This window comes from Cygnus olor, chromosome 11 (assembly GCF_009769625.2).
Source record: "Cygnus olor isolate bCygOlo1 chromosome 11, bCygOlo1.pri.v2, whole genome shotgun sequence".
NCBI lineage: Eukaryota > Metazoa > Chordata > Aves > Anseriformes > Anatidae > Cygnus > Cygnus olor.
Genome location: NC_049179.1, coordinates 4,184,608 through 5,338,040, shown reverse-complemented (window position 1 = coordinate 5,338,040; position 1,153,433 = coordinate 4,184,608). Strand labels below are relative to the sequence as shown.

The 1,153,433-nt window shown below is 38.4% G+C and overlaps 16 protein-coding genes and 5 long non-coding RNA genes across 72 annotated transcripts; 11 read left to right on the top strand and 10 right to left on the bottom strand.

Annotated features, from left to right (window-relative positions):
• Window positions 1–21,049: 21,049 nt before the first annotated feature.
• On the bottom strand, window positions 21,050–185,526 carry TJP1 (tight junction protein 1). Of its 14 annotated transcripts, none has more exons than XM_040569847.1 (30): window positions 185,351–185,526; window positions 184,641–184,801; window positions 175,108–175,240; window positions 67,499–67,555; window positions 61,761–61,885; window positions 61,443–61,545; window positions 56,889–57,168; window positions 56,189–56,292; window positions 55,252–55,420; window positions 54,766–54,910; window positions 48,161–48,297; window positions 45,640–45,745; window positions 44,636–44,786; window positions 43,983–44,091; window positions 43,279–43,498; window positions 42,652–42,836; window positions 42,413–42,508; window positions 41,905–41,987; window positions 40,670–40,880; window positions 39,477–39,577; window positions 37,999–38,352; window positions 37,341–37,592; window positions 35,634–36,530; window positions 35,213–35,307; window positions 34,579–34,803; window positions 29,814–29,989; window positions 28,690–29,131; window positions 27,037–27,254; window positions 25,894–25,998; window positions 21,050–22,584 (listed from the first exon to the last, which is right to left on the bottom strand). In XM_040569847.1, the coding sequence occupies exons 1-30, from the start codon at window positions 185,372–185,374 to the stop codon at window positions 22,490–22,492; spliced, it is 5,559 nt and encodes a 1,852-aa protein (XP_040425781.1). In that variant the 5' UTR covers window positions 185,375–185,526; the 3' UTR covers window positions 21,050–22,489. The 14 variants fall into 14 exon arrangements, with proteins under 14 accessions (XP_040425781.1, XP_040425782.1, XP_040425780.1 ...); XM_040569848.1 differs by having other exon boundaries at window positions 25,915–25,998; XM_040569846.1 differs by having other exon boundaries at window positions 25,855–25,998; window positions 185,351–185,525.
• LOC121075995 lies at window positions 144,388–147,379 on the bottom strand. Its single transcript, XR_005823298.1, has 2 exons — window positions 147,219–147,379; window positions 144,388–144,566 (listed from the first exon to the last, which is right to left on the bottom strand). It is a non-coding gene; the product is annotated as an uncharacterized LOC121075995 (long non-coding RNA).
• LOC121075994 lies at window positions 185,207–191,431 on the top strand. 2 transcript variants are annotated; one of them, XR_005823297.1, is made up of 4 exons: window positions 185,207–185,628; window positions 186,623–186,812; window positions 188,610–188,658; window positions 190,776–191,431. It is a non-coding gene; the product is annotated as an uncharacterized LOC121075994 (long non-coding RNA). The 2 variants fall into 2 exon arrangements; XR_005823296.1 differs by having other exon boundaries at window positions 185,207–185,639.
• A 28,821-nt stretch (window positions 191,432–220,252) lies between these two features.
• LOC121075859 (threonine--tRNA ligase 1, cytoplasmic-like) lies at window positions 220,253–240,107 on the top strand. 5 transcript variants are annotated; one of them, XM_040569558.1, is made up of 23 exons: window positions 220,253–220,555; window positions 221,014–221,097; window positions 221,904–222,088; window positions 222,442–222,565; window positions 223,737–223,858; window positions 224,700–224,817; window positions 225,445–225,509; window positions 225,858–225,936; window positions 226,805–226,951; window positions 227,124–227,222; window positions 227,584–227,750; window positions 228,290–228,452; window positions 229,111–229,248; window positions 229,477–229,554; window positions 229,656–229,756; window positions 230,339–230,443; window positions 231,265–231,337; window positions 232,055–232,169; window positions 235,333–235,431; window positions 236,222–236,379; window positions 236,968–237,142; window positions 237,717–237,792; window positions 239,066–240,107. In XM_040569558.1, the coding sequence occupies exons 1-23, from the start codon at window positions 220,310–220,312 to the stop codon at window positions 239,229–239,231; spliced, it is 2,883 nt and encodes a 960-aa protein (XP_040425492.1). In that variant the 5' UTR covers window positions 220,253–220,309; the 3' UTR covers window positions 239,232–240,107. The 5 variants fall into 5 exon arrangements, with proteins under 5 accessions (XP_040425492.1, XP_040425494.1, XP_040425493.1 ...); XM_040569559.1 differs by having other exon boundaries at window positions 220,288–220,555; window positions 239,473–240,107; XM_040569560.1 differs by lacking the exons at window positions 235,333–235,431; window positions 236,222–236,379; window positions 236,968–237,142; window positions 237,717–237,792; window positions 239,066–240,107 and adding an exon at window positions 232,292–233,262.
• ADAL (adenosine deaminase like) lies at window positions 239,911–248,740 on the top strand (the record flags this gene model as incomplete). The annotated part of the gene is given in 11 exon segments (XM_040570317.1): window positions 239,911–240,306; window positions 241,711–241,841; window positions 242,275–242,335; window positions 243,105–243,192; window positions 243,763–243,844; window positions 244,704–244,830; window positions 245,539–245,580; window positions 245,582–245,620; window positions 246,546–246,684; window positions 247,186–247,286; window positions 247,799–248,740. Coding segments are annotated over 11 exon segments (1,398 nt in total), but the record flags the coding sequence as incomplete, so codon positions are not given.
• A 1,149-nt stretch (window positions 248,741–249,889) lies between these two features.
• Window positions 249,890–257,280, bottom strand: LARP6 (La ribonucleoprotein 6, translational regulator). Of its 5 annotated transcripts, none has more exons than XM_040569563.1 (3): window positions 257,099–257,280; window positions 252,343–252,535; window positions 249,890–251,946 (listed from the first exon to the last, which is right to left on the bottom strand). In XM_040569563.1, exons 1-3 carry the CDS (start codon window positions 257,263–257,265, stop codon window positions 250,873–250,875), a joined length of 1,434 nt encoding a protein of 477 aa, XP_040425497.1. In that variant the 5' UTR covers window positions 257,266–257,280; the 3' UTR covers window positions 249,890–250,872. The 5 variants fall into 5 exon arrangements, with proteins under 5 accessions (XP_040425497.1, XP_040425500.1, XP_040425501.1 ...); XM_040569566.1 differs by lacking the exon at window positions 257,099–257,280 and adding an exon at window positions 255,763–255,818; XM_040569567.1 differs by lacking the exon at window positions 257,099–257,280 and adding an exon at window positions 254,563–254,606.
• Window positions 257,281–259,223: 1,943 nt separating this feature from the next.
• On the top strand, window positions 259,224–302,111 carry LRRC49 (leucine rich repeat containing 49). Of its 2 annotated transcripts, XM_040569556.1 has the most exons (17): window positions 259,224–259,396; window positions 260,032–260,094; window positions 260,642–260,729; window positions 261,436–261,627; window positions 263,129–263,228; window positions 263,954–264,157; window positions 265,451–265,517; window positions 272,751–272,894; window positions 274,885–274,946; window positions 281,021–281,168; window positions 287,274–287,357; window positions 290,498–290,649; window positions 293,935–294,172; window positions 295,379–295,564; window positions 297,754–297,863; window positions 298,924–299,077; window positions 300,961–302,111. In XM_040569556.1, exons 1-17 carry the CDS (start codon window positions 259,343–259,345, stop codon window positions 301,165–301,167), a joined length of 2,253 nt encoding a protein of 750 aa, XP_040425490.1. In that variant the 5' UTR covers window positions 259,224–259,342; the 3' UTR covers window positions 301,168–302,111. The 2 variants fall into 2 exon arrangements, with proteins under 2 accessions (XP_040425490.1, XP_040425491.1); XM_040569557.1 differs by lacking the exons at window positions 259,224–259,396; window positions 260,032–260,094; window positions 260,642–260,729; ... (3 more) ...; window positions 265,451–265,517; window positions 272,751–272,894 and adding an exon at window positions 274,763–274,781.
• A 39,751-nt stretch (window positions 302,112–341,862) lies between these two features.
• Window positions 341,863–639,180, top strand: THSD4 (thrombospondin type 1 domain containing 4). 4 transcript variants are annotated; one of them, XM_040569780.1, is made up of 18 exons: window positions 341,863–341,883; window positions 367,029–367,133; window positions 370,937–371,006; window positions 385,940–386,385; window positions 399,960–400,386; window positions 420,534–420,636; window positions 471,093–471,229; window positions 577,492–577,696; window positions 611,833–612,008; window positions 615,182–615,278; window positions 616,235–616,477; window positions 618,684–618,813; window positions 619,722–619,926; window positions 622,386–622,559; window positions 631,566–631,739; window positions 634,341–634,520; window positions 636,794–636,938; window positions 638,477–639,180. In XM_040569780.1, the coding sequence occupies exons 2-18, from the start codon at window positions 367,105–367,107 to the stop codon at window positions 638,617–638,619; spliced, it is 3,084 nt and encodes a 1,027-aa protein (XP_040425714.1). In that variant the 5' UTR covers window positions 341,863–341,883; window positions 367,029–367,104; the 3' UTR covers window positions 638,620–639,180. The 4 variants fall into 4 exon arrangements, with proteins under 4 accessions (XP_040425714.1, XP_040425713.1, XP_040425715.1 ...); XM_040569779.1 differs by lacking the exon at window positions 341,863–341,883 and adding an exon at window positions 346,674–346,926; XM_040569781.1 differs by lacking the exon at window positions 341,863–341,883 and adding an exon at window positions 347,176–347,353.
• A 6,501-nt stretch (window positions 639,181–645,681) lies between these two features.
• On the top strand, window positions 645,682–776,512 carry LOC121076069. Of its 3 annotated transcripts, none has more exons than XR_005823315.1 (6): window positions 645,682–645,825; window positions 646,833–646,912; window positions 695,386–695,492; window positions 735,613–735,731; window positions 773,115–773,201; window positions 775,435–776,512. It is a non-coding gene; the product is annotated as an uncharacterized LOC121076069 (long non-coding RNA). The 3 variants fall into 3 exon arrangements; XR_005823314.1 differs by having other exon boundaries at window positions 775,400–776,512; XR_005823313.1 differs by lacking the exons at window positions 645,682–645,825; window positions 646,833–646,912 and adding an exon at window positions 693,134–693,322 and having other exon boundaries at window positions 775,400–776,512.
• LOC121076068 (neuronal acetylcholine receptor subunit alpha-7) lies at window positions 718,053–763,746 on the bottom strand. Of its 4 annotated transcripts, none has more exons than XM_040570076.1 (10): window positions 761,914–762,299; window positions 760,753–760,892; window positions 739,647–739,691; window positions 735,644–735,753; window positions 728,840–728,919; window positions 727,488–727,655; window positions 726,911–727,105; window positions 725,423–725,509; window positions 724,385–724,494; window positions 718,054–722,298 (listed from the first exon to the last, which is right to left on the bottom strand). In XM_040570076.1, exons 1-10 carry the CDS (start codon window positions 761,966–761,968, stop codon window positions 721,780–721,782), a joined length of 1,509 nt encoding a protein of 502 aa, XP_040426010.1. In that variant the 5' UTR covers window positions 761,969–762,299; the 3' UTR covers window positions 718,054–721,779. The 4 variants fall into 4 exon arrangements, with proteins under 4 accessions (XP_040426011.1, XP_040426010.1, XP_040426013.1 ...); XM_040570078.1 differs by lacking the exon at window positions 761,914–762,299 and adding an exon at window positions 763,742–763,746 and having other exon boundaries at window positions 718,055–722,298; window positions 760,753–760,877; XM_040570077.1 differs by lacking the exon at window positions 739,647–739,691 and having other exon boundaries at window positions 718,053–722,298; window positions 761,914–762,300.
• A 2,316-nt stretch (window positions 776,513–778,828) lies between the features above and the next one.
• On the bottom strand, window positions 778,829–784,815 carry LOC121076170. 2 transcript variants are annotated; one of them, XM_040570289.1, is made up of 7 exons: window positions 784,681–784,815; window positions 782,651–783,001; window positions 781,276–781,686; window positions 780,262–780,357; window positions 780,131–780,158; window positions 779,986–780,020; window positions 778,829–779,157 (listed from the first exon to the last, which is right to left on the bottom strand). In XM_040570289.1, the coding sequence occupies exons 1-7, from the start codon at window positions 784,754–784,756 to the stop codon at window positions 778,991–778,993; spliced, it is 1,164 nt and encodes a 387-aa protein (XP_040426223.1). In that variant the 5' UTR covers window positions 784,757–784,815; the 3' UTR covers window positions 778,829–778,990. The 2 variants fall into 2 exon arrangements, with proteins under 2 accessions (XP_040426223.1, XP_040426224.1); XM_040570290.1 differs by lacking the exons at window positions 779,986–780,020; window positions 780,131–780,158.
• On the top strand, window positions 781,846–787,991 carry LOC121076171. The gene is made up of 3 exons (XR_005823373.1): window positions 781,846–781,856; window positions 783,053–783,059; window positions 787,456–787,991. It is a non-coding gene; the product is annotated as an uncharacterized LOC121076171 (long non-coding RNA).
• A 1,336-nt stretch (window positions 787,992–789,327) lies between these two features.
• On the bottom strand, window positions 789,328–806,374 carry FAM81A (family with sequence similarity 81 member A). 7 transcript variants are annotated; one of them, XR_005823199.1, is made up of 12 exons: window positions 806,214–806,374; window positions 804,644–805,041; window positions 803,230–803,295; window positions 802,128–802,184; window positions 801,774–802,047; window positions 800,912–801,030; window positions 794,109–794,238; window positions 792,825–792,931; window positions 792,407–792,542; window positions 791,852–792,047; window positions 791,178–791,433; window positions 789,342–790,006 (listed from the first exon to the last, which is right to left on the bottom strand). XR_005823199.1 is itself a non-coding variant. In XM_040569551.1 (12 exons), the coding sequence occupies exons 4-12, from the start codon at window positions 803,274–803,276 to the stop codon at window positions 791,294–791,296; spliced, it is 1,206 nt and encodes a 401-aa protein (XP_040425485.1). In that variant the 5' UTR covers window positions 803,277–803,295; window positions 804,644–805,041; window positions 805,382–805,556; window positions 806,214–806,373; the 3' UTR covers window positions 790,461–791,293. The 7 variants fall into 7 exon arrangements, 5 of the variants coding, with proteins under 5 accessions (XP_040425485.1, XP_040425484.1, XP_040425487.1 ...); XM_040569551.1 differs by lacking the exon at window positions 789,342–790,006 and adding an exon at window positions 805,382–805,556 and having other exon boundaries at window positions 790,461–791,433; window positions 806,214–806,373; XR_005823200.1 differs by lacking the exon at window positions 802,128–802,184 and having other exon boundaries at window positions 789,328–790,006.
• Window positions 806,375–807,653: 1,279 nt separating this feature from the next.
• On the top strand, window positions 807,654–900,107 carry MYO1E (myosin IE). 4 transcript variants are annotated; one of them, XM_040569545.1, is made up of 29 exons: window positions 807,654–807,791; window positions 809,329–809,428; window positions 847,405–847,548; window positions 850,267–850,356; window positions 851,294–851,388; window positions 858,614–858,701; window positions 859,986–860,075; window positions 861,092–861,223; window positions 862,342–862,476; window positions 863,711–863,843; window positions 865,954–866,150; window positions 867,167–867,247; window positions 867,622–867,708; window positions 868,917–869,003; window positions 869,662–869,829; window positions 870,556–870,641; window positions 871,239–871,320; window positions 872,491–872,597; window positions 876,343–876,441; window positions 879,414–879,558; window positions 883,342–883,456; window positions 883,962–884,131; window positions 884,558–884,703; window positions 889,279–889,425; window positions 891,010–891,167; window positions 892,253–892,345; window positions 894,004–894,208; window positions 898,384–898,553; window positions 899,026–900,107. In XM_040569545.1, exons 2-29 carry the CDS (start codon window positions 809,387–809,389, stop codon window positions 899,100–899,102), a joined length of 3,369 nt encoding a protein of 1,122 aa, XP_040425479.1. In that variant the 5' UTR covers window positions 807,654–807,791; window positions 809,329–809,386; the 3' UTR covers window positions 899,103–900,107. The 4 variants fall into 4 exon arrangements, with proteins under 4 accessions (XP_040425479.1, XP_040425481.1, XP_040425482.1 ...); XM_040569547.1 differs by lacking the exon at window positions 807,654–807,791 and adding an exon at window positions 808,728–808,847; XM_040569548.1 differs by lacking the exons at window positions 807,654–807,791; window positions 809,329–809,428 and adding an exon at window positions 812,235–812,372.
• Window positions 900,108–901,415: 1,308 nt separating this feature from the next.
• CCNB2 (cyclin B2) lies at window positions 901,416–908,505 on the bottom strand. The gene is made up of 9 exons (XM_040569549.1): window positions 908,323–908,505; window positions 907,237–907,365; window positions 907,043–907,156; window positions 906,642–906,812; window positions 906,410–906,568; window positions 904,062–904,298; window positions 902,720–902,860; window positions 902,034–902,144; window positions 901,416–901,709 (listed from the first exon to the last, which is right to left on the bottom strand). Exons 1-9 carry the CDS (start codon window positions 908,488–908,490, stop codon window positions 901,608–901,610), a joined length of 1,332 nt encoding a protein of 443 aa, XP_040425483.1. The 5' UTR covers window positions 908,491–908,505; the 3' UTR covers window positions 901,416–901,607.
• Window positions 908,506–909,830: 1,325 nt separating this feature from the next.
• On the bottom strand, window positions 909,831–963,035 carry RNF111 (ring finger protein 111). 9 transcript variants are annotated; one of them, XM_040569617.1, is made up of 14 exons: window positions 962,905–963,035; window positions 944,355–945,250; window positions 934,990–935,116; window positions 932,054–932,217; window positions 928,915–929,112; window positions 927,693–928,006; window positions 926,590–926,845; window positions 925,492–925,843; window positions 922,874–922,999; window positions 921,999–922,125; window positions 916,067–916,159; window positions 915,043–915,138; window positions 913,363–913,490; window positions 909,831–912,710 (listed from the first exon to the last, which is right to left on the bottom strand). In XM_040569617.1, exons 1-14 carry the CDS (start codon window positions 962,979–962,981, stop codon window positions 912,593–912,595), a joined length of 3,072 nt encoding a protein of 1,023 aa, XP_040425551.1. In that variant the 5' UTR covers window positions 962,982–963,035; the 3' UTR covers window positions 909,831–912,592. The 9 variants fall into 9 exon arrangements, with proteins under 9 accessions (XP_040425551.1, XP_040425553.1, XP_040425552.1 ...); XM_040569619.1 differs by having other exon boundaries at window positions 913,363–913,466; XM_040569618.1 differs by having other exon boundaries at window positions 926,590–926,842.
• An 8-nt stretch (window positions 963,036–963,043) lies between these two features.
• SLTM (SAFB like transcription modulator) lies at window positions 963,044–989,199 on the top strand. Its single transcript, XM_040569628.1, is given in 27 exon segments — window positions 963,044–963,247; window positions 963,993–964,080; window positions 972,874–972,938; window positions 973,266–973,451; window positions 973,886–973,933; window positions 974,850–974,877; window positions 976,236–976,442; window positions 976,445–976,703; window positions 977,267–977,316; window positions 979,353–979,471; window positions 981,039–981,188; window positions 981,276–981,386; window positions 981,467–981,521; window positions 981,524–981,597; window positions 981,599–981,629; window positions 981,942–982,033; window positions 982,258–982,421; window positions 983,442–983,616; window positions 984,213–984,337; window positions 985,326–985,496; window positions 986,380–986,694; window positions 987,160–987,179; window positions 987,182–987,259; window positions 987,262–987,296; window positions 988,060–988,109; window positions 988,111–988,218; window positions 988,542–989,199. Coding segments are annotated over 27 exon segments (3,108 nt in total). The 5' UTR covers window positions 963,044–963,052; the 3' UTR covers window positions 988,651–989,199.
• Window positions 989,200–992,400: 3,201 nt separating this feature from the next.
• Window positions 992,401–1,023,630, bottom strand: MINDY2 (MINDY lysine 48 deubiquitinase 2). 2 transcript variants are annotated; one of them, XM_040569627.1, is made up of 10 exons: window positions 1,022,895–1,023,031; window positions 1,020,945–1,021,101; window positions 1,015,575–1,015,632; window positions 1,013,778–1,013,842; window positions 1,011,318–1,011,476; window positions 1,009,785–1,009,887; window positions 1,008,502–1,008,644; window positions 1,002,908–1,003,081; window positions 1,001,828–1,002,001; window positions 992,401–1,000,367 (listed from the first exon to the last, which is right to left on the bottom strand). In XM_040569627.1, the coding sequence occupies exons 2-10, from the start codon at window positions 1,020,963–1,020,965 to the stop codon at window positions 1,000,248–1,000,250; spliced, it is 1,017 nt and encodes a 338-aa protein (XP_040425561.1). In that variant the 5' UTR covers window positions 1,020,966–1,021,101; window positions 1,022,895–1,023,031; the 3' UTR covers window positions 992,401–1,000,247. The 2 variants fall into 2 exon arrangements, with proteins under 2 accessions (XP_040425561.1, XP_040425560.1); XM_040569626.1 differs by lacking the exon at window positions 1,020,945–1,021,101 and having other exon boundaries at window positions 1,022,895–1,023,630.
• On the top strand, window positions 1,006,940–1,016,580 carry LOC121075892. Its single transcript, XR_005823219.1, has 3 exons — window positions 1,006,940–1,008,297; window positions 1,011,050–1,011,053; window positions 1,016,570–1,016,580. It is a non-coding gene; the product is annotated as an uncharacterized LOC121075892 (long non-coding RNA).
• A 1,369-nt stretch (window positions 1,023,631–1,024,999) lies between the features above and the next one.
• On the top strand, window positions 1,025,000–1,074,510 carry ADAM10 (ADAM metallopeptidase domain 10). Its single transcript, XM_040569613.1, is given in 17 exon segments — window positions 1,025,000–1,025,282; window positions 1,035,543–1,035,693; window positions 1,048,328–1,048,446; window positions 1,049,885–1,050,043; window positions 1,057,863–1,057,966; window positions 1,059,374–1,059,442; window positions 1,059,444–1,059,524; window positions 1,060,639–1,060,731; window positions 1,061,353–1,061,536; window positions 1,063,671–1,063,834; window positions 1,065,410–1,065,593; window positions 1,066,511–1,066,661; window positions 1,068,946–1,069,129; window positions 1,070,336–1,070,444; window positions 1,070,759–1,070,979; window positions 1,071,687–1,071,813; window positions 1,072,266–1,074,510. Coding segments are annotated over 17 exon segments (2,250 nt in total). The 5' UTR covers window positions 1,025,000–1,025,227; the 3' UTR covers window positions 1,072,361–1,074,510.
• Window positions 1,074,511–1,078,030: 3,520 nt separating this feature from the next.
• LIPC (lipase C, hepatic type) lies at window positions 1,078,031–1,151,147 on the bottom strand. Of its 2 annotated transcripts, XM_040569616.1 has the most exons (11): window positions 1,150,653–1,150,787; window positions 1,127,546–1,127,671; window positions 1,094,443–1,094,530; window positions 1,094,132–1,094,319; window positions 1,092,362–1,092,541; window positions 1,089,754–1,089,871; window positions 1,087,475–1,087,708; window positions 1,085,762–1,086,004; window positions 1,081,799–1,081,919; window positions 1,080,882–1,081,100; window positions 1,078,031–1,079,161 (listed from the first exon to the last, which is right to left on the bottom strand). In XM_040569616.1, exons 2-11 carry the CDS (start codon window positions 1,127,561–1,127,563, stop codon window positions 1,079,059–1,079,061), a joined length of 1,512 nt encoding a protein of 503 aa, XP_040425550.1. In that variant the 5' UTR covers window positions 1,127,564–1,127,671; window positions 1,150,653–1,150,787; the 3' UTR covers window positions 1,078,031–1,079,058. The 2 variants fall into 2 exon arrangements, with proteins under 2 accessions (XP_040425550.1, XP_040425548.1); XM_040569614.1 differs by lacking the exon at window positions 1,094,443–1,094,530 and having other exon boundaries at window positions 1,150,653–1,151,147.
• Window positions 1,151,148–1,153,433: the final 2,286 nt, after the last annotated feature.

The following is a 1,153,433-nucleotide window of genomic DNA, read 5'->3' as shown; positions in this document are numbered from 1 at the left end:
TATGTTTTGGATTAGAATGAGAAGAGCGCTGATAACATGCTGATGTTTTAATTGTTGTAGAGCAGTGCTTACACCAAGCCAAGGACTTTTCAGCCTCTCTCTGTCCTGCTAGCGAGCAGGCTAGGGATGCAGCAGGAGCTGGGAGGGGACAGACCCAGGACAGCTGACCCAAACTGGCCAAAGGGGTATTCCATACCATCTGATGTCATGCTGAACAATATATAGGGGTGGCTAGCCGGGGTGGAGGGGGGGGGGGTGCGGCTGCTCGGGGATAGGCTGGGCATCGGTCAACGGGTGGTGAGCAATTGCATTGTGCATCACTTATTTCGTACACATTATTACTATTAATACTATTATTATTATTATTGTTGTTGTTATTCTTTTCCCTGTCTTAATAAACTGTCTTTATCTCAACTCACAGACTTCACTTTCCCGTTTCTCTCCCCCATCCCGGAGAGGGAGGGGGGAGGGTGAGCGAACGGCTGTGTGGTGTTTGGCTGCCAGCCGGGCTAAACCACAACAGCATCTGAGTTTGTTGCACGCAATCTGTGCCAGTATTAAGGTTATTTTAATAAAATGAGAACAGTTGAAAGGTAGCTACAGCTTATTTTTTGTCTGGTGACCTTCTCAGGGAGCAAAGAGGTGGCTGACAAGAAGTTCAAAGGATGATAAAAAAATATTTCTGATGCAGAGGCTAAAATATCTAGTTCTAAGTGCTTATTAGCCCAGGCTCATTTAACTACCTTTAACAAGCTTTCACTCGACCCAAGAAACTCAGTAGTTGATGCAGCAGCTTTTTTTCTTTTTTTTCCTGTAATACCTTTTACTCTGGAAGAATAATCTTTTGCATATTCATAGCACATTTATAACAACTTCAAGAAAGACTGATTTGCAACCTAATACTACCTACACGACAAACATATAATGCAGAATTAGAGATCAAAATACATGTCATGTGAAAGCACCTGTATAAGGTCAAACAATGGACAAGATCTGTCACACCACTAATATTCAATATAGGGTCTCATTGATGAGACTGAAATAAAAGCCTTTCTCATTTTAGATGGCATAAATTTATGATTAATGTCTATAGCTTTAGGAGGAATTAGAGCAAAATAACATTACTGAAAGCTATTTTTAAGAGTGCCCTAGAGAATTAGGTTTCCTACTTTGGAAGTAAGAAAACGCATTTCTTTAGCTTTCTTTGTAGTTCTATCTACTCCTCATCTAAGGGTGATATTTTATAAGCACCTCCCTGCTGGATGAGAGCCTGAAGCAATACTTCTCCCACTTTCAGTCATACAATTTCTATGCCAGGTTAGAAGAAAAGTGGTTGCAAGAGAAGTGCTTTAGCAATCGATCAGTTAAATTTAACAGCTGGATAAAGTGGCAAATACAGTACTTCAGCCATTCTTTCCAGAACTCCAAGGTTACAAAGTCTGCACTTTGACAAGGATTAAAAAATTACCTGTCACATTTGAGATACAGTCAAGGAAATCACTTCTTTCTCTGTTCAGAATATTGCGTTGTTCTGACATCAGGAAAGGTACCAACTGCTTTATGCATAATTATATCATTCTCTTGCAACTATACCCAGTACAGACTTGGTTTTTTTATGACTCATTATCAAAATTCATGTTTTTATACTGGAAGGTACAAACAAGATCATGGGACTGTGTTGTGACTGCACTTGGTAAACTTTCTAGAATGCTGTTTCCTCAGAAGAAAACTAATCCTTTAACCCAACTTTCTGTTGTGTTTAACCCTGGCAGGCAGCTCAACGTCATGCAGCCGCTCCCTCACTCTCCCCAGGTGAGGTGGGGGAGAGTATCAGAAAGGTGGAAGTGCAACAACTTGTGGACTGAGATAAAGACAGCTTATTCTGTCAAGCAAAAACATGCAAGTGCAAAGCAAAACACAGAATTCCTTCGCTACTTCCCATTGGCAGGCTGTCCTGGTTCTGTCCGCTCCTGGCCGCTGGGGCACCCCAGGCCCCTCGCTGGCAGGGCAGCACCAGGAGCAGGACAGGCCTTGGCACTGTGCAAGCGCTGCTCAGCAACTGAAATGGGGTGTTATCAGCACTACTCTCATCCTGAATCCAAAACACAGCACCACACCAGATACTAGGAAGAAAATTAACTATCCCAGCCAAACCACGGCACTTTCAATCCAGCGTTTCTTCTGAAAGACTTAAATAATTCTCAATAGTTCTCTGCTTACACACAATAGCTTGACAAGGGTCATTAAAAAACAGTGATTTTAATGTAATACTCTAAAAAGTACTATCTTTCCAAAATGAACTCACTGTTGTGTGGCTGCAAGGGGGAAAATTGGCATGGAATACCAGTGCATGACAAGCAGCGTACTTGGCCATCACTGCCTTGGGAACACCGCTGACAACATCCCTACCCACAGTGGCCTGGGGTGTGCAGAGACAGCAGGTGGAATTGAAGTCTCTCTTCAGTTTTGGCAGTGCTAATACAAGATTTACTTAATATGCCAGAGAATTCTAATCTGATCATCGACCTCTGCTTTCCATTTATTTCTTTATCTCAAGTATCAAAATGGAAGAATTTGTTATAAATATAAAAAAAGCAACTTACATATCTTTCCTGAGTTGTGATGGTTGTCAGAGAATAGTACACAGAAATCTGGCAAGAACTGTATAGACAGACTGTAAGCCAAGGCTACAAAATGGTTTGGCAAAGAGAAGTTCCCTGGAGGGTTTATAATAAAAACAATAATATGAAAACATTAAACAGAGAGGTGTGTGGAAAAAGCAATTACCCTAACAGAGTATTAGTTACTATGACGAGCTTTTAAAAAGCAGAGTTACCTTAACTGCCAAAAATAATTGAGCAGATTGTCTTGCTGCCCGTCATACCAAGAAATCTGTGAGAAATTTCATTAGGGCTTTGTGCTTTTTTTTTTTTTTCCTCCAAGAACTAGCAAAATTAACAAGGTCAGCCTGAGTACAGCTGGGATTGCCCCTCATCTGGTATTTTAGTGCAATTCTTATTTATTTATTTATTTATTTTTAAATCTGTCTCTTCCAGCATTTCTTCCCAAAGGGCCTTTTTACAGTTTGTCAGATTGTTCAGTGCCCTCTGTTTCACCCTACAGCAATCAGCATTCCTCCTGCTGGCACCATCAGAGAGGGCCAAGTTTCCCCCTCCCTAAAGCTGGTAAGGCTCTTTATACATCATTAGCATTATACTGATTTAACTGAAAGGAAACTGGGGCCTGAGATACCAAGAGCAATTTCAGGATGTTCCAGTATGGAAAATAGGAGGCTGAGGTTGATTCCTATTTCAACTTTTTCTGAGTACTCTGACTCCCTGGGTAGGAAGGCATGCTGTATCATGGAAATGCATAATTTTGTGGGGAGTCCCTTAGGCGAACAGCTGTTGGGACAAACTCTTGAGGGGAAAAAAAAAAAAAAAAAAAAAAAAAGTTTCATAAAGGCCTTTTAGTTTTTGTTCACTAAAAGCCTATTTTTCCCTCAGTTTGGAAGATTTCATTTAAAGTTAAGGACCACTAATACCCACTGCTATCCCTCAGACTACTGCCTGAGCAGTTTGTGGTGCAGTAGAGCTCTTTGAGCTGTCTTGGGGGCTGAGGCTGCACACATCGGTGCAGACTTGTTAGCATTTTTCTCTGGCTTCTGCATGTGGGCTTTTTGTTCGTATGTTTGTTGTTTTATATAGATCTATGTCTTGCAGGGACAAAAAATCTCTTACAGTGAAGGAACAAAGGTAACCAAAGTCAGAAAGAAGTCAGCACATAGATCTCTGTTGGCCATGCAGATAACAGTAATAAAATAGTTTAGCAAACTATTCAAAAATAGTGCATTTGCTATTTGTGGGTAAGGTGCCTTTTAAACAGGTTCTCTAAACACTGGTACAGGCTTACTCCAAGTCAGAATATAATCTCAAATAAGTTATAGCTACTATAAAATAAAGTAATACAACACCTTATGGAGCTTCTTAAATGATATGGACAGAACTTTTATTCCAGAACCTGGAATGGAATGACAGCAGTGAAGATGAGGCATACTTGCCAATGGCAGAGTTATCCAAGACAACTTACCTATGATCAAAGACCAAATTCTGTTCTGTTTTCACAGATAAGAACACACCTGCGATAAGTGTGGAACATCAGCAGCAGTGTAACAAGTTTCTTGGAATCTCACAAATCTTTTATTTGTGCAAGGTAGATTTTAGAGGTTGATGAAAAAGGTCAGGAAAAAGTTTCTTCTGCAGTGCAATGTCATTTTATTGTGAATCCACTTATATGCATTCTCAGAAGATAAAACATGACCATCATTTTCTAGGTGAGAAAGTTAGTCCTTGTATACATCACTGTACAGCTTATCCTGTCAGTACTGTATTTTTGTGGCTTTTTGGAGACCATTTTAAAAATTCAGCAAAAAAATCAGTCTACCCTTATATGAATAGCATTTAATATAATGAAACCTAGAAAAATTAAAAATGAATGGATTTGAGACGTAGATATTGTGAAGTCACTAATGTTCTAGAAAAGTCACTGCCTAAGTAATAATTGTTACTATGGGACAACACAAATTGCTCACACAGGTGAGCTTTTTCTAATCCATTTGGGCACAAACATACATCATTAGCGACTAGTTCATTAGCCTTAGCACATCAGCCTTCTGACTATTCGGGTCCACTTAATTACTGCCTTAGACAAGCATGTGTTAGGCGCACTTCACAAGAAAGGGTTATGTTATCTGTCCTAACAACAACAGCAATCTACTCAAACAACATAGGCAGTACTGGGGTTAATTAACAATTTTAAGCAAAAGAAAGGAATATTTGGGTAATTTATAAAAATTAAATCACATGTGATAACTTACTTTCTTGAGCCTTTAGAGAATACTGGGGAAGGGTGGGTGTGTCAGCACTAACTGAAGTGGGTTTGTTTTGATGTCCAGCGATGCTAACTGCCATGATTAGAAGTGACTAGATGTGGGATAAACAGCATTCAGATGTAACCATTCTCTGCTATAAATACTAGACAAAACATTTCTAGAGAACTGCTTTCTGGAAAACTGTTTTAACATCAAGCCAAATGACTACCGTCCTGCCATTAGTTACTTTCATTTCTGAAATCAGACACATGGAAACATCAACATGGGTCCTGCCTTCTTTAATTTTTAAGAACAGTGTTTACTGTAAGCATTCTGCTGCAATTAAAAATAAGGGACTTTTTACTTCAGATGTAGGGATAGAAGCAGATGAAACAGCATATTATATTGTTCACATAAGACAACTGAAATAAACCCACTGAAATTATTAAATAATTCTTCCCAACATTATCTGTGAAACTACAGGAGCATTAGTCTTCCATTTCTTCTCCCAGATAAAGCTATTGGAGCAATACATCATTTTTTAATGAGATTTTATATCATTCTGTTATTCAGTTTATCTTCATTGTATTACCAGCTGTTTTGTTTCCTGTTATAACTGCATGTGTGAATATATACAGATAATTATTTTTTATATTTATATTACCAGTCAATTGTCAATAAATAAGTATAAAATTAGCATGTAGCATGGACTTCTGTGGAAATGGCTTACAAAGCACAGGTGCTATCCTGGAAGAGAAAGATCTAAATTAAATTCAAATTGCAAAATTTATCCAAAATAGATATGTATGTAATTCAGGACATGGGTAAGCCTCATAGTCTATTCCCTATGATTATCAGACTGCCGAGGGAAGGGTATCTGCGAGGGTGGCTCTCAAAGAACCCAGCACATAAAATATTTTTTGATAGGAACCCATTAGAGATCATGGTTTGGAGCAAAATCTAGGAGAACATTTCCAATTTGTTCTTTAAAATGCTAGAGCTTACGAATTGGAGAATTGTGACTGAACAAGTTTTCTACTATTTTAGTTCAAAAAGCGCTTCACCTTGCCATCATTTCCTGAACTGTGCATGGCAAGCTTTGCCTGAAAAACAAGAGCAGAAGGTACACTGCAAATATGACATAAAGAATCCAAGTAGAAGTAGTACTGCTAGAAATGCTTGTTAACCACTTTTCTTCCTGGAACGCCTAAATGAAGTTCAAGCAACTCTGTTCTTTCAACTGCCATTCAAGTTGAGATAGCTAAGCAAAGCACAGAATTACAACAGGAACGCACAAGGAGAAAAGCAGCAGACAGCATGCTTTTTGATACAGCAGGTATTGAGACTACAGTACAGCTAACAGCACTGCAGTGGTTGTTCCACCAGCACAAATGCTCAAACTCAATTCCAAGGATTTTTATTTTAGACAGTTCATAGACATGTTTCCATATACCTTCATAGGAGACTTACTTCTGATCTGAGACTTACTTCTGATCTATTCCAAGACACACAAATATAACAGTCAGGGCTCCGAGAAATTATAATTTTGGATGTATTTAGTTACGACAGGGAAACCCAATGCTTCAACAGTCCTATTCTTCCTCCTCTCTCTAATATTTTCACTCCCATTCCTTTCTGTACTCCCACGTGATAATTTTGGAAGGTGTAGCAAAAAAGGCAGAATTACTTGGCCTTCTTCCTTCCATATAAAAATCTGATAAGGTCAATAGCATAAAGAACTGTCCTTAACAAGGAAGAACAAACAAGAAATAAGATAGGAAAAAAAACCACAAAAGCATACAATAGCACTTCACATTTAAAAGCAACAGAAAACACACCACCCCTACTACATGCACACTGATGTACAATTATATGTGAGATAAAAAAAATCTCTCATACAAGTATTTTTCTGCTACCCCTTTCTTGATTTAAATATTTTATTCAGTTTTCAAGCATATTTTCAGTTTGTTTTTCTAACCACGTATTTCTTTTAATATTATGCAAGCTTTTTTTTTTTTTTTGCCAAAAAGTTGAATTTATTTGACAAGGTATTTTAGTTCTTATTTTTCCATATTTCATATCCCTGTTGCAAAACCATTTCCCTTCTGAACCTACAAAAGAACATTATGGAAGATCATTTTCCTCAGTAGAAGATAGTTGAAGCAAATTGTGCTTCAAAAGCTTGGTTCTGACTTCATCTTCCTGACATGGGTAACTGTCTTCCTCCCCTTTTGTAAGCACACCATTTAGCTCGAGGAACTTCTCCCAACAGACAAGTCAAATCCAACAGGTTTTTGGTTATGTCAGTAGGGCTCATGTTTCTCATCCCAATCCAACAGCTCAAACATTTGGGCCGAGAAACTATATTTTTAATCAGTTGGCCTATAGGAGCCCTAGTGCCTTTGATTACCAGCACTTAGTTAAGGTTTCTGGTTAGTATGTTAGAGCTGTTATGATTCTATGACTTCACACCAAGTCCCCAACAGATGACTGCCTACAGAGCGATAGGAACTCTGTATCACAGTAAGCCAGCCACACTGTCATTTGCCTCAAGAGCTTTGCATCAAGGGCTGAGCTGCAGCCACTACCCTTAAACCTCAGCAGAAACTGGTGATTTGCATACAAGGACCAAAAGCCTTTACAGTATACCCAAATATCTCAATTCCATTTTAACTCTGCTGACAGTTCCTGAGGTAGCAGCCCACTCATTTGGTGCAGGCTTCGTTATATATATGGAAAACTAACAAACACTCAGGTATGGAAACAAGTTCTCAGCAAGGCAAAATTAACTTCATTTGAAGTAATTCTTAATAGAAATTTAGTCTAAAGTGTTCAAGTCCAAGTAGTCCTGAAGAGACAATCTCTGAATTTAGTAATATTTTAAAAAATTCTTCCTCTATCTGGAAAAATGCCAGCTTTCAAACAAGGCAACCAGCCCAGGACAAGAAAGACATTTTAGGACATGAGTTATTTTCATTCTGAGCAGCAGCTGGTTTTGTATAACCTCTTCTGTAGAAGGAGAACCCTATCTTTTTCCACTAAATATTAGAAAAAAAGGAACAGAACACTTACTGCTGAATTAGAAAAAAAAAATTTAGCCAATACACTTGTCTCACCTACAAATGTTTTTTGAAGATCTAAGGTCAATTGCTGCCTCTTTAATTGAAAAGGATTACTAACCCTGATTTAGGCAATTCAGTACCATTTTTCTCTGTGAAAATTATTCTAATGTCATTCTTTCTTCTCTGTTCCTTACCGACTGAATGACAAATAGGCTTAATAGTCCTTGAAGATCACAAACAGGTGGCATAATGATGGACTTTGCATTAGCACAATGTGGTTTTGGAATTTCAAGAGGAAGCTATATAGAGCTATTATGGACTATTTCAATAAATCACAAAGCATTTTATTTAATTAAGCCCCTTTTAATAGGGAGATTAAAGATATGAATGTAAGTGTCAGTATGAAAAGATTTCACATACTATACAATGTTTTTTTTATTGTTCTTTCTATCCCATCTAAATAAAAATAAGTTCTTAATCTGACAAAAATAGGACTTGATCCTTTGTTTCACAACAAACTTCTGTGACTGGTAAGCAGTATTATACACTACTGGGCCCCCCTGTAGTATACAGAAGCTAGAGTTCACCAAAACACAAGCTGTTTTAACAAATCCGCTTGGACAGCATGAGAGAGAGTCATCTTATTTCAGTACAGCACAGCCATTCCAGTCCTTTTCAACCCAAGTTCAGGACCTCTCGTGAACTTTTCTTCACAGATGGGAAGACTTCCAACAAGGAAAGCAGTCTTTTGATCTCCTTCTCCAAAGGAAAGGGAAGAGATACTCTTCCTAACAGGGGACTTAAAACCAAATCAGTCACTATTGTAAACATACCACAGCAGATTTTCTGTACTGATTGAGGTCAGTTTCTCTATCTACCCTTTGGAGACAGAGTGCATGGAGGTGACAGGTTTGCAGTGCTAATGGATTCTACACAGACTACCGGATATTAGACTCCCTTGATGGTTTAATCCATTTTTCAGTTTTAACATTTGCTAATGAAGTATATGATCTTTTTGAGAATGAATTGCTGACATTCCTATAAAGTGGCACTTCAGAAAACAGAAGTCCGTATCGTGCAAGTTGCAGGAATTGCTATCTTTATCATTCCCAGTGGAAGGACAGATGTGCTAGCTGGGTCTCAAACACCACACTCAAACACCACAAACCCCTTTTGATTTGGTGGTCTAAAAACCACCAGAAGTGCCTATCCAGAGGTGTACATGAGAAAAGATTTTCAAGTGTCTACAGTATCCTATAGCTCTTGCTCTCCCTGCCCCATGGTATCGTACAGACAACAGCTTAAGTTTTAAACGTAACTTGCTCATTCCCACAGAACTCAGCAGCTAGCAGCCAGTTGCAGAGCAATGCAGAGTGCAGGACCTGGCAGATCAGGTCGGCAGAGCACTGGAGAACTGCTGTGAGGTGGGGCTGTGCACAGCCACTGCTGGGTGCAATTCTCAGCCTGACACTGCGCGCAGTTCCACATGAATGCTTCACCAATTGTATGGATCCATAGACAATGATTTATTTATAATCATCCGTCACTGCTCTCATATACAATCTCTATCCAGGCATAACTACTGATTACATAGCTCTTGACATACACAGCTATAACAAGGGATTTTAGAATTGCTTAGTTTATACAGATACTACAAGACAAAAAAGAAAAAAAAAAAAAGGAAAAACAAGGTTGGCAGGGTCTCCCATTTACCCAGAACTAGCTATTAATCAATATATCTTTTCACCTAAGTCTGGCATTTTAAGGTCTGATGTCTTTCACTGTCCTTGTTTTTAACTCCTCTGGTGACAGGGGCAGCAGTAGGTTCTGTTTCGCCATGTGCAACAAGGTCAGAAAATCTCCTTCTAACAAGGCTAGCAAGATGGAGCAAGTGATCCCAAAGTCAGTGGAGGCCAACAAAAGCACAGATGTTGCCATGCTGTCTGAACTACACAGCTATTTCACAGGAGAGCTTGAAAAGACTAAGGGGAACTCTGAGATGAGATCAGAGTTCATTTTAAATGGTACAAAATAATGCAGTCTGCCTGATACTGTAGAAAGTTAGTGTGGCTCATTCTAGACATTTCCAAGCAGTCTGTATTTAAAGTACTCCAAATTTCAATGACCACAATGGCAAATTAAAGATAGATTTTACAAAATTTAAGTAGAGGCCAAACAAATGAAAAGTTCTTAACTGCAGGTGACATGGCTCCTGTTTCACCTGTTCCTAACATATATATTCCAAGCCCACAGTAGGCTTTGTTTTCTTAATATGTGGTCTTTGGTGTCAGCTGTAGGCTTTGGGCTCCTATTAGAAACCTGAGGTTGGGATACAGAAACCATAAATGATATTTTTTTTCCTTGTCCAGCTAGTAGGGCTCTATTCTGAGTTAACTATTATGTTGACTTTACTATTTACTTCTGCTCAGTACTGTATTTGTTCTTTACAGCATCCTAGTTTCTGTATTATGTTGATCATAGAAGGGCCTTGTTATGAATCTCTTTCTCAGAAAAAAAATCCATAGCCCGATTCTGCCTTCTTTTACTGAAGTTTATGACTTTTAGCACATCATGTTAAGAGTGGTGTAAATTCCACATAAATACACAACAGTTGGAGTGAGAATATGCACATGCACATACACATTTCAGATTGCTAGCTTCAGCAGAGGAACACCTTCACAATTACTCGAGTCAAACAGTAGGCAGCCTGTTATGTATTAGAAAGGAGTTGCAAGTGAAATGGCCTAATGAGTCTATGATAGCTAGATACAAATGTCGCTGACATGTATTAGCTCTAATGTGGCAAACAGCTTCCCTCCTAAGTGCTGCAGCAACAATTAAAATTAAAATGCAATTCATTTACCAAATCAGAACAAAAACTTTCTTAAAGAGCTGTCAATAAAATCCAGCTTCAGTCGTCACTTGAAGCCAAACAGTCCACAATTATGATCCCACACAAAGAAACTGAAAAGGTGAGGTGAATCTTAACTGTGTACAATTGACAAAAGTTTATCCTCTAGAGGCCAATGAACAAAGAGGCTGTGTTAGCATCATTCAATCTGCTCGTTTTTGCTTTTGTGACAGAGTGGGAATAACATCCCTGCTAGGGACATCATAAGTTTTTTGTTTGTTTGTTTTTTTCAAGTATGGATTGCAATATCCTGAAAGCTAAAAACACTTTTTTTTTTCTGTTCACATGCTGAACCTTAAAAGCACTACAGTGAAAAACTTAAATCTCAATTCTTCAATCTTGCTTCTGTTGAATTCTCCCTTAAACATTACATACGTACAACACACACTAACCACGACAAACCAATTTTGAGAAAAAATGCTCTAGTTTTGATTCATAAAGATGCTCAGTCATGACATTACTCAGTTACCCCCAAACTAGTTGTAATTATCTACAAGGTGAGCATCCACAGGTACTCGGTCAGTATTTGAATCCCTCACTTTTTTTTAATTATTAAGTACAAATGCATTTTTTTCTTCTTCATATAATACTTAGAAGCTCTCAAAAAGAATCTCTTTACTGCAGAACTGTTTTCTTCTACTTACTGTACATTATCCTACTTACATGTAAGGTGACCTATGGGAAAACAGACCTTGCATATATTTATTGGGGCCTACAGAATGAAAAAAAAGAATTAAGATGCCTTCTTTTGGATCTTTTTTCCACTTGCTCATTGGCCACAAGATGACTGTTCTTAATGCAAAGTGAACATATGGACAAAACGACTTAGCTAACACTATACCCATATGCAAATAGGGGAATACAATTCTAGAATTCTGCACAAACTGTAAGAAAATATTATTTTCCATAGTCATATGTATCCTTACATAACATTGCACCAGAACCTTATAATCCTTGTCAAATTATTTTTAGAACTTAGCATTCACAAAGATAGCTAAGAAAACTGGAGCTAAGAATATAATGATGCACAGATGAATCCCTTAATCTCCTGAATTTTACTGCCTAACTACATGCTTCAAAAAGCATCAGTTTGTTCTAGTCAAGAGAAGAAACATTTTGGGGGATGCTAATTTTTCACTTAACAGGAGGAAAGATGATTCTCACGCAAGCTGTGATTGCTGCAAGAAATATTACTTGATTCTGTCACTCAAGGTTAGTACATTTGGGCAGAACATTTGTTACTAAAGATAATGTAATTTAAATCTGATCTTCCTGGATTAAGACAGGAATTAAAACATTAAATCTTCAGAAAAAGATCATTATCAAGTTTTTTTAAAATTAGGTATAGATTTTTTCAACGCTTATGTGGCTACATGAAGGTATTTGTAAAACATTCAAGATTTAATTTCTGTTTTTAATAGATGTGTTTTATTTATACACCAAAGCATTAAAGGCAACTAAAGAGTTAAAAAGAGTTTAATAATGATCAATTAAAATGCTAGAGTCCAAATGCTGAAGCCCTTTATTTTTCTTAACTTTCTATTCCTAAGCAATTACCCAATATAGTCTGAACAAGGGTACTTGTAAGTGATGTTCCAGGTAGCTGAAATTACATTCAAATTATTCCTCTGAAAATGCTACCTGATCATAGTGCTACAGTGAGGACCTTCTACAGCACTTCTTTATAAAGCACATCTTTATTTCTGCAAAGCAAAATAAATCAGTTTCCAGAACATATTCTGATGGCACGAAGCTCAAGATCTTCCCCCCAGCCCAGCCAAAGGGGATGTTTTGCAAAACAAACACTCCTGTTCTAGAAGTTGTTCCGTATTACACCTTTTGGATTACAGAAATCTATTGCCATACAGATGTATTGTTCTGAAAATACATCGTCTCTGATACATTCAAAACCTAACAGTACAGTTAGTATTGCCTGATCTTCAGAAAGTTACTCTAATAGACTGAATTTTTTCCTAAGGCTCATTTCCAATTTTCTTATGAAGAGATAACAGCTCATGGAAAGAGAACATGAAAACTGAGTTAGCTGCAGACTACAGATGTCTATACAAGATCATAATCTCTTTTTGGACAAATTATATTAAAGCATGCTTCAGGCATTTCCGTATTTAGTTTATCCATCCATAAGGAAAATGCACAGTCTGGGATAAATGACAAAGGAAGAAAACACTGTGCAAAAGCTGATGGCAGAAGCCCACTTCTACCACAGTGAACTTTACATTCCTATTTGACCGTATTTTCCTTTGCTTTCATAGCTGACTAGCTAAGAACATGTGGTTGGTAACCACAGAAGCACTCTTCAAGCAAATTGACTCTCAGCAACTGCTGTTTTCTGAAAGAGGGGGCAAGTCTCAGAAAATTAGACCAACTCCCTTTATGGAAGAAACACGATAAAGGACCGCATCTACCTGTGCAACTCTTCTTTGCCACTAGAATGAAAAGGGACAACCTAGGCTCCAGTTTTACAAGCTGCTCCAGGCTCTCTGTTAGTGCACAATCAAAGACCAAGTTAAGCTTTTTGACAATAGAAGTGGATACTGTCAAGATCTTCCTCCTACCTATCTTTTTTAATATTGTGTTTCTCGCTTAGGCACTATGACATGAGCTTTAACTCACAGTGAAGACATTTGAAGTTCTGTATTTACCTCATTACGCAAACACAGAAGCGGAAATTTGGAGCTCAGCGCCCTGAAGGATGAGTTGATGTCTAAGTCTGTGCAAAGCACTACTTCCCTGCAGATTCTAGCTTTAGGAACAGGGATCTCCAGGGACTTGCAGTGTGGTGCACACACAGGTGGACATGCACATGTACAGTGTGCATACAGCACCGGCACAACCGGAGCAGCACCGGGCAGTTGGCTGCGCAGGCAAGTCCCAGGCTCCGTTGGTCAGGGCTTGACACTAGGCCCGAGACCCAACCCTACACCAGGCTCCTGAGGCTCAGAGCACAAACATTTGGGAACGACTGCATTCACCTTTGACAGCCAGATACATTTGAAGAAACTATCTACACAACGCGCTGTCTGTTGCTAAGTTTGAATATTTATTCAACACTGTTACAGTCTGATGTGAAAAATCCTGGAGAACCAACAGAAAAGGAAGGAACACAATGCTTAAGGAGCATCCTTTGGAACTCAATATAAACACGCTGCCTTTCCCGACATCTTTCCCACTCTAGAGCAGCCTGCTGTTTGCAAGGTGAGACTCACCCCCTAGCGGCCATACGGAATTTCACATGCACAAGCTCATACAGACCACTTCAGAAAACAAAATCCGTAACACCAGTAGAAAGTCTTATGAATCAAAAGGATTCCCAGAAGGCTGTCAGAAGTCAACTCACTGTGTTACGTACACACTGCAGAGGGTTTCTGCCGGAGAGCTCCCATTGCAGTGCAGGGGAAGTCTTTTCTTTGCCTGACAACATAAAGGGAATCTAAAGCAGAACTTGTCTATCTGAATTACCCATTTTAATCAAAAGATTAATTACATATTCTTTCTTTCATAGTAAGAACATCTGTTGCAGAGGTGTGCTTGTTTTATTTCTGAAGGAGGTGATTATCTTCATTTTTCTATTTTACCAGTAGTAGTCCAATTACACACAGATTTTTATGATTTGATAAACAAGTGTCAGAACCCTGTAGTAAAGCTATTCCTAATTTTTACAAAAATCCACTAGAAGATCAAAGCTTACCAACTTATGCAGATCAGCAGTGTGACCATATCATACTGTCCAATGGATCCCACAGGTGTTAGAGATGATAAATTCCATGTCGGAGTCTGCCTCTGTTGCTATTGGCAAAGTTTAGACTTCATGGTGGTGCTAAGTGTGCATGTGTATACACACACAAAACCAGCATTACAGGATACACCGGATAGGTACAGGCCTTTGCTAGACATGTGAAGCCTAGGAAAGGACTGTACCTATCTGGTGTATCCTGTGTACCCATCAGATTAAGCCAGTAAGCTTCACTCAAGGAAACAGCAAATGGTTGTTGATGTGAGGGGGTTTCAGAGTGGTCCTCACTCATAGCTACTACTACTGTAAAACTAGTTGCCCATGATAGAAGAAGTGCTTTTTCCTCTTAATATTGAAATGGAGCACCAACTCACGAGAAGAATTGCTCTGCTTTTCCCATTCCTGTCTCATTTTGAGCCAAACACAATACTATGCAGGTATTTTTGCATCATATATATGGTATGTTCTTTGTACGTGAAAGAAGTTAGAGCTAGTTGCTTAGTGTTTTACGTCTTACAAAATTTGAGGATTATGCCTGGAAAGTGACTACCAGTTAATTCCTTCAGAATTGTTAAGTGCTTTGAAAGGCATACACACAAAGCACTGCAAAGTACATTGGCCTCAACTCACTAACTTCCACTGATAAACTTTAAAAAGAATCCTCCTTCCTACAGACCAGAATAGCAAAATTAATGGCAAACTCTAAGTATCCAGTCAAAACAAAGGAGGAACAGGAAACACGTCCAAAGTTACAGTTAAGTGCTCATTATTCGTTTTTTAAAAATGTAATAGTGTGAAGTCATACCTTGGTGCTTGCTTGTCACCTATTCTCATGCTTCAGAGGCAAAGTCCAAATTCCTTGTTCAAAGACTGATGCTAGTCTCCCCTAGATTCTCTGGGGACTAGAAGATTTTACATCCTGTACAGAAATCGGTCAAAACCCACAGAATCAGAGTTGTACTGGGGTTTTTGTTTATTTTTAAATAGAACACTGCAGCAGAATCTGCTGTATTTATAGCCTCCTGGAAAACCCTTGTTTTCTGTTATATGATGTATTTCAGCTTACATTGTGGGGAAAAAAAATTCTCCCCACTTACTGGTGCAGTTTAAATCTAGGCAGCTGTGACTGTCATGGGTCACAGCTCCATGCTATCCTCACTCATTAAGCAATGGGAGTTACATTTAGAAGCTGTAAAGCCAGAAATCTGTTGCTTTCAACAGTCTAGAACAAATAATAAACATAGGCTTATTTACTAGCAGAGTACCGCTTCAGGATGTAGGACTGGGGAGACCAGACTAGAGAGCAACTAGGCTTCCTTATTTTGAGGAGACTGACATAACTGGGTAGATATTACTGCAACAATGTGTCTCCAAATTATCTTTCCAAGATACCTATAACCATGAAAATGAAAGTATTTTTTGAAACTGAAAGCTGTGTATAAAAGTTCTGAAAGACACATAAGCCCACTCAGCACTCCTGTGTTCTCATCAAACATCTGAAGCACTATAAATAGCTTCAATGTGTTGCTGGGGGAAATTTTAAAAAAGTAGTGCTAACACTGGCAGCATCAGTGGGACTGCCAGCTATTTTCAGGAAAAGGGCTGCAACTCTTCCTTCTGGCACAGGCTGTGACTGTTCTACAGTCAGGGGCAGCAGGTTATCAAGTAGGTAGCCAATTTTCATGGGCTTAAATACCATCTGGTAAGAAATACCACATAATAAGGTTTGCATCTACATATATCTTGCCCTTCCACAGCTGTTAGGCAAGACAAGTTAGACACAGTGCAAACCTAAATTTTAATCTCCTGGTGAGTAACCTGACTTCCCTGATGTACTTTTTTTTTTTTTTTTTACCAACGTGCTACTTCAGTATTCAAATATGTAAATTACTTTATTGCCAACTGGGTTAAATCTACCTTCCCTTTTTATTCTCTAATGTGAAGAACTTGGAATATTTGTCATTAAGGACAGAAGTAAATGTAATTAGGAGGGAAATCACTGCATCCAGATTCACTGTTACATGGTCCATATCAGTCCTCTATCAAGCTCTGTACTATAAATGCTCCTTCTAGCAGAAAAGTTCCTTGATCTCTTCTTTCTGCAAAGAACAATTTCCAATGCCAGGTTTCCACTCTGGCAAGACTACCTCATCAAAATGATTCAAGTTTGGCAAGCCTTTTAAATGCATGTAGACTTAAGTGCATGCTGTAGGTTTGATTAAATATCACCATCAATAATCCAAAGCCAAGATATAAAACCACCCAGTAAATCGAATGCCAGATCTCATTTTTGTTAAATTCTAAAGCCTGCTTCTCTCTTAGATCTTTCCCCCCAAAACCCTAAGCCCCTAACTTTAAAAAAAAGGGAAAGGGTAGAAGAAAGACCATTTCTCTGGGAAGAAACAGCTTACTTTTAAATAAAATTTAGAAAGATTTAAAAGAACCAATACATTAGCCAATGTAGTTTAAACCTGCAGTCACATCTTCGCAGATTGTTATTTATACGTAGCATTTTCATTTATCATACCTACTGTGCTCAGCAACTTTTGTTGAGAAATGGACAAGTGTCACAGCATGCTGTAAGACTACATTAGCTGAATATTTAAACCATTTTTCTCTTCAATTACTTTAAAAAAACATTTAACATGCACCCAGCCCCTAAAAGAGATAGCATCTGTAACAACTAACAGATCACAGTTTATTTCCTTAGGAATCGACTTGGTCAGTTGTCTAGTGGTTCTATAATTTCTATTATAGCCAGTAGAAAAGTCCCTTAAAACATGGCAGTTACTGGCATTAGGATAACAATTAGAGACTTGCATGTTTTTAGTTAGAAGTATTTGCTGTAGCACATACATTATATACAACAGAGGTATATGGTGTTTAACCATATTGGAGAGAAGTTATTTTCAGGGTTTATGCAAGTCTACCCAAGTAACTTGAGTAAAGCTAGAGCAATGCCCCTGGTTTGCGTATCTGCCCAACAACACCCTCCCTGGCCTTTCCTTATCATGGGAACTTACGCCTGCCATCAAACCCTTATATTAGCTTCCAAGTAGCAACAATGCTCAACAAATTTTTGACACGCTGAAAAAAGTAACAGACTCCTGAATACAGAGAACTGCTGTAGCATTCATGGTTTGCAATAACTGAAACCTGAGGCTCTCCCCACTATGAATTTCTTTTATTTCACTTGTCCATTTCACATTTGCTTCCTTCCAGGAGAGCCGAAGTTTGAGGGATGTCAGTTACAGGAACTGGCACTTCCCCTTCCCCACCCAGAGATGTACTTGGAACAGACCTTCAGGACTTCAGGTCAGAAATGTGGGGGAAGCACACAAAGCAGAGCAAGCTGCTGCAGACAACACAGCATATGACACTCCCAGTTAGAGTGGTACCAGTCTGTAGTGGTACCAGTCTGTAGTGGTACCAAACATTGGCATTTGTAACCAAAAATCAATTAAACTACTGGAGGCTTTAAAGTATTACTGGCTTCCAAGTCCTTTGCAGACACTAAGCCACAAAGCAAAAAAACAAACAAGCCGTACACACACACACAAACCACAAGCAGAGCGCCTGATTTCCTCACAGAAAAGGGAGACCTTTTACCACTTCCAGAAGGTGCACAGAATGGATCACCCAGTGAGGTCCAATTAGAGAACACAAACCCTAAGTTTTGATTGACTCTTGTCAGCTATCAGCAACAGGGACAGCTACCTGCCATGCCCCTCAGGGTTGAGGGAACAGCGTGAGGTTTTGCCCTGGTGTTCACTCTGCTACTCTCTCATCTTGCCACTGCCAGAGATGAGGACCAACAGGCAGTTCCTGCTGCACAGTAAGCTTCAAAAGGAAGCTTTAAAAACATTGTCACAGGGTTAATTACAACAATTTCAAAAACTAGCATTAGTGAATTAACTGTCAAAGTTACCTTTACATTTATTTATTTATTGGTCATTCTAAGCATAAGCTGTACTTCCTGCCCTCTTCCCCAAGTTAATGGAGCCCCATTCTAGCCCTAGAGCAGCATGCAAACCTGTAACAGTTTTTTTCCTCACTTTTAGTTTCCTTTATCATTTCTTCAGTAACAAAATATGACAATTGTGCTTGTAGATATTCAGATTCTGTTTTGGATCTCTTATCTGCATCTCACACAGGAAGAACAGTTACTTAGTCACTGATGGACAGCTGTATGTGCTAAAACCCTGTTTCACAGGGATTTGAAATGATCTGCAAGTGTTTCAAGCTTAAACTAACTAGAACAGCACCATTGCTTTCCACCAAACCAAACATATTTTCATCTTTGTCAAAGCTGAGTTTCAAGACAGATTCTGTGATAGGATTCTCCAGTGTCACTGGAACACAAACTGTTTGCCATAGAGCTAAGTAGTCCACAGCATTCAAACTAATAGAAAAGTTTAGGAAAAATATTTGCGTGTGTGCGCACTCAGCTTCATATACTTTAAGTAATACTAAGCATATTTATTCTCCAATACTTGCTGCTCACAGGGTCATAATGAACCATTCGTTTGAATATACTAAAAAATCATTTTACACATTCACCTGACCTTGCCAAAGGATGGAGCTAGTTACCAGAGAATGACTTAGATACTACGAAAGCATTTCTTTTGGATGCGCTTAATATCTTTTATTCTCCAAAGCTGCATGGCTTTGCATTCTGTCATTTGGTCCAGGTTACATTACAGCAGAGAATCTCCAACCAGATCCTAGCCCTTGCTGATCTGCTTCATGTAATCCAGGTTGGCAGGAAAAGAAAAAGGACTATTACAACAGTTTATGTATAGACAAATACTCATTATTACTTTCCTATATACACACGCCTTTTATTTTTTAAAATCAAGAACCTAAGCCAGAGATAAGAACAGTGGCACTGTGTCCATAGAGCACCTGTGTTGTCATCAGTGAAGAAGTGAGCACACGACTTGAGATTCACTGTATTTAAAGCTTCTATACAATCCGCAGGGCTGAAGCTTCTTGGTACATAGCTGAGACATGTAGTAAGAGTCAGGAGACAGTTAAGTTCATGTTAAATAGTATACAAAGAACTACAGTAAACTGTAAATGTCCCACATGAACTTACTCCTGCACAGCCTAGCCTATGTAAAATACATAAAGAATATCATCTCTTGCAAGATTTCAAAAACAGTGTATTAAAACAAAGTGCTTTAGGAAATGGATTTATAATGGCCATGCTTTAACCTCAAAGCATTAGGTTTTAAAGTCAAGGAAAACGTGTACATGGTTTACATTAGCCACTTACATATATGTTCCTATTCATCTGTCAGTAAGTGGCAAAGACAATGACAACTCAATTGAAAAGAAGCTTAGTAGCAGAGAAATGCCATGTTTTAGAACAGCAAACATTCTCATTTTATTTATGAAAGGACAGCAGAGGAAAGCCTGTCACTATTTTTTTCCTTCATTTTGGTAGACAGACATGGACCTACACTTTCAAACGAAAACAGGAAGATTATCTCTATAATTACAGTAAAAGCAACTCCAGATGGTTATACCTCAGAGCATGCTAGACTCATGATGTTGAAGAACCAAGTATCACCGTTGCGAACAGTCCATACAGCATAACTTCAGTGTTCCTAACATCCTCTGGCTGACTCCTTTTGTAGTGTTTCACATACTTTTTTATTAAGCTCTGAACTAGAAAAGAACACTGAAAGTTTAGCATCAGAATTTTCTCCAAGATCCTTTGCATGCCATTTTGGAAGCTTTCTTTCTGTGGCTTCAAGAAATGATACCCCAACATATCATTAAGACAACTGAAATATGCTATCCTAACATGAACAGGTTATGTGCTATTCACGTTTTTTCTCTGTTCTGAAGAGTTGAGATAAAAGCTATCAGTAGTAGTAGCAGCAGTGAATGCCTCTTCTTGGATACGTCATGCCTGAGACACAGAACTCACTAGCTGGTCAGTAAAAGTACAGAACAAACAGTTATGCGCTGTTTCTCAGCATTATTCAAAATCACATTGAGAATTTACTTTGTCTCATAGAACAGGATTAGCTTACTACGTTGTCACCGAGTGCTTCAAACAGGCCTCATCACGGGATTCTGTAGGAGTATCTCTAATATTTTACGGCTGGACTGTGTAAATGGACATACTGGAACACTACCAAACCATTTGGAAGAACAGGTATAGTAAGTAAACGAGCACCAACACGGTGACTCCAGGGACCAATCCACCACTCCTTCTCGTGTTGAGTATTTCCAGTGGATCCACACTGGCAAACACAGTCCAGATCCGCTCTGGAGTTCATCATTTCAGGAGCCCTGCTGTAGAGTACAACAACTTCACATATGAACATATGGCAGAATCCAGCTAGCCACTTATGCTGGAAATCAAAACTCATTTTGTTGTGTTCACATAAATGCATTTCAGAAACAATAAGGTACTAGAATCTCCTTTATTATTTTAAAAACAGTTTTATTCTGTATATTTAGAAATGTGTAATTTTAATAACTGCAGAGAAAAAAATCAGCCACACCTGAATAGCTAATAACTCATTAACAGAATGCAGTGGTATATTATCTAAACAGTAGTAGTGCCAATGTGCCGTAATAAACTGTCTATTAGTAAAAAAATACATTTCAGGGCACATAGTACAGCATCCTTATGACAAATTACAGTAGGGATACTTTTCAAGAATTTAATCAAAGTAGAGAATTCTGACTTATATTCTTTAAATGCAGCACTTAAAAAGGTAACAACTTTGTGCATTTTTAAAAAATGTCCTTGTTTGTATATTGTAGAAATGCTGCTTTATTGCTGCAGATGTCAAAGTTCAAGGCTCAAAAGGTATGAGAATACAAAGATATCCTTAAGAAACTGTGTTTGTTTTTATATATATTTATATATATAAAAAGGTAAAGCTTATAAAAGTTAATTTACAAACCAAGAACAAAAGTGGTATGCACGCATTATATACAAGCAGTCTATAACATCTATAAATTTTTCAAATGCATAGCAGAAAACATACCATCATTTTCTTCTGGCTCTCTTCTGACTGATGAACAAACAGTACTCATTCTCTAAACCAAATTCATAATTTTTTTTTTGTTCCTCTCTTTCCCCAGTCTCTCATGATATATTATCTAGGTAAGCACAAAAGCCATACAAACTAAATACAGAGAACTATGAGAGCTAAGACTATTAAAAACATGAGGGTAAGGCATCCCTGCTGGTTAATAGGTTCATAACAATGTGGTTAATTTACAGATCCACAGAGGCAACTGAACCATAGTCACCCACATGCTTTTCCCCCTCCCCCCTGTTCTTATGACAACTTTTCCACATAGAATAGGTAGATAGATGTGTTTGTATTGGCCTCTCAGAGGAAAACATCTAAACTGTGCTACCAAAGTTGACTGCCATTTCGTTGGACACGTACACGGAAAGTCATTTAAAAACTAGAGACCAAAATGTAGTCTTGTGGATTACAAAACACACAGTACTAAAACTGCAGGCCAAATTCTGTAGTTTTGCGAGTGGAGTACGAACCAAATTCAGTTCCTCTGAATATAATCCCATTGGTACTTTCAGTTTTTAAACTACGAAATACTAGTAGTGTCCTTTAGGACAATAATGAAAAATAAACAAAATAATAACCAACAAACCAAAGCATACAGAACCTGCAAGAACCCTACCTTGTTCCCACTGTACACTCCCTGCTTGTGGCATGTATTGTGACCATGGTTCAAAGAGTGTACTTGCTAAACCATTGTTAGTTAAAGCAAGATGCTTAAATACTAAGATCCATTATCACTTATAGAACAGTTAATACTTGATAGAGTGGTTCAGTTTATACGTAAGGTCCATCTCAGTTTCACATTATTTACTCAGTCAGCTAACTTAATATTTAGAAGTGGTCAATTAGGACTGAGACACAGTTTGCTCCAACAAGATAGTTTGGATCCCCAGGAAGAGACTTGTTCTGCCAGGTTTTGGGGTCACCTGTGGGAGGAAAACACAATGCTGGTGTTTAGTATCTGCTGTCAAACAGTGCACATCTTGAAACAACCAAGCTTTTGGATAGGAGTTTTTAAGTTCTGAATCAACAGGCCTTTTTTTCCCCTTCAACTTACAGCTGGCACATTACTATTTTATTTTAAACTCATTTGCATACAATACAGGATAGATCAGATGTTCTAAGCAGATGCTGTGACTGACACTCAGGGAACATTAAATATAAGTCATTTTACTCTGCAGCACCAACATAATGCTTTCCCTTTCAGAAGCATTAACAGTTAACCAAACACTCACTGGTTCTCTCCTGATTGGCCAAAAAAAAATTGGACAATTTTAAAAGCTACCACGGTTAGGATGCATTTGAAGTTCCTTAGAATTATTTTGATTACAAGTGAGTCAAAGCAGAAGTTACGTAACTAAGCACTGACACACTGGTAGTTTTATTTTCTAGTATGAAAATTATTGAAGACAATAGGAATTATTTTGCAGCTACAGCCAGTATAGCAGTTTAAAAGCCTGAAATACTGACGTTCTAAAAAACATTCTAGATTGCTGATATATACTTTTACAACAGAACTTCTCCACTCATGGTCAAAGGTGCTGTGTAATATTCTTTTACAAATGCGAGTCATCAGCTGCAATCTCACCAGACAAAGGTTACATTCCTAGCTGCATACTCAGCTGTCTCCTTCAACTGGAGTTTTTTTTTTTTTTTTTTTCCTTTTAACCACCTGAAGCTACTACTAAATGCAACTCCTACAGAAAAAGTATCATCGTGCCACTATGGTAGAATAAAGAAAAATGCACTCAAGTTCTCTGTTAAGCCTTCCAGATAAATGGCATTCAATAGCTTGGTTAAAGATCTCTCTAGAGAAATGTGCAACAAGTTGGAGAACCCAGTCACATAGACTGCATACACCACAGACCTCTGCATTAAATGAGACTGATGTAAATTCCACATAACTTTCTTGAACTCATGAAAACAAAATGAAGTACACAATGCACTGAGTGATGGCAACATCTGATGTACAGACAAAAAGTACAAGTGGCCTGTGTATAGCCAGAATACAAAGAGGTTTACTGCAGCCAGCCAAAACTACTTATTTCAGTTAAGAAGCTTATTAATGCTGGAGGATTTTTTGTTTTATAGATGCAGGAAGTTCCACTCAGTCTCAAAACTCACAAGATCCATTACATTAGTAGAAAGGTAGAACAGGACTGTAGGAGTACCAGGTCCTACTTTTGCCCACAAAACACAATAGCAGACTCTTTTCCAGCCTTTCCTCTGAAGTATATAGTGAGGATGAGACTGTTGTCACTGCAACCTCTAGCTGCTAACAATGTTTTTCCCATAATTACATAGAACTGCTTTGAAAAAGTTATCCTTCAGTATTTTGTACTAATACATTATAATCTGTGTGACCATAAAGGCTTTTTTTTTTTAATTCGACTCATTCAAGCGTTTGAAGGGGTTTAACTATAAAACATCAGTATATGAGGCTTCAGTGTAGCAGAAAGGATGTTAGTAAGTGCAAATGAATGTCATTTTTGGGACAGAACATGAATACATTCAGAAAAGATGAGGCAGAACAGACGACTGAAGAGAGGACAAACCCCCAGAGTTCTATAAACTGTTATTATAAAACCACCTGAAAAATCAGAGTCCCATAAGCAACTATTTAAAAAGAGAGAAAACAATTATTTATTTAAGACACAGTATGGTCTACTTACATATCATAAGACAGAATTGCCTAATTTTAAAGTTTGTCTCAAAAGAGCAATGTTATGATATACATCCCATTTCCGATTAACAGAATGTGGTGTTATATTTACAATACAGAAAGTGTTAGCATTTAAATATACACGCTCTTGCTCTCACACTCAGATGTGCACACACACACACCCCCCACCCCACTTTAGAAAGGGAGAAGAATGTCTCAGTAACTTCAGTTATTGTTTAGATCATTTGAGTCCTCTCCCTTCACTTCAAGTAAGTTCATGAACAGGTGTTATTAGTTACAAAAGTCTTGTCGTTTTTGTACATAGGTGTCGTATCTTTAGGGACCCTAACATTTATGCATCCATGTTTTAACACAGCCGTGTACACACACATTGTTAAATAGATGCATGCAACACATGCATATATTATCTTATAAAAACTAAAAATTATTGCCATTAATACCTCTAGGTTACTGAATCCCCATCAAGGAGATTGATGCTTTAATCTTTCAAAGCATCAGTGCTTTGGTGTTGACAGTGATAGATACATTAGTGACAGAAGATATGCATACATGGTGGCTTAAATGCTGTATACAGAAGTACAGTTCAGTTGTTACTTAGATCATACGTACATAATAATGGTTTATGTCCTCCACCGTAAGTTTTGAAGGTAGCTGAATAAAACCTTAAGACTTTCCCCCATGCAAATGTGCAAACTGTTTTGGTTTTGTTTTGTTTAAGTCTTTGTAACCTCATAGCCATTTCATGAAATTGCTTGAAATTTGCCCGGAATTCAAACACAGGCTTCTAATCGACAATTTCAGCCAATGCATTTTCTCTCTGCTCCCAGAAAGCCAGAGTGAGGTAAAATGAATAGGTAAATAAAATTGCAACCTAGTTGCAACTTTTACTATCAACCAGAAACTTCTGGATAAAAGGCGGTAGAGGAAAAATAGGCAGAAACAAGCAAGAAAAGTCTTGTGTAAAATCCAGCTACATTAGAATGAATTGTAAATGCTTTTACTGAAACACTACAGTTTTCTTAAATGACCCAATTGTTAGCATCAACTTGCACACATGGAAACAGTTAACAAGCATTAAGTCATGATTTATGAGCATGCAGATTGTTAAGATTTGCCAGAGACCTATATGGTTAATTAAGCAACAAACACCAGTTATGTTACAAAGGCCAATCAGAGGTACATAATCATTTCCTCTCAATTTTAGTGCGATATCATTTCAAGTGTATTCAGCTGTAGCAGTCCTCAAGAAAGAAGACAGAATAGAAAAATATGATTATATTCAAGAGACTAAAGATATTACTCTGTTTTTCTGCTGTCAAACATGGTTTTAGCAATGAATTTGCACCATGAGTAAATGTAAGAAAGACATCTGTAATGAAAATGAAATGGGAGAGTTTGACACAAATACAATGATCAAGTCCTTTATATTATACAGCATCACCTTTAGCCAAATTAACTTAAATTATACGATAGCACCCAAAAGCCCCAAAAGGACAGAGGGAGGACAGCATACCCGACGAGGAGTCGGAGGATTTTAGAGCAAAAGACCAACCATCAGGGGTCATAGACGCACAATGTGGCAGGCGCAGCTCCACTGGCTTCAGGAATTTTAGTCCATGAGGCCCACACATTACCAAGGGGCTAAGAAGTGTTTCACCTACAGTTAAGAGGAAAAAAACTGCTTACCATTCTTCTCAAAATTGGTTCAGACTATTACGTAATTACATTGTAGAGCTACTCAACTTAATTTTACAGAAAATACCATCATTTTGACCTGTCAGTAAAAAACAACACTTCCCAAAATTGTTCCTTGCTGTCCCTTTCAGGGCACTGAAGTGACTTTTCAATGATACATATGACAACCTCAAAATCTGCAACAGAAGAAACAAATCCTCAAATCTGTAAGCAGCCTTGTTCAAGCTGCTTGTTCTGTAATGGCTCATGATGTTCTTTCTACTCATATGGATTTACGGCACACTGAGCTGAATGAAGCATCCCTGCAGCTCAAAAGCTTATGACCCCTTACCCTAACAGTCAAAAGGCAGAACATACAAACATGTAGGCCTATTTTTAGTTTTAAATTCCAAACATAACGTAACATATTCCTCAGCCAAATAACCTTATGTTTGAATTATAAAGTAACTGCATATTTATTGCAAGTAATACTTTAATTGTACATTTATGAAGTTAAACCCTTTACTGCTTTCCTCAAATTAATAAATTAATCTGACAGGGCAGAAGTTGCATATATATAAAGTACTGGTGTGAACAAAAGACTATAGGAAAATTCATCACTCAAATAAGACATACTACTCAACTTCCATTACTAAGGCAGTCAGGAATATACTTTGATTTATATGAAAATCTAGATTTTTTTTTTTTTAAACACGAAGCTGTTTTTTCTTTATAAAAATATTAAAAAAATATTTTAAACTACTGAATATTTTCAAGTGTTGAAATAAATTAAATATTCCCAAGTTACAATTTAGGGCCTCTATCTTACTTCCAACTTCCAATATCAAGCAGAAGAGTTTTTTCCTTCTAATTCCTGTTTCTGAGATGTATATCCTGTACCTACACGTAGAAATACACGAAATGCCTTGAAACGTATGAACATATTTTCATATCCTATTTTGCTGTTGTCACAAAATAATTAATATTAAATAACAGAACAACTTGCAGTGACAGTTCTTACCTTTCTCTTTGTCCAAAGGTGGAAGTATACTGTTGTCTCTGCATACTTTGAAATATATTTCTTGCTCTATTCCCTCTGGAATGGCTCCTTGTGGTATAATAATACTAACTCCAGTCTCTATGGAGCTCAATACACCACCATTGCTGTTAAATACACCTCTTGCTGTGGCTACAACAGTGTGTCCATCTTCTTCCTCCTCATCCTCTAGTGCTGAAGGGCTGAATTATAAAACAGAGATGAAGCCTAGCAGTTTTATCAGTATTTCTTCCTGAAAGTCAGTGGCACACTTTCCTCTGACTAATTTTATTAGTGCATGTCCTGGTAGTAGTATGCTAGTATTGATTTCAGGAGAGAATAACTGTGTCCCATACTCAATTGTGTAGAATGCCTAAGATCCAAGTAGTTCAAGTTCTGCCATGAGAAGAGGACACTTCCACCAAAAGAAAAAAAATTAAGTATATAAACACTGGAAGTGTCCAAAAAGTAGTTAGAGCAAGATTTTGGACCACTTGAATCTTATGTTTGCAAATGCTCACCTCTGGGATTACACTGAAACAGCTTGTCCCCTGCTACAGACTTCAGCTTAGTAAAAACAAATGTATTATACATCCAAATCATCTTTTTCCTCCCAAAATTCTATTATGACTTCAATAACATAACAAGTAATAATGCTAATTCAAGCCCCATTGAACCTTCTTTCAGCTTTACGGAAGGAGAAACTTAACAGCTGCAAGACATACATTGAAAACAAAACCCTCAAAAGTACACAGATTTTTCCAGGTTGTCAGGCTATAACTAGAAATACAGAATATTATCTTATCAAATAGCTAGTTTGAACAGATTGCATACTGCAAAAGTATTCTAATCAAAGAAGCCAGTATTTCTGCAGTCTGCAACTGCACAGCATTAAAAACATTCCTCAAGTGTTTATGAGCAAATACAATTTGTTCTTCTATTACATTTCTGAGTTACTTAAACAGCAAGCAAGATTAAGTGTGATTTATTCAATATTATTTAGAAATTGGGATAATAAAACACTTCTGAAAATATTAGTAATCTAAGAACTCAGCAAAAGTTTCCAGTTAGAGTACTATAACTTACTGTTGACATAATTCTTATAGCTCAAATGTGTTAGGAAAATGCAAGGTGCTTTTAAGCAGTTAATATTTGGTCTTGCAGTACAGAGAACCATGATGAAACTGCTGAATTGGTGTCTTTTTATAATTACTTTTGAAATATCTTTTATACAAGTGTACCCAGAACTTTTTCTCTAAGCACACAGAGAAAATACAAGTTGGAGCAACAGCTATCCTTGGGAATTAACTGTCTTCTAGAAACAAATTAGAAAGACAAGTCATTGCTATCTACCAGAGGATTTATAATTATATTATGGGAAGTGGGAAAGAAATCATGTCATTTTTTAATGATAGGATGCAAAATGACAAGAACATTGGACGTACATTGAATATCTTTCCAAATGTTCTTCGATTACACGATTTTAGAATCATAGTTCCAATCTTCCACCTATCTTGGTTTATGGACTAACATCAACAGAAGTTGGAAGCATTGGAAGCACAGGAAAAAATAAGCTGTATGGTTTCACATATTAAGTTCTATAGACATACTATTGGAAACAAAAACCAAGAAGCTTACCTTACAGGAATGGCTTTAGGCACAGCATTAACATTATTTGGTTGATATTTAGGCTTGTCAACTTGTACAGTGAAGGTATCCATTCCATTGTCAAATTCAGGAGGCTGTGATGAGCTGTGTGCTTTCAAAATTGGTTGAGGAGAATTTGGAGACTTGGATGGCAACTCTGGTTTATGTTGAGTTTCATTTGGCAAGAGATTATGGTTGAACTTAGGACTTTCAAACTTACGCTCAAAGGGCCTTGCAGCACTAGTGTAAGGTTTTGTTGTAAAGCGGTTGTAAGAAGGAGTGACTGTTTTCTGAATCTGTTCAGTTCCATTAACAGGGCCTTTGTCAGGGAAGCTTTTCTGAGGATAAAAAGTGGACTGCACAGTGTCCTCTCTAGAGGATCTGAAAATTGCTGGCTTATTCTGAGGTGGAGGTGGGTCAGAGACAGAGTTAACTGCAATACAAATAAAAACACCAGAACTTGTCAAAAACGATCAAGAATTTCTTGTCACACACACTAGACCTAGGGAGACCATTTATTCTATTTTTGATCTACTATATAAAATACGTATTTGTAGGTTCAGTTCTTAGATCATCTATCCCATTTCACACATTCTAGCAAATCATCTTACATGGCACTAAAGAGATACATGGTAGATACAATGGAATAATTTTTATTAAAACAGACCAATTTATACTATGAAAAAAGAGAAAACCAATATTAAAATATTATTGTGCACTCACATGGAACTGCAAAATTCAACTGGACTGGGCATTCCTCTGAAGGATGTGAAAAGGAAACATTCATGCCTAAAGGATTCTCATCCAAAAGCACTGATAAAGACATCTTTAAGTACTGAAAATTTTACTTTTTCTTTGCTGAGACCACTTAGTATGGAAGAGACAGTTATAGTTACTAATGACACCTGGAAGTTAGGGTTTCAGACAAGATCCTCAAATCATTCAACAAAATTCAACTTCAATATAGTAGTAAGTTATTTCCAGTAATTATTATTGCAAATATCAGTTAAATGAAAACATAGCTACCATTGTAGACATACTGAAGCATCCACACAAGCAGCTGAGAAATGATACTTGTACCACCTGTAAGACAAGTTAGCCTTCTAATTGCTCACCTTCAGAAAGTGCAGGCTTGTGATGGGCTGGGAGAGACAGGACAGGACTGTTTATTGACTGAGGTTGTGTGTACTGTACTGACGGAGCAGGAGGAGGAGTTGTGACTTGAGGGACTGGCTCATAGCGCTTTTCACCAACAGATCTATCCATTGATTCTGCATCAGTTGTCTTCCCCCTATTGAAATACAGGAAAAAAGCATTTGATGGTTCAGTTTCCTCAGGGCTCTGAGCTTCTGCTATATTTTTCTTCTATGATCACCTCATTTCCATCTCTTCCTATAAACATTAAAATACTTTTTTTTAATATCTTGTCTCAAGTATAGAAACATTCATTGATAAGCACAAGAGATTTCAAGACAACATTGAATCTTAAGATTAGTAACACAAACCATGGCAAACAAAAGGCAGATGACATTTCAGGTGTATTTGCATGATTACCTACAGATCTTCACTTTCAGATTTGTTTAGGGTTATTTTAAATTTTTAAAAGTGTTTTCTATTTTCAAAACAATATAAATCAACTTTTTTTGGGGGTTGGTGGGTTGTTTTTGAAAAGCATAATTAGCCAGAAGAAGGATGGGTTCTAGCGTAAATTTTCTAAATACACCTAGTATTTGAACAATGCCATCTTAATTAGAAATGCAGTCAGCTTAAGCTTCACTAGCTTTATGTGCATAACGTAGATAACTTTAAAAATCTTATTTTCAAAATATTTCTTGCTTATACTAGCAATATGTCTTCAAAAGAGAGTTTCTTTCATGAAATGAAAGATTTCACAAAGACCTTTAATTTTGGACTTCGGTATATCGCAGTGACTTTCAGAATTCATGTGTTAAAATTTTAAGTGCACATAATGCCTGTGATGAAATGTAACAGGGAGAGGACACCTGAAAACATCCTCACATCAACAACAGTCTTACCACTTGATGTTCCTTTTCAAGTAGTCATAGCTAGTGTAAGAGCCAAGAAATCTAGGTGATGGCAAAGCAAACAGCAATAGAAGAATGAAAGAAAAACGGTCATTCTATCTTAAGCATATTATTTCTTCACACTTTTTATGTTAAGTCCTAGCAGTTTTCATACGACAAGGTTCTTTCAACAATGAAACTATTTTTAACAGTGATGTTTCTGATAATACTTTTACCATATGCATACGTACAATCATCGCCAACTATATTTAATGTGAGATTGTCAGTGAATTAGGCACTGAGTGCCTCACAATGACAGATGCTAAAGTAAGAATGAGATCACACTAAGCTATTTGTTAAGATCCATATAAACAAGCCGTTATTTGATGTATTGAAAAAGTGAGCAAAACAAATCTAAAATGCTAACAATCTTGTTTATGGGCCAATTTGTGTTAATCTTTCTTGTGTCTCAACATACCAAACCAGCAACTTTCTGTGTATTACAGATCATGTTCTGAGGGTACACTCATAGCAAGTGTTTAAATAGCTCTATTGGCTCACCAAATAGCAAAGACCACACCCTAAAATGCTTCTGAGCATGTTTAACAATTCCTGAAGAAACACCTTAACAGTGTTTAGGTATACTTGGAGAAACAGAAAAGAATGATAAGCATACTGGTGTCTGTCGCTCCATTTTTAACATTTAACTTGCTTTTATGTTAAATCCATTTTACATAAGGACAGCTTTCCATCATCCCTTCACTTCCCGTACACTCATAGAAACTTAACAGGCAACAATTCTCAACAGTTACAGTCTTAATACTTCAGAGGAGAATGTTATGAAACTAAGAAGAGGGCTGAGCAACTTTTCCAAGTCTGCCTCAAGACCCCATGAATGTGATGCTCAGTAAACTAAACAGCACTGGTATGAGTGAGTCTTCAAAAATCAACGTTGGAAAAAAAACAGCACAATTTAAATCTGCCATAGAAGCTCCTGTTCACATTGATTTTTATATAAAGCAATTTATCCAGTAACAGAAGTTATGGCTGTTCACTGCCGTCTTCATTCCAAGTGGGTAGTAGCTGCCTTCTCTGAAAACTGCCCACCTGCAATGACTGCCTCTCAGCGAGGAATATTAACCTGCAGAAGGAGAGACATGAACAAAACCCACAGAAGCCCACCAGCCAGAAATCATTCTCCACACCTATCGGAGCTGCTTGCCAGCTTCCTGAGGAAATGAAAAAAAGGCACCATGTGGCTGTACATTTTGATGGAGAGAGCATAAGAGACAGCAGTGATAACACAAACTCAACCGAAAGAGCTCGATATAATACAAAGCACATTCTTCTGTTACACGCTCCTTGACTAGGGGTCAGCCACAACTTCAACAGCATTGTTAAGAAACTGTATGTAACGAAAGAAGTCTACAATAAAACTCTTACTTGTAGCTTTTGAGTGTATAAATGAAGTTCTTGTAATTAACGATGTACTATTTCTGAAGCCATTTCCTACTCCATGTTTTGATTTTTTTTAAATTCACTTAATTAGAATCATCACTTCTTTACTAAACAGTAAAGAATTTTCATAACTTAATGTTAAACAATACTATTTTTAACTGAAAAAAATAAGATCTGTCCTCGGTACCCACAATGCATTATATGGATTATATATTATAAGGACTATATAGGAATAAGCAATGGCATAATCAGCAGATCCTGAATAACCATTTGAATTTAGTCCCGAGTTTTTTTTTTGTTTGTTTTTGTTTTTTTTTTAACCAAGTTCACTCACAAAATAGCAATCACTATAGAAATACAGAAGGGAAAAAGAAAAAAAAGAACAAGGAAGTAACAGGGTATAAAATGGAAGTTGGGTAAAGAGGATAGTCTTAAATGTGAACTCTTTCTCAAGTCAGTTATTTTGTTTCTCAACAAGCACACTACAGTATGCTTCTGGAAACAGTTCTGTCAAGCTGTGGTCTTTTATGTTTATTTCCGCTTACTTCCAATAATATTTTAATCTTTTGTCTGTTTGCAGTAGACTACCCGTGATAAGTTTTCTTTCCCATGCCTGTCCGTTTCCATTAAGGACTACATTCTTCCATAAAGGAAAAAATCTACATATTTTGTCCCAACATATGAAACTGTATCAAACTTAAAAACAATATTATTTTATTTCTCTGTGCCATTTAGATGTCACCTTTCTGTAAGACAAGCCCTAAAGTTAAAGCATAACTCACAACAAACCCAAAACTGAGCGAAGAATAAAGATGTCACGATAGTCAGAAGTGGTAGGCAGAAGTATGGAACAATCCCTCTCAACTCTTAGCTGTTCTGCAGCAAGAACTCCGTCACTGCATTTATTGCTCACATTCTCCATTGTGTTTAACAACAATGCAGAGAGTAAGGAAAATTGCACATTCAGTTTGAGGAATTTTACAATCTTCACAATTACTTGCTAAAAGCTTACAGGATCCCTCCCTCAGCATTAGTTGCATTTGTTATGGCAACACGCTCAGGTGCTTACTGATCAAATGGACCTTCTATGGGGTAACGGTGTTGGGTAAGTGTGAACAATTTTGAACACTACTGCAATACACTGAGGCCAGCCAAGACTGTTTTTTTCCAGGCCCCTTCCTATGATGTCTAAATAGCAAGACAAATAGGCTCTAATCTTCCTGTCAGAAGACACAGGACAAATGAAAAGGAACAGTAAATAACATCCTCGACTAAGAATCAAAACTGGTTACAGATTACTATATACGTTCATTACTGAGCATTAAAAAAAGGTTGAATAAGAAAGTTACCATGTGGAGACTTCCTGATTAAAAAACTAGCAACTCCTTTAAAACCTATCAAGCTCTTGGAAAGATTTTTCTCTGTGAACTGCGAATATGAAAGATACTGTAGATAACAATCTTATAGAAACAGGAACAGGATTCCTAGCTCAAATCCTTTAAGACAAGCACTGGAACACAGTGTATTGAGTATACTTAAGACAGCTTGAACATACAGTCACAGTATAAAAGTTGAGCAAGTTAGCTCATTATTTTACTCCAAAGATCCCATTTACATTAAGTTTGCCAGCCTTTCTGCTTGATCTGAATAGTACAGATTTCAAGTAGAAGTGCAACCAAAGCCTTAAAAAAAACCAACTGACTTCCAACCTTCATGCAGCAAGCCATGATAGCTTTCCACATGAACAGCTACAAACGTAGTGTTATGGTTTGAACTGAACTGAATTATGAAAGTTTGAGAAACTGTAGAAAGTATTCACAGTTTATGCAAGTATCCTCCAAGGCAACCAGTCCTCTACCTGAGCTAAATTTGTACCATGAGCTTTCACACAATTTTTGTATCAAAATGTTCCAAGTCAAGGAAGCAGAACAATACAGGAAGCAGATGTTTCCATCAACAGATTAAATTCTGGCTTCAACAATATTCCCAGAAGGCTCACTTTCCTAATGTCAAACACTGCTCGTGTGTAGAAGCCTGTCTGCAGAACAAATGCATGCAAAACTAGAACCAACTAACCTCTGCTTTGAAAGAGGTTTGCGCACTCATTATTAGTTACACTAAAGAAATACTTTACAGGCTGTTAAAAAGTGGTACGCAAGAGAAGTAACACTCTGAAGATCTGAAAAACTACAGAAATTATTCATTTCATTTACCAAAAAAAGTTATGTTTTCATATTAAAGCTACATCTAAACAGAGAAACTGACTTTGCAGACACAAAGTTTCTATTAGGTACCACAAACCCCTGGAATTCTATTAGCTGCAGAATTTCAGTTTTAGTCCTATATGCCTCCCTTTTCTCCTTTCAAATTAAAAAGAAAATAAATCCCCCAATCTTACTTAGAATAATTGGAGAAATTCAGCTGATTTTGTGAATGTATTGGTTTGGTGGTCTCAGAATGATGGCTGGCAGGAACCTGTGCAGACGGCTTATTTTCAAAACTCCTCCGATCAAAGTATGAGAGCTGCTTTCGATAATACTCTTCATCTTCTTCAGGATCATAATGATTTGAACGCACAATATCTTCAGGCGGCTTCACTTGAGGTCTCTGTGGTTCTGGGGCCCTAATGAGGAACAGTACACAGTTTGCCCTGCACAGTTGAACAAGCACAAGTATATGAACTAAAATTCTGTTTTGTAACCCAACTAGTAATAAATCAAGACATAATTCTTAAAATTGCATGCAATACCTTTTTAACCTATACTGTCTAGAAATGTGATAGCTGTGATGTAGCATAAAGAAAATCCTTATCTTTTATCCTACCTTTTCCCTTATGCTTTACTCTTCCCTCTTCTCAGGAATCATGTCCATGTCAACTGACTTTATGCCCTGAGTTACTATTGACACTGAAATTAGACTGACACACTCCAACTCTCCACTCTGCAGTTTACAGTTTGAACCATTAAGATGTGTTGTCTGAAGACTCCGAACTCGTATTGAAAACTATGTTTAATTATCAGTTGTGCATCTACCTGTAAGTTGTTTTGTCATGTTCATAATGGCTTTGAGAAGTTGGTTTTGGACCACTCATGGTTGTAAGTGTAGGCTTCGGTGCTAGTTCTGGAGGCTGTAAAGAGAAGCACAGCATATTTTCTTAGATTCTACGATCTGGAAAGATGCAGAACCCCTGAGTAAGAAAACTAACAATGCCCTTACATTCCCCCACCTTAAATCAGAATGAAGGACTAGCAAAAACTAATGGGGAAATCTTCAGCGCAACAAGATCCTCTTTAATTTTCAGCTTCTGCTTTTAAAACAAACTTCAGTTATGTTGCTGTTCCACAAGCAGTAAGGTTTTCTTTCCAAGACAGTATTTTATTACTTGCAATACAGTCTCATTAGCAAAAAGCAGGAATTAAAGAACACACACATGCCAAAACTTACATGACTTACCTTGACAGCTGATGTATCACTGGGGTCCTTCATTTTTTCTAGAGATGGTGATCTTCTTCTTTCAAATATCTTAACCCTACTTCGCACAGACTGTGGTTTCATGGCTGGATCTTCCTCCTCCTCTGCTAGAGATGGCGGCGTAGGCAGTGGTTTACTGTTAGAAGGCAAAACTTCCGGTTTGGTTTGCGACGAAGGGGGAGGAGGAAGAGAGACACCTGAAGTGCTATGAGAAGGCTCAAATTGTCCTGCCTTGGCATTATAAGCTTGAGGAGGACCTTGTTCATAGCCCCTCACATGTGGATCAAAGTACTGCTTCGGTTCAGGAGATCGAGATATGGCTGACTGGTATGGCTGAGCTTCTTGTTTATATCTACCATGCGTGTCATATCCAACAGTATGTTGATCTTCGTATCGCACTTGTGGTAAGCTGAAGTTTTTGGGTGCATGCTCGTAGCGAGGTCTGCCATCGTAAGTCATCTGAGGGGGTTCCTCAAAACGGGGTTGTGCTGGGTAATAACCGCGTTCTGTGCTCTCTTCTGTGTTTTGTCTAGAATCAAGATCCCTAGGAGGCTGGTTTTCGTAAGCTGTTCTTGGTTGATTGTAGGGCTGTTTTTCATCATAATATGCCCAGTGCTCCTCATAGGGAGGCACGCGATCATCGTAATGTAGTCGAGGGTCATAACCACGAGAAAATTGATCTACATAGCTTGTAGAATCATACCTATATGACTGTTCGTACTCCCTACTTGGCTGTTTTTCTGCATACTGAGTCTGGGATTCATACATCAGATTTGGGTCTCTTTCCTGTCTCTGTACTGGGTGACTAATTGCTGGCTGTTTTAAGACATAGCTTTGTCTGGATGCTTCTTCGTTAATATATGGATCCTTTCGGTATACCTGTTAAGTAGAGAGGCATATTTTTCATTCAAAATTAAGAGTAAAGGGAGCCAAGCTTCATTGAAAGTGTGAAACTTTAAATCTATTTTAAAATTCATTTTACATATTGGCTTTAATTTTGCTTAGAAGTTGAACGATTTGATGCAGTTGTCTGCAATCACAGGAAGCTTTGATTCAAGAGATCCTTTCCAGTCCTATGCTTGAGGAAAAGCATATGCGTAGATTAAAAAGGGAAGCCAAAAGAGAATAATCTCTCATATTTCTGCGTTTTGTTGTTGTGTTTTGCTTTTTTGTCATTCCCACCCTCTTTTTCTTTTTGCATAGGGGAGGTCAGGACAGGGATATTCAAGAAGTAAACTGATTTGTGTGTTAAAGTTAGTTCAAGCGTTGCTGTAGAGGTATTTAAAGTCACCTAAAATAATGGGTTTATCTTCCTGATCAACATGATTGAGTATTTAAAAAGTATTACTATTTTAGGGAAAGAACAGGTTTTTCATCAAGTCCTCATTAACAAAAAGCAGAGCATTGACAAGCTGAAACAGTTGCATGTGAAATAAAATCAAAATACAGAATGCATCCTTAATTTAAAAGGTCATCTTTTGATAAGTGGAAAGTATATAGTTTGAAGCCATGCACACAAAACATTAGATGATGCTTAGAAATTTAGATGCACTGTTTTGTAACCTGCATAATCTCCTAGAGTAAAAAAAAATAGAAGGAATTCTCCAAATAATGGCAAAACAAAGGAAAAAAATCATGTGCTAGCTTGATGTATAGCAGGAAATCAGCGCAACAATGTGGCACAGGTACCTTTGCTGGATCTATATGCGGCGATAAGGATGATGGCTCTTGATCTCTTAGCACTACATGAGCTCCCTCAGTACTTGATGTTCTTAAGGGGCCCGCTTGTGGTTGGTAAGAGTTGTAAGGAGCAGCAGTAGGCTCCTCCAGTCTGACATTAGTTAGGTTTACATTAGCATTTACTGCAGAAGTTGATGAGGTTGCAGGGTTTGATTCAGGCGACGGGGAAAGGTAAGGGGCTGCAGGTGAGGCTTCTGCTTTCTGTGAAGTGTTTAAAATATTTTAAATATACTGCTATCGAATCACTGTATGACTTTTTTGATTTATATGAAAGTTATTTAAATTGATGCTATGATCAACTCAGCTACACGTAGAATGAAGTGTACTGAAAGTATCATGCACTACCACTTCCAGACATTCATTATGCTGAACATTAAAAAAGCAAAACATTAAAACAAAGTAGAATGGTACTTGATTCCTCCTCCTGTCAAAGGGAATCACTAACACAGGTAATGCAAGATGATTGTCCAATTCATTGCAACACACTGTTGTTGACAGATTCTTGTATGCAGTTAACACTGGTAAGGAGACTATAAAGATAGCAAGTTCTCTTGAACAAGAAAACTACTTGAAATACAGTGGTCAGCGTATAAAATCACTTTCTTACCGGCTGAGAAACAGTTGTTTTAAATCCTGAAGAATCTATTCTGAGATTTGGCTGAGGCTGAGCTTGAGATGCATAACTAGGGTAATTTTGACTTTCATGATGCATTCCAGAAGAATCTTCTCTAACAGGTTCAGAAGAACGTGTAATAGCAGATTCAGGAGGAGTCCCAGCCTCATCGTTCAGAGTTTCATCCAGTTCTTGGTCTGTATAAGCACCACCTTCTGTATCTGTGTCTTCATAGTCAGATGTATGTCTACTGTCTGTACTGTACATGGAATATTCACTACCAGGAGCTGAGAGGTAAGAAAGGCGGTCATCGTGTAAATCAAGGTCATCACTTGTAGCACCATCTGCCTGCATCAAAACAAAATTGAAGAGCACATGTTTATTGAAATACTTTTCACATTAAGCTTTACATTGCAAGATAAAAGGCAGAGAGATCTTTTTTGGTGAAGAATTAAGAAATAAACAAATGGAATACACCTATCTTGTTCTGATCCACAACATAAAGTCAGGTATTGCAAAATGTTAGTAATACTCAAAATCCAGCAGCAGGTTAGAATTCAACAATTCTGAATATCACAGGGGAGGAAAAAAATCAGGGTTCAATCACTGGAGATGTTAAGCTAATATGTAAAAGCCTTTTCTGCAGTCTAGTTCTCCAGTTTACTAAGGGGTCAGATGTCTATCAATTCAAGGGAAGGGATAGCACCTAGTGTCCATGGAAATCAGTGTTTGACAAAGATAAAAAAACTATAAAGAGTTGTCATTGTACTGGAATCACTACCGTCTTATATATACCTCCAAGTTAAAGCTAGTTCTGTTCAAGCAGAAAAATAGTTCAAATATTAAGAACATTGTAACAGATGCATCGTTTTCTTACTTGAAACTGGCGTTCCTCTTGATATTAGTTTCTCAAGAGGATGGATCTAACATGCATAGTTGCTTGAAAAGGCAACTGGATTTTTAATGGGAAACAGAATTCTAACTTTGATTTTGTATGAGCGTTCTCAAGATTGAAAGAAAGAAAACACGAAGATGTTGCTTGCTTTATATTAAAAACCACTAATTCATCAATGGATAATCCCAGCACCTAGTACTGATGCAGCAGAACACCCTGAAATTTACATGAAAAAACATCCAATCCCCACAAAAGTTTCAAAGCAATAACATAGTCTTCAGTAAAGCATCAACAGGCAAATGCTCTCAGTTTTACTACTCCACTACATGCACAAGTGTTATAGCCCTCATTAACAAAACTTCGCTAATACAATGACAAACCAGTTTTCAACAGGTCACACAGCCATGGAACTGTTTTAGATCTTCAAATGATTATTAAAATCATGAGGAAAGAAGGAAAACAAATTTAATTCCACAGATAGATGCCCATATCTCCAATACCAGCAACAGAACAAAAGACTACAGAACTGATAGTTTTGTCATTCCTCCCCTAAAATGGCAAAACTATTATTTCTTACCTTTCCTTCTGAAACCCATACCAGTTGGTTCTGTTGTTGCTGAATCGCTTCCTTTAGAGCTCCATACCATCCTTCATTCATCGAATTCAAGTTAATGGTAGCTAGAAGTAGAGCAAGTTAGTTTGACATTTGATTTCTGTAGAATTTTGAAAAGAAACTGTATTAAAAACATTAAATTAACATTATATATTAAATAAACATATACATTATATTATTATATATTTTATATATAATATATTAAATAAACATCAACATTAAACATTAAAACAGTATTAACATTAATATCAACTGTGAGATTTAAATAGTAATGTAAATGTTGGTATTCAAAGCAACCCTAAGGCCTAATGTAGCTTGGGGAATTTTACCACATTGCAAAGACTCAAAGACTGAGTTAACAGTAATTTAGAATAAAGTGAGGCTTTAGTTTAGTCAGAGAACAAAATTACATTATTCTCCTATTTATTCAGATGTTTGTTTATAACTGACCTTGCAAAGCAACCAAATATTTTTGGAACATCATTTTGACATTTCAGATCTCTTCATTTGTGCAATTGTGTGCATGAACAATTCGCACACTAACTACCAGGAATCGAATGTGGGGAACCTGAACAATTCAACAAATGTTGGACTGTATTTGCAGGAGGGCATTTATTCTGTCAGCATCACCCTTTCCAACCTCGGGGCCATAAGCAAGTCTGCATGAACTGGGATCAAAGAATAAGGCAAGCAACCAGTAGGTATTTGGTCACGCTAAGAGCAAGATAGATTGCCAAGGAAGGAAAAGAAAGCCTGGAAAGCACCAATGTAAAACAGGCTAAGAGATGCTTGTGTCCTCCTCTAAAAGGAAAGGAACAAGAGGAAAAACACATGGAGGAAAAAGAAGGACCACAGAGGGAAAGCAATAAAGAAATACCACAAATGAAATGCATCTAGTACAACTAATGCCAACCAATAATTGTGATGGCAGTGCATTGGTAAGTTAAATCATTTTATATTGTAGTTTTCGAAGTTGGAGTGGCTTAACTACAAGAAGAAATATTCAGAACCAACAAGAGTAGGTAGCAATTAAGTTACAGCAGTTTCTTAAAAAGGAAAAATACTATTCAAGTCTGGAAAAAAAAAAACAACTCTTATCACACCTCTCCCTCCCTCAGTTATCATGGATTAATCAGTATTTTTCTTGAATTACTTACTTGTAAAGAGGTGGTGATTATTTTTACGTAGTTTGTGAGCTCTTTCATATAGCTTTCTGGCACTTTTTCGTGATTCTGGGCACAGCCTCATTCTCATGGTCTTCACACCCTGCTTAGAATCAGGGTTCAGGAACACTACAATAGGATACCACTGTGCGTAATTCAGACGGTCCACTGCATTAGGAGTGACATCTAATAAAGCATGTTTGTCCTGTTATGATAAAAAAGGCAGAGACAAAGTGAAGCACTTATATACTAAGAAAAATAATTTTTTCTTTTAAACATTTTCTAACAATTTGCTTTGTATTAGCTTTGCAGAAATCATCATTTCAAAGTATCGATTTAAATCCTTTTCTGTTTGAATAACAGACACCAGATCAACTCAAACACTAGGCTACAAGGGCATACACATTTTAAATGTAGAACTGCGTAACAATAAGCTTTTCAATATTTAACTCTCTATTACAAATAAAAAAATCGGCCCTCTGATGCAAGCCTCAACTACAAAAAGGCACTAAACTAAAAAATGGCTAACAGTAATCTTCTTGTAACAGGAAAAAAGGGAAAAGTCAAACACGATCTAGACTCGTTACACAGCTCCGCTTTTCCTTCCAAAAAATCTACTCTCTGAATGCAAGAATTAGGACAGTTTTCGTCCACTGCAAGAATCATCTCAAATACACAGCACATAGTACCCCCCACTTTGCTGCTAAAACACCTTTTTCTACTTGGGTATCAGAACAGTTTGCAGTTTGTTTTTAAGTCAGAAATGAATAGGTGAGGAGTACAGCCTCATATTATAAATTCATGTCCGAAGTTCTCAGGATATTAAGGAGGTGAGATTGAAGGATCCTCTTCCCTCGTTCTTGCACAGAAGTCAAAAGTTATTAATTTGTAAACTGGAGGTAGGGAGACAACGACAACAAACTATTCCATAAAGAAAACACCAGTTTCTGGATGCAACGTCACACTGTGGCTGCAAGCACAAACGAATCTTAAAATGGACATAATAGAGAGGGAACAACAATCCCTAGAACAAAGCCTGAAAATACTTCCAGATTGCAGTTATTATAGAGAAGGCATTTTTTCTAATTAACCAATAGAAAGATGAGAAAGTTATTTTTAAGGAAAAAACACTCATTAGTTATACTTAAACATTTTAAACATCAACAGTTTACTTATTGATACCAGTTTTTCCTCTTGTGTTAGAAGTACAGTGACAGTAGAAGACTTACTCTATCAATTATCTGTTTTATAGTGTGAAGACGAATAATGCCAGAACTACGTTGGTCTGTACCAGCATCTCTTGGTTCACTTTCTGGTAGAGAGGACACAGTAAAAATCTCTTGTAAGTTTACAACATACTCTACATTCACACATTAAGATAAAGCAAACTATTTCATCACTCAATATCAATTCAGGCTGAAGATGCTCCTCTTCAAAACATAGGAGAAAGCTATCCACTAATTTGGCCACAAAATCACTATACCTTTGCAAAAGTACTTCGATATAAGATACTGAATTAAATTTAAATTTTAGAGGGCTATAAACACAACTAATATTACTTTTGCCTACAGAGAATTATCATCATTTAACTAGTGAAAAAGCTTACATTTTATCTGTTACTTAATATTGTTAACATTTTGTTAAACACAGTAGTAGCTGAAGTAATACCGTAGGAACTAAGTAGCAAAAGAAAGTTGGCAATTTCATAGCTGCATAAAAACTCGATCTCACACTTACTTGCAATTTGAAAAATATCTGGTTCTTCTCTAGCTAGTTTCTCCCGCGCAACATCAGCTATTGGACCAAAAATGGTCACTGGTCTGAGAAATCCAGCTAGAATAGAAGGCAAAGGAGATAACAAGTTAAGTTGATTGCTTAAAACAAATGCAAGATACTCTGAAACACATGGATTAATACAAAGCAAACCCCACAATCCTGTTAGCCTGCAACAGAAGTATCTAAGACTAAAGCCATACCTTCCCGAAGAACAACTCTCTCATAGGCAGGAAACTTTGTCTGAACAGGTTGAGCAGAAAGATCTTCTCTGCTTTTTCGGAGATTTCTTTTTGAGCTACGCAAACCTCGGAACCTCCAGAAATCCGCTCGATCTCCTCCTGCTGTCTTTGGAAGTGTGTACTGCACGCTAGCTAGTTGCTCAGCTCTAAGATGACAACAAATCCCACTGAGTTACCAAAAAAGACAGCTGCTGAAATAACACTTGTCTAGCAAGCTTATGCTTACAAAAACGCTACCACCTGCTGAATCAAGTTTTCTTTATTTCTGTATTAGAAACTATAAGATAGAACTACTCAGGCTGATGTCACATTTTTAAAAGCTTTATCTACCCTTGTCTCTAGTATTGAGAAGTAAGTTTCAAGCTAGGTGTTTTTATTTATTTATTTATTTATTTTTGGGGGGCATACAAAAGTCAAAATCAAGCACACGGAACAGATAGTTAACTTCAAATTGTTTTAACAGTGACTTTTTCCTAAGAAACTGAACAACTTGTATAGACTAGTGTCCTGCAGGCAATGCAAGTTACACAGATGCAGAATTTAAAATTTTAGTTTTCAAACAGCAATATAAATACCTTAAGATCGTACCTGTTTTTATTAGGTATGATACCTCTTTCAACTTCCTTATGATTCTTGCCAATTCGAATCGCCAGCCATGAACCCAGTTTACCATTGTACAGAGTGTCCACCACCCGGAACACTTCACCTTTGTTGAAGCTTAGTCCATAAGGAGATTCTTTTTCATATTCAAAATGAGTTCTGATATAGAAAGAATCCCCTACATCAGACTCCACAATGCGACGATAAACTTAGAAATTAAAAATAAAAATAGTGTTAAACAAATTCCAGTGGTTTCCTACTGCTCATAAACATCATTCTAAGCAGTATCTTACCTTCTTTTAATCCTCCTTGTTTTAAGTTTACAGTATTACTTCAGGAAAGCTTAATGTCTCAGACCTTCTGTATTTTAAACTGCATAACTATTAATAGCAAACTAACAGTTTAAAGTCAACTTTTGCTGTCACAAATTTGCTAGTATAAGCATAATTCAGTTCCTTGGAAGGAAGGAATCTTACTGTGAAAGAAGTTTTTAAGTACTCATTTTTAACAGCGTAACTATAACAGACTCTATCCAGCTCCTCCAAGTATTTAATGCCAATACTTCTGTGAAATAATTTTGTAGTGTTTTTTTTTTTTTGTCTCTCCCTAGCCTCTAACTACTCAATATTAGCTGTATTTTTAACCTGGTTCCAAGCAGTCTACTACGTTTTTCCTGGTATACAAGTACTTACCATCTTTTTTCTTCTGTGCCAAAATGGTTACTTCTTCGCCTTTAGGGAGATCAAGCAAAAAAAGGACAGCTTCCTCTCTGATGATATTTGTGAAGTCTACGTTGTTTACCTAGCATCAACGAAGTAATCAGTTTGATTTTGCAAACATTATAGTAGACATGTAAACATAGAACAGGAAATTTGCATAAACTTATCGCAATGGTTGTTTATTCAGTTTAATGTACACACAACAAGTGCATGCATCTCAAGAAGCCTCTTGTACCTCTAAATAATACTCCTTGCTTATTGCAAAACGTATAACTCCTGGAATATTAGGTAGCTACTCATTTTGACTACTTTAGATCAATATTATGGAGCATCTGGAAACATCAGTAACATCAACTGTAATATACAGAATCCTGTGTGAGAATCTAGTGACAGAACAGTTAAATGAATTTTCTTTGAACTGAGTTTAGTCTAAGAAACTAGATATAAAACATACAAGCCTTCCTAGCAACAGTACAGTAACTAGATTTTATTGCTAGGTCATCTAATAAGTATAAACAGAAATACTGTACGAACTGCAGAGGCAATCTATTTGATGTTACAGAAAGAAAACCTACTTTGGTGTTAACAGAACATTTTATTTATAAATGTTATTATTTTTGACATACCCTGAGAATCTGGTCTCCTTCCTCTAATCCTTCTTTCGCTGCAGGGCTGTCTTCCAGAACACCAGCTACAAATATGCCAACATCATTGCCACCAGCTAGTCGCAAGCCCACACTATCTCCTTTTCTGAATTTTACCAGTTTCATGCTTGGCCTAGAAATTTAGAATATATTCCACTTAGAGGTATACTGTAAGATATTCTGGTAAACTGAGAATGAAGACATGCAAATAGTTTGCCTATTACTTCAATTAGAGGATATTAAGCTATGCATACCATTAACTGCTTATCAACTGCAGCATTATACAACAAACTCATTAGCAGCACTTGGAAGTAACAAAACTCACGATATTTAATTGTTTAGTGAGGTTTGGTCTTATGCTGATAGTGTTTTAAGTGAGGTATTTTGACACACTCTTCCCAAAACGTTCCTCCTTTGGAAGAGCTATACTAGCACAAAGATTTTTTTTTGGCTCTTTAGAGAGCAAGACGAACATTTGAGACTACCTAACTAGAATCTACTCTCATGTACGCAAATGATCATAAAGGAGATCCAGCTGGAGTAGAGTCATTGGCACATCAAGACTTAGCACATTTCTGCAATTATCTTCTTTATTAATTGCTCTCCAATTATTTAAAAGAATTTACTACAGTATCTCTCCTCTCTCCAGACATGGGAATAAGGCAGGAGGTATGGGGGTACCCAGGGAGAGAGAAACACTGCAACTTTCCACCAGTTGACAATTCTAACTGCTCATTCCTGCATGAAATTAACAAACTTAAAATTGTTTTATTACATGATGTGAGTGCCAATGAGGCTCAGGAATAAGCCTAAAATTTTCATCCTACTCCTTTTAAACAAAAGCTTCAGGACAATGTGCTGACTTCTCATCAGACCATTTATGTTATGAAGTACTCCTAACTTATGTTACTCGTTACCTTGGGAGAAAGCTTGATTTGCTCAAGACCCAGGCAATCAGACTCAAACAGAATTTAGAGTTACATTACCGAAGCATTCCATCTTCATGGGTTGAATTAGGTAAAGGGCCATCAGATGGACTGACTGGTAAATCCACATCTGGCTGACCTCCTTGTGCATACACTGGCTTTGGTTCTATTAAAATACAGAAGACATTAATGTCCATTTGGTCATTTAAAGATGAGAAAATAAAGCCTAACTTAATTAAGAGCTTGATTACATCTTTAGTAGTTTTAAGTCTACCCACTAATCCACTTTATAATAAAAAATTAAATATTGGAAACTTCAAACAACAAGGACACTCTTACCCTGCCATGCAAAATGGGGCAATTACTGGCCTAATTACTGCTTTAGTAAAAATCCACAAATTTTCTTTACACTTAGAGTATTCTAAATATCATAAAACTGCAATAACTAAGAGAATTTATGCTCTCTGTAAACCACTTTCAACCCTGCTCTTTCCTACCTGGATATGCTTAACATAAAGCTTTCTTGCCTTTTAAAGTTATCTTAATTTTTGAAGCCAAAATACCATAAACACTAGAACTACTGCTCCACACCTTGAGGCTGGCAGACCACACTTTTTATTGGCTCTCTTTAAAGATAAGTACTTACTATGACTCTGCTCGAGTCACTGGGAGGAAACTGCCACTGCAGTCTTTCCCCCAGTAGTGAACACTGTTATAGTGTCTATTATCGGTATATGGTTGCTCATATTACAAGAATTTACATTTAAAGCATTATCTGAATACACTTTAAAGAAGCTCACTTCAAATTACACTGGCTTCAAACTAAGTTAATGTTCCTTTCTGCTTACTCTAACCACCAATAGACCAGTTTGAAATAGGAAACTTCAGACAATTTGGTAATATGCTCTTTCTAATGTGATTTTTGCCTTTACCATATAGCGTACCATAGCATAACACTTTACCTTTAAGTCTTTAATGACCTGTTCCTAGCCCAAGACTTTGATGTTGCCTCTAAAAACCGCTCTCCTTCTACCCTCCTTGACTCAAACAACCATGACAGAGTTCTTGCCTTTAGTCCAAAAAGCAGTCACAGGATCCGCCAACTACTTTTCTAACATTTTCATTACAGTCTTTGAAAGAGCGTCCTAATTTCCCTAGAGCTTTCTTTGAGGCTATTAAAGGATTGTGTGCTTTATTACACCATTTTATTTCAGACCATGTATTATATCAAGTTAATTTTATCTGCAGACAAATTTAAATATTATCTTAATGTACTGGCCTATGACTTTTTTTAGACATCTTCTCTCATACAAACTGATTTTCCTCTACGTGCTTCTTCCCACTCACCCATGAACAGAACACTTCTTTATCCCTACTACACAACAACAACAACAACACCAGAGTACTTATTAATTGCTTGCCAGTCCCTCAAACCACTCATTTGTATATTACATTGGATTGAAAAACATCTTCAGAGGCTCCTATCCTGGCTGGTTTTGTATCATGCCAATTATTATTTTTCAATACATTATAGAAATACAGAATTCATCTTTTAAATCCAGTCATAACCTTTTTCTATCTTGGCAAATTAAGACTTAGTTCACTTGCACCTTTTCATAACATTCTTACAGGAGGTTACTTCCTACAGCAATCTTTTTCATAATGGCTGCTGCAATAGAAAACCTACTGTTCTCACTTTCAAGGCCTTTCAGAGCCTATCAACATCATAAGTCCTTCAATTCTTCACTGAGCTACTGAATACTACATGCAGTAGTCTGATTGCTCATCCCTTAAGTGTTCAAAGGTTTTCAACCTTGAATGTGCTTTTTCTCATTCTATACAGCCTTTCCAGAGCAGCTCCTTCTAAACTGTCTGCACAGCTCATCTTTCTCCACTTACAATTTCAATGAATGGCCCCATTCTGTAAACCATAGGAAAAAAAATCTTGTAAGTCTTTGTGCTCAGAACAATGTCCCATCACCGTATCGCGGTATGGTTTTCTTTTTAACACTAACTGGCTTTTACCTACTATCATTGAGTTTATTCCTCCTCTTTCAAAAAAGGAATGGGATTTTGTTCTGTTTCTGTTAGTTGTACTGCACTTTTAAAAATGACTCTTGGCCCATGACTGCAGTTAAGTGCCACAGTGAAAACATTTCAGAGTGCAAGTTTCGTTTGAGAATGGTCATTCTAAAAAGGCTCAACTACACCTTTATTTAAATTTACTCTACCACCAGTAACTTGTAAGATCCAGTCTACAACTCAACTCTCAGAAGAGATCTATTGTAGCCTTACTCTAGAGGAGAGTACAAAAAACTCTTTATAACTAACACACACAATCAAAGCTCTAAAGTGAGGTTTCACCACTGTATAATGGGCGGATGCATCGTCTTAGGTTTTCAAGACAGAAACCCTGAAATATAAATAGGCTCATGGTTACAAAGACCATCCGTATTCAGCAATAAAGGTAGTTAGAACTCGTTCTAAGATTTCAGTAATCATTCCACAACTATGCAGCGGCATGCAATCTCCACTGATCATTCATTCTCGGCAATATGCATAATTATGTTTCATATTTTACCTGGGAGTGGTGGTGTTTGCTTTTCAGTTCTTTCGCCTGCCACCTCTTCCATAGTTTTAGAAATATCATCTGCATTCTTTACAGGCGTAGAGATGGCTCCTGGTTTAGTTATTCTTTCATCTTCTCTGCTTCGAAGACTGTATTAGAAAAAAAGATTACACTCTGCATATAGAATTATTTCTACAACCTAAAGCTTCTAAGAGTAAAGAACAAATCTTTTTCATTCAGAAGTTCATATTTGGCAGATGAGGAATTATTGATTACATTTTGCTCTCTTAGGCTATTACAATATCGGTATTTTTACCAGTTGAAAATTTGAGCATTTTGTCCCTAACTTTATGTTAATAAAACAGCTCTCTAGATGGGGCTATTTCGAAAGAGGAGGGACATCATAAAATGTAGTGCTGTCTTTGCTGCACCCTGCTTCAAGCAAGTATGTCGTACATGTGGCCTGTAAATTTCACAAGAAAATGAGAAACAAAGGAAAGAAGGGGAGAAGAGCAGTTATGATCCTTCACTGCTCCCTGTAGAGGTCACAGATTTTCAGACTTCGGGCTTTGCTATGATCACACTACTCTATCTGCTCCTTTGTGTGGCAGCTGTCCTAAAACACAGCTATCTTGGTACAGCTTTGCACAGATAAAAGGTAGAACACAAACACATCTCTGACTTCTCATCCTTCAGAGAAGATGGGGGCCCTCAACCCACAGCTACTACACGTCTATTGCACTTGAAAACCAAAGAGACATGCTTCTCAGTCATCCAAGTTTTAGAAGAAAGATAACTGGTCTCTTACGCATTTCCACATATGCTTAAAGTGTAACACATAAGCGGAAGGAATATATGACAAATGAGAAAAATCTCTCATTCTTTACATGAAGGGAATACCTAAAGCTCAAACAACTTATTTTCTATTCATTTAACTCAAAAGATCAAGTATTTTTAATATCATTACATAGAGGTTACTTTGCTACCAGCTGTACCATAAGAGAACTGAACAGAATATATGCTGTACGTTGAAACATTAGCAGTTACACTATCTGTTGAAAGAGAAATAATTTGATTTGGTTAGAATAGAACATCAACAAGCAGCTGGAAAAACAAAAAGTAGATCAGCAAGCCAAAGGGAACAGCCTTAATTCCCAAACATGTATTCTCTACACACACACGAAGTCTTGAGACCCTCAAAATATCTATTAAGTTTGTGGAAGTCTGCTAATAAGCATGGGTGTAAGAAGCATTTGAGAGGAATAGGACACAAGCAAACCACAACTGGTTAGCTAATATTATACTTGTTTGTCAAGAAGTGGAAAGAAGAGGTACTTCCATGAAGACACCAACACCTCGGGTCAGTAGATACAAATTTCTCTCTTATAAAGGAGAGATTGGGGGGGGAATGTTGGAGAGTAAAGTCTATCAATACTAACAGCTAGATGGTGCTACTGGGTAATGATGAGTATCAGCCTCCACAAAGTACAAATGTATCCAAAAAAGTCCATTACAAAGACTAAAGGCTATTTAAGCAGAACCAATACTTTAACAGTTAAATATGACTTGGGGGAAAAAGCAAATCTACTCATCCAAGCCTTGCTTGAAAGAAAAGAGAAATAGTAAAGATCTAAATACAAGCAGAATGTGCTTTCATGTACGAACATAAAGTTTGAAACATCACAGAAACCAACCTTAGCTATTCACCTAAGATATATTAAGACCTTTCACTACTTTCTTCTTCCCTTTTGTTTTAAAAGGCAGCTAAAAAGAAAAAACTGCAATCCCCACGATGATCTGGGAAGACCAAGACATCTTTACACTGTAAAGAACCAGCTCCTTATAAAGAGTTTGTAAACACAAGTAGAGTGGCCTAATTTCTAAGAACCTTTATATCTTTTATTATTATTTTTCAGATAAACCCTTTTGGTACTTCTACAGTAGAGAAAAATGATGGTATCCCCTTTTGGTTAGAATATTAGGTCTAGCAAAATGAAATAAAAAATAAGTTTCTTTATTTTCTGTTCTCTAACTTCACCTGTGAAAGATTTTGGTACTCTTACTCAGATTTCCAGCATGCATTCATTTGCACATAAAATTAAATGTGTAAGCTAAAAGCAGTGTTTTACTTTCAGCATGAGACTAAGTTAAGACTGAAGTCCTCATGCCCTTGAGAAGAGTTCCTGGCTTATTAAAAACAGACACTAACATTTATTTGTTTAAACGCCTAAGTGTTTTATAAACAAGAAGTCCTATAGTAATAAGCTACAACTAATTTCCCTCCTCCCTCCCAAAGATTTTTGGGTAATAAACATTTGTGAATGAGATATTACAGTTAAGTTTCCCTACGAGCGCTCTCTACCTGTTTTTCAGCAACTCCTAACATTTAATAGAAGGATTCCAAAACAGTAATCTAAAAATAAGGCAAAAAAATACTGGAGTTACTATAGGAAGGCAAAGTTCATTTTATATTTCATGTCCACATAGTCCAAGAACACTTTAATTTTATTCAGCTTTTATAAATGCATATAAAATAGTTATGGAAGAAAAACTCTCAAGAACAGTAACTCAAATACAGACACAGAGTACAGCACCAGATAGTCAGGTAAATACCTGAGCTCATTCACGTACTTGAAGCATGATGATCTTCAGACTGTGCTACATGTCATCTGCTACTGGCAAATAGTCTACCAATTAAAATGCTTGCAAAAGGTCAGCTCTGCTCAGTGTAAGATCAAAGTTTAAGTGGGAATAAGGTGGTAGAAAGACAGCTGTGATAAATCAAAATGGAAAAATCAGAACAGCACAAGAGTTGAATTTTTCTTTGCTTTCCTTAAGTTGTCCAGTAAGTACCGTATCAGTTTGCAAGATGATACGGGAAATAACTGATGCTGTCACTGTTTCTAGGTGATGGAAGCTTGTCCAAAACTGACAGCTGCACTTCCCATGAGTGAAAGGTGGTGTTAAATGTTTGTGTGTTCTAACAGTACTGCTGAACATCTGTGCTGTGCCACGGCCCCCTCTACATTACACCCCCATCCTCTTTTAAATTTTTTTTTAAAGCATGTCTAACAGGAACATTTTTAAATAACCTTCAGTCTCAAAATACAGTCACAGCTACAAATTAGCATCATCAATTTTGGTTACTGCTTCAAAACAAAAGAAGACTGTTTGCAACACACAGTAAGAATGTTTGCTTGCACAGAAAAATCTTGGAAAAATATAACTATGCAGGTTTTGTCCAAGTGTCTGGTTTTAACACATCTCAAACAGTCTATTCATGAGAAGACAGTAAGAAACAGGAGAGGCACATTCCTAAGTACATTCAAAATAGGGTTGATTTTTGTCCTAAATTCTAGTTTTTCCACTTTTTTTTTTGAAAACTGAAAATATAACAAACCTCTTGCACTATATGTAAATTGACAGCTGTATTATGGAAGTCAGCCTCATCCTTCCAGAAATAATGACAATCTCTACAGGGATTTCTTTAAGCTACCACATCTTTCTTGCTGAGGCTGAAGTGTCAAACAGATCAAGAAGCATTTTTGCTATTCCAGTACCCAGGTGAGGAAGGCAGCACAGCAATGACGAGTCCCTTAGTGGGACTTCTTTCAGTTGGTAGAGGGCAGCTGGGAGATGCTATTTGGCAGGCTTGCCAGCACCTGGCTGTAAATGCCACTGTTCAGCACGTCACACCAAAACCTCATCAAGTTCAACCACCTTACTTCCAACAGTAAGACCACTTAGGTAAGATAGAATATGTATGATACTTCCCTCAAGGTACATCCTCCAGCTTAGGATGCACAGACACCCCCAACTCTGGCTTTTTAAGTACAGTTCTTAATACATTGTACTGTTAAAAGTTACCTTGAGTTCTGTGAAATTCTATCCTTAAGATACATTTTCCTCTAACTAAACAGTTTTCTTAACGATATCTTTCAAGTTGTACTTATCTTCCAAAAATATAGTTCACTGTTAAGACATAAGCTCAGAGTTCCTCCTCAAAGCCAGGAGATATAAATTATAAGTATAATTTATACTTATATGAATTATAAATTATAAAATTATAAATTATAAAGTATAAATTATTAAGTATAAATTATACTTCATATTTTACTTAGTACCCAACTCGGTATCAGGTGACTAAAAATTCTCCTAGTCTCCATAGCTACAAGCATTTGCAGATTAAGTCCCTTCAACACAGAGGAACAACTAGCAAGCGAGCCATCAATCTAAAGCTACCTCAGATACAAATCTAAAGCTAGCTTCTCATCCATGGGCAGAGAAATCTTCACATCCCTGTTGAGACTAGAAAAAGTTATTACAGCCATTAAGAGTCAATCCTGAGTTTGACGGATGATTTAACATAAGTCTGCATACGGACTGACTAAAATAATGTCATTATCCCAAGTAAAAACCTGAGTTTTGAATGAGTTCACACAGAATCCATTTGCTTTACATAAGGATCTACTGGATCCTTATGGATCTCTGGATCCTTTTCAGGACTTGACAATGGATAATTATGTTTTCTGCTTACAGAAGATTACAAAAGTGTAATTGGAACACGTCCTAGAATCTGAGTTTTAGAAAGATTGTTCAAAAGGGACATTGCTGAGCTTCCTCTAGACTAAAGAAAACTACAAATGCTGTCTAATGCTTTGACAGGAAGTTCAAGTAGCCATTGTTACGGAACTTCTATACACAGGAAAACTGCAGGCACACCAGTGTACCTATCAGTATGAAATACTGAAAAACGGACAACATTCAAGACCCTACCAGATACTGAAACTAAAGAACTGAAACAAATATATTGGCAGATGTACTCTTTAGATGTGTACTCTACCGGACACTGAAAGTGTCAGCCTGCAGTTCAGCTTGTATGAAAAGACTGAGAAGATTCCTATAGAATTTGTCCTCATCAACATACACTTAGCATAACAGAGCATAAATGTCTAAATACGGACTTACTATCTTCAATAATTTTTGATGTCATTCTTAAGTTCACTTTGATAACTTTTCTTCCTCAGCTTATTCTCAAGCTATCTTCCCCAAAGTTTTCCATTATATTTTAAACAATGAAGCAATGTTGCAAACAATTTACTTGTGCAGCAAGTCTGAACTTGCACAAATTACTACAAAAAAGAAGCTGCTTTTCACATGTTCTTTACGTGGCTCACAGCCCAACAGACTTTCTGATCTCAAAAGGGACATGTCCAACAGGAAGTCAGTCCATGCCAGGGTAGCTCCTGTTCATAAAGCAGATAACAGATGCATTTCAAGTTCAGATAACTTCAAAGTTCTTTTTCAGGAAGGATTTAATTCTTCTGACAGCACAGTCTGTAGGGAGGAAGTGACCATCTACCTAAGCCACTGTAATAGGACAGGAAAGCACTAACAGCAGGATAAGTCAGTTTCAGTTTTGATGGATTTTTTCTCCATCCAACAGCCATTTTCACACTGCATTTCAAATGCATGTTAAGGAATACAGGCTTCAAATCTGACAGGGCATCACCACCTTCACAATCAAGTTCTTCAAGGTGCCTCCTACTTTAAGGTTATATCCATGCAGAAGGCAAGGTATATGCATTGTTTTCCCCCTTGGATACACAAAAGATTACAAATAAACAGTAATTAGGTGTATCGTAGTTTTATTGAACAGCTGGCTGCAATTTGGTTTTCAGAATTTTTGGTAGCATTTTAAAGTCTTCAAATACAGGCTATGAATTTGAGATTTGCAACAGATCAGTTCTAGTGGTTTTTGCTCTGTCATCTATACGTGCTCAAGATGAAGTTCTCTTACTATTGAAAGATTTGTTCTATTTAAAATCAAGATACTTTTTGAATTCTGTTGCTAGCTAGTGTCCACTTCCAAAATCAAACTGCACAAATACAAAAAAGGACATATCTGTTTTTAAAGACTAGGTTTCCACATGGCAGAAGAAAAAATTCTAAACCATACAAAACATGAATTCAGAAATGAGTCATCTAAAATTAGACTTACCTACCTCATAGCTGTCACATCAGTGTCTCAGTATCAACTCAAATTTTTAAAAAGTACATTACAAAAACCACATCTGCTGAGCAACACACCTTACTTTGCACGAATTAAATTTATTTTGAAAGATAAAGTAATTTTTAAAGAATGATAGTGAGGAAAATAAAAAGCTTATACCTAAACAAATCAGATTTCCACAATTTTACCCAGGTTGGACAATCACTAGGACTGTGCTACTAGTCAACTCAAGTAAGATTGTTACAGTTAATTTCTACATGAACCAAAATATAATTGCATATGCCTCAATAACATCTATTAATATTAAACTTGCATGGCCACACATATAACCATGTTATAAGAACAAAATCATTTTTTTTTTTTTAAAGAGATCTATTTCTTTTGAAATATATTTTGAAATATATTGATAGACACAAGGATCTATTTCCCCTGAATTCTCAGCACATTTGGATCATGATCAGCTGCATCTCTTGAGAAAAAGAATTCCGTGTCACTACCACCATAATTCTGCATCACATTTGTCACTGTATAAATCCAAGCACTCCTACAAACTTAAATCTCACTTTAAATAGTTGATTTAAAAATAATACAATGCTGCCATCACCTGCCGTTGCTGGGCTGCTGTGGAGAATGTCTGGAATGGTCTGAAGGCTCTGACCTCTGGTCAGGAGATCGTGAACGACTGCGGCGGGGCCTGTCATGTGATCGGTTGGAATGATCTGATGCCAGCGACTGAATTTCTGAAATGTCTGTTAAATAAAAGTTGTTTTTTCATGAAATGATTGTAATTAAAATGGTGGCATGACCTGCTCATATGGAAATAAGCTTTTGCAAAGATTTTTATGAAGATGTTAAAATCTATGTTTATTATTTCAAAAACAACTAAATAATACTCCTGCAAAAACAATTGCAAGAAAAGAAATTTTTTCTCCACATTTAAGGTACAGATTTCAAACACCTTCAGAAGAATTTACTCACATGACAATCCTACTCCTATCATCCTCCCCACCCTCCTCTCATCCCACTGAGGTATTTCACATTGTCACAACACAGGGAATTCTCTGCCTTTGGAAATCAAGTTTATACTCACCGTCTCTTTCTGAAGCATTAGCAGAATGAATACTGTCAGAAAGATCAGGGACATTCAACAGCGTAGCTCGTTCATCTCGCTGAACAACCATCTTCAACTTGCCTTTGGACCTTTCTATTAGTGTTTTTGCATCTGCTAAGGACATATTTTCTGTCACTGTGCCGTTTATCTGAAACGGTTAGAAGAGCGCAGATAGAAACTTACTGAAAACCACTGAATCTCCAGTAAAGATGGTGTTTTTCTGTGTGATGATATTTAGAAATACTTAGAGATTTTTCCAAACTGCCATAGTTTACATTGAATGCTATACAATGGAAAACTAAGTCTCATCCAAACTATAAGAACATAACACGGAAAATTATTTTCAAATTTCAAAGATAAAACATCTACCACTAATATGAAGCTTTAAAAAAAAGTTATGCTTTTTACAACTAGCATCACAGCAGAGTAGGAATAGCATGTTTTTCTGTACCAGCATTTGTGGCAAAATCTTATTAACAAATTTTGAGATACAAAACGCTGGCTATATCAATTACTACAAAAATCAAATGTAACCTGAAAGCAAGTTCTAGCATTGCTCAACAGCATCAGTCCACAACGTTATATTGTATAACTAAGCACCTAGGTACAAAGTCTTGAGCCATCCGAAACAATTATTTATTTTTAATTATACATTTACACTAGGTTTCTTTAATAACATAAGCACTATTTGTCCAAGTAAGACTTGTGGAAAAATACTTAAGACAAAAAATTGCTTTATAATTTCTCTTATACAAGAGGGTTTATACTTAGATTTATTGATCCTCAGATCCTCAAAGTAAGTTCATCATTACATATCATCTACTAACAATAATTATGCTATAAAGTGATGGTTGATTCTACGAACAATTACATCAATGAAATTTCTCTGAACAAACACCACCACAATTTACCATACCTTCAGTACAACATCTCCTTCCTGAATATTGCCATCTCTTGCTGCAAGGCTATCCTGTGATATTTCTTTCACAAATATGTGACTTGCCAACCGTAGACCATACTCTTTATATAATTGAAAAAAAAAAAAAGGAAAGAATACTGATAAAGTTACAGTGAAGAAAAGGAAGATGTATCTCAAGATTTACAACACTGCTTTACAAAAGATTTAAACTACAAACAGCAGCAGAAGAGTGAACTTGGCACATGAAGGACTGTAGTAGAATTTCGCTATATTTTACCATTATATCAATTCCTCCTTTGACTCTGCCTATAATCATAGATGTTGCTTAATAGCTCAATTTATACACTACATACATTTTTTCCTCTTTCAAACCAGAAGGACATGGAAGAACATGGAAGACTCAGCTAAAATATATAGAATGTACAAAGTCACTAACAGATGTCAGATGCACAATTACGATTTGTTTACACTATGTAATACTTTACCATTTGCTAAGAACATAATTTTGAATATGGAAAATATCTCTAGAAACACAACTGCTGTTTTCAAGTTTTCAGCTAGCTACTTGTAAAACTGGCAAGCAAACTGTAATAGCACTGTTCATCAAGTCAATGAAGCCCTTACCACCACACTGACTGATGCATTTGGCCTTTAAAAAACAGCAAAGGTCTTAACAAGAGAATTCTGGAGAAGTTACCTTCATTCTTTCTTGATTTCACCAGTGTTACTTTGGTAGGTTTTGCAGGCTGACTTGAAGTAACTGACCTTCTGTCAGATCTTGGTGATAAGCTTCTCTCTCTGCTTGCGCTTCGGTCTCTTACCCAGCTCTTCTCGTGCCTTCTGTTGGAACTGGGACCACCACGGCTGCTTCTTGGATCACGTATCTCTTCATCATAGCTATCGTCATCGTTTTCAGACACTGGTTCAGGTTCCTGTCGAGCTACTGGAATCTGAATTTTCTTCATCCTTCGGATAGTCTACAACCAAACATCAGCCATCAGCCCCTGGCTGCATTGAAGCACGTCTCTTGTGCCTCCTAATTTTACATTACCACATTTAAGTACATACTAATGGGTTTTATATCACATCACAAGTCACATGTATGTCACAAGTACATACGCAAGTCACAGATACAAACGCATATGTACCTGTATATATGCAGCCATATACATGTACGCATACAAGCCAAAATTTTGCAAATGCAAACATATTCAGTGAATGGTGCAAGGTACTTAAAGGAATCAAGTCCTACAAAGAACAACAATAAACCACCTGCAGATCTCATTACAGAAACTGGGGACAGGACAGGACACAAGACTAAGGGGCTTGCAGTTATGGTTAGGCTACAGCCTGCACTCTAAGCTCCCTGTGTCCTGTACCTCAGGCAATTGCAGGTGTGGCTATCAGTAGTACAGTGAGTAAGCAGAAGCAAGCAGCTCTGCAGTAAGCCATTTTCCTAAGGAAAAACGTTTTCATCAGCTCTTCCCAAGCTTACTGTAGGAACCCAACTGCAAGCTTCACTATGTATCACATCCTATAACCACTCTGCAATGAGCCTTCCAGGAGCTCAGCTCTTGCTCAGGGAAACAGTTCCACAGAGGTGATTCACATACCACTGATATACGTACCTGTACTGAACAACTTCAGAGATATACCAGAGTAGCAAGTTGCACATTGGCACATGAAGGGCTTATTGGATACTAAGAAAGATCTGTCATAGCTTCCAACAGAAGTTCAAAATTAAACAAAAAGCAGGAAATCTAAAGTGTTCACTCACTGCAGTTTACACATAATAAGGAAAGAAAAACAACATTTATCCAATCTTTTCAAGCTCACCCAGTCCATAACTTTAGGGTTTGAAGTTTTTGTACTCATGCCCTTTTTTCCCACCCATCAGCTAACTTTCTCCTTCATCCAAAGGCACTCCTCTGTTCAGTCTTTTAATCAGTACAGAAAAAATGCCAACTCAAACATTTTTCGTATTTTACACCCCCCCAAAAAAAAAGAAAAATGAGGGTGGGGGAAGAGAAATCATACATTTCATGAAAATCCTATTTTTCCATTTGCTATATTACACAAACATTAATTCCAATGGTGTTCGACTTGATGCATTCATTCTAACAGAAGTGATTAAATACAAACTTTAAAATCCTACCCTTACATTTCAAAACCACCACAGTACACTCCACATAAATATATGGTTTTATAAGGTAAGAGAAATTCAGATGAACTTTGTGTTTTGCAGTTTTTTTTCCTAAAGTATTGCAGTAATTTCTCCAAGATTAAAACATAAAAGAATCGTTCTTTATTCTGCAACTGTACAATGCAAGTTGCTTACATAAAGAGGGGCCATGACTTTTCCTCAAGTGACAGCAGCTGCAGAACAGATTCACAGGCCAACATGAAAATTAATGCCAAAACTAAGTTAGTTTCTCTTTCACAACAGCAATTAAATACACGATGCAAGTTCGTTCCCCAGGAGCTTGAAAGCCTTTATCACTTTTAGCTTCCACCCATCTCCACATAAACTCTCCACTTACACGCGTAGGTATCCATTTAGGATAAAGTAGCTAGCTGTGTTTAAACTAATATGAGGTAGAGAAAACACTCCTAGTATGTTATCAGGAACTTTGTAAATGCATTCTTGTTTATTAAAATAAACTTACTCTTGAAAACTATATGAGGATACATCTGGGAAGAAGTATTCAGTTCCTGGACTGCCAACCCCTTGGGATTGGTGGAAAACCTTAATTCTCACTCATCCCAAGTTTGATCACTGTAAGCTCATGACAAAGGGAATCCTTTACACAAGGGGAAAGTTATATAAGACTCAAAGTGATAGTCATGACACCCCACAAAGCGTGGGATGTGTAGCTAGCCTTTAACAAATATATGTAACAGTTAAAAAACAGACATTTTCCAGACTTCCCGTTCTCCAACTATAAAGTATAGATTTGGACTACCCTGTGAACATGAGGTTTGTTGGTTATGAAAAGCCTAGTAATAGCCACAAGACAGTTGATGTGTAGAGAATCAAACATCAACGGAATAGAGTTGTGTCAAGGGAGCTTCAGACTGGGTGTCAGGAAAAGGTTCTTCACTGCGGAGGCGTTCAGGCACTGGAACAGGCTCCCCAAGGTAGCGGTCACAGCACTGAGCCTGCTGGAGTTCAAGAAGCATTTGGACAGCACTCTCATACACATGGTGGGATTTTTGGGTGGTCCTGTGTGGAGTCCTGCATTGGACTCGATGATCCTTGTGGGTTCCTTGCAACTTGGAATATTTTATGATTCTACATATACAGATGAAATCTACAGACATACATTACTAATTAAGTCTACTTAAGAAAATCATCGAAGGGGAAGAACAAACATGTCAGGTGAGATTATCACTACAAAGGGATAAGCCTAGGAACACTCTCTCTAACAAGATCTCTTGAGAACCCTTGAGAACCTGTTGCTGTTTGACAAAAAGAAGTAACAATCCCACAACAGAAGATGATTACCAATGAGTTCCAAGTAAGGTATTTCATTGTTCTGTATCCAGGATTATGCAGACATATTCTGGTCTAAATAAACAATAGAATCCCCAGTCCATATACTTTCTTTTAGGAGACAAAAACTGAAAAAAAATCGTAGCACCAGACTTCTTTTCTTGGAGAGTAATTTTGGAACTGCATAAGAAGTCCAGAATAAAATCTCAAGACTGATTTACAGAATTTGCCTTGTTCAGATGTAACAGATTCCATGCTGTGTAATTCTAATGGTGTTACCAAATGTCAGAGGCCAAACTAATTCAAAGGCTCAAGAGAAAATAGACGTACTTGTGAATGCTCTGAACTCTTGCCTTCTTGTTATAAAGTTCTGTACAAATAATATAGGAACCTCATCAATACAGATTACCAGAACCCTTCCCACTTTTTTTTTTTAAACAGGGTAGTTTTAGCATTCTGCTGAAGTGTATTAATTGTTTTCCTTCTGCACAAAGAGGAAAAAACTCTAAGAACTGCAGCCTTTGTAGCACAGCACAATATTCTGTTTTCACAGAGTTGCTTATTTGAATACCCTCTCTCTTTGCTTAAACCCACAAACCAGTCACTGGCACTGCTAAAAACTTGTTTTTTAAATAACTATTGTATCCTCAGTGTGTTATTGACAGCAATTCTCCATAACTTTGAAGCCTGCCAACCTTCCAAAGCCATGTTTATGTAAGCCACAGGGACAGGGAAACATTCCTGATGAAAGTTCAAAGTCAGTTTGCACTAATGTAGACGGCCATTTCCAAAATAAAACCTGACTCTGTCTAGAGGGTTTAATTCTGTAACACCTAGCAAATATACAAGAAGTTCTATTATTAATTGATTTTCTCTGCATAAATGTAAAAACAAAAAACAAAAAAAACCTATTTCTACCACCGAACTATACACCAGCTGAACATCACAGAAAACATTTAGGTACCAGAAGCCCTGCACAGCTCACTACATATTCTTTTGTCTAAGGTTTAAATAACTGCTAAATCTACAAATGCAAAACACAGCACAATTTTTGCAACACTACTGAAGCATACAAGAGCACTTGAAATCTATCATCACAAAAGCTTTTCTAGAAGCCCTAAAAGTATGTTTTGCTAAATTCAGAAGTTAAGCATTGTGATTTTTATATTCTACTATTTTTGTAATATAAAAACAACTCTCAAACTTCTATGGAAAGACAGATTGCTACCCTCTAGTGATGATCTGTTCTGTTCAGCAAAGTTCAAAAGCCAGCCTGGCACTTTGAATAAGCCTACAAAATTACAGGAATTAAGGTTATTATACTTTACTTTGGCACACTGTTTGCTAAGTATAAGAACTATGTTTGTGTCTGAATAGGAGGTAAAGACCTTCAGCATACAGTAGCCAGGGGAAAAACTTGATAAAACGGCACTCAAGAAAGCAATGAAAGATTAAACAAAGCTGAAAATTGAATATTTGGCAGCCTGGGAATAACTTTACCATAAAGAAAAGGAGTCTGTATTATCTATTGCCATGCTACCCAAATATGATCATTCATATTATAAAATATTATTTTGGGTGACCCATGGGCTAAATCATCACTTAGACCTGAAACACGGCTCCACTCAGCTATTTAGGTAGGTATTACTTAAGTACCTTGCATCATGCACGTATTTCATAGCAGACAGTATACTATTTCACTTTTGCTCTATAACTTCTGAATTTAAGGACACTTAGGTCTTCAAGACATTCACTTACAATTTTGGCATTCTTCCCACTTTTCCTCAGTTGCTGAACAGCAAACGCATGCTCAACATTATCCATTGAAACGCCATTAACCATTGCAACACGGTCATTTTCTCTGAAAAGAAAAAAAAAATCACAATATGCAGTATAAATACTTCAGTCAACAAAAAAAATATTGGGGACTGAGCATCCCTGAGAAAATTACATACCTTATAAACCTACTGTACAAACAGTTATAGATATCTTGAGAGCAAAACAACTGAGAGGTTAAGCTACCTCTGACAAAAATGCATGCCCCAAGTTAGAATGCAGGTGTAGTTTGGCACTTACTGTAGCAGTCCTTCTGCTGGGCCTCCTTTCAGCACATCAGAAATAACTATTGATGTCTCACCACTCTGAAAATGAGGATTATCTCTTCCTCCAGATATTGCAATACCAAACCCAAATCCAGGGGCCTATGATGTAACAAGAGAAATGTATTTTCTGTTATTTATAGTTACAATTCATGTTACTGTGTCAAACACGGAGAGGTCCTATGGAATGAATATGACTTTTTGGAAGAAAGAAGGAATAACCATGCAATCCATAAAGCAGCTTTTTTGTTTGTTTGTATTTTTTAAAAAAGTAAAAATTCACTTCCAGAAGGCAGAAAAAAGTTTTGGACTACCCAATATTAATTGATCCCAACCACATTTTTATGGCTTGGGCCCCAGGTGGTCATCACTAATGCCTCAATCTTCACTAAGCTCAACACACCATACCACTGTGTTGAGACAGATTCAAAGGTGCTTCGCCACTTCCTGCAACACTTTCTTTGAGTTTTCACATTATGGCATTTTCCCAGTTTGACCTCACTCAGCTCAGAAACTGACAGGATCACAGCACACAATAATATGACTGCAGGCTCAGTTCTTAAGAATAATACCAAGATCACTTGTACCATTAAATACATCAGAACCTCTTGAGCACATGCAAATCATCTACATCTTAACAGAAGTAATTTGCTTCAGTATTTTCCCTCTACCATGACCTGCCACTACAGCGAGGTCAGTGCCTATGAAATTGTATTCCTGTTAGGCATTTCGAGATATAACAATGATGCTTACATTGCTGCCTGAAAGCAGTGAGAATCAGAAATAAACTCTCTCAATATAATTGATCTGCAAACTGTCTTACTCTCCCATCATTGTCCAGAAAACAAACATTGTCAGAAGGATATTTCCATTTAAATGCCATATCCTGCTCAAGAATTTATTCTCAAGTTCTGTGCTATGCAGAATATCAAATCACTGAATGCGTTTCAGCCAATTTCTCCTGTCCATTCCACACCAGCATGCACTCCATAATGGAAGACTTACCCTTTTGACTTTTCCAGAATTTTGGACCAACATGACCCAGTTTTGACAGTGAGTTTTATAACCCTACTGTGACAGTGGAAGCAACATAGCAGACTGCATCTGGCTGTAACCCATCTATGCATAATATCCAGATTTACAAGCAATTACTGCTCAAAAAAAAAGGTTCCCCATTTCCCCCCAGAAGAGAGGTCAGAAAAAGATAGCCGAGATTTAGCCTACAAGCAGTGAATAGAACCATACAATATAAAAACAAGGATTTGGAGATGCACTGTTTAGAAAGGGAATTCAACAGTTAGTAAATACTGTTGCCAGGTACAAATTTCACAAATTCGTACGAATAAAATAAGGTTGGTCTAAAAAGTGTGTGCGGGGGGGGCATACTTTACAGCTTTCTTCTACATTTATTTTAATTCTTTCAAGGAAGACTGAACACCTTTTCAAATACATTCCAGCCAGATCAACCAGAAATCATAGCTGAGATTCAAGAATTACAAAGTGCAAACCCGTGGCAGGCAGGAGGACAGTCTAAAGGATTATCATGACCACTTATGACCAGAGCTGAGCGGTTTTTGTTTTCAAATCATTCAAAAAGAACAACGTATAGAATAGCCTATGAAAACATGCAAAAAAAAACCTTTCCAAAACAGTAACATTTGCAAAGCAAAAACTTCTCCCCTTTCTCATACCACCATTTAATCTTTCAGCCTCCTATTAGTGTATAAACCAAAATTTAGTTAGCACTATACTTGGGTGGGAAGGGGCAGGGAGAAGAAAGATAAAGACAACATTTAGGTCAAACTTCATTTAAATGTCCTCTACCTCTCCTTAAATCATAAACATACACAAGACAACCGGTTTCCTATTTAAATAACATCAAGTTCTTCTCTTTAAGAAGCCCTGAAAGGATGCAGTCTCATATTCAGGCAGTACTCAGGAAGACCACTCTGTAAAAGGCTTTCTAACAATTTAAATTTAGGTCTTAAGAAATAATCCAAGTTTGAAAGTTCAAATCAAACCCTGAATCTTTTTGAAAATCTAAGAGCTCAAATAAGAAAGCTTACAGTAAACTTCTGCCTACTACTTTTCGTAGTATCCTGCTGCCTACCATCAACCCAGAGGTAAACAATAAACTCACCTGCCCTCAGAGCTGTAAGACTGAACCTAGCTCTTAGAAATCTCTTGATTTAGTAGATGGAAATAACAAGATGATCACCACAGTTTATCTAAGATACAGACAGGTATCTTAGCTTTACTCCTGATCAGTTTAACAGCATGGGAACAGCAGGAAGGAATGTACACACAATTTCTATTTTACAGGGTTTAAAAAACACATCTAGTACTTAAACACTGAGAACTTAAGTTCCAAGGATGAAAAAATCACACTTAAAACACAAAGTGCATGGTTCCTCCTTCAAATCACTTACAGTTCGGCATATAAAAACAGAAAATCTCTCGGTAAAAGATAAACTGTAGCTATCTGGTAAGCTTTAACTGAATTTGAGGCTGGCTCAGTGTTTTAAGAGCTACATTGCAGTCCCAGAAGTTAGAAGTGTAGTACAGAAAGGGAATAAAAAAACATGGCTAGAAGTTAAAGCCTCTTCCCCATCCCCCCAAAATTGTTTATAACAACTTTTAACAACAGTAGTTGGTGAATTGCAGCAGTATGTTAAATCACAGCACAGTCAGATCCCTTATATGCTCAGTTACGGGTTCTGTAAGATACCTGAAGCACTTTGATCAAAAAAATAAAGAAATAATAAAGTCTCACATCTGAAAAAAAACACAAAGTGCCTGAACTGACACATACATACTGCAACTACTGGGACTCAGTATACTCTGTCCCTGATTTGCAATATCTCTGGAAAGTAAAGGTCAGAGAAAGAAACCCTACAGGAAGAAGTGAGCAAAGCTGCATTCTTCAAGAGAAACTCCCTACATTAAAAAATCCTTCTCTTTATCCTCGAAACACTCTACAGTGTCATATCTTTTTAAAGGACCACTACCAGATCAAAAAAAGCACCATAAAAAACCAAAACGTGTATCCTTTCAAGGCACATGAGGCTTCTGAACTGCTATTAATTGGTTTAAAGAGACATTACATACAACAAACAGGTGTCCTGTGAAAGAAAAAAAGCAGAAGCATTTTTAAAGGTTAATATATCAGTGTCTGAGGTATCAAAAAAGCTAATCAATTGAGAACACATGGTAGGAACACCTCACACAGTACTTGCTAATGCACTTTTTATTTTCTTTAGATATATTTAAAGAGGTACACACAAAATGATAACTATTTTCCTAAAATGTGATGATTACTATCAAAACCGCTTTTTGTTTTTACAGTTCTGTCTAGCCTTACGGAGCACAAAGAACCAAAGGAATCCAACTCTACCATACACAGGAGCAATGGAGTTATATTGGAAAACACCACAGGCTTTCAGCAAAATAAAACTGTCAGTGCTGGAATTACCAACTGCACAGAAATTACTCACAGAAAACAAGAATAAAGGAAATCAACAATGTGTTATGAATCTTGGACTGACACGTGTATTATTTAAAATACTTGTACTCTCCTTCTATTTTTAAAGCGGGTAACTACAATGACTAAGGACCACTGACGTTTGTTAACTAATTCTGACCAGATACCATTAAAAAAAAGCAAACCAAAATGGCACAGCAAATCATAGTGCAGTAGCTTCCTTGGGGTGCAGGGAAAGGACCCCCAAGATGTGCTTGCCATTACACTGGCACCAATTAGAGGTCGCTGGCTCTTCCAGGGGAGCTTTCTAAGACTTTATTCTCAACCATATTTTTCAAATGACTTGTCTACCTTTAGTTCTAAAGTAAATACTGACCAAATGTACAAAAGAGCTCTGTGAGCATACCAAAAAAAAAAAGCCCAAAACCACTGGAAGCTGATGCTGTGAAGCCCAACTTGCACCTACCCTGTACACGTTCAGTACAGGTCAAATGTCACTCCTTCCATTAGTCACAGCCAGCTCACTGCCCTCAGCTAAGTCAAAATAGACTTGTCAGTATCCCTCACTAAAGGAAGTTCAGCTCTTCAAATTGTTTTACACAGCGGACAATGCGTGGTCTCTAGCAGGTCTGTAGCTCACATGGGAAAAGATGAACTCACACTGAAAAATACCCCCCAGCCAGGCAGTAGTGCTTTGAGTCTATTCCAATTTATTAATTTCTAGCTATCTTTGAGGATAACTAAAATCTGCATGCATTTCTCTCCTTACAGGTACACTGAAGTAACTTGATTTACTTAATCAGGTTACTTAATAACCTGCCTTAATTACTTAATTAGGTTACTTAATAACCCAACATTACAAGAATGACAAATAAAAAGCAAAATCTAAAACCTCACAAACAAATGTGCACTCTTCTTCTCAGCACTACGAAGAAGCTTTTCAGGAATTAAGCTGCTATTTGTTTAACACTAGCATAAAAGTTTAGGTTTTGATATTTGGCAAGTAGAAAATGTGGTGTTTTTTTTTTTAATTGGTTACATTCCTGCTACCAAAGTTATTAACAATAGCTGCCACCAGCCTTCAACACCTACATGAGAAGTACTCAGTTAACAAAACAGTTAAACCAGCACAGTTGGCAAGAGACTGCCACATAATATATCAATGAGAATTATAATCAAACCACACTTTCATTTCTGTACCAGAACTTCTGACTTCGTTTACTGTAAGTGAAACCAAGGATGTGATTTCTACGTTCAACCTATTGTTTCAAAATTCATTCAAGTTAAGTTATCTAAGTGTTTCGTTATTCTTTTGCACACTGACTGAACTCAATTTCAGGTTTCACTTAAATTAATGCTTAGTTTAACCAGAATAACCCCCCTTTCTGGAGAAACTGAGCTATCATTAAGACTACCATCCAGCCTTGTATTTCTACAGGTTCTTTTTTTTTCTTTTAAATAAAAACAGCACTGATTAAATCTATATGTTTAAAAAAGTTTACAAAAGGTTCCAACGATGACTGAACAGTTTCCATAAGAAAATAAAAAGGGCAATTACTTATAGAAAGAATAATAATTGTTCAAGAACTTGTTGGCCTACTCATTACTGTAAACTTGAAGAGTAGCCTAGAAAAGTATCACTACATATTTTCATTTTTACATATTTATTGCTTCTCTTGTACAGCTTTATGATAAATTAAACCACTTTCTGATGTACCTAAGAGCAACTCAGATAAGAAGAGTCAGTCTGAATGTAAAAGTTGCCTGTATTCACTGATTCCTAGTACATGTTATTTTGTGTAAGGTGCCTAAGTGCACCCAGACACTATTTTCAGCCATTAATAAGTTAAAATCAATTTAGGCAGTTTTGAAGATGTTTAGCTATATTCAACTGCACTGTTTTAAGTCTTTGCAACTAGTTTTAAATACTTAACTACAGTTGCAGTACAACTTTAAAAGCACGGACACTTTGGTTTCTAACCACTTTCAGTTATGCACAGAAGTAATCTCAAGCTTGGTTTCTTGCTTAGTTATTTGTAGGCAGGCTTATCTTAGAAGCCCAACAGACCAAGAGAGCTACTATCAAATAGAGCTTTTACAACACTTCTAAATTTAAACAGAGGAATATGACAGTTTCCTTTCATTTTACTTCCTGACATCTGGCTTTTTCTTATTGTTTTCAAAGCCTACCAGCATCCTGAGTTAGGCACACACAACTAATTGTATTAGCTTACCCTGTGAAGAGTCACTGTGTGTTGTTCCCATATAGCTGTTTCTTCCATTGTTGTGCTCTAAGGAGAGAAAAAAACAACCAAAGATCAGATTTCACTGTCAGTAGCTGTAATAACTGTATAGTGCCACAAATAAGAACTTACACTCAAAATTAACGTTAATATTCGTATTGAATAGTAACAGAAAAGTAGGGCTGGCTGGCTCGTTCACTAGGTATTTCCTGCCTTTAGACGTCACATCTGAACTTCTAGTGCTTGTTCCAGGGGACTGGGGTAAAAGAACTTAAAATAGGTAATAGATTTCTAATAAGTACATATTTCTTAAGTTCAAAATTTCAGAAGTTTAAAGGGAAGGACAAGAAGCTCGTGATGTCACTGCTCTAGGTTGTTCATTAAGTGCACTGTAAATTAAGCTGGTTCAACACCCGCTTTCAGTTTTCCCACTATGATCCAACGTGTTGATATTTTAACTTTCTGAACATTCTGCCTTTTGCTGGTCCTAATTACATGCAGGTTGCCATCAACTCACGAGTGCCGAGACAGAATACCTGCGCTACTGTATTATGCATACAGGTCACTTAACAGACTGCAGTTCAGCGTACACTAATTCCTTTGGTGAACGCAGTGGTATTGCAGAAATAAGAAGGGTCCCAGAAAGGGAACAAGATTAAACAGTAACATTATGACAATATTTACATACCTACATGTCTGCTTAAAAGAACAGACACTGGCACTATTTAACACAGCACAAGAAACAGACATTTGGAAAGGGGGAGATAGGGAGGGAGAAAAAACTGGAAGAGCCAAAGGCTTAAAAACAGGTAAAAAGGCAGCAGGAAACACACAGCAAACAGTATGAAGTCTCCTGCTAGCCTGCTGCTACATTTTCTGCCTTTCCAGGAGGAGTGCGGTGTTTTGCCTCCCTCTTGCAAGCAAGCAATCCACTAAAGAAAAGCATCTCTGAAAAGAGTTAAAAACAAGCATATTTTCAAACTTTATCCGATTTTGTAACATCTGAATTTGCAACTAGGTTTAAGAACAGCATTATTCTCATGACTCCAAAAAGCTGCAGTTTTTGTCTCCACATTTTGTGCTCTGATTTTGAGGGTTAGGATGTGTTACCTTACAGCTAATTTCTGTTTCAGGGTTTGCTTGTCCTGTAAGCGTTGGTGCAACTGAACTGGCAGACACTTCATTCCACCAGTTTCCCTTGCTCCCCCCACCCAGTGCTGCATTGCTCCTTTGCATTAGAAATCCACTCAGCTCTAGCCCCAAAGCAGACTCTTTCTTTCCAGCTATGCATTTTAAAAACAGATCCGATTGATTTTAAAACAGTAACAATTTACACGCATGGTGATATCCTTGAAACAAAACAGAATGTTCTGCTTGCTAAACTGTTAATGAATACCGCTTTTCTTCCCCCATTTCTGATGCTCTCATTCTGTCTTAGTTTTGGCAAGAGTTTCTGAGGCTGAACATCTCCTTAACAAATGAAGAATTACCTCCGCAAGTTAAGTAACTCCTATTCAGAAGAAGGTGAAAAAGGAGTCCAATAAAGGACTGCAAAAGTTGCAATACAAAATTTAATCAAAATAGGCAGCCTCAGCTCTACCTGCACCAGGTTAGTCCAATTCACAGAGAAATTAACCAGGCAGGCCCACCTATCACATCTGTCCCAGCCAGGTCACACAGGCACAGCGTTCCACCTGCAGTCGGAGGCACTTCCTCAGCTTGAGCTACCTGGCACAGGAGTCTGTGGCTGCAGCTTGCAGCTGGAGCAAGGCACACAGCTGGCGCTGGACACAGCACAGACTGGTAAGCCCCAGCTTAACCTGCTGAGCACTGCTGGGGCGGGGAGAACTGGGATCCCACAGTCAAAAGGTACAAGATGAGAAACTGCTAAACAACGAATAAGAAAAAATGGAAGTGGCTACACAACGTGCTTCTGAGAACAGAGAGAAGACTTAGTACCTCACAGCAAGGCAACGCAGGCCCCCAAACTCCACTCCCTACCACACACCTGAGCCCAGCAGCCTTTCTACAAGCGGTCACTTGTCAAATACAAGAAGCAGCAGCTCAGTCAGCAGGCTGTTCTCTTTTCTGTATAAGTTCAGTCTTTCCACTTCCATTCTTTGTTCTCCATTTTCTCACTCATACGACCTCTTCTCATCTACTGCTACTGCCTCCCCCAGATTTTGCAGTTACATTCATTTCAAATTCACAAGACTCAGAAACATCAAATATGCATTAGTCAGATAGCAAACCAAGTAGTATCTTATTTTCATTCTTTCTGCATGCCCAAACAGTCCAATCAAGAACAGTTAAAACATTTCAAAGGCAGCCCAAGGTGAGACGTTGGCTTTAACACAAACTGCTTATGTGAGTTCGTTTCCCATCTGTAAGGAACTGCCTTCGCTCGCAGAAGACGGAGAAGTGTGATGAAGTCACACGAAGGTACGCGCCCTACCAAGCGAGGCAGAAGAACTGGCTCTTGCTGCTCTCCGTCAGCTCAGCTCCCTGTTGTAAAGCTGCTCTTAAACAAGAGCCACAAAGTGCTCTGCTCTTCAAGGAGCATCGGAATGTCAGGAATCTTGCAAGGACTTAAGTCATTCCCAAATCTGTAGAAATGGCAAACATGGCTTGTAATTAAGGGGTGTTGCCAGCCCTGCTGCCTGCTGGTGCCAAACCTGGTACCCACGACAGTGTTACCACCACTGATTTGGGGTAAACGAGGAGACTCAGCAGGAAACAGCCTACTTACTGCCTAACACTCCAGAAACTAAGAACATGAGAATAAGATGCTACAGTATAGGGTTGGGGCAACCTAACAGAAATCATAAAGTATCTCTGAAATGCAAGAGGACAACTGGTAGCATGCTAAATTTGAGCACTCCTGATACTATACGTTGCCTATCGTTCTCTACATGCATTAAGAATGAGTAATACAAAGAGAAGGATGGTATTATGACTTGTGTTAATACTGTGTTATACTTATGCTTTATTAAAATGTTTCCTTAAACTCACTTTGAGCACCTTTATACAGACAATTAGTACCATTCCCAGTTCTGTAGATGGCAACTGGATCTGGTTCCGATTGTGTTTTTTTTTTTTAAGAAATAAAGTTATACACGAACTTGTGATTCATCAATATGCAAATAATAAAACATTGGCGATTATTATTACAATTTCCTCAGAATCCTGTAAGTACAAAATCTTGTACCTCAGGGAAATATCAGAAACTTGAACAAGTATATCAATGTAAATATCTTTTCAGAAAGCTCCCTTTATGATTTGCTTAAAAAAGCACTTGAAGTATTCCCCCACTCACCACATTTCCTTGCTGCTTCTCAAAGGCTGGTGTTTTTATTTGCTTTTTTTTTTTTAATATGCCTTATCTCACACAACTTCTTTCTTCATGCATATTTCTGGGTACACGAACACACACTGAAGACTGAATTCCCCTGAAAGATTAATTCTGTACTTATACATCACGATATTCTTCCCAGCATCACGGAGGAGAGCCCTGCTGAGTGCCAGTGTGAGCAGCACTCCCATGTTTCCCAACAGCAAGGCTTGCTTCACATCTACTGCAGTTGGGAAAGCTGTGATCAGTGGCAGCACTTAAGCTGCCCGCAGGCTTGAGAAGACAGTTCAAGTTTATGTTTGGAAAGATCCAAATCACAGCTACAGAACCTAGTATCTTATGCCTAAAATAGTGCAAGGTTCCCGAAATGAAGTTCCTTCCAGTCTAACACTTCCTTCTCCAGACTTCTGCACCTAGAGGACTGCTAGACTAAAACCAAACTCCTAGGTATTCTTGCAATCCAAGCCAGAATCGTTTCTCAGCATTGCTTTGCAAGTTTAAGGGAGCTTACTTGAGAAATAACTCCTGTTTTAACTGAACTGCTTTTGCAAAGTTTAATTTGTTATTCTTTACACCGTTAAGTTTTAAGCAATTATTTGCTCAATTACAATCAACTTTTGACACGAGGACTACTGTCACTCCAAGCTTGCAGCATCATGTACTTTTCGAGTACCCCTTACTTCCAATAAAATGACAACTTCTAAAAGCATTCCTCATTGTCCCAGACAAAAAAAGTCACAAGAAAAATGTTTAAGCCGGTTATTATTTGAGATGTTTGAGAGAGAAAGAAAGAACAAACTGGTGAAGGGCTGCATCAGACAATGGAAAAAAGAGATCATTTACAGTCAGTCCCTACAAAAGAGCTCAAATTGTCTCATCAAATAAGTTGAGATTTTTTAAAAATTCAGATGCCTGTTTCAAACAGAAAAACAGTTTCCTCTTAGCTGGAGCTGCACAATTCGTATGTTTTGATTTAAATGCAGTCAAAACAGAAGAAGTTCATACATCTTATCTACCTCATTGTATTTCTTTTGGCTTCTAAAATTAATTCTCCAAGTTATTCTTAGGGAAGTCTACTTCAGCAATAGGATGCTTCAAAATTGTACAGGTTAGAAGCAGAATCACTACATCTTGATTGCGCTTGTTACATTTCCTTTTAATTCTGGTTTCACAACTAGCACTGGGATCTGTTGTAAGAACTTTTGCAGGTTTGTTTGGGTATCCCATGGATTGTATTTATCATCTGCTTAAAAAAAAAAAAACTATCTATGCCCAAAGTCAATATCCAAAACAAAACAAACAGCTTCCTGAGGAAGTTCATAGGAAAAAAAACCTGAATCTTCCTCAGCCAGCGTTATGCAGGGAACCGAGAGGTCATTTCCCCCACCAGCACAGCAGCTGAGCACCGGCTTGGAGCAGCGTGCTGTCTGCAGCACTGACCAGCAGGACTTCCACAGACACTCACCTTTGTCCTCTCCCAGTTAAACTACAACCACCTAGAATTTCACCAGATTCTCTCCAATCGTCATACACAGACACCATAAAGGCCTTCGCTGAATAAAAATACTCGTTTTTTCCCCCCCACAACACACACTCTTTCCCTGTAGTTATTGCAAATAAAATAGAATCGTAGCATCTGATTTCAACAGTGGAAGTCAGAGCTGTCTCATATAGTCTTAGTACAGACAACACACTACAGCTACTCCACAGACTACCTTAGAGATACCCAAGCTATTTCAGATCCTGGAAGCCAGCAACTGGAGCAGGTATACGCAGAGGTGGGGACCCACAAGCAGGATAAGCACAGCAAGCCCCACACTGCTGATGCTTGCTGTTTGCTCTCAGAAGTACAGTATCTCTGTACCACACTTTGCAAGCTGGCTATACTCTTGCTACTTCACTCAAGCACTCTTTGGAAGGAGCAAAGACTCTTTCCCTGAATGTATTTTTGAGAAAGACTAGTTTACAAGGAAGATCAGACAGCGCAGCTGCTACTTGATTTTATCTTCTACAGAACGATGTTCAGTGGAAGAAAAACCACCCACTAGGGCATTTGCTTGCACAATGCGTATGAGCTAAAAATTCTCATTGATCACTGAGGCTGAGAACCCAGTATTTAGTCTCACCTTCTGCTTGAGTATACGTGCACAGAAGTGACAATTGATCATTTATTTTGGAAACAGAAATACCATCCTTATTTTCTCAAACAAATACTACACACCTAAAAGATAAACCATTTCATATCGTGGATATTTATTTTAATTGTATTTTTCTTATATTGTATGGATCCCAAGCTGTAAGCAAGAGTTGCCCTCCTCCCAAACAGTGCTGTATTTATTCAGCAGGACACCTCGTGAAAACGTGCAGGCTATAGAGCACAACCCACAAGCCTAAAAATGTATCATCACGTGGAAATTTCCAGAATTCAGAATATCTACCTAAACTGAAATTAAGGATTGTTGACACTGATATGGGAAGCAGCAATAATGTCTCTACACTGATATTGGAAGCAGTTAATAATGTCTCTACTACAACAGTACCTGCCTACTGTCTAGACAACAGGAAAAAAATTATCTTTTATATAACCAAGAACAACCTTGACAAGAAAAGCTAGGATGATTTTTTCTTTTTTTAAGTAATAGCTAGGCTGCTTCACCATTCTGCTCAATTCATCCTGTGCTTCCACAACAACATTCCACCCCACAGAATATTACCTTAATAAATACAATTTCTACTACTTCCTGCTCTAGGATTTCTTAATACATGTTTTTTCTTTTTAACATGCAGATATTTCATTTTAATAACCCATCACTTCTGTTAGTTTTCCTGATCATTTTTTCGTAAGTAATTTTTGCTCTGGGTATAAGCAAAATTCTCTCTGAACCAAAACCACAGCTCAATATTTAACTCATCTCATGTAATATCCAAGTTCTTTTTTTTTTAGCATGACTCCATTTTTCATAACGGTTGCTCAGGCCCAAGCCTCACCTAAACACAGCTCTCTGCTCAGTTCTTGTTGTCATTGCTCATGGATGCAATATATAAATCAGCAGACCCTCCTTCCAAAACTCTTCAGACATCTGAGAAATCCCTAAACAAGTAAAATATACACAAACTAGGGGGAAATTGCATACCGTTGGAAAAAAAGAATAAAAATCAAGATCGTATTTGAGATCCAGTTATATCTCAGTATTTGTAGAAGTGCTTCTGATACAGGCCTGCTGAATGCTGTTATTCCTGCAGAGCAAGAAGGCTGACATTCAGGAACTCTGTAATGAGGCAAAACAAACCAGAACACAAAGACCCAGGTGAAGATACATCTCAGTGATCTTAGGTCAAGTTACTTCAGATGCTGAAGAATACCACTCCAACAACCTGGTAACAGTATCAGTCAGCAACTAAGCAAAGCTTACTAGTTTCACCATCTCTAAAGCGTGGGAAAATTACTTTAGAGTTTGGAACCCTCATCTGTTTTGCTTCTTTCCATTTTGCTTTCCAGCTGGCAATGAAATCGTGTAGGATCACGAACTCGAAAGTGCTGGCAAGCAGCATTTCATGGATCATGATTCCAGGCCAGTACACTAGCAAAATGGAACCAAAATCACAATAGAAGAGAAAAGTTATGAAGAAATATGGCTTACCACTTGGCTTTCTTTTTCAGAAAAATTAATGATACCACAGGTAGGCACAAACAACTTCCACATAGCTTATTTTTTTCCCCTTCACAAAATAATTTCTCCATTATGCTGATCTAGAACACTATTATTAGGACATAAAGACTCTAAAGAGTGCATAGTTTTAACATACCACTAAAAGCATTTTATCTTTTCTTTAAAGATAAACTTCAGCTCAGACCTGACTTTTTTCAGATCACTTCAAAAACCAAGATCCTCGAGAAACTCCATCTGATGTTTTAATTCTTTAAGTCTCATGTTGCAGCTTGAAAAAGGGCTTCTCAGCACAACTGCTTAAGCAGCACAACTGCTTAAGCAGCACACACTACCCTATTACTAGTTTCCATTCTCAAAAATACCCCTACCCTCCACTCCCCCCATGATGTTTTTGTATGTGTGTACGTGGCCATATGTGGCTGTTTTTTTCACCTGTATCTGGTCCCCATCCTTTTATCTCAGCTCCACTGACAGCAGGTGCCCATGGTGGGGCTTGTAAGTCAGCACTGATGATAACATAAAAACTCAACAAATCACAACCCCACACCAAAGTGAAGCTCATTAAGGGGACACAGCTATGGTCAGTTTCACTGCAACTGACATAACTTGGAGGGAGTAACTCCAATCAGATATTTCAGGTGGTTTGTTTGTTCATTTTTTAAAAACTGTGGGGGTGATCAAGTACTGGAACAGTGTGCCCAGAGAAGTTGTGGAGTCTCTGTCCTAGGAGGCTCAAGACTTCTGGACAAGGTCCTGGGCAGTCTGCTGTAGATGACAGTGCCTTGAGCAGGGAGTTGGACTGGATCATCTCCAGAGGTCCCTTTCTACCTCACTGCTTTGTGATTGTTCTCCCAGGCACACCTAACAAGAACTGCTTTGAGCAGATGGCTGTGCTAGCTGAACTCTCGAGTCCCTTCCAACCTCCTTTTTCTGTGATTCCATCTAAGTCATGTTTCTAGTGCATTCCTGAAACCAAATCCCACCATCCAACTGCAGACACAGCCTCCATCCCTGATCTCATACTTAGCTCGATGTTACTGTTTTATCACTCAGTTAAGAACGTAAGCTGGACTTCTTCCAGGTTGTTTTTCTCTGCTGGGGGAGGAGGAGAACACAGTACCGTTATCACAGAAAACTCAATCATACTGCATTAGTTTTATATAAGAAACCTAAATCAGGTTTATGTAACTCAACATTACTTTTTAATTAAAAATTAAAAGCCAAAACACACACAAATGTAAGATACGGATACCGAAAATTACCATCATGTAGTCAGAGATCAGAGCAGCAGACAAAGTGTTTGAGCACCTCACTTTAAGCAAGAGCATCCCTTACCTTGCTTTTAATCCAGAAAATATGCATGTGGTTACCAAGCACCGCACCTTGCAAACATCAGCTCTAGGTGGTACGCTCAGCAGGTCTGCCAAATGACAGCCTCTGGAGAAGCAACGGGATGCACTAAGGCACAGGAGGGCTGTTCTCCCAAGGTACTGCTTGAAGTTCTCTGTATCACTCAGACCAAATGTACATCCCAGAGATGTGCATGACAGTTCAAGTTACAGATGCCATGTTCCAATTTGACAACAAAACACATGAAAGTACACGTAGATTAATTCCTCCTTACAACTTTTTTTTTTTTAAAAGGCCAAAGCCACTACAAGCAAGAAATGTTATGGTTAACTTGCCAAATTCTTCTGAAGAAGAGATTTGAAATGCAAGGATTCCAACAAACACACGCTGCCTTTTGCATGGTAGAAGCAGTTGACGAGTACTTTAGGAGCTGCAGAATTCCAGCATGTTCTAGCTTTTTTTCCCCCCTCATTCGCAGTATGAAGAAATATGTCACTTGGTGTGATAGGATTTGTTTTTAAATAGGTTCAAAATTTCTTCCTCTGATTCTCACCTACCACTATCATCAAGAAGTTTTGCACCAAGTATCCTTCCCTTCCCTCGACGACCAAGAGCACACAGATGGCTTTTGTCACCACCCCCTCCACCCCCCAAGTCTGGGTAACAGTCAGTTAAGAAGAGACAATTTTAGCAGTCACAGGGCTGCTAAAGCATCTGCAGCACACATTACAATTCTAAGCTTATACCAACTGTACACATCCAAAGGAGGTAAGTTAAGAGCCAAGGATACAGAAACGCAGGAGTTCAGAACAGAGAAGGTGAATACCGTTCAATATCACAACCCTAATTTGGTTAGGAAATAATTAGTGTGTTTGGAATAGGAGACAACAGTATGAAATAGTTTGGTTTAAAAATGCGAAACAGTGAGCACAACAGCCTTATTTCCCTCCTTTAAAGTGAGGTGCTTGTAAGCAGAAAGGGAGAAAAAAAATCAATATACTACAAGTCAGTGAGAGGTAAGGAATGTGAATTAGAGCAGTATTTCAGTAGCCCATTTGCCAGAGGGAGGCACGGGACTGGGACGGGCAGACAAGGTAACCAACACCACTGTGACCAACGTTAATGCGCCTTGCTATCTGCTTACCTGGCTATCAGCAACGAAAACATTCCTCAACTTGCTTATCAGGCAAGCATGCAAAGTGCAGAACACATTTTTCCTCGTAAAAGAAGACTACTCCCATCCTACTAAAAAAAGCCCAGTTTCGCATTGCTTCATCCTGAAATGAGTACTCATTTACCTGCTTTTCCAAAATAAGTTACTTGAAAAAGAGGAAGAGATATCTCACTTAAGCAGACACAATATAGTGTTTGACAATATATTTCACAGTAACTGTCACGCAGTCTCCCTATCCACAGACACATCACAAATCTGCTAGCTTTGCAAAGGTGGTTTTTCAGGACACATGTTAACTATTAACTAAATAATGAAGAAAAAAATAACACACAATTATCCTTACATCTGATTACAAACCAAACAAAATAGCAGTGATCTAAACTCAAAACCACCTGGTGTTTTAAGTTATAGATGTATAAAGCCAAAAAAAAAACACAAAGAAACATTAGTCAATGGTACCAGTATTGAAATTGTGAACAATATAGCACCGGAGAAGCGAGTCCTCTTCTTGTTAGCAGCAAGCCGTTACATTGCCTCCGGTAGCCTGCAGCCCAACAGATGAGCTCCAGCCTCCCAAGCAGCTTACGGCTACAGCTTAAGTGCTTATCCGTCCCCAGTCCTCGCACCCTTTTGTTCAGTGCACGCATATCAAATTGATTAAAGTTAGCTGCTACTAATAGAGAAAAACAGAAGTAATTGTCAAAGTTCAGTTTCAAATTACTCAGGGAAAGTGGTGAATGGGGTCTGGAAAGAGAAAGGACAGGTTATTATAACACTAACTGTGAAACAACCGAGCTGGTGCGCAACACTGTTGCAGAGGCAAGGCACAGCAAGCAGAGTACTTAAAGAAAACTTTCTTTTCTGAACCCGTATAATTGCAAAACCAGCACCTTCAGGCTGCTGCCTGCCAACAGAGGGTTCAGGAGCAGCAACAACCTCAGTTTATGGCTACTCGCATCCTCAGGGCAGGTTCTGAACCGAACCAGGGATCGATCGGAGGCTGGTGATGACTTTCCTGAGGAGCAGCAGGAGCAGGCAGGCAGAGGAGCTAACACAAGAGAAATGCAAGTCCTTTCTGGTGGGTTCTTCATTGGCTGTGAACACACAAGTACACACACCTACAGACATTGTCTTAACACTGCCTGCTTCACAATGAGCATGAAACTTTCTCTGCAGGTAGCAGAAAACATACCATTTCTTCACAACCAGTTATAGTGTATTTATTTTTTGTTTGTTTTTGAACTTCGCCCTGACTATACTCAGGTTTGAAAAATACAAATGTTTCTTTGATAACAATCTTGGTTTGGTTTCTGAAATGAGAGTTTTATGAACATGTTTTTATGGAAAAAATACAAGTTTTCCACCTTTTTTTTTTGTTTGTTTGTTAGTTTTTTTTAAATCATCTGCTTCCTTCTCTTCAGGACTCAGTGCTACCAACAAGCCAAAGATAAGTAACAGCAGCTCTACAAGAATCAGCAAGCAAGGAAGGATCAGGAAGACATTTTCAGTTTCCTCTCCCCTCCCTTATGACACGCAAAGGCAGCAGTGTCACCCTATCACCAAAACCAAGCCAGGAACACCTTTCTAAGAAGATGAGAAGTTGTGGTAGCAATAAACAGCAGCAATGAATCCCATTCCACTGAGGAGCGACGAGGGGACAAGAGGCAATAAAAGCAGGCCTGAGATACCGCCCAGTGCAAACAGCTGCCCTGATTATAATCCGCCTCTTTGATTTTCTACTGGCAGCAGTCCCAGCCTTGCCTTTCTCTACACCAGTGGTTCACAACCTTTTCCAGTTTGCAGATCTCACCAAAAAAAACAAGTTGGATGCAAATTGCCATGTATTAAACTTCAGCTAAAAAAAGCAAACCTCTTGTCAGCAGCAGCTTCTGGGGTTTTGGGGTTTGGATTTTCTCCTTGTTGTGGACTGCACCCCTACTCCCACTCCAGATACCTGTGAAGTGCCACGAGTGCCAGGCTGAAGAATTACCATAGCTGTTCTGTACTCACTGCCTCAGAAGACAACAACCCATCCCCTTTGCTTCCCTTCCTGAAGCCAGGGTAGAAGAGACATTGGCTACAGCTTCTAGCACAAAATGACAGAGTAATTTGTGGACAAGAGGCTTTACACAGGCTTCCAATTAAACTCTGAAAATATTTGGATGTACATAACCACTATGCCTTTTCCCATCCCACCCCACAGACTTACAGCTACTTTTTCCTTCTTATTTGCACATCAAAGCAGGGGAAGGGAGAAGTGGATTAACTCAAGAGCACACGCTGCTGACCAGATCAGAACTGCCTTGCAGCACGCTGACTGCTCACATAGACAGCGGAACAGCACGCTTCTGAACTGATAAAATGCCATCTTCTCCTCAAGTGCCATTTGGTGGCCTTTCAGTCCTTCTGACCACTGTAGCTCGTTTGCTAGACTACATTTTATGTCACACTTACAAGACTTTCTAAACTTGCAAAGTAAGCAACTACTAAAAATGACTTTTTCAGATGACTTCAAGGCCTTTTCTCTGTGGTCTTCTGTTTCCAAAATTTAGCATTTAAGGTAACAACAAAAAGCAAAAGTAACTAAAGATCACAATCCGTCACTTAACTACCTTTAAAAAAAAAGTCTCACTTGCTTTAAGCCTCACATGCTTAAAACCACCAGAAACCAAAATGTAACCTTAGAAGCAGTCACAAAGCCACTTTCAGTTCGGATACAAATACAAAGGTGGAACAAGCTGCCCCCTCCTCCCCCAGCAGCTCTGAACACACAGCAGTGTAACTTCTCTTCCCACTACTTCCACACTGCACATTAAGATGGAGAGCATATCAAGGGTGCAGGATTATGTTCCTGATCCAAGCATCATCATACCCATCCATCACCACCCTGGAATGCACATTCCCAAATAGGCGAGAAAACTATGTAGGCGGAAATGACTGGGGCTATTTTAAAATATTCATTCTGCTTCTACCAGAATTGCATCTTTAACTACCAGCAACCAAATTTAAAAATTACGGGCTTTGGATTTTATAAGTATCAAACAAGGGCAAAAAACTCTCCCTTTTTGAAGAGTTGTGACTATACTTCAAAATTGTAACAGCACGACGCTCGGGTTTGCAAACCAGAACGGAATGGAGGTTACACAACCTTCAGCTCACCCCTTTGTATGCCAGCACCCCTTCCTCTTTGTGGTACAGAAAGCAGCTCTGCTGAACTTGTACATTCTGAATGCAGTTTTTCTAAGAAAATGACAAAGGTTATAGACCAGTGGAAATAGGTAGTGCAAGTTTAATTTAAGTTTAGCTTAAACTTGAAGTTTCCCTCATCTTTTACCTTTTTAAACCACATGTTTTCAAGGAAGTTAGGGCTTTAATTGTCAAAAAAGTAAAGAGTTGTTGAAGAGTGACAAAGTTTGCAATCAAGCACAGAAGACAGAAGACAGCAATCCCACATAGCTGCATTTTTCTCCTCTGGATACATTTGTTCACACATCATTGCATGTTAACTCCAATAGGTTCAAAATAAAGTAATCACACGTGGCTTTTGGTATCTACAAGTCAAGGATCCAGAAGGTCATTTTTGTGACATGTGGTCTTTTCTGAGTCTCAATAAACCAGCAATACAATTTTAGGATTGCTACGTGACTTTTTTTTATTAGAAGAACTGTAAATTGCTAAGAGATGAGACAGAAAAAGTACACTTCGAAGCTCTGTTCCCATTCCACCTCTGCTTTACATATTGCAACTACACCGCAAGTAAATCAGGGTCATAATTTAGCTACATAGATATGATTTTTGAAGAAACAGATGTCAGAAAAAAAGCAAACATTGAGTTTCCAGGAGCACATACAGACAATACTGCTTCCATTTTTCTTCACATGTAAACTACTTGAAATATTTTAGGAAACTGTGTAAGACAGCATAGCAAGTTGTTTAGTTTTCCTTGCTCTGTGTATTTCAACCCTTAACCAACACATTATGTTGATCACCACCTATTTCATTCTTCACTTCCAAAGAGCTCTAGAACCACTTCCTTTTCCAATCTCCAGCGTGAGTGCACCGTCAGCTCAGCTGTCAGTGTTCCTGAGCCATATTTGCTCTCAAAAGACCAAAGCCAACAAAAGCAGTATCGTATCAACACTGCAGGCTGACGCATATACTTAACATGCTTAAACATTAAGACCAATGGGACTGCAGCACTTCTTGCAAGTGTAAAGTTCCTGCAGGGTTTAACTTCTTCCTCCAAACTGGAGGGAAGGCTGTGGCAGAGTATTCGGCACAGAACAGCTTAATATCATTATCTCAAGCAACAGGTAATTCCACATGCCTACATAGCACACATCATTGCATCAGTATCATTAAATGTGAATGTTATGATTGCTTCAAAGTAATTTTCAAAAACAGGACTTCAGATTTATTTACACGTTCTTTATTTTTAGGATACAATACAATCACATTGCCAAGACTTGCATTTTCGTTCTGCTACCAGAACTGGGTGCCCACTTTCTCCAAGACAGAGTTGGAGCTTTTCATGTAAGAAAGCCATAAACACCAGAACACACACACAATTGTAGTACCTGAAGTTTGCACTCGGATGTCAGCCCAAACCAACCAAGTTGAGGCTGGTGGAACAGTACAGCTGGCTGGTTCACAAGGCATTTTTGCTTTTTAGTGGCCTTGCTTTGCATGTGTTTCATAACACATTTAGGGGGTTGTGGGTTTTTTCCCCCCTCTCCAAAATAGTTTATTTCAGCACAGGTTAAAAGAACATGTTAACATAAACCCATTAAGCATAAGCCACTACCGGTTCAAGAAAAAAAAAAGCATCCAACATTACCAAAAGTATTGCTCATCATTAAATAAGCTTTGGTTGCCTTTGTAGACACATTTTCAAAGTGAGAAGTGGAAGAAGAGTTTGCACTCCCTACCAACACACAGAAAGCCACCAAAATTACTGAAGATTAAAGAAATGCAAATAAATCCCAGTAAATACAGGCAGCAGTTTGACACCCACCAAGAATTTCTGACAAGAAAAATATAGACATATTGGCACTGTACGTAACACTGAAAGCTTTCCGTTGGCAGGTCATATAGCATGTGAACACATTTTTAGGAGACTTGTCATTACTTTTAAACTACTGATAGTCTCTCAGTACCATTTTTAGACAATAATAGTGTCAGTACTACCTATGACACCTACTGGTACAGTTTACAGAAGCAGCTTTATCTGTACAGGTTTGAAGAGATCGTTTCATTCTCACCCTGTGAAGCTATCAACCCAAATGCCAAATACAATTCAGTAATACAATACATTTCAATTCTTTGAAAACAAATGTCTATACATAACTACTCAGACATGCTACCCATCAAACCTACCTCTTGGTAAGTATTTCTCATCTGTGCTTAATGGGCAGATGTCTATTTAGTTTACTCAGCACATTTTTTGAAGTGAAAAAGCAAGAGTGACATTCTAGCTATTTATCCAACCATCTGGAGAAGAAACTGGATAAGCTCTTGCTTAACAACTGAAATGTCTGCGTAATTTTGGTCAATTACCTGTTTATCCTAGGCTGCAGCCACAGTTCACTCAACAGTTGCCCCAAAAGCTATCAAGTTACATGACTGCAAGAAATAGACTCAGAAGGAAACAACTGATTCACCTACAAACCTGCAAAATCAGCTATATTTAAAAAAAAAAAAAAGGAACATCTTTACTAAATGAGTAAGAAACCTCAGAAGTTTAGCTTCAGTGCACCAGACAAGTCTGTCTGATGAGTCAGTCCAATGGAAAACGCTATCAGAGGGCCACGGTTTGCAGAAAAAATACTAAGGGCTTTTGAAACAATTTGAGGAGTTGATGACTTTGCAGAAAGTCCCAAAGCTTCTATCCATGAAGAGTGGTTCTACAGCAGAGACAGGTCATGTGCACAGGCAGCACTATTACAGCTGGCGTTTACTAAGATAAATGAACTTAAGAAAGGTTAAACTTGAGGGGGGGAAAAAAACTTCTCTATCATGGTGATTTCCAAATTTGGAAAGCGAACAATAGTCCAATTTGGGTACAGGAGAAGCTGAAGCTGTTACCTTCAACTTCCAAAGACAACTTAAAGAAAACCTTAAAATCCAAACATCCAAGTGTAGTTGTCTAGTTCCTTTTCACTAGAGTAGTACTTTTCTGTCCCACATCCAAGCTTGATTTCTTATTTAGTTTTTACACAATTGGCTAGGGAAAATGCACATCCTATTTATAACACTGAGGCTTTTATTCCAGAGTTTTTAAACACTGATAAAGCTATCCTTGCTGTACAACGTTAGCTGCACACTTGCAGACAAATTTCAGTAGGAGTTTGCAATAACTTTGTTAAACAAGGTAAACGCCCTGTTTATGTGTCTCCTGTAACGCGAGGTAAATTAGAACACAGAAACCAGAAGGGAAATTTTATGAAGCTCTACTCTGTAACTTTTTTGTCCTCTGCAAACTGTGATGGGAGTCTTAACGGAAATCTGAAGATGGGTTTGGAAATCAGTAAAGAAACAGCTCAGGAAAGAAACAGCTGCTTTGAGAAATACTCTTGTTTCAGTCTAGCAACTCCTTACTAGTCAGCAGATCAACACCTCTATAGCCCTTGCTCAAGACTTCAGAACTGCACTCAGGTTAGAAAAACAAAACCAAACCACTAAGAAAAGGAATTGACCGACATAAAGCACCCCTTCTCAAATTGTCTTCAGACATGAGTAACCACCCTTGGAATTGTACAGAATAGGAGTTAGCTGCCCTAACAGTTCAGCAGCATCACAAAATGTCCTGCATGTCTCAGAACTTTCCAGGAAACAATTCAGCTCCCCCAAACCCCAGAAATGAGTGAATGGCCTTCTGATGAGTTACTGAGATGAACAGGATCACCACATCACCAGACAAGCATCAAGTTCAGTGCACGAGGCAGACTGCATGACTTAAATATGGGGAAGAAAAAAAATGTTTCCAGTACCAAGTAGGTACACATAAATCAATCATTGTAGAACCACCTCACTTACAGAGACTACTATAAAAAGACTTCTTTCTTATTCAAGTAGAAGTGACCTTAAAAAATACCCATTACCCCATATTCCTTACCTATTTAAAGAATTTAGAAAACAGAAGTTGCACTGAGGCCCCACCCTGCATTCCTTCATGCAATCAAGACCCAGAACAATATTACCAAAGTACAACACTGTTGGAGTGCCAGTCCTCCAGCTAACACATTGCATCAGGCAGAACTGCAGATGTTAAAAACAAAGTGGGACAACATAACACAAGGTAAATATTATTTATTACCTGCCTTCTGAACAAACCTTACTACTGAGAATAGTCCACAAACAATCTCCCTCCTGTGAAGAAATTCTCGGTGTTGAAGACAAGGAAAAAAGCCTGTCGCCTCCTCTCACTGGGTAATTCACCTACACCAACATAGGTAACATGCTGTCATTCTGAAATAGATTAGGTTAAACTTAAGATACACAAAAAGACTTTTTAAGTTTCCATTTCAGAGTTTATGCCACACATACTTCAGCTGATTAAAATTTCCTACAAAAAAATCCCCAGAGAAGTGGATGGTCTCAAACTACCTCACTGATGTGCAAGGCCAGGGTGAGACCACTCCTTTCATCAGGAAAGCTGGCCAAGAGCCTAAGCTATGAAGTGAAATTAGAAGTCAAAAGCTGTGGCATGTAGGCTGAAGCCTCAGTAAGGCTTTCACTCAGATATGATTTGGCCTAACAGCTCTATTGTCTCACCAGTCAGCACTCTGAAAGTGGCAACACTTGTACATATGCTATTTTATACCCTTTTTAGCACTCATTCTGCTGTCTAACCCCTCAGTCAGCTGGTTCATCTTAGTAAACTGACAAGGGAAATAAACAGCAATGAAGAGCACAAAAAACCTTTTTAAACTTGAAGCAATAACATGAAGTAGAGTTTTTAGAGGTCAGCCAAGGATGGGGGGTGAGGAAGACCAACTTGTCACATCTACCTTTTAGCTGCAGCAAGCTACTCCATCATCTCTGCCAACAGCTTATTTCAGCAGGAAGCAAAAATCTCTCCCCTCAAAAAGAAAAAAAACACTCCTCAAGATAAAAACCACTAAGTTATTCCAAATATTGTAAAATGAAATATTTACTGTGCAAAAAAGGTGAAAGCATGCTCTGATGTGATATTGAAATAAGAGAAACACCTAGGTTAAAATGCAAGCTAAGAAAATAATTACATTTAATCTAATCACACTATTTCACAGACATTTAGCATGTAAACTGTTCAGGGCAGAGGCCCACCAATTAGAGTTACCAGATCAGACAATCATTTACAAGACCTCACTACCACTAATGGAAATAGGTAACACTATGCATCGAAGCATCGGAAAATTAAATAAATAAAACAAACAGAAAAGTGAATTCCCAGAATTACATCCTGCCCACAACATGTTGGATTACTTTGCGAAAAGGAAAGAAAAACACAAGAAAAGCAGTCCAGAGCAAATGGGGATCTGTACAAGGCAATAAATATTGCTGTTCTCTATTCTTCCAGTCCAGCAGTTGCTTCTCTCTTCTAGTATCCTTTCGTAATTAAACAGAGTGAGTAAAGACAGCCTGCATTTTAAACGCTTTGGCCAGCAGTTATCTAACTATTAACAAATTTAACAACACCACAAAGGCTACTTAGGATCTTCCTAAGCCCATCTGTAATAGAATCTCGCCTCCCTTCCCAGGCTGCAGTTCAGTAGTAATATAATCTCCTTCCATTTGTCTTAAGAACTACAGAATTACATTCTGCCAACTTGACTACAACAGAAGCGGAAATATAGATTTCCCTAATACTCCTCTCACAAATGAAAGGATATTTCATTTCAGTGTAGAAACATACAGTGCCTTTAAACAGACAGTGCGAGTATTCCTATAGCGAGCCCTTGCATACTGCAAGAACCACCGTCAGAATAGACCTGACCCTGCTGCAGGAATCTCTCATACTGCTGACAGCTGATATAACCAAAACCCTTCCTACCTATTCATTTTTGAGACAATTTAGATACATGCTTACTCCAAACCATTTCTAAACACTCGACTCCAGAGAAACTATTTAAACCAGAAAAAATCTTTAGAAAAAATCCTGAAATCTAAACAGGTAAGGATAAACAGCAGTGACAGCATTGTTCAGAATGAAGGCATGAGAAAGGAAGCAATACTTCCAGAAAAATATTTGTACTGCAGTCTTTTCTCCATTAGAATAAAATCAGAATTGAATAGGAAAAAAAAGCACTTTCAAAGCACAATTGATTCAATATTCATACTTCCATAGTCATGGAAGTTGTGTTAATTTACAGGAAAAAAAATACATGTAGTGACAACACTAAGTTGTACTGCTTCTACAAGTACATTGACTTAGCTGCATCTTTTCCCTAAATTTTTGTCACTTCACCTTCAGAGTCATTCCTTTTGAAATTTAATCCTCTAAAAGATATTGTAATGCTATCAACAGATGTACTAATGCATCTTTTTTGCCTCACTATGCCATTTAAGATGATCCACGTTAACAAACATTGAACAAAGTCAATGTTTCCCATATTTCCTTTATAGGAGATGCGAGTAACAAAGAACAAGCTTTCTTGCCCTACCAAAGATTACAGTCTTTTTCCCCAGAAAACTAGAAAATACTCACTACAGAATTAGTGTTCATTTCCTGCTCTAAGTTCATTCCCTGTTCTGTTCTCTTAAGAGATGTGCTATATCAGGTAAAATTCATTACATTCTGTTACAACACTAAATTTAAGTATGCTGTCACCGTATGCTACTGAGCTAAATAGCAAAAGCAGATTTAAACACACCAGCTGCTTATTCCTGGATCTACACTACTGCTTCAAGGGATGCTAGATACCGTTTGTGCATACCTCGAAGTTACTGGGAGGGCAGCGAACACGAGGGAATACACACAGGAATGCCTGCAGCCGCCACCACCTCTCCAGACTGAGAGTGATGCCATGCTGCACAGAAGTTCAAGTCTTAAAATCACTTGAAACTTCACACAATACACATATACAGAATCAATGAAGTCTTACTAGGCTTTCCATTTCTCAGCAGAAAAGGTTCAATATCAATATGTCCTGTGGAGTCAAAAGGTTAAACTGTGGATTGGTAAACTTTGTCATTGGTAACAAGCTACTATGCTTCTTACTGTACAGGCTTGCTTAGATTAGACTTGCAATTCATGCAAACATCCGGCACCCTTATTTTCAGTTAGAACACAGAGTCTGTCTTCAAAAACCAGTTTATCCTTGTAATGTTGTAGCCAGGCTACTAGAATTGAACAGTTTAGCATTCTACAATCATTTTTCCACTTCCTGGAAGTGCAAGTCGGGCACTACCTGATCTAACAACTATTAATATAATTAAATAAAGAGATAAACTAAAAAGTCAGTTTAATTTCCTATTCCTGTTTAAGTCCTGCTTCTAATACTGCAGAAGCTGCTGGCATTACAGTTACCGTATACGATGGTCCTTAAGCATCGTGTACAGCAGACAGCCTTCGCTTCTCAGCTTCTTCCCTTCTTTGTGCCGTTCCAGACAAGACACCAGATCTCAGACTTTGACATGACACATGCTACATTTCTGAAAGCTACTTTCCTCTGCATTAGCTATCACAAATAAAGGACCATTGTTTTTTTAAGCCTTTCTCTCCCCCTTTTGCCCAGTCAGACACTCTCTCCCCCTTCCCCTAATCCACCCGCTCTTTCAAGCCACCACACCAACTTTAAGGCTGCTTGTTTGCAGCAGCACTAAATAAACCATACATACCAACTCTGCACCACACACGACTATTTTTGAAGTGAAAATTAACAAGAAAACAATTTAAATGGAGACAAGTCAACAATTGGGCCGAGATAAGAATGATGTGTGGAGTCAGCAGGAGAGAAGTGTTGTTATAGGGAAGGGGGGCTAAAAGCATGGAATGAGCGCCAGCTTTGTTCACAGGCAGCAGCCTAAGTGCCTATCAGTCAGCAAAAGCATTTTTAAAACAGCTGCATCAAAGCTTTCTGCAAGTTAGTCAGCATGTGACAGGCCAGCACATCAGAGCAGTGCCACGGCAGCCTCTGCATAATAGGAGTGCTGCGAGTGCCCTGAAAGGTCAGGGTGTGCAGGCATTCCAGCCCTCTCTAAATTGCCTTGGCTTATCGCTTGAAAGCAACATAATTACATTGCTTCAAGGGCTAGGACAGCAAAGACAGATTTTCGGTATTATGTTTTGGTCAGCTGCACACTAATGCTTAGATTTTAAGTATAGCCAGGAAATACGGAGTAATGTACAAGTTAGAAATAATGGAACTTTAAAACATGGAAACATCTCCTTTTCCACCACAGAGAAAGTGAAGCTACTTACAAACTTTCTAACAGCCCCAACTATTTTCAAGTACAACTATGTTTGAGATTTTTTTTTTTTTTACACAAGTGTTCCAAACGTTTTTTTAAAACAGAAAATCAAATTTTCAATACAGAAAACAAGCTAAATCTAATGAATAAATTAAAAGGTCCTGTCACAGAAGTTAAAAGGTAGAGAAAGCAAAACCTGATTTCATTCTAAATTCCTAGTTCCATTTGAAAAGCAGTATTTTTCTGTAAGAAAAAAGATAAATGCTTACTGCCAGCTATGAAGACCCTGACTCATGGTAAAGCAAGCCGGTCACCAGCTTTACTCAAAGATCTTCCCAGAACAGAGGAGAGGGGAAAAAAAAAAAAAAAAGATTCCCTTAGCCTAGCTACCTCACAAGATCAAAACTGAACTAGACGACAGCCTGATCAGGACTGCAGTAAGACTGAAACTATTTCAACGTAACGTTTGCTCCAGGCATCTCTCTCCTGCCATGCCACACAGCATGAAGCACACCCACCCAATCCAAGGCTCACACAACAGCTATCTGCCTTCGCAGCTCACCGCCTGGTTTACTTCCCCGTCCCATGCAGCCCTTCTGCTACACAGAAGGGCATTGCCCGCTTACTTCACCCCAGCAAATCTATTTCTACAACTTTGCGCTTCAAGACACTGTGCTCTTTATGCGCAATGGGTAAGGGAGGGAATAACAATGGCAGGTGTAAAGACTACCATAAAAGTTCCCAGTTAATTCAGTTGTAGAGAAGGGGAAAAAAACAACAGCATTTCTGACTGCTTCGTCTCATTTCAAGTATTTTTATTGTTAACAGCTATTTAAGGTATGTTTGATCTGCAAAGGAGATGGTTAAAGCACTTAGTTGAGCCTAGCAAAACCCATGCCGCAGAAGCCTCCCATTCATGTTTTAGAGCCGTCTCCTTTCTGTTTGCATTTAAAGCAACCCCACGGTGTTGTCAACAGAACTAAGTGTACAGTCAAAAAGATAGTCCTAACATTAGCCACAATCCAACTATTTAGAAGGTATCCCTGTAGCAGTGGAAGAAAATAAACAGAAGAGGCAGGACACTGGTCAGTCCGGAGGGACAATGACCTCAGCAAGTGCCAGCGGCTGCCTTCTTACTATTGTTTACACATCTTCCAGATAAAGAGGCATTTACACACTGTAGACAATGCAGCAACTAAGAAAACGTTCAAGTTAGCATTGGTTTATTTCAGATGAATCATTCAGACTTACATACCCTCAAAGGCAAAGAGACGTCTTTAAAGATCCAAGCGCTCACTTGCGTCTATGTCAATTTTCACCTCGCAATCCCTTCTGACAGACAGCCATCAGACAAGAATTACGAGACTTTGTTTGGAACAAGGCACATATTTCATCATCTTGTATTTCAGATGGCAAATTTAAATGAAAACACCCAGGATGCAGAATGGAACAGGGTCCTGGGAACAGCATACCAGGAAAGAAACTGGGACACGCGTGCACATGTGTGTGAAGAATTAACCTGGCAAGAAGAGGTAGAAGGAAAAGGGAATTAACAGGCCTACATTAATTTGCAATCCTATTTGCAGCTCTCCTCAGCATACAATGTCCCCCCCTTAGCTCCCTCCCAGTAAAAGGAGGGCAGGAAAAAGACATTTGCCCATGTTTGTCAGCTTCATCAAAGAAAAATCATATTCTCAGCATTTCATTACAAATACTGCCATTATTCACAGAGGGTCTGGTTACACCTTTAGCCTGCTGCGGTGGCATTCCCTCTCCTGTGGAGGAGCAAGGCACCGTGAGAAAGCAAGTACTTCTGAACCACCACCCCCTTCCTGCCTGTCCCAGCCAGGGGGCAGAAAAACACAACAGGACTTTCCTTAAGCCAGAGCATGCCTTTGACCAGAATAGTTTTCTGTTCCACAGAAACTGTTACTAACTTTTGAACTAATCCAAACTGTCAGTCTTGGCACAACTGTGGGCATTAGGTTAGTGCCTCCTGTCCCTGAAAACAGCAGTGTTCCCAGACAGGTGAGCTCTTTGTTTTACCCTGTGTGCAATTCAGGTCCTATCTAAACAGTTAAACCACCACGATGAAAGACTTGGAGGTTATGCTTGCTTTGTTGGCTACCAACACAAGGCTTACAGAAAGATACAGATACACATTTAAGAGCAAGTAGCTTACCAAATTATCACTATACTCATGGTATTGCCCTTTCCTAGTTACTTGGGAATACGTTCAGATGAACATTATAACTGAAGAGGAACATCCATATCGGTGTCTGATTATTTCTGCTAATTCCAAATGCAGTACAAGAAAGGATAAGCATTAGACGCATTTCAGGAGTGTTTTATTCACTGTTGTGTGCTACAGTCAAGTTCACACAAACCACTATAGGCAGGGATTATTTCTCATCCTAACTTCACATACTTAAAAGTGCCTAGAGTAGGTTCTGAAATACTTCCTACTTGTTCTGGAAAGTCTTACCTAGAATTCTGTGTAGAATCCCAGCGTCCTTCAAACCATCCTTCGTTTGCTTTTAACATTTAAAGGAGTTTGTACTATTTTATTTTCTTCTCCCCATCAGTTGCCTTCAGCTCTCTTACAGAAAGCAATAATAAGCATATGAGCTAGCATGACAGATACATGAAATAGTACTGCTGCAATTTCAGCAACACATTTAAGTTCTTACTATGGTTCTTTCAGAGCCTGTGTCTGATACTATCATCTTGATTTTTTTTTTTAATAGCAAGCTTTAAATGCAGCTATTCAGTCAGCCTTGATGAGACAATTCTGTGAGTAAGGCTTAGTCATACAACATAAGGTTTCACAGTAATTACTTGGGAAATGCAGACACCTTAGCATTTGCGCTAAGGTTTTCATTTCTTTGCTGGGGAGGGTAGAGGCAAGAAAGAGGAGTGACTAAGGATGAAAAGCTTCTTGTCTGCATGCCTTTGGCTCTTTCCTCCCTAACTTATTTCTTTCCCTGACTGTATTCTTTCTACAGTTCCTTCCCTCTTATCATAGTTCTTTCACTTGGCTTACCAACATAAATTTGCACAAACCCCCCCCAAAAAAGTAAGCAAATGCAATGAAGATATAACCAAAGACATCTCTGGCACATTACTCACTTCTCTCTGGTTAAAGTTCATTTGAGAAATGAGATGCCAACCTTTCATTTGGAAGATACTGGAATTCTAGCAACATTAAGCACTGCAGAGATCTGGCTGTTCCACCTTTCCCCTCTTAATTCTTAGAGGACAATACAGTATTACAGCAGCTAGGGACGTGCTTGCTATTTATTGTTTTCTGAATCCTCCTCACTTGTGAAGACCAAACTCATCTGACACAGCCGTTCTTGGCTCTGCCACGAAGCAGCATACACTGATGCAAACACTTTCTGTTTCAGATGTCTAAGAAAGAGCAAGTGGCAAAGGAAATATTCTGCCACAAGATTTTATCAGAGGGACCTGGGGAGGGGGGCTTTGAAATGATATGTACGGTTCCTTTGCCAAGAAGTTCAGAAGGTAACACCGTGCTGGTTTAAGCTGTCTTTAGAGAAGATTTGCAGATCTGCTGCTGACCACAGTGTAAACAAAAAATTCTGATAAAGCTCATGGCGTAAGGTCAGAAAGCTTCCTAACTGCCCCCAACGTGACATTTCATAGACTACTTACAACCTTACAGATAAGTGATACTTATTTTTCCAGTCTTACCAGTAATACTGCATGTAAGAAATGTAAAATTTGAGGGTCAATAGCTGTAAGGTGAGTATGACAGACTAAATTTTTCAGAGTTAAATACTGACAGGGTATTCAAACAATGTTTAGTGATTTAAAACTCAGTTGTTTCCTTGGCAGCTGCAGGGGTCATTTACCCACTAATTACCAACAATGCGATTACAATAAACTACATGGAGAACCACAGGAAAAATACGCTGATGCTCTACAGAGTGCATCTACAGCACGGTGCCCACCTCAGATGAAACAAGTTCTTGGTTCAAGCCATTACTGAGCTGTTTATAAACTGCAGACCTCTCTCATTTTCTTTAGCTAAATACTCTCCATTTTGGGAGCATTAATGCAGTCCACATTATCCACAGGGGGCATACATAAAAAAACAAGTCAATTTAGTTCTCTCATATGAGATTACCGTCCAGGAATTTCTATTCCTGCATAGCTGTGTTATTAACAGAGAGGTTTATCCTGTGTGTGATGGCCAATCACTTTCCACAACTTAATTTCAATTTTGAAGGAAACAAAGTTCTTTTGTCAAAAAGCCATGCCTTCAAGCTTCACTTCAAGGTCTTAATATCCACTAGAAATACTATTCCAAGGAGTCCAGATTTACAGGCTTTTCCACCTAACGCTATTCTGGAAAAGCGCTTTATGCAGGGATGTTCATATGCAAAAAAAAGTTGTTCCAAATAACACATAGGAAAAAGGCAGGTTCGAGCAAGGTCCAGTTTTTAAGCAAGCACCCTACACTGACAGGGTTAACATGCTTTGGCCTTCTCCCAGACTTAATTGTGGGGAAGCCAGCCATCTAAAATGAACAAGAATTACAGATTTATGACAAGCATTGGGATTTGTTCAGATAAACAACACTTGGCATACTTAGCTCCAGGTACTATCCTGATCCCATATTAGCTACAACTGACTGATTGTTTGATAACACATTGTCAAGTAACACCTTTAAAGTTACTTCTCCTAGAGGTCTGGAGTTATCCTGGAGTTCTGCAGTTACAGTAATTGAAGTTGCTACATTCTAATAGAGACAACTTAATGTGATTGAAACCAATAATTATGTTTTCAATAAGAATAAAAACCTGTTTCAGTCTTCCATCCTTTAAGACTTACAAACGTCTTTTAAATCATTTTACTGTAACATATGAATGGCAGGTCAATCCTTTTGCGTAGTTGTGTTACCACTGTTCATAAGGTAAGTAATAAAAAACTAACATCACTGTTCAGATTTCACAATGTTTCATTATGTTACTGCCTCTAGTTATAATTTAATGTTATTACTTCCCTTTAATAACTATACGTAAAATTGAACATTGTTTCTTCATCTACAAGTTAATTCTTCTTCATAGTTTTCATTGTATCCAGCTTCATAACAAGTATACCCAAGTCATTAATGCTGCAGCAACAGTACTCCAGTGGTTGCGGTATACGAAAGATAAGGAACAAGGCTCACAGGAAATGGCATGGCATGGTCTTTCAGCCATACAAGCTATCCCTAAAGAGCTACGTCCAAAAGCTCGACCATACCCTCCAAAGTGTCTCTACAAGTCTAAACAGCAGTATCTCTCTCCCTCCACACTTCGCTTCGTCTGCGTCCCATCTAGACTTACAAGAAGCCACTGCCCTAGAATCTAAATAGCTAACACAGGGCTGTTGAGTATTTACAAAGATACGTGTGTGTGTGTGTGTGTGTGTATGTATGTATGTATGTGTGTATATATATATATATATATATATATATATATATATATATATATAGCCGGATACAACATTAGGCAGAAGAAAGAAGCCCAGTTGCCTTTGTGGAAGGGGTTTATGTTCTAACTGAGATACAGGCAAAATTCTGTAATCACTGCTGCTGGTCTCTCGTTCTCCTCTCTGCATAGCAAATGCACCTTATTATAATGTTCTGAAACGCATGTAGCTACACAGGTGCAAGGAACAGCACTGCTATGCTGCAGTGCTCCCCTGACCCCTTTTCTTTCTGATTCTGATATTAACAAACATGAGAGTTGGAAAAGAGCTTGTGTAGCCATTCAAATTGACCAACAAAAACCAACATCTACAGATGGAGCAGAGAAGTGCTAGCAATGCCCCAGCTGGAAGACTACTCAAAAGAAAGCTGGACACACATGATGGTGAGGACAAATCCAAGCTAAAACCCAGCCCACATGTTCTGAAGACTATAATACATACTCTCAGACTGAACAGCCGTTCAGGAGAAAATGTATCAGATTCAGATGTGTGATGGGGAAAGCTTACAATACTGAAGTACAGAAAGAAACATTGCTTAATATTACATATGTGAGCTTGTACACCAGTTCTCCTACCGGTGCATAACTGACTCATACATTAAGCTGAAGATTCTTCTGTACATCTGAAGACTGTATGTTATCTAATCTGCATTGATGCTGTCATACTAATAGTTTCTTAAGGTTGCTACTTGTAGTTAACTTCAATTTCAGCACAAATATGTATCCGATAAAGACTGGCAATTTAGTTGAATTTTGCCACAGGGAGCTCATCTATTGCATGTCCTGTTTTATGGATAGTCTATAAAGAAAGCCTGCTGAAAGAACAAATCAAATATTAATTTAAAATACAGTAATTTCATATTAGTTCCCACTGTGCGCCACTATCTCCCAGTGCAAGTATGATGATCCCATTATGAAATATTCACATGGAAAATTAATCTAAATCCTGACGTGTTTTTAAATGCAATTTGGACAATCATATCCTCTCCACAGCAGCACAGAACAATCTCTACTCAGTGCAAGTAAAGAAATAGAGCTATTTGTTAAGTGACTGCCGACCCAGTGGGGCAGAGGGGAAGACACTGTTACTGGACCCCATTCAAACCAGGCAAGAAACAGGCTGTGCAATCCCACGGGACCATGCACTGAAAACTAATTACTGACTGGTTTAGGAGGGGTGGAAGAAAATATTTTCTAAGGAAGCCCTTAATGTAAAAGGCAGTGTGGAGGAAGACAGAAGATTGTTCTTCACTGCAGTACTTACTGGAAAAAGGCTCAGAACTACAAATCAAAGAAGCTGCCTACTTCTGCGTGATTTCTATTTTTAGCAAGTCAGTACTTTGTGTATGTGAGGGTGGGGGGACAAGACCAAATTCTGGTATTGTTTCCTCTACTACATAAAACTAACCATAACAGAACATTATGGCGAATTATCCAGGCCAAAATGGGTAACTCAATGGCTTGCTCAATTACAAGAGCATGAACTTCTCTATCCATCAGTGCTCCCTACTGCTATCATGTTATTCAATTTAGGCTACCCTCCTCCACCACAAAAGGGTAGAACATCTGTTTACAATGGATTAGGAAAGAAGAATCCTGTTAGAGATTACTAAATACCCTTGAGAATATCAAAACTTTTTTTTTAAAATGTAAAATCAAGATTTAAATTTTTAGCACCCATAATGTGTTTAATATTCCTAACTACAAGTAACCTAAATAAATCTCCATGTGCAAGGGCTAGAAACAACTCTGAAGACTTACTGAGGATACTACTGAATTAGGGAGAGCAGATGTGAGGAAAGCACCCAGTCCTGCACACACTGGGGCAGTTCCCCAACCCTGCATTAGCCCATAGCTCTACCAGACCACACGGCCTGTAGCTTAGGATTTCTCTACAGATATACCACAGCAGGAAAATCCATGGACAACAGAAGCAGACTTCAGTGTCCCAGGACAAGTCAGCACCCTTGTGACCCTGGCAGTGGTTGTTGCTCTGCAGGATCTGCAGGACCCACACCAGACCTTCCAGCATTCAAATGAATGTTCTCCTCTGCTTTCTCAGGCCCTTCCTTGAGTACAACACAGCTCCTTGAAACAAAAACACCCCTACTAGTTTTGAATGTGAAGGGCATATTTGAAAAATCTGCCCCTAAAATAGCGTAATTATAAGAGATGAAAATGTTTTCATTTCAAGACATTTTGGACTCATCATACATACACTGCACAGAAGCATGGGATTCATTTTGAGACTTCCCTATGGCTGTTTGTTAATTGGTACGTTCACTTGAAGAAGTCATTAGTAACATTATTTGCCTGAGAAAACATTGGACATAGTTTGATATGAATTTTTGCTGCATTTATACTATGACCAGGAAAAATTCAAGGGATATAAATGACCGATGTCTTTCTTAACCAGAGGGTAGTTTGCTGTACAGATTACATAACTTCAAGCATCCTATAAACTTAAAAACAAGCCTTGAATTCAAATCCTACCCATTAACTCAAACATTTAGAATTTGACTCACTGTTAACAAACCAAACGTTGAGACTAATTTCACACGGAGACACATACAGCTTTGCAGCCCTCATACGGACTGTAACCAGCTTTCCTGCCTCCGCCAGACGTCACCTTGACTCTTAGACTGAGGGGATAGGAGAACAAAACTGAAGAGAGGATCCTATTCCAGGCTACAAGCTTGTTGACATGGCCTGTAGCAGAATGCACAAACATTTGGGTCCTTGGTGTCAACATCACCCACTTTGAAAGAAATTCTTCTGGATGAGTGCTTTGAACTGAAATACTTGCTACTTTTACATATTGTCTTTCAAGTAATAAGAACAAAGTATTTAGCATAGATCAAAGCTGGAATAGTTCACCGTTACTTATAATTCTGTTTTCAATTGAATACCTTAGGTAAGGACTTCTTATCATGCATTTTAACGAGTCCTCATATCAGAAAGTTTCAACCATGATGGTTATGTTTTAGTATCCACATGGACATACTCAACCTTAAAGGCTACTCACAACTCCTAGCACCAATTCAAAGTACCATGTTTTGAGCTTTTTTTTTTTTTTTTTTTTTTTGCAGAGGCAGGCCCAAAACCCATTCCCATAGTATATAAGTAGCAGTACAGTGTGTGCCCTCAAGTACCTATGAAGTACAACAATCCACTGGCTAGATGTTTTCCTTGAAACAAAGATTAGTTAGCTGGTCACTGATAAGGTTTACTGATTTTCTACTCTATAGAAGCAAAACCAGCTCCCAGGCACAGTCAGATTTCAATCTCTGTTTACATTAATCTGCGTCCTGCATGTTGGACTAGAAGCCAACTCCAGAACATCATAATGATGTACAGAGCATGGAGTTTACAGCTCTTCTCCTCTCATCAGGACAAAAATCATACTGAAAAAAGCACCTCAGCTACATCTGATAGCTGAAGTCGCCTATAGTCTGTATATACTGTATCAGTTAACGTAGTTTATTACCTGAATAATCTATTTTCTGAAAATAGTATGTAAAAAAATATATTTTCTCAGGTCCAAATACAACTTAAAGAAACGGTATCGAAACTAAATGCAGTTAATTTGCAGGATTTTTTTTTAAAGTAGAAGATAAGTCCCAATTATTAAAGAACTCAGCTTATTTCTACTACTCAATGTTAGTTCTCCATATGCATTTTCTAAATTCCTTTCTTTATTGTTACACTGAATCTCACTAAAATCCTGAGTATTGATCTAACATTCGGGTGTTCATATAGACTCAAATGGGAAAAAATAAGATACTGTTCCTATACCTAGCTATTTCATAGATACCAGCACTTTATTAAATCACACTTTAAAAGCCTGTCCATATATTCTCCACAAAGAAAAGAATCATTGGAATCTCCAGTCATGATCTGGGGTAGAACACTAAGCCACATTTACAGGAACCATAGGTGATTCCCTATAGCAGAGGAACCAGAGTCCTTGCAGTCTGTGAGCCTTGAACTGTTAACATGACCAACTTCTCACCAAAGCGGTAGGTAATAGTTAGCTGGAGATACATCTAGGACAAACAAAATCCAAGAATTAACAGACTGAAGTGAAAGAATGGGAAATATTCTCTGTGCATCTATTTAAAAACTAAAAGGAAGTCAAACTGAGGTTCAGCATTTAAAAAAGGTCGAAGATTCAAGAAGCCCTTTCCCCATATTTACTACTAAGAAACACCTTTTTCCTTCTTTTTACAGACAGCACAGACAGTATTTGAACCCTCAGCTTAAAGGTGGAAAGCTTTCCATCTCGTTACTAATGCCCTGACACAGCCATCCCCACAGCATCCATTAGTATTGTTCAAAAAGGCATCAGAGGAGATTAGGCCCCCTACATTTTGCAATCACAGCCACCGCTAGATTAGACTGTGAGCAAGATTTCCTTTTGCTCACCATTTTCTATTGTATATTACCAACAGCTACAGCAAATATTTAAAACCTTAATAAAAACACATTCTTTTAGGGCATAGCTGGGAAAAAGTCAAGTAACCAAAACAAAGGGAGCAGAAGGCAGCAGAAACACTGTTAATAATAGGGCATAACACAGTAATACCAGCCAAGATACCCGCATGTACAAATGAGGAATTACTAAGCTAACAAAAAAAATTGTTTGAGTTCCCTTCTGGTCAAGTGTGCCAAGATAGACACAGACACGAAGCCTCAGAAGCTAACAAGTATGTTAAGTAAAACTCCTATTACGAGATAAACACTCACACACTTGGTTTTAATGCACTACACCCACCAAAATGAGAAACTGGACACCACATATGAAGAGGTGCCTGAAGGAAATGAGACCTGAAACTTGAACACCGAAGTCCCGCAATATTCTAGTATTTCTGAAATATTTATAATCCACCCCCACCCCCTTATCTGCGCCTATTAAAACCATACAAATGGCAGCCAGGAATTAATAGCTGAAGAAAAAAGTACACTACCCATCTATTGACATTTTGGCAAGGAAATTAATGTAAACTGTATGTATGAGAGTCAAGTCTTGGAAAGTGTTGCTTGACAAACTAAGATGAAAAAGAAGGGAAATAACTTCAACAGAAAATTATAACCGATTGTATGAGCTGAAGTCAGAAAAATGGAGAACTTATAAACTTGATAGTTTTCTGAGAGAAAGAAATGCTTCATGATTTCTATTGAGTCTGAAAATACACCAGTGAAGAGTTAAACCAGAAGGAGACTGTGTTTTGCAGCATTCTTAAATTAACATATCTTTCAGCATAATTACTTCGGCTGTTATTGTATACATGCACACATGCTCACAGGGCCAATTTAACATGATGAAGACCTGTAAGAAGTTTCAGGCAGCTGCTATGGGAAGATGCAACTTTCAATTTTACACCAGTCTGCACACCAGTATAAAATTAAAATAAAAATAGATATTACTTCAGCATTTAGTTGTGTTTTTTTTCCTATTGCAAGACAGTGCATGCATGTGTGCCTTTTTCCAGAACCTCAGAAAGCAGCTATATTTCAAGAGAATATTTTGTCCTACAGGTTGGAACCCAGCTCCCTCATTTCATACAAGACAACAATCTGCAAACTTCAGGCCAACGCAATTTCTCACAATCCTTTACGTGGTAGAATTCCAACATAAAAGTATTATTTTAACAGCAAACAACACATCTTCATTTTTGTGTTTGTTATTAATAAAAATGCATTTAAATGGGGTAAAAAAAAAATACGTTTTCTCTTTGTAGCTATGTGATATCACCAGTTTGAAACATTACCCAAAATAAATTACTCCTCTAACTGCTGATACCTGCCTGTCAGTATGCAGTAAGAGACCTCTGAAAGCACTCTGAAATCGGTATGCAACTCAGCAAGTCAACACCAGCGTTGAACTTTGAAGAACTGCACTTGGAAGCCGCAATTGCTTGGAATAAGCCTGGAAAGTACATTTGGGGGTGGAAGTTCAGAAAAGCGAGGGCAGCTAACGACACCTTGGAGCCAGCAGCTCAGCAGCGCCGTGTCCCTGCTGGCAGCCCCGGGGAGGCAGCGCGATCAGGTGCTCCCCGGGAGCGGGCACATTCCAGCGGGTGACCTCACACCGAAACCCCGCGGTTTCGCCGCGGAGCAGCCGCCACACGCCGAGCCCCGGCAGCGCTCACGCCCGCTGCGAGCGCGTCAAAGCCGCGGCGGCTGCTCGCGGAGCGCAGCTGGAAATTAGCTCCAAATTCAAACCCGAGCCAGTCCCAAAGCAAACCTTTAATTCCACGGCGAGGACGACCAACCTGTTGGGCGTCCCGGGGAACCTGGGCGTCCCTCAGGGCGGCGGAGGCAGGGCAGGGCACACGCCTGCACCTGCGCCTTCGGCACCTCGGCAGCGGGCGTTGGGCCGCGGCTCGCTGGGGAGAGCCGCCCTTCGCCTCTGCTCACCGGGCAGCACCCAGCCCCGGCCCGCCGGGCGGCTGCGGGAGGGATCCCGCAGCGCCGGACCTCCCCGGTTAACCCCCTCGTGGCGGCCCCAGACAAAAGGGCACGGCCTTGCCCGGCACCCAGGCGGCCCCGAGCGCTCCTGTGACTGCTCCCGCCGCCCCCGGCCCAGCCCAGGCCCCTCTCGGAGCCCTCCCGGAGCCCGCCCGGCCCCACAGGCAGGCGGGGGGCGCCCGGGGGAGGCCCCGGCCCGCCTCGCCCACCCCCCTCGGGCCGGGCGGCCGCGGGCAGCCGGGACTCGGGCTCCCCGGTGCGAGGGGCGGCTGTGGGGACGGAAGCGGGGAGGGAGTCCCCCGGCGGAGCCTTCTTACCTTGGTGGAAGCGGCCGCGGCCCTGGCAGACATTTTGTTTCCTTCTTTCCCCCCCGGAGCCGGCCGAGCGAGTGCGAGCCTGCGAGTGCCCAGAGCGGGGGAGAGAAACTCCCCGCCGCCTCCCGCGCCTCACACGGCTGCCCGGATAAACATCCCACGGCCAGGGAGGAGGAGGAGGAGGAGGAGGAGGAGGAAGAGGAGGGGAGAGGCGGGTGGCGAGGGAAGGGGCGGGGAAAGAGGGAGGAGGAGGAGGAAGGAGAGCGGAGCCTCAAGTTTGACCAAAGTGCGGTGCGGGCAGCGCCCGGCCTCCGGGACCCCGCTGAGTGCGCCCGGGATCTCCCCGCGGAGGGTGGCCGCGGCCCAGGGCCCTCAGTGCCCCGCCGCCGGCAGGCCCAGCCCGGCCCATCGCGCCCCGAGCGGCGGCGGAGGCGGAGCAGGAGCCGGAGCAGGCCCCAGGCCCGCCGCCCCCGGGAGCGGGAGGCGGTTTGAACCGCGGCACGGCACGCAGGGCTTCGGTGTCTTTCACAAAACAAGCAAACGAAGGAGAGAGGCATGGCAAGCGTGCCCTGCTGCCTCCAGCCCCTGCCGGTGTGCTGCAAAACCCAAGCGGAAAGGGGGCTCCTGCCTCCAGCCCCAGCCCCACTGCTCGCTGCTCTCCCTCATCAAATTCCTCACTTGGAGTCATCGGTGTTATCAGCCCGCAGTGAAGGGAGAGTACATGAGGAAAAACCCAGTCAGAGCCGGAGTACCACACGCTCCCCGGACACTGCGGAACACTGGTGGCTATTGAAGCCCAGTATCAGGGCCTCAGGTTTTGCAGTTTTACTTTTCACGTGTTACCAGCTGCTGTAGTGCTCCCTCCACGCAGCCTTCAGACGCATCTGAGTTCCTAAAGAGGCAACAATGTCTTGATCCGAATCACTGCTTCGCAAAGAACGCCCTACCCAAGGCTTCTGTATGAGTTTTATGTTTGTTCTCCTTTGAAAATAAACAAATTCATATTCCAGGAAATAGCTGAAGCAAATTCCCAAGGCAGCAGCCTGAAACCAAGGGGGAAGGCCACCTCCTCAGCTGCAGCAAGGAGGACGCGGCGCTGAGCAGCAAAGGCCACCATGGCCTTCCTTCTCCCTGGGAGCCAGGGCCATGCCAGCCCTCTCCCAAGCACATGCCAGCATAGCCTCAGCGCCCCAGTGCACACCAGTTTTGTCAGCACCATCCCGAACCTCTGGCACCCGAATGCTCCTGCAGTGCCCCAGCACCCTGCCTTCTCCCCCAGAGCCCAGCGGTCACGCATCGCTCCGGATGCACCAGTCCCCACAGGAATTCTCCTCTGGTGTAGCACTGCCTTCTGCCAAAGCTCCTCTGCTGACCCTGCCACAAAAGCTCCATTGCCTTTTTTTTTATTATTATTATTATTTGGTCATTGCTAGAAGTAACTAAGCCTCAGATTTTTCTTAAATCTATCTACACACGCTGAAGGAGGAATGTGACATTTTTTATTACCACATCACATGCGTAATTGTCAGAGGAGGCAGGAAGGAAAAGGCTGAGATCACAACAGGAAGGAGGGGGAAGATTTCAAGGTGTCGAGACACGAAAAGAAACTCAGCGAGGGAATGAGGGGAGAGTGACCTGAGAATGAGCAGGCTCCTAATCCCTCCCTTCCATCTGCCCTGCCTTGAACATGGACAGGGGCAATGCCTGCTGTCTGGGCAAGAGGAAAGCACAGATCAAAGACCTGAAACCAAGGAGGTGTGAGGCCAGGGAATGAAAGAGGACCACAGGGAGTGCAAACACAGGGAGGTGGAGATGGATGCTAAAATGAGAGGGGCCACAGGAAAGAAAATACTTCTGTGAGTTCTGGGAGAAAGATTGGGGAGACGGAAAAAGATGAAGGAAAAAATACAAAGCAAGGAAAGCTCCACCAAAAAGGGAGGTGCAGTTTTTGTATCATCTTACGGAACACTGGTTGACAAAAGGCCACAGATCCACACACTGGATTTGACAAGGACGCAGACTATTTGACAAGGAAGGGCTGCTAGCTAGGGGTTCAAAACACCTTGCAGCGGATTCAAGATGATCACAGATGACCTCTTGCCAGCTTGGGAGAGGACACAACTCCTCTGGCCCACAGAGACTCATGGAATTTCTTTCCTTCCTTCCTTCCTTCTTTTCTCTCAGTCTCTGTTTTCCTTTTATTTCTTCCTTCATTTCCTACCCTCCCTCTCTCCCCTCCTGCCTTCTCCTTCCTTTGAATAGTTGTGAGAGACTGCCTCCGCTGCTGGTATCAGCCCCAGGAGCTAGAAGCACCGTCTTCCTCTCTTAGCCTTGGTAAAATGTACACACTTGGTGGTGGCTGAAGAGATACAAACTATTTCAATGAAAGTTTTTTCTTGTTCAGGAACACACTGCTGCCATTTCAAATTCTTCTTCTGGAGAACTTTTTCATCTCTTCATTAACTAATTACTCACAGGCAAAGCTACCATCACAATACTGAAAATGCCAAATCACACGTTGGTCAAATGTCAGTCAAATAGCCTAAATATATGAAATAAAATAAAATAAACCTTGAATGATTCTCCTATTTACCTTCCTTTGAAAGTTCTTAATAAAGTATTACAAAATTCACCTCTGAAATGAGAAATTTATGTATTTTGAAGAATGTTGCGGTTCTAATATATTCATGAATTCCCTGAAAAAAACTAAGAACAGCAAATACCTATCCATATATACATTTGTGTCAATACATAGCGATACATATATATACACACATATCAATGTTTATGAATATACATGCACAATATATAGAGAGTACATTCTGTCAGATACGGATGTATACCAAGTCCCATCTGTTAGAGAAGACAGATGGAGGATCAGAACTTTAAATCATATTCCTGTGACTGCCCTTTTAGGTCCTGAAAACAGGACCTAAACAGACATCCATGTCTTCAGAGAGAAAACTGTCTGAAAACTCAACAGCTGAAGAAGAGCAGTACTTTACATATCTTTCAAATAACTGCCACTGAGAGATATCTAAAAGAAGTATGTTAATATTTTCTTGTTAGGAAACCTAAAAATAAAATCACTATTTAATCGCTGTTCTTCAAGCCCCAAACCTAAATTGGTTCAAAGGCCACAGAAGGACAATCAGATGTGTGAATCCTTATTTCTGTTTTATGGCATGTGTGTCTGTTACACTGCAAGAACAGGAAGTCTATTCTCTACTTGATGTTGATTTAACATTTTAAGAAATGTTTTGATCACTTGAAGATTGGGAAGAAGGAAACTGCAGAACCACAGCCACCACCGAGACGACTTCCTGTGGTTTTTGTGGTGCGTGTGGCTCAGAAAGAGAACAATTCATAGAAGATCTTTCAAAGATATCAGATGTTTTTGCTGCCATCTGAGGTAGTCTTGGGAAAATTAGCCACATATATGCCTATGTGGTATCAACGATGCCAAGCAGTTGACACTGTATGTTCTCTGTTTGTAATTGCCACTTGATTTCAGCGTTTCAGGAACGAAGATAAAAAGGGCAGAGAAAATCAGAATTCCCAGTGCAAACTACAAAAGAATAAAGTACCTTTTTTGCAACTCAAGGAATAAGAAAGTGGTTTCAAGAAACCACAAGGAAATTCATGTGCTTAAAATTACAATTTTTTAGTGTCTTGAGAATCAAGTACCTAGGGAAAAATAATGCAGTAATGATGCCTAGTAACGACTCTTATCTTCCTCCCACTTCCATGCAGTTAAAGCTTGCTTCCTACATCTTCTTCCTCATTAAAAGGCCGTGTACCGCTGCAGATCCCTCTTCTAAAAACACTGCAGATAACTGCCCAATATTACAGTGAGTAGAGTCTTCCAACACCTCATTGCGTCTCACATAGTAGAACTGTTAGACAAGGACAAAATCCCAACCATCTATAATTGCTCTCATTAATGGATGAAAGTATTCACCTCAAGTACACACCAAAGACTGAATAAGCCCTGAATGGGAATAAACCCAACCTGTCTTGCCAGTCAGCCAGTCTTAAACTCCTGATGTTCTAAACTCATTGCCATTTCTTATTTATTACCTTAAAATTCTATGAGGTTTAACACATTGCAAGGTTTTTCTGATCAGTGAGACCATCATTTTAGTTTCTATGCAAATGGCAAGTGTACAAATGGAATTAAAAGTAGGTTGTAGGGGCAAAGCAAGATTATTTTCAGCCTTAAAATATTAAAAGAGTTTATTACTGTAGAGCTGAAGAGAACTTAGGCAACACTCTTTGGTTGTTATTTTAGGATATCCTTATAAAAAGATTTTCTGTCTCCTTGGTTTTGGCCAGGTCTTAGAGAATCTCTGTCATCCATATTATTATGTATAGTGACAAAATCTGGGAACATAAAAAAGTGTTATCAGTAAGTTTTAATCTCGGTTCATGACAGCAGAGCTAATTTATTACAGAAATGTTATGTAAAACTATCCTACATCCCATCTCTGACAGACACTTTGTGAATGGGACTGTGTATTTTAAATGCAAGGCAGCTGATCAAGGCTGATTTTATGAAATGCTTCACTATAAGTAGCCACTGGATGTCAAAATGTCAGATATACTTAATCTGTACTGCTCTGCTTTCTCCAGCTTTATTTAGTTGAGAGGGGACAGTAAAAATAATCAAAGACAGCTGCAAAACTTAAGCAGTCATAAATTTGCTACTGATGTGGTTTCCTTCAGATAAACAATTACACCAGGGACAACGCCATCCATGCTCCATTGATCCAGAATTTTTATTTTTCATATTTTGCTTTCAGAGAGCATGATAATGTGACTCAGACAGAAAGCGACATGTACCAAAGATTAACTGCACAGGTGTTTTTGATGGGTAAAAGCGAAGAGTTAACACACATCAAAACAAAGACCTTTGTCTCTTACAATCTGTAAGCATTTTGGAAAGGCAGGCCAGGGATAGCTTAATAAATTTGTATGATTTAATGAACTTGCTGGCAAGCTCCTCTCTATCCCAGAATTTTCCAGGAACCCTTGCACACAACACAAGGTGACAAGGCTGATCTTGGAAACCCAACGAGAAATCCCCGCCTATAGGGACTGATGAAGCCAACTATGTGGGTTTTGCAAAGGTGTGGCTTTCCAACCCAGAGAGTTTTGAAACCTGAGTTCACTTCACTTCTCCAGTTTCTTGAACGCAAATATCTCGGTTGCAGTGAGTACCGCAGGAAAGCATTGTGACTCATTTTGGTTAATCAGAGGGCATGCATGCAGAACAGGAAACCATGGGCTGAAAACTGCTATATTCAACATGAAAACCTAACACTGAAAATTTTTATACTGCCAACTAATTTTACAAATACCACAAAAACTCAATCTTGTTTGCTTCTTAGCTCTTCATGTAAATACTTTATTGTGTAATTGCAGAAATGTAGAAACTTAAATTGTGGAACTTCAGAAGCTATAATCACCTGTTATTGCCACTCAGCTTTCTACTCCCCTCTCTCTTGCTTTGCTCTAACTTTTCTTGTTATAGCTGGCAGAAGGCTCCATCTATTCTAAAAATCACATGCACAACTCCATCAAGTCAAGGCACTAACGGTGTTCTTAAAAGCAGGAACACCAGATTACACCAGTAATTCCAGCGTAATCTTTACCTCAGTTGGTAGCTCTGTCCTAGTAGCACCTGCTTTATAGGAGTGACTTTGGTAAGGTTTAGAGGAGGTAAGTAAGGTGATTAAGCTTCAGATGGTCACGCCCACAGAGCTATGTACCCATTCCACCTTGCTATTTGTTTTTGTTTCTACTTCCCGACGTTAAAATCAGTTAAAAGAAGAACACTTTAAAAAGACTGCTGTTTGTGTTAGTGGAAGAAGCTCAGGTAATCCTACTAGTACCCCGGGCAGCTCTCGTAACAGTGCATTTCTGGACGACTGTATTGCACAGTGCTGTCACAAGTGTCTGCGACGGTTTTGCTGGGGCTCCCACTCAAAGCCATTATCATTCAAAAATATATTAAACCTGATAAATTAACTTGTCAAATATTAGACTATGGTAGAACATAGTTTTATGAACTTTAACTCCATGTTTCAATAACTCACCCTCCACCAGAAACAATCTCATTTAAGACAAATTTGTTGAGCATCACACACTTCTCATCTTACGAGTTACAAGTGCTCTTCAGTCACTTCCAGCGTGCAGCAACTAGGGAGACATCTGCTTATCTGTGATATTGCATATTCTGCCTTTAGCTGTGCCTGTAAACAATAGCAAAACCCAGCTCACAGAGACATGTGGTTTTGCAGTAAACCCTGGTGGAACGTTTCATCTGTAACTGTTAGACTGTGGTTAATATTAATCTTTTAAATTATACAAATAAAACTCACAACAAGTTTTTTAAAAGAAGTTAAAATGTTTTCATTTCATGTAATAGTTTCAAGATGGCAATATACAAGAGAGAATAATAGAGTAGAAAGTGCTTAGTATGGGAGGATATTGCATTATTTCCTGACTTGCTGTTGTCAGGAAAGAAAAACGTCACAGGTTGACTTTTGGGCTTTGGTATGTCACAGCACGTGAAATCCTCAGGCAACACACACTGATGTGACAGAGGCCGCACATTTTTCTAATGTTACTTGATCACCCGTTTCTGCTCTTGCACCTGTTTTCACCTCCTTGATAGCTGCAGCAAGCTAACTGTGTAGGGGAGTAACAAAAATGATACTGGCTAAAAATTATTCTTGTAGCCCAGAGGCAGGAATGGGGACTTTTTTTGGCTGGGTTTTCCAGCTTTCCAGGCATTCACACTGCATACAGATCTGTAAATTGATTTACGTTTGCCAGACCAGGAGCTCTTCAGAGAATCTCAGTGGTGGCACCTGTCTCCAGGTAGGGGCTCAACTCTGATCTCAGCTGGCTAAAGCTGGTGGTGTGCTCGCTTACTCAGAAAATATTCGCATTTCAGTAGACAAACATATGTAACTAAGGGTGTATCTCAAACTCCAACTTTAAATCTAAGAAATAAGCAGCCAGAATTTTTCCTGGTTCTGTTGCATTACCAGAGAAACCTTCTTTGTTGTGTAAGACCAGATGCCACAACCTCCATCATGGTGATGCCAAGAGGCTCTAATCAGAGCAATGCTTTAATCTAGATAAACGTATACAGAGAGCCCAGAAAGATTCAAAGCAAAAGTATTTACACTGCACAGCTAACTGTTCAAACTCCCTGTGCTTGCACTGGGCAAGGGCAGACACTATTTACCACATCTGGGTGAGCGTTTCTCATGTCTAACATTTCTAGGTTATTAGGTAGCACTGCCTTCACCGACAAGGGCCCATTATATCCATTTCACTAGCTAAACCTTTTCTTTACACATCTGTCAATTCCATCCAGTGCGCAAGCTGGAAAACTGTAACTGCCATATCTTTTTTTAAACGTGTGAGATTTTAATCCTTGTGAAAGGTGCTAAAGCAAGAGCCTAGGGAACGAAATGCTTCTTGTTCTCAGAGCAGGTAAAGCAAGGACAAGCAATAAAGAAAGCTTCCCTGTAAAGTCCAGTCTGCGGCTGTTTTTGGTCCCTCGAAGCCTTTGCCTTTCACATGTGCCTGAAAGCTTGCCTGTTATAAAGATACAGCTTCTGCCTATAAATCTCACTCCTTAGCTAGCAAGTCCTTCTGAAAGCTTTTTTCAAAATGGAGAGAAGACATTTTTGCTCAGTGTCAGAGTCTTTGTGAGTCACATAACTCTGGTACTTCTTTGCTTTAAGATGACTAAATGTGTAACTGGAAGCAAGGTGCTCGATACTGATGTGATTTATATGACTTCTTATGAGAAATATAACAAGTGTTTTGACAGAGTTCTTACACAGATATTTCATTTGGACTTTTTTCCCAAGCGTTTCAAAAGCTTCTCATTAGAAGGGGCAGCCCTTGAAACACTTCTCTTTTTCCTCCTGAAGGCCCAGTTACACACCTGGAGGTTGGAGCAAGCCCTGTGACTATTTCCTGACGATGTGCCATGCTGGCAATGCTCAGAACATCGGATTCTTGTGCTAGTGCCATTCAGACATGGACTACTGGACAACTATTTCTAAGGTTTCATATCAGGATAGCTATACTCTATTTGGACAACTGGGCATCTCTTTGTTTTCTTAACAATATATGCCAAGAGCATGCAAAAACAGAGCAAACCTAGCCCCTAAGTAACCAGAGAAAACACCTCAAAACATTTTACCAGAAGAAAGCACCCTGATTTTTAATACACTTGTCTTCCAGTATTCATATTCCTCTTTCCAATTCTGTAACTGTGCCAGCACCCTCACAGGCCTTAATGGTGCTGACAAATTGATTATGAAGATAATTAGTCATTTCTCTTTAAAAGCTCTGTAGTCTGGAGGCAGCAACTGAGGTTGGCAGTGATTTTCACAGCAGAGCGGAGGAGGAAACCGTGTTCCCTGTGAAGGCCAGAGAGTAGAGAAGTTGCCATGGCTCACATGAAGCCTCCCCTCCCTGTGCCCTGGCCTGCGCTGCATCTGCATCATCTGCTGTTCACCCACTCCTTGGTCTTGGCACAGAAATTATCTAAAGGGGTAATCACTGAATGTTTACATCATTTGGGAAAATCAGTGAAATGATCTCTACCTACGTAAACATGTTCAACGAGGATTACTAATCACATATGATGCTCATTATATTTGCAAAGGCATGGGATAATGCAGCAGTTCTTGCCCTCAGTATATTAAAAACAACAGAAAATTCTGAGCTGTGCAAAATCTTTGTTCATATATATGCAGGGTCAGCTTTACCCATGCATGGTCACGAAAGGCCCAGAGACAAGGGTGTGACCAGTGTTGCCTCCCTCCAGCAGCACAAGCCCCATCTTGCATAACCTGCTAGGAAGGCAAAAGAGCAACAAGATGAATGCAGCTTCAGAACGTGTCACTGTGTTAGCACTCGACAAGGCTACAACACAGGTAATGAGATCTTATCAGAGCGTGATTTAATATTGTGACTCAGGTTCGATGCTGAGCACGTGAAAGTTGTTACTTGAATTAAACTTCCAAACAAAAATTTCATTACGTATAATAATTCATATAAAAATTTGTATTTTGTTTCTAAGTGATCGGACTGGATTGGATTGTGTAATTTAAAGATACCTAAATCACGCCCCCACGTCACTGCAAACCTAATTGCAGTGACCTCTCAAGGCTAAGTTGGCTGAGGAGTTTGCATCACCCTCCGCCAGCTCTCCATCCAAAACCTGTCACATGAATAGTGAGGAAGGTCAGTGGTCTACCAGTACAGTCTGGTGTGGTGGAAAGGAGCTGTCTCAAAGTAAGGAGCACCTGGGAACAGTCTTCTTTACCACAATTCATATTATTACTTAGCATGAAAAGCAGTATTCCACAGCATCAGCCTCTTCCCTGTTTTTAAAGAGATGTTTCTTGTATTTGAGATTGAAATTAATTCAGCCAACATATGCACTCCACCATTAAAAGGCTCTTTGAATATATGGAAACAGAGATGCCTTTGAAAGTCATGCATGTGAAGCTGTTTGGAAGCAATTTCAGTGTGGATTCAGTGGGTGCAGCCAGCCGCAGGTGGTGCCCCCTTACCGCATGCCTGCTGAGCAGCGGAGGGGGCAGCTGCCGGGCAGAAGGGACGCTGCTGCTGCTCAGCCACATCCCTAAGCTGGCTGGGGAGGAAGGAAGCCTCCACCTCTGCCAGAGGACTCTGTCAAAACCCTCCCGTAAGAGCCGGTTAAAGGACGCAGTGAATCAGCGCGCTGCCTCTGGAGGCACCTTCCCCAGGCACCCGCTCGGACCTGCTTCGCTCCATCTGCACCCACACAGCCCTCAGCCCTGGGCGCAGCTCCTACCCCAGAAACCTTCACTGGGCTCCAGCAGAGCCCGACACTCTGTATTTCTCATATTTCTACCAACAACCCTGTTGCTGGCATGTATTGCAAATGAAATAAACACGCCACTATATAACGTTATTACGGCTATAAGGCAGTCTTTGCCTCAGAGGGACAAAGTAGAGCAGCCACAAAAATTTGGACATGTTAAGGGGCAGAAGACAACACACAGCTGGCCACTGACTGCATTATATCTTGATTAAAAATAGGGGTACAACAGAGTACCTGAACTGAGGATATCCCCTTACTCCAGCACAAAGTTATGCACATATAAATCTCGGATGACTTGCAGCACAAAAACAAATTGCTGGGTCACCAGCTGAGATTTCAGTTCATTTTGAGCCTCTAATTATGCTTGAACAGCTCTTGAAAACACAGAAATCTGTTTCTGACTGCATAGCAGAGCACGGAATGGGCCAGACAAATATTGTAGTAACCTTCAAAAGCAATGTGATAGCTGGTGTGCGAGGCGTCCTCTGCCCTCTCCTCTCTAGTGAAGTCAGTACTGACTGTGGAAACATTTAATCATAAGATGATCCAATAATTGTCTGATTTTTCTATTTTTAACATTCATTTCAATATTTAAACAAGTATTGGATGTAGTTCATGATAAAATCTTTCCATTTCCATTCCCTGCTATATGGAAGAAGTATTTAATAGACATGCTTTGATGTAAGCATAGATTCGCAGACAGATAATTTTCTTCTGAACAAACTTGTTTGTGTAAATATAAATGCAATGCAAACATAACTGGCACAGTCCTGTCTGTGGTAACAGCTGTGATTAAATCATACCTGCTTCTATTGTCAGGGATGTTTATTAAGCTCCACTTTGCAATGAGAGAGCAAACAACTGCGACTACACCCATGTTTAGCAGCGGCAGGATACAGATGTTAAGTTCTGGACTGCACTAGCCAGCCTCACATCCCTTCAGCTCTGCAACTTCTCATTTTTCTCTTCTTTTTCCTAGTTTATGGGTTTCTGAATATGGAGAACATTTACTAGGCTCTTCTTCTTTATTGTGTTACATGTCTGATGGGAAAAAAAGTCTAAAATGCACTGCATGAGGCATACTACTTCTCAAAATTCATTTTCCAAGCATTTTCTGGGGGCTTTTTAGAAGGAAATACTGGTTTTCCACAGAATTCTCGCGTGTGACTTTAGCATTGTGGCCTGTTCCTCAGGGGGCTGCTGAGACCCAAGCAGCCCCAACGCCTGGCTTTTACCAGACAGCTGCCACAGGCATGCTCTCCGACCCGGGGTTAATCGCTTAACTTCTGTGAACATCAGTAAAACATCAAAAGGAGGCTACGTGGCCTAATTAATACCTTTAAGAAGCTTTTACAGTGCTTTAGAAATTAACTGGTGCTACACAAACACACAACACTGCTGTAGAACTGCAGCTGAAAAATACAAAATTAACCTAAATACTGGGGCTCATTCTTAAAAGCTCAGGCAACCTGTACATCCAGTTGCTACCATTTTTCTTTTCTTTTTTCTCTCCTGACGGAGTGTCTTTAAGCCTTGTCACTGCGGATCCCCTCCACGGGAGTGCAGAGGGTGTGCTCCTTACGCCCGCTGCCTCCTGGTGCAGTGCCGCCCCCCACTCTGCTCCCCGGCACCTGCTTTGTGCGTGTTCAGTACAGCCTGGGCCTTTCTGAAAGCTGCACTGTACTGCAAAACATCAACTGATTGTTAATTTATTCATATTATCACCTCAGTTACTCCTTCAGCATTACAGTCGTGTAATCCCTGTCCTTGGAGGTTTTGAAGATGAGACTGGCTGAACAACCTGGTCTGGCCTCATTGACAAGCCAGCCCTGAGCAGGAGGCTGGAGCTCTCCTGTCCCTTCTGACCTGAATTATGCCCTGATCCGAACATTACTGCTTCTTCCCAGTAAAAATTAGGATTTGCTAGGCTTTTCACCTCTGTATAAGCTTGTTTTTGCAACAGAATACAATTTTAGGTTCTGTACATTTTCAAACTCCCTAGCTAGCTTTCTGAAGTACTTTCCACCTCTGGTGGAGGTCACTTTTTCCAGCTTCTTATATAACCACAGCGAGCTTTATTCTGCCTTTTTTCCCCCTTCCACTGTCTGACAGGAGGCATTACTGCCATTTGGCAAACAGTGTGCTTTTAGAGGTTTTTTCCTTATTCCTTTCTCCAAGAGCAACTGTACGAGTTCTAAAAACAGGTCAGCCTTGCACACACCTATCTGAGCATTTCTCCTGTCTTTAAAAGCTAATTAACGTGAAAACAAAAGAATTTGCATGCAAAACTGAGTAAAACAACTGCTGGAGACAGGAACCAAAAGGGAGAAGCTAGAAACTGAACAACTAAGACACACTTTTTTTACTTCCAAATTCTCTACAGTTACATTTTTCAGCAAACTATTATCAATACCTCGTTTCCTCAAAGCATCACGCAATACCCAAGCATAGACAGTTCAAGTATTTTTGGTTTTATGGATTTAAGATCTATACTGCTAGAGCCAAGCATCTTTTTTTTTTCTTTTTTCTTTTTTCTTTTTTCTTTTTTCCTTGCAAATATAAGCTCATATAAATGGCTCCAGTGAGTAATTTTCCTTAAAGGCCACTACATAAGTCTGGCATATTTTCAGACTATCCACATCACTGAAGGTTGCTTACAGCTTTGAGCAAAACAGTAAAAGCACTGCCATCCTCATGATCAGGCAGCCAAGGAGACAACTGCTTTGATAGTTACAGAAAAAAGGACTCTCTGTTTGCACAAACACTTGTGCACTTTTTGGTTTCTTCCCAAAGCCTGTCCACACTTAGAGCTCCTGGTGGGTGAGCGAAGCAACCCACATGTGATCCGTGAGTCCACACTGCATGGTTATCCTGTGATTAAACCACTTTTGCTTCCTTTTGCTGTGGCCACTATGCAATGGAGCCTTGCAAAATAAGTCCACAGCATCCTGCTGTTGTTCTCCTCAGAATATATGTTTGAGATTTTAGCACAAGGATTGTAAGATTGAGCACTACTGGAAGGCAATAGATCATGATGCCAAAGAATAATTTCATTGATTGTCTGTTCATCCTCTCACCCAGTTCAGCCAGGACAGCCAGCACCACTCCCCAGTTCTGACAAGCCACCCGGAGGAAGCACTGCTAAACCATGCAAAGAAGCTACTGCACCTATCAGAGAGATAATGACTATGAGATACAGGAGAATCAACAAAAAGGTGATGCTAAAACGAGGGGCTGGAAGGTGGGAAACAGTTGTTTTGGGGACTGGAATGTATCCAGGTCTACTTTTGTCTACATAAACTTAATTAACAGACCAAACCAAATCCACTACAGTAGTAAAGTGGCAAAGAATTTACAACATAGTGACACAGACAAGCTTCATGGAGAAAGCCTCCAACAATTGAAACCAAAATGTAAACAATGTCTAAGACTCAGCCTGTATAGAGCTGTGAGGGAGTGGGCAGTTCAGATTGACAAGCAAAGCAACATTCCAGCTCTGCCTTATGATCCCAGTAATGAGGACGGCCACAACAAGCAGCTTTTGTTCCTTGTATGATATCCATGGCCCTTGGCCACGTCCCCCAAGATTTCTGTGCCTTAACGATAAAGACTTATCAGCCAGAGACAGTTTTCTCAAGTGTTTCATGGAATGTTTCTGCTTTCTTTCATAGGGTACTGAGAGGTATTTTCTCTTTGTGGCATGTGGACTGGTATCTACTCTGAACTGTTTAAATGTCTGTAAAATGGTGGTGTCCTTAAAAGAACAACCCCATCATGTACAGAACTGAAGGAAAACTCTAATTTAACTGAAGAGCCCTAAAGCTGCCTCAGTTCAGACTTGTTCCCAAGAGAAAATTGCTGGGAGCCAACTGCTGCTGCTTCCTTCTTTGCTTTCTGTTACTGGCAAGACTGAATCTATTTTTTACTGACATGCCACTTATAATATGCTGTGAAATGCAGACAAAATACAAAGAGGAATAGCAAGCTGTCTTGATAAAAAATTTGACATTGGTTTACCAGTGCTTGGAAACAGTTTTGTGGTGCTTTGAACTCAGGTAATGAAGGGACAATAATACAGCAGCTCAACATTGTTGTGGTTTAGTCACACACAAATGTCAGCTGTGAGACAACCAGCTACCTTATGGTAAAGAGTATACTCTAGCATCTTCACATTTAGACTGCTGTATGTAGTGGCTCTTAATCTGTAGTGTGGCTGTGCTACTGACTTTCTGCGTAACTGCTGAAGTTCCTTAATTTACTCAGTTTCATCACCTAAAAAGTAAAAATAAGATATAAGAGAACCTTTGTAAAGCACTTCAAGGTCTTGTGATGGATATGTTATATAAATGCTGTGGTTTTTTTTACGGTAAACATTTCTTTGCTACATTCACAATTTTCTTATATATCTCCAAATAGAATTGGAAACATGTCTTGATAATGCTTCATTGACACCCGTGATTTTGCAACTTTGATTTTAGACATCTCTCCTCATCTGCTCGATCTACTTTTTCATTCCTGTTCTCTCTGATGTTTCTTCTGATCCCCAGATAGCATCTCATTTGTGCTGCTTTGGCAATATCTAACTCTCTGGCTGCCTTTAACCTACTGAATCACTTCCTACCTTGACACGATGCCTGTAAACTCCTCTTTACCTGATCTGAAGATTAGCATTTCAATCATATTTCTCTTCTCCACTGTAGCAAACTCACATGCTGGAATGAATGTTGCAAGGCAGTAATTTGTGCTGCATTTCAAATCCAGTTCTCCTTTCACCATCTCTGTCATTTCCTTTTGTCTTGCTAGGAAACTTCTGCACTTACATTGTTAGAGCTTATACCTCTTTCTTTCTGTTTCTTTTTGTAAATAGCTTTAAGCAGCAATAAAAATAATGTTATCTAAGGATGCAGGTATACTTACAAAATGTCAGAAAAACATATTCTTGGCAACAATCCCAGAGCAAAACAAAGATATTTTGGGAAGCCCTCAATACAAAAATAAATTCTATTCTAGACCAGGAGTCCCCATGCTTGTTCAGAGGAATGGATTCTATCACTTTTTCCATAGCTGCTAGCACCTCACCCACAGTGAGGTCCTCACCAAAATCAGTTAAGAGTCTTGGAGTTACAAGACTGTCCCACACCTGTACGCCTTCCCTCACACCCGCGTGAGTAAGGCCTCCCTTCTGCTGTCAACATCCCTCTCCCTGCTCTGCAGTGGTATGGTAACCATGGCCATTATCTGAAAGGAGAGAACTGGCAGGATACTATTTAACTCATTTTTCTTTGTCTTTTAAAGGAGTTATCAGCTGGAAATAAAGGTAGGAGGCAGCAGCTGGTCATTCGTGCACTGCAGTAATAATGAGAGTCTAACACCAGCTCTGTGGAAGAATCAGTGAAATTTGTTCACTGAGCACAGGAGTAGCATCAAAGAATTTCAAAACTGTCTTTCCATCTCAGTTCCCAACTCAACAGGTGTCCCTGAATAACTAAAATTACGCTTTTTTCTACCTGTATTTCCTTGGGCAGACGCTGCACTTCATTTCTGATGGAAGGTGCAGCACAGGGGAAGGCGAAAATGGCTCTGAGTCCTGTCTGTGTTGCCTGAACTCTGCCCGTGCCCAGGGTCATGGCAGCTCGTCGTGTACATCAGCAGAATGCTACAGCCGTACTTGGTCATCTCCTCAGTGGACTTCTGTGATGGGAGCTGCAAACCACGGGCCTCCGAGCATCAAGCATTCACGGGAATTCTCTCCTGGCCTCTTGAAGGGAAAAATACAACTCTCTCAACTGAAGCTGCACAGGGGTCAAGCCACTGGAAGCGCGCAGGGGGAACCGGCTGGCGTGGAGGAGCAGGACGGGGCTGCACAGTGAGGGCCAGGCTCATGCTGCCTTTTGCACGTCCACTGCGTGCGAAGATGAAGGTGCTGCAGCTTAAGAGAAATCCAGCTGCTGCCCAGTCCATTGTAAGCCCTGCTCTGCTTGTCACTACCATGTCATTTCCCTCAGAATAACACTAGCATTTTTAATGTTTCTACATCTTAAAGAGCTGGTATAAAACGCTTTCCTGGTACTGCACAGCCACTTTCAGACTTACACAGGAGGCACTATTACAATCTATTTTTATCATCAGCCTGAATCATTTTATAGCCCTCATCTTTGGAGAGTACTCAGCTTGAGCCGAACAGTGCTGTTCTTCAGACTGATTTCACTGCCATGTGGAATGAGTGGATGCTGCATATGGTATTACATTGTTTCCAGATTTCCACTCTGCAGATGGCCATGGCATTTTCCACATCAGTCCTACTGTAATATCAGAAGCACATAAGTCATTTATAAGTAAGTGATATGCCACGGCACCTTATAGTGTGCTACGCAGTATTCAAAGCTGAACAGACAATACAAAAGAAACATTAGCATATCTCCCTGTTAATTTTATATACAGAACATGTATGCATCCCCCAAAAGTAGGAATGCAGAACAAATACTGATGTGTTAGTTAGCACATGAAAATGTCACAACTGCCTTTAGATATGATCATCTAAAATGTGACAGAATTATGGAGACCATGCCCACAGAAAACAACGTGTGTCTGTGGTGTGGTCAAGGTACTGAAAATACTGCTAGCATTGATCTGAATTCACTTGTATAATAGGCAATTACTTTGTTACTAGAGAAAGGCGGTGTCTAATTGCCGAGAATGACCCTTCTGTCTCCGTTTTCCACTCTCTTTCCCATTCCACTGGGCTAAACAAGGGAAAGATTTCTGGTCCTGCACCTGAGGGTTAAGCTGAGAAGTCTAGCTCAGTGATGCGCATGTTGTCTGTAGAGCACTGGGCACACAAGGCGTTCAGAGCTGGCGTGCAGGTTTGGTGTTGAGGAGCCTGCAACGCAGGCAACCGCGCTGTGCTCACGTCAGTGTGCCCATGGGGGGATCCCTGGGGAAGCAGCTACGCCAGTCCCGAAGCTCCGTTGCCACCAAAGCACCCTGAGCCAGCCAGCCCAGTCAAATGCTGCAACCGGGTTATGCTGTTCAGTGTTACAAAAGGGTTTCCTTTTTTTGTTTTCAATCTGCCTATCAGTGAGGCCAGTGAGGAAGACAGCACTTCTGAACACTAGCGCAGGTAACTAAATGCTGAACTAGCAGCTCAGGGAGGTAGGCACTTTTCTTCACAGAGACACTGGCTTACGTCTTCGTCATGATGGGGACAGGTTCGTACAGAAACACGGAGAAGAAGGAAACATTCCTTCTTGATTATGCAAACTCCCACACATGCTGTCATGAAGAATTTGTGTGGGAACTTATTTACAAAACTGGAACTCGCTGTCATTACACTGCACTGAAGCAGAAAAAAAAATTAACATGCTGTAAGTCAAATGTCACAGCAGAATTTAATATGCTGGAATTCTTGGAAAGTGTTCTAATGCTTTCAGCTCAAACAGTGTGCACTGCTTTTTATAGCAAAGAATTTTAATTATTATTAGTTTCTGGCAATCCCCATAGTCTGATGGCATCTTCTATTCCACAAAGCTTAAAACCTGAAGAGAAAGAGAAGGTGGTAGAAAAGGGAAGAATGCCTAATTCGAGTATTCAACATCTATTTATCCATGACTTACTAATACGGTGATATACGAGCAAGAGTTCAAGACTGAGACATTACTCCCATTTTGTCCCCAAATGTGCCATTATTAATCAACTGAATTCTCGTAACAGCAAAAATAGGTCAGAGAGAAGTGGGGAAGATGACATCAAGGATGGCAGTGTAGTGGAGGGACTGAGGGACGACAAGCAGAATGCTTTGTCTGGAGACCAGAAAGAAGCCCCGGAAGGACTGCTGCTGCTTCTACCAAAGCCGAGTCCCAGGGGGCCGTGGCACTTAAATGCAAATTGGTCTCAGTGGATTTACGAGTAAACAAGTTCCTGCCCTGCACTGCTTTCAGTGTGAGGGCACATTAAAACTGCAGGGTTTCCACACACTGCACCTCATTTCCTCTCCGTTTTACAACCCTATCCATGCGCTCCCTCGCAAGGCAAGTGCCGCCTTGGTTCACCCAGTCAGTATTCGCCTCTGCCGCTCCTCCTCCCTCCACACTGACATGGCGCTGGGCTTGCGCACGGCCATGAGGCAGCAAGGCCAGGCTCAGGCCAGCCAGCAGCAGTGCCGGGGCTGCCTGTCCCCTGCCCCACAGGCCACGTCCCAGCCAGGCGCCGCGCGGCCTGTGGCCCAGCTCTCCCCAGCTGCAGTGCCGATGGACTCTTCCTCGGCCGCATGGAGGCCATGACTCAGATTTGCTGCTGGTGGCAAGAACACGCTCATGTTTTGATGAGTATCTGGAAGGAATACTTCAGACGCTGTAATTTTGACTGTGGCAGCCGGGGAATTATTACAGCACCATCTAAGGCCAGCTTGTTCACTGCACGTACATGGCACCAAGCTGGAGCAGAGCAGTGCGTTGAAGGGATGAAGCAACACCACCACAGGGCTCCGTGACTCGCTTGCTCCCAGCACTGGAGCCAGTTCCCACAGCAATGGTCTCCGCCAGAAGCCTGTGGTATTGGAGGAGCAGGAGAAACAACCTTGGAAAAGTTCCTGCGAGGTGACAGTCGTGGGGCAAACCCAGAGCCACAAACTGTCCCTCTGAACATTTGGGGGGTATTCTCAAGACCCATTCAGCACTATATTGACAGGATGCCCTGTGCTCCCCACTTCAAAAATAAAAGAAACAAAGGACATGATGCTAGAAACTATGGAGCACTTCCTATTATATTTGTTATTGCTGATGGGAAGTATAAAGACACAGCAATTTCTGGCTAGGTGGCTAAATCCAGAGCTGGAGACAATCCGGGTTTCCCTACACTTAGGCATTTTATGAATTGTGGCAGGGCACTGCTGTCTGTAGGAAAAGGATTTGCACAGTAGCCTTTTCCCCTTTGCCTCCTTTTATGCCTGTCACAGTTTCCCCAAGAGGGAAAACATTTGCATGAGACAAAAAGTTTCACAGTATAACCTTATTTATCCTGTAGGATTTGTTATATGTTGTATGAATAATAAAGCATTACATGACTTGCAAAACTACCATATTTGTGGATTTGCATCTTTAACTTTTATATAAAAGTCAAACTGTGATTTTTCATGCAAGCTTCAATTATTAACATTTATCAACATCCAGTAATCAAAAGCTATCACATGTCAGTGTTGTCCTTGTTAATCCTTTTCCCCTGGGAAATGTCTTAAGGATCTGTAGGCTGCTGTGTTAAGCTCCCCTTTAGCACATAAAATTTATCCAAATATCTGTTGATGACAAAGCTCCTACCAGATGACTTTTATTCCTCTTTGGCTGCTGAACTCCTTCCACCTAAGAGGCCATTGTGTAGTTACTAGTCAAGCAAGCACCCATAACTACTTCTTATCAATGCTTCTCTGGGCCTTCCCTTACTTCCCAGGTGTCCCTGTAAACCTACCACTTGCAATGTAGTTACACAACAGGAATTGTAGCTGACTGATTAGGTTAGATGGTAAAGGAAACTATCTTGAATGCCTTTTTCTCTGCTGCTTAATTTACTGTACTGCCATCACAGTACTTAAAATCTCCTTTGGAAAGACTAAACAAACTGCTTTCTGGTCACAAAATAACATCTCATTTACTGATGAACAGTAAAAGTATCTCTTATGTGCTCCTTACCCTACAAAATCATGAAACCCAAGATGGTAACACAAGGTCTGTTGCAAATCACCTTGTCCTTCTCCAGCTTCACTAAGCCAGGGCAATATAAAAGTCTATGCCCATTTAAAGTTATTAAATTTTAATAATAAAGAAAACTTGCCTTGGTGTTCTCAGCTGTAAACTTCCTATTTGTCACCTGTTACTTCTAGGCAGATAAACTCACAGACAGGAGAGACTGCAGATCAGATATGACAAACCTTGCCAAGACTGAGCTACAGGAGTAATGTAGCAGAAATTCCTTGTTTTGATTTCATTAATGGATTTTTTTTTTCAGGGATTTCAACACTTAAAACGCCATACATTGTGCCCAGGACTATGCCCATACCTGCTTTGCTGCAGAAGAAAACAGAAGTGAGCACTCAGTAAGAGTAACTGAAGAAATGGATGAGTGGAGCACCAAGAAGCTGCTACGGGTGTGGGAAGATGGGAGCTGAGAGGCTCTACATTCTTGAAATGGTGGGCTAAACTGACCGCAGAAGTTCTGCAGCTCATAGGCAGTGGTGAGCACGGACAGGTCCCTGTGGGAGCTGGGCTGGCACCTGCACAGCCCCAGTCATCGTGCAGGGGCATCTCCTGGTGCTGGGCGTCCCTTGCCAGCAGAAGGGGGTGTGCAGAGGCACGACACCTCCTCCCCCAGGGATGTCACCAGCCCCAGCCCGCTCCTCCCAGCCCCTGGCTGCCTCTCCCTCACCTCCAGCTGCTCGTCCACCATTGTGCAGGGTGCCCTGCAAGATGGGAACGTGAGCATGTGCAGGGCACTCAGCCTCCCGACTGTGGGCTGCACCAAAATATTGCAAGACGATGAGGGGGGGAAAGAAAAGTAAGAGCAGCAGATACAACTTCTATTTAAGATGACTGATTAAATACAAGAAAGAAACAAAAAAGTCTGAGAGGTTGTACTTTTGATCATATTTCAATTTTAATTCCCTGTTGGCAGTAGCTAGTCTCATTTCATTGCCCTTAATTTCTCCTCAGGTCTATCTGCAAGTTAAATATAGGTCTTTGTGCATGCTCAGGACTTGTTCACTTAATTGAGTGAAACTAGAAGCCACAGTTATGCCAAAAGGTTTTATTAAGGTATTAAAGAAAAATCAGCCATCTCTCCCCAACCTCTCCCCAATTAGATTGCACAAAGATTTAGCTGATGTTTTATTTAAGCACAGCCATCATGCACTATCTGATGCAGTTCTTAAAATTAATCAGGTATGAGAAACTTTACAAAGCACAGGGTTTCCTCGCACAGGAAAATGAAAGCACCAGTAGCATCAGTACAGTGTACCCCAAGAGATTCCCAGTCTACAGAGCAGTGCGTGTTTTTACAACCATCCCTGATGCATCTTTGTCTCAGATGTGAAGATTAGGATAAAACAACACTCCTTGCAAACTGTGATCCCGTGCCAGTATTACACCCTGGGGTCCTTTTCACCTGGGTGACCTAGCTAAGAAGTCCACTTCTCTTGCAAGTCCATGCTAACTGAAATCTCTGCCTTCTGGGTATGTTGATATTGTGCTTTGTGCAATGTTTTTCACTCACAGGTATGGTACCTGCTGAATTTTTTCCTAATCATTTGGAAGGCAGAGCTCTCCTTCCTTCACCCTTCTGAACAGGGACTTCACGCCCCATTTAGCACCCAAATAATTCCCAGCTCCATGCTCTCAGGGGATTGGCTCCATAAACCCCAGCAAGATGCATCACCGTCAGCTCTGACTTTCCTCCTTGCACTTTCCCCCTTAAATCAATATATTCCTCACGGTTTTCCCATTTCTCTTCCACCTTTCATCCTGCCCCCCTATTCTCAACTTCTCTTCCAGGCCACCTCCAGCCAGCTGCAGGACGCGGCCTGCTGGTTGTGTTCCAGCCCTCTCCAGGATCACTCGGGCAGAACAAAGGGCACACCGAAGTCCTGAAGTGAACTCTGAAGATGAGAAGCAGGGAGGAGGCCTGCGCTGTTTTGGGAAAGGCCGCCTGGCAATCAGGAGCAGAAAGCTCTGTCCCCCTGTGTCTGAACAACTCGGGCCTGGTGAGGGGATGCGTTAATGACGCCCTGCCGACAGCCCCACTGTCCCTGCAGCCCAAATCCCTACTTTGACAGAGCAAAGCAGCAAAGACCTTCCCACTGTGACAGCCGGCAATACGACGCAAAAGCCTCTCCAACACACTCTCCCTGACAGGCTCCCAGCTTCACTGGAGGCCACAGTTTTTGATTCCTCTCACTAGCGATAATTCCATGACTAAAACAGGAAAACCAGGAATCCTTGGCTACAGCCCAGCTTCCCACCCAGAGCAAAGTTCAAAAACAGTTGCAGAACCATGTTCAGACAAGGAGCAACAAAAAATTTTCTAACATAGTTTAGCCAGACTGGAAATGTAGCTGAGCCATGTGTGGATATGATTCCACTCCAAGGGACTTCACACCCGTTCACAGACCCTCAAAATAATTCATGGTATGGTCTTGAAATCAAACAGTGCCATGAGGCCTCCCCGTCACACAGAATGTTTCTCCATTCACACACAGAGACACTTCTGGAGAGGCTCTGGCTGTAATACCTGATGTCATTTGTAACACAGCTTGCAATTACAGTCACCGTTTCAGATACTCTACGTCAGAGATCACTGCCTGGTTGGGGTATGTTGGCTGTTTGCACACACGCCTGGCACGAACCCATATCTAAAAGCAGGAAAACTTGATCATTCTGCTTAAGCATTTCCAACCTGTCCTCTGCCTGCCAAAATGCAGCCTGGAATGCAGACTCCATATGACTTGCCCCTCAACTATAGATACTGTCAACTTGCATTATCCATGGTAACAGTAAGATTTAAGAAATAGCCTCTAGCAAAAAGCTTACACTGTGGGTTTTTTTTAGCTCAAACAGAATAAATACCAGATATCAGTAGTACCACGCACATATCTTAATTCTGATAAACTGCTCAAAGTGGAATTTTGTATTTATAATTTCTTAAACCTATTAACAATTTACATCAGATATATAGTGTACGTTTACATTCATAGAAAAATTGCATTTGTAATATTAAAATGATCTTGTGTTAGCAGCAGCAAGTTGTAGGAAGAAAACTGATGGAAATTTAAAACCGGTAAACAGTACTGATTTTTTTTTTCTGTCATCAAAATACAGTTATCCTTTCCTTATTTCATCTTAAAAGACATTTTTGACTGCCACTGCCACCTCTTTGTTTAGTAAGGTAAACCTGGACGCAAATCTTTGTAATTTAAATTAAAAAGTCATTCACATTTTTTAATGACAAAGAGAAGTGAATTTCAAACTGGAAGGACACTTGGAAATCCACAATGTTAACTGATAATCATGCCAAATTGATCTTTCCAGATGAAGTAAAACCAAAATCTGACAAATTTATCTCCTGACTACTAACAGCCTCCAGTGAAATGATGACAACATGACTATGCTGCTTCCTCTCACAAGCTCATTTACAATATGCTTTGTTGATGATGTTTAGACAATAGCTACTGCCAAAGGGGATTGGAAATGCTGATTATTTTAATCAATCCCCTTGTTCATATTAAGAAAGTGTCTGTTCATGATTTTCTACTTTTTCTAGGAAAAACAAAACAAAAACAAAACAAAACAAAACAAAACAAAACAAAAAAAAAAAAAAAAAAAAAACTTGTTTCACCATTTTGCCTACCTGCTATCCCGACCCAGCTGGCAGTAGATGGAAACACTGAGGAGTACTGAGGACAATAAGGCTCTGAACAATGAATGGTTTAGAGAATATCTTCATTAGGAAAGGTATTGCAGTAAGAGGTGTAGGGCATTCAAGCACATACTGCCAGAAAATCACAGATCAATATTTCTGCTGCTCAAGGAGAAACTTTTTTCAGCTGTAAAATTTTGGAAAACATTTTGGTTTTATATACTCTTCTAGGGTCAAATATAAAAAAAATATTTGTTCAGCTTTTTTCCAAAAATGAGACAAATTGAAGTAGAAAGCTACACACACATACAATAGTGCAAGACTGAAGAATTCTCCTATTCAGGAGCCCTGTCACAGATTTCTCTTGTTTCTGCTGCAAAGGATGCAAACCAGTGCTAAGAAATAATGAAAAAAATGTAGAATGAGAAATGATATTTTCACTGGTATCAGAGAAAAATGACTGTATTGGTAAAGAGATAATGTGAAATCTATTTTGTACTGAGTAGGTTCAGATGACAGAAAATACAATGTTCCTTATCCAATGTTCGACATTACTACCTTTAAATTTAGAAACTTTTTTTTTTTTTTTTTGTCAGAAGTAAAATCCAGCGTCAAATGGGAGCACACGTACTTCGGAAAGTCAATCTTAAGTTTATTTTTTATCTAGCCAAAATAGGTCCCCGTATGCACTCTGTACTAACTAAAGCTAGAAATACTCTCTGCCTCATTGTGCGCAGGTCCTTTGCTGGGCCAGGGAGCAAGAGCCATAAACTTGTGACCCACACCCATAAATACCTCTCTCTCCACAGCAGCAGCCAGGAAGGTGCAGCAGGCAGCCACTATAAACACGGCATTCGTACCGTCTGGGAGAGGCACGGCTCACTCACCTCCCATACTCCTGCACAGGGCCACGAACTTCCTGGCATGCACTAATGCACAGCATTCTCCTCGGTGTGGGCTGTGATATCCTAACAAGCAAATTTTACTGCAAATAACGAATGGTGATATGAAATATATTTAATATATACAGTAGAAATCTAGGAGGTATCATTTACAGACGTTTTTACGTTTTTACAGGCTCCAAAGATAAGTGAAGCATCTTGCATTCATACTCTTGACAAGACAAAGACAAAAACATGGTATTTTTGCCTGACACTTTGCTAATGGCAACACATAGTTGGCATAGTCTAAAAATATCCCTTCTAAGTAGTCTTTAGAAAAACAATAAATTTAGGGAATTTAGGAGCCCTATTATTTGAATAAATAACACAGTAACTCAACATTAGGTGTGGCCTTCTGGTTACCAGTTTCAAAGACTGGTACAAAAACAGAAACTTGAGGCCAAAATCTTGCAAGAAACACACAATTTTTTTTGTGATAGAGCTGAAGGAGGGAATATCCTCCCATTAATAAATCATTAGCCCAAGCAGACAATGCATAAATCAGCATTGTTCAACTATGAAGATCTTTGGATCACATATCAGGGTTTTTAATAATTTGGCTATATAGTATAGAGTTAAGGAGAAATGTTCATATGAAATGATTCAGCTGGACCTGTTCCTGCTGCTACCGAAGCCAAAAGGAGTGTTGCCCTAGAATTCAGTAGGAGTAGGACATGATCCAAAGTTGTGTTGCGATCAGCTTTGCTGTTTGTGTTAATGCTACAACTATAACTCCAACTGGAGATGACGCTACTGATGGTAAAGAGACTTATCAACACCAATTCCGTTTGCCGCCTGGCCTTAATCCAAGGTGTCTACAGCAGTGAAGTAAATTACATTCAGGCAATTCAGGAATTGTTCATTAATCAGATTTTACTTTTTCAAAAAGTTTCAAGAATGCAACTTTTTTCTATTATGTTTCTAGAAATTTACTCACTACCATAATCCTCTTAAAATCATGTATATATAAATAATCATAGAAATGCCTCATGAAAATGTTTACTTCCTTTTGATTCCAGCCTGCCACGCAGATGTAGAAGAAAGCAACATCTCTGCTTCTGAATTATTGCAAAATTATTACCATGACTCAATACTGACACAACAAATTAAAACAGTTTTGACAGGAGGCAGTATTCTATCACCACTTTCCAGTTCTCCCTGGTGAACTTCACCAGCTTTCCCCCGTTCTTGGCAGACCATCCTCTCTAGCTGAGAGGACACACTTTTTGCAAAACAATACTATGCTTTTAGGCTGCATAATATGCTAACTTCTAAGCCGTATGCAAATCACATTGAGATAAGCTGTCATTAAATTGTGGACTCAAATGCTCAGGGACCATGTAAGTCACTGTTAAAAATGGTGTGTGTTCCAATGAGCAATTGGCCTTGTGTGTCTTGTCTCCAGCAGAGACCATGGCCCTGCACGGACAGCTGCCTTGAGGAGCTCTAGGCATTTCTGCGTATAACTCAGGAATGGATCTGACTCCTGACCTCCTGCTGAGGTACCACACCCTGCCTCCCATACAAAACAGTTTTTTTGGCTGCCTTTGAGGAACACCAGGGCAGAAATCTCTGGATGTTTTGATGTGCATAAATCTAACCTTGCACCACAACCTGTGCTTCCAACAACGAACTCCATACATACACTTGTCTTACAAAGAAAGCAAAGAGTTATTTCTGATTGTGTCAAAAGACCCCAAACTTAACAAAGTTATACATTTTACAGGACTCCTACTCATCTCCTCGGCACCACATGTATCCTTCTTCTTGTCTGAGTTCTTGGCAGACCATCCTTTCCAGCTAAAAGGACATACTGTGTCTAAAACAGAACTATCTTTGTACGCCACATAATAAACCAGCTTCTGAATTTGTATGAAAGCCATGCAGTTGACAACTTAGTGTTTAAATGACGGATTTTTATAACATTATGCAATTATTGCCACAAAATGAAACATTCGTTATGGGCAAAAATTACAGGAACATTAGATCAGTTAACATGCATGTATAGATTGAAAGCCTTGAGGACATACAAGGGGGAAGAACACCGTATGTGTTCTGCTCCCAACTCCACCTCTTTGGCATTCACTGGCAGGGAAGGTGAGATCTTTCTGAGTGAGTGACCTGGGGATTCCCCACTGACTGAGAAACACTGAGCTGGTGAAAAACTGCCCTATCTGGCTTCGTGCCACCACACTGTGGTTTAGCAGATCTGGAAAGCAGCAAGCACAGGATGCAGTACACGTTCTAGCACCACGTGTGACACTTCAGACACACTACAGTACCGATGTGCACAGAAGAATCTAGTTTGCAATTTTGACTGTCTTTTTCTCTTGACTTCTGTGTTTTTCACACTTGCTATTTAAATTGTGAAGAAAAATTGTTCCATAGTGGTTAAATAACTGTGTCTTACTGACTTTGCAGTCTCATGAATCAACACATAAGAAGGCTTACGAACATATAAATAAAGTTCACTGCTTTCTAGGACTGTGTTTTAGGTACTTGACCTGGAAAAAAAAAAAAAAAAAAAGGAAATGCAACAGTGAATGCAAGTGAATGACTGTTTAAAAGCAGCTAACTCTTCTGCACAGTAACTCTGCAACAAATCAGAAAGCTTTCTGAAGAGGATTTGTTTTTGAACAGTTCTTAAGATATGCTTTAACTTTACTCTCTACAGGAAGAGGACAGAGGTGAATTCTTTTCAGAGGGCAGCATTGGTTTGCTGGTATCAAACGCACATCCATAACAACTGATTTCACCTCCTCCTTCCCCAAAACACCTTCTCTTTGCAAGGTTTTCTGTGCATAGTAAGGGTCTCATTCTAAGGCAGTATCTTTTTATTATTTTTTTTACTGTAAGGCAGTGTTTAATTATGCTAAAAGCAAATCTGTAACTCTTGTTATTGAGTGCTATGCATGACAAAAGTTTGGAGGACTTGGATCCAAGACTGTAGTTCAAAACAGCCTTCTACAATATACCGATGTTTACCTTTAAGCTGAGTCTGTCTGATGTCAAGCCATAACTACTTTTTACCATCTGCAGTTTCCACTTGATATATCTAGGCTAAATATTTTTTTAATATCAGTATTGAAGGAAGTCAGGGTTACTTTTCACTGCAAACCTCAGAAACTTCCATGAGAGGTTACAACGGCTGGCCTTGGAGATCTTCGGGAGCTGCAGGTGAGTGACAGCTTTGTGTATTATTACAGAAGCTTTGAAAACTAACGGCAGCGATGCCTGCAAACCTGCCTTCTGATAAGGACCAGGGCTGTTCATCCTTCTCTGATTCCACATCAGTTGCCATTTCATGTTCAATTGCTAGCAAGAGAGCATTTTTGCAATAAATACTAATTAATGTATAATTTCATTGCCCCCCTGACTAATAATTTTACACTTATACAGGAGTTTATATTTTCCACGCACTTTAAAAATGTTAATCATGATGTTAAATGACAGTGTTTGTGAAAACATATTGCTTAATGGAATGACAAAACCCTCTAAAGAAACTGAAAAGCACATTAAATGGAAGAGTGGGAAACACTAAGCCAACAGTTCCTTGTAGGCTGAAAATGTTCTTTCCCTCTTGGACTGTTGAATCCAAATGGCATAATTTAACAAAAAAGAAATGTGTGAGACTTGCAGTCACACTGCATAAAGTTTACGTAAGTGGAACTTCCTCTTCAGCAATCACGCATCCTTTCTTAATGCCCAGGAGCTGGGCTGAATTCTCTCATTCCCCACCGATATGCTACAACAGCTACACACGTCTGTGTACTTGCCCAGATGCTTGAAGAAACACTGCAGGAGTTACCTGAGCCGGCTTCAGAGGAGTTTTACTCAGGCCCATATACAGTGTTCGTTATAGTTCAAGGCTCCCAGAAGCCACACAGTCCAATATGAAAGAATCCAAGAATTTACAAAGAAGTTGCATAAAGTTACAATTCCTTAAGCTCTCCTGTGATGCTACAATTACCTGCTCAGTGTATGTGACTGAATAACTCATCAGTGAGGTATGGTAACTGATGGGTGAGATCTGACAACATAACAATGTCAGGATGTAGAAATGTAAGGCAACAGAAGTCTGCTTAACTTAACTGGGTTAGCCAGGAATTAATTATATACATAGTGCACTTAATGTGTATTGTTGGAACAACAAGCAGGAAGCCACACCAGGACCCCCACAGAGGAATATTTTGTACATATCCAAAAGACTATTAGCTTTGGAGGATCCCACAATCTGTCTTATTTTGCCAGCTGGGGAGCATAAACAGAAAGAGAAGCATGAAATCCCCTCAGTAAAGACAGAAAAGGGGAGTGCCGGTTTTCAGGGGCTGCTGAAAGGCAGCAGCTCTGCAGAGGCATCTGGAGAAGCTGGACATACCAGATTGACATGTAAATGAAATAGCATCTTCCCGTCTACAGATCGATATCCAGATCTTCCTGCCTTGTGCTTTTGCTCATATAAATGAGAAAGTAAGACCGTTGAGTCCCCATGAACATGTGTGTAAATTACTGTGTATAACATCTAACACACAACATGTTTCACCATCACCAACTTATTTTGCCATCAAAGGGGAGGGCCATCACTGCAGCTACTCAAACATACCCACCCCTCATATGGCTTTTAGACCAATGTAGCTATTTGCATTTTTACTATTGAAAAGTCTAAAAATGTAGTGAGAATCAAGCTTGCCCCAAACAGCCTACCATCTAAATAGGGAAGGAAAAACAACAAAACCGAAAGAGGCCAAACTGCACAAAAGGCAACAAGACCAAAAATAAAAAAAGATGTTCTTCAAATGCCTTCACCTGGGTTATACTACCTCACTTTTAAGTGATTTTCCTTTAAAGCCTGATACCACGCAGGAAAGCCAGTGTTAGCTTTCAACAAAGTTATTTCATCTCAAACAGGGCCACTGCTTGGCTTGGAGCTATGCTACCAAATGATCTTTAAATATGGAATGAGTTGCATGCCCTAACTAGAAATAGAAGCAGAAGAAATCTAATGAAAGTGGGAAATATTCATCAGGGAAATTTGGAAAAGCTATCATAGCAGTTTCTTTAAATGGCTTTGTGAATTTCATACTTAAGAATCAATTAAATGAATCACTTAAACTTAACAATGGCTACAAAAACAGCCAAGAGAAATCAGAAACCCTCTGTTTGTTTTGTGTTGTTTTTTTAAAATCATTTTACAAGTTGTTGTTTGTTTGTTTTTGTATTAATTATTTCCTATGCCCTAGAATTTCTTCTGCTTTCCTTGTCATTGGTGTTCAAATCGCACTGCTCACAGCAGCCCCAGAGCCTACAGCTTGTCCAAGCTGCCAGCAAGGCCTGCACACTGTGCTCCCACTTCTTCAGTTCAATGCATTTGCTGTGGCAAGGTGCAAAGCACTAATGCACTAAAAGGACAACCATATTATCTACTATGTGGAATTAATTCATAAGAATGTCAAAATTCTCATTTTTACAGTTTCATGGATTTGGCTGTCAGAGTGGGGTGTTAATTTTACCTGGAGCGAACAGGAAAATCAGAATGTAGCTGAAAGTGAAGAATCAGAACCAACATAAAAAGTTGCTGCCTTACTACAACCTGTATATAAGACTTACAGATCATAATCTTTGCTACAATATTGTATCAACCTCTCTAGACAAAAAAAAAAAAAAGAGGATGTATGATTATTGAAGCATTGATTGACTTTGCTAAGTGGAAAATACCCACATTTAGGACACAGTCTGGCATTTCTCAGTTAAACAGCAAGAAGGAATATGCTTGAAAGGCACAGGAGCTCTAATGCTGAAGAAGACAAAGTCCCCAGTAAACTCGTCTTTGTCACAGGGTCATTTTAGGGACGTTCCCTGTAATTTGATCTTTCTTTCATTTCTCTTAGATAAACAAGCCTAATTATTTCTCCCCTTCAGGATAAATTGAGGGAATGATGGTACTTAATTTAAAGCTACTGTTTCATCTTAATAGTCACTTGGTATGAAGAGAGTTCAAAATTCTTAATTTCTAGACTGTTAATAAGCCAAAGGCTTCCTCAGATCTTAACAGCAGCAATCATTGATTCTCTTGTCATATTTCAAAAGCCAAACCAGCGGTGAGTAGTTTAAATTTGATACTCCCCGTGGAATAACCTCTTTCATCTATGCTATGATCTGAGTAGCTCTGGTATTACAAGCTACTCAAAGTAGCCTTTGTAAGTGAGAGCACTTTACAATTTTACCAGAATCCTGACCTGCCACAAGTTGTTTTTTCCAGTTATTGAGGGTTTTTTTCCTGTTAAATTAAAAGCACTACGAAGGACTTTCAAAAAATACAAAATAGTATCTGCCTCTTGCAGATATTTAGACTTATATTAAATCTCTTCCAATTCTGCCTTATTATTAGGGGTTTCATTGCAATGTCTTACAGTAAAAATCTTACAGTATAAATCCCATTATTCTTAATGGAAAATTAATTTAACCACGCGTGTTACTAACACAGTCAGTTCCTCTACAGGCAGCAGGAAAGGATTCTCCCTCCTGTTTGCTCAGGAAGTGTGAATGAATGATCTTATACAGTCACAAGTGCTCCTCACCTTAACCTTGACCTTGGCTGGCCAGCCAGCTCCCTGCAAAGTTAATTTAGGTAGGCATGCATGTAAAGGACATCCTTTCCTAGGTGCACAATGAGCTCAGCAAAATGAAGAAGCAAAACAACTCTGCTGCAAACACTTGGAAGTCAGATTTCACATGCTCACAGATCAGACAGGTCAAAGCCAATTTCTTATGCGTTCTCATTTGGAAAGGATTAGTTAGAGATGATATTCCGGTTTATGATTTAGCTCAAGTGTTGTTCTAATAAGAAAATGCAAAATCTCCATATCAAAATGAAAAATCAAATAACCAAACAAACCACCTTTCTTAGCCTTTCCAAAATATAATTGAGTAGGTAGCTTAAAACCTGATTTTAAACCTGATTTGTATATTTTGTGTGACTTACAAAACTATTCACCCACTTTCATATAACGATGAATTTACAGTCCTGAAGTAAATGACAGCTAACTTAAATACCTATTGTAAACATACTAAGGTTACACAAGTGCTTGCATGTCTTCTCTATTTATAGTTACATACAAAAGAGTCATTTTCAGCCACAATCTGAAAAAACAACAAAGTTGATGAATCTCCAGTTGTGTGTAGCAGAATAGCTCTTGATCTGGGTTGGCATTTAAAGTCTGACTCCTTTTCACACGCCCCAAACCCCACACACATACTGCTGCTAATACTCAACACAATAGCATTAATACCATCTGATTAGAACATGCTTCAAGAGCATAATACTCTAAAGAGAATGAATATCCTATAAGTTAAATGATGACACTAGTTTATATGAAATCCTAACTAGCTCAGCAGAAAAGAAGAAAGACTTCAGAGTATGAAAGTGTCAAAGTAGACCATTCATAAAGGCGCACGATTTCCTCTTAGCCTCTTAATCACATTTTCAAAACAGCTCCCTAAACATGTGTCTGCAAACACGTCTGTTTCTGTACACAGCATGGCCACTTCCATGCTGAAGTGCTCGCTCCCCTGATGCTGTAATGGATGTGTATTGGTCTTAAAAGCACCAGGAATCACATTCTAGTTTTGGGTCTTCTTGCCGTTTAGTCCTTGGGTTAAACCAGTGACAATGCTTCTGCACTATATTTAAATGTTTTTTTCAACTAAGAACAACAATATTTTTCCTCCAATGAAGTTAAGGGAACTTTCAAAAGACATTAACTTGTGTTTGTCAGTGAAAACTTTGTATGAGGGCTCCTGTTTTATAACAATGTCAGCTGTTTGCACCCTCTACCCCTTTACAAAGTGTGGTTCTGTCTTCTGAACACACAGTTCTCCTGACGTGTGCAATTTCCTGTCCTTTGTAAGAAATTGCTTCTGAGTCTGAGAAGTATTGTGGGTTGGGCTGTGCGTGTAGAGCCAGACACTGGACATCACTGGCTGAATGGATCGGTTCTCTGCTGTCTTCTTCATCTCCCTCTGCACGTGTGCAGACTGGGCAATGAACTGAGCCTGGAGCAGATGGGCTGAAGGGCTATCCAACAAGCACTTCAGAGCCCTGTGGAAGTTACCTGGAAATCACAGTACAATTTATGACAGTACTACCAATTCAAATTTGCTATATATCTCTTTATAGCAATGGGCACTAGGAAAAGAATAAAACTTTTCTTCCACAGAGACATGTCAGAGATGTGGATGTATAGCTTTCTTATGAAAAGTCTTGTGTATGTTGCAGATGACTTATACTGGACAAGAAAAGAAATGTTGTGCAGGTATGGAGTGTAAGCATTCACTTGGACATGTCGGTCACCCCTCTTAGGGAGATGAAGTTTGTGAACTGAATCTCTGATGCTGTTGATTTGAGGTGGCAATTCCACGGCTACAGCTTTTTCTCCCTCTCAGCACATTCAAGCTGCTCAAAATCACAGCCCTTGCACAACAGAAGGTGGGCTTACAGATTTTGCACTTGCAATGAAACGTTTTAGAAGCAGCAGGCATTTTTCAAAGGCATGGTGACTGAAGCCACTTCTGTTACAATTGTTTCACTGAGACTGCCATCAAAAAATGAGAGGAAGTCAAGCAAGAGAAGGGGCACATAAGAATCTCTGGCCATAACTGATTCTGCTACTTCTTTGTTTAATCATAATTCCAAGTGGCGGAAGTGGGTGTAGCAGGAAAAGCAAATAACAAGAAGCTGAGTGATAGATTAAAGTCATTTCTAATTTGGACTTAAAGTTTGACCAAGCTGCCACAGAAAATGCTGCTGCGCTTCCCATTAATTTTGATGCAAATCTTCCCAGTGTATGGTTAGGAAAATTATTATTTTTAGAGTACAGATCGGGAATAGCTGAGCTAGCCCTCCAATTTTGCGTTGTCACAGAATTGTTTTCTACCTGTCAGAGATGATAATTTTGTGAAGAGTCACACCCTAAACTGGGAAGAAAGGAATGAAAAGGAATAGAAAGGAAAAGCAAGGGAAAGAGAAGAAGGGGAAATAGATGAAAAATCACATTAAATTGTGATTATATTTCTTCCTGCCCAGTGCTACAAGTACTCCTGCACAAGTACAAAATCACTAACAGAGAATATGCAAAGAAGCAGTATTTGTATGTTTAAAGAGTCTTTCAGATGTTTTTTAAAATCAAAGTATAAAATAAAAAACCCTGCTCCTCTCCACATTCTTATCTTGACAGTCACTTAAGATATCATGTTTCAAAAAGAGTTTCTCCTCTGAGTTTAGACAAGTCAGGATGATCTGAGTAATCCTGAAAATTGGATGAAGAACCAGAATCTTTGTGATGATGTCAGCAGCAATGTAGAATTCACCACTCAATCTGCCTTCTCAGTGGGCCTCCATCAAACTGTTTATGTTGGCATAAATGCAATGTGACTCCACTGATACCAGTGCACTTCAACCAGTCTAAAACCACGATGAGACCTTCCACAGCTGTATTCTTGTGTCGTGAGTCAGCGGTCTGTCAAGACTGCACAGTAACGATCATAAATTAATTTGTATGCTCACCATTTGACTCTCGGAGAGAAAATGCTTCCGCCTGCTCCGGGCTGGAAACCTTCATGTGAATTCTGCCACCAGCCAGAGGGAGCCCAGCAGAGTGGGCTGAGGACGTGCTGTGCTTCTGGCCTCTAGGGCCAGGAGCTCCCTGGAGCACTGCTATGAAGCGGGGCTGTTCGGGTGGGCTCTGTGGGCAGAGAGCACCCTGTAAACATGAGAGTCTCTTCCCTCGTTTGCATGGGATGCCATGAATAGCATGAGCAAAATAAACCCAACGTTGAGCCTCTGCAAAATCCTGGACCGAGATCTCTGGAAAATAAAATGCACTCTTTCAACACGAAATAGGATGCAGGGATTTGCCAGCTTCACTGAATGGTGAGTAGCTATGTGAATGAAATGTATCAGCTCCCCTAAGCAAGGCTGATGAGGACAGCGAGGCTGAAACATAACCCTAGCAGACATTACCATCGGAATTGTGCCTGTCTCAGCTCCAGGCTGGGTAGCCTGCTTTCAACCCCAGCACAGCTTCATTTTAAATGCATCATTACCTAATAACTGGAAATAAATCTCAGCACAAAGTATATGAAAACCAAGCTACGATCACCACACACATTTTCCACAACATTCATCTTCTTCACTTGCTCTCATTCATAACTCAATGTACAAGGCAAATTAAATTTAATTAGATCAGTGATCAAATTAAGTGATATAAAATTGCATTGTGAAATACTGTGTAGCAGTGAGGATCAGGGTGAGAACACTTGGAAATGGAACAGTTTCAAAAGAGGGACTGTTGCTACCATAGAGAAAAATGTAGAAAAAGCAACACTGAGTAACAGAGAGTTCACACACTCTCAAAGCTGCTGATCAGTGAAACTGTCAAACCCAGCTTTTGTTCATGTAAACAGAGGAAGACTGTTCCTATAACAAACTTGCCCCAATGTGCCCTGCAGGGATTCATGTTGCAATCCTTTATCAATTCCTGTCAGGCATTATTCTGCCAGCTTGTAATCCTATAGCAAAAGTCTGCAGAAAGAAATGCTCAGGAAAGAAGTGCAGCAGCTCATCCTTCTCCATGCCAGACAGGCCAAAGCCCTGAGAAAGCATTCTGCAAATATGCAAATGATAATATAGCAGAAGCTGAATTTTTATGTTTTGATGACTGGAATATGTACAACAGGCTGGGTTTGCACAGCTTCTGGGCAACTTGTTGGTTACTGTGTGGCACTGCATGCAGAGGCAAAGAAGTTGGGAGTGCTCTGGAGGAAGCTCTGAGGGCGTCAGCATGGTTTGCAAGACAGACAGAGGCTCCAGATGTGGGAGACACTTGCACTGCTTGGTTTCCTGAAAAGGACATTTAAGTTTTAGGTACTACAGATTGACTTGCTATAGCAGAAGCAATTTTATACTAAAAATGCACATTCATTCTGTCATGCATTTCCATCCCTTGGCAAGTAAGCATTCCTGCTTTCACATGCACATGTGCAACCACACAGCTTTGCATTTCAAAACAGTCTGAGCCCGCTCTGCTATGAGAAATACCATGTGCTCTGAGCAAAAGGGGAGGAGAGGGAATTCTGTAAATCAGCTGAAATCCAGAAAAAATTCTCTGCACCAGTAACCTTACAGAATGGCAGGTTATTTTTGTTATAGGTTCATTGAAGGAATTAGAGTGAAAAGTTCATACTTTGAGAACGTTTAAAGACAGGATTTTTTTTTCCTCTAAGGTCATTCAAGTACAGCACCTACACAGAAAGGGACCTCACGGTGGCTGTCCTGATCAAATCTTTATCAGAAGCTCCAAAAGACAGCTGGCAGTGACAGCGCCTACAGTTATATACATTCACTGCATTATATAGACGTGTTTACTTTGACAGAAACAATGACCAAGACTTCTAACACAATTCATCTTCAGATGAATTAGTAAAACTTAAACCTCTAAAATGAAGCATTTTGCAGGTCTTTTGGTCTATTACACGATGTACATCACAGAGAGATGTTTAGTGAGATCATCTGACTACTGGAAACAAACTTTACACTAGACAAGTTGCAAGGATAATTCTCCTTGTCCACCTTGCGTGTGTAGCAAGCAGCTGACCCGTGAACTAGTTAGTGCCTGGCACCTCCATTTAGTCCTAAAGCTCTGCCATCACCTCATCCTGTAAATGGTGTCTGCAAACTGTTTCAACTTCCCACCAGGCCTTGTGCAAAGAAATCATTTCTAGGGTTGCAGGAAACCTTGTACAGCATTTAACTTCAAGAGAATGTGAAGGAAGGGGCAAAGCAGTAATTTCTTAGTACTTACACAGCAAATGGAAAGCAAATGTAGCAATTCAGCAGTTCTGAAAATGCTGGTCTATGGCACAGTCAGCACAGCCTTCAGATTGTTATGGTCCAAAAAGCCATGTTTGTGGAACTGTGTGGGATGTGGGTATGTAAATGGGGTTTATGTCACAGAGAGAGAGGAAGGGGAGGGGACAGGGTAGAGGCCAGAGGGGAGAGGAGTCCATCCAAACCTTCTGCTACTTATGTACCGGAATACTTAAAATAAAAATGCTTCTGCAGGCCAGAGAAAAAAGGATGAATTAATTATTTCCATACATGTGAATCAATACGCATCAGCTATTATGAAAGCAAGTAAAGGAAGTCTAAAGCTTTTCACTTTGTTCAATGAACTGGGTTTGATCCATCTTTTCCTTTTGTAACATTATTTGCTACTTTTTATGTAAGTGGAAAAAGCAGTTACATTAAAATATCATTTCCACCCAAGTTCAAGCCACAAGATCTGAATGTTTGCCAAGTTTTTGGTGTATTGCTAGAAACTAGTACTGTGCTATTTTCCAGGGTTGGTCTGCCACTCCTATGTACTTTTCTCTGTTCAAATATTTTCTCTAAACTTCTTTTGTTACAGTATTTTTACCTCCTTCTGAGTGGGGAAAGTTTATTCTGCAGACAACTAACTCAGGACATGTTCTACTGAACAATTTATTTCCTGAGTATGAATGCTGCTGCTATTGTTTGCAGATGAAGACATAAATAATTCAAAAACAAAACAAAACAAAACCCATTACAAAGTATGCATACAGTTTGATCCCATTTGCCCCAAAGATTTTAAATTTTCATAAATCAAAGCAAATATATTTGTGCAGTCAGAGCTGTTGGAAAAGTAGTTCACTGGTCCGTTCAAACTCCTAAGGATGTGCTTGGCTATCTATCTGTATAAAAGATCTGCAGGGAGAAGGTGCAGCTATTCTTATAATTGCTCACAGCAATGACAGTAAGTCAGTTTTTCCCTCAGGTCTGCGTAGGAGAGGGCACCAAGGTACTGTTTTCAATCAAATTAAGCATAAAATGCCTTGAAAATGCATGGCCACGTAAAGCAATGCATACGTGGTCTGTGTTCCCATGCATGCAATGCAGAGTGTTAGGAGCCAGGTCATTTTTGGAAAATGAATAGCTATCTCATGCTTAACATTTTCCTGAAGTCGTAAGTGCTCTATAGAGTTGTCCTGCACCATTAAACAGTGACAATGTTGCAGCCTAGAGGTACCTTCTTTTCAGTGATGGGTGAAGAGATTTTTGTGTTTTTCCCTTGTATAATTCATAAGTTAGCAAGACCACATTTTTGAGTTGCAAAAGTAGGACATCTGTCACCATGGGGAAGCAATGGGGGAGTACGCAGCCTGCTTTTGACAGCTGTGGGCTTGTGGTCAGTAGAAAGGTGCCTACTTGATCTTCTCTCCACTTCAGCATTCCTGCCATTTGGCTCTGTCATCTTCCAAATTTCTTCTCCAGAATATGGCCTTCTTTCTCACTTCTAGCCACTCATTTTCTTTCCTAAGTTGTCCACTAGCTCCTTCCTCTGAGTTGCTGGGACCCAGGTAAGCGCCCCGAGCCCCCCTCCCAGCTAGCAATTACTCCCAGACAGGGTAATCAGAGGCATCTGCTCACATGAAATGAAAATAAAATTTTGCATCCAGCAGAATTAGGCAGATTTCTTTACGTGAGTCATTACCACATGGATATCCTGCTACTCAGATTACTTCTATCCGAGACGTCTCAGTGCAATCAAGAGAAATTGCTCTGCAGACTCAGTTAACTACACGCAGGTATCTTCTGGGGCTCTATGGAAGCTTGTGCCTTATTACTACAAACCACTTTTTGGCTCTGCAAATGCAGTGGGAAATGATGAATATAACGTCTTTCCTTCCTCGCGGCCATGCGTGTCCATGTTGGCTGCTCAGTACCGCTGCCCTCACTGGCTGTCACAGCATCACACGAGCACTGGGACTGAGGGACTCAGCCCAGGAAACAGTTGCTTCCTTAGCTGACCCGGCAGCTGGGCTCTGCAGCCGCAGACAATACATAACACGGGCTTCTCTTCTAGCTTCTAGAGCCATCCAGGACGCAGTTCACAGCACTGAGCCGCACTGCCTTCGCTGAAGCACTTGCTCGGGATGGCTCTGTTCTCAGCACAGAAACGCACCCTGGGGCCCGCGCTGCAAGTCGCAGCAGGTTCCTCTCTGCTCGGTCCTTCCCCAGGGCTGGTGGATCTACAACGGGACAAAATGTCCGGAAAGGTAGCCACCCACGGCCTGCCACCACCCGTGAGGCAGGGTTAGCCAGACCCTGGAGCAGGCACAGGGCGCAAGGGGGCTTCCAGCGCTGTGCACCAGCAGCCTCACGCTGGCCTGGGAGCGGGGGTGATTTTCCACCTGGAGCTCTGTATCGCAGTTTGCAAGGCTCCATTTCACCTGCAGTGTTTAAACTGAGAACTCGGTAACACCCCAGGAGCAAACGTGTATCAGGCAACTATCTTCTACACCAGCACTTCAAGTACATCATTCGAGAAAGAAATTCTATTCAACTTCCACTTTTATATGCCATCTCTTTCCAGGAAATGTTTTTGCTTATCGTGATCTTATTTTTCACCAATAACAAAATAAACAGCTCAACAGATCACTAACAATTTCTTCCACTGCTGGGACTAACTTTGAGCAAAACCCCAACATGTCAGTGAAAGGGATGGTGCTTGCCCACACATCAACATGTAGAAATTATAAGACTTTTGCTACTGTATTCTACTAGCTACATAGCATCTTTGCTACTATTATCAATGCTATTAACATTGACTTGTGAGAGGTAGTCTCCACTTCTGCAGGATTTTTGACCCCTTAGAGGAAGATGAGCCGGGAACTAGCAACACCTGGTATTAAAGACTATAAAACAAACACTGGAAAATCCTCTCAACGCCAGGGAAAACAGCTCAGCGTGCAAAGGAACTTCTTGACCATGCTTTTCATTTTCCAAAATAATTACATACCTCCCTCTAGGGGAATCCTAATTGCTCTGCCTACTCTAAACTAAAAGCCCTTTTGCTTTAAATAGTACATGACTAGGAAGCCACACTGTCCTAGGGAGACGCAGTATTTCCACATGCTGTGACAAAGCCACTCACTAAGAGCTTTGCCCAGCCCCTTAGCCTGTGATCTCTGAAGATGTTCGCCCCCTCCTCAAAATACTCTGTGCTGGAAGTTTGAATAGAAAAAACATCCTAACACTTTGTTTACTGTAAGCACTGGATGATTAAAAAAGGTTTAATATCACTTAGGAAAAGGCTTCTTTCTACTCCTTGCTTGAAATGCCTGCTTGCCACTCTGGTAACAAGGAATATTTCTATATTATAGCTAGACAGAGAAGACATGATATTCACATCATTCACATGAGGGAGTTCAACGCACATATTTTAGTCCAGTATAATCAAAAAAACTGCAAGGATAAGCCTGCCCTTTGATGGCTTATCTACACAGCCACGTGGATACTAAACACACAGGACTGCAGCTAGCCTATGTAGATTGGCCCCAATGATTTAAAATGCATTCAGTTGTTTCCACAAGCTTATGGCATGGACTGACAGCCCCTATTGCAGGTCCCTATAAGATCCTCAAACAGTCTGAACTGGTGCATCTCTCCCGGTGCAGGACGGCCCTGGCCGGCATGCACCAGCTGCGCGGCCAGTCCTGGTGCCAGCTGCTGCGGGGCAACCCCCAGCTCAGCACGGCTGCAGAGTCCAGCTCCATGCTGCATGGGGCACCCTGCTGGGGCTTCCACCCAAACATAATTGTAGACATTATTATAAGTCAGCCATTGAGAATGATGAGGTGTGGTCACAATTTGCCTTAAGCTGCAATATGATTTTTTTTAATGCTACGGAAAACACATACATAAGAGATGTAATTAGCTTGCCATACAGATTCATACTTGAAAGACATTTATCTCACCAATGGTAACAATAGCTAATCTAATTTTATTTGTATTCTAAACTTCTCCATGTTAAAAGAAATATTTTCTGTTGCAGGAAAATATACAAACGCACCTATAATTTTAACCAGCATACTGACAAAATGCTCTTTTTTCCCTACCAAGTAGTGATCAGCTCCACCGTTATCACCCACAGGAAAGCAGCAGACCATAATAGTTCTTTCAGTCAATGAACCATAAAGACAGAAGTCTACATAGGCCTTTCTGGTTTAGCCTGTAAGTCTGACGACAGAGTAAGACATTTCAATAATCAGAGGACCACAGAATGACAGGTTGTAAAGCACTTTGAGAGACCAGCTAGCTGGGTAGGGCTCAACTGGCAGCCCCAAGGACCCTTCCTCCAGGCCAAACCCATGCCTCTTTATCTCTTTAAAATTCTGTGGGATTTAGCCCCTTCCCACCCGGTGAGTCGGGATAAACACAACTGCATCCCCTACAGGTGTTTGTCAGACATGTTTTCAAAACTTTCTACAACACGGCCTGTGCGTGTGCACCTCAGCACAAAGTGTAGTTCATGACTTAGCTTAAATGAAATAGGAAGGGTTTTAAGACAAACTGATGGATTTTGCACTGACCTGTGTCTGTCATTTTTGCTAGAAACAAAGCCCTTTATATCTCTAATCCTGTGCCCTGCTTCTGACCTCACTGAATTACAACTTGCTGATCTCAGGCCATTTCTTCAATTATTCAAGATCATTCCAAATTCCAACCTGCCTTTCAAGCACGTAGAAGCAGTTTCAGTTTGGTGTCATCCAGACATTTTGGAAGCATGCTCTGCTCCCTCATACAAACTTTCATTATAACCATACGAAGGAGGCAGGATAAACATTCCTAGAACCCCATCTGCACTGGTTAGCCTTTCTGACAGCAACCAGGTGTATGGCAGTGTACTGGCTATGTGGTTTGGAACAGTTTTACACTGGATTTCTACTTCTACTTCTACCAGCATAGATTGCTAATCAAAATGTTGTATTTTGGCCAATGGAGTTGTGCTCGAAGCTAAAGGCAGACAGATAACAGCACTTGGAACAGGCTATTTACCTGTTGAAAAAAATCAGTTGGATATCATTTGTACATCACAAAGGTACATGCGAGGTGTTTACCACCTTACTGTCCTCAAGAAGTTTATAAACTGATTGTTAAACAAGTTAACCTAGAATCCAGCTGATTCCAGCAATGCTCCTTTGTCTTTAATGCCTCAGCTCTTCTCTTTCTCCTGTTTAAAGAGACGTATTATTATACTATGTGCATCGCCAGCCCACCGGGATCTCTCCCCCTCATCCTCCACGGGTTTTCAGAGATAATTGCTAATGCTTCAGAGGTTGCTTCAGCTACTTCTGTAAGTAGTCCACGATGAATTCCATCGGGACCTACCAACCTGAATATATCCAACTTATCTAAACAGGGTTTAACTCATTCCCCTCCTGTGCTGAACTGCCTTTTATCCTTTGCTAGAATTCTGCAGCCTGCTCTGCGTCCGTCATTTGTGTTTATGCTGATAACTAAGGACAAGTTAAAACTCCATAGAATAATAACTGAAATGTCTGAGTTTTGCATTTTAAATTGAACACTTAAAATAAATATTCAAGAATTCTAAGCAGAAGAATTAGCTTTCCTGTTCTGCATTTACAACAATATTTTCTAAGCAAATGTATTTCAAAATAGTTTAAAAGGCTTTTTCTGTTTTCTTCACAAGTATCTTATTTCCTAACTTCCAAATATTATATCCAATAAATATTGAATTATTATTCCAAATAATCTCCAAATATGGAGATTTCCATGGTTAAATGATCTCATTTACATTGAGGTATATCATACAATTAATGTAGTATTTCCACTATTTAACTCCATTTCTAAAAGCAAACACTTTGAAAAGAAAAAGTACATTCTCATCGAGTTTAAAATTTTTAACTATTTACTATTTGAGTTCTAATTTTAATTCTGAGATATTCTATACTGTAAATTTTTATCTTACTACATAATCTTACTACCTTATCTTACTACCCTTTATCTTATTACCCTTACTACATAGGGTAATAAAAATCAATACCTTTTTAACCATTATGGTAGCACCTCTCTGTAGTAAACATTTAAATTAATAGCCTTCCTTTGCCAGACCCTTATTTTTCTCAAAAGAGAACTGCAATTTAGAACTTTCCTTTGGAATTGTTAAAGTAGTTTTTTGGTATTTCTTGATGTTTGGGTATAGTGCTTGTTCAGACATACAACTCACTCTGAATTTACCTCTACCTTTATTTGATGAATGAACTAGCTAAAACTCCTGTAATGGAGAAACTTAGCAATTTGCCTCCTCTCCCGACAGCCAACTGCGGTTTCTCTTTTGCTTTCTCTCTCTCTGCATTTGCATGAATGACTTCTCAGCCAACTTTCTGCTGATTTCTAATGTCACAGGCAATGGAGTGATCACCTGGGAACTGTGGTCATGATGCAGTGTCAGCATTTTCGTGCAAGCCCCCAGTGTGCTGAGCCAGCAGGGCCCAGCTGTCCCTTATCACTGCAATGTCTGTTTGCCTTCAGCTAACATGCTGTGCATCCAGATGTGTCAAAATGTCTCTCAGAGCAACTCCTGTACTTAAACAAGGGAGAACTCTGAACAAGCGCCTTTCAAGAGTATTTCATAGTTTATTTATCAAAATGCTGCTTTAGAAATCATTTACCGTCATGCAGGGCTGAGAAACAATAGCAGAGGGATGCAACCATGTATCTGCTGCCTCTCCCCAAATTAAGGAGTATGCATTTTATGGTTGCCTAAGTGGCAACAATGCTCTCATTCTGCTGTGCATGGACTACCACTTATCTGCAGCACATTTGCTGATCATCTGTAAGGACCTGGGGAGTTACAAAATTCTCATTTTTTCTGCTGTTTCCAGCAGCAAAAATTAAATGGAAGAAACTTCAAATATATTTAATAATTTCTTGATATAACCTCCACTATTTAAATTTAAGTCTATATTACAAGATAATGAATGAGAAATCCTGACAATACAGAGAGAATATGCATTCTGCAGAGATGTGTCCTGAAGAAGCCGAGATAGGTGCTAGGTGCAGGAAAAATCCAAATACATGAAGATGGAATTCTGTCTCAAAGTTATGATTCTACAGAAAATTCATCAAGTGGGTATTAAGCAAGCGAGATCTCTGAGGGGATAGCAGAGTTATTTCTTTTTTGCAATCACTGTGCACTAAGTAATAGATAAATGTCAAAACAGCATTTGTTACATGGTTTATTTAATTTTGAAGCTTTCCTTCCAATGTTGCCACGCTGTAACAAATAGAATGTGAAATGTGACCCTGGAAGCATCCCACAGACTCCTAATATATCCATCTTCTTTGTACTGTTAATTACATCTTCCGAGCCACTACACATCCAAATAATTTTGATTCTGAATTTTAGTTATTTAAGAATAGAAAAAAGGTAAGCCAGCACCCAAACATAACAAGCAAATATTACTCAAACAGTGTAATTCCCTCGGGCTCATAACAAAATTGCTTTCAAATAAAAATCAAAGAGCTACTGCATCAGCTGTATCCCAAAATAGGAATGTTTATTAGTGAGGGATAAAACTATATCCCCATCTACTGTACATACATTCAAATAGTTATTCTGCCATCTGGAGGATTTTTCTAATGTTCCATCAAACCTCAATCCAAACACTGTCTGCTCTGGCATGTATTTAAAAGACGATGGTCATTCCAGTTTCTGAGTAAGAAATGATAATTTATGTTAACAATGTATTTCAAAATATTTCAATCCAATGTATCATCAGATTTTCAAGACTTTCACATTCTCTGGTAGAAAATTTCTATTTATCATCCTTTAAAAATGGCAGAAAGCCTAACATCTCTGTGTCCTATGTAGCATAAAGTGTTTCTGGTGCTGTTGTATAAGTACATGATGTTCCTAAACCTATGAAAACCTTACTTACATTCCATTAACATTTTCAAGCAACCATATCACATTATCAAACTGAGCACTAATTAGGCCTGTTAGCTCAAAAATTGCTAAGTTCGCTTGCCTTGACGATTCTTTGATTATTTTTTTGAAGGACTTGAGGTCCATAACTGCTTTTTTGTTGTTAATGTATATTCCATAGCGCACACATAAATCGTCAGGAGTTAAGTCTAGGAGGTGCATCTGGAAGGCCAGAGACATTCTACGTCAATCTGTCTAAAATAAAGGGCTAGGAACATTTTCGATTTTTGTGTATTTCCCCTCTCAAAAAAAAAAAAAAATTACTCTTTAAACTTTTTTCCTGAGAATTCGTCATTTAGTGTACAGACCACTGGCCTGGAGGTCAGAAGACGGTTGCCACTCCTACCTTTCTCACTGCCCTGGAGAACAACTGTTTATATGTTCCCTTCCGTTCCTTGTCTTTTATATTTAACAGTGTAAACTCTTCAAGGCAGGACCTCTTACTACATATACATACAATTAGAGCCCTTAACACAATTAGACCCTACCACCAGCTGAGGTCTCTCAATGCTACCCATGCAAATAAGAGTAAACATGGCTAAGCTGGGAATTGCTAGATGGCACCATAACACTCAGTTTCATTAGTGTTTTCCTTAATGTACAGCTACTTTTCAGTCTCTGAAGACTTTGCTATTGATGAGGCAAGTTGGCTTCATACAAAAAAGGGAGCTTGCTTTCTCAGATTCTGTATCTATGTTGATTTTGATGGAGTTTTTCCTGGGTTACTGATACTTGGGCTGAAGGAGATTATATATTTACCATCTGTGGTTATATTTGTACAAAATAAAGATGACTGACTAGTAGGTACTGAAGTCACCTTCAAAAAGTATGCTACAGTCCAGATCATGACTTCTTTCTCCAGTGGCCAAACAACTGGCAAGGCTCCAAATGCCGAGACTGTTCAGCAAGGAAGCCACTATGTGAACAGAATGGTGTTATTTCTTATTATTCCTTAATGAAAACTACAGAGTAATTCTACAAGAGGAGCAATCATCTGAAAGATATATCATAGAAAAAAATGAACCGAGAGAGTGCTGCAGATACTAGCTAATTTTTCTTCCAGCTAGCTGCAGTGCACCATAAGACTGTTCTCACATTTTCCTTTGTAGTCTTCTCAGAAACAAACAAATAACGTAAAAATTGGTTCCCAAAAATCAAATGAGGGGTACAAAGCCTCTCTCCTATATTTAACATTTGAAAGCATACTGAAAGAAAGGCATACGAATTTAGAGAAAGCTAAAAATGTTAACCTAGCATATATAACTTTCTATGGTTTATATGACAGGAATTTATATTATGCTTTCTATGTAAGACTGGAAAGCATAAAGCTTTATGCTAGAGCATCACTGTGTGAGCAGCCAGTGCCTTTCTAAAAACTCTCTTCTTTTGTGTGACTACAGAACATCAGTGGGAGGTGTCTGCAAACTGAAACGGGGCTTCAACCCAGGAGAATCAAATAACTAAAGGAACAAAAAGCAAACATCAGTAAAAGATTTTGCTTGTCCTGTTCTAAGATACAGACCTACTTTGAGGGGACCACAGGAAAAAGGCCATTAATAGCACAGCAGGCTTTCCCCACTGACCTGTGCAACTGTGACTATATCACCAGGTCGCTCTTACTGAGAGCGGAACAAACTCCCTTCCAACACTCTCAGAGTTGTACTGAAATTTATGGCAGTTAATTTGCCCCCTTCCATTTTTTACATTTTTGAATTTGATTTAAACACTGATATTTCAAACATCTGCATCACCGGTACTGACAGGATCTCCCTGGCAGGCAGAAGAAATGTAGCATATGCCAGTGGGCCCTATGGTACAAAACTATCCGCAGCCAATTGCAATGCAAATCAAAGCAAAAAATGTGCAGCATTATGGGAAACTGCTAATCCTAAAAGACAGTCTTAGGTGTCAGCTAAATAAAGCAGTGGACAAGTCCTTCATATTCCACAGCTGTCACCTAAACCTTATTTACTTCTACCACAGTGTCTAGAGATCATAACTGTAATTAATTAAGGCACAACATTACTTCTATAATCTGTTTCAAAACTTCAAACCATATTAAGCATCTCACTCGGAAACTAAAGATTATGACACGCTTCTTGTAACTGAGCTCCCTGCTATTTATTCTCTTATACAAAGACCATAAAAATACCTGCAATGACTTAAATTTCAATTAAAAATTTCCACTTCTGAAATCATGCTGAAATACAAACTGTGGGACATTAACAGAACACAGGATATTTATTCTGCTAGTGGGATCACCTTGTCTCTAAATGTTAAAGGGAACACGGACTATTATTCCCACAACTCCACCCTTTCCTATGGGAATAATAAAAGGAAAGCAAAAGTCATCTTTCTGCTTTCACTGGACTTGTTTACCTTGCCTTACTAGGACTCATTTTGGCAGGCTGGTAACAACAATTCTACTGTTCTAGGAGACATTTCTTGACGTGCAGCTTTCTTGATACGAAGTCTTGCACGAAGTACATCGCTGACTGAAACACAGCCTTGCCCAGCTCCTCTCACTCCTTACCAAAGCTCCCAGTGACCAACGGTGGTAGTACTAACACAGGGAGAATGCCAGGAATGTGTGGTATGTCTTGGTTTGCATAATGGTTCTCCTTTAGGAGAGCCTTCAATATAGTTGTTTGTAAATGGGATTTCAATCATTTTTGTGTATTTAAGATGGATAAGGACTTGCTGCAAGGAAGTACTTCTTGGCATGTTTTCAGCAGGTACTTTTGCACTGCTCAACACAAGTCAGATTTACAATATAGGAAGACCATTTTTTCTCCCAGGCTTTCTTTTGCTTTAGTCCCTGCCTTTTCTCGTAGGGATAGGAGATGGAGTAAAAGCGTAGCGTGCTTCTGAGGCTTGAGCAGGCACCTGAAAGACAAGGGCCACAGGTAGAGCGGTCTACAGCCCAAGAGCAGAGGGCCCCTCTTTGTGCACTTCTGGACTGACCACACCGACCAGCATGCGGCACTTAGTATCACTACCTACATAGCATGTGTAAATGATACACATATACACACGCAACAATCTATGTGTCGGGCAGAGGGGGACCAGTCGCTTTTTGCATCCCATTTTCATCACAGTAGATGTTCTTGTCAAGGAGGATGTGCTCTACAGGAACAATTCTCCCTGTAAGGCAGCTAGGATCAGGGCTGCTTTTGAAAGGTGGCTCTTTCTGTTTTGCAGTCTGTTTAATCACTTCTTGATGTTTCAGTGTTATTTGCTGCAAGCATTATTTTATTACCTATCTAAATTTAGAATCTGTTTCTCCATACTGTCTCGTGTCAGAGAACATTTTCTTAGTCCTTGATTATCTTCTTCCTTTTTAAAAATCTTTTCCCTCAATGTGCCACATACACAATTAATGTCTCGTACCTCTTGGATACTCAACTTCAGTCAAATTAAGAAGGATATCTTCTAGCTGATAAAATGTCACAGGTCAAAAAGTAATCAGCAAGTAATCAGCAATCACACATCAGCAAGATCTTTGCCTCGTGCTAAAATGACCTAGAAAAAATTCACCCACTACTCAGTCATCAACCGACAGATCCAAAGTAAGGTACTTTTAAGAGTGACGTCTTGCCTTTTGACAAGAATTTTAATTTTTGAATTCACGTACATTAGTGATAAATGTAAGAAGTCCGACAATCAAAAGTAGAGTAAAAGCAGAAACAGAAGTAGATGAGCTCACTCAGCACTAGTCTATCAGCTCCAGCTCCCACCTATGCAGAAGAATCTCTGCCACTGGCTCTATTTCCCTGCTGAAAACAAACACCAGAGGATGTTTACTCCCTTCACACCTTATAGCTCACTCCACGCTCATCTGAAAGGGATGCATTTTGAAACTAGCTGTACCTTGTTTCTCGGTGACTTTACATGGGAAAAAATGTAGTGGAAATTACACTCTTTGACTCAATGGACACAAAATGAAATGCACACAAAATATTTCAATCTTCTGAAAATTCCATTCTCTAGTTCGGTAGTTTCACAAACATATGACACACGCATAGCCTAAATTTTACTTCATTGTCTGCAGCCATGTACCTTTCCTCAGAGAACAATTTTGGCTTATCTTCGAAATGTGAATGCAGTCAGAACTATTTCTTGAACGTGGGCGGTAAATGCCCTCAAACACACCCATCACAAAATCCCTTCTTTTACATAAAGTACAAATCCAGCACTCCATCAGCCTGCTGCATCCACTTGTCCTCCCTTTTTTTTTTCAAAAGAAAATCTAAATGGAGTTGGCATATATCATAAAATGTTTAGAGCCTTTGTGGGTCCCAATGGCATGTTCTTCCATCAGGGCTCATTCTGTCATATCTGTAAACTTTCTGTGTAGCCATCGGCAAATTGTCTTGGTTGAAAAGACCAGTCTTACTACCAGTATTTCACTTTTCTGTCGGCAAGTTTAGATAGTGTTACTTAACTAACATTTCCTTGGTATCCTAAGGATACCAGCAGTTCATCAACAATACTGCAAGGAAGCTCATCCTTTTGCTGTAGTAAAGTAACACTACTCACATAGGTATTAATAGACAGTTCTATGAATATAAATACTGAGACTTGGCTTTATTTACGTGTGTATTAGGTAGTCTTTCACACCTAAACAAGGAATAGCTATTGTATTTCCAGAAGAGAGTAGCAGAGTTGCATTAATTTGTTGAGCATAAATGAAGAAATTGTGAGGACAAGGGGAGGGAAGGGGGCAAAGGGCTGCTTGAATTGACACCACATTTGAAAGCAGTATGCAGAAAAATCCCTTGAGGAATCAAAAAGGCCCCTCTAATGAAGGGTGCAAATGATCCAAGCTCACCTCAGAGAAGGGGGACATAATACCAAGCAGCATCAACCAAACCCAACTTTGGGACACCATGAGATTCACTTATATTTGCAATGTACCTGTGGAGCTATTATTAACTCCAGGGTGGTGAGAACAAGCGGGCATCGCTGTCCATTTCCAGTTACAGAGACAAAACTCCTCCTCGCCTTCTTGTGCTAAAGTTCACTGGCTTTTATTTCTACTCCATTTCTTTGTAGGAACTGCTCACTTACCACGGTAGTCTAGCAGAACACAGGAATCAAGTGGTAAATTAGAAGTACAAATCTGTTCTTCTCAAGATTACAATTTCCATTGCTAAGAGGCAGATGAAATTTCCAACTCTGCAGCTAATGCAGCAATAATGGAAGAATTGTGTGTTGATTACTTCATAGACAGCAAAAAGCCTGTGTAGGTGGTTAAGCTTACTAGATCAGCAGTGGATACAGTCATTTCAGATGAGTGGATTGAGTCCTTAGGGAACAACTGCTGTCATCTGTGCAGTACTCAAATCTTGGTCAATATTTCTATATCAGAGTCTCTGATTATTTTGAAATCTACCTGATAATGATTTGCGTAGGATGTCTTTAGAATGAAAGAATCTGTCTGTTCCTGTGGTCATGCTCAAAGTTTGAAACAGTACTGTGCCTGGAATTGATACTACATCGCTTCTGAGTACACAGAAATATCTGCTATGGCTGTACGTGTGAGTTATGTTACTGTAGTGTTCTAAATTAATTAAACTACTTTCATATCCAGTTCAGCGTAGACATATTTAAATCAATTTAAATAACACTCTGAGGAATTAGATTCATCCATTAATTCATTAAATTAAATTAAAACTGTATAAGTGCGGCTGAAACAATTTCAAGTGCATCCACAATAACTAAATCAATCCCATTACATGAGTGTAAATTATTAATCTAATGAAACCTTTAGTGATTGTTATTGATTTGTTTACTGGTAAAATAAATGTTTTTACATTGGCACTCTGAGCCAATCCATGTGACAGCCAGTTTCCACACATGCACACACACATATCCAGATAGATACAAGCACCCATATACACAGTATTTAGATAAGTGCCTTGCTCTGCTCTTGATGCTCATTCTGAGATACCATCATTACTTTCTGTTTCTTGGTGGAATTCACTCTGGCTTTATTTTCATCTACTTCTCTCTTTTTTCTGGGATTACATGCTTGTAACCCTCCTCTTTGTGTTAATTATCACCTCCATGGATTAAATGCCTGGTGTGTGCAGAGATGCTCAGAGATAATGGGTCAGACAGGACCATCCTTATCCTGGCCTCTTGCCTTAGTCTGGTTCTCTGATCCAGACCAAGCACATTAAGCTTGGTGTTGTCTATAAAGTGACTGACTGATATACAGATAGATACCGTATAAGAACTGTGATTGATATGTTACCTCCTGTACCTAGCCTAAATGTGTACTTTTAGATACTAAAATGATTTCCAACACGCATTGTCAGACATCACAGTCTAACAACAATTCAATGCAACATCCTAGATGTGATTTACGGGCCGTGAATTTGTAGCTTAGTTTCACTCTGGACACTGAGCTCAGATCTCTCGCATGGCAGACAGGAGTCAGTCTGTGCAGCCTTCAGAGCCTACAAAAACCACAAAGCTTTTGCCATTCTTTGGGAATTCTTTGTACAGGAAAATTTTGAACTGAAATTGATAGACCCAGATTTTTATGTCTTAAATATAGATTTTTCCCCACAGAAATGCCATGTCCTAAATTTAAACTCTGCAGGAAAACAAAAAAACAAACGTAGAAATAGAGGTTAGATAATAAACTATGAACATTATCTTTCTTTGGGTAAAAATAAATCTATAACTCTATGACAGCATAAAATTGTCATGACACTAGGTATCTGTTTGTTATCCCATTTACAGTGGTAAAGTTAGGAAAGTGTCCTGACCAGAAAAAAACTACCAATTGAAAACTACATAAGATAATTAAATCAATATTATAAGTGTAGACTCTAAAGGAAGGGGAAAATAGCACCAGCTCATTATTTTAGGAATGGAAACAGCTTCTAAATATTTTGCAAACATTTCTTCGAAAAGTTCATCTCCTACAAAAATAACTCAATTATAACATACTTATTAATATCAACATGACTGCAGTAAAAAACTTTGGCTTCTAACAAAGTGGTTATTTAAGGACTGGATTTTAAACCTGGAGCTCCTTCTCCATCTTGTAAATTCTCAAACTTAAGCTGGTAGAAACACTACTCTTTTATTCAGCACAGCAAAGATGGAGATCTGCCAAACTGTTATGCAAGAAAATGAAGCAGTTTCTCAGAGGGCGAGAGATCACATGAAATCACATGCATAACAGAGGGATTAAAATTTAAGGAATGTCAAAAGTTTTACCTTCCATTAACTTCATAAATTACATGACATTTTTGTTTCAAATAACTACTTTGCTCTCAAAGTTTTAAGAGCGCATAATAAATGAAGGACTTGAGTTTTCAAAACCCTGTCCATTTTTACAACATTCATGAGGACAGCAAATTCAAATCATAGCTGGTAGAAGAAAGAAAATTTTTCTATAACAACGACAACTACCAAAACTGAGGCATATTCCTTAATCTAATCTTTCTTTTTCTTATTCTGATAAGGATATAGTTATCATTTTAAGAAAATTCTATGCAGATTTTGTTACTTCTTATGAGATAGCAGTTTATATTTGCAAGACCATCTCTTACTCCCATTACTGCTCTTAGCTCTGCATGAGATGATACTTCTCCCCCTATGGAGTTTTATATTTCAGTTTCAAATACTGGCTTTGTTAGGGATTTTGGGGGTAGAATCTGTGATATAGACAATCAGAGAATTGACACACCACTTATCTCAATAAATGCAATAACTCATGAGAACTGCAAACATAGATTTCATTATAAATATATGAACAGATATATTTTCAATAGTTGTCTCTAATGTTCAGTGTTTCCTTACAATGAGTTAAATAATTATCTTTAGTATGAATCACTGGTTTAGAATCTGTTTATGAGCTATGTTGAAAAGTGCACAGCAAGTCAGAGTATTCAGTCCTGAAAGATGTAACAAGAGGTAGTTCCCACCAAAACATGAGTTTGATGATACAAAGCAAGGTAGACATGGTCTTCTCAGATGACTTGAGGAAAAAAAAAAGTTTAAAAGCTGTTTGTTTTTCCCTCTGGTATAATTGTTATTCTCTTCAGCATAATTAAACAATGTCTTACATTCATGAACTTTTTATTTTCACTTTTAGAACATCTAATAACACAAAAATATTGAAAAAAAAGGCACTTTATATATTCTATCATAAATTCTAAGCTTTTGAAGCATGAGTTTTCCTGTATTGTGCTAAGTACCTAAACCAAACCACCACAGAAAAAAAATTGTACTGTAGATATCCCTATAAGGCTTTTTGCCTACATTGGAAAAAACAGTTATATGAATGAGTAATTACATGCTTAATAATCCAAGGCAGCCACTGTCCTTACAGCTTGCAACAAGATGGGCTAGTATAGAGTTAGAACAGACAGTTTACAAACTGAACATGTAATGACTGGCTCTACAGCTTAGAAATTGGCCACTGAGGTCTGACAGCATGCTCCTTACAGCCCCAAAGAACAGGGGTTATTCCGTGAGAAACACTTCAGTAGTTCAAATAAGACCATTAAAACTATATGTACAAAATTCTCCTAAATTAAAAGCTCCAAACCCTCCAGTCACCATGGTCTGCAGCAGACTAAAAGACTTACACTCCAGGACTAGGTAAAAGAACCGAGATTCTCTCCACTTTTATAGGTATATATTGCATTTATTTTAAATAAACTCCGAGACATATGTATATAATTCATTTGAGTCTGCTGTCAGCAATAAAGCTTTCAAGTAAAACCACTCCATATCTGTTTAGTTAAGATCTTCTATTACCACAAGCAACTTTTTATTGCAAGACCTACAGCTTTACATGCTACTCTGCAGGCAAGACAACCTGAAAGAAATATACGGTTTTGTTAAGCTCAAAATTTTACCCAAGATAATACTGACATACTTGACAAGACGGCTGCCATACTATTATGCTAATAAATAGTCACTGATACCCAGCTTCTTGGCAAGAATTGCCTACAAGTGCAGAAGTAGGACGCTAGTCTGCTCAGTCATGTGTCCCTTCAGACACTGGTAATATCTGCTGATATTTTGCCAGTATTTGTTCATGCCTTTTGGATATGACACACCACTGCCATATGATACACGCAGCCACAGGCACATGTAGATGTACTGGATCTACATTCAGTTATCGCCTGAGTGCTCTCCAGGTCTGAATTTAAGCGAACAGAGGAGAAATCTTGCAACAGGACGTCTATATGGACAATGGAACGTCTTTGGGTTTCCAGCTGAAGAACGACAGACCTTTCTTGAGGAGGCAAAACATTCGAGAGTATCCCTGTGGAGAATCTCATGCTGGCAAGGGACAGACTAGATGACCTAACAGGACTTTTCCATCACTAGGCTATGGCTCTCTGAACTTCATGCTTTTTGACAGTATTACAAGGTTCGACAGGCATTTCTCTTCAGAAGAGGGATTAAGGTCAGTAAGAATCAGCATCAATGAAAAAAGTGCACATGAGGCAATTGTGATGGCAGTAAGAAAAATGACATTCACAGTCAGAAAAGTACCCAGTGCTTGTGTCTTCTGTACATCTGCAATGTAATCACAGCATTAAGTGGAGGAACAAGGAGCAAGAAAGTCATGGAAAGTTTTGCATTGATTATTCTGTCATAGTGAAAAAAGAAGGGTGTGATATGATACAAAATAAAAACACTACCGCTATAACATCTTACACATAGCAGAAGCAAAAAAAAAAAAATTAAATTCCAAGTAAAAATTTGGTTTGGAAACCAATTGGACAGAAGGTCAGTCATTGTGTTAATCAGTGTCAGTCAGTAAAAGCTCAATGCCTCTTGAGAACTGAAGTTGAACTTTAGAAAACAAGTTTCATTGTAGAATGGAAGTGACACATGAAAAGATACTCTGAAAAATGTGAAGTATCTAGACTTTGTACTCTTACGAATTCCTACACAGGGACTGTCACAGGGATATGGTTCTTGCCTTGTAAAACCTGCATAATGTAGTGCGATAACACACCACATAGCGTCTCCAACAGCCATAAGACATAACAAACTTGAACAATCTATGCCAGAGGGACCAACGTGTGGCTCTTGAGCTACATATAGCTCTGAAGCAGCTCAAGTCAGCTCTGATATATCACAGGGTCAGCCATGTGGCTGTCCTGGAGAGTGGCTGCTCGGGAATCAGAGTGCTGGGACAGCTGGGACAGTGAGTCACCAAGGGCTTCTGAGATGTTTGGTCACCATCCAGCCCAGCTGTGCTCCCATCCTACTATTTTTAAAGCTCTTCCTCCTTTCAGTTCTCTAAGTGCACCAGGAAGGGACCTCTGCAGGGTCCACGGAGTATTGTACAAATATGAATAACAAACTCAAATGTTTAAACTATATTGTTACCACTTTTCATTATATGTATCAGTGTGGAAAGATTCACTAAGTAGCTATAATATTCCCATCACAATATGCTGTTACAAATTCTGTCTTCTCCACAAAACATCACAGGGATTTTTACCCCCCTAAACATCGAACAAAAATCAATGTGAGGAATGAAAATGTTTTGTTTTCTGAAACTAGACAACTCAAAAGGAGAAAAGGAGATTTGCTGCAGAAATTACCCTTATCCCCTAGTTCTATGTCTCTGGTTTTCTTTCATTTACAGTTTTAGACAGTTTTGTTTTACACAGTCTAAGATTTACACTTCAGAATAAGAGACACACTGTAAATTATCTTTCCAAAGACAGTGTGCAGGTTTTGTCATGACCCATGCTATACAACATGCTGATGTGTTCCAGCATACAGTGTGAATTTAAGCCTTGAAGTGACACTAAGAATGATGTACCTGGAACATAATTTGACAATTAAAGAAGATTTACTCATATGACTAAAAAAATGCTTTTGTGTCAGCAGATTTTGTGGTTTTCCCTAAACAAGCACAAATGAAAGAATTACAGGTTTAAATGGGAACCCAACAGATGCCAAGAAACAGAAATGAAGCCAGCTAGGATGAGAGAAAAATTGATTCAGAAGGGTTTTGAAACAGTTTCTCTACATATTTTAATATTCTGGTATGCATGTGGGCTGGGCTTAGACCTCAAGGGAATAGTAATGAGATAAACCCTTCCCTGCTGGTAAAGAGCAACTGCAAGTCAGCAGCTTTGTGCTTCTAAATTGAGTTGTCTTTCCCGGTCTTTCCAATTGTCTGCTGCTTGTCATGTTGCAAAAAGATGCTGTAAGCAAAGCCAATGGGCACATTTAAAACGTGTACCTTAAAAAATGTAAGCAGTTTCAAGGATTTCCTTTAACCCGACCATTTAAAACAACAATTTAACATCTTCTGATTACTTTTATGATTGCATCACAGATATATGGGGAATAAATAAAAGTTTCAAGCTAAATGTACTTGTGAAAGCACCAGTAAACCTATGGACTAATTGAGAACCTTTGCTGTGGATATACCACATTCTTCCTGCCAAAACCACTGAGCAAATGGCAGTGCTCTGCACCTTAACAAGTCCTGAGTTGTGCCTGCAGATGGGATGTACCCAAAGAAATCTGTGAAAATCCACACTTACCCCTAGTTACCTGTCTGCATTCCCTTTTGCAAATGCCTGACAACACCCCTCCACAAAAGCAAACTCCAAAGGAAAATGAGGAAAAAGGGAGGATGTATAAAAGCTTCTCTGCTTAATAACTCATGTGCCAGATCTTCTTAACAAAGACACCTCAATTCCCACATGAGAGAGGTATGATTTTTTAAAAAATAGATTTTTTATTAGTGGGAGCAATATCCTGATTTTCAAATCATAAAAATCTACTTCTAAGGATTCCCTTCTCATTCTTGGACATCAGAAAGAAAGACTAATCCCATTTAGAGTATCAATGGATTTAAAGAAAAGCTAGTAAAAGCAAAGAAAGATAGCACTAATGAGGTCTGAACACTACATGGGAATAAAAAGACAAAAGCAGCAAAGATTAGAAGTAGGCATTGACAAAATTGAACTAAAGGATTTCCATTCAGTTAATGCTTTCTTTTACTTCACTGTGCATTTATATTATTACTTGCAGTTTCCTTTCTTTTGAGGCAAGGAAGCAGGTGGTAGAGCAACTAAAAGAAAATCAGTGAGATGGCTCACTTTGGTTCTGGATGTTTGCAAAGTGCATTTGTAGGGCTGCAGGCTTGCTGGGTGCTAATGAATAAAAAATATTGCAATATATCTTTCCTTAGCATATTGAACAAATATGCAGTGGAATCCTTTAAAACATGAAATGCTTCAAGATAATTCAAAACTTGTTGTGAAACCTGTGTTTTTCACAGAAGTACCTTCTTGCACTGAGGCACTATGTCAATGTTTTAGATCTCTTGGTAAATACTCACTGTTTACATGTGATGCAACCTTTTGGCCCAATATAAAATTATCATGTTCGGTAAAACCTGGCTACAAAGTGAAAAATAAAAATAAATGGATGATTTTCACCACACTACTTCTGACTAAATCTCTTTTTTTTTGTTTTTAATATTTTAATTGATGACCTAAGAAGAATAGTGAATAGTAAATGAAAAATATCTGGAGTTGACATAAAATGACTAACACAAGTCATGACCAAAAATACCATGAAGAGATTCAGAAGTCCCAAACAATCAAGCTGAATGGGTAACATAAAGACAAATAAAACTTAATGCCAAAAATGCCAAGTAATGAAAACATACACACACACACACACATATATATACTCAGAAGGAGAATTCCAAACACACTTCGAGGCCATCGATTTAACCGTAGAAATTTCAGTAAAAACATCTGATTGTTGTGCCAAAAAAAATAAAAAGGTAACACAAAGTTAAGATATATAGGGAGCTGGATGGAAAATAACACTGAAAATATGATAATTTCCTCAAGGAATCAGTAATGTGTCTTCACCTGCATTCTATGTTTATGTGTCATTCCTTCTAAAAAAGGGAACTGCAGAACCAGGGGTGCTGTAGAGGAAAGACACAAGTTTGCATAGAAAAATCTCTTTTATGGAGAGAGAAAAAAGACCACAACAGGACAAACTGGTGTGTTCTCATAATGGGTACAAAGGTACAAAGACAAAAATCTTTTGTCTCAGATTACCAGAAGGAGATATCTAAACTTGCAAAAAATCATTTTAAAAAAAAAGTGTTTTTAAAATATTGTTAAACTACGGAACTCAGTGCCAGAGGAAGTTGTCAGGGCAGAAATTTGAGAAAGTATAAATGGAGATGAGATATTTGCATCTCAGGAATACACAAACATTGCCAACAGTTCTGGGTAGTAAAACTTTGGCTTAAGGTCTAATCTAATCTCCTTTACATTCCTGCGTTTTCTAAGAGAAAATTCTGAAGGCATTCAAAATGGACAGGGAAAGCAGAGATGCAACTGAATGTGGACTGCTTCATGATGCATTTCTGGTTGACTGATGCTTTCAGCTTCTAAAGAAGATGGAGAGGTATATATTTGGAGCTATGGCCTCTTAAGTTAATTCTCCTGTGTTATTAAAGAACATACACGAAAGTACATGTATTCTGCAAGAAGCTACATGACCAAAATGTGTGATAAAAAAAAGTTTATCAGTCCCATGTATGAGAAAATTAATTAACATATTTAGCATGCAGAGAGATGGATTTCAGCCAGCATAAGACAGAAGGAAGGGGATTCAACCACTGAACATGGTGTGAGACAATGAGAATTGGCATTGAGAAAAGGCAGGTAGGAGGTTAATTAGCGCAAGATTTGGAGAATGGGAGAAAATACAGCAGTATGACAGAGGAAAAGCAAGTGGTGCTTACTAAGAAAATTTCAGCAGGCTTCCCTATGGAAATATTCCTACTTTTTTATAGCCATACTTGACTATATACCAACAAATTCTGTTTGTTTCTTCTTTCCTGTGAGTAGATTATTTCAAATGGAATGATTTTTCAGTCACACATAGAGATATTCCTCTGTGGTAAAAGCATTGTCTTAAAAACCTTTCTAATAGGATTCAGCACTAAGCTATATTTGTGAAGTCTGCATAGTATATTTAATATTGTCTTGTTTTACACAGGCAGATAAGTTTGTAAAGTTACAGGTGGTCTCAGATAAAATATAGTTTGTCTCATCAATTTTTCTAGCTGTTTTTCCTGCTTAAAATTTTATTTCTTCATTGCATTAAAACTGACTTAGCAATACATGCACATTACATTTAAATTGAGCCCACATCCAATTGCGAAAAGCTAATTTAGGCACTTAATTCCAGTTGTCAAAGCTGCACAGTGTTGGAATTGTCAAACGTTCTTAAGTTTTCATGTCTTTAAAAGTACAACAAGATTAGTCTGGAAATGTGGAATGATTAAAAAAAAATAGAGGGAGAAAAGAAACAAGAACATGTTCAGCATATAAACCAGTATGCACCATTACTGTAGTGTCACTGGCTATGTCTCAACTGCCTTTGATGGGAAGTTGTGAAAGCAACAGCGGATGTGGTATGTCTGTGACCTACTTGACACAATCCCTCCGACTGTGACATTAGTGATTCCTGGCAGGACAGTAAGCTGGTAATGAACCTACAAAAGCGGTTACAGGATTTTCCTATATACCTTTTGAAGAAAAAATACTCAAATATTCAAAATGGTAGAAAAGCAAAGTCAAGAGGGCTTAATTACAATATAGTAATATTTACCTGATTTGTAAATTCATAATTTTGATTAATTGTATAAATTGAAAATCACAGAAAGCAAACATAGCTAAGCCAAATGTAAGTCACAGAAACTATCCCTGTGGGTCATTAAGTAATGAGTTACTGAAAATTCATCTAGCATATTTACAATGTAAATCAAAAAGGTATCAAAAAGGATAAAATTGTTCATTATGTTTAAAATGTGTACCTTCATATCAAGAGGCTGGTCCAGGACAGATCACCTTAGGTTTCTTCACTTGAAATGACTGCAGCAATATTACTTCTGGTAGTGCTCTGCCAATATTCAAACAGCTTTTCCCCTTAACTACACTTCAGTGCCCAATTTTTGGAGAAAAGCAACACAACTCTGGAAGCAGTGTATAGGGGCTTAATACTACCTTATCTCTGATATTCTTTCAACACTGATCTTTAGATCTTGAACTATCTGAACTATCTGAACTCTAATATTCTAAAAAATGACATTGACATCACCTGATTTTGTAAAGTATCTTTGACCTAAGACAATATGAGTATATAATTGTTAAATACTTTCTTTAAAGACTAACTTACCTTATATTCAAATACATTTTATTTAGTTTAATCAAACAGTAGAAAGCGGACTCAGATGGTTGTTGAGCCTTTGAGTGTCAGTATAATTTCTCTAAAACCTTCGTCAGGTCTTTAATTCCTGTAATTTACTCTAATTGAATAAAAACCCAGTTTACTGGGGTTCAGGTTCCTGGACCCTGCCAAGCTTTGCAGCTGATTCACCCACACACCACACACTTAAAATTTTGCACATATTCAGCTATTTCTGCTGACTTGTCCTAGCCGCATCATCTAGACGATGATTCCTCACTCAAACCAAGGTGAAACCCTCAGCTTCTTGCAGCCCCTTAACATGCCATTAAAGGGCCCGGAGCCGTGCAAGGGGTCTGCAGAAGGCTCGGGACAGGCTCTTCTGAGCGCCAGCACCGAGGGTGGCAGCTGCCAGGCTGCGCACCACTGCCCTGTCCCAGGGGAGCTGCTGGTGAGGGGACAGACACAGGACGGAGATGGGGCACAGTCTGAAGAGCGCTGTCTCTGAGGACAGGACAAGGGCAGGTGACTCCAGCTTGGAGACCACATGCAGGTTGACGCCAGCTGTGCAGAAGGTACAGTCTGGTTTGGGCAAATGGCTCCTGTCAGCATGCCTGACTCCCCGCTGCCTCTGCCCCTTCTCCTCACTCCGCTTCTGGCTTATTCCCCTTCATACCCGTCTGCCCAGGTTTTGACTCCAAATTCCCTTCCCTCTTCTATAGGAGGCACAGTCCCTGCCGACTCCGTGCTTCTGGCCCCACTCCCAGGCCTTCTGCCCCTGATTAAAGGATAAAAAAAACAGCACAAGAGATCATACGTTTACATAATCTATTTAATAACTCTTTTCAAATAACTCAAAGCTAACTCTCGCTCCTGAAGAGATCTCAAAAGGACTCAAACAATTTAAAAGACTAAAATTTGTATTGAATTATTGAATATAAAAGATGACAAAATGCACTGTTGTGGGTTTCTGCAAATATACCCAAAATACCACAAATGCTGCCAAGTTCAGTCAGTCAAAACTGTGAGTCATAAGTGACTTTAGAAGGCATACGGTTTGGGTGTTTCGTTTTCTTTCAGGCTATTTCAAGTCTAATGATGTCCCCTCTTATTTCAGCTTTTGGTATAGACTATAACCAAATGTAAAGCTGTTCACGCACCTAAGAAGAAAGGGACCAATAAAATCCTTCCCTAGGAAGCAGAACTTCATCAAACACACCACAAACAGCAAAGAGGCTGGACTAGAACTATTGTAAATGGCAACACCAACCCACTGTGCAGCCCAACTGTGCACCCTACTGGTGTTTGTCTAAAATGACTGAAAATGCACTGTGTTAACCAAGAGGAAGATTTTGTGAGTTCTGAGGATTTCATTGCATTCTGCCCGCCACTTGGTTAAAAGCCTTTTTGATTTCTGTATTAATTTTAGCATTTTTATGTATGCTCTAAGACCAAGATTATTTTTCCTTCTCAATACAATTAGAGCTGAACTAATTAATCTGCAGGGTGGCCACAGTAAGTCATAACTAGGTTATTTAAGAACATTATTTAAATACATGTATCTTATTTTTAGATCTCCCATACTGTTACTACGTGTACTCTGTACAACAGCTGCCACAAAATACTTCAAAGCCATCTCACAGAAATAACGCAACACTTAAGCTTCCACCATTCAGTTTGAAGCACTTACCAAAGAGTTAAGGTGGAAAGCCAGGGCATGCTGAAGATAGCAACTTGCAAAAGTCAGCAACTGGCCAGAGGCAGAGCTGCCAACCCCTGCAGCAGAACGCCGGGGTCCCGGTGGGCAGGCTGCAAGCTGAACGGGAGCCAGGAGGACGCCCATAGTACGGCCAAGACGGCCAGCCCGGCACCAGGCTGCGTTAGCAAGGGTAGCCAGCCGGCCCAGGAACTGCTCGTGCCCTTCTGTTTGGCACTTGTCAGACCACGCCGGGTGTGCTGGGTCCAGTCATGGGCTGCTTAGCACAAGAAAAACTAGAGCAAGTCCAGTGGAGAGCAACCAAGATGACTAGAGGACTGGAGCTCAACACATTAGGGTAGGGTGAAAAAATTACGTTTGAAAAAAAAAAGGCTACGTGGAGATCCTAGCCTTGCACTGTCTTCGACTACCTAATGGGACTGCAAAGATGGAGCCTGACTCTTCTTGGAGCTGCACAGTGACAGAACAAGAAGAAGCAAGAAAGAACAAATCACAATCCAGAAACTTCTAATCAGATAGAAGGAAAAAATCTCTCCTGGACAGTGGTCAAACACTGGAACAGGCCACCCAGAAAAGCCCTGGAGCCTCCATTCTCAGAGACAAGCACAAATGAGCAGGAGAGGCTCTCAGCAGCCTCATCCAAGCTGCCCCTGTTTTGAGCAGAAGGTTGGACTACGTGATCTCTGCAGGTACCTTCCATCCCAAATCACTCTGTGCTTCTGATACTCCATGAAGATCATATGGCACGTCATCTACATTAAAATGTGACAACATTGTAGGAAGAGGGGTAACTTTTATAAACAGCCCTTAATTGTGGAAGGAAATCCTCCTTCCTCTGAAGATGTCTGTTACAGAAAGTAATTCTTGATAGATCCCAAAAAACAGTTCTCTTGTTTTCTGAAGATAGTACAGTTAGAAATGTTCTTTTCCTACTTTCTGTCAATTTTAAGCAGAATTTGGTTTGTAACCTTTACTAAAATCTCTCAAATCATTTAATTCAGAGGGAAAGGGCATATATGATTATTTGTAATCACCTCCGAGCTATGTATGTACTCTATCTGGGTGCTGGCAGAAGAACCATCCTCCTGAGATCACTTAGTTTTAAAGGCTTAGAACATATTCTTTATGAAAAAAAAAAGTTATGCAAATCAACTGCAGTGATTTTACATAATTACGCTCTTCTTTGTAGACCAAGTGCTAAAGGGGTCCTAAAAACAACCACTATTCTTATACGAGGTTTTCCCCATTGATGGGATTCTGAGCATTCATACTCACTTTTCATCAGATAGCCACAGAAGAGGCATGGGTGCCCATGTTTTAACACCATAGTAACTACAGGCCCTGGCAAAAAGCAGGACAAACTTCAGGATAAATCCAGCCCAATTTGCTGAATATTTAATATTTCAGGATGTTTGCATGAAAGTGAAGAGGTAGAAAAGCAAACGCTTACATGCAGTGCCTTGTTTCAGATAAAGTTACGGGCCTCAAGACTATCACTATGGTGATAAGCCACCTGTATCTTAATAATTTTAATTGATGTATCTGCAGTAGTGTTTAACACATTTTAACATATTCGAGATTTAGAGAACTGAATCTTCCCTCTGTGTCGGTAGAACATCTGGCACAGCGGGACTCTGATACTAACAGGGTGGTCTAAGTACTATGGTAACACAAACAATAAGGGCCACAAAAGCTGAAGATGAAACCAATAAACAAGACAAGCTGTGTAAATGGTAACATGACAGCCACTGCAACCACTGATTGAGGAAAAATTCTTTTAAGGGACAAAACATAATTGCAGATCATCTTTTTGGATGTCTTGAAGTATGATCTAGTCAAGGACACCTAATGTCTAATCCCAAACCTGCATAGTGTGTTAGTTTCAGCAATGTATCGAAGATCCTTTTTAAAGGTATGGTCTGAAAAGAATACAACCTCCACAATGAAAACCCCAGGTTACCAGCAGAATCAAAAGTCTGTAAAAAAGACTTCTGCTGGCAGGGAGCTACTTCTACTGCTTTGCTCTTACCTTGCACATTGCAATTTTGCGGCCTGTGCCAGTACATCCATCTTCAGCAGAAGATGTATAACACTGCAGATTGTGCATTACCACTTCTGTGAGTACTCCACACAGAGCAAGCACCGTCTAAGTACTATCTTAAATGGAAAAGTTTGTAGTGGTAGAAGAGAAATGAAGCTCCTGTCAGGGAATTTTAGGTGTTTGGGATTAAGTCCAACAAATCCTCCTGACTCATCTGTTATCTTTCTCGTCTTGCACTTGATCTAAAACATTGGCTGTTTTAAACACCGCCCCCCCCCAAATTGTATTTCTTCTTGTTCTCATCTTAAAGCCCCAGGATTCCCTTACAAAATTCAGCAGCAGTTCTGGATCCATGAAATGGATACTTCAGAGAAGATTAATAGCTGAAATATGAGATTACAAAGTCCTGGCTGTAAAACTTTTGGATTAATGAATCGCATTCCTGGGCATGTGTCTGAACTCATTCTAGCTTGCCTGTGAACACACAGTAGAAGAATTGCTGTGAAGTGGAGAAATGAACGCAGGCCATCTCTGGATGCTTGTATCTCGGCATTGCTATTGCTTTGCAAGTACTTGATTCAGTAGGAATCATCCAGGTATGCAAAGCTATTTTGTTACACAGCCCCAAACCATGGCCAATAAGTGTAAAGACTGCATGCAGTTACTGGAAAGATCTTCAATGAGGTGGTGCTATAAGAAAATGCCCGATCTACCCAGATTACCTGCTAGACAGAGAAAGGAAAAGCCATGTATTGCTCTGGTTATGGAAGCCCTGGTAGATAACCAGGTAAGTTTAACTAGATTAATATCATGAACCAAGTTTCACAGGGATCACACATTTAAGAATAAAAGAATACAGACAGCATATCCAGCTATAAATTTGTGGAAAGCTTTCATGCGTCTGTTGAGGGATCATTAATTTGGGAACTCACATCCCTACCTTGTTAGAGTAAATGAATTGTTATTCCACAAAGCACTGTTTTACTGTTCGTATATAAAAACCACACCTAAGGCAAGTGCAGCTGAAGTGCTGCCTGGGCACCCACTTTGGTATACAGGAATTCCAAAAATCTTATTCTACGTTCATCACAGTTAGGTCAAAGAGTAAGACGCTGGCTTCCTAAGAGGGGTGGAAATCAACTGTGTTTGTAGTTAGGTTATGCTGTAAACTTTACACTGGAGGATTTGACTTCTTCATTTTCCTTTACCTGCAGAACACCTCACCGGAAAGCACAACCCTCAGACTTGCACATTGTCTTTTTTTAACTTTCCTCCAGGGCGAGCTCAGAAACTGCCCTCTGGTTCCTGAATATCTGAGCAGCTCCTAGAGATTATCTTGTTGATTCTTCCCTTTCTTTGTCATTAACAATCTTTCAGTATGTGTCCCCTGGGCTGTTCTCGAGGGCAATGAAAGACAGCTGGAGGAAGTCAGTAGATACCCAAAGTTAAATGTCAAATCTTCATAAAAATACAAACACTTTTGATCTGCTTCTTACTCCTGCAGTGGCATTCACCATGGTGGGAATAGGAGACGTACTTCTCAAACTCTTGCTCTGAGGGGTGCTAGATAAGTATAACGATCTTGCAGCCAAGATTGCTAAATTTATTACAGAAGCCTGTGATCCCAATAGTATATTGCTAATAACAGTGCCAAATATCCAAAGGCAGCTGCTCTTTAGAGGTTATCTGGTCCTGGACGCTTCCTCACGGAATACTGCAGAGCAATCAGCAAAGGCGTATTACACCAGTGGGAGAAGCAAGCTGCTCTTCTTAGATATAGATGGGCAACAAACATCCAATATTTCTTTGAAAAACCAGCTGTGCCAGAGGACAAAGAGGACGTTTGTGCCAAAAGCAACCAGAATGTCTGCAAACTAGAAGTGTCTGTTGCTGCAAGTACGATGAGACAGCCCACGCTAACTGCCCTAGAACACTAATGCATTCTAGCTCTTTTGTCACTCTAAGCACAGAGTATAAACAATTTGTTTTGCATTCAGAGGTTTAGACTTCAAAATAAAAAATAAATTCAAAATAAAGATTTCTTTGGACTAAAAAAGTCCAGAAGTTTGCTAAGACCTTTTTGCAAACTCATGCAGTCTGAATTCCAAGGTGCTTACTATCAATCTTTTTTATTTTATTCTGCATTTAGGTCAAAGACTCAGGTGTTGAGTGGAATGTACTTCATTTTCAACTTCCAATGCACAGAATTATATTTCCATTATTTTAACTACATTTTCTCTCTTTTCACAGTTTTCCAGTGACTGCAGCAAAACCTTATGCTACAGCACATATATCAAAATCTTTTTTGACTGCTGAGAGTATCCTGCCAGTTCTTCTACATTAGTACTGGTACATCCTCTTAAAATAAACCATCTGCTAAAGGCAAATTCCTTTGTTCCATGCCTAAGCGCACTTGTCAGCCATTTGGATGACAAAGAATCGGAGAGGGCTGGACAGGGAAATGTTTGGAATGATGAGGAATGTTTAAAAAAGCAATACTTTACTGAGTGCTAAATGACATATTCCTGAGCACCAACCACTGCTTCTAGAGAGCAGAGAAAAAAAGCTGGGAAGAGCAGACCTTGGCAGGGTGACGATGACATTTTTCAACTGCTGTTGAGGGACTGCGCATTTAGGGTCAAGCACCTCTTGGAGGTGCTTGCTACTGGCAGAGACGGCATGATTTGACAGGCAGAATTTAGGCAACAAAACTCTAAAATTTATGTAGAGAGCATGCTGACAGAAGGTGAGCCTAACCAGTGAAATGTTGTATATTAAATGCAATGTGCAGGCATCTGCACTATATACATATTATATATTTTTATAGGATTTATATAGGTAGATGTACGCCGGTAGCTCGATAGTAGCAGATAACCTTGAGCATGGCTGAGTTCAAAACGAGGTATTCTGCTGCTGATCAGGAACTCAGACTATCTTCTCATCTCTATATGCAACTAAAAAGATCTTCTTCAAAGTGCAAAGAAAGAAATATAATGCGGTGCTGTGAAATATGCACCATGAGAGCGTTCTGGCAGCAATTGACTAGAGAGTTTAAGTGATGGTTTTCTGAAACTTTGATTAATATTTTTTATATTCTAACTTAAGCAAGAACAAATTTCAAAGACCTTTTAATGAGGCCAAATGCTGTACTTCAAAATCTTGAAAACCCAAAACTGTATTTTGAGGTTGACTGTACATACACTAAAGGATCTTTATTATTTCTAAGAAATTACTGCATCTTTGCAGACTGGCCAATACTATCCACATTTAGACCTGTATTTCATGACAGAAAATTCCCAGCAGCTTTTACAAATGAAACCAACTCATACCTGACTGTTTTTTAATAATAAAAACAAAATTTTAAAGACCCCTAGAATTAATCACTCACAAATTCTAATTTCCAAGTGGGAACAATTCCAGTAAGGCCAAATAATTTGGCAAAAGCCCCCCCTACCCCCCAAGGCAAATAATAATAATAATAATAATAATAATAATAATAATAATAAAACAGAGATGCTACTAGACTTTTCAGCATATACATTGTAGTGAAATATTTGAAAAGCCATTCATACTGACACTCCTGTTTTTTACTATCTTTAAGCGCAAGGCTCAGAGCTTGCAACAGAAATTGTTCCTGTCTTTGTTTCCTCATATATACTAGCCAGTGTGCCTCTCTTCAAACGTGATGGTGAAGAAAGGTCAAACAAATAAATCTATCAATAACAGGAAAATAGATTGAGCAATGTAATTTTAACTTCTGCTGTAGAAATAAATCAGTGAAGAATTTCTGGCACGAAAGATAAATGTACTTAGACTCAAAACCAATATAAATTCACTTACATAAAATTCTTTCAGACAGAAGCAATTATTTACTGCATAAATATAAAACAGCTAACAAAATGCTAAGGTATCTAGTCAACATCACTATGAAAATCAAGAAACTGATTTTCAGACAAAAAAAAAATCAGACTAGCAGCCACCTAGAGAACTTTTGCATTTTTATATGAAAGTTATTCTTTTCCGTGAGTCATCCTATCAAATTACTTTAATCCCAAGTTGATCTTCATTTGGATGCATGCAGAATCCAGAGCAGAAATGAATATGCTAAAGGAAGCTCTCAGATGCACCCCAAAACCAGAGAAAATGGCCATTCTCTATCACCTTTCTGCTACCCAGGACCCCTGTGCTAGGTGAAGGACAGACAATTGGACCTTCACCCTGCCTGGGGCCTCAGTTTGCTGGAAGGCAACCGCATGTGCACTGCTAGATTGAGACTGAAGGGATACAGAACGCCAGCATCCCATACAGCCACATGTCAGGGAACTGTTATTATATAATTTAAAGACAAACTACAGGATGGCCTAGGTATCTTTGGACATTTTCTTAAGAAGGGTGAGACCTGACAAGTCAAAACTCACAATATATGCAAACTATGATGGTACTGAAGTAATAAACAAGATATTAATTTAACATATGCTAAATAACATTTCTATACAGCTCCGTCTGTCCCATTTCATGGTGCCATCCTCAGAAGAAATAAAAATAACCCAAAAATGTACTCAAAAATATATTTCTAATTAAACTTAAATGTAAATCCAGTTGCTGGTATAATGACTATTATGGACTTAATATCCTTGGTAGATCTAAACTGCTGTGCTGAATTTATTCAGAAGCATGAAACAACCAGAATCACTTCAGAAACATAAATCAAGGTCAATCACAATTTAAAAGTTAGCAAATGAAATTACTTGTTATTATGGTTAACATTCTTGGATTAATCATAAGGCTGTATAAGTATCACTTAGCGTGATGTTTAGACCTAAAAATTTGCCTTGACATTTGGAATAGTACTTGTATCAAACTTTGGATTTGTGTTTAAATGAAATGCAAAATGAGAGAAATAAACAATGCTGAAAATGCATACTTCTTTTTCCCAGAGGAATTGTAATCTTGGATCTAAAGCCTGCAGTGTTTTCTCTTTTGGTCCGTATTGTATTTCAAATGTTGCTCCAATCAAGATCAGTTTAAAAAGAATTCATCTCCATTTAAACTACTAACTAGATATGCTAAGAATAACGTATATTTTTGCATTTTTTCTGTGTAACCTACCAATGAAACACATGGGAAAAACTTAAAATACTTTCATTTCATTAATCGTAAAATGTGTTAAGTGGTTAAATAAAAAAAATAATTTTCTTTTAATCAATTAAACTAACTTAGGTAAAGCAAACTGACTAAAACTAGCTCTACCGTGTAATGTCAGTGCTGTGTTCATATATCTGTCAATAGACAAAATTATAATTCTAATAAATGAGTCACTTTTGCGTGAGATTTGTCTTTTACAACAGCAACATTGTGAAGTAAGTCTAAGCTACTACTGAGGATTTAATCCTCACAAACAGCTGCCTAACAACCACACTTCTCTGAACAGGAACAAATTAAGGGCATCTACAAGACTCCAGCTGTGCTAATGAATTTTTCCTTCCACATCTACAAACAAGACTAAAATACCTGCAGGACTTTTTAAAGAATGTCAGTGTTCTTATGTCTCCATCCTAAGAAATAACTCGGATTCATATCATCTGTATTATTATTCATTTATCATTGTACCAGTTTTACAGATACATATTCAGATTAAAATACCCAGCAGGAAAAATCAAGACAAATAAAAGTATAAAAATAGAACATTTTTATTTCAAAACGAACTACAGAATAATATCTAACATCTGAAAAGCCATTTATAAGATGACTCAAAAGGAAGAGGAATTTGGGTTAGATTAAATACAACAGAAACTGCAATAAATCCATGATTTCAGTACAGATTAGATTGCTTTCCTCAGCAGTATACTCTAGGAACTAGCAGAGCAGCATAGCACAGTATCCTGTTTTGATCACTGGATTTTTTCACTGGGGGAATGGGGCTGGCTAATCACTGCAACAAATTCTCCATTTCTTGGTAAGGACATTTCAAACAGCAAAATGATTCTTCAGCCTGCCGCATACCTTAAAAATCTACCAAAGGGACCCAAGAAGTGAAATTAGGATGTCATCACAAGCATCCAAGCAAGTTAATGTCTAAAGCCTCTAACCAGCCTTAAAATGTCATTGCAAATCACAAAGAAGGTGGAACTCTTAGCAATAACAGCAGCAGCAAAGCACCATACAGGCAGCCAATTGCAGCCGCTCTTCAGGCACGTCGGTGCACATGCTTGTCCTGGCACCCGGGGCGTGCTGGGCACACGGACCCCCACAGAGAGCATGAGGGGTCAGCCGCTGCACCCTGCTAACAGCAGGCACACACACAGAGAAATACTTCCCTGCAAGAAAGCACACAAGACATCATACCCCTTCAGGGGCATAATGCTTACTAAAACTTACAGTCAACTAAAAACTAGTAGCACAGGTGAACATCAGCATGCCCTACCTAAAAAAGGCAATTACGTGTTAGCTAATTCTCACTTTCTGATGATCTCCCCCTTTATTGCTACTTCCATTTACTCATGCATTCCACAGTGCTTTATTCAACTGCCCTTAGTGCTTAGTGGCCTCTTTTTTCTCCTCTTTTGAGTAGTCTGCTACCCTACCCTCCTGAGTTACTTTTGTATTTTGCATACTGACATCCCCTGACCTCTGAAGTGCCGGTACAAATGAGTTGAGCCAATTTCACTTTATTGTCAGTACATGATGAGAAGAGAAAAAGCAACACATCTGAAAAAGGTTAAGACCAGAAAAGAATGGGAAAATGAAAGCAAGACTCAGCCCTTCTATAGCACTTTGCAGAATTCTTCCTTGGACTTCCACCCTTGCTGCAGGTGGAAGTACACTGGGAATTATCTGCCTGACTCTGGCTTTAGCTTAACTGAAAACTTGCTGTGTGCATATTTATTGAGAGCAGGCTAGCATCAGCTGCCTCCAGAAAATATGCAGAGCTGGGCTTGTTCATATTGTAAATAACTGCAGTGCTCTGATTTCCAAGAAGAGTTCCTTCTTCCACAAGGGCTGATATTAGCAGGAAAATGCAATGTCTGTATTCGTTTAAACAAACAGCGTGCTTAAGATGAGGATTTTGGTCATTTCTCCAGTCTGATCAAAAAGTTACCCTACTAAAAATGAGAAAGAAGATATCTCAGGCGCTCTATCTCTTCTAAGGTTCAGGAAATGAGCTCCTCATAAATGTTTCAGCAAAGTCTCCCTCACTGTCATCCCCACAAAACATCAGCACCGTCTCACAGGGAAAGGAGGGAACAGTTTCTCTGTGTCTGCACATTGTAGGGGTGGCCATCATTTGTAACACTGTGAGCCACATACAACATTTGTCATAAGGCCAGCGACCATTCACCTTCATGCATTCATGCAATCAAAGGTTAGCCACACCATACCTGTTGTTGTTAACTGACCATGAGGTCTGTGGGAGGAAATACTTGGCGTGTGCATGCACGATGCTGAGTATGAGAAAATCCCTGTCGACCAATTGGACTCAAAGTGCTACTGCTATAGCAGGTAGCTTGTGCAAAGCCAGGCTGTTTCAGTGTAATAAACATTTAAAAACAGATGTAATGAACATTAGTGTGACAAGCTCATTCTACAAGGTAAGATGCATTTCACATCTCTCTCTGAGAGCTGATAATCCTATTCTTTCTCTAGTTCAAAGCCTTCTCCAGTGTGGAATAGGAGTTATGTAACATTTCTGGGTTGCAGATAACTCAACAAAAATCACTCATTTTTGATACGTGCAACTAACGCTGAGTATTTCAGAGACTAACATCTGGGGAAGCGTAGCATGGTGATACTTCTTAAAGAACTGAAGGACGATTAAACAGGTTTTATTTAGATTGTGGAAACCAGGCACAAATATCAGACCAAGTGGTAGCAGTAATACATGGAGAGAATAAAGAAAAGGGTGAAAGAAGTCCAAGACAGATACACATTTTAAAGTAGCTGCTGCCCCATCACTCTGTGGCTTATCATTACCTCACCACTTTATCTTCCTGCCTGCTGTCTTAGCAAAATGGTAGTGAGAGGCACGGCTGTTACAAACCCCAGGATCACCCCCTTCAGACAGCAGACGTATCACTAGAAGTAAAACCCAGATCTTTGTCAGCAATCCTGCAGACTCCCACCACTTGTAATCAGGAAGAATTTATACCTCCTAAAAGGACGTTAAGGATAGCACCACAGAGGCAGTTGTTGGATGATAACACAGGTATGCCAAGCACCAGCCAGCAGTCGTGCGCTGTGACAGTCTCCCACAAATATCCGGGGCTCGCATTAAGTCGTTGTAGTAGCAGGTCATCCTATAAAGAGGTTTTATAGGCAAAGACCCCTCCAGCATTTTTAGGTGTGTCATCCATATTATAAGCCACAGGTATAACAAAGCCATTAGTACCACTAACTTCAGACACTGTGTGGGAAAATAGGAACATGGCAGCACCACCTCGTCTCAGACAACCCCGTGAAGCCCATGGTATTCCCTCCCAGGCACTCTTTGGCCTCTGCCGAAATCTTACACATACAATAGGCTCTTCTCTGGTTATCTTTTCCCTTGTAAAGAAAAAACGTGTTTTTAATGAACCTCCCAGCTTAATGCTGCTCTCACAACTTGTCCACTGCCACAGCTGAAGTCACAGTAAAGTAGGAAATACAGGGTTTTCAGGTCCTGCATTTTCATATGTACATATTGCATGGAAATCCAGATCTTTCCCACAGGGGACACATCTCTTCATGCCTGGAGAAAATGAGGCATAATTTTTTTTTTTTTTTTTAGGCCTTCCTGATGTCAGGATTTGTCCTCAGAAAGAATTTGCTTATAGGTAATGAACAAAAGGTTTACAAACAAGATCACTTTGGAATACATATAGACATGGAAATTCTCTAACAGTCAGACTTATTAATAGATCTTAATCTCAGTGTATAATGAAGAAAAACAACAGTTCACTGGATCCTCCAATTACTTTGAGTTTGTCAACATATAAATCACATACATCTTTAAAATATGAAACCTCTCATTTTTGTTGTGGATAAAAACAATATACTACAACAAAGAAGAGTTCTAAAGAGAATGTTTTAAAAAGCTCTTTCCCTTTTTGTAAAATAATTTCTCACTTCCGCTAAATCTTTTATTTTCAGTTTTATTCTATATGCCATTGCCTGAGCCTTCTTACTAGAAAAAGATGCAGACCATAAAAAGCATTCAGTTCTGGGAGCACTTTGGAAAGATTTAGGCATACTAATTCCCTCAATTACTTCTTTAGATCTATTTTTAATCACAATTTTAAAACAATAAAAGTACCATTATACAATATTACAAAATATTTCAGTGTAATTCTGAATTAATTATGTAGCAGCAAGAAAGTCCATATTTATAAGTCTGATTTCCACATTTAGCTATTTAAACTCGCATCATCCTTTAACATGAAACCTCAGAATTAACAACGGTCTTCCTTTTGTGAGCCTAATTATCAATACCTTGCTATTAATAGATGAATTTCATACATATAGATGTACTTACTCTAAATATTTTTATGCTTCAGATACAGACATGATCCATTATTATGTGTCTCAAATCTCTTTTGCAAAGGTTCTATGGCACGCAAGATGTTCTTTTTACCGTTGGCTATGATCTCTTTTTCTTTGAAGGCCCCAAGAGTAGAGATTTAGAAAAAAGTCCTTAATAGGACCACACAGATGAAGACCCATATAGCACAAGCTAAAATTATTGTTTCAGCAATCTCATTCCCAAAGAGAATTTTTACCCTTCAGTAAGGTAATGATTACACCAACATCACTTTTGTGACAACAGGACTCACCAAAGCACTCTAAATCAAGCAGTGCTAGCTGCTGACAGCACACACAGGCTCACATACATGTTTCCCCTGCAACAAGACCTGGCTTTTCAGCACCTGCATGCTGCAAGTATCTGGACACTACACAACCCATTAAATCACAAATCCTTGCTACTGATTTCATTATTTCCTTAAACAACAAACAGCAAGGTCTTTGTACTAGAGATAGCTCTGCAAGACTTTGTAATTAGAAGAAAAACAGTCATGAGAAAATATACCATTTTTCATACTATTAGCATCATTTTTAACAACAAAAGCTGCACATACTCAGTTCATTCTGTTGGTTTAGATAAAGCTAATTCCCCAAATTACATATGAACGTTTTAATTATATTATTTTTATTACCATGTAATGCCACACAACACAATGTCTCTCCACATTACAATTGATTTGTACATCATAAAGATAGCACGTATCTCCTATCTGCCTCTTTCATTCTTATCTTTAACAATGGGTTTATAATTTAATATATTCTTTACCATTATTTTACTGTTTCTTAACTACAATACATTAGTTTGTCAGAGTGTAATTTGTTTTGACCAAATTTCCCTGAGTAATTTGAGAGGTGTAACTTATTTTTGGTTTTGCAGCAAAGAATTTCTGAAAACATACCGTGACTTTTTAGGACTAACTCTAATCTATTGTAAACAGTATAAATAGCAAGAAATCTACCCCTATGTCCCATCTCCGTTCATATTAACATTTTCTTTTCTTTCGTCATTAGAATGTAAACACGTCCTTAATTAAAAGTTATGTTTGCCCCTATTGCACAGTTTTTTCTTTGAATTCTGTTAAATCTCTAAAGCATAATCTATACAAAATCTTTGAAACCATGATCACTATAAATTTTCTTAAAATATAAAACAAATACATTTGAACCATGACCAAAGAGAATAAGAATAAGTATATATATATAAGTATACACCAATACCGCTTAAGTATCATTTGTGATACTAGCTTTTAAGTGATATAAACACACACATAATGTATATACATTTATTTCTTTTTCTAGTACTCTACTACAGTCACACAATCCAAATAATTCTGAGGATTTCCTAAAAAATAATCTGTTTCACTGTGAATGCAACTTCGACATTCTAAGTATGAAAATAGATTTTGAAAACATATCTCATTTTTCATATTTACTCCTTTTCCAGTTAGTTCATGCATCTTATGCAGGAGGCAATATTAAAATCTGAAATCAAAATATTTAACTAACATTTACTCAAGAACAAAAATGTAGGTATGCATCACTCATTATATAACCAATACCACTTTTGTTACGCTTGTCAGTGTAGGACTGCAACTATAACATCATTAAGCACAATACATTTTCCAATTCTAACAAACAGATAAACCTAATTCAAGAAGGACAACTGTTTTATTAGGAAGATTCCCAGATAGGATAAATATAAAATACAAAGTACTTACAGTGAATTCACAGAAATCAATGCTATCCAGACTTTTGCTTCTGTGTATTCTCCCTTTTATTCTTCTTAAAGAAGGCTTTCCCTGACTTACACTACAGGTAGCACCATTGGGATTTTCGGAAGATGGAGTTACCCTGCCAAACAAAAAGAGCCACGTATCAGACAAAGAAATTATAATTTTATTTATATTTTAATATACATTTGCAATTAATACTTTTGCTTAAAGTAAATAATGTACAAGAGAATAAACATATGGTCATGTTACACAAACAAGGGTCTCAATCCAAACTTTAGTTTTCAATCAGTAAGTGCCAAAATAAGACTACAAAAGCATGTAGAAACCTAGCTCCCATTAAGTCTACCACTGCTTGCAGGTTTAGTCATCTGTACATTTTCTGTAAAAATGTAAGAAGTATCAAAAAAAAACAGACTACAGAGAAATATATTTTGAAAAAATAAAAGGAATATTTTTCCCTATTATTTCAGTGGAAAACTGAGTTCTGTGATACATGTTGATAGTCTGTCAGTTAAATCAGCAGGAGCCTGGCAGAATTTGGCTTTTGAGCTTTTCTAGTTTGAGCGCTAATGGTACTTCAGCTGCTCTAGTAATGAATAATGATGAACGATAACAAAATGAAAAGGATCTATTAAAGCCATAGAGGTAATATATTAAGGAAATACAGTTTATAAGTTATTCCATCACATTAGTAGTCTAAATATAGTCCTAAGGGAGTCCATAACTGAAATATTTTGAGTAAGTAATCCATATTTCAAGGAGCTTGTTGGAAGTTGTTACTGAGTAAAAGTAAGTGGGGTTAACAATTAACTAAACGTACTAAGTTTTGAAAGTTCGGTATTTTAAACACAAAACAGTCTCTAGTAAGTCTGACACCACATTAGGAATGCTTTATTTCAGCAAATACGCACATCTGAAAAAGGAAGAGTCTTACTGAGCAGATTGTCTTTTGGGGATAATTTCTCAACTGCAGACGTAAGAGGCCACAAAAATTAATGTGTGCACGTGTGCGTACATACACATTTATCTCTATCTATCTGTTTTGCATTTCCCAAGAATTTGGACAGCAGATCAGTGGTTTTCTCTGTAACCGTTACGATTCCTGTCCCCAAAAAAATTTAAGTATATTTTTTCATTTTTGTTTTTACTTGGAATGAATGGCTTTGGTATGCACAGAAGTGCTTTTCCAAATGATGAAGAGAGGTGGAAATGTCTTTACATATGCACATCACCGGAAAAGGACTTTGCATAGAGTGGGCCACATTAACACAAAAGAAAAAATCCAAAGTACAAAATACAAAAAACACAGGCTGAATACACTTGCATGGTCACGGGGACTCTGAGGTCTATGTGAGGTCTGCTTCATCTTGAACTTTTAAAATTTCTTATTCAATTTATAAAGACCTTCATATTTGTTAAATTACTGTGATACCAAATTGAGATTTTGTTTTCATACGGCTAAGTTTTTCGGTTTTTACACAGGCACACGTACACACACACAGCTTGCTATCAGTTCCCTTGACAGTACAGTAACTTGTTTTAGACATTTTTCTCCTTGGGTTAATTTACTTCTGGGCTTTCAACTGCAAAGACACATAGTATTTTCTAAATCATTACTTAACTATTATATTCAGACATATATAAATTTCTTGCTCAAACTACACTAGCTTTTTGGTATAAGTACATATGCATTGAATTGTGAGAAAGATGCCTGGCTACTACTGTACTACAATTGTCCACAGGAACTAAAAAAAATGGGATGGATTCCTTGCTAAAATGCCCTAAAGAATTACTTGGACAAATTTCCAAAGAGAGACAGTTGCTCAGTTGCAACTCTTGTTCGCAGACAAAGAGTGACACTCTCAGAGATGGTATATTTCAGTTGTATGAATGTATCTTTCAGACACCTTACAGATCTCTGCAAACACTGCTGGTAAAGTTAACCCAGATGAACATAACCATACATCTTCTGACTCCATGCCAAACACAGACCTTGGAGCCCACAAAGAGATCCACTGCTTTCACTTCAGCTAGGTCTGGATTCAGTCTCTCTTCAGAGAACGTTTGAGGGTTGCCTATTTCAGTACTTATCACTTGGTCATTATGTCTTGATGTTCACCTCTGTCCAATTAAATGCTTAACATGTTAGACTAATGACTTTATTCCTTAAATTTAACAGAAAAGTTCTTGAACAACTGTAAGCTGCACTGGACTTTTCTTAATTTTGATTTATTTTTCAAACCCCTTGTTTTTGGGCCTTGCCTGTAAATGTACATCTGTCTTTAAACTTTAAGTCTTTTAATGTTTTCTCATACTAAGAAGACTTTAAAAAAATAAAAAGAACTAAGAAAAACGACATGTGAAAGACAAACATTTAAAAATAACAGGCTAATCAAAGTGATGTAGTTTGTACAAAGAACTAAACTAATGACTTATTTTGAAGGCCCTTCCACTTGGGAGCTCCATTCTTAAAAACCACTTGAAAAAACTGCAAGAGAGGAGCATAATTTGCTGCCTCTGGAATCCATCCATCATTTTGTTCAGCTGGAGAATAAATGATGGAGATTACTTACTAGCTTCTATGGTTCCAAATCCTGCTTTAAAAATCACATTTAACTTCAAAGTATTATTTTGTGGGAAGGAATATCACAGTTCAAATATTGCCTGCATTTTTTTTATAAAATCCCTAACTTCACTGTGTCTTTCACAAATAAATAAAGCAATATTTAACCAACTAAAGGAAAACCTAATCAATATCACCAGTGGGAATCTGGAAGCTTTGCACTATATGCTGCTTAAATGAAGTAAGGCATCCACATGTACAGAAGGATGTTTTTTGACTCTATGGCTGATTAGGAAATTTTGGGACAAATGTAAAGAAATTAAATATCAGCTTCTCCTGTGCCTCTGCTAATCCTCTAGTTCAAAGTGCAAAGAGAAGCACTAACAGATCTGATGCAGACTTGGATCTATGTCGCCCGCCCTCTCAGAACACTGGATGCAGCAACAAAACCCTCAAGAACTGCAGTAACACGGGTACAGCACTGCAGCAGCAGTTTCAGCTACTGGAAAATCCCACAAGGAATAAGACCCCAAAATGAACTCTATGAAGTTGTAATATAAACAGGAATGTTAGTTTCGGTGAGTCAAAATTCATGAAAAAAGGTGTTTGACTTGAAACTAAATTTCACATAAATCTGATATACAGATTTTTTAATTCTTCTTACATTTCAATCTTGCTTTGTGTTCTCAACGTTTCCATTGTAACTAGAGAAACCAAGTTTGTTTTTTCGTTTTTTTTGTTTTGTTTTGTTTTTTTTGTTTTTTTTTTTTTAACGTACACTGAAACTATCATGCAATACTACAATTCTGGCATCTGGACCTCTAGCTAAAAAAAAATTAAATTAAATTACTCATGAAAGTTGACACATCTGATTACCTCCTACCTCCATTTTTTGTTTGTCTGGTTTAATTAAGACAAAATTTCTGAGTGAGTTGCTAAGTCACTGGCTGTAGTACAGGGGTACAGAGGAATTATCACAGGTGAAGGCAGGAAGATTTCTAAGAGCCCTTTTAAAATGTCTGCATCTCATCAATTAATACAAGGCAAGCACTCCTGACTCAAAGCTTAAGAATAAGATCTTCAAAGCAGCCTACAGTTTTAAAAAGTTGAATATAGCATCCAGATCTTGGAAGGGTGTGAGCAGTTCTGAATGCCTTTTTTGAAATGTGCTGTTTCTGCTCATTGAAGAATGTGTTCAATATCCTGGAAACATAACAGCTTTATAGTGTGGCTTGTCTGGAGACTCCTAAATTAAGGCACCCCAGTTCGCTAATTTCTGGAAATTTTATTCGAGTAAAATTGGATGACTCTGTAAATCCCACCTTGAGCCAGAGGCCCCTGTTTATTATCCACAACACTTAAAATGGTGTCATTGACCTTGCTAGTCCCTGATCAGCTATCAGATTACATAACTGTGACTCTGAATTATTTCTCTAGTTGGTAAAATAAGCAAAAACATTAATATACTTTCAGTATTTGTGTTCCACTGATAAACAAGCTAGCCTAACAAAGTACTAGGCAACAGTTTCTTCGAAGTGCACCATCACATCAATGGCTAATGACTTAATACACACTGTAATGTAATTAGGTGGAATGTATGTAAAATAGCATAGTTTTTATTATTTAAAAAGGTACTTCTATGCTACTTGCACACAATTACAATTTATAACAAGCGTCAATATTACCTAACTTTTTTCTATAGCTAGAATTTGGCTTAAATGGCTAAACTAGCATTATTTTAGAGAAAGCAGTTAGACTCAAGAGGTTTTAAAAATGCAGAAAATTCTCTTAATATTTAGTGATTTACAGTTCGGAACTCTAATCTATAAGAAGTCTTATAGAAGACTACCTATATAATTAAATGTCTTGAAATGAAACATTTTCTGTATTTGTTTTCTGAGTGTAGTATTAATGCTATAGCTAAGGCAGGGAGGACAAATCTTTGACAACGATATATCCTCAACAAGACTTACAGTGACATAACTACTAGTTTTCATATCCTGCAAGTGGTCTACCCATCTTAGTAAACAGCACTGAGGTACTTGTGGCAAATGGTTACTACAGATGGTCACACAATGTGTGAGTCTGAAACTTCTTTGAAACTTCTATCTCTAGAAGTTACACACATCTCAGCTGAGAGATGTGTAAAATTTCTGTGTTTGTGCCCTCCTACTAGAAGACAGGCTTCCCCAGTACGACAGCGAGGATGTCAGCTGGGCTCAGCTGAAGGTGACCAGTATGCCTCCTGGCTCCATCAAAAGGCTGGAAAAGCTGAAAACGCTCCCACTGATTTGCCTGCAAGACCTAACATTTACAGTCACTCAGTATTTGTTTGGAAAAAAAAAAAAAAAAAAAAGCCTAATATGGAGCAATGACTAGCATCACTGAACAGTCACCTACTACACATAATTCTTGTGTATCTGCAGACACCTCCAGATATAAGCACAGCATCCTGCCTTCATCAAAAAAAGGTATCAGTTAATTTGCAACATGAATACATCCTTACAATGTGCTAAACTGAGACCATTATTCCCATTTCAAGCAAATATTAACAGAACCAGTAATCAAAAAAGGGTAACGGCCATTCTGGCGATCTGTATTTTTCCACATACTTCTGTAGAGACACCCAAGATGTTGAATCTTTGCTGCTTTATTTCTCTTACGTTGAGGTGATTTTTTCCTTAATTTGATATTCTAAATATGATTCTCTTTAGAAGTGACACTTTTCTCCCTAGGGATAGTCCTAATGATAAAACAGGCATCCTTCATCATCAGCCTGAACTTTGAAGCCCAGTCCCCAGCCTGAACACAAAGACCCTGAGTCAACAAAGCTTTTAGATCAGCGCTTAATTCCAGATAGGCTAGTTACTCTTCACTGATTTCAAGTATGTTTATTCATCCGCTTGAAAATAAATGTGCCCATGGAATATCTTACAAGAAGCAGCTATCATTAACATTCAGGCTTCTTTATCACACATTCGCTTAACAATAGCACCAATAAGATCAAGCAAAATTCAAATTCTGTAGCGTACTGCTTCTGCATTCTTTTCTGCAACCTATAGATTACCTCAGTCAACTACCAATCATTTTTAAAAGATAAGGGAAATGCAAACATGGAATAGCCTCAGCCACTCCCATAATATTTTTTGTAATGAAAACACATCAGCAACTGAGCTTTTTGCCTTATTTCATGACTCCATTTTCCTTTGTGCCAAGGGCAGCAGAGGGAGCGGCCCAAGCAGAGACCTTTCAAAGCAGAGGCAAATGCTGTAAGAAACATGAGAATATTAATGGGAATTATTAGAGTTGCCAGAATATGCCCTGCTATTTTTTGTTTGTTTGGTTGGTTGTTTTTTTTCCCCCCGTTCCTTCTCCCTTTAGGAGAGAAATATTATTTTCAGTGTAGCAGGAAATATGGTGGATTTGTATAGTTCCCCTTAACTACATGATTTATCATTTCCTATTCTAAAAGAATTTATGTTGCAGATATCGGGATTCCAGTAAATATTGATGTCCATTTAGTGTTTTAAGGTGCTCCCAGGACAGCAGTTAGTTTTTCTTAAATTCATTAGCAAATGCACTAATCCATGCTGCACTCACCCTTAAAAAATAATAATAAAATAATAATAATAAAAGCTATCAACAGATGTTGACCAATAAAATCCTGCGTTGTCTTACCAAGGTGAAAGAAACTGTCATACAGTTTTCAAGGTGTGAGTTACCACATTCCGAATTCTTAATTTTGTTTCTGTAATAACTGGTCTAGCTAAGGCATGGTGCTAGTATGAAGGTTTTACAATTTGAAAAACTCCATAAAACAACCTATTTCACAGTGGAAATTAGAGATTCAGAAGAAAAGTACTGATTATGTACCACTTACAACTATTTTAAATGTAATGCACCAGATAATACTCTACTCCGGGGGAAATAAAGGTAGTGCTCCAAAGCAGTATTACTGTACAGCCTCAAAAAACAAAACCTTCTGTCCAGAAAGAAGTTCATCACGGACAGAAATACTGCAAGCTTCTCATGTTGCCTCAGCCCTGACCTGGAAGGAGGTTCCTGCTCTGAACAAAGACAGTTTATTGCCTTGATAGACTCTGCTAACTGGCAGCATTATGACAGTGGTTTTTGTATCCAGATACAGCCCTCCCAGCAAGGCCGTTAAGAACATCCTACTCATCTCATTTAGGTTCCTATGTATTAGATTACAATGCCTCACAAATGCAGGAAAAGGTCTGAATCAGCAGTATGGGACTCCAGCAACTTCGTTCATCACCAGGTCCAAAATTCTCCTGTCTCAACTAAACCTCCTCATAAAACAATCAAGCTCCACATTAAGCACAGTCAAGTTCCCATCTCCACCACTCTCCACTGTGAGCCTGTGGCACAGCCTCCTTCTATTCTGGCCAGCTCTCTGTTTTATATCCAGCTACTTTATACCAACTTACTATTAACCCACGATGAGATATCATTGTCCATCTTTTTTGCTTTCATTCGTACCTCTGCCTTCAAGCATCACAAACAGAACTTAGATTTTGGGAGGGAAAGCAGGAGAAAATTGGAGTGACAGATGCTCTGTAAAGAATGAACCATTGCTGGTACCTTTTTCATTTTCATTCAGTAGGATTCAGGTGGATTATCTCAACCAACAAAAAGATGAGCATTTTAACCCTTTTTTATTAAATTATGTCTTTTGCTTCCACTTTCAATACGTATTAAAACCTCAAAGAACTTGTGAAGCTGACTGGTTAAACAAAATGCTGTTTCTTTTGTTGTTGTTGTTGTTGTTCTGCTACTAAATAAAAAGAAACAAAAAACAGCATCCTTTGATTATAAAATGAGTTGATTTATATATTTTCTTTATGCACCTTGGAGATTCCCAAAGAGCTAGTCCTGGAATACACTCTTGTTTTCTATGTTGGAAATATACAAGAATATTGCATTGATTTTAGTATTAATATACTCTTCACTCAAATATCTGCTTTTTCTTAATGGGTGATTTGATACAGACTAAGCTTTAAAAAAAAATTTACATGACAAAGTATCCTTAAGCCTTTCTCTAAATGCATCAGAGAATAGCATTTCATACATGAGCAGAAATTCTATCCACAAAGATAATGCCTAATGTTATTAAAGTTCTCCAAGGAAAAGTGACTACATATTATCATGTCACCTATTAACAAGAATATCCCAGAGACATGATCTCAAATCTTAAATAATCTATACATATCCCTAAAATTAAGAAAAGAAATAATCTTATTTTTCCCTAACACTCTTAGTCAACTAAATCTTCGTAAGGCATAGCATTGCAGCAACATTCAGACAAGTTAGAAATGTTACGAAATGCAATGCTTATAGTACGTATTAGTGGGAATCCACTATCTTGTTTTGCTTTCCCTCAAAAAGCACATTAATTTTGCCATGAAACTAGGTAATACAGAGCTGATCTAACTACAACTGAAGACATCAGATAGAAGTTGAATAATGTCCTTTCAGACTTTAAATGTACGCAAATATAAATAGCTTCACTTGAACATGTCAGTAAAGAAAAAATTTCCAAGGAGACACGGGAAATATAAAACAGAAGAAGTGTTAGCATTATATTACCCATAATTAGACTTTCAAATGAAGTAATATATCGATATATGAAACATGCTGCTGCACACAGTCAAGGAAAGCGTTTGGGGAAAATACAATAGGTACAGTAGTGGCACTTTATGTAACTTACATAATCAAAATTAAACCACTGCATACACTGTAAAACCTTTTGATTTGATTAAATGTAATAAAACTTATCAGCATGTCAACAGATTTTTGTCTAAGACTACATTTGTACATTACAGTTAGTATGAACAGATTTGCCAAACTGCTTTTTTCGGCAAGTCATTGAGCAAGATTTGGAATTTACGACATAGCTTATTAGGTGCACAGTGTTTCTTCAAGTGATGCATTTGCTTGACATTGTGAATGCTAGCTGATAATATGTATATATAGAGAGAGAGTGAGTATAAGACACATTCTGCAATTAAGGTAATACCCATATTTGTTGCAACTGCCGATGTAAATGTTTCTGTTCATGGGTTACCTATTTTTAAGCAGTGTGACCTACCCTGCCTTCTATGACACTTCACTTTCCTTCACTAGGAACGTTTAAGTCCAGTGAAAGAAAACCATATGAGCATCACCGCCTAAAATGTCACTCTTAGTCTTTTATGGATAACAAATCCTCAGCGTACAAATTCTTCCTTGGCGTTTTCCCCCCAGAAAACCTGACTTGACAAGTTCACGGATTTTCTCCTCGCGATTTGCCCCGGCGGCGACACGCGTCCCAGTGCCTCAGCCAGGCTCCCAGTGCCCGGGCATCGCAGTGCCATATGCCTGTCGCTGCCCTACTCACCCACATTACACAATTACACTTTAATACATTTTTCATGGCACATTGTTGATTCAACCAGAAAAATCAGTTCAGCGCGCCCACCGGCAAGCCAAAAAGCCACCGTCGAGGAAGGCGAGGCAGGATTTCGGTGCGACCTAGGGCTGCCCACAGCGCGGCCCGCCGGCAGCCCCGCACCGCTCCTCGCCCCCCGGGCGCCCCTCGGCGGGGTGCCCCTGCCCGGCGGCGGCGCCTCACCGGCAACCGGGGCCGAAACCGGGGCCGGCCCGGCCGCCGGGCCCCCGCCGGGGCAGCGGGGAGCGGGGAGCGCGGCAGCGGGCGGGCGGCTCCGGGCGTGAGGCGCGGACAGCTCCTCGGGCGGCACCAGCGCCGCGCTCTGAGGCGACGGCCTCGCAGCTCGGCGCCGCGGGGATGCCGCCGGCGGCCCCGGGCCCGCAGCGGGTCCCGGCACGGAGCTCCCGACCCCGGCCCCGGTCCTAGAGGGCAGCCCCCGCCCGCCCGCCCCGACACGGCCCGGCCCGGCCCGCAGTGCCGCCGGCCCGCTTTGTGCCTACTCACCACAGCTTCCTCTTTAAGGGCATCAGACTGCCCCTGTTGGAGGCGGTCACCCCTATGGCCATCTGCAAGACAGTCAGGTATTTCTGATACTTCATTTTGCCGTCGCCCCCCCTGTCCCTGCCTCGTCCCCGCCGCCGCCACCGACAGAGTCTCTCCAGCCGCTGCATGCAATCATCAAATTTTTATTTCCAGGCATCTGCCGTCCCTGCGTCGCGCTCCTTCCCCTCCTCCTCCTCCTCTCCTCCTCCTGCCGCGCTCCCTCTCTCTCTGCCCCCCCAGCTCACGCTCTCCTCCTCCTCCTCCTCCTCCTCCTGCCGCACTCCCTCTATCTCTGCCCCCAGCTGACGCTCTCCGCCTCCCGCCGCGCTCCCGCCATCCGTGCCCGGGCTGACGCTCTCCTCCGCCTCCCGCCGCGCTCTGCCCTCCCCCCGGGCCCACGCTCCTCTCCTCCTCCTCCTCCTGCCGCTGTCGCACTCCCTTTCTCGCAGCCCCCCGCCTGCCACCGCCCCGTGCCTCTCCCGCCGCGGGCCTCCCGCCCGCCCCGCGCTTCGCCCCCTCACCTGCGCCGTCCCCCCGCTAGGCCCGACGCCCCCCCGCTGCCCCCAGGCCGGGCCGCAGCCGCTCCTCCCCTGCCCCGCAAGGCGAGCGGCCCTTAACCGCCATCTCTGCCCGCTGCCGGGCACCGAGCCGACGCCGCCCGGCCCGGTTACCTGGGCTCTCCCTCCCCCGCCCATGCGGCGCCGCTGCCGCTCTGCCCTCCGCCATCAGCGGGGCGCCATGCCGCAGCCCGCCGCCTGCCCGGCCTCGCCTCGCCTCCCGGCAGCGCCCCGAGGTAGCCCCGTGTTATTTTCGTCCTCGCCTCCCGGCCGACATTGTGGCTTGAGGTTGGCGGTCACCGAGCGGCGTGAGGGAGACGCCTCACCGCCCGCCGGGGCGGCCCTGCGGAGGCGGTGAGGGGAAAGAGGAGCGGCAGGGGCGGTGAGGTCAGGTGAAGGGAAGGTGAGGACGAGGTGAAGGTGAGGTGAGGATGGAGGTGAGGGAAGGGTGAGGGTGACGTGAGGCTGAAGGTGAGGGTGAGGATGGAGGTGAGGGGAGGATGGAGGTGAGGTAAGGATGGAGGTGAGGGTGAGGTGAGGATGAAGGTGAGGGTGAGGGGAGAATGAAGGTGAGGTGAGGATGGAGGTGAGGTGAAGGTGAAGACGAAGGTGAGGTGAGGATGAAGGTGAGGTGAGGTGACGATGAAGGTGAGGGTGAGGTGAGAATGAAGGTGAGGTGAGGATGGAGGTGAGGTGAAGGTGAAGATGAAGGTGAGGTGAGAATGGAGGTGAAGTGAGGATGGAGGTGAGGGTGAAGGTGAAGATGAAGGTGAGGTGAGGATGAAGGTGAGGTGAAGGTGAAGATGAAGGTGAGGTGAGAATGGAGGTGAAGTGAGGATGAAGGTGAGGTGAGGGTGAAGGTGAAGATGAAGGTGAGGTGAGGATGAAGGTGAGGTGAAGTTGAAGATGAAGGTGGGGTGAGGATGTAGGTGAGGTGAGGGTGAAGGTGAGGGTGAAGATGAGGATGAAGGTGAGGGTGAGGTGAGGCACGGCATGGAGGTGGCTGGCTGCTCTGGGCTGGCAGGACAGTGCAGCAGCGGGAGCAGCACCCCCAACCAAGCCTCCTCCAGGAAAAGGCGCGGCGTGAGGTGGCTGGAGTGCAGCTCCCCACTGCAGCAAGACCCCTAAGTGATGGGGTTGTGAAGTCCCCTATAAAAAGCCTACTGAGCCCACAGGAAAGAGAGGACAAACCTCCCCTCCTGATATTTTTTTCACACACGAGGAAAACTGAAGTGTGTTTGAAAACCAGATAGGAATCAAATGTTTTTTACAGGGCTACCCACCTTCTGGGTACTTCAGCAAAAATCACTGAAAGCATAACTGTGTAATGGCCTTAAGTGTGAGAATTATTACAACTTTAACCTGTTCTTTGCCCTACTACTCCAGTTCTGCATTAAGAGCTGTAGAAGATCCCACTTTTGACAAGTGCTTTTGGAATTCATTCAAAATATGATCATAGAGACCCATTCAGTGCAGACACCCCTGAAGTGAAGGGCAGAGGGCTGTTGATCAACAGCAGTTGAAAATATTTTGGCTAGAAATAGCTGGTGACTGTGCTTTGGCAGGAAGCTTCAAGGTATCCTTAATTCACATTTGAAATGCTGTCAATCTAAAGTAATATGGAAAACCCACTAAAACAGGTCAAACTTTTTCTAAGCTGTTCTGTAGGTGTTCTGATATTTATGTGAAGAAATAGTATATTTTGGCTGTTCCCGCACTGCTTAAGTATGTAGATGTAGATATTCTGCAAATTGCAGATATGAGCAAATCCATGCTGAAGTGACAACTTTCATTAAGATGCTGTAATATAATATGTAATAAATATGAATTGTAATACTTACCCAGAGTAGATGTCCCAGGCAGGCACCATCAGCTAGGAAAAATACTGTGAACATTGTCACCTTGATTATTTTTTAATGTAATATATATCTTAAGACTACAGTAGGCAAGAGTACAGAGAAGGTAAATATATTACTTGTAAACACATCAGATTTGTATTAGAAACATATGATAAGAATTGTTTTACTGTAGTTAATGATATGAACAGCTTTGCATTTTCAGCGTAGAAATAAGTTGTGTAGAAACGTCCCAAAATTGTATGTTTAATTAAATATTTAATTTATATTTAATTAAAAATTCAAATGCCAGCTCAATGGCCGCCTGCACATCTACAACACATGAGATTCTACTCATGGGTTTCTTTGTCTTTTGAGAGATCAAGCACTAAAAGCAATGAGGGATGGTTAACTTGAAATGATTAGGAAGGTTAAGGAGTAGGAACTAATTTTTGTCTTTAAACAATGCTAGTACTACACTATCTTCTATAGACAGAACATCAAATCTGTTTGAAAACCCATGGAGATCATTTTTTGCCTTAAAATAAAAAAACTATAAAAACGACACATTGTTTTCTCCTGCTGTGCATCCAGTCATTACTTCACCGAAAAAAAGCTTGCTGCCCACACAAGTTATGAGAGAATGAGTGTGGGCTGGATTTTACTCTCACCATCATTAGCAGAATGTTAGCTACATTATAATTGAAATAGTCATTTACACTTGTGCAGTCCTATTGAGAAAATCATTTACACCTTGAAATGCTAGGAAATGCTGACTAAAAGGATGAGACTGTGTTGTTTTGAATATCACAATTCAATGTGAATGTTATACCTCTCATAAAAATATATATTATCATTATCTCATATTGAAACTTTTAAGATAAAAATCTACTCTTCATCCATTTGTAGTGGTAGAATTTTTTTAGATAAGAGAATCTAAGGATGCAAGGGAAGCAAAGTTTATTTGAAAGCTGATAAAACAGGGAGAAGCAGGTAAGCTTTGAGAGTCCCCAAACATTGCTTTTCCCATTTTTATAGTGGCAGATTTGGGACGTACATTTATTTTAAGCGTCTATATACAAAGGTGTTAAGAAATGTGCCAACAATGCTTTGCATAAAGACTTAAAATGGAACCTGGCTGCATATTCAGATCTTTATTCAACATTTTGAAGTCTGGTTAGTGATTTCTATTCTTAATTCAATAGGACTTCCTAATTCTTTTTAAATTAGCAAAATAATTACTGCTATTTCAGATTTAGCTCTATAGTTTTCAATGATTATACTGTTAATCTGGTACTAACAAATTAACTTTTGTACTGTTTATATATCATCAGTAGTTCTTGATGTATGTTGCAGAGAAAAAACGTAATAAAGAAATGTTATCCTCTAGCTTTAATTGCAATTATTTCTGATTCTCTCAGACCTGTTCCTTCTTAGTGCTACTCCATTATATATCTCCTTTAAGAACATCATATTTTAGGCACATATTTTGTGTATAGCTGAAAAAGTAAAACAGTCCTGCCTTTCTTGCCTTTCAGATGGAGAGCCTATTTTTAACAGGAGTCAGTCAGCCGCTTCCAGATTAGGGTAAGCGTCCAGACATCCCACTGTTACCTCTGAGGCCTGTGTGGACCCATTAGCTGAGTTAAGGCCACAATTTATGCAGTAGATATCCCTGCAACAGAGGCAGTCTGGTCATATTTGCTGTTGTCTTTGCAAACTCATTCTGTCTGATGAGATACACTCTCCTTCACTACAGAAAGATGAAAGCTGCTTACATTTTTTTGAACCTAGCATACATTCAAAACACAATTCAAGTCCAATTTAATTACTTCAGGTTAACATAGATGATTCATAGCATGTTTGTTGGTTGTTTTTTTTTTTTTTTTCAGTACAAAATCACACAGAGACATAATAATTTCTTAATTCTATTTGCTTAGGTAACTGAACTGCAGACTTTACCTTAGAACAAACTATATAATACATCTATTACTTGCAATCGTCAACACCCCTTTTTCTTCTGAAGTCAGTCCCTGGTATGACCTTCCAATGCACTTCGTGGCTCTGGAAGAACATACTGCTCTTTCAGTTACAAGTTACAATATTAGTATGACTGGTACACTTGAACAGACATGTGGCTGCCCCACATTCCACTCATAATAGTATGTTTATACTAGCGTGATGATGTGTATAGCAGTAGATAGACAGGCCCCGAGAAGGTGGAGATTAATGCCAGTATGTGTTACTGAATTTTGGCCCATGCGTTGGTGTTTATAGGTAGGGAGTGGGCTGTTGTCAACAGTGGGAGACAGACTGGCTGCAACTTAGAGCATGCCACTGAGACAGCTGTGCATTGGCAGCTCCTATCAGCTGCAGAGCACTAAGAATAAGAGTGTAATGGTGGTCTACCTAATGCTATCTTCATTCTAAGCTTTGTCTATCATCTTTTTCAATCTTAGTATTGTTAGAATATATATGAGATTTCAGATAGTGCAAAGCAAGATTTTACAGTATTATCTACTTCTGCTGATTTTATATGTGATTTAAGTAAGCTCATCACTTATCTTCCTTTCCTTTATCATTAGCACATCACACATCCCTGTAGTGCCAGTTGTCACTAGCTGCCATCCTTTCCAAACTCTCACCTGCGTCACTCAGTCTTGACTAAACTCACAGGAGGTGGAGAAATTAAGGTCTGACTCAAAAGACTCTCTGGAGACATTACAGAAATGCACTTTTGAAAGTTTAGGGTACACTTGATATATATATATATTTTTTCAGATAATGTATTTTTTTCTGCAACAATGTGAGGAGGAAAAAAACATATCTTTAACTGGTATAGCTTTGCTGGCAAAAAAGCAAAAATATTCATTTTTACTGATTTAGCTTATTTTTTTCAGCAAACCTGCATAAGCTACACTGTCTGGCAAAAATAAACAGATAGATAAATATCTTACAAGAATAAAAAGCATTGTCATTGGTAATATAATGGCCACATCAGCAACTTTTGAGGGTAGATTAGGTCTTAATAGTAAATTTTAACCTCTCGGGTGCGTTCATTTTTTAGTCTGTCAAAACTGTTTCAGAGCTAAAGCAGACATCAAAAAAACTTGTTGCTGTTTTATGGCATATTAACTAGAATATTTTATTTGCATTTTAGAATAGTCTTAATCTTTACTCTGCATAAAACAAAGATTTTTCATAACATTACATTGTTCATTCCATGTTTCTCAATACTGTGCTACTGTGTAGACTGAAGAATTGACATTTTGTTTGTTCTTAGAATATACCCATTCCCCTTGCTGATTTCTACTGTAATGACTAATAAAAAAGTCTTGAGATATGCTAGTTGTATTCTATGCTCCTGTTGCATTTCATATGATTAGAGAACTTCTTATTACACAGTTTAATTGGTGAAGTGTCACTGTGAAATTCCAGAGACTGATACAACACTGACATTAAAACTTGACAGTAGATTACTGATCTCCTGTTTACTAATAGAATTCTTTTGCATCATTACTTTTTTAATAATAGTGTATTCTGTTATTTTTTACAGTTAGTCAATTATAATCATAATATTAATGAAGATTTCTTTTAACTAGCAGCATTAGTGCAGATACCTCAGTAAAGACAGCTTCTGAAACAGACTTTCTTGCCATTTCAATGTCATGTGTAAGCTTCACATGTCCCATTTTTCTTTCCAGGAATACAAATAAAAGGATCATACTTGTCAAAGGCAAAAGAGTTCCTTAGAATCTACAGGTATGTCAGATATGGTGCTCCAGCAGTTTTCTTCCTCCTCAAAAGTAAGAAAACAGTGTTTGTGTGTTTCTATGTTTCCAATTTATGCATTTACAATATGTAATTCTGTGACTTTTTTTTTCCTATTATCTACTAGAGCTTTTCTATACCCTTTTTTGATGTATTTATTATATATAATGGAAAGCCTTTTTCTGGTCTGTTACTGTTTCTTCCATACTTAACTGCATGTTACATGAAGATCTATAAAGATACATGTAGTATCACTGTAAAAAACAAAACAAAAAAAATCTTGGATTTTCCTCTCACTTTTTACTGCTCAATTGATCATCTACAATAGGCGAAGTTTTCACATTTCTCTAAAGTGTCTTTATGACAGGCTAGCTTGACTGATGACAGAAAAATATGTGTCTACATGGGTATGGTAATAAACTGACACAGTCATTTTGAATTAACTTACATTTTCTGAAAGAGTTTATCCTGGTCATTCATTTGATCTGCCAAAATAAAAATAGGTAAATAATTTTGCTTGGAAGAAAGAATGTTCACTGTGTTTTCTCAGAAGAATATCCTCACAGAAAAAAAAATAGTTTTATTTAATTGTGGTTTATCAATAATAAAGGACTATCTAGAATAAGCTATCGACATTTTTACAAGAAACTTGCAAACAAGCAGATATCCCCATTTCACTATAGCCAGGACTATTTAGTAATGGATTCCTGTATGAACAGTGTTAGTGCTGTTCTGCGGGCTCTGATGTGTAGCTTCTTTACACTATTACTATCAAATTTCAGGTTACTGCAAAAATAAGAATACTATTAAAGCCAAGAATTCTGGCTAGAACAAAGTGGACCTGTACTGCCACACCCTACATTACTTTTACATTTACCCATTTCTTGCAAACTTGTAATTCTAAGATTTTACTTTTAAAAAAAGAAAAACACCTTAAGTCAAGATTATCCAAATATCACATTATGCCTGACAGACATGACCCTGTCACAGGATAAAATAAGCTTAATGTAGAAAAAGATAAGCATATGCATGAATGCCATTAGTGCTCTCTGATACAGATTATTCATGTAGAAAACTACTGGAGGGAAGAAATCACCAAGCACACAATTTCAATATGAGATGCAACAGAAAAAGAAGCATAAGTAACATCACTTCCCATAAAAGATTCTAAGAAATATATTACCATCTGCAACACATCACAACTTCAGTACACAAAGATCTAATTAATTAGTCTTGCTAACTGCATATTGTTAGAACTGAGAGAGTATGTAACTCTGAGGTGAGGTGTGACCAGACCTTGCTATCATTCTGGGAGGTAGTTGCTAGTAGGTGTCATTTTTAGATGATATGCCTGATGGGGAAGCCTCAGAGCACACAATGCTTAAAAGAGAAGACAAAATTGTGAAAAGCAGACAATAATGATGCTTCCCTGGTGTGGAATTCTGAAAAACAAAAATGTAAAATATTGGGAGACTGAGGAAAAGTTGTATTTCTGAACTATTGTGGTAGATGTTATAGAACCTCTGTGAAAAACTTGGGAATGAGGACCGATTTGTAAGACTCTGCCCAACCGTCTATAAATAATACCTCTCTACATTTCCTTTACATCTTTAAATTTGAATAGTGAGTTCTGTGCAAGCTAGCTGTACATAACAGGATAAATAAATCAAAATGAGAGAGAGGAGTACTAAAATTTAAGGAGCTTCTTGTGCCAAAATTTATGCATGCCACATTTTGTAAAGTAATAATAATTTAGACCTTTATTTAGTTTCATTAATATCTTTGATTAAATCCTAATGGAAATGTTTCCACATCCATGAGACTGTAAAGCCTGAAGGCCAGCTGAGTGTTACAGCAATACACTGAAATCATTCAGAATGCTAGATGAAGGCTGTTTTATAAGTCTAGTTGTATATTTGTGCACTACTACACATATGAAACCCATTTTTCACTTTGTGGAAAGAAGCCATTCTCATTACAATCTGTATGACTTTTACACTATACTATTTTAATCAGATTACCACTACAATGAGAATTAATGTAATAGGATTTACTATAATTAGAGGCAAGTATACAGTAATCTACAATGAAAAGAACACAAAACGGTTAGTGGAGATCAATAGAGGAATATTGTTTATGCTGATAATATAATGGTTTTTAAATCACATTAAGCCTGATTTTAAGCAGATTTTTTTTTTGACAAACTTTACTCAAACGATTTCAACCCAGAAGGGTTAGTAATAGTCAAGTATTACTCTTGTCTGAGACAGAGAGAAGTGGAACTAAATAAAAACAGATAAAACCTAAAGGACTACAAGCTACTCGTTTCATTGTCCAGCCTGAATAAAAGACAAAATTTAAAAAAATAAAATTAAAAAGTATGAATGATAAAATAGTGATAAACAAGGCTTTTAAAACATAGATTAATGATTCAGACTTTAAATTATGGTTTAAAACCTGTAAGAATTCAATATTTATCAATGTTAATATATACCAAATGTTCCTGTATATCCCATGTAAGGAAACATATATGAAGTTTTGGTAAAGATTGCAGATCTTCCCAAGTGATTATACTGTTGCTACATTCCTGTCTATTGTAAAATCCTGATAGATTATAAACCTTAAGATACCCATAGTAAGTCTAGCAAGTGGGAATTAAGAATTGAAAAGGTGGTGAAAGATAAACCAACTAACAAAATCTTGATGCTGTGGGGAACTTTTTTGAGGATCTAGGACAACACCTGACGAGAGAACCATCTTGACCACGGGCTGAAGGATTGGTTCCTAAGGCTCGTGATACTTTATACCAGCACAGTGATGCATATAGCAGATAGATGGACAGACCCCGAGAAGGTGGAGATTAATGCCAGTGTGTGATCAAATCTTGGCCCGTGCCTTGGGTTTATAGGCGGGGAGTCGACTGTTGGGAGACAGACTGGCTGCAACTTAGAGCACGCTGCTGAGACAGTTGTGCTTTGGGAGTTCCCATCAGCTGCAGAGTAGCTAAGAACAAGGGAGTGTAATGCTTTCATCAGTAATTAGCTCATACCACACCCTAGTCTCCCTATGGGAGACATTGGATTAGATTCAGAATAAAGTAGTGAGTTACAGTTTGTATATTCAAAATTATTGAAAATCAAATAGGACTCTTTTGTAGAGCAAAAGTTATTCATACTGTTACGAATTTGAAAGATTTGATATTTTAGTTACTGCATTTTTAATTTTAAGAACACATCAGAGGTAGCATTAGTAACATTCCAGGGAGGTAAAGCCCTCTCATTAAGTGTGTGTGTATAATTATAAATATCAGCTTCAAGAAACCCTTGAGCCAAAGTTGAAAAAAAGCTTCCATTTTTGAGAGTGTAGCTTCAGACAATATATAATATGTGTGGGTGGGTATCCCACATTCTTGTTCATCTTTGAAAATATTGGTCCAAATAAATATAATATTTTTTTTTCAATAAAACAATGTGGTAAAGATTTTAAATATGTCATTTAAATAATTAACAACTGGATTACATTCTTTCAGGGATGTGGCGTTAAGTACATAAAATATTTTTTCTCTATAGTTTCCTTCAAGACCATCTAATACAAAATAAGGAATGTATCTGTTCATTACAAACACAGATATCTTTGGATATCGCATATATTTTTTCTACTTCTACTTTGGCTACATAGGGGATTTTAAATCCTCTTATCTTTTTTTACTAACTGGTGTCAAAACTTTTCCAGCCTCCAATACGTTGTTTATAAATGATGAAAATTCATGTGCAGATCAACAATCTTGCTACAAACTCTATTTTTCTAACAAATAAGCAATTTTCTATCCTCTTCCTCAGAGAAGACACAATCAATTCTATCTTCTCTTCTACGCTGCAGTTATTGCTACTTTTGGCATAGCTGATCTGGCTCCAAACTTGCTGTGAGTATACCAATTCTTTTTTAATTGTCCCAGTATAAAAATAAAATTGCCTTTATGGCACTCCTGATGTTACACTATGAAATTGCATAATGCCTTACATTCTGGAAAAAACTCATTAATAGCACAGAGGAGAGAGGGGAGAATGAAGCAACTTACTATTACTGCCTTAACACAGAGCACAAAGGTGTTTGTTTGTTTGTTGCTGTTCTTTCATTGGTTTCTGTTCATTTTTTTGTTCTTGTTTGTTTTTAAGCAAAAAAATAAGGTAAAGTAAATAATGCACTACTAAGATTCTGTCTGGAAAGGCGAATAGACTTAAACCATCTTTTGCTGTTATTGCAGTTTATTTGGCATTTTTTCTGATCAGTTCAGCTTCTCTCTCTCTCTTTTTTTTTTTTTAGACATTAGAATAGCTGAAATATTTACAATACTATTGCACAAGATTCTATTCCTCTAACTTAAAATCGGTCATTGCATTACTACTCTTTAATATCCAAATATTTCTACTTTCTAACATACTCCAAAAATGAATCAGCAAAATATATTAAATGAAGTTGTACTTTAATACTCTGTCCTTGAACTCTGAACAAAGAACTCTGTTGTTGTTCTTTGCTTGTCTCTTAATTACTTAACAATTTTACCTGGAGCTTCCAAAGAATAAGCAAGACCCTCTTAGGGTCAGTTGTACTCAGCTGGCACAAAAGAACAAGGCCACACTGAAGTCATCATTTTATACCATGTAACAGTCTGGCAGAATTGTTTAGTCAATGCATTTTGGTGAGTGTTGGAAGCAATGTTTATAGTGAGTGTTTTCCTGGAGCTGACCTGGATAGTATCTGTCCCAAGGTCTATCAAGCTGTGATCTGCACTGCTACAATGCCAACATACACTCTGTAATAGTTACAGTGCAAATACTCTTCTCAATATAACATAAAACCTCTTTTTCTCATGATACAATAGCAGGTTTGAGAGCTCACTTGCTATCTTAACAACCAAGCAATTTACCCACCATCTGCATGTAAAGAGCATGCAAACAGTTATGAAACTATGGACGGTTCTTACTCAGCACTGTGTTTTTGGGGAGCTGTTCATTGACTCTTCAATCTTTGGAGCATCAAGACAGGATGCAACAAATAATGAAAATAAAGGGGTTTTTTTATTATTATTATTTATTATGTGATTTTTAGATAAATAAACCTTCTTTTAATCCTGTAAAAATTCCTCTGTAATACTAAAAGGACAAATTCTGGAGATTAACTAACAGACCCATAATAGAGATCTGTCCTGGCATCCTATATATCTCTGCAAATCTGTTCATTTTATTGCAGTAATGCAAACTTCCTTAGAACCATCTGCACCACTACTGAGTTTTGGAAAGCAGAACACAAAAAGAAGACTCAATGGGTAATGAACAAGGGCATTCACAAACCCACTGCACTTATCTGTATACCCACTGTCCAAGCTGCTCTAGAGCGTACACACTGTTGTCACTCTCAAGTGAGAGATAAAAGTGCTACAGAAGCTTTGCACATTATGCTGAAGAAAGTCAGCTGGCTCACATGAGTCCAGTGGGATATTCTTCCTCCAGAATTTTGCCTGGGACTTAGTGACAAAGAAATAGAATGAATAAAGCATTGACCAAACACCAGAAAAAATAAATAGCAGTGAATATTCAAATGGAAATAATTAAATCAAGCTTCATGTCTGCTCATGTAGCCAAAAGTGATGATGTTTCCAGTACTGTAAGTGACCTCGCTGTGGCTGAAAATACCCTTTTGCAGCATTGACAGGTTCAAAGTGTATCAGAGTACACTGACACTTAAAGAAGGTGCATGGATCCCTGAAGAAGACAGAGAATATAGTGTTTTTAGGAACAAAACCAAAACACCAACACTTGCGAGTAGTCGCTGCAAAACACATCCGGTCTGGCGATCTGTGCACATCACTGTGAGAGCATCGGTAAATCACAAGCTTTGCAACAGTTTGCCAGGAGGGTTCCTGTGAACCTGAAGCCAAAGATTAAGGTAGGTTACATTGCATTTGATTCACTATGTGAGGAAAAAAGTTATGTATAAACATCCTGATACTATTCTGGTTGTAAGGAATTTTATTCTTTTGATGAATTTAAAATCAGGATAATACCAATGTAATTTCTTAGTTACTCTTCCTCCTACTTGGTGTAGAAATCTGACAACTCAGGACAAATCTGATGCTCCAGCAGCTTAGCTTCTTTATGGTGAATTATATTACAGATATGACCAAATTCAAGGTCATAGCTAAGAACCCAAGTGAATATGATTAAATTAAATATAATGCATAGAATCTCATTCCCTTTTCTGTCATCTCCAAATTTATATCAGCCTCATTGAAGGAGTATCGTGGTGAATAACACCAAATTCAAGACTGATGAATTTCTTGGGGAGTTGGCTCTAAGTTATATCTGAACCTTCATGAAATTTTAAGATTTAATTTCCATTTTCTTTGCCATAGGTCTTTTACAGTACAAAAAAAATCAGTTGAAAGGCATTGCTTTCCTCTTTACACATGCATTGTCACACTACTGTACAAATAACATTTATCTGTTAATACGTCTAACATGCACCGAAGACAGACATTTCTGCTCTGGTATATAACATTGCTTAAAAATGTTTCCACTTCTTTTCCTTCTGATCAAAAATGTTTCCACTTCTTTTCCTTCTGATCTACAGTACATACACTTACCACCTTTTATCTCAGTCTGTGTTTCTCTGAATCTCATTAGCAAGCTTTATTCTAGCAAACAGCTATTTGCTCTTTGAACTCAATTGGCCTTCACTAGATGAAACAAGAATGCAGTATTTTCTGTTATATTAAGAGACCATGAACTCACATATTTGTTCTTTGCATATTTTCTGGCTAACATGAAATTGAAGATATGGAAATTGCCTATGTAAAATCTCTGTAGATGTCCTCATAACTTCTTCTACAGGCCCAACATTGAAATACCCTGAGACATTTTCAGAGTTTGTTGCTGCTTTTGATGTGCTTTCACTTCAATGCTTCCTCCTTCAATATCATAAGCTAAATCTTTCTTTGCAGTCCATTGGATGCATTCTAAGAACAGCTAAATTCTTCTTTCATCACCTATGCAGAGTGACAACACTGTCTCCCATTTGTTTAGTAGCAACCCTGAAGTTGTTCATAAATTGTGCTGTGCATTTGATTGCTTAGCCAACCACTAGAAAAGACAAACTCCCCCCTCCCCATATAGTATTCTTTCATCTTATAACTTCATTGTATTTACCAGAGACTGCTAATTACTGTAGTATATATAATTATTTTTTATGCACCCTTGTCAACCCAGATAAAAGAGGAATTCCATCACCTGGCCTGCACATACTTATTTTCCATAATCTTATGCATAAAGAAATGGAAACTGCTCATGTAATTGAGATCTGCTTATACAAACAAGGTTTACAGGTGGTTTATAAAGATATTTTTCCTCTTTTCATATTTGTTTGTAGAAGGAATACACATCTGCTCACTTGTGTTTCAGTAATGTTATTGGGAGTTATAAGGAAATTCATATAGAGAAACATTATTGAAGGGATGAACAATCCCAGGAAATCAGACAACTTGGAAATGGAATTTAAATGATCTTTTTGTGCCTGTTGGCTGCATATTATCTTTATTTTTCTGTCTGTACTAATAATGATAGCTTGTTTGCTTGTGTAGAGTAGAGGAAGTAAATGGGCAAAAGTCATGCTTAGAGTATGTTTCAAATGCTACAGAGTGAGATAGATGTCTGTCATCTACTTTGCCTTTGTCAGGTAACCATCATGTGTCTGCATGCTGTGTGTAACAACAGATAACTCTAAAAGAGCTGCCTATATTTCTACTTGCCTGAATAGAGTGGGTTATTTGCAGACAGTAGTTATCATTACTTTGGGGAAGGCTGGAGTAAGGCAAGAGAAAGAGGTACCCATTATTGTTTAAGTATTCTTTAAGATTTCTTATGTCTTCCATGGGTTGATTAAAATAATATGTTCCTGATTGTGCCTTATCCTTTATCCCTTAAAGAAGGAGCATGCAGCAATAATTTGCAGTGAGATTTTTTATGTAAGCATCCCCCTTGCATGGGTTTTACGCAGAAGGGGAACATATGGTCCTGAAAGAGCATTAATACTCAGGTACAGCTGGTCTTTGAAGATTTTAAGTGATCCAGATAGGAAGAACGAGCAAATGCCTCCCAAGGGAGACTGGCTGTTCTGACACCGTTCTTTATCACAAGTGTTAACACTTATGGGGAGATGTCTATGGAGACCAACATATAGAATGGGGACTGTATTGGCAAAAGAAAAATAGGCATATAAGAAAATAAGACAAAAATAAAACCGTTAACCTGGACAGCAATAGAGAACTTAATCACAGTCTACCAGGCTGGCAGCAAAGAAAAGCAGCCGAACTGATTAATTCGCCTATTGTTATTAGTTAATGCAACAACCTAACATTTCTCCATGACAGCAATGTCTCTGTGCCAGGTTTTTATTATCCTGCGGCACTGGCACTATTAAAATTCCTATTACTCAGAGAGTTTACATTGATTTAAAAAGGAGTTCTGTTTGCTGGTTATAAAAAGAGCTATCACAAAGAATTTAGTGTCAGACCTTAGCTAAGGATCAACCCTATTTTCTATTTAAAGAATTCATTGGGTTTAAAGACAAATCACTTTTAAAGAAGTAAAGTTCTAAGGCACCAGATTTGCCTGAGGAACTGATCCCAAATAACTATGCTTAATTTTTATTTTTGTCATACAGAAATATCACATGGCTCCAACCATACCTCGTCGAGCTTCATTACTGCATACTCTAGCATCCCAAACAGAATTGCCAGAAGCAGAGACTAAGCAGGGTCATTAACTGCTCTTGTACAGGGTAAAATTCCCCCAGGTATATGTTCCCAAGAGAGACTAGGTTGCAAAAGACATAGGGAATAAACTTGATGTAGAGAATATGAAATTTGTGACAGAAATATCACAAGAGAAGGATTAGGAAACCTGGAAAATGTTATGCTCTTGAATCGTGTATTCTGTGCCTACACTCTTTCAAGAGGTGACTTTAAGGACCGGGAAAAAGTCAAAAAAAAGAAAAAATATGGAAGTGAATTGCATAATCCGATCAGGGCCCTAAGAAGAGGAGTCTTTCGAAGTCCCACAGAGATCAGTAGCAAATCCAAAACTTACTGTTAATACAAACAAGAAAGCTAAACCACAGAACCTGAACTCAGGGGCCTAATCTGGATAAATAAAGTTTTATCTGGCAGGACTACTCAAGGTAAAAATTCTATTTCAGAAATAACCCAAAATCATGTCTATAGTTACAGCATCGATGAAATTGAAGCTGCTAATACAAAATGAATATACAAAACCAAATAAAACCATCATTTTTCTCTGAATTCTGCAGAAAGAGTGTATGTGGTTAATGTGAAAATCTTGCCCTGGAGCTGCCACATGGATAACATGTCCCTAACTAGAAGGATTAGAACTACTATGACATAAGAAATCCTAAGCTAATTTGGAAGCAGAACAGCTGAAGAAAGGCTGTTCAACAGAAGTTGGAATTAGAGCAAGAGGTTAAATTGCTTCAGATTCTTTCTGTCTGTGCTGATCTTGATGCCAGATGTGAAAGTCTGGGCAAGATAACCATCTTTCCAAACCAACAAATCTTTTGTAGGCCAGGAAGTTTAGGAGGCAAGATCACAGATACTGTATCTCTGAGTATAATTAGAAAATGATCCTTATAAACTTCTCATGTAAGATTACTGCAAGGAAAAAAAAAAAAAAAGGAATATGGAGTGAGGTACCAAATTATTTATTTATTTTTAGACAAAAGATTATGCACAAGTCTGAAGTTTAAATTAGGGTAGTTATTTTAAAGTAATTAAAAGTTGCTTCACAGATTTTTATCAAAATGTGTCCAAGGACTAAATATAGAAATTTGCTTGACTATGTAATTTTTCAAACCAAAAGCAATAAGCTATGGTAAATCTCAAGTAGGTCCAAGGTCCAGTCTTGTTCTATAATATCTGCATGAAGATTTTATAATGTTACAGGTTACTAAGCATGTTGATGTATAAAAATATGCAGAAAGGCTGGCTGCTCATAGATCATACGGCACGAAGCAATACTAGCTACATAACAAATTAGTAACAGCTGGATGATTTGAAACTAGAAGGCCTAACATGACAGTACAGGGCAAATTCCACTCAGTTTATAAAACAAGACTACTTTACCTAGGGCAATAATGCAATTCCTCTAGATTGGATTTTGCAGAACCTGGGGCTGCCTTGTGAAACTGTATGATAACTTAGTCATGACAAAGATGCCACAGGATCAGGGAGCCCAGCAGAGAAATTCTGCTGCCTAGAAAGATTCCAGCTTGAGAAATCTTGATCGCTTCAAGAGTTGCAATGAATAAAGGAATTAAGCTTGAGGTTAGAAAATTAAAATGGAGGTCTATGTTTCTATGCTTCAGTATGTTTTTCTGAATATTTTGATTTTTCTAAGCAATAAACTTGCATTCTATCACCTTTTACCCTTAGAAGGATTTCATTATATGAGGTGCTTTAGATTTTCTGGTTTTAGATTCTCTTTGGCAGAGGTTGTTTTTTCCACAGGAAAGAGTCTTTAGCTTTAATGCCATATTTCAAAATAAATTTTCTTGCTCTCCTTTGCTCTTTCTCTTTGACAACCATCATTGCTGAGTAATGCCCAAGGTCATGCTTTTGAAAAGCAGATTCTTCATTTGCAACGTTGCTGCAGAACCTATTGCACAGTATATATCCGGAGGACTAGGCACTTGTCCCTTTATAAAATATAGGTTGAATTCTGTAAGGGATGTGTCTGGCACAAGAGTTAGATGCAAATCAGTAAAGAAATATAAAAGGGAAAATCACCAACTCTAGAAATGGTTTATGAATATATGCACATACATTCATATATATATGCAATTTAGGAGTATCCTGCAAGAAATGTATTAAATACAGGGAAACTTGTTCGACCAGAAAACATATTGTGAGTCCAGGTCATTACTTGCTTGGACAAAACTCCACACTGAGCCAAAATCTTTGTCACAGAGTGTAGGCAGCTTCAACTGAAGTTAAAATACTTGATCCAAGCTATCAAAAATAAGTTTAGTCTGGATAAAAAGTCCTGAAATAATGCCTAGAAAGCAATTATTTCCCTAAGAGGATTCATTACCAAAAGAAAACTTGTTTGAAAAAAAAAAAAACAACAAAAAAACCTTTTCACATCTCTTGACAGAACATCAGCTATTTTAGTAAAATACAGTCATCTTCTCCTGCAACAAAATTCCACACTTAAGAAATCTTAGTGGAAAAAGCACTAACATTCAACTCATATTTAATGGAGAAATTGGCCAAATATCTCTACCGGGACCCTTCACATAAATCTGGCATTCTTTCGTTGCTAAATCCTGCTTCCACAAAATTAATAAATTCTATTAATTACAAGGAAAGCAGAAGTAGGCCTTTAATAACATAATGATTATTGAGATAATCCTTGTTAAGGAATAAATTTGTTACCACTGAAAGTGACACCTTAACAAATCCTGTCTATGATGGTGACTGTTCTTCACTTGCATGGCAGGTCTTTTCAAGGACCCTAGGATTTTTGTTATTTATAATTTGCTTTCTCCTCCTAGTTTTGTTCCAGCATTTTAATTCAACTGGTTTATGGTTGTCCAACAGAAAAAAAAAAAAAAAAAGACTAGTTTGTGTATGACGTTACCTCTGCAGTGTATGAACGTATTTTGATTTCCACAGCACTGAGTCAGCATTCTGATGAGTTAGCATTTATATTCCCGACAGCTGTTTATTCCTCTCAATGTAATTTCAGAGATAAATGTCCAGAAGGGATTTGTTGCCCCAGATCTATCAGAAAACATATTTAAGATATTCTGTGGTATTTAAACCATAAAAAAAACAAAAAACACTATTATTCAGTAACATTAGAAGTAAAAGTGTTTAATTTTGAACATTAAATAACCAATCTAATTCTTCCTGCATTTTTTTTTAGTGTAATGTAGTGTTAAAGTCAAAGTATTTTTCATTTTATTTTCTATGCAAAATCACATTGATGGTTTCCAGGAACACAGTAAATTTAAGAAATATTTAGACACTTCCAATACATATATTTTATAAATTCTTTTATTTGGAGTTGAGAAAGTAGCCTTGAGAATAAAGGAAGAGATAGTAACTAGTGCACATAAAGGACCAAACCTTTCCTGGAATAGCTTATCAGTTGTATCTTACTAAAGCCACGAGACTAGTTGGCACAGTTGGAATATAAATCTTAATAGAAGTCAGAACCAGTATACAAGGATTCACTGCATTCTAAAATTCGACAGGTGATCCAGAAGGGATATTTTGTCAAATATGATGTAGGCTATGCTCATTCATATGCTGTAATTTTTTATCTACTTTTTTTGGTTTTGTTTTTAATTTTTTGTTAAAGCCATGCAGATGGTGCAGAGCAGACTAGATGGTGCACTAGAGAGGTGTGGCCACAGCTTCCTCATCTTTGGATTTTAGTTAGGGTAGTGCCATAAATGGCTGTAGTAAATCTTTCCAGGAGTCTCATTTGTTAGACTTGGGTTTGCAATTGGCAGGGCAACTAAAGCTACTGTTAGTGAGATTAGAGATGTGTATATTATCCATACAAATAATAATAATAATAATAATTTTTTTAAAAAGTTCTGAATCTCATTATAATGCTGATTTTCATCATGGATGGTGGCAATGATTTCTACAAATGTCTTCTGATTTTTATAAAAGAATTTAAAATATGGTTAATCGCTCAGTTCTCTGTTCTTTCAAACTCCCTTTTTTTGTCTCAGAAGGAAAGTTAAAGGGGATTCTTGGTATGACTATTCTAAACATTCAATTTATATTCTCTGTTACTTACCTTTTGTGTTTTCCTACTCTCCAGTCTAAATCAAGCAGTCAAAACAACGAATAACAGCATCATGGTTACTACTCTAGTAATGTGTAAGACATTTTAAATTCAAGTGGTACATTTGATGCTAACCTCTTTAATAAAGCACCAAAACTTAAATGTTATTGCCCTAGGACTGTTCTCCCAAAGCCTTACTCATGTCAATAAATGATGCAATTACTGAGGATTACTGATGCAAATAAGGGTGTGAAGGATGAAGCTTTAGCATGCAAGCCTTAGTCTCTTGTATGGGAGACTGCCTAAGAATACCAGGTGCTTTAGTTTTGGTGTAAAGAAGACAGAGCCAGGCCCTTTACAGTGGTGCTGGATGACAGTGACAGGACAAGAGGCAACGGGCATAAAGTGAAACACTGGAGGTGCCATCTGAACATCAGGAAACACTTTTCTACTGTGAGGGTGACCAAGCTCTGGCACAGGTTGCCCAGAGAGGCCATGGAGTCTCCTCCTTGGCTGTATTCAAAAGCCACCTGGGCAGGGTCCTGGGCAAGGTGCACTGGGTGCCCTGCTTAGGCAGGGGTTGGGCTGGAGGGCCTCCTGAGCTCCCTTCCAGCCTCAACCGGTCTGTGATACTGTGGGAGATTCCTCTCTAATCCTGTTAATAAAATTCAAAATCATGATATGAGGTTCATGCTAATACAGTGTTCACACATTTGGGTGGCTGGCTGGCTGGGTGAATGGAGGGAGGGAGGAAGGGAGGGAGGGAATGATGGTGGGAGGAACGGACAGACAAGCAACTGTAAAGCCCAATTCTATAGGCTGTATTTGGGCCACCATAACAATGAAAAGTGCACCCGGAAAGCCTACTTAATGCAAACAAAACGAACAAAGAAACAAAACTAAAAACAAAACCAAAAAAGAAAAAACACAGTTGTCTGTGTAGTAAAGAGATGGCTTAATATGCATACAGTAGACCCATCATAGTTTCCACAATATGGCATTTAGCTGGATTAATGCTGTGCTCTGAGTTCTTCTGATGGAAAGAACAACCTTTTAGGAATTCCTAGCCAAGAGCAGCTGAAAGTCAGAGTAATCTGAGGCTGCACTAATTAACTGTAGAAGCCTGAAATTAGGGAAATTCAAACATCAGAAAAAAAATATTTCGAGGCTAAAAGCTACCTTTGTCCTTTTTCTGGTTTTGTTACAAGCAGAACTCGGAGAGTATAGATAACTAGGTTTTAGGTATTTTGAGACACAGGATATTGTCTCAGAAAGCATGCATAATGCATTACTATGGTAATGGTTACCATAGTTGGTATCTTTTATGGAAAACTTGTAAAAATTCTGTATAAGTGTATTTAGCTTACATAAGCAATTGCCACTATAGTTAAAACTGCCTTTTAGTTATCTATAATATATTAGAACTTGTCTTATTTTACGTTTTATGTAGCAGTCAGCATTTTGCAGAAGTGACAACATATATAGGTTGTATAAGTTAGACAAATGTTATATAAGTTATATAAGTTATATAAAATGTATACATCATATGAGATGTATACATCTGTATGTATATATATACATACAGATTATTACTCTGAGCTGAGCAGGCTATTAAAGAAAGTTTTGTCTTTATTATGACATACTGTATGTGTAATACAATTAAATACAGTATCTGATAACTGCTAATGTGCCAACAATTGTGAGAAATTCAAATAGCAGACAGTAAACTATTTTTTAAGGTATTTTAAAATGGAAATCTTCAAAATGACTTGGGAAGACACTTGTTTTGACATCTTTATTTGCTTTTCTCTTCTCATCCTTCATTTCACTTTCACACTTCTTTCTACTGCTGACTATAGCCATGGCTAAACTGTTTCAGGTTCCAAGCATAGATTAGCATCTTCCTGTCAAATAAGTCAATGCTACCGGGTGAGTTGACCTTGACCTGACTGCTGTGATGCCAAAAGCCACAAGCTAACTGGCAACTGTTGTTAGGTATGTCATAGCTAATTTTTATTGTAGATGCATGTTATAAAATACTGGGTGGTAAGGAAGAACAACAGTGCAGTCCTCTAGTTCATAAGAATCTAATGCTCTTTTACCTCAATAAACATTTGGGATCAGACATTGTGGGAATAAAATCTTTTCCATATGCTTATTACCTGCTGCATTAGCTACCAATTTAAAAGAACTTTTGCACTTAAGATGCGTGCAATATTTGGGATGGCACCCTCACAGTAGTTATACTAGCAATGACTTGGTCATGCCAAGTAGAAGATATTTGGAAATCAGTGAAGGTTTTGTTTCAGTAACTGCTGGCAAGAAATGTCTGCTCCTACTTTTCTTGATCCTTGATTACATTGGCTCACTGCATGTTCTCTTGAAGAATAGCCACTATGAGGAGGCTCATAATCCATGGGGGTTTTCTCATAGAGGTTCTTTCCACATAAATTTCATCAGGACAGCAGGGTTTGTTTTCTATTCCTAAACCACTTCCTGATCATTCAGATGTGAAGAAAATCATGACCATTCATGAAGGAGCTCTATATTTCCATACAAAGCATATCCTTAGAAGCTCTTTTGAGGAATAACTAATTCTCTCAGTAATCCTGTGAAGCGGAAAAACATGAGATGGAGAAAATAAGACCACTAGGCTCCATTTCTCCCATTCTTCTTTTCTAGTTGCTATTTTACAGAAACACGTGAGGAAGGTGGTTTGCACCTATCCACCCAGCTTCATTCCCCAGGCATAACATAGGAGTTTGGGAGAGGAAAGGAAGGAGAGTAGTATCATTTAAGCCTGAAAGTCTACTTTGGGAATAAAGGGAGTGAATTTGCCCATACGGAACTGGTCAGTACAGAATATGGGGTACAATCAGTCCTGCTTTTAAAAGCAGTGCATGGCATTGAGTGCTCTAAGTGCTGACTGGAATTCTGCTTTACATTTCTACACAACTGTTGCTACATCAATAGTGGAAAGATGATTACAGGTGATAAATTCCAATTATGTTTGAAGACTCTCTTTTCTGGATTTCAGTGATGAAATTTCTGTTTATACTTCAAGGCATCTCATTAGAAATGGTTATATTTTAGATTCCCTGCACATTTGTTTAAATATTAAGAAGTTAATGAATCACAGCAAGATGTCAATTCTGCCTGATACAGAACAAACTTGTATTTACTAGGATTTAAAAGTATGTTTTTGTAAAGTGCTAGCTGGTACATTCTGGTACACGTTCATCTACACTGGCCTTCATTTCTGTCTTTAGATGCAGCCTCTGGTTACTCTGAACTGCCTGTTCAGTGGTGGTTCATTTCATTCACCTTACAAATTACTTACTAATAAAATATGAATGAACAATGGAGCATCTAAGGACCCTCCAGTTTGGAGGATCTCCTTGTCAATGTCCTACGGCCATTGCCAGCCTGGCTTTGCTTTTCACCACGAGAAGAAGAGGAAGCTTGACAAGGAGGATCCATCAGTGAAGCCATATTCTGTTTTTTTACCCTGCCATGCCACTGGGCAAAGCACAACTGGGCAGGACTGAGGGTGCTGCCCTGTTCAGTGTACCCTACTTGAGCACATTTTCTTATACTTGCATCTTTGATCATTAATTCTCACCCTCTCCTTTTTGCATTTTTTATCTCCTTCCATAAGCTGTTTCTTTTCTGAAAGAAAAAAAGAGTTCCAGTCTGCTCAATTATTTTTCATAAGGAAGCCATTCACTCCCATGTCTCATCATGTCTGATCATTATTGTTGCACCTCTCTGAACTTTTTCCAGATCTAATATAACCTTTTAAAGTTGCAAGCACCAGAACAGCACACAGTATTCCAGGTGAGAGCAAACTGCAGTGTTATACATTGGCATAATTACATTTTCTGTTTTGTTCTTTTTTCCTTTCCTAACAATTCCAAATACTGGCATTTTTGAACTGCTGTCATGCACTGAGTTGGTGTTTTTATGGAACTATCTGTCATAATCCCAAACTTTCCTTTCTGAGTGGTAACATTCAGCTCAGAGCTCGTCACTTTATTCATAAAGCCAAGAACACTTTTGCCCACGTACATCATTTCACATTTATCTACGCTAAATTTCCTCTGCCATTTTGTTACCCAGTCACTAAGTCTTACAAGGCCCATCTACAGTTCCGGGCACTCAGCCCTCATACTACACTGATTAAATTTGTATCCTCAGCAAACTTTCCACCTCACTGCTAACACCTTTTTACAAATAATTTTTGAGTTTGTTAAGCGGAATCAATCCCTTGCAGAACTCCACTTAGGACTTTTCTCTGTAATGCCACTATGCTTACATGGCTGAAGATTGGGGAGGGGGTGTGGTTATGGTGCTGGGGAGCAAGGTATTCAGCACTGGTCTATATACAGGGTGTTACAGAGATGTGTGGCCACATATCTCAGACTTGATGTATAGGAACCAGTCCTATGGCCTTTGCCTGTCATGTGATTTGAGTCTCATCTTACGAAGACCCCTTCCTGTGATCAGTTACATGAGGTTTCACCAGCTAGGAAGAAGAAACTTAAGGAATCTACCTTCTAGGAAGAGGTAGGAGGCTAAATGTCTTTGCCGAAGGAATGCATCAGGCCATAGAAGAAGTATTTTTGAGTAAAGGAATTTTAACAGCACGCAGCTACATGACAAGATGAGACACAATATAGCAGTTTAGTGTGTGAACTATGTAAATCGGGGGTAGAAAGTATTTGGAGATAGGATTTGGTGTGATATATGCATGCAAAAAGGGAACCATATATAATCTGTTTGAAGTGAGTGAGTATACCAGCAGCAGTTAGTAAAACAGATAAAACCTGAACGTTTAAATGGTTACTGGTTTTGATTTGGTTTGGACTTCAGGGGCTTGATTTAACACTACCCTGCACTTACTGTTGTCATTTGAATATGGCAAAGAGGCTATGTTTCCTAGTCAGCGACAAATCATCTCCAAATTCATGAAGTGTGAAAATTATCACATCTCCAAATGTATTCTTTATTTGGCACTGAGTTGTGTTTGGAAGCCCCTTGTCCCTGTCTGAGGAACACAGACTCCAAAAGAGTATTTTGTTGATCACATGCAGTGAACTAAAGGCAGTATTTGTCTCAAAGCCTTTGAAAATCATAGTTACATTTGCATTGGTTGGTCAGGAACATAAAAAAGAAACTCATTAAGTGCTATTAGGAGATTGAAATCATTAAAATCTCTTATATGTATCCTTTTTTTTTTTTTTTTTTTTTAATGTGACATGCTTGGGAAGATTAGACAAACAAATCATCACGTTATCATATTATAATGATGTTACAGTTCTACATCATCATTCACAGCAATGATTTCCAGGAGGTAGCAAAGGTACTTTTAACAACTGTTATGTAGTGCTACCTAGTGGCCAAATTGAACAGGACTTTATCAGAGACTGGTACCTTAATTTTTCAGTATGAACTGCCAAATGCTGCATAGTTACTTGATTTTACTATTATTATGGTGCAGAAAACAGCCTTCTACTCTTAATAGATAAATAACTTAACCTGATAACCTTGCAACACTAAATATTACAAGGCTACTTATTGCCCTTGCTTGTGCACCAAGCTTACCTAGCTTCTACTCAGACACAGTTTTGGAATCCCATGATTTTGATTGGCAAGGACAGGAGATCCTAGGAAAAATGTCTTGCAGTTTTAAATCCAACATTGCTGTTACTGTAACACCTTCTCAATCGTTCCCTCTTACTGTGAATTTATTTTTTGTAACTAAAATTATTATTTATTTTTAGAAAACAAAAAGTTGTACTTATTTATTACACCCATAAACTTAAGATACATCCACTATGTATTTTGAGCCTAACATATGTGATATAAACTGATCTTTATATGATGACATTTTAAAAATGTAAATAGAAACTTACATTTATAGGCCAGATTGCCATTTTACAGAAAAATACATGTAATTCTTTTGTGACTGCTAAACTAAAGTGCCTTGACAGATATTTGGGTCTTCTGCTTCACCAGCGCTGAGATTAAGGCATAAATTTAATTTTTTTGGATTGTGTTCCTGGTGCTCTTACCAAGTTTCTTAAGGAAAACGTAACACACGCCAAAATGCCATAGACATTGTGATTCCCAAATTAATAATGATGTTCAGCAATGTCAGAAGCCAACATATAGCTATCCAAATGAATTGTAAAATTGTCCTATCCAAATAAATTGTTAAACTCTGGGGCTGTGGCTTAGCTCTGCACTTCTTCTTGAAAAGATGATGTTTAAACAATTTGTGTCTATTAGTTTTTATTAGTTAAAAAAGCAGTGGCTGTCTCCCTTCTAATAGGCCTTAATTAGCAGTAAATCTAAGTGTTTTTTTTTTTTTCCACAATGCAAAATGCTGGGTTTCGAATGGTGAAAACTTATTTAAAAGCTCTAAAATACAACTCCAATAGATTTCAGAAAGACATATTCTACAGCAGAACTGGGCCACTTTAAAATTTTAAAAAAGAAATCCGTAAAGCTGACTTCAAGAAGAAACTAATTACATGCACTAACTGTAAAGCATGTATAAACACAAACATAACACATTTACATTAAAATGGACAAGCTGCATGAAAAATCTCTTGTTGTTTGCAGTGTGAAGTAAGTGGCTTGTGTAACAGCAATTGAAAAAATAACAGCTGATTTTCACAGTATGGATACTACTTATTCTGATAATTTCTTTGACAGGCATTGTGACAGAATCTTTTCTTAATACATGAGAAAGTAACACATAAATGTACTACTAATGCAGCTCAGAGTTCTCTGCTTCAGAACTTTAACCTCAATAAGTAAAAGAATAAAAACTTGTTGAACAGGAGGAGAAAACAGAAAGCCTGAGAAAAATAATTTACTATTTTCTTCTATGTGATCTGGATGATTTTCACAGGACCAGCATCAAATGTCCGGTGATGGGTATTTGTTCAGGGATAAAGAAGAGCAGCAAAAAGAGTTTTGAAAGCAGTACTGATGATTTTGAAGTCATTTTCAGGCAATTACTGACCCAACCTACATTTCCATCCTTTTGCTTAGTAGAGATTGTCCTTTTTAGAAAGGATATTCTGGGAAAGAAGGTACAGACAAGATCCAAAACCAGACCAAGAACGTATAATTAACACTGATTTGCAGAGCACACACAATATGGTATTTCTGCCAGGCATCTCTCTGACAGTGTTTATGGCTTGTCCTGTGACGTCCTAGACCAAATCACCATATGCAAAACCCAAACTTACCTAGTTTCACTTCTGTTAAAGATCACAGTTTTACTGTATTCATAAGAAATGTGGAGCTGTCTCATGAGGGGAAGCTGAGAAGTAAAACAGGGTACCCTTAGTAGGGCCTTAAAAAAAAAATGGGTGTGAATCCACACACTTTTTGCACCTTTATTTTTTTTTCCTTTTTGCCCAGTGTATGTTACTGACTAAGCTGTGTAGTGACTATAGTTCCTTAACTCTTAACTGGCAGGATCATCTTAATGTTTAGAAATGACATGATTTTGTTGTTCCCAGCCATGTAAAATAATCATATGTACCATCTGTTCTGCAGTGATAAAACTCTCAGAACTTGTGTAATAAAACCATAGCCTTACAAGTGCTATGTAGTTGTGTAACATGCATTATTAGCCATGTTACTGAAGTACCATAGCTCACTGTGATGCCTCCATTAACATCATCTAGAATTTTACCATTTGCTTCAAAGACAGGAAATTCTTGTCCTCAGAGCATCTATATCTGACATTTGTCAGTCATTGGAAAAAAATATCCTACAAATTACTGAGCGTACTTACAAACATTGGGAAAAGGACAATGAAGTTATTCTCCATTTTCTCTGTTATCATCTCTTTTTTTTTCTAACTATTGCTACATTTTCTAGTTGTCTGTAATACACCATAGCTGCTGCACTGTTGTTTTTATGGATGGTACCTTCTGTCTCCAGCTGGTTGCCCTGTTGATAGGGAGCCTGTTACTGTGTTCTGTAATTTGTGACTGTAGCCAGGTTATGTGCGGGTGGCACGTTTACTTTGCTTCCAGCGATATTGTTTGCTTCAGAAGTGTGGTTGTCATTTTTCACTATTTGCTACAAGCACTTGAGACTCTTGTCCACACAAATACTATGTTGATTGTATAAGATTTTCTGACACGAGTTTGGTCCTTAAGAAAAAAATAGCATAAGCCAGTTACCTATTATATTTTTCCCTTGGATGGAGGACATGAGTGTCAGCATACAGCAGAAAGTGTGGAAAGACTAGGATTTTTTTCAAAAACGGTGTTAATGTATACTTTTTTTTCCCAGCACACTGATGTTAAAATAAATTGTGCACTATTACATGCCAGTTTGTCTTCTCATTGAGGTCTGGGTTTCCAAGTGAAGTGGCTATTCCCTTTTTGCTATGTGACTTCTGGGGCTCCAGCAACTTTCACACTTAAGACTGGGACACGCTGCTCTGCATTGGTGCAGCCTCACCTTGAGAGCTGTGTGCAGTTTTGGGTGCTGCAATATAAGAAGGGTGTAAAACTTAGAGAGCGTCCAAAGGAGGGCAGCAAAGATGGTCAAGAGTGTGGAAGGCAAGGCGTGTGAGGAGCAGCTGAGGTCACTTGGTTTGTTCAGCTCAGAGAACACTGAGAGGTGACCTCCTGGTGGCCTGCAGCCTGCTCCTGAGGGGAGCGGAGGGGCAGGCGCTGAGCTCTGCTCTCTGGGGACAGTGACAGGACCCAAGGGAACAGCATGGAGCTGGGACAGGGGAGGGTCAGGCTGGGTGTTAGGGAAAGGTTCTGTACCCAGAGGGTGGTCAGGCACTGAACAGGGTCCCCAGGGCAGTGGTCACAGTACCGATCCTGTAGCAGTTCAGGGAGCATTTGGACAACACTCTCAGACATAAGGTTTGGTTTTTGGGTTGTCCTGTGTGGAGCCAGGTGTTGGAACTGATGATCCCTGTGGGTCTCTTCCAACTCAGGATATTGTATGATTCTGTGATTCTATAATTCCATTAGAGTATAGCCCCAGCATCTCTTCTTCCAGGGTATACACAGGATGGATACACCGTATGCTTTCTTATCAGGTGGAATGTATGTAATAACTTCATAATGAGATTACCTGTCTGTCTGTAAATACTGATAGGGTCATGTTTTATGGTATCCAGATGATTTTTTTTAGTGCTATTAAGTATTTCCAGCATAGATGGGCTTCAGGAAAGCTTTGGTATTTGTCTACTTCCCCCCTAATGTGATTCTTTAGCTCCAGGAACTTCTTAATTGGTTTGTTTCTGTAAGTGAATTGTCTTGTGATGTTACAGAACCAGTGATATAGCACTAATCCATTTAAAGCCAAACGGCACATATTCAGATTACAAATGACTGCAAGACTCCTGGAAATTTTGTGAATACTTACATGGAAAAAGGAATTTTGGCTGGGCTTTCAATGGGGGCTATAGATTGGCCCATACTGTACAATTTGGGCCCATAATGTATAGAATCAAGTGTTTTTATATTCTACTGCCATTCCATGTTTCTCTGCTACTCAAGATGAATTTATCTCTTACCAATACAATTTTTTTCCATCACTTCACAGTCATTAAGTTTTACCACGCTTCTACAAGGTAGTGTAATCCAGTCCCTAGCTGAAACTGAACAAAACTAAACTAGACATGCAAAGGTACTAAGGCTTCTAAATTTACCATTTATATGCTACTGATGCATCAAAACAGCAGTACAGCTTTTAACTACTTTTCAAGCATTTTCCTCAGTATGCATGTTTCTGCCTTGCCTGGGCATATGCAAATTATCTAAAGTATTTCTTCAAGGTGAACTGTTGGGAGCTTTAGTCCATTCTCAGCTAGATTCCTCATTGAATTAAGCAAAGCATGATTCCAAACACACAACTGCAATTGCCTGAACTGAATGCTATCTGCATAAAATACATCATTTTGGTACTTTCCAAAGTTTTATGTGTCGTCTTTTTAGGTTAGAGTCTCTGAAGTAAGGAGTTAATGCCTGCTATCCAGCATTTATCAAGTTACATAATGTTCTTAAATAGGTCTCTCTCAGTTACTGTTCCTCTTAAATCAAATTAACAGGAACCCTGCTATTAATTTAGGTTGTCTCTCACGTTTCAAGCAAGTTCCTTTTTAAGTCAAATATACTTCTGTGCATGTACATAGTCCTCAAACACTGAAAACTAGCAGTGTCATCAATACAGGACATCATTGCTGAATACCCATAGTAAAGACATTAGGTGACCCCCAGCATTCATCACATCGAAAGATAGTAATTTACAAAATGGCATTGTAGTTTACAAATGCTAAGTAAAAGTGGATGCAGATGGAAACTTCTTGAAAGCATCTGCGGTGTACTGCACATACATGGAAATTAAGCGTCAGGAAATACTATGATCATTAAAAACATCATGACACTGATAATTTTAACCTGTACTTGTTGAACGATCGACTCAGTTGTTCCTCAGCAGAAGGGCTTCCTTCTTGGTCACTCATCTCACAGGTTTCATGCAGTTCCATCTCTGATACAGCCCTCAGTTTTGTTTGCTCTGATAACGCTGGGAAATGGCTATGCCTACGGTCTGGATAAAAATAAAGACAGTTCTCTAATAGTTCCTACATAGTTCAAACAGACACCTACTGTTTGATGTGGTGCTATCTCTGATGTTGCATTTAGGTAAGTGGCAGTTTTTGGCAAACATAATTTCTTTTGACCTTTTATAGATAGCATTTTTTCCATATTCATATTTCCAATAGCCTTGAGAAGTACAGGTCAGAGTTAACATACAGGAATTTTGCAAATAAATTTGAAATTGTTACTCCACATAAACTCCTGCCTGGCCAATGAAGAATTGATTTCCTACTGTATCAAGTGGACAAGTAACAACCAAAAATATTTGTCCCTGTGGTGTTACTACGAGCTGTGCTTTATGTTATAACGAGAATTTTATAAGAGAAGAGTAGAATGGTTAAGTCACCAGTGTCCTGAAGAATAAATACTGCTATAACAGCCTTTAAATTACTGTGGGTGTAATTCTTTGAAATAATGAGGCGAAGGAGATCAAAGTGGTGCTAAATCGACTGTGTTGATGTACATCATTCACTGGTCACATTTCACTAGCACAGTTTACAGTTTTTGCAGGGAACTACATTAGTCCAGAAACCTCTTGGAGTGACCTCTTGGAACCATACCACATTTCCACCACCTGCCAAATGGTTCTTTCTGTAGGGCATGAAGACAATGGAAACATTAAATACCCGTATCTGCCAACATGGGCAGGTTCAGAAAACAGAAACTGCTCCCTGCTGTAGATGCATTTGATCAATAATGCGGATTGATCCTACTGTGTGTGCTCAGTCAGCCTGAAATAAAGAGTCTCTAACACACATGGTGGACAGGATGGCACACAACTGCGGTATTAGCTGGGTGTTGAAGCCAGTTGGCTAGCTCAGGCACGGCAACTTGTGACCATGCGTCTGAACCACAGAGTATTCCTTCCATTTTGATTCCTTTGTCTTATCAATCAGCTTTTATAGGGTAGAGAAGATAATTATTTTAATGGAAATAATAAACAATGCTCTTTCTCATGATACCTTCCTCTGTACCTTATAACAGGGTTTATCAAAAATCAGTCTAAAAATCCACGATGCATGAAAATCTGCAATGCATTTAATTGAATCTGCAATATATGCATGTGTAAATTTAAACAGATTATGTGCATGAATCAATGTGAATATATAGCTTTTTTTTTCCGCTATCTTGTAGATTATTAGAAATAACAGATTCTAAAATTAGCTTTGCACATTTATGTATGCTAGTGGAGGAGGGGAAGGAGGAAAGAGAGTAATAGTGGATGAGCTAAGGCAGCCTGAGGCATTTTTCTGCCTACACAAGGCACAGACAAACAGAATGTATTGGGGACACTGTTCCAACAGTATCTTTACTCTTTTAGAAATGTGCAGCATTGGCTTTCTCCTTTCTTTCTCTGTATCTGATATGATGTTGTCAGGGACACAGAGTCCTTGACTTGCACCCAGCTGCTGAGGCCACCCTCTGGAACAGTATTCGTCCCCAAACCTTGTACCCACTGGAAGATTTAAGTCTGTTCTGCAACAGGATCCTGCATAAAATGTTCAGGTGGTATAAAGAAAAATCTCCCTGCACTGTCCTTGCAGTTACTTTAGAGAAAGCCAAAACTTGAAAATATGTGTTCTCAAAGACTTGGATTTATAACATATTATTAATCCCTTGCATTTAGATCTGAATGCTTTTTCAAAAAAATGATAGTGTGAAAACACCCTAAGCAGCCTTTTCAAAACTGGAAATTAGCCATAAAGTGCAATCTAAACGTATTAATATGCACGAGAACATTTGAGAATCTCCTATGATGCTTTCATTTTCGTGTGACTGCCATAAAACTGTGCCATAAATTGATCTTGAAGAGATACACTAAGTGGACACCTGTTCATAAGTAAATTATGGTAAAATGTCTGTTGCCTTCTAGAGCAATTGGATCTCTAACTGTCAATTTAAAAGGTAATCAAGTTTTCAAGACGCAACCCAGACTATAGCTATTTTAAAGGTCAAAATGGTTTTAGATTTAATTTTTTCTGACTTATTTTGTGAAAATCCTTATGTTACTTGGCCTTATTTTTTTTTATTTATAAATAGCTGTAATACCATGATGTTTAAACCTGTTACTGAATGGATTGTTAAAAGACAGTATTTTAAATAAATTCTAAAAAGAAATTCTATACACAATCTTTGAACACAACCCTGTTATCGTTACTGAGAAAATTCTAAATGACTTGAAAGATTCAAATTTGGAATAAAATAGACATAAAAAAAAAAAGAAATAGGTCACTGGGATATAAATGTAAACACTGCTCATTCTTTTTCACATTATCGTTGTTAACAGCTAGCAAAATATTTTTTCTCAAATATGCATGAATAATTCCTGATGTCCAAATAACATTTTGATTAACTTCAATTGTATTGTTGATATTTAATAATGCAATATTTTTCATGCAAGTGTTTACGTAGACAGGCATAAAAAATAATACAACTCACAAGAAAAATGAGAAAGAGATCACTCACTACCGAAATTGTCTGTTTTTAAATATTATAGAAATGGAAAGGAAACTAAAACAGCATTGTATTTCTCGGCTAAGCCTTGTCAGTAGTATTTAGGAATCCTTTTCCCTACCCTGATGTTACTCATTAATAGCAGCAATATTAATATACAGTATTTTGCTATCAGTTTAAATGTTCAACAACAATGTTCAATAACAATAACATCTATTTGTTTGATAAATTTTCCTTTGCATGATTTTCGCTTTTATACAAACCATACAGAGAACGAATACGCTCCCTTGTTTAGTGCAAGAGAGAAAGTAAACACTAATTATAGCAGATAACTATTAGTGTCAAAGGATTCCAAGACATTACCAATATACACTTAAGCATTTCAGAGCAGACAGTGACCTTACCTTCATAGCCAAGGAGAAAGCATGTCAGCAAGTTAGGACAGACCTCCTCCAAAACGGAACAAAAAGCAGAGAAAGCACTTGGGCCTTTTAAAGAGAGTTTATCTAAAAAATATTCAGTTCTCTTCTTGTAGCTCTCCTGAGACCAAATGTCTTTGTATTCCTCCAAGGAAAAGACTCTCTTGTAAACCAAATATGACAGCACTTTGTTCACATCCAGCTCCTCCAGTATTTTCTCTCTCTGATTGCTTGGGATTTCAGAAAGCCACTTATTCTTATTTTCATTTTCTCTTTTGGTGTATTTTGTACAGTTATGAAACCAAGATTTGGCTGTTCTTCCAAACATTTTGGTATTTAAATACTAATATAAAATGCTACCCCTGCATTTTTATGCAGTCTTCAGTAGGCAAAATAAATATAATGTGGATGGATAGAATGCAAATACATACTGCCGTCTGTAATTATTGTAATTCTAATGGAATAAAGAAGGCCTACATACAAATTATAAAGAAATCTAGCTCAATGCCTGCAGCCTCCTAAGAGGATTACATTACACTAATTAGCCCTTTACAACTGTTAACAGCTTCTGAACCGTAACGATGAGACTGAGAATTGCTTAGTTACTGTTACTTTTTAATTCTGTAACTGATCGTCAAAGATATCCCTTTGCAAAATGTAATTCATTCAAGAAGAGAGCTGATCAAACTGGAATAATCTATACAAGCTGCTACATGACAGTGTCTTCTGTACACTTCAATTTTGTATTCCTCAGAGACCATACCCAAATCACAGTATGTGCCCTCCACTTCTTGCTCTTTCATAAAATATTAACTTTATAATGCAATAGAATTATACATTTATAAAGCATGATTCTGTAAATATAGTGCAAGCCTATATCTGAAAGATAAGAAAGACTACAGAACAGGAATTTTTTTTTCTTTTATTTTTTTTTTTAATGAATATCAATACATGCCACTGTTAAGAATAGCAACATTTTTGTATGTTTATATCTCTTAACTGTGTCGAAGCAAAATAAAGCACGGTAATAGCATCTATTTCATGAACCAAGTTTAACAGCGGTGATTACTGTGATCCTTGTGGAGGTGTTCTGCCACTGATAATCATTCACTAAAGATCACGTTACATAAGCTTCCTTACACAAATACTGCTTAATACATGGACTTTATGTTCTTGTTTTCATAGTTTTTGTCAACATAAATTTTCTGTCTAGAAAAGCTATGAGTACTTCCTGCCTCCTCCCATTTCTTAGTCTAGTTTTTCTATTTTCATTACTTCCAACGGATAATGCAACCATGTCCTCACTTGTACAGCCCTACCTGCAGTATTCCTTAAGCGTACTTTACCTATTGTGCAGCAAACAAGAACGTTTGGCCAATCTTTTAGGAAAATAAGGTTTATAATGTTTTCTGTCCTCACAATCATAAGAAGCAACCATTGCATCTTCCTGTCAGGCTGCTTCTGCTTCTGAAGTTTCAGGTGTTTATCAGTCAGCATTAAAGTTGACCATTGACCACTTCATCGTTTAGGAATTTTATTATGTGTATCACCAGCCAAACAATCAATTAGCCAGGCTTCACGCAGTTGTTTGGAAACATTGCTTGTCACCTTGTGGTTGGTTGTAGATATAACAAGCCTCATATGTGATATTATCTGGAGTAAGGAGTGGAATTGAGTGTTATTTTAATGGCACCCTTATAAACTATGGCTTATTGACCGTAGCAATGGGATTGTCAATGCCTCTGTAATCATCTGGAATCTGCTCTGGTACAGCTACCTATGCATTGCAGGGTATCACACACCACATGGTAGATGACCCACTTGGGGAGAAGTTAAGTGGTGAAAGGCATCTGAGTTCTTAACTACTAGCCACGTAGTACAGCTAGCTGTGTGTGGGCAATATGCAGTAGGCAGAGAAAGTAGCCAACCTGTCTGGAACATCTTCTAGGCAACCTTTTAAAGTAAGTGCTCTTTTATGAGCTTAATTCCTAAAATTCCCTTTGATTTTCGAACCTCCGTAAGGTTAGTACAAATACTAACCCCCATTCTCTTCATGTTCTCAATCAAACCTCATGCTACTTTTTTTCTCCAGCTTATTGTTCTCAGTAGTTCTTCTAATATTAATACTGTCATATCTCAGCAGGTAAAAAGATCCTGAAGAATCCTGTAGCTCCAGATATGTTAGCATCTTATGAATCAGCCTCCTCAGCCACTACAGCTTAAGATGGTAAGCTTTTCTGTTATTTCAGTAAATGAAACTTGAATCTCCCTCCTTACATGCTGTGTAGTTACTTCCAGTTTTGTAAACTGGAGAGTAAAATGCTAACATTCTGATTTGGTAATTATCAGAATTCCAAGAAAAATCCATACTTTGCAAAATCTGAGTACCATATAATGACAGAAGTTTGAAAGTATGTGTTGAGAAACTGAAAACAGAGAAATGGGAGTGAAGTACAGTTAAGGGAGGAAACCAGAGAAATTGAAGGTGACAAAGGAGTAACTGGGACAAAAAGATATGTGGAAATAGACAGTGAAATAGAAGTTTTGTGGTGAAGAACTGTTGTTTTGCAAGGGTCAATGAATTGAGGGATTTAACTGCAATGACATGTAAACGAAGCCATGCAGCCTGACTGAACTTGCAATAGATGCACAATCTTTCCAAGCTCTCAGTCCTAGACACGCAGAAACTCAAGGCTCTTCAGATGATTTACCTTGCTGCCAAGGTCCCAGGTTTTGCAACTTACGTAAGGATGCTGTTTATTTCAGACCGCCTAATTTATTCTGACATCGTATATGCCAAAAATAATGATAATAGAATGTTCACAAAAATTGGCCTTAAACAGGAAACATCCACAAGAAATAACCTCTGGCACTGATTATTTGACCACCACTCAGGAGCAGCACGGCTCCCCTCAGGCGACCGCCGGCCCCGCCAAGGGGACACCGCTCCCGGACAGCTCCGGGGGCCGGGCCGGGCCGGGCCCGCCCGTGTGGGGCGGGGCGGGGCGGGCCGGGCCCGGGCGGGGAGGCGGAGCGGGGCGGTGGCCACAGCTCGGGCCCGCCGCGCAAGATGGCGGCGGCGGAGGCGGTGGTGCGGCGGTTGTGGCGGCAGGAGCAGGAGCTGCGCTGGCTGGCGGCGGAGGTCGGCCGCCTGAAGGAGAAGGGGGCGCCGCTCTCGGCCGCCAGCTGCAGCCCCGAGGTGCAGCGGCTGAGGGCCGAGAACGAGAAGCTGCGATACCGCCTCCTGCACCTGCGCCGCAGCCTGGCGGCCGAGCTGGCCAGGGCAGCGCCGGCGGAGCCCCCAGCCGGAGGCGAGGTAGCGCTCGGGGCGCGGCGGGCCGGGCCGGGCCGGGCCGGGCCGGGCCGGGCCAGGGAGCCGAGGGGCTCACGGCGGCGGGCCGCGGTCCTGTGCGCTGAGCGAGGCCGTTCCCGACGGTCCCGGCCCGTTCGCAATCTGCTTTCACTGCGCGTTGGGCCGTTTAAACCGCGCAGGGTCTTGCTGGGAGCATCAGGTGATGGATGTTGAAGTAGGAATATTGAGGAAATGGTGTTAGAAGGCTGCTCGGTCACCGGCCTGCCTGGGGCCGCTGGCCGTCAGAAGGTCGCAGCCTGGGTGGTGCTCTAAATGACATCCCTATGTGCTAAGGCACGTCCCTTAATGGGCTGAAAGGGTCTTTTGGGCCTGATGCTGGGCTGACCTGGTTTGTTCTGTTTCAGGGATTGCTGCGGAAAGTCTCAAAAGCATAGTGATATACTTAATGTTATTGTTTTTAGAAAGGCTCTAGTGAAAGTCCAAGTGTTGAATTGAATCAAAATAAAGAGGAAAAGGAAAATGAAGTCAGTGGACACAGGAGTGATGTAAGTGGTTTATTATTATTATTATTAAATAATATCTCATAATTAAAGGAGTATTGTTTGGCTAGGTTCAGGAAAGAGGTTGAAATCTGAATTATTTTGCTGTATTTTGAAATCCCAGCTTTTGAGAAGAAGGCTTTCTATAGCTTGCGTATTGAAAAAAAAAAAAAGTATTATCTACAAGCTTCATCATGCATCCCTAGATCTCTACTTTTTATGTAACAACAGTATATGGTCTTCTGGGAAGAAAGGGTCAGGATCCCATGCTTCGTAAAGAGAGCGGCATTTCTTAAATAGTTAAACAGTGTGCACAATGACTGACTGAAAGAGGATGTTGGCAGCAGTAGCTGTAGTTTGATAGATCTTAATTCACTTTATGCTAGATTAATGGAAACTTCCCCTGAATTATCTTGAGTTACTTGGATTTGATGCTCTCCAAGGACTGGCAGAAGTGAGGTCTCGTTGGAATGACCCAAACTTCCCGTGTTGTCAACCAAATAAAACTCGTGTGGGAATATGGGCTTCCCTTTGAGGTCAAGCTTACAAAGAAAGCCATTTAGGCCCAGATGGATGAAGGTGCATTGGAATATTGGAAAGTCACTATAAAACAGCAAGCTGGATGTGACTATCCTCTGTTTAATTATTTACAAATGCTTTGCTGCATGTTTGTGTAAATTCCAGTACATTGAATTCTGATCTCAGGTGGAACCTCTAAGAATGTATTGGGACTGTAGACCACTTCGTTCAATTTCTCTAGCAAGTAATTTTTGACTACTGTATATGATTTCATTTATTTGTTATAACTACAGCATGAGCCAAGCTTCATAGAAGACAGACTGAAGCTTTATGAAGCACTGAAGAAAGAACATGATGCTTTGCTAGCTTACAGAGCAGCCAACCAGAGCAAACCTATCAAAATTATTCTGACAGATGGAAAGACAGTGGAAGGGGAATCATGGAAAACCACACCATATCAATTAGCTGTAGGAATCAGGTAACTTTCAGGTTGAAGGAGTTGTGCTTTTGGGGTGAGAAACACAACAATTAGTGAGACTGCTAGAAATTAAGAGATGTGTAAAGGTTTGTGAGTTACTGGCTAACTGTAGAAGTTTTAAAGTAGATCTCCAGCACTGAAAACAGTTGAATGAAATCTCAAGTCCTCAAATGTTTATGCTTTAAAAGTAGAAAAATATTAAAAAAAAAAAAAAACAACAAAAAAAACAGAAACCAAAATTCAAGGTATTTAGGTTCTTCAAAACTTGGGTGGGGTCTCACAGGGTTTAGAAACATAACCGTTTTTGCAAATCTGAACCTAAATAATTTGTCCTCATCATTTGTGTTCCTTAGTCAAGGGTTGGCTTCAAATGCAGTCATAGCCAAAGTGAATGGTGAACTGTGGGACCTGGATCGTCCACTGGAGGGAAATTGTACTCTGGAGCTGCTTATGTTTGATGATGAAGAAGCACAAGCTGTATGTAAACACTTAGTGTTTTTTACTTGATTAAAAGAATTAATGACTTGAAATTGATTGCAGCGTTAGGGTTTTTAAATCTTGAATTAAAAATATCCAAAAAACTATTGAAGTCATGTTTGTCATGATTTGACAAAGATGATTAGATATAAATTAGTTGTAATCTATAGGTGAAACAAATCTTACTGTTCTTTCCTCTTGTACATAAACAGGTTATTTCTCAACTGAGATTCAGATTTTGTACATAATGTCTAGATGTGTCTGCTAATTTGAAACAGTTTAATGCTTTCTAAGATGCGTGTTCTCTGGTTTGAGTGTTTTTGAAGATCAGACACTGAAGGCAACATTGAGGTTGTCTGAGAGTTTTCTAAAAATTGTCCAATATCCCATTTGAGTCATAAATGAAATTTATACCTCCATGTTTCAGCAATATTTATTAGAAACTTAAGTAGGCATATCTTGGTCAATTAAATTATAAATATGCTTAGTGACGTGCCCAGGAATTTTTGTGGGTTTCAAATGCTACCCTGTGCTTATCTTTATGCACTATAATTAGACTTCGTTTTATCATTTATCATTTATCATTTTATTAAAAAATTATTCAAGTGATGAAGTTTGCTCAAGTCATTTTATGAGCCTTTAAGGCTATTAAGTGGTCTGAATTAATAGGGAGTTAGAGCATAAGACAGTTACTGATCTATGGAGTTTTTGACTCCCATCTTCTGACATTACACATAATGTGGTTTACAGTCTTGTCAATAAACGTATTGTATGTGAACAATAGCAACTTAATTGGCTATATTGTTTTGGATGTGGTTAATACTGCATAGACTTTTAACTGACCAGAAAATAACTTGTAAATGAACGAAATACATTTAGTACGGTGACCGAGTTGTATAGAGGTACAATCATGTTTCAGTCTGAAATAAGATGAGGTTTTAATGCTACAGCTGCCAGTGTATGGTTGAAGAAATTACCACATTAATAAATGTCTAATAAATATTTAGCATAGTTAAAAATGAGAACAGAAAATTGGTATAATTCTCACAGAATTTAAATAGAATTGATTCCAGTGTTTTTCCTGTCTGCAGCCATGCTTCTGTTTTGGTTTTTGTTTTTAATAATATAGTGCCAATGACCCCATGACATGCTCATCTGATTTTATTTGCAGGTTTATTGGCATTCAAGTGCTCATATTCTTGGAGAGGCCATGGAAGGTTATTATGGGGGCTGCTTGTGCTACGGACCACCAATTGAGAATGGATTTTACTATGACATGTACATTGAAGATAGGTAAAAAATCACTAAGAACTTTAACACTCAGTATCGAAGCTCTGTACTAAAGTTTTTTTTGTTTTTTTTTTTTTACTTCATAATGCTTCTGCATATTAAAAGTAAAATCACATGTTTCTAGTATGGTTTAAAACCCACAGGTTAGCCCTTTTCGTGGTACCAGGGGTGTGTGGTGTATAGAGGGAGAAACAGTGTGTAGATATGTATGTTTGTGCATATATTTAAATTCAAGAGCGGTGTTCAGACACCTGCTCCTTAAGACTTGCAGTTGTTGAATGCTCAATGAAAAAAACATAGAGTGCTTGAGTAAAACTTTCTCAAGCTCATGAGAGACAGCTTCCTTGAAGAACCATGTGATTTTGGTTTAAATGTGACGTAGGCACTTGTAGAAGTGGCACACATATGCACGTAACTCATATTGGTGTTTACTGCTTGTCTAATCCTTGTGCGCAGCTTTACAATTCTGTTTTTTTCCTGGTTTATCTCCCTGTAGTCAGGGAGAATGCTAAATCTGCATCAGCTGATAAACTAGCTCTTCCAGTAGGGCTTAGCCTTTTTTTTTTCTTCCCTTAAATCATATATACTTGAACCTAAATGGTCTTCCAGACATTTAAACAAAGACTATTTTGGGTTGATTTCAGTGAGATAGTTCAGGGTGATACCATTTGTATTTTGGAGGTTAGTGTCTAAAAGTACAGTTAAGTATAAGAAGCTAAGACAATATTGTGGCAAATGACAACATACCCCATGTTTTTCAAGTGAGACCACTGGAAAGTGGGCACTTGTATGATGTGAATATCAAAATAATTAACTTGTATTTGTTTTGCCTTCCTCTGTTTAGAGGTGTATCCAGTACTGAATTCCCAGCACTAGAGAACTGCTGCAAAAATATCATAAAAGAGAAACAGGCTTTTGAAAGGCTGGAAGTCAAAAAGGAGATCCTATTAGACATGTTTAAGGTAAATCTTTGGAGTAGCTGTGATTCTGATACAATGATATTTTAAAATGTAACTTTTATAAAATGCTGCATTTGACTAACTCATCAGAATACAACTCTCTGGTAAAACAAGGAAAAACTGTAGCATCCTTTTGCCCTTCTATTCTTCTCAAGTGTTCAGGAGGTTTTCAAGCAATAATAAAACAATTTATTGTTGCAAAAAAAACCACCTTAAGCTCAATGAGATTATAGAGTGATTCGTACTCAAAAGGAGTACGTTCATTCTGGTTATCTTGCAGAGATGAGTCAAAAGAAAGCTTTGGTACGTAGTCCTCCATTTTTGTAGGGTGAATATTACCAGTCTCACTGTACTGTGTTTTAATTGACTTCTCAGAAGCGCTTTGAGGTGTTCAGATGCTAATCCCCATGTTTAACATGCTGTCAGGGAAATGAAGATATTTGGTCTCTTTCCCCTTTTTTAATAACTCTTCTGAAAGGATGTTGAATGTTTGCATATATGTATGTGATCATGTGACTTCTTAGTTGTGATGGTCTTTTACTGATGTGTTTGCATTAATACATAATTTTAGAATAGAGTTCTAGTAGCTGTTATAATGTTGTTCCTGACTTATTATATTTCCCCACACAGTATAACAAGTTTAAGTGTCGTATACTTAATGAGAAGGTGAACACACCAACTACCACAATATACAGGTAAACAAAATAAATTAAAAAGGTATTACAAAAAATTATACAGTTATGTATGTTGCATTTAAATTGAGAGGAGAATAAATTGTTTTTTCTTTTTCAATTTCTATACTTGCATAATTAGGACTTTACAAATAATATTCTTATTTATGTAAATTTAGATATTTTCCTTCTCTGCTAGGACAGATCAGGTCTCCATTGGTGGGCAAATAGCAAATCTACCTCTCACTGCTTGCCTCATCAATAACAAGATTAAAATAAGTTACCACTGAAATTGAATCACTGGATGTCATTAGTGACTGCATTTTAAAATGTTGGACTGTTTTGAAATAAACACATTATTTTGATGTATAGATGTGGTCCACTGATCGATCTCTGCAGGGGTCCACATGTGAGACACACTGGAAAAATTAAGGCCCTTAAAATATTTAAGGTAAGTTTAAATTAGTTGTGTTTAAAATCTTAACTACAATAAGTTGGTCAGTTGATTTATTTATATGTTTTTCCTGAAGTGATTATGCCAATGTCCTTTTGTATTGTTTTCTTTGCTTATTCTGAAAATGTGGCAAAGCTAATGTGGCAGTGCTGCTTTATGGCTGTTAGTATCTTCAGCACCATTGTATTTTCACGATAAATCAATACAAAATAAAATCAATAGTATTTTGACCTTGTAAGATGGAGTCTTTCAGGTACGGGAGGCAAAGTGGGCACTGGCAGACTTAAGTGCTGCTGTTTAAAAATGGCAGTGCTGGCAGGAAGTATGTAGTTTCAATTACTTGCAGGTGCTAATTTCAGTAATGTTAGACAGACCTGGGAACATTCATCATATTTGCTTCTGCTGGCTTTCTAACTCAAGTCTATGGGACTCGTGAGTTACAGGGGTTTGGTGTTGGACTGTCAGGCAGCTAGGATATAACTGTGAGAGTTATTTTCATTTTGTCGTTTGTGTTCCCCTTTTGCATTATGTTTCGAACATAAACAAGTGCTGGCTTTTTTGTCATTTTTTTTTTTTTAGAAGATAAAATGTGATATAATAAAACATGACATGACGCTAGTTAAAATATGTTATCTAAGTAGAATAAGTACGACCTGACCAGTGACTCTTGTTTATGCTTTCTGCATTAGGTATGCTGACTAAATAAAAGGCATTGGAAGTATCTCTAATATAAATATCTGCTGGTTGACTGCATATAATTCTCTTCCCAAGTTAAAAAGCGTAGCATTTGAATGCATTAGTGTTTATTCCTCCTCTTGCTGAGATAATATATTGCATATCTTAAATGATGGGTTTTGTGCATCAGAATTCCTCTACATATTGGGAGGGAAAAGCTGACATGGAAACTCTGCAGAGAATCTATGGAATATCCTTCCCTGATAATAAAATGATGAAGGAATGGGAAAAATTCCAAGAAGAAGCTAGAAACCGGGATCATAGGAAAATTGGAAAGGTATGCTATTAATTTCTGTTACTGAGAGTTTGTAAACTACTAGAAATCATCTTGCTGCTGTAATCTTTCATTTTTGTGAATAAAGTCTCAGTGCGTGAAGTAGTCATTTTCTGCAGTTAACTACTGGAGATATATCTGCAGTGTTACAGAACTCTGTTTTGCTTTTACATAGGACCAAGAACTCTTCTTCTTTCATGATTTGAGTCCTGGAAGCTGCTTTTTCCTCCCCAGGGGTGCCTTTCTTTATAACACACTCACAGATTTCATACGAGTAAGTATATACAGATTTAATTTCAAACAAGTTTAATGCTGATTGTTGATCTTAAGTGATAAGCTATTCATAATACTGTTATAGCTGTCCTCGTAAAGAGACGCATCTATGTATGTAAATATATGCCAGATTTTCCCTAGGATTTTACAGCTCAAACATTTTTCAGAAACAGGACATAGGAAAGCATTCTTACCTAACATGCTTTTTCCAGATGTGTGAAACCTACATGTGCAGTAGTCATTTACTTTCCCAGTAAACAGCCATCTTAAGAAAACAGCTAAAAAATAAAATAAATTAAAGCAATGAGGCTTTTGCTTGTAGAAAACTGTATCATCTTTTAAATGTTTTATTTGTTTTATAGGAGGAATATCGTAGGCGTAATTTTACTGAAGTTGTATCTCCAAATATCTTCAACAGTAAACTCTGGGAAGCTTCTGGGCACTGGCAGCACTACAGTGAAAATATGTTCTCTTTTGAGATAGAGAAGGAAACTTTTGCCCTTAAACCGATGAACTGTCCAGGACATTGGTTAGTACTTTGAGTTGAAAACCTTCTTATTTTACTGGATTTATCCCTTGTGGGGCTGAGGGGAAATCAAATGGAGTATCAATACATGTTACCTGAGTATGCAGTAGATTACTAAGCAACTAGTAAGTCCAGAGAGCTCCCTGACAGTGTCACAAAGGAGACCAAATAAAATTCTTGTAGGAAAATCTTAGAGTAAGTCTATACTAAATGAGCTAGGTTTGTGTGTGATAATACTAGTCTGTACCAGTAGCAAATACAAATTATGTTGGTTAGAGGGAGACATGGGATACGGTGTGTCAAAAGCAGGTACAGATTAACAAGTTGTGATTTTATTCTCACTTTTTTTTTCCTAGGTGGTCTTTAGCAAGACTTTCAAAGTACCTTGCTTTCTCCATTTGCCTGTCTTTTTTTGATGAGGATAACCTGAATGAATAAATGCTTAAAAATGCAAATACTATGTATATTGATCATTAGTTTCTAAGTTGTCTTAAGTTTTCTTTAAGAAATGTAAAAGCAAGGCTCCGTTGTGTTCCTTCTAGCTTGATGTTTGCCCATCGCCCACGGTCGTGGAGGGAAATGCCTCTTAGACTTGCAGACTTCGGAGTTCTTCACCGAAATGAACTCTCTGGGACTTTAAGTGGCTTGACTCGTGTAAGGCGCTTCCAACAAGATGATGCTCACATCTTTTGCACAATAGAACAGGTAAAAACAAAACAAACAAACAAAAAAGTTATCCCACCTCTCCAACAGAGACTGACATAAAAAAGTAAAAATCCCCGAAGTATCTCCCAAATTCCCCAAAGATTCCCTAAGTATTTTCACTCCAGTTGCATCATTTGTGTTTTGTAACATAATGCTGCATTTGATATTTGTGTTAGGTTTAGATGCTTCCTTCTTAGTCTTATATATATAATGCATATACATATTTTTTCCCTTGAGAAATATGCATTGGGCAAATACAACCCCAAAATGTAAAATCTTTTCCTTCCCTCATCTTCCCCCCTGCTTCCAAAAACAAAACAGCTGCTGATTGTGTTTTACTTGTCATAGTATGGCAATTGTTGAATAAATATTTAGTTCTCAGTGAACACCCAGATCATGCAATTTGTCTCTGGAAGCCTGAGCCTAACAAAAATAATACTTTTCTTTCCCTGCTTTCAAACCGAAGTACCTCAGTTTTCTCTTACTTTGATTTGGTTTGTAGGATGTAATTTTCATATGTGATCATTTTTATTTAGTAGCTTCTTACTCTGATTATGAAGAATTCAGCAAATCCAATTATATCTTAATGTAAATAAATGTAAATAAAAGTTTTTTCCTGCATTTTAATTTCAAACTACTTTATTTGCTTACATTTAAGATTGAAGAGGAAATTAAGGGCTGTCTTGATTTCTTGAAGTCAGTTTATGCTGTCTTTGGCTTTACCTTTCAACTGCATCTTTCAACAAGACCAGAAAAATATCTAGGAGATTTAGAGATTTGGGATCATGCTGAAAAGGTAATTAATATTTTAAAAAACAAAAACAAAACATCTTTTAATATTAATATTTGCAAAACTGGATAGAAGTAGATATTTAAGTTTTCATGTTGAACAGTGAAATTGTATAAATCAGATGCTGAATATTGTCCTTAATAGAAATATGTGTTGGAAAACTACCAAACATGTAGGCAGTGTGGTGTTATTTGTTTTATTGTTTGTTAATAAATCTTCCATTTGTATGATTAGCAACTTCAAAACAGCTTGAATAACTTTGCAGCACCGTGGACGTTGAATCCAGGAGATGGAGCATTTTATGGTCCTAAGGTTAGTGAATCAGTATTTTAATACAACTCTGGGGGATGGACAAGAATACAGACAACATGTAGACAAACTGTATCAGGTAACTGTGTTAATTTGTTTCACAGATTGATATTAAAATTAAAGATGCTATTGGCAGATACCATCAATGCGCTACTATCCAACTTGACTTCCAACTACCCATTCGATTTAATCTTACTTACGTTGGGTGAGTGGTTAAGCTACTTATCTTCCTCTTCAAACTTAAAAAACAAAAAAATGATCTGTAATTCCCATAAACTGAAATGTATTAATGCTCTATTGTGCACATAATTGTCTGCATCTAAGTAGCCTGTGTGGTTTATGAGGGGAAACATCTGTGAGAGGCCTAAATCATGAACTTGAACATTTTTTCACAGTATAGTGGTGTAACTATAGCTCACTTTAATTGTAAATGCCATTGATTTTAGGAAAATTTGATGATCTGTCTTGTCTACCAGTTATCAAGACAACTGATCATGTGGCTCAGTACTCACTTTCAGCCTAGTCATTGTGTCTCCTTTTAAAACTTAGGAACATGTGCCCATGCCAGTAGCTACACGCATGATTATTTTAAGTCACTGTGATTATTGTATATTCCTTTAGAAGCCTAGGTCACTTTAAGTATGTTATTAATGAAAATGGCAAACTTTGCCTATTATAAATCACTAGCTTTCTCTTTCCACGACTAGTAGAATCAAAAGAATTAGTAGGATTGTGTGTGTATGATCTAAGAGAAGTGTGTTTTTGAACTTTTTGTATTCTTTTTCAGTAAAGATGGCGACGATAAGAAAAGACCAGTGATTATTCACAGAGCTATTCTGGGATCTGTGGAGAGAATGATAGCTATTCTAGCAGAAAATTATGGAGGAAAATGGTATGTGGCGCAAATGCAGTTCTAAGAAATGTTTAACAGCATAGCTAGAAAATTTAGAACCTCCCTAATGTCCCATAAATTATAATAATGCAGAATGATTTCCCTAGGGTTTTCTCAAAATCAGGTAAGATAACAAGAAAAGAAGCCTAATTTTATGGTCAGAATTGTGTATTGTTCTATTAATAGCTCATGGTTAGAAATTGAGTTTTATGAGATAACAATTGCAATTGCACATGTTTGTTTTGCATTTTACTTGTTCCTTTTGTCCTCAGAAATCATGCTGTTGTACTGGGAAAATGTACAAATGGGCATATGTAAAGTAGTTACTTATACAGACATAAATTAGCCTAGATATGCCAAGAATTTTTTTCATTAGTAAGTTGTTCTACTTCATCTTGAATTAGCTCTAAAGCTCTCTCTTCATTAATGGATCGAATGATTAAGGAAGAGTGAATTCTCACTTTCAAACACAGAGACTAAGGAAGAGTGAATTCTCACTTTCAAACACAGAGACTGTCCACCTAGTACTATCAAGTTATATAAAAAATAAAAGTGAAAATTATGTGAAAATTCGGAATTTTGTTTAAAATTGTGAAATCACAAAGTGAACAGAAGGTCAAAGTTCTGCCTATGTCATTTTACTGGAATCAATTTATTTGCTATTTTATATGAATTGGCAATTATGAAGGTAACTTTATACAACATCCTGAACTTGAATAAGTATTTTTATGAAATAAAGAAAATAATATTGGGGAACATTTCTATGGATATGAATGAAAATGTAAAATAGACGTTCATATTTTTTTTGTCATGCTTGCCAGGCCATTCTGGCTGTCTCCACGGCAGGTCATGGTTGTGCCTGTGGGACCTACTTCTGAGGAGTATGCACGGCAGGTGAGAGTAGAGCCTTTTGTAGCAAGCAATTTTAATACCTCCTCAAATAGCTGTCCTAGAACAAAGAATGAATGCTTTAATAATCTGGAAGTCATTTGGGGGTGAATTTTTCTGTACCTTCTAAAACTTGCTTCAACCTGAGAAAGGGAAATGTAACTAAATATTTTGGGTTCTGTTACCATTACATAACTCATAACTAGTTGTGGGAAAAAATATTCTGTGCTACATGCCTTACATACTAACAAATATTTCATTATAGAACTATCTGCTTAATGTAGGGGTAGACATATTCCCAGTGTCTATACTCTTGACTACATTACATTTGAGCAGGGTTGTCTTCTACTCGCCTCTACTACCCCTTTTTCTTTTAGTGCAAGCATAAATGGTTTTCTTCCTTCACCTTTCTCCTTTTCTTCTTTCTGTGACTGAGTATGCATTTTTTGGCAGTCAGCAGTGTAACTGTCTGAGGAGATTAGCAAATGTTTGATACGGATATTATATTGTATTCCTTCTAACAAGGAATTGTTAAGCCTTGAGGTCTTGTCACGCCCTTAAGGGTGTGTGCAGTTTTCTTCAAAAAAACTTAATTGACTTCATTAAAACAACTGTTCATAACAGCAAAATTATGCACTTATGTGATTTATTGGAAGGATTAGAGTATGTACAAGATCACGTTGTAGAATATACACTAATGTTAAAGTAATTTTATTTTTTTAGGTGTGCAGTGAGTTTTTTGAAGCAGGATTTATGTCAGATGTGGATCTAGATCAGAGCTGCACGTTAAACAAGAAAATTAGAAATGCACAGCTGGCTCAATATAACTTTATCTTAGGTAACTTCAGTATCTTATGTTTCTGAATATCATTTAAGTTTTAATGTTGAGTATAGAGTTTGCCTAGACTCACTTTGTAAAGTAAGTCGTCAGTTTAATATTGTTTTTGATGTGTCTTGCAGTGGTTGGAGAAAAGGAGAAAGCAAATAATGCTGTCAATGTGAGAACAAGAGACAACAAGGTTCATGGAGAAATTTCAGTATCTTCTGCTATTGAAAAACTAAAGAAATTTAAGAATTCACATATTCCAAATGCAGAAGAAGAATTCTAATGTTGCTGTTAGGAAAAAAAATATGTATTAGCTGCCCATGTGAAATAGTGTTGCTTTCCTCCTTTGCAGCAGTAATGCTCATCTGAAAGAATTTGCAGCTAATGGGTGCACAAAACAAGGAAATGTAGCAATGTTGGTGCTTGAAGAATAGCATGAGAATACAAATGCAACTGGTAATTCTTAACAATCCTGTGGGACTCCAATCTGTGGTAGTTGCAGAGGTTTTTCTTAAAAAAAAGTCTTACACTTCTGTTAAAATATGTTGATTTGACTGTGTAAATGAATCAGAGCTGCACTAATTCAAGCAACAGGAGGCAGGGAAATGTACTGGCTGCTGCTACTGCTGCTGAACTGCCTCAGTCACATAGCAGTTGCCTAACTGATGTGGCCTGAAATCCAAAGCTTCACCCGTGGGTTTCATTTTTTTTTTCTAACTCCAAATTATGTCAAATATGTATTTTTGGAGTAGGAGGAAAATAGCTTCTCTGCTGAAAATCTCTGCATCTCTGTTGAAAATCTCAGTGAAAGAAGGCACTGAATGAGCTGGTGGGCTGTCTGCTATAAATGTGATTGCCAAGAATGAAGTTGAATTAACCACTATATCTGTGTGTGCAAAGTGCTTTATTTTTGCCTGTGTTTGCTGTTTGTTTGGCTCTTTAAAAACAAGCAAAAAAAACCCACTAAATTCACCTTTGGGAAACCTTTCCATGTAATTTATTGATTTGCTTGCTTGGGATACTGAGTGCTAAAAAGGTATGGGTGATGTAATGTTCATTGTTTTTCATTTTAAGTATGATGGAATATAAATTGATTATATTTATCTGACTTAATTGTTTATGCTTATAAATGACTTAAAGTTAGTGGTGCAAGCAATTGAATCTTTTTTTAGAACTGAGTTTTAACCATTATTTTTTTCACTTTCATATGCCCTTTCTTAGCAACAAGGCTGAGATCTTGCTCAGTGTTACTCAGTGATGTAAAATATACAACTGTAGTTAATGATTCACATATCACTGAAATGAAACAGAAGGTAGTTTGATACACAAATGTCCTACAAATACATATCTACTGTTCCCTTTTGTCTGCCACTTGTGCAGACTTATGTTCAATGGGCCTATTTTTGGCATGGTGTTAGTCTTGTGAATCAATTTTTGCCAACTGATTATCACCAAATTAAAAAAAAAATCAAAGGAAGAAGTGCTGGGAAAGCTTTCTGTTCAACTCATAATGTGGGGTACTATTTTTAACAATATATTTTTGTGTGTGAAATCTCATGTTTTGTTTACCATACATGAAGTAAGATGTGTTTAGACTCCAGAATTAAAACCTTCATTTTTTTTTAAAAAGTGAATTTCTAGGGTTTTCAAATACAAGACTTCTTAGCACAGATTTATTTTTGTGGTAGCTATCTCAGCTTTCAGGTGAACTGCAGCAGTGGCAGATGTCACTGAAGGCTGTAAATTAAAGGAAGTAGTATAAATCCGTGCTCTGCAGGGTGACGTATGTAGAGAAAAGGACAGGTAGGTAAAGGAAGGGGAAAGAGAGCAATGTCCGTGAGAGGTAGTCTGAAGTGCTAACCACCATCATGAGGATCTTGATGAATAAAATTTGAAAAGATTATAGTTCTGAAAGAAGAGTTAGTAAAAAAGAAGCTGCTATTTATTTTTATTTTTTTTAAATAAAATCTCCCCCTGCTCTGTGAGAGGGGGAGATGATGGATCTGGTAACTGACTGAGTCAAATCTTTGTTATTTATTTATTTATTTTTGCTCCTGCGGGCCCATTTTTGGTCAGCAGGTTCTTCCTGTGATGATTTTTGATCCCTTTCCCAGGCTCCGAGGGAAGGCTGCTACTTTGAGGGCATAGTCAAATGTGAGCGCAAGGTCAGGCCGGGGACTGCCTGCAGCGCTATGTCCCCTCGCTGTGCCATTTTATCCGTCTCGTACCAGGGCGCGCCTCCAGCGCCTCGCTCCCCCCTCCGACCTAATTCCCCTCACAGCGGCTGTGCCGACGGTGCTGCAGCGGCCTCCCCCTCCCGAGGCGCTGCCCCCTCAACCGCAGCCGCTCCTGCCTCGCCCCTCCCAGCCGCGGGCCTCGGCCTCGCCCCGTCGCCGCCCCGCGGCGGGCAGGGCCGGGCCGTGCGGGGAGGCGGCGCAGACAAGATGGCGGCGCTGGCGGCGCTGAGGTCCCTGCGGCGGCTCGGCGGCCTCGCGCTCTTCTTGTCGCAGCTCTACGTTCTCTCTGGCCGCGGTGAGCCTGGCGCCGGCACCGCCTTGCTCCCAGCGCCCCGGGGCCGGGCGGGGAGGCCGGGCGGGGGCACGGCTCGCTGTGGGAGGCTGCGGGCTGCGGCCCTGCCCGCCGGTGGGGGCCGTGCTCCCGGCTGCCCTCAGCCCGGGGCCGAGCCGGGGAGGGTGCGGTGACCTCCCGCCGGGAACCGGGGGCTCCTGGGGCAGGGCGGCGGTAGCTGCCGAGGCGAGGGGCGAGGTGTGAGGGCGAAAGCTCTCCCCGGCACGGCGCGGCCGGCAGGGGCGCGGCCCCGGGCACAGCTCCGCGGCCCCACAGCCGTGGTGGGCAGCCGGCCCCTCGCACTGCGCCATCGGGAGGCTTTGTTCGGCACCAAGTCAGCGTGAAGTAAGCTTGCTGGGCGATGTGTGTAGTCCTCCAGAGGGATGAGGCTGAACTGAAACAAACGTGACTTGTCTGAAAGGAACGAATCAATTCCAGTGCTCGTCTTAACGTGAATGTCCTGAGATTTGTAAAATAAGAAACCATATTTTTATGTATTTTCATTGTCGTTATATTTTGCATTGTATTATGGAACCAGTATGATGAAATCAAACTTTCTGATGGATTTTATTCTAAAAATATAATTTTCTTTTTTTTTTTTTTTTAGCAGGATCTTTGATGACCACGAAGCATTTACAGCCCCAATCTACATTTGCAAAAAGTCTTACTTCAACAAGTACAAATACTCCCAATTTTAAGACAATAGGTACAATGTTATGATATTTCTTTTTTTTTCTTTGTTCTGTGGGCGTTCTTCCTGAGTCTTGAGTCCAGCACTAAAGTCCTTGGATTCTGTCTGAGAAACCTGTGCACGCTATCACATGATTAAAAAACATTGTAGTGTTAACACATTAAGAATTACTTCTAAATGACATTAACAACTAATTTGGATGATATAATTAGATTGTTCATATAAAATGTTACAGGTAAAAATGGTTAGTTACACTGGTATTGTGGTTCATGTGTTTTACACTCATTTTGGATGGTAGAAGTTCTTGAAAGACTTAGGCATTCTGCAAGAAGTTGTTACTGGTCTTTAGCCAATGTAACTACAGTTTTTGTAAATCATTGAAGAGCACATCTAGGTAACAGTGTTTCAGACAGATGAGGTCTGTCAAGAGGTGATTGTGCATATGAACACATACAAAGCTGTTAACTTTGTCCTGAACCAAAGGGAGGTTATATGTGTGGACCTGTTTCTATGCCAAAACTGATTACTTCTGCTGAGAATTACTAGCTGAAAGGCACTCCATGTTAACCCATGTTAAGCACCATTCTCGTGTTGTACTGTATGGTGTTGCTGCGCTGTCCTGCACAGAGCTTCTCAAGAGCTTTGCAGGTTGCTTTGCTGTGTTCTGTGGATAACTTGGATTCTGTTCACTGTATAGTAAGGAAAACCTTGTGCACATTGCCAGTGCATATATGTGTGTGTATATGTAGAGAGACTATATGCTTTTTTATTTTTTTTAATTTTATTAATGTATTTTACCTTTCAGAAAGTACAGAAATTCCATCTTATGTGACTAAATGTCCTAGTAACGGACTTTGCAGTAGATTGCCACCAGACTGTATGACGTGTAACACAAACTATTCTTGTGTATATGGGAAGCCAGCCACTTTTGATTGCAAAGTCAAGCCACATGTTCATTGTGTTGTAAGTAACCTATTACTTTTAAACACAATTTTCAGTAATTTAATTGAAGTGTGGCAAGTTGTCATAAAATTAATCTTTTTTAAAAAATTATTATTTTTTTTTAAAGAGGTTGCCAGATTCTTACGTAGGCAGGTTAACAGTTTTGAAATACATTTAATCTGATTCAACTACAGGCTGTTGGTGGAGAGGCAGATCTCCCCTTCTCTGGGTTGTGTTTCTTGCAATGGATCTTTTTGTCACGCAGCCACATGACTGAGTTAAATCAGCTTGCTGACCAATGAAAACTGAATCATTTTGAGAATGGGGAGGCTAAATTAAAGGTACAAACTGATCTTAAGGATGAGACAGAACAAGTGAGAACAAGCTATTTGTCAGCAGCTTCGGTTAGATTAGAGGAAGCAATAATATTAAAACTCTGCTGAATACCTCTTTGTCAGCTTTCTCATGTTGATTTTCTATAGAACACGGAGGTAGTAAAGAGCGAGTAACTGCCATTTTGCCCAAAATGTCCGTCTATGAAATGTCATTTGATACTGAATGCTGACGTTTTTGTATTATTAATGAAGTGATAATATTGTCCTTCTGTAGGATCAGAATAACCATGAGCAGGAGAACTTTACAATTAACATGACGTGCCAGTTTTGCTGGCAGCTTGCAACAACGGATTATGTATGTACCAATTCTACAAACTGCATGACAGTTTCTTGTCCACGACAGCGATACAATGCCACTTGTACAGTGCGGGATCACATTCATTGTTTAGGTAAGGCAGGGTAAAGAAGATTTTGTAAAGTTTGTTTTCTAAAATGTCTTAACATTTTTATAGAGGGTCAACACAATGATTGTTTATAGCAGTTACAGTATCTTGATTGGTCTATTTTTCTATGGTTACATTTTAGTTTTTACTTTTAAAAGTGACACCTAATTGTGTATGTTGTTTTTTAGGACTGATTGTATACCTTGATGTGAGAGAAATAGGTCTATTTTATTTTTGACCACTTCTATGATTCAGACTAATTTGGACAACATTAATAGAAGCAATTTCAAATGTCTCAGCAGGACAATTAAAAATGTCACGCTGATTTCCCCCAAGTAGTTAAATGTTTCCTGTTTATTTGTTCAATTATCTTGCATTTTCTCTGGTGTGAGAGAGAGATTGATGGAACAGAGGACTGTGGAGTATAGGCATTTTTTAAAAGTGCTTGTTTCAATTAGTGTCAACCCTTTTAGGCTCTTGTTAGAGAAATACAGTAAGCTTTTGCTTCACATGTCATGTTCTTACTCATTACATGATCTTTGTCTGTTGCATTAAGGTTTGAACGTTTTCTAATGTTTAGGTAATCGAGTCTTTCCAAAGATGCTCTATTGCAACTGGACTGGAGGTTATAAGTGGTCTACTGCCTTGGCGCTAAGGTACACAAGAACTATTAGAGGACTTAAAGGTTAAAATGTGTATTATTATAAACATACTATGTATAAAATCTTCAGTCTGCTTTTGTGCTTAGTGGGTGTTTTTAATGGTGTACTGAGTACCGCATACTTAATATAGTCTGGTGTAGGGTTTGGAGGCGTATGATGCCAGAAGATTTCATTTACAATATTTGCTGTCTTAAGTAAGTAGAGCTTGAAAGAAAATATTTTTTTTACCCTATTTCTATATCAAATGTACTTTCTCCAGTGCATGTGCGAATGCTTCTTAGGCTTCACAAGTGATTCTTTTTTTCTGAGTAGTGAGGACGTGTGTTCTTTTATTCTGTATGGTGTCAAATGAGGTATAATGCTCAGAAAATTCTGTACACTTCAGATGTTTCCACCCCTTTGTAATATGCTTAAAGTAATTAGGGCTGAAAATTAACTGAATTACTTCTTGGCATCTGAAATGAAAGCAGCAATTTCTGAATTTGATAGATACCACTGAGCTGTGTGTAGTTGGCTTATACTTGTTAAGACTTCTTTACAAAGTGTTACAGGTAGAAGTGCTTTAAAAGGGAAGGTTGTTGCATTTTTAAATTATTAGGGAAGAGACCAGTGTAGCAGTTTTGAAATAACTGTTTAGGTGATTTTTGACGTATTAAGCCATTAGAGCACCACAATAGTGATTTGAAAGTAAATGAAGTTCTTTGGTCGTACTACCTTTTTCATTAAATTTTAGTACTTCAGAAATGATAAATTAGGTAGTAAGAGTCTGTGTTCCCTAAGACAAAGATATAATAACACTCTGATTAAGAACGTGATCTAACACACTTTCCTTTATAGCAAGACTTGTTCACTCTACCACCAGCTGGAGAAATTAATCACTGCACGAATACTACATGGGGCCGAGTGTACCATTTGGTTCTGTGTTTCTATAGCTTGTTTGTTTGTTTGCTTAAGTTTCTGCCAGGTTAGAAAAGTAGAGAGACAGATTTTTGTTTGAGAATTTTGGTTGTTATTGCTTGTCACGAATGACAAACTCAAGTCTCTGGATAATATTAATTGGCTAAGAATGCTTTTTTATCCAAAAGCTTACTTAGTGACTCATCTCTTTTTGTACAAAAAATAAGTTTCTTGCACAATGTAAAACAGAACTATCATCAGTTTGTAGGTTGATCAGAAAGGTGCAACAGAAAAAAAGTACAGAGAAAAAAGTGTATCACAAAAATTGAGTTCAGCTAAAAATCATTAAATCCTGTTTTCGTTCCTATAGCATCACCCTTGGTGGATTTGGAGCAGATCGTTTCTATTTGGGCCAGTGGCGGGAAGGTCTGGGAAAACTCTTCAGCTTTGGCGGACTTGGAATATGGACACTAATTGATGTGCTACTCATTGGTGTGGGCTATGTGGGACCTGCAGATGGTTCTCTTTATATTTAAATGTAGATGCAACATATTTCAGAGAGGAGTAATTGTGTGGAAAAGGCTCTAAGGAGAAGAACGTAGAAATTTGAGCCGTTGAGTTAGAACAAAGAACAGCTGTTCTTTTTATGTGCATATATTTTAATGTACAGTATCTGTACTTAGTTTGCCTTTAACTAAGGTAAAATAAAAGAGTGGATCACTAAGTTGACATTCATTTCCTTTCTTTTATGGACATGCTATTTTTCTATGAAAAAAGTTGAACAGCTAGCTGGATTCTGCACTGTTGAGCTTGGATGGTCTGTCAAGCATCAAACAGATGTAAGCTACCTTGAATATTGAGTTGTTTACTTCATATTGTATCTCTGAGTTTAACTTTAACTTACTTAAACATGTTAGTAATATTTTTTTTTTGTATTTGTGGAAGGATAATTTCTTTGCCTGAGGTACTCTAGCAGTATGTAGAGCACCATGTTCTGTGATCTTAATTACGTTTATCTCTGTTTTGGGGCATAGCAAGACATTTGCTTAGTGACTTGTTGACTGAAAACTGCAGGGTTATAGGATTAGATTGCGCTAACACTAAAATCTAAATATGAAATGAAATACCTTTTAGGATTATGCCAGGATGTCTGTATTTAGCTTGGGTTCGAGTGAAAGGTACATTTATTCTTGTGCTAGCAAACTTGCAAGTTAATTACAAAAAAAATTAAGGAGAGGGGGTGGGGAATATAACCAATATAATCCAGTTCAGACTCGTAGCGCTGCGTTTGGGGACGAAGTACCACGGTCAGGGCAGGGGCCGGGCCGAGTGCAGCGGGTGCTCCCGCCCGTCCCGGCGCCCCTCCGCCGCCGCTTGTCGCTTCTCTCGAATAAAGTGCAGCTGTACCGGCACCTCGCCTTCCTTGTCGTTCTTGGGGACTCGCCACCTGCCGCGGCGCTGGGGCTGGAGGGGCCGGCCCCGGGGGCGGGCAGTCGCTGTGACACCGCCCCCTGGGCACCGCGCCGAGATGGCGGCCGACAGGGAGCGGGACCGGGACGGGACCGGGACGGGGAGCGGGAGCTGCGCTTCTACCGGGAGCTGCCCAAAGTGGTGAGCGCCGGGCACCGGGGGCTCAGCGGGGGAGCGGCCGGCCTGGCGCTGCCCGCCCCTCAGCCGTGTGGTGCCGGTGGTGGCGGCGGGCTCGGGCCGACCCACCGGGCCCCCCCTTTGCCTGCTCCCCTGTTCCCGTAGAGCTTTTCCGTAACGCCCTCTGCCGAGGCCCGCCGGTCCCTTGTCAGGCGCTGGCCGCGTTCGCCTCCCCGGCTCGCTGCGGCGCTCCCGGCCGTCCCTCTAGCACCGCCGGCTGAGCGTGCTCCTTGCTTCTCGCCCTGTTTTCGGCCGGGGCCTGCCCGCGATAAGGCCTTGCCGAGGGGCGCGGTTGGGGCGCTCCACGGCCGCGCTATCGGCCGCACCACGCCGGGCTCCACAGCGCGGCCCGGCCCGCTCCTCCCCGTCAGACGTGGGCTGAGGGACCTGCCTCGGCATCCAGCTGAGCTCTGCCGGGTGCTGGGCTTGTAAGGCTGTGGTAGGGCTGAACCTCTCGGTACGTGCCAGCTGCGGCTCCTGCTGAGCCGTTGGAGTGAGTTGTGCACCTCCACAGTTCGATAGGGTGATGTGAGCCCTTCTTTGCTTGTGGATTTCGCGCTTCAGCAATCTGAAAAGTAATATCTTTATATAAAATATAAAATAATAATATCTTTATATAAAAAAAATCTTTATATAAATAAGTAATATCTTTATATAAAAGCCAAATTAAATCTTGAGAGAGTTAACGTTTTCAACATGCTTTCCATTCCAAACATTCAAGAAGCATTTCATCAAGCTTTTCTTACCCCACTGAGAAGGGCGGGATGCAGGTGGGTCTGTGTAGCGAGGCATATGCTTTGCAGACAGGTTTTGAACAAGTTGGGAGGGCACTAGGGAACTGTTTCATACATCAGGTGCCAAGAAATCATAAGGAGGAACAGAGATGAAGTGAGGAATGGAGTTGAGGATCTGGGGTTTGGATCTGTCAGTCAGGTTGACAAGAGAAAGTCAGGCAGAAATCAGTCTCAGGCAGTGGAGGGCAATTAGTCCAGGTGCTGTTAATGGGTTGAGACTGCATCTTGCTGGATCTCTGGTGTGAGTTAAGGCTTCAAAGTATTGAGAAAAAAAAATAGTTGAGCAGATTAGCGCCAATTAGCTGGAGAGCTCTTTCCTAAGCTAGCTGTGCATCTGGTGAGATCAGTGCTAACAACAGCCGTCTGAGTGAGAGACAAATATGACCAGTCTTAGCTATACTTGTGCATGTGAAAGTGTGAGGAAGCAGTTGTTAGCCAAACGTGGAGATTACTGTTTCGCTCCAAGTTGGAAAATAACAATTATGTAAGATACAAGAACGCTAACACAAACAAGGTGTAGGAGCCCTACTTTTCACTTAAAAGAAACAAATCCATAACGTATTTTCCCCCCTAGGAACTTCATGCTCATTTGAATGGCTGTATCAGTTCTGCCACAATGAAGAAACTTATGGCCCAGAAACCATACCTTCAGATCCAGAATGGAATGACTATGATTGACAAAGGGAAGAAAAGAACCTTAGATGAGTGAGTAGATTCGTGTGTGTGAGATGAACATTTACCAAGTGTCTTTTAATTCAATTGAAAACAGAACTGTATGGCATTGTATACTGACTGCAGAAAATATGTATTGAAGTCTTATTATAGTAAAATCTGTTGATTTTTTTCTAGTTGTATCTATCTAAGAGGTGACTTTAGATCAGTTTTTGCAAACACATTTGCAAACAAAATGTAAATCTTGTGTCAATATTTTCTCTTGATAAAGTACTGTTACCTTCTACAATCAAAAATTGCTTCTAAGATTGTCTTGATTGCCCTATAAGGGAAAATTCAACATGTAATTTAAGCTACAGATTGGTAATTGAACACTGAGTATGTTTTCACGATATAGGTGTCTTTTTTTCTTTGAATACTCATTGTTCTGTTCAATCTTATTTTATTTTTTAACTTTTTATTTTAGATGTTTTCAGATGTTTCAGATCATCTATCAGATTACCACTAGGGCTGAAGATATTTTACTGGTAAGCTAATTAAGATTTAGCTTCAAACAAACAAGCAATATGCAAAGTCAAAATTGGTTGGTTTAACAGCATTGGTTTCCAAGTAACAATATCAACATTGTTCCCTTCAATTGGAAGTCAAATTTACTAGTGTAAGACACGTTAATTTTGAAATACGGGATTTTATATAACTTTTCAGTTTGATATATTTTTAAAAGCAGTGAGCTTCCAGTATGGTGGTCAGTATACCACTCAGATGGTTAGACTGCTAGTGTCTTGAAAATGCGATGTCTGTTCATCGTTAGCAAAGCTTCAATTTACCATACTTTCCTTTATCTTCTTTGGCTCATTATATATCAAGACTACATAACTAGGATATTTACCATGGATTACAATGTTGACAGGAAGAGTGGTTGTGTGATCACAACAGAGAAGAAAGTGGTTGTAGTGTCCTCTTTCTTCCTCATGTAAAAAGACTTCTAGGAAGCCTGTTAGAAATTGGAGAAAGATGCAGTAGCTGTGAAGGGGTTATGAGTGTGCCGGCTGAGGAGTGCTCTTGTTCAGATGTGGAAATTCTCGTTTGTTGTAACTCTTTCTAGTGTCTGTGAGGGAACTGAAGGTACCTATCATGGGTAGTGTTTTCAGGGACAGGGAGTGCTGGAAACACATGGGCCTGAACTTTTGTAAGTGTTTCATGCCAAAAGGTAAGTAGGTCTTTCTGTTGTAAAAGAGAATATAAACTATTGTAAGGGTTACTTTCATGATGTTGAACATACTGTTTCTTATTCAGATAACTAAAGATGTTATTAAAGAATTTGCTGATGATGGCGTCAAGTATCTGGAATTAAGGAGCACTCCTAGAGAAGAAAAGTCCACAGGTATAGTCTGTTCTAGTTTTAATTTTTAAGTCCGATGTACTATAAGACTTAGTTAAGATTATGCTAATAACAAGGCAAGTCAAATTCAGTTGGTTCAATAAAAATTATTTTAAATATGAAAGCAAAGATTTAGTGAAGTAAAAACATGTCACTTCGCTATTAGATTTTTGGGGATGAAGAGGTGTTGGTTATAATTCCATTATCCAAGAATTTGGGTTATTCATTTCACTGTGACATCTGAATGTGCTAATATGTTTAATAGCTGATATATTTTATTTCTATTTCTCCATCTTTTATTTTCTTTTATATATAGTTTAACAGAAATGCATAAGAGAAGTCGTATTGCTACATTCTGATTCATAATAAGTTACTTTTCCCAGATGCTTGGAGGAGGCTTAATCCAAATATATGTTCAAAGTTAAACTGTATTTAGAAATTGAATTAGAACTATGTAAATTAGAAAACTATGGAGTAAAATCAAAGATGCAAACTGAAACTAGAGAGTTGGGTCTGCAGCATAATAAAATTAATTCAAATATGTTGATTCCAAATGTGTACATGTGTTTGTAGGTATGACCAAAAGGATGTATGTTGAAACTATACTTGAGGGTATAAAGCAATGTAAAGAAGAAGGCTTGGATATAGATGTAAGGTAAATAAAGCACATGGAGTGCTTCTGTTTCAAGGTTTTGTTCAGTCTGATACTCAGTCATGGTTTGCAGAGAGATTTACAAATTAGTATAGAAAAGAAAACAGTGTCTAAACCAGATTAAGTTTTAGTGATTTCTGTATATATAATTTTTATTAGCATGCAATTTGACTAATAAAAGCTTTTTTACAGAAAGTCACCTGTAAAATGGAATGGAAACAGATAATTCATATGGAATCCTTTTTTTTTATCTTTCTTTTCCACTTTTAGAGAATAAAAGTGGATGCAACCTTTCAGCTCTAATACTGTCCATTCACTGCAATGTTTTCAGGAGCTGTGCTTTTGAAGGAAATTGCATTAAATAGTCTTTTTCAGGGCCTACGTTCATTGCAAGATTTTTATTGGAGTAGCTGCACAAGCAACCTGCAGTAAAGGGAGGTAGTTAAAATGAACAGAAAGGTTTTACAAGATGTCAGTGGTTGCTTATGGGCAAGGAATCTGCATGGCTCTCTTATTTTTTCAGTAGCAAGCAATTAGATTTATTTGTGTAAGCTGAAGATTTTTCATTTTTCCTGTGTGCCTTTCTGAGAGGTTGCTCACCTGATGCTGCAGGCTGCAAAAGAGCAATGTATTGTTCCCTGCCCTCCCTCTCACCATGGCTGCTGCATTTCACAGGGTCACATCTTGATCTGATTGATATCCCTCTGCATTTTGGTGCCTTCATTCCTTGAACAGTTTCTGTACAACTATTCTCTGTAGTCAACCATGAAGGAAGTGAAGTGCCGTTTTTATTGGTATGAGATTTGTTGGTCTCTTGACACTACAACTTGTATTTTACCGGACATGTACGCTTATCTCCTAGATTATTAATAGCAATAAACAGAAGAGGTGGCCCGGCAGTTGCTAAGCAGACTGTTAAACTTGCTGAAGAATTCCTTCTTTCCACTGATGGAGTTGTAGTAGGACTTGATCTCAGTGGTGATCCAACTGTAAGTTTTTGTTTCGTTTTGATCTGTCCTTGAAGATAAATATTTAATATTGTGTAACAGAAAGCAGTTCCAAAAATACTTTGTTCTTTTAAGTTTTTGTCCTATGTTTGTTACTAGTTTGATTGACTTGCTCATAATTTTGATACCAGGTTAATCCCTGTTGCTATATGGGAGAAAGAATCCCTAAACAAAGGATTTGTAGATTTTAACACTGAAAAAAGAGCCTCTGAAAAGCAGCATTATCTGGCAAGTGTCTGTTAGTAAATTGTAGCTGCAGGTTGACTGTGTTGAAGTAAATGAAATACTATTTTGAGTTGACATTAGTATAAACTTTGTTTAGATGCAACGTATACTCTTGGGTATTAAACAAGCAGAAAAAAAAAATAAATTTGAGGATAGCTGTCAAATTGAAATGAAATAGCTGTAGGTGGCAGTTATGGAACCAGTATCAAAATCAAGACGGTTGACTTATCACTCACTGTTGAGCATCATCTGAATTACTGATGTTTGGCCAATTTGACTAAATTGTGCCCATATAGCAGAACGTTATCTGATGTGCTGCGATCAAAAATGGAATAACAACAAAAGAAAATAATTCAATGTAGCTGTACTTGAATTATTTTTTCATATTGCTAGGCTTTTAAATCATATAACTAGAGGAGTTCTGTAGAACAAGATGTAGAATGATGATGTGTTTCTGTCTTCAAGGCAGGACGTGGTCAAGATTTTTTGGAACCCCTCTCAGAAGCAAAAAAAAGCAGGTCTAAAGCTGGCATTACATCTTTCAGAGGTAAAAGTTTTATCTATTTTAATTCTCTGTAATTCCTATTTCATAAAAACCTTGATGAAACTAACATTAACTTCTGTGGATTTTGAACTTTTCGTGAAAAACTGATGCCCTGTAGTTTGGGGCATTTTTGACAAAAGAAAACAATGAGAAATCTTCAACAATCATTTGTGAATGAGAACTGTCAAAATGTTTCTTACTGTGTTATACCTAGTGGGGTGGAGGCAGGTGTGAATTTGAAAATTAGAAACACTCCAGGAGATTCACTGTTCTTTTTCTGGTATTTTATTAGAAGGCATGTATAGTAAAAGTCATGCAGTTTCATGAGTAAAATTTTACTTTCTATTTGCTCTGTTTATATCAGTAGAATGAGTTGAACTTCTCCATACAATGTGGTGAATTGGTGGCTAAAATTTACTCTGAGACTGATAAACACTGAAAGCATTTAATTCCTTCAAGAAATTAGACAAGATGTATGTGGCAACACATCTATTTATATCTATATGTGCAGTTTGAGGCCTCCAAATATAGGTACTTCAGAGTTTCAATTAGTGATTTTCTGCTGCATACCCCTTTTAAAATTATAGAATATGCCGAGTTGGAAGGGGCCCACAAGGATCATCGAGCCCAACTCCCGGCACCACACAGGTCAATCCAAAAATTCAGACCATGTGACTTAAGTGCACAGTCCAAAAGCTTCTTAAACTCCGACAGGCTTGGTGATGGCTTCTTTGAGTTATAATTCAATGTTGGGAGTCACTTTCATGCACTTTTTCTTTCTTTAGAGGGTAGCAATGCAGACATTTACTCTAGTTAACACTTTCATTTTGATTAGATATGTTGTGAAAATAGAACTTGAACTCGGTTGTAATTATTTAATATGCTATTTTATGCCGCATTGACAGAATGTAAAATATATCCTCTCTAGATTCCAAATCAAGAAGAGGAGACTAAAGTTCTCCTGGGCCTGCCTCCTGACAGAATTGGACATGGAACATTTCTCAACTCTGCAACAACTGGTTCAGAAGAATTAGTGCCACTTGTTAGACAGAATCATATACCTATTGGTAAGAAAAAAACGTTAAGAAATTACTTGGTAATCTCTGGACTTCAGAATATCGTGCTTACTGCTCATCTAAGTAACTCTGATTTGTCTTTGACCAGCTATGACTTAGGAAACAATTAACATGGCAGTGTATGTGAGAGAATTACCTGTGCAAGTATACTGGTGACACTTGCATTTTTGATGTATTTGTAGTGGCAATTGATGTCTCAAATGAAAAGGAAACTAAATCATAACCCTTGGTTACTATGAAAAGGCTGTGTGGTGTTTGTGTATCTGGTTTGCAAGCTCCCAAAATTTTACACACAGCCAGTAGTTAAGAAAAAAATGGCTACTGAACTTCCTCAGAAGATCTTACAAAATATTTAAAGCAATGAAATTAAGGAAACAACAGTAGTTGATTTTAATTTTCATTTAGGGATAGAAGCAAGTCTATTAGTGTGTCAAAACCATATAATTCTGTTTGACATATATCCTTCTTATTTCTTCTTTTTTTTTGCCTTAGAACTTTGCATGACATCAAACATCAAAACTCAGACAGTACCTTCCTGTGACAAACACCATTTTGGATACTGGTACAACATGGGCCACCCTGCAGTGCTCTGTGTAAGTTTTTTATTTTAACCATGTATTTATACCAAGAGCAAAACTAGTGTGAAATTGGAGAAGTATATCTCCTTTTCTGGCTCAGAGCTTACTAAAAATTTGAGTTGTGGCAGCAAATAATCTGCTTACAGCAAGTCATAATGTTCTGTTTGAGAAATGCTTGTAGTACAAATGGAAGTTCTTAATATTTATCTATATAGAGAAAATTTCCTCTTTATAATAAGATCAGCAATATATGCAGTGACCATCTTAACTGTTTATATACTGATAGACTTCACTTAAACATATTGGTCCAACACTTGCTTTTAAGCTTGTGCTTACATGGGTATTGTGTTGAATGATTTTGAGTGAAAATAGGGCAAATAACATATGAAATAATAACCAACAGATGAAAGAACTGGAGGGCAATGTGAAAAACAGCAAGGTGAAACTGGTTTGTAATGTGTGGGCAAAACCCTTCTTGATGTAGAAGAACTAACTTAAACTTTTTGTTTGTTTCAATTCAACTCCAGACCGATGATAAAGGTGTATTTGCAACAGATCTATCACAAGAATATGAGCTGGTTGCAAAAACATTTAATCTGACTCGATCGCAGATGTGGAATCTTTCCTATGAATCAATCAACTATATCTTTGCTTCAAGTGAAGTAAAATCAAAACTAAGGGAACAGTGGTGTAAATTGAAGCCAACTCTGTTTGGTTAATCAAACTGTTGTTCTAATTTAGCTTAGTTAATAACTTTTTTTTAAAAAAAAGAGAAAAGAAAGAAATCCCTGGCTTGGGCTTTTTGGCTTTTTTCAGACTTCAGGCTTAGAAATCCATTCCATAAATCATGCCTTTGCAAAAAGAACACAGACATGCATCCTTTGTTAGTGAGGACAGAAGTAAGTGTCCTTTCATAGCTGGGAAGAGCCCTCAATTAGTGACGAAAGTCCTAAATGTGTCATCAGGTGTTTTTTATCCATTTGATATGACATTCAAAACAAAATAACACCAACAACAAAAGGTAATTGGAATATGTCATCGTACCAGAACCATTTGAGACTCAGATTAAGGTAAAGGCACGGTTGTTAGGGTTTAAAAGCTATCTGTTGGTAACATTATGCCAAGCAGTTTGGATATGTGGTGTGTGGATTTGTTTTTTGTATTGTTTTTAAGCAACTGATTGCATGGGAAAACAACCTCATGGAGAATGAAACATTTGTCTCAAGGGAATTTAATATTGCATCTGCTTTTATTGCAGTATATGTATAACTGAAACCTGCTGTGACTTGTCTACTATATGAGGTGGTGCCTACTGGTACAGTCAGTATTGATAGTATTTAGACAAAGATAAGAATCTTGAAAGCCTCAGCAAATTGTGACATCCTTGGGGCAAATGGTCTAATTCTTGAAATACTTTTTAGAATTTCTATTTGTTTCTTGTAAAGGGTAATAAAAATACTTTGAACCTGCATGTTTTCAAAACTACTTCAAGTGTGCCTGCGTGTCTGTGTGGCAGAAGTGTGTGTAACCTGCTGAAGGACTTTGTGGGCTCCCCGGGCAGTCTTGCTCTTCTCTGTGGCACCGTTTTTGTTCTGACAGCAGAGGGTGCTCGTTAGTTCAGGTAGCGGAAGGGTTCGCTGTGTGTCTGTATGCATCTGTATATCTATTTTATACTGAGATATCAAAGTAGATATTAACAACAGCATGCAATGGTATATAATACTACATATTCCCGGTTAGGAAGTATCCCTGAAGTATTCCTGGAGGAAGTATCCGAAGAAAAGGTACAGTGTTCTGGATACACAGTGAAACAATGCTGTTATATGTAATCTGGAGCTAGGGAATCGCTCTTCTGAAGGCTACATGTACTTACCTGTTGCTTAGATACTTGCAGATGTGGTGTTAATTTAAACAAACAAGACAAAGGCCAAAAAAAAAGAAAAAGAAACTCTTGTATACAACAGTATTTATAATGTCTCTGCCAGTAATGGAAGTCAGGAAACAACTCGGAGGATTCTGTTCTGTGAAGTGAAGGGAAAAGAACGGAAATGTATTTGGGTGGCTACAGAATTATATGCAGAATTGATGGAATTCTGTACATAGATTTCTGTGTGTTACTACAATTATTGACACTGCAGAACATGCTTAGAGCAGAAATCCAAGTTGGAAAGGATATTGAGGTTTGGAATGAAGAATTGCCATTGGATTAGACCTTTGTCATGCACAGTGCACAAGTTATACATCAGAAACTAAAACCTTACTTTCTTACTATCACTGGGCTATTTTTCAGAAGTGTAACTTTTTGAACTAAAACTGCAGAGGAATCTGCTTTGGCTCCAGATAGAATAATAGTAATTTTAATTTAAGCATTTCTTGCCAAGCCTACTTGTTAAATCCAGAGTTAGGTGAAATAACCAGTGTTTAGTGAGATAACGCTGTTTTAGTGGTACAGTATTGCATAACAATGACTGACATAGACTGAAATATCACCACTTAAGTAATAGGGCAGCAAACACTACTTAGTGAATGCAGTGTAAATTCTGAGAAACTATTTCTAGGATTTCATATGGTATAGATCAGCTCAGCTTATTTTTGAAGTAGAAGAAGTAGATTTAGACTGAGTTAATATTTAGTTTATTTCCATCTGATTATATGAGATAACACAGAACAGTCTTCAATGCTCAGAGTCTTTACTCACATCACAGGAAAATAAACATTTTGGTCCTATTAAACAACTCTCTGGGGAGATATGCAAGCAGAGAGCAACTGCTCATTGTAGCATGTTTCTCTGTTTCTTTTGAGACAAACTCAGAAAGTCTTCAAAACTTACGTTCCTTATGATTTGACTGGTAACATATGACAGCTTATCATAATACAACGGCTATACAGTAAGCATTTACATCCTGCTCCTCCGGTTTGCAAATAGTGTAATTATATTAATGATTTTAGATGCCTGTTTCAGTGTTTAGCCATTTCACACTAATAGAAATAATGTGGATAAGGGTACTGTATTAGGTTAAGTGTATAAGATGATTAAGGGATTGGAGCATCCCTCATATTGGAGGGGGAGAGAGCTGGGGCTGTTTAGATTGGAGAAGGCTCAGGGTGGATCTCATCAGTATATTTGTATCATCAGTATCTGATGGGAAGGAATAAAGAAGATGTAGCCAGGCTCTTCTCAGTGTCGCCTAGTAAAAGGAAAAGGGGTAAAAACTGAAACATCAGAAATTCTACCTGAACATAAGGAAATGTTTTTTTTTATTGTGTGGGTGTTTGAACACTGGAACAAGTTGCCCAGAGAGGTTGGGGAGTCTCTATCCTTATAGATATTCAAAACCCAACTGGACATGGTGCTAACTGACCTGCTGTAGCTGACTGTGCTTCAGCAGGAGGGGTGCACTGGACGGTCTCCAGAGATGCCTTCCAACATCAACTATTCCGTGAAGTGAAAATACAAATGTACAAATGATAAAGTCTCCGTATAAATATAAAATATTTAAAAATTAAATACTGACTTAACTCAGTCACTCAAGTGACAGTCTTTCACCAGGCTTGAACAAAAGCAATTGGCTTACTTGTGGAATTATTCTGAAATAAAGATTTATTCATTCTTCATGGCTTTCCTTCTTTCACATCCGCTATGGAATCCTTTAGTGCCATCAGGACCTTTAGGCAGCCGCAGCACCCCTACAGGTAGACCATCTGCATTTTGTATTTTCCGAGCTAACATGGGGCTAGTGCCTGGACTCTTCTCTTGCGTTACAGTTTGAGCTTTTCTTCGCTGTACCCAGGGGCTACCAGATGGAGTGATACTGCTATCTGAAGAATAATCTGTACATTTCCTTGGAATTTCAGGGCTAGTACTTGGATTAAGTTTGCTGTCTTCAGCCAGCGGCGACTTTTTGGTTACTTTTCTTAGAGAAGATGGACTATTCCAAGGACTTGATCTGGGTGACACATTAGGACTCAAATGGTTGTTTGGGTGAATGACAGGACTCAACTTATTTGTAGTACTTGTTGCAGTACTTTTACGTCCTGACAGTGGTGATGCAGGATTACTCTCTGGGTCAGAAGAGCTATTTGCTGAAGATTCATCACCAACAAACTGAAGTTCCTCAACTCTCTTGTTAAGAGATTTAACCTTCTTAAAATTCTTGCTGGTGTCCTCATCATGGTTCTTGTCTTTAGGAACCTTTTTCTTTGGAGGTTTCATGCCTATTAGGACAACTTTCATACCAGTCTCTTTCTTTTCAGCACACATGAAGTCATGAGCACGTACAGCAGCATCTACTTCTTCAAATTCTATAACTGCACATACCTGTGTTCCCACTTGGGTGTACTGGCTGCTGAACCTCCTGATATCAGGTGGTAGATCCCTACCAGGCTTGATAATCCGAACTGATGAAATTACACCAAAAGTTACAAAGGCTTTGAGGAGATGCTCCATTACCTTTTCTTGCATACATCCATTTTCTTGTTGTTTGTTAAGACCCTGCAGTTCAGAAATCATGTGGATATCATACACGAGTAACATTCTGGTAGGAAGGTTTTCACCGGGAAACACCGGAACTGGAGTATTTCTTCTAACCTTTCTGTTATCATCATTGAGCTCAAGAGTTTCAGAGTACTTCAGTGCATAGGCTGTGGTTCGCCAGTCACGGGTAAGATGTTTCACCTTGAAGACGAACATAGGTTAAGCAGTACAACTGATTGAACCCACATAAACATCATAAAGAAATCCAAGGCAGGTGCAAGCTCCAGTCAACAAACTTTGTGACATTGGTTGATAGATACCTTTTACTACTCTGTTTTTAGTATCACCATACTTTTGCAAAGGTCAAATTTACCTTCCCTTCTCAGAGACAAGAAAATAACTTTGCCAGCATTACTTAGTTGCTCATGCATAGCTTAAAGTAACCATCACATCAAAACTGAGTTAGCCCCTCAGAGCAGATAAAGACTGTGGAACTGCCTCTGTAAAGTAAGTTATTTTCATACCTTTCTGGTTTTTTTTCCTTTAAGATTTGTCAGGCTTACACAAAGGACTTGAAGTCTAAATGAGTTAACTTACCTTCTTAAAAGAAGTGAGGAGTTTAACACTGACATAGCCCATCTTATTTCTTCTCACATGCTTTAGAAGAAAGGCATCTTTCTCAAGGTTCTCATCTGAGAAGTAATATTCAATCTGTGCTATTAACTTCTGGATCAGGTCATTGTCTGGTGGTTTCCAGTTCTGGTCAAAGTCGTCATCATGTTCCCCACCACTGGAAAACAGTCAAATAATTGGATTACCAGAGCTTCATCTCATATTAGTGGAGTAAAAAAAATAAATCTCTCAAAATGAAAAAACATAGCCATAATGTTGATTCCAGCTTCTTTTATATGTAGGCACTGAATAGGTATAGCCCTATCCAGCTGAGGCAGGAGGCCAGCTCCTGATGATGCTTTCCAGTCAGCATAAAGAATCCTGAGCTCCTTCCAAAAGCTGAGCTCAGTGTAGAACAATGAGATGTGTACGAATGCCTTGAAAATGCTGCCAACTCCAATCCTACACCAAAACAGACATGCAGGTGCACGAGAGCTTAGTGCTATACAAAGGTCCCCCAGTGACAGTGGTTCATTTGTCAATATGAACACGTTAACATTTCTGTGCTTCATGAGTAAGTATCACATAACAGAGAATTAATATTCCAAATTGATGCAATGGTATTTTCCTCAAACATCTGCACTGCATGAACGCATTTGGTACCAGGAGCCAGTACCCAGAGAGTAAGACAGAGCGACAGGACCATTGCACTTCTTACAGACTGCTTCCATGTGGACAGAGGAACTTCACTGGCAGTTTATGCACAGACTGAAACTCTTTGCAGGTCTCAGAGTAAGGACTTTGGTGCAGTAGCAGCTCACGTACCATGCCTCAGAACAGCTGTATATGCACACACACGTGCAGGTTGTTAAGATGTCGTTCATCTTTGCTGTCTCCTCCTCCCATCCTGTTACCTAGGTATGTGCAAAGTGGAGCACTGCTGAGATGCCTAGCCTGAAAAAAGATCTTGCAACCAGGGAATTGAGCCAAACTTTTTGCCACATCCAGTTACAGCAGTGTGTTTGTTTCTGGAATACAAATGGCCGTTTAAACTGTAATCTAGCACTGAGGCAAGCAGTTCACCCACAGCCACAGATGTTGCTATAACTATGATGCACAAATCTATCTTAAGGCAGGGCCGTTTTTTTGTTTTGTTTGTTTGTTTGTTTTTTGTTTTTGTTTTTTAGCTGTTAGCAGCCATGTTTTGCTTTGGGACCATCACAAAAGTTTCTATTCAGAAAAATATACTATTCTCCCTAGATCCTATAAATCATGTAATTGATGTTTGTATGGTCTCCTGTGTACCTCAGCAACAAAAAGGAGGAGCCACACATTTTCTCATAAGTGCTTTTTGCAGAGCTTCTGAAATCATTAAAAAAGAAGGAGCAGGCATTGTAGCAGGGTCCTCCGAGGGCAATCCTGTAGGTGGGTGAAGGCTACTGAATCACCTTGCCTTTTGCAGTTTGTCCTGGAGACAAACTGGAGACTGCAATCTTAGCGCAGACTGACCTGCTGCCCACCACCATGCTTGCCGTGCGCCTGACAATGCTGCTCCCCGCCATGGGATCTGCACAGTGAATGTGCCCCCACTCATGATAGGTTATTGCAGTTGTCTGAGACCTGGCTCTTTGAGGCTAACAAGTTATTTATTTTTAAGTTTTTTTCCCTGATAGGGCAATGCATCAGCTGTACACAGATAGTCACACAATTCTAGAAATATCCTTGTTAAAATCTCTCTGGCCACTTAATGGGGTATGGTTCCAAAGAATGACAATAGTGAGAGAGAAAAAAAAATACGAATTTCAGTTCTTTGAAAATGCTGGAAGTGGAGGATAACAGATAAATTTATTAAGATAGTAAAATATGTTTAATGGTGTGGGTGCTGATTTTAGACAGAAGAAAAACAAGGTTGTTTCTTTTTCATTCATGCTATTCTCTAACCTCACTACCTCTCATTTTCTGTTCACTACCAATTCAGAGCTAGTGTGTGCACAAGAAATTTAGAATGTCAGTGTTCTAACATATCCGTATTCTGCTAAGAAAAGCTTACCTTAAATTCAGGATGGAGCTTACAAATTTTACAGGTTTTATTAGTACAGATACTTGCAGGTATTTAGAAGGTTCAGATGGAAAGAAAATGGATCATCATGCTTGGGAAAAAAAAAAAAAAAGAAAACAAACTGCATCAGTTCCATTCTTACTCACAGTGTTAACACTGAATCAGGGCGAAACATCTCATTTCATCTCTCTAAAATGTTAAATATTGGTCAGTCAGAACTATACACCATTTCTATATTTGGCAAACAGTTCAGCTTTCACAAAATTTCACAGCAGCCCTCATTAAGTGCTGTACTGGGAGTTTCACCTCCTGCAATTGCAGAAATTTGTAATTAGCTCCATACTAACTCATAGTAATAATCAACTGGTAGTACCTCCAAGGCATCAACTCCAAAATTAATGCAAAGGTAGTTTATGAATCAGGATCAGTCAATACTGAGAAAACAGGTGCCTAGTAGTTAGTCACAGCTTTCATTTACTTATTTAGTTAGAGCTTTGTGAAAGATACACTTGTCAAAACTTTGGATAGACTTGAAAACAACCTTGTAATGCTGAGACTCATCTGGCTGTTAGTCATACAAGAAAATTAACATATCTGCATGGATTTGGAACTTTAAATATCAAAACTCACAAACAATATATTAAATTGGATAGAGCCTAACATTTGGACAAGCTTTTGCTGAGTCTTGGAAAGAATACGGTATTGTATTAAAAAGCACAACAAACAGCATTATGCTGACGTTCTAACAGTGCAATTACTCAAGGCAGTGGAAATCTGTTAACAGAAACCAGTGCATACAATATTAGGTGCCTACTAATGGGACAGGTGGCAGCATCAATTGTTAAATCTCAATTTCTGTTGAAAAACATTTTGACAGATGTCACCATAAAAAACATCCACCTTTGAAGGTCAGATTCTTCCTGAGTCTGGTTGTATGCAAAAGAAATCTAAGTTGGGCAAGAATAATTTTACTTTATGCACAGGAGAGAAACTTGTTTCTTATAAACACTCATAAGATTTTTCTGAAGTGCCTGGCAGCTAAGGGGCTGAGGACTGAATGTCAAAAATACTCGGAGACCTCACCAAGAACTGTAGTGTCTTGACTGTGAGGAATTGGCTTTCATTTTTCAAGTTATAAAGCCTAGAATCTGAGAAAAAAATAAAATAAAAATCTAACATCTAGCTTAGCTTGACTGCAATGGCTCACTCTCAGAGACTTTAGACCAGCCCTGACAATTTTTGTAAATGCATGGGTAAATCATGTCCCAGCAGATACCACATTCCCAAACTAAATCCTTAGCTAAGGTTACATGCAAATGGCAGAAGCGTGTGTGAACTTCACTCACCCAGTCTTGTGGTAGAGCCTTTGCAGTTCTGTCCATTGCATTATCTCTAGGCTTTCCTGGATCAGGAAGAGGCCATTTACAAAAAGGGCACCTCCACAAGAACTGAGTATAGATCAGCATTGTCTGCAATCATTTTTGAAGATAGTGCCTACTGGAGAGGATTAAATAAGTGGCATTTAAGAGTTACCTATTATGTGTTACAAAGCTTGAAAAAATACCCATACCTTTCTTAGTGTATGTCAGGGCTAAATGTTCTTACACCTACAGAACAAGCTTATGTTAAAATTTAATAGTGATGTTTTAATTTTAATACTGTTATTACAGTGGCCTTGCAGTTATATCCAGTTTTAATGCTATATGAACTCTTTAGAACAGCCTGTCCACAGTGCTTTGTGCTAGTTTTAGCAAGAATCACACCACTTAATAAGTGCAAAGCAAGTGTGCACACCAAAATCACTTTCTGCTCACCTGCTAGGTACATAGGATGTAGTTGACAACCTTGGCAACTGAAGAAAATCCCCCATCCCCGGCTACACCTCTATGAATTAAAATAATGCATGGCAATTCATGCTGAGTAAACGCTAGGATATGAAGTTAGAGAACTGATTAGAAACAATTGCTTTTAGAACAGAGCACTGAATTTCACGTTACAGTACCTGAATCTGTGCATGACTGAATTACACCTGCAGCTCTAGTACAAAACACGAGAGGAACTACAAATAGCCCTACAAATAGCCCTACAAATAGCTTTATTTATCTCCCTGCAATGTCCTGGCACAGAAGTCCTGAATGCTCCTTTCACAAGCAAGCACTTCTGGGAGTCATCAAAGCAGCATCGGGCATCAATACTAATTCCCGCAGTTTGTTTTTAAATACAGAAAACACTAATGGCATAATCAAACAGTCAGGTGTAGAGTAGATTATGAAGTGGTAACTATTTCTGCACGTAGACTGTTCAGTTTGGGTCCAAAGCCCCAGACCACGTCTGCTGGTTCACGTTCCACTAAGGAAAATCCATACAGCGCCACGCCAAAACACAGCCCAGCAAACTTTCCAATGCCAAAGCACCCCCACGACGGCAGCCCAGAACCCCGCACCCCACCCCACCCCACCCCACCCCACCACCCCGGCCCCCTCCCGCAGCAGGGGGGATGGCAGCACCGGGGCGGCCCGGCCCGAGGGGCCTCGCCCGGCCGCTACCGGCCGGGAAGGGGTCCCTGCGCCCGCCCCCGCCGCCGTTGCCTCAGCCGCAGCAACCGGCGGGTGCCGGCGGCAGCCCCGCGGGGAGAGGCCCCCTCCGGCCCCGTCCCGTCCCTCCTGGCCCCGCCGGGCTCACCTGGCCCCGCAGCGCCCCGCGTCCTCCTCGCTGCAGCCCCCGCCGCTCTCCTCCGCCTCCGCCACCCGCCGCGGGCCGCTCCCCGCTGCCGCCTCCGGGCCGGGGGGCTCAGCCCAGGGCTCCGCCGCCTCGAGACCGCCGACGCCGCCCGGCCGCGGCTGGGCCATGGCGCTGGGCGCCGCAGAGCGACGGGGCCGCGCCCGCAGCGCTGCTGCCACGGCTGCTGCCGACCCCCCGCCCCGCTCCGCTCCGCTCCGCTCCCCGCCCACCGGCTGCCGGCCGGCCCCTGCCCGCCCCGGGGCGGCGAGAGTGGGGAGCGGGGCCCGGCTGCTCGGCCCCGCGTGCGGCGGCGTCGCTGCGCCCTCGGCCCTCCGGGAAATTCAGAGAGGTTAAGGGGGGAGCTAGACACAACGCGAGCAGAGGGCGAGGCCCGGTGCATTGTGTTGTGCAGAGCACCGGTCTGTAACGGTGCGTGGTATGAAGCAGTAACTACATCCCCCGGGACGTTACTCTGATGCAGAGCCCCCTTTTCTGAAACACATCCTTAACTTTGAAGTTAAGTCTGTTCCACTGTATTTCAGTGTTTCCACTACTGGAGTAACATGTACGTTCTCACTACTAAGTTCTAAATCATTCCAGATGTCCGTGTAAATACTCATTCCTCAGCCAGGGAAGATGTTTCTTCCTGCTAAATGGAGGTAGGGTCTTTAAGACACCTCCCCATTTGCTGTTTGTCTGTGGTGTTCGTCTCAATTGTACTCCACCATATTGCTCCAACATTTTCTTCTGAAAAATTCGGACTGGCAAAAGGTCAGCTTGCACTCAGGGGCCCACTCTCATCGTGACAAACAGTCCCCGTGAGTCAGAGCTGCTGGCATCAAACATGATGAAACGACCGCTCTGCCGCTGTGGCTTTGGCTTATTTTTAACATGCCTTAAGGGATGAAATATTTTGTTTATGAAATGCGCTAACCCGCCTCATGAGCCAAACCTCTGTTCTCTGCTAACGGAACAGCATTTTGTTCTGAGGCTTGGGTAGGGCGTCCTCATGCTATTGATTTCAGTGGGAGCCGAAAAGAAAACACAAACACATTCTAGGAAAGAGCGAGTACAGGGGTTGTGGTTCTGGGTTTGCATTTAAGGCCAGGCAGCTGCTTGCCTCCCTGAGTGGAACAAGGCATGAGCAAAGAACCAGTTTGTGCTCCGACTAGCCAGAAGGACCTGGGAGAGGAACGTCCCAGTTTATCTGACGATTCCTTCTGTCAGGGTTAGAGACATTCTAATCTGTTAAAACTTTAAGATCAATTTTCCTGCTTGCCCAGCGGTCGATGCACAGAATGGCTTCGCTGATGCTTAACTTGTTTTCTGAGCAGTCCTACTATCCTTGTCACCTACTGCGCAAATTACTATGTTATTGATATTGAGATAATAATGTGGATGAAGACTGACGCCATTTCAAACGCTGTGTTGATGTGACCATCATTGAAACTACCTGACCATTTATTTATTTATTTTTAATATAGCAGCGATCTATAATGCTCAATTACCAGTAGAGTTGAATCAGTGCTTGTAACGGTCGGAGAACTTAAAACCAGGAGTAACGGAGGTAAGTCCCCTGGAGGGGACCCCACGTCTCAGCTGAGCTCCTGATACACAGTTAGGATTACAGTCCTGTGAGCCTCTCTTGTGCGAAGCTCTCACAAATTTCTTATGGCACATGCCTTATTGGCACAGGATTCCAAACTAAATATTTACTTATTTTGTAGTTAAAAAAAAAAAAAAAAAAAAAAGGAGCGCGCCCGGGCAGCAGAAGCTGGCGAGCCCGGGTAGCCGAGGTGCCTCAGCCACCAGTTCCCGTTACACAGCCGCTGCCAGGCGAGGCTCCAGAAACGTATTTACATTTATATACAGAGTAGGTACCCGACTGCACAGATTGACTCCCGAAACAAACAAACAAACCGTTCGAATTCCCGAACCTAAGCCCGTATTAAAGCCTCCCGCGCTGCTCAGCGACGAGGGCAGGGCTCCGGCGGGGTCTGACAGGGCCGCACCTCAGGGAGCCGTCCGCGGGCGGGGACAGGAGCGCAGCCACTACCCACCTCCCCGCCCCGGCTCTCAGCGCCCTCGGCGGGCGGAGCGGGCCGGAAGCGGGGGTTGCCGCGGTAACGGCGGAGCGATCTCCGCGAGGGGCGGTGGCCGGCGGGAGGCGAGGCGAGGCGAGGCGAGGCGAGGCGGTGGGCTGACATGGTGCCCAGCAAGTGCCGGCCCGCTAGGGGCTCGCGGGCCGCGCCCGGCCCGGTGGGTGCCGCCGCGGAGGGGGCGGGCGGCGCGGTGAGGGGCGGTGGCCGTGTCCCCTCGGGGTGGCGGCCGTGTCCCCTCGGGGTGGCGGTGTCTGGGCTGTGAGGCGCCTCCGTGAGGCGGCGGGGCTGCGGCTGAGGGCGCGGAGCCTCCCGCGGGCAGCCCCGCGAGGCCGGTGCCGGTTCGGGGGCCCGGCCGTCCCCGCGGGGTGCCCGGCTCGGCAGGGCTCGGTGCTGGGGAAGGCGGCGTGTCAGCCGCTCGGTTCGGTGCTTGTGCTGGGCGTTTGGTCCTTCAGCGGGTAAGTGGGGCGTTTTGTTGTATACAGCCCCGTCAAAGAGGGTAACAAGCAATAAAAGGGAGTTCTCGTATTTATATGTACACACTCGTTTTCTTCACAACAAAGCATACCCGTTAAAGTCACCCTTTTGGCGTTTATAAAACCGAACGTGACTTAGTTTTATTTAACGCTATGACAAAATAATATTCTTCATAATAATTTTGAAAGGTAGTTCCTTTTATTGCCAGACTGTAGTGCTGAAGGTGCCTTTCTTGACGGAAAAACATATTCATTAAGCTTGTTGTATTGTTGCATGTTTTTGATAAATATTCCCTTTTTATCTTCTTCCGATTTGCAGGTTAATAATTGTGGTCTTCAGCTGGTTATCCAGACCTCCTCAATACCTGATAAAAACAAACCAGTAATTACTTTTTTTTTTTACTTTAATAGCTATATTAAATAACGTGCTTTTATGATAGCCACATTTGTATGCTTTCAGTTAGGAATTGTCTTTTCAATACAAATAATGTTGATTTCTAATGTATTACCCATTGTATCTGATACCCTTTTCAAGATGCATTTCATTCTAGTGAAGATGTGTCAAGACGCTAGGATATACCATAGCCTGCCACAAATTTAATATACATTCTTATGATTCCGTCTGTACATTTTTCCTTCCCCTAATTGCAATAGTCCTATCGTGTAGTGTTTTTTTTTTCTCTCCTTAATCAGTTGTAGAAGTATGAGTTGGTAATGTTCATGTTTTCATTTTGGTTTCTAAAAGTGAATTCTAAGTGATCATATCTTATTAGAATGAATGTTCTTCATAAATACAGGGCAGATTTATTTTTTGAAGCATTCCCAGAGTGTCCTGAGAACTGTATTTGTTTGTAAGGTTGTGTTTGTCTGTGTAAAGACACTTCTTGCATTTGAATACTTCAACCTTTGTTTTACGCGTTTTGTTACAGTTTGAATTCAGGATAAATAAAGAGCAGTCATCTTTCCACAATAGACTTCTGCAGCATGATCTGGAAAAAAGCTATTCAGGAAGGCAAGGTGATATTCAACAGGGTTTGTTTGTTGGTTTTTTGTTTGTTTTGTGTCTTTAATCTCTTTTTTTTTTTTATTAATGAGGCAGTAAAGAAAGACTGTGTGATGATTAGAAAATATGATTCTCTTTCATATGTGACAATTTTTCCTAACAGACTATATCATAACCTGAAGCTCTGATCCCTCTGTTGCCTAGTGCAGTTTTTTTTTCACTGTTTTTTGCCCTCTTTCTGTTTATGGAAGAACATCCTTTCTTTTACCTAAAAAGCCACGATCTTATGCCCTCTGAAGCCACACAGTTCTGTACCATAACCTGTAATTGGATGTTTAACATTTTAATATATATAGACAAAATTAGTTTCTAGGATGGCAACCTAATCTGAAGAGTTTTCCTATTGTGTGCTTCTTGCTTTGAAAAGCAAGATACATGGTGCTATCACTGGTAACTGGTGAACCTTGGAAGAGCTTTGACACACAACACTTCTTGCTATACTGCTGCTGCTTGCCTGTCATATGCCAACAGTGATGGGTTAGAATAGGAGATCAGTTTAATTATAATGGCACTGAGGTATCTGAGGCACTTCTTTATTCCAGTAAATAATAAAGACCAACAGATGTTTAGAGTGGGTTGATTTTTAGGGCTTTTATTAGGGCAATATATTTTATTATGGAGTAAACTTAAGCTCTGCAATTTTGTTTTGTTCCCCCTCAGGAGACCCAAGAGTATTAAGTCCTTTGGTGCGTAATAAGCAGATCTATCTTCCAGTGCCATCCAATCTGACTGAACTTTCTGGTTTGGAGTTGAAGCAAGATACAGGTTCTTTATCAGGATTTGTGGAGTCGTCTATACATACAAAATCCAGATCGCGACAAAGCAGTCAGGGTATTAGTTCACAGGCTTCAGGTAACAGTGTATCATTCTCACTAGTTTTTTACTTATTTTTATTATTATTATTTAAATGGTATCTAACTGAAAAGTTATGACCTGTAAGATGGCTTTTTTTTGGCTGTCAGATTGTATAATTAAACAGGAAATGTTGTCTACTGTTTCCTTGGAGTATTAAGAGAGGTCAATAGACAATTGTCAGGAAACTGCTAGAAATATCTTTCAAGCTATAATATAGGCATTTAAATAGGCTTTTTATATATCCTTCTGGAACAAAAGGACAGTGATAAGAATCTTTCAAGTATATCTTTAGGAGGATGACATTAAAAGAAAAACGTTACTGTTAAGTACTTTTTTTCCTTACATTTATTGGCTTTAAAACTTGAGACAGAACTTAAGGGCAACAATGTTAATTGTTTATTTTCATTCTTAATGATATTATTTTCCCTAGCAATTATTTTCACTTTGAAGGATACATAGAGAATACTGATTGTTATATACTGTTTTGCTAGAGTAGCTAGTAATAAAAAGTTAGACAGGACCACTGAGAAGGTTCTAAATCAAATTAAACATCAACAAATTGTTTTATTTAGCTTTTTTTTTTTTATTGGCATGTTTTAAACAATGTGGAACTTGCTTTCTATAGTAGTAAAGAAATTAAACTTTGCTTAGTGAAGAATACATGTTTTTCCCATTAAAATGTTTGATTTGTTAAAAAATAAATAAAAATGGCAAACATGACAAAGATGAGCCCATGTTTTTGTGATGGTGTACGTGCACAATGATCTATTTCTGACCAGTATTTTTTAGTGGATTGTTTTGCAAATAAGCCAAAATTTGTGACCACATTGCTGATTTACTTTTCAGGTATCTTTAGTCATTTTCCCTTTCCCCTTATATTAACAAAATGAATAAAGTTGGTTAGTTTTGTAAATATGTTTTAAAGGGTTGACTGTTTCTTCCTTGATAATGTAGTGAAGTATAATAGCAGTTATTACTAGGTACTGCATGCACTTGCCTTTGAAAGAATTTGCATTTGTTTCTGGCTCAGTGGGACTCTTTCAATGTTTTGATGCTTTAGTTTTTAGTTCGATCAACATCTACTTGATCTGTGTCTTTAAAATTAATCTTAATATAGATAATATCTTCTTTAAGTTCAGATTTTGAAATTGTGACACTAGTATGCAATCTTATATTAAGACAGCATTGGGTAATTCTAATCAAACCAAAAACATCTACAAGCTATCTGCTTACAACAAATTATTTTCAGAAAAAATCTATCACAAACAAGCTAAATGGACATAAGTTTGCAAGAGGATGTAGAGGGATGTACCTGTAAGCTAAAAATGACAGGAAAGGCAACTGATATCCAGAGTTCTGAATGCACGCAAAATGCACTGTGATGTATTTCTTATTAAAAAAATAATTAAGCAATACAGTTCTGCTTTTATTTTCTGTAGTTAATGAAATGATTTGGCGGAGAAGTAGTTCATATGTTCTCTTAATTATTTTCTGACAGAAAACACAAATTTTGGGAGCAGTTCATCAATAACATTTCCTATATTGCAACGTACCGCTGAAGAAAAAATACTGAACTCTGATAGACTGACCCTTGAAAGGTGAGAAGGCTCTGGAGTATGTGCACTGTAGCTTGCTGCTCTTGTGTAGTGGTCTCAAGTGATGAGTATTCTGGTAATGTCTGTGTTGTTTGGTTGGTTGGTTTTCGTTTTGTTTGCTTTATTTTTGAGAGAGGGACCGTGTCCCATTGGGCAATTCTGTATGAGTCTCCTTGTAGTAAAAATTCAGAGTGGTGAATACATCCATACAGCATTTACCTGAAGCAGTTAACGTTTTTATTTTAAACTAAGGAGGTAGTTTAGAAGCTTCCTTTTTTACTTTTCACATTAACACTTACTGTTTCATGTATTTATAGGTCAAATGTCAAGTTGTATAAGCGAAAGAAAAAGTGGATAGAAATGATACATTTTGAATTCTAATCTAAATGGGTTGCTTACGTGGCATCTGACTAAAGCATTGGTATGCTGTATCTGTTCAAATTTTAGTGTGGTCCAACATGAAATCTTGATGTAAGTGCTATATAACAAGCAAATCTCTAGGAAGACAAGCTTCAAGAAATTTTTGAAAGCTCTTCTGCTATATTTTCATGCTAATTTTTTTTTTACAGTAAGCAGTTACTTCCTTATTCCACGCTTGTTTAACTAGCAAAGCTAAACACCTTAATACTACCTTAAGTTAATATACTTTCCTCAGTTCAGTTGGCGTGGGGGAATAGAAGGTGGATTACAGATTTGCTACTTACATCGTGTTTTGTTCTTTGTTCCAGGCAAAAGCTGACAGTGTGCCCAGTTATTGATGGGGAAGATCATCTTCGCCTCTTGAATTTTCAACATAACTTCATAACCCGGATCCAAAATATCTCAAATCTACACCATCTTGTTTTCTTAGATTTATATGATAACCAGATAGAGGAAATAAGTGGTCTTTCTACTCTGAGATCCCTAAGAGTCCTTTTGTTGGGGAAGAACAGGTAAAAATAACAAAACTCATTTTAAGCAGCCTGCTTCTTTACGGTGCAGTATCTGTGATCTATCACGGCAACCATTGCAGGGTTTTCAGATAGTGATGTTGGCTGTGAAACCAATGAGCTGACTTGTTTTAACTGGCTTCTTTGGGTTGCTGTCCTTGTGACACACATTTTTTTTCTGAGATGTGGAGTTCAACTCTTTCTTCTGGAGTGTTTTAACTGATGCTGAGTATTCCCCAGCTTGGGATTTTAACATTGCTGGCAACTATCTATGATGTTGGAGGAATGACTCTGCACAGTTATTGCACTGCTTGATGCATATTGGCAAGTCTAAACTAGCAGTCTGACAGTGAGTAAAAATTTAAAATGGACATAGTTTTTGAGGATTTTTTTTTCCCTTTTACCAATAAAACACTAATTGCAGAACTTGGGTAACCTGTAGTAGTGCAGTATTTTACTTGAAGTCATGCCTTTTATATTAGAAATCTCATCTGTAGATAATAATTCTGTGTATAGCAAACTGTTGGGGTGTGGGGTGGTAATTCTAAGTTGCTTTAAGGACTAATTTTTCAAATTGTATCTACGATGTACTGTATAGTTTGCTCACTTAGTGGTATTGTTTGGAGATAGATGTGAGGAGATGTATAAATGATTTCAAGGCAGGCATAGCTGCTAGCAAAGACTTTATTTTCAGCTTGATCTGCATATGATCTCTAAATCTTGAAGCAAATGCATGATATATGTAATATTTGATGTAATCGCCAATAGATGGTGCTGCTGACATAACCTAGGTTTGTCGTCTGAGAAAACAGGACAGGACAGAACACTGTTAAGATGGTCAAGGTGGGGAAGAAATTACGCCAAATTTTGAAATCTATATTGTCTAGAAAGGACCAATGGCTTTCAGATTTTTATTCTCATTTCTTCTAACAAACTCTCAAAACCTTTGTCACTATAGCATTGCTTTAAACAGGTTTGGGAATATATTTTTGTCAATAATGGTGTTTCTTGTTTGGGTATTTGCATAGGTTGTATGTTGACTTTGTTTACTAGTGGAGCAAATCTTCCTTCCCCTTTCATTTTCCTAGAGGAGTGAAGGGCATATTGCTACTATTGCATTATTGACAGTCAGAAAGGAATGTTATACTCTAAGGCATACTCTTTCATTTATTCATTTTGAGTGGGTGAAAGGTCTGTTGTTCTTCCATTCCTATCGGCTGGCTAGGTTTTCGTTAGGTGGACAAGATGTATTTAATCTAATGTGAGAAATAATTTATCATCATTTAAATGTTTCAGAATAAAGAAGATCTCAAATCTGGAGAACCTAAAAAATCTTGATGTTTTAGACCTTCATGGAAATCAGGTACAGTGCAATAAGTTGATTATTTAAGTTAGTTGTGTAGACATAATGCATTTCCAGTGTCCTTTGTCAAATGATTACTTTTTGAAAGGGAACCAGTAGCAAATTTTTCAGCTCTTGAGGTCACAGGAATCAGTAAATTACTAAAAGGTGGTATGATTTTATTTTAATTTTTGATATCAACTCTTGTACTTTCTGCATTGTACTTCTGGAAAATTACATTTTCTTAAATGTTGCATAAGCTAAGTATAGCAGCGCTTGCTCACACCTGTGGAGTAGTCATCTAGCATCAATAGTTACGTTGCAGTTAAAGTAAACCAGAAGTCATAGAAGAATTAAAGTTCCCATTGATTGTTGCGTTGTCTCTAAATGAAGACTTGGAACTTCTCTTCCATTAATTAGTTATCTTTCTGTTCCTTTCCAGATTAGTTATGCAAGTTTTGATATTAACACTCTATAAACACTATTTTTCTACTAGTTGAACAACTTGTAATGTAAAACACTAGTCTGCCATACATATTAACTCCTTTTGAACATGTGACAAAGAGAGAAATAAGTTTGAGACATAACGCTCAACTATACTAGTGCCTTGTTTTTAAGTCTGGTTTTATTTTTTTTTGTTCGTTTATTTAATAACAAATAGAGGGTCTCTGTGGTTTAACTTTATTAAGATTTGTAGGACCTTTTATTAGGGCAGCCTTCTGTCTTACATTGTATTTCTATATATCAAATTTCTTCAACCTGCTTCAGCTGCAGTATTGTATTTGGGAACATCAAAAGATGTATTCCAGAACGTTGCATTTAAACAACAGATCAGTGGAATTAAAAACGAAGTGTTCACACATAGTTAATATGGTGGATTCCAGTCAGTGTTCTGTTGATATAACGTCCTCTCGCCAATGTACACAATTTTCTTCTTTAATTTAGGAGAGAGTGATGAGAATGAACAGTGTGGAAACAGAGTATCACACTTGTCTATCAAAATGAAATATAATAGAAAATATGATTTATGTTATATTAACAAGCTGTTCATAAATCTGTTTCCCTAAATTGCTTGTGGCATTACGCTGTACCCAGTTCCCACAGGAAGGTCAAAAAATGTAAGTCTGGTCAGTTTTACAATTTGGAGCCAGTTATGGGCAGCAATTTTCACTTATCAGAATGATCAAATGATCTTCATTCCAAGAAGATCTAATGATGCTTCTGCAGTGTGTATCACTTGTGTCTTCTTTTCTTATAACCATGGAAAAGTATAATTCTTTTTTGGCATAAAGAAGTGTCTGGTGTAGTATGAATATGTGTATGTGCTGTGTGAATATGGGATTACTTCTGGGCTGCAGTGTCTGTTACTCTAGCACTTTCTGTAACTGTGAAACACACTTTGAATTGCTTAGAGCGTGACTGAAAAGACAGCAACATTATTTCTTATGCTTGCAGATATTTTTATGGTACTTTTGCCTTCATTTTACATTCAAACTGTTTCTTACAAATGTGAGAAATTATTTAATGTTGTGTGCATGGGAAACATTCTCTATCGAGCACAAAAGTTTAAGGTTATTTTCTAGAAAAGATAAGTAAGTTATCTTTGTGATACATCTGTAGCTTATTGCTGGGAATACTTTTAGGATTTTGTGATGTCATTGGGCCGCAATGTAAAATTCATACCGCAGAAGGCAGTGCTCAGCCTTGCATAATTGTTTTTGCATTTATTTTTGATTTCTTCAGAAATACAAAAACACAATTTTAAATAAATGCAAAGCCAGTTGTGTTATAAGAACTGTCATTGCAGTTAATGTGTGGAGGGGATTTTGATGCTGAACTCTCCAGGAAGAAATAAGTCTTTTTTTTTTATGAAAGCTATCAATAAACTAAAATTTGGATGTGTTTTTATTCCTGAATGTTGTCTATGCAATGAGAATATTGTTGTGTAGATTGAAATAGGCCTAAAATGAGATGAAATATAAATGGGATATGTTATACGCTATGAAACGAGTCAGCCTCATCTCTATCCCTAGGAAAGGGATGGAAAAAGTAGTTCTGGAAACCATTTCCAGAATGTGCTAAGGGAAAGAAAGTGACCAGAAGTAGTCAGCATGGATTCACCTAGGGGAGATCATGCCTGATCAGCACAATGACATTTGACAGTGTCTCCCATCACATCTTGACAGACAAAATGATGATATTTTGGGCTAGATTGACGGACAGTGAGATGCAGTAAACTCTAGAGGTTGATACTGGGCCAGGATTTTTAACACCTTCCTTGATGACATGGGCGGGGTGGCACAGAGTGCAAATTTGAAGATGATACGAACCCGGAAGGAGAGCTTTATACAGGAGATGATTGTGCCACCATTCAGTGGGATCTTGACAAGCTGGAGAAATCGGCAGGGAGAAGTCCCATGAAATTCAAGAAAGGGAAATGCGAAGGCCTGCACTTGGGGAGTCATAAACCCCTACGCTAGTACAGGCTGGCGGGTCACAAGCTGAAAAGCACCCCTGTAGTAGGGAACCCAGGGGACCACCAGCACCATGGGCCTAGTTCGGAAGAGTATTGGCAGCAGGCTGAGGGAGGTGATCCTGATCCTTCCTTTCTGCATGGCGCTGGTGAGGCACCTCCGAGCTGCTGGGCTCCCCAGTGCAAGACAGACGTGCACTTGATGGAGCAGTTCTAGCAAAGAGCTGCAAATATGTTGAGGGGACTGGAGCATCTGAGGAGAGGCTGAGAGAGCTGAGATTGCTGTGCCTGGAGAAGAGGAGGCTCAGGGAGTTCTGTGGCCATGTGTATAAATACCTGCTGGGAGGGGGTGAACAAGGCGGAGCCAGACTTACGTCGGTGGTGTCCAGCAAAAGGACGAGTCATTGGTCACAAACTGAAGGACAGGAAATTTGCTCAAACTTTAAGAAAAATATTTCTTTCAGGGCCAAACACAGGAGAAGGTTGCCCAGACAGTTTGTGGAATCTCCATCTGTGAGGTGCAGGACCACATCCAGTCAGGTTTAGGCTGCCATCCTGCTGTGCTGGTCCTTGAGTTGGGCAGGCTAGCACCGGAGGTCGTTTCTGACCTCAGCTGATTTCTCTGATTCTGTGGCTAGTGTTACTTCAGACTGAATTCGCTTTGTTTTCTGTTTTCCCTTTGTAGTGATAGGGGAAATGGAAGAAGGAAAAAAAGAAAATAAAGAAGAGGAACTCTTTTGAGGATGCTAGTAAAGTTACAAATAATTACGTATTGTAAAAATATTCCCTGTAAAGCCACAAAAAGCCTCTCTGTTGTATGAATGAAAACTGCTGTGGAACTAAGCTGTAGTGCATTGAATCAACATCCCATTACTGTCCTCATTGAAAGGCGTTCAGTGTTTGGGGTTAGGATAGAAGTGTTTTTGTGGTTTTGATGTTCATAAATCCCACACATTGGATGGAACTAGGCAGCAGATCTGTTGGCCTTCAGAGCATTTCCTGTGCAGTATGCTCTGATTGCTTCTATTCTTCTGTTATGTTACTGCTGGAGAGTAAAGGTTCTTTATGAATCATTTTTTAGAACAAGTATTTGTGATTTATTTTTTGAGAAGTAACATGGTTGAGTTTTCTTCAAGCTTGTTGATTTGTCTTTTATTTTTACACCGTTGTCCTCTGAGGGTCATATTTATATAGGTACTAGAATAGTAGTCTATTTTACAGCATTTTTGTCTATGTATTAATGTATAGAGTAGCTCTACCTTGACTGGGTTTTTGCATTTTGAGGTGTGTTAGTTAACAGAAGATGGGGACACATCAATTATTTTTTTTTTTTTTGAACTAAAGACAGTTCTGTTAAGGGGATAGTATTTGCTGAGCAGTCTTCATCACATTAGAGTATTAGCTGGATGTTGCTTGCATACAGTGTATTTGAGATGTAAATTAACATAGTGATTCTAATAGCAGCAGCTTTTTTCTATAGACAATGGGGGAGAGACAGGCTCTTCACGAGGTGTTAGGGTCTATCTAGACAAGATTTCTTGTTGATATTTATGGAGTAGTAACAGTTAAGAGGGAAGCCAGATTTTTGGTTTATTCTTAGTCCACTTCTCCCTCTTTTTGGATATTAAGTCAATCCCATAGATGGAATGCAGATTGTTAAACTTCTAAACCTGCAGTGTCTTCAAGAGATTAGGGGTGAGGAGAAGCAGAAAGAGGAAAATGTCTTGGAAAATACTTTGATTTATTTGTGTGCAGGATATTTTGGTTAATAGGTTTGGTCTGAACTTCGAGGCTGTCCTGCTGCCAAGTGAGAAATTCAATGAGAACTGGATGTGCTTTAAAACACTGAGATGAAGCATTCCACAATGCTTAATGCTTTACCTTGTGTGACTTATTTCTCAAATCCAGTCTTTAAAGGCATTGCTTCTTTAAGAAAATCCTTTCATATAATAAATATCTGAAATAAGATTCTAAAAAAAAATTAAAATCAGGGTAGTGTGTAATGAAACATTGCATTTACTGTCTCTATGCCTTACTAAAAGGACAAAATATGAATTCCTCTGTCATATTATTGTTCTTTGTCAGCTTTCTTACATTATTTAGTTAGGCTATTAATTTTTATACTGCCTGGTAAAAACTTCTAAGATGCAGTATCTTAACGTCTTCTTAAATTTCTGTATGGATACTCCATTTCTTTGATCATCAACCCACTAATATGAACTCTATAGTATTCATGATGTTCATGTACATGTGTGTGATTCAGAGCCTGCACGCAGTTGTATGCATGGTATGCTGAAGACACTACTACTACTATGTAATTTCTAAATAAACATTTAATTTCTAAATACTGTGTTTCCAAGCACTATGAATAGTCTTTGGAAAGAACACTGGTGGTTGATGATCATTTCTGTCACGGTGAATAGTATGAATGGTATGCGTTCCATATAAATGCTTTTAAAACCTTTATTTTAGGTAGATTTAACAAGGACTTTACACTGTCTTCCATTAAATTACTTTGATTAAAATTTTCTAAGTTCTAATGAAGTCAGAACTTGACTAACTGTATCTAGAATGAAATTTGTTCTTTAATACTTAAAAAAAAAAAAAAATCATTCATTTGTTTTTCTTTTTTAATTATTTTCATTGCCAAAAGTTCAAGGATATAAGTTAAGGAAAAAGGGGAGGGGAAAAAGGCAACTTGATTTTTTTCCCCAGAAATGGGCTTGCTCTGAGTAATCCCAAAAAATACACATTAAAAGATGAAACTTGTGCAGTTATTGATGAGTGATTATGTGCTGCATAACAATGTCTTCTGAAATGAATGCATTTCATAGCTAAGTATTCAAGCATACAAGCAAATGAGAACAAACAAGAAAATAGAATAGTGTTCAACGCTTACAAGTCTTTGAAGTTTACGTATTTGAAAAAGCAACTAAAATGGCTAATAATAGTCCTCAGTTATAATTAATAGAAAACTATTTAAAATATATGAAAATTGCTTTTTGGTAAAAACAAATATTTAATAATAATCACCTCTAAAAAGAGGTGATAATGCTTGCTACCTAATACATACAGTGTAATGACACTGGGTGTATTTTCATGCACGCATGCATGATTAAAAATAGAGAAAACCCAATAGGGTTAGTCTTAAAACTGAACAAAGTGATTAACAGTATCTCTATAAATTGTTGATGAAATCATTCTTTGTAATAGCAGCAAAATGCCAAGATTAATATTCTGCATAGTGACATGCTGCAATTCTAGCTAAACAGACATCTGCAGAGGTCTGTGCTCTTCATGCTAACCATCTGCTCTTGGCTTTGCTTTTACAAGTCTTTCATACTAAATATATTGTTCTAGACAATAGTGTCTTTTGTTCCTTTAGGTTTAATATTTTTGTATTCTGCTCATTTTTATTTTCTGCATGTAATATACACAAATAATGCCTAATAGTTTAATTAGCAGTTCAATCAAAAAGTGATTTACTGTTATTTAATTGTTTTTCCTATCTTCTTTCCTATACTTGTTATGGGAAAAATTGCGGTAATACTTCATATAGCAGCATATTCAAGTCATACACGTGTATGTGTGTGTATATACATGCACACACATACGTATGAAAATTGTTAGCAACATTGTGTTTGGAGACTGTTAGATAACAGTTGCGTTAGCTGTTCTCCCATTCCAGGAGCTGCTCCGCGTTTTCAGGAAACTGGCATGGCAGAGTTGCGGTGGTCCATATCATCAGAAGGCCCATTATCACTGGGAAGGTGTATGCCACCAGGCTCTCTCTTGCTTGCCTGCATCTAATAGCTGTTGGCAACTTTGCAGAGGAATAGCGTGCCTGAGTAGAGGGTGTTGCTGAAGGGAGCTTATGGTGGTCCTGCAGATAGAGCAGCTGATCGTTGTAATTAAAAGGAAATTCACCACCATTGGTAGCTTTATGTACTCTACCATTAGATGCACTGCCACACAGAGTATTTTCCACAGGAAACCTGCTGCCTTCTTCCTGCCTTATAATGTGGGTTACAATAAGATGATATGAGTATCCTCCTGTGCAGTGGCAATGGTTTATCATCTCCATGATACATTACTGTATGCAAGTCCTCCATAAATGAATGGATAGGTTCAGGACAACAGATCCCAGATGACTCTGAGAGATAAATATCTGGATAGAGATGACTGAGTTGATTACTCTGAGAAATACAAGCAGCAAGGGAAAAAAAAAAAGTCAGTTTGTATAAACAGAGCAATAATTGTCTTTGTAAAACACAGTTGCATCTCCAGAAGCCAAAATTAAAAGTAAAGGGTAGTAGCCACTGTTATTTGATCTGTTTTTTTCTCTTCTTCGATGGCACCTGTATCTTCAAAATAAGTTGTTAAGAATAACAGCTGCTTGTTCTTTGTAGTTTAGTCACTTTGTTTGAAGCCATGAGTTGGCAAAAACTGTTGGGGACTGTCAGACAAGCATGCCATGTATCTAAAAGAAGGATGCTGCTGCTTTCTTGTCTAATTTTTTTTGAATGTTTTGCTGAGTACAGCAGTGTTGTATGGTTAGAAAGATATTACTGTTGTGAATGCTAGTACTCAATCTCCAGCAGACTGTAGCTTGTTTTCAACAATTTATGACATTATTATCAAGGTTTAGAAAAATACATAAGCACATTATTAAGTTGCTTGGTTTTGTCTGTATATGTTTAAAAAATGTACGCACTACATATATCCATTTTATATCTATATAAAACACAGTATGCGTGTTTATAATTATACTTCTTTCACAGATTACTAAAATGGAAAACATCAACCATTTGAGTGAACTGAGAGTATTAAACCTTGCCAGAAACCTACTATCCATTGTAGAAAATCTTAATGGACTGGATTCTCTCACAGAGCTCAACCTTCGTCATAATCAAGTCTCTGCCATAGTAAGGAACAAAATCTCTCATCTTCTTTCCTCCCTTCTTTCATCCCTTCCAGGAGTGCACTATTACTAGAATTTCTTAAAAATATATTGGCATTTCAGATTTGTCAAATCTTGCATTTTCCCACTCTTTTGATTGTTATTTTTTTCCTCAGTACTCAATTTTACATCATGAAGGTGAAAATATGTTGTTCTTGTGTTATTTTGTGTAAATTTGATGGCTTGTATTGGTAGAAATCTTGGTAGCTCATGATATTCCCCCAGGGCAAAAGATTTGTATCCTTTGTGGTTCTAACATAAACATTTAGAGACTCTTCTTCCATACATGTTTGCCCCCAGAAACATACCCTCTTCTCATAATTTCTGTAGCTCAGCTAAGCAGTCAGACCATCTTAAACTTGATCTCTTTATGTATATTTCTGGGTCAAAAGCAGAGAAAATACTGAAGTAAAATTTCCCAAGTAAAGCTCCAAGTTAGCATTATAAAATCCGTTACGCTTTAAAGGATAAAGTTTGTCATTCAGCATTTTATGATGTATAGTTCAGGTATGGCAATTAGATTATTTCAACAAGCACTTTTTAAGTAGACTTACTACATTATTTAACTAGGTGCATTTTTTCAGGCCCTCAATTGTTTAAGTACTTGGTCTTCTATTGCTGCTGAGCTATCACTTCCTCAAATTTTTGCTACTTGCCATATATTAAATTTATTTTTTTTACACTTGCAAAACAAGAAATTTCTGCTAATTTCTAACTCACCCACTGTACCTCCCTCCCACACCATTTACATTACTGAGATTCTGTTCCTTGCTTGTAGCTGCTGCCTTCTCACCCTCTCTCATGTGTAGCTCATGCTTTCTCCTTACCTCCTCTCTCACAAATGCAGAGTTAGCTCTCTGTGAGAGTGAAATTAGTGAGTTACAGGCTTGGACTCTGTTCTTACATCTCAGTGTTTTATTCATTCCTGGCTGGAGACATTGTTTCAGAAGATGTTCTGCTCAGGGATGTATCTTCTTTTGTGTATAATATAAAATTGTTTGTTACCCGGGATAAATTGTAATAGAATGGTGTTTTGGTTGTGTGTTGTGGTTTGTGGATTGTTGTTTCTGTTTCACTTTTGTTTTGTTTTCTTTTTAATTGGATGGAATGCGATGTAGACATGTCACAAGTTGAAGGGAGGGCTGTAGATTTTATTTGTGGCTAAAATCAAGGTAGTGAGTGAGCCCTATACCACTCCCTTGTGCCCTAAGTAATGGTTTTATGTCCACTAGTTGCAAGCTGGAGCATACTCCTTAGTAGGATAAGGAGATGCACATCTAAAACCGAAGGGTTTGGTGCACAGTTTGAATTTGCATGGATCGCTACAAACTGTGCTGTCTGGCTGTTAGGGGTTTTTATTTCAAAAATAAATTATGATATTACTTTTAAGTTTCATCTTACTAATATCGTGAGGTATTTTAAGGTTTTCTACTAAGTTCGGTTGTGGCATACATTAAATTCAGTTACTCATTCTGAAAACTTGTTCCTTCTTAAAAAATTCAATCGTAAATGTGACAGAGTCCTTCAGATCATTCTCTGCCAGAGCAGCTGCTGTTGTTAGGTAGTGCTGATTGCACTGCAGTATTGCACTTCAGAAGCCTTACTACAACATGGCCACTTTTTTAAAGTGTATTTATCCTGCAGTTAAATGCTGAGACAGCACCTTGGCGGCTTTCCCAAAAGCCTGTTCAGAAACCAGCAGCAGCCTCATCCTCTTTCCTTTAACATCATTTGCTTTGCAAGTGATGCAGCTTGTTCTGCAGGGTATATATCTGCACTGAAACACTCCCTTGCAGTCTGCATTAGGGAGAAATGGATCTGCCTCTTCAACAGAAATCAATGTCGCAGCAAGGTTATAGTATATAGAAATTAAAGTATTTCATCAGGCAAAGTAGAAAGGTTCAAAAGATGTTATCCTTCAGCTGCTGAATTTATGCCTCTGTCTCTCCTTCTAGAAAGATGTGGATACTTTGCCCCGTCTCCAGCGTCTGTTCCTCAGCTTCAACAATATATCTAGGTAAGGAGAAGAGCAGTTTGTTTCCTATCAGTAAATTGGAGTATCCTCTTATAGCTGTATTTCATTAAAATTTAAACGCTATGAATGCAGATGCTGTTTTTAAACATATCAGATAGCATAATCAAGCTGTTATGTATTTTCTGCTTTAAGCATAAATTCTTTTAATCCTTTGCATTTAAATGTGGTGCTATGGGGATTCTACCACAAAACTTGCATTTTTAATTTAAAAATGACTGTATTCTTTCTGATGATGCTGAAAATTAAAAATAGCTTTTTTAATATGTTGTTTTACTGTTCAACTAAATTTCTGATAAAGCAGAAAGCATGGTATCGCACAAGGCATATTACATTTATCATAAAATCACTGTATTTATGGAGTTACACAAATGGCTGGGTCAGATTCTGCTTGTGATAAGATTATATCATGCTTGTATTTTACTTGTACATATATTAATCAAGTGTGAAAGGTATATTCCTGTCTGTTTACTTTTCAAACCAGAAGGCAGAAACAGAACAGCTCAACTTTCAATGCAGGGTTTCTATTATTTCTAGTAACTAAGTGCATTTTGGTATAAATAAGAAAGTTAGTCTACAATGTTTATATTTGTGTGTTTTTTTTGAAGTCAGCATTTCTACTGGTGCCAATATTAAAATAATAAAATCAAAACAAATGTGCCTACATCATCTTCAGTTTAACATGTGTTTACCTTTGTTCCTTAATCATCCCCGTCCTTCTTTGTTGCTTAGAATCAAATAATTTAATTTGAGATCAGGAAAGATGCCTGGCATTCTAATTACTGAAAATAATGTTCTTGTGGTACCTATTTTCTCTGTAAAACGTTAGACTTAATGTGAGCTTTAATTGTAATAGCTATTTGAATATTTTAAGCTGACCTGCATTATGTATTTTGCAGACAGTTCCAACCTACTTGTCTATGTTCCTTAGACTCTTAAAGTACCAATGCAGTGGGTCTCCCTGAATGCTCACGGGTATTAAGCATTCAAAAAAACTGGAGACAAGCTGCAGAAACGACTAATATGCTCTTCCCTTAATTCATCTGCTACTCTTTTTATTTCATGTTTGAAATTGCCATAATAAAGAAAAGGGCTTGGTATTTTGCTTCACTTAGATAATTTCCGGACTTGGAACATGCCTTTTGTTTCTGTTGTTTTTCTAAAATAAATAAATAAATATGTCTTAGCCTGGCAAGAACAACGAGGGGACTGCAGTAGTTGGCTCCTTTGCCATCTGGGAGCATCACTGCAGTCAGTGGAACTTCTGTATGTTTTCATATACTTGGTTTAATTTGTGTAGCTTTCTCACATTGTTATTTTTGCAGTATTCAAGGAAGGAAAAACGTTTTACTCTTTTTGTTCATTTTTAAAGTAGCTTTCTTAAAATTCATGTAATCAGTAACTTGCTAGTATCCTATCATTTATTCATTGGGGCTTCAATTAAACTGATGATAGATCTAGTCTTAGCTTTCAGGTAAGGTAGAAATACTTAACTCAAACACTAGTGCAAATATCTAATTTGGTTTTAATTTGTAATTAGAATAGGTATAAAAATCTTAACGTCCAATGAAGACATTGTTATAAAATCTACATACATGTGTAAGTAGCTAGGTGAATGGATCAGTTTAACTTGCTATTTACCAGTCATTATTAACAAAAATAATAATAATAAAAAAATGACTAGATTTGGCTTATGTTTTTGTAGAAATGACATTCCATCAAATTCAGCAGTTGGAAAACCCAAAAAATCTCATTGCTCCCTCAATTTGAGTTATGTAGTAGATATGTCTCCTAACAGGTAAATGTTTAAACATGGAAGTACATTCTTGACCCATCTGTGTCTGATACTTGGCTTGATAAACTGTTTGAACTGACTGAAGATGTTACATGCAACCATAATACTAGTGAATGGCTGTGCTACGTCTGACCCTTACTACACCACTTTTAAAATGGTTTAGGGTATTTTTTCACTCACTCACTTGCATTTACCATGGGCCATATGGTAATTTTAAAATTATTTTTTATATTTATATATAATATAGATATTTATATTTTTTATTTTTATATTTTTATCTTTCTTTTAGACAATCATTTAGTTACAGATATTCTGATCTCTACATTGGTGCGTAGAGAAAATCTGCAAATTGAAACATGTAACAGAGTACATTGCCAAAACCTGTGTATGTTTATACTAGTGGTTCATTAAAATATTAAAAGTAGCATTCTTGAGGTAATGCTCTCATATAAAGGTTTACTGCTTCCTGTTTTTGGTAGGAAGAATTCTTGAGTCTTACATCAGTACATACTGACATGAATTAAAATTGCAATAAAAGATTCAGAAATGCCTTCTTAAAGTTTTCAGTATTTAAGACATGAATCTGTCATGGGTTTTGTCACTTTTTCCCCCATCCTGCTTCAGAGGAGGCCTCAGACTGCTGCTGAGCTTTTAGTTAAGAATAGATGTGTTAGTAAGGTAATCGCAGAACTATCTAGGTTGGAAGAGACCTCCAAGATCACCTAGTCCACCTCTGACCTAACACTAACAAATCCTCCACTAACCCATATCACTAAGCTCTACATCTAAACGTCTCTTAAAGACCTCCAGGGATGGTGACTCAACCACTTCCCTGGGCAGCCCATCCCAATGCCTAACAACCCTTTCAGTAAAGAAGTTCCTCCTAATATCCAACCTAAGCCTCCCCTGGCGCAACTTTAGCCCATTCCCCCTCCTCCTGTCACCAGGCACGTGGGAGAACAGACCAACCCCCACCTCTCTACAGCCTCCTTTAAGGTACCTATAGAGAGCGATAAGGTCGCCCCTGAGCCTCCTCTTCTCCACGCTGAACAATCCCAGCTCCCCCAGCCGCTCCTCGTAAGACTTGTTCTCCAGACAAAATGCTGCAGAAGTTGAATCAAATCTGAAACAAAAGCTGTCCCATTTCTGTCTTCATTACAGAAGAATTTAGTTGTTACAATTCAAGGCTTTCATACTTTGTCTGATGATATGTATCTCTAGAACTGGTTATAAAGAAGAGAGAAAACCCTTTGAATTTCTCCTGTGGTACTGGGAAGAGAATACAGAAGCTGTTTGCTTCAGGGAAGGTGTGCCACCGAGATTCAGAAAGAGTTGTTGCTGCTCACATTTCTTAATGTGAAGCTAGAAAAGACTGTTTTTTGAAATCTTAGAAACAAAACATGCTTTCACTGTCACACAGCTCTCCAGGTCAGTGTTCTGTTGTTTTTTTAATTTAGTAAAGAAGGTTTTGTAGCCATATGGAAAAAGTTAGGTGCCAGCTCAAAGGACATGTAATTGTTTTTCTTCAATCGGTTACTGAATTGGAAACCTGGGAGAAGGAATGTTCTTAGTCTAATCAAAACAAGAAAAAAATATTTTCCTCAGTGGAATGAAGATTTCTAAATACATTGTTATACATGTGAATGAAAGCAATACAGGAAAGAAAGGTTAACTGTGGTGATGTCTGTTTTCATCAGTAGCTTAGTGATTAGAAACATGGGACAGCCCAGTTTCTCTTTGAATGTTTTTTGAACATGCAGTTTCCTCTGAAAGTTCTACCAGGCTGCAGTGAGTGTGTTGCCTTCCTTCTCCAGAGCTTTTCCACTTTGCAGAACATGGTTTAAAGAAGTCATTGATGTAAATGTACAGAGCATCTGTCTTCCTCAGTAAGCAGGCTCTACCAGAAGGCCAGTGTTTCCATACTACTTATGCCTACTAAATGTGTAGCCATGAACACACACACTGGGGAGGTTGAACACACACCAGCATACAGCAGAATACCCTGCTGCTTAGTCCAAGAGTCCAAGCCACATTCTAATATGGGGCTGGGAGAATGGGCATGTGTCCTCTCTGACAGAGGGGAAAATTGCCTGTAGTACTCTTAAGTACTTAAGTACTCTTAAGTACAGCTTAATCAAGCTGACCCATTTGGTGAAACTGAAAACACCGAAAAAACACTTTGCTAAGGTAGCCCAAATTCTCATTTATCTTCTGTTGCTGAAACTACCAGAGGTAAATCCTTCTAGGAAGAAGGAAGGAAAGTGCAAGAGAGGTGGTTTCCGCAGTTGGGTAGATGAATTCCAATGAGAATTCAGTTATTCTTTCTTCTCCTAAAATGTCTGAGTTTGCTTTACTAACTAATGTGATGTGTCAGTTGGGAAAATCATCATCTAGCTTTGGGGCTTATTGAATAGGTATTTTAAGTAATACGTCAGCACGATCATCCAAAAAAGTGGTTAAACAAGCTGTTTTATGGAAAGGAAATAAGATCACACAAAAATAAAAAATGGAAGATGATAATCAGACTTTTCTTTTAAACCCCGGGTATAAAACAGCCAATTGTTCACATTTGCTAAGTGCCTTTACTGCCTTCACCAGAAGCTGTGCATAGTTCATTTTCCATTAGTCCTTATGTTGTTTTAACACACCAAATGATAGTAGTACTTTTGACTTCGTTGCCATTTTTCTATTTTATCCATTGAATATATCATGTAGAAGTTATTTGTATGCTGTACCGTGTTTGGGGTTTTGTTTGTTTTTGAAACATTTATTGGGTTGTTTTATTTACTCCTGCGAGCTTATGTTGGTGTCCAGATCCTTAAAACATCCAGGCCTTTATTTCAGCAGCTTGAGACCGATTGGTGTTTGGTAGTTGGGTGGCTTTTTTGGTTTTGTTTTCTAAATTATTATTTTCCCACTTAGTTTCCACATTAAAAAAAATATATTTTATCTAACCCCTAGAAACTTTTAGGGACATAGCATTTTAAATCTGGTATTTTTGTAAATCTAAAGCCCTTTGTGGCTGAATATTAGTCCTCAGCAAATTATTGTATGGGTGTTTGTTGGAAAGTTGAGTGATACCAATGACAGTTGACATTTTATTCATCAGCAGTCTCTAATATGAGCATTTTTACTGCATATGATTTCTGAGCCTGAATTCCGGGTATTCTTAAGGTTTGGTGTACTTCCAAGTATTAGTGGAGGAATTTTCCTGCTACCAAGAACGGTGGGAACTATAATCAGTTGATGCAATCAGTAAGATAGCTTTTTTAAAAATACTTGGACACTAATTCTGTATTTTCCAGTTCAGAAATGGTTCTTAATTCAGAACTTAAACATTTGTTCATCTAGTAAAATGATCTTCTTAGCGTGTATTTTGTGATCATCATTGATTTGTCATTCTCAGATTTTTTTAAATGTCATACTCAGAAGTACTGAGCCCAATTGCTTCATACTTTCCGTCTGAGCCTACTAAACTTCATAATGCGGGCTCAATTGTTGAGGGTCAAAGTGCGTAAGGGTGGGTGCACAGTTATTTGTGCACTGTAATAATTTTGCTAAAAAGTGTTGGGGATTTATACTTGTATGACTGTTCAGTTTCTTCTGCAAGTTAAATTATCTGTTGTTTAAGAGCACTGTTTATCTGGGTCAGATGCCTTCTTTACACCTTTCATCTTCAGTAAAAGGAACAAGATACAGGCTGTATGTCTCTAAATACATTTTGCACAGGCCAGTTATTTTTGTCAGGAAACCAAATCAAATGTCTTAAAAAGACAACTCACTCATATTTGTAGACTGAACTCAGAAAAATAGATCTATTTTAAAGATGATATGATGGTTTTATAGTTTTTCTTCCAATATTTGATGATGCCACAAACACCCAGAAACATTGTTTTTTTTTTACTTTTTTTTTTTTCATCTTACATTTTCTGTGGTCTTCATGCTGGTTTTGGTGACTAATGTGTATTATTTTTGGAATATGAGTTGATAGGCGTTCTATTTTATTATTCTTAGGTGAACCTATATTCTTTTAGCTAACAAGTGCTTATTCTGAATCTCTTCTTATCTGTATATGGAGAGATTAAAACAGCAGCACCTGTTGCTAATTAAAGTTACTTTTAATTTAATTTATCATATGCAATATGATGTGTGGATTTTTTTTTGAGTACAGGTAAACATTAGTATTCTATCCTTAAATAAAATATTCCATCTCTTCATTATTAATAATGTATGGCATTAAAACTTTAAACTTTTTTGGTTACAGTTTTGAGGATATTCTGTGCCTTGCTGATTCCTCATCTTTGTCAGATATCACCCTTGATGGCAATCCAATAGCTCAGGAGACATGGTACAAACACACTGTTCTCCATCATATGATGCAGCTCCGACAGCTAGATATGAAGAGAATCACAGTAAGAAATTTCTATTTTCATCAGACTTACTAGTTCCTTAAATTTAGGAGTAAAATGTAGGGTTTTATGTGTCTATGTAGGAAAAAAGTTACTTATTTAGTATGGAATTGAATTGTACGTAGACATGCTAATATTTAAAACTTTAACCTTTTTCCTTTTGTGCAGTATTATATAAGGGTCCACTTCTTTATTTCATTTTAAAAATATTTATTTTTAAATAATCAAACTCTTTCACTTAGTAAATACCACGTGATATAATTGCCAAGTGACATGAGAAACTGCAAAGCTTTTTGTTAGCGCTCTCTCAACATATTCTTTACTGGTTTGCTGTATAGCTGAGGAGGAACAGGGTATTCCTTCCAAAGCATTAGTCTGTTTACACTGAAACTGACATTATTTCTATTATTTTTGGTCTGTTACCCTAAGGAAACTTGGTGATCACACTGTTTCTGTGTTTGTCTGCATTTCTGCATTCTTTGCTTAACCTACTCTCTCCTTTAATTTCTGAATCTGGTGGTCCATTTCAAGTAACACTGATAAGGAAGAAAGGCCGTGCAGACAACTTACTACAGACTTCTGGAAAAAATGCACCAAGGTAGAGGATGAAGGGAAACTGTCAGGAAGGCCGTGCCATTAAGTCATCCATGTTGTTTCTTAATCTGGGAATAGCGATGCTAATTTTTCTGTGTCTACTTAAGCGATGTGTACCACTGTCATCTTACAAGATAAATCTGAACAACAGGAAGATAACGTCACTAAGGCACATGGTTTAGTGGTGGGGCTCTGTAGGGTGAGGTTGATGGTTGGACTTGGTGATCTTTTCCAACCCAAATGAGTCTGATTCTATAACAAATGTAACATACTTAACAAGTAACAGTATTAGTGTTGTCTTTCTTGACCAAGTGCTGATAAATATTCCTTGTTTTAAATGCTTATTTGCTTTGTACGAAGGCTGTACTGCATTATAAATTGCACCTATTGTTTTGGCATCTATCCTGTTGTCCTGCAGCCAATCCACTGAGTATAGAAGAGAGTCAATTATGATGTAAAATATTACATGTATGAGGAAAACATGAATTTTAGTAATAAAGTACTTTGCGCTATTAGAATTTTACTATCAGTATCTAAAATACTATTTGTTCCCAGGTATCCTGTGGGTAGTTTTTTTTCTTTTGTGAGTTTATACTGCCTAATTGCTTTGCTTTTCAAAAGAGTGTTTTCTCAGTATTATTCCAGCAACTTGAGTCATGTAAAGAAAATGTCTTTTCTTCTTCTCTTCCTTATTGAGAAGAGACAGATCCTGGTAGAACTCTGTGATGGAAAAACTGTAGAAAGAGCTCTAATTCCTTTTTAGACTATATGGGATCTGTAGGGGAAAAAGTTATTTGAAATGCACAGCCTTGGGAAAAGCTTAATCTGAGTTCACACCTTATTAAACATAAGAGGATCAACCCACAAGACAAAAAGCCATAGAAAACCAGGCTTCACCAGTCGTGCTGCTCATAAAACTACTTGTAAAAAGAATGTGTTTTGCATTCTTTTTATTTGCCTTCTGGTTTTTGAGCCTTGAAAACTTGTTTTTAAACCTTTCCTTCATGTAGAGGGGTCTGTATGATTTTTTCCAATAAAAACTGTGTTACCCAGATAATCATATGACTTAAGAAACAGGGGTTTTTAAGAAAACTAACAAGTATCATGAGGTTTGTGATACAATTAGAGAGTTGGCAATGCCAAATCCAGCTATTCTGTCTAGTAATGTCAGCCATAGGGACAAATGTAACTTGATGGGGAAGTAGAAGTACGGTATTGGGTATATGCTTTTACTTGCTTGATTAATATACCTAAGCTAATACATATAGAGGATCTTTTATTCATTAGCCTGAAGTGCATCCAGACCATTTCTAACTTGAGCATTCATTGCTTTGTGTTGCAAAGAACTGAGAGTTGGACTAGGATGTATGTTCTGTCTAACTAGGAATTCTTCACTAATGGTTTCAGAAGCTGTTCTAGTTGAGAAACGAGGTTTACACAGTTGTTATTCTGCTTTTAACTTTAACTTTTCTTTTACTTGCTGGCTTCACTGGGCTAAGAAAACTATTTTAAGAAAGAAAATATCCTTTACAGTTTATTCTAAAGTTTGTAAAAGACTTTGAAGCTTTATTCATACTGGTTTTCAGGAAGACACACACTCTGGTGCCAGGCGTTTTCTAGAGATCCTCTGGAGAAAGGGGTACATCAGAGGAAAAAGTCTGGTGTTAACTGCCATAGGAACTGTTAAGAAACATATAGCTACTGCAAATATCAAAGACTGTACTTTCAACACAATATTTTTGGATTGTAATTGTTATAGTATTTCTTAAGTTGGAGCAGATTTGCTTTTATTCAAGGGATTGTATCATATTATGACATCTTATTAATCTTCCCATGAGGAAGTTGGTGTTTTCTCTTGCCATCTCGTTACTAAGCTGGTAAGTACAAATTTTAAGCTATTAAACCACTGAGGCATGGACCCAAAGAATCATTGGTAGTGAAATCAGTGGGGCTCAGTCACCTGTAACAAGTTTGGGCTTTGCATGTATATGAAAAAACTTACTGTAAAACTGTAAACACGTATTTGTTGTCTACATTAGAAGTTGATTTCCAGCTGGAAAAACGCATCCACTTTATATTACATATCTAAGACATCAACTTAATGGGAATCTTTAGCTTTCTCAAACTTTGATAGATCAGTATTCACCTAAAAATTTAATTTCTTTCCTTTTAAAACAAGATGCTTCTGTAACTTCTTGTTTCTTATTCGTTTTTGTGGATTGTAATCCTATCCTTTAAGTAAGGTCTTGAGGAAAATATGAGAAGTTGATACTAAAAATAATAATAATAATAAAAAAAACATATATCTCATTGTCATATGTCACTTAAAGAATAGTCAGAAATTTTGTGTTTTTTTCCATAGGAAGTTTCTGGTAGAAATATAACTTACATTCTTACTCTTTGTTCTTCTTTTTAAAATAGACTGTGTGGTATATGTAACAAAAAAAAAAAAGTCTGCCTTCTGTGAGTATAAGCAGAATTTTTTTAAGTGTAGTAGTTTGGTTTCTTTCTGCCCTGAAAGCTTAAATGTGTATTCCAGACCATTCTTCATATTCTCTTTTTTTTTTTATTAGCTACAGTAGTTTATATCATGTATACTACAACTACTTCTAATCTATAGTAAAATTATTAGAATAATTTCAAAGTAGCTGTAGTGTGGAAATGTAATCCTGCATTCATTGTGTGCTAATGTACCTTTCTCTCCTGTGACTTAAATGGCATCATTTGGTGGAATTAACTTGTTTGGATAATAGCAAAACAGTAGTGAGGAAGAATGTGTGTGTTCCACTGTACTCTGTTCAGGATCTTTCTCAGGTCTTGCTGGATGTTACCTCTTGAAAGACTGGTTGCACAATGAGACGTTTGGCCAAAATCTCTGGTGTTATACTTGTGGTAGAGCTCATGTGGCAGCAGGGGGAGCTCTCACTATGCCAAAGCTACAGGCAGTTACCTTACAGCTCTAATGGAAAATGTTATAAGGGTAATAATAGCTTTAATATGCCTTTTTATTTTTTCGTTCTGTTACTGCTGTAGCTTCACACTGAAAATGTAAACCTGCAGTCTCAGAATCTCGTTAATGTTTTATGCATTGCAGAAAGTGAGACTTATGCTTGGGGGCAGGCTGGGTGGGTGGATGAAGAAGGAAGAAGCCATCTTCCTAGCCATTTAGTAAGTTCTTAAATGGCAAGTGGAGAACTAATAAATGAAGGAGATTGTAGTGTAAAAGAGAACATCCAAGTCTGTTTGTAATGGTCTGGCACTTTGGCCTTCAGGAAAAACATCCTCCCTTGTCCAACATGGAGCTCAGAGGTTTGTTTTCTTCTGTGGCCAGAGTATTAGGAGACTCCTTAGTGTGATGACTCTTTCCTGGCAGGCTACTGCAGTAGGAACCTTGACTTCTTCCACAGATGCCCAGTATGCTTATTTGCACCCCTCTCCAGTTGGGATTTAAGTTTATCAAGTGTTTATATAAGTGTTCAAAAGCTGTTAGAGAAGATGAAGACACTGAGTTTGGTGAGAGGGGAAAAAAAACAAACTTGGCTTTAGGAAGCCATGTTAAAAGCAAAAATGCAACATCAAATGAAGATGCTTAAATAGAAAGCTAAAAATCAACTTTAACCCACTTTTCTATTGAATAGTATCACTAATAGATAAGACTTTTAAAACTTAAGACTTTTTTCATTTTTTTGAAGTAAATGCTAACTTAGTACACTTTAATGCGTAAATGAGATGAATAGCTGTCATGAGAATCATGTTTATCATTCTTAGCATTCTGCCTCATATCTTGAGGAACAGTATTTTTATTGTGTGCTATTAGTTATATATTCATGCTTGTGGCATATGCCTGCATGGTTTTTATTAATGATTTTCTCAGCCTCACCCTAAACCTTCCCTTTCAGGTATTGGGCTTCGTTATGTGATATTCTGTTGTACTGGGGTCTATAAAGCCTTCTGTATCTGCATAGGTGTATTTCGTTTTTTTTTATTTATTTATTGTTGATCCTTATTTAAGTAGGAATACGGAGGAGTGAACTCCAAAGGTCCCTTCTTACTTGAATTATTCCGTAATTCTATGGCACCAGACCCTTGGCTGCCGGCAGAACCTAATCCTCAGAAGGACAGATGCTTCTTTTAGGGTGAAAAAATAAAACCTCATACCTTAAACTGAATTAAGTTGAATATGTATATGAGGTCAGAGTCATAAAACAGTTGTGCGTTTTTTTAATTACCTTTATGATTGATGTCACAATCTATGGTGCGTCATTGGTCTTCAGGGGGCTGTATGCAGATAAGTGTACACCTGCTATGTTTCCCTGACTAATTATACTTTGGAAATTATTTTCTTAAAATGTAGTAGTAATGCTAAGTGTCAGGTTCCCTTTTTAGCCTTCTAGTAGGCTTTTATCCCTGTGCTTAGGGGTTCTTACAGTTCTGTAAGCATAGTATGTTTTATTTGTATCAAAACTTTGACATATCAATATGTCTTAATGGTTTATGATGTTTTCTGTTCACTTTTGTTTGTTAAAGCTCTTAACACGTAACTTTCTGGAAAGTGGAAGTGAAAAGTCTAGGATAGGAGCTTTCTATTTTGAGGGAAACCAAAACACTTTCTGTATGTTCTTGGAAGGTACTTTAATACAAACACCCAAATGGCATATGAAGTAAATCAAAATAAGTTCAAGTATGCTTCCTAAATATTTGTGTTGGAAGAACTCTACACTTTTTACTTCATAGTGAACATTTCTTTTGTTACTTGGAAAAAACATGTTCTAAAAATACTGTGCTGTGAGAATGTTTAGACTTCTGTAAACAGGGAGCATTCAACCTAATATGGCTATATTGCAGGAGTAAATTGCAATACCAGGAAAACTAAACATCTTCACTTCCTTGACTGTCATTATTTAGGAATAAATGGCTTTCTTCTTGAACATGAATAGGTAATAATTTTGACAAGAAATAATGCTTGTGTACTGTAGCTAGCTAACTTTGATACCTTTGATAACTTTGATCATTGTATTCTGCTTCCAAAGGATAACTTTTCCTCAGTCTTTAACAGAACTTGAGGAGAACAATTTTAGATCATGATTTAGGTATAAAGGGAAATCAGCTCACTATCTCTCTTTATTTTCTTACCGAAAAACCCTACTAATTAGAGAAAATACTCAAAAAATACAAAGAATATAATGGATTGTTGTATTTTAAAATGTTTTAGTTGTTTTACAGATCATGTGCTTTACATTTTTCAAAGAACTGTAAAATATTTTTGTAAATAGCTTTGCCTTCAGCATTTCTATTTGAATAATTCCTTTTATATTTCTTGATTTATTTGTAAATGATTTTTATTATTTTAATATTAAAACATTTAATATTAAAATAGTACAATAATATAAACATTAAAATTGTATTCAAATCACCAACACAAAGAACTACATTAATAATTAGTATTAATTAATAATGCTTTTCAGAATCAGGTAAATTCATATTTTTATAAATTTATCAATTTTTTTCATCCAGGAAGAAGAAAGACGCATGGCATCTGTTGCAGCAAGGAAAGAAGAAGAAAGGAAACGTGAAAGTCATAAACAAAGCTTGATTAAGGTATTTTTTATGGCTGTTCTAAGCCTAACTAAAATTAGGTAAATCTACTGTAAACTAGTTTACATTAATATTCTATAACTTAATATTTTTGCCGTATTTCTTAGTTCTCCCAATGTATCTCTATTTTTTTAAACTTTTTTTTTACAGCTTAAACAGTTCACTCTACATCTGAAACTCTTCAGTGAACTATTCAAGTTACCCTTTACCAAAAAAAAAAACCAACAACAACAACAAAAAAACACAATTGCATGTGCATGTGCTAACATATGTAAAAGGATGGCAAACTCCATTTTCTCAAATCTAGAGATAAAGTAAAACCAAGAGACTTTGCAGTGATTTCAGATTCCTTGAACTTGGTCTTCCCCATCAGGTGAGTGCTGACATAAAGGGTTTTCTGAAGTAGCTTTTCCTTCATTCTTTCCTGTTGAAGTTATTCCTCTCTGTGGAAAGAGCTAAGCAGTTATCAGAGCAACAGACTCCAGCTGTCTTCTTTTTTCAGAGGAACACTTCTGTACCGTACTGACAGGCCTGGTTAATGCTTTTACGTATGAGATGGAATAGCTCCAACAGGGGAGACAGAGGCACACTCCAGAATACTCTTACAGGCCAGTGACTAAATGACCAACACTGCTAGTAGGAGACCAGCGTTCAAGGATATAAGAATATCAGCATTCTCTTTATTCTGTGAATGTGTTCCCAAATCAATTTTTTTCTTTTAATAGGAGTGCCTTTTAAACTTCTTTGTCGTCCAGTAATGGTTATACAAAAATCTCTTCTAATTTGGCAAACTGAAAAAAGTAATCATGTATCCATATTACTAAATTGTCTAGGTCAAAGCATATTTCATCAGGGGAGTTAGACTAAAAGCAGTTGCAAGAGGCTGTATGAGGAATTGTAGCAAATATACCTTTTAAATTTTCAGAATTATGTACAAACAGAATGTTAACAACAGATTAAAGGCTGTTTGTTAAAAAGAGCCAAATGTATGAATGGAAAAAAGAATTCCATGTGTACTGCACAAGAATGTATGTTTGCATTCAAGAATTTTTTGATTCTTTTGTTTTACAAAAGAAAAAACAAAAACTAAAAATTCAACAAAACAGTCTTAGAAACACTTTTTTTTTTTTTAAACAGTGCTCTTTAATGTAAGATACAGATAAATTTGAAGTCTGCTTGGGTTTGAAGTTTTGGTGCCAGGTCTCAGTAACCCAAAGAAATGGGAAATGAGTAAATAATATTTATACATGATGTTGCTTTAGGCTTTTGACAAGCTAACTGGACTGAAAGAAAGTTTGCGTGTGTTTGTAGTTCATGTTCTTAACCACTTATGTAATGTTTCCTTGTAGTAGGGGGATTGTTTGCCTTGGTGGCATAGATTACTCAGTGCATTTTGCCAATGGAAACTTCCTTTACGGGGAAAAAAGACCAAAAAAATCACTTTTAACTTACAGTGCCTTTACTCAGTTTTCAACTTTAAAATGAAGGTTTTGTTGCTTAATTGAGGTTTCTTCTCATCTTCAAATAGTTAAGTGGCATAAATGTCAAATGACAGTATGTTTTGCATGATTCAGTGAGGTCATTTATCTTTTTCCGTAGTAAATATGTTCATATGTTCTTGTGTGTTTGTTTTTTGTTGTTGTTTGTTTTCCTTGTTTTCTTTTTTCTTCCCTGTTTCACACTTTTGAAATGAATGGAACAAATCTGCTAATAGATATAATGTCCAGTGGCAAAAATCTCCAGGTATAGGATTTTAATCATAGTTATTTCTGAAGAAAATATTTAGAGAATCTTATTCTGGAATGTCAGTGGTTGTCACTTTCCTCCAAACTTTTATAAACTGTCTGCAGTGTAGACGACATCATGAGCATTCATTTTCTAGCAAGTAATTAGCTGTACAGTGGCTCACTTTATGAGGAGACCCTCACCCTCTTATACAGAATTTACCTAATGTGACTAAAAGAAAATCTGGACATTTCAACTTCCTCTTCTTGTGATATGGAACCTTTCCATCACTGACGTGTATTTTTGTGGGACACATGGTGTTATATAACCAGATAACATAATGACTCTTTAGGCAAACTGAGTATGAAACAGCAGAATTTTTAACTCTTTAAAATAAAATACTTTTAGTAGAAGAAAAATGTTAAAGCAGTTTCCATGTATTTTGTGTCATTGTTACAAGCTATTATGGACATGATTTTTATCATAATTGGAAGTCTAGTGGATTTATCTCTGCACTATCAATCACTGAAACTGATCTTGATATTTATTCTTTAATGAGTACAGTAGTTTAAAGCATGAGGGATTTACATGTTCGTATTAAATATTTTACTGTGAAACATTTATATGCAGTTGCTCTTAATTTGCAAATCTCAATATTAATTTTAAGGAAATACCTAGGCTGCGTAGTCACAGATTATAAAATGCTCACTTTTTTTTTGTTAATGTTTCCCTTTTTTAAAGGAAGATGTTCATTTGTAAAGCTTTATACTTCCCACCTCTAACATAGACCAGCATTGTGAGGAATGTTCTTAGTGAACTCAAGTACAGTGATGTCTGCAATTTGCCTAATGTGAAAGGAATTAAGTAAAAGCATAATGTTAACAGTCCCATGTTGCTTTTATAGATTAAATTTAGGAGCTTAGAGAGTATAGGTCAAACTTAATATATCAGAAAGTGTTAATTTCAAACCATAAAATCAGACTTACTCTTGTCCTCTGCCGTTCTGAATAGGCATATCAAATAAATATTCTTTTTTCTATTTGAAAAAGGAGACTGTAATACAGCTGTGTGTTTTGCATTGATTTGCCCTGTTCTATGGGAGGTGTAGTACAAGCAGCTCCAGATAGTCAAAGACAGACTTGTGTGGTTAGCCAAATCAACTAGTTTAAACTTACTGATATACAGCTTACATCTTTATTAAGTTACTTGTTTTCTGTTATTGCAAATTTTGTGAAAATGTTATTCCCTTGCAGTTACGCAGAATAGTGCTAGAGTGACACGTTGATTTTAATGTGAACCAGTACTTTTTTCTTCAATTTAAAATATTAACCACGTTTTGATTAAGCAACATATTTGTGTTGGATCAAACAAGTGAGTTGATACTGCAGTGTCATAATTTACTATGACTTTTGTTTCAGGAAAAGAAACGGTTAACAATTTGTAATATTGCTCGCCAGTGGGAGATACAGCAGAATCGAACAGCTCTTGTGGCTTCTTTAAACCAAGATAAAGATAATGAACCCTGTCAGATCAATGGCAGTACTGCATATGTGTTTCCTGAAGAAAGCAGGTATTTTATTCAGAAATAATTCTTTCTGTTCATGTCTTACGTTCATGTTATCAGCTCTGAGATCTTGCTATTTCATGATCAAAAAGTAAAACATCTTTTGCAGTATGAATTTTGTGAAGTAATTACAAAATTAATATATCCAAAATCATCCTGAAAAGATTTTTAGTTTATTCATAGTCAACAGGTATCACCATAATAACTAATATATACTTAGTCAACTAGCTGCTGTTACATTACTAAAGAAGTTGGCACTAAATTTTTGTGATTTTGCTAAATAAGGGAGGTTTTCATGTTTACAAGAAATGTTTAATATGAATTCTTGGGCCTGCTTAAGGCCATTCATTTCCTTGACAGCTTAGACTTTTACCTTTATTGCCAACAATTGTAATTTCAGTGTATATGAAGAGGTTTTGTAAGCTGAGTCTTGAATTTATGTTCTCGGTTTGAACAGCAAGATCTCCTACTGGACTGCTTTCTTCAAATACCCTTGCTATTTTAGCAAAAACAGTTCTTTGACATAGACTTAGTTTTATTTTTCACTTGATGTTGCCTGAGATGATATCTGTATTGTTAGCTTAAAAAAAAAAGTTAGATTTTATTTTTACTTTTTAAAGTAAATTTAGAAAAGTTTCAAAGTAACATTGGTGTTTCTTTAAGTTTCTATTTAAGGAATTAAATCCTTATGGCAGAAGGATTTTAGTCTAACTAGACCTCTGGAAAACTGTATGCACATATAATTCACACTTGAAAGCAATAGGTATATCTGTTTGAGATAGAGATATATCTAATGATATCAATAGGTATGTATATCTAAATGAAATTTCAAATTCCTCATTGACACTGGTTAAACCAATTTACGATTGCTGTTAGATTTCTATTAAAAGGATAATCTATTAAAAGTATAATCATTTGGTCTTTCACAAAGGTTAAATTAATCCATCTAAAACTTCAGTCTAGATGACAATTCAGTTACTTAAAACAAAACAAAACCCTTAAGTGCACCAACTATCTAATGTGTTTATCAATACAGTCAATGTTCTAATTGTATTATTTCTGTGATACACTCATTGGTTTACTACTTTGCATCTAAAAGGTAGCTACCTGGCACTCCACATAATTGAAAAACTAAATACAGAATTTAGTGGATGAAGTTTATCTTGCATTGGCTAAAACCGAACTAACACATTTTCAACCTGGTAAGCTCAGGCAAAAGCCTGAAAAATAGTCTGCAGAAATTTAATAGCAAGTACAGATTCCTGCTGTGTCTGATCAACACGGGAAACATCAAGTGCAGTCACGAAGTCTCTTTCACAAACAGAATCAGTCTGAGGTTCAATCTACTATTGACTAGATCTGGCTTTTATCTACGCTCAAGTGCAGCATCTTTCTGAAATTTTTTTTCTTGACATTTTTAAACTGCTATACTCCTTCCTGTTCTTCTTGTTTCTGAAGCTTTCCCCCCAGCCATATGCAGAGTCTCTGCTTTTTTGCCTTCTTCACAGTTTAATTACACAGTTAGTAATCATCCCCTCCGATCAAGACAATGTAATTACAGTAGTTGGAGCATTAATCTGGTAATGAACAGATTTTCATTGCTTGAGAAATCATGCTTTAAACTAAAATATTAAGGCTCTTTCCATGGAGTTATAGGAGAGATCTTGCTGCAAAGCTGTCTTTGCTTATGCTGGATACAGTGACTAAAGTTGGTATATTCCAAGTAGTTTCCTGACTGAATGTTATGACTTTTGTCAAATCTAAAATAATAAAACATAATGCATAACATCAGTTTCCAGGTTCTTGTGGAAGTGTTTGTAGTTTGATTTGTAGAATGCATTTTGGAAGTCAAAGTAGTTACTTTTGAAAATTAAAAAAAAAAATAAAATCACCCCCCCCCCCAAATTTTTAACGACATAAACAATGTGTTTTATTTGCACGTATACTCATAATACTCTTAGGCAATTTCATTCTGTGTTCTGAATTGGAGAGGTAGGTTTGGAATTTTTTTCTTTTTCATGAAAGGGTAGAGAAATGAAAGTGTGATACTAATGTTTATCAATGATTTAGATTAGTTTAAAGAGATAAATGAAGACATGGCAATGTGTGTTAAAGTAAAGAAGGCTTAGACAACATCGCTGTGTTTTTGCCATGTAGCCCATGATGCTGTTTTACTCCTGATAGGTTAAAATTGACATGGACCTCCTAATATGCTATATAGTAGTAAAGAATTTTGGAACACTCAACATGAGCAACTAAGCAATAAAATGGCAGGTGAAAGTCAGCATGGATAAGTAATTATATCTTCACGTGTGAATTAATGGGCTCCCGAATAACCATTTCCAGTCAAGGGTGAACTTCTGGAAGGAATTGTCAGGAAAACATCTGCTGAGTGATCACTAATAGTCAAAAAAGCAAAATACATTAAATATATTGGGAAGGTTGTAAAGAACAAAACAGTAACCATCACTACACAACTTTCTAAACCAGTAGTTTGTGCTCATCTTGAATTCTTTGTGCGTTTCAGGTCTGCTCAGCTGAATGTGTTCTGTGGAAGTAAGATGCAATGAGACGAGAGTTGAGAAAACCTGGATCTATTGTTTAATTTAAAAATCAATCTTCTGAATTGGGAAGCTCACGTTATTTTAAAATAAATGTGTAATAATCCTTAGTAATTAAAGATTAAACAAGGATAACAAGATTAGTCTGCTTTGAGATGAAAATAATGAATCCTGATAGTGTGACATAAGGGTTTTAACTAAGAAGTGATACTGTTGTTAAGAACGCAAGTAATTGTTCAGCGCTGTGAATAGCTTTATCCTTGGTTGGTTTTAATAACTGTCTGATCTTAACAGGCTGGATCCTACTGTGCTTACTCATGTTGTAACTTTTACAGTTTATATAGAGAACAGAATCTGAAGGTGGCTTTGCTTAGATAAGTAACATAGGTTGAAGTTGATTTTAGATAGCTAAAACAAGTTAACATTCTGAGGTAAAATCTTTAAACAGGTTATTAAAAATGAACGACATTTTTTGGGCTCTCCAACCCTAACACAAAGTCTTTCCGCTGAAGCAGTAGAGCTGCTGTAATATTACTTGATGAAAAGAGGATTTTCTAGCCCTTAACATTTTTGAACCAGACTGGGTAGTGAAAATGAATGAATGCTGAGAATGGCAACCATATTTGACAGGTCAGATTTTAGTAAATGAAAAGACCATCATTCAATAGAAATGGCTTTACTGCTGTGAAACAATCTAACTTATATTACTGCATTTTTATTTCCTCCACAGGTCTCTTGATACAATATTGAGCAGTGCTGTACAAGGCTTGTCTGTTCTTGATTCTCATTTGGTGGAAGTGGAAGGAGACACTCTTTACTTGTATGGTTCTGGAGCACTGGAGTGCCTGGATCGAAACTGGAGTGTTCAAACAGCTGGATCTGTTGTCACAGTCTCCTTTATGTTCATGGAATTTGATGAAATTGTTCAAGTGTTAACAAAACTGAGGTTAAAATTTCCTAATTCTGTGGTAAGAATGGCTCAATGTCATCTGTGTGAACAGCTGTGGACTATTTATTTTGCAATGGAACCTTAGTTTGGCAGTCACCCTCAACTGTTTTTATGTAAATAGATACTTTTGTGAATTACATTGGTTTTATCCTATAATGTTTTGTTTAATTTGACACTTTTTAAATACAAGACAGATTCTCAAACAGAATGGTTGTTTTCTTTTCAGACTAGTAATTATTTCCCATAGTTGACCTATCTGATTCTTTAAGAAAAACTGATGTAGAAACATGGTATTGTTTTTCTACAATATTACAGATTGATAGTATCAGGAGACTTTTGTTTGTATTGTAAGTTCAAAGAGCAAATAGCTGATAGGGTAGAAGAGAGAGGTAAAATTCAAAGGTAATAGCTGGTTAAATCAGTACAACTCTTGGAATTCTTCACTTCTTGATGAAGCCAAACAACATAATGAGAACCTTTTAGTTAATTTTTTTTCTTGGACTTGTAAATCTTTAGCTTTGAAGCAAATAATAAAGTAGTGATGGCATACATAAATTAACTTGTCAGTCAGATGATATGCCTGCTTAGCTCCCTACTTCTTTTTAAGTATAATACTACGTAATGGTTTCATTGAGATAAATGAGTTTGTGGGGAACTTGTTTCATTCAGAAACTTGTTAGGGATAGCAGAATCTCAGCTAGATTTCTTTATCTTCACCATCAATTTTTCCTCTTACCCCCAGTGTGCTGCTGTGTAGATGAATTTACCATGCTTATAGGGACACTGCTATATGGCACTGTTCAAAGAAACAGCAGACTTTAATGCCAGCTTGTGACAGTCAGAAACAGAATATTTAAAATACTGTACTGATTTTTGCATGAACGTTGTATTTGTTTGCAGAATTGAAATAAATCTTGCTCAAGCAGTACCACTCTTTTTGTAACATGAAAACGATAGTGTTGTTACTAAAGGGTTTATAAATCACCTGGGGGTTTGTAATGTTGACATTTTAAAATATATGTAATACACCGTTTAGCTGATACATCGATGTTTTTTCTCCCCAAAGACTGTAAATGAAGTGAGCTCAGTTGTGTAGTCAGACCTAAAGACTTTAAGTTTGAAAGTGATTTGTGTTGAACAGAGTAGGAATCGTTATGTTCTCATAGTGATCACTCATTAGTGATTTCCTTACTTAATTTACTGTGCTTTGAACTTTTTTTTAAAGCACCTGAAGTTTAAGGAGACAAATCTTTTGACACTGAAGCAATTCAATGCATTAGGCCAGGTGCATCGCATTGAACAGTTAACAGTTGATCCTCAGGGAAATCCAGTCGTCAGTTTTACTTTGTGGAAATACTATGTTCTGTTTAGACTGAACCATCTTAATCTACAGAAGATAAATGGAATTGAGGTAAGACATTGTTGCTTCTTTCTTAGTACTGGTCTTACAAGATAAGTTAACATTGTTTTTAAAAATGCAAGTGAGTCACTAGTAGAATGAGCAGAATGATGACATTGTCATTTCAATATTATGGAAAAAAAAGTGCACTCTATCACATAACTTATTGTACTATGCATTTGTTAAGTAACTGCACTGTGTTACAATTAGAAAAGCAGAGAAAATGCTTTGTTTTTCATTAAAATGTGGTATTGTTTCAGATGCTTTCAATAGCAAACAGTAGTTCAAACTTCCACCTGAGTGACAGATACACCTAAGGGGAAAACTTTTTATTATAATTTTGGAATATGCTTTTAAAAATTTAAAGAACTGTTAGGTTTTACTTTTGATTTTAAGAAGCACTATTCTATTATGCTATATTCAAAAGGATTAGAATGCTAACATTGAACACGAGTGCAGAAATGTGCTTTTGACAGACTATCTAGTAGCTTACAGTGTATTACTTATATTTTTCCAGTGTTATGTAATATAGCTAAAATCAACTTTTCTTTTAGTATACTGAAGAAAAGTGTCTCAAAGAGAATTTTTTTCCTTTTTGCTTTGTACAAGAGCATTAGTTTTTAAGAAGAAAGTTCTCTGAGACATGCTGTTTGAAGTTTTCCTAGTGATAGTAATCTTGGATTAATCAAAAAAAAAAAGAGCTGTCAAGGTTTGAAGTTACTAAACTTCACAAAATTCTCTACACCAAGTGCTATGGCACGCAATATAACAGATGCATTACAGTGATTGGGTTGGTGCCTGTTTTCCTAACATACTGAACTTGGAAAGAGGCACGTGTAATAGGCTGACATTGATGTGATATTACTGTTACAATCTTTTTGTGAGTAATGGAGAAAAGCATGTACTGCAGTAAGATAGAGAACATAAATTTCTATGAACTCAAGAGTGAATTTAGTATTAGTGTTTCTGTTGACCTTGACTTTGTGCTTCTCTTAACTTAAATAAATAAAAATCACGTATTTCTCTGGCAGACATGTTTCTGTCTGTAATGCCCTTTGTTTCCCTCACTGCCTTGTGCACTCTGTTTTAGACCTTGCTACTGCTAATAGACTGTTTAGCAAGGTCTTCTACTCTTAGACAACTAAATAAGGTTTTTTTCATTTTAAGTGACAATGAGCAAAACTAATCACTGTGAAAACAACATTGAATTCATGTGTCTGATTTCCTGAACTATGTTTTCTGTAGTGAATTTCTCCTTGCCTTTTGGTGTTGGATTATATGTCAGGCCAAAGATTTGTTGTATCGTCTATAAACATTAAACAGGAATATGATAAGATTACATTAATTTGAATCAATTTAATTTTATTCACATGCTTTTTTTGTTCTGTATTATGCAAGTATTTGAAAGTTCTTAGTAAGTATTGTGATTATTGAAGCTTATTTAAAAATGGGTTTCTTGCCAAAAATATCTTAAGATGTACAGAAATTAAATTTGATCCAGAAGTGAAGAAGTCATTGAATGAATTTCATTGGACTGTGTTGTCCATGTCAGATTTAAGTGATCATAAAGATTCCTTGTGCAGTCAATGGAAATCCAGGGGTCTAGAAATTTTGCCAACAAACTTTTGGCAGTTCAAATCAGTTCATAATTTGGCCCTAAGGACAGAAGAAACAGAGACCATGGTCTCTAGAATGTACTAGCTAAGGCAAACAAAAAGCAGTAACAAAAATCAACCAAACAACAAAACCTTCAACATGCTTTATCCAAACAGAAATGTGTAAAATTCATCGTGAAAAACTTTCAGCCATTGAAAGTATGTTAAAGGGACATCTTTGTTGTAATTTTGACACAACAGTATGGATCACATTTAGAGAAGTACAATGGAGGAAGGTAAACTTTGTAGGCTTGAGAAACACTGCCATTTATCTCTTTTATTTACTTTTATTTTTATATATATAAATATATACACACTTCTTTTAAAATAAATCTTTTCTGTGATGCTGCCAAAATCAGAGACCATAAATTTAAGTATATTTAAAGTACTAGTAGAAGCAAATCTAAGTTTTGAAGATATGCCTGGAATATGTCTTCATGCGGTGTTTTGTATAACTTTTCAGTTAATTCTGAATGCACGTATGAAATATGAATGTGCCAATTTTTCTAACTTCTCTCTTTCTCTCAATTTTATTTTTCCTCACAGGTTACTCAAAACGATACAGTAATGGCGGAAAGACTCTTTGGCATTCTGGCATATGTAGCATCTTCTGAGCTGCCACATTATCGCATGCTTTCGTTATTTGGAGAATCTAGGTAAAATTAGTTCTTAAGATATAGGAAGGAATACGGAGGTTTTGTTATTTTTTTGAATAATACAGTCACTGACTGAAATGGCAACAGGTATTTCTGAGAGAATGAAGTTTTCTTGTTTAGCTTGTTTTATTTCTCTGTTAAAATTTCTGAACATTGAGTTACTTTTTTTTGCAGAAAATCTAGTTCTGTTCTGTTGCTTCAGCTTGAAGAACTATGTTTGTTAAACTATAGATTTCTTAAAACTGAAATGGGATTTCTCTCTGAATGAAACATTGTCACTTCAGTAATATGCTGTTATAGCAGATACAACTTCATTTTGTTCTAAGTACTATCCTGTTGAAATTTCAGAGAAACTGTACGTAAGCAAAATGAACTAAACTGGAATTTGTCTGGAATGTATTGTTTTAATTCTTTTCCACGCTGTCATGATAAATTCTTTCTAGGTAAAAAGATACAAATTCCACAAATAACTTAGGAAAGATAGGTGTCCTGAGTACTGCAGTAATATTAGCACTTCCTGATTCATGAAGACAGATGTTTTCAGAGGTTGTATGACGTCTCCGAAGAAAGATGATAGGAACATGCGCACAAATTCACTGCATGTTTAATTCTCCAATTGGGCTGATATTGGTGAGGATTTATGTAGTTTCACAACGAGGACACTTTTTTTTTTTTTTTGCAGTTATTTCGAAGTGGATGACTATAACAGTTAACAGATTTATGGGTTGATGCTGTAAGAAAAAAGGTGCTTAAAAACTTTTTAGTTTTCTATAGATACTTACTAAAATTTAAGCTGCAAGGATTCCTATTTAGGATGTGAAATATGATACATGTCAAAATGTCAGTTGTATGGAAGCAAATTAACTGAGGACTATTTAGAGTCATCTGTATATTTTGAGTAACTTGAGGATGCAATAAACTTGAAAGCTCATAAATGATATGATCAAAGGGAGAAGAGGAAAAAAAAACACCTCGTCATCACTAGAGACATCTGCACTTAAAAAAAAAAAAATAGTAAATCCAATGATTAAAACTGTAAATCTTTATTTTCTTTCCACAGAATGAAGCAATTCCATGATCTGCTGGAGGGAAAGGGAAAGAAATCTGGGGTTGGAATTGAGGAAAATAGTGATAACAGGAGAGCTGGAGGAGAAAGCACAGCTCGAGCAATATTGAATTATACAGCAAAGAATGTTCATATGGAAAAGCTTGAGGTAAGTATGTCATTATAAAATAATTTCTTCCTCTATTATGTATATATTTGACTACTACTCATGGAATTTGTATATCAAATTTCAGTTGTGCTATTTAGAATGATGGTTTTAAAATAACACTGCTTGCCATATTTACATGTATGATCAAATATTTCATCAAACTAATCTCTTCTAGAGAACTGGAAAATGGTCAGTTTGTGTCTTTAAAGAAGTGGTTCCTGAGTAGTACCACAATCTGATAAAAATACATTCTCACCTGAAAGCATTACATTGGTAATGAAATGTGCATACCTTAGTGAAATATCAGAAGTGAACACATCTTTGTTTTACAAAGAATTGCACGTTAGGATTTTTTTATGGAAGTTGGAAAGTATGTCCCAAAATGAATTGGTGAAAAATACCTTCAGACAAGACTTGAAATAGCACAGCGTCTAGGAATAAAGAAGTTCCCTAGCTTTTAAATGAGTTACAGGGAAGGCAATATATAGAAAATGTACTCACTTTAATTAAGTTGCAAACTGGTTTGTTTCAGACAAGAGCATCAGTCACTCTTGTTTCAATTTATGTTCCTAATCTACATCTTCTGCTTGGTCAGAGGGAAATTTTTTCCAGGGAGAACATGCTTCTTTCAGCCACTATCTCCTTTCTGAGCAATCATGAGTTATAGTTGTGTGCATCCTGCTTCCCACATTTGTCCCATCATTTGCTCTTTTATTATATCAAAATATATAAAACCTCTGGTGCCAGAAATTTAATCAAGTTCAGTAAACACTGAATTCAGTTATTGCATTGTGGTTTTATTATCTCGGATACATAACATTGAAAAGAGTGTCAGCATGTATGTAAATTAGCAGTAAACTAACTTGATAAATACTGCCAGATAAGTAAACTTAGCAAACTTAAGTTAGCAGTAAACTGACATAGTAAATGTGATTGAATCGTTTCTTTGCTAAACATGACAGGTTAGGTTCATTGATAAATATTTTGTTTGTTTGTTTGTTTTGTTTCAGGTAAAAGAGCTGGAAAGCATTTTTTTTTTTTGCTTTATCACTCATTTAAAAAAAAATCTGTTTAGATGGCCCAAAGCAGGAGCTAACATTTTACTAGTCCCATAAATCAAAGTAGTTAGATATTTAGCAGCAATATAACTGTTTTAAGCTTATTATGGCATTTTATAGAAACACTACAGAAACAGGGATTACTGCATTTTGACTAAAATGCAGAGCCAGTAGTTTCATGAAGTGTGTTTCATTTATTTTTATTATGAAATTATTTTTAAAGCTTTGGGTTACTTCAGTACCCAATATATAGTACATGTTAGGAATAATGCACTTGCCAGAGCCCATCAGGGAAACTATGAAAGGGATGCTACATACTGGCTTACTTTTCTGTGTGACAATATGCTTGGTTCTTGTTAGGTCAGGTGGGTAAATATATACTTTCCAACTGTTGTAGTGTAATCAAGAAAAGCTAGGAAGGGAAGGGAAGGAAGGAAGGTAAGTCTGGTGCTTCGAAACTTCTGTAAACTTTTCACTGCTGTCCCAGAAAGCAAAAACACATAAAATTTTAATGCTGCTAAAAGGTACTTATACAACTACTTAAAAGTCGATTTTTGGATAAATTAATTAATCAACAATAGTATGAATATTATTAATACAATAAGATTGTCACATAAGCTTAAGAAGACCCTGGGTTGCGCAGTATAAAACTATCAGAGAAAAGTGTTGCTCTTCCCATGTTAATCACTGGTTTGTTTTTTTGTTTGTTTGTTTTTGTTTGTTTTAACTCATTAAACTTCTGTGGATGTTTTTTGAATTTGATCTTGTTTGACCTTTTCTTCCTTTCTCTTATACAACTTATAATGAATGGTTTCTCCCATGCAGGAAATCAAGGAAAGAAAAACATTTTGCCAAACATATGTGGAGAACTTAGTGAAAGAAGCTGCGGACATCCATATGAAAAATGAGTCCTTGCAGAAGCTCTGGCCTCAAATGTTCATTGAGCTTGTCAGAGATGCAGTGATAGAAATACGCAATAAAAATTCCTACATGAAACTCTGCTTACAGAGGATTGCTGATCAAAAACAGTAGAGTCAAGGCCTGTTGTCTTGCAGGCTTTTGGTTTCGGTATTTATTGTATGATGTTTCACAAATTTAAAATGATAGAATATAAAATTACTGTCTGTATGGAATAATTTATTTTTTTTAGCTCCCAGAAGTGTTATCTTTAAATCTTAATTAACTCTGTCATCTTAGCTTTCTTGATAGTGTTCAATTAAAAGTTGACCTGCATAAAACTTTAACAGTGATTTCCTGGCTACAATGAAGAGACTGCATAGAAATAACTTGGTGATGGTGATTATGCCATATGTCACTAAGTTTGTGTTTGTTTTTTTTTCCTGCTACCCTTGCTTCTGTAGTACTATACCATTGATGATAAGGAATAAATTTACAATCTGTTTGCCATATTTTTTTTATTGAACACTTCCTGATAGTCAACTTTTTGACTATTTCCTGCTGTTTAAAAAAAAAAAAACAGAACACAAATAGTAGCAGATTTTTTTATGATTAAAAAGTAATAAATTATTGTTTTTATACCCCGAGCTTGATGAATATTTTATATGATTGAGTTTGTCAGATGATAGAACACGTTTTCAGATCGATTCCATGACAGTTCTCAGTATATCAACATTTAACGAACCTATTTCTCAATTGAACAAATTGCCCAAACTTGATTTCAAGTTTATTTCATTACTTTTATTGCTGTTAGTTTGTGTGAATTGTTATACATAAAAAAGGAATTTAGGGTATACCTACTTAAGCTTTATTTTTATTCTTTTATAAATTGTTAATAGTACTTATTTATTGACTATTAAATGCTTAATGGGGTGGGTGGGTTTGAATTAAGGTCAAATGAACTAAAACGTATGCATTCAATATAGTAAGGAAACTGATGAATGTTATTTGTAATCACTGGCACCTGTTTTGTTTCTGTGGCTGTGTGAGAATTTCTGACTGTTATCAATAAACACAAATTCTTCACTTTTGCCCTTCACAGATACTTCAAAGAAGTACTATATGCAAAGAAAAGTCTTCTCCTTAATGGTGCATGAAGAGATGAGACTCAGCCTGCCCTCAAAATCAACAGTGAATGGATAGAAACAGATTCTGTAGTCCAGTGAAGTATAGTGCAAACACCTTACTAGCTTCTGCCCAGAAATTGAATTTAGGAACTATTGGCAAGTCCAGCTGATTCCCTTAGCTAGTGTTTATATGTGTGTAGAAAGTTGTTCCATTTAAATTGAAGTTTTGAGTTCCATTGTGTCTTAAGTAAAAGAATCAAGAACCTTTGTTATTCTTTTACTCGATTCAAATTGGTCTAAATTGACTGAAGCTCATTTATAGAAAATAAGTATTCATAAACCAAAGCAAACATGTTGTAAAGGTTTATATGGCTCAAAATGAACGTTATTTTTCCACTCCATGTGGATAAGACTTTCTGGCAAAGCAGAGGTGCAAATTCAGTTCCATAAGGTTCTATGTCCTGAAAGGAGCCTAGAGTCAATAGCAGGAGTCAGGTCACAGCTATCTTGGAATATGGTCTATTTGCATTTGGGTCAAGCTGCTGTATCTAATTTGTCAGAAGGAATCTATTTGCAGAGCATGTTACAGGTTAACAATGGCATGCATACTGTTAAACGTAACTTTCAAATACTCTTGGTTTGGCTTATGGTGAATGTAATCTTCAAAAGCATACTTGCAGATAGCTGTTTTTCAGTATTTACAGAATTGAATGGAGGTTAAATCACTTAAATTTAATGAAATGTTGAAAGTCCTAAAGAAACTGCTCCAGCAGCCGATAGAATTTAATAGAAACAATCACCCTTCCAGGCTTTTTGAGCAGTTTAATGGAATTTCTAATAAGATGAATGTATTTGATAGGATTGCTTTATTTTTTTTCCATTGGAAAATAGCTCTGTCAAGTTTTATGCTGCATTTTATTAAGGGAGCATATTAAGTCCCCACAAAAAAATGGTGCATATGTGAGAGAGTTTGCAGTATAGTAATACAGTCAGTATACAGATGATCTTGCAATAGTTTTTTGGATCCATCAGTTCCTTTACATCATTTCTGTGCAAGGGGGCGGGTAGAGCAATTCCAGCTTCTACATGGGGACAAAAACCTCAGCAGCTGTGTGAAAGTGCAAAACTCTCCTGATGTAGCCAGAGCAGATGGGCCCCTTTTGAATCACATTCAGCAGCAATAAAACACTGGAAAAATGTTTTAAGAAGGGTGGATAGGTCTAGAAGAACAGGAAGTTATCCATGGGAAAATCCGGAGTAAAGCCAGACTTGATACTGAGGCATTAGAAGTATAATCCTGATTGGAGGCTTTAAGGTAGGATCATGAAAACAACTGAGTGAAATAAGTAAGAGGGTATCGACTGTGAATTGCATGAACATCTCCTTAGAGCACTCGGTGTTCCCAGTAGAGTGTGAATGCTGCCAGCTGGGACTTCTTTCTCTACTAGCAGCTTTTTTTTGTGACAGGATTGTTTAAATCAATGGAGGGGAGGGTAGGTTGGCAGCTATTATAAATGAAGAAAATAATATTGGGCTGCAAACTTTCTGTTACATAGAACCAGTAGGGACAAAAGTCTTCACAATTTTTCTAAATCTTTTAAGGAAAGAAGTGAATGAGGGACTAAAGTGGTATTAGACCTAAGAGTACATAGAATTCTAAACAGCAGCTGATTTTAAAACTGTTAGCATGCTATATATAGTTTGTGTACCAAATTTATTCATACAGATTTGTGCGATAACTGTAGTTGCTTATTAATGAATTTCAGAATACCTACAAAGATGGTGTGATCAGCAGATTCCTACAGAATCTAAAACTTAAATACTACATATATAAACTTGCCATGGTAACAGGTATAAACTGAGGAGTTAAAATAGCCGTTGACTTAGAAGCTGGTGACCTTTTAATAAAATTTTCCAGTATAAGAACAGCTGTTTACCTGCTTCCAAAGCCTCTAAATGCTGCATAAATCCAAATTTGGATGTTTTCAATATTTCATGGATATCCCATTGAAAATGGACCCTTGTGATCCCCTCACATAGCCTGACTTTGTGTACAAGCCAGGAGGAATAATTGTAAAATTATTATATATGTTATATATATTTATACAATCTGAGGATTCATTGTTGGCCAGCTTTGCTAGGCTTCTACTATCAGGGGAAAAAAGATAAGCTTATCTGGAGAAACTCTTCTCTCTTACTGTGCTGAAAACAGCCTTTGTCTACAAGCTGTGTACTGGACTTCATATGCCATACTTGTGTATGTATTGTACTTTTTGTACATGTGTACTTGTGTATGTATTGTACTTTTTTTCAGTTATAGATGGATGGCTGTATTGCAAGTGGAAACATACTTGATTGACAAAAGTACACTGAGCATAGGAAAGCAGAAAACTGCAGGTTAGAATATTTACACCAAATCCAGTGTTAGAAATATCCATGTCCCTATTAAAAGTGTTTGTACAAAGCAGCCCCTATATTCCTTAACGTGTTGACTTGAGGAAGCCTTTACACGTAAATATTTTTTCCAACTTTTTGGAAGATATAAACCAATGGCTTCATGATTGCTCGTTGATTTAACAGTATAAAATATTGTGATGAAGCTAGCAAGATGAGGTTTCTTGGTGGTGTAAACTGTTGGTTAACAGGATTGAAATGCTTAATCCCACCTCTAGTTGCTGTCTCCCTCATTAGGCAGATGCCTCCATACTAAGGGAAAATCTTATATGTGATCTTTATTCTCATTATATCATGCGTGCATGTCAGTCCATCTAATACATGATTATAGATGTGTTATTGGAAGTTTTATTATCTAGTATAATGCTACATCTGTAAATGTGTCACTTCTGGTTTGAAACAAGCTATTCCTTTCACTTTGGGATGTCCATATTAGACAATCAAAAGTTGAAATGCTGTTGTTAGCAGTACTTCATTTTATACCTAACAGGTCTAGAATTTTACATGAACCAGACCACAGACAAGTTTATTCTTTCTGGAATACTAGACATGGATAACACAAACAGTGCTAACCTTTTCAAAGGAGTGAGAATGATAACTAAAGAATCAAGGTAACAAAAACTTGATGCATTTATATGTAGTATTGAACATTTAATGCTTAAGCATGGGAGAAGATAGCCTGGAATCACATATGGTTTCCATCTGTTTATAGTATACCATTAGACAAGAGATTGTAAAGTTAATTCAAACTACAGTGGTGGAGAAATGGGGACTATGAACTTGTCATTTGCATTACTAGCACACAGTCTAGACACCTTACGCAGTTTTGTGAGGAGTGGTGGTATTGAAATAATTTACACTTAGTGAAGGAAATCATAGCTGTATGTAGGGAAGCCATTACTTTCCAGTAATAAAAAATTGATTAGCTAGTATGGTACACTTAGAAATTAAATTGGGAGACAGTGCATGCGGTTTGTGTTGTATATGGGTGTGTAGCACGTTTGCAGGCTGTTTGCATTAGGTTCCAGTGACCTATGTTTTCTAGTGAAGTAAAGAAATAACACTGAAGAGTTATGACAGAAACAGAGAGCATAGAGTATAGCTTTCTTCCACTTCCTAACTCAGCGCTGAAAATGCAATATTAGTTTTCCTCCAACTGTCATATCCTGAATAAAGTATGTTAAAGCTGTCAGTGTCATTTGACTATGAAGCTTTTGTGCAAGTCTACGAAAGATAGTCTCTAGCGAAATGTTACTTAAATTCCAAAGATGTTAACTGCAATAAAATGTAAACATTCAGTTTTATAATCTAAGAGAGTGTGGGCTGACTTCTCAGCTTAGAGAAGAGAACATCTGAGGAAATACTGAAGGGAAAGGAAGGTTGTGGTAAGTGCAGTTGGATTAAAAGACCAAATAATGTAGAGAATATTTGTTAAAATGATTTTTGTGTGCTGGAGACTGCATGAACACATAGAAATTGGAATATATGAATACATAGCAACAGAAATAACCATTCCCTTAAAGACATGAGCGTGAAAGCCTCTATCTGATGTTGTGTCAGTCTCTTGGTTTAAAACAACCAAATGAACAAACCTAATAATTTTTTGACATTGCAATTGTCGTGGTTTAACCCTAGCAGGCAGCTCAGCCCCACATAGCTGCTCACTCACTCTCCCCACGTGCCATGGGGGAGAGAATCAGACAAGTAAAAGTGAGAAAATTTGTGGGTTGAGATGGAGACAGTCTACTAGGTAAAGCAAAAGCTGCACGTGCAAGCAAAACAAAATCAGGAATTCATTCGCTACATGCCAACAGCAGGCAGATATTTAACCATTTCCAGGAAAGCAGGGTCCACCAGGCGTAATAGTTACACGTGTTTGGGAAGACAAACGCCATCCCTCCAAATGTCCCCCCTTCTTTCCCATCTCTGTTGTATTGCAGAGCAGGACGCCGCATGGCATGGGCCATCCCTTTGGGCAGCCTGGGTCGGCTGTCCTGGGTCTGTCCCCTCCCGGCTGCTGGGGCACCCCCAGGCCCCTCGCTGGCAGGGCAGTACCAGGAGCAGGAAAGGCCTTGGCTCGCTGCTCAGCAACAACTGAAATGTTGGTGTGTTGTCACCACTGTTTTCATCAAAAATCCAAAACACCATTATATGAGCCTCTACAGAGAACATTAACTCTATTCCAGTCAAAACCAAGACAGCACTGAACAACTAAAAGGCTATATTTCATTTTTTCAACATGTCTTCAGAGGTTTTATTTCTTTTTTTGTCATGAGTAATTATCTAACTGATGACTACATGAGCAGAAATGTATACTGTACATTCCACAGTTATAAAAATGCTAATTGGTTTACTACAGTTGAGTCCTTCGTTATCCTGAGGATGTGTGTCTAGATTAAGAAGTAATCAGCAAAGCAAAATGCTTATTTTTATTCCCTCTTGCTTTTTAAAACAAGATACTCAGTATTTACTATTGTGCATAAATCTGGAAATTTATAGCCATTTTCCTATGTGAATTGTCAAAATATAATTATTGATGCTGAACTCCATCTATTGCATATTACCATTATACAGCTAAGCACTTAAGAACATGCTTAGTTCTTAATCGCGTATGTGAATATTTCCATTTTTCATTAGGATTTTCCTAGACTATGACTCATGATAGCTAGAAACACCTTTCATTTTTGGCCTGAAACAAGAAGCATAAGGTTAAAGACAATATATTAATTAAGCTTAAGTTTATTACTTTGGATCAGATCTTTTTTTAATCTTATTTTGAAACCTACTAATATGGGTTTAATTGTAATGAGTGTATTGTCTGAGACAAATCGTGATGTAACCAGTTACATTTGAATTGCTCCAAGCATTTGAAGTCAAAGGCATTCTTACTTATAAATTATTTTCATTAATTACTGTAAATTATGATCTGTTCTTAACATGAGCAATTTAATCTCCTATAATAATGAAAGTCTCTGCAATATGCTATTCAATCTTTGATGATGAAATGCAAAGTGGAGTACTTTTTAGAGTACTAGAATATTCCTAAGCATTAGTAAACATCTGAAGTCACAAGGAGGCAAAATATAAGGGTGGAAATAAAAATGGAAATTGATTGGTTAATGAAGATATGTTTTTTTTTTCCTAATTGAAAAGTGAGTGATGTAGGTCTCCACCCTTTTCTTCTCCAGTGCAGCTGTGAACTACACTTAATATTAAAGATGCTGCGAATAGAATCCAAATGCTATTAATTGTATTTGTAGATTGAATTTATAGAGGACTAGCAGTTTCCATGATCCATGGAGTTGTTTATGAAGTTTTAATTATTTTGTATTATTTCAGTGTTTTCATACATCTCTTTTTCAGATGCAAGATTTAAATGCAAGCTGGTGGGCTCCTGGAGATCCTAAAAGGTATTTGAATTGATTTATGTTCTTATGTAGGGTCCATAATCAAAAAAGCAGTATCTAAACTGGTTAACTTGTGTGAGAGGAAGTCATGATTCTTTTGAAGTTGTTGCAACATTCCCACTGATTTGAGTGACTGGATTTTCTCTCGTGGCCTTGTATGCAAGATGTGAGTTGTTCTAACCTAATATTTTATATCTATGGTGATAACATCCATGCCTCAGTTAGTCAGACAGATTCTGCAGTAGTTAAAAGAAAACAGACAATTCTACAGTGTGAAACGTTTGATTTGTTTTAGGTGTCCTTCTCTGTAAAGCACTTTGTTATTTTTTTCCTCCTCTATGAAGATAATTCAGGCGTTTATCCAGATGTCAATGCCTGCAGAAGTATTGTGTCACTACCAGCTGTTGTATGCATCCCTTTCATACAAATAAAACCAATGTTTTCTTACATGATAGTAGCAGCTCACTTCATAATTAACAAGCATCTGCTCACTTTGATTTTGGTTAAAATTTCAGTGTTCTGGATTTCTAACGTGAGGTGTGTACTCCGAGTCATGCTAGACTTCAGTGAAATCTAGACCAGTAGGTACTTTTGTCACTTGAAAGTGGCCCCAAGATCTGGCACACAGGTTCTGTCTTGTGATTTTGGAATACGTATATTGCCAAAGAAAGGACAATGTCATGGTCACTTTCCTGGTGGATTGAGGAGAAGAATGTGAATTACGGTACATATAGGTAGTAGCTAACTGTTTCTTCACTTGGGTCACTACAAGAATATACAGATGTGAATAAAAAAGTGTGTTCCGAAGTATATTATAAGTGCTGGGTGACAAGCTGGGAATGCATGGGTTGTATTTGCTGTTTTGCCATAAATTTATCTTTCTGAAGTTGTCCCTTTTCTCTGATGGTGAGCTGTTGGGTTGCAAGGCAGCTGCTCTCTCATATATAATTGTTGCTGGGCAACTGCAAAGGAAGCAAGACATTTGCAGATAATACCAGTACCAGTATTTTCTGAATTATTGAAAAGAATTTTTTGTATATTCTCCGGAGTGCTATTCACAGTATTTTAAGTTTGAAATGAAAGAAAAATTAAGTGGTCTGCATCTGTAGACACAGTGGGTTATATTGGTTAAAAATGACTTCAGAGATGCTTAGGACACTTCAGCTTTGTTACAGATTTTTAAACTGCATGAGTCTTGATCTCATTGCTGGGTGGAGAAGAGATGAAAAAAGGAACCACAACAAAAGGTTTTCTGAGAAAGTTGTATTGATGATTTGCTCTTTCTTTGTTGGTACTGAACTTTTCCTTTGCTTGATGCTGCCAGCTGTAGGCTCACTCTCAGGGATTAGAGGCCTGAGTAGCTGTACCAGAAAAATAACTTAACTGATGTAGGTGTGCTCAGGGCAGTTTCCGGATTTGATCAACATATGTTGTCTATCTATAATTAATCATTTATTTTCCCATCTTCCATTAATGCCTCACTTTGACAAGCTTTGTTGTGTTGCAGGAACAAAGTGATATTCCAACAATGCATATCTCAGTATGCGACCTATGAATGTGTTTGAGGTCTTCCAGCATAACAGATGAGTTTCAGTTCTGAAGCTTCTCATATTAAGGAATATTGAGATATATGTGCTGACTCACTACTGACTGGCTCTCATTTTTTATTCCAGAGATACCTGGGATCATAAAATGTGTTCATCAAACTTATCCAAAATGATATTTAAATAAGGCCATAGGATAAAAAGCAGTGCTTTGGAGAGGATCATCCCCTGGTGGCCTAAATATTAGCAACAGCAAAAGCACAACAAAAATGCTTGCATTAGATATCTGGTAATGAGCTAACAAAGGTGTTAAGGCAGCCAGGTGTCGTGCATCTCATCTGCAATGTATGTTAAGCGTTGGGCAGCTATGGAGAGCAAGGCAGCCTTATGTATTTCTAGACATGTGAGAATTGTTATGGGAAGCCAGATTATTTATTTCACTTGCTATACTCCCCTTTGGGGGCTTTCACATTCCCTACGCTTTATTTTCAAGCTCCAGTGTATTCTGTTATTTAAGGAAAATATTGTCAACACAATTGTAACTTCAGTGCTTTGTCCAACAGAAGGCAGGCACAGGCAACTTTTTCCTTTTCCCTATCATACAGAGGGAGTCTAGTGGCCAAGAAGAATAAAGCCTTGGGGTAGGGACACCTAACAATGTGGAGTGAAATAGTTCTAGCACATGTAGGTTCAATTTTTTTTTCCTCCTGGCACTGTCCCCTTGCAAAGGGAGGTGTACTTGGCAGGCACAAATGAAAACTTAATTAACTAGCACTTTCACCTGTAACAGTCACAGGTCAAGGATTGCCTGGATTTTGTACATTCGTTTTTAAACTAGTCTGTTTTATGTTCTAGGGAGGATTCATGCCTCTTTCTTTATTGCTCACTGTGTCTATAGAATGAGAGGAATTTTCAATAAATAAAATGCACTGTAAGTAGGTATTTGTGTGCTTATGTGCTGAATATTTAACATTTATTTGAAATGTTTGCTGATGTAGAGGAGCCCTTGGCTGTGTGTTCTTTCATACACATTTGGGGTTTTCATTTTCAGCCCACTTTTGTTTCAAAATGCAATCAATTCAGTGATTCCTAATCAGAAGCATTTGGAAATCTAGAACAGGATTGCCAAGTGCTTGGCTTTTGGTCTTGCAGTATTTTATTTTTTATGGCAATTTACAATGTAGCTAAAAATCTTGGAAAACTTTATGTTCTTGGAATGTTGCCTTTACCAGCTCAATTAAAAATTATTTCAAAATTTCATCCAAGAATTTTCACCTATTTAGGACAAAGCTCTAAAGGAATTATTTCCCTTACCGTTCAAAAGACAGTTTTGTTATGTGCTTAAGGCTAGTTCTTCTGTAAGGTGTACTTCTCTCAGAAGGACTTACAGATCATTCTGGAGATTAACTCAGTGAGTATAACTGTTTATCTTTTCTTTCTTTTTTCTTTTTTTTTTTTAGTTTTAAGTTAAACTATCATAATCTCAGATGCTTTTTGGCTTTCCTTCCTTCTAGCGTTGTGTGAAATCTGTCTTCACATTAGAGCTTGAAGGTACGACATCTGTCTGGCAGGAATCTGCCAGGAATATTGGGATCATAATTTGGCTATATCAAACTGTGTCTTACGAGGGTGATCTACTACAAGCCAAGAATACCGGTTAATTGTACACAGCAGAACTGAGCAGATATGTTTCTTGTGTGTAGTTTGTTTACCATGGGCCAATAAGAATTTTTTTTCTTTTTGTTGTTGTTGTTTTGTTTTTTGTTTGTTTTTTTGAAGGAGGGAAGCTTTGAACTAAAGTGTGTTGAAGTTAACTCCGTGTAAACTTAAACTGTGAATTGGGTGGCAGAAATTTCACAAATAGTTTTCAGAAAATTCAAGCTGCTTTTTGGAAATTTTTAGTGATTTTTACTTAGCTTAACTAAAGTCTTATTTTAGAACAGTTGAACTGTTGATTCCTGTACTATAATGTTGTCACAAATCAAAGGCTGGATGTGGGGCTGTAGCTGTATGCTGTGGGTATGTGTTTGCTCGCTTTTACTTGACCAGGACAAAGCAAACGGAAGTGAAATACACCTTAAATTACTGGGATTCATGGAGAATTTGCATCTACTTCCAGATCTAAGTAACTGCATTAGTAGCAAATATTATGATTGTTCCCAAGAGGTACTTGGAAAGGCCTTGGATGCTTGCAGTGCATCTGGAAGGTTACGCTCACCTTTGATCACATGCAGATGAAGGAACTTGGGATTTTTTTTTTTTTTTTTTTTCCTGGAATGGAGATCAGGAGCAAACCAGCTCAAAGTCTGTAATTTAGGTCTTCCTGGTTTCACGTCTTTGCGATTGTTTTGGGAAGGGGAAGAAGATTGGAAGAGTGGCAAAAATGGAGGAGTGCAAGCTATGAAACTGGGAGGGACCATGATGATAATCTGAAGTTGAGAAATAAGGTTTTTAGAAGGGCTCCTTGGAACGTGGGGAATTGGGCAAATCAGCTGCCTCTGGTACATTGGGCTGTGGACCTGGGGAATGCCTGTGGCACTGCAATTGAGTGAAATAGTGAGCTAGACACAAGGAAGAGTGAGTCGTGAGCAAGGACTGCAAGTCTGATTTCAGACCTGAACAGCTTGGCAGGTCTCAGTAATTTTCGGAGGGAAATATGCATACCCCAACCTCAATGAATGTTCATCTTTTTCTCATAACATTCTTTTAACTGTTCTCTTTGGTAGCTCTCCCAATTCATTCCAGAAGGCGGCTTTCTGCAGACTATGTATTAAAACAGGATGCCTCTGCCATGTGTCGGGTCAGTGATTTGGGTCTCTTGTGAGTATTTTCTACTATTTTATTCACTCTAGGAACTATTAGTAATCACTTCATGAAATTGTAAGGAGTTGCTGAATCATACAAATTTCTGTCTCAGTGCAGAAAAGGTAGGCCGGAGCTTCAAACCTAAGAGAACCCTTTACAGATACTTTCTGAGCAGTGTTGATAATCTTTTCTGTATGATATCTCTTTCTTGCTACTCTGCCAGAAACATTGCCAACATCATGTCTTATGAAAGCCAGTAATAGTGCAAATTTTCATACATTTCTTTGGCACTAGTCATCTTTTTTCTTTTTTTTTCTAGAGGGAGCAGTTATTTGCTCAATGGCATCAAAAGGTTAACATGTTTCTTGAAAAACTTCTTCACAGAACTATTCTGTGTTACAGCAGATAAGCTCAAGAGAAATTCAAGGTACGTGAATTGTTCTGTTGGGGCAGCAGCTTATTCCCATCTGCTGCCTTTGTTGGAAAGGTGGCAGATCATTTCTACAAAGCTACAGGATGTCAGCTAAGATAATATACCCCCAGTCCTAGTTCAAAAATCTCTCATCTTTCAACGGACAACTCATCTTTTAATGTTGCCTGGTAGATCATTTTCTAACCTGCCAGTAGACCAGGGCTCATTGTCTTCCTCATAAGTGGGATTTAAGAGGACATGTTTGCAGAATCTGTTGAAGTCAAAGGTCAGAACTGGAGACAGTGTCTCAGATCTGAGAAGACTCCTAAACAGTCATTCAGGTAGAAGTGGCTTGAAAAATCAAATACCAACATGCACAGAATCTTCAAACTGGCCTAAAATATCTCTTAAATGGACCATTTACTTTACAGAAAATGGTACTGTTACTCCATTATGCCTCTCCCAGATTTTTAAGAAAACCAAAAATTAAATGTATTTTCTCTGGCAGGACCTGAGCTTTAGACTGTAGATCAAACAGGTTGAAACATTTTTCTGGCCTCTTTTTTTTTTTTTTTTTCTTCAACTAAGCTTTTTTTTTTTGATTGATTCTTTTATACTCTCATCAACATCTACTCATATTTCAGTGTGGTCTGGCCAACAGTCTTGATACAGAGACAAAAATCTTTAGTATTGGTTAACCAAGCTAGTAAGAGGTGCATATTTTCATCCTGAAGCATGGGGTTGTCCTTGCAATATGTTATAGGTGTTTTGTCTCAAGTTTTTTGGCAGTTTCCAACACTAAGTATTTAGATGCTAATTCATTGGCTTTGAGCTCTGTTAGCTCTTTTCTGGAGCTGCAACTAAAGCAATGTCCAACAAGTAGCAACATTAATCCTAATTCTTCTAATGTACCTGCATGCAAGAGGGAATGGCATTAGGAATACTCACTTAAATCACGTTGCAGCTGTCTTTGATTCTGCAAAGCTCTGTCTTTAAAACTGTACTGCTGGGGAATGCAGCTGGTTTTTGCATTGCTAAAAATTGGCTGACTTACCAGCAGCATCCAGTCTTTCTTGGATGCTTCATGAAACATCATGATAAAAATACAGCACTGCTAGTGCTTCTGCTTTTATTATTAGTGGAGGTGCAAGTAATAAAAATAATTCTTACTCTCAGAAAAACTTGTGCATAGACAATACTGCAGAAAATTCCTTACTGTCAGTGTCTCGTTTTCTTTATCTATGATCTGCAATTGAAAAGAGCCAGGATGTTTCCATATAGATAAATCTCTGAGACTTCCATGACGTTCCCCTGAGTCTCAGCTTTGATACTCTTTCTTTAAAGAAACTTAGGCCTTAGCTGTTTTAGTAGCAGAGAAAACCTCAAAAATGTGAAGTTGAATGTAGGGGATGCAGACACAAGTCTGCACAGAGCTTGTAATAATAACAATGGGAGGTGTGAACTGCTGCCTTTATCTCTATTGGGTGTTAGTTCAAATATTCAGCAGTGGTGTCTAATTGTGTATATTAAGTACTTCATTTCTTATGTTAGAAAAAAAGACGAGGCCAGAGAGGCTTCTGCTTGTCCAATTTTTTTTGTTTGTTTTAAACAACAGCAATAACAACAACAAAAAACACGAAAAACACCAAGCTTTAGAAGTCCATCAATAAGCCGTGGAGGAATGAAAACAAAAAGCATGGCTGCTAGAGTTTTGGCAGCTCTCAGAAGTGTAGTTTATCCTGTAGGTGGAAATCCTACCATCCTTCATCTCTGTTCCTGCTATGACTAACATTAAGCAGGAAAGCACTAAAACATTTCCAAAATGAAGCCACTCCTTCCTGAGCACTTCCTGGTTTGTTTGTTTTTCCACCTTTGTGTCTATCATCTTCCTCAGTCCTTTTTCTGTTAATAAACTCTGTTTTGAACCTGAGCAAACAGGACTACACTCACCAGACAGTGGATATAGGAGGTGAGAATGTGAAAACAAGTTTTTTCAGGAAGGAAAAGTTTCACCCACGTCACTTTACCACTTCGTTTGGGTCCTGTGCTGCAGGGGATTCTTTAACTTCAGTGAGTTAATGACTCAGTGGATGTTTCAGTGGAAGTGTTCAATTTTTGGGGTGTGTGTGTATATATATATATATATATATTTAGTATTGGAAGAGTTCTGTTGGTAGTGTTAATTTAAAAACAAACAGCCGTGTAGCAGTTTAAGGCCATACTGTGTTATATGCACGTGCATTCTCCAAAAAGCTGCTCACCCAAAGCAGGGTTTGAAGGTCAGCAATGTATTTTAACTATAAAGTAGGGGTTAGGTACCTTTGTAAACCTTGGTTTCTGCAACATGCTACAGAGTTGGAGTTCTATTACTAGGAGCACAACAGCATTAGCCGATTAGAAGCATTAAAAAGCAGAACAAATAACATTGCTTACCTGTCATCCATCGCATTTTGAATAATAACATTTTTCTAGTGTTGGGAGTCCTAACTGTTCTAAAGATGCTCACAAATCAAGCCCAACAAATACTTAATTTCATATTTCCTGAAAATTGATTGTTTTATATTTTGCAGAATTACATATAACTTTATATGAATCCTTAAAATATTTTAAAGTTTTATACGTTATACACTACTTACCACGCCAAAGCTGTTCCTACCCATAGAATAGTCTGCGGGTGATTTCCATAGCTGTACAAACTAGTTAGCTCCTTACGTTTGTGTGGTGCTTTTTTGTGTTTTACTTTTCTAGAAGCAAATATGTTAAAGTGCATAAACGTACTTCCCTGAATCTCATTCTCTGTTTTTATTAAGTGTTTCATTTTGTGCATATAGTTTTGTCTCACTCCATGGCCTTTCTCAGTATGTAATATTTATCAGAAGCCCTGCAAACTAAAAAATCTGAACAAAGGACATTTACCCTGCATTATCTACTGCAACAACTGCTGTGCTTTGATCGTATTTGTTAAGAGTGGACTACCTATATGCTTGTTTTATGTATTGGATAAACACAGTCATTCTGAAGTCACCCTCGGATCAGTCTCACATTGAAACTGTCCCTGTAAGAACAAGAACTGCTCTGTAGGAGGAAACCATAAAATGGTCCACATGCCCAAAATTTTTAAGTGAAAGATCACATTTCAAAATGGTGAAAATTCAGGGTGAAATCTGTTTGGTTTTGTTGTTGTTTTTTAAATCCAATTTTTATTTGTCTCTTCAGGCATGAAGCCTCTACATTTAAAAGAGCTTGAGAGAGAAAATCTTTAAGCTAGAAAGACTAGATTTTAGCATAGAAATTGAGAAGGTGACAAAAAGGTCCTTCTGTCTTCCTTCTCTCAGAAACTGAGAGATTAGTACTTATCTCGTAGGTGTTTGCACATTCATCATTTTCTTTAACCTATATCTCAAACAGTTATAAGAAGTAGTAGTTGCCAACAAAAAGGAACTGCAGTTGTATGTTTCCTGGTGTCATACATTCTAGGGCAACCTGGGTCTGTCTTTTAAAGAAGTAGGTCATAATGCTAAACAATTCATCTCATACCAGAAATCTTCGCTGGACACTTAATTGTTTAGTAGGCATCACTAATCTTTTATTAGGTAGAAACATTGGAACTTCATCTTATGATTTTATGAATCAGTCAGAGCTGGTTGTTTCTGGTATTTTATAAACAGCAATTATAAACATTTCTGTTTACGTTTTTCATTGACAAGTAGAAATATAACGAGTGCATTTTTTTTTAACACAGATCTGAGGGGGCTTTCATGTTTTACTGTTGTTTATCTACAATTAGGAATAATAACCCTTTTACTGTTTCATTAAATGCCATTTTACAATTTTTGTAAGGAAAAATCCTACAAACATAATTATTTCTATAACATTTAATTTCTGTAGTCTATACTTTTTTTTTTTTTTTTCCTAAAGTGATAAATTCTATTACTGACAAAAAATACATTTCACCCTAGAGATGTTCTCTGTCCATGATATCTGTGAGAATATTGTGAATTGTCTGATGGGAAGTATACTCCATTAAGTTCTATTTATTCTTCAAATGTTAATATAATTGCTTTTTAAATACATTGTTGAAATTACTGTAGAATTCTATTTTAAATAATAAATCTTCCCCCATTTTTGTCACTATTGTTTTTCACAGAAGTAAGTGCTAAATGAAATGTTGCCATAAATATTAATATAATGCATCTGTTTATACTCGGGTCACATTCCAGCAAAGGATGCGTGCGAATGTTGATCAAGCACATGCTTAAATACTGCAGTAAGTCGTTATCACTGAGCCTGATATTGTATGTGTTTTTGTGATAGGACCTTGCTAGTGATAGTAGTAAGAATTTAGTCTTTTTCATCAGTGAGATTATGGTTGCGTTCTTCACTCCTTCCAGGTGGGGAGGGTGTATAGATTTCTTCTACTTATTTTCAAATTTGAAACCACGGAAGTGGAAACATTCTCTTCCTTGGTGGTGTTGGAGTGCGCTCCATTTCCTAAATCTACTCGCAGTGGAAGGCGAAACATTTGTGTTTAGAACCAGGGGCCAATCAATTGCAGAGCTTAATAAGCTAAGACAGGGTTATTAAACAGACATATGAAAGGCTTTTTAGGACACTGGAATAAACTCAGAAAACCAGAGCATGAGCTGAAAGAATGACAAAAACTAGTTTTGCCGTGGGATGTGAAACCACCCAACAGAAAGATGATGGTGTGTACTCTGCTGAAGCCATCACAGTTTTCTTGCAGACAAGTATGAGGATTTTAATGTGTAGACTTGCATCATTCTACTGTTTATTCTCTGTGGATAATAAGCCCTTCTATTTGTCATCCCTTTTTGCTCCAGCATACTTTGTGAATCTCTCTTTAAAATCCATCACCAAATTTGTAGCAATGTCTTCCATGAAACCACGAATTAGGGCACACAAAAAAGTGAAGTCTGTGCATCTGATCACTGTGTTTCACTTGTTTAAGGCTGGTAGCTGGGTGAAAAATACAGGACCTTGCAAATTTTTGTCTTCAGGTTGATTTGCTTAGCAGTATCTCCCTCAGTTCTTTGTTGATTTTTAACTTCCTGATATTTTTCATTCCAGAACTCTTACCTGAAAAGTTCCAAGCAAATTTTCAAAGAGAAAATGTTCAAGAAATGTATGTGTAGTTTTACAGGAAGCTTCAAAAATTAATTAGACTCATGTACTGTCCATTTGGACAACTAGTAACTGAGTAATATCTCCAGTTCTTGAAGTAGCAGGTACATCAGCAGCACGGTAACTTAAAAACCTGTAACTACACGTGTACATGAACACATGTGATCTTCTTAAGGGCCCTGCCCCAAGAGTAAAACAACAAGTTCGTCTTTGCAAAGACTGCAAGATTAGATATTTGACGTGAACTAAAAATAGATTGTCAGTTCTGAAATACTGAGGACAGTTCCATAGATTTTAAACTCATTGACATGAACTAACCTCTTTGCAGCACTGTGGATGTGCTGTCCTGCTTTGTCAGCTGAAATGTGACAAGGAGTATGACCTGCCCTTCCCACTTCATTGTTTTCATCCATTGTTTCCTGTTCTCTGCAGTCGTAAGTTTCAGGTAAACCCTGCTGCATTTTTCCTGTTGCTAGACATGAAATTTACTATACTAGATAAATGTATCTTCATTTTATTTTTTATTTTATTCCTTCATTCAAAAATTGCTCACTTGTTTGCTGTCACTTACAAAGAGCAAAAGTTCACAGGGTTTGGAGAAGTCTGTTCCATTTGTTTTCTTTGTGTCTTAGGGAACCCTCAGAGTGTTCTCTAGTTTTTTGTTATTGTGGTTGCGTTTTTGTTTTTGTTTTGTTTTGGTTTGGTTTGGTTTGGTTTGTTTGTTTTAAATGAAGCAAAGAAAGAAGAAAGTGTGTGTGTGGGGGGGGAGAAGTTGTGTGTAGAGGAGTCCAGATTTGGTAAGAAATGGAATTTGATTTGATTCTAAGAAGTTAAAAATATTTTCCCCTTGACTCTTAAAATATTCTTTTAGCTTTTCACATGTATTAATGCGCTTTTAAAGAGAACAGACATTGTGGTGTGTTTAATGGTACTGTATTAATGTCTTTTCCATGTCTTTTTATAAGTTCTGCTGTCTTATAAAACTTGAGATTTTTTACTGGGGTGGGGGGAGTAAGGAACTAAGTAAAAAGCTTTTTATTTTTTTATTTTTTACATGCTTGGAACGTTTTGTTCAACAGCATGCACGTCTGTGTGATTTCACTGCCTGCTGCCTAGGCCATGGCAGGTTCTCTGAAAATCTTGATTCCATTCAGGAGGAAGCTGTCCAAGAGCACTGGGAGCAGGGCTAAAGGCAGTCTATGAACATATGGGAGCAAAACATCAGTAAGCTTTTGGAACCCTTCTTTGGAAGGGCTTGAATGCTCCAAATGCTAGACTTGGGGATGAAATATGACTCAGACCACTAATCTCAGTAAGAACCAAGGAAATGGAAAATAAATTATGTGGGAGACTTATGTGCAATTAAAAATTTAGTGGTAACTTTTTTCTTTTTTCAACAAAACATTGTACTGCTCAGAGCCAAGCAATATTTCAGGTAACTGCCAAAGATTTACAGAGCATTTCTCTTGGCACTGGGTAGTAGATTATTATTGTTATTCTCATGTATAGTGACAGTTGTTCCTAACACCAAGAGTCCTATTGCAACTACTATTCTTGTTGGTTGAGATAGGACAAAGATTGGACCAACATCAGAGACGAAATGAAGAGAGGCAAAAAAAATCAATGTTTGAATCTGGCATTCTCCTGCAAGAGATGCACAAGAAGGTAGAGAATATAAATGATTTTCTTGTGTTTAGAGTATCTTATTGAAGTGAGATGTGAGAGCTGAATCCAGTCTCTCCTAATGGTAGAATTTGTACTTTAAATGTTGGTAATACTCATGATAATCTCCTACTAGTTTTAGAGGAATAGTAGTAAAGTGAGCATGTGGAGACTGTAAGTCAAGAGTAAACTGCTATGACTGCTGCAAGTGTTAGCATGAGGCATTCCAGAAGCTATGCTCATGAGATACTTGTGACTTGCCTGTAAGGCAACTTCAGCTGTCCATCCATATCCTACAGTTCCAGTTGTCTTATACCTGAAGTATCACAATATTTAGACTTTCAAGTCCAGACTCGGAGAATTACTTTTAAATAAACTTGTTGTTCAAGATAATTATATGGCTGTTGTTCCATACTCAAACCTTACATGCACTTGCCAATAATTATGAAATCTTCATCTTTGTCAAAACAGGCGGTTCTTCACATAGAATTCTACTTGATCTTTTATAGAGATACCAGTATTTAGTACTGCTGGTACAATTCACAAAGATGTGATAATACTTAGTGAAACAAGCTAATCATTTAAGAATAATGTCAAAAAAAAATTCCTTATACTCGTACTCTGGATCAGTTAGATAAAGTTGTTTTTTTCCTATTCTGAGGAAGTACTAATTCAAAGTGTGACAGCAAAACTGGAATGAACTTGCTTGAGTTAGGCTTATTCTCAAGACTCAATTGAATGAATTTAATTTTAGTATCAGATACTATTTTTCTTCTGCTGACTCAGTGACAGGGCCCTGAGCAACCTCATCCAGTGTCAGAGTGAGCCATGCCCAGAACAGGTGTTGAACTAGATGATCTCCTGAGGTCTCTAAATTACTCTGTATTGTCAGGAGGAGCAGAATTAGATTCCCGCTTGTATTTTCCTGTCTTAAAGTCCCTGTTATTAGTCTTTCTAGTCAATTACTTTCAAGACTTAAGCTGATGTAAAAAAAGAGGTTAAGCAATTCAAAACCTTTTTTTTTTTTTTTTTTAATCTTGCAGTAAAAGTTCTTCCTGCTTGCATTCCCCCAGAATAACTTACCTATCACTAGTGGATTTTTAAAATGTATGAATAATCACTATCTCAATTTCATTAATTTCACCATGGTTTTTTCGTTACTGTTGTCACTGTACTTGAAAATAGCCAAGCAGCTGTGACAGATTTGGGTAAGGAAGCTAATTTGGCATTCCTTCATTCTCCATGTGTGTTCTAACTTCAGTGTGTGCTGTTTTTTTTATTTGTCATGGTACACTTGTTTCATACAATGCCATGTGCTGAAGAGAGAAAGCTTTATAAGATGAGAAAATCCAGATCAAGCTTGAAGCTTGAACTGGCTTCAGGTTTTCTGGTTGTTACATACTCCCAGTGATAATTTAGGATTGTTTGTAGGTTTCATGCTCTTGCAAGGCAACAGTTTCTTTAAAACTCCCAGTCAATGTTTTCATTGAGCAAAATACCAAGGAACAGGACAAGTTTGACTTTCTAATAAAAACACTTTTTGAAAGTTTTGGGACACAGCAACGTATTCATTTCAGGTGCAAGCTTATCATCACTTGAGATGTCCTGATTCTGCTAAAGCTGTCACCGCTGTGGTACTGCGTACCTGAGAAGTTCTTAGTTGGGAGCTTTTTTTCAGTGTCAATTAAGCTTGTTTAGAATCTACTAGGAGAAGAGAGACAGAAATAGTAATTACTCTGATCATAGGATGCTTGTCTACAGTGCTTTTCTTGTAGAATCACAGCAGCAGTCTTAGAAATGTATGGGATTCCTTAGAAAGTTTCCCTAGTGGAGAGAGTGTTCTTGCAGGGCAGGGACTTGGTGCAGTAACAGGAAATCTAAGGCTCCAAGAAACTGTGGAGTGAACACTCCTGCAAATCCTCCACTATAAAACTACAAGAGTGGGGCAGGGGAAACACCTTTGTCAGGTTGTGAAAGCCAAAAATCAACTTCCGTTTTTCTCACATTGAAACATGGGGGAATAATTCCATGTTGTGGCTAATTGGATATATGATCTGATCTTTGTTTTGATTCTCTTCCCCCTGCCAAATCAAAACAAAACAAAACTTGTGTCCATTTTGGGGGCACAAAATTAATTCTGGTGTTAAAACACACTGCTTTAGAAACCTAGGGAAAAGCCATGGGTCAGCAGGAGGTGCAAAAGCTGTCCCTGGACCACTGCTTTGCCAGCTGGGTCTGAGCTGTTGTGGCTGGGCCATGGGGAGGCAGGCATGGTCCTGGGGGCTCTGCAGAGCCCCTTGGGGAGAGTTGTTTGCCTGGTGGCTCCTCTTGCACCCTGCCTTCCAAAGGGGAGTAATAAGTTGTCCTGGAACAACTGAAAAATAAAATTACAGAATGCTTTGTGCTGTTTGGTTTGGTGAAAACTATGTGAAAAGGATGATGATTGGTTATGGTGCTCACCTAAATCTTGAGTCACCCAGGTTCACCTTACAGAGAGTTAGGTGCACTGTTCAGTCTTTCTGTGCCATGTTTTCCTAGACTTAAGAAGAGTAAGAATATCCTGCCTGTGGCTCTTCCTACTTAGCTTACCCTGGGCTATCAGCTGTTAGAGACTGCATTTTTCACTTTTCTTTTGGTACTGGTCTGGCATTACAGGTCTTGGTGGTCTTTCTCAGGGCTCCTAGGAGCTGCTGTTACACTACCACTACTTCTAATTTTTTAAAAGTTCTCCAAAAACTTGAGCTAATGTAGAATATCTGGTTGTGTAGCTTTTTTACTGATTGCTTACAGGTCAGAAACATCTGAAGAAAATGTCTGATTGCATTCCAGTTAGTGAACAGATGTCTCTCTCTTGGAAAGTCTGTCTCTGCCAACTGGACTCTTTCCTAGCAGTTTCATCAGCTAAGCAAGATATAAGCATCCTCTTCCTGGTTACATACATAAGGAGAAATTGTGTTTGACCTCTTAACAGCGGAGTGAAACCTTGGAAAAAGACAGAAACCAGTATATTTTCTAAAGGTTAATACAAGAGAAATGTCCCTTAGTCTGATGAATGTAGTTGTGCATTCTGAACATATAATCCTGTAGGATATTAAGTCACCGTAAAATGTCATGTATCCTTGATCCAGCAGCTGACAGAGATACTTTGACTAGATTTGTAGCAAAGTTTTTTTATTCTGGGAAAAACGAAGTAAGACGACTCTGGCACAAATCTGCAGTTCTGCAGGATGTGGAGAGCTTTATGAATGTGTTGTGACTTGGTGTACTAAAAAGAATTATTCTGTTATAGGCTGTTATACATTTTGGATAAACTCAATAGATGAATTAGTGGATGTTCTGGGGCAAAATGAAATTGTTAGAATCAAAACTATAAGAATTGATCAGAGATCTAGAGTGTTTCTGTACTTGACAGTGAATGCTTATCTTTGCTCAATCTACTGTGTTCACTGATGTTTTCTTCAAAGTTTGGAAAAGAGATTATTTTTTTTCCAGTGTAATGCATTACAATTTGTAAAGTAAGTCTTTATGTGAAGATCCAGGGTTCCTTTGGATTTTTGCTGAAGGTGTTGGAAAGGCATTTGGGTGGGATTTATTTCTTTTATGTGTCTCTCTTACCACCGAACTATTCCTAAGCAGGGTTTTTCCACAGTTATTTCTGTGTTTTGTGGTGTGTGTGTGTGTTTTTTTTTTCACCTCTTGGCATGGGGAACAGAGGCTTTTCTCTTGGCTTTTGGAGGAAGCAATTTCTGGTGTGCCTATCTCAGTAATCCTGATGTGATCATACTCTGTCTCGTTGTTTCTTGATTAGAAACATGGGAACATAGAAATGTTAGGAGGAAAGACACACTAGATCCTCAAACTCAATCTCTGCAATTGTAGAAAAATGTATAAAAGACATAGTCTAGAAAGAGATAGATCTAGAACATCTACTCCACATGGTCATTGCACATGACACCACAAAACGCATGTCACCCTCTGAATTTATATCCATAGCTGAAATTCAAAAGCCATAGCTGTAATGTGCAGGATTAAAGCAGAGAGGCCAGGGACACTGCCAACGTATTAATTGTAGTGTCCACCTCTCTTACAACTCCCTGCTGCTGGAGTAGAATCTGAGTGGATGGGTGCTTTTAGGCATTCTCATGATTTCTGCCCACATACCTCAACTGTCACCCTGGGAACCACCTGAAATGGAGGAACAAATGTCTGTGAAACTTCGGTTCTTTGAAACAGTAGTGTTTTATTATTCAAATGTATGCAGATTTCTCAGGGTTTTTGCTAATTTCTCTGGATAGCTGAAAGAAGTCTTCCTGAAACATTTAACATTGAAGAGGTCCTCTTGAAACATTCACTGGATTGCTTGGGTACAGAGTCCTTACACAAATATCGGCCTCTGAAAATTTGTAAAGTATGTATATACAGATCTCTGTTCAGTCACAGACATGCAGGTGAGTGATAAGTCAGAAGACAAGCCAAATATATCACTGTTTCAGATAAGGGTACTGTAGGTCTTGCATGTGTCTCTGACTTGTATTCAGGAAAGCTGAAAACTGTAAATGAAAAAGTCGTGAAAGAAATACTGAAAGGAATATATTGGTGCTAGGTTTAGGATTTAGCTCCCTGAAACCAGGCACATGCATTTGCATGAGAATTAATATATATAACCAGCATTAGAAATAGTTGCTTCTGCCAGATGGCTGCCAGCTATCGGGCCCTGGCTTGCTGATATATGGCATGTGGGGTGCACGTAATAACCTGCTGAGTTTAGCTGGGAGGAGAGTCTGGTTGTTTCATTGTTGTTGTTTAATAATTGTTGTGATCACATCCAGAACGATAGTCAGAGCTCATGCCAAGCAGTGTATGACACAAAATGATCTTTGATTGTGAATGCAGATCGGCTTGTGTCTAAGTACAAATTCTCAGAAGGTTTGCCTGCTCATGGGGCTTTAAATTCTAATTTCAAAGGCTTTTCCATACCATGTTAGCATGAACATAACCAGAACATACCACATTAATGAAAGGAAGGGAAAAATGTGAGTTTAAAATATGCTTCATGAGCTTGCGTAGGCCATATCATCACCATCAGCAAAAATATATAAATTTAGACTATTCAGAAATCTGGCCTTGTGTTTCATTCACCTCTTTTCAAACCTTTGAGAGGCACAATGACTTCCAGTGGAAATTATTCCAGAAAGTTCCATGGCAAAATGACTTTGTCTGGTATTTACGAATTACACAAGCTTAATATCTGGCAAGAAAAAAAAATCTATACTAGGAAAATTATCTCTTGCTGATATTAAGTGTCAGCAATACTGCAGCTGAATCACGGGTGCATGTGGGTTAGCTGCCAACATACTCAAGGACAAAGTCTGTTCAGAACCATTTGGGAACTGACATTAATCTGGCATGTTCTGCAGTTAGCTTGTGCTTACATGCAGTTCTACACTCTGAACCAACAATAAATAGTTTCTCCAATGTGACCTAGGATAGAGAGACCTATCAGAAAATACCACGAACACGAAAGTCACCTGAAATCCAAGGAGTAAAGCAAGACAATTGTTAATGCATCTGCAGAGCAATTTCATAGTCCTGTTGCCTAACAGGAAACCAGTGAAGCAGCTGCTGAGGGAGTGATTGCCATTATACCTTCTGTGGAAGCAAAATTTATTTCTCTAGAGTGTTAAAATAATCATATTGAGACTTCCTTTAAATGTTCAGTATGTCAGGAATGGAAATAGGTTTTGACAATCTGAGTGTAAACCTGAGCAGAACATTACTTTTCGTAAATGCTGCATTGTATGATAAATAAAATGAAGATCTAGGGTACAGGATGCAGGCAAATGACAGTGAATTGAATAACTGATGTTTGAATGAATATATCAAGATTAGGTTTGATGGCTGTTTTGAACTTGATTTCTGTGGACATTGTGAAGAAATTGATGGAAGAAAATTGAATGGGCAGAGGGTTGACATCTGGCTTATAGGCTTTAAAAATGCTTTGTGAAATTCACAGTACTAGAGAAGACTGCAAAAGACCTCGGTAAAGAAAGTGAAGTCACAGGCTCAGGCAACATGATGACAGACGGACTGCTGGTCAAATGCTCAGTAGCATGCAGTAGAAGGAATAATTTTAGCCAGCCAGTCATAAATTCACTCTAAAGCTCAGGAAAAAGACTAAATATCATTGTAAATGACTCAATGAAATTACCTACTCAATATGAAGCAGTGAAACAGTAAAACAATGAACCAATAAAACTCGTCACCATCAGATGTTAGTGAGGCCAAAAGAACTGCTGAATTTTTGAGCCCTTCTCTGAAGCACTATTGCTTCAACTAGGTTGGGTCTGCTATTGAGAAACTTGCACTGATTTCCAGGCACCGGGATTTGATTCACTGGTGCTAAGTGTACTGATCAATGTAGGTGTTTGGTTGCAATTTACTAAGACGGTGTTGATTTTTATTTTTTGTAAGGGTTCTTTGAGGAAAATGATTTCTGTTCACTCTTGCTAGAGTGAAGTGGAGGCTAAAGACTGTATTTATTAGAGGTTTGTGGGATATAGTATCTGTCTTCAGCTTGTCTCAGAGTTGAACAGTTTTTCTCCCTGCTTGGTGTACGCGTTCACAGATACAGCGAGAGCATATTATTGACAGAAAGCTGTCATTTCATGGGTTGAATTACAGTCAGTCAGGGTAAGGATTCTTTGCTGCTTAGGTTCTTGAAAGGCTTGAGACCATTAACATTCCTAGAATTGCATGTATTATAAATCAGCATAGCAAGATTAGAGGTGAAAAAAACATGGGTATGTATTTGTCATCATTCGCTCATGTATGTTAAGTTCCAGTTGCAAAGTGTGCCAAAGCAATAAAGTGCCAGTGCTCTCCACAGGCAGTTGGTTTTCGTATTCTGATGGGCAGCACCAAGTTCCCTGGTGTCCGTGATTGCCCTGTCGTGCTTCTTACGTTGGCCAAAATTAAAAGGAGAGGAGGTAAATGAAATAAGATATGTTTATAGCTTCTCTTGCTATTAGCTGCTTCAGAAACTCTGCAATGCTGTCACACAGTATGTTTTTCTGACTTGGGCAAAAGGAACACGAGTAAGCCAAAATAAGAACATACTAGAAGTTATTTATTTCTCAGTGTCACAGAATAAAAATGGTCAATGTGTAATTTTTTCTAAAATTCTGGTGTGATCACAATCAGGTATGTCATTCTTATTTGGTAACTACTCAATACTAAGATAGGAAAAAGCCATGTTAAATGTGTAAGGAAATAAACCAATATTTTGGAGTTTCTATAAGGTCTAAATATGTTTCTTTCATCATCTAATAGTTAAGGTGCTTTCTCAAAAAGCTAAATTCTCTGAGAGGGAACAAAAATTCTATCCTTCAATAATGCTTTCAAATACCTAGAAGACTATTGCAAAATAGAAAAGAATATCGTATTTTCCCATTTTGATAGGCAGGAAAAGAATTAAAGGACTCTAATTGCAATAAGAGAAATTCTGTTTAGAATTGGCTAATGCCTGGTTAGGGATAATGTACAGCTGGGAGACTGTAAAACCTCTATCAGTTTTGATTTTAAGAATAATCCTAACAGGGATCTGTCAGGTAGATCTGATCTTGCTGGAGGGCAGAAGACGAGAAGCCCCTAGAGTCCCTGCCCTTAGTATCTTCTGTGATTCTGGGATTACGAGATTCATGGTTTCTCTGGATTTGTTCACTCAACCTATTTTTGAAGCAGAATTATTGGATGATTTAATAACATAGGGACAAGTGAAGACACTGGAGAGAGAAGTAATCATAAACGTAAGGAGATTAAAAGAGTTATAGCCATTTTAATTAAATATAAGAAATACAGTGTGATTGTAAGGACAGCGTAGAAATAGTTTAGTCTGCGTTTAGGTGCCAGAATGTCTGCACGTAAGCTTTGGAGTTGTTACTTCTTTTTGCCGTCCACAGCTGATGTTTACTAACTCCAGCTGTGACAAACTTCTCCCCTTAGATTAATGACATCTAGACAAATTCCTGGAAGGAGGTGAATTTGGACATGAATTGAGCATCTGTTGAAGATGAGGAAAAGAGTCAGTCAGCCTAAAATGTGGGGTAGTTTTACAGGCAAAATTAAAAGGTTACTCCTGTTCTCTGAGACTTAAAAATAATATGCTGTAGAGAAGCAATTTGTGTGGGCAGAGGAACGGCCTACCTCCATCACTCTTTTCTGTCAGTGACTTTTATTATGTGCCTGAGTCGGGCATAACGCTGCACAATTTACAGTGGTACTGAGAGGACAGCTTGGTGACTTAAGTTCCTGTAGTGTTATTGCTCTTTGGGGATGTTGCAAAATATATATATATATTCTCTCAGATCACATTTCAGGGTGTAGTTTGTTATATAACAATCTTCAAAGGGTATTATTTTTGTATTAGAGGACTTGAGAAAGAATTTCTGGCTTGAACATAAAGTCCATGCTATTTTTGATCAGCTTTATCTTCACACAGCATAACTTTGATAACAAGTCACGGTACATGAAAAATGGGTGACTTGCATACTTGGCCAATGCTTTTGAAAGTCTCGTTAGAGCTGTGGGACTTGACAACAAGCTCCATATCTCCTATTACATTGTAGCTGTGACTAAAGGATAGGTGATGCAGCTTCTGCCTTGATAGTTCAACTTTTCTGTCACCATTCATTAGCAGTTAAATGAGCACATTATTGACTGGTAAAGCAGTGTATTGGCACCAAAAACAGAGAGTTGGATTTGGAAACAGATCTGGTGAAATGTAGTTACTGACAACAGCAGGTTTTTAAAGTATTTTTTTATTTACTTATGTTAAATAAAACAATGAAAAAGAAAACACACACACAAAAAAGAAAACAACAACAACACTGTAAAATCGCAAGAATTGGAGACTCAAAAGTTTTCATGTTTCTGGGTCATACGAGATTGAGCGCTCACAGTCATGAGGAGAACAGGGAGGGTAAAGGAATGACTATTTAAGTAAATATGGAGAAGGGAGTGTGAGTGAGCTAGAGTTGGCACTCATATTCATTTTGTGGGCCAGCACTGGCAATGTACCATAGTGGGTGAAAATGTTGCAGCAGTTTATCATGTAAACAACAAAACAGCCCAGATTTATCTAATCAGCTTTTCATGATAAAATAAGTCCAGGCTCCCTTTTTCCAAAACTAAAAGAGTTGCAGCAATGGCAAGATTAGGAGTAGTGTGTATGTGTGTGCATGTGTGTATAAATATGTATGAATACATTTTATTTTTCTTAAAGCATTTTCCTTCATGAGAGAGTAGACATTGAAAAAAGCATAAGGAAACGTAGGAGTAAGAAATGGGGACTGCTTCAGCAAGAGTTAACCATTAATGTTGGTGCCCTGGAAAGCTTTCAACATCTAGGAACTTATTTTTTTCCCTATGTCAAACTGGGTGGTGGTTACTCAAGATGAGCTGGCAGAAGCTTTCTAGGCAGCATCAGACCTTGGACGAAAACGTGTCCATGGGAAATGAAGTAGGGGAAGAGGCTGCTACGGATTTGTTCTGTCACATATGTTTGATTGACTTACTGTTTAATTTATCCTTCAGCACTTAGGGGACTGCAGTTCTCATCTACTTCTTGGTGCTGTGGCATTTCTGGAGACAGAGGTGTGTGGTTTTCATCGATACATATCTGGATCGTGACTCACCTTGTTACACTACAGCTGGGCTTTGTAAGTGCTCCTTTTTCCCATGACATGCTGCTATGTGCTTTGAGCCAAGCAAAATGGTGTAGGCAGGTGTGAATGTCTTCAATAGAACAGACACCTTTGTAGCCTTCTATGTTATAGAAGGGAGTAGAAGAATCTTTTTTTATGTGACTTAGTCTAGGGGAGACTTCTTTCTTCTCACTCCATCTGCTGTCACTTTCAGCTCTTCTATCTTCCTCAATAGAAAAAAACCCTTTGATAAATATTCCTGGCCTTGTTATCCTGTCATGAAGAGAAGCGTGAGAGTGCTTAGTGTCAACGTGGGATTCTCACAACCCTGTGCATTGCCTTAAGGATTTAAAATTTCAGATTTTGTGTGTTTATAAAAGTTACTAATTGTGTTGTGAATGTAACAGATGTTAGCTACTCTTCAGAATACCATGGAAAAGTTCTCTTGCTCTCTTTTGAGCTAAGAGGCCCTTCCTAGTGGTTCTGATTGCTCCACAGGCCAGGCTACCAGGAAAAACAAAACAGAAGAGTATCTAGAATGCTTTTGGATTCTCTGTAGGGAAATGTTTCTAAGGGAGAGTCAAAAACCTGATGAAGTAAATCTGATGAAGTTATATGCTGACTCTATTTTATGTTGACTTTCTGTCATGATCCACGAGCTCCCTCAGTCTCACAGCAGCCTTGAAAGTGCAGAATTATGATAGCCTTGGATGGTGTGTACCTCGTATTTCATAGAGTTCATTCATAAATGAACCATCCTTGGACAGCCAAACTGAGCAGCGTTTGGGATCAGTTCAAGGTCACTCCAGGAAGAGATGGTTCTTCCACCTTGTCAAAAAATCCACTGATGTGAGATCGTTTGATTATTTTTTTTCTTTTTCCTGTGGTGAAGGATGTTCCTAGATGCACTACAGATTTTGGTGTTTATTTTAGGCTTCCTCATCTCCTGCAGTTATTATTCCCTGAAATGTTCTTAACAGCTAGTGTTAAGGCTTATGTTCTTTTTTTCTATGGGTTCTTTGTATCAGATCTCCCCATCAAAGAATATTAATAGTTTTCAAAGTCTATAACCATGTTCAGACAGTAGCCATTCTCTTTGTAAAAACAGACACAGACAGATCTCTCTTCCTCTTTCCATTACAAAGGTATTTGCTTCTAACTGTAGCATGTTCCAAATCTTGTCTGATAAGACAGAACAGTAATAATATCAAGATTTTGTATTTTGTAAACTATTCTGGGCTACAAAAAGAAGTTGTGTGCTGTTGAAGGGTCTCTTACAGCAGGTTGAGGTCCATGTTTTATTTCTTGTCTAAACAACTATGAAATATATAAGGAAGATGTCTGTACCTGATCATAACCTTAATCTGCCCTGAGCAAGGATGGGCAGATGGTCTTTGCTGGGTTTTCCTGTAACTTCATGGTGAAGCAAGTGAGAAGGCAGTATGTGGGCTTTTGAGTTATTGCCGTACCTGAGCAGTGACCTTTTTCCCAAGTGATATTGCTACAGTTGGACCCAGCAAGTTACAGTATCATGAAAGTGTTGCTCTGATTCGTGTTCTTTATTTCTGGTTGCCCATAGCTGTATGATTAAAAGACCCATCTTTCTGGACAGGAACTTGGTGCACTAGGAGAGCAGGCAGTCTTCAAGAACCTGTACTGTACTCCATAGATGGGCTGGGTGTCCTGTGGAACTTGATGAAGAACAACTGTCTTTGCTTGTACAGTTTTCTGAATGTTTAGGCAATACTCACTTCTGACCAACATATACACAGAACACTCCCAAGATAAATGCTTTTGAAGTACTAGTGTATTGTACTTCCTGGCAAAAAAAAAGATGCTCTCAACAGATCAATCACTGCTGAGATTTAATTAATCTTGAATCAATTTTGAACGATGCCAAACATACTATTGTGCAAAACTCAGCAAGATGCAGAAGCTTCTGACAGAGAAAACAAGCAGGCAGGCCAGGGCAAGAGGTCCTTACTTGTATATCACAAATCACACTAATAAACAATTTCCTTGTCGTCATACAATACCACCTAAAAATAAGATATTTAACAAAGGTTAGTTACAGTTTTATTCAAGAAGGATTTTTTTTCTGTGTGCCTCACAGAATACATGCAGAAAGCAAGCTTGCAGCCTGACATGCCTTTCCTTGCCTAGATCAGTAGCTCTTGATTTCATGTCTTGATCTCTCAACAATAGAAGTTGTATGGAACTTCATTTATCACCAGGTAAAAAACACCTCATCTTTGCATATTTGAAAAAATTATATATATCCACTGAAATGCCTAATTTTGCAAGATACTGGGGATTTTTCTTTGGGAGGTGTCAGACCTTTTTAGCAATTGAAGTTCAGTATTCTCAATTTTTAACAGTAGTGATTTTAGCACTTCTTACAATTGAGCTTTCTAAGGTAACTTGATATTGACGCCCAAACCAATATCAATCAGAATGAATCTGATTAAAAGAAGTCACTGCACCTACCATGAAACTGCCTGCATCTGACTCCACTTATTTGCCCCACCTTTAGTTTTCTGCTTCTTTTTTACATTAGTCACCACAGAAGTAACTTTTCAGCTTCTTTTAGGCACAAAATGTCATCAGTGTTTTTGGAATAGGTCTAAAAGACAATGTACTACATCCTGAAAGTCTTTTCTTTTTCCTCAACAATGTCTTTTAAAACCAATTCTGTCATAAATTCTATTTAATCCTTCTGCTTCAAGTCTTATAATTTCAAAACACTGCCATTCCATTGCTTTTTCATTGCTTGAAGTTCTGATCCCTTATGACACTATAATACATGCTGCATCAGTCTACTGTGACCATAAAGAAGAATTACTTCTAAATCGTGTCAGCCTTTTTCCTTTTTTTCTTCTCCAAAACATTTCTATCTGGTGTCAGCAAAGTTGAAAAGGCCTCATTATTTTTTCAGGTTATTGAAAGTTTTTTGATAAGTTTTCTTCCACCTGCTGCTAAAGAAGTTCTTCTGGAGCTTGGTTTAACCTTGTACTAACAGTAATCTTGGAATTCCAAAACCTCTGTGTAATTATTTGCATTTCATGACTTTGATGGATTGGACTTTACAGTTTGAATCTTCACTCTCTTCTGGGTTACGTTTGGGTTATTTTAGCAATTAGAAAAAGGCATTTTTTGCACTTACACATTTTCTTACTAATCTCCACCTGTTCTCCTATTAAACAATTTTTAAGAAATACTTGAAGATTGGTGGGAGTTGGAGGATTGCTGTCATTCTCTCTTCCTTTCCCAACCTTTCTTCCCCCTGACTCCTTCCTGTAGGAAATTGTAGGACAAAAGTGAGAAAACAAGAGAAATATTGAATAAACAAATAGGGAACTTACGTTTCACTTTAACTTTAAAAATAAAAAATAAAAAAATAAAAAATTGGAAACCCCACAATCTCAAAACTATCAAGTTTCCCTAGGGGGAAATTAAACAGCTTTTCTATCCAGCTTCGGTCAGACATTGTGAGGGAATAAAGTTTGCCTACAGAATGGGCCCAGGGCTGGATCTCTGGCCAACTAATTATTTCATAATCTGTCAGGAAATTCTCTAGGTCTCAAAGTATGCATGGGATTGTCCCATCCAAAATACAGTGCATTGGCTGAGCAGCTTCATTTTCTTCACTGCACATACCAGGCAGTTGTGAGTGTGGGCAGGTAGGAAAAAAAAAAAAAAAGCATTGTAGCTTACTGAGTTGCTTCTGCAGAGCATTTCTATGGATGCATCAAAAACGTGCAGACCTGGGGTCTCCATCAACTATTCTGCTCCAGCTGATGTCCCATTGTAACCTGGATTCCACAAATGCACAATACCCTAGGAACTTAGGAAGCAGAGCATAGTGCTACTTAAGATTGAAGATCTCTCCCTCCCTCTGACAGATTTCTGGACGTTGTAATACGTTTTCTAATCCTTTCATCTAATCCACACCTTAAAGTGGAGGTTATGACTTGGCTCTAGGTACTTGTGTTGACAAGCTGTGCTTGGGCTCTGACTCACTGTGCAGACAGCGTGTATAATATATATATATAGGTTTTTCTCTAGCTTTCTCAAAGTTGAATTTGTATCCATAATTTTAGTATAAAATGTTAAACTTTCAAAAGGAAGCCTATTGAAGAAAAATAAATGGAACTATACTGTTTTCTTAATAGATGAACATTGAGTCTTGGAAGAATACTTCATAAGGTAGGCAAGACCTATAGATGCTTCTGTGGTGCAGTATAGAAGTTAGGGTGTTGATCCAGTTGTGTCTCTGGCTCTGAGCTGCACAATGTTCCAAAAGATGCAGTGATTGCTAAAGAAATAGTGGAAGTAAATTACATAATAATGGAAAGTAATACCCAAATCACTTGGAGCTATTTTAATACCCATTTAAACAGTCTGTTTTACTGCAATCTACTTGGTAGTTATGTAAGATAATACATGGTATCTTTGGTACTGAGATGGTAGACTGGAGAACTGTTATTTCTGTTACTGTAGAAACAGATCGTTAGTAGAGGCAGATTCTTTTACTGGTTATATGGCATCTTTTTAGAATGTGGTGGTCTCGTACAAGATCAAGGGAATTACAACATCTTTTTGCAGAATGACATAAAAAATAATCTTTAAAATTTTAAATAAAAAAAATCTGTCTTCTGTTCTAAATGACAAGAAAAATATATTTTATTCAGGTAGAAGTATCTAAAATGTGTTATACAAATAGCTAATTTGATGTTACTATAAAATTTTCTCATTCTTTTATACACTGCCTACCTTTTAAACTGCACAACTGACTTGCACATGGATACTTGTTCAGTGAAGATGTTTTACTCTGTTCTGTTTACCACAGTGTAGTGATGTGCACTGAATGTAGATGTGGAATTCTTGCCATCCATGTGGACACAACTCAAATTTGAGAAATGAGACCAGAACAGGTAGAATTCATTGCAGCTCTTTACATCTGTCTGTTGAACAGATGGAGGACTAGGCAGACTCCTTTTTTTTCTCAGCCAGAAGATTTCCCTTCTTTATTGGTATGATTCTCTTAACTCAGTAGTGAAGTTGACCTTAAATATTTACTTCATCTCACTGGTCTCAAAGTCCTAAGGCAAGGATGTTGCTTGTGGGGTTTCATTCAGAGTTTATTGGTGCTATTCTGTATTCTGTGTCTTGCACGTTGTACCTGAGAAGAGTGAAATGCCTTATTCCATCAGAAAGAGAAACATGTAAGTTACCAAAATGAATAACTTCATGACAGATGGAGTTAAATCAATTGGGAAACAAACTGTGCTCTTCTTTAGAGCCCTGAGGAATATTAGCTGTTAGGTAATCACAGGCCAATCTTTCCATTTAAAAAAAAATATATATATATATATATATGTATAATAATAATTGAATATAAGTTTCTTCTTGCTCACAGTGTAAGGCTCTGGTCCAGCTGGCTGAAATTCGCATTGTATTTCTTAATTGATTTCATTGCATTTGGATCATCTCATGTGTTGGAAGATTCTACACAAATGTAGAGGGTAAATATGATCTAGGTGATTTTTTGTTCTCACATCAAGGTAGCTATGACATATGACTTACAAAGGCTACTTAATTCCTATAGAATCTCAGAGTGGAAGTTTCTAAAACATTAGTTGTCTACATGGTATGGACTGAAGTTTTTTTGGCTTTTATGTTAACAAAACGTCATGTAAACTGTCTCACTTTTTCCTTTAAATTTGTGAGAAGTATGCCCAAACCACGTATGTGTGCATGCACGCAATACACAACACATGCAAGTAAAAGAACCATCTACCAAAACTGGAATGCAGAGAGTGATTGCTTTGGTCAAAATGCAGACTTTCCACAGATGTTTGATTGTATACATGGGACAGACTTCACTGAAGACGAATAAACAGTACATAAAGCACACAGTTTCTCTCCCCCCATTTCTCTTGTTTATCTGATTTTGTAGGAGGACTTTAATCCCACAAAACTGCAATAAACTACAGGAACTGTAAACTTAACATGCAGAAATACTATAAATAGAAAAATCGCTACATAGCTCTAAAGTTATTTTTCTTCTTTTGTGTCTATAAACGTCTGTTCAAAGCTACATGTAAACTTATTTTCTTCTCTGTGCAGCTGAAATGCATAATGAAATATTTTTCCTGAGAAAAAATATCAGTTCAAGGAATTTGGCAATTAGAGATATTTGGTAGTGAAGAGGCTAACATTTACTCTCTAAACATCTCTAAAGTGCTCCTCCAAGATGAGCAGAATGCCTTCCAAAACAGTACTTAAATGTTAAATTACTTCTATTCACTTCTTTAAAACTTATGAGAAACTAATGGGATCCTGTGTGTGTCCACATATGTGTACACACATACTTGTATAATTGTCCTTCTGCTAAGCAGACGTTGATACTGTGTAAATTAGGTTTTTATGGGAAGGTAGATCAGTGAAGCAGAGTTCGGGTGTTTTATTGTGTGCTATGTAATACACATTAGCCCTAACAACGTGCCTCCACTGAGATGATTTAAAAAAAAAAAAAAAAAAAAAAGCCCCGATCTCCTCATCCAGTTGTGCTTGCCTGTGCTCATCCCCCGTTTAAAGTTCTTGGAATCTACAGACCATCTATTTGAACGGAACTGAATTCTGTTTACCTTATGCACAAAGGAAGACAACAGATGAATTCTAGCTGGCTAATTTATCCTCATGTTGTTCTTCAAATGAAGCAAAATCTTATCTGTCTCCTCCCCATACCCTTTGTTTCTCTCTTTATTTCACTGTCACAGATGATTCAAGGTTTAGAAGCTACAGCTTTTATGAGGTCAGATATTTTTTTATTTTTTAGAGAAGAGGGGAGAAGAGGCAGTTAACTGTCTGTTGCACAAGCGCTTGTTGGGAGGGCTCTCGTTGGTGCTCAGCCCTTGGCTGTGTGGAGTCCAGCTCTGACTGGAGTCCAGCTTTGGGGCAAGTTTCATGCTGACAGCTTCTCCTTGTGCCATGCATGGGTAGGGGACAGGCTGGAGATAGATGGGGCTCTGCAAGAGATGAAAGAAACATGGTGTGGCTGGAGGGACTGTGCCTCTCAGCATTGCTAGAGCAGCTCAGCTATGCTATTCTATCTCAGGGAGAAGATTCTTCCTGCTATGAAATATCTGCTATTTGTGTGAGATTTTTGGAGGAAGATAAGAAGAAAACTGTACTGGCAACCTATTTTGCACCTCTGAAGCTGAATAAAGAGAAAAAGCAGGATTTTAACAATTCATTACAGCGTAATATTTCTTAATAGCCTGAACTGAAATAAAAGGAAGTCTGTGTTTTGTACAAGAATTGTTTGTCACTTCTGGTTAACCAGACTTGATTAAACTGTTGCATGTTAGGCAGTTAGAGATTGTGGATCCTAGAGTTGCTAAATTATGTACTGCTGATATAAATTCCTAAATGTACAGTCTGAATCTCTAGCATAGAAAATATTCAACTGTGTTAGGACTTCTAGTTACTGCACTCGTAGTCTTTTTAAGAACAAATGGGTAGGAATCTCTGGTTTAAGAATCTTTACTGGGGCAGGCTTATTAGATGAGGGAATAGTGTTTGTGAGTTATGTGGAATGTCTTGGTATTTTGGCCCAAAACAACTCCCTCTTTCTGCAGTGGACAGGGTAAAATCTTGTTCACATTATGCTCAGAGCATTTTGGCTGTAAATACAACTTTTCAGAGTAGAAGTATGTTACAAAGCAGCTGGATAGTCTTGGCCATGACCATTTATGTAGAAGGATGATTTGTACATACCCTTTGTGAACTGCTGTAGGCACAACCCTCATCCTTAAAAACCCTTCTCTTTAGAATGTGAAATCGAACACACGTTCATTTTCCACTGTCTTCTTTCTCTTTTTAATAACCTTTTAATTCAGACAGTACTCAAGTGTTCAATTGCACTATTATTCTTCTCAGTGCAGAATGGAAAGTGTGACGGGATGAGGGTTAACACCCTCCAGTGAGAGTAAAAGATGATGCAGACCTGTTAATGCTCAGGAGGTACAGGGAAGGGGGCAACAACGCTTTTGTTTCATGCTGTTCCTCGTGTACTGAAAATGTTTTGGGGATGGACCACTGTTTTGACATAAGATTTGCCTGCAGATCAGTACACAGGTTGCTTATGGTCCAACTGTTTTCATGAATCAGGGGAAAAACATCTAGGCATGTTCACTGCATGGGGAAGAAAGCCGATAGCTCAGCACTTACATCATCCATAAGCCTTTTATTTATTTTTTGTAAACAACTCTCTTCTGCTTCGAATTAATATCCTGACTGAATTGCTGATACAAATGTTAAACTATTTAGCATCAAGTTGCCAGCTGACAGCATGACAAAAAATGATGACAGGAGTGCTCTTGCCAATGACTTGTATTCAAGTGTCTCATCAGAGCCACATCACACAACCTGAATCTATAGATATTGATCTCCAGGTTAGATGTTCAGCGAGTGTTTGGGTATGGATATTAAATCTTTTCTCAGCGGCAGTGGTTTTCAGAGAACTTTAAGTTCTGTTAAGAATCAGTAAATCAAAAAAAAGTGGGTAATGTTGTGGATAAAAGCTTTATGGAAACAGCCTCTATTCCAAAATGGAAAAGCAAGTTCTGTCTGGGGAGTGTGTGTTTGTCTGACATAGGTGCAGTGATGTACACTGAAATGCAGGGGCAAGGAATAATGAGTACAAATTGAATATTAAATACTTGACTCTTGCATTCCTGGAAATACTGCTTGGAGTCTACCACGCTACCTTGGCCCTTGCCAAAGAAGAGCATAGCTATGTTCCTTATTTTGCATTTAGTCTCTTGTCTTCTCAGATGTCGTTATTGTAGTTATTGCCTGCCCTCTTCTTCTCTTGGTTTAGCCCAGCTCTGTTGAGAATAAAGGAGCAGAAATTTGTGCCTGATTCAGCAAAACACCTAGGCGTGTTCAACACTAAGGCAATTCTGAAGTGCTTTTCTAGGGGAAAAAGTGCCTGACTTTCCCTCTAAAGCAAGAAAACAGTTCTTTGGTGTACTTGTCTTCACCTGTAACCTCCTATCACTTTCGTACTGGATCAGGGCTTTCCTGTGCATACACTGGGTGAAGCGTGTGTTGGTGTTGGTTGGGCGTGTTGTTGTGGCTGTGAACTCATGTACTAGCACACTAAGACAATTATATTCACGATACAGAGAGGAAAGCAATACCTTTCTGGAGTATGCTACACCTAATAACTGCATAGGAATCATTTCACTGAAGGAAGTTACATTGCTTTAATTTTTATGCTGCTGCAAATGAGAAAAGAATCGGGCCTAGAATATGGCTAGTTATTGCTTAGATGATTTACTGAGTAAAAAGATTGATGGGTAAAAGTGTATTGCTTCTATGGAGAGGGGAGAAAACAACGACTGATAAGTGTAAAAGTCAGAAAAGCCTTGAAAACAGTATGTTGGCCTTTAATCAGTAGCCCTCTGAGATGCGTTGGCAAGAATAGCAGTGAGGTGACAAAGAATCCAGAGTAAATCAAACAAAGCATGAAATCCCAACTAACAATAATCCAGCCTTTTTTCATTTCATCACCAAGCACTTGCATCACTGTTCAAAGGGCTTATTCTTGTGTCATGTATGTTGCCTTAAGCAAATTAGCTCTGGGAACCCACTTGGAAGGAAAAAGGAGAGGAAAAAAAAAATAAAACAAAACCCAACACCAAAATTGTGTCAGAAGCTTTATCCAAAGTCAATATTTATGAAGTCATATCGACCCGGGAGGAGTCCATGCTGTTTCAGTACCACAAGCAGTGCCATTGCCTCCACAGTGTTTTTTAGAATCTTCACACCTCTGAATCAGCAAATAACTTCACAAAGGCAGCTAATGTGCCAGAGACTTGTCCGGACCATGTGTCTCGCATTCTCTACCCGGAAGGGTCAAAACTCATGCTGGAGAGCCACTTCCTTGCTATCATTCAGATACTCTCACATGAGCTAGAAGGCTCAGTTGTAGAGCTCCAGCATTTGTGGTGAGTGAGGAACAGAGCAAGGAGAACTGGTGCATGGATTCTGCCGCAACCATCTCCATGGTGCTTACCAGAGGTGGGTATCTTGCCTGCAGAGCTTCTTTACTGGAAGCTTCTTGCCACTTGCTGCCCATTGTGGCCAGCACTACTACACGTGTGCACTACAAGCAGGGCTGTCTGTACCTTCCCACCAACAGAGTCCTGATTTAAGAGCGTCTTGAGGGAGTTGGGAGTTTACAACCACTCTTCCGCTCAGTATTTCTTTTGTCGCTGCTTTTCGCTTAGCACGCAGGATGTTTTGAATCTTATCCTAAGGTCTTTGTAACTCTCCCTTTGCATACGGAGGAAACAAAGATGCCTTAGGCAAGAATTGGTGGTGAGCGGGCATCTGCAGCTTCTAGCTTGTGAAGGGTGCCAAAGTCTGTGATTACTTCTAAGGTCCAAGGCCTGTGCTCTAACTTCTCCACAGCACTATTAAGTGCCTGTGGGCACAGCTGCCTAGCCCAGGGGCTTCTTGCTTCCCCGCTGCTTTGTTTCTTTGTTGCTTGGGCCCCCTTTGCACCCACTTACTGTGGGATCTCTAGTCACTTATGAGCAGGTTTCTAATGCTGCTCCAACATTGCGGCCTAACCCTCCAGTTATTTAACAGTTATCAATAGCCCTAGAGCTGTGCATAGCTGTTCTTAGAGGAAGCTAAGTTGTAAAAAAGGCAATGCAGATTTCCCAGCTCTGGAAGTGGGTAGGCTCAGCTGGAGAATGCTTCTCTGACAGCAGACAGACTGCACCCACTATTGTGCCAAGTCTCTCTCCATGTGTAAATGTTAGAATGTGTTATAGTTACAGATACAATAAAAGAAAGTTTAAATTGTACAGCTGAGAAACAACAAAGGAAAATAAATGTAGAACAGCACGTGCTGTGTGCTGTAGGTCTACAGTCTTACAATTAGATAAAGATAAGAAATACAAACAGAAAAGGCCACTCAGTTGAATGATTCTCATGTTTTCTAAATGCGTGGTATTGCTTCACCTAAATCTGTGCATCCTTCTGCTTGTATTTCCTGCTATGAGGAAGGTGTTCTAAAAGGAAGGCAGGAAACGTGTAGACAGGTTATTTGACACAAACTTTGTAATACTAGCTCGAAGGGACAAAAGATGGTGTTTAGCAAAAGGCAATAGAAAAAGCTAGTGAGTAAGTCCCCGTAAGAAAACTGTACTGAGTTATTTATACGTAGCATGGTAGTAAGAGCAAGTGATATGGTCTGCGTAGCTGGTGCTTATCCAGAACCTGGAGAAGTCCTCTGGTGTGACCAAAACGTGTCGAGGAGGAAGCAGGAAGTCCTTTTTTTTTTTTTTTTTTTTTTTGTATGGCTAGAAAGTTAACTTGCTCTGCTGTGCTCTCATGGAATTTTCCTTGAGTGGGTCAGTGCTACTGCAGCCCAGCAGAGCTGCAGCTCACAGGGAAGTGCCATTCCTGGAACTCATCACCTCAGGTGAAGTAAAATAAATGTAAATCAGGTATGTTCTCCTGTTTCTGTAGCGTGACAGACTAGCTGAAAAGCTTTACATTTTCTGTGCATCTCTGTTCTCAGGCAAGGATCTGACAGGCAGGAGGACCTCCTGCTCTTGGGGAAAGGCATAGATAGGGGACATAAAATGGAGGCTTTTCTGAACACAGTTTCTGGGTGTGAATTACAAAACTACTGCAGTTCGTTGTATCTAAGATGCAACTGAGTTACTTACTATTCCTTTGGTGTCATGTACTCTTTTAAGTGCTCCTACTTAAAGAGAAACTGATCTAGGGGCAGAGAGAAAATTTTGTAAAATTACACTGCTTTTCTCCAAGCCACCAGGTAACTGATGTCTCCAAGTATTTTTTTTTTTTATTGTTATTTTTATTTTGTACGTGTTTGTTTTCTTTCTTTCCTGTTACTGGTTGCTTCCCTCCCTCCCCCCTTCTATCTCAGAATCTAAAGCTTGTGTAATAGGTACTTTCCATGCCTTAACTGCACCACTGACCTGTGCTGGAGCTGTTGCAAATGTGACGTCTTCCATATACTAGGCAGCAGATTTCTAACTCTTTGCAGTGTTTGACACCTGCTCTCACAAAGAGAAGGAAATGAAGCAGAAAGATCTCACTGCAACAATCAGTGGCTCACAGAGAAGTATTGAAACAAATAAGTGGCTGAAACAAGTCAAGGAAGGGAAATGTTACTTCCTGCTCTACTACAATCTGATCTTTCTCAAGTTCTCTCCTTCCTCATCTAAATGGGGAATTTTATGCACAGTCATTCCCATTATTAGTGTGAGATTCTTCTTCATGACTAGTGAGAGGCAGTTGAGTTCTACAGGACGGAGACTCTTGTTCTACCCTATTATCTGCCTGCCAGTTTTATCATTTTATGCTGTAATCTATCTGAATTTTCAAAGTAGCACTAGCTAATTAAACCAACTGAAATATTTTCCTATTCTTTTACAGTGGCAGCTGGCCAAAGAACTGGCTCCTGATCAGAGAAGTCTTGCAGCTTTAGAAGTAAAAAATACTCCGATATCCCTTGCATCTCAAACCTTTGCAGCTTGCGGGGTAAGTGGAGCTGGTGGTTATCTTTGCCTACACACTGGGAGACAAGATGTGGTTTAATCACCACATATTGAACAAATGATCAAATAAGTTGGCTCCTGTCCTCACCCAGATCTTTCTTTGCTTGGTGATTTGGATTTGTCCTACATTTTGGACTTCCGGAGGGCTGACTTTGAGCTGTTCAGGACACTGGTTGGCAGAGTCCCTTGGGAGGTGGTTCTGAAGGGCAGAGGAGTCCAGGAAGGCTGGGCGCTCTTCAAGAAGGAAATCTTAATGGCTCAGGAGCGGTCTGTCCCCACGTACCCAAAGACGAGCCGGTGCGGAAGAAGACTGGCCTGGCTGAACAGAGGGCTGTGGCTCGAGCTTAGGAGAAAAAAGAGGGTTTATAATCTTTGGAGGAGAGGGCGGGCCACTCAGGAGGACTACAAGGCTGTTGCGAGGCTGTGCAGGGACGAAATTAGAAGGGCCAAAGCTCATCTGGAGCTCAATCTGGCTACTGCCGTTAAAGATAAAAAAAAATGTTTTTACAAATACATCAACACAAAAAGGAGGACTAAGGAGAATCTCCATCCTTTACTGGATGCGGGGGGGAAACTTAGTTACAAAAGATGAGGAAAAGGCTGAGGTGCTTAATGCGTTCTTTGCCTCAGTCTTTAGTGGCAAAACCAGTTGTTCTCTGGATACCCAGTACCCTGAGCTGGTGGAAGGGGATGGGGGGCAGGATGCGGCCCTCACTATCCACGAGGAAGTGGTTGGCGACCTGCTACAGCACTTGGATGTATGCAAGTCGATGGGACCGGATGGGATCCACCCGAGGGTACTGAGGGAACTGGCGGAGGAGCTGGCCAAGCTGCTTTCCATCATTTATCGGCAGTCCTGGCTATCAGGGGAGGTCCCAGTCGACTGGCAGCTAGCAAACGTGACGCCAATCTACAAGAAGGGCCGGAGGGTAGACCCGGGGAACTATAGGCCTGTTAGTTTGACCTCGGTGCCAGGGAAGCTCATGGAGCAGATTATCTTGAGTGTCAATCACGCGGCACTTACAGGGCAACCACGCGATCAGGCCCAGTCAGCATGGGTTTATGAAAGGCAGGTCCTGCTTGACGAACCTGATCTCCTTCTATGACAAAGTGACACGCTTAGTGGATGAGGGAAAGGCTGTGGATGTGGTCTACCTTGACTTCAGTCAGGCTTTTGACACCGTTTCCCACAACATTCTTCTCAAGAAACTGGCTGCTCGTGGCTTGGACTGGCATACGCTTCGTTGGGTTAAAACTGGCTGGATGTCTGGGCCCAAAGAGTTGTGGTGAATGGAGTCAAATCCAGTTGGAGGCCGGTCACTAGTGGAGTCCCCCAGGGCTCAGTACTGGGGCCAGTCCTCTTTAATATCTTTATCGATGATCTGGATGAGGGGATCGAGTGCACCCTCAGTAAGTTTGCAGACGACACCAAGTTAGGTGCGTGTGTCGATCTGCTCGAGGGAAGGAAGGCTCTGCAGGAGGATCTGGATAGGCTGGAGCGATGGGCTGAGGTCAACTGTATGAAGTTCAACAAGGCCAAGTGCCGGGTCCTGCACCTGGGGCGCAACAACCCCAAGCAGAGCTACAGGCTGGTAGATGAGTGCTTGGAAAGCTGCCTGGCAGAGAAGGACCTGGGAGTACTGGTTGATAGGCAGCTGAATATGAGCCAGCAGTGTGCTCAGGTGGCCAAGAAGGCCAACAGCATCCTGGCTTGTATAAGAAGCAGCGTGGCCAGCAGGGCTAGGGAAGTGATTGTCCCCCTGTTCTCGGCTCTGGTGAGGCCGCACCTCGAGTACTGTGTTCAGTTTTGGGCCCCTCACTCAAGAAGGACATGGAGGTGCTTGAGAGAGTCCAGAGAAGGGCAACGAAGCTGGTGAGGGGTCTGGAGAACAAGTCTTACGAGGAGCGGCTGAGGGAGCTGGGATTGTTCAGCCTGAAGAAGAGGAGGCTCAGGGGCGACCTTATCGCTCTCTATAGGTACCTTAAAGGAGGCTGTAGAGAGGTGGGGGTTGGTCTGTTCTCCCACGTGCCTGGTGGCAGGACGAGGGGGAATGGGCGAAAGTTGCGCCAGGGGAGGTTTAGGTTGGATATTAGGAAGAACTTCTTTACGGAAAGGGTTGTTAGGCATTGGAATGGGCTGCCCAGGGAAGTGGTTGAGTCACCATCCCTGGAGGTCTTTAAGAGACGTTTAGATGTTGAACTTAGCGATATGGTTTAGTGGAGGACTTGTTAGTGTTAGGTCAGAAGTCGGACTAGGTGATCTTGGAGGTCTCTTCCAACCTAGATGATTCTGTGATTTTTATCAAATGCATTACTTTCTACATCTTGTGATAATAAATTAAAGCTTTAAAGAAGCATTTCCTTTGTGGATTACTGCAGGAAAAAAATAATAATTTAAACTTGTGGATGCTCTTTTCTTCCAAGCATTCATGTTTTGCTCTCTTTTAGGAATAATGATGCTATTTCACAATGCCCTTCGGGTCCATCTGGAAGAAAATAGCAGACATAGCCTGAATGTGTGTGTGTTCACATTAATTTTTTGTACATAGCCACATTTGTTATGTAAACTATGAAAGACTTCAGATAACATTGCAGTCTAATGAGACTCCTAGCTCTGCAATTGTTAAGAACGAATTTAGCATCAGCTGCTCTGATGCACAGATAAGGTGTGGGAAGAACTGCTTGTCTCCCCCACAGCAGCATGACAACAACTTCCTCTTACACTGCTGGGAAAACACGATGTGTGCTCTTCTGAGCAGTTCATCAGGCAAAAAGGGAGGAGGAGGTGGAGGGGTGAGAGAGGACTCTGCATTAGCTATTGGGAGGGAACAATCATTCCAAAAGCCAAACAGAAAACAACAGAGATATTAGGGAAACGAGAATAAAGGCATCCTACAAGAGGAAGGGAAAACAGTGATGAGTCTATGTTCCTCGGCTTGTCAGAAGGTCTCCTTGTGCCCTGTGCTTTGATATAATAAGATGATGAATGTCAGACTCCAACTCTACTGAATACTATTAGCATCCAGCAGAGCAGGCCTCTGGGACTGCCAGTGTGCAGGCTAATGCTGTTCAGCTTCCCTTCATAGAGAAGCGAGTCCTCCTCCCTGAGGGCTGATACAGCTAGGTAGCTAATTTTCAGACTGGAACAGTTTAAATAATCTTTCCCCAGTATCAAGAGGTAGGAACTGCCTCAAGTAGAGCAATCCCAGTGTGTTAAATGAATATACTTGTTAATTTATTAATACCTAAGTTCTTAGGTCTTCGCTCCTGAAAAGAAACCCTTGCCTCTAGTCCATGTGGCTGCAGTTGTGTCTCTCCCTGTAACAAACAGTAGTTGTGTAATTGGTGGAGCAGATGAAGTGGAACATCTAATCTGTAGCAGAGATTAGAACTAAAGTACTGTAAGCTGCCAGAGCCATTCTTGCTCACATGCTACCTGGCTTAGTAGTTAGTCAATAATTTATGTATTGCATTATATCATGGCCAGAGCAGCGTAGCATTTGCGTCCTGCGGTCTACTACTGCCAAACAGGCTCCAGCCTAGCTTCTGAAGCGCAGGTACAGGTTACCTGTTACCAAGCCACAGCGTTGCTCAGGAGGGACTGGAAGAATTCTCTCTAGTCCTGTGGTTTCCAGACCCATTTACCTACTAGAGGTGAGACCTCTATCTCTCGGAGGTAGCATAACTACCCTTTTCTTAGCATTATAATACAGCCTTTTTTTTTTTTTTTTTTTTGCGTGTGAGAAAGCACTGCAAATCTTTAACATACAGCTGTCTACAGCTGTCTTTTTACAATCAAGATCTGCTGTGGTGCCCACGGGGCATCTGAAACTGCTTGGGAGCGCTGCGCTGTAGCAAGTGCCTGGTGAACATACAAGGGAAAGTGCATTTTCCACAGCTGATCTTTTGCTGAGTGCCTGTTGCTATACATGGGCTTGGAAATTGATTTTTAAAAATCAATCTATCTATTTATTTATTTGCAATGAATAGCACAGTCAACACTTCGTCTTTTAGTGGTTTGCCTGGGTTCAACTGTAATTGAGCCCAAAGTGTTGCCAAGGAAAAACAACGTATTTGGGTGTGTTTTAAAGCAAATGGGTTCACCTTGCTGGGTCAATTCCAGCACAAGAATAATAGATTTTGTCGTTAAAAATATTGCCGATGACTCTCTGGTTCTAAGGTCACAGCTCGTGCTGCATGCTTTACTGTGCTGCTCAATAAACATACCCTGAGGGATTTTAGGTTTGGTATACTTAATATAAAGCAGGACCAGAGAGACAAAACCACCTTTTTGTTCCGATGCTGACTGAAACGTTACCAAAATAGATTCTCATCTACGCTTCTAAGAGGTAGCCAGTGTAACACTGACGACGGGCTTGGTTTTAGGTCTCAGCCCTTCGGCCAAAGAGGGGCAAGAGCCAGGTGTTATGAGGTAACGAGCGGTGTAACCCGAGGCAGCCGGCCTTCACCCGGCACCGAGGGGGGCGGCAGCCGCCCTCACGTTTCCTGAAGTGCCCGGCCGTGTACGCGGCGGTACCGCGGCGGAGGCAGGGCAGAGGCCGGCGCAGCCCAGCGCGCCCCCCGCCATGCCCGGCCTCCCCCCCGGCACGTCGGCGCTGCGGCCCCGCTCCCTCAGGCGACGGCGGCCGCCCTGCCCCTGGCCGGTTCCCGGAGCGCGGCCAGGCCGCTCCGCGCCTCGGGGCGGGTCGGGGCGCGCCCCGGCGGGGTGCCGGCGGGCGGCGCGGCCGCCAGGTGGCAGCCAGGAGCGGGCGGCGCCGCCGTTCCCGTTGGCGCCGGAGGCAGCCGGGAGCGAGCGGAGAGGCGCGGCGGCCAGAGGCTGTCCCTCAGCCCCGGGAACGCCGGAGCGCGGCCGCGGGACCCGAGGCAGGTTCCCGGCGGAGCGGGCGCCGCCTCCCATGCGCCGGAGGCCGCTGAGGTGCCAGCCTCCCGCCCCCGCAGGACGCAGCGCCTTCGCCCTGGGGCGGCCGGACGGGACCTGCGCCGCCGGGGACGCCAGCGCCCTGAGGTGAGGCGAGGCCCTGAGGTGCGAGCCCCGCGCCAGGTGGGGTGGCCGCGCTCGGTGTCCCGCGGGGACGCGGGCAGTGCCCGGGGGGCCGGGGCTCGGCGTGGCTGCCCGCTGCCTTCTCCCTGGCTGTTCGGGCAGAGCCCCAGCCCGGGGGGCTCGCAGCCTTCCCCGGCTGCCAGAGCTCGCTGGTGTGCGCTGCCCAGCGCCGGTGCCTCGCGTTTTGGATGTATTTTGACCGCGTAAGGAGCCGTCCCGCAGCCGCCTTCCTCGCGCTGCCCGTCTTCCAGGGGCTGCATCGCGGGTGCGTGAGGGGCGGCTCCGTGTCCCCTCGGCGTCCCCCCGAGCTCCCCCGCACGTAGTCCGAGCCGCGTCCAGCACGGCTTCTGCGAGGGAGTACGAGAAGAAAGTAACTTTCCTCATGAAGAACGTATGTCGCAATTTTTTTTCTTGCTTTGGGCCAGGTCTTCTGGTATATCTAAACACAGCGCGCAGAGCGTGAAGTGCGTTTAGCGTAGTGTAGTTCTCCTCACGGTGTCCTGCGCCTGGCTTTGTTAGGCTCTGCCCTGCGCTTAGATTCGAGCAGCAGTGGTGGTGAGGTGGGTAGGCTGCAGGGTGCATGAATGCAGCACAGAGAGGTGATCTCAGAATACCTTTATAGCTTTAGGATTTTTCATCTGTCAGTGTCCACGCTTGTGTGCTTAATGGTCCTCGATGGACTTCCCATTAATTTCTCTCCTTTTTTTTTTCCTCTTATTAGAAGCCTGAACTCTTCAGAAAACCTGGCAGCAGCATGTTCCACAGATTAACGTGTTGTGTGGAAAACTGCTTCCTTTGACTTATTTCAAATCTACTGCCTCATACTGTTCATTCCTTATAAAACAAATTATACTCCTTTTCTACTGCTGTCTTTGTGCCCTCTTCAGGACTCCGTTCTTATTTCTCCAACTTAGTCTCAAAATAAAGCATTCTTAGCTTTTTAGTCACTTCTTATATGGGAGTTTTTCCGTATCTCCTACCAGTGACAGCACCTTTTTCCATGTGTTTTCATTCCTTCATTTATTTTTCCTTTTGATCAAGGGATCAGCAAAACTAAGTGATACTGAAGACCTCAGCGCAGTGTGGGTTACACAGCAGCATGCTGATTTCTGCTAGCAGACGTGACAAATTTAAGTAGGCGCATCAATTATGTGAAGAGCCAATAAAAGCAGCAGAAATATTTGCAACTTACTGTGTGGTCATCAGTTGATGAATCAGTGTGATTTATTTATTTTTAATCAGAAACTACTATGTAAGTAACTAGTTGTTTGTAGCTTAATACAAGGGTGTAATGCCATGGATGAAATAGTCTCCTAATGGGTGCTTAATACTCTGTCAATATGCTGTGCTTGTTTCTTCTGTCATCCTTTCCTGTTCTGTGGTAAGACCAAGACCTGAAAATGGCCCAAAATTTATCTGAGTTCAGTGCAGTTTGTGGAGCTGCCAATGCGCTCTAACAACCCGGTCTGTCCAGCTGCAGCTTGCCAAATCGGACTTCTTTCTGGCAAACGACTAGAAGTAATCTACTGGTTGATGCAATTTCCACCCATTCAATATTATCAGGGATTTAAAATGAAGCTTGGTATTGCTCAAGTTCATTAGATAGTTGTGATTCTTGGTTTCTCTTCCATCACTTCTCTCCCAAGGATTCTGGTGGGACAGTGGATCTAGGTAGGCTAGGAAGAGAGAGTGCCTTTTGAGGAGAAAAGTGCTAGAAAACGAGAATATTTAGTAATGCTAGAAGTAGGAGATCAGCTGTTTTGAATTATATATAGAGAGGCCTTTGAAGTGAGTGTAGGCAAGAAGCTTAGGTTATTTGTTCTAACTCTGTCCCAAACAGAGCTTGTCAGGTTTTGTTTTGGAGCAGGGCTAATCCCTGGTCGCTCTAATCTGGAACAGTTCCATTGGGATCCAGGGTGTTACTTCTGTTTCATGACTCTGACTCTTGGAAGCACTTGGACTAAGAGGTGTTGCATGGTGCAAGATTTTTTTTCCTGTCACACTCCATACAACAGGTTCTTTCAGAGCTCCAGCAGATTTAATTGCAGAAAATTAATTAGGTTGCTGGTATGTAATGATGAGTTTTATGACTGCAGTATAAAACCTTTGCTCTTGCTGTAGAATAACATGAATAACTGTGCTAGGCAAACCTGCGTTACACTAAGCCTGAAAACTAAACAAAAATGAACTGAATCATCTTGAAGACTTAAATTGGCCTGAGAGTTGTGATTCTGTGCAATGACAGCAGAAAAGCAGGTTTTCAGCATGGCAGTCTGTGATGTTAAATCAGATGTGTGATATCCAGAGCATTGACAGAGACAATTGTTGAAAACAGACGTGAATAAACTTCAGCCAGACAGTTGGTGTTAGGTTTTTGTTTTTTTTTTTTAACTTAAAAAATTGGTTTATGCTCTAAATTTAAGTGCAGTCCATGTAGAGACTCCTATGGACTCAGAGTTATTCCCTTAGAGAACATTAAGGCTTGATGGTTAAGCACTTAAAAATTCAGAAAACTCAGAAGTCAACCATGCATAAAAATATTAACTTTGTCCCCTGTAGTGTTGTATTATGGTAACAGGCTTCAATTGTAGAAGGCTTTAGTTTTTTTCCAAGTAGAAAAAAGGTAAGAGGAGAAGACTTACTGGATCAGACCAACTTTCGTGTAGTCAGTATCCTGGACCTGACGGTGTCACTTCTGTCTCCGTAGATAGGCAAAGCATTTTGTAACTCTTAGCTGTGAAACACTTCCCATGATCACAGTGCTCTCCTCTCCCTTACCTAGCTGGAAAACATATGCAGTGAAGAATCTTGTTCTCTTAACCAGGCGCATACACAATTCACTTATTGCTTCATTTCAGTTTAGAAATCAGCGTAACGTGGTGATAATGCAGTTTGGAGGATGAATCAGGTTAATAAGAAAGTTAATTTGGTTATGAATTTATGTGGTTTAAATACGTGACCAAAGGACACAACTGTGCATTGCTAATCTGTATTAGGTTACATAAGAGTTGATTATTGTGTGTTTTGCATTTAAGTAACTCCTGTTGAATTCAGAATAGTACATTTCACTAGAAAATTCAGTTTATGTGCATTACATTTTTAGGGAGAATGCATGTATTTAATTTAAAAGATTAGTTAGGGAGGTGGTAAGCAGATGTAAATAAAAAAGACAAAAAATCGCTTAGCAGAGCAATTTGATGGGCACTGAATTTGGCCTCATATCTTACCCTGTATAAAGGGACTGTAGCTGAAACTGCACGCTTCAGAGTTGCCTGATTTTGTTGTTGTTGTGTTCTTTGTGTTAGTTGGCAATAGCAGATATAAATCCTGTAATTTGAAACAACTCGGTTGTCTCCTAGTGGAATGTTCTGTCCCACCCAGTTTTCTCTTGGGGACTTGTGAGTGTCATGTCACACATCTCATTTGTGTAGCTTCTCCCTGCAGGGTTAGGGCATTCCCAGAGATGGGTCAGTGTTCATAGCTTTGGTTGCTGTTAAGCAATCAGCGCTTGTCAACACCATCTCCTGACATCCGTTACGTTCTTCCAAATGGCAGTACCAAAGGGCAGATGTGGGGCTGCTTGGCAGGAACTGTTCTTGCACTAGAAATATTCCAGGTCTAATAGGATCTGGATCTGATCCTTGTGCAAGAGAAGTAGCTTTATCTGTTGATCGGGTGATATGTTTGTGAATCGCCAGAAGATGGGTTTCTGTGACCTGCTGGGCTGCTGATCAAGTCTTACTGGCATCTTTCTCCTTTTCCTTTATCTCTGAACAAGGTAAGATGATCACAGGATATTGGCTAACTGTTAGATTTCGTGAAGGTAAAATTCTCATGCAGATAGCTTTAAGCTTTTTAAAAACAAAGCAAAACAACCACAAAAAAAAAGGAAAAAAAAAAAAAGAAAAAAGGCACTGGAATAAAAACATCTATTGGATAGGAACAAAAACAAATGATGTAGCATGTGCCTCCTAGGTTTATTGCTGTGTTTCTTCAAATTGCAGCTCAAGGACTCGCTCATGGGCTATTTCACATCAGTCCTGTGCTGCTACTTCTTGGCATCCCACTTCAGTATTTATTTTGGTCCTGGTTTTGGAATTTCCCTTCGCAGGAAGATTCCATGCTCCTTATATGGAAAAATTGGGTTTAAAAGGGACTTTTTTCCATTGATTCTGTGGATTCTTTTCTCAGTGAGTATAAGAACCGCTATCTGTTTTCTTTAAAACTCTGATCCAAGGGCCAATAAAGTGAAGGAAAAGGTTATCAGTATTTTCAATGGCTTTTGAATCAAGGCATTCCCATGTGATGTGCTCTTGCCGTTGGAAAGAATGTTTTGAAATTGCAGTGGCACTTTAAAGGATCGTTTCAGAATATCTTTAAAGCCCATCTGTTGATATACTTGCATTCACACGTAAGGAGCTAAGTCTGCGCATCTCCAGGTCCTACAAGCAAGCAGCACTCTATTTCTCCAGTGGGTCTAATGCTGTGTCTGAACTGTGATAAACTCTTATTCTCTGATTACCTCTGTAGCTGGTGAAAAATGAATTGGCAGAATGCATGAATGCAACTGTCTTCTCGGGCTTTGGCTCCTATTCTCAACTTGCATGAATCAATTAGTGTTAAGCATGGGATATTTTCAAGTGTTGGTATGACTGCAGTCTTGGAGGTTAGCCCTGCCTAATGTGTGGAGCCCTTCTTTCCTCAAATGTTTTTCCGTATCGTCACTTCAGCAGAACTGTCTGTGAAACAGAAATCAAAACGAAATTTCGTTTCACCAGGAACAGCGAATGTCCTACAACATAATAATTGTGAATTCTGAGGAACACTGAAACAAATTGACAAGTTACAACTTATTTATAAAAGGGGCAGGGAGGAAGGCTTTATCAGCACAGATCCATCCAATGTCTTCATCTGATTTGGAAGAAGAAATGGCTTCAGAGCTCTGGAAATTCAATTTGCTAGTCAGGTGATAACAGGTAGCTGGGTCCCAGAAGCTGCAACTGCTGACCCCCTGGCAGCCTGTTAGTGGGCAGTACTGCTTCATGTAGCATTTAGGAAAGTAGAGGTAGATTTCCCCGAGAATCATGAGGTTGGTTTACTAATCCTGACGTTCTAAAATGAATATATCTGACTTCATGTTTTCTGAGCTCTCCAGAGTTTACATTTGCAGTCTTTTCTTTGCCAGTGCAAGAGCTAGTAACTTGTTCTTTTAATGGGAGTAGTGCTTGTCATACAGTCAGTTCCCTGAACTGGGGCCTTCAGGGGACTCTCTGGATACAAAATAATCATATTTAAATACAGGACTTGGTAGAAGTTCAGTCCTTTACAGAGGATCAGCAAAAGGCTTATTCACTAATTCTGTGATCCTGTTTCCCTTTCTTTTAAGACTGCTATGTCTTGCATTTTATACATCTGTGATTAAGTGTAGAGAGTAATTCAGAAAGCTATGTTTTTTACTGCATTTTTGTTGATTTCACTTACTTAATTAGTGCTTTTTTTTCTAAACCCAGACTTCTTAAAATATTGCAGTAAATAAGAAAAGAATATTCCCTTTGTGTTAAATTCAAAGGCATGGCTGTTGTGGTGATGGGATTTTCAACTTCTGAACTTTCCTATTCTGTCTCTGAGGGGTTGTATTGACCTCTGCTGTACAGAGACGAAGTTGACCAGAGAAACCTGGTCATGAGCAGAATCTTGCCAAATTTGTCTGTGTCAGTGTAGCTGGCAGGGATGCTGCTGGGTGTGCTGACACCTTGGACCTTGCTTGCTTGGACCTTGCTATCCTTTTTGACTGCGTCGCCTGGTGTGAGATACAGGAACAGAAGACTGGCTGAAAGTAAGGGTGCTGTGAGCCTGCAGGATGCTGCCTGGAGCCCCGTGCAGAAGTAAAGTGGTTTCCTGCCAGTTGCTTTCTACGTGGGTCATGATGTCCATGCTGAACCGTGATATCTCTGTTCTTGTTTTGGGAAGAGGCCAGATAAAGAAGCCCTTTTTAAACACTCTTCTTCATGAAAGCCACATCCTCATGAAAAAACATCTGTTGTGCCAGGCCCTGCTGGATCAGCACTTGGATCTGTGTGAGCATGGAAGAATACTGCTCCCCCAGGAGAAAGACGTCACTTAGATTCTCAAGTACGGTATGACTAAAATCTGTAATCCTGAATCAGGCAGATTCCCCTGTGACTCCATTTGGATTAGCTGGCGAGAAGTGCGTGGAAGGAAAACTCTCTCTCTAGATGGCAAATTCAGCAAAACTGTTGACAGTAGTCTGTGAGTAAATGTTGACTTGGAAAGTTTACAGATGTCCTGAATTTTTCTTCCCATGGTAAAGGTGATTGCTCTAGTCCTGGTTTGGTAAGGTCATACTTCTAGCAGTTGGTTGTATGTTATACTTGGGTTTTTGTTTGGTAAATTTAGTTTCTACGAAAGTAAAAAGAAGAAATGATTTTGCTTATCAGATTGGCAAAGGGAAGCAAGAGCCTGTCCAATCCCACCCTGCTTAATTACAACAAAATGACATCCCAGGACACAAGCTGACCAAAAGGATGATAAATTACATGGAATGGATGCAATAACTTACTCTGGCAACAGTGAAGGCTCTGTCTCATGTTCCTGTAGTTCCGTGAAGCTACATCCACTAGGGAAGTGAATGTGGAACAGCGAGCAAATCGCTTTGCAGATCTTCAGGACTGGTGTGTGGAATTTAAACGCTTAACTAGAACAGCAGAAGAATAAGGATTTGAAAGAATAGTGTGTTAACCATTAACTGTTAGTATTGTTCAGCTTTGACAGCCCAGAAAATACTGTTCACGTGTTTAAACGCAGGGGTTAAGGCTGGATGTCTGTTTTGATTTTTGTTGTGATAACCAGACATTAAAAATGTAATTTCCTATATTCTTGTACTTCAGATATCGTTTGTACTAATTAACACAATATTGCACAGCAGAAAGACTTTCTCTCTTTTTTTTTTTCCCCTCCTACTTATAGTTCAGGCTTTTACTCGCGTTGGCATTAGGAAGTTTGAAGTACTTTGGTTGCTTCTCAGAAGAATGTTTAAAATTTTTCATACTCAAGCTCTGATTTATTACTTAGGCACTGCCAATGCTGCTGTAATTGTCATTGTAAAGTTTATTGTATTTGTTGCTGGCCAAATTCATTACACTGGAGTGAATGTGTAACATGTAAGCATGTTTGAAACTTAAATAATTATAATTAATAATAAATTGCAACAAGAAAAAAAAAAACCTGCAGTTTTTGAATGATGAAGGCATGAAAGGTCTGAAATATCTTTGCTGCTTTAATACTGTTAGAATTGGCCAGAAAATGAGCTGACTTCTTTTGAACCATGCTGCTTGTGATTAAATTGTGATTTGTTTCTGTTGCTTTGAAATGGAAGAGGGGGAGAAACAGTTTCCAAATGTATCTTGCTGGCAATTGCAGGTTCAGAAAGGTGGGGTTTGTTGGTGTGTTTCTGCTTTTTGATTTGCCTTTTTTCTAAAGTTATGTTACAAGGCCTTTTCAGAATTCCCATTTACTCAGACCATACAGATTTTACACTTAACCAGGAACCCCTGTGTCAAGTACCACCTAGAGAGAGATTACACTTGGGTTGCATTCCTTTCAGCAAGTTTTCTCTCTATCTCCAGCAGCGGATACTCCATTAGAAGATCTCAGGTCACTGTATAAAACCTGACTTTTTCTGACTTTAAGCAATATGCTAAACAGCAGTGAATGCTAACTGCTGACTTAAAAAATAATATAAAACTCAGTCTCCTTTTTTTTTTTTTTTTTGAAATCCTCACTGATCTTTCATGCTCTGCCTGTTAAACTCTCTGCATAGGGAATGTTTAAATCAGCATCTGAAGTCCATGCTGTTGAAGGAGTTATTCTGTTTTCTTTCCCAGCAGTTTGCAATTGGCTGTGCTTGTTTTCAAGAAAAGCCAAGAAATCTCTTTCTCACATTTTGCATCCCTGTTTTTCAGTTTTGTAGGCACTTGGATATTTTTCCTGAAGCTTCAAGTGATGTCAGATGAAGGTCAGTGCACTCTACTAACCTGCCCTCCAGCACAAATAAGTTCAGGCCCTACTGCCAAGAGATGACCTTTGATTTCTTTTTACCTGACACAATGAAGGCTCTGTTCAGAATTCTTCATTCCTACTTTACTTAGGCAAAGTCCCAGCCACTTGAATAGGTTTGCTTGGGCAAAGAGGGTTACAAAAGTTCCTGAAGCATGGTATGGTGATGGCAGAGGCTTCTGTGCTGTAGATGAGTTTTGGAAACTGCATTTATTGTGGTCAGAAAAGAGGTAAAAGGTGAGAGTGGATTTTGTTGTGGCTTGCATCACTACTGACTCTGAAACTACAAATAGTAAGTATCAGTTTTAAGCTACACCTGATCAATGGAGATAGTGCGCAAAGGTGCTTATGCATTAAAACACTTTTTGTATATAGGCATAAAGAAATACTTCAGTGTGAAATCATCACTGGCTTTACAGACTGCCAGAAGGCTGTGTATACTGTCAGTGGGTAACTATAGTGGTATTTGTGCTTTCCCCCTCTTGGTATCCTCCTAATCGAGGTGTGCTCTTGAGTTGAGAGATGAAGGGTCCCTTAAAACTAAGTGTAACAATTTTGCTCAAACTGCTGTGTTTCAAAGTGGGGTTGCTAAGAGATTTGCTTCACCTAAATGAAGTTGTGTATGGCTAGTATGTGGGGAGGCAGGCTACAGTAACACTTTCACTGTGCTGTGACTGAACCGTGCAGCTGGTTTGTTAAAAGGGAGATTTCCATCAACCTCTCTTTGCAAGTCCATGCTTCTTATTGATTTTTCTCTTCAACCCATATTTCTTTTGCAGATGTGAGAGTGGGTACTCATGCTTCAGATCCAGCGGATGATTTTAGAAATGGCAAAGTCAGTTCATTTCTTTCATAGTCAGATCGTGCAGTTCAGTCTTAGACCTACTGTCAAAAAAAAAACTCTTGAAAAAAAGTAGCAGGTTTATTGATAGGCTGGGAAAAAGTCAAGACTGAAACCTGATGTGGAAAGGATGGCTACAAGTCAGAGGAATACAGTTTTCCTGACTCATTATTTTTATGCGTTAATGCTGTTAGCAAGGGTGACAATGGTTGTTGCGGATTTTGTGAGGTTAGTAACTTTTATCTGTCAACCCTAAACTCATTCTTCACAGACCACTGCATGGCATCTGCCAAACTATTTCTTTACTGATAGGCAGCTTTTTAATCTGTAGCTAGTAAGATATTTCAATTTTGCTGCTCAGAGATTGATAACCTAAGATTATTTGAATGTATGATTGTATTAGAGTTTTCTGTCACGGCCTGGTATCTCCTGTAGGAGTGTAACAGTTTATGCAGTTTACATTAAATGGACTGAAATACTAACTGTCATGTGGACCACCAGAGCACATAAGGCATAGCAGCAAGACAAGATTTGGAGGATGTCTATAATCCCTTTCAAATGGACAGGGTAAGAATGAACAGCTCCTGCTTCCCACCCTCAAAGGATCTTGCAGTTCACTTCTCAAATGCAGGAGGCAGGAGGATTCACCACATGGAGGTATGATTGGTGCAAACATTAGGAATTTTCTAGAAGCCTGCACCAAACCTGATCTGAATAAAAGCTTGAGGAGAATTACATTCAGTGACTTCAGTCTCAAGGGGTATAATTGAGAACATAATTTTTTCTGGGTTTCTGAACACATGGATTTTACGTATCTTCTGCTGTTATTAGTCGTGTCGTGTCTTCATTTCACTTTCTTAAAGATACAATGATACTGCTGTTTGTCATCCCTAATTCTTGTTAAAGTTTGGCTACTTGGTGTTTTCCTTTTCATCTTCACTAACATCTTCACGTAAAGAAGAGCTGCACCTCTGCAAATGTGCCTCTTTAAATGGTAAAAGCATAACACAATTGGAATTTGATGCTACTTTCTTGGTTGCCTACCTTGTTTTTGCAACAGTGGACTTTTGTAAGACATTGTTTAAAACAAATTCAGAGGATAAGGTTATTGATGTCTGTTGGTTTTATGCTGTGGCCCTCTTCTTGATTTCATTGTGGGAGAAAGCTAAATAAAAGCCTGTGGGACAGTTCTTCAGTGGTTTCTCTGAGTTACACCTGTATTGCTTATTTACATGCAGAATTTAATATTTGCAAAAGATTTACAGTACTTCTTATTGCCATTATTGTAGTTGACTTCCAGAGATCCATTGATAGTTTACAATTTCATGTTGGCTTCAAATTCTCAGGTATTGTTTCAAAATTTTGAGAGAAATACTTAGTTTCACAGTGGTCTCTTAAGACCTCTCTTTAGACCTGTTATTCGTCATTATGTAGGAACGTAAAGGAAAGCAATAAATCTTTGAATTCTACTGTTGCATTTCCATGCCTGTATGTGGGGAGCTTCAGATCTGAGAGGGTTTTAATGTGAAGTTAGAATCTCATCATTCTTGTAGCATTATATAATAACAAAGTAACTTGAAATGAACTAATTAAAAAAATGTTATTTAAGATGTTTCAAGAGCATAGTCTCTGAAGTGTCCTATGCAAGATGGTGAGCTGTGTTTCTGTCTGTGATCTAGCAATCGTTTTCTGTACTGACTCTTAGAAATAAAGCTTGGCACGCAAGTCTTGCTACTAGGTATATCGAATCTCCTTCAGAACAGACCTGAGCAGTTGACCTATGTTTTATTCAGCAAAGGTATATGTAGAATTTCTCTGAGTTCTGTAGTATCACAGCACTACTTGCTGTGGACATATGTCACTTGTTTTTCAGTGGTCCCTAAAACATATCCCCATGTAGGTGCCTGTAAAGCTTCTACATCCTTGCATCTGGCCAGTAGCTAGTTGAAACAGACGTTGCTCTCATATACTGCACCTATTCAGAAGATATTCAGTATCCAGATTCTCCCAAATGTTAGAGGACAGTCTCTCTGAATCTTTGAGCTCCTGAGAAGATGGTACTCCTCCATCTGTGCACCCCCCAGGCAGTGCAATGGCTAAAAGGCATTGCCTGGTTCTTACATGGCAGCTGGGCTGCAGCAGTACTGGTGCCTGAGCAGTGCTGGTCACTTCAAGGGGTGCTCGATTCAAGTGGGAATTGCATGAAGGAAAAAAGAAATCTCATCTTTTTGCCAACATAAAGCAGTCAGGTTTGTTGACTGCAGGAGAGGACCAAAAGGAAGAAGACATTCTTCGTGTTCAGTGGTTATTACAAAAGCCCTCGTCACTTTTTTGGATGTGGGTTAGTACAAAATGTACGTCAGTAGATAGCCAGTGTTGTTTTTCCCTTCAGTTATGGCAGTATTGAAATGTATGTTAAAACACTTGTCCTTGAAAACTTGTGTAGAAAAGGATTTGATGAGTTATTTTGGGATGTGCGCCCACATTAATCTCCATCAGAGGGAGTACAGGAAGCCAGTGCTCTGCAGTGCAGCGCTGCATCGAGTCACAGCAGTATACTTGTCAGACTACCAACACCTTTTCCTTTGCCCTAGCAGCTGGAATGCATTGGAGCAAGATACTCATTTGGCTGTAGCCTTGATATCCGTATTTTCTTTGTCTGCAAGTAGACAGGCTAATAAACTGATGCTGAATTACGTTACTTTTACCCATACTGAAAAAAAAATAAAATATATATATATATATATATATATATATATATTAATTTGTTCTTCTGTAGTAAAGGAGTTGTGTGTTGAAGTCCTGCTCGATTCTGGAGGGAAATCCAGCCTTTCTTTAGAATGTGTAACCCACACCAGAGTGTTACATACAAGGCAGAGAAATCTCTGAAATCTCCCGGGATGACTTTTATCCCATTTTATAGCTCCGTACACAGAGAGTAATGCTACAGAAGTTCTTGGAGTTGTAACCTAAATGTGGAAATGAGCCCCAAGGATCTCAATGGTAATTTCAGTGGGTACCTGTGTTATGTTTATAGATGCGTATTCCAGTCAGTTTCTGTTCTGCTGCATGAGGTTTTATGGTAGAAAATTAAGCATCTCTGGCAATAAGGGACTTGAATAGCTATGCAGAAGAGAAATATTTAGTCAGCTTTGACAAAGCTCTGCTCATTGTGCTCACTTGGGTGATCTATAGCGATCCCTTTCAGGGACTAGAAAGGATTCCATTCGGGGTTGCCTAGCAAGCTTGAAAAGTGGTTTGGTGTGATTACTGGTGTGTTCCTCTACAGATCCAGCTTTATCACTTGTATGCTTTGGAAGGAAGTATAAGTATTACTAGAAAGCATTGTTATTTGGAGGCATTACTTCTGCATGGTGATGTCTCCTCCACTGGTACTCCAAAGAAAAGATTTTTTTTCTGAATAAGCAAGCAAAGATTTCAAGTCTCTGTCACATACTCTTCCCCCTGTTGTGTGCGATCACTGGTGCCCCAAACACCTGTGGAATTCTCAAAGCAGAAGAGGAGGAGGAACATTGTGAAAGTTAGTATTTTGACATTGCATGTGTTCAGGTACTGTCTTGACAGGCACACGATTTTTTTTTCCTTTGTGAGGACAGTGGTAAATTTGAGCATTCAGCTGCTATTTAATTTCTTCCTTTGAAAATCACAGCTATGAATTTCAGGGTTTTGACTGTTGGACATGCGTGTGTGTGTGTTCAGAGCACTGCTGGCTCTTCCTGTTGTCCTGTTAGTATGGATCAGCCCTACTTTAGAGAATGGGTAGTTTCACATCAGGCTTTTTGTTTGCGTTGGAGTCATGCAGAAAGTTAGTTGTGGTAGGTTAATGATGCACACTTGTATATGCTAGTCAATGAAAGATCTCAAAAGGTGTCATCACAAGGAGGGACACTTGATCTTTACTGATGTATGCTGCTGAATGGTGCCTGATGCTCAGGCCACCAAAAAACTTATTCTCTGAAGTACGGTCTTCTAAATTTGTTCCCTTTTTTTCAGTGTAGAGGATGTTGATGTTTGAGCATGTGTTTGCTATGTTTATTGAACAGTTTGAAAGCTTAATTCTCATGGTCAATTGTTTAAAAATTGAAAATATGAGTTGTGTTCTGCCATACAGAAGTTCTTCTTAAGCAGTTGGCTAGGAAACAATGTTACCTCATTATAAAAGGCAGATATCTTCTACCTGCACAATAATCATAGAACAAACATGGTTTTTACTTTGTGAGAGGGGTGTCTCCCAGCTGTGTTCCTTAGAAATAGCTGCTTATACTGATGAAATACATTGTACGTGTGCCTTCAGTTAGCTATACAGAAAGATTTGCTTCCTATGAGTTTTTCAAGCAGTATGTATTATAACTCTGAGTGAGGCTGGTGGGTCTTCGGTTTTCATCCAAAAGGTGTTAGGTCCTCTGAGAGCCGTCATTACCTCTTCATGTAAACTGTAATTAAATGCTGTTGCAAGCCTATGTTTTTGAGGAAACTCAAACTAAACCAGGTGGAGAGTTGGAAGACTTCCTTTGATTTCAGACACCTTGTGTTCTGAAAACAACTTTCTTATTCTCCTTTCATGACTTACTTCACGAAAATCTCATTTTCTTTGACTTAGTTATCAGTGAAGAGATTAGTGGAGACTAATATTGCTAATTGCTCCGAAATGCACTCCTGTACTTTGAAATATCAATATTGTTCTGACTTTTACTAAATAAATAAACCTGGAGACTAAAATACTGCTTATGGTACTTCTCTCAATTAAATATGACTGGCTAGAGCATTTTAACTACCAGTCACAGCAGGAATTATACTGGAGTCTCCAAAGCAAGGACAGGGTCTGGAAGCAGTGCTTGAACTGTGCATCTAAAGCACCACTTCAGCTACTTGTACTTGGTAGAAAAGTATTTAGAATAGCATCTTGTTGAAAATCAGTTGGTGCTCTCGCTACTCCTTTTGCAGGCAGGACCACAGATATTTCCTCATACTAAAGTTCCCACAAGCCCATTTCTCTTGCTTGTCATACCAAAGGATTCACCTGTATTTTGAGCTGGTGCTTAGAGAGGTGCCAGGTAACCACCTGACTTCTTAAGCTGTTAACCATTTCTGCTTCTATTTCTTTAGTTCATTACTAGGAGTCAGATGAATGTTGATCAGGTTTATGGAAAAGTTAAGGAAGATTGTTTTTATGAAAATGGTCTTTAACATATAATCTGGATCCCTCTACCTTCCTCTTACATATGCATTCCCTTCTTCGTCTTTGCTTTGGAATATTCAGGTTGTAGAAAAGAAGTTATGTTAAAGGAGAGCAAAATTAATCGTCGTCATAAGAGATCATTCTTCTAAAAACAATTGTAGTTACTAAGCACAGTTAAAAAAAATAAAAAATGCCAGGGGATTTGGCCAAAATTAAACAGCCTGTCAACGTGAAATGAACTCGAGATAGGTTTGCAATAGTTTCCACACAGAGTTACATCCCAAGAATCTCCCTGCCAATTTAGAGGGATTTATGATCTCATTTCTGTGATTCATTTTACCTTTTACATATTTGTTTTTTGCCTAGAAACCACGCATGAGGACCTAAAATACAATGTTTGTGAAGATTAGCTAGTATTTTCAAAAGGTGAAAGAGTCAGTTAAAATGGCAATCTTGGTTCAGCCTCAGTCTTGAACAATAGGCATTTTTCTGGATTATTTCAAAGAATTGAAGAATAATTCAATTTTTCTGACGTCTGATTTGATTTTGGGTTTTCTGGCCTCAGGTTCGATACTATATTTTTACTTTTATATTTTTTACGTAATAATATGCGTTCAGCAAATACTACATTAATTCTACATAACCAATGGTAACAAAAATTAAGAAAAGAAATCTAAAGAAATATTGAAGAAACCGGTCCTACTTGCCATACATATTATAACTATCTCACGATGTATAAAATGAGTGCCTCTTATTATAGTTTCCTCCTTTATTTTCAAGATTAATATCACAACCTGTTAGATTTTTAATTAAATCATATATAATTTAATGAAGACCGAAGCAAAAATGGCTGAATTGTCATCTTCCAGCATGACAGTATTTTACAAGCAACAATATGCATGTTGTGCATGGGTATTTTGGGCTAGATACAGTAGTGACATTGGGTATATGGTCACTATTGGATTTCCCCAACTTTGAGATTGTCTACTAGTGTTTTAAAGAACTAAATGTTTTTGGTTGCCCCATAATCAGGTTACATGGTTTTCTGCTGAATTCTACTGACATGGCTGAAATTGTTTTTTGAAGAGTTGAGATTCACAGGAATTAAAATAAAAAAAAAAAAAAAAAGGCCAGCTCTAGAAATGGGACTAAAATTTCAGACTATTCCAGGACTGCCCTCGACCTCACAGTTAGTGTTTTATTTGGGGTTGTTGTTTCAGGGACTCTCGTGCATCTCCTGCATTGTAGTAGGACGACTTTGAAGCAGCTGGCACCTTCACCCCAGCTCCTGCCAGGCTGTGCCCCTCAGCCAGTGCAGGGCCTGTCCCAACCTCCAAAGCCATTGACAGTTGCACCTGTGAATTTACGAGGCTTGATCGTGCCTCTGTTTGTGCAGTATGTTTACTGGACTGTGTGTTTTTTTTTGTGTGTGTGAGAGAGGTTTTAGGTAAAGGAATGAAAACATCTGGATCTTGATCAAGAATAGATTGGAGACAGGCACAGAGCTTTCTTGGACTGCAGTAGTTCTGGACACACCCAGAAGGAGAACTTTAAAGTTTTTAAACTAAAACAGAGAGGTACCTTCAGGGTTAGGCGGAGTAACTTACAGTTTCTGGTTTAACAAAAATGTACACTCCATTTGAGCATCAGAACCTTCCCTCAGGTCTAACGCTGACTTTGTCATGCAGCTTTCAGAGACAACTGTATCTTTTAAGGTAATTAATGAATATTTGAAGAGATTAAAACTCTGCTGGTAGGTGTCATCAGTTACGGTACAAGCTATTGGATATACACACAAATTATGGAGCTAGGTAAATTTGGTACACTGCAAGGTGCTCTATCCAAGTCTTGTGAATGTAGAGACTTTTGGATGCCAGCCAAAGGATTTTCATTCAACATCATTTAATAGATGTGAGTAACTAAACTGATAAATACACCATGCTTTACCGTTGTGCAAGGGAACGGATTCAAAGGCAATCTTAAAAGGTATATATACTTTTTTGATTTAAGTAGTTCTAAATATTATTTGTTAACACTATTTGCTAAATAATATAAAAACAGAGCTTTGCACATCAGCAGAAACAACTTTGGAACGATGCTTCAGTTTCATAGCTACTTCAAGTTCCTGCTGTCAATAGCTGGCAAGATATATAATCTAACCAGGAAGATAAACATTGAAGGAAATTTAACTTGGCTTGCCATATATTTAAGTCAACAAGATAAAATAGGCTATACAGCTCAGAGCAGTTCTGAACTGAACTGAGGTTGTGTGTGTTTGCACATGAAGTACCGCACATCACTGCTGTGAGTTAGAATGGTTGGTCTTTGGTTGTTTCAGTATGTGTGCGTACATGTGGAATTACTAGGAATTTTCTGTTGTAGTCAGTGCACAGGTGAATGTGGATATATACACATGGCAGGACTTAAGAAGTACAGGTTGATGCTAGCATTACATTGTAATTCATGCAAGTGGAATACCATCCACCTACGATACACAAAGGGTATAGTCACTGGAAAAATTGCATGTGAGTAGTCCTGCAGTATTTAAGAGGTTAAGGTAACTGATTCATTAGCTTTTTGCAAGCCACCTCATTGGAAGAAGTGTTTTTTTTGGTTAATTAGGCAAGGAGGAAATATTACTGTTGACTTCCCAGTAGACTTTCTTCTTTATTTAACTTTCTTACAGTGTCCCAGGTGTCTGTCCTGATAATTCTGTATATTGCATCTTTTAATTCTTTGAGACATCTAGTTGTGTCTGTCTCAGCAAACTTCTGAGCTTGCCTATGACCCTAATAGATTCCTTTTTAAAAAAAAAAAAGTTACTCCCATTCTCCATCTCTTCCTCTTTTTTGAAATCTCCATTACAAATCAGTGTTTTCATTTTGTAATTTCACTTAGGCTCCTGTCTGAGCCCTGCTGACAAAGGGCTGCAGTGTCTGGCTGCCGGCTGCAGGTGAGGCTGAGGTGATTAAAGACGCTCTGCGGGTAGTGTTGAGAGTGTTAATTTCAGTAAATATCAAAAGGAAAGATTGTTATGATTAGTTCACCACTTGACAGTATAAATGATGAGACTGGTAGTGTTTGGAAGGTGTTAGAATCGCTCACCTGCAGAGCAAAAGGGGAGGGAGGAAACATGAATCGGGATCTATTTAGCCAATCTCATTTTCCATGACCTGATGCAAGTTTTATTATATGCAGTGGAACACCTTTCCCTTTGGATTGTCAGGCCATGGGTGCTCTGGAGAGGAGGTGTTAATTCTGTCCCATCCTGTCTGGTGCTGTGGTTTTTTTTCCCTACTGAGTTTCACAGATTTAGTTTTGTCCCACTTTGGGGTGAAATGGGGAAGATTGTTGAAATGTCAAATATTTTAATGCAGTGGGGAAAGTCTTGCTAACTCTGCTCCAGTACAGGAATGTGGTTTGTTCCAGTTGAGGTGATGTGGTCTATTCTGCTATAAATATGGGTACTAGAAAGTCTTTTTGCCAGATAGGTCTATGGTACTTTTAAGCCCCTTGTGGTAGCTTGACTTACTGCAGCAACTAACACATTTTACACCTCACCAGGCTTTTGAAAGTTGTCATGCCAAAATTCGATCCTAGTGTTAACTGTCTAGCCATTTCAGGTGTTCATTTTGCCCTGGATCTTTGGGAGGGAACATAATTGCCATGTTTGCACATTTTCATATCAAAACCACCCGTGTCAAAATGACATTGCTTTCAATATGCTCTAAACACTTACGCACTTAAGTCATTTTGAAAGCAAGCTCTTAAGTTGCTTAGGTGCTTACCATTTGCAGCACACAGTGTAAAAATTGCAATTTCAAAAGAAATGCACATATCAGTTGCAGTCAGAAGTGCTTTGAAAAATGCGTTGAAATGCTGCTGGAATTTGAGTTTGTAAAGCGAACTGCCAATGACAGTAAAGATAGAGATGAACTGAAAAAAATGGTAAAACTATGCCAAGACTTTAGGTATTCCTTTTGAGAATAATCTCCAGAGACACTGAAGGTTTGATTTTTTTTTTTTTTTTTTTTTTTTCCCAGCCTCTTAGCAAAGCTAGTTTGCTAACAATACGTTTTCTGCTTTTCAAACGAGCTGTAATTTGCAGTGTGGGTTAGGAGGGTGCACATTTCTTCTGTTTGTATCATGTAACAATGTGCTCTTGGGATTGTGTCCCTCCACACAAGGATGTGGGATAAAAAGATTCTTGTAGAATGAAAAAACAGAACAAGAAAGTAAATCTGGGGAAAATGAAACAAAACAAAAAAACAGAATGATGAGAACTTGAAGCCTTGTTGGTGACAATCCATGTTCCATGCATATTCTCCATTTTCAATCAGGCAGGTTGCAGGAAGTGAGACATTTGTTTCCTTCATAATTCAGAATGTCTGTTAGTAAATAGTTTCTGAGGGGATATGTCTACGTTCTTTGTGTTAGTGCTGTATGTATGGACTTAATATTTACATGTGTAGCTTTAGTACGGTCTAAAAATCTGTTTTCTGAAGTGTTCCCCATCTCCTTAAAAACAAACAAACAAAACCAACAAAAAACTACCCAACAACAAAATAAGTGTGATATTAAGCAGTGAAACTGGTGAATAAATTTGAGAAAGCCTCGTAGATCTACTGACAGGCATGGAACTGCAGAAAGGAAAGATGGAGTTTAGCTGGGTCCTAGAGCTTTCCTCTTCACGACTAACCTGTTAGGTGCAGGACTTTTGTCATGATACTTTTCCAAGTGCCCAGCTGTTAATGCCTTCTGTACAAAAACAAACAAGTGAACTGAGACCATAAAAGGAATTGTCTTTTCAAGTTGTTAGAAATATTTTGTGAGTTCTTAAACCCTATTTTGTTTTATTTATTTTTGTTTTATTTTTGTTTTATTTTTTATTCAGCTCGCCCAGTTACCTCTAAACAATCCACATTTTCTAGCACAGGATCAGTAGTTTATCTAACTGTGCATTTTTTTTTAAGTTCTCAATGTCTTTTCCCTCTTTAGGCAGGTATTAATTACCTGGCTGCCTGACAGAAATTGAGAGCTTTTTATCTGTGAACAGCAATGTTCTCTTGTTTCTGTGCACTCCACAGCATTTCAACATGTAACCACTTGTAAATGGCAAGATACAGACAGTGGTTGACAAAGTTCTTAAATTTATGGATATGCGTTTAGTCCTAATAGTGTTTTATTTCCTCTTTCCATTCCCTCCCTCAAATCCATCTCTCCCCCAGTTTATATTGGATCTCCGTACTACAGAGATCTTTCCTGCTTTCCTGTCTAATTCAAGTGCTTCATTTTAGGCGTCAAATGTAAAATTGAAACTTTACCAAAATAAAAACTCCCAGGTGTCTGAACAGTTGAGAATACTTCCAAACAGATGAGAGTGTATCTAGGTAGTAACTCTTTCAAGGGCTGGTAGGGCTTCTCTGTGTTTGCAATGATTGTGAATCAACGGTAATACTCAGAAAGAAATAAGGATCAGTTGAATTTGGATTCAGAATACTGTTTAACCCCAGATCTCATGCATGACTAGGGGCCAGGCACGTGGCTGGGATTGCTGTCCAATCAGAGTCCAATTGCAATCCAATTGCAATACCTGCAATTAAATAAATAAAATCCCCAGTATAGTGGCAAAAGAGGCTTAACATCATACAGCTGACTTACCAGGGATGTGAGATAGAAAGGCAAGTACGTTAAACATCAGTTCTGCACCCATGGGAATCAGATCAAGATTTGGCATTCCATGTTTTTTCAGCCAAGCACTTTGGCGCAGTTTGTCTTGTCACCCCAAATGGGGTGTGTCCAGTCTACTCATTGGTTTTACAGTTTGAATTGTCGTAACGTCCCTGAATTCAGGTAGAAATGACTAACGTTGGTCTGTATCCAGTTTCTTAGACATCCCAAAAAATACTGAATAAGCAGCATTACATGTTTTTCTCTTTCTTTCTTTAGGATTTGTTTGACCTGCATTGTGCTTTACTACAGTGAAGAGTATTTTTCCCTGCAAGACACTTTGCATTAAAGGATCATGGTAGACAGTTTAATAGTTTCTTTGAGGTAAGTGATGCAACAAAACATTTTAAATCTGATTTAATATGTTTGTAACAGATTGCAGGAAATATTAACGTGCTGGACTCTTGCTTTTGTCTTATAAGTTTTTGGATAATAGGAGGATAAATAAAAATCCCGTCCAAAGACAAAATAATCACGTACATGTATCCTAGGCATAGTATTCCTTGCTGATAGTAAAAAGAGAAAGTTCTCATTGTTTGTTTCTGCTTAGAGCATCTCTTTTGTGTGCCGTTGTGACAGAATATTTTATTGGAAAGCTTTTTATTATTTTTGTGAGGCAGTGTGATTACTGTCACTGGCTTTAAATAATAGATTTGCATGTTTTAGTACCCGTGCTGCAATTCAGTTTAAGATTTATATTATGCATTCCAGAAACAGTTTGACAGTGGGATAATATGGGAGATACCTTTTGAACAGTTTTTCTGACAAGGGAAGCGCTAACCTTTTATTAAGCTCGTCTGTCCAGTTCTGTAGTTGGGCAAGCAGATTGAGAGAAAGCATGCAGCTGTGATGCTACAGGAACCTCTGCTAGGAATGAGAGCTGCAGACTAGTGAACCACATACTCTTTCATTTGTATGGAGGTACTGTCAGTTACACCTCTGATCTAAAGTTCCTCATTGTGAATTTCAGACATCAGTCTTTGAATTTGAATTCTGGCACCCTCTAGTTTCCTCATCAGAATGGGTGTCCTATATTACTGACACTATTTGTTTTATCTTTCCTGCTGAGACTTATCCCTACATACCTCCCCAAAGCTGTCCCAGACTTAGGCTTGTCCTGCAGACTTTCACTTGGGGAGGAAGACAGGAATATGGGACAAGAGCTGAAATGCAGCTAATCACATGGCTAAAATGCTTTTAGTCCTGACTGGACAATCCACAGCTGGTCATGATAGCCCTACTTAAAAGTACAACTAATAAGGGACAGTAACCATAAAAGAAATCTACTTCGGTACCCTCCAGCTTCATTCACTGAGAGCTACTGTTCACTGCAATGGGAGAGGAACTGAGAGAGGTGTTCCTAATGAGGAATTGGATAGCAAACCTTTTTTTTACACTCCTAAAGTAGAGAGCTACTATAGCTTTCATTTTTCCCCTCAGTTAAACAGGTATTGGGCATAGTCAGTAAAAGAAAGTGAGCATGTTTGCACTTTGAGCTAATGTTGTGCAACTTGGAAAGATCCCTGATTTTGCCTTAAACTAGCTGCTTGGCTGCAAATAATATCATAACCATGAAAGCATGGGCTTTACCAGCATGGTCCTTACTCAGAAGCCTGAGTTAAACAGTCATCAATCAGCGATTTGTAGATGTTCATGTGTCCTTGAAAAGTTTTTCCTTATTTTGAGGAGCACTTGTTCTTTTTGGCTTTAGTGCTAAGTAAGAATACCTGAAGCAAGCTGAAATTGGAGAAGCCTGTTTTTGTAGTTTGGAAGGCCTAATATTAGTCTGGCATGACTGACAAAAAAAAAAAGCTACTGAGAGCAATAACGTTTACAAAATTAAATCGACACATATTGATTTGAAGCTAGAGGCTTACCTCAGGCTGGCTTAAGTATTCCTGCCAGTTTTGCCATGTGTTTGAAACAACAGGTTTATGCCAGTGTTTCTGGGAGATCCAAGTGCAGAAGTAAACTTAAAAACCAACTTCATTGTTCTTGAGTACATACATACAGATGTCACTTGTAATGCAACCTCGTTACAGAATGGTTAGGAAAAGGTTGACACATACACTAGAAGTTTCAATTTTAGAATTGAAATCTTTAAGCAATTTGCTTTGAAGATTACAGTTCTCACTCAGTTCAGAACTACCAACCTTGTGCATTATTTCAGTAGAATTTATTCGTGGAAGTCTCTAGTCCTTCTAACTGATCAGAAAAACCCAGTGTTTTTCTTGTGGATGAAGGCATTCATTGTCTTACGCAAATATTGACCTTTCTTTCAGGTGCTCTGGGGGAATATAGGGAGTAGAAGCCATAAAAGAGAGTAGATAATGGATAGGAAGTTTCTGAAAAGGAAGTTAAATATGACTTGCAGAGGATGTAGGTTGGGCCTGTCGAAGACTGAGCTCTGCCTACTTTAAAATTTGTCATATTTTCATTGAGAATAGTTAGGAGATTACTGCAGCTGGAGGTCTGAGTTCTGTTTCTATTTCTACCTTTGATTTTGGGTGTGATTGTCAAATCAGTTTCTTCAGTCATGCATTTGCCTTCTTTCCACCACTGTCTTATTTGAGCCTTGCTCCGAACTGCGTGTCTGGGCTCTTACTGTAGTTTCTTTGCAACATCTTACACTGGCTCCAATTTCATCTACTTCCTTTGTATTTTCCTTTATCACAAATGATAGCTATGTAAAATAAAATACTTCTCTCTAATGGACCTTTGAAGTGTTTTCACTTCTTTTTTTTTCTAAATTTGTGGCAGTAAGGAATGTTTTTTTTTTTCTCCTTTAAATGTTTTTGTTTTTATTTACTTTGAGAGGGGCATAGACTATGGTGATGAAGTGAGGAAAGGCCATGTGCAGTAAATGCTTACCTAACAGTTCCTCTTGTGGTTTGTTAGCAAGAAATTTAGAAAACAGAAAACTCAATAAAAACATTCTCCCTAGTAGAAGAATATATCTATTTGCAGTAATCAAATGCTTTGTAAAACAAAAACAAAACCCCTCACCTGTTTTAGTTTAGTTGGTCTTTCTCTGGAAATACCTGAAACAATGTGAAATATTTAAAGGATTACTGCATAGTAAGCAAAGGAAGGGGCTGTGAGTAGGAAGCACAGCTGGATTTTGTCTGGTCCATTAGTTTGCAGATGGATTTTGTGTCCAAATCCATCAGTTTTATTTCTGCATTGAAATTCAGCAAATCATTAGCAGCTTTCTCCTTCATGGGGGGTCCAAAAGATTCCCTTTGTAAACTGAGAAGTCAGACTCCCAGTAGAAATAAAAATATCTTAATTTTCCCTCTTTCTTACCTTTTTGGGTTTTCTGATGAAGGGCTTTCTAGGAGGATGCAAACCAGTCCCCGATTCAAGTTGTAGCAAACAAAAGAGTGAGCTAACTGAACCTAGCTTGTAACAGGCTCTTAGGAGTCATTACAGTGGTGAGGCTTGACAGAACAAAGTTTGTTTGGGCTTGCTTCCCATTATGACTCCTTTCAGATTGAAGATGTGGGGACTGGGGTGATGCTTGGCTGCTTATCCTGAGTCTCTGGTGATCTGTGTCCGCTACTTTCCGTCTTCTGTGCCCATTAGGTTATTCAATTTCCATAAGTGTTAGGCAGCTGGGGAAGAACCTACATTCTGCAAAATCATGGAGGTTCTTTGCATGTTTCCTGTGTGCTGGAGGTGGAGTGTACATCTGCAAAATGAAGAACCAGAGTTAGAAACAGACTCAGTCCACATATGGCCGAACTCTTACCTAACGCTTTAGAAAAAGTGTGGAGCATATGTCAATTTAATCACCAAATGCTGAGGTGTAAAAGTATGCGCTTCGAAAAATATTTCAATTTAAACTATTTTAATTTAAACATAATGTTATATGAAATGCTGTTAGTGGACTCTACTTGGTGCACTTTTGCTTTATAGATTAAAGTATGTACCTGTTCCTGCCTGCTGTGTAGTGAAGAGGATATCATAAGAACGTTTCACACAGTTTAGTGAGTCTGCTTTGGTTAGTAATGGTGTTCAAGTGTGTAAATAACTCCTCACAGTGTCAAGCCCTTTAACGGGTTGTAGGTGTGTGTGGTTTGGATTAGTGGCAATGATGTATTCTGTTTCTCTATTTGTTTTTTCAGACTTCTCAGTTCACTAGCAGTGCTGGGATTTCAGTTTGTCATCCCACAGCCTTCAATTGAACACAGAAAGGTAAGCATTAGAAATATTTGGATATTGTGTACTTAAAGGTAAACGTTGAAAACAGAGGATGATGCGTGAAGTGATGCAATCTAAATAAAGATCTGGGAATAATGTTGCTTTTGTTGTGTGTATGTTTTTATATTAATATATGTTTTTAAAAGAGCCCCGTCATAGTTAATCAGGTGAGTGTTATAAACAGATATAAAGAAAGTGTATGGCGTGTTGTAGGTCACAAATATAGCTGTGACAGCTTAGTTAAAATTTAGAGCATTTTCATCATGTAAGACAAATGGGAGAAATAATTCATGTCAGTGAGAGCAGCACTCAAATATGGAGTGATTAGCAGAAGCATACAGTTGCTCATAGGTAGCACTTTCTCTTACAGAGATCTGTAGGCATCTAAAGCAGATACTGGACCCAAACCACACTCAGGTGCTAGACTGAAGTTGCTAGAGACTGGAGCTGGAAACTGTAAAACTTTTTTCTTGTACTCTTGTGAAAAGTTCACATACACATCTAAGAAGGCATGCAGCCAGCACGCGGTATAGAGGACCCTTCTATCCTGCTCATTATTAGTGAGGCCTCAGCTGGAAAACTTAATTTAGATTTTTGCATGGCTTTTCAGGAAAGTAGTGGATGATTTGGAAACAGAGGGCAGCAGTGATTATCCTCGGGAGGTTTTACAATTTCCCCTCTGAGGGGAGTTTGAACGAATTTGGGTTGTTTAGTCTAAAGAGAAGACTGAGGGGGAGGAGCAGATATAATCTCCAGATACTCTCAAGTGCCAAAGAGAGGTCTATTCTTTACCTCTGTGGTAGAGTAGATGAGAAGAAAAGGATTGAAATTGTCAGGGGAAGTTTGGGTTTGATTATTAGAAAAAATTTCCCACAATAAGGTTATAATGAATAATAGGTCACATTTACTGGATAACTTTTAGCATTTCCATGATGGAGGCTTGGAGAATATGTTGGACAGATACTTGCCAGGAATGATGTGTAGATATTGCTGATTCTGCCAGAGGCATGAGGGAGAGACCCTTTGAGTGCTCTTCTGTCTCTGTGTAGTTTGTGATCTTATATGTATCTCATCTCTTAATTGGTACTCAAACCCAATAAATTAATAATTAAAAAATGTCAAGTAATGTACATCGCACAGGTTTGGTGAATAATGCAAATATATTAAACTTGATAAGTTCATTAGGTAGAAACAAAAATTACTATGCAAAAGGTTTTTATGGTTTCTTCTGGAATACAAAGGTTGTAGTGTTGGTCAATAGTTTCTAGGATGTTTTTTTTTTCTTATCTAACTTACTTTGAACTTACATTCATAGAATATAATTTCTAAATATCAACTATCCTCTTCAGTGAGGCCAGAGTATTTATCAGTATTAGCAAAAGGAGGAGGAAATTTTGCGCGAAACCAAACAATCACCATTTGTGTTTAAAAATCAACCAAGCTGTCTCAAACTGTTTAAACTGAAATCTTTTCTTAATATTTGAGCAATTAACTTCTCTTGTCCATCAGTACTGGACATATGAACAGCCCTCCTGCTGCTCATCGTGCAGTCAAGCTCTCTATTCTCTCTCCCCACACTTATTTTATTGAATAAATACTATTTAACCTTTTCTGTTAAGTGACATGCTGTGATGAACTAAAGGTTAAACTATGAAACATAACAGTCCTCTTCCTGGACAAACACTGGAGTCTGTATTCCCAGCTTTTCAGAAGTCATCCTTGGGTGGATTGTTAACTGATCTTATGTTGCTGTATTAAAACAGTAAGCTGTAGTTATAGCTGTACTTTGCTTATTTTAGTGTAATTGGTAGCGTATGCAGTAGTAAAGATTGTCAAAAAAAAATAATTCTGGTGTAAATATTGCTTTGTATTAACTTCTTGCTTCTGTTATTAAGTAGTAGCATTGAAGCAGTGTAGTTTCTTTGAATTTACGTGCATCTTTTTGTCACCCAATTGTATATTGCTATTGACTTTAATGGAAGTATAGTATATTATCCAACTTATTTTCAATGCATGGAAGAAGTGTCACAGTTTGCTTTTACAAGCTTTTCATTGGGGCATTGCAATACTTTTGAAGTACTTAAATGAGTGAGATCCCTCTGCTTTGCTGTGGTGAGCTGTTAGATCAGTTGAGTTACCTATGGAGATGTAGCCTGAGTAGCACTGCAATGTAATGGCCAAAACCCATCATTACTCAAATAGCACTTCTGTCATGAGAGGGAATTTCTACACTTAACAGCTACTTCAGATGTTATTTCCCTATCTATAGTAGCTTGTTTTTTTGCAAGGTTAAGTTTTTCTGTTTTGGCTACAGTTTTAGGGGTTGGTGTTGGTATTTTGTTTATTTTCAGTAGACACAGATGTTTGCTTCTAGGATTAATTTCTGAGTCACCTCTGTTTTTTCTTTTCTCCTTAAATCCACCACATAATAGCACTGTGTTGATTGTGTTGGCAGAACACAAGAAGTAGAGTTAGGAGCCTCTCAGAACTTCTGTTAATCAAATCAGTGTGTCACTGTGGACTGACCATGGGGATCTATGAGCTTCCCATTTGCTTCAGGACAAGATGATTAGAAATAATGCATTGCCTCTGCTTGCCTTGCCCCATGCCCCTATCCCTCTATCTAGAGTTTTAAAGTTGCTGAACACCTACGTTTGTGTGGTTGTCCTTTTTCTGGGCAGTCATATACCTCCCTGAAGTTTGTCCTATGAACTTTATATATGACAAGTAAAATGAAATGCTAAGACTTAAAGGAGTTCTGCCATATTCTTGGATGAATTGGCCAACATACTTTGAGGGGTAAAAGTGAGGAGATGAGTTTTTGTCTTGCTCTCCTTTGTCTGTAAAGAAGTCAAGGAATGAATGGGTTCTTTATTTCTTTCCATCTTTGTCTTCCATTTTTGTTTTCTGTGGCAGGCTTGCTTGCTTGTTCCACTACACTACACTACTGCAAAGGGCTTACAGTGTTAGGAATGATCCCTTCTGCTGGGCTGTAAAATGAGGAAAATGGAGATCTAAGTGTGAATGTAGAGGGAGAGTGTACAGATAGCACATGAAGCTATTGTACTATTTCAGATGATAGAAATTTGGTTACTACTTCTGACAATTATATCAATTTTAAGATTCATATAGGAAAATCTGTGTATAAATGCAGTCCTACACCTCCGTTTATGTTGTGATAGTGACAGTGAGTGGCAGTTTCTTAATGTCTATCGTTCGTTTACCCTCCCACACCCTGTAAAAGTCGTTGTTCTGCTAACTGAAAAGGATAGGGCTGCCTAATGCATCTGAATACACTGTAACAATGTAAAATGTGAAGCATGAAGCTAATCTACTCTGTCCTTGAAACTGGGGGAAATTGAAGTTATACAAAGTAGTTAGTATCTGTGCTTGGCTTTTGGCCAAGGCATCAGAGCTAATGCCTAACAGTTCTAAGGAGTGCCGTGGGATCTCCACAGCAGCTGGTCACCACCTTGCTTCTACCTAGGCTGAGCAATGGGAGCTTGGTACAGAAAGCCCTGTGTAATCCTTCCTTGGAATCCAGGTAGGGCGAAGCTCCCCCCTAAGGTCAGCAGGGAGTGAAATCTGCAACTTGTCAGGACTTGCTAAGCTGCAAACCAGCTCTTGCTAACGGGCCTGCTATGGAGTTACTGTGGCTCTGTCCTGCTGGGCTGCAAGCACTCCGTAGGGTTTTGCTGGGGCAGCTTACTGTCTGTGCGCGTGTGCACAGCTGCTGCGTACGTGTTGCTTACAGGTATTTGCTGGTGCTGCTCATTTTTCTGTAATGTATTCCTGGTTTATGAGATACCTGTTGTGCATTGCTGCTACATTTCCGTATACATCAGTTCCATAAAACTGAAAATGTAGTTCATACTCCTCTTTCAGTGTTCTACAGGTCAGCATATTCACATGCCTTCAGCGCAAGTGCTTGACTTTAACTGTGTGGATATACGTGCTGTTGCACTCACTGAAACTGTGGGGAAATAGAGCCTTTCTGGCTATCAGTGTTTATATTGTAATTAGCAGGGTTTTTAAGGAAACTGGTGATATAGACTGTGCAAAGGTGTTTCCGTTAAACTTACCCTTTTAATGCAACAGTGTGTCCAGAACACCACCTGTAAGAAGGTTGCTGCTGTCCCAGTGTTGTAACCAATTCCCTGTCCACGCTGTGGGTTAACATGCTTTAGGTAATAAACTTCTTCCTGCCGGAGAGGGACTCAAAATATTATTTTGTGCAAATACACCTTTGAAAATCAAGGCCCAATGGTTTCATTATTTTTAACCTGCTTTATAATGGAACTCTGAAAATTATTTTTTTTTCATTAAAGTACTGGGTTCCTTAAGCATGGGGCACCAGGGCTTAAAGCTTGTTCTGTATTCTTTGGGAAAAATGACAGGGTCTTTTCTCCAGTTGTTTTCCAGAGAAGGTGAACTTGCAAGGTGATAGGCAAGCTTTTTTTAAAATCTTTTTTTAATCAAGCGAATGTTTACACCACATGTGGACCCCAAAGAATTTCACTAAGTGTGGAAATACAACAGAATGGCAACAGTTTTGGCACAGCTGAAGATGATCGACCTGCAGAAGGCCTGGGGTAGTAGCGCAAGCTGAGTGACTTAGATCACAGGTGGTAATCAGTGATGAGGAAATAGTTTATTAAAATAAAGAAGCCTAATTTCTGGTATAATGAGGTCCTGATGCTTATCATCTCTCTGTTACTGTAAATCAGAAGCAATCCCACTCCAGATAAGGAGTGATTATATACAACTGCTGGAGGCGAGGTTAGGAGTGAGCCATCTGTTTACTTGAAAGTACTTACTGGTCTCTCAGCAAAATGGAAAGAAACCACTGCCTTAACACAGTAAGCTCACAGAATGCAACAGAGGAGGTCTTGGTGTGAAAAAAATTATCCAAACGTAGAGGAAGCTTCAAGCTCTGGCACAAAAACTGTTCTGAATTTGTTGAGAGCTGTTTACTTTCTAGGCTATTTAAATAATGTTCAAGTCTCTTCAGATGTGGTCAAAGTTGGTTGAAGGGGCAGTTAAGCTTTCCAGGCATTGTAGCTTTCTTCGGTGATTTGTGAATACAAAGGTCTTCTATTTCCAGGCTTTTTAGCCCTTTAATCTTCACAGGCACAGATGTTCAGATAGAGTTTTTATACAAAGAGCGGAAACCCAAATCATTTAAGCTGGTAGTATTTACACTTACCATGTACTGTAAAATTCAAACGGTTTACTACATCTCTGATTAAAGGCTTCCAAAATGCACTGAAGAGCATACTAACCAGGCGGACATATACACATTGTGTGATGATGTTTTGCTTGGCCTCTGCTCCATTTTTCTGCTAGCCTTGAGAGATCTGAGAAGTTGTTATCTACAAGTTTCAGGGGGGTTTTGGTAGATTACTTTTTATCAAACCACCAGTGTGCCACATGTTTCTTGTAAGAGGCATTTAAAATATAGCCGTTCCAAATGTATGGCTGTAAAATGGACTGTAAAGACTTTCTGCTGGGAAATTGTCATGGTTATATAGGTATGGTCTTTATTGGAAATCAGCTGAACTAATATTGGAAGAATATTCCTTTAAGATGCTTTGACTGGTGAAAGAATTAAATCAGTTCCATAGATGTGTTTACAATTCTGGCAGGGAATACTATAATGTTACACTTGAACAGGCTCTAAAACTAAACTATAATTTCCTCAGCCCATTCAAAATTTGGCATGCTCTGCTCTGAACCTTAGTCCAGTTCTAGTTTCTGTGAGTCAGCCTGCTTTTCTTTGTACACTCTTGAAATTTTAGAAGGACAGAGACTAGCTTTTCTTTTGTGGGGACAGACCATTGATCAGCTATACAATAAGATGGTAAACATTCATGAAGAATACCGAATCTCATCCTGAATAAGACATACAAATTTTTTTAATAACAACAATGTATTTATTATACTAGTGTTTTGAATCCTTAGCCAGGCTGGACCTGGTTGCATTAAAAGCTGCGTGGACATCTTTTGTGACAGATTGTGCCCTAACAGAATCTTCAGTCAGAAGAACTATGAAATAAAGGAGGGGCAGCCCTCGGGTAATGGAAAAAATAGGGCAAAGTCAAGTTTCCAAGTGCCTTGACACTCCTCTAATAATGATGGCAATGGTTTGGCCTCATAGCATGGGTCATCAGGTGTGGTGTAATGAGAAGGGGGTCCATGGAAGGGACAATTTAAAAATGCTTATAGCCTGAGGGGCGTTGAGAATATTAATAGGATTAGAGCTCCTTGTTCTAGGAAGCAGAGGACAAATATGATAATAGTTTAGAATTAAAACAAAAAAAAAAATACCCCAAAGGTATGCAAGCTTCTGTTAATTCCACTTTGCATCCAGCACACAGACATGAGTTTACTGAGTGAGTAACATTGGTGGTGGTGGTCTGAGCAGGTGATAAAATGCCCCTCTGGATACAATTTCTTTGTCTTTGGGTAAAAAATAGTTCCATAAAGCTTTGCAAAACAGACATTGATGTCTGTTTATATGCCTTTCGCATGTATAACTAGGAGTATGATGTAGTTAATTTCTTCATGAATCCATTGGGATTCAGAGTGTTTAACCAGAAAAAAAGAATTTCTGGATAACATGTTAGAAAGGAAATATAATATTATTTACGTAAAGTAAAACTGGGGAAAACCAGCAATGTCTGATTTGGTTTAGATAGCTCCAGATCTAAAGATTGTCTTTGTCTTTTATCCCTTTATAGTTTTGCATTTGGGATTATATAAGATGCTGAGTATCTGCAAAATTTCTAGTAACATTGGCTGTGGCTATAGCAACTTGCTTAATTAGGTAGCTGATTAAAAGGTATATACTGTCACCAAGCATTATGATCATTATTACTGTGAAAGTCTATCGTTAACTCATTTGGAGTACTATGTGCAGCATTGCACACTGGAAAAAGTACTGAGAAAGAGGATAATCCAAATTCTTGCTTTTTTCCTTTACAAAGGGAGACAGAACAGAATAGGGCTGATGATTTTCAGAGAGAGATCACTGAGTGGGATTGTATTAGTGGTTTCAAATCAAACATTGTGGCATGGTGAAAGACAGAATGAGCACTTGTTGTTTATCATAATGAAAAAATGTGGAGGTACACAGTGAAATTATCAGGCTTTATGCTTAACCAGTGGAAGAAGCAGCACTTTTTCAAGGAACAATGGATAACTGAATTGTAAAACATGGGATATTTTGGAAGCCAAAACTATAAGTAGACTAAGAAAGGTATTAGTTTTATTCATGGATGTTATGTCCATGGCTATTAAACACAACAATTTGAATTTGGTGTTTAGCTGAGGGAGGCCCTTAAATTACTGATTAGCTGGAAGTAGAGGGGTCTGTGCATGTCTCTCTAAATGTGTCCTGGTCCTTACGCTGTTCCCCGAACTTTTCCTTTTACTCCAAAGACAGAACATAATACTGAGTTAAATGGGCCTCCAATTTATCCACTGTTTTCTACTTTTCTGCACGCTTAATTTGTGTGTATGCTAGTTTAATAGGACAAACTATCCTATAGTATTTAAAATCAGTGTTTGTCAAATAAGTACTGCATTGTCAGTCGTCATCTTCACGCACAACTAGTTGCGTATGAAATGTCTGTGGCTTTCGGCTCAAGTGAGATTTCCTCTTCAGGGATGTTCTTGCATAGTATAGTTTCAAAAATTGCTGCTGAAATCCCAAGATATGGTTCTTATTTCTGACTTTTCTCATGGAGGCAGTACTAAAGATTTCCATTGTATTTCAATGCCATGTGTACTGCTAGTTTTTTTCTGAAATGTTTGATTCAGGATCAGAATGATGGCTGCACTGTACGAATTCAAGGAAACTTTTTCTATGTAAGATGTAGTCTGTGACAGGGTGGCATACTGAATTCAGTAACACTAAGGTTCTAATATACTAAAGGTAAGGGAAGGCTTCATGCTTGTCATGGGACTAAAGCTACAAGAATGACAAAAATGGCATTTGGCAGTGATTTAATGGAGAATTAGTCTACCTAAAAGCTACTAAGGATGTTAACGTTCTATAGGATAACTTTACATTTCTAAAATCCTTAAAATTTGTAAGAAAGTGACCGATAGACCTACTCAATTCTTTCCTTCTGTGCATGTAAATTATATCACTTTGTTCAATCTTCGTGTTGTCTTCTTGTGTAAATTCAAATGCATTAGAAAGAAATATCTGTAAGTGATTTGTGAAATCTTCATCCTGTGATTGAGAGGGTGAAGGTGAAATTTATAAGGTTTTGTCATTTTAGTTGTTTCTATTTTATTGTAGGTACAAAGTGATGGCTAATGGATTTAACAAGCTCAGACAGGCGAATTTCTCAGCTTCAGAACATGATGTTTTCTCTTGCTGTCCTCTCACTTTGTGTTCTTTTCTTACTTCACATCATGTTCTTTTCTTACTTCTACTCTTGTGGAGTGCTGAACATTACTGAATGAGCAAGGTGTTTTATCTGATAAAAACATATTCATATTTTACATGGGCTTGTTATGACTCTCCGGCAGAGGAGGTTTTGTAGAAGAACACTTCCATGCTCATGTGTTTAACTGTGTCTGTAAATAGTTACTTATATGTTACAGACCTGCACCGCTGGTGCAGGCTAGGGAAATAAGCAAGCTGAAATGCTGATGCTGTAAAATATAATGCTGTAAAAGTAGGTGAAGTTAGTGGATCTTACGAAGATCTGACAGCTGCTCTCTGATGCCACAAACTTCTTAGCTCCAGATAATTTACAGTCTCTCCTCAGTACATGCTGAGTACATAAACCAACTGCTGTTGTAGAAGTAACTGACAAATTCCACAGTGAAACCTGCAAAGCTTATAAGCTGCAGTAGCTGCAACACCAGTTTTCTTCTCTTCTGAATACTTGGACGATGAGGATGCAAGCTGTCCAACATACTCTTGAAGTTATAAAGTAAATAAAGCATTCAGTTAAGGAATCACTGTTTCCAGATTAAATGAAACCTTGCAAGACTTACTAATATGTTCAATTGTGGTGTATATATCATAAATTCAGTTGTACTTACATAAAAAAAAATCTTATGCATTGCATTCAAAAAAAGAACGGTAAGAACAAGTCACCTAGGGCTGGGTCTCATTATTTGCTGCAAAGGCACCTAACGTATCTCAAGAATCCAAATACCAGCTATCCTGGGCACTGGAAAGATCTAAAAGGTCTCAAAGGAGATTGTAATTGAGGAACAATATTACTGCTATGTAGTTCTTTTCTTCCCTCACTCCTGCTCTACTGTGTTTTGAGAACTTAGCCTGGATGAATCTGTTGGAAAGATCTCAACATGCTGGTAATTAAACTTCAGACTGGCTTCAGATTAGGCCTTCATCCCACCAGATGCTAAATTTAGAACCAAGTCTGAAAAAAACTTCCAGGATTAAATTTTACTCTGGGACTGATTTGTCAGCAAGAAATCTTGATAATGCAGTAGTGATAATTTTTTTTGTGAAGTTTTTGTAATCTTGAAGTACTGTGCAATAGAGGAGAAAATTACCTGTTTCAAAAAGAGGAATGTTAAAGATAAGACTGGATTATTCAAATTATATATCTGCAATTGTCACTGATATAGTAGACATTCCAGAGAGAGGAAGACAAAAAGTGAATTCTGGCCCCCTGGGTTTACAGGGTAAGCAAACAGGCAGACAATTAGGAGAAAGGAAACGATTGCCAATTCCTTCTTTTTCTTAAATCACTGGAGACTTTCTGTTGGAAGCACAGCAAAAGGACTAAGTAGGTCTTTAAAAGCAATTTGAATGAGAATAGAAGAGAGGCCTGAGTGGCCCAAGCAAATGAGAGATGTTGTGGGTTATGCAGAAAAAAACAGCTTAAAAGTGAGGTGGGACTCTTTTTAGAAATGGCAAAAGCAGTAGTTGGTCCTGAAGGGCCCTGGCACCTACTGGCAGGACTTTCCATCATACCAAACTGTCATTGCTGCAAGTGTGTGCACATCAGTAAAGTCTTTTTTTTAGGTGCGTGAAAAAAAAATGGTGAACGTAGTTAAGGAAACAAGAGACAAAGCACTCTAACGTATTCTGCTTTTGAGTTTTTCAGTTTGTTACTCATGATATACTGAGTTTTTTTAACTGTGTTATCTACACACTCATGCCTGCTGTCTTGAAAGTAAGTGAAAATGTGTATGTGAAACTATTTGAAGTCGAACTTAATTGCACTGTAGCACCTCCACATTTCATGATAATATTGATTGCTAGTTATGGATGTAGTTCTGCGTATAGGATCCAATTCCATGGATTTTAGTATTCCCTGTGCATTTATTTAGCTTTGCACAGAACTAGTATTGAAGGTTGTGTATGCAGAACACAACAAATGCATAATTAGCATTTAAGTCCATGGGACTTGCACACATTTTTTCTGAGAGAAGATTTTGGTGATGTGTTTTTAATTATCATTCTTGACTTCATTAGTTAACTCAAAGAAATGAATATGATGCATGTTGCATGGACCTGGGGAAAATTAGGGAAAGAAGAGGAAATAGAATGTGTTTTCTTATCTGTCACGTGCATAAAAATCTTCCTCGCTGCTTTGTTGGCTTCTGCTGTCTTAATAGGTTTGTTAACTGGCTCTGTTTGGTGTTCCCAAGTTAAATCACAAGTACTATCTTACAGGTCTTGTACAACAAGCTGATTTATAAACAAACAAGAAGTTGCTGCTTCTACTTACAAACCTTGTGCTGCCAAATAATTGAAGAATGCACAGGAAAGAAAGGGCTATAATTATGGGGTGAAAATAGATTGAATGTATAGAATAAACCCCTTGGTGGTTGATTAACTTGCAGTAGATAGACATCTTTTTGATGGTACTTACATGGGTGGAATGGCTATTACTCTGTCTCCTGAAGGAGCAATCAATCATGAACTATGGGAAAGTAGATGAAATGGCTTAGTTGATCTCTCTTTTGTGGGCTGTGTTGTTCTGTTAAAGAAATTGCTTTCATGATTTATCTCAGCAAGGAGAATTCAGTGTGTTTTCCGCTTGTCCCCTGTGCGGGCTCAAACTCTTCCCTTGAGAAACTGTGCTGTTTGGGTCATTTTTAAAGGGAGGGGAGACTTAGAGTCTTCTTAGGAATCCTGCAGTCTGTGGTGTTTCGGAGGTATTTTGGAATACTTCTGCTGTCTCCCTTAGCTACCTGTAATTTCTTGGCTGTGTCGTAGGGCACTGTGAGAATTCATTGCTGGCTGCAAGGTAACTTGGAAATCATAGGACCTAAGGGTGGGCAGAGACCTGTGAGTCCTGTAGGCCAGGTGCTCCGCTCTGCCCCAGGGAAGGTCAGTGCTAGCTTGGTTGTTCTCGACAGAGAACTGGCCTTGCGAGGCAGTGGTACCAGCATCTCCTCAGGTATTCTGTCCTCATGCTTCATTTGCCTTTTCTGATAAGTACTTCTTCCTACTAGTTTGGATCACCTCTGCTAAAATTTAAATCCACTGTTCCTTGTCATAAAGTTTATAGACATGGAGAACAACTTGCTGCAAAGAGAAGATGAATAGTTTTGTTTAATTTAAACTGTTGGTAAATCTAATTATTGCCCCCTAAGTTTTCTGTTCCATAAGCTAAACAGCTTCAATTTAGTTAGTTGTCTTAGTAGGTTTTGCTGAGTAGATGTTACCACTAACCACTTGTATTGTTCTCTAAAGATTCATCATTGGCCCCCATCTTTCTCAAAGTTAAAAAAATAGAGACCTTAATTAAAAAAAAGTACATAACCCAATTTGCTACTGAAAATCCCTTTCTTAGAATTTTTACTACAACCTAGCAGTAAGATTCTAAGACCTTAAAAGTAAATATTTGCATATCAATATAAGACATTACGTTGTTATTTTTGGTTAGTTTGATTATTAGAATCTGATTTAAGTAGCTAGATTAAACTTTCTTGTGCTATGTCTGGAACTATTTTACTGTGAAGATTAAGTGGCGTGAAATGACATTATATTGCCTTTAGTCATTTGAAGTATCATTTTATATGGAACAATTCTTGTTGCAATGAAGTATGGCAGCCAGGAAGTTCTCTCTGCAACAGGTCAACACTTGTGGCTATTATATTAATTTCTATTTCTGATTAATGAAATAATTCTTATTTTAGTGCTGATTTGACTTGCTTTCAGACTAATGGATTTTAGTCGGTGCCTATATAAATGCCTCTGGCTTCAAAAGAAAAAAAAAAAGTGCACTGAACCGTCATAGAAATGATTATGATGTAGTCCAGACAAATGAAATGTGCCTTGTCTGAAACCAATGAACTATGGGTTTTACAATAAGTAAATTTGACTGCAAACTGGGCTCAGACCAGAAGAGTGTCTCTGTATAAGAGTTATCATTTTGTATCTGTGGTAGAGCTACATTAATGTATAACGTATGTGTGAACTGTGAATATTGACTGAAAAAATAGCTAACTGAAGAACAGCTTATTTAGTTGGTCATATTGTAAGCCAGTGATGTTCTGTTATTGGATATGACTGCAAATATAACAGCCAGAAACCAAGACCTTGTTTCATGTTATTCATAATTTTGACATTATGTGGTTATTAGATTGTACAGGCTATTGGATTTAAAAGGTTGATGCCAAATGGGGTGCCCACAGGAAAAAAAAAAAAAAAAAAGACATTAAATACAGAGACATCTGCTCCTGTTTTCAAATAACACTAGTGAAATGGGGAGCACATCACACTATTGCAGATGCTTTTTATTATTCAGAAGTTATAATTAAATGCAGTTTTTTCTGTGGTTGGTGATGAAAGAGCGAGAGCAACCTCAGAGGGGGGAAATGTTTCAGATTATGTAGACCACAACTGACTATTACACAGCAGCACCACAAACCCTACGCTGGCTTGGCTTTTCATATTGTAATGGTATATTCAACCCATGTTTGCAAACCGCATTCCACCAAAGCCTGCCATGTTAATAGCAAGCTGATCAGTAACGTGTGCTGACTGGCATGGGTGGTTTGCAGTTCAGTTAGTGACTGCGCGTGTTATCTGTGACTAGAGGCAAACTATGTAGATGTTAATCTTTTAGTGCTATACAATAACGTTTGAGCCAAAATTATTAATGGAAGCTATGTTTTAGAAGGTCATCCTTTGAAGTGGGGAGAAGTGCCATGCAGAGGGACATGGCTGTTTCTCCAAAGCTCATTTTGAGGTAGCCAGATACTTGAATGGGGCTGTACAGGTATGGCAAGCAATTGGTTGTGGTTAGTGCTTTTTTATCTCATAATTGAAAAGATAGGCATGTGTGCTTGTTGATCAAAGGTTATTTGGAGTATAAGTAAATGCTTAAAGGATGCTAATTAAAAGAATGCTGTGCATATTAACAATTGTGAGAATCAGGCATTGGAAGCCTGCTTTGAAAACCAGTGATTTAACCAGTTGGAGAAGGGAGACGACAATTGTGCATTTAATGCAGAATGGCTTTATTTTCTGCATGAGAAGTTAAACACTTTGCCCACTGTGAAACACAAAGAAATCCTGACTACATCTAGCTCCAGAAATGTGTGAAACTCGGGGCACAAGTTCACGGGGAGATGGGTGGTTGTAAGTTGTAGGCTGTGCTGATACATTGCCAACATCAAAGTCAGGTTGTTTAAATACTTGACCACAGCTGGAAGGGTTAACTCTCCTTACAGCAACAGCCTGTGCTATTCCTAATCATAGAATGGTGGAGGTCAGCAGGGAGCTCAGGAGCCCATCCAGCCCAGCCCCTGCCCAAGCACGGCACCCAGAGCACCTTGCCCAGGACCCTGCCCAGGCAACTTCTGGAGATCTCCAAAGAGGAGACCCCACAGCCTTTCTGGATGACCTCTGCCAGTGCTCAGTCACTGCACAGCGAAGTGTTTCCTGATGTTCAGATAGAGCCTTCATGTTCCAGTTTGTGCCCATTGCCTCTTGTCCTGGCACTGGATATCTCTGAGAAGAGCCTGGCTCCATCCTCATTTTAGATGTAGCACTTAGTGATATGGTTTAGTGGAGGACTTGTTAGTGTTAGGTCAGAGGTTGGACTAGGTGATCTTGGAGGTCTCTTCCAACCTAGATGATTCTGTGATTCTGTGATTCTCGTTCATTATCCTTCATAGCTGTATCCAGAGCAAAAGGCCCTCTTTTGGGGGCTCTTCTTTGTTTCCCTGTCCATGTGCTGCTGAATGGTGGGCACGGGCTAAATAGCACTGAATGCCTGAGACCAACAGTTTGTCTTGTCTTTCTGCTGTTGAGTTTGATAGGGATTTCTGTGAATGTGGGTTTGGGCATGTCATCTTAAGTAGTTCTTTTACTTGAGGTATTCTGGGAAGAGCATGAATTAATATTAAGGGTGGAAGGGAAGTGGTGGTATAAGAGTTAACTATTGCAATATTTTGCCTGGTTGGCAGTCAGCCTGTCCTCTTACGTTACTGCTTTCCTAAAAAGTTCCACATTAGAAGGGAGTTCCTGAAATATTTTTGCAGCCTGAGTTTGCCAGTAGCAATTTCCATTGTTCAGCCATCAGAGTGGAAGAGAGCAGTCAGTATTTGTTGACCTAAGTTGTCACCAAAGATGACGTTACCTCCTGATTTTTGCTAATATCGACACCGTTTTCAATGCAAAGTCTCCAAGCTTTGCATTGCACAATGTTTTCCATTGCTGAGGACTAAAGAGAACCTATACTATCCAGCTAGTCCCAAACCATATCCATTCATCTGAATGGATGATGGCTGTAGGAGACCTACTGTACTAACAGAAGAGGCAGCCACCGTCAGGAAATGAGTAAGACAAGTCACTTCCTATGTAGTTCAGTTCCATTATGTGATGCAGAGTGAATGGCTTAGAAAAGATATCAGTACTATCTTCATGTTACACTGTCAATTCTTGTTCCTAAGTCAATCTGTTGTGTCTACAGGTTCCCCAGAGGATAGAAGAGCAAAGCGATGCCTCTGAAGATAGCAGTGCAGGAATCCCAGGCATGTGGGGAAGTTGGGGCCCCTGGTCTGCCTGCTCTAGGAGCTGCAGTGGCGGTGTGATGGAGCAAACGCGGCCCTGCCTCCCAGCATATTACCGCGAAAGGGGCTACCGACGGCCAGGGCGGCAGTACCCGGCCTCGGAGAGAACTCTGCCCCATCAGAATCCCCGCCATCGCGAGGACTCACTGACTGCTTATCCTGGCCATGTCATTTCTGCCATCCGTACGTCTGTGCCGCTTCACAGGAATGAAGAGCAGCAGCTTTGGGCTGGCCTTCGGGCCTCTGTTTCTTCAGGTGGCCACAATACCAGCCATCTGAGCAGGGGAGCTCTGAGAGGCAGCCGGCATTCTCAGTCCCAGAGGCATAACACCAAGGCAGAAAAGAGGTACAGTGTCTATGCACACGTTTTATTCTTGCTATGAATGATATATATAAAGAATGGTATATCAGAGTAGAGTCAATATTTTTTTAATACCTATGGAAAAGTCATTAAAGATTAAAGCCAACTTTCATAATGTTTGCCATCTTCTGTGAAAGGCAGTAATCAATCTATGTTGATTACTGATATGATAACACCCAAGGACATATATAATAATTCCACAGTTGTGCTAAGCAGCTTACTTTATTTCTCTTTAAAATTTGGTTTACTGAGATATTTTTCCTTTTTGTTACTTATTTGACGCTTCCATCTCCTTCGTAATAATAAAATCTTAAGTAGTAGCTTTATCATTAGATTCTTAACTTCAAGATCCATTCTAATTTTAATTGATTGAAAAAAATTTTGTGAAACATTTTGGGAAGAATGGCCACCTGTCTGTTCACTTTTTCTAATCAAAACTGTGTTTTGTTTTGCTTTTATTTTTCCCAGAAAGTTTCTATTTTGGGCTTTGTTTCCTTTTGTTGTTTTCTACCACCTCTTTTAGCAAAATTTCCTGTTTGAAACAAAAAAAAAAAAAGGGGGGGGGGGAAGAGGGAGAGTGGGTTTTAATACATAAAATATTTTGAACAATCTGCCTGTTGCTATCAACTTTTTAGTATTTGCTGTTCAGTCTTTAAGGCTGGATGGAACTGTGCTGTTACAATTGATTTCAACAATCTCTCCTTTCTGGAAAAACGCTTTGTTCTCTTCTTAGATACCAGTCTGCCATTTGTTGCAGCTAAAACTATCAGGTTTTTATATATGTGTATGAAAAGAAAACAGATGTGTTTCCAGTTTGGAAACTGAGGAGAACAGGCATGGAAGATCCCCTGGGAGGGAGTGTTCCTGAAACTTCTGTATTCTGTCTTTCCTCAGATTATGTTCCAGCAGGTGGAAGTTCTCTGCTTCTTTCCCTCTCAGTCCTCTTCTGGGAGATGTGTGGAGTGATTTTTTTTTTTGAGTGTGTGTGGTGGTACTTTTTTTTTTTTAAAAAACAACAACAACAAAAACAAGCATACAAAACCTCTTTCTTATCTGCTTCTTTAGGATTCTTAGGTGAAGCAGTCAACCGTAATTCCCTCTCCTTTTTAAAGACCTCTTACTGGCCCAAGCCAAAAAGAGCAATGTTACCTTGAGGCAATATTCTAGCCTGACGCAATTAAGACAGCATGACTCTTCATTTCTGGTGATAAAGACATCCTCGGCCCCTGCAAGAAACAATCTCTGTCTAAAAGAATATTTGAAATTGGAAATTAAGCTGTTTTCCTTCTGTTTGTCTTAGTGAAACTTAAATTTCAAAGAGTGGGACCAGATGTTCAGATGTTGATCATCATAGGTGTTGGCTATTTCCTTTAATCACTGCTCTTTCTTTCAAAGCCATGCAGACGGATAGCCTAGAAGTTCTGAGAATAATATTGCGCAGGCGATCTTACAAGAACTCGGAGAATGCCAGAGGTAGACTTCTGTGAGCAGCGTTAACAAGACCAAATTGAGAAAAAAAGTCATATTTTCTTTCTTCTGTTTTCCTACTTAATCGTTTAGTATAATGCATTTCTGTTCGGAGCTGCACAGCATAACAGATACAGGTTGTAGTACATAGCTGAGTTATTACTAATGTTGGAAGCTTGGCCTTGAACCATCGGCACAAAGTCATTCAAAGCCTGTTTGCTCCAGCCCCTTGGCACTTTCTGTCTTCAAGGAAATCCCAGCTGGCCTGGCCTCTGCAGCAGACCTGCCAGGCTGCGGGCACAGCTGGGCTTCCCTCCCTTTGGGCTCTGCCTTGCTGCTCTGGTGGCCTCTGCAGGCCAGGAGAGACTGGAACGGTTTGAAACAACTGCAGTTGCAGCCGGAAAATGAGAGGACAATGAGCAGAAAATAATTTTGACTACTCGCAGAAGTGAAGCTATTTCCTAGTAAATGCCTTGCAATATGAAATATTAAAATGATTGTAATGTCTGTTACGGCTCCACTTTCCTGCATGATGGAGGTCTTTGGTTTTGAAAATTGCAGTGCTTTCCTAAGCACAATGCAAGCTTCTGTACTGCTGCAGATATCCACCCCCACTGCCCTTACACTGCCCCTTGGCAAAAGACTGTGGATTTAAGGTCGGTGTTTTAATCTTATTTGCGTAATAAGTTATTTCCATCTTGTGTTAGGAGGGTCCCTGGTGGCTTTAAAGCCTGCAGTATTGCATAACTTTCAGATTCTTTGGTGGTGACTATGAAAACAGAATGAGAACAGAAATGTTACTTGAAAATGAAATTGTAGGAATGACAAACCTAGCACTTTCCCTTAATTTACAAAGTCCAGAGGACAAACCTTCTTTACAAAGAAGATTGCTGGTCCTGTTGGTGATAAGGAAAATGAATTTCAAAATGTAAGTTACTTTAGATAGGATTTTCTTACTGTAGAACAGTGTTAAATGTTCACTGAATGGTTGGTAATGGAAAATGACATCAGGCTATTAGAAAAAAAAAATCTGTTTTCACAGTGTATACAGTCAGGGAAAACTTTCAGGGATATTTCTATTTGCTGTATTGGACTATATGAAAGCTGTAATTTTAGGAGACTTTCATAAAACAATAAAAGAGGGATGACGTTTGTGACTGAGATAAGCTCACACTTGACAGCGTGGTAAAATGAAATGGGATGGCTTCCAAGACAAACACATTTTAACAGCAGTCCTTCAGAGCAGCCAAATATATTTGTATCATTTAGCAACAAGTGGAAAAGTTCTCTGCCTACTTCCAGGCAGCTGACAAAGAACTGTTCAGTTCCTTTAGCAAAACTCAACATATAATTTATGTATCATAAACTGTAAAGTACCTTGTCTGTGAAGAAGGATATTCACATTTTCAGTTTTTGAAAGCTAGTTCATGTGTGTTTAAGTTAGGCTTTAGAAACCACGGCTCCACATGAAGCTCAGATTTGAGGTACCTACAGCCTACCTAGAAGCCTAACGTGTAAAGTTTAAGTGTTCTCCTCTTTATCATTGTGCTGTAAATGGAGTTCTTGCATAGCTGAAATGTGTTAGGAAATATGATAGTCATTGGAATGAGGATGGAAACACAGAAAGAAGCTGATGATTCTCTGGGTTATCCGCTGGCAAAGGAGGGGAGCTCTTCTCAGCTTTGAAGAGTGGAGTTCCCATTAGCATAGCCTTGTTTTGTACTTCTTCTGGACAAAATGTGTGGAGCATACTGTACAATGAGAAAAAAACAAGAATGAGAAGATAATGTAAAAACATGAAAGTATTTAGGCATCTTTAAAGAGAGACACGTATGGAAAAGTAATAAGCGCATGCCAAAGGATGACAAACGGTTTAAGAGCGAAAACGCATCTTGAAAGGAAATATCATTCATGGACTAGGTTTTAGTACTTCTTAAATGTTGCATTTCTAAGTCTCTTTTTTGGTGAGAGAATTGTTGGTTTCTCTTCTCTACATGCACTTGCTGACTGTGCTTGGCTCCACGTTGTTTTAGTGTGGGGCTCACCCATCGAGCACCCATCACGCACACAGACCCTCAAAGGGCATTTTGAATTGTCAGCTACTTACCAGCATTAAAAATACTTGGATTAGACCATTAAGAGGCAGCTGGACTTGCTTATTTTCCATTTTTCAGCTATCTCAAGCAGCTGTTAGGATGCTTTGCAACTGCTGCCTATACTTTCTCTGCAAGTGGACTTTCATGGTAGAGAAACAAAACCTCTGTGTCCATCTATAAGTGCTCAGGGTGCTTTGTGCTGGGTTAAACACCAACATATGTGGTTCTTACTGGCAGAAAGAAAAAATGACATTCATATTAGGTTTATCAACAGAATAATGAAATAAGTAGGTTTAGATAAATAGCGCATGTTTAAAGAACTATGTTATTAAGGAAAGGGTTTCCCTAAAGCTCTTTTTGTTTTTGGAAGAGGATAGAGAGGAAAGATTTGCACTGAGGATATAATCCAAAAATCATCAAGTTCGTACATGGCTGTAGCTCTGTGGTCTTTATTCTGCTGCCAGCCGCTGACGTGAAAGTCTGCTGTGCTACCTTGTGCCCTGCGTAGGTCAGCTTGCGTTTCTAGGTCTGTGGGCAATGGAAAGGAAGAGCATATCGTTTAATGTCAAAGCAGTTTCCTTATGAAGGAAGCTCCTTTCATGGATGCTTTGACCAGGCAAATGTGGGTCATTTGGTCGGCAGGTCCAAAGTTAACCTCTGAATGCATAATTCGGTTGTTATTTCATTAACCAATGTAAGCATCATTAGCTGCATGTTCTGGTGTAATTTTTGTGACCTGTTCTAGTCAGCTCCAATTGGTGGAGGTGGACAAAAGTTGACCCTCAGTTTCAAGAACATAGTATTTTCTCAAGTTCTCAGGCTTTATATTTATTGGCGTGGGTGTTAGGTCATTTTCATATTTGGACTAGAAACCCCAGCTCAAGTACTTAGCCATCTCTCCTTTCATTATTTTCCTAACAGAAAGAAAACATGATGCCCCACTACAAACCCACTACGGTTATAAAAGCTTATTGGGGGTTGATGTGTGTGCAGGAGGAAGGCAGAGAAGGATTTGATCCTGTTCTGAGGATAAATTTTCCAGAAAAATCTAAGAGCAACAGTAGTAATCAAAGAATTCATTTTGGTGGCACTTGGGGGGGGTTAAAGCCATATGAGAAAGATGTTTATTTTCCTTCTGAATAAAATTCCAAACAACTTCTAATGGCAATAAAGAGCTCCCTGTGAGGAATTTCCTGGCAAAATGAATAGCGAACTGAAGCTGTTGTGACCTCAGGTTGACTTCGTGCTGTCCCACCTCTCATCTGGTTATTAATCCCCACAATAGGCTCTGGGTCTCGCTTATTATTACCTAATTAGTATCAGTTTTTATTATGCTACTGTGAGCATACTTTGAGTGGTATTACCAAAACTGAAAACCTAACATGATATTATTATTGCAAGCCAGCCCTGAAACTTTCTTACTCCTACTGCTGAACATTTCAAGCTTTCCTGAAGTGGGGTGCTGGAGGAGAGGAGGGGAAGCGAGAACGCTGTTCGTGTACTGTCAGGCATGCGACAGTAGCAGTTTTCCAGTGAATTACTGAGAGGTCAGAAAGGGGTAGAAATGCAACAAAGCTCCCATCACGGTTTTGATACATCTCAACAGGGTTACTATGTGCTTACTTGCATTGATAATGGTGATGTTATTCAATCAAAACTTAAAGACAAAGCTAAGGGGCAGAATCTGTAGACTTGCAATGAAAATTTCATGTGATCAGAGGCATTATTCTGGTCATAGAAAAAGAAGACCTTAGGATCTGGGTTCAATTTATGGAGTCCTGACATGATACAGATGAGGTTACATAGCACTTGCTGGGAGATATGCGAAAGCCAAGGTGGGAAGTTTGTGTACTAATAAATTACCTCTGTGCTATGCAGGGCTATTAGTCATGATCTCTGAGGATGGAAAAAATCATTTGTGATGGTCCATGTGTATCTGTCTTGTATTAATTCAAGCTGTTGAGACCTGCTCCCAAGAGACAATTTACCTAGCAACATTTTTCATTATTCTATCAGGAAAAATATTTTTGCCTATAATACTATACAGAAATGACAGAAGAATCATCCCAGTCAAATATACTCACAGCAGTTTTAATACTCACATGCATACACAGTACACTCAAACACAACACGTGTTTTTATAATCATAATGGATTTAAGGATAACTCTTTAAAAACAGATTGCATAACATCAATTTCTGAAATCCTTTTTTTCCTTTTTTGACTCCTACACGAAATTAAACCAACTTGGTTTTGTGATTTTGGGGGGAGTGGGAGGATAGTGAATATTCCAGAAATCACGCTGTGGTTACAAGAGATGTAAACCAAACTACTTAGTTACATTGTTTTAGTTACCTTGATAATGAAAATCAGAGTAAAAGGAATGCCTACACCAATTTAATTGCAATGAAATACGTTGATGAGGTGTGAATAATATGGTATAATGTGGCAAACAAATTTGGTGATGGCTCCACTTTCTAATGTGTGATATTATTCTCAGCTGGGGTGGTTTAACTCTCTTGTGACCAGACATGTGGCAAAGATAACTGCTCACCACTTTAAGGCTATTTTCTAGGTCAGTGAGCAGATAGGCATGCGTTTTTGTAACATAAAACAGAGTCAAAGGTCTCCCTTCTTTCATTCATGTTGAAGTGATTTTCTCCAGATTGATTTAGAGCTGGTGAAAAGTGAGTATCTGGAATGCAAAACTGCACGGGGCTGTGGTACAGTACTGAGAGGTGATACACAGTGGGCTTTCATGTGGATCAACCTGATTGTTGAGAGCTTCGCCTTCTGAGCAGAGGGAAATACATTGTCCAGCACCAGTATGTCATTTTCATTTTCAATTATACCTGTGAAAGAATCTGCAAAAATACTATGAGGTACAAACTAGGATAAGACAGTTTATTTTGTGACTTAAGAAAAGGCAGCCAAAAATGTGGGGTGGACAGTCTTTTTAAAATAAACCTTATTAGCTGTGTGTCTAAGAACATTTAAAACATGAAAGAAAATTGAAAGCAGTAGGAGGGCTAGAAAGCAAATGATTGAGTAGGACAGTTGTAGGTCAGTTATAGATTTCACATATGAAGGAAAAACGGAGTATCTGAAAATTTTAAGGATGCTATTTTAGGAATAATAAAAATAATAAAGTGCATTTAAAAATATATATACCCACACTTGGCCTGTAACAGAAACTTGTGTAACTAGGATCTCTTTTTTTTTTTTTCCCCCCTCCATTTAAAGTTGAAGTTTCATGTCTGCAAAGACTTCTTGGTCTCCATTTACTTTTTGTTTAATTACATTTCATGTGTTGGAACAAAATTTTAATAATTTGACTGCTGATAGGAATAGCAAATAAGTCACTTTTCTTCAGAAACAAGATCAATGCAACTCTAACTTATTAAATACTTGAACTGAATGCGAATGGGTAGTGTCCTTTAAAAGTTGTCAGTTATAGTAATGTGTGCTCCTAGATAGATATTTTGCTTTGTTCCAAGATATTAGGTTAAATCTTGCTATGCTTATCCACAGATTGAAGTTAGAATATATGTAACTGATTTAGGTGAAGAGGATTTGACCTACTGATTTAAGCATGCCTACAGTCCTTTTAAAATCACTCAGGGTAGTAGGAACTGAAATGTAAGGCTTTGATAAGGCTCTAAAGGGGTTGAGCTCCTTTAGGACTGAATTTCTAGTGGGAATCAGAGACACATACTTTTGGAATATTTCATTTACAAACAGAAAATGAAAAAGAATTGTACAATCAGAAGCACAAATCAGAATAATGTAAAAGACATTTTGCAGTGGTTCATAATGTGGAGTATTGTTTGGGAAAAAAAGCTGTAAGTCTTATTTGTACACTTTCTTTTAAGTCTGTTTACTCCCACTTTCCTCGTGCCCATAGAAACTGTTTCTGATGACAGATGAGCACTCAGCTCAGCCTGAGTAGGTGCTAGCTGTGGCTTGATGGCTGTGTCATAGGAGCAGTTCAGAGATCAGATTATAAGAAGATGCTTAATCCCCAAGTGAGAAGAAGAAAGAGGAGCCCAAAGCATGCCTGGTTTCTGGGCACCCAAAGCAGCATCAGGCTGTGGGTGCAGATGGCTGAGCCAAAAATCTTGACCAAAATCTCAACAAAATTAAAAGAAGGTGCCAAGTGTTTGTTTTGCATCTATCTGAATGCTCTGTGATGAGCTGCTGTAGCTTTCCATAATGGTGGTGGTTGTGGCTGGGCATCCAGGCAAGGAAATTGTCTGTCATGGTTTACAGAATATTGCCTTTCAGTAGGAACGAGTAAATCTGGAAAAATGAAACACCACAAAGCCTGTGGTTGGTGTGCAGTTTTTCCTCCTCAGGCCTGGTGAAACTGGTGCCTCAGGGGAATTGCCTTAGGGACTAGAAGTCCTAAGAAAATTATTATTACGTTGTTCCCTGAAAAACTGAGCAAAAAGTTGGTAACTGGAAAGGGAGGGAGTTAGCAGTTTCTTTGGGTTCGTTTTAGACATCATTTCAACCGTAGGACAAGTCTTTTGTGGTGTCATCAACAAGATGTTTGCTAATGTTCAACCTTGCAGTTCTTCATTTACAAGAGAAGTGTTCTGATAGAGAGATAAGTTGAAGGATTTGCTGCAAAGCTCGTGTAAAATGCATTCCTTACTTTGTCTGACATCAGAGGAGAAAGAAATCAAGTTATGCTTCAGATGGAAGTGAGCCAGGAAACCTCTGTTTGGAGAACTATGGGAGAAGTATAAGGAGAAATGAAGTGATGAAAAAAGGGGAAGAATGAAAAAGATATGTATGAGAGTGGCTTTGTGAAGAGCACTTCAGAGAGCAGGTAAAAGCCTAGGAAATCTGTAATGTTACTTGTGTATTTTAAAGATGTTACGTATCCTTGGTTCAAAGAGGGTTTCTATCAATATAAATAACACTCCTACCAGCTCAGGAAATACTTCCTTCTTAGTGAACCTCAAGAACACTTGAGGTTCAAAGCATTGTTCTTAGTTCGTAAGCTCCGAGGCAATGATAATGCATTTATTTGCCTGTTGAGAGACATGTATGTGTGGGGCTACAGTTAGGAAAAGCTACTGCAACAAATTCCCTTTTTGTTGCTCAAAATGTGCTATAAAAGTTCTTGGTATTCTCAGCTGACTTGTCCTTAACATGAGATAAATTGCAAATAAATAGACCGATAAGAATACTAGCCAGTAATACTTATTTTAACATATATTTGCTACAGTCCTTACACTAACAGCTCAAAGACTGATTTCTTGTACTTGTCCGGGCAAATGTGTTTTTGAAATCAAGAATATATTTAGGTTGGCTTAAGTTTAAAGGTGCTTATCACTTTGTTTTTCAAAGTGCTAAACAGATTTGTCTGAACTATCAGGGAGGTGTGTGTGTATGTGGGAATTGTGCCTAACAAGATTGCCAGATTGGCAGTAAACAGCTGTTATGCCTCTCCTCGAGATAAACACGGTAGATCAGAGATGTCTACTGGCTATGGTCTGACATGAAACACTTTGTGCTGTTACTTGCTTTTCAACATGTATTTTCTCTAAAGCAGTAATTTGCCTTTAGATGATAACTCTGTTCTTGGTGGCATTTTTCCCCTCTGGTTTTCCATAGGAAAAGCTTTGTCAGAGTGGTTTAAAGCTCAGATCTTGCTCATACTGGGTTTTCAGTGTTTGCCTGGGAGATGTTGGCTGTAGTTGTTAAACTTCTCTTCAGTGGCAATACATCCTCAACATCCTACTCGTGCTCTTCTTAACCATTGTTACGTTAAGAAAGATGAGTCTGTTGGTTTTTAGCATACCTAGATATGCATAGTCTCCTGCTTTAAAATGACAGTCTAGCTTAGGTCTGGATAAGACACAAGGTTTAGGGGGTGCTTTTACTTGTTGATTCTTTTCTCTTCCTTTACTTGTTGCAGTAAATGAGAATGCAGCCCAGCTCTGACCTGAGTTGTGATGATGGTTGGTTGGTTGCTTGGTTTGCTTGTTTGTTTTAAAGAATTAAAAAAAAAAAATGGGGAAAAAAAAGAGGAAAAAAAAGAAGAACAATAAAGAGGAGCTTTCCAAACCATGTTTTGAGGAGGAGTGAATAATGTGGGTCATGAGAAGGAATTGATAAGTCCTGCAGTCAACTGAAAACTCCCAAAGAGCCATCAGGGCTTCGCCTACCTCCATCTCCTACCAGCAGATCAGAGCTGGTTTGAATTAGCATAAATCTAACAGTGACAACAAGGTTAGTTCAATTCTGATTATGAAGTTTCTACCCTGAGAAATATAAAAGCTAATTACCACCAAGCTATTTTTACAATCTTCTTAATTACATTGCAACAAACAACATTCCTAATTTTTAAGGATGTTGCCAAGTGTGAAGGAAAGGTGCTTTAAGGCAAAACAGACAGAGCTAAGAATAGTTTCCATCTAGGCAATACTGGTTTAAATGAGTGCATAAACACTAATAAAAATGTTAATAATTAGACATTGAGTATTCCACTTTGTTTCCAGCAGTTTGTATGTTGAAAGAAATGTGATATTCCCAGCTATAAGCAGTTAACCTTCCATTTCATAGGAAGGGTATTCCAATGAAAATTCCAGACCATAATTACTGCACCACCTGAGCAGAATGAAACTTGTATTTAGCAGTACACTGCAGTTGTAGTTGGGTTATGCTGGCCCTAGCTGTTATGGGGAAGAGGCAAAGGAGAGGACTCACCCTGGGTGAGCCTTGATGCAACCAGTCATGTCATCATAAGGGTGCTGGTGTCATAAGATACTAGAAATGGTGCCTCATTTCTTCATCAGTGGGGACTTCAATGCCATTTCCTGGTTACAGTGTAGAAGAAGTAGTCAAGATGAAATAGTAATTAACAGTAAGAATGTTGTTACTGCTTTCACTTCTTAGAAGCTGTTGTTGAATGGTTGTGGCAGCAATCAACCATTTTACAAGAAAATGTCTTCCTTCAAAATCATTTTTTCCTAGTTTCTGCAAATAATTTGATGAGATTGCAGCAGCTTTTGGACACTTCGTGCCCTCAACAGTGGGTCTGTCTTTCATATAATATTTGTGCTATATTTAAGACTGGGATTTGTGCATTTCATTGTCTTATTACAGGCTGGGGAGTCCTAGTTTGCCTGCGATTTCTTACATATCCTTCAGTTCTTTTCAGTTCTTATTCATGACCCTGAACTGGAGATGAACAGTCAAACATCAGTCTCATTTCTGACCTCTTGCTTGACCTCTTCAAGATTGCTAGGCAGCACTTCCTTCACGTAGGTCAGACATGTCCAGCTGTTCCTCTGTGGAAGATTCTAGTGTTTGTTGCTGCAATAAATTTGGCATATAGAAGGCTGAGACAGAAGCATATTCCTACCCTTCTAGTGGTCTGCAAATGGCTTATTGCTGTTATTCTCAGCTTTCTCCCCCTGCTAATGCCAAATGCAAGCAACCTAACTAGATCGTAAATTTCAAGAGCTAATTGCAACAGACCTGGCAGCCTCTGTCTGTCCCTGCCAGGGCACTGGCATGAAGCAGGCCATCGTGCGCTTTGGAACAGCAGCCCACGTAGTCTGTGCTCCCTCCAATGAAATGTTACCTTCCTCCGTGCCAGGAGCTGCTGCTGAATTTTGGATCTTGGACCCTTCAGATTTGGTGTGGTCGGCTTGACGAGAAAACTGCTGTTGGTCGGACCCCTTAGAGACTGGGGCCAGTGAAAATAAGGACTTGAATCTATTTTCCAAGATGAACCACTTTGCTCCAAAATCTCAGGTGCATTGCAAGAATTCTAATACTGAAGTTTTTCCAGAGTGACAAAATATGACCAGAAATCTCAAGAAAGGAGGACTTTTTTTTTTTTTAAACTTGATATTACTCTTGCTTGGAAACGAAGGGTTATGTTAAAAATGAGAAATGGCAGCAATGTAGGAGAAGTCAATTGATTTGGCCATTTACAAATAAACAAAGAAGCAAACAACATATACGCAAAACTGTGCTCATTTAAATCCGTTTGTTTTTAGTCTCATCTTCTGAACTAATTGCCATTCATAATTTCTTTATATTTCCTCTCCTGTCTCCTTACGGGAAGCTAATTTTTCCCTCCCTTAATACCGGAAACACTCGTACTGCTTTTCTCTACTGTAACCACCAAAAACCCACCTCAGCAATGACCATCACGGTCACAGAGCAGATTAACTGGTATAAACAGCTTGAGAGTGCTGGCCGCTTATCGGCCAGGGTAAATCAACACTCTTGTTCACACATCCTTGAGCCAGGAAGATTAGTTAAAAGCCCCACGTGGCCCCAAAGCTAGAATGTTAAGTAAAGGACTTCCATGGTTTCCATGTAACAAGAGTCTGGGGAGAATGTAAGACTGAGGAGGAAAACAAACACAAGAAAAAAACAAACCCAATGAAAAGTCTTTGATCTGGTGGCTGTCTGATACCTGTAACGTTGCAGTTTCTAGAAAATAAGAATGTCAATTTATCACCTTTTTTTTTCACTGCAATTTAAGTCTATTATTTTATATATATTAAAGTATATAAATATATTTTATGGGCGGAAGGCAAATGACCTTTTCTAAAGTGTGTCTCCCTTCCTGAGCTGCAAAGGTTAAACAGAACAGCTGGATTCACAGATTGCTCTCAACTGGGAGAAATATTTTTGTGAACTTTTTTCTTCAGACTGCTGCAGTAGAACAAGACCTGGTGGGACGTTGAGCTGCACAGGATGGCAAGGAAAACGGGTGCAAGTGGGCCTATTGCTTGCAGATAAAATTCCAGGATTAATCCTCTTCAATACTATGACCCAAATGTCGTATTATTCATTTCATTTGTGATTTGGAGGGGTGTTTCTAGACTGAGTCCACTGAGTTTCTGTGGGTCTGTGGGAGACAGAGCTACTTTCCAGTGAGCACCTCCTGGCTGGCTCAGAGCTCTGTGCCCAGAGGTGGGGCACATACGTTGCCGGACAGCATCGCTGTATGATGCTGGTTTCAAGTCCTGTGCCTGAGTTTGTCCATCACTATCCATTAGGAGTGAATGAAACTCCTTGGATCCTGGGTGCTGGTGAGCAAACTCTCAAGCTGTTGTCCTAGCTGTGCGTCGTACAACGCGTGCTCAGGCAGGGGAGCGACCTCAGCGTTGAGGACAGCAGATGAGGACATCTCCTGGGAGACATGCTCTCCTCGAATACAGCTCTCGTGCCTTCAGTTTTTCCTTACCCCATGACTTCCTATATTTCTCTTATGTGGTTTCATGCATGCTTAATATGGTCCAAAACATGGGGTCTTCAGTAAGTGAAAAGGAGATTAGTGTTCGAGAGAGCAGGCCTCAAACTTCTGTTTCTGTCAAACTTTTATATAATGTTTTAGTAATGTACCATGAAAGGTGGGCTTTTATCTTGAAAACATAAATTGGCAGGTCATGAATTATTAATTAAATGTGTTGCTAATCCATACCTTGTGTATCTTTAAAGAAAACAAAACCAAAAAAGTAAAATTTAAATCTGCTGGCCAAAGAGGGAGGAAAAAACACGCTCTGTACCATAATAAGAATATTTTCCTGTATTCGTCATCCTTTCCAGATATGTTTTAGTAATATTTTGATCTTCCCCATCCTTTTTCTCTCTGTTTATATTTGAGTAGCAAATGAGGCAGAACCACAGGAGGCCTTTTAAAATGATAGAAAGTGTTTAATGATCTTTACCATCCTGCATTCAAATGTTCCTCTGTCATTACCCAAATCCACAGTAGGGATTCCCTGCTGTTATGCATCTCAAGCTCCTCAGAAACATGGTTATGAATTTCAGGACTATGGCTTTGATTCTCAGAATTTCCATCTTAAAGGAGAGTCCTACAGATTAAAAGAACACCAACGTTACCACCCCACTGTTGCTTTGCACTGAGTAACTTAGACAAATAGCAAGTTATGTAAGTATCCAACAGCTCATTCACTTATTAATTCAGTAACTGTTTTCTCTCTCTCCCTGTTTCTAGAAGCAGAAACAGAAATCCTATTGGTCCAGGAAAGTATGGATATGGAAAAGTGCCATACATTTTGCCTTTACAAACTGATACTGGTCAGCAGCCGCAGAAACTTCGGAGGCAGCGACAGTCATCGAGGAACCATGCGTTTCATCAAAGTCCAAGTCTCATGAACTCTTACAGCCAGTCAGCTAGCCCTTCACTTCAACATGGGAATCTTTATCAAGAAGGTGGGCCTCAAGCTGGACACCAAGTCCTGGGACCCTCAGTTTATCAGTCATCTTCATTTCCAGTCTCTCAAAACTTGTTTCATAGCAGTGACTCAAGCCATCATGGGTCTGCATCCCATCAGGCAGTCCAGGGTCAGCCCCAGCCTCAAAGGGCTGCAGCTATTGTATGCATTGGCACCTACAAGCAATATAAACTCTGCAACACAAATGTAAGTCTGGATTTCTTATATTTAATTTTGGACAACTGTTGGTTTTCCCTAATGTGCTAGATGTTCATATAGTCAAGAAGTTAAGCTGAGCACTGTTTTTTAATTTTTTGAGTATTTTTCATGTACTTACTTTAAAAGTGTCTTGGTGAATACTAAAAGTAGATGTATAATATAGTAGTTATCTAAAAACATACCTTGAAGGATTTAAAGCAGTTGTTAAATCTACCAGTGTGTGCAATTCTGATTTGATAGACAGAGAAACCAAGTCACAGAAACGTTGAACTTTTTTTTCGATGTAAGAAATGAAAAAATGGCATCGAAATATACCATATTATGAAGGCTTCCTACTTCTCAGTCCCCTAAGATAAGGCTATCATTCTGGGAGGGCTACTTAGGATCTAAATAACATTAGAGCCAGTACCTGGTAGCTTTGATCACTTAAGTACCTTTCCATGGTGCTGTGTGCGTTCTGGAGCAGATGCTACTTCTATTAGCATCCAAACTCAGTGCTTTGATTTTGGCCTCCTGGCTTATTGGAGAGAAAATCTGTTCTGCGTTAATTTTAAAATAAAACTTAGTGTGTTATTGCTTCATTCAAAAATGTTTGGCTGGGTGTAGCTCTATGCTCTGGGGCAGTCTCCCATTGTATGTGGGAAGCTAGTGAGGTTTTAGTATTTCTCCACACAAGCAATTTCTACCATGCTAAAATATTCTGTTTCTGGCTGTGTCACTTAAGTATTTCCTAAAGTATCTCATCTTAATATTTGTGTCTTACTGGGGCCACGAATGTAACGTGATGTCGCAAATGTCGAGAAGCTCCTCTGTGGTTATTAGAAGCAGGGTGCTCAAGCGTGCTGTCAGTGTGCTGACACATCAGGCCATGTATGTCTGAGTGAACGTGTGATTCTTCTGCATGTTTGAAATCCTGTCGCATTTAGTGGAAGGCTGCACAGTGGAGATGTAGCAAGAGAACATACGATCAGGATAACAAAAAACTAACTTAAGCAGGTCAGATGAGTGTCTTTTTGCCTGGTAGTCTAGTGGTTATTGCATTTGCTTTATTTATGAATGAAGTCCATTGATTGAGCCTAGAGAAGTTGATTGAAGAGACCCAATGTCAAGAAAGTTGGTTTAGTGTGTTTTTCTGAAAGAGAAAGCATGAAAGAATTGCTTTGAGCCTCTGAGTATAGTCCCTGTTACACAATGCTGTTTGGATTTTTTTTTCTTATTTTTATTTTAAGGGAAAGGGAAATAAACTTGCTTAGTGGGCATTAATTTGTTAAGTCAGCGGTGCTGAATTTGCTCACTTGCATTAAAAGTGATATACAAATATTTCAGTGGCCAACACATGAACTCTGCTTTTCTCTAGTAAACCTTTCATTACGATGGTACCCAACACTTGTGTATTGCTTTGAATTACTCTCTAGGGGTTTTTACCACCATGTGATAAGCCTTTGTTTGGGATCCATGTTCCTTTTCAATATATCGCATCTCCTTGTGGTAATCCATATCTATTTTGTCCCTTACTGCATCAAGGCAAAAAGTGGGGCTATATTCTGCATGATTTACGAAATATAACAAAAAGATTTCCAGGAAAGATCTCTTCAGAGAGCAAAAGCTGATAGGTGAGGAAGTTAGAAATGAGCTGGAGGAAAGAAGTAATTCCAGATAATCCCAGGTGGCCTAGGTGGTGGATAAGGAAGGTTCGTAGAGAAAACTGGTTGAGAATGACAAGCAGGATGGAGAGATGAGGGCTGGGAGCTTGTGAATTAGACAGTGACAAGAAGTGCTGTTCAGTATGATGAGTGGTCTGGCCATTCCAGATTTTTTGTTGGTAGTAGGCGAACATAAGTGAAAATATTTTCATGTTAATTCTGGAAACCAAATAGGTGAGCATACTGTTGCTTCATCTTTGCCACGGTTGCATGTATAAATGCAGTTATAAAAAAGTTGTTAATATTACCTGAGAGTTTTAGTAAAGAGAAATTGTAGATGATGTAGCTCCTCCTAGGCATGGAACCCTACATAGTGATGGTTTTTATTTAATGGAATTTCTATTCCCCTCAGAGAAGCCATGACTGCTTTGGAGGCTATTTTTCTCTCTAGAATGTGGTAATTAATATAACTATAAAAAAGAAGTTGCTAAGAACAGTTTTAGCTATAAATGCCAGGATGAAAGCAAGACAAGGCTGATAGTGTTTCATCTTGTTTGCTTGTTCTTCCTGATTATATGCTTCTGCACATAGGTTTTAATTTAATTTTTCAGCAGTGACATGTACCAGAGGCCTTGACAGCATGCAGAGAACAGTGTCTCTCTCTCTTTTTTTTTATACTTTTTCTTTTTTAATTCTTTCCAGAACATAGCAAAACAGAAAATCTCGTTTATGGAGAGGAAAATAATCTGTTAAGTTATCCTGGTGTTTAGCCACTCCTTCTACAGTTTCTCCTAAGGGCAGTTAATTAATAACAAATTAAGTCAATGTGCCTTGGTCCATTAGGTCATTTCCTCATTATTGTACATTTATTGTTTTTTTTCATTAATAGCTGAACTCATTTTACATGACTGACAGCTCGGTTCATAAAAGTTAACCTTAGGCATTCTGGTTAGAGAGAACCTAGGAAGTGCTTATATTTGCTCAAGTGGTTTGGCAGTTTCATTAAACCCATTTTCTCATTGTACCAGTAGCTTCCTCTCCTCAGTGCCTCGCGTCCATGCTTTGTGCGTGCCCACCCCTGAATGCACAGCTGCCTGGCACCTCTTCATGCAGGAAACAAGCAATAAGCATCTGTCCCTTACAAAGGGGCAGTACTGTGGGATCTTACTGAGACCATAAGTTGTTTGTAATGCAGTAAGATTCTCCCAGTGTAGTCTTAAGTTCCTCCAAAATGAAGGATCGATGTAAATCTTTGTTACTTCCCCCTGCATTAGAGGAAAGAGAATTACATGGGCGCGTGAGTAAAGTAGAGTTTGAATGCCAACTTGTTTGCGTTTTGTCACCAGAACAGAGGAAACAACTGAAATGGAACATTTGTTTACTGAACCCTTTTTGTTACTGATTCTCACAAGCACTGCCAAGTCGCTAGCTCTTTGTGAGTGGCTGAATGTGTGAGCGTGTTTGTAAATTAACTTCAGGCTGAGTTGCTTGAGGAGTGTTCACAAGGCAACTTTCAGGGCTCTGGATGTTCAAGCCTGCTTGTGCAGTGTGAATTTGGTAAGGCAGAGTAACCCTTTAAAAAGTCAATTTTATCTAATTTAATATAATTTTTGTAAGACACACAGTGAGTTGTGGCTTATTGGTAAGGACATTTAGCGCTCAGTATGCTGTCTTTGGGGGAGTGCAGGCAAGAAGGCCCTGCTTGCCCGACAGCTCGCTCCCTTTCGTGTTCTGCAGTCCTCGCTTCCCAGGTTGCACCCATGCGGTTCGGTCTTCAGGCACACGGTAACCGTGACCAAATACATGCTCTGGTTATGGAACTCGTAAAGTAAGATGGTGACTGTTTTGTGATTCAATTACAATACAGCAAAAAGCATGGAAAAAATAGAGGAATTCATATACAAGTTGCACCGTGCAGAGCAACACAAAATGCACCTACAGCCTAAATTGTCTTTAGCTATTGACTGAAGTATGTTCTTGATAAAGTTTATATTTTTGCTTTTGTATGAATTTGCAAAAAACAAGCCAAAACATAGAAGACTAAGCTGAGGTTAGGTAAGAGGCTTACGGCCAATCCCTAGCTCTACCATGATGGGGTAAATTGTTCCATTCACTTCAGTGCCTACAGAATATTAATGATGATGATGCTAATTTTGACTGGTATGAGTCAGTCCAACTTTCCAGTGGAATGCTTTTTTTGATGCAGAATTCTAATTTATTCTAATTAAATAGGAATGAAATGTTCCGCAGGATTGTTTTGAGTCCATTTAAAATTGATGTGCTCTGTCACCTAACCACATAGGTAGGCATTGGCAGGTTCCCTTGCCGTATGGGATCTCGGGCTGAGTCACCAGCTTGTTGGCATTCTGCCCAAGAGTTTTTGGTGATTTCCACTACATCCATACATTTCCATTGAAGTATTTCCCATGTTTCAATTTTTAACAGAGGTGTAAGTGGAAATGTTTAATTTTGTGTTTAACAGAAGATGTAATTCCCTGAAGGCCTTTTCACAAAAGCTGCAAGGAAGTGTGCATTCTTGAATGTAGTTGGGATGCTCAGATAATGAGAAAATGACAAATAGATGGCTATGTATTTTTAAGGTAACTTTATTTTTTTCAACTGAAAAGCCCCTTTTTATTCCCAAAGAGCTACTGTGTGGTTTGTTTATTCTCTTTTTGAGATTTGTGTAGAGTAGGTTTTTGACATAAGTGGAAAAGCCGGGTTATGATGACTTAACTCTTCCTGAGGAAACAACCTTGACTTTATGTCAGGAATTTTCCCTTCGAACAATGTGGGATTGTGTGTACGTTTGGTACTCTGACGTTCTGTGGCTATATAGGAAACTTATTAAAAGCTTATGTGGGTTTACGTTACTTTGGGTTGTACTGACATTTCTTTGAATGTTGATATTTGCAGCAGAACTTCATAAATATTAATACAGAATGCATTATCACTGATAGATTTACCTTATCAGGCAGTGGCACAGAGATATCGCTTGTAAAACATCCTACTTAGTTTGGTCAATTGTCCCTCGTGTTCAAAAGAGTTGCATAGAGACATCTTTGATGGAGCTCTTGGACCACAGTTGTTTCCTCTGCATCTCTCTGTATTTTATGAAACTCCCTTCAACAACTGAAGACTGCAGTAGAAAAAAAAAAAAGTATTATGATGTACTTATTAGAATTTGAATAAATTATATGAAAGTGGATGACTTAAATCATGAGGAAAAATAGGTTGGTGTAATTTCAGAAGCTTTCTGTAACAGTTTTATTCCACGAGCGTGCTGTGTACACAAAGTCAACTCTTCTACATCAAGTAATTATTACTAGGTTAATTATTTATTAATTTAGTTAAATGTATGTAACATGGCAAAAATCATAAATGTTATATTTTTTTTATGTCCAGGGGCTTATGATTTTTATTTAAAATTCAGTTACTTGCAAGATAATCTTATAAGTTATATTAAACTAATCTAGCATCTAGGAGTCCAAGGGTCGTGCTTTAATACCCTGTTGTGCAAAGAACTGTGAAAACATGGACTTAAAAAGCTAGGTGCCACATAAAAATGTGCTAATGTATATATGGCTACAGGCATAGCCTGTATTCTCTGGGCCAGGGAGAAATGATCAGTAGGATCTGTAATGTTCTCATGATAACCTCATCATACAGAAATCATGAGATTTTATCTTTTTCCAAAGACAATTTAGTAATATATAAATAAAGTATTTGAGACATCTATGTACTGTTTGAAGTTGGATGGTGCAGGATATGTCTAAGGATTGCTGAAGATTCAGACCCTCATTTATGTCTAGTAATAGCATGATATAAAAACGTTAATTCATATAACTGTCTCAAAATTAAAAACAAAATGTGTATCATTTGTTTCCTAACTATTCAGCAGTCTAGGAGTGGGAGGTTTGATTTGACAATTGGAATTGTCTGAGATGTCACTTTTTTTTATTCTGAAAAAGAGTGAATGGAATGCATATATCACAGAGGAGAGGAAGAGGGAAAAAGATCCATGGTATCCAATCACTTCATCAGTTGTGTGAATAACAGCATTAGCATTTAAAAATACTGTAGAGTGATTTGGAAACTTTTTTCTAATATCTGTTGAACTGAATCACTTTTTTCCCCCACAGTGAAACATTACTGTGGAGTGACTGAGTGGTGCATTGCCTTGCCATCACTCAAACCTCTGTGCCAAGTTTTGAAGAGGAAACTAATCAGTGAAAATTGGGAGTTCGGAATTTCAACCATCTGAAGTCAGCTGGTTGCATTCCTGACATATCTGTAGATTGGTTTAATAGAGTACTGTAAATTTGAGTAGTTGTTTTTTTTTTTTATCAATATGGACAAGTGTTGCAGGAGATATTTTATGGCATTCCAGCCTGACTTTGCTTGTTGGTGTCAAGTGATACTGACAAAAGTGTTTGTCTGAAATTCTGGTGCATAATTATTCAATACTCCTATAATTCAAGGAAGAATTTTGCTTTTTGTTCATATGTTAGTTTAATTGTATACAGGCTTTAGAAGCAGGGGAAACTGCAGATGTCTAGAAATTGTTGAAGGGAAATCCCTTGAATTAATTTTAAAAATATGTATTTTTTTAAATGTTGCCTTTCTGAACATTTGTTAACTATTCCCTTTAATTACAGGCATAGAAAACACCTCCTATCAGATGACACTATCTTCTTTAGTACGTAAAAGGAGTAATTTTTTCCTGGTATTTTTACTGGATTATTTCAGTACTGATGATAGTAACGTACTATGCGTTTTCAAGAACATGAATTACATAATGGCAGGAATTTGCAGAGAAAGTGCCAGTCAGTACACTCCCAACCTTTGCTTGTACTGACCGAGGTGAGTGGAGGAAGAAGGAAATACAGGAGAAGCTGCCAAAAATTAAGCTAAGGTTGCTGAAGGATAAGGTGGTCCGACAGCAATGCTGTTTCTAGTGTTTTTTTTTTTTTTTTTGAACCAGGACTCTGAATCTGCAAACAAAAATTCATGTAGAAAGTTAGGAAACAAACGTAAGATTACAACTAGCAAGAAGGCGTTCCATTGCCTGACAAGGAAGTAGCTGTGTTGGAGGATGGTAGTACCAACCCTTTCCCTCAAAAGTGCTGAAAACAGGAACTTGGCACTACATGCTCCGTGGTGCTCAAAAGAGTTGAATATGATTTTTTTTCTTCCCCATATGAAGAGCTAACTGCATACAGAACAGTGCAAAACCCAGAAATAATTAAAGCAGTGGTGATACTTAAATTCATAAAAATCAGGCAGTGATGCTCTGTCTCTGCTTTGCTAGTACTTTGTCAAAGCACTTTGTCAAGACTGCTATGTGTATGCCAAGAAATAACACCTTTCCAGGCACCATATTGCACATGCAGAGATATACAAGTTTAATTAATGAAACAGAGTTTCTTTCTAGTGGTAGGTTGGTAAGGCTGTTGATCTTCCAACTCTTGACTTATAGTTGTGGAAAAGCCAATCTCATATTTCTTTTATTTGTCCCTGCAGTGTTAGTGAGGCAATGGGTGATCTGTGGTGGGTAGAAGACAGGGAAATAGCCTGTACCTCTCCATGCCATCTATCTTCTGTTTTTAGCTGCAATAATGTCCTAGCCAAGCAATGTATTGTTTTCTTTTTCTGTATTTTTGGTTCCATTATCATTTGCTATAAATACCAAGCATACTAATTGTCTTGGAAAATACCTAGTTATTCACAAACCGAGAAAGGATTGGACTAAGCAAATTGCACCATAGGTGAACTTTTTCCCCAAAGTGGCAGAGTGCCCGCTTCCAGAAGCTGCAGACCATCTTTATTGTGCACATCCATTGTATACCTCCTAGGTTCTATAGTTAATGAGACAGTGATTACATAAGTAACTTCGAACTAAACATTCCTGTTTCATCCCCGGAGTAATTCCATCCTGCAAAATGAATGACTCAGAGGTCATATGAAAAAACAGTGTAATCATACAGATGAGAATGGGCCTCTTAGGCACAAAAAAAACCCAAATTATATAGTAATTTGCAAGGGCAATTTGGTGTCTTCTAAGTTGAGGTTAAGCGTTCTTTTAATGTCCTGTAGTGTACTGTATGGAACTTTATAGTTTCAAAACAAAAAGGAAAAAGCCTTTAAAACCAGAATTCTATCCCATGATAGGTCAGTATTCACAGGACTGATCGGGTCGTTGCAGTTGAGCCAGTGGTAGGAGTTCAGCCTTTACTAGTACTATAGGGCAATGAAAATGCTTTGTCATGGTGTTCACTTTTTTTTTTAAACACAGGTGTTTCAGCCATTCTTCCAAGTGCATTCCATCTGTGCTCCTTACCTTCTAGCAGAAGCAGTCAGTTTTCACTTTCTTAGTACCTTGTCTGATATTTTCCATCTCATCTCCCCATTTCTTCTGCCTACAATACCACTCCTTTTTGCTTAGGTTCCCTGCCTTCTCTCCAGTTTCTTCTAATTTCACTTCTCTGGACGATTTGCTCATCCACTGTCATTTCTTGAATCCCTATCCAAAGTTTTAGTCATGTTTTTGCAAGGTATTCCATACATTCTAGGGACAGGTTTTTGTATTAGGCCACTTCTTTGTATTGTCCATGGTGCCTGCAACAGGATCAAGGTCACTCTTGAAAACAGAAGAGAGACGTGTCCTGTGTTCGTTCCTAGTGCCTGCCCCCAGAATGGACCTCAGGAGCACGTACCAGTAATTGCTGGAAAACTGATCGAGCCCTGTGAGTCTCAGTTGGATCATGCCTCTTGTAAACAGACTGTTCCAGTACATTAGCTGTGAAACTTTAACAAGTTTTTACTGCGCATGTGCAAAGTATGATTATCAGTATTTTTTTTCAAAAGCTTGTGGCTTGGCTATATTTGGATAAATTTCCATATAAAAGGCAGAAGATGCGTTCTTGACAAAAAGCACTTTCCTGGCTGACTCTGTTTCACTCATTAAAAGGAGACAGGCACTTACATTTTGGGGAAAAAAAATAATAAAAAAAAATCAGAGTATTTGAAGCATGGGAAAAAAATAAAACACTTATCCCCTCTTGTTTTCCTTTAGACTCATTCTTGGATGAAATACTTTAGTCAAAAAAAATGAGATTAAGACAGATACCAGGAGTGGAAAATTTTAGCCTGGACGGTTAAAGTTGGATGAACTCATAAGTAAACAGACAGTGCTACCAGCTGTAGCAGTACCAAAGCATTATAAGATATGGTAAATGTATCTGCTAATTTAAAGTGGCACTTTTTTTTTTTTTTTGAGACGTATGAATTGGGGTAAAATACAAAATACATTGTAGAAGTAGTTAAACAGATTAAGAATGTTTTGTATCAGAAACTGTTTGTGGATGTGATTTTTGATGGAAACAAGAAAACTAACATACGAATAATACTGCACTTTTTGTTACAAGTGATTAAGAGGTTGCAGGAGCCAAGTGTAAGCTATGTGTATGGTGCTCTACAACTGTTCACTTTGTGTGGAAGACAAACGTTCCAGAAAAAGAAAGGTGGGTCGTCTTTAAAAAAAAAAAAAAAAAAAGCGTACTCTCAATGGATTTACCAGAATCACCCTAGATGTCATAACTGTACATTTGTGCTTCACAACACTCCTCTAAACATTTCTGTTCCCTGATTGTCATGTAAAATAGAAGTTTTTTGCTAAGAACACTGATTATTTACCATACTGAGGTGTTTTTGTTTTTTTAAATTAAGATGTGGAGTATTGTGGTAGTACAAATCAAAAACTTTCCTAAACTTTTAGTCCTTCTGCTGGACCTATTCAGGTAATCCCTCGTCCCACACAGAGGCTGCTTATTTAAATGGAATGCGTACAATTGAATTTCCATTTAAATTGATCAGGATTTCGTGGAGAAAACTGGTTGAGGATTATTTCCACATACTGATGATGCTGGTGTAGAATAAAAGAATAAAGTAATGAAACCTATGTGACACACAGGCTACATCCCAGAAAGAATGGAAAATGAGAAAGAAAGACAGAAAGAAAGAAAAATGGGTTTTAAAATGAAGTGAAATATTGCTTGAAACCGCATTAGGTGGTTTTATTAATTTGGCATAATTTTCTAGAAACTGCAAGAACTAAATATCTCACCTCCACCTTCTTTGTTGGTTTCACCAGGGCTGTGCTACATGAGCGCTTGGCTCAGGGTCTTTCAAAGCTGGTAGGCGTGGCGCCTTTCAAAAAGGGTTTTGGAGTGACTCATTTTTCTAATTTAAAGAAATACTTTATAAAAAAAAAAATCTATTAGAAAAGTTTGACTTGTTTTTAGCCATGGTTATTATTTGATTAAAGCAACTATCCTTAATACATAAACCTCACAGTTTCTGAGGACTATAAAAACGTGCTGTTCCTAAGATGTATTTCAACAACGAAGACAGATGAGACACTGGATCAGAAGCTAGGCTGAAAGCTTCCATGCTAAGCCATTCCTCAGACTTTGAGCCAGGTTTTGTCAAATGGAAATTATTTTTTTAATTGATTTCCCATTAAACGAGGCAGTAGCGTACAGTTTAAGCACCTTGAGCATCATGTAGTGTTTCTATAAATAGATATTTGAATGGAAGGAATCTTGTATTTGGTGGATTTTTTAATGCATCATAGTTATATAGAAAAAACAATACCACTGTTGAACAGCTGTTGTACAGAGTTGTTGTGGTTTAGCCCGGCTGGCAGCCAAACACCACACAGCCGTTCGCTCACCCTCCCCCCTCCCTCTCCGGGATGGGGGAGAGAAACGGGAAAGTGAAGTCTGTGAGTTGAGATAAAGACAGTTTATTAAGACAGGGAAAAGAATAACAACAACAATAATAATAATAGTATTAATAGTAATAATGTGTACGAAATAAGTGATGCACAATGCAATTGCTCACCACCCGTTGACCGATGCCCAGCCTATCCCCGAGCAGCCGGCCCCCCCCCCACCCCGGCTAGCCACCCCTATATATTGTTCAGCATGACGTCAGATGGTATGGAATACCCCTTTGGCCAGTTTGGGTCAGCTGTCCTGGGTCTGTCCCCTCCCAGCTCCTGCTGCATCCCTAGCCTGCTCGCTAGCAGGACAGAGAGAGGCTGAAAAGTCCTTGGCTTGGTGTAAGCACTGCTCTACAACAATTAAAACATCAGCATGTTATCAGCGCTCTTCTCATTCTAATCCAAAACATAGCACCCTGCCAGCTACTAGGAGGAAAATTAACTCTGTCCTAACTGAAACCAGGACAAGAGTAGTTAAGATTTTTGTTGCAAATGCCAAGTTTTTAATGCTTGATTAGGATCATGTAACGAATATCCTCTGTGTGCTTCAGTCTCAATACTGAAGTACTTTGCTTGGGGAAATAGGCAATAAAAGAAATTTGGGACAGTAAAATAATAACTGTGTTTTGAAAAAATGGCTTTGGAATGGGTCGATAGTCATCTGGTCTGGTGCTGGATCAAAAAAAACTAGCAACAGTCAACTGGCTAGATCATTGGCAGGTGTGGATTGACGTAGCGCTGGCTTCCATAGCATACTTGTGTATCACTTTACACCAGATGATGATCTCTTCCAGTGGGATCTGTTTTCAGTATTTGTTTTCCATTTTCTATTTGTTAAACTTGAATGTTTTAGAATCCAATTACTGTTTTCTGTATTATTATTATTATTTGGAATAACATTTTAAAATTTAGCAATAACCAGAAATGGATGATTTTCTTAACACATTTTTGGTACTACTGAGGAACTGTACTGTCAGTTTGCCTCCTATAGCCCTTTGGTGAGACTCTCCTAAGCTAACGGTGCCAGACGTTTCTGGTCAGATATATTAGATCAGTGTGGGTGCTTTGTATGGGATGAGTGAGTCAGTCAAATTTAATTTAAAGCTGAAGCTGGACGTGAATCTTTTACAAGTTGTTGAAAATCTGAAGTAAAATAAGTTATTTTAGTCTAATCAGATCTGTCAAGAATTCAAAATAGCCACAAATCTGTAAAGTTGGAAGAGTTGCTTATTTTTCTATTGGGCTGGTCTTTCTCCCCCATTATTAGGCATGCTAAAGTGCTGTTGAAGGGAAGAAAGGTAATGCACTAATAGCTACCACATTATGCATTAATGGTTTATTTGACTGATACATTTCAAAGTTAATCAAAGTTACGCTCAGGTGACACTTCAAAGGCTCTCCTAGATAAATTCAGAGGAATTTGTGGTGCAAAGGTGAAATCAGCAATGGGAAAAATATTTTATGTTCCAGCTGTGCTCCTAAAAATGCTGGTGGTGTTTTGCTTGTACCAAGGCCATTAGCCTGATTGTATTCAGACATCCATCATGATCTGTTAATTTTATTATAGCTCAGAAGAATGCTAACGATGTAATGGGACTGGCAGAAGGTGAAAAGAAAAGGAGGAAAGATAAGCTAGCTACAAAGTGATGGTGGAGGGATTACTTGGGAAAGATAAACATACACGTATCAGGAGGGCAGGATGAGGTGCACTCGGCGGTTTTTAGAAGTATTAGCAAAGGAAATAGTTATACCTTTCTGACACCCAAACATTTTATATGTTTGGAACTAGAAGAGGTGACTTGGTAGTCAAATACGTAGTCAGTATGGAGCAGTATTTTTTAAAAAGCAAATGACATTTTTCCAAAATGGAGGCTTCCCTGATTTGGCTTTGGCATCAAATAAGGTATCACAATGTGTATTGGAAGCAGAATTGTGAAAACTTGGGTAAAAAAGACACCTGGTGGTTAATAACATGAGGTGGTGCCACCAAAGATCTGTAGAAATTTTGGCAGTGTTTGAATTTGGTGGGTAAGCCCTCTGCAGCTGATGCAAGAACAGCTAGATTTCGGTGAGGGTTTTGCTCCAGCACTGCATGGGCTGATGGAAAATCAGCAGCACCGCAAGAAGTTCAGGGAACCCATCAGTTTAATGGCATAACCTACCAGACAGAGCCACAGCTTGACTGGGACTCTTGCCGGTTTATTTTTCGGGAGAATTAATTAAAATATTGTGGTCAACTTCGGCTACGTTAGTTGCTTAACAAAACTTTACAGAACTGTATATGTGAAATTGAAAGAAACCTCCAGGGTCATTTGGGCAGGCCTCAAGGAGTCAGCTACCCTAATGTATGCATATATGTTCATTGTGGTGGTGGTGATTGGTTTTTGTTTTCAACAAAAAATATGTTTAGCAAAGAAAAATAGCTTCAGTGATAAACAATGGTTTAGTGCCGAGGAATGACACTCATACTGGCTCAAGTGAATCTGGAGAGCAGTTTCTGGCTGAATAAATAAGTGAAGCAGGTATTGTGGAAATGCCCAAGTGAATGGGATGATATTAGCTTAGTATTTTGAGTTGGTGAGGTTTTGTGAAGCTGGAGCTTGTGTTCTCCTCCGGCGTGGGCACCCTAGCTGTGCAGGTCTCTCAGCCTGGCAGGGAGTGCTGCTCCTCATGCCAAGAGCTGGTGCAGATATGTGCCGTGCCCTGAGCCGGTGCAGTGGGGGCCTGCACGTCCCACCGGCATAGCCAGCAGCCCAGCGTGCTGTGGTGGTTTTACTCGGGTGGGCAGCCGAGCTCCACCACAACCGCTCACTCACTCCCCATCCTCAAAGAGAAACGGGGAGAAAATACGATGAAAAGGGCTCAAGGGTTGAGATAAGGACGAGGAGATCGCACAGTAATTATCGTGATGGGCAAAACAGACTCAGCATAGGGAGATAGTAAGATTTATTGCTAATCACTAACAAGCTAGAGAAGTGAGAAACAAAGGAAAGAAACCAAAAGCACCTTCCCCCCCATCCCCCATCCACCCTCTTCCACCTCCTCCCCCCAAGTGGCGCAGGGGAACGGGGGTTATGGTCAGTCTATAGCGCTTCTTCGCCGCCGCTCCTTCTCGGTCACTCTCGTTCCCTGTGCTGTGGGGTCCCTCCCACGGGATGCAGTCCTTGGTGAACTGATCCGGCGTGGGCTTCCCACAGGCAGCAGCTCTTCAAGAACTGCTCCAGATATGGGTCCGTACCACGGGGTCCATCCCTCAGGAGCAAACTGCTCCAACCTGGGTCCCCCACGGACAGCAGCACCTGCCAGGTCACCTGCTCCTGCGTGGGCTCCTCTCCACGGGCTACAGGTCTGGCCCGGAATCTGCTCCAGCAGGGGTCTTCCACAGGCTGCAGCCTCCGTCGGTGCAGGTCCACCTGCTCCACCGTGGTCTCCTCCACGGGCTGCAGCGTGGAACCCTGCTCCACTGTGGTACTCCATGGGCTGCAGGGGGACAGTCTGCTTCACCATGGTCCTCACCACAGGCTGCAGGAGACTTCTGCTCCGGCGCCTGGAGCACCTCTCCCCCTCCTTCTCCACTGACCTTGGCGCCTGCAAGGCTGTTCCTTACTCCTCTCACTCTCCCAGCTGTTGTGTGGCACAGCGTTTTTTTTTTTCCCTGACTTAAATATGCTCTCACAGAGGTGCAAACAACATCACTTATTGATTCCGCTCTGCTCAGCACCTGGGCCCTTACCAAACATGGGGCAGCTTTTAGATCCTTCTCACAGAAGCCATCCTTATGGCTTCCTGCTACCAAAACCTTGACACGTAAACCCACTACATGTGCAGCTCTGCCTTCCACCATCTTCCTTGTCCCAAATGCAAGGTTGTTGCCTGCAGGACTACAATGATGTCGTGTTGTGTACATGCCCAAGGTTTTTTTCTGTCTGTGGGAAGCAGCCCCTTGAAATCAGGGAGGGAAAAGAGAAAGGCTGGTACCCTGTACTACATGCACTCTTGGACTCTGCCTTGCCTCTGAGTCCCTCTTTGGTTAGCAGAGGAAGATGAAGTCAGTTGATGATGCCTCCCCTAATGAAGCACGATTTCCATTGCAACAGACACATGGGTGCAAATTCATCGCTTGAGGCAGTGCTGAGACTTAGGCATGACAGGTGCTTATTCCTCCTAAACTTGTCCAGATACCACTGTGTTCACAGATGTTCATTTTCGTTGCATGTCAAGCCAGACATTTATAGTGTACTGTCTGCGGTCATGGACTGTAACTTGAGCTGGCTAGTGCTATTTTTATTGAAAGGCTGTTCTTCACATAAATTTTAGAATTTTGCATTTAAAATTTTACTTTTCTTGCCTATTTTTTTATAAACATCAATTCCATTTTAATAATAATAATAAAAATCCATCAATATTTTGTGCCAGTGATATCTAGGCACATTTGCTATACCTTTTTTTTTTTTTTTTCATTGGCAGACAATTGTATTTATGTTCTAATTTTTAAAAGTTAAAACTATTGGGAAATAAAAAGAGTCTCCAGTTGTATAAATTGCTCTGTTGCTGACTTTGAATCAGCTGAAGAAAAGAAGGTTGCCTTGATTCTAGGTAGCACTGATACCGGGTGTGTGCATGTTCCTTGGCAATGTAAAAAGATGTAACTTAGATGAATTAAAATTTGCAAGGCCAGATTCTGCTGTCAGACATGGCCATGTAACTTCCATATGTTCGGGAGGAATAAGGCTTGGGCAGTGTTTCACTGCAATGGTGGATAGTTATGTAAAGAGTATATTCTGAAAATGAAAGAAGAATCTTCAGCATACTGCTTCAGAAACAAGTATTTGAATTGTTTTCCTTTGGAGGTGTGTTTATCCTTTGCAATGTAAAAGGGTTAATAAGATTAGATAGAACCACTGCAGAAATGAAAAAAAAAAAAAGTATAACTAGATTACTTCGACTTTATTTAATGCAATGTGCACATAGAAAATATTAGTTATGAATTATGCTTGAGCCTGGAGAATCCAGAAGGACTTTGGGGCCTTGGAAAAACAGTTGGTCAGTTACTGCAGGTCACAGGAACAAAATGGTGCCAAGAATCTAAGTCAATGTTTTAATTGCCTTTAAAGGTGGTTTCAGTATCAAAATGAGCCATTTATGCTTTTCCAGAAATGCATTATCTCAGCCCAGCAACGAAGCAGTTTGCTTATGGCAGGCATGCAGCCAGTGTGAGCGTGCATCAGCTGGCAGGCTGATAATTTCCTGGTGTATTGCCAATGCTTCGTTAATTTACTGAACTGTCAAAGATTTGTTAAAAACATGTGTTTTTCAAGTGTTTTCCAGAAGTGTGTAGGGTGGTTTCTTTGCTTTACAGACTTAGCTTCACTAGCAGCTAATTTTAAGAAAACTGTGGTGGTAGCGGGCAAAGAGAAGTACTGCGTGATGCCATCCCTCCAAATATTCCATACTTGTGTATCTCAGGTGAAATTGAGGCATAGATAAGGGTAACTCTTTCAGAAATGCAATGTCATCTTCAGACACAGTGCATTTCAAGGAATTTGTCTTAATATCTCCAAATACAAAGGGATACTTCTGAAATATTCCATCCTAAGCACTCCCTGCTCCATCAGCACAGTGCTGTGCTGCTGCTGTTCTAATGTCATGTTCTGAAAGTACGAGAAGAAAAACTGGCTGAGACATCGTATTCATTGAAATAGCTGCATCGAAATGTGGCAGTGGAAAGAAGCTCTGAAAGCCTCTTACATTGTGTGAAAGTGTCTGGTGCTCTGATGGTGCGTGGCTGAAGGAGGACCTGCACAACTGACTTACAGCTTTGGTGTTTTTCTTACAGGCATACTCTGAGTAGGGGAGACACCATCTAAAACCATACAAAATTATGGGTCTGTGATCCTGTTTCTAATTTTGCAGTGCGTGACCGAAAGAATAATTAAAAAAAAAAAGTCTCCCAGCATAGAATCTAGTTTGCTAGGTAATTATATCTGCATCTACACAACAGAATTTGAGTTTTATATTAGGTGCATTGAATTTTTGCTGATCTGGCTTCCGCATACCTGCTTTAATAATTCTTTTTTTTTGTTTTGTTTGACAAACATCTAAAGATGTCATCCTGTTTTCTCATCAACATCTCTAAGAAAAACTTTAGCTAACTCCCTCAGTTATCACAAAAGAGAATGATGTTCATGAGGAGAAAAAAAAAAAAAGGAAGAAATTCCAAATCTGTTGCTAACAACTACAACAAAAAAAGAATCAAGGTCAACATTTTGTTTTCAAAAGGTTTGTTTTCAAATCCCTATGAGGCAACACAATTCCAGAGCCCTCCTGTCCCAGAGGGAAGAAGCTGAGGGAGAATCACACGCGAAGACTAAATACTTTCGCCAAGTTCACACCGAAAGCCTCTGGAAGATTTAGGAAAGAGATCCAGGTCATTTAAATGCTAGTTCTGTGGCTTAACCACGGAAACATTCTTCATCTGTAAACGCGCCTGCTTTTTGAAGTAAAATTGATATTCGTTTGGCAAAGGGCCAGGAAGAGCACAGGGCCTCTGACAGAGTGTGAAGAAAGCCCAGATGCAGCCCGCTGCCTGCTGCCTTCCTCCCGCCGCGGGCCGGTGCTCCTGGAAGGCCTGGCGTTGGCCTCCACAGGCCTCCAGCGCCTCCTGGCCCGGCCTGAGCACTGAGAAGCGAACTGAGGGCTGCGAAGCTCTTTGAGGTACAGCCTTTAGACACTGCAAATATTCGCTTCCTCTGGGATCGCCTTCTCTCAGTCCCAGATGCTCGTTGCCGTCCTCGCGGAGTTCTGCAGTCAAGCTCTATGGATTTATGACAGAAGTAGTAACTAAAGGTATAAAAATTGTTTTTTCTCTCAGAGAATAAATCAAAACCTGTGCTAAAGTTTTGCTTTTGATTGTGCAGGGTTAGAGCTTTCCCTTTTAGCAATAGCACCATTTTCTGCCTCAGATGTCTGAAAAGCCAACAAGGCCAAGATCAAGTGCCCGACACTCTGAGTTCTTCTGAGGAGTGCTTAAGGATTTCATTTGGAAGGGGGCTGAGCAGTAGGTGGCATTAAAATGTCATTTTGTTCAGCTGGCATTAAGAATTTTGCAGGGGCTAATAAATGATGAATAGATGTTAACCAGTGTGCTTGTGCAGTATAACTGCCTTAAGCCTTGGTGATTCATGAACTGTGCTTAGTTTGACTTGTTGTACCTTGCACATAATTCTTTGATTTTTTTTTAAGCATTCAAAAACAAAAGTGGGTATAATCTGTATAAGAATAAAGTAAGGGAGTTTTCACTGACCAGCTCTCACTTGCCAATTTTCATGCAAAAATGTATATTGTAACTACACGATGCTGAAAGAAATGGAGGGAGGATATCTGAGTTGGGACTTTTAAAGTAGCAGGGACGTTACTGAGTTAGTCTTTTCTTCCTCTGACTTAGTCTTGATCCAGAACAGCATGTTTAGTGTACTTGGCAGTCCTCTGTCCTCCTTTAAAGCAATGGGGCCTCTGTCCTGTGGGCAACTTTCAGTAAGTTTAAAAACAGAAACTGTAGCTATAGAAAAATGATCTTAGAAGAGGGAGGGGAGCACTTTTTTTTTTTTTTGCAACAGCAATGAATATTTGATCTTTTTATTCTTACATTGTCTGTAGTTGGTAAGAACAGGGTGCACAGGAAATGGTCTATGAGCCAGAAATAGTGGTACACAAGAGCATGAGCTCAAGGCTCAGAAAAGGAGAAACAAGAAACAACAAAACTTTGCAACAGACTGTCAGAACACATGTGCCAAAAAAGAAAAAAGAAAAGGGAAATGTGTTCCAAAAAGAAACCCTTCAGGCTGGGTTCTTTGCTGGTGCAGACTGACTTTGTTCTGCTGTAATTTAACATAAGGACCTTAATTTATGCCAGCTCAGGCTTTGCCCTTCACTTTTGGGATACGTGATGTGATTAGTTTCCACGAAAAATTTAAGGTTCTGAGCCTCGATGTTTATTGTGTCAGAATTGTCTCTTGCTTCTCTTGCTGCTCTGCTGTGTTGCAGATTGAAGGATGTGTGATTTCAGGGGTAGGAGTATAGCTTTGATCTCTGTATTAGGCACTAGAAAGAGTTTTGGTCTCACCCGTCCAATATACTCTGGTGGTTTGTTGTGAAGCTTTTTTTTTGTTTGCTTAGTTCTTTTTTGTTTCCTGACTTAGTTTGTTTGCTTGTTTTCTGATGGCTGGCTTGTTGAGGAAAACAGCATATACGTGGACTTGGAGATTTCAGATGGGGGATGAACTAAGCACAGATGGCTGTTTGGCCAGGAGCAGTGTTTATTCCAGAAGAGTTGTTACCGTGATTCTGATAGAAGATAAAGCAGTCTGTGAGCCTCCCCCCAGCCATATCTTTGGTTCAATTCATACCCCTCTTTTAAAAACTCTTGGCTTTGGTCTCACTGATTCAGCTACAAGCATCTTATACATGGATGGGGGATACAAAGCCAGAACTCCTCTGGGGAGAGCTTCATCTGGGACCTCTGGTGCATCGGCCCTTGCTGCAACGACAACCCATCTTCCCCCTCCACAGAACTGACTTGCAGTTGCCATAAGATCTCTTCTTACTGGTTCTCTTCTTACTGTCCCTTCAAATATAGTCACTTATCTGTGTTGCTTTTATATAATTTTGTATCTGCTGTTTCCTTGAAAACTGTTTCCTATAGAAAAACTGATTCTGCTGTTCTAGTCTAGTTCTTCATGTGATTACTGCTGTGGAACAGTGTTTTTAGCGGCATTTTGATCCTCTGTAGGCCACTTGAAAAAATGCATGTGTGACCAAAGCTCATCTGTTTTTCCAAGCATAGGAATTGTTCTAATTAAAACCCCCTTTTCTAGAAGTCTTGCTCCCCTTTGCGTGTGCCCACACACAGAGCAGTCTTTTGCTCTAACTGCTATACTGCGAGGACAAAGGCATAACAAAGTAATTAAGTATTTAACTTGTACTTGCTTTTGGAATCTGCTTCAGATCTGAACAAGGTTTTTCTGCCAAGGCTTGCATTGCAGGTGACCTAATAAAAGATGTTACTTCTATCTGTAAAACTTGCCCTGCTTCAATGTGTTCATGTGTGCGTGCTTATATAAAATGTTGTACTCATTACTTCAAGCACTCTGAAGCTAGCATTTGAAGGCACAAGTTAAAATACAAAGTAATGTTATGGCTGTCACAGTAGCATGTAGGAATAAAAAAGAAAAAGTGGTAATATATTGAAGCATAGGATGAGAATGAGAAGCTGGTGTTGCCAGCTTGTAATAAGTTATGGAAGCATATATGTTAAGCGTTTCAACTATGTTGAATCTGAGCCCAGAAAATTAATAATGAGAAATGTGAAGCTATTGTGGAAAGGAAATGATTCAGATCTACTTTATTGAATTTATCTTGAAATATCCTTTTTTTTTTCTTTTATTCTGAGAGAAATGACAGCTCGCTAAAGAATTTGCTTATTTTGTAGAACTGTTACTCCATTAACTCCACAAAGCTAATACATTCTTTTTCTACAGGCACTTTTGATACTGTCACTTAAAAGCACACTATTGGTTATCTGATTTAAAGAAGACAACTGATAGATTAGAATTAGGCAAAGCCTTCAATGACCTTCTAAAGTTAATTAATAAGAAAGCAGTAATTATATTAATATGATTATAATATAAATCTGTTCTTTATTTAAATAGATGTGTCCTGAGAGCAGCAGAAATATTAGAGAGGTGCAGTGTGCATCATACAACAACAAGCCATTTATGGGTCGATTTTATGAATGGGAACCTTTTGCAGAAGGTAAGGGAAGACACCTTGTTTTACTTTTATTATACTGACTGTGTTTTGGAAAAGCAAAAGTACTTTTCAGCTAGTGGAAGCCATGGGACTTTGACTGAGTCTTGCTGATTCTGCTTTGTTCATCTGTAGAGTTTATTCATTGGTCAACAAGTAAATAAATAGCTCTTTTTGGGGGGTATTTTACAAGAATGAAAGCATGCAAGTCCTACTTTGACTGGTATACTTTGGCACCTATACAGTGTTGCAAGAGTATTTCAGCTACATCACTGTTAAATGTCTTCTATGTATTTGTTTGATTACAAAGGCTTAGTATAGGTCTGTTTTGGTAAATGGAGTCAATTTTTTTAATCCCAGTTTAGCATGTGACTCGAGGTCCTGATGCATTCATTTCAGGACTCTCTGGTTGTATATAAATTTTCTAAGTGTTTGACAATTGGAATGGTGACTGAGGGAGGGATACATGTGCTATGGACTTGCCCAGCTGCATGTTGAACTGATTGCTCTGGAACACAAAGCAGCAGCTCTAGTAGGGGCCTGCCACACCGTCAGAGCCTTAATATTTGAAGAATAAAAACTCAGTAATTTGTGGGCTATAACCTTTTCCTGGAAACATGTTTTGTGAAATAATTACTTGTTTCATTTGCCTTTCTGTAAGCAAGAGCTGGGCCTGCCTCAGTTGAGATTTGCAATCATTTGTGAGGTAAATAACTTAATCTTAAAATATGTTTCGTGGTTGGATTCAGCAGAATCTAGTTTGTCTTAGTTTTTAAAATAACATTTTTAAAAGGTTGTTTTCCACAAAAAGGACCGCAGAGGAATTACACAGAAATATGTATACATACTGTGCAATAGCTACCTTCATTATTGCCGCACTGATCTGTTGCTTGGCATGAATCACTGTTACGGTTACCTTTATGAGATACCCTTACTAACAGGCTGTGTGTGCTCTGCACTGTGCATTCTCTCCTATGGTTTCCCTTCCAAATAGGGGCACAGAATCCCACCTTGAAATTTAAAAATAGAGGATATAGGTCCAACTACTTATCCCTTCTGTATTTGAGAAGAACAAAGAAGAAGAAAGAGAATTTATCTCTATTTTTTGAATTCTGTCTTGAATATCACTTTTATTGCCTTCTGTGCAAGTAGCTACAGATAATACAAGTCAACACAAGTAATAAGTTATGTCATGGCTTTTAATGTCTTACTGTCAGTGTTTACAGGGATTTCTCTTTACAGGAGACTTCATTACAAATAAATGTGTGCTGTGATTTATCTTAATGTTGACACCCTGCCCATATTTCCTAAAACTGATACATTGGCATGAATTTCTCAATTATGTGTCTTCAGCATCAGTGATTTACTCTAGGGCTACCAGGATTCCGTGTATGTTTGGCTTGCTTTCCGTCTTGAACTCATCATGCCAAGTTGCTTTCCCAGGTCCAAAACGGAGGTAAAGTAGGATGAGGTATGTAAAAGGAATGGGAGAATTCCATTCATGATGGGGAGATTCCTTTTGCAGAGCTGGGTGTTGTATTTGTATTTCTTCTCCTTTTATCCTAACAGAAGGAGAAAAGGGTGATAGTTACTGGTGATTTTTGATCGTTAATACGGTGAAGTCATGTGTACCCCAGTGTATATAGAGCCTGCTAGTAGGTTTCAAAGTGTCAGCAGTGAACAGCACATCAGGATTAGAGCTGCAGCTGGATGAGTCAGCCGGAAGACAGTGCGAGCTGTTTATTATCTGATTCCCAGTTGATCACACGTTTGTTTCTAATGTAGTCATGCCTCAGTCCTGGTTGTACCTGGTGTGGGTATATGGAAGAGTTGCAGAGCTATGCATCTTTATCTCAAATTATGACCATTCAGTGTACGCTCTGTTAATTAAAGTCATGTTAGGCATTGTGAAGTTCTCCCCAAAAGGAAGTTACAGAACTGTAAAACTTTGGCACTTTGTACCGTGCCTGTAAGCAGAAAAAAGAGCTCGGTACTCCAGCAAGCAGAGGGCTGAAGACATTGCAGACAAAATGACTTCTCTTACAACTTGGCCTTGAAGACTTAAGATACCTTGGCTTCGAAGCATCCCTTTTCCAACTGCCATTGGCAAAGTGCAGCCAATGCTGAGCCAGCTCAGCTCACCTCTGTCTCCTTGCTTCCTGCACAGCAGCTTTGACTCACGCTGCCCTGTGCCAGGAAAGACGGATGACTCAAGGGATTTAAAACACGCCACAATCATCTCTTTTTCCCTCCCCTGCACAGCACAGCTTGCTCCTAATATTTGTGTTGGATCAATAAGGGCAGCTAAACTGTAATTTACAGCTCTTTCTTGATGGTGAGTTAAGTATAATAATTATTATTTTTGAAAAATAGCATATTTTTATTTCTCCCTTGATCAGACTGGTGCAGCTGCATTTCTAAACCCCCCCCTGTTTTATCTGCTACTACTCCAACACAAACTTCTGTCTTATTAAAAAAGTCATATTAAAGAGACTATAAACTCCATGAATTTAGAGTGTCTAATGAAAAAAAGCAAACTAGTTTGTGTTGGAGAACCACTAGCACAGAATGACTTCAAAGGCAGGATTTGAGAGGAAGATCCAGATGTGACAGAGGGAAAACATCACACTGATATGATCATAAAACCTGTAAGGAAATTTAAATCTACAGAAGCAATAAACGCTTGAGTGATTCAGATAATTCACCTCTTCCAATTTGAACTCTTTGTTTCAGCTTCATTTTCAATTGTGTAAAAAAAAAAAAAAAACTTAACCTAAAGAAAAGCATTCAATATTTTGATCGCTATATGCAAAGAGTATATTTCAAGGAGAAAAACTATTGTTTCCTTGACAAGTGCAATTCAATGAAAATCTGACCACAGGAGTCTCTCTTAGTGAAGAACAGCTGCATTTTTGAGAGGAGGGAGATAACTGAAGATTTATTGACAGAAATCCTGTATGAGTTTAAAGAAGAAATAAAGTCCTCTCCAGAAAAATCTGTCTGATGCTTCATCTCTGTGAGGATATCTAGGATATCTTACGCATCCAAAATAAATTGTGAAATATAGTATTTCAAATCAATGGCCACAGAAAATCCTGAACAACTGCAGGCCTTCTTGCTTTGAGTTCTGTTTGGACTTCCTGGTACTCTTCCCCTAAAGGACGTTTTGTGTCAGTGCTCTATCCTGAGGCCTGACTTGCATTCAGAGGAGAACTCACTGTAGATGCAGATCTGTTCATGCTGTAAAATCCTTTTTGACTTCACTTTTCTTTTAAAATACCTGGCATCTAGCTACAGGTGCTTCTCAGCTACAGCTGTGTGAAATATAAGCTCTAAAGAAAATTAAGCCTATCTCTTCCACAGCTGTCTAGCAAATACTGCAACTTCAGTATTTTGTGTCAGAAAAGAGGCGCTTACGATTTAGACTGAATTCATCTTTGCTATTAGGATGGAGACTGAAGACTAATGCTGCTACGTTTATTTATTTGTGTGTTGTGTTGCTGGATTTGTACCAACAAATTTGACTTGGTTTGCATGACAAAGTAGCTTCTTATATAAGATCAAAATGGAGGCCCCAATATAAAATGTCAAGTTGCTAGGAAACTTCTCCAGTCTGCTGGTAATTGATGACACTGTAGACTCTGAATAAGCTTTGATTAATATTATGTAAGTATAACATTGAAGAAAAGCCTGATTGTTCGTTTAAAAATCATTTTCAGTTATGGAGAATTGCAAATAGCATTAAGCACTTCTGGAATGGGAGCACGCAGAGATCAGAGAGGAGTGACTTCAGAGAGTTTTTACAGGGGTGTAGTTGCAAGGACAGTGCAGACACTACCTGCAGACACTCAGCCAGCTGTAGGCACAGAGCAGTCTTGCTGATGTTTCAGAGTTCGGGAGGGTTTGGCTCATTTCCTCAGGCTTTGTGCAGACAAGGGTATGTAGGCTTGTGAGGAAACTGTTCATTCAGTACTGGTCTCATTAAAAGATGTTTTGTTGAACATCGTCCACTCAGCTGATCAACAGAAATCATCCTCCAAACCTCAGGAAAATCCTTTATGGGAGTGTTTGAGAGTCTGCTGGATGAATGCCAAAATTCTGTCAAGTAACACTTTTGTTGTCCTGTCAGATTTCCAGATGTTGCTTCTAAGTTTTCTGTTATTATGTGTGACTATTTGCATATAGCTACCAAATATGCACAGGTAATTTTGCAGAAAGTTTTGGGGCCAGATATAAATGTGGCCTCTTGGGTGTTGTTGCAAATCAATGAATGTTCTGGGCCAACCCTGAATGTATTGTACCTTTTTTCAGTGGTTTATTGTATTGGCTTTTTTTCCCCTGTTTATATGTATATAAACAACTTATTATATACGTGTATAGTTTATATGCACATTATTAGTGCAAGCATTCATTGATTTCATTGTTGGATGGCTTAATATAAAACTGTTTTAGTAACATTATAAAATTTGATATATACAGAGAAACATAGGGTTAAGTGTCATCATTTTAGGTTAATTGGTAGTGGAACTTTAGAGTAATTATAGAATTCATCCTAGAGTAAGATTATTAAGGTAGGTCCTGATGTAGGTATGTTACCTGGATGCCTGTGATTTCTTGACTAGAGGAGTGCTGTCCTTGAGGAACAAAGGTAACGTCGTCCCAGTTTATGAATTGTTGGTCTTTCCCGATTTGTTACTGCCAGTTCATTGTGACTGAGGATATGCTATGCCAAACTAGTGTCCTTGTAGGTTTTGGTGCAATACTTTGAGAACCTAATTTTCAGCGAAAAAGTCCTATTGTATTATTTATAATTCCTCTGGTAAAATACTTCTGGTTAGTGGATATACAGATGCTTGTGTATATACAGAATATCTCAAGAAATATTCCAGCTGTGCTGCAATTCATCCAGCTGCAGGGTATTATATTCAATGAGGCAGCTGCTTCATTTCTTCATTTGAAAATGAAAGTCTTCATTTCTCATGGCAATACACCACACTTCTCTGCTTTTTGCCTCCACCTGTTAGAAATGTTCTTGATTGCTTTTATGACATTTTGTGGTTACTTGTCCTTGAAGCTTGTACTTTAATTGCATGCACTGTATTTGTATGACTTTTTTGTTTTTTTGCTATTCCTGTTTTATATGAACTGCTGTTGTCAGACACATTCATTGAACAGGCAACAGTTTTGAGGGTTTTGAAATACAATGACTATAAGATGTTTTTATTTATTGATTAGCTACAACTCAAATAACGCGCACAGCTCTAATGGTAATCAGGATATAGGTAATAACAGAACTGGCATTCTTACATTTCATCACACACACAAAAAATAATTACCCCCTGCTTTTTTCCCATTTGTATGTAGAAGGGAACTGTCTAGGATTTGGTCTCAGTTCCTTTCTGCAAACCAAAAGTCTGCCTATGCTTATCATTTAAATTAAATGTTAAATAACTGTGTTGATATATTTGCCTTCTACGTGCTGTTCACATGTATGTTTATGATCTATCGTAAAAATTTGAGATGTAGAAAATAAATTTGGGAAAAACTTTTGAAAAATTTATTCTGTTTTGTATTTTATGAGAACTCACGGCTTTAGGTTTTCAACAACCGTGTGAGCTGATATATGAAACATCCTGCAATTTGCTTTGCTTGGCCTCTTCTATGATCTGTTGGGCTACTTTATATTGGATTGGTCTTAATCTCTAGCTGATCAGGAACAGTTGCTTAGCAAAGGAATAATGTTAAACTGAACAGTAAACCAATAGCAGATTAGTACAAGATCAGACATCTTGAAGCATATATCTGAAATTATTGACAGGATCTTAAGTACCATATATAAGGTATATAATTTCTCTGGAATTTTGTTGAAATTTGAGCTCCAATTTCCTTTAAACTCATTGAAAATCCTATCCAAGACAATGAAGTATCAATTTTTCATGTATTACCAAAAATTCTATTTCATTTTAACTTAAATCTCTTGGAAATGTTGCTGGCTTATGAAACTGGAATTTATTCAAATACAATCAAACATGAAGTTAATTTATATTATGGCCCTTTCTTCCCTTTATTTAATCCCGACTTGTGAGTGGATCACTAGAGAAGCAGATGGAAGCTAGCAAAACTTTAAAAGTATGGTTTTGCTAAAGTATCTGAGGCATTTCTTTGACTTCATCAATAAATTTACTTCCTGAACATCTGTTGTGTTGAGCTTGACCTGGAAATTGTAAATATCCTGTGTATTACTGAAATATGTAACTACTTCTATAGAAAGCTTTAATAAAAGTGTTTAGATACTTGCATATATGGAAACGTAATGCTTCAATGTGGCAACTTACCTTTTATAATTATTCTTGATGTATTTATTGATATACATGTTTTGATTTGTATTTGTAGAAAGTTTAACAATATCAGAGCCTGGCTTTTACGTGGGATTCGATGGCTTGTTCAATTCAAATCATAATGCACATGTACTGTTGAATGTACTGCGTTAAGTGGGGATGCTAATGTAGTACATGAAGTTCACCATTTTCCCTTAGTAGGCCGCATGTACCACATGTTGTAATAATTCTAGTTACTTGTGTGTACCTCAATTTCCCTGCTGTTCTACTTGCTATTTGTAGGGAAAAATGGATTAAGAGGAATCAGAGCAAGCAGGTGTTGGTGTTTATAGACAGATACCTGGATAAGCCTCCAGAATTGGAAAGGGTTGTTACTGCAGAATGGGAAATGACATCCATTGAATGTTATCATTCAGGAGTAAACTCATACATGCCAAGGGTGATGTAAACATAAACCATGTAAACTGAATGTATTTTTAAGAAGACAGCAAAGGGAGAGATTTGAAACAAACTGACAAGCCGTAGCTGTTTGTACTCTTGCAGGTTTGGATAAATTTAGCCTAGCTTTGTGTAGACGAGACATTGCCATCTGAATCCAGGTAACCAATATTTGCTGCTTTGTTCTAGAGCACCTCACCTGCCTGGATGTGTTAGTCATGAGTTGTGGAAACATCTCTAGAAGAATTACGCCCTCATTTCAAAGCATGCATCTTAGGTTCCTTCGGTGGGAGCAGAATGTTAGGGACAGATGTTGTGGCTTTCAGGCTCAGATTTAGAAACAAAATTGTATCCAGATTGTGTGGTAACAAAGATGATGAGGCTGGAACAGAATGTGGAAAGATGATTTGATTTTTGCAAAGCACCCATGGAAGTGATTGGCATAGACCCTGTTAGGCCTACTTTGATAATATGAGTCTCAAATCCATCCAATTGCTACCAATGGCAAGACTGCCAGGGGTTCAGGTCAGTATTCATGTCTGCTGTTGTATCATCAGATTACTGTGAGGCTGTGAAAGCATCCCTGAGAAATGCTGTGCAAATGCATATATTCATGATTTGAACTGAAAAAAAATATAGAAGAGCCCACAGTGCTTTCCCTACTGAAATGTTGTTGTACTTTATTTGTTCTTCTGTACCTGGAGTTGTGCAGTAAAGTTGAGATTCCAAGCTACCGGAGAGATACTACTAGTGTTTTGTGTTTTTTTTTTTTTTTGGTTTTGTTTCGTTTTTAGTTTTACTTCTATTGAAATTTAATAAAATTAACATTACTTGAACTGACATCCAATATGACAACAATATTTTAAAGCAAAATTTAACCTCTGAGTACCATATTTCATCTGTCTTCATTTCTTTAAAAATGTAGAAGAAATTAACTTTGAATCCTAGCATTAAGCAAGCTCTTGACAAAACCTGATGTTGGAAACCACGGGTCTGCCCATCTAACAAAATTATTTCTCTAATAATTTGTCAAGTCATGCAAGAAAAATACTTAAAAAAAAAAAAAAAAGTTATCCTAAACCTCTTATAAAAGCAGAATCAGTGGAATACTTTGCAAAAAAAACCCAGCCTAGTGTTGTAAAAAAAAATAAAATAAAATTATCTTCATCATAGCTTTCTCAATGTCTGACTTAGCTGTCAGGCAAAACCTGTAATAAGCAGGGAGAGATGAACAAATAGTATATGACCTCACATAGTCTGTAACAGTCTTTGTACGAGATCTGTATCGCTTATAGAGTGTCATAGTGCCCAGTGGGTGCACAGAGTGGTCTGAAGCTTGCTTCAAGTTGTTAAGTGGGGAGTTGATCCTTCTGATTTGGGGAGCAGCCCGGATCCTATAAAGGTGAGCCTGGGGATACCCTAGAAGCATGAGTCCTGCTAGGAGTCAGAGGGTGTTGTGATGGAGGTGCTCATCCAGTAGTACAGATTGGCACAGAGCAGGGTTGTGTAAATGAACATTCCCCTGGAGTTTCCTCAGCCTCAGGCAATGTCAGGGATTGGTCTTCATTTTCTCTGTGTCCTCTGATGTGGTTCTTCTGCCAAGAATAGCTTTCTCACAGCCCAAACCTCTGCCATTATGATTTAAAAATAATTCTGCTAGAATTGATGGAAAAGAGGAATCAAGGGTTAAGTGGCACCATTGTACGGTGGTAGAACTATAATCTTTTTGAATCTCCATTTCATTTTGTTTCATCAGGTCCTTTTGTATGTTGAGTTTGTCAAGATAAGGGAGAGAACAGGGGCAAATGAAATATCTCAACTGTCTCATCAAAAGCAAGCTTTCATCCCACTATTTAGTGCTGCTGGCATTGGCGTCATTACTGTATACAATTATAGAATAAGTGCTTTGGGATGCTTTAGACTATTTTGAGATGATATTGTAATATTTAATAAAATTGAAAACGTTGGGCTCACAGTATTTTGCAGGTGTGCAATTCCTGCACAAACCCCAGTGATCCTGTCATATCTTCCAGATCCGTGAAATAGTCTGGAGAATAGAATAGGAGCTGCACGGTCAAAACAGTGTAATCATTTTAACATGTGTTATACGTTAACTTTGGGGAATACTGAATAAACAGGGCAACAACTAAGCGAAGGATTATCAACATGTGTTCCATCTTTGTTGTTAAATGTATGAAATGTTTATTCAACATATCTCTGGTATCATTTTCAGGTTTTGGCAGTACATATTCTTGCTTTTAAACACTTTCTTCTTTGTGGCGTGGCTTGTTTAACTTAGAAAGCAAATTGAAAAATGCCTGGTGAATATTCTTTCCATTTTTAAGAAGAAATGAACAACTGAGACACAGAGAGAAAACACATAAAGTGAGCTTGGGAAGAGAAGTGGAAAAGAGGCTCCCTGCTTAAAGCTACTTATCAAGCTATGATAGATTTTTAAATTAGTATCCGTGCCTCAGTTTATGCATGGAAATAGTTTTTGTTGATTAAGTTGTGTATTTCAAAAGGTTTTAAATAGTTTCATAACATTTTCCATATGTTTGATTTCATAAAAGTTCTCACATCTTTAGATAAAAGTTCTTTATCTCCTGCAGTCAGCAGTGATTGTCCTAAACCCACTGCTGCGTGCGTAGCAGACTGTGGAGCTCCCAGACAGTGCTGCTGAAGCTGAAGGAATGCAGGATAAGTATGGCTTTTTATAGGTCCTAATGGTCCAAGAATTGTTGAGGTTAGTGGGGTTGTTTTTCCATTCACTTCAGTGGCTTATGGATGAGGTTGAAGTTGCAGAGTCATTTAGAAAAAAATTTGCCATGTAACTAAAAACGTGAACAGAGCTGATGTATGATGCGGCAAAACTCTGTTGGAGGTTGATAATGCCCAGGTTTCTGTGCATTCAGAGGACTGGGTGTGTACCTAATTCCTTGGAGGGTCAGGACCTCACTAGAGAAATTTTCCATTTCTTTGAAAAAAAGATGGATCAGTTTAAAGCATTCCCTTGTGGATCATACTCGGTTCAAAGTTCTGGTGTTCCTGGAGCCTTTGCTGAGTCCAGCCATGCTTCTGCTGGGCAAGTGTACGGACGGGGACTCAGAAAGCAGCAGTCTGCGAATGTGTGTGAACATTGGGTTCAGGGTTTTCTTTCATTCTGTGAAGAATTCAAACTAAACAAATAAGGTTTTTTTGAACCGTCTCGGAGAACAAATTACTTCCGTATTCAGCACTCCCCCAAATCTGCCTTTTGTTTCACTGCATGTGTTCCTGAGCAATTAAAAATTGACTATTGCAAAAAAACATTCATGCTACTGTTGATCCTTTGAAGCACTGACAGTGATCCTCAGGAGAGGCTGAGGCTGGAAGACACAGCCTGTGAGGAGCGGCTGAGGACCCCTGTGCTGCCCAGCCTGCAGAAGAGGAGGCTCAGGGTGACCTGGCTGCTCCCTGCAGCGCCCTGAGCAGGGGAAGCGCAGAGGCAGGCATCTGGCTCTGCTCCTGGGAACTGGGGACAGCACTGAGCTGCACCAGGGGAGGCTCAGCCTGGGCATGAGGACGCGTTTCTGTGCCACAAGATGGTCAGACACTGAACAGGCTTCCTAGAGAGGTGGCTGGTGCCCCATGCCTGTCAGTGCCCGAGGGGTGTTTGGACAGTGTCCACATGAACGTGCTTTAACTTTGGTTAGCCTTGAGGTGCTCAAGCAGTTGGACTCGATGATCTTTGCAGGCCCCTTCCAACTGAACTATTCTGTTTACAAAACAGAACAGAATATGCAATCTTAGTTCAAAAAGCCTCCATATGCTGAAGTAACTCTTGGAGGAACTAACTACAAAAGCAAGCCTATTAAATAGACACTATTTCCCAGCTACTTTGGGAGACTGCCTCTTCTGATATTTTTCATTATGCTGAAAGAATTACATATAAAGATACTTTTCCTTTATGGTCTGTTAATTTTGAGACTGTTCCAGTATCAAGTGATGCAAAGGGAAAGATACCATTAGGTTCAGAAGGAGTCAGATGAGAATCTAAACATTTATGTTCTGAGTTTCCATTTGTGTACTCGACGTACTGTTCGTGCACACTCTCAGCAGCAGAACCTGCACTTCTGCTGTGTGGAACATTTAGGTGCGAAATCATATTTTCCTAAAGTACTTTGTGTGACATCATGCAAGTTGTGGAAATTAGCACCTAAGTAGACTGTAGAGTGTGAGGTGCACTTAGGAGTTACTGCTGGCTAACTGCAGCATGTCCCCAGAACGCTGGCTGGTAGTATCTGTACTCAGTCTGTGGCAAGCTCAAAGTGGAAGATATTGTTTGAGGCTCTTTCATTCTGGTGAAACCTCTTTCTGTGGGATTTGAGTGAGAAGATGTTATGTTTTGTAGTATATCGTGAAAGCCAGCAAGGGTTGTCCCTGTGGCTCAATCTGAGCACGGAGACTCAGGGAGCTGAGCCTTGGTCTGTAGTCACTGTGCAGGTTTTGGAGAGTCAGGGAAGGACAGGAGGCTGCAAAGAGACATTACTATTGAGGCTTCATAACGATCAAGTATTACAGTGTATTTTTTAAGATGGCATTCTTTCAAAAGCCAGATTCCAACTTCATCCCACAGTATTTCAAAGGAGCATAGAGCTTACAACTCTGGTGTAACTGTTCACTGGAAAAATGAAGTTACTTATTAATATGAATTTGGGTGTCTGTGCTGCATATTATTATTTAAACATTGACATTCCAGTGTTTCTGGAGTGCTGTGTTAATGTTTTGAATGGAAATGTTTGGTAGTGCAGAGTGTTACAAAGGAATTATAATGATCATGCCAATTTAGCCAGCATAAGTAGTTGGACTGGCATTCATATACACTTGATATTCTCATTGTTATGATGAATTACTATTTTCAAAGCAAGGAAAATCTTACCCACTGTGAAAGAAAAGCTTATAGTATGGATGAACATCAGAAGAGAGAGATTCCCAGTGGTGGTATTTAAAATGAAAAGCAGAACTGGCTTCTATTGTGCTCCATTTCCATTAGACATCTTGGAAGTTTTATAAGCACGGTGCATAATAAATATCTAAGCCACAGTTTGAGGTCAGTTAAAAAGGAGAGACAGTTCTTGCTAATATTTTTCTGGATTAGTCCTCCATCTTACACCCAGATAGATACAAAGCACTGGCATCTGTCCACAAGAATGTACTTGTGAATTGTTAATTTGCTTTCCATATTGCACTGTATAACTGTGAACTTAAATCCAAATACCACAAGTTTAAAATTAAGTTTGAAAGAACCAGAGAAACTGTGCATTAAATTCACTCATATATCTGCAAATAGAGAAGATCTTTCTGAGTAATTTTGTTCTAAGTCCTAAAAAGCACTGAGGTGCAGCCTGCTGTGGTCTGTTCTGCTGAAACAGTACTGGGATCCCTCCGGAGAGTGATCACAAAGAGCTAACTGTTTGGATCCATTACACCAGGGAGGTGGATAGCAAGTGTAAAAACAGACCTCAAAAAGTCAAGCCTGATTTTATTTTTTTTCAAATACAATAATATGAGTCTGGTGACATCATCAGATCTGAAAACTAATATAGATTTTTACTGTATTTTCTTTTCATTGCTCCAATATAACTGGTACCCAGTGTATGTAAAATGCATTACGGCAAATCCACAAGCAATTTCCTTCATTGTAACAAATACTGTATCTCATTAGAGCAAAACAAGCCCCCAGTTATGTTGCAGAACATCTGCTTAATAATTTCAAGTTCCTCCAACAATGCTGCCAGAATGTCTAAAAAGTCAACATCTAGTCCATTACTTTGATCAACAGAAGTAATAAAATATAAATAATGTACCAAATGCAGATCTGGTGAAAGGCAGAACAGTGCTAGTGGATCTAAGCTGAGAGAGAGCTATTGCTAATGGTGGTGTGGCTTATGGCACTGGCACTAGGCTTCTGAGAGGTGGGCTGGGAGTGGGAACCAGATTTCTGGCTGACATAGATTTCCTATCTAACAAGAAAAAGTTGTTTTACAGAGAAAGTTATTTAATCTTTCTGTCCCAGACCCTGACACTAAAATTCAGCTTAAAATGTCCTTTTATCTTTCATGGGCTTTCTGTAATGCATATGAGGTGCTTTAACTTTACTCAGAAGAGCTGAAACATCTGTAAACAAACAACAGAGCAATGCTTAAGCAAATTTGGTATGAATTGTAATAATGCTTAGTATTTATCTGCTTTGTGACTTTTATCAGTTTCTGCTCTGTATGTCTTATGAGAAGGGTCACTTTGAGTTGTTTGCCTACTTGTTTTCATTACAAATGTGAACAAAAACTGAAAATGGGAAAACTTTCCAGAAATGTATTGACCTGACCGTTGTTTTTAAGTATCAAATTATTTAGGGCCAGTAACAATGAAAGTTAAGAAAAAAAAATGATTGTAATATTACTAACACTTCTTTAAAAAAAAAAAAAAAAAGTCACATAAAGTGTTTGATCATTGAAATGAAACTGCCTCAGAGTCATGTAAAAGTACCAAAAAAGGCTTTGACTTATGCAACTGGGATGTATATTAACAAAGCGTGGGCTGGGTCATTCTGCTTAACTCACAGAGCACAAGATTCCCTGGAAGATAGTTCTATTGTTAGTACTGTGAGATTGGAAGACACTGAAATACCTCCTTTTAAAGTGCTGATTTTTCTTTTTGATTTTAACTGAGCCAGTAAGTCTGAGAAATGTCAAGTCTTCATTATGAAATGTTGTCATGGAAACTCTAACTACTTCTGGGCACAATACTGTGTGTTAATATACAAAGTTAACTGTAGATAAAAATCTGTGTGGAGACAAGAATGCAGAACTTTCCAAGGAAACCTATATACACAATGCATGTTAATTGCAAAGGAGTGTTTTACTGTAATGTGACATCCTAAAAAGAACAGAAACAAAACCTCCTGTTTTCATATCACAGTAACCATTATCAGCTAAAGGAATCTGAGTTAGTGTGAGGATCTCAGGAATACTTTTGTTTCGGGAAGCCCAAGTGCTCTGGTAGGAGTGTTTGGTAAAGGTGGGTGCCAGCATGCCGTGGAGGTGCGACCAGTCTCCTCGGGAAGGATGTAGGGCAGTGAATGTCCCTTGGAGTTGGCCCTTTGGTCTGAGCTGGTTAAAACCTGCTCTCCTCGACTGTAGCAGTCCCTGCCTTTGTATGTCAAGGGCATAAGGAGAAAAACATTTTTGTTTCTTATTGTCATTTTCTCTTTCTGCGGCACAGCTGAAGTTACTAACCACAATGAATTCAAGGTAATTTTCCAAATACCAATTTTTAATCCAGCATTTTTTCTTAACCTCAGATTCAAAGATTTATGGCTATCATACCCCTTAAAGGTCCAGTGTTATCACTTGATCCTGCTGTCTGCATACTGCAGCTTGTACAATTGTAGCCCTTAGGAAATGCATTTTCTGTGTGAATTGATGATGTGTCTTTCAGAATGAAGGTAATTTGGTTTTTGATACCTTTGTTAATGCCACTGGTTACATTCTTCCAGTGGTAAATCAAGTATTCCTTCAACAACAAGTTCCAATAATGATCTTTGGATCCCCCAGAAACTTACTGTTGGACTAATTTCTGCTAATCTTTTCTCCTTCTCCTGTAAGGTGGTAAGTGCTTTTCAAAGCATTTAGTATTGTGGTCTCTCCTGTACCTCATTCAGTGTGATTTGGTAAGAAGCGAATAGGTGCAGCACGAGGCATTTCCTGATGCCCTATCTCTAGGGCTTAAAGAGAAGCTTGTAAGTCTAGAGATGCTCGCAAACAACAATAGCAAGGCAAAGTTCATAGTTGGTTGGTGTATCAATTGTCTGAGGCATTCAAAAGCCATAAGCTAAGTAGAAACACTGTGCACAGTGAATCCAAGTGGCTAGGCTTGGTGGCAAGGGTTGGGGATTTCTGGCTTTTGGGGGGATTTTTTTACAGGGGTCTGTGGGTGGGTTGTGTTTTGGGCAGAAGCAGCTCAGACCAAGATTAAAAGATCTTTCAATGATAGTGACAGACAATATATAAACAATGATTATAAACTATATATAAACTATAAACTAGATTTCTAAACTCCGTTTCTGAAACATTCTTGCACATTGCCAAATCACTTGAAAAGAAGTCTGATTCCAACTGATGAAATGGGCACCACAAGAAGATAAAACAAGCCACTGGTTTCTTACCAGCTGTAGGGTATAGTTCAGTTGAGGTTACATTTTAACTGCCACCATCTTCCAAAGCACTTGTTAAATATATGGAGAGTAATTCACTGTGATGTTTGGCATAGTTTCTCTTTTTTCCTCAAAAGCAAATTATACTGGCACTATAGGGTCAACTCCACCAGTTCCCTTGCAGTATTTTGTGGTTTGTTCCCCCAGCTTTTCCTCCTTCAAATACTGCATTTGTAGAATGTGTAATCTTAGACCTTGGAAAATGCACTCTGCTTAGTTAGATGGCCAGAAGGTCTTCCATCAATGTCCCTCTGTTTAGTTAATGAAGTGCTCTTTTTCAAAACTTGTTTTAGCAAGAAAAACTTTTAACTGAATTGCTGTGTAAGTGGTCATAAAGTCTAGTTTAGGTTTCTTGCTCATGTAAGCATGTTGCTGTGTATTCTGGGGTATTTCATTCTTTATGTTTTGCTTGATAATGCCAATGTTATGCTTAATGGTGTATAATGCATTATTAAGTCTGGGTAATCTGCATTGATATGTCATAAGAAAGAAAAATCAAACTCCACTAATGGTTTGTGATGGCAGAAATTCAGCTGGTTCTACACTGTTGTAATTTGATGGTACAATAGTAGTTTTCTACCAGCTGAAGATCTGCCTTATGGTCTTTGATATCACTGTAAGGAAGTACCCAGAACTACCCTGAGTACAGGTTTGAAAAACATGACCATATCTGTGAGTCTAAGGGTCCAGAGTAACCAGAGAAAATTCCTTTTGTTTTATACACCACACCAGAAACTGTTGTGGGAAAGGAAAAATACCACCCATTTTCTTATTCTGCACTTTTTATATGGCGTGGTTGTTTCTGCTGTCTATAAACAGAGTGGCAAATTCAGTTGTGGTGGAATGTGGCTCAGTAAAGGGGCTGGCTTTACTTAACCAGCTATAGGCAGTATTGGCTGTGGCAGTTAAGAGCAGGCCAGAAGAGGAACGTGATTTTTTGTATCCTTTTTCCTCCTTAGGTCAAGCAGAGCATGCTTAAAGAAATTTCTTCACTGAAAGGGTTGTGAATCATTGGAACAGGCTGTCCAGGGAAGTGGTTGAGTCACCAACCCTGGAAGTCTTCAAAAAAATGTGTAGGTGTAGAGCTTAGTGATGTGGTTTAATGGTGGGCTTGGCAGTGCTAGGTTAAAGGTTGGACTGGGTGACCTTAAAGGTCTTTTCCAACCTGAATGATGATGTGATTCTTTGAAATGATCTGCTGAGTGGGCTATTGCAACAGGGCAGTTGTTGCTTGCCACAGAAGTAGTTGCATGAAGTTCAAAGAACATGTAAGAGAATGTAGTTGCTAGTGGTCATCTGCTAACCAAACCTGAATTTCAACAGCAGGCTTATAGAATCACCATTAATTTTATTGCCATGAACATGTAGAAGGTTGTTAGGGAAAAGAGTCAGAAATATGTGCTGGATAGTCTAATTTACCCATCCTCTGTTTCATTATATTTTTAGAACTTTATTCTTTTTTTTTCCGGCTTAAATGCTATTAAGTCTCAGGAGAATTTTCCATTATTTAATAGATCTTGCTGTCTTTTTTTTTTTTTATGAGGTAGATTCTGGGCTTGGGTTTGGGGGTTTTATAGTGAGCTTACTTCTTCTAAAACCCATATAAACTTTACTGAAAATTCTTAATCCTTTTTATGTACTTACAGTATTTTCAGGTGTTTTTGCAGTACTTGTGTGACTTGTTACTGACACTGTATATGTTTAACTTAAAAATAATTGGAGAGAAAGATTGGGCATTTCTTTCATCATTTATGAAAGGAAGATCTGGGTCTAAGACTTCTAAAAATGCAGAACTCTTCTTCTGCGTCAAGAACTGCTTAAAATACTTGGCCAACATTTACTCAGCTGTTACATGGTGAAAGCCTGTGTTTACTTTCATGTTCATCTTGTTAAAACACAGTTGCTGAAAAGAAAGAGTAGGAACTTTAACATCAAAATCCCTCTGCTCCTTGAGCGTGTGGGCTGGAGGAAATCAAAGATGAGAGGGATGAAATAATTGCTGAGTGCACATATTTGGCACATCGGCAGGAAAAGGATGCTCTACAAAAGAGCTGAGGGCTGGGCTTGAGCTGTCCATTTTTGCTTTCTCAGAGCGTGCTTCAACCTGCAACCTTTGGTTGGTTTGACAACTATAAATTAAATTCAGTGTTTCTGGAACACATCCTGGAAGGTGGATCTTTTTACTTTTGATAAAAGATTGATTTTCAGTATCTTCCTTGATCAGTGAGAAACTGCTTGAAAGAGAGGAAAACCTGCAAGACGGTCCTGGAAGTTATAGTTTATTTTATGCAGATTTACTTTCCTGTTAGATTTACCTCTGTATGGAACTCCAAGCATTGGTGCAAGTCTAGAATATGTGGTATCTATATACAGGATATTTGTAGCTAATATGGAGAAATTTCACTTGTGGTTTAAAAATAGCTGCATATTCTGGATTTACGGTTAGAAGAGTGAAATGCTGTAAAGCCTTTTTTGTCAGGGAAGGTGCTGCATAGATTACCCATACTCAGTGACGTATTGTTATTTATTCTAATAATGAGTTAAATTAAAAAACAATACAGAATAAACAGTCACTAATACAAAGTTCACTATTCCAAGTGACCACTTTCATTCATGCTACAGTTCAATCTCAAAAGAGGGTGAATCTAAGAAATTTAAAACACAAAGAAATAATCACCAGGTAACCAAAGAACAAACTTCCTGGTAAATAAACAAATACGTTGTGAATTCCAAGCTTGTTTGCTGTGAATTTGATGAAGTTTGGCTTTCTCTAGTGACTGTTTATAATGTTTCAGTGTTGTTTTTCTAGCACCATGGGTAGAACTGTTAGTAGACAGCAGGACGGTTTACTAATTCCTTGCTACATTGAACTTCTTCCCTCTTCTTTCTCTCTCTCTCTCACTTCTTCTTTTATACTGTTAGTCCCTTAGTCTCCTCTATTTCAAATACACAGATACATCCTAGAGCCAGTACACAATGTGTTGCTCATTCACAGAGCAAGTTGGGCAGGACCAGCCGGCTTCCCATATGTTTGTACAGCCTGATTCCAGTGCATTTCACTAGTATCTGATTTAAAAATTCTCTACTAGAAGATAACAGCTCTTACCAAATTTTGTAAGGAGGACAGCATCAAAAAGATGACACCTGTAGAAAGTATTAGCAGTTTGGTCTTGGGTTTTAGAATATTGTTTGTGTACTAAATACTATAAAGCATGGAGAATTCATCACTAAGCATGCCTAGCATCACCTCTGCATGGCTGAGACAGAGGAAATGTGATACTGTGTACTGTACGTGAAAATATGCCCACTCTTACTGTATAGCCTGGAGTAAAATTTAAATTTCAAGTAACCTTTAGCGTTATCCTTCAGGAAATTTTGGTGCACAGAATGATCTTTTAAAATAGGATTACTTTTGGCCCTTTTTCTAATACATACAATTGTCTGAAGTCAGCTCTGGCTCATCCAACAATAACTTTAAATCAGTGTTTTTACCACTCCTGCCAGTCACCAGAAATTATTGAAGTTCTCAGGGATGACATGTTTGAGCTTTCTGAATGAAGTAATGGGAATGGTGGGTTAGAATTGAAGAAGTGCAGAATTCAATTCAGCATAAACAAAGTGAAAAAAAATAACTAACATAAACTCATAGAATCATTCAGATTGGAAAGTCCTCTAAGATCATCTAGTCTAGTCTTTAACCTAGCACTGACAAGTCCACCACTAAACCATGCTACTAAGTAATTTTACTGTGCCTTAGAGTTTAAAATCAGCCTGATAATGTACAGATCATTTGTAGCAGTTTCAATTAATCAAATTCATAACAAAAACTATGATGGAAGACTTAAGTATTTTTAATTTCAAAATCAGGCTTGCAATCTGACTTCGCAAGTTCTATGAAAATTGCCCAGTGTGTGCAGGATCTTGCATGCAAAAGCATTTGCACAAATAAGCCTTTGCATGAAGTGTACTTCTAATCTATCTGTTTATACAAGTTTGATTTTCATAGCATGAATGTTTACAAAGAGACAGTTACCAGTAGTCAGCACTGAAATAATGTTTTTTAGTTCACTGACCTGTGCACAAACGAGTTTTAAAACTGTGGCTAAGCCTACTAGCAGTTAGCATCTTACTTATGCCCTGGTAAATCCACCCCCAGCGTTTCACTGAAGAACTGTGTGTGCAGGCTTGTGTGTTGTTTGTAGGAAGGAAATCCTGTATGTATGTATATCTCATATACTCTAGATTTTAGTCAGTTTGATATATGAAACTGTGCTGCAATATGTATTAAGATATTTATTAGTGTTTTAATTATTTAAATATTTCAATAAATTATTGCAGTGCTGCAGTAACTTCAATATTTCAATAAATATTTATTGCATAAATGTTAATTGAAATATATATTGTTCAGTAAATATTGAAATATTTATTGCATTCCTATATAAGATGACTTTTTATTGACCAAAGCACCTGTTTATATTGTATTTTGATCGCAATTATGGCTGGATATCAAATTTGGAATGCGAAGGCAAAAATAGCAAACATTACCATGCTTGTAATAGTCTGATCTTGCTAGTGTGGGCATCAGGTGCGATGATAAATGTGGTGACCTGAGCATTTTCCTGTGTTGGCAACTGGCATATACACCTACCACCCACAGACAGCTTAAAATATGTGTACATTTGTCTTCACTGCTGTTTCCAACCATATTAGCAAGACTGATATACCAGTACATATAGTTTGGAGATTGATTCATTCTTTTTTAAAAATTATTATTTCAAACTGTGGTGGGAATTTCCTGTTTTCTTATATCTATTCTTAAAAGTCCAAGAACATAGGAAAACAGATCTGGTAAAGAGCTGTGTTCCTTGTTTTAACACAGAATACTTTAATTTCTGTATGAAGTAATGCTATAATGATGTTGGCTTTGTCTACGTGAAATGGTAGCATTAATTTTGTAGAGACAAACGGTTATGCTGAGGACCCAGTATTCATGCTGTGTGCACGTTGGGAGTAGTTCCTGGGTCTGATCCCATGAACTGAATGCAAGTTGCCAGAAGGACAGCATCTTCCAGATTTATCGGCAAGGAGTCCAGCTTGCATGCTTCGAGAGTGCTTGGCAATGGGGACTGAAAATGGCTAGTATGGATTTGGAGGGAGTTTACATAAAGGGGAAATTTGTTATCCAAACTAAAATGATAACGTAGACCCATCTGTGATATTTATTAGTATTTAAACTGTACGTGGTGGTGTAGAGAAATGTCCATTTCATTTCATTAGCTCAGTCAGAAGAGCAGCTTGCTGGAGAAAGCTCCTGGCCAGCCATCACTGACAGCTGCAGCCCAAGTGAACAAGTACTTGGCCGATCACCCAGGCTGAGCTCTGCATTGGGCCCTTAGCTGAAGGCGATCCTTTGGCACAGAAGGGTTTAACTCTGGGTGGCCGATAGTCACGGGGGAATGGGCTGTGACGCCTTGACAGGTGAATTCTCTTGGGAAATGAGGAGGAAACAATGGGCTCTTGTAGGGAATGCTGTTAAGAAACAGGCTTGTGCGTGGGCTGTTTCTCCTTTTGTACTGTCCCTCAACTCAACAGGCATAGAGGGTAAAGTGGAATTAGATAAATCAGTAAAATGTACTTGAGTATCACAGGAAGTCTGTCCCCCATCTTTCATCTGTGTGACTTTGGGTGCTAGAGAAGCACAGAGCTATGCTAGAGAGGTCAAACTTCTTCATCTATAACTTTTGCGGTGAAAAAGGGCAATACTGTGATACTGATGTATTTTGGTTATTTAAAGTTACCCTAAAAAACAAACAAACAAAAACAAACAATATATTTAATATTGACAACATTAAAAAATGATTCATTCATCTGATTTGGATTTGACATTTTCTTCAATTTTATAATATATTTTCAAGTACATTTAATTGAAATGTAGGGAACAATTATGGGTTATGTGAAAGCCTGACCCCTTGCACTTGTAGTGCTTGCTTACAGTCTGTACTGCAGGAAAGTCCAAAAGAATGCCAAACTTGTGGGAAGGAGAGGAGGACTTGATTATGACATGAAAGGAAGATGAGTTCACCAATAGACTTGTAGGGTGGAATCTGATCGTAGTTTTGCAGGTACAGGTCAGCTGCAACTCCTAAATTTACCTACTGTAAGGAAAGCTGTAGGATCCAAATCAGAACCTATTTCTGACAAGTCCTCAGAAACTAGTCCTGAGAAGATGCCAGATTTTATTACTGACAGATACACCGATTATATATTTGTTATTATAAATGAATTATGTTATCTTCTGAGTTCATAATGAGGAACCCACTCAGAGAATTAGGTAATTCTTTGTCCAAGAGGTTTAAAGGCGTACCTCAAGATTCTGAGCCTGTGATTTCAGAGTTTAGTTTGGCCAAAGCTTACACAATGTATTTTCTTTTCTCTAGAACTGTAATTATTTGGAAAAAGGTTGGAAGATACCCTTATAAATATAAATGGGAAAATAGGTAAATAAACAAAGTTGAAGACAGCTCACGGGCTTTGGTTCTGGATAGGTTCTCAACAGGAAGAGAAGGCAGACTTGATGCCTACAAGTCCTCATATAGTTTTAGGGATGAGCAGAAACTCAGCAACAGAAAAAGTAGCAGCACAATTAAAAGCATTTTTAAGTGATGAACTGAATCTATAAATTGAAAAAAAATAGTAAGAATCTGTGGAAATAATCCTGAAATGCATTGGGGTAGAATGTTTTGAGACAGGGTAGAGATGTGTCTATAAAAGCTCCTCTGGGACACGGATTGTGTGTGGGAGTGTGCAGATGCAGGAAGGGAAGTAGAGCATCACATGCTGTGGAGTGTTCTGCTCATTATCCAAAGTGCATTAGAAACGTTAGAACTGTTTGGCTTGCATGAGCTCATGAGTTGGAGGACTGCCTTTCTGCGAATAAGGGTGGGGAAGGTATGCAGAGTATTTAGAGTATGTGTCGATGCATGTCCTGTGGACTGTGCTCAGTGTACTACAGCAAGGAGAAGTATAAATTTTCTTTTCAGAACAAAAAATGTTTTTTTTTTTTTTTTTCCGTTTTCAGGCTCAGTATTTTTTTTTCAGCAAGCTTCTTGCACTCCACTCTCTGTCACATGGATAATTGTTTTCAATATACATAGTCAATCTACATCACTGAAAAACATGAAAGCTGCACTGAAACAGCAAAGCCTCATAAAAAAGTCACATTTTTGGAGGGATTTTTGCTCATTTCTTGTATTTGAGGCCATTAGTAGAGTTACTTTTAATTGTAGTTGTAATATTTGTATTTTGTCTTGTAATATTTTTATCTGTAGCTTTAATAAAAGCAGCAAATATTGTGAGATTTAAGATAAAATCCAAAGGGCTGGGAAAGCATCACTGTCTGCTTTTGGTTCAGAAAGTCACATGGGTGATAAAAATCCATAGAAATTAGAACATATATGATAAGCAGTAGAAATGTTTCTGACTTACTGTCTGGATGAACTGTGGATGCAATTCCATCCATCAGTCTGGAGTGGTTTAAGAATGTATTTTATTGCTTAATTTTGAGCATTTAAACTAAAAATGGGAGATTTGACTATGTCTGTATTACTGTTTAGCATTCTATGGTTCATTGCACAGAAAAGTCACAAATTACTTAGATTCTGCGGTATGAACACGTAATTAATTGTTATGGGTACTTTAGGCGTGAGTACAATATATTGGAGTTTTTGGCAGAGATTTCAAAGACTGGAACAGAATAGTGCAGTTGGAAGGGTCCTTCAAAGATCATGTAGTTCAACTGGTGATGTCTTTATTGACATATGGGGTAAACTTGTCCTAGTCTTAAGGGGGAATATGAAAGAAAACATCAGCTAATTGAAATTGGAGTCTTTGGGTGGAAATAAAGGCAGCTGTAAATCACAGAAGAGTTGAGGTTGGAAAGGAGCTCTGGAGATCTTGTCCAAGCCGCTGCTCGAGCAGGGTCAGCTACAGTGGGCTGCGCAAGACGGTATCCAGTCATGTCTGAAGTAACAGATCCATGAAATTACAGATCCCCTGTGTGTCTTAGAATAAAAACACAGCTGATTTTTAACACCGCAAGTAGGTGATCTCTTAATGCTTGAAAAGTAGCTCCTGCACTCAAGCAACAATTATTTGTTAAAAACATTTTTATAAGAAATTTTATTAGCAGTGCATACCTGAGTAGCAAACATGTATCACCCTTAAATATCTTAATAACCCCATCGGGCAAGTACATATTTTAAAATCATTACCCAGCCATTTAGAAGTCTAGCTGGGTTCCACACTGCACATTCAGAGCCTTAAAACTGAGTATGTTTCAGAGAGAGAACTTGCATGTGTCAGCTGATGTGATTGTGCAGTTCCCAGAGGAAGCACAGGTTAAAAACTGGTGTTCCTGTTCTCAGGGGCATCAGGAAATTTTTCCCATCCTTTTGCTTTTGATTTGTGTGTCTTCAGTGCCCACAATATTTTTGAATGGAATGCACCTGGAAGTTCAAAAACAAAGCCAGAAGTTGCAGTTGAATTGCTCATTAGGATCTTGCAGATGTGACAGCTGCAGGTTTTAGTTGTGGTCCCACATATCAGACAATTTCATTACTGTAAAATACGATTTGTATTTCTTCCAAACCCTGAAACTCAGTTGATTTCATGCAGCCTTGAATCTGGTGGCAAAGCTTTCATTCATCTTTCTGATGAGCTACTCCTGAAACTTTCTTACATCATAAAGGGTAATACAGGGGCAGTCACTTGTCAGACAGCACAGGATTTGGGAGTAATAAGAATAAGAAACGAATAGGGTTAGAATGTAACCTAACAGGGGCGAGTCTTTAACCAGGGGATGTTGCAGGGGAGGGGTGAGGTGGCAGGATGCTTGCTTTTCTTAGCACAGAGTTCCTCAGCTCTCTCCTGGGCCAGGAAGAAGCCATCCCAAGAAAATTATTTTAATTAAAATATGACCTAAAAATCCTTAGGAAAAATAAATAAAATATTTATTAAAAAAAAAAAAAAAAGAAAAGAGAAGGAAATAAAAACTTTCAGTTATTTTTTCAGACAGCTGGAACAGGTGATAACCTGCCTTTTTAGGCCCTCTACATCTAATAGTATTTGCCCAATATGACACATTTTTTTGTGGTGATTAAAAAAAAAAAAAGATAATCTGTTTCCCATGTAAACTCATGAAGACCCAACTGCTTCTGTCTAAGTTGACTATAAAACTCATGATGAGTGCAATGGCATCAGAATCAGGCCTTAAAGATAAAAATTCAGATGCATAATAACTAAAACCTTTACTATTCAGACTGGAGTTGTGCCTGTTACCATGCTGTCAGAACAGAAGCTCATGAAGACAGCGCACCGAAGATGATGAAGCTTAATTCCCTTGGGAATGTAATCTGTCTTCAGATAACCTTGGAAATGGGAGCTCCATAGGGTAGACAACTTTGCACCTGCCATTTGAAAGTGGTTTTCCGAAGCACCACAAACTAACTCCAGCATTCATACAAATCATTCCTTTGTCTCCTGTTATCAAGACCAGGAAAGTCTTGTCCATTCTTTTGCATGTCAGAGAAAATATGTGGTCTGGCTATCTTGAAGGAAGGAGATAGTGATATTTTTTGTTTCCCATGAGTAACAAGAAGGCAGTAAGGTATGCGTCATGCTCTCCTATTGTATCTTTTTAACCTTTCACTTCATATAAGTATGGTTACAATTATTAGGACTTGCTATGCTATCTAGGAGGTTACACAAAGTTACTGAGCATGTGGATTCTCTGCTGAATATGAGCTTGTTTTAGATCCAGAGACTGGAGATTTTAATAGCTTCCCTTTAATACTTGTAATAAATCACTAGTTGAAGTGACTAGTTTGCCTCATAGAAAGATGTGAATCGCTCATTGCTGCTTCTTCCAAGAGTTGCCTCACTAGTTCTGAATTTGGAAGTATTTCCAGTGGGCTGGAAGGCTTTCTGAATTGCTAGATTACCCATGAACATTTCTGCCACAAAGGCCAGATCAGTATTCATCTAGTTCTGAGGCTGTAGTATTTTTCTGCTGAGTAGTCATCTGGCTGTGAGGTTGCTCCCTGTCGCCTTCATCTTCGCACGGCATAGCAGAGCTGAGGGACGAGGGGAGCGGAACCAGCCCTGAGCAGGCCCTTTGGTGGCTTCTCCTTCTGGATCTAGGGGCTGTGGTGTGTAACCTGGGATGGCTGTCTCAGTTTGGGGAGCATGGACAGTGGCAGAAATGTGTTCTGCTCTCAGAATCTTTCTGGTCACAACGCTCCCTCATAGGGTCTGTGAGAGAGGCAGCACTGCCAGTGTACAAAGGAGCCCCTATTTACCAGCTGCACACAGCGCAGGGAGTGGAGGAGCTTTTTGACTTGTGGGTGTGAACGCCAGGGTATGTGCCCGGCATGCTGTCACCGGACTGTCAGTGACAGTCTCGTTGTTGGGCTGCTGTGTGTTTCCGTATGCATCCATAGATCTTCTTCAAAGGAACCAATTCAAATGGCAGGATAGAAGCTTCTGTGAGATGAATGACCCGAATACAAGTGATGATGGGATCACAGTCTAAGAATGTGCGCTGCGAGCAGCAAACATTGTGCAGAATGCCTTGTCAGTAAGTGTGTGTGAAGGCTTTTAATATAGATATCCTTTTAGGGGCTGTATATAATAAATCATTTATGAGAACAGGTACGAGCCCCTGTTCTTTCTGCTCTAGAAGTTAGCTGCTAGTCCCAGCTGAACCTGCCATGATGAAACTACTCCACAAATACAGAAAACAAATTAGTTCAGTGAGAAAAAAACAAACAAAGAAACGAAAAAACAGCCTTTTTAAAAGGAAATGACTGGTTGAGAAAAGCAGTTTCTTCTCAGGCTTCCAAAGACTGTTGCAAAGGGGCAGCGCTTAAAGAAAAGAAACTAAATACTCAAAGATGTTTCTTTAATTGTGCAGTTACTCTTATTACGGAGAAATACAATGGAAGAAGAAAATCGTCGTTTTCTAGCTATAGAGAAGCAATGAAACGATGTAAAACAGAAGAATGAGAGAGAAATTGAGCAAGCTTTCAGAGAGGAAGATTTAACTTTGCCACGTGGTTTAGTCTAAAGAGCTGCAGGAACGTGAGGGAGTGGAGTTGGGGCTGTAATCCTAATGGGGCTGCTTGCTCCCTTCATGACCTTGGACAATCAACTCGATCTCTGCGTGCTTCACTAAATGGAAATAGGCAAAAAGCAAGCTCAAGCACTATGCTGTAACTTAACCGCAATTTCTGCAATAATCTACCCAAAAGAAAAGAGAAGAAAGCTGAGCCTTCCAGCATTCCAACCGTAAAAACAAGAGCCACTGAATGAAAATGTTTCTTGTTAACCTCCTCTGTACTTCACTTTAGTCAGGTAAATATTCCAAATAAATGAAAGACTGTTAATGTTCTAGAAGTAAGCACGTATAAGTATGTTTACAGAATCAAAGTCTAAAAATGAAGCAGCAAATAAATCAGAGTGCTGTTTACTTTAGGATTTTTTGTTGACTGCTCCCAGTAACCAGATGTGAGGTCTACAGGCTTGCACGGAAAAACAGAACTCCCAAATTGGGACTAACCCATACCATCAAATGTCTCCATAAATATCCACAGACTTGATTACTGGCTGACTGGAAATATTTTTCAACATGCAGGCTTTCTGAACTTTAGTCACTGCAATAATTGGAATCGCGACTTGCATAAAAGCTGGTATCTGAACAGTGATGTGCCCTATTCTGATTTGCAAAAAAAGTCTTGGTAGTCATTTCAGAGAGGGAATCAGCAAAAATGAAATGAAGAGAATAAGCTTTGCTGCCACCTTGTTTGATTGTTTTAATGGTTTTTCCTGTGGTTCTTCTTTGTTAGTAGTCTGTGGTTGTGCACTGGCTAAGCATGCCAGCTTATCAGCGTGCCATCAGGAGAAGTCAGGATGCAGAGTCCAAAATGGAAATCTGGGAAGGTAGGCCCTGCCAAGTATCAAATCCATCAACGATCAAAATCAGAGCCAGTAGCATTATTGCTAATGTTTTACACTTAAATTTACCTTTCCAAGGCTGAGGGAAGAGATAAGCATCACAACTACAATCCTGAAGTAATGTCATCTTATTGCTTTGTTTTGCATTTACTGAGATTTAGTGGCAGATGGCTGAAGTTTTCTGTATTTTCATAAAAATTTTTTCCTCAGGTAATTGCCTCATTCTGGACTGTTTTACTCCACGTTAGACAGCCAGGAAACATCCTTGTCTTTGGCTTGCTGTAGAGTTTCTACCCGTTCTTCCCCCATGGAGTCTGATCATCTTGGCTTAGTTCCTTGGCTTAGGCAGTGCCACCAGACGAAGACGACGCCGTCTCCTGGTGCTTGTTCCCACCTCCCCCTGCAGTTCACAGCCTCCTGCATTGTGTAAATAAAGCTGTTTGCCAATCTGTCTTGTAAACTGAGCAAGTTAATCTGAGTGACCATTCCAAGGAAGAGATTTATTGTCACAAACACGTCTGATGACACAGCCAAGGGCACTGCAAAGGGCATTGGTCGGACAGCAACAAATGAGAAGAGGTGGGGGAGAAGGTGGTGATAAGATGGGAGCCTCCAAAGCTGACTTCATCATGAACAATCATGTAACAGCATCCTTGGGAGCAGCATAATGTGCAAAAACTAAAGCTTAACTAACATGAGACTGTTTCAAGATAATCTCATGTTTCCTGAAATGGCACTTCCCCGTTACAAAGTGAGACCAAGACAAATGTGTGGAGGGAGTAAAGGCTAACTCCCCCAGATAAGTCTGTACTCCTCACCCAACCTAGTTTAAACATTCAGCCTCTAAACTGAGCAGATGGTAGATCCCAGAAAAATTGTTCTCTCTGCTTTTTCTGTCCATGCAGTGCCCAATGCATCATTTTAAATCCACTACATTTTGAGATTTTGCAAGTGTCTTGCCTGTGAAATCCACTGTATATGCTTACGATCTGGGAGGCTCTGCTATTGTTAGTATATTACAGCAGCATTATGAAAGCTGTTACATATCATGAAAAGTTCATTCATCCTACAGTGGAAAATAAACTGCTCAGTGTGATTGCTGTTGGTCCTATCATTACAATGTTATTTCTGCAAAGGCAAGTATCTAATAGACATATGTTGAAAAGCTTCACGGCTTAAATGCTGATTTCATGGTAGTCAGTGGGAATTTTACTCTTCTACCCTTTTGCATGTGATGGTAGAGGATTATTATTTGTAATTCCTGGATTTGTACGTCTTCTGGAGAGGTAGCGTGTGTGAGGCTGTGATCCTGTACAGAACACAGGCTGGGAGAGCTAGTCCTTCATTGGTGTGGGTGCAAAGGGTTAGCATTGTAGGGCGTCTGCCAGCCAGCAGCAAAATGCAGCAGACCATTAACATACATCTCTGAAAATGGGCTTATGGAGCTGTTGAAGATTTTAACTAAGTGGCAGTACAAGAAATCTAGCTTTTTTTTTTTTTTTTGAAAGCACGGTATTAGTAGGTATCACCTAGTTTAGTGGAAGTGTATAATCCTCATGCTTTTTTAACCAAGGAAAACAATTGCATTTGCCTTTTTAGTTCTTTAAGAAAACTTGGCTTTAAAGAGAGATACTAAGTTAACAGTTTTCTGTGCAGCTTGTTTAAATGGTAATCTAGGAATGCAGCAAGTAAAAAAACGTATAGTAAAAGCACCTACAATTTTGCATTGTTATTAGTTGTTTTTTAACCTCTAGCATGTATTTAGTGTATAGGGTTGATTATATGAACTGTTATCTAACTTAGTCTCGTCTCTTCGCTTTGAAATTGTGAAACCAGCTTCTTAATGCTCAAGCACTTCAAAACTTCAGTGTAAATAGTTTGGTTTTATACTTGCATAACAAGATGAAAAAATCTGATATCATCAACTTTTTCTCCATTTCCTGAAATTTCAAGGGCATGGAAATCTTAATCATTTCCAGAAATACTTTATTTTTGATAGTACTAAATAGTCTGCATAAATTCCCTTGGTTGTTAAGAATTGTTTTATTGATACTTGTGAAAACTTATTATTTTGATGTATAGCTTATTCATATTGCTATGAAAATTGACTGTCCTTGTTTATCTCTACAGAAATAACCATGAGAAATAAGAGGTCAGTAACAATAAACAAGCCAATACCAGCTTCTTAATGGGAATGACGGGCTGTGTTCATACTTCTTGTTTGTTCCCAGGCAGATCTAATGCTCCACATCTGTCTGTGTCTCTTCCTCATTTCCTAGTTCAAGCACCCTGCAACAGCGTCTTGTGTGACCTGAAGCAGTGACCTGGCCGCCTCCGTTTCCAATGACAGCAAATCCTTTAAAAATTTCCATTAGAACAAAAATATTCAATCACCCACTGAAATGGGTTACAGCAGTGACAACCCAGCATCTCAAGGTTGGTGGGGTAGCACTGATGATAGGTACGCTACTGTCTGTTTTCATGGTTTGTTTTCTGTAATTCCTGGGTGAAACCAGAGTTTCTCAACCCCAGTAAGGTGCTGCTTTTACATACTTCCAAGCTTTGATGCAACATCGTTTAGCTGGTGAAGCCTCAGGGACAGGCAGGTTTCAGCAGACAAGGATGCAGAGGCATCAAGGGACAGTCTAGGATCCCCTACAGATCCTGTGTCAAATCTAGCAATCCATATTCATGTCGAGTCACTTCGGTTACTTAAACTTCAGATTTTCCCCCTTTAACTTAAGTGGGCGTGTTTTCTCCCAAACAAGGACTGCATAGTTTGATTTCCTTTACTGCTATTTTCTCAGTTTAATCAGTATATTCACCCTCCAGTTTTGGAGGGATGTGGGGGAAGGAATGCTCTCATCCTTTCATTGTTGTTGAATACAATCACATGAAGAACCTAAATGTAAACAGATGTCCACTTTTAAAAAGTCAGCATATTGCTGAAATTTAATATTTTTGTTAGCGTCACTGACAAATTTTATTGCAGAACATTCAATCTCTGGTTTGTGTTCAAACAATATCGAGAGATTGTTGCTGCCCTGAAATTCAGAGGGTTTTCAATAAGATTGTTCTGCAGCATGTATTTATTTGTTTATTCACTTAGTGTTCTGACAGGCAGCAGTGGGAGGGACAGAACTCCTTTGGCTGCTGCTGCTCACTTGGGGGAGTGGGACAGGCTGACCGACCCTCGCTTTGTCGCCTCCTTTCCTGTCCTGCAGAGGATGGGGGGTGGCTGTGCAGAACTGTGGTTGTCCTTGCATCGAGTCTGTGTAGGAAGGAAGAGGGTTTCAAACTGGGTTGTCTTTATGGAGGGTGGTGGCTAGATGAAGTGTCTTGGCAATGGACAGCCTTTTGGCAGCGCAGGGGAGATACGCACAGGGACTGGGTTCCTGTTCTAGGGAAGGAGCACAGGGAAGGTGTGAGGAAAATGAAACATGAAGAAGTACCAAGTTCCGTTAAGAGCTGTACAGGATCACGAGTTACTTAGTCAGCAAAGCAATATTTAAATACTGAAGGTATGCATGAGTATATAAAAAAGGCATGTTTGTTTTCATGTATGTGTACATGTGCTGAGCAGATTATCCATGACAATGGAATTTGAGGAGCTCCTGTTAAAATCAGTGGTAGTTATCTAGAAAAAATGATTCATTTTTTCCAGCACTTTTGGAGTGTTCTCATTTTAAAGAAAAGTTTAAAACATTTTCCAAATGATGATAGCTAAGTTGGAAAGTTTAACTTAAAAATGTCAAAGGTCCTATAGTCTGGGAACAGCAGCTTTTGCTGCATAAATCTGCATCTGGCAAGATGGAAAGTTCTTACGGTTAGCTGGGTTGACACGTTCAGCCCTTCTACGACTCGAGTTCTGTTTTCGTTTGGGTGGGAGTTGTGAACAGAGAGAAGATGCAGCATAGGCAGGAAGAAGGTGAACTAACTAAATGAAAAGCTTTTTTTTCTTTTTTTAACTAGAATAAAACACTATCTTGGTGGAAACACTACATTAGTCACTGTGAAATGAAAGAAGATATTTGAAAAATGTTAGTTCTGTTCTATGAAAATCACCTTAGAAGTCATCACTGGATCAAGTCTCCTTGGAGCATTGCAGGAACACTGGACAAAACCCAGTTTAAAATGAGGTCAGATTATCCTTGGAATAGTATCCAAACCGTGGGGTTAGTTTTTCCTGCATAAGCCAGCTGCAGATAGAACTGATGCTCTTTCTGCTCCATGAAGATGAAGATTTGCGTGCAGTGCTCCTTCTCAGAGCTGTTGCTTTTAAAAGCTACTCCTGTTTTGAAGACCCAGATGCCAATTTTGTCATACTTTCTTCATCTGAGAGCTATTTCACTTTAAACATAAATCTGTTTTGATCGAAGTGGTATCTTGTCAAATCTGATATTACCCAGTGTTAGGGAGCAACAGACTACCTGTCTGGGTAGTTGTTTGGTTTTCATCACAGAACTATGCGAACAGCCCAGTAATTGTTTGATTTTGTTCCCATAGTACTTCTGTGAGAAGGGAAGTTTTATCCTGATTTTGTGGCTTGAATTTATAGAACATGCTTGATTAGTAATTTGCACAATGCCATAAAACAAGGTTTAGCTATGGCAGGACCTAATAGGAAGTATCCTACCTAAAATACTATTTATTCTATTCTTATCCATCATTCTTGATGCCATTAAAGGAGAAATTAAATATTATGATTAATTTAACTCTTACAGCTATAAATGAGTTTTCAGTGGAAACACTGACAAGAAAGACTTCCATCTTACCAATGTTGTAAGCCTTTTGGAAGTGATTGTGAAACCATTTCAATTGCTTTTAGTGTAAATACAAAAGAAAAAAAAGAAAAGTTGTTGTTAATTGTTCATCTGTGCTGCTAGCTAGTCAATTTGAAACTGAGGTTATTGAATCACATATAAGACCAACATGCATTCTTCTTCCCATTTCTAGTATTGCTTTATTGTGCCAAACCACATGTCAGTACCATCACCACTCTGCCCACAGTCACCACCAAAATGGAAGTGATTGCCTTTCAGTGGAAATAAAATATTAGATCAACAATTATTTTCTGACTCCAATTGTCTTCTAACATGCTTAGCTCAGTTGAAATGCATTTCGTTCACATCTCATTCCCATTCTTTTGTCTTTTGAAGGCCTTGCAGCCAACGTGAAGAGATTCAGTGGGAACACTCTGTGACTGTATTTGCCACCCGTTGCAGAGTGGGATCATGTCTTTGTACCTAAAGAGATGTCTGTAAATGGAACGGGCACCTAGTGTCTGTGAAAGAATCTGACCAAACATATACAGACTGGAGATTCCAGAGAGATGGAAAAGATCTAGAAGATAAAGCAGTTCAGGTGCCTGCATGTATTGTAAAACATGTCTACACCTTTGCTTGTGATCTTCTACCAGTTTTATTTGTTTCTGGAGTTTTTAGAGCTGTGGCTGTCTATGGGCCCTTCCGTCTGTGATCTCATCTCCTCTTTTGAAACTGACATTTGTTTCAGTCACTGTCAATTAGCTTGTTACTATAAAGACTATTTTTGGAAATGGAGAGACAGCCTAGGTATGAGTCTTCTCTGCTGTACAAGCAGGGTACAGGAACCAAAATCTAGCTAAAACTTATGTTAGAGAATGAGTCTGGTGTAAGAAATAACTGCAAGAGCACCAGAGCTGTCTCTTACTGCTCCTCTGTCCCACGCAGCAAGGTGGGCCTCTCTGTCATTTACATAGCAGCGTAACTTCGAGCTTGGAAGGTGATCTAGTCAGGATAAGGGCTGTCTTTCAAAGGTAGAAACTGAAACACTTTCCCTGATGCATCTGTGCAACCCAGGGCAGTGCACATTTCTGGATCAGGTCCTCATGCATACTGTAAGTATTTTAACTTGCTAAATATCATGCAGTATGTCTGTGGCAGATACCAGTCTACAGTAGTTCCCAGTTGTAACTGATATGTCTTCCCATTCAATATGTTCCATAGTCAAGGAAAATGCCTCCATATGTTTTGAATTCTCTTGCGTCTTCACTGGAGTTCTTAAGAGTATGCTATTAATTTAATGTATGATTTTGCTCTACATCCGTGTTGTGTATAAGCTGGTCAATATACATACAGGCAATAAGCTTTGGAATAGCTGAAGTGTTAGCATATGCAAGGTTTATCTAGTGTGAATAGTTTGTAGGCTCAATATTCTCTGGCATATTGTAACGGAAGCCCTAAAACTGGTGTTTTAGAGAGCCACAAATTTTAAAATATTTATTTCATCAGTAATCTCCTTCTTCTCAGAATTTGAATAGTTCATTTGCTTGGCAGCATCTCTTGTCCAGTAATTATTAATTCCAGAAGAACAGCAGCTATTGCAACTTGAAAGCTCCTTTATTTTTCTCTGGCTTTCCTCTGTTTTCCTTTAAAGACAGTCATTGCACTTGATAGAATTTTGCTGCACCCTTGCAATGACAGGGTAGTGCCAGCTCATGTCTCCTAGTCATGGCAGTCTCCTATTTCACTGTAGAGTAGTTTAGAATTTAGGACAACACCAAATAAAAGAGAGCATTGAGTGAGAGGGGATATTTAATTATTTTTATTAGTCTGGCTATTGAATAACAGCATACAACACTCTCGTGCTTCTTTAAGAGAAGCAGTGGATTTTTTTCCCCCAAATCCTTAATTACTCGGCATGGATTGGGCATCACATTGAGACGGCTGCTTAAAGGACTTACACAAGCTTATCTTCACCAGAAGAGCAAGCAGTAATTCAGGAAGGGGGAGGGTGAGCTGCTGAAAGCATATATGTATATGTATTTTTAAAGTGTTTGAGCCAGTACAGAATGGTTTCAATGGAAAATGGATAATGGTTAGCATCAGCTTTTGTACAGCTGCTTTTTGGCTAAAAGGGAGGTAATTTATATTTGAAGTCTGTGAGTATGATTCATTATTTTTCACAATAATATGTTGCTGGTTGCCCCTTCTTTTCCCCTTGAATTCTTTACAGTTAGTAAAGCTACCTCTGCTATTTCAACACGAAATAGCAACACGGTCTTCCTCCATAAGGTCTGTACCAGGTGAACCCAACATCACAAAATGTGCTTGCCCTCTCTTTTTGGATAGCATTTGTGAATAGTTTATATATTTGGTGGCACTCTTACTGCCAGACTTGAAAAGATTGCTGTTGCATTGACTCCAACTTGAGGCAGGGGTGGGGAGAACAGCTTTAGGGAATTTTAAGGGAGCTTTGTTAATGTGTGCCCCTCTTTCTATGCTATCTTAACAAGTATTAATTGGTGCAGACATGTAAAAATGACTTGCACATTTAAAGGTCCATTCCTTTCCCTCTCCTTCCAATTGCTTTGGGAAGAATGAATTTAGACTGGACATGGTTTCTTAACTTTGCTTTCTTGGGGGTTTGGAAACAATTTTGCAATGTCCCACATCTCCACTAAAATTCTGTATTGTTTTGTAGCCTGGCAGTATGGCCACAAAGCAATAGGCTTGTCAGCCTTACACATTCATTGCAAGGTGATTATAAACAGTGGCTTAAACACCTTACAATGACATGTCACAAAAGTGAGAGATCGTGTTGTTTCAGATCTTTGAAAAGGTTCTGATGTACATAGGTTGGCTGCTGGGGTATGGAGTTAACACGTGGCATGTGAAGCTTTAGAAAATGTGGTATCCCCTCATGGTGATATATGTTTTGTTATGATTCAAGAGAAGGATTTTCTAGTTATGAAGAGTGTACTTAGCTGCCAGGTGATCATCCTGATACTTCTGTTATTAGATTCAGTTTAACCTTCAGTGTCCTATTAAGACATTTAGACCAAATGCCAGCTGCTTAACGAATGAATCCAAGGCTGATAGAGACTAAGATGTTTTAGTGTATGTAAGGCTTGAAGTAGTAGCAGTGTATTTAATTATTTAAGAGTAATTTTCTCATAAACTAAGAAAATTCTGATCAGCAACCCTTAAATCAACAGCCTCAAACCCAAATGTATATATTTGATGTTATCAAGACGTTTGAAGCAGCAATTACTTTACTGGTTGTTTTTGGCATAAAGGTGGTAACGTTTTGAGAAAGATTTTTGAGTATTAGCACTTACATTGCTCCTATTCTGTTGGAGTCACAGCTGTACACTGATCAGGCTGCAGATGCTTTCTATATACACTTTTGGTGACAGAAAGATATGTATTTTAGTTATGCTTTCTTGAGCCCAGAGCTAGAGGTAGGATTTGCAAGACTGTGAAATTTCAAAATTTACTGCCTTCCAGAGACAAAAACTGACCTCTCAGAAGTATTTTTACAATTAAAGGCTAATATTTCTCGGTGCAATGCTCCATGATGGAATCTGGCCAGGTGCAAGAAAATCTTCCTCCTCTTTCGTTTTGAACTCTGAACATATGTGTGTCTCTGACTGGATGTGAATATTTACATTTCTTTGGGGAGAGAATACAGTATGAGGCTTATTCATGCAGCAACTGCCATGAACTGTTTGTGTGAATGGTAAATTTCCTTAATGGTAAACAATAGCATCTTGAAGTTTACTGTATGGTAGCAAAAATGTTTTGAATGAAGGCTGCTGCTGCATCTGTTATAACTTGTCAGTATGGAACAAGGGAGAAGTCGATCCATAAACACAGGAAGGCTTGCGCACTCTGTGGTATCCTACTTTAGGAAACCAGACCCTTTAGAAGAGCATAGGGACTTGATCCAGTTCATCCCAGTCCCAGATCTCCCCAGTGGTGGAGACTCTGTAAGTCTCCAGAAGTAACTGGAGTGCTTCATTATTCCTTCCAGTGCAAATTTTTCTGTGAAGTATAACAGAAGTCTTCCTTGCCACCACTCTGGCCCATTATCTCCTGTTCACTTCACAGGGCACACAGGAACATTTTATTCCCTTCTGTACTTACCTTTATGTCCTAGAGACTTTCAGCCCCTGTGTTTTTGTAAAGCAGCACCATGACCTGAGTCCTGCCCCTTTGGTCGTGTTTTGTAGAGCTCTGCTCATGGTCACACTCTCCCCTGGACTGTCTCCATGTGAGCCCATGTCTCGAAGTGGATGCAGCGCTCAGGCCAAAATTTGGAGCTGTTCAGGTGATTTGCAGACTGCCTTCTGGTTTAGACCTACTGTTGCAATACTTGCTTATTATTTTGTTTATATTTTTATTTACGTTCACCCCTTTGGTGTCTCATGGTAAATGAGATCCACAGCTCCAAATTCCTTGTTTCAGTTCCTGCTTCTCCGTTAGTTACTCAGCCTGTGTTTGTGCAGGTGGTTGTTCTGTCATAACTGTAGGATATTGCACCAGTCCCTATTATGTTTCATCTTGCCTTTTCTGACTCTTCCCCAGACTGTCAACATCTTTTCTTTAATCCTTCCCTCCAATATTCTTGCTGCCTTTCCCAGCTTGGTGTTACCTGCGAATATCATCTCTATCCCATCATCTGTTTTGTTCCTGAAAACATACGGTGGAACCAGACTTACACCACACTTAACCAGACATAATACTTACAGATACCACAATCCAGCCAGTTACCAAGACCTACCGAGCATCGTTTTTGAACCAATTTTGCACTTCTCTTTTATCAATTTCTTCTAGATGGGATTTTTCTAGCTTGAAGGAACAGTGTCAAATACTTTAGTAATGCCAAGTGAAATCACAGCTTCTGCTTCCCCTGCACACACAGCCTGTTTGCAGAAGGAAATTAAATGGGTTTGACAAGATTTTTATCTTGACAAATCCGTATTGGTTGCTACCGCTGCCCTGGCTATGGGTGCTTGTGAATAGAGGGTTTGAGTTCTTGCAGAGTTTTTTCAGGAAATGAAACTGAGTTACTTATTCAGCATTTCTCAGCCTCTCCTTCTGCACTTCTTGAGTTGAAAACTTTGACCCTTTCTCCTTTTCTGTCATCTGCCACCTGCTCCATAATTCTCAGGGGTGACAACTGCTCTGGGATTGCTTCCGCCATTTCAGTGAGCGCCCTGGGGTGCTCTGGGCATCCCAGCTCTGTTGCGGGGTTCTCCCAGGCCCTTGCTGTGTAACGTCTCATCGTGTGACCACGTGAAGGTCTGCTGGCCAAACCTGCGTCGTCAGCTCCCCCGCCATGTCTCAAAGAAAGCAAACTCCTGGGGAGAACAGGGGGGATAAGAGAAGGGAGGTGCTACACACTTGGTTTAGAATATGTGGTTCTGTTCATTGTATACAGCGATAACCTAGCTGAATTTGTAGCCAGAAGGGAACAGGTAACTGGAAAGCACTGTGGTGTGCAGCATGAGGCTCTGCTGGCCGTTCCTCTGTCTGGTCCTGTGCCCTGTGTGCTGGGTTTGGGTGCCAGGGGCTTCAGGGGGATTCCACCAAGGAGTGTGAAAGAGACCGATCCTATTCTCGTGGGGCAAACCTCTCCAGTGTGAAAAAGCTCTTTTTTCATTCCGGGAGCAAGCTGTGGCTCCCCACTGCCTTCCAGGGAGACTTCCCCAGACCCCGGCTCACTGAGGTGGCACCTTTCAGTTTTCTGTGGGGACCGACCGTAACATCTAGTGATCAGAACGTGAAGACTTGGGAAACCTGAAGAAAAGAGATGGAAAAATTAGAAGCAAGGCTGCTAAGAAATCTTGAGTCTCAGCAATGATCATTACAGCCTTTTATATAACAATAGTCTTAAAAAGAAATGTAACGTGAAACCAAATCTCCAAACACTGAATGTTTGGGATTTTATCTGTTACCAGAGGGAAAGCAGCTTTAAAATTAACTCATTGAGCTCCAGCTCACTGGCATCGTGTTGAAAACATTGTTTTAAGGAACATTCATTTTTAACTAATGTTTATGAGAATTTGGAAATATGTATCTTTGACTATGTAAATAAAAGCACAATGTTTTAACTAATTCTTAAGAATTTATTTGCCTATTAAAGGGCTGTGGCAGGCAGCCAGAGAAACATACTTAGGACATTTTAGACCCAATAATAGCTATATTAATATTTAAATAAGCAGAAGTCTCTTCTAGTATTTCAGAAAAGCTCAGCACCCTGTAACAGTTGTGTTGCTTTTTTTTTCTTTTTTTTTATTTAACTTCAGTCAAGCCTTCAGTGTATGAGGCTCAGTCACAACCTATTGACACGTACTTCCTCAGGGACAGTGTCAGTCGCTGTGGGGCTGACTTCCACCTGCCGCTTGCTTCCGACTGTGTTCTGTCTTCAGTGGCTCCAAGGTGGTGATTTCTTGGTGCTGTTCCAGAGCAGAGACTGCTCACTTACAAGCCCTTGCCAAAGGCTTTAGTCGCCTCTGTGGCTTTGCCCATTGATACATGCATGGTATAGAGAGTATAAAAATAGGTGTATCTATAAAAATAGATGAATATGTAAAAAAGAAAAAAAAAAAGAAAAACACCACAAAACAAAACTAAACACATTTAGCACAAGCTCGAACTTCTCTCCTTAGCTGTGAAGGTGGGAATCTCAGTCCTCTCCATGGCAAGACTGTGGTGCGAGTGCTCAGCGGCAGTCTGTGCTGCATGCAGTGCGTTTAATCGCTTATGGAGCGGCTTTCTCTAGGGCACAGAACAGGAAAACAGCTCACCTGTATATAAGTAAAAATGAGTTCAGCATATACATACTTATATTTTCACCAGTTACACACGGGTGATCGGTGTAATATAGAGACTTAGACTTCTAAGTCATTTAACTTTGTGAGCATAAATATATTCCTGTAAGAGATGTCTGAAAGCTTTTGTCTGGAATGTTGCTGGGGGCTTCACAAGCCTAAACTTGAATCTCCTTGCTACCCACCTACCTTTTGCACTTATTATTCTGAGGTGTGACACGAAGACCGTATTTAGTAGAATTGATTTTAATAAAAAAGGACAAGAACTCTGGAAAGTCTGAAGACAGGCTTTGGAGGTATATTTACTAGTACTGCCAAAGTATTGATTTCTGAGAACAATTTAATGTGATTTTACTTTGCAGATATTTGGGGGCTGCTCATGTGTTGATAGAGAATTTTATTTCAAAATGGAGATCTGGATGGAAGCTGAGATTTCAGAGGCCCAGTAAGATTCTAATGGAATCAAATAGAAATATTCGGTTCTTTCAGATTTTAAAGACGGACAGAAAGCAGTATCAAGCACCTTCTAGAAAATCCCAGACTCACAGCAGCTGGGACTGATACTCAGCCCCCCTCAGGAAGTGGTCAGCCCTTCATGGGATAGTGCTCCTTATGGGATTTCCCAGATGAGAAACCGCACTGCCTGTTGCAGGTTTTCTTCTCTGATTAGTGCCAGAATTTAAAACAAATGCAAAACCAAAAACCTGTGTGGATAACAGAGATTGTTTAGATTAGTTAGTTAATTAGTGTGTTTGGTTGGTTTTAATTTCTATCTCTGACCTTAGTTTGGGCTTTGCTTGTATGCTCTCTAAATATTTTCATTCTGTTTTTAATGAATTCTGTATCATGTCTCTGCAAGAGAAGGTATCTTCCATGAAATCCTCGTAGTCTATCTTCTGCAAACAGTTTCTGCGGTATGTCAGACCGTACAATTATTAAATGGTTGATTTAATCAGCTTTATATGGATAGCAAGTTATGCCAGCAAAATAGAAAAACTTTTAGGAGATTTTTTCACCGCCTTTTAGAGGCACCCATGCTTGGGCCACCATCTTATTTATGAGGGTCTTACTGATACAATATTAGCTATTTCTGGATATAAAGGGAAACAAAAGTTTTGAGTTTAAGCATCTGCTGTCTGTATGTCTTCTACTTATCTGACTTTTCCCTAAGTTTGATTCTACACACTGGGAGCTGTTATTCAGAGGTTCACCAGAAGTGAATTCCATGTGAAACTGTCATCCTCTGGCTGCTCTGAAGGCCAGAGAGTACAAGTCTGCGTGGCTGCTGAGCACTGCATGCAAAGTGTCAGCGGTGGCTTGTAAATACAGACAAATGCCTGCTTTTCTCTGCCGGAGGAGCACTTTAATCTCCGTTTGCATGGAGCCGTGGAGACATCCAGTGGCCAATTTCTTCAATGGCTGACAAATTGCATTTTGGCTGCCTGACATGAAAGGCTGATGTGAACAGTCATTTGGGGGATTTTTATTATTATTTTTTTTAATTTAGAAAAGAGTTCCAAATGCAACACAGTAAAAGCTGATGTCTGTAGAAGAAAGGACAGTGCCTGGTAATGTCATTTAAAGGGCTACTGGCCCTGAGCCACTGGTGGCCATGTAACTTGTGGCAGTTCTACTGAAGCCAGCAGTACCTGCTGCTCAGGTACTCACGCAAACCACCCCATTGAGTGCTTTGCTGAACTGGGGCTGGTAGCACCTTGACATCTACAGTTTAGATTTAAAATCTTTAGAGCAAGCAAAAGTCTTATGGTTTTGGTAGACAAATGTGTGTGTACTGATCTAAACTTGAAATGCAAAACTCTGTTTTGAACACTGATTGAAGACCATTATTGTTATCAAATAAATGGCAAAGACAAGGTATTGTGAATTGTGTTCTAGCTGCCTGAAGCCGTTAAGTGGAATTTGACAGTGATGTGAGGACATAGAAATAGCCTCACCTGGGAAAGACTGGTCACCTTGCAGTATGCAGAGACTTGAGGCAGACACGGTTGGTTTTAGGTGCTTTATTTCATTCTGGCTCAATAATGATGTTTGTATGATTTCCCTAATGTTTATAAAAGCTGTAACTGGAGCAGAAGAGTACGTGTTCTGATAACAGTCCCCTGCCCTTCATAGTGTAAATGCCTGATGGGTATGTCATAGAGCAGTTCCACTGCTGTTACTGTGCAAAACCCCTCCTTGCATGAGTTATCGCTATTTCTACATACTGTAGAAAAGAGAAAAAGCAACAGCTGTGTGGATTGGTAAGCTGCTCGGATTGCTTCCTCTTTTAGATGTAAATCAAGATGGCAGACATGACAAAGCTCATGGTGGGTATTTCTGCAGCTTTTATTAAACATCACAGCTTCTCGTGTACCTAAATTCCTCTCCTTTTACATGGGGACCCAGGTACAACATTCATACTACACTTAGACAAATGTTTAGGCAGAAACAAAAAAGATTTCATAAAGGCACATCGAATTTATACCTTTTGCTGATTTCCAGATGTCCAGCTGGTCAAGAGAGGCTTGTGTGTGTGTGCGCATTTATGAATGACTTATTTCCAGTTGGATCCTTTTAATTTCATTGGGGAACAATGATCAACTTTCTGGCTATTTTTAATGGAAGGCAGCAAATCCATAAGGTATCACTAATGGTTTTTTAATGACAAAGGCGTTTGGGAGGAATGGAGAAACCAGAAAAACTGGAATAAATGATAATGTTTGCAAGCTGCTTATTGCCATAAACTCTAAATATGAGTAAAAGATTGTGGAAAATCAGAGCCTTTCAGAAATATTTCTCCTCACTGAACAAAAATCTTTGCTGAAGCTACTCTGTAGTATGTTTTTTCTCTCCTGTTCAGTTCCCAATTAAATCTGATGCTTGCATCTGCTGATCTAACATAACCTAATCCAAAGAAAGAAGGGAGAGGCATCTGAATGTAGCAAATGATACAAATATTCCCAAGGGAACTTCTAGTCTAGCTCCTAAAAGGTACAACTGTCCAGTTGCTGAAAGAACTGAGAAGGAACTAGCTAGCAATGCCTGACCTGTAAAATCTCATGCAGATGGAAGGAGAGGGAAGAGGCATGGAAAAGCTAGCAAGAGGCTTGAGTTCCCTCAGTTACATAGACTTCTGGAATTACATTGCAAAGGAGAGTTAAAACAAGGATGGTATGCATAATATAGAGCATGTATTGATCAGAAAGCTTGGACAAATATAGTATTTTTAGAATGTATATTTAAACCAAAATGTCTGCTGTACATCTTACTATTTTAGGATCCAGTATGTAACACTACCTACTTCAAATAATACATTAAATAAAACTTTCTTTTATGTACCTTGGTGATTTAGTTACAAAGGCATTTAAGGTTCTTCTCCTCTGAAGACAGGCTGAGGGATTTGGGGTTGTTTAGCCTGGAGAAGAGAAGGCTCCAGGGAGAACTTATAGTGGCCTTCAGTACCTAACGGGGGCTGCAGGAAAGCTGGGAAGGGGCTCTTCATCAACTAGCATAGTCTTAGGACAGGGGGGAATGGTTTTAAACTGAAAGAGGGGAGATTTAGATTAGACATTAGGAAGAAATTCTTTCTTCAGAGGGTGGTGAGGCACTGGCCCAGGCTGCCCAGAGAAGCTGTGGCTGCCCCATCCCTGGCAGTGCTCAAGGCCAGGCTAGATGGGGCTTTGGGCAGCCTGAACTGGTGGGAGGTATCCCTGCCCATGGCAGGGGGGTTGGAATTACATGATCTTTAAGGCCTTTTCCAACCCAAACTATTCTGTGATTCTGTATTTTGGCTAGCTACTAAAATAAAAGACCTTTCACAGGTCACGTATGCAACTAACAAGCAATAGGTGGTGAAGAATATGTTCTCATGGTAAAATTGACTTTGTTAAATAATCAAAATAATGAAGTCATTGGTCCCATAATCTTTAGGATAGGTTGTTTGGGCTCCAGTTCAACTTCATGGGAGTTAATAGATAGACTCCTGCTACATTTAGTGAGTTACAGTATGGCCCATTTTCAGTTCTCATTTTAGCAATGAGCTTAGCAGCCAGAACCTGTCCCCAGCCCGGTATTTCACATAGCTGTAAATTCTCAACAGAGTACAGCTGGCCTGGCCGGCCCTGCATTGCAGAGCCCAGCAAGCTGCACACGCTGGGAAGGAGCTGCTTTGCCTAACGAAGTATCGCAGGGTCTCAGCTCGTCAGCCCACCTATGCCTGAGCACAGAGGTCCTGAGAAAGCTGCAAAGGTGCTGCAGCTCAGAGGCTGTCACCCTGACTGAGCTCTCTGTGCCATAAAGGAGTTTCCTGCTTGCCTCATTGATCCCAATAACGTTCTTCATATAGTTCAGTGGCACATATGTTACTGTGCTTTGAATTAAGGGTGATGCCTTCTATACAGTGGAAGTCTCAAAGTTCCTCATGACTATTTGATGTAGGACTTACCAGACTTGGGAGTGGAACAAACTCTGGTATATCCAGGTAAAGATGAAGAGTTTTTATAAATGATACCTTCCTTGTTTGGATTCAGATTCGTTAAAATGTACTTGCAGTCTCTTTAGAAAAGTGTGAATATATGTATTTTTGTCTTAATATTTAAAATCTGATACAACATATTTTAAATGTATATTGAGTTCTTGAGACCAGATGAAATAATAAACAACTTTATTATATGAGGAAAGGAGAAGTGGAAGTAAAAAAATGTCTACTGGAATGAAAAATGGAAAATGATTTTTGGCAAAAAAAAAAATCTGAGCCAGAGTAGTAAAAGTTTATAACAGAACTAACAGTTAACAAAACTGAAAGGGACAAAGTAAAAAATAAACACCATTCTTTCAGGTTATTGTCAAAAGATGTTTGCAAACCTAATAAGGAGAAAGTATCAAAAGACACTCAAGTAAAGGAGATCACTCTACAGCAGTCTTTCTGTTGAGAAAAACAAATATAGTTACATAAGTAGTTCTTAGAATACATTTGTGTATTGTAACTTAGAAATTTGGCAACAGGTAACTGTGCGGTAAAACAAAACAAAACATTATTATTTCAGGCCACTTCCAAAAGCTTGTAATTGTCAGTCAATGGAAAACCACCTTGGTTCAGATTCAGGTTCATGTCATTGACCTGATAGAACTTCAGTTGTTAAATTGCAAAACTCGCGGTGATGTTCCATTACTGCTAACTAAGCCTACACATTTTCCTCCTTTGTATAGGAAGTGGCATAAACAAAGTTGCCTGTATTTAGTACAACAGCAACACTTTTCATCCATTCAGAGCTCTGCAGGTAGTCACTAATAGATGCTTTTTAGTTTGGAACTGTCACGTTTACATCTGTCTGGCATGGTGTACCACTCGAAGTCTGCAATGTAGCTGTCAGTTAGCTTTACTAACTTTACTAACAAGTACAGTGGATGCAGAAGCCAGAGACTTGCGACTCCTTGCCTTACCCCTTCCCTCTCTGCCCTGCAGGCTCCTGTGGGATAACCGAGGGTGTCTGTCGGTCAGTCTGAAGCTCAGCCTGCAGGTCTGCAGCTGAACTCCCTCAGTGTTGATAGACTTTACCTAAAATCAGTGTTATGTGGACAGACATGAGCAAATCTCTTAAGAGTCTTTTCCAGTGTCAGCTGTGCCCCATTACACTTCCTGTAAAGCAGATTCATAACTTGTATTGTAAGCACTGATTGCAGCCCGTGGCGAGCCTCTCTGAAAATAATGGAGCTGTGTGGAGACAACTTGTTCCTGGAACAATCGCTTCTGACACCTCCTGGATGAGTGCATCTTGGCTCAGTAATGGAAAAGCACTGAAGTTGACTTTACAAGGCAGTGTGCACACAAAATGAAGCCTAATTTAAATTAGCTTAATCCCATAATGTAATATTAGCGTGAACGTGACATTTGCTTGCCAAGAGTGTGCATGCCACTTCTCTGTGGGCACCCTCAAGGCATGTTTCTTAACTTGCAGAGCTTGTTAGTAACTATTTTTAGATCTTTAGGCAAAGTTACAAAAACTGACAAATGGTGAAAGCATTCGGTAACTAGTACTGCCACATAGATAACAACAGGGAGTTTGGGTCTCACATTAAGTTAGGATTTGGACTGAGGAACCATCAGTGAGAGCTTGTACGTTCCAGTCCCTACCTCACAGCATGTGGAACGTGACAGTTCTTTGTTCTATCACTTATTTACTCTGGTTGCACCTACAGCTAGCATTGTCAGTGGCGGTAGATTTAATGTGCGTGCAGTGGGACATGGTGCACGTTCCAAGCAGCTTGCACTTTTAGGAGCTGAAACAGAAAGGAGGAACTCACTACGTTTCATAAGGGTAATCAGTGTGCAGTTGTGCACAATGATAGATTTATTTCATTAGCTTACTGATCAGTTGCATTTTGATTTCATTTGCACATTATTTTTTTTCCTTGGCTATTTTTAATTTCCCTTTGAACATCGGAATACATTATTTAGCAAATCTATTAGAGTTGGAATGCTCTTGCTTGTAACATTTTTTCCTAAGAATATCATTAGATTGAAATTCCTTGCATTGGCAAGCTGCCTGTTCAGCTCTCTCCTTATCTCTTCAAGCTTATTGCTGAGCTGCTCCACCACCAGCCTGGCCTGCTTAGCCTTGGTGTCCATTTTCCTCCCTGTCACCAATTATTGAGCACGTCCTTGGGCAACAAGCTGGTGACCAGGACAGAAAACATTGAAGGAGGAAGCTGCAGGAAAGGCATAGTTGGTGTGAAGTCCAAAAGCACCCTCTGCACATGCTTGTGGTGTGGAGCTGCTTGTTTTGGGGAGAGGAATTCCTCCTGGGTCCTCTGTGCAGGGACAGGAGGATAGGAGACCAGAAGGAAGGAGGAAGGCCTTAGCAGGGGGAGGCTGATGGGGAAGCTGCCCGGGTTGGTTTCAGTTCTCCGGAGGATGTAACGGGAACAGATACAAACAGTAATGCCAAATGCCTCAGCTTCTCTCTAAGGGCTGTCACCCTTGACCATTGCTGAGGGAAGAGGAGTTTAATTTGGGGACTGTGGGGCCTCTGTGCTGCAAGCCATGCTCTTTCAGGGCATGCCTCAGCATGGCATAAGCACCAGTGCACATAATTTGCCTGGAGAAATCCCCTTCAGAAGGGTTTTAACATTTGGAAATACTCTTTTTTGATTTATTCAGAAGCATCCACAAATAGGAATGGTTCCAGAATGACACTTCTTGATGCTTTAAATGTGCACACGTTCTAGATTTGGGTATTTTTGGAGGACATCAGTTTATTAAACCAGTGACGGCCGAGATCCGCGCGGGATTAGGCCGGAGCGGTCGCGGCCATCTCGCGCACCGGGGCCGAGGAACCGAGGGCGGGAGGCGGGAGGGGTCGCGAGCGCAGCGGCAGCGCCCCCCCGCCTTCGGCGCCGCCTGCGGGCCGGGTCCGGGGCCGTGAGGAGTGCCCAGCCCTGCCCAAGGCGTCCCTGAGGGAGCGCCCCGTGACCGGGCTCGGGCTCGGGCTCGGGCTCGGGCCCCGGCCCATCCCCACAGCGGCCCGGCCTGTCCTGTGCGGCGGCGACCCGGGTGGGGGTAAAAAGAGGTGGGGTCGCTGTGTGAGCGTGGGTCTGGCAGCCCGAGGGAGGAAGCGGGCTTGGCTTGGTTTTGCTTCCACATGCGCTGGTATTGACACCCCAAGAGGAGCCATGGGACCTCGGCCTGGAACGGCTCCCCAGGCCCTGCTGGAGTGCCAGCCGTGGGCTGTGGTGTGGTGACGTACGGTCCTGCCTGGTCCCCTTGGAAGATGCTTGGGTAGGGTGCACAGCTGAAGTTTTCTTCTCAGACCTGTACACTGAAGATTGCATTTCAACAGAGTGCTTAGGGGAAATGAAATGTGTTGATACTTAATTGTGACTTTGTTTTGATCAATCAAAATACCCTTAGAGTAAAAGCAACCACAGGTTCCTGTTGGGCTGCCCAAACTCATCTGTTCTTGCATTCATTATAGGTTCCATGTATTTCTGTGTGAGAGTTTGGTGGATAGGATTTTAGAAATCCACTTTTTCTCTTCTCTAAGTTACACATACTTATCAGTACATACAGTCTTAAAAAGCTCTGTGTGTATTTTAGTGCACCAGTGAATATGACAAATTAATTGCAAATCAGGTTAGTTTATGCACTTAATGACTTTACTGCTGCTATGGCAGATTTCCAATATGAGGTGTGTGGAAGGTGAATAATTTCTAAACTGGTGCCTATGTGCAGGGTTTCTATGTCCTGGTAGAAAATGTGAAAGAATTTATGGTGGAAAGTTTTCGCTGCAGTATCATCTTGGTGATGCAAAAGAAGTGCAGTTTGTAATTAGTCTTGGGGTCTCAGTACCATTACCACAGAATTGGGAGGTGGAAGAACCACGCTGCGGTCCTGTTTTTGCTTGCTTGCCTTGCCTCTCTCTGTTCCTTGTGCAGAAAGGTGGATGGTAAGTTTTGACACGAGACATGGGAAGGGCTCCCAGGTCTGCCAGCTGAGACATGCCCAGGATAGCCCTGAAGTACTCAAGGCTAGTTTGGCAAGAACATTGTAAGAAATGTAGTGAGTTTTTCAGTTTAGATTATGTTCTCAGTCTGTAAAAAGAAACCCAGATATTATGTGTTACCATGATTGTTTACTGAAGTACTATTCTCTTTCATTTAAGTCAATAATGAATATTTCTGGCAGACCTTTTGCAGTAGCGTTACATTTCACCAAAGTTCACTGTTTAATAAAGTCGTTTAAATGGATAAAGTGAGACTTTCCACAAAGACTTGGTTGTGTTCAGGTAGGCCTGAGAATGAAAAGCAAAGACCAGAAATTAGGAGGACATGTGAAACAGTACTTGTATAGTGAGCTATCTCACTAACTGTGTCACACTTTCAAAAAGAGCCCATTTTGAGTGGAAGTGCATCTTGCTGCCAGCCGGCTTGGCAGGTCTTCAGCATGTAGCCTTAGTCTATTCCCTGAGGTCAGATAGCTGCTTTTGTAAAGTCTGGGATCGTATGACATAGTACTAAAATACATTGCCTGTGTGGAATCAATCGCTTCACAGCTCATTGTTTAATTGACATTTAATGTACAGTTGCCAAGCCAATAGTGCAGTTTGACATGGAATTAAAAACACAAGAGCTGTGGCAAAATACTGGGTAGGAGAGGGTGTCAAGATACATGGAAGGTTAATTGGCAATGGAGTATTTTTTTACTAGTTTGGTGTCTTGTTTTACAAAGCAAGTTCTAAAATATGTTTGCTCTATTGCAATTTATGCATCGCAAATACACCGTTCTTATACAAAATGCCTCTCATTCAGTAGGAGCCATACACTTGAGCTCTCTTAGACATTTACAAATTTTGTAGATCTTTGAAATCTGGGAACATCATGTCAAAGTATTAGTAATTGATACATGGCTGACTGAGGCAGTGCCTTGGCTTTTCTCATCCAGAGAATCTAAGTTCTGAAGGCCAAGGTATTAGAGGATGAGTCTCTAACCCTTTGTTAAGGATTGATTTTTGTTTTATTTATTTATTTTGACTGTTCAAAACCAGTGGTTCTTCTAATATATTTTGTTTGAGCTGGAACAGTTCCTAATTAAAAGACTGCAAGACAAAAGTTAAGAGGTAAGCATCTCACTTCATAGAGCAAGTAAAATCAGCCTTAGCGTCATTGGTAATATGCTAAATTAGCAGTGTAGTACTCTAACATATCAAATTATCAAAAAAAAAAAAAGGGGGGGGGGAAAGGAAAGAAAAGAAAAAAGAAAGTCCAGGGAAAAATTACATGGTTCAACAGTTAACTTACTCAGCTTTCTAAGTAGCACAAGACTTCTGTCAGAGTCTAACAGGCAAACTGATAATTTAAATAATGAGTATTTTAAAGGATCAAAACCAAATGAGAGACATTAGGAGGAGGAAGAGGACAGTAATGTGACTCTTCAGGATACTTGAACTACAGGGAAATAGCATTGAAAATATGGACATATAAGAAACCCTAAATGGTAGTTTGACTTGGTTTCAGGAAATGGAAAGATAAGAAAATGTATACTGCATAGATGCTGATTGATAGCTAGTGCTACAGGTTGTAAAAATAGGACACTTTCAGAGACAGAAAAGGACAAGTTGATTTCAATTGTAATGGATCATTGAAGTTGGATTACATTCATTTGAGAATTCTGAAAATGATTGTGTGTGGAGCATCCGAGCTGATAAGAATAATACTCAGTTTATCATAATAACTGCCTGTTATACTTGGGAACTGGACTGCAGGAAATATCTCACTTTTTAGTTTTATTTTGTATAAGAATTAAATGAAGTCCTTGGAATGATAAGATAGTGAACCAGTGTTAACGAAGTAGCCAGTGGAAGAATGACCTACTTGTGCATACCATTCACAAGAAGGAAAGCAGGCAAACAAGTCATTGACCTGACTTCAAAATAGTAGAGGTTTTTGTGGATGTTAACAAAAGATTGTGAGACACAGTTGATGACATACATGAGCAGCAATTAAAATCTAGTATATTTCTCATCACACAGCTGAAATTTCAAAATTGGTCTGCTGCACTAGTCCTATGTCCACATAGGGGGTAACTAAAGTTGAGCTGAAAGTTTGTTCCTCCTACAGAAGATAGGTTTTAAATATCTATGTGAAATTATTGCATGTATTTATTTTGGTTGATTGTTATGCTTTAGATGAAGATACAAAAATATACTGTGAGTCAAGCAGAACATCTTGGGAATATTACCTATTAGCTAACTAACTAAGGTATATAGCCTTTCTCTTTGACAGATGAAATTGCAGTGAATTTTGGTTACGCTGTAGCATATGAGTTGAAGCTTTGTGAAGTCAGTGGAATTTTTGTTCTTTGATTATGGCAGCAAGGAAATTGTTGTTGTCAAAATAATTTTTTTGTACCTCACAGCCACCATGACTCTTAGTTGGAAAGAACCTGAAGGGTATTGTTTTTTCAGTTGGCAAATACAGTTAATTAACTATATGCAACTTTAACATGACAGATAATTTGCAATAGTATGACTACGCATGTATTAACAAACTTGATAGCATAAGGTACATGGTGCGTTGGACTGATCTCTTTAAATAATAGATTTTCATGGACGGTGACGACAGTTTCTTGTCTTCTGTGTTCTGCTCACCCAGAGTTCAGTGGTCTTGATTTCCTTCTGGCTCTTGCGTATCAACAGAGATCACTTAGATGTGTTGGTTCTTGAGGTTTTATTTGGGATGAGCTTTTGAACAATGATGTGTTTATATATTTTAAATCTCATAGAATTTTTGTTCTTTAATTTTGTCTTGAACTAAGGAATAGTCACAAAAATGCAACTTTTAAAAATGAAGAGGAAAAGGATTCGGATTTTTTTTTTAATTTGCATCTAGGTGGTTTTAAGCATTTCTTAATACTAAATATTAGTATATTTGTTTGAGGTAAATTAACCAGTTAGTAAGTACATGAGCCTAATTTGAGGCATATCTTTTTGATTACAGTGTAATTTTGCTAACATCTAGGTTTCATGAAATACCAAAATGTGTCATAATCACTATAGTGCGAGAAGACCAAATTTGGAAAGATTTTTCTAAAACTAAATATGCTCTTGGTCATCTAGGAAAATATCTGTCATTGAAAGCTGAGCTACAGGTTGAATTTTCATGAAGTATGTTTAAATGCTTATCATGGAGTTGCTTTCTTGTTCAGCATTCATTTAATACAGTGATTCATGTTGCGTTCTTACAAGCTGCAGCATTAGTTGTATATGCTTGTCTTTTTTAAAACTGATGCTGTGGACTTTCTAACAGTTTTTTTTTTCTTTTTCTCCAGTGAAGGGAAGTCAGAAGTGTGAGCTGAATTGCCGTGCCATAGGCTACCGATTCTACGTGAGACAAGCTGAAAAAGTGATAGATGGGACACCCTGTGACCAAAACGGAACTTCAATCTGCGTGGCAGGGCAGTGCAAGGTAAGGCTACCGTCTTTAGCAAATCGGCCTGTAGACTGTCTGTGCCATTTGTAATGTCTATAATAGGTTGATACTTTACCTGTGGAATGATGTCTTCAACTTCTTTCTTAGGCTTTAGCAGATTTCAGAAATGCTAACTTCTATTATTACAGGTTTTATTTCCATACTATTTTTTCTGTCTACTGAGAGCAAACTATGGAATCCTGAAAGGCTTGATTCAGAAGGTGTTCTGGCCACAATTAAGGTGACTTTTGGTGAGCTTTTCCATATGTTTAGCTTTAGTTCTTTTAGAAGAGATTCTATGGAAGAATCAAAATGAAAACATTGGAAACATAAGTAAAAGAGAAATATAATATATTTCTTTTAGTAAACTTCAGTGTGGAGGTATTTTTTTGAGTCTGCAACATAAACAGGTAACTGAATAACCAAATTATTTTGATGGCATTTTAGCTGGAGTTAGTTTTCTGTTTGGCCTGTGTTTGCCATTTTCGAGATTCAAGTCTTACTGGCTGTCCATTTACTCAGTAGTGATGTTCTCTTAGAATATACTGAAGTGAATGACAAACTTTCAAGGGTTCAGAAGGAGCTACTGCATTGACTTTTTGCAGCCTGCTGTCTGTCTTCCCTTTGTAATGAATAAATACACTGTTCTTTTTCTGCAAGATGGTAGCAATCTTAAAGACAATGCTATGGTCTTTGAAAAAATGTTTATATGTAATTTTTGGTGAAGTAAGATTAGTGAAAATATGTATGACATAAATTGCCAGCAAGTGGCATTTGATGCTTGGATGATGTTTCCATGTACATTGGCAAAAGAAGCAGAAGTGGGTCAGATGTGACTCACAAACTCAAATTGTGAAAGGTCAAGTTCAGTTTAAATAGTTGGTTTGCCAGAGGAAGTGTCTTATGACTACAGCCTTTTCTTAGGCACGTCTAAATTCCTCTTGTACACATTTGGACAATGCTGTGTATGTTTCTGTTCTCAGCAGTGCACGCAAAGCCATAGCTTTGACTTTCCTTTGTAGATGATAGATCTTTGTGAAGTTGATCATTCTTGAAAGTGTCCCTTGATCTCAAACCAAATCTGAAAGGGCCAGGATTTTTTCTTAATTACTGTTCTGATCCATGACTTGGAAAACTGAAAAATAGGTATAGTATACCAGCTGTTTTCCAAGTACTGTGCAAATGAAAAAGTGTATACTGATACATTTGTGTTGGAGGTCTGGCTCAGCAAGGAAAGTCAGTGTGTTTGGCAACCTACTGGGAAATAGCGTTCTGAGTTTTGAAAATCAGGCATTGCGTGTATAGAATGCCACTTCATAAAGCTGCATATAAGCAAACCATACACTATAAATGCTTACTGTGAATATGTATCTTGGATTCATATAATCATCAAACAATTCAGGTTGGAAGGGACCTGTGGAGGTCATGTAGTTCATCACCCTACTCAGAACAGGGCCAGCTGTATGAGATAGCTGTCATGGCCTTTTCCAGGCTGAGTTTTGAACCTGGTCCAGTGTTAGAGCATCATCGTGATGGAATCTTTTTCCTCATATTTGACTGAAATTCCCCATATTGCAACTTGTGCCCTTGTCTGTCAACCTAGCACTGCTTACCTCTGAAAATAATCTTGCTCTGTGTGATCTGTTACACTCTCATTAAGTATAAACAGCAGTGAAATCTTCCCTTAGCCTTCTCTTAAGGCTAGGGATCCCTAGGCTTTAGTCCCATTTTCCCCCCTATGTTGTTGAAAATAGACCTAGAAATCAAAATCTCTGTGCCTATGTAAACTGTTCCTCAGTAATGCTTCGTTAATTGGTGTAACCTAGAGAGTTGAAATAGAATCTGTTTTGTATTGGTGCTCAGTGCCTTAGAACCAACAAATTATTGTGAGAAAGCCAAGATAAAGCAGGTAAAGGCTCTTCATGTTTTATCCACTTTATTGTGGTTCTCGCTATGGCTAAGCGCAATGAAAGAGTAAGCTAGGAAGAGCTGAGAGAGTTGACCAAGTCCTCATATGCAGTAGTATTAACTGCACTTGTGCAGAAGTAAGCTGAACTTTGGAGGCTTTGGAAGACACATTTAGGTAAAATATTGGAAGGTTTGTATTTTTCTTCTGAAGAGGAACTTCAGTCACTAACAGGTCAAAACGTAAACGTAGAATCAAAAAAAAAAAAGTATCTCATGCAAATATTTACAGGTTAAGAGAATTGTTTAATTCTCATGTATGTATGTTTAAGTGCCGTATTAAGCAATATATGAGAGCTTCTATTGATAGATGCTTAATAGCCTCAGTTAAGTCCATGGTATAAAAACAAAAGCCACCCTTCAATCCATAATGAAAGTTCACAGCAGTTGTGCATTCACAAGCCTCACATTATGTCGTGCATGTTGAGCTTTAAGAATTTGTCCTAAATTGAACATGACATTCTGTATGTGCCTGTGTAGTGAGTTATAGTTTGGTTGGATTAAATGCTGTATTTTAAACCTATTTATTCTATTTCTAATCCAACCCCTATCTTAACATTTTTTTTCTTTTGACTTTGTGAGTTTATGGAAAGATTCTGATTCTATTTGGGATATTTTCTTTCTTCCTTCCTTTGCATAAACATCTCTTCATTGCATCTGCTTTTGCAAGTCTTTGAAAAGTGCAGAGGATAATGATTCTGTATGATCACTTAATATTTAGTGACACCATTCTACAAAACAATGAGCTTAAATACTTAATACTTAAATTGCTAAATGTGTTATCAAGAATAGCCTAATAGCCTAATCTGTTCTACAGTTCTGTGCTTTTTTTTCCCCCCCCTCAGTTTTATTAGTGGAAAAATACTGTCAGGGTGTTACGGTTCCTCCCTTTCTTCTCTCTGGTATTTCTTCTAGCTCGTTATTTTTTGTATTTGTCCTATTTCTTTTATTCTCCTCCCATAGACATATATGGGTTTTGTTCATTTGCTGGTACTTATTTCAGTCCTAATCGCATCATTGGCAGTTGCAGTTTAGGTGAGTGACCCTCAATACATAAGTGTGAAGCAGCTCCATTTATCACTTGGGTCTGTAAATGTTTGACAGGAGAACAAGAATGCAAGAATGTATTTGGCTCTTTCCTTGATATCAGGAAGGAAAATCACATGTTCAGTCTTTCTTGTGTTCCTTCAAAATGTCCTGTCACCAGCTCTAAAGTGAGCAGAATGGACTCCTAATTGTCCAGCTGAAATGACTTTCTCTCTATAGGATAGTGAAGTAATCACTGTCTATATTTTTTATTCATGATTACTTTCTCCACAGACACAAACATCATATTGTGAAAAACATGCATAAGTTTTTGGCTTCCTTAATATGGTAGCAAGTAAGACAAGCTTACCTCATCTTTAACGTGTAATGAGGAAGTAGATAGCAACAATCCTCTGGTACTCTATTGCTTTCGCAAATACTGTACATCTGTTTGAAAGCACAGATGTTTTCTGGTTATTTTCAGTATATAATTTAAGTTCTGTCTTTCTGCAAAAACTTTGGTTGCAGGAGGCTGTTCCTGAGTGAAGTTGAAAGGTATCAAGAATTTATGCCAAATAAGATGCTTCAAAGTAACTCAAATATTTTCTTAAGGTTCATATCTACATTGTACTGAAGGTACCAAGGTAGTGGAATTAGGTAGTGGAAAGGTCAAATTGGAACAAGGCTGTTTTGCTTCAAGGAATTGACTAATTAACTTCTTTACAGGGACTGTGAAAGAAAAAAAGTGTTTATTTTTTCAATAGACTATAAAAAGATTGAATGTACAGATATGGCACACAAATTTCTCACATTGTCTGCATTAACAGGACTTCTGTTAGAGAACGTTAGAGTTGTGGAACAGCAACTGCTACTGTGTTGTGATCCACAATCATTACTAATTCAGGACAAGTTCTTTAATCATAATTAACTGTGATATTCAGGAGTAATACCCTTGAAAAAAAGAATAGGATGTAGTCCATTCACCTCTTTATACAAGGACACAACTAAATCAAAGTTACAGCACAGGCCAGAAGCAAGCTTTGTGCTTTCAGGACTCAGTAAAGAGTTCTGTTTTTTCTCTTTTTTTTTTTTTTTTTTGATCTCTGTTGACTGTTAATACTTGTCTTCCAGCAGTATTTATATTTCTTGAAATTCTTCCTGAATACTAGCAGTCTGACTTGCTACATCTATTGCTAGGCTTCTGACTTTTTACACAACTTACGGAAAGGGGAGCTCTCAAAATCTTGTTTCTCTGATCTAATTGAGGAAAGCAGGTGAAGTTTAAAGAAGATGGGAGCCATTACTATTTCTTTCAGGTTACTTTTATTAAAATTTTATTATGTGCCTTTCTATAAGTAAAAGAAAATGTTAATGAATTTCTAAGAAAGCAGTTTGAAAAGTTTTGTGATCAGTTTCTATTTCATCTTGCAGTATGTACAGAGGATGCTCACTGATCACAGTTTCCCTAGAAACATTTGCTCTTGGCAAGAGATTTACCACGATTATAAAGTTACAAATCCAGGTTTTCAAGAATTTACAGATACTGCGGTATCTTCTTATATATAAGTTTGATATAAACATGATAGTCATATATAGGGAAAGATCATCAGCCACAATTTTGTGTATGATGCATTACGGATGTCACAGATTACATTTAATGTGTAACAATGAAGTAAACTAGAGCTCATGAAGTAACTTGAGAATTCTTGCGTGTTCTACATTCCAACTTTGTCCATTCAACTATGCAGTAGTTATGTTGAGAATTTGTGTGTAAACCATACTCTTATTTTTGTTTCAAACTTTTGAGTTAGTATTTGAAGGAGTATTGAGATACACGTCACATTAAAGGACAGTATACTATTACAGTTTCATGCTGCTTAGAAACACTATAATTATTAACTCTTTTTTTTTTATTTTATTATATTTTCTGGTTCAGGAATAGGAAGTCAGTACAAAGTCTTTAGTGAAACTATTCAACAGTATGTTTGTGTTTGAGGGAAGTTGATAGAATAATGTCATATGAGATGTGCTTCATTCTTCCTCTTGAAAGTACTATACATTTCAGGATAGATTGATGTGTATTAAAATTAATTATTGTGTTTCCCTTGTGCCATATATCAAATTTTGCATTCCCTGTGATTTATTAATGAATAAGTCTGACAAAGAAAATGAGTATTATTGAATATGTTTCCTGTCTCCATGGACTCTGAGATTTTTTTTGTTCCACATGCTCAGGAAGCATCAAACTATTTAAAATAAATAAAATAATTTTATTTATCATAGATATTATACACCGTTGAGTGAACATGAATGTAGCTGAAGGATGTAGTAGAGAACTAATTTAGGTTTTGTACTGTCATGCGTAAGAGAATTTTTTTCTGAGAAGCTGTCAGTATTTACAGCTAACTGAAAATGTTTCTCAAGTAATGAAGCTTATTCAAATGTTTGTAATATGCAGCTTTTCCTTAATGCCACATTATTTTATTTTTAAAATCAGATAATTTGTGGTCTCTATCACCCTCTGTTGGACATCTTGCTTCATTACCAGAAACAATATCCTGTAAAAAAGCATCTGTTGGTCCCCAGAAATACTGTTTCTGGCTAGTATTTTCAGTTTACCTTCTTTGAAACAAAAGGCAGAAAATATTGCTGTAGTAAAAATTACTGCTGGAAAAACAGAATAAAGAGTATGATAAAGACAGCTGTGCCTTCATCGGAAATAAAAATTAAACATGTATGAATTAAGGTGTTTCTCACTTGTTAATGATTTAAAATGTTACGTAAGGCAACCACAAGTAACAGAAGTTCTCAGTATATAAAATGCAGACATACCCATTATAATGAAAATTCGTTACACAGATGTTTATTAACAGTGTTCAATACATTCTTTCCTTTTTTGAATTGCTAACCAGTATTAGATAGAATGGCCTTATAAAACGGAAAGAGTGCTTAATCTTAGCAGTCAAGTTACAATTTAGCATAACAGAAGACATTTTACGAATAGTAGCCTGTACAAAAGTCCATCTTAAAGCCTGGTTGTTGGGGCCATTGCAGAGTCATGCAGAGTGGTTGGAACAATACTACCTGTTTGAGTACCTCTGAACAGCATCTCAGTACATATTTCCTTATTTTTATAGAACACCTGTTTTTTACTTTTTGCTGTTCTTTTGTTCAGCTGGCCCCCAGAGATGGAAGTGAAGGCTTCCTAACTTGTCAAGTAGAAGAGGGATGTTAAAACTCATTTTTCAGATGTGGTCCTTGTAACAAAACTTATGTTAAAACTCATTTTTCAGATGTGGTCCTTGTAACAAAACTTATGTGTATATTATTCTGATCAAATTATCCTATTTTTTTTCTTTTTTTTTCTTACTTTTTTACTTTTCTGTGATATTGCGATATCTGTCAAAAAGTATTTTAAGTACTGCAGAAAAGCTCACCCATTGTCTAAATGATCATGTACTTCCTGGTGTAGGCTAGCCTCTGAATTCTAATGAAACCAGAATTTTAAAGCAATTAAATAATTTTTTAAAGTAAAACTAGAGAAAATATGAATTACTTGATATTCTGCCCATGCAGAAACACGAAGTATAACAATGGTCCTGATCAGTTTTATGATTTCTGTTAAAAAAAAAAAAAAAAAAGAAAAGATTTCTTTATTGCACATTTGAGCAGTGTTCATTCTGATGAATTTTGGAGCCTATTTTCATTGATGATCCTACCAACTTTCACTTTTTTACAGAATTTATACTTAGTGTCACAGACAATAGGTGTTTATACATATGCCATACATATACATATGCCATATTTCAGTATATTGGGTATGTGTTATTTGTTTTAGTGGATTGTTTTAATACATTTAATACATTTGCTACTTCTGTCTTCACTCTAAATTTTTTCAGTGTTATTAAATTTGAGAATGTCTTTGAATGCGGTTTCTTCAATTTGCTATTCAGCCAGAAGTGTGGGCTTGCTTGCTTTGAGATGATTTTTCTGCTCGTTTTAAATCTTCTGGAGCCAGTGGGATGATCCTGCTCAGTAACTTAATTTCTGAAGAAAAATGCAAGTGGAATACTGAGGTGGTTTTAATAAATAAAGTGAAGTGTCAATACAAATGCTGTTAATAATTTTGGACTTGACCATATTTTACTAAATTTACTTATATGGAGATATGTTGCGTGTGTGTGTTGCACATAACTAGGAGACTTCTGATGCAAGAAGTTGTTCTCAGTTCCTTGAAAGTTGTAAGCACTGACTTACTGTAATTTTGGAGAAAGAGTGAGGGTTATTTGTTACCTGTAAAGCAATTAATTGGCTTTGCAGAGATGTTAGTTACCACGCAGTGGCGCACTTTACAAATACTTCACATAAAACTTGATTTGGGTGGGAATTGTAGGTATCTTCTGAAGGCATTTTTGTATTCAATTTTTCCTTGCATTTTAGTTTTTTAATCTCCCAGTTATCTCCTGAAAAATACCTGAGTATTTTTAAAATGCCCACAGTAAGTAACTTCAGTAGCAAAATGACTGGCAATAGAGATTTTACTTGCCCTTTAAAAAATAATTTGCATCAGATGTTGAAATTCTTACAAACTTTATACGAAGGTATCTTAAATTGGCTATAGGAAGCATAACAAAGCATGCAACATCCCCATATAAAAACTTTGTTACTCAGGGAGTTCCCATTTGGAAGAACTCTGCCGATATGCACCAGTGTCCAGGTAGCAAAACTGTAGGCTGCATCCTTGCTTTGGTAGGGAACTCTTAATGACTGTAGGATCGGAGTAACAGATTATAATGATGAGAACTATGTTCCTTCTGCAAGTTAGGGTTGTTCTCATAACTCGTAAGTGTTGGAATATAGAGTAGTCCTATAAGGCTATGACTGGGTATTCTTGTAAGGGTAAAGAATCTGTTTTCTGTAGGAATCTCAATTTGTGGAATGGTGATTGTTTACTCCGAGAAAAGGAGTCTAGGATGGATTTTATTTTATTTTTTGTTGGGCTTTCTTAAAGTTGGAGCCAGACTTACCCCCTTTCTCTATTCTCCTCTGTTTAGTTTGTAATAATTCATAAAATCTAAGGAAAAACCTAACATCTGGATTAATACAGTAGAATAGTATATAGAGCACATGTATATCTGTATCTGTGCTTCAGCCAAATTACAGAAAAGGCTTTTGGTTGATTGTTTATCTTCCTTGGTTGCTCAGAAGAGTGAGGTATATTCATCAGCACACCGTAACACTGCAAATCTCTGTCTTGGGATACAAAAACTTCGAAAACAGCCTGAGGAACTGTACTAAATGAAATACTACCTTGTGCATCAGTAGCACATTCTGGCTCTCAGCACTTTAAAATTAGCCTAACCAGCACAAAGGCAGTTGAAGATTGGTGTCAAGTATCGTTTGCATTTGGGGAGGATCAATTTAATGGAGTGTTTCTCGTTATCTGACTTTCTTCTAAAAGTGGGCCTTGAAATAGTGAATTACTTATGTTGTTCTCCCCCAGGGAGCCACCATGTTAAGAACTTGCATGCTACAGATTGCCATCAAGACTTTGCCCAGGATAGGGCTGCCCACACAACATGCTCCATGGAAGTGTAGAGAACTAGGTTACGGAGCCTAATAGCATTCAAATGGTGAAATACATTTCAGAGTCAAATGAAAAATTAAAAATTAAATCTGTTTGTTAATACTTGGGGCTTTTTTGTTTTCTTTCTTATTTTTTTGTATTCTATCAATAGTAGCCAAGGACACGCTGCTCTGAACTCAAGACCTTTTTAAAGGAATAGGTAAAGGAAACGGTAAATTCCATGAGGCAAAAACAGCAGTATTGCCACATCTTTATTTAGTTTTGTTGTTATTTCTGTACACAGCCGTTGATGGAGGCTTTTTCTTTCAGGAAAAAATAGTTGATCTATTTTTATAGATTTTTTTTTTTTATAAAAGATATCATAAAAATGGAGTAAAATATAGTTACAGTAACAGATATAGAAAGTCCTCTCCTCTCTGTGCCTTTTGGTATATACCATTGTGATTTCTTGGGTGTTAGAAATACGACTCTTCATTGCTTCTCTTCATAATGACTTATTAATGCCAAGCATTGCACTAGGAAACACCTGCCTGGCATTAATAAGGTGTTAATGGAAGAAACAGGTTCCTGGGAGCTACAAAATAACTCCTTTGCCAGTTTTTTCCTTCGTTTGCATAGTTTTCTGTTAAGTGTTTTACAGAGAGAGTGAGCAAGCCTCTGAAGTTTCTTGACCTCACTGTACAAAAAGTCTTTCTGCCTTCCTCCATTTGTAAAACAACACTATAAATTTTTTTGGCATATGATCTTCGGCCATGACCTGATTTCAGTTGCTTCTGATAGCTAATATACAGCAGGTGTGACCACTGCATATAAAAAGTTTGGAAGGGATAACTTTAGTACTTTTGAACTGAGGTAAAACTGATGCAAAATCAGATGATGGGAAATTGTGAATAGCAAAGCATTCAAGTCAGATAAGATACAGTCATTCTTCTCCCCTTGTCTAACAACCTCTTGTCCTAAGAAAGACCTCATAATTCAAAGGACAATGCTCCTGACTCTGGTGAAGCTGCTATCTGGATGTGCAGTAATGCAGTGTATAGTCTCCTTACAAATCACTCAGTAATAAAGATGTGATCTGGATCAGACATTGCTTATAATGACATTCAGTGTACTTATTCAGATCATATGATGCAGCGTTTGTGCTAGTGCTGTTGTGTTTTGATCTTTTTTCATTTTTATGCCAGTTACAGTGGGACAAACTATACTTGATCACTTTAAATTAGAACAGTGTAGATACAGCATAAACCCTTCGAAAGTAACCTTAAGCAGGTATGACATTTCTGACTAAATTTCACTTAATGAGAATGAATTCATGTAAAATTTGCATATTGTATTTGTGGACGTAACATATTTTTGGTTCAATACTTGGAACCCTAAAGGAAGATTTCACTGATTTCTTGAACTTTCACCTAACAAGACTTGTGAAAAGGTACAGTATAGTTCAGTAACGTTAAAAATTGGCTTACAGTTCTAAATACTGGAGAAAAATGTTATCACTGTATGTTAAAACATTCTACAATGTTTTTTAAATGGCTTTTAAATATTCTGCATAGCATATGGTTTGGAAAATGGCTGTTTTACTTCAGTTTGGAAGAAAAATACATGCAGAAGTACCCCATAGAATGGCTTATTCAAATTGTGATTATTTTTCTGCTCTACTTTGTGTCTCTGTTTCTTTTCCTGTCAAATGTGGTCAGTAATACTTAAACAATCTATCTGAAACAGCTTGAGACATAAAGAGGTAAAGGAGTCGTGTGTAGCTTTTAATTTGTTATTTCTGCAGTTCTTTAGCAATGATTTTGCAGGTTGAGATGCCTTTCAAAAAAGACCAAGTGTAATTCTTAGTCTGCAGAGAACACTTCTGTCTAACAGTGTCAGAAAATACATACCAGCTTTGAGCTTAATTGTGTCACTGTAAGAGTCCTGAAAGCAAAGGCTGTTATCTCCGAGTAAGTGACACAGGCAATCTTACTGCATTTGAGACACTTTTCTCTCTTAGTTTCAAAACAATGCATTTAAAAAAAAATCCACAGCAAAACTCAAAAAAAAAACCAACAGGGTTTTAAGAATGCTGGAGATGCTAATGGACTAGAAAATACAAATATTGTATACTGTAGGGCTTTGTTGTTTTTTTCCTGATTAAACAGATCAGTATATATCAGGCTACAAATGAAGATGGGTTTGTTTGTTAATCTGGCAGTATTTCCAAGGTTGAAATAATCAAATGATCCCTCCTGTGTGCTACTGACTGTATGTGTCTAGCACTGAGTCAAGAACTCTCTTCTTCAGTCCCTGATGTCAAGGCAACTGGCAATTCTAGCATCTGAAGAATAAACAAACCTTCTCGATAATTCCCTGCCAGCCATTTCTTTTCCCTTCCAATCTTTTAGACCTTTTATTCAGCTGTCTAGCATAGAGGATTTTTGTTTGGTTTTGTTTTTTAATAACAGTCCCTTCAGTTTTGACTTGTTCTGAAGTTTCTCTTCTTGAAGTTTTTGATATGTTAGTAATTCTAAGTACATCTTTTTGAGACCCAGAGCTGGCAATATTTGCTGGGTAGGAAGTAAAAGAGATGAACATGATTGTTTTGAGTTTACAGTACAAACAGCAGGGCATGCCATTTAGTAATCCTCACAGTAGAGTCATGTTCTGCACCAAAGATGCTTTTAAAGAAACAAGATAAAATCCTGTACAACTTTTTGAGTGAGTTCTTAAGAGATAATGTACTACTATCAAAGGATGCTATCTGAAAGCATTTAGTAAGAAACAATCAGTGACACATCAGTCAGTTGTTCATAAACAAGTCTGAGCTCTTGACCATTGGTTTTGTTTCTGAATTACTATTCTTCTGCCATTATACAGAAATTAATTCTAAGGTAAAAATACAAAATAAATGTGATCTCAAAACCACTCCTCTTTCTCAGTTTCTTTCCAGATTTTTCGTGGATATATTCTAACAAAACAATAACCTATAACCTATTGGTTATAACCTATAGAAACCTATAGGTGATAACCTATAGAAAGATACCTTGTGCTGCATTCACAAAAGAGGCAAAACGATGAACTGTGTACTCTGTACAATGGCTGAGATGGAAGTGATTGTTTCTTATGCAGGAACTGCAAATTTATGGTTAATGCCTTTTAGGTAAACAAGAGAACCAAATCTGTTTCATATTACCTTAAATCAGAATGACCAAAACGTGGCAGTTCCCTTCCCTTCCCTTCCCTTCCCTTCCCTTCCCTTCCCTTCCCTTCCCTTCCCTTCCCTTCCCTTCCCTTCCCTTCCCTTCCCTTCCCTTCCCTTCCCTTCCCTTCCCTTCCCTTCCCTTCCCTTCCCTTCCCTTCCCTTCCCTTCCCTTCCCTTCCCTTCCCTTCCCTTCCCTTCCCTTCCCTTCCCTTCCCCCCCAAAAAACCCACCCCCAAAACAAAACAACAACAAAAAAACAACAGAAAACCCCAACAACCATTTGAAATTCATTTGAAAGAGACAGGAAAGGGATTGTAAAAGAGAATCATGTAGTTAGTGCAAGACCCCTCTTCTGAGGTTAAATAGCCAAAGGAAACGAAGTCATTTAGCTTTTATTGCAAAGAAACAGGGCTGCAGGAGAAATACTGTTCTGTAACTCGGATGCAAGGGCTCTGTTTAACACCTGGACAAGTAAGCAATGGAGAGAAAGTTATTAAAAAGGGGACTGACTGCATAAATACTCATTCTCATTCATGGATCAAAACTTTGCAGTTATTCCTACATTATGATACCGTAGAAAAACTGATCTTAGTTCCAGAATTTGCTGATTCACTGGATTGTTTTTTATGTTAAAGATCAAAGCTTTAAAACTGTTTGACTTTCAATATATAATTATAGTGACTCAGTTGGGATTCCCAAAAAGGGCTTATAGGTTCCTCTCTGCTGGATGTGTAGAGATAGCACCTTGACAAGAAGCTCAGCATATGAGACCCCATGCGTAAAAGGGCAGGCATTTCTGTGTGTCGGTTTGTGTAAGGGAGGCTTGTCCTGGGTGCCACTGGTCAGGTTGCTTGGAGAGGCTGCTGAAATGGAGAATGTGTTCTGCAGGAACTCCATGGAAGGAGTTGCTGTGCCAGAAAGTACACTGCTGCTGTGGTGCATTGGCACAAGGTTCATCTCACTTGGTGAGCAGTATGCTGGAGGCAGTCTGTTTGCAGATTGGCAGGTAGAAATGTCCACATGGTTAATGGGGCCATGAAGTAGGGGGGAGGCCATTGTGCAAACACGTATATGCTGTTGCTGTGTGCAAGAAGAGGTAGCATGGGTAGATTTGAATTTACATAGTTTTCTTCTATGAACATATGGGGGAGAAGGGGGAAGTGAGGGTTTATGAGGTGAGTGCCAAAAAAAAATCATTGAAACAGTAAATGGAATTAGTATTTCATTGTTGTCTTTTTTTTTTTTTTTTTTACTTTCTCTGTCAGTTTGAATCAACACTGTCTCCTGCGGTGTCGGTGGTGCAAAGATCAGCTGTTTTTGTTTGTTTGCAGGTGGATAACTGTGCTGGTTTGTGGCAGTGTCTCTGTGATAATGCATTGTTAACAATTATGAAGTTGACTAGTGGTATTTCAGAACTCATCATCGAGACAGAGTTACTAAAGATACCATGTGAAAGTGTATTTGTTGCTAAAGTTCTGCTCATCTTTTACAGTATTAGTATACCAGATAGTGGCAAGTTAATACTGGCAGTATCTTAATTACTGTTACTAGCGATTAAGTTATTAATAAGATGGAATTCTTACTGCAATTGAATCATCAGAAATTTTAGAATTTAGGGACTGTTGAAGTTAACTGCAAAACTACTAAGGAATTATAGTAAGCTATCAGGAACCAGTACAAGAGAGGTCTTAATGAAAATAGGAAATTATTTAGAAAGTGATGACAGTGCACCAAAATGCTGTCTCAGCTAAGCTGTTTTATACTAAGGAGCCAAATGGTAAGTAAAGGCTTAATTTTGTTTCAAGAATTCTTGGGAACAAATTGAAAATAATAAGAACTGTAACAGTATATTCTAAAATATCTATTATTTAATCAGGAAACTGGAACGGCAATCTTGGAAATCTTTCTGGTCTGCAGGAAATTAAGTATTTAGGCTTTGCTTTCATTTAACTATATTATTATATTACTTCAGAGCCTGGAAAAGGTCCAGTATGTTTTTAGGCACTTTTAATAAAACACAAATTAAAACTTTGGTACACTGGTTTGGACCAATTTGTCAACATAAATAAATAAATCCTTGGGAGGAAGGTATATAGACAGTAGTTTGGTATGTGCACATATTTTTCTTTTATGCAGGTACACGCATACAGATAGACACACACAGACCAGACATTATTGTGTTAAATGTTGAATGAAAGCCATTAAAAAAGTACTACCCTGTTAGGAATACAGGCATTAAATTTGCAGTAGTGTACGTGTAAAAGAAGACACTTGACAAGCAGAAAACTTGAAGCCTAATCAGCATCTAGCAGAGAGAGTGTTGGAATTGCCAGGATATGTAGAGTGGCTGGTCACGTGCCTCAGAGAGCTAGCGTGGGTTCGGATCTCTGTTCTAGCCAAACAAATAGGGCTGTTCTGCTATAGATGTTCTGTCTGGTCTTGGATATTTCATTTAACCTCTTTGGTTATAGCTAGTTTGTGTGAGGATACCTCAATATGTGCTGAATGTGCAAACTAGAACTCAAAGCTCTTTTTTCATTCTGTAGCCCTTTATTTTTATTTTTTTCTTTTTTCTTCCCCCCCTTCCCCCCCCTCCCCTCCCTTCCCCCCCCTCCCCTCCCTTCCACCCCCCTCCCCATTTACTGAGGTAGAACCCAAGAGTGTTGTGATTTCCCTCCTTTGGGTGGCTTGCTAGGAACTGGTTCCTGCATCCTCTACATGATGCATCTTTGTCCAAACTATGCTTATAATGCCTCAGCTCTTCCTCTCTAAAATGGGAACAGTATTTTATAGGATAAATACAATCTGGGAGGCATTATGGTAGTGAAATGTACATAGGGACTAGATTAATGTAAGTGTGGCACTTCACTGTAACAGAATATGTCTCGTGTACTTTCTGCTTTGACCACACTGATCTGCAGGAAGTTGTGTTTTGCCCTTGAGCAAAGGTGTGGGAGCATATTCTCAGGGAGAACTAAAACGTGAGTCATAATTCTTTGTTGAGACCAGAGCTTCAATTTTGATGCAGAAGCTTGCATTTACAAGATGTTTACAAGACAATTTAGTTTCACAGGAGTCTATGCAGAGTTCCTGTCAGTTTAAATTTCACATTGTTTAAGTTTTCCTATAAAGTTTTTGAACTTCTTTCAATTGCTCAGAATAGGAAAGAATTCTGTATGTCATCTGTTACCACCTTAGTTTGTGAGGTATCTGAACTTTAATAAGATTAGAACAGAGACTGTAAAACAGTGTACATATAGATCAAAATGAGCTTGATCAAACTTGTTTGAAATTAAATTTTTAACAGAACCTGAAATTAGCCAGACTTTCTTGTGGCTATGCAGTGAAACTGGAATCTCAGCATTGACAGTTCTCATATTTTTTTCACAAGTGCCATGGTATTTGACTGTTCTTAAAGTCCTGCAGCCTGGAGTCAAATGAATGTACCATAACATAGGTTTTCATTTAAAGTAATGTAAGTTTCCAGCTTCTATGGTTGCTGAGAGAAATAAAATAAAATTAAAAGAAATGACTAGATTATACACAAAAATTTCAAACATCGTAAAGTTAACGAGGAGAGTTCAAACACTTGTTAAAGGGTTTCTTGATGCACGAGTCTGTGCCCTATTTTGGGGCCCCAAACATTTTATATTATTGTAACAACAGGTTTTTCACAGTGAATAGTTTATGGCAGCACTGTTGGCAAAACTTGAATAAAACAGAACAAATATGATGTTGTTACATGTGATTGACGTTTTTAGTCCTTTTTTTGGCTACAACTTCTGTGCAATCAGAGGAATATACTATGTTGTTACTGATGATGAGAAAATGCAATTTCCTGGAATTCTGACAACGTGGTTATCTTTGAACAAGAGCATTCGTTATATGCTGCTCAACAGAGAAGTCGTCAAAATGCTTGTGAGTAACTTCCTGTTCCCTCTTTATAGCGGTGACACCTGATCTGTTCAAAGCCCCTTATAAAAATCTGCTGGAGCACATGCATTAAATTTGATAGATTTTCTTTTTAAATTATGGCGCATTTAAATATATCAATAATGTCAGCCACATGACATGGTTAGCTTTGTAGTTTGAGGCAGCTTAACCTGGCACCTAAGTGCACTTCATGAAATGAAAGCTTGGCCCAGGTTAAAGTTGTTGTACCTACAGTCAAGCGATCCTAATAGTTCACTGGCAGTATTTTAGTGTAGTTTGGCTTGTGTGTAGTTTCAACAAACCCTGTGTAGTGGAAATTAGAAACATAAGTATGTATGTATTGTACGAGAGAAAGATGACTTTAAAAGAAAAATCTGAATTTTTATTTAAGAAAACAGAATGTTTTTACAGACATCTTTCTCTTTCCATTCTAGAGCTGTGCCTATAATTTCAATAACTGTTTTTGCTGGGATGCTGACCTTACAGAAATTAGAAATGGCAGAGACTTGTTCGGTCATTTGATTTACCAGTGTTTACTGGTATTGGGCTGTTGTTGATGCCATGTGTGTATGGTCTGATTTTTTCTTCTCAAGTTCAAGAACACACAAAGAACTATGACAGAAGTGGAAGTGTGCATTTAAGCTTGGTTCTTCATGTAAGTATAAGAAATATTTGCAGAGTACTAGTGATCACCTTTAAAATGGTTATGAATAAAATCATATTCCTGAATGTGTATGAGAGGTATTTTATTTCCCTTCCTGTCCATATTTATTCCCTTTTGAAGTCTCTAGAGCTGTTTTCCATAGATATGTGAGCCTTGACACAAAAGCCTAATGAATTTATACAGTTAATTCAAGAATACATTGGTAATATTTTATAAAAACAAAGGTGGAAGAATTGCTTGGTATAACTTTTTTACAGACTAAGGTCCAGCTATAGTGTTCAATACATGTTTTTACAAAGCAGATGCTTCTTCCTCAACACTATTCTTGGCATCTGATTACAATAAATTACTGTAGTCTTGCTTAGCTAGAATGGGTTGTTTTGCACCATACTTTATCACCAATTTGTTCTCTTTAGCATATACACAGTTCTGCTTAGCCCAGTAGGATGGAAAGTATGAGGAAAGACACAAATGGGATTCTCTAGTTGTAGCTTAATTGATACTTTTATTAACGATACTCAGAGCATGACCAAACCTAGATCATTCTGCTGGAGATGCATCAGTTTTGCAGTGACACTAGTAAGAGAACATTCTGTGAGGATATAAAACAGGACTCCGAGGTATCACAAAGCTTGGGTAAAATGAGGAGGAAACGTGTGCATTTCACATATTTACATAGTACAACAAATAGCTTAAATAAAACATGGTTTTAAATCATCTTGTATTTGCCAAGTTTTGGGCCTGAATCTCAACAACTTCAGTAGGAAACTTACCAATTTTTTGCAACTTCATTGCTGTTGGATGCTGTTTTAGGCAAAAATGAATTAGTTAAGTATACTTACATGCTGGCGGTTCAGACGGTGATCTTCTAGAGGGAGTTAGAAAAATAGCTTGGATCTCTGATTTCTCCAGTTCATCCATCAGAATTGAGAAGGTCTTTTCTGTTTCCTTTTCAGAATAGTCAGCTCAGTAAGAATACTCATTGTAACAAATTGAAAATATTGGAAAAGCTTTTTTTGTGTGTGCTGTGTGCCCCTTTTGGGATGCAGTAAATGGAGAATTGTTTTCCTTCTCAACACCCTCTTTAGAAGCTAGCAACTTTTTAGCAAAGCGGTGAATGTGGCTTTGCTGAAGAAAACATTAGTTACTCTTTTTCTCTGATAAAACAGTAACTAGCTCTGAGACCTACCAGTAGTTCTACATAGATGAATAAATACGAATCATGCCTTCGAATTCAGTGCAGTAAACATTCATGGAAAACATTATATGGATTGGGTGTGGGTTTCTGTGCCTCTCCTCACCTTATTCCCTGCTTTTATTTTTGCTTAATTTTAATGATTTTCCATTGCTTAGGTATATTTTTATATTTTTGGGACCACATTAAGCTTTTTGATCGGCACTTGAATCATCTTGATGTAAAAAATTCTATATTTTTTGCTTTTTGAACATTTTTCTTCAAGTTATTCAAGGCAGATATACTATGCATATGTTTTTATATATATTTATATAAATATCTATATATCTATATATATATAGATATAGATATACTATGCAATGTTTTTTTTATTTTTGAAGGTAAATTGGATTTTAAAATTCAAACATGCTTTTTCTTCTTATTGTGCTTTGTTACTAGGCTTTGTTCAGTGAGTAAAATGTTTGATGCCTTTTTTTGTGATTTTTAAAAAATGTATTACAGTATATTTTGTAATTTTCTGTTCTTAAATTTAAATATATTTGAATTTATCTCAGCCACTGCAGAAAATCTTTTGGGGTTTATGCTGATAGACCAAATTTCATTTTATTGTATTTTTTGAAGTCCAATAAAAGTTGGGTCCGTAGCTAAAGCTGAAGAAGAATTGGCTAATCTTTTGCTCTTTTAATAACAGTTTATACATTTCTTCAGTTAGTAAATATTTTTGCTTCATGACTTCATAATGAGTTTATAAACAGTTCATTTAGAGAAAAGTGTGTCTTAAAGTATCATCAGTAGTAAAATTGGAGAAGGACTGAATGTGACATTGAGAGATTTGAGGGATGATGCATTCCCTAATAGAATATGAACACAGGCAAACTGGACACTAAATTTTGGCGTGGACAACAGCTTAATTTTCAAATATTCATCTTTGTTTGCTGTGAGGCAACAAACACCTTTTAAAATAGGTTCAGGTAGCCTTGTGCAACTCTCAGGTATTGTAAGGAAACATGATTTTTTTTCCATGTGTTTATTCCTGTATTGAGTGGAAAAATTATGTTTGCACCAAAACTACGCTAGTGTCTGAATTCCCAGCATGTAAACCCATGCCTAGGTACAGTGGGCTGCCTGGAAGCAGCCTAAAGTATCTGTGTTCTTTAAAACTGGAAAATAGTTGTTATATTTTTATAGTGTCTCTGCCTCCTACCAAGACAAGCCTTTATTTTAAAGGAATTACTCCAATTTCTGCTTGTGTTTCAAGAAATGGTGCATGTCTGAAAAGTGCTTGACCTGTGGAAATCCTACCTGTACAAGGATACTGTTTTTACAGCCTGTAGAATTTTATTAAAACAAATAGATTTTAAAGTTGTGAGATTTGTTTGTTTGGAGTTTGCTGTATGTGGGCAGATGCAGTTTATCTTCTATGCCTGGGATTTGTTAAGCTCCTTTGCCAACACAAAGTCACAGTGACGGACATGACTTCTGAACTCTGGAATGTTTGCAGTGGACTCTTACACTGCTCGAAGGTCATTCACCTCTGTTATGGACACTAATGAATTTGTGCAGCTAATAAGGCTAGACTGGAGCTTGGAATTGCTTCTGTAGTTCAACCCCCTACCCCATGTAGTTATCTAGCTTAACTTTTCATTCTCTATGGGAGCAAGACATTTAAAAGAAAAGGTTATTGTTTTGTAAGCAATATTTATACATTGTGATTTTCTTCCACCTTCCATACAGTGCTGTGATCATTGCTGTCTTCAGCAACAAAATCAAATTGGATGAAACTGCTTCTACTATCACTCTTTCTGTTTTCCATATATATTACCTGTTCATTCTTTGTTCTGGTCTTCAGATGATTTCTGCCCCCTCAAGGGCACATTACAAATGCATGCATCACCTTGTCTTAAAAGCTTCTGTTACTACAGGCAAGCCAAACTAGTTCTAAGTACCAACCTAACTGAACAATGAATGTACATGTTTAGTGTGCAGTGAACTTCTGAAGTTGAATTCTGTGTTGCAATTATTTGAGATTTGTGATCAGCAACATCAGAAGTTCACTTGGTAATGTCAGTTTTGTGTTTAGAAACCCCCAAGATGTATGGCAAAGCAAATTTAAACATCCCTGGAATACTGATGAACTGTATTTGTTTGAGCTGAAGAAATTTTACTAAATTCTCATGAAACAAGAGAGTTAGCTGGAGGCATAGTTTGATAGGCATAATAGGAAGGAAGGACCTGTGTGTTACTGAACACAACATGAAAAACAATCTGACTGATTAATTGCAGATATGTAGCTGTCTTAGATTCTAGAAGTAGTTTTGTGGACAGTATGCCTCGTGCATGCTTCACTATCATTGTCAATTGTCCTGGTACAGACATAGTTCACAAGACCAGATACTGGCCAGAACCAATTGAGACAGCCCCCAAATCGATCATAAACAGCAGAGGTGACCAACTGGATCTTCATGGGCTATAAACTGCCTAACTTCTTGTTGTGGTTTAGCCCGGCTGGCAGTCAAACACCACACAGCCGTTCGCTCACCCTCCCCCCTCCCTCTCCGGGATGGGGGAGAGAAACGGGAAAGTGAAGTCTGTGAGTTGAGATAAAGACAGTTTATTAAGACAGGGAAAAGAATAACAACAACAACAATAATAATAATAGTATTAATAGTAATAATGTGTACGAAATAAGTGATGCACAATGCAATTGCTCACCACCCGTTGACCAATGCCCAGCCTATCCCCGAGCAGCCACCGCCCCCCCACCCCGGCTAGCCACCCCTATATATTGTTCAGCATGACATCAGATGGTATGGAATACCCCTTTGGCCAGTTTGGGTCAGCTGTCCTGGGTCTGTCCCCTCCCAGCTTCTGCTGCATCCCTAGCCTGCTCGCTAGCAGGACAGAGAGAGGCTGAAAAGTCCTTGGCTTGGTGTAAGCACTGCTCTACAACAATTAAAACATCAGCATGTTATCAGCGCTCTTCTCATTCTAATCCAAAACATAGCACCCTGCCAGCTACTAGGAGGAAAATTAACTCTGTCCTAACTGAAACCAGGACACTTCTGTTGCACAGTGCTTTCTAAAATGTGAGCTTCTGGTTGTTGTTGCTTAACCTTTCAGTTGTACCAGATTCTTAAAGCTGTGTACATTTCTGTATTGTACAGGAGCCAGTACAAGCACTGTGATGTACTTTCTGTGAATCTAAAGTGTTATCAGCTTAAAACCTTGTGTTTTTATACTTGTGTTAGTTTTAAATTCTGCGCTGGGATATCAAGCAGCTGGTGAAAACAGTACTTATGAAAAGCTTCAGCCTATTTTTGCTCTGTGAGTCATTGTTAAAAAATGGTTTCATCTTATTTGTTTTCTCCTGCAGTGAAGCTTTGCTGAGTAAAGTATAATTGAAACTCAAGACTACATCCTTCAGAAAATATTTTCTGTAGAGCTGTTCTTCTCATGTTAAGCTTTCTGGTAACTTTTCTAACAAGGTGGATCCATGCTTCAGGACATTGTTTAGTGGTGGATGTAGTAGTGTTATGTGATGGTTGGACTTGAAGAACTTATGATCTTTTCCAACCTAAATGATTCTGTGATTCTATGTATAGTATTTTCAAGTAATCCTAATCATATAAATGAAATCATTGCTACTGCTGTTTTTGCCACTACTCCCTTTTGCATACCGGTGATGCAATGGAGAGGAAGTCAGAAATCCTCAGTTTCACCACTTGTATTGTGTTCCAGCTCTCAGGTTTTCCTGTGTTTAGCTTTGCAGTAGCCATTCAGCAGCAAGAATGAAACTGGACTGGTAATAGCTGTTTCAGGAGTTTCATGGATCATTTGTTATGGGAGGAATTGCGTTTTTGCTTTTAGAAAAGCATGGAACGTAACAGCCTTTTTTTCTATGCTGTTTTTAGAACTCTGTTTTCTAGATTGGACCAGATGTGAAATGGTCTCATGTTGGATGAGTCTCCCAGGCATCCCTTTTATGTTCTCAAATACATTTCTTTGATGTTCCTGTAATAAAGCCGATTCCAAGGAGAGAGGCTATGTTTAGAAATGACAAATATTGTTTATAATATTTTGTAGCTCATCTTGTTTTGGCAAAAAATATTGCTGCTTCTGAGCATCTGTAGTGTTTAAACTGCAAATAAATACCAGTTAAATCAAATTTTTGTTATAACAACTGTTTTAAGGCATTCTGTTGGAAAATGTTAAAAAAACAGTATTTTTTGTAAGTGTCTTGCGTGTGTGTTTTGTTTTTTCTTTAACCAACTTTAAAAGGTGGTTGAAATTTTTTCCAATTTTGACATTTTAGTGATTTAGGGATTTGGAGCTATGCCCTATCACGTTGATGTGCCAGGCATGGTGTTAATGGTGTTACCCACCAGTACTGTGGCAGCTGTTCTGCTTCCAGTAAAAGTTACAGTTGTTGCTTGAAGTAGGTTCTATCTTCTAGGTAAATATCCACAGAAAGCTGTGGAACCCTTCTCTGTCTTGTTCTTTGCCTCAGCTCTGAGGTACTCCTACAGAAAACACTGCAGAATTGAAAGCATCATCTCATATTCAGATCGGCTGTATTTGCTTGAGAACATACTCTGAAATTTTTGGTGGGTCTCACTACATCTTGAAGCTTCCACATCTTGGATGAATGCACTTAGTCTGGACATTGAGCACTAGTAGCAGGAGATCACTGCTAGTATCCCAATATGTGTGGTTTTGCTTGTGTGACTGTTTTGTTTTAAGCTAGCCCTTTATTTCTTTTTTATTTTAAAGCACCTGAAGTAAAAGTAATGTCTGTTCTCAAATGGAATGTGCTTTAGTGTGGCCCTCTCTCCCCCCTTTTTTTTCCTTTTCACAAGAGAAAAGTGCAATATACTTATTTTTTAAATTGATCTAAACTGTTTTTCTTTTTTCATTTCTGTGGAACAGGCAGAGAACTTGTAATCAATAACAAATCAGGTAGGAGTGGTAACGTAATTTTTGTTGTCCAGCAGAGCAGAGGCTGATACATGTGGCTCTAAGCCCTCATATCAGGTAATATCTTAGTACTTTGTGACTCCATGTTGCTTTGCAGTGCTTCACAGAATCTAGCATTACAAACTTACTTCAGTTTTTTGAGAAAATTTGTAAAAATAGTTCACATAAGGATTTCTAAAGATTTCATTTGAATAAAACTCAGATACTGATTTCTTGTAGAAGTCTAAGCTGCAGGAGTGACATTTTTGATTAGTGCATCTAGTTGAAATTGTATTCCAAATTTAGACTTAACATACGTTATTCTAAAATTCCTTTAAAAAGTTCCTTTAAAGTTCCACCCATAACAAAGAGGGGGGAGTGTCAGAGCCCAGCGATGTTAGGCAAGTATGGTCCTTAGTAACTGGCTAACTAGTGTGAAGCAGCATAAACAAGCCTGGAGAAGTACTTGCACGCTCTCGTGTGAGCTTTTCTGCTACTTATGATTTCCAACACCTTTACTGAGTAAGTGTACTTTAAAAATGCTTACTTTAGGGTTGAAAGTATCTTGGTGGAGTTCAATAACTGGATTGACATTTAACCCTGGTCATTAGGATTTTTTGTAAAGATGGTTAAACAAATAGTTTCTGATGTTGTGCATGTTCCCTAGAAAGCTGCTGTGCCTTCTTACAGCTTTACTGAACATTTGTTCTCCATTCTGCTTATTTTCTTTTTTAAGGTCTTGGGTCCAGGCCAAAGAGCACAGTTATGCTTACATGGGCCTTGGTTCTTAAGCACATGCCTAACTAAGCAAGAAAGAAGTCCCACTAAAGTCAACGGGATTACTTGTGTATTTGGAGTTAGGTGCAGGTCTAAGTGCTTTCATGAAGTGAAGCTTTACTGAATCAGGATTATAACACAAAAAAAAGCTTCCCTAAGCACAGCTATGTTAATAATAATGCTTAAGATGGATAGAATCAGAAATTGATATCTAGTAGGAAAAGAAGTTACACTACAAGAAAAAAGTAGTAATTAACGAGACAAAATCCTCAAGGAGTACTTAGTATTACTGTTGTACTGAAATGTTGCATTTTGTTAGTGTCTGTCAGTGGGACTTCATTGCAGGCAACTAATCCAGAGGGTTACAGTGGCAGTAGCATTAGAACAGCATTGTTCTATGAGGTGGCACTTAGTCACGTGGGACTTTGGGGTACTTTTTTTGATACCATATTTTTATTGGACTGCAGCAAACTATCAGTTTTCTTGTGTGACCTCGCTTTATGAATGTTAATCTTTTCTCTGGCTTTTCAGTAATTCCAAAGCAAAAAGTCTGCTTTCAGGCAAACAAAGCAATGCCATGATTGTTTCCCACCAGAAGGAGAGTTCATGCAAGCTAAGAAGCTAACCACAGTTGAGGAAAATTTGCTTAAACCAACATTTTAATTAAGGGCGGGCCCCATGGAACCGGGGTTTACTGTATCATTCAAAACCCACTTGTGTATGTAAGAAATGCCTGGCTGGATCAGGTTACTGGTCCGCTTAGCCCCGTATTGTTTCCAACAGTGGCAGCAAGCATTACTGTTTAGGGAGCACTTTTTCTGTTCCCCTCACACTTCCTGGCATCCACAGTTGTAGCATTAATGAATTTGTAAAGGACATGTTCCCACACAATCCTTTTAGTATCCATTTATGCATCTGTTGTCTATGAATTTCTTGAATCATTTATTGAATTAGCTGACAGTGTCTGCCTATAGCACCGCTTCTGGCAGTGGCTTATGGAAGTCATACTGCATAAAGAATTTATATTGTCAGTTTTAAACTGATCTACTAGTTTCATTGAGTGTCCTCTGTTTCTTGCGTTGTAGGAAATGTTCAGTTTATTCATCTAAATCCAAATCAAACTGAAAATGGTAGTCATATGCTTTCCCATACCAAATTGTTTGTTCTTAGTGCAACCCTTAAACTGATGTGAGTGGTAACATGTCCATGCACATAGGTAAAATGAGATGATTCCACGTAGTAACCACTTTTATTTAGTTTATTTACTGACGGTTTGAAACTGCATCGATTCTTACCTAGCTTGCCACTCTGCACATAGGAGGGCAAAGAGAATGTGTGGGTGGAAGTTGAGTTGGGAGGAAAAGAAACATGGGGCCACAGCATGACTGTTCCATCAACAGCAGCCTGCACAAAGACTGGTTTTGAGGTGACTCAAATCATCATGTCAGTTAAACTCCTATTCTCAGTTGCCTTCTCATGTAACAGATGAAATCTGTCTGTTTTCATTGACCAGTTACAAAGGTAAATAGTCAATTGTCATAAAGATTACTTGTAGACAGAAGTATTACCTATGTGAAGTTGAGAATATGAATTTTTTTCCATTGCTCTGTCATGATCAAAGTCAGTATTGTTAAGATTGTAGATCATATGAAGATTAAAATCTTGTCTTTATACCTGTGTTTAATACTGTGAAATCAGGTGAACTTTTCTTAATCTTTGAAGGCCTTTACTAATCTTAAGGGAGCAGTGTTCTCTAGGTTGAGAACATCTGCTTTGCACAGAGCCAGGTATTACTATGTAATTGAATGCTTTTCAGATCCCAAACTAGGGAAGTTACTTTCCAGCTGTGGCACAGAGTTGGTTTCAGACTTCAAATAACAGTTACAAAATACTTAACAGTTGAAACTTAATGACCCTGAATGGACTGAGTGCTCTGATACTGTTTAATTGCTCTATGCCGGTGTTCTGACTGAATTATTCCTTAGGGAATAAATTGTTCAGTACTAAGGTTTATGAGAACAAAGATGTGTATCAGAGATTGCAGGGATTTTTTGTTTGTTTGTTTGATGTGTGTTTATGTGTTTTGGTTTTATTTTGGTTTTGTTTAGTCCTGGGGACTTGAGAAGTTTGGGGAAATGAATACATTGAAGTTTTGGGATTTTAAAGTGAAACATGAATTTTAGGTACAACAAAGCATAAATGATGTATCTTAAAAATTCTTGGATTGTGTTTCTTCATATTTGCAGAATAGTAAAGGTGTGGGTATCACCATAGACTGATATTAATCCTTCTGCATGTTCCAACAGTGTTGTGCCAGAGATGAATTCAAAATGGTGGGGTTTGCGATTATTGTTTAAATAGCAAAAAATCTTAATATAGTGTATCATCTAGGTTTTGGTGTTCAAATATAGCTGATGCATGCAATAACATTCTCCTAGGTATTTTGTGCCCTGGATTTGTGCTGTAAAACTAGCAGAGCAGAAAAAATTGCTAGAAAAATCTGTATTTACATCTGCAGATTTTCTTGATTTGTGTGAGGACAGACTGTGTATACCACTCTTGTTCTTTGGAGCTTTTTTGACTATTTTGGATTATATTTCTGGTAATATCTTTAACACAATGTAATTTCACCTTTATAAGGCCGATGTTATCCTGGTTTAATCCATAGCAGTCAAGTTTTATGCTCGCTGTTGGTGGTATCTGTCATGTTTTTTTATTTAATGTCAGTAAGGGTCAAGTTTCATAGTGGGCGTTACTGCAGTGACAGATGAGTACAGCTAGCCTTACAAAGCTTTATCTGTACTCTGATTGATTTTGATTCAGTCAGGTTCTCGCATCTTGAAGATGTCACAGTGTTTGCAGTAGTCACATTACAGCCAGACGATAATCTCAAATTATGAGAAGAATATTCAACTTTTTTCCTGTCCCAGAAACTTCTACAATGAGAATTCAACATTTTGCTTTTTTTATTTTTTTTATTTTTTATTTTTTTATTTTTTTAATAGTGGTAGACCTGTTGTTTGAGCTGTTTCCAGCTTTTGGCCTGCTGTGGTGTAGAAGTGGTCATCTGTTCCTCCTGGGTTTCTTTCCTTCAGTGCTATTTGAAATGGTTTAGGAACTTGTATGCTGTGTCCTGCTATTTATCTGTCCATGTTTTTTTTCCTCTGCTGACGCTTTATGCTTCTTCATGCCTTCTCTGTAAAAGACAGCATTTTACCTTTTGTTCTAATGACAGGAGGAGAAAGATTTTGATAGTTTTGGACCAGTAATTGAGCAATTTTATGTTAGTGTTGCTCTTTGGTCTCTTTAAGTGTATCTTGTCTTCATCTGCTGACTTCTGAGTTTTCCAGTAATTCAAATTGAATAATTGCAGTGACAGTAGCCTTTTCTTTTGAACCAGCATGTTTAGGCTTACTGATCGTTCGTAATAATTCTGATGAAAAATCAGAAAACCTGTAATCAATCTATTGGTTCTAGTTAGTTTTAGTTCAAAACCATCATCAGATACGTGTACTGCACATCAGTTGTGTCTAGTGTGGTGGAGCCCATATTATGATGTGCCTGACTTCAACAACATTTTTTAAAAACATTTTGAGGTTGAAGAAGGGAGGAGCAGTGTAACAATACTGCATGATTGGTAAGCTTGGTAGTAGGCCTCTGTGCTTTAAAAATCTCTGTAATTCAGTGGATGGTATAAAAAGCCAGAAGTCAGTGATATGTGTACATGTGCTAAAATATTTTTCTTACATTAAACATACCACTGAAAATATTACTGAACAGCTTCTGACAAAAAACATTTCTATACTGTAATTTTGGAATCAGTGAATATTTATATGGTAATTTATATTTGGGGAAGTTCTTCCGTATTTTCAAGTAATGGGCAGTATATTTGAAAATCCAAAGTGTGTTGGCATCTTGTTGATGTCATTGTAGTGTTGTGGAGTGATACAAAGAAGACCTAGCATAATGAACTTATTTTAAAGCTCCCTTCCAATTTCATTATGTCTCTGTACGCAGTTATTGTTAAGAAGCCAGAAGAAAGCTAAATGGAAAGGTTATACACTGGAAAACCCTATGTAGGCTGCTGCTGGAAATTTACATAGCAGTTAGATCCAAAACCAACAGCTGCAGAATTCCTCCCAGAGTGATGGAGTTTTGGTTCATTTTTAAAGAATATGGGCTGGTTACGAGGGGGAATGGAGTCATGGAAACTGCTGTTGGCTTCGTTGACTCTTGCAGACAGACCAGGGAGAGTTCTTGAGATAAGTGAGGCACGTTGTTCACCCTGATCCAGTGACAGATGTGGTTCTCCAAGCAGAGCTTTAAAAAAGTCACTGAATTGGCTTCACGACGTACTATTTACTACTCTAGTTGATTTTAGAAGAGAACTGGATATGTTGTGGGTATTGATTTTATGCTATTTAAATGCCATTTAAAATAAAAGTTAAAATATAAGTAAGCACACTTATAAAGAAATTTATTGGTTAGTAAGAAGATGAACCATTTTATTATGAAACCTTATGAATGTATTATCATTGTTTTCCACAGTTTTAATGTCTACAGCAAATCAGGATCATGTTTATGTTTATCACACTTCAAGTAACAATGCAAAAGATTTTCACACAGAACTCTCTTTTAAGGGAGATAGGCCACAAACAATAAGCGTTAATAGTTGTGGTGTAGTGACAACACACCAAGTCTTCTGCTTTGCATTTTTTTTTCTACCACCATTCAGTTCTGCCACTTTGCTTTGTTTGCCATGTAGCTTGCTGCAGTATATATTACAGGTTGTGTGTATGAAGAAAAACTTTATACATATTATATGATATATGATATAAAACTCTCTTCTTTGCACAACCATACATTTTTTTTTCTTGATACGGTTTAGTTCTGAGAATGCACCTAGTAGGCAGTTAATGTTTTTTTTCTTTAGCCATAGAGTTTTTCTGTGTGTTTTATTTCAGTTACCTCCCCCCACCAAATGTGGTAGATCAAAGAACTAAATGATGCAGTAGAGGCACACAGAGCTCGCTGTAAAATGCTGAAATACTACTGTCCCCCTAGTCATTCTTCTATGGTACTGAGTTCCCTCTGATCCAGATTTGATGCAATTCCTGAAAATGAATTGACAGCACTACAAGGTGCCAAAGTTGTCATCACTCAGGTAGTTCATTCAATCAGCCAGTGCCTGTTTTAGCATTTACTATGTAATGTAATGGTCTCCAGTAGAAAATATTTCTAGCATCAGAGCTTTTATCTGAAGAAATAAGTGAGCAAAATCTAAATTTTGTGGCCAAGCTGGAATTAATGATCTCTTCAAATATCAGATCTATTCCCTTGTGTTTAGCTGGAGAAAAGCGGCTGGATTTTACTGTCGAGATGTTGCTGGCTGCTTCTTTAATAGATTTGAACATGTTTGTTCTCAACACAATTTTTTGAAGATCTAATTCTCCAAGTCCCCGTGTCTGTTATTGCTTAGGGGAAGGGGAACTTTGTTAGGAAAGAAACTCACAGCAGAGAATGTATTGGGTTCCTGTTGCTATGAGAACATTCTCATCAGTTTGTATATATTCAGATACTTTATGTGAAAGTTTACTACTTTGTTATCTATACAGTATTTTGGATCTAGAGCTAAAATAGAAAAAAAATCAATCTATCCAGTCATATAAAATGTTTTCTGATGATGTTTTATTCAAAGTATATGTTCATTGGTGTGTGTATATATATGTATGCATGCAAAGAGAACCCTGGTTTCTGGTCCTTTTTTGTTGGTGGTGGTCGTTTTCTTTCATGAACATTACAACGAAAGTGGTAATCTGAGGAAATTATGGATATTTAAGTTGTGTATCCAAGAATGATGAAAACCAGTAAGGTACAAAATGTTGAAGTTCCTGCAGAACTGCCCTACGCTTCTTCTGTGTATTGGGACTGTTTGCTCTTTCCACAACATTCTTTGGCTTATTTACTTGCAAGCCATGTTCTAGATGCTACCCACGATCCCAACCAGCACTGTGGATGTAACTCCTTAGCAAGGAGAGCCAAGTTTAAGCAGTGTGATTGCTGATATTTGCCTCAATTCGCTGTCCTGATACAGTTGGTTGATTGTTGGGTATCTGTGGTTCATTTCTTGTTCTTGGGGAAGTTTTTAAAGAAAAACAAGGAGTAACTGAGACACAGTATTTTGTTATTTTTCAGAATAGTTATATATATACATATATATATATGTATATGTATATCTCAATGCATACAGGTGTCTGCAGGCTTACTTGGCTGATTCATATGGGGACATGTATTAAATTTTTTTTTTGATTTGTAGCTGAGGGAAGAACTCTGCCTTTAGATTCCTGCACATCTCTCAAGCAGTGTGACTGTGTCCTTGAGGGCAGTGATTAGCCTTAAATGCTGTGGGAAGATCTGCCTTGAAATATTATGATTACTTGCTGGGTTTAACCAAGTCAATAGCCTTCGAACCAGCCAAAAAGCCTTGTTTCCTCAATTGCATGTGTTTTACTAATTGCTAATTTTTGACAGCTCTCAGTGCGGCATTGGGACTAACAGTTCTGGCTGTTAATGTATTAATTATGCTCCACATTATGACCTTTAGAGTGTATAAGCAGGGATAAACAGTAGCAGCTATTCACAACAGCTTTTTTTCTAATACCTTTGTGAAGAGAGAGGAAAAATTGACAAGTTTCTCCAATCCAAAGTACTGAGTATGACTGCAGTCAGTTACTAGCTCAATTCAACAGTATACGTGAGGTCAAGTTATGCAATTACATTTCTGGGGTCATTAGATGTTTCCAGTAAACAATATGGGAAATGCCAGTTTATTTTCTTAGACCACATTTTGTTTTCTAAAATGGAACAGGGACTACATTCTAAGATTAAGGTGTAAAGTGTGAGCACAAGCTACCAAATGTTATTATTTTTATAAGCTGTGTGTGGCTTTCAAAATCACCTTTCAGCAAAAGTTTTTAACTTCAAGTGCTGAAGCTTTTTGAAAACAGTTATTAACTGATCATTTTTTTTCCTGAGTTAGTTATTTTAATATTCCACACAATTTAAGCAGGCTTTGAAGGGTTGTTCTGTATTTGAAAAGGAATTAACTGTGTTTAATTACTTGCAGAATTTTTTTTATTTTATTTTTTTTTAAGATTCTGTTTCATAAATTATATATACGAAGTCCCACTTCAGAAATGTAGACAGAGGAACATATTGGCAGGCTCTGCAGCTTTCCAAAGTGCCATTTAATCTCAGCAAGTTACATCTGAAACATTTTTAAACATTATATATACACTAGCTAGAAATAAGTTTGCAGCTCTGAAATAGATGGAAGAGAGAATGTATCACCAGTAAGTCCATCCAAGAGAACACAACTATGTTAGGAATAAGTACACTCAAAGCATGCAGTGCTTTGGCAATAGGTCTCAAATAAGTGCTTCTCATTTTATTAGGTTCAAAGTTTACTCCACAGAAATTACATGTAGATTTCACTTTAACTACTGCAAGGCTTCCTAAACTGTTGCACATAACCCACTAGTGGTTCTAAAAACAACAAGAAAAACAACAACAAAAAGCCACTGCAATTGGGTCCTCTGCAAGAAATCTGAAGTCCTGTTGAATGTTAAGGGAGAAAGGTTAAAGAATAGCAAGAGATCAAACCATATACAGGTAGCATGGCACATGGCAGCATGACATTTCTGCTTGCATGTAGGGGTCTTTTAATATTGTCCATTACTGCATAGTGATGGTGATTTTCAAAATCCGATATGTAATAAATAACTGGGGCTTCATTTTACAAAAACAAAAACAAAATAACAACAAAAAACAACAAAACAAAACAAAAACTAGAAAAATCATGTTTGTTTACAAGTATTTTCATTATCTGAACATATGTGCATGTACATCTGCATATAGGCACATGTACGTGTGTTCATAAGTACGATAGAAGACTTGTGAGTAAAATATTATTTTTCACCTTTCAAATCATTAAAAATTTCAACAGAAGCATGCAAAGCTATCACAGCAACAGCGCCAGAAAATACTAGAAATTATGAAATTATATTAATTTCATAATGAAGGAAAATATGGAGGTATATCTGGAAAAAAGGCAGCTTCAACAGCACTCTGGAAAAAGCATTTGGACATGAACCTCTTCTATATTGTATTTTCAGGAGAGCTGAAATCTGTTAGTGGCAATTGAGTTTGCATACATTCTGCTTGAAAATATCATCATGCTGATTTTGTTTAACTTAAAGTGTGCTGGCTTGTAAATGTTGACCGGTCAATGCAGTAAAAAATGCATGAGGTTTCAAAGTTCATTTTTTAAAACATTTTTGTCAGGAAACACTTGATAAGATTTAACCAGTTACTGTAAAGGATTAAAAAAAATCATAGGGACAAATAATTCTATGTGGATTTCTGTGTTATTTAAATGGAGAAAAGTGGAGAAAAAGAAAACGTATTTCAGAAGCATTGTAATAGAAGACTTTTTGTCTGTGATTTGCATTCATTTTGGAACATGTCAATTTCAAATCATTAGTAATATATTATATCCTACTTGAATACATCATGTTTGTCAGCTCCACAGATTGATTACTACAATCTTGAAGATGGAATTTTTTTTTTGATTAACAATGGGTCAGATGTTCTAAGTTACACAGAACGATAGCACTAACACTTATATAAAGCTATAGAAAAATAAAGTGAATCATTTTATATTTTGAAATAGCTAGATAAGTTATAGAAGTAATATTAAGAATATATTAAAGATATGTCCTAACACTGAAATACAAAGTAAAATATAATAGAGAGAGGCATAGGTTTGATATTTGTGAAATATTTTAATATATTTTATCAACACTAATATGACTTCCTGGCATGACTCAATACTGAGAGTTTTATTCTTTTCATAAGTACTCCTGTAAGTTTAAGCCAGAGCTTTAGTTTTCTTTCAATGTAGCTTTTGTGTGTGAATTTATTTTGTGTTTTGCTTTTCTTCTGGGGTATTTTTTACACTGGTCTTGGATATCAGCCAACCCAAACGTAATGTAAATGTTTGGAAAATTCCAGATTTCTTTAAAAATTGTTAAAGAAGCTTAATTGGAAATATCCTGTGTATTCATTTTTAAGTAATTTTGGAGATGGTTCTAGTGCCTACTAAAGTCAAGGAAATACCTCTGTTTTTACCCCTAGGACCTGAACTGGACTTAGATTCACGATGTGGTTGTGTTTACACCTGACAAAGTTTAAATTGCCTGCATATCATAGTCTCTCACAAAGAAGCGCTGACAGGAATGATTAAGTTAGAGCTTCTATTCAAAACAATGCTAAAGGTACAGATGGCCTGCTTTCCTGGGAAGCCCTTTCAATTTAGATTCAACCTCTAGGTGATGGATTCTGAATAATTAAGTGAGATGATGTGAACGCAATAAGTAAGGGCATGATACCTTGCAGTATTGCTAGGTGACTGAGGGTACCTGAAGGGCAAAAAATAGTGCATACAGTGCTGTAGCTTCACATTTCAGAAAATAAGTTCTTTACAAGCTAACAGAGAACACAAATGTGTATTTCTATGGGGCTGACAGTTTGTTGGTTTTATATGAAATTGTGCTACACTGATTAGCCATAGGGGAAGAACATATGTCTGTATTTGCTCCTTCTGCCTGGGCATGCCAGTCCTGAAGGCTAATTGCTGACATCTGCCTCTTGCTTAAGAGTCAGTGTTACTGAATGTGCATTACGGGATCCAGCAGTGCTCACTAGAGAGCTTTTGGAATTTGTTTCTGAGAAACAAGTTACAACCTTCTGAGAACCTGGGGAGTTATCAGGGTGGATATGCTTTTGTGATATTTGTAGGATTAGGATTTTCAGGATCATGTTGGAAGAATAGAACGAAATCCACATCAGAAAAGTCAGAAGTTTTTTTTTCCTTTTTCCTTGAGTCTTTTAAAAGGTGATAGATAAAGTGGCACTCTGAGGTCAAGACATGCATATGACATCCAGTAAAAAGTTTTTAGCCAAAAGCCTCGATACGCTAGAATAGTCAATTTCCAGCTTGCTCAGAAGTGGTCTTTTGCCACAGTCTGTGGCAGAGAGCTGTAAGGTTTTTTCAGCTTATGCTCCTAGCCATCCAGAAGTTTTGTAGCCACATGATGCTGATCCTGAGCTTGCCTGGTACTTTCTTTCAGGAAGGTATGTAGTCATGTTAATCACTGTTACACCTTTACACCTTTAGCACTTTGCCTGTCAAGTACAGAGTCTGGTCAGTGAAGGAGGACAGAGTGAGTTGTATCTGGCTGCAAAGACTCATATAAACATTTCTTTAGAAATAATACAATTTGTGGGCAAAAAAAAATGCAAACCATATAATCTTTAGCTGTAAGCCAGCTGTCTGCCAACATAGTGGGGAACTGTAAGCAAATATCTTTGGATGATGCTGTATGGTGTTTGTGTGGAGCGGGTGCACTAATTCATGCAAATCTTTTGTGGAAGCTTTTACCAGTCAATCTGAGCTTTCGCGTCATGGACTTACTGTTTCAGCAGCTGTTCTTGGAGCTATCTTCTAGACAACATTATGGTTCTGAAAAAAAATTGGCATGCCAGCCTTCCACTGAGGAGCAAGTAATTTCTACGATAAGGTTTACAAGCCTTAGTTAGTAGTTTACAGTTTATTGTGTTCAGATTGTTTTTTCTGGAATCATATAAAAAATCTCTGTGACTTGAGTCTCTGGTTAATTCCTTGGCAGTGTTGCCAGTGAACCTTGTGTGGGGAAACCTGACTCCTGGCACAGAAGGATTATGTATCCCAGAGTGGGTACAGCTGCAAAGAGCTCAGGTTGAACAATTCCAGCACTTGGCTCTCAGTGACCTACATCACTGTTTACAGGGCTAGCTTTAAAACCTCTAGGGGCTAAAATTACCCAAGAGAAGGAGGAAATTGGCTCATGTTCTCGGTTTTAAGAACATTGTTAAGGAAAGCTATGAACCCTGCTCATAGGGTGGCTATGTTGGAAAACAAAAAGCCTGATATTTTTCAAACATTTGACCCCCATAGCATTTGCTGCTTGCCTTTAGCAAGCTAGGGAGAAGGTCCTGAAGTTACTACCGCCTTGTTAAAAAAATGTATTCTGAGTACATGCTCTTGAGTGCTTTGTTCCATTTTAAAAATATTTTACTTGATTGCTTGCTAGAAAAATAGTGTAAAAATACATTTCTAATTTAAAATGCCAACCAAGCTTGTTCTTGAATGAAAACAGGTGGTAGCACTGTTAGAAACAGAAGCCTAATGCTGAATATGGGGAACAGTCATTTCAGAAAGAATGTTTTTAGGGATATTTTTATGTTCTTGATGTTTAATGGCGGAGATTTCTCAAAGCACTCAGGGAAGGAAAATACCCAAGATGCGTTTACTTGCAGCAGGATCTGTGGTTCTGTTGAACTAGATACACTTTTTGAAAATTTCCCCAAGGGCAGAGTGGCTTCTCGGCCAAATGTATTTCATCAACTTTTAAGTTTGCTAGGTATTGAAGATTTATTATTAAAATTTCAGTGTGAAATTCAAGATGAAATTTTGCCTTTGGAAACATTCTGCAGTGTTTCATGAGCAGATCTTTCAGTGAACTGAAGAGACTCAAATCTCATGGTGTGAGCTCCAGTTTTCTAGCCTTTCTTAACTTTGTTGTCACTGGCAAGCTTTTTTGTAGAAGAATCTCTGGAGGGTTATGCAGGAGGTTTTGTCAGTAGCTATGTGATTCAAAAGTGCACGTCCTGATTCTGATCATCACCGATATGCATCCGCTTGCCAAAGAGGAAAGCACTTGTATGAGAGTGGACGTATATTTATGAATGCATTTTTCTGTAGGTGTTGTAACTGCAATCTCTGTCTTATTGCATGGGGAAAGTGTTGTTGCCACCCAGATGTTTCCATTAGGAAAGGGTTAAAATTTCAGGGAAACAGTGGAAAAAACATACCATTTTTAATCAATACAGATCAAAGCCACTCACAATTATAATATTAACGAAATGTCACTGTTATGGTGCTTCTGTAATTTACAGTGAGAGACCTTATTATTTATATTTTTATTTAAAAATAAACAGTAAGTAGAGAGAACCTTGCTTTGGTTGTTTCTAGTTAGCCAAGAGCCTTTCTCACAGTTTCAATATTCAAATGGATATTATGTTCCTATTTCACAGGATCCTTTCAATGTATATCACAAACCTTCAGGCAGGCACTCTATATTAATGTTCCCTTTACAAACAGATTATTCTTTGGTTTCATAGCATGCAGAGGTTTTGGTTATATGGGCAGAGCCATATTTGTTCTGTCTTCAAGTTTCTTTGCTGGAATATAGCTGGAAGGGAAGAGAAGTTTTATTTCTGTGGTGACAAATAGTTGGATAACTGGTCTGGATTAAAAAGAATTGAGAAGATTGAAGAGGACTGGACAGCCTAGCTTTCCTTTAAAAGCTTGTTGCCATCTGAGAAGAGTAAGTCCTCACTTTAAGCCGTGATAAACACTACCCTAAAACCGTTTAGTCCATGCACTTCTCTCACTTCATCATCAAACTTGTCTTCATGTTTCTTGGATGAGTTTAATCATGAATATTATTCTGACTTCACCTCCTACCATTTGACACGCAGCTTCCCATCATCAGCCTCTTCCTTTCCCACATCAGCTCTGTATTTATGTTACTAATAGAATGTTAGCCCCTGTAGTAGTCGGTTCTCTTGAAGCCTCTCCTTATTCCTGATTCATCGTCATTATGATTATGAGAGTCCTAAATGAGTGTTTTTCATTTATGCAGAGGACCACACAAATAGAAGAAAGCTGTGCAGGGAATAAGAACATAGTAAAATCATCCCTTCTTTTGCCATTTTTATTAACCTTTTTTTCTGCATAGTTATATTCAGTTGCAATGTTTGTATCTACAAACTAACTAATGCAACTACACCACCATATTTTCTCCAGAATCCCAAGTCCCCTCTATTTAGTTTTCTGTCTCAAGGCATATTGTGTCAGAGAACGGAAAGTGGATACCTGCATGATCAGATTTTTATGTACTGATGTCGTTTAAAAGAAATAAAAATAATTTATATATAGATAGGTAGACCGTTCATTTAAAAGCAAGACTGTGAAGAGTCTGTAAAATATCTTAATCTACGTTGCTTTGGAAAGGATAAAGCATTTGCTTTTTGGCTGTGGCAGTGAAGAGTGATTAGATCACACCTAATTAGAATGCAGAAATTTTACTAGCTCATGACCAGCTCGGACTAACAATAACTTTCCCACTGTTTAAGAGTTCCATAAAAAATATTGGAAAATATTTAACATTTTTGCATGCCTACAGTTCTTATATGGGCCGTAATGACGTAAGACATAGGCCTGAATTTGTTTATGGAACTCTTTACTGTTTCAGGTTGCTCTCGCTCTGTCTCTCTTCCATACTAATTCTGATTTTCTAGGGTAGGACATTTAGTTAAACCACATCTAACTGTTAAATCTGAATAGCCAGAAGTGGAAATCTGATTGATGTAAGTGTTTATCTTCATGGCTGAGCTCTTTGCTACTTAACAAATCAACTGAATTTAGTCTCACATGAAGCGAAGAAAGTTAAGCATCTTAAATGTACAGTGCTGTGCTTCATCCATCAAATCAACAAATATTTCAGCATTGTGTTGACATTGGGTAATCCTGTTAATTTCAGTTGAAAGATTGCCTAGTTTGTGTTCTTTACTTGATCAGAGAATGATGTTTGTGCCAGGCTTTATTTTGTGCTGAATACAAAAATCTGGAACAGAAGACAGGAAATGAAGAATATGAATACAAGACTATAGAGGCAAACAAAAAGTTAGTAATGAATTCCCTTTGGCCACTTAATTGCCCATTAAAGTCAATGGCAAAAATGTTAATGCTATTTTTGTATAAGCAGCTTTAAAGCAGACATGCAGTGACATTTCTGTTTGAAAAGTGCCCTGTCTTTTTTTTTCCAGCTGGGACAAAGAACATTCTATTTAACTTACGTTTTGTTTTGTTTACATAATGAAAGCAGTCTAAAATAACTTCCACTTTCTCTGCATGTGTAGGTCAGTTTAGCTCTTCTTGACAACTAATTCTTGCAGAATCTTACCTTGAACTATCTAATCTGAATTTTAAAACAATCTATTCAGCCTTACTGATTTTCATAGTATATGCTCTCATCAGCTCTGAGATCAAATCAGCTTTGTAACCAATGCTTTATTCGGCACATATAAACTGTCTTCTTTGAGTGTTTGAAACCTGTATTAATTTCTGTGTAAGTTTAAAGACATGTCTACATAAGAAGAGAACTGTGAATCAGGAAAAGTGTTTTAGAAGAGTTACTAAAAATATTGCAGACAGGTTGTACTTAAAGCCTCCTAAATACCTCTAAGTGGTATGTAATTTTTTTCATACTTTTTGAAAGTCTTTGCAGAGTTGTCACTGTTGTGATTGCCTGCAAATAACTCTTGGGCTACAAAACTTTGCAGTAATAACTTGGCCAGTGCTTTCACTAGCTGAAAGAATACTGCGCAGACGTCACAAGGACGTTTGTTTGCATGGCTCTCTAGGAAGACAGATGCATAAGCACTAAGACCGAAAAAGGTCTTTCTGTAATTTCCTTGGCAGCAACTGCACAGAGGCTACAGAAGAGGGAACCTGTCGTTGTGTATGTGATCTAGGAAACATTTTAACAGTTCTGTTTCTCATTTCTGTTCAGTTAGGGATTGACCGGAAGGAATGTTGGAGGTAATATCATAAACATTTTGGAAATGATGGTTGGAACTGCATCTGCAACCTGGTAGTTTCTCATCCGTGTTATATTCCTCTACATTTCTCGGATTTTCTTCTGAACTCTCTAATTCCTCCAAAATTGTGAAATTTTGTCCTCGTTTAATGCCAACCATAAAATTTAAACTTGATCTTAAACTGTATTTATACTCATCCAGAAACACAGACAGCTCATTTCCATTCATACAAGTCTAAGAACTGAAACTAACTTTTCTGAGTCTGACTATTGCTGTAGTCACAAGACTACTGTTAAGCCTTCTCAGACTGCAAAATGGTGAGGAAACAGTGAAATTTAAATTCTGTATAACAACAAAATGTGAAGCTATGTATTACCAGCACTTACATAATGCCTGCCTCCTACAGATGTATATATTTAATTGGTTCTCAGCACAATTGCAGTTCTTTCTTACTTATCATAAAACTAAATTAAGATAGCCCATGTTTAGGGAAGCCAATCCTAGATCCTCAAGTCTGAGGTTGACATGGCTTAGTTGTATAGGGGTGTTTGCCTCTGGCTGGAAAAATACTGAACGTAGTCATTGAGGTTTAGCTTATATGATAACATCCATTTATAACAAGTATGGAAACCCTCCGTAAGATTGCTGTAGTCTACTGATTGTTATGTCTGGCTACATTTTTATTGCACAAAGTAGTTAAAGGTGCTTTACACCTGCTTGCACACATTAATTCTTTCCAGCATGCCTGACAGAGGATATATGATGAATGTTCTGTAGTTTATACATTTGTGCTGTGCATTTTTAATCCAGTGATGTCAGTGAGACACTAACACACTTCAAGTAGTCAAATTTTTGTTTATTGTTCCGTTGTTTCATTAAAAACAAAAAACAACAAACACAACAAAAACAGAACTCTCCACTCAGTTTGTCATAAAATATCTTGCTTCTAGTGGCAAACCACTGCTTCTTATTCCAATATCTGTTTCCAAGGATAAGCATTTTAGATTTGTTTGAAGTTCTTTTAAATGGCTGGAAATGCACTGAATATTCAGTGTTTGCTAATTTTTCTTGTATACAATACTGATTAGAAAAACAATATTACATAGTTTAAAGATCTTCACTTTCAGATCAGATGGTGGCCAGACACAGCAGCTGAAACCCACATTTAAAAAGGAAAACATTTTAATACAGTGAGAGTTGATAGACATGCATCAAAGTGAAATGTTATTTTTGTAGCGATCAGCAGGCTTCAGACCTCCCATGCTAATCATAAACTTTCCAGGCCAATGAAGCTAATTTGTTCTCTTACTGCCACTGGCCTCCAGCTCTTTTTCCAAAGGAGGATATTATGCTTGCTGCAAGCAAGAAAATTAGCAAAGGTCTTCTCTTTCTCTTTTTTTTTAGGCCTGCTATGCCTGTGATATTTGGGTTTGTTTATATGGTGTCTATGGGTGTGTCTTCACTGCAGTCATGGAAAAAAATTGCACAAGCTATCCTATCATTCTTTTCAGTCTTTCTGTATTAACTTATACTGCACTGGTTATGGTAACCATATGTTCAGGCCTCATCTTTTCTTCTAAAATAGCTCCTTTTTTTCTTCCTGGAAATGTCAACCTGGGAGACTTTAAGGCTTTTGTGTATTTGTCCAGGATATCCAGATGTGTAACAGTATGCCCAGTGCTACAACCAAGTGAATTGTACAAAGTTACAAGAGCCTTTTTTTCAAATGTGTGGGAAAGGCATTTTGAGATGTAAAACAGGTCTTCCAAAGGAAAGCTTAGGACAATAGAGGTTGCCAGAATGCATCAGGTCTGGTTATATCCTCTGTGAATTGACAAGTAGCTAGCTGTTCAGTAGTCTGGAGTTAAACAAAATGTGAAGTCTGAGATGCTGTGCATTTACAGTTCTTTCAAACCAAAGAGATGGTTAGATTTGGAACTAATGTCAACAAAATGAAGGCCAGTGCTGAATCACTGTAAAAATGATGGGCACAGTATGGCCTCTGCTGACAGAGTATCAAGTCTTGTGATATTTGGGAGCTGTATCTGTTGCAGTCTACATCTTAAGTGGAGGCTTTTGAAAGGCTAAATAAGTTCTTTATCATAATGATTTCAGCTTTTTACTTCAGTTTTCCCATGGCTTATGGTACAATTAGCACACTTCAATCAAGTAAAGAACAGAATTTGTGCAGAGTGTGTATCTAGTAAGCAGTATAGACTTTACCAAAGCAATTGAGTAAATGTTTTAGATTGGAAGGAGGTCCTTGACATTATCTGTTAGAAGAAAGTAGAATTAATCACAGATAGAAGTTGAAGATTTTTTTTTTTCTCAAAAACAGTTTGAATACTTGTTTTAACTCTGAGTTAATCAAAGTTCTAGAAATAAAAAGAAAGATCGTTCCCTGGTCAGCTTCTGATGTACAGAGAGGGAATGCAAGATCATTTTCAATAATTTTATTTTGCTTTTTTTTTTTTCTTTTCCAAATGGAGATAGAATTCGGTGCATTTTTGAGACTACAGAGCTTGCTATCTGAAGTGATAGGGAACTAATCTAAAAATCTTAAGATGCCATTTACACAAAAGTGATACAAGAAATAGGAAAAATTAATACCAGTCTATTTCAGAAGAGTAGTGTTTCCATTCTGTTACTGTTGCAGTGGCTTTAATCTCCTTAAATAGGTGGGATCACTTGCTCAATTTATTCTTGGGAATTTCTGTGTTACAAAGTGTCCCCACAGACACTTTTTTCTTAAGAAAAGATATGTAGACTAGGCATTGTGTGATTTGATATGAGTAGTAAGAGAAATATTAAACTGGGAGTATGCTAAAGCCTGACCAAATTTATGGCAAAACTGCAGAATTAGGTGCAGGATGTATCTCATACTGCAAAAGAAAACTCTAGTAGAACATGTTCATAGTACTTAATTTTGTGTAAAACTGAATGGTTGGATTTAATTAATGCAGTTCATCCACTTTTCTGAACTGCACAATAATTCAGAAGCTACTTCCAGCTCAGAAATTTGTTGCAAATGTCACTTACCATATAAAGCACAAATTATGACAAAGGGGGGATCCAGCATGTGATACATTCAAAAGTTTGACACTTACAAGAATGTCCACTATAGTCTTCTTAAAACCTAAATAAAAAGAAAGCTACCTTAAAATGATGTTTCCAGACACCTCTGTGGGTGACTCTGATAATCTCCAGTAAACTGGAAGCAGTCATCATTGCGCAGCAGCTAATATCTGCTGTCTTTTCTCATTATGCTTTAGGAGTTTCATTGAGGAGTTAGGCTTCAAGTTCTTAGCAACTTTTTCTTACGTATATAAATGCGAGAGAATGTTTTGCTTTCAGCACTTTCTTTTTCAAAACAATAGTTGTGACAATGTTCTCTGTCCCTTTAGTGTAAGACATGCCACACTAAAACCCATCAAACTTTTCTGTTTTTTTTTCAGTTTGTAGGAGGAGTGTTAAATTAAGCAGCATGGGCATTCACTCTTTTGGATTAAAAACCACCCATCGAATGAAAACGATGTGCTAGACTGTTCACAACATAAGCATATGCTTAGGGAAGACATGTTGGGGAAAGGATGTCCGAATGTTAGTTTTTGGTTATATATTGGGCAGTTTCCACATTGCCTATGTTATACCTGTTTTTAAAAATAAATTAAAAATAACAGTTTTCTAGAGCCACTGCCTGTAGTGCTGATGTGGGATGTTTGCTTACATATTGAAATCTCTAGGTGTTTGTTGTCGTTGTGTTGTTGTGTGTTTTTTGTTTTAATAAGAAATGACCAGGTGACATCAACAGACTCTCTCCATTTTAAAATTTGTTGGAATGTATCTTCCTGGCAAGTTATATTGGATTTCAATTCAAAACCTATACATTGTTTTCTGTTCTCATGTAACTACAAATTCTAATAGTAATAGGGCTATTCTTTGGAACTGGCAAAGAATCAGTTCACATAAAGCCTGCTGAATCTACTGTGCCAATGCTACAAGATGTTAAAATGAGAGGAAAAATAAGCAATGTGTGGCACTTAAACTGAATGTATTACATTTAAAATTAGTATTTACTGGTAAGACCATGCCCCAGGAGTCAAGCTGTTTGCAAATACTTGTTGGAGAAATAGTCATTTTTATTTCCGTGAAAGATACTGGCAAAGTAGCTGTTTTGTTATTTGATGATAACAATCAAGCTGGGAGGTCATGATAAAATAGGGACGTACAGTGGGGATAACAGAGGAGTCTAATTGAAAATGACATCACAGAAAGAAAGATGGCTAAGAACATGGAGGTGAAGGGTTGAAAAAGCTGCAAAAAAAGTTCCTGGAAAATGCTGCATTTAGATTAACATGTTTGATGTAAAAGGAGTGCTTGAAAAGTTAAAGAATGAGATTTTAAAAGTCTATGTAAGATAAATACTTCATAATAAATACTTTAATACTTTTTCATGACCTATGCTTAATTTAATCTTTGACTATTTTGACTTTGGATAAGTAGTTATCATTGATCCACTGCAGATTGAATTTGTGTAATGCTATTTACTCTGTCACCTGAGTATACGTACTGACGTATTGTTCTGATTTACTTGTAAATAATATATTTGAAAATTTTAAAAGTACGTATTTTGTATGACCTAGGCCTCTATTCAAGCATATGGTGTAGAACTGTGCACTGTGAGTTTTTGATCTATGAAACATTTCATAAGAAAAAAGAATATCATTCTCATTTTCAGTAAAAAGAAAGAAGAGAAAAACCCTTCTGTGGTACAATTCTATAAATGAAAGAAATAGTTACTAAGAGTAAAAGAGGACCAAACAGTCTCCAGTGAATACCATCATGTATGTGTTGGTAATGCTGAATAATTAATCATTAATCTGAGTTTAAAGTAATTTGGACAAATTTCTGTCACTAACAATTTGGACCATATCCATTGGACCTGAAAACTGTAGAAATCTATGTGTTGCAATGAAGTTCATGAATTCTCTTGGAAAATTCAACTGCTCTAAGTTGTAATAGCTGACTTGGGATAACCTGAAGATCTGTATTGTGGGAGACAGTGTCACTTCTGATCCCACTCTAGTTAATATTCTCAGTGAAATAAGAGAGCTTAAAAAAAAAAGAGGATGGGGTAGAAAAAGCAAGTTAAAGGAGAGAGAAATTAAGAACGCTTTCTTATCTGTTTTGGATGCCAAAACAAAATATGTTGCTAGTGGAACTGCAGGGTTATAATGCTATTACACTAGTAAAATAACTGGTGCGTACCATTACTCATTTTCTTGAATGTGAGGTAGCATGTAGAGCTATATAAAAAATAAAGAAGTATATTCAGTGAGAAGAAGTTCATTGTGAGGAAGTCTTCCATGAAACTTTGGCTGAAAACAATTTGAGACGTTCCATATAAATAAGAAGGTACTGTATTGAAAAGACTTGGAACTGGGCAGGAAATCTTCTGAGTGGTCTTGATGCATCAAAACTCAGGGAATTTTGTATGTTTTTGTTCACTTGTATTTTGTTGGAATTCTGATTGTTTGCTTACTGTGTGACGGTGCTGGCTGCACAGATGTGCTTTTACAAGCTGGTTTCTCAAACAGCCAAGTTTTATGTCTCTCTGCGGGCATTTAAGATTAGAACTGGTGTTATTGCTAGCTTTAACCCATGTAGACAGTCTGAGTGTGGGGATAAAGTAATCAGCACCACTTGTGTCTTTCAAAACATACACAGAGAATGTTTCTTCACTTCCTTTGTTCTGTGTTGCCTTTTAAGTAGTTGTTTTTTTTCCGAGCCTGTTCATATTATATTTCTTTACATCTTGTTATCAGCAAACAGTATTTCCAAATTTTGTGCCATTATGTAGAGATTTTATGCTGTGTACTGGAGTTTTAGCTATTTAACTAATAGCTGTACTTACTGGTTTATCGCTGGGTACACAGGCTTATCAGTTAATTACACAAATATTTATCTGCTCTGTGAGTTGCTAATCCTATAGTAAATGAAATCTTTAAGAGACACAAGAATGCATAGTTATTTTCAGATACTAATTATCTAGTTTGAGCTGCGGTGTTCTCAGAACTCATAAACCAGATAAAGCTCAAGATTTAACAATCTATATTTCTATTATTTGTATTTTCAATTTCCCGTATTACACAAGAATTAGCCATTTTCTCTTTCTGAATGGCATGAGTGCTTGCAAGACACCTAGAAAAACAGAGTAAAGTATCTCTTTTTGTCTGTGTGCTTCTGAAACTTCTAAACATGTGGGACCACTGTCCAGAGTCTGGACTGCTGGAAGGCTCCACAAACTCTGGTAGTTCATTTGGTTCTAATAGGCAACATGTGTTTAATGTGGTTACTTTAAAAATAAGCACATTTATAAGATAAACTGTCCAAAAATCTATTATGTAAGCAATCAGAGTTTCCCAGATTTTTGTTTTCATTAAGACAGTAAAGATACACGGTTTCTCTTCAATTAAAAGGAGATAATTCTTTTTTATACGGTATACATCTGCAGAGAAAGAGAAGGACTGTTTCTGCACTGCAGCTATGCTTCCAATTTGTACCTAATTTACACCAGCAGTGTAACGGATGTGTTGGTGCTGTGCTTTCTTGACCTGGCATGGACCACGAGTGATGACAAATGAGCCTTTAACTCACTAATGGGGTAGATTTGAGACCTATGCTGGTGTAAATTCCTTTAATTTGCAATGTAATGTAGTTAGGATCAGGATGTATGATAAAGTAAACTTAGATTAGACAATCTTGTTGGAAGAGATGGTGACTTGGGAAGAATGAATTGAACAGAACATGAGGAAATTCTGGGAAGCAATAACAGCATTTTTGGCTCAGAACTTTTTTAACTAGATGGGAAAAGTTGTGATGTGATTGCTGCCCAAAGCAGAAGTCATATCACTATGAGGTTAGTTCTTTCTGCTCCCTTTTGGTTGTATAACGAAATGACCTTGGAAGTCTTCCTTTTTTTCCTGTATTTGGTTTCAGGATGAATGCTTAATCCATTGGGTTTTGATCAGTATTGCAATTAAATCTGAAGTCTTTAGCCTAGGGTATTCATTTTCTTTGGTGACATGGCAGCTGTTTTCATTTTGTCTGTCAGAAGAGAGGAGAAACCTTGGATTCCTCTGAACTGCAGAAAATGCAGTCTGATAGTGAATGCAAGTCTTCTGAGATTTTTTATCCCTTCTTTTGGATCTGGAGGAAGGTCTGGTTCAGGACCCCTGGGGCATCAAAGAACAGAGCTGCCTGTGCTAAAGAATTCACCTTAGCTCTGGTCTCTGGTGGTCCAGCTGTATGACTCCTGATTGGACATTTACTTCCGTTTTTTTTTTTTTAGTCTTAGGAGAAGTGCTGATCTAGTCCTGTCCTGCAAATAGTGTATGTAACATACGTGTTACAGGCTCCTTTCTCAAGGTTACCACTATTTCTAGAGTGTTCCCTCCCTGCCTGGTACAATCTCTTAACTTCCTTCATTTTGGTTGGCAGATTTTTTACTGTTCCTAGTCCTATATACACATGGTTACAGAAGTGCATTTTGGCATAGGCATTGACTCCATAGAGGAACCCTGTTATGCTAATCAGCCTTAATGACCCTGAGCAGCCTCACACTTGGTGGGCCTCCTCCCACACCTCTCTGATCATGGGATCAGTAGCCCCACTTAGGCTCAGCCCTGGGCTTGCAGTCCAGAGCTGCCTTGGGGCCAAGCTGGCCCCCAGCTCAGCCTCTGCCATGCCTGTACCTGGCCAGGGAACCTCTTGATTTGCATCCTGATCTGTGGACGCACTTCTTGGCTTGACCTTGGATCTGCCTTGTCACCACAGACTTGTGTGGTAATCTGCACTCTTGTTTGACCCTGGCTGCTGTTCCTGGATCTGTCCTGCTCCCTCTCGTGGTGTCGGTGGGATGGGGCCCAGGCGGATGAGGCCCTGCCTTGCTGGCCCTGTTGTCATGCTTGACACCTGGCTCCCCATCCCTTAGGGAGCAGCCAGCTGTTGGTGCTTCCTGACAGAGTTTCGGTAGGTTGACTGATAACCGTTTTACTGATTTAGTTAATAGTAAGCATGAGAAATCTTGGCCAGCTTTTGCAGAGCTTTCTTTTTATCCTTACTTGGCAGGAGATGGTGCTAATTTCTTGAAAATGTATGTTTCACTGTAGTTCTTTACAAGTTTTCTACCTGCACACCGGACTAGTAAGTAATTCACTCCTGGGGAGGTTTCACAGTGACTTTCAGATTGCTTTCCAGAGCCATTTTCTCAAATAAAAGAGAGTATCATTACGGCTTTGAGATTTCTGCCACTGTGGAAAATAACAGAACAGGTGATGCATGAAAGCATGTTCTATAAGTCTTTCTTCCTCTGAAACAATTTCAAGAACATTTTCAAGCAAAATTGAAAAATTATGATTATATTCACAATCCTAATTTGTTATTTTTTTCTTTGAAACAGATTCTTCTCATCATATCCCAATCAACTGTCTGATACAGCTGTCATTTGCCAGCAGGACAATTTGGAAAATGTGTGTCATCTCTAAAATCTAATTATAATGTATTTTAGTTTTGGATGTGACAAAAACTTTACCTTTATAATTAAGATTTCATACTAGCATTCATAGCATAGGTCATGGTCTATTACGTCATGTAATTCTTTGGTGCATCTTCCTCAGGACCTATGGTTGTATATTTTTATAATTAAAAACTAGGTATAGATACATAGTACAGGGGCCTCACCTTTTTCCTGATTTTATGAAAAACTTTTGTCACAAAATGAATGGTATTCATTATAACTAGAAATTCAAAGCATGGTGTCCACCTGTTCTGTAGTCAGAAAGTAGCATTGGACAGAGGAAGAAATGCCTCATAAATGTCTTCTTATTCTACTTGCACTATGCAACTACTATCTGGAGAGAAAGAGAGGTGCTTTGAGAACCTGGAACATAAACCAGAATTCTATCATCAAAATACAGAAAATTGGAATATGGCCATGAAAAATATGCTTTCTGGCCTAACCTTGGGCAGGTGAGAACCCAAGACCTTTTCCTTCCTCTAACATAATAACGCCAGAAAACAGAAAGGGGTAATAGATTTAGTACTGCGGGAAAGATTCAAGATGATAAATCAAGTTGAGGTTAATACTCAGCTCTCTGAAGGTGGGCCTTTTCAGTAGTCTGGCTTCATAACTGGAAGTCTGAGCTTTAAAATTTAAGAGTGGGGAGCAGGGGAAGGAAATGCTCAGATTTCCTTTTCAGCGTTTGAGCTTAGCTTAAAAGCACTATACACTGCCAGTACTGTGGTAGTCAGAAGAGAATATGAGGGTGATAGTGAAGAGTAACATTCTGTTATTTCTGAAGTAACTGGCAAACCTCCAGTGATGGAATGGGAATGTCCTAATTATATAATTATATATATATTATATAATAATTTATTATTATATATAGAATATATATATAATATTGTATATTATATTACTATATATATTATATTTTAAAAATTTATATAATAATATATAATTATATATACAAATGCATATTTGAAACTTAACTTTGTAATGCTATTTCCAAAGGATGCAAGAAACACCTTTTTAATGGTGTACTTTCTAAACTGGTCTGGTCAGACTTTCTAAACTGGTCTCCTTATAACAGAGAAAGATGGGAAATAGGAAAAGCCAGAACTTGGAGTGACTTTAGATGAGAAACAAGTGGAAAAAATTAGGATTGTTAAATTTAGAAAGGGAAATAAACAGAAATATGATAAAGGTAACTTGAGAAGTTTGATTAACTAATGAAAGCATTAGTAAGCACAAAAAGTGACCACATGGAATAATTTACTTAGAACTCTTAAAGATCTCTCTTTTCCACAGCATCCTGTTGTCTTTTAAATAATTGCACAGTGGGATTAAAAAAGTGAATAAATACAGAAAGAGATAAGAATCTCCCTAAGCCCCGTTATGTCAGATAACAGTGGAAAGCATGATGCCCTATGCTACTGTGTATTCTGGTAGCCAATCTGCATTTCACAGTTCTGGACAAATTATTTTCTTCCATCAAGAAATGTAAACAGAAAAGAAATTACGTAAAGTTAGCAGCTTTCTAAATAAAAATTTTGAGTGGAAGGGTACATCTAAAGACATTGGAAATTACTTAGAAAAGTGTTAGTTCCTGAAGTACTCAAATCGACTTATAACTTTATAACGAAGGAAAGAGATGCTGAGTTGCACTGAAGTACATGAGAAAGCCTGAGACTGGTTTCCTCAAAGGTGCTTAGTGTCTGGGGTTCGTTCTAATAGGGCTCCAAATATTTAACCTTTAGGCTGTAATACATAGCTCACACTTTGACTTCCTTCCTAAGTTTGTTTATTTATGTATGTATGTTTTTATTTATTTAATGGCATGTATAAAAATCCAAATACTCCTTCTATGTACTTCTTAATGTATTTTTATTTCATCTGTTCTTGGTCAAGGACCAAGATAAAATTCATTTTGTGTGAGTATGAGCATGCTTCTTTCAAAAGGACAGCAATAGCAAGGAGGTAGTAGAGGGGAGACTAGGGGAGAATCTCTTGCTCTCTTTCTTTCCTGTCTGGCCAATGCAACCCAGAAACCAGTTAAGTGGATGTATGAGCCTCCATGGGGGTAAAATACTCCCTTTGCGGTTTAGCGGCAGTATTTCCTGAACCAGTGAGGCAGGGCAGGGGGTGGCATTTTTCTACATTTGTCCTCCGTTTGCAATTTGTCCTCCATTTATCTTCAAGGAAAATACATTCTTTTTACAGTCTAAATTTCCTGCCTGTTCTTGGAGCAGCAAGAGACTCCTCTTTAATTGCAAGTGTTTAACGAAAAAGAAACTTTTTTTTATCAAGAAATCCTGGGCCTCATACAAGAAGTGTTGAGTGAATTTTTATGTTCAGTGTCTCTCAGTAGTTCAGGCTGAAGGACAGTAGTCATTTCTTCTGTCCTTAAAATATGTAAGTAATAAATTCAGAAGCCAATGCTTCCTGGAAACAGTGAGATGAGAGGATTTTTGGAAATGCCTGTATGACGGTTTGAAATGGCACTATCTTTATGTGTAAATCTACCTAGCATGTAAGACTCTGTGAAACTTTTGTTCCTTTTTTAAGTAGCCTCAGGTAGGTTCAGCCTTTTTTCTCCACTGTTAAATTCTTACATTGAACATTTACAATTATAACAGAGCTTGCAGTTTCTGCTTAATTTCCTTTCCCCGTTAGTAATTCCAGGAAGCTGATGTCTGGCCAAAGCAAATTAACCTGTGGGTTCTGCTGTGACATCAGCTCTTTTCAGCCTTTATCTTCTTTTTAGGTAGTTCATTGGTTTACATGCTGAATACAAATGAATATTGCAGTCAGCCCTCTGTTTCCTCCCCAGTTCAACAGCATTGATATTTCCCCTGTAGTGACAACATGCGGATTAATGTTTTTCAGTCTTGCATGTTAATACTTTGAAATACACAGAACTTTTCAGTGTCTTGTTATAGAATGTTTCAGCTTGAAATATATATATGGGTATACTTCATGTGGTCTTGATTTAAGTGTTTGTGAGTTCATTTCTACAAACAATAAAGCTGTAAGAAGTAGAAAGGAAGTCCAAATACATGAAAATAACAAAAATGTTGTTTTTTATATTTTCTTTTATTATTACTTCGATATTAGGAATTTGGTCAGCTTTTTAAGCATATACAACCTTAGGAGAAGGAAGTGACAGTGAAGGGTTTTGCCCGAGCATACTGTTCATAAATTCAAGTGGAGGTATGGGGAGGCTGAGAGACCTGGAATAGAAACTGCTTGCTTTTGAGAAGTTTAACAAACTTGTGCTTGTTTGGGATTTAGGTGTCTCAGGAGGCAGCCAGTAAGCAACCTTCACAAACTGATTGATATTTACAAACTCAGGTAATCTTTTTCACAGAGGAAAGTCCCTATTTTTAATGAAGCTATATATCCAAAGATCTGTTGTGTATTTTGCTTTTCTGTGTTTTCATTTCTAGGAGTAAGTGGTAGGAACCTTTCTCAAAATATTCTGATGCTTTTCTCCATAAAAATAGGAAAATGATTTGGGAATTTTGATTTAAACGAACTGCCTAAAATAATTACAGTATAATTTTGACATGCTTGTATGTTTTTAAGTAAAAAGAAGGATGCTTTTGTGTTGAAAATAATTAGATGTTTTAGTGCTTCCACTTTATTATTATAAAGTATTTTGGGTTTGCAGAACTTTGTACCTGAAATAGCTCTTCAGTCATAAACAGACTTCTATAGAATCAATAGTTTTGTAATATCTAGTGTAGTGATTGCTGAGGTTTTCACAGAAATTTTTATCTTGGTTGCAACAGTGCAAGTTCAGCGTAGTGTTAAGTTTCACATTACTTTGTGCTGCAAAGAAAGGTTGTGGTTGTGAACATGCACCATTCTATCCAGTTCAGTTGGTTAAATCATGGAAGTGTAGTAGCAGGTATGGACAGATCTCTTTTATTTAATATGGAGAGCAGAATACCAGCTTCTGGATTCCAGGGAATTCTGCCTGTATGGTTTTGTAGGGGGAAAGATTAAATCAGTATGGAAAGAATCAGTTATATGAATTGTTAAAAGGGAATGCAGTACATTCTTCTGTGCCTCAGAAACTCATTCCAGTAATGGTTATTTGGACTTCATCAATGTTTACAGACAATGTGCTGCTTTCTAGAATAGTCAGCAAAGAGAAGACTAAAATCACAGTTACTGCTAAGTTTTGAAATTTGGTTTTCTACCTACCATTTAAAAAAAAGAGAAAGGGAAGAATGGTGGTTTTGTGCCAAAACCATGTGCTTACTAAGTTCACTTTGTGAAGAACTGAGGAAAAAGGCAAAACTTTGTTTTATAGAAACAAGTCAATCGGCATGAAAAAGCTTTCATTGCTGGAATTTTTATAACAAGCTACAACATCTGAAATGGTAGTGGTTTTTTTGTTCTTTTTTGTTGTTTCTTTTTTAAAGCTTTTTCAAGGAATGAACCTACTTTAAAGTACTGCAGTTGGAGTTCTCATGATGAAAGTGTTTTTGAACTCTGGTTTAGTTGGCAGTTTGTTTATTTCCATTTTTCCTTTTGTGGTACATATATATATTTCAGAAAAATAGGGAAGGACAGGTTGGTTTCCTGACAGGGGTTTGATGGAAAATTTCCTTAAGTTTATTTGCCTTTATGTTTTCAGTCCAGAGAGTTTGCCACAGGCAACCAGTGTACACAGAATCTGTAATGGCAGCTCTACATCTAGCTGTCAGCAAAGCAGTACAGACTGCAAACCTTCATCTCCATTTGAAAGAGGGAAAAATGCTTCCTTCATTTAGGTTTTGAAGGGAAGCATTGTATTCATGAGATCAGCATAGCAGTAGAGGGTTCTCGATGGTTTATGTACCATTAAGGTTATGGTGCCAGGCTTTCAAAAACTGCAGGTCTGGTTGTCAGTTGCCGTTCTTACAACTCCTCTGTCTGTGGCTGTGGTATCTTCCTGTGGTCATCCCCAGCGTTCAGAAGAGCCATTCATGAGCTCCGTGCTGAATCTTTTTCACTCTGCCTTTCTAAGCGCTCTTAAGTTTGTACTATTCCCTTGAGAGGAGTCAGCTGAAGGGGATTATTTATGTACCTTTCTGCCATTGAGGCTTACAGTCCTGCTTGGCCCACAGCATTGCTTCCTGCCTGGCCTGCCCTCCCCGCAGCCCCCGTCAGCCCATCCTGGTGGCAGTGCTGCAAGGCTGGGGAGCGAAGGGAAGAAAGAGGCTGGGCTTTGAAAGATGGTCTGCTGGTTTGGGGGCTGAAAGGGACAGGTCTTTTGTAGGTGTGGGAGAGAGACATGGCACTGTGAGTCCAGCACTGTGAGTCCAGCTTGGCAGGAGAAAAGATGATATTCTTCATAGATGTTGGTAGTAGTCTACAGAAGGAAGGGACTGAGAGGGAGAAGGCAGTGACAGTGACTTCTTGTTAATACAAAGCTAACCAAATTACAAAAGAAATCTAATTCTTAGTAATGTTGTGCTTCTCAATTTCACGAAAATCTTTGCTTGCCACCCACCTTCTAAATTCTTGAGACATTTAAAGTACCTGTATGCTGAGTTCATGTGGTTTACTCTCTGACATATGAGACCAGGTTATTCACAGGTCATATTTTTGAGATTTCTCCTGCAACCATAAGGATAAGAAATATTACATTTACATGAAAGGTAAGAATCTAATGTGACTTCTTGACTTGAGGAGCTGGACCTTTAAGAAAACCATAACTTTTCACGTTCCCATGATAAAATACATTTGGCAACAGTAAAGTTGGAAGAAATTAAAAAGTAGGATAGGAAAGGGAATAGAGGACTGGAGTGTCCCATGCATGTTGTAAACAGTTCTCTCCGTTTGTTCAATGTGTATACTTAGACTGTTAGGGTTCAGAAATTCTTTATTTTTGTATTGCTTAGTTTAACAGAACAATACGTCTATTGCGTAGAGATTACAATCAAATGTACTCTGCTTAGGGAAGCCCTCCAACTTTTATAGCTCTGTTTGCAATTTTACTCATTTCCGAGACAAACATTCGCTGGTCTGCTTGGGAGATTTAGTAATTCAGCTTTGTATCATGCTTTCAATACTGCTTTATTCTTTACTTAAAAGTAGGTCTTACTCATCTTCTAATACCAAATACTGTTTTCAAGGGCTCTCGGTTCTGATGGCTTAGTCAAAGCACTTTCTTTTGTTCAACTATGGTATGAAGAAGAAAGATTGCATCAATATCCTGCTCCGAAATTATCCTAAAGGATGGGGGCCTATTTCAGGAAGCAGTCATCAGTCTTGAGAGTGAGTGGACGCTTTGGGTCCCTGCGGGCCAGCAGTGGGAGCCAGAGGATTCGGACTGAGTGCCCAGCAGGACTGGGCTGTTCAGGGTGCGGGATTGTGTTGCTGTAGGGCTGACCATAAATCCAGAGGCTAGTTCCTGATGAGGTTTTAATTTATGATTTATTTATTACAGACTTCTTTGATAAAAGGAGGTGCTGTACCTTTAAGTAGCACATGCAGTCTAACCATCAACAGGCATCTTTTGCAAGCTGCTTTAGCCTGTTTCTCCAATCATGCCTGCCTAAGTCAATAACACACTGCCAAACCTCCTCGTGCATTAAAGGTTACCTTTTAGCTTGTTCCATGAATCAGAGCAGATGCATAACTTGGCAGTGACTATTTCTGTCCCTCCCCTTCTTTGCTTTATACTGACTGCAGCCCCCCAGCTCCTTGCGGGCTGAGCCCCCTCCCCCAGCAGGGAGAAGTCATTACATGAAGAGATCAACTTACCAGTTGTCTTCAGAGCAGTGGCTGAGCGCAGAGCTCCTGGTCGTACAGTGAGTGCAAGAGAAAGGGGGAGAGGGAGAAGGAGTCGTACCTAGAAGAACTGAAGGCTGTGTTACTGAGACACAAGTGCATCTGCTAGCTGTTAGTACTTGGCAGAGGGTTTTCTCCTCCAGGGTAGCTCTAACTTTGGGTAATAATGTTTGTCAGCTACCTGATACTAATGTTGCTCTACTTTCAAACAGCAGTGTTAGCAAGACCTGGGGGAGAGGTAAGCAAAGTATGTCAAAAATTACCGTCTCGACAGAGTTTTCTTCCTATCTATTCAAATAGGTTGTGAATTATTTTTATGTTGGTAGAGACTTCAGAATTGCATTGTTTGCTTGATGTGTAAAAGGACTGTTTGTTTGTTTGCGGTGTTTTTTGGTTGGTTGGTTGGTTTTTAAGCCTGTAGGTACTAAGGGAGAGTAATTTGAAAGTTAGATTCTTTTAAATTGATATATAATATGTTTTCTGTGAGATGACTGTAATGTGTGAATTTTTCTTTACTAACAGAGAAATAGGATACTCTTTGCAGCAGTAGATGGTAGTGTTAAATTCACATTTTCTAGAAAAAAAAAAGAACATGCATGATTGAAAAAGTTTTTACTTAGGGTGTATCTTGGGGATGTGAGTATGTAAAAACTGCATGTTGCATTATTTTAATAACACTCTTGTGCAAATACTCAGTATGTGTATTGTTGTTTTAGCAGGGCATGAAGAACATTTTTTTTCTTTATGTTTGCCATATCCTTAAAGACAGACTTTATGCATTCTTTGTATGAGAAATCTTAAGTAATGGAATAGAACAGCTCTTGCTACACCTTAAAAAGTTGCTACTTGATTTAAAAGAACAGTTTTCCAGATTTTTGTTCTGATCAGAGCAGGCTTTTTTTCAACGGGTTCTTATTTCATACCAAAGCAGAAAAATTCATCTAGTCATTTGTCATTTAGGAAATAATTCATCAAGCATACTACTATCAGATATGCAATATTCCATCTAATGAAGTTAGAGGCAGAAAACACTTCTAGTACCTTTGATATTCATTCTCCCTCATGCTTTCAACTGAAATATTATGTATATTTATGCATTTTGAAGGAATAACTGGATAGTTCTGTTCCATAATATATCTTCCTTAAGTATATCAACAGCATTACAAAGGAGTAAACTGCAAAGTAAATCTGAAAACAGTTATTTTGCTTTAGAGCTTTGTCTTTTGTTAGCCTTGTCTTTTGTTAGGCTACCTGTTTATGGTAGCTTAATAAAGACCAGAGCAATTACTTCCCCTGGTAGAAGAAAGTGGAAGTGAACTGGAAAAAACATCTTGTCTGGCACCGTGTGGTTGTCATTCTCTGTAGCTCATATGCCTGGACATAAGCTGTATTTTGCTTTCAGGGTGTTCTAAAATGCAGAGTTTTAATGGTTGTGATTCAAGAAAAATGTCTTTTAAAGAAATCTTGTGCCGACTGTGATCTACTTAAAGGAGAGCAGGGAAATGTTTTCAGCAGAGGCTCAGGGACTTTAAAGTTGTTGATGATCAGAATGACTGGAAGCTGATCATTGCCCTCTAGTTGTCACTGAAGTTTTTAACTTCCTGGTTGATACTGAACACAGAAGATGACAGACGGGCTCACCTTGTCCAGGCTGAGGGACCTTAAATTTTGTGGTGGCTCATATGGAAAATATTTGTCACTACTGCATGCACATGTGGTCTTCAGAGATCCATATAAAGAAAAAAATCTAGAGCAGCACCAGTGTTGCCTGCCAATTATCCTCGTTAGCAAGTAAAGTAAAAGCAATGCTGTGTTCTTACCTGAAAATGAATTTCTGCAGTAAAAGTGCAATGTGGAATGCTTTAGCACTGTGATCCGTATGCCAAGTAGTTTAAACTGTACTGTTCTTGTTAGAATTTCAGCTCATACAGCAGACAGAATAGAGAAATGGCATACTACTTTATCTTAGATTGTAGGAATTACTAAAGATAGTGAGAAATTTTCTTTTATTATGCTCATATGGCTAATTTTGAAAATTGCACAATAAAAATATGCTGTCTGCTTTTAATACAGTAATTCTTTGTCCTGTATTGTAAGAGACCACCTGATAATCTTGTGCTTTTCCCTGCGTCAGCTGCAGACTCTTGGCTACACAAATATTATTTCTGTAGGAAATTACTCAATTAGGATTTTTCCCGTGCTGGAGAGGCAATGATCTGAGGAGAGGGAAAGTAAGCGAGAAGCCATTTTTAAAAGGAATATGTATTGTAGTTTTGTGATCCTTTGAAGTGTTCTATTTACTTCTTTGAATATTTTAATGGATTCATAGGTTTATGTTTTTAAAGTTCTCATAAAAATGTCAGTTTGTGATAGATTAGAAAGTCATTGAGAAGTTGCTTTTCTTGCCAGCCTGTTCTCTCCTTGATATAATGCTGCAGAACATTAACCGTTCTGGAAACAAGAAATTACAAAAAAGAAGATGTTAAATTTTTACCCCAATGATTCTCAAAACTTGATCTGATGTGTGTATAATTGTTTGATTTTTTTTTTTTTGGTTTTGAGTTAATGAATGGCTTAGCATGAAGTCAGTGGAACTGCATTGCATCACTTTTCCGTTTAGGACGGAAATACGGTTGTATAGCTTCACAACTTAGCCCACGTTTGCACTGGCTGAGAGCGAAATTTTTTTATGTGCTTTTTAGGAAATAAGCATGACTTGCTTCAGCCATAGCTGGAAGCACCAACTGGTATCTCCTTCTGTGGTCAACCTTGCTAAATGGTCAGAGTCCAGTTTCTTTCTCTCTGGGATGTTCAGGAGCAGCTGTCTTCATCAGCAGATCGTACATCTATCTTTTGTGTCTGAAAAGAGCTAAGGCTTAGTTGGCATCAAATGGGAAACCTGGGTGATAAGGACTTTCAAAATAAAGATAAAGCAGGGCAAATGTGATACTATGCAGAATGTGTAAGGCTTAACTTCTAATTGCAAAACAGTACTTAATGAAGGTTTCCTCCTCCCCACTTCTAATCTGGTGGTTTTGAGTCGTCTGTAGCATGAAGATTGTTGGTTCAACTAGATTCATTGGATCTTATAAATCTTGGAGCAACTGGAGAGTCTTGCTGAGGAATAGCCAATCTGTGTATTCCTAGCATATTCTGTGTTTCTTAGCTCACAAGCGAATGAGCAGTTACATCACACTTGGTTTAAATCATCATTCTTCACTCATTTCCTCACAGGTAGCCTTTTAAATATTATTTTCTAAGTATACTTGATAGATACCTGTATTTTGAGAGGAGAATTTCACTTTCCTTTAGATTTCAGTTATTTCAACTCAATTCTCCTCCCACTGTAGTAGGGTTGTTGTTTTTTTAAGCTTGTGCATATTAGCCTTGAATTAGTAATATTATTTCAATAGGTGTTGGTGAAGCTATGCAAATATACTGAAGTCACCTGCCTGGCCTCTTCAAGATCCTCTTACCCAAAAACAGGGCCAAATTGTACATTATTGAGTTTTGTTTGTATTCTTTGCCTGCAGCATTAAAAAAAAATCAGTTTATCTGACAAAGCATGTGGATTATAAAAATAATGAAAAGAAAGTAGCCTCACATGTGAAGTAAGTGTTGATCTGTTTTTTAATGTGGCAAATAATCATAATCTGATCATAAAAATACGTGATACATGAACAAACAAAGAGGTTTAAGTGAACAGTGAATGCAGCATTTTATTTATCACAGATATGAAATCCTTCCCTTTGGAATTTGGGCATAGAGTGAAAACATCAAGTTCTACCTGGTAAAATGCATAAGGGAGTCTGAGTAAGTTGAGTCTGAATCTTCGTATTCTTCAGAATCTGCTGGTTCTGATTAGTGTCCTATGGGTTGATACCTGAAATAGTGTTGTTTTACACAATGTCCCAAGTTGCAAGACTAGGAATAAATACACAGAAATGCAAATGACCCTGTTCTCATGAGCTCATGTCCATTTCGGCTTTGATGTGACTGTCCTCTGCAGTATGCAGCTTGTCCAAAATCACAGAAGCAAAGTGAATTTGTCAACATTTTAAAGGAGCCTTCGGTTCTGAACAGGTTCAGATATCATAGTGAGAAATGCAACCCACTGCAGAAATTCAACCCATTGCAAGAAATGTCAGGACACTTAAGTAGTCCAAAGGATTTTTAACTGAAAAGTTGGTTAAAGAGATGAATGACAAACTTTAGAAGATTCAATTCAGGCATTAATCTGAACTGTATGCACAAGCTACAATCCCAACTGCAACCAGTAGATGATGTTCCCTTTCTGGCCAAAAGAAGATGTACTAATGAGTTGCATGAAAAATTATTATTATTTTTTAAACTATCTTTAAAGGTGAACTGATTTGTATTCTTTCCTAATAATAGGTAGATTGTTTTGGTTTCAGAAGAGACTAAAGAGAATTCTTATTAGGCCTGAACCAGTTCTCCCATTCCTAATTATTACCTTTTCTACTTTGTTAAAGACGTGTGATCCTCATTGTAAACTTGAAGTTATGATTTTTCTTTTAAAACTCTGTGTGCATGCATGTGTATATATATGCATGTATACAATTCTGTGCTGTACCGGGCTCTGGAAAAAAAACACCTTCATAGAGCATTGAAGAAAACACCTTCTGGGTACGTACGTGTAGCTGCATCTAGAATTCTTCCCTGAGTGACTGACCTGTTCCAGAGGTGGCCAGGGAGAAAAGCATATCCCCGTTTTGTTACTTACTTTCCATGTAGCAGAGTACAGGTAGAGCTTTTCCTTGCTGATGTCAGAAATACACTGTTAAGCAAGAAGGGGAAAAAAAAAAAGGCAACTTGAGGTCATGGCCCTTTTGACACTGCTTCCTGAATATTTTGTTCTTGCCGATGAAGAATTTGCTTTCTTCTCACTTGTTGGAGTAAAGTTTCTGACCTTACTTGGTGGAACCTTCTGCTGTCATACGGTACAACATCATGCGTGTGTGGCAAATGGTGTGCACTCGTGAAGGGGCATCGGGAGACAGTTAATCAGTAAGTCAAAGAAGAGCAAGCTGATGAATTTTTAGTGCATTTGGTTTTAAAGGTCAAGGCAGTTGTCAATAAGAACAACTTTCAGATGTGTTTGACAAATCAACCTTTCCAGATCCTCAGTGGTGGTGTATCTCAGCAGTGTCCAAAAGAAGCTCTCTGTGGCTTGGAAATGAATGACTTAACCTACGTCTGCTCCATCACCAGGCTGCAGTTACTGATACAACGTCATCAGTTACAGGCAGGGAACACATTATAGGACCCAATAAAACAGGCTTTTCCATCTCTGACTTTCATTGGGCCAGCACGTAAGAAAGCAAACATAATTTCTCCCACTCACATGCTGACAAAAACCATCTTGGTACCTGAGTATTCCCAACTGCAATCCAGGATTAATAGGGCTTCCACTGATTCTCCTGAGAAATTGATATGTCACTTTGACAACATTTTCCCATAAAAATCACCTGTAACCCCTCTGTTATGAAGCATGGGAATGTTAGAGAGCCTTTGTGGGTTGGTAACTAAGGGGGGATCGAAATACTTGGATAGTTGTTTGTTACTTGGATTTACTTTAAAATTACACTATGCTGAGTTAGAAAAGACAGATGGTAATTTACATATGGCAGTAATTGCTGACATTACCAGTTTAACATCTGAAAGCGAGATGCTTTGTAGGTGAAAAATAATCCTGTCAAGTAAATATCCACAGATATAGCCAAATTATAAGAATATGCTCCGAGTATTGCTGTAGCTGTAAGTGCTACAGAACAAGTTTAATTGACCTCTGGCATACTTGCCTCAGTCTTCCTAGCTTTGTATTTCGGTTCCAGCTGCAGTAGTAGTAACACAACCCTATTTTGCTTTAAAAACTTGGATGTAAACTTGGTGTAGTAGGATGTTCTCTTGAAAGTTAATTATGTGGTGGCAACAGTGTCACTAAGTGTACTCTTTCACACTTTGTGATTATGGAGAAAAAATGCTCTTTCAGTTGTCTTCCCAAGATTCCTGTAGGACTTTTAGTTCTTGCTATCTTGCACATCTTCACCTACTCCTGTGGGAAAGATGGGCTGAAATATGAACAGTTGTAGGTACTGGTAGAGGTCTGTAAGGATACCTCCTTAGCAACTCGCAGATCGTAGGACTAGATCCACAGTCTTTTAAAAGTCTTTGGGCTCTGGTTCTGGATAGACGTGCTTTCTTGATCGATCTAAAAGACTCTAGAGGGCTAGAGTAATTCCCACTTTAGTTCCTGCATCATGCTCAGTCCTACCACAGTTGAGCTAAGTTAGATAAGTCATTAGCAAATAAATGGTTACGTGTGACGGATGAGCTAATTTGTTTCTTACACAAGGTTTGTAGACCACTTTCTGGAAAGCTGTTCTAGAAACTTGCTGGAATTCTTATTAGATAGACATATATTTTCAAGCATTTATCTTGAATATTATGCTTGGAAAAAATGTTTTGCCTAGGGACTAAGAGTCTACAAAACACTTCCTTTATCATAGTTTATTATCAGTATCAGTTCTGTTCATTTACTTGCTTTAGATTTTTCTCATCACCTTTTGCTTTTTAAAGTAATAATTCACTTAAAATTGAATGGTAATGGAAGTATTTTTATCACTGAAATATATATTTATTTTTTCAGGCATAGTCAGTGTATTTTGAATTTCTTCAAATTTTAAAATTTGTTCCAAACATGCTAACTGTATAAATGGAGCAATGAATTTAGGGGGCAGGTAATTTATGTTAGGATATACTGAAAGGTATTCAAAAAAAGTGTGTGTAGGGGGGAAATAAAATCTAGCAAGGTAAAATAAGTCTTTGTAATTGCTTTTAGGTCAGAACAGTTATTGTATAAATAGCTCTTTCTTCTAAAGAAGACTTCTTTGGTTTTCCTATCTCTTCTTGGTAATGTTGCAAGGCTCTGATTTCTTTTTTAAATGCTCTGATGTATAATAGGTGCACAGGAATGTGTTCCAAGACTCATAAAATTTTTAATTAAAAGAGTGGAAGGTCTTGTAAACTCCTGGTGGTTGCTTTTAAGTAATATCACTTCTTAAAACACTTTTTTGTTGTTGTTTTTCAGCCTCTGAGTTTATCTTTCAATTTGTGTACAGCACTGTTACATTTTTTGCATGTGGACGATGTACATGTTTTAAGGAGACGAGTTTATTAATAGATTTACCCAGCCTCTTACCATCATGACTCTTCTGGAAATGAGACCTGGCACACAAAAGAGGCTGTGCTAAGTAACTAAACAAACTCCCTGCTGTTAATGTCAAGACTGTAATTTTGCTACAAGCTTTCCTGCAGGTATACTGCTGCAGATAGATTACTAGCAGTGCTCACAGAGCAGTGCTCAAGAGCCTCTGAGTCAAGGGTTGGAGGGAATTATGCAGTGATCAGGAACCTAAAGCAAATTTTCACTGCTTGATTGAAAGACATGGGACAGAAAGGGCCTGGCATCTGTGACATATATCCCTATCCCTACTTGATCTATGGCTTGCTTGATTGTTCCTTGCATATCACTTATTATTCATTACTGCCAAAAGGGCAAGAGCAGGGATCAAACATCATCCACTAGTGTGTTTAAGGACCCAAAGGCACCAACACAGCAATTATATCACTGACAGCAGGTACATTGCTTCTGTTTAAAGACCCTTTCTAAATGAGATACATGAAAGTGGAGCGCGAGAGATTATTAAATTAAAGGTTTGCCTGTGTATGTGATTGCCTGAAGCTGTCAGTCTGTTTCTTCATGGGTTAGAAGTATTATTTTCCCAGAGTGTGGGTTGTGAGGAAGGTTTTATCAGGAGACAGAACTTTTTGACGAATTTCCACTCCCACTTGTTTGGCAGACACAGAGGAGTGAGGTGAATTTGGAGTCAATAAATTAATCCTTCCAGCCATAACTGCTTTTTGACTACAGCATAATGGTTGCTTCCATTTTTCATGTCATTTCTTCCCAAGATACCGGTGCGTAGGGGTGCGGGGAAAGGAAAGCTTTAACATATTGAACTTAAAGGTAAATCCTTTTGCTGTTACGATATATCAGTTAGAAACCACTTCTTCCACTCAAAGTGTAAAAGTTTTTTATAACTGTTTTCTGAAAAGATATTGACTAATTTGTAATTCATTGCAAATAAAGGATAATGTAGCAGGAAAAAAGAAAGCAAGATTTCCTGCCTTGCTCCTTGAAAGTTGAAATTATAGAAGCAATGGCAAAAACATGTGGAAATGCTGCATTTTAATTCCAAGCAGTTAATAGATTTAACAGAAGAATTTACCCCCTCTAAGGATCTAATTTTTCTTTTGTAATTTAGATTGTATGTTTTTCTTTTACCCCTTGTGTGATGCCATGATGCCTCCATCCTGCCTCCTTTCCATCCCTCCAAAAAAAAAAAAAAAAAATTTGAGGAAATACAGTCAAAGTTAAGTCTGTGAGACATGAGGTGTTTTACAGGTTAGCAGTTATGATACTTTGCATTGCTTGTACTGTTTTAATGTAATAATTTCAGTATAATTTCAAAATGAGTAGCAATTAACTGCTGATGAGACAACAAAAACCTTTCATAAGCATTCAGTGTATGGAGGGTATTTTAACATCTGTACATGAATAGAGCATTTGAAACACGTGCTGGACTCTTGCTTGTAAGTACTTGAAAGCTGAGATTTATTTAGTGCTCGAATGAGCAGGTGATAGTGAAGTATTCTAGCCAGGGGCACCAACTGTTTTGATGTTAGCTATGAGCCAATATCCTCTAGAAAGCACAAGGACACAGAATAACTATATAAATGACATTTCTTACTTCCTCATTAAATGGAAATTTTTTTGCTGAAATACTAGAAATACAGTAAAGCCAGTCTATTGAACTGAAAACAGTTTTAAATATTTGCTTGTATGTTTTGATACTGAGCATCTCAGGCAAGCATGTTCTTGGTGTTGTGGAGGAGAAGTAATAAGGGGCATTGTAGCCCCACGCAGTTAAGGATAGTGCATACTGTCACCTCCTCTGTAATCAGCAGGGTATGTAATGTCACTCACTCTGTGGCTGCACCTCATCCTTCTGAAATTTTCAGGTACTCAGGGAATTCTTCAGTATTTCAAGTTTTAACTGTTCAGCGTTATCCTTTAGGCTGCCTGATAGAGACCACACTAAGCAATTGTAACGTGTTGTATTCGTCGAGGTGCTGGGTTACTGGTGATACGATGGCTCTTGGAAGATCGATGCATTACCAAAGGAACCAGTAATTAAGAATGATCCACACTGTCAGACTGGTCTGAGTGGAAATAAGAAGATACCTAATGCATGCAGCTGTCATAGTATGACTATTGGGGATTATCTCTAGTAAGACCAAGATGGCAGAGACTGGGTTGTGTCCAGTCTTTTCTTCCTGAATGACTACCACTTTCAGTTATCAGATGAGAGCCAGAAATACCGAGTGACAAGGAATAACACGATTCTTTATTTGTGATGATAGAAATCCATTCCTAGCCACATAAAAATGTCTAATAAATAAGCAAAGCAATGTGTAGTGTTCAAATAAAACTAAAAAATCATAAGAATTTATTAAGAAAAGAACTGGAAGATTAGTGGTCTTACTTTTACGTGTACTAACTTCACATAGCTGTGTCAATGCAGCGAGGCTTTAAAGGAACATTTATCTGAGTGAGAATCAGGCCAGGAATCTTATTAAATACTGTTCTGCTTTCTTCTTTGTTCTCACTCCTAACAAACTGTAAGAAGATCATACTATTTATTTAGTCTAATGGTGATAATAAATGTCATTTGTTAAGCTGTGTTTTGTTGTTGTTGTTGTTTTATATGTTTGTTTTTGGCTTTAGTAGCTGATACGTGAAGTTGATACACTAATTTTAATTTTATCAGTATAACTGCAGCATGTTCTGCTTGTGAAAAAGGACTATCTAATACTATTACCGTTTTCCCAAAGGCAGTTTTAGGAAAGAAGAATCTGGAAATACATTTACAAGACAAGATACTGAAAAAGTAGGAGTTACTTGGAAAAATGTAATACTTTTTTCCATGTTGTCAGAAGTCAGTATTGTGATGCAGAGAAGTCCATTAGTTCATGGAAAGAATGACAGTTGGTGTAGTTCCAGCCGTCCATGCAACTGTTCATTTTAGGAATTGATTGAGAGCAGATGAGATCAAAAGTTAACATCTGCAGCTGTTTTCTGCTGCTAAATAAGCACTAGAGAGCTGGTGAAGCAGTATTTTAGTGAAGGAGAAGCACTTCAGAACTCACAGAGCGAATTTCATTGCTTACAGCGCTATTGCACTGCTTTTGCTCAAGTTTCAGGACTGGCTTTTCCTCTGTTAAAGGGAAAGCTGGGAGTATCTAGCAAGCAAGTTAAAATTAGTAGAACTGTCACATTTCCCTTTAAAGGATAAGTTACTTCTTGGATAACAGACTAATGCTGCTATAAAATGCTATTACTGCTTCGCCTCTGAAGGAAATTTCTACTTTATCACAAACAACACAGCAAAAATTCCAAAAGTAAGAAGCGGACAATGACTGTTGCTTAAAACATTGTTTGCATTAAGAGGATTTATGAGTCTGTAGGAAATCTGTAGGAAATCTATAGGAAAGAAAGGAAAGGACATGAAAACCAATGAGCCTTGTGGAACCTATTGGAGACTATTAGGGAGACATTGCTGGGCAGCAAAAGGGGAGGATCAACACTGTGAATGTTGAGGTGAAGGCTTGGCTCAGCTAAAGATGGTGAAAGCCAAATTTTCACTGATTTAAAACTGTCATAATGAGGTTTCATTCTAAGTGACTCAGATTTTAGGAAAGATCCTGCCTGCCTTGATCGGATGCAAATCTTCTTATATTCACTGTAAAACTATATGTACGGCAGCTGAGTTGTAAATCCATTGGTTGAGAGGATCTGGAAATAAATGAGGTATCCTGCAACATTAAGAAGGAAAAAACATCTGGTGTGATGCATATTACTGCTGGCATCCAAAAAAGAGCTAACTAAGCTTTGTGCAAGCCATTTTAAGATTTAGAATGGCGGTGCTAAAATTCAGGAGCAACAAAGTCCCTTTTTTATTCAAAGCACTACTCATAATAGTGTTTTAGCCTAACAAGTTTTGAAATGTGTGTCTAACTGTAAAACGCGGTCAAAAGGTGGAGACTGGTGAATGGCTGCGTGTAATCCAAGGAGAGTCCAGGCATGTGCCTTGCGCCAGTTAATCGTGCACGGCTCTGCCTGGCTAACAGCCTTCCACCAACTGGCTGGAGAATCAGGCTCCAGTGTTTCAGTCATGAAACCAGTCTCCCAGAGAGTTAGGTTGTAAGCTGCATGAATATTTGATTAGTAATACTGCACGTGGGAAAAGTGCTATTTCAGCTTTATTGTGCCTCTTTTTCCAGATGTTAAATGTTGTTATATAATTGAATTGCTGTATGTGCCATCACTGGTGGTTAGTGTAAATGTTCACGTCTTCTGTCCATACTGTATGTGATGAAGTCTTTGTGTCTGGCTTCAAAGGGCTTGTAAAAGCTGGGGCTCTCAGGCCAAGGCAAAGAGCAAAAGTAGTATTTGCCAGGTCTGCATTTAAGAAAATTAAAAATAAGTGATTATGTCCTAGCACTTTGTGGCATTACAGCAATTACCACAGTATTAGTCCTTTTTTCCTTTTTTGGAAATATTTTTACCTCTTTTTTTTTTTTTTTTTTAATCTCTGTCCAAAGTGCAAAGCATCTGCATGTTTAAAGGAAAAGATTGTGTCAGCGTTCTGAAGGTCTTGCTGTTAGGTAGCCAGAACAGTTAGATTAACTACTGAAGATGAATATTTTCAATTTTCAGTATCAGCAGTGATTAAAAATGGAACAATATACCCCTGAAGTTTTGATACCCTTTTACCAGAGACATGCCCTGTTCAGCAAAGTACTTGAACATGTTCCGGGCTTCAGGCATGTGAGAAGTTCCCTTGAAATCACATGCATGAGCTTCTTGCCCAGGTAGGACCATAGCAAGTGTTGCTTTTTGCTGGAGATGATTGCAATTTCAACACAAAGTAATGCAGCCTTGTTTCCAGCTGTGTTAAGACCACGCTGTTACTGGCAACTATGGAAAAGTTAAGAATAAAATTCCTAAGAGTGGGTAGGGCTTACAAGCATGATAGTGATGGATTTTCTATGCGTGTATTTCTTACACAGTGTCTTAAGATCCAGATGTTGTGGTAAATGACATCTGCAGACATGTGAGGCTTTGGAAAAATGGTTTAGATAAAAAGTTCCTCCTGGTGCAGATATCAGGAAGATATCAGATATCAGGATTTTATTTTATTTTTTGCAATTAAATAGTGCTGAGATTAATAATGAGGACTTTGTTAAGATGGACTTTATAGTAAGGTTTTAAAATAGTCATTGCATCTGTTCTCCCTTTTTTTGTTGTTGTTGTTGGTTAGTTGCTTTGCTATGTTTTTTTGTTTAAGTGAAAATAAAAGACAATTCTTTGTTTCCTCACCAAATAATACAAATAATAATAATAATAGAGTTTTGTCTCAAAGCTACTTGAAATTTTATGTTTGGGAGAAAAATGATTCAATCAGAATTCAGTATTTCAGTATGAATAATATCAACTAACCAAGTTCTAACTGAAGACAAGGTTAATTAGTTCTGTTGTTTTGACAATTATTTATACATTGACTGTCAGTCCATGGTAGAAGCAAAACTGTCCATACAGGAATCAATGTGCTTTGGCTCCCCATCCAGTGTTAATTTCTGATAGTATAGATAATTTAAATCTAGCCCCCAAAAAGAAATAAACAGGAGAGAATGTTTTTCATGAATTTTTCCGGTAGCTTTCCTCAACTTCATAATCTTAGTATTGTAAAATAACTGTTGCTGTCGTGAAATTACTCCTTTTATTCTTGTATTCCACCCAACCCCTTCCCAGGGAGGGGGGAAGTTTTCAATGACTTGCTTTATGTCTATGAAAATATTAAGCCTGTGTCTTAGAGACCAGGGGATATCTGAGTAGCACAGTCAATATATTATTCACTCACTGAATTTTCAAACTTACAGATATGAAGATGTAGTTTTTTGTTTTGTTTTGTTTTATTAGATCAGAAATGTTGAATGGTAATTATCTGATGACTAGTAACATCAATCAAATGAAGTTTGGTGGATGTTTTTTAAGGGTTCAGATAGTATTGAGAAGATTAAATGTAACTAGGTTTTGTACATGGTTAGAATAGAATGTGTTCTGGTTAATAATGGAAGCACTTTTATAAGTATGTAGCGATAATATCTATTACATTTGTCAAATTTGGTAAAACTTAAGATATTTGTGTTCAGATTATTGATCTATTTCTACTTTTAAATAGAATACTTAAAGTACTTGGAATACACACAAGCAGTTAAGCCCTAAAAGTGTGAAGTAATGCCATGATATTTAGATAAGCCTAGAAATTTTTCTCAACTAATTTATGTAAGAAATTTCATACTCATTTGATCCAAACAGATCATTTTTTGCTGGAGGTCTTTTGTTTGAATGGTTGCCTATGGAGATGTTTACTTACAGATATGCTTTCCTTATGTATTTTTCCATTTTGTGTAACTTTGTGTGTAAATAATGGTCTTCTGAGTTAGAAGACGTTTAAACCATGAAGAATTATTGTAATTGTGATACAGTCATTCTAGAAAATGAGTAACAGCTCTTTTTCTATTGAAAACCTATCTTAGCAATGTATTTAGATGTACATATAAATGCTAGCATTTAGTGTTTTTGTGGTCTCTTTGCTTTTAATCAGAACATACCCTTCAGACAAAAAAGCTGTTTCCCACCCATTTTTCCATGAGTTGTTATTGATGAATCATCCTCAGTGTGCTGTTGGTATTTATTGTGTCCCTGACACCAGTGAATAGGAGCATGCACTTCTGGTTTCAGTTGTATTTTATACCATCTTCTGGATAGTAAAAGTAATGTAATATTGCATCTCAGGTATACACAATTTTTGATGAACTGCAGACTTGATGTGCATTTGCGTATGTGTAGGTTGTATAAAAACCAAACTACAGAGAGCAGTTTGTGATAGTCACATCAAGAATTGTTGAATCTTATCAGACATGTGAGCTGATTGCTTTAGAAGTTTAGTAGTTCTTTTTTCTTGGATTGCTTTGGTTTGGTTTGGTTTTGGCTTTTTAAAATTTGTTGGTTTTTGTTGTTGCTCTTTTTTCTTGGTTTGTGTTTCTTTTCTACCTCTATTCGGTGGAATGGTTGCTACTCTAGGGATTTGTTCATTTTTTTCAGATGAAATATAAACTGTGTAAACCTTATAATTCATGGTTAGTGGTCAAAATAAACTTCATGTCCTTGAAGCTCTAAAAAATGTAACAAATTTTTCTTCCTTTTACTTTTAAGTGTTTTTACTGTTTTGTCTGGACAAAAAGTAGAAGCATTAATGGTCATGTTGGAATGTAGGATTAAAATTATCCTTGCGGGTAAGCATGTCCAACTTTCTGTTGCAGGTCACCTTATTTTATGGTGTTTCTTCTAAATCTGACAAGTTCCATCATAGTTCCTTTTTCTTGCTTTCTGTCCTTGAAGGTTCTGAGATAAGTAGTTAAATTTAGGAATATGCCATATGTTTTGAAATAAAACTATGGAACTTGGGTAGTCAGAGTAGTTGACAAGTTCACAGAAAATATCCAGCATCATGAAAACCTGTCCAAGGACATTTGAGTTTTCCATTTAAAAATTGGAATAATTTTGGAAACAGTTTTAAAATAGAAAGTAGGCAAAAGGGCAAGCTTCTGATATATTTATTTTTTTATTTGGAATGTCATCAGAACTGTTTTGCAAGCCGTAGTTTCCTCCTGACAATTCATTAGGTTCTAGTTACCTGTTTCAGTTTTGATAGTGCAGTCTGACCCTGATGTAAGGGGTCTTTCCCATTACACTCCTCTATTGTCTAATTAGGTAGACACTTCAAATGAAGCTCTTCTGAAGTTGTGAGAATCAGAACAGTTCACTTCTGTGTGGATTCACTAACAGAAGTAAGATTGAAGCTCACCTGTTGCCGCCTTCTGACAAGCAGCACCAGGAGGATCACTTTATTTTACATTATCTCCTGTTATCAAAAACTGTGGTGCTTGTCTGAAATGTGAAGGTAATCCAGTAAAGTTTTCAGTGTGGTAAAACTGGTCAGAGCTATTAGGAACTATTGACTAGTTCCTAATATACTGTAGGCTTCTTGTCTGGAGTTTTTGGTCTTGAGAGGTAGGAAATGCTTCATAGTGTCTGACTAGAGTCCCCTAAGTAATGCTCAGCATATCAGGACTTAAATTCTGATAAAAATGGGAACAAATGATGGTGCAAAATCATAAATTGTTATTTTTGTCTACAATGGTACATTCAGAATTGAAGGTCTCATAGTATTCCAATATGGAAAAATGAATCAGACTTCAAGCCCAAGAAACATCTTTAATATTCATGTGAAACAAGCTGAACTCCTGACCTTTCTTGCTGCCACATTTCTCTGCAGATGTCTAACTTCTTTCTGGCTAGGACATTGCACATTCCACCCGTGGTGGAGATTTTTGTTGTTTGAGGTAGGGTCAGCTATTGTTAAGACCATTCAATAACTGCTGAATGAAAGAAGCTTTTTGTAAAGCGTCTCTTTATTATATCTGGGTGACTTTGACATGTCCCACAAGTTTATTGCCTGGCCTTGCTACCAAGGTTATGTGACCTTGATTCCAGTAGCTTTCTTACACTGAAATGGCCTTTAAAAAAAATCATAAGAAAGAAATAATTTTCATAGGTAAGAAACAGCATGTGTACGTTTCAGAGGACTGTTATTATTTGTGAGCAGTAGAGATGTAGGAGGCAATGTAAGGTTTCCGTATTCTCTCTCAGAGCAGATGACTGTTTCAGAAGGAGTGAAATACACTGCAATACAAGAACTTTTGGTTTTGCCTAGCCATATGTATTCTTCATTGGTAAACTCCATTTCATGAGCTTAACTATGGTCCAAAGACAGCTTGCTTTACCTGATTAACTACACTTTTTTTTTTTTTATCTGCTAAATAGAAAAAACACTGACTTGTTACCTAGTGGAATACCTACAAAGACAGTTGTATGTAATGACATCTGGAAAATGGTTTCAGTTTTCAAGTCATATGCCACTTACCTCTGCAACATTCTCTTCATCTTGCCAAACTTACCTTCATTTGGGAATCTTGATGTAAAACGGAGTCCCAAGCCAAAGGGCAGCATCAAAGTGTCCACAAATGGTCTTAAAAATTGCTGGTGTCACTAATCCCTTGTTAGATATAATGAGGCCCTAAAATTTCTTTTTGAGTTGCCTTCATTAATCTGAGTCCTGTGTAACATGGAGAGGCAGACTTTAAATGTCTTTGTTAACATAGCAGAAGAGGTTATTAGAGGTTAATCCCTGGAGCATGACATTTTTTATGCAGCTATAAATTTATTTGTGTATGTTAAAAATACAAATGGTTTAAAGTTCAGCCCTTGCAATCTGTCTGGAGCTTAACTCAATGCACAATCATGGCAGCTTTCCAGAATGTGATTGTGCCAGGCTACAGAGCTGGTTTCCCTGTAGTGGTGGAGCTGAAACCATCTGACTCCATATACTTGGAGCCAGCTTGCTGTTGCAGTTAGGCAGCAGTTGCAGTCAGGTTTCAGTTGTAAGAAAATGCTTTATTACTTCCAAGTTTCCCTTTCAGTGAAGAACACTTAGAAGACCATAAAACTGCGTCTTTCTAAGATCAGTTATGGCAACCTGGTAGAATAGCATCTTTTTTATCTGAAGAGTGAGTGGTTTCCAGTTATGCAAGAGAATGAAGTAGTAATGCTTATTTGTTCTCTGACTTGTTCCCAGTTGCTGTAAGCTCTGTCCCTTCCAAAACGTGGAAGGGTGGAACACATACAGGTGGAAACAGAACTGATGGGAATACCTGCTTGCAGCAGAGCTCAGCACTGCTGCCAGACAGAACAGGAAAAAAGTACCGCAAAAATTTAAATCCACTGACTTTGTAAATTGGCACAAGCTGGTACTTTCTTGCCATCCTGATCCCCCAAGCAAAATCCATCCTCACTGTTTTTGTGTATGGTACATGAGTGTGGTAGTCCATTTGTGGGACCATCTGACTTCACAGGTTCTGGCCACTTTTGCCAGATTTCCTAGGCAAGTACAGCAGTGGCATCATAACAGGTTACCAGAAGTGCTTCCCTGCCAAGTGGAAAGTCAATGTTTGTAAGCTTCTTTCAGGTAAACCTGAGGGAAAGAATCCTTTTTGTTCCTTTTACCTGAAAATATTAAGGGTACAAAATAGAGAGATTTTGGTTCACGGAAAACCGGTGTTTGTGTGAGGGTGATGAGAATCTATGCCTGTATTAGAGACCTGAGCTTTTCTGGAAGTATGATTTTGCATCCTGTTGTAAGACTTAGCATCTTTTTTTCCCTCCTTAAGTATAATTAATTTCGATCTGATACAGGAATTCCATTTGGATGGCAAAGCTGGATTTTTTTCCTTCCTGTGAGTCATAAAGGACTTGCAGATGGAATATTGTGGAAAATGAAGGAGATCAGGAGGCAGCCTGTGTCCTGGGTCTTGGGAGGGGGAGAGCACTGACTGAGTGATCGTGAGACAGGATTTTGGTTCGGGCAGCTTGTCCATTAATGTAACTTCTGATATTTGGAGCACAAGCTTTTGTTGCCCCTCCCCTACAGCGAATCTTTCTCACCTTCCACAGGCTTCTGTTTTGCTGGAGTCAAGCAATAACTTTGGTCCTGTGTGCTTGTCCCCCACCTGGGCACTTAATCAGAGGAGGAGCTTTGGTGGAAAGCACAGCTAGTGGAAAGCTGAAAGCACTCTTACAAACCCAGATAGATGGGGTGCCTCCCTTTTCTTGGGGAGGAATAAAGAATAAATAAAGAAATATAGGAAAAATATTCTTAAAATTTTTAGAGGTCTGTAGATATAACTTCTTCAGATTTGGGCTCAAATTACGGACTTTCCACCAGTTAGCAAGCCAGTTAATTTCTGTAAAGATCATATGTATGAAGAGCATTGCAGCTCACATAAATCTTTGGAAAAATTCTTACTGTAGTTGATAAACAGGTGAGGAGGCTTTGTCTGTCATAGTTTCTTACAAGCTGGGTGCAAAACAGAGAAGAGGACAGGCAGAAAATTAGTATGCAAGAAATTTGTATCCATTTCCTATTACTTTATAGCTTCTGCTGCCTGGGCAAAGACTGAATACTTTTATCTCCATTCAAGGAGGAAGGGAGAAGTATACCTCTCTGTGATAGAATTAATTTCAGGTAGCAAATTGGGCTCTTTGACATGCATACTGGCAGAACAGAGAAGTTAGGAGTTAAAAATTTCAAAAAGCAAAATTTCAGCTATTAACTTTTTTGATAATGGTATGTTATGTGTTCTTATCATCACCTTGTGCTCAAAGCTAGCAAAAAATAATAAGTTAAATTATTTAATTTATCAAAAGTTGGCTTTTATCAGGCTTGGAGTCCAAGTTTAAAAGAAACTGAGAAAGGAGGGGAAGAAAAGCACACAGAAGCAATTTAAAATTCTGTGGAATATTGAAGGTTGGCTGAAATTGGTTTAATCAAACTTATGTGACATTGTAAAACTTTTTCATTCTGCTTCAGTTTATTTTGAACCAATTTTCCCTCTTAAACCAATACTGAAGCCCCCACATCTGTTTTCTCACTCTAAAGATGGTATGTAAGGTTTCCTAAGCCCGAGAGCATAGACTGAATGCACAGAGGTGCACATACTTATCTGTGAGAGAGAATATACTTATGCAGGCAAGTGCAAGCATGCTAAGACACCTCGAAGACCATGCACTGGCATGTCAAAATAGTGATACTCTACCTATTAAGTAACAGTGTTTTGTTTTCTGTGAAGTGCTTCTCTGAACCTAAGTCTTTCTATACGTCAGGTATTCTACCCAGTTTTCTAGTGGGGCTGTGAGACACCCTGAAGAAATCGGTATCTCACAGGTTACGACAGGACGCAGGTAAGATGATGTACACAGCTTTAAGCAGAGCTTCCCATTCATGAGATGCCCAGCTCTAAGCAAGCAGAGCTGCACATTTAAGTAATCACTGCCTGCCTTTTTCTAAAAGAGTTTTTGCTCTAGGTCCCAGATCTGTTGTTCATGATTGTGAAGAAAATTGTACTGAAACTGTAACTGCACAAATAATTATTGTCATCCTGGTCACTTATTTCTATTATAGTTGTACAAGCCTTCTCTATTCCCTTTGTCATACGCATTCTACAATGTAATGTAAGTAATATGAAATCACTCAGATGCTCACTTGTAAGTTCTAAAGCAATTTATGATTTTCATGGTTGGAAGTGAGCTGCTTACATGCAGCAGTGACTTTCACTCACATTCTCCATAGCTTACAGAGTCACGTATGTTCTGAGCCAAACCCAGCAGTTCTTACCCAGGCAAAACTCCCACTGATTTCACTGACTTCAGTGGGAGTTTTGCCTAAGTAAAGACTGAAGGATTTGGATCACCAAACTTAGAATATAGTTTTCAACAACCTTGGGTTGAATTGCACGGAGGACAGTGGGTGTTTGAAGGAAAAAGGAAATACACTTCTTTCTACAATAATTTTAGCCCTGTTAGTGCTGAAGTTAAAAGCATTCCTTCTGAGAAAGCCTGGCTTCTAAACTCTGCCAGTGTCTGGGCTGGGGACGTTAAGAATTACTTCTGGAATTCTTTGTAGTTTACTGCCAAGTTTAAGGAGATACTCCTTAATGAATTAGAGTAAGTATTGGTATGGTCAGTGCTTTTGTCGTGGTAACAGAATAGATGTTCTGTGAAATATAAGTGTACTTGCTTTCTCTTGTTTTAAGTTTAAAACAAAGACTTGCCTGTGCAAGTGTCCCACAAACATAAAAATCTTGAACCAAGTCCAGGAAACTTCTAGTTATTTACCCAATACAATAAATATACAAGAAGTCCATCTTATAATAATTTACTGCTTATAACTTGTATTAAAAGCTTGTCCAGTAAAATGCAGTTAGAATAGCTTTCCTCATCACAGTGTATACAAGCCAGGTATCTAGGTAAGCATATAGTTTTTTATGCAGCACTGCAAAGTAAGTTTTAAATATTACCAAATCAGGATGTTAGTCTTTTATACCTACTTTTCCCTGGTGCTTGTGTAGAAGCAAAATGTAAGGTAGTGGAAAAGCCAGCCTGGAGTACTTGCATAGCAGTAATGTAGCAGTAGGATTTTCCTTGCTATTCGTATGGTAGAATCAGCAAGTTCAATACAGAATGGGATGTGAGGCCTGAGTTTGTCATGTGAAATCAGTTTTTGTGTTTTCATGTTCACAGAGATTGGGTGCATCGTAAATGTGGCCTGTTGAAATGTTACTGTAGGCCAAGATGGTGGTTGATAGGAATTGCACGGGAGTGTTTGCTTTTGCAGGCACAGTTTATCTCCTCTCTTTGTTGGTGGTTAGATTAGGTACCACGGTAGCTGTAATATGTGGTATTTCTGCATAGCTTTGGAGAGCAGAATGGAATGTGGAAACAGAATGAGGAAAAGTTGATGAGACCTCATGCTGAACCCTGGCATCCTGAAACCCTGCCTCTGGATCTAAATCCTGTGGTGTATCCTGTGGCCAAAGCTAGGAGGAAGGGAAGTCTGCCAGGGAGGTCTGGAGCCACAGAGGACTGTAAGGAGGGGATAGAAAGGCTGGACCTAAACCAGGATAGTTTATTCAGGCCTACAGATTTCATAGTCCCATTTAAACAGTGTACTTCAACCAAAACTCTCTGTTACTGTTACACAGACTTTGAAGATTTTGTGTCAGAACTTCAAAGTGCTGCTAATTTTGCTCTAGGGTAGAGAATGTAATATGTAGGCTCTTAATTCTAGCATCAGGTTTCTAAAATTCTCTACATTTTTTTTATACTGAATTTGAGTATGCTTTATATCCAGAATAATAGAGATTGTTCTGTTGGAAATTAATCTTCACATATGGGTAAAGAAACCTATGTCATGCTTTCTTTGAATTGTAACTTGTACATGAAGATTTTTGAATAAACAGGTAGTAAGAAACATAATATATTGATTTTTTTTTTTTACAGCTTCATATGAAATGGTGGTTGTAATCTGGGATAAATTCTTCAGAAAGAAAATATTTTAAAAGTGATACTGTAGGTACATAAAGAGCTAAATTCTGTGGTCTTCACAGAGGTTCTCAATCCTATGTTCTGCAAGTCTCTGTTCCTTGCATAAACTGTGAATTTCCTGGTCAGTGATCTGCTCAGTATAGTGGAGAAGTAGAGAACTACTTTTCCTCCCGTCCCATTAACTATGTGCTCAAATGTATATTTGGTCTTATGCTACAGAGCACAGGGTGGTGGAAACTGTTTGGCCCTGCTTCATGTTAATTTGCAGTGTAGGCCTTTTGTTCAGCGTCGATAGTGGAATATGGAACCTTCTTGTCTGACATTCTGTCTTTGTAGTCTGACAGGTACAATTGTGCCCACTACAACACCACTCACCCTCACTTCTTGAGCATGAGGGACAACGGCAAAAACTCATCTGCACTGATCCTGCCAAGGCCAAAGAATGTTAAGGCTGTCAGGAAGAATTTTACAACGAAGGATAAATATATCATGTTGTAACTGTCATTACCACAAGCACTGCTGTGCTTTATCAACATGAAATAAGAAAAACTGAAGAAATTATAAAAGAACAAGTTTATTTTAATTATCTATGAGTTGTCTTCGTATATAATACACAAGTTTATAAATGACCTATGCAATTAAAAGCTGAATTGCAGAACAGTAAAATCTAGCATAAAATTTAGACCAATATACAAGCTGTACAGTCAAAAACATTCTGTTCATTACTTCTGTTTTTCATCTACATAGACTCTTAAGCAATAGCTAAAATATAGATGCATATAGGCAGCAGACACTTGGAAAGGTGATGAAGCTGGTCAGTTTTGAATCTCTTGTGAGCCTTGTATGTTATAGGTGGGGAATGGCTGCTGCTTAGGAAATGCAGAGTGAGGTAAGCATATAGGCCTGGCGATATATAGTAAGTATATATATAGTGTATATATATAGTATATATATAGTATATATATACTCATATATAGTGAGTATATCTCCACTCAGCAGAAATGCTAAGTGTGTGCAGGTGAGCTTCTTATCTTGCCCAAAGACGACAAAGACATAAAGCTAAAAGTTTCTTTCTCTGTCATATTAGAGAAGTATGTGTAATTATCCAGTTGGCTATAGTTTATCGGACTATTTAACCAGAATTTTGGCAATTACCATATAGGAGCTAATATAGCTTAGCAGTGATTACTGAGCAATCATTGATATGCTTCCCTGTATGGAACAGTTAAAACACCTGCAATATGTGGGATACAGTGAGATGACTTACAGACGAGTGCTGCTTTTTATTAGCAGTTGCCATCTATTTTATGCTGTGCAGAATGGTAACTTTTAACATATTGTTTTATGTAGCTTATCCTTTTGGTAGTCTGGTTTACTTTTCATTTCAGATGTGTGCGCACAATGATATTTAAGCTTGTACAACCAGGATGAGGTGGTATATGTATGCTTGCTTCTACGTTAAAGTTTATTTGCAGTATTTAACTCAATTCAGTCTAGAGTAGGATTTCTGTTGCAATTTAAAAAAACAATACTTGAGAACAGAGAGCATAATAATTTAATTTGTTTGCTACTAGTATCCTACAAAATGCACTGTAGTTCAAAATTTGAAGTCTTCATGGCATAACATACATACTTCTTCACAGTTTGGCCTGCTGTAAAAGAAAACACACAATCTCATTGACAAATACTGGTATTCCTATAACAACTGATTCTAGAGAACTGCACAAGCTATAGATTAATTTTGCATTTGGGTGTTAAGAATTTCTTTGTCAGTCAGAGGAATAATGTGGGGTAGAATAGAGCCCCCCTCTATTTACATGTAATACATATTCTGAAATGAGCTTTTCTAAGCAAAGGGAGTTCCCACCATATTCCCAGCAAATTGCATTAACTCCCATGTAAGTAAAACCAGTCTTATTCCTGGATTTGCCTTTTCTGCTAATTTAAAGTAACAAAATACAAGATGCAGTTCACTGTTATTTCTTTTTAACAGAAAGGTTCTTATTTGGGATTGTGCAAGTCTCATGTGCCTTAGTCTAAAGCAAGACTTTAGCAGAAAGGCTTCATTATTGCCACTTCCTAGGTTTCTTTAGTGCAAAGAAAGTTTGTCCTGTACTTTTGGATGGTTTTACACATCAAAAATCTCTCCTTCATATGTGTTAATCTTGTATCTTTACAGTTGACCAGTTACAGTATTTTGGCAGGCATTAGAGCAGATTTATAATTTCAGGAAAACCATAATCAAATAGTATTTATAAGGAAAGAGTTGAATGTTATTTCAAATTCAGAGAGAAGTTGTAGGCAAGTGAATCTTGCCTACAAGATTCTACAAAATCTGATCAGGCTACAGAAATTAGATTCTGTATTCAGCTGGATGTTCCATAAAAGCTTAGATTAACAGTTGTGCTAAAAATGAATTTTAATTCCATTTTTGATGGATAGCATCAAAGTGATTCCAGAGGTTTTGAGCTTTGGCCTTCTGGAAGACAGAGCAAGCAGAACGGTCAGGGAGAGGAAAACAGTTGTCTAGGTTGTCTGGCTGGACGTCAGAGAATTTCCACTGTTCGTATTATGACAGGCATTTGTATTTTCATTGCACAGTTGGAATTGCTGTACCAAGCTATATATGAAGCAGTGTGCCAGCTGGTTGCATAGGATCAGTTCAATAAATCACAGACCAAAGACATTAGGAAATTTAGGTAGGTGGTATATACATCTCATTAGTTCTTACTGGATAAGATTATGGAAAAGTGATACTTTTTTTTTCCCCCCCAGAGTTTGACTGACTGAGAGATCTGTTTTTTCAGTAACCAAAATAGTAGAATTACTATTGAATTCAGTAAATAGAGAAGTTTATTTAAAAGGTTAACAACATGTTTCCTGCTTTTTTTTTTTTTTTTTCTCAAAATGAATAGGCAGGTACTTGAGTGATAAAGTAGATTGGAGAAAAGCATGCAGTACTGAAAAAGGAATAGGATTTACATTCTTTACAGCAGCTAGCAAAGTAAGGCTTTTGCCTTCAGGCCATAGTAGATACAGTAGAGCTAAGTGAAGGAAATCAAGTGTTTTCTATTTGAAAAGCACTCACTGGCAGAGTAATATATTTTTGAAAGGGCAGAATGAAATTGGAAAAAAAAAATCCACAGTTTAGGGCCAGAGCAAAACTTGAATTTATTTCCAGCAAAAGCCTAAATCAGTATCTGCCTTGAATAGAAATGTGGTATAACTTTGGCTACTTACAGCATACTTTATCTGGCACTCAGAGTAGTGAGTCTGAGCCTTAAGAGTAACATCCAACAGGAATTGTTTTTGTGATTTGCTGGGGGTCAAGAATGGGCAGATTGTGTTGTTAATCCTAACTTTCATGTCTTGGGACAAAAAACATGTGATAATTACATCAGTGAGTTAATCAGTAGTTTGGAGTGAGAGAGTTTGTAATGTCTAAAACACAACTGAAACTGGGATTGTGTGTAATAGATGCCATAAAACGAGTGAGTGAGAATATTACATAATCCCTGGGACCAAACTAACTTAATAACAGATGGATTGTAAACTTTAAGAATGGAAATACTGGGAAAAAGGTCTATGTGCCTTGCTCTTAGCAGGATAAATAAAATAGTTGTCAGGGTGTAAGTCAAGCTAGGAAGATATCTCCAGTGATGAATACGGATTTCTTGAATAAACAGCTCAGCTCTTGTTGCTGCAGTACATCAGGGCTAGATAATCCCTCTGATTTTGGGGTGTCATCAAAGTGGATAAGGGTACTATTTGTTAAAATTTACTTTGGCGGTACCACTTCCAGCTCGGGGCAGGCAGAATGCTGGAGTCAGTCCCTTGCCCTCAGGATGGCTTTGCAGGTTGGTAATGCAGTTTGTGACTAAATTAAACCACGCTGAGGACAGAGATGTTGGGTATCTGTAGGCAGAGATAAGGGAAAATCATGTTGAAATAAGTCCTGTTTCCTACCATGGTCTGTTTATGACTTTCTGGTGTTTAAAGAGCTGGAGTATCTATCTGTTCAGCTGAGGGCTGAGGTGGGGCCTCAGTAAACACCTGTAAACCGCCTTCCACGTAAAGTATAGGCCCTGTGCTGCTCCGGAGCGTGGCTGTGAGGCCTTCGGAGAAGTCCAGGGGCATCTGTGAAAACCTGTCATAAGTAATTGAGCTTGGAGCAGCCAAGAATGCGAAGGAAGAAACTGAGAATACTGCCAGCCTGCACTCTGCCCGATTTAAAACTTAGACTCTGAGGCCTCAACTTGGTGCTCTATTCCCCATCAACATATATTGGGAGAGAAGAGCATTTAGTGAATCCCTAACCGTGTGAGTTAGCCAGACCTGTCAATACAATCTGTGCCATTTTCTTGCTAAGAGAAAATGTCCTCAGCAGCTGGTGCTGCCACCCCAGCAGCCCACTGCAGGTGCGGTGTTGGGCTACGTCTCCAAGCGCTGTTCCAGAGCACCTCTAGCTCTTGAAGTGTGACCTTGGGAATTAGTACAGAACTTGGGGGGGGATAAAGGCAGTTTGAGAGTATATGATAGATACTTCGATATTGTCACTTCACTCTGTTTGGAACAGTCATGTGACCTTTCTTCAGTTTTTAAAGACGGAAAATGGCAAACCCCTGCACCTACTACAGAGTGCATCATGAAATCACCTTGACTATTATAGAGGTCAGTGTGTTTTTAAAAGTCACTAAGTAAAAAGCCACGGGGTATCAGCTTTTTGCTGAACAGCCCGAGTGTTAAGGCTCAGGAACCTTTGCTATAGTTTTTGCTGTAGCCAGTTCTGGCTGTAAACTACACACCCTCTTCTCTTTTGTCCTGGTCCTGGAGAATATTCTTCCTGTAAGCTGGGCTACAGCTTCTATTCCCCTACATATCTCTACTGACTGTCTCTTCCTTGGTCACATACAGTAAAATATGATGTTTCTCAGCTGCTTTGTCATATTGCTTCAATGAGAGCAGGCTAAGAGCTGTTCTTGCTATTTTCATGCACTTTCATTCATGACAGTAGCAATTGCAGGCCAAGTCTTGAACCTACTTGAAACTCTGCAGCATGCACAGCATGGCTGGGATATTTTTTAATGTAGTGCTGCCAAACTGTTAACCTGTCTGTGTTGACCAGATGCCATGGTGATACTTACAGGCTATAAAACTTGACTAGGCATGGACACTGTTTCACAAGAAGAGAAAAGAGCACATCCATGATACCGTGTCAGCTTCCTTGCCAGTTTTGAGCCCCTGGTTTTAAACAAGAAAATAGTAGAATTTCTGAGTAAAAAAGTTTAAAGTTCTTTATAAAACTATATATAAAACATTGAATTTTGTTTAATTCTAGTTTTTGAAAAAGCAAACTTTCTTCTTCCTTTTGAAAAGAAAAAGTCAGCTTGTTTCAAGTACCTGGCAAGGAAATTTTCAGTCTAAGTTTTTAAGGTTTGGCAGAGCTGTAACTATCTAAAAGCAACAGAGATGTATTATTGGAAAGCATTAGAAAATATTAGCCATTACTATAGTTACCAGCTCTGCTTTTATGTTTTTTAGCTAAATCATAGCATGAAAAAAATTGCTGGGGATGAAATTGCACCAGTGCAAGTATCCTCAAAAGTGAGTGCACCAGGATGGAGAGGAAGTTAAGACATACACTGAATGTCAGTGAGTGCAGCAGGGTGAGCAAAAGTCAAAGCAGCAGCCGTGTTCATAGGAGAGCCGCTGTGCATCGAGTTCCTTGGGTGTTGCTGCTGTTTGGGCCATGCACCTTATAGTTCTTGGTAGCACCATTCCAGGTGTAACAGGAATAATAAAGCCCCTAGAGAGGAGGAATTGGAAAAAAAAAAAAAAAAAAAAAAAAAAAAGCAACACTCATAATAGAATTTCAGATTTCCTTAGAATAAAAGGAATTAATTAAAGCAATTCTGTGATATAATGGAGAACACTGTTGTCTGTGCTACTTTTTTTTGCGAGCAACATGGTGGATAAAAAGAAATACATACAGCTGAAGTGGGGAACTCATCAGTAAGTGTTTATTGCACAGATATATTCTGGCAATGTTAGCTGCTGTTTCAAGATCAGACATCTGTCCTTAAAATATTTTGCTGCTTGAAGGTTTTTTCTTTACCTTGAAATAAAGCCAAGTGTTTCCTTCATAAAGGAGAACACTTGAATAAACATAACCCTAGTATAAAGCCAGTTGGGACTAGTCTACTGGCAGTGGCCAGAGTCTCCTTCATATTGGCAATTATTAGAAAGAGAGTGAATCTAGCTTCCTCCATCTCAAAGGTAGCTCATACAGTCTGTCCTTTACTTCCATGTTTTATTAAACAGTATGGAGGAGCCAGAGGTTTACAGAAATATTATACTAGACCACTTTGATTTATGGTCATTGTTATTTTTCAGAAAATACTAAATATTTCTTTTAACTTTGAAATTGCAAAACATGCAAGTGTTTGTTAAACACAGTATACCCGTGGGGGACAGTTATTTGCACATAGCAAGCAGGTAAAGCTTGCAGAGCTGCTGCTTAGTGTTATAGAACAAAGACAGTTGAGAGGCGTTAGTGACCTGGAAAGCTGGGGTATGGATGTTCTGGGGAGCAATGGTGGCATACATTTGTTTGTGTGTGGCACAAATGTGCTTCAGGGGTTTTAGATTTGTAGAATCTACTAAATACTTGCATGAGGTAACAAAATTGTTATCTGTTAAAACAACAACATAAAATTTGCTGCTTGAATAGATCATCATAGTTTAATATTTATTTTTTTCTTCGGTAAAACAGAGAAGAATGACATAGGTCCATAATGACTGTGCTTTGTTTTGCCTCTAGGCACTTCACTTTTAATCTGAATTCTACTGCTTTGAGAAACTTCTGGCATTTATGGCATTCATTTATCTCCACTTATAATGGAGTGGACTGTAATGAATCTTGAAGAATTGACACTGTGTTATAACACAGACTACCTAAATAAAATGAAAACTAGCTATGAGCTTACACAGTAAACTTCAGGCCAATGTCTCCTTCAAACCTCAACAATGTTTTTTTTTTTTTTTTTGTTGTTGTTTTTAATCTTGTCATTCTTTTTAGTAATACTTAACCTGTATATTTCACCTGAGTAAGCTTTCACTGATTTGTGAAAATTAAGATTTGATCATTATTAGTAATCTATAGGTACTGCCCTAGACTGTTTCAGTTGTGTTAGCTTTCGATTCACTCCAAACGAAAATCCAGAAAAAATGCTGACACCTCTTTGCTTCTGTCCACAAGAGCTTCATATATTCTTTTCAACCCTTAAAAAGAATAAATGTATGAGAAATTACAGTTATAAATATACAATGAGACAAAAGCAACTTCAGGAGGTGGCTGTCCATTAACACGTGGCTTCGGGACTGGTGCAACCGCCAGAATTTCGGGTTTTTCGATCACAGGAAGGTCTACGCGACACCGGGCCTGCTGGCACCAGATGGGATGTGCCTCTCACAGAGAGGGGTGAGGATTTTTGCTCAGGAGTTGGCAGGGTTGATAGACAGGGCTTTAAACTAGAGTCAAAGGGGGAAGGGGATAAAACCAGGCACGCTGGTGATGAGCTAAGGGATGGTGTGCTAGAATCAGAGGGACTGTGTGCCAGTGAGGCCCTTCGGTTGGCTACACAAGGTGCTGCTTGTAGGGAGGCGCATTTGAAGTGCTTCTACACAAACACACACAGTATGAGGAATAAAATGGATGAGCAAAATCTTGGCCCAGTCCCGCAGCTACGACATCATCGGCATAAGCGAAACCTGGTGGGATGAGCCCTGTGGCTGGTGGGTTGCAATAGATGGTTACAGGCTCTTCAGGAGGGACAGGCAGGGTAGGCGAGGTGGGGGGGGTGGCGATGTATGTGAAGCATGGCCTGGACTGTGTGGAACTTCAAGTTGGCGATGGCAAAGTTGAGAGCCTCCGGGTAAGGATTAAGGGAAGAACAAATAAAGGGGATGTCGTTGTGGGAGTCTATTACAGACTACCTGGCCAGGACGACAACGCCCATGAATTATTCTTTGCAGAACTAAGAGATGCCTCAAGATCAACTCCCCTTGTCCTAATGGGGGATTTCAACTTGCCGGACGTCAACTGGGATCACCACACGGCTGACATGAGCAAGTCCAGGAGGTTCATAAAGCACCTAGATGATAACTTCTTGGTGCAGGTGCTAAGGGAGCCAACTAGGAAAGGTGCCCTCCTTGATCTGTTGCTGGAGAACAGAGAGGGTCTTGTGGGAGACATGGCAATTGGCGGCCGTCTCGGTCATAGTGACCATGAAGTGGTTGAGTTTAGAATTTATGGTGACAGAAGGAAAACTGCCACCAAAACTTCAGCCCTGGATATGGGGAAAGCAGACTTCAGGCTGCTCAGGGAACTAGTCAGCAAGGTCCCCTGGGAAACTGCTTTTGAAGGCATTGGCGTCCATCAGTGCTGGTCAATCTTTAAGCACTGCCTCCTAAAAGCACAAGATGAGGCGATTCCAAAATATCGGAAATCAGGCAAGCGGGGCAGAAGGCTGGCCTGGCTGACCAAGGAACTTCTACTGGAGCTTAGGCGAAAAAAGAAAGTATATGGCTACTGGAAGGAGGGTCAGGCGACGTGGAAGGAATACAGGGATGCTGTTTGTGTTTGTAGGGAGAAAATTCGTGTGGCCAAAGCCCAACTAGCGTTGAAGCTGGCCATGTCTGTGGGAGACAATAAAAAAGTTTTTTTTAGATATGTGAACAGAAAAAGGAGAACCAAAGAAAACATAGGTCCGCTACTAGATGGGGAGGGTCTCCTCACAGACAATGACATAAGCAAAGCAGAGATGTTTAATGCCCTCTTCGCCTCTGTCTTCAACACTGATGATGGGCTTCGGGACCCAAGGTACTCTGAGCTGGAGGACCATGACGGTGGAAATGACAAACTCCCAACCGATCCTGAACGTGTGCGGGATTTGCTGCTTCCCCTGGATCCATACAAGTCCACGGGTCCAGATGGGATTCATCCCAGGGTGCTTAATGAGCTGGCAGACGTCATCGCGGGACCTCTCTCAATTATTTTTCAACGATCTTGGGAATCTGGAGAGGTACCATTGGACTGGAAGCTGGCAAATGTGACAATTTTCAAGAAGGGTAAGAAAGAAGACCCTAGCAATTACAGGCCTGTCAGTCTCACGTCAGTGCCTGGTAAAATTATGGAGAAGATGATCCTTGAAGTTATTGAAGCACACCTGGGGAACAATGCAGTCATTGGTCCCAGCCAACATGGGTTCATGAGGGGTAGGTCCTGCCTAACAAATTTGATTTCTTTTTATGATAAGATCGCCCATCTAGTCGATCAAGAGAAACCAGCTGATGTGATCTTTTTGGACTTCAGCAAAGCTTTTGACACGGTTTCCCATAGGATCCTACTGGACAAAATGTCCAGCACACAGCTAAACAAAAAGATCATACGATGAGTGAGCAATTGGCTGATGGGCAGGGCTCAAAGGGTTGTGGTAAATGGGGCCACATCTGGCTGGCAGATGGTCACTAGTGGGGTCCCTCAAGGCTCTATTTTAGGGCCAGTCCGCTTCAATGTTTTTATAAATGATTTGGATGTAGGACTAGAAGGTGTTTTGAGCAAATTTGCCGATGTTGTGGTTTAGCCCGGCTGGCAGTCAAACACCACACAGCCGTTCGCTCACCCTCCCCCCTCCCTCTCCGGGATGGGGGAGAGAAATGGGAAAGTGAAGCCTGTGAGTTGAGATAAAGACAGTTTATTAAGACAGGGAAAAGGATAACAACAATAATAATAATAATAATAGTATTAATAGTAATAATGTGTACGAAATACGTGATGCACAATGCAATTGCTCACCACCCGTTGACCGATGCCCAGCCTATCCCCGAGCAGCCGGCCCCCCCTCCACCCCGGCTAGCCACCCCTATATATTGTTCAGCATGACATCAGATGGTATGGAATACCCCTTTGGCCAGTTTGGGTCAGCTGTCCTGGGTCTGTCCCCTCCCAGCTCCTGCTGCATCCCTAGCCTGCTCGCTAGCAGGACAGAGAGAGGCTGAAAAGTCCTTGGCTTGGTATAAGCACTGCTCTACAACAATTAAAACATCAGCATGTTATCAGTGCTCTTCTCATTCTAATCCAAAACATAGCACCCTGCCAGCTACTAGGAGGAAAATTAACTCTGTCCTACCTGAAACCAGGACAGCCGACAACACCAAACTTGGAGGAGTTGTGGACTCGGATGAGGGTGGAAAGGCCTTGCAGAGAGATCTGGACAGATTGGAGAGATGGGCGATCACCAACCACATGAAGTTTAACAAAGGCAAGTGCTGGGTCCTGCACCTGGGATGGGGCATCCCTGGCTATACGTACAGACTGGGCGACGAGACGCTGGAGAGCAGCCCCGCAAAGAGGGACCTGGGGGTTGTGGTTGACAGCAAGTTGAATATGAGCCAGCAGTGTGCCCTGGCAGCCAGGAGGGCCAACCGTGTGCTGGGGTGCATCAAGCACGGCATCGCTAGTCGGTCGAGGGAAGTGATCGTCCCGCTCTGCTCTGCGCTGGTGTGGCCTCACCCCACGTACTGTGCGCAGTTCTGGGCACCACAGTACAAAAAGGACATTAAACTGTTGGAGAGTGTCCAGAGGAGGGCGACGAAGATGGTGAAGGGCCTAGAGGGGAAGACGTATGAGGAGCGGCTGAGGGCACTGGGCCTGTTCAGCCTGGAGAAGAGGAGGCTGAGGGGGGACCTCATCACAGTCTACAACTTCCTCGCGAGGGGGAGTGGAGAGGCAGGTGACCTATTCTCCATTATCACCAGTGACAGGACCCGTGGGAACGGTGTGAAGCTGAGGCAGGGGAAGTTTAGGCTGGACATCAGGAAGAGGTTCTTCACCGAGAGGGTGGTCGCACACTGGAACAGGCTCCCCAGTGAAGTAGTCACTGCACCAAGCCTGTCTGAATTTAAGAAGAGATTGGACTGTGCACTTAGTCACATGGTCTAAACTTTTGGGCAGACCTGTGCGGTGCCAGGAGTTGGACTTGATGATCCTTATGGGTCCCTTCCAACTCGGGATATTCTATGATTCTATGATTCTAGGTCTTATCTTGCTTCTCAATTTTAATGTAGTTTTCAATGTTTTTTTTTTCATGAAAAGATCAAGGCATCAACTTTAAAAACAGAGCTCTTTCAGACTAACTTTCTGTTGTACAATTTTTACTTTTTTTTTTTAATTGTGTCAAAATTTTCAAAGGTGTTAAAAAATAATTGAAGAGGTATATGGAGCATCTGTTGGAGTCATTAAACTCACTGAGTTAATGATACATGAAGTGCATATGAGCTGGTCCCTCCCTGCTGCCTCAATCCTGGAAACTGATGCACTTGGTGAGAACTGTGCACAAATCTAATTACATGATCAGGACAAAAACTTGGTTGATAATTTTTGCATATGTCATTCATTTGGTCTGGCCCCATGTTTTTCATGCAGTCCACATACAAACCACGAGTCTTGACTGTTCAAGTAATTGGTGTGTGGTTGCTGATATGTGGGTTCTGGCATGTTCAGATGGGTATCTGTCAGCCCTGGGGGTATAACCAGTTCCATGTGTGAAACTGGACACATGCATCTGTGGACTGACGTGTCGCAATGCGATGAGAATTTTCAGTGTGGTCCTGAGAGTCAGAGCTGGAGAAGTCTTTAATATTAAAAGAAGGTGCATGGGGTCACATGCATTGCCTCACGTATAGTATTTGTAAATTAAACAAACATAACAAAAGAACAAGCACATATAGTGCAGTTTTTCCAAAACCAAACTCATCTTGATGATTAGTCTAGGAAATGGAATGGGAAACAAATCTTGATAGAGTCATTTGCTTTGGACAAAGGCATTTATAAATGCACACAGTGTGTTTTCTAAAATAATTGATAATGGAAAGGATGTAAATTGGCAAAAAAAGGATCTTTTTTTACTTATTGTGTTGATTAGAATATACAGCTGTGTTTCTTTATATATGCACACGTGCATTCTTATTCTCTCTGCTCGTTTCTAGTACTCATGTGCATTTGAGAGTGAGTGTGTGGCACTTCTTATCTAATTGACATATATGTAACATGAAGATGGTGGTAACCTAGCAGAACATCACTGTTAATACTGTATTGCCATTAGAGTAGAGAATTAGAGGTTTTATTTACATACATGTCCTTTGCCAATAAAAGAAACCCATACAGCGACTAGTTCCTCTATAGTTTGGTATATAGTTTGGGAACTCATTTATTTTGAGATCTATGGTTTGCACATAGGAGAAATGTCATTTCATTGTATAGGCTTCTTCAAACAGTGACCTGTGTATGTATGGATTGAAATAGATTATATATGCAAGAGAGTAATGCTAAGGCAGTGCAGATAAAGCTTACATCTTCATTTTCTGTTATCTACAATTTTTTATACAGTACAGTGCCTATTTTTTTAAGGCAATAGGTGAAGTAATAATACTATGAGTAGTTAGGTGGTTTTGTTTGAAAATGTCTTGCAGATTCACCTTGAGGTAATATTTACTTACAGATCTGATTAGCTTTACTTTGCAGTTGATTGAAATGCCTTTATGTTATTTTCTTTGGATTCACTGTGTTCATTGTATGTTTCTAACCTGCTTCAGAAAAAAAAAATCATTTACAGAGTTCTTCAGATTTGCAGTAAGTCCTTATGTCAATAAAAACATTGCTATGATGTAGCTTGTAGGTTCCTATGGAGAATGTCCACAGACTGAGAAGTGCACAGCACAGGTGGTTACAGATGCATAGGAGGCACAAGCTGTCACAAGTCGCAGTAAGTCTACTATGACTTAGTCCACTCAGAATCATCCATACAGGACACTTCAGGAAACAAAAAAGTGACACCATACTGCTGTGAGTTCTTCTCTCCTCCCTAGTGCTTCTTGAAAGATGATGTGAAGTATGGACCACATGTGCAGGTCAGTTTGAAGTCAGTTGGTGAAGGTTTTTGTAAATGCGAAGTATTGTTGACTGTATTTAGCAGAACTTCACGTATTCCTGTAATATAGTACGTACAAGCAATTTATGAGACAGTGAAATTTAGGCATGCATTAACTGCTTTGCTGAGTGTGGACTGGATTAATTTTTTCCTGGAGCTAACTTTTAACTGTGTACTGAATGGAGACTTGTATTACTCTTATCACAGTAGCGCTCAAACAACCACCAAACAAGTACTTTCTTATGTGGTAACCATGGACAATGAAAAACAGAGAAGCCTAATTCCTGAAGTCAGATCTTTGTTGTGTATGTACCTATTTCCTAGTAACCTAAGAGACATAGTATTACATTCCTTTTAACTGTTTTTCTGTTTCATAGTAAGATATCTTTGTGTTTGAAATTCAGATGAAGTTTGACATAACTTAGCTTGCCTCAGATTTGAGTATTTGAACGGCTGTTGAGTCTACCTTAAGGAGATTCTGAGTAGTTTTCAGATGCACCTAGCTTCATTCTCACCTTTCACTAACAAAATTGGAAAACCAAATCAAACGTGAGGTTTAATTTGTGATTTCACACTGTCCATTATCATTTCAAATCCTGTTTCTCATTCAGGCATGGTCTGTCACTGTGTGCCACAGCCTATGCATTCTTTATCATTTACAATCTGAATATAGAAATTGAATGGGAATTTGTAGCTCCAAAAATGGTTATTGTTTATCTTTCCTATAGCATGACAATCGTTGCAAGAATTGTTTAAGCCTAAATGTAACTCTGAATTGGGCATTCTTGGAAGAGAAATGCATCGGCTACCTCAGAAATGAGAAAAGAATCCAAATGCTGTGGCTGTGTCTTTTACTGAGCATTCCAAACAGAGCATTCCTAGCGCATGATGCTTTAGGGAAAGATTGCACCTTGTAAAACTGCCTGCAGTTTTCCTATAGTTTGATCAGTCAAGATATCCAAGAAAGAAGAAAAGGGATGTTGAGAAATAGCACCATGGGGAAGTAGTGGTTGAAATGAAATACTTGTCAGTGATTTGAAGAAAAGGAGTGGCAGAGAGAGCTACCTTCTGAAAACATCTTAAAGCAAGTACTAAGAAAGGCTTAGGGAGGGACTTTCCACAGTAGATACAGCAAATGCAATTTTGCAATTTGTGCTACAGTTTCTAAGACACACTGCTACTATTCCTGGTGCTGTGCTGAGGTCAATAATCAGATATTTTACTTTTAGTTCTTATTTCCAAACAATTTCACGAGGATTAAGGATGATATTTTTCCCCTTCTTAGTTAATGGAAAACTCCCATCAACTTGAAGTAGCTTTTTTATTGTTTTAAACATCTTTTTAAAAGTTATGTTTGCATATATCCAAACCTCTGATCTTTATTTATTTATTTTTGGAGGTAATTTCCTTTGCTTTCACTCCCCCTTTTGTCTCTTCCTTCTCCCCTCCCCCCGCCCCATGACAGTTAACTATCAAGTCACATTGATTGAATCCAGTTTTTGAAAACTTGAAAATATGACTAGTGTTACAAAAGAAGACCCTCTTTCTTGTCATCCTATCTTATTCCAGTATTTCATCCTTTTTGTTTTAGTTTTAAGAGGGTGAGTTTAACAGTAAGATTAACTGTAGGGCTGACCAGTAATATATACCATCACCACAGTGAAATGCTAGTTGATAGTGTTCATTGTCTAAGGGGTGTGTTTGCAAAACATTGGGGAGAAGCGAAAAAAAAGTCCCCATCTGTGTTAAATGAAAGAAAATAAATGTCTGGAGTACCATTTCTGCGTGGAGAGTTCCCACCAGAAGTATCGGAAACCCCAGCAAAGTGTTTAAAAGACACTTGTTAGTGCCTGCACAGACACTTGAAACACAAGCAGACCGTGTGTGCATCAGTAGCTCTGAAAAGTCCTTTGGCAGAGCTATTGTGGGCTTCTGCTGAGGGGAGAATTTTAAGCTCACGAAGATTTAGCTGGCATTGTGTGGCCATGGTGCGTGCAAACTCAGCTGGAGTGCAAACATCCATGGCAGCCACCTGCTTTCAGGGTCATAGTGAGGAGGAAGGCAGAAATAAAAGGTTCAGGGAAGGATGCTCCTCTATTTTTAAAGGGCGGGAACGTGTCTGACCTTTGGAGGGGGGGGATGCTACAACACACATCTTCATGCTGTTGTCCTAGTAAATACTTAAAAGGGATCAAGACCTCCTGAAAAGGAGGTAATGAATGTACTCAGAAGTGATAGGTTTTCAAAAGCTTCACTGAGCTCAAGATTGCCAATTTAAGCTAATCATCTCTGATGATGAACAGGAATCTTATCCAAGCAATGCCTTCCCTTCTGGAATCAAAAGATGCACTAATCAAAAGATTTTCATTTTTTTTACTCAGAAAACATTCAGGAATTGAAAGCCTGGACCAAGCTGTATGAAATGAAGTAGAATTTCATTGCCTTGGGACCACACTAAGATGAGTTGCTAGCTTCAAGCACTTGGTCTAGCCACGTGCACATATTTATTTATAGATGGACAGTGTTCACCTAGGGAGGTGGTTACAGGTTTTGCTGCAGCTGTCAATGGACAGGGGAAAACCAAAGGTTCTTATGTCTAACTTCTGCCATATTTCTGAAGCAGAGGCATGAAAACTGAATAAACCTGCAGGATGATTTCAGTAGTCCTTCACATTTTATGAGTGGGAAAACAAAAATCCTCAAAAACATGTTCTGACTGAACATAACATCCCTGTGAATGCTGATAGTGTGTGATATAAATTGTGTGCCTGTTGTTCTGTTCATGGAAAAGGACTGCAGTTTTTCCTTAGCCATCAACACAAAAAATGTAAAAAAAAAAATCATGCTCCTGCTTTGGCGTTCATTCAGTGAATGGTGTGCAGTAGGTAGCTATAAAAATAAAAATGTAGTTCAGTGGCTGGAAATGGTTTTGACTTGATACATGTATTGTTTTCGGCATGCAATCATTGGGATACATACCTTTTTTTTCTTTTTTTCTTTCTTTCTTTCTTTTTTTTTCTGGGTGGCCTACAAACACAGCCAGTCAGTTTTCTTCTCAAAAGGGAGTGTTCACTGAGAAACACTGAATTTTACTCTGTTCTGCAGTTTCTGCAGACAGAAGCATCTCTTGCTAGTCTCTTGCTCCTTTTCATCTTATCTCTACCTGTGGATAGGAGACAAAGCGTTAAACATTGGAACTCACTGCCATTGGAATTATGGCTGCTAAAAAATAGCAAGAAAGCTGAGCATTTTCAGTTGAGGACTACTAAGTGATACCAAAGATGCTGTGCCTGACTCTGTAAGTCTTTGGGCCTCAAACAGAAAATGCAGCCTGGCAAAGTAAATTGTCAAAATAGCCGATGTTTTTCCTGGGTTTAGGATCTTTCTTACATTGTTTATCCTTTTGAATAATGGACTTTTTTTTCTGACTTGGCATGGCTTTTTTATGTTTCCCTGTTCTTGTACTATATAGCTTAAGAGTTCTAGTCATTGAGTGCTGTCCTTCAAAGGGCCTGGTCACTTCTGAAACTCTTCATACTGTCAGGCTTTTTTGCTAACCTGAGTTTATTAGCAAGAAAATACTAAGAATCAGGAACCACTAGTGCAAATTAAGGATGAAGTCATTATTGACATGATGGTGAAATTGAACATACTCTTCTGAGGCAGAAATTAGGCCCCATTTTTTTCCTTATTTCCGTGCCAATCTAAACAAAGAAATGCATACGGTTTTCCATTACTCAGGGACCTCATGACTGATGTTTTGAATGTTTTCTTTCTGATGAACAGAAATAAAAATACTTAAGACTTTGTAGTGTTGAAATATGTCAAAATATTAAATATAGGTTTTCCTTTATGCCTGACTGTAAGTCTGGATCCTGCAAACATCAAGAAACTGTTAGAGTATAAGAAAATGTTGAAAATTTTGAAGGGAATTAAAAATTTTATGTTGAAAGTTTCAAGGCTGACTGTTAGTATAAACAGTTCCAGTGCTTACCATGTGGTCAGTGAAACCATTCACAGTATCTTCTAGACCTAATAATGCTGTATATCTATACAGCTCAGGAGGCAAGGACCAGTTAATTTCTTGCATAACATAATAAATTGCATTCTGGAATGACGAGCACATGAGAATGAGTTAATAAGCTGTATTTTACTGCTCTGCATCTACTTGGGCTGCCAGGTTTCATTTTGTTTTGAGCACTGGTGTGGCCAAGAGTGAGAAAGGGGACCAGGCAAAGCTCAGTTAAGACCTGGATTTTGTCTGCTTAACTGCAAGTTACCTTCTTTTACAACATTAAGAAAGTCTTTTTGTTCTAATTCGATCCTTACTGTAAGTGCTTTGTGCAAGCTGACAGGAGGCTGCTTTCTTCAACATGTTGAAATTTTACTTGTGTAATCAGGTATTGCTTATGTTTCCCACCCTTGAGTTGCCCCACTAAAGGAAGAAGGTTGAATGTCAGGACAGCAGTCTCCTCTGCCTCTCTGGCACAGGGTTGTTCAAGAACTTAAAAACAAAGGTGGAAAATCTGTATGTAGTCTGTATTGTCAGGACACTTCAAGTGTTGCCTGTCTACCTCCAAATAGAGGTTTTGTTGTTACTGAGTAGTTATTTTAGATTTTTAGCAATACAGAAGTTTCCGCAAGGTGAATTCCAGTATTTCTTACCTTTTCGTGGCTCCTTTGAGGTGGTTAAAACAGCTTAGTTAAGTATAGACTTTAAAAATTATTTAGGTTTTAATAAGAATATTTCCTTTATAATACAGACATGCTTCTAAATCTAACCCATGTGTAAACCCCATGAATTCACATAGAGAGATAATCAAGAAAAGAAATTGGCATTTTCAATGTTGTTTTCTCCATTTTCTTCAGAAAGACCATTCTTAAGTTTATATTTTCTGTGAGAAATTGTTTCACTGTTAGCTGGACAGGTTCAACGGTCTGTAAAAGGGATTTTGGTCTCCACGTCTCAACTGGAGAAAATCAACATCCTAAGAAGTGGAAGAGAGGAAAGAAGCAAACAGTAAATTATGACATACTGAGTTCCTTGGTTTCTGGCCTCAGAAATATCACTCAAAACAGAAACACTCTGAAATACTTAAATTAAAGCATGAAAAATGTGTGTAATGACCTAAGCTGGTTAGTACTGTGTAAGCAGTCTATTAAGCAAAGGAAAGGTAGGGCTGTTGCATAAAATTACAGTATTCTGTATTAACATTATTTTAATATAAATCATATTTTCTGGTATAGATGAACTAATAGTTTTAGTTAAGTGTTTTACCAGAAATGTGCCCTGTGCACCCTCAGACATGAGCTCTACACGCAGGGAAGGCGTACTGCTCCTCTGTCATCCTACGTCTGTTCCTGCAAAACCACGTTCTAAAAAGGAAACTCTTCTCTGCAGATAATTTTTCAGAAGTAGGTGAAGATTGTAAACAGAAGAAACATCCCACTCCTGTGCAAAACAGTTGTATTTGAAATACATATTTAGTGTACTGTATAGGCAAGGAGTTATTAGGGCTATGTTCTCTTAAACCTGGAAACCATAACATAACGAGTGAATGAATGTGAGCCAAGGAATCTATTGCAGACCTGTAGCATGTTAGGTCGCAAAGAGCACACACAGATAGTCTTCCCAGGAACCATTTGGTCACAGTGTTTCATGTGATAGTACGTTTTACTTCTTTTCATCATGTGGCAAGGGATAATTATGTACATGAAGGGATAATTTTGAACCTTGCTTCATGAAAGATTCTAAAATGACTGAATCTCAGCACAGTACTTTGGCCCAGCTCTTCCAGTTAACACTGTATTGAGAAACAAACAATATTTAAATCTAGTGCTTATTGGCTGCAAAGAGAATGATTGTATCTTTCAAGACAAAACTGAGAAGTCTGACAAATGCACAGGGCATCATGCGTTCCCAAAGAGAAGTGATCTGTAGCTGTGTGGAGTCTTCCACCAGCACATTTTCTCAGGTATTGCTTGCATTCATTGCAAATGGGTGTTGCTGTCTCTGCTACTTGTGAGGTGCTGGAAGCAGCTGTTATATGCCATCACATCCTCTGCTCTTGTGGTCTCCTCCCTTCTGGATTCACACATCTTTTTTCCCGTCAGCACTGATGTACAGCCAAAATAACAGATGGCTGAAAATTAAATGGGCTTTGTGCTTGTGTGACAGACCTATGGTCCACTGCTTCCTCGCCTAGCTTCGAGTCAACAGCAGTATGTAAAGCTCCAGAGTGTTTAGATTCCAGTTGACTTGCAGGGGGTTTGCCGTAGCCCCCACCCCCGCTTCATACTTGAAGGACTGCACTTTTCTGTAGGACGGGCAGAATGCAGTACTTCAGGACTACAAGTTCAAACAGAGCTTTGCAAGGATAAAATCTTTTTTTTTTTTTTTTTTTTAAGTGGAAAAGTTTTGAATCTGTAAGGTCTGTAAGGTTGAAAGATGTCTTTTCAAGTATCTCAGCTCTTTGTAGTATGCAGTTTCTGTTAGCAAAACCACGTATTCTCTCTGGTGTTTAAAGGCATATTAATTGAGATGATATTATATAGCTATTCAGCACCAAGGATGGAGGAAAGAGAACTGTATTGAATGGAGGATTCCACTCCTGGCTGTGACGTTGGAGATGTCTGCTGTATTGTGGAGCAGCTGCCCTGCTCATTTTTCCAGAAGGAACAGGGCTGTATTCTTCAATCATTCAAACTGGAAAATCCACCAGTCCCTTTTTCTACCTGCTTTTCCTACACAGCACGATAAAAAGAGCATTATGATGTAGAACCTTCTTTCACATAATTACATACTTGCTGTGGCAAGCAGGATTTTCATTCCATGTGGACAGAGGTGAATGTTTGCCTGTAAATGCTCAGGAGACCAACCTAAACCTAAATCAGAAGTGAGACTACTTGTGTTCTACAGCTCTCTTCCTGATGTTGTCATTAATATTGTTGTTTGTGTTCTTTATGATGTTCACAAACCAGGATGCAATAATGGTAGGTATTGTAAAAGTTCAGGAGAAAACTCTATGGGCTCTAAAAGATTGGATTTTAAAGAGTGGATATGTTATATTGGGGAAATAGCCATGCTTTTAAATATATTATGTAGTGTTTTAGACTTGTTTTCTGAAGTATCAAGCTTTTGAAGAGAATTGCAGAGACCTTTCATTTAATTCTGGAATGGGCATAGTGTTCCTTGCCAACAGTAATCATAGAATCATATAATGGCTTGGTTTGGAAGGGACCTTAAACATCACCTAGTTCCAACCCCCTACCACGGGCAGGGACATCTCCCACCAGCCCAGGCTGCCCAAAGCCCCATCCAGCCTTGCCTTGAGCACTGCCAGGGATGGGGCATCCGCAGCTTCTCTGGGCAACTTTTACAGTGCCTCACCGCCCTCTGAGTGAAGACTTTTCTCCTAATTTCTAATCTAAGCCTTCCCTCTTTTAGTTTTAAACCATTCCTCCTTGTCCTATCACTACCTGCCCATGTAAAAAGTCACTCTTCATCTTTTTTATAAGCTCCTTTTAAGTACTGAAAGGCTGCCATGTGGTCTCCCTGGAGCCTTCTTCAGGGTGAACATCCCCAGCTCTCTCAGCCTTTCTTCGTAGGAGAGGGGCTCCAGCCCTCTGATAATACTGAGATGTGGTGAGGGTAGTACTGATTTAAGTATTTGCTTGAGCCACTTAAATAAGAAGTGTTATGAAAAGGCAGAGAGTTAACAGCAATGACATCAACTGAATCATATTACTTAGCCATTTCTTGACATTTCCAACAAGGGCAAATGAGGCGAGATTTTAAGAACTGCTTCATGAGTTTTTAGGCTGCACTGTCACTGAATTCATGTTTGTACATTTAAGCCATGTTGTGCATTTCTGAAGCCATATGATCCACATCGTAAACCTACATTTCATCTTTGTGTAGAGATTTTGGGAAACAAGGTGGCCGTCTTTAAGAACTGTGAAGTGTGGAGGTTTGTATCTGACCTTAGATATTGAAATGGTTTTCCACTTTTCCAGTTGAGTTGTGTGAATAGAAGCATAAAGTTGGCTTATTTCTGCTGTGGTAAGAAGTAATTTGGTATATTTGCAGCAGATCAGTATATTCAGGCAGACACAAGTGCTTCATTATATGTGATTTGCATATTTATTTCAGATTAGATTTTGTCTGGTCTCATGGATGTAGCAACTTTGCTATCCTTGTGGTTTTACATTTGAACTAAATGTACTAATGCATGTAGTGCATTCTAGAGGTGATGTATACTGTTTGCAACCTATTTTACCTGATGAGCAATAGAGCTTCTTTTGGATATGGAGCTTCTAATTTGTTTATTCTCTGTGCTAAACCAGTGCATGTTAAATGCAGACACTGAGTGTCACTTAGACTGCACTACTGCTGTGAACCAAGTCATTAATATAAACATGATCTAAAAACTCCAAAATAGGGATGCACACAGATTTTATATGAATACAGTTTTTGATGCAAAGATTAGACATGCAGAAATAACACAGTCTAAATTAAAATTATTTTTAGCATTCCTTGGAACATTTGATTTGAGAAAATCCCTAATATATTCAAAGACTGAGGCTTGTACGTTGTTCCACTTGATTGCATTCACCATCTTCATGTTTGTTTTGCAGTTTGTAATAATTATGAGCAGTTCTCAGTTTAGAGTGTGGTTTGTTTGTGTTTTTTCTTCCGAATACACCTCCAGTATTAGGTACTCATCTGAGTTCTGGCTGTGATCCATTTAAGTACAGTGGAAAAAATATCCCACCATTGGTCTTACATCAGTCCTCAAATGTTTCCAAGATGCCGTTGTAAATCTGTTGATACCCAGAACACTTCCATCCTACAAGGGTTGGAAATAATACTGCAAAAGCAATTGTTCTTGAGATGTTTTCTGTCTACAGCTGGAACCAAGAAGTGCAGACATTTTGTTCAGATGAAAAAAAAAAATCCAAACTTTCAGATAGTTTTTGTATTTGTTTTTTTTTTTTCAGTGTCAGTATTCCTGTACTTAACAAATATGAGCCATATGGTCCTCTCGCAGGTGTGAAGACACAAAACTGAAGCCCCAGTGCCCTAGGAGTACTTCTGAGTGCTCCAACAACAGAGCTGTATGTGAACAGGCTGACCCTAGGGTCCAGGCATGGTGAAACTGGACTCTCCCTGTGTTAGTCGTGTGCTTGTGCTTGCCTTCAGTGCCTGGAGTCTGCTGAATGATTAAGACAGATTTCTTCTAACTCAGCCAGAAACAAGTGATTCTGACTGAATTGCATACTATCAAATGAAGAAAAAGGCCTCACCTTCAGTATATATTTTCCTGTTTCCAGTGAAATGTATATATGATGATTAGGCATCTTAATCTCCTTCACTCTTAAATGCTACACACATAGTCGCTTAAAAAGTTGAGTAACAAACATCATCAATAAACTACTTCTAGAGTAGAGGTCACAAAGTTGAATAGCTATCTTTACTTTGGTGAAGTTCTAGCCAGCAAGCATCTACCTCAGTTGCAGTTCTTTTGTTGCTGCAGTGCTGCTTGCAATTAGCTTGGCTTCAAACACCATAAGATGTTTCTGTGTATGGGGGAGTTACAAGTCCCATTTATGCTATCTTTTCTTAGAACAAAAGCAATGTGAGAGAAATGTGTTTTGCTAACTGTCAGAGGTATCAGTGTGAGATGCATGCTTTATATTTTTAAATCATTTTTTATTAGCTGTTATTAGGTGTTATCTTTAAGAACATCTTTTCACATGATTACTTTTCCTGGATTGCTTTACTTTTTCCACTGTAACAAGAGTAAAACCTTTCTTCTCTCTAGTAATTCTCTAGCCAGCAAGAAACCATTGAATGTCTTAGTGAAAGGGTCTTTATATGTCTTTATGTAAGTAGCTTTTTTCATTAAACTGCTGCATATCTAGATGCTATAAATGTCATTTGGATTCTTAAGATTGTCAAAAATGAATAATTCATTTCTTCTTGCTGTCTGAAAATTATCTGACAAAACAAAGCCCAACATAAAGCATGGATAGGTAATGAAAAAATTTATTGTGCAGGTAGAAAATCTGTGATTAATTCAGTGAGTGGCATGTGGATGTGACCACAATCTATTTGTAGAGGGCTGTAAATAGCATCAAAAATTTGTGAGTATTAGGTCTGTAGACAGCAGGAAATATTTGAAAGCCAAAGTAGGATCAAATGTTTGGGTAAAAATAATGGTAATAGCTAACCACAAATCAAGTGAGAGCCATTAGAACATTGTTTGTTATGCTGTGGTTGAATGTAAATTCTCAACATTGCTCCTTTTATTTGTAAAGCAAGTGAAGGTTAGGCAGTAACTTTGAAGAGATGTGAGACAGTAAAATAAGCATGTTGTACTCTTTGTTGTGTTCTACCTGTGGAGTTTTCGGGAGGCATCTCTCACTTTACAATTAAAGGCATGGTTCCTTGGTGTTGAACACCTTGTTTGTTTCCATTGAAGGGTATGCACTGCTGAACCTCGTGCAGTAAAATCCCTAAAAAGCTGGCTGTGCAGTGTAATTTGCTTGCTGTACAGTGTTAGGAACATACACTTTGGCTCCCTCAGGGGTCAGCAAAATGGAAAGTAGTTCCTGGAAATCTTTATCATTCTTCTGATTTACAAACAGCTCAGGTGAATGAGCTGTACACTTAGTAGGAGTCCCACCAGGAGTGGGATGTACTGACTTGTACTAGCTATTACTCTCTAGTAGTCATAACATCTTCACTAACATCTAATTTAATACCCGTCACAAACAGCAATAAAAGAAATAATCTTTATCTAACCATAGGGCTTCAGTCAGTAAGTTCGTGTATGAAGGTCAAAGGTTTTAACAGTGGCCAAAGAAAAATTGGATTGTTATCCTCAGCGTCACATGTTAAGGAGGAGAAGGTCATCCAAACCATCTTTAGGCAGCCATGCTTACACTTGGGGGAAAAAACAGAAAAGCTAGGGTCCTCCCTGCGTGTAGAGGAGAGAGGCATACCAAAGGGTACACCTGCTAGGTAAATTGGGATTGATAATGCTGCTGTTTCTGGCTATAAAGGCAGTGATCAGCTCCAGCGGCAAAAGTGTAAAAGAGTAAAGTATTCATGAAGCACCACCGAGTGAAAAAGGGCCAGCAATGGTAGCATTATGCTTCGTTTCTTTGTGTGGCCTAGCCTTTTGTAGTACTCCTGGTGGACTGACGCTTGCTTAATATAAGATGAAATTTGAAGACCAAGGAATAGAATCATAAACCAGCTGAGAAAATGAGCAATGTTACGATCCTTCAGAGTTTAGGACCTTTGTAAGATGAGATACTGGCAGTGAGTAATCCCCATGAGGGCCTCCTGAGTTACTGTCTGAGGTGCAAGGGCCCCGACAGGCCGTTAATCACGGCACGTTTGTGCTGCAATGAATCTCACAACTTGAAGCTGAAAATTCTCCGCACTTAGCAAGGACCATGAGGTAAATTGAGATTTCAGCAAGCTATTCTTGGTGAATCGGGAACAGTAAATTATACTTACTGGTATCTTTTGTAGAGGGCACTTTGCTGGAGACAAGAGTAGATGCCCATTTTCACACATATTCCTAGGCCCAGCTCTACTGATTTCAGAGGGAGCCTTTCCACTGATTTCAGTGGGATTTTGGTCAAGAGCAACCGATGTAATACAAATGCATTTTTGCACAAAGTGGATACTCTTGGACAAGCTTTGCAATATCTGACCAAAATCAGGACTGGACTGCTGGTGCAAATATTCTCTGCTTTAAAAAAATGGGGAGTAGGGCGGGCTGGAAGAGGTTCAGAGGAGAACATTTTTATTAAACCTTTCAAAGTTCCCTGCCTATATAGTGGCTCAACAACTCACTACATTCACTCAGCTGCGTGCGTCTAGACCATGGTCACTAAGCGAGACATTTTATATGAAAGCAATACATCATCTTTTAACTGACTGTAACTGACTGCTGGTAAGAAAATGGAATACCAAAGCTTGGAGCTGAGCAACTTTATTCTATGGCTGACTTAATTCCTGCATGGTTTTTGGATAGGAAGGTGAAAGAGGGGTTTATTTAAGGACTGAAGAGTAAAAGCAAGGAATTCCTGTAAAGGGGCAGGACAGAGTACTTTCTAAATCTGTAATTGGGAGACTGCTGTGTTTTCTGGCATCTTCTCCCGAGTAAGACATCCATGGAATGCCATAGGAGTCAGATCTCAGATGTCTGATAATTTGACAGGCTCTTTACATTGCAACCCCAAGTGTCCCAGTGTGAAAGTGGCTTGATGAAAGTCATTTAGGCAGTATCATGGAGTAATACTTGTAATTTTTAATTATCAACAGTTTGTGCTATGTTACATATAAATGCTTTTTTTTTTCTTCTTTTTAACAACTCTTACTTCTATTGTGCTCCTGCCCAGAGGCTTTTAAATTCTGAAATTTGTGGGTCTCACTACCCACAAAATAGTGCCTCAGAAAATGCATAGGGCTGTCTTGTGTCGGTTAGGTCACAGAGGTGGGATTTCAGAATCAGACACGGCATGCACATAACGTTTCAGCGTTGAGCTTATATGTAAAGCAGAGCTGTCTGTTTAAACAAACTAACCTTGGTTCTCAGTATTTGCTTATATGTACAAGAGAACAGAAGCGTTGGTATGTCCAACAGCTAATAAATAAAATTCAATCAAGGCAATGCAATAAAAGCTTTGCGGTATATGGTCCTAGAATCATGGAAGAGAGGTCATTGAAAAGTACAGAGTTGCTGAATCCAGTCATTTTAGTTTCCTCTATTGTGGGCTTTCCAAATAATGCCTCCTAAAAAAATTACAGCACCTCTAAGTAATACCAAAATTATGTTAACTAGGAATTAAAGTGAAGATTTAACAAGACAATGAAAGCCTTGTCTGTCTTGAATGAACTGTACAAAAAGCGTGGTATGTATAGGAAAAGTAAATTGATTTATGCTAAGTTGCAATAATCTGCTGAAACATTTATGGTTATGAATTTTAAAAAAAAAACAGTGGAAGGGAGCGGAAAGTTGCTAGTTTTAAAAGTACTACTTCAGTTGCACCATAGGAACTCAGAATAAAATTATGTTGTCTGCTTCACCTAGACTTGAACAAATATTAGGAGAATTACTTTTGCAAAGAAGAAACTGCAGTTCCATTAGCCTATGTCTGGGCTCTCTTCTATGTTTTTTTTTCTTTGTCTTCCTCCATGTTGCCCCAACCAACTCTCTGACCATTTGCAGCCAGTTTGAATGTTGGAATCTGAGTATTTTCTGTAATCACAAATGACCACGAACATGTTCAAAAACATTACCAAACTGTGGTAACTTTATCAGTCCTCTATTCTGTATCCATTTGAAATGAAGCATATGTTAGCCCAAAGAAGAAGGAGAAGAAAATGAAAAAAAGCTGTTGAATCACCAGTTTTCTCAAGAATATAAGTAATACATCGATGAGCAGCAACAGCAAGGAGAGGGCTGATAATGGTAGGAGAAGAGAATGACTAGGACTGAATCGGTATTTTTCCCTGCTGGGATGTGGTTAGAAACAAGATCATGCTTTAAGTGTAAAAAGTGGCAAAATGAGTAATACCAGAAGTGAGCACTGAGAAGAGAAGCTTATAGAATTAGGTGGCTGCTCTGCCTAAGGCCTCTTTCAGCTGCAAAGATTCATATGGATTTCAGTGAACTTTAGTTAAAATCTCTATTGCATATTCCTAACTTTAAATACTGGAAGGAATGCTTCTTAGAAAGTATTTGTAGAAATTTTTTGTTCAAGTTGTAGCAGAGGGTTTTATATTAATCCTCACGTGTTCATAGAAGCAGGCAATACTAGCTATGAGAAGGGCCTTAAAATGTAGTTAGGCTGCTATTGAAGTGTCATTCCTACAGGTAATTGTTCTACAGTGGAAGTCTAATTAATAATTCAGCTGATGCACAAACCAGAAAGGAATTAGTCTCACATCCCTACGGCTGTGTTGGCTCTACAGTGCTAGGGAAAATGAGACAGCAACAGAGTTTTTAGCTCGGTTCCACTTGTAAAACAATTATCTTGAGAAGCGAGGCATCAGTAGCAGCTTAAGTGTGGATGCGGGAAATCAGGTAAAAATAGTGGTAGAATGAAGGCATGGACTGGGACTTGTGTCTGGAAGGAGTCTGGGGCTCTGCCGCAGACCTCCTGTGTGACTGTAGGTCGTTCTAACAGTCTTACCCTTTCAGATCTAAAAAGCTGCTTCTACACCTTTTCTCCTGACCTCATCCCTGGGTGACGAATTTGTAGCTCATAAATTGCTCAGTCACATTCCATAAATTGGTTGGGACATTGTTGCAAGTGACAATGGACTGTGGTATTTTGGGCAGTGGCTTCATAGTCTGCAAGACTATGTATGTGTGGTAGGCTTTTCTGTCTCTGACATCCTCGGGCTTCCTGTGCTTGTGGCAGCTGTATTCTGCTGTGGGACATGATGTTGTGACATCTCTTGGCTCTGGGTGGGTCCAGCCATGCTGTGTGTTTACATGACTTTGCGGAGCAGCTGGTCTCCAGTGCGTAGGCACAACGAGCCCCCTACCGACTCATGCATTTCTCTGCTTTCTGCACAAAACCAAATTTTATTCTGAGGAATAAAGAGGTTATAATTATATGTAGCTTCTTTTCTGCTTTTTATAAACTTAAAGGTAATTGGATTCAAGGTATTTTAAGTATCTGCTGGTTACCTTTAGATTTTCTCTAGAGCATCTGGAGCTTCCCCTCTTATCAACTCAGATTCAAGCCTGTACTCTAGAAACAAATACCATGCAGTTGGTTTGTATGCTGTTTAGCTGCCAACCGTTCCAACTGCTTGTGCACATGCAGTCGCTACTTCCTACTATCTCCAGGCTATATGGAGGCCATAACCAGTACAAAAATTCCAGGACATCAAGTCTCTTCCTTGGCTTGCTGATGAAGTGCTTTCTGTCACAAAACAGAAGCTGATTTGTCTTTTATATAAGTTGGTTTTTAAATGAAACTATTACAAAAATATACAGCAACTTTATTTTTGTAAAAATACAGTTATATTCCTGATCAGTGAGGAAGTCTGCAAGTTAGCATCTCAGGTATTGGGAAGCTATTTTGTGTATTTTACAAATGGTTACCTTACCCAAGTGTTCTGGGCACCACAATGAATCTCTGTGGTGCAAATTCAACTCTTTGTGTTTCATTACTGATTGAATTACTGAGATAACGTCTCTCCATTTCTGTTTGAAAGGCTTGGGAAGCAAAAACAGTGTACTGTATATGGAGAAGAGAAATAGCATGGTGAGAAAAGCTCAGGCTGCCTTAGAAATTTGGCTAGAATATACGAAGCTGCTTGTCTAAGTGGGGTTGAAGGAGGGTCAAATGATACTCTTAACAGCAGAGCCATGAACAGTGTAGAGCAGGGGTTAGTTAAAAAGTTAAGTCTCCAGCATTTGGTAGAAAAGACCAAAAATGATGGAAGAATAATCTTGTTTACATGCTTTTATCACCTTCCAACTTTATCCTAAATGGCTCTAATATTCCCTTTAATACATATATATATGTTAAGAGTCTTAGTTTCTGCCTTTTTCTCTTCAATTGTTGCTCTATTTTTAGTTTATTATGACATCTTTTCTGACTTTTAGCTTAGCTTAATTGTAGATTTTGGGAATCATTTCTTTGTGTTTGAACAAGCATTTTTGGATAGAGCTGAATAAACATATTTGGGAAATTTTTTAGAGTTTAGGGAAAAGCCAAATGAAACTAATTTTGAAGGCATTCGTAATGCTTTTCCCCTCATTTTACAATTATTCTTCTCTTTCATTGTTCCCGGAGAGGCCATAGTTAATTTCATTTCTTTTGCATGAATTCTACATTTTTGGTTGATTTGGTTGCATTCCGTTTACCAGCCTTGTTTTGCCAGGATGACTACTACCATTCCGAATCTCTGAACAGCTTCCAGCAGCTTTTTTAAAGCAGAAAGAAAACAGAATCAGCTTGTCAGAAAAGTGTTTCTTTCATCTTTCCAAAATTAACTCTTGACCAAGGCCCAAGACCAATTAAATATTGAGTCCTGGACCAGTGACAGGTGTCTCATCCAGTACCTTTTGACCTGTCGGTGCTAGAAATCTACGTTTTTTACAGTTAGGAGAATGGGAGATTGCCATAGAGCAAGTGGGACAGATACTTGATATAGGATACCCTTGCCAGATCTGGAAATATTAAAGAGGTACACAGTCATTTTTATATGCCTGCCTAAGCTGTATTGAGCAAATCTCAAGGTTTTCCAGAATGTATTAATTTTAACTATCTTCCTTCTGGTATCTTTGCAATACTCATCTTTAAAGCACATCATTTCCACAGAAGTCTCAGTAGGCACCCCAGTTAAAGATTTTTAGCTTTTCTTTGTAAAGCTATGATTTATTTCTAAATACCTGCTCTGTTGGTAGATAAAGTGTCTGAGTGCACACTGCGTAATGTGTATGGTTTATTTATATCCTTCTTGTGATTCTGTGGCTGTTTCCTCATTGCCAGTTACTGGTTTCAAATTATTAGGTTCTTGTTTCCAGTAATTCATTCTTTGTATATTTCTTAGTCATCTTCTGTGAAAGAGTGTTTAAAAATCACAGACACTTTTTGCAATGCAGGCCCTTATTGTGCCCTGTGGCAAGAATTCCAAGTAGTACAGCTGAAGAATGACAGCTGTTTTGTACGTCAGCTAATACTTAACTAAGAACGATGTAGTTTGAAACAGTTTTGATATTTGTTCCCTACAAAGGAATCACATTTGTACTGATTGGTTGCATTCCTTCTGTCAAAAGTAGTTCTGTTCACAGTGCCCCATGGTAGTTCTGAATTATGTTCTCAATGAATAAAACACATTTTTCTCTGTTCTCTTTTATTTGCTAAAAGGAAGAAAATTATATTAACCTTTATGGGACTCAGTAGTGATGCAGAATACCATTAAACATTTATGCTAGCAATTCATGCTGAATAGCACTTCATATTTGAAGGGATTTCCTCCATAAAACAACTTGCTGGCAGTGGAAATTTCCTGAAAGCCACTGTATAACATAGGTTGATGGTAAGTACCAGTACATTTCCATCCAAAAAATGTGTAGTGGAGAAATTGTACGTATTCTCAACAAAATACCTTTGCAGGAGAACAAGTATAGAAATTAACCTGTCATTAAGCGCAGCAGTCTTTAATGTATATCACTCACATTTTCTGGATTATTTTAGAAAGTCTGAAATTATATTGTATGATTTGGTATAGTGACAGTGGTAATTCCTGTGTTTAAGTAAACATGTTACTTTGTTAGTAGGGGAAATGCATTTTAAGGCAAAACACAAAAATGACATTCACAATGCTAAGATTTCTGCCATGCAAGGCAAATACAACATGTTAAACCAAATGTTTCTCTTTAAATCGAAAATCTCTTTGAAATCATGGAACAATCTGCTCACAGCAGATTTGATAGGATACACCAGGTAATGAGTTATCAGGTTATCCCACCATGAAATGCAGTGCTTGGGAATTGTCTTCTTACTCTTGCTTTATGACAAGCATCATTGTCAAGCCCTGTATGATCCTGGCAGTGATGAGTTAGATGGTTTTATCTGTGATTCTTGGATAGTCATAAAAAACTTTTTGGGTGTTAAATATTTATGTTGGAACTAAACAGACTCTGGCTTTCAGTTTAGAACATTTTTTGCAGCAAGGGCCAAGTGTTAATATTGGGAATGGAAAGAAATACAGTGATGTCAAGGCACAAGAAACTCCCTGTATTACAACTTGGTGGTATCAAAAAACTTTCTTTCTTCCCCTTCTTACTTGGCTATTTGCTTACAGGAAAGACCATAAAACAATAACGAACCTTTTTATTTTATCAAATATTGGCAAGTATTGTTGAGAATTTGTAATAATAGAGCAACACTCTGTCAGTTATTGAACATTTTCCATCAAGTTACTACATTTCATGAAGTATGTGATAGGCTTCTGTTCTTCTGTTCTGGCTCATATAATATTTCTTTCTTATCTGAATGGAAATCAGAAGTTTTTGTGCATGTGTACAACTGGGTGTTACTGAGTTGGCTGAAGATTGGATTGTGCCACTCTTCTCCTCAGTGCATGGGACAATAGCTTCTACGCTGTCTGGACACGGTATAACGACTTCTAGAAATCTTTTCTGTTGAGAATAGTCTCAGTACTCATTTTTGGAGGAAATTAAGATGACGCTGTATATAAAGTAGGTCTACTTGTGTAAAAAAGCACATTTGGAGTCATAACGGAATTACAGCTCTACTTGATCTCTTTCCTGACTAGTAGCTACAGAAGCTGCATTGTTAAGAGATTATTGGTATGACAGTTGTAATCAGGAAAGATAAATGCATTAGTGATATTTAGCGTGTTCTTGCATTTTTGGTAACAAATTGTAAAAAACAGTAGGCTAACTTGAAATCCCTGAGTCTGTGAAACCTCTATTTTTTATTGCTTTTCTTCACGCAGAAGAACAAGGGAAGAAATTGCTGAAGTAGTAATTCAGAAAATCTTCAGGATTTAATCTGCTATAAAAGTCATACTGTCCTCAGTTGTTATGTCTGAAGTCTGCAGTTGTAAGATCTTGGAAAAATAAATCTTATTTTATTTTGCAGAGCATTGGCTGTGATGACTATCTGGGTTCAGACAAGGTGATTGACAAGTGTGGAATATGTGGAGGGGACAACACTGCTTGCAAGGTTGTGTCTGGAGTTTTCAAACACACGCTAACAAATCTTGGCTATCACAAGATAGTGGAAATTCCTGAAGGAGCTACTAAAATCAACATTACCGAGATGTCAAAGAGCAACAACTATTTGGGTAAGTTGTATCTCAGTGAACAAAACATTCTTTGTGAGCTAGTGCAACTGGGTGGAGGGCTCTAAGCAGTGTGAAACAGATGTCAGAAAATGAAAAGGAAGCTCATTAAATGGGCGTTTTGATCAGAACTAACTCACAGTTTATAATTCTGTCTTGAACTTGCATGTCAGACGCTGTAGATCTGTTACCATCATTCCCTGTCCATGTGAACTGGTTTTGGCATTTTGTATTAGTTGACTTACTGTTGTGATTATGCTCCTCACATTGTAAACCTAGTCAGCAGGAAGGCCAACAAGGCAAGCATCCTGGTGGGGGTCTGTTATAGACCGCCGAACCAGGATGAGGAGTTCTACAGGCAGCTGGCAGAAGTTGCGAAATCGTCAGCGCTCGTTCTCGTGGGGGACTTCAACTTCCCAGACATATCCTGAAAGCACAACACAGCCCAGAGAAAGCAGTCTAGGAGGTTTCTGGAGAGCGTGGAAGATATCTTCCTGACGCAGCTGGTTAGAGAGCCTACCAGGGGAGGTGCCCCGCTAGACCTTCTGTTCACAAACAGTGATGGACTGGTGGGAGATGTGGTGGTTGGGAGCTGTCTTGGGCAGAGTGACCACAAAATGGTAGAGTTCTCTTTTCTTGGCGAAGTCAGGAAGGGGACCAGTAAAACCGCTGTCTTGGACTTCCGGAGGCTGACTTTGAGCTGTTCAGGACACTGATTGGCAGAGTCCCTTGGGAGGAGGTTCTGAAGGGCAGAGGAGTCCAGGAAGGCTGGGCACTCTTCAAGAAGGAAATCTTAATGGCTCAGGAGCGGTCTGTCCCCACGTACCCAAAGACGAGCCGGTGCGGAAGAAGACTGGCCTGGCTGAACAGAGAGTTGTGCCTCGAGCTTAGGAGAAAAAAGAGGGTTTATAATCTTTGGAGGAGAGGGCGGACCACTCAGGAGGACTACAAGGCTGTTGCGAGGCTGTGCAGGGACGAAATTAGAAGGGCCAAAGCTCATCTGGAGCTCAATCTGGCTACTGCCGTTGAAGATAAAAAAAATGTTTTTACAAATACATCAACACAAAAAGGAGGACTAAGGAGAATCTCCATCCTTTACTGGATGCGGGGGGGAAACTTAGTTACAAAAGATGAGGAAAAGGCTGAGGTGCTTAATGCGTTCTTTGCCTCAGTCTTTAGCGGCAAAACCAGTTGTTCTCTGAATACCCAGTACCCTGAGCTGGTGGAAGGGGATGGGGGGCAGGATGCGGCCCTCACTATCCACGAGGAAGTGGTTGGCGACCTGCTACAGCACTTGGATGTATGCAAGTCGATGGGACCGGATGGGATCCACCCGAGGGTACTGAGGGAACTGGCGGAGGAGCTGGCCAAGCTGCTTTCCATCATTTATCAGCAGTCCTGGCTATCAGGGGAGGTCCCAGTCGACTGGCAGCTAGCAAACGTGACGCCAATCTACAAGAAGGGCCGGAGGGTAGACCCGGGGAACTATAGGCCTGTTAGTGTGACCTCGGTGCCAGGGAAGCTCATGGAGCAGATTATCTTGAGTGTCATCACGCGGCACTTACGGGGCAACCAGGCGATCAGGCCCAGTCAGCATGGGTTTATGAAAGGCAGGTCCTGCTTGACGAACCTGATCTCCTTCTATGACAAAGTGACACGCTTAGTGGATGAGGGAAAGGCTGTGGATGTGGTCTACCTTGACTTCAGTCAGGCTTTTGACACCGTTTCCCACAACATTCTTCTCAAGAAACTGGCTGCTCGTGGCTTGGACTGGCATACGCTTCGTTGGGTTAAAACTGGCTGGATGGCCGGGCCCAAAGAGTTGTGGTGAATGGAGTCAAATCCAGTTGGAGGCCGGTCACTAGTGGAGTCCCCCAGGGCTCAGTACTGGGGCCAGTCCTCTTTAATATCTTTATCGATGATCTGGATGAGGGGATCGAGTGCACCCTCAGTAAGTTTGCAGACGACACCAAGTTAGGTGCGTGTGTCGATCTGCTCGAGGGAAGGAAGGCTCTGCAGGAGGATCTGGATAGGCTGGACCGATGGGCTGAGGTCAACTGTATGAGGTTCAACAAGGCCAAGTGCCGGGTCCTGCACCTGGGGCGCAACAACCCCGAGCAGCGCTACAGGCTGGGAGATGAGTGGTTGGAAAGCTGCCTGGCAGAGAAGGACCTGGGAGTACTGGTTGATAGGCAGCTGAATATGAGCCAGCAGTGTGCTCAGGTGGCCAAGAAGGCCAACAGCATCCTGGCTTGTATAAGAAGCAGCGTGGCCAGCAGGGCTAGGGAAGTGATTGTCCCCCTGTACTCGGCTCTGGTGAGGCCGCACCTCGAGTACTGTGTTCAGTTTTGGGCCCCTCGCTACAAGAAGGACATGGAGGTGCTCGAGCGAGTCCAGAGAAGGGCAACGAAGCTGGTGAGGGGTCTGGAGAACAAGTCTTACGAGGAGCGGCTGGGGGAGCTGGGATTGTTCAGCGTGGAGAAGAGGAGGCTCAGGGGCGACCTTATCGCTCTCTATAGGTACCTTAAAGGAGGCTGTAGAGAGGTGGGGGTTGGTCTGTTCTCCCACGTGCCTGGTGACAGGAGGAGGGGGAATGGGCTAAAGTTGCGCCAGGGGTGGTTTAGGTTGGATATTAGGAGGAACTTCTTTACTGAAAGGGTTGTTAGGCATTGGGATAGGCTGCCCAGGGAAGTGGTTGAGTCACCATCCCTGGAGGTCTTTAAGAGACGTTTAGATGTTGAGCTTAGCGATATGGGTTAGTGGAGGACTTGTTAGTGATAGGTCAGAGGTTGGACTAGGTGATCTTGGAGGTCTCTTCCAACCTAGATGATTCTGTGATTCTGTGAACATAGAAGAATCCAGCAAAGGGGCATGCACATTTATGTGAAGTATATCAAAGTTCCTAGAGGAGAAAAGAGCATCTTCTGATTGCCTAAGAATGGCAGTTCTTTTAATGTGAAAAGTATACCGAAATTGTATTGAGATAACGTGACCTTGGGGTGGTATTCTCAGAACACAAGATTATTTATATAGTTGTTTATTCTGAAGCAGGTCCTTAATACAAAACCATAGAGGATCCTGGAATATTATAGTGACATCATGGTGTCTTGTGATGTATTTCTCAAGCTGTATAGCGTGCTGCAAATTAGAGATTATGTGGAAACTCCTGCAGATGTACTTCTGTCTTGTGTGCACTTGTGAACTGTGCCGTTTCCCTGTTATACCCTCCCATGTTCCCAGTTTACAAAGCTGCTGAGTGGTCTGGGAGAAAAGAGTCAGTTCAGATTTTTAATTCCCCCCTCCCCACCGCTTTAATTGCTTTTCATCTTTTAGTCCATCCTTAGAGCTCTTTTAAGAATTACCATAGCAAATAATAAAAATGTAGCTACACCAGGCCTCTATTGCAAGCTCCATGTCCTTTTTACTAGGACTATCCAGCTGTACTGAAAGTTTAAAATCCCAGTATTCTTTTTGACAGCTGCTTTATCTCACTTCTGGTTGTTAAGTATCTTGGCTACAGCTCAAGTTGCTCAAGTACAAGAAAGTGAAGTGCTCATTATTGAATCCTCTCCTTCTTCCTCCCCCTCTTCCTCTCCTTCTCCTCTTTCTGTTGATTTTACAGAAACATCTGCCTGTAGATGGGGGTTTATTATGGGAAACAGAGTGTACTATAATGCAAACTCCATAAATTTACCAAAAATCTGACCCTTCAAAAGTGAAGAAATAATATAAGCTACCCACAGTCCACAAATGACAGAAGTTCGGGACCACTTGTAGGGTGAACTCATTATCAGTTCTGATTTGTTGTGGTTTCATTCATATGTCTTTTGGATACAGTATACACCTGTACACATCAGCATTCATTTTTTCATGTGAACACTAACTTGTTGGATGATGAAAGCAAACAATTTTTCTGTCTAAATATCTTCTACAGACACTGTATTTGGTAGCAAATGGGTGAGAATGCAGCTTATTTGGCAGGCCAGTGAAAGTTGCTACATTACTGATCTATAAAATCATGAAACTGAATATAATTTTTTTGACAGATTTACATGTCAGTATCTGAAAAACAGCAGGCAGAAAAGTTCCCTTAGCGATATTAAAAATGTTCTGAGCCATATGAACATTTTTGGAATTGGCAGGACAGAAAAATAGTAACGTTTGCTTAAAAATAAAGACTGTTGGCATGTATGGGAAAGTTCCAAGGTTTTTCTTTCCCATGCTACTCCTTATCCCCTGAGCTCTTTGTTTATGCCATTGTCTTTTTTTTTCTTTTTTTTTATCCATTATATATGTTTCATTTTAAAGCTGCTGGTATGGACTTAGTCTGCTAAATTTACCAGCTCCCACCTGTTACAGATTCTTAGTGCTGCAGTTCCTTCCAGGAGGACTCCAGCCTCTCTGCTTACTCTATAACATTATAAACTCAGTTTATCAAGGCAGGTGTAGCTGCTCCAGGACAGGAATGAACATGAATCAGAAAACCGAAACTAGAAAAAGGTTTACCAAGCAATCCATTGTAGCAGTTAAATGGTAATTGGAAAATAGTGGTTTTGGCCACATATTAGTGGCCACACATTTCTCACTGATATGAAAGCATTCAAAATTTAGGCGTTGACAGTTTGATGGATCACAAAACCGTGGTACAGCTGGGAAAATTGACAACTCGAATCTGGTACTTACTGGTTTATCAATATTTATTGTAATAAGCAGAAGTCATGAATCTTAAAAATGGTAAATACTCTTTAATTCTTCCTTATGCTGCAGCAACAACAAAAGTATCAGCCAAGCAGTCATTTCTTTAAGCATGCACTTGAGTGCTTTGCAAAACTGAAATTTCAGGTCCCTGTTCTGTCATAGTCCAACTGTAGCCATGAGAACTGCTTGTAAGCAGTATGCTTCTTGTTGTGAAGAATATTAGTTTAGTTGTTTTTGTTTGTTTTTCCTTTCACTTTTTACATTTCATGGTTTCTTCTATGCAAAATCATGAATCAGCTCAAGGTCGCTTAAATTTTTTTTTGAAAGATGTCAGCAGATGTTCCTGGGAATCTGAGTTATCCTGCTTGTCTCTGTTCCGGAGACCATCTGAGTTCCATGTGGTTTCATTAAACATTTTTTACACAGTTCCACACCTCTTCACTGCTTTGTTGAAAGTACTAAGCAAGCAAGCAGCCAGGAAAGTGTGTTTTTCACTAGGAAGTATTACAGATTTCTGTAAAATCAGGAGGTGCTGGAAAAAGCAGACAAGAAAGTTTTTTGTTTGTTTGTTTTTAGAATTTCAAACTCAACTAAGAGTCATCTAAACACCTGAAAGTTTCTTCATACTGCTTTTGTAAACTTTCCTCTTGTAATCCATTGGTCATTGTTGCAAAACCTGTGACCCTTGTAAAAAGTCTAGTTTTAGTGATGATGCTGAAAATGACGGAAACGGGCTATCTCAGTGGTTCAAGCATATTTCATGTAACTTTACAACTGATGTTTTACAGAATCTACCAAATCATAGATTTCCTGTGCATCTAGTGGCCTGTGCTATTTTAGATGAAGTATTTTTTCCCTGGAAACAGCTTGTATTTTTTGTTTGTCCAGTTTTGGTATTAACCAGCCTAAAAAATAGCTATTAACAACTATTCATAATGCATGAATCAGTCTGTATATTTACTCTGGTAGTTTGAAGCAAAAGCTACATATTACAATGTAGGCTTAAACTTCATAGCATATAAACAAGGCTATAGACCGTACAGTTCTGAGTTATGTACGGAATGACTTGCTCCTCAAAGTAGTTTTCAGCAATATTTTCTTCTTGGCTGATCTGTTAGACCTTTGGGCAACAACTGCTGACCTTAGACAGGCTTTTCCATTGGCAAAGCACTTCTGTCACATGCTAGTCTTGTATAGGAAAGAGACAAAAACATACTTTTTATCCCACTGGTAATCAACAGCTGGCCAGTTCTCATACTCTGAAATGGGAAGTTTGCCACCAAGTTAAGTAGGACCATGATACCTTAAGTGGGACCAGTAAGTTTCAGCACTTATGCTGCAAAACATGTTTTTTGAATAAATATTCCAGCATCTTTGGGATTGATATTTGGGATAATGGCAAAAATGTAAATCCAAATAACATGAATCTGTTGTCATTATTCAGAAAGTGCTTTTTTGTATGGTGGGTGTTGAGAATCTAATTTAAAGATGCTGATTGTTACTCATATCTGTAGCCTTAACAGCAAGAGCACACAATGGGAAGGAGGTACAAACAGTAAAAAATGAAAATTAGCCTAATCAAAGAATGAAAGATATGGTGGTTGAAAATGAAGTGTTTGGAAATACGTTGACCATGTGTAGTGAACTTACTATGATCAGAAAGAACCTGGTAGTTTCTGAATCTGCGGACATGTGACTCTGAAATGCAGTTCTCGAAAAGTACCAACTGTTTGCCATCATTAGCAGTAAACGATTATGAGACCTTATGGAAAGGAAAGTTTATACATTAGAGCTTTGGCAGGTCTCTTAACATTTCGTGCCATACATGAATGCTGTTTACTGCAGAGATATTTTATGGGGAAATTTATATAACTGCTAATTGTAAAGCTCTTTTTGGTTCCTTCATGGTATGTAATTTTGTATTTCGATTTTGTTTTTTATGGCATTAAGTAATTTCATTTATTAAATGAGATTAGATCTTTGAATCTAATCTGTTTTCCATGCTTTCTGTAAAAATGATTCTTGGCTTTCTAGCACCTCCTCTTAGCATATGCCAGGATACAGTATTCGTGACTGAAATAAGAGGTATACGTTATTATTTGTTGGTTTTTGATTGAGCAGAAGACCAAGAGATTTTAATGATGTTCTTGTGAATATTAGTCTGAACCTGGATATAGATTTAAGGAATTAGTCGTATGAAAACAACAGTGGCTGATACTAAAGGGACTGTGAAAAGCTTATCTGAAAAATATTTTGATTCAGAATCCCCTGCAGCACAGACAACATTCAAACAGTATGTCTCATGATGGAATACCGTTAGCATCTCTTGAGCTTAAAATAACATTTTGAAATCAGTTTAGGGGTTCAAATTGCCAGCAAATAAAGGAGTTGGATTAGAACACAGGGAGAAAATTTAGAACATAAGCATTGTTAGAGGCACCACTGTATCACATGTGGTCATATGAAACGTTTTATAATTTATATATAATCACTCATGACAAAGCTATTGATTTGCTTGATGTGGTGCTAATTAGATCAATTGCTACGCTTAATTATTGATTTTATTTAATTGCTCTTAACTGAATATTATTATTTTGGTATTATTATTCTTATGTTGTTCTACTTTGCAAGACAATAATGAGGTTGCTGTGCAAAAACATTGCAACAGATACATTACAGTAATATGGAGAAGAGAGGTTATGTATTTGAATTTTCAGGGTTAGGAATTAACGTGCAAGAATATGCAAGAGAACAGGTTTTGTTTGGTTGTTTTTTTTCCTTGGTTACCATATATAAAAGAGATCAGCATACAGAAAACTTCTATATTACAGTGCTTTGGTGTGTGTTAGGTTCAGTGGCTGTCCCAAATCAGTAGTGACAGCTGCCAGTGAGCTATTAATAATCCATCCATTTCTGTGCAGAAACAAATTTTGCAATTTCTTCCTTTGAGTTTACAAAGTACAGCAACCCAAAGCTATGCTATTACGTGCGTTTATTGTGATGGATTTGTGAGTTCCCCACAGGGACTTGTATGTTATATTGTGGTGTACGTTCCTTGTTGAGTGCATCTCTATATATGTCAGTGGATGCGTTGGAGTGTCTCTCTCACATTCACAGCTTACTGTATGCATTACTTATAAACTATGTAACTACAATATCTAGATTAGAAGAACTGTTTTTTTTACCTTTTGTCCTTGGTTCTCTTGCCTGTTCTCTGCTGGAGTTAAACAGCAAAGACATTATGTTGTACAAATGAAGGAAATTTTCTCCAAACTGTGAAGAAAAGATGTAAAGAATCACTTCTTAAGTATGCTGCAAGTAAGCACAGAAAGATCAAACCTTAAGGAAATTTTGGAGTAAATTATTATTAGCTGAACAGGCAGTTGAAATCTCTCTGTAAAGTTAAGCATGACATTTTGAATAATATTCCTTAAATATGCTTTTTATTATTAGGAATTCTAGCAAATCTGTTTTGCAGTTATTTCTGAAGATTGAACTGAAGAGTCCAGAACTGCTACACAGAAGGAGGAAAACCTCTTTTTTTTTAGAAAATATTTTCTAAAACAAGCATTCCTTTAAATCATGGTAATAGTAATGTCAACTGATAACTTCTGCTTATTTGCTTCTGTTTTATGCTCCTCTCCACTCCGAAGCTTATGTCTTTTTTCTGCAGTGCTTCAGATCTTGCTTTTGGTTAGAAATTTTCTGATTCTGCGTAATGGACACATAATAGAAGCTTAACCAATTTTGGAGCATCTCAAAAGGTTCAATTCTGTATGAGTTTTAGAAGAATTTTTGAATTACAGTCCTTAACATAGTCTCAAAACAATTTTCTGTGGAGAGAGATTCTTTCACTAGAATATTTGTCTTATTGTAGCCAGTGTGTCGTATTTGGCTAGGGTGATCACTTACTAAAACCCTCAAAGTCGTTGAGACTTTGGATGAAATTCAACCCTGGTGTTAATGAATTCAACTCCACTGAATTCAAGTTGCTCAAGAATCTTACCTAGCCTAATGACCTGTAGTTGAACCAGAATATATCTGGGATGTTATTCTTTGCTGACCATATATTTTTTTCAATACTGGTGTCGCTTAAATAATTACATTTTAGAGTTTCTGGCAAGGTTATCTTACTATAGTAAGTTCCAAGGTGACCTTTGCCCATCTGGCTTCATTAAACAGCATGCTGACACCTAACACTCTATGTAGTGATTTGTTGGGTTCCAGGCACATTTTGAAAACACAGAAGAAATGCATTCTCAAAAGCTAGTTTATTCATTTTCATACATTAAGTGGCAGAGCTTAAAAAAGGGCAGACCATGTTACTTCTCTGGGTGAAGGGAAATACTCTTTTCCCTGGCTTCAGGAAAGTTGCTAAGGTTTTAATGGCTGAGTTAACCTCTGTAGCACAGCTTTCTAGCACTGTCTTACAAAACAGTCCTCTGCATGTACCTTGCCATTGGTGTTTTCTCATACAGACTTCTACAGGAGTTTCTCCTTGCTTGCTGATTGCAGGAGAGCTGCTGGGAGAGAGCCCTTAAACTGGGGTGCTGAGGGAGAAGCCTGGGTGCCTGACCTGGGTGACTGGTGGCTTTCCATTTCTCCTGAATCTCAAGGAGAGTTCTCTGTGTTGCTTCTTTTCCAGGTACATAGCTTCGTGGCCTTTTTGTTCTCTTTTCACTCTGCATCTTGAAGAATAGGAATATCTTTTCCTAGCACCCAGTGGCTAGGCTTTCTGGCTCATCCCTGCTCACTGATGACAGCAGTAATGACCAGTTTTGGAACTCATAGTGTTTCCGTTTCCTGTGTTTCCTGGTTCTGTCAGCATTTGACAGAAGTGGTGTTATTTTTTTTTCTCCCATTTGTTTGTAAGCAATGTTCCTATAAAACCAGCTATCACTACAGCAGCACACCAGCTGAAGCCTGCTGTTGCTTTGATGATCTGCCCTGCAAATACATCATCTGAATGACAGCCAGCAGCAATGAGTCCCACTGAGGTGCTTGGTTCATAAGTTCTATATTAAAGGAATATGTCGTGTTTTTTTTCCTTTCCTTGAAATATGGAAAGGTTGTTTCGAACAGAAGGGAAAGGGATAAAGGGAAGTATGCAAAATAGTGAAACTCAGAAAGGCTGGCTGTTCAGTTTGGCTTGTAAAGCACCCAGCAATCTGGTTGCTTATATAACTTTCCAAACCCCCTTGGCCTGGAAGCCTCTGGAGAACTAACTCTGTTGCAAGACTTTTGGTATTTCCTGCTTCTTGTCAGACCCCCAAATCTTTAATTTCAGCTTTTCTTGCAGTGTTTGGATTATACTTATGTTTCCAGTTATGGACAAAACCAAGGAACTTGGATGCAACATTTCAAAGAAAATGCATGAAAAAATGAGAGATGGGCAAAGAAGCTTGAACAACAGAGCAAGTTTTCATTTATCTGAACCCAGTTAATCTGAACTTTATAGATCTCAAATCTTTATATTTGTCTTTGTTTTCTAGTTGATGACCATCAGGTTGCTCTGTTTGGTTCTGTGTGCTGGAGCATCTGGAAGACTTTGAAATGTCCTCTGTGTTTCAGAAGGCTTCATCCTTTTCTGCTTGTTTTTGTTTTTTTTTTTCTGCCATTTGGACGTAATACAGGCTCATGTTATCTTTCTCACAGTAGCATGAAATAGAGAAAGCTTTTCTCTTCTTCTTCTGTGTTGTGACTGTACTTAATCACATTCATTTCTTGAGGTATGGTTTTGTATACTGTAATTTGTTTACTTCCTTAGGGATTACAGTAGTCCATGTGCAGAACACATTAACTTTTAAAAACTTAACAGTATTACTTAATAACAGTTACACCTCAGTATAGATACTACAAGTAATATACAGTAGAACATCTGCACATACTTCCTTGTGTCAGTGTCTTCACCACTGCTGGGATCTCTTTGGATTCCTGTCAGGCCTGTTAAGGGGATCCTATGTCCTTGCCTCTTGCATATGTTTGTTTTTTTTTTTTTTTTCTGGAACATGGATTCTCCTCTCGCTAATGCAGCTGACTTCCTGCTCTCACTCCATTCTTCTTTTGGCTGTAAGATGGCCAACAAGGGACCATTTTTGGATTGTTGTATGTCCTTTGGAAATCATTAGTTTTGTGAGTTGATCAAAGTCCCTCAATAATTATCTGTTGCTTAGCTGTCTTCTTACCTGGAGTAAACATGACTGTGCCTAAGGTTCTTCTTTTTCAAAGTTGTAATCACAGTGTAGTGATCTTACCTCGCTAGTTGTGTGTTAGATACAATACTATCCCCTTCTTAAAAAATTTTAATTAAAAATGACTTTTGTACTCAGACCCAGCTGCACATAAAGACTGAACAAAACCAGTCCAAATTCATAAGCTATCCATAGACAAATTCCCAAATCATATCAAGACATATTCTTTTTCTTGCCAAGAGGAGGTGTTGTTACTTATTTAAATAGTTGTTCAAATGCTGCAGAACAAAACTTAAGAAAAATGTCTGGGAAACTGGTTTCAATTGTCTTAGACATTTCTATACAGCATTCTTTGATTCCCTAATCTTATTTTATTCTGAGCAAAATTCTCTTTTGGATAGCAAAAAACTCCTCTTTCTTTGTTCCTTAAGTGTACCTTGATCTAGTCAGATAGAATATGTTCTGACATCATTGATTCTGTAGAAGAAACATTTTTATCTTTTTTATTGTTGTTGTTGCTTCTCTGATTTTACTTTGAACTTCTGAGTTTCAGCATTTTTGTTTCTTACCCTTTCTTAAATCTCTTTCAGTAAAATAATCAGCCAGTAGAAATTCTACATGATTAGTGGCTTCATGGTTGTATCCAATAAAGAGACTTCATATGCAGAGAATATTTTTACATTGCAGCATTAAATTCCAGAAGAAATCCAAGGCTTTCCTAATACACAGTATATATGGGGATTTAAAACTTGATTTATAGGCTGTGTGATTAAGTTAGTCAAGGGAGATTAAACTTTATCCTTTATTTCTTAACTTGCTCAGTGTCTTTGTTTTCTACTGAGTATTATTTCAAGTGCTTTGTGTCAGAAAAGTGTTGCCATTTAAAGGCCTTACAGATCCAATCGTCCTTTTGTGTCTGTACCCATGGTAGAGGTAGTTACCCACAGTCAAGGCTCCTTTTATTTTATATATGTATTATAATTAAACTGCTGTAATTCCAAATATGTTGATAGTGTGCCTGCATTCTGGGTCTGGTGAATGTCTGCTGCGAGATTAGATATTTTTAAGTGAGCTTCTTAGCAAAGGTGACCAGCTGGCAGTACTAACCTGAGCATGGCTTAGGGGCCTCAAGATAGAAAAGGTTGAATATCACCTGGTCCTAGTGCATCTAGTCATAAAACAGCAATCAACACTGAAAGAAAGAAGGAAACTTCTATTTAAAATAATCACAAAAAAGCACATGAAAGCAACACGTTGCAACAGTCAATGTTTTAACCCTGACTCAATACTGATATTCCTACCCAGAGTCCCGGAGACACTGAGGTGAAGAGTCAGGCCTGGGGGCTGTCCCTGCACACCAGTCAGAACAGCGAGATAGGGCCAGAGGTAGGGCAAGACACGAGGGTGCAACGTACCTGTGAGGCCCAGTCAGGAGAAAGGTCCAGAGGTACTACAGCATCAGATCAGGACCATCTAGGAAAACCAGCCAGGGCTGGCCAGAGGGACACCCATACTTAAATGGAGCCCTAGGTCCCTTGGGGTGGCAGGGGGTGGGGTGAAGGCCCCAGGTGAGGCTGGTTGGGATAGTTAAGACATATTGGTGCATGTAGGGCCCTGCCAGAACTGTCAGTGATGGAGAAGCACACTTGTGCAGAGCTTGTGGAGTCCTCAGATGACAAAACTGAATTTAATCTGGGGCAGGGGGGTGCAGAGGCCAGAGCACAGATTCAAGAAATAATCTTGTCATGGTAGAAGAGTATTTTTTTCATGAAACTTATTATTAGACCCAAATGGCTTGGGTTTTGCTTTTTAAAGAAAGGACTGAAACAGCAACAGGACTTTCTTTGGGGCGATATCATCAGATTTTAGTGCTAAGTCAAATACTTGATATGGACAAACAAGTTGCACTGTCAGCAGGGATGGGCTCTGTGGAAACAGCAATTAAAAAAAGGCAGTGGCAAAAAGTAAGCAAAGTAATAATCTTTTCAAATGAACATGCCTTCAGGACCGAACTCTGCATATTAAACTCTCTCAGATAAATAGTACATAATATCTTTTTTGTTATCTACACATAAACATCATATTGTTTATCTTTGGCATAATGAGCACTATTTTTCTCAATATTTGGATTACAGTCATACTTGAATCTCTGGTTTATTAAGTTAGATATCTGTCGTCTTTTCTAAGGGTAATTCAGGCAGCTTCCCCCCTTCCACATACGCACGCACGCACACTTTCTGCTAATAAACATACCAAGTAAACAGCTGCTTCACTGAGCAGAAGTAGTTTACCCAAAACATGAGAACATTTATGAGAAGTAATAGCAGAGCTTTGGAAATCTTAGGGAAGGGATACATTTTTATTGGCAAAAAGAGGCTCTGTCATTTTTCTTCTAAATTGCTTGTAAGGACCTAAGGCAACAATGTCTTAGTGTATAATGTGTCTGCAGATGTTCAGTCAGTCTGCAGAATAAAGATTCCTTCAATAAGTGGAATTATAAGTTTACTGTTGAATTTCTGTCATAACACTTCATCATTCTCTTTTAGGTTCATATTCCAGAAGGCTGGGGGGATTGATTTTTCCTTAAGTGTCTGGCAGAGCTAGGAGAGGTTTTTATATATCCAGAATGATAACTTGCTCTGATTTTTTTGTTGTTTGTACCAAATACTATTTCATTCCTTCCCCAAACCTAATTAATACAGGGGAAGGACAAGCTGGGAGGATTGCTTTGAGCTTCAATTTGCATTATAAGCATATAATACTTTTCATTGGTTGTCTTATTTAAAAAAGAAAAAAGAAAAAAGCATGATGCAGTCTTAAATTTTTGTTAAGAGTTTGTAACTTTTTCACCACCACCATTTTGTCATATTTTTAACATAAGTAGAATTTACAAGACTTTTCAAGTGTCATAGAAAAAAAGCATGTTACCCTAAGAACTTACCAGTTTCTTCCAATTATATATATATATATATTTATTTATATATACGTACATACCATGAACATGGTAGGTAGTTTTATTTAAAAAGATAAAACATTCTATTAATGTGTTTGAATTAATCTTGAATTGCATTGTACAGATGGTGGCCCTTCTGAGTGCTTTTTTACAACAAACTGCGTGTGGTAGTTCATGTGTCATGAGAAGTGTGTACCCATAACCCAGGGAGAAGTATGCCCGCTGACTGTACAGCAAAGAGAAGTAGCATTTTCACAAGCTGTTAGGTGGGTGCAGCTTGTGTCTTTGTTCTTTGCTGTTGTGGTTTAACCCGGTGGGCAGCTCAGCACCACACAGTCCCCCACACACAGTGGGATGGGGGAGAGAATCAGGGTGGGGGAGAACGTTAAAAACTCGTGGTTTCAGATAAAGACAGTTTAATAGGATGGAAAAGGAAGGGAGTATAATAATAATAATGATAAAAGACTATACAGGGCAAGTGCTGCACAGTGCAATTGCCCACCACCTGCTGCCTGATGCCCAGCCTGTCCCTGAGCAGTGCCAACTCCCCCCGTTGTATTGCAGAGCAGGACGCCACATGGCATGGGCCATCCCTTTGGGCAGCCTGGGTCGGCTGTCCTGGGTCTGTCCCCTCCCGGCTGCTGGGGCACCCCCAGGCCCCTCGCTGGCAGGGCAGCACAAGGAGCAGGAAAGGCCTTGGCTCTGTGCAAGCGCTGCTCAGCAACAACTGAAATGCCGGTGTGCTATCAGCATTGTTCTCATCCTGAATCCAAAACATGGCACCACACCAGCCCCTAGGAAGAAAATTAACTCCATCCCAGCCAAAAGTAGGATATTTGCCTTTATTTATCTTAACAGACTCTGAAACAAGCACACTAAAAAGAAGGACACAATGCTATTGTAAAATAAAACCAGACAGTTATTTCAACAATTCAAACACTTAAGAAGAGTGTGACTTTCTGTATGCACCTTGGAACATGAACACTTTTTTAATATTTGTTGAGAATCAGGTGAGTCTGACACCTTACAACGTTTGATACTGTATCCTGCCAGTCATGTTCCTTAGTTAGATTTTGTTAGCTGAAGCTGAGAGTTAAACTGAGAAACGAGGCAAATAAGGAATCTTAATGTCCATTGTTCTCTGTTGTTTTTCAGTTCAGAATGCATACTATGTCTTTAGCATCCCTCCTTCCTTGCATATATTTTTGAAGTATCTGAAATCAGATGGAACAGTTTGGTACCTACCTTTGAGATTCTCTAAAGCCTCAGAAGGACGAAACACAGGAGTGTGGAATGGGATGTAAGCGTTTGAGTTTTGTTTCAGTTCCATCTCTCCTAATACAGATGAAGTAATGGCAACTTAACCCTTCTCTGGAGGTGAATTGATGGCTTTTTGCAGTCTGTTGTCTTTATCACTTCTTTTAAGCAGAAAGCAGTGGTAACATGATCAGGATTCCTATGAAATCCACACAATGCAGCATATCAGAACTCAGCTAGGCCATGGAATCACAGTTAGGTATGTTTCCATTAGCCTTAATCTGCAGGTGCTGATGAGTACTCTGAAGAATTTTAGAGACCTCCCTAGTATTAGGAGTTACTAAGTCATCTCTTAGATTGTAAAATAATCTGGAACAGAGAGTGCTGCAAGTAAAGACAAATGAATACTGTTACAGAGGAGATAGTATGTAACTGTGTAAGGAGGCCTAATAATTTATTCACTATTACCTTAGTATATTTACTTTATGTATTGGAGGATGTAGATTTTCCTGGTGAACATGGTGTAATTAGTCATAGATGTAGCTACTGTTGTCTTATTTTCACCTGGATGAATTGTGCAATTTTCATTTAGTATCTCTGAGTTTTCTTCATGTCTTAGAGGTAGAATAAATTAACAAGGTTGAACAGTAAGCACTGAACATGGCATCTGCTCATACAAGAGTCATTATCTGGTGCTCCTTCCTTCTGGCATACCCGGGTCTTAAAATTGGTGCAGGCTGTATACATAAAGTAAAATTCTCTTTGGATTTAGATTTTAACAAGGACTAAAAACTACATTTTACTTTTTTGTGGTTTTTCTGTTGTTTTTTTTTTCTTTCCTCCTCAAGTACAAAGCGGCCTGTCCCAGGGCCCTACCCCCATAAAAATTACTGAAAAACAGCTTTTAACATCCAGGTGGCAGTTCTCAGGTCTTTCTCTTCTTTCCTGGTAAGGCAGCTCAATAACACCACTTGTAAGGGTTAATCTTCTACTCTGCCTCATTGTGCACAATCATGGGGTTTTGTTGTCCTGCATACGTCCTAACTCTGGCAACTTGAGGTGTTTTTAATTGGTCTAATGTGCTTAAGTGTCTGAAGTACAGGTACTGTTTTTGCATGTTGTGTGTGAGAGAAATTATACCAACCTTTTACAAAGTACTGGGTTTCACAAAACGTTGCTTATATTACCGAGATGACAGTGAAGGTGCTACCAAAGGTTGCATGCTTGCATTCCCAGCAGAAATGACAGGGCGGATTCAGTTGGGTTATATGTTTATTTTGAACCTCTTGACTGTCATCACGATAACAGCTTTCTCGGAGTTCAAATCAGTATGAGAAAAATCCTAGAACTGACCTCCTTCTGAGGAAATGCAGTAAGAGGCCAGACCTTTCATCTTGTGCAAGGCTTAGCATGCATGTTGCCTCTGAGTGGAAGCAGAGCTGCCCCAGTTTCTCGTTCTTTGGAAGGCTCCCAGGCTTTAATAGATTATTAAGATGTTCCAAAAGAATTTCAAGACACTGTCTTTTAAAACTAATAATCAATATCAGTGTAGTTGTTTAGTGCTTACAATCCATTCAGTATGGCAAGGAGTTCCAGAGAGGAGGTGAGAGCAGTGATTAAAACTCCTTGTTGTGCAAGACTGCCCTCCTTTACCTTCTTTCTGTGGTGCTTTCTACTGAAATCCACTGGTGTATGGGTTTGTATTTCATGCCGCCAACCAGAATTTGGCTGCTGAAACAAAAGCTCCTTGGTTCCTTGAGAAAAGCATCTCAGAAAGTACTTCTTATCTTCAAAGTGTTTTTCTGACATTAATTAATTGGATCCTTACGATCCTGTGAGCAGGATAAGGAGCAGCCTGTAAATGCCCATTAAACACTCCTACTGCAATGAACTGTATTAAACACCTTTGGAGCCTAGCTGGATAAAAGTGTTTTCTCTACTGCCTAAAAAACTTTAGAAGTGTTTGAAAAGAAGTGCACAAAAATTAAAAATGCTTTTGAACTTTCAGCAGACTTTTATGCGTATGTGCTTGTGGATGTAAAAAAGCTGCTGTTCAAACAAGCAGGGGCAGATCCTCAGCAGCTTGTAAATTACAATGGTGCCATTGATTTCATTGCAACTGTGCTGCCTTAGACGAGCTGAAAGGCCTGGCTCTTTGCTTAGGAAGTAAAGCAATATGTAGTAACACCTGATCTGAATAAAGAGCTTTAAAACCTAATAATAGTAGTAATAATACCTATAATGAAGATATACTTGCAAACACATGGAATAGATTTTGTGTGAGACAGTCAAGAGAAAGACACGTTAAATGAATGGAAAAGAAAGTCAAAACAAAACAAGTCATCAGTGTTTGTGGGCATACTGTAGTATGAAAATGGAAAATATTTTATCTTCCCACTGAATTACCAAAAATTCTTTCTTCTCTCGAGTGACCAGTATTCTAAACTGTATCTGACAATAAGTCATTGTAAAGGGAGCCAAATTGTATTTTGGCATTTAGGGTGGGACTTCATAGAATCATAGAATCATAGAATATCCCGAGTTGGAAGGGACCCATAAGGATCATCAAGTCCAACTCCTGGCACCGCACAGGTCTGCCCAAAAGTTTAGACCATGTGACTAAGTGCACAGTCCAATCTCTTCTTAAATTCAGACAGGCTTGGTGCAGTGACTACTTCACTGGGGAGCCTGTTCCAGTGTGCGACCACCCTCTCGGTGAAGAACCTCTTCCTGATGTCCAGCCTAAACTTCCCCTGCCTCAGCTTCACACCGTTCCCACGGGTCCTGTCACTGGTGATAATGGAGAATAGGTCACCTGCCTCTCCACTCCCCCTCGCGAGGAAGTTGTAGACTGTGATGAGGTCCCCCCTCAGCCTCCTCTTCTCCAGGCTGAACAGGCCCAGTGCCCTCAGCCGCTCCTCATACGTCTTCCCCTCTAGGCCCTTCACCATCTTCGTCGCCCTCCTCTGGACACTCTCCAACAGTTTAATGTCCTTTTTGTACTGTGGTGCCCAGAACTGCGCACAGTACGTGGGGTGAGGCCGCACCAGCGCAGAGCAGAGCGGGACGATCACTTCCCTCGACCGACTAGCGATGCCGTGCTTGATGCACCCCAGCACACGGTTGGCCCTCCTGGCTGCCAGGGCACACTGCTGGCTCATATTCAACTTGCTGTCAACCACAACCCCCAGGTCCCTCTTTGCGGGGCTGCTCTCCAGCGTCTCGTCGCCCAGTCTGTACGTATAGCCAGGGATGCCCTGTCCCAGGTGCAGGACCCAGCACTTGCCTTTGTTAAACTTCATGTGGTTGGTGATAGCCCATCTCTCCAATCTGTCCAGATCTCTCTGCAAGGCCTTTCCACCCTCATCCGAGTCCACAACTCCTCCAAGTTTAGACTTGTTTCTGTCTTCACTGAAGTTAATCAACAAATCCTGTTAACCACTGAAGTTACTGTGTGGATCTTTGATAGGATTATAAGTGACAAAATGCACCTTTGAAACTCACTGAACTTGGAATATGTGCATGTCAATATCACCCAGAAAGATCTTTAATATTTAGTTTGCATAATACATTGTCAACTGATGCTCGGATATTTTCTCTAGAAGTTAAAGCCCTTAAATAATGGAAGGATGGAAGGGGGTTTGGAAGGAAATCAGTTTAGAAGGAAAATAATTGTCAATGAAGTATTCTGAACTTGGAAATACTGAAACACAGTTTGGTTAAATGCAGACAGGTAAATATGTCATACTGAAGACTGTGAATACTATTTCAGTCTGCCAATCTACATGAGAAATCTTACCTTGATCGTATTGGATTTGTGGTATCTTTCTACTTAGCGCAGACAGAAACAAGCTGGAAAGAAGGGAGAAGAACTCTTGCTCTGGTATGTTTTGTATGTTATGTAAAGCTGTGCTTGCAGTAACGTACTGTTACCTCTGTGGTTTTTGGTTGGTAGTGACCAGAGTGATGGTGGGAATCTTTGTAGTTAACTCAGGACACGGTAATTTTGTTTTTGTCTTTGAACAGGTTTTATCATGCATGTATTACTGGCTCCTATGCCTGTATGTATGCATGTATGTACAAACACACACACAAAAAGAGAAAACTGCAGTGTTTGCGCAATACATACAGAAGATCTTCATCCTCTAGAAGTCTAATCCAGTTGTGTGTTGCCCTGTTTCTGCTGCTTTAATAATCCCACCCTGCCTGAATAAGCATCGGAAAACGTTATTGATTGTGAATCTGGGCACCAACGATCCTTTGCTGCTTAGAGCATCAGTTGCTGGATAAAGTGCAAGCTTCCTGCTGTACTCAGAGTGATGATAGAAGTCTGTGTCCCAGAGTGATTAACACTGAGCTCAGTTTTGCTGAGGCTCCGAGCGTCCATCATTTCTCCATGACTGAAAAAGGCATTTCAGAGCCTCACAGTCTTTCTCTTTACATGATGCAGTTAGAATTGGGAAGAAACGGTGTGCTTGGATGATGTATTTGAAATAAGTATTGAACTTTGCCTTTCACAGAAACTCCACTAGCTGATTAGCTGGGCAGCAGTAGTGAGCATCAGGGAACTTTACTGTTCAGAGAACAGTATTTGCTGATTTTTGGCAATGTGTGTTATGCCAGTGAAAGCCATTATGTGTGTTGCTCAGCCAGTACGCTATTTATATTGCAGTGGTTTGCAGTATTATTCCATGTCTTTAACTTTTCTTTTTTTTTTTTTTCAGCAGAAGAGCCTGTCACTGCAGATGTATGCAATGATTTTGTTGGCTTGAGTGGAAAAAATACTGTTATTGGATCAGCTGGTTTGGGTTTCTTTGGATGGGGTGGGCAGGGTTTGTGCTTTAGTTTAAATTTTTGGCAGCTAGTCATAGAATTTAAAAATGAGAAAAAGAAGAAACAAAAGGAGCGGAGAAAGCAAAGTAGTTGCAAATTGAAAGGAAGAATAATGGGAAATACCAAAACCCAATCAAACAGAATCTCACTCTACCAATGTGTTCTTTAAATTGCTAGGATGAATTTTAATCTCAATTTACATATTTATCAAAAGTCATGAAATAGATATCTCTGGATTGCTCCTTCCTTGGATTAGTAATAATCATTGCCGATAAAGACTTCTTGGGTTCATATAATTTATTTGAATTTATGCATTTTTTAAAATACACATGACTCAGTGGCTTTAATGAATGAATGTATCTCAACTTCAATCCTTAATGTTCTATAACTAACCCAGCCCTGCAAACCTGGGCCAGTCCTATGAATGTAATGTCTAACTTATGGTAGTCATTATGGTCTAGCCCACAAAGGTCTGGATTAAAAAGATTCATTTCCCTATATTCACCTTCTCCATGATAAAACCTCTGTTCTTATCTTAAATGAGATTGAGACAGGTCATTTAGAACTTAAAAACTTTGTCCTCTGGTAAGAAACGTATGCTGTCATTTCGTAGTATGAGATATTTTTTAGACGTGTTTAACCTCTCATTGCAGTAGTTAGTTGCTTTGTCTGTTTGTTTGTAACAGAATGCTAGTTTATGTGACTTTTGGGAGGAAGATGTTTAACAAGCTCTTGACCCATAGGCAACATTCCTAAGAAGATACATTTATAGCAAATATGGGTAAGATGTTCCCAGCTGAGTATCAAGCTAGACGTACACTTTAAAAAGTATAAAGTGATAAAGTCATAAAAAAAATCCCTAATAATCTAAGCAATCTGAACAATGCTGTCTGAAACGTAGAAAAGATAGGGCATATAATTGTAAGTTTAAACAAGAGGAGGGCTCTAAATAATCGTGATAAACACAGCACAAGACACCGAAAGAAAACACCAGACCTTTCGGTTGTACAGTATTAGAGTAGGCTTGGAAGGATGTAGGGGAGGGTCAGACTGGGTGTTAGGAAAAGGTTCTTCACCGAGAGGGTGGTCGGGCACTGACCCAGCCTCCCCAGGGCAGTGGTCACGGCACTGAGCCTGTAGGAGCTCAAGAAGTGTTTGGGTAATAATCTCAGACACATGGTGTGATTTTTAGGTAGTCCCATCTGGAGCCAGGAGTTGGACTTGATGATCCTTGTGGGTCCCTTCCATCTCAGAGTACTCTATGATTCAGTGATATTTTTTATATTTCTGAAAAAGTGTTATTGGAGAAGATTCTGTTTATCAAACTTTAATCCAAATTAATCTGAGACATACAAAAAAATAATATTTTTCTTTTCTAAGGTGCAGTTAAAAAGGAGAAATGAGGATTTGGTTTCTGAAATGTTGAATACCTAGTGTTCAACATGGTAAATGCATTGTGGTCATGTTTCCTGGCTCAGGAGCACATGCTTAGCCCGTTGTTGCTAGTGAGATTCCCCTAGCTGCTCTGGAAAATCTGGGTCTGCATTAGTCCGTGTGTGTAACAATCTCTGCTCTGTGCGTTGACCAGGAGACCTATAGGACTGGAAGGTCTAGAAGATCACACTTGAGGCATACTAACAGCATAACTGTCTGCAGAACACTTTGCAAGAGATCTACCTGCACAGTTTAGGTGGGAGAAAAACAACTCCTTGGTAAAGGAAGGAAAAAGCAGCTTTCCTGTTATTTAGCCATATATTCTGTATCACGTTTATTAGCTTATCACATAAGCTTTAAAAAACTTCAGCGTAGTTCCTGATGGCAAAATAATTGTATAGTTTGTCCTGATGATATTTAAATCATTTTCTTCTGTTATCTAATCAGAATCTGGACTCCACTGCTTTATGTATGCTGCAGACAAAATACTGCAATTAATTATCTGTTCTTATTTAGTGATGGACTCGGAACTTGCAAGTTCCTATTTTCCATGCTACGAGGTTAAAGTTTGACCAGAGAAAAAAATTGCTTCCTTAGCTCTATAGTTTAGGAATAAGTAACAATGATAGAATGAGAAGTGATACACTGAAATGATTTGTATTTGGCATAGACCTCTGCTTTCCATGAAATAATTTAGTCATATTCTTTCTTGTTCTTGGACCTATAAAACTGATCAATACAATGAGATGATTTCCACTGTTGCCATGTCCATGGGTTGCTGGGCTTCCCTCCATGTGTCAGTTGTGTGTATCACATGGTTTGATAGCTTTGTTGAATACATGTCAAATCAGTTCAGTCCCAGAGCAACTTTTTTTTTTATGTTCAAATGTGTTGACTGCCTATGAGATGACATAAACAGTAACATATGTAGAACTGCCCTGAGCCTCGTGGCCAGAAAATTGTGTATGAGAAAGTGGATACCAATGCTGAATTGACTTGCTGTATTTCCAGCTTTCCTCCGTCCACCCAGCTTATTGTGCCAGGAATTCATCTTCTGGCAAAGCATTCTCAGGTAAATGGAGACACCCTTCCACTGATGTATGTATTATTTTTCTTTGCTAAGAGCCAAATACTCGGGAGGGTCTGTAATAAATCAGTGTTGTTTTAAGCGGAAGACCGAGATTTACTACGTTGTTGTCAGCTTGTATTGGAAGGGAGAACAAGTGAAGAATTTAACATTTCTACAGGGCTGAACCAGTTCCACGGGCAGCAGAACAAGGTCTGTCTGGTCTGGGCTGTGTCCAGTATCCGTACTGTAATGGCCACTGAATGAATCAAAGCCTATCTTTTCCCACCCTCTGATCTCTCACTTCAGTGTGGTAACTTCGGTCTCTGTGCCCAGTGCCCTGTTCAGACCTGCCCTGCATGCTGGGCGTGGTTCTCATCTCTGCGTCTGCTGAGAGGCCGGCTGGCTGGTCTGGCGTTACAGAGAGCTTTTGGACCCCGCTGTTACCTGCTTTTCAGTAGGACAAAACTACTTTGGATCTCCGCTCTATCCAGTTGTCTGTATTTGTTCAAATATTATTGCGTTTGAGACTCAGCACCTTTGTCAGGCTTGCTGGCAGTCAGACAGTAGGTGGTGTAGAAGCTCCCAAGGGAGAAGGACTGACATGTTGAGCCAGAGGAAGATGCTTCTAAACTAGGGCACCCAAGAATGCTTTGCAGCTCGCATAACTGTGTGTTTTGAGTTACAGTATTCAACTTTACCACACAATGTATCCAAAATTCTTGAAAAATTCCACTTGAAATTCAAAACAGCTTAGAAATATTAATCAGTTCCAGCTTTCATTGCTAGGAATTAAAACTATTTAGCAAACAAAAGAAGCGGTTATAATTCTGTTTCAACTTTTGATTATCATGAGATACAGTGCGGTTTTTCTCCAGAGGTATCACAATCTGCTGTTTTCACTTAGCTGTCTCATAAGTATTTGAGTTCTTGGCAATTGTCAGGAGTGCAAGGACTTACAAAACATTTCTCATTATGCCAGCTGGAGAAAAGAATGGGATATTTGCACATGTGCCTTTTACTAATCTGGCTATTCTGACTGAAGTGGTGTCTAGATTAGAAGATAATGCAATTGCATTTATCCACCCATAGGATTTGGGCCAAATGTGTGCTGAGTTTCTATGCTGGACTAACTAATGTGCAGCTGAGCTGTGCCAGAAGGCTCAGCTATCACTTTCAGAGACAATAACAGCCAGTTCCATCAACTTCTGAAATATAAGAACCAGATTCTAACTGAAATTATGCAAGTTAGCCAAATACCATAATCTGTAGGTTCTGTGGAAGTTGCATGGTTACAGTACCACATGCTGCACTGGAAATGTATCCCTCCTGGAGACTACAAGTTTCCAGTCCTGAATGTTGTTTGTTATTTCTTATTGCTGTTATTTCTTAATTGCTGTTATTTCTTAATTCTTGGTTTACAGCTATTACCAGTAAGGAGTACTTCCTGACATTACTGAGGTATGGTAGAAAATATGCTGCTAAAAATTCAAACCGTGCTTTTTCATTAGGAAAAGATACTGTAATTCTTGTGAAGCCTTATAACAGCTGAAGTTCTGTGATGGCCTCTTATAAACTTCAGTCTTAGTTATGCCCTGCCTTCTTTAAAGAAAGAAATTAGAGATGTGTAAATAACAGTATGACAAAACACAACTACAAGTTACATGTGTGTGATACTGCTGATCAATTCTTAAGCTATTCTGAACGACAACAGTTACTTTGAGGTAGTGTATTTCTAAAACAGAATTTCAGATTTGCAACTGCATCTGCATTTCATATATTCTCTTCATAGATACAAAACATGCATAATTCCTACTCCATTCCTCTATTCTTCAGTGCTGTTCCTTATCTTCTCCCCATTTCATTCAGTCTACCTTTGTGCGAGCCCTTCTGTCCTTCCTCTGCAGTATTTTCAGAACAGACCTGAAAAATGGTAAAATTATATGCCATTGAAAGCTGCATAATATTTACACTGACTTTTGTAGAATTGGGAATTTGGTCATTTCCTCCTGTCCTTTCAACTCCAGAGAAATAACTGTGTAAGTCAAGAGAGAACGATATTTTTATGGTTTATTTTAATAGAATTTAGCAAAAATGTATTTGAGATTGATAATTAGGGATTATTGCTAGGTAAAACTAAAAGGAAGTATCAACATTCTTTATCATGTACTGTCATTGTGTAGTTTAATTGTGTAAGCCTTTTAGTTTAGCTCATTGACAGAATGATAGGAAATCTGCCTCGAACTGTGTTCAGTTTTGGGCCCCTCTCTACACAAAAGATACTGAGTTGCTGGAATGTGTTCAGAGAAGAGCAACGAAGCTGTGAGGGACTGTAAAGCAGGACTTCTGAGGAGCAAGCAAGGGAAGTGGGGCTGCTTGGTCTGGAGAACAGGAGGCTGAGGGGAGTGCCCTTTCTTCATGGAAATGGCAGTGGTTAGGCACTGAACAGGCTGCCTAGGGAAGTGGTGGAGTCTCCATCCTTGAAGGTACTTAAGAGATGTGTGGGTGTGGTGCTTAGGGCCATGGTTTAGTGACTTGGTAGTGTTAGGCTGATAGTTGTACCTGATGATCTTAAGGATCTTTTGTAACCTAAATGATTCTATGATTCTATTTTCAACTATTGTGACTCTTACCTTCACCAAATACTGTGTTGGCCTTTTGATAACCCGTCTCCTACATTCCCTCAAGCATAAAGTGCTGAAACAGACTACTCATAAATTATAATGACAGTATTTAGGAGTGATGCCATTTGTCTTATGATTTATAGTCATTATATTCCATTCACTATGATGCAAACTGGAAATCAAAACAACCTTGATGGAGAATCATATTGTCATGTCTTTAATTGTGCTAGTGGTTTTTGGGATCCTGACACACATCAGTATTTGCATATGTAGTTAACAACATAGCTTTAAAAACATCTGCCTGCTTTCCTGACTTCAGTAAAGCATATCATGCTAAAGAGGACTAAATGGGTGGGGTTTTGTGCTAAAGACCTAGTAAGCATTACACTAGTATGAAGATAAATCTCATTCCTCTCGTTTCATCTTATTCTTTCATTTGATTCCCAAGTAAAATATTAGAAATATTAGTTCTATAAGAAAGCCTTTTAGAAACTCATTGTATCCTCAGTGTAAGTTATTTAGAGTCATATCTCAACATTGGATAGTCTTGCATCCATGGAACTTACTTCCTGTGGAAAGCATGGCGATCGTGTAAACATTATTAATTCTATACTTATGACTAGTAGTATTAGAAATTATCAGGAGTTCAAAAATTAAGGGCACCTGTTTGAAAAATGTGGAAAGTCTTTTTCTTAATTCAATTTTAAAAAGGAGAAGCGATAGTAGAATAAAAATTGAAAATTAAATCCAAGATGAAATGAGGAGTGCTTTCACCTTGCCATGGAAGAATTGCCCAAATGGTGAAATTCTGCTTTAATTTCCCTTCCTACTTGCATCATCTAATCTGTTTCATGAACACCCTATTTCAAAAGTTGCATCTCATATATAGACGTATTTTTACCATCTTTCTTAGTAGCTGGGTGAGTATAAGATTTTTTGAAAAAAATCCTCTGATCAGTCAACACTTCTATTTTTGTCTGTTTTCAGAAAGTCCGTGGATTTTCAGTATTGCATAGTTTTCCCCAGGAGGATTAAGTATGATGTATGTGAAAGCAATCATGACATAGAAACACAGTAAATTCTACATTTAGTATAGAATGCAAGTCACTGGCCTTGTATGTATAATCACCATATCACTGTGTGCATGTTCTGTATTAACTTGCACATATCAGAGTATCAGAGGTTAAAGTGTGAGAGTAGTATAGTCAGCATGTTTGCTTCATTTTGCTTCCTATTTCATCAAAAAGACTTAGAAAAGAGGAAGAGTAGACTTGCTAATGTGTTTTTGTTTCAGTTGACTATTACCAGTACATGTCAGGAAAGACCCTATAAAAAACATAGGGAGATATTCTGGCCTCTTTGGATAGAAGCAAAAGATGAATACCCTTCTGTAACATGCAGATTAGGTCTGGAATTTGTTTGAAGATTTTATTGAAAGCTCTTGAGACTGAATTCTGCTGTAGTGACTGGGCCTGAAATAGATCATATGGCTATATGATAAATCAGTTCTGTTTCTCAAAGCCCGTATAATTTATTGCATCAATAGTTAATTTTCTGCTTTGTTGCCCCAGCATTTTCGTTGCTGATGCATCAGCATGGCTTTTGGAATCAGAAATGTGAAGGAATAGAAATAACTGAATGAACAGGGAGCTGCATCAGCAAGGGAAAATTAAGCAGTTTAATGAATACTCCAAAGGGAAAATGACTCATTGCTGCCATGGCAAAAAATGAGCATTTCTGTTTACAGTAATTAACCGGGAACCTTTACCTTTATGCAACTAAGTAGCATTTTCTTTTGGCAGGTTGAAAAAATTAGGATTTTTTTCTCGGAGATGTTGCCTGAGATGAGCTGTGAGAACAGGCACATGAGGAACTCAAAGCAAGATGAAACTGCTCTCTCTGAGGACAAACTCAGAACTGTCATGAAAGAAAGAATTGGTGTTGACAGCAGTATTTTTGTATGACACTTCACTGTTGCTGCTGCTTTAGTCGTTTTTTGATCAACTGATATGTAGAGAGAAAAAAAAGAAAGTTATACAAGTGAACCAAATTGTCTTGCCATTGTAAAGAAAACTTGGGAAATACCTGCTGAAAAGTAGCAAGTTCAACAAAAGGCTGAGACAGGATGAAAACTATTTATGTATCAGTGTCAAATTTGGGAAGTACTTGTGGCCACTGCTCTTTCAGGAAAGCAACAGACATTCATGAAACAATATTTTCAACGTCCTATTTTGATGCAATTAAATTTCAAATTCAATCAGCATTTTTCAGAATCAGACCAGATATGTTAAGGCTCTGAAAGCAAGAGCAAACCATTTCATTGTCTGGCTTTGTTTGCTGAGCTAGTACACCTAGTACAGCCATAGATAGTATAGAAAGAGCCACCAGTTGTCTGGTTTTAGACCACTTCTAACACTGAGCTAGGGAGCTCAAAAGGCTAGTCAGAAAGTCTAAAATGAAAAATCGGGAGAATGTGCTCCTCCTTCAGGCAACAAATGCTTGGAAAAGTTGGCAATAATTTGTGTCCCATTAATGCGCTGTTGAAGTCACTGAAACATCTCAGTGCGTAATGCAGAATCGAAATGTAGATTGATCGCAGCATACAACTGACAAAGCACAAAATGCCCTTGTAGTTTAGCTTTATTAATTCATTCGCGTTGGATTCACTTGTAACATAGTCATAAAGACAAAAGAAAAAAGGTTTTCAAACTATAGGATATTCCCAGAGAATCATAAGTATTTTAAACTAGTCAGATGCTTTTGCACTAAAACCAAGGTTAAATGCAATAAATAAGACAGGAGGAGAAGGCCTTAAAGAACTACCTTAACAAACGTGTTTCGAAAACATTTATATATTTATGTCCTTGAAAGTAATTGAATTCTGAACATCTCAGCACTAGGTGATGGCACGAAATCCAGGAAAGGAAATTGCCCAGAAACTGAAGTAGAACTGGCAGTGGTATTTTTAGTAATTATTCCGGATGAATTGCAGAAAAGTGGCCAAGCAAGATGAATAGCAAAAAGTGAAGGAACTTGGAAGGAATTGGAAGTAATGTAGTTGCTGTATACTGTGACTTATGGTATTTCTAGGTTGTGGTAAATATGGTGAGTTTATTTAATGATGTAAAATATATTGTATATTCTGTACTGCAGGTCTGACAGCCATGAAAGCACACTATGTTTTATAACAGTGAGCAGCTAAAATTAAAAAAAAATAAATAAAAGAACGACTAGTTGTATCTGAAGTTGTCTTCAAGTACTATTGTAGAGGGGGTTTTACAGTCTGTGCACGTTAAGAAGCAGTGAGTTATTTTAGTGAGTTATATTGGAAGTCTCGCGGCATGGCACCTGGTCGGCAGGCTGTAAACTTGTGCTGGTCAGAGTTAGTGGGCAGCTCGATGCAGTCCAGCTGTTGGACTTTTCCCAGTCTCTCTTACAATTACATTTAACACTGCCAATTTATGCACTGTTTTTCCGTTTTTACCATGAAACTAACTTTTTTATTTCACATGCGATTTCACTGAAGAGCATCTTTACAGTTTGGTAGTACAAGATGCACCATTCTGCCCTGTTTTTTTTTTGTTGTTGTTTTGTTTTGTTTTGTTTTAATCCAGTATGTAAGTATTTTAGATTTGTCTCTGAAAGCTCCGTGTAACCAATTTTCCTCCATGAAAAATAAATAGTAGAAGCTGTGTGTTTCTTTTGCTCCTTTCATCATAGTGCTTATTCAGAAGTGGTCATATTATTTGCTGCAGCTGTTTCTGGGCAATTTCTCTGAAGATGCTGGGAAGGCCTTGCTAGCTTCTAAAGAAAACGAGTGTAGCCAAAACATTCTAAAACATTAATTCTACTTAAATGGCAAGTGAAAACTTTTAAATGCTTATTGAGGTAAAATATGAAAAATGTGCTCTGAATGTGGCAAGTCAAGTGAAAGTCATTGTGGTGGGTTGTAAAAAATAAGACAGTTGCTACACTTTCCCTGTAAGACACTTTGGTTTAATTGGCAGCTGCAAAACAAATGTGGCTTGAGAGCGCCATACGTCCGACCCACTCACCTCTTCTAGCTGCCTCTGTTACAGAAGTTTATCGCCTTATTTTTTACCATGTTTTATCACTCCTTGACTTGAATCTTGGGTGTGTCTGCAGCTTGTCAAGGTTCCCCAGAATAAATTACCAGTGGGACATTTGCAATTAACTTCAGCAGCACAAGTCTTCACTTTATTTCCCACTGACCTCATCTGCCAGCACGCAGTCAGCTCCTAGAAGAGAACTGCTCTTCCATGTGGGCATTGTGCATGTTCACATCAGAGCTTGCAAGTCCCTCGTCATGCTGGAGTGCTGCTCCCATTGCTGTTGGGTAGCCATGCTTTTTGCTTTATTGTTTTTCTGCTTCTCTCCGTTTGAGTCGGGACACTTTATTATTGTTTTAATATACAGGAAATAACTTTGGTCCTGTCTGAAGTCTCTATGTGGTTTGGAAAGCAATTAAGTAGGATTTAGGACACTGTTCTCCCAGACGTAAAGACCTTAGGACAGAAAATAAATGTGCTATGTTATTCTGAATATTAGTACTGCTGCCACGTTTAGAGGTTTCTTTTGAGATGGGAAGTTATTTTTAAATGTTTTTGTTTTTTTTTTTTAATTGGTATTTTGCCTATACACTGTGATTTGGGGTGAAAATCTACTGCAGTTAGCTAGGTACTAGACCCACACACAGCATTTTTCTCTCCAGCTTTTCCAGTATGAAGCAGTTAGAGAAAGATAAGTCATTCAGCAGTAAGTTTACGAAATATATCAAATTGTTATATGAATCAGGATATTTCCATTTTTCTGAAGCACAAATGGGACTTCTGCTGTGTTCTTTCTTTGGGAATAGGGAATAGATAGTAACTGATTTATCCCAGAACAAATGGGTTTGTAAGTGATAAGGAACACTGCCTTTTTTCTGTATAAGCTTTGTAACTTGCTGTTACAGAGTTAAAACTTTTACAGAAAGTTTTGATGCTGGCTGGATGATATTTTTCACAACAATAATAATGGGCTCTTTTTACTTCATTTTTACATACGCTCATTTCACATCTTCATATACTTTTCTAGTTCAAACCTTTTCGTAGTTTTTTTTGTTTTGTTTTGTTTTGTTTTTAAGTGTATCCAAGAGCATGAAGTAATTACCAGCATTCAGAAGCCAGAGTTTCAAGAAGACTCAGCATGTCATGAGCTAGAATTGAGAAAGCTGGCAAGATTGAAAAATGCCAGGAAAATGAATTACAGTAATGGAATTATCTTTGAAGTACTGGAAAATTTGAATTATTTCCTTTTTTTTCTGATTGCAATGGTGTAGTTTAAATCAGGATTACAAAAGCTACAGTTAGAAACTGTCAAACATTAACTTCTAACCAGAAATACTGACCTTGAGAGTGGATATGAGGTCATTGTTTACAGAGCCTCACTCCTTAGCACCACTTCATCAACTACCTTTGATTTAAATTTTCTCTTGCTAAGTTTTTTGCAGTTGCAGGGGAAGCTGCATAGAATCAATAAACAGGAAGACAGGAGCTGCAGACAATCTTTGCAAGGAGAGCAGTAAGCTGAACTGTAGGAAATTAGTATTTTTCAGATACTTGAAATGCAAGGCTTAACTTACAGCCTATTGAGATTTTGCCATAGAACAGTTGCCCAAGCAGAAGTGTTGCTTAGAGTTTGTAGCCTGAAATACTCCACCTCTCTAGTGCAAAGCAGTACTGAAGGTCGCTGCAAACAACACTGTTTCAGTTAAGAAGCTAAGTCCAAGACAAAAAATGGATGAAATCAGCTATAGGCTGTATAAGGAATGAAAAATTCCTCATGAGGAATCAAGGGTAAAGCTTTTCATACTTTTTCATGCTTCAGCTAAAAATATTAACACCATAAAAATTCTTCAGGGGGCAGAGTTGAGGTGGTAACTGCAGGGTGATCACAACATAAAAGAGATACGTTTTCTCTTTATATGGAGAGGCCTCCTTCAGACCTGTCATATGATGAATTTGAAATGAAAGTTTTGTGGGCTTACAGTTTCCCAGACAGACATCTTTCTACAGCTTCATTATTAACAATTTAATCTTAGCCAGCATTCTTTCTTATTTCTGAGCTCTTGATAACTCATTTGTTTTGTTTCTTTAGCAGCAGTTAGAAATAATATGCAGATCATAAAGTATAGCTTTTAATGCAAGTGTTCCATATTAAAAATATATATATAAAACTAGTATCCAGTACATTTTGCATAACAGATTACTTTGCAAGTGTTTGAATTAAAATGTAGCAAGCGTAAATAGTGTGTAAAGTGTGGATGGATCTCATATTTAACCTCTATTCAATAATAGGTGAGCCATAATTTTTCTTCCAAGCACTACATGAATGATGTTTATGCCATTTTCATCGCTGAAGGAAAAAAAAAAAAAAAAGTAATTCAAGTAATATCCACAGGACAGAGGTAATTCATTAATGTTAAGAAAATGAGACCTGGGAAGCAAGTGTTAGCTCTTGGGAAAGTAAACATGTAGCACTAGAAAAAATAAATAAAATCAAAATATGTGAATACATTTTTACAGAATCTGATCCTTAGCCATTAATGCCATTTAAATTTTTGAACTGAATAAAATTGTGACCAGTATTTTTATTTTGTGAGCCACAAGTACCAAATTCTTGGTTATGCCACTTGTTTTAGTGCCATTTTGGGAATGATACAGAATTACTTTGCTTTCCTTCAAAAAAGTCCAAAAAGGATTCTAAAAAGGCAGAAATTTCTCCACCATGACTCATGCCTTCTGAGCTTGTGTGGGTGCAACTCCGTGCAACTGCTAAAATCCACTGATTTATTTTGCAGAGGGAGAAATAAAAGTCTGAAACTTCAGCAATTAGGACTCTTTATAGGGACTAGTGATCCAGGGACAGTCCCATTCATTTCCTGAAAGTAAAGATGGCAATTTTGACTGACCGCAAGAAGGGCTTCTTACAGATTCAGGAGTGGCTGTAGCCAACCGCTTTAATCTTTAACCTTTCTACATCGTACATTTTATCCAGAACCATGAGACCAGATACATTCTTTACAGTATAGAGAGAAGGCACTGTAGTAATATAAAGTCTTTAATTAATTTATCTACTTCAAAATCTATTCTGTTCAGTTACTACCATGTTTCTCTTTTAAGAAAAAGAATATTTGATCTTACGCTTTTTCTTGTACAAACTGGGATACTACTAACAATTAAATTTATTTATATTTAAAGTTTGCAGGTTGCACACATGTTCTTCTCATAGAATTTGTTACCCCACTTTGAAAAGTAGGTTGCTGGGTTGTTAGCATCTCTAGAGGCATGGCTATGTCAGTTTAGTGCAGGGAGGATTGATAACGCCCATGTAATTGCAATTAGGAGTAGTTAGATTATATCTCATTTTCTGCATATATGATAAGACAAACTAAAGCAAGCTGACTTCAAATAACAAGCATGACTTAAGATTGCAACTGGCTAATGCTTGAAGACTGATAAAGTCTTCCATTTCCAACCATTGCTTTTTCATTATCAAATATCAGTAAGGACTTACAAGAGGCATAGATACATGATTGTATCTAAGCACTATTTACAAAATTTTTCAAAAACACTAAGCAGTCTTCTTCTGAAAACAATTTCATCAAGGTGATGCAAATTTAGTCAGCACCAACTATTCCCATGGGGGAAAAAGACTTTGAACTGTGCAACTTAACAAGAAAGGACACTGTCCCTTCATCTGGTACGTTCTGTTCTGATTCCTTCTGTGCTGGATTTTCTTTAGGCCTGTGTATCAGCTCGGTCCTCTAGTAGGGTTACAGGCATGGTTCTGTGGATTAAGCTGCAGTTTGTTGAGTTCCATGTATTTTGTGGAGACCAACAGATATTTGGTGAAATTTCATGAGATACTGTTAAGAATATGCAATTGGAAAATAAAAAATAATCTGCTCAAGTTAGAGGCCTTAACCTAATATATACAGGATATTATAAGGTTCAAACCTTAAATATCAGGGTGTTCCTTTGCAGTTATTTACTTGTATAGATCTTTTAAAAATCTACCAGTCCTTTCTTGAATTTTCCTAAAGTGTTTACCTCAACACCTTCTTGATGCATTGTGTGAAGAGTATTCTCTTTCAATTTACAAACCTTATTTTAAAATTACTTTCCCTTATTTGGGATGTAGGCTGTGTATTAATAATTGATTTTTAATCAGTATGCTTATATTTGTTTGCATCTTTGTAACTATGGAATCTTCCTCTTCATACAAAAGGTTTTCTTTCAACAGAGGAGTGCTAGAGAATAATGAAATTGGGAGGTGGACTAGATGATATTTAAAGGTCCCTTCCAAGACAAACCATTCTATGATTCTGTGATTGAATCCAGATTTTATACTTCCCACCTAGTATCTGATTTACAAGCCACTTTTCCTTACACAAGAGTTCCTCGTGGCATTTTCAGATAGCTTGTCATTCCGCACCATGCTGCAGCTAAGGGCTCTGCAGGTGCTCTGGCAAAGAAAGTGTTTTGAAAAGGAAATGGAGAGAGTAGCCAAACAGCTTCATGAAGACTAATTGGAATATTTGGCAACCCAGGACATTCATGTGTCCATAAACTGATTGTCTGGTGCTTCTGCATTGTCTATTGTAGTGGTTTTCTGTATCTGCATTCTATTGTATCTAATTCGTAAAATAGTCAGTTCAGTGGAAAGGCAGGTGAGGAAAACTACTTCCTTGGCATTTGCATGTGCTCAGTGTATGCCGCTGGCTCAGTCACATGGCATCCTCTGAGAAACTGCTGAAAAAGATTACCAAGCTATCTCTAAATTTTCTTTCTTTTCTTGCAGCATAAAACTATGAGTATTCAGGAAAAGCTTTCTAAACTTGGTTTTTTTTTTCATAACTATGAATTTAACTCTGTTTTCAGCAGCCACACGACTTTGTCCCCTGACATCAGAGAATACATAACAGTGTAACATACGTTTGGGAATTTGAAGGGACACCAGTACGTGAAGGTGATTTCCTCTGATCAAAGTCCTTGTGTTTCTGTCCCTATCCTCTACAGCATTGCGGAGTCGATCGGGACGGTCCATCATCAATGGAAACTGGGCAATTGATCGACCTGGAAGATATGAAGGTGGTGGGACAATGTTCATTTATAAACGCCCAAATGAAATCTCCAGCACTGCAGGGGAGTCATTTTTAGCTGATGGTCCAACAAATGAAGTCCTTGATGTCTATGTAAGTTTCCTGGAGTTAGGTTAATCTTCCTAATGGAAAATTTGTTTTAGTTGTTAACATGCAACACTGTAATTGCATTCATTGTCCATACTTTGTTACTGTTTTGTTCCTTTAATCTTGAAACAGTATTTTGGATATTTTACTATTGTGTCCTGTTAACCCCAATTTGCTCCAGATCCTAGGAAATCTAAGTATCAGTGAAGCCTTTCTCTCTGACTTTACTGATCTAGTAAAACCAATTTTAATTGCTCAGTAAAACGAAAGTAAAGCATACAGATGTGGGTATTTTGGGGGGACTGGATTTTCTCTGGTTACTTTGGTACTCAAGCAAATTTGGAATAGTTTAATTTTACAGTGAACCGAAGCAAATACCTAAATCAGATGAGGCCTCTCACAGAGTGATACCATCTCAGTTTTCTTTAAAAGAAATGTAGGTCTGTAGGTCCAGAAAACTAACGAACGTGTAATTTGAAGTGGGACAACTTTAATAGGAAGTTGTAACATGAAGATTATAAATATAATAGCTGTTAGATAAGGTAAGTGAGAAGTCAAATTGTGGCTAGGATTGGGGAACTGTAGTGAAAAATCTATTTACTTCAGTAATTTTACTTCAGTAAAAAAACAGGGACAGGTTTTTATTGCGTCATATTGAAATAAAAATGTAATTGGACCTGATTATAACTTATTCTAAAACAAATAATGTGCTTTGAGGTTATACTTTTCATACAGGAAAATGCAATAGTTGAAAAAAATAGATGGAATGGTGATACTGGTTGTTTCATCCAGCTTCAGCTTTTTTGCCATTAAGTGTAGTAAGTGATGGAAAAGTGAATGTACTGGGTTGTTTCATAGAAAAATACTAACTACCCTGATTCTTCAGATGGAAAAAGTTAGATGTTGGCAAAGTCATTCTCCATCTGCTATGTGATGTCTTATTAAAACAAATAATAATTATGCAAACATTACTTCTTTTTGGATAGTTTCTGATTAGTGGCAATGTAAGACTGGCTAAAACCTGGAAGATTAAATGACTGGGTACCTAGACTCTGCAGTGCAGACTCTGCATTTATAAAATATATGTGCACCATTGTGTGTTTACATGATGCTGTGAACTGGGGTTTTCTTGAAGTTTTTATTGCCATCTGATAGATGCCTAATACACAACAACCCAGAGACAAAAGAATCAAGAAATGCATTAAACAGATATTTTCAAAGAAATATCATAAAAAGACTTAAGCTTAAATATATAATAACTTAACGTTTTAGTTTATGCTTAGTCTCTTTTTTCTCCCACTTCTGCAACGAATATGATAAAGCTAGTATGATGGACACAGCTTTATTAGCTTTGCTCTGGGGCTGCTACTGTGGATTGTCACATCTAATTTGACTGGACTCTTATCTGAGATGTTTCTTGTAGATATGAGGGATATTATAATTCATTATTAGCTGACAGAATAGTGTCTTTGTATTTTTTAGTACAATTGGAAAGATAAATATGGAGAGTGCTAGCTGAAAGAAAATTGAGCATCAGTGTGACACAAATTCTTTTATGTGTTTGAAATTTGCAGCCACATATGGATATGGATGTCTTTTTTTCAGTCTTTGTCCTGTGGTTCCTGAATCATGCAATTCTATTTTCATCCGTAGTCTCAATCTTTACTCTTTGTGTAGAAAAATGAAGAGATTTGCAGATGGGAGCTCCAAATGGTTTTCTGTTCCTTCTTCCTAAGATCATACTGTCTTTTTTTCCACTTTCAAAATGTGGAGGAAAAGAGATATCTAGGTACATAGCATGACCCTTTTCTTTTTGGCCTATGGTTTGTCAGGACCAGAGAACTACTGCAAGCTCTGGTGTTTCATGGGTTTGTTTGCGTTTTTATTATTATTATTGTTGTTGTTGTTGTTTTGTTTTGTTTTGTTTTGTTGTTCTTTGTTTGTTTTTTTGTTTTAAACTTATTTCAAGTTAGAGTACTTTGAGGCATCTGCCTGACCAATCCCCACAAAGACTTTAGGACTTTTAAAGCAGCAGAAGCAGTAGAAGCAGTTCTGAAGTAATCAGACATAAACTAGTGAAGTTAGCAGCTGATGGCATCCTTACATTTCTAGTGTGAGTGTTCCCAGACTCTCAGCAGCACAAAAAACTGCTGAGAACAGAGTATGCTGCTAACAGTTTTAAAAGCATTCATAAGATTATATCTTGCTCAGGGTTTATGATCCCTGTCTGCTTAGGTGAAAATACAAGAACTGACTTGGAGGCATGCTCATGTCAATTCCTATGGGGTTGTGCAGCACGCAGCCTTCTGAAACCACTCAGCTTTGTTTTCATACTTAAACCAGAAAAGTTTAAAGTTCCCACCTGTGTTCATAAGGAACACTTCAAAGAGTTGTTGTGGCTATATGCAAAGATGTGGAGTCTGTCTGCAAGTACATTACATTTTCATTTGGCTGAAACCTACCATGGAAAGATGCAGGAGGGTTGCACAGGCACTCTTCAGTTGCTGTAACAAGCCTTTGTAACCTGTTCACTTCATCTTTGTTGAGCAATGCTTATGGTGAGAGTAGCATAATAGTGACTTGCGAGTTGGTTGTTGAGTCTCCACCGAGTGGTGCAGAGGTACCTGCACAGAGATGAAAGGAGCAGTTGGATTTGCAGGTGCTCTGTTCATGTACAACTGATAAACCCTAAAAAAGGCAGCTTGATTTGCAGATCAGTGTCTGTGGTATTTATTTTTCTGTGCCTTGTTTCTTCCTTGCTCATGTTTCTTCAGTCATCTGTCAAGCTCCTCCAGTCAGAGAATATTTTGGTGACCTCAGGACCATCTCTTCCTGCTGCCCAGGCCCGGTGGCAGCCCCCACTGCCCCACCGGTGAGAGGCCAGGCCCTGCCCCGCTTGCCCAGAGCCTGTCAGCTTTACAGTTTTTAAGGAATATTTAGAGAAACAGTGTCTCTGCCACCACAAGCTAGTTCAGTTTGTAAACATAGTAACCTGTATTGTCTTACTTTTTCAGGAAACAAATTGTTTGTTTTTTTCATTTTTAAACACTATCATCAACCTTTATTTCTATCATGACCAATGATAAATAATGTTACAACGTTGGTCAGTTTAAGTACATATTTAGTATTAGTAATATAACAAGTGGAAGAAGTGAATGTATGGCTGTTTTTCTTTTTAGATGATACATCAGCAGCCTAACCCAGGTATACATTATGAGTATATCATTCCAGGAGACAATGTCATTAGTCCTCAGTTGCTTGCTCACAGGAGGCCAGGTAAAATACCACTATTTCCTATTACTAAGTACATTCTGTTACCCAGTAAGCTAATGGAGAAATTCATACTGTTAAGTTCAATGTAAATGCTGCCATTGATCTGGGAGAGGCCCGGAATTCTCCCTACTCATTGGAAGAGATCTCTGCATAGATCTCTTAACTGAAGTGAATTTATATTGTCCCGTGTAGTGGGGAATCTGGTCACGTATTTATATTTTCAGTAATAATTTTGTTGTTAAAATTTTAACTATGGCTTTACTTGAGCTGGTGTGTGTAATCATGTCTCAGAAATGAAATCGTGCATGATTTTTCTCTTCAGAGCTTGAGTTAACTTCAAACAACCCTTCTCAGTTTCTCTTTCCTCTCCCACCTGGAGAGGACCAAACACAAAATTGGTACCTCCCCAGGCTAGAACCTGGACAGATCATGCTCCTGATTCTGTGCTATGGCAATGTGTTGTGTGTACCAATATGCAATTCTGAAGGAGAGTAGAAATTGTACAAGTGATTTTGGTCCTGCTTTTACTGTTCATGACTTGCTTTGACAAATTTCTAAGTGTTTGTGCAGTCCGTTCGTAACAAGGAGCAACTGTACTGTGGTATGGGGAGGCAGAACATACAGAGCATGGTACACAAAATGCTCTGGGAAATTTTGACAGTGCGCATTAATTCTATAGTGTGACTGGAGAATCTTCAGTTCTTAATGTATTAAGATCTTAAATTCTTATTGTATTAATGTTCTCTGTAATGCTGGCTGAGACTTGGTTGTCTTAATTTAAAACAACACAGTCTTCACAGAGGACTGTTAGGAAGTCTTTGCATAGCAGATTAAAGCTACTTTCCAGTTTAATGATGCTGCAGTGTTCTGAGTATTAGTAAATGAAAACATAGACCAATAATAGCACATAAGGCTAATTATGTTACTTTTTTTTTAATTTATTTTTTTTCCATCATCAGGAGAGCCCTTGAATGGTCAGTTAGAAATGCCAGAAAGTACAAATCATGATGATGAGGATTTGCATAGGGAGATGGACACTCTTACTGGACAGGCAGCTGGAACTTTTCCAGTTATTCAGCCAGGAAGATTTCCTTCTCATCAGCCAGAAAACCAGGTGCCTGCTGTGCAGCCACCAAGACAAAACCGAGAGCACAACTGGAAACAGATTGGAAAAACTGAGTGTACCACTACATGTGGGAAAGGTAAGTGCTTCATACAGCATGCACAGAAAATAGATGACCCACAGGAGGGTTCCAGTGTGGGAGAGAAGAAACATGGAGGGAAGAAGCAGCATTGAATATTCAGCAGCATTGCTGTATGAACCATTGCTAGACCTGGTGTTTTCTGCTGTCTTTTGAGCAAAAAACATACCTGTTCTATGAAGTGTGCATCTATTTAAGGCACCAGAAATAACAAAATTCAAAATATAAAATATAAAAAATAGAAGAGAACATACAGCGTTTGCTTCTGGAGGGCAGTATTTCAGGATTTTATGGCAAGCTGCTGTCTCTCTCACCCTTGATACACAGATGCTTTCCTCAACATTCTGTGGCATTCTTTATCCTTCCATTTAGCTTCTCCAGCTTTGTCTGATACAACCTCCATGTTTTCTGTGTGTTTGTCAACAGCTTTCTGATCTGTATGGGAAGATTTCACAGGGATTCCATCAGATATATCTTCACCTCCTTGAGTGTTGCTGGAACAGCAATAATGTGCCTTTAGAAAACTAGGATTTTCATTGGGTAGAAGTGAGAAGGAAGAAGAGAATGAAAGGGGCTGGTAATCGGTGTGCCTTTGGGAGGTGATAGATTCCCTGTTTTGGGCTTCCCAGGTTAATCTTTGCCATAAGATGTTCACAGTGACCACAGATTCAGTAATGCATGACATAATCAGTTTTTGGGAAGAGTTTTGTATCTGAAAAGTGAAATTTGTTCTTACTATACATGGCCAGCCATCAACACTTCTGAAAAATCACAGAGCTTTGAAATAAAAGACCTACCATTGAGGGAACTCAGCTAAGACAGCTGTCACCAGTTCATCTACATTGAGAACATTCACTTCCTAATTAGTTTCTTTAGGTAGTAATAGAATGCTTTGTGAATTTGGTCCAAGGCCAGATGAGTGTCCATGTTACAGATACAGGTAGAGCTAAAAAAAAAAAATAACAAAACATCAATATTAACTCTCAAAATTGCTTCTCGATTGCATAAATGTTTATAAACATACTAGAGACTTTTTTCTGGTAGCAGAAAGTATATGTCTCTGAAGGAAAAGTCAAACCAGGTTATATGGGCTGATAAAAAATTGAAAATCATCAGAAAGAAATCTTGTACTGTTTAAGACTTTGTTTTCATTTTGTGTGAGCAGTTTCTTGTTTTGCTTTTTTCATTCCTTTTTCCATGTTTTCTTTTTTTCTACTAGTTTATTATTTCTTAATACAAAAATGTAGATGATACCCAGTCTTTCTTCTCTCTCTCTTTTTTTTTTTCTCAAAACAAACCTTTCAGAGTTAAGTATCTTTAGGAATTTTTAAGATGGGAATAGAAACAAGGAAAGAAAATAGATTTTTATGTTAAATAAGGAAGAAGAAATGATAAATTAACAGTTTTGATGAAAAGCTGAGAGATTTCAAAGCACTTTTTATTAAAATTTTTACTTGGAGAAAAAAAAGAAGGCTATTACTATTTTTAAAAAGTGAAAATGCTTCACATGAGAACTTCTACCAACTCTTGTCCCAGATTTCCATTTAAGATGACTGAGAAAATAGATGTGCTAGAATGGTCTGGAAACTTCTACTGAATCCTTTCAGGGAAGTGAGGTATCTTTAGCACACCATCGCTCTCTCTGTTGTCCAGAGAGAGAAGGGGCTGGTACACTGCAGTAAGTATGGAGAGCTGTAATATTTAACAAGTCTGCAGTCTACAGTAATATTTCACCTGTAAGATTTATGTTACAAATCATCTCAAAACTAAGGTGAAGTGAGTAGTATTTGGATGTGTTCACTTCCAAGGTAATTTTAAAGGGTGGAGGTTCAGTCTCTTTCCAGAAGCAGAACAGGATGACTGCTAAATCTTTACTTTTCTAAAGCATATTCTGGCCTGGCTGCTTGGCTGCATTTTTCCACTTGCATGAATACTTGATGTTTGTAATCTCTGCACTATGATGATTTCATGCAGACCAAGCAGCATGTTTTCTCAGCCCTTAATACAACGCCATGCTGTACTTTCTATATACTAAGCACTTTTCTTAATATTACAATGTAAACAATATAGTTTTCACTTACGTTTGGAAATGTTGGATAAAATCTTAGATTTCCTGTTATCTTATGCTTTTCAATGCTATTGATACGAACAGCTTATATTGCAGTATCTTTTGCAAGGCATCACCTAATTTTCTTTTTAATTTCAGGGTCCCAGTACCCAATTTTCCACTGTGTCAACAGGATCACTCATGAGGAGGTTCCTGAGAGTTACTGTGACAGCAGCACCAAGCCTATTCCAGAAGAGGAGGCCTGCAACCTCTTCCCATGTCCAGCTTTGTAAGATATTAGTGTTTAAGTCAACTGAAATAAGCCAATGTTATTGAAGTTTTGCACATGCAAGAAGATATCCTAAGTATGAAACTAGTTTGAACTTGTGTTCAAAACTTGTGTTTCTGTCATGAAGTGAGCAGCAAGTGAGTCTAGTAATTTCTCAAAGTTTGTGTGATTGTTCAGGGGCACACACTATACCTGTGGTCTCTCAATGGGAACTCTTTTTTTCAAGTGATAGTCTTCTGCAAATGCTTGTCTAAAGAAGGGGCTCTGTAGGTTATATCACCTCACATTGGATAAGTGTGCTGCAGTACCCAACTGTTCATTGCATGGTGTCATACTTAAAGATGAGGTTTGCCTGATAGCACTCTCAACAGCCCCTTCATAAACATGACTTCTCTTTCCTGGAATTAAGTAGTTCTTCAACTCGGAGGTTGGATCCCAAAGTGGTAAACCTTGTTTCTAGAACTGCTGGTATCACAGGCTCAGATGCAACTCTTCTGGAGTATTTTACTTGGAGATACTTTCTATCACCAAGTGTTTTTCTCACCTTTTTTTCTTTCTAACAATTCGTATTAATTCATTTTTTAAAATTATTTTGATTTTACAGAGGACAATATCAAGAACGTAAACAGAGATGTGTAAATATTTATTTAAAAGATTATTTATTAAAATACAAATGCATAAATGCATACTTAGTAGTGTCAGGTAGATCATTTATAAGTATATAATGTTCTCTTCATAAAGGATTCAGTTCTGCGTGCAGGAGCTTAAGTATTATTTTAAGATTCTTTACCAGCATGAAAATCATGTCCTTAGAGTTCTGGTGAGGTAGTATTAGATGAATCTTCACTGAAAGAGATGACCTCTTTTTTTTTTTTTTTTAACTTCTTTTTTTCCCCCCTTTTCTGTAGCTGGGATATAGGGGAGTGGTCTGAGTGCAGCAAAACATGTGGCCTTGGTATGCAGCATCGGCAGATCTTATGCAGACAAATATATGCCAATCGCACCTTGACAGTTCAGCAATACCGTTGTCATCACCTGGAGAAACCAGAGACAACCAGCACTTGCCAGCTGAAGATCTGCAGTGAATGGCAGATTAGGACAGAATGGACTTCAGTAAGTACGATTGATTAATTTGGGGCATAAACCTCAGAAGAGAACGAGAATTTTCTTACAGGTATCACTAATCAAACATGAAATTTGGTGGAAGTGGAATGTGAAAAGCCTTGGAAGTAAGCGAATCTTAGTTCAGAAATACCCTGCATGGTTATGACTGTTAGTTTTCAGAAGGTGAAAAAGAGCAATTGCATAGAACAAAACACATAGATATGTATGTACAGAAGCACACAAGCTTTCTCAACAATTTATTTTTTTTTAAGTACTATATGAAATAGAGTTGGGAGAGAGCTAAGAGGTTTGCCTATTGTAGCAAACTTCTTGTTTTTCTTAGCATGTGTTTAGTTACAGGACTGATTTAACCTTATATATGTGTTAAGTTTAGAGATAGTCAGTATTTGCTGTAGCTATAGTTGGTTTGAGGCTATGCCAAGGCTTTCAGATAAATGTGAATGGTATGGTTTTGTGTTGTTTACAAAAGTTTTGGCCAACCTGACAACCATCCTAGATACTTTCACAGCCATTGTGTAGAGAGAAGAAATATTCTGGTGTGTTAGGTGTAGTGATAAACAAGTCTCTTTTCAGTTAGCCGCAAAGCAAAGCAAAAAAAAATTCACAGAAGTGCTGAATTATGTGGGTGGATAGTCCTTGAAAAATTGCAGCTTAACACCGAACCTAAACCTTCTTTTTTCTTTCTATTGAAGAGCTTCATTGCTCCTAATTCCCCAGTTATGTGCTGGAATGCATGTGGCATCCATGGGCTAGCTGCATTGCCAGTAGAAGCACAGCTTTCTGTCCACACAGCCATGGTAGGCTAAGGAGTCATGCCACAGACTTTATGTGGCTTTGATCTGCATGGGTTAATTCCTTAAATTTCTGCATTTCTGAGGTTAATGGGGGCATTATTAACCCCTTAGTCATGAAATATTGGTGATGTGTTGAGATATTTCAGAGATAAAAAACATATAAATACCTAGCCAGACAAATGTAAGGATATGTATTCACCATGTTTTAAAATTTATCTGGGGCTAAAGGACAGTAAACTTGCTCTTAATAAAGCAATCAAAACTTTACCTTTGTGTTGCCCCTAAGAAAAGAGTAGATGGTTTATGTGTTACTACATTTTGAGAAGTATTTCAGTGTGCAGACAGCCTTCAGAGCTTTACTGCTTATAGTGAATCAACATAAACAAATATTTTAGAAATTGTAGCTGGTTGAATATAGGAATAATCCCAGTAAAATCCTATGATTAATTTCCTCTTGGAAGTAGAATTAAAGTTTTTGGCATGTGGAAGACTCACTTAGAAGGAAAGAAGCAATTTCATTTGGAAACTGTGTTTTCAGCAGAACATTTATTTTAGTTTGTTCTTGTTGAAGTACAATTAGGTTTTTGCTCTAGAGACAGGTCTGTGATCTTAAAAGTAAACCCATCTTAAGATTTTAGTGTGCTGACCATTTTTCCTGACATACAAATGTAAAAAACTTCAATCAAAATGAAGAAATAGCATTGTAATAATTTTAAGTTTGAAGGCTAGACTTTGAGAGTAACCCTGGTCAAATCACCGCTTTTTTGACAAAGAATGGGGTAGTTGTTTTTATTAGCATTTTGCTGTGTAATGACTTGCTTCATGCATCTGGTCTGGGTTTTGGCAAGTGTTCTAGAGTGAACAGTTGAAGAAGTAACTGCATGCTGAAGGTAAGATCTTTAAGGTATTTTGCTGTAGGGAATCTATTTTATGTAATAACTTGGACATGTAAATATAGTAGACATGGTTAAGCATTTGAAAGTAAAGGAAGAACAATGAGGTTGCCTTTGCAATCTCAACTAACTATCCTTGTGTGTAGGTACTCAGGTCTTTAATCTCCAGATTCCCAGAGACTTTTCCACATTAATTCTGGAGTGTTTACAGGACTCATCAAAACATATCATGCATACACAGAATATAAAATAATGTTCCTTTTTTTTTCTTGATGATCTGGATGCTTCATGTCCCCAGGCAGAGACATTGATACCTGTCAGTGTTCTCTGAGATTGACAAAAAGAGAGCAGGGGAATAAGGCCTGAACTTTGAAGAGGGATTCAAAAGTTGTTTTTCTTTGCATTTCCCTTGCTTCATATCTGTATATAGATCAAGATCAAAATTATGCAGAGTATGTCAGCCTGCTGTTCACATACCAGCAGTTCAATTTGATTAGGTACAGCATGGCTCATTGACGATAGGATTTGCTTTTTTTGTTTTCCAAATGTATCTACATAGTATACTGTAGAATGCTACAGACTGAAAATATGGTTTTGAAACTACTAACACGTTTTTATGCCCTATTCCTAACAATCTAAAATAGTTCTGTAGCTTCTGTGGATGTGTTAGTAGGAATAAATGAGCTGTACATTTTCAGCTCCATAAAAAAACGTGAGAATTACAGCCCAGAGTCCTGATACAACCTACCATTTGTTACAGTGTTCAGTACCTTGTGGAGTGGGGCAGAGGACCCGAGATGTGAAATGTGTCAGCAACCTTGGAGACATTGTTGATGATGAGGAATGTAACATGAAGCTGCGGCCAAATGATATTGAGAACTGTGATATGGGACCCTGTGCTAAGAGCTGGTTCCTTACAGAATGGAGTGACAGGGTAAGGCTTCCCATTATCTCCGTGTGCTGCCAAATCTTCTAAAACAACTTAGGTGCATCAGAATTAAAAAATACATACATATAGAGGTATAAAAGGAGTGATCTTATTTTCCATGTTTACATTTGATCTGTAAAACAGGCAAGAGCAAACAGAAAATAATGATCCCACGGGCATTGGGCAAGACTCTGGGTGCATGGCCAAACATCTGGATTTAGAACTGGATCTGTGTCTGAACTTCCCAAAATACTGTGTGCTGAGATTTATTATTCTGCCTTGCTTAACCCTGAGTCTCAATCTTCAGATTTTAAAAGTTTCCCTACTGTTTTTTTTTAAGTGGTGGAGGTTTGAGGCCTGATGTTTGGCTTTAAGTTGAAACCATAAAACAATTTTCCTATACCTGTGAAAAGAGAGGAACAACTTCACAAGTTCAGTCAAGGTAGATTCAGATTTTCTGTATTTCACAAACATAAATGTATTTTTTGATTCCAATGAGTCTGATTCCCAGCATGAAAGCAATAAAAAGAGTGGTGATTTACCTTGTTTCATGATTGGGCTCAGAGAGTATGTTCAACGGTGATATTCATATGCATGGGCTAAGACAAGCCTGGTATTTTGATCCCTCTCATGGATTCTTGTGTATCAGGTTTAATCTATAGACAAGGTGAGCTTCCAGTCTCTATAAAATACTGGTAATATTTCCCTTTTCTTTGGTTGTTTTGGCAGGCAAATAATCTCATTTATCATAGAAACCGTAAGATTTCTTAACTTCACAGATTCATTATTTAAATGCTTTAAATGCATCTCTGACAACTAGGATTGTCTGGCTCAAAGGTTACATGCTAGTTTGGGCGCTGAAAAGATTTACATTATGTTTCATATGCAGAGAAGGGGGAGGAACTTAACAAATCAGACAAGTACCTGGTATGTCACATAATTTTAAAAAGGCTGATCGAACTTTGCTACAGTTAGAGGCTGGTAAAACTTTCAGCCTCCAGACAACTCAAGTAGATTTGATGAAGAAAAAAAATCTTTATACACTAGTAAGTCTTTGTTGTTATCATTTAAACTTTCTTTTCCCAGTTTTTGTGTACTCAGTGTACATTCTTGCATAGCATGGACAGAAAGGTACCAGTTGAGTTACAGATATTAGTACAAACGGCAAATATTTTCCTGTAGTGTATATGGCAGTGCCTTTTATTTTTACCTTTTAGAGCCATTCTTTTTACAGTGCTATTAAAGTGCTATTTACAAGGGAGAAAGAAAAATGCATTCTATCCTCAAAGATGATCTTTCTTGGGGAAAGAAAAAAAAAAAAAGACCCCCATTTTCAGCTACTCTCAGCTAGTGGGGTTCTACCAGATAAAGCAGATATGTTCCAGTGAAAACCATAGCATCAGTTTTTTCTTCATCATCCTACACTGATATTTTGTAAACTGCAGAATTAGAAGTACTTTTTGTAGCTGGATGTTGGAACTGTAAAATGTTATTATGCTTACTTATATGTGTTAAATGAGACATAGATGTGAAGCAGGTAATGTGGAAAATGTTGGAGTTTTTTTCTTAGTGCAAGTGTTTTAGGGTCAGAGAGTAAATAATGGATTTTTTTTTCTTCTCAGCTTTTATAAGTGAACTAATTAATTAATTCCAAATGCTTGCTGCTGTAACTGGCATTATTCACCATTACTTCTGCCAGCAATCAGTTTGGAGTTTGATTCACAAAGAGCGAAAGGAACAGGTCATTTTGGGGGGGGGAGGAAAAATAGACTCCAAATGGAGTGTGCAGAATCTTCAAAGGTTCATACATACCTAACAAGGATGTTCAGAGACGTTTAATGGCAGTGGTTCCAATGAAAGCGGAATGTGGGAATAATCAATAGTATTGCATAGCAGGGCTTTGGCCATTAGCTTTCTGACTCTACCTCTCACTGGCTGTTTTCTAGGATCAGACCTTTCTCTTTGTATAGAAGTATGTTTCTGTTGAAGGATACTTAAGGGAGCGTTCTGTCATGGAATGGAAATGGGCAACCCCAGGTGTATGGGCTTTCTATGTGCAATTTCCCCAAACAATTCTTTAAAAAAAAATACTTTAAGCCAAGCGACATTTCAGCAATAAACATAGACCTGTGATGGGTGGCCCACAAATGGTTCAGATAAGCAGCCAGAAGTTCAGATGCTTAAAGAAATCTTGCTCAAACCTCTTGAGTCTGCAAAACTGTGGTGGAAATCTCACAAGAACAGGCCTTTTTTGTGAGATTTATTACATGCCTACTTCACGCCCCGGCTGGAAATACCACAGAACAGCCTTTTCTATAGTATTTTGACATTTCAGCTGTGGCTAGGAAGAAGAGGTGAAAGAACCTGTCATAACTTTTGAGAACGCTGGAACTCTAAAATGGTTGAGTTCAAACTCGATTACAGTCATAAGAGAAGTCATACAGTCATAAGGCCTGATCTGTATTTTTCTGAACCCATTTTGCTAACACTTGATGTCTACTGATGCATGTGCAGCAAGTAGACATTCCAGAGACCTGTCAAAGATCAGTTAAGCACATACTTTCTCTTTCAGCAAGGTATATATCAAACTTCTACATGTGGATTTATATGATACATGGAGCATTTCAATATAAATTTGGTCAATTAGCGAAGCATCAGGAAAAACAGTCCAGTAACATTAAAATGACAATTGTCTTTACTACTGACATGTTAAATTTCACAGTTTAATAATTGATACATATTTCTGCAGAATGTGACAAAGGTATTCTTTAAAACAGAGTAGAAGAGATGAATAGTCACATCTGAGTTTTAAGAAAAGGGCAGGCTCTGGTTTAGGATTGGTGAATGAATTTTTTTTCTTATTTTATGGAAACCTTTCAAAGTTTTAATTGATGCAAACTCATTTTAGTTCCCATCTTCATTAATAGTGTTTGGGGTTCTAAATTGGAAGATTCTGTAATTAACACAGCCTAAATATAACTACAATATAGTATATGTGCACCCAAAAACTGCAGACTACATATAGAGTTGTGTGTAGCAGTTCTGTCTCCTTCCCAGGGAGAATTGTGGGTAGCTTTTCTCCATTAAGCACACTTGGCTGCCCTCTCACCAAACGGGTATCGGAGTCCAGTGTATGTATGTTATACACACTGTTTTACCTGCAAAGCCTATGAGCTGCACGGCTAACCATGTGCACACTGTAATGTTTGCAATGGACCATGTAAAGGAAGGAAGGAAAGCAATTTATCCTTAAGAAACAAACTGTTATTTTTCTGAAAATTATAAATTATGCTTTGAAGTAGTTGTAGACACCATTTTTTACTCCTTTCAGTGGGAAAGAAAGAGTAGAGGTTAAAAGTCGCTAACAGCAGAGTAAAGCTCATCTTACTTCGTATGTGCCCGTATGTACATTTATTTCTCTATCTTCAGTACAAATGAAGAGAATTAATTTAAGTTTTATGGCTTTGTCTTCTACACAATCCTTAACACCCTTTGCCTTTAAACAATCTGGGCAAACCTTCATGAAGTACTAAAGTGCATTTGTGGAAAGATGGCTTCCTGTCTCATAACTGACTTAGGAAGTCAGGTTAAAACTGCAGAGCCACCAAACTGCATCCTTTAATCAGCAGAGTAAACCTGGTGAACCTTACTGAACTCGGCAGCAAAATTGGATTGATGGGGGTAGATGAGATCCTTGCAAACATTTCACAACTAATTTTTTGACAGCTCTAATTGCTGGAAAGGTTACTTCTCCTATGGGTCAGAAGCAGGAAACTGTATCCTCCTGATTTACAGCAATGGGAAATTCACCAATGTTTTCTGCCAACTATCCGGAGCATTCCCTTCTTGCATTTTTGTTTATTCCTCATTGCCATCTACTTTGTTGATTTGTTTCTCATTTGATTTAGAGCATATTTGGAAAAGAAGCCAAAATACAAACAATTCTTACACATTAATGAGGTTCTGAGGCCAAAATAAAATGTAAGGAAGAACGAAAAAAAATGTTCTACCTCGGGGAACAAAATCTGAACTGATCAAACGCATGCTCTGGGTTTCAGTCATTTTTAAAAGAAGAAACGGCAATGCTTCTATAGTAGCTTTCATTAGAGAATTACAGTATGCTTCATAAAAATCAATGCTTTATTCCTCTCACTCCTAAAACATTTCCTAGCAGGTACTGGTCAGCTTCTTGACCAGTCAAAGGTGTGGAACCACAAAAGCGTATTGTACCTCACACACCTCTTTCACTGGTCTTTATTTAAATCTGGATAGCTCAAGTAAAATCTCCTGGATCCTGAACAGATAAAAGCAAAGAGACCACCATGGAGCTTGTGCAATTTTTAGCTATTTTTGATTATCCAGTTTAAAATTTAAAACAACTTAAAATATCCCTTTACATGGTTTTCATGTGGAAATCATATGGAAGTTGAAGTTTTGCATTCTGTGTGCATAAATTTGTAACTAACTTCATGATTTGCAATGAAACATATAGCCAGGAGAGTTTTGAAGAAGACATGGATAGGGTGGCCAAAACCTACAGATAATTTATTTTTTCTTCTCCCCAGCTGCTCTCTCTTTGCCAAAATTCATCTGCTTTAGACTTTATAAACAACATTTAACTGCCAAAAGCAAACTGGTTTGTTTAAAGGCAGATAGGAGAGTTCTGGCGAGTGCACGCTTCTGTCATATCTTTGGTTTTAAAAGAAAGACAGGCAACTTAATACTGGAAGTTATGCACAGAGATTAGAATTACAGTAGGGCAGGCTAGTATTTCATCACAGAGCAATGACATTAAGAACAAAGATAAATAGTGTTCACAAATGCTACTTAAAAATACATATTTCCCAATGTTTGTGTAACCTACTGTTTCAGGTCTCCCAGAAATGAAATTCTGGAAAGTAATTTTTTTTTTTTTTTTTTTTACTAAATCAGATCATGTATGGAGACACTGCCATTTGCAAGGGTGAATGCTTTAAAACTTATTGTTGTATTATTTCTATTATGCCCACCACTGTATTTCTATTCACCTATCAAAAGCCTCACATAAGCCTTCTCCTAGTTTTGGGAAATGTAATGTATGGAGGGCACAGCCTTTTAGTAGTACAGTGACCAAGATTTTCTCTTAGCTGTCCAACTAGCCTCATTCAGGCAAATCTGGGCCATCATACAGAGCCCCAAACTGCCAGCCTTCTCTTTGCTTTTCACCTGTAGCCCACTTCTTTGAATGTGATTGAATACATGTGAAAACATTTAATGTCGTCTCTTTTTTATCTCCTAAGGGAAGTTAGGTTTGTCCATACACTCAGGTGAACTAGCTTTGCTAGCACTCCAAAGTGGAAGCAAAAACCAGCTCCAGAAGCTTTCTCATCAGGATCAATTTTTCAAGCCTATCCCTGCAGTGACATATGTAACCTCCTCCTGGACTTCGAACTTGGATAGCTAAGGATGACTTGTTAACTTTCTTCACAGATGTGCTCTATAGGGTTTTAGATAAATAGATAAAATAACGTGTGATAAAATAAATAAAGTGTGACAGACAAATCTTGTACAAATGGGGAAACATTTTACAAGAACTAATTTGGCTGGTTTTTAAAAACTTTATTAAAGCTAGCAATGATGCTGAGACCTGGGCAAAAAAAAACTCTGGACTAGGTTGGTAGGATTGTTGCTGCTTCTTTCCCATGAGCTGTACTTGTAGTCCCAGTTGAAGGCAAAGACTTGTACTGGTACGTACATCACTCAAAAGGAACTGGCATAGTTAAAGGGTTTTACTTGCTTTGCCACTCCATGTGGATGGGACAAAAATTCAGGCTTCCACTTGCAGTTTTTCAATTTTGCAGGAACTAGCCTTATTTTCCTGGGCTGCTGTTACAGTTGTTTTCTGACAACTGTCAGAGCACTGGATTCTTTCTTTATCCTTTTTTTTTTTTTTTAATGGGAATGGAAAGCTTAAAACTCAACTGATGAGGAACGGACATCGAGAAGAGAGAAAATGACAAACTCCTTAAAATTAGGGAGGGTGTTCCGCAGACTAACATTTTTGAGGGAATTTGTGCCAATTAAAACAAGAAAATGAAACAAAATATCTTTAATAATAGGACCAGAAAAGAGAAGTTGCAGATCATAGAAGTTCCTTTCAGGTTTTGTAAGGAAACATGTCGTACAGTGTTAGGTTATGGCAGTTGCTGTGTATTAATGCAACAAATCAAAGGCACAAAATTGACAATAGTGGGTGTGTCAATTGCAGAAACCGAAGGGAGAGGATTTATTATCCAAACACTCCCTACTCCCTGCCTTGGGCTTTGGAAATCATGGCTTTCACACAGAAGATTTTTACTTGAAGGAAGAAGAAAAAAAGAAAAAACAAATACTTAACTCAGAAACATTCACATTTAGGTTTGCTGTGTAAATCCTTTGAGTGTAGTTAATCTGTAGTAAAATCTTGCAGCAGAGGGTGGGACTACCCTATGCCTTCCCATTTGGAATTTCCTTTGTTATTTGATATGTAAGCCTCGTTCATGCATAATCATTTAAAACATAAGACTGGAGATTTTCTGGATTAATTTATAGACTAAACTTGTTCTCAGCTCTGTTTGTTTGCAAAGCAGAAAAGCAAATTAGATTCTCAAATGAAAATTACTTAGAAATAAGAAAAGTATTTGCAGAGTATATGCATATTTCTCTATGCATAATATAATTGAACTTCCCTGGGATAAAATATGAACAGACAGAAAACTTATTTTAGTACAGTGGGTTTGAAAGGCAGCCATTTATGGGGCTCAGTTAAACAGTTTACCTAGGAGTGGAACATTTTGAAATCGGTTTAGTTTAGTTTTAGTTTACATAAAAGGAAAATGTTCAGTACTTAGCACAATGTACATCATTTTGGTATTTCCAAGATGCTGTCAGTTTACTTTGAAAAGACCTCCCCAGACATCAAATGTGGTTTGCTGAGGATCTGAGTCTATTTCACACATTGATATGAAAGTGGAAAATTTTGTTGTGCACCACCAACAAAAAACATGCGGTTCATTGTGCTACTTACAAGAATCATTTAAGAGACGCTCAATTATTTGATCTTGTAGATGGGGGAAGTGCAGTTTTTTACTACTCCATTGGAGTACATAAGCAACTCTTTAAATTTTGAATTCCTAGTTATTTCCAGAATTGTATCTTGTTAAAAAATGTACAAGTTGTACAGGTAAAACATGTAAAAAGCTTAATCACCTTTTTGGCTTTCTAGGGATTCCATTTCAGCAAAGAATTTGTTCTTCTATTGAATATCTTGTGAAAGAAACTGACTTCGTGGAAGGAAAACTATTTTCCAATACTGTATCTGTGGAATAAATATGACATGACTACATATTTCACACAACCAGTATTCCTTGGTGTGTGATTAAAGACTGGTTTGCAGCCAATTGTACATTCAGTGCCTGGTGTCTCTGGGAGATGGTGAGCAACTGTAGTGGTTAGGCCTGTTATTGATAGTGGCATCTGCTGTTCTGTAGTTGAACTATTGGATGGGAAACCTTTATATTATAATTGCCAATGGAAGCCAGCTTAAGCTAGTGGGCAGTTCTGTGTCTCATTACCAGTTCTCTTCAAATTTTTCTTACTTTTATTTCAAATATAAAAATGTCCCAGATTCACATTGATTCCATTCACATTGATCCCATTGATTCACAAGGGATGTTCTGTTCATTATGGAAGTAATGCCTAACTATGCCTAACTTTTCCTAACTAATTACTTGGTATGTTAAAAATAAGATTGGAAACATCATTCAAATATGTCTTTTCTCCCATATACTGCATATTTACTTGTGGTTTTCTTTACATGTGTAATATAATATAATTGCTTGTAATTGCTAAATTCAATTACATATACGTATCTTTCAGCAAGCTGCACATTTTTTCTTTATTTTCATGGTCTAGAGATGAAATGACAAATGTGTTTTCAAAGAAAAGAAAATGAAGATTAAGAAAGAAAGCAACAACAACAAAAAACAGTCTAACACATGAATTGCTTATCTCCCAGGCACGTTTGCTTTTTAAATATCAACAGTTTGATGCTGCCCAGAACAGTGGAATGTGAGACTTTCCCACTGAAGTAGGTGAATGACCAAGCTATAAGGGCACAAAGAGTCATGATAAATGGAATTTATCCTGCATGATTTATGGGTCATATGCATACCATCTCCAAATATGTGACATACACTCTGCATATCACTATTTAATACAAGCTTTCATAATTTAGCAGTGAAAAGTTGAGAAAGATGAATATTAGTTACTGGCCACCTCTGCTGCTAAAACCATAGTAAAGAACTTAATATTGAAACAGGGAGAGCAATAATTAGTGGCCGTTACAATTATTTGTAGAGGATTTACCCGAGTCTTTGGAAACTACCTGTTTTCTACTTTATTGTGCTCTCATACTCTGCCAGCAACCTATATGGAAAAGTTCCAGGATGCACTATGCAGTCATTTTGCTACCAATATCAGCAGCACTCAATGCCAGTAGCCCTCAGATCTTCCTCACCTCATCCTTTTAACCAGTGCAAGAATTCACCTGGCTAACAGCTTGAACAGTCAGAGGGGAAACTCACAGAACAATTCATAGGCCGAAACATAACTGCTCTCTGAAAAGCTTCTTGTTGAAATTATCACCTCTCAGATGCATTAACTGGTATGCCAAAAGATGAATAAAATTAAAATTGAAAGAATTAACAGATAGGGAGAAGGAAGGAAAACTAAACAAGCTATTAAAAACCTATAAGAAATTTCTTTCTTTCCTAATCATTCAGGTTCTCTCATTTGTGATTATGAAGGACAGGTACTATTTGTACTGTATTTAGAGGTATGAAACCATAAGATTATTTGCTACAATTGAATTACAAGTGAAAATAATTGACATTACATGCATTCATCTATTTTCCATGGTTGTTTCACTGCACATTTCATTGTGCAGTCTGGAGGATGGACTAGTGAACACCTGTTATGTCTTCTGCTCCCCAGTGTTCTGCAGAATGTGGTGATGGGGTCCGTACACGTTCAGTGGTTTGTATGACCAACCATGTCAGCAGTTTGCCTCTGGAAGGCTGTGGCAATAACAGACCCTCTGAAACAACTCCCTGTAACAATGGACCCTGCGCTGGTAAAGTGGAGTGGTTTGCTGGGAGCTGGACACAGGTAAGCTCTACATCTAACGCGTGTTTGTTTTCTGTTGGCATTTTAATCCTTTCCACACAAGGAAGATCTGCGCCATAAGGTATTTCTGCATCTCTGTGGAATGTTTGGATAAGTGTTTTTTTTGTTTGTTTTTTTCTTCTGTATTTTACTGAGATAATGTTCAATGTTTCAGGATGGTTCTTTTCCTCTATACCTTAATTTTTGTTTCTCATCTACTGACCCAGTATATTTATAAAATGAGAGACATCAGAAAGCTGCCTAGCATATTCAAAGGAATGCAAAAGTAAGAGATTTACACCTATTAAGTTAGATCGTTTGTGATGCATACCTGTGGGATGTGTATAGGCAATAGCCAAAGGATGCACAATAAGACAAAAGCAGTGGCTAAAACCAAAAGTTGGCTTCTGTTTTGCTGTGCTGAAGTTTGTGATGATAGGTGAAAAGAATTAGTGGCCAGTATCCTGGTGCTCTTTCTTTACGGTAAATTATTTCCTTCATCCGCATCTCAATGTTCTTTCTCATTCTTACTAAACATTTCTGCTGTCAGGAGCAAAGGAATTTCAGAAGCTGTCAGCTGGTGCCCAGTCATTTATGTCCCTCTAATTTAAGTAGGCTCTAACATAGCCCAAAGAGCCTTTTGGACTGCTGATACCAGCATTTCATCAGGTTGTTAGGGAAAAGTCTCTTGGCTGTGCTGTTAACTCACTGCATTTCAGATTCCAGCTGGTAAGGAGTTGGAAATTAAACTGGTACAGCTGAGATGGAGATTACATGCAAATGCTTCCAAGTGTAAGTGATAATTATTTGTATTGTATGAGAGTAGTAATAAATTCAGATTTAAAACATACTTTGCTGCAGTTTTAATAACTGGTAAAGTCTGGGCCTTGTTAGTTACACTTATCCATGCAGGTGAATAGGAACTTTGTACACTATTACCATAGAGAGAGATGTACACTGAGGTTATCCTAACTCTCCCCATTCTGTACTGAATAAGAAAGTTTCTTTCCTTTATAATTTCCTGTTCTTTTAAGCCTAATTCACCTTCTTTCTTTGTATGAGATTGCATTCTGTTTGATGCATACCAGTTATACAAAGTGTTCACTGTATAGTATGTGAAAGAAGTGCATGACAACGTCTGTTCTACCAGCCAAATCCTGACTTTAAATACCATAATGAAAGCAGACAGTCAGTAGACCAAAGCAGGAAGCATTGGTGGATGACGTTTTGCATTGTGCTCCATTAGAGCTGAGGCTAAGTGTTAAGATAGTGTCTGTTGGAAGAAGTGCTAAAAGAGAGCAGTGACAGAGATGTTCAGTGTTAAAGAAAATGGAGTTACATTACTTACTGTAGAATTTATTTAGGTGCAGTCATCTTGAGGTTTTTCATTCGTCTCAAAAGTTTTTATGGGTATCTGGTAAAGGGATCGTAAATTCCACACAAAGTATTAAAAATAGTAATAATAACACTAGATTGTTTTAGGTTAGAATAAGCCTTGAAAATCATGGCCCTTTATGCAACATAGAAATCAATATATCACTGGAATAATCTTCTAAAAAAACATTTTAAAAGTGCCAGTAACAATGTTATGTGTGCATTTAACCTTTAAATGGGCAATAAGAGTCTGAGAGAGTAAAATTTGCTTTTTGGAATTGGAACCAACACTGCATCACATCGATATTTGCAAACACAAAAAGAACACCCTGGCAGATCAAGGCATTTTCTAAAAACCACACCATGTGGGGATTTGTAAAACTGCAGAACTGTGCTCTAACCTTATAACCTCAAAGGTTCAGTGCATGCAATCCTGATTCGGTCAGAAGCAGTAACACTGTATATGGAGAAAGTAAGTTATGCTCCTCTTTTTATTAGAAAAATTAAAATCAATTTCCTTTTGTAGCTACAGGTAAATGAAAGTTCTAGATTTCTCTAAAAGCACAGTTGTAGTCATATCTCTTATTTTTAACAGTAATTAGAAAAGCATTTTCAGTCATTTGTACCATTTGGATTAAAAATGAATAGAAGTACAGTTTTAACCACTGTAAGCATTTTTAAGATTTATAATTAAATGTATAATACCCAAAACATGTAGTCATTATTCACTTGATGAATTAAGTCATTACTATATCCTGTAGCATTTTCTTGTACTAGTTCCTAACTGGCACTTCTGGGTACTACGGTACTACTACATAAATATAATAACAACCCAAACATTATCTAGGCTACTATTCTGGGTCTGAGGGATAAAAACCCTACGGCAGGTACCAAAGGAATGTTTTACCCTTTGCCCTTCTCCTTAAGTCATACATATGCCAGAGATGGAAGGAAAGATATAGTTAACTTTACTGAGGAAAGAGCCTATTAAAAGAAGGAAATAAATTTTGTTTGAAGGTGTCTTAATATGTATCCAAAAATAGCAAATAAACAATGCTTTATAAATTTAGGTGATGAGTATTATTTTAAAGGGCAAGTATATGTGTCTGTATGCATGAATGTTCTTTTATTTCCGGAACAAATAACATGGACAAATAAGTTACTTCAGAACCAAGTTGAAGAACCTAAGTAGAATAACAAATTCCACCATTTTTTTGTTCTCCGATACAGTGCTCTATTGAATGTGGCAGTGGAACTCAACAAAGAGAAGTAATTTGTGTTAGGAAAACTGAAGGCCATTTTGATGTTTTGAACCCCTATGAATGTTCATATTTGGAAAGACCTCCCAGCCAGCAATCCTGCTACCTCAAACCGTGTGGATCTAAGTGGTTTCATACAGAATGGAGCACAGTAAGTCTACCATGCTCTTCTACATCTGGTTTTGTTTGATGCATCTTTTTCTATGTATATTGAAAGGGAACACCATTTGGATAAAACTGTTGATCATGAAATAGGGCTTAATCTTTCAGAGGAATGATACTGAAAAGAAAGCATACTCTTCAGCAGCCAGTGGAGTTTGTGCTTCATTTTGAGTTCCCTTAGTCAGGAACCTTTGGGAAATTCTTCATTCAAGTGACATAAAAGATAGAAATTTTATTGTTTTCCTTGCTCGGTTATTTGACTATCCCAATGGCAGCTCTAGAAAGTAGAAAAGAAGGTAGAATGTTTTTAACAAAAACAAATCAGCTGAAGAAAAAACGGATTTTTCTTCCCTATTTTGCAGGTGTGTATAGATAGTTATTTGAAGAACAAAGATCCAAATTATGCTCATGGTAAAACCATGTAGATTGAAGTATCTCCTTTGATGTTGCTGGAAATTCTTTGAATTCTTTACTGTTAGTTTAGTTCAAATGACTTTCATTAGGAAACCCATTTTCAAATGTGAACCTGCTAGTGTGTAACCACAAAAGATCCAGATGTACATCCACAGGACACAGCATATATATATATTTTCACTTTCAGAAAGAATCTGCTCTCTTTTTCAGGCATGGAAGAAAGAAACTGCTAAAAATCAGAATCTGATAGGTATTTAGAGATCACTGGCTACTGTTTAAGTGCCTACTTCCTAAGAATTGTCTTAAAGTCGTTAAAGGTCTAAGCCTTTGTGACCATCTTCTTCATTGTGCAGATACGTATGGTAGCCGAGGGTTTCTGAGATCATACTCTAAGCATTTTTCAGTTGTCTTTCTGATACTGTTACTGTTATTAATGGAGTATGTAGTATTTCTTACCATTTGACATGAAAAGAAATGATTTGGAGACTAGTTGTGAGCAGAATAGCAGGTTCAGAGCCCTCTATACTAGGTTTCAAAACTCTCCAGTTCATATCTTCAACAGACTTCTTATATGATCCAGAATAAATGGCACAGTCCCTTCAGTCATGGAGATTTAATGGTTGGCTAATGCAAAATGCTGGGTTGTGTATATAGTATGTTGTATGTAACTTCTGAATTCTGTCTTGGCTCCCCTTAAAGTGCTTAAAATCTCTACAGATCTGAATGGAATGTTTTATTGTTAGATATGGGATAATTACAATATTCTATACAGGCATGTAATGAGTAATTATATTTAAAAGAAAAACTAAGTGTTTTATTACTGTTTCTGTAGGTCTGTGTCTTTTCTGAATTGCGGAAGCATTGTACTCCAAAATCAAAGGATAATTCAAGACTATATTATAGGGAATATTTTAGTTTGCTACAATATCTGTTTTTATGTTAGTGATAAGTTGTTTTTATAATGTTAGGGAAAAAAATATGCCAAAAAAAAAAGTCTGAAAACATTCTGATTACTTTGGGGCTATTAAAGTTTCAATAATTATAAATGATCCAGGTTTAATGAAGCTTGTGAGCATTTAGGTCAAACTGAACACTGAGCCAAAACTGAAAGACCTCACTCAGGCAAAAATTTTTAAAGTCAACAGGGGATTTGCTTCAATGTTAATCTGTGTAATAATTGATTTTGAAAATGCCAGGACAAGCAAGTACAAAAGTCTTTGGCTTCAGAACAGATTTTGAAGGAACACAAATATTTTCTTCAGAAATTAAAGGAAACCTATAATGCTTATTAAAATCGCTGTGCTGAAAGAATTGGAAAATAATTGAGCACTAGACAAAAGGCAACTAAAATGATTCCTGATTGTATATAAATGGAGGTAAAAATGGCAGTGGAGACCGGTGCAGTCAAGTAGTCAAGTCAAAGTTCAGTATAGGAAGTTCTTAAATAAGAAATGTGTGAACCTGTGGAAAGAGTAGATTTGGGAGATATATATAAATAAGCAGAGGAAAACAAGACTAATTAGACTAACAAGACTAACTAGCAAGACAAATTAGAGAAGCAAGAAGCTAACAAGTTCAGAAAGGGAAAGATTCTTGCATGCTTTCAGTGGCAGTCCAGCATGTTTCCTTGTCCAGTTGCTCCCCCTATAGACAAGAACGTTTTTGAACCTTCAAAGGTAATTTTACCCGTACGTTAAGGACTAGTTAAAAAACAAAAAACTACAGCAGTGGTGAAGTTGATAAAAGGCTGCAGTGATTATATCTGTATCTGGGTTTCAGGTCCCTGTTTTTATCTCTATATTTGCACATTGCATGCAGTCTTCATGAACTTCAGCTTTTGTGTTTCAGTGTTCCAAATCCTGTGAAGGAGGATTTAGAGTTCGAGAGGTACGATGTCTATCAGATGACATGACAACCAGTACTCAGTGTGATCCACAGCTTAAACCTGAAGAAAAAGAACCATGTAACACACAAGACTGTATCCCTGAAATAGGTACGGTAGAGAAACTTTGTGTTTTAACTATGGAACTCCATCTAGTGGATAAAATACCTGATAATCATGCACAGGTTTTAGAGTTTATTTTCTTTCTAAAGTCCAGAGGTTTGTTTTAATACAAAGTATGGCTTTTTTCTGTGATGTGAAAGTAGGTTTCCACTTCTGATTTAAAATGTTTTCCTTGAAGCATTGAAGAAAGTGGCTTACTTTTGAAGTTGCTGAGAATGTGAGAAATCCGCTTCTGTGAAAACGACAAATAGAGGTGTTTTTAAGCAGCCTCCTTGCATTCTGAAATGTTTCTCTTGGCAGAGTCTTTGAAAAACAACAACAAAAAGATCATGCATCATATACTGTGTTTGGTAACAGCTTCTATAAGAAACAATAACATTATGGATATTTAATATGAGAACATAAATAGCAAAATACTGTTTTTCTTGATTATGAACTTCCAGTGTGGCTTAAACATTTTTCCTCAAGATTTTCAAGCCTTAAATTAAGACATTATGGGCAATTTAGAAATAGTATTTTATATGTAGTATATATGCGCATCAAATTTTATTATCAAGCGTTGAAATTAATCGTTCTCCTCCAGATTTATTTTTAACAGTAATGAGAATGCTAGGGAAAGGAAGATGTGAGCATTTAGAAACAATTTGAACTCATATGCTACAATAATTATTTTAATAATGAGAATAATTTTTAACATGATGTAAGATAATTATCTTAAAAGCTGGTATACCTGTAGCATTAAAAATACTTATATTGTGCTACTGTTGTTGTTTCTTCTCTATTTAAAACAGGCTTGTACAGAACTGCTCATTTTTACATCTGATCCTAGCACTTTGACATTTTGTCATTGTCTTAACACCTGTGTGGTGGACAGTGGTCACCTGATCATACGAAAATACTAGCTGTCACTTAAAAAGTGTTTCTAACCCTGTTGGTTGTAAAGGAAAACTTCAAAATGTGAGCAGACCACATTATAGCAGCTTAGAAAATAATGGGGAGTGTTAAGAACACCAACTGTTTTTTATTTTTTGTTTTTTTTTTGGTTGGTTTGGTTTTAATCTGGTTAATTTCAACCAATCACAACATTTGTAACGAAGGTGATATTTTACTCAGCAGTGGATTATTTTAATTTAGCAGTTGAAAATTAACATTTGCAGGTTCTGGTGCCATCTGTACACTGCTGCAATAGTTTAGTATCTGGGAATCTAAAAATGAAGTGGATAGAGGTACCTAAGTGGAAATACTAGAAATTTCCTGATCATCTTTATTTAAGCCAAATTTTTCAGAAGAAAAAAAAATTAATGAACAGTGTGTATGGGGATAGGTACATTTAATCTGTGTTTTTGTGTATCTTGATTAAATGTGGAAAATCTTCAATCAATTTGCATAGGTAGCCTATTTTAACCTGACAATGAATGTTTGAATAGAGGTTAAAGGGATTTTACATGGTAAAGGAAAGGGGATTGGTTGCCTGTTATTCCACTGTTATTTTCTTCAGTTTCTTTTCTCTTCCTTTTTCTCCACAGATGAGAACTGCAAAGATAAATACTACAATTGCAATGTGGTGGTTCAGGCCCGGCTTTGTGTCTACACCTATTACAAAACAGCCTGTTGTGCATCCTGTACGCGTGTGGCAAATAGACAATCAGGGTTTCTAGGACGCAGATAACAAATACTCTTCTCAAAGCAGCAATGTCAGTCTTCAGATGGAGCTTGAACAGTGTTACTGTTTTGACTACAGCAGGTTTTAGCTTCTTAAAGAGATGGTTTTTGTATTGCTGTGTACATCAAGACACCACACCATTTCAGTTACACTTATTGTGCAGTTATGTCTTTTTTAAAAAGTTTGTTGTAAAACCATGATCTTTTTAAAGCATTAATTTTTAATGATAATATTCTTTGCACCTGCTCATCGGATAATTATTTAAAAAATATACCAGCCTTACTATTGTGAAATTATTGTTAAAAAAAAATCAGTCATACGCAATTACTGGAGATATTTTACCAATGTGGATGCAACTGCTGCGTTATTTTCTGAGTGCTTAACTCTTACTTGGTATTTTGGACTGCCTTAAAGTAATAGACCAAATCAACGAAACATGCACATGACAAGCACTATTTTACAGAGAAACCAGCCCCTCGAAGACTCATTCATGTTCAGTTTCTTAGCACACTAATGTATATTTTTAATTACTTCATTCATAATAAATTATAGTAATGGTTAAACTTTTTCACGTATACTTTTAGCTAACTTCCTGTCCTCAGGTGGCAAATATATGCACACTTGACTGCCAAAATGTGCCTTCATATTTAATTCATAAACTCTTGAAGTTATACTATTCTACTGTATGTTTTTTAAAATACATTACCTACCAGAGTGCCATTAGTGCCTAACCAATTAAGCCTTTAATAACTACAGCTGTCAGTGAGATTTACCGGGAAGGTGAGGAGACTTTGCTGATACTTAAAAAGAAATACACAGAGTGATTGTTTCCACTGGCAAGGTCTCTTTCCTGTAGGGCAGTTTTTCAGTGAATTGATATCTTGCCTGATGTCTTGTCTCTGCACTATTTTTTAACAACTACCATACAAAAGTATTGTGTCCAGACCTTGTCTGGATACATCACCAGTTTCTGAAGCAACCACCAACAGATGCAGACCTCTCTGCTTTATAGTAGTCTGTTATTCTTAGTGTCAGTAGTCTTTGTGAGTGTAGTAGCCAAGTATTTATAAGATCTTACCTGTTGATGTTCTTCAGGTTTTGATCACTTACTACCACGTATTTGTCATTTTTGCTTCATTCCATGTTTCACCCATCAGATCTTTTAATACCACTCCCTTTATACTACTCAAGAATAGCTTTTCTTAGACCTAAAGTTAGGTGGTGATTTTTCATTTCTGCAATTACTAGACTCAGCCTTAGGATGTGCTGAAGGTAAATAGATCACGTTGTGCAAGGCAGAAGAAAGCTTTTGCGTTATCTGCACATTCTCTAGGTTTTACCTGTGAGGTCTTTCAAATGTGTAAATAAGGCTGAGGGAAGAAAGAAACACCTCTGCTCATTCAACTGTTTATTACAGCATATTGCTTTTAAGTTCATGATATACAACTGTGCATCTATTTCTAAGGTGCTTGCTGCCTGAATTGAAAAGCAGCTTTAATAATGTATGTTAAGCCACTCCCAGTGATGCGGTAGTAGAGTGATTAATGTGTCCTGCTAATGATTAGAGGCATGTTTGAACCTCATTCTGGATTTGTGCTAGAGCTCATCCCAGATGATCCATCTGTAAATGTTCATCTGTTTTTATTTTGTTCTTACTGCTTGGATGGAGACAATGTGGAAGAGAGAATGGGCCACAGGGAGGCAAAGGTTTCTGGGCATGCTACTTACTAGTCACACCAGTTCATGTACTGGAAGCTACAGGCACAGAAAGGTAGAACACCTCTAGTCTAAAAGCTGCCTTGGACTGAGACAAACCTTAGATTTTTTGATTCAGTCACTTACGAAGAATGTATTTCAGCCATGATGAACTGTAGTGTTTGGCTAAATGAAATTAAGAAGTGTTTCCCCTAAACTTTGAAGTATTTGTGATTATAAACCATTAATGTTATTGGCTGTTTCTGTATACTTTGGTTTGGGCTTTTTCACTGTAATTAATTGATGAAAGCCCTTTAGAAACAGACATGCTAATTAGAAAACCTTCGATTTTAGTTCACAAAGCTTTTGCAGTCCTATTTCCTTGGATTATGAAAATTTATTCATGAAGATAATTTAAAAATTTGTGGTCATATTTTATATTCATTAAGATTCTTGACCAAAGACTGATACAGGGAAAGTACAGCACAAACAACTCTGGAATCCAGTATTTGTAAATACAGATTTTCATCTCAAAATCTCATTGCAGCAAATCTTCACATAGAGTGCATAATTTTTGCTGTTATCTCTTTTGTGCCAAGGAAGTGTATCCTGCAAGCTAGAGTGAAATACTTGTACTGAAAACCACAAGGAGAATGAAATACAGAGAAGTAATCAGGTTTGCAAACAATTCGTAGACAATCTGCTTGCACATACTCTTGGCTGTGAGACAGCAAGTTAGCAAGTAGACAGGTGATCCTAGTCTTCCATAAAATCTGTTGTTATGCTCTGGAATATATGGCAATTGGGTTATTTTACAAGGATTATAATCACGTAGGCTCTATTAAGCTGCCACTAAAGTAAACAATTCATGGGAGCTAAATAAGAATTTATACATACATGTAGTGCTATAACCCTGTATTACTCCTAAGCTATACAGCCTTGTGAATTTCATGCAGTGAATTATGTTTATAGAAACTATATATTTCTTTTTAGTAAAAGGACAGGTTTCAGATGTATCAGTTAAAAAAAGATTGCATCACCTAACTGAACATCTGGTGATATGGAAACTACTAAAGTCTTGCTGAACTTAATCATTTATCATCTCTTCTCATGTTTCAGCATAATCGAAATACTTGTTCCTGAAATATGAACTAATGAACCTTTCTTTCAGCACTTTGATGTAGAAGAACTAATATTACCTACACAAAGTAAATGGTATGCTAGTATTTCACTGTCACACAAAGTGCACTTTTGAAATTGTGACTATAGCATTTGTTTTAATAGAGCAGTATACCAATTTAGGATGATGCCTACAGAGGCCCTGATTTTAATTTCATGATTTTACTGTAAATCAGAGGTGGCATTTGCCTATGTCTAAGTCCTAGAACGTGCCAGTGGTCACCACTGAGGGAGGAAGGTGGAAGCAGCTAATGGCTAGTAGAACTTCCATATGTAAAGTGAGAGTAAAATGTGCTCTCCGTGGCTTTTCTTTCCAGTTCATCACCATCCTGCAGTCCCTCTCTTACACTGACAAGTGTTCTTCTCTTCCTATCTCACCTCCATCCCTTTGTGCTTTGGATGCCAATTTTAAATTTTGCCTGCATTACTGAAAATCCTCAATGGTTTCGTTAAGAATCTGTTAGAAATAAGCCCAGCTATGAAGAGAGCTATATTCCTGCCAGTTCAGTGATTTTTGTGTGTTCTTGTTGGCTAATTTTAAATGCATGATATTAAAATAACTACTGAAAGAGCTCCTGTTCAATGAACCTATGATTACACAACTATTGAAGTATGTATTGGCCCTTTATTCTCAAATCTAACATATATTTAAAAAAACAAACAAAGAAAAAAACTTTACACTCAAAAAGTAAAAATTTGTCTACCTGGTTTTCTTAAGATCTACACTTAGTGTCTGACTAATCTCTTTCTTAGAGCAATGTGGTGTATTAGGCAGATTATTTATGTGCGTGTCTGTATTTGGAACACAAAACATGACATTTTGAACACTGAAAGTAAACTTCCTTTGTTCTTAGCATCAGTTACAGAATATGTTTGTGGGAGCTATATTAGCTATTGCTTAGAAAATGTATTAAAATTGTACCTCCTAATATCTCAAATGATAAATCATCCAGTAATTGTTTTTAGTATAATTTAAAGGAAACTTCTCAGCATTATAATATCTTAATAGGGTGGGTAAAATTCAGACCTGGTGGAAGGAAGAAAGTTTCATTTAAGAGAACTCACACCAGACCTGAACTTGGCTCTTTACTTATCAGCTTTTAGTAACAAAAAGTTACAAATGCAAGTTCCTAATCTTCTATAACGCCATTTACTTTACTGGATTACAAAACAAACTACCACTATATTTGGAGAGGAGGGGAGCTTAATTTTGAGAAATCAGTGACCTCACAGTGACAGTCCGTCATTGCTGCTTGCCCTGAACTATTTCGTCTATGTTGTATTTGGGTCTCGTGAGACCTAGTCTTGCAATGGCCTTGGCAGGGTGGGTGCATACAAGCTTGTGAACCCCACATTGAAGTTGCTTGGGCTCCACGTGGAGGATCAGGAGGGACTGGAGCCTTAACTCTAAGGATATTTAAACCTGACAAAAAGTGACAAAAAAAAGAAAAAAAAACTTTTATATATTAAAAAAAAATGTCTACTTGACCCTAATAATTGATTTTGGCAGAAGGATATACTTTATTATAACTTATTTTGTTGTTATTTGTAAATACAAGATGTTTATGGGAAATATGTATTCTGAGCTGTGTGTATGGAACAAGCCACTGCACCAAAATAATTCAAATATTTAGAATAGGCAGATTTTTATTAAAAGGGACCTAATATGTATTTATTTACATATATCATTCACATTTTGTCCAGCTCTTTCATTATACTAACCCAGCTTTTATGGAATTTTATAGCACAAGTATTACATATATATTTTTGTATATATGTCATACTGGAAATCCGTAATATAATTTTCTAAACTTTCTGATTAGCCAGTTCCTTGAGTGAATTAAAGGAGGAGTAGAAGCAAATTGCTTTCTGACTCGTTCAGGAATATGTATCCATAGCAATGCACCTGAACCAGAACTGTACAGCATCCTTTTCATATTGTATGCATTTTCTCTTTGATGAAAAAATGTTAACTATTTTTGTTTATGACTAATTTATTTTTTATTATTTGGAAAAATAAAGTAATTCAAGATGAATTTATGTGATATGATTTATTTATTATTTGGTTGATTTGTTTGATTTCTTCCACGGTCATTGTTTCTGGGGAATTAAGCACAAGTATCAACAAAGGTATAATGCACTAAAGTAATCCTTGCTCATGTATTGAGGGGACAAAATACAACCATGCTGCAAAAAGGTTCATAACCAGAACTTTGTTAGAGCTTTGCAAAAGGGATTGCAACATCCTGATAGACTGTCCCTAATGGTAATCACGTATATTAGAAATGGGAAAGAAGGCCATTTCCTGGTGTTTTGGGAGCTCCTGTGCAGTTTCTTGCAGGTTTCCTCCCAGTGTATTCTCAACCATATTGTGTGTTTGTAGCATAAGGCTCTGTCACTTCCATGTCTAGACTCACAGTGGTTTACCAGTAAAAAATTATCAATGTAACTGCAAAATTATCCAAGCCTGGATGCAGCTGAGGTGCGGTCATACCATACATAAGACGATGTTATACATTGTAAAACTAGTATCCTGGGTGCTGAGGGAATGTGCGGGTGAATGCGTAGGTAGAATGTCTGTTGGTAGCTGCTCAAAGATCATAGTTTTTTCCTCCCGATTTGGCATAACCAGACTAGTAGTGTAGACACCTCATTACAAATTTTATTGTAATTCCACTATAAATTAGTGAAATTCTAAGGGAGGAAAAACTATACCTAAACCTTTTTAGAGATCATCAGTTGTTTCATCTTTCTTTTTTGCTGTTGTGAGAAAATCTGTATAGTTGAAGAAAAGTAGAAATTATTTGTTGAGTTATTTGAGTTTGGATTTTGTTCCTGAATTCCAAATTACTAATGAATAGAAAAGGTCAAATTTGGTAGGCACAAAAGGGATGTACTCCTTAGTAATAATTTAAGAACTGTATGCTCTCAGCATGCCAGAGAAAGATGTAGTTTGTTTTAGAAAGTTCCGTGTCCAAGCTCATTCATCAATAGATGTTATTAATGAGTTAGAATGTTAGGATATGTATATGCTACAGCAATACATGCAATGTCTTGGAACTGGATGCTTCTGGCTAAATAAAATAATTTTTACCTTGTAATACGTCAGAGCATTTCATAGTTTTAAGTGCAGCAATCACACAATACCGGTCATCACAGACCAGTACAATCTGAGGGCACACCAGGTGTTTTCCCTCTGCTCAGCCTTCATTTAAACAATATAGTTTATCACTTAAACCATACAGTGAAGTTGGTAATGCAGTTTAGTCAGTAATGTTAGCATTTTTGCTGGAGGATTAAATTCTCTTTAATTGTGTTTGTAATTTACATCTTAACAAGGTATTTCCAAAGTAGTGTCTGTAACTGTGGATACAGAAGAGTGCCATGCATGCTTCCTGAGGCACTGGACTTCTGGAGCACAGGGAGCTCTCCCGTGGCTTGCACAGGATTGACACAGCAAAGTCCAAAGCTAAAAGCAAAGTGGATTTATCTATTTTAATTTTTTTATTAAATGCAGAGGTAAGATGTTTTTGTTAGAAGGCAACAACTACTGTTTTCTGTGTGGACCAAATGCAAGGAGTAAGCCTTGGGTTGTAACCCTGAAGTTCTGTCCTGGAGGTGTTGGGCAGCTGTTTCACCATCCCTACCCACCGGCTGAAATCACCCATGTCTCGTTGTGGTGCTTTTAATGCCTGCGGTACGAGCGCTGAAAAACTGCCACTCTTTGAGGAGGGAAGCGTAAACGTGTGGAGTATTACTGCAAGCTAAGTTCGTGTAGCCTACGGACAACACTTCTACACTACAAAACCTGAGTAATTTCGTACCCGTGAAAAAATCAATTGCAAATCAACAACTGTCCTTTCTACCACGGGGCAAAGCGCACGTTACCTTTGTTTGGCTTTAACGCTGCCCACCGAGGCAGCCCCGCGCCCCAGGAGCGGGTCGGGCAGCACCGGCGGGAAGCCGCGGCCCCCCTCAGCCGCCTCGTGCCCTTGGCGCCCAGCGGCCGGCTCCACCGCGCGAGTCCGCCACCTGAGGCGAGGCGCGGACACGCGCCGCCGCGACCGTTGCGCGACCGTTAGGCGGCCCCGCCCCGCGCTGTGGAGAGGCCGGCGGGAGCCCGCGCCCTGCGCGGGCGTACGGGGGGCCGCCGATGTCGGCGGGGCGGGGGCGGAGCGGGACGGGACGGGACGGGACGGTGTTCCTCCTTCCCTCCCTTCCTCCCGCCCACCCTCCCGGCAGAGCGAGCCTGGTAGCGGCCGGAGTTCGGTCACGGCTGCTGGGAAACGCAGCGCTCCTCTCCCCCTCTGGGCGCCGCAGGGGCTGAGGCTCGTTTCTGTAAGTGCGTGATGGACACTTGTCTCGTTAAAAAAAAAAACAGAACTTGGGTTATTGACCCACAAGCTTCCTTGATAATTAATTACTCAAGTTTCTACCACAAGTTCTTTACGTTTAAAGTAAAAAATAAAAGTAAAAATAGTAAGAGGAGCAAATGCAGTACTTGTTTTCTCATCCGCCTTCAGAAGCGGTACATCGGCCTCTGTGAGGTGACCCTGAAGCGTGGTAAGGCTGTCCGGGCTTTCAGGTCTGGGTAGTGAGGAAGGTTTCATGTTTTCACGTGGTACCTGTTTCTGGCACTAGACAGACGGGGTTCTCCATGTCCCACGCCTTGTGTGAAGGGCAGACCTGTTGCATGGCTGCCTGTCCTGAGATTAATATTTAAAAAAAAGTTAGGTAAACTGTGGGATTAACCCCTCTAGTGATGAGTTGTTGAATGCCAAGTGCAGATCTTTAATGCCTGACTCCACACCCTGTCTTGTCTGTACCTGTAGCTAGCCACAAACTTGTACAAGGAAATGGGAACTGAGGGAAAACATCAAGGGATTATTCATAACATAAAATCAAATAATTGCTCTTAAAAGAAGCAGAAAAGAAGACTTAATTTTGGCTCTCTGCAGATGCAAGTTCCAATAAGGAACAAATACAGAAAGTCAGTGCTCTTTCCTGACCTATTTTCTAATATAAATAGACTTATGTGAGCATTGATTGAGAATGTATTGTAACGCCTATCCATAAAAAAAGTTTAAAATTCTTCACTGAACAGCTGAGGTTGGAAGACAGATAATCTACTTCAGCCCCCTGCACCAAACAGGCTTAGCTACAGCAGGTTGCCCAGGGCTGTGTTCAGTCAGGTTTTGAGTATCTCCAAGAATTGAAACTCTACAACAGGCATCCCTGGGCAACCTGTTCCAGTGTTCCACCACCCTCACAGGTTTTTTTTGTGTGTGGGTTGTTGTTTTTTTTTAACGTTTTCTTATTTTCAAATGGGATTTCTTTTGATTCAGTTTGTACCTACTGCCCCTTGACCTGTCATGGGGTACCCTTGAGAAGAGCCTGGCTCAGTTGTCTCCAGTCATTCACATCAGTAAGATCTCCCCTGAGCCTTCTCTTCTCCACATAGAGCAGTCCCAGGTGTCTTGGCCTCTCCTTATGTGTGAGCTGCTCCAGTCCTTTATCTTTGTGACCCTTCATTGGACTCACTCCACTAAGTCTACATGTGTCCTGTGCTCAGATTGATCCTTGTACTTGATCCTGATGACATACACCTTAATATCCTAAGTGAGCCAGCTGGAACAGCACACACAAGATACCCTTCTCTGTAATGACATAATCAAATCCAGCTAGTGGGAAGCAGTACTTTTAAAAAAAAAAAAAAAAAAAAAAACCTGTTGTTGTGTACCTACCACACGACTAAGTGATGAAAAAAGGATCCAAAATTAAGGCAGTAAATCTATAAAAGATGTTCTTAAAACATGTACTTAACAGCCTGGGAAAGAAGGTGCTGAAATCATTCAGCTTTTTTAGTATCTCTTTGTTTCTTTTTTAATTTATCCCACTGATTTAATATTTCTCATTATAATTGGCCATATGCTAGTAGTCAAGGCTTTGGTTACAGATAATTGGATATACAATAATAAAAAGAAGAATTGTGACTTCCCAGAGGCCTTGTTAAAAACACATGGATACCATGTTTATGCTGTCTAATCTTTTGTTTAAATATATTACTATTCACCATGCTGCTATATTAAAAACTATGTTGTATTGCAATGGTAAGTGTAAAGAGATGGTTTCGAGCAGATTGGTGCAGCTCTTTGTTTTGATCTTGTTTCCTGGTTTCCAAGGTGTGTTCTCCTTCACTGTATCAGCAGTCCCTCTTTCCCTAGGCAGCAGGTTAGATGCAAATGAACAAGTCTAGTATGTTCCAAGAAGATGTCTGCTTTTGAATCCTGCTGCTAGATTTGTTGCTGCTAGAAAACAAAGGAAATTACATCCTTCTTGGGCTGCTGGTTTTGAAAATTCTTCTGTACTTACTAATTTTGCATTTGTATGTAACACCATGAGAGGCTTGTATGAGGTGGCTGGTTGCTACTGACTTTTACAGGAGTTACTTTGCAAACCTAAGTGCTGAACTTTCTCTGATAGAGCTTTTATCTTGCACATACTTCTCTAAATAAGGTTGAGAACACTTTTATGTTTAACTAACTCAGATCATTTATACACTAGATGGCTGAGGAAAATAAGACATAAGTAAAATTGTAATGGACCTTGATTTCTATTTCAACTGCCAGAAGAAAAACAGGCCCATTAAATCCAATGGTTCTAAAAAGCAAGGATTCTTGCCTGCACAGTGATATGCAGGCATGGCCAAATTAAGTTAAGTCTAGATGGTGTTAGTGGTTGTTAGTACGGACAAATTACTGTTCAGTAGAACTTTTAATGTTTTTTCCATATGTAATTTGTAAAAAAAAGGAAAAAAAAAACCTGTAGCATAACCCCCTTCTAATTATTACTCTCCTATTACACTAGAAATCTATGGATTTCTAAAAGCTTAAATGATATGGAACAACTGTAAATGAAAAGAGAGATACAGTACATATAGATCAACTGGAATTGTCATCAGTGCTTCCAGTCAGTGCTTCACTGCTGAGCAGGTGCCAGAAGATGCATTTTGCTTTGGAGACTTTTTGATTGACATGGGACAAATGTTTGGCCCTTACTAAAGTCGTATGGATTTGAAGCTTGACAGGTGAGTCTGGATTGTTGGTTGCTGTTGAGGGTCTTGAGAAATATCACAGTGTGGTATGTTATGGTTTGGTGTGGTAATTCATCACATAATCATTTAATTCATCACACATCTTAAGTGTCAGGCTGGAAGGTATAACAGGTGGATGCATGCCATTTATTTCAAAGAATTCAAATGATTTCTTTCTGTAGGTTGTTCTGGACAATTCATAGTCCAAGCAGAGCTTTTTTGGAAGAACATTTTTTTTAATGATGTTTGATTAAGTTTTAAGAAGCAGATGCAACTGGTGACAAGTATCTGAATGAGCTCACAAAAATATTCCCAAGGTACTGAGCTAATTATATATTCATTCCAACATGCTACCTGCAGGTGATGAGTTGCTACCAAATGTTAATGCCTGCATTTTCTTATTGGTATGAGTTGCAGCTGTGGTACTGTCTACAGAGCTAAAAAGTGCATTGTTAGGATTTTTCTTTGTAAATGGAGAGTAATAATAACAAGCGTTTTCATTTAGCAAAGAGGACAGCTGAAGTAACACCTCTAAGGTCTTAAACTCCTGAAATACACATTATCCATAGCATATCTTGTCCTTAAAGACTTGCAGGTTTTGTGTGCAAAGGGTTTAGCGTCTTTAAGTCATTCCTAACAATATACAACCTCATAAGTGCAATGGGAAGTAGAAAGCAATGATAGTTACGATTAAGCAACTGAATGATTGATAGTTATAATTAAGCTTGATTAATTAAGCATTTAATGCTCATTGCTGGATGGGATGAAGGATTTGCTTCCATTGCAGCCTAAACCAATTGAACACAGTTGAAATGAGTAGTCTTTATTATTTCTTGTGAAGAAAATTGCGAGTGGTTAAGTACCATTTAGGCATACACATTCCACTGGAGTTTAACTGCATAGAACTAGGACAGAAGGTTGCCAGCAAACAGATCATGTTCAAGTCCCTTGCTTCAAGAGAACAAAGTATACCTGAGTTTGGCTAAAAGCAAAAGAAAATCTACAGCAGTGAAAGGCATTTGACGAGGTCTTGCTTCAGTTTCTGAGTCTCACAGTAATGACTATGGGAGCGATATAGTAATGGGAGGAGAGAGCAAGGACCAAGAAAACTGTATTGTGGGAGGAGGACAAGAAATGTGCTGTTGTTTATCTGGGGGGGAGGAAGAATAAGCAGACTTAGCTTTCTTCTTTTGCTCTCCTTTAGCTTTTACGCATATGTTAACCTTTCAGACTTTTCCTTCCTTCTTTAAAAAAGCATGAATATGGTGTCAGAAATAGTACTGCTTTATAAGATATTGTAAAAAAAAAAAAAAAAAAAAAAGAGAAATCCTTCAAATCAGCATTTTATCTCTAAAACCTTCTTTGGTCTAGATTCTGCTAAAAATTCTGTGAATACATCAGTTGGAGATTGAGGTTGTAAATGCTTTCCTAGTGTTCTGTATTCTTATAACGGGCTTGGCTCTGATCCTAGTGCGCTGTATGATACTAGAAGGTTATTAGTATATAGTGTGTTAAATGGACTAAAACAAACGCTTTGAAAATGTGTGCATTTCTCTGAGAGTTTCATCATGATATTTACCAAAGTGGTATAAAAGAGGACATGAAATATCACAGAGAACTGAAATGCAATTGCCTACTGTTCTATGCTCAGTGTTGTTTTCCTTGCCAAACTGTGCAGGGTAATCTTCATCTAAATACACGGCTTTGTCAGATGGAGTAGAGCTCAGTGTTCCATACAGAAATCGCCTTAATAGAAACAGTACGCAATAAAAATCAATTTATACAAGAATTGAGTGTTCAATTCTGTTTGTAAGAAATACTCTGAGGATTTTTCAAGGCTGAAAGAAAAGCCATGAAATTATTTGAGCAATGACTGCTTTAATTAGTTTCCAAAACAAAAACAAAAAAAAAGAAGAGGTTACTATTTATACTTTCTTTCCTTTAAAATAAGGAAACCTAATAATCTAATTCTGTTTCATATGCTGAATAATATTTGTCAAATCCACTTAAGACATACTGTAGAAAGCGCTTTGTTTTTTCCCCCTATATGTGCCATTAACATAAGGTTTTGGTGGCTGGCAAAATAGAAATATTCACTTAGGGCTCAGCTGTTCAGGGGATTCAAATCCGGTAGCTGCTATAAGGGATAAATTCAGGCTGGTGTAACAATGGAGATTTACGCTTTCCTAGCACCTCTAGGCACAAATGTTATTTCCACTTGGACGCACAATTCTCTAGATATTTGAGTGTTGCTTTAGAGCCCTAGGCCCTCGAGGTTTGTAATGACTCCATGATTTCAGCTTGCTTTTTAAAGTGCAAGTTCTTGACACTCCTGACTGAGAGCATTCTTTTCCATGTTAGCATTTGTGAGGTAGTGAAGAATAAGAAAGAATGAAATTGTGCACTCACAGTTTGTTTCCTTAAGGCATGTGCAGGTGGAAATAAGTATTTAATTTCAAATACTGCTAAAAGAGCAGTATGTTACAAGTCTAATCTGAGTCAACTGCACGAGGGGAAGAAGACATACAGAGAAATGCAGTTAGTTCCATTGAGAGTTGTATAACAGCTCAACAAATCTGGCAGTTGGCATCTAAAAATGTCACTGCATATAGTAGAGTATAAGGTGCTTGATGAATCATAAACTGTTGCTAAAATCATGTAACTAGTGTTTCTATTAAAATCAGATATATTTTTGTTGCATGTCTTGCTTATAATTGCTCCTATTTCCTACTTGAATGGAGCACTAATAATTTGTGGCATGAGCTAGTGACTTTAGGCTTGTTGCTTTTGTTCTTTATTTTTTCAGAGGTCTGCATTTTTTTCTTTTCCTTTTAGTCTTTGACATTCAAGCGAGTTCCTCCACAGCTTCTTGAACAACTCTAAACATCTGATGCTTGTATAGGTAGTGAGGAGGGGGTGAATGTGCTCAGGCAAGCTGCTTCATGTTTTGTTAAATGACGTGCTTCACTGCTGGAATGACGAGCTTAATTTTTTTAAACACATGGAAAAAAAAGTCATTTTAGAATTTTTAAGTTGCAATGGCAAGACGTGAAAGAATATTTACCTTAAGTTAAATCAAGTCCTTAGGTTCAGTAATGATCAGGTTCTTCCCATAGAAGCAATATTCTGTATGTTTCTGTCACTTAATTTGAGCGTGAAAGATAAACTAGAACTTGCTAGTTAATGTTGCCTCGTAAAAGGGAACGCATAAGGGCCCAGATGTTCAGAATTAAGTAAAAGCAAATATTTAGAAGCTTGTGGATTTTCATGAATATGAATTCTAAGGAAGACCTTAGCTACTAACAGAGCATCTCAACGTGTTTTTACCTTAAATTCTCCCCAAAGCATGCTGCAAATGCTAAAAAGCTACTTAAGGTTAAGTAAATTCATGAAAAAGAGTTTATTGAGGGAACCAGCGCAGCAACGGGTTCCTAAAGTCCCTGACTTGCAAATGGTTGGAGCTGGAGCCTGGCTTGGAGAGACTTAGTACCTGGGAGCACCCTTTGTCTTTTGATGCTGCTTTCAGTGGCTTCTCACCATGTTTTGCCTTCAGTTCTTCTCTGCTGAGGGGGCAGAAGGGGTTGGAATGGGCAGAGTTTGTAAATGTGATACTGGGCTGCCAGCCTTTTGGTGTGGTTTGCTATATTCCTGTTGCAAGAGTACGAGATGGAGCCTGAAAGGACCAATATGTCCGTGCTTTACTTGCCAAGCAGGTCCAGAAAAGTATGTCTTGCTATTCTGCTTAATAAAAAAAAGCTATATTAAAAAAAAAAAATCTTAAATGCACATCTGCAACAAGTTTGTTTCCATAATTTTCTTTTCAACATTTTTTATAATTTTATATTAAGAGCAAAATTAAAAAAAAAAAAAAAAAGCTTCAATAGCTGACTATTCTATTTGAGAGGATATGAAATACAGTTGCTCATCCCCAACCAGATTCTGCTCAGCCTTGCCAGCAGCACAAGGGAATTGATGAGGGAAGTCAGGAAAAGGCATCAATTAACTTTGTAATGTGAGCACTAGGAAATCTAATTATCTGATTATTGCTGTAGCACTGCAAAAGCCGGGCAACAAGTCAACGAATGGCTATGCGATCAGTGAGGTCTGACTGTGTCAGTTTCTCTGGAAAGAAAAGGGGAAACATGCTATGTTCAAGCTGACTGCTGTCAGCATTTAACAGCTTTTTCTTCTGCTTTCTTTACTTACAGGGTGGAGTTGGGAATTAGTATAAAAATAAGTGACTTCATGTGTGCGTAAGATTACTTACTGCAGCCAGTCACACAGGAGTACCATTGCAGTGAACCTATAACAAAATCCAAACTTCTGGATTATCCCTTTTTATCCTTTCTTAAATACATTTCCATTTTTCATATTCATAGGAAAATGATTAGGAATGGTATCACTTTCCTACTTACATGGTTGTGTGCAGGAAAAATGAATAGAAGGGCGTAGAAGGATGTGGTGGAAGCGAAGACGCACTTGGAGGGTGTGAGTGGGTTGTGCAATCAGCCTCACGTTGTGAGGGTTTGTAAGATGTTGCCTTGAGCATAGAGCCTGTCAGAAAACAGATGCTGGGGGCAAGAGCTGCTCTTCACAGTGTTTTCCTCTAGCACTCAGCAGCACTAACAGTCCCAAGAATCCTTTCTACCTTTATTGCACAGCTATTGAAAAGGCTTTGTTTACTTGCAGGCTGCTGGCAGTGTGGCCCAGAAAGTGCTGCAGAATGAGTCAGTGTGAAATGTGTGCTCTAACTGATCGGTAAATCGGGGAAGTTACCACAAAAGAGATTTTGTGGGTGTTTGTGGTACATGCCTTTGGCAGAGAGCTGGTAAATGGTTAAAAGCCGGTAAATGGTTAAAAGCTGACTGAGGTTAGGATGTGGAGCTGAGGGGCAGGGGGTCCTGCAGTGATGACAAGGGAGTGGAGACTGGGGTGTCAAGAAGAGGTGTGTCTGGAGCCTGGGAAAGGGTGAAAAAGTATTTTCCATATGTGTTTAACTATTTGTTGTCTTTGTTTTCTCAGTACCTGAATCAGTTATTAAATGATTATATTAATTGGAATTAAGTTAAATTCCCCAAGTTAGGTTTGTTTTATTTGCAACAGTAATTGGTGAATGATTTCCCAGTCTTTGTTTTGACTCACAAATTCTCTTGCTTTTGTTTTTCCTGTTTTCTCCCCTGTCCCAGTAGGGGAAGAGCAAACAAGTGGCTGTGTGGATGCTTGGCTGCTAGCTGGGGCCTAGCAACCATATTTTTGTGTATTCTCTTTAAAATGAATAAATTAATTGTGTATGCACATCTTAAAAAAAAAGGATGGTAATAGGAGCAATCAAACCCAGTCTGATGCATCTCTTCTTTTCTCAAGACAGACTTAGTCATTTATGTTAATATGTTAATAGGCGTATTGCTTTGAAGTAGAAGTTCCAAATAGCTTTTTTAGGGCTCCTTGTTGCAAGCAGCAGTATCAATGATAGAATTTAGCCTTCTTAATCCTTGTTACCTTGCATTTCCTCAGGAATTTGGAGTGACTGATTGGTGGTAAAAGATGTACTGAGTAGCAGACGCGGGTTGCAGCTGGCTAAACAGCCTTGTAAAATAAGTAAATCCCTCCTTTTTTCGGGGGTAACTTGTTAACAATTCAGGTTACTATGATATTTAATTATCTGTAGCTTGCTGAGCAGGTGCGTGCCCTTACTTTCTGAGAAGAAAATATGAAGTGGTCTTTAAAAGACAGAAGTCAGAATGCTCTTTTTAGAGGATTGGACTTGTGAGTAGATGTTGGAACTGCTCTCAAATGACTGTGCTGGAAATTAAAACTGAAGTAATAATGGAGCTATAGTAAAAAGCAGTTAGTGCAGATGAATGTTTGAGATGAAGATAGGCAAATATGTGAGCCACTGGCAAATTTGTGAGGAGAAGGAGTTCCATTATTTTAAGAGACATGGTGATGCCTACATAAATAATTCATGAACCTGAAAGGTGTACCGTCGCATGGGCAGTTTTTTTTTTTTTCGTAGTGTTTTGTTTTGTTATAAAAACACACACATGAAAAAAAGCTTGGTGGAAATCTTGTGTATTTTTTTTCAGATGAGTTCAAGTTACATGTAAGCTCCTCTCTAGAATTAACTGAAATTAACTGATTTTTTATTTAACCTTGTTAGCGACATTTTGGCTCATGTCTATACATCATTCACAGGAATGTAGGCAAGAATGTGCTCTTTATTTCTTGGTCTCTTATTTGGATGATAGTCTAGAAAATAGGTCTTCTGTCAAAGACAAGTACCAGTATCTCTCCAAAAGCTGAATTTGTTTTGAATGAGCCTAAAATTTATCAACATCACTGATGGTTTCACTGTTACACTCCTATTTACTGTTAATATGAAGCAAACTTTTTAAAGAAATAATTGACATCCAAGTCCAGTTGTTATGAGGTGTAGTATTAAAGAGGGGAAAAGCCACCATCTTTTGCAGAATTAAGTGCTTAATTTTCTGCTCATGTATATCATTACAACTTTTGAAGGAAATTCTGCAGTGTTAACGTGTTAATATACTACAATGTAAGTATTTACAGAAGAGGAATTTCTGCTCTTCGTGGGATGATTATAAGCATTTGAATTACATATCAGTTCCCTGAGGAAACTTGTTTTCAAACATTTGCTCTCTGCTTTTGGCTTAATCTTTTCATCTTTTATGGATCAGTAGATCAAGATGCAGCACTGGTTATAGCAGAAGGGCTTGCAAACATGTTGAAGGCAAGCGTTCATTGCTAATGTTGTTGTAGCATAAGTACGACAGCAAGCAGTCTTCACATAGCATGTTGGAAAGCATTGGAAAGGCTCTGCAGAGTAGGGAATCTGTAGAGAATCAGAGTAGGCAATCTTTTTTCAGATCTGGAATTGCAGTTAATAATGTGCTTTTGGGCCTAGTCTGTCATTTTTGCTTTTTTTTTTCTTGTTTGATGTAGAAGTTAAAATGCCCTGTTTAGAATGCATTGATGAGAATTGTTAAAAAAAAAAAAAAAAAAGCTCAAAACACTCTGAAACTTCCATTTGATAGTGATTTGGGAATTAGTTATATATACAAATATAGGCTAGATTTGCTTCCTCTTGTAGTAGTATTGAAAGTGCTGACCAGTCGGGGTAGATCCCGTAGCCCAGAAGAATCAGCAATCTCTCTCAGTGGATTATGTTCCAGTGCTATTTAAACTCACTTACCCATCTTTGGGGACTGAGGGATTTAATTCTTTTCCTTTTCTAGGAGACAGTAGCAGCTGTGGTTCCCATATTTCACTGAAAGAACTCGATTGTTTTTTAGGGGCAGCAATGCTGAATTGAATTGTTTGGTGCAGGATAGATACATGTCCCAGTCAAGTTCTTGATCTCTGCAAGTAGTCTGTGAGCGTGTCTCCTGTTAGTACCATCAGCACTAGATTGCTGCTGTGCTCTGTGGAAGTGATTTCCACTCTGTCTTAGTCCTGCTGCCGCTAAGAGTAAGTACATGTGGAAGCTGTGGGCTTTTGTGTTTTACCCATGTGCTGTGCTTCTCCATGGCACCTGAGCCGAGGAAGCCTGGTGGTGTGATTAGGCGAGCAGCTGGCTCTGTCCCCAGGTCTGCACAGCAGGCTGGGCAGGTGGTGGCAGAACTTGTAAGGACAGAAACGTACCGTTACCTCCTGTGGCTAAAAAACATTCTGTTGTGAATAATACTGCTGTTATTTTGGTTTGGTTAGAAGACAGCTACATTAGAAATATGAAAAGAAATCTAAATTTGATACAGACCAGTATGGCAATGAGTTTCCAAAGTACATCAGCACTCCCAATTCAGAGCATCCTGGGGGAGGGTCCATGTGCTGTCTGGCCCAACCCAAGCAGGTCCCTCCTCATCTTCCATTAAATTTGTAAATTGTGAACACTGCTAGGGAAATTCTACAAAGTGAAAACATGAGTGAAATTAAATATTAGATGCCATATAGATTTTAGGGGAAGTGTCAGCCCATATTTTCAGTACATAAAGAATCTGGGATTTTGTATGTTTTCATGGCTAATCTTTCCCCTTTTTCTGTTCAGTCAAGATGTCTGTGATGTGCAAAGATTAAATTTATTTTTCTTGGTATGTAGTTGTATTTTTAATGTGTGCTGGATGACAAGAATTGTGTTTGTAGAGTTCTAGCTTATTTGCTATCCTTGATTTCCTTCTATTTTATCACCAAATCCTGTTTGAAGAAAATCAGTTATGACTTAAAATAAGTAAGAGCTTGAGAGGTTGAGAAATGCATTTATAGTGACAAGCTCAGTTACCTGAAAGTCCCTGTGACATACAAAACAATTTTTATCAAAATAAGTGCTCTTACGGTTTCTTTTTCAGAAATTATATGAAATGAGCAAATGTCCTATGTGAAAGTAAAATTTCCAAAAGTGGCTATCCTGAAGGGGAAAAAAGTAATCTAAATGCTAAAATCTTTATAAGCTGATCTGCTAAGGTTATTTAGTCTATATACAATTAGTCATTTAGGTTTAAATACTTTGAATTACTTATAATTCTCTGTTATGGAAAATCCAGGCCCAAGCCATCATAATATTTGTAACACACTGTAGGTGGGTATTTTGTGCAGGTTTTTGTGATAAGGCAGGCTATTGTGAGTTTTGGGAGGATGACACAGCAGCAAGGTGGGCTTCTCAGTTTTTGCTGTTTTCTTCTGTTTGTCTGTTTTTTAAATGGTATTTACAAGGGTTCTTTACCTTATTCCAGATGGCTATTGCAGCATTGGGCTTCATGCTAGTACTAAGTACATTTCTCTATCTTCAGTCTTCATAACAGGTAGCTTGGCTGAATTAGAGCATATTTTTTCATGTCCCTTTAAATGCTCTTTTTTCAGCAAATTTAGTGGCCTTTTTGTCTTTGCAGAGTGCAATAGCAAATGTGGTGTTTTTTTGTTTTTGTTTTTATTGCCTAGAAATGTTGCAGTAATCCTAGCAACTCAAGCCTATTGGCTTAGATGAATGAACAATGAAACCCGAGTCTTAAGAATGAAGAGCTTGAGTGTGAGGGGATGACCTGTTTTTCCCATCACATTGTTATCAGTAACCATTTAAAGAATGACAATAATGCATTCATCCACATACTGCTGGGCTTAACCTATCTGAAAGGAATGGATCTGAGAACTGTGTAACACAAAGTAATTTCCTTTTAAATGACGGAGTGTAAGCAGGGCTCAGAATTTAAATAGTATCTCTGAAAGCATAGATGAGGGCAGTGGCCAACTTTGCAAGCAAAATGAAGTCGGAATAAACTGGAAGTTATCTATGGAAGAAAATCTTTGATTTGGCAGTTGCAGAATCACTGGTAAAAACACTTTTTTTGTGTTGTTGGGTGTGTAAACAGGAAACATAATTAACAAAAATGATGTGGCTAATGCAGATATTTTTTCCTCTTGACTCCTAACATTTGCATACTGAAGTAAGTAGCAATCCTGGATTTGGAAAGTATAAGACTAGAATACTAAGCACTGAATCTCAAGGGGTGGAAGAGTAAATTGGATGATTCTGCAGCATTTTCTGAAGTAGGTGGTGATTGGAAAATGTTACATTGACTATTCTATCCTAAACTAAACGAATATTTACATAAATCTTAGATCACAAGTTGTCTTTAAGCCATGTTTGCACAGATAGAGCACAAAGCTTCTCAAAGCTCCTGAGGAACTGAGCATTGTTTTGAGGTACTGTAGGTGGTTTCCTTTGGCAGAAGTCTACCCGAGTGGCTAAAGACAGATCCCGTCCTTTCATTTGGAGAGATGGGTGGCACAAATGATGTAGTAGTAGGTTTTAAAGCAGCCTGATATTAAATTAGTCTTCTGGGCTAAGATGCCTGCTTCTGAATTCTGGTAACATCCTCCTTATTAAATAAACCTTGGTATCATTCTGCAGATGTTCTTGCTATTATGTATTTACACTATTTAGCTTCTCTGGGATCTTACATCCATGTTACCAGATTGTACTTACAGAACTTTGCCAAGACAGTTCGTTCTGTACATGTGGAGTCTGTAAGTGTTGAACAATAACATCTGACTTTAGGTGAAGGGGCTGAAGAAGGCTTTGGGCCGTGGAGTTTTTCAAATAGCTTATGAATTGACAATTATCGTGGCATGTTTTAACAGTTCGCTGAATGTGCATATAGGTTCCACAGTTACGCTGCAATCACCTGCCATAGTACTTATTTTCATTTATAACTAGTTATTTGAATTATCTTGTATCAGTTCAGCTTTGTTACTGGTTCTAGAACGTAATCCAGTTGAGAGATCTAACTTCATTAACTGCTTGCCTGAGCAGTGCTTCTCAGAAGCTGCGAGGCAGCCCTTTCTGTTGTCAGACACAAGAAGCAACTTCTGTAGGAGTTCGCATCTCTGTTTTATCATGCTGCAAACTTGAGTTGCTTTGCAACCTGAGGTTTTAGGTCAGAGGGCACATCCAAATCCAACCTAATAGAAGGTACTTGGAATAGCTTTTTTTTTTTTTAATTTGGAAGTTAGATTTAATACATAATTTTTGTTTTTTCTCACAAGATTTACTGTGAAATTCCGTTAAGAAAGACAGATTGTAAGCCAAGTGTTAGCTGTATGGACATCTATCAATATGAATCTTTTAACTCTACTGAGCAGTTACGTGTGCTTAAAATTGTATACAACAGTAAAATCTACCTGAGTTCAGGATAAATTTGCATTCTATAAAGAATATTCTCTATATAGAGATGATACGAGTAAAATTTATTAACAATAAATATGTACTCTAGGAGTTGATTGCCATGATAAATCTCTTTCAGTCTTCAATATCTTACTTTTTGCAGTTAGTGTGATGTGATAAGAATACTAGGCTGAGGCTTAACAGACCTTATTTCCTTTGTTTTTTCTCTGTGATTTCAAGTTTCTTGTTCACCTTTTCCTCAGTTTCTCTATATGTAGACAGGGGCATTTTCTATTAATGTGTTACATGGAGCTTTGAAATCAGTGGCTAATTATTGTGATCTGGGATTGCCATGAATGGTTTATTCTCATTGCATTTTTGACACACAGTAGTGCAAAAGCCAACATCATGAAAAGGTACAACTCTTACAAAAATGGAGGCATCTGCTCAGACTGAATTCCGTAGGCAGGTTAAGGCATCCATTCACTCTGTTCACGTGGATGAAAAGCTTTCATTGTGTTTGGAGCTGCCTAAAACATCTCAAGGATATTGAGGCCTATTTTGTTATATTTCCATCTCCTGTAGGAGTTGCCAATTCTCAATATTGCAGTCTCCAAGCATTGAAAAACCCTTGTTGCTTTCTCTCCAACTAGCCTGTCTTCAGAATTAATGGCAGCAGCTGTTTCTTTCTAAATGATGCGGGTGGAGGTGGGGGGCAAATGATCTAATTCTTTTTTTTTTTTTTCCCCCTCACAGGCTACATTAATTCAGAGTTTACTGCACATGGTTAGGGGGAAAAGAAAAAAGAAAAAAAGGACTTACCTATACACTATTTTCTGTCTCTTAAAATAAGAGCAAAATATTAAAATGCCATTGTGTGGACTCTCAGCTGGTAGAAATGTTCATAGCTCTGTTGGTTCCAGTGAGTTTTATTGATTTCAGTCATATAGCTAGGAGTTGTCATTTTTCCACAGAAATGACTTTTATACTACAACGCTCAGGGTGCATGGTTCATGGCTGTGGTGGGATATTTTTGGCTGCTTGTTTGTTTTAACCAAAGCGTAATCTCAACAGGAAGATTTAGGGTGCAGCCTGATAAACATAGCTGCCACAGTATCAAATTAAACTCAGCGCAGGTGTTGAGCAGTAGGTAGAACATTGATGGTCAAGTTGGGGTTTACTTTTTTTTTTCTTGAGAAAAAAGTACCTCTATACTGATCAAAACCTTAACCAGTGCAACAAGCCTTAATTAGTCATTGAGACAAAGGAGGAGAATAAAGAGTCATGAAATAATATATACTGAGAAGTGTAGACGTTTTTATGGGTCGGAGAAAGTTTTAAACAGTTGCAGTAGTTGTTTCAAAATTTCCAGTGTTTTGTATCTTTAAAGTTCTGTTCATGGAAAAACTTGAGATATAGTTATGTTGAAAGACACATTTAACTTCTCAAAACTTACTAGCAGAGATGAAACCAGCTCTGTTCACCATAACTTTCTCCATCTGTGCCTTTGCATTTCCATGTAGTTACTTCTGCAGGGAGGTAACACCTGAGAATTATTTGAAAGTTATTTTCCTTATTGCTTTTTGTGCAGTTCCAGCTGTGATCTGTGAAAGGCCAAATAGAAGTCTCAACATATCAAATGCTAGACCTGCAGTAAGAGCTCAGATTATGAAGATTTCACTAGCATTGTACTGCTGGATGCTGCGTTGTACGTTTCTGGTGCTGGGGATGGAATCCAGCTGCTTTTTTCCGTGCTCGTGAAACCTTCTTGGACAGCTGGGGACTAAAACAACTTCCATATTTACTGTTGGTGGTGCATGGAAGTCATCCTGCAGTAAAAGACTATGTAATAAGGAAACAGAAGTGCAAATTTACCATCAAGAAGTTTATAAAGATTAAGTACAGGAAGTTCTACTCTGTATTGTCAGAGGTCACCAAGAAAGACATCAGCTCAGTACAGCACCATGAGCTTTTTTTCCTACAAAAGCAGTTTTTGGCACACCTGACTATATCCTTAGGTATTTATAATATGATGAGACACTGTTGCTGTCCTGGTTTCAGTTAGGACAGAGTTAATTTTCCTCCTAGTAGCTGGTAGGGTGCTATGTTTTGGATTAGGATGAGAAGAGCGCTGATAACATGCTGATGTTTTAATTGTTGTAGAGCAGTGCTTACACCAAGCCAAGGACTTTTCAGCCTCTCTCTGTCCTGCTAGCGAGCAGGCTAGGGGTGCAGCAAGAGCTGGGAGGGGACAGACCCAGGACAGCTGACCCAAACTGGCCAAAGGGGTATTCTATACCATCTGATGTCATGCTGAACAATATATAGGGGTGGCTAGCCGGGGTGGGGGGGCGGTGGCTGCTCGGGGATAGGCTGGGCATCGGTCAACAGGTGGTGAGCAATTGCATTGTGCATCACTTGTTTCGTACACATTATTATTTTTAATACTATTATCATTATTATTATTATTGTTGTTATTATTATTTTCCTGTCTTAATAAACTGTCTTTATCTCAACTCACAGGCTTCACTTTCTTGTTTCTCTCCCCTATCCCAGAGAGGGAGGGGGGAGGATGAGCGAATGGCTGTGTGGTGTTTAGCTGCAAGCCGGGCTAAACCACAACAGTTGCCTAGATGGAGATTGACATTGATGATCAGATTTGGTTGGATCTGTGCTGATTTTTTTTTTTTTGTAGAAACTAAGGGTTTATCTTTTAAGGCATGTTTCTTAAACTGACTATTTGTGTAAGATTTCAGATCCCCGGGTCCTGCTATTTAAACCTGTTGTTGGTCATGTTGCTTAGCAAAACCAAACAAAACAGTTAAAAGTGATTCTAGGGGTTAGAGAGATGAGATTGGCAATCAGTGTTACATTGTTTTTTCTGGTTTGCCCTCAGCCTGCGTTTTGCCACTTATTTTTCTTACACTGTGTAGAATTGGTTGTAGAGCAGATATTTTCTGTTCTATTTTCTTTCCTATGCCTTGCACATCAGGTTCCTTATTTATGGCTGAAGTTCATCCCAAGGCACACAGAATGCTAATAGTAAATGTAAAACCAAATAATCTATCAAGTCTCAAAGCATTTTAAAAACGCTTCACAAATTTTTGATATCTTCATCTTGTCATCTTAATGATTATTCATAGGTGTATATTGACATGAAAACTGTGCATAAGGTGATGTACTGCACATCTTTGTTTCTCAGGACAAAAAACGTACTTGAATTTTGAAAAACTTTTCTGTTCATGTGTATGGTAATAGTCAGGTCAGCACCAAAGATTTCTTTAGGTTTAGTGAAGGTTCTGCAGGCTAAAGATGAATGTCTGCTAATGTAACAAGCTTAACAGGTGTTAAAATTTCTTTTATAATTAGGACTTGAGTTGGAATTGTTCTCAAACAGCAAGATATAGAACGGTACCATTACAATGAAGATGTGTGCAGAGGCTAAGGGGGATTTTTTCCTTAATTTAGTTTAGCTTTCTGCAGTGACTTAAAAATTGCCATCTTGAAGACAGTTATCTAAATCAGTGATGTGCAAGATAACTTAGCCAGGGTGGCTTCCCTTATTTATTTTTTACAGGGAGAAGCCTGCTGTAAGTTAAAGACTCAAAAGCCATCAAGGGTTTTTTCTATGTTTGGTTTAAATCATTTCAAATGTTCTTCTCTCCTCTGTACAATGCCTCAGTGAACAAGCAATGATGTATGCCACTTAATGGCTCTGCAGAATGTGACTAAAATAGAAAGATCTCTCACACTCAAAGTAGAAATGATACAAGATTGATATTTTATGTGTTTCAGAAATTCAGAAATAATGGATGCCCTTCTCGCTAGTGAGTATAAATTGCACTGGAAATGTGTATGTCTTGTTTACAGTGTGAGCTTCCTTCAGTGAACGTTATTCTTCTGTTTCTGATGCATCTTTTCAGGCTGTTTAGTACCTTATTCAGTATCATCAGTGCCACATAGGAGAGGTCTTTTTTATTCTCAAGGCAGATCTGTATATATCTGTGTATATCAACTCAGCGTCGGGGAATCATCAACTATCCCTTGACAGTGTTTGCAATTTGACTATATATATTTGAGTATGTGTGTGTGTATATATATAACAGTGTTTGCAATTTGACTATATATATTTGAGTATGTGTGTGTGTGTATATATATATATATATGTATTTTGCAAACACTGTCATATATATATATAAAACTTATAAAAATTAACAAAAAAAAATCTTAAAAAAAAAGGCTTAAAAATCTTTTGCACATGCTAAACGAACTATGAACATAGAAAGGAATATCAGAACATAAAAAATTCATATCAGCTACAATGTAGAATTATTCTGTTATTAAGAACCTGAATAGCAGTGGTATGACTTGAAATTGATTAGTTTCTGTTGAAGGCACTTATTAATTTTGACTGTTATTATAAATACATGGGGAGGAACATGATCCAATGAAACTGAAAACCAGATGATCAGTGAAATTACACAATAATGAATTCATGTTACTTTTATGAAGTCAAGTCGTGCACTTCACAGTTCTTTAGAACAGTGATTAATTAGATCATTTTGACTTCCATCAAAGCATTTAAAAATATCTGCGAGTCTGTGGTTCTCATTTTTCATATCTAGACCTCAGCAGTATTTTATCTCTGACTTTCCTAATCTTATATAGTGCTGGAGGGTTTGAGGGTTGGCTGGTTTTTTGTTTATTTTTTGTTTGTTTAGCTACTACCAAAGCCTGTGGTTTTGTTTAAGTTGCTTCTTGGACTCGCTTGTGATAACCCTGCAATTTGGTGGGAATTCAACACTGCAAGTCAGCTTCAGTGGTGGCTGAGAGTAAACAACCTCAGAGAAACCTCTTAACCTGGCTACATTTGATTTCCTTTATAACATAAACCAGAGGTAAGGTCCTGTGGAAGAAACTTAGTAGCACTTGTGGTCATCTTCACTTTTCACTTACATTTTTGCCTTCATGGAGTTTTCACTGTCAGGTTGCAGCAAGTGCCGGCTGTGCCCCGAGGGAGGGGGAGCTGAGTGCAAGCAGCTGGCTGGCAGTGAGGGGGCTCTGCCAAGCAGGGCCCCATCCTGCAGGACCCAAGCAAGGCAGGTGGCACAGGCCTGGGGAGGGGGCTAGGTTCAGCCAAGAGTCAGATCACCAGGGAAGTTGGTGATGGGGCAGGTCTCCAAGGTTAAGCCAGTTGTCGCATCAGGGTCAGGCCCAGCGATGGTGAACAGAGCCAGAGACGGCCCAGTGATCACCAGTCAGATCCATGTGGTGACATAGTCAGGTCTGTCCAGGAAATCAGCCCACGGGTCTGGATCCAGCTCGGTGGGGTCCGTGGCCAGGCACAGACAAGACAGTGGCTGCGCTACGACAGGCTCAGGGCTGAGCTGCAGTTTAAGCCTCTGGGCCCGTCTGCGGAGGGTATGGAGGGAGGCCCGAGGTGAGGCTGGCCAGGGCTGTTAAGGTGTGTTTGTACATTCAGAGCCATATTCATCGCTCCTCGTAACCATGCCTAGCTTTGGAATAAGATGCTTGCCCAAAAATAAAATGGGAAATATACTGAGGAACAGAGAACTACTGACAATATTCTATTAAAGAATTGTGTAACTGTAATCCATGCAAGGTAATAAATAACGCTGGACTAGGAAAAGAGTTGTCGTAGATAAGAAGCAGCCGCCAGAGGTGGAATGTGCTAGATGGCAGCAGTCAGTAACTGTGGCAGGAGTGGCCACAATTAATGGGTTTCCCAAAACAAAACTGGGGAGCTCAGTAAATAACAGACACTGTTGGAGGAGATTCTTGCTGTTCCAGACATAAATATGATCGGTGTAGTATCTAAGTTTCTCTTTCACCATGATGTGATAAAAGAATTGTGGCTGCAGGGCCTGCATGCTTTTTTTTTTTTAATGGATTTTCTCTACCTGACAGTAAAGGAACACTTTCACAAACATGCATGGTAAGTATGTTTGATACTAATGAGAACAGGATTTTGTGCAGCAGGTATCTGTTGAGGCCTTGTGACAATTCACAAATGAAGAGGACAACTGCTACCATGTGCAATGGGCAAAATGTTTGATACAGTGATTACAGTGCAAAGCTATTTTCAAAGGTACATGGTATTTTCCACATGAAGTAGAAGAGAACAGGGACACTTATTGTAGACTGCTGAAGAAAAAGAGTTGCATTCAGACCTGACTTTGCTGTTCTCATGTCAGTTGTCTTGGGCTTCACATTGGGAAGAGTCTTGTAGAAGGGATTGTAAAGAGGTGCTACAGAACTGTGACCTTACTGTTGAAAGGGCATCAGAGAAACTGTCCTTCAGAGGAAAGGAATGAGTAATTAGCTCCCAAGCAGCTGACTTCTTAGGCACTACAGAATGTCAGAAAATTGGAAGTTGTTATTCACATTAACACAAGCAATCATAGGGCTGCAGGCTTTCCAGGACTGAGGAAGCAGGCTGATAGCTAAGTTTCTGAAGTATCTGAGAACTTCAGGGGAGAATTGTTCAGCTGTCTCCTGTTCCCTTGCTGTTGCAAGGATAATTCTGCAGTTAACCATTCGTGCCCAATTTACTTCTATGTTTTTGATTTAAACAGAATGGAGAAAATGTAACGTAAAAAATAAAAATACTTGAATACTATGTCTCTTTTAGAGGTGGAATTATTACTATTATTTGATAGCTTTTTTTCTTTTCATGTATTTGCTACAGATTGTCTTTACACAAATCACAGTGAAAACCTTTTTTTTTTTTTTTTTGCACGGTGTAGAGAGGTGTCTGATCTTTCAGCGTGGAGGTAATCAGGTAGGGAAAAGGATACTAGGCACTCTTTTTAGTGATTGAACACTGCCCAGACAGAGCTTTTGTCAGCATGAGGTCCAGATCATTTACAGAAATGAGGTAGGCCCATTTTCATGTGAAATTTTAGAATTGCTTCCATTTTAGGATAAATTATTAATATTTTAAGACTCATTTGCTGGACCAAGGAGATTAAAATACACAAGACAGCAGTGTTAGCAAACAGTGTGAATTTGTGGTGCAAACAGCATCTTCGCCAACTGCAGCTCCTGCCCTATTGGGTACCTTTTTTCAGTGATAAAGCCTCTGTAAATAGAGGGGCAGAATGTGCTTTTCTTTCGCAGGGAAGAATGACTGTAACATTAATTTGCATATGCTGCTCCCTATCCCAATTAAAGGTATTTTGTAATTAATTCATTCCACAGACTGATTTAACACAGTAATATAGGATTACTCTATTACTAAAGGATGTGAGGGCAGAATTTTATGGTGGTTCGATAAATTCCACTGATCCATGTGATACTTCATAATGTGCTAGGTTTTTAAAGGTTTCTGTCTTTCATAGGGCACTTGTGGCAAGGCCAAGGGTGTTCTGGGTGACCTGAGAGTTGGGGGGAAGAGGCTGGAGTGATTTACAGTACGGTTATGTTCAAGAAATGCTGATCAGACTGTCTTTATATACTCACAGCTAAAACACGTGGGTTTGGTATGCAAATCTGAGTTACAATGATCTTACTGGCTTTCCTCTGTAAGGGTGAAGTACTAAACTCTTATATTCAAAGAATTTCCTTCTTGCAGTCTTCTTGGTTTAAAACAATGAAGTGGCATAGTTATCTTGTAGATGCTGATGTATCAGGTGGATGCTACATGAGTTGGAATACTTAACTGCTTAGTTAACAAGTTACTTAACTGAGCTCATTACCTTGCAGGTTTTCCCATTGATTTTCCTGCATGAGCTCTTTCTACAGTTAGCTCAGGTTACTTAAGTTAACTCATTTGCTATGTTGGTTTTTCTTCAATAAATGCATGTTGATTTTTCCTTTAGCAAGGTGAAATTAAGTTGCATCAAAAGAGAACAGGCCATTATTTTGCTTACCTACCCTAATGCATTTGAATGTCTACTCCCATGTAGCTTGCAGTTGTATGCTTCAACCAATAAGTTCCTGTTTATTTAATAAGAAACATGGTGTGTAAGCAATATTGAGCTTACCAAAAGAGTACAAGACTTCAGTAAATGAGTACTAGAGTTTATAATGCTTTTACCATTTTGAGGAAGTATAGTGGTATGAGCGTGGCTGTATGTTTTCAATCCACCATTTGCTGTTATTTGTCTGCGCTAATAGTCACCAATAGCAGATTCTACTCTTTCAGGAAAAAATCTGTTTTGCGTTTATTATACAGCAATACTAGAGAAAAAAGTTCTTCTCTCATTTAAATATGTATGTTATTGTATGGGGTTTGAGTTCTCATTTACTTTTTGGAAGTAAAGTTCATTTTAGTGCTTTTTCAAGTACAATAAAGGAGTATAAATGCCCTGTAAGTTTATGATATGGCAGAGGTGCTTTCATTATTGCAGATAGATTTATTATAGAATTTCTCAGTGGGTGCATTATTACATATGAATTTATGTTTTTTAATAAAAGAAATTAGCTCTACTGCATTTATATGCGAAGATGATGGTTATCGTGTAATTGTGTGCAGAAAATGGGTGTTAGAAGCACTTCTAAGAGAATTCCAACAGAGTTTTGAATCTAAAGGCGAAATATTGGACTTAAACTAGTATTACTTTTACATATGTGGTAGGATATACATGTGCAGAGTAGTTCTACATACAATGCATATATTCAACTGTCTATCTAATGTAACTCTGAATTTAAAAAAAAAAAGTCATTGCAGTCATCAGTAAACATTTAGTAAATGTGAATTCTATACAGGAAGCTAGGTTACAGTATCCCTGTATTTTATTTTAGATTTCATAAGAGTCTTGTAGTGCTGAGAAGTTTAGAGTACTTCTAAGGGCTGATATGATCCCCATATCTCTTGGCTCACTGTTCAAGCTTATATAAAATAATACAGTACAGAGAGGGGCTTCGCAATAGTCTGTCTGTGGCAGTCAAGTGAGATACTGGATCCAAGCTTTAACGTGGCAGGTTGCAAGTTTGGCCTGTAATCTGCCAAACATGGGGTGAATCCACTCATTACCAAATTGCTGTCTTCTGGGAAGTAGTTTCATTGGAATGTAAACCTGTTTGTTTATTTTTAATGGGTTTTGTTAATTATGAAATTGCAGATTGAGAAAGCAATTGCTATTGTGTCTAACCATGGCTGTGTCTTTTTCTCCCTCTCTGTTTCTATTATTTTAACCTGTCCCTTTCTATTTCTTTCCAGTCCTACAAGGAACTTAATAGAGATATTAGTTGAGTTTAGTAATACAAAATAACTTGGATTGCATAATTAAGAGATCATTTAATTTTGCTTTTTCTTTTGGTGGCTTAATGCCTCCATTTTTTTTTTTTTAAAAAGCCTTTAGATAATGTTCTTAGGCATGTTTAACACTTAGTTCCTAATCATAATAATTTCTTTAGACCAGCATGACTTGTCACCATTAGTATGGATATTCGTGATTGAACTGCTCTTAGAGAATACTGCAAAAGAACATAAATGCAGTGTTTTGAACATTTCATTAGTTATTCTTGCCCCATTTCTAGACTTTATCCACAAAAGATGTTTTGATGTCTCGCTTTATAAAATACCTGCTCTGATGGTAAGTGTATCAATAAATGGAGCAATAGTTAGAGAAGCTAAAGGATTTGCTGCTAGTCTAATACAATAGGGTATCAATTCATATGCTTTATAAGTGAATACACTACTTCTTGTAAAACTTCTCAATATTTCTCCTTGAATTGCAGTAGAATAAATAAATGGGATCTGTTTCTCTGTCCTTTCAGCCCATCAAGAGACAGCACTGTTTCCTGTGCCTTAATTCTTCCTTGCCAGAGAGTCAGTGGCATTTGAGTATAAACATGTGCAGAAGTACTACCAAGAGAAAGTTTTATGAAATGAATATTCTAAGAGTTGTTTTGAAAGTTACAGCTCTTAAAATTGTCTGTTTTGACCATGTGCCAGACATATAATATAGGATTTGCTGAGGCATCAGTTACTGTGATCCTGGTTGGATTTGTGAGAGCTGAGCAACTGGGTAATTGCATTCAGACAAAAGGAGTTGTTTACCATCTATGTCTGTGAGATCAATGAGCAAGTGGAAGTAGGAGGGAAGAAAATGAAAGCTCCAACTATCTGGAACATTTTAAAGATGCAGACAAATGTCTCAACCCATATCTGCTTCACTTCCTATTCTTCCTAGGTTGAAAGATGGTATTCCTGTATCATCTTCAGTATTGCAGAGCAAAAACAACCTTTCACATGAGAAAAGATCTGATTATTTTTAATGGAGCAAGTATTTACCAAATCTGTTTCCAAACTAATAGGTGTCTTGCGTAATGAATGGCTTTGGCAATGTACTATCTTAGTACCTGCACAGGTAGGGGAGGCTATTTTTTCTTTTATTTTTATTTGATTTTTTTTCAGTCTACAACATCATCAGTACAGTTCGCTACTTTTTTCAAAAGAAATATCACTTGTGTGCTATTTGAGAAATTTGCCTTTGGAGGAGGACTAGTGAAATTGGAAATTCTGAAAAGCAGAATAGTAGTGGTAGTTTAAGTTAATTTCCTGCGTTGAAACAGTGCCTTTGGTATGGAATATGGTATTGCCATAACTAAAGGAAGAGGTACAGTAATTTCCCTAAAATCCTCTCAAATGCAATCTTTCTCTTTATTACAGCATTTAGATTTCAGAAATACCAAATTTTAAAACTATTAGCGTGATTACATAACAAGGCAATCACAAGTGTCAACTATAGTAATGTTTGTTTACTTGTGGGCTTAATATTCCTTCTGTCAGTTTGATTTGTTGGTTGATTGTCTTGTAGGATTTGTTTTACAGCAGAAAAAGGAAAACTTTAAAAAACAAAAATAACAAAAAACAGATGATTCAACAAACGTTCAATGCTCTGAAAAGGATGGCAGGACGAGTTTTAAGGAAGAAAGAGAAGTTCTTCAGACTTCTTCGTGATAATGTAATTACTATAAAGCTTAAAAAAGTAGCTCTATACAAATAACTTACCGTTAAATGTCACTTCAGAAACTGTTGCCTCTAGGTGGTGCTATTACGCAGATCCTGGTATCCTAGGAAGCATTTTCCTGAGCACCTTAGCTCAGATGGTGCATGAGACACACAACGAAGTCAGTGTAAGCAGTGTGTATTCAAATAAGGACAACTAAACGAAGAAAGCTTTCTTTAACTTTATTAACCATTAGAGATGTCCCTTTAACACTCTGAAAGGAGTGAACCCTGCATTTCTGAGTTGTTTTTTTTTTGTAAATGTGCAAGCAGTGCCTTGCCAGGAAGGAGAGGGCCATACTGATGTTAGCCTCATCTGTATGTATACAGCATGATGACTTCTAACTTTTATTGTACCCTGAGTGAGTAGCTAAAGGTTGTTGACATTTATTTAGAGCACAGATGAAATAGATAATTTTTTTGGCTAACGAACTGAGTTTTGCAAAAGTAATGTGTAATATTTTTACAATGCTATCACTTCTTGGGAATGTATGAACATCACAACGTTAGTTGGAAAGCAGTGGAACCAAGCCATAAGCCTTATGCTCTCATTGAAGTCTGAAATTTGATGAGGAATGGTCCTTGTACATTGACATCTTCAAGGGAATTGATATTTTCCTAGGTAATACACTTTTTGCTTATTTTGCATCAGTAATGTAGGAATAATTATGATCAAATTCTTTTTCTCAAGCATTTTGCCAAACACGCTTTCTGTAATAGTACATTTCTGAGGCAACAAATCTGCTTTTCATTTTTGATTGCTCGAGAAAACCAAAAGCAAAACAGCTGATACCAATACAAGTACAGTGATAAAAATAGAGAGACATTCTGACTAAATATCCCTAAAATAATGATACCTTTGAAGTCTTTTTATCCATTTTTAAAAATATGAGTTTTTCTTCATGTAGAAACGCATGATGTCTCTCCTGGAACCTTTGTAAATGATCTCTTCCAAGTAAGCCAACAGTTACCATTTAACATTGCTAAGTACTTGAACAGCTTGAGCTGCTTCTGCAGAGAAGAAAACCAATTAAATACCTCTATATGTAATGCTGGGTTCTGTGGCCAGTTCTGTGTAATCCCTCTGTGACCTTTTTTTTGACTTGCTGATAGTGCAAGGACTATTCCTTGGGCACTTTAAAGATTTTTATATTTTTTGACCTCTTCATATTCATTTTGTTCGAACACTGGGGGACCAATACAGCTAGGTGTGAGTGAAATGCAAGTCTTTTCCTGTTACATTATCACTGAGATAGTTCTTACGTTCCTGCTGTTATAGCTGCATAAGCATTGCAGACTGAGTGTGTGGGGCACACTGCACTAAGCTGTAGGCAAGTTTATGTAGCACAGTGCTGTGCTTGTGGAGAATACTTCTGTGAATGTCTTCTCTTCCCTTAACGACACAGCATGTGACTTTACCGCTGATTAGTCCTGTTTGGCCAAGCACAGTCAAGGGAATTGTTGCTGAAAAAGTGATTTTTCTCTTTATTTGTGAATGAAATTCTGAGGGCAATTACGTTTTACTACTTATTATGATATTGGGAGTAGGGAGAGAGATAATGAAAAATGTGCTGTGCCAAGGAAGATGATAATGATTGGCTGTGTTGAATGGCAGGGGGCTCAGAATTTGGCAAACTGTAGGAAACCTGCAACAAGAGTGAGTTTACTGCTGTCATTAGTTTCATTAATAGAATTAAACTGAAAACAGAATTGCATTTGTGTGCCTGACTGCTTACAACCAGTCATTATCATTTGGTATACTGACACAAGTGGGGTGGGGTAAACTCGTATTAGTTGATGTAAATCCAAATTAATGTAATAACCTTCCCATTCTGGATGAGTCAACAGAGTTAACAAATGGTGTAATCTCATTTATTCCTCCGTGGTTCATGGAAGTAGTTCATAAATAGCAAAAGCAAATGGCCTGTCAGGGCTGCCTCTGATGTGAGGAGGAAGGGATGAATATGTTTTACTCTCATCTACAAATCTTTCTCTTTCAAGTGTGTATTACAAGGTTATTTGAGAAAAGTGTAGCCATTATGGGTCACTTACCTTTTGAAGAGAAGGACTTGAGAGAGAGTTGACCTTGCTTTAACCCACAAATAGCAGAATAAATATAAGGGAGAGACGTTTGAAAGCCATGGAGCTTCTTGGCTCTTAGTTTCTATGAGGAATAAGTAAGAAGCTGGAACTTGGTTCAGCTACATGGGCAGCTACTACTCAGCCACCACACTCTCCATGATTGCATCTCTGCTTTAAGATCTAGGCTTTATTAGAGTGAATTACATTTTGAGATGACCTTTCTGTCTTAAAATTCACTTCCCGGAAGCTATCTGCAAGTATTGACGTAAGAAACCAGGTGTTTTGTAATGTTTTTGGTAAAGAACTATGTCCCTGTTTCACATGAATGCATTTTATTTCAAGGAAGAGCTGGTAGGCGACTTGGGTATTGAATGTGAGCTGTTCTGTACTTTTTAGTTGCCCAAAACATGCAGTTTTTATGGCATCTAGTGTTGTATAGCATTTTTAAAAAAGTATGACATCTTAGGAGACAAGACAGATTTATATATTTTAAAAGCATATATGTATGCTGTACGGTTGTCCATAAATAAAATGAGAGACCTGTCTGTTTAAACTGCTGTTTCTGTACAATCAGAGTATAAAAAATGAAAGAAAACTTAATAAGTTGCTGAGATGTTTTCATAGAATTTTTGATTAAAAAGCAATTTTCTCTGAAGGAGACTCAGGTTTTCTATAAAAGTGCTGACGTTGTATTTGTAAAAATTGAAATTTCACTATGGGAGAAGATAATTTTGATGCAATACCTTATGATTTAAACACTTCACACAACTTCTAAAATAACTGGTGAAAATGGCAACGAGGTAAAGCATTTGGGGTGCCAATACTCAAATCTAAATCTAAATAAAATGCAATTTATATGTAAGAACTAAAGGACATTTCTTAACAGCTGCTTTTAAAGTTCTAAATATGTGAAGTATTTTAATATAACTTAAACAAGTTTAAACAAGCTCCTAAGGCTTATATATGATCAATATTTTGTGAAGGTAATTGCATACATTTCAGCAGTCCTTAGTTACTAAACAGAAAAACAATATGGATGATGACCCCTTTCTTCTATGTTGTTTTTTGTCTTTTTTTGAAATGTAATCACCTTCTTGATATCAAGTGTTGATAGGGAATATTATTTATGTTAGAAAGTCCAAATTAAGTCCAATTATACAAGATATACAAGATAGCAAAATTTGGAATCAGCATTGTAAAATTCCCAGGTCAGAACCCAACATAGGTGAAATTAGATAATGGAATTCATCTATATAGAGAAAATAGATATTTCATAATATTCCTGTGAGTTGGTCTAGAACGTCTGGATGGAAACGCAAGTGGAAATGACTGCAGTTACATCTTAGGAAAAAAACTAATTGTGCTGTCTTTTTTTTTAAACTCTTCCACTGTAAGTGCAAGAAGAAGGTGGTTCAAACAAAGGGTTACAGTTATAAATAAAGATGCTTTTGGAAGGACAAAAGGAGGAGTTTTTTTTCTGTTTGAGATTAGATTGTATTTAAAAAATTATTGTTTTGCTTGTCCTTTGAATAGTCTGATCAGCAGAGTTAATCTGATTGATGTCAAGAATTGGGAAAGGTGGCAAATGAAAAATATTTGTATGTCTGCTTCCCATGTCAGTAAGTGAAATACAAACATGTGGCATTAGTTGCTACAGAATAAGTTAAAAAAAAAATCTTGGTTTTGTCCAAGATTTTTTTCTGTAAAAAAAAACTTATGAATAAATGATACTCTGAAACAATTAGAAGAGGTAGTATCAAATTGATATACAATCATCTTTAATGTTCTTAAATCGTTTTTAGAAATTGTATCAGCCATCCAAATCCCATCTTATTAGCAGTGGATTTATGGGTAATTGTTGCAGCTTGCTCAGGATTCAAAGATTTAGAAGAATGTCCTCCAAAGTTAGCTCCTCAGAAGCTGTTTCCTACTTGTGAATTTGGGAGCACAAATGTGGTTAGTTTGCGTTAGCTATGTCTTAATATCATGGGAGGATGTGAGCAGCAGTTAGGTTTAAGTAACTGCTTTTTGCACTGATTTAACATAAAATGGTTGTCTCAAGTTAGTACCTGCCTTCTTTTGTTAGCAGAGGTATGATATAATGTTGCTTTTTTTCTTCTTTTGAGATCTATGTAGTTAGAGACAGAGGTCTGTAATTAATCTTAACATCTGCTGGAATTGACATTTTTGGTGGAAATAATTTAGTAAGGAATTTGTTTTCCCTGTCTTGATGGTGGCTGTTGATGGAAATGGCAATTAACAGTTTGATGGGGATCATCGAACTTCCTTCTGTCTTTATGTCCTATGTGTTATTTGGAAAGGTCTAGAGGCATCATTTAGTAAATACATGCATAAATCAATAAAAATAATGGAGATCTCTAGCCTTCTAGTCAAATACTGCAAGTACAAGGGTGGGGGGAGAGAAGGAAGGAATCCCATAAAAAAACCTTTTAAATGTCAAGTTTAAAGGATACCAACAGGTCTTTAGTCAGCTGAGGATCTGATTTTTTCCCAGAGTGCAGTCAAGGAAAATAATTTTGTTTTAGAGATTTGCTGAAAGAAGGAATGTTTCTTGCCTTTTGAAATGCTGTATTTTGCTTTTTCTCTAAGGACTCAACAAATCTGTTCATCAAAGGCTTTGCTGATCATGTTTCTGTTACTGATGCTGTGCTGGAATAAAAAAGAATCTAAGTATCAAAAATGTGTTGTACAGCAAGTAATAATATTTGCACTGTGCATTTACAATGGTATTAGTGTTGTGGTCACAGTGATGTTCCCTTTTCCTGTTCAAGAATTCTATGGCTATTTTTATTTAATTGAAGAATTATGGGGAAAGAAGGCTATTAGCTTGTCTTCCTGTTAACAGCCAAACATCCCCAATGCCAAGTAAATATTTATAGGTTGATGTTCTTGGTCAGTAATCACATTGGTATCTTAATTCTCTTAAGCTCTCATACATCAGTGTCTCTAGCTGCCTATCACTTTGTTACTGCACCTCCTCTGATTCTTTCTGATGTGAATGCAGTATCTCAGGGGCAGTCATGTATGTCCTGTGTGCAGGAGAACATTAATGTGTGCAAGATTCATCATTCTTTCCTCTATGGAGGTAGCCAGAAGTCACACTGTTTATTTTGGATGTCATGCTACATTGTCAATTGCCCCGATACCTCAGCTTTTCTCAGCTTTACCTTTTTCTAAGTTTTTCTTGGCATGAGAATAATTAAACTGTGAATTACTTCCTGCTGTGGGACTCACTTCTGTTAGTTCACAACTATTTTTTAGGCTCATAGTTCCAATATACATTATTTCCTTTACTTTTTTTTTTCCGGTTATACTTGCAGCATTTCTAAGTTCTGATGCACACTGAAAATGGAATAAGCAATATTATGAAGTTATTTTTAGTATCTTTAGAATAATTTCAATTTGCAGAGACCCTTGGAGGTTGTCTATCCCAGCCTCATGTTCCAGGCAGAATCAACTTCAAAGTTAAATCAGGTTGCTCAGAGCCTGGTCCAGTTGTCTCTGAATATTGCCAAGGACTGACACTCTAAATTCTCTGTGGGCAACCTTGTCCCAGTGATTAACCATTCTATTTGTAACTTTTTAAAAAAATGTCCTGCTGGCATTTCCCTTGCTGCAGCTTAAGTCCATTGTCTTTCAAAGACCAAAGTCTTTGCTGGAACCTCTGTTGCGTAGGTGAAGACAGCCAGCAGCCTATGTGGCGTTCCCTGCCAGTGTCATCCAACCCAGCCCTGCTCCCTCACCCTCCCCTTCCGTGTGATGTGTTCCAGTGCTCTCTGTCATAGCAGGCCCCTGCTGCAGTCTCTCCTCCCTGTCAGTATTTTTCTTTACTGAGCAGCCCAAACCTGAGCAGTTTATTTTGTGCAATTTTCTAGTGAACTTCAGAGTGGCAGTTTTCTAGGAGGGCTTGGAATTTAGTGATTGATATGGCAATTTAAGTAGGATTTTCAACAGACACCTGTTGCTTCTTCTTTCGATTAAGTATTATAAATACATGATTCTGGGTTCTTCAAAGACTTGTGTGTTGAGAGGGAATGGATGTTAAAAACCAGTAGCTCAAAACACAGGCTATTTGAAAGGTAGCAAGTATGTGTATATTTGTGTACTGTTTTGATAACCAGATTCAACCTTTACATTTGGCATAGCTTCTGACTTCTCTCCACTGGCAGGCAGGGCTCTGCCGTAGCTTATAGGTAAAGCTGTGCTTTTGCCTTTGAGAGTTAAAGGCAGTTATTGCCTCTAACACCTTGCTTTGTACTAGAGCCCAGCTTCCTGCCAGTCGTGCTTGTAGAGTCCCTTACATCTGGGTTCCTCTTTGTGAGCGTGCTAAGAGGTAGTAGCTGTATCCATGTTAAGCAGTTCTCATTTTCTCCCTTGGCCAGTATGACTGCTTCAACTGGCACGGCGTTGCAAAGACCATATCTCTGGGTGGTTGGAGTTTTCATCCAAACTTCAGCATATGTGCTGTGTTTTCTTGGTATTGCTGTTCTTTGTAGCTTTGCTGGGCTGCAGTAATGTTTCTGCTGTGGGTGGGAAGATGCAGCAACCTAGGATCTTGTTAAATTACAATGAAATTGTTCTCTCTGAAGATGGTGTGAGAGGCACTCATGTCCGTCATGTCCTTTGCTTGAGTATGGAAAGTAATTTGCTTATGTGGAAGTTCTTAAACTGATGGTCCTTTATCCCACTGTATTTGAAAAGTTTTGAAGGTCTTATAGTCTCTGACCTTGTTTGACAGTATTTCTCACAGTTACCACTGTTTTCACCATGCTCTTATTTGGAATATATATATTTTGCATCAAAGAGGGGTATGCTAATAGCTTGCCATGGAGGAATTTTGCTCAATTACATATTTCTGTATAAAGTTTTTTCAACATAAATCTTGTCTTGTCATCAAGAAAAGATGTATTTGCCATCTTTTCTTTTTCCTGCAGAGCCCATGCTGGATTTGTTTCTTGCATTAGGAAGCATCCGTGCCTGTTGCCGACTAATGGTTCTGAGCTTTTGCAGTAGGAGCCGATCTAATACTATCTCAGAAAGGCAATTTCCAATGAACCTCTGTTTCTTTTTGAGATATTTTTTTGTTATTTTCATACTCAACTGTTGATTTTAAAAAATCTTTTTTTCTATCAGTTGACAGCTTTAGCCTATAGATTTCTGTGCAGTCTGACATTTACCAAAGCCTTTCCTGCTATTTCTCTGCATTTCTACCAAATACAGTGAAGTCATTGAAAAAAGCTTTTGTAGCAATTGAACATGCGCTGTAAGCTTCCATGTGAGAGGAGAGATTGGTTTGACCTTCTTCCTCCTTTAATGTCTTATATGGCTGCAATTGCAAGTCATTTGTTCACTACCAAGCAAACAAAAGATAACTCATGCAGGCGCCAATACTGGGCAGCCACAGCATGTCTAAATAAATGTTGGTACTGTACATTCTTACATTCCCATTTTCTTCTCTGCTGGTGCTATGATAGACTCTGTAATGCAGTAAGAACCTCACTGTTTTCACACATTCTGGAAATGACTGTCTAGTTGTTCCAGACTACCTTATCAGTCATAGTTCCTCAATCTTGGCTTACAGTATGGTTAGAAGATTTCTTTCCTTGTGATGTTGTTTGAAAGCTTGATTTATTTTGTCTAATGCTCTGTGTGGTCTTGTGATCAGAAGAGGGGGATATTGCTGACTTCTTTATCTCATTCCTCAGAGACTCATTGTGGGAGTTAACTGCACTTGTGTCGTTCTCTTGTAGCAGGAGTCTGCAGACAACTGGTATTATTTACCAATTGAGTCTAGAATGTTCCTGTTTTATTCCCGATTTAATTGAAATTATAATATCAAAGGGAATTGTCACAGAAGGGAACTGTCTGAAATCTAATCATGGTCAAATCGTTGAATACAGCTGTGACAGATGAATGCAAAATTTAGTGAAGTACCTATTGTAAGACTGTAAATTAGATGTCTCGTGTAATTGACATATTACTTGGCAATGTGGGTCAAACATTTGCCAATAAATTATTTGTAAGAACTGTTCCCTGAGATACACCTGACAAATCCAAAACATAAATTCTCTCTTCTTGCTGTCCATAAAATGTTTGGGGCAAGATAAAAACATTTGTTCATGGCATTAATTACCCTTAGGAGAATAGCCAGAATATCCACATCTAATGCTTTACTAATATGTATGCTCAAATATGACATGCAAACTAAATTTGAGTTGCTTTCATGTAAAGAAGAATTACTTCAGTGTAGCAAGGTCGTTTCCTTTTTAAATAGAACTGCAGAAACATCAAAGATTTATTTTTTCTCCTAAAATCCATGTACTTTCTTAAACTATTAAATGCCAAATAATCTTGTTCCTTAAAATTAGACTTTGTTTCCTCTGCAAACAAGGCGATGGCAGACATAATGCTCTTTTTAAAAATGGGAATTGTCCATAGCTTAACTAATTTTATGTTAGTGGAGGTATGAAATGTATTGCTAAATTAAACATATATATATCCTGGAATTGATTTTCAGGCTCTGACTTTGTATCCAATAATACTTAGACATATATAGGAACTGTGTTGTGTAACAAAATATTAAAAAATTAAATGTTTGGAGATAACTTCCTGTTCTCTCAGGTTTATTTTGTCAGATGATGTTGACAAATTTTTTTGTGGTCTCTCTGTGTAAAATGGGGATAATGCTTACCTATCTTTCCTTTTGTTCTAAACAACTGGAAAGCATCATACAAAAAGGGATATGTTCTGGTAATGCTAATATAATTTTGCAAGCACAGAGGACTTTCAAAAGTTGAAGATCTGTATCATTGCAGCTTCACAATTGTTACAGAAAAATTGTTTGTATGTTAATATTTCCCAAGACAGTAACCATACTGAAATTGGAGACAAATGTTAGGAGCTAACAGCATATAGTTATGAAAATGTGAGGATGTATTCCTTTATCTGCACTTTCATATTTTCTCAAATTACAGAACATTGAAAAGGCCTTGTGGGAGTTTAACTCCAAAAATAAGTTAAACAGAATTATTTCTAATTTCATTGAAAAGATAAAATGAAAGTGGTGGTATATGAAAAATGCTTTCTCATTTTTGATAGCTTTTGAGGTTTGTGGGTTTTTTTTAAACCACATTTCTAGCTAAAGGACGACAAGAATAGATCAGAAAGATAATTAGAAAGTTAAGTAAGATAAGCACTGGGAAATCCTTTGGATTAATAAACCCTTTAAAATACAATTGTTTTCTTCTTTCCTGTCTGAGTTAGTCCCAAAAGCGATTATTCTAAAACTTTGGAATGTATGTCAGCAATTGACACCAGTCCTGAATGGAATAGAAACTATGAAGATGGGTAAATGCATGAGATTTCATACAATAACACAGTGTGAGTATAGGTTTGACCAGAGATTTCACGGTGCCTGATATAATTTGACTTTTTCACTGTTTGCTTATGCAGTGACTTTGTCCCTGAAAGTTTTGTCGTGATCATAAAACAAGCCAATAGTCTGAACACGTTACTGTGTAATTTTCTCTGAACCATTTCCTTTCCCCAAATGGGGTGCGTTTTCCAAGTATCATAAGTCTGCTCTGGCTGTTTTGCCAAATAGCTTTATCTTATCTGTGACATATGGATTTACTGAATTTAGAGAATTTTGTTTTGCCTTGAAGAAGATGAATTATTAGATTAGAAGATGCACATTTTGAAGCAACTCTCCTACTTTTGTTTCTGTACAAATTGGATAGTTCTTGGTAGCAATTTCAAAAGAAATCGTGTTCTGTGACCTGGGAGGACAGTTTAAAAAAAGAGAGAAGAAAAAGATTCAAAGATGCTTTTTTCAGAAGCTTAAGGGCAGTATCTACTCAAACCTCGTGACACAGGGAGATGTGCCATACTCCTGTAACTTGGGCACCTTGTGTGCCAGTAGCAGTTTTCTAGAAATGTGTTTATAATTAAAATATGTATTGCTCAGAACATGTAAAAAACAGCATGATGCAGTGCTGGCCGCAAGAGTAACTCATATTGGAGAAATGTCTAAAAAACTCAAATGCTAGGGAACATCCACCACAGCATATGAAACACCAGAATGTAAACGCTATAGCTATAGGATTTGCGTGGAGTGTCACTGTGTGGTTGTGAGCTGGTGTGGTTAATTTGCTCTGTCCAACCCGCAGCGCTAAGTGACTTGACGAAGGGTGGGACTCATTCTCACAACATCTGTAGCAAGCTACATGACTCATGGAAGCATTTGCAATTAGATGAGAATATTTGATAAAAGCTGGTTATAAAACCCGCTACAGAAGCACCATAAAGCTGCCAAGCTGAATATAAGGCATACGTTAAATATGAATGATAAGGAAGCATGAAATTATCCTCTGTTTCATACTGTTATATGCAGAGAAAAATATGGGTGGCTGCTTCTGTTATTTAATGTAAGCATGGCAGCAAATCTTGTGTAATTTGAAAGTGTATAATAGAACTTGGGGGCCTGTGCAAATGAGCAGAGAATAGGGTACTATGTATGCTTCTAAACACAGTAGCAAGATTAGAATACTTCAGGAGAACAAGGTTGTTAGATATAGGAAATGTACACTAGAATAATCAATCCTAATATCATAAATCTTAATATTCTGAAAGTGTAGTATATGTCCTCATTTCCACCAAGGGAGAAAAAAACTGATGGGAGTGATTTAAAATGGCATCGTATGATAGGTCATACGATGTCTCATCTGGAGTACTGCCTGGTTTGTTTGTATTTTTTGTTTTTGGTGTTTTTTTTCCACTGTCAAAGTCCCAGTTGTTTTTTGCTAAGATAACTGCGTTTCAGTGGTTACTGCTAAGGAAATAAAAAGAAACACCAAAACAAAAAAAGTGATGTACACAGAAGATTTGTCATAGCAAATGCATCAAAAATGTTAGAAACAACTTCAATGGGCTTTTTTTTGTTGGGCTGTTCAGTTACTGGAGATTGCAGACAGGTCAGGAACTTAGGCTGACAAAAGCATACATTTTTTGGAGCACAAAGCACACATGGGAATTAGGGCTGAAGATGCACCTTGCTTCTGTTCTTTTCTACAAAGAGTAGAATGAAATTACCTAAAAACCAGTGTTAAAAATAAACCCAGGGCACAGGAAGGGGGGTGTGGTGCAGTCCCTGTGGCCAAGGGGCAGCCTTTCTCTCTGGAAAACCAAATGGCCCAGGGGAGCTAGCCCCAGAAAAGCGGCCCTCAGCCTGCCCCAACCCTCCTCCTTGTCCATGTGAGGGCATCTTCCAGGCCGCTCCCAACACAGCCACCTTTGGCCACATGTGGGCCACTCCATCACAGAGGCTTGCTGAGGTCACAGTGGCCACCACTGCCCCGCCTTTGCTGCGGGCCCTATAAAACAGGCCCCCTGCAGCTGGCCCAGCATTTGCTGAGCATCTAGGCCCTCTGACTGCCAACTTGCGCGGCACGAAGAAGACTAGAAGAGCAAGGCGAGCAGCAGGCCTCCTTGGTGTGCGAGGACAGCGATGCAGTCCAGTGAGGCACCAAGAAGGAATGCACCTGACCAGAAGGGGATGTGTCGTGGGCGGAGGGATAGCGCTGGTGGCACAAGAGATACCAGTGCCCAAGGGACCTCTGGCGCCCAGCCCACAGACAGATACAGGCGGTATCATTGGCACCACAGTGATGCGGGGAACAGGCTGGCCCCTCAAACACCCAGCGACAGGGGGCCTGGGCCTTACCATAGGAGCAACGGTGACGTGGGGTGAAGGCAGGAGCATCAGACAGACAGCTGCAGGGAGCAGAGGTGTGCCCATAGTCCAGAGCACAGTGCGGGACCCAGTAATGGCCATAAACCAGACAGCAGCGTCGGACCCATGCATGAAAATCAACCCAACAGTGGCATGGGACTGAGGCATGGAACTGGATGACTCCCTGGTTCAGCACCCTGGCCTAAGAACATTCCGGACAGAAGGCATCCCTTTTGGGCAATCCCAGGCAAGGACTGGCTTAGCCTTCTGCCCAACAGCGTGGAGCCTATGGAGCTGGATCCACCAGATGTGGAGGAACGGATGGAAGTGAATCCACCTCTGCCAGAACAGACCTGGGACTACTGCAGCATGTCTTTGTGCTCTGCCATCCAAGAGCACCAACAGCATCGCAGGAGTGCCTGGTGAGCCCCTTACTTGTTGCTCAGGCTCCATCACAAGCATTAGCTTGGAGCCACCAAACACCATGGACATCCCACAGGCTTGCTTGCAAAAAGTCCCGGCAATAAACAGCTCTTGCCGATTCTCAGGGGTTGTGTGAATGCTTCTTTTTTTTTTTTTTTTTTTTTCTTTTTTGGGGTGGGGAGGGGAATGGGCTAAAGTTGCGCCAGGGGAGGTTTAGTTTGGATATCAGGAAGAACTGCTTTACCGAAAGGGTTGTTAGGCATTGGAATTAGCTGCCCAGGGAAGTGGTTGAGTCACCATCCCTGGAGGTCTTCAAAAGACATTTAGATGTTGAGCTTAGTGATATGGTTTAGCGGAGGACTTGTTAGTGTTAGGTCAGAGGTTGGACTAGGTGATCTTGGAGGTCTCTTCCAACCTAGATGATCCTGTGATTCTGAACAATTTTATTTCTTAGGTATATCCAATAGCTACTAAATACAATAAACAGGCTGTTTTCCTTCTTAAGCACAGGTTTAAAAAAAAAAAAAAAAGCAGTTAAGAGAAAACTGTTGAGAACCAGTTCATCATGCTGCTTTGTGTGTAAGATAGCAGAAGAAAAATAGTACCAGATGTGTAGCTGGCTAGGCGAGGCAGAAGAACATGGTTCCTACTGTCTTTACATGTTTTTTCTTCCTGGGTAGTCGTTTGGGTTTGCAGCTAAAGTAGTTCTGGAAACGTTGTCTTCTTCCTGTCATTGTACATAAAAGATTGTTTTCTTGTCATTTTTAGACAGGCCCAGCTCCCTCAGCCTTTCTTCATATGAGAGATGCTCCAGTCATTTCATCATTTTAGTAATCCTTTGCTGGACTTGCTCTGGGAGCTCCATGTCTCTCTTGTACCAGGGAGCCCAGATCTGGGCACAGCATTCCAGGTGAGGCCTCACCTGGGCTGAGGAGAGGGTAAGGATAGAAGACAATCCCATCGTAGAAGACAATCAGGTTGATTAAGGCTGATTTCCCTTTCGCAGATCCATGCTGACTACTCCTGATCACCTTCTTGTCTTCCACAAGCTTAGAAATGGCCTCCAGGATGAGCTGTTCCATCACCTTTCCAGGGACTGAGGTGAGGCTGACTGGCCTGTAGTTTCCTGGATCCTCTTTCATGCCCTTTTTGAAGACTGGGGTGACATTGGCTTAAGCTCCTCTCCTGACTGCCATAACCTTTCAAAGATGATCAAGGGTGGCCTAGCAGCGATGTGTGCCATCTCCCTCACTGCTCATGGGTACCTCCCATCAGGGCCTATGCACTTGTGAATGTCAGGTTTGCCTAAATGGTCTCTGAACTGATCCTCGGCAACCAAGGGAAGGTTTTTCTTTCTCCAGACTTCCTTCCTGCTTTCCTGGGTCAGGAATTCTTGAGGGCTGGCCTTGACAGTACAGAGTGAAGCAAGGAAGGCATTCAGCATCTCTGCCTTCTCTGTACACCGTTTCCAGGGTCCTCTCCCCATTCAGTAGTGGGCCCACATTTTCCCTCATTTGCCTTCTGTTATTGATGTGTACAGTAATGCGTAACCTAAGTGTACCTGTCACAAGAGGACCAACGCTATCTGATGGCCCATCTTGGGGCTGCTTGGAGAGAGCAGCCTAATCATAATGCCTATGTGCAGAACTACACGGGTGGGGCAGAAGGTAGTTAGGTGGGAGCAAATATGCTGAATCCCAGTTAAATAGGGCCGCTTCTGCCTCTGATGATTGGGAGTTAGTGGCAGAATAAATTCCCTTTTACATGGAGGAGACATGGCAGTGATTAAGAAGTGCCTGAACAAGAAAGGTGCATGTGGCTAGGCTCTTGCAGTGCGGCATTACCTCTGCAATTTGTGCTTCTCTGTGGGCATCTGTGGTAGCTCATAGTCCAGATGGAAGGTCTCTAGGTAAGTCTGGGGGACCACAGTAGGAGTGGTTCTACTTTTGCTTGTTGCTACTTAATCACCTAGTCAGTGTTAAATATGAACTTAAACTGTGATTCTCTTGCTTCAGTATTGTATTGTGCAGTGAAAACATAGCTGGGAATCCGTTCTCATCTTGTACCTTCACATTCATAGTCCTGATCTGCAGTGCTGCCCAACACTTGCTGAATGTGCTGTAGCTTATACAAACGGGCCATCAGTGGCATTTGCATTTTCTGAAATTAAGGCCTCATGTTCCTGTAGTAGCAAGAGAAACTATCGTGTTTGGTTTTGGGGAAGGCATTCCTCATAAAATTAAAATGCAAATGAGCAATAATAACAGATGGGGTTCTACACTATCATGAAAGGAAGGCAATTTTCCCAGAGAATGAAAACTGCCAAAGGGCTATAACAGTACAATTATCTTGCATTAGGTATCCTTCTTCCATAAGATAATGGCATTCTGTCTTTTGATGTCTTCTGGTAAGATCAATCAGTCTTTTAATTTAACACTGAAGTTGCAAGCAAACTAAAATTTAACCACATCAGTTATTAGTGATATAACTCGCTATGTGTGTTGCAATCCTGGGCCCATTGTCTGTTAGCTTCAATGAGAAACAACTGGTTGTGAGTGGTTAGCCTAGCTGTTAGTGAGTCTTCCTTTTGGAATACAAGTAGTTAAGCTGGTGTTGTATTTTGGAAACCATCTGCCAAAAACACATAGTAGGACTTCTAAGGAAAAAAAAAAAATATATATATATATATATTCAAACTTGGGTTGTTAGCCTTCAGCAGCCACAAAGTCTTACAGACTTTAATAAGGTTGAATTTTCTTTATTTTTGTAATTCCTTGAGCCTTCTTGCTAACTTGGGGGGGGGGGGGGGGGGGGAGGGGCATATGTAGGAAGATGCTTAAGATGTTAGAAATAAAAGATCGGGATTCAGCAAATCATTCAGAAATGTTACTGCTCACAGAATAGAGTTGACTTACAGTTCTCAAGGAGGAAAATGTGTATGGCAAGTTAATGATGAAGTATTTTGATATCTGAGAATGCACATGTGAGTAGCTCTTAAGCTAGCAAGCTTGACTTGTCATCCATCCTTCCTTGCTTACTATTCTGAAGTCAAGTTAACCCTACAGCAAGACTCACAACTCACTTTTGATGTCTTTGTATGTTAAACCTGTGTATGTTTGACCTTTTGACTATGCTGTTCATGCTGTTCATCAGTTATGTCTTTCTGTCATTTCTTTGTCTTTTAAATTATATTTTCTACTTCCCAGCTGACAGCATTGAGAAAATTGAAGCTTTTATATACTATTATATGGGGATTTTCTTTACATCGGAAGAGTTGACTGTATTGGCAGCTGACATTTTTACTGCTGCTAATTTGCTAAAGCTCATGACAATAGGAATTCTTTTAAAACTTTTACGGACTGGAAGTTGGAAGACGGAAAAATTTACGAGGTGTTTTTTTGTTTGTTTTACATGGGAGGGTAACATAAAAATAAAATTAGACCTTGAGTATTTTCATAGTTATGGCTTAAAACTCTGAGGCTTTTATATAGGAAAATATAATAAAACTTACCAAAAAAATCATCAGTTAGTTTCCACTCAGATTATATTAAAGGCAAATGTTTATTCCGTAGTGTTCTTTAATCCCTCATTTTAATTCATGAGTCAAATTTAACTGGAAATTTTAGAATTAAATGAGAGGTCTACGGATAGTTATTGGCAGATGGCATGTATAGAAGTTATGTAAAGATATTACTGGCAGTCTGCAGAAAAGACAGGTTGCAGTGTGGCTGTGGCAAGAATAAATTAAACTTTTTTTTTTAATTTTAGCTCATTGCATTTCGGAGTGAGAGCTGATATAAGGCTTTTCTATAAACATTTTCTATAGTTCTGTAAAACATGCCTTAAGAAGCAGAGGTACAATCTGATTAAACAGTCATTCCCAATTTAGCAGTGCAGTTTTGCTAAAACAGTATGTTCTGGTGTTACTGATTTTGTTTGCCATTTTCACAGTTGAAGTAGAGCTGAGCGTCTGATGAGTTACATTACAAGCTCCTGCAGCAGGTAATGACAAACCTCATAGCCTGAGGCAGATTTTCATAACCATCCCCCTCATAGTTCTGTAACCTCGCAGTATTGATGTAGTGCTCCAGAAGACTGTTTGTCCTTATTAGAGATATCTCCTGCAGAAAGCCTCACAAAGAGAAATTTAGTCAGCCCCTCCTTAGGGCTTAACTTGTTTATCAACCAAAATCTGAAGTGTCTGTGACCTGATGAACACAGTGAGCACTGTGCTGCGTGATAGTTCAGAGAAGGATGGACAAAAACTTCACTGAGCATTTACATGGCTACCTTAGCTACATTTCTGAGGCTTTCCTCTTTTAGTGTATTTACATCTGCCTCTTTCAAGTGTATATGTATACAAAGATAGGTGAAGAGAAGTAAGTGAAAGAATTCTTAAGACAATTAAGACTTTACTAGGATATTACTTAGACCCTACTTTTGGATTCAGTGCTTCATCACTGTTAAGTCTGTAATACTCAGATGCAATCTAAAATGTACTTTAAGACATCTGGAATTCAAATGTCCAAAAAATGGATGTTTCAGGTATCCTATGTTAAAACGGGTTCATGTTTTCTGCTTATACTAGATACCCTAATGAAGAAAATATATAGTAAGGCTTACTTTAAACTTCTTTAGACTGAGAACCAAGTCTCCACTGCAGCCATATTGCATGCCCTGGCTTTCCATTTATAAAAGTAGACGAATAGAATACAGTGTGAGAGTAAGTATGTTGAAGTCACGTTTAGTGACTTCTTAATAGGTGCAGACATCTCAGTTTAGGATCTGCTGAGCAGCATCTACTCACTTCTTCTTTTTGACATTATTTATTTTTAGGCTCTTTTTATTATTTAATTCTAATACTGCTTGATATGTTATCTTTCATATTTGTCAGCTTGAGAAACTTCAAATGATAGATGAAGAGTTACGTGAACTGTGTGTATATTTCACAAATAATCTCACTGAACAGAATTTCTGCTGGTTGAGTTAATCTCAGCCTGAGTAGCTGATAGAACAAAATAGTAAGTGATGCCCCTAAACAGACACTCCTGAGGATTTAAGACAGGTCATTTTTCATTATGTAGAAGAAATTCATGTCACAGAGTACCATCTCCCAACGTGTTTGTTTTTCTGATATGCAATGGACAACAGTTCTGTTACACAGTGACGTCTGTTTTGCTATTACTTTCTTTTTGGTGCTGACATATCTAATATCTGGTTATATAACATAATCAGCCTGATAAAACAGAAGTAGAAAGTGTATTCTGCCTTGATATGCTTTCCTGTTTGGCAGCTGTTATGTGCATTCCTGCGACTGGGAATAATTGAACTTTGATAGGATGGTGTGTGATCTTGCATGGCACTGTACATCCACTGTGGTAAAAATGGCACAGTTACTATGGTGGTGAGACTGGTGTTCAGCTGAAGGCCTTACAAGGGTTCCAACACTGTGTCTTGTCATAGAGATCAGTTTTATTTTTCATGTGAATACAAATTCCATGTAGTGTTGAATAATTACTACCCTTATATTGTTTAAATTCATCATTCAAAAAGTAATTTTTAACTTTCACACTTTAAAGCAAAAATTTAGCTGAATAAATGGGAACAGCTCTTTTTAATGAATTTTCCTGCCTCACTGAAGACAGGGTATAGAAGATGGAATAAATGTTGCCTGTCTTCCTCTATCATTACAACAGGTATTTGTACCAGTGTTTGTCAAGCCAGTGCTCATGCATAAGTGAGAAATGAATGCAGTCTCTGTACTTCATCCTGATCTGCAGACTTGCCAACGGGAAATAAGAGATGTGAAGCTACCAGTTTTCCAGTGTACTGGATTGTGGAGCTGTGCTAAGGGGTCAGTTCCAGCTGCTCACAGATAGAGGGTGGGAGGGAATCGAAAGACTACGGCAATACAGGCACACAGTGCTCGTTAAAAAGAGCAGATGTCTACAGAGTCTGGAAGGTGTGAATGGGCTTCAGGGAACTGCTGTGTAACATAATGAGTAGTGAATTAAGGATAAACTTTGGAGGGTCTGGTGGAGTTAAGAACGAGGAAGAAATTCCTGTGAAGTTGGTGCATGTGTTTTGATTTGAAGAGTGAGCAATTATTCATATGTCAAATATGTTTCCTCAGTTTTCCACAAGGAGAATTCAGGTTCTTCAGGAAATATTAGGAACGACTCATTAGGAACAGTGGAAGAGTGTTGGAAATACTGCATCCATTGTAATGTCATGTCATATGAAAAGTTCTTGAAAAGAATAACTGATGGAGATGGACTAAATAAAATTTAAAAATTTTCCAAAAGCATAATGTAGAAAAATGTTTTCACTAAACGAAGAAATTGCTATCTCAAAACAGCTTAAAAAACAGTCCCATCTTACAGGAGCATATAAATTAATTTACATCAAATTTAACACTTGTATATTCATAAAGGACATTCTTTAAAAAGCTTAGCACAATTTTATGCATCCTTGAGCTGTTGTTTAGATGTTAGGTTATTTAGAATATATAGATCATATCAGTAATAAATTCACCAATCTCAGCCTCATTTTAACAATTGAGAGGTGAAGTAGCACCAGGAGACTGAGAAGAGGTAACTAAGGTGCTAATTCAGTAACCCAAATATGCACTCATTACCACATTTCTGTTAAACTACGTGCATTTGCTGCTGTTCTTATGTCTAGCAAAATAATGAGGTAAATACTAAAAATAGAAGGTTAAGAAGTGAGGTTTGATACAGAGATAGCAGTAGTTATTTAACAAATGCAGGAAATCCTTTACTTTCAATTTTTTTAAAAAGTTAAGTATATATCACTACTTCTGCTTAAATTTGTATGAGCACAAAGGCACTTCTATTCAGCTGTGATAAGGCATTGTGCCATGTCCAGATTTTGAAGATTTGAGCTAAGTTTAGGGTGGTTATTAAGCAGCATGAGATGTTGCCTTCTGATGCATTCCAGTATGAAAGGATTGAGTTCCACTCAGAACTGCATTTACAGTGTTGTATCACAGTACATACACAGTTCCTTGTAATTTCTTTCCTGATGTCTTTGACTCAACTAGACGTTTCCTTTTAGCTTTAATCTTAATTGTCCAAAAGCTTTTTATTGAACCAGAGGATTTTTTTTTTCCAACAGATGGTAATGAATGTAATGCAAGCAAATATAACTGAGTGGGTTGAGAGAGAGATGCTTTATATTAAGAAAGTCAAAGGATACTCAAAGGATAATAATGTTAAATAGCAAATACTCGTATTTTATCTGTTGGTGAAATACAGTCAGGATTAAAGCAGAATGAACAAAAACTGAGATTACCAACGGCATGTAGTAGTTATTGAAATGGAACCATAAGATAGTAAAGTATTTCATGTGTATCAGTTCAGTATAAAGCACAGATCAGATGGATTCACTGAGGAAATGAAATGAGTCTGCACAATGAGAAAAGCTACAAGAAGGGGAAGAAAGTGCAAAATATGAGCTCATTCGTGTATCCTTTCTAAACTCTCAGAACTCTCTTAATAAATCTCCCCAACTTCCAAGCACATCAATTGGCGTGCTGTGCACTTATACTAGGAGACCTAATAAATGCGGTGATTTGTCATAATATACTTGCACGGTTAGTGCAAAAAAAGAGTTATATTTTCTATTAGCATTTTATTCTTGTAAGTCTTGTAATCCACTTACACTTTATGTACAATTTATATTGCAGTTCATTTGCTCCAGAAAGTGATACATCTGTATTGGAAAATGACAGTTTTGCATTTTTCAGAGAACTGCTCTGGATGACAAGTTGTCTTTTCATCTCTGTGTCACATTAAGTCACTGCTTCACCAAAAATATTTTATTGCTGTACAAACTTATGTTGGCTTTCCTATTCGGATCCTTTCATCTTCTCTTTCTTCTCCTTTCTGTCAGTGACAAAAGCTTAACTTCAAAATACTCATATGAATATACTTCGCACTTAAAATGTTTAAAAAATAAGTATTATAAAAATGCTTTTCTGCTTTACTTTTTCCGTGTTTAATGTGGAAATAATAACTTTGTGTGTTAAAAATGGTTTGGATATCTTCTGTAAAAAAATTTATAAAGCTTCAAATTAAGAAGCTTTCAGTTTAACTTCCTTGATTATTTACCAGTGTTTTATGGATGTATATAGGAATATTTTAACGGTAATGTTATGAGAACAAAACATTTTCATATTAAGCTATCTGAAAGAGTTCTCAGTGGTTTTGATTTTTAATGAAAACGTCTGTGCCTTCCTGTCAGGCTGGAAAGAGTCATTGAATTTGTTGAATTTTTACAAGTAAAAACAGTGTTTGCTTCATGATATTTTATATCCTAAAATTACACTGTGCTGTTTGTTCCTTAGCCATTGTCTCTTAATTGTTCTGTTAGAGAGGCATGTATCTCTCGTTTCTACTCATGTTCACACCAATAACATATAGCACCTCCAAGCAAGGCCAGCTTTTTCAGAAACAGAGGGACAGACTAGTGTGTAAGCCATAATTTGCTGTTTGGGGCAAACAGTATCCTGAAATAACAGCTATAAAGATTTCATGCAACAAATGGGGAAAGACTTTTAAGATATATTTACTTATTTCTTAATATTTACTGCAGCAGCAGATGAAGAAATCTGGACATTTTTATCTTGAAATATGTTTGGCATGCATTTTACCTAGTTAGTGGTATGTGTCCTTCGTTACATGATTTCAAGTGCAGTCCAATGGAAGCTTGCCCTTCAGCCATTACAGACTAGAGGAGTCTTTTGCAAATGGACATCAACTAATTGACTAATCCATGCTCTTGTCTTGCTAGGACAAAAGTTATTTTTGTTTGTTGGGGTTTATTTTTTTTGGCTACTGGTTTCACCTGGTGAGAAGCTTTTCACAAATCCAGGCCTAATTCACTGACTAGCTTCAAGTTTTCTCATTGGGCGCAAAACTGGTGTGAATGTAACAGCTGAAGACGAACTGTTCTCCGCTTCTGATTTGTGTCTTAATGGCCAAAGCAGAAAGCAAAGGACGTAGAGCCTTAGGTTCAGGATCACCTGATCCATAGAAAGAATGTCAACTGGGATCTTCTGTCTCTTTGAAGAGTAGATTGGCAAACAGATTCCACTGCAGGTTGGTTATGATCTCACATGTTGCAGCAGTTTCACATGGTATATTTAAGTGTTCACTGAAGCAGTGATAGGAACCCCAGAGGTATCCCAGGAACTCATATCATTAAACATCTCCAGTGAGCTGGACAATGATGCAGGATATAATTTCAGCAAATGTGCGACTGATCCTAATCTGGGTGGGAAGCAGCTCACATGGTGAATGGCACTCCCCCATCCACAGGGACCTGGTGACTTGGACAACTAGACCAAGAATAGATCCATAGATTTACTTGCTGCTCTCTGCTCTTCTCTTAGGCTTGTAGTTTGAATTTGCTTAGGCTCATGAAGTTGCATTCTGAAGTGAAGCTTGGTATTTGTGTTAGTCTCATAACCATAATACTTATTTTCAGTACCTTGTGTTTATCAGTTTGATTTCTTGGGGCAGAAGGTAGCTTTACCTCAAAAAGGGCTCTTGTGTGCTCTTGTGTGTCACAGCATACATGGTAAGCAGTGAAAGAAGGCAGCCTAAGCTGCACCAGCACATGAAGGCCTGGACAGCAGCTGTATCTTGTGTTGGTGCTGGCAGATAAAAATGTGTGTGGGAGGGGGAATTACTTCTGGTAACAATTTGTCTTTTCTGTTCCCTTTTCTCCCTTATGCATGTCTTTTTGCCTGATTCAGTTTGTTTGAGAGGACTACAGTTAAGTAAACAAATGAAAACTATTGTGAAGGGTCTTATGAGGAATATTGATTTTTTTCCCATCAAATACATAACTTTCTGTATAAAAACACTTTTTAGAAGTTTTGCTCAGATGGTTCACTCTTACAATCGTGAAAGAGCTACTGTTGTTACATTGAGTGGCCCATAACTTTCATAGAGTCTTAAGGACAGAAAGGCAATGTGGTTTTTGTTCCAAAACTCCTGGAGTATTATTGTCAGCTTCTTCATGAAAAAGCAGCATAAAGTAAGAAGTGCTGCTCTGAATCAAGGTAATTTCCTAATATGAGCTCTCTAGAACAGAATTGGTTATGTTTGGAATAATAATTCATGCATTAGAAGTAGCAAATTAATTATGATGTACTTGTGTGGTACGAACTCTTGTGTTTGTCGCCTTAATTGCTAAATAGTTAAATTTGTAGACGGAGGAAAAGAAACAGGGAAATGGCCTTACAGAGATAATTAAACAAAAAAAACAAAGCCTGTAGCAGTGTTCTGTAGAAATTCATTTAAAAAACAGTCATTTTATGTTTAGTTGGGGGCAATACTACTTTCACTTTTCTCTGAATACAATTAATTTATGGCCAGCACTTCCTGCTCTAGATAAACTGTCTCTGTTTCAGCTACATGTGACTTTAAACAGGTGGCACATGAGCCCTGGCTGTGGGATAGACCCGTGCTTTCAGATCAGCTGCTGGATTGCATGCAGGTGTGCGTGGAGTCTGGTAGCTGAGGAGGGTGATGAGAAGAGCTTTGCTAAGATACCTCAGGAAGTTTTCCATAAAACATTCTGGGCTTAACGTGAGATAAGACAGTGTTAGTGATACTTACACTTATTAATTAGGGGAGTAAATGTGTTGTGCTATTAAGAGCTATTTTTATCTCAATACTTTATCTCAATAAGGAGTATTACTGCTTTAGGACCTGATGATAACTGTTCTGAATACCAGCAGGGAAGGATATTCAGCAAAGACAAAATATTTGTATCAACAGAAACTGGCTAAGTGCTGTTCTGGTGAGTGTTAATGTGCTTCAAGGTCACTCACACTGTTAGCATCCTGATGCACTAGCAATAAACTGCGTGGGTACAGTACTTAACGGTACAGTTTCCTTTGTGGTCTCATTAACATAGATATGGGGCTTACTTAAAACTATGTGATGCTTGTATGTAGTCTGCAAGTGCTATTCGCCTTGATTACAGGTATAAACCCATGACATTGCTAATATTGCTGAGAGGGTGAGATAAGGCATTAACATATTACAATATATATGTGGTAAAATGGATTGGAATCTTGTCTTTGCCTTTCCTTTACGTAGGTTTCCTCTCAAAAAAATGTGATCTATCTATTGTTGAAATCAATAGATCTCCCTTCGACAGGAATTATGTCAATTATGCTGATGCTTTCATAAGTGTTTCACTTTTATTCAACTTCTTTGTGTCTTGGCTGCAGTGGAAGAAATTGACTTGGATTTCAATAGCAGTGGTTTTCTAGTTCATTCAAGTTGGACAGTCTTGCCAGGCTGTGCAAGGAGCTTCTGCTTGCTTGTTTGCCCATCTAGTTTGTTGTGAATGTTTAGTGGTTTGCACTCAAACCATGTCTATGGCCTTGGCACTATACTATTACATTTATTCATTTAAAATAGAACACAGAGTTCTGAGAATTTGGGATATCTTTTCTGTGGTGAAATTTACTAATCTATATCCCTAGAATAAGTGATTGTAGTTTTCATTGGGTTCAGGGGGAGTTGAACCTACAAACCTTTTGCTTCTCACGTGTTAGTGAAATTAGTTATATTTGCATTTAAAAATTTGCTTCAACGCTTACTAAAAATAAATAAAACCAAAAGAAAATGAAATTTTCTGAATTATTACTGTATACTAAACGATGCAGCAAGTGGTTAAATATCTTTAAAACTACAGTCAGCACAGTGAATATTATTTGTAGAGAGAACCCACTGTATTTCCAGTGTTGTAAGTTTCCATGTTGATGTAGTAATACTTGCAGAGGAACATTCCCTTTCTAATTTCAGTTGTGTGATTTAAAATCCATCTGCTCAGTTGTGTGCTGTTGTCCAATTGAATGCTGCATAATGTGCTATAAAAATCTGAAATAAAATTTTGAGAGAAAAATAAAAAGTGCTATAACATTAGTCATCAGCCTTGAGCATGTAATTCAAATAAACTTGAATCGCTGGCGTAAAGTAACATCATTGTTCATAGGGATTATTTCATTAAGTCTAACTCACAAGGAGAAACCTTGAGATGCTTTCCTGAGTCATCTTTTGTCATTTTCTTGACCTAGATGGAGCCTTATAAGCACCATAGGCTGTGATCTTTGTATTGTATTTATGCTCTCGATACTACAGTCTTTCAGAAATTATATTTATTAGAGATACTATATTCTACACATATATTTTGATAGTCAGCTATTGTTAACTTATTTTAAAGTTTGTGATGTCAACGTTTAAAGTGTATTTCAAGAATATAAATTCCATATTCCTCGTAGCCGTGACAGCTAAGAACCAGCTCATTCCATTGTGTCAGATACTTGTATTTGAAATGAGTCACTCAGTCTGGTGGTATTTAAATGGATCTTGAAATACTGCTTCTGGGAACACTTCCTGTCCATAAATAACCACAGTCACGTGGTAACTATAGTATTTATTGTCTTATAGGTCTGTAAACTATATGCCAATATACTACTCATTTCTACTCAAGTAGAGAATTTTGTAATTGTGAAAATACATCCAGCTTATACTAATAAGTTTTTCTTTGGAAATGTTAATGTAACTAACTGTAGAAAGGATCTCTAGAGACTGAATACTCCAGAAGCCACCAGTTAATTCAGAAGAAAATAATTATTCTGACACTATGCAGATTAAAAATAAATGTAGCTTTTGTATGGGATTATTAACAACAAAACGGTTGATTTTTAAAATATGCAAATTTAAAAGATTTTTTAACTGAAATACGTTTAACTCCAAATCTCTATGCTAAATGCAGAGAATACTTCAGTAGTTAAAATTTGGCAAATACAAATCTAACCTTGAACTGTTTTTTTTTTAATCTTCTTTCAGGTCACTTAGCTCATGAGAACACAACCTCTTCTCAGGACGTATCATGACATGGTGACAAAGGTCAGTTCTTAGGGAACACAAGGATCTACGTTCCAGCCAAGACAGAGGTAGATGTAAGGCTTGTCTTTTGTTTTGAGTAATTTATGAAGGTATATCTAATATCCTGTACTGACAGATGCATGGTCGCGCTTATTCATGACCTCATTTGCTCTCTCAAATTCAGTGTAATTCTAGGTGTTATGACATAACTTTCAAAAAATCTCTTAATAAGGCTTTATTTTAAAATAACTTGAATTTATATTTTTTGGCAACTTGCAATGCTTTACAATTTTAGTAAAAACAGCAGCACCAAGAACAAACAGAACTGACTACAGATGCACCAATGAATTACATCCATTGAACTTGAGTTTCATTTCCCACCATTTCATATACTAGTATCCAGAGAGCCTTTAAATTAAATAGCAGGTGGCAGCTACAGGCCCTGGGAGAATCACTGCAATTTTGCATAAATACAATCCTAAAGCATCTGGGAAGTTTTCAGACTGTATGAGACTTAGTTCTAAAAGAAAATCTGATTATTTATATTTCACTCTTTAATGATGACAAGTTGGTATAAATTGTAAAAGGAGCATAAAGTTTTTCCTTGACAAGACATACTGTAGTTATACTATGGAGGGTAATACTTTGTTGTGTCATGTCTGTTCTCACACCATAGAGTTACACTTTTTCAGTGGAATTTTCCACATATCCACAGTACTGATGAACAATTATACATTTCTTGTGTAAACTATGGCCATAATATTTAATGGATTATTAGAAAAGAAGTGATTTTTTTTAAATACCAGCTTTTTCTTTTGAATTGGCTATTCATTGGGGATTGCAGTTGGGGACTAAGCAATCTTGATAGTAAACCCTCCTCCTGAGATGGGAAAGGATCCACAATGTCTGGGAGTCTGTCCTACTGAAGTGACACTGAGTCCTAGTGAATATGGCTGATTTGATTGTGGGTTGCTGGAAGCAGGTTTTCTGTAGGGCAAATCACCAATGTTGATCTGCCAGCCATTCTCTTCTGTGCAGGAAACTGTGCAGCTGGAGAGCCTTTATGTTCCTGTTCTTCCTGCTGCTGTGGTTGGGAAGGAAGACAGCTTTGGACAGTCCTGTGCTAAATCTGCTTGTCATGGCTTTGTATCAGATAAAGTGTTTTTGTATTTTAAAACAGTGTACCCATCAAACAAAAAAACTTAGAAAATGTTTAGTTTTCCCAGTGCAAAAGAACCCTATTTATAGCAACAGTTCAAAACATTTAATATACTTTCCAATTACCTATCATCTCTCAGTTATCTGAGGTAACAGAGGTTGAGAATGGGAGAGAAATTCAGTGTAGTACAAATTATATATAAATTAGGGTTATAAGAATATATTCAGTAAGGTCATTTTTGAAATGCTTGTAAGGAGTTTTCTGTGGAGAGTACGTGTGGGCAGCTCAAACAGGAGAAAGCAGAACAGAGCCTGATGCAAATGGTTTCCCTAGCGTGCTGAGGAGCAGAGAGGCAGTGCAAAGGAAAGGCCAGCTTCATCCACTGTGCTAATGATCATCCGTGTACACATGAGAATGGGCTGTAGTTCCAACTATAGCATCAGGCGGGCAGAGGTAGTCACAAGTTGTAAGTACTGCTGAAACACTAAACCTAGCATAGAAGAGGATTGACGCAAACTAAAAAGTGAATAGATCTTCCTAATCATAAAGCTATTGCTGCGGCTGCCACAGAAGCAAAATCTCTATTTCAGTTGTGTGTCATTATGTCTGCTCCACTGCAGTTCTGACTATAACGTGTGCCAAAGGCATGCTTCTGTCTTTTAAGTGGATTATAGGAAAGGTTAGAGAGCTCAGAACTGCACGCAGTTGTTTTTTTTTTCTGTCGCTCAGGAACAAACACTACATATTCCCCATGTCAGTCTCTTATATGTAGTTTCTTCTTCAAGTAATCAAAAAAGTACATTTAAAGCTCACTGAAATATATTGAAGAAGTCCAGAGATGCAAGAAAGAGCCGTCTGTTTTCATCATCAGGGGATTTTGTTGCTGTCAGGAAGGCTAAATGTGCTAAAGGCCACATATTGTCTTCATACACAATGTCTCCACACTGGAATCCAGGGATAATGTAAATGAGATGAGACAGTGGTTTCACTTAAGAAAGGAAAAAAAAAAAAAAAAAAAGTCCAGTACTGAATGTGCAATTAAAAAAAAAATGTTTAAATGAACAAGTGACTTAACTGTGCTGGCAATCACTGACATATATTGATAATTATCCCCTTCAGGTATATACCCTTTGTAATAACTAGTCTTATGTGTTTGCTGACAGATTTCATTGTCTCTTCCTATTCAGTTTAATGCACTACATCATCTTGAAAACACTCAAATGTAAACATCTGTGCTTTCTCACTTGGAAAGGTATCTGGTCTAATTACAGCCTATATGCTACTTCCTTGCACTACGTTTTTCTGAAGAGTCATTTTCTGAAGAGTTGTACATGCACGGGTATATACCATTTTCTGAATAATAAATAAGAAAGGGAAATAACTGTTCCCAGTAAGTCAAAGTGTATTTTTAATGTACTTATTTGCTCTAAGGATAATACTCCTCACAGCTAGGTCTTACCAACGGTGCATTTTGTATCACTGTGTTGGTGATTTACAGAACATGACAGTGATCTCTCAGTATGTATCAAATCATTACCACTTACTGATGAACCTTTGTTAGATATCTGTGCATCATGTCTACCTACCAGAAATGTTGTGATTAAGGCCCGGTATTAAAATTTGTATGATGCATATCTGTCTGTGACTGGGAGAGCAATGTGTACGACCGCAGGCAACAAGCAGGTTTTGGCATGCTCATCTGTAAGTAATTGGGTAGCCTGGCTGCCCTGCGTATCCAAGCAGAGTACAACTCTGCTCTTACTGAGATCAAGGAGCAAGAAATAATAAGCTGAATGGCTTACATTTTAAGTCTCTGCAGTAAAAACAAATGGCAGCCATTCTGAGCAGAGGTAACTCTGTAACAATTCTTTCTTTCTCTGTAACAATTCTTTCTTTCAATTCTTTCTTTCTTTCTTTCAATTCTTTTATGTTAAATGGTAAGCTAAATACTGACTTCATTGCCACTGGTGCAGGTCTAGGTTAATTCAGTCTAGGTGTCTTCAGGTTTTCTTTAGTTTTACTAGTGTGAATCTGGCTGAAAGGAAGAGTGAGTTAGAAATGCAATTGTGATACTTCTACCCTGCAAGGCTGCATAGCTATTCATTTTTAATACTTCTCAGATGACAAGTGAATTAGAATAGTAAATGTTCCTGATGAATAGTAATTATTCCTTAATTATTCATTTAATTTATAATTTACATTTGTATATTGTTAATTAAAATGCAGTATGCTACAATTAGGTTATATTCAGCTGGTAATGGCAGCTAATGCACACAAGAAATGCAAATTTAAGGCTTAGTCTGTGTCTAAACGTTATCAGGAATCTTTGAGGGTATCCTTTCCATCCAGCTACCCTGGATGTACTTTGCGCCCTGTATGCACTCAGTAACTTGTTAGGAGTTGACTTTTTCTTCTATATATTAAAATAATCATATTATTTCTTTACATGTCAAGGGATTTATAGTTGTGATACATGAAGGAGATTGATATCAGGCCCTTCATTTGCAGTCAGCAGCGTTTTGCTTTCTAACAATGCCTGAGAGCCTGAAGAAAGGGTATTTTTGTTTATTTATTCAGTTTTTTGAAGCAATCTATTTTTGTACAGTTCAAGCATTCCTATTAAATCTTGTGTGTGTTAGTCTGCAAGCCTGGAGAAAAAGCCAGGTGGGTAGGCAAACAGTTTAGAAGCTTTCCTGGTCAGGAATTCAAATACATCCAGACTGTGTGTCAGCTTTATTAGAAAGCAAGAAAACTGTTTTGTGACGTGGGTTTATTGCCATTCATCCAATGAATTTGGGTGTCTTCTTGAAGAGCATAACTATGTCATTAAACTCAAAGAAGCAGCCATTTATTTTATTTCTCACAGAAGAAAGAAAGAGAGGAAAAGAGAAAGAAAGAAGCTGGTGGAAAGAACAAGATTGTGTTTCCTGTATATAATGTGTGGACTTTTCGTCATCTCAGAATCTATAACTCTTATTCCTGAGAGCATTGTTTTTTTCTTTATTATTCTATTTGGGAGAGAGATTTTATTTTGTGGAAGATAACCCTCATCCAATACCACTGAGGTCTATCTCTCTCTGATAAGCATTAGGATTAATATGAAGACTTAATCTGAGCACAAGCAAAAGAATCTCCTTTGCGTTACAGTTACTTGCATTTATTCTGTGGCTGATGGAACACTGATTATTTCTATAAAGGATGTATTTCGGTATCTAGCAGAAAATCAAGGTCATTTGCAATACAGCAAGCCTTAGAGTTAGTAAGTGTATTTTATCAAGTTATCAAGTATCTTAAAAGGTTATTTACTTCTCACAGTAGGTTGATTTTAGAAGGAGTGTGCTGAATCACCTCTCTATGGGGCTTTCAGACAATTAGAGATCAGCTCAGCTCTGACTGAAATTGATAGGAACTGCAGATTGTAGGCATGGCGAGAGCTGGGGGATTTGTGTTGTAAATATGAAAATTGTTTGTTCTATAGTTATAACAGTGGTGTAACTGGATATCAGGACTGTGCTTGTATGCATACTCAGTACATGTAAGTCATTAATTCATAATCTAGGGGATGAAGGATCTCCTTGGCTCAGCTTCTGCATAGAGTAGATAATGGAGTGGTTTGCATCTGGGTGATTGACTGAACTCCCAGGCACCTTCAGGGTGAAGTATTTGGTAGCTTCAGGACCTTTCCAAGAGGAAATTTTGGACAGTTCTTAAGATTTTTTCAGGCAGCTTCTGCTGCATCTAGTCCAATTTGTATGCTTAAACTACTGCCCTCAATGGCATGTCCCAGGGATTCCCAGAAAGTACCTGCTGCAGGACTGGTCAAACCGAATATAAGCAAGACATTTGTAAGTGATCTGTAGAAACTGTTTCTGCAGATGCAGAAATGTCAGTTAGGACAGGCTTTTCTACATAGTGAACATATTTAAGAATAAGGTATAGCAATGTTAATGTTTTGTATATAGTTAGGGTAATAGCAATGTATTGTGTGTGTGTGCTGGAGTGATCATGCAAGATGCTGGGCAAGCTGGATTGTAACATTTGAGCAGAACAGCGGTTTCAGTAGTCTTTTACAATTCAGGGGAAGGTGCCACTGCAAGGACCCTGACAACAAAGACTCCCATTGCCTTCCAGACAGAAGTTGGCCCATCCTGGTGCAGAGGTTTGATATCCTATATGAGCGTTAACCAGTACCTAGATCCCAATGAATTACGTTTTTGTTCATAATGAACACTGTTCATGGGTGTCTGGGCAGCAATAAGCACCACTGAAAATTAGTGTCTATGGTTAAATAAAATGGTAAGAATGTTCTCTTTTCTTTCCTTCACTCTATTCACAACTTGTTCCTAAAGCCTCTTCTGCAGTGCTTGTCACCACTTCTGTCTCTCCCAGATACTTGCCACCCATCAGATCTGTCAACTAAGCTGCTTAAATGTCTGACCTGCTTCAGTTAAAACAAGTGGCTGAAAAAGACCAGAGAGAGCTTTAGCAATGCATCAGCTTTTTCATGGTAGTGATAAAATACTGTTTGCTGGGTTAATAATTATTGTGAGTATACTCTTACTCATACGCATTTTTATTGCCTATCCCTTTTTGGTAGTAATTGAAGGAAATTTATATTTTGTCTCAGTAAACAAGCAAGTCTCTTCATTTGCCAGTCTGACTTTGCTAGTCAGTTTCCTTTGTGACTGTTCATTCCAAAAAGATTTAGCTTGAAGTAGTTACCAAAATAGCTTGAAAAAAAATAAACTAAAGCTTGCTTTCATTTATAGCCTCTGTCATTTTTATGATGCAATCTTAATAAATATCTCATTGCTCATTGCTTTCTTGGACAATAAATAAGGCTGTGAGAGATGATGATGGTAATGATGATGGAATCGTAGCTGTTTCTGCAGTGAGAGACTTCTGCTTTTGGTTTTTTTTTTTTCATCGGCTTGGGCATGGCAGCACTTAATGCATCATAATGTGGCAGTTTCTTTTAAAATGTTATCACCAGTGTAATATTTTCTTAAAGTGTATTTTTTAGCACTACGAGATCTTATACAAGACACAGTGACCCTCATTTTTTTCTTTTCTTTTTTTTTTTTTTTTTTACTAAAATGATATTTCCCACTGAGCTGTAAAACCTGCTTCCAGCTTTCACCTAAGAACTCTTGCTTATATTATTCATGGCTTGAATAGTAGTAATTATTCAAGCGTAAAACAAGTATACATCCTCTGTGATAGTGTAATACGTTTTTCTGTTGTGCAGTACTGCCTGTTGATTTATAATGGATAATTATAACCTATTTATATAACCACACTTAACTACCTATATCCATGTTTATATATCCCTTACAACCCTGTTCTGCATTGATTGAAATGGAACATACGTTGCAGGTATGTACTTTATGATTATGCATCGAGATTAATAACAGAGAATACAAATACATTTTGGTGACTGGGAGCCTTTTACAGCAAATACCTATAGAGTGTTTGGAAGCTTATTTCACTCAGTGGAACTCCCTAGAAAGGGTAAATGATACCAGCTTTTGATTTAGAAGGAGTATAGGATCTCAGGAACTACGTATGTGAATATACTTCTGGAACCTCCGACCAGGAGATGGGAAAGCTTCACCTTTATTTTCCATAGTTTCTTTTCAACTAGGGCTAAAAAAGTTAGTTTTGAAAATCTGTAGTAGTGGTGAGTGAGGACAGTCTTCAGTCTCTGTGCATGACTTCTGCCAAGTAAACTAGTGCTTTGGCCATCCGCTTCAATGTGGGGGAGAGCACTGGGGCGAGGTACAGAAGGACAACTTCTAGCTAATTCAAATTGGTGGCTGTAGCTAGTTTGGGGAACTCCAGTTTGTTGGATCTCTGTTGGATCTTGTTATCCTCTGTCTAAAATAAAATGCTGTTTATTAGATGCCAGGATTGTTTGAATGCTAGTTTGTGTTCTTTAAGTTCTGAATATTTATTATTTTGTGTATATAAAAGGTCATTGCTATTTTCAGTGGAAGTATAGGAGCTGTGTATCTCTATATACATATGTGAGTTGGCATATACACTGTAGCTTGCTTAGTTATGGTCAATATATTCAGTTGATTGTGGAAGTATTCATATGTATTTTCAAGGAGTATCTCATTACCAAAATTGCGAGTTAAAGATTTCATCCTCTTTGCTCCCCTGCTGTCTGTCCCCTCTGCCCCTCTTCTGGAAAAAAATCAATATCTGCATTTGTGGCCAGAAAGCTGAATAGAGAAATACATGTTTCTATGTGCTTCTCCAAAGAAAAAGGCATCTGCTTTTTACTGATTTATAGGAGATAGAGTGTACAGCTTTTCCATCACATATTATGAGAACTTTTTCTAAAGACAATCATTTTCTTCAACTCAAACCTGATTTGAAAATCTGAGTATGAATTTACGTGTGTTACACAGATTAACAGTATTTGCGCACTTACTAGAGCAAGACCTTTACAGAGGAGGTGCGGGCGGAGACTAATCTTGTTATTTCAAGTAGCTGTATCTTAATCCTTCCCCCTGTCCTGCACTTCCATACCCAAGAGGCCTGGTTCATTCACAGGGAAAGGTGCTGTGGAGGATGGCTTGACTGCTCCAGCTCTTCTTTCCACAGTCGCTAACAGGTGACAGATGTGAGTGAAATCCCCATTTTCCAGGCCTCAGGCCGGACCTGTGTAGCTGCACTGCGTGTACAGGGTTTGCTTGCAATGCATGAGTGACTTTCACAGTAGAGAAGCATTGTGGAAATGCTTCTTCAATTTTTTATACTACACTGAATGATATGCAAGGCACAACATGGCTACAGGAAGGACACATTCAAAGTCCTTATTAGGGACTTTTCAATGAAGAAAATATTTTCCTGCTTGGGAACAATCATGGGAGCGGGTTGCCCAGAGAGGTTGCACAGTCTGCATCCTTAGAAGTTTCCAACAGCAGGCTGGGTAGGGCCCTGGGCAACCTGGTCTGACTTTATATTTGACCCTGCTTTAAGCAGGAGATGGAGTGACGCTCCTCCAGAAATCCATTCCCGCCTGAATTACCCTATGATCCTGCAAAGAAACCTTAGCTGGCTCCAGTCATACCAATAGAAGCCTACTTTTTTTCCTGTTTTTTTTTTTTGTTGTTTTTCTTTTTCCCACCAAAGAGAAGAGTCTGAAAGTTCCTTACCATAACCATTTTCAAAGTTTTATGTCGCTTTTACAAATGTAACAACTCCGTTGCATCCCACATTGTGATTTGTGCTGGCTATGAGAGGTCATTTCATTCAAGTGGAGGCACTTCTGTGATGGAACCATAATGTAAGATAGGAAATGAAGAAAAACATTTCTGATTAAGGCTACAGAGAGAATTTAGGTAGACAGAATGTAATTACACAGATTGGAATTTGTCCAGTGCTCCGGGTCTAACAGCTTTATAATGAAATAAAAATCTTTTGTTTACAAATATTTTATTATTGTGAGAGCATCCTGCACTCAGTTCCAATCAATTTCAGTATTACCCAAAAGAAACAAATGGCAGCTTGGTGCTGTGAGTAGGAATTACATTGTAGGGTACATTCTTATATTGATTTGTTCTGGAATTTTTAGCTTCTGAACCATGAGATCTAATTTGTCGAGTTTCATTTTTTTTTATTTATTTATTTTGGGGTGTTGTTGTTTTTCTATATTCATCCCTACGGTAGATGAAGTCTTACTCTGCTGATTGAAAACAGTTGGTTCATTGCAAGGCAGACAGGTCTGATTTACTGTTAGTTTTTTTTCATAAGGTTTTATATTGTTTGAGTGCTGTTTGTTGGCTGGCTTCATCTACAGTCTGTCTACATGAACAGGGTAAGAGGGGTGCAGAGAGAGACTATCTGTAAAAGAATTACCCTCAGTGACTACACTATTAAATACAGCCTTCTGTTCTTATTTACACTGCACTGACATAAAGCAAAATAATTTGATTGAAATGGGAAGCTAAGCAGACACTATGTTTCGAAGCCATGCTGAAGTTGACAGCCTGTGTGCGATGCCAGCGGTGGGCAGCATGTGTTTGGTTCCGGTCACTGGTACTTAAATACCTTGCAGGTACAGCTTTCTTAGATTTCTTTTTCTTATCACATGAAGATTTGAATTTAAATACACATTACATTTGGTAGTCTGTCCAGTGATTTGCTACAGCTGCAAGGCTTGTTTGGTGGAAGAACTTTATTTGGAGCTATCCAATTTGTCAAAGCATCTCACTTTCAAATGCTTGTGTTTTAATATTTTCTGGTCCACTTTCTACAGCACCCGTTGCCTATATAATGTGCATTCCTTAGCAAATATGTGGTGAATTTAAAGACAGAGCATAATTTATTTCAACTTACAAGTGCAATTTTAACCAGTTACAGGGAGTTCCTCTATGAGCTGGTCATCATGAATAAGGCTTGAATGTAGCTGCAGAGCCATTCCTTTTAAATAACTTGTGTTTTTCAAACCCTGCACTGGTCTCTGAATTGTTGTCTACTCCCATATTGAATAAAAAACAATAAAAGAAGTATAGAGAAAATGTGATTTATGCAGTAATATGTTTTGTAATTATAAAATACTGACTTCTAGAGTGACACCTAGCAACTGTATGGGAGCGTGGTCTAGGAGCCCCTGGGTGCTCTCTGCCTGCCGAGAATCTCCTTGAACTTTTTAGGCCATCAAATCTTCCATGCACACGAGCTGGCTCTGCTGAGTGGAGGGTTGAATCAGGTCTCTTCAGATGTCCCTTCCAACCTAATTTTTTTCCTAGCTTACGTGAAAACAACCATGACAAAGAGCAACTGTGTGAATTTAAAGATCTCTGGCATCACTTGCTTTTGACTTTACATTCTTAAGTAAGTAGACCTGGGGGTATATCTTCAGCAAGTACCATGGGAGATATAGACAGGGGTGGTCTCCATGGTCCCATGGAACTTTCTTTGTAATTCTCTGCAGGGTTGGCAAGAGTATTAGAAATCTTTACGTTAGTCCAAAAAATTTGTTAAAGTTTGATTATTTCTGATTTTTTTTTACATATGAAGACCGTTTTCATGAAAATGTTGTTGGCACTAAGTTAGCAACAGTGTGTCTGCTTTACAGCTGTTGTTTGTAATGGGTGTTGTCAGGGTGTAAATATTCTGCTGTGAAATATTTCTTAACAGGCTAGTTTTGTGTCCTGGTTTAAAACCGAGCCGACCTTTCCAAATGGCAGCACTGTAGTGGTGCTCTCTAGAAATAAATCTGTAATGAAATCTGTTCTGTGATAAGCAGAAAAACAAAGTTTGAGGAGTGAAACCCAATGGTAAATTTTTCACTTTCATTTTTTAACAATTCCCAGGCAAAGAGAGAACACATAGCTTTCTTTTTATTCATATAGCTTGCCAGTATATTATGTAAACAAATTCCCAAGTAGTTCTGTCTCCCCCATTTCTTGGTATTCTTTTCAGAGTATTTTAATGTTATCAGAGAGGCTGGTAGTTAGCTAACTAAGATTTCCCTCTGTTTCTTAGAGGGAAATTTTCCCTCTGTTTCTTCCACATGCTCAAGCTATGTGGACACTTAATGCTGTGGACAGAAATGCTGCATTTCTCTAGTTATGATATATTTGACTACGCAAGAGTTAGGTAAGCAAGCCTCGTGCAGCCGTTGTGTGAGCAAGAATTAACCTCAGGCAAGTTGGTCATCATTTCTTGGCTCAAGCAGAAATCATGTATTGTGTGTCACATTTAGTCTTGAAAGCGTTCTTGAAAACTTTGGTCTTGATAGAAAACTTGAAACCCCCCAGCTTGAGGTTAATAATAGTAATGAATATTTTATTATGTCTTTTAATAGTACCAAGTATCGTTTTAATGCACAGTAATAACAACAAGGAAGCTTTGTCAGTAAAACATGTAAGGGATCTAGCTAATGCGAGGGAACATTTTCCACCGAAGTTTGTAAGTTTACTACATGAACAATGACCCCCCCCTTTCTTCTTAGTGTGATGGCTTTTTTATTATCCCTGCTTTTGCTTGATTGTTTCAGACAGAAGGATTTTGTAATTTAAAACATACCATTATTTTTAGTATTTTTCTCAGTCTTTTGACTGTATTTAGTAAATATACTTAATCATGATTCTCCGTATAATATTCTTTCATGTGTAGTATCCAAAAAAGTAAGTTCATTTATGTGCAGCTAGGGTCTTCATAAACTGTTATAGGCAAGAGAAAACAAAGGTGACCCAGTAGCGCACACAGTGATGCCAGGTCTCCAGTGGCAGCTGTTGGCTCCTTTCCTGTGCTCCATTTCTGTGTTTTATTAGTGAGCCAGTAAATACAGCAACAGGAAAGCAGTAGGCAAAAAGATAGGCTTCTTATCCATTTCTGCCTGAGGACATACCTTCATGTGATGCCATCTGGCAATAAAAGAAAAAGTCCCATAGATGTGTATAAACCTTCTTGTGGTTCTTCTGTAAATAATTAATCTCCACGAGCTTCCAACAGTCATGGGATAACTTTCAAGTGAAGGCAGCATTACATTATAGTTAATTAATATCCCTCATGAAAATCTCTATCTGTAGATGGTGATTTAGTTGATTATATCTGCTTATTATTGTATGATTTTTATATTAGTTGAGAAAAGTGTGTAACCGTATTATTTAGTACTATACATTAATGTGTGTGAAGAGAGGCAGAGCTAGCTAATATGGACAGACCTGTCTTAAAATAAAATGTAAGTTTTTATGGGCACACAACTGTAATTCTGCTTCAGTGTCTGTTCATGGGACCTCTTAATGTTGTATTTATTACAGTAATTCTGTCAAACACATTGCTGTTTTCATACTTCTTGTTTTTCAAACATCTAAAGGCTTTCTATCCAAGCAAATTTGAATTTCTTTTTTGTGGGAGACATTTTGCCATCATTGTAAATGTTGGGCATGTTTCATTCTTGAGATCTAATGTAGGAGGGAATCAATTGCTTATGTAGCTGCTACCGAATTGTCACAAAATTATATCTGGGAATATTAACCAGAATGAAAGGTGGCACTATTTAGGCTGTAGCATGGTTGCAAACCCTGCAGATGAATTGAGGGAAAACTTATTAAACAAATCACTTCTGGATGCCTCAAGTCAGAGAAGCTGAATACTATTATACAGGAGAAAGCAACATATTTTATCACATAGCCAGACTTAAAATGAAATATAAGAGCAATTACATATCAATTTTGTAGACAGCTTAAATGTAAATTTGATTTCACATTTTAAATAGAAAAATAAGGTAACATAGCTGCACGTTGTCTTGCTTTTTTTTTTTTCGTCATTTTCCTTGTCAGGGATGCTTTTGTGCTAACATCCTGTTTTCTCTTAGTCTAGAGAATACAGAGATTCTCTTCAGCCCAGAGAAAAGCCTATTGCAAATTACCGATTACTTGCTAAGGGTGAAAATAAGTATTCAGCATTTGCAAAGCTTGACGCTGAACAAAAATGTAGTTTCATGTAGTTTTAGTTTTATAGGGAAAGCACTCGTTTCATTCAGTAGTATATATGAAGCCTGATCTAGATTTCTGTAGATCCACAGAATTCAGACCCTGGCGTTACAATAGGGTGCCCCTCCCTTGCATGTTTTTTCCTATTCTATCTTTTGCTCATGTTTCCTTCTTCCAGCCTCTTAATGAATGTAGAAATCAAGTCTCAATGAGGTACTCCTTCATAAGACTTCTTCTAAGGAATGTTACCAGGATCAGCAGCCCTGCTTGGAAGACTGATAAAAAGAGAGGTAACGACGAAAGGGAAAACAGCACCAAAGCCCTGACACGTGTATAATAGGAAGATGGAGATGGAAGCATATAGCCAGTAAGACTATGCTTAGTCATTTGTAGGATCTTGACAGTAAATGTGGAATTGAGTTACATTTTGTTTCTGCCTACCAAACAAAAATCTGGTTAAACTGTATGCTCTCTTGTTTAAGTTCACCACTGCAACTGCTGCATGAGCAGACGTGTTAAGAGCCAACTACTGCCTTCTTGCAAACGGCTCCCAATGGTTTGAACCTCTACACAGGGTAAATTGCATGTCCTCAGAATGAAATTGTTGAGTAAGAAGTTGCCCTTTCTTACACAGAGAAGGATCCAAACTCTATTACGCTCAGTGGGAGTCTTCACCATTAACGGTTTTAAGCAAATTTAATCTTAACCCCATAGTGAATTTTATAACCCTACTGAAGTTTAAGTTCTGCCTCATGCCCTCTAATCCTTTTACCTGTCTTATTTCCAATCTTTGAAAAATCTTGCATCTTCAAAGTGAGTCTGTCAGTTGAGAGTCACTATACATTTTGCTTAAACTGCTTGAAAAAAAATTAATTAGAATAATATAAGAACTGAATCCCTCCAAAGATTTTTCCATGGCTTGCTTTTTTCATCTGTTATTAAAGATCATACAATTTTCCAGGGAAATACCATTTTGGAAGACAGAATGAGGCTAGCAGTAAAAGCTTCAGAAGTACAGTGATTTTTACCACTTGCTAAAAAATAAATTTCCAAGGTGTGTGGGGAGGGAGATCTCGAGATAATACTATTTGTTATAATCCTTGCAGTATCCACCATGAGTTTGAAAGAAGGCAATTATTTTGTCTAGAAAGTTGCTGTGATACTGAGAATTTGATAAAATGTTGCCTTTTATGTAAAAATGCACATGCATATAGTTATAGTCAATATATAAGCTATCAAGCGAATTAAATGCATTCTCAGAACTTGTATTTACAGGGCTCTGTGTAGTATTGAATCTTCAGAGAAGTGATCTCTTTACTGCATGGCCTATTTCTGATTTACTTCCTAGGAATAGGGAGAATTTTTAACAGAGTAGTAAAATAGCAATTAATGCCCAAATAGAATTCACATGTGCATACCAAAATTTTTTCTAAGCTATAGGTAATGCTGTATGTTTTAAATATCTTTGTGATACTAATATTTCACATATGTATTCACAGACATTTACGGGTTAATAACACTGTACTTGCTTGTGTCACAGTGTTCCACCCTTGTGATTTTTCCTTTGTATGCAGTGTGTGGTATTCCACACAGAAATGGCATGATTGCACCAGGATTTAGTGCCCAGTCGGTATTTTTACCTTGAGGTGTTTCACAGTACCCCCAACCTCATAGCCTTTCCTGCTGAAATCAGCTGGTTTCTCCAACTTTAACTGAGTAAATTTCTGTTTAGGCATATGTCACTTTAGCTTACAATAGTAAATTATAATTTTTATCATAAATTATTATCATAAAGATATAGCTATTTATAATGCAGTAGCATTTGGAAGCCAGGCGTCTCTGCCAACTACATCGTCCCTTATATCTTCTGTGGAAGTAGGGTTCCTCCTGTAAACAGTGTGCCAGGAGTCACAAGAGCATTACGTGAAGTCAGACTCAATTCCTTTCTTTTGGTGTAATGGTAGACACACTCTGTTTTTATAAGTACACATAGTATATTTCAGTAGGATATTCTCATTGGTGCTTCAAAGTGTTTTTGCAGATAGAAAGTAGGAGGTTTGATAGCCCAGCAGCTGCCCTTTTAAATATAGATGCCAGTAACTCGCACAGGAAATATGAGGAGCTAATAAATACTGCCAGGAACAATTTGTGGGTTTCTTACCAGTCTGTGTTTAACTGCCAGTCATGTTAGGCCATATAATCCTAACAATCACTGTGAAGCTGCAGGAGGAGGAGGAAGAGATACTCCAGGTCAGAGGATGAATCACTCATTTATGAAGAGCTCGTCTGTGCTCACTGCAGGAGGACTGTAAGGCAGACAGAACATATTCCTTACCCCAAACCCACCAACACAGGTATAACAATAATTCTTTACAAGCTGATTAGCATGTGTTCCTTTTGCTGCCCAGGTGTATCCTCAAGGGGGGACATCTCTTGATACTGACTTGTTGCCTCTGTACAGTCAGAGGTGTGTCAGCTTGCCTTTTACATTAGGCAAGATTTTCAGTAAAACAGAAAAATGAATGAGTTCTAGGTACAGTCATACAAGCAATAATTGAAAGAAGTGTTGCCAAAAAAAAAAAGTCTTCCAATAGTTTCAGAGTTTTTTTCCCAACAATGTTGTGCTTTTTGTCATGGGGCAATGCTATTGTCCTTATCATCAGCCCAATTCTAACTCTTCAGCAGCTTGTGCTCATTTGGGTGGTTTGCTGAACATTTGTACAGATACCATTTTTCAGAAGGTTGTATATCTGTTTCCAAGAACCCTTCCTAATTTCCAGATATCTACTGTACTCCTTCATTACCTTTGTCTCCCTCTCCCTCCTACTAACATGAACTCTTGGAAACCTATTGAGATCTAGAAGTTCCATCATGTGTTTGACTCATAGTTGGACATCAGTTTTGTAAGGCTTGTGGTCTTCACAATATTCTGAACTTGTAATAGAAACCATGTATAACTCACATGGATATAGTACTTAAAAGATTCCAGACATCATATAGGGCAGTGGCTCTGCTGTCTCTCTAACATCAGGTGATCCTCACCAGTCAGTTCTTGTCATGCTTTTCATTTCTGAAGATTTCTAAGTTGCTTTTCATGTCCCCTGAGAAGCCATTTGTCTTTTCCAAAGAGCACCCCTTCATTTACTTCTTACCCCATTCTTCAGAGCAAAGTACACCCATTCTCATCTGACCATTGTTTGAAAATCTTAAAACTTTCACACTTTAAAAAATAACAACAAAATGAACAACAAAAATGAGAAAGATTTGATTCAGTTAGTAGATAGTAACATATGTTAAATGGCTAAATTTGCCTCAGCTCTGGCTCTTGCCTTAATCTCTGCAGCCAGTGGGCCGGTGAATTACAGGTAAACAAAATCTGCTCACATCTCATCTAGAAAAAAACAAACGTTTTTTTCTGGCATGGTTGTATGTGCATATTTCTATTTATTTGAAAAGGGAGTAAAAAGAAAGATTCTGTCTGTACACAAAGCTTTCCAATACACTTTATAATAATAGAGTATCCTTCATTTGTGTTTCCATTCTTGTTAGCTAGACAGGCAAAGAGGATCAAGTCTTGGAGGAAAGGTTGAACTTCTTTCCTGTAGAGGTTTGCCCTCACTGAAGTTCTGCCTGCAAAGAGTTGTTGTACTCCCTCTTCCTTGCAGATACTTGCCTGGTATCAAATGGCGATATGACTCAATGTGCCTGCCTGCAACCGAGCATTTCCATGCGCTCACATCTTCAGCAGCTTTCTGACTCAGCAAGAGTTCATGCTCTGCTCAGTCACAAAATAGCAGACTGAGTTTTCTGCAGTGCAGGCACTGAAAATTGACTGCCTTACACTTTCCTTTGAACTACTCGTGATGAAAGCTACATCTTCCATTACAAGCTTCTTTAAGTATGTCTGCCTTTCTAGTGGTGGTCTGCTACCACGTATACTGGGTTCTATGGAATGCCAAATGCCTATTTTATTGACTGAATGGGAAAATCAGCGCTGCTGCTGTCTGAAGAAACGTATTATGGACTACCTGTAACCTCATGATGCTCCCTAACACAGATAATTTTTCCAAAACAATTATCTAGTTTTTGGCTTTATAGAAAGACTACTGTAGTTTTACACTCTAACTCTGTTCAAGAGAAGACGTTCTCCACCCTCACTGGACATGAGATCCCTTTGTGAAAATTGTCAGTAATGGAAGCTCTTTGACCAAACACTCTGCATACAAATGAGAAAACAGACATTAAAAATGCCATCTCTGGTATCTCAAAGAACTGGATAATAAGTTAATATTGAGCCCCAGTGGTCTAAACTAGGTTTCTGTATCGAAGGCGACAAATACGGCAATTCATAAAGTCTCTGTTGTTATGCAAAAAGTTCTGGCATGGTTTAGCTCTGATAAAACATCTTTCTGTTGTTATTACTCTGTGTTCTCTGCAAAGACATGATACCACTATTCTTGGGGTCTTTGTAGGATGGAGCAGAAGAGCTTGAACTGGCAGAAGCTGTGGAGCAGGGACGTTTTGTATATAATATTGCTCTCTAAGTCTTCTGTCAATTACACAGATGTAGGGTTACTGTTAAAATATGGTAAAGTCAATGCCTGGAGATGTGAGTCTCAGAATTTGCTCTGTGCGGGTTTTATATTGCTGCAAGTAGATAGGACATTTTCCAGTGCATTAGGGAAAGTGCATGAGAAAATGAATGGGCTTTTATTACTGTATTTAGTGGGCATGAATCCCGTCTTTCAGAACCGAGGTTGGATGCTTTAGATCTCTGCAGTGCAATTCATTATGGGCTGGCTTCCACTGGGTGCATGGAACAATCCATTAAATGATTGAAAACGAACAGTGAGCTTTTTTAAAAGACAGGCTATAGCGTGCTAGGGCTAAAAGCTGTGCTGGCCTTCGGAGTTTTCACTTATACACCATTCAATCCACACAGATTGCTAGAAAATTTCAGCAAGAAGGTCATTTCCCTGTCCCATTTATCAGCTGGCATACACAAAGCCCTGGCATATTACTGCAACTGAAAAACTACTGGAAAGCTATGAATTCTAGTATATTTTTAGCAATATCAGCTGTACTGGTTTTGAGCTAATATACAGCATATTTTAGACAGTTTCTCTGTATACAGTTTTCAGAACATTATATAAACATTTATTTACATCTTTCAGTATCTTTTGTTTAACTTGGTCTTCCTCAGGAGGCAGATTTTATATAAACACAGAAATGGGGAGAGTAGTGGAGATATTCTCAGAGTTAGATAAAAGGGACAACGTTTGAAGCTATAACAAGATCGATGCGTACGTACATCATTAGATGAAGTGCAGCTCAGATGAGTTGTCGCAAAGGAGGCTCTACACGTGTATGTTAAGGGCCCAAATTGAAGTGTGGCTGGTCTGTCCCCTAGTCCGTGTGGCCCTGCCCTCTCTCAGCTCCATCAGGCCCAAACAGCAAGTGCTGTTCAAAGAACCTGCCTGCGGGCTGTGTGGCCTCTGTTGTACAGGTCTGGTACTGGTGCTGTATGCTGCACCTCACTGTTGGTATGTAATGTGCCTCCCCCCATTCTCTGTCAGTCCTTCATATCCCCCTTTTACCTTTAATAGCTTGTTTTAAAAGGTGACATTTTGGCAGCTTGTCCTATAGGAGTTTCTAGTCTCTTCACTGGAAGTTACTTTCTATTATAGACAACATGGACAGTGTGTAAAGTGTCCATTAATCAACGTTACAGCAGGTCTTTGCTAATTCCAGATAGGGTAAAGAGTATTAACCTTGACTGCAAAAAAAAAAAAAAGATGCAGCAGTTCACCTTCAATAGATTTTAAAATTGATTTAAAGAAGAAAGAACTACAAACACTGTGCATATTGTTAGCCTGGTTTCAGTTTAGTACAGTTTAAGCCCATTTCTGATAGTCAAGAAAAAAACAAGACAAGGATGTTCATACTGTCCTCTGCAGTAGCCGATTAAACCCTAATCCAACCTACAACTTTTCTGCAGCCAGTTCAACTTCTTCATGCTGCCATGTCTAACTAACTTTCTGTGAGCTGGCAGCATTATCTTTAAAAGTTGTTATGAAGGATTCCTGGATCTATGTCAAAGGCTTGCTTAAGGGAAGAAAAATAAAAAGACAAAAAAGGAAATTAGTTTTTAAAAGTCAAACTGTAAGTAACAGCTAGATGGGTAAAAAAGAAAAAAAAAAACTCATTTGGTGATTGCGCTCAGGTGGTCCTGGTTAATGGGTCATACTTATGGTTTGGAAACAAATGGATTACTGCAGGTGGTCTATCCTGAACTTGTTTAGTGTCTTTATCAGTGGTCTAGAGGAAGTGATTGAGGGCTCTTCCATCAAGTTTTCAGTGACACCAAAGTGAGGACATCGCCAATGGCAGGGCTGCCACAGCAAGAGACCTACACAGCCTGGAGGAAGGGGCCGACAAGGACTTGCTGCAATTCAGTAAGGAAAAATGGGAAGTCCTACACCTGGGAAGAAAGAGCTCCCCTGTGATGATACGGGCCTGGGGCTGGGGGCGGCTCTTTGAAAAAGGCCACAGGGCTTTCAGTAGCTGCAGGCTGCACATGAGCAAGCCCAGTGCTCTGGCAGCAGAGGAATTTGGTGGTATGCTCAGTTGTATCAAAGGGAGCATAGCCTCGAGCTGGAGGGACGTGCTCTCAACTCATTAGACAGCATCTGGAATGTTGTGTCTAGTTTGAGGCCCCTCCAGCACAAGAGAGATCTCGATAAACTGGAGCAAATTCAGCAGAGGGTCACAGAGGTGGTCCAGGGCTGGAGGCCAGGCCCTGTGAAGAGAGGCTGTGGGAGCAGGGGCATCCTGTTAGGTCCCTTCAAAGCCTCCTCATCCCCATGTTGAACAAACACTGCTCCCCCAGCCTCTTCTCACAGAGCCTGGCCTCCAGCCCTGGACCATCTGTGAGGAAGTCAGCAGAAGACAGAGCCAGGCTCTTCACAGTGGTGTGTGACAGGAGAATGAGATAATGGCTGTTTGTTGAGATGAAAGATGCAGGCTAGATAGGAGAAACTGTTTCTCCATAAGGGCAAGCAAATGTGGGAGCAGATTGCCAGAGGCTGTGCAGTCTCCAATCCGTGGAAGTTTTCAAGACAAACATACAACATCATTTGAGCTCAGCACTGCTTGGCTGGATCACATTGGAGCTCTCCAGGTTTCACGTGGAGTTTACTAGCAGCAGTGCAGTGGGGGAGCATGGTCCCTACAGCAAAGGTGCTGATGTGCATCTCTCAGCAGCAAAGCCTTCCCCATCCTTTCGGAAAACATTTGGTGTGGACAACATATGGGACCTGTGGGAGTAGTAGGACAGTCTACAACAGCAGTTCCCAAAGAACTAGGCAGAGGGAGTGCAGAAAAACACAGGAACTCCTAAAGTCTCCTGCACTGTAGTCTCCCTTATCTCTTTAATTGCTGAGAGAATGTACTCGCTCCCAGAATAGAAGGCAGCAAGATGGAAAAACAAATCCTGAGTGGTCTTAGTCAAATTATGATTGTGTTGGGCTACATACTGCAGCCCGTCACTTCTAAGTCTGTCATTACGTAGCCACAACCAAGAAATATCTTGCAAGCTGAGCTAAGTGCTAGCCAGTAAAGACAGTATATTCTTATTATACCCACGCATGGAACATAGCTGGGAGAACCAGAAAAACGCTTATTCACCTTAAATGCCCCACAGAGGGCCTGGCTCGCCTGCTCCATGCTGCAGCTGTGCCACTGCCATCTACGAAGGCTTCCTCCACTCCAACAGGCATATGCGCACTGCAGTGTTGGCATGAATACTCGATTGCAGCGTATTCCTTCTAGTGCACAGGTTGGCATGATAATGTCAAATTTTGTAACTAGTCTCTCTTGAGTCAAGGGTTAAACTTGCATACTCTCTCTGAACATTGGTCCTGTAACATTTTTTTCTGATCAAAGTAGTCTGATAATTAGATTTCTTTTGGCCAGAAATGGGAGTTAAGAAAGACAGGGAGCATCACACGTGTTGTGTCAGCAAAAGCAACCTCAAACAGGAATGCCTGTATGGTAACAAAGCTGTTATGGAAGTGATTCGCAGCTGTACGTAATCCACGTATGCAGTGAAATAAGATAATATTGTTTGAAGGATGTTGCGGATATACCTTGCTTTGGGAGCAGATCCCAGATTTTAGGTTTCTAAGCCTAAAGCCCATTTAATATAAATATTTATTAGTTAGCTCATTCTTAAGACATTTGCATGCCTACCATGAACCAGAGTAATACATAAATGATAACTGTGAGATTTGTTGGACTGAATATAGTCCCAATCCAAGACTTGTGGACTTGGTGGAAAGATTTTTCAGTCTTTTACTGGCACTGGATTATATCCTGAATTGGTTAGGTAAGATGAAAATCTCTGTGGATGTTATTCTGATATACGCATATCCCGAAGTAGTACTATATCATGTCATGACTGTTAATTAATATTTTAAGGTAAAAATATGCAGATCAAATTACTTTGGATTTTAAACTGCTGTTGCAGTATAGCTCGCTTACAGGGACAAGTCACTGCAGCTCTGAATACTTAGTGATTTTCTATCTTCACAGCAAGGATACAGCTAAGACACTGACATTAAATTTTGGCCTTGAACACTCTCACTTGTACTCTGTTAATAAATTGCAATTCTGAATGTTGTCATGGGAGTGAACAGGGAGGAAGAAGAATGGAAGGACTTTTCTGAGTCAGGAAGAGAGAGCTTATGTGAGAGATTGTTGCATATTCTCTCTCCATGTCATTATCTGAAAATTGCTTAATAGCAGAAATACATGTTACACAAACATTAAGCTTTCCCCCTAAGCAGCAGAAGCCTTTTTAAAAAAGGTGGCAGCAAAAGGCTTTTATTTGTGCTTGTAGTCCTGGTAAGATCATGTTTGATTCCCAGGTTAGATTTGCTGTAACTGCGGGTGCAGATTCTGTTCGCAGCCTTTTGAGATATATTGACATTAAAATATCATGAGGTTAGGCTAAGAAATCATTTTTTGCTGAAGTGAAAAGTATTTTGATCGTTGTTACAGGATTAAAACAGGATGGCTGGCACTTACTCTCTTCAGCCACAAGACCCAGTGCTCTGACGGCCGTCACCACCCACAGAGCAATGAAGTGGAGCTGCTGGTTTATCAGCTCCTAAGCCATAGCACCTTGCAGTCTGTATGTTGACCAGATGCCTGAGAGCAGTAGCAGTTAGCAGTCTGAAGTCAATCCCCATTCCCAAGTGCTTCAGAGATGGAGTGTGTGTGATGATAGGTGTATACAGAGGGCCAGGAAGCTGCCTACGGCATGTGCGGAGCTAAACTTGTGTGACCAAGCTCAAGTATAGGGTTAAGTCTGAGGTCAGTGCTTGTCAGCACCCTGGAAGAGAGGGCATGCACTTTGGCTTGGTTGAGTGAGCAGCCATTGGCATTAGCCTCACCTGCGCACCTGACTTTGTGACCAATGGCAGCTCTGATCCAAACCCAGTGGATTCAGTACTGGCTCTGTGCCTGTATGACTGGGCGTGTTGGCCTCCACCACGCTAGTCTTCCTCAGTGGTTCTGTACAAGCTTGGGAGAGCAAGGAGGGAATCAAGTCTTGGGTTGCTTGTGTTTCAGCAACCCTTGATTCTTACTACTGACGCATGCTCAGCACGATGTAAAGATAGCAAGCTTTTCCTTAGGAAGCTGTCTCAGCAGGTGGCCAATACAGCGCACACCTGCCTACAAGCAGCTACACTGCCTGGTATTTTTCCCCATCTGGGGGTATTCTTCTGAGTAGATACTTTTTCACTGGTAGCCAACAAGCAAACTTCGCAGCTGTCAAAATCAGCAGTTTATTCAGCTGGTATGGATTTGTTTTTTCTCCTCTCATATCTTTTCAGTGCTAAACTTTTAGGTGAATTAACTGAGGCTAGCCCAAAGCATATATGGTATTTCAGTCCTACTCAGTTAACTTTGACAGTTCATGACTGAAGTAATATATAACTTTGGTGTAGGACTGCTTTGCTAGGAGGATGTGATGTATTTTTAATTATCAAAGACCTTTGTCATCACAGAATGGTATTTCCAAAGAGATTTTTCTCTCTTTCATGGTTGTTCATGTTTTTTACTGCTTGATTTCATTTCCATCTTAGCAAAATGAGAAGGAATAAAAATTCTCTTGATCTAAATCTTTTATTTGTACTGGACTGAAAAGGTATTGAATTGCTTATATGACAATTGGTACCTGACAGATATAACATCACTTTCTAATGCCCTCTATACAATATTACTTAATGTAAAAAGTAGCATAACAAAAGGAAAAAATGCAGGATGTTGGTTTACCTTCATTTCTTGGTAAAGAAAGAGAAAAGCAGAAATGTCACAGGTGAATTGAGATTACATCCTGCAGCTAGAGAGATTGGAAAGAGACTTTAAAGAAACCTTTAAAAAAAAGTATTGTATAGTATTATCAATTCTTATATAAAATAATTTATGATTTTTAAATACTGTTTAAATAATTTATCTGTATTTAAAACTAACTTCTTAAAATTTTGTTTGGAACATTTTTGGCATTAATGCTTAAATAAAAATGTTTACATATTAAAAAATTTTAAATATTCAATACAAGTCAATATAAAAACAGAAAGTAATATACATTGTTCACAGATAGTATTGTACAAGACAGCTGAGCTCTAGAGCAAACTTTTCAATTTGTCAGACAAGTCATAGTTTAGTTGTGGTGAACCACTTGCTTACCCTATTTTCTGGACTCGTAAGATCATAACAGATACTTGCTACCAATATGCAGTCTATCATATTGTATAGACATACTGTATACCATATTTAATTCCCATCTCTATGTCCAGAATTGTAAATATTTTCCTAGCATTTAGATCAAAATATCATTTAGTGCATACACAAATATTTGACACATACAATTTGACAAGAAATGTACCAATTTTGCTCAGCTCAATTACACAAAAACTTAACTCAAAGATGCAAAATAATGTAACTGAGACTGTCACTGTTGTGTTTAAGATTTATAACCATGTTATTACCAAATGTTTACAGGTTGTGTTGACAGCAGAAAAATGAGAATTCACTTTCCCCCTTCATTAATCCTGCTGATATTAAAGGCATTAGTGTAGGCATGATGCTGGAGCCTTACAACTAATATGTCTAGCACGTGGTATTTGCTGACAGTATAATCCCAGCGTTACAAACTTAGCAGGACTTCACTAAAGGCCAACTACAAGTCTCCAGCTTTTAAGCACAGACATGTATGTTGTTGCTAATGAAACTTACTGTCAATTTGTAAATTGCTTTCTCCCTCCTTCTGTAAAGAATTCCTATATATAGCAAGGTGATTTCTACAGATAGAGTAAATGGATTCTGGTGGAAAGAGGGGTATTCTCATGCTTCTTGTATTACATGTGTCATGTAGTACATGATTGCAGTTGTTGCATCCCATTGTACACGATAGTCCCCAAAAATCTTTTCTTTTTTTAACATTCTTATCCAAGAGGACCCCAAAACTTTAGACTCAATGGGTTATTCTGTGTAGCTATTTAGGTATACTTACAGAAGGAAAACTATTGATGCTAACCAACATTTGAATCAAGAAGCCTATTCTAGAAATGCTACTCAGAAGAGCAGCATGTGCCACACTGTTAGTCACAAAATGAACAAAACTCACATTTCAGATTTTGGACTCAGTTTCTTATTCAAATGCAATCTACAGGCTACAAAATACTTGCAGGAATTATTGCAAGGCTAATTCTTAATAACTGTTCCTGAAAAAAATAAATTCTTTACAGATAACTCTCAGAGACAAGGTTTCAAGACAAGATTTCAATAAGGTCTTCAGTTCTTTACTCAGGTCTTTATAGCGTGAGATTCTGAATGAAACTTCAGGAAGAAAGAACTCTCAAACTGTGAGAAATAACCTGCTTCCTTTTACTTCTCCTGCCCTGTCACCTGGTTAACTCAGGTGATGGACTGTACCTGTGGTGACTCTAGGCTTGGTGTACATGAAATTTGATTCTTCTGCATTCAGGGGAGCAGCCTCTGGAAAATAAATTGATATCTAGGGGAGAGCAAGCATTTAAGTGGCTATTTTAATCCATCTTGGGAGATAAACTGAGGCCTCAAGTTTATCTCACAGTAAAAACATGGTACTACAACAGGCCTCTATTTGTGTGTCTGTTACCTCAGCCAAAAAGTTGGGTTTCTGCAGCATCAAGCAAGCAGTCAATGCTAAATTAATCCTCCACCACATCTTTTACCACTTATAGCACTGGTCAGGAATACTGCTATTGGTCATGAGACTAATTCTTAGCTATTTTGCAAGCACAGAATTTCAGGTCTTCGTATTCTCATGTCAGCACTGTTCATTAATACACTGAAGTCATGTGAAAACAAATCATAATTTGATGGGAGAATTTCAGAATCAGAAATAACATATAAATAAAGTGATGAACTATTAGTTTTGCCTTTGAAAATGCCTGTCTAGACTTAAAAGAATTTGTATTTAAGTCTTAAGTCTTTCCAGGGAAATATATGCAGTTTATTATATATATATATGTACAGCTTATAGTTTGTATTGAACCCCCAAAAGTTTTATTATTCATTAGTGTTCCTTGGATAATAAACTGAGCAGAAAGGATGCAGTTTCCTTGTTAGGACATGTTATGGTGACTCAACAGAAAGAGGTCTATAAAAGGCTAAGCAAACAACAGATCAAACATTTAATTTTGAAATTAAAACCTTGATCTCAGGATTTAATAGCTTTTTTCGCTTTAGACTTGTCATTTATACTGGAGCCTGTACAAGACGGTTACTTTTTCCACGTTGGAATCCAGTTAACAGTAAAGAGACAAGTGTGTGGATTTTTCTTTGATGAACAGCTGAAAGTGAAATCACCATAATCCTTCATTTTCTTTATATCATCATTAAGGCTAAAGACTGACAGAAGTTATCAGTTGAAAGAATGTCTTTCTTAGGAGAAGGAAGTTGCAGTAAACACCACAACAATTACTGTGAAGCTCGTTTTAAGAATTCTGGCCAAACTTCTATGTCAAGTCCAGAAATATATAGAAGGACAAGATATGTGCTGTTTCATCTTAACTTTCAAGTTTCCGGTGTCCCAGGCAAATTCAGAATCCTCACTTGTGCTCTATGTAAAATGCTTTGAGGGAATTGTGGGTCTGACTGGTTGTGATCAAAAGATCTCCATACCTCAACTCAGTAAGAACCAGTAATTGAAAAGCAAGGTATTTTTTTTCCCTTTTTTCTCTGCTGTTTGAGCTTCCATTCATCTGGATTTGATCCCTTCCTAAACTTAAGTGCTTCCCATCACTTATTCGAGTAGCTAAGATGGGCTAACTTCTATCTTAAAAAAAAAAAAAAAAGTCTGGAAGAAATTACATTTCTGGCATTGCCTACCCATAACTCTAATAGCTGATTCAAAATGCCTAAAAGATGCTGGTGCAATACTGTCATTCTGAAGGGACTTGCACCCACTTGAGAGTGCTCAAGTGTGCTCAGGGGAGCTGGCACAGAGCCCTTCTGAAATGGTGCCACTCTTCAGACAGGAACTCTGGACCAGAGAAGGATGCCAGAGGGGGCAAAAGAAAAAGGACAATGAGAAGCAGCATACTTGTTAAAAACAAGCAATCAAACAAAAAATACACTCTTATTTGCTACATATTATACCTCAGAGAATCAAATCATAGTTAATAGTTAAGCAAAATCTTTAGAGACAGCCTCTACGAAGTTTGGTGCTGACATCAAAATACCAATTGTACAAATGATTGTGAAGACTGAAAAAGCCATCAAGCAGAGCCGATCCACTACAGAGGCTGCAAACTTCCATTCATTGCAAACGGCTTCCTCTTCATCCTGGTCTCTGAATCTGTTGGCAATGTACCTGACCTCTTCCAAGATCTTAGCCAAATCTGGGTCGCCTTCAGAGGGGTGGCCGCTGTGCAGAAGGTTTTCTTCTTCTGTTGGTGAACAGGTCATCCTCCCGCAGATCACTCCTGAATCAGTGGTAGGTGTGCAGTGCACAGCATCCAGCCCCTTAAACCCAATGTACAGCATATTCCCATTACTGGACTGTTGTCCACTCACAGTGTTCATCTCCACACTCGATAGGCTACATCGGCGCTGTTTGTGTTGACAGGCAGGACGCACTTTATCTTCCCCTGGTCTCTTCATCCTCAGAAACCAAGCACACCAGTTCAGAAGGATGATTCTTGTCTAGAAGAAAATTACTGAGAATAAGCATCTCTTTACACAGCCACTGCCTTTCGCAGCTATTTGTATTTTTACAGCCTGGGTGAGTGTCAGGTCTATGGTCTCTGCTTAGCCTGCACAGAAGTTTCAGAAAATGGTGCAATAGTTTTCCAGCTGATTAATTTGCTTGTCACTGAGGCTGCTTGCTTACTCCAGCAGTGCTATCGATTGCCTCAGGCTGACTATCACTGTTGGGAGTGCCCGCCACTGGGAGTCTCCATAGTGTTTAATTTTCCTTACACTTGAGCAGAAATATGGCAGCCTTTTCTACTCTTACTAGAAACCAGGAAGAGAAAAAAAATGCTTACCAAAGGCATTATTTTTGAATAGTCTTAGTAGCTCTACTTTAGATTGTAGTCAATAAATTAAATCTCTTTCACTCATATTTGTGCTTTGATATTAAATCCGAATGGGATTACTGCTTAGATGGGGCTGCTAAAACAGATGCTGTGCTGGACTGGAATAGACCACTAAGCTTTACAGTGTTTTGGCTCTGTTATCGCATTACTTTCATGACAGTTGATTCCAGATTTTAGAAAACAAATCTGGATGTAACATGGAGAAAAAGTGGATAAATTACTTTTACTTTAAAAAAAATCTGCAAGTTTAATCTCTGTGTATCATTTTATTGTTTTCCATATTGCCTTATTCCAGCCATACAGAAAGTGCAGGCAAGTCGAAGACTGTTCCAGTTCAGACGCAAGCTTCTATAATTTATTTCAATCAGATTTTAAGAGCTCATTCCAGTGTTTCTTTTCCAGAGCACTAATGAAATATTGTCTCAAATAATACAAAAATCTTGCACTGTAATTAATATTAGATTTGCTCCATTTACTGAGTGCAGATTACCACTTAGAGTAGATGTTATATCCAAGCAGACATCCCAATCAAAGATAGACCTTGCCTTCTTACTCTTTCTCTACTGTCATGCTTTGCCTAGAAGGATAATACTTTATTAACTGACAGCCTGATACAAAACTCACCAGTATCCAAGGAAACTCCAATGGACTTCAGCTTCTCAACACCAAAGCCTACTCCTCAACCTCCAGTACTCAGTTTTCTGAGGATTTTTAACTCAGTACCGAAGATTTGTCCTATTTAGGGTCATCAGCTGTCAGTCTAGAGGTATATACCTTTTATTCTCTTCACTCAAATGTATTTTAAAACCACTGCTCCCAGATGGGCCAGGGAATATCTCATTAACTCTCATCTGCAGGGCGCTCCTGTATGCACTTCTTTTTTGGCTAGTAAGGATAATAATAACTCATTGTTTTAGAAAGATAAAAGAGAAAGGTCTTTCCATCTTCACTAATGCCTCAGGCTGTCACGAGTTGCTGGACAGGAAGACTGGACAGTTACCTGATGGTATTCATCAATATTTAGTAACTCCAATATCAAGACTGATATTCTCTGTAAAAAAAAAAGACTTACAGAAGTATGTTATAAAGTCCTCTGCTCTTAGAAAAAGACTTCATTTTTTCTTTGCGCTTTACAGATGCTCTTGACCAGAGATGTGAAGATCAGAATTTTCCAGGCTACTTTCACTTCAACAGCCATCTTTAGTGGGTGCTCTTTAGGCTATTTATGTTTCTGTATGCACAACACCTAAATATGTAGCAGCTGCACGGTTTCACCTTGAGGCTAGTGTATTTCATGCATTTATAATCTCCATCAGTACCCTGCTCTTTCCTTTTACTTGCTTCACTTCTGATGGCTACAGCTTATTCGAAAATCACCTCATTTATATATATTTTGGTTTTAGCAAAACACTGAGGTACTTCTAGCTGTTGTGAAGGAGATTTTGAATACAGAACCAAGATGAAGAAAATTCATATACTCTCACTCTCTCAGAAAAAAAGGTATCTGGACGTGCCATTTCTAGTGAAACTACCTTTCAGAACAAACTGTTTAGCAAGGATTTATACAGAGATGTAGATAACGAAATTTATTTTTTTAACGGTAAGAAGTAAACATGAGTCACAACCTACTATGTCACATCTCTGATCTGGACAGTTATGCAACGGATAGTGTATTAAAAATCAAACCTTACCCATTTAGGCATTTTTCCCCCATCTGGATCATGATGATGGTATTGTAGAACAATAACAGTGACAACAACAGAGAGGCCAACAATAATCATAGTGCTGGCAAAATACTGAGCTGCAAAATAAACAGTTAATTATAGCGATATATTTTGACTGATGCTGTTTTATATCTGTTATAAGGAGCGTTTATGTCCATGTAAATGTAATATGAAGTTAATTTTTCCAGTGTAGTACTACATATGCTACTTTAGGTAGTTGTGAAAGATTTCTCAAAAGCAGACAGTGCAGCCGTTGTTTTCAGAGCCATTATTTGAATAATAAAAGTCTTAGTGGAACTGAGCACCTACTTTTTCTAAGCAACCTTGAAAAAATTTGCCCTCTCATTTTCTTTCACCAGTATCTTAGAGATTGGCTGGTATTTCTTTTGAAAAGCTTTTCCTTCTGTTTGAGCGATTACTATAGGAAGATTTCATCATGTTTAGTTCTGTAGTCCTAATTGTGTCTGAACTGCAACTCTTTCTGTGGGAAACTGACTCCCCTGTGCCTTCCCAAAATGACACATAGCTTCTCTCTGTATTTTGTTCAGACCAGACAGCACAGAGATTGTACAGGCAATCGCACCCGTGGGAGACTCTCATCAATTGGCAACACTTGCTGACTTGCACTGAGGAAACAAAGGCAATTTGGTAGCCCTTGTGGAGGGCTTGTCATCCCCTGATGCAGCCCTGTGGTGTCTCAGCCCATCTCCTCTCCCCCTCCCTGAGGTTTCCTGTCGAGCTCTCCTGGGGGAGCTGCCTTTGCTGCTGGCATCGTTCCTTCCCTCCCTGTATCTGCTGCCTTGTGCCTGTACTGTTCCCCACGCAGAGGGGTCAGGCACCTTCCATTCCTCAGGAAGTCACTGCTATATGCTCACACAGTGGAGTCAGAACACTGTTTTCTAATTTAATTGTATGTGTAATTTGCTCTACTGCTGGCTTTCATGCAAGGTCACTGCTTCTCATTTAGCAAAAAATAAAAGTGAATAAAAGCTGTAGTTAGCTTACCGATTAAGGGCACAGAATCAGATGTTGCTGGCATAATTTCAGCCACAAGTAACATGAAGACAGTGAGAGACAATAAAACTGTTATACCTGAAAGATAAGCATGAAGTATGAAACTAGATCAGTAGTTGTAATAGCAAGGCAATAAGTGGCAGAGAATGAACCTGAAGGAGGCAAATGTATTGCTGTGGTTACCCCCCACCCCAGCAGAGAGGTAGGTCTGGGCAGACTCCAGTCCTTTCTGGGGCTACCTCAGGTTCAGGGTGGCAGTGCTGTGAAACCAGTGCCAATACTGGTCCATGAGACTGCCACGAATAGGAGGGAGATTACAGGGGTTGAGTAGGTCTGGGTTTTCTGAACTTGCACAGATGTATATATTTTTAGATCCTTGTTAACTATTCAGCATGTATCACCACTTGCTAATTAGCTGAGGTAAAACAAAGTACTTCTTGCTTCTTGTTTGCTTTAGAAACATGGTGTGATTTTTAGTATTTGAGCATATGAGACTTGATTAATTGGCGTAGAAGCTACAGGCAGTATAATGCTTAAGATTCCTGAAAAACAAGTTTGCTGTATTGGACAGACTTTGATATTTCTTCATAAAAGCGGTTGAGTTCTGCGTGTGGCTATGTTCAAGCAGTAATGACTACTGATATTTGGAGTTTGACTTCTGTTACTCAGTGATCAGTTCCCATCTCTATGAAACAAGGTCCAGCTCTTTTCTCAGGATTAGTGTGAAAAAAATAGGGAGTCACTGTCAGGTTGAAAAGGATTTAGGAACAAAGAACTCATCTTAAAAAAATGGGGAGGGAGTTCTTGGAGAATGTCCTTCTGGAGAAATGTTCATTATGTTCCTACATTTAACAGTTGCATTCAATTAGTAGAAGCCAGTGTATTTGCAGATTTGTATGGGGCAAAAAGTTTCATTATATATTTAACCACCATCTTAAGGATCAAGTACTTAAACTCATCAGACTTGTTTCACAAGCCAATAATTTAGTTTAAAATTGCTATAAAAATAGTAATAGTAGCAGTTAAATGGAATCAATCGTTCTGAGAAGGCAAAAAGCAATGCTAGGCTCTTAATATGAGTCATAATTAAAAGGAAACATTAACAAGAATTCCATATGTAAGTGCTCAAATGCAGATTTGTGAGCTTAAGCTTTACCTGGTGAATATGGATTTTTTTTTCAGCAATTAAACATCACAAAATGAAACCCTGCTTCTGAAGGAGGCTGGTTAGGAATTGTCATGCTTCCACTTGGCTGGTCAGAATTTCTCCCTTTCACAGCTTCATTGTCCCCTAAAGCTTACAGCAAAGGTTAACAGTGACACCTGTGCTGCAGCATCACACAGTAAAAACAGTTTATGAGCCAGGGCACATAATCTATTCCTCCTTGTCTCCAAAGACTGTTTAAAAAGAAATTTTAGAATACAACTTTTTTTTGGTTTGGTAATATTTACAATAACAATATCCTCTTGAAGATTTACCTAGCGAGATCTTTTCTCCTGAGTCTGCTGGAAGCAGAAAAACTAATAAGGCAAGTGCCGATATCAGTACACAGGGAATAAGAAGATTAAGTCCATAATAGAGAGTCCTGCGTCTCATAGTTACTGTGAATGTCACATCTGGGTAAGGTTCCTTACAACATCCATAAAAACTCTCAGTTCTCTTCCCAGGAACTCCTGTGTAAGAGGGAAAAGGAAGAAAACCCAAAATTAATGTCAATAAACTCTATATTATGTAGTGATTATTTTATAAAAGGATAGTTGTAGCTCTCTAAGTTTTACTATAGGTAAAACTGCTTCTTCAAGCTTAATTCCCAATTAAGTCACTTTTGCCAGATAATAATGGAAAATCAGATAAAAGATATTTACTGAATTCAAGCTGACTTTTTTATGTTGATTTTCATCTTATGTCTGTTCTCAGAGTTTCAAGCACCACTAGCTAGGTCATTTATTAATTTAGTTTCTCTCTTAATTTCCCAATCATTATTTCAGCTATTTCAGCAGTGAAGTGCTGTCAAGGCTGCAGGTTCAGAGTGTAAATAAGAAATCAAGAGCTTACCTACTAGATCCCACTCTCCATTTGAAATATAGCCAGATATATCTGCTTCTTGCATTTGTAAGTCTAAGGACCAGCCTCCATATGTCCAGGATCCAAACTTCAGGTTACACTTCTGAACATCAAATGGAAACCAGCGCACATCTATGTAGCATGAGCTCTTAAATATGCCTAGGTTGGATTTTAAACAAGAACACCAAATTGAAATGCTTGTTCCACATAATTTCATGTCCATTTTGTATCTGGACCTTGTTCCACATTGCACCCTTTGGCATTTAGTTGTAAAGCACAGTTAATCTCAGCTGTGTCTTGAGATGTAAAAAGCAAAAGTCAGTTATAGAAATGGGAAAGAACTGCATCAATTATGTATTGATGTTATAAACTGTGTTTTACCCATTTCTAGACACACAGTAGATAAAGATTTAGAGAAGAGCACAGATTTCTAGATACTGTATATCAGAAAGAAATGAAGCAGAATACGCAACCTGTTTCTCTTATTTCTGCTACTGAATAAAATAAGAGATCTTGAAATATTATTTGCTATCTTATTAGATTTACATGATCTTGTTTTGTTCAGGAAGGCTAGCTTATTTTTCACTTGTTGAGTCAGGCTCTGTCATTTAGCAGCTTTGAGAATGGAACTGAAAACCCCGCACTAAATGGAACATCTTACATGAGAACAAGCAAACCCCTAAAGATCTTAGGTAGAAAAACTAATTTGGAAAGCACGTGGCTCTATTACTGTACTTTCTAAAATTCAAGTTCTTGGAAGAGTTAATTCTGGGAACTGTGGTAATTGAATTAGGGAACAGAAACTACTCCACTGATCCACACCCAAGATTCAATGATATACTTCTGATATCAAATAAATACCAGATAAAATAAACACAGACTATGTTCCTTTCAGGAGTCAAAATTTTTTTGATGAAGCATTCAATGAATCATTTCAATTGAAGAGATGTCCCAAGATGTTCCTAAACATCTCATTGTAAAGTAACATACTAATAGAAGAAACAACTAAAGTAATGAAATACATTTATATTTAGAGACATTACCTTTGATAAACTATAACTTTTTACACTAAGGGATTCTATTTTTTATCTTCTTTTATTCTTCCACACTACTGTAATAGTGCATTATGACAGAAAAATTTAAATAATTGCAATAAAAAAATCTTCTGTGGTGGTTTTCATACAAAAGTGTTAACCATGTAATTCATGATGCATCTAGGCTTATATCTAGCAGATGACGGCTAGCTACGTAAATAAAATACCAAGGAATTTATGTCAAATTTGAAACCACACCATATATAGGTAGTCTGAGTTATAAGAATTTATGACATGAAAACAGCCTACCTGGTGGCAGATACTGGCAATGTCCTGAAGAATTGACTAAAACATTAGTGTGAAATGTAGCATCAAATCTTTCATCAGCACTAGAATAGGGAAAAAAGAAAATGAGTTATACACTCTGTGGCTCAAAATACCTGAGAAGAATATGTTCTTCATAAAAGGATTATTTATCCCCAAAATAAAACCCATCAGCTTTTCTTCTGGCACCAGTTTCTTGTGGCCTCAGGGTAACCGGCCCTGATGGTATCAGATTTGTTCCTGATTACACTGTAAGTGGAGGCGAACCACGTCATTCTCTCTGCTCACCCACCTTGCAAGATTCAACACATTGCCTCAGCTTTTTATTGATTTCCATTTGGATAGTAAGCACTTTTAAAAAACTTCTGAAGCAATTGTACAGGGAAATCTGTTCTCTTGCTGTCTACATAAACAGCAGCTCCTTTTTGGGCTTTCATTTGTGCAAGGGATAAGCAAAATGAGACATACACTACTCTACTCTGTTGTATTGCTTGTAATTTCTGAACGGTCGCCTCGGAGGGATGGGCTGGAACACGAGTTAAACACCGTGTCAGCAGCTCCGGGCACAGGAAAGGCCACGGGAGCCGCAGGGTCTGGCGTCTTGCTGCAGCCGGTGCTTGTGTTGATCAAAAAAACCATGTTCTCTCTAGGGTGATTTGAAAATCACAAGTCTCAGGTGTGTCTCTGCCTATTAGTGGTTTAGTATCTCATGGCTTTCTAATCACCTTTTATAACATTGTCAGAAAAATACAGTAAGGATCTGAGATGGGGAGAAAGTGAAATATTCATAATTTTGGCATAAAAGAAATTATAAGGGGTACATTTTCCCAGCAACATAGCTCCTATTGAAATATTCTTTAAAAAAAAAAAAGAAATTTGACATACTCTGATAAAAAATTGTGTATCTCAGAAGCTAAAATAAAGCAGTTTTTATTTTAGTCTTTGTTACTTTGCATTCTATTTTCCCCATATGTATTTCAAAGACATTACATTTTAAAAGTATCTGACTGATCTGTGAAATGTGCAGACAAGAAAAAATTAAATCCAAATAATTACTCTCCCACCTGGAGATGCACTTTTTCCACTGGTGAGTTGAATGCTCATAGTGCTGAAAGTCGCTCACTAGTGTTTTTCCAACTATTTAATTTGAATTCTGAAGATAAGCTGAGGAGTCTAAATATTGCATATGTAGTGTGAGTGGATTCTAGGACTTGGAGGGAAAAAGGGAATTCAACTCTAAGGCAGTTGAAGTAATGCAGGCTGCTGTCCTTCAGCTTCACAGCTCATGGGTGGATTCTCTGCTGGTTAACAGACTGAGCTCTTGTCGCAGCTTCTCTTCTAGCTGGAGCACTAACTGTTCTGCCTCATCTTGGCTGCCTTTTTCCTGGCGTTTGTGAGGAACTCATACTGCTGAGATGTCTCCTAACTGCACTGCCAAATTTTGCAGAAGTAGATTCGAAGGATATTGGGAGAAGTATGTATGTATGCAGAAGTATGCTGTATGCAGCAAGACGCATACACAAACACACACGTTCACAGGTGGGCACGCACGCCCTCCAGTTGCATAGGTCTCGTTTCCTTAGAAAAGCAGACTTTTCTAAGAAAAGCAGAAAGTTCTGCAGCCGGTTTTGATATTGGACATAGGCAAGTAATTGCAGTGACTTGAGTGTAGCCTCATTAGGGCTACATTAGGAAACTCAAGCAATGTAGTCAAATTTAGGATGTGAAAATATCCATGCTGAACAAATTGCTTGTAAAGTGGAAATCAATAACTCGAAATGAAATTCTTAGCTTCCTAGGCTAGTTTCTGTTTTCTCTCCCTCAAGCAGAGGTCAGTGAAGAACCAGAAGGCCACTTCTAAGACCCTGCTGTTCTTTCTGGTCATTCGCAAAAATAAAATTTTCAAAAGGCATCACATGTCAATCACTTGATTGACACAAGTCACCAAGGAATCTGTTTCATTGTCATGTGGTTTTGATTTTAATAAGACATATTCTTAAAAGGATATCAAGAGATACTTAGACTCAAATTTGAAAATATTTTTTCCTGGAAAAGAAGCATATGTGGTTTCCTACACTGTGCTTCTAATTGTTTTTTGAAATGCAGTGCTTCAATTGGGATTACACTAAGCAGGAAAGCCTTTGTTTGATGAGATTTTGGACTCAAATAAAATGATAGAAAATCATCTCTGCTATGTTTCTTCTTGAAGATATAGCCACTTGAAAGCAAATACTGATTGCAATACGTTGAGATGACAAAGCTGTACTTAGCAGACATAATCCCACTGGAACCTATCTGGAGAATCTCAGGTTTATGAAACTGGAAATATGAAACTGAGACCTAACTACCAGAATTTGTATTATTCCGTGAACTAATGAACACTACGTGGCCATTTGGAAAGTAATACCAGCAAAAATAAGCACTTCTAATGAATCTAGTAAAACTAACAAAGTAGAACAGAGCCAGACACAACACTAATACAGTCAGTCCTGGAATTTGTACGTAGACCAACATTTTCCTCCCTCAGAAAAACTACAGATGGACTGGGCCTGGTCTCTTTACAACAGACTGGTAGTAAAATTTAATACAGGTGCTACTTGTCCAGGTACTATGTTATCCTTCTCATTCTGTAGTGTGCTTCAGGTACAGTTAGCATGGATGTACAGGTATGAAAAATAGTCAAAAATTGCTAAAATCACCCTTTAATTTTGGATACACATCCTTAAATGTTGAAGCATAAATCTCCAGATGCACTGAAAGTCTCTCAAATATGTGGTACATGTGAGAAAGAATATCGTCATGATTCATTCTTTTGGAAACCTCTAAACCATTGTTGTAGAGTACCAATTTTATGGCGTACCTAGAGTGTTATTCAGCAGGAGCATGGAAATGAATGAATGATTTGTTGGTCTTTCCCAAGAATTCTGTCATTTATGAAATCAAGGTAGATAGGAAAAGATGGTCAAGAGAACAAATTTGTAATGAAAAATACATTAAGCAAGATCAGTGTTGCAAAAATACCTGTTCAGGTTGCATGTTTACATTTCTATGTACAGAGCATTTTTAGGCTGGTTTCTGGACAACTGAAGCACTAATTGCAATGCTTAAACCAGAAACAAGAAGTAATCCTGGCAGGCAGTTACAGTACGAGTGGTGAGGTCTAGCAGAGACCTCCTCAAATCACTTAGTGTTAATTGTAGCTCTGAGAGAAGCATGGAAGCATGCTATAAGCAGTGTGTAGGTCCTGGAGAGAAGTACTCAGCTAGCTGACAAATGCTGTCACCGTGTGCTGTCACCACAGCATTACAATTCAACAACATCTGTGAGAATGGCATTAATCATAAAGGTGATCAGCAGGTGGCAAAAGGACAGCATAGCTGCAGCTGACATTGGTACAGCTATTGAATGGGTGTTGCTGCCACAAAGGGCAGTGGAGAGGGGCGTCAGGTGGATGCACACTGCAAGGCTGTCTTCTTAGTAGACATATGGCAGAGACACTGAGGAAAAAAGCCATCAGGAAGACAAAAGGTTTGTGTCACCTGCACAGGCAAATAAAACACCAAGTACCCTGTCTACCACAAAAGAACCAGAGCAAGATGTACAAAGCAGATGTAAGGTCTTTCTGCTAGCTGGGGAACTGCACACGGGTCCACAATAACTGCAGAAGAACAGACATCTTCCAGTGCTTTAACAGGGCACTTCTGATGGGAAAGGAGACTCTCAGGTAGCCTGTGTTATGGAGCTACGAATTCTGAAGAGCGATGGCTGATGAAAGAGCTGGGTCACAGCCCCACAGGCTGCTCGGGCCAGGCCTCGCACTAGGCAGGGAGGCCAGCACCGGCCACAGAGCAGGCTCCCGTACATCTACAGAGCCGTGACCGTGTCAGCTTACAGCACAGCAAGTTTGAGACCATTCCAAAGGCTGGAAGAGGGTCCCTGTTTATTTTATGTGGGACTGCCTTGATGTATGTGGTTATATCCATGCCAGAGACAGAAGAAGACCCTCACTTCCAAAGAAATACTCTCTATAAAGGGTAGCTTGAGCAATCAGAGAGGGGAACTGCACTGTTATATGTGCTCAATGTACTCCTACAAGAGCCTCTGTGAGAGGCAAAAACAGTCTTTGCTGAGCACAACAGACAGATGGAAATTGGCGTATCATCAAGACAGGTTTTTTTTAAATGAAATGTGTGCACAGCAAGGTCTTCTGTTTAACTTGGGACTGTTGGAGATAAAGAACTTAGTACTTCTTTGGGGTTTCTTCTTATAATTGCTTAACATGGAATAAGTGAAGAAAAACTACAACAACAAACCAATAACCAACCAACAAAACTTGGATGCTTTTGGTGAGGAAAGGAGCAATGGTAACTATCACCGTCTCATGCCCATTTTTTCCAACACCAAAGCTGGGCTATGGCTGTTCCTGCTACCCAAATGGAAGACCATTTGCTCTTCAAAATTCAGACTGTTCTAGAAGGTACAGACACAGATCTTGTTCCTTAGCAGCACAGAATGAATAGTAAGATTGCAAGTAAACAATTAATTCCCTAATTGCGGGGGGGCATAAGGAAAATTTTTGTCTACAGATTCTTTAATGATTTAGTTTATAGGAAACACTGGACACAATGCATTTGCCAGTTTTTCATTGTACTCAGTAGATGGTAAGACTAAGGGGAGATTCTACTTAAAGGTAATTAAAGATACTGAGTTTCTAAAGATGTAGGGTTTTCAATAATTGAAGCTGATATACTTACTCTTTTTCTTTTGGTAAATATAGCTTCAGAACTCTGCCAAGAACTTTTTTGTCTAGTTACTGTTCAACAGTGAAATGGACAAAGAAATAATGAGGAAAAGGCATAGAGCAGATGACAGCTTATCAATATGGATATTCTCTTTCATATTTCATTTTGTCATACAGTACTATGAAGTAATTCATCAGTGGGTAGTGTAATTCTGTATAATGCCATCGAATAGAAAACCTGGCTGAAAACATGATTTTGTTTACATAAAGGTATATGCATGCACTGATCTCAAGATGTTCATGTACTTTCCGCTCCTTCCCCCCCCCCCCCCCCCAAAAAAAAACATTGGTATGATGGAATTGTTTTTTTATTCCCCAACCACAGCTGCACAGATATTACATGCGTGCATCTAAGGGAAGAATTAGGTTACTTGAATTCTATAGAAAGATGGTGTCCTGGTTTCAGTTAGGACAGAGTTAATTTTCCTCCTAGTAGCTGGCAGGGTGCTATGTTTTGGATTAGAATGAGAAGAGCGCTGATAACATGCTGACATTTTAATTGTTGCAGAGCAGTGCTTACACCAAGCCAAGGACTTTTCAGCTTCTCGCTCTGTCCTGCTAGCGAGCAGGCTAGGGGTGCAGCAAGAGCTGGGAGGGGACAGACCCAGGACAGCTGACCCAAACTGGCCAAAGGGGTATTCCATACCATCTGACGTCATGCTGAACAATATATAGGGGTGGCTAGCCGGGGTGGGGGGGGCCGGCTGCTCGGGGATAGGCTGGGCATCGGTCAGCGGGTGGTGACCGATACATACAACTGTATTGTGCATCACTTATTTTGTACATATTATTATTATTATTATTATATTTTCTGTCCTAATAAACTGTCTCTATCTCAACCCACAGGCCTCAGTTTTCTCGTTTCTCTCCCCTATCCCAGAGAGGGAGGGGGAAGGGTGAGCGAATGGCTGTGTGGTGTTTAGCTGCTGGCTGGGCTAAAACCACAACAGATGCAAAAAAAACTTACTTTTTGTACATAAAATCCAGCAGCTGCATTGCTTTAATAACAGAAACCTACAGTGCAGGGGATGTCACAATCATGTGATATATTGGAAAAGTAGTGTGAATAGTACTTAACTAAAACAGTCTGTATCATGCAATTGTATGCCTAGGTTTTGTACTCCCATTAGCACTATTAATGTTTCTACTTAATAAACAATGTTATTTTTATTTTTGATGTGCTGTTGTTTTAAATAGATCTGGGGTTTGCAGTGAATTTGCTCACAGATAACACTTTGAACCCTTAAACAGACTAGCATCCAATTTCAGCTGAGATTTACTACTGCACCTTGCTAAAGCAGTATGATTCCACAGCTAAAGTTTATCGTGAATACTCCAAAAAATGGGCCACTAATTTCTTACACGTAGTCTTTCAGAAGGATTCAGAGCTCCAGTGAACATACCCTTCCTGAACAGGGTAGCAAGCAATTAGCATTTGTTCTGTTTTCTTGTTTAACACCCCCATTTTCTCTGTATCTTAAATACTCAAAGTCGCTTGTATTTACTCTCCTTTACATACACTACCAAAAAAACACACTTTATTACAGACTCTTAAGTTTTTGTTCTTTCTAAGAAGTAGTAATATGCCACCTTTTTAAACTAAATACATTCCACAATGGGAACCAGCATATAATGGTTCAGCCAAAGAATCTCTCATGTCAGCCAAGTTTCTGCAGCTGATTGAATTCACCAGTAAATATTTACACCAAGCAAATAATTTCAGAGAAAATTATCACTACCTGTACCATTAAACACAGGCAGGAAAGTTTAGTTTTCTAATCATCACACAAAATCCAACTAGAATTGATTATAGAGAAGCTGTTAGTATTTACTAAGTATTTGCAAATACGACCTCCCACTGTGTAAACTAGTTATTTTCCAGTATTCCAAATCTGCAAAACCTAGGCATTTTAATGAAATGGTTGTCATTTGTCTTGTGTTCTCTCCTTCCCCACAGGAAAAAAAAAAAAAAAAAAAAGTGTATCCACCTGTTATAGAGAAGAATATCTGGCTTCCAAATCAGTCCATCAGGAAAACGGACGTTCTTCACTCCAGGGTATTCAGACACATTCCACTGTAAGTAATGATCTGTCCAGTACTAAAATATACAAACCAAACATGTTAGCTCTTCTCATCCATGGCTTTAATTTTGTTCTCCAGACTGTATAGCTTGAAACAATACATGTTTTCTTGTTAGAAATATTATTTAGCTTCAGACAGTAAAATGCTTGAAAAGGGTGAATTAGGCTACCAAGAGCTCACTGGAAAGCATTAAAATCTCATTTTCAATTCACACTGCAATGCATATAACAGCATATAAAAGAAGATCTGATATGCTTGTATTTTATTGTTCATGCTGGCTCAAGTATCAGTTTGGGATAGAACAGATTTTGTTTTACAATTCATACTTAACTTCAATGACATTTTTTTTTCATCAGAGACAACTTTGTTTTCTGTGGTTGCAAATTCTTAGGTTGTAATAACTTGATTACTGGCGTGTGGTAGAGCAGCCAACAGTCTCTGTTGATAGGAAAAACAACTGAAATGGCAGAACAGTTAATACTGGCAGCAGAAGGCCTTAGCAGCTCCTGAGGCCTGAAGTTAGCCAGCCTTTGAAGCAGGTGCTCAGCAGCACTGTACTGCTTCAGAAGCTTTCTTCCTGGCTGGCGCTTCCTGCACTGGAAGCTGCCACCCTGGCGGCTCTCTGGGCTCCTTACAACAATTCCGTGACTGCCAATATAGGCATGGGTTCTGTTGTGGTCAAACCAACAGGGTTTAGAACTGTGTTTCTTGGCATGTGCTTCCATATTTTTCTCATTAATTTTTTACTAAGAATTTTTAGTTCTTTGTCACCTGGACAAATGATCTGAGTTTTGTATTGCTTTTTTCCTTTTGCTCTACAGATACTAGTTTTTTTTTTGTTTTATTTTTACAGGAATCTTAAATCAGAATATGTCTGTTAATAGTTTTTTCTTTTCACTTCCTGCTCCATTCACAGTTCTCTAATTACAAACTATGTGTCTTGCTCACATTTATCTATACACAGCTTATATAACCTGATCAACTGCTTGTCATCTTTTTATTTCGGGATTTTAACTCCATTTTTATGGTAAATTATATTATATGGTCTTCCCTGATTGACAAAAATTCACTGTACTTTCTACCACTTATCTTTTGTAGAATTTAGACATACCAAGATCCTCATGATACTTTATTTATTTATTTATTTACCGAGAGTAGTAATGTAAACCAATTGGAGTGTGCTTTTGAGGTGTTGTGTTTAAACCTGTGGGTCCTTGTTTGCATTGTGTGACTCTTTGTCAAGAGCTGACAGAATAAGTCACTTTTTTGACTAGCAGGCACACGGCTGGGACTGTAGGGACATGGGGCAGCTGCTGCTGAGCTCACTGGCCTCCCAGACTCTCTGGCTGATTGCCATCTGAATAGCATTAAAATAATACCAATGTATCCAAGAATTTCTTATTCTAACTTCTACAAGGTATTGTAGCCAACATGTTCTAGCACAGGGTGGCACTGAATGCTGTAAAGACAGTCAAAAGTCTAATAGAAAACTTAATTTTGAAGACTGGATTAGAAATAATGCTAAGCAGATTGTGGTTGCTCTCTTTAGCCACATTTACAGGGTGTTTACTCATCAAGCTGGACATGAGCTGTCTCATTTTGTTTTAACTTTGGAGCTACAGTCTCCACTGTAGCTGAAGTATGTTTGATGCAGATTAGAAAAGCAAACATCTAAGGGTACTTGGCTTAGTATTACCTGTTTGACTAGGCAAGGCTCCTGCTGTAACTTCGATCGAGTTTAAGATTCTGATGCTGAGCAGTATTGCCATGGAGATACAGTTCATGACCAAAGAGTCTGGATAAATGCTAGTTTTATTCGCCCTTCTCCCAGGTTATTTTTTGTACTTAAGTATTTCATTGATGACTAGATAAAATATATTTAAGATACATCTTTGATTATATATATGATTTATCAAGGAAGGGAGTGGAGGCAGACATACAGGGAAAAACTTCTCATTGCAGACCATTGCGTCATAAAATGTCATATGTTTGCCTCAATCATGCTTTGAATCTGTCTAGTATACATTGAGTAAACAGTGAATACAGAAACACTTTTTTTTTTTTAATGTAAACACAGGCTATGAAAAGTGGCTGCATTTTTTGTAGTATTCAAGTGATCTGCTCATTGTGGTCTTAACATGTTCCACATACAGTATGTACTAAGGTGAATAAATCAAAAGAAATACAGTGAATATATAAAAGAATCAAAAAATTTACTTGGGGAAAATATCTCCAAAAGGACAAGGACACTAGGATAAAGAGAGGAAAAATAAGTGATAGCTTCTTGAGTGTGAATTGTCGTATATTTTCCTGGTAAGAAATTATAGCAACATTTTGTCAAAGCCAAAACCATATTACATTTGACAGTTTTAACCCTGCTGTAAAACAAGCCTATAAAACAGCATGAGCTAAATGCTTCTTCCATGTCAACTTCTCTTTATGAATAAATGGAATAGCCATGCTGTCCTCTCCAAAGGTCATCCAAACAATCTCTCACTTGTTTCCTAAAGCCTGCCACAGTGCAGGAGAGGCCTTCTACAGAAATGCTCTAATCAAAGAAAAAAGAATCTATTTAGATCAAATGAGCTGATTAAAGAAACTGAAAGGTGTAAAGTTTCTGTAGAAGCAGCATGATTGTCTTGAAAAGCAAAACTCTCTTGTAAAGCTTTACTTAGCCCAAACAGTTTAGTTTCTGCAATACAGATGGGAATTAAATGCCAATTCTCATCCCAGCTACTGTAGTATGGAGAAAACTTGCCCACATTACCCCATCTTTGTAAAGCATGGGTTTATGGAAGAAATTTTTTGTGGCAGCACTAGGAGCCCAGTAGTCAGCATGGTAAGAGGCATCTTGTTAATTCTAAATTTTAGTGGTAAACTAATTAAAAATTCAAGTCAGAATGGTAAGAGGCATCTTGTTAATTCTAAATTTTAGTGGTAAACTAATTAAAAACTCAAGTCAGAATAAATCTGTGTAGGCTCCTTTGCCTTAGGGGCAGCTCTCTCACTAGTTAAACTTAAAGAAAGAAGAAATTTAAAATACTCTCACAACGTTCTTGACTGTTCTACTGTCTGTTCCATTTATTAAAAAGTGAGTGACACTTACTCCTACCCAGTAATGTCATTCTTGAGTTAATGGGGGGCAAAGTTCTCTGCTGTGCTATCTAGTGGTGGCAACAGAGGTATGTTAAGTCTGAAATAAGGTCTGAAAATTCTGTGACAACTGTAGCAGCTAAACATTGCATCAAAAGGTAAAATAAAGCTACTGCTTGAAAAACAAACACCATATGTATGCAAAACAAACAGGGAAACCAGGATAAAAATACGGTGTTCGCAGCTGAACATTAGGAAGCTGAACCTGTGTTCCAATATATATTTGTCATGTAACTGAGAAACAGAATTTGGAGAAATAACCTTAAAAAATCTCATCTTTACGGTTAATCTTTGATGATGATTGATGTTTAACAAAAGCAGTATTTTGAACAACATGAAAATAGCATGTCCATCTTAATTAAAATTCTCTTGCAGTTTCCTAAAGAGACAGACTGAAAGCAAAGCAAATAGTGGATTTGTTGAAATGGGTGATAAGGACCTTGTACCTACAGTTACTGGAACTCTGGACATCGGTATCTTAGGGTGGTCAAGAGTTTTTAGAGTGACTAAATCAAGGCCAGTAAATTTGTGACATATCTAGCTGTGGTGACTCAAATTCATAAAAGTTTTCAAAAACACCTGAAACAACATCAAGTCCTAAATCTCAGCCTTGCAGTTTGCCATTCACTTTAGCTTTGTATACTGTGTGGTGAGATACAGAACAAAAGCTTGAAAGCTTCCTAAAATTCACACCATCACAAGATGAAATGTGAAGACCAAAGGAGGAAAAAACTTGCTTTGTTTCTCAGAACTCACCATTTGTAGCCAGATATTTGTTGTTAATACCTGATTCTTTTCATCCTGAAAGGAAGAAAGAAAGGAGGGGAGAAAAAAAACAAATGACAGCTTAGTATCATGTGGCTAACACTAGTAAATACAGTCAACTATTATGGAATAGTTGTGCTAAGGTACCTTTTAAAACAAAAGGAATCATTGCCCCTGCCTAACTGCATGGGAAGTTTTCACAGGTAGTTTTTAATGTGTTTCATATTACTGCTGTCAGTCAAACTGTTACTGGAGGGTATCTTTCTGCCAGATTTTTTCCTGGGGCTCCTTCTTTAATAATATCTCAAAAGGCAAAAGAGATTATCAGAGAGGTTGCCTATTTCACCTTTGCTTAGGAGCAGCCCTCTCACTAATTAACCTTACACACCAGACATACACGGCTAATAGAAACAACATTGAACACAGGACGTGTGACTAACCCCAGATGACAGGTACTGAGGCTGTATCGAGTAGCTTCTTAACAGGCAAGCAGCACCACTGGTTTCAGTGGAACTACACATCGAAGTGTTCCATCCCAGTTTTACCTGAGAAGGGTTGTCGGGGCAGAACATTATGTTTGTGCCTGGAAGTTACAATTTGAAGGCTTTACTGCTCACCTCCTGTGACTGTCTGATGTAAGCTCAGGTGATAGAGTTGGCATCTTAATGCTGCAGTTAACTAAGGGGATGAATTCTTCATTTCTCAGACACAGAGAAATGCCGGTGATCTTACTTCTCTAGAGGTACCAGCAATTACTCATCCCTCAAACTGTATCAGCATCCACCTGGGTTGTGTGAAGTGAATGGAATATACCACATACTGTCTGTGTTCAACCCTCTGAGCTGAATGCACAATCCCTGTCCCAGCAACAGCCAGAGCTTCATTTGCAGTCTAAGGAAGTGAGATAGCAAGTTTCAGTCACCTGTACAGCAGGAACTGTCAGAGTTGCTTGTCTATCTAGACCTCTGAATTTAAATCTCTCTCTCTTGAACTTAAATTTTGTTCCTAAATGCCCCAATATGGCCAAAAAAAGATTTAATCACATTTCATACCAAAACAGCTGTCTTTTTGATAATACTCTTTACTAAAGATAAATACTCTTTTGCTGTTGCTTGGTGGACTTATAATTGAACAAAAGTTCCGAGCGATGTTTAATTGAAGTGATATTAGATTAGCACTACAGTAAACAGTTACACAGCATGCAAAATCAAACACAGTGCAAGGGATAACAGTATTTTGAAAGCAAGTGGAGCCTTTTGAGGAACAGCATCGGTAAGCGCATGCCAGCATTACTACGTTGTGTGTAATCTGAACTAAATGTACAACATAGAGACAAGTAAAATATTTAGGTAAAGATCAGTATTATGAATCAATAAAGTCTGCCCTCAAATGCACATTCCTACGTTCCTTTAAAATAAAAAAGTAAATAAAAAAATATAAGGAATCACAGACCACAGGAAGTGATTCAGCACTTTTCCTATTTTCTGCTTCATCACCTCCGTGAACCTTACTTTTTCACTGAGTCTTATCTCAAGTGAACAACTCATTTAAATGGCATCCTGGGGAAAGAGGCTTCTTTAACGCTTTGGTACCAGAAATACATTATTAAGCGTGCTGAAGACATTACTGAAGATGTCAGCCAGGCAAAGTAGAAATTAATTTGTAATAGTAGCTGTTATTCTCTAGCCATGCAAACATTAACTTGATGCCTCTCTGAGTAACCTCCATATGGTATAAGAGCACAATAAAACTAATTTACATGGGATCTTTAATTAATGAGTGAAAGAAACAATGCTTAAGAGATCATTCATACCATGAACTGAAGTCTATAAACAAGTGTTGCAAATGAGGGATATGTAAAGTCTGTATATGTTTCTATTCATCATTTTAGGTCAGACGTAAACACCACCAATGATAACAGCATGTAAAGTTCAGTATCATTTTCTCAAGGCTCTGTGTATCATCCCAGATGAACATGCCAAGTTCCTATGACATGATGTCTGATCTATTGCACCTAAGCAAAGCTAAGGGCACCACTGCTGTGTGGCTTCACCACAGGACACAGTAGGTTTGTTGCTCTGCAGAGGTCTAACTGGCTACACAAAGGTGCAGGGCAATTCAGAATCCATTATGTTGTGGGAAACTTGTTTCAGGACGATTAGCTAAACGGCGTGTACTCCTGCACTGTTAAATCCTGAGTTAAACTCACATTTTACTCCCAGTGTGATCTTTTTCTACACACAAATGGCTCCAGCTTTAGATAAGTGATGTTTTAAAAGTTCCCTTTTGAGTAGCAGGAAAAGACTGCACTAAAGCTGGAGTGCTGCTGATGCTCAAGCTAATGATATGCCATGGGGATTTATTTTGAAGCCCTGAGTCTACAGCGTAGTCAGATGAACTATTTCTGGAATACCATAAAGGAGCTCTACTATCAACCAGCACACACCACAGAACCAGGCTAGAAAGCTAGCACTCACCAGTGAAACTAGCCCAGCTGAAGGGAACAGCAGCCCTTTAATCCAGCTGTGATGCTGGCAGTTATTCAGCTGCCTGCCACACTGCCTTGCAGCTGGGCACATGGCAGAGCCATCCCAGGTTGCCTGCAGGAGACTCTGCAGACATTTTCTGGGGCACTAGTCCAGCCACTGAAAGCCAAGAGTTATTCTGAGCAATAATCTTTCACTCAAAACCTACCTGAAATTGAGTATCTAGAGAGTACTAATTCAAAAATAACTTTTACGGTGAAGACAAGCCCTAAATGAAGATGGACCATGCTGCTTTCCTGGTGTTTCTTTCTGGTATTTTAAATGTTTAGAGCCTTAAAGAGTATGTTTGATCAAAATAGCTCCCGCTTGGATCACTATATTTCAGGATCCATCAGTGTTTGAATCGTAAATCCTATCACGGCTCCTCGGCTATAAGAACTCGCTGCATGCTGTGAGTTGGTTTATAGCATTTATCCTAGGAGCAAATGGCTTCCAAAATTGTAGTCATTATTGGATTGACTCACCCATCGCTAGAGGAAAGATTCTGATTTAAAGGCTTTGTCCCTTTCTCCAGGCCCAAGTGAAGCTGGTGGAGGTGGGGCAGAAGACATTCTACAGAGTTTCCCCTGTCTAGGGGACTTTTTGAATACTGTTTTAGAAGCTTTACAGCAAACTGCATTATTATCATTTTTCATCAGAGTTGTGCAGTACTTCCCCATAAAATGATGAGTGGGCTTGAAATGTTCCACAGAATGTCACCATTTCTTGTTGCATCGCAGTATTTTATGAACACTTTGTAAAAAGCGTAGAATGCCAAGGTGAGGCAGCTCCTGTTACAAACCTTTTCTACTATAAAGGGGCAAAGAAAAGACCTTGAGACATTCTCAAATGCTGGGAAAATTAGTCAGAGAATGAGGCCAGTAACTATATAATGTAGTCTGGACTGGTATGGTATTTTTTCCCATGCCAGCTATGTTAGGTTATGTGCTGTGCGGGTGGTGGTACTGGACAAGTGGCACAGCTCACGAGGAGTTAGGTTTCATTTGTGCAGGGGGAAGTTGGTGGGAGGCTACCTCAGTCTGCTTAATTCATAATTGTAGTCATGATTTGTGATGGCAGATGGCAGCTGCTACTGGATTGATTATCACGTTGTTTTATGGTAGCATGATTAATGAAGGGAAAGTAGTTGGCATCAGGTCTTGAATGGTCCTTCACTCATTTTTGAAGCTAGAGGTACCAAAATTTTCTGTAAGTTCTTGCAGGGAATTGCACTGTCTCTGTTCTTCCATTTCCCGTCTGATTTTGTCTGCCTTTTCATTTTAAAACAGTCTGTCAGACTGATCACTTTTGGAAGCAGAGTATCAGATTCTCACATTACCTTACCCTTACTCTATGGTCAACAAAATATGCAAAAGAAGATACGTGGAAATTTGACAATGCTTTGTGCAGGACATTAGCCTGGGCAATATAAACTTTGTAAGGGACATTATCTGCTTACTTTCAAAGGGATGTCAGCTTATTTAGCATCCACACTAGAAAAGCCATCCAGCAAAAAGCAAGGGGAAAAGCGAAGTAAGCCTGCGTGCCTGTAGACTGGCATGCAGGTGGTGACGTGCAAGTAGCAAGAAATAAATGCTTCCCAGAAGACTTGCGTAAAATGATGTCCTAACTAAAATCTGTTAGCAGTAACTCTTGCACTTCAATTCTTCATTTATTTCTACATGGTTAAATGTCACCTAAATCACAGAAAAAGTAAGACCTAAGAAAGAGGGCTATGTTGCTAATGTCACCAGGGAGTTTAGTCACAGCACTGCAGCTGTGTCTGGGGTTCCTGGATGAAGATGGTTGATGTAGTCAGGGAGCAGCCGCTCCTACCGTGTCACCTCTTCGAAAATATACTGCTACCAGGGGGCTGCCATCATATTCCCTTCCCTCTTGAAGAGAAGAAATTAAATATTTATTTAATGACAACAACAAAAAAGAAAAAAATGCTTTTTAGTGTGGTAATAACATGAATGGTGAAAAATGCAGAATCTACTTCCTGCTCCATAGATTTTATTTATTTATTTATTTCTGAAACAGAATAGCATGAACAGGAGAACCTGAAAGCATGACAAGAAGTGTCACAGGACTGCAGAGCATTGGGCTGGTGGAAAACTGAGGGTCAACAGAACCATCAGCACAAACCATGTCAGTTTTATAATTAAAATCTTTCAACAAAATCCAGTCCAAGTTAGCAAACTGCTTCCAGATGACTGGAATGACTTTTTTTTTCAGAGAATGAAAGCTTCACAGAAACCTTTTTTGCTTGTCACTGCTCATACGCTAGAGTCTATTCAGCTCCTTCTGTTCTAATCTCCAGACACGCTCACTCATCATTTATGTTTCTCAGGGCCAAGATAGATAGCACATTTCTGGGCATAGGAGGAAGCAATGCTGCTGTCCGTCAATTAAAATGCTCCTCTGTAGGCACCTTGGGTCTGAGGAGAGACCCGGTGTTTATATGCGCTGTCATACTCTCTATAGAAAGTCTTTTCCCCTTCCCGCTCCCTCATCTTTCCAGGCAATGCTTGTCCCTGTTTTGTCCATTTTCTGCAAGACTCCTGAGAAAATTCCCATTCAGAAGAGTTTAGTATTTTCTCCCCCATAAGTAAGCTAAAGATTTTCAACTAGTGAAATGACTGACTACAGTCACATTTCCTAAATGCTTATTTTTAATAAAAGCATTTCCTAAAACCAGTTAATCTCCTTTCTTTCTGTAAAAACAGCTATGTTAACTCTTCAGATTGCATCAGTCTTCTAAATATTTTGATAAATAATTACATACAGCTGTAAAGAAAAAAAAAATCACTTGCTTTGTTGAAAAACAAGTTAGTAAGTTCCTGAATTCCATTTTGAGAAATATTTAACTAAATCAGAATTTTCATAAATGATATGTAATTCCAAAAACCTTTATTTATTGATTCAACATGTGAAAGGGCCTCAGTTTTCAGAAGGACTTTTAAATTGTACCACTGTTCACATCTGAGAACCAGAAGCCTCTTACATGGCTATGAAAATTTTAGCATCAGCAGTCTTTGCCTTCACAGTTGAAGGGTAATTCATGTAATGCTTCTATGGAAACACAGTTAATATGATTTGGCTTAGAGCCTTAACTCTGAATGAGTTGGCATAGTAGTGGCATACTGCAAAACTCTTAAGGTTAGTTAAACACAAGTGTGCAAACTGCAAAGTAAGCAACAGAACTCCTCCTGATAGCAGCAGAGTCAAGTTTTCACCCCATGATTTCAGAGAAAGCCTGTTGTGCATTTCAAGAACCAGCATTATAAGGCTTTAGAGACACAGCTTGCTTCCAGCCTTCTTCAGCACCTCTTTGAACTGCACTTTGGTCACTATGAACCTTAATAAAAGTTCCTAGAAACATGTTAAGACATCCCTCATTATTAGCAAAAATGCTAGGTTCCTGACCAGCATCTCGTCACAAGACCAACGTTCGTAATTGTAGTCTGAAATTAAGAATGGGCTGGCAGCCAGTGAGAGACTGGTAAGGCACTTCCAATATAGATTTTCACTTCTGTTTGCTTGCATGTTAGCCTCTTAAAACCAGAAGGTTAATTAGTTCATTAGCTCTTACCTCACTGTCTCAGCACTTGTTCATTAAATATTCTCAGCGTCTTCTGTCAAAGTACTAGCGCCTAATGAAGTTTTATCCCACCTCATTTAAAATCCTGCCATGTTTAATTAGTGAGGGAATTTTTGCGTAACACAGCTTGGGGTTTTCTTCCTCTTCCTTTTTAGGGTCACACACTGAGCTCTGTATAAAGTGAAAAGGCCTGAATTCTTAGAGTGTTAATTCTGAGAGAAGGGACTGGAGGGTGAGTTAAGCACTCATATGGCCAGTTGGCAAAAGATACATCTACTGCTAGCTTTTGGCTTCTTTTGGCAGTTCTCTGATGCTGTCAGATCAAGCTGCTGTCAAGTGGAGCTAAGATTCATGGAAGCTATCAGGCCCTAACGATAGAGCAGACATAATCCCTTGTATAAGCAATGTGCTGAAGATCATATCTGAGAGCCCAGCATTGAAGCAGTGCCATAAATTTGGAAGAGGATAAAAGAGGATATAGAATGAGCTCCCCAGCAAAGCCAGATCCTAGATGGGTTCCATAGCAAGCTGCTCATGTAGCAGGAAATTGGAAAGGAAGAAAAAGTCAGAGGAAAGCCTGGGAATGGGGAATTCCGTATCCTGAAATGGTCCTTCTGAGTGGTGGACACCTGATTATCACTGTGCTTCACTTTCCTGTTTGAAAAAACAGGGGCAATAACGCTTCCTCAGCTCTGTGCTATATGTAAGGATCAAGACATTGAAGCCAGCAAGGTGCTCATGTATCTTATGGTTGGAGCTGCAGGCATGCTTTTAGGCAGCCATAGTGACAGGATGAAACTGAAGTCCTCAAAACTTTATGGAGAGAAGTGGAGGGGCTGGACTTCCCCATTCCTGCACATCCTGCTGGTGCACAGTGACACCCTGCGTGGCCAGCCCCCAGGAGAGGCCAGGGCAGCATGTGGTCCAGCCTCACCTACCTGGAGCCCGCCTGAAATCACCACAGTGAGCTCACATTCTTTCTAACATTAAATCAATATGCGGGAGAGACTTGCAATTCTTTGGTCTTTGTGTGCTGAGGTTAGTGCTAAACTTCTGTGTTAAAGTCAAAGGTGGCCCACTTCTTAGGAGCGCTTACATAATTGAATTTTGCCATCTCAAGGATGAAGATAACAATCAGTTATTCAAAAAAGCCAGCCCAACACTTCTGCAGAGACATTGAAATGAAAATTGCTGCTGCTTGCCAAGGACTGCCTGCAGTCCTTAGGTGGGGGCAGTAGCAAGTCTTGATCTTGAAGACTGTAATAGAGGCTGCTGCCTAGTGGGCCATGTTTGTTACCCCTAAAGCCTAAGGAATTGCCTACATTTCCCCTGCTAAAAAGCAAGATTTATTAAAATGCTAACTGGGATGGAATTAAGGATTATTTGTTTGGTTTTTTTTTGCGTAGGAATAAAAAGCCATGTGGAGAGTTGATAATGTGAAATAGGTTTTTAGGGAACATAAAGGGGAAGAAAAAAGCTGCCCTTAATTACAAGTAAAATTCTAAGGGTTTTGGGTTTTGGTGTTTTGATTTGTTTTTGAAATTGTCCCATATGTGCTCTGTTTTGCAAGTCTGAAAAACTCCAGTGGTTCCTTTATACTATTTGGTCTCACATGCTTTTTTCAAGGAGCAACCTGTGCTCTCTCCCCAGTTACTTTGTCCTGCTTTAAAAGAAAGGCAGAGTTTGTTCAAAACAATGTACAGGTCTTCTGGATTGATGCAAGTCTTATACAGCAGCCAAACTTCTGGAGAAGGAGCACAGAAGAGCCATCCTAACTCTGAACAGAGCATCTGAGCCTACTTAAAACATGGGAATGTGTTTCCATTCCATTTATACTCTGACAAAACACCTGACAGTTGTGACTGCCATTGACTGTAACAGAGCTTTGTCCTGGCAGTGGACTTGAGACTTATTTCTACCTAGTTTCACAGAAAAGAAGTGGAGATTACAAACGTGTGTAACAGGCTCATGATGTACCATTTGTGTTACCATGGAGATGTAATTGTAATAGCAGTCATTTTTCTTTTTCAGTACATCATTATTAACAAGAGATTGTATTTAGATTTGAACACATTCATCCTTGCAAAGACAAGCAGGGATCAGGCTTATTAAATGAGCAGAATACAGCATAGCTAGGAACATACTTCAGAACATCTTCTGGGAAAAAATATTCTTTTGAGGAGCAAGAGAGGGAGGGTGAATTTATTTCAACTTATGAATTCCCATGATTCACTGTAGGTTTCACTCAGTTCAATTATTAAATATAGCATAGACCTAATAGTGTTGTTGCATTTACCGCAAACATGCTAAGTAATAACTGTATTCTGTCACCTTCTCTACAAGTAAGTCTTGATTCAATTATATTCCAAGGCGCTCCCATTGAGAAGACTGAACCCTGCGTTACTGTTCAGTACTGGCTCTAGGTGGTGGTTACCATTGCCAGTTTGAGACGGATAGGCACGCCAGCTCCTAACGCATGCTGGGATCTGGCAAGTACAGACCGTTCCCCAGACTAAGAGGGAATAAAAGAGCTCCCATAGCCTTCCTCCCCAAACAGAGTTAAAACGGGAATTGAAGCCTTTGAAGCTGATGTATTTGCCTAGAGATAAGCTGTAAAACACAGAAGTTGAAAGGTCAGCTTGTTACACCCTGATGTAACAGTAATGCTAAGATAGACTTATATCTAGGGGATTCAACTATATTTTATTCTTGCTTATCAATTTTAAGTCATGTATGACTTGTTATTAAGTCTTCCTCCTCAAAATGTTCAAAATCACAGGGAAATGCTGTTATAGCATTTTTATGTAGTAAATTATTGTGGAAGGAAGGCAAGTGATGTCTTCAAGGAGAGAAGACAGGGTTCGTGGTAGAACTAGGAGCTGAACACAGAGCTGCCTCTTCCTCTCCCTCAATGTGATCAGAGCATACAGCTCCAGCACCAGCCCGTTGTCAGCATTCTTCTATGCTCTTTTGTGCAATAGAAATTTCCACAGCTGACCAGAGCATGTCAGCCACGTTCTAGCATCAGTGCACATGCTAAAACAGCAGTACCTCTGAGGCACACACCAGAGGCACAGAGACAGAGGCATCTGACCAGGCCACAACCACAAGGAATAGTCCACTGCAAATGGACATAGTTAAAGCCAGCTTCAGAGGACCAGTTAGCAAACTGCCGTCACTCATCTCAGACAGTCTCTCCGGCTATGCTGTTTTTCCTCCAACTTTTGAAATGTAGGCAAATTAAGCAAGAACTCCCCAAATTTCTGTAATAATAAACATAAACCAATATTCTAGATGTCTGTAGATATCTCTAGATGTCTCAAGGTCTCTGTTCAATCCAGGATACAGCACAGACACATCACCATGGCAATTAGAAAATACCCTGGAGAAGGGTGAAATACGAAATACATTGCTTATCCTGCTGGATGTCTCTGCAGCTCTTGGCACAGTGGTCCACAAAGTATTACAAAGACACCTTAATCGCCCAGGAAGAGAGGATGAATCAGCATTGCATAAATCTAGGTATTCCTCACCCTACATCTTGTCAGGGACAGGTTTTAGAATCAGAATAGAATCACAGAACCATTTGGGTTGGAAAAGACCTGCAAGATCATCAAGTCCAACCATCAACCTGACCTACTGAGTCCCATCATGAAACCATGCCCCTTAGTGCCATGTCTCGCTTTTAGTGCCATTATTTTTTTGTTGTTCAGATTTATGTTGCAAGAAGATCATGGCTACACATTACTTTTGAGTAGACACAGAATTGACATCACTCCTCTTATATTAAGAGACAAAATGGATGACTTAATGGTGAGCCCCCCCACCCAGTGATTTCTCTTCATCCACTACCTCACTGTGTGTTTTCAAGAAGTCTGTAGGAACTTAGATGTCTACACGTCCTCTCTTCATTATCAAGGTTACTTCAACTTAACCACAGATTCAGAAATGAAAGGGGAGAGTAGGTTAGGCAAGGAAGGGAGAAATGCAGATGCACGGAAACAGTCTTCTTTTACAGGGTCTTCATTTTAAAATTTCCCTGAGAATCCATGTGGTCCTCACTTCTCTCTAGTGTCTATACAGAGTCACTAAAAAAAGATGTTGATCAATGAGCTTGGCTGAGAGGAATATGTTGATGAAAATCACCTGTGTGTCTTTCTTCACAAATGCAACAAGCGTCAGAACACCTACACGGTCCTTCAGGCTGCTGTCTGTGGCAACACAAAAGAGCAAACTCTCTCCTATGAAATGAACATTTCAGCTGATGGGGTCAGAGGTACAGCAAAGTCTCCAAATTCCATAAAATCCGTGCTTATCTGAATTTCTTGAGCTCGGTGAGTGTTTCAGTCAAACTTAGCAGTGCTCATTACTTTTATCATTTTCATTCTTGCCTTTTGTACTCTTGGTGGTGGGGTGTGAAAGGTCTGCTTCTTTCTTCTCAGATAGTCAACTGACACAACTGCATAGCTATTGAGAGTAATTATTAGGCTACCAACAACAGAAATCTCTTAATAGTCACAGCTGAACACAGAGAACAATAAAAGTCCCAAGGGGTAGCGTTGTATAAACATGGGCATGGGTCCACCAACTTTGCGCGTGGTTATTGATCATCATGTATGTAACATATGGATACGCTTACAGGCCATGCAAATACAGCTTTGCATCACTGCTAGAGGATTTTGGAGGGACAAACTGGATAGATTTCATATTCTTATGTTGCTGCCAATAAAATCTTTTATGCCATGCTGTTAGTACTTCCCAGTACAGCTAGTGTTGAAGCCTTTCTTCTTTACAAATTGAAACCGTTCTTCTTTACAAATCAAATTCTGGTTTCAGTGAACAGCCATGCACATGCGATCATAAATGAAGGTTAAATCTGAATTTAACTGTACGTTAGGCTTCTTATAGTTATTCTTGGAAAACAATCTATTTTAATGTTAAATAACTTAAAAATTCAAAATAAATTAGTTGACACTGAAAATAAATGTTTAAGTGTTTGAAATTCTAAATGAATTTTAAATTTTATTTTTCTATATACGTGCTTGTACATATATGCTGTGTGCTGCCTGCTGCCAACCCATTGTGATACTTCCCCCCACACCTTTTTTTTTTTTTTTTTACTTTGCTGTAACTCAGAGATATATTTAGCTTGGGAACAGTTGGATTGCTCAGTAGTCTATTCAGTCAAGCATGGTGAGGAGTTTACAGAAACTGAAGAATTCAAATCTGTATCATCTAAATTTGAAGTAATTAACATTTAAATGTTTCTATGTTAATATACTCTTCATAGATAGAAAATTGCTTGCAATCCTTTGGCAATGCTTTGTTCAACTGTTGTCAGCACTATTAGTTTGCAAATTACTGAAAACTTTTTATAGTGTATGCTTTTCTGAGAGAAAAGCAATCACTGTATCTGCACAGGTCGGAGAATACAGACATAAATGAAACAGAATACCACATACTCCATTGTTCAAGAGTCATACCCATCAGGACTAACATTTAGAACTGTTAAACCAACACTGGTGCTTTACTTCAGTCCCCAAGCTCCTCTGGTAGCACAGGAGCTCCCGAGGACAGCACTGGAGGTTAGGTGCATTGCTTGCAGCAGTTACTGGCTTGCCTTGTCATCAGCCCTGAAATTGCTGCAGCACTTCTCCTGCCAACTTGTGGACCCACACAGGTCATGTTACAGGAGTGGGGCAGAGGCCGTGCTGGTTAGGCAGGGGTTGCTTTTCCCCATAGAATTCATCCAGCCCACAGCATCTTCCCACAGCACTTCCAGGAGCCTTCCTGGGCAAGAAATGGGTCCAGCAGGGGCAACCACCTGCACTGGACTCTTCCCTCAGTGCGTGTTCACAGCGCAGTCAGAGGCAAATCAAATCCAGGAAGAATTAAGTCAGCTGCCATCTTTACATGCACTGTAAAACAGGCTTTGCCGAGTAGCACCAGATTTATAGAGCATGTAATCAGTCCATGTGCACATAAAAACCACAGCATGATGTATTGTCTAGTACTTGAATACGACAGAAATATTGTAATTTTAACTGTAAATAGTCTTTATAAAAAGAGGAACTCTTAAAATTACAAGGTGTGTATTCATTTCAGTCCCTAAACTTCTCTGAATTTAAATCCTTGTATAAGGACAAGCGCTAGTTAGAAAGACAGGACTCTCAGAAACTATGTCTTGTGCTGTAGTTTGGCTTTATTCTCTGATTACTGAGGACTAGTAATAATTCCTAGGTGATGTGAATTTGAAAACTCCATTGTGCTAGTAAGCTTTGTGTTCTTCCTGTGCTCTACAGCAATACAGCACATCAGAATCTACTTTCTAGGACTTTATTCATACTTTTCATAGTAAGGATAAAAACCTTCATCACAAGTCACATACCATTAGATATCTGCTCACATCTTGTGTTAATGGAGTATCCACACCAGTGTGTTTAGAAAACAAAGTACTGAGCTTTTATGACTAGGGCTGATTATATCTCAAGGGATGAGAGGAATGTTAAAAGAAACGGCTTTGCTTTTCTTGTGTTTTAGGAATAAATTCTTCACTCAGAGGGTGGTGAGGCATTGGCACAGGTTGCCCAAGGAAGCTGTGGGTGCCGCATCCCTGGAGGTGTTCAAGGCCAGCCTGTATGGGGCTTTGGGCAGCCTGGTCCAGTGGGAGGTGTCCCTGCCCATGGCAGGGGTTTGGAACCAGATGATCCTTACGGTCCTTTCCAATCCAAACCATTCTATGATTCTATGATATTAAAAACAAGCAAGCAAACCCAAAACCTGATCTGGATTACAATTCCCAGGTGGTTTAAACAGGAGACCTCTCCTGTGAAACCAGAAAAAAAGTCCTGAAGTTCTCATACAATAAACATCTACTCTTTCCTGAACTAACATTGTCCGAGAAGACTAGATACTGGTAAAAGATACAAAGATAGAAGAAAGATACTGATGAAAAAATTAGTCCAAAAGGCCAGAAAATATTCAATAAAAGAATTTGAAAGTACAGGAAAAATTGACAAATACCACAAAAATAAGTCTGCAATTTCTCCTAGTAAATCTGAATCTCAACAGTAGGGTTGGAGATGTGTTGGCTGCTTGTTTAAATACATCAATTATCAGAATATTTTAGGCTGTTATTGGAGAAGACCTGGTCTTCATATTTTGAGGGGAAACAGAAAACTTTTACGTTATAATCCAGTAACTTCCACAGGTATTAAACTAATTAAAAATATTGAAAAATCATATCCCAGCTGTTCTGCTTTTCTAAATTCTAAGGAATAAATCAAGGTAGAATGGCAAATGGCTGCAAGATGACAATGAAAATATTTTCTCCTTTCAGCATGGAGGGAAGCAGCCAAGTTAAAGAAAAATAAAGCTTGGAGAGACTTTTTCTAGTGTACCGAAATGAATGCAAAAAATTAAAAGTATAATGCAGATTTGATGAGCTTCTGCCACAACCATTGTTTACAAAGCAGCTGCTGAGGTTTGATAAACAGCTTAAAAACTTCTTTAGCACCATTTTTCAATGAGCCTGTTGATCTGGTTTTTTTATTTGTCTTTCCACATTTAAATTTCTCTTTTTTTTTTTTTTTTTTGAGGGGGTGTTTGTTTTATAGTCTGTTTCTTTATAAAATCTGTTCTGCTTCTCTGAATGACAGCATAATTTTCCTTTTAAAATTTCAAATATTTCACATTACTATCTTGCCCAGTGGGTCCAGAGTATTTGATTGCAAATACCGAGCCTGCAGATTCTTATGCAGTGGCTTTTCTAAGCACTGTATGTAAGTCATTGAAGTCAGCTGTATACTTACACTTTGTAAAATGAGACAAGGATGAAAGCCCTTGAATATATAATTCTAAATCATACAAGTAACCAAGGGCAATATAGAATGAGCAAACTTTGACTGAGTTCAGATAAACATAAAAAAGTTTTCATGCTTTCATTTTTTCTTTGGTCTGCACAAGTGAATTGAACAGCCTAAAGGAACAGGATTTCTCTTGAGATTCTGCTATAGCTCACTAGGTAAAAAAAAAAAAATTGTTCAGCACTTTTCTTTCTCCCAACTAGAAATTCAAAAAAGAACCAGGAGAAACAGGAAAATAAGTGAAAGCTTATGTACTAAAAGATTTAATTAGCTAGGAAATGTCTGGAGAAGCTATGGAAGATTCCAATCTAAATGATATTGTGCAACATAAGTAACAATTTGAATATTCATAGAGATTAATAACTAAATTCAATTTCCTTAAATAAATGACTTAATGCTGATTTTTCTGCTAGTAAAAAGAAAAAAATAATAATTATCAGAGTTCAGCAAAATGGACACATTTATATCCACCAAAATGCTTGTCACTGTAAGTCTTGCTATAGAACTCACAAGCTAAAAGCGTATTTAGCCAGCACTTTCCCAGGTTGAGAAACATGGCTCAGACAGAGATGGAACTAACCTGAGTTTTCTAAACATAACATATTTTAAATAAAGAAGTAAAAAAGCCAAGGGTAGATGTTTGTGTGCAATTTAAGCTAATCTAACTCCAAACTAAAGACAAGTCATCTAAAGAAATGACTACGCACAACATTGTTATAGCTCACCACTCAGTCACAGAGGCAGTAGTGCAAGCCAGAGGGGTAGGGACATGAGGCCAGAGACTACTGAGAGCATCTCTTTCAGCAGCAGAGTGCTTCATCCAGCTTAGGACACTCACAAAATGGTGTTCTGAGTTCCACAGAGAGCGCTGATAAAAATTCAAGATTCAAGCCAGAGAGCGCCAGAACACTGTAACGTAGTCAACAGTTGCAAAGTACTGTTGCTGGAAGTCCTTAGAAAAGTCTAAGGCATATTAATGAGAATGAATATCAGAAAGCCATTGTTCTGATCCCAATGCAATAGTTTGTCTGGTCTTAACTTTAGCATTTTTATTTGACTAACACTGTCTTGTGAGCTTCATTAACAGTTCCAGTGACGTGAATGATTTTACTGGTAAAGAAATCTAGTCTGTCAACACATAACTTGTCTGTAAGTGTTTACAAACAGAGATGAACTTTTCTGCTGTGTTTACATGTCATCTAGCACAGGGAAAGCCTGGACCATGACTACAATTTATACTTGTTAGAATGATAAAAATAATACAAATATCTGCCCTCATCTGAAGGCAATATTGACCTATCTTTGGCCCTGGTTAAGAAAGCACCTAGGGATCAAATTAAACTCATTCAAGCCAAGCAAAGCCTCCACTGATTATTTCCACTACATCCAAATATTTCTTAAAACATAGTAGTCAAAAATTAACATAATTTAGGCTTTGCAAAAAACATGCATCAAATTGGGTCAAACCAGTTCCTTTACTCTACTTTTACAAGACAATGGTAAATTCTACTTTTGCCCTCAGTATTCTCCAAGCCCCTCCCAAACTTATGTCATCTGTTAATTTAATGAAAAATTCTCTTATTCCACCTATGCTATTCCATTAATGAAAATAATTGAGGTCAAGATAGGTTCCTGGGGAATCTCACCATGTAACTAAATCTCACTGTTTTGACAGTGAATCATTGACAACTACTCCATGATTTTATAAACCATTCTGCAATGTGGGTTTGCCAAGGCCTTACTCTCTACATATTTTTCTCTGAGAATGTTATTCAGAAAGGCTTTATTAAAGTCAAAATACATACTTTGCAGCAAATAGTCAAGAAATCTGATATACTTCACTAGAAGTATCTTTATGCTATGTATCCAATCTTGTTGAAGAAGGAAGTGTACCTTATTTTTCTAGAAAGTTTTTAGTGTTGTTTCCAAGATGGAACATGGGAAATTCTGATCCAATGTTAGGAAAAAATTCTTACCCTGATGGCAGTTACAGACTGGAAACAAGTTACCCCAGGGAGCTTGTGGAATCCGTGTCCTTGGAAGTGTTCGGTACTTGACTGGACATAGTCCTAAGTAAGGGGATCTATTTAGACATATTTGGAGCAGGGGCTTGGACTAGATGACCTCTGGAGGTCTCTTCCAAACTGCAATATGTGTTGAATTTTTCTGCTTGTCTAGATAGCAGTAAACTTGGAATTTGAACTATCACTGTATATCTCAATGTATTCCAGATCTTCACTTCTGTGTCTCTAAGCAGTAATTTGCAGCGTAAATGCATGATCATTTTGCGTTAACTTCTAATGTTTCATATTCTGACTTTTGGGGATGGAATTCTCTCAGATGTGTTTCTCTTAACTGCACTAACAGCAAATATGAATATGTCTTGTAAAAATGTCAGGCTAGGCACAAAATTAATACCTTCACTATCACTATATTTGTTTTTCTATGCCATTCCCTGTTCTGCATGAGATTTAGCAGAGCAGGAAGAGCACTGCTTCTGCGTCTGTTCCTAGTGCTCACTCTAAACCAATAGGCTGGATATTCTTCTCTGATATTGTCGTTGGGATGGATATTACAGGAGGAAATAAGAATATTAAGTGCTTGCCTCCACAAAGTGCTTAAGAAAGTGATGGCTGTAATTGTATCCAGTGTCAAAATTATACAATATCAGCACATTTCAAGAATCTGTTTCACAAAAATGTATCTGTTGAAAGTTTTCCCTAAGCATAGGCTAGGTTCATACTCCACACCAGCACTGAAATATTAGATAGGCAGATGCCAAAGACTTTTTGTGGAGATAATGGGGTTCCATCAGGTGAGACGCAGAGAAAATAAGTAGCTTCTCTACATCTTGTCCTGAATTTTTTTTTTTTAACACTGTGCTGAAGCTGTGACCATGAGCAACTCTGACCACCCACTAATCCCTTCTCCTTTACTGCCACTAAGGCATGCAGATACCCTTAGGGTTCATCTGTTAGGATTTTCCTTCTGTGCTCACTCTTAAATTTTGTTTAGCTTCCTTAAGTCAGACGTCTCCAAATGTTTTCTAACTCAGATCCAGACAGGTTTATTATGTCTATTAGTTCAATATACATTGCTTTCCTGCAAGGAGTTTTGAAACAAGACTTCATTAAATCACACAGGAAAGTTATTTTTCATTTATTTTATCGAATTGCTTGGCGTTTCTCATTTCAAGAAAATTGAAGCAAATAATTACAAAAAGCAAAAGAAATCTCTTATTCTTCGTCTGATATTATAAATCTCAAATGTCCTTGAAGAGCACTTCTGGCTAGCTGGCTGTTTCTACTTTGTTTTCACTGATTTATGATTTAATTGTAAGATCGTTTGCAAGGCTTAAGAGCAGCAATTTTTCTATAAGGAATCTAGGAATAAAGTGAACTAAAATATACCTAGGATCTTTCTATTAAAAGTGCTTCTTAACTAGACACAGAAGCTTTTTCAAAGTCCACCCCTTTCAAACATGCTTCTTTCCATTCTGTCCCTCTCTCCTCATGCACCTAAAGTTCACCATTCTTCCAAACTCTCAGGTCTACCATGTGTTCCCACCTCTTTTCTAAGCATTTCCCAATTTCCTAGCTCTCCTCTTCATTAATGTGTTCCAAAATTGCATTTTTCATATGCTGCCCCTGTTTTCCCTCCCCACTTGGAAACACTTCGCATAATTCATGCTGTCAGTTTGCATTCTCACTAGACAGTTCATTAGCTGTTTTCTACTACTGGACTAAACTAAGGTGGGGCAATTTGAACTTACAGGTCCCTCATTAGGTAGTCCTGATGCTAGCATGCATATTATTATAAAATATTAATAAAAAGAAAAAGAAAAACATATCTGCAATTATGCAGATATTTGTAATTGCATATCTGCAATCTGGATTAACTAAAAATGTAAAGTAGGAAATGTCCACTTTGTTGGGAAAGGGTTTCATATACTATCTCCCTTCTGCTATTGGCAAAGTCAGAGTGGAATGGAAGAGAGTTCAAGTAAGGAAATCAGCAGCTGGAGTTCTGCCGGGGACTTGACAGATCTGCTCTGGATGGGTCTAGTGCTTAGTATATCTTGTATTAGCTGAGAAGACATTAAAGTGGATATATAAAATGCAGGAATAGCATGATGGTGACATGTTTTGTTTCTAGTTTGTTAAACCAGTAATTGTTATTGCAAGTAGCTGTCTTTCCCACCAGCATTTGCTTCTTGTTGACAATGAAGAAAACTCATTTGTTTTATAGTGTGAAGCTTAATTTACTTCATGGTTGGTTTCTTTCTTTGCCTGTCAATCCCAGATCTCTGAGAAATAATGGCAGTCAGTTTTATAGCAAGCAGAATGAGCTGTAACTAAACTGTCAATACAAAAACCGTGGCTTCTTACTGATAATGAAGGGGATTTTTTGGAAGGCACATAGGATCAAAAACTCCCTTTTGAATCATATTAGCCATGACTGCCAGTTACTGACTATACCCAGATTGGCTAGCAATCTGTGAATATTTGCAGTTTAATCCTTCAGTTCTACTTTTTATTATTATTATTATTAATTAAATTTGACAGCTCCAGAAGTTTTTAACTCTGAAGTTGACTGACTGCTGGCCTTTAGCCGTCTGTCTGCCCAGCAGCCACCTCTCTGTACAGTAGGCAAGGTCATGCTTATAGCTGCGTCAGGAGTGTGGGGAAGAGAAAGCCCCACACTTAACTGACGCAGAATGCAAGGGAAACCTTTATAGTAAAGATTCAATTGAAGTTTGAAAGTGTCATGAAGTCTCATGGATGTTCAGCTTATTCCATTCAGGACACTTTCGGTGATGATGTAAAGGAAGTCTGTGTTAAGAAGTATGTTCATGGTTGGGACAGGGTTTTAATCGAAGCCTGGTCCAAGATTCATTTGAGGCACCGTGTGTTGTGGGGATATCTTCAGAAGTATGATTAAAATACATTCTGTTAAAGTGCTCAGTTCGAACAGGCCTTCAGACTGGCTAAGCTTTCCGGGACATACTGGCCTAGTACTGCCAAAGATAAAAATCTAACTAAAAGCAGGCAGGTAGAAAGGCATGGCCACGGCTGGAGACTCCAGCCAGCAGGAGCTGCTGCAGAAGCCACTACAGGGGCTGTTGTTGCACTGGAAAGTGCAGCTAGACTGACACTCTAGCCCACAGAGCAGGTGGGGCCAAGAGGACCTAGTGGTTATTTCTGCCCTGTCCTCCACATTCCTGCCGTACATGGCAAGAAAACCGGCGAAGGTTTGAGCCAGCAGGAATAGCTGCAGCAGTAGCCCAAACAGGGGCTGTCAGGCCTTCAGACCTTTGAAGCACTGTCTGTGCTGCCCTTCTTTCTCCTCACTTCAGCTTCCCTCTCTTACTCCACTCCATGCAGGCCCGGTCCTCACGACTCCCCCTGCCCTTCAAATCCCTCTTTGTTTGCTTTTACCTTGATACACCCTAAAGGAATCCAATTAGAAGATGAAGTGTGAAATTAATATATCCCTGGTTAACATGGTATCAGTTACTGTTTTTGTGTTGTCCCTCATTTTTATGCTCTTTCTGTTGTCTCTGATACTCCAAAGGTATTCTTGCTTACTTGACTCCTCAGAGTGAGTCTTGGTGTCAGGAGTCAACTGCTGCGTGCATCTGCAGAGTGCACAGTGTGAGGAAATCCCCTTCTTTTAAAATTTCTTAAGCTCACCCACAGTAAGTATCATTAATAACAAAAGCGTGCCCACCTACAGGGAAAGGGATGTTCGTGTCGTCTGTGGTATAAGCCCCTGGTACGGGCTGTTGTCTCACATCAGAGTTTGGTCTGATGTCTGGCTGTTCTCTGCTGGCTCCCAGGCGTCCGTGCACAGCCCCAGTCTGCATGAGACAACCTGCCAGCACCTTTACAAACTGTTGCACTCTGCATAACATACATTCTTCCCTTGCCCTCACTCCAGTAGGCATACCCCATACAGCTTCTGTTTGACTGTCTGGTATTGCATATTGCAAGCTCATCTGCCACAGACAGGATGCGTGATGTGTTTTGCCTGCTGGCTTTAGTGGCACTGACACTGAAACAAGTCACTGATTACAGCTGTCTATTCTCACTTCAGCAAATAGGAAATATCACAGTGGAAATACATATCCTAGTTTTCACCCTAGGTCTAATAAACCTAAAACTTGCAAAAATGTGCATAGAAACTATGAGCATTTAAAGTTGCAGAGTTCTCTGTGTGTGCTGACCTTTAGATAATAAATGAACGGTGTCTGGATTTTGGCAGTTGTCAGCTTCCAAGGGAACAGAAAGCAAGCCACTTGTCATGAATAATCCCATCTTTTTCTTTTCTGAATTTTGTTGTGCCTCATACTTTAGGGTTCTCATGGAAAGATGATGGCGTTTGGAGGTTAACTACTAGCTTTAAGTGATTAACTTCTTTATTAGCAGCCATAGCTAGTTGAGTTCAGTAAAAATAAATACTGTAAATCTGCTTATGTGTAGAGTTTGATCTTTGTGCAGCTGTGACAGAATGAAGCTTAAATTACTCATATTTGAACCCAGAAGATCCTACAGAGCATTTTATAAGCCTAGAAAGCAATGCACAAGAATATCCATTTCTATACCACCCAACTGTGGTTGCAAACAGAGCAGCTAAAAAGTAAGCAGAGAATTTAAGAATCTTGTCTAAATAAGATAAGAAATAACCTGGATTTTGGCCAGAACACCCCTTTCCTCCCTCCACTCCCAAATAAGAAGCTCAAGTGACCACCAGTAAGCAAGACCTTTGTTGTTGCATATTCCCCCACAGACTACACTTCTTGTTGGACTTGAGTACAATTAAGGATTCAAAAGGCAAAATATAAAGTTTGAGCATCATTTTAAATACTTCATACTGCTAAGAACATTGGGGAATATTGACAAGAGCTCTAGGAAAGAGACAAACTTTACTGTTATATTTGCTTGTTTTTTTTTTAAAAAGGCAGTCAAAATTTGGCATTGTCTCTTCAATTATTTGTGCTTTCCAAGGTCTTGCAGTCTTCCTTTGCTATCACATATCCTTGTTCTGGGAAGGGAAAATCCATCCTTTTAAAGAAATAGTTTCCTATGAGGTTACAGACTCACCACATCCATGATCTGCATGAGGCTGAGAGTGAAATAGACAGTGAGAGGCTGGGAATCATTCGCAACCGGTCGTTCTAGAGGGTTGTAATTTTTCAGCAGCTCCTTATAAAGCTTCCTTTGGAACTCTCCTTGTAGGGACTCTTTGGGCACAGGAATAAATAGAAAAATGATTGGGATTCTACATTGGAAAGTAAAACTACAGTGTTATGTTCTTCTCATTATACCAGATATTATGTAGCTGTTATCCTACATGCTGCATAGAAATGCCACTGGGATTCGTATAGTTCTACAGCTACTGTAGCAAAATCGTACCACAAATGTATTATCATCCTTTCCTTTCATCCCATCCTATAAGAGGGATTCCCTCTTTGGCTGGCCAGGAGTGGCAAACTCTAGTGGGTAGTGATGCTTCGTCAACACATGCACGCCGTGGTCCAGCGGCAAGAGGTGGTGAGGAGGAAATACACCACCTCTGTTGTGACACCTGCCTGGGCATGGCTATAACCAGGAGAGCAGAGCACGGGTACAGCGGAGGGCATCAACGAGACAACGGGAGAAAAATGGCTACAGGTTAGGACCAACCCATGCTCTCTGAGCGCTACAGATCAGAACTCTTTGGGGCAGGTGCTCTCCGCTTTGTTCTCTATTCACGCAGCTGTCTACAAAGCGTGGGTACCAGGTCCCTGGCAGGGATGGTAGGCGTTACATCAATGCACCTGATAACGTTCAGGGACTTCTATCCTTTTTACACATCGAATCCGGGGAGGATCTTTATTCTGCCATTTTCTATGGAGGGAGAGGGAGCAGCTCCGCACGGATGGAGCACAGCAGACCAGGCACAGCGGCACTTTCAGACGGAGAGGAAATCTGGGTCAGGGCAGAACAGGTCCCCCGCACATGAGCCGCCTCTGTCCCCGCTCCAGTCAGACTTTGCTCTCCCCTTTCGTTTCCTAGTCGCCAACTCCCCCCTCTAGAGCAGCACCACTCTGTCCGCAAGCAGCTGCGGCTGAAGTGCCTTGAGGGGCTTCTCCCCGCCCCCCACCGCCCCGGGCACCCCCCAAGCCCCGGCCGGCACCTCGCCGTGCTGCCCAGGGCTGCGGAGGGCAGCGGCACCCCCCAGGCAGCGGCCCCCCCCCGGCCGCCCATGCGGGGCTCACTCACCGCGCACCAGCCCCGCCGCCGCCAGCAGCCACAGCACCAGCTCCCGGAGGCCCATTGCGGCGAGGGAGGGAAGGCGACAGCGATAGCAGCAGCAGCAGCAGCAGCAGCAGCAGCAGCGGCGGCGGCAGCAGCAGCAGCAGCGCGCTTCTCCCGCCGCCGACCCCCGAGAGCCGCCAAGGACCTCTGGCGGCTCGGCCCCTTCCTGCGCCCTGCGGCGGCTCGGGCTGGGGCTGGGGCAGAGCCCCGCTTCCCTCAGCCTGGGGCGGCCCCGGCCCGGGGGCGGCTGCTGCAGCCGGGGGGTGCGGCGCGGAGCGGCTCCGCCGGTAAAGAGGCGAGAGCGGGGAGCCCCCTCCCTGCCGGGCAGCCGAGCCCCGCCCGCTGGCACCTCCCGCCCCGGCGAGCCGAAACGGCAGCCGGCAGCGGCAAGCCTCCCTCCTCCCGGCACCTGCCCCTCGCCGCCGGCGGCGGCTGTTCCACCAGAAGCACGAAGCAGCCCGAAGGGCACCCGGGGACCCGGGCGGGACAGCCCTGCCTGGGGGCGCCGAGGTGGGAACCAGCGCAGGGCCCTGGTGGGAACTTCGCTTCGGGCACGTTTTGGGGAGGATGGAGACGGCAACACGGTGTAGGTGCACGTGTGGTTGTTCAGTCCCCAGCGGAGGTGCGAGGCCAGTGGCGCTGGTGTGGGATGTTTCGTTCAGATACAGGAAAACCAGCTGTGGTTGAGGTGCGTGGTGCTGAGTGCTTGGCAAACACATGCCTGAGTGAAAGGATGCCAGAGCGCCCGCCTGGTGTAGGTATAATGCACTGCAGTTAGAAAGCAGGCCTAGAAAATTCAGTGCATTTTGTTGATCATCAGGTTCCCATTTGCAACTTTAAGCATGTTTCTGACACCGCGTAAGGGTTATGTCTTTCAGTCCGAATCCCTGCCATTCAGTTGCTGCATTAAATGAATATCTAGGCAGCTGCATTTAAGGGAGGATGGCATTGTAGGATCTCCCCATTTGCAAGAGGTAACTAAATATAAATGCTTGTTCTTCACGTCACCCAGCAAACAGCAGTTCATTACTCCATGTTAATTTTCAGCTTTAAAAATCCAGATAGTGTGTTTTGTGTAAAGCACTGACCTAACTTATGTAGCTACCATTTAAATGTTTTTAGACATTGAGCACAGGACCAGATGAAACAGGGCAATGTGAGTAGCCCAGAACATCCCTGCGTCAGGTGTTCGGCCAGATAAATACAGCAGGACTGAGCCATTCCTCTTTCAGATGAACCAACTTGCTGGACAGCTCTGCCAAGGGGTAATGGAAGCCATCAAGGGACAATGGTAACTCTCCTAAAGCCAGGATGTAACTAATATAGGAGCATACACTGATTACCTTCTCAAGTATTTTGAAATAGTCCATCTAGGTTGAGTTTTATTATTTCCCTTTTTTGTTTTGAGGTGTTTTTGTTCCATGAGATCTTGACCCTTTTGGAACAGCTAGCAGACAGGAGTAAGTTACTAGGATCTCTGTGTTATTCACAGAGGAACCAAGTGTTATTAACCATTTGTAATTAAACCCTCACATGGCAGTGCTCTGAGTACCCAGATTTTGCCTCTTCGCATTTTGGAAGGAAACTCCTTTTCTCTTCCTCCTGCTGTCCACTGCTGCTTTGGCATAGGTCCCTCAGGCATTTCTAGGTGGACAGTCAACAGCAGCAACTGTTCAAACAGCAAATTTGGAGAGGAAATTTACAGTTCAAGGCTGACCTCTACTATTGGCTCATTTTGCTCTGCACATTGCTTTGTTGACAACTGCCTCACCCCAGCTGGTGAAGGCAGCACTGTGGAAGCTTGCACAGCCCAAGGTCCTCAGCGGCCTGTCAGGGGACTCAGCTGTTCCCTTTAGGCCACGCCAGCCTGTATCTCCTGACTTGTTTGCACCAGACCCCTCCATCTCCTCTTGCATCCCCATTCCTTCTAGGCCACACAGCCCCAAACCTTTGCCCCCTTTTCCATCTCTCCATGTAGCAGGAGCACAAGGCAGGATTGCTGGGCAGTGCTGGATGAGGAGGTAGCTTTGCTGTCTTGGCAGCAGCCTGCCTGGGAGAGAGGTACTGTGGTTAGGCAGAAACCCTTCAGGAGTCTGCATACCTTACAGCAGTTGGGAAAGCAGAGTAGAAGTACTCTGAGAGGTATTGCTGAGGCTACCTCTTTCCTCCTCCAAGCAATGGCTTAAAAGAGAGGCAGTTCGCAATGCCTGAATGGTCTCTGGAATGGTTTCAGGAAAGCTGAGAAGTTTCTGAATGTCTTTGGTCTTTGTCATATACGACTAGCTCTGGAAACCTGCTGGAGGCAAAGAGGATGGAAGATGCCTGTCAGCACTGCAGCTCCTGGCTGGGTGCCCGTCAGCAGGAGGTGGAGTGGTGGCAGGGAGGGAGAACACCAAGTGTCCCTCTGCCAGGGCTTGCAGCCTCTGTAGCTGGAAGTACTCGTGTGCTCACCTAGGGCGCACTGGGACCTTTCTTGTTCTCCTGGCACCTGATCTTTGCGTCTCCCCCTGCGCACTGGCACTTGTGTTCAGAATGATGTCTTCTGAATTATTACTCATTTAATAATAAATCTATTAGACTTTAGTAGGTTTGCTTGTAAAAAAACAAAGTTTACTCTGTTTTTGAGAACAGATCAATAAAAATATAATTGCTAATTAGAAGAGATTAAAAAGGTAAACTCTTCAGGGGATGGTGCCGAAACCCCAAATTCCAGTAATAGAAGGACTGAATGAATAATTCATAACTATTTCTTTGATAAATCTTGACTTATTTTTCTGTTTGTGGAGGTCTTATTTGTTTTTCATGTTAGCAAATTAAATTTTATAGGCACTTTGGAAATTGCACGCTGTAGATATTCTATAATAGCAATCTGCAGCCAAACTCCTTGATTAAACTGTGTTCTTTAAGTGCTAGCGGGCAGCTCAGTCAGATGCATTCCTGCTAAAGGATTTTCCTTTCTAGTCAAAGGTGCTGATGTGAATGCACATGAACAGCAGGAAAGGCTGGAGTTTGCTTTTGGTAGATATCCTGGCTAGCAGAAGTTAATTTCACAAAAACTTATATGTACTAGCAAAGAAAGATAAGGACATACTGTACTAAGTCCTCTAAAAGCCTTCACTTACGGCACGTGTTGTTGTTGTAAAAGTACATTGTATACAACTGGGAAGAAAGATGTACAGTCTGTGGCCAGCAGAGGCTCTTTTCTATGACTCCAATGCCCACAAGAGATAAGACCCATTCTCCTATGGGCTTTAATTTTCTTTCTGTAGTACATTATCCAGGCAGGTGATTTGGAACCATCACCCCTCCCCAGGTAATGCATTTTTAGACACAATGATGAGAGCAAATCCATTTCACAATTATAGGTTGTAAAAGCTGTTGTGGGTCTCCCAGTCCACCTCCCGCTTCAGTGCCAGAATATGGACAACCCCTTAACATCAGTTCATTTGTCGTGTAGATTGGACATAATTAGGCAAGGCAATTGTGCATGTCTTATTTGTGAATAGCCAATATATTCACAGAGACAACAGTGTGCACAGATCACATATCTTCACAGGAAGGTCAGGCGTAAGAAAATAATTTCAGTAATAGTATTTATTTAATGTCAGCATGCTTCCTGTTGCTCCTTTATCTGGCAAGCAAAGAAGTAAATACATCCTTGTGCAAAAGGCACAAGTCTTCACTCAAGTGCTACTTCAAGAATTTGAGTGAGGCCCAGAGCTATCGCAGAAACAGACATGGAATTGTGAAATAAAGTGTCTATAGAAAAGGCCCTCTTCATAACTGTAACATGTTTCCCAGTTTCATTTATAAGGCTGACTAGTACGCTGGTCAGTTAAAAGAACCAGGGATTGAAGGACATTAAGAACGACTCGTGCAGTCATTACAAGATGTTGAAATTGTCCAAAGATTATAATATCCCCAAGCATGAGGAATATCTTTATTTTCTCTCTGTACAGACTCGTGGGGGATCAAAAGCATTCAACTGCCTAATGTGACAGAAGATGGTAAGACAGTCCTGAGATTGGGCTGGAAGAAGTGACCATCTTATATGAACTTGAAAGTGCCTGCAGCACTTTCTGACTTTGATCTAATTATTGTGCAACTGCAGTGCCCCAGGACTTCCATGTCCAAAAAAAGTCTGCCTTTCCTTCTTTTAGAGAAGAAGGCAGAGTAGGCTAGGATTCAGAGTAGGCTAGGATTTTAAACGGTAACTTACAGTATATGTTAGGTGAGACATGCCTACATTTATTTGAATGTTAAGCAACTTAATTAATTACCTCTTGAATTGTTACCTTTATTTTTGAATTTTGATGTAGTGTTAGTAATGGTGTCTCATGCTATTATTTATTCTCTATGGTTTATTTCGCACAACTAGTAGTCTCAGTGATGGAGAATGTATCGGTGAAGACCTTGAATTTTTTCTATAAAATGCCCTGAAATAATATACTGCTTCTTCTTTGCCAAGAGGTAGCAGATAGCCTTCATGGTGATTTTTCTACTGACGGACAAATTAATGGTTTGAAGTCTGGTTATTTTTGTCATTAAACTTGATGTTCTATACATCCAATCTCAAACAGAGGTTTGCAAAGGTAATCTCTTTCTAGATTCTTAGCTCCAACCCCAGTATGTGATTTCCAGAAAACAATACATTCCCCAAATGGTCAGTGGTTGGAAAGGATAAAGAAGGGCACAAACTATTTTGTTGTGTAAAAGTAACAAAGCTGCTGCACTTCCACTCTGCAAGAAGCAGAAACAGAGAGCATGTCTAAACAGTGCTCTAATGTGAAGAATAAGGATTTGTAAAATTTGTCTAATGAATTTGTGTAACTAGTGATTTGTGTAATAGGGCACATGGTCATTTCTATAATGCCAACACCTTTCAAATTTCATTCTCATCCCTTGTTGTTGTTAGCATACACACACATTATGTCTGAGTATAGTTATTAAGCAGCAGCAGTAACAACAATATGAAAATGTGCCAGAAGAAATTTTAGGCTCTTCTGGTAACTGGAGCTCAAGCTACGTAAGTATGGATACTCCTGGATCTAATGGCTCAGTCTCAGTCACTAGGTGTCACATCAGACAACTGCAGAGGTTTCTCAGCATATCCACCCTACTGGTGCTTTTTGTCTGTTGAAAACTGGCAGATTTTTATTTATGTCATGCTTAGCACATTTCCACTTTGTTTTCTGTATCAGGAATTACTTGTTCCTCTCATTTCAGCCACTGTCATTTTCAGTTCTTTTGAGTCATTTTGTAATTCTAGGGCTTGGCATTCATTTCTCACAGGCGCAGAGTTCACAGCATTACAGAGTTACTTTGCCATCTTTTTGCATGAGTGTGAACAGCAGAAAGTTGGCAAAACTGCTTTTCTTCACCCTGGTTAATTTTAAATAACTACATAATTTAAGGTTCACAGAAGCTAATTAAAGTTGACAAGAAATCTGCATGTTAGGCCTGCGGCTTTAACAGTTCCTCATCTAAAAGCATCTAAAAATCAACCTTATTTATCTTGTCCTAAAGCAACACACTACAAATTTTTCTTGCTGAAAAAATTACCATCTGGTAAAATTTAAATGACATGAATTCCAGAAAAAAAGGGTGGTTTTATCTGTAAAGACCATACTAATTAGGCCTTTGACTGTAAAGCTAAGCTCTAATCCTTTCAAAGATGGAAATGTTTGAAACATGCCTTTTTTTTTCCAGGCAGAAATGCTAAGTAATGTTGTATCAAAACTGAGTGCAAATTCATGTAAACTTTGGAGATAGAGATGAGGCAGGGGATAGGAAGGAAACAGACCAGTCTTAAAAAGTCAAATTTGTACAGATAAGATTTCTAAAATAAAAAGTAGTCAGGATATTCTCCTCTGCAAAGAATGCTGTTTTGGGTTTGTTTGTTTGTTTGTTTGTAGAATTCTACTGCTTAAGCATAGGTTCATCAAATAAATGCATTTTTACTATGGCTGTGAGGAGGAACAATTTTTTACTTTTACAGGTCTCTGTATTTTGTCATGGAATGCAAGGATTGCAAATTTGCAAGTGCAATACATATTTTGTAAAAAAGCCAGCATTCCCCAGTACTTCTCTCAGCTTCTCCCACAAAGTCTCGGTGTCACTCCTAAAATAAATCAGTCCAGTCCATGTAGGTTTGATTTTAATTAATCACTGCTGAAGGTGAAGTTGATACTTCTCAAGCATTCAGAACAACAGACATCATCTATCACCTTCTGTTTTGAATGAGATCTTGTCCTTTCCCTCTAACTGCATCCCCTGTGCTAGCACAGCACACTGCTATCATCACAAGTCTACAAAGGGCAAGTGCCACGGTGATTTGCCAGGGACAGCAGTGGAGTTCATCCTGCTCAGCTCTTTAGAATGGCTGCCAGCCATGGCTCAGTGAAAAATGCTCTTTGTCTCCAAATGGTGGCGGTTTCTTCAAGGAAAGTCTTGCAAAGGGCAGCATTCAGAGAATGGAAACAAAAATGAGTAATTTTGTTGTCAGAATAGGGCTTATTTGGAGTCCGTGGATCCTTCAGAGGCAGGGAGATTTTCAAAATGTATTCCTCACTGGGCTAAAAAGGAACTCTCAAGCTGCTACCAGGTCGTTTTGCTGATGAGGAGTTACAGAGCTCTGGCTGGGGAAGTGGCCAGCGAAACATCACAACTGTTGGGTTTGCTTAAGCAATCAGTGGAGTCTCAGCAATTACAACCTTATAAATAGTAAGTGTTCTGAGTACATTTCAGTGCATTTAGTGATGTCTGTTGGATCATCTCAGCTACACATAAAAATACTTGAATACCTTAGTTGTCAGTCATAAAGTTTAGTTTTATTTGAAAGTGCCTACTGAAGGAGGCTAGCTCTAAAGGCTGTTTTTCCTGTCATCTGTACAACTGTTAATCTGAAGATCGTTGTTGAAAACCTATGTGACGCATACAGAAGGCTGTGCTTGCATTAGGATAGATTTCTGTAGCACATTTAAATTAGGAATTGTGACTCCGAAGTAAAACTCCATTCAGTATCAAGAGACTACATTTAGCAGTAACTTTTCTTCAGCGTAAATAAGGTACAACCTTAAGCAAAGCAAATGCTTTGCTGAGCAGTTATGTCTTTGTCAATATCTGCTGTTGCCTGTTCACTGCCAGACTGAATTCTTTTCCCTGTCTTGGACAGCTGCTTCATTCTGCCTGCCTATTTCTTCAATCCCTTCTCTGTATATTTTTATTATTTTTAATGTACTTAATTAGTGTTATAATACATCTTGATAAAATGCCCTGTGCATCCGAGTGCAGACTGTACCACAGGGGAAGAGTGAGTATAGCATTATTTAGCTGAGTTTAAGGTCAGAGACACTGAGGGTGTGCGATAGGAAGTGGGTGCTGTTGTGTACCCAAGGGAGGAGCTGAAACTCCTGTAGATACGTGTTTTGATGGAAAATTCACTGCAAATAATTCAAACAACTGGATGTGATCCATTTTATCTGGATGCCTCAGATACAGAAATGAGGACCTAGGCACAGCACATCCAAAGTGCTGAAGAAGACGGGACGTGGGTTTTGCTGTATTCAGGAGTGCCAGCGAGGTTTTATTGTGTGGGCAGCACAGCAGGACCGTGCTCCAACTTTCCAAACACGGCCAACAGAAACAATCCGCTGGCTCCTAGGACTTCCGGAAACAGCCAAGTGTGTAGGAGTAGTGGGTCCCTCTTCCAGCTTCATTTCTGATGTTATTGTTTGTGACAAAGTGTGTGGGACTTTCTCCTACTCATTCTTGGTTTCAAAGAAGACCAGCCAGTCTACTCATCACATAACACTGACTGCGAAGCCAGGGACTGTACGTGGGTGTAGTGTCAGTAGCATAAATCATGAAGCAGAAGAGTGCACAAAAGCAGTTCTGACTGTTGCAAGTGGAAGTGGAAAAGAGAGTCTAAAGCACTGGGTTTCTTCTCCCAGTGCTCAGCTGCAGTGGTTTCTAGTTCTTTTCTTGCAGAGGAGGAAGGGCTTGTGACTGTTTTACAAAGCTGGGAGGGGGTTATGACTCACTGACAGCTAGCGTTATTGTTTATTGACAATAAACAAATATTATTTATTGATGATACTCCTGAGGGATTATTGGGGTGGGTTTTGATGCATATCATCCCTGGAAAATAACTATACAACACCGTATACACTTTGAATAAGCCAGATGCAGATAGCAAGAATACCTGATGTTTCTGAGCTGGCAAGAGAAGCGTGTGTGATCCAGGGTGGTATCCTCTCATAACCTCGAGTGTTCTGTCTCAGAAGATTTTAGAGGTATGTAAGATTTGATTGGTGTGTTTTGCAAAGCACGTATATTTATTTTAAGCACATATTTAAGACCCACTTACCTGCATGTTGTTCAAGAACATGCTGAGGTGCTTGACTAAAACAACAAACTTGCTGAACAACAGCAAGTGCCACAGAGCTGAGTTGATCACCAGAGTGGGAGTGGCGTATTCATATGAATGGTGTCTTATAATCAGATGTTTAACTAATACATAGAAAATAAAACCCTTGGCCATATGTGACTCATCTCCTCAGCACTCAAGCACCTATCAGAAGAAATGACTGAATAATTTTCCCAGCAGATATCTGAAGTAACTACCTTATGAGCAAACTGTTTGGTAGCAATGAAATCAGACACATGCACAAAGGAAAGACCTTTCCAGTAATAAACCTGCCTTTGATTTTAAGGTGATAAAATAAATAAATAAATAAATAAATAATAGAATTAATAAATAAAAAATAAATAAATAAAACTTCTTTGTTCTTCAGTAAAACTAAGAGTTTTGTTATTGTTTTTACATATGAGTGGATGAAAATTTCTTTCAGTGTGCTTGAATTACATGTAAAACAGCACAGTTAGTTCCTACAGCTATTATGAACAAATTTGTTCTAAAACTTCTTTTAATATGGCAGACAGGACGAAAAAAAAATGAAAAGAGGAGAGTAAGGCCATGAAGTAGAGAGAGGAAGAAACTGCTTGTTTTTTTTCACGCATTTTAGTTAAGTTGCAGGGTTTTTTTCAAGTTTGGGTAGGCTTTCAGGTATTTCCTATAGCATTTGGTTTGCAGGAGGAATTTTAAACCACTGGTTGTTTTACTGACTAATTATAAAACAAAAGATAATGATCAAAATAGAATGAAAAACAAACCTAAAATTTGTCTAGCAATTAGAACAATGTACTAGGAATGTCTTACATTCAGAGATAACCTCACTTCGTACAGCTCTGGGAGTCTCTTCTTCTGCATGTCTTACTAGCACAGATACAAGAAGCCAAATCCTTAGTTTTTTAATGGTACTGGTATTGAATTTGACTCATTTGATACAAGAAAAGAGCAGAAGTAAAAATATCATGGTTTTCTAGGCCAGGCAAATAAAGCAAGAAACATAAGGGAGCTTATTGAAAGCTTTCTGTTGTCATATTTCAAGTTGATTTTTCAACCAGAGATGTTTGAATACCTGGACTTCCTTTAATGAAGCTAAGCTTTCTGGGAGTTGTCTATTCTTACTGTGTACATAGAATATCTAAGTAAAACAGTGTTCCTGCTTTTGCTAATTCACATAAGTAAACTTAATTTTTAATTGAAGCTCTTGCTCCTAATAAATCCTCTGGGATGCCTAAACAAAAATGCTGCACATCTCCTTAATAGCTGTAATTCAAGGCTGTCTTTTTGTCACGGTCAAGACTGTTATTCTGGATTCCTGCTTAATTATGAAGTTAATGCGGTGTGGCAGCTCAGGGGGAATAATGACGTTGCTAATGTCAGGCTGCAAGGATAGCTTGTAAGTAGCTGAGATGGCTTGAATATTTTAATTCAATCTATCAGTTTGCTGATGCATTTTCTGTAGTATTTATAACCCAAAGATTTCAGTGTATTCACATGATGATGATCAGTATATAAAGTATGTTAATAATAGTACAATTTTCAAAAGTGCTACAGTAATTTAGAGCCCATGTCTTAAAGAGATCTTTATCACCTGGTATCTTAAGTCTTAGGGGAATCCAATGAGGTTATATGCCTAAGAGTAGGTTTTATAAGCATTTTATTCTTAGAAGTGTGGTTTTTAATAAATCACCTGAGCATTTTGTAAGATTTTAGAGTATCTCCTGTATTAATTTTTATTTTTTTAAAGTTAAAATGTTGTGTAATGAACTCATCTAAACTGTTGATTCTGAAAGTTTTGAGTGTCAAAGCACAGAAATCCCCAGATAAGCATGTTGCAGAAACACCATCTCCCCAAATGCCTCTTGCAAAATGGGAATCTGCTGAATGTGTCTTATGTAAGCCAAACAAAGGTGTTAATTTACTGCTGATTGCTTTGGGGCATTTTGTGACACAGGACTGATTACTGCCTTGTCAGCGTGATCTCGATTTGGATAGTTCACTGAACAGATGTATGGCAATAACACGTTTTTCCTTACTGTTGACCTGGCCTGAAGTTGAGTCACTCCAGTAAATCATTCATTTCTCTGATGTGTTCTGAGCTGCTCTGTGTTTTCTGCTGCTTCTTTGTCTGCGCATAACAGCTTCTTTAATTCATGCATTATGTTGTCAAATTCAGCCCCGAATCCCAATATTATTGTATAAATTTTCTAGTTTTAGGAAGAATTGGCAACTTTAAGAACGTGTTAGGATTCCTTTGAGGAGGAGGAAGGATGTTTGTTCTATGAATTTGGAGTTGCCAGGTGATAAAGAGCAGGACACTGATAGAGTCCCACCTGAGGAAGATTGACTGTATTTTAGCGTTAAGAACAGGAACAGGAAAGATAGAGATGCTCTGTTAAGTATGTTGGCTTTATTAGAGTGGTAGCTTTTTTTGTTTGTTTGTTCTGAATTTATTTATTTTTTTATTTAAGTGAACTGTTATTTGCCTAGCTAAGGTAGCTTACCTTTAGGGAAGAATTAACTGAATTTTAGACAAGGTTTTAATATGGTATTTCTTTTGTTAAGAAAATGAATGCTTGTAGAACTTCTGGCTTTTTAATTTTTTTCTTTTTAATGAAGTTTGTGAGTTTGTAGAGCATCTTGTTGTTGGTGCTAGCATGTATTTAGGTTAATTATTTGAGAAATATACTTCTGTAAATTCTAAGTCTAGTAAGGAGTTTTTGAGTATTTTCCATGCATCCATTTTCTTCAATAGGTACTGCATAACCTGTGAGGAAAAACAGGAGCATAACTGTTAGACTGATGAAGCTGAGACACAAAACAAGGTAGATGAAGATGACAGGTAAGTCTTCAATTTTTCTCTTTGACCATTGTGTGAATTTGCACTGTGATTCTAGAGAGTTTTCTTTTGGGGAAAATTCCAATGAATTCTAAGAAAATAAGATTAAAATCTAGTATGGTAAAATATTCTGCAGTGCTCTGCTTCTGATTCTTTTCTTTCTGAGGTCTGCAAGGCTTAATTGCATCTCTCCGATGTTAACTTGAGCCATGTAATGGAAATTCTAGGGCTTTAATGACCAGGAGCTAACAACAGGAGCCCAGGTTTAGATAAGGCTGCAGCACTAACTAGGCAAGGTTCCTAATCTTGATTTGGGTGTCTGTTAAATCTATATGGAGAACCTGGAGTGGGTCCTGTGAAAAGTAGCGTGTTGGGTAGAAAGCTACCTAAGGCAAAGTGGCTATGAAACACTGGGAATACACACAAGGTTTTAAACATTGTCCTTCTCCCTACCTCTGTGCTGAAGGCATGTGTGCTCTATCTGTCTCACATGCCTTATGAAAAATAATTCAAAACTCCCTCGGGAAAATCAGAATGTCTGTTTAAAATGATGCTTGTATTATTAGTGGAATTGAGGCTTAATTACAAGGCATGTTTATATGTATGACATAAACTACCACTGATTGAAGTAAATGGTGCTATTTTATCTAAGGTAGTAATATCTCGTGTTCTTTTAAACTGGAGATCTTCTTCAATGGAATAATTTTCCCAGTATTTCTGAGGGACACCTGTAAGGCCTAGTCAACTGGAACAGGAATGTTTTGCTTCCTGAATTACTGTTTATGACAGACCAAAATCTGTTCTTTCTATGGGTTAAAAAAGAAATACTGTGTTGAAAAACAACTTCTTCCCCAGAAGACTTCATTGACAAATACTTCTCATTTTTTTTAAAACATTGTTATTTATAAAAACACTTGAAGTGAATCACTGAACTCTATGCTTTGAAATTCTCTGCAAACAGCAACAATGAAACCTGCCTAAAGTGTAAACGAGCAGAAATTTAAATACTAACTATGAGTTGATATTGCACAACCCTTCCTCTATACTCATTTATAGAACACTTGAGCAGCAACCTTTGTATAAATAACATTTATTTGCTGCTGTGGCATAATTTAAAGCTTGATGTTTGAGGAAGATAAGCAGGAACGGTAAAGTCTGTTACTGGCTTGCTGCATGCTATTGAGAGAGGACTGAAACTAAGTGTGCTATTTCCTATAACTCGAATTGTCATAATACTTATTGCAAGCAACAAAAGGTATCAGTGTGCTCAGCCTTAACTAACGTGCAGCAAGAATGTCTATTTACAAAGGACTCTTTGGCTTTTGGGGGTGAAAACAAGTTATGTAGTATGTGAATTAAAGATGATAGTTAACCAGGCTTAATTAATACATTTAACTTATTGTCTTGGGTGAAGAGAAGTCTGCACAGGAAAAAAGACTTTTACTCTACTTACCTGGAACTAGGAGCACAAATTGGCTGCAGTTTGCAAGAGCTAGGATATTGTGTTACTTTTGGTTGTTTACACATTCTCTTTCTCTTTTGCACTAACTTCATTAACGCTTCTCTGTACTTCTTTTTTTAACCTTACACAAAGACATTGATTTAGTGGATAGTAAACTTTTACAAGAGGACTTAGCATGCATACAAGCTGTCCTGGGATAGTCTGGTGTTGGCCAGTATTGTAATTGCATTAGACATCTTTGTCACCGTGGTTTCACTGAGTCAAGCATTTTAAATGTGTTGAACTCTTGGGAAAACCAAGTTCGTCATTCATGAAGCAGCAGGCTTGTTTAGATGCCAAATTTAAGACACGTTTTAGGTGCCACGTGAAAGTATGTGTAGAAGTTCAAGTATTAACCACTACCTACCTCTGTGAGCAGAGTATAACTAGCAGTTGAGCTTGTTTGTCACTTGCAATCAATGCCCACATGCCTCTGGGCTGAGAGGACTCTGAGAGCCAAATGTTGTTCTGCTGGGCCTTAATGTGCTTCTCCGAATGCTTATATAGTGAGAGGTGCTCAAGTGAACATAGCCGTGAACTTTTATTTCTCCTTCATAACTTTCTGAATGATGATTAAAATATCTTTATGAAAATCATGCTGTTCAGTTCTTCATACCATGATATTCTATCATCCTTGCCAGATGTGAAGTTACTACCTTGCAACAATATAGATGACTCCACTCTTAGCCCCTTTGTTTAGATCTTACCTCAAATCCTCATTTGTTGCTCTACAAGCATGCTGAAGACTCTTTCCTGCTTGTCACTGGCCCTGAAAAAGCTTCACAGTCGTCATTAAATGTGTGAGTGTTTTGGCCTCTGCTTGTCTTTTTGTATTGGATAACTGTCTTTCTATTTATGGAGTTTCTCCTTTTTCATTATGCTTTGTTGTGAATCATGCTGCAGGTGGAGGAGGGCTTCTTTCTCTGGTCTGGTGTTTGCTCTGTGGCGTTCCTGTCTGTTTGTGCACAGACACTGAGCAGTCCCAGCCTGCCCTCAGCAGACCACAGAGGGGCTCATACTTAACCAAATCTCTCTATTTTTTGTCTTTGTTAATGAATTTGTCTTGTATCTTATGGACAGCAGTTGTCATTTTGCCTTATCAAAATTACTTGAATTATTTCCCTCAGTGCTCCCTGCCTGCTCAAGTCACTTCCAGAGCTGCCAATTCATGCAGACGTGCAGCCTCGCTGCCTGCCTTGACTCGACAAGAGCAGTGGTGACATCAGGTGGCAGCAGAGCCTCAGGGGCAGAGTAATGCCAAATTCCTTCCTCACTTTTTTCTCATTATGTTTTGAATTCAGTGTGGTGCTGGAATCACCACAACCAGAGCAACTTAATGAACATAAATAATTGATTTGCTGATAGATAGTTTACGGAAACAAAGGGCACAAAGCTATAAACTGTGGGCCCAAATGAATCTGGGATCTAGTGCTCCAGCACTGTGCTCTGTCTCAGTGTCAGTATTATCTGGATCTTCCTAGTCTCCCCTTGCTCTGGAGAAGGGAGGTACATCAATACAAATTAATGGTGATAATATTATCTGTGGTTCTTTTGTCTTGTTAGTCCATGGTAACTGGAAATCCAAAACGTTACATAGTGGTTGATTTTTTTGCCAGGAGACCATACCAGAAACCAGTGATCCCTTTTATTTTGCAACATAAAACATTCCATGTGCAAAGAGGTAAGCAAGCAGCTTACTGTATGCTGCAAGCTGCCACATTCATTTTAGTGAGATTAATCTCAGAAAGGAAAGCATGTGTGGAATTGGGTCACAGTGCTTCATGTATTCAAGTGTATAAAATACAGTGATTGATTCCCTCATAAGATCTTTGTGCGCTGAGTAATGTTTATTAATTATTGTTGTAAACAAGTTAGCATTTACCTTTTCAAAACGTGGCAATAGCATAAAATATTTAACTTCTATCATTTTCGGTTACCTGCATTTTAAATGTTCTACTTTGCTACACCTTCCTAGAAAGTTATGGTTTATGAAAGATACAAGTCTTATGAGAACAAGTCTTACAAGGAGCGGCTGAGGGAGCTGGGATTGTTCAGCCTGGAGAAGAGGAGGCTCGGGGCGACCTTATCGCTCTCTATAGGTACATTAAAGGAGGCTGTAGCGAGGTGGGGGTTGGTCTGTTCTCCCACGTGCCTGGTGACAGGACGAGGGGGAATGGGATAAAGTTGTGCCAGGGGAGGTTTAGGCTGGGTATTAAGAACAACTTCTTTACCGAAAGGGTTGTTAGGCATTGGAATAGGCTGCCCAGGGAAGTGGTTGAGTCACCATCCCTGGAGGTCTTTAAGAGACGTTTAGATGTAGTCCTTAGTGATATGGTTTAGTGGAGGACTTGTTAGTGTTAGGTCAGAGGTTGGACTAGGTGATCTCGGAGGTCTCTTCCAACCTAGACGATTCTGTGATTAATGAAACATCTGCCTTTATTGAAACTTTAGGAAGCAATGTCTTTGGAATGCATTTTTTTGTCAAAATGTGTAATATTGTTTAAATTGCTTGCAGTCCCATCTTCCCATCTCAGTGGTATTAGAGCATTTATAGATCACAGGTTTAACAGGCATCTTCCTTTCATTGACAAGAGTAATGATGACACCCTGTGGCCAATTCAATAGCAGACTTGCATTGAATTTGAGTGTCTTTCTTTCACATGACCTCTGAATTTCTTGCGCCGTAGGGAAGGTCACAGGAGGAACCCCTTCCCTACAAATATGAGGGCATAATTTTTTTCATGTCTCTCACTAGACCTTTCCATTATTGGAATATATGTCTTTTGAGCACTTTAATTCAGACACAAGGAAAGTGTTCTCTGCCCGTGATGGCTAATAACCTGAGAAGGTAGAGCAGGAAAATGTAGAAATTGAGACAAGATTATATTTCACGTTAAATTGATGTAATATAAGTATACTGCTGTATGTGCTCTTTCACACTTCTTCTCTAATGCGATTACAGTTTTGACATACTGATGTAATTCAGTGGACACAAAATAAACATCCACAATAGAAAACTGCACTGCATAAACGATCGGGTTTCAAAGTCAAAATAATCTTTTTAAATTCTCATTTGTATCATTAACTTACCTAATGAGTCTAAGTAACATTATTATTCTGTAACTGCCGACATAATTCTGTTTCCAGTTAAGTCCTGGAGACTAAAGAGGTCTTTAAACCTTAGAGGTGAGAATTTGGTGTACGGGCAGTAAAGTTTTACGTACACTTCAGGTTTCCAGCAGGCTAATGCAAACTATTTAGCTTTCACTCGTACAGCAAAGAACAGTTAGAACCTCCTGTCATATGTAATCTTGATAACAAAGAAATCTGTGTAGTAGATTTACATAGGTTAAGATTGTAAGGAAAAAAAAGTGTGTGTGAAGTCTATTCAGTAGTTTGTGAAATTCATTCCAAGTCTCAATTCAGGTCCATATAATATTATCCTATTATCAAGTAGACAAGATGCCTTTTAGAAAAACTTTGGTCAAACTTGAAACAAACAAACAAAAAACATAACACAAACTACAGATCAGAAATGTGTTTTGTATTTGCTAAAATATTCAGACTTCCCAGAAAATATTTTCACGTAACCCAACTACTAAAATGTATGCAAATCTGTACCATTTTACAGAAGTATTTGCAGCTCAGCAACTTCAGGATTTGCCAAAAAATATTGCTTCCAGACGAATGAAGAAGCAAATCACCGACTCTTTTCATAGATTCCTAGCTCAGTGAAAGGTGCTCTTGTTGGCTTTTTCTGGATGTAGCCAGCCAGGGACCCTTCTCCACAGAATTCCATTTTGTTTCAGTTTGTGCCCTAGAAGTGCTTAGGAGGGACAGTTCCTGCCCTAGCAGGATGACAAGGTTGCACATAGAGCAAGATCACTGCATGGCTCCTTGCACTTCCCATATTGCATGGTTTGTGTACAACATCAGTCTTGCTCAGTGACCATCTAGCTCATACACATTACTAGTGTAAAGTTTGCAGAGGATGAGTCATCCATATTAGCCAGGCATTTCAGCCTGAAACAAACTATAATCCACAGTTTTATTGGTAGAAAAAGAGGCAGAAAGAAAGAAACGCCTTTTCCATATTGCTATAGTTTAAATAAATAAATAAACACACACATTTTATTTGGTGATTCACATATTGGAAATGTATTGATCTGCGAGTATACAAACATTCTAGTGGTAAAGCTAGTACACATCTAGCCAGGATGTTATTCAGTCTGCCATGTGTTTTGCAAAAAAAATACTTGCAACTTCCAATCTTGATGTAGCTGAAACTTACTTATTCACCAGCATATGCATATACTGTATGTATATCTGCTTCCAGTCCTGTCCCAGAAGCCTTGTTGTTATCTGTGGCAGAGACTTTTGCGTAAGTCCCTGTTACGTGGCAATGAAGGTGCTCACTTCTTTGCATGTCACTGACACAACTTGTTGCATATGGAGAACCTGTGAAAAACAAAAGGATATAAGAATTTCAAAGGGTTAAAACTTCTTATTTTGATATTTAAAGTACTTGTCCCCTTTCTTAAATTAATAAATAAGAATCCATTCTGCCCTGCAACCAAATGCTAATTCATACTCTGTTCTAAGTCTGAATTAAGATAAGTGATTTAACAGCTATGGTATACTGACTGGCACTTTTGTATGTCTTCCCACCTTATGAAACAATGGGCTTGCATTCTTCTTTCATTTGGAGAACAGAAGCCTAAGATGGGGAGATTTTAACTTGACCAAGGTCACAAATCATGGATAAAGAGACATGATGGGAAAATTCTTCAAGTTCCCATACAACCCAAACCATTCTATGAAACAGAGCTTCTTATAGTATTTGGTGTATACTGGCCTCCTCAAATATCTACAGCTTACTTAACCTAGTTCACTTAGTATATTTCAATTGCCAAGAAGAATTGACAGCATGATACTGAAAAATATACACAGACAATAGTGTGCCTGTGTACATGGATAAGTTTGGAGCAGTGTACAGCTACTGAAGAATAGCTCTTTGTGCAGTAACCCCCATGTGTATGCTTGTTTTTTACATCAAGATCATCTTTAAATTCACTTTGGAAGCTATGTAAACATGATCCTTGCAGGGAGTTCGAGATGGGGACAGAGTGTGTTGTAAGGAAGCTAATGCTGAAGAGCCTGCATCCTATAAGTTTTGTTGTAACTGCCAGCAAGCAACTGCCACCTGAGCCCTTGTGTATACATAAATCCTGATAAATCTACTTTGAAGGTAACCACTTAGAAGGTTGTTCAAAAGTTCTTGCTTACATTCATCTTCTGGCATTCCAACAACATCATAATATCTAAAATGAAAAGGATGAAAAGGTCTGTTTATAGTCATGTCTTTCAAATTGTAAGTAACTTTAAAATTAATTTTCAATAGTCCAGGATATAAGTGTTTTCAAGGAAATACCTGGTAAATTCTGTGGACGATTTTTTTCCTGAAACAGATAAAAGAAATCATGAAACTTCAGTAATTAAAATATTTGTACAAATGATACTTAGTAGCTTTAATTCAACAAAATAATAGAACATGTTCCTTACCTTTTGATTTGGCTGTCTTGAGATAGGTTAGCCATGTTATGACACAGAGAAAAATAATCCCAGCTATAGCTCCAGAGGCGATATACCACTGTATATCTAAATAAAATTGATATATTATTTAGAACATGGTGTGATAGTGACTTCTGGGTCAAGATAGATTTTTTTAATATAATCTGTAGTGGTTTACAGGTGATCACTTGATCTTTAGTTACTGTGAAAATAACTTACATATAAATCTTATTTTGGATGACTCCAGGGTATTGTATCCTGGGAAATATCTTGATTTCTCTAGGCAAATTTCCTTCATTTAAAAAACAAACAAAACTATTGATATTTAGTGGTACTGCAGTATTCTCAAAGCTCAGCATGAGTAGGAAGGCAGACAAGGTCTTTCTATTTTCTGCCTCCCCTTAAGAAGATGGGATGCAGCCTACAGTGCTGCCTATCCTGCTCGCATAACTTCTCAGGTCCTTAGGCTTAGTGCTCTTTCGCAGTAAGGTGGCTGAATGATGCTAATGCACGTCTAGGCAGCGGTCGGCAGCAACTAATACGATAGTGAAAGACTGTTTTCACACTTGGCGCTATTCAAACATGGATCATAAAAGAAATTATGGTGAGCCGATCATCCACTTACATTGTCATTCATTTTCCTATTTTTCTTCATGTCCGTACAACCATTACAAATATGGAGTTGATTTTTATGTGATGCAATTTAATAATTCATCCACAAAGTACTCTGTGTGAAATAGCAGACAAATGGTCTGTGACATGCTGCTACTTAATGATGCAGAGTTGCTCTATTTTCTTTTAGGTTATTTAAAGAACAATCAATTCACTTGTTAAAAAGAAAAATTCTCGGTTTTTTTTGATCATATTTTTGGGAGGTAGAATTTTGCATGACTAAATCTAGTGCTAGAATACAATATTTCTATGACAACCAGGTGCAATTTCTTGGACTAGGACAGATGTCACCTCTCCAAGTTACAGTCTGTTATGAATACAGTTTCAACTTACATGTAGTTTTGTCTTTCCGAACTTCCACAGACAGGTTATTAGCAACTCTCCACACATGTTTGCCATTTATCCAGGTAGTAACAATGCATAAATATTCTCCGCTGTCAGAACTAGTAACATTCAGAATAGTCACATTACTTTTTTTGACAGTTGAACTGAAGTCAGTATTGTTCAATAATCGTCCATGGATATCTTCATCAATACAGCAATGCTCATTGTAAGTCAAATGTGAGGTCCCAGCTTCATTTGCTAGAGAAAAAATGCATTCACTTGTTTTCGCAGCTCTGATCCAATACAGAGTAAAACATTCTCCTGAGCAGGTAGTTTCAAATTCACATGACAAAGTGATGTTGTCTTCAAATACCAGGCTGCTGTATGGTGTTTCAGGAACACTGTCTAAGGACTTGCTTTCTGAAACTGAGGAAATGAACAGAAAAACAAACACAAAAAATGTTGCAAGTGAGTCTAACCTGGCAATATTTTGAAGTGTGAAAACTGCATGAAGAACTGCGCAATCTCAGACACAGATTAAACAGTGTTTTACACAGTGAATTGTAATTCAGTTAAAATACTTGTGCTCTGTTACATCTGAATAATAAATAATTATTTTATTCATTAATAATACCAAACTAACTACCTGGCACTGAGATAAGTTCTTGGTAATAATTCTAACACTTGGCTTCTACATACATTGTTAGGCAGTATTGCCTCAAAAAGGATGATGCTTTGATAATTTAAGAAAGCATGTGAAAAGCAAAGTAGTCTGTTGTTAATGCAGTAGCATATGCTGTCAGTGGTGTGTCTCTGGTCACACTGTTCTCACCATTGGGGGTGTTACACAGCAAATCTGTGCTTTCCTGGGTTAACTTGGAGAGTTATCAACTGAACTCCCTAATGTCACCAGTGTGCCAGTCTGGCACAACACCCTATCCTCAGAAAACTTTCACACGTCTAATCCAACCGTTTTTAAAAACCTGAAACAATAAAACTTTGAGAAGTGTAAAGTACCCACTAGACTTTCTTATTTCTAGTTTTCTTTGATATGTATTTAATGTTTTCAGCAGCTTCTCTTACAGTTCTCAACCATTGATTTCCTTAGTTTTTCCTAGGTTCCTGTTCTCCTACAGTGTTCTGTTTGAGTCACAAGTTGCGGTTATATATCCTGTTACTAAGCATCTTCTCTTCTCCAAAGAGTTCTGGTTTTGTATCTAAGATACAGTAAGAAAAGGGGCCCAGATAGCGCCACAGAGCAAAATTCTCGGAATTGTCTCCTTTTTAATGCAAGTTTACCAATACTCTTAGTGAGCATCTGAGCTGAAGACAGGCTTACTAAGAGAAGTATGGAAATACACACTGTTTAAAAAGCATCACTCACCTTGTGTGGAGTAAATCGTCTGTGTAAGAAAGAAGTTGTAGTGCCTGCAGTGAGAGACATTGTGAAACAGCGGGCAAGTTGCTGGTGTTCTACCATTAGGAACTGCTCCACATGCAAACAGCCCTCCTTCAGGGGATATGTGGGTTACTTGTAAGGTATCATTGCAGCCTGAAGATCCCCCTTTTTTTCCACATGAGAAAGTAGACTCCTTGGAAGAGCAGTTAATTAACTTAAATTGTTGCAGATTGTCGTCTGCTATATACCAAGCTATTTCTGCTTTTCCTTTAGCAGCTTGCTGATTGCACTGAAGTGCAAGATTTTCATGTTCTTGTCGATGAAAGAAAGTTTCGCCTGTGAAGCGTATTTAAATGGTTGGTGAAGCAAAGTGATCTGGAAAGACAGTCTGATCGTTAAAATTCTTAGTGAGATCATAGAATCTTAGAATCAGTCAGGTTGGAAAAGACCTCAAAGATCATCTAGTCCAACCTTTAACCTAGTACGTCCACCACTAAACCATGGTACTGAGTTCTACATCTAGACGTTTCTTGAAGACCTCCAGGGATGGTGACCCAACCGCTACCCTCGGCAGCCTATTCCAATGTTGTGCAACACTTTCACTAAAGAAATTTCTCATAATATCCACCCTAAGCTTCCTCTAGTGCAATTTCAGGCCATTTCCCCTTGTCTTATCACTTGGATACAACATTATGGTTTTGTTCATTTTTTTGACAACAGAATGTATTGCAAATGCAGTGATGGATCCTTTCTTGCAAGGAAGGGTATACTGCTGTGTTCCCCTTGGGTGTGTTCAGCTTCTTCCCAGCACCAGCATCAAGCGCTGAGCTCTCACTCTTCCTGCACTCCTGGCAGTACTCTCTAGGATAAAGCCTTCTGAACATCATTGACAGTCTTGGGTTGGAGTGAGCAATGTAATGGAAAAAAGCAATATTAACACTGACCAAATGGTACAGTACAAGCATAGATATAGGCTTTTCTGAACAGAGTGTTTTTGTGAACGCTTCTGAACACATTAGTGATACTAGATGAAAATAGGGTACAGACAGACATTTCTGTACTTTAAAAAGGCCACATAGTTTAACTAGAGAAGTAACAGCTGCGATCAGCCACTACATTTTGCATGACAGATTGAGCCTGCTGTTTGTACCTTGCTGGGCATAAATGCAAGCCTCTGATTCTGCAAGCGTTTAATGCAGGCAGCTGAAACTACTCATATGTAGAACTAGAATCCACCTTTGATATTTTTATGCAGCAGGTATCAAACATAGCCAACAGTGCATGTCAATATATATTTTAATTTTTTTTTAATACACTGGAGGATTCTAGCGCATTGAAGTCAAGTCCCCGCAGTTAGCTGCAGTCTTAAATAGGGCTGGATCTGCATAACCAACAATGGCAGGATGTGTTTAGGCAAAGTACTTGGCCTTTACAGTCACATACTTCGTAATACCCTAGAATAAGTGAGACTGAAAATGAATCAATTAAAAAAGATAGTGTTTGCAAGTTGTCTGTCCCTTTGGCTGGGAAAACTCTCAATAAATATTATGTCTGCTTATCAACAATTGGAGTAACTGGAGGAAATGATAGACAGACGTAAGAAGAAATATTATTATTGACATCCTGCCTCAGCTGCTTACAGTTTCCTACGTACTAAAGGGTAGTTGCTAAAGCCCTGACCCTGGGGGTAATGAACAGTGCTCTGACGTTTCCAAGTCACTTTGTAGCTTGTTCAAAGCCTTCCCTCATTCCTCTTCCCCCATTCACCTGTCCATCAGCCCATCAGTTCTTTCTCACAGAGCTGCTATGAGACAGGGAAGCGCTCTTGTGACAGCTGTTAAACGCAGCCCTTCAGGGGTGGAAGCATGGCCATAGCCACTTGCTTGATCAAGCTGAGGACTCATATCTGCATTCAGATACTTCTACCAAATGTACTTAAAACAACAAAGAAAAAAAAAAGTATCTGAAGTGAGAAATGAGAAAATTTGAATGATTTATGTGAAGAGAAAACATACCTGTTATTTCTCCTAGAAAAGACGTGATCATCAGGAAGGTTATTACTTTCTGCAAAAAAGAGGAGAGAGCCTTCATCCTTTTCAGTTCTCTTGCTTCTTAACTCTAAATAGTGCTCAGGAAGATGGATGGGGAGGAAAGAAATAGAAAGAAAAGGAAGTGCTGACAGCATGCAAAACCGCAGCCTTTCCTCCCTCAAAATGCCCTGCCCTCACCATATCTTCCACAGAGCCTCTTCTCAAGAAGAAATTGTGTGACAAGAAATGAAGGGCCAACACAGGGATGAGATCCGTACTACTGTCTGCATAGACATAATTCACTTTAAAACCTGAGAGCCCCTGTATCAGTGAAGTGCTGCCATAGTTACCAGTAGCATGTGTGCTGTCCTGGAGTGCTTTCCCAGCCCCTTTGAGGCTGCTGCACATCACGGTAAGCACCAGGATGTCACAGCAGTCTTGTCACTGGTCCTAAAGGTTGTTCGTCCATGTCTGTGCTCACAGGAGCATCAGCAGCAGAGGTGTACTGCCAAGAAGTATGAGGAAATCTTTGGTAGAAAAAGGACAGCCAGAGGGGGCCCAGTAAATCCCTGCCCTGCCCATGGTGGCCAGGATCTCCTCCAGGTCACTGGCCGGGGCCAACACTGCAGCAGGCAGGTGCCGGCAAGCAGCAGCTCTGGCAAGCAAGGGCAGCCCATGCCCGGCCAGAGGCCCTGCTCGGGAGCGCTCCTAGGAGAACCGCGGCTCGAATGTGCGGCCAGAACTGCACCTGAGCCACCAGAGCAGCATCACAGAAACAACGCGCCTTCCCACATAGAGACAGGTTTGAAAGTGCAGTTTTATTTCAACAGGTGTTTGAAGCACACAAGGTGTTACACAGCGCCATTAATGTTAAGACCTTCCAGCCATTTTCCTGCCACTGCTGCCCCCTCCAACTTGCTGAGCAGTGATGTTAGTGGAGTTAGGCCACAGGCAGCTGTTGGGATCAGCATCAGTAAATAAGAAATTTCTGTGGTCATTTGCTGCTGTTCTTCAGAAGTGTTTATATTTCTCTTCCTTAAAGAATAAAATACATAAAAATGTGTCTGCAATAGGTTTTGCCATATTTCTTGCCCACCTTTTTTTTTTTTTTTTTTCCAGAAATAACCTCCCTGTAAGTTCACGCCTTCTCTAGACAGTTCTTATATTAGTACTGGCATAGTACAGTAACTCAGTGTGGGATGCAAGTAATGAAAATTATATAGAAAATGTGTATCTGTGAAGAATAAGAAGTGTTATCTCTTCATTTATAGCTATTTAAAAGACAAGTTGGGAACCTCTGGCTTGAGGAGGCACTTAGTCCTTGCGTCTTGGTTATTAGTTGATAAATAGCTGTATACATGTGTATCGCTTGAATGAAACTCCCCAGAAAAAATATGATTTTATAAAAGGCTATGATGAGAACTAAATAGCAGCTTAAGAATTTTTTCTTAAGAGGAAGTAAAGCTGTACATTTTACAAGAAGTTTCTGATTATGACCTTAGTTCCTGTTAGGTTTTTATTAACCACAGTGTGCAGAGTGAGCAGCAGAAGTGAATAAGTTAAAAGAAGAAATAGGAAGCATCAAGACACTGCTGGTATCATATGGTGTGATGTGGTGACATTTTTACTGCATGCAAATCTTGTTGTGGCCAGTGTTGGATAAAGCCAGATCACACTTTTTATCAGGGAGATAAAGAAAGAGCCACAGGGTATGCAAATAAGGGATATGTACAAAAAGATTTCATAAAGCCTGTTGTTCTTCTCCTTTCAGATTTAAAGGGCTTAATCATAAGATGGATTATGAAAATGAATGTGTCTTTTTTTTTTTTTTCCAGCTGTGGGCCTTCTGTTTATATTTCCTTGGAAATCTAGTTTTTTTAGAAAGCGAAATCTGGTAAATAGCTCTGAGTAAGTCATGTGTATGCTAGGTAACATCCTTGCTTGACTTCTCATTCACTGAAAAGCATTCACTGAAACATATTTGAGTCTGGCCAGTTGTTTAGGCAATGGGATCAGCTTAAGAAACCTTGGCAAATTTAGCTGGAGCTTCCCATGTGAACTCCTGGTTTCCATGCCCCAGCAAGAGTCCTTCCATTCACCTCATGCAACATAATTTCTTTTTATTGTATTAGAAAGGGTTCTGCTTTGGGTTTGCTTTGGCATCTGGTTTGATTTGATTTTAATTTAATACCCAGAGTTGGAGCCTAGATATTCAGGTTTGTTAGTGAGTTTAAGGAAGCATTGCTCCCTAAAAAGCAAATCAAAAAATACTGGCATCACTTGTCAATTTTCTTCTATCCCACCCAAGTGATTTTATCTATGAGCTTAGAGCTTTGGGGTTTGTTGATTCACTATGTCATCTACTCGTACTCGCTTTCAGCTGCACAGTTATCAACATGTATAACTGCAGTTTCTTTAAAGTCGTGGGGAGAGGAGGAGGGAAAAAGTCTTCTGATTTCAGAAACTTTCTTGGAAACGCAGCTCTTGTGCTTCAATCACAAGGATGTTTCAGCATTTAAAGTAGTGCATTGCAGCAGATCCTATCTGCTCTCTTTATCTCATATTACTAAAGGCCATTACAGTGATGAAATTTGGTTTAAAATTTATAGAACTGGGACACTCTACAAATACACAGTTTGGAGTTGCAGATACCCTGGAAATTCCTGGTTCTGTAAATGTTTGCATAAGGAGAACTCAGCCAGTCCAGAAGAATGTAGTCATTATTCTTGCCTCCTGTACTTTGCGTATTCCACAAAGAAGTTCCCTGTTGAGTGAGATATGAATTGCTACCTCAGCTCAACTACTAAGTGTGCCACACCTTTTGAGAAAGGAGAGTTTTCCTTCAGGGGCCATTGCTGGACCTGCTGATTCAAGTTCTCATGCTGGTTTAGAAGTCATTAGCGGTAGTGGATAGTGGGTCTTTGCGTTTCCTTTTTTTTTTTTCTTCCGTTTGTTTTGTGGTTGTGTGTTGTTTGTTTTTGTTTGGTTTTTTTTTTGGTTGTTTGTTTGTTGTTTTTTGAGGGAGTGGTGATGTGTTTTGTTTTGTTTTTTATTCTTTGTTCAGAAGCTCTGTATCCCCTAAGAAAAACATTGCATACCTTTGTTTCTGTATTGCTTAAGCTTTATAGTAAGCACAAGCTCTGAAGACATTAAAGTCTTACTCAGCTGTACTGTACTCGGCTCTGGTGAGGCCGCACTTCGAGTACTGTGTTCAGTTTTGGGCCCCTCGCTACAAGAAGGACATGGAGGTGCTTGAGAGAGTCCAGAGAAGGGCGACGAAGCTGGTGAGGGGTCTGGAGAACAAGTCTTACGAGGAGCGGCTGGGGGAGCTGGGATTGTTCAGCCTGGAGAAGAGGAGGCTCAGCGGAGACCTCATCGCTCTCTATAGGTACCTTAAAGGAGGCTGTAGCGAGGTGGGGGTTGGTCTATTCTCCCACATGCCTGGTGACAGGACGAGGGGGAATGGGCTAAAGTTGTGCCAGGGAAGGTTTAAGTTGGGTATTAAGAACAACTTCTTTACCGAAAGGGTTGTTAGGCATTGGAATGGGCTGCCCAGGGAGGTGGTTGAGTTGCCATCCCTGGAGGTCTTTAAGAGACGTTTAGATGTAGTCCTTAGTGATATGGTTTAGTGGAGGACTTGTTAGTGTTAGGTCAGAGGTTGGACTAGGTGATCTCGGAGGTCTCTTCCAACCTAGACGATTCTGTGATTCTGTGATTACCTCCCATTTTATGGAAGTTGGGATCATAGTCAAGTAAGTGGAACAAACCAATGTCCAGCAAAGGCTATTTCAGTTTAAAGGAGCAAGAATTAAGGAGTAGTTTTTCCTTCGGGGTAATAGAGATTCAACATAACCTTGAAAATTACCCAGACTAACACTGCCTCTTCTCACTACATTTCTTTTCTCCCTTTGTGGAGAGAAAAGGCAGCCCAGTTTGGTGCTGTACAGATAGTGACTCCTGGAGGTACTAACATAAGTACTTATGTTGAGTGGAGAAAATATTACTTCAATAATCAGAAGCCCTCTGCATTCCTGAAGGAATGAAATTAGCACTCCTAACACAAAGGAATGTCAGTGGAGACCAACATGGAAAGGAAAAATAAAGGGGCAGCTCCACTTTCAAGCACAGGTATGTCCTTCTGTTTAGTTTTGCAGGATCTGTGCAGGTCAGTGTTTAGAACTGGTTTCTGCTTTTTAAAATCAAGCCTTCCTAGAACACAGTATCCATAACACTGTCCTCCTGACTTCATAGTTATTCCCCTGGGGGCAGGCTGTTTCTGCCTGATGAGAAGCTTTTGCTATACAATTTTAAGGAGATAGAAAGATGTAGGGACTCTAAGTCTACGTTGAAGAACTCAGCTGTTATTTACCAGAGACAAACACTCCCTGACAGAAGGTGCAGTCAAGATTTTGTAGGCCTAGTCTGTGCAGAAAACTTCCTCCAATAGCACTTCTTTGTAATTGGAACACATTGCTTGATAGGAGCTCACATTTCAATGTTGTTGTGTGTTTTGTTTTGTTCTGATTTGGTTATTTACCTTAGCTGAAATTTAGGGAAAACAGCAGAAGTAAAATTAGCTAGAATGTTCTACATTTTTTTTATATGTGATGAATCACACAAGATTTTACAAGAGAAACATTTTATTAGTCATACATAAACTGTTTCTCTGTAAACTCTTCCATATTTACAAGACTCTCTCAGGTACAGATTTGCAATTACAGAAGAAAAAGTGAGTTTTTGTTCATCTCTTTTTGCTTCCTTGTGTGTTCAAGGTGTGTGTCTGTTTGTTTACAAAACACCAGTGATAGTTTTTCCACTGTAGTTGGGTAAATATTTAAGAACAGATGAGAGTACAGAAATTAAGAAAGAATGAAGTATTAAGAGAATTCCTGAAGCATATCTGCAAGCATTTCATTGTGTCCCTTTAGAGAACTGGGCTTACCTTTTAGCTGCCATTGTAAATATACTCCACAGCATGTGGATGATACAAAACAGGAATAACAGAGGCAGTGTTGTTATCAGAGAGCACTAGAAGCCAGAGTTGCAAAAAGCTCAGGTATCTTTGATGCATTAAAATACTTTCAACTATATAGGAAGTAAATATCAACTTAGGCACTAATCCTGTAAAGACTTGTATATTTTCCTGATTTTACACCATATACTGTCCTACTTAATGCACATATGTTTTTGGAGCATTTTTTTTAATATGTTGACTGTGTGGGCCAAACCTTGTTTCATGGATGTGATGAGACGTTTGCCACTGGTTGTCCAAACAGGAATATGGTTTTGAAATATTGGCTAAAAGAAAGGCCTGTTAAAGACAATGGAAAGACATTGTATCAACTTGTACAAGTTGGCAGTAACACTTGTACAAATTAATGGTATTTTTGCACATGAAGTACTGTTTACTGTATAAATTAATAGGATACTGGATGAAGCCTGTTATTCTTCATGACTGCTTAATCCTGCATGATTTGAAAACATAAGCAATAACAAGCTCTGAATGAAGATAAAGAATAAAAATATATTTTTTCCCATCTAGATTAATATGCTGCAGGGGTGCTCATTTTCAGCATGTAAACTATTATGGGAATGGAAATAAGCACCATTATTATTTGGAAATACCATGAATTACCAGTTCGAACCTACTAAATTATTAAAATCTACTTAAATTTGAAGAGTTAGTTGTTTTACTTCAATAGAAATTGCTAAGCAGATCATAAACTGCATTTTATTTTACACAAAATTCTCCAGACTTTATCTCCAGATCATCACTTTTTCTTTTGTTTTCAAACCTTTCAAAGTTCATAGTAATATAATGAAACAAGTCACAGGAACACATGCCCAGCTTATAAAATACTGTATATAAATCTTTTACCTTGTCTCAAGTCTACTTGGTTATTCATTTAAAAAGGTCACAATACATAAGATCACAAGTTGTTTCTTATATTGTTCATGAATCATCTTAGTCTACAACTACATTATATAATACTATTTAGTTTCCACACGCGTACGCACGCACACAGGATATTTGCACAGCTAAACAAAAGTTTTCTGACAGTATCTAAGTTTTGAAAATTGGTCTGTTTGGTGCCAATTCTGTCTCCTCAGGGAGTCAATAGTAGAGAAGGTCACTGCAAAAATGTCTGGTGACTTCAAACATAGTAATTTGTATCAAGGTGGAGAACCTTGCCGAACTGATAATAAACAAGTGATACCAACTTCTTATTTAAAAAAGAATATATCGAGATGCTTATACATATAAGCATATAACTGCCTGATCAAGCCTACAAAACTGGGGAGCATTGAAATGCCTTTAGCAAATTAGGTGCCAGCTTCACCAATATATTACTCTAGTTTTATGTTGGTAATCTCCTGAGAGCAACTAGAGCAGTGCAGTGGTAAACCAGCACCTCAGCCCATAAAAGCTTCTTGTCAGTTGATCTATTAAAAGCTTGCATTTACCACTTAAACATACAAACCTGTGCAACAGCAGCATGTCCTTCGGTACATGCATTACATTTGGATTACAGACTGGAACAAGATTATAGTCTGCCTATTAGCCAGGGAAATATTCATCTCAAACAAAATCTTGCAGTCACGGTCCAGCCTCTCCCCATGCTGGAATCTCCTGCTTCATTTGGTGGATCTGCTTCTGTAGTTCATCTCTGTCAAGCTTCATTTTCGCTTCTAGAACTTGCCGTAGAGACCCAATGCTCTCATAGATAGCTGCAAACCCTAATTGCACATGAGAATTGAATTAGTTTATAATATAAAGAAAAAGAGTATGATGTAGTTAATATCAGAATATGCCTCCTACCATAACACTCAATTTTACACTAGAAAGATAGCAAAAGTTCTGAAGAAAAATAAGACTTTAATTATGCTAGTGTGCTGATGGCAATAATGCCCCTAATTGCAGCCAAACTGTGCTTACGTACATTCGGGGGAGCACTTCTAAGCTATTAAGGTGTCACCTCTTGTTTCTGTGAGCTTCACACTTAGTGAAAGCCCTTTTAAATGCAACAGATGCAACCACTACATTTGGCCCCAGTGTCTTTAAAATACTTTAGTACAAAGACATTTTGAAGAGTATTAAAGGTCAGTCATTGTTACCGCAATTCAGAAGAAAGATCTTGATTGATTATAGTCCTACCAGCATTAACTTCAGCTTTCATTTCTTTTATGTCTTCATTAATCTCATTTTGAAGTTTGCCAATGCGAATATTTATCTTTTCTTCAGTCTGTTGTGCTTCATGTGCTTCCATGTTTATCTTCTGTATTTCTTCTATTTTGTCAATTTTCTCTGACATTTGGTTGAATTTCATCTCTATAGCTCTTTCACTCGTTTCCTGGAGCCAGGAAAAATAATTTTAATGGCTTCTTTTGTATATGAAACTAGAGTGGTGTTTCCCAGATATGCAATAGGTATTGATTAATCATCTTTTCTTATGTGGAATTTAAAGGCGTAAGGAATTAAAACTTATTTTAGAAAACACTTTAAACTGACTTGATAGTAGGCTGAAATACTGATGTTTTTAAAGTGGACAGATTTGACAGATGTATTTCAAGACTCTCAGGCCGTGGGAATGCTATGCTTGACATCAATGAAAAGAGTTCTACAAATATTGGTGGGGTCTGAAAGTCCCAGTTACTCATAATGCTTTTGAATAGTTCCTGAGAGGTATTAGGAGACTGTAATGAAACTTACCGTGGTTTCCTTAAAAGTCAATGAGAGTTGGTCCAGCTTTTGCACAAGTTCTTTTTCAATCCTTTCATGTTCCTGTTCCAACCAGCTGCGTGCAGACAAAATCTGGCTGCTGAGTTCCTCAATAGCGTTTTTTAATCTAAAAGCATAATACGAATTAGGAGATAAAAAGAGCAGAATTTTCAGTCATTCAGCAACTTTTTTTTATGATGATCACAAAAATTTAATGATAGTTACTGCATTCTTGACACCCTATCAAGGCAAATCTTCAAGTTTTAAGGCTACTAAATGGGACAAGGCAGGCAACATCCTTTTGGAAAATAATGAAAACAAAACAGAAGTATTTTTATGAAATGTCACAACGCTTTGCGGCACTGAAAACAATGGGATCGGCTCTTCGGGCCGGTGGCAGCTCACTCACTTGGTGTCCAGCAGGTGGAGCTGCTGCGTGCTCTCCTTATAGGCAACCTTCAGCTTTGCTTCTTGCTGCATTATTGACTGCTCCACTCTGCTCAGGAGATGAGAAATCTGAAACAGAATTCAGAATTTACTATTCTTCAACAGCATTTCGCCACAGTCTCATTGGAGACATTTTTTGTGTCAGTAGAAGAGATTATAAAGAAGAGCTGTATTGCTGATGTTTCCAAAATCATTGAGTTTGTGCATTTTACTTTCTCATGAAAAGTATATTGTCTCACAAGACAAAAGTAGGAACACTATGAAAGCTATAATTCCTTCAGCCATAAATAAAGTGAACAGTCTTGCCTTGAAGGCATCATCCTGCTCTGAGGCAGCTGGATTTACACAATCCATACATCACCAGGTGTCAATTATGCAGACCCTCCACTGCGACTGGGTGACAGTCTTCAGCACTTCTCGTGTAATACCTACTGCAGTGATACAAGTGCTGGATTTAACTGGGGATCGGTTATTGCTAACATAAAGTATTTCTCACAAAAGCAGTCGTGGCAGTACAAAACATACTGTTCTGTTTACAAGATTCATGACAATATATTCCTGGCATGCTGAGTGTTCTGAGAAAAGTGAAGTGAATTTTAGCCATTTACCTACCACAAAGTGAAGGTGCAAAATATTGTTGTTACCTAAGAAAATGAGAAGGCTTTGAGACAGAGTTATGAAGAACCCTTTTTGCAATGTCTCAAGACTGCTTCTATTTAGTGGTCAATTCCATTCTCATACCCAATGGGAGAGAAAGCCAACAGATAGGTTTAGGGATTCTTAGAGCCACAAAACAGCTTTGTTTTGCTGACCTTCAAAAATAGTGTTCAAATGTATACAAAATAATTTTGGGAAGGCCAAAACATACAGGGTAAACTGAAGCTTGCATTGTTACGGTGGTTTTGTAGAACATCCATGTCTCCTTAACATTCTGACCTTGAGAAACTGTTCACATCAGTAGTCACTGATGGTTGTTCATTCCTGGAGACTTTGTAGGTACCTTTGAACACTAGGACCTTCTGTACAGCATACAAAAGGCAACAATTTATGGACTTTTTTTCCAGTTAGACCAATACAGTAATGTAGCTATGTAGCAATGTTCAATCTAATAAGGACTGTGAGCAGATATAACTCTCCATCTTTAAATCTCAGAACTCCCAAGAAAATAATTAACAGTAATGTTGTGTGTTTTAATCAGACTATAATTCTTACCCATACATGGATCACTCGGGTCTAAATACTGTACCTGTATTTCTGCCTCTTTGATTTTAGATTCTAAGATCAACTTAGAGGTGTGTTGGTCTTTACTTAGGCTCTGAAGTCTTTCATATGTAATTTTATGCTCTGCAGACAGTCTGGCTAACCCGGCATCACACCTGTTTGAATAAATAAATACCAAAGCAACAGCTGAATAGAACATTAGGTCCAGGCTTTTAAAATTATCCATTTTAGACTGGGTATTTTGGTGAAAGTGATGGCTGTCTAGCAAAACATTGTCTTATGAGGCTGTAAGAATGCTGATATATCTCACAGTAGCCATCAAACTGCTCCTGAATGGGAATAGAAGTTAAATAGTCTACCAAACACCTGATGCACTCGTTTTCTTGGCTCTGGCATAATATGGGTAGACTGTGTTGTTATCAGAGTTGGGGTAATCACATTACAATTTCAAAGATATGCAGGATTTCAATGTGTCATACTTTTGTCATATTCCAGCAGACATCTGTCATGGCCTGTAAGATTTGGCCTATATAGTTAGAGGCCTAACTAATTGAAGATGACTTTTCCATTATTGTAGCCGTGCTCCTCTGAGTCTCACATTCTTATTTTTATTTTCTTTTGCAAAATAATAGTACACAATCTATGTAGTAAACAATGTGGGGAAAAGTTATGGTTTAGTTAATACAGTCTGTATTTAGGTAAAGCTGTCATTTAAAGCCATGCCAATTTTCTCTTGCTAAAGACTACAAAATGCAGTACTGGCACATAATAATTACTTTCCTTTCTTCACGTTGGAACATTTCTCAGTGCTGTAACATTTTAAGGGCAAATGTGCTATAGAATACATGCATTTCCTACAACATTTCAAAAATACTTTAATCAGGTGGATTTCATCTACAGTAATACAATAAGAACATTAACTGAGCTGTACAAATACAAGTACTGTAATTTCAGGAGTAAGACCCCTGCAAAGTATGAGTCGTGTATACATATATATTTTAGATGTATAATAATCAAAGTTATTAAATTTGATCTCTGAAACTGATGAAGAACAGACAGCAGTTACAATTTAAAGGGGAAAAAGGCAGTAAAATGGGACAAACTATGGCAGGTTAAGTCATTATGCAAAGCCATGACACATTTTAACTTCTTTTAACTCGTGTTTCAGTTGGAAAGCTTTCACTTCAAAATGTGCTTTCATCACCTTGGTTACAGTAACAACTGTTACTATAAATATGACAGTACAATTTCAATATAAAAATAATAAATAATGCAAAATATCACAAATTAGAAAACTTGTAGAAAGTAATTTATAGTTGAGCAGTTCAGCATAACAAGATTGATTAGTAATATTTATAGAAAGAGCAGAATAGGTTTACACAGCAGTGAATTGTAGGTCTTAGAATCAGGTAGTTCCAGTAGTTCCTTTAGAAAGACAAGAGAAGCCAAATCTATTCACCAAAAGCCTGTGAACTCAAAAAATAAAAATAAAAATAATAAAAAAAATGTCTTGTTTCTCTGAGGCATTACAGAAAATATAAAAAGCAACAGCTTTGAAACTACTGTACCAAAAGCAAAGAGTAGGCATCTGTAATTGCTTTTAAGGCAAATTAGTATTATGGATTTAATCATAGGGCATCGCTTCTTTGTGGAACTGGGTTACATGATCAAAAGGGTCATGAAGTTGTATGGTAACTGAAAATTTAAAAATTCTGACTGTTAATTTAGTGTCAATGTGGTGTGTATTAATTGTATTATTTAATATTTCTACAGGTATACTATAATTGGCACCCTTTTAAAACAAAAGTTGGAATACATTTTAAATATCAATGTAGGTATGGAATGCAGTTCATTTTTATCCTGGGATATTTTTTAAAACAATATTCTCAGTGTTCAAGTGGTCAAAGCAGTCTCTTTGCTATATATGTTGTATGTAATCCCAAACACCGGATTAGTTTTTACCTGCAAAAGAACAGTAGTATGCTACATACATGGAATGAGATCCTGATACCAGTTATGTGAGTGTATATTTTGAGTTTAAGACTTATAACAATTTTAGTCGATGCTTCCACTAGCCTTCAAATAGTGCAGAAAAAAAGTAAACAGTACGAAGATGAACACCATGGTCTTTCCGACACTTTTGATTTAGGTTTCCTCCTGCACAATGGATGGGAAGAAAATTGGTAATCTAAAAAAAAATGGTTCGTTATAGTTTGGAATTTTTCTTTGTTTACGGATAAGAGGCACATTACAATACCTGCTTGATTTTCCATATCTCAGAAAGCTCTGACTTCTTTATAGATTCATGTTAAAATTACAATAAATCCTTCTTTAAAGTACAATTTAAATCCAATGTTCAGAAATATTTAATATAATTAATAGTAAGATCAGACTATAGATGAAGCCAATGGATAGAAAGACAAAAGTTGAAATCAACTTTTGAAGTCTGGTCGTCTTAAAAGCCCAAGGAAAGAAATGAGAAATAGATTAAGATTTATAGGAAGAATACTAATTTAAAAACGTAAGAGCTGAGGATAAGGTTATAAAAAAATCGATTTGAAAAAATAGCTATGCTTCCAGCTTACGCAACACCTAAGATTTTATAGAAAACCATTTTGTACAAAGAAATGCACAACAAAAAGCTCTTCATGCTTAGAATGAAGAGAGTAGGCCATACCAAATATTCACAGCAGTTTTTCATGTTGCAGTTGCACACATGCACTGTTGAAATTTGGGCCAAAGATGCACTAGGATGAGTTTGTTGTACTGTTATTTGACTTTGGAGGACATTTTCTAAAAGTTATGATTACCAAACTGTGTACTTAAATGAAATTAGTATAGGAAGAGTAAATGGAGAGAAGACTTTGTAGTACCAAGTATTCTGAGTTTCAGAATCCAGTATTAATCCCAAAAAAAAAAAATAATAATAATAATGTTTGATAAAACCAGTGAAATTATCAAACGACTGTCTTCCAAATGTTAGTAAGCAAAAGCGGTAGTTCCTTTTCTGGCACACTGAAGAATATTTTCATTGCCTTTCATCTCCAAGAAATCAAATTGCAATGGCTGTTCTATGCAGTATCATCAATGACTAGAAAAAGCTGAGAACTATGCCAATACTCTGCAACAGGATGCTATAAAGTTATGCTAAAATGGCACGCACAGATTGGTAACATTCTTTTTTTTTTTTTTTAATAATTGGAGATGTTTTGATTAAAATATCAATGCTTCAGTGAAAAACAGGTAGCTGAAAGAGAGGTAGTGAAAAAACAAGTTGATGCATCCAGGGGATCCACTGGGCCGGAACAGCAGAGCTAGTAGATGCTACATGGCCTGCACCTGGGAGGCCAGATCAGTCTTCCCTATATGTCTTGTACACCACCAGTAGGCAGAGTGCAGCAGATTTATTTTACTTACAGGGATCATAAATGCAGTGCATCCCAGATGCATCAGACTCATTTTCTACTCAGTGTAGGAAAATCTGCCTACATGTTTTAAGTCCAGGGCATCTGAAATGAGTCAGATCTATAATGTATATAAAAATCAACTATATATGCTTAGTAGGCGCAATGTGAACACGTGTAATTGCTATTTCTCTGGAGTTTTCAGGAGAGGGCGACCTCTAGAGACAGCAACTGCTCTTGTTCTGACAAGGCTGCTGTATTTAAACTTCCCAGACAAGTAGTCATAGTCCACAAAACATTCTGTAAATAAATGATAAGGCAGCACTCGTGAATTTTATGGTCTTATGAATTTATCACTAGAAATAAACATGGTAAGGCTGTGTTATATAAAACTGGCAACATCAGGGACGGGAGGCTGGACTAATGGATCTATCAGTACCTATGTAGTTTCCTGTTCAGTGTGTCACTGCTTTTAACAGAGGTAAATTCTGTCTTAATAATGCTGATTCTTAGGAATATGGGCAGCATTATTCATGTTGAACCCCGTAATGATGCTTTACAAATTCATCAATAATTCTTAATGAAAAATGGCCCAGAGACATGACCTGCTCTGTGGGTTCCATCCTCTCCTGCTAGGGCTATGAGCTGATGCTGTGATGCAGGTGAGCTCAGCCCTGAGATCTCCCCGAGTCACACACCTCCAGAGCTGTGGGGTGTTTGGAGCTGTGCCTCTCAAGTGCACGTGCATGTAGGGATCCCTGTTCTCACCGCTAAAAGCAGCAACCCTCAAGAATTAATGAGACAGTTGTTCAATGATATATTGACATGTTACAGAACAGTTGGTGTTAGGAAATAAATAGTACTCTCTCCAATACTGAAGTTGAATAGGATATTTAGTATGCATGTAATTACTGGCATTGAAATTTGGCCAGGATCCTGAGACTGACAGGAAAATCCTTACAGGATCCAAAGGCTCAGACACAGGTGATTTACCATCACTCAGCATATACAAACTGAGTCACAGCAATAGCCCACGTGTGTTCTTCTAGCCTAGAGCAAATGTGATGTACTTTGAGTTAAATTAGCCTACTGTCACTACAGCCTGAGCCGCACACAGTACCCTGGCTGTGGCTGAGAGCAGAGGTTAGCTGATGGACCCGAGCTGGTAACCCACAGTAGCTTCAACATGTTTCTAAGGTTTCACTCTCTGAATTCATGTGAGAGCTAGTAAGACCAGATGATGAAGTAAAATTATATTAGGTGAGTTTGGCTTATTTTATGTAATGTATTGGCTAGAGTAATCAGGAAATATTTATGCAAGGGAAAGTTTCTGGTAAGTATCTGTATAGCACAACAAACTGCAATTTTGATCATAATCTCCAGGAATACCATAATAATTATTCACAGGAACACAGGAGTTTGAAGTAGAATATGTTTGTAGATGAAGGAAAATAACCTTCTCTCATGGACCACTGCTTTAACTTGATTTCTGGTGAAAGGGAAGCTTATTTTCTTCTGCACATAGAGAAAATTTAGGTTATAATACTGAGCAGAAGGTAACAGTTAAAAGACAAACTAATTCTCTTGTGGTAATGAATACAAATTTCCAACGTTCATTGTTCGTGCTGACATAAGGGCAGATAGGTATAATCTCTTAAAATAATCAGATAGATTGCAACCCAGGCAGAATAAAAGGGAGTTGCCCTAAGTAAATAAAGGAAGAAATCCTGGCAAAGACTGAGCTAGTCCACCACCGCTCCCCATACCAAGTACTCAGTCAGGCAGCGCCCCATGGAGAAGCTCATGTTGGCACATGTTTATTCATGTGAGTTCTGTACTGAAACCAAAGGCACTTTACTTTGCTGCACAAGCAGACAGTAACTGTGTTGCTCCACATAAGGACCAGTCTTATGATGTAGTGGGATCTCAAAGTGGACATCTTATATAAAAAGCAGGAAGATCCAAGCATGTACATGTGCCACATCCATCCTCATGGGCCACGAAGATGACCAGAGGGCTGGAGCTGGGGTTGTTCAGCCTAGAGAAGAGAAGGCTCCAGGGAGACCTTATAGCAGCCTTCCATTACCTAAAGGGAGCTGCAGGAAAGCTGGGGAGGGACTCCGGGGGTGTACTGATAGGAGAAGAGGTGATGACTTTAAACTAAAAGATGGGAGATTCAGATCAGGTATTAGAAAGAAATTCTTCCTTCAGAGGGTGGTGAGGCACTAGCCCAGGCTGCCCAGGGAAGCTGTGGCTGCCCCATCCCTGGCAGTGCTCAGGGCAAGGCTGGATGGGGCTTTGGGCAGCCTGGGCTGGTGGGAGGTGTCCCTGCCCATGGCAAGGGCGTGGAACCAGATGATCTTTAAGGTCCCTTCCAACCCAAGCCATTCTACGATGATTCTATAAAATTTCTCAGAGAACAATATATATTTCAATCAGTTTTTCATTTGACAAAATGAGCTTGTCTAGTTTGTTCCTGTTTACTAAAGAATAACTTTAGTAAAGCATAACTTTTTAAAAAAGTTACGTAACAAGTATTTAAACCTCTCTAAAGTATTCTTTACAAAATGGGCTAAGAAGTTACTGTGGAAACTTGAAACAATCAAAGAATTCATGAGAAAATGTTACTTCAAGGAAAATCCCTCCCTGGATATCTTTGTAGGCTGTTATCATTAAATCAGTTGAAGGAGAAGAAAAAATAAAAGTTACCTGTACAATATAGATAATAGGTCAAATTCAGAACAAGTGTAATTCCAGTGAAGTTATTAGCCAGGATATTTTAGGACAGATTTGGTCCTTTTTCTGTAGTTGTACAAAACCATTTTTTATGTTCCACTTCACAGACACTGAAACAAATGTTGTTGTACTTTGGTTTGTAAATGTGTCAGTGATGGCACAACCTGAAGTCTGTGTTGTTGCACAACTGTAACTTGGAGTTTGAAGTAGCCTGTAAAAACTCAATTGTTTTATAGCTTTCTGTTCCTTACGTGCCAGGTAGCTTATGTAGATTTTAATATGGTTTACCAATAATTTAATGCACATATTTCTACCTCTAACATATATTCAAAAATGTGCATCTATTATGTTCTTTACAAGTACAGATTATACCATACCTCCTTTATAGTAATTGTGCTAATTAGTCTTAAAGTCTAACCATAATTCTTTTTAAAACTGAACTGTATCCAGATTCCTATGGAATTTGAGGTCATTTGTTAAAAACAAATTTGGGGAATTAAGGGTCATGTTGTTAAGTTTAATACGTAATAGTGGAATGCAAAGGATTATTATTCATTTTCTGGAAAACACCGAGCAAAATTATCCTGGGAATTTTGCCAAAGTTCAGCCCATTAGCATTGACATTCATGTTTCAAGATTAAAGCAACATTAGCTAGTCCCCAAAATATACTTTCATATTGGCATTTACCTTGCCACTCTTCCCCGAAGATCTCCTAAACCAGAAAGCTGCCGCATTTCCAGACTCTTTAGGGTAGAATTTGTTCCATAGCTGAGATTGTCTCTGACACGTATCTGTTCCTGCAGCATCTACAAAGTATTCATATGCAAATACAAATTCAGTATGTTACATTTAATGTACATTTAAAATGTCACTCATTATTTTTCAGTATTTCAGTAAAAAGAGATACATTTTATCATGACTTTAATAAAAGATTCATCTCATATATACTAAAAGAGGTACCTCTAGGTCATTTCTTATTCGTACTGTCCTTACCATAATCTGTATAAAGTAGAACTTGACAATGGAATAAAGTTTTAAATATTAACGTTTATCCGTCAGTTTTTCCCACCACGCCCATGTTGCTCATTGAGCAGAGGTCATGTATCTGCGTATGATTAGGTCAGAAAAATGAGCAGTTGGGTTTGGCTACTTAGTGTTGTCAGCGAGTCGGAAGTAAAAGAAAGTTTATTACAGACCTAAGGCACTTCCTAGTGTTTATTCGGCACAGCCTTTGGACTGAAGTTGAGCTGGGTATTAGTGTCACGTTAATTCATTTTTTTCAAGGTTTTCCAGTGTTGCTTTTGAAAGCAAACTTATTAGTACCACAAAGGTTTCGGTGTTTATATGCTAATATCCTGTACTATTTTCATAGCCGCTGAAGGAACTGCATAATTTGCAAACAGTGTTTCAAGTTATAAAAACAATTTATAAGCTTACAGAATCTTCAGACCTTGTCTGAACTTTCTCATCCTGTGGTAAACTTTGTTATTAAATGAGAAGGACTAAGTAGCTGAAACGGTATTAGTCCTGTGAAAAATTCCTAACATACCTCAATGTCCCGATTAAGCTGCCTCACTATTGCAGTTATGTTTCGGATATGTTCTTCTAAGAGTTGCCTAGCCAACCGATCGCCCCCCCCTTTGTTCTGCATTCTGTGCAGAGTGGAAACAATGTCCTCCTTAATGCGAAAAGCGTGCTCCACGAGCGCTGCCGTGGTTTTCTCATGGCTTAGGATTCTGTCTTCCAGCTGATCCACAAGGCTTGCAGATGCCAGCGGGACCGCTGTCAACGCCTGGCTATGCAGCGGTATGTTTCGAACCCGTCTAGTGAAGAAGAATATTCAGATATTATTAAGGTCTCACACAAAACTGGCAGTACTGGGGAGAAGCACCAAAAGACTTACAGAGAGGGCGCACTGCTGCAAATAAACGGATGCTGCTTGCTACTGCATCTATCTGTCCTGTAGAAAGGCAAGTTAGGCTCTTTTTCCTACTCTTTAAGGAAGCTTACAAGGCATAGGATCTTAAGAAGAGGACATTAGCATTATAAAAAGTAACAATTCAGAACTATAATTGGAATAAGAACACAAACCCAGATGCTCTTACTGAGTTTCAGAAGTAATGTTATTTGTCTCTACAGCTCTCATCTTTCTTCAGGCTTAATCAAAGCAGAAACTGTAGAAGGTAGATATTGCAAACTAAATAAGACCAGACCAAGATTAAAAAGGAGTAGCTTGCGTACTTTCCTTCTTGCAGTCTATACAGCTATCTTCTAATACTGTACAAAAGCTTGTCCTCCCACAAATGGGACAGGAGCATATGCAGGTGTAAAAAGTGAGGAGAGATCAAAATTATGACAAGCTTCTCAGTCTCAGAAGCCAAATTAAAAAAAAAAAAAAACAAAAAACACACACACACAACCCTTATATTTAGGTCTAGATTTTTCAAGAGCTCTGCATTATGTAGCTTCCATGAAAAGCAATGGTAGCTCATGGACGCTCAAAGTAAAAGAAATAAATAAAAAATTGACTGCATAGACTGTGGATGCATGTAATCATTTCCTGATGCTATGTTCTGTAAAGAGTAAAGAAAATTTTCAGAAGCATAAGTTGAACCCCCCTCCAAAGAGGAGTTGTTATTCTTTTTTTTTTTTTTTTTTTGTAACTCTGTTAGTTATTACTTTCACCCTTATAACACTGATAGAGATGTACAAGGACTCTAACAAAGGTGAGATCTGTCCTTGAGCTTTCACACTTACTCCGTATTTAGAAGGCTTTGGCTATTTAATTTTGTTCAGAAAGGGTTAAGTAAAAGCTGAGTAAGGAATTGTGATATGGGCCGTGATTTGCATGAGTCTAGGGTATTTCATTTTGCTTTGCATATAAAATGCCAAAGTTCCATGTTACAGCGTTACTATAAATAGACAATTAAGAGAGAATTAAGAGAGACATAATACTCGACAATATGAAGATTTTTTATTTTTTTTTTTTTACATTCCATCTGTACCTTTCAGAATGGGCAAGAGTTGGGAAGATCGGGCTTCGCTGGGCCATTTTCTGGTCAATAATTTGTCTGTTGAAAAAGTACACATTGAATTATTTAATAGTTTATATCTGGCATGAAATGATTCAATGCTTCTGCTTTAAGTGAACCTTCAAGAAGAGTTTAAGATTACGCTGACAGGTCTGATCTTGGAGCTTAAATATTGCTTATGGAATAGATGCATTTAAAAATTGATATAAAGGAACAAAAGAATGCAAACTAAAACCTGATAGGAAGTTTTTTTTATAGTGAAAACAGTATTCTAGAAAAGGGCAGGGTTGACAACTTCACAAGAGAAATCCGCTCGTGACCCACAGAACTGGTTTGGCAGGACAGAGGCAAACAAACTTCTTGACCCAAATACGTCTACTGATCTCAGACGGCATCAATTAGCAAATACAAAAGTGAGATATGTGGGATTATAGTAAAGCTTAAGAATGCATTGGCTAGAGAATGAAATGAAAATATTTCATGACAGCAAGTTACTGGGGATAATGTATTTTTCAGGTAATCTAAATAGAATGTTAGAGATCAGTATGGTTTAGCAAAACTGTGTATTTTACCCATTTGTTCTCAAATCTAAAAGAGTACACTATGTAGTAAATTCTTATGTAGGAAGACTATACGTTTTGTTCTTAGTTTTTAGATATAGCGAGCCAGACTGTGACAGACATTGCAGCAGAGTAGCTCTGGTAGTAGCTTCAAAAAGACATTTTCGATATCTTACTGTGAGATCAGTACCTGGCACAGTAGCTTTCCTCTGGTAACAGAAATTAAAACAATAAAAAAGCAATAGCCTCAATCAAATCCAAGTGTTCCACCCCATATGAAACAAACACACATTTTAACCTACAAAGATGGCAGAAGTGAGCATGGCTATCCTATTGGAAGCCTGAGCCTGAATTCCTTGGGAACCTAAAATGCTCACTGAAAACAAAACGCTTACATATGAAGAGAATTTTGTAATTGCTGTTGAAACCTGGTGCAATATGCTGTACAAACAGAAAGAGGAAAACAGGGTTATTGAAACAAAATTGTAAAATTTTGACTGTAAAGAAGTGATAGGAGTGTCCGCTGAGATTTCAAAATGCCAAGCATGTTTGTGCTTAGAAACTTATGAAAGCACTGCCTAAAAACAGAGCAAACATTGTCACAGTATGTGTGTTCTATTTATAGCACAGTGCTTCAGAAACTACAAATTAGAAAAAAAACATAGTTTTAAGAGTCTGGGTTGCTGAGCAGCAGTGACACTAGTCTGCAATTCCGAAGGTCTGATGTTAATTCCTTGCGCAACCTCTGATCCTGATGGCTGTGGACGTTATTTCCATGCCTAATGACTCGAATTCTCTATATGGAAAACAGAGATAATGGTACCTACCTCTTCGTTTAAGCTCTTACATGCCTGTAAGTAACAAGCCCTGAATAAGAGCTGGGTATCATTATGATGACTGAGGCATTGGGAATTGTGCACAGCCACTGAATGTCCAGTCCTGCAGTCTGCTCCCCGCACACGTGGTTCCCCACGTTTTTTCAAACGGTGCCGCTGTCCGTGGGGAGCCCCTCCTGGCTGTCCCGGGGGGCTGTACAGCTGCCTGGTGGTGCCCGAGGCTGTGGTAGGCCGGAGCTCATTTACACCCGGTGCTCTGCGCCATACCACAGTTTAATGATCTTGATGCAGCAAAGCATTTGAACGTGCAATTTAACTATGAACACGGGAATATCCCACAGATTAGGGAGTAGAGCTATGCATCACTGAGGCAAAACACTGGATTCTACCTAAAAAAAAAAAAAAAAAAAAAAAAAGCATTAAAGTCTGTACATCTAGCAATATCTTAGTAATATACTCCTTATAAAAACAGCCAAATAAAAAGTCCTTAACTCAAGTGTTTTCTTCTTATGGCCTTCATATCAACATATGGCCTTAATATCAACTGAAAAACATTTTTGGAGTAGAATAAGCATAGGATTGCTTGAAGATTTTGTTTTCTACCAGACTACAGCTAAATGCAAGTGTCTGGAGAAATTGTGCACATGAAACAAAAGGCACATGGATGGACTTCTCGTTCTTTTAATTTAAGCACGTCACTCATCACTGAAATCTCTCCTAATCAATTACCAGATGACTTGACCTGATGCAGCATCCCGCAGGGCTCTGTGGTAAGGTCTTGTTCAGCAGCTGCACGGAGCTCTACTGCACTTGTGAGGTGCGTGCAGCAGTCAGGAACACCTGGGTGTCAGGACTGATGACGGATTCCCTCTTGCTCAGTGTATGTAACAAACGCCCATTTAGCCTAATCAATATCAAATACAAGAAAAAATAAGGTGTTCTAATGTCGAGAACTGGAGGAGTGCAATTTCACATAGCTCCAGATTTAACGGTGCTGCACTGAGATAACATAGATACCAGTCGAAACACTGGCTTCGTGTGTTTAAGTGTTGTTCTAAGTGGTGGTGTCTCCAGCTTGATATTGCTATGGCAATTTAAACCGTGCTATATTAGCGCAGTAAATTTAGAGTGATCTATTTGATTTACCAAGTGTTCCGGCTGTGCTCGTCACATTGACAGAACAAAGATATTACCGGCGCTAAGCGGCACGCCTGACGACACGCAGAAATAGCCCTGCCCTCGTTGGTCTGGGCAGCTGTCCCGTGGAGACCCGAGCCACTTGGTCACCGTTTCCCGAAGTCGCCAGCACCCGTTGCAGGAGCTGGAGGGCTCAGGCGACCCTGCTCCTCTCGGCAGGCCGGGGCCGCTCCCGGGGCCGTGCCCCGGCTTGGGGCTGGCCGCCCTGCCCTCCGGCCGTGCGCCTCGGCGCACCTCGGGGGAGCCTCGGCGGGTCCGGGGGGCTCCGCCCGGCGCGGGGGCGGGCAGGGACAGGGGCACCCCGCGGGCCCGGCGCGGCGCTGCTCGGCCGGAGGGGTCGCGGGGAGCGGGGGCTGGGACTCACCACTGCGGCGGGACGGGGCCGCCCGCCTCTCCTCCCCGGCATCCCCGCGGCCGGCAGAGCCCCGCTCCTCGGTGCGCTGCGTGCCTGCGCGGCTGGGTGCCTGCCCGCGGGCCGTCCGTCCGTCCTCCCGTCCGCCCGCCCGCCGTTGGCACGGAGCGGGGCGCAGGAGCGGCGCGGGCCTTGGCGCAGGCCGCGCTGCGGGAGCTGCCGCCGTTGCCAGGACGCCGTCACCATGGGAACGGCGCGGCGGGGGCGCGGTGCCGCAGCCGGGGCAGCGCCGCGGGGCCCCGGGCCGCGAAGCCCAGCGCCGGGCAGGGACGGGGGGCTCCGGGCGGGGCGCGGCTCCTCCCCGCCGTGCCGCTCAGCGTCCCGCAGCCGGGGGAGCGCCCCGCCCGGGCAGCGTTGCCAGCCCGTGCCACTCGCCGGGCCCCGGTGCGGCCTTGGGCGGGCAGAGGTGAGTGGAACCGGAGCGGCACTTGGTGCGCAGACGGGCGCTGGGACAGCGGGCTGGCTCCCGTGCGGGGTAAAACACCCGCACTCCCCCCCGGTGCCTGGGCTGTGGGAATGGGGGCCGGCAGCTGCAAAGCAGGGAAGCGCTGCAGAGCTGCACACCTGTATGAACAGCAGGGTGGGGGCTGCATCTACACACTTACCGACCCATTTATTTTAAAGTAGTTCTCACAAGAGAGGATTGAGCAAGAAACAAAACGTGCCACAGATGCTTTCAAAATGGGGCAGTAACCCACCTGGTGTCACAGGACTATAGGGTGATTAAGGCTAGAGGGACCCCCATTTATCCAACCACTGGCACTATGCAGGGTCATCAGTTAGGCCAGCCAAAGTCCCTCAGGGTTTCACACGGCCTGCTCTTGCTGAAAGCCTCCAAGGACGGACACTGCATGGTCTCTCTGGGCAGTTGATGGGGGGAGACATTTTCCTTACACCCAGTCTGAACCTCCCTTGTTTCAGTTTATGTTGTCGCCCTCCCACTGTACATTGCTGTGAAGAGCTTGGCTTTGTCATCCTGATGGCCTCCTCATCAGGGGGGCTTCTGGTGGGTCCCCCAAAGTCTGCCTCCACCTGGCAGAGGAACCCCGCTCACCAGGCCTCCAGCCCCCAGTCCTTGTGATCCTCTGCTGAGCTTGCTGGGGTTTGTTAATGTGCACAGGTGTGTTCCTTCACCTACTGGTGCCTCAACTAAGTTCATGCACAGGTGTGGTTTTCACACACCAGTTTTGGGATTCTTGTTGTTAAAGAACTGCTTGAATAGTTAGTGTTTTCTAGTATAGATATGGCTGCAGGAGTTGGGCTTAAAAGCAAATTGTTATTTGAAGCAAATTGATTAAGGTTATTTTATTTTAAAAACAGATCTACATTTATATTTCCTGTTGTAGCCTTGCAATTAACGTTAAACTGATGCACAGACTCACTCTCAGCCTCTGTTCTCCCTCCAGGCCTTCGCTCTGGTAACAGTGTTCACCCCAGCGGGCTCTGGGAGGTGTGACGGTCATGCTGAAATGCTCGTCTGTTCTTACACTCGTCCCTAGGTGTTCATACAGGCCAAAACAGAACATTAAGGTGAGTGATCTTTGGTTTGACCCATGTAGATATTCTGTTCAGCTTGTGTTACCAGAAATCATTGGTTTTGTACTTATATTGCTTCCATGATGTTTCTAACTGAAGCAGTACTAAACTGTTGTATTTGATATAATTGTATCTTCAGTATAGTTGATAATAAACAGATTTATTTTCTTTAAGGTAAATTCAGATTGCTTTCCCTATCAAGGCACAGCAGTAACAATAATGTTCATTTATATAGACTGCTCAACTGTCTCACTCATGTGGAGCCCCATTCTGAGTAATCATAGAATTACAGAATGTAGTAATTTAAGTTTGAAGGGACCTCAGGAGGTAATCTGGTCCAACTCCCCACTCAAAGCGGGGCTAATATTGATGCTAGATCAGGTTGCTCATCCAAACATAAAGTTTTTATCTTAAAAACTTCTGTAGAGTTTCAATAAATCTTCCTCTGAGGAAAAAATATGATCCTTGTATTTTTGTTGATGTGATCCCACATAGCTTAACTGAAGCCACAGGAATACAGGAGACAAAAATTCTTGGTTACCAAGTCCTTGTGGAGTTCTTCCATATCTATAGCAGCCTTGAGAATAACAACATTATTCATACATTTCGGTTTGCAGTTGGAGAACAACTCAACACTGTGTATTTGGAGCATCTCAAGTGTGAGGCTTCTCTTAATCAGATCCAGAGTAAAAGAGCCACATGTATTCCTCAGAAAAACAGGGGGTGAAGAAGGCTGTTGACTTTGTTACGGTACATTTACTCTAGTGATATTTTAGATTAACATGTTAGTAAGAATTTTTCCTGAACAGGTATGCTTCTCTAATTAAAGGCCAGCAAAAGGGAGGAAAGGAGGAGAGTCTTGTTAGATATAGAGAAAGGGAGTAAAAAAGAGTTAAACTGATTGTACTGTCATCCAACATGGAGATCCTGTCCTAATCATTGATTTCACCACATTTAAAGTCATAAACTTCTGGTTTTGTTCTAGATACATAATTTAATTTCTCCCTGCATTTCACATGAAGAAATTGCTGAATCCTTACTTTATTTTCTGTAAGTAGGATTCTACATTCACTGCGTGTAACTGCGGGCAGAATGTAACCATCTGCATTTTAGCATTTAGAAAATGTTAAGATTACTGAAGTGTATGTTTATTCTTTGGAAAGCAGATACAGCAAAGATATCTGCACTGAATTTTTAAAATGACCTTAATTTAATACCATTTGCTTTTCTGTGATACAAATCCTTCATCTTTCTAAGAAATACCAGATTGTGTGGTTTTCTAACTGAAAGTATGATATTTTGTTAAGGGTATTAAGCCTTATTTTAGTGGCCTTCAGGCATTAGTTAAATGATTAATGAAATGATTGTGATCAACAGAACACAAATATGTGGCTTGGAAAACTTATTCTAAATGTATTTCCTGAGTAAGAAAAAGTAGTAATGCTTTTTTTTTTTCTTTGCTGCCTGTTTTAGCCAATTAAAAATCAGTCAGGGCAGTGCCTATTTCATTAAAATTTCTAATCTTTTCCAGATTCACTGACTGCTCATAAGAGTTACTTCTTTCTGAAGCCGCAGTACATTTTTTTAGAATGAAGAGCACGGGACGATTGTATTCTGTGGTGTTTCCAGAGGTAAGTGATATGGTATTTTTGAAGACAGTTTAGTCTTTATGCATTTTAGCACCAGCCTGATTCCTGTTCTGTGCTGGCTCAGTCAACCAGGCTGTGGGTAGGTAGAAACGTGTGGGTTACCAGCTGCACAATGGAGGAGGCAACAGCTTCTCTCTTTGTGGCACTGACTGGTGCAGTGCAGGCTCCAAATTGCATGATGGCAAAGAGGCTGTATTGGCTCCATCGGCACTGTGCCTGTAGCCCTGAAACAAGTCCCTTATTCTAAGTCAATCAACCTACTCAGGCACTGAAGTGAAACTTGAGCTTAAATGTCTCCCTGAAGCTTAGCAATAGTGATCAATATCAGGAAGATCAAGCACTGCAACTGCTTGCATCCAAAAAATATCCTCAAGATAGTTTTTGATGTTACCACTTCCTTGCATGAAATAGTATTACTAACCAAACACAACACTGTCAGACAATATATGCATGAATGAGCATGCTGAAAAAAAAAAGATGAAAGTTCTTGATGCAGGGAATTCTTGCGTCTTTTCAAATTAGGTCTTTTACAGGTAACCTGTCAATATGAATTTCATGATATAAATGTCACCACTTCTAAATTTTGTGCTTCATTTTAAATGTACACAGATTTCTTTTTTTTACTCTGCTGGAGCTCCTTGAGATGAAAATGTGGGTTCTGCCTTCCTCAGAGATGACTGTTACACATGATTAGCTGGAGGAGCTCAGGCATGCAGAACATTTAGGCACACCACCACTCACATTGGAAGGGAAATGCCTTCCCCTGCTTCTGAGCATGGATGTTGAATAAGTATCATTCACTTAATATAGTCAGCTTGGGAATTCGATGTTTACCATTAAAATAAGCAGAAGTAAACCACTATGTTTAAAGCATGAAAAGACTTTATTGTGAATTAGACTGCTTGGTACACACTGTGCAAAGATTAGTACGGAGGCAGAGCACAGATGCTTTCAGCCCTAAATTTTTTTGTTAAAAGTCATCTTGTAGTCCATCTAGAGTAGATGGACCCTAGTAGCACATGTAAAATGCAGGGAAGTTGGGACTAGTTTCTCTATTAGCTATGCAGTGCAAATGTGCTTTTTTAATCTTATTCCACAACCTAAGTTCTCTGCTTTTTTTGTAGCTTGTTATAAAGTTGTTTGTATGTATGTAAACACATATACATGTAAAGATACATGTCTTAGGAAAGTGAACCTAGACATTAAGAAAGACCCACATCCAAAGCAAATAGAAAAACCTATAAAACCTATGGAGATTCTCTTTGTCGTGTCTGTCCTCTGTGTGCTGTGTGGATTCTTACAAGTTTTTTCTCTTTTTCATCTTAGACTTACAAATTTCTGTAACGTTTCAACTTTTAAATGAAATATTAGGCAAACTGTTTCTGTCCTAGTGCAATGCAACTGCTGTTACTCACCTTCTGTTGGGAATTGAAGCGTGGAACTCTGTTCCTGCTTGGTTTCTGCTCACTTTTCAGATATATTTGTGTTTTAATGGCAGTTGCAGATCATGTTTACCACGCAGCTACTTTCTCAATGAAAATATTCCCTTCCCCCTCATATTGATATCAATTATGTCTAAGCAATCTGGTAAGGAAATGCCCAGCTTTCCATGATCACAGCGTAGCCCAGTTGAGCTGAGAAGGTGTTCTGATCCTCTTTAAAACACCGGAGGAAGCGTATACAAGGAGGCTGTTCTGCTTCATCCAAACACCACAGTCTGTGGGACCGAAGAGGGGCCAGGTAAACAGCGTAAGTTTTGTCCCCTTCCTGCACTGAACACACCAGGGGGGCTGAATTTGTAACACTTGACCAAGTGCTGGAGGTGTGCAGAGCAGCACACAGGTGCTGCAGCCAGCCCCACCGAGGCACTCGCAGCTGTGCGGGGCGGCACGGCCCTTCTGGGGCGCGCAGCCAGCACCTGGCCCGGAGCAGGCTCTGCTCTGCGAGGTAGCAGTGAGGCCGCTCGCGGCTCGTCTCCGGGTGCTTTTGGGAGCCAGTCTTTGGCTGTGAGAATAAGCGGTCAGTTCTGAAGAAAGGTGTTCTGTACAGACTCCTCCTTACTTTTCCTTGATAGCTGCACTTCTGTTTGAACAGAGTTTAACCAGGAAACTGTAGCGTGGAGTGAGGAGAGGAGAAAGGTGCCCGCTGGGCGTGCTTCCAGGGCGGCTCGGAAGCGCTGTCAGTGCCCGAGGAGGGGGCTGACGGTGCCGGTGCGGCGCGGTTACGTGTAGCGGCGTGTTTGTGCGGCGGTCCGGGAGCGGTGTTCGGGGACCGGCTGAGGTCGGAACCGAGGCCTGCAGCGTGAGGAGGGAGGGAGGCTGCGGGCAGGGCCGCGCCGGGTTACCGGGTTACCGGCCCGTCCCCTCACGGGGCTCGGTCCCCGGAGCGGCACCGGCCGCGTGCCCGTGCAGCCGCCGCTTTCCCCGCTCTCCTCCGAGCGGCGGGCAGCGAGCCGCTGCGAGCCGCGGGGCCGGGCGGGCAGCTGCGCGCGGGCCGAGGGGCGCCGCAGCCCGGCAGCGGAGCAGCGGCAGGCGCTGGGGCGGGGGCCCGAGGGGCGCGGGCGGCGCCGGGATTCCCTCCGGGAATGACGAGCGGGCGGCGCGCGGCGATTGGCTGCGCCGCGGAGACTTCGCCATTTATGGACACAGCGCCCGCGCGGCCGGCGTGGGGCAGCCGTTGCTATGCGCTGCCGCCGCCGCGCGCCCGCACCCTGCCCCCGCCGGCGCGAGCCCCAGCGCTCGCGGGGCCGCCCCGCCCCGCCCCGCCGCGCCCCAGCAGCGAGCCGCGAGCTGCGCGCGCGGGAGGGGAGGGGAGGGCGGGCTCGCTGCTGCCTGCCGCCCGCCCCCTGCCTCCTGCGGCCGGGCCGGCGCTCAGCGGAGCCTCAGCGGAGCCGCGGGCAGCGCAGCAGCGCGGAGCAGCCGCGATGGTAGGCGCGGGGACGGAGGGGAGCTGGCCCGGCGGCTGCAGCCCGGGCGGCGGGGAGCGGGGGGGGCGAGGGTCCGGGCGACGGAGCGCGGAGCGAGCGGAGGGGTCGGGGCCGGGGCCGCGGCCGCCCCCGCTCGGTGCCGGGGGGAGCGCGGCGGCCGCACCTGAGGCGAGGCCGGCGGCGGCTTCGTCCCGCGGCGCCGGGAGCCGCGACCGGCGGCGTGCCGAGGGGTGACGCGGCCGGCGGGACGCGGGCAGGGCGGGAGGGGCTTGGCCCCGGCCCGGCCGAGCCGCGCTGGGACTCGCCGTGAGCTCCCACCCGGCACGGCCCCGCGGCTGGCTCCGGGCGCTGGCGGTGCTGGGCTCTGCCGGCCCGGCCGCGGCTCCCCCCGAGCCCCTCGCGCAGCCCCTGGCGCCCGGAGACACCTGCGCCTGCCCCGAGCCCCGCGCGATCGGGAGCCGGCGGTGGGGTGGCCGCTGGGTTGGCTTTCGTTGTGAAGTAAAGCGCTGCAGGGGGTATGGAGCCGAGGTTTCCGCCGCACCGCAGGGTAACGATGCCCCCACCCCTCGCGGCGCTCGTTTGGGAGCGAGTAATGCTGGGTGGGATTAGCCCATGTGCTCCCAGTGAGCTGGGTGTTTAACCAGGTGATTCAAATCAGTCTTTAGTAAGTAACCTTTGCTCCTCAGCGTGTGTTACCTCATGGATACCTGTGGCACTTGTGGACTTCCTGGTAGGAACTGAGTATCATTCCCTGGGCTGCTGATAATCTGTCCAGGCAGGTAGGAGCCGCAGCGCAGGTCACGCAGAGATGTCTGCCTGTGATCAGCATGTCTGCAGCCAAACTGCAGCGGGTGCCATTAATTCCTTTCTAATGAAGGGCTTTAATCAAAGTATAGCTCTCGTAAATGCATGCAAATAAGTGGTAACACACTCAACAAATGTTACTTTATCAAACTAAGAGAATTAGTTTAGATATCTTCTAATTAGAAGATATTCTTGTCTAGGAACTACGCAGGCAGTTTTTGCCTGGCTCGTGAACAGTACTTTTATGGTTCTCCCTAAGCAATCATTACAATCAAGCCAGAAAAGATTGATGTTTTTAAAAGCACTGCTTTTTCTAAGACCTATACCCAAACAATCGTTTGATAATCCATTAGCAGGTGATGTTTTATGACATAGCTGGCAGAAGGACTGTCTGACAGGATTCCTAATGGCTGCTTACGAGCATGAATCACACTGCTGTCCTGTAACTTGGCACTCTGTGCTGTATAAAATAATAATACTAATAATAATGTTGTTTCCCTTATTTTTGCCTTGACAATTTTGATTTGTGTGGAGGGGAAGAAGTTACCACTGACATCAGTAGCAGTTGTTTCACATGCTGATTTTCAGGCAGTTTGATAGAGCAGAGTACGCAAAGGTGGTGACCCCAGCGCAAACGTTCCTTCTCTTTCAGCCTCTGCCATTGCGCATTGCCCTCCTTGGGTCTGCTGGCAAGACTGCAGCTGTATGCAACTTAGCTATGTGCATGCACTTTTTTGCTGGTTTATTTTTAAGCCAGGTCAATATCTATATCCGGTTAACAGTGTGGTTTCAGGAGTTCTGCAGTCATGGAATGGGTGAGCTGTTTTGTGGCCGTACACTGCAATATGACGTGGGAATGAGAAAGAATGGGGCAAAACTGTTAAAGCTGACAGCATTAAGGAACATTGATAACGGTTGGGATTTTTATCTTGAAATGCATTCCTTTTGTTTATTTTTTACTTTTTTTATAATATATATTTTTTTAATTCAGAATCATAGAATGCTTTGGGTTGGAGGGGACCTTAAAGATCATCCGGTTGCACCCCCCTGCCATGGGCAGGGACACCTCCCACCAGCCCAGGCTGCCCAAAGCCCCATCCAGCCTTGCCCTGAGCACTGCCAGGGATGGGGCAGCCACAGCTTCCCTGGGCAGCCTGGGCTAGGGCCTCACCACCCTCTGAGTGAAGAAACTAGAGCCTCTAATGGTTTAGCTGCAACTTCAAAAATCTGTATTGTGATAAGCATAAAGTTGTCCCAGTTCAGTCATGGACTAGATCCTTAATATTTGGGAAACCTCTCAACAAAACTCAGCTGAAACTTTCTTGAAATGGCACATAAGATCAGGTGAACTTTCTGCAGCTTTTGCTTTTATGCTGTGAATTTGGAATTACTTTCACTTGACCGTCACTGTGCAATTAGATGGTCCATGCTGTTGCATTGGAGAGCCTACCAGAGGATCTTATCTCGAGTTGCACAGAGAATCTGAATTGTGCTACAAAAATATTTTTTTAAAAGTCCTGTCATAATGTGTTTTAAGGTCTGATCTTAAACGTTGCACTTAAAGTAGTTCCGTAGCTTTCAATGATGGACTATTCCCACGAGTACTGCCATCTGGCTCTGGCTTTCTCAAGGGTAAGACGTTGGACACTAATGAGATAACATAATACTGTTGGTAAGGCATAAACTGCTACCATATTTATGTGAAAGACAAACGTCCCAACAGCAACTGATCAGTGATCAACTTGGCTTGTTTTGGGTGATCTGTTATTCATTACTTTTACTGAAGTTTAGTACCAATTTGTTACCTGTTACCACTTTGTCACTGAGGAGAATGAAAAGGGAGGGCTCCAACAGAAGGCAGGTTCAACAGCATCTGGAGTATCTTTGAGCAGAAGATATCAAAATCAAGCCAGGGTTTTCAATTTCAATAATGTCAAGCAAAAAACGTGTTCACATGTTGCCTTTAATCAACTTTTCAATACAAGCATTTTGCTGTTGTGCTGCAGTCAGAATGTGTGTTCTCTGGGCATGTTTGGTGGCTTCCTGTTTCCACCTCTTCAACAAAGGTGGAAGGAGAAATGGTTGATTTTAAAAAAAAAAAAAAAAAAGTTTCTCTGTACAGAAGTTCAACGTAGCTTGATATGAGTAGAGGTTGGATGTTTATAGTTCAATCCAGCAATATGTTGGGGATGTCTTGGTTACGTGTAGTGTTCATGAAAGTCAGCAGAAATGAAAATGACTCAATTACACTGTGTGGACTTGCTAGGCTTTAGGATTTGGTCCTAAAGAGCTTGTGTGATGTTAACTGGGACCTTATACTGTCTTAAGCCACCTTCCTGTAAGAAATTTACAGGCAAGACACCGATGCTTCTATGTTAGAAGGGTGCTTTTCGGTCTGGCGCTGCAGACAGTAGCATAAGCTCAAACCTTGCTCCCTGCCAAAAGTGGAATAGTAGAGACAGTAACAGCATGTGCTTTGCATTACGACTAGAGGTGCATTCGTGGAAAAATCTTCCAGCTATATGGTGTTCCTGTCTGGGAGATACATAAAATATAGTAACACAGTAGCATGTTCAATAGCAAAACTGGTGATTCATACTTGATGTGTTTTGTTTGGGTTTACATCGAGTGCATGCTTTTCTCTGCCTCTTTCTAGTCTAGACCTTTGGAACGGTTTATGGATATATTGTGGATGTTAGAGCACTTTTCAGACAACATTAATGTAGGTGGAACATTGCCCAAATGCGGCTTTTGCAGCTGATTAAAAACTGAACATGTAACTGTATATGTACGTACATCCTAAACATTTTCCTCATAAGTCTCTTACTTTCCAGAATTACTTTTTTTTTTTCCTGTCCATGCATAACTACCTTATAGTAAAGGAAATGGGTTGAGAATGCCGTTAGTACTTTGTAACTAAGCTCCTTAGAGCCACTTCTTTTAACTTGAAGTACGAGGTAACTTGCCCTTGTCTTACTGCCTAGTCTTTAAACATTGCTGCATATGAGTGAGGGGAAAGTTGAAACAATCTTTTCAGAGCTGTTGTGACAGTTGGCCAGTGAAAGGTTGTCAAGCTGAATTCATCAGCTCCCAAAAAGTTCTCAGTAAAATCTTAGCAATAACCTCATCTTGAAGTATGTTGTCTTACTTGAAACATTAAGTAGTTGCATATCTCTTCAGAGAATTTTCTCAGCTACTCTTGTAATGACTTTAAATATTTATTTTCTTTCAGCAATACCAATTTGATTTCTTCCCAGCTTCTAGGAGTTAAAAGATGGTGTAAAAATGACATTGATCTAAAAGATCATGCACCGCCTTATCCGAGTTACAGCTCAGAATGAAGTTTTTTGTATTTTTCTACTCACAATGTCAGTATAAGGAATCAGAAATGCCTGCGTGTTTAGGTTTGGCATTTAATACAGTATGCATGTATTACTAGTGTATATATAATGAACATGTAAATAAACATCTTTGGAGCTACAAAAGAATCCTTTATAGCAGTAAAACCTAGTTAGTTTCAGTTGTTGCATCTGATGAGGAAGGGAAGAGAAAGGTAAAAGGTAATCTTGCTTGCAAAGTTGCTGGTTCTTGTAGTTGCTTTGCCAAGGACCTTGGGTAACCCTAGGCATGATGTTACTGGGGTTAATTTCAAGGGTTCTGACATAAATTGCTATAGTTCTGCTGGTGAGACGAGCCTGTGACCTGGCTTACTGTGTCAGCTTATTAGTTGTCAGAGTTTTTGCTTACCCCTTGGTTCTGGTTGCTGCTGCAACACATGGCTTATAAATGACAAATCAGTCTGCTTTTTTTTTTTGAACCCGGACTGTAGATCTAGATGGTGTGCTGCTACTGGGAAGTATTAAGAGCTCTGCTAAAGGGGATTTTGTACCTAATTAAAACGGTTGTTCTGGGAGTTAACAGCTCAGAACTAGAGGGAGAAAATCAAAGCAGCAGTTCTCAGAACTGTGAAGATTGAGTATGTTTGTTTTACAAAACTAAGTGTTTGAAAAATAGGCCAGTCCCTCTGCAAACAGAAATCATCCACAGGCTTTGGCAAGAAAGCGTTGGCTTGTGCTATTGTTAGCTTTCTGAATGAAGCTGCTTTGTACTATCTAATCAAAGTCTTATCTTGAATATATGCAACAGGGGTTTACATCAGCATGGAAGGCTAAAAGCCCTGTGGGGAAAATCATGTAAAGTTTCTCTTAGACTTTTTTTTAATCTGTTGGACGTCAGTCACTTCCCCACTATCCTGTTGTCAGAACAGTTCCGTGGCAGACTGATGCTAGTCACAAGCAAATAACCAGCATTGTTATTACCCCTGTGGAAGTGTCTTTTACTGCTTGGGAATGGAGAAGTATTATAGATATGTGGGCTGCTCAGTCATTTCTGCAACCAAAAGGCTCTGTTAGCTGTTGTAGGTTGTTTGGCTTCAATTGTTTTTACTATATGGGCATAAAGGTATTCGTAAATATCTGAGAAACACGGGAGTAAACAAGAATTTTCTCCTTATCTTAAGATCTGAACCAAGTCTCTTACACAGATGAGTTGTTTAGGCCTTGACCTCACCTAATCGTTGGGACCCTTGTGCAAGCTCCCCAGCCTCCTGCGCTCCAGGGGGCTGGGCCGCGAGGAGCTGCGTGCCTTCAGTCATGCCTCCCTGGGCTCCTCTCAGTCCGTCCTGCTCCTGCTCCCTTCTGTTGCCTTCTGGGCTCCCGATGGCTGACCTGCCCAGGAAGTGCGGCTGTTGCTCACCTCCTGACTCACCCTCATCTTCCAGCTCTCCTGTCCTCCACCTACTGACTTCCTCCTCTTCTCCTACCCCCGACCTCTTTGAAAACGCAAATACCCTTGGGGAGACCAGGTGTGCAGTCATGCCCTGGCAGGGCGGGGAATCCCTCCACTCTGCTTCTCTAAGCTATTGCTACAGGTGGAAGGAGGTTTCTTACCTGCGGTAACGCATTTCTACATGCTGAACCTCACCGGTGTTATTAGCCTGTGTAACAAAATACACCTCATCCAGATGTGCGCGTAGCCAGGGAGTTACTGCTCCATGTACAACAGCAGCTACATCTAAGCTCAGGATTAATGTAAATAGCCTAGCAAGGGGGGTGGTCGAGTATCCATTTCCAAAGACAGAGGCATTTAATTGCCATTAAAACCATCGGTGGGTTGAGTTCATAAACTGTCCACTTGTTTAAAAGCTTTCACTTGAAACTACGAATGTTCTTTTGAACAAAGCCAGGGGAGAGCTGACAAGGTTGGTGCTGACAGTGTGTGTTGGTGGTTGGAGCAAGAGTCAGGGGTTCCCAGCCTCAGTAGCAGTGATGCTTACTGGAAGGCGTACTTAAGAGGAACTGTGCTAGTCTGAGGAATTGCCTGCTAACATAATTAAACAAATTTCAACAACTAAATGAACGTTAAAGCTAAGTACAGCAGTTAGCAGATCTTCAGCGTGCTTCATGCTTCTGGAAGTGTAGAAAGGACTGTAAACCGGTTGGTACTCTGCTTTCTTGTCAGCTGGGTGATTCTTCAGCTGCCAGAAATGCCAGAAATGGTGAAAGCTGCTTCTGTCTGTCAGGGGAGCAAAAGGTGACAGCACACCCCCCGGGGTGGGAGATAGCTATATATTTATTTAGCTGACTTCAGCAAAGAAAATGAACATAAGTACTTCAAACAAAAACATGTGATTCTGAAAGCTATTTTGATGCTTTGTTCAGCAGTCTGAAGTCTAAATAAAGTTTTTTGGCACTCTTCAGACAGGGCTAGCAGTTTTGTAGTGACTGGCTGCACTTGTTCCTGAGCAGGAAGTGTGAGGATTTTTTTCTTTGCCAGCTCAGAACCACTCACTGAATCACCTTTGTCAGCTGAGTGTGAGTCTGCAACCAGTTCTCTGTTAGCCTTGTCTAATTTAAGTGTTGAAGAAATGTTCAAGTGTGAACAGTGCAGCCTGATATCACTTATAAACTATGGCATCTACGCTCTGGCAAATGTTCTTAACGCTCAGGATTTTAAATCTTTCATGCGCATGTCTTATGAAATAACATGCTGCCAGATGTTTGATCCGGCACCTAGGACGGTTTTCTGTTTTCAATCTGACATTCCACAGCATTTGTGAGGCTTTACATTCTAGGCAGTTTACCATTTCTTGCTGTTATTTTTGTACTGATTTATATCTTCTCCCGTGCTTTGAGTTGTATATTGCTAATAACATAAATACGGAAGATGGAAATTGGGGCTCTTTGTCAGTAATACATTTGCATTGCCAAGTGGTAGTCAAGAATTTCTCATCTTTTTTTTCCTGTCTTGAAGGATACAAGTCTGTACAATGCTGAAGTGCTTCCAAATTTGCTTTTGCAGTTAACCCTTAACCCTTTGTTACTCCTAATTCTAGAGAAATACGCTAATACAAAGTTCATTTTTATTTTTTATAACAAGTAATGCTACCAAGTCCATCAGGTTGCAATCCCTCTGCACTGATAGCTCTTTTGGTATGAAAGTACTCTGTGTGAGGTGGGTTGGTAGGAAGAGTCCAAGGATAAAAGGTTGTCCTATATATTGTAAATATTTGTGTATTTACATAATTTTGTTAATTAGTTTTTGAGCTGTTGTAGTTCTCCAACATGCACTGAATGCCTTTTGATTGCTCAGTTTTTGGAATAGTGATTGCAGATGTTTTGGTGATATACTGATATACTTCATTTGCTAAGAGAAAGCAGTGTTCTTAAGCTGCATTGAAGGAGTACTCTTTTATTAAACCTAATCTTGATGGACATTTCATGGTACTCAAAGACGAGTGCATGGTCGGAGTACTTGTGTTTTCTTTAAGTATGAGAAGAATTTTATTTGTCTGTTTGCACGTTGTGAAAGAAGCTGTTTTCCTATACTGCACCCTGGTTGTATTCCATATATATCTAAAGAAAGGGCAAATATGCAAATAAGTGTTTGAGGAGTCACCTTTCCAGTATAGGTATACTTAAGTGGGCGGTTTCAAATTTGATGAGATTCGTTCCAGAAAGGATATAAAGCTACAAAGCAATGCATTCTTGCTTTTTGAGCAGAGGTACTAGCGGTCTACACAGTCTGAATTATGAAATAGTTCTACACTATCTAATAATTGCAAAAATTCATGTTTAATTGGCTCTCTTTCTATCTTGTTTTTGGCACTTGTAAATTGCCTCCTAAATATGGATCAGGAAATCTGATGTTTTTGCAGGAGCTAGTGATAGAACTAGATTGTCTAGGGAACAAACTAATTAATCACAGGAGTCTATCATTGTATTAGATTATTGTATCATTTTTTGTTCTGTAATCTTTGATTTTTGATACTACAGTTTTTATGGAAGTAAGTTATAGACTAGATACAGTATTCTTGTCGAGAAACTTCTGATATTTTCTGCCATAATTTGAATTAAAATTTTGGACAGTGTGGAAACTGACGTATATGATTTTGTTACATATAGCTTCTATGCTACAGACCATATAATATCCTGCTGCAACTGTTGTGTAAATTTTTGTTCTTGAATTGTTTTAATTCATGAGAACAGATATTTGACTTTACCAATTAGAAAGCAAAAGTAGTTCCACTAAGTACAGAACTACTTCAGCTAGATTTCCAGCCCCGCACTCTCTCCTTAAAAACTAGACCTTATGCACAGTTGTGTTTCTAGGACCTGATACTGTTTTGTTGGTAGTTCCCAAAGCCTTTTTCAGTGCTTCCCCTCAACTTTAAATATGCACTGGAAACTGCTATATTGGTCAATAATTACTAGATTCAGCAAACCAAAGATTCCTACAAAACCATTCTGGTCTTTGCAGTGGAAAAGTCAAAATAACTTGTTAGGGTAGGGCAGTTTGGCTCCTTGCTGTTCTATGTGCTACCTGCACAACTTGAACAGGCTGCAGTAAGGTGACTTCTTGTAGCTGACTGGCCTGGGTGGGGAGGGGGAAGCACGGGCCCGCTGCGATGTAGTAGTTCCTTAAACCTGCTGAGATGCTTGTGGCAGAAGTGCTAGAAATACATAAATTGGGTCAAAGTCTATCCTGAATGGCCTCCATGTTGTTAGCCCTTCACTCGCTCTGCAATGGCCGTTGGCTCTGCGAGGCATCTCTTCCCCTTTCCTGAGGTGCCCGAGAGCTCCTAATTACAGATGCTTAGAGCCTGCCTATGCTAGTTGCAGCGGTTGGGGGTGGCATTAGTGCACAGTGTTTGTGTGAGGAGAAACCAATGTTTTTTTTTCCAGCTAAGCAGCAGAACACCTCAGGGTTCATATTTGATGGTCGGTGTTAAGTTCTGCTTGCAGTGGTTGAAGGCAAAGTCCCTGCAGAAACGGCCTCAGGACACCATAAGGATCCATGTCCCGTTCTGTTGGTGATCCTATTCATGTGAATGGAGTATCAGCAAATAGTCTTGACTCTCCAAGTTGTATTTGCAATAACTTCCATAGACTGTGCTATTTGTTGTGGGTTGTGTGGCTGTATTGTTTTTTAAGCCTGAATTAGGCTTGACATGGCTATGAAGAAGAGAAATGAACTCAAGTGTTACTTGTGTCAAATGGAGGTTCTGGTGTGACATTGCATATTTCTATGGAGGTCTCATTCAGGATTTAGCCTTTAACAATCGAAAACTTGACTTCCATTTAAAGCAGGGTTGTATGGGGAGGGGGAAGAGGGGGGGAGGCAAGGTGACTTCATTGTAACAGAGGCCACTGCTTTTGCTTTTGGGCCATGTTGCACTTGTCTTCATCTTGGCATTGGGTTGCAACCACAGAGGTCAAGATGTGATTGCTTTCAGATGAGAGGATAGGGATGGGTCTTCAGCAGAGCAAGTCAAATGAGGAGCATACCTACCTACCCAAGCGAAAAAAGACCTGACAGTGCTTGAGTATCCAATATGTGAAACTCAGGGTGTATGTTGGGTCTCTTGAAGTCAGATGACTGCTTCTAGGAACTAAAATGTTAGTCTGGTGTCTTAAACTGCTTGTAGATATTTGTCTGTAACTGTCACTCCTGTCTTACAGCGCTGTGTAAGCATTTACATCTGTATGACAAAGAACTAGATCCAACGTACTGGAGAAAATTTGCCCAGTTTGGTCTTTGCTTTAAATAGCAATTAAATCAGCATATATGATGCTTGCCAGATAATGAAATTAAAATGTGATACAATTGCAATAGTTATGGCTTAAAAAAAATGTACATACAATAACAAAGGTTCGTTGGCTCTAGCTTGAGGCTGCTGTCAAACACACAGGAACGTGCACTCTGACAGAGCTCAGCACAGTCCTCGCTGGCCTTGGCATCGGTCTCAGGAAAACGTTAGTTGAACAAAGTACTTGAACCTATTGCAAGTGGTTAAACTTAAGCGGCGCACAACAGTACAGAATGGATTGATTATTTCATGTAGATAGTACTACTGTTAACTGACAGTTTTGATACTGAAAGGAGTATTTACTTTACCAATTTGTAGCATCAGTTACCCAGCTGACTTTTCCAGAAGTCTTAGAGCTATTCCCATGAGTACTACTCTTTAAAGCTTTTATAGTGGTAAATAGGATTTCTGATTCCAGGGCTTTTAATGCCTGAAATACCAGCACACCCAGCCCACAGAGACCCGATCTCAATTTGCAGAAAAAGTTCATGACCAACAGTGGTTTCTTCCTGTAGCTTACTTTGTGTTTTTATTCTTGGTTTATTCTAGGAACGCTTGAGAGGAAATGAGCAGTGAGTGCTTGTTCCCATATTTGGTATCACCCTAGACAAAATGAATATCCTTCTTCCATTGAGAAATGGATGATACAGTGTTTCTGAAAAATCCAGCCCTTCAGTGACAACCATGGGTTGATCTTGACAAGGTCATATCGGGCTTATTTTCCTTGTAGTTGCATACAGGGCAGTTCTCTACAGGGAGTTACGCTGATGCTAAGCAGTCAGGTATCACTAGTAGAGTGAAGTGGATTAAGATAAATGTTTGCATCTTTTGCAACAATAAAAGCTTGTGTTTACATAGTTACAAGCCCTTGTTCTACCAGGGAGTTTGTCTTAGTATTAGGTATTAATAGGGATATATTTAAGATTATATTAAATAGCATTGGAATTAGTGGATGTTATAAAATACAGTGAAATAAATGTTCAGCTTTTAACTGCTGATAGTGGAAGAGGAAAGAATAAATAGAAGATAAATGTCAGCTACATCTCCTAACTTACTCATTGTTTTTTTTTTTTTCTTGATGTGTACTTGGATGGGTTCATGTTATCTGCTGTATTCCAAGTACAGATCTGGGGTTGGGGGGAACTCAAGTCCTAAACCTGGTTTCTTAATCAGGCACTAATTAAAAATAAAATAGAACGAAGCAAATACAATGTATTTCAGAAGAACATTTTAATCACTAGATACATACTCCCTGCTTCCTGCTGCCATCACGGGCTGCTTTACCTGCTCCCATGTAACTCATTTGTAGAAATACCAATTAATTCTGTGACAGCATACTTTGATTTTTAGTTTAGGAGTCCTGAGCTTGACCTGCTCTTGTTAAGTGTTACAATCGGTACTTAAACTCAGACTGACTAAAATTCAGCTGCATGCGTCAGACTAACCAAAATTAAACTGTTATGGATACATTCTTGAGAGAACTAAAAATGACCAGTTCTGGATAAGGAAGGAATGTCTGAAACCCACCCAGAAAAGCAGTACACAATACAAAGCTCTCAAAATGAGCCCTGTCTCAGTGACATAGGATAAGTCTATAAACTTATCCTAACTCTTTGTCAGTCCTCAAAATTTCTTTTGTGGAAAGGAATTTTAGCACTGTTTATTCTGAAAACAATCTTAACTATGTGAAAGAAAGCAAATGCTGAAGCAAGTATATTTGGGTAGTGCTGACAGTACAGCTTGTACCTTTGGGTGTATAGGCAGATACCTCATAAACCTTCTTCAGTCACTAAGGATGATCTGATGAATCTGGAGGTGGTAGCCTGTATGTGATAGAGAAGCATGTTACCACAATTAATGAATTAATCATAGATAGCTATTTAGTCTGACACACCTCGAGAGTGTTCACCTACTGAAACCTGGTTTTCTTTTGTTCAGATAATTTAATGATACAGGCGGAGGCATTTTTGTACATGAGGTCATTAGGTAGCTTGACTCTTTCAGTCTTTTCTGTCCTTAGACCAGAATACATTTAAAATTGAACAAGGAGTTAGCAGGCATACCTTGCTACTGTACGGGATGATTTCTGTGTGCTGAGTCTGTGTAGCTTGAACACTGAAGTAGTGTGTAGTCTTTACTCACTGCTCTGGTTGAGTAACCCTTCTGCCTGGAGGTTAAATAACAGCAACAACTGCAGGCTGATACTACTGTTTTTTCCAGTTAGATCACACAAATTGTTATTGAAGAAAGGAACTTATGATATTTTTCTGCATGGATTTAATTACCACTAGTCCTATTCATCAAAACATGTGTGAATGCTTTACTGCTTAGGTAGCTAATAGGCACTTAGTAAGCAACTGAAGCTGTTGGCAGCTCTGATGCAGGATTCTTGCCTCTTTTGTTTGAGGGTTTGAGAGCTTTCAGTAGCTGGAGTTCTCTGCCCACTAACTTCTCAGTTCTGTTATCCTCTTCATAGCCTCCTCCTTGACAGTATCTTGGCAGGCTTTTTCTTCTCCTAGGATGTTTTTTTTTTTTTTTTTACAAGCAAATACAGGGGTTGCCAGTCTCTGCCCGTATAGGGAAACAGGCAAAAACTGCATGGCTCCCCAAAGAAACATGAGGTTCCTCAAGCCCTGCAGAACACCTATCAATAGCTGCTCTTCCTGGTGTCTATAAATCGATTTTTTAATCTGGCTAGAGTCCAGCCTGGGACTGTAAGGGACAAATCAAGTTGAACTGCTTATATCAGCTTGATTGCACCCTGCCTGTTACAGTTTGTACTGGATCCCTGATACTCAGGAGTAGTTAAATAGCTGGTAATTTAGTGTGGTGGAAAAGACTTCAATTAAAAATACTAATGGTAACTTTCTACTCTTCTAGAATCCGCTTACGAATTTGGAGAGCTCATCTTCCTCACCTACTCTTCAAAATGTAGCCACAGAGTCAGGAACTGGGGTGTTAACTCCCTCTTGTCATGTAGCCAAGGTCATGAGTTTTGCATTTGAAGTGGTCAGTCTTTTGGGAGGGAGGATATCCAGTTTGATTTCATAATAATTTTACATGAGGACCACAGTTAGATCTTAAAGTTAGAACTCAACTTATTTCTCCCACACACACCCCTCTCCAGGTCTTTGAAAGTGTTTTGTCATTGTGCTCTACACAGATGCAGAGTAGCATGCTAACTATAAACCACTAATCCTGTTGCTGTGCTCTCAAAGTGCAGGTGTACACACAGGAAAAGAAAAAACAAAGGGGAAGCTAATATCATCTGATTACCAAAACAAAAAAGCATCAATTCAGTAGCTAAAATTATGTTCAAGCTGGTAACAGGATATGGTGAACAATGAAGAATGTGTTTTTTTTAAGTTCTGTCGCTAAATGTGTCCTTTTAGGGCTTGTTTTGCATTTAGTTTAGGCCAATAGAAATTTGTTGGGGGTGCAGGGCTGGAAATCTAGCTCACTTAAATGAACCCATTTACTTTCTTGGCATGATATCTTGATTAGAAGCTTAGTCGTTAATTTTTAATTGGTATTTTTGACAATTTGGGATTATACTCAAGACCTAAAGCTGAGTAAAAGGCTTCTTTAGGTCAGTTAAGACAAGTCTTAACAGAATATCAGAACTGGTAGGTGGGGGAGAGTACCTTCTGTTTTCTATTGCAGCTGTAATGAAATATACCATTTTTCTTAATTCCTGTTTCTGTCTTCCAGTCTAGTGTGATGATGTGCAAGAACCTTACTGTGAAGTACCAGAGCTGTGATCACTGCTTCTCTGGATGTTGTTTTGTTCTGGTGCTGTTCTAATAATCCCTAGGGAATATAGCTAGGGGGCATATTCCTAATGGCTGCCACAGCCTCTGTGCTGTGGAGCTTTTAGGACCTTAAATAATCTGCAGCACGTGAGAGGACTGGAGTCCTATGCTGGTTCTGACAGACGGTGTATCCAAACCACACTGTGCCTTCTGTCACGGGAGGTATGACTTGGTCTGCGGTAGTCTGAGTGGCAGACCCTCCCTTCTCAAATAAGAAAGGGAATAATGGGATTAAATGTAAGAGGGAATGGCAAAACGGTCTGGGCTAGAGAGATGGTGGGAGCCTAGTTTAATCCAGGTAAACTGTGTCCAGCCCCATTGTGAAGTTCTGCTCCTTCGGTGCCACCTTAATACTCTTTTCATCTGTTTATGGGCCTTCAGTGTTGCTGATGGAACTGGTTTAGTCTAACATCAGTAATTCTAACCTCATGTAGGAAACTTGTGCTTGTCCTCTCTCCTATTGATCAGCCGTATGACCTCAAAATACTCAGCCTGAATGTGTGGTCATAATGCTAATTCCTTGACTTCTCTGATTTGTCTTCCACAACTTTCCCTTTCACATCTTTTACTTTTAGCAAGCCTTTACGCACATCTTCCTGTGTTCTGTTGCAAATCCCACAGGACACGTCCCACTTTATTACAGGCTTTGTGTGATTTTTGGATTTGTCTTAAATGTTATCTGTAATTGTATATAATGCGATGTGTAAGTTACACCTTTACTAGTAGTTCCAAACAGGTTTAACCTTACTCAGTCAATAGTTCGTAAATGGTGTGTGTAAACACTGGAGCTTTTTTCTGTTTCCTTTTAAAAAGGTTTCTATATAGTGCATACTAAAGGAACACTTACAATAAAACACATGGTATAAAGGCAAAAGTTTTATTTTGTAGTTTGCAATAAAGTGGTGGAGGTGAAAACGGATGTACAATTATATCCATTCACAAAGCTGGCTGTATGAATAGGTCCTATTATTACTTCTGCCTTCATTCTGAAATGTCTTTACAGTAGATTAAAATGAAAACACTTTGTCCTGTGCTAGCACTAAATTGACAAAACACCACTGATAAGATCTCTAATATAGGAATCTATGGAGTAGTTGATATTAGATATTGCCTGTACACCACAGATCACAATTGTTTGTTAACAAATGATATGGGAAAACCTTCCATAATGCTAGCACAAAAAGGCTATTACTGTACAACTTAAAATGCACGATGTCTTTTTCAAGCTGCTGGAAATGCAGTATCTAAAAGCAATACAACTACTTTAGGGCTGGACTCCAGAGCAAACAAATCTTTTCTTGCAAAATGTTCAATTGCACCTTTAATCACTGCAAATAATTTAAACCTCTTTAACAATTTATTTGAAAGATCTTTTCCCCTTTGATGGTCCTTCTGCACCTCCAGTGGGCCATTTCTGACTCATCCATGACTAAATTACTGGTGTAGCTCTCTGTAAAATCCTGGGCTTCACCTGATGCTCTCCCATGCAAATGCTAGGTAAACCAAGCCTTGCTGAACATTACAAGATTTGACAGGAGCAAACTCCAAAGCAAGATAGCTGCAGGCTGTCTCCTGTACTTTTGTACTGTGAATTGGTGGAAATAAAATAATTCTGGCAGTCAGACATTGCGCAAGGAGTATGCAGAAGCACATCTGTGTATCTAATGGTTTACTTCTTTAATCTACAGATTTTAAGTAGTGCTTTCATTAATTGGATGAGGCATGCTTAGCTGCACAGCATACTTCATACTTAATATGAACAAACATGACATTTTGTTGGAGAAAGAAAAATGCACAGGCAGAGGAGGGCTGTGGTGGTTAAAGATCATGTGCCTGATGTACAGTGTATTTTTCCTCTATTGCTTCATAGAGGACACAGAGAACTGTGCGTGTAAAGGAACCTTGCAGAAAACAAGCTTTTCCTCAAGTGTTATACTTCAAATAGACCAAATCATGTAATGGCATCAGCATGTGAGTGAGCATGTGAATCCCAAACTGATGTCACCAAATGATCACACTTACAGCTTCAAATCCCAGCTTATTTGCTGGAACAGTTGATGTGTTCCATAGCTCATACCTTTACCTTTTCTATTATGCGCTTTAAGTCCTGCGACAGGATAGCATGCTACCCTCAAGTGACCTCAGTGGGGGCATATGGCCCTCTCCATATGACCACATGCCTGTGTCCAGTAGTGTTAACAGTAGTGGGAGATGGCAGAGTGGCTGTGAGCTGTATACTCTTGCCCAAATTCACTCCTAGTGTACAGCTACAGTAATATGAGGAGATACGGTGTTTAAAACCCAGCATTTCTTTAATTTAATAAAGTGAAATCAATAGACATTGGAAATGATAATGAGATTTAATAGTACCATGTATGAAACACTTAATAGGGAATTGTGAAGTGAGTTGTTCATCTACATAGTTCAGAACTTAACTAAATGAGGCATTCCAGTGCACACAGGTTTTAGATACGCATTACTGCATTTAAATGCAACATGACCTACAGAAGATTCATTTTATCATTTACAATACAACAGTCTAGAAATTATACTGAAGAACACTTTGTGCTAGCTTGTCTTTTTATACTGAAAAATCTGAACAACAACAAAAAAAGCATAGGTTTTCCTTAATTGTGAATGTATTAACAATGTAGTGAGTCTGAAATACTAAAAGCTATGTTCTTACAACAGTAAAATAAAAAAAAAAGATTTGTTCAGTTGCTGTAGTTACAGCCTTTATAGCCTTGCTTATTTAAAAAAAAAAAAATGTATACACATGAAAGGTTTACCATGTAGGATATTTGAAGATCCAATTCTATGATCAACAAAATGACTTTCACTTTAGAGTAATAGATTAAATGGAATCTGTAACTTCAGTTTTTATCTAGTTCTCTGAAATGTGCACACGTGGATGAAACCTTATGACTTGTGGATGAGGTCCTCCCTTTATTTTCCTTTGGGAGGGTAGTGCCTATAAAAATGGATAGGGTACTTCAGAATTGTCTTTTCTTCCAGTCCTTCAAGGGCAAACATTCATAATTCGCCTGAATATTTTTCTTATAAGCAAGGTGAGGATAGTTTTCTTTAAGTTTTTAAAAAAAAAAAAAAAAAAAAAACTAAGTAGCAAAATGAGTTGACAAGTTATTACAAATACCTGGATGTTTCATGGTTCTTTGTTCTTTTTTAATTATGTGTACATAATTAGAAAATTTGTTTCTTCAGAAGCCTCAATGAGCTTCAGTACTTTAGCTGTTGCATAATTTATGTTAAAGTTTGTTTACACACTGTTTATGGCACCAAAAATAACCTCAAGCAACTGTTTAAAAAAACAAAACAATTTACCACCTTCCTTTATTCACTTCTGGTTAATAACATTTAAATTCAAAATGTCTTGGCAAAATGTGTTTATGTGAAGACTGGCACTATATGTAGCCCTAGCACTGTGTTATGAGGGCCCTCCAAATCTTCCTCCCTTTCTAGCTTGTTTTTATTCCATGGACAAATGTTCTGACACATTTTGTTTCCAGTCTTTTTTTTTTTTTTTTTTAAGGGTCCTTTTCTTTATTTTCAGGGTTGTGTGGATGCTATCACCAAGTACAAGCAGCCTCACTCCAAAACGAGCTGTGCTGGAGTGTTTTTGTTAGGTTTATTTATAGAGACTTCAGTTATAGGGGTGTCTGTGTCTGTCCTTAGGAAACTTTCTGAGCACTGACTTCTACAGACTGCACTAAAGTGATGGTTAGCATAGTATCAAGGAATAGCTTGCTTTTTTTGTAAAATAGTTACTAAATCCAGTGTCTGACAGTGGTCACAAGGAAATGTTTGTGATTAGACAGAGGAAGAAATCACGCTTGAAGTTAAAGGGAACCCCTTGTTAGCAATCTCATAACCAGATTTTTTTTCAAAGGAAGAAAACAATTTTATGGATGTAGACTTATAAATGTAGAAGCATGTACTCCATCAGTGCCTTGGCATCTTCTCATGTGTTTTCAGACATCATAGGTCAGTGCTCCAAAAGTTCATGACATTGAATTAAATTCTGGATTGTCGTAAGAATCTTACATAGTAATATTATTGTGGAATTTAGGGAAAACACCGAATATGCAGTAGTAGAGAACAGGCAGTAGTTGTGGTCTGCAGTCAACTGCAGCGTCTCTGTTGCTCTATCTTAACTTTCTGAAGTAGCAGAAACAGTAGTCTGTTTCTTAACCAGGGCTTGGAGCTGCCTGTTCACCGGAACCCTTCTCAAGAACCAGATGTGCTATGGACATCTGCTTCACAAACCAAAGGTCAGCTCAGGCACTCACAGAGAGAAAGGGTCAAAACCAGGCAACTGTGTAGTGGCAGAGTTAGAGGTTGTTCTCTGACAGTCTGAAGATGGAGTAAAGCTCTTCGTGCATTCCAGTGACTGAAGCCCTGACAATGGATCTGCAGGTTTGGTATTATTCACAGGCTAATAGAGCACGTTGAACCCTTAAAGTCAGCATCAGGGGAGTCTGTAGAAAAGTGTCTATATTTCTTAAGAAGTTTCTTTTAGGTATTGCTTCTGGGATGCTCTCCAACACTTAGTGTTCTTTCTCCTTTGTTTCTCGGTTCAATTTGTGTCCAAGTGTTTCTATCTCAGGTGTGAGGAGTAAAAAGAAACTGGTGTGGAAAGGAGAAATACAGTGGAAAGGTTTGTCAAAGTTCATGATAGAGCCGTGCAGGGTAAGTGGAAATCACTTATGTTTAATGGATACTTAGTAACCAAATAGCTCTCCCTGTCCATCTGCATGCCTTACTTGCATGATGATGGTGCACATGCACAGCTGAGGTATATGTGGCAGAATGCACTCTTACTACTACAGCTACTGGTGTTGTATTTGGGTCAAATTCTTAGCACACCACTTTAAAAGGTATTTGTTTTCAGCAAGGTAGAGTCAAAGGCAGCATTTATGTCACAGCTGAAAGACCTAAGCCAGTCCTCTGGTCCTCGTGGGGTCGGGAGGAATATATTTAGCAAGCTGACACACAAACTTAGAGCAAAAACTACCTCAGTACAACTTGTTTTTTAAGCAAGAACTTTATTTTAAAAGGCCACAAATCTTGACTTAAATACTTAATGTAGAAAAACGTAAAGCTTTCTTTAAAAGGCTTCAACAGAGTGTAATGAATTGAGACAGCTAAAAAGCTAAAAGCAAATAAAAAGGATATTGGTAACGAGCATTTATCTCATGTCTAGGTTGTGTGAAGGTTGGGGGGAGGGGGGAAGAGTACTCATCTAACAGCTGTCTCTTGTGAATCAGTGCTGAGCTTAGATGGAAAGTCAATATTACAACTAGACTTTTGCTGCTGAGTACTGTGTGAAACTCAGCTGGTCTTAGTTTACATTTCCAATGACTTTCCTTCTTTTTGGTTTGTTTAGTTTATGTGGGTTTTAATTTGGTGTTCAATTTGAATGAGCCCAAGAGTTAAAAGCACTGTACATCCCAGGCATTTAACATGAATTCATATTAAACTTTAAGTCCAGCAAGCTGAGGTCTTCAGACAGTTAATATCTGAAATTTAAGTGTTTTCTTGATAATTCTCAAATTTGGAAACCTCAGTGAAAGTAACTTGTGGTTTAGCTTGAATTTTACCTGTTCTGAGTTTTCATTGTGAAGTTTAGCATATGCTTAAGATAAAACCTAGCTAGCCTTCTCTTTTGAGGGTAAGATGCCAAATTCTTTTACCATTAAGAAATGTAGACAAGTAGTTGATAAATTGTGTTTTAAAATTATACAAAAGAGGTCTTTGAAGACAGTAAGGTCTACTAATTTTGGTAGGGATACAGATGGAGGTCTACTAATTTTGGTAGGGATACAGATGGTAGTGATGAAGAAGGGAACAATGTAGAATGTGAAATAATGCTGAATACAGATTTGCATCAATACAGTTGGGGGGGTAATTTATTTGGATTGGGTTTCAATTTGGATGCTGTACATCTTTTCACTGTTCTTGAGTGTTCAAATAGAACAAACTTTCAGTTAAATGAGGTGTCCTCAACAAAGAAAATGTTAATAATTTTCTGACAGGAAGCCAGAGTCAGACATGGGTATGGAAACAATAAAGGGGACAGGAATATGCAGTATCACACTGCTCCACTTCAGAGATGTTTTTAAATAAAATTTGAGCAACTTACCTGTATTGGTATGCAACATTTCTTTCTTCAAAGCTGATAAGTAGCTTTCCATTCAATTTCCCTTTAACAGAACTACTTCGAAACTGATAGATATTTATGATGCTGATAGTGAATTACAAGTCATAACAGATGTTTAATTTTGGTGTTTTACATATTTCTGCAAAATCGGTGATAAAGCTACTGACTTTGTGAAACAACAAACTTTTAGAAGTCATTAAAAAACCCACTGGAATATATTCAGAGCTTGTTTGGTTGGCATCTCTGCTTAAAACATAATTATGCCAATACAACATCTGCAAAACTCAATCTAATATACATCCTGATAGTATCAGTTTCCTCTAGCAGATACATGAAGAAAGCTGGTTTAGAAGTGAAATCAGTTGTCAACACATCTGGTAAAAGCCTATAGCTATGGAGGTAGCTGGATGTCTGAACTAGCTTTCTGTTAGTTTTCTTGCTTCAGTAATTTGAATGCTAAATATCTCCATGAAACATTCCAGCATTTAAAAAGACCCACACTCCCTCCTCCCCAAATAAACAACCGACCTACCAACCAACCAAAAAAGAAACAAACAAAAACGAAAAAAAAAAAACCAGACAAAAAGCTTGGGGAGCAGAATAGCTGTTTGTGTGAAAAGATCTCTTTGGTGTAGACTAATAGGAACTGTCATTTGACCTACCAAGTGAACTTCTGCACACAGTTCATAAAATGAAGACACTGCAATTTCCGGGATCATACATATGTGTTGTTGCAACCTACATAATAACCATGAAGACCCAATCACCTAGCTGTAAAAGGTTGTATTAAAAATTTTGGGGCCAGATACTTCCTTTAATTCAGCTACTAACCCTGGTGTTCCACTGGAGTAGAATGAATTCTTCGTATTCTGAATGCATTTCTATGCTCCCATCTTTTTGGGACATCAGCTTTCCTGGCAGAATGATATGAGGTACTTAGCCAATGGAGATCATGTATATTAATTTTTAGCTTTATTTTTCTCAGTGCCTTATGAATTATTATGCAAATGTGAAAGTCTGTAGAGCAGATATAAAAGCTTAATGAAAGCTGCAGTAAATAATTCAAAGCTTGGGATCTGACAGAAAGAAGATATGACAGCCTTATGAAGTCTTAAGCAGGCTGCATTATTTGGAAAAGTGTTCAAAGAATAGCATGCTTTTCATGTTGACTAGGAAAACACTAATAAAAGCCAGTGAAATAAAAACAAGGTATTAAAAGAAGCTAAGTATTCTATAAAACCAAAATATTACTTGCTGTTTTTATGTACTTTCTTCCTGAAGCTGCTCTTACCACAGAGTTGACTGAATAAACAGAAATATTTTAGAAAATTAGCGTAACAGCAAATGTTAAGTTTCCATATGAATAATGGCTATGTGGAAGATGATCTGGTTATGAGAGCATCTCTAATTTATAGACACTCAGTGGGACCTGCTTGCTTTGGCATAGCGTAGTTATTGGTTCAAGTGAAAACGAGTCCCTGACAAAGGATGTGCAGGAAATTGTCGCAACGGGTAAGTATTTTCATTATTCAGTCACTAAGTTCCCACTTTTGTATGTTTACCTTGAGTAGCTTAGACTTTTCCTGCTGTCACCATGTACTTTGCAGGAGAAATATCCTTTTGTCTCCTGAATGATTAGGTAAGGTCCTTATGTGCATGTCTGAAAACCTGGAGTGATCTGCAAAGTTTTCTGTACGGGATCTTAATAACCTTGGTGTATCTTCAGGCTGGCAGGGGAATGTGCTTTCTACTGGCATTCCTGTGAACTCTAGAAAGCGTGTGCTCCTAAGCTGCAGCATAGTTGTGTAGCAGTCCTTGAGCCTTAGGCCAGAATCAAATACTAAGCTCTTTGCAGATCAGGCCAGGTATGGAGGTACAGCTGAGAAAGTGAAGTGTCTGAGAAAGAGTCTCCTACACGGTGCATGAACTTTGTCAGGTCTGATGTACGCGGCTTTTCCCAAGATTTTGCTTCTTCCTGCTTCTTTGGTTAAAAGCTGATGTGAATATGTAGGACTTGGTTCTTTGAAAAGATATATGGAACTAATTTCTGAAGTGGGATGCTCAAAGGAATCCTTGCTTGTATTTATGTAATAATTAAACAGGAATTTGTATTTGGAAGAACTGAAATAAAAATTAGTGTTGGATTATTCTGAAGGGTTGCAATAAAGGCTTAACCAGTGTTATCAAGTAGTCTACTCCACTCTGAAGTCAAATCTGATTTCTGCACATGGATAGCAAAACTTGAAAGCTAATAAAAAAGGAATTCGTGGGCTAAGCCACGTGCATCTTACAAGCCTGGTGTCAGCTCCCCAGTAGGTGGGGTGAACACTGCTCCCTATTGCACTGAGTCAGTAGTGTGGGGGTAAACAGGAAGCTGCTGTAGTCCTGGAACCTTTATTGTGTGTTTATTTAGCACCCTGTGAAATTAAAGCAAATATAGAAAGCAAATTTTACATTAGAGCCTCCCCAGCTGTGGAACCTCTTCTGCCCACCCCAAGCAAGCACCTCCAGCCACTGCCTTCAGAGAGAGGAGCTGACTGCTCCCATGGGACACGTCAGTGTTAGGGGGGAACCACTCCTGCCTCAGCAAGGAATCAGAGATTTCCCTGTGTATCCTGCCTCCCAGTGTCCCAGCTGTCAGTGCTGCTGGGGGCTCTGCTTGCTCTTGGGCTCCCCCCCAGTACAGTGACCTGAGCTCTACAGCTGAGCACAGTCTAAGGACAGATTATGCAACTCCTCAATCCAACATGACAGCAGGTATTCTTGCAGCCATCTAATGGGGAAAATCCTAGATAAGTTGAACTGCAGCCAGGCCTTTGGCAAGCCCATTCCTTTTCGCAGGGCACCAGCGCGGCAGCGGTTATCTCGTGCCGGTGATGCCACCAGGATCGGCTGTGTACACAGGAGGACAGGCCCTGATTATACCAGGCAGGAAGGTCAGAGTATCTCAAAATAGGTTGGTTTGAAGCCACTGAACATTCCTGTGCCCACATTAATAAATCAGCAGTAGATTTAATTTGGCATGTTTTATTTTGGGCATCTTGGCAGTGCATTACACTAATAAAGTCTTGAGGTATCAGCACAAGGATGCTTTTTGATATGTACTGTTCAAACACCAGCATTAGCTACAGTTATCATCTGTTGCGTTGCAACTTTTGCTGATTTATCATGACTCTTGCAAAAAATGGTGTTTTTATTTAGCTTGAACTACCATGGATAGGAGACTACATAATTCTCAAAAAAAATTTTATGTTCCCTTTGATTTGTAAATAAAAATTCATATATATACATGTTTTTATTATACCTAAAAGGAAAAGAAGAAACCAAAAGAGCCTTGAGGATGGTTTTTCAACATGATTTTAAATCCAAATCCAAATGTGATTCTGGGGGATGACTTAGCAGGTGTGCTTATTTTATACATTAGTCTTCCTTTGCAGAACTGTCACATACTTTTACCCAACTGGATGAAGCTGTTGGCATAAAAACATTTAGCTTGTTATTTTTGATTAAAACCAGGGGTAATGAAATGAGGTCCATGCCAATTTCTGTAACTTGCACAACCTGTTAGATTCTTATTAACAGTTTATGAAATGAGGACAAATACCCCCAACGAAATTGTAGCTGTTGACTAATTTGTTGAAAAGTAAACCAATATTGTTTTACATGTAGAAATGTAATGTTATGTATTATTGCTTGAGTGTGTTAGTACGTCACATTGGAGTTGTTTTGTATCCAAAGAAAGGTCTTAAGGCTATGTGCTAAGTAAATGAGAGGAAAAAAAAAAAAGGTAGTTTTGGGATGCTGGGCAATTAAGAGTGTCTTCATAGGCGGTGTATTTCTAAGTTAATGAAACAGGCATGATGGGGCACAGGTATCTTTTTTTTTTAATAAAATAAATATCTAAGCCATCCAAGTCATCCATTTATTGAGATTGTTTCAGTTTCTTTACAAATTTGGGAAGGATGGTTTTATTTCCTAAAATAGTATTTTATTTTTTTTTACTTTATTCTGTCATACTTGCATATCACTAGTACTAGTATTAGACCCGTATTTTTAAAGAGCTTTTTTCACTGGAGTGTTCAGGTAGTAAAAATGTGAGTTTTTAGAACAGAGTTCAATGCCCAAGAACCTTCAAAAATCATGTAGAGGTAAAATACTAGAATGCATAAAAAGGTTAAAAAAAAATAACACAGGTTATTAAATTTCAGTTATCGTTTGTCCTTCTCTAGGACTTACACCGAGTAGTTTTAAAAACAGCATGTCAGACTAAGCACTGCAGGTCTAGCACTGCAGGGTTAGAAAGGCTGTCGTGAATAGTCATTTGGGACTTTTGGAATTGTTATTCATGCAGACCTCCCCTCCCCTCCCCTCCCGGTCACCTATTTCAGCAAGCTTTCAGCAAACTGAATTACAGTAGCTGAAAAGCTGACAGAGCTTGTGCAACAGGGGGTCAGGCAGCGCGGCTCCCTCAGGCTGGCCTCCTGGGATCCCCGGGCCCTCTCTCCCCGACTGGTTGTTTTCGTTTGCTTTCAAACTGTGGGACACTTACAGTTTTTGCAGGAACTGCTTTGCTACTAAATAATCAGGTTTTAAAGATTACTTTTTTTCACAGGATTGCATAGAATAGTTGGGGTTGGAAGGAAGCTGTGGGGGTCATCTGGTCCAACCCCCTTGCTCCAGCAGGGCCTCATAGGGTAGCTTGCCCAGGAACCTTTGTTCATCTTCTAAAAGTGGTGGTCTACAGGGTGAAAACAAATTTCTGAATTTTGGTTATTCTAATTTCATTAAGCCTTTTCAATGTCTTAGTATTTTTAATGAAAAAAATGCAGATACCTTTTGTATGTACTGATGCAGAATGGGGAAAAAAACACCTGAAACCTTATCGGTCTGGGAGCATAGTTTTATGCCTCACTTTTAATATATCTAATGAATTAAAATGTCTGGGGAAATATTATGATCTTAATGAAAAATGAAAGCAAAAGTCATATTGATAGGCACATAATTCTTAATACAAATAATGTTTTCATGCAGTGCCAATACACTAGTTAAGAGATTTACTATCATTTTATTATGTAAAAGTTTCATTTGGCAATGTTATCTCAATAAAAATATTTGCTGAAAAGTAAATATTTTATGACAAGACAATAACATGGTTAAAGTTTTATACTAAATGTAATTAAAGATTCAAAAATATAAATGCTTGGCATTTCCTCATTTTGTCATGCTTCATGATTACTGGTGGAGTTGCTTTTGAACAAGTTTTTCAAGGATAAGTCACGCTTTAATTGCATAATTAAGAATACAAATTGTGACTATTTTCTTTCAGTGTATAGTATTTTCCTGTTTATAACTAAAATGTTGAACTAATTGTGTAAATACTTGATGGGAATGAAATGTAGTGAAGTAGCAAAGGCAGGCCTTCAGGTGTGTTACCACAGATATCAAATGGTTGTGTTACTAAATGCACAGCTGTACGCCAGGTGATGAGAGCTGAGAAAAAGCTAGATTCATCCTCTCATGATGAGCTCTGTAGTCTTTGTAGAAAATAGAGCAGTGGTAGAGAGAGGCAGTATGTGGAGAGTCTGGGCTAATCAGCCACTGAACAGTTGTCACAAGGTAGCTGCAGTTGATAGCAAGTCTGCTGATGTGAACAGCCCTCCTTGTATTCTTGTTGTGAAAGGGTAATTGGAGGCTCCAATGCCACAGGCTGCAGAGGAATCATTTCCCTAATAAAACCCTCTATCTCAAAGCCATCGTCCATGGGCACCATTTGGGGACAGACTTTGGCTTTAAGGTCTCAGGTTAATGTCTCAGCAGTATTAGTCTGGTGAGAAAAACAAATACCTTGATTTTATCATGAAACAAAAGGGTCAATGGGAGAGGGGAAAAAAAAGCAACTTCCGATTGCTGTTTGTAGATATACAGATACGGCAGTGACTGAGCAGAAAGGAATCCACTGGGGTGAGCTGTGGCCTGTGAACATGGTTTGGTGCTAAGGGCCTGAGATCCCCAAAACTGGAAGATGGGGGAAGGGAAACAAGCAGTAACATCAGCTAGAACATGACAGGCTTGTGATGGCATTACTGCAATATGACGCTGGTTTTACTTTCTCCAAAAACTTCAGCTGGCACCAGTATACAGTAATGTACCACCATCAAAATGCTGTCTTCTGGCAGTGCATGTGGAAGACAGTAGTCCATGTGTAGAGCTTCTGAGTCGTGCTGTTCTGAGAGTCTTCTCTCTAGAAACCAGATGGTAAGCTCCCACTTGACTTCAGTTCCGTATTTAGTTTCAGGATGATCAAGGAAAAATATTTTCGGTGTGATGCTAAAGGAGAGTCTGTGGCATTTTGTCTAAATTTATTGATTGAGGTTTTCGAACTATGCATTTCAATTAAAGACCATAATACATTTTCATTAATGTGACACACATAGGAAGACTTGGAATAAATTCATTATAGACAAATTGTTTTCAGTTGCTTGAAATAAATAAAGGAAAAAAAAGTGTTTTGTTCCAGAAGGGGTGAAACATTTAGGAGCATTCCAGCTATAGAAAATCTTGTGATTTTTGGCCTCTGAGATCCCAGTTGCTACATAGTATTTTGCGAGAGGTGATACTGAAATAGTCTCAGAACATGCCTTTTCCAGGGAGATGTCAGGAGAATGAATGAGCTCTTGTCCTTTTTTGTAATGACAGTGAAAGTAAGAAAAAGTTCACATATACATAGATGCCCTTATATTGTACAGTTAAAAAAATGAATTTTCATACTCTGTGGAACTGTGATAGCAAGTTTTGGTTAAAATATGCAGTATTTTGTAGTATTGCATTTGAGATGGGTGGTTGCGCAAAACCTCTTTAAACTTGTTTTAAATGGAAGAGAGGGACAGAAAATATTATCTGTAAAGGACAAATACAGCCAAAGTGAAACATGTTTGCTGTAATTGTTCTCTTTGCATTTTCTTAACTTGCATAATAAGTATATACAGTGCAAACTGCATGTACAATTTAGAGATTGGGAGTCAGTGTGAATGCATGCTGCTCAGTGATCGGATGATTGGAATGGCAGATATGTACAACCTGACTAAATTTTGCTATTGCAAGGCCTGTCTGTAATCCATCACTGTCGCAGGGGATTTAGCTACTTATGCCATGGTGTATAGGTGAAATACAGAACATCTCTGGGGGTTGCTCAGTAGGTCAAGTAAAGCAGTGAATATTCAGGACTAAATCAACCATGTTAAATACTTAACAGCGTTGCATTTTACTGAGAAGATTATTTCTTGGAACTTTAGGCCACAGCCATCCAAAAAGCTGTGGGATAGACAAACATGAATTTACAGTTCATTAGACACTTTGGTGACTGCCTACTCTCTCTCTGTGTAAGTTGTATCAAAAACTAATGTATGCTACCATATCTGCTCTTAAGTTCGTTCATATCCTTATTTGTTCTGCAGAGTATCTATACCTGTTTTTAAAAATAACCTTTTTTTTTTAAATTAAAAAAAAATACTGATGCAATACCTGTTTCCCATAGTCAAACACTGAAGTAATTTTTATTTTGGTGGTGTTCTGCTTTTATGAGAATGCTGATGTCTTTCCCGACTCCGACAAATGAGCATAATGCATATACCCTGTAGACATCTCATATTCCCATAGCTTGTATTGTGTTTCAGGTGTGCATTTGCTGTTTGGGTGAGCAGGCTGTAGTTTGTCCCTTGCTCTCCTCCCGAGCACAGCTGCCCCAGCTGTGCTGGTGCTGGCTGCCGGGAGGGCAGAGCCATGCCCTGGAACCAGTGCCCAGAGCAGCAGGCAGCAGTGGGGTGGTGGGGACATGTCCCAGTGCCACCCCTGCTGCCTCTGAAGTCCTGCAAAGGGGCAGCTCAGGAGCAGATGAGGAGCAAGTGCTTGAGCAACTGGGACATCCCAGCAGTGTGCCACCAGCTCTGGAGTCTGTCCTAACCATGCTAGGCTGAATCCTGTCCTACAACAAACTGTGAGAATTGACTTCTTTTCCCCTCAGAAATCTTTTTATTGATACTTCATTTCCCTAGGTGTGTCTTTCTGGGATATTAAGCTGGTCGTAGTTCCCGTTCTTTAATATATTTTTGGAATTTTTAATTCTTTGTATAAAATGTCTGTCCTGCAACTAGATGCTTAATACTTTTGCTTTGCTATTTTCTCAAATATTTAAGTACTGCCTTTTTTCTCCCTTAATGTTTCCATCATATTTAATTTAAATCATTTGCCTTTTATCTTTGTCCATCTAGCTACTGCTTCTGTCTTCCCTTAATTTAGTCTCTGGAATGTGGTCACATCACAGCAACCAGTGTCTGTTTCCTCAAACATTACATACACAAGAGCTATTTTGATGCACTTGTCTACTATGGCTTCTCAATTTTGATTATACCAATCAAGAACCAAAATTCAAGTTAAGCTTTTATGAAATATTTTCTGCTGAGAAAGGCAGACTGTTTCACTTCATAGAAATACATGAAAGATTCCTGTCATTAGATTGTTAAAGTTTACTATTTTGGTGAATGTTACTGCAAAAAGCTGGCAGTGTGTTTTGGTTGTTTTTGTTGTTGTTTTGTTTGTTTGTTTGTTTGTAAGATGGAAGAACTAGTATGAATTATGCATGTATGAGAGTAGTGGTACGCCTCCATTGGCAGAAGCATTGATGTCAGGTGTAGAGTAAATGGTGTGCAGCTTTTTGAGTATTCCGAGTTAAGATGATAACTGTGTGTTGATGATACTAATCTGAGTGGAGAGACAAATGCTTCCAAAACTACAAGGATTTTATGCAATAGCACTCTGTCTGGAATAGGTAAAGAAAATACTTGAAAAGGGAAAGAAAAGATCATGCTTGTGATCATTTGACACTCTTACTCCCTCATGGAGGCTGAGTCCCTTCTGCACTGTGATGGAGGATGAGTGTTAGCTACTGAAAAAAGCAGTCAGGAGTGCAGGTTGGCAATTTTTCCCTTTGTGGGAACCAAGAAATGATTTTTTTAATCATATGTAAGTTGTTGTACTTTAGGCAGTGCTGAGGGAGAGGGGGAGAGAGAGAAACAAGGCACTTTCTCAGGGGCAGAATATACAGTCTTCTGATCCCTTGTTTTTAGCGCTTTATTTTTAGATATACTATTTTTAAACAGCTTGAAATACAAAAATATTTGCCTTTTTTCCAGTTAAAAGAAAACCCTGTTGTGACACAGCATGACTCAATCTTTTTATAGCTACATCAAATACGTGTTGCTTAGGATAATGTAAAAATGTATAAACAACAATAAAGGCAAAAATAAGAAAACAACAGTTGCTATTGTAACACAAGGTGGAGGGCAGCAGCAGAAGTTTTGCAAATAGATGTCTCATCAATATTATTATTCATTCTGAACAAAACAATACTGTGCTTTAACCATATCATACCAAAATTAGTACAGAAGGTCTAGAATTTATCTCCAGGACTGCCATAGCAGTACGTGATGAAATCCCCTGGACATGGATGGTTAGTGCTGTTTGCTTGTTTGCTAAGTAAAATGTTTGTATCTCTTTGTGTAAACGTAGCAATTGTCTTAAACTGTTAACATGTGCGTGTTAAGAGAAATTTGGAAATTGACAGTAGAATTCATTTTAGGCTCTTTAGAGTCTTGATTGTTTTGCTGCTGAAGATGGTAAAATTGTGGAGGTCTGCAGGACAGTGCTCCTCGTTTGCCAGCCAGTTGTGACCGTGGATATGAGCTCCTGAAGCGGTACGGCTCTGAAACAGTAGGCTTTTGGCTCATGGGGTCATCTTGTGAGTCATAAATGTTATTCTTGTCAGATTGCAAAGCAGATCTGATTTTGAGCCTGAAACAGCAACCAAATGGATAATAACAGCTGACAGCAGTGCAGCACACGCCTTTAATTCCTACTTTGCCAGCCTAGCCTTCGTTCCCTGCGCAACTTGAAGCACGGGGTTTGAAGCCCTCAGAGAAGCCCGCAGGAGCCTTGGCAGCCAGGTTGTTCTGCGCCTGCTTGCGTTTCCACTGCTGGGGCTTTTCACCAGGCAGAGGTGCTGAGGGCCTTTTGCAGGCCACTGAGGTGGTTTTGGCTTTTTGTATTTTTTCTAATCTGCCAAGCTTGTCTTTTTCCAGCTGATTACACTTTGTTAGTGCTGACACAAAGACTTGTATTGTCTAATTTATTGTAGAGTTTGAGCATATCTTTCACCAAGAAAACCTGAGGCCGAGTTGTGGTTTGCTGACCTGTAAATGTGCCGCTTAGCCCAGGGGTCCACAGACAGCCCTGAGCCTCTGTGTTAGCCCGGATCTGACCGTGCCACAGTGCTGCTCTGCTCAAGTTACTGGGCCCTCACTGGTGCTGAGGTGAGCATTTCCAGCCACCCTTGTTCTCCCAGGTCAACTGTGGGAGACCTGGCCTCTCTTGGGAGCGGGTGGAGGCTGAGTGCGGTGTGTGAAGGGCTGCACAGGACAATCAGCAGCTGGCTAAATTAGTTTGGGTCCTCCTTGCAGAGGAGGGTCAAGTTAAGGTGGATACCAGGTAAGTAGCTCGGGTTTAAATTATCTCCAGATTAGAATATTGCATTTTTATGCGGATGATAGAAAGCTGTAGCTAAAATAAAGGTTAAATTCTCAAGAAATATCCAATAAGAACAAATCATTTGTGTTTGAAATGTGCCAGCTGAGGGAGGTCAGAAGTCATGTATTGCAATCCCTATCCCTTCCCTGCTCAGCGTAGTTCACTTTGCTTGTATTTTTACAACAGAATACCAAAACCTACGTAGTTATTTCACAGTAAAAGCATACTTTTTGGTAGTGTAGGCACTGATTAAATCTAACTTCTAAATTTAGGCTAATGACATAACTACATTAGTACAGCCCCTATTTAAAAAGGATTCTGCTGGTTTGCTTTGGTCTGCAGAGGCTGTAGAAATTAAATCTGTGTAGCATCAAAACTCAAAGAAAGACCATATTCTGAAGTGTAATTTGTCTTGGTCTTCTCTCCATAGTTAAAATAATATAGAAATACTGGCTCCTGGAAGTGCAGCAGAATCAGAGATGAGAAATTTCACTTTGGACTATGTTTGATCAGTGTTTGTCTTCCTGCCAGACAGAGTTAATGTTTCTGTCCGCCTCTGAAAAGCACTTACAACTTTATGAATCAGTGCTCTGTGATCATTACTACCTATGTTCTTTCTTAGTTTTAGTACCTGCGTGCTGTGTTTCACTGTTCCAAAATCATTACTACCCATGTTCTTTATTATTATTACAACGTGCATGCTCAGCTCTCTTGGTTTATTTGTAACTCCTTCAAAGAATGCAAGACAAGGCTAACTATATAATGTGATGACATGCTAAGTTTTCCTGCCTGATAATACACTCCTTAGAATTTTCCATTCCATGAGCAGATCCTTTTCCGTCCACTGCCTGTGCCTCTTCATTTGTAAGGGAACAATATCACTCCTTAGGATTGATTTATGAGGGATCACCGTCCTTGCCTATGAAGTTCTTTTTCTGGTTACTTACTGTTTTGCTAAGTCTGTACAGCTTTCTACAAACTTGGTTTACTGTACCACATGAAGCCATCATTTAAAAGTCTACATTGTGTGTGTGTGTGTTTATATTACAGTATTATTTCTATGAATCTGAAAATAATTGTAGTTATACTTCTTCAGAGATGACTTTTTTTTCAGTTTTAACTGAGTTGTTTATTACAAACATATCAAGTATAATTTTGAGATGGAAAGGCTTCCACATATGATAGTGTTTTGGGAGAGACATTTAAAGTACATTTCTATAATTTGCTTCTTGAACAAGTTTTGAAAATGCAATTAAAAACATCATAATTTTTAAATATATATTCTTGACCTCTAGGAAGTGTGCAGTGTTGGAGAGGTGTGAAGAGTTCCTTTACAACTGCTGTGATGTGGACTTTGGTTGATTTATGACAGGAAGATTTTTTTTTGTATTTCAGAACAATAGAAGAATATTAACTGTTAGCTGGACGTGGTTATACTACCAGTTGGAAGGGGCTGAGGCTGATAAATTCAGGTCAGACTCTAACACCATGCTATGATTCATGCTTGGAAGAGAAAGAACTTGGGGGTAGATGGTGCCTTGTAGGAACAGCACTCTGTTTTGTTGCCCAGACCGAGGAGGTGCTAGGCACTACATGTGGCCACCCTACTGGTGCTAGGTTCCTCAGAAAAAAAAAAGAGGGTGAAAACAATGCTTAAACATACAAATGAAATTAGTTACTGCTAAAGCTTGGACTTATTTCTAGATCCACAGGAAAAATCTGACAAAGGTCTGCCAAAGGTTTGCTGCTTCTCCATATAGTTTCCTATAAGGCTGTGCCTTAAGGGAGAAATAGTCCCAAACTACCAATAGAAACTTATTTAAAATGTGATACAATATTATTGTGAACTACTTAGTGCTAACACTGTCGGCTGTCTTCAGTGCAATTGGTTTCCTGGATATTTAGGCTGCGGCTTTTTTTATTACATCTCTGCTGCCTTTTCCGTTTGTGTGTGATACTGTAGGAGTCAGATTTGATTACAGCTGCACATTAAATCAGCGTAAGCACTGGGTAGAGCACCTCTCGAGGTAAGCTGAGCCTTCCTGGCATTGCCTTTTGCTGGTTTGCATTGCTTTTAAAAAGAAGCTTCTGGCCTGTGGTAGTGTGTGACTCACAGTCAACCAACAGTCACGGACTTTTATAAAGCTTGCTGTTGTGTGAACTGTGTGCACTTTTTCCATACATCCAATGAGCTTTGTGAGCTTTGTCCATTTCTCACTGAATTTCCAATGGGAGCTAGGTTTTCTCCCACCATCTCATTTCTATTTTCTGTAGCTTATTTGATTTTCTGATGCTAAACCACATTCTGCATAGCTTTATGTCATTCTATGTGTTTATTTTTATACTACACCTTTTTTGTCCATGCTGCCAGTCCCTTTTTCCATGTGTAATATCACAAATAGTTGATGAGTACACTGAAGGAAATTATGCATTTCTGCTGGACTTCTGTTTTCTCAAATAACCTGACCTTCAACTTATTTTTCTGTCATGTGTTTTATAACAATTTCCAAAAATCAGTTGGTTCCTTCATTTTCTCAGTGCTTCCAGATCAGTGCTTCCATTTTGCAAATATAAAACTGACAAGTCTTATACAAACTAAAAGAGCTTGAAGATCATTTTGTTTATGCTCGTGTAAGGTTATTATGTTCAGGAGAATTGCTGAGATTGTGTGCTTTCAGACATATTGTCCTTTGCTATCCTGTATTTAAAAGCATTCTTTTCATTAAAGACTACAAATACTCTCTAGTATTGTTAGCAGTGATAGAGCTGAATCAGTGGTAGCAATGGCTGGGGACTTAATAAAATACACACATAAAGCCTAGAAGTCCCGTGCTGTCTGCAGTAGGAAAATGGGTCTGTTTTTAGTGCACACTAATTTATTTTGAGATAAAAATCCAGTTGGTCCTTGTTTTTTATGTCAGTTAATCAAGCTGAGATGAGGCCAACCTACGGGCTTGACTGCACTTGCTAATGTACATTATGCACATTATGCATTAAATTGTGTCTTTGTTAGTTTTTACTGTTGTGTTTTTTTTTTTTCCACAATTGATGCACTGAATTTTGTGGGAAAACGTACTCTGAGACTAGTTTAATGAATACTTGCAGCCAAGCCCAGCTTAAAATAAGAACCTCGTGTTCCCCTGCTTCCATTTGTTGCTCCCACTCCTATACCTGGTATTAGTACAAGTGCTTGACTATCGACGTGAGGAAGCCATTCCGCACCTTCGTACAATCGCATAGGTCTTTTGCTGGTATAAAAGTGTGCACACACAAAAGTTGTACATCTATCAGTCGCTGATGTCCCATTTCAAAATACTTGAGTGCGGCCAAAGTGTATGGAGTACCTACATTTTCTTTCTTACCCTGTATGATTATGCATTATTTTATTCTGCGAAACACTTTATAAAAACTTGCATGTATTCTGATGAATATGACTTGATCCCATAAAATACATGAAAGCAGCACAGCTAAATCTCATTATTTGGAATTGTAATGTTAGAAAATGGGAAGAGTACACCAAATTGCTGTTTTGTTAGCCACGTCTTCCTTGACAGCATACCTGGTAATTTATCAGTGTAAAATGTATTAATTTTAGTATTACTAATATCAGTATTGTACAAACAAAAATTCAAGTATAAAAACGCAAGAGGGCTGAACTCCATGAGAATTCCCTGCCAGGCTGCAAGGAGTAGTTTTGGGATTAAAGAACAGATTTATAGCTGCATTGCATCTAGACAGGATTTAATTCTGCTTATGGGTGCATCCACAAAACCCAACTACTGTTCAAATCAGCTGGAAGAAAACAGATTTTGATTTCAACTGCTGCAAATTGAAATGTCACGAGTTTTCAGTAGCATCCTGAAATAGTCTCTAAGTGTGGGGAGAGAATATCTATTTAGATGCCAGTTAAGCATGGTGACTAACAGATCAAAAGGGACTGTTAAGACATGCAGCTTGTCAGGCTGCACAGCATAATCTGCAGAACATCACTGAATACTTTCTGCATCAGGCTGAGCTTCTATTTGAGTAACATCGCATGTCCGCATTTGACGTAAAAGACTGTTAAAGGAGGGAGAATCCACTGCATCCCTGTTTAATGTAGTTCAAGTGGTTAACTATCCTCACGACTAATAGTTGCACTGTAGGAGACTAATTTTAGCATCCTTAGCTTCCAATGACTGCATCTCAGTTGGAATAATTTGTTTGTTTGTTTGTTTGTTTCTGCTAGTTTTAGAAATGTCTGACATCTGAAATCCCTTCGGTGTGCAGACATTCACAAAACCCCATGAAATTACCTTCTAACTTTTGAGGGCAGTGATGCTTTAATTAATAATTCAGAGATGAGTAAGGTGACATCATTTGTGTATGCTTTTCTGTAATGCCTGGATTAAGGGATGGAATTCAATGTGAGGAATCTATTTTGGAAGTTGGAATTTGAATGGATTGTTTTCAGTTACCTAACGCTCATGAGAAATATAGTAACTTTTTTATGCTTCTTGTATTTTCCTGCAGGGCAGCAAAGGGCACTACAGATACCACTGGCAGAGCCACAATGTCAAGCACAGTGGAGTGGATGATATGGTCCTTCTTTCCAAAATCACAGAGGATTCCATAGTGGAGAACCTTAAGAAGCGATACATGGATGACTATATTTTTGTATCCTTTATACTACTACTATTATTTGGGCCCTGTGGACTTACTGAGGCAATGCAAGACTAGTAGTATATATGTATTCTGTTTAAGTAGATTAGTCAAGGATCCTGAGCATTTTATATGACAGTGCACCTGTGAGTACAGAAAATGAAATTTTGAAATTTGAAATTAAGATCTTAAGGTTTGAAATTAAGATCCGAAAAACGTTTTTATGGTATTCTTTTTGATATATGGTAGTGTTCTTGCCATTGTTGAAGATAGGCCTGTAGCTCCATGTATTTATATATCCATGTGACCTCTGAAGCTAGGTGCAATTATGCTACTTCGATGATCAAGAATTAATAGGTTTGAGTGTTATATATGTGTTTTGAGATTGCTGTTGTCTTTATCTATCAAAATCTAACAGTTTCAAAATAGCATTTCTTCTGTTACATAATCCTGTTTACAACTTCTAGAATTCTTAATACTGTGGATCATGGACTGATGGAAACAGGTGACCGTATGAACATCTGTAAATCTAAAATGTTTGCACTTCGATTCTTTTTTTTTTTTACTGTGATTAATGAAAACATGAAAGATTTAAGTACCTGAACATATAACCCAGCAAGAAAAACAGATTTTAGCACCAAAAATTTGCTTTTTTTTGAAATTTCATATGAAAAGACTTCCTAGAGACAAAACACTAGACACTGTTTCATTTTTAGCTTTCACAATATAACATGAGCTACAGTAAGAAATTTTGTAAACTCTAGTCCGTATGATAGTTACTTATTCTGCTTTAGCCAAGTTTTCATACTTCCTAGTAGTATCTTGTGAACAGTTTCCTTGAAGTATTTAACTTTTTCTCTCCCTTTCTGCTAAAAAAATAAATATATAACGCCTCCTGGCTAACTCTATATATTCAGATAGTAAGAGCTAAGTGGCAGCTTGCTTTAGCAAGGACTGATAGAGGATAAGTAATGTTGCAGCTATGCTGACATTTCCATCCCAAACTGTATAAGTTTTTAATAGGTGTGCATTCATGGTTTTGGATCCTCTGTTCAATAAATTACCACACCATTAATAATTTTGCATTACAGAAATGTGATAAATTTGTCAAACTGATAACATTGGGGCAACCTATAGTTCTCGTCCTATTAGTACAATGAACACTTCTGTCCCTGTGGAACCCTGCTTCTTCCATGCATTACATTCACAGTCTTCAGTGCTGAAGAAACCATTTGATGCTTTTTTTTCTCACAAAAAAGTGAAATTAACATAGTCTTTTTACTGAAGCAGGATTGAGTGTGTTTTCCAAGGGGAATGGTGGTCACGCTGAGGCTTAAGAGTCTTCTTTTAAAAGCATTATAATTCTTCTGTGTAGGGAAGAAGAATTCTTTTGCAGTTCTGTGCAGGATTTTTATTCTAGAGATCATCTCTTGAACCTTTCAATTGTTCTTATGTCTCCCCATGAATGAATATTTCTCAGTGCCACTCTGCACAGAGATAACTATTCTTCCCAGAAAATGCTTGTATTGTTTACCAACAGAGAACTATCACTTCAGATGTTTATACTGATGCAGTGAGTGCTTGTTTTGACCCGGATGTTGTTAATCTTCTTTGAATTAAATTTAAAAATATATGAAGAAAACATTGCAAATTAACAGTACAGAGGTCATGTTCACTGATTTATAGTTCTTCTCCAACTAATGTGATACCGTCTTGTGCTCTGGCACCAAGACAGTAGGTTATTTTGTAGGGTAACACAGCAGGATAAATTTGTAATTTTCCTGCTTCTGTATGGAAAGCTTAAATAGTAAGTTTGTCCATGAACAATCCCAGATTGTTCAATGAAACCAGCAGTACAGTATTTTGGACTTATTATTATTACACTGTCAACTCCTAACTCATGAACCAGTCCTGCCTGTAAAGCAGTATCAGGTGCTTCATTTATGTATATAACAATTCAAATATTAAAGGTTTCTAAAGTATTTTCTAAATATAGGTACATGTACAGCTCAGTGCAGAACTGTGAAACACTAATGTTCAAAATGTTGCAAAAAAGCTTTCTGGGCATAATAATAGCTTGTAACTGATTGTTGTCTTATAGGGCAGCCTGCAGGATAAGACTTCTAGGAACTGTCTTCTTATACAGCCTGCAGGATAAGACTTGTATGGACTGTTAACAGTTACGTTCATAAAGTAACACCACATAACTGAATTATCTAATTCCCTTAGCTCTCCGACTTGTACACGCAGCTGAGTAATTGTCCAGTTCAGCTCAGTCCAGGCTGTTTCCATCTGTCTGCATGCTCAGCACAATCTCTGTGAGATCAGAATGTGTCAGTACAGCTCATTCTACGAAGGTCAAAACAATCTTTTCAATACTAGCAACACAATCTCCTCAGTTGCAAAGGAGCAAAGCAGTTCAAATATACCATTTCCTTTCTGTATTTTTACTCAGAAGAATTGGATTTGGGCCTGTAATACATGTTCCTGTACTTAGCTTGTCATAAAATACATATTTTGATAATATGAAAGTATCCCCCTGAATGATATTTTTATATTCTTGTAAGCCTTCTAATTTCATTTTTATTAATAATTGTTTTAAGCTGTGTTTCTTTTTTTGTATTATTTGAATCTGTGTACTACTGCGTAATATATGGAAAGGTTCTTTGGCAGTCGCTAGAGGTAAGATAATACTTTTTAAAGTGTAGTTACCTTAACTGCTTTTAAATACAGACATATATTGGCTCTGTGTTAATCTCTGTGAATCCTTTCAAACAAATGCCATATTTTGGGGAAAAGGAAATTGAGATGTACCAAGGAGCCGTAAGTAAAGCAGTCTCTAATGTACTACAGTATTGGCAGGCATGTAAATGTTATTCTACATGGTTAAACTCTTGAAAGCATGTTTCTGGGTTTTGGTAGTGTGTTGTGTTAGAGAAATCGGCTGGGAGAAATCGGCTGTTATCCATCACTACATACTGAGTCTTCAAACTGAATTCCCCAGAACATAGAATTAGTATCTCAAGAAAATACTTGCATTGGTTAACTCTAATCCATACCAGGCTTTTCCCCTTGATAGGCCTCTCCCCCTCCAAAGGCAGTTTTTAAGCTATTGGGTGCTTAAAGTGTGGTGCATAATACAAAATGGCCGTAGTGGATTTGGAGAATATGGGAAGAGATCCCTCAGACTGGAAAAGAACAATAAGAAAATCGAGATCCCAAAATTAGATACCAGTTGTGAAAATACTGCTTGAAGAGTGAGCAGCACAAGGACATTAGGGAGTTAAAATGCAGTTTCCTGCTCTGCTCACATGCCCACAGATAGAAGACTAGGGAAACCATTCGGTTTGAGTGGGTGCAGTGGATGAAAATGAGGCCGTTACAGCACCAGGCTCTGTGTAGTGGCTTAGGTAGTTTATTGTTAGCATATGACCACTGGTGGGATAGGCTTAAATTATATGAGTTTCTCTTGGACAAGTAATGTATTTCAAACATGGCCTATTTTTAGATCAGACTGTTTACAATACTTCAGGAGAAAATTATAGATGAGAGAAAGATCAGTAACAAAAGTAGAGGCTTTGGTTTGTTTTTATTAAACAAGCAAAAAAAAATCCTCAGAATCTTCAGTGTAAAGTGGGATAGAGAATTGTTTCCTTTTTTTCACGAAAATAGTTCTTCCAATTTAAATAAAAAATTATATTGCTCTTGCTGCATTGCTTAATGCTGTGTTGAAAAAACTATGCTCTGTTTCCCTTTCTAGGCACAATATGAAAACCCACCACATATTTATGCTCTTGCAGACAGCATGTACAGAAACATGATTATTGACAGAGAAAATCAGTGCGTCATTATTAGGTAAGAAAAAGATCTGCAAAAAAAAATGTTCTTTTTTGTTTTAACTTCAAGAAATGGAAAAGTTTATTTTTTATTATACTAATAAAAACCTTCTGTGTCCATGACCACTGAATATTTTGGGGTTTTCTAGGATAGCTAAGTATTTTCTGACCCTCCCTTTTGTTTTCCAGTGGAATCCTGGTAGCTTAACAAAAAATCGCTTTCTCTCTGCTTCATGCCCGATATCAAATCTGCAATAGCTTGAATGACTACATGAGGTACAGATTAACAGCTATAGCATCCACAGGCAGTGCAATATCCAATGCTCACATTGACTACATTAACATACTCTGGGTTTAGTTCTATTTCTTTCTTTTTTTTTCCCCATTAAAAATAAATGCACTTTTGTTCATTTTATAATTTTCCTTGTATTCAGTCAGAGACAAAAGGAGAAGAGAGATACAAGCAAATTAATTTTGTCCTCACTATTATTCCATTTTAATTATTAGGCTGAGGGAATTCACTTTGAATTTATTACTGAGCTTGTTTAATAACAGGCATTACTTAAGTCACAGGGACAGTGAATTTTGGGTACAGAGGTATGCTTTGGTCTCATCTGTGAGTTTATACATGGTCTATGATAAAAGAAAATGTGCAGAGAGCAAGAACTGCAGGATATTTGAGCTGGTACGCTATCCCTCTTAAATATTTTCCTTTTTGAATGGAAAACTTAAGAGGTTCACTGTAGTTCACCTGGAACCGCAGTTTGCATATGGCAGTGTTGTCCAAATACATTTATATATTTTGCAAACAATTAAATTATATATATTGGGAGTGTGTGTTCAGTAATTTCTTACTGATTGGGTGCACAGTCAAAAAAAAGTTTGGAGATCACTGGCCTGTGGGATTGTATCAGTCAAGAAGCAGCGAAAAGAAAGAAAAGGAAAAAAATTCTCTTAAGTTAAACAGCCATTATTTTATTAACAGTCATTCTTAAGCTTTCTATCATTTTTCTTCAGAACACTCAGAGAGACATCACTATGAATTTAACTGCTGCTGAATTTAACAGAAGAGATTTCAAGACTTGAGTGTTTTTCTTTGTCCGGGGGACCCTCCCTGGTCTTCTCCCTGGGGTGGCTGTGTGCCTTGCAGTGTCACAGCCCCAAGGGGCAGGATGTCAGTGATCTGATCTGATGCCATGTAACTTACTGCTGGCTGGAACCTGCCGGGAAATGGTGAAGGGTCACTGATGTTAAGCCTCAATGCCCTTTCACCAGCCACTTGCCAATTTCAGTTTCACAGCAGTAATATAAAGACACAGGGGCTTAGTGAGTGGATCTTACATGTGGAGGTGCTCCATGTGCAAGTTTTCCTGTACCCTACTGAATGATTCATTGTGAAAACAGGTATAATATTTACATATCTCACTAATGAGCTGCCTAGAGAGCTTGTGAGAAATAATTGTTTGTAAGTTACATTCATTGTGTTATTTGGATCTATGCCTGGGGGTCATCCAGGCAGAGCATTTCTGGGTGACAGGTTGGTTACACTGGAAAAACCGACAGTGTCCCTCTTAATATTAGTAAAAAGTGCATGTAGGTATGCAGAAATTGTTGGTTTTACATTCAGGAAGGTCAGCCAGGCATTAAGAGTTTGTGATGCTGAGCTGTCCTACAAGGGCCTCCCTATTTCTAGGCTGCTGTTACATGGTGCCATGTAACTTAAAAAGCCCAAAGCTCATATCTTGCTTCTCATATTTCTAAACTGATCCCTGAGCTGTCATCTTTTGGGGAAAATTGATGCCTGTTGCCATGATGAAGTTACTAGTACCATTTGGTCAAATTCAGACCTGTTAGGAATGAGTAAAATCGAGATTTATTTTGATTTTTGTACAAAATAACATCCCGGACCTTCAGTATTTCATATTAAGCTAAATTTATAGTGCAAATTCTTAAACTGCGGTGGACTGTTAGTAGAAAGCACAATTTTTGATACATTGCTAATGCCTCAAAGTGTGATGTATACAGAGGAGTCACATTTTTAGAGAGTGGAGTCACAGGCCTTTTTGAATTCACAGGTTAAATTCTTGAGAGCATTCTTGTGCGTAAATGATGGATAGTGCATTCTTCAGAGTGTGTGCATTTTGTCTGTGCAGAGTGAATTTTTTCTCAATATATGCACAGACTATTCAAAATATGCTGGAGTGAATTAAAATATACTGCAAAACTGAAACAAGAAAAATCATGTTTTCCAGGGATATTTCAAAGAGTTCCTCTTACTCTCAACATTTTTTATTTGTCCTATGATTTTACTTATTACAAACACTGGAAAGACTGCAGACTAGACTTACAGGTAGTTTTCATGGTAGTATTTGTTTTTTTGAGACACAGTTAATTTCTGTGAAATTGGTAACTGAGCCTTTCATAAAATTGATTTTGTTTTGCATGATATTTTAATCCTTTTGACCACAGTTCATTTAAATTGTTTAGCTATATCCCATATTTTGCGATTAGAATGACATCAAAATTTCTAATGACTAGATTGGCTTAAAAGGGAAGTTTAGTGAAATTTGGCATACTGTTGCTTCCATTTTACCTTATTTCATGGACCAGAAAGCACTGAAATTGCTAGCAGACTAGAAGTTCTGAACATCCTGCAGCTCTTGAGTTAAGCAGCTGCTTTAGCTAGCTACATGTCTACTATCACAGCATCAGTTTCACCTAATAGCTGCCAAGGATTTTACCATTACCGTCCCCGAACTGCTGATTGTCAGAAAACTGAGATACAGCTCCATTTGTTTGTCTTCAGCTCCACAGAAGTCTGTGAAATGTAAGCAGCTTCATACGAACCTTTGCATTTCAGTGAACCATAACTTTTTCCATAAAAATTTATCCTGTGGGAAATGAGTGATGATGGCAATGCAATGAGGTACTGATTTGCTTCTCTTCTTCACAGCCAGTCTAAAGTTGGATTGGCTTTACTGGAAATCCCTAATGGAACAAAAGAAACAGAGCAAGCTAGTACAGAAACAAGTCCATTGTTTTTCTTTTTTTTCCCTGTCCTCAAGATGTCAGTCAACATTTTTAAAGAAAGGTTTGCAAAGAGGGAAGGGACAAAATCATGCGTAGAGTGGGCTGAGTCTGCCCTATGGTGCACGTGGAGACAAAGCAATGATGGGGATGGGGTTGCTGCACAGCTCTGTCTTTCCACAGCATGTGGTTTGGGCACCTGTGGCATCCACCTCCAGACCTGGGAGGGGTCATGCATTCAAGCTGTGGGGACCAGATGTAGGTTTCCAGGCAGGTGAAGGAAGGTCCCAGCAGCATCCCTCTGTGGTCAGGACCCTATCTGTATGTGGGGACTACTCAACCTTTTCACAGGACATTGAGTTCCAGGATTCTTACTAATGCGTTTGGACACTGATGGGAAAAGTTCCTCCTCTTCAAAAAACAACTGAATTAACTAGGAAGGCAGATCCAAAAGAACATACAATTCTCTGAAAGACTGGATAGATAGTAACCAAAAATAATCTTTTTACATGATAATACTAATGAAAAAGAGAAAATCCTCACTGACCAACCATTCCAGGGCTGGGAAAGACTGTTTCATTAGTGGAATAATTGCAGTATATATGTGTTTTTTTTTTTTTAAATAAAATTATATGTACACATGTCTAATTATAGCTGAGGAGCCATGAGTTATTTTGAATGGCTGTTAACAGTGTAAACAATGAAGTTATTCCTGGGCTGGATTCTGGCTGGGCTGAATGCAGGTGCAGTGTGTGCTATGGTGGGAGGAGGGAGCAGCACCTGCAAGCTTCTTCCCTAGTTTAATATGCACCAGGCAGAATTACAAAGGAAGATTGCTCATACGAGTAATGCAGTTATGCTGTAGTTGGATTTCTTACTGAGCTTATGTTGTACTGAAGCGTGATACTTAATTGAAGCCTCTACTGAACCAAGCTGATAAATCTGTGTCTGCTACAGCAGACTGTTCATATTTCTTCCTCACTAGAAATGGCAGCCCTTCCAAACGAGCAACAATGAGTTGTCTAATCAAGATTTTAGTTAAGAAGGATTGTCTGTTGTGGCTTTTAATTCCTTCTGGTCTATCACCATCCTTTAGTTAAGAGAGTGGAGGTTATAAGTATTTTTCTATTGTGTAGTTATAAATATTTCTTCAGATTATTCTTAAGGTTTTACCTGTCTATAAAGTTGAGGACTTTATTTTCCATTTCTTTCTGTGATTTCTGCCAGGAGATATAGCAAACTACTATCTATCTATCTTAAGCCTACCAAGTTAAAAATTTAATATGAGATTTCTAGTCAGCTTTTGTGCCTCAAACTTCCAGAAGACTCAAATGTCTGATAGTTCTAAAACGTCTACACAGAATCTAACTGGAACTATGGCTGAATTTTAATGAGGAAGCCATAGAAATGCAAGTCTAATGTAGTAAAAAAAAAGTTAGGTGAAAGCTCTCTGTTTCAGAGAGGAAAATATATCACTGCTGTTATGCTGCTGAGGTCTCTGAACATCACTGGAGAAAGTAAATTTTGTATTTAAGCAAACTAGAAAGCTTATTCAAACATGACACGATATCTTACGTATGTGGTGTTCTTTGCTGGTAGAGCCAAGTGTTCTTTATAAAAATTTATTATTAGAATTTCCACCTTGTCCTGATTATGTAGATAACTAGTATTGTTTTATAGCCAGGGAGACAATATTAAATGTCACTCAGCAAATTAATTTTAGAGAAAAGAATGAGGCTCTGTATTGGGTCTTGCTTCTATACTCACTGGATTATATTTCCTCTGGGAAGGAAGGAAGGAGCTAAAAGCTTTCCCTCTTATTCTGATTTGAGCTAAGTGTTAATTGACTTTGCTGAACATAATGTAACTTTTCTGAAATTGCAAATAGTGCTAGAAAAACAATATGATGCCTTTCAGTGCGTTCTTTTTTGTTTAGTGATAGAGACTGTATAATGATTTATTTTTAGTACGAAAAGTTTCTGAGAAAATTGTACCATAATACACTTCTCACTTCAAGCCATTATCGTTACTTTTTCAACCTTTAAAAAACAATGTACTTCCAACATACTTAAAACTACCAAGCTAGAAAATGATTCTTAACTCATCTTAAATAGTAGCAACAGAGCACTAAAATATATGTGAAAAAGCTTCTGCATGAGAATCATTTGCCAGGAATGCCACAATTCCCCTATGGCAGTAGAGTACCTGTGCTTTACTGGGGGAAAGACACCATCTCATCAGATAAAATTACTTCAGTTCATAAAGAATGTGTCATGCTGCTCAACTGTAGTTTAATTGGACCTATTTACTGGTCTCTGATCAATAAACTTATAAAACTGAGAAGAAGTGTATGCATGCATAAATCTACAGCAAACTCTGAAAGGGAGTCTTTTGGCCAAATTCATTTAATATAAAGGATAAATTATACTGAAACATAGATGTAACAATAAAATGGAATTATATTCCTCCATATTGATTTCCAGGACAGACACTATGGAATGAGTAATGTAAACCATACTTAATTTGAACAAAGAGAAGGATAATGTATGCATCAAATGAAAACTTAAAGAAATGTATTACATTTTTACTGCTTGTTAAATAACATCTGATCATATTTATTCAGTGTTTGACCCCAGATCCTTGTCTGTAATCAGTTGAAAAATGCGTATATAAACTCAAGAATATGTTTTGGGGTAGATTAGCTTCTCTGTCCTGTTCTGCAATAGGATAAGCAAATTACTGTGAGCAAATTTGGTTTGAAGAAATATTTTTTTTCTAAAACATCTTTAAATACTGCTGATACAGACTTCCAAATATGGTTTGCTATCTAACAAACTCAGTCTGTTCCTGTGAATGTCCTAGATACCAATAATACAGGCTTTCTTCTCCTTGATATTTAGGAAAAGATGACTTAATAACAGAAGTCATGATCCATACTTGATCAAGAAGTATTTTTTTCACCTTTTTAAGTATCCTGTTTGATCTGTAAAACTGCAATCAGGAGAAGACAAACACCTGAAAATATTTCTGACCAAAAAGAAAAAGAAAACTCCTTCCAGTATTTCTGTACCTTTTGGAAGCTTTGGGAAGCTTTTTCAGAATTAAGCCTTTGTAAATGCCTCCATTAGTCATGCTGATAAGGAGCTAAGAGTTGACATTCTCAGCAAGTCCTCTTCCTGTGCAGGACATGCTGATGTTTCTCTGGCAAACATAGCTAAAATTTGTGCAGGAAAAGATGTGCACTTGATCCACATCCAGGAACAAGTAGGCACAGGACAGAAGAGTCAACATTCGTAGAAATTACTCAGGAGCCTAAAGATGGCACAGGTTTTCACACAAGGAAAAATAAAAAAAGTATTTCAGATATCTTTATGACATTGAACAGACATCCTTATGTTGTTTTTTGTATTCCTATAGTTGTTGAGGTCAGGGTAAATTCATTAAGGGCAAAGCTAATTTGCAGCAAGATTTATGTAAGGCTGGAGAAATACTGTTGAAATGAGGTTAGCTTTAAGGTATGAAATAAACAGTTAAGGTTGGATTGGATCTCCTTTCCATCTTAAGAAACTCTTAATAATCACAATAAAACAAATCTAATGTAAACTGTATTCACCATTGAAGTGAAATATTCAAACGGAAGGAAGGAATTATTAAAGCTAGTATGGAATATTAAGATTTCTTGTACCCTGTGTCAAGAGGCATAGGAACCGGAAGGTGGTTCTTCCGTCATTCAGGATGTGATTAATAATGTCTCATTATTTCATTCAGGAACGCCTAAAACAAAAGAAGTAGGCATCTGGCATGCCACTCAGGGCTTGGATTTTCAAATGAGTTTTTGTGTTGAGATCTGAAATCCCGTTAAATTTAAATGAGAATTGAGTTCTTTACACCCTTGTGCTCTTTTGAGCATCTTGGTTTAAGTATATTTATTTCTCAATTTACATTATATTCTGACTTTGAAATCTCATAGAGGTTCTGGTATCCATGCAGGATGATTTAATCAGAATTATTTATTCATAAAAATATACAAGTAACCAAGCTACAACACTATCACAGTCTGTTACCAACTTACCTGATGTAAAACACTTATTATTATTCATTATTATGGTATTATTATTCAATATTAAGATACTTAAACAAGATAAACCATAAGTTACTCCATTCTTAGAGTTATTTAAAAACTAACAGGTACATTTTTGTGTTCCTTTTTTTCATAGCGGGGAAAGTGGTGCTGGAAAGACTGTGGCTGCTAAATATATTATGAGCTATATCTCCAAAATTTCAGGAGGTGGCCCTAAAGTACAGGTGAGTTGATTTAGGGCAATACTGAAGCATAAGCACTGTCTGAAGATTGAGTTCAGAGGTAGAATGGCAAAGGTCTGTCTTGGCAGATGCTGGCAGCCAGTAGGCACTTAACTGCAGAAGCTTGTGAGCAGCTATAAGTAATATACAAGTCCTCAACAGCAGAGAGTCAGCTGAAGAGAATACTGAACTGCTTGCATGCAGGTCTCTGGGCCACCTGTGTGGGGAGAAAATCCACAAAATTAGAATGATCTCTGTTAAGTTTTTTTTTTTAGCTCTCACACTAAATTGTGTCTAAAAGCATACATATTTATATGTTTAGTTAAGGTGGTGTAAAAGTTACTTTAATTATCGCTCTTAACCTTGTTAAGCAATCTTCTATTAGTAGGTGTGATTTTTTTTTTCTCCTGGACTGGTATTGCATTGAAAACTGAACTGGCTTTTCATGTTTTTATTACTTCCGTTACGTCTCTGATTTGTAGGCATGCATTAGAGAGCCAACAGCAGGAACATCATCTTGTTTCATCAGATTATCTAATCAAAAGTATAGTATCTGAAAGCTATCTGAAACAACAAATAGTTCCTTTTCTTAATAACTGTATTACCAATGTCTGCTCTATCTATAGAAGAAGCCCATGAAGTAAAGCCAGTTGCCTTGAGCAATTTCACTTGAAATAAAATTCAATCTTCTTTATACAGCCCAGCATGCATTAAGTTTCTTCTGAAACTAATAGCTAGACCATACTTCCAACTCCTAGGATCAGATACAGAAACAATAGTAACAGACTGTATGGCTGTCTAAGATAGCTAGGTAGCAGCATCACTGGTCCTCAAACAGGTTGCTTAAATACTTGGAGAAGTCTACATTTCATGTTCTGACTTTATACATTGTGGTTGCAGACCCTCAAAGTGATCTAAGTGCTTATGTGGAGAAAGGAAATTGCTGAAAAACGAGATGATGAAAGAAAAAAACAAAACCATATCAATTTATTGGCTGTGTTGCTTTGCCCAACAGTGAACAGAAGGACCAGTTGTTTGCAGCCTCAGGCATTTTGTTCAGTTTTGTAAGATTTTCTTCAGAAAATAAGAAGCTTCAAAAAGATGAAAGTTCTGAAAAAAGATTGTATCCATGAGGATATTTTCCAGACACGGTCTTTATTATTTTTTTATATATAATTTAGATGTCATGGTTTTCTAGAAAAACTCTAAGAACTTAAAACAAGCAAACAAAAGGCTGTTAAAAAATTATTTCTGAATCTCTATTTCTTTTGTTTCCTCAAATTTTAGCACGTGAAAGATATAATTCTACAGTCCAACCCTTTACTAGAGGCCTTTGGGAATGCAAAAACTGTACGGAACAATAACTCCAGCAGATTTGTAAGTCCATCTCTTAGAGATTTCCTTCATGCTTCCAACTTCTATAGTGTTATATTATTCAGGAGTTTAATATAAAATTGTTTATATTGTTCATGATAAAATATATATCAGGATAAAATATAAAATAAAATATAAATAAAATTATATTATTCAGGAGTGTAATATAAAATGAATACAAATGAAGGAAAACTATATTAAATATAGACTGTGTTTTAAAACGTAAAGTATATGTTGAGAAGCCTCTTCAATTCTGTATAGACTGCACATTTGTTACTCTTGCAATATGTACTGGTCAAAATTTATAAAATTCTCAGTCTGTAAGCAAATAACAGCAACAAACCATCCAGGTTAGTAAAATATATGCAATAATATATATATATATTTGTAATACGTAAAAGCATCCTTAGAGTTATTTGATGAGAATTAAATACCTTTATTAGTATGTACAGAAAGCAGGAATTATTTTCAGTGTGTCATTATAAAATACTCAAGGTATTATTGTGAAATAACTGCTCACTAGCTAACATACTGTAGGTTCTGTTTTTAAAAGTTACACATAGGCTTTACAAATTTGCTATTTGTTCCTAAGCCAACATGAGTGTTAGTACGATTAATGTCTCCCTAAAAGGACAAAATAACTGCTTTACCTTGCTTCCAAGCAGAACACTGCATTTGCCATTGGTCGTAAATCTGTTAAATTTACTTTCAGTACAGGTGGGCATTACGGTTTCCTTTATGCTAAGCAAGAGTCTCAGCAATGAAAAAGAAGCCCCTCGCTTCCTCTCTACCTTTGCATTACTGCATGACGTATTATCCCTAGTCTAGCACTGTATAAGTGAAGAAAGAAGGAAAGATATGTGATAGTTCAAGATTCTAAGCTTTGGTAAATCTTGAGGTAGCTGAGTCACAATATCTATAACGATTAAATATGCTACTAACCTTCCTTGAGATATAGTACAAGTAGTGCATGATTTACTATTTACTAGTCATTCAACAACTTTAATTATTTATTGCAGGGGAAATACTTTGAAATCCAGTTTAGCCCAGGTGGAGAGCCAGATGGAGGAAAAATCTCCAATTTCCTACTGGAAAAATCTCGAGTTGTAATGAGGAATCCTGGAGAGAGGAGTTTTCACATTTTTTACCAGGTCAGAAGCCTACAGCTCTTTTATGAGTTATTTTAAATAACTTGTACCTGTTATTCCTTTTGATTGAAAAGTCATTCTCAACCCAATGAGATTATTGAACACATTTTCAAAAGGATAATCTGGTTATCATTGGGAAACTTCATAGCATCTTAAGGCACCATCTGACATAGACCTATATAGCTGCCTTTCAACTCTAAAAAGAAATTACTTCAATATTTCAGAGGCCCAACTTGGAAATTCAGTGTGATCTCCCATATGGAAAAATGCAATAGAATATAATAGAAAATGAGAACTTTCAAACAAATTTATTTTTAAACTGGCTTATATAATTTTACCTTCTGCTCTGGAATTTCGTAGCTCTGCTGTGAAAGAGAGATTTAATTCTATTTTGTGGGACACTTAGGATTATATCAGTATGGTGAATTCTCCAAAAATCCTCTGAATTTATTACAAAAGGCTTTTCTAGCCTTCGCTGGTCCTTTATTTAGAGTTTCTTATCTGCTTAAGTGCTGCTGACCTAGCTCTACAAAACTAGAGTAAAGACAGTACATAGTAAGTGACTGTCAACAGCATCACATAAAGTTGAAGTGTTGTTGTGAGGATGGAAAGCTGAGTTGGAGCTGGAATTGCTCCAGGAACTGTGTATTCTCCTTTTCTGAGGTATGTGAACAGTTTGCAGTGCCCTGCGAATTTTCCTCTGTGTCTAGGAGAAGCTTTTTGATGCAGGCAATTTGAAGACTCTGGGGTTTTGACTAGTCTGTTCTGAGATCAGTTTGTTCATTCCTTCCTATTGCAGCTGTATGTCTGCACAACTGTGCCTGCCTTTCAATAAGTATGGAAAATATGTTTCTCCTGAGGATTTAGGTAAAACATTGAAGACTGGAAAACCAGCTTTGCCTAATCTTTGAGATAAAGATAATAGAAGACATTTACTAAACCATTTATGAGAGGGGGAACGAATATCTGGTCTTTCACTTAGCAAAAAATAGGAAGGTTACAAACTTTGCACAGTATTACCCTTCTTTCCTAATAATTTCAGGCTCAGTTCTGTTCTGACCAGCTTCATCTGTGCTGAAGGTTGTTATATGATTCCTAATATTGGGATTTTTATTTTGTAGCTGATCGAAGGGGCATCTTCAGAACAAAAAAGCAGTCTTGGCATTACCACTATGGATTACTATTACTATCTGAGTCTATCTGGGTCCTACAAAGTAGATGACATCAATGACAAATCTGATTTCCAAGAAACACTGGTGGGTTTTTGATGCTGATTTGTGTAGTGGTAGATGTATGTTCACTTCACTGCCCATTGCAAAGACATTGATGTATTAATGTGGGAATGAGAAATTCACATAGAGGTAACTTAAGTGGTATCTTACCTGGAGAAGATATATGTTAACCCAGAGGAGATCCTATCTAAGAGGAGATCCAGGAGATCTGAGGAGATCCAATCTAAGAATCTTGAGAAGATGGCTACAAATCTGTCTTTTGATAGGAAGGTGTTTTGTTTTCCATTTGTCCTTTCTCATAAGGGTGAAAATTTTGTGAATTGTGCGCAGATAAATTGTACATTTAGAATCTGCAGTATAAAACGTGAAAATGCAAACACACTCAGGAATTTCCATTAGAAGAAAATGCAAAAGAGCACCCTTTTAGCTGAATTCTTGGTGGTGCCTTATCTTCTGTTCCTATTTAAAACATCACAACTGAAAGGCTGGATAAAGGGACCTAGAAAGCATAGATTAGAAATCTTTACCCAATATTGTTGTCAGTTCGTTGTGTAACATTTATGGAGGTCACATCAACTTCCTGATTTCCTGTTATTGGAAAATCACTACTTAAAATAAGCATATTAACATGTCTTCTTATTTCTATTTGTAGCACACTTATAAATGCATTAAAAAAAATTACTTTTACATTCTAGCTAATTGGGTATTTTGGAAAAAGAGTAAGTTGAAAAGACATTTTGTAAGTTGTCATGTACTCTAGACTGACTCTAAAACACAACGTTGTGCTGGATCACTTTCTAATAAATAGCTGAAATAGCCTAAACCAGACAGACTGTGCTACTGTAATGTTGAGAGTCATCTAGTACCTCTTTACAATTGTTAGTCTCAGTGGAAAAACTATGCATAGAAGGAAGAAAATCATTGTCTCTTAGGTTCATTGTTCCCCATTTTGCAGTAAACAATTTATTTTCAGTGTGACACTCAAGGGCAGGTGCTATTTCAGTACTACATTTTTTCCAGAATTTATTTTGCTAACTCATCTTCTAAATGGTGTAGATGTTTCTGTATATAATTATTAAAAAACAAAAATGCTCAAGTAGGATATCTGGTACCTTTAGATAATTCAGGCTGTAATGTAATTTGGATGCATTAAGTATTTGAACTCTTCATAAACTAAACTTTTTAAAATAAAAAATTTAAAAGGACTTTTATGGTGAAAGTAATTGAACAGATTTGTTGACTTTTTTTTTTCTTCCAGCATGCAATGAGTGTGATTGGGATCTTTGCAGAAGAGCAGGCATTGGTACTACAAATAGTGGCTGGAATACTTCATTTGGGAAACATCAGCTTCAAAGAAGTTGGCAACTATGCAGGAGTGGAAAGTGAAGAGTGTAAGTACCTCTGGAAACTGTTACAGAATTAGCAGTGGGCTGAAACCCAGATGGCATGAGCTGAACTGCCATCTTGAGCTTCTTATCCAAACACAGTGCATCATTTCTTTTAGTGTGAGGCTGCTAATTTAGGTTTTTCCAAAAACAATAATGGTACTGAGGCCCCTGTTCTGTCTAGTACAATGCCATTGACTTTAACAGAAATGTAATTTTGAATTTAAGAAATCTTTTTCCAGCCTTAAGTATGAAATAATTGAAATTGTGAGAACGTCTTTCAAGCAAACTTAAAAATATTCTCCGTTCAGTGCACCAACAGTCATTCATAAAAAAAAAAAAAAGTTTCTTAATGGTTTGTCTGACATCATCCTCATGTGGAAGCAGCTATCAACTTGTAGAGTATCTCTAGTCTCAGGTACACAGTTAGTGCTTGGGCATACGTACACACATCCAACAGAGCAGCCTTGAAAATGCATTGAAGGTCAGAATTTACATACTACAAATGTTATCTTCCTTGTCTCAAATTTCTCATTCCGTGCTTTGTTATCAGATACATCTACCCTGGAAATATTTCCTTATTTGTAATGTACTGACCGGGCATCCTTCAGCTCTTGCTGCTATTTTATATCAGAGGGTGGTGAGGCACTGGAACAAGTTCCCCAGAGAACTGTGGATGCCCCATCCCTGCAAGTGCTCAAGGCCAGGCTGGATGGGGCTTTGAGAAACCTGATCTAGGGGAGGTGTACCTTCCTGAGGCAGAGAGTTGGAACTAGATGATCTTTAAGGTCCCTTCCAACCCAAACCATTCTATGATTCTGCGTTAAGAGTGTAGAGTTATATTGTGTTTGGTTCTGCTTCCTTTACAGTAAATCGTCAGCACAGTGAAGGAGGAGTTTTTGATGTGGCTCTTATCATTATACTTTCCTCATAAATCCTTACAGTAATATTGGCTAAATATTTATTCCGGAATCTTTACAGTATATGTGAGCATATTTGGTCTGTACTTCCCTACAGTCTCTTGCCTTTTAAAATATATGATGTTTAACCTTTTCATGTTCTCAGTGAGTTATCAGAGATGCTGCTATAGACTCAACTTTGGATAGTTCCTTGGTTACTAGTACCCTTGGGTAAATTTAAACAGTTTTCTGATTCTGAAAGCTGGCAGTTACTGACAGTTCTAAAAATACTTTTGGATTAATGTAGTAAAGGGTTTAAAGAAGCCAGATCATGCTGTCATATTACAGATGTGTAAAGCTCAAGTGGCCGCTGTCCTAGTGATTATTTTACATCCTCCTCACACCAGTGGAGCAGATCTGAAAGCAATGGAACATGGATGAAACATTGTTAGAGGATTATGTGGTTTAGTGGAAGTACAACAGTAACTCCAAGAGACCTACCCTTGGGAGCTATTTCCATATGCTTTTAAGCAATTTCTCTTTTCCCATTCCTTAAGGTGTGTGACACCTGCAGCTAACATCTGCACCATGTGCTAAAATGCAAATACTGGACTTGTGGCTGCTTATTGCACAGCTGTGTATTTTTCTGCTCTGCTTTTATACAAGGGGAACCAGAATTTTCCCTGTAGTTTCAGAATAAGGGTTTAAAAAACAAATAAATGGAAGGGAATTTAAGACTTGCAATATTCTTAGAGGAAGAAAGGGAAGGGATTTTAGGAAGCAATAGTACTCTTTCCTTATTATATTTTATACGTTTCATGTATTTACAATTTTTTTTTCAATTGCTTCAATTTTACTTAATGTGTGAGCTTCGTGTTTTCTTTCCATCTCCTCCAGCCATTCCATCAACCACATAGTTCAAAACTATGGCTTAAGACAGCTTACATGTTTGAGGGACTGAAGGTACAGAAATAGATGACTATTTTACTTTGAGGTGGTTTATGTTAATTAAAATCCATGTACGCAAGGACCTGAAAATTTCCTTGGGGAGCTTAGAGGAATTTTTAAGACATAAATACCTATTTTTTTTAAAGCTGCATGCCCCATGAGGTTTATTACTGCTGTTTGTTACTAGTGATACAGCTACTTTTTTTTCTTTTATTCTGCACTGTTTCAGTGTATAAGTCATAATCTAGCAACCTTGATTTTTCTTACAGTTTTGGCTTTCCCTGCTTTCCTCCTGGGAATTAACCAGGACCGCCTAAAGGAAAAACTGACCAGCAGACAGATGGACAGCAAGTGGGGAGGCAAATCTGAGTCCATTAATGTAACACTAAACGTGGAGCAAGCTTGCTACACCAGGGATGCACTGGCCAAGGCCCTTCATGCCCGTGTTTTTGATTACTTGGTGGATGTAAGTTGTATTTGCTTGATTCTATTGAAGTATTGATACAGTGGGAATGTTCCTTGCACAGCTTTTCTTTTCCATCTTTTTTGCACCCAGTATGTGTTCCTTTGCCTAAGCCTTAGCAGCAGCACTGAGTAGTACGGTGGGAACACGACCACATACAAGGCACTGATTATATTACAAATGCTACACTTCCTTTGAAGCAAATGGGCTGTGCTTTCAGCGCTGTATTTGTTCAGTCTCTTGCCACAACTGACCTGTATGATGTTCTGACATCTCCTTCCTGTCACCATCCATACTTCTCTGAAATCAGTCTTATTTTTCTCCTACAGAATTGAGCATTTTCAAATGAGCAGAATAAATAAAATGTTACTTGTCCCTTGTTCTCTTACCCCATTCTCCTGCAGAGAATCTCCTTCAGCATCCTGATACTGTGGCATTTGAGCAAATGCTCAAACTCCACTCTCCATGCTGCAGTGCTTTCTGTTCAGGATGACACTGTAGGCTGAATTGGCAGGGGATAAACCTTACCTTTGGCCACAGATGTTAGCTAGATTAAATGATGTCTGCTCATCTGCTCTGTGTTGGCACTGCTAGTATCTCAGAAGCCTTCCTGTTCATGACAGTTCTGAAATTCCTGCTATATGAAATAGGGGACTACAGAAATTGGTGAAAAAAATCATGTTACTATCTGCAAAATGCATCAAATATCAGACTTAAAGCTGGTCTGTTTTTTTGTTCACTCTTTTTTCTTCAACTGCACTCAGCCAGTTACTCCAAAGGAGAAAGATTTTTACAAACAGAAAATCCAAAGGCTCACTGACTTGGAAAAAAGGGTAGTATAATGTTCATTTCTTAGATATTAATAACACTTCATTAAAAAGTACCCTATTAAATACATATGTATTCCATTCCGATATGTTATTTCTGAAGAAACACTGTATTTATATAAAGGTTTATGAATATACCATTTAAATATTTTAAGCTTCACTTTGTTTTATGTTTTGTGTTTGTTTTATTAGTCCATTAATAAGGCTATGGAGAAGGACCATGAAGAGTATAATATTGGTGTCCTCGATATTTACGGCTTTGAAATATTCCAGGTGAGACGATGCAACATTCAGCATTTGAGCTGATCTGACCTGACAGTTTTTTGTTACTTAGAAGGGAAAAAATCTAACAGGGAAAAAAAAAGTTTTGGGGCAGAATAGAAGCCAAAACAAGACAGCTTCTTGGACATTAAGTTCTTGCTGCTAATGTCTCACTTAGTAAACACAAAATATTGAAGAAAGCTCTAAGAAACTTTGAACTTTGAAGGGTCATTGATCCTAAAACAAAGATCTGAGATTACACACAACGCCTATAAAATCAGAAACCTATCCATCATTGACAATATTTCTATGAAGCTTCTCCTACTATTGCCAACATAAGAACTAAGAATTACTGCATGAGAATAATTTTGTTTCTTTTTCTGTAGAAAAATGGCTTTGAGCAGTTCTGTATCAACTTCGTTAATGAAAAACTGCAGCAGATTTTTATTGAACTGACACTGAAAGCAGAACAGGTAACCAGACATTATTTTTGACTTCATAGAATGAGCTATCATTTTTCTCAGTTGGTAGAAAAAGTAAGGTTTCATCATCTGTTAACAATAAAATTTGCCTTGTTAAGCAAGAAACAAAAAAACAAACCAAAACAAAATCTTGGCTGTTGGCTAACCCTAAAAATGTAAACCAAGCGAGTCTGTCATACTGTGTACTAATGTAGTCATATGACTGCCTAGACTTGCTGTGTGCTCTGACTCACTGAAAGGAATGGAAAACTGCAGTTCTATTCCATCCCTGCGCTTTCATTGGACGTGACAGAGTAAAATGGGAATACTTTTCTTAGTTTCCTCCACACCCATTCCCCTCTCCGTTTCTTTTTTTTCATGTATACAAAATAGATCCCTGTGGCAAATGCACAAATACTTCTGAGTGTATTTGCATTTCTCTGCTCACAATCTCACTGAAAAACCTCTCTTTATGTGAATGGGAGCTTCTGCATGGGAGGGCAGACATAATGCAGCTGAGACAGTAATTGCGTACAGTATGAGCTCAGGCCTGGCACCGACTTTAGGACAGTGTTTTCGAGAATGCACATACACAATTGCCTTTGTATAAAAGTAACTGATCAATGCAGTTGAGCACACAAATAACCTTCTAAGTGTCTAGCTAGATTCATATGTATGCAACCAAGCAAATCAATTTAATCAAATTTCAGTATGTTTTTTTTTCCAGTCTCTATCCTTATGGTCATAGTAATTGTATACAGAAATAAAAAGTAGAGTTGTCTCCATTTTATGTCTATTTCTGAATGTGTTATTTTGAGGACCTGATCCTTGATATGCCTGTCACAAACTTATTTTGTAAAATACTTTAGAACATGGATGCTTAATTGCATTGTCAAGGTAACATAAAGCTCATGTTGTTGCTATTTGCAAAGGACTTTGACAATAAATGCACTGACAAAATATTCCTGCTTGTCTTAGTGACTGCTCAATGGCTATGACAGACAAAAGAATGCGTGGGGAGCACAGAGGAGGATCCCAATTCAGCTCTTAGGCAGTAGAGAGCTGGATTTAATCATCATATGGGTCATTCCTCTTCTTTATCCAGAAACAGAGTTGACAGGTTTTTCTAAACGTAAATAGAGTATATATGTAGTATATTGTAGATCTGCCGCTAGAGCCATGGTGCGTGAAATATTTGCATTTTTCCTCTTACTTAACAGGAAGAATATGTGCAAGAAGGAATCAGATGGACTCCAATAGATTATTTTAACAACAAAATAGTGTGTGACCTCATAGAGAACAAAGTGGTAAGTAATTGGCATAAACAGATGGAAAAAACAGAAAAAGAATTTTCTCTAAAATATTTGGACAACTGCTTTGCTGTCAAGAACATTCATGAGAAAAATGCAAATACTGTTGTTCAGTAACTGAGTCATACTAAGCCTATATGTAAATCTTACATAAGGTATCTTATAAGATCTTACAAGAGCTGTAAGATAAGTTATTTAAAATATTGGCCAAAAAGAGAACCATAAGATAGCATGTTTGATAAACGTGATTGAAAAATTCACTGGTTGGAAATTACAACTTTATCCACCTAAATTTGTCATCAATTTCATGACATATGCTCCTGTATACATTAGGTAATTTTTGGTAATATACATAGGTATTTTTTGGTGGAACGAGAAAGAAGATTACTTTGCAAAGTTTTCTAAAAAGTTCTTAATTAACAGGCATAATTTCCCACTCTGTCACTAGCATTACGTGGACTTGTATCTCTCGTTAAACTGTTTGCATGCTAGTGTACAAATTAACCTCTACTATGAACTGTATAGATTGATGGAGATTTCTTCCTGCTGTGACTTTGCTCTTGTGTTTTTGTACTAAAGAATTTTCTTTTGGGGGTAGGCATTGAGCTTTTTTTTTTTTTTTTCCTCACTTTGTTGTTTTCCTCACATGCATTAGAATCCCCCTGGAATTATGAGCATTTTAGATGACGTATGTGCCACAATGCATGCAGTGGGAGAAGGAGCTGACCAAACACTGCTACAAAAACTCCAGATGCAGATTGGGACTCATGAACATTTCAACAGCTGGAACCAAGGATTTATCATTCATCATTATGCTGGAAAGGTAGTATGGAAAATCATCACTGAATTCTGCATAATGCATTTATAAGAAAAAAGAACAGTCATGAAGGGAAGGGGGAAGTATTACCTCTAGAGGGCTATTCTGATTTTAAATAGGCAGATTATCGCAGGAGACAGTGCCATCCTTTCACAACGTATGGAACTTAAAACACACATGCCCTGACATAGGTCCCTTACTTAGGATAGATGTCTGGGCCTTGCTGCTGTCAACTGTACTAAACAAAACCTAGTATTAAATGTAATAAATACCTCAATCTTCATTGTCGGTTATAATAGCAGTAGGTTTAAAGCATTCAGGCATAAAAATGATCCTTAATGTACTAGTCAAATTAGAAATATATACAGATCCTATATGCAGTTACTTGGGCATATTTCTCAGACTATTCATGATTTCCTGCTGTTATATTCAATAACAGTAAACCCTTATTGTGCTAAATATTTTTATTCTATAAAGTATTGAAATCACATGCATTTTATTCTACTCACTAGTTCCATTTTTTTCTTTGAGTTTAAGTATATGGATTGAATTCCTTTGTTGTGAAAGAGTTAACTACTATATGCAAGGATTTTTTAATCACTATACTGCCTTTAAGTAATACCAGACTAACCACAAAGTTCAGATCAGCTACTGATGAGGACAGGATATAAATTTTCTGTAATTATTGGGTTCTCAACTTACCACAAACAATCAATTTCCACCTTGGCCCAGGTATCTTATGATATGGATGGATTCTGCGAGAGAAATCGGGATGTTCTTTTCATGGACTTGATTGAACTCATGCAGAGCAGTGATTTGTACGTAAGCAAAACTTGCTTAAAGCTAGGAATAATGTGCTAGTTCAGATGGATGCAGAAGGCCTGACTTCTCTACTACTTCACAACATGTCAACTGATTTGCATAAAAATGGAAATAAACCATCACAGAAAAACAGCATCACTTGCATTGTACTCAGTCTTCATTTTCTGCAAATCTCAGTAATTATGTAAGGTACCAAAGTGTTAGAATTAGGTAGTATATTGATAAACATTTTTTTGGCCTCAAAGCAGGCCGTCACTGATTTGGCATTATCTCAGAACAGGAACTGTTTTAACATAAACATTTTTTTGTTATTTATTTTAACTAACTGAGGCTTTTTAGGAAGTGCTTTTTGCTTTGAGTTTTGAAATCTGTTATCACATGTCCTTACAAGGCTCGCTAAAATACTGAGGGATCTCTATGACGAATGAAGCTCTTGGAAAATAGTAATCTTAAAATAGATTCGATACAACTCTGGGTTAACATAAATAGCTCCTTATATTCTACTCAACTATCAACTTTAACAGCGTATTTCTTGACATTCCAGCATTTAATTGTCTTTCTATACCAATGCTATTTTGTTTATTCTTTTCTAGGCCTTTTATAAAGGCTCTGTTTCCTGAAAATCTTCAAGTGGACAAGAAGGGTCGCCCTACCACTGCAGGCAGTAAAATCAAAGTATGACTAAATTTTTGTTATATTAGTGTGTGTTTGTGCAAGTTAAAAAAAAAAAAAAAATAGTAGTCTTTGCTTGTTTTTATTATCCAGATATTTTTAAAAGATAGACAGTGGAGTGTTCTGACTGCAAAGCAATGCGTTGTTTCAGCTGTTAGAATCATGTTTTGCCCAGCATCACTGTTCGTTAAACCTTTTGTTCATCTGCATTCTACAGCAGTGAATTTTCCAAATGAGCAATTTATGGTAGTGATAATACTACTTGCATGTGCATAATGAATGAGCCCCTTCACTCAGCCACTTGATATCCTACAAATAACTACAGATAACTAGTCTCTTTATAGTGCAGAAATGCAGCAGGGCCTGACCCTACACCCACTGAAGTTAACAGAAGTCTATCTATTGACCATAGTGTGGGCTGAATAAAGCAACAAGTGTTAGAAGGCAAGCGTCTTTTTTTTTTTTTGAGACTGGTTGTAAAATATATGCTTAGATGATGTACTTAAAGACTTTGGAAATTAATATTTTTTCAGTGTCTTTCCGTATATTTTACTCTGATGGTTAAGCTCACCTAACACATTCCCCATGACATGCATTCCCCACTCCCTGTTTTTATATAGTAGTTCAAATATATTACATGGTTGGAGATAATAGTGCCTTCTGTTTACTGAAAATGTTTTCCTGAGGTGAGAGACTTGTGGAAGGTGTTGAGTTTCTTAGTGGATGTGTTTATACATCTTTTACATACATATTCATAGAGACCAACGTGGGTAAGTTTTAAATAGTAAGAATAGAATTATTTGATAGAGCAAAAGTGATTTGCAAAAACACAGGAACAAAGAGCAGAAAAATTTCCAGTAATATAAAAATAATAGCATCCTTTCCTTAATTTTGGATGTTTTTAGTATTAACAGGTGTTTTTTGTTTTGTTTTGTTTTGTTTTTACTTTCTCCCTCTTACCTTACACATACACGCAAATACATGACTTTTTCTGTACATTGTTTCCAGGCTAAAAGTGCAGGTCTGCTACTGCTATATATTATCCCAAGAGAGTTCTGGAGAAAAGAACCAAACCCAACTGGATCATCAGTAGATGGTTGATATTTTTAGAACTCTCTCAGAGGATTTACTCTCTTTATGTCAGATCCTATTATTTTTTCCTTGATTTTACAGAAACAAGCAAATGATCTCGTTGGCACCCTGATGAAGTGTACACCCCATTACATTCGCTGCATCAAACCAAATGAGACAAAGAAACCTCGAGACTGGGAGGAGAGCAGGTATGTGAATAAGCAGAGGGTGCAATGAGAACCAGCATTGAGCCAAAAAAACAGCCACCAAAAAATCATAATTTTTAATCGTATAACCTACAGACAATAAATTGGGCACATGATCTAAATAAGCAGTTAGTAGAAGCAGTTCTTAGTTTTTTTTTCATATCAGTTACAGATGATCAAAATTTGCAGAATATGTAGCAGTAAAACTATAAGTATATTAAAGACTTTGTTTTCCATATGGAATTTGCACACCAAATGCATTATACATCAATTCTAACTTTTGCTCGATGCTTTGAAAACAGCTTCTATTAGATATCTGAAAGCCAACGACATCTGTATTTGCTGTCATGTATCAAACAAAAAAGAAAAACAGAAAAAAGTGTCTATAGCAAAGAATATAGGTTTCTTTTTTTTAATTTCCAACATTTAAGTTTCATTAGCCAGCTCTTTAAAGAGAAATAACTAGAATATCATTCATACAGACGTTAAATAGTTGCCTAAATCATTAATTTGGTTTATTGCATCTGTTTTAAGTCACCTTTAACCATGTGGTATTTTTTAACATCTTCATAGTATCTAAAAAAAAGATACATTTCTTTCTTGCACTGAGGTCAGATACAGTATTTAACATTTTTAATTATATACCAAGTACTTTTGGTATTGGTAGAAGTGCTGATAATAGCAATTAGTTATTTTTGTCACAGTGAAACGATTTGTGAAGTCCGATAAAGAATATTCTTGACCACATCAACAGCATTGCCAGAATTCACTTCCTGCCATTTGGCACACAGACTAGCACAATTACATGCAGATGTAGAGCACTTACAGAAGCCACAATCATGACTGCCCCTTGAAAGTGTCATTTAGGTCTTGGCAGTAAACGTAGACCCTCTTTCTCTAGCTTTTCCCACCTTTTAAAATCCTACTATGCAGCACTTAATTTCTCACCCACACTGGGACCGAAGGAGGAAAGTTATTCTAGCAAAAGTATGTCTAAAAGTTGTAGCAAAGCAAAAAATATGAATTGGGGGCACTTTTAAAATCAATCATTTACATATTGGAAAACAGGCCTATTATTGTGGGAAGTGTTGCTAGGAAACCAATGAAACGAAACAAAACAAAACAAAAAAAAACTAATCCTGATAAAGGGCCAGCTTTCAGGAAGCCCATTTCGGAATAAAAGTGGGTAAGATTTCTCCCCCCTCCCAACAGGGATGGTATTTAACAAATGCAGCAACTGGTGACGCTAAGATAAATGAAATACAAATGACTGTATAGTATCAAACTCAACTACAAATAGAATTAGTTCTTAGGATAATAATCCTTCATCCCTGTTTACAAATACTAACATTCTTTCCCTTTTCAAGCCATTTCTCATCTATTCTGACATCATATTGTATACATATGCTGTAACATTTAGTGAAATTTCCAGGAAAAATAAATGTAATTATATGCATATATCAACTCAAACTTCAGCTTGTTTAATTTTGTTGTTTCATGATTTTACCATGAGAAAGTTCTGTTGAGGGAAACAAAAACACAACTGAGTATGTGTTATTTTTCTGAATGTTGCAGTAGTGTTTTTGGTTTTCTTATGTGATCATTTAGTCTTGTATCATACACATGCTGCCATACTTAAAAATATGATGGGAATAGTATATTTAATCTGCCTATTAGTAGCATGTTACTAGACAGTGGAAGTGTTATCAAGTAAGGAGAAACTTCACAAAAGCCCATCTTAATGCTCATACAACCCATGTCACTTCAGCCTTCTACAGCTGTTGAATAATTTCAGATTATTTTGTACTTTAAGATAGACCTTGTATAATACCTAAACCTTGTATAATACCTTAGTTATTCAAAAAATTGGGGTGTTCCTTGAAATGTGTTTTTGTTCAGATCCTGGCACAGCCACTTGGATGTGTATTCAAAATTGCTGCATTAGCTGAATTCCCAGACCCTGACCTGCTTGAGGTTGATGCCTGGAGGGAGGTTTTCAGTGTGCCTTTTCTCAGAAAGAAAAAGAAAAACAGAAAAATGTCTCAAATTCTCTGTTGCTGGACACTAATACTGGCAGGACAGTAAGAAAAAGGGAGTAATACTGTTGCTGCAGTGCATTATTCCAGATGTGAACAGGAGGGAAAAGCTATAAACAGGAAAACGTATTTTTGTCTATCAATTTTCTACTGTTACTGTACCAGAATTTTTAGAGTAAGTACAAAACATACTTTATTCCTTGAACACAGCAAATTTAAGATGTGCAGTATTTTTTATTATAAGATAAAAGAGCGGCGTCTGTCTTTAACAAAATACCTCTAAAAAGAAATAACCACAGGGCTTTTGTCATTTGTAGCATGAGATTTCAATTTTTTTCCCCTTATACTGAGTCATGTGAAAAGAATGTCTCTACCAAAAAAAAAAAAAATCAACAAGTGATGAAATTTATATTGAAATTTAGCATTTCAAAATACCTAAAGAAATAACACCAAATTAACCTAGAGGGTTTTCAAGATTTGAAATATCTTGATTTGTAAAATCGGAGAAATGGTACTTTAAAAAGGGTTAAAATTAAATGGTTCCTTACAGACTCACTTTTTTTTTTTAAATATGTGAAGAATTTTTATATACTGTTTATTAAACTTACAGGACTAAAATCTTAGCTTACCTCTGACTGAAAGCTAAAGCTTGCATAATTTGCCCTATAAAAAAAACAGCAACAGAACCCCTGAACACCACATTTCAGAATTAAAAGCTGACATTGCTTCTTTCAACCACATGACTTAGATGAGAAAAGTAAGGAAATACAAAGGAAAACAGCACAAATCATACATTGTTAGCAAAGTTAACTGAAATTCTTCAAATCAAATCAAATCTCCAAGCATTAAAAAGCAGACTAGCAGGATATGTAAGAAAGAACTTAAAATATGTTCCACAGCTCCAAAGACAGGAAAAGGTGCCAAAAGATTTATGGGGAAATACTTGTTCCTTGTTTAGAACCTGAAAGAATTTTGCATGAGGGAACTGTAATGGTGTTGGGATAACGATGTTTCAGTTTGTGTGTACAGGAGAATCACCCCACAGCCATTAACACTTTCAGCTGGATTAGTACCAGCTCAGTTTTTGTTTAGAATTAAAGTATGCCATGAGCAAGCTTACCAGGCACACTTCTGCAAGTCTTGTGCCTATCCTCAGATCCTCCCTTTGCAATATGGTAAAGTCAAGAACAGTGCTAGCTTTTCATGAATGTACTGCCCAAGGTATCCTATTTCTGATTCTTTGTGTTCTGGAAGTTTGGAATTTGGGCCTTTCTCCTCTCCTCAGATGTGGTTCTTCTCCAGAACAGCCAAAAATGAGCTGTGTGCAACTGTCAATGTTTGAGCTATATAAAACATAGGTGAAAACTACAATAAAAGAATGCAATTTCCCACTGCCTTGGATATCAGCTATGTAATTGTGTAGGTAGTTATTTGGCTTTTTATGGGTAATATTAGTGAAGAAATTTATACATGAATTAGGAGGTAGGTAGTTAGGCTACAATAGGGAATGCTACGGTAAATTTGCTGCATATATTTCAGTAATGTAGTCTACCTGCCCTGAGTAGTTGTTCTGCCATGCAGTGTGCATGGTAATATGCAAGAATAAATAGATTCATATATGAATTTTATTATTTCATATGTGCATGAATTTTACAAGTAGTCTTCTTTACTTCTAAAAATAAAATAGATTTTAAATCTTGCTTTGTCCACAGGGTAAAACATCAAGTGGAATACTTAGGTCTTAAAGAAAATATTCGAGTACGAAGAGCTGGCTATGCCTACAGGCGGGTTTTCAAGAAGTTTTTGCAGAGGTAGGATAATACTAATTTTGAAATATTACAGTACATTTGTTTACATGATGAGGAAAAAAAGAAGTTGCAATTTTTAAGTGCTTCTCATGTCCCGCTTTTCTTTTCTCCTATTTACCTTGTTGACCTATTTACCTTTATTACCTTTCTCCTATTTACCTTCATCTAGGCTATGCAGAGATTTAAATGTGTCTTAAAGATAGTCTATTGTTGTCTTTGAAAGTCTTTTCACTTTCCTGTAAACTTGCTGAAGTTTTTTTGTAGTCTTTTGAAAGGGTTGCTGAAAGTTAGAACTGAAGTCAAGAGAACTTAGAGTTAGGAGCTGTGTATTCTGGAATCTGAGGGTAGCTCTCCAACTGCTCTTTGCCAGTGACAGGATAGGCAAAGAAATACGTGCCTGCCATTCAGCCATTTCAGTGCAAATTCATACCTTAACGTATGGACTCCGTTTTCATTATGAAATAATTTTTAATCCTATTTTTTTCTTTATCTTCAAGCCCAGACATAATAAACATGAATGTGCTTCAGAGTATAAAACCTTATGTGAAGGCTACTGCTGAGACAGAATAACAGATAATAATGAGTATGAAATCTAGCCTAACATTTGTCAAAAACTGATTATGAGGGCTGTGTCTAGAAATCTGCCTGAGGTCTGCACAGAGGAAAGCCACATGGTGTTTCTGGAAGGTGAATAGATTTCTATACTTCATTTCATGTGCAGAGATTCACAAGCAGCTGAAACCATTCTATGTGGAACTCATCCATTTGTTTCAAATCAGTTTTGTAAAATTTAACAATTTAAGAGTAAACCTTTTCCTGCAACCTTTCCATTCACAGTTCCTAATATCCAGAACAACCTGTTCTGACACGATGAGTCAGTGTGAGTAAAAGTGGGCTGAGGCATGGGATGGTCAGGAAATGCATGCTTGTACATTTGTTTTCATTGGGAGCTACTTGGCATCTTGATGTAAGAAGAGATTTTGGGGCTGAATAGACTTTTATGTACGAAATTTACATTTGCATGCAAAAAGCCAATGTCACTGAAAAGGCCTATGTGTTTCAAAGCATAACCAATCTGAAAGCTGAACTCCATACTCAGAGATAGGACCTAACTCCTTACTGTGAATCTGTAAGAGATAATATTTTTGGTCTTTTTTTTTTATGGAATTGTTTCACAGCATTTTAAGAACACAGTCGTGCTGAAGTCCCTCATAAGCCCAAATTACACGTAAAGTCACAAAACCTAGATATACGGATATCAACATGACCAGTTTAATGAGAAGTATGCAGAAGTACATTGGAGGAAGGTGCTATTCATTCCCAAACAGCAGTGGACAATGATAGAATTGACACACACAAAATACTAAATTCCAGAATTGTGATATGCTCAGTTGGTGCATGTTACAGAATATGTTGGTGGTTTTTTCTGCCCATTAGACTTGTCACAACAGTAAATTATGTGAAGCTAGTCTAAGTTTATGAAAAAGGAGAATTTCTAATCTTTTCTTATTCTGTACCTGAGAACTTTACTTACATTAAAAGGTCTTCAGTCATATTTTCCCTATGCCCTCCTTTATATAGCTTAGATGTAGGAAAGAATTTGTAACATGCTGAAATGTAGTGTCTAATTATGTTACGTGAGGGGCTGCACAACTTTCATTGCCTGTATTAACTTCAGCACCTTTATATTCAGACTTCATTATCCAACTAGATTGTTGGAGTTACATGATGAACCTGCAAAAGAGGCTGTTAAATAAGCTGGAAATTAGTTTAACTTACAACTCCTCCTTACTACTACGCATCTATCTATCCCATAATACTGATAAGTAAGTTATACTGTCTCTAAACAGATTATGTATAATGGACATCCGTAAGATGTCATAAGAGCTACTTTTGTTATAACATCATGCTAGTGTCTGAGTATTTGATAACTAACTTCAACAGGATAGCAGTATAGGGCCTTTGAATCTTACTGAATTATTTATGGTAGCCTTTTCTTTTCATGTACATGCTATTTAGAGGTATTGTGTTTTTTGTGATATGCTCCTTTTTAACTGTTTGTTATTTTTATGTGGTATTAAATTGCATGACACTGTTTCTGCTTCTGGCTAGATAACAATTTAGATGTGACAAGATAGAGAAATGAACATTTCCTGAATTAAGTTTCTAACAACTCGTGGGATTTTGAGAAATTTTATTAGAAGCTGCCTGAATCTTCCTAAGAAACATGAATTTGGGAATTACAACAAACTAAACTCCATACTCTATCATTTTTTTCATTAATTGAATAGTTTTACTAATATAAGCATGGGAGTATTATGAGACAGAAAGCACTTCCCTGCCTCCTTTCCTAGCTGTTTGTATGGTCAGTTCACCTCAATGTTCCCTCCAGATAGCACCAACATCACAGTATCTTCCCTCCTGTAGCAGGTGCCAAGCCAAAGGCTTTCTAGGGTAAGGCCAACACTGGCTCCTCGCTAAATGCGGACCAGCTGTTGTTAACAGGTGGGTTAGGAGCATGAGCTGTCCGCTTGCTCAGAAACACAAAAGACCTTTGTAAGAATAAGGACGACAAAGGCTTGAGTGGGAAATTGATCACATACTTGGGAAAAAGTCTAGCATATTAAGAATATGGAGGTACTTAAACTTGTACCGTAAGTCCTTACTAGTAAATAACCTTGTTCTGGCTTTAAGGAGAGCAGAGCAGAACTTTCTGTAATTAACTACTGCAGTTACCAAATAGTTAAGTTAGGATCTGGAAGTGGGAGGCTTGTGGACACTTGCCATTCTCAATGCAGCTGTTTTGTCTTGCTAAGCAAAGAACACCTTAATATTCTGCATCTTCCCATGCTCTGAGCTTCTGTAAGTCCTACCAAGGTGGTCAGTATGCCCCCCCGGGTAATAATACTAAGAATCAGTGGTATTCTGCTGCTGTTCTTTGCTGTTTTAACCTCTTATTTTCCTTGGTGGTTAAGGTACGCCATTCTGACCAAAGCAACCTGGCCTTCCTGGAAAGGAGAAGAGAAGCAAGGAGTTCTCCATCTGCTTCAGTCCGTCAACATGGATCCTGACCAATACCAACTCGGGAAATCCAAAGTCTTCATCAAAGCTCCAGAGTCTGTAAGTGTGGCAGGACATGAGTCTATAAATATGAAGCTTTAACTGAAATAAGAGGCCTGCCCACTCAGAAGTTTTACATAGTATCTGCTAGGGTGGGAGAAACATCAGAATATAAGTCAGGCTGGGCAGGCCTGTCACAGATGCCTCAAGTCTGTGGGTGCAGTAGAGATTCTAGTCACTTCGGTGATGGGTACAGTATAAGGACACTGCATAAATTTGACACACAAGGAGCATTAAATACATCAGGAAGAGATGGGACACATAAGGATGCTTTGTATGCTTTGTCAGGTTACATATGATGTTCCATCAGTGTATCTGTCATATGAAGGAATACGATGGTTTGAGAAGATATCTGTGGCCATTAGTCCAAGAAAACAGGTCCTTTTCTCAGTATAAGAACTACTGATGAAAATAAGAGAATAGCAACAAATATAGTAAGGATATGTTATATATTATGGAGTAAATCAATGTCCCAGGATGACTGTAACTTGAAATCCTATCCAGAAAGAACATTAGGTAGGCATATTAAGACTGCTTTTTTCCTGTGGCTTTTAAATTGCTCATACATCATTCAGGAAACTTGTCAAGGAAGAAGAGTACACACTTCACCATCCTGTGTTCCTTATTTATTAGAAGCAGGTGACTTCTTGGTGCTTTGCCTTAAGTTACACATCAAAATAAGAGCAGAATATTTCTGTTGCTGTCATTTTCCTTTTCAGAAAATTTTTGGTTTTGCTCTATATAGTAGCAAAAATTCAGGCAGTAGACTCTGCTGTGCCCATTCACATGGTAAAAGCTTAGAGGGAAAATAATACTTGTCCAAGTCTTAATCAAAATTGTTTCTACCATGAATAGGGTAAGATAGTCTCATCTGTTTATATAATAAAGCATTGTAGTGTTCAGGGTGTATAGGGTATCTGAATACTTGTATGCATGTTGACAGAGCAGGAATTTCTAGCAGAGGATTATTTTCACTTAATCATTGCAGTCAATGAGCCTTAACCAGCTGATTATAAAGAAGCATGAGCTTTGCCTTCCACTGTAGCACAGGTCATGATTTATTTATTAAGATTTTGGTGAGTCTTACAAAGTTGGTGTGATAGTCTTGGCCATCAGTGGATGTCTTTGATCTCTCTTCTTGTGACAAGTTGGGACTTACAATCTTTTGCTGATGACCTCAAGTTTATGATAGGGCAGTGGCAAATACCCATTCTGGTCAAGTAGCATTTTAGAGTAATACAGATTACTTAGTTGCTTGTAATTACAAGGGACCAGAATCAGTAATTTAAGCAGTATCTTCCAGTTTGTCTTACACTGTAGAAAATTGTTTTTTCCTGTTTTCACTGAAATTATTTTGCATCCATTGTAGTAAGTTGCAAACCCAATGCAGTCTCAGTTTGGGAGATAAAGAAACCAAAATAGTTTGTGTAAAGGCCATTTTCTTGATGTTACGCTATTTTTAGGAAAGGATAGTTTAAAGTTTTCAGCTGTTTTTCTGTTTTATATAATGAATCGTAAGGAAATAAACTTCTCTGAATGCTGAAAGACCCTAAGCTTTGGTATGCATGCCCCTTATAAGAGAGCAGATTTCCAGCAGCCATATCTTCAAAGAAAGGAATGAAAATGTTTGCTGGTACCCAACTTCTATTTAATAGCTAGATGGTTCAACTAGTCACTTAGGATTGATGTATCCAGTGTGGCCTACTCTGAAGTAGCTAAAACCTTAATCTTCTGTACCCCAACATCACATCCTACTATTTTGTTTCCCAGAAAAAAAAAATGTTTCCAGTTTTGCAGCATCTTCCCATTTGTGTAATATGTCCTGTTTATATTTCAGTGACATTTAAAGGCATATCTGTGAGTTTTATTGAAGGGCAGTTCTGCAGTATAGGACGATACGAGAGTGACTGAAAATAGTAAAACTTTTAGGGTTGCATTGCGATTTTAATTTAAATTAGTGCTTTTGATTACTATATATTTTTCTTTTAAGAATGTCTTTTTTTGAAAAGTCATGAGGTTAATTTTAAAAATACTAAAATAGTTGGGGCCTTTTCCATTTTAAGTTGAAAGAATGTGAGGTGAATATTCTAAAGCTTTTTTTTTTTTTTAAAGTATTGAAGAAACATCCCTGAAATGACTAAACTTAAGGCTAGTGTCATTACTTCTGACATAGTAAATGAAAAATTTTCTTCTACCACTAAAGAAAGTGACCGTTATAGTTAATTGGATGAAAAAGTACTTGATTTGTTCGGGAGTGTGAGGGGAGGCTTTACAATACATATTTTAAGAAAAAAATTATGCAATATTTTTAATTTATAATGTGGTTCAGTAAAATATTAGTTAACTTGATGTTTTCAGTGGACTTCCTTAACTGGGACTCTGACCTTCAACAGCAGGTGATAGACTATTTTACACTGATATTTCGCAGTTAGCATTATTAGAGAAATAAATTACATGTTCACGAGAGATCAATGATTACTGTAAATTGAATTAGACAAGGGCTTGATCATGCCCCTGCTGAAGCTTAGGAAGTTTTTGCATCAGGAGCAGGTGTGTGTTTCATGCCTGTGTGCTGAAACCCTATCTAACGCTTGTGTGTTTGTGAAGAGATTTTTTTTTTAAATAAGTTTCTGTAGATGGAGATTTGCCAACTGCAAAATAAGGTTTTATGAGTAGCAGAAATGAGGCTTCATTATTTACGTTTCCATCAAACACCTGAATAAATAACTCTGTACACAAACAAGTGAGGTCTTGCAGAAATGGTTTGCATTAGATCAAGTTTCCTTTAAGATCAATATGAACAATGCTTTTCCTAGATTTGCATCATTTAGCAGCAAATTTAATAAAGGATCCCATAGCCCAAGCTCACTTCTTGATATACCTTTTTTGTTTGTTTGTTTTGTAGTTTTGTTTTTTTTTTAAACTAACTTTCTCGCTTTTGAGAGCTAGGAGAGAAGTCCTTATGTGTATTTAAGTCACAGTATAGGAAAGTAATTAGCAAGAGCCAAGCTAGTGAACTGATTTAATATTATAATTGTTAGCCAAATGTTGAGCTTCTGATGAGACAAGAAAAAATAAATTATGTAAAAAGACTGTAGTGAAATATGCCATCCTCATTAAATAATTATGAAATTGTTCTAATGCATTAAATTTACATATATTGTAGTGAGACCTGGAAATGAGATGCACCTGCCATTTCAGTTTTCATAAATCAGCATGTCCTCTTGATTTCTGACAACACTGTAGAAACAAGTCTTATCATAGCATACTGAAATATAAGATCGTATTCTAATTATAAGTCCTGCAGCCAACTTCACTGCTGAGGAAGAGTGGAGCCAGTGGAAACAGCAGGGTAAAATTTAGATGAGGAAGAAAGTTACATATGAATATGGTGCATTATTGTGTTACACATTGCATAGATGCCCATTGACATTCTAACATTGACAGGAGAAATGTGAATTTTAAAGAATATGTCAGGCTGGAGAGGGAGACTGGATGGATGCCCAGTGGAGAACTTCAAGTTGCACCAGTAGTATTTCAGGAGAATCCATATTACTTTTTCTTCCTAATCGGGTTTCAAGGTTAATAGGTAAGCTGGTAAAACACAGAACCACTAAAGCTTCTCATGTCTTCCTACTTTACCATTCTGATCCAAGAATCCTTGGTCATAGCAGAAGCACCAGCTTGGATCTGGATTGAAATACATTGGAAAGTTGAAAGTAAAGTGTTTTTCCGAAACTTATCTTGTAAAATGTTTGACCTACCCAATGTCTTTTTGTGCAGCTCTTTTTGTTAGAAGAGATGAGAGAGAGGAAGTATGATGGTTATGCCAGGGCCATCCAGAAGGCATGGAGGAAGTATGCAGCCAGGAAAAAATATGTACAGATGAGAGAAGAAGGTAGGTTCTAACTTTTCGATGACTTATTTCACATGATTCCAAGAACAAAAAATACGGTGCAAGAGATAAAGGAAACATCTCCCTCTCTGTAAAGCAAATGATTGCTTTGCAGACTAGGAATGACTGGAAATTGTTGGACCCTTGAGGTACCACTTATGAGGTTGACTGTTCTGTATGTGTGGTTTTGTTGGACTACCCAGTACTTTGGTCTCAAAACAAAGCCAGACTGAGTAGGAGAGAATTTCCGTAGTTCCAGAAGCGCTCCTGATTTGTCAGAACTGCCAAGCTTGCCATCAGCATATTTCAATAGAAATGGATTTAATAACCACATGGATCCTTACATAAGGATTAGTAGCAGTGCCTCACTATTCTTTCCCTATTAGAAGCAATTTGGTTATCACTTCTTCCCCAAAAGTTCTGCTTTAAACCATTAATGCTCCTTCACACTGTGAATTTAGAAAATTTAGTATATAGTATTAATCAATGTCTATTTTTTGTATTTAAGCATCAGATCTGTTGCTGAACAAGAAAGAGAGGAGACGGAACAGCATTAACAGGAATTTTGTGGGAGATTACATAGGCATGGAGGACCATCCAGAGCTACGCCAGTTTGTGGGCAAACGGGAGAAGATTGATTTTGCAGACACCGTAACTAAATACGATAGGCGGTTTAAGGTAGGCTTAAGAACAAGATCCACTAATGATCAGTTCTGCTAGGGAGTTATACTGATGTCTCTACGATCATTTAACAAACTCCATGTGTCAAAAAATTCTAGGATAGTAGCTTGAAAATAGTCTTTGACCCCTCTTACTCTCAACATTGAGATTTTCAAGCCGTTTGTTCCAGGGCAAAAGGGAATTGCTTTATGAGACTTGCTGGGCAGAAAGCTAAATTAAGAAAGGGAAGCAAAGCTACTTTAGTCCAGTGCAATCTGACTCTGAGGTTGTGATTTATCACATCAGATTCCCCCGCACACATTCAAATCAAAGACTGATAGCCTTGCCCCAAATCACAGTACATTACGTATTTTTGGAACAGCATCATGACATTAATGCATTGATCTCTGTATAACTATATATTTTCAAATGATTCTGTTTCAGAGTGTGAAGCGAGATCTTGTCCTCACTCCAAAGTGCATATACCTGATTGGGCGTGAAAAGATAAAGCAGGGTCCAGAAAAGGGTCAAGTTAAGGAAGTCTTAAAGCGAAGAATGGAAGTGGAGAGAATTCTTTCTGTTTCTCTAAGGTCAGTATCTTGAACACATCTTTCCACTGACAGAAATCTGTGTAAAACAGAATGAAATAAGTTGATTGATGAAGGGTGAATTCCATAAGCTGTATTAATTGAATGTTGTAAACCAAGCTGGACTTACTTTCACTCATAGCCCTAGTATGTTATAACAACAGATGTTTATGTTATAAACATTTTCTGACTAGTTGTTAAAATGGTTCACTTGGTTTAAGTCTCACCTATCTGGTGTCACCCAAAATGTGTTCTGTGAAGCATATATGCACTGTAACGTGCTCAAGAAGGTTTAGTGAGTTTTGGCTTAAGCTTGTATCCGAGAAGTAAATCTTGGATATGTAAGTACACCGTGTGCATATCCAGTGCTTCCTAAAGAGTGGTTCTCTGTGGTGAGCTGTTAAAACCTTTATTCCTAGTTGGATTTCACATCACTTCTGATGACTGAATATCAAACCAGTCCCAACTTGCAGGAAAGATCAGTGGTGGTGCCCACAAAAAGCTGAGAAACCTGGTTAGGTGAGTAAGTAAAAACAGGAAGAAACTGCCCATGAGACCCATAGATTTTTGCCTGTATCACTTCATCCCCTTGAAGATGAACAAAAAAAGTCTTTGAATACCTTTGCATTTGTTATTGCAGTTTATCAGAGCTGGCAGCTGAGTATTAAATTTAATACAAAAGAATACAGATCCAGCCTAATGGACCAAGAAGAATTCTATAAATATTAAAATTTTATATTTTAAGAGAATACTCTGTAGTTGAGTACTATGTATTGACAGCTACTGCAAAGGTGTTTTTTTTTTTTATAATATGCTTATAGAACATTGTTCCTATTAAGATATTCAGAAGTCTTCCCACATACATAATCCAGTACTAAAAAAAGTAGGTTTTCACATTTCTGCATTTCTTGACTAAATTAAATCTTTCCAAGCTTAGGGAAATGTCTACTTTTACAATACCATTTTCAAATCTTGTGGTTTATTTTAGCATACATCTTTATAACAAAAGCTGCAGCAACAATAGATCCAGGTTAAAAGAGTGGAACCTGCCTATTTAGTGTTCCAAGTTTCAACTGTGTGCTGTACAAATATTAAACAGATTTCAGCCAGACACCTGAATTGGGCCTGTAGCATTCCAAAGGCGGAGTTGCATTGAGTCAGCTAAAAGCACAGCTGCCTGCCAAGTTAGCAAAAGCTGTTACACTCTTCTCACAAGTAAATAACAGTTCCACAGAAGGTTTTGAAGGAAAACAAAATGTGCATAGTTTAGAGGAAATATGTATATTACATTGTGTCTAATAATGTTTTAAACTTAGCTTATTGAATTTATTTTTTTGGAAAAGCCATTCTTTGTATATTCTAAAAGTAGTGTCAGAATTACAAACTGTCAAGCCATCCAGGTATTCCCCCCAGAACAAAGCTGCCTAGAAAACACAAGATCAGGAGAGCTTTTCCTGTTTTCATGTTAGTATGGGCTGAGTTCATAACGGATCATACTTAAGGAATATTTTAACTCTGTATTGATACAGTTTATTAGTAATACAATACCCTGGTTGCAGAGGCTACACAAATTACTGCTTCACTAGAATCTGAGATAATCTTGTCAGTGACCAGAGTTGCAGCTTGTAGTATTTAACAGTCTTCAATTAAGAAATCGAGAATGAAACTTTTACACAGTACAAATATTGCCTCCTTTGTATTTTTGAAAGAAATACAAGTTTTTCAGAGGTCAGGCTCAAAACAAAAATTGCATTAGCTCTCTAGCTTGCATTGTCTCGTGTTTTCAAAACTCTAGTTTTTAGTTTATTTTTAAAGAAAATTTTAATTCTCAACTAAAAAGGAAGGGAAACTCCCTGTACTTTAAATTTTGACACCTGTAAGGTAATTGACTTCTGACCAGTTTTGAAGTGAATCTCAGTCCTCTGCCTTGGAAGAAAATAATTGAAATGACACTTTTCAGGAGCTTATCCAGACTGAATTTTAGCTTTGTTCTGTATTACAGACAAGAAGGGCAGAATATTCAAGCACCACTGACAGGTATTTACATCAAGTAACACCACGTAACAATTACTAAAGGAATTGCCCTTTAAAATACAATTACCCAATTTGTAATTTGTTCTGTGAATTGAGTATGACAAATACTCATAGAAGTCTGCTAGTGTTTTTAATAGCAGTAAATAACTGAGTTTTACAATTCATCTGATAAGCAGTGACGCAGGATATCCTAACAGTGTTGCAAACGCAGGCTCTTTGCCAAGCAAGCTAAAATAGGACCACTGGCTGGATAGTATTTCCTATAGTGCTGGGGTTTTTCTTACATGTCTCTTTCAGAACCCTGCTGAGACTCTTAAGTTTGCTTGATGGTAGGAAGGGAGGTCATGATTTTACTTTATTTTCTTACATTTCTTACTGCTATTTTAAATACTAAGTAGGTACTCTGGGGTAGGTAATTAGGTAAGTTTGTGGCTTCATACACACTTTCATAAGCTACAGGAAAGATTTCAGAGTTTGAAAGGAGATTATGGAATACAGAAATAGTGGGTAAACTTTTAGAAAAATGGGTAGTGGTACGACTTATTCTTCATGTCAGGTTAGAAACATTTTCATATCTAACAGTCAAGAGTATCTGTAGCAATAGTATGAAACTATTTTTAATTCTGCATGAAGTAAATTGCTACTCAGTCTCTAGAGGGAGGCATAGTCTTCAGTAACTAGATGAAAAATGATGATGAGAAAGCTACTACTGTTTACCACCTTCGTATTTAAAGAGTCAGCAATCAGGCAAACCAGCTGTGAGAGGAAAAGGAAAGAGCATGCTTAAAGTGGAAAGCTGTTAATTGCTAGGTAATTAGGATCAGAAAAGAGTGATGAGGGAAAATAGATTTAATTTTCTCTCTGATGGAAGAGAAGGGACTTTTTTCTGAGCTGAAAGTTATTTCAAGGTCCTTATTTGCAAGACTTAATTTACTTTTTGACTTACTGTGAAACTTTGAAGTAATGCACAATACATAGATCGGATATCAATGCCTTCTCTGTGTGATTTATTGCTATGCAAACCATTTAAAGACGTTTTTCCGTAGTGCTCGTTATGTAACTTTGGCTTGCCCTTCACTTGGCTGCCAAAGCCACCTGCCTGGTTTTCCACAACCTTAATCACTGATGATATTGACACTGCCAAATTTTATGCCATTAGCAAGTAAGTTTTTAGTATATTGGTTTTAGAAGAAACTGTGAAAACTACTAATAAATGCTAATTCTAAATCCAAACCTTTTATATCCAGGATTTGAAAGGTTCATTTCTCCAGAAAGAAATACAATCAGATAGCATCTTTTTCACTTATGAGACATCTAATGTATTGAAATAAATTGCTATGCTACAATTATATTTTCTAATATTACTAAAAGCAGATGAAGATTAGCTGGAAGCAAATAAATAACAAAGTCGTAACTAATATGGTTAATTTTAAATTTGTGTGACATTTTAGCACGTTGTGAAAGGGAGGTCAGCTGCTTCCTTGCAGTAAATAACCTTGCTGTAAATAGCTTTTCAGTGTAACAATTGTAGGGTGTTTTTTTTAAATGCAGCAGCTGTGAATGGAGTTGCTAGAAATTGTATTGACGATATCTTTATCAGTTGTGACTATGATAGCTTGCTGACCATATGTATGACTTGCTTTCTCTTCCTTGCTTTCAGCTTTCTTCTCTTAAAAAATAAAATCCTGTAATCATCTTTGTTGGAGCAAGGCGAGGGGGTCATTACTAGACAAAGTGAAATCTTGTTTCACAGAGACATCATGTTATATTACGTTTAAAAAAACAAAAAACCACTTATTTCCTTGTTTTTGTTTTATTTGTAAAGCATTATTTATATTGCTTTTTAGAGAGGATGCAGAAACAGATAGACACCAATGTAGTTATAGCGAGGAAGTATGCCAACATGTTGTTAAAAGGAAAAACAATACATTTATATAAAAATTAGCATGCTGAAACAACGCTAATCTAGCTAGAACTCAAAGGAACTGTGGGGACTCGGCAGAAATCAGCCAAGAAAATTGCTGATGTGGATATAATGTTCTGTGGAGTATTTTGCAGCATCTGTAAGCAGGAATCGATCCATTGATGGTAATAGATCCCAACATGTGTGTTCTTTGTACTGTATAACCATTAAGCTAAAAACGATGGAGAGTTAAGAGCTTTCATTTGGAACTTGCTTGCTTTGACTTTCAGTCTTACGTTATGACTAGTAACTTTCAAGTTTCCAATTCATCTCTAATCACAGATTTTGCCATTGTTGAAGAAATGGACTTTAATTTTAACTTCAATAGCACGTGTTCTTATGAAACAGTGATTACTGTAAAATGACCAAATACCTTTCCTGTGTTTCAAACAGGATTGTTTCAGGTATTTCATTATCAACTGCTCAAAAAAAGTGTTCTCATAAAGCAAGATTATACGGTACATGCTCTTTGGACTTCGTGTTTTTAAAAATTAACCATGTGTACAAATTTCATTATAATGCTGGCTCTATTTGCTATTGAAATTTTAATCTGAATGGTATATACTCTGATTTCTTTTCAGCACGATGCAGGATGACATTTTCATTCTACATGAACAGGAATATGATAGCTTGCTTGAATCAGTCTTCAAAACTGAGTTTTTAAGCCTTTTATCAAAACGATATGAAGAGAAAACACAAAGAAAACTACCTCTGAAATTTAGCAATACGTGAGTTATGTTTTTTCAATGGCCTTTTAAAGAATAAATAATCATTGTTCTTGCTGATAAGGCAGATGAGTGAAAGCTGCTTGCTGAGCTCCTGCCTAGTGCTTTGATTTAGAATAATAAGAGACAGTACACTATAAAAATGCAAGGAAACCAGACGTTTTTTAGCTCATCAGAGTAATAGATTGGGATTGTATCTGGGCCATCTGCCACTTTCCACTGTCTGTGTGCGTAGGTGAGTTGTTTTCATCCTACTGAACATGCATCAGGATCAAGGGTCTGCAACTTTGCCCTGTCACAGATCAACTCTGTGCTGTCAGTGCTGTGGCTGCGCAGCAGGGGCCAGGCCAGTCACTGCACAATTAATATGCACCCATAGAGCAAGCTTTCCCATCTCTCTGCTGCCTGCTGTTTCCTGTCATGAGAAGGGAACATCCTCTTCAAACTCCTTAACCTTGACCCAGTAGTGGAAACATGATATTTGGAACACAATTTCAGAGACATAATATAATAATCTGAAATAAGGTCTCTTCTGCCAGGTGAGACGATAATTCCTGGAGGAGCTTGTTAAGTAAATTATTTTAGGAACATTCCTTATAAACAAGCCTGAAATGCTACTGAATGTTTGATGTGTGTTTTAGCTGTAAGGGCGTGCTGGAAACTATCCCAACAAATGTGTTTTTGTTAATACTCCTACCCTTGAAGTAGATTAGCAGCAGCAGGCCTTGGATTTTTCGTATGTTCATTTCCTTAAAAGAAGTGCAAGAATTATGAAAGTTAACAGGAGTGTCTTATTTTAGTTTGAAAGGGTATAGAAGGACAACTGAAGTTTGGAACATTCCTGTAGCATATGCTCCTATACTCAAAGCCAGGAATAAATATTTTTAATAATCCAGTACCAGGAATAAAAATTTTTGTTCATGCCAGTTGTAGTGTGTTATATTTCTTGGGTCTTGCCCCAAACCATGATTTTCTTAGCTTGTATCTGATTGCATTATAGAGCAGAAGCAGACAGATAGTATGGAAATACCTGGAAAGAGAGTGTGTGTGTGTGTATATATATGTATAGTCATTTATATATATGTGAAAATAATTAGAAAGATCGAAAAGTGCGTGCAAAAATGTTCACTCCCCAAATATGCACAAGGCCCACTCATGAAGCACATATTGGTCACCTGATGGTATATACAGAAGAACATTTAGGAATGCAGCACTTACTAGCTTGCACTAGTAGAGTCTTCTTCTAGTGGAATCTGTTTTATGGTAGACACATCTGTTGCTCAGACCCTTGCATGTTTTTCCTCAAAGCTCATTTATCTTCTTATCCTCTCCAGAGTGTCTTAAACTTCCTTCCTGTACTATGAAAGCCAAAAGGTCAGTTATGTAGAACATGTAAAAAAAAAATAAATTAATTAGGTGTTTTATATCATTATTCACGCATTGAATAGAGATTCTCAATCTAAGCTTTTTATTTTTAGATCTCTAAGTTATCTGCTGCCAAGTGATATTGTCCTGGTTTGACATGTAAATTCTTTGGTGTTTTTTTTTTCCTTTCTCTTTTTTCTTGTTTTCGTGTGCTTATATTAGGCTTGAAGTAAAGCTGAAAAAAGAGAGCTGGGGGCCCTGGAGCAGTAGTGGTTCTCGACAAGTGCAATTTATGCAAGGCCAAGGAGATATAGCCATTCTCAAGCCAAGCAATAAAGTACTGCAGATCAGCATTGGACCAGGGCTACCAAAGAATTCCCGTATGTATGAATTTCCTTTAGAAATGAATGACTCCTGCTTTCCCTCCTTGACTCTCTCTCACATCAGCATTTTCATTGTTTCTCTGTTACACTGAAAAGAAGATCCAAGTTATAGGTCTTACTGATGCAGCAAATTTCCCTACTGTTTTACAGTCTTTCTGGAATTTAAAAAATGTTTCTATTTATACATTTTTATTTCCCTATATACTGAATGCTTCTGAAGTGTCTGAGGTTCTTTTCCTTGTGGCAAAATAAAAAGGGTGTTAACTTACGTGACATAGTACAAAGAGCAAGCACAATTAGACAAGCATTTTGAAGCCGAGTGTTTCAGTCTCCTCAGAGCTCCTGCAGTTCTTACAGTCATGCTGATGCAGAAAGGAAGTTACCTTTGTACGTCACCAAAGACTGAGCTCCAAATAGTACTGTCTGTAAAAAATAGTCTTTAAAAGTGTTTACCTTTATGCCATGTTAAATGCTTTCTGTGAAGCTTCTACCTCTTAAGAGGGTTCTATGGGGAGAATAGGGAAAGTTTTTTGGTACAGCTACCTTATAGGATGAAAGAAGGAAGAAACTAAATCGTCTTTCAAAGTAAAACACCTATCTTTTAACCAGACCTGGAAGCATACTGCTAAATTGTTTTCCTGTCATTTTCCTATCAAACAGGACAGTGCAATAAAATTGGGGGGGGGGGATTTCTTGGTATCACTGAACTGGAAAAAGTCTACTTATATGGGTAGAGAAATTGATGATCAGAAAATGGTATAAAAAGTACTGTTGTGTCAGCTATCTGTGGTTTCTAAAACTAGTCCCTAAAGCAAATAGTCTTTAAGGCTCAATTTACTGCAGTCTTGAGACATCTCTACCTTAAATCCTATGGCTGAACTGGATCACAAAAGGGAGAGAGAATATGCCAAAGGCATCCTTGTTGCACCTAAAGCTTTAGCAGAACATGGCCAACAACACCACACATTAGAGTGATTACTCCTAAGATCAGCCTCTCTGAACACAGAGGGGCCTGGTAGCCATAACCTTACCTAATTAAGGTAATCACAAAAGGGTAACAAAATGTTGCTGGTTTCTTTCAGGTCCTACTAGACGTAATGTTACACAAACTAGAGGGTATTCTAACAGGTCTCAAACTCAGACTTACCCTATGAGAGCTGCGCCTCCGCCTCCTGGTAAGTTTTCTTAGCCTCAAGTTTAAAACAAAATTCAAAATTTAGGCTTTCACTTTTTTCTTTTCATCTGTGTTTTTGTTGGTGGTGTTTTTTTTTTTCCCATAAAAAATACATATTAAGAGGATATTAAAATTTTACTATCTTAAGTTATACATTGCAGGCATTTTTGAAGTGTGTCATTGGGAGATTAGTGGGAATCAAACTGGTATTCCACCAGAGACAGCTTGATTGTTAGGGATGCTGGCATGTTCAGTCACTGAGGAGAAGACACTGAATCTTAAAACTAACCCCATAACCTCTCTATTTTCCTCCTTAGGGAAAAATGTACACATTAATCAGGATATAGACAACACTTTGTAATGACACTGCTTTCAGGGCCATAAACAACAGAATGCAATTTATGTCTCTGTGTCCTACCCTGTTAGATAAGAACTTTCACGTGTACCGAATGAGCTCTGCCAGCAAGTTGCGTGGCTTTTTTTTCTGTATGGGATTGATGTAATTAGGGTGTTTCACATCTGCCCTTGAGCGATATGATTAATTTAGCCTGTGAACTCAGAGGAAAGAACAATATCCCATTGACCTGCAACTTCCTAAGTAGTTCTTTTTTCTACATTCCCAGAGTGTTTTTTTTAATTATTTATTTAAACAAAAGGTTCTCTTGTAGTCAGCTGCTGTTTTTTTTTTAGAGAAGCACAATGATAAGACTGTAAGTCGAGTGTGCAACCAGTCTTGGTTACCAAATGCCAACTCCCGATCCTATTGGAAAAAAAACACAACTTATAGCCATATGACTCAAACAAAGGACTGCATGATCAACAAGAACTATATATTATTCTGGTAAAGTGGCAAATTACTGTAGTTAAAGAAGTTAACCAGTTCATGGACACAGGCAGTAAATACTCATACAGAATGAATTAAATAAAGCAAGGGAGGGCTACTTTCATTTGCATTTTCAAAAACTCAGCACTTTCACAGCTACAGAAAAAAGAGACAAAAAAAAATAATAAAGAAGTCTTATGACTGTAGACCAAGTTCAAACTTGCCTTACAATAAGGCAAGTTTGGATGTAGATTTTCTTTGCATTCAAGTCCAAAGCATAGCCAACACATAATTGCAATTCAGCCTTTTGTCGTCATATAGCCCCAGCGCTCATGACAGCTGCTGAACAGACATGTCACAGAGTCCTAATTAAAAGAATCTGATACAGTGTTCAGCAAGACACTGGGCTAACTTTACCGTGGCACTGAGGTAGATAATCACAGAGCAGTAAAACTATGCTGCAGTGTTCAGGCAGGATAAATGTAACTACTGAACTTAAGTAGTTGCTGTGTTGACCCATAGGCATTGAAACAGGTTGTTTAAAAGGTGAGCAGACCTCTTTCAGTCACTCATTCATTCAGTCACATCAGTTTTTAAGGTACATGTACACTTACAGGAAGCTAGACCAGTGTGCGTGCACACATGTATGTCTGTACATGTGTGCACGTACATGTTCATGTGCATCTATATACACATGCATACTTGTGTGCACGCATGTGTGCATTTGTACATTTGCATGTATGTACATCTGTGTATACTTTTCATGTGTGCCTGCATACAAATACACACATATCCATAGTTTGGACTGGATGTGTTCATAGTTTATTTACTTCCAGGACATCAGCAAAATGGAGTAATAAATCCTTCACAGTTTGTACCACATCCCCAAGTTCCAGCAAATCAACAGGCCAATCAGAAAAATCTGTATACAAATATGACACGACCAACTTTACCACGGCAACTATCAGGAGGATCGGGCAAGATTTCACAGCAACCAGAAAGCCTGGATTTTCTGAAAGTACCTGACCAAGGAGCAGCCGGGTAAGTTTCTATGTTAATTTCTGTAAATAGTTTAATACACAAACTGTTCATGGGTGATGAAGTTATCATGGATGACCAGCTTAGGCCATTAAGCTGCACTCAGACAACTCACCTTCCATAGGATTATAAAACACATGCTCCTTAACAGGTTGTAGGGCTTTAGGAATGAAGGTAAACCAGTTCCAGTTAAATATCTTAAACTTGCATGGTGCCTTCTGCTTAAGAATATTAAAATACTTATAGTAGGCCTTCTTTCCCTTCTGGTTTAGGGATAATAAAAAGGTAGACGTGATATTTCTTGGGAACTATCAACCACGTGCTAACCACAAAAAGTTGCAAGCGTATTCTGAGCATTTGTAGTCACTACTAATTTTGACAATTTCAAAACCCTCAGCAGATGCTAACACTTCTAAGCATGCTTCCATCTTCAAAGCCTTAAAATAGTGAAGTTCATTAAATTGACGTACAATGAGCAAAGGTGTTTTGCTAATGTTAGGTTCTTATTTTGTCTTGAGAGTAGTTCACATAACAGCAACAAAACCTGTAAGCCATATGCAGGGTAAAGCCACTGTGATTTCTACCAGACAATTGTGAATAAAATTTATTATTGTAAAATGTAGCACCTGTCAAGTACCTAATGAGGTAATGTTAGTCACGCTATCACATAGGATTAAAAACATCAGTTGCATCATACTGTATAGTTCCTAATGCTCTGGGTATACACCAACACACCCCTCTCTTTCAGTCATCAGTTTATAAGGATCATTAGTATGTATCAAAGTTTCTACTTCTTGTAATTCCCATTTAAAATAGTTCACCAAGAATAAAAACAGTACCTCAGACATCTTCACTGTCTGCCCTAGCTTGCACTGACAACAGTATATGCTTGAGGCAGGTAGGAAAAAAACCACAACAGCAATTAAACCCACAAACAGCTACAGCAGTAATTGCAACTAGAACAAGTATGGATCAGCCATCCACCTCTCTGATTTTATGGATGTCAGTTTTCTATAAGAAGCCACAAATGAGAGAGAAACTGCTCAATTCTGAAGAAAACAAGGAAGGAAGAGGATGTTGGAGAGAGTGAGGATTGATTTTTATTGTTCTTGTTCTAAAACAAAACAAAACAAAACAAAAAAAAAACAGCACAGTCACTTCTTAGGCCTTAATATTCCAATACACAGGTTGCTGGCTATGTAGTAATCCCCACAACTTCACCAAATAGTTTGTTCCACATTTTGAAATACAGTAAAATACAGCTTGGGGAACAAGTATTTTGGTCCAAAATGTTGGGAGGTGCTGCACTCTGAGGAGAATACAGCCAAATAATAATTTCAGGTGGGCATTACATTACAGCTTTGGAAAGTGTTGGGATATTGTTGGAGTGAATATACAGTGGTAAAGCCTACAGGAAGAAGACAGATTTATTCTGATACTGTGTATTCAATGTGTTAATGCTAATAATACCCAACTCTGAGCATACATTCAGAAGTCCAATTTGTAACTGCCATAATAGTAATAATACAGCCTTGTTCTCCCTACCAGTACTAATCATTACTGAGCCATATTTCAGTAGGTGTTTCCAGAGCCATTTTATAATCTAGTTTCCAAGCAGAAAAAGCATGCTGCAACACTGTCAAATGGTCCATTATAAGAATACAGTCGTGTCCTGAGGGAAAACAGCAAATATATTAAAAATAAGTCAAAATTGTCAAAAAGCTGCAGTTCTGGGAACTTAGCTCCAGCAAAGGCTGGCCTCCTTGTTGCCCAGTACTCGTGCTGGTCCACAGGCCGGCTGTGCCCCGCAGCCAGGGGCAGTGCGTTACGCTTGAGGCGTGCGCATGCACCCTGCTGGCAGCCTGGGGTGGCTCAAGCCACGCGCAGTCAGCAGGAGCAGACCCGACTCTGGAGGTGAGAGCATTTTTGCTGGAACTTGATATGACCACACAGTGCACTGCACAGCAGAGTTCTGCACTGTCTGGCTTTCTGTTCCTGCTGCAAGGGGCAGTAAATTCATTTTTTTTAGAGAGCCTGGACAAATACAAGTGTCTCTCACCACTCCAGCAGAAAGGCTAAGGCACGTGTTAGGTGTAGCTCATCTTCCAGCAGAAGACATGGTAAAGAAATAGTTTACCTGGCAGCTCTCTTCCTAGTAATTTATTTTCCTAATCCTGTATATAGTCCTGGGGACTGGCAGCAACCTCAAAACCTTGCCATTGCATGGGAACTACACTGATTAGTGCACATGGGTTGCTGCATTGAAACCTGTGCAATGAAGTATGACAAGGCACCAATATAGTTCAGGCTTTAATTTCCCTGATACTAATACCTCAATAATACCTCAAGATCCCGTACAGCCAGCAATGCAAGTTCTGTTCCTTCTCATCACCTCACTTCTTACTACCTGCACTCTTGGCCAGCACAATTAGGGACACAACTGGTCCAAACACTATCTCACCAAGCTAGTGTATCATTTCAAGCTAGCATATCATTTCTCACCTATAACCATTCCCCCAATCAGTCCAAAAACAGTTTAAAAACAAGAAAAAAAGAGACAGGCTCACAAAGGAATGGAGGCATCAGGTATGCCAGAGTTCAGAAAGGACACCTGAGGGGTTCTTCCTGTTCTTCCTTTCAGCTGAACCTGTTCAGTGGCATAGCCAGACATTTCAATAGTACTATCCGTAAGTTTCTCTGATACATTCAGCTACTATGAAAAACAAATATCCCAAAAAGCAACAGAACAAAGGAAGTATACAAGTGACATTTGCAAGGCTTTTCCTCCTAAGTGTTGAGGTCCTTAATTTACTAAAATGAAGTGGTATTGCTATATTCAGCAGCGGCTTCCAGATTTTTTTTTCAGTTTTTCCTCTAGTTTTCCTGTACACAAGACGTGAGCTAGAGGAGTTATGAATTTACTCTTTTAAGACCACAGCCATTATAGATGTCATTTTAAGGGTAGTATTTTTACCAAGTTAAGTTTTATCTTTAGCAAGGTTTCTGTATTAACACATCTTTAATTTTTAGTCATTACTAACAATAAAGTCTGATTTAAAAAAAAAAGGCAAACAAAAACCCACCATGCTCTCACCATCAAGACATTTCATTTAAGATGTTCTGCTGTAGACTCAGAAAAGCTGTTACTTTTGTGAGACTTACGCTTACCATATTTCCACATCTGTCTAGTTGGTCTAGGCTTCACACTGCATTGTATCCCAAGCAAAATCAGCAGCCTAACAACAGGAGAACAAGCCTCCCTCCACTTGATAAATTTAGTACCAAAATGCTAAGCCATGCTTTAAGACAACCCCAGCTCATTCTGTGATGCAGCTCACTACAGGAACTTAAACTAGAATTTGCTAGAAATACACTGACAAAAATGAAGCGTAGTACTTATAATAAGTAACTACAAACCTCTTCTGCAAGAGCTATGTAGCATTGTCCTGGTATCACGTATCATTATCACAATTCAGCTCCCCCACCCCTCCATCACAGCTTTTATAATAGGAAGTGCAATGAACAACTAAAATGACATATTGTATCTAATACCTGTTCTTTCTTCCAGCCTTTATTAGCTGATGAGCTGGAAAAACGCATTTCTTCCCTTTCCTTTTCCCAATCTTTGGAGTGGTCATAGCTGTGACAGACTTTGTGCAGCATCTCCCCTGCTGCTTCAGAGTTGACTATAACAGAACAAGTCCATAGACGGTCCTGGAATCTGTGACAACTTAGGACAGTCTCTCTTACAGCTTAGTCACAAGAATGGTAAAGTAGCAAACCCATGAGCTAGAACTTTGTTTTTATTACTGGAAATTAAATTCCTGCTGAAATGGGAGCACAGAAGGAGATAGACTAAGCCATGTAGTTGCCAAGGTATGCATGAACTGCATGTGCCCATTTATTTACATTCTGGTCTGAGCACCATCTTCACCTATGCATTTAAACTGCTGTTTGGAAGTACCTAGTCATCCATTTTCAGTAGGAAGTAAACAGCAACTCTTAACCCTTTCACAGGGAAGTCTTATATGCCTGTTTTTAATTGGTGTGACATTTAAGAGCTATTTATTTTTCCCTTTTCTATGATATTCTTTACAATCTGTTCATCGGGATGGGTTGATAAAGCTTAGGTTCAAGTCATAATAAACTTTGAAACACATTAATGTTTCCCTCTTAAGTGTTCGCAGGCAGACCACAAACCGGCCCCCACCAGCTGGAGGAAGGCCTAAACCACAGCCAAAACCTAAGCCTCAGGTACCACAGTGCAGGGCACTGTATGCATACGATGCTCAGGACACAGATGAACTTAGCTTTAATGCCAATGATGTGATTGATATAATCAAAGAAGGTACGTAAACATAGAAAAAAGCTTTTGCTACTAATAGTTAAGACATGGTTTTTGGAGTTACCCCAGAGTTATCTTCCCTGATAAAGCTTGCAAATTTCTGTGATAGCTCAGAGAGCAGAGACATCCACAACAGTCACACCTATGCACTTTAAAATATCAGAGTTGACAGTTGAAAGCTATTCACTTTATTTGCTACTGTAGATCTGTCAATTTAGAGTGTAACTATTCAGGTTCTGACTGAAAGTTAGCCTAATCCACAAAAACCAAGTAAATCCAGCTTCAACTCTTTGATTTCTCCCAAAGCAACCTAACCTGAATTTGCTGTGGTTAGCAAATTCAGTTCTCCAAATCATTTATCATCCTCCTTCATGAGAAGGCTGTCAGCAAGTAGGACAGCTTTGTGAGCCTGCCTCAGAAAGTATACAATAAGGTATACAAAACCTCAATCCTTACTTTACTTTCTTTGTCACAGATCCTTCTGGTTGGTGGACAGGAAGACTACGAGGGAAACAAGGTCTGTTTCCTAACAATTATGTCACCAAGATATAAAAGACTGTTAGACAAGAAAAGGCTATGAAGCTAACAATGTTTGAAGATGTTTTCCCTTACTGTCAGGACACTGTTCTCCCGAGATCTGCTATTCTCAGCATTTTTCACCAGTGAAGTTGTATACAAGGAACAAGAAACTTATCCACAGCAGAGACTTTGATATTTGTCTCAGAAACATACAGCAATGGACATACTGACAAATTATTTATTATATTTAAAACCTGGTTAACACCTAGTAAGTGAAGATATTCAAACCTATCATTCTGAAACAGAAAGGTGCTTTGCAGTCTGGGACCAGGGACTTTAAGGTGTATTTAATAAGTGCCTTTAGTTGAATATCAGTAATCTTTTTAATTATCTGATGAAGATTATGTTAAATGCACATTTCCTCTAATGCAGATCATTCTGGGGAACATGTTAAGTATGCTGCTATGTGTTTAAAAGAGTTAGGGTCATTTGGGATATTACCATCTAAAAATCTACTGCGATGGTATATTTAAATAATTATGTACAGAGATGTAATGGAATTGGTTTGCATTTGCTGATGTATTTAGGGACTCCCAACAGGCACTACAAAAAGTTTAAACAAAACTATGTAGTACTGTATGCTAAACAATGTTGCCTTCAAGATTTATATTGGAATATGGCTGGCCCATGTTGGAATTCTGTTTAATGCTCTACCTGTTATAAGAAATGTCTTTATGCACAGCTGTACATTTATAGAAATGAATCCTATACTGTATATAAAAATTGAATATGGTAGAAACATGTATGAATGTATAATGTAGTATTCCACTGTTCTTACCATAAAGTAGTTCTACTAGAATTTTTATGCCAGGTACTTACAGATATGCACTACTCCTTTTAAATGGTAAAAGCAAGTGTTACTGCTTAAGTCTAATTGCCTCCCACACCATTCAGAGTGACTGTTGCTTGCCGTACAGTGATCAGCATTCATTGCTTTGCCTTGTGAACCTCCATAAAATAAAACAAGCAGCAGTTTGCTCAACAGGTCTGTTCACTGTGCAGTTTGTTTTCAGATATTATACATACTAATGTTTCTTAACAACCACTTGTTTAAAAAAAATCCCTCTACTGTGCTCTGATTGTTTTCACTTTGCCCAGCTGAAGAGCTATGCACTACACTTTTTCCTGAGCTTTTTCTGTTTTAAAGTGTTGAATCCTGTCCCTCCTAAGCCACTGCCTAAGCTTCATTTAGGCACACAAACTCCATCTCCATTAAGAGATTTGACTCCTTCAAAAATACCTATTTGCATTAAGTGCTAGACTTATTCTATAGAAGAGAAGTCTCATGCCATAAAGATAAAAGCCTGTAGCTTCAACCTCCAACAGGCATGGCATTGAGGACTAGGCACAGTTTTGTAGTACTGCGGACACGCCTTCTACATCAGAGCCCGCACCCTCATACAGAAGAGACACAGAGTTCAGCCTAATTTACAGACTATCTAACAGTTTGCAAGTCAACATTAAATACATAGTACTATTAGTACTATTTATGTATTTAGTACTATAGCACTATTAGTACTATAGTACTAAATACATAAGCATAAATAAAGTGAGGCAGAAGAGCTGCAGTACTTACATGCTTGTATTTCTCTGAGCATACAAATAAATATTTAATTTTATAAATGCTTATTAGAAGAAAAAAATAACAAAGGAAATCAAAAATTGAAAGTGTATTGTATTCTCTCAGGTATTGAGGTTTGCTGAAAAAAATAAAAAGGGGAAAAGAACAGGTAATGAGAAGCTAGGGTTTTTTTTTTTGTTTTTGTCTAAGAAGTAGAGTAGGTTTTAAGATGTAAGCTGATACAAAGGTCTGATCCCTGCAGTTCTACATCTACAGCCAGTGCACACAGAGGAGTTTCCTGCCTCAGCTCTCTGTTTAGGCATACAAAGACAGACAACACATTGTCTCATCTTCACTCAGTTGCCTAAACACAAAGCCTTACAAGGCTGCATCTGTTACAGCCCTCCTACTTTTCCCAGCTTTAAGTAAACAAACTACAAAAAAACAAGTTCTTGAAGACTTCTTTGAGACATGTCACTGAAATAAACACCGTATTTACTATCCCATAACGTATACCAAGGAAAGTCCTGCTCTTTAAAAGTGTGAACAAATTACTAAATACAAAGCCAAAAGATACCGAACAACCACAGAAACTACACATATCTAACTGCAAATTGTATCAGTCACCTACTTTGTCAAATGTCCTAATTCAGCATCAAATTGCAGGCACTTCTAGATATTGCCTTAAAGATTCACAGTTGCGGGGGGGGGGTTATATATATATATTTTTTTTTTAAAGAAAAGAGCTTTATTTCTGAGCATACAGTTGTATTACAAAGCAAGTTTAAAATTTCACCTTCAGAGGGTCTGAAACGTCTGTGATAAGGCTGGAATGCTATTTACAGAGAGCAGTAGCTTTGCCTCAATAGACAACTAAGGACAAAGTGCATATCATCAGATACATCTGTCTAGGGTTATCATAGGAGTGATGATGCTAGGTCCTTGATTGTCTTGCTGTTCAGTTGAGGGATTGTGCTGATCCTCAGGAGTTTGCTACTCGCATACTTGTTCTTTATAGCCTGCAGAGGCAGAGGAATAATGTTACAGAAGATCTACACACACAATCCTTACTTTGTTCAATTAGTCTATTTTGAAAACAAAAGGTTAGAAGTGAACCAGCATACAGAATAGCAAGAGCACAGTTTTATTTAAAATGTTCGGTAATTGTTAGTACTGATACTTATAATGTTTTGTAATTGATAGTACTGACGGAATATTTTTTCACAGGCTTGTCTAAATAGCATATACTTTAAGGTAACATACACAGAACATTTATCTAAGGAGTCACAATATGCAGCAAAGGTATTTCTAAAACATTAGAAAGTTTAAGTAGTTATACTTACAGTGTATTTTGTTAAGTTCTCATTTACTTTAACCACATTCTTGGCCATATGTTTCATAGTCATCACAAGACTGTCTTCTGCATACCCAGTGTAGTACTGCTGCTTTGTACCCTAAAGCATAACAGTAAGAAATTTAAGATTTACAAAGTGGGGATTCTGCTTACAGCACAATCACTTCAGGTATCCAGCGCCCCAAGCTTCAGCTACTAACTTTGAGTGCTAGAAGTTGTAGTACTGTCAGTTTAGAAGACAGATTCAGAATCGTATCTAGTGTGCAGTGAAATCTGGACGCATAAATACCAAGAATCATGTTTTGGTACTGCATGGAAAACAAAAGAAACAACCCTTGCAAGAGGAACCAGTAGCTGATTTACAATTTACTATTCGCTATTCACAGTCCATGGTTTCATTATTCTACCTGAGCTACTTAGAGTGTAGTCTTCTGTAACTCAACATTTCCATGGGAAAAATCCCATTGTATAATGGTGTTCATATAGAAAAAAAGTTTTGTTTTTAATGGCATGTTCTATATTCTACCTTCAGCTGTGCATCAGCCTGTCCTAATAGCATTTGATCCCTTGCATTATTACTGACCTAAACACAATTTCCTTCAGTAGTGGTTTTAACAGTTCAATTCCATTGACTGGAGGAAAAAACCTCGCAATGTGTTTGATTAAAACACTTACCCATTTGTTCTGTCCCAGAATCTTTTGAGACAAGCATAACGCAGCTGCTGCAATCTCTGAAGGATGATGGTGCACCATGTCATAGTCTATCAATGTCAATTCCATCAGGTATTTTGCTAGTGTATGTTGCTCAGCATCAGCCTATCAGATTGAGAGTTTGTTAATACACAGTTTCACTTCACCTCATCAAGATACTTCAGAGTTGTTTATTCTATTAATTAACTTACAAATAAGTTGACTAATCTTGTTTTGCCAAGAAGATCTTTATTAAGCCCTAAGGACCATATTAATTAGCAGTTACCTCAAAATTCCAAACCAGTGTAGTCTAGCAGCCATTTGGCATTTAGACACAGACAAGTGAGAGATTTTAACAGAAAAACAGCAGCATCAGGCACTGCTGTGCCCAGCTAAGCACTACAAGTTCTCCCTCTGTAATACACTATTAGGTGGGGGGAAATATAAGTTAATAAAAATAAGTTAAGTAGATCTTCATTAAGGCATCAGCTAACTTCAAGAACTACTTAGTGGTCTGTTAAAGTAAATGAAGCCCACTTCAAATGCAGGCAGATTACTTAAGTTTGAGCCTCCTAATTGTGAAGACTCAGCTCAAACAGAAAGCTTACCTTTTGATTCTTAAGATAATACAGCATTTGCATCCAAGAATCATGAAGAACTGATATTGCTTGCCTTTTATGAGAAACACCCTGATTACCAGACAAGAGGCTACTCTGAAAACTGGGGCTCTGCTCTAGGTGTGTTCAGTTTACTGTAACAGTAAACTCACTGCAATTAAGACTGAACACAGGCCCCGGTAAATACAAAAATGAAACCACTACTGGCTGCCACAGTGTGAGGTCTTATTCCTCTGCCTGGAGTTTCATAACTGAACATTCTCTGACATAGCACAAAGCAAGTAAGATGATAATGCCCAAAGCAATAATGATTGTCTTTACACCATCTTGACTGTCAGGGGTGTTCATATCAGTATTTATCAATACCTGAAGGGAGGGTGCAATGAGGATGGGGACAGGGTCAGCATTGCCAAATGCCAGCACGAGAGGCAATGGGCACAAACTGGAACACAGGAGGTTCCGTGTGAACAGCAGGAAGCTCTTCTTTACAGTGCACGCGATGGAACTGGAACACATTGCCCAGAGGTTATGGAGTCTCCCTTCTTGGGGATGTTCAAAAGCTGCCTGGACGTAGTCCTGGGTAAGCAGCTCTAAATGTCCCTGCTTAAGCAGGGGGGTTGGACCAAATGACCTCCAAAGTTCCCTTCCAACCTCAACCGTTCTATGATATATACACAGGAAGGTTCTAGGCAATCAGGACAAGTACCCACCTCTCCAGCTTTTGATGCTCTTCTTAAGAAATGAAGTGGAAGAGGCCGCCCCAAATCGAAGTTCAACTCTTTAAGAATCGTCATCTCCATTTCTCTAACTTCAGCACCAGTGTAAGCATTGTCAGTAATGTAAACAAAGTCTGCTATATCAGGAGAGAACATCTCTTCGTATTTTGAAGCTAGAAGCAGCGCTGTTACACCCACCAACTGAAGTCTCTTACGAGGTACTGAATGAGTCTGCAATATAGGAATTTGAAAAGTAAGACCCAAAATATCGAACTCTAGACACAGATTCAAATTCATCAGCTTAAATGCCACTATGTCAGTGTTTATTCTTAAAGACATAAAAGAAATTTTCTACCTTTGAGTCGGAAGTATCCCCATAATGACAAGCTCAGAGCATCACAGCTTTGGAGTTAAGATGATGTGTTACAGAACTCTTACATGAAGAGCAGCAGACTTCTTAGGATTAATCAAACTCCTTTAAAAGGATAGTTATTGTCTTGTACTTTTTCTGCAACTTCGCTAATTCAGCTAGAGACCATGGGATGGTTCATACTGTAGTATGAACACTTATCTCTATCATTTGCAATTTCAGTTTTGATTAACGGTCATGTACGTACTGGTTCTGGGGTAAGATCCCACCAATTGTTAGTATTATTACCATACCAATGTCCATCCCATGTCTCAGGATTTGCACAGTGTATTAATTTGCAGATTTGTTTAGCAGAGACCAAGGATAGCATGATTTAGTAAGAGATCAAATTCTTCCTGTAGTTGTTTTTCCTCGCCTTTCAGCTGAGACCAATAGCATTTTAAGTTCCCTAATTTCTGTCCCTAGTTTCTCTTGGTTTTCCTTTCCAAAGGACAGTGATGTTTTCAGCACTTCATTTTCTGATTCTAATGCAGCACATTCCGCATCCACAGTTCTTTCAGGGGGAGGAGATTCTTTAATTTGCTTTTGCACACAGGACAAGCAAGCCCCCAATACTGGACAAATAATTCCTTTACCTTTCAAAAATCTTTGCTCACTTCCACTGAACAAATCTTATGAGGAGTGGCTGAGGGAGCTATGTTTGTTTAGCCTGGAGAAAAGGAGGCTCAGAAAGACCTTATGGTGCTCTACAACTACCTTAAAGGAGGCTATAGCAAGGTGGGGATTGACCCCTTCTCCCAAGCACCGAGTGATAAAATGAGTAAAATGGCCTTAAGCTTCACCAGGGGAAGTTTAGGTTGGACATTAGGAAAGGTTTCTTCACTGAAAGAATTGTGAAGCCTAGGGAAGTAATTGAGTAACCATCCCTGGAGGTCTTCAAAAAACATGTAGATGTAAAGCTTAGTGACATGGTGGACCTGGCAGTGCTAGGTTAAAGGCTGGAGTAGATGATCTTAGAGGTCTTTTCCAACCTAAATGATTCCATGATTGTTTTACTCGCTCTGTCACTTTGTCCTCATCTTTCCATGTTTTTTGGGCCCATTCTATTCCTGCTCTGGATGGTGAGCACTTAAGATTTTTGCAGCAGTTTACCCATGGCAATCCTGCTGAGTACACCAATTTTACTGTCGCATTAAAGTGAACAGAGTCAAATGTTTGCTTGTTTCACAGCCCTGCCAAGGGCTTTCACTGAGAGAGTTTCACAAAGTTGAATGTACTTAATAAGGTGACAGATATGACAGATTTGGAATTGCCATTGAATAAATACACTTACTGCAATAGCACTAACATGTAATAGTGCTAGCAAAACGCTATCCCTCACCAAAAGGTGAAGGCACAGATCTTACCAAGGTGTCCCTGTCTTGGCAGAGGAGAAGGAGCCTAGTCCATCAACTGCCTCTTCTAGGTTTCCAATTTCTTCTTTCTTCCCCAAGCTCTTCTTTCTTCCTCACTATAACTTTTTTTTTCCCCCTAACACAAACTTTTTCTTTAACTGTTCCATCTCAGGTGTGATGTTTAGCACAATTTGGGTGAAAAGTTTAGTACTACAGTAGTAATATGTTTAGGATGTACCTCATTAAGCTCATTATCATATCCAGGGGCGTTAACTTTAGTGTTCATTTTACACATAACGAAGCAAAAGTTTTCACTCCAGCACTGTAGCCCTCAAGATTCTGTTATGTCACAAGAACAGGGCCATCCCACCAACAGAGGACTCCCTCATTCAGCAAGCTCTCTTATCAAGCTTGCAGACCCCCATCCACAACATTTGTACAGGGGATAGAAGAACAAGCTGTTCATCTCCCTGTTGCCTGAGGCTGGTGCTTATCAGTGACACTAACAAGTCTGACTAATCTCCAGTCACTGAACAGATCATGTAATCCAAACATGTTGATAAACATTGTAGACTTACTTGTAAGAAGCGGTCCATAATTGCAACACACATGTACAGTGTTTCCTGCAGAAGCTGGAATCTTGAGTGGACCTGGACAAGCCAGTCAACTAAAATTGCACGCATACGCCCATTGATTGTCTTCCCATCGAGGTAACGTGGGCGCACCAACTGCTGCAGCTGTTGGAGAAAGAGCTGCATGAGCAACAAGATAAACACTACGCTGCAGCAGCACAGATTCAGTATGTCATACCTCAAGCTGTCTCAGATACAGATAGATATCCTTTACATAGTCACTACAGAGCTGGGGATTCCCACAGTCCTCCGCATCGATGTCTTCTACATTGTTGAGCAACACATCAGAGAAGGCTTGGCACAAATCCTCTTCTTGCATAGACACATCCATAGGGACAGGAGACAGAACCTAAGGAACAGGTCAGTGCTTACGTAACTACAAAGCGGCAATGTTCTTTTATCCCCACATTTTTCAAGTTACTAATGTAACAATTCCTTGAGATAAAAGACCAAAACCCCAGTACAAAGGTTTTGCTTTTTCAGTATGGCAATGGGATACATCTACAAATAAAATTTGATGTTAGCACTCTCACTTACAGAGCTGAGACTAAGAAGCACATTAGCATCATAACTTCCTACCTTTGGAACAGTAGTTTCTTTGAGCACTGGTTTCACAGCAGCTGGAGGTTTAGGCAGTATAATTGTATTCGTCATCTTACTAGGCTTTACGGATGATTTGAAGCAGTCTGTTTTCTATAGTGAAATCAACGATTATTAGTACAGAGCTAGTTATGCATCTTTTCCTTATCAATAGATTTCAAACGTTATTTTACCTTAGTTACACGCGTTCCTCTTGTTGTAACTTTGTTTCCTATTTCTTCCAAAGCAGCCCTTTTAGCAGTCACTTGGCTTTTGGCTTTACCATTAAGTTCAGTCACAGCATTCTCCAACCCCCTGGTGACCTAAAAAAAATAAAAATTTAGTTTAAAAGTCAGAGACTAACTTCATTTAATTTTCAGATACCTGACTATGTTTATAGCACTTACCACCACTGTACTGGTATACCTCTATGTATGCCATCTACTACCAAATGCAGTAGTTTTTATTTCCTACACATTCGCATGGGCTCAGGGAAGAAGTCTCAAGCACACAAATTACAGAGAGTACCATGAAAAACACACCCCATCTCAGTCTTCCTTACAGCCTTTTAATTCCATTTAGTTAGGTAGAGCGCTTACCTGCCACCTAGCTATCTACTGTATTTCCCCACTCAGTAACTAGAGCAGTAATTCCACGAAGATGAGCAAGGCACTTTTTGTTCACAGAATTGTAAAGGTTGGAAAAGACCTCCAAGATCATCTGTTCCAACCATTCCCCCAATTCCGCTCCATGTAACAAAAATTGCTATATAGATGGAGATAAGCGTCCACTGTTTACCGTGGGGAGAAAACAAAAACAACAACAAAAAAAACACCAAACACACACTACTTTTCAAGAGCTGCTAATGAAGTTTTTAACTTTTACAGAATTATTCCAGAAAAAAAAATCTGTTTTTTCGTTTCTTTCCCTCACCTCGCCGTTGAGCAGCCTGCATTTCCCCCCGCCATGCCCACCCCTGCCCCTCGTTAGCAGCGTGAGGCCGGGGGCGGGCACCTGGCGCACCGGGTGGCCGGGACCAGGTGCGACCTGAGGAACCGCCAGGGCAGGCGCCCGCGACCCCCCCCCCCCCCCCCCCCACCCCCCCCCTCGCAGGCTGCCGCTCCCCGCTCCCCCCTCCCAAGGGCACGCGGCGCTGGGAGCCCCAGGCCCTGCCCGCCCGCCCGACCGCCGCCCGCGGGCCCCGCGCTCCTGCGGCTGCCGGGAGCTCGCTGGGCGCCTCACAACGGGGCCCGGCTGCCCCCCGGCCCAGCGGCACTCACGGCTGCGCGGCGCGTTACGGCCATGGTACGGAGATGTGGGAGGCCGCTACCACCCGCGCGACTCCCCGCAAACAGAGACCCCAACTGCTGCCTCACGTCGCCGCTGCTCCCCTTTAAACTCTCTCCCGCGCTCCTATTGGGCAGCTTCATACGATGCACGCGCTCCATTGGCCCGCCCCTCGAGGCCCCGCCCAAAGAGGAAACGGTTTCAATCGCGTCCGGCGCTTCCAGAGGGGGCGGGGCTCGCGCCCCACATAGTCGCGCGCGAGGCGCCCGGCGCTGAGGGGCGGGGCTGGGGCGCCCCGCGTTACCCCCGCGCTAAGGTGTGCGGGCAGCGCAGCCGCCGGGGCGGTCTGTGCGTTACCCTAACTGAGCCTCGAGGAGAATTATGATCTACTTTAGCTTAAGCTGCTAACTCTGCTGACCAGGCGGCGTCCAGCCACGTTCCATCAAACTGGCTTCCAGGAGAGCCTGCAGCTCGGCCCGCCTTCCTCCCTCCTGCACCGCACCAGGGCCAGGCTGCGGCCCGGCGCCCCGGAGCCAGCCCCACGCATGGCTGAACGCATCAGAGCTCAAACAAAGAAGCAAAAAGCAACTAGTTAGTACTAGTGGAAATAGGACAGCAGGGCAGTGCTCTGCAGGAAGATCCTCCTACCTGGGGAGGGCTTCCCTCCCCCCATCCCCTCTCATTAAAGAAAGGGCTAAAAAATAATGAAAGGATTTTCACTATAGCTTACTAAAGCAAGCACTTCTACACAACGAGCACTGGTGTGTGGCTCTTGCATTTCCTCCTGCAAGTAAACTATCTAAAAATAAGCAAGAAATCCCTCCCCCTGAAAAAAAACTTAAGACTGCTCAACTGCTGTTGCTGCTAATTCCCCACTTCACCTTCCCCATTTCAACATTGTTCTATTACATTTAGTTTTTTTTTTTTTAAATATATAAGTCTTACCTTGCTTGTGGTATTTTAAAACATACCAGTACTGAAGATTCAGTAAAAGCCTCCAAAGCTCTAAATTTGGAGCCTGTACACACTGAAGATATAAGTGGCACAAGTCACTTGAATTGCAAAAGAGCAATAATATATATGTATTTAGGATGCAATTTTCAGTTTTCTTAAATTCATTTTGTACCATGCTCCTGAGATTCAGGAATTTTGATACTAGAGTAGTTGCCTAAAACAAGACAGAAGAGTCTATTTACAATAATTGCTTAACAATCTCCCAAAACTGACTGGCTTTGTTTATTCACATGCACACATTAGCATTTTGATAGCCTTTGTAAGATCGGTCTTCTTGAATTCCTAAATTCCAGCTAAATGACACACTGTTTATTATCACATTGAACTGCAGCTAAGTGTTGGTTGATCCTTCACTGAGAGAATTTTTCCTTGTCAGTACCTTAAGAATACACATACAAGAGAATTTTTACAGATCAGGACTTATAAAGGCAAAGTAAGGACGGCAGAAGGAAAAAAAACTTGCATAAGAAACGGATCTTGAATGATACCAGTCTAACATTTTATTTATTGCATACAAAAGGATTTTTGACAATGGAACTTTATATGAAAAGTAATTTAATGCATACTGTTGAGAATCTTATCTTCAAAGTCAAAGATGCTGCAGAAAACTTAAGGCAATGCATCTAAGCATGTAAAGCACAGTAAGTGGTGGAAATATTCAAAATCAAAAAGCCTATTCATTTTCCTTCCCTTAAATTATGGTTAAGTCACAACTTTCTGGAATAGAAATAGGCTGCAGCTTTATTAGCCCCTGCAATAGCATATCAGATCAGAACACTGTGATTCCTGGCAAATACTTAAGTGTTCAACATCACATTACAATGTTATGCATACATTTAAGAGCAAGACAATATCAGTAGCAGTTATAAAACAAGTCAACGCGTGGGCCACTAAAATACCTCTAGTACCAGGCACCCAGACTAGGTGCATAAGAGAATCCCTAAAAAAATCCCCCAAACCTGTGCTTCTTTGTCTTTTAAGAAATCCAAAAGAGGTTACATCACATACCTAGGGTCTCATTTATTTCACAGGCCCTGGTTGTTGTTTTTTTGCCCCAAGTCTCTCAAGTACCTTCTTGGAAACCTTTTTAAAGTGATTATTGTCAAACTTCAAGCATCAGTGGTCAACTAACTTCCCTCCTTTTCAACAGTCACTGAAGAATAGGAAGCGTCTCCTGTTCAGTCCTTCCCAGTCACTTTTTTAAAAAAAACAATGTTGCTTCAACCTCACACTCACTTTGTTTCCTATAGCCATAATATTCAAGAAGGTTTAGCATAAAACCATGCCAGGTTTTGAAGCAATCAAATCATGTTGCCTCTCTCCCATATCCCCCATTGTACAAACACAAAGTGGTTTTAAGTTCAGTTTTAGCAATGCAATTAAGCTTGAGAACGTTCATTTATCACACATGCTGGAAAAAAATTTCTCCCCACTTAATGCCTCAGTGCCAGAGGTGTTAAGTTTGTTGCCAGCAATAGACACTGCTTTGGGAAATGCTACTCCTAACAAATTAGAGGACAAACGGGGAAGCAGCTTTAACCAGACAAAAAACAGGCATTAAATTAGATAAGGTAATATTTATAAATGGATCACTTTTTTAGTGTAAACATAACATTTTGTTTTCTAGGTTTACTGTAAACTGTTTTACACTTAATCTGATTATGAAAGACAAAGACAAGAGAAACTGAAGGTATTTATTATTCAATCCACTTACAAAGCAGGTAGCTTAATGCAAGCTTATTGACATGTTCATATATGATCCCCTAGGAACATCTTTTCCAATGTGACAGTAATACTGTCTCAATGTTTTTGCAATTTTCAGCAACTGTTGAGCACATTTAAATAAACTATAATCTATTATATGTGAAACAATGTTGATGAGCAACTTGAGACCTGATGTGGATTAAAACCTCCTCCAAAGGCAAAATGTTAGTACATTATAACTTAATTCTATACACTATATTATGCAGCAAATCTTAACTATAGAAAATATTTCAATCAGTGATGGACTGTTGGTAATTTATAGAAGGAATCTATGATCAAGGCAAAACTAGGTAACCACATAATTTGTCTCAGTTTCTACAGAAATTTACAGGCTTTCAATTTACTAATGAAAAATAAAACAAGAGACAGCTGAATTTTGCTAATTTTATTAACTTGAAAACTAATAAAAATCCCAAGACAAGCCTGGAACCTTTAGAAGTTCTACGAATGCATGTATATCTGTCAAAAAAACACCAAAAAACAAGAAACAAAACCCCTGCAGCTCTAAATCCTGACTGAATTGTTTTTATATTAAAAAAACAAACCACCTTGATGTGCGCAGATACTTCAACTTAAGTTAGAAGACCAAACAAAGATTCTAAGCTATTTTTCCATTTCCCTAATAATTCTTTCAATTTGCAAGTATCTACAATCCAGCTAACTGAAATCAACATTTAGTGTTCACTAGAGAGCTGTTTCACAGCAGCAAATATTAAGTTAGGGATTCAAATTTCTAGACATAGGAAGAAAGTGATAAATACAATCTGAACAGCAGTCTAAATGTTTAATATTGACATTCAAATATATCTGCATTGTGCTGAAATCTTCAAACAAACACAAAAATATGATCAGACAAAAACTCTGGTGATGAGTATGCTATATGTATCAGTCAAACTGAATATAGTTCATATTCTGTTCCCACTATTAAGGATGTTATTTGACTCAGAACTGATATTGTAAATATACAGCAGCCATTTTTTCCTAATTAAGGAATGTCTCAATACATAATATTATCTTCTTCTAGATGATCTTTATACATTAAACTAAAATATATGATTGATTAAATTAAGGAATTCGAGGTTAGTAATGAGTGAAATCATACTTTCAAAGCTCGATACTATGTAAAACAAACCAAAAAAGAGACCACACAGTTCTACTTACTAAAGCAGCTAATCTTGCCTGCAAGTTTGGGGTCACAAAGCCCATAATATGTGCAAACAAATGCAATACAAAGAACCATGCAAAAATACAGTAATGAATCAAAGAAAAATGTAAAACCTAAAAAAATTTTATAAATATACTGAAACTCAACTGTCTTCTACATAAACTGTAGGTCTAGCATTAGTTGTACCATATAGCAGAGCCAGCACTCTAGGTTCAATGCTTCCAAATCTGCGCAGGTAAGTCATGCCATCTTTGGTTGACTGCAGTACCAGGAAGGATGAGAGGGAGCAAGAAGGAGGACAATAGTTCTGGAAAATGGTGTCAACTTTCACTTGGCAGTTGAGCCTCAATGTCCACTCTACAAATGGGGCACTTCTTGTTAGTAATCAGCCACTGATCTACACATACTTGGTGGAAAAGGTGCATACATGGAAGTCGCCTGTCAACAAAACAGAAAAAATGCATTAGTGATAATACAGCATTTTCATATCAACATAGCCATTGAAAAAATGGCAATGTGGACCTCGCTGTATTCTTTCTGTATGTGTATGTTTTTCCACAAGTTTCACTAGCCTTTCCAGTTGACTTGCATTTTGTCTAGTTCCAAGAAGAATGGGCAATGAAGTTAAGTACCAGGTTGCTCCTAATGTGTTAGGACAATTTAAACCTGTTACACAGCTTAAATAACATTATTACTCCAAAAAAGTTGAAATTAACAATCTGGAATTCACCTGATTAACTCCTTACACAAGATACAAAAGCAGAAAGCACAGTATGATTTGAATGAAGTACTATCATCCATACCCTAACTTTTTTTTTTAAATGGTATCATCTTGGTCTTGTGTTAAAAGATAGACAGTCAACTTAAGGAAGACCAGAAGAAAAGAACCTACATCCTACCCAAAGACAACACAGAATGAACAACAAGTGCTTCCCATTAAAGCTTGTTTTACACAATGGTTACAAGGACAGAATGATTAACTGTAAAAGTTAAACAAGGTAGTGTTGCAAAGAGTAGCAAAACATATCCAAGTATGGTCTCAAATCCAGAATATTGGCACAGTATTATGATATTCAGTGGTACTATTTACCTGACATCTTCACCTTCCTCTAATATAGATAAGCAGATGGTACACTTTTCCTCTGTGTCTTCTTCTGTTCCTTCCTCCCCATCTTGCTTGCAGTGCAGTTTCCTCTGTGAGAACCAATCAGTTGTTACCTTATTAGTAGAGATGACATTATTGACAAACTGAGTAAAATCTGTTTTTAATACAAGTTCAACACATATTTCTCTTAAAACATTTCATATTCTTAAGTATTACTTATTCAAATGTGTTTGAACCAATTGAAGAATTATCACTTGTAGCAAAAAATCACAAGATAATTCAACTTTAATTCTTGTGACTGGACTGTTAATATATGTATTTAGTATTGTTGCAACCAGTCCCTTCATTTGTGGCCTATAAGCAAGTATCTTCATTTCATTCACGATGAGACAAAAAATATACACACAATATCTTAAAGTCATTATTTATCAAGTGATAAAGAACACTACATAAATGTGGATGGGATTCTGTATTATGGTATAATAAACCAATTGAGAGAGAACGTAAATTGTGAAAATTCTGTACCAGACTCAAAACTTGACCGTCTTCCTAGTGTGATCATGGTGAAGGTTAACATTTTAAGTATCAAGTTGGTAAATGTTGTGAACAAATTATTACAACTCAACTTCAAATAAAGCCTTACTGTACTTGATGAGTTATCCCTGAAGCCTGTTGACTATTTAGTTATTACCAATAGCTATTTCATTGCTCACAAGGCTATTCATAATTGCTGGACAAATTATTAAGTAATGTGGCTGAAGATGGCATCTGAATGCCACTGCTGGGATGCAGGAAGAAACAAAATTTGAACCTACCATTTCCTTTCTTACCCAAACAGAGGCATTTAGGAGAGAAGGCACGTTTCCACTCTTAAGTGCTCAATTATTCTGAATACTGAAGAAACCACCTTGAAAATTTCAGCTGTCCCATTCTTCTTCCCATCTACATTTACAACACTTACTTCCCTGTCCCCCTCATTGCTTAAGGTATTCTACAAAATACAGTTTTCAATGCAAAATGCACAATTAAAAGAACATTGTTCTGACTGATCTGGAAAAGAAATACAGAATGAAATGGAAATCTAGGTGGAGGAAGAGATTAACACCTCATAGTGGGTTTATGATGCTAATGAAAAGCGTGGGACCGATCAGACCTACCAAGCATCCCAAGCAAAACTGTGCGTATGAATTTGGCTATGAATCTCAACAAAACCACGTATTTAAACTTTTTGGCCCATTAAGCTTGAAAGGTGTAGTTTGTTTTCCCTTTTCCCTTGGTCTGTGAAAGAACATTTTCATGTTTCTAGTTTTTAGTCTGTGAAGACCAGGAATACTCTTCACCACCCTTATCTTAAGGTGATATCTGTATGTGCAAGCATTCACTACAAAATAAATAAGGCTATGCTTTGACCTGTTTGTGTTTCAGAAACATATGAATACCAAAACATTGTTTATCACATTACAAATGATCTCTATTTAGAAACCACGTTTTTTGTATTGCCCTCATGAAGGAAGTGTGATTGTATGCTTTGCTTACAATCCTTGAAATTGCAAGACAGGGTAAACATGCACTCTTTGAAATCAACATTTCAGCAGATTTAAGCTAAATACAAACATTACTACATTTTAGGGAAAATATAATAGCCCACCATTTAAAAATCCTCACCTTTTTGTATTTATGGGGATATGTGCATCTTTCTATAGTTCCCTGTGTTGCTCCACGATTTACATTGCCTAATCGTTCCTCCAAGTGAATCAGCTCCTAAAAAATATCAAGGAATAAACAGCATAAGAACTGATAGTTCAACTACCTTGAAAAAATATATTTATTCTAACCCATTTGCAAATTGACAAATTTTAATTCCCTACTTATTCAAATGCAAGAAAAGCAAAAAAGGATATAGTGTATAGGAGAAGTTATGGGTTTATGTAAAAAGCAAACTAAAGCCCCTAAACACAACACTACCTGGTATTTTAAGTTACAGGGAAACACTCATTTAATAGTGAGAGAATCAAAAACTGCTTGCCAGCCAGGAATGTTTATCAGTATATTTACACATACTTGTGTTTCTAGTGAGGAAAAAGCAATTAAAATGTACCAGGAAAGTATTTGCTCTCTAACAGTCATTAAGGCTTGGAGGCAAGGGGAGACGTTTCTTAAGATGAAATACAATGACCAATTTCTTTTTCTCCAGCAATGAGTTTACTAGAAACATAAGATGTCACTGAAGATGTTTTCAGTGGACTAGGTCATTAACTCTCTGCATCTGATACTTTTTATTAATATATTTTTTTAAAAAAAACAAAACAAAAACAGCTTTAACTCCTGCACTACATAATAAACAGGACAGCACCAAAGCTGCCAAGTTTCACCCTCACTAGGAGGATTCTGGCACAGATATTCAGAGACACGTGAATATTACATGCTACTTAGGGGAAGGAGAAGACCAAGATGTACTGTCAGTTAATAACCACCTAAACCTATGTTATCCACGGCACCTTTTCTTGACTGACTCAAGATGCTTTCAGCATCTATTCCCAGTCCATGACAGTGATGACATTCTGTGAATTAAGGATATTTTCTTTATGATTCTTTTACATCTACATATAAAACTAGCTCTACCATACACCCTCCCCATATTCCCTCATGACATATTTTGGCATTGATCTAGTTTTATTCTATTACAAACCTCAAAATTGCCCCTGAAAGGGCCTCTGAATGATGTTCCATCCAATCCCGATGAAATGTAACGGATGTGAGGATAGCCCGCCATGTCTGGTACCTATTCAAACAGCAGATGTTAAGTTAAACCTATTCAGAACAGTTCCAGAATTTTACTGTTCACTTTGTAAAATTTAAGATCCTTTTGCTTTTATTGAATCACTTATTTATACTCCTCAGCTTGAGTACGCAATTATAACTGACAGCTTATCACCACTCTGAGCTCTCTGAATATAACCAGGAACAACACAGAAGTGAGACTAGATCCTCTATTATCAACTCTCCATATCTGCATTACCTATTTCTTGGTGTCACTTGCCAGCTCTCAAAGTTTCAACCTGCTTTGTATAAACACACCCTATATATCTACCTGTATTTGTAAACAAACACCCTAAGACTATGCATGAAGTTACCAGAAAAACTCGTTTTTCCTTACCTTACCCAAGAAAACTGAACATCTTTAGACATCCTTCACATTTAGGGGCAGATAAAAGTAACACTTGAATAAATCTGATCATCTAACATCATAAACATCTCTATATACACTATATATTCAAGCATCCACTGACTTCCTTGCATATCAAGAGATACAAGCAGTGAACAAATTACCAGCATTCAGAGATTTACTACCCTGCAGGCACTTCAAACACTAGTGCTTTCATACAGAAGAGCAGAAAGGTAGTTAAAATACAAAGGATTGCCTTCATAGCGGAGCTTCTTAGTTGCATTTTGGCCCCCACAAGACAAGTGAATAATGGTGCTGCCTTTTAGTCAGAAACATACCAGCAGCAATTTATTTATTTTTTAATAAAAAGGTGAAAAAACAAAACGATCAGCAGATTTAATTTACTTTACACACAGAGTGTACACTGATGTAAGGACTGTAAGAAGCAATTCATTTGGAAATACCGTAATGTATTTTAGAAGTGCTATCTTCCTTTCTGTGCTGTCAGCTAGCAATGCCCCTGCTGCTGTACGTCACAGCTCAAAATTCATCTTGTGAGTCCGTCAACAAATTAGACATCTCAGATATTATCCTTTAAGTCAGATACTTGTATGATTTCCTTGATTTCCAGCAAATGCTTCTATGCTTAACATATATAAGGGTGTAAAACTGAGTTAATGCATCGTAAAAAGCCACAGATATATACAAAGTTACTCACATAACGTTAACAGACCAATACAGTACCTTTCTATATTTTTCAAATCCAGTCTGGTAGCTAAAAGCTGACATGAATAGCAAAAATTTCTAAACAATTTTATTTCCCTAGCACATGCAGTAATTACACTTAACATTGCCTCGAAGGTCAGAGCTTACCAACTGGAGTGACATGTAGCCAGTCAGGTCTCCCAACTAGAGTGAATTCTGCTACTAGAAGCTATTTGAGAAACCTAACACCACCACAAAAGCAAGTAAGAATTTCTCAGAGCACATATTGCAACAAACAACTGAATTTACACAACAGAAACACTGGGCGGGACATGATATATTTTCACAGTAATAAACGTGCCTTCACATTAGCCTGATGGGAAACATAGCACCTCTATACAACTATCTGAACATGGCACATACAGGCTCTTTTATAGAATATTCTTGAAGTGCAGCTTACATTTCTGGCCAAGTAAAAACACTATCTTGAAACAGCCATCTTTGTAAGAACCAATTAGTTTTTATGCCTGCAGAATAAGTAGCATGCTAACACAGCAAAATTTTAACTGATTACATTTGTGCCTACAAGCAACAATGGGCAAGAGAACAATAATGCCCAAGAGAGAATAGCCTAACTACTACCCATTTAACTGTCACCAATTGCAAAGAGAAGATTTCTGCTCTCTTGAAACAGCTTCAAGAAAGTTAAGCACAGATGGTAGTGCACTTTCAGTAAGTTTTGAAACTGCAAAAGAAAGGAAAGACAGCTAATGCCAGTCTATGTTAAGTAATTTACTTTTTTGGATATAGTCAAACAATAATATATGATTTAAAGCAATATACTCTAAATCTGCAAAGTTTAGCACACACTTGCCAAGAACTGTTTCCTGTAGAACAAGGATCACTTGTTTCTGGTTTTGCACTTCCTTATGACGTTTCCTACTACCAACAAAAACAAAAATTCAAGTTCAAGCTCAAGTCTGAACCACTTACAATACAAACATTCTGAAACAGTTTGGAATAGCCTACAAGACAGTTTTCCTTGCTATCCTGCTTTCAACACCTTCCTTATTTCCAGGGTTCTTCTGCCTTTCAGCTGCCACCAGTGATTTTTCCATTGAATTATACTATTTATCTGCCCCATCCCAACCTTCCGTTCAACGGTTCACATTAAGGATCTTAACAATATACTTATCCAGTTAACTGCTTAAATCCATGTCAATACTCGAAAAAATAAAGCTGATCAATTGTCTTAAATAAGCCAAATTCAAACAAGGAAAACTTGCAGTTTTCGGAGAGACACTGTGGGAAAGAACAATTAACATATGTTGCATAGCTAAAGACCTATCTGTGCCAAAGGGGAACATAAAATAAATGCTCTTCAATAGTCCATATTCTAATAAAAAGCAAACAAACATGAATTCATGTTTATATGGGAGAAAAAACGATCAGTTGTATTACAAAGTTCCATTTTTCCTATTTGAAAAACACAGTTAAATCTGTTACAGTTAATTAAAACCTATTTCAGACCTAACATACACCTTAAACTACACTACGGAGGAACATATACAGCCTATATCTCCTGTGTCTCTCATGTGGTGCTGCATTATGTGACACATGGATCTTTAGTTGATTCTTCTGAAAAACATTGTTCAAGTTTGCTGAGTAGCTCTTTGCGCAGAATGGAATCCATCACAAAAATCACTTTGACAGAAGCTTTTTTCCCCTCACCATATGCAAGGTGCTGAAATAATAACGATGGGAACACACACTATTCTAAGGCAGAGTCACAATGATCAAAGGAATTGCATTAACTCAAGGAGGGAAGTAGACTAATCCTTGTCTAGGTAGGCACGAAAGAAGAATTCTCTAAACTGCTTTTAATCTAGGATTCCTCCTGAAGCAACACTTAAACAAGTGAAAATTGCCTCCACCAAGCTAATAAGAGGGTGGGGGAAAAAAAATCTCCTTTTCTATTTGGACTGGCAGAGCTGCTGAATGCTACTCCTACCCGCTAATGCATCCTTATCTTGTCTTGCTGAGGATTGAAATTGCAACTCTGTTTGAGTAGACTAGATGAAAATTAGATTACCTGCATCTGACTAAGATCTGAAATTGATACATCAGAGTACTGATGTCATTTTAGCCCTAACAATCCATTATGCCCTTTACATCAGACATTAGTTTCCAAGAGTTTTTTGTAACTCCAAAAAAGACAGAAAAAATGCACACTACCTACCAGGCAATTCACTGTTTTTGGAAAACATATTAAACACAAATGATTCAGTTGAGCTGCTGTGTAAGTTACTTTAAAAGACTTTTTAAAAAAAACAAAAACCAGAACATCAGTTTATGACACCTGCATCAAGAATACAACTAATGAACTTGCAAATTGCTACTCAGTACACCCTGTTTTCTGAAAAAGAAAGCACTCCTCATAACATTAACTAACCTTAGCAGAGGGACTCTAACTATAGTTCAGCCTCTCCTTCCCTGCCCCAATTCCTAAAGTTACAATGAAAAGACCTTGGTGACAGAAGCAATCACATCTGTTGTTCTTTAATAAAATGGCACTTTTGGTTAAGATTCAAATATTTATTTTTCATAAACTTCACAGATTTGTTCCATGTTCAGTAGTCATTTTTACTGACAAATCTCCTATATTCTCACATATGTGTAAATAAAGAAAATTTTGGCTTTCATTACCACCATAGAAGGGGCAGAACCATCAAAAGGCTTTGAGCCCATTCTGTATACAACTGCTAGCAGTGCTTTAACCTGTCTTTATGTTCTTCTAGTGCATGTAATCTGCATACATTTCAAATTACTCAGAACACCACTGCTTCAAAGCCTAACACTCGATCTGATTTCAGCAGGGTTCAAAACAGATCCTAAACTTTCAAGGAATTACTGCTTACAGATGTCTGTACACTGCAAAACGCCTTGTCAGGACAATGCGTACAAAAACTTGACACAAACAACTTGAATTCCACTTCATCCAGAGATTCATGAATGACTTATAACAATCAGATAGCCCTACACAAACACATGCACAAGTTTTTGTAGAGTTAAAGAACCCTACTTCATCTGACATATCGGTTACTAACAGCAGCTATTTGCAAGACTCCCCAAAGTATCTTATCAGACATTCATCAAATACTTCTAAATATTCTCTATCAGTTTTTTTCCATTCTACTGCTAACAACAGGGTAAAAGGGGGTCCCAACTACTTGCTCGTGTATCATTTTAGATGTATGCACACCCCTGCGAAAGTTAAAATACAGGTAAGTTTCTCAACACATTAACACAAGGATGAGCTCACCTCTCAAGTTTCTAGAAGCTCCACAGCAACAGTGGAAATAAGTCTCATGATTGACTTAACTAGCCCTGATAGTGAGATAAAATAGGCACGTTTGACTTGCTGCCTCCTAATACAACTGCAGTTCACTGACCTATTTATTAAAGGGCTCTTTCTCATAGACAACATAAAGCAACTGATGTTACCTGTTACTGAACACTGCATGAAATGTGAAAAACATTTTTTGCCCACTTGTAAAAACAGAAACCTAACTGAAGACTGCAGAAAAATTATCTGTACAGATGATGCATAGGGATAAGGCTATATAATTTTATTGGCTATGCTAAAATACTGAATTCTTAGAGTGCTCTGAATAGTATATGGTAACAATGAAAGCTGTGCAACAATGAATTGCCAACCCTACAGATATCAGGGAAATACCTGAGGATTATTACATTAGTTAAGTAGCAAGAATCAAGCAGTTTAAGAACAGACTACAAAGAGACCGCTATTACAGTATTAGTTATAAATTTATAATCCAATCTCTAGATGTCACTTCTGGCCTCTAATACAGAAATCTTGTATCGACAAGACTTGCAGGTTGATTTTTTAAATTACAGTTTTAGCATCTGTCACTAGACGAGGCCACCATTTGATTAGTTTGTCTAGCTTTTAGAGGGCTAAAAAAACAGATTAGCCATACAGAATACCCACACAGAAATGGTAAGCATATTCAGTTCAACTACATTTCTGTCTTGAAAGAAAGTTAAGAATATTTTTACATAACCATACAAAAAATTCTTTCAAAAACTAGTATTCTGTATAAGTCAGAAGATACGCAGATTCTCCTTGTTTTTCTACTGTAGATTTAAAAAGTTGTGTTCAGTAAGGGACTAACCCTCACACTTCATTCTGCTTGTAACGCTTCATGCTACAAAACTGTATTTTATCGTATGGAATAAGGTTGATGAACACCAAATATTATTCAAAACCAACCAAATCTCTAGACAGAATTCCAGCTGTACATATGGACCATAAAATTAAATGAAGCACCAGTGCCAATCCTTATGCACTGGGTAGAAAGCTGGTACCTTTAACAAACTAAAGCTCATTAAAGAACACAAGTTTTAGAAATCAGATGCAGAGGGTCAATGCATTGCAATGCACATGACAATTTAATTAAAATATGATTCATTTTACAAGAGCTGAAGTTAGAAATGTTAGTGTCCTAAACTATTTTTTCTCATTAGACGTGAGCCTGTCTGTTCTTGTAGCTCTGTATCTGGGAACAACATAAAAGCACCGGATTATTTTCTTCTTCAGTTAAACCAATACCTTTTACAACAAGGTGTACATGCCTAATCAAATACAGTAATCCCCCAAATAATTTTCCTAACAAACAAAATAATTACAATGACCAATTTTGTGATTTTTCACAAGCCATCTCCTTACCATTAGGGGAAGAGCCCCTATTTGCAAATGATGAAGTCGAGGAGGTGCGTGGTAGTGGGCCAAGTGAGGATGCAAGGGCCCTGGAGGGTAAGTAGCTGCAGTCACACCAGCTTCAATTCCCAGCTCCCTGTCACACGAATGAAAGCAGCATTACAGTAATGGTACATCTTGCCTCCTAGATACAATTCCACTGTTTTGGACAGCATAAACCACAGCAACACTATCTTAACACTTATTTTTTAAAATATATGTAAACTTTGCTGAAAATCTTCTTAATCCTACCATAACTAAAAGCACCTTTTAAATAAGCTATGAAGATTCAGTACGATAAATCAGTAGAGACAACTACATATTTATTGTGTTGACTAGTTCACACACTATGGGAACAGAAGCCATAACCCATGAACCTCTTCTCTGATGGCTCAAAAGTAATTTTTTTGAGATATTAAATACATAGCAGAACTTAAACCTAATCTTCACAAGTGGTCTGATACAATTTTAAGTAAGCTAAAACATACATAAGAGATAATAGATAAGGTATGAATTTGATTTACAAGCTTATTTTATAAACAACAAATACAAGAATTGTCTTCAGCAATATTTTACTTGCCTATTTAAAAAAATCAGTTCTTGAAATAACTACCTACTGTCAGTGATCCTCAACTCCTTTCAAAAATCAATGGATAAAAAACTAGAAATATGCTTTATATATGGAGTGCTAAAAGCAACATTTCAAAGCCAAATCAAGATATACCAATTTTAAATTACAGGTGCACACAGCATTTTTTTTTTAAAAAACAGCCTGCATTATCAGCGCATCTTATGGTCCTTTGTACTGAGTCTCAAAGAACTAAAATAGTTATCTGATTACTAACCAGGCAGACCTCTCTGGAGCTTGTCGAGGATGGGAAGACATTGTCTGAGGCACGTGAATGTGATGCCCATGACCGTAATTTGGGTGCATTCTGTGAGGATGCGGAGGAGGCCTCTCATGAGCACGTCTAAAAATAAAACAACAGTTAATTCCACACATTTATTAGGGTGGAGAAAGTAAAATTCATTATCAATGTTACAGGCTGAATTACTGGAACGAGTTAAAATTAAAAAGAAAATTTCCCCATGCTGTTTTAATTTCAACTTATGTCTAAAGCTAGAATTTCATACTCAAACATGAAACTGACTATCTAGTTGCCTTTATAGCAATATACTGAGATATATTGCAAACACTGTTAGCTACCGCAATCTGGTCTTCACCTGACAGACACAATCAAGGGACTGACACTGTTTAATCCTAATCTTAAACTGCAGAACAGAAAAGCAATGAAAGTGCACATAATGGTCATGTCACGATTAAGGATGTAGTCTGTAGCATTGCCGTGAATGACTCTTAGTTTATTTCCAGTGAAATTATACCATCAGAAACTATTAGGGGAAAACGAACACTAATTGGAGGTAATTTGCCTTGAAACATGTTTGCATCATAGCTCAAGTAATAAGAGAACAGTTTCTTCCATGCCAGCTGGTACAGAACTACAGTTTTTGACAAAATCTTCACAAAAACCTGCTGGCTGATTTCTGCTACTTTACCATCGTCCACTTACCAAAAAAAAGTTAGTGTTTTTATTTCCGTTGCATTCAAAGCAGAATTATTTTATTATTATTCAGCCTAGAGACTTGGATTTTGCTAAGAGTAGGAAACTCCCTTCACATTCAGTCCCACCTTAAACTTCCAGACAGAGTAGATTAAGACATTTTGTAATCTACATACATCTAAAAAAATAGGAAGTTACTTATGGCATATTATTCTAACCACTGCAAATTGATGCTTCTCCAGAGAAATCTGTTGAGCTTGTATAAATTATGTTACAAGTGTTAGTTTCCTGCAATGTTACATACCAACATGGACACAATTATCACAGCAGAACCTATTCCTAGTCTCACCTCTGTTCAGTTCATTAACTATGGGAAAAATCTGAAACAACATACTTTAAAAGAGATCTCAAACATAAATACTGTATGGTATACAAATGCAATGCACCATCATATGCTGCCTTCTGCACATTTTGTTGCTAATCCCAAGATCCAAAAATATAGTTGTTGTACCCAACGTTTGAGACATTACAGTGAGGATACTAACCACTCTACTTATAATTTTGAAAGAGTGTCACTAGAAGGTATACAAGCTGGAAGACTATCCCATATGCTATTTCTAGAAATGAAGGATGAAACATCCTAAGCACTCTTGAGATGTTGAGACAAGGAACTGAAAGAATCAGAATTCTGCTATCACAAAGTTTCCAGAACAAGTAAGATGGCTATCACTCCTGTTTTTGCTTGAAATTCAGGCTCTCACTTGAGCTGGCTTGAGCGTTCCAAAATTGATTTTTGTATACAACTCCATAATCACAGGCATACACAACCAGTACCCTTGTGTGCTGAAGTCAGGGTGTTCAGAGGTTATACCATTTGCATAACAGATAAAGAACAGGTCCAGGTTCAAATAGATCAAAATTGTCATGACTGAGAAAGCAAAGAAATATGACTTCGCTACAGAAAAACACGGATCTGTCATATATCACCGTCAGCAGAGTTAGTACCTATAGGGTTCTTTTGTGGTTGTTTTGTTTAAGTATCTGAAAACTGCTTAAGAAGTTGTGGTTAAAGCAAATTTTTGTTTCAGCATTAACATCTAAATCTGTTTTATATTAGGTACCGGTAGAATTTATATAAAAATGTTATGAGAAACAACTAGAGAGTTCTTGCTTGAAATGCTCTTAAATATCTAAAAGCATTATCTCCGAAACAAAATAGCTTCAGTTATGTTATGATTGAATTCCAAGCCAGTACTGACCTGATTTCTCTTGGTACTAGTGTCACAGGTCTAGTTTAGCAACAGCAGTATCTCTTAAACAGTATCACCAAAGCTACATCTCAACATTGGTCACATTCTCATAGGCATTATTCAGTCTTTCTTCTCTTCTGAAGACCAAGGTGTAGTAAAGCTAGGCAGGTATCTAAGATTAAACCTTCATTAAGCCTGGTAAGCCATCTCTTGTGAGAAGTCTATCTTATCTTAAAGCATTAGTTACATAAGAACGATCTTAATAGTATCAGCAACGCAAAAGACATTTTTAAGAAACATTTGGAAGGAGCTTATGATGTACTTTTTAGGCTGTCCAGCCTGAAAAGGAATTCCTGCCTGTTATCTGAAGGATAACTAATGGGCAAGAGAAACATAAACTTCACTTCTCTTCCATAACCCATTCACTGTACTTCTTGCCTCACCTGGACACAACAAATGTAGTAACAAGAACAGGTTCAGTCTTAATGCTCACTCAACTGCGATAGTATGTAAAGACACTTCCTACCATGGTTTAATGCTAACAGTTCCTAACCATGCAATTACAATTTGAGATCCACGTGCAACATTTTACAAACCTGAGGGAAACGAATTATATGTTTAGATAACGTTCTGAGTACATTTGTGACATACGTTGGGTGTTGCATCATTCTTCTTCTCTGGACCTCCATCCTCTGGATGACTTCATGAGGATGTAGCCTCTGTGCTGGAGGTGCTGTTGCAGGGATGTGATGGGAGATAGGCTGATGTGCTGCGGGAAGATGCTGTGGAATCGGAGCAGCTGCACTGGCTAAAGGATGAGTTGGTGGTGGAGGTGGAACTGGATGAGAAGATGCATGAGAGGAGATTGAAGGATGGAAGGGATGCACTGGATGAGGAATAACATAATCTACTTGAGGCGGAGGTTGTGGCTGTGGAGGAGGATTTCCATGAGAGTGGGGACATGCAGAAGCTTGATGGTGAAGAGGTCTGGTCAAAGAAGCATCTGCAATGAAAACAGACTTTTAATCTTGTCAGTAGTAGTTTCTGGATGAAATTTATAAAAACCAGTATCTTCACACAGGTGCTTCAATGTTATTATACCAATATAGACAGTGGCAACATGGGAATGTGTATATTCAGCTTCTCAATAAAGTGATTCCAGTGATATATCCTACAAGCCCACACTTCCTGCAGCCACTACTCTTCTTTCTCAGGTTGGTAAAAAGTATGCATCTGTGATGCATGTTGAAAAGGATATACATGAGAAGTTTTACTTCGTTTGTTATTTTTAAATACTTTTTCCCCTCAAGTCCACTAATCTGTAGACATAATAAAAGAAATAACACAAACAAGTTAGTTGACTCTGAGCCTGCTAAAGCAGAACTCATTGGAGATATATGGAAGGGGAAGATAGAAGGAAAAAAATGAAAAGGTGTTACTAAAAAAAAGATAAAAATATTTTCATAGTAAATACTTTTTTTTGAAGTTTGAATATTAAGAGCTGCCACTCAAAAATGACTTCTTCCAAAAGAAAATATTTTAACTTCCCCTTGGTTATGTGTAATTCCTCTACATAAACTTAACCATTTAAATACATTTCTTAGCATGCCTTTTTCTAGGCCATTTTTACGATCAAAGTTAGCAGACAGTAAGAGTTTTCATACGTTGCCAGGGAAGCTGTTTTCTTGTTTGTCATCCTTCCCTCCTCCTCCCCCAACACAGAGATATCCAGAACTTATCAGTACTTACAGGGAGAGTGCATATAATGCCGGCAGGAAGAAAGCGATGCCTGAGGAGGAGGTTGGGGCTGGGGCTGTGCAACCATACTTGATCCATATCCATCTATCGTTATTGATTGGCTTGGGCCAGCACCAGCCTGATGCCCATAGATTGCAGTTCGAGATGAAGAACCAGGACAGCAGGGGTCAAAAGCAGACGTTCCATGAAAAGCACCACTTCCATGACTTCTTATGCCATTGCTGCTCAAGTCTACTGGCAATGCCTGCTGAATAAAAAAACACCTTTTTTTCAAAAAAAATTCTTCAGACATTGAAAACAAAATCACCCTCAAACATAACATGCTAAAAAAATAGGAATAAATACTATATGGGATCCAGGTTTTTAAGTTTTAAGGCTTGGTTCTGGAACATTCCTTAGATACGATTAACATTTCTTATTCCTAAATTCTTGAATCTGACAAAAGAGACTGAAGTAATTATACCGTACCATGTAAAAAACACATGCAACTACGATGGATAAATCATCAAGTATGTGGAAGCTGCACATCTTGAATTATTTGCAAACAAACTTTAGCATTTTCAGTTGTGTCTACTGTATTACACTTAAAACATATACCAGATTGTGCAAACTTAACTTGCAACATGTAGAACTATCAGTATTGTTCTTAAATTTTTAACAGTATTGTTTTAGATCTGTGATTTTTAGTTACTTTAGAAGTCCTAAAAGCAATGACTTCAGAAAAGCAACTTTCCTTTTTATAAACTGAACATTAAACTATAATTTTTCTTCCCTTAAAGCAGCTCAGTTATGCACAAAACTATGATCTGCAAAGTATATTCCAAGATATGTTTGTTTTGACTAAATATCAAAATAAAATAGTCTTATAGTCATCAAGATAATGTCAGCTGTCAATGATTATTTGTCAGGTTATGACTTTTCTTATAATACGTGGACACAAAAATGCAAACTAACTCAAATTTTCCATTTAGTTCTTTTTATCGTGTCTGCTACAGAACATGAAAATAATCCACAATTCAGCATTCTATTCTATTCTTCCATACCTATAACACAACTTGAAATCACAAGGAAATAGTTACAAAAATTAAACATGCCTGGTCATGGTAACTGGTGCCAGAACTGCTGCTTGCTCCACAAGGGGCAGGCACTGGAGGAGGCCTTTCAACAGGGCAGCTGGAGTCACTGAATGAAGGAGACAGTGGAACAGCTGGGTGAGGGTTGTGGTGGTGGTGGTGGTGAAAGTGGTGGCCATGCTGCTGAAAGCAGCTTGTATGCGGATGCCCCAATGCATGATGATTCTGTGAAGATCCTCCACATGGAGAATGCTGAGGGCAGCAAGATGGTAACCGTGGCATGGCCGGAGGGCCAGTTTCCAGTGTCGTATTAGATGCAGTTCTTCTTGTATCATCTTTAAATTAAAGAAGTTAACATTAAAGTAGGAGAAATTAGTAAAGCCAAACACCATATAGCAGAGCCTGAAATTTAAAAAACAGTACTTCATGATTAAATAATTAACTGATCAGAAAACAGATCTAGACTACAACCAAAACTGGATAAAAAAGGATTTAGCCATGCCTGCCAAATGAAGCAAAAATGAATGGTTTCAGTGGATGTACACATGAAAACCACTAGAGGAAATGAACTGAGACTTGCTTTATTACTCCAGTAGTTTAATACACATTATCAGCAGGGAAAGGAGGAAAGACTGTCCCTGTGGCTAATATGCCCAGACCCGTTTTGATCCAGTATCCTCAAATTCCTTTGTCAGCGTGGTCAGCTCAGGTTTTTTTTGTACATCACCTGACTTGCAGAAAGTGAAAGCACACCCACATCTCAGAGATGTTGCAAGTGTTACCCATACTTACAGCTCTCTTATAGGTCTGTATCTATATAGACCTGTATAGACATGCTTCCAGTGAAGCAATCTACAGGTTCACATCCTTCACTTCCTTATACCACACATATAAAAAACCCTACAACACTGTGATGGAGGACTCTACTCCTAGCAAACTATATTCTGCCTCCTCAGAAGTTAAGGGTATGGTTGTTGATCAGATATAATTGAACCTTCCCAGTAAGTGAGCACAGAATGCTCCTGCACAACCTCATTCATCTTTGGGAGAAAATTGATCACCTTTTTCAGATTCCTTTCCTCTCAACTTTACACAGTCAATCTAACCAATCTCAACTTATTATTGCTATCTTCAGTCCTAAAAGATCACAAGCTACTTAAGCTAGAGAAAGCTGATTAACCTCCTCTACCTCCTTTGTACTGGCAGGCAATAGAACAGTTTAGAAAGCTCTCATATTCTGTACCTCCAGCTGAAGAACCAGCAATGCTGCTATTCGGAAGACTAGAAGTTGTCTCTGGTGCTGCAGAGGGCTGGCTGTTGGAGACGTTTGGAGCTGCATCAGAGGCCTGCTCTGAGGTAGACGTACTAGAACTGTTACTGGAAGCAGAACTCACAACCTGGGGCTCCACCCTAGCTGATGTGGTTGGCACAACTGTCGGCTCTAGCAGGGGAAGAAAAAAGTTTCCATGTTCTTCAAGATTTAAAAGCTTTCCGTTTTTTCCTTTTTAAAAAAAATGCTGGTTTTGCACATTTTTAATTAGTCTACAATAAATTCTTGATGCTGGTCTTGCCAGATTACTGAGAAAGTTCAAACACAAAAATCTGATGAGTATAAAATACAAAAGTTGTTTCAATTGTATGTGGAAAAAGTCCTATTTTTAAAACTAACTCAGACTTTACAAATACAAAATCACTTCCCTAAACAAATCAGCCATATCAAGTTTTATTTACTAAATACATTACTTTCGTACTTTATGATGAAAACAGTTGCTAACATATCTGCTGAAGTTTTCTATAAATTCAAAGGCAAAGTATTCTAAGATTAAGTATTACCCTTACCATCTTTTAATGCCTACAAAGCACAAGAAAATTTTTAGATAACCAACCAAGAACACCACAGTTAACATCTAAACTAGATGAGCTACTTTACTCCACAGGCTTCAGCTATCCTAGACGTACATTTTTAAAGGCCACCACAAGATAAACTTGGTTTCTAGTCTCAGCAGACTGATTCTTCTAGAATCAGATTCATTAATCAGTATTTGAGACTTCAAGTTCATTTTGCGGATTATAAAGGCTATATGTGTGTGTGTTTCATTGGACCCAGAGAAAATATACCACGCTTGATAGATTTTGTTCTCTACTACACAACTGTGAACAGATTAAGTTTTGAAAGGATAAATGGTGGCATAGTTCAAATTCAGTTTTAAAAAGTCTGCCTTTGACTACATTTGAAACTTCTCTCTAACTACTGACAAGGCAATGACATGACTAGGAATACAAGATACCATAAAAGGTAAGATCAGAAACAGATCAGCTTTTTTAGTAAAAAAAAGTCTGCATGGATATAATAAAAAAGCATTAAGATACTTCAAATACTTCTTACACAAAGTCTTGAAGTAAAATTTGACTTGTTTTCAAGATTTTTCTCCAAATCTTAATAGGTGTATCAGCAACTCAGCAAGAAAGGGAATAAGCACATCTCCCTTTCTGCAGTCTTCCAGCTGATCACATTAAAAAACATTACCTGATATCTATGCTTAAATCCCTTTAAATTTAAATGTGGTGTTCTGATACATTGATTTTAATTAAAGAAAATATTTTTGGGAAGTACATTTAAATTCAGGCAAAAAAAACAACCGTGGAACAGGACACAGAACCTAAGACTGGTATGTGTGAGAAACAAAGTTGTTTTTGCAGTAGAGAATTACTTTTCTGTATTCCAAGGTAGTTGTATAGTCATAACAAGGAGAAATGCTAAGTAGATAAGTGGACAGTTGAAGGCCTCACCGTTCCAAAATAAGGTAAAAGCTTGAGAAAAACAGGATGAGCAGTGTGAGAATAGTAAAACAAAGATCACAAGTTCTCAAAACATAAGAAAGGAGAAATTAAAGGGTTGAAAAAAAGAAAAATTGTACATATATGGTATAGAGGAGCGTTGAGTAGCTTGTGAACCTGTAGTACTCAGCCAATGAAGAAACAGGGGAGGTGATCAGGTAATAGGGAATAAAAGGTTATGATTTGTTTACTAAAATGCACTCCTGATTGACAGGACACCCACCATTGCAATCGCGAATAAAATAGCTTCACAGAAGATCCTATCTGAAGAAAATTGAGATTTTTCTCACAGTGTGTGAATACATAGTACATTAGACTGGATACTAACGCATTCTAAAAGCAATCCTGCAGTCACGCAACTTATTCTATTAGCCTCAATCATCCTACTAGCCTGTTACTGTTTTGATTTGTTATCAATAATGCAAGCAGTTCTGTACCCTCTCCACCTCCCCCACCCCCCAAAAAAAGCCACAAAACCAATAAAAGCCAGTAGGCTTGGTCAGTCTCAAAATGCTAGCTAAGAAAAATTTATTTTTAAACACACTTCCCAAGTGTTAATTCACAAAGGTAAGTGGGAAGATGACCCTTTTACATTCATGTCATTAGCAAAGTTTTAATACTGGTATCTTTGAAGGCATCAGTAAAGTTATGAATAAGTACATAGTCGCCTTGTAACAGTTTCAATTCAGAACTTCTCTATTTTTACAATAGTTCATATGTGAAACATGTAAGTTACATCAATAAATGCCATTTCCTCTCCAATGATAGAACTGTTGGGATATTTCATAATAAAACTATAACACAAAAAAAAAAGCTGTAATTCAACCTATCTTCTTCCTTTAAAACCATCAATAAACCAAAAAATTCCAAGCCATCCAAATCACCCCAAAAATCAAAACATCTTAAAGAATAATACACTAACTTTCATACAGAGATGGAACTATAATAGTGCAAAACTTCTGTTAAACCTTAACAGTAGTGTGTACCCAAAAAAATCTTCAAAGTGACTACCAGCAACACCAACAAAAACACGTATGAGTTTAAGACTTTCCTCTGGCAACATCCAACAATAATTGGAAATCATTCTTATGATTTTCAGCAGAAATAAGTTTGAGTGCCAGTACGTTTTAACGTGAAGAGGCAATGAAAGGTCACAGTTTCAGAAACCTAGCATGCTTTACTAGTTTTCTGTTTTTTAATTTTTTTTTACTCCAAAGAAGAGTCATAACTCCAAAGCACTACCATGAGATTTTCCGTTCATAATGTTGTACTGAAATAAACATATAGGTTTAAAATAGTAGTTCCAACTTGGTCTGTAATTCCTGCCTGGTGACTCACCTTTCAGACTCACACTCAAGTCAGCTTTAAGAAAAGTTAGACACGGTGGATCCACTGAAATATCTAAACTTTTAATTTTAAAAATAAAGCTGCAAGAAGATTTTGTGACACGCTACCAGACTTTTTCATGAAACAGTATGCTAGAGTTAATACAATTAATGCAGCTCACCTTAAAGGAAGAAACTTCTCAGACCAGTATGACTTACCATCCTCATCCACCGTAAGGTCCACGACTTCTGCTGCGTTCTGCCTGAGTGGCTGTATGACTGTGGAAATCCTGCTGCGGTTCCGCTGCTCTTGAGGCCGTGCAGCATGAGAACTAGAGCTTTGTCCCCAGTGTGATCTTGAGTGCCCAAGCGTTGAACGAGACCTTAAAAAAAGGTATTAGCTTATCTACTGACCTAAATCTTGCCTTTTTTTTTCCCCACCTCACTGTCTGGGAGGCTGCTGTTTTATTTTTCAATAATAGAATAGAATTTTGTTATGCTGAAATACACATCTAGTGAATATGGAGCGGCAGGGCATTTAAGTGTTACTGCAGCCTTTAACAGACGACGTAACAGCACATATCTAACGGGCAGAATTTAGGCTAATATTTGTTTCTATGAAATAAACACAGGTAATTTATGTTTTAAAAAAACTGTGAAACCCTATCAGTCATGCAGCAATTACATCGATACTATGTTTTAACTTTGTTATAGAACATGAGTCTCTGAATCCTACACTATTCCTATGCGGTCTGAAACAGCAGATCTATCAATGATAAAAGAAGCGTTAAGATTATAAAAATTCATAAATATTAAGTTTTTCTGGGTGTTAATTTGCGATGAAGTGTTTTCAGAGGATAATTTCTAAACTTTCACATTAAAGTTCAGAGATTGCTTTGGACATTTACTTCCTAAACATTTCCCTCACTTCCGTCTAGGAATGAACACAGCTTTGTATAACACTTAATGAAGCTTGAGTGAAACATAGCTGAGGAAAGGAAATCATAAGCCTGTACCATTCCTAAGGAAATGGACGGGTTTGTTTCTGTAATATAACAGCACCCATTCTATTCAGTAGTACAGAGCATCAGAAATAGTATTAATTTTGCTATTCTGATTTATTTTTTTTTTATTTCCACCAAAAATACATTTTTACACTTTAAAACAGGCAAAAGCCTATACACAAATTAAATGGTTTCCTTTATTGTCATGTATTTTGCTCTGAACAGTATTTGGAGTTTGGTAAATAATTTTCATAATGTTCACTTCGCTTACAGCATTTACATTTTTATCCTGAACTACCATTAAGACTTCCAATAGCTGCCTTTGTTCCTTAAATTGTTCTTTGGCAAACTAATATTCTTGAACCACAGGAAAATCTGCATAGTAATTAACGTTCAAAGTATAAAAGACTAGTGTGGAAGGGACATTTCGGTATCAAAATTTGAATTTAAGACTCTTCCTTGCCATAGCAAGCTTCCTGGAATTATTTTTGTACCGTATTTTTTATTCGCACAGAATTATATTTTTCAATACAAAACAAAACTATTTCTTATCTTCTCATGAAATTTTTGGAGTAAAATCTTTTCTCAACAGTTGAGGGAAAGTATATAAAGGGCTCAACAGCAAAAGAACTCTATTTGCCCATCCCACCATTAACTTAATAATAAAATCAATTTAAGAAGTCTGCATGTTAGAAGGTCTAACAAACTGAATGGATCAAAATTTAAATACACCAGAAAACACGCTTGGTTCAGCCTCTTCCTCAATGAAATTAAAGACACCATTGACATCAATAAAAATGAGAGGGGTGTTGCTGTTGGTTGTCTTGGCAGTACCACTGCAGAAGGTAAGGTAGAAAGTAGTAATTTTTTTGCATGTAATCTTCTTTTATGGCTACTACAGCAAACATTTCCTATTAATGGTGAGAAGAGGAAACCTGAGTTTTGAAAAGCATTTTATACATCTTTAATCAAGTTTCAACTGATGTTCTGTAAGCACAGTTTCATACAGCCTCATTTTTAACACCCCCTAGAGCTTCACATGAAGTTTTAAGAGGCTAAAACAAACTTGATCCAGCTCTAGCTCAAGCCTTTGCAAAAATATTTAAGTTTTACAATTGTTCTCAACAACACATTCATATGGATAAATTAACTATTTCTGGAAACATATTTCTAACCATCTCAAGAGAAAGTCAAGAGAAAGCATCTGTTGATTCTGCAGCTTTTGCTTTCTTACTGAAAAAATATTCTACATCTTTAAAAATGAAAAAATATAAAGAAACATGTTGTTGAATAAATGCGTTTTTAAGATGTTGATTTCTCTCACCTCTCCGTTTTCTCCCTGCTACAAAATACGTAACCCAAATAAGTACATCTTTTGTGTGCCAGTTTAAAAAAATACCAAGGAGCTTGTTTGAAGCACTCATGAAATCCCTCCTTATTATGCATGCACCTGACTAATCCATGAAATGGGTTTTGCTAGGTAATGCCATTTATTCCAATGAAGTGATGTCTGTAGGAAAACCCATCTTTTTTAAATTTAAAATGGCATTAATGAAAGCACATCTGCTGAGAAACACATGGGATGTTTGTATATTTTACTATTTTTCCTTTGTCATTTTATAAAAATTGATGGCCATTCTTCATATTCCACAGTTTTGTCCTCATGTTCACAAACAAGTATATTTAAATTGGTAGTCATCTCCAACAGTCCCACGCACATGACAGTTCAAGTCTTCCACTTCAAGAAACTCCTCTATTAGATTTTACAGAACCTGACAAATATGGAATAAAATTTCCATAGGGACATGGAAGAACAGGAAAGCATATGAGGCAGCGGCTTCAAAGAAAGACACTTTCAGAGCAAGCTTGTTCTCTCTAGGATCACACTACGCAGCTTTGCTTCCCTAAAGTTCTATCTCACAGTCACGCTATCCACAATCACCTCACCGAATTCCTATCAGCTGTATTTTCAAGCTTTAGCAAAGCTGTGGGGTTTGACTTTTTTCTTTTGGAATCATAAATGCATACTAGGCCTGGTAGCATAGAATTTCTGTAACATTACCTTATGGACTTTTAATGATACAGACCCTTGCGACAAACACTGAGTCAAGCAAAATTTTACTAATACAAAGAGACACGAGTCTCACTCACCTGTAGCTCTCACCAACTGTGACGATCTCCACTTCACTATCTGTTGAGGTAACATTTATTTCTTCATTAGCAGTGACCTGGGGAGTGGAGGATGCTTCAATCACAACAACATCTTCATCAATACTCCCTAATGAGGAAAGAGGAAGATGAAAGTTTGCATACTTAATTTTAAAAGCTGTCATTTATGAGACTTTTTCCCCTTGACTTAAGATATAGGTACAGAATTTCATAGTTTATGTCAAAACTTTAGGTGCAACTGTCTAACACACGACCTAAATATGAGAGATAGCAACTCTGCTTTAAATATTGAAGTGTAAAAGGAAGATGACAAAGAGGGGGAGCTACAGATGTGCAAGTTTACATTCTACTGTGTATTGGAAGTGATTCTGGTAAATTCTATCAGCTGTAACACCAATGAAATTCAGTCATTTAATATAAAAACAAAAGCTTTGAAACTAGCAAAGCAGGAGTGGTTTATTGTTATTCAATAGCTTTATTTTTTCATATGTTCATACGTATTCAAACCTAACCTTAAGGCTAGACAATAACAACAGGAAAAGTGATGTACCAACTAAGAAATGTTATTCATTTCCAAAACAAATTGAAGACCACAATGCACTGACGCTTATAACATCTTTAAGTCTACACTTTCAGTGGCATTCACAATCATATACTAGACTGGTAAAGTTAAAAATAGAACTATTAGTGGTAAAAATAAACAACCAAATACCTCACAAAATCAACTCAGAGATAAGTTTTGACAGGAAATAATTTCTGCTTTAGGAAGAGTGGTTAATGTTCCAGTCTAATACCCATACATATGGAAACCCTCCTCTGTAGCTACAATACTGGCAATGACAAGTTTGAATACCTAGAATACTTAAATTGAGCTATAAATTTATTCACTGTTCCAATGCCATTGAGCATAAAGGAATTTATTAAATAAATGAGCTATCTAGCTTAGAAACAAAGTCTACCATTTTAAAAAGAATTTGGCCTCACTCTAGTCAATTCCGTCCTGTATGGACTGTTCTACGCCATGACAAGGTGTATGCTCCTTTCTTCATTCATTCACAGCAAGCAACAGCTCCCTGGTCTAGCAGAAGGACGCCCTACTGTAGCAAAGATCCACAAGAGCTCTGCAACTTCTTAGCTGTGCCGTTATAAGTGAAGCAGCAAAGACTAACGAATTTCAGGGGTGGGGGGTGGGCCACCCTCCCTCTTATTCCCCCCAAGCACCAACATTTTTGTTTTGAAAAACCAACAGCTTTCCTTTGTTTCTGGTCACACTAATCCCAGAGAGACTGGTGCCTGACGATGGAAACAGCCATACTTCCAAATCCTGTTATTCACTAAAATGTCATGAGTGCAAGTAGCGTGTGACAAAATTAAGTCACGGAACTCTTGAAAGTTTTGGCAGAAACCGAGCGCATTATTACAATGTCTCAAAAACAAAGTCAAAACTGAAAAATACAGACAGGCCATTTACTCAAAGTGAAAGAACTGCAGCTGAAGTCTTCACCATGTTCAGAAGAAAGTAAATGTCATGCTTCTGACATCTTACAAGTCACAGGCGAATGCACAACAGCTTCCTTACACAAAACAGTCTTAGGAACTTCTCGGGTAAAACCAACTAGCTAAGCAGCTAGTGAAAGGTCAGTTAGAAAACACCTATTTTTTTTACCCCATCTCCGTGCTTCCAAACACGCACTGCTTTAAGTACAGTAAATTTGAAAGCACTCCTGGGAGTCCAAATGGCCTCAGACTCAGTAATTACTTAAATTTAAGACAGGTCAAAAAGCAAGAAGATTTAGGCTGAAGTGTGATCTCAGTATTTCTGAGAACAAACAGCACCTCCCTGAGGCCAAAACCATATGCTGTGTAACTCCAGCGTGCATCTCTCTGTCAGGGTTCTGATGCAAGCTTCTCATGAAAACCAAAGGCAATTCTCAACTGAATATCCATGCAATTCAGATGCTCACCTTTGCCACAGTTTTAAAGTTGATTTTATTTTTTTTTAAGCAAATCTTTAGCTAAGACATCATTTTACAGACTAAATATGAGTCAGACTGTAGAAAACATCAGGACTGTTACTGGCTGAACAGGTTTTATAACCTCCAAAATAATAAAAGAAGTCTTCAGGAAAATAGTTAAAGGTACTATAAATAGGATACAGCGTGGCTATATTCCAACCTTCTGCCTTTCTACCTGCTGCTTATGCTTTCCAGTTGGGCTCTCGAAGTCAAGAGCACAAACCGATGGGGTTTTCATGCCAGAGTACTTTCAGCACAACTACACAATGAATCAGTAATACACTGCAAAATGAAGACTAGCAGAAAAAAAGTCTCTACGCTACAATAAATGCCTTACAAACATTTGTAAGATCATATTCCTAGGGAAAAAGAGATAGGAATGTTAAGTTATGATCATATACAACAAACTTTGTACCCCTTTTAAATAAAAGGGTCTTCTGCGTAAGGTTTATTAGAAGCACACCAAAAGGAAAAGTGCGTGTATGTGAACCTCGTATATTTTAAGAACACTAGTTGTTTGTTGAATTTTTATATGCCATTCTCCAATCTACCAATATAAACCAATTTCATTACATGCTTTTATCTGAACAAAAATTTTAAAAAGATCAGCTGAACAGCAAAGTTTCAGAAACAAACACCACTGAGGTAACGTTTATAATCCTTATGAAGCACCTCTTCTGTAGAGAGACAATTATTTTCAATAAAACCCAGTTTTAATGTACTTTGTAATTTATAAAACACACCAACAGCCAATGGGAAAAACAAAAACAGAAAATATCCAAACCCAAGAACGCACAAAGTGTGAAAATACTCGCATTTTGTCCTCAGTATTATTTCTGACCCTGCAGTCCACCACACAGGATGTTTTTATACAGTTTGCCATCACAAGGTACACAATTATTTGTTTTAATGGATGTACCAGTCACTAACCAGTAACTTCTCCTGGAATGAACTCTAACAAACTTGATCTTCAATTATAAATATTAATACATCACTCGTCAATGTATCATCTCGGTGATCTACCCTGCAAGAGAACAGCTGAATTTGTATAATGAGTGTTACTATAACAATCCTGTACTACTGGAAATTATTCATTCTTCAAGAAGAATAGTAATTGGACTGATGGCAGCAAAATAATTATCCAGACTTATGTTTTTTTTCCCTTGTTGTCTCTCCTGCCCCCTGCTCTCAGCATAGTACCTATGGTTATATAGCAAGCAGAAAACAACCCTCCTGTAGGTATACACCACTCTCTGCTGTCTCCTGAGTAACAAACAACTGGAGAATAATTCGCTTGCTATGTTTTGTGATGAAATTAGCCTTTGGGCTACCGCTGAAGGATTCATTCAACATTTTTAAATGATCTTGTTGAAACCAAAACTTCTACTGAAAATTACAAATTTTATTATTTTCCACTGTTTTTTTTATTTGCCCTACCCATATCCACAAGTTATATTTTACAGCACATACAAGACACCAAATTTCAGTTTGTAAGTTTCACATATCCTTACAAACTTAGACCTATTAGCAGTAGTTAGCAATTAGGTTTTGTACATAATTGAAGCTTTTTAAACCCTTCTTTATATTAAAAACCTAGTGCTCAGCCAGCCTAAGGGAAAGGATGAACTAGGCCAGCATGAATCCAAATTCAAGCAGGCTCAAATGATAATCATCCCTTAACAAGCAAAACAACCCCCACCGCAGGCCCTACGCCACAAAGACAGCAAATCTGTCAGATTAATTTACTGAGCCAAGTACAACTCTTAAATAACACTCCGCCATCCAGTATTAAGATCTTTAAATGAGCGTAACTTTTCCCCAGAAAACCGTAAGATGTCAAAAGTATATCTGCTAGGTGCTGCTGACAGACCACAAGCAGTTCTGGGAAGCAAGTTTTAATATTAAATGCTTCAATAACCCAGAAGTTATAAACAAGCTTGGCGTTACACACAGTAGTATCACTTCACTTTGACACACCATAGCATGGCTTAGAGATTTAGCAATCACCAGTTAGCACCAATTTCCTACAAAGGACGCAAATATTACTGCTATAACATCTAAGGTTATGGTTGGCCAACTACTGTCCTTCCTGGAGGGCATGTTGCTAGATTTTAACCAGATGGAATATTACATGTAAAATAGACAACAACTTTTACAACATACAATTCCAAATGAGACAGCCTGACCAAGCCATAAGTGAAAACAGAAGATACTTTAAATAAATAGTCAATTTCCAGTGACAAAGATGACTTATTTTGAGTTCCAAGCTTTCACTGGATCAGACCAAGGGCCTGTTCTGACCCATATTCTCTATCAGCTGCAACACAAAAAAAACAACCATGCCCTGGAAGTAGAAAATCCAGGCTACAACCTTTACTTGATATCTGTCATACCACTGAACAGCCACAACAACGTTACAAACACCAGAAGGCATATCCTTGCCTGTTTGCTGTTCATGGACAGCTGTCAGTAAACATCTAATGCCTTTCTGAACTTGCTGGTACTACCTGCCTCTGCAGCACCTTGTGATGGTGAGTTCAAGTTAATTACCTGGTTAGTAATTCCGCTTGAAATTGATAATAATATCCTAATAGTGTTAATGAATTCTACGTGTGACTTATGTGGAACATACTTTTCAATAGCTGTGCAAGATAGGAGAAATTTGCAAAAACATGCAATTGCCTAGGACTCTGCACCCTAGCAGAAAAGGGAGTCAACCACCAGAGTTTAGGGGATCTCATCCAACTGTGAGGTATGCTGATGTGGGTTAATCCCAAACTTTACTTATATTGTAACCAAGCACATAGGCCTTAGTCCTATCAGCAATGCTACAGCAAACCAGCACTGTAAGTAATGTATTTCCAGCACAAAAAGCTGCAGCAGCTACAGTGAAGTGCTGAAGTGAATCCCCAAGCTAACTTATTACCGCAGTTATTTAAAGCTTCAATTCACATTGGATAGGTACAGTGAGAATAGCTAATGTCGGCTGTTCACACGGCCACGTGCTGCTTTCCTCACTACTAGTAGCCCTTCCCTAGCCCCCGTCTACTAAATAACACAGTAGAAAGGACACATTCGCTTCCTTGTTCACTACTGAGATAAAGGCTCTTAATTATGACCTGCATCAGTTACTGTGGGAAGAGAAGAGCACAGTGTAATTCTAGGAGGAATTAAGTAACTGAAAAATCATTAACAAACGACAGCTCATTTCCATTTCATATGTGCTCATCGTGAACTGTTAACAGAAACCCGTTAATACAAACAAGTAGCACTTCCTGTTCAGATTAGCATTTTCACCAGCCTCTGGCTTCTAAAATATCAGATGTCTACATTCAACATTCTTGGAAGACACACAACAAATACGTGAGTGGATTCGGGCTCATTCTTTTTTAATAGAAGCTTGTTCCAATCAGCTCTGAACAAAAGCTGGAGCAGCTTCTCATCAGCATTACATTCTAAGCAAAGTGACAATACCTGTCTAGCACCAGCAACCAAAAAAATACAAAGTCTGGCCTGATAGGCCTTAAAATTCCTTGCAAGCCAACAATTTATAACAATACAAAATTATACTTTTTTTAAACACCACCACTTCCCATTACTAGTGGTTCAGATTTACTGCCAACTGAGAGTATATAAAGCTAAAACCTGCTCCACTTTTAGCTTTTTCTGAAGTGCTGGCTGTCTCCAAACGACAACTCCAGCTATTTTACATCCGAGCTGAAAATAATATCTGTACCAGCATATCAGAGAAGTTTCATTAGAACATTACAGAGATCCAATTCCAGTAACAATCTGTTGCTGTTTGCAATCAATTTAACTGTGAGCCCCCCATTTCAATTAATATCAACTGAGCAGCATATAGATTAGAATATATAGCCCTAGTAGCACTGCAATTTCAAGTGTAACCATATCATTAAACTGCACAGAGTTGTTTTTACACTGTCCATATGCCCCCAAACTCTCCTCCCTCCCCTGAACAAGCCTCATGTGGTCATGTCCAAATTAATGAGGACAGCTGCCCTTTACGGCCAACAGCTGGTAAAACAACCTAATCCAATCCCAGGCATCCTGACTTGGTACTTGCTCAATCTCCTTCTATTCCCAAAGCACCTAAATTCCACCAGAATAGCTGAAGCCCTGTAACAGAAAAGAAAAAGGAGGAAAAACTCTATGAAGTGTTGGGTTTTTTTGGGTGTGTTTTTCTGCAGCTGTGATTTTTTTTTCAGAGTGAAGGGGTGGTAGAGATTTTATAAAAGGCATCATTATAACAAATATAAATAACAAATAAATAATAATATATTATTAGAATAACAAAGAAAACACAGACCTCCATTCACATCATTTTCCAAAAATAACCAAGTTAGTTTCATTACCTACAGGAACTCATGTATTACTTAGCTGACTCAAAAGATGTGTTATTTTAATTTCTTGCAATACTCAAATGTTTTCATTAAGTGTATGTTAATAGAAATTGCCAAGTCTTTAAATGCATTGTCTTTAGAAAAAATAAATATTTGAAACAAAAAAGTATTTTTGACATATCCTTCACACAAACTGCTAGCAAGTAGGCCACAATAATAGTCACATCACTGTGCTGACAGCTTATTAGGCATTTAATTACTACCATATCTTTCAAAACAGTATTTTTTCTTTTCTGATTATTCTTCTCCTTTCCTAAGACCACCCTCTAGTACTTTTAAATATATGCTGCAGGCCTCATAATCACAGTAGAAGATCTTTGTCTTTCAATATATTGTGTACTTTCAAGCAGATGCATACACAACCCTCATGTGCCAATCTAGAGGGGGGTGAGGGGAATCTTCCCAAACATTAACAGGCTAGGGTAGCATTGCTAGTAATACAATCCTCTCCAAACATATATAAAACCATCATCATGCTTGCTCACTGTATAGAGAAATTAAATACTATTTTCCCAGTCAGCACCATTTTTGTCTCAATTAGCTCAATAACTAGAAATACCTTATATAACCAAAAAACTACATAAAGTGTTAATCATGCTCTTCTCTTACTGAAAATAGGGCATTAGCACAAAGGAAGTCTGCTCAACTTCCCATTCTATCGTCCATGTAAATAAAATGCTCAAAGCCTTTCCATCAATGTGTCCACTGGAAAAAGAAATACAGTATTCATATCTTCTAACCCAGAACTACTTCTCAGCTCACTGCAAGTGTTAATTCTGCAGTACAGCCACCATAATACATATTCTTTAAGTGCAACTTATTTCAGTTACAACTTACACCTGTAGTTTCATCTCAAATTAACTGGTGCAGAGTTAATCAATATGATGAGAATAAACACTACCTCAAATTAATTAAATGTGCTTTTCAATGCACATTTCAAGTACTGAGTACAAAAATAAAGCTATCAGACAATATATTTACTTTTCCACAAGACTACATGAAACAAATTGCAAATTCCAGTCTCCCAACCATCAGAATAACATCACACAATTATTACAATTTACCTGACCAGCTTGAATATTCAGTGATTATTACATGCATTTTTAAAGAGCTCTCTAACAGACTCTTTTCAAATACCTAAGAAAAGCCCTGCTGTAGAAATCCTTGTGTTCTACCCTTCAATGGAAAAAGTTCAGATGTGGTGTTAATTAAATTTTAATTTTAAAAGGGCAATAGGTTTTAGCAGTTCAAGTAGATTAAAAAATAACTGAAAGTTCTCTCCATAAATACATTTATCGTGGTTAGAAATAGATGGTTGCCTGAGAAGCCATAACCTACATTTCCTCATCCATTTACTAGTTTCACTGTTGCCTGGTGCACTCTGTGTGCTTGCAAGTGAAAAGAGCATTGTTAATGGTCCTACATCATTCTACAGTTACAAGAAAGTTCATCCTCTCTGAAAATGAGAAGAAATGATTAACCAGAAAATAGAAGTGTTGACATAGTAATTTCCCAAACTTGTTTTTAGTATGAATGTATGCATGTCCTCCTACCTTAATTATTTACAACTTGTACCTTTCTATATGCTTGGACATGCATTTCAGAAACATAACTTTTCAAAGCTTAAAAAATTGCATTTCTGTCCCTACAAATATGCATGGAGATAATTAAGCCTGTACAATAGTCTTCCCATTTTAGAGTTATTTATGCAGTCCTAACACTGCATGAGTAAGATTTTTGCATTACAAATTTTACTTCTTGTATTAAAACAGTACAAGAAAGAATAACATGCAAATTATTTCCTGCAACAATGAATAAGTAATAATCTATTTAGTACTATGGTTCTGTTCTAGCATAAATTGTGCCCTAACATGAACATACAGATTTTTTAACTTGTACTTCCAATTTCAGTCAGTTTTTCTTCGAATAAAGATCAGCACAGTCCAAGATATGGTTTCATTTTGTAAAACACATTTGTCATTGAACAATAGATAAATAAAACATGGCAGCACAGACTAACACTAGGCAGCGTCCTGTGTATCTACCTCCCCACGCTCAACAAAAAGCTGAAATGATTCACAGAAGGCACAGCTGCAACATCATGAATATAACTGGTCCCAGTCTTGTAACTGCCTTTCTCTTGGCAAGTTTATGAAGAAAGGAATTCTAAGACAATTGGTAGAGGGGGAGAAAAATAATATTCAAGCATATCCTTAAATAACTATCAAGGCATATTAGAGAAGCATCTATGTAAACAACTGCAAGATCATTCACTGACTTTAAGTATTTGGTATATATACAATACTCTGCTTTCCACAACTTCAGGCCTTAAAATTTTCTTTTATTATTGCAATAATAAAACTATGTTCCACTGAATCCTATTTTACACTATTATCACAGTGACCATGCCTTTTCATTTAAAGTTGTCAAGCACTGTTAATTGTATTAGCAGACGTGCTATAGATACCTCTTCCTACCTTCTGAAACCAATTGTCATTCCCACAATGGGTTTACAAAGCTGTATTACAATGTTTAGCAATTATAATGTAAAAGCTAACATCTTTAATGCTATTTAAAATATTTTTAAAATGGAACAATTCCAGGGCATGTGACTAATCAGATTCAACAACGTTCCAGCACCTTGTTTAGACCATTAACTTCACCTTTTACATTGAAGGATTCTAGATTTATAATTTTACTGGAAGTTATCAATGTGCATTTCCCGAGAATTTATGGTCTAATGTTCAAATTACTATTATACTAAGTCTATCTGCAGTATAACTTCTATAAAAATCACAAAACCAACCACTCCAAAGCACCTATAAATTGAAAAAATCATACTGCACATAATGAAAGCTCAGTAACAAAAATACTAGTAAAAGTAAAAAAAACCTCAGGAATTCAATTTTACCTGAAGGAACAGCTGTATTGTTCTGGTGGTTTTCACCAGTTGACACAAATAAGTCTTCCTCCCCTTCAGTAGATGAACTCGAAGAAGATTCACTACTGAGATCATTCTCACTTGAACTGCTAGAGCTGGGTAGTAAAGCATACTTTCTTCGAGCTAACACTTCCCGTTTTTTCCTCTGCATTAAAATTCGTTCTTTTTGGTTCTGTGTCCGCTGTGAGGAACTGGTTTTCACAAATCTCTTTCTATATGGAAGTCTTCTCAAAGAACTGCTGTGAAAACAGGGCCTTTTCATTAATAACCCAGGTACAGAGTCTGCCTCAGTCCGAGGCCACTTTTGTGACCTTGCACTATGAGTTCTACTTGTAGTATTCAACACTGCCTGAGGGTGTCTTACAGGAGCATCTTTTTCTTCTTCAGATGTTACTGTGTCAGAGTCTCCAAAATGTAGGCTGGATGAAGGTGAAGAGATACAGTCACTAAAAGAAGAGTCATTGTCTTCACTCTGTGTTTCTAGATGCTGTCTTAATCCTAAGATGCCTTGGTTTTCTTTATCAGGACAATTTTGAGTATATGAAGGACCAGCCTGCTGGCTCTTGCGTTTTTTTCGCACCACAATACTTTTGTCTGGGTCTGTACGGTTGCCATTCATTTCCTTCTGCTTTTGAGAATCACCACATAAGTGAGAGAACTCATTCCCTACTTTACTGGCAATCATCTCAACTTCTGCAGGGAAGCTTTTGGCTGCCCCAATAGGCTCAGGGTTCAAGAGGATCCCCTTCAGACTCTCCTGTCTCTTTGGCGCATCAGAAGGAACTTCACTCTTCATATCCGCTTTTAGAGTATAAACTATATTACATTCAGGAGTCCATTTAGACATGGAAAGTTTTAAGAAAGGCCTAGAAATAAAAACAGATATGCATTAGAAAAAAAGAAAGCACTGGATTTTTTTTTTTTAAGAACAAAACCAAAGTAAGAAAAGTCATTTATCAAGTCATTGACAAGACTCCCCACCCCTCAGGAAACACAAAACAGGATTAAATGAAACAACTGTTTCATAACTAAAAATTACATGTTAAGCAGTATTTATAATACTGTTTAGACAACTATTGTTACTTGCATTGAATAGACATTCTTGTAGACAGCAAAAATACTATCGCTTTCACAGAGGAAATATCAACATATGCCTGCAAAACGCATGAATGTCTGTTTTACCAATAGTTAAGCGTGAGTGTTACAGGCTACTGTTTACAGAAGTTGCATGAACTTGAGCTAAAGAGCTGCGATATTTAACCATCAACTAAACTGTATTCTTAAATAAGGCCTATATCTTCCCCTAAAACTGTATATACAGGTATTAAATACCTTGCATACAATACACAGTACAGCACGGTGACAACTGAGCTATAAAAATGAGTTACTTAGAATTCATGATTACTTTCTGACATGGGAATGAATAAAACCAGAGACATTTTGAAGCTTACTATTTTGGGGTAAAGTAATAGAAAACTAGTTTATTTAAAAAAAATAAGCCACCACACATTAATAGTATGGCGTATATACAAAGCTATTTTCAGCCCATGTACTACTCTACAATAGAAATTGAGCATCTATCACATGTACCCTTAATAGTCAGCACCAGGCAGGCTCCCCTCCAGGTCAAATACCAGGCTGGTAACATACAAAGTTGGCCTCAAAGACTATTTCCAATAAAACCTTTTGTACCAGATGACTACAGAGAGGCAAATAAAAACAATAACCTCAGTAATACTTCAAAACTTCTACCTGCTTCACCTGGCACCTCTGCTTTCTGCTTAAATTCCCAAAAGGAAGTGACAAAATAATTTAGTTCCTGCTGTGATAGCCACTGAAGTACTCTTTACTGCAAGTAATATTTTTCTGCACCTCATATAAATAAGGTTCCTGTAGACATTTGACACTTGTACTACTTAAGCAGCTAAGTGCTCCCTCTTCTCTGCCACCCCCCCAGCTCGTTTGAAGAACATCTCCCATGCTCTTCTGCCAGAAGTGTTAATACACTGAAACAGACTACAGAGCTGACCAAACTGAGAAAGATTTCCCAGCCAGATCAGACATCAGCCTGATTCATTGCATACGCACATAACCAGTGGTACCTGGCTTACAGCAGGCTATGCCGAATAACCAGGAGGCTGCTTCAAAAAAACCTGCGTAATTGTACCTTGTGTGGAAATGAGGCTCCTCAAGCAGCACATCTGGTATGTCCGCGAGGCCACAAAAAAGACTAAGTCAGCAACGGTTAGATCTCTGGTAGGTAGCACTGCCTACTCCGGTCAGCATTTTCTGCCTGAACCACCAAATTAAGTCTTCAGAAGGCTAACATGTTCTTACATGTTGTCACTGTCATAGAATTAATCAATACAAGACTGAAACTACAAAAGAGTCAAATTAACATTTCTGAGATTGTTCCACGAATTGATACTTTCAGAAGCAGCTGTGAGCCAGTTGCTGTTAATATTCTTAAGAATGACCTGTCTGAGTTGGCAACAGGTCTAAATGTATGTGTTATCCCTGTCAGCCTGTGCTCTTCTCACAGCCATAAGCAACTCATCTAATTCTTCAAGTGATGCAATCTGAAAAAAAAATGTGCACAAGGCATAAACGTTGCAGTACTAAGACCTAGAGAAGCCAAGATGTTCACTGGATCTTCCTGGAGATCAAGAGTCTTGTAGACCCCAGAACCCCAGCTGAAAAGATCATTCAAGTCTTCTCACTAGGAATCCTACAAACATGTCTAACAGTTACTGTTAAACGTGACACCTATACCCTGTGCCAGCTAAGAAAGCACTGCTGTTTTCTACCGGAATTACTGATGGAAAATATAACCATATGCTGTAAGTTGAAAGCTCACTGCACGCAAGTCGGACTAAGCATTTAAGAGCTGTTAAACCTCTAACTCTTCCTGTCAGTACATACAGCAGGACTGGTTCGTACTTTCACTTCAACAAAACACAACTGGCAGTAGGAGGTATTTCTTATTTACAAGTGTTAACAGAGCTGCTGCACCCTGGACAACACATGTTCTTATTTATTGCAATACAGTTTAGTGGCATGTGCTGAAAGGCTACCTCCTTCTCTAGGAATGAATAACAAAGACGCAAAATTGGAATCGAACTGGGGACAAACATTAAGAGACTATAAGTTTTCATAGTAAACAAAAATGAAAAAAGGCCTCTATGAAAGCACTGGAATTGTCCTCTGCTCCTGACAACTCCTGAAGGAAAATACCAGTTCTGACTTGCTCCTCTGCTGATATGTGCTTACCCCCATACATGTACCACCTCTCTCGGAAACCAAGACTTCCATTTTACAATATTTATTTCTAATAAGAACATGAAATTGGAATTCAAAGCTGCTAGAAGCACACAGAGATGAAGGAATACAAAGTCTCTCTCATCCTTACAAGGTCACCTTTAAGCAGCTCTTTTGGTCTGTTATTTCAGCACCGCTGTTTCATAGAAACACAACACAAACTTTTCCACAATCCAAATGCAAGCCAGCCCCTCCCATAACAAGTCTATATTTCACTGCAACTTTTTCAAAAAATCCACAAAATACTTAGATTTGGTAAACAAATGAAAACATTGATTTATTGAGAGGTTGCTCCCTTTGAACTCGATCACAACTTACATTACGCTACACTCCCAGCCTATTCACAAGTTTGCTGTTCTTTTAATATGATAAACTAAAGGAATAATTCGATTTAATTCTGAACTTTTCTTAAGACAGAAACCTGAACAAAAACAACAACAAATTTTCTCATTATGCAACCACAAAGCATACACCTTTATGTAAGCTGCTTACTTCAGCACAGAGGCCATTGCACTAAAATATAGAGGTATTAAAGTTACAACAAAAATATAAAGTGAGAAACTTTACACTGTGAGAAACTTCAAACTACTCTAAGATAACAAAAACACCTCAACCACCACACAGTGAAAACTAGCACACGTGAAACAGTTACTAGCTTAGCTTTATTCCAGTAAGCAGCCTAGATATTATAGCCAGGTAACTCAGAGCCAAATACCTTGTGTATTTGTACTACTTTAGTAGTAGTAGTGACAAGGGAAAGTCAGCAGTAACTCAACTAAGTAAATAATCAAGAACCTTTCATTTTTGCTAGTCAGTACACATCCCGATGGACTGCTTGCTCATGTGAGAGCTGCTGGCTTCCATTTAAAAATTACACAACAGCTTAAACATTTTTGAAGTGAATGGCAGCAATCAACAATTACTAATAACCTATTCATTCAGTATTTAGAAATGCTATTAGAAATCTTTGAACAAAAAAAATAGTCAGCAGAAGAGACAGAAGCAAGAAGAGCTTACTATTTAACTGGAGTCCAATCTCCTAAGTATTTTCAGTGTTCAGGCGTAAGAAATACATACTACATGCAAGTCCAATGCTTCTACATAGAATTTAAGACAAACTTTGAGTGACTACAAAAATATTATGCAAGTAATTAAAGCTCATTAGAATATAATCTGCTGTTAAACTATTAGAAGATCCTACAAAATCTCCCACTAAAAACAGTCCTCAGAAGCTTTTTCAGAAAGCAACAAGATGCAGTAAGTGCTCCTCTTCCTTTTTAACTCAGGGAATCGAGACTTTGAGAGGAAAGAAAAAGGAGGTAACATCTTTTATGCCATTTTAAGCGAAGACTTGAACAGCTGGTAACAGAGCTATCTGAAAACCATAAATCTAAGCTCCTCTCTAAAGTGTATGACTCGATTCAGAATCAAGAAGTGCCCATCCATGACTTTTATCCACTCACTGCACAAATTGAAGAATATTGATATCAGTCACCGCAAGCTATACAGCACTGCAAGAAAACTCATGCAAATTGGGGAAGTCCCTCTAAACTGCTCTATCAGTCAAAACACAAGTGCAAGTTTTGAGATCTTTACATCAGACAGAAGTTTATGATCACATAAAAGCAAAGCACGTGAGTTATCAGAGAGCAAGGTGTCATTAAGAATTAATTTCTCTACTGACAGTCAAGAAGCATGATGGCACTGAAGTCTATAAAGAAGCACTATAAAAAAGTGAAACAGTTCATGACACATGAACTCAAATTTTCATGTAAACTTGATGAATACATGTAACCTATCATTTTTTGAAGAGGTATTTTCAGGTAGGTTGTAAAATATACTCAGCTCCCTTTGTCATCAAGAAACAACCTCCTTTTTAGGTGTCAAAAAGCACCTTGATCAATTCAAGTCGGCTACAGTAAGCACACTGTGCTCTGACACATGACCAGCCAACCACCCTGTAGAACTTCCGCTTACCTTCAGAACAGGCTTCTTACATAACCCCAAATTACCAGTCTCCATCTTGTTAGTGTAATACACACCTAAACCCAGAGAGCCATATAAAAGGTATTTCCTGGCTGAACTATTTTGGAAGAGTTCTAGGAAGCCTGCCTTCCTAGGCAGGATGGAAAGCAACAAACAAAAAAAGCTTCATTACAAATCAGCTATTTCCCCATCTTAGATCACAAAACGCTTTGGGGTGGAAGGGACCTTAAATATTGTCTGGTTCCAATCCCACTGGACACCTCCCACCAGCCCAGGCTGTCCAAAGCCCCATCCAACTGGCCTTGACCACTGCCAGGGATGGGGCATCCACAGCTTCCCTGGGCAGCCTGGGCCAGTGCCTCACTACCCTCATAGTAAAGAATTTCTTCCCTGTATCTAATCTAAACCTGCCCTGTTTTAGTTTAAAGCTGTTGCTCCTTGTCCTATCACTACATCCCCTGACAAAGAGTCCCTCCCCAGCTTTCCTATAGCCCCCTTTAGGTACCAAATCTTCATCTTCAGTTTCCCTCTCCTCTCTCATTACAGTGATTTCCCCTTGCCTCTATGCACTCCCCACCACACAGACCCTAAATGCACTTACAAGTAACTCAAGTAACCAGGGTTGAACCTAGAGGACAATACAGAGAAATATTCTTCCAAATATGATAGCTCTGGAGAGTACCAAGAGCTTGCAGAACATATCGCTATCATCACCCTGAAAGAATGCAGCAATTTCATTTCCATAAAAATTCTGTGGTATCTTGGACCATTTATGAATCCACCTCAGCTGCCCATGCATACAATGACACCAGGCAAGTGAAGCTATTTAAGATTCTTTCAGAAAGAAAGTTTCTATCACTTTCCATATGTAAATCCTTTACTAAGTCCTAACTTGTATTTTCTTTGCATATGCTATCTGAACTCACTATTACAATTTTAAAAATGACTCCCTTCCCTAATACTATAAAATGGCTTCTATAGAAGTTGTTTTTAACATTATTTTTACACCTGTAAGCTAACAGTGGTACGGCTGTCTTCATGAGAAAACTTCTGTTAGCCTCTGGTACACAAACACAGACCTTGTTTTGTATACTGTTCCTACCACAGTATTTTTTCAAACTGGCAAACAGGGCTATCAAGAGCTTGAAGAATGGACCAGTGAATGAAAGTAGAATACAAACTGCATCTTGGAACACCAACAGTCATTCTTGTCCTGTTAGTAAAAGATACATTTTTATTCTTTCAGCAAGGCTCTTCCATCAGATGGATCAAGACACCAGAGAAGGGGTAAACTTATAAACTTAAGCTTTTAAAATTTGTACAAGTCCTTGGGCAAATGCAAGATAACCTAAGTACTACTACTTCCCTTTCTCAAGGGCAGAGAGCCAAACAAGACTGATTAACACACGACCCTGACCCAACTGAGGTTGACAGGGGATTGGGAGCCATTTGAGAAGCTATTACAATTCCACAAAGAACAAATCTCAGTGCTACCATGCCCTGCTTCAACAAAACTGAAGGGCTCACTGAAGCAGTTCAGGACAAAACACCTGTAAGCCTCGAAGGGGCAGTCACGTCCTATTCATTTCAACCCTATCAAGCAGGGGAAATCGTACAATGTCGAGTAGCAAGAACACGAACATCCAAAATCCAGTTCCACTGTCAGCAAAACAAGTGCAATCACTTCAGAACTACGCCGCTTTGCTTTGCTTTTGACTGATGTTCATTTTCACTATGTAATGAGAAACTGTGCTCTTTTAGAGTTTAACACCAAATTTTTAGTATACTGTATTTTGGTCTTTTAATCTTTGCTGGAAAATAAAACAATTGATAGTTTAAAATCTACACACCTTTACAAAACAGCAACAATCAAAAGCCGGTCTGAATTTCTGTTATGTTTGCTTTGATGTTAGGTGGCATCACTCCCAATTTCCCAACCACTCTCAATTTCCCTTTTTGTGCTCTAATGCAGCTGGAGTGATAACGGATGCCGTGATTTTTGACTAACAGAACTACCTGAGAATTCTCCAGGCAGAAAACTTACTGTTTGCCCTACATAAAGGCACAGCATATCAGAATAACGTGTAGTATTAGTTATCAGCTGCATGACAATGTTCTGAAGACAGGTTCCTGCTGACAGTCTCCCAAAGACACTCCATTACACCCAGCCCTGATGGAAGACTATGCCAGTGCTCTGGAGAGGGGCGCTACGGTTTTACCTGAGCCACAGCACAGCAGGCAGACTTACTTACCGCATGCAGCCACTTCTAGGAACCACGGCTGATGTGGAAAGTCTACTCTCCAAGTGAAACAGTGCTACTTTAAGTACAGTACTACTCTTATTAACCTTGCAAAGGCATCTCAAAGGTAAGTCAGACCACAGTACATGTAACCAACAGAAACCAGCCTCTGGACCAGCAGACTCCTTAATTTTATGTCTGAAAAAAACTCTTCAGGGACCTTCCAGGTCTGTTTCCTCATGCAGTAGTCAATTCATATCAGTAAAGCAATCACCTTTAAAATAGGTACAGAAAGCCTCTGTTATGCCATGTTAGCATTCACCTCTGACACTTACTACCCTTGGATTTTTATTTTTTTATTCAAGAGGCACTGAAAGCACTGCACTGTCTCTTACATCTTCAAGTAGAATCCAGCACAGGACAGCTACAGCAGAAGAGCTCTTCCCGAGGACTGGATGGATCTATGGCCTGATTCCAGCTGGAATGGAGGGAGCGCACAGGAGCATGCGCAGCTGGATGCACCTCAGCTAGATGAGCTGGCAGGCTAGGAACAACTCTGCATAGAGCCCTCTGAATAACAAGCAAGTTCCCCTGCGATACACCATGAATCAGCCCAGGATGGTTAAGGCACCCATGGAAATCCAAGTACCAATCAAGCATCAGCTAAGCATTAACGTGCACTTACCCACTTGAGCAAGGAATCCATTTGCCTTTGCACAACAGATGCAAGCGATTTGACAAACATGGTGCTCACGAGCACATTCTTCAGTCTAGACATTTCTTTGCTTTGTCATAGGCTTAAACTCTGTTAACTACACTAACACTATGTAAATCACTATTTTAAGACAGAAGCATTATGATTTGGCAATCAGGAATGCTTTGGCTTCAGTGAACTCAAAGACAAACATAACTGCAGTGAATTTGGGAATAAGGAGTTGTAGCTTTATAAAAGAATGACAAAAATACACTTACTCTTTTACTAGAGCTTAAGATCTTAACTGGGGATTCTGCTTCAGCCAACTTTAATAGAATTGTTTCCAGAGATGCTTAGGGAAGTTCTGAATTACACAGCCATCAAAAATAATTTAACAATTTATTTATTAGTCCCTCCGGCAGTTTTGACCTTTCGGGTATGCATAACTGTTCCTAATACAGTATCATTTTGCAAACACTTCTTGATAAAGCCCTAAGGAGCTAAGTATGACATGATCCTTGCTATGACTGCTAACAAAAATCCTGCAGGTGAGAACTAAGAAATTAAGCATTAATGCAGGGTTACATTGTTTTTTAGGAAGCTAGTGAGAAGTAGGAGAACCTGCAGACACTAAACCGAGTAGACGTGTCAGGTTAAGATGGAAGGAGAATGCAACTTCTCCAGTCCTTTCACCTACTAGAGCAAAGCAGCTGTGGGTAAAAGTCAAACGTTTCACTTGACAGCAGCCAGATATTATTAGGATGGCACTTCATTGCCACCACCCTCTCTCCCCTACCCAAATACAGAAGGAAGTCTCTTGCTGGTAGTCTTGGACAAGCCTTCTCCAAAGAAGTTTCATCTGGTAGATACTAAGGAAAACATCACTTTAAGTCACAGCAGTTACTTTTCCAAATTGCTGGAACTATAAAATTCTAGGTTAGTGAAGGAAACATATTCCCTTCTCTCTTCCCCTCTGCTCTATTAGGGGTCTCTGTTTGGCCTGACATTAAACCACCACAAAAAAAACCAACAAACTAAACCTAGGCCTTGTTTTTTGAATGAAGTTCACTAGCGTAAAAACTAACAATGCATTTTGTTTCTTTTAAGAGCACTGCAGACTTCAGCAACAGCTGATCGCTACCACTTACACTGAAAAATCTTTAGTGACTATGACTGGGAATAACTATCCTATTCTTATGTTGTGCATGTTTCCTATCCAACATTACTCAAAATTCTAAATCTCTTTAAATGACATGCAAAGAATTGAAGCACTACAGACCTAGTGATAAAATTGACCTGAAAGAGGTTATGCATTAGTAAAGCTGTTGGGAAATCTTTATATAACATCTGCCTGTGGCAAATCCATCTCTCCCTGTGCTAACCCCATTGTTTACCTCTGAATTTTTACCTCTGAATTAAAGTGTCCCCACGCCCCGCACCCCTGTACTTTTTCCCCATTTATTAAACTGCCTAACACCTTGGCCTCTGGATTTCATCAGCTGGGGATGGGACACAATTACCTTTATCTTCTCAAATTCAAGTCTTCACTACTGGAGGAAATGGAAACAACTGAGGTGAAAGGTTCTTGACTTTAAGAAAAAAATACTGTAACTGATGTCAGCTAACTGTTATTGCAGCACAGCCACCTCCACTGAAAGACTAGTCTATTATAACTGCTTATAGAGGTGTACAAAACTATTAATTTGAAGATAAAGTGCAAGTCATGGATCTACCAAGATATACTCTTGGTACACTTTACAAAAGTCACTGCTTCATGAAAGACACTTCTGAAAGGTCAGAATGCTCTCACGCAGATTTTGAAAGGCCATGTGAAATATGCATAAATGCTTAGGGCTGCTGTTCACCCCCGGGCTCCCAACACTAGACATAACTGCAGCTCTAGCTGTGGGGGCTTCAACTGTGAATAAAGTTTCAATATGCATGACTTCAAGAGTTTTAAAACAGGAAGCTTGGTATCTTATATCCTTTTACTTAAACAAAATGAAACACAATACGTGCACACAGCCTTTCCTGTCCTATGAATTCAAAAGGAGGTCATTTTCTACTGTGGATGAGAGCATGACAGGTGACTAGACATTCACAAGCATGGAGATCAATCACATCTTTCCCTATCAAGCGCCTGCACATGAGCAAGAGTACAACCTGAACTGCGCGTAATCCCGGCTAATAACTTTTTTTTTTTTTGGGAGCGGTCAGTAAAGTTCCTCTATCCCATAAAAGGAGGAATAAGAACATTTAAATTGGTGTAAAGCTACTTGGGCAGCAAGAGTTACGAGTATGTCAACTATTAGAAGTTTTGATTTTTAAGACTGACAAAGTATTCCAATTCGTTTCCATTTCATGTGATTTTCCTCATAAAACATTTCGCTAAACACACAGAATTAATCTATTTTTGGAATTTCTCACTAGCTACAACAAAGGCAACATAAGCCTTATTTCCCCATCTGATAACCTGGCTTTTCTTTATTAGTCTGTAACACTGCTATTGCGCCATGATGTTACCTAGAGGTACCCCTGCCCAGCAGTCAATTCTTTTACTTTTATTATATATTAATTTCTGAAGTAATCCCACCAAAAATCAAATAAGGTTTTACAATTACAGCAAGATCCTAACTTCTGCATAGTATCTTCTTTCGGAGCTGTACCTGAGTAGGAGGAATAAAGGGTATCATTTGATCAGCTCACGGTTTCACAAAGCCATCTGAAGCCATGGAGGAGCTTACTCAAACCAAACAAGAATTCCACGAATGTATGCTCGGCTCTAATCCCTGAAACATCGACGCTTGAAGGAGAGCATGCTTAACACCCACCTATTTCCATGAGTTCCAAATCTCTTTATCTCAGAGGGTCCGGCCTACATCCCTGAACGAGCACAGCTTCCTTGTTTACCAGGCAGCACACAGCCGGCTGGTTTTTGGTGCTTCAAACGGCTGAAGACACAGAACACCAACTCCGCAAGCAAACCAGATGACGTTATGATTATTACGCACGCAAACAAAACTCGTTTCCCTAAGGGAAAAATCTGTGACAAATTTTCAAGGAGACCGAAGAACACGGCGGCTCCCGGCGGGGCTCGTGCGGCGGGGGGCCGCCGGGTGAGGCCCTCAGCGGGGCCCCCACCTCCGCCCGCCGGGCCCCGCTCCGAGGGGACGAACGGCCCCGAACGGCCCGACCCCGCCGCGGGCAGCCCCCGCTACCGGCCGGGCCGGGGGAGCGGAGCGGAGGGGAAGGGAGATGAGAAACGGCGAGGGGAGAGAAGGGCGGGGAGCAGCCCGCCGCCCCCCCGGCCCTTCCACCCGCCGGTGCCCCGCCCGCCGCCCGGTACCTGAGAGCGAGGCCGAGGGGGGAGCGGCCGCCGGCGCCCTGCTCAGGGCCGGCAGGGAGGAAACGGCCCCGGAGGGTCCCCGCAGCGCTGCGCGGCCCGGCCCGGCCCCCGCCGCCCTCCGCGGAGCCGCCCGGCCGCGGTGCGCGGGCTGGAGGCGGGCGCGGTTCTGTTGTTGCGCAGCCCCCGCCGCTCCCCGGGCGGGCAGGCGCGGCACGGCACGGCGCGACGCGACACTCGGCGCTGCTTTACAGCCGCCCGCAAAGCGCAGCCGCGCGGGGGCGGGGCGCGGCGCGGGGGCAGGGCCGCGCTGGAGCCCGCCCCGGCCCGGGGCCGCCGGGCTGAGGCCGCTCAGTGAAGGCGGGGCGGGGGGCGCAACTGAACGCAACTAACCTTGAAGGCCAGACTAACAGGAGCAAGGTAAAAACAATGAATAAAATAAAAAAAATCATTAAATACAATATAAACGCTGTGCCCTTTAATATCAGTGACTGAAGTTTCGGTACGTATCAGGCACAACACACGAGCACAGGACATCACCGAACTGCGCAGTCCGGACAACGAGCAGCAGCCAGCACCGCGATGGAGAGCCAAGAAAATGCAAACGTCCTTAGAATATTTTAGTGGAAGTGTTTTTCATAGAGAAGTTTTAATGCTATTGTAAAAAGTATTGCAGATATAGTCTCAAAAATACTTTACACAGCTTTTTTATTTAATAATATATATTCAGAGAAGATGGAGTCTAAGCTTAAGAGGACACTCAAGGGAACATGTGAGAGGAAGTAAAAGAAATTTGGCCGCATTAACTTAAGAAGAGACAGAGGGGAGTTCTCCATAAGCTGGTCAGAGCCTCACACCAGCAAAGAAACATACCAATTGGTTGTGTGTTTACATATTTACCTTTTTACTTAATAATCGTTTTGAACACTGGTGCCAGAGATGACAGAAAGGTACTTCCTGGCAGAGAAAAGGACAGTCACCCTGTGCTCACCAGCTGAAAGACATTCCTTGAGGAATAAAAAGAATAATAAAGAAAAGATACTCCTTCTCAGAGTTCTTAGCTACAGAAACCCAAACGGTTAAATCAAGTCTTTCTAAATGCCTAATTCAAAATTCAAAATAGCTTGCAGGCCACGGTGTCATCAATTTGTACTGAACTCTTCAACTGCTTCTAACTGGCGCCAAACAAAACCATTCCAGGGACACCTCGGGGCCTGGCAGAACTAAAGACGTAGAAGAAACCATCTCATCTGAGGTCAAAACAATGCCAACCAGCAGGAGATTGCAGTTCCTATTTGGGGGGTGAATAAATTAAAAAAAATCAAACCAACCACTATCCTGAGACACCTTCAGCAGTTCGGCTTTGTAGTTGGACATGGTTGTGCAGCCCAGGGGCGCTGTCTCTGTCTGAGTGTCCACAAACAAAAGCTAGGCACAGCTTTTCCCAGATGCAAACACCGGCTTTTGGAACCCAGTCCCACCAGGCACACGGCCAAGATGCAAGGTGTGTGCTGTCAGAAAGAGGTGTCCTTGCTCGGAGCTGCGTGAACTGCAAGCCTGGTAGTGTCCAGGACGGTGTGAATACTATACGCTTTATCTCCTGTCACAAATACACAAATATCACCATCTGGAGGAGCTCAAAATGACTTGCAGCCAGGGTATTAACCCAGATGAAGCAGCCCCCTTCCTTGACACTTACATCGTATGCAGCTGTGTAGACTTAAAATGGACCATCCTTAACTGTTTAGGTGTTTCTAAGTGTTTGGTCAATTCTTAACTGCTAGTAACATTAACAAATAGCCTCTTGTGATAACATTATGAGGCTGAGACAGAAAAAGCAGCACAAAATCTGTGCAATTGATATTCAGATGATACAAATTGCCACAGCTCCCACCAGTTCAGATGAAGATCTTACCACATGATGAAAACTGGATAGACGGAAACAATGGTAAAATAAACCCTTAAAAATCCATATAGTGAAAAATTCCTGGTAGGAAACAAGAAAAGAGCGACACACTTGCATATTCAAAAAATAAAACTCTGAAGCTCTGTGCTATATATTTCATAGGGATATCTATAGGAATTAATGTGATTCATCTGGGAGAATTTGAAAGCTCTGGAAAGTAACACACACCACCCAGGTAACTGCATTTTTTAAGACACACGGAAAAGCAAAATATCCTACATTACAGTAAAACAGAAATGACCTGCTAGTCACTCATTTCACTTCATATTATACAATGTGACAAGGCTTTGAAAGGTCAGACGTTTTTGCAACACATTACTTCATAGAGCACGCAAATCCCTAATAAGGTCTTAAGCAGTTAGATAGTCTAAGCAAGATATTTTAAGTATTTAAGTTGTCACATAATTAAAAGTTGTGTATAAATAATTTCTTAAATACTGTCAACAAGGTCGCTGTTTCTTTTTAAATAGGGGAAAAAAGTTTCATTTTTTTACCAAAACACATATATGCCACCAACCCATTAACAGAAACATGATATGAGATACTCCTTTAAATTCTTACAGTGCTTATAACATAATGGGGACAAATATATGTATTTTAATTATGAATCACCAACTATTTTAGGGCAATTAGGTTTAAAACAAATAAAAACTCCTTGAATTCAAGGATCTGATTTTACACTAGGAAATTCCATAGCCACTTCCTAGCCAGTACATATACTTTCAACAGTCACACAAAGGAGAATATTTGTCCTTGATTTACAAGCGCATTGTGTTCTCCACCTTGCTGTTCTGTAGAGGAATGATAACACGAGCGACTTACAGATCAAAAACTCATTTGTACAGCCTCCTGACTGCTCATCATATAGTATATCAATAATACATCAAAAAGAAAACTCTACATCCGAAGTGGAAAAAGCTGTTTTTCTAGCAATGATGTATATTAAATTAGCAGTGATTCTTCATTTCAAAATGCATCTATTGCCAGATATTCCCTGAAAATATCTCAAATGTTACTATCCTTCCTTGCCCCCACCCCCCACCCGCAGAGAGAAATGGTGCCACAAGCACACCAACTGGTAATTGCCAATTGAAAGCTTGGTCGGAGGTTTGAATACAAACAGCTTGACATCAGAATTACTAAAAGCAGAATTTGAAGTTGTAGTAACTAAGCGATATAACATAATAACTGGGAGTCAATGCCTTTCAAAGTAAAATGGACTCTTCCTGTTGATTTGAGTTAATCACTCATAAAAAAAAAAAAAAGATCTAAGAAGGAACTGAGTCATTGCATCATTTACTGTTGTAATAACTAGCTCTGATGCAGTTAGCAGCCATAGTATCCAAAATACTGTATTAGAAACTTAGGTTTCTGAAGAAAAAAAAAAAAAAGCCTAAAGCTGAAGTGAAACCTTGTACTCCAAAATGAGTTTTTAAATGAACAGTGTGTTAAGCTGCATCTCCCCCTCCGCATGTTCTTAAACCAACATCTCTTCTTTTTGGAAGGGCATACTGACAAGCAGGTGCCTGTGTAAAGAGGAGAAATTTGGGACACTGTTCTACTGGAGGTGAATGCTCTAGCCATAAGGCTTTCTTAAAGAACTAATCAAACAAACAAAAAGAGCAGGAACTTCCTCTCTGTGTTTTGAAGTCATTGAATAATACTGTTTTAGAGTCCAGTCATTAGAACTGCACAGAGTACACCAACTACATGAAGCCGTAAAAGAAGATAAAATAGCTAATGTTTGATCCTTTGTTAGGCTTCAGTGTGAGGTAGGAAATAGACCAGCCAGCACCATCAAGACGGAGATTATCTATGCAGAATTACAGAGGCCATGAAAAAAAAATAAATCTAAGGACGTTCACAGCTTTCACATGTCTCACATAAGGTAGACAAAAATTAGTTTATGGGAGCACAGTTTTGGGTTTCTGTCTTTGCTGTTATTTAAATACCAATATCTGGGCCAACCATTTCTCCTCTCTGAAAGGCTATTACTATTTCCTAATCAAACTTTACCGCAAATTTCAGAACCTAACTGTATAGAAGTCTTCTCCTTGAAGACTAGTAGATGTTTTGAGAGACCACAAAAGGTCAGAGTACTTTTCTTAAAAACAAACAAAATACCCCAGGAAGTTAGAAACCAGCCAACATAATTAAAATTCCTGAGCAAATTCAAAATATACCTGAAAATAACAGGTATACCTGGAAAATAACAAAATGATAAATACCAACCACCATGACTTGCTTACAGCAACCTATCAAAACAACTTTATTTTTCAGTTATGTTACCAGAGACATGAATAAAATGAAGATCTTAGTTTTATTGAGGCTTTTGACATTCTGTTCCATTCACACTTACTGTCAGTAAGGACATAAGGGCAGTAAAGATGATGAAGAAATTTGATCTGGATAGAAAGCACAAAAGTGGTGCCAAACTGTTTGTTACCAGAGGATCACTGTTAGTAGTTTAATATCAAAACAGAAGTTTTTATCATATAAACTCCCTCATACACTTCAATATTTTAATATATTTGGGTAAGGAGTTAGAGATTATATTTATAAACCTGCAGCTAATACAACGTTGACAGGTACCACAGAGCAGAAATCAGCAATAGTCTGAAATCAACTGAAAGAATACAGAAATTCTATAAACACAAGTGCAAAGTTCTGCACTTAGCAAGAAACAATCACCTGCAGAGAAATGGGTACTTGCAGAAGAGAATCCAATAGGTAGAGTGGATCACAAACCATATATATCAACAACTTTGTGAGGCTGAAAAAGGCATACAGCCCACTGAGATGCATAATCAGAAGGGCTGTCACCAAGACAACTTGAGGAAGTTGTGAAAAGACTGGACAAGAGCTAGAGAGGTGCAACAGAGAAAGGTCATGTGTTCTAGAACTCTGTTTAAAAAAGGAAATAATCTGGGCTTTTATTCAGAAACTGAAAGACTAAACAAAAATATGCTAACAGTCTTCATTTATGTAAAAGGATGCTGCAAAGACAAAGGGAATACTGTCCTTTAGATTCACTTTGAATAAGAATGCTAAACTGCAGCAAAAATGATTTAGTTCAGACATTTGAAGAAGGATAGTTAAAGGCTAGACTAGACAGCCAGAGGAATGAGTGGCATCTGTATTTAATGCTTCAAGAACAGGTTAGACAAACATCGGTCAAGTTTGTTCTCATAATAGGGTATTGTGCCTCAAGGCAGGATGACTGAGGTTACGTCTTGAGGTCACTTTTAGCTCTTTAAATCTACAGCTTTGACATCTACAGGACGTCAACAAATTCTGAAGTTTAGGTAAGTCAAGCAATCCCTATAAAACATTTGTGTCTTTCCTGAGACAGAGATTAGAACCTAACCAGTGGGTTTTATCTGTATTTGTATAGGAGTTTACCACTGAGAAGCTCAGTCCTGACTGAGATTTTGATACATTCCTGAATTCAAAACAGTATGTAAATAAATAACTGTAGGACTTTTCTATGTATTGTTTAAATGTTATACAAACACCCACAAAATCTGTTTCTATAGTCTACAGTAAAGCTAAGGAGTTAATTGGTTAACCTTACAGGCAATCCTGATGTATTTCATGTCAAGGCAAATGTTATCATAGAGGACAGCATAAGCAAGAACATATACAGATTTCTTACTTGAGATTGTTCTTTTTATAAAATCTTTACCGCTCGAGCAGCACCACTGCACATTTAAAATACTCATGCAATCATCGGTCCAAATTATGTTTCCTTTTAGACTTAACTACATGCTTGACTTTTACATATCTGGATATTAGTCTTTTTTAAATGGTAACTATGTAAGCATTTCTTACATACTTCAATTGCATTTTGAAAACAAAAAAGAGGATGGCGTTACAGGCCTTTGCTGGATTTGGGACTTACTTTGCACCAAAAAAAAAGGTTTAGCTAAGGTTTATTAAATAAAATGAACACTTTTTCAACTTTATCAGTAGGCGATTTTTGAGTGAAGAGACAGAACAGGAGGATTGTTGTGACAAACTGGTTTCGGATGCATTCAAGTTCACAGATTCTTCCTTATTTGAAGATTTAATAGCATTTATAAAATCTAATATTGATAAAATTACTGCGAGCATTTCTCATGGGAAGTGAATGAAATGACAACTAAATACCTACCATTGTGTGGTACAAACACAAAGTAAAAAAATCACAACAGGTACTCCATTTGTGAAGAATTTGATTTCAAACATTAGCATTGTACTGCTGGAGTACTTCCACAAAGGAAGTTCTAGGCAAACAGATCTAATTCTCCCTGGGTTGTTCTCCCGCTGGGTTTTAAAGCCACTGGAGCCACCGATTAAAGAAACTGCTACTTAACCTGAGCAAAATCGGTACAATCGGGACTAAACACTTAAGCACGTTTCCTAAACTCAGGCCAGTCACCGGCCAGGGTAAGGCTGCAGGCACAGCCCAGCCCGCTAACGCGGCCCGAGGGGCAGCGGTGACCGGCAGGGACCAACTCTCCTGGCACCTCAGAAACACGCCCCGCGTCCCGCCAGCGCCACGGCCGGGCCGGGGCCTGCAGGGGGCCGGTGCACAGGGGCCCGGCCCGCGGCCGCCCGCTCGGGTACCGCCCGCCCGCGCCAATGAAGGCGCGCGGCCGCTGCCCGACACACCGCTATCTGTCCCCGACCGGGCCCGCGCCCGCGCAAGACGCGGCGCAACGCGAGCCCAGCCCGATCCCGGGGCTCCTTGACCCGGGGCTCCCTGACGCGGCGCTCTCCCGGCCCGGCCCGGCCCGGCCCGGCCCGGCCCGGCCCGGCCTCCCCGCCGCACGCGGCCCCGCGCCTCCCGCCGCCCCGGGGCACCTCATGGCTCGGAGCGCCGCTCCCTGCCGCAGCGAGAGCCCGGCCCCGAGCCCCGGCCCGGCCTTCCTGGGCGGGCCCGGCGGGGCCGAAGCGGCGTCCCCCCTCCCCGCCCGCGCGCCGCCGCCCACCTCTCGCGGGGAGGTCCCGGGGCCAGGTGAGCCGCACCGCGCCTGCGCCGCGCCGCCAGGTCGGCCGCGGCCTCCATCCGGGTACTCGCGGCCGGCCGGGCGGGGGGGGCTCATTGTGCGTGCAGCTGCCGCGCTCAGTCGCCCTAAAATGGCCGCCGCCGCCTCCTCTCCCGCTGCCGCGGGGGCTCCTGCGGCGCCCAGCGCCCTGGCGGCCGCGGCGCCGCCTCCCACCGAGAGCAAGAAGCTGGCGGAGCTGCGGGTCATCGATCTCAAGTCGGAGCTGAAGCGGCGCAACCTGGACATCACCGGCGTGAAGACGGTGCTCATCTCCCGGCTCAAGCAGGTGAGAGGCCGCGGGGGGCGGCCCGCCGCCGACCGGCCCTGCCCGGCCCGACCCGACGAGGGGCCCGGCCCGGGGCCGCGGGGCGACCGGCTCCGGGGGCGGCGTCCCCGGCGGCAGCCCTGGTGCGAGGGGGGCGGGACCGCTGCCTGCCGGCGGAGGGCGAGGGGCTGCGCTGCGCTGCCTGGCCCCGCTCCGCCCGGCAGCCCCGCGGGCACCGCGCCCCGCTCGGCCGCTGGCCTGGGGCGGCGGCTCCTGGCCCGGGCTGCGGAGCGCGGAGGCCGGGCCGGGCCGGCCGGTGGAGCTCGCCCCGCGGCCTTGCGGCCCGCCCGCCTCGTCGGGCAGCCGCCGGGGCGAGCCCCGGGGGTGGTGCCTGCGGTAGGGCTGCTGTGGCGGTGGCTCTCTATTTATTTATTTATTTTTAAATTTCTCCTGTTACTGTCTGGCCATTAATGTCATCGTGTATGTCGTGGTGGCCTTCTAGCGTTGCGATTGCCGAGAGAAGCGTGCTGGTACTCGATAAACTGTCCTTCTCAAAGTGTCACTATAACAGCTTGAACTGTGGCCATTATCTCTGGCCTTTCCTCAGCCTCCCCCAGCTTTAAGTGGAAGATTTAACCTAGAGTGATTCTTAAAGTACTTAATAGTTTCAAAAATACATAATTTGGCTCAGTGACGCTTGCTGAAGTCAAATTGTCTAGCATCCAATTGAACTCAGTTAAAAATTATCCTTTTTTGTCTCATTCAGGCTATTGAAGAGGAAGGAGGTGATCCAGATAATATTGAAATAACTGTTTCAGCTGACACACCCACCAAGAAACCAACTAAAGGCAAAGGTTAAAATCTGTTGATATAGATTATGTATTTAAAAGAGCTTTTTGTTGCATATATCGCCTTTAAGAAGGAGTGTATGATTGTAGCCTGTAGCATGGCTGCAGTTCTGACCTTACTGTTTATTACTTCTGTCACATAACACACCTTGTCTTACTCACGCGCTTTCAGTCACTGCTTCTCTTTCCCCCATCTCTGCTCCCCCCATCACCACCTGTTTCACCTGCTCACTTCCTTCTCCTGCAAACTGCTATGTCTGTCTCTCAGTGTCACACATCTACTTATCCTTGAGTGTGTGGGATGTGTGGAGAAATGTGTTGAGGCTTAAAGGGGTCTTGCAGAGCATAGGGATGCTGGGCATATATGGAAAATGGGTTGGGTAGGTGATGTGTTATGGGGTAGCGGCTGTACAGCCTTCTGACTGGATCTGATCCTGGAGACTTCTGCTGTGTGTGCTCAGACTGTACAGATGGTCTGTGAGATTTTTTTTTTTGGAATATGCTGTGTACTGGGGGTCCTGAGCATGGAGTAGATTCTGAACATAGGCAAAATGGGTGTAGGAACTGCCGTGCAGCCCTGATGCTGGACATGGACGTCAGTGTAGTGACTGAGTATCTGTGCAATGGCAGAGGGAAAATGAAGAGGTTGTTTAGCCATGGGAAAGGACCCAGAGTAGTGATGTTTGTGGTAGGGGTCACAGCCTGAACAGTACTGTGTTGTGCAGATTTATTAACGTACTTTTTACTGAAGTAAGACAAGATTTATAAGTAAGAGTTTCCTGATTATGGTCTGAAGGCTTACTGGGAAATGAAACATCCCGTTAAGAGACTTCAGTTCTTAAGTTGTGAAAAATAACTATTTAGATTTTAAGCTGGTATACTTGGCAATGGTTGTGTTGGCTGTGTTTCCTTATGCATAACTATTCAAAGATATTTTGGGTGGGGAGGGGAACGACTGTTTTCTATTTTTCTGGGGACATCTATAATCTGCAAAGTAATAGTGGGGAAGGAAACCTCTGTTTTATGTATAGCATTCTTCATTGAACATATATGCTAGGTATGTTCATACATATGCTATAGATACCTGTTTTTGAAATGATCAACCTTATAACAGTGTCATTTGTCTTAGGCTGAGTGTTGTGATGGAAATGATTATTAACATTTTTGCCTGGCGTTGTGAATGGGGAATTTATTAATAAAACATATCTGTATAGGAAGTTTGAGTAATAACTCGTCTGTGCTTTTGGCACATGAGAAAAGTGTGAGGAAAATAAGCTACCAATGTGGTTTCATTCTCTGTGGCATTGCTTTATTCCTTATTCTGGCAAAGGTAACTGATGCTGAAGAAAACTACATGGAAGCTAAAAAAGGAAACGCTTCCACAATTTTTAATGTAGAGACCTAAATGGCTGTTTGTTCTGCTGTAATAAATGCTTCCCTTATCTCCTGTTTTTCATCCTCCTATTTTCCAAACTAGATTCATGACATGCATGATGTGTTTGAACTGGCCTCTTCTGTAGTTGTGCTATTTAGCTCCTGCAAAGATAGCTTCCCTACTAGTGATGCTGCTGCCTGAGCCGAGGCTTCATTCAGTAGCTGCGTGCTGCCACCTCTTCTATGGAACTAAATTGTAAGGCTCATGTACAACATGTACAGCGTTGCTACAACTCAAAGCAAAATATGACCTTCATGAAGTTCTTATCAGCTCACTCTGTAAACTTGAGAATTTCTCATTACTTTTCAGATTACAAAAGTCTTATGAGCAAAGTTTGTGCCAAAACTTTGAGAAGTTTATCCAGCATTAATCTTCCAAGCAAGGAACAAGAACAACTCATTAATTTGTCTAGGGAAAATCTTTCTGGGTCTTAATGGATCACTACTAACTGTTCTTTCTGTTAAGTACCTTTGAGCTGGAAAGAAAGGTGTTCCACAGAAGTTCTTTTCTTTCTTTTCAGCTGTCCCTTGTGGTCTTAACTGCTGATTTTGATGTTATTTTCCCCTCTTCCTATCCTTGTTCTTGAAATATGTTACTGGTTACCAAGAGTTATCCCTCTAAACTTGGAAATCTAGCACTTACAAAAATCTGTTCCCAGCCATGTCACTAGGGAACTTTCGAAGGTATGTAGAAGATGCATGCCTATCAACTGGATTTTCTCTTGAAATTAACTATCTTGATTCTCCTTGTACTTGTATATGGTCTTTGCTATGAGTAGTGTTGCGCCCTTTACTGATTTTGCTCACAGATTGCTCCAAGCCTTTTGCTAATGCTTTACACCCCTCTCCCAATAGCTTCAGACTAATTCTAGTGAGTTTTTATTTTAATTATTTTACTGCTGCCTAGCAGTAAAATAAATGACGCTACCAGTTCTATAGCATTTTTTCATGCTATCACTGCTGTACAAAGGAAGGTAGGAATACTAGATATTTGTTGGAGTTACAAAGAAAATACAGCCTCAGAAAAGGCCAAGCAGTGGGAGTAATAGATAAAGCTTTTCTCAGCAGACAGGGAGAGGTGAATGGGGGGCGAGGAAGGAGATTTCATCATGAGAATCAATCATGTCAGGTGGCCATCAGTTTTAGATCTGAATGATGCCAGTTCTACTGCATCTCTTAAGATCTGTGGAAACAGCGAGGTGGCTAATTTCATAGCAGTGTCACAAAAACTTAATTTAGAACATTGATGCAGGTTGAGTTGGGAGGAAGGGGAGGGTACTCTATTTGTTTTCCCTCTCGTTGCATCCTTGTGTGTGTTGACAAAAATGGACAAGAATAGGTATGAAGCTAAGATTGAGACTTAGTTTTGCAGGACAGCATTTTTTAACATCTCGATAAATTGATTTATCAGCTGAGTGTATACTGTAGATTTTTACTAGATTATGACAAGCTTTTGACATTGATGGTACTAAACCAGCCTTTTACGAGACGGGGAAGAAACGGCTATAAAAGTTACTATGAATAGAAGAATAAGGTCTTAATTAAACTGACTTGAATATAGACTTTCTTCTACAAACAGTACCTCACCAGTTCTGCAGCATGTGATACTGTATGGGGGGGGGGGGGGGGGGGGGGGGGGGGGGCGGAAAGGAGTTTTATTTAAAACAGAGCATTTACAGACCTGCCAACATGTAGATAAAACACATGGAGCTGTGTGGATCCACTCATGAGGGAAGTGTGCTGTTAGAAGTTTTTCCATCAAGACTCCTACTTGCAGAAGGAATCTGTAATGCAAGCAAAATCCTTGATCAATTCTATATTTAAAGTTAGTCAAAATAACACTTCTTACCTGAAGCTAATTTAACTATGTGGAGTAAAGAAGAGATGCAGAACAACTAATTAAAAGAGCTATGTAGGTGAGATTGGCTGGCTTTGACAATTCAAGTTTGATAGCTTGAAATTGAATAAATACTAGGTGTTCCATCGAACCAACTTTAATTGCCTCAGTTGTGCCTCCACTCCCTGGAACTTAGCAGCTGCTAAGAAAAATTCATTTTTGTAAAAATATGGCAGTTTTTAAAAAAGATGTTCTTTTCAAGCTTGAACGTTCTGTTGCTTATTCTAAAATTTAGAGCAAGTTACTGCTAGTATTAAATCTTCTTCTTAAAGTTTGTGATATGAACGTTCCTTTGAAGTATGTGCAATCAAAAATATGGTAGCATTTTATTGATACATTGTAATGTGGTGATTGAAAATTACTTTTCTGCCAAGTTTTGCATTTAGTGCAGATGAAGAACAGATTTTGGACTAAGCAATTTTAACTTCGGAGTATTAATGTGGGCAAAGATGTTTTCTGATGCTTTTCAAGTTTCTAAGGCCACTTAGTCACCTATTATTTTGCAGCTTTAGCCTCCTCCTGGTTTACATCTATTTCCAACTTGACAATACTGACTCTCAGATGAAATGTTGACACCTGACAGTGTCTAGCTTGTACTATTGCCTGAATAATTTTGATTTCTTTGTTAAACCTGTTAAGTGACTAAAAGAACCAAGTAAGGTTGTTAGCCTTTAAAAGGAAACTGGAGTGAGGAAAATGATCTGTTGCGATGTCATCTGTCCCTCAGAAATATTAAAATCATTGTTTTAGCAAACTGTCCATTATTTCTTCTCCTGTTAAAGGTGTTAACGTCTGCTACTGTAATTTTGTGGTTAGACTTCTGAAACACTGCAGAGTGTGATGAAGTGTGCCCAGCAGTAGATCAGAATTCTCTGGCCCAGTGAACCAGCATTGGAAAGGACAGGGACTGTAAACTGCATTTTAACTGTTTGTTACATATGTGATGTAATCTGCTGGGTGCTAGTACAAATGTCTTAATTCTAATCTTGAATAACCCGATTTTTTTCTAAATAAATATTTTTAGAGTACTTTTTCCAAATTAGTCATCTTCCTGAGCTTTGCTGACCTGCTTTTATTATTGTTTTTTTATGTATTTATTGAGGCAAACAAGTAGCTTGTTTGACCTTGCTGGCAGGTTCTGTTGATCTGTTTCACAGTTGCTGAATAAAGTAGTACAGACTGAAAAGTGACCTCTCCAAATGCTCTTTTGGGGGGCTTGCCCTTGCACACAGCGCTGCTGCAGTGTCAGCTAATTAAGCCTGTTAGGTTTGTTAAGACAGACATGACTTGCAATACTACTTTGTGAGTCAATTAATTTATTTTTTTTCTAGGTATCTGAGTGGTGGTGCATTCAATCAATCAAAGTATTTCTGCAAACTTTGAAGTATTTCTGTCAATATTAAACCAACTGTTGAGACCCTCCTTTCTCCCAAGTATTTTACTCAAGATAAAGTACATCATAAGGAAATAATAAATGCAGTTCTGTTCTCCTCTTTTGAGGAAACATGTACTTAAATTATTTGTAAAGAGAACTTTCCTTTGGAGGTAGAATTCTTGTCTTTTATTCAGTAAGTGATATATAGAAAATAATCTTTCTTTGGGGAATGGAATTCTTACGCTAAAATACCTGAACTCAGTTTTGATCTGATGATTAGAAACTGAAGATATTGTAAGTTGCAATCAACACCTGAAAAATAGCACACAGCCTTACTCTTAGAAAAGCTTTGCATAGGTGGTTTCAATGTTAGAAAGTTGTTTCCATCACTTGAGTTGGGATACATCAGCCTTACTGAAGTGAGATATAAATAGTATAGAAGTCTTACCTACAGCTTTTTATCTGCTCTTGGAAAACTTGTTAGGAAAAACTAATCTTGCTAAATACTTCCTAAGTAACTTCATTAAGGTGCAAGTGAGTGATATCTCTAATGAGCTGCCCTAGGAAGCATTATGAATGTTTAATCGTATGATTAGAAATGATGGCAAATGTTATGAGCAACTTGGTGATTATCTAGAGAATATCTGGTTTTGCAAAGTGCATCCTTTCTTAAAAAAAAGACTAAATGAGCAACAGCGGTATTGTGCAGAAGCTATAGAAAACTTAAATATTCTTGGTACCCATTTAAGAATACAGTAATGTAACAGGGTGACGTTTGTTAATGTTATGTTATGGCAAGTGGTCCTATTCAAGTTGCAGCAGCTGTGGGCCTCTAATGTTATAAGGAGTTTATTCCATTGTAAGGGTTGTCTTTCCCCATCTTTCTCTTTACTTCCTGTCCCATGTTTTTAATGATTCTTTAGCATCAGCTATGAGAGAACCTTGTTGCAGGTTCACCAGGAATACCGGAGGAGATGCAATCACTAATTCTTCCAAAACTTGGTGATGAGTGTCACTCTACTTCTGCATGAGATGCAGGTTTCTAGTTTGAGTTGTCTGGAATAAACTGTTAGATAATTCTAATGGATAACTGTTGGGTAGTTTCAGTTCCCTGTGTAGAGGACAGTGAATGGATATGATGAACTTATGCTACTGTAAGACTTGTAAATGAGAAAGTAAACCTGCATAATATTAAACCAACGCTTCAAAGATGTTTCAAATCTTCTACTTACCTCTAAGGAGGTTACCCATTCTCTATGTAAATACTCTTGCAATTTCATGGTGTGTAGCAATTGCCATAGCCAGAAAAGTGATTGAGCGCAGCTTATAAGAGTACCAACACATCAAGGTAAATTAGCATTTGTGTTGTTAGCTCAGGGACCCAGGTTTGTGGTGAGTACTGTTTACAACACTGACACTTCCAATAGCCACTGCATGGATAACCTGTACACATGAGAAATTTTGTTGTGTTGCAAGCTTGTGTGACTTGAGACCCACTGCACCTGTTGTCTGCAGAAGACCCAGCTATTCTGACCGTAGTTGTTAACATACCTTTTAATCCCAGTTATCTTCCTCAAAGTGAGACTGGTCTCGAGTATGTTCACAAATACTACCAGTTTCTGGAAAATGTTTGTTGTAATCTCACAGTAGTTATGCGGAAATGAGAGCCAAGTAAATGAGAGTCCATTGTGAATGAGTATCAGTGTAGAAAAGTCTTGAATTTTCATCGATGCAGGGGTGGTATGGTTTTTCTTTTTTTTGGTTTAGCAAGTTACTGTCACTAACAAACCTATACCAACATCTGAAAACTATTTGTATCATACCTTTGAAGTACTGTGATGCTAACCAGGTCAAAGTAACCTGAAACACAGAACTAGCAGGGAAAGTAAGCTTCCTACCACTTTCTGGCTAGAAGCTGCAAAGCAAAGGTCATTATTCAGGTTTTCTTATGTCTTTGAATACCTCTGATACTCAGAGCAAACTGGGCTTTTATTGCAAAGGTAGACTAATGAAAACATATATGCCTGTCTCGTTTACTCTAGCAGAACGTAAAAAGTACAGAGGGCTTCTTTATGCAAAGGTATAACTTCCCTTTGATGAGGACATGACAGCTAGAGAACTGCATTTTATTGACATTGCAGAATGACGGGACTTACTTGAGGCAGCTGTGTCAATTGTTTTTTTTCTATTCCCTCTGAAGTTCACCTGCCAAATTTCCTCAGACAAAACAAGTGAATTAAAGTAGTTTTCAGAACAGCACATGCTAGCTAGTTACTAAATGTCCAGCATCTGCTGTGTGTATTTGCTTATCTGTGTATGCCTCTCTGGATATGAGATGCAGGAAGAACTTGGACTTTGAAGTTTAAGAAACTGAAGAACTGAAATGAGAGGGTTGAAACAGCAGAAAATCCATGCTGTTTCACTGCTTTCTTCTTACATTGAAGATATCTGTGGTTATAGATTCTGTTGCAGAATGCTGAAATGTTAATACAAAGTTTGGGTTAGTCTGTCTTTCAAACATCAGGTGTGAAGCATATCAAAAACTGTCCTTTCTAATATAAGTCCACAACTCTTTTTGAGGGAAGCCAAGCTTCCCTAAGTATACCTCTGCTGCTGGGTTTTTACTCCAAAATCTCACAAATCCATTGCATTCCACATATAAAATGGGAATGTGTTGTTGGTTCTCCTGTGCGTTTAGATCTGAACTTTCTCATGTTTTGCAATCAAAGACTTCTGCAGTGTATCTTTTCCTGGAGACTAGTGCATTTCTGACCTCATAATGCAAAATGGTGTATACAGGAGTACTGTCAGTTTTCCCTTTCAGTGAAAAAAGGGAAAACAATTGGAGTCAAAGTAGAAAGAAAACAGTCTCTCTTTTTTCATCCTGTAGTATAGCAGTTTCTAACTTTGAAATGTAATTTAAGAGCTGTGTGCGAAAGACTACGAAAAATTAATTGTTGACTAAAAAAAAAGACTATTCCAAGTCACAGAAATGTGCATACTACATCAAACTTCAGCTTGGGTTTTCCTTTTCTATTCCTTCAGAGTATAAAATTGATAATTTAGCATTTGTTTGAAGATGAAGCGATGAGCAGAGAGATGAGGTCAAAAACTAAAGCATTAAGTGCTGATCCTGACTGCCATCTCATTTATGTCTTGAATTGATACTGAGTTTCAACAGAAAATACTAAAGCTCCTTCCCAGCTGAACTGCTTTTTCACCGTGAGCTAATGAAAATTGTCACGTAGGCTGATCTTTGATAAAATGGAAACAGAATGCTCTAAAAAGGGCTTGTTTGTATGGATATATTATATCTAGTCCTCTTTGGCCTTACTTTTGCAGAGGGTTAAGGAAATGCAATGGGTTCCAAAGGGAACTCTGTCTAGTCATCTCCGCTGAGCCATATTTATTAGGAAAAAAGCATGTGTGCACTGGAAGAGCAGAATTCTTTGGTGGAACATGCCCTCCGTACACTAAAGAATTTGTAGAAAAGCCAGTACTTGATCTGACTCAGTTCTGCTGCTAGTTCCCTCTAGTGATGAAAAACATGGAAAATGGAGGCTTGTAGAAGCTGTGGACTTCACATGCTTGTAGATACTCAAAAACATAGATAGATAAAACCCTGAGCAATCTGATCATAATTTGGAAGTTAGCGTTCTTTGGAGCCTGAGGCTGGGCAGACCTTCTGAGGTCCCTTCTAACCTAAATTTTGTGCTGCTAATTATCCTATAAAGAGTGGCCTTTCCAAAATCTTAGTTATAAAGTATAGTTTAGCTCCAGCAATTCTAGAAATACACACTGTCATGTTCTCTTCAATTTCATCTCTGAAAGTAGAAGAGTTGATAGTAAAATCACTAACTTGGATGTAACTGCTTGTTTATGAAACAGCATTGATTGTTCATATTAGCTCATGTGATGTTTTTTTCTCCCCACCTCAAAAACACTACACTTTGGGAGGGTTATATAATAGTGAACAGTTCAGATATTCTAGAGGATGTAGAGAATATAAACTGTAGTCCAGCACATAATCAGTATTGGAAGAAAGCCTGCTCTGCTTAGCAGCTTTCATAGTTAGCATATCCTGTCATTTCAGGTAAAAAGCAGGAAGCTGATGAATCAACTGGTGATGCTTCAGTTGAAGAAGATTCCTTTGTCAAGGTAATAAAAGTATGTATTTTTTTCCAAAAAAATGCAGAATATTCCAGTTGCTATTTAAGTTCAATGTTTGGCTTTATTTCAAAAAAAAAAAAAAAAAAAACAACCTCCGTTTTCTCTGGGCTATTTACATGGAAATCTGGATCATTGTTTTTTATTGTGTTCAGAGCTGTCATGCTGAAGTGTGGTGAAGGTGTGGGATTTTTTTGAAGCATACTAAGTTCTTATTATGGCTGTGATACAGTATTTTGCAAAAACAGCAATTCTGGCAGTGATTCTTTCAGAATATAGCTAATACTCATACCAAATATTTGTTGTTCACATCAAAAGGAAAGTGAATTGGAGACTCAAGATGCAAGTGATCAAGACGGAAATGATGAATTAAAGGACTTTAAAGAATCTGTTGAAGATGAGAACTTGAATTCTAAAGAACTCCCATCTGCAGAAAAGAAAAGATACCACAACTTGGAGCCAGCAGAGACAACAGAAGATGTAGAAAAGGATTCTGAAAGTCAGGTACTCTTGTATTTTATGTGCATCTTTATCAGCAAAATGCTTATTTTCTTGTCTGTACTAATGGGAAGTCAAGAACTAGTTTTTCTGCTTGTCTTGCTTGCTTATCTCCAGAAGATAATGTGTTAGTTCTTTTTTCCTGTTTTTCTTGGCCTATATCTGAATAGTCCTGAAACAAATGTGGTATTAGTTGATAAAACCGTACCACAGTCCACAATTGAGTTCCCAAAGGGTTCTTTTCCCTTTTATTAATAATGACATACATAATCTGAACACTGAACTCTAAGATGCAAGTTAGGAAAAGCACTCATTGATGTTCACTTGATTTTACACTTGAGTGTAAAATGTTTTCTGAATTAATTGAATTTCTTAACTCTGAATGTTTTTAAAGTATGTTACAAATAGCTTGCTTAGCAAGTGCTTTTATGTTTTCATAGGAAAATGAAGGTCAAGACATAGAAGATTACACTTTTCCAAGTGTCCATGTAAGTTCCAATCATTTGTATAAGCTGATTTTCATATCAGTTAATTCGGAAAAGATCATTTTACACTTGCTTTCTGTTCCAGTTTGCATCTTACAGTCAGATACTGCTTACCTTTATTGTATTACGTTATAGAAAGCTTTTTTAATAAGAAAAAGTGCGTGTAAATGCAAACTCCTGTCTACGATTTAGGAGTGTTCAGTGCATAGACTTAGTAAGGTATATTTTTTTAAACTCTCTTAAAAATACTTCAAAGGGCTGTGACAAATGATAACAAGTATATAGCCAATTATATCCAGCCTTCTAGATACACATCTACAACTTCTGTTTTAACTTTCTAACTTGACCTTTGGAGAATGTTTTTGTTAATACTAACTTTGTAACATCTTTAAGATCAGAATTCATTCTGCGTTGCATAGAAACTGACATCTGAAAAGGGACAGATTAGTAGTGTTAATGATAAATAAATACGTTAGAATAGCTGTTTCATTTAGAAATAGTTAATGAAGGAAGTCTACCTAGTTTCAGACTTCTCAAACTAGGTGTTTCTTCTTTTTTTTTTTCAAAAGCTAATGATGGAGTGCTTGCATTTTGTTGAAAGTAGTACTCAGTGTAACATCTGTTCTGGAGGTTTTAGCAGGATAAGGGACAGTTTAGAAACATCTTGTTAAGGGAAGGTGGTGTCCAGAGGGAAAAAACAGCTACACGTTGCAACCGATTGCAAGTATTGTAGATAAATACCAGTGAAGTTTAGTACAAATTTTCAGTGATTTGAAAAGGTTGGTTTTATTATCTTTTGGAAATGTTTTTATAGTTCATTAATTTAGCTTCGTATGATAGAAGTTCTATGGAAATATGAACTGTTCTACTTTAAGTTCTAAAATAGAAGACATTTAGTCTTGACTTCCTTTTCTTGCAGGATGGTGAAGATGAAGAAAATGAGAAAGGTATGTTTGAAGTTTAATAGAGTTTGAGGTCTTTAGCCTGGTAGACCAAGCAATTTTCTCTTGTAACTTTGTCTGTTTACTAATAGTAGTCTTCTCTCAAGTACTAAGTATCAGTTGTCTCCTTATTAAGTTCAGCACCTGGAATTATTGCAGTCATTGGGTTTATTTCGCTCTTAAGAGTTACTTACTTTTAAGAGCTGATTACAGTACTTATCAGTTACTGTGGTGGATGTATAAGATAGTTGTAATACTATGAATCTTAACTGAATAAAAAAACATAGTATTCAAGGACTCTGATTTTAATATACGGTAAGTCTTGATGCAATGCTTCCAACTTGCACTGCAGTAACTGATGTTTACTTGAGTGGAAATGATACGTTCTTACACTGAACTGAGCACCCAACATATGTATGGACCATCATATGCTTGAGTTAACTGTCACTTGGAAATACCGGTTGTATATAGAACGGTAAAACAAGTATTTGGAAACCTTTGGAGTGGCTACTTTTTTTTAAGCTGTGCTCATTAGTGAAACTATGAAACTATAGAAGGAATATAATGCATTTGGGCAAACAGACTTTCTGGACAGAAGTCTTAAGGATTCTACATATTGTGGACTAGAAAGGACATGGAACACCATCACTTTATGCAAGATGGAATAAACACTGAAGTTACAGAATAAAACTACAGACTCCTTGTTTACGAGGGACCTACAACTGAAGTATCTCTTCAGTGCAAACCCAAGAATTGTTGGAGATGCCAGTGTGGGACTGAGATGGAAAATCTGTTCAGTGGATGAAGACTGAGAACCCTTCGTCTACGAACTCTGGATTAAAGGTCGATCCTCCATCTTCTGTAGCAACCTTGTACAGCTAACTTGACTGCCAAACAACTCATGGAAAGGAAAAGCCTAAGAAAACCAGTATGGAAGACTGACTGAAATTCTCCAAGACTGTAACTCTTTGGATTTGGGAAGTCTGGAAGTCTTAAAACCAGGAAGATTCAAAGATGGATTAATCCAAACTGTGAGCATCCAAAGCAACTATTTTCTGACGACATGCTAAATCCTAAACTGGAAAATGGATACTTCTTATGAAGAACGGGTATCTCCAGGATGGAACCATATTCTGACTCCTAATGTTTTGGTATTTGTCTCTAGAAAATGTGTTTTGCCATGAAGAATAAGTGATCCTGGGTAAAGGATTTATATTTGTGTTAATACACCTTGTGTTTTTTTCCTAACCTTCCATCAGTGCTAATAACTGGCTTTGTATTTTCTAGGTCCTATTCTAGCTTATGCATATGAAATTGTTTAAACTTCTTGTTTTGCCATATTTATTCCTGTTAAATCCTCTTAGATAAAGCAGGTTCTGGTGATGGTACACAAGAAGTATCTAAACCTCTTCCTTCAGAAGAAAGCCTAGCTGAGGCTGATCACACGGCTCACGAAGAGATGGAAGCTAACACCTCTGTGAAAGAAGCTGAGGATGATAACATATCGGTTACAATCCAGGCTGAAGATGCCATCACTCTGGATTTTGATGGTGATGACCTCCTAGAAACAGGTAAAATGTGAAAATTACAGATTCTGAAGCAAGTAAGCCAAAGGACGGGCAGGATACCATTTCACAGAGCCTGGAGAAGGAAAGCAAGGACTATGAGATGACTGAGAACCATAAAGATGGTAAGAAGGAAGACTGCGTGAAGGGTGATCCTGTCAAGAAGGAAGCCAGAGAAAGTTCAAAGAAAGCAGAATCTGGAGACAAAGAAAAGGATACTTTGAAGAAAGGTCCCTCGTCTACTGGGGCCTCTGGTCAAGCAAAGAGGTTTGTTTTTCTATGTCAGTTCTTTACGATACTGAGTACCAGCATTCAATAAGAATCACTCTACATTAAGGGGGTAGCAGCAAGAATCTTATAATTAGTATCCTATGCTCCTGCCTATAGATTTTTTTGACCGCCATAAGTTACTTTTTAAAATTCAAGATCTTCGTATAGACACTATGTCCTACTGTGATTGCATTGTCGAATTGTCAGCATTTATTTATTTTTGTTCAATTGACGAGTATTTTTAAATGTCCTTGTGATGATGGTAATGAACAGCTATCAGTTCTAAGGAACCACAAATGAAGTCAAGTCCCCGTCCTGAAATCTGGAGAAGAGTGCCATATATCCACTGAATAGAGTTGTCAGAAAATCTAGATCTTCAGGCATCCTGGGGAAAATCATGTGCAGAATCCATAAGGGAATCATTGTTCAATATACAGTCTAGCCCTTTTATTTTTATTTTTTGAAATGTTATCTTGTCTATTAGTATTAGTAGTATAAAATGCAATGCTTACAAATTCTGTGTTTTCAATTTTCTTCTGATTTTAAATTTGCTTCTCTAGCTCCACTAAGGAATCTAAAGAAAGCAAGACAACATCAAAGGATGATAAAGGTAACTATTGCAAGCTAGGGTAGTATTGCCTTGGAGTAAATGCCTTCCTATTGAGAACTTCCTTGCCATGCACTAAAATGGCTTATATAATTGAACTCATTTGTCTGGAGTAAATTATGCTGGAGGTGCAGTAGTCACTAGCTCTGTGTGTGTTTGTATTTCTCCTTATATTGGATTTCTTATAAAATTTTATTCTAAGGACTCTATGGAAAACATTCTTTTATTTCAAAACATTACTGTAAGCAAATTCTACTTAACATCTCCCAGGTGTTTTAGTGAGAATTTAGTATAATTTTCAAATATGCCTATTCAACATAAACCTAAATGGTTGTGTGTATATATATACACAGAAAAAATGCAAAAAACACTTGCAAATACTTAAACATAACACCAACAAAATTACTTACATAGACTAATTCTAGCTCACTTCTAAATAAAATGAACTGTCAACTACAATATAACAGCTAGCATGCTAGCTAACAAAATTGCACTTGTGGCTATTTAGTATGTTAAAGTTGGAAGCTATTTGTATACATTAAAGTTTCCTTCTGTTACCATAAACTTGGTGTTATGATGTAAAAATTCAGAGTGGAGCTCCAGTGTGTGTTAATGTCAACAGTTATACCATGTCTCAGAGCCAAATAAATACTCTTTGTCTCTCCTTATTCTGCCTATTAGCTCTCTGCCAAAAATCTTCGTCACAATCTGTAGCATATCACAATGGATAAATAGAACTCTACCTGATAAATGAATTTTTGAGGGCAAATCTGTGTGACAGACATAACTGTCTTCTGTAGATGTCTGTCTGTTCATGATAGTTATATACTTGAAGCTAAATAAAGATACAGCAAATCCATTTTCATGTTATGGGTGGCAAATACAATAATTGTAATAGTAACTATCATAAGGCTGTCTTAAAATACATATGCAAAGCCAGTATAGTGGCTATTTAAGGATATTCTAAGCATATTGCAGTTTATCAAGATAATTAGGATTATCAAAATAACTATTGGGATAATCCTAGATGAAAATAATGGTGGGTTTGTTGCCTTTTGCTTTTAATTAACCGATGCATTGAAGGAGAACCACCTGTTAACAAGGTGGTTAAATTATCTTTTAAAGACTACGTACTACCAGGTTTTTCCAACTGCTTAACTGGAGCTCTAGTTCTGGTCTTGCCAGTATGACTAGCTATAATTTACCTTAATCAGACAGTTCAAACATTGAACAGCAAACAACAAGAAACTGAGCAAAATAATACAATAGATGTTGAGAACACCTATACATGACTTCCTTGAGTTCTTAGTTCTGTGTTGCTACAGAAATGGCAAATACATGTAAGTGGTGTTGTTTTTTGTGTTGCTGTCTGGTGTTTTTGTATTGTTGGCTTGTATGGGTGTTTTTTAAAGATTTAATGTAAAGATTTAATGTTTTTCCTGCTTTTATTAGTATTTTCCTAGTATGTGTGAAATCATATTTGGTGGGCTACATCCAGCAGTACTTCTAAAAAGCTGCTCTGGATGGAGGGCAGATGCTTCATGAAGTTGTGGAAATCGGGCACATTCTGGGGCTAGGAAAAATAAGCTATAATGAGGATTAACTGTCTCCTCTGTGTTTACCTTTCAGTTGTCTCTCTAATATACTAGTGTAAAAACATACTGATGAAGTATTAATGTTGGGCACTAAAAAAATCTTTTCCTTTTTGGATAGAAGTTATTTAATAAGAATCAAAAGTTGAAGCTAAATTTACATATCTAAATGAGGTGTAAAGCATGTTTTAAACAGAGGACTGTATGATTTTCTAGTTCTGTCTTCTGGGTATGTTAGCCAAGCTGTTGGTCTCAATACATGGGTGAATGAATTAAATCTTATGGCGTATATTTTTTTATATAGAAGTCTTTTCAAGAAAGGTAACCGGATAAACAGTTACTTAAAGGTAACAGGCTAAGTTTCTCTTTTCAGCAACAGTTTAGTTCAATATTGATAATACCTTTTGTTTCCTTAATTTTTTGGCTGTTTTGCAAAACTTGTTTCAGGAAGTGCAAGCAGTGTTAGTGGTAGCAGTGGAAGTTCAACTAGAAACCTGTGGGTTAGCGGACTCTCTTCCAACACAAAAGCTGCTGACTTGAAAAATCTCTTTGGCAAATATGGAAAGGTATTCCATGTGGTGTGATATTGTGTGTTGTGTGCGTCTCCTCCCCCATCCCTCCTCTAATTCAGATACAGAAATTAAGTATTTATTCATTTAAACACAAGTGAGTTGAAATGTCTAACCAGTGTAATCAAAAAAAAAAAAACAATACCTTCAGCACCTAAACTAAGAGTTTGTGCTTACAGGAAGAACCATAAGTTAACTTTGTATGAAAATTGTCTTCATTTTGAGGTAAGATAGAAAATAATGTCACTAATACGACTGGTCAGGACTGGCTTTGAGCTTAACTTGTTGATTTTTTTATTTTGGAAAATAAATAATGATGGCCATGTTCTTTTGCAACAGCTATATATAACCATTAGTGTAAGATAATTTGCCAGTAGGTAAAATTGCAAAATAAGCAGTCTTTATAGCATCTGCTGCACTGGGAAACCTTTTTTTAAAAAAAAGTGTTCTGAGGGCTTCTGAATGATAAAAAAAAAAAAAAGGTAAAAAATGATAGCTTTTAATGTCTGTTCTTTCAAGGAGTCTTTTAATATTTTTATGAGCTTTGTTACATGTTGCTTAAACCAACTTATTTTTCCTGGATTTTGGTTTGGTTTAACATGGGAATTGCATAGAACACTGAAAAATCCATATAAGCTGAGCATTCTTCTGAAAACAGTTGTTTTCTCCTTGCTCAAAGGAGTTACTGTTAACTGTGTGAATTCATAGCACCTGTGTAAACTTGTGCAGTTATAATGTTGTTTTTCTTTGGGACTAGTTAGAAACTTCACACTGTGGCTAATAAGTATGTGTACTGATTATTGGAAATCTGATTTTCCTAATAAATTAAGGAGGTGTTTTTATTTAATGCCTTCACAGGTATTGAAACCTGAGAGTATATTTTGTTAAAATTTCTAATTTTTTGTCTGCTTTTGCTGTAGAGGTGCTTGGCAGCACCTGTATTTACTTACATTCCTTATTTAAATAAATTGGTAAATACTTAATGTCTAAATGACTATACCATTGCAGGCTGCTAGAAAGATTAAATACTTGCATTAGAGCAAGACTAGATCAAAAGATTAGCTCCAGAAGTTAAAGAAATTCTAACAGGGAGCAGCAACACGAGGCTTAATGCTTTGTCAAGATGCAGGTGTCAAAGAGCTGTTTGCTGAAACTGCTTAACTGACACATTTGCTAGCTGCCTCTGAAGAATTTTCTGCCTTAAATTACTGCATAATAATGCTTATACCTTCCTGTGATTAATTGGCAGCAGCTGACTTTTTTTGAGGGTGTTCATCCATCAGAGATGAACCATCAAATTTAGATCAGTGGTGTTTTTGTGAATAATTTTTGATGGTAATGTGTGTGAGGCTCTTATTGGTCAAAACATGATGTAAGCATTAATTTGCCATGACTTGAAAATTTTTAAAAAGGTGAACTATGCTTTTAAAAATTTGCAGCATCACTCCTAGTAGAGTGTAGGTTTTTGTTTTATATATAAACTAGGGTAAAAAATATTATTGGAATCATCTCTTCCTTATTATAAATGTATGTCTAAAAACCTAAATTTCACCTGTTTATGCAGGTACTTGGTGCAAAGGTGGTCACAAATGCACGAAGCCCAGGGGCAAAGTGTTACGGCATAGTAACCATGTCTTCAAGTACGGAAGTGGCTAGATGTATTGCACACCTTCATCGAACAGAGCTGCATGGACAACAAATTTCTGTTGAGAAAGTAGGTTTAATAAGATGCAAACTTCCTAGAATAGACCATCTTATGCAAGAATCTGTACTAACTTTTTTGTTCTTGGAAAAAATGTAGGTGAAAGGTGATCCCTCCAAAAAGGAGCTGAAGAAGGAAAGTGATGAGAAATCTGGTTCAGGTAGAAGCACGGGAGATAAGAAAACTGCATCAAGTGATAAAGCCAGCAAGTAAGAACTTCTTATGTGTCTTTTGAAGTTGTGAAAATCCTTTAAGTTGAATCTTCCTCATTGTGTTTCTGTATCTCTCCTAACAAGAACTCCATCAACCAAAAAAGAAGAAAGAAATCTGAAAAATCTGAAAAAAAAGTAAAGAAGCCAAGAAAACAGAAGGTAAAGATGAGAAGAATGATAATGGAGCAAGTGGCCCTAATCAAGAATCCACTAAAAAAAACTGAAGAAAAGAAAAGAATAAGTATGCAATATAGCCATGTTTCCTCCTATTGAATCTGTGTGTCTGACTTATTTTGGGGGCATGTTCCTGCTCTTAGTGGAAGCAAAGCAATTAAATGCCTGGCTTTTTTAGACTCCAGTAACTTCTATTATATCTGATGTGAAAGCTTCCATATTTTATATTACTACTTAACTACAGACGTGCTGGTATGCTTCTGCCAGTAACAGTCTGGTTTAGAGATTCATAAATTTCACCAAAGAAAAATCTGTAGTAGGCAAATGGAGATACGTGTTTTTTTAAACCTCTCCTCCTTTTTTCTTCCCCCTTCACTAGGTGGTAAAAGCCCAGGTCAAGTTGTAGTTCTAGACCAAACAAAAGGAGACCAAGGCCACACTAGGACAGTTAGAAGGGGAAGATCTGAAAAAGTAAGTATCTATAGATTTGATAGAATCCTTATTTGAATTGAAGCTACCATACTGTTGATATCTGTACTGTGATGGGTCAATAAACTATCGCAAACTGCTAAGCATAGATAGAAGCTCTATGTGCTTTGGGATAGATAAGTAGTTAATGATATTTGAACATAGCATCCAGAAATCTCCCTAAGGAATGAGACTTCTGAAATAACCATTGTAATCTCTATCTATAGCCACAGATATTGAGGAACAAAGAGCGTATTATTCAAGATAAAGTGAAATTCAGGGAATACAGGGGTAGAAAGGATATCTTGCCTTTTGAAAAGATGAAGGAACAGAGATTGCGAGAACACATGGTTCGATTGGAAAGAATACGACGAGCTGTTGAACTCCGAAGGTAGTAATTCAACTTTTTGCTAAAGGCTTTTTTACACATTAATTAATCAGATACTATATTTAGAAATCTAATTAGAATGTGTTCTGTCAAGCCTTTTACTCAGATGTTAAAGTCTGGGACTCTACCTAACAATATCTTTATACAAATTAACTGACTCCAAAATTTGCTTAATCTTTTAATAGCCACATGTGTGTACACGCATAGCTTAGTGTTTGTTAGAGGGGGTGTTACTGCATGCTAGTTTGCTTTTTGAAAATACGAGAAGTTGAATAGGAGATGTGGCCAAAAATGATTTTTAGAGAATTATTGTATGCCTAAATGACAAATCAAGCACAATACCATCTTGTCTCTACGTAAAAGGACTAAATAGTTGGTCTCTTCTATTTGTCTCACTTTATATGGCCAAAATCTTGCAAAGGATAAAGTGACTTGTTGTTGACTGGATTTCCCTAAACAAAGGAACTCCCAGCAGGCATAAATTTTATAGTAGAAAATGCCTTTCCTGCTTCTTGTAAGCTGTTCTATAGGAAGTGGGAAGAAGAAAGCCAAATCAAGTTGTTCACATGTATACCTAACCTGTGCAAGTCAGAATTATGAATGAATATTGACAATGTTATTTTGTCTTTATTTTTGGACAGAAAGCAGTAAGTAAACTTTTGTTAGCTTGAAGCGGGCAAGAGCTAAAATAGAAAGTATTTTAAAGATCCAAATCATATTCTTTGCTAGACTGTTATCTGGTGGATAATAAACACAGCAGTATGAATCCAGCACAAAAAATAAAATAAGAATGATGATTCTTGACATAAACTTTTCTAGTATCAGTTGTCTGCTTAAATGGCTCTGCAGAATATGCTAAGGACAGTTTGGCTACTTGGGGCTAGAAGGCTTATTAATACCAGGGCTTCTCTTAATAGTCTTCTCTCAAATAGTTTGTCAATGTCTACCTGAGGTGATGTTAGTTTTGGATGAGAATTATTTTCAGATGAGTTTCTGCTACCTCCTTTGCTTTTTCTTTTTCAGGCGAAGAGAAATTGCGGAGAGGGAGCGTCGTGAGAGAGAACGTATACGAATAATGCATGAACGAGAAGAATGCTTGCAGAGGGAAAGAGAACGATTAGAAATTGAAAGGCAAAAACTAGAGAGGGAAAGGATGGAACGTGAGCGTTTGGAAAGAGAGCGTGTTCGTATCGAACAGGTATTGCATTATATAGTCAAAAAGTACAAATATGCCTATCATAATGGACTATAACCCAGTTTGCACTTGCTATGAATTTCTTTTCACCCTTCCACCCAGCCTTAAAAGAACCAATGTAAAAAAACAATTCACAATGTAAAACAACAACCGTAGTCTTTTATCTTGTTTAACTTGTAAATTGATGGCAAGTTCTTGCTACTGATTATACAGTAGCTGTATGTGTCTGTCACAAACACTGATACTGAAATTCACTAGGTCATTGTCCATACTAGTCTTAAGTAACTTCACTGTTTTTTTTCTAGAGAACAGTGGCAGAGCGAACTTAATGAGATGCATTTCTGGGCAGTGAACACATTAGCAACATAAGGAAGCACCTGGAGATTTTTATACCTAATAGCCAATAGCTTTTCCAGATATAAAGAGGAAGAACACTTCCTCTTTAAAGAAGTGTTCCTTATGCTCTTTAATGTGGATGATATATATCAGACAGCCTCTAGCAGAAAACTATCAAGTATTAGGTCTGTATGCTTGCTATCTGTTTTACAGGTTTCCCTAGTAAGAGCTTGTGTTTGTGTTTTTTCACCCTTTCATGGTAGGAACGTCGAAAAGAAGCGGAGCGTATTGCTCGTGAAAGGGAAGAACTTCGTCGACAACAGCAACAACTTCGTTATGAACAGGAAAAGAGGAATTCTTTGAAACGTCCACGTGATGTAGATCACAGGTAATCTAATTCTCCAACCTTGTTTTAGAGTAAAAACAAACAGCCTAGTAAAAACAAACAGCTACAGCCTTCATGTCAACCTGAAAAAGGTGTTTGTGCCTGAAATGAATCTCCTAGAAGACTGAATTTCTGGTACATTTTTTACATTAGGCTATGCCAAGTATGAAACAGGGGTTTTGAATAAGAGAAGCAATACCATAATAATTCTTCCTGTACCAAAAGAGCATAATGTAATTGTGTGCATTTGCTGAGAAAAGCTGTTCATTCTCCTTAAATGGTTGAAACGTCTAGTTTCCACTTCATAAAGAATTCACATATCTGGTAAATTAATGGTTCAGAGTCAATGTGATGGCTTAATTTTTACTGAAGCCGATGACATCTATCGTTTGATGTTTGAGTCACATGGCTGAGATGTTAGCCATAAAATTTACCTAAGAGGTACAGTGGAATGTAAGTGTAAGTTCTCATGGTAGAGACAGTAGCAGAACACTAATATTTCTTCATTAGGGGAGTAAAGACAGCTTCATTTGTATACATTTCAGTATCTTGCATTCTCATCATAAAGACTGTACCTGCGTATTTCTAATTAACAAGGCCGTGACACTTCCCATACTGTTCTTTCTTGAGAACACTGTTCTGAATTTTTTGCTTCTCTAGAAGGCTGCTTTGAAGGCAAAATCTTGCATGGATTCAGTTTGCATGGATGGGGCATAAAATGTTTTTTTTCTTAAACTGCCCAAGACAGTATACTGTGGCATAGATTTTTATTACTGCTTATGATACTAACTTTTAATTTGCAGACCAGAGTGGGGGGAGGGGATTCTTAAATGATTTTGTTCACTATTTAAAGAGTGACTGACTGTTAGAGGCTTTTCATGGGTTAAATACATGTCTTTAAAGCAGACAAGTAACTGGTAACTTGAACCGTTTTGTTAGGCCGTGATTTGGATATATGTAACTGATAAGGATTCATTTGCTTCTCTTAAAGGAGAGATGATCCTTACTGGAATGAGAATAAGAAGATGGCTCTTGATACAGATGCACGTTTTAGTCATGGTTCAGATTACAGTCACCAGCAGAACAGGTTTAATGATTTTGATCACAGAGAACGGGGACGATATCCAGAAGGTTCTTCCGTTCCATCATCTTCTTTTGATAGGTAAGTTTAAGTAATAGGGCAGGTATTTACCTGCCAACATCTCTCTTGATTTCACTTTTTACTACTCAAAATTTAAAGTCGTGCTAAAAGTTTTATGCAATAAATGCATAGAATTGCAATAGAATTGCAGTAGTGTCCTGAAATGATTTTGGGACTTGCCCTTTATAGCATAAAATCTAATCTGCTTTTCTCTGGCGACATCAAATTAGCTGACTGGTGGTCTTTTTTTCATGACACTTCAAAAAGAAATTTTGCAATTACTCCTCCTTCAGTGTCTAGTCGTAAGTGGGTTCCAATGGATTAGATCTGTTGTGCTTGGTAAATTCATCTTAAGAAATAAGGCTAAAAGCAACTGACCTAATGAGAATTAAGATGACTTGCATGAGTCACACTGGCTAGAGTCTGTGCAACTCTGCAGTAGATACTGACTTCAGAACCAACTTAATGTTTCCATTAAATATTTCCAATAACCAGTTAATTTAAGACCACATATAGCTGTGACTTCTGTACTTCAACTTTTATGCTGCAATGTACATGAAATATTTTCTAGCTGACTTAAGAAATAGAAATCTAGCATTCCCTATGCTTCATACTAGGAAGGTAAAAGGGAGGTCCTGCATTTGTTGAAATATTCTTGCTAAAACTAAGCAGACAAATCCATTAAAAAAGTTATGCTGGATTTAAGGACTCAAGCTCAAAAGGACAACTGTAAAAATACATACAACTTGGTGTGGGAAGGGCCTTGAGATATATACCACATAGGTTCACATTCAAAAATACTGTTAATACTTACAAATATTTTCTAACCCTTGTGCTTAGATGTATGGAGAAATGCGAGTAATGGGAAACAATCAAATTACTTTTTCCTACTTTAACAACTTAGGCGAGAACGTTTTGTAAATCAAGGTGAAGCAAAGAAGACTCGCCCAACAGCCCGAAGAGAAGAGCCAGGGTTTGAGAGATATCCTAAGAACTTCAGTGACTCTAGAAGAAACGAACCACCACAACCAAGAAGTGAACTTCGAGATACAGACAGACGGGAAGTGCGAGGAGACAGAGATGAAAGAAGAACAGTGATAATTCATGACAGACCTGAAATACCACATGGTCGACATCCAAGAGAGACTGGTTCAAATCCACCTAGGCAAACAAATTGGAAGAGTGAGGGAAGCATAAGCACAGATAAACGGGATGGCAGGTGAGCTTGCTGGATAACAAAGAAGTTACCGACAGTACTGATTCTTGTAGAATCTATCCATAGTAATAATTCCTCAGGAACTGATGTGTAAAGAGAACAGATCCCATCCTAAAGAGTGGCAAAGTCACCTTCCAGAAAGATTAGGAAAAAACTGTGTGTCAGCTGTCAAGTATGCTACACCTCATTTATAAACTTGATGGTGACTCCCAGCAATTTATTCCTAATTATGCATGGCAACATATAGTAAGGAGGCTATCTATGTAAGACTGCTGATGTAAACTAATAGATGCAAGCTTTAATTATTTAAAGAGCTATATCGATTTAAAAGAATGCTTCTAAGAAGCTAACTGCAAGTTGCTAGGAAACTAAAACCACAAGTCTATATGTAAAGTCTATATGTACTATGATTTGGTACCAATTCTACTATACTGAAACCAGAATTTCTGATGAAAGCAATTTTTACAGAGGTGAGAGGCCAGACCGATCAGAAGAGAAGTGTCTGGACATGTGAGAGGTGCACCTCCTGGTAGCCGTAGCAGTGCTTCTGGGTATGGAGGCAGGGAAGGAGGAGCGTGATGGGAGAAAGAGGAGGTGGAGGACAAGTAAGTCACTTTATTCTGTTTTATTCTGTTTGTGGCTGGAGAATACAAAATAATACTGGAAAAATAAGCTGACCATATTCTATGATTCTACATAGCATCACATAAATCATAACAAGCATTCTGACTAATTTCAAGTTACTTTTCTTATTTTAAAGGGTGCATGTGTTTTGCTTTTTTTAATAAGCTAATAAATCTGCAGAAAACAGTACTTATGTCAAGCATCTTTAAGGTGGAGCAGAACAATAGGTGAATGAGTTGCTGATCAGACTTCTAACTTGTCATTCTAGCTTTTGGGGTCTTAATCTTACAGTGCATGTTACTTCTAGTGCAGCTTGTCACTGTAAGCTATAGTATACTACTCACTGGAAAAAACGTTCTGCATCACTTGTTTTTAAAGCCTACAGACTAAATGCTCCATGCTACTAGATCCTGAAGCATTTAATTTTTTTTCCTCTTTGTGTGTATATATATATATATGGAATGTGCTTGTCAGTGGATTGAGATTAGCACAGAACTGGCAGTAAAGTATGAGCTCACAGAACTTCACTCCCTGGACACCCATGCACTCGTTACTGCAAAATTGTTCCATTTTATTATCTAGAGTTATTTTAACAAGACTTCTCATGGATTGGGTAGCTGCTTACAGACTGAAGTCTTAAAAACTACTTGATTCTTGAATAGTATTAATGGAGACCTTTATTGAAAAGCTCACTTTGTGTTTGATAATGAAAAATGCCTTTCTGAAAATTAATTTTCTTGCTAGCACTATAACGAGGACAGACATGTTGTTGAACGCCATAGTCGTGAAACTGGACCCAAGGAAAGAATGGCATGGACCTAGTTCTCAAGGAAGTGGGTATCATGACACAAGGAGAATGGGAGATGGCCGTGGAGGAGGTGGCATGATGTCTCCACACACAAGGTACAGAAAATATTCCTTCTCACTCCCTCTGATCCCTCAAAGCTCTTGTTATGTTTAGGAAGTGCAGTAATCTCAGTACAATCAGCGTTACTTTCTGTGGATAGCTTGCCTGCTGTATATCATATGTAATCCATCTTTCCATGCCAGCCTTGGTTCCACAGTTTCTGTATTGCTAGTGGTAGTGCTGTTAAAGCCTTTCCTTGTGTGGTTTCAAGTCTTTTGAGACTTGAGTTTAACAGTTAGATAATACAATAAATGTTTTTACCTGTATGCCCAGAGTATAGATACTTTTGATAACTTTTTTTTGAAACCTTTGTTTCCAGTAACTCTTCACCAATTAATAGAGTTGTACAGATCACAGGGAATTCCATGCAGAGGGGAAGTGGCTCAGGATTTAAGCCGTTTAAAGGTGGACCTCCACGAAGATTCTAAGATCTACAGCTGCTTGGTTTCAAGATAACTTATTGAAATCTCTTGTAAACTTTCTTTGATTAAAAACAGGAAATCTTGTCTGGAAGTCCTGGTTAAATTTTTTTAATTTAACATGATTACTTTCCTCTCAATTTTGGAGGCATTTTAATAGTTACGTTGTAATTTTGGATAGTTTTGTGTATCTTTGATAAGCATTTTCCTTGAGGCACTACAGCTGTATAAAAAACAAATTGGAACCAAAATATTTGTTAATCCTGTACAAAAAGAATAGTTTGCAGCTGTGTGCTAGTAGTTTGATTTACCAACATTAGCTCTGTGGTGTCATGCTTTAAAGTTAGCTACTTATCACACCATCATACACAACTATAACCTCCATTTTGAAGGTTATCCAGGCTATTCTCTCTGCTTTCTAATTTGTAGAGAAATAAGATTGTTCTTTCATTACCGGGTATTATGTAACCTATTTTTGCAGAAGGTACTGTTACATTGAGTGCATTTATGTGTATTCTTGCAAATGTATTCTTTGAAATAAACCTTCATATTGCTGTATAGCTTCTAGTAAGTCTCTGAAAGAGTCTTTTGGGAAGGAAGAGAATATTAAACTGACATGTTAGTATAGCAAATCAAAAAAAGTATTGACAAAGCCTTCTGAATAGCATGAGTGTTTAAAGTTCTCAAACCATTCTGTTGTAATGAAGACATTGTCAAGCTGCAGCTGTACTATATCATAACAATTTAGTTTCTAATTGGCAAAAAAAGCTTTACAAAAGATATTTTACTTATCCTTAAAGCGTGCCTATTTTTAAATGGAGATCGACCCCAACATACACTTATTATATAGGAATATATATTTAATAAAGGAGTAACTAATCATACAGTAAGACCTCCCCTACTACTTGGTACTAGCTCTTCTACAGACCATAACTAAGAGCACAGGAGATTACAATTACAACTCTACCAACAAAAATGTTTGCTTCAAAGTGCAACTAAAATGTTTGGCTACTCAAATTTCTTCTAACACTAAGTGGTCTGTAGTCTTGCACAAATAAGCAGATACTTTTTTGAGGTACACTTTTCAACCCAAACCATAGTTTGAAAATGCTCTTAAATACGTTTCTTGTACAATAGAGAAACTTTCATGAAGAGCTTTCATACGTGCATTCAGTAGCACATGATTTAAGAAAATTAACAGCTAAGAGACAATAGGATCTTTGTATTTCATACAAATGCATGTTCTCTTACCATTACTGTGACTTGAGTAGATGGAGTCCTAGAGGTACTGACTATTGATTACCTTCTTCTGGTGGATTATAAAGGGCTTTAAGAACAGCATGATTTCCAACATCTACGTAGCCAAAATACAGTAGTTTTATATGAACATCATGTAACTGACTGTAAAAGCTTTTACCTTCATTGCCTCCTTAACTATTATCAAATTGAAAACAGAAGTGCCTTTAATAGCACCAGAAAGATTAGTACCAAAACAATACTGAACTCTCAGGGGAGGCCTAAAGAACCATTTATAGACTTTTGCTTTTTCTGTATAGCAAAGCTCTGATAGAATGTTACCCTTAATAGGGCCTGGATAGTTTATTTTAATCTGGATTACTAACACTGAATTATAGTGGTTGAGGAGTCCTAAATACAGTGTTGGTTGGGTATACCAACAGTTGCTCATTTGTGTGGTGTCAAGCAGGATGTATTTTTCTTTTGTTTAATGTTGAATGGTTTTGGGCTCAGTCAAGAAAGGTTTAACCTATCAGCAGTATTAGGTACAAGACACCTCTGTTACCTGGTCAGCGTGAGCATATAATTACAACCTAGGTGTTTAACAAGTTAAAAGCCAATTAATCCACTACACTGAATTGTGTATTTACAAAACTGGACACTGGACAGAAATACAGTTTGCAAATAAAACTTGAGAAGAGTTATAAAGAAGTATTTGAATAAAGGCTGAATGCTTTTATTGGTCCAGACTGTCCTTTAGAGAAGCATTAAGTTCAGTTACAGATCATGCTCAGTTACAGTCTGCTGTATGGAAAAACTTAAGTATCTTGAATGTTCCAGAGGAATGAAATAAAGTGAGTTAAATTTTTCTGGTAAGTAAACTTTCAGGAAAGATGGGAGCAGAGAGAAACCTGGTACAACAGTATTTTCTATAAGTAATGCTTTGTGAATATTCAAAGTAGCAAATACTTACATTTCAGCAAAAGAAATATGCCATATTAGCAAGTGTGCCAAGACACCTTTCTCTAATAAAGTTTTCTTGATGATTTAATACATCTTCATCTCTTACTAATTTGAACTTCTTGATTTTTTTTCCTTAAGATTTTTTGCAGCAGATTCTAATAAGAGAAAGTACAAATCAACAGGTTAGAGGACACTTAAAAACAAGCAATTTGACAGTAATCCATGCTTTAAGTGACAACATACAAAATATTTGCTGTAGGATGGCTGATAGATCACAGGGGAAATATGAAGTTAATAGTCTTAGAAGACAAAGCTACAGGCAAGCACAAAAATAAGACCAGAGTTGTATCTTACCTAAAGTAAATAGGTCTAGATGTGCATTTCAACTGTTAAAGGCATTAACAATAATTCTTGGCATTTTTCTGCTTAATTAAAAGAAAATGTGCATATGTAGATATTTCACTTGAATAAAAATAAGTGAAAGTACTGAAACAGGAGTAATGGGGATAATCTAATTGAAAACAAATTACCAGAAACTTTGAGTTTATAGAGTATTTAGATCAATTGAAATTATCCTTTTCTTCTCCAGAGTGTTTTTTTATTTCATCCAACTGTTATTATGAAAGAGTTTAGATGCTTAAATGAAATGTTTATTTCACTTTGCTCAAATTTTTTCACAGATGATGACTTTCAGAGGACTATTAACCAAAATAAATCTCAGAAGGGTAAAGACCTTAGACTATAGAGGTTGATAATCTGACTTCTTTTTAAAGATACCAGAATTTAGCAACATTTCTTGTACAAAAAAAAACAACAAAAAGGGGTATTAAAATACAGAACTAGACTTATCTGAAAATGATTTAAGTGTTCAAAAGTATTTTAACAGTTTACAAGGAAAGTGTCAATTCCTTATAGTCTTTAAAAACATTAATACAATATAAACAATTAAGGCCTTTAAAACACAAAACATTCAGTAGTTGATCTTGTACATGCCATTACAATTAGCATCATAATGAAAAGGATTTCCATCATACAGTTCGGTACAAATGATACTGCATGACTAGATTTAATCATGTCATGCTTCTAAAACACAGGTTTAGAACTTTAATTTTTCCATTTGCTAGTAAATCTATAGTAGCTTCTATTACCTTTTTAATATGTATTTCCTGTTAAAACTAGATTTGGAGATACAAGATAAGCTTTAGGTGATTAACAGGCTTACAACTCAACTTTTGATTTATCGCAGCTGAGCAATTGCACGATTCTGGTGGGTCTAAGCATAGCATCTTGAACACATTACTGATCTGCTTCAATAAGCAAATCTTTTTGAACTTCTCTAAAATAACTTCTAGTTTTAAATTTCCTGGTAATGCTATTCAGACAGTTAATATGGTAAATATTTGTCAATGCTGGAGAGTGAGGGGCAATTTCTGTATGACTCATTTGAATTTCATCAGTTTGTTTCAAAGGTAGTTAACTTCAAGCTTACATATGTTAAAGGTGATTATCAAAGGTTGTACATATAATAGCTATGCATCTGTTCACTTGATAAGAGATTGACAAGATTTAGGAAAACTTTGATAAGGACTTCTTTAATTGAAAGTTGTAATAAGAAAGATGAACCAAAAACGTCACTCAACAGGAAAGATGTATCACTTAAGGGGGGCTTGGGGAGAACATACACTGATAGTATTTTTCACTGCCTTATGAAGAAAGTAGCTGTAATCATCTCTTATAATGTATTAATATTGTGACTTTTTTAATGTAAGATCTAGTACTGAGCAGATAGCAACAGATTTAGAAGTTATTTTTATAGAAAATGACAAGATACTTTTTGTATTAAGTATTACTAACAAGTTTATTGAGTCTTGACCTGTAAACAGTGATTATACACTGCAGAAATATCAGTATAAGAGAAAAAAGTTACAAGAAGGGAATATTTGTCAAATATGATCTGATAGCAATCTGGGAACAACTATTAAGTGCTTTCATTTTGCAAGTACAAACTGTACCAAAAGCACAGTCCTGCTTATTTAATGAATGTCTATACTGTAATTATTTGACTAATCACAGTTTAGCATAATGTAACAGCACTGGCCATTTCAAGAGTTAGCCAAGTATAGGTGGAGAAACGCTTGCTACCTATGGTCCCTTTTTTTAATAGATTCTTAAAAGGTCAAGCTCAAAGAGAAAGCATGTAGGAAATCCAGAAATGCAAGCATACTGACGTCAACTTATATGAAATATGAACATGTAATTATTATGACTGTTTAAGATAAAAATGCAAATTGCTGAAAAAGTAATCTAAAAAGTCACAGGTAGGTTCATTGGTTCACTGTATCTATCTACAATAGTATAATACAATCAGCTATTAAATTTTTTACAAGTGAAAGAAGAATTTTGTTTCCAAAGCAGTAATTTTCTTCCTACAGTAAATACAACTCAATTGAAAAGTCTAACAAGGCTGCAATTGGCCAAAAAAGCGCATACTGTTAATTATTCCCCTCATATACAACCTGTTTTAAAGCTTTCAATCTAAAGAACTTCACCAAAACCCAACTGTATATTATACAGCAATTTATACAGCACTTTCTGGTTCTGGTAAACCTGCAATAATAAAACCCTTAAAATTAAGAGACCAGTTGTTGCCCTGGCACCAAAATACTGAAGAGAAACTAAAGTTGCCTTAGAAATAGGCATAAAATGCTGAATGTGCATGCTTTGTACAAAGCTATCAAATCTGAAGACATGGTTACATTCAAAACTGAGCTTGTTTTTGTTGAAAAAATGCAAAGGATAATCTAACAGTAGCTTGCCTTGAAAAAAATTGGATTCCTTATTTTGTCCAAGATTTTTCAAAAATTTAATAAATTACATGACTGGCTTGCATAAGCCTATACTGAAATGCCATGTTTTAATTTCCTTCTCATGCCTGTGTGTTGTAGTATGAGGTTGGATTGGACAGACATTTAATTTAAAAAAAAAATAGGACAAGTGATAGTAGTATTGCAATACTGCTCAGGAAGTTTAGAAGGATCCTAACACATAATTTAGCCACCACAAGATAGCCCTGAACTGTTAGCTGTAGGAATGCACAGTAGAAACCATAGTTAAAAAAAGAATTTAGCGTTATATTATTTAGAAATAAATCTGTTCCTAACATTTATTAAATTCTTCCAGTGAAATTTCGAGAGCATACATAGGCTTGTTACTGATGTAGCAGTTTGTTAGTTCTAGAAGGTGATTGCAGCATATATAGGTAATTACAGCATTCTTATACAAAATCAAATACATATTTTTAAATACTATGTTCCCTATAAACATACTACAAAAGAAGAAAAATATTATGCGTTAAATCATTACATTTCTTATTCAGAAATTTTTATGCATTGTTTAATATCCCAAGACTGAAAAATCCAGTATTACAAAGAACATTTCAAGGTAGTTTCAAAGCCTATTAGAAAAGCAGTCATCTAATTCTCTGTAATTCTTTCACAGCAAGGAATTGCAACTATAGCATAGACTGAAATAATCATACTAGCTCTATTATAGCTGGTACATGTAATAAATTATGGACTTATGACAGTTACATACTCGGAATTGACATATTATTACACAGTGAAGCCCCTATTGTCATGTTCCCCATATTGATTCAGTACTATTAGTACTGAGCTCTGGATTCTGCTACGGAGAATCCAAGTTTGTGTGAGCTAAAGGCACCGTCTCATGAGACACCGGTAGATCACTTCCCAAAATTTATGGGCTTCACAGTATGTATCATAAACTGGGTGGGACCTAAACTGAAATTATGTTAACACTATGTTAACTTTCTCAAAGGATTAATTAAAGAAATAAAAAACTTACAAAAGATCTTATGTCCCTACCTACTACCAAGATTTATATGCATTTGGCTTAGTGTTTGACTATAGCAGACAATGACATTTCACTCACTTTTGGCCCCAGCAAGACTGTAGCAAGACCCCTATCTGGTTCCTTAAATGTGTGACTCAACTAGTGTTGAAAGCACTGGGTGCCCTATTTCATGTTTCATCAACACATTTAGAGAAACAGATTCCTTTATTTTCATATTGGTACAGCAAATTATTTTTGAAGTATACTGTTTAAACTAAGTTTGTACTTTTGAGCACTGAAGCTCATCTGAAATATTCCTATGGATTTCCCAAACATGACAACATTTTGTTGAAAATTCCTTGTGTCAAGCAGGCAAACATGGTATTTTAATTTCTAAAGACAATTAACTAGATGTTTATATTTCTTAGCCTCAAAGCACAATGAATTGCTCACTTCAACATATGAATTTTTTCTATGAGCACAAATAATCCTACAAACCAGAAGAGTAACTTTAAAGGCAGTAAAGAACTTTAATGTTTCAGCAAGTTCTCCAGAGGTAACTCTCCAAGTAAAGGAAGAGCTCATAGTGACAAAGCTGACATAATGACCAAAATTAAACAGCAGACAACTGACATTTAATAAAAATGTTCTGAGTTTTTAAGAGGGTCAGAACAGCTAGTCTTAACCTAGAAGCATTATGAGAGTGAAGAAGAAGGTGTACAGAGACAGACACTGCCAACCCATTACAAAACATGTATGCTGGTCATTACTTAGAATCATAGAATGGCCTCAGCTGAAAAGGACCTCAAAGATCATCTAGTTTCAATGCCCCTGCTCTGGGCAGGGTTGCCAACCACTAGAGCAGCCTGCCTAGAGCTGCATCAAGCCTGGCCTTACTTAGGTGAGGTTTGGCCAGTACATGCTATGGCTACAGCTATTTATTATGCTACAGCATAATAAATGCTGTATAAAGCATATTTACTGTGCTACAGCATAATAAATTAGGGCAGTGAGGCCCTGGCACAGGTTGCCCAGAGAAGCTGTGGATGCCCCATCCCTGGAAGTGTTCAAGGTCAGGCTGGATGGGGCTTTGAGCAGCAGCCTGGTCTGGTGGAAGATGTCCCTTCCCGTGGCAGAGGGTTGGAATTAGATGATCTTAAAGGTCCCTTCCAACCCAAATCGTTCTGATTGTATGAAAATTGAGGACAAATCCCTAGACAATCTCAAGAAAAGTAGGCAGCATAGAGGTCTTTTATATTCCAGCCTCTTCTCTACATTTCTCCACCACACTTCTTCCACTTCAGAAGAAGAGACAGTTGAGCTTAAATACATTGCTTTTCTACTGTACAACTGTAAGAACAAGCTGTTAAGAAGGAGGAGTATGTGGAAACACTATGGAAATTAACATCAAATAGATTTCTGTTTAGATGAATTTGGATGAGTGTCATTCATCTCACCAAAACTTCGCATTCAAAATAACACTGCTACCAGTCTAGTGCTGGTTATGCTTAAAAGACTGTTAAGTAACTGCACTAAATCACAAAATAAAATGCCTATGTTTAATTTGCTGCATTGACATTTGTTGTCATTGGACTATATGAACATTTTTCAATGTCAGATTTTTTTTCCTCTTACCAAGGTCTTACTCTCACAGCACGGATGGAGAAATAAGAGCATTATAGTGCAACCAAACTAAGGCTTTTTATTTTTGCTTTTTCCTTATATGCTTTCTAACAAGAACACCAATTAACTTGCATTTGCTGACTTATCTGCTGTTTAAGATTACATAAAAGTAGACTTCTTAAGGTTGTAAAATGAATACAGTTCTTACTTCATTATGTTGTATTTAAAGATCTACTTTGCATAAACTTCAGTGATCAATCGTGATAAGCATCCTAATAGTAAAAAAAAAAAAAAAAAAGCTGATCTAAGCATAAGCAATAAGTTAGCTTTGGCTTATAGATCTATTGTAGCAGGAAAGAAGAACAGTTAAAAGTATATCAGCTTCACATTTTACTTTAGTATTTCCTGCTGAATACACCAGAAGATCCAATTTCATGAGGTCGAATTGCCTTTTATTACATACTGGAAAAAAATTTCATGAACTTGTGTGTACAAGTTTGAAGAAACATTTGACAATAATGTGAAGTATCAAGCAAGTGCATAGACTGACTGGCAATTCAATGCAAGTGTATACAGAAGAGCATATGGTTCACTTTCAACTTGTGTGTCTGTGATCCACAAGAAGAGCTCTGTAAAGACAATCTGAACATACACTTTATTCTATTAAGTAGATGGCTTGCTACAAAAATTTTTTTGCATTGTGTTTAAGTGAATTTTCAGGAATGCTAATTTCTTCTCATGTTACAACCTTATTTGGATCTGCTTTGTTGGGCTTCAGATTACACATAAATGTAACTTAAGTGGTAGATTTGAGCATTTACAAAGTGTCTTTTAGAAAGACCTTTAACACTATGGCAGTGCTTGTAGCTTTATTTCATGACTGTAATGCAACAACAAAAAATTCTATGATTCTGTCTTTTGTGCTAGCTTTTATCTAGTGGAAAACAAAGTTCTACTCTACTTTGCTGACACTTTCATATACGTTATGTAGGTATTTGTAGCACATGCATGCTAAATTGTATAAACAGATTTAAAATATAAATCTGTACCTTTTGCCAGAAAATGAGATTTGAAAAAAAAGCCTGTAATTGAAGTAAATAGAGCCAGAAGTACGTATCATCTTACTAGTGCTCCCTGATTACTTTGACATTGTTTTCCAAGTTCACTACTACAGATAAAAGCAGTCCTATTCAGTTTTTGATATTTTATATTTTGATATTTTTGATATTTTATATATTGATATTTTTTCAGTTTCAGATATTTTATATACCAACTGTGACAGTTACTTTTGAAATGGTTAGTCATAGTGGGGAGTTAATTAATCTTCCAGACATACTTCATATTGGATATTAAAAAGCTCAGCTGCTTATAACTTTTGCCACTATCAAGCTCAACCCATGCAGAACAATGCCCTAAGTTTTAGGAATTCTTTATCTTTTTTTTTTCCCCAAAGCTCCAAGACCTGGAAAGAAAAAAAGGATATTAACAGAAAACTGTTTGAATAGCATGCCTCCCATCTCAAATAACCTGAAAACCTTACCCTGTTATTGAAAGGGAAACTGAATTACTGGGGAGTCCAGACTTTGTGATGAGCACTGACATTTAACTTTTCTTCCATTGTGACCAAATAACATTACCATCACTACAGTATATTAGATTTCAGACACATCCGTCTGAAAGTTGAAATGCTACATGAATTGTTCTAATATGAGCAAGTATCTCAGGCAAAAAGCCTGAATAAACTCTGAATAACCACATTGCCTGCTCAAGTTAAAGTTTAAAAAATAATAATTTAAATTGGCAATACTGCAATACTGTCAGTGAAAAATAATAAGATAACAAACACTTAGCTCGACATATTTATTTTTCAAGGGCAATAAATAAATGTAAATACACAAATTTGGAAAAAATCTTATTAACAGAATGTTTTTAAACAACATTCTGGCTTAAAGTCTTTGTTATTGACACTATTGAAATATTTTCTGATTTGATTAAAGTAGACAAGTCATTATGTTGGTGATCCTCCATCACATTAGTTTGAAGTTAGGCTGCTGCAAAGGAAAAAAGAGGTCAACCTTTGCTTTGACCTAGAAAGTTAACTCAACTGCATACATTAAGTGTTAAAATGACTTTTCTGGGCATGACTTTACTAAAGAATATAGAGAAATCTTTACATTTACAATTTGTATATTAGATAGCTACCATTCATAACTTTGTTATTGTAAAAAAAGTGTAACAAAATTGAAAAACAAAAAAAATTGTCATGGAAGAAAAAGGTGATATAAACTGGCCCTTCAGTTAGTAAGACATTCTTCCTTTACAAGTCTAACTTTCCTTCTAAGTTCATAACAGATTTTATGTAATTACTGGTTGCCATCACCGCAGCAGGTCTGCCTGAAGTAACTGTAAAGCAGCTTTTTACCTGTGGACTTGTGTTTAAACACCCACTCTCTTACAGACGTTCTTCAAACACCTGAAACCAGTAATGTCATATTCTATCCGGCTGCCTTAGCTGTCCTAGACTATTGTATACTAATGCACTTACCCAGACCTAGAGCATGAATCATAACTTGTCCAGGAGAAGCAGCCTTTTTCAAAAGTATCTACAAATTGTGAAATACAAATCTTATCAAAAAGGTTCAGCAAGAAGGTAATTCTTATTGACTTAATGGAAATGGAGGAGGATTTGCGGTTCCCTCATAATTCAGTGAATATTCCGTTTCTGTACGCTATAAATACTGTAAGATACAACATGTTTATTTGGTTCCCATAAATTAGAAAATTGTTTCCAAAAATACTAAATTAGTGATTTAAAACAAAATATTACACCTGACCACCTTTCTAGACAATCTCAGAGAGCAGCCTAGCTTTTCTCTCACCCTTCGGAAGTGTGCTTTTTGAAGATATATGACCTAGAAACAAAAAAGTGTGTATTTAATTACAGTACACTTGCTTAAATATGCAAGTGGACATGTTAAAGGTACTTCTGGGAGAAAAAGGCAGACAGTTATTTTAACTCTGCATTCTTAGAATAAGGATTATTATAGACCTTAGTTTCCTCTCATCATTCACCTATCATACGGAGAGGTCAATAAATAAGAAATTATCTGGTCCAGTTTACCTACAAGAGGAAAAAAAATACTAAAAGAAAAAAACATTACCTATAAAATCACTTGTTTAACCCTGATAACATCTGAGTTGCCATACCCAGTTTATAACTGCAAGAAAAGCAAACAATATTCATCTTGCTCATTAATAAATGCCCCATTTTCTATGACAATTTTTGTATAATCAAGTCATATATTCTTGGGGCAAGAAAGCTGGCCAGGGGGTGCAACAACAGCACTAACGCAGTATAAATCTGGGTTCAAAAAAAAAAAAAGTACTAAATCCAGAAGCGAGGATATCTGGACACATTGAGGAGGCAGTGCCCATCTGTTATTTGGGCTCTTGTGTTATGGAGACTATACCCAACCTAAGATATAGTTTCTCATCATTAAAGTAACACAGGATTCTGTTGTGCTAGTGTACAGACTTCAGGAAAAAAAGTCTTACACAAAACCAATTACCTCCTGTGTTTAGAGCAGAAGATAAAATAGCTTACTAACTGATGTAATAAGTAATGGATGTCACTATGACACAAAACTTGCCATGATCTGTGTGTTCAGCTACAAGGTGCAGTATAACTTATGACTAACTCAAAGCACAGCCGCATCCAACTGTGATTTGGAATTCCATCTCAAGCAGCACACACTATGACTTTGAAGAAAGTCTGCATGATTGTAACAAAGTCACCCATCCTCTCCTGAAACGTGAACAAAATCCGTGGGGTAATCAGGCACAGGCGGCATGTAACAGGTTTGTCTTCCTTTTTACTCCTTGCTTTTGCTTCTGAGGACATGCACTTGGCTCCAGAATAAATCCATTTTCTGTTACAAGAGAACACAGCTATTCTTCTCTTTTTCTCTCTCTTTCTCTCGAGGCTCTTTACGTTTACGTTCATTGCTCCCAGATTGTCTTCCACTTGCTAAAGAAGGAGCACCTGGCACCTGCTATGTAGAAAAAAATACCATTTTGAATAAAACAAGCAAAAGTTATTGTAGATGTAAAAATTTGAAGTGTTATTTAGTTTAAAGTACACAGAAGTTCAGCTTTAACGCAAACAGCAGAATTCAGGTAGGTCTTTCAGTGAAAATTTTCCAAAACCTCCATGCAAACTTATTTCTGAAAAACAAAATTAACTGAAAATATATTTAAAGTCCTATGAGTCTCTTCTATTGTGTTCACGTATTTTATTATTGAAGCAACTGATCTGAATTTGTCTTCAAACATTTTCTGGCACTTCTATATTTATTGTACCTTTTTTTTCAAATTTCTTTTTATAAGAACATAATCCACATTTCAGAAGTTGTGAGTGAAAGTATGGTTTTTGACAGCTGACATGTGGTAAAGCAGACTTTTTTCTGACTAGGAAGTACTTAAGAACTTGGTGAGTTGTAGACAGAAGGCAACAGAAAGTTTGTACATTCGCCATCTATTCTGGCTACTATTCATTCATAGCTGCAAAAGAGGATGCTGTTAAGCCTTGTTAAGCAGGTTCCTCAGTTCTTTCCAACTTTTTGCAACCAGGAGAAATTAAATCCCCTTTCACTCTGTTCACGTCTTTGTCTTAGAAGTAGTTACCAATGATTGTATGTAAGCAATAAGCAGCAGAAATAACAGAATTTGGAACCATCGAAATTTCTTGTTTCACTTTTAACAACTGTGTCCGTTAAGGGTTCTGAACTGACACAAGCAATCCAAAGACTTGGCCTTCACACAGATTGCTTTTATTTACAAATATGTGGAGTGTGTGTGTGTTTTGAAAGTCTCCAGCAGGAAAGAACCCCCTGAATCCAGGACAACTTAAATATTGCCTCTGGCATACAAAAATCAGTTATACAACAACTTCTTATATACATATGCATGAATCACATTTTCCACGCATTCTGAACACAACTGCTTTTTAAGGGGGAGCAGAAAAGGCATACCAGCAGTAGCTGTTAATTTCAGGATGATCAGGACAAAATAGATTCACAAAGTACCATGACTGAAACATGTAGAAAGGTAAAACCAAACTTCCACAACACAAAAAGACAATTTTGACTACTGTTGAAAAGCTCCTATTTGAATGCTATTTTGCAATTAATGTAAAATATTTTAATGCAATCTTTGCAATCTTAAGTAGTAACTCATCCCATCATTCCAACTTACACAGTATAAATGAAACTTTGATTTAGGTTAGACATGCTTTGAAGTATTTAAGTGCCAGCAACTGTCATATCTGCATGCATACTGCAGAAGTTGTAGCACTATTTGTTAAGATTCCTATATTCATCTTGTTACTTGCTGTTTATAATGTAAACAGCATCAGTCTTAACTATCTGAAACATTTACAAACATAGATGTGTGTGTTAAGTATTAAGTTAATACTCACTAAAACTGGTGATTATCTTCTGTAATGTTTTCTTACCTGGACCTGAGCAGCTGCTTGTTCTTGTTCTTGATAGTACTGAGAAGCTCGCCTGTCCTCCTCTTCCTGAAGCTTCTTTGCTAGCTCTAGATCGCTAATTCCTTCTGGTATCTGTTCCCAGTTAATTTCTTGATTTTGCTGCTCTTGTTGTAGAGACAAAGCCATCAGATAATCCTAAAGAGTAAACTTGCTTATTAATGCTCTTTCACAAAGAGCCAAGTCATAACAAGTACATTTTTCAGCAAGGGCAGCTACACAGTATCATCCCTTTTCCCCTAGCCTCCATCTTCAAATCCATCTACCTCACAGAAGCAAGCAGAAATTCTGTTTCAGAACCTGTTCTCTGTTATCTCTACCACATTATTTATTCTACTGAAAGAGATGTACAGTGCTTGAGGTGTTTTTTGTTTTTTTTTAAAGCATCTGCTTATTCATATATCTATTTTAAAGTATTAAAAAAATAACAGTGATTATAAAGATAAATCTTACATTCTAAACAAGCAGAATTTCCAAGTGGTCTTGCTACATGCTTATGTAAACACAAAATATGCTTATGTTAACACAAATAGTTCTTGTCTCCAATTGGAATTCCAGAAACTATTACTTATAATTAGGAATAACATTACCACCATCACGTGCATTCTACTATGGCCCTTGTCTTACATTCAGCAAAGTTGGCATCTGAACACAAAATTCCGTTATGACAATCAACGTGCTGAAATGAATCTATAAAATGAGGAGAAGTTTCACAGTACTGTTCTTGTTTCCATATACAAAGCAGATGTGACATTTCACCTGAGTAAATTCTTTGGAGACAGGGATTCTCAGAGACTAAAATCAGACCTTTCGAACTATTCAGAATTGGTCTTAGTCTTCTCCTCCGTAAAGTTGGGATAGTATTTCAAAGGAGCACTTTTGAAAACCTCAATGTAGGTATCTGAAGAATTTTTTTTCTAGTCATTTTTTATGAGTACACGTATGTACACATCTGTATATACATATGACTAAAAATAAACAGTATTTACTACATATAGTTACCAGCAAACACAAAAATACAATAGAGAGGCAGAAATCCAGTACTTGATCTATTTGATCCTGCTGCCCTCTGTAGACAGTTTCAGGGTCTGATGGAGGCCGTAGGTGGAACTCAGAATCACAGAAATTTCCATCACCATCCACGTTGTGTAAGCTTTCCCAAACAACTTTCTCTTCTGTAAGAAAACCCTGGTCTGTCACCAGCAGGTAAAGTTGACCCTACGCAGAAGAATAAAGAAAACCTGTAAAGTTATGAAAAAGCTTTTTCACAGTCTGATATACAGTTATGATAAATGACCCCCTAGCAACTGTTGCATTCCAGTAAAACATTCATTTAGATTTTTTGGTGAGTTTTAAATTTAAATGAATCTACATATAGCATTAGAAGACCAGATATTAGTATTCATTGTTAAATTAACTACATTTAGTTTCTGTACATCTTAGTTTTTTCATTATACAAAGGTGAATATTAAATAAAATTTAATATAAAGAAATGAACATAACACCTTGATAACTCCTTGGAAACAAACCTGAAGTACTTTCCCGGGAAAAAAGATGTCTGAGTTTGGCATAGTTAAAGGCAATATATATAGATAGATAGATAGATAGATAGAGATATATATAGCTTGTTAAAAACGTTTAAATATTTAGCCCCTTTCATGGTAAGCGCACAGTTTTTGTTCTGTGTAAACATTGTTTTACTCTGTATCAAATGGTGTCAATTTAAATAATAATAAAATCTCTAGAAGTTAAAACATTCAGATAGATTAGATCAATCTCAAAATAACAACACACATTCACATCAACATAAAATACTTTCATAAAATTCAAAGGTTCAGATCCAGAAGTCCAAGAGAACATTAACACCTTAAAGTCCTTAAAGGATGAGGCTTAAAATGTTTGTCTTTCATATGTGAAGCTCTTCGACAAGTGTTTGACTTTCCTCTTCAGTTTTCTAAACCACTGGAAACTTGGTAATTAGCCTCAGAACAAGTAGTTTAAAAGCATTATTTTTAATCACTTTATCTCCTCATGAAATTAACACAGGAAAAGGAGGCCCTGTAACAAGTAGTATCACCTGGAGCCTACATCTATTAGTATTTCAGAAGTTTTTTTGTGCAAACCGGAAGAACTAACTGGGTTGTTCTGTAGAACAATTTTGCTTTAACTATGGCAAACTCAGACATATTTTTCCCCAAGGAAAAAATGCAGGTTTTGCTACGAAATATATTTTCTAGTTGAACAAAAGCCCATGTGGAGTATCAAAACAGAAATCCCACATTTATTTATAAACCTAGAGAGCATCATTGCAATACGCATACTCAAAAAATCAAATCCCTTGTCACTTTTCAGGAAGAAAACTGCCAGGTTGTATCACAGTCACATCAGTGGGAAAAACTTTCCAACTGAACTAAGACATTCTTAAACTGATCCCCTCTTTACAGTCCTGTTTTTCCTTGATCTAGGGAATTATCATTTGACATATTTAGTAGCTATGAAAAGTAAAGGCAAAAAGAAAACACTGTATAATCACAAGAGCCAAGACTATTAATATCCAATTAAAGAGACAGGAAATAGACTAAATGAGTACTTGGGCAAATGGATAAATCGGTTACTTATTCCCTTTTGTTGTTATAACTGAACTACCATTAACACCTTCTATACTTCGCCATATTTGCTTTTATCTTATATGAAATTATGGATTTTTTTTTAAATGCCACAATTTTATATCAAAATAGTACTTGAACTTTTCCAAATTAGAAATGAAAACTTCATATTGTATCATGCAGTTATCATTCAACTCTTCAAAGAGTAATAGTGAAGGATTAATTATCCAAGACTATATTAAATAGCCTAAAGTGGATAAATGAACTGATGCTCTATTCTGAAATGCAATCTGTGAATCTTCAGTTACATTGTAATATCACCTAAGTAGCTTTACAAATAGGAAACGGAAGTCTTCAGAGGAAGATTTCTTCAAAACTTTTTATATTAATTTCTGAAAGAATGCACTGCCACCATTCTATTATTGGTGCTTTATTACTCAACTTCCATCATTTAAGTGAATGATGCATCTAAAATCGAAAAACTATTAAATGCACCCTTTCCATTTGACACTCCTTGAGTGAGGAAAAAAAGCCAAGTAAAAATCACATTACCTGCCTGAAGATTAACATTTTAGAGGTGTCTGTATGTTGCATTGAACGGGAATATTTCAAAATAACAAATATTTTAATAAAGCAGCAGACCAAATTAAAAAGTTTTCTTCCTTTCACTTATTCTCTTGTTCATAAGTCAAACATTCTTTTTAAAATAACAAATATTTTAAAAAGCATTCCCATACAAACAACTTCTCACCTATTGTCTATGTCAAAGCCCAAAGTATTATCTTCATCCCTATAACTAGCATAGAATTACCTTTTACAGGTCAGCTACCAGTGTTAATAAATTTTTAGAGTTAATAAATTGTTTTACAGTATGAAACAACACTGATACTTTACTAATCTATGGCAGGTATTCAAAATTGTTATTATGAACATATAAACATTACATTTCTGATGTTTCAAGAAGCACTTAATATTAAAAAAAAAAGAGAATTTCAAACCTATGTTGTTACTGTTAAGTCAGTAATAATGCAAAAAAAATAAAAAGAAAGTTTGCAAGGAGTCACTCCACTTCCCTTCCTTATATGGAACAAATTCTTTTACTATACATGCAAAAATTTTGGAATTTAGGGTACTGGGCTGTTTCTCCATGTTTTCACATAACTTATTTCAGTAACATAGCCCTTTAAAGTAGGTAATCCAACAGCAAGGTAGACATCCTTCAATCTGACAGTGCAACACTCCTCTAAACTCAGTATATAACTGGGTAAAGTATTGGCAGTGTTGGTAAATCTGTTTTTAAATTGATAACGTGTAAAATAATGACAAATATTGCAAATTCTTTGAACTAAACATGTAAGAACTAGGAAGCTCTGATTATATGCAGAAAGGATGTTACCAGTCTCTACAACTCCCCATTTAAAATATCTGCAATACAACATCCCTGTATTAAAATATCTGCAAGATAATACCTTATTGAGCAGTTATAGCTAAATGCATATTATAACATAATAAATTTAAAGACAAAAAACATTAATTACCTCTAAAACAATCTCACCAGATAGGATGTGGAAAAAACTAATGTGCAACTTAAAAAAAATTTGCTCAACCCAGCACCACAAATAATAAGAATTGCTCAATCACAATCATATAATTGTTATGTGGCACCAGTACAGAGCAGAAGAAAGCCTATTTGTTCCTACCCTAAAGTTTTATGTCTTCAGCTTTTTTGACATATGTTGCATCTTCAGTTCTCATAATTGATGGGCATTTCTCCATAACACAGCTACTTCTGACTACTGCTAGAACTCTGAAATAAAAGCAAACCCATTAAAAATCTACAGAGCCAGCATTAAATCTAATAAAAAGAGTAAAGCAGTTGAGAAATCTCAACTCTGACAACAATGCATTTAGCACTCATGAGTATCCTGGAGTACAAAGATTTCGGATAGCTAATCTTGGCTAAAAGCCCAAGTCAAATCCGTTTCTGACTTCCTTGATAATCAAGAATATAGTTAGTCATACAGCTACTGCAAATAACTAGGAAATAGATGGAAAGGTTACTGTTAACTTTTAAAAATAAATTAATGAAGAATTTGTCTTTATTAAGACAGTTTCTTGATATCTTATATGCTGTAACATACAACACACCAGATATCATTAGAAAGTTGAACAACCATTTGAAAATGACAACCCCAAAAATTAGAAGTCTGTAGATAACATGGAAACTAAACACTAACTGCAAGTGAGGTCATGATGATGATGAAACATTTCTGACCCATATTCCAAAACTTCTCATATCAGAGGTCTAAAGCTTCTCAAAATGGAGAAGATTGGGTTACAAAACAATAGCAACTTCGAAGAAGTAAAATATACCATGATATTCATTGAACATATTTAATACAAAGAATATTTTATATTTTAAAGTTATAGTACAAAAGTGAAGCATTTAAAAATCTGAGTCCAGGATTTACAAGTATTTTATCTGGAATATACTCTAAATTTAAAAAAGTGTCCTGTATGGCCTCACATGACGAACTACTACCAATTATTCCAAAAGGCAGATTTAAGAAAATAAAGAGAAGCAAAACAGTAACTCTAAAAATTGTAACATAAATGAGCTTCTTCATCATGGAACATAACTACAGTTTTGCCCCAAAACAAATATACACATATATATTTAATTTATTTTTTAATTGGTTAGGGGGAAGGAAGGGAAGAGAAAGATACTTTTACCACTTTTATTGCTTCAAGAACATCATTGACTTAAAACAAATTATAGGCATGGCTCTAAGAAGTTATTAGAAGACAGCTGTGTTACTTCCTTGAAGAGTTAATCCACTCTTTAATAGCATGAGTCAGATCTTTAGGTCAGTTTATGAGCAGTTATTCAGTTATAAATACCAAAGATAAGCATATGACAGTCAAGTTTAACAGATGGGGGGAAAGAGGACTAGTACTGCCAAATGGAAGAGTTTCCTTCACATATGAGGTCACCAAATAATAAATGGTTTAAAAAAAAAGTAATCCCTGCATTTTTGTATGCTGCACATACTTTTTTCCCCCCCAATTTGTTAGCATTATTAGATGTCCATGGAATTAGTCTTATTTAAAAAAAAAACTAACCAACATATAATTTCAGTAGTTGTATACAAATGTAAGAACTCATTATACTTACATTTGAGAGAAATATCTAACTACATGTATGATTTTATATGGTAATCCTATGAAAAATCTACTTCAAAATACATCATTTTATCACTGAAAAGAAGGGAATGATTAAATCTTAGGAGGCAGTTTTATTGCAACCTGTTCTGCCTAACACTCAGATATGTAGAAATACACAATCACCTTAGAGGCAAAGTTGTGTTAAAAACAAAGATGTTCCATAAGCTATTATAAACTTGCCTAAGCCAGATTTTACAGTCCATGGAAAAAGGAGTGTCAGAAACATTCAAATTGTCACCTGCTTTTAGCATTCTGCAGTACTCCTTCCACAGTTCTCACCATTTTGTCTCCTCATCTTCAGACTCAATCGCTTCCCTAACAAAGGGAACCAATATTATGGCTCATCTCAACTTCCCCAGATATTTGGTATTCTGAACACCAGGATACATGTATGGAGCTACTCACCTCCTGGTCCAAATAAGAGAAAATTCCATATCCTCAGGAACAAGAAATTAAACAAATCCATTAACCCTACCCTTGCCGATTACATACTCAAGTAAATTTAAACCACATAAGAAAATTACATCATTACACATATCCACAAAAAGAGTTAACACAAGAAACAAACCGAACGTAAAGGGAAAAGTTACAGTAAGATTTAAAGTGATAGTGGATCCTCATATCTAAGACAGCAATCAATACATTGCAAGTAGCATTCACGATAGACCTTACATTCATCATAGCCCATCCTTACTTAACAAGAACAAACTGGAATTTATTTCTTTTTCAAGACAGGGAAAACCAAGATTTGCTCTGAAATGCAAACAAAACCCACAAAATTAAAAACAACGAAAACATTGAATATACCTTGTATTTGGTCATAGTGCTAAAATGGTTATTCCTGAAGAACACACAGAGCTCTCCTTCCTGGACAGCTGAAGTCAATTCACACAGCCCATGGTATGTCAACTGTGTAGCTGTGTTATTTAGAAATTGCTCAGCTACAAATCCTACAAAAGCAATACATACTGTTATGGGTCTGTTACATACTTCTAAACATATAAATACTTGGTAATCTTCTCTGCCCCGCTTTATGTCAAGTAAGCAAAAATATTTGCTGTGATGACACTAACAGAAAAAAAGAAAGTGAAAACCCTACAAATTCATTTTTATCTGTTTTGTCTTGCTAAGGTTGAGTTAAAAGCAAGTTTAACCTAAGCTTAACCTAGAGACCCAGAGTTATAACTGCTTGTAGTGGAATGTGGACACTGTTCATTATATACAGTTGGTCTAATGCCAAGAAATACAGGAAACAAAAGGGGCTGTGTTTTGTCCTCACCACAGTACTGCAAGACTGCTAACTCTCTGCACTGGATAAGCAGGTGGTTCTGAATACTGAGACTGCATTCACTGCTCAGTAACTAACCCCCATAAAAGTGGGCCAAACAAAAAATAATACAAGAGATATCATTAGGATAATATGCCAAGCAAATAAAACCCTAAGAATTCTTCCAAAAACTAAGACATATATCCTTTAACTATAGAGTAACAATAAAAGGGGAGATCCTCTTCTTTGATTTGTAAAAACCTGCAATCAACTTACCTATGTGTAAATTTGAATGCAACAATTAAATTATTCCCCCTCCCCCCAATTTCCTCCCTACGAAGGTGCCCCCTTACTATGACAAATCTAAGGGAACACATTCAGAGAGAAGAAAACGAATAGAAAGATTAAAAAACCTGAGCATAGTAAATAACCCTCTCCTGTTTAGAAGTGCTGTATCCACTTCTGGTACCACTGAGTTTTTGCTTGTCATCATGTAGTATATAATTATATAATAATTATAGGAGATGATATGTAGCCAAGTCGAAATCTAAATGTTGCCCGTATTACGTTTTTATGAAATGTGCCTTTTAAAAAGATGGATATAACTTCCTTTTATATACCGAGAGAACAAAGTTGATCCTTGTTTTAGAAATTGCATCAGAAAAGTTAAGATGAGCACAGTGCTGTTTGTCTACCCAGGGAAAGTAGATAACATGCAGCTCACCACACCTATATTGCTACATACTATGACCTACATTCAAAGTAAGAAGTTAAAATTCAGTAGGGCAGATAATTAGATAAAGAACAGAAAAAAGTTACCCACCTTCACTAACCAGTTCACTGTTGTCAGACTGTTTACAAGAAATTATCTTCTCCACTAGCTGATTGTAACTGCAGTTACCAACTGCTTTTACTATATCAGCAACCTGGAGCAGGAGGGAACAGGAGAACTTATCTTTGTGAAGAACGGAACAAAACTGTAAGCTTAGACTAATTATTCATAAGATTGTTGTTTTTTTTTTTTTTAAAGTTTCAACAAATAGAGAATGTTATCCCCTTAAGAATAGTAGGCCAAAAAGCTTTACACCAGACTGTTAAACATCTTGCAGTCTCACATCCCATTTTGGATCCCTAAAGATAAAACTTAACATCGAAAGCTGTTGCTGACCTGGAGGGAAGAGAGTATGGGATGCAGTTTGTAAAAGAGACATTCTCCCTTCCAGTTACTTCTCCATTATGGTGTTTACAGCTCAAGTTACAGAACCCCCTAGGATTCAGGTAAATGCTACCATCTTGAATATATGTTATACACATCAATATTGTTTTATTTGTAAGCATTATACTTCATTAGAAAAACAGGTACTTCTAAAAATCAGATTTTATAGGATTTCGCCTCATGAATAGCCACACAAAAACGTAAATAACTATAATTTCAGTGAGTTTATAATCTTTGCAAAAAGAACAGCCATCATTTAGGAATCCCAGTGGATCTTCACATAAAGCATCATTAAAAGACATTGTTGATACACTGTGTTTTAGAACTACAGTTACAAATTGTGATCTGCTAAGGTATAAGCCACGTAGGTCACACCAAAATCATGCATCTTTGGACAGAGTCCATTTGCCTATAACAATCTCTTCTTGATTGGCACCATTACGCTAAATTATAACAAAGCTACTTTCCAATAAAGAAAGAAGAATAAGAGAATAGTAGCTTTCATGAACAAGGCATGAGGAAAATAAAAATCTCAGAGGCAGATTATTCAGACAAACTCCTCAGTTTCACCCTAAGTAAACAGTATCATTTTTACTGTTTATTTAAATAACATCTGAACATCGTGAACAATTTTTTAAAAAGTTTAACATTTGTGAAAGATGCGGTTCTCCTTAATTGGTTCTAAAGTCCTCAGTTCTCAAAAGCTGGTACTGGTAGATGTAAATCAGACATAAACAGGAGAGGAAAGTAACCTTGCATTCCTTCCAAGTGTTCTCTCTTGAGCTTTCAAAAACAATAACTGGTACATTGTATCTGGCAATTCCCTATGTCCCTCAGAACAAAAACTCTCATTTACACTGTTGTGATTTCAGTGTAGTGGGTTTGGAATGTTAGCTTCAAAAAATACCTACCCTCTGCAAAGTTACTGTAGTAAAAAACAAATACAGTCTAGATTCACTCCTCTAAGGAAAATATTTTTTAAATACTTTTTTTTTTATACTAGATTTAAGAACATCCATTACCATATTCATTATTATTGACTGCAGTTAAAATTCTGAAACATCTCTCCTACCCCCAATAAAATTTGGGTAACTTATTTTCTCTTGGAGTTATATGGAAAAAGAACAAAAAAAAGGTTACCTGGGGATCCACTAACCATCCATGGTACAAAGGGATATCAAGAAGATCAAACACTATGCATTCAGGTGTGTATTCAAATACTCGTACACCTGTAAATTTCACATTGACATCCAGACCCGTCTGTAACTTATGTAGAATTGCCATTGCATCACTCATATTCTGACAACAGAAAGAAAAGGAAACAGATGACCAACTAGAGCTTTGTACACTTGGTAATTACCCTTGTAATCTTTCATCACATAGTGCTCATCAACTCAATATTTCTTTAAAAAAAATAGAAAAGGAGAAATTAGCTAGAAAACTGCTTCAACACATTCACATTATTCATGCCACTGGCAAGTGCACACTTAAATGCAAGTTTATCCAATTGCATTTGTATATAAAATGCTTATTTGGAAGGAAGCAGTGTTGCTGTTTGTATCATCACGGTATATAGTGTCTCTCTGGTCACGGACTAAAACCCTGTAATTTTGGTGTCTAAATGATGAAGTTCACACTTGCTAAGCCACACTTGCCACAAGGACAAAAAAAAGACATAGCTTAGAAGGCTGCGGTATTTTCTACCAAGTGAGAAGAATCCACAAATAATATCTTCAGAAAGTACTTCAGTGTTTGCAAGAGATTCAAGGAAACAGAGTTTTTTGTTTGCTTGGTTTTGCAATATCTGTTGCTTAAGAGGAATTCAGGATTGCAACAATGGTTAAAAAGGCACAACAAAAATAAAGAAATACAGATCAGAAATGAAACAGAGACAAGATTCACAGACTAAGCCCACTGTTTGTGAAAGACAGTTGCCTCTGTCTTCTTTTAATAAGACAGTTAATGGCAAAACAACAACTAATGGGCTCAATAAGGGAAGGCAAAAATGTAAATAAATGACTATATATTGGATGAATAACAAGAAAACTAATAAAGAGCTAGATAGGCTAACAAGATGTAAGTGGGGTATGTAGAGATGACATTTCATCACTTCAGAAGCAATTTATTGAATTCCAAATAACTGGCTTCATTAAACAGTAACATAATCAATACATTGATTTGAACATTTGTTTCGGCAGCACATTAAAAGACAAATTAACAGATTGATAATTAATAGGGCAGGATGCCAATACAAGCCTGTATATTAGAACATAAGGCAGATCTTAGTATTTTTAAGAAGTCACTCCATGCATCTTATAACTTGGTATTCTAAAGAATATACAAATTTCTTCAATGTTGTAAGAAGAAAATTATTGTTTTAGGCAGAGTATTAACTGTGTGACATGATAAACACAAAACTATGAGTAACACCAAGACTTAGTTGCAATGCTTCTGAAATGTAATAATTTTATAAGACTCAGTTACCTAATTTATTTTTCCCTCTCATGTAGTATCACAAGTGCATCTACAGGTATGTTTGAATGGAATGTAGAATACTCCTAGAATGGGAGGTTTCTTTAAAATTGTACATTTTAAAATTTAACATTGTACATTAAATATCTACCAAAAAGATTTGTGACATTTACTTAGTAAATACATATATGTAGCACAGGAAAGCCACAGAGGTTGTAGTTTTACCAGGTATATAATCTTCTTCAACCTCCTGTAACTTGATTACTGCTATAATCTTTAACAGCGTAGCATTTTGTGGGGAAAAAGAAATATAGCTAATTCAGTTATCACAAGGAGAATTCATGTAACTTGACACAAGGCGTATTTTGGAAGATTCTTAAAAGAATCCATTCAATCTTCATTCTATTTAAATCATCCCAAGATACTTTGGTTTTCAACACTGAACATTAGCAAGAAAAGATGACCTAACAATAAAGAGAACTAGCTTGAAATACTTATATTCAAATCACTTTTTTCCCCCCACAAGTAATCAAAAAGAAACAGCTGTGATCACAGAGCTTGAAACATTTGCTCCAAGATACATATATACATCAATATTTTTGGAAAAGAATAACATTTTATTTTAATGTAGAAAGACTTCTGTGATAAAACAGTGGTCAGTGCAAATAATATTGCCTTGTATAATACGGAATCAACCTCTTTTTGTCCATCAACACTTAAAAACAGATCTCGTTTCATCTGTATCATCAGTGAAAGACTAGCAGAGACCACAGAATGGAGCATGCTAAAGAATGCAAAATAGAAGACTTCAAAGAGCAACCACCCTGTTACACGCTTCCATGTGTATTTCCATGTTATTCTTCCTCAATATGAAAAATATTCTTTTGTTACACTCATTGCAAGAAGAAAAGCAATAGTTTGTGTTAACAGATAAGAATTTTTTCTTCACTAATAAGAAATACTTACAAATAATACTCTACATCAAGCCTAGAGAAAAGGGAAAGCTACTAATAACAGTTAGTATGCTTCTGGTTCTTAACAAATCAGTAAACCTTAAGTGAGGAAAAAAAAAAATAGTACCTTTTAGTATATTACATAAGCAATTGTATTTTAGGAGCAGCTTCTTACCTGCTCATAATTTAGACGCTGAATTTCAGATATCTCTTTTGGTTTTGCATCAAGAATATAGTCTCCTAAAAAAAGCAAAAATATAGTTTATTCAACATTTCTTTGAACGCTTCTGACTGAAGCTAACTGATCATAAATATAACCATTTAAGCTTTCTATTAAATGAGATGCCATTGTTTTATAGCCTGAATTATAAGTAAAAAGTAAAACAAAAATATATTTTAAATATTAAGGTCATATATTGAGAAGTGAAATTCAAATGTCATTACTAAAACAGCATTCCATAATCACTTAGAGTATCATGCCAGCCTCTTAATTATTTACCTTCCCTCTGTGCCTTGATTCATAAAAAGTCAAAACTGTTCACAATAAAACATGTAATTGCATAATACAATTTAAGAATTGGAACTGCTCATCCTGACTGACATAATGTGTATGGAAACATATTCCAAAATGTACTAATAATTCTGAAAGGCCTGTATTCCATCTGTGTTTGCAACATATAGGTTATTAATCAGTTAATCAAGACACAGGGGTTCAAGATTCGCAAAAATTTTAGTGACCATAAAAATGGTGACCAAAAATTTTAGTCTCCATAACCTGCCTCACCCAGAATTTTCAACTTTATTTCTATGCTTTTCATTTTTATTCTCTTGTTTCATTCCTAAAAACTATGTTTCTACACAAAGAAGTTCTACAGATTTAATGAAAGTATCATCATAGGTTTCTTATTTTATCACCTCTTCAAATTGTTCAATATGGTTGAGGGGCTTTTCTTTTTTTAAAGTTCTTTTTAAGCTGTAGGAGAACAATTTGTCAACTGCTAATCCTGTTGACTAAATAGGAATCTAAACGATCTAAGAAAGTGATTTTGAGATTCAATTTAATAAAATAATTCCAGAAGGTAATATGTCTTCAAGACAGAAGACACTTCAAGGCACATGTTTAGCCAACTGTGATTAGGCAGTGAGTTCAGATAGCATTGTTCTATCAATACAATTAGAAAAAAGTGTCTAGGCACAGGAAATTAGAGTTCTTAAAAGATGTTGGTGTCGGTTTTTTTTCCAAGTTAATTACTTAACTACTTTTTCTGCTATTGGAATATTCATTAATAGGCTTTTGAGAAGCTTTCTTTACAAACAGAAAAAAGAAAATACAGTAAGTTTTTCTTCTGCTTCAGAATACCAAACCTAGTTAGTATATTAAGCTTAAATGTTTTACATTTGTTAGGCTACAAAGGCAAGGAACTGTGGTGCATATAGCTTAAGAACTAGGGCAAATGCACTTGTAACATCTGGATCACTCTGAGCTGTTGAAGTTAGACTTGTCAGATGGAAACAGCTGCAGCTTTGCCGAAGACTGAATCTGGTAATGGAACAGTGCCCACAAATGAGACCCCAGTCACCATGACAACTTAATTCATTTTTCATGTTATTTTAATTGGGTCAAGGATTATAGTTACTGCTGACAATTAAAAGCACAATTGACTTGTTCCATTCTGTGGACTGTAACAAAACATTAAAAGACATGAATAAGTTTAAATCTACCAACACACTGGCATACTAAACTGCATCAACTGCATCATTAGGCTAACAACTTAGGAAAACAGTACAGAAGACTTAAAAACTGTTGAGGAAAAACATGTGTTACTGAATACCATGAGTAATTTTCTTGAAATATGCATTCAAGTAAAGCTGAGTAAAAAAATGTTAGTAAATAACACAGTCCTCCTATCCTACTACTCACTAAGAAGTATAACATGTAAGCAAAAACTATCTATTGTGAGTAATTACTAACCCAAATATTCCATCAGCTGTTCAGCTGTTATGATTTCCATCATTGGTGGCAGCTTAACCTGTGAAAGTAAAAGTATATTCTCTTTAAAATTTCAAAACAATGCAGATTAGGAAGTATTAATCAGGTATTTCTAGCCTGAAGTCTTCTGATCACATTTGGCTCACCAATTTGTAAGACCATTAGCCTAGCAGGACTTCTACTAAAGAAAAGCTATGAGAAGGATAAGGTCACACTTCAGTTTTTAGAGAAACCACATGCACACAGTACTCTCTTTCACTTGCAGCTGTCCTAGTGCTCCCTTCTCCCATCAAAACCTCTCATCAGCATCCCCCTCAACTTCACAGGAGTTTACACTGTTCACCATAGCTCAGCTGCAAGCATGCAGGAAGAACAGTCTGAGAAATGTAGCCACACTTAGTTTAAAAACAAAACAACAGCAACCCTACTTCTTCATATCTCTTAACTGGTCTTAACTCAAAAATTCCAGTGAACAGACATGAGGCTGTAGAAAATCTGGGGGCGGCTGCTGCTGAGACAGGGAAGACAAGACTCACACAGGTTTGAGGAAATGACCTCCCAGCCTCTCATCCCATGCTCACGTTTCAAGGGTTCAGTTTCACGCCATACAGAAAGACCAAATACATACAACTCAGTGAAGCTTCCATTCTCCCTGATCCAGTCCTGTCACCATCATGTACTACAACTAACCACCCCGGCAGCTGTCAGGACCAAAAACTTCTTAGATAGTCATCTCCTCCATCCAGCATCCTGGGTAAATAAATGCTTTGGTTGCTCACTCCCATTTACATATTTCCCTGCAATAAAAGCCCAAGCACAGACTCACACAAAACCATGCTTCTGGCAGTGTCAAGGAGTAACACAGGAGTCTTCTGTTTTTTTGTTTGTTTTTTAAACTTTCTCATCAGTTTTTCATCTCGTCCTCTCTTCCACATCTTACTAGAGAAAGTCAAGAAAGTCTGGTATTTGACTATTAGGAGATGTATATACACACATATATACATATTAATCAAATTCCTCAACACTGGTCACCATTCTCCACCAGAAAGAGGCTGACAGTACTATCAGGGATCTGGGGAAGGACAAGAATAAAAGTATGAACATGGAAGGCATTGGAGTTAAAGGCTAGGGGGCTATAAATTGTTAGTAAAGCAGGAAATTAGTGGAGCATAAGCTTGCAAGAAAGTTTAATTAGTTCTGCTACTTACAAAAAAAAAAACACCTTAAAAGTATATGAATTACACAAGAAGAAAAAAATCAGTCACACACTCATAAGCGCATGAATTTTTGAAAGCATCTTTTAAACAAGCAGCAACTGATCGTAACTTATAAAATGCCTTAACCTCTTCCCTGTACTTTTCTAAGTTTAACTAACACTATGTATGCTAAAAGTTTCCAGAATCTTTGATCCTGTTCATAATATTCCTATTGAGTGTGCACATAAATGCAAAGTAATTTGCCACATAGATAACAGGACTGAAGGCTTAAAAAGCTGATTCTTGCGCATCCAGTTCTGAGCTGGCAGCATTTAAACCCGAGCAACTATTAGCCGTGCACAGCCCTCATGCAGCCTAAGCTGGGGCTGGGTCACTACTGCTCCTAAGGCATATCTAACAGCATGAAACAGAATGAATTAAACTACCTAAACCCAAAACGGTTCTGGGATTACAAACAGTACAGCTGTATCAACATCACATCAAGAAAAATTATCATGCTACTTCAACTATTAGCAGGACTAATGTTATGATTCCTTCAGGACTGAAGATAGCTTGTTTGTTTTTTAAACATATGCATCAGCTCAGACAGCATTACTTGGGGATTTCTGCTCTGTGTCCATTTTGAGAATCTAGAAGCATGCCTACATTACAAACAGCAGCTATAAAGCATAATTACTTGGTTTGCCCATATTTAAACATTGCATAAATATATTACTGTTTCAGACTATGGATTAAAGGATGTATTTGTGTCATTGCTTAATAAGTCTCAATTTTCCCTCAAACTGTAGTGGTTAGGAATTTATTTAATTTTTAACTGAAGAACTGAATCAAAGTAATTTTGCTCGTATCTGCAGAATCTCCCAGTCAGATGTTTTAACAAGTTAAATACCAAAATAAACTGCTTAATTAAATGCTAAACAAAGATAATGGATTAGTTTACAGCATAATTTTAGGTATTGCGTGTTTCATGAGACCTCGATCACACCTTTACAGTGGGCTAATTGGGTTCCAACAGTCATGAGTACTTCTGAACAGAACTGCCTTGATACACAGAAAACACGACATTTCCTAACTGTTTAGGGCTTCACTGCAAGCGCTTAAACTACAGGAAAGACAACACAACAAAGAGGAAAAAGGAAAGAAAAATATCTTAAAACTTAAGTGGGGAGACAAAAAAAATCACACAGAACCACAGCCATTCTCCACATAAATCAACAGAAGAAAACAGTGTAAGCAGTAGTAGCGAAAGCTGTTGTCCACAACAGGAGGGACAGAAAACTTACAAAAACATGCCAATGCTTTGTTGCTAGATTTTACATTACTTTCACATTTTAGGAAAAATGCATTTCCTCAGCTCCCACCCAGTTCCGGTACCCTTTTACTGCCGTTTCTTTGTCTTCCTCCCTAATCTCTCCCCCAAACCTGCCCAGTTTTCATTCTAGCTTCCTTCCAGTCCTCCGAAGTGGGGAAAAAAAAAATCTTTCTTAACCAACTATGTTAGGTACAGTTGAGACATTTTTGCAGTTAAAACAGTTGGTAAACAGATTTTCATACTGAACAGTTTGTTTGGCAAAACCTATGCCGTTTCTATGCGATAGACTACAAACTGAAAAATGAAATAATACTGACTTGAGATAATTTCAACTGTATTCTCCAACACTTCAGAAGGGCCTAAAAAAATAAGTAATATAGCTCTGCACTGAAACTAACACTTCTGTAAATACTATGTATATAGAAAGGGACCATAAACATTTCTAAGTGCCTATTATTCATAGTCTCAAAACATACTTATTTACAGTATGCAACTCTCTCAATTCAGTGTTCTGGACGAGGTAAGGGTAGCTTCAACCTGTGCCAGCAAGAGATGATGAGTATCTCCTGCAAACACATACCTCTCGCCTTGCAGGAAAAGCTTCATAAACTCATAGCCTGATAGTATGCGTTATCACCTGGTAATCTCACATCTCCCCTCTCAAACACGGTTCCTTCAGTCCCTTAGAACAGGCTTCCTGTCCTGGAAAATGCACAAGTATAGGCCCATTGATCTGCAAGCTCAACTCATCTCACAGATGCAGAGGAAAGCTGCCAAGGCCTCTGCTGAGCATTCATCAGAAACTCACTGGCAACTCATCTTAGAAGCTGAGCAAGTTCATCTGAGCAATCTGTGCAAATTCTGGCCGTAAGAAGGTTTAGCTCAGTAAAAAGGAAAAGCAGAACACATGTAACGAGCCAATGCCAGACCTCAAACTAGGCACTGCCACTGCAGACTCCAACAAACCAAATGGATATCAGCAGGAGCATACTGTACTCAGCTCCTCTGAGAAACAGGCCATTTTTACAAGAACTTAAAACTAAAAATTTCTAACTAGCAATTTTTTTACTCTCTCTCTCTCTTCTCTACATCTCAGTTTGGATACACCTAAGCATCAGTGGTTATATAGTATTAATTTACAGAACTGTTATAGTCATCTAAATAGGTAGTTCATGGAGTTCTGAAAGTTACCAACAGTTTTGTACAACTAGCCATGCAGGTAATGTCGCTCTTAAAACCTTCCATTTGTTAAGAGGGCTGTGATATACAAAACTTTTACAGATGATGTCAATATATACTACTAGAATTATTCTCCTATATAAAAACTTGTAAGAACAAGATACTCCTTATGTATTCACTTCCCGAGACTTCATTAATATTAGTTATTTATATTTCTACTTAAATATGTTTTCCCTTAGGCTTATTTTATGTTCCAATATGATTTGTGTTCTGTGTTGCCTATTTCAGATATGTAGTTTCTGTGCTTTCTGTTAAAGTTCATAGACTTCGTTGGCTAGATGACATCACATCCTACCTGAGGAACTCACAACAGAACTGCACGGCACATTTACTAAGCTTTCAGCATCCAACAATCACCATATGGTAAATCTTAATAAGGGCTATTCCACAACCCCACACAAAATTGCAGTTTAATACAATGCCAGAAGCTATCAGAAAGCAATGAGTGGACTACATCTAACAAATATCATAAAAGGTACTTAGAAAAGCAAGCTTTGCATTGCTAGCTCTGTCTCACACTGTCTCACAGCTGAGTACATATAGGCGCAACACTCAATTATTTTCAAGCAGTCTTTATGCTTGTATCATTAAATGAAGATCTTAAATCTAATCTCAAAAATACCTCCCCTGAGACATAGTAAAAGCTGAATAGTGACTAGGAACAGAGAAGAATCTTGCTCAACTAATGAACAAGATTTTCAAGAACCACTAGGAAGAAATACTTTGAGTACACGACGCGTTTAAGGTACGATATCTATTAGGTCTTCCTGTATTGTAGTTATTGCAGTCCTTTAAGCAAATTAATATACTACCTATTGCCCTCACTGAGTCAAGAGATGCTATCTCAAAAAAAACAAACTGTTTTATTGGAGGGCAATTGGGACACAGACAGGAGAACGCAAAACTGCTAACATTTAAAATGATAATCTAGCACAGGGGTAAGAAGCTTGAACTTTGAGGCACTGAAACATCTGGAAAAAGCGAGTTCTCCTTAATACATATTTGAGGTTAAGGTATAAATATTTCCATGATTATGGTTTACATTATTAAGAAGTAAAGGTAAATTTTAGTTCTCAACAAATTGATTGTGTGCAACTCATCACAAACAAAAATCCGAATTCAACTTTCACTACTGCATGTAGTACTGGATCTCAAAATTATCACTCCCATTCTGGGATAAGCAAAGCATATAATTGGACATCCAAAGGGAAATATTCATGAAAACAAAAACTAGCATTTCGACTGTAACACTTCTCAACTCTGAGAACTTCCATGCATTATCTGAAGTTATTTGAGACCATATTTACCTACAGTTTGACCACAACACTCAACCTTGCCATGACAGAGTTCTAAGAAGGAAGGTTAGTGGTGGATACAGGGAAGAGGCACTAAAGTGTAACTGTTCACATTGTTATACTCTGTTCAAATTATTTCCCCTCCTCCCCGTTCTCATCTCCTTTTTTACTGCAGTTTTTCCCCTGCCACATTAATTCCTTTTCATCTAACACATGCTATGGTATTCTCACTCTGCTTTTGCCTATTTTCAACTCTTTGTCTGCTCCCTTGTTCCCAAATTATAATTACCTGACCCAATCTAGTGTTCATCTTGGTTCAGAAGTGAGAAGAATGTGGATGTCCATCCTCAGCCTTGGTATGTAGCTGGCTACTGTCAATGATGTGCAGGTGAGCTGCCAATAAGCTTGCCACTCCAAACAATGCCAACATGGTTCTTGACTATAAACTGGGGAAAAGAAAGGCTAATTTGGAGAGGCGCTAATTAGGAGAATCAATTACAGGCAGGGGAAATACACAACCAACTAACAAGAAAACACTGAAGCATATAAATAGTCACATATTGGCAGTTTCACCTAAACTGGTGAATTGCTGTCTGTCTGCAATTCATGTAAATTCTGCTGAGGTTTTATATAAACTGATAGCATTATAGAAAACCCTTTCTGTAATCCTAGCAACAAGAAGTGTAAGGACGCTCCAAAGATGCATTTCGATTTCCACCGACTCATAAAATTTGATATCACATTAATTATTGCTAACATAATATTTGATCAAAGCAGACTGTCAGATAGAATTCTGCATGGAGGACAGCAGAAGAAAGTTATTATATAATTACGGAAGGAAAGGAAGAACGCTAAGGAAGAAAACCTCTCAAAAATTAAGAGCAAACAACAAGGACACTGCAGTCCCATTTATATCCATCCTTTCATTAAATGGACAGTTAAAAAGGTAAATCCTCAAACCAGCCACTTCTTTTAAAACCCCACCACAACTAACGATAGTGAACAAGCTTTCCAAGGCCCTGTACTCATCTCTACATATTAAAGAGGGAGTATAACAAGAAAGCATTAAGTACTGAAGTCTATAAAGACCTTCACACCCTCTTGAGGTTCGCAGGACCTACTATATAAGATGATAGTTTAAAATCACATGACTCCCCTGTACTGCTTTCACCAATGTCTAAATATCAACATTACAGAGTCTGAGTCCACAGCATTCCTTCTGACGCATGAGCTATTCTGCTCAGGAAAGCATACAGGGACATCAACTTAAAAAACAAAACAAAACACACATTCCATCACTAATCTTCTGAAAAATTACGTCTCTGAACAAATTTCTTCTTATTACTTTAATTTTGGCCTTCTTCTATATCACCTGTTATACCTGTGAACAGCCTCCTACTCCTCCAATACCAAATTTATTCCCCTTGATACTACAACATAAGAACTACTCTCATAAAGCTTTCCTATCCTTAGGACTTCATTCTATCATCTCATCAATCTTTTGGGGTTTAATTATAAGTATTTTTTGAAAAGGACCCCTTCTTGTTTTGCAATACACACAGCTCACTAGCTCTTCTCCGACTGATATTCCTTTTACCTGTAAATGCTAATAATAATATTATGCTTTACATACAAGTCACCTATTTTAAATATTTAAAAGTTATTCTAAGACTACAGGAAGTTGTATCCACCATGGTTATGTAGAACACAAGAACTTCCAGGTCTCAAAGCAGTACTTGGTCACGACCTGATTTACAATCCATGCCACGTAACTGTACAAACACATCCCTATTACTCAGGCAGCTATTTGTGCAAATCTGTATTTTGTTAAATCCTGCACACGTCTCGCTTCAGAATTAATCTATCTTGCAAAAACATTGCCTAAGTTTTCAATGCTATATATAGAAATATTTCCTAAAAACCTCAACACATCTGCCAACAAAACATCGTTCAGTTTAGAAAAGCATCATCCAAGCTTTGACTTCTACATTAAGGCAACAACATAGGAAGCCCCCGTATGACAGCGACATCTAAGTAGTGTATTGGCAACAGCCCGCCAGCAGTTATTTATTTTCCAAGTTCTCTACGTGCTTCAGGGCAGGAGTGAGTTAGCACAGGTTCCCGGCGGTGTGCTGCCGAGTTTCCGGCCCCGGTGCCCGCCGCCCCGAGCCCTCCCCCTTCCAGCCCCGGGCGGCAGCGCCTGCCCGGCCCGCGACGGCGGCGCCCGCAGCCCCGGTACCTTCCAAGCCAGGAGCAGCACGTTCATGATGGCCAGCAAGGGGCAGGGGCCGTTCTCGTTCTGGGTGATGACGGGCGTGTTCTCCTCCTTCCAGCGGACCCACTTGATGTGGTACACCGACTGGCCCGGGAAGCGCTCCTTGGAGGAGGACAGGAGCTGCGCGCCCGCCGCGGGCCTATCCCCGCCGGGCTCCGGGGCCGGGCCCCCCGGGGCGGCCTCCGCCGCCGCCACCGCCTCCTCGGCGTCGCTGTTGAGCTCGGAGCTGCTGGGGCAGCCGGAGTGCAGGTTGGAGAAGGACTCCAGCGAGTCCAGGCTGCGGGACTCCTCCCCCGGCGGGCTGGGAGCCCCGCTGCTCCCGGGGCCAGCCCCCGCGGGACCGCTCTCCGAGCCGGCCGCCGCTCCGGGGCTCCCGGGCTCCTCCGGCGCCGCATCCTCCGCGGCCCGCGGGGGAGACGGCGGCCGGAGGGCCGCGGGGTCCGGCCGAGGGGAAGGGCTGCGCTGCCCGCCGCCCGCCTCAGCCGCCGCGGGCCCGTCCCCGCAGCCGCCGCCCGCCGCCGCCTCTTCCAGGAGGAGGTGGCCGGAGGCGCCCCCGCCGCCCCTCTGCGGCGAGCCCGGAGGCGGCGGGGGCTGCGCCAGGCCCTCCATGCCCGGCTCCTCCGCGCTCTATCGGCACCGCAGCGGCCGCTCCTCAGCCAGCAGCGCCCGCGACGCCATGACAGCAGCGGCGGCTCCGCCCCGCCGGGGATGTGGGGGCGGGCGGCGGGCTGGAGCCGCCGGGGGCAGGGGGGAGCCCCGAGGGCGGAGCGGCACCGGAGGGCGGCCGCGGGGCTCTGAGGGCGCGACGGGCGGCGGGGGGGGCTCTGAGGGAAAACGGGCGAGTTGTGAGGGGAAACGGGCGCGGCGCGGCGGCGCCGGGCCCCCGCCGGCCCCCTCCGGCCGATGTCCGAGCGGCCCCGCCCGGCTGGTGTGCCTGAAGTAACGCGGGTAGGGCGGGCGTGGGCCGCCCCCTGTGGGTTTTGAGGCGGCAGGCGCGGTGTCTGCGGAACGGGTGTGTGGTCCGGGGCGGGGCGGGGAGAAGTAACGCAGCCCCGTCACCCGGGCTTCGCCCCGATGCACGCGTTCGGTGCCTCTGCCCCTCACCTCTCAGTGACGCGTTTTGAGGGCAGCGTGGGGATGGTGAGAGCTTCCCTTACCGCTTCTGTCCTCAGGGTTCTCCTATTTGGTTCCTCGTAAATTGTTGCATCAACTTCAGCAGCCTTATCTGAAGCGCCTTCGCTGTCATGGTGCTTTCTGCGTACGTGTTTACACAACTTTTCGGGGGAGTTTGGACACGAAGGTAGGCTCTCCTGTAAAAACAATGGTTTACCAAAAGCTATTGTTTTCCTAACTTCCTAAAGTAACACGGCGTGGGAGTTGGACTGTTGTAAAAGGGGTGGTGTCCCCCATTTCCTGGAAGAGCAGAGGTCAGAGGAGAGAAACCTCCAGGCTGATTCCCCACACCACTGCAGGATGCTTATTTAATAAAATAAATAAATCATTAAGTTAAGGACTTTTGGAATCAACTAATACCGTTAACGGGGATTTATCTTTACAGGGAGAGGACAACAAAAGAGGGGCACGATAGTGAAGTGGAACTTGTCAGAAACCCCTACATCTAAAGCGAGTCTCTGCGGCGGCAGCGCGGGGCCGTGAGGGCAGGCGGGGGTCCCGCGCTGTGGCCGCGTGCTGCGCTTCCCCACAGACGGGGGCATCCGGAGAGGCGGGGGTCCTGGGGCAAAGCGCGAAACGCGAGGAACTCGGTGAGCTGGGGCACGGAGCAAAGGATACGTGACAGCACAGGGGGAAGCTCCCGGCCCGCCCAGGGGTCGCAGCCGCCGCGCCTCAGGCGGGGCCCGCCCGGCACAGCCCGCGGCCGCCCCCGCCCTCCTCTCTCCCGCCGGGGGGCGCCCCTGTGCCTGCGAGGCGGGCCGCGCGCTCCCGGCCGCCTGGCCCCGCCCCTCCCGCACGCAGGGGGCGAGGCCGCGGCGCGTTCCTGGGCGTGTCCCGCGGCCCCGCCCCTCCGGCGGCGTCGGGCGGGGGCGGGCGGAGGGAGCGGAGCGGAGCGGAGCGGGGCGGGGGCAGCCGGGCAGGGCCGGGCCGAGCCGAGCCGAGCCGAGCCGAGCCGAGCCGAACCGAGCCGCCGCTGCCAGGCGATCCGTGGGCGGCAGCGGCCCCGCAGAGCGGCGGGGGACAAAGCGGAGGGAGGCGCGGCGCTCGCCCCTCCCCATCCCGGCGCCGACCGGGGCGGATGCGCCGTGGGTAGGCAGCGGCGGCGGGGCCTGGGCCCGGCGAAGATGGACCTGGCGGGGACGCTGCTCCTGCTGTGCTCCTGTGCGGCGGGCGCCGGAGGTGAGGAGCGGACGGGGCCCGGCCCGGGGCCACGGCTCTTCCCGGTCCCCCTTTCCTTCCTTTCCCCTCCCCGGGGCGCCGCGCCTCGGCGCCAGGCCTCGGCCGGGCCGCTCCCCGGGGCTCGCCTCCCCCCGCTCGCTCCCGGCCCGGGGCCGCGCCCGGGCCCTCTCCCCGCAGCCCACGGCCCGGGACTTTCCCCGCCGCGGAGCGCTTCTCCTCCGCACCGGCCCCGGCGGCTGCCGTTCCTCGGGACTTTCCTCGGCGTCCCGGCAGCCGCCTCTCTCCCTTCCTCGCCCGAAACCTCCCCGAGAGCTTCCCGGAGCCTCCCCGAGAGCTGCCCTTCCCTGTGCCCGGCACCAGGAAGCGCCGCGGGCCGGGACGTTCGGTTCCAGGAAACGCAGCGCGAGCGCCGGGGGGGGGGGGGGGGGGGGTTGGCGGGGCTTGGCGGGGGTTCCGCCCGCTCCCTAGGCCGGGGGCAAACACCCTGCTGCTTCCCCTCGCGGCGGGGGGACCGCAGCCCCGCGAGGGGGAGGCAGCTGTGAGGGCTTCCCGGCCCGGCTGGCAGCGTTCAACCAGCCGGGGCAGGCAGGAAAACAGTTTCGCGCTTTCGCAGGGGCGAAAGCTGGAGGTGGACTTGTGACGCCGCTCCTAGGGAAGGGTGCGTGGAGCACTCGATGAAGGGCTCGCTTCTCGTTTCGTTTTGGCACTTACCTCGGCCCCGCATCTGTGTATGCCAATACGTAGGCTTATTAACAAGGGATCTAGCCCCAAACCCGGCCTTTTATGCGTTGTCAAAAAGTAACATCCAAGCGAGAGAGAACTCCAGCAGGTCGTGCTTGTGGCCGAGCTGTGAGGTAACTGTGCTAAAAAACAAAGTGATGCACATGGCCAGAACTCACCCCGTTGTGTGTGATTACAAGACACGCGCACAAGATTTTGCTCGTGACTTTTCCCTCATGAATTCTAGTCAGTTATTAGGGTACCACAGACTAAAACTATTGGCATACTTTTCAAGGCCTTCTTGTTTTCTAAACTAAACTGTGCTGGCATGGAATTAATTCAAAGGGATTCATTAACCAGTTGTGAGAGTTGTTTTCATGGTTTAATTTCAAGCAGGCAAGTACGCTTTCAAGCTCAAATCATGGTAACATATATATACTCTGGATACATAGAAACAAGTTCATGAAATGTATTTTGGAAATTCATGTTTAATTTTTTCTTTGAGAGAAAAATGGACACCTTCAACATTATCGGCAGTAGGAAGTGCTCCTCACTTTGGGTAACAGAAGCACGTGACTTACAGTGCTTAGCAATATAGATCAATCTTTAAACATAGCTTAACAATGCTTGATAGGAACCTGGGAACACTGGCTGATACGCGTGTCAGAAATAACCTATGAAGCTTTTTCCTCTTTTTGAAAGTCTAAACATAATTATGAAAAAAAATATTTTAGCTTCTGAATTAAAATTACTTTTTAATAATAGAATTATCTATTAACTTCTACTTACATTTCTAGAATTTCTTACCTACTGTAAATGTTTTTGCTGAACTATAAAGTTCTTTATTTAAATGCTTATATTCTAGGAGTACAGTAACGTCTGTGGAAAAGGCAACTTCATCATTCTTAAGTGTTACTGCGAGAACAATACAAACTGGAAACAACTGAAAAACACAATTTACCTGTGCTACGTTTGTGTATGGTGCCTCTTGTGCTCACTAGTTTTACACAGATCTAGAAGCCAAATAATATTGTTCTTTAAAGATGTATAGTTTTAAGCTATATACATATGAAATAGTAATAATTTTGAAAATTACATGAATTTGTACTTTTTTGAATGTGTTTCTGTATATTGAGACTAAGCTTGGAACGTTTTTCTGGGATACCAGTGTAATTCTTTCAGAAGTACTTAAGGGTTTATGTCTGTACACCCTGTCTGTACTCTGTTGTGGTATTCTTGGGGTAGTGTTAAATAATGGTAGATTAACAGAACTGATTACAACTTCAGTTCACAGTTAATAATGGATCACAAAGTCAAGATTTTTGTATGTTTTAATACTATGATACAATACAACTTTTATGGTTTACTTGTGTACTGTTTTATTTGATGGCTCATTTGAGGAGAAAGAACAATTTAATGCCTAAATGAAATCTGTTTCAATTGATTGTGAATTTGTTAACATTTACATAATTTTAAGAAAAATTTAAACTAGAAAAGGAACAAAACCAAAAGCAATCACTAGTGTTGCTGTACAAATGGAGTGTACTGCAATGTCTATATTATGATGCTTTATTACCATCTGTATGGCTTATGGTTAGAACAGAAGAGTTATCAGTGATTAACTCTGATAGGACCTGATCATGCTTGGTCAGGTTCTGATATTAGATAACTTTTAGGGCTGTTCTAGAAATTTATTTCTTTACTAACAATGAATAAATACAACCTTCCTAAAACAGGTATTCCAGCTGGTCATTTTGAACATAGTTTCAATCACGTGAGAAGAAAAGTCATGCCAATTTTCTTTTTTTTTATTAAGAAACTGGGGAAAGGTAGAACTTACCTTAAGTAGATACACATATCTTAAGTTTCTAGCATGTACTGCCTTGAATTTTCAGACTTCTTAAAAAAAAACAAAACAAAAAAAAGTAAAGTGAATCACAGTATTTTCATCAATACCTTCAGAGTTGCTTAGTTTAGGGATCTGTTCACTGACTGATGTTATTAGCAATTTTGACACTTATAAAGCAGTCCTTAGGGGCAATATTCTTTGCAACTGTTAGGAGCATGCTTCATTGAATGTTATGGAAATACATGCAAATATGTTAAATGCTACATAATTATTATAATGTCCTTTAAGGAATGGAAATAACTGATAAAATCTGAGGGTGATTTTAAGAAGTGTGGAAATAGTATTAGAAAATACCGAAAAGAAGCAATGAGACCCCAAAAAGTTTGGAATTAAGAAATGGTCATGCTTTGCCTAGGCTGATCAGATGCTGAACATCATTGCAAATCTATGACAAATTCCTGGTACAGCACACCCTTCTATGTTGTTGGGACTTCTGAGTTGTGTCTTAGTGGCTTGTGCCGCAGGATATCAAACAACCTATTTCCCACTGTGCACGGGAAAAATTGTTTTTTTCTGGACACACTGGGGAGTTGTAGGAAGGTATTTATATGAGCTATCAGCATCAGAGAGATTAAGTCTGCATCCTTGCTATAGATTGAGAAGAATACTACCCTTCATTAAAATGGCACTCAGCCTCTAGCACATATCTGGGATTTAAAATTAAAACATTTAGACCTTTATATGGCTGGATGAGGCAGTGTCTGGTAAAGGCAGCTGTCAGGTGATTATTTCAGAAGTGCCCATGGTAATTAAATAAAATCAGGTTTTTAAATAGTAACTTTGAGATACCATCACCTAGGAACCTAAGACAGTACTTTATCATTGCTTTTAGAAGGCTCGAACGGTTCAGTTCTGCGGTATGGCAGAGCCACTCTCATGAGCTGCATTGTCTTGCCCTGGCCTTGCATTCCTACTTCTCCTTCACCACCTCTGGTGTTTGGTGACATGAGGAGCCAGTTCAACCTGCAAATTTAAATGAAAGCAATGACTGCTTTCCTGCCAGACATATCACGTCAAAGCAGACATCAGTTAGTCTGGTGGTGCTGTACTAACTGTGCCTTAAATGCAAGTTTCCAGTGAAGGGGAATGATCCTGACTTGGCTTTTGTTTGCATGTGTTTTTTTTTCCACCAAAAACTAATTTGACCAGAAGAAAACATATATTTTTCATCCCAAATCGGCTGTAGTGCCAGCACAAGGGAAGAGCAGAAATAGGGTGGATGAAAAAGGGTGGCAGGACCTGCCCTTCTGCTAGCAATCACAAAAACACAGCCTAGATTAATTCTTCAGCGAAATTCTTGTTGGGAGATAGATTTTAGGATTACTGGCTTTTGATGCGCTTCAGCACCAAAGTACTAAATTTGAATGCTATGTATACTTTTCAATGAGTGTCCCATGTGAAGGGAACATTTTTTTTAAGAGAATTAACCAAAAATTTAAAACAGCTTGAAAAAATACAACCTGTTTTGATAATCTTTGTCTAAATTAAAATACTAATAATCATTCTCTTAAAGGTGTTTATCACATGCTAGCACTTCAAATCTGCAAATCAATTATGATGCTTGCAGTAAAGAGTTGTCCAGTAGGTTAGCTTGAGCACTGAACAATTTCTGATAGTCCAGCATATGCTGTATTTTGTGTGTTTCTTTTCCACCAACAAACTTGAGTTGTATTTGAACTATTTGCCATTCTTGTGCAAGTCTTAATCTAAGCGTCTTAATATAAGCTTCAACTTTTAGAACAGTGCGTGCTGGATTTATCAACTTAAAGGACAGTTAAATGTTCTTTTACCATGATACAGATACACATAATAGATGCTTGCTTGTGTTTCTAAATTTTAGCACTGCTTATTACTAATCTTTGTGCATATGGAGTGAGCTTTTATGTGAATTTCCTCCACAGTGTTTGCAGATACTGAGGTTAGTCTGACCAGCATATAGATCTCCAAGTTCTCCTTAAACGCAGGCATGATGTTTGTCTGCCAGTTGTCAGGAACCTCCCTCTCACAATAACCTCTCAAAGGTGATAGAAAGCCTCAAAATGGTGTCAGCCAGCTCCTTCAGTGCTCTGGGATGCAGCCCTTCTAGTTCCATGGACTTCTTTACATCCTCGTGGTTTACACGTTCCCTAATGCATTTCTTCTGCTTCTCTCTCACAGACTGCAAAGGTTTTGTCTAAGAAAGAGAGTTTTGATAATCTTTGAAAAAAAATAAACACCATGAATGAGCAGCAAAGCCATTTAGCACAGACCACCAAACAGCAGTTATATATAGCTGCTCAAGGTGTGCCAAGAGGCTTACAGCTCAAATCCAGTGGTTGGTATGTTTCACCCTTTGTATGATATGCGGAGCTTAGGTAGGAGCTGAGAGGGTATGCCTCAGACACCTTATGCGTCCGGTGGGGTTGTGGCTGTTCAGGAAGTACAATAAAATTCTCAAAGGCTGCTGAAGCGCTCTAGACCCTCACACACAAGGATTTTTACAGGGACTATCACCTTGAGACATTTACCTAAATGTTCTGCCTAGTCCTGTTTAGAGTAAGTCCTTCCGTGTATTTACTTCTAATCCCTGAAAATAAAGCTTTGTTCTTGGAGGTTTTTTCTCTTGGGAAAAGTGACATCTAGTTTAGCAAGTCCATACAACAATCTCCCGTCAGCCTCAAAAGCCATCCCACTGCTACCCTCTGGCATCTGTATCCTGTGTTCCTGTCCTTTGGCTTAGCATTTCCCCAAACTACAACAGTGGCTTGTTTCACTAGGTTGCCTAGAAAGGTGTCCTGCCATCTTTGATGTTTGTCTGATGGCAACACGATACGTGAAATTTGTAGAACAGTTCTCATAAACTTCATCTGGGTGTAGGTAGTTCAGTATTCCTTACTGCAGGTTTTCTGGTTGTGTGCTTATTTTAATAGATCTGTCTTGAAGTCTCAATTCAAAAAACAGTAGTTTTTCGATGGCAACAAAGTAATCACAGTAGTTCATCGCAGTTTTAGGTCTGTGTGCTTCCAGCTGTAAGAGATTCTTGGGGTGCAAGGCTCTCAGATGCTGTGATAGGCTTCTTCCTTTCTGACACAGACTGTTCCAGTCAGGGGAGCTGCAGCTAGCCAGCTGTACCTGCCCGATGGGCCGCAAGGAAGAGCACTGAAGTGTCTGCGGGTGTGTTTGCGGTGCCTCTGGCGGTGATGCTTATACGCAGCTTAAACACTGAGTCTGGCAAGAGAAGAATCTGAGACATCTTGTACCGGATACTGCATGGGAAGTACAGTCATCTTTCCAGCTCAACAAACTTTTGCCGTTGGCATCCTATAAATTCGTACCTTACAGAAGCTGAGTTACTTATTGAGCTACCTTTGTGAAGAAGAGAATCACTTTTGATTTGTAACTGGTTTTATTAAAAGGAGATCACAAATTGATTTGAGACTTTGGGCGCTACTGCAGTGTTAACGTTATGCGTGCTTCTGGAAATGAAAGTTAACGTTCATTTGGAAACTTTGCTTTCAGCCCTGTCTGAAGTCCATCTTCAGAAAAGCTCTGTAATGGCACGTGCCCTGGGTGGCGTGCAGCTGCTTTGGTTTTTTAAGAGGGGAGAGTGCTTGTGGCAAGTACTTGCCATGAGGGCACTTAAAAGGAGGTGTGGAGTTTGGGGTTTTTGTTTGTGTGTTTGTTTTTAGTTTGGGGAAAGTTTCTGTGTGATCACGGAATGTGTGTAACTTTGCTTTAGCAGAAGGGTTCTCTTTGTTTTATTTTAACTTTTGCTTAGCAGAAAGAACATTGTAAGGCTTTTTAATGTCAACAGTCTTTTACTCTCTTGTCACATTTTAAAACTTCTTTATGTTACTCAGCTGAGGGCAGCCTCAGCTTTCCAGGTGACCATGAGGCCTGGAACAGGTCCAAAGTGTTTTTGGGCCTTTCAGGAAGCTGTCCTGCTTTTAAACCTTTTTCTAGGTGCCTGATGCTGTTTAAAAAGTACCTTGCAATGCTGAAGGAAAAAAAATGGCCTATAGCAATTTAAAGAATGCGTTAGTAGTAGCTGCCTACCACAGAAAAGTTGAAGATAATTTAATTTGTTAAATAGTCCTGTGTTGGTAGAGCACAGAATTTTGCACCTTTGCAGCATACAAACTCCTTAGTTTTGACGTTTTCAAAGAGTATTCATATCATATTCCTGATTTACATTCATTTTAAAATTAAAACTTCAGTTAATTATGCCAGTAATTATGTCAGTAACTTATGCCAGCTAATTCTGAAGTTTTTCTCTAATGTTGATGCTTTTGGCTCACATAGCTGGAATTGGAAGGCATGTACCAGCAGTCAGGTAAATGCATGTTGTTCATCAGTCTGATCTAACAACTGGGCCCGGGCTAATTGTGTTTGGTGTACGGAAGTCTTGTGCACTAGTAGGTGTTTCTGGTTTGTTTTGTGGGAGTAAGCCTAAAGTGACAGGAGATACATCAGACATGGACAACATTCTTCACCCTCAGTATTCCTCATGCTGGTTGGTGAAACTTTGGCTTTGTAGAGTTTCTTATTGGGATTAGAACTAATGTAGACATGCTTAAATAACAAATTTTGTGAATGGTAAAGGCACTTAAGAAGCCTCTGGTAAACAAGATGAGAATGGACTTCTGAGACTAAGAGTAAGACACATAGGCCTTCAGTACCGGGAGGAAATTTGAGTGGAGTTTATCTGCAGTATATCATTACTTGAATTTTAAAGAGAGATGGCAGTATCATGTTGTGCACGTTCCTACTAAATGCAAGTGACACGTTTGGAAGTATTCATTTATTTAGTCATCTTCTGTATCACTCACTGAGGTGCGTGGAAATCAGACATTCTAATCCCTTGAAAAGGAACAGAGGTGCTGAGAAATTCGTTATATTAATTTAAAGAAGACCTCATGATAATAAATACAGGAAAAGGTAAATTTATATTTTGCTTACAAAATTGTGCTATTAGTACAATAACTTTTTTCCTTGTGAAAATGTAACTATTTGTACCGTATTACTGAGGCAAAGTTTTGGGATACGCTTCTTTCACTGAGCATGCCTGGGCCTTGTCAGTATACGTATCTGAAGGGAAATATTGCATAGAATCTCTGAGAATTCTCACTTTGAGGTTTATCTGACATTAACTGATTATGAGATGTACTGTTTTATATGGTTCTGGAGCAAATCGGAGGTTTAACTCTTCATGTGATCTCTCAGATGCTGTACTTCAATATTTCTTCAGGAAAAAAAAAAAAAAAAAAGATAGCTCAAGTGTAAGGTTCCTGAATCAAGCATAAACTAAAGAATTGCTGTTTTTCCTGAAGTAGGAGATTAAGGAAGGAAGGCTTTGAAGCTAGCTGGGGAGCCAGGAACAATGGGGCAAATGCATACATGCAACTAAGAACAACATTCAGTGACTAAAGTACCACAGAAAATGAGAAGAAAAAAAAAAAAAAGGAAAAAGAAAAAAAAATTATACAACCCTAAAGCAGAAACTGGTGCATAATGTTATTCCATTGATTTTTGGTTGCCCAAACTTCAGAACATGGTAGTAGATACTGCTATACCAATGTAGATGCTATGAGATTTAAACAAATGCTATACTTTGCATTCAGGAAAAGTTTAAAGATTACTGATTAATCATGGAATTGAAAAAATAACAACTTACAAGTTCTATGTTCTAATTTTATATTGTAGTTAAGACTGTGTTTTTATACTGTAGCTTTCAATAGACAATTCAGGTTTATGTCAGCTCAATCTCTTCATAAATGAAGTTGTTGACAACTGAAATTGTGTCCTTTTTGTGAAAGGTAATGTGTTATGACTAGTAAAAACGATGACAGTGCATTTACTGTACTCATTTTATATTTGTAGCACCACATTACAATCAGTGCATTGAAAGGACAGAATTGACTTGTTTCAATAAAAACAAATAGTTCAGCAAAACACCTTCTAAAGTTTTAGAATATGCTTTAGCAAAGGGAAGAACTTATATAGAAATTTTTACTGAATATGAACAGTTCTAAAATGTTCCTTCTAGAAATAAATTTGTCAATGTATTGTTACAGATTGCTTAAAAAAATACTTTTGCATGATAACTGCACACTTACCTTTGAGTGATGTGATCCACAAAGTAGTTTCTGTAATGAGTTGTTGATTTGTTCTTCAGAAACAGTTGCTTCTGTGGAGTTACAAGATAAAAGTTAGTGTTATGTTAGTTGTATAAAGTATATAGAAGGGATACTGCAAGCCTTTGTTTCAAACAGGGCGAATGCTTGCATGCTAACTACTGATAAAAGTTATATATCAAAACATACAACTAAGCTTTGAATGTGTGAAACAATATACATTGCTTGATACGCTTAATTCTTTCCAGGCTTCAGTGTTTAGTACATTAAGAAACAGGATACAATTTGGGTCACATATAATCTGGCTTTGAAACCAGAACCACTGAAGCGATCTTGCTCTTGACTGTAGTAGATTCTAGATATAGGTATCTAAGTAACTTCTTATGATTGGATATTTTAAATACTGAAAGGGTTTAAAAATATTTTCAGAAAGCATGTAAAAACAAACAAAAAATCCTATATGCATACCTCTGTTGTAAAGCCACAGTGATCTACTTTTTTTTTTTTTTTTTTTTCCACATTATATTCTATTGTTTGAACTTTTAACTACCCTTTTGGTCTCTGACCACATTTAATGAATCACCTCCTCTCAGCTCCTTCCCCAAGTCTGTGTTTACTTTTGTCAAGCAGATGCAATATTTTCCATGCGTGGTGTTCTAGAGCTGGTCTTTGATATGGAAGTGCAGTCAAGTGTTGTTCTTGTGAAGAGAAGCACAGTCAGATGTGCAGCAGCAGGGGATGGAGGCTTTGGTTGTTGTTGGGATATGAAAGTACACTTCACATTGAATACATGGTGTACTGTCAATTTACTGTGCATACGTTTCTGTGATCGCATGGGCTATGTTAACTAATAAGATCATAGAATCATTTAGGTTGGAAAAGATCTCTAAGATCATTGAGTCCAACCATGAACCTATCTTAAAAAGAAGTATCCAAAATAGACTGAACTCAATTTACATCTTTGGTGATGGCATCTTTGACAAAACTCTTCCAGGTGGTAGAATGTTCCATGTAATTCAAAACATATTGCTAGATGGCATGATTTACTCTTAGTTTTCCTGGTTATCTGGCATCTAGAATATAAACCTGAGCAGGTGTTTCAGTGCTGTGAGAGTAGAGTGAAAACAGAAGTATGATTCTTTTAGGGAACCAGAAGAAAGATGCTAAGCTGTTAACACTTCTCATGTCTGGATCAGGAGTGAGTTTCTGAAATGTATCTCAAGCATTCCCAATGTAGTTTGCATTGTTGAAGTAGTTTTGATTGAAATTAAAGTGGAAGATGCCCTTCAAGGTCCATCTATTGCACTCCAGCTGCAAGTGTGCATTCAGTCTGTAGGACCACAGTAGAATGAATCTGAGGTATACGAGGGGGTAAAAAAGAAAACCAAAATGTATGTTGTGTAGGAGTCAGGTTCTCATCATCACCATTTTGCTCCACAGATGTGTCATGCTTTGTAGTGTGGTTGTAACCTTAATAATTTCTCAGACATGCTAAACTTTCCTCATTTCTCTTTTCAGGCCAGTATGGAAATCCTCTAAATAAATACATTAGACATTATGAAGGATTATCTTATGATATGGATTTGTTACACCAAAAACACCAGCGTGCCAAAAGAGCAGTATCGCATGAAGATCAGTTCTTGCGCCTAGATTTTCATGCTCATGGAAGGTTAGTGGTATTTTTAACATGTACAAGTTTTAAATATTTAAGTTTTGTTTTTTTTTTTAACTTATATAGTGATATATAAATGGTGAAATATAGTCACTAGATTGTTAGCTAGAATATACTAAAATGCAATGTTTGCAGTTTCTATGGAGTGTTTGCTCTGGTTTCCAGTATAAATGTGAAATTGTTACTTGTAATCACTCATTCAAACTTCTGGTGGTAACTGTTAATGTACTTCAAAGGTTAAACAGAGACATATTGGGAACAGAGTGGCACATGAATCTGAGGTGCTAGTGCGGCCTTGGCATATTGGTTTACAAAAAAGATGCCAAACCTTGCCTAAGCAAATTTAATTAAAGAAAAGTACACTTTCAAATTGCATTTGAAACTACAAAATTGGCCCCCAAAGTGTTGCTTGATGTGTAGTAAAATGGCATTTGTTTTCTGTGCAGCTGTGGAATTTAGCAGTTATTTGACATGGGAAAAACATGATTGCTGCTACAAGATTTGCTTAGCCTTATATTTAACTTCTGACTGAAACTTTTCAGCTAGAGAAGCTAGATATCCAGTGTGAGCAGCTGAAGTATAATATGAAGATTTTACCTAGGCAATTCTGAAATAGAGAGATCTTCCTTTTTTTTTTTTTTCTTTTTTATAATTAAGAAGGAAGTGAAAGTAAGTTAAAATATTTGTCTGTATCTTTGTTTCTGTGCAAACTCTATCCTGTGCAGCACCACTGTCTTAACATTTTTTTTTAGGAATATGTAATGCCCTTGGTTGTTTAGTGACTTCAAATAAAATTTAAATAATGAGCACTTGCTAAATAATTGCTGTCCATATCTAGAAACATAGGAAGTTTGACAGAGCAAAGGTAAAACCAGGTCTTCCAAATCCATGTTTGGAGTGTTTGTTCCTTCTGCGCCAGCAAGTAATTTCTTCAGGGAATGAAGTGTTGCTACTGGAGGTGTATGTTGTAATGACTGAATTTTAGTGCGTGTTCCCAAAAGGTTAGTGTTAGCATAGTATTTGCAACTGCTGTAGAACAGCAACCAAAATCCTAAATTCCTGTCCTTAAAACCACGTTTTTGGGTGTGATTTTAGTCCAAGAAATTTTATTATTTAAAGGAGAGTCGCACTGCTGCTGTCTCTGCTTTAGCTTCACAGCCAATCATTAGTCTTTGCTATTAAATTGTTCTTATAAACAAAACTGCAGAGTAGAATATTGCAAAGGCTCCTCATAATGTAAACCTCTCTACTTTGTAATTAAATCTCCAGGGAAGTTACAAGACAGTGAAGTTTCATTGTAATGCTGCCACTCTTAAATTAACTGTCAGCCAGCTGTTTAGGCTTACCAAAGTGTGTTCTGCTGCAGAGGGGAACAGGCCTGACAGCATTCCCAGCATCTTCTGTGTGCTAGTACAAGTAGTCTTAGAACTTAGAATAGTATCTGGGAACTGATCGAGCTGAAAATTATTTGGCAAAAAAAGATCGGTATGACTTGAAAGGGTAATGCAGGGAGGATCAGACTTGTTCTTGCTGGGAGCAGTCCACGTTTCTGTCTGCTTGAGCAGGTTCATCTTGTCATTGGTAAAGACTCCATAATGCTCTCTGTAAAACAGAGCTCCTGGCATAGCCTGTGCATTCTATCTGTGTTAATAAGGTGGGCTGAAAATCCTCAAAAAAAAGTTAACAGTACCTGCAATAACGAGGTCTGAAAATTCTTTTCTTTCACTTCCAGGATCTTAGTTGCACCTGGCCATAGACAAGCAGGTCTAAAAAGATTTTGAGAATAGCTACTGTTACTCATGAAGGAAGCTGTTGATATTTATTTTTATATGTGGAACTGATTCTAAGTCCCTGTGCTCTGAGGGATGAATTTGATAAATAAATGGAGGAGGCTGAATGGAAATATAATGTAAGGGAAACCAGTCTATATATCAGGATTTTGGTAGTTTCCTGTGATACATGCAACACTTCCTGCCAAAGAGAGAATAGTTGCCAAGATATAAACTTAGTCCACAAAGTCCTGCTAATGAATTTGAATGTGTTCTTAAAAATTGTTTTCATTTTTCTTTAAAAGTGAATTATGAAGGGTCAAATGAATTATGTTTTAATATGTACAGTATGTTTAGTAACTTTTGAAGAATGTATAATGACAGTTTGGAAAAAAGCATGAAGAGGATTGCCTTTTTGTAGTTGAAATTGGAGTGTTGTGACAAACTATTTAAGTGATGTGTATCATCATGACAACATTAAAACCTTTCTATCAGATATTGTAATTAGTTTGTAATAAGGTAGAAAAACACTTGTGCAAAATACTTAAACCATTTTGATTTAGCCCATAGACTCTCAAAGCGTATTTTTATTTTAATACAGTCAATGAAACGTTAAAGCATTCAGTCAACATGAGGCTTGAGCTCCTGAAAACTCGACCCTAATTTTTTTTAATTTTATACTAAATAGTTCATTAAGACTTTGGGCAGGTACAGTGATTTATTGGCATATAGCCAGAGCACTTTTGAGACCTCAGTGTGAAGTATTTGTATGATAAGTCTTTGCTCTCTGAAACTTTGTTAGAGTACAGTCTAGAAAAATTAAATGATTGTATAATTTACTAATGCTGTCCAACTTGCATCTAGTTAACTTAATAAAGATAGTACACAGCTATTACCTATGTCAGTAACCTGATGCTAATATCTGTTTTGAGTTGGCTTCTGAAGAACTGTTTGTCTTATGTGGACAGGAAACAGTGAAGAAGCTGTCCTAATATCTACAGCATTTCACTGCTGGAAATAGCAAATGGAGCTAGCTGCACCACAATGGCTTTTATGCTGCATTTCGGGTACCGGTTTGAACTTTGTAAGCCTAATTTTCCCATTTGGGCCAGAAGGGCCTGTTGATCACACCGCCGGTCAAGATAGGGAAGTGATTTGGCTGGGCGTTTATCAGCCTGGCTAATTGCTCATTCAATTCACTGTGTAAGCAAACTTGCTGTCATAAAAATGGGTGCAGAAATAAGCAGATGTGATAAGAGGGATGATGCAACACTACTTTTTTCAGTGGCAGTGCTGATGTGTGCCAGAACAGTATTCAGCAAACTTAAGGGTTTGTTGTCCAGAAAATGGTTGGCAGCTAGAAGTATTCTCTGTGGAAGTTGCATCTGTTTCTTTTCAGTAGACTGTTCAGGTTTAAGAGCTCTACTTCACAGGACTGTTTTGAAAAAGATAAAAGAGAAATAATACCAAGTGACTGTGTAACCGTGGGCTTAGTAACTGTTTAATAATGTGCAATAGATACTGTAATGATAGAACTAAACCCACAGCTATCATTCTTCACACCAGACTAAGTAGTTCTGCAAATGGGTGTATAACACACCATTGTTTGAGAAACCCTGCCTTATTTAATCTTCATCTGAAAGTTAAATGTTACACAATAAGTCTGTTAAGAACACATTTTTCAAACTTCTTGTTGTTGGGTGACCTAAAATACAACTTGCTATGTCAGGTTTAATGCCTGTATTAAAACATACCAGCCATTATTCAATGCTAAAACACTAGCTTAATAGGTAACTTAAGATCGCTGAAAGTAAGCTACAAATTCTTTTGAATCATAACCCATGTAGTTTAGATGAGTTGACGTTGTTGCTTCACCAGTGGTGCAGAATGTGCTTATTTCTAAAAGGCTTGAAATCAGAAGGAATTTGAAGTTTAAAACAATATAGTTAGGAATCATAATGTATCGGATGTGTCATTTTATAGTGAATGTTTTAGTGTGAATTAATTTAAGGTGTCCTTTGAGCACAGGTAGGATTCACACAAAATTAATTAATGCATGGTGTTACTATTAACCAATTAAGTTCCTGTTATGTTTTAGCTTTTTAAAAGAAAGCACCCAAATGGGATGGTTCATAGAAGAGCAATGCCTGTGGCACCAGGCTGAGATGCAGTGAAGTAGTTTAATGTGATATAACTTTATTTTGCATGTCAAGGTAATGTCAGCAATTTTGAGAATGAAGTTGGAACATCGCTGAAATTGACATAGTATTTTATACTTGTCTTGACTTACTAAACCATAAAATGTGTACTCATTTGCCTACTGAGCACAACCATTCTCATGCAGAGAAGTTTGAAAGTTTTCTTCTCTTTTTCAGTATAGATGTTTGCAATATACTAATTGCAGAATATCTTAAACTGAGTTCCTATCAACTGGAGAATGTCAAACATATGCTGGATACTTCTCTATTAGGGATTTCATTTTCAGGACAGAACTTCAAAAACTTGCCTGCCCTCTGGTGATCTCTCAACTTAGAAACTGTGAATTGCTGATAGCCTGATACATTCAGAGCAATAAAGGAACTACAGCTATGTAGTGTTTAACTGTGCTGTCAGTCGTTTTACCTAATGCTTTCCTAATAACTTATGCTTTCTAATTTTTTCCTAATTTGTCCTCTTAATAACCAGTCCACACCCACGTTCACTCTTTCACCTGGATTAGTTGATGACTCTTGCTTGGTAAAGTTGCCTATGCAACTTCAGTGAGTGAACAAGTAGAATTTTTCAAGAGGCATTTGAACCCATAACACCTTACTACTAAATTAAAGGTACACCAAGAGCTTCCTTCAGATCTTCTGCAATTTAACAACCATTTTTCTTAGGTTTTTACTTTAATTTGGGCTTACAAGTCATGGCAGCTAAACCCATTCCCAACATCTTCAAATCTTAAAAACTAGCTCAATATAGGAAAAAAATGACATAAAGACTATAAGGTTTTATGTCAGTTTGTGCAACTGGATTAACCTGATCTTCAGCCTTCACCTTATGCAGTTCATCTGGACTCAAAAGTACATCTGCTCTGTCATCTGCTGACTATCATTTCACATTTCAGAACACTGCATAAATGCTTGGGGAGGCTTGCTGTATGCTATGAGCTATGCAATATTTCTGGTGCAGTTGTGAATGGCAGGAGTGGAGCACAATTTCAATCTTCCTTCCAAGTGTTAATTTTTTTATTCTTGGCTCTGTAATTCGTAACCCATTTTATTGCCCTCATTATTCAGAGTTGTTAATTGTTTGTGTTTAGGATAGTTGTTGACTGAGCAGATTATAAGAGTCAAGGAGGCTACCCACAAGGAAGTCACATCTGATCTCTTGAATCTCAAAAGTGACATTCTGAGATGCTGTCGGAAATGGACTGAAGTAACTGAGCTAGATTCTCTTGGATTAAAGAAGACTTTTTTGTCATCTGCTGGCTTTTATTTCACATTAGATGTTCTTTTTATAGCTTTTAATTTATTTTGAAGTACTCCTGTAATTTTGCATACGATATAATTCATGAAATTTGTCTTCTACTTTCTGCAAGTCTGGTAACGTAAAGCATATTCTTAGTTACTGGGCTAATCTAAAAATTTATGTCATGTCTTTGTTTTCCAGTTCCATGTGTACTTAAAATCCCAACTAAACAGACTAATTTCTTAAGTAAGCTGTTTTAATGGTCATCCAATAGGACTGGCTGGCTTCTGTGATTGATTTATTTATTTATTTCCAAGATTCTTCTCCTACAATTCATTTTAGGCTGTCCTGAATTTAAAAAGAAAAACAAATAACCCCAAACTGTAGCCTTTTCAGCATTATTCAATGCTCTGTGGCCATTCTTCCATTATCCTGTATCTATTATAACTTCTTTTAAGTTAAATACCTTTAAAAATAACTTCCTAGGCAAGAGACCAATGAATCAGGTCTCCCTTTTTACATCCATTTTGATGAAAAATACCTGTAGGCTAAAGATTTGTCTTACAGAGATTGGATAAGCAAGAACCTAAGTTCTTACTCATTGCTGGCTTAATGTGTTTTCTCTGATACTAAAAAAAAAAAAAAAAAAAAAGAAAAAAAAAGTTTGATCTATGGGTTAAATGTCTTGCATTTTATGGGTTTAAATACAGTACCTTGGAGTATGTTTAGCACTTGGGAAAAAAAGCATTTAGCATTTCAGTCAAGTTCGCCTGGAAAACCCAAGTCTCACTCTAATGTCTATTGGCATCGAGGTGAGCCTGCGTGGCTGCAACGCAGAGCTTCCCGGTGTGTTAAGGTGTTAGAACTCTTTGACCAGCAAGCTTTGGTGTACGTAGCCAAATGAAAAGCGATAGACTTAAATGAAAGTGCTTAGGGAATGCATTTTCTATCTACTCATGCCATGCTACCAGCTAGCAGATTTATCCTAATGTCTTTCTTTTTTTCACTGAGGAAACTTCTTTATAAACTAGTTTCTTAGGTTGAATTCATGGAGTAGCTTAAATTTTTTCTTCACCTGTTTTTTTGGGTTTTGTTTTGCGTTTTTTTTTTCCTCACCTGTTTTTGAAATCTGTTAGAAGGTGGCACATTTTCAAACCTTATGTAAATACAGATGGGAAGGTTGTTTTGGATGAACAGGAAACCAAGTGGCATAGAGTTTGTACCTAACTCTCCTAACTAAAAGTTTGTACTGAAAGAAAAAAAAAATCAGCCCTGGATAAAGATTATCTGCTCTTAAAATCTGAGCACTGTACTCTTGAGGACAGAGAAATACTTGACCTGCTTTCTAGGAGTGTACACTGGACAACCCATAGCTACTTGTTAACCTACTTGGATGGTTTCTGCTATCAGAGCCAGCTTATGTGTTTACAGCTAGGTATATGAAGAATAATCAGTGGCACATTGTTTAAGGTGAAGGCTACCTCCTCAGTTATGTGCTTCTAGAATAACAAGCTTGGCAGGTCTGACTTCTGAAGGTCAGGAAAGAAGTCTCTGAGCAATTAGAAAAGCCACTGTAGGGGGTGTCAACGGCAAACAAACATTAGCTGCAAGCATTCTAGTTGGGATTGCTCAGTGTACTGATGCTGTTGAGATTGGTTTTTATATAAATACCTACTAGAGGCTGATATTGTCTACCTGCATCTAAGTAGTTAATAGAAAGAATGCTAAACCTGGAGATGCCGTCACCTGCTGTTTCAAAGATACATTTTCTTTAGTGCAGGTAGATGGACCTTGGGAATTGTCAGTTACATGATGATGGATATGTTGTGTGGGCTTACTAGTATGTAAAAACAGTGTAAAATAATAATGTCCCTAAGTGCGGATTTCACCTGTAAGTAGTTTAAATCCACTATTCAGTTGTTAAGCTGTCTCCTATTTATTACAGTTCAGGGTTGGAATGAGTTGAACAGCCTGTGGGTGTTGAACTTAGATTTTGTGATGCCTCATGTGGAGGGCAGGTAGAAAGAGGGGCTCAAATTATTTTCCAGCAATAGACTTTCAATTTCTCAGAGATGAGAGTCTTTGAATTCTTAAATGGGAAAATGTAAGGGTAAAAGACTTGTACCTCAAGCAGAGTAGTATCTTCTGGATCCTGCCTTGTGAGGAGACTCACAGAAACACATCTGCAAAGATTTGTTGTGCATCTGATTCCTACCAAGAAGTAGAATATGAACCTAGATGGACTTTCCTTGGCACACTGCATATTGCTGCAAGCCCATAACCTTCTGTTTCCTTTTCTCAGGCACTTTTTCCAGGTGTGGCATAACTCCTCCATCTTCCTCTTTTCATATATTTTTTTTAGTTAACAATCTCCTCTGGTCCCTGAGTGATTCTACATCCTTAGCCTGCCACTGGTTGCTAATGGGAATCTGATGGAGGAAAAATAGGGAAGAAAAAGCACCGAGTACCCTTTCTGCATACTGCTGATAGTATCTTTCTCTGCCAGTTTTGGAAAACAGTCTGCAGATTTTGTCAGTATCGTAATGTTTTGAATGCTTCATCATGGCAAAATCATTGACCCTAGACTCATACTGAAAAGAAATGGAATAATAGATTAAACATTAATTCTTGCATTTGCACCTTTAATGTTCTTTTTGTCTTGTGCTGTCAGCATATGCACACAGCTTTTTGTTTAAAACTGCTTGCTCTGTGATTAGAGCACAAGATTCAAATAACTGGAGCCCATGGGAAACCAGTGTTTTTTTAACTAAACATGTCACTATCACCTATTTTTATTCAATTATCACCAGGTTGCTGCATTATGTATGTGCAAGTCTGATATAGTCTCCCTGAGGTAAACTACGGTAAAATCAAAATCTACCTCTTGACGGTCTTTAGGGTACAACTGTTAATGCGCAAGGCATGGAAAAATGTATTTTTTAACAAAGCCGATTATGTAACAATGTAAACAGTTTTACTGAAAATTCTGGCTTCGGTCAAATGAGCAGCCACACAGTAACTAAATTAAGTTGCCAGGTATGTGTAAGACAGAAGCCGCAATCAGTAAGCAAGGTCAAATCTTGGTCTTAATTGATTTATGCCTATTCTAGACACTCCTGCTGCTGAGAAATGTCTTATGCAAGTTAGTAAGTGTGAAAATAAAATGAGCATTATTTTTCTGGAAATAATTACCTTCTGCCTGGTATGTAATTAGCCTAGGAAATAGCTTAGTCTACGCTGCTACAGGTGCTAGCACAGAGAACTTTACACATGCTGCAGATATGGTAATTACAAAACAAAAACAAACAAAAACAACCTTGAAGCTTCTTGCTTATTCCATTCTGGTTTAGAAACCGTATCCATGAGTGATACAGACAAATCGGTTGCTCTTCTCTGGAGTCTTCTGTCCTCAGAACAATTCATGATGTTACCAGATTTAACCCAGGAAAGAAAACCGAGATGCATTCTCATCCATATAATTTTGAGGATAGAGTCTTGTGTATAGTCCCTTTAAGAAAGGGGAAGAAATACTTACTTAGAAGAAATCTATAGTAAATGTTAGATCAACTTCTATATCAGGTGAGACACCAAAATGGATTTTCTGTAGGGTCTTTGGAAATTTCTTACTGACAAATCAGATGCATTACTGAAGTTGGTGGCTGCATTCTTAATTCTGTCTTTGTAAAGTGGGATGAGCTGGATTTTTTGGGGTCCCTGCCAGCCATGCATTTGTTTGATGCAGCCGTTACAATTTGGAGTTTCCCCAGCTATAAGCTGTCATCTTTCAGTGCAATTAATTTCAGTGACACTTGTAAGAAGCGCACTAACATGTCTCTGCATAGCCATAAAAATGAAATTTACTTTTCGTATTATAGCTTTCATGTAATACATGGAGTTTTATGATTATTGTTGTTTAAAGTTTGGTAATTTGTTAAAGTTGTTAACTCTTGGAAGTAGAGACTAATTGGTAGTTTATTTGCTTTCCCTGACTGCTTATCTTCTCCCTCCTTTTTTTGATGGGAGAGAATTAAGGGAAGAGTAGTCATTTCATTTTCAGAATGAGAAGGGTCAGCAGTCCACACAGATAATCCTGTTACCATCAAGCATGTTTGAATGACCAAGAAAAGACCTATTTCAAAATAGCTCTGAAGTGTTCGGGTTATCTAATAGTTTGGCTAAATTAAGAAATCAAATGGTTGAGAATTGTCCATATGAAACACATCTGCATTATTTTGTACTTGAAAAAGTTCTCTAATCCTGCAAAGAGAGCTAATTATATTAATAATCAGATAATTGACAGCATAACTGAATTAGCATTTGAGTTACAATTTAGTGTTATATACCAGTGCCAAAAGGAAGAAAGAAGAAGAAATGAAAAGGAAAAAAAAAAAAAAGAAATAAAGCGTTCTTGGTTTTAAACCAGTGAAACTGTATTTAGTACATCTAACTTCTAACAGTCCATGTTGAAGTGACAGGTAGCGTAATAGTGATGGGAAGGGGATGCCGCCTAGGAGGAAGAACAATTTCCAGCTTCTATAAACTGTGCTCAGCTTCCCCTGGCCCCTCCAAAGGCACAGTGCTGTAGTGCAGCCCATCTACTCAAAACTGACCCTGACGTGTGGTTAGAGGATAGTCAGCAGTGGTAGTCCAGAAGTGCAACACTAAACGTCATGCTAATTTGTAAGATGCTTACTTAGGTGACTTGGTGACTGAGGAAAGGATAGCTTGGATGACTCCCAGTCGAGGCCTAAGGCTTGTTCATCTACCTACTTTGTTATTTCAGGCTCAAATTGATAAATGATTCACTTTCATTCTATGATGTCCAAATTTTTCCTGCTCCGCTTACATATACAGGAGTTAACACGTAAGAAGTATTACATTGTCTTACAAAGTGTATTTCAAACCTACATAGAAGTTCCTGATGCAATTGGCTATTAGAAACAGTTTCTTCAGTGTCTTTTTAATTGACATTTTTCTAGTGGTATTCGTGTAAGGTTAATTGCAAAGTAATTGTTTTGTACTTCTGAGCAAATATATTTTTTTTGTCTGTTTGTTTTTTCTGGAAGTTTACTTTCTTCACCAGAAGAAAAAAACAAAACAAAACATCATTTTAGCCATATTAGATGTTCTTGGTGAGATTAGTAGAAATTTTGGCTCACCACAGACAAAATTATAGAATTATTACAGTAAGAAGTCTTTATCATATGTTAGACATGGGAGGAGAGCTGTTCTAAAGTACTGAGGGTCTCTGCTCATTTAACTTCAGTTCAGATGTACTTGGAGAGAGTCTCATCCATCGTCAGTAACTATGGGGAACTTGGTCACAGGGGAAATTCAAAACTAAAGTTCAAATCTTTCTAACACACTGAGCAGAGTATTACAAAGTGAGTAGAACTTCTTGAAGTACATGAGTGAAAATCTTCAAGTTCTTAACATTCCTGGTCTTACTTTTTTCTGCCTGTTCATTTCCAACTTCTACTCAGAAAAGCCGCACAAAATAAAGTGTTGTGTCATCCACCCATAATGTCTTGTATAATTTTGTATAGGATGCTTTCCTGGGATGCTCATTCATGTTATTTCATCATCATCATTGTCCTGTTATGAAAAGACAGCTTTTTAGAGCTAGTAAAGATACTAACTTAAAGGGGAAAAACTCGTGCTGTGTCTGTCCATGATAGTGTAAGTACTTAAATGGATGGTTACCATCCACGTGTGGGTCCTATCTGCGCGTGGATAGTTAGTGACTGTTTACTGACGTGCATTTTTCAGTGACTGATATTCAAGTGCATCTGTAGTGAGTTGTTTCTTCATTTTAAGCGGAGAATCTGCCCAGCTATATTACGTCCATATTGAAACAATAACGCGAGCACTGGCTGGCTTGGCTGTGAGCCTGAGTGTCACAGGGAACTGCTGAAGTTTAACCTTTCACATCCATTAGCCATATCTCAGAATTTCATAACCTATAACCTCATAGGAGATAACTCTCATGCATCACCAGAGGATGGTGGTTGCTTTGAAGATTCATTTTCACTGTGGCGACAATAATAAATAAAGATGGTTTGACTGTAGCATAATGTATGCATTATAGAATAGCCAACATGAGTCACTATAGAGCCCTTTCAAGCATAGGCATGCCTTTTTGCTTTGATCTTGAATTTTACATTTTAGCATACAGTTATTTCAGAATATTTATACCTATAGTTTCATTATAACAGCTAATATGCAAGCGAAAATTGAAGATATTCTGTGTTTAATTTGGATAAAGCCTAATTACTTCCTAGTGTATCTAATTGACTTTACACTGTGGTCCTTAATTTTTTTGGTTATTCTTCTGTTAGTACAAATGGACATAAGCTTTCCCTGTGGAAAGTCAGCTCCGTCATTAGTATACAGTGTGTACTGAGAGACTGGTCGTGCCCTTTTGGATGAATACTCTGACACAGAGCTAGTCAACTTACCAAGGCTACTCTTGATGTAACAAATTAGTGACATAACTATAATATTCCTTCAAATTCAAGATTGTGCAAATCTAAGAAAATCAAGAATAGAAGTTCACTGATCTGTATTTGAACAATGTATTGATACAGAATTTAGGAAAATAACGAATGAAATGCTGAAATAATGGATGTCACAGGTATGAATTCATCTAGGTGTTCCTGCTCCAGCAGGGGGATTAGACTAGATGATCTTTCAAGGTCCCTTCCAATCCCTAACATTCTGTGAATTCATGTATAACACTCAAGTTATGATACGTGACTCTACTGAATCAAACTTCTGTTTTCTTACAAAGATAAGAATGTCATATGTTTCATACAAAGACTAGCAGTAGGAGTTCTGTCAAAGAACTTAGTGTTGTAATTTGGACAAGGTAATTAAAAGAGTGGAGTTGTTTACATAGTTACGCACATAACTCTACCAGTTTTAGTATTTGCTTCAATACAAATGTTTCAGTTTCAGGTGATACAGTAATTAGCTTACCCACATTTCATTTACATTATACTTAAATTTTGGCAAAGAAAGTAAAATAAGCTGATAGTGGTTCTTATTTATTCTGCTTCTCATCTGTCTCACAGAAATAATTGATTTTTCCTATAGTTAAATCTGCATCTTCTAGAGGAGTGGGAACAACTCAGAGTCAGCATTTTAGATGTATGCACTTAGGTCTAACCCTATGTTCTGGCTTAAATCTTGTAGATTTAGCTTCTTGTATCAAAAGCATCTAAATAGTCTTGCTTAAGGAAATCTTTCTAGGCTATGGTCAAATTCTCGGACAGTATAAACATTTTCTATAGGTAAATTTTACAATTTTGCAAATTGTTTGCATGGCAGTGTTGGTCAGAAGTACTTCACTGAGTGCTTTTGTAACTGAAGCTCAAAGCCAGTTTACCATCTGTTTTTATTCACTTCAGGCACTTCAACCTTCGAATGAAGAGAGATACATCTCTTTTTAGTGAGGATTTTAAAGTAGAAACATCAAATCAAGTAATTGATTATGATACCTCCCATATTTACACTGGACACATTTATGGTAAGTACTACACTTTAAAATGGATTAAAGTGCAGTCATTTTAAAACAGGAGTTTTTAAAAGTACATGCAGGAAGTGAATATCTATGTGATTAGGTTGCCTTCATTGTTAAACTTTAATAATGCATCTAAATGAAATTCCCCCTGCTTTTATTCTCAAATGAGTGATAGTTAAATGATTTTTTTACTTGGTATTTCTTGTACATCCATGAAACTTGAGGCTCAACTCAGTTTATGAACTTATTCTTTATAGAAGTCTGATGCATTAAAAAAAGAAAAAGCTGTCTGCATTTAAACAAAAAAAAAGTAAAATCAGATACTGTTCTTAGTTTAAAGAAATTGAACGACTATAGAGCTGCCACCATTAAGGGTAAAATACCTGATTTCTGTTATTTCAGTAAATATAAAAGAAAATTGATTAAAAAGGAAGGAGAATGAAGGAATTAAAAGTAGATGAAGAGGAGGATTAAGACTTGCTCTGTCCCTCTATACAGTCTGTCTCAGATCTGAAAGAAATCTAACTGGCTCCTGAAGATCTCTGTTAGTAATGTCCTGCAGTCTTAAAGTGACAGTTTTGAACTGGGGAAAAAAAAGTATACACAGTGCTTAATATGCATCTAGGTAGACCAACGTGCTTGTTGACTTAAGTAGGTCAGATGGCTTTTGAGGTATGGGAGTTGGAAGTACAGTTTTGATAATTCGATAGTGTGATTCTGAACCCTCCTCAATGGAGAAGTGTATAAACGTTTTTCAGTAATCTTCAATGCTTTTTATGGAGAAGGCTTCTGGGGATGTTGCATATTGTAGCAGACAGTTGTACTTATCCAGATTGTAAATGTTTCAAACACATAATCATTTCATCCCACATTTAAACCTAGCTACAGTTTCTAGAGGGTTATGCCTGAAGAGAAACATGGGTGTCTTGCATATCGGGAAATCTTCCTCAGAAAGCTTTCAGAATTCAATATACACTCAATGATTTTTTTTAATAATTGTATGAATAGGTGCATAATGACAGCACTTGATTATAAGATTTAATGCTGTATACATGACAATTCTGGAATATGGAGTTGAATTCTTCATTGTATGCTTTGTAAGTCTGTCAAGTATGTATCTGATTTGTGCTGAAGGCTTTGGAAGCTATCCAACTTAAGAACTATGATTTTGGGCAACCATGTCTTACTGTTGAATATTCTTAGTCTTCAGAGTTCAGGCACAAATTTGCTGCAAGAATGTTTTACTGCTATTACATAGAATCTTACTACTGTATAATTAATAGGTTTTTAGCAGTTGGAAACTGCTGCACTATTAAGATAATTATGCAACTATCATGCCTTAGCATTGTCTGATTAACACCTTGTGTAGAGTGTATTCTTGAAGTTTGCACAGGACTGAAGGCTTTTAGGAAGGTATTAAAAAAGTACCTTTTTTCCTTAACAGGTGAGCAAGGGAGTCTTAGCCATGGATCTGTTATTGATGGAAGATTTGAAGGGTTCATCCAAACTCATAGTGGGACCTTTTATATTGAGCCAGCAGAGAGATACATTAAGGACAAAACTTTACCATTCCACTCTGTCATCTATCATGAAGATGATATCAGTGAGTACTTCCATTTTGTGCTACAGATGAAATATTTTTGTTATTAAATGTCAAAAACTGTAAGCTATTTATAAGCATCAAGTGAGACTTTGGTTTGCATGTGACAATGTGAATTGTGCTGTCCTAATGTGATTAAAACTTATGGTGTGAAAAAGATTTAGGGCAAAACCAATTGAGTTTTCCTTATTCTGTCATTTTAAGCAATCCTTAGCGTATAAGCAGTGTATTTTCTGCTCAGTAGACACACATTTCTTTAGAAAAATGCCTTCTTAACACTCCCTAGTCTGACTGATCTTTCCTGTGATCTGTAAAATAAAGTGTAATTAAAGTTCAAGACCCTATGCACTTACCAACAACTAGTAACGGTGGTGTTTGTGGAAAATGAAAGCTTCACCTGCATGTATAGGTCACAACGGTCTTCAGATAGCTTGTTAAAAGATGTGGTGGCACCCAGTATGTCCTGTTTTAAACAGCTGTGATGGGAGTTCTGTCTTAAGTCTACAGGGAATACTACTTGAAGAGTATAGCCTCAGAAGTCTAGCTTTGGATGTAAACGTCCAGAAGGACAGTGAAGTACCATAGAGAACTTTTATGTCTTCAGAACTGATGCATCAGTTCTGCTGTCTGCCTGCCTTTTTATATATGATCAGTCTTCAGCTGACAGAAATACAAACAAATACAACTTGCATGATTTCAAAGAGCTTCTGAATTAATGCAGTTACTGAGTCATATGTACGTTGTGAGTGGCACTTGTTCTCTGACTGCTTAAATGTGCATCTTCCTGCTACTTACAAGACCCATATTTGAGAATGAAGTAACCTCATAGGGTAGTGTTTCACTTACTGATTTTGGCTCTCAGAAGTTGCAAAATGAATTTAATTTTCGGCTTTACAGAGCATTGCAGGTGGAAGTCTGAGGAGGTCTTTTGCCTTGCTGGAACAAGGCAACTGTTGAACAGGCAAGAACAGTTCTTGGATTATTGCATGGTTCTCTGCGGTAACATGAAAAGAGTAGTTGGGAAAAGTAGTAAAAAACTACAAAATCCTGTACTGAAACTGTAAGATACAGTTTTATAACAAGCTATCTGTAAATAATTTGCACATGCTTCTGAATTCTTTCAGTATAACTGGAAAAATTCAATTCACTGCCTGATAATGGGAATACTGGACTACCACTTACATAGCACTTTCTGTAAATAAGTCCTTATCTGCTTCACAGGAGTTTTTATTAACCTTGTTGTAGAAATGGGAGGGGGGAATTAAAGGGACATAAGAGATTTTCCCTGTTTCCAAGGAGCAAGGCAAGCAGGAAGATTATCTGTCCCTGTTCCTTGTGCTGTAAACAATAGGGGGACTAAAAATACTCTTCACTGAAATCAACTAATGAAATAAATCAAACTATACCTTAAAGGACCAAATGATTTGATTTTATGAAAATTAGTATTGCTGTCTTGTAGAAGCAATCTCTGTTGTAGGAGTAAATTGATCACTTGAGAGCTGGATAAAGCTAACAATGAACTTGGTTCATAGTAATGTCCTATTAAACTTAATAGGAGTAGGATGTATATTCAATTATTTATTTACATGGTAGTATGTTGGCTTACACTGTTTTTGCTCTTGAATCTAGTGCATCAGTCATCAGCTAGAAACAAAATCAGATTATCAGAGAGGATAGTCTCAATCTTTTCCAGAGAGCCACATCTAAGCAACAGTAAAATACGGCTTCCAAATCACCAAATGAGTGATTTGGAAATGAGTGAGCATTGGAGCTTGTTCAGCATGGTTGAAAATAGCCCATCCTGAAGCTAATTCCAAGCAGCACTATTTGAAAATGCACCACTCCTGTTGTTTACAAGGCAGAGTCTGATGTGCATGCCTGATGATTGTACAGTTAAATGCTTTTTTCATTGGTATCCTAGATGCTTCTATGATTTCTGTGGTCTGAAATACCTGAAGTATACAACTGCTTCTGTTGCTTTCTTAATAGTGCTTTTGAGATTAATTTTTTTGCACCTCCTTAGAGCTATTTTTGAATTGAACTGCATTTCCAAATTAAAAAAAAAAAAATAAAGTAGGCTTTACAGTAGCTTTAAAAATAAAGCAAACCCTAATCTGTTACTGTATTAACTTAAGCTAATTCTTGTGAAATAGAGGCAAACTTGTAGTATCTTACACAAGACAAAGGCAACAAGAATGCTCACATAGCTAATTTAGGAGAGACTGGGGGAGGAGAAATCTTTGCTTTAATTTGGTATATTTTTTGGTCACTCACATATCTGCCTTTTGAAACAATATGCTTTTTAGTGCCTTTCAGATATCACAATGCAACATATGATTAGCATCTCAATGAGGTCTTTTTCAGTATTTAAACAAAAGTGTTTTTTGTAAATGGGGATTATATTGTCAACTTTGTAAGGCTGCTTTTGTCTGTGTTACAGTAGATGTGGTGACCAGTGGAAGGCAGCCTTCTATTCACAACTTGAAACACAAGTTGAATGATTTTAGTTTCTAAGCCACTCCCGATCAAACAATTTTATAATTTAGTGCAAGAGAGATGTAAACTACTATTTTCATTAAAATGTTTTGGAAGCTATTTTCTTTTAAGGGTTAAGATTTCACTGGAGCTGTATTTACTGTATTTAAATCCTGTATGCTGCAAGTGTATCCCCGAGTTCATACAGTAAAATACAAAATCAGTTGCATATTTCCTCAGATCAATAGTAGACAGGAAAATCCTGTTCAGAATTTCAAGGAAATGAAAGTGGTTGTTTAATTCTCTGTGGTCTGGGAAGAACTCTACAACTGAAAAGTAAAGGATTTTGTAGTTTCGCAAAGCAGTATCTGCTGATTGAACTGAGTGAGGATTACAGACTATTTATGATTTGAGAACTTGATTTCTTGTTTTTTTTCGTAGGGTCATTGCCAATATTGTAATGAAGGTCTACTTGGCACTTGTCACAGGAGCACAGTATGACAAACGGCCTATAATAATAATAAAAACAACACAAAAAAAATTAATACAGTTTTAATTCTATCTACTTAAATTTGGATTTTGTTCTGACACTGTTGCTTTTGGTAGTATTGGCCAGATCTCCATGGCTGTTGAAGGACTGAATCTTTGTTATTTTCAGTGGAACCTTGTCATGTCCTTGCCCCTGCTGCCTAAAGCTAGTATCCATTACATAGTTAACCTAAATACTTAAGAGATTATACTATTTGCTGACAAAGATTCTTCATCACATTTTTTCCTTTTGTCAGGTGTAAAGGATACCTGCCAAAGGTATTTAAAGGATAAAAATTCTTTTATTTCATTTGAGTGAGTTGTATATATCATTAATAACTTATACCTCTCTGCTATCTACCTAGAATAAGATAAGAATGAAATTAAAAAGATTTTGTTGTTTTTTAATCACTGTTACTACTTTTATTTTAACATCATGCCAGATTGTACCAAAATGGAAATGGGAAAACAGAAACTTTCAACAATAGAGAAATCAAGTATTTATTTTACCTGAGGATTTTTCCTAGTTAGAGAATTGATCCTGTAATTAAATTCTTCTTTTATAGGCTGTGGTGGAAAGTAGGCGTCTAGTGTTTTTCAATTTAACATTGACCGTAAGCAGCCATTTTGATGGTAAAAGCACATGTGTTCTTGTGATCGGTTCATGGGGTTGTGGTAGGTATAAGCCAAGAAGCTCGTGATGCCAAAGAGCCAGCAGAAGGTTGTACCTCTCAAAGCATTTAAAAGCATCACAGGAACGTGGATCAGACTGCTGCGATGGGGGGCAAAGTTGTCCAAGTCATCTGACACCATGTAACTCCTGTCTAGCTTCAGCAATGGAACTGCTGCAGGGGATGGTGGAAATAGATCTTGGAAGATGAACAGGGAACAGTGCCTTCACAGTTCAGGGGTAATTTATTATTTAACAAAAGAAAGCTTTGTGTGTAACTTTCTTTGTAAACAAGGCGTGCTCCCAAGCCGTACTACCCACTATTACCTGCCTCCTGTTTTTAGTGGAGTGTATTCAAATCTGTCCTTGGGATTTGTTTTTCCCAGCATATGCTAGATGTTGGCAATTGTTGTTGCAGACTGTTTAATGTACAATTTTAATGGTCATACACTTAGAGTGTTTCTTACCAAATTACTACTTTTTGAGGTGATAAATATTTGCTTGAATTGCAGTTAGTCAATTTTAGAAATGTATTAAGGGATTTCCTAACCTCTTTGGGAAAAAAGATGCAGAGGTAAGACTGCTTATTTTGTGTAATACATTGACAGCATTTTTTTCTAGTACTGTACTGTCAATTGTCATCATGCCAGAGAATGAATAGAAGTGTGGTGATAACATAAAATGGCGTTTTGTGCTGGTGCAAAATATGCTGTGCAGTCATGTTTCCAGTTACTTTCTGCAGATTCCTGCAGTTGCCGCTTGCAATTGCTTTGAAGCTATGGTGGCTTTACACAGATGAAGTGTGCTGAAGGTGAGACAGTATTGTCCATTAGCTTCTAACTCCTGCCCTTGTATAACGTGCCTTTGTCACAGGGATAAATAGTGATGTGAAAGCAGGCAATGAGAATCACAGTTAGATTAAATAAAGTAGAATTGTTCTACAATGGAAATGGAGAAGGGAAGAGTTGCATCTATAATCCTTTGCACTTAATAATTCCAGTATAGTGATGGTAGCCAGGGTACCACAAAGTGCAGAAGGTAGTGACTGGGCAGTGCTGTTTGTTCAATCTTGGTTGTAGCAAAGCCAATATTACACCAGCTTGTTAATCAAATTGGTGAAGGGATGAAGTGGCTTGTAATATGAGCATTTTTGTCTCTTCATTCCTCTGGCACTGTGCTAGGGCTAGCCATATTGGGAGGAATGTGATGAGACAACTGTTCAAAAATGGTATTTGTGTGTTAAAAATTGAAATATGGGAAACAAATATACAGAAAATCATTAAATAAATTTACATGATTTTAATAACTACAACTCATGAACACATGCATGAAACAGTGAAAGGACAATACTAGTTCTTTCATAAGTCTAGGATTTTTTTTTCCAAATACTAATTAATGCACACTAGAGTTACCTCTGAGGATTATTTTTTTTCTTTTAATTTAAACTAGAATCCTTAATAGAACCCAAACAAATTTATCTTCTGTGCAAAATCAAGATTTTGCTAATAATCTCATTAGCAAACACTAGTGAAAAAGAAAAAAAGAAAGTTGACTGAAGAAAGTGATTTTGTTTCATGTTAGAGTAGCTTCTATAAAGTTCAGACTTAAAATACACTTTGAAGTACAATACTGTACTTGGATATTGTTATCATAGATAAAATTAATTTGCTAGTGAGATAATGAGTAACTCTTTGCATGCAACTGTAAGCTTTCAATTACTCTTTAAGCTGAGATTTTCTTTGCAGAGAAGCTTGATTATTAAGAGGTTCTTTCCTACTATGCAAAGTTTACAATCACAGTAAAATATTTTGTAGCTAGTAAAGGATCCAATTTGAAAAAATGTTAACTATGTTTAAATTGGCCTAATATATCTTTAACTCGTTATAAAAAAATATATGGCTTATTTAAACGTTTGTAAATATATATGGTTGGGAAGAAGGAAGGTTGGAACGCTACTTTAATTGTTGATTTATTTGTCCTTTTAAGCTTATCATTGTTTCAGCTGGATATTGTTGTACTGTTAGTTGGTATTTTGAACCATAAACTCGTATGGAATGCCTTTTTTCAGAGCTCCAAGGCTGCATGCCAAGGATACAATATTTTAATTCCTATTGCTATTTAATTTTCCCCAGCTTTTAATTATTGAAATTTGAAATTCAGAGCTTGATGATCTAGGGAGAACATCTGAAACAAGTTGGGCTTGTATATTGAGATAGTTTAGCAATATCATATAGTATGAATGCAGGAAACATATATGGGAATCAAAGATAATTAAAGGCAACTTTCAGATGAAGCTGAACCAGAATACATAACACAACAGTGCGTGTACTGTGCTGTAATGGCTAGTGGGGTTTGACTCCACAGAACCAACCTAGATATACTTCCTAGGAAAATCCCCTGAAATACATATAATGTGGAGATCAGCTTCTCAAGATCCAGCTCTTAGGCTTTAGAGTTGTACTGCTACAAGCCTGTTCTATCTTCCTGAAAGGAGGTTGTGGTGAGCTGGGGGTCAGCCTCTTCTCACAGATGACTAGTGATAGGACTAGAGGGAATGGCCTCAAGTTGCACCAGGAGAGGTTCAGGTTGGAAATCACGAGAAATTTCTTCTCAGAGTGTTTAGGCATTGGAATGGGTTGCCCAGGGAAGTGGTGGAGTCACCGTCCCAGGAGGTGTTCAAGGAAAGGTTGGACCTGGTGCTTAGGGATGGTTTAGTGGGGGATATTGGTGGTAGGGGGACGGTTGGACCAGATGTTCTTGGAGGTCTTTTCCAACCTTAACGATTCTATGGTTCTATTTACTCTCTGATTTTGGATCTTTGCACTTACAACAACAACAACAACAAAAAGGCATCTTGGTAAAGTTTATGCATTTTTGATAAAACCTGCACCCTGTTGTGCTGATGGTAAAAAGAGTTTGCCCTACAGAAACTGCCTCTGTAAGTATTAGTATATGTGGATCACCATCCCATAATCTTTCCTCTATTATTTGTTACTGGGGCACCAATTTATGATGGGTTCCAGTCTGTAGAGAAACTGAAGGGGCAAGATCTCTTCCCTTCGGTAGTTCTCACCTCTGGAAGGAGTTTCTGCAAGTACAGTGTGCTTACAGATCTTTAGTAGGTACTGACATTCAAAGTTGATAAACCTGTGTTTCTTAAGCACATTAACGTGTGCGATGAGGTCTGCATTGGCAAGTACTGAAAGAATTGCCCTGGGTAAGTAACCAGTTGTAAAATCTTCTCAGTGAGCTAGTTTAAATTTCCAGCTTATTTAACTTTGATGTGTACCCAGATAATACTACTGTTTTGCTATTAAAATTTAAACAACGAGCTATACTAAAGAGGTGATGAAAATGTTTCTTTTTCAGCCTCATTTTAGTTTGCCTATGTTTTCAATTTTTGTAATCTCTAATTCTGTAATTTTTAACAACACACGTACATGCACACACTCTTCTCTATTACTATTGTTTACTTTCCAAAATGGAAACCTGTGCCATTTACTTTCCAGAATAGAAATCATGCATTCACCTTGTCAACAAAATTGTTAACAAACTGATAAGAGTTTGAGAGTAGTAGAGTTGAGTTTGAAACCAAGGATCATTTGAATTTCAGTTCTAATGCATTGGCAGTTAACATGCCATTAACAATACAAACAATTGTGAAAGATGAATTAATTAAAGTAATAGAATCCTATAAGAATGTTAGCAAGATTTCATAGTTTTAGTTTAACAAATATCCAAGCTATCTCTTATCCAAGTTGTCTTTGATGTAATTGATCTCAAATTGTCACTGTGAGTTCAGTTTTTTTTAATGTTGCTATTAGTTCAAGATAATCTGTAAAGATGCCTAGATAACAACTCTCCTTCTTACATTATATGTTGCTCACTTCCTAATTTCTTTTGCTAGTTGTAAGAAAACAACTTTAAAAAGCAGTCATCGCAATTTTGGCATATTAAGCTAAGAATGTATCTTAGTAGAAATGGTGAGTGGAAAGACAGCTGCTTGAATCTGAAAATGCTTCCTTCAAAAACTACATGAGCAATATTGGACACAAACTGAGAAAGTTGCAGAGATAAAGCTATATTTAATATAGAATTAACGTTTACACATTTGAATTTAAAACCTCAGCATGGCTTTCCTCTTTTTAGAATATCCTCATAAATATGGACCACAAGGAGGTTGTGCAGATCATTCAGTATTTGAAAGAATGCAGAAGTACCAGATGACTGGTATAGAAGAACCAACAACAGAGGTACAAAACCAAGCTATAATGCATTACGTTGATTAGAAATTAGTGTAATAACTGCCTGTTTCTTGTATGTTTTCTTTTTCACTTTTGATCAATCATCCCTCTACTTTGTGAGAGACAATAACCTAAATTATTGCTAGTTATTTCTTAAAATATTTTTTCTATTTTTTTTCCCTTTGCTTCTACAGCTTAGATACGCTAGCTCATAGTCTTGATGAATCCTACATGGTCTCAAATTTTTAGATGGAACTTCAGATGAATTTTTAAGTAAGCTTGAGATAAGGAATATACTTTATTGCAGTGGAGAAGGAAGAGTTTCAAGTTCCCTTGGTCTCTAAGTAGTATATTGGTCCTTGAAAAGCACTAACTGTCAGATTTTCAAGATCTGTTAGTGTGACACTCATGTAATATCTGAGTGTTTTCAGTGGTAAATGAAGCCAATATGAGTGCGAGGGTCTTACTAGCAATGTTGAAAGATGGAAGGGCATACTACAAATTGCCTGTGAGAGGAAGTAAGTTGTCTATGGAAGGGACTTGCTTATCTGTTCAGATTCCTGCTTTTTTTTTTTTTTTGTCTTCAGAGTTGCACCACTTGTCATGACATTAGATATTTTTCAGCACTTTCCAAATTGAGTTCATCTTAGTTTTAGGTCTGTTATGAACTATTTGAACTTTTGGCATCATTTTGTGGTGTTAAGTATATGCCAACAAAAAGACACGCTACAGTTAATAAAATAGCATCAGTAGCTTACCATATTTATATTGTAACTTCAGAGATTATCCACAGTATTACTCAGTTCATTGTTGGTACTGATAACATACTTTCCCAAAAAATTTTATGAAGAGTGTGTGCGCTATCAACCAATGAATGTCATAATGCGAAACTATTAGAAGATACTGCTGTAAATAATGAGAATTATATTAACTTAATGTTAGGTGTACCTTTTGTTCTATGCTGAAGTGTTTAAGTATCACTGTTTGCTGAGGTAGCTGACTAAGGTAATCACAGTATGAAGTAACCTGTGTTAGGGAGGATGCATTTAAATCCCACAGCGCTGTTTTTTAACCTACAAACCTTTCATTTTTGAAAAGGATTATGAGGAAGAAAAATTCCAAAGATTGCATGGACGAAAAAATCTATTTCACATTGATTGCCTTTTGTAATAAAAAACATGAAATGCACGGAAGGTTTGGCTGAGGTATCATTAAAAATAGATGGCATATTTGAAGACTGGCTATAATAGACTTAGTTTAATTCAAGTTTCATGAAACTTTATATGTCTAAAAAAATAATGAAAATCTGTTTATATTATTTGAGTGTGTTTAGAAAAATCTATTGCTATTTTTAGATAATCTAGTTCAGTATGTAGACATGCAAAACTAATATATTTGTTTCTTGTGTATATGTAGAAGCCTTTTGAAGAACCTAACAGCGATGGTCCACAGCTTTTAAGAAAAAAGCGTGCCACTCAGGCTGAAAAAAAATACTTGTCAGCTCTATATTCAGACTGATCATCTCTTCTATAAGCACTATGGAACAAGGGAAGCTGTAATTGCACAGGTATTTCCAAGCCCTCTGTTTAAATAATCTGCTTTTACTTTATTTCTGACAGATTTAATTCAATTGTGTATATTATTGTTTATTTAGCTTAGAATGAATTGCTTCATTTGTTACAGTGATCCTGGCACTATTGAAGCAGCTTTTCCTATTTCACTAAAAGGATGTGATATGCCATTAAAAAGGTCCTGGGCGTTTATGCTTCCTTTAGCTAATAATCACAGCTGTAGTTTGTTGAACACTTCTGAGTAAGACTTGACTGATTTTTCTTCTCTCAGTTCTTACTCAGACACATGCTTCCTGAAGACTTTTGTTCTGTTTGACAACCTGCCCAGCCTTTCTGTTAACACTCCCGTACTCTTTCATTTGAAATTTTAGCACAAAATACTATGAGTTCATAACACAGAGTTTTCCATACCTCTAGAGTCTGCTATAGTGGAAGGTCAGGAAAGCAGCAGTAACTTAAGGCAGATGCTTTCCATTTGTCAGCATAACATTAGCTGGAAAACATTTGTTGCTGACCATTTGTGACTGAAAATATACGTAGCACATTTAGCATGCTTACAAATCTGACTTACAGTGTTTGTTCATTGCACTATACATACGCAGTTCAGTTGAGAAACATTTTCCAAAGCTCTGAAGTCACCTTCCAAAATCAGGAGTTCAGTGAGTTAGCATTTTTATGCTCTTGGAAAAGGTTAATGATTTTTTTTCACACTTGTTTTCTAACAGAAATGAAATAATAAAGCTCTAAAAAGTATTTTTTAATACAAAGCTTCAAATTAAGTTTTAACTGCAGTACTATATTGTGGTAACAATAAATTGAATGAGTATCACAAATAAGTATCTGAATTTCTAGTTAATATAAATATGTAAAAGAAATTTAACTTGACTGCAAAAGATTTTGCTTTTAGCTGGCATGGTAGCAATGTAAATACTAGGGTTATGAAGTGATTTATTTCCAGTACTTGCCATTAGCATTTGCTTAAGAAGGCCTGTTAGAGTTATACGGCACAATATCTTTTATGTAAAAGTATAGACTGCAGTTGTTATTTAAGATTAGTTGGGCATAGTGCATAGATCTTTGAACTGTGGGTACTTTTTTGGTTTTTGACAGATATCCAGCCATGTTAAAGCAATTGACACAATTTACCAGTCAACAGATTTCTCAGGAATCCGTAACATCAGCTTTATGGTGAAACGAATAAGAGTAAGTTGTGCTGCCAATGCTTGTAGCTTCACCTTTTTGCTTGGAAGTGCTATTTGTTCAAAAGACCTATTGCGTTTTCAGGGCTGTTTAGCTTTACTATTTACTGATAGTAAGTATGTAACACGAGTGTCTCTTTTGCAAATAGTTCCCTACCCCCTTTATTTGATTTGGTTTTAGTCTGTATTGTCAAAGGCATGCTATGTTATTGTTAAGTTGTAGTCAACTCTTACAAGAATCAACTTAGGTTTTACTAGTATTGACTCCCAGCAAATACTGTATTGCTCTCCAAGGACTTTAATTCTAAAATAGGTAGCTGTTATTTAGGTAAAATTTCCTTCTAGAAGTGATGATTTAAGAGGATAAATACAAACCTATGCATGCTGATGATAAGGAAAAAGAAAGTGATTAAAGGAGTGAGGATATATTACACAAATGCAATTCTTTATTTTTAGAACGTTTTTTGAAATATTGGGGTTGTAATATGTCTTGGCTTGTAAATCTTTAGCAGCATCTTTAACTATTAACATAATAAGGTATTGACAACAGTAAGCATCTTAGCTGGCATTTACAAGTCCATTGAAAACGAATCACTTGTAACAGTTTGTTTCAATTTACTTTTAGATTAACACAACTGTAGATGAGAAGGACTCTTCAAATCCCTTCCGATTTCCTAACATTGGTGTGGAAAAGTTTCTGGAACTGAACTCAGAACAGAATCATGATGATTATTGCTTGGCCTATGTGTTTACAGACCGTGATTTTGATGATGGAGTCCTTGGTCTGGCGTGGGTTGGAGCCCCTTCAGGTAACTATCCAAACCTTCAGCACTATGAGATTAAGAAAGTATTGTAGGCACATACAAAGAAGAAAAGTAGAAACTGTCCTTGAAGTTGACAGCAAGTAGACAAAGTCTCTCACAGCTGAAGCCAGTCTCTAGCTGACTTTTCACAATTTTGGCTGGATGTTCTTTGATTTTTGTTATAAGAGGAACAGAATATCATATCTCACTTCAATAAGTTGTGCTGTCTTTCTGATGAGCAGTATCTCAAGAATAAGGAAAGGCATATTTCTTTTAGTAGACAAAGGTGATATTGGATAGCTTTTTATTTATGCCAGGTATGAGTAAATTGACAAAAGAGAAAGAAGTATTTCTGCTATATACAAACAGAGCTCAAAACTATGTAGCTTGCATTTTGTGGTAGAATAACACTGCAGAATCCTTAGTTTTTCTAGGTAGTGTTGGAAGCTATTTGCTTTATTTTTATCCAAAAGTAAAACCAGTGAGATGTTGTTCTGGGAGATACCAGAACAACTGTGTAACTGTTCTTGAACTGCTTCTCATTAGTTTCAATCTAGTTGTGTATTTTGAGTTATGCTGAAAAAAAAAAATTAAACCAAGTAATGGTTTCCATGTGCGCAGGATCTTGAGATGTTTGTCATTAATGTATTAGTTTTATAAAACGGTATATTTAAGAGTTGTTAACCTTTAAATTCAAGTAAATAATTATGATTCAGCACAAATTCAAAGTTGTGGAAACTTCACAGAAATCAAATTCAGAATGATCAGTGTACATTCGTTCTACAGCTTAATCCTTGATTACATGGCAGTCACTTGATGGAAGAAATAAGAGATCTCAGACTTTGCATGAGCCTGGATACTTCTATGGGAACATTATGAAGAGCTTTAACAGAGTTAAAAGTTTAAACAGAGTTTGTGGGAAAAAAAAAAAAAGCAAACATTAAGCCCTTCGAGAGATGTAGATATAAATTGTAACCTCCCTTTATCCACTGCTGTATTTTCCTCTGAAGCACATTAGCTAAAGAGCACTGGAGCTATGTGGGGAAATGTGGTATGACAGTCTGCCTTTCATCTTAGGAGAGTAAAATATTCAAATAAGTGTTAGTAGAATATTTGGAGTGGAGTAGGTATGTTAATTGTCACTAATTTTAGTGACTGTGGAAAAATCGTAGGAAGCATAATACACAGGTGACCTACGTAAATAAGAAACTGAGTCTGTGATGTCTAGCCTAGTACATAGAATGAGCAAACACAGAATGAATTGGAGTGTATATTCCATAAACCCTCTTTCCAAAAAAAGAATTTGACTGGCAAAAGTGAAGTTGCTTTGATATATTTTCATCCTTAATGCACATACTGACAAAGGTTAAATGGGATATTTCATTAAAATGAAATTTTACTCCAGAAAGTAAGGAAAGGCCTTTATTGAGTGTTTTTTTTTTGACACCACTTCTGGAAGTAGTAGAATAGCTGAATTTTAGAATGTTCTTGGTGGCTCAGTACAAACTTCAGTTACAGAAAACTTTGGTGAAATTAAAGTCATAATTTCACAACTTTTTCAAACAGTAAGTGTGATGTACTTGATTATTGACCTTCTAAATAAGGATCTGGATAACCCACACATCAAAGCCATTTTCAGCTTTAAATTGTATGGTGGAAAAATGAGTCACTTCTGCTGACAAGGCTAAATAGCTAATCTTAGGCGTTTTTTATAACTGTTCTTGCTGTGATAGATGATTTTCTGTGATTGTACTGTTTGTGTTTTTTTTTTTTTTTTTTTACTCGGTGAAATCCAATTGGGATGTAGATTGAGAACACCTGTATTGGATGTTGCACCCTGATAGTCCTGTACTGTGGGTATGATAAAATCAGGGCTTGTGCACGCAGTGAAAGCCCCAAATAAGTCTGTTTTAATAGCTATTCTAAAATAGCTAATTTCTTGTGTGAATGTATTCATTCAGTGCTGAGAGCAATAGCGTGGATAAACTTAATCTACTTTCAAAGTTGGGTTATTATTAATTACACAAAAGAACTCCTGGTCTGTAAGGATCCAATGAGGCAGTGAGTAGTTTCTTGTTTTAACTGGCAGATGAAAAGTACACAGTGTTTAAGTGACTGTTATACTTTGGTCTAAATGCAGGGAGCTCTGGGGGAATATGTGAAAAGAGCAAACTGTATTCTGATGGTAAGAAGAAATCTTTGAACACTGGAATAATCACTGTTCAGAACTATGGCTCTCATGTTCCTCCCAAGGTTTCTCACATCACTTTTGCTCATGAGGTTGGACATAACTTTGGCTCACCTGTGAGTATTACTATTGATCTGTTATTTTCAATAATTTTGAAATGCATGGTTGGTATGATTTGTGAATGGAGTTTTTACTACTTATAAGTAAGGAAAATATGATCATTAAAAAAAAAACAACAACAGGTTTCTGAAGTAAGACCTTCTGTGAGTATTTTACAACGTTGTTGCACCAGTTGATTTTTGTGAATTGTTTATTTCTACTAGTTCAATGTCATATAAATAAACTGTAATATTATTCCCTAAAACTTTCATGTTTTTTTTATTGAAGACTAGGGTTGCACACATTTTTTAAATGTATTTTGGTTTATGCTAGAGTGGAGGAAGAATCAATGCAAAATTGATTAAGATGACACTTTATTCAATGAGAAAAAATGGAATGCCTTTTTTTGTTCAATTATTTTTACTTACAGGATTACAAAAAAATGAATGAAAGGGATTAAGATAACTAGAATGGCATTTTAGAGCAAAATTCTCCTCTCATTTAGGGGTATGATTTGTTTGTGACAAACCAAAACCAAAAGGCTTTTGTGATTTTGCTGGACTTGAGAACAAAGTGGAGGGTTTTTTTGTTGGGGGTTGTGGGGCAGGGGGCTGTTTTTTTGTTTCTAACTTAAGTATATAGGCTTTCTACTGTTGGAAGTAATATGATATCAAGATACAACAGAAATAATGAGTTGTTTAGAAACTGGTGCTTGCATATGTATGCTTACTTCATGTACCTTGAGAACATCCCTAATACAACCGCTTTGAGTGGGAACAATAGGAACAAACATTCCAAGTATAATTGAAAATATGAGCACGTGAAACTGAAAAAGTTAGTCCTACTGAGTGAAACATCTTTTGGATTAGTTTGTAAGATGCAATTTACAGTGAAATAAAAAAGAACAATTTCAGTCCAGGAAATATGTAAAAGTACACATTTGGTTCTACCAAACTGTAAGTTACGCAGTTCTCACAAGTATCTTTAGCTTTAACATTTACCTACTACTTTTAGAGACATAGGTTACATTTCTGGAAAGTTAGATACATCAGAACTGCATTGGAGTTCCTCTTGATCTTTGCAATTTAGTTTCAGTCTCATGGCTAGTATGCTAGCTTTCAGTGTGTCATACTGAATATTAGGCTTGTCACTGGAGGACAGAAACCAATTTGTTCTCTATTCTAAAGTTCTCTTTACCCCTTCCTGAAAGCAAGCAAAAAGATGGACTGCTGTTTTAGTTTTTCTTCCACATAGTAGTTCACCCTTTTCTGACTATAAAGCCATTCTTATATCAAGTTTTTTTCAAGTCTGTTTTCCTTCTGGGACGTGCATATGGGGCGTATATTCCCAAGAATTTAAATAAGCTAAAACTTGAAAAAATAGTTGCTTGTTGCTATTGTCAGTAAAACTTTTTTCTGTTTCCTTTTTATGATCTGAAAAGACTTACGGTATAAGATGGTGTTTTATGATTAAGACAGTGAGAATTAAAGTTTCATAAAGTTAGCAAATCAAGTACCTTGTTCACATGTAGAAAAAGCAAGAAATTAGAGAAGCTGTTGCAATATAAATTTTTTTTTTTTTTAATTTTGCAGCATGATTCTGGAATGGAGTGCACTCCAGGAGAATCCAAGAACTTGGGACAGAAAGAAAATGGCAATTTTATCATGTATGCAAGAGCTACATCTGGGGACAAACTTAACAACAACAAGTTCTCTATTTGTAGTATTCGAAATATCAGCCAAGTTCTTGAGAAAAAGAGAAATAATTGCTTTGTTGGTATGTATTTAGCCATCCTGAAAGCAGAACAGCAAAGTTGTTAATAATAAGCTTAATAAGAAATTTATTTTTTTTTAATTACTGAAGGATTCTGTAAATAAAGAATTGAGTTTGAGATCTGTAGTTTTGTGTCAAGTTCTGGGCTCCCCAGTACAGGAAAGACATGGATGTACTGGAGCGAGTCCAGGAAAGGGCCACAAATATGATTAAGGGATTGCAGCATATGATGTGAGGAGACACTGAGAGAGCTGAGACTTCAGGCCGGAGAAGAGAAGGCTGGGAACGGGGTGGCTTGTGTCTGTCTGTGTAAATTTCTGGTGGGAGGGAGTAAAGAAAACCAGTCCAGACTCTGCTCAGTGGTGTCCAGTGAAAGGACAAGAGGAAAGAGGCACAAATTAAAATACAGGAAGTCCTATTTATATGTGATGGCTTGGGTTTTTACATATGTTTGTTTTCTTTTCTTTTTACTGTGAGAGTGGTTGAACACTGGAGCAGGTTGCTCAGAAGGTTGTGAAATCTTTTCATCTTTGGAGATGCTCAAAACCCATCTAGACAAAGCCCTGGGCAACCTGATGTAGTTGACCCTTCTCTGAGTGAAAGATTGGACTACACAACCTCCAGAAGTGCCCTTCAGCCTCATCCTATTATCACTCCTGGCTTCCTATCTGCACAAGAAACTCCCATTGTTATCAGCAGAATCCTTTTACTCAGAAGCTTAAATTGTATGAACTGTAGGAATGACTAAACTGGGTGGTGAACAAGTAGTGCAAGTTGACTTACTTGAGTCCTAGTCTGCACAAAGTTCGACTTGAGCAGATATTTTCAGTCTTGCCTAGTTGGATGCTGTTGCAAGTCAATATTTTCTTATTTTCATATTCTTTGTACTGCTTTATACAAAATGTACTGTCATTTTTCAGAGTCTGGTCAGCCAATCTGTGGTAATGGACTGGTGGAACAAGGAGAACAGTGTGATTGTGGATATAGCGACCAGTGTAAAGATGAGTGCTGTTATGATGCAAACCAATCGGAAGATAAAAAATGCAAGTTAAAACCAGGCAAATCCTGCAGGTATTGTACATTTCTGTTGTAGTACTTTTATTTAAAATACCTCATACAGCGAGTGAGAAGTTGATCAGCACAAGTATGGTATACAATTCTTGGTGCTAATTGTAGCTTGCTTTCCCTTGGTAGTCAAATGACTGTTTTCTAGTGTTTTTATAAACTTACATGATGCTGAGTTGTATCTGTGCTAATATATCCTAATACTCAGCACAGACAAGTGTGTTGAAGCTTGGTCGTCTTTGTCTGAAATTTGTTGTGCAAGTCTTTGCAAAAGCTGCATGGTTCAGAAAAACATGACCAGTATGCTGTTTTTAAGACAGGTACAAGAAAGCATTAATTTCTCAAATAATAATGGAAGGATATTCTGAAGTTGGATCCTTCCTAGTACCATTTCTACAGTGTTGCCTAACTGGAAGATGATTTAAGGCTATACATGACCAAATGTTTTTCTCTTTTTATGCTTGTTCTATAGATGAAATTATGTTTTTAAGTCACCTAATATCTTTGCAATGTTCTACACACAGCGATTTATAAGAGCAGCTTTTAAAGATTATAAGACTTTGATGCTAAGGTGAAGGTGAAGTACAAGTCAACTACTATCTTTTGGTTACATAACTTAACACAGAGGTTAAATTTTGACCTCATCTGAAAACTTAGGTGGATTTTTTTCACCCATGAGCTTTTGTTCCTCTCCAGAGACAGACATAAAATATAACATCTGGTTAGCCAAAGATGAAGAGAAAGTTACTGTTGAAGTCTAAAACAGCTCAAGTTTATCATACAACATGCAGAGTTGTGTTCTAATTAATCTTTCCTGCCTTAAAATATTACCTTTGTCGTCCTGTGAGTGGAAGTAGAAATAGCATCTGCTATGAAAATGTATTTGATGCTGTAGACATAGTAGAAGGACAATTTGTGGTCACAATAATTTTGTATGCCTTTTTTTCACCTTGCAAATTCTTGTAATTTCTTCTGGGGAGGGAGGAAAGCCTTACATTGCTTTATCATTGGTTTGTCAGATCTTCTTTTATATCTTGCATCTGGTGAGTGAGGAGCTGACTGCTTCTGAGTACACCAGGTGCTGCTGCCACCTTTTCTTTTCTGTCTTCTAAAAATCTAATGTTCAGCTGACTATAGTCTAGCTTTAAGCCCTGCTGAAACAGTCTTAAATATTAGTTGCTGCATCCTTTTTCTTTTAGAATTTCCTTTTTCCAGTTTTATTTGAGATAGAAAACTTTGTGGTTCAAAGATGTTTCCAAAGACTTGTAAAACAAAATCCAAATGTAAGAATGGGTCACATAAATTGCATGTCAAAGTACTAAATACTTTAGGAAAATGATGGTAGCTATCCAATAGTGTTGTGTATCTTTAAGTCTTTTCTGTGTGACATGAGTGATTTTTATGGCATACCATAGTTATAAAATAGAGATAATGACCTCCAGAAGGTCTGCACGATCTTCCAATGTCCACTGAATGCCATTAAGTGCGTTGTGAGTGGTGTTGAGTTATAGAATAATATGAAATGAGAACCCAGGAGGCTTTGCTTTAGTCAAGTAGTTATATACGTGTTATAACCCTCACTCTTCTGCTACTTATAATGACGTGTACTTGAATATAGCTTCAGAAAGAAATGGTTTTCCTGTGGTTGCATCAGGTAGAGTAGGATGATATGCTGGTGGGCCTTGCTATAAGACCCTCAGATACCTTCATGTAGGTGCCAAAAAGTTTTGGGGAAACCTAAGCTGTATGGCTTCTTCAAAAAGTCTTTCCTTCACAAAAACTTTGTAAGCTGCCTGTGATTTCTGATATAAGCTCTTCTGACCCATCTCCTTCCCTCTTCTCATTTATTTAAACAGTGTAAGTGGTATTTCTGCAGAAAGTAGAAAAAAAATACTTGTGGATGTTACATCAGTGACAGATAAATCTTGACTTATTGATTGTAATGAAACTGATACTGTCAAACACATCAGTTATTCCTGAACTAATTTCATTAACTTTTTAATTTAACATTTTGTATATACAAGATTTGAGAAGCTGTTATTTTCTGTATATCTTAAATTAAGATGCATTTGTACTATTTTTCTTATACATTGCAGATAGTTTGATTACTGCCATGAACGGAGAAGTTGGTATTCTGTGCAGAAACCTTGTTACCTCAAGGGAGGAAAAATATTTTTCAATTTACCTTTTACTTGGCACAAATCATAAATTACTCTGAGAAGGTCTCAAGATGAATATTTATTCATAAAAGTTCACTTTTTCTTTATATTCATATTTTGTTTATTTCTAGCCCTAGTCAAGGTCCTTGCTGTACTGCAGACTGTATTTTCAAACTAAAGACTGATAAGTGTCGAAATGATTCTGACTGTGCGAGAGAAGGAATGTGTAATGGTTTCAGTGCTCTCTGTCCAGCCTCTGAGCCCAAACCAAATTTCACAGATTGCAACAGACGTACACAAGTTTGCCTGAATGGGGTATGTTTTTTTGTTCGCTTGTTTGTTTTTTTTACACTTATATGTAACTCTGCAGTTGTTTATTGCAAGGCACTGCATTGTGAAGTGATATGGTTTCAATATTTAATGGAGAACAGTGTAAGAATAATCTTCTTTCAATAGGAATGTTTTATTTATAGATTTCTGTCAAGATAACTGTGAAGGTACAACAAATATTAAGCAGCAGCTAACAAGTGTCAAGCTAGCTTTACTATTTGAGAAGGTTCCACTTAAAGTTTTTGTGAAAATGAAGCATACGAAAGTATGTTTTACCTCCTAGTGATATTTTCTCGTTTTTCCTGAGTCTTGATCAAGGAATTTCTTGCCTTAGAAAATTAGTTATATTACTGGGACATGCTGAATTTGGCCTAATGAAAATATACAGTTCTTCCCTCCCTGCCACATGCACGTAACACACGTGCAGCGATATGGAATTACTCTGAACTGCCATTAGTTTCCTGGGTTATAAAGTCCATGGCAGTTATTATTAAAAATGGATGGGAAATATTTTGTAAGTTGATCTGTGTTTACTTGAAAGGGGAAAAAAAGCAGAAGTCATCCTTTTAAAGAGCTGTAAATCCTGTTGTTCTAACTCTTCATTTTTCACAGTTCACTTTTTAATGAAATAATTAGCTAAAAATCTATTATAAACTTAAGAGTCACTGTGAAGATAGAGGAATTGGCTGTATAGAGTTACTTGATTTTGAAACAAGTTTGTAAATAAACTGATTTTTTAATTTAAGTTTATTTGAAGAGTCATCCCACAGTAATTGAATACACAATATTTCCTGCCCTAAAATTTTTATTCTTATTTTCTGAGGGAAAATATTTTTGAAGACATGCTCTTGATTTGTTTTATGAATCACGGTTTTGAGTAATCATGTTTGAATGTGAATTACGGTGCATTCCAGTGCTGTGAAGCTTTTACAGAGTATCCTAAAAGAAGATAGTGTTTAAAAAAAAATTTAAATCACCTTTAAAAATTCTCAAGTAAGCCTAAGCATTGAATTTGGATAGTTATAATCATTTTTCGTTATATAAACTTCAGAAAAAATTCAAGCTGTTTTTTTTTTTTTTAGCATCTCTGCAATTATGCTTTCGGCTATTAAAAATTAATATCTTTCCTAATGTCAGTTTGCTTAAAAGTGAAATTCATTTCTTCAGTTCTCTTGTTTTTGTCTCAAACAGCAATGTGCTGGCTCTATCTGTGAGAAGTATGGCTTGGAGGAATGTACGTGTGCTAGTTCAGATGGCAAGGACGATAGAGAACTGTGTCATGTCTGCTGCATGAGAAAAAGTAAGATTTGTCTGGATTGTGTAAGCATGAATATAGCAGTAGGAATATATATCTGAGGAATTATACCTGAGGAATTTTCTGACAGGATTTTTTTATAGTTCTTGTTAGCCTGAGATCATACTATGGTTTTGGTTCATACTTATTTTTGGGTAGACATTGCTTTGTATTTTGTAGGAAATACTCAATCTATTTTGTTTTACAGAATAACTTGAAAATTTTCAGAAGTAAATATTTTGAACAATTGAACACTAGGGTATTCATGCACATATGTTTTTAAATGTTTTGAACTAATCTGATTTGTATTCACTTTGCAGTGGACCCGAGTACTTGTGCAAGTACGGGGTCTAACCGGTGGGAGAAACATTTTGGTCGTAAAACCATTACTTTGCAACCTGGATCTCCTTGTAATGATTTCAAAGGCTACTGTGATGTGTTTATGAGATGTCGGCTAGTAGATGCTGATGGCCCTCTAGCTAGATTAAAGAAAGCGATATTTAATCCAGAGCTATATGAAAATATTGCAGAATGGATTGTGGTAAGTATTTTTGTCTTGCCAGTCTAATATAAAATGTTGTTGCTAATCAGTGTTCACAGCTGGTAAGTATCACTATATATGTGCAGTACTTCAGCATTCTTCAGAGTATAAACAGTCCTTGTTTTCACTGATATTTTCTATAAGCACCTTGAGTGCAGCAAATTGTTTAACAGATGGAGGGAATGAAAACAAGTGTCTTGAGTAAATATTTTGTCTTAATACATCTATTCAAACCACTATGTTTTTGTGTTAATGTTCATATTTTTTAACTCACTGTATTTTCCCATTTTAACTCTTCATGTTTGAATATTCTGCTTTCTTTTAAGGAGCTGAGTGTATTGACCTCTAGCATTTCTGATAATTCATTTTTCTAATAATAGATTGGGTGGGGGAGGTATAAGGAAACATATAGCTGCCAGGTCAATGTTATATAAACTATTGATTGTTTTAGGCTTATATAGCTCTACTGTAGTGCAAGTATCTTCTGTGAGATACTCTTCTGATAATAGAATGAATCTTAAGGGGTTTTTTGGTGTGTAAGAACTTTGATGACTTCTTTTCTTTAAAATGTTACGCTCTTTTAGGTGATGTTTCAGTGCTTTTCGATGACTTTTTAAAGGCAAAGGAGAGCCATATTTAATGACTCATGTCTCATGTGCATGCATGCCTTTCCTTCATACAAAAAAACATTTTTTAAATGTTTTTAGGCTCATTGGTGGGCAGTATTGCTTATGGGAATTGCCCTGATCATGTTAATGGCTGGTTTCATTAAGATATGCAGTGTTCATACTCCAAGCAGTAATCCAAAGTTGCCTCCTCATAAACCACTTCCAGGTAAGCAGAGAAATGTTTTATCAACTCAACTGTTTTATTCTGAAGGGGAAATTTCTGGTGTCCCAACCTGCAGTTCATTGCCTGGCACTATGAAACTCGAAATGGAATTGTTCTTCTGGCATGAATTCATAAAAATGTAACTCTTGCCTTATTTTCATATAATACATATCAAAAGAAAGCATTGAAAAGGTTTTCTGATTCTGAGTTCCTTGCATTTCTTATTTCATGCTACCTTTTGTAAGAATTTTACTGTTAAAGGAACTACTATTGTGATAATAGAATGTATTCTGTAAATATTCCATGCATTTAATCATATATTTAAAACCTTGCAGGTCTAAATCTGAAGCTTTTCAGAAAACTGGTTATATTTAACCTCTGTGGCCAGGGCAACTTTTCTGGAGATCGTTTCTTCCTTTGTATTTGTTTTAATAATTTGCCTTTCTTTGAAACAGGCACTTTAAAAAGGAGGAGACCACCACAAACCACTCAGCCACCACAGCGGCAAAGGCCCCGAGAGAGTTATCAGATGGGACATATGAGACATTGACTGCAGCTTTCTGCCTTGGTTCTTCCTAGTGCCTACAATGGGAAAACTCACTCCAAAGAAAAACCTAATAAATCATTGTCCCCAGTCAAACTCTGAGAAATTGAAGAAAAGGCATGATATGCCCTCAAAGCAAGTGGAAATGGTTAATTTTTGAGTGAATCTTCCAGCTCAAAAAGAAGAAAAATGTTTTTCTTGCATACTTTTAATTTAGTGGCACAAAGTCCTAGAGCATCATGGTTCTTTCCCCCTTCTGTGCTCTTCATTGCTGCATTTTCTTCACTTGCAGGCAAATATGGCTGTAGTAAAACTTCTCTTCAAGAATTGAAAAAAATATATATTTTTCAACTGCCAGACAAGGCTAGGAAGCTAGACCACCTCAACATTGGAGACATTACTTGCCAATGTATATACATTGTTATATGCAGACATGTATTTCTTACGTACACCCGTACTTGTGTGCAATTGTAAACAAGAGAATTGCAATATGGATGTTTCTTTGTATTATAAAACTTTTCCGCTATTAATGAAGAAATTACTGTTTAATTGACATACTCAGGATAACAGAGGATGATGTGTGTAATGGTCAAGGATCCTGTGATGCTTTACACAGCAATTGTGAATCAAACTTTTTATCATGATCGAAGTTGTTTCAAGCACTCATTTCATCTTTTATCAAACAGCTGCTAAGCGATAGCATACAAGATTGAATGATCTTTTAGAGATATATAGCAGGTGTGCAAACTTTGCTAATGCCAGAATGTTTCAAAATTGTTTTATACAAATGATTTCTTGTAGCTCAGCATAAAAGTTTTTAATTTGTCTGATTATTCAGTTAAATAATGAATAGTTAGAGGTAATATTGCCATGCGTTAGAAAATTCTGCCTGTTATTCAACTTGTTTTAAAATTTGCAACCAGTTCATTTGGGATCTTCAGCTATTCTTGCAGTATGATAATTAAGTTCATGATTCCAAGGGATGTGGAAAGAAAGAAAAGCTGTAGTTTATTTTCTTTTTTAATTTATCAGATATTTGGATAACTTTTCAGCATGATACTGTTGACTGATAACCACTAAAGTAGTGATTTGCCCAGCTATTGTGGCAGAGTTAAAATTGTAGTTAGGACTACCAACTTTCTCAGAAACATTTTATAACAGTAGTGAAGTTCAACAGCACAATGTCCCATTCCAAAGTTCGTATTACAAATGTAAAATAATTGGCTTTTTTTAAAAGAAAAAACAAAAGATGTCTTAAGGTGCTTACTGCTATGCAGGAGATGAAAGGGGGCATTACAAACAAAATGTTTAAGCTCGTGATATATTTATTGCTTGTTTTCCAAAAGCACCCAGCTAATTAGAGGCGCAAATGGCTATAATTTTCCTGGCTTTGCTTAGGAGAAAATTTACTAAGGGTTGGTCAGGCTTCCTTTGTTTGTTTTTTGTTTTTGTTTTGTTTCTTAAGAGTATAAGGTTTACACAATCATTCTCATAATGTGACGCAAGCCAGCAAGGCCAAAAATATTACTGAATATAATGGGATCTCTTCCTTGTAAACTTGTACAGTATGTGGTGACTTTTTCAAAATACAGCTTTTTGTACATGGTTTAGAGACAAATTTTGTACATGAAACCCCAGTCCAATAGACTATATAAATAATTCTAAATGATCTTAACTAGTTAGAAGTGTATGTAGTTGCTTTTAAATCATTTTAAATACATTAGTTTTAAGACTGTGCAAAAATTGGAAGTGGGTTTGCGTTTCTAAAATGGTGACTTTTCTTCAGCAAGAGTTCTTAGTAACTTCTTGAGCGTGGTAGACTTTAACATGTAAATTTTTTGCCTGTAATGTTATCCTGTGGTAGGGTTTTGGCAGAGAAGTGCTGCCCTATTTTATTTTGAGTCTAAGTTAAATGTTTTCTGAAAAGAGAAATGTGCACTGAACTCTCCACTGCAAGTCAAGATGTGGTAAATCAAAAAAAAAGTTCAAGACAATGGAATACTACTGTCAATTTCATGTCCACTGTGTTTTATACAGTATCTTTTTTGTTCACTTTGGAAATTTTTACTAAAATTGCAAAAAAAAAAAAAGTATTGTGCAAAGATATGTAAGGTTTTTTGAAACTTGAAATGCATTAATAAATAGACTTGATGAAATCATCTTCTGAAGATCCATTTACTTTTTGAACCCTGAAAGCAAAAAGGAATATACAGATTCTGTTTTTTTGTCTTTCACTGTAAAGGGGCAGGTGCACTGAGAAGTCATTGCACTACCTGTATAATCCCAAAGTGCATCTCTGTTTTCAAATCTTGAAGTTAAATGCAAAAGTAAATATTCTGTGTAAACTTTTTATGGAAAAGCCCTTAGAATGTCTTTAAATTACTTCTATTATCACAGAAATAAAGCTTTATTCTCATCTTTAAAATGGGAACTCATGACTGTTGGGGTATTCAAGCCTGGCACCATAGCTAGTGAATAATACTTTGTGAAATAAGTTTATTGTTGAGGAGGAATACCTCAACTGACATACCTACAGTGTTTTGAATGCACAATTAAGGGATCAGACTTTTTGAAGGATCAAAACTGCAAGGCGCTTTAAAACTGCCAGGCTGGGTCTGTGTTTTTTCTTTTGTATTGTATCATTGATTAAAGTGATAAGATGAGCTGACAGAATTTGGATTTTAAAAGCAGTCTTTCATTCTTAGAGCTGTTTGTTAAGAATAGCCTGCTTAGACATCTGTTTCCCTAACTGGGCATCATATGCTTTGATTTAATCAAAGCATATTCAGAGTTCCTTCCTTACAGTACTTGTTTTCCCCATGAGTTTTTAATAGAAGTGTTTCCCCTTTTAGCTAAATAGCAATGTTAGGGCAAAAGGTATTAAAAGAATCACTTGGAGCAAATCCCTTCTGCATATCAGTATCATAGATACCCATTAGATTTGATTGTGGTTGTATTTAAAGTTCTACCTTGGATTTCAAGCCAGAGGGATAGAAATAATGCCTGTGCATATAGAACACAAAATATGTGTATTTCTTTAAATGTGTTTGGGGAAACCAATGAGAACATAAATAGTTGTTTAATATTTGACCTAATAGTTCCTAGTTATAACTATTCACTTAATCTTATTTCTTAATGCTTTATTCATGAAACATCTCTGTTGTCGAAGCACGTATAGTCAAAATTGTATGACTGTGAGAAGCACATCACAAAGTCCTCTTAAAGAATGAAACTTTATTTGAACTGTAAAGACTACAAGTCAGTGAAATAGTTTGCCTTTTAATTAAATGTTCCAATATTGCTTTCAGGGAAAAAAAAAACACCACAGATTTTACTTCAGAATATTGGATGCCCGTTATTACACAGACGTGATTAAAAGCACAGCATTCTTTGCCATTCTAAGCTGTGCTTGTGCTGACAGAGGTAGGCCTCTGATGGCTTTCAGGCTCTCAGTTCAGTTTCTGGAGTGATACAGGGTAATTCCAGTGAGCACAAAGTAAGGCACCACTATAACCACTTGGAATTGGAGGTATGACCTTGACATTATGTTCTGGCTATGTAAGACTATAAGTATGCTGCAACATAGGCTTAATGTCAATTTTATATCAGAAATTAGTGTAATGGTTATCAAAAAAATTGGGACAGGATTTATTTGGACATACAATTTCTAAAAAAAAAAATAAAAATAAAATAAAGACCTAAAGACCTCAGAATAAATTTATTTGTATCAGCAAGAGTTTAAATATTGAATATTCTCTTAATTTTTGTTTGACTTTAGAGGAGTTTTTAAAGTGTGTTATCTAAGGATATATTGGCTTGTTGCAGTTGAGCTAGAGAATATTTTTCCTCAGAAACTTTAAAAGTCCCCAAGTTGCACTATTCCCATTGTTTGGGTTTCAGCACATTGTAGATGTCTTTGACCTTTTTTTTTCCCACCTGCTTTACCTGAACTAATGCTTTCAAACTTTTTTCCTACAGCTAAGATCCCTTCTTATCAAGTAAGTGATACTAACTTTACTGTCTAAAATATTTTTTAAGTGTTAGAGTGTGTAGCTACAGAAAAATCACAACTTGGAAGTCTGTGAATATGCATATGTTACACCATAGAAATTGCTTTAGAAGCTGTCTCAACTCTTGAATGCTTTTTCTGGTGTAGTGCAACACTAACAACTGCACTGAAAGGGAAGCACAAGCCATTTCTGTGTAGCCTCTTGCTCTGTAATCCTTCAATATCTTCTGAACCAAAGCCTTTGAGGAGTGGGGCAGGATTTGGTTCAACAAGCTAACAAAAATCACAGCTTTTAGAAAGCTGGTGATAACCAATGTTGTAGATGCAATTACCAACAACAGTATTTCAATTCTCTTGTAAATAGACAAATATTTATAAATAAAAATAATAACTCCAAGCATGATAAGTAAAAGTGGCCGATTTTTTTACCTTTTCCCAGAAGCAAAAACTGAATTCCAGAAACAATTGAATTCTGCAAACAATCTAAGGAGAGGCATAATTTGAGGTATCTGGACACACTTCACCCCATGCCCCCAACACTCACCCTACCTTATTTTTCATTGTGCTTTACTGCTCTGCTCTTGGAATATCGAAATGCCTTTAGCTGCGCACGGAAGTGACCACATTGAAATTTGCTTTTTTTATTGTCTTCAGGACAGAGTCCATCTTAACTTCATTCACCTCAAAATGCTGTCACTTGGTTTCTAGCTATTAACTCTTTTCAAGGCTGGTTTGGGTTTGTTTTTGTTGGTGGTGTTTTTTTTGTTGTTGTTTGTTTGTTTGTTTGTTTTATTTTGTTCTTCATAGTAGCTATAACCATAAACAAGTCTTAGACTTATAAACAAGTCTAATGCTTACATAGCTGGTTCAGGAATACTTGTACTGAAATTTCCCTCATCCCTAATTTGACTTTCTGGTTTACTGTAATACGATTTTGAATAAAGTGACTGTAATATGTTCTGTGTTTACATTAAGGAACAAAACAAAACTTTAACAAAGCTATTATTAGGTAATTGGAGTATTGGGGATAACAAAGCGCAGAATTCCTTGCTTAAAAATTCTATTTTTGACATAGAAAGCTGAAATATGTTGGTGTTAATGAAGCACTTTTTTGAGCAAAATCTATGAAAGCACAAAGCTTACTTTGAAGATCTAAAGATTTTCTTTACATGGAATTTGTACCTAAATCTAGAAGGATTTCTCATAATCAAGATGCTATTCAAGTGTCCATTTTCTAATATCAAATCAGCCTCTGAAATTTACACCTCCGGAAGCACAGCCGTTATCATATGTAAAAGTATGCTTCAGTTTCCATTGTATTTAATCAGCCCTTCTGTTTCTGTATTGAATATTTCTGTTTATTTAAATAGAAGCTAGCCATTGAAAACAGCATTTAAAAGTTGGAAGTTAGTATTCTGGATGGTTGGCAAAGTTGCCTGCATTCACCATCTGATGATGGTTCATGCTTGCAGGATTGCCAGTTCAGCTCAACTCATTCATTTGTCATGATTTTCAAATCAATCATTTAAATCCTGGTAAGGTGTATTTTCATTCCAAATTTCCTACAGTATCTTGATATGGAAAATATGCTTTGCTCCAAGTCTTGTGACTATTTTACACTTGTTTCCTACTTAGAGAATATTTAAAATAAATTACATTCAGAATAGTCATAAACATAATTTTAATTAATCTTGTGCTTACCATTATAAAGTGAGAAATGAAATACTTTGATGTACATATTTATTAATGCTATTGTATGAAGTATAAAGCATGAGTAATCTGATATGATAGTGTTTCTTTATGTAGTTATATTCTGACATAGGAAACAATGGAATTTTGTATATTTGAATTTTTTAAATTTATATGCACTGAAGATATCTGATAAAGTTTTGACCATTTTAATTTATTAATACAGTTCCAAATCATGCTAAAATCTGCTATACAGTGATTTAAAATCTATAATCTCAGGCATTACATGAACAATATGATTTTAATTCAAAAGTTAAAAACTTAGTTGTGCTACAATTGTGTGCAGTACACTAAGCATTGTTAAATTACTAGTAATTTTAATTAGTACTCTAAAATGGTTAAACAGCAAAGCATTTTCCAATAGGACATCTTTTTTAGGTGTTACTGTTATTTTGCTTGTCATCAAGTTATAATGGATAGCTCAAGCTTTCTATACGTTGAGATGTTTTCTAGTTTATGAAGGTTATAAAGTAAGAAGTTCAAAATTTTTGATAATGTTATCTACTTGGGAGTATGCTTACTATTACTTAACTCCACCTTCTCCAGGAAATAATTTAGGAAAGATTTAATTGATAGTAGTCACTATTAATGTTTCAAAGCATTTAATTGGAAATTAAGCTCCTTTTTTCAAAGATGTTTCTTTCAAATAGAAACCTTTGTATTTCTAATGAGCAGGCATTCTTTCAAAGCTTTAAAGAATTTAAAATTAACAGTTGCTGTTGATGAAATTGCTCATCGATCACTGAGAGTAGTCTAGCAGATGAACAAAGTGCATTTCAGTTACTGTTGTATCACAACGTCTACATTTTTTGTGTTTTCTTCATCATCCCTGAAACTATCAGGGTATTTAAATTTATGCTTAACATAGCTGTGTGTTTTTAAAATATCTTACTAGATGTGTGGTATTTTGAGTGTGTTTTGGTAAGTAGTTTCTTTTTGTTCTTGCTCACTTTTCTTGTCTCCGAAAGCGATCTTCACATCTCACAAATGTTTTCTCTTGGGCTGGATAAAGGTGAATGTTTTCGATACTTTGAGAACAAAATGTCATTCTAGAAAGAAAATGCAGAATGTAAGTATAATATTACTTTCTAGGGATACTTTATGTATAAAAGTGTGCTTTCTAAATACTTTGACTTTTACTGTCTTTATCCTTTGTTTACTTTCACATGACATCCCAGATTGCACAGAAAGAAAACATCACTTAAGCAATACCCATTAAAATCTTGACAAAAACTCCTGCCTCTGCTTACAGAAAAAGCTTCTAAATAGCAATAGGTTCCTGAAGATACTGCCTGAACTCCCCATATCAATTAACCTCTTTCCAGGATTTCCTAAGTGGTACATCAGTAGTAATTGGCTTGTTCTATGTTATTGACACAGTACTATTGGAGTGGAGTTTTCTGGTTAAAAAAATGAGTATATCTGACATAATCCTTTCACAGCCTTCATACTTTTATCAAGGTAAAAAATCTGTTTTAAAACAGCTCTCTAATTTGCACTGTGTAGTATGTTTAATTTCATTTGGCAGCTATGTCAGTACTGATTTGGGATCATCACTTTAAAAACAGCAAGAGATGTTAGAGAAACAATTATTTTTTATGGCAGAGAAATGTGCAAAGTGCTGAGTTAGGAGGAGGAAAATACCTACAAAATACATTTTCAGAGAGGAAAAAGCCTAAGAAAATATGATCCCTCCACTGCCCTTCCTCCCACCCCAACACACATGGATTACCTTATAAAAATCTCTTTAAATTGTCTAATTTGTCTTTTTTGTCAGCATCAAGGAGATGCAGCTCTGCCAATAAGTACCATTCCACAGAAAGTCTGCAGTAGTTTTAACTGGTGCTGATAAGAAAGACACTGCACCAGGGAAAGACCACCATCTGAGGCTGAGCCACACTTACAAGGTAAGACGTAGTTTTCTCATTCACCTTAATTAAAATGCTGTTAAAAATTCTCAAATGATTAAAGCAGTGGGAATCATTCTTAATTTTATTATTCTGTCTTCTGACTGAAATTTCTCTGAATAAGCAGTTTCAAAAGTGTTAATAGCGCTGCAGTATGTAGAGAACACTACCATACTCAAATTTGTGGATACAGTTCCAAAGCAACTGGGGCAGGGCAGGAAACTACCAGTTTATTTTGCCTTCAGAATATTAAAAAAAGTATATATTGAAAGGCAAATAACTGAGATTTGTCATACTTTGCAAGTAGGAATTTGAATTTGCATGGTCTTAGTGTTGAAATCAATATTTATCTTCTGTTGTATCTTGTTTCTTTGAAATTTCGTGTCCTTCTGGAGTGAGATAGCAATTTATGCATAGGATATGATGATCAGATATTGTTAACAACTGTGTAGAAAAATCGCAGTGCGGAACTTGAGTTCTTCCTTGTATCTGTTTGCTAACTCCTCTATCCTCTATTCCTAAGAATAAATAAAATTGTCACCCAAGGTTTGATGCCTTAAATTCAGTTTAAATTCAGAATGTTTTCCACTATTAATTTTTTTACCTTGGATCAAAGAAATTCTTATAAGTCACTTAAAATCATGCAGTGTAATCTGAGGCAATAAAATTAAAAAAAAAAAATTAAATTAAAAAATGAAAATGTCAGAGGTGGTGTGTGGAAAAACTCCTAATAGGTTTGAGTCAGATGATTGTGACTCTTTTGACACTTTTGACTCAGATGATTGTATTTGAACTAGGATAGCTTGTTTGGCAAATGTCTGCATTATTACAGAATGAAAAACGATGTTTTCATTACACTTACTTTTGCTGTGTTTCCCCTGCTTTCACTCGTATTGTCTTCACTATAAGTCCTGGTCGGCGGGTGCCTTTTGTCCATGGTATTATGGTTTGAACTGTGTCCCAGATATTTTCCCAAACTGCAGTTCCTTCCCATTTGAATTTGATCATTATTAGTTCACCAATATCAGTGTCCAGTGTGATGAGAAAAGAGTAGGTTTTATTCCCGTTAATTCCTTCAACACTGCAGAAAACAAAAACAGAATAATGCTATCTCAATTATTATGGATTAAAAAAAAAATAAAAAATCTATTCTCTTTGAAATCAAAGAAAGAACTGTTTTCTCTCTCTTCTCCAGGAGTAACATTACTGTCTCTAGCATACTCTTCCTCTAGTGGTGAAATTTGGCAACTTGCTAAAAGAATAAAAAGGCAAAGTAAGAAAAGCTTGGACAAGTGGTGAAGCACCAGTGGCAAGACAAAATGTAATCCACAATAGTATTTTTTTATGCCTTCTGTCTGCTAGAGCAAAGGCTGGCCCTCACTGTTGCCTGTTCATTTGTTAATGCAAATAATGTCTCCATCATGAGAAATATCCAAAATTCTTTACCTTAATTACAGTTGCCTATTTATGTTTTAATTGATTACTGCCCTGTGTTAGCCAAGGGGTCAACTGAACATAAGTGGACAGGATATCTAGCATTATAAGAAACTTCCAAGATCACAGGGTTTGTTTCATAGAGATCTTATACAATATTCATGCATTTTTTGTAAATCAAAAATTGTGTTTTTTAAGGGGTGTGGATGAAGAGAAGGATGATTTCCAGTTCATCTCCAATTAACAGTACTAAACCAGATCATTCACAGCTTGATTATCCAAGTAATATGGTAAGTTGGCACCTTGTATCTCACTTGTACAGTGGCATGTAATATCAATACTCACAGTGTGATGGGCAGATTTTTAGCATCCTCCTTTGTGCCTGTCAGAGAGATGCTAAAAGTTGGTTCTATCTGCTTGCCTTGGATTTCATTGATGAAGTGGATCTTGAACTGATAATGATAGACTGTAGAAAGGAAGAATTTAGACAGTGACGAGTTAAATGGTCAAAAAAGCAATAGATTTCTCAGACAAAATAATTATGCTTTTCAATGCAGAAACTTGACTGATACTTCCATTTTATTTTTAATCAATTTTGTTAAAATTAAAACATTGTTTTTTGATTGTTGCTGTGTTGCATTATCCCCTAGGGTCTTGGGGCCCTATCGCTCTATTTAAAAGGGGGGAGGGTGAGGTGGGGAGGGTGGGGAAGAGGAAGCCTAGGCAGAGTTCTCTTTTAGAATAAAACATTCTTCCTTGGGAAATATTTCACCTTTTCTGAACTTTAATTGTTAGAATGTCTGGCAAGCTCTCTATCCAGCTAGCAAAGAATACTTATGACTGGACTTGATTAGGGATTGTACAGCACAGATTGAAGACCTTATGCGATGTTGTCAAGCTTTTTCTCTGACTAGCTAGAAAATCTCCCCGCAAAACAGAGAGCTAGTGAACTTTTCTTGACTGCAGAATGATATATTGTGCTTAACATGCATCTGTTAACAATATGACTTTGTTCAAGCACGTTATTATAAGAAAGTTGTCATTAGTGCTTTGAGGTTTGGTGGTTTCTAGAAGAATAGTGTTTAGGAAAGTCTTTGAACTGAAAAAAAACGACACGCTTCTGAGAATAAAGAATGCCTAAGGAATCGTCTGTGTACTGATTATGAGCGGTTTGACATTTAGTAAATTATGAGGAAGAAAAACAAGAAAAATAAAACAACACCATACAGTTAGAGACCATGTGCACACAAATATTGAAGGTCCAACACTCTTCTGTCTGGTTATTTACCAAAAGAAAAGATTTGGCAGTAACTGTTTAAATTTACTATGGAAAAGTTGTTGGGTGAGGATGGCACTTCAGTGTTTTCATCTTGAAGATATCCAAGCATGATGGCTCTTTATTTAGTTTTGACACCAACATCAGATCTAGTATTTTCTAAATAAAAGTATTAACAACCAATGCTTTTATTTTACACACCATTTATCAGGATATACTATTTGTATAAAAATAAATCTGGACATTCCATTGTATTGGAGATTTCTAAAGCAAATTGGCATTAGTCAGCTCTAAAGCATTTCTGCAGAGTGAAATGTTGCTTTGCTCTCTGCCAACTGCCTTCTTGACAAAACTGGTAGATTTATTTGTTAATGAAGGAAACCCTAAGTAACCTTTATTTAACAAAGACAAGAGAGTACTTGGTTAGAATTAAGAGGTTGCACTGTAGTCCAACTACACATGGAAAACTGTTCTGTTAAACATTGTAGCACAGTAGTTTTTGAGCAGAAAGATGCTCTGTCCTCATGTCTTCTTCTCACCCACTCCATGCTTCACAGATGATGCTACTGCTCTGAGTGGCACAGCTGTCCTGCTAAGGGAATAATCTTTTCATGTATATGCACAGATTTTTGTAGAGCTCTGAATTCTCACAATGGAAGGTATTCTCTAGAAAAACTATGTTTTTGTATTGTTTCATAGTTACTGCATGTTAGTGAACAATGTATTTTCTTTTGAGAAGGTGCCACTCTGCAGAAAGCAAAATGGATGGTTCTTTGCTGGCAACCACAAAAGCAAACCTGATGAGGGCAAAGTGGGCAGATGCTTGTTTATAGATCACTTATTACTATCCTGCCTTGCTCTGAGTTTTCTCTTCATGTGAAAGTTGATTGCTGTAATATATGTTCTTAATGACTTATAAAAGCTTAGCCTTTTGCTGTGGTTATTATGATGCTTGCTCTAAGGAAAAAGGTGAGTGTATTTGTATAAAAACTCTGGTTGACTCAGGGTCCCAATCATGGCCTTATTATGAATGTTAACTTCTTTGTAACAACTGCTTTTTTGTTTGTTTGTTTGAGCTGGATTAACGAATGCTTCAGAATATAATGCCATTAACTTGAAAAATTAAATGTCAGATTTCATGAAGTAATATAAAGCATTGTGAGATTTAATGCTGAGTTTCTCAAATTTCTTCTGTTTGGGCCTCTCTCATGATCCTCAAACATTTTTTTTTTTTAAGAGTGTTACAAAGATCACTTTATACATATTCTTCCACAGTTGCTGCCTTGTTTTGGAACTTTTATGAAAGGAAACTATTGTCTGGGGGTATTGGTATCTGGGTACATGCCAACAACTTTTTTTCTTAAAGGAAAACCATTTCCAAGCATAAAAATGAAACATGTTTGAAATGGAAAACAATGCCAACAAGATATAGTTGCAGCTTGTGGCAAAATACCTATCTCCATATCCAGAGAAAAAAACAACGCAGAGATGGTATTTCTGTGTCCAGGTGTGTGTGGTGGTAGATTCAGGGTCGTCAGAGCAATGCACTTTCCCAATTCTGATGGTGACTTAACTGTGCTGTAGCAAAATAACACTGAGAACTAGACACAGCCTTTAAAAATATGTAAATCTACCACAAGCAGCTTCCTGTGGCATTAAAAAAAAAAAAAAGTGTAAGGAGATCCAGCACGTTCAGCTGCTCTGAGTGTCAGTCAGGGCTGAGCAGATGTCTCTGTGGTCATCACCATGTAGTTCACAGCTGTATGTGGAAGACTTCTAAAATTATTTTAATAGTACATTAATTTTATTTATTTTAATCTGTGGTATTGCAGTTGAGCACCAGGCACTGTGGGGAAACGAGCTGTGTAATACAAGCAGGATTGTTATACACTTCTCCTCAGGATCCCTCCAGGCCCGCCTTTCTGGCTGTGCCCTGCTGAAGGGGCAGGCCTCCGTGGGTGTGGGGTGCTGAGGGGAACCCCTGTTTGGCGGGGCTGGGCTGGGGGTGCCTGAGGAAGACGGGCTGTGGTGGTGAGCAGGCTGTGGGATGGCACTGGCCCGAGGGGCCGAGGTGGTGTTTCCTCCATGCCTGGTGGCCTGGAGCTGTGAGCGGAAGCCCCGGGCCAGGGGCCAGGCGGCACCATTTCATGCCACCCGCCTCAGCCTCATGACAGCCAGGGGAGGAGGGTGGTGAGGGGAAGTACGACACGCCAAAAGTCCCTGCACCAAAAATAACTTAGAAAAAAGGCATCCTGCCGTTGGCCACACACAGTCCTGCTTTAAAACTTATGTAAAACCTCACGGTGGTATGTGGACATCTGCTCAACAGCAGGAGTGGCCTCGTGGGCTCCCTGACAGCCGCGGGTTAACTGGCCTGCAGCCAGGCCCAGGCCATTTTGTGAGAAGATGGGCAGATAGGCGTCATTTCCCTGTCAGACTGCATCCCTCTATCTGATAATGCAGGCAGTATGGATTCTCTCTTTGAGCTTAGATAGGTATTGTGCTCTTGATGAAATAATTTAATGGAGATAAGGTCTGGAGTACCAGTCAGTTTTAGTGCCACGGTTCTGCCCTGCTAAAGTCCATGCTATTCTGCTGTCTGTCCATTGTCTGAAAAGTAATAATTTGTGTGTAGTCTTGTAGACCATCTACAGATAAAATTTGGGCAAAGTTGGAAGAGGAGGTTTTACAGGCCTCTGAGAGCAATTGTGCTTCTTTGACTTGGCTGTACACCTCCATATGCTGTAACAAACTTGCGCAAGCCAGCTATAGGAAAATCCTGTAGATCAGGGCCCTAAGCAGCTCTGAGGCCCCAGAGCCACAGCAAGCTTTTTCCTGTAAAAATATTAAGAGTCAAGATCTTGATGAAAGGGCATCAGGAAGGCCTACTGGGATTCTTAATTGGCTCAGCAAATTGATTATTACCATAGATTTTATAAGCTTTAATAAATGAGTAAACAGGATCACAAAGCCTAGGCTCATTATCCCATTTTGTTATCAATCTGGAGACTGCAACAAGTATTCCCACGAACCTTTGAAAGGCATACGTGCTCTTGTTTTCAAAAAGAGTCGTCTACTTTTTGGGAGCCGTTCCTCACGGATGTTGTAGCCCAGTGTGTTGCACCGGTTCTTCCTACAGCTGAGGCACATTCCTTTGTCAAAAGTGTTGATGTCGTTGCACCAGTATGCTGTGCTTTGCTTGTCGTTGTGAAGCAAAGAGTCGATGAACAAATGAACTGACCTCTCATGGGCACATTTCACGGTTTGAGTGATGCCTGAAAAAAACATGAACAGTAATTTTGCATGCCCTTTTTAGCATTCCAACTACAGAGCAGCTAACCGTACGTATATATTACTGTTCTTCTCACATCCTTCATGCTTACTAAAATGTCATGAATTTGTCTCAGAAATCATACATGTAGCAACCATACTTCTGGGATCATCCAAAGATAGCTTGGCTGAACCAACATGTTAATAAAATTGAATAATTTGCTGCTTAAATTTTAGTCTGCCTGTACAAGACTGTAAATATGAGCCTTGATTTCATTGTCATGGCTGTTCAGTTAATAATGAAATACAATATGAGACTAAATGCAGTCTTTCACCATACTATATTAAAGGCAGCAGTCTCATTCTGAATGATTGAATACTAACTTTTGGATGCTTACATGGTAAAGTCATTTTGGCCTCATCAGATTGACAGACTAATGTTGAATTTTGCTAGCTGCTACTACTGGGGAAAAAGCAAAAAATATATTAAATACATTATATGCATTAAGTACATAGATATGCTTTTAAGACAAATATATTTTTTCCTCCTTTCCTAAAAGGAAATTTTACTTTTAAAAGATTTCAAAATAGAATTCAATGTTCATTTTTAATTGAAAAAAAATAAAAATCAAATGAAAAATGGAAAAAAAAAATCAAATTATGAAAGTTATTTTCTTCTGTGCAATTGGGATATGTCACTGTGGACTTTTTATACATGTCTTCACAGATAAGCTTTCTAGATTTTCACATTTACTGTTAATTATTTTCTAAGATGGTCTACTTTTATATAGTGTGATAGTTGAGAAATTTTTGCAGTCTGGTATGCTGGTTGTACTCTTTTTTGTTGTTGATTTTTTTGTTGTTGTTGTTCAGTGAAAAGTTCTGTTTGTCACAGTGCATCAGTACCTTTATCTTTTTTCAGTATGTTGCATCAGTTTCTCTGTACATTTATGTTCAGGTACCTTGAAACTAATCTTCTATAAATATAAACCCTATAAACCTGGAATGCTGGCAGTTGAGTCCCAGAAAAAGCATCACCCGCTGTGCAGTTGAAGGACAGTGATGTGGGAAAAGGTGAATAAAGAAGGTGAGTAGTACAGCCCTGTGTTTTGTTTGATTTGAAATAATTAATTGCACACTAGATGAATCCGGCTTAATTAGAGTAAGTTTTCTCATTTCCTCTACCACCACAACAAATACCTTTTGAAAATTATTCAAAAGTGCTTGACACTAGGGTGCTTACTGCCTGATTTTCAGAAGTTCTAGGCAGCCACATTTGTTACCAGTCAGTAAGAACAATTTGAACTCAATACATGTAAAAATCACCAAATTCTAGAAAAGAAACTTCCATGCATATAATGCAAGACAATGCTCCCATTAGATACTGTTTTAAGACCACAGATCTATGCAGTTTCTCTGACATACTGTCAGTCCAGCTACAGTGCTGCTTCCCTCACTGCCCAATTGGTTCTTACCAGTGATTCCGTATTGTGCAATGTGGTTGTAGACATGCATGATGTGACAGCCAGGCTGAAAGGTGCCTCCGTTGGGATAAAAGTCAAAATGGGCCACAGGCTGTTTGATGCCAACACTGAGACCCATGTGCTGTTTAGTGAATGTATGAATTGCATCTACGAAGTTTGCATCATCTGGAGATAAACGGTCTGTTGGTGACATTCCTTCAAACAAGGGACCAGCAGGGTCAAGGCCTGCAATAAATGCAAATAATCTGATTGTGGTGTAGTACAGATGGATTTTTCCTATACTGTTTTGAGAAAAGTCTCTGATATATATTTAAAAACATACAGCGCTGGTAGTTTACAAGGTCTTTCACTGACAAAAACAATGGTAGGAACACTTGTACTGTGAGGGTACACGGTAACACCAAAAGGTAAAATAAACACAGGCACTGTAATAAACAGTAACTGCTGCATGCACAAGGACACAGGCTCAGAGATAGATATGTTTGTTATAGACAAACCATGCTCGCTACTGCTTTGTCTTTTGAGGGATGTTTACTTAATTTTGTTCTTTGATACTCTAGAGGTCATGCATTTCAGAGGCTCTTTGAAGACAGCAGTCCCACAACAAGGTTGACTTTTAGCCCACATTTGAGACTTGTAATTTTATAAAACTTCACTTGTTGATTCAAGAGCTCTGTCTGGTAGATGCTGTTTATAATAGTTTCTCAGTGTTAAAAGATTTCGAATTATTACAGTGTTCAGGAAAATAATATTCCAGTTAGAGACGTTGATTTTAGTTTACTGGATGCTTCTGTATAGGGCCCTTTTTGGGAACTGATTTGTGGAAAAAGACTTCCTGCATAGTTTAAAGCTGCTTTATAGTTTTGAGAACAAGCAATTAAATTTGACATTCTTCAGCTGGTATTATGGACTAACGTATTTGCATTGATGTAATTGGACAAGACTAATAGCAGAGGATACAAGTAGAGATGCCACCCCAAAGTCATGGCTTTTCCTTTTAATAGCTTTAATCAGTATGAATTTTTTTTAAGCTTATTGTTACAAGTCTGAATAATTTTGGATGAAAAATGCATAAATTTGTAATAATAAATTAATGGTTTTGTTTATCCATTATTAAGGCTTTATGTACTAATATGGTCTGAATAATCAATGCTGATGAGCTCAAGTTCTTCAGTGCGTACACAGGTGTAATATCACGACGCATCAAGTAAAATAAGCTTCTTGGCATGCAGGCACCATCACAAGAACTGACTGAGCAAGGGACTATGGTATGGTGAATCATAGATCACAACTGGGACTTGCAACTATCCAAGGGAGGTAGGTGACACAGAGGGCTGGTGAAGGCAGCTTGAGCTGGAGGTGGGACTACTGAGAGTAGCCAAGGTTGGGTGGAAGCTTGAAGTGGATATTACCTTATCTCTAAATCTTTCATTGTAATGGCAAACCCCAAGAGGGACTTGCATTTGGACTTTAGACGATGTGTGGATTATGTCTTGGTCGTGCAGGGACACAATGTCAGATACTATAAGTTCTTAAGGCCAATTAACACGAAAGAGATTTTGTTTCAGGAAGATGCTCGGGATCTTGTTCTCCAGATAGTTCGGGGTTATTGGTCTGACCCAAACGTTGGATCTGACTTTTTGTTTTGTTTTTGTTGATGGTGGGTTTTCTGTTGTTGTTTTGGTTTATCCCCCCATTGTTTTTTTCTTTTATTTTCTTGTGTACAAATTAAAATACTGCATTTCTAGTCTCTTCCAATATTAGATCATGAATCAGGGAGTCTATCTTTAAGGGAACAGTAGAGTTGTTTACCTTCTTCTGTTTATTAAAATCAATCCTCGTTAAATGCTTTCTCGCAACACACACAGGGTGGTATGTATTTACAGTGCATGAAGTTAGTTGTAAATGGCTTTCAATGCATGGTTTCCTTGGGTTTTAAAATATTGTGCAAGTGTATTACGTTGCCTATACGTGTGAATATTTTAACTTTGGAGAGGATGCTGTTAGAAAAGGTGTCTACATACGTTAATTTAGCTAGGGCCATGAGCCTAAAAAGACTTTATAAATTAAATGCAAGCTTTTAGCCAGGAGCTATAGTTAAATTTCCAGCAAAAGTAACACTGTCAGTGTGATTAATAAAAATAGGATTGAGGAGTTCTTAGTTCTAATATAAACTAAGATACGCCAAATATCTGTGTAATGTATGCAAAGAAATCAGTTGACTATTAAGCTTATTAAAGTAAGTAGTTTTTTTGGTTTTGTTTTTTTACCTGTAATTCTTCCAATCTTGCTTGTACCACTGATATAACTGCCGGCAAACCCTGAAACATGAGCTCCTAGGCTGTACCCAATTAGATGAACATTGCTTCTGGAAAATTGAATGGATTCCTGGAAGATAACAGCAGCTTGATTTAGATGGAGAAAATGTAAAAAGTAAACTAGTAAAATAGTTACTACAAGCCAGGTATACCATGAATTATAACCCAAGAAATTTGTACGTATGTTGATGCTGGAGGTGAAATGAGGTGCTTGGATCATGCACTAAATTTCTTTGCTGGCTGCGTGTTATTCCTTGCTTCCTTCTCATGCATCAGGAAAATGCATCTGGGCATTGCTACTTATGTGGTATGCTCAGGAAAGCCATTAACAGAAATAGTAGGATTTTTGTTGCTGTTGGTTGCCAATGATGCAAATGTGCATTGCCTTTTGTATGCAGCGTTTGACTTTCCTATGACTATAACCTGGATATCCATCATTTAATTTCAGTGTAAAACACTCTTTTATATGAAGTGTATCGCTTCTTTTGCCTGAGATATTAATATATGCAAAAATAGAAGCCAAAGTATCACAACATTGGTCTGACATGCTAAGTGATATGGTGATGATATTTCTTGGACTGATTTTTACAAAACTGGGTATTTGTTGTGAAACAAACCTGAGAAGCATTGGCCTCAGGCCCTTCTTTCTACCTAATCAATACTATCTAGATCTTAAGCTGTCCACCTGAGCAGTGAGGCTCAAAATTGTTCTGGCTTGTAAAGAAAAATGTGTAATATTTTTCTTGCAGGAAAGGCAAACCTCTGTTTTAATTTCAGTGTGGATACTGCCTGTCCCAGTGGAGAGGTTTTTCAGTCTCGATACCTATCTGTTGTGAAGATGAGGTGAAAGCTGACAACCTTCTTAGTTATCAGAATATCCATAATGACTTTCTTGGCAGATGTTGAGATGGCTGTTATTGAGACTGTTATTGATCATGCCCTGTTTACTCTTATACTAGGAGTGCTAAGATTTACTTTATTTTTATTCTTAATTAAAATGTTGCACAGTGCTGCAACTTTTGTTACATCCACTGAGGGCATTTCAAATCAGATTGAAGCACAGTGGAAAGATAGTTGCAGGAGGTTGTTTTTTAACTTTTAAACACATGAAGGGGTGCTTCTCAACTGAATGAAGCTTTACTACTTGAACACTCTCAGTTGAATGCTGTAAAAAGTTATGGCATATATAAATCCTGGAAGATATCAGGGTACAAGAGAAGATACCTACAATGCTATAGCAAACAGTCACTTATTCAAGCCTCGATTTTATTTTATTTTTATTTTTTGCTGACACTGGAGAAATCACAGACTGTCTTTATTGTTTACAATGTTGAGTGTCCTGGGAACTGAACAAAGTCCACCTTTTGATTCATTCAATAATTAAACAGTTTCAAAATATGATTTTAGGTCTCTAGCAACTTAGACTACATTTGAGCAAGAGCTAAGCTTTCTTCTCACAAGGAAGAATGGTGACTGTCTCTTCTGCCTTCTTTGTGCCTGCTGTCCCTAACTGGCTATATTGTCTGGTAACTCCTAGCCCTGTCTTTTCCGTTGAAAGCAGCTTAGTCCTTCAGTGGAATTTGCTGCAAACCTTTCATCTTTGCAGCATATTTCCCATCTACCCTAGACCTCACCATATTTAAATTAATGTATTAAAAATGTCATTGTAAGGTACAGAAATATGACTTCATTCCAAATCAGGTAGCTTGAATTAGTACTGAAGATAGGTGAAATACAAGTTACGTAGGGTACATGCTTCATATGTGCAAGTCTCTTTCTACTGTTTTGCTCTCTGTGTTTTCAAAAATCGTGCTGGAGACCAGTGATCCCTTGCAGACTCCTTTATAACATTTTCAGTCTGGCAGCTGCAGGTATAGCTAAAACTGCTGTAAGACATGGCCTCTGCTTCCTACCTAGTGGGAGTTTTGGTGAGTAGTCACTAGATTAGCATGGCTCTGTACTCATTACTGCCTCTGTGCCATCTGCTTTGCTATGTGTATCTGTCCTCCTAAAAAGTCTACCTTTACACTCAATCACCAAGCTATTATTTTAGAATAATCTATGGGAAACTAAACAAAAATCTGATGTGATGTCATGCTGGAATTCGGCATTAGACATAGGACACATAACCCCCTTGTGCTGAACTAGCTACTTGCAAATGACAATATGCCTGTTTGCAAAGTGTGGAACTTACTCTGACTTTCTTCTACTGACCAAGTTCTGAACTTGAAATATTGAGTAGCTTTATAATGCAAAGAATGCCAGCTCTCTGCACACATGCTAATTGAAAAACTAAAGTAGCATGAAGTGATCTCAACTCTAAAGACACATCAAAGTATTCTAATAAAAAAGACTACTTGGTTTTTTTCTCTTGAATGACAAATTTTTTTTGAAGTCATATGAAAATTGATGGAAGAAAAATGTACAGTGTATTGAAGAAACATAACTGATTGCAATGAACAGCATTAGCCAGCATAGTATTTCAGAAAGGTGGTAGAAGCATAAGAACAGGTAAATAGGTCTTTTCTAAAGAAACACATTTTGACCTGGGCGCCCTTACCTCCAGCCATTCCAGGAAGTCTGCTATCTCCTGTCCTATGTGGCGGGTGTTCTGTACAGCAATGGGATAGTGCTGGTGAGCAAATGTAAGCCAATCTGCAATGATCACATTAATTTGTTTATCCTGAGACTTCAGAGCTGCTGCCATTTTCCAAATCCAGTCTTCTAATATCCCATCCACCTGTTTTGTTCAAAAAAAAATAAAAAGAGTCTTAAGAAAAAGCAGTGTCTAACAAATATTTTGTGTGAAAAGCTCAAGGAAGTGTAAAACATAAAATAAACAAGGTGAGTTAGTGTTGATAACTAGATCTTAGGGGCTTCAACATGCCTCATTGCTGAGAATCCTTGATTTTGGGTGGACAAAAATCAAGAATTTATATGAACTGTATAATATTTTAGGTAGATAGATGTGAGCTCTTATCGATGAAATTATGTCCTTAAATATTCTTATGCATCCTGGGACAATTGGTATTAGTGATTAAAAAGAAAGACAGAAATGCCCAGGAAGTTTCTGATTTCATTAAGGAGCAGCTGTCCCTGTAAATTTAAGCTGAAGGGGAGAGTGAAGAAAGCTGGAGTGTTGCAGACCAGTGAGTGTTTGCCTTCTATATTTGTTCTGTTATGAAATCCTCTTTTTTCCTCTCCTTTGAGTCATTCTTTTTTTCAAGGACTGGATCAAACTTTCTTTACTAGCATCTTTACTGCTTCCAATTTGAGGGACCAGAATTACTATTTAATAAATCTCAGATTTAAGCAGAGCTGGTTGCGCATATTTCATCAATTAATGGAACATACTAATCTCTTCTGGTCTTTTAACAGAATTCAGATGTGTTGTCTTTGGGTTTCCAAACACACTTCTTTCTCTAAGAGTCTAATACTTCTGTAGATTAAGTTAATGTGAACGTTGAGTGTCAATGGCAGCAGCCTCAGCTCCGTAGTTCTTTGAGAAGGGTATAGGCTTTGAACAAATTCTTGTTTGGGAGGCTTGGCTAAATTAATCTGGGCAATATTCCATCTCTGCTGTTACATGTATTGAGAGTTATGCACATCAAGTGTGTTGTTCAACTTTTCTCTGACTGTGTATTTGCAGTGACACAGTTGTATTTTGCCATCTTAAGTGATGACATTGGTTCTATGAGAATCAAAGATCTGTTCAAATGACATGACTTCCTATCCTTTCTTTTCTTTTGTTTCTTCTCCGGCTGAGATCAGAAAAAAATTCACTGTAGCACAGCAATTCTGTTCATTTGAAGAAGGTTTTTGGTGGATTTTTTTAACCATTTAACTTGAAGCAGTTCAGTGGTAATTCATTGACATTCAGGGCTTCAATTTCAGCTGAAAAAGCTTATAGAGAAGTTATCTTTAAAGCTGTACCTATGAGAAAGATGTGGGGAGATTGTGTGCACTTTTTTCAGTAAGTTTGTAAATATCTGGCAGTAAACATATCAGAGAAATGAAACTGGATTTCAGTCCTCCAGAGGCATAGCACATTAATTCAGCTGCTTGTTTGAACTCTGGCTTTAAACCAGGGATGAATCTAATTTCTGGCATGGGGCTCTCATATGAAAAATTGCTTGTTGAGTGTTCCTTCAGAATCTCAGTGGGGAATATCCACTTTGTATTATTTCTAGCCATGATTGCTACTAGGGAAATCCACCATATTTCAGATCCCAGTCTTTCTTCCAAAGTTGCTTTTGGCACTAGCATAATGAAGAGGAAAGTATATCAAATCAGGTGTAGTTTGAATTAAAAATAAAATGTGAGTTCATACCGACCAGCCATGGACTATCATCACCAGAGGAAGAGAGTCATTGAAACTGCATTTGTCAAGAGTCTCCAACTGATTGAACAAAATCTGACATCCTTCTTCAGTTGTATCTGTATAGAGCTGAAATTTGGTTTCTAAGCTTTGCTGATCTTTCTTTGTTCTAGTGTGCTCACTCTGTGATCCCAGTGCCTCTGAAATGAAATTCATAATAACAGTCAGAATAGGATGGAATCTAAAACCTGAAGTAGTTACTAATGAGACAGTTTATAACATAAATTAGTAAGATTGAAACTCTAGTTACATATAATAGCTACCTACTCCAGATGGGCCTAAACTGTATATTAGGTTAAAAAGTGTTTTCTTTTGATGCTTGAGGTAGTCCAGGTGTGCATCCGAGTCCATCTATTTGAACAATAACAATTAAACTATTAGAGAACATAATACACTATTCTGTTAAAAGCACATAAGCCTTTATTCTGCAAGCACATTTGGTGTTGGGATACTCCCATGTATATGTATTTGCAGTAGTGGCATCTTATACAGTACAAAGAACCCTAACATGAAAGCATTCTGGTTTTAGATTGGACTATTTTTGCCACATGTCAATCTTGTTGGAAACTTGATTCAAGTTTTTATTTTGGTACAGTGAAAAACATGATCCAAGCAGCATATTTAATTTGGTTCAGTGAATAATTATCCTGGTAATAAAGCTCCCAAACTGAACTGAACTGGATGTGCACTGTTTTCCTTCTCTCACTAATTATTATACATTCAAAGTAACTCCAGACGATGTTATGTTTCATAGCTAGGAAATATTAGAAAGTCCTTTTAGCCAAGTTAGAAATCTCTTCAGCCATCTACAACAGCTGGAATTGAAAAATCTTGAAAGTTAGTGAAGGTTTGGTCATGAAAATTCTTAGCTTCAGCATTTAATGTTTTTCTTTAATGACACTTCTGTGATAGCTATTTAGGATTGAGAGTGATAATTTATCTGTTAAAAAGTCTATTTAAGAGCATTTCTATTGGATTTTTTGCTGGGAGAGGACTGCTTCTGATGAGAGTAATATCAGGAGAAGGTGAAGGTCTAGCTGTAGAACAGAAAATTGGAAAGAGGTTTAATGATGTTGGTAGTCTTAACCTCTGATGACTTCAGGGCTTGGTGAGTAGTCTACACAAAAATAAGCACTGTGCTCTATTTTTTAATACAAAAAGAAAAACAAAAGTTATGTAATTTGTCTCTTTCTTTGTACACATCCTTTCTTTGGTTTATGCCTTATTTTCACCTTTTCTCAATGCTTGTTACAATGCTAAGACATTTTGTCACTCTCTATTGTTTGTACATACTACAGAAAACAATCATAAAAAGCTGCTTTCTTTATACATCCACTGTGAAAATGTTTTTGTTGCTTTAATGGATTAGCTTTTGGCTTGCCAAAAGCAAAGTAAGTCTGAGAGAGGGAATTAAAAATACAGTTTAAACTTCATGGCTGTCAAAAGTGAAAATTTCCAGTAGGATCTATTGTTATTAGACAAAGAACTGCTTCAATCTATTAATCCATGTAATGACTTGGAGAAAGAAATATTGTCTAAAGAGGTTGGCTCCTATAACACTTTAGCTAAAAATGTCATGCCAGTGACTCAGTGACATGATCAAAGGGAGCTGCAAAGTTTCATACGTCAGTTTGCAAAAACTGCAAAATAAAATTGCTGAAAATTTTCCTGAACTAGTTGCAGCTGAGAGTACCAAGATCATCTCTAACTCCAAGAAGTTTCCTTTTGGAAAAGTAGCTCTTATCTAGATTGAGTGACTTGCTGGCTGACTTCCCTTGTTCTCTGAAGATCTTAGTCCAACAATTATGTTGTTTTTTTGTTTGTTTGTTTGTTTGTTTTGCTAAAAGGAAACCAAAGGACTGATTCCCAGTTGAACAAAAACATTTTTATCAACTGGGATTATAAAAAAAAAAAAAAGAGAGAGAAGAGAAGAAAAAAAGAAGAGACCTATGTTCCTGGTAGTGGTAGCTCTAGTAGCCATCTGAATGCTATGCACATTGGCATGTGCAAGATATACATTCATTTATTGTTTCCCGCTACTTTATTCCCATTATTAGAGTTTATTGCCTTAGGTGATTGCAGTCCTGCTTCTAATAACTCCAAACTAAGATGAAAGGACCATGTGAAGAATAATAAGAAAGCTAGTAAATGTGAAGAAACAATTTCTGACTTGGATTGAATCACCTCAGCAGATGAGAAGTTACATGTTTTTCTTAACTACAGAATTTTTGGTGCTACTTTTGCATACTTTACTGGAAAGTATGCAAAGGTCTGTACACTGGCAATGATTTGAAACCATGAAATATTGTATGCTTTTTTTGGGGGAAGAGATCCAGAATCTAAGTATTAGTTTCTTTCTGCATCATGTTTAAATGGGCATAAAAATGCCACACTAAAATATCTGTTTCATGTCACAAAATCTGCCTGAAGATGTCTTGGGAATGAGAATGACAAAATACTGTGGAATTATTTAATGTTAGGAGCAAAATTTTAATTGTTGCTAAATCATAGGTTTTAAATTAATCTCACAGTACAGCATTAAAACCTTTGATTTAAATTGTCATTCCCAATTAAGGAAAGTGATTTTTTTTTCTGAGAAAAATGAGGTTCAGCATCCTTCCTCCTGTCATGGAATTCTGCAGGAAGTGTTTTTTAACAAGGTCTCACTGAAGAGGATTGAAGAGAACTTCTCAATGGCACTCAGCTAATCCATAGGTAATTTAAAAATTAATTAAGTAAACCTGAACGGAAGCTGAACTTTGGGCTGTTGGTATGTTAAGTATACTTGAAAATCATACGTGCAAGCATACATACACACCCCACTACCTAGACGCGACATATTTTTCTGAATTGCCTTCTGACCCTTGCTGCAGTCACTCCTCATGTTTGTCAGGGGATTTGTCTGAGCCTTAGGAAATCTATAGTCATCTTTCAGGTGGCTTGCCACTTTTACATGCATTAAAATGTTTCCAAAAGGGTGCTTATGTATTATGGTATTCCAATGTGACCACTTTCCAACACATTTGAGGAACAATTGACACAACTACTGCAATTCCCAGAATTAGGCATTTCTATGGAGAAATTGAGTGAAGGCATTGGCATGTTGGTGATTTTTCTTTGGGCCACGGCAAGTGGACTCTATCACTGCCTCACTTCCAATAGCCAGATTTTTATTTATTTTTAATCACTTAGAAGAGAAGCTAATGACAGGGAAGTGTTCAGGTCCCTCATTTTGATAAATGTTTCTCTTATAGCTGATCTTGCTAGAACCATAGTTGTCACATTGCAGTTGGCTATCAGAAAACCTTTTCACTAACCCCCCCTTACTTTCTGTAGAAGCACCTGTCCTAATCCCCAGACTGTGAGATTTCTAAGCAAATCCATTTGGTAAATCTAACACAAAACACCACAAGAAAATGACAGGCTCTTAGAACAAGCATGAAAGTAGTACAAAATTTAAGCAACATTATATAAACCATAAAGAAATGGTAGGTTTCATCAAGTGTGTATTTACCTAAGCATTTTGCATCTCTTTGAACAAGGTTTCCTGTACAATAGCTGACACAAATACAAAGGTACAACACACAATAATCATAGATATTCTGCATCAGGACTGGACTTCTGCCTTTCAAAAATGTGTTGAACCAAAAACATGATAGGATAGGACTGGAAACATTAAGTGAGCATTTGTTTGCTTTTATATTACTGATTTACAGACATATATTGAAGCAGAACGGGCATAACTGTCAGCAGAGTCCCATATCCCTATAATTTTCTAGTTACTGCCTTTCTAACTTATTTTCTGGCATGCAGGGTATTGGAGAAAACAGGAAATGTAATGTTTGCTTCAGTAATAATGGAACTGTGATTTAAAAAGTGCTACTAACATGTTAATAAGGAGTTAAGACCTAGAATAATAGGTCTCAGTCTGTCTTTCTCTCTTCTTTGAAGTCAGAACACTTTCCAAAGGAAAAGTAATTTGGAAAAAATGCCCAGCACTGAATTTATGGCATATACAAGAACTGTAAAATATGTTCAGAATATTCAGTGCAGATCATTGTTTAGTACAATTTGTTTGCTTGGTGGCCTTAGACATAAAGGAGTGCAAGTAACTCTCAGAAATTGCTTATCAAAAATAATTGCTAAGACCCGTGTCAGTTCCTTTTAAATTCTATACTTATGTACCTGCTGCTGCTGTTTATTTAAAATTGCCTCTCTTGAAAGCATTTGGGCAGATGGTAGAGATAGATACAAACAGTCTTACTTCTGTAGAGTGCCTTAAATGGCAGTATTTGGGGATCTGGAGGGAAAAAATGAGAACATCAAAGCAGAAGTCTTACTAAGAAGTATTTGAAAAGATGATGAAACAGATTAAATAGTTATCATAGTTTGATTTCGTCTTGCTGTTGTTTGCCTCAACTATTCAGTTGTGTCTCTTATATGAGTCAGTTGTGAATCAAATAATAGATTTATTGGTGGTTTCGATAAAGGAAGGAGTAAAGTGAAGTATAACTTTGTCTTTCAAGAGACAAAAATTAGCAGATTTTCTTTCTGCTTTCTCCTAAATTGATTCTTTATTATTTACATGTATTGGAGCATGCATTTTTATTCCTTTTCTTGCTGAATTGTTTCTCTCATTGGTTTTGAATACTCGGATGCCCCAAAACACTCAAAAGAATCACTTCTTTTTGGTTCTTGTCTTACTTTTCTAATTTTTTTCTTCCCTGTAGGACCTCTCTTTACTATGTGAAACTTCAAAACTTATTTTCCACATCTCTTTTATTTAGAATCAAGTATCAGAGTGATGATTGGAGAACAAGGCAAATAAGGGGATAACACTCACCCCCAAACTGTCCTTTTGCCTTTGTGTATCAGGTGAAAACTTACTGAAAGAATGCTGATTGTAAAAAACTTGATAATATTTTTCTTTTCCCGTTAAGTAAGGTAAATTACTTTTCCCACTCCTCTTTTTATTGTGAAGTAATGTACAAATATTAGTTTGTTCACCAGTAAAAATGTGATCTTGAGTACAATAATCAATAAGCTTGTGAGGCAATTGTTGCAAAGAGCAGGGAAACCAGCACACAAAGAAATGAAGAGTGTCTCTGAGTTTGTAAGTCAGCTCCTGGGTTCTGGGCTGATGCCCTGTGCAGAACAATGCATACAATCTCCCTTACTCTCCTCTCCTGAAAAGGGAGCAGAAGGATGCACCAACCACACAACTATTAAGCAGCATGCATTATTTATGGGGTAACAAATATGCTGTCCTCCTTGTTTCCTCATCTAAAGTAAAACGCTTCTAAATATGAACGTTTAAGTGCTGCTTGCACAATGCATGATTGCTAAATTGAAATTAGTACCCCAAGGGTTTCATCTGATCTAATCTGAATTTTATGAACCAAAATACTGGGAAATCAGTAGAATCATTGGTCTTTCCAGGAATGGTTTGGACTAACCCATAATATATATCTAAAATTGTTACTATACATAAATGCTAACAACAACAAAAATAAAACTCCATCTGTTACCTAAACAAAACTTGCATAGTTGCAAGTAATATTTAAAAGTAGGTAAATCTGAAAAAAGAAAAAAACACTTGCAATGTGTTCTAGTCTTAAACTTTGTTTACTTTGACCTTTTGTTATCTGCAGACTTTCTTTCCAGTACCATTTTTTCTTCCTTCATGGAAGTGCTTGTTTGCAAATATATGCATGACTAAATTTTTGGCCAGGTTTTCGGCCAAAATATTCAGATGCCTGATTTAGGGTTTGCATTTCCTTTTCCTTGGCATTAAAAGCGAAAAGAAGAAATGGTCACAAACTGCCTGGATACATATGGATACATATGCCTTCATACAATGTTATCAGATAGAGGCGAGAGCAAATGAATAAAGACAAATATAAAGCTAAGTAGATCAGGACAGGAAATGAAACAATAAGAGAGTGATACGGTATAGAGGTCTATAAAATCATAACCTGTATGGAAAAAAATAGAGGAGGGATCAGTTATTTAAGTCTCTTCTAGTACAAGTTGGAAGGGTTATTTTGATAGCAATAAAAGGAGAAACAGTTCACCACAAGTCCTCTAGTTAATGTGTAGAATTACCTGCTGGGTGTAATGCAGGTATTAGGCGGTTATGGAAGGTCAGTTGGAAAGTGGATGTGTCTACGTAAGAGAAATCCAGTGAGGATTACTAAATGGATCAACACCACCATTTACTCAGAAGATCCTCAAACTGCAAAAGGTTGATGACTGAGAGTACGTGCTGGAAGTGCTATATGTATATGAAAAATTCCCCTGCTCAGCAAGCATCAGCTTTTGGCCACAGCAGCAGGTGGCTGAACTAAGTGGACCTTTGGTTTCAACCACTACAGCCACTGTGTAATGCTTGACGTAGAGCTTCCTGCCATCACTTTTGATTTTGGCAGATCTCTGAAACAGGAACAATCTGTGGAAAATAACAGGCTTTAAAATATCTCAGTTGAAAACTTTCATTCCATCTTGACATCCGCATTATCCGTGTTCATATTTGCTGCTGCTGTTCAAAATTATTAATTGTCTGGAAATACTTGTACATTTTTTTGTAATTAAATAATCGTGAAATCAGAATTGATCAACAGCACATTTTGGCTAATTTACTTCAAAATGCTTGGAGCTTTGATTTGCAGTTTTGTTGCTGTTGATGTTTTGGCTTTTATATCCAGTTTGGGCTGGAAAACATTCTTAGGATATGAAAATGTTTTTCTGTTCAGCTCCATTGAAAAGCCAAATCGGCTCTAAACCTGGAAGAGGTAGACAGGAGCTAAATAGGAAATGTAGGTCAAAGGATTCAAACTGTGCATGTATCTTGCTTATAACTTCATGATTCAGAACATTGTTTTCTTCAATTTTATTTCTAAGGGACCAAGAAAAAAACCTCTATTGCTCATATTCATTTTCCTTGCAAACATTTCATGTATACTGACACTGTCATGGCAGAAGTAAATTGAGTGAAGAGTGGTGGGGGAAATGGACAGCTTAGCAAGAGATAATACGTTCTCCGAGTTGTATTTTTAGGAGAGCTGTGCTGGAAGTGGGAGTTTATTTTCTGCTTATGGCCTCACTTTTTTTTTGCTTTGTGATCCTGCAGTGAAGTCACTTGTCTGGTGCCAATTTGCTAGGTCAGAAATTCAGCATAATTTCTGGATCACAGCATTTGGTAGGATGAGGAGAAATGAAATTCATGCAGCATGAGCGCATGAAACTCAGAAAAAATAATGGAGAACTTGAAAGAATGAGAAGATAGAAGCATTAGAATCTTTAGACTATTAGGAAAGGAGGGCATCATTGAGTGAAACTCGACGAGCCATGGGACAGCCTCGGAGCAGTCTGCTATGTAATAGCTCTGCTCCCTGCGAGGTGGAGGCAGCTCTCTGCAGAGCGAGCTGGTGGGCAGGGGCAGGCACAGGCACAGGCACGGTATTCATATGCACAGCCAGCCTCGTCTGCACAGACAGGGAAGTTAGTGAATTGTTAGGTTTACTTATGAATTTTTGGTACTAGCTACTCTCACAAAGTACCCTTGTGAATATTTATGCTTGGCACCATTCTGATACTCCGAATAAGACAAACGTCTGTCTCAGAGTTTGCAGAAAGGCAGTGGGAAATAAAGAGGTCAGCGGTGGAAAGGAAAAATGGACAGAATTTGGATGAGTTTTTTCCTTAGGGCTGAAGTAAGTATTACAAAGAAATAATACGTCAACACCAGGCAGCCCATTGGTTCAGTGGGGGAATCTGCCCAGTTTGAGTATAATTAAATCCCAGTATAAGTGGTCTTTGTTCATGGCAGCAGATAGGACAAAGCATCCAAAGGTCTCAGTCTAAGAATGGTGACTTGGCATCCGATCCCACAAAATGTTTGCACTTCCAAGAAATCTATTCAAAAGAAATGATGGGAAAATATTAAAGGATATGCTCTTAGGAGTTATATTTTGCTTTAATAGTCTTCTCCCTTTCTTCTTTCTTCTTCTCTTGCCTCTCAGATGTGATCCTGTTTTGTTTTTTCATTGTGCCTTTGATATTTTTATACAGAGTTGTTTTGTTTTTACTGTTTTTGTATGAAAGCCTTAGTTAAGCCAAAATAGCTGAGCGGAAATCCTGGTTTTGCAGCACGTTGGAACTGTTTGCTTTGAGAATCACTAGGTGTGTTCATCTAAGCAAGAGTTTGATGTTTTCACTAGTACAGTATTTAAAGACTTAGATAATTTTAAGTGCATCCTGAGTTTCTCCGAACTCATATTTTATAATGGCTGCATGTAGTTCCTCTGAAACCTCTGCAATAACCTCTCGGTATGTAATCCACACTGTTTACAAAAATATCTTCATGCAATAAGGTCTAGAAATGAAACTCCTTATCAAACATTGACTGGAAATTTAGGGGAAAAAAAAAAAAAGAGCCTTTAAGAAGATTTACTGTGGACCTATTTTGAAGTAGATTTTGCATTGTGAACCTGTATTAGGGTTCTTATTGTTGCTGTCATACAATTTTTGTTACGACTTTGTGTACAGATGAACTTGGTCCTGATTAGAACAACTGCTATCACTTGAACTGTAGTTCACAGATTGAGTACTTTTGTCTAGCACTCTAGTACTGATTTCTCTTTTACTAAGAGAAAGAGAGCGATTTTATAAAGAGTCATCTCACAGTGGTGTCCTACACAGATTTGTTAGCGTGAGGTGAGCTGTTATCAAAATTGGCAGGGCTATAGCTGAGCTCTGCAGGCTATTGCAGGTGTCCTGTGAAAACTTCTATGCACGATATTATTTTGTAGAATACCTAATACAGTGTGCCCTGTACAATGCAAAAACTCATTAAAAGATTAAAAGCATATGAAACTCTTAGTAGGAGTTATATCCCTTAGACCTGTAAAGCCAGACAGGATTATTCAATATCAATTTCTCTCTGACCAGATCTTTAATTTTGGTTTGATCCGTTAGATCGCTTAAGTAGTCTGAAGTGTTTGGGCTTTGGCGATAATGTGTCAGACTGTTCACCTTCATCTGGATTATTATTTACATGTGTGGCGTATTAGTTGTAAAATGATACGGACCAAACTGATGAATGAAGTTGCTTTCTATATTTTGAATGCATAGAAATTGGCTAACAACAGGACTATATTCAAAAGTGAATTATGATACCATTATTATGTAATTATTTTCTAGAACACCTCACAGCACTCACATTTTTTTCAGGTAATGTTTTAATTATAGATTGCTAAAACCTATTGCAAAACAATTGGGAAAATAAATAAATATATGAACCACAAGTCTTATTTGAAAGCTTGGAATGGAAAAGTTCCTGATCTAAAAAGTGTCTCCCAATACTTTGCCCTAAGCAGGAGCTGTCAGCAGAACAATCTGAACTGAAAGCCAGGGAGAGACGGAAAGAGGGTGCTGCCGGGGTAGAACAGCTCAGGGATGCTTATGTTGCTGTGATGCTTTTGGTCTGTGAGCAGAGTTTCAGTCTCCCAGTCAGCGAAAGCTTTGTTTTGGTTAACAAGTTTCTGATAGTAAACAGCATACTTTGAACGAAGATACTAACTTTCCCCATGTCATATTTTCCTAGCTGGGGTGGGGTTTTATTTTATAACTCTTTCCTGTGTTGGAAGTGCAAACTGTCTGAATTTATCAGCTGCTCTTGCTCATTCTCTCCAGACTTCACAAATGTATGAATATGAGAAGAAAAATGGTTCCCTTGAGTTTCTTTGATCTTTACTTGTGATATTTCACCAGGGAGAAATTTAACATAAATTAACTGAACCATGAATGAATGAGCTGCTGAAATTTTTCACGTTATTAGATTTGCTGGTGGATGGTTAATGAAACAGCCTCGTGTTCTGCCACCAGGAGCTGTTTGACAGAATCCAACAGGGCGGCACAGTGCAAGTGTGCTGAAGCCAGGTTTGTTTCACAAAGCAAAATGGATCTGTTTTAGTGGAGAAGGTCCAATGAGCATGAAAAATATTAAATTTTACTGTAAATGTTTAAATTTATGGGCTCGGTAAGTTGGATATATGAAATTTTTCCAGAAGAAGTGTCCGTTTTGCTTAATGTGATCTCATCTTCAAGAAGTAGAAATGTAAGGATGTTTGTTGTGATATTTGCTATGATTAGAACAGAAAAATCCTCCATAAACTTAAAGGTGAGGATGGGATCATTAACTAATGGACATATTAAATCTGACAGCCTGGAAAGCACAAACAAAGAATTAAGAGTTCAGTTGCCAGATGGTGAAAAAGGAAGTTATTCAGAGTTGATCACGCAGCAGCAAGGCTAACAAAGGGCCTGCAGATTTCCTTTTGAAATCAGTGGGAGCTGGGAGTACTTAGTGTCTTGCGTAGGTTGTGGCGAGTTTGTGGACTTTCCCCTCAGGAGTTCTCTGCTCTTGCAGTGCCTAGTGCCTTACAAACTGTAGTCCTCTTACAGCTTTGCTGGCTGATCGGTGACACAGCTTCTGACCATTAAACTGTTGTTAGGTTTTAGATTTCCTAGTTTCTTTCATGCCCAAGAAGTATGCGTGACCTGCACAGCATGTGTACATAGGATATTACTGAATTACAACTGCTTTGGTGGAAAGTGGGTGACAATCAGCTGGCTAATTAGTGGACCTCAGTGTGTGGATGCTTTCCTGTAGGATACACATGAGGAGTTAGCTCATAGCAGACTTGACCCTATGACAAATGCTGAATCTGATTATGATGAACTCAGCTCCTTAACAAGTAGTCTGATTTACCAAGTTTGTAAGTATCCCGGCTATAGCTTAGAAGAAAAAGGACAGGCAGACAGGTGATAGTGGCCTTGAAATCTCAGTAAATCAGCATCTGAGTAGAGTTAGGACACAGAGCCTTGAGAAAGTGCATTTTATGAGATGCCATTACTAAAAGCACTGTATGCTGGCCGTCTGAACCTGTAAACTTTGCACCCAGGTAATTAGCAATACCTCTTGGGAAGGAAGCAGTGGGGTATGCTTGTGGATAAGATATTAGCTGATCAGTGAAGTTACTCATTTAATTTTTCTATTTGTCATGGACGTGCACAGTAGCCTCTCCCAAGTCAACGTTAACCTCTCTGTAGCCTCTGCATTGCATTCTGCCACTTCTATGTTACAAACTAGTCACCTTTGTGAACAACTCAGATAATATGAAGATAAAATTCATAATAATGCCTGTAATTTATAATGTATATGAGAAAAATTCAGATATAGGTGATAGCTACTTATTCTGTTTAATAGATGCAGTGGTAAGGAATAAATCTGGTAGCAAATGAAATAGGCTTGTAGAAAATTTTTGACTTTGAAAAAAAAATACTTTGTTGCTGAGACTTTACTGCAAGAGAACAACAGCTTGGGTCTAGTGTCCAAATTCTATAGTCTGCAGTCCTTCTGAGTGTTTTCTTACGTAGAAATAGTCATGTACCAAAGGGTAACACATTAGCTAACTGGAAAAAGTCAGGAACACTATCACTGCTGAAATCCCTTATAGCCTTGCAGAACTGTCTCACAGTGGTTTGGGAAGAAGGGAATGCGGAAAGAAAAGATATAATTTTAATTTAATACATTGCAACCATTGTAAAATGAAATTGATGTGTTTATGCTGTGTTGTTCTTTCTTAAGTGTAAATGATTAGATTACTATCTACATTCTACTTGCATTTTAAGCTGTTCATTTAACAAGTCTTTCTGGACTCCTATAAAAATAATACATGTAAAATACAAATTAGTACAGCAGAGTAATTTCCCTGAATGTAATAACTGAAAATTATTTGTATTCTATTCATACTCAAAGGCCTATTCAGGATATGAGCCCCATTGTGGCAATTGCTACCATGCATCTGAGAAGACTAGGGGAACAGATTTGTGTTCCTCTGAGAACTATATTGATTCAGTAGATTTTCTTTTAGGAGCTTGGAGACATATCCTTATGGCTCACTTTTGAGGTCTATAAATATTGTGTCCCAGTAAAACAACTTTATATGGCCTTAAGATAATCTCATGTATTCAGCTGAAAGATTGGAGCTAATTTAAAAAAAAAAAAAAAAAAGATGCAAGACATTGTACCAAAAAAAAAAAACAAACTAAGTGAGAAGGCATATATCACTGAGAGTGGAGACTCTCTCATCATAAGGGGTGAGAAAGAAATGGGATCACACAACTGATTAGGCAAGTACTCCCTGAAACTCCACATATGAAACTCAAAACAGAGGTATGACAGAAAATTGAAAGAGGTTTCCTGAAGACTAGCACAAAGCATTTAAGTCTCCCAGCAGCAATGATTACAGAAAAATTTACATTTCAGTTTACTCAAGATTATTCTGTGAAAAATATCAATGTAGCCAGCTCAAATCTTCCCTTATTTTTCTATTAGCATAAGGAAAAGTATCTTTGAAAGTGTCTGGAAAGCTGCTTTTATAATCTCTGTGTTCAGTTAACTAGCACAAAGTATGTAGGCTCAGAACTTAAAATTCTCCAAATAGTTACAGACCAATCTTATTTGGGCAACAATGTGAAACTTTACAGAAGTGGCTGGGAGAATCTAGTGAGACATCTGGAAACACATCCCTCTTTAATGCTTGAGAGGGGACACAGCGGAGCCCAAATGTCTTATGAATGCAACATGGGGGAAAGGAAAGGTTTATTGATCCAGAAATTGCCCTCTTACATTCACAAGCCCAGAAGAGTGATCAGTGTCTCAGCTCAACAGCCAGATAGCCATTTTTGCTGCTTGGTGAACAGCTGCCCTTGGTAAACGTGGCAAGCATACAGAAAGGACTAGAACAATGTTAGAATGACATCTTTCCAACCTTTCTGTGAAGGGTATAGATGTGACAAAGGCATCAGAAGATGTGCAATCAGAATTGTCTCGCAATCGGCCATGAGAACGGCTGTATGAGTAAAATCCTAATGGCTGCTGTTCGGATGCTCATGCCCAAGTAGCTGCATTACGACACGCAGTAAGAAGGGAGGCTGAGCCATGGGCTTGATTCTGCAGTACTCTGGGCAGAGGCAGGGGTACTCCACAGGGTACAGCAACAGCTGGATGCAGTTGCAGATCAGAATCTCATTTAGTTCTCTGGGAAAGTGAGTAAGTAACAGGATCTGGAGAGAAGGAACCCTGAATGTGCAAATACGGAGATTCTCTCTCCTTGCAGAGTAGAATTTCTGCCTAGGATTTCAATTTTGCATTGTCCTCTTAACTACTCTAGTTTGTCAAAAGCTTCTTTCCCATCTTCTGCATAGGTGGTACATATAGCACTAACTCATGTTACTGATTTGGTTTGGCACATTTTATCTAGAATCTGTCATATTTTGTAGGGCAAAGAAAGTGGGACTGCTATCCACGTGTAAAGAATTAAAGACTCGAAATAGGAGAAAGCTTGTATAAAACTGTAGTTAAAAGTTCTTCCTTTAAAGTCCTTCCTTCCAGAATGGCTCTTTGCTTTTACTGTATTTATTTTCCCTTTGCAGTTAAAAACACTTTTTTTTTCCTGTAACTCCTGTAACTGTATAAACAAAGCTATTTGGATGCAGAGTTTCCTTTGTATATAAGAACCTGAATGTGCTTCAGAGTATATAACTCTGCTCTGGAAAACCAGTACTTTAACACCCATTATAAAGGAGCATATTATGACAGTGGACACGCACCCTCGGCTGCATCCATCTGTGCCAGCAAAGAGGTTACCACCTCCAGCTTTTTATCACCTCCCACCAGACAGAGATTACCACCACCCTTACTGTTCTGTTGCCAGTGCTTCAATGTTGGACCACTGCCTAGTTGTTGCAAACAAAATAAGCTGGACTACCTCAGATCACCTTTTCTAACTGTTTAAACTAACCTAATTTATTTTGCTTGAAACAAACGAGGGCATGCTTACATGAAGTGATCTACCGCATGAGTTACATAAAATGGTAGCTTTCAGGAAATGATGAATAGCTGGGGGAATGCTGCAGGCAGTTACCCTTGACGTGAAAAAGGATGTTTGTTCACAGCCTGAGACACGTGCATACAATGATTCAGTAACTTCCTGAAGATCACTTTATTGAATTTCTTAATTCCTTAGGATTTTGAAATGTAGATCAGATAAATTGGCTTGCGTAAAATGCTCACTCGGTCCTACTGTGGACATTATAGTCTTTTCACTGTAGTATAGACATGTAAAATAAGTATAAATAGACAGGACCTATGCATTTTATCATATTCTCAGCAAGCAACATTATAAACTTATAAAATTTCTGTGGCCAGAAGTAATTTTGAATTGTTCCCTGTTGTTAAACTACAGAAAGCTCTATAATGATCCCAATGTGCTCCTTCGTCTCTGTAAACCATCATGTGATTCATCTCTAGTGACCAACTTGGTAGCATAGTCAAAAGGTTACACAGATAAACAGAATTATTTGCTTCTGACTGTCATGCCTGGAACACAAAGTAAGGGAATTTACCCACTTTGTTATTCACCATTATACCTGAGTTCAACCTAGAATCCTCAGAGCTGAAGTCTTACATTTAAAAACAAAAAAAAAAGCAAGCTATAATATACTGTAGTTTATGTAGATAGGCCACAGAAGGTGATGATATAATGCACACTGAACAAAACATCTTGTTTTCTCTGTTCAATTCAGTGCATAATTTCCTTTTCCCTTTGGTCCATCTCTTCAGAGCTATGATCATATCCAGTAAACATTCATATCAGTTTACTCGTTATTTGAAAAACAAACACCATTGTGTTTAATATTTACTTTATAAAATGCTGTAGCCTCCTATTGTATTGTGTTGTTTTATATGGACTCAGCAAATCCACATCCTCAGATATGCAATTGAACTCTTCCCTCTCCTATACCAAAGCAACCAAACATTAGACCAGTACCATACGTTTTATCCAAAAAGATGCTGTGCATGCTGCTGCATGTAGGAAACATCCTGTCACTGAAGCAAGTTCTAGAGACTCCAGTCTCCCTGCATGTCCCCATCTATTAAAAATAAAATAAAATTTTTAAAGTCGCCTCTCCTGTCTTGGTCATTATAGTTGTGCATGATAAGAGAAGTGATCTCTGGTTGGGGACTGCTTTTCAGGCTGGAATGATGTCAATGTTTCAATGTCAGCTGCACCTTGACATTGAAACAGCCAAAAGATGCTGATATCAGTTCCCAGATGAAGCAGAGAGGCTGCACTGCCAGCATGGCTTCTGTCCACTGCAGAACCAGCTTCAGCCAAGTTTGTTCTCATTCCTGTCTGCCTTTTGGCTGAAAATGGCATTTCTGATCTGGTAAAAAATAGAAAATAAGCTGAACATCTTCAGCATACTAATGGCACCCAAATTTCCTTACAGCTGGTGGCAGACTAGTCAATGCTGCTGAAAGAATCCCACAGTACTTTGGAAGGGGGACACCTACTGAGACCTATTCACCACCCAGTTCTTCTCAGGTTCTCCTTGGAGACCACTGTGGAAAACCACAGAAAAAAGAGAAGGAAAAACCTTTCTATTCTAGTAGTGTGCCAGTTGGCTTGGGTTTATCAAAAGTTCCTAAATTTAACAAAAACAGTATGGACATTTGGACATTTTGTCTGCCATATAATTATTTGCTAAAGAAATCATCAAACACTGTATTCTGCCCTTTACTGACAGGGAATGATGGTAGCAGAAATATTCCCTAACAGTCCTTCACTGTTCTAGTGATCTTTATATTGTTATGGGAAGAGGGATATGTATAAAGTGCATTCACACTGATATGTTGTACAGTGTGAGAGTTAATGGTGTATTAGCAGAGAAACAAAGGTCTAAGCGTTCACATTCCCTAGCTCAGCATGTTGGACACTTCTGTGTGCTGCTGGATTTTCTTCCTTCTGCAGTACCCACTATGCATCTCAATTGTGATAACCATTTTCTTTCTGTTCTCTAATAACAGAAGAAACAAACACAGGATGGTTTTCAGTCCGGGAGTTGTGCGTGCTGTTTTGTTTTCTTAAAAAGCTAGCATCAGATTTTATTTCAGGAGTTTCAGTATTGCTAGAGAAAATGTTCATCAAGATTGGTAGAATCCTTTAATAAAATTGAAAAATATTTTTAGCAATAATTGTTATACTGTGTGACCAGGCAGTAGAACAATTTATTTTTCTCCACGCAGAGTCTAAGGAAAAAAAGGATATGTTTAAAACTGATTCATCACTGAAATAGTTCTTACTAGACTGAAACTATTGGGCAATAGATTTGGAGGAAGCTAGGGGGAAATCTTGGTTAGTCAGTCACTTTGTATTAAGTGAACAGGTGGGTTCAGCCATAGATCATAGCAGAAATGAAATCTAACTTTGGAAGGCTGCTGCTGCGTTCCCTTTCACTAAGCACCGGTTTGCATGTCCTGTCCAGTTTTAACTGTGCATCCTCCTTAGTGATGGCTTTTACAAGGCAGAATTCTCTAGTGGCATGTCATGCCTCTGGTTTTTGGAAATTTAAAAAATTGAACTTTGTCATAATAGAGTATTCTGATAGCTTCAGCTGTAATAAACTTTAGCAGAAGTTGAGTGTTGTGTGTACTCATAAGTATATTGATTTTGATGGAATAAGTATGTGAAGAAAATAAGGAAGGTAAGCCTGACTTAAACATTAGGGACATACAATTATCTAGCTGGACACCTAGGTAGTAACTCTCACTGTTGATGATAACATTTGGGAACAAGAGCTGCTACTTCCCAGCAAGAAGTTCAGATTAATAAAAGGCAACGAACTGATTTGACTTGACAAATTTAAGAAATCTAAATTTTACAAGAAAATAGGAGGTAAGCTAAATCGTTGCACAATAAGTTCAGTTATTTTTCTTGGTGGATTTTTTTGTTTATTTCTTTGTTTTGTTGTGTTTTTTGAAAAAGTGTGTACCTGATAATAGATATTCCGCATACACGTGTGCTGGGCACTGGTGGGTATTGCTTGCTTCTCAGGCTCCTGTAGCCAGCAGCTGGAGATATATCAAACCTTTTCCGGGGGGTGTGGGGGGGGTCAGTTGTGGGAAAAGAAAGTGAAGCAATTTGTCCTCTTACATTGCATTTTGCAGCAGCGTCATGGATTTTGTTCAGATTTATGGGAGACTGCCTAAATTAAACAACTGGCAGTGCAAGCAGGAAAAGTCACTCTCTACTCGGTTCCTTTTGAATTAGGTCCATCTATTACCCCTCTGCAGTGAGTTTAATAACTCCCGGAATTCTCTCTATGGATTCACATAGAGAGCGTGATGTTTTTAAAACAGAAAATACCTTCTCTTCTACCTAGACCTAACAAACCTATTAGCAAAACCTTCCATTAGCTGAAGGAAGAGTTTCCTTTATTTTGCAGAAGTTCTTTCCTAAGCTTTCAGGTAATTAAATGCAATTATGCTGTTATGTAATTACAGTGTTCTGAATTCTAAATTTATACAGCAGTTATTCTAGCTTTTCAACAAATGTTTCCTCAGTAGTGCTGTGCAGTCCTGAGTTGATGCTCTGTGTCTGTAGCCATCCTTTGGGAAAAGTTTGCTGAAATGTAGTTAGAATCATTCCTTAAAATGAATGTTCATTTTGTATTAAGCATACTTCCTTCACGATCTTTTTTTGTAAAAACCATCCTAGGAGACGTTCACCCACCTTTGCCAGCTGAACTTTGCTAGTCTGCCACACTGAACTGATCTGGAAATTTCACATCACATTTTTGTGTGCATGTCCCAGTACATCAGGCCGTGAACTTTGGAACGCACTGGAAGCTTCCCAGAAATCAGGCAAGAGGTATCACAAGGGCTGCATTTCTCATGGTGCTTCAGCGTGTTTGCAGTTCTAGCTAGAATCAAGTGGAAATAAAGTAACAAAATTGTCCAAAGTTCTCAACATTCCAGTTTCATTTTGGTAGCTTTTTATCTGTTAGATTCTTTTGTCATCCGCAGGACAGCTGCCGGTGGAACTGATTCATAAGTTTGCTTCACGTGTGCTGAAGAATTTCTATGTCCCTAATATAGTTCTCCCAGCTCAGCATTTCCTGATGCATTTCAGATACTGAAAAGTTATTTATCTGAAATGTATACCTGAAATATTCATGGAAGAGGAACAATACTACTTAAATATTTTCCTCCCAATTCTAGATGGAATTAAAATAGCCTCTTTTATTGCATGAGAAGTGGAGAATAAAAGCAATTAGAAAACAAAATTCTAGTTCACATTCACCTATCTCTTTTGTCCCTGGCACAAAGGTGAAAGAAGTTAGTCTTTTTGTAGGCTAGAAGTTTTCAGTTGGTGTCTGTCAAACTATGTGAGTTTCTGCCATCCTGAAGTCCAGGTGGAAACAGCATAGTCCGTGGTTCATTCCTAGACCTTTAAAGGGCTACTGCTATCTACTGTGATTAAGAACAGTTCCCAGGACAGTCTGTGCTGGGATTGGAATGAATGAAAAGTGGGAAAAGGATAAAAAATCTTCAGAGATTCCTCATTCTCTTTCTCCAATGCCTCATAAATAAAACATAAAATCTAAGTAATAACCTTGCTATAGTCAGTTCTGTTTGGCCCATATATTCCTCTGGACAGGAACCATACCAAGTAGTGTGTCTGCAGCACAAAATCGTCCCAGCGGGGTAGAGCCTAGGGCTAGGTGCGGGACAGAAAGGTACAGTGAGCAGCAGCCACACTTCAAAATAGCTTCTAATTCAGTTCCTTGATTCCTCCAATCAAATAACCGTTATGTTCTGTTGAATGTAGTTTGGCAGTAAAACAGATAAGTTTACTGTAGCATTTCAGCCTAGGGTAGAAAGTTGTTCTCTGGCACTGAAGTATCTGAGATCTCCTAGGCAACAGATTACAATTGAGTGAGTTTTCGTAATCTTGTCCTTGGCTCTGCAAGGTGTGAACGTTTCAGCAAGCAAAACGTTTGGCCAGCATGCAGGGAACGTGCTTGGACAATCCAGCACGGTTCCACGTGTCATAAGTGTGGTGCCGGTGCAAAGGCACATAATTGATGTGGGAAACCAGGACAACTGGAATCCATTACAGCAGCAGTCCTGGGCCCTCTGGGCCCTCCCACGCCTACAGGGCTTTTGGCTTTGTAGAGTTGTGCTTTTTTCTGCTCTGTGCCACTCCAAAAGATAACATTGTCTGGAGGCATAAATTAAAAGCCAATGTAGTCTTGGAATATGTGTAATTTCCCTTATAAGTTTAAATCCTGTTACTGCTGTGTTGGTTTTGGCCCAGACATGCCCAAGGCATGTTCACCGAACATCGTCCATTTAACAAAGTGCTGTAGTGGTTGTGCACGTGGTACTGGAAGTGGGAGCTAGACCTGCCTGATAAAAGCTGTATTCAGAGAGGACACGGTAGCTGGTCTGTTTGCCAACTTGAAAGCAAAGTTACCTTTCAGCAGGACTGCAGACTGAATATATTTCCTAAAAATGAAGGCAGGGTGTCTTGTAGGGAAAGAAATATGGAGCTTTCAAGTCTGGAGACACAGGAAAGCTTCAAGTTACTTATGGCATCTCAGATAAAGTATTGCTCAACAAAATAAGGGCTTCATTAGGAGAACCCTCTGTTGTATTTTTCTGTTTGTGATTTACTTTAGCTGTAAATCCTACCAACTGTTTGACATGTGTCACAGGATCTATTACCTGAGGCCAGTCACCTCTGGATTTTCTCTGCATTGGAGAAAATAGGGCATGGGCCACAGAAACAAGAGAACTGCAATCTGAACCGATGGTAGAGCTGGAATGAGAGAATAAACATCTCTTCAAATACCAAATTTTATGCAGAATGCCGAAAATTTGCCTGCTGGGTTGAGCTTTCCATTAAAAACTATCTTACAACAGATTAATTAACGCAGACAAACTTCTAGGTATCTTTCTCCTTATTGCTATGGCAACAAATCAGTTTCTTTATAACAGCTTCTGATGTTCCAGACAGCCAAAGATTATGACAGGATGAAATACTTCTTGTATTTAATTATCATGTTTTTAATTTGAATTTATCAGAGACTGGTTGAGTAGAATCTGCAAAATTGTCAGGCAAAGGAGTCTTCTAAAAATAAAATGTAGCTAGCAAGATATTCAGCATGCATAATGTGAAGGAGTTCCAATTTATAAATAGGTTTAGGAAGAATTGAACTCATTAAAAAATAAATCAAAGATGGATTTTTAGGGATATGGCCCTGTTTCAAAGATATTTTAAATGAGCCTAAATCCTGGCTGTCAAGACTTGGTCTTGCTCTTCCTACGGTTTCAGGTATTCTCCAGAGCCCCGCAATGAAAGGGAATTATGTTAGGAAGCATGTCGGGTGGAAAGCAGGCAGAGGGCTGTCTGCCAGCAGGAATCAAGTGGTTTCATCCACTCTCCATTAATGTGCAGCTTTTGTCTTCCCATTTGTCATCAGCAGTGTCAAGCCTAGCCTGCCTAGAAAGACAAGTGCATGTTCTTCAGTGGGGGTGAGTTCAGGGCGGGGGGTTTGCAACGCGAGCTGCAGTCGGGCTGTGCCTGGCAGAGGGAGGTTGTGGGAACGAGGAGGAGCTGGCAAAGGGAGGTACGAGACGGATTCGGTGTGAAACAACTCAGGTTTGAGACAGTTGTGTTTCTAAGGTAATGGGAAACTTTCCCAAACAAAGATGTACCTTCCAGGAGGTGGAAAGGATTCTGTATAAATATTTTTCTAGGCACATCATGAAGAGGGGGTAAAAAAGAGAGAGAAAATTTGCACATTTATGTTGTTACTAGAACAAAATGTTTTTCTGACAATGATATTTTGTCAACAAAATTTCATACAGTCTCACAGTACTAAAAGTAAAAATATAATAATGCATTGTATCTAATTTCTTGCCACTTGTTTTAAGTGTGTCAGCCATCAGAATATAAAATTTGTTTACACGTTGTAAATATAATCTTAAAAAGGAACATTATCATATAGATTTGATATAGCATAGTTTAAAAAATGTGGAGGCCTGACTGTTAACCATTCACTTTAATTATGAGACCTTATAAAGTTGCTTGTGAATTATAAAAATCTTCAAATACAATGATTATGTGCGTGGTTTTTTTTGTACCATTTCAATTTCTTCTCCAAGACCCATTGTTATATTCCTCATAATTCACAAAGTAAGCCTTACTCACTAACAATCTATAAAATAAGGGGCTTTTTGTTAAACCCAGTTTCAAAGTAAAGTTTTGAATGCTGTGTGAGTGCCTGTTTTCTACACCTCTTTATTTGATTTAAAAAATCTTGCAAATTTTTAATAAGCAAAAAGTAATCTCCTGATCCTTCCGAGAAGTGTTAATGAAGTGGCTTACTGTGACCTGCTGAACATGTAGGATGTGTGAACAGAATGGAAGTTGTATTGAGGGCAAGCTTATAATATGGCTGTCTTACTTTATTGAAAATGATTTAGAGATAAGGTAAATAACCATTAATAAGTGAAATTGTGAGTGAAACACTTATCAATTCTCATATTCAATCTAGCTGAGCTTTTTTTGCTTGTAAATATGCATTATAAATTTGATTATTTTCATTTTAAAGTTGTCCAGTGAACACAGTAGGACACATGCTTTCTAGTCCTGAGATACCAGAACCATGATCTCTCAGTACAGAATAGTGGCATTAACAAACAAAATAAAACAAAACAAAAAAAAAAAAAAAAAAAAAAAAGAGAGAGATTTAGAGATTTCTGAAAGAATATGTGTATTTGTATTCAGTTCTCAAATTTTGCTCAGTTGGAAACCATCTTTATGTCTACTACAACACCATCCTCATTCTTTGAATGTGTCTAGCTTCTATTTATCTGGTAAAATGACTCACTAAACGCAGGGCCCCGGCATCCCAGAGTCCTATTGCACCATCAGTGCTTGGCAATCTTCACTTAACTTTGTAATGACTTCAATGAGCCAGTTGTGTTAGGATCATTACTATCAGTTATCTCTCTATATTTTTTTTTCCTTTCTGAGAGTTGATTCTGAGTCAGCAATGCTCGTTCCTGTAGACGAGTTTGTCTTATTGCATCAAGGAAGGAAAGGGCTCCTGATGCATTTGATGATAATTTCTATCATGGTGTTTAAAAGCCAAGATTTTAGTTAGATGTCTGGGGAATTAGTTCCACGATTCCCATTATACTAATTAGTTTAGCAACACTCAATGCACTTGCTGGCAATTATTTCACCCTTCAGCTGGTGGCATAATACTGAAGGAAGAAACTCATTTGAGCACGTTCCCAAAAATATACCTTATAGCTTTGCCCTGGTGTCAGAAAATCAAGTATCTAGCTAATGAAAGCAGTACAAATACACGTTGTCTCACATTAGTGAAAATGGCAGTGAGATTAGTGAAAATTAGTGAGATTTCTTTGGCAGCTACTCACATGCTTCAGTTTCTGGCAGTTTCTATTCAAAAAGTAGTATCCTACATCAACACTGGCCTTGATTCATCTTCCTAATGGTAATGTTACTGGGGGATAAGGCCAGTATTTGACGTTGTCTGTATATTAGTTTTAGAGGAAATACATTGCTGTCTGTAGAGTAACAAAGAAAATGGCAAGTAGGGGCTTCAAGAATGGGCCTGTGAGGTTAAAGGTATGGATTCCACTCCTGGCACCGAGTACTTACTGCCTGACAGTAGCTAAAGCTTGATTTAGTTTAGTTTTGTTTTGTTTTGGTGTCTCTTTTGAAGCAGAGATAATAATACTGATCACTGTAAAACTCTGGCCATTAATATTACAGGTGCTTTGGAGTTATGTTACTGTTCTTTAAAATTTTGGGGTGGCACGTTTAGGATGGCATAAAGTCGAAAGGGGCTGACTGACTACTGTAGCCCCAAAGCCTGGTGTGCTGTGTCCTGCAGGAGTGATTGCTGCGTATCCTCGGGTCCTTGTTCCCAGCTGTCTGATTTGACATTGGCGGTATGAAAATGAACATGAAAGCACAATGGCAAGTGAAGCTTGTGGTGGAGTTGTGGCCTTGGCTCTTTTGCAAATATGGCAGCATTCGGTCTGTTTTTCGCTCTCTGCTTTTTACTTTTGCAAGTAACAGTAATTAGAGATAGGTCTTGTCTGTATCTTTTCAGACTTCCTTCTTGCTCTAGAGAATAGTGATGTATTTTTTTTGGAGATTAATCCTTTCTGTGCCAGGTTCCTACGTATTAGGTAGGAATATATTAGGTGAGAAAAAATATTATAGTCTGATTTTTCATCATATGTTGCTTTTCCTGTTAGAATTTTGCTTATTCTTTGTAGAAAATTTATCTCTAGACTGTAGATCATACTGTGGATTATCTTGTAGACCCAAAATGGCTGATTTTAACCCATTTTCTTTATCCCCTCTTTCAAATAAATCCTTCTAGTGTTCTGTCTTTAAAGTAGCAGTGCTTCTTACTAATGAGCGCAATTGCCAGGCTTCCCTGTTATAGTACTTTGTTAGAAATGTGCCTAACATACAGAAGTGATGGCTTACTGAGCTTTCATCAGTTCTCAACCGATTTCACAATTAGGATCAGCATTTTCTTTGGAGCCCTGTGATTCAGTTCAGATCTCTGCAATTCTCAGGGGGAGTGGGGACTGGTCACAAGAGGAAAGAACTCAGTTTTTATATAGACTTGTCTTCAATTTGCTACATAAATCACTAACTTGAAAGAACAGTATTGTAACTGAGATGGAGGTATGAATTATTTGTCTGTAACCTGCTTCTAGCGTATACTTTGTAAGTATAAAATATAGCATAACTATAATTAGTAAGGCCACACATCTTCCTTTTCCCATTAAGATTCTGTTTAGACATTTGTAGTGTTCTTTTATTTTGGAATAGTTTCATCGTATCTCTGCTTCTGTAGATCACTTGGTACACAGATCAGATATCATTTAACCAAAAGCTTATTCACATGTAATAGACCCGTGTTTCTAAAGAGGAGCTATTTCTCTGATTCTTTTAAAGACCTTCGCAAATTCTGCACCATATTGAATGCCCTTTGGCAGCAGGTAAAGAATTCAACAGCTTGTGGGAGTGCTAATTAGAGCTAATAATAACTTCAATGACCTGCCTTGGCTTTAAAATGCCTAGCAGAATTTACTCTGTCCTTGAAGGGTAGAGATTTTGTTTCTGTGCACATGGCTAGCTGAGGAGGCTCATGTCTTCATGTTTCTGTGTTTAGCGATCACACACAATTAACTAAATGGGTGCTCATGTGTGGACGAAAGAGAAGTGGGTCATGTTGAGGAAGCAAAGAGGAAGAAAAGGTAAAGAGATTTCTCAAAAATACTACACCAGAACACCATTATTAGAGGGATTTGTACTGTTAGCTAAATAGTCTTCTTAAAACTAGAAATAATAATAAGAAAGCAATTAGAATAGGATTTGAATTATTCATAGTTAACCCTTTTCTCTCTAGTTTTGGTATATTTTTCATGGTTAGTTTGCTGAATTATGTACAAAGAGTTTGAGTGAAATCAAAGCTTTAAGTTGAGCAAGTACCCAAAAAGCTCTGAGCTATGAGATTTTTATTTTATCTAACTAATGGGTTGTGGATGGTGCAGAAAACAAACGTATTTTCAAGGAGATTGCCCTAGACCTTTCCAATGTAAATATTATTAACACCAGCCAGAAAAAGAAATTTACTTTCTTTTATGAGCTATTATTGGAATGACAAATTAGGCTTGTTTTCTGATTTTTCTTTCTTTTCCTGAAGGAAAACTTAAAATAAAAGAAGGGCTCCATGATGAGGGTCTTTAGTTCCTGATTAGACATTTGGTTTCAGTGCTGCTAGAGCAACCCTAAGCAGATCCCTATCCTGCTGCCACCCACTCACTCCAGACCTCCCGTGTGTCCCATCATTGTCCCCCCATAGCTGTTTGCTTAGTTGCACAGTGAAAAAAATCAGGGAACTAATCCAGCTAAAAAGTAGGATAACCAGAGAAAAATAGGATAGTTTTTCACCTGGATCAGTTTCCAGGCCGTTTTGCTGCAAGCAGCTATACTGGCACAATGGAGAGGCTTATGAATTAACTGCAACCAGTGGCCTGAGGCAAGGGTTGATAAGTTGTTAATGTCACTAAATGTATAATGAACTACAGCCTTTCCCTTTGACTTTGAAAGGTGCTGAAGATTCATCTGCCATCTCTGAACACAGGTTACACAAAAAACACAAAATCAAGTATCTGAGGCTTTGGGTTTCTTTAGAGGTGGACAGTTTTGGAATGACAGCCCTTCTTCACTATTTATATATATTGATTAGTTTAATATATTTGTTAGGTTCTTAATGTGGCATAACTGATATCCTTAGCCACATTTTGATTTTACTGTTGAAGGGCATTCCAAGACCCAAGACTCATTTGTTCAGATCTTTCTGGAGTTGGTCCAGAATGACTAAAGAGGGTATCAGTAGCAATGACCTGCTGGGGTTGCAGAGCACTAAATGCTAATCTGATGCATACATCGTGAGAAGACCTCCCAAGTACTGTCCCTGAGCAGTGTTACCCTCAGATGTCTGAGAATTCTTGTTCCTTTCTTCACATCAGGATTATTGTACTCAGAGTATTCAAAGCTGGAAAAGTTTCCTAATTTCAGCCAGTTTAAGAAGAAACATTGATCTTTCACAGATCGAAAGTAATCAATAACTTCAATAGTTCTGGTATGGCCATAAATATCAGCTATTTGATGGTATTCAGAAAAGTAACATTTCCTTTAAGTGAATGACTTGATATATCTTAAGGCTATGCATATTCCTCAGCAGAATTCATTCACTTGCACTTCTTAATGTTATGTTAAAGTGAATGTGTTTTTTTTCTGGTTTTTGTGTGGTTTTTTTTGTTGTTTTTTTTTTGACTGATATATACAGTCTTCATAAACTGGACTAGAAAGATAGAAAAGGACACAGAATCACAAGAGAAAAAGCAAACAAATCCAAAGTGCAACTCCTATGAATTTACTAAAATTCCAGAAGTAGGTTTGGAAGAATGGCAGTGCAAAGATTTCTCTTGGATGGAATAATATGTCGTACTCTGTTTTGTTTTGTTTTCCTTTCTATGTAACTGAAGCTCTGCAGTAATTGTATTCATTTCTGCTACTAAAGTTGCAGATGTCAAGGTCTCTATCCTCAGCAAATTGAGTGAAAGCATTGCCAGTATAATATCATTCCAAATATTTGGTTTATGTTGAATAAAAAAATGCCAAAACAACAATTCCCCCTTAAAACAAGATCAGAATTTCTCCTGTGTTCCTCTTCTTCCCCTTGCCACATTGCCAGCCCCTAAAAAAGGAACCCTGAATGCACTGGCACAGTTATCTACAGTTAAAAGTGCAAGTGGCATAAATGTGAAAACTAACAATTCTACATCACCACAACACAGAAAATAATCAACTAGAAATAGAACTAACCAAAATACTACCCTCGTACATCATAGCAAGTGTTCATTAACATGTTTTTTTTTTTCTTTTTTTTCCTGAAAGTCTGTAAAATGTAATTATTAGTATTTTTATCAGGTCACATGAAATTCCAATCAAAAATCAGTTCTGGACAGCTTTCAGTCTGAAGTCATGACAACTAATTGTTTGGACAATAAATAATTACTTAGAGAATTAGGCAACGATTTGCCTAGTAAATAAATCAGAATGTATTTTATTAGTTTTTCAGTATAGTTTTTTAATGAACATAACTAAGGAAACCCAGATTTGACAGGATCCCTAATTTGAGTGGATTCTAGATATGAAGCTTTGCAAACATGGAGTTAATGGATGTCCATCAACACCCCTTATTGACTCATTGTGGCTGAAAGGGATAATAGTGGCACTTGAAATACTGAATAAAATCTTTCAGTTGGATACTACAGATTATTTTTAGACAGAGCTACATAAAGTAGAGCTACGGGTGATTTAATATACACAAGATTTTAAAATGAAAAATTTCATCTCAGCAGTGTTTCTCTATGTTTGTTTATAAAGTTGTGTAAAAATGTGGGAAAGTATGCCACAGTAGCAGAATGTTATTGGAGTTTGTCAATTCCAGAGGCAAAGTAAGATCAAACATATGAGTATATTCTTCTTTTTGTCCTTGGACCTGCTCTGTCATCATTATGCCCACTGTTCAGTACTTTCTCCTGTAAGTAGCCTCCATCAGTTTCACTTATTGGGGGAAGTAATATGCAAAATTGGAAAAATGATGTTTGGATCAAATAGAAGAAGTTTTGAGGGTTTCTCTGATAAAAATTGATCTTTCAGACAGGGCATGCTGGCTTTATTCCAGAGGGCTACATGTAATAAAATACTTTCTTTACTCATACTCTGTATATCTGGATTTCGGTTTTGTGCCTTCCTTTCAGTTATTTTCCTGGTAACTATTTGTTGCACTTGGAGCAACACCATGACGTCTGGAGGCTGTATAGGAGCCTAAATATAAACATTACTGTTGATAAAAGACAGGTTCAAATGGAATTTACTGGACAGAGCATGAGTGCGTACAAGCATGCAGTCCTGTGCAGTTAATGCTTCCCAAGAATATCAGCAATTGTAACAATTTTAAAAAATAAATGAAAGGAACTAACGAGAATGATGTGGTAGTAATATAACTTTTTTATTTTTTTTTCTAGAAGAAAGGCTACTGAGCATGAACATGGTAATTTTTTTACTTGGAACATAGACATTAACATTTTTTTAGAAAATTTTAATTCCTGTTTGGCCTATTGCCAAAGCAGCAAACTTTATCACCCAGTATTGGTATGTGCAGATAGATGGCCCCTTCTGTCTCTTTTGCCAGTTATTGCTTATGTTGCCAGGAAATCTTAATCATGCTGCTTAGAAGTGGCTGCTGGCCTATCCACCTGCTGCCAAGCTATTCCACTCTGTGAGTCCGACTTAGCTCCAGTGAAGTCTCTTACCTCTAGGTAACATATAGGAAAAACAGTCACTGTGCTGAGGCCACCCTAGGTTACCATATGGTCTTAAGAACGACATCAGCAGTCATGTACTGTCGTTGATGCAACCCTATTACTAGCCCTAAAGCTCCACACGGATTAGGCATAACCAAGTTTTCAAAATGAAACGTGCAGTATAAACCTGGAGTGTACAACAAAATAAGGAAATAAAGATGATTAATAATGAATGTTTTATTGGCTTGTTTTCTGATAAAACTATATATAAGTACATATATAGAATTGTAACCTTCTCTAACTTGACAGAGAAAGGAAGAAACTGACTTAGACAATTAAATTGCACTGCCACATTATCAAGAAATGATTTTTACGTACAAGTTTCTCAAGTGTCATAGGAGTTCAGCCACTATTCATACAGGAGTATTCAGAAGAATGTAATGCCAAAGTCAAGTGAATTACAGACCTCTGGTGAATGTAAGCTCCTCATTAAGATGTTCAGTCACTTGCATTAGTAGAAATATTGAAACTTGCTTTATGCATGGATAGTTCCTTTGTTGATCTAGTTTCTATGATTGTATCTTTTCATGGGCAAAAGCAAAGGGTCTGTAATTAGTTAGACTACAGTTATAGTTTGGACTCCATGGTGGAAATGTATTGCTGAAATTATATTTGTAAATTTGTATAGCTATAAAAATATATTTGTAGATAAGGGCCTGAAAGGCAGAATAACTGTTTTAGGTTATAGAAATTTTGGTAGAATCCCAAGACTCCTGAGAACACTGCAAATGCTGTGTGCACAGATAGCGTTTCTGAAATACAGCCACTCAGAAAATGGCAGCAAAGGAATTTGTAGCACTTTTTCTAATAACAGCATGACACAGATCATTACTGTAACTGGTTAGTACCCTAACATTGGGACTTTCAACTTCCATAAGGAAAGCAGCCTGAATTCTTGGACCAATATTTCTGTATGCGATAAAATGTAGTTCCTGAATCCATGCTTAAATAATCTAGATAGAAGTGACCTGGTCAAGGTCATTGGTGATGCACAAACTCTATTGAAGTAAATTAGAAATATTACTGGTTTTTAGTCTTGTTTCCATAGGCGGTAATCATGGAGTATTCAGGCATGTGAAGAGAGAATCAATCTCTTCAGCGATTTTTGGATGTTTGAGCCAATTTAAATCCAATTTTATGTAGAGAAAGAGGTCTCAAGTATTCAGTTCCTACTTGTTTTCTCAAAATCAACATCTGGATAGAGAAGAGGGACCCTTGTAGCAACACATTTGCTATTGCATTAACTCGGGATTCAGATATACATGTAGTGCTAGCACCTTGATTATCCGTAAAGCTTACCTGTGACCTTCTACTCTGGCTGTTATTTGGAGACAACCAACTGCTCATCGGACAGGGAAACTCAGAGAGGACCGGCTTATACTCGAGTTCAGCTCATGCAGACATTGTGAGTGCAATTAGCTCAAAACATTTTGACCCTGGAATCTGATCTTGTTTAGCACCAGTACCAAACACAGGAGAACACCAGCTGCCCACGTGGTGCGGGGAGCAGCCCTGGGCCAGTTACTAGCTCGTTCACGGACACAAGCACACCCCTGAAACAGTCACAACATGTATCCAGAGGAAGCCAAAAAAAAGTAGGTAGCAGACATGAGAAGCAGGTGACAGTAGGGCAGGGTTTGGGAGGGGGACCATGGGGTGGGTCTCAGACTGAGGAGGGTCCTAGCAAGGGCTGTGATGGTATGTGATGGAGACTGTGTGTTGGGGCCTGTGGGTACCATGGGAGTGTCATGGGGCAATTCAGGAATATGGATGTGCTGTAGAAATGTAGAGAAGGAACTGAGAATATTGGGATAGGAATGTCATGGAAACAGCTGGAGATGAGGACATGAGTTTAGGGTACATAGGATCGACATGACTGGAATTAAAATAATTATTTGATCTGTTGGTCATGAAAGTGCTCGTCTTGAATTCAGCCATCCATCAAACCGTGGTCTGTAGGTAGTGCACACTTAATTTGTCTGCGTGAGGAGGGAGGAAGACCAAGCCTGTTCCAGTTGAGTGTGAAATTATTGCATTGAATATGCTTCAAGGAAGTAATTGTTTCTCTATGTTTTCAGTAGAAAACTGAAAGACCTGTAAGACAGTGAAAGTGATAATCACTTTCAATGTTAAAGGTTACCATCTCATCGTCTTAGAAGACTTTAGATCTCTCTCTCTGCAGCTTAACTAGCTTTTTAATCTTCTCTAAGTCTCTTATATTGCCAGTATTTCTTAAGCTTCATGTAAAAACTATCATCTTGGGAATTTTTCAGATGTGATAAATACTCCAAGTACACTGCACTTTATTGAGGATTTTTTTATAGGCTTTGGAGAATTTGATATCCCTAACACACCTTTTATGTCTCTAACTATAATATGATTGGAAAATAAAGAAAAAGTAACAGCTATTCCAGTTTCAGCATAATCCATTTCCATGGTCTACGTTATAAACCTAAAGATGTTACCTTCACTTCTGGATGTCAAAGTCCAGCCGAACTGCCGGCTGTGACTCTCTCAAGTAAAAAGCAGTAGCTTAACAATAGGCATTTCTGTGTCAGTTACTGAATTCTTCTAGTTTATATAAAGAACTGGAATGTGTTTATACCTAGTGACTTAATTTTATATTTCTAGGAGAAGAATCAAAGTAAATGAGAGCTTATGTTAAAATATATTTTGTGTACTTCTAGAAAGAATCACCGTGGCTCAAATTCAGGGATATTATTTTTAGGTGGTTATTTCTAGTCTTTTATGGGATTCTACGTTTAGATAATGAACGTATGCCAAAAAATGTGAAACTTTTTTCCTGCTATGTAAATATACAAGAAAACCATGGCATTTCTGAAGCATTCTACGGGTTTTTAATAATAACCTTTCTGTGTGTTTTAAATATGATGTTATGTATGCTTGGTAACCCAGTCCATCTTGTTCTACATAATTATAAAATAAAACCCTGTAATATATGTATATATGTCTAAACATAACTCACTTAGTCTGAATAGAAAGATATGCATATACCTACCTACAGTTTTAGCTGCTGCAGTCTAATTCATATAAATTATCTTTTGTAATATAATTTCTTTCACTATGTAGGTGGATAGACTGATATGGAGAAAATTGAAGCAGAGTTGTTTATTTTCTGAGTACAAATAAATGAGAAGAACTTGACACACTATTTGTGCTTTCAGAGGATGGTTCCCTTGTAGGCAATTGCTCATGCTAAAATTACATACCAGGCTCAGCTTTGAGAAGGCCTTGTAGTTCCTTATAGTTACCCCGTTCATTGCTGCAGTTCTTGCTAAAGCAGGAACAAGCAAGCTCCGAGGTAGAAGGGGTATTTAGGTACAACATGTACTACGCTCACAGAAAGCTGTCTTCACTTCAAAGTATTAAAAGGCCTCCCACGCAGGGCTAAAAACTTCTCAGCCCTTCCTCAGTGAGGATTAATGCTTTATTGCCATTTGTATCAGCCACTGTGGCAAACAGATTTGCCTCACTGAGGAGCGGAATGAGGAAGAAGGCTCCTCGAGGTCTTGCCACCACAGCAGCGCTGGTTTGGTCAGAGAACTAGCTGAGTTGTGCTTACGGATCAATTGGTAACAGAAACGAGGCAAAGCTTTGAGAACAGAGCACCGCGTTATCTTTGGCACAAAGCTGGTGTGGCTATGGTTGGATTGGGGAAGGACAATGAGGGAGTACCAGTTGCAGAAATATACACTAATGTATAGTTGGAGTTAGAGTTGTACTGCTTCGAAACTCAGAGGAGCCCAAGTTCAGTGTAATGGAATATCAGGGCTTTAACCTTGGAGCTACTCTCTGTAGCAAAGGTACTTAAGCTTTGGATAGTCTCTAGAAGAAAAAACAGCGGACATTTTTTTTTTCCCCCTCTCCTTTAAGTTTTCCAAATGCACCTGAACTGCTTCTTAAACCACAGTCTCTTGTCTCAACGTGCTATGAGCTAGGTGTATCTGCTAGCGCTACGTTGGCATGTGACCTATCTTTTGCAGCCCACAAGCAGGGGTTTAATCTGCAGAAGCAATGAGCAAACAAGTGAAGTCCATTGACATAGGAGTACTAGGTCATGAGGGGAAAGGGGGATGGAGAGAGTGAAGTGACTGACCTTGCTATAAAAGGTGCCACAGATAGTGATGGCAGGAGAACGTGAGCTGGCATAAGATGAGAGCTGCGGCTGGAAAGAACAGTGGTGCAGCCTCTGCCCTGTGTTTGTGTGTAAGGTGAACTAAACTTGGAGTCTGAAAGGGTCTTGGCAAAGCTGGGACAGTTGAGGCTGTGAAAAGTGTCAAAGTAAAGTTCTGATTTTTGGTTCTCCTAAAAATATAGAACCTGTTGAAAGTTTATAAATAGCTTGCTGAGATTTAGCAACTTAAAAGGGTGCGCAGGCCTTGCTGCCTGGTAAGCCAAGCTATTACGATGTTAATTGAAATTTATAGTTCTCGTTGCGTTTTACCTCAAGATTTTATATTGCTCAAAATGAAACACAAGGTGAAGTTTAACGTGCAGAATCAAAGAAAGGTGGTCTGCGCCTATTATGCACAAAGCATTTTTATAGCAAATTCCTTGTAAAACCAGCAATATGAATTAACATAAGTGCAAAACACAGCTACTAAAAGAGGCCATACTTCTGTGAATATGCTTATCTTGCTTTACTTCCAGCTAAGGTAAAATTTACATTTATCCCCTCCAGACTTAGAGTATTAGAAATGCAGTCAGATAAGGAGGAAAACTAATGTTCACTATGTACGGCTTAGCCACGAGGGCAAAAATGAAATTGACTTTTTCAGTCACATTAGAGGTTTAAGAAATGCAGTTTTGTGATGCACTGTCATACTCCAACAATCACACGAATATAGACTTAATGTGTAGTGTCACAAATGCAGGGAAAATGGTTGTATCCCCATGTAAATGACAAAGATCCTCCACAGTACTTCTCTCACAAAACACACTGCAGAGTTATCTCTTTCACTCAACGATATTCATCACGCTTGAGGTGAAAGGCAACCTGCACTAGGCAACTCAGAAAATGAAAGCTTCACCACTGTCAGATAGCTAGAAATTTTTGTTCTTAGTAGGAGACTGAAAAGAATACTTCCACCCCAAGAAGATTGGAACTGCTACCAGTTCAGTGTGTATTTTCAAACTAATACATTTTTAATTTAGCCTTCAGTGGAAGTTTTGTTAAAGGTCAGACTACCTTAAGCCTATAGTCTCCGAATGTATAGATTTCCACTGAGAAATGTTTGTTTTCATTGCAAATAACTACATTTTCCAATAACCACAGACAGTTATAAATATCACATTTTAAGGGAACATACCAAGCAAACAAAAAAACACAAGCCCCAATATACGGATTGCCAGACATTCCATACTACTTATTTTTTTTATAACATAAACATTTCAAAAAAAGTATATCTTTTTTTTTTTAGGATATTTACCTTTTTTCTTTCCTCCATATGTATCTGCTGGGATGATGATACAAGAAAGCAACAAAAAAGAGAGAAGTTGCAAACTTTTCATTTCTTCTTTCTCTGAATGAGATTTAGGAAATTCACTGCTAAATTCTGCCAAGAGATGGGAAGAAAGGACAGAATGATCAATGCTTTGCAAGAATTCCTTTGCCCATTAATCATTAACCTTGAAATGTTCTGTTCACTGCTCCATTCTTTCCTTTTATAGAAAAGAAAACAGAATTTGCCTATTTCCAGCCTCTTCCTTTTTGTTTTATGCCATTTGCAATGGAAATAATTTGGAACTGGATCTTCTTACCTTGCTCAACAGTGTTCAGCTTTGAACACAGCAGACTTGAGGGTGTTTGTGCTCAGAAATCCTGCTAAAGGCCATGGGTAGCTAACTCAAATGTGGTTGGTCAGCAGCTCAGTCTGAACACATTGCAAAATAACCATGAGAGCTGAAGGTTAATCTAAATATTTCATTAATGTAGACAAATCCCAGTATGGGAAACATCTAAAATTCTCTGTTTAAGAAGAGCTTCTCTATCAGTGGTAAAGTTAGTACCAGATTTTGGATAATTGCAAAACGTTTCAAATTAAGTGAACAAATTTTTATCACATAAAAAAATGACGAGTGGAGCACAGCTAGCCAATATCTCTCTCCACTGCCAGTTAAACAATCATGTGCAAGTGTGTGTAATAACTATAGGAGTTTCAGAGAAATGGTGCCTACGAATACAGAAAGTATTATACTGGAAATCAAAGCAGAATTTTAATTAAAGCAGTGTCTTTAAATGCCACAGTGACCAGGTGTGAAATGCAAAGTGGGATGGGGAAAAAATTCTCTCAGGTAGTCAGCAAGTGTTACCGTGAAGTGGGACCCCGCATGAGCAGGACAAAATGCTCTCCTGAGGGCCCAGTCAGCGTCAGACTGGAGCATCCCAGTATTCCCAGGTAGGTCGGGGTTCCTGAGACATACCTGCACTCATTTTAAACCAACGACCTGCCAATAATGATGTAGCTGTGGCAGCACAGGCCTTAGCATAGATTGCAAATCAACCTGCATTTCCACTAATTGTTGAGTTACCAGCCCACAGGGGTTAATGTTGCCAACTTCCACTGCTACCTGCATACCTTTCCTAGTATATAATTAGCCAGAGAGGTCTATACTATACCTTGCTGCCATGCTTTACAGCATTGCAAAATTTTCGTTAGAAAGAGGCCTCCGACATTTTCTCATAGGTTCTGAAATTATTCCCTATGCCAAAAATGTTGTTTTCTAAATACAGTGATACAAAGTTAAGAAAAAATTTTTTTCAGAACTTTCTAACCTCCTGAAAGTTAAAGTGCCTTAGAAAAATAAAGTTTGAAGAATAGAAATCTCTGTTGTTAGGCTGCCTGATCCAGAGTACTTTGTTTACATGCGTTTGAAAGAGTTTTGCTAGGGCTCTGTTTTAATCTTTTATAAGTACTCCTCTTACAAACAGGAATAGGTCATTCAGTTTGTTCTTTCTTGGTGTCACTGGAGGTCTAAATATATTCTTTCCTAAATAAGGCATTTGCTTTTAAGCTAGGTTCTTGCCATATGGATGGTGGAAGTGCAGCTGTTTCTTTGTAACTACGTTCCTGAAGCTGTCATGGAAATTGAGTTTTGTAGGCTGAGTGTGTGCATGTGTTGGGGTTCAGGGCTGCCCAGCCCCGAGATTTTTCTCTACGGAAACCTATATCTTCTTTCCTGCAGACCTTCTTGAATGTACCAACATCAGCAAAACTAGGGAGAGTCTCCAAAAGTATTTCAGGAGAGCTAAATGATGCAAAAGAACAAGCAATCATTGGTTCTTAGGGAAGACAAAAGGCCTGGGAAAATGCCTCCAACCTGGAGCTGGAACAAGGAATTGCCATTGGTCTTGGAAAGATTGCCCTTTTGATTTGGATTTGAGAGGGAAGGGGAAGAGATGTTCTGGATGCCATCAGGGAATCTGCGACAAGAATTCAGGCTGTGATGTTGGACAGGAAATGTGTATTTCAGTAAAGTTAGCATTGTTGGAAATTACTGGTATGATTTAGTACAGCCTTGCAGTGAACAACAGGAATCAAGAAAGTAGGGGAGTACCGAGGGGAGAAAGCTTAGGAGCTCATTTTTTCTGCAGACAGGAATTGTTCAGGAACAGGGTGATAGATGTGTCAGGTACTGACCAAACTGTTGGATCTTTATGAGGAGCTTGCCTGGGAAGAGACTGTTGGGATCCATCCTTGGATTTACTTCTCGTTACAGCACCCATCTGAGAAACCAAAATGGCACTACAAGCATCTTGTGAAGAATTGGGTTTCATCAGCTGGTGGTTGGACTTCATGATCTTGAAGATTTTTTCCAACCTAGATGATCTAAGATTGCTTAAAGTGGTAAGAGGAAAACTGGGACAAGGAGGAGTCACAAAAGGAGGGGGAACCAGGAACCTGCCTTTCCCCCTGCTGTCTGCAGCAATCCTACGTCAGTCGTTGCTAGTATTCATTTATTGTTTCAGGTTTGACAGAATATCAGCAATAACAATAAGAGAGCTAGGCAGTGCTGCAGGAATATTGTACAGTATTTGAATGAGAGATTCCACAATGTATATTCAAGATGAGTTTATGTAGCACAAAATTGCATGCTATGGCACATTAATCCACAGAGAACAGATGTGATTGTGTTCTGGAGGAAGGAGCTGCTCATGATGGCCTCTATAGTGCTGTTACACTGGGTGCTTTCCTAGCGCCTGTTTCTTTTCCCTAGATCTATTCTCTATTTGATTTGCATGAGTAGTTCCAATTACTATCTAGTCATAAAGAAAGGAATGCATCTCCTGCAATGTAATGACCATTAGAGGTAGAAGACTCCTGATAAATAATTTTTCTGTGAATCCAAATATTGAAATCATAACCCTCACCAACTTCAACGTGTTTATCTGGTCACTTGAGGAAGGTACCTACTTTGCCTGAGCTGCTGTCTCTCCTCTTGGTTAATGGTTATGTTTGTATAGTATATATAATATTCTACATATATATAACCTAAGCTGGCTTTAGGAATTAGTTTCCTGTATAAAAAGTATATATAGAAACTATAAAGAAAGATGGAAGAGTGATGTAGGAAAAAGACACGGTGAACATGCAAGTCACACTGTGTCCTAGCCCGTTCTAAGAGCGAGGGGACGATTTATTCTTTTGAGTGGGCATTTGTTGCTAGCGCTCTGGGTAAGGCAGTGGCATATTTTTGTATTTGCAAAAATCTTGTTTCTTAAAAACGGTCTGAAATTAAATTCCTAAATTTAAGGTTTAAATATGTTAACCATAAAATGTAAAGGATCCATTTAAGAAAAAATAATATCCTTCTACCAAATTAGTAGATCTGATCTCTTTTTTTCTGTAACACCCAGCATTTGCATATTACTTCATTTCCCATGGTGAAGTCACTCATACCTACTGCAGTGTTCTGGATTTTTATTTTTTTTTTTTTAATACTAAATTCAAAAACAGATCATCCAAATTGTTCTTCTTTTCAACACATTTCTTCTGTGGAACAGATAAAACATATTTTGTGTTGTGTGGATGCAAATGCTTGTCTACTTTACATGAAATAGAACTTTTTCTTAAACACACAGCTTCCAAAAATAAACTTCAAGCTTATGTTACTGTGTTTGTATCTGGTTTGCATATATATATTGTAAAAGGGCTTGATAACCTTCTCTCTTCTGCTAGAGATGCTGCTTGTACAACATACACCCAGGAGGTATGCTCTTAATCAGAATCCCCATCTGCTTCTTGGCTCCTGCTCCAATTATAGTCAGACATCTTGCACTTATTCACATCTATAATAAAATTGATGGTTTCACTATTGAGAAGCAGCACGTGACTAATGGTGCATTGTACCAGGCAAGCTTTTTACTTAAATATATCTTCTTAATCCAATTAAATAAAGGAACACAGAGCAGAAGTTTGACAGACATACAATTTTTTTTTTCCTGAGATCAAACTGTTCATCAGGATGGCTTTCAATCACCTGAAGACCAATAACATTGTAGTACAAGATGTTCTTTCAGGTTTAGAAGAGATTTTATGGGCCAGAACTTCAGCTGGCATAAATTGGCTTCTGTGAAGCTATAACAGTTTTCACAAGTTCAGGATCCACCCTCTGTTCCTATAATTACCCACAGACATCTGAAAAAAGATTCATGTGAATGGTTATACTAATATATCTGAGGTTATAGAGCAGGAAGATTTTTATGTGGTTGAATTTTTAATGCAATTTTTAAATCCAGAATTTATCCTGCCAGTTTCATCATTCCTAAGATTTTTTAGTATCAAATAACTCTGAAGAGACATTTTTAGATGGAATTCTGTGTGGATTCATGGCCTATGTCAAATGTACAACAGTTTCTGCGCATCTGAAACTTCCTTTCCAGCAATACCTATTGAGCAATCAGACTTTTCAGTATTAAATTCACAATTAAATAATTGATAAGCTAACCTTGTTTTCTGATATGGAAGAAAACCACTTGTTTTCATAAACATAGCCCCGTGAAATAAGGATTCCTTTTATGAGATGGATTCCATACTCTGTAGCCCCTGATAAAGTAGCTTTCTTCCAGGACTTATCACCCAGAATATTGTCTGACTTTCCCTGAAAGCATGGTTGGGACTAACAATTATGTTCATGCATTTTTCAGTTTTCTTGCAAGTTTAACACATTCTATATAAGTGTGTCTTTTCATAATTTTTAAAATATGCTTCACTGAATACCTTTTATTAGAAATAGCTGTAAACAGAGAACCAAACTGCATCTGCCAAGCAAAAAGAGAACTGTGGGGTAAATGGGTCATGTGCTCCTACTTTCAACTAAAGGATAAAAAAAAAAGTTTATTTCCTTCCTTGTTGGTATAGTACTTTTTGTAACAATGCATGGCTTGTTTAGTTGCCTTAGAGGAATGCTATTTCTTGGCTTATGTGGCTGCCTTTCTCCCTCATGGCTACACTGTTCACTTGGGGCACGCCTGAAAGCTTCACAAGTCAGCAAAACACAGATTACATGAACAAAGGGGACAAAAACTCCCAATAAATGTGGGCTGCCCACACTTTAGTGTTATGCGTGGAATATTCTGTGCCCACTCCTGCCTTAGAACAGGTAAGGAGCTGAACGACTCCCTGCCTTTCTTTACAAGTAGTTCTTCTCTTCACAAATACTGGGCTAAATTTCTGCATAGTTATGCATTACTGGATAGGGTTGTCCAGCCAGGCTGCAAAATGTTTCTCCACCTGCATTCAATCTAATTTGGGTTTTCACTGCTGTCAGTTCCCTGTCTCAGAGGTGATTGTGTGGCCTCTAAAATTTTGTATTGAATTTATTATTGTTAAAGCAAAATTTTCATAGAGCTGTGATCTCTAACATGTAGGAAAGCTTCCATGATTCAGCACTGCAGTGTCATGCTGTAAAGAATAGATGTAGTTTTGGTAACCATGGCATGCCTGCTGCTGATACTGTTTCTTCTGTTTATGGCAAAGTGCTGTAAGCCTGTATGTAGAAGTGTGTAGACAGGACATTTCTCGTCATTGGACTGTGTATGAAATGGCTAAACATGTGCAACAAATCTCATTGGAAGACTGAGACCCAATCCAACCTCCTCTATTTCATTCCTTTTTTTTTGTTTCCCCCCCCCCGGGAATTGAGCTTTATGGTTTTAAGGAAAAACAACACAAGTGCAATGCCTTTTGAAGCTGCCTTGCTTGTTCACCTCCCTCACATCAAAGAGCATCACGTCTGAATGAGATGAATACATGGTAAAAACAACAATGCGCTCCCCCTTCCCTTTCCACTACGGTGCGTAGAAGGAGGGAGGCTTTTTGATAACAGATATAAAGCAGACTTGTTTCACAAATTGATTGATGGCTCTTATGAATAAAGAGGACAGCAAAAACGAGACAACTAGGGGTTATTGTAGGCAACATGTTTGAAGAGAATACACTTGAAAACACTTAAAATAAAAGGCAGAGAACCATGCCAAAGTAAAAGAACTTGAAAGACATTAAACATTCAAGTGCTGATTGATGATGACTCTTAGGAGTTAACACACTTACAAGAGCAAAACCTGGATTTGTCTGTGGAGTTGCTGTCACTGAAATTGAGTCTTTATGAAAAGGGAAGAGCAAACAAACAACAAAGGTGAATGAAGAAGAATTGGAATTACATACACAGAGTAGATATGAACAAATAAATCTGAATGCTGAAAGAAAAATCCCTTTGGAAAAAAGGAAAAGCAGTGAGAAGAAAAAAAATGATATCTGAATGGATACAAGTCTTAATAGCATAGGCAGACTAATCAGTAGTAAAAAAACATTTCCAGGCAATCACTTCTCCTGTACCCACTGACTGCATCATTTTCAACACGTGTCTGTAACAAGTGGTTCTGGCCACCACGGCAAGGGGGCAGCTCCAAGGACAACACCGAAGGTCAAAATCAGGAAAAAAAAAAAAGAAAAAAGGGGGGGGGGGGGCCTTTCCTTGAGACATCCTTCATTAACCTCCCTCACTCTGAAGAGCTTCCATTCTCTCCTCACCCTACTGTTTCCTTGCTCTAACTCAGTGCAGCTAGCATCACTTTGGCTTTCTATTAGCAAGTGTAAAGAACTGGGAGGATGAGAAAGTATGGGCAGTAAGCAGACTGAGATGGTTAATTCCAAATGCTTGGATTGCTCTGGGGCCTGAAACAGCTCTTGCTAGTCTTCTACCAGAAGTCAGATACTGGACTGGATAGACCCTTAGACCTGATGTATTGTGGCAGTTCCTACATTTCTACAAAATTAGAGATTGCAGAATAGAAAATTGGCTTACCTAAGGGATGGCAAAGCCTTAAATACTTCAAGCATCAGTTAGGATAAACATACATTTAAAAGCTTCTCCAAATTTTCTGAAAATCTGGTCTGAAAAACTGCCTGAAAATATTTTCAGGAGCTTTTCCTTTCTAAAATGTCTGGAGCTAGACAGAAGAATGAAGCAGTAAAGCAATATTGGAAGTATTTAACCTTTTTGAGCCTTAACATTTCAGCTCAGTTTCATGTTCTGTTTGGCATATATTTTTGAATCAGTTTGACCAGTCTTAATTGATTTGGGACAAGCAATGTGATATTTTTAATGGGATTTCTGTCAGCAGATTGTATCGTCAGCTGTTTGCTTTTTTTTTTTTTTTCCCTTGGTAATTCTGTAGGTGTAACAAGGGAATTTGACACAACCTTGTGGTTTTTCAGTCTGCTTTCTGCTGTGGCAATGGGAGATGTGGTCCACGGGGTTGGATTTTATAAAGGTTATGCTTGTTTGCAAGTTCTTCTGGAAAAGGCACAAGCTTGTGCTTATTTCTTATAGTAAGATGAACATATCTAAAAATTTCTGTTGTCTTATTTCTAAAGGTGCAGCTATAAGACTGGCATCCCAAGTGACCAGAAGTCTTCAGCAAATGAACACCATTAAAGAATATGACTGTTAGATTGTAGCATGTAATAAGCAGAGCAATAACTGTAGATTATGTTTTTGATACTTAAGGGAAAGTGTAGGAAAAGCTTTTGCCAGGCATAAGCTATGGATCACTCACTATTCTCTCACACTGACAAATCTCAGACTCTTTCATGAGCAACAAAATTATTTTAAATTTAAAAAATATATACACCCCAACCACTTAAAGTACAAGTTGACATCTTAAAATGAGAAGACCAAATGTATGTCTAGATAGTAATGGTTAACTATCATTTGCGTGGCTGGCTGAGTAATACATATGCTCAATATACAAGAGTGAGCACAATGTCAAAAATGAAGAGCCAGTCAAGCTGGAGGAGGGTGGACTGGTGGTGTCTGCCCACATACGTCTTGTCAGAATAATTCCAGTTCAGTTCACAACAAAACAGCTAAAAAGGCAGAGAAGTCCAAAGACAAAACCCTTCAGACAATGAAAAAATGCTCCTAGCTAGTTTCTAGCCTAGCTAGTTTCTAGTTCCTAGCTAGTTTCTAGTTTCATGCAGTCAGTTTGCTTCCTGCATTCTCCTTCCCTCCCTGTTGGATGGGGAATGCTGCTGCTCCCTTCAGTCCCACAAAAGCTTGCTTTTTTTACTGGAACCAGACCTCACCTAACAAGGGAAAGGACAATGTACACAAAACATGTACCTCATTCTTCTTCTTGTCAAGGCAAAAGATGGTAAGTAGTGGTTATGTGGAGAGGTATGGTAGATATTTTAGTGAGTTCATATGAGAAACAAGTTTCCTAGAAGCAGCTATCCCTTTTTGAAAATTTCTGCCTGTATTTTGTAATAAATAAAATTCAGTGCTCAATGATCTCTTGTTCACTTCAGTGACAAATGTAGGCTGGCAATCAGCTTGCTAAAGGGACTGATTACAGCGATTGGGAAGTTTAGCGTTACTGAATGGTAAAAGCATTGATAACTTTGTTCACTGAAGTGCAAATGAAAATAGCCTACCAGCAAGAATTGAAATTCTTGTTTCTCTGTTATTTCTGAAGCTGCAAATCTTTGTCTCCTGGATTAACCACAGGATAATTGATTAAATGTATTGATATTCCAAAGTCCATACTTGTTGAAGTGATTCACGGCAACAAATCAGTGTTATACCTGAAGGGACTGTGGCTATGAATTCAAACGAGTTTTGGTAGCATCCTGTGCCGATGTTCCACAACTGAGATGAGAAATATGAAGAGCTATTAAACACTGAATTTAGCACAGATGTTTCCTGTTAAAACATATTAGTAAAATTCTGGTATTCAGTAGGCCGTTAGTATCCACCCTCCATCTGTGGTATTAATTCCTAGGATTTCAGAATAGAACAAAAAAGCAGATATATAATATAAAAGAAGACCCACTGGGGTGTTTTCTCTCCCTCCACTTTCCATTTTTCTAATGATGTTCCTTATTCTGTATATGGAATCCTTTTATGGGGGCAACATGGATAAGACAAAGCTAGTTCTCCATCTGGGAGTCACACATTGCAGCCCAGTGCACCACAAAGAAGCTTTTGAGCATATGCTACATACATAAGTGATGATGGAGAAAGGCTGATTGTGCCCTTTGCATAACCATAGTATTGTTTGCCAAATGACCAGTCTGTGCTTGCGGCTTTTAAGTAGCTTTTGTTTAACAAACTGCTTAAGAAGTGCTTTTGCTTGAAGAGGAAGCTGAGTAAAGGGCTGAAGGCAAACTGCTGAGTGATTGGGTGAGTGCTGTAGGAACACCACAGGTCAATAACCAAGGCGGTTGCCACAGACCCACTCAAATGAAATGGTGGCAAAGCTCATCTTTCTGTAACTTGGTGGGAAGATAAAAGAGAAAGCACCAAGCATAACAGTAGTTTTGTCCAGAACATGCATTGCAAACAGAGACACAATTTATTGTGTAAACCATCTTTTCAAGGCTCTTTCAGGCATTTTTATTCAGTGTTGAATGTCAGCTTTCCTTTCTCGCCTGCATAGATATAGGCATTGGATATATGACTTTAAAGGCTTAGGGATCTGGGGATTACTTATATTTAACTTCTGTTTTCTTCTACCCTTCGGTGTTAAGTTTGCACCAGAAAAGTGAATTCCATTTGCAGAAGTCCATAATGCCTTCTGAGACAGAACAACAAGATCCAATATAATATTAAAAGACAGGGGTACAGCATCCTGTAAAAGTGACTTGAGATCTCAGAAACTTTCTTCAAAGTAAAAGAGATGCTTGTGAAGGTTCGCCCTAAAACATAGTTTTAGTTTTTGAAAATAGCTTTAATGCCTTGATCAAGAATTACAAGTACCAAGGAAAGAAGTAGATTCCTGATGCTAAAATCGCACATTTTTTACTGTGAGGGGAATACCAGGATCCTGCCATCCACTGGGGGAAGAACCTCACTAGCCCTGAGCACATCCACCTTGGTTCAAGTGAGGACTCTGCAGCAGTCAGACAAGGCTGTTATAATGGTTCCTCTCATCTTGAGCACATCAACCAGTGTTCAGAGACATAAAGAAATTGAATCCCTCATGTAAGCTGCAGTTCACTGATCTTCCTCCCATTCTTCCAAGTGTTAAAATTATGTAAATACAATTTATTTTCTATTCTCGAAGGCTGAGAAATAAAGCTCTAGGACATGATTTAATCACAAAATGTTCACCACCATTTAACTGTGATTTTGGTTTTTGTTTTTCTACTAGTTTGGCATTTTAGATGTTTACTTTCCAAACACTAAGAACGTGTCCCTGAGTATGACCATGGCAGTATCACTGTGGCTGATGCTAGAGAAATGATAGGGTTGGAGACATTTCGTTTTCAGTCTTTTTTTGGTCTTTAGGGACTTGAGTCATCCAAATACTTTAATTATATAGCAATTTCTATAAAGTTCAATTAAATTACTTAAGAGTAGGCACATACTTAAAATCTGGTTTAGGATTTCTCAGTAAAGGTCCATTTATGAGATACAGATTCTGCTTTCAGTTACCCTAGTGTAATTCAGTTGTTTCACCAGGGCGGATGGATTTGTATTCACAATGCTGACAGCAGAGATTGCCCCAGATTGTGATGTAGTACCAAGAGGATTTCCTTCATTCCTTTTTGCCTAGTCACTTTGCATGCTGTTGTCATTAAGCTGTTGTGGCTAGCCATGGATGTGTTTTCCTGGTATGGGGTGATTTGGTGCTGGTACAGTCACTGGTGCAAGGTGCTGAAAGTCTCTGCTATTGTACCTTTCTAGTAAATAGCAAGGAAAAGAGGAATCTGATTTGATCTCCAGAAAGACCATTAAAAGTTTCAGCCCAGCTACAGCAGATCATCAAGGACTGTTTCTATGCATTTTTAAAAAATATTTATTAATGATAAAATCTAATAGCATGACAGTGAGTATTGTCGTTTCCAGCTATTTTGTCTTTGCTTTTGTTCTGTCTCCCGTACTCTGCCACTGAGAACTATTTCTCTCTTTCTGTCTGCATCTTATCTCTTGGCAGTTCTCTCCCTTATTCTTTACTTCTTCCTTGGCACAGGTGAGACACATTTCAAGCTCTCCTGAGAAGGAGGTTACCAAGCCATCTGTATATGTCTCCCACTCACTGTAGCATTGTTTAAAGGTTAAAAGGAATTGACTGATAAAAATATTGTACGATGTCCTCTGCAGCATCAGGAAAAGCTGGTAAAAAGTGTGCCCAAGGCAGATGTGTTTAATGCCACCATTAATATTGTTTACAGACTGGAAAGAAAAAAGCAAGGAAAAATAGCTTTTTGGCTTCTCAAGCTTTTTTTTCTAAACTGTTCTGTTGCCTGTTAAGAGATGTCTTTAAACAGTTCTGCAACATTCAGCTTAAAAACATGAACAATAACATCATATCTAGTCTTTAAAATCCATTAGGAAACAGGTGTTTGGATCTGGGTTCTTTCTGTCTCCCAGTTTCCTGTTAGCTCATAGGTAATGCACTCAACTTTCTTTTGGCTTGGATGTCCCATTGAAAAGAGGAGTTTAGTAGTATTTATTTTTCTAGAATGTGATGAGGTTGAATGAATCCTCTGTAAATGACAATGTATTTTCTGGAGAAAAGGTGCTATATAAGTCAAAGCAATAGTTCTGTATCTAAATGAATGCTTCAATCTAGCAGATGGGAGTAACGCTTAAGAAAAACGTGGAACATTTTTTCCCTTGCATATTTCTGCTATTTTTGTATTTCAGAACTCACTTTGAAGTGAATGCCTGTTAAACGAACATAAATGTTAACAGAATACATTTTCCCACACAGTTATATGTTCCCACATCAAAAACTTTAAAGTTACTGGGTTTAGACTGCACACATTACCAGGGCAGGCTCTCAGTGCAGAGGCAAACAGCCATGCCACACTCTGTTTGCTCAGCTTTGCTCCTCTGCAGCGGGGTCTTGCTCCCTCCCACCACCTACCTATATCTGTTGGGATCCTGCACATTTCTTCCTGAGGAAGATAATAGCTCTAGAAATGTGATGACTATCTTTTGCAGTCTGGTGGGCTGATCGACTTTCTGTGGGCTTTGAATAAAGACTGGTTGTTGGCAGTGAAGGGTGAGGTGTGCTGTGGCTCTGTTCACAGCAAAACAATGACACCCACAAGGAGGGTCTGCGTCCCTATCGCCCGCTGCAGATAACCTGTGGCTTTTGCTCTTACAACCAATGACAAACCCAAACTGCTTCACACACAGGCTCCCTGCATCTGCTCTGATTCCTGATTCTTTTTGTAGGGCTTCTTACTGAGGAACATGATAGTTGTCTTTCTCAAAACTATAAGAAGTAGCATGTTATTTGTTGAGTAAGTTGGGAGAAAAAGCACAGGTGTTGATCTGGTAAATGATCAAGCCGCCCAATGGACTTATGGTGATCGGGGAATAGGTAAGCAGTCTGAAATGCATTTACCTTGGAGAAAAAGAAGAGGCCCATGAGCAAAGACCTCATCCATGGAATGCAAACCTTTCTAACCCCATACTTGCTGTGGCAATGTGGACCCATACCCCTATGTCTGCATATTCCTTCACTCTACTCCATGGCGTGAAGCTCAGAGCAGCTACTGCTGGCTTGCAGTGCCCTCCCACCACCTTTAGGACCAGCACAGAACTACATAGCTATCCTCTTCCTCCCAAGATTTGTCTAGCTTAGCTCAAGCAGGGCTCAGTGTCCTGTTGTGTGTTCCATTCTTTTCTCTGTTCTAATTATAACTTCAAAATTATTATTATTATTATTTTAATTTCCAGATTCCATTTGGCATCTTGTACCAAAATTTCCTGCAGAGAAAGAACTCAGACTATTGGATAGAAACCTTTCTTGGCACATTCCCTCACAGATGGTCCAATCTGTTCTGCAGTGTATGCCTGACAGCTAGTTAATCTGGCAGTGCAGGAACATGCATTTGAAAATGCAAGTTCTAGATCAGCTTCAGGTAAGCACCTCGGCTATGTTCTATAACCTGAAATTGTAGGCATGCAATGGCACACAAAGCACATTTAAAGAGAATGATCCTTCTACCATCACTTACGGAGACAATTTACAAAATGTTACAAAAGGTTACTGAGAAAAATAAGCTCATTCACTTGCTATTCAAGGACTTTCACCTTATCTACAAAATAAGACAGGGGAGTCTAAGTTAAAGATTGAAAACCATTGCACTAAATAAAACATTTTCAAAACTTTGGCAATGTATTGGATAAATGCTTTGCATTGTAGATTTGTTAGGTCAGACTCTACTGAATTTAGTTAAACCATCCTACTTCAATATACTGTTCCTAAAATATCATTGAATTACATATATATGTCTCATGTAATGAACTCTGGGAAACTGCATCATGAAAAGTGCAATAAAACTGCATAATATGTCGTGGTTTTGTGTTACTGGTGCATTACACAGGTGCATACTTTATTATATTTATAGTAATTTCATTTTGATACAGAAGGCCTAATAAAGATGCAACATTGCTCGGTACCAAAAATCTGATATCTGAAACATATTTAAAACTCCATTTGTAACTAAAAAATTTGGGAGTTTTTTCTTTATACAACTACAGGACCATTTTTATTCTCTCTCGCCCTCTCTCTCTCTTTTCAGAGGAAGAAGTTGCTGTGTTTCTAATTACAAGATAGCATACTGATTCTTAAAAAATTCTGTCCTCCACTCTGTTTATTCCATATTAGTGAAATTACCATGTGAAATCCTACAAAATTTATTACACTTTAAATGTATCAGTTTTTGTAAATGCAAACAGATAAAAACTCAGTTGCACTTGTTCTGAAATCACAGTCTCCAAATGGCAGCAGCAAATTCCTCAGAATGGTACCTCAATTTTTGCCTGCCCATGTGGTACGTATGAAGAGATAAGTTAACACAAGGAATTAAATGAGTCATTTACTCAAAGTTTAAGGCTGAGCACTGATCAGAATATTTGATATAATATTTTCCCACTCCTTTTTCCTGCAGAAATAAGAAATTCAAATCAAGAAATTGGGATGCCATTATGTCTTTATAGATCATATATCAATGTAAAATTTTAAATGGGTGCAGAATTTCTCTATAATTCTTTTTAGAGAAAAAATATGTCTGCATAAAAGCCATTAGAAGTGTCCCTAGGGATTCCAGCTAGATTATGATAATTTTTGTTATGAATTAATCTTAGAATATTTCACAGCAGCAAAAACCCTGAACATTTTAAAAAAATCACAATTTTATGAATAGTTCTTTAATATTAAAGCATGCCCACAGTTCTGGCTTTCAAAGGTTCTGAGTATTCCCAATTTCAATGCAGTTCCAGTCCCTTTCCTCTAACCAATTTCAAAATTAGTGGACACAATAATTTGGGCAATAGGGTAATTTCGAGACTAATCGCTCTTCTTGGGAGGATTAAAGGTTGTTTAAACTTACACCATTACATATAGTTTTGTTTTCCATTTAGAATTAGGCAAAGTTGGTCCACCTTTAAGAACTGGTGTCATTTCCAGATTCTTTTTTGATGTAGATATAGTTTCTTTTCAAATTTTTTCACTTTTTCAAGACTCTGTTTCATGCATTGTAATATTTATTCCCTTTGAGAGGAACAAAATACATGATGAAATTAAGTTCTTACTTGGAATTACAGGATATACGTATATTCATCTTAGATCTCAGAACAAAGTGTGTCTAGGCTATATCACTGGCAGATGACTACTGCTGTTGTCCTTAGAGAGCTATCAGTGCGCTTATCAAGTGTTTCACATACAGACAGTCTTCATTCGGAATTTTGACCTAAGGTTTGGACACAGAGTATTTGGTTTGCATTGGCTTACATTTTGTGCCATGTATCTCTCTATTTTGCTGACACATTGTTGGGGAGCTATTACTGGAGCTGTCTGGATTATGTGGGGATGGTTTTATTTTATAAAACAATACAAAACAAAATAGAAGGCAAAAGGAATTGCTTTTGGGAGAAGATGATCCCATTGCTTTGAAGAAAAAAATTACCTGATGTTAAATTAAACACTTACCAAAATGAATACAACAGAATATGACAAAAAAGAATTTAGGTAATAACTTGAAAAAAAGGATTTAAACAATAACTTGAAAATAAGTATTTAGACAATGTTTCCTCATTCTTCCAGTGCATGTGATAAGCTAAATCAAAGTTGCACAAGCAATTTTACATTAAGCACTTGGCTTTCTAGTGATAGCTACTAGTGATGAATTACATGGCCTAGTTACTATGGTCATGATAACAGCTGACATTGTACAATGTGGACAGTTTCCTAATGTACCAAGGAAAGTTGAAGTGTAAAATGGCCACGTATGCTACCATTTCTGGAAGAAAGTGGTTCCCTAAAAGGCTGCTCAGTTTGCTGTTGCCTATGAATAGGACTGGTGTTAAGAAAGATGTTTGTGGATTTCACCCAGGCAAAATGGGTGCGCTGAGACTAGTGCACCCAGCTAGAGACGTGAGCTGTAATGGCATACAGCCAGATGGAGCAGTACCTCAGTGCTCACTGGCTCCGAGCTGGTGGCACCTCCGGGGCGGGTCCTGAGGATGCAGCTCATAACATAGGTATTGCATGGAGATCCAGTCACCTCCTTTTAAAGCAACACCAAAATGCCATTATGATCCTTTTCTGGAACAGAAAGAATCATGAGGAAAATAATTTTCAGTCCCAGAATCAGGTGAATAAAATTCCTTAAAAATTTGGGCTGCCAAGGGAGGAACTACTGCAATACATATAGTCCATAAATATATTTAAAATATCTGAGCTACAGTGGTCAGTATGATGCCTTCTGGGAAATAGGTATATTTTTCCATTTCTTTCAAGATTTGTTGTGCTGTTTTGAGTGACAGAAACTCAGATCTATGAAAAATGGAAAAATTCAGAACTGAGTGTATTTATTTTCTCTGGGCAGGCACTCTGGTTCACCTGAAGAAATACTGATCCTTTTCCTTTGCTGATGCAAACTAGATGGCCTTTTTAAAATTCCACAAGTAATGTTTTCATTGCATAGTTATTAGGGATTTTATATGGTGTGCTTTCTGGGTTACTATGGTATAACAATATTAAGTTTAGGCAACACACGCATCATATCTTTTAGCTTCAACTGCTAACTTTAAATGAAAAAAATAGCACCCTTTGACTACAGTTCTTGGACTTCAGTCAGTCAACCTTTGAAGAAACAGAATGTGTTTTCCATATAAATCAGGACCAGACTTAAACAAATGGGTCAATTTGCATGCTGAATTTGAAGCTAAAATTAGGTATACAAAGGATATTACAAGAAACTGTGGTAAAATTTTTAAAATATCAGTACAAAGCTAAAGTTTATTGCCAGTACTGTTCTTGCCAATCAAAGCTATGCTAATGTGATCTAGGGTTACTTTAATATTTTGCAGCCTCTCATTCCCTCAGCGCGTGTTTTAAGCATGCATATCACTCGCTCGCTTTTATAATAAAATGACTTGAAAAAGCCTTCTGCTTTGTATTGGCCTCCTGAGGTAGAAAGTCACAGAGATTTTAAGTCTCGCATTGCTTGCACCAGCTTCATTATGTTTGATGAAAGAAATATCTTGGTCATATCTCATAACATTCAGTACTTCCTCAATAACCAGATTGCTTTAAGGAAGGACATTTTTCACCTGGATAATGAAATCATATCGTAGTTATCTCCCTGGTCTTCTGTGTATGATACGTATAGGATGTTGGCTACGTAATAACTACTGCACAACCTGATGGAAAGCTTTGAAAAGTGATTTTGTCTTTAGAGATGGATGTGTGGAGTCTCTATGGTCTTCCTGAAAGATGTACTGTGCAGCTTTTTATTCTCTGGGCAGGAAGAGATGTGTGTATAGTCTAAATATAATTATGGGTCAGAGTGTAAATGGTAGGCTCTGTGAAATCCATGACTAAGACCAGACCTATCAATTATGTCAGTGGGAGATTACTGCCAAGATCAAATGTAGATTATAGGCCTGGCTACATCTGCAGTCATGAAGCTTTGCTGGTGCACCAATCTTGGTGTGCTACCCTTAGCAAACAGCATGTTGCAAATGTGGATGCAGCACATTCCTGTTTACTGTGGGTGAGATGCTCTTCCCCCGCCCTCCCCACCTTCCCAGAAAAAACAACCTCCACACAACTGTGTCTGCACTAGGGCTTTTGCTTATGTAAATAACTGTATGTCAGTTTGGTTCATGCTCATATCAAGAGTATTTATTTACCAGCTCTGACTCAGAAGCTTCTTACACACATTAGATAACAGCTGCCCAATAAAGGTGTGCTGGCACAAAACGATCTGAAGCCTAGCCTTCAGTTCATGGCCTAGCAGGGCTAAGCTGAGCCCTTGCCCTATACCCTGGTGAAGGGGTTGAGCAGTGACAGGGGAGGCCCAGGATTTCCTGTTGTCTGTATGACTGAGAAGCACAAAAAGGGGAATAGCTGGCATGCTACCATCACCATACTGTGTGTAGTCAGGCTGGGATTCTGCATTATTCTGCATTACATAAGCAGGTAGAGTCCGGTGCATGGGTATCAGAAACTATAGTAAGGACCTTTAAATAAGTGATCCAGCCTGTTGGATTTCCTGCTCTTTTTCCTTTTCCAAGGCTCACTGCCCACCAGTATTCAAGCATATCTTTCCAGCTGTATGCCTACAGCTGAAAAGCAGCTATGTCCCTGAAGCTCCAGACTTCATCTTTATTGCATCTTTTAGTCTTTGAGAAAGATCTTGGCCATTCTGGACCAGCTTGGGGGGGTTCATATTATCTTTAAATTGGTAGAAAGTATATGCTAACTTTTACCAAGATCTATCTAAACAGCTATGAAGAATACACGTGGTCCTCCTGTGAAAATTCCTTCCTAATCTCTATGAATATACGTGACTTACTTTCTCTCAAGAGCATAAACTCCTTGCTGACTACATTGCATTCCGGTGGGTTGGTGGGTGAACACCTTCATCCAATACTCCTGAAGGCAGGACAGTAAATCCTCGTAGTTGCCAATTCCTTTCCTTCTATTGGATCTTGATGGACATTTTCATAAGACTCTTGATTCCACATGAGGCAGGAATAGAAATAATGCCTCACCTGGGATAACCCCAAATCATCTTAGAGCATCCAGAACCCCAGTCAGTCATCAAATCAATATTGCAAAGGATGCTTTCTTTCTAATCTTTGTCTTGGTAAGCAAGTAGAAGTAAAAGCTCCTAGCAGAAGCCTAATTTGCCCTGAAACAATTCAATAGAAAACTGTTGGTCTTCTTCTTGGGCATAAGACAAGATAATTATATTAAAACGAATTAAGGCTATTCAGTGTACGCAGTACAATATAATGACTGTTTTTTTTTTTCGTTTTTGCCATACAATTTTGCATGGGTTTTATAACTGAGGGATTGCAAGGCATTTAATATAGAAAGAAAAGAGATGTTGAGTGCAGAATCTTTGTTAAACAAAGAAGTAGAAAGAACTTATCTTAAAAGGCTCAGAGGCAAACCAGTTACAGACCCATTGGCAGCAAAATGACCTGCTCATTCATCTCTCAAATTAAATGTAAAACTTAGGTCCATGTAATTTGTGGCCATTTTAAACACTTGCATACTTTTTACTAAAGTCTGGATGCTGTTAATTTTGGTCTCCTGGCCAAACTCCAAACACAGTAATTATTCTGCTTACTCCTTTCCTAAATTACAGTAACAGCTTCATAGGGAACAAATGCGTTCATAATTTGCTGACCTAAACTGCTCTTATATTGCTATGCACTATTAACAGTTGCTGTATTTCAAGCTATGGGTGGCTGCATTGCCGTGGTGGATTAAATGACCTCTGGGCAAAGCATGCATATCTCTCCTTTGTTTAAAGTGCTTTGGGACAAAAGGTGCTGTATATATAAATACTATCATAAAAATCATTTTAGACCCAAAATGTGTGGAAGCTGAAATGTGTTCTTTGAGCAGGAGAAACTTGGCATTCAGTGATGCAGCTGGATAAAGGAAAGAGACTATTACTATTTGGGAACAGAGAATGTATGCCCATGGGCTGGGAAGCTGATGGCCACTGATTGTCATGGAAAGGTGCTTTCACTGAGAAGCATTGCAAAATTATGGAGCAATATGGGAAACAAAAGGAGAATGGAGATTTACGTGACATAGGAGGCTCAGTGCTTTGGGGATACCTGCTCCTGTAAATGAGGCTAGCTGGCAGGCTGCATTTTGTTTGTTTCCAGAAGTAGAGGAAAAAAAAAGTTGAGAAACCTGATAAACTTTTTCAGAGATTCAATGCATTGTTTCTTAAGGTTCTATATTTTCTTCTGATTGTGTTGCAGCTTCTTTAAAAAAGATCCATACTCTGCCTGGAAGGTGAGGGAAAGACTGAGACAGTGTAAGATATGAACAAGAAGCTTTTACCCGCTTTTTCTTCATACTACACTGAAAAACAGAGTAGTCTATACACAGACAGTGAAGTGAAAAAATGATTTATGTAAACCTGTTCAAATTGTGGGAGAGCCACGTAACAAAGAAAGCATTCCTGGTAATTCACAGAATGGTTATAGTGGCAGCAAGGAACAGATTTTCACCTAAAGACCTTGCTTTTATTAACTTTTGTCTCTGTGTTGGGAGTAGAAGCACTGGCTGCAGTGGCTGATCTTCTCATATGGCCTGAAAGGAGAGATTGTGCTTGAGAGGTTTTTTTCTTGAGTAACTTGAGTTAAACAAGTAGAAAGCAGGGCTGGGTTCCCATTCTTCCATTCTGCTAAGTGTAAGCAGCTCCTTTCTCCTTCACTGAGTAGCAGGCTTATGGTCAGGAAAAATCAGAAATTTATTCCAGCACCAAAGCTGCCACTGAAATATATTTTTAAATGGATAAAAGTCAGTTTAGTACTTAGCAAAACTAAGAAGATAGGACCTTCTCCAGAAAGCTGGTGAGGTCTTGACGCAGTGCTGTAATCCAGTGGCACTGCCGGTACAGGGTCCTGGAACTTCAATGAACAAAAAATCACAGAATCACAGAATCACAGAATCATCTAGGTTGGAAGAGACCTCCAAGATCATCTAGTCCAACCTCTGACCTAACACTAACAAGACCTCCACTAAACCATATCACTAAGGGCTACATCTAAACGTCTTTTAAAGACCTCCAGGGATGGTGCCTCAACCACTTCCCTGGGCAGCCTATTCCAATGCCTAACAACCCTTTCAGTAAACAAGTTCTTCCTAATATCCAACCTAAACCTCCTCTGGCGCAACTTTAGCCCATTCCCCCACGTCCTGTCACCAGGCACGTGGGAGAATAGACCAACCCCCACCTCTCTACAGCCTCCTTTAAGGTACCTATAGAGAGCGATGAGGTCTTCCCTGAGCTTCCTCTTCTCCAGGCTGAACAATCCCAGCTCCCTCAGCCGCTCCTCGTAAGACTTGTTCTCCAGACCCCTCACCAGCTTCGTTGCCCTTCTCTGGACTTGCTCGAGCACCTCCATGTCCTTCTTGTAGCGAGGGGCCCAAAACTGAACACAGTACTCGAGGTGCGGCCTCACCAGAGCCAAGTACAGGGGGACAATCACTTCCCTAGCCCTGCTGGCCACACTGCTTCTTATACAAGCCAGGATGCTGTTGGCCTTGGCCACCTGAGCACACTGCTGGCTCATATTCAGCTGCCTATCAACCAGTACTCCCAGGTCCTTCTCTGCCAGGCAGCTTTCCAACCACTCATCTCCCAGCCTGTAGCTCTGCTTGGGGTTGTTGCGCCCCAGGTGGAGGACCCGGCACTTGGCCTTGTTGAACTTCATACAGTTGGCCTCAGCCCATCGGTCCAGCCTATCCAGATCCTCCTGCAGAGCCTTCCTTCCCTCGAGCAGATCGACACACGCACCTAACTTGGTGTCGTCTGCAAACTTACTGTTGTGGTTTAGCCCGGCTGGCAGCCAAACACCACACAGCCGTTCGCTCACCCTCCCCCCTCCCTCTCCGGGATGGGGGAGAGAAATGGGAAAGTGAAGTCTGTGAGTTGAGATAAAGACAGTTTATTAAGACAGGGAAAATAATAACAATAACAATAACAATAACAATAATAATAATTATAGTATTAATAGTAATAATGTGTACGAAATAAGTGATGCACAATGCAATTGCTCACCACCCGTTGACCGATGCCCAGCCTATCCCCGAGCAGCCGTCCCCCCCCCCTCCACCCCGGCTAGCCACCCCTATATATTGTTCAGCATGACGTCAGATGGTATGGAATACCCCTTTGGCCAGTTTGGGTCAGCTGTCCTGGGTCTGTCCCCTCCCAGCTCCTGCTGCATCCCTAGCCTGCTCGCTAGCAGGACAGAGCGAGAAGCTGAAAAGTCCTTGGCTTGGTGTAAGCACTGCTCTACAACAATTAAAACATCAGCATGTTATCAGCGCTCTTCTCATCCTAATCCAAAACATAGCACCCTGCCAGCTACTAGGAGGAAAATTAACTCTGTCCTACCTGAAACCAGGACACTTACTGAGGGTGCATTCGATCCCCTCATCCAGATCATCGATAAAGATATTAAAGAGGACTGGCCCCAGCACTGAGCCCTGGGGGACTCCACTAGTAACCAGCCTCCAACTGGATTTGACTCCATTCACCACAACTCTTTGGGCCCGGCCATCCAGCCAGTTTTTAACCCAACGAAGCGTACGCCAGTCCAAGCCACGAGCAGCCAGTTTCTTGAGGAGAATGTTGTGGGAAACGGTGTCAAAAGCCTGACTGAAGTCAAGGTAGATCACATCCACAGCCTTTCCCTCATCCACCAAGTGCATCACTTTGTCATAGAAGGAGATCAGGTTCGTCAAGCAGGACCTGCCTTTCATAAACCCATGCTGACTGGGCCTAGTCGTCTGGTTGCCCTGCAAGTGCCGTGTGATGACATTCAAGATAATCTGCTCCATGAGCTTCCCTGGCACTGAGGTCAAACTAACAGGCCTATAGTTCCCCGGGTCTACCCTCCGGCCCTTCTTGTAGATGGGCGTCACGTTTGCTAGCCGCCAGCCGACTGGGACCTCTCCTGATAGCCAGGACTGCCGATAAATGATGGAAAGCGGCTTGGCCAGCTCCTCCGCCAGTTCCCTCAGTACCCTCGGGGGGATCCCATCCGGGATCGACTTGCGTACATCCAAGTGCTGTAGCAGGTCGCCAACCATTTCCTCGTGGATAGTGAGGGCCACATCCTGTTCCCCATCCCCTTCCACCAGCAAAATCACACATACTGTGCATTTTAGCAGTCAGAGAGACTGCAGACCATTGTGGATGGTCTCCTAATCCTCACCAGAACAAAAAGTGTGTTTAGAGAAATAGAAATCATCTTTGAATAGTCTGCTATGGGTAAAAGGGGTTCACTTTTCAACAGACTTTATTTGCTAGGGATAATTTGACTAGCTTTGTTTAATTGGCAGACACAGCATTAACCAATCATATTACATTTCCCACAGGCTCTGAATCATGTTAGAAGCCTTTTGCACTGTTAAATGATCACTGGTTTTCCTGTTTCAACAATTATTTTAGTCAATCTTGCCAAGTATCCATCCATTGATGGCAGAACACAATGTTAAATATTTTAAATCACAAAATATCTTTAGGATGGTGCCTGAACAGCATTTACCTCTCTCTCATTTTGGACTTTATTACTTTATCTATCAGGAAAGAACTTTAAAAGAAAATACAGAAAACTCTTAGTAAACGCAGTGAGTACATTACTAACAATTTCAACAGAATTACAGATTCTTGTTTTGATTTTCAATAGAATATAGACATCTTAATTGCATAGGAAAATGAGCAAACCCTGCAATATTTGGGTCTGAGAGTGAGTCAATTGTTGATTGTTGACTTGAAGGACTGAACCTGGAAACTAAAACTAACAGTAGATTCCTAAACCTCTCATATGAATCAATTTGTGTTTTCACAAATATTCTCAGTCATATGTGACAAGGAATCTTATAACAAGAAATCTAATTTTAAGCCTTCATTTCTAATATCTCTGTAAAAAAAAGCAGCTCGGTAAACCAACAAGTCTGAAAAGAATCCAGACCACCAGGTATTTCTCATTACATTAAAAAAAAAAAAAAAAAGTGCTTACCTTGTGCCTTACTTGATGATATGTTCCACTTTAACATAAGCTTTTTTTGTAAGATGAAAGTTGAAAAAAGACTTTAATGAAGATTCACTCCTCAGGAATAGTGAATAGATATCACAAGCTAACATTCCTCAGTTGTATGTCCTCTTCAACAGAAGGCACTACTCTGTCACATACTTGAGTGCTTGGTTTTGCAAAACTGGCATGTTCTTAAAAATGTTGCTAAATAAGATCATTGTGTACTACATTCATGTGCCAAAATACACATCCCCTATATAAGTAAGACACTTATGCATTTAGGCATCCAGAACAGGGTCTCAGAATTGGCTTTTTAACTTTAAAAATACAGGCCTCTATTATGAGCTAAATGCTATTCTCTCTATAAGAAAGCCATAACATTTGTGTACCCAAAATCAGCAGAACTGGTACTCTCAAATTATAGCAAACTATCAGAGACAGGAGACAGAAAAGATTTAGGCCCAAATCCTGGCCATTTATAAGTCAAAGGCTTATTTGTCATTCCCTTAAAAGAGACTGGTATTTTGCCTGTAACAAACAGTTACTTTGAAGCTGACTTTAGAGCAGAGTACAGGAACTGTGTATGAGATAGATCAGACTTCCTGTTATGACCACAGATGCATTAGCTGGTATGCAGAACAAATATGCACAGTAGTCTTCTATATACTGGAACTCATACAGTAAAACAGGTCCGTGTAAACAGGTAGGAATTTTGAAGGATGCAAAAATAAAAATGAAGTCCTAACATGGGATTTAATTGATTGGATACAGGGATAGGTACAAAACCACTGCTCAAGGAAAGGCTTATACAATATGCAGAAACAGTTGGAGTGGTCTTTGTTGCCTTAGCATCGATTGTGACTGCGAATATTGTAAGGTTATTTTGCAGGATCTCATTAAGGAATACCCTGAAAAGCATAATTCTGTGGAAGCCAATCAGTCTAGATTTAAAGACAGAAATGTTCTACCACATTAATTTTCTTGCTTTCTTAGAGGATACTGTGTCACAGCTGTGGCTAGCATGGATGATACAGGGGATGTAATGCAGAGCATGTTGAAATAAAAGAATATGATTCTCTGCTTTAGTAAGAATTGCACAGCAGGAGAAAAAGCATGTAATGGATAAAAATCCATCTCTGAACAGGATGCTGAGTGTGATGATTAGAAAATGGGACATTTCCTTAAGGATCTGAGAGAGACCTCTTCCATTTATCACTGCATCTAATTATATGTGATGGCAATATCAATTTTAAAATAATCAATTGCTTATGAAACCAACATTGAATATAAAGAAATTGCGGAGTATTGCAAATATATCCTAGGAGATTAATCTTTTAAAGATGATAGTGGAGCAAGATGATCAGTGAATTCCAATACACACAAACTTAAATTAGTACTCCTGAGTTAGTATAAATACATACTGCATGTATTGAGAACATGTTCATAGTAAAACCAAACTAGAGGATTTTAAGAATTGTGGCTGCTTTCATCTTAAAAAAAGTACTTGAACAGCTATCCCAGTGAATTAGAGGAATGAACCCTATTGAGGGTTTGAGGGGGAAAAGGGCTTAGCTGAGAGGTACTGAAAAATATGTTGCGTAGTCTAGAGAAATAATGCAAAAATGATGCTTGGCTAACACAAGGTCATTGCTCTTGTTTGCTTTCTGAGGGGATTTTGCATTTTTGGTTTATATGATGGAAACCATGAGTATTTAACCACAGTCCTGGAGACTTTGCTCCAGCACAAAATGTTCACCCCTCCAAACCGCAGGCGTGGCATATCACTTTCCACATCTCATACAGTTTTTCTCCTGTTAGGAGCCCAATCACTGTGTATTTGCAAAGCAAAGTGCACCAAAGTCTCGATCTCTAAAGCGCTTCACAGCTACAGCTCTAGCAGAGAGAATATTCATGCAGGTGAGAAGGAAATAAAAAGTAAGGAGGGAGAAAAGGCAGAGAGGAGGCTGAACGGAAATATTTATCTGGAGTTAGTGGGATAAATGCAGGCCACTCTACTAAGCAGACACTGTTCTACCTCTCCAGATTTCATGACAAGACAGGAAACTCAGGTTTATTGTTAAATTCCTATCTGTGGATTTTATTTCCCCCCTGTACTGCCCTCGTGTGGCCTTAGTTCCAGATCAGAAGCGTAAAAAATGACACTAAGGGTTTTGGAGCAGGGTGAAGTCAGTGGCATCAGATTTTGGACATTTGGATTCAGATGCTTAATTTGGGGTATTTTAACCAATGCTACTCTTCTGTGCTAAAATCTCTTGCTGAAGATTAGAATCTGTTGCAGTTTGATCCAAACAGTAAGCCTGATCCTTAGCCCGCATGCTCTGCCAGCAGGCCTTGCTGTCAGCTAAACACCAGTGTGTTGCCCTGCTTTAGCCTGTGGATTTGTACCCTGGTTACTCTTGTGCAGCTTGTGTGAAATGAGTTGGTGGCTCCTGTCCTGTGCATAGGAGCCGGACGTTTGTGTCACTGAGATCAGTAACTCCAAGCAAATGGCACGACTGGCACAATTAGATTGCTGTCAAACAGCGAGCGGAGAGCTGAGGGCTTTGGGGGTACTGCGACTGCAGCGCTTTCAGTCATGACTCCTACAACGTGGTGAAGTTAAAACCCCCCTAATTACAGACAGTGCTGAATACATTTCACTGACCTAGAGAAGATTTTTTGTCCCCAACACTCACCTCCTTGCACAGCTCTAAACTTTCAAGAAGCATAAAAAAAATCCCACGCTACTGGCAGGAGCCAACTGTT

Coding starts and splice junctions, on each gene's coding strand:
- TJP1 (XM_040569846.1), bottom strand. CDS start 185,374: ATGGGCGGGGGAGGGAGAGCCCAG. Junction 61,546..61,760: donor CCAGCAGAAGGACTGCTACA/GTAAGTGCCAAA, acceptor TTTTCTTTTCAG/AGAAAATGACCGTGTTGCAA. Junction 41,988..42,412: donor AGATATTTTTCAAATTGCAA/GTAAGTGTGAGA, acceptor CCTCTCTACCAG/AAAGTGAACCAAGAGATGCT.
- THSD4 (XM_040569780.1), top strand. CDS start 367,105: ATGGTAGACAGTTTAATAGTTTCTTTGAG. Junction 420,637..471,092: donor ATGGGAACCTTTTGCAGAAG/GTAAGGGAAGAC, acceptor CTTTTTCTCCAG/TGAAGGGAAGTCAGAAGTGT. Junction 622,560..631,565: donor TTACAGAATGGAGTGACAGG/GTAAGGCTTCCC, acceptor TCTGCTCCCCAG/TGTTCTGCAGAATGTGGTGA.
- LOC121076068 (XM_040570076.1), bottom strand. CDS start 761,968: ATGGGCCTCCGGGAGCTGGTGCTGTGGCTGCTGGCGGCGGCGGGGCTG. Junction 735,754..739,646: donor CAAATATCTGGCTACAAATG/GTGAGTTCTGAG, acceptor TGTATATTTTAG/TACTGGACAGATCATTACTT. Junction 727,656..728,839: donor TTGCCAGTATCTGCCACCAG/GTAGGCTGTTTT, acceptor AATCCAACCTAG/GCATATTTAAGAGCTCATGC.
- MINDY2 (XM_040569626.1), bottom strand. CDS start 1,023,539: ATGGAGGGCCTGGCGCAGCCCCCGCCGCCTCCGGGCTCGCCGCAGAGG. Junction 1,003,082..1,008,501: donor GCACTATGACCAAATACAAG/GTATATTCAATG, acceptor TCTTCTGCGTAG/GGTCAACTTTACCTGCTGGT. Junction 1,000,368..1,001,827: donor AAGCAGCTGCTCAGGTCCAG/GTAAGAAAACAT, acceptor TTTTCTACATAG/CAGGTGCCAGGTGCTCCTTC.
- RNF111 (XM_040569617.1), bottom strand. CDS start 962,981: ATGGAGGCCGCGGCCGACCTGGCGGCGCGGCGCAGGCGCGGTGCGGCT. Junction 928,007..928,914: donor TGCTGGTTCTTCAGCTGGAG/GTACAGAATATG, acceptor TTTAATTTAAAG/ATGATACAAGAAGAACTGCA. Junction 922,126..922,873: donor GCTCCAGAGAGGTCTGCCTG/GTTAGTAATCAG, acceptor TTCGTGTGACAG/GGAGCTGGGAATTGAAGCTG.
- LRRC49 (XM_040569556.1), top strand. CDS start 259,343: ATGGTGCCCAGCAAGTGCCGGCCCGCTAGGGGCTCGCGGGCCGCGCCC. Junction 259,397..260,031: donor CGCGGGCCGCGCCCGGCCCG/GTGGGTGCCGCC, acceptor TCCGATTTGCAG/GTTAATAATTGTGGTCTTCA. Junction 264,158..265,450: donor CTTTTGTTGGGGAAGAACAG/GTAAAAATAACA, acceptor TAAATGTTTCAG/AATAAAGAAGATCTCAAATC.
- LOC121075859 (XM_040569558.1), top strand. CDS start 220,310: ATGGCGGCGGCGGAGGCGGTGGTGCGGCGGTTGTGGCGGCAGGAGCAG. Junction 229,757..230,338: donor TTTAATCTTACTTACGTTGG/GTGAGTGGTTAA, acceptor ATTCTTTTTCAG/TAAAGATGGCGACGATAAGA. Junction 235,432..236,221: donor TCCCAATTTTAAGACAATAG/GTACAATGTTAT, acceptor TTTACCTTTCAG/AAAGTACAGAAATTCCATCT.
- LOC121076170 (XM_040570289.1), bottom strand. CDS start 784,756: ATGAAGGCTCTCTCCTCTTTTTTGCAGAAAGTAATAACCTTCCTGATG. Junction 783,002..784,680: donor TTTTCTAGGAGAAATAACAG/GTATGTTTTCTC, acceptor TACGCTTCACAG/GCGAAACTTTCTTTCATCGA. Junction 780,159..780,261: donor CAAGACAGCCAAATCAAAAG/GTAAGGAACATG, acceptor TATCTGTTTCAG/GAAAAAAATCGTCCACAGAA.
- CCNB2 (XM_040569549.1), bottom strand. CDS start 908,490: ATGGAGCGCGTGCATCGTATGAAGCTGCCCAATAGGAGCGCGGGAGAG. Junction 907,157..907,236: donor GAGGAACGCGTGTAACTAAG/GTAAAATAACGT, acceptor ATTTCACTATAG/AAAACAGACTGCTTCAAATC. Junction 902,861..904,061: donor GAGCATCAAAAGCTGGAGAG/GTGGGTACTTGT, acceptor TCAATCTGATAG/GCTGATGCTGAGCAACATAC.
- FAM81A (XM_040569550.1), bottom strand. CDS start 803,276: ATGGCCCAGCGAAGCCCGATCTTCCCAACTCTTGCCCATTCTGAAAG. Junction 794,239..800,911: donor CTTCGGGGAAGAGTGGCAAG/GTAAATGCCAAT, acceptor TTATTCAAACAG/GTGTGATGCCGGGTTAGCCA. Junction 792,543..792,824: donor CTCCACCTGCTGGACACCAA/GTGAGTGAGCTG, acceptor TTATGCTTTTAG/ATTAAAAAACGCTATTGAGG.
- LARP6 (XM_040569563.1), bottom strand. CDS start 257,265: ATGGCCCAGCCGCGGCCGGGCGGCGTCGGCGGTCTCGAGGCGGCGGAG. Junction 252,536..257,098: donor GCGGGGCGCTGCGGGGCCAG/GTGAGCCCGGCG, acceptor ACTGTTTTCCAG/TGGTGGGGAACATGATGACG. Junction 251,947..252,342: donor TCCTCACTTCTTTTAAGAAG/GTAAGTTAACTC, acceptor TTCGTCTTCAAG/GTGAAACATCTTACCCGTGA.
- LIPC (XM_040569614.1), bottom strand. CDS start 1,150,689: ATGTTAAAGTGGAACATATCATCAAGTAAGGCACAAG. Junction 1,127,672..1,150,652: donor ATCATCAAGTAAGGCACAAG/GTAAGCACTTTT, acceptor ATCTCTTGGCAG/AATTTAGCAGTGAATTTCCT. Junction 1,087,709..1,089,753: donor CAAGATTGGAAGAATTACAG/GTAAAAAAACAA, acceptor CATTTATTGCAG/GCCTTGACCCTGCTGGTCCC.
- MYO1E (XM_040569544.1), top strand. CDS start 835,191: ATGCCACCAGGATCGGCTGTGTACACAGGAGGACAGGCCCTGATTATA. Junction 863,844..865,953: donor AGGAGTGGAAAGTGAAGAGT/GTAAGTACCTCT, acceptor TTTTTCTTACAG/TTTTGGCTTTCCCTGCTTTC. Junction 867,248..867,621: donor ACGGCTTTGAAATATTCCAG/GTGAGACGATGC, acceptor CTTTTTCTGTAG/AAAAATGGCTTTGAGCAGTT.